The sequence below is a fragment of the Balaenoptera physalus genome (genome assembly GCF_965194825.1).
Source record: "Balaenoptera physalus genome assembly, chromosome: 8".
Lineage (NCBI taxonomy): Eukaryota > Metazoa > Chordata > Mammalia > Artiodactyla > Balaenopteridae > Balaenoptera > Balaenoptera physalus.
The window spans coordinates 23,441,669-24,595,101 of NC_138887.1; the positions used below are offsets into that span (position 1 = coordinate 23,441,669).

Sequence of the window (1,153,433 nt, forward strand, 5' to 3'; positions counted from 1 at the left end):
TAATTAATCTCATGATTAGAACTACCATTAGATATCATTTATTTTGTCATTTTTATGAAAATGTGTTCTTACGGCATTATTTTGAATTACACTCATTTGGAAAGATAACAAGATTATCGAATAATCAACTGAATTAGAAAACTAAAGTGTATTATTTAGGACTTCCCTGGTGGCGCAGTAGTTAATAATCCGCCTGCCAGTGCAGGGGACACGGGTTCGAGGCCTGGTCGGGGTAGATCCCACACGCCACGGAGCAACTAAGCCCGTGAGCCACAACTGCTGAAGCCCACGCGCCTAGAGCCCGTGCTCCGCAGCAAGAGAAGCTACCGCAATGAGAAGCCCGCGCACAGCAAAGAAGAGTAGCCCCCGCTCTCTGCAACTAGAGAAAGCCAGCACGCAGCAAAAAAGACCCAACACAGCCAAAAATAAATAAATAAATAACTTTTTTTTTTTAACTGTATTTTTTAAAAAGGAGGATTTAACTTTGAAAGTCTTCTTCCTGTGGCTCACACTGAGGCAGAGAAATGTAATCATTCAGAGATGAAGAAAAAATACACTTTTAGTCTTGGCAAGATTTGGCAGTCATTTTAAAGATACAGTTGAAAACTGTTTTATCAAGCTTAATTCTAGTATTTTCCATTTATTTGTTTAAAATCTGTTACTGTAACTGGTGTCTTAAATGGTGATTATTTTTTGCAGGCCGCACCCCACCTCTACCCAAACGTATTTATTCAAGGAGTACTTAATTCACTTATCAAGAAGTCAAAATCGTCTATGTTTCAAAAGAGAACTTTGAAAGAACTATTGTGGGGCTATAAGGACCCATTCTTGAGTTTGGTTCCATACCCTATTACCACTACAGTTGGTGTGTTTTACCCTGTGAGTACGAAATATGAATGTCGATACTGTTAGACTTTAATTGGATAAATATAATGGCACTGGCAATTCATAACTTTATCATTTAGTGTGTTAACCCTATTTCTGATCTGGGAATACATGTTCTAAGTTTTTAAAAGTCTCTACCTACATGGATTTAGTTTTCTCAGTTGGGAGAATTTACTTATCTGAATTTAGCACATTTAATCAAGTTTCCACTCTTAGATAAATATACAATTGTCAAAAATAAGGTTATAAGCTGGTAAGACTTTGAACACTGTTTTTGGTTTTGATTTCCTGTCTGATAAAATCAAGTTTAATACCATATTTGTATTTTTGTTAATTGTATTCATCATATCATTCTTCCTTCTCTAGACCTGTTACAAATTTATTTCAATGTAAATTTAAAAGTCACCAGAAATTGCACAGCAGATTGATAAATCAGTAATGTCATATTTTCACAGAATTAGTTGATAAGAACTTCTAGGAATCTACAAATGCCATGAAATGGCAGTTTGGAGATAAAGAAAAATGTGAGCTTGGTTATGTACTTAGTTATAGCATAATGTTTTGAATTATAAATAGGACAAGGTGACTATTGCATTGAAAATATGACTGTGATTTCATTTGGCACTATATGACGTATTAGTTATATTCTCCAGTTCATGGTTGTTATTTTACTTTAGATGGTTTTTAGGATTGCAAGTTCATATATCAATCAAATATGAATATAGAAAGCCTTAAGGGATAATAAATTCATTTACTATTATTTAACACAAATATTCTTAATTCTTTCCTTGGCTAATTCTGTTGTAAATTTTGTGACCTAATCTTTCATAACCACTTATTATCTTATTAAAGATCATAACATGGAGACTACTTCTAGAAATCTGTCATTGTTCTCATAGGTTTTGTTCATTATCCCCTCACCTCAATAAAATAGGAGTGGTGATTAAGATGGCCTTTCTGGCTTAATTATGAAAAGTGTGCTAGAGTTGGATGTCAGCTTTGCTATTTGTTTCCTTCTGTCTCAGCATCTAGCACTTATTTCTAGGCACCTTTTATATTACGTCTTTTTAAAATGTTAAAGACCAAACATTTTAAAACTTTATTGCACATATATATTTCAAATCATATAAAATAATTATGAACAACCACTGAGAAATGTGTAAGTTAATTACATATTTGATAACTTGGAAAACGTGGCTTGTTGTAGAAGTAATTTTTTCTTGTACATATCTTTTCAGTACAACAATACTGCAGACGGAGTTTATAAAGTTTTCAGCGGAAAGGATGACATAAGCAAAGTTGCCATAATCGACACATATAAAGGCAAAAAGTAAGTATTCACACAAAGTGTGTGTGTGTGTCACTAGGATACTCTAAGGCAGGCAAGAAACTTTTTAACAACTGGTAATGTACAGGCACCAATCTATGGAACAGACCTGCCTGTATCTCAGCCCTAGAAACTCCCGTTCTGCCAGGCGTTAACCCTTTAGCTGTGACGACTGGTCACAGTAGTGCATAGGTGCTGAGTGTCAGCCCCACTGAGGGTTGACCTTTATGCACAGGTTCTCTTACATAAAGAAATCTAAAGAAACTACTTCCATCTCTGCTGCATAACCAGCGTTATCGTGCACTCATACAATTACATAACCACAAATGAAAAGGAAGAAAATCAGTACATCAACTCCATCGTCTAGTAAGTAGGAAAATATATCTTTCTGCTTTTTTTATTTTAACCGAGCATGTCAAATAAAAATTGTTCATTCCAAGGACATGACTAAATGTGCCTATAAAGGTGGAAGCTTAATGAATCCATGCCAACACTTTCATGACTTTCCCCTTCAAAATTTTCTTGAAATAATTTTCCATATTGATAACTCAGCTTTTAAAAACTTTATCAATGCAATAAGGGAAGTAGTATCTCAAGTGCTAAAACTGACTTATTAAACTTGAAAACAAGGAGCACGCCTCCTGTGAAGTAGTAGTAGAATGAGATATGTTCATATAGCCATGATTTCCTACTTTCCCCTAGCTCGTGCCTGTTTATCTGGAGTACACCTAATTTATTCATCATATATCTAAAATAGGAAGAACCCCAATAAATATTAAGGGAAAAGTCTTTTCTCCTCAAAGTTAAAATGACTTTTAGGTCAGTGATTTCCTGACAAAGAATAATCAAAATCAAAAGAGATGAAATACTTTTATTAATTAAGTAAACATTACCTCACACTGCGTTCCTATCTAAAAATTGCCTAAAACAGTTAAACACTCGTAAAATCCTTTTTCTTCTACAGAGTTCATAGTCATGTATTTTTGTTGAAAATTCTAATGGAGGAAAATGAACACATCTAAATGCTCATTTTAGGGGAAATCACTATATATTGAGGCAAGTGAGCATTTCCTCTATTTCAATATTACAGAGAGTTTTTGAGGAGAGTTACTAAATGCTCCAAATTGGAATAAGAATTTCACATGAGTTTAAGATTATGACGAGGTTAATTTAACTGACCATGGCATGACTGAGCATGATTAAGTTTACTCTGTTTAAAAAAGCAGGAGCAGTGGAGGTGATGGTGGTTGGATGAATTGGGAGATTGGGATTGACGTATATACACTAATATGTATAAAATAGATAACTAATAAGAACCTGCTGTATAAAAATAAATAAATTAAATTAAATTAAAAAAAAAAAGCAATAGCTTGCCTTGACATCTTATTGGATGGTATGTTGGGAGTGTGAAAAACCCATTTTCCATCACCAAAAAGTGGCTGAGTGTGCAGAGAAACTATCACTACTGTTGTTTTTATTGTTTCCAGATATATATGTCGATACATATATCTTATGCAGATACCAGAGTATAAATTAATAAACTCCATCCTACTTTAATGCCCACTCACGTAAGAGATAAAAGAGAGGAAAAGTATAAATTGATTATCTACATGTTTCTAATCTCTACTGATCAAACATCTGCTTCTCTCTGTCCTCCTCCACACTCCCCTCTTCCCTCATACTGAGTTTATAAACTCATACTGAGTATGGGTTTATTCCCTCATACTGAGTTTATATCCCTCATACTGAGTTTATCCCTCATACTGAGTTTATCCCTCATACTGAGTTTATACCAGTTATCTGGTTAATATTTTCCTCCTATTCAGTTGAACACACAAAACAAAAAACCTTTCCCCTAAGTAGAGAGCTAAATTTCTGGTAAGTGCTTCTCAATTTTCTTTTTGCAGAACTCTGTTCCAAGTTGTTTCTAACTACCAACTTTTGGCAGCTTTTATTGTATTATCTGGCCACTTAATGGCATCAGGCACTTCACTTATCTCAACAAGATGCAAACTTCAAATGAAACATAGACCAAATGACTTAGGACATTTCTTAAACTTAGCATTTGACACATCTAGTCTAATCAATATTTATTATTTTTGCAGGAGTACTGACTCATAATAGACAATGTAATGTGAAAAGGTGCTGTTGAAATGAGACTGATCATTTTCTTTCTTTCTTTCTTTCTTTTTTTTTTTTTATTTCTAAGGAATCTCTCCTATTGGCCAAGTTATTGTGACATGATTAATGGTACAGGTAAGGGCATTTGTTTTGTGGTAATAATCACAGTGAAACCAACTCCTTTCTCCTACAAATCCACCAGGGTACCTACAATGTTCTGGAGGGCGAGGGTATGCGTTTACCTATCTTTGTATCCCTACAACATAATTCAGAGTCTCTGTTCTTATGTAGGCTTAGTAAATGTCTGTCTAATGTAATGGGATTTCTGAAGATTAACCATTGAGGATGAGCCTTTACTGCATTCCTGGGAAAATGTTTGCTTCATAAAAGCTTTACTTAATTGAACTCCCTCCCTGGCCACAGAAGTCAGGGGTTAGAAAGTTTTAGAGTAGTAGTTACTGTCTGCATCTTTTGTAAATACTGTGTAGATAACAGTTTAAAACTGAAAGAATTAAAAAATCAAGATAAGTACAAAAGTAAAACATGCATCCAAATTGAGGTTTCAATATGAGGTAGAATCAGTGAAGTTGTTAAGACAGAGCCATGGATTTTTGAAAGAGATGATCAGAAATGAGAGAGAAAACAACAGCAGCAACAAAACAAGGTTATAAGTGTACTAACCATGAAAAATGTAGGCAGAAATGAACATTCTGAATTAGAGTTGTGAAGAAAGAAGGTACCATGAATTCAGATTTAGTGTGTGGTAGATCCAGGTTATTATTCTCCTTAAAGAAAAGCAAAGTACACATATGCCTATTATTTTAAGAATTAAGATGGTAAAAAACAATGGGAATCAAATCCCATGAGGTAATTAAAATCAGAGGTGAACTTTCAGCTGCTAAGAAGCAGAAGCAGAGTATAATGTTTACAAAGCTAGTGAGACAATACTTTACAGGAAAGTAATATAATGAAGATGAAAAATGTTCAATACAAAGTTAGTTAGTTATGTAAAAGGCAGGGCATAAAAAGGAAACAGAATGTTCATTTTCACAAACGTATTGCTGAGTTTTGCATGTTTATTTAATTTTGTTAACACTCTTCTAGAAGAAAACAGCAAAACCAAACGTTGAGTTTGCTTTGTAGTGCTTTGAGTCATGGGAATGGGTGAGGAAGTCCTTTCTCAGCAGTTCATTTCTGCAAATAGTCAGGTGTCCCAATACCACTAACTCTAGTAATTTCATAAGCATAAACTTCAGTTCTTAGATACAGAGAAAAATATACTGTGCTTCTTCTAAATAGTAAACTACTGTTTATGGGCTTAAAAATATATTTTAAAACTTTGTCCAAAACAGAGAAGTAGAGAAGTTTTAAAACAGGAATTAGAAAATTCGTTAATGACTTTAATATAAATACATATGCATCAGGCATGAAGTTAAAAGTATCTAAGAAGAAAAAAGCAGTAAAACAAACTAGGAGTAAAGGTAGACTGAACAGGCCAGAGGACTCTGATGGAATCCCTGTGAGAGAGATTCTTAGTTATGGCACTAGGAAAGAGACTAATGAAATGGAAAATGTTCCAAGGTGTTTTTTATCATGATTTAGATGTACTTCTTCTACCTTCTTCAATAACTTTAAAGAGACAGAAAATGAAAATATTGATTTACATTTGAATGTATTACAAAAAAGAGCCCTGCTAATATCAGCTATCTTATGGTCATGGCCCATGGTAATTGTTGGTGTCATTATGACACAATTTTCGATAATATTTCAGATCATTTTTAAAGCTTTTCAAGGTATTCTTTTCCTTTAATGGCTAAGGTGTTGGGACAGCAGCTGTAGACAATGCCCATTCAGGGGCCTATCTGTGGAATTTAAGGTAATATTCAATATCCCATTCTCTCAATGTCAGTATCAAGTTCATTGAGATATTCTGTTACATTTCACTTATCAAAAAAATATAAATGAAATGTAATAAGATCACAAGGTTAGTGCAGTTACCAGAAAAAGAGCATGGTATTCATAATTGAAGGATGGATCTTACTGTTTTGAACAGACACATTCAGTGGTGGCTCATTTTGGTGATATTCATTTGTGGAGCAAATGGAGGCATAATCTTGTTATTTCGGCTTATATCCAGTGTGTGCTGTGCCATGGATCATAACCATAGTAGAGATTCAATAAACTCAACAACTGCCCTTTTTAGTTTGATGTGTACATTTAACAACCATTTGCATGAAATTCTGTTTAGTGAGAGAACTTCAATAAGTGACTTAAAAAATATTAATCAGACATTTGGGTAGGTGAATGAATCATTATTAAAAGTAAGAACAACATTCACCAAAATGAATTCTAAAGGAACCTCAAGGTAAGAAAAGTGCCACTCTACTGATAGGTGGAGGATTTCAAAACACACAATCACAGTTTTAACAACGTGCGATTTTGCCAAACTTTCATTTATTTTTAAGGAGTGGGAAAATTTAGTATGAAATTGAATACCAGTGATTGTGTATAGTGTACAGACTGGTTCAATGTGGTAGCTGCTAGCACATGCCACAATTCACTTGAAATGTAGCTAGTACAAACTGAAATGTGCTGTAAGTATACAGTACACACTGGATTTTGAGATTTTTGTTAATTTTTATATTGATTGTATATTAAAATGATGGTATTTTGGGTATATTGGGTTAAATAAAATATACCAGATACTTTTTTCATTTTTAAAATGTGGCTACCGGAGAATTTTAATATTATATATACAGTTTGCATCATATTTCTCTTAACCCTGCTGGAATCAGGATTTCTAGGTTTGTCTAGGACACACATTACACCTAATCCCTTGCCACCGGCTTGGTTTTTAAACAGACGCAGCATCATTTCCACCTTTCGTTGAGAAGACCCAGGTATTGCAATTCTTCTCCTCTGACATTTGCAGGTAAGACAATGACATTGATGTATTTCTCGAAGTCACAGTTCTTTCCCTAAGAGATAAAACACAGACCAAGAAGCTCATACTTAATAATCATGTGATTTGAGAAAAATAAAGTACATTTAGGGAAGTCTTTTCTTGATGTATTAAGAAGAAATATAATATGGAATTCATAATGTGTTCATAAGTCTTTAAAAAATTGAAAGATGAAGGATATTTTGCATAATACAAATCATTTTCTTCATTATTTCTAAGCAAGAACTATATTTTCATTCTTTTACTAAACTAGTAGTATGTGTAATAACAGTCAAGTCTAGAAAGGCATGTTCAGTCTTTGTAAAGATGTCCAAAGAGGATGATACCACAGTCACAGAGCTATGTTAATGTGCCCTACAGACAGTATAGCACCTTTTCAAATTGATGGGGCCTAGCAGCTATTACAAAAGCATTGGCACACACACCGATATCCTTGAATCCTACCTAGCCCTGTTTCTAAACGCTTGTGGTGTGGGTAATCATTTAATATCTCTGAATTTTTCCTTATCTGTAAAACTGAAAAGAGCAGCATTTCTTCAACTAGAGTTAACTGGGGATTAGAAAACATGTATCGAGTCCCGGTATATTGCCGGGGTTATGGTGGACACTTGGTAAATGGGGGAGTGTAGGAGATATATATCCCATATGCACACACCCCAGCATGTGAGCAGCTTTTCTCTCCAGGATTAAGTTGTAGAAGATTGAAATTTTATTTTTCTTTCATTTAAATTGGGCACAAATAGAGGACTTGAGGGAGTCATATAAATATTTAATCTATAAAGGAAACTCTGAGAAATGTCCTCAGTATAAACACTCCATAGAAGTTCACAAGCAAAATTTATTCTCAGAAGCTTTTGAAAACAAAGGTAAGAAGAGCTCATACTCAGGTATTGAGTTCTGGTATATCTTAGAATTTCACAAGAATTTTTTCCCTAAAAATTAAGCGAGAATTCCAACAAGATCATATCCAGTTTCTGTAATTTAAGGCAATAATATAAATTTAAGAGTAAGAAAAAAAATGTCCAGAATGAAGTTCAGTTTCCCAGAATGAAGATCTTTATCTGTGTTTAGGTCAATCTATGCTGTGTTTGGAGCCGAAATTAATCTGAAAGGAATCCCTGTGTATAGATTTATTCTTCCATCCTTGGCTTTTGCATCTCCACTTCAAAATCCAGACAACCACTGTTTCTGCACAGAAAAAATTATCTCCAAAAATTGTACTTCATATGGTGTGCTAGATATTGGCAAATGCAAAGACGGTGAGTAAAAGTTCTCAATGGCACAATTCATGCCATAATTTGTAGTTTTCTTTAAACTTCACCCAGGAATCCTTTCCACCAAAAATTTAAAGTGTGAAAGCAATAAGGGCAGAAAGTAAAGGTGGTGGTAGGATATTTTTATTTTGATTTTTGTACCGCTTTCAAGGTCCCAATTGTTTCAGTGTTGCAAAACTTAGTTTTTATTAGGTAAAACCCTACTGATATTTCCCAGTGCTACTTTGGAAAATGTCTCTTCAGGTCCTTTGCTCATTTTTTAATTGGGTTTTTTTTTTGAGTTGTGTGAATTTCTTGTATATCATCTTGGATGTTAATCACTAATGGGATATGTGTTTTGCAAATATTTTCTCCCATCCCATAGGTAGGTTTTTCATTTTTTGATGGTTTTCTTTGCTGTGCAGGATCCCTGTGCTCCTTTTAGATTTAGGGAAAAATGAAAATAGTTCCCAGAATATTCGAGCATCCCAACTTACCCATTTGATGTTTTTCTAACCTTTTCTACCCTAGAAAATGGTAACTAAAAATAAGTATATTTCAGGGTGTCTCTGAGACAAGAATTGATTCAAACATGAAATTTGGAGTCTATCTTATTTTGCTTACCTTCTTCATATTGGAATGGGTGAGAATAAAGAAAGAAAAGCCTCTTAAGTTAAATAAATTCTCAGTCCAGAGACATACTACTGCCTGAAACATGAAGCTATATGGTTGTAACTTTGTGTTCAGCAGCTAAGCATTACATATTGAAAATAAACACCTAAGGGATAAACATCAGACATCAACTGAATGGTTAGTAGGATGATGCAGAAATTTATATTTTATTTTTGATCAAAAAGCGATCAGATATAATAATTTTCCCTCACCCTCATCCCCCAATTAGTATTCAAAGCCAACTTTATGCATTTCTCTTTCTAACTTAAAAAGCTTTATTTTCAAGGAAGTCTTTCCTAAGTGGTATATGAAATGAGGAAAACAATTTATACCAATTGTCTCTTAAAACTTGTTTTCAGGAAAACCCGTGTATATTTCACTTCCTCATTTTCTATATGCAAGTCCTGAAACTTCACAACCTATTGAAGGCTTAAGTCCAAATGAAGAAGAACACAGCACGTACTTAGATGTTGAACCTGTAAGCAAATACATTATTTATCATCTCATTTGTTTTTTAAAAATGAAGGAAAAATTTAATTCTCTCCTTTTGTCAATCACATCTATTGATATTTATTGTATCACAATCTTGATAAATTACTTTTATTTCAATGAAAATTACGTTGATTTCTTCCTATTGTTGCTTATGAAATGTCAAGGTAATTCAATTTTAGTTTTTCAGCAAAGGTCAGGAATAACAATGATGGAAAAGATTCTAATCAGTTTAAAACAATTTGGTATAAGGTACTCTTTTATGCTTCTTTTATACTTAACTGCAAGTATTGCTTACATGAAGGGACACTGTAGACTATGAGGGATTAAAAAATTTTATGGGTATATGTGCATTTGAGGCAAGATCTATGATATACTTAGTGTAAAAAAATCTATTAAATTTCCTATAGTGTAACAGTTTTAACTTTTATTTTAATATTCCCTTGTCAACAGTTAAATGAAATGCCTGCCAGGATTTTAGTAGTCACGTTTCAGTTTAAATGACAGAAGTAGCATTATAATTATGTGGACGATACATGGATTCTGACTGAATATATATTTGATAATATATAGTTCAGGATTTAAACTGACTACATGAGTTCTAGGTTTCACTACTGTTGTTGTTGTTGATTCCCCAAAACCTGTTCTGATAAATATCAAAAAATCTAACTAAAACCTTGACAGTAGTTTGGGCAAAAAATTGTGTGCACACGCATGCACATATATATGCATGTGTGTATACATCTGTATACACACAGGCATATACACATAAAATGTAATTATGGAGAGTTATGTATGTAATATTTAATAAGTCCAATTAATTATTTAATAAATTTCACAAGTTTTAAGTACAACAGTTTCACCTTAGGTTCTATATAACAGTAAAAATAAGTTTTGGATATTATAAAAGAATGTTTTTAAAATAAGTTGGTAATTTTTTAGTTTGTTCTTTTTTAGATAACTGGATTTACCTTACGATTTGCAAAACGGCTGCAGATCAACATATTGGTCAAGCCAGCAAGAAAAATTGAGTGAGTCCCTTGGAAAAAGTTTCATTATGATTTTTACTACCTCCTTGTAAGAATGTGGGTATATCTATGACAGGAAGTGGAAATAATAAAACTTTCACTTTCTAGTTGGCTTTATGTCATTAAATAATTACTAAGTGCTTATAACTTTCATTTGTAATTTAGAATTATATCTAGTGTGTATTAAAATGGTATTTACACATATTTTGGAATGAGTATTTGTGGCACTGCTCATTTTGCTAGCTGTCCAAATATTTTCAAGAGAATAGTTTCTAGCATTCATATTTTAGTTTCCTGGGTATAATTTGTTGAAAGGACAAAACATATGCTTAGAAAAAGTCATTCTAATTAGAAATCTGTATTAGAAAGATTTATAAGAGTGAAAGATGTCTGAGAAACAGGCATATTAAAATTTAAATGATTCACTACAGGGAACAAACATCAAGGTACTTAATCAAGTTTCAAGAGCAGCTAATTTCTGAACATTTATTTTCACTAATAATTACTAACATTTCTGTCATATATGGGTAGTATATTAGTATATATTTTCATAATTATTTTCAATGTTTATTACAGAGCATTAAAGGGTCTGAAGCAGAACTATTTTGTGCCTATTCTTTGGCTTAATGAGGTTAGTATTTTTATTGCTTAGTCACTAAAACAGTAAACTTCTCAGTAGATAGAAAAAGGTTTTGATATTTGAAAACTGAATACACATATATAGTATTTGAACTTGTGTTTCCATTGCATATATGGAAGATTTATATATTATTAATTATATAATAATTATTTTGAGAGTACCAAATCACACAGAAGTATCACGATTATGTTAGATTTCAGTGTTCTTATTTTCATAATGTGTTTATTAAACAATTTTTCCCATCATAATGCATGTGCTAGGAAAGAGTCATGCAAATGTGTAACTCCAAATAACTCAATGTAAATGTTGTAGTGCTAATGAAAGCCAACCAAACTTATAAAAACCAGGTTAGAGTAGATGTAGGCAGGCTATCTAGTGCCTGACAAAATACTTTTAGTACAAATCAGGGAACTGATTAGCCACAGGATTAGGAAATGAACTGCATAAGCCTTTAGAGGAAGAAAACTGTTGACCTTTGGCATTTTCTTCTGCCACTAAGAAACAACCTTTGGAAAATGGGAGAATATTCCAGTAAGACCATTGTATTTATCAATGAAATCAGTATATTGAAGAATGCTAGCTGACATATTACAAGGGAGGAAGATTATATTTCTCTCTCTAAATATTCTACCTTGACATTTATTGCCTTCTTTGACATGCAAAGGGAATTCCATTGGCTTGTCTTACAGATAAAGATGACTAACATCTATGTGGTGTTTCAAAAAAAGAGTGATACACTTAAGTGGAGAGTTGAGTATTTTGTTCTCAAATCTAACCAAATAACGCTATTTATTAACTTGATTACAGACTGGTACCATTGGTGATGAGAAGGCAGAAATGTTCAGAAATCAAGTGACTGGAAAAATAAACCTCCTTGGCCTGGTAGAAATTACCTTACTCAGTGTTGGTGTGGTGATGTTTATTGTTTTTACGATTTCATACTTTGCATGCAGATCAAAGAGAGTAAATTAAGTAAGTATATAACAAAAATTATATATGGCTTTAATAACATTAGTTTATATATTACTTGTTTTCATTTTATCAAAAAGAGGTTATAAACTAGGCTGCAAATATTTCTGGATATGTCTAGTCATCTATCATTTTTAACACATCCTTGAAGTTTTGAGATGCTTAATGTAAATTATAAACAAAGCCTGAATGAGTAATAAGGCCTATTAATATTAAGCAGATCACTACATTTCATCTTTATTCTGGGAGGAATGGGCTAAATTATGAAATTGTCACCTTTGAAAAGTTAGAATGTTGCACAAAAGCTATACATGTACTAAATTTTATTTCTTAATTATTTCTAGCTAGTTAGTTTAAAAAAATCAAATTAATATATCTCTGACTAGGAAAGGGTATGTGAAGCTGAAAATGGTAGATATTTGGGGAGACTGAAATTTACAAAGGAAAAGAAAATAAAAAGGAAAATTAGATGATAAGCTAAAAATTAATGAGAATTAAAAACTCAAATGATTGATAAAGGTAAGATAAAAATATGCTGTTTTAAAATGAAGATAGCATATTAAAACAGAGTTGCTGCATATAGACATGCTGTCCAAAATCATGATGTGGAAGCCCTGATGAATGATTACAATTCGGGAGCTAGAACTGAATACAACAGTACAAGAAAATAGAGACAAAAAATGTTCAACATAGTAAAACCAAATTACTCAGCATTTACAGGAAAAATCAGGTAAATGTGGATAGGAGTTTTAGCAAAACTGAAGAGACGGTTCAGGCCTCTGTGTTTTAGACATTAGTGCCTGTGCCCCCTTGTACATAGAGGAATGAATGTCTGACCCTATCTTTCCTAAATGGAAGCCTTTCTTTAATGATCATACGTGGCACTGGTACGGCCTGAGGTGGCGGTGGGGGGGGGATTTTCCACTTACCCATAGCTTGCTTCCATCCACCCTTCCTTCCCAGGAACATCAAAAAAATAAATATGGAATCTAAATAAAAGCAATATACTTGCTATGAAAAATCACAATTTCAAAACAAGTCTTCTTACTCTACTTTCAATCAGGTTGTTGACCGTAAGCTGTCTTATATAGAAATTCTGAAGCTGCCACTGATAATTATTGACCTTCTTAATGTGCCAAAATCATGCTAAATATTTTACATGAATTATCACAACTAATCCCTAATAAAATTTTATGAGTTTCCAATAGCTATGGATCCATCCTTCTGTCTTTTGGAGACGTTCCAGAAAATTGTAAATTTTAACTGCAAAATTATCCATTTTCAAAACATGAATCAGTCAAATTGAAGATTGAAGTGGCATTTTTGGACCAATATTTTTTGTGTGTGAGATTGAGAGCTTAGGCCCAGGAAGGCAACTCCATCTTTTGTTCTGATGTTGTCGGCCTATATTTATTCCCTGCAAAGAAGACTGAACAATTCTGCCTACAATCTTTTTGGACAGAATGTATTCAAAGTGCTGACTTAATACATTCACATTATAATAAATAAAGGAAATATGGCATCACCATTAAGACCTGTCATCAGTCCAGTAACAAATGAGTTATGATTAAACAAAGTACTTCATATGACCATTTATATAATAGATAGATAGATCATTCACTGAAAAGCCAATTTACAACAAAACCTTGTTCTAGTGGGAGAATATGCTTTTCAAAATGAAGTATATAGTAGTTGTAAAAATTTTCTGATACTATTCTCTATTAAAATTATATGATCTATTTCATCAGTGCTTAATAAGCCCTGAATGTCCAATATCTTGGGTCTCTATGTGGCTAAATTAAGGTGAAAGACTGAAAACTTTCTAGAGTGTCTTTATCAACAAGTATATTGACTTGGCTTAAACATTTGACTGTTACAAGGAAAAGTTACTGCTCTTTACACAATGATATGTCTGTTTTCTTTTCTTTACAAATAGAGAACACTGCTATCTGTAGATTACCTAATTTACTAGATTTAGAAGAATCACAGATATAGATTTCCTTAAACAAGCTTCAGTTTCAAATATTATAATAATTATGCCTTTGGGAAGATTTATAAACAATTGAAAAATAAGGAGATGGATGTACAAGAGGGAGTAAAGCAAAGATGGTGGAGCTAAGGTGTGATTTTGCTCAATGGATCACAAAGAGAGTAAGCCAATAGTCCTTTGGAAAGTAGCAGTATATACACCGCTAAGTGGAGGATGGTCTGAAGGGACAGCAAAGAGTGGAAATGCTCATCCAGAGCAGATTGAACGCGCTACCCCTCCGTAGCTGGCCGTGCGCAGCTCTTGAGAGCTGGGAAGCAGCCTACTGTGTATCCTGGAATGGGAAAATAATTGCCTTATCCATGAAGTTCATCATAGAACTTTTCTCCACAGCTTGAGAAATTGGGCTAATTACTAGAAAACATGACATCTTCAGTATATAGAATTCAAATATTACCAGTTTCATTTTTCCACGACTTTCTGTTAAGTACTTACCTTTCTTCTGCTTTCCAGGAAGCAAATGAGTCGACATTTATGCACCAGCTACGTGAGGACCTTTTTTAATATCGACCTACAAAATGAAGATTTAATATGCTTTATTTTTGCAAAACACACCTTATCTTACAGTTGAAGAACTGGCGGCACGTTTGTTCTCTGCACTGAGCAGCAGCATGTTTCTAAAGGATTATTAAGATGTCATTAAAATCCACACTTTGAACAAAAAACAGTAACTTTTAAAATTCAACATGTTCACAATGGAATGGATTTCAGTTTCTACAGATGTGGCTTCAGCATGATCCAGTTATTTTTATTTGGTTCCCTTTTGCTAAATTCAGAAGAGGGGTGGATGTTCTAAACAAATCCTGGACCCTGAATTCTTGTCTTCCTCATCAAAGGGAAAACATCACTACCCTCATCAGTGTCCCTGCAATACACAGACCCCAGGACTGTCAGGACATTGCTTTTCATGAGCATCAACCATTTTGAAAGACGTTTAAAAATGGAAACTAAATGACTGGCGTATGAACCATTTATTATACATTACTTAAGTTTCTTTCTCTATGGAATCCTTTGTACAGCATCAGTAGGCACTACAACCATGCTGTTTATAACAATATGGGCTTATATTTTTGTCAATGATTATACAAATGGACATGTTTGGGACAGTCATTTTCCATGTTCTGCAGTTCTTTTGGAAATCTGAGTAGATTTTGATCTTTTCACTCAGTTGCATACAACTTATGCTTGGCAACTTCAGAATGCTGTGCTAGTATTAAGAGATGTAAATGATAATACAGAAATTGTTGTGTGGGACATTACAAAGAGTACAATGTGCATTCATAGTTATTTGTTGTAGTATTTCTTGCTTTCATAGTCACCACAGAAAGACTGGTTTCAAACATTAAAAGATGTCCTTCCTTAAATTTCTGTGCTTTGCCCAGTTCCTGTTGTGTCACAAAACATTTACTCTAGTTTTCTGACTGATGTATTCTATCTGAATTTTTATTTCTTTATGCATCTACGTTTCCTTCTGAAACATTTCTAAATTCAACCTTGACCACTTTTTCCTTAGGTAATTTTTTGAGCTAGTTGGGGGAAAAGGAAATACAAAGATACTTGGTCATGCTTTAGAGTTGCAGTACTTAAAGTCTAGATTCTGAAGGATCTTTCCTTTTTATTAGAAGACATATTGTTAGGTAACCCTGCTTTCTTTAGCAGGGGATCACTTATGGCAGAGAGCACTAGGCCCCCTAAAAAGGATCCGCATAGAAAGGGAAGGTGGACCACATTCTGTCTGTGTTTTACACACAGAGGTTTCTAGGATAAAGTATTAGTAACTGGTTTGTTGAGATACTAAAATAAAGAATAATTAATCTCCTCATGTTAGCTGCCAGGATAAATACTGAAAACCCCAAACCAAGATACCACCAGTTCAGAAGGATCTTTTGAAAATCTGAAGCTACTCAAAACATACTGATGTAATAATGTCCTCTCATTTATTGGCAACAGAAAAAAGTATCCCCCTAAGATATAGACAGATGAGATCCTAGACATCCTCTTCTGATACTTGAGTCTACTTTCACCGCATTAGGATATTTGTGGACATGTTGTTCTAGGAGGAATATAAAGGATACTTCTTTAAATCTTAAACTGAGTAGGGCTGAATGATGTAAAGTAGAAACTGTTCAAAAGAATTGGTTGAGAAATTATATACCCACCTCATGGTAGAACTGCATAACCAATCAGTGACTCAGATTTTAACTCTTCATACAAGAATGCACCTCATAGTATTTGGGTATCAGTAAAAAGGTTTTGACTTATGTGTCTTAGTACTGTTCAACTAAACACATGTATATTCTAATCTTTATCATTCCTCACCATATTTTCTCTGAATTCTATAAATTATGCAGAGGAAAAATAATCCATACACAGAGATAAGTGAAACACATTAAAAATACCCAGTAGAAAGTATAATACTTTCTTTAAAAAAATGGAAGATAGATTTTTTAATATGAAAAATGGGTTTGGATATGTGTGTGCGTGCCCACGTGCACGTGCTGAGGTGGGAGTGGAGCACCTTTTGGGAATGTATTAAACGTTGACCTGCTGATTGCCCCAGAGAAAGTGTAATTGTACACAAGGATGAATTTGCTTTGTTTCGTAGAAAAACTACCCCATATTTTAGAGAGGCATATTTTCATTCAAAATTGTTTAATCACCACAAAACTATTGGTGTTCAAAACTTAAGTTTGAAAATGTATAGTATCTGCAAAGAGGTTAATATAAATTAGAGAGTCTACAGCATCTTAAAATGGGTTGAGGCTTATTGTTGCTGACAAGTACATGGAGAACAATCTATATAGCTTTCAGTTCTCAGAAAAAGAGAGGTAAAGGGGGTATCATTTCAGGAAAAAAAACATAGCTATACATTAGATTTTTACATATGCAATTATCTGTCAATCTTAACCCATTATCAATGTCTGAGCTACACAATAATTATCTTTGGAGCTGGAGTTTGTTGCAGGTGTGTTCCACCTGTTACTTCAGTGTTTCTGGTTGAAGTTCTATGTATTAGAGACAGTGTGGCTGCTCTCTCTTTGTCTGCCTCTTCTGGCCCATCTACAACTCCACTTAAAGAATCACTGGACTTAAAGACTCACTAGACTTCAGAGTATACTACAAAGCTACAGTAATCAAGACAATATGGTACTGGCACAAAATCAGAAATATAGATCAATGGAACAGGATAGAAAGCCCAGAGATAAACCCGTGTACATATGGTCACCTTATTTTTGATAAAGGAGGCAAGAATATACAATGGAGAAAAGACAGCCTCTTCAATAAGTGGTGCTGGGAAAACTGGACAGCTACATATAAAAGAATGAAATTAGAACACTCCCTAACACCATACACAAAAAAAACCTCAAAATGGATTAAAGACCTAAATGTAAGGCCAGACACTATAAAACTGTTAGAGGAAAACATAGGCAGAACACTCCATGTCATCAATCACAACAAGATCCTTTTGGACCCACCTCCTAGAGAAATGGAAATACAAACAAAAATAAACAAATGGGACCTAATGAAACTTAAAAGCTTTTGAACAGCAAAAGAAACCATAAACAAGATGAAAAGACAACCCTCTGGATGGGAGAAAATATTTACAAGCAGCTCATGCAGCTCAATATCAAATAAACGAACAACCCAATCCAAAAATGGGCAGAAGACCTAATGAGACATTTCTCCAAAGAAGATCTACAAATTGCCAACAAACACATGAAAGGATGCTCAACATCACTAATCATTAGAGAAATGCAAATCAAACCTACAATGAGGTATCACCTCACACCAGTCAGAATGGCCACCATCAAAAAAATCTAGAAACAATAAATGCTGGAGAGGGTGTGGAGAAAAGGGAACCCTCTTGCACTGTTGGTGGGAATGTAAATTGATGCAGCCACTGTGGAGAACAGTATGGAGGCTCCTTAAAAAACTAAAAATAGAACTACCATATGACCAAGCAATCCCACTACTGGGCATATACCCTGAGAAAATCGTAATTCAAAAAGAGTCATGTACCACAATGTTCATTGCAGCACTATTTACAATAGCCAGTACATGGAAGCAACCTAAGTGTCCATCGACAGATGAATGGATAAAGAAGATGTGGCACATATATACAATGGAATATTACTCAGCCATAAAGAGAAATGAAATTGAGTTATTTGTGGTGAGATGGATGGACCTAGAGTCTGTCATACAGAGTGAAGTAAGTCAGAAAGAGAAAACAAATACCATATGCTAACACATATATATGGAATCTAAAAAAAAAAAAAAAGGTCATGAAGAACCTAGGGGCAAGATGGGAATAAAGATGCAGACCTACTAGAGAATGGACTTGAGGACACAGGGAGGGGGAAGGGTAAGCTGAGATGAAGTGAGAGTAACAATGGCATATATATACTACCAAATGTAAAACAGATAGCTAGTGGGAAGCAGCCGCATAGCACAGGGAGATCAGCTCAGTGCTTTGTGACCACCTAGAGGGGTGGGATAGGGAGGGTGGGAGGGAGAAGCAAGAGGGAGGGGATATGGGTATATATGTATACGTATAGCTGATTCACTTTGTTATAAAGCAAAAACTAACACACCACTGTAAACTAATTATACTCCAATAAAGATGTTAAAAAAAAAAAAAAGAATCACTGTCCAGTCCATTACCCTTTTCTGCATACAATAACAGAAATACCTATGATTGTTTTTCTGAGCTATTTGTAGCAGGCTGAGCTAATGAACTAAAAGTGAGTTAGTGTTTAATATTGGTATCAAATACATACAGGCATACTCAACTTTTTTCTTTCCTGGCTCAAAGGTAGCTGCATTTTTAAACATTTGTGAAAATAAAAACTTCCTTTATTAGAATAATGATTTGCTTTTCATTTACAATCTTTGAATGCGTTTGACATCAATGTTGTTTGATATTAATACTATAATTGTATATTAGCTGTTTTTGCCTGTGCATGAGTTATTGACATATGAACTCCTATTTTCTTTTCCCAACTGTTCTCAGATGCTAGTAAGCTAATGTTCACACATTTCAGAAATGCTACATTCTACACGCTCATGAAGGGGAACTCTGATGTAGTTAGGACAAATATAAATGTTTTAAAGTCTTGTTTCCTTTATTATGTGAAATCTGAATCAGGTGCCTCAGCATCACCTGTGAACTTGTTAAAAATGCAAAATCTCAGGTTCTATCCTAGACCTACTGAATCAGAATGTGTAGTTTAATAGGATACCAAAGCGATTTCTATACACAAGAAAATTCTAGAGGTCCAGATTTAAGTCATACTGAAATCAGACTACATGTGTAAAAAAGTTTTATTTGACTGGTTGCTGGTATTAGATTTATTAACAGAACAACTTAAGAGAGCAAAGCTATATAAGCATACTGAGATGAGAGGAAAGTCATCTCGCTTGACAATTTGCTATAAATATTCCACTAAGTTTTCTCATTTGCCCTGTTGAGCTTGTAAATGCTATTTTCAGATGGTAATATAGCTAATCTATTTGGCAGGGTAGAGGGTGAAGTGAAAGTAATTTTTCTCTCTGAATTTTCTGGAATGTGTTCTTTGATCACATATTTACTGCATGTGAAGTAGGAGATAGCTCAGGGCAGGTAAGGAATATTAAGACTGGAGATATTCCCCAGAATTTATCTGAGATGGAAATTATCCACTTGAATAAAGGGACTCTTCAGCATCCAGGAGTTTTACATATTATGTAAGTTATAAGGAATATATTAACAGCTATGGAGCTTCACTCTGGGCAAAATAATGGGTGGGATTGCTTGCTTGGAGGATGTCTAGAAAGGGGTAAGGAGCAGGGGCAAGGGGGAAGAATACAAAGATGAGGGTTTATTTCCAGAGAATGAGTATCTATGAAGTTATAGAAGAATAAATAAGGCCAGTGTGGAGGAGAGAACTGAGCTTGGAACTATCTAGGCTCAAAGAACCAAGTTGACAGCTACTATTCTGCTCTAATCCTACCCTCAGTCTACACAGTTGAGGACTGTGGGCATTATGAAAAGATGGGCCTACATGAAAGGATAGGTAATTAGTAGCAGGTAGTTTTATAAACTCCACGTCCTAAGTACTAAAGAAGAGAATTTAGTTATTGAAGACGTCCAAGGAACCATCCTAAAATGGAAATATGGTTCGTGAGAAAGTGTTAAATATCTTCAGCTTTTGATATAGACTGGGGAACAGAATTCTAAAATTTTTCTCTTTTCTGGAACTTGTCTGAAATATCATCACATGTTAATGTTATGTATTTCCCTGTAGGTATCTGAATAATAATTTAAAATTAAAGGTCCTATAAGATTGTGAGAACTATCTGCACTGACTATTAAGTTAGCAACTTCCCTTTGCCCATCCCCCATTCCCTTCCCACCCCAGCCTGTCACGAGCACACATGTAGCATGTTTACAGAAGTATAAGGAGGGGTATCAGTGGAGATAACCAACTGAATGGGCAGTTGAGTCACTAGGATTCAGAAACTTTTTCCACAAATAATTTCTTGCTGACATGTGTTATTTGCTACATTATTTATGTTATTACTGAATAACATAAGCTCTGGTTCCAGTTGAAGATGGCAACATAGGAAGATCCTGAACCCACCTTCTCCCCCACACACTTCAAATCTAGAGCAAATAAGGAACAATTTTCTCTGAATAAACTAAAAACTAGCTGAGCAATTCCTACACATAGAGCAAATGAGAAAAAAAACCCACATTGAAGCAGGTAGGAGAGGCTGAGACCCAATCTTGCCATTGGCAAGAAACATTCAGGAGGAAACTTAACCCGGAGCTTCTCCCTGAGGAGCAAAGAGTCTGAACCCCACATTGGGCACCCTAACTTTTAATATGTGCATCTGAGACATGAGTCCCCAAAACATCTCGGTCTGAAAGCCAATAGATCTTGCAGCCATGAGACCCACAAAGGTATAACAAACTGAGAAATGACTCAGTCAAAGGGCTCACACGCTCAGACTCACCTCCCCCAGGGCCAGGTACAGAAGCAGCAGAACCAGAGGCACCCAGACTGTATATGAAAGAGGCTCATTTGTTAACCTTAAAATCTCAGACTGAGGGACAGGCATCTCATTTGACACACACATAGGGGCCTGCTGGGATACTTTCTGGGGACAGAGGCTGGTGACACCATCTTCACACTCTTTTTCTGCTTTGTCCCAGCAGGCAGGTACTACCTCCCCTGTCCCAACTTGGACACTGTGCTTACACTCCCCTTCTGCCTCACTCCAGCCAACAGATGCCAATTTCACACTCATGCTCTGCAGTGTAAAGGAGAGCAAGTATATCACAGAGGGGAGCTTTTACACACGTTTGGTGATCCAGGTTTTACATCTGGTGCCCTGGGTTTGGAGGGTGCTTCTCAGGGGATACCCCTTGATCACCTGGCTCTAGAGGCCAGAGGGCCTTGTGTTCCTGAGTCTCATGGGACTCTAACAATCAGACTGCCAGTTCCGGGCACACCACCATGCCGAGGACACTGCACAGACAACAGACTGAAACACTCCCATTCTTTCTGTGAAGGAGGTGTTTTTGCTTGACTTGGAGCTTTGACCGGAGGGGCAAACTTCAGGATTGGCATATATCTAGAGTCCTGTGGAGATACTCTCAGCGAACATAAGCTGGTGAATGCCATCTCTGTGCTCTCCCTCTGCCTCACTATATCTCACTGGTATCTCTCAGGAAAGAACTATTTTAACTTGTTTGGTGCCCTGATTTTTTCAACTGCCACCCAGGGCACACCTCCAAAACACTTGGTTTTCGAGGCCAAAACAGCATAAATCTGTGATCCCACTAGACAGTATAAATGTGCATAATTTAAAAGCTGCAGCCTAAGGTACTGCTTCCAAGCAGCCTGAATAAAAGTGCTCAATGAGCTCCCCGTATGTGGGAGAATGACAGGTCTTGCACACCTGCAATTACTTTGAGCTATTAAAAATAAAATAGGGGGCTTCCCTGGTGGCACAGTGGTTGAGAATCTGCCTGCCAATGCAGGAGACACGGGTTCAAGCCCTGGTCTGGGAAGATCCCACATGTCACGGAGCAACTAGGCCTGTGAGCCACAACTACTAAGCCTGCGCATCTGGAGCTTGTGCTCCACAACAAGAGAGGCCGCAACAGTGAGAGGCCCACGCATCACGATGAAGAGTGGCCCCCGCTCGCCACAACTAGAGAAAGCCCTCACACAGAAACGAAGACACAACACAGCCAAAAATAAATAAATTAATTAATTAATTAAATTTAAAAAAAATAAAAATAAAAAAAATAAAATAGGCTGCTTGGACAATCACAAAGGTGTGAGAGAAAATCAAGAGTTAGGGCACAGATGAACAAAATGGTTCATCTCCTACTCAAGACCAGTCCTTTAAGACTGGGAGAGATGGCTACTACATCTCATGCATAGAAACCAACACAGAGAGAAAGGCAAAATAAAGAAGTAAAGGAATATATTCCCCAGAAACGAATAAGGTAGAACATCAGGAAAAAACCTTCATGAAATGGAGAGAAGTAATTTACCTGATAAAGAGTTCAAAGTAATGGTCATAAAGAAGCTCACCAAATTCAATACAACACAATAAGAAATTCAACATGGAGAAAAAAAATCTAAGAAAGAACGTTTTAAAGTACTTTGGAGGAGACTTTCAAGATGACGGAGGAGTAAGACATGGAGATCACCTTCCTCCCCACAAATATATCAGAAATACATCTACATGTGGAACAGTTCCTACAGAACACCTACTGAATGCTGGCAGAAGACCTCAGAGTTCCCAAAAGGCAAGAAACTCCCACGTACCTGGGTAGGGCAAAAGAAAAAAGAAAAAACAGACACAAAAGAATAGGGATGGAACATGCACCTCTGGGAGGGAACGGTGAAGGAGGAAAGGTTTCCACACACTAGGAAGCCCCTTCACTGGTGGAGACAGGGGGTAAGCGGGAGGGAAGCTTCGGAGCCATGAAGGAGAGTGCAGCAACAGGGGTGCAGAGGGCAAAGAGGAGAGATTCCCGCACAGAGGATCTGTGTCAACCAGCACTCACCAGCCCGAGAAGCTTGTCTGCTCACACGCCGGGATGGGCAGGATCTGGGAGCTGAGGCTCGGGCTTCAGAGGTCAGACCCCAAGGACAGGACTGGGGTTGGCTGCATGAATATGGCCTGAAGGGGGCTAGTGCACCACAGCTAGTCGGGAGGGAGTCCAGGAAAACGTCTAGACCTGCCTAAGAGGCAAGAGACCATTGTTTCAGGGTGCACGAGGAGAGCGCGAGCCGCAGCTATCAGAGCGGACCCCAGAGACGGGCATGAAATGCTAAGGCAGCTGCTGCAGCCACCAAGAAGCCTGTGTGCAAGCACAGGTCACTATCCACACCTCCCCTCCCGGGAGCCTGTGCAGCCCGCCACTACCAGGGTCCTGTGAGGCAGGGACAACTTCCCTGGGAGAACACACGGTGCGCCTCAGGCTGTTGCAACCTCACACCAACCTCTGCCACCGCAGGCTCACCGCGCATTCCATACCCCTCCCTCCCCCCCAGCCTGATGAGGCAGAGCCCCCTAATCAGATACTACTTTAACCCCAGCCTGTCTGAGCGAAGAACAGATGCCCTCAGGTGACCTACACGCAGAGGTGGGGCCAAATACAAAGCTGAACCCCAGGAGTTGTGCGAACAAAGAAGAGAAAGGGAAATCTCTCCCAGCAGCCTCAGGAGCAGCGGATTAAATCTCCACAATCAACTCGATGTACCCTGCATCTGTGGAATACCTGAAGAGACAATGAATCATCCCAAAATTCAGGTGCTGGACTTTGGGAGCAAATGTAGACTTGGGCTTTGCTTTCAGCATCTAATTTGTTTTTGGTCTTATGTTTACCTTAGTTTAGTATTTAAAGTTTATTTTCATTGGTAGATTTGTTTATTGATTTGGTTGCTCTCTTCCTTTTTTTCTTTTACTTTTTTATATATAGATTTTTTTTTTTCCTTTTTTCTCTTTTGTGAGTGTGTATGTGTGTGCTTCTTTGTGTGATTTTGTCTGTATAGCTTTGCTTTTACCATTTGTCCTAGGGTTCTGTCCGTCCGTTTTTGTTTGTTTGTTTGTATTGTTTATAGCACTTGTTATCATTGGTGGATTTGTTTTTTGGTTTGGTTGCTATCTTCTTTCTTTCTTTCCTTTTTTTAATTATGTAAAAAAAATTTTTATTTTACTAACTTTCTTTTCTTTTCTATCTTTCTTTCTTTCTTTCTCCCTTTTCTTCTGAGCCGTGTGGCTGACAGGGTCTTTATGATCCAGCCGGCTGTTAGGCCTGTGCCTCTGAGGTGGGAGAGCTGAGTTCAGGAAATTGGACCACCAGAGACTTCTGGGCTCCATGTAATATCAAATGGTGAAAACTCTCCCAGAGATCTCCATCTAAATGCTAAGACCCAGCTCCACTCAACAACCAGCAAGCTACAGTGATGGACACCCTATGCCAAACAACTAGCAAGACAGGAACACAACCCCACCCATTAGTAGAGAGGCTGCCTAAAATCATAATAAGGTCACAGACACTGCAAAACACACCACCAGATGTGGTCCTGCCCACCAGAAAGACAAGATCCAGCCTCACCCACAAGAACACAAGCACCAGTCCCCTCCACAAGGAAGCCTACACAACCCACTGAACCAACCTCACCCACTGGGGGCAGACACCAAAAACAACGGGAAGTCGGAATTTGCAGTCTGGAAAAGGAGACCCCAAACACAGTAAGTTAAGCAAAATGAGAAGAGAGAGAAACACACAGCAGATGAAGGAGCAAGGTAAAAACCACCACACCAAACAAATGAAGAGGAAATAGGCAGTCTACCTGAAAAAGAATTCAGAGAAATGATAGTAAAGATGATTCAAAATCTTGCAAATAGAATGGAGAAAATACAAGAAACGTTTAACAAGGACCTAGAAGAATTAAAGAGCAAACAAACAATGAACAACACAATAAAGGAAAATAAAAATTCTCTAGAAGGAATCTATACCAGAATAACTGAGGCAGAAGAATGGATAAGTGACCTGGAAGATAAAATAGTGGAAATACCTACTGCAGAGCAGAATAAAGAAAAAAGAATGAAAAGAATTGAGGACAGTCTCAGAGACCTGTGGGACAATATCAAATGCACCAACATTCGAATTATAGGGGTCCCAGAAGAAGAAAAAGAAAGGGACTGAGAAAATAATCTGAAGAGATTATAGTTGAAAACTTCCCAAATATGGGAAAGGAAATAGTTAATCAAGTCCAGGAAGCACAGAAAGTCCCATACAGGATAAATCCAAGGAGAAACACTCCAAGATACATATTAATCAAACTATCAAAAATTAAATACAAAGAAAACATATTAAAAGCAGCAAGAGAAAAGCGACAAATAACATACAAGGGAATCCCCATAAGGTTAACAGCTGATCATTCAGAAGAAACTCTGCAAGCCAGAAGGGAGTGGCAGGATATATTTAAAGTGATGAAAGGCAAAAACCTACAACCAAGATTATTCTACGCAGCAAGGATCTCATTCAGATGCAACAGAGAAATTAAAACCTTTACAGACAAGCAAAAGCTAAGAGAATTCAGCACCACCAAACCAGCTTTACAACAAATGCTAAAGGAACTTCTTTAGGCAGGAAACACAAGAGAAGGGAAAGACCTACAATAACAAACCCAAAACAACGAAGAAAATGGTAATAGGAACATACATACAGATAATTACCTTAAATGTAAATGGATTAAATGCTCCAACCAAAATACATAGGCTGGCTGAATGGATACAAAAACAAGGTCCGTATATATGCTGTCTACAAGAGGCCCACTTCAGACCTAGGGACACATACAGACTGAAAGTGAGGGGATGGGAAAAGATATTCCATGCAAATGGAAATCAAAAGAAAGCTGCAGTAGCAATTCTCACATCAGACAAAATAGACTTTAAATTTAAGACTATTACAAGAGACAAAGAAGGACACTACATAATGATCAAGGGATCAATCCAAGAAGAAGATATAACAATTGTAAATATTTATGCACCCAACATAGGAGAACCTCAATACATAAGGCAAATGCTAACAGCCATAAAAGGGGAAATCAACAGTAACACAATCATAGTAGCGGATTTAACACCCCATTTTCACCAATGGACAAATCGCCCAAAATGAAAATAAATAAGGAAACACAAGCTTTAAATGATACATTAAACAACATGGACTTAATTGATATTTATAGGACATTCCATCCAAAAACAACATAATACACTTACTTCTCAAGTGCTCATGGAACATTCTCCAGGATAGATCATATCTTGGGTCACAAATTAAGCCCTGGTAAAGTTAAGAAAATTGAAATCGTATCAAATATCTTTTCTGACACAATGCTTGATATAGCTAACAATTATGGGAAAAATACTGTAAAAAAATACAAACACATGGAGGCTAAACAATACACTACTAATTATCCAAGAGATCACTGAAAAAAATCAAAGAAATCAAAAAATACCTAGAAATAAAATGACAATGAGAACACGATGATCCAAAACCTATAGGATGCAGGAGAAGCAGTTCTAAGAGGGAAGTTTATAGCAATATAATCCTACCTCAAGAAACAAGAAAAATCTCAAATAAACAACCTAAATTTATAACTAAAGCAATTAGAGAAAGTAGAACAAAAAAACCCCAAAGTTAGCAGAAGGAAAGAAATCATAAAGATCAGATCAGAAATAAATGAAAAAGAAATGAAGGAAACAATAGCAAAGGTCAATAAAACTAAAAGCTGGTTCTTTGAGAAGATAAACAAAAGAGATAAATCGTTATCCAGACTCATTTAGAAAAAATGGGAGAAGACTCAAATCAATAGAATTGGAAATGAAAAAGGAGAAGTGACAACTGACAGTGCAGAAATACAAGGATCATGAGAGATTACTACAAGCAACTATATGCCAATAAAATGGACAACCTGGAAGAAATGGACAAATTCTTAGAAAAGCACAAACTTCCGAGACTGAACCAGGAAGTAATAGAAAATATAAACAGACCAATCACAAGCACTGAAATTGAGACTGTAATTAAAAATCTTCCAACAAACAAAAGCCCAGGATCAAACATTTAGAGAAGAGCTAACACCTATCCTTCTCAAACTCTTCTACCATATAGCAGAGGGAGGAATACTCCCAAACTCATTCCACGAGGCCACCATCATCCTGATACTGAATCCAGACAAAGATGTCAGAAAGAAAACTACAGGTCAATATCACTGATGAACATATATGCAAAAGTCCTCAACAAAATACTAGCAAACAGAATCCAACAACACATTAAAAGGATCAGACCCCATGGTCAAGTGGGGTTTATCCCAGGAATGCAAGGATTATTCCATAAATGGAAATCAATCAATGTGATACACCATATTAACAAACTGAAGGAGAAAAACCATATGATCATCTCAATAGATGCAGAAAAAGCTTTTGACAAAATTCAACACCCATTTATGATAAAAACCCTCCAGAAAGTAGGCAGAGAGGTAACTTACCTCAACATAATAAAGGCCATATATGACAAACCAACAGCCAGCATCATTCTCAATGGTGAAAAACTGAAACCATTTCCACTAAGATCAGGAACAAGACAAGGTGCCCACTCTCACCACTATTATTCGACATAGTTTTGGAAGTTTTAGCCACATCAATCAAAGAAGAAAAAGAAATAAAAGGAACCCAAATAGGAAAAGAAGAAGTAAAACTGTCACTGTTTGCAGATGACATGATACTATACATAGAGAATCCTAAAAATGCTGCCAGAAAACTACTAGAGCTAATCAATGAATTTGGTAAAGTAGCAGGATACAAAGTTAATGCACAGAAATCACTTGCATTCTTATACACTAATGATGAAAAATCTGAAAGAGAAATTAAGAAAACACTCCCATTTACCATTGCAACAAAAAGAATACAATACCTAGGAATAAACCTACCTAAGGAGAGAAAAGACCTGTATGCAGAAAACTATAAGACACTGATGAAAGAAATTAAAGATGATACAAACAGATGGAGAGACATACCATGTTCTTGGATTGGAAGAATCAACATTGTGAAAATTTCTATACTACCCAAAGTAATCCCTATCAACTACCAATGGCATTTTTCACAGAACTAGAACAAAAAATTTCACAGTTTGTATGGAAACACAAAATACCCTGAATAACCAAAGCAATCTTGAGAAAGAAAAATGGAGCTGGAGGAATCAGGCTCCTGGACTTCAGAATATACTACAAAGCTACAGTAATCAAGTCAGTATGGTACTGGTACAAAAACAGAAATATAGATCAGTGGAACAGGATAGAAAGCCCAGAGATAAACCCATGTACATATGGTCACCTTATTTTTGATAAAGGAGGCAAGAATATACAATGGAGAAAAGACAGCCTCTTCAATAAGTGGTGCTGGGAAAACTGGACAGCTACAGGTAAAAGAATGAAGTTAGAACACTCCTTAACACATACACAAAAATAAACTCAAAATGGATTAAAGACCTAAATGTAAGGCCAGACACTATAAAACTGTTATAGGAAAACATAGGCAGAACACTCTATGTCATCAATCACAGCAAGATCCTTTTGGACCCACCTCCTAGAAAAATGGAAATAAAACCAAAAATAAACAAATGGGACCTAATGAAACTTAAAAGCTTTTGCACAGCAAAGGAAACCATAAACAAGACCAAAAGACAACCCTCAGAATGGGAGAAAATATTTGCCAATGAAGCAACTGACAAAGGATTAATCTCCAAAATTTACAAGCAGCTCATACAGCTCAATAACAAAAAAACAAACAACCCAATCCAAAAATGGGCAGAAGACCTAAATAGACATTTCTCCAAAGAAGATATACAGATTGCCAACAAACACATGAAAGGATGCTCAACATCACTAATCATTAGAGAAATGCAAATCAAAACTACAATGAGGTATCACCTCACACCAGTCAGAATGGCCACCATCAAAAAATCTAGAAACAATAAATGCTGGAGAGGGTGTGGAGAAAAGGGAACCCTTTTGCACTGTTGGTGGGCATGTAAATTGATACAGCCACTATGGAGAACAGTATGGAGGCTCCTGAAAAAACTAAAAATAGAACTACCATACGACCCAGCAATCCCACTACTGGACATATACCCTGAGAAAACTGTAATTCAAAAAGAGTCATGTACCACAATGTTCATTGCAGCACTATTTACAATAGCCAGGACATGGAAGCAACCTAAGTGTCCATCGACAGATGAATGTATAAAGAAGATGTGGCACATATATACAATGGAATATTACTCAGCCATAAAAAGAAATGAAATTGAGTTATTTGTAGTGAGATGGATGGACCCAGAGTCTGTCATACAGAGTGAAGTAAGTCAGAAAGAGAAAAACAAATACAGTATGCTAACACACACATATATATATGGAATTAAAAAAAAAATTAGTTATGAAGAACCTAGGGGCAGGACAGGAATAAAGACACAGATGTAGAGAATGCACTTGAGGACATGGGGATTGGGAAGGGTAAGCTGGAACAAAGAGAGATTAGCATGGACTTATATATACTACCAAATGTAAAATAGATAGCTAGTGGGAAGCAGCTGCATAGCACAGGGAGATTAGCTCGGTGCTTTGTGACCATGTAGAGGGGTGGGATAGGGAGGGTGGGAGGGAGATGCATGAGGTTGGAGATATGGGGATATATGTATAGCTGATTCACTTTGTTATAAAGCAGAAATTAACACACCATTGTAAAGTAATTATACCCCAATAAAGATGTTAAAAGTAAATAAAATAAAATAAAATGAAGGCCCCCTCCCCAAAAATTAATAAAGTACTTTGTAGAAAAACAAGTCACAGAGCTGAAGAATACAATAATTGAACTGAAAAATACACTAAGAGGGGTTTAACATCAGAGCAGATGAAGCAAAATAAAGAGTCAATGAACTCAAAGACAGGGCAGTGGAACTCACCCAATCAGAACAGCAAAAAGAAAAAAGAATGAGAAAAAGTGAAGATAATTTAACCGAATTATGAGACAACATCAAGTGGACTAACATTCTCGTTACAGTGGTCCTAGAAGGAGAAGAGAGAAAAGAAGGAACAGAGAACTTATTCAAAGGAATAATGGCTGAAAACTTCCCTCACTTGGGGAAGCACACAGACATTCAGCTCCAGAAGTACAGAGAGTGCAAAATAAGATGAACCCAAAGATTCCCACAGCAAGAGATATTATAATTAAAATATCAAAAGTAAAAGAGAAGGACAGAATCTTAAAAGCGGTAAGGGAGAAACAACTTGGTCTATACAAAGAAATCCCATATGACTATCAGCAGAATTTGCAGCAGAAATTTTGCAGGCCTGAAGGGAGAGGCATGATATATTCAAAGTGCTGGAAAAAAACAAAAAACAAAAACAAAAATGAAAACAAAAAACTTCCAACCAAGAATACTCTACCTGGAAAAGTTATCATTCAAAATTGAAAATCCTAAAGATGCAACCAGAAAACTACTAGAGCTCATCAATGAATTCAGTAAAGTTGCAGGATAAAAAAATTATATATAGAAATCTGTTGCATTTCTGTACACTAACAATGAAATATCGGAAAGAGAAATTAAAGTAACAATCCCATTTACCATCACATCAAAAAGAATGACCTACCTATGAATAAAACTTCATAATGAGGCAAAAGACCTACACTCAGAAAATATAAACACTGATGAAAGAAACGGAATACCACATAAACAAATGCAAAGATATATCATGTTCTTTGATTGGAAGAATCAGTATTGTTAAAATGATCATACTACCCAAGGCAATCTACAGGTTCAATGCAATCCCTATCAAATTACCAGTGGCCTTTTTCACAGAACTGGAACAAAAAGTTTTGAAATTTGTATGGAAAACCCAAAGACCCCAAATCGTCCAAACAATCTTAAGAAGAATGGAGCTGGGGAATCACATGCCCTGACTTCACACCGTAATATGAAGTTACAGTAATCAAAAGAGTATAGTGCTGGCACAAAAACAGACACATAGCTCAATGGAACAGGATAGGAAGCCAAGAAATAAACCCACCCTCAAATGGTCAAATAATCTACAACAACGGAGGCAAGAATATGCAATGGAGAAAAGACAGTCTCTTCAATAAGTGGTGCTGGGAAAACTGAACAGCTACATGTAAAAGAATGAAATTAGATCATTCTCTAACACCATATACAAAAATAAACTCAAAATGGATTAAATACCTACATGTAAGACTGGAAAATATAAAGCACCTAGAGGAAAATAGGCACAACATGCTTTGACATAAATTGCAGCAATATGTTTTTGGATCTGTCTCCTAGCGTAGTGGAAACAAAAGCAAAAATAAACAAATGGGACCTAATTAAACTTAAAAGCTTTTGCACAGCAAAAGAAACCATAAATAAACAGAAAAAACCTACGAATTGGGAGAACATATGCAAATGATACAACTGACAAGCTCTTAATTTCCAAAATATACAAACAACTTATACAGCTTAACATCAAAAAGACAAATAACCCAATCAAAAATGGGCAGGAGATCTAAATAGACATTCCTCCAAAGAAGACATAGAGATGACCAACAGGCACATGAAAAGATGTTCAACATCATTAATTATTGGAGAAATGCAAATCAAAACTACAATGAGGCACCACCTCACACCAGGTAGAATGGCCATCATCAAAATCTACAAATAATAAATGTTGGAGAGGGTGTGGAGAAAAGGGAACCATCCGACACTGTTGGTAGGAATGTACATTGGTGCAGCCACTAGGGAAAAGCTGTCTGGAGGTTGCTTTTAAAACTAAAAATAGAGTTACCATTCCCACTCTTGGACATATATCAAGAAAAGGTGAAAACTCTAATTAGAAAAGACATATGCACCCCAATGTTCATAGCAGTACTATTTACAATAGCCAAGGCATGGAAGCAACCTAAATGTCCATTGCCAGATGAATGGATAAAGAAGATGGGTGGGTTCGTGTATATGTATATGTATATGTATATGTATTGTGTTGGCCAAAAAGTTCATTTGGACTTTTCTGTAAGATGTTACAGAAATATATATATATATATTTATAATGGAATATTACTCAACCATACAAAAAGAATGAAATAATTCTATTTTATATATATTTATAATGGAATATTACTCAGCCATACAAAAAGAATGAAATAATTCTATTTGCAGGAACATGGATGGACCTAGAGATTATCATACTGAGAGAAGTAAGTGAGACAAAGACAAATATCATACAATATTACTTATATGGGGAATCTTAAAAAAGATACAAATGAACTTATTTACAAAAGAGAAATAGACTCTTAGACATAGAAAACAAACTTATGATTACCAAAGGGGAAAGGGTGGAGGAATAACTGGGAATTTGGGATTAACAGATACACACTACTATATATAAAATAAACAACAAGGTCCTAGTTTATAGCACAGGGAACTATATTCAATATCTTGTAATAATCTATAATGGCAAAGCATCTGAAAAATAATATGTGTGTGTGTGTGTGTGTGTATAATTAAATCACTTTGTTGTACACCTGAAACATTGTAAATCAACTATACTTCAATAAAAAAATAAGTAAAAAATCAGAAGAAAAGAAAATAGATGCTAAAAAAGCTAAAAGAATAAATTACCACTAAACCAGCCTTACAAGAAATGTTAAAGGGTTTTTTTATAAAATGAAAAAGGGTTCTAATTAGTAACAAGAAAACATATGAAAATATAAACCTCACTGGTAAAACTAAATATACTAAAGGTGGTATGAAGGTTAAAAGTCAAAAGTAGTAAAAACAACTAACTACAATAATTACTTAAGGGATTTACAACATAAAAACATGTAAATTTGACATCAAAAACATAAAACATGTGGGAGAGTAAAAATGTAGGGCTTTAAAATGTATTCAAACTTAAGTAGTTATGAACTAAAATAGACTGTTATAAATGCGTTGTTATATGTAAGCCTTTATGTGCATGTTATAATGTTGTTATATATAAGATTCATGAGAACCACAAAGCAGAAACCTGTAATAGATGCACAAAAGATAGAGAGAAAAGAATCTAAGCACACCACAAAAAATGTTATTAAACCAAAAAGGAAGAGAACAAGAGAAGAAAGGAACAGAGAGAAACTATAAAACAGACAAATAACAATTTACAAAATGGTAATAAGAACATATATGTCAATAACTACTTTAAATGTAAATGGATTAAATTCTCCAATCAAAAGACAAAGATTGGCTGAATGAACTTTTTTTTAAAGATGCATCTATCTGCTGCCAACAAAAGACTCACTTCAGATGTAAGAACACATACACACTGAAAGTTAAGGGATAGAAAATTATATTTCATGGAAATGGAAACCAAAAGAAAGCTGGGGTAGCTATACTTATATCAGACAAAAAGACTTTAAACAAAGACTGTAATAAGAGAAAGAGGAGAGCATTGCAAAATGATAACAGAGTCAATCTAATAAAAGGATGTAACATTTGTACATATTTATGTACCCAACATAGGAGCACAAACTATATACAGCAAATATTAACAGATCTAAAGGGAGAAATAGGAATACAATACTAGGAGAAGACTTTAATGCCCCAGTTATATCAATGGATATACCATTCAGGCAGAAAATCAATAGGGAAACTTTGGCCTTAAATGATAAATTAGGCCAGATGGACTTAACAGATATATATACACCATTCCATCCCAAAGCAACAGAATTCACACTCTTTTGAAGTGCACATGGATCTCCAGAATAGATTATATGTTAAACCACAAAACAAGTTTTAATAGCTTTACAAAGACTAAAATCATATCAAGCAACTTTTACAACCACAATGCTCTGAACCTAGAAATCAATTTCAAGAAGAAAACTGGAAAATTCACAAATATGGGCCGATTCCACAACATGCTACTGTGCTAGTGAACAACCAATGGTCAGAAAGTAAAACAAAAGAGAAATCAAAAGACATTTTGAGACAAATGAGAATGGAAATACAAAATACCAAAAGTTATTGGATGCAGCAAAAGCAGTTTTAAGAGGGAGTTCATAATGATAAATTCCCACCTCAAGAAACAAGAAAAATCTCAAACAACCTACCTTCACACTTTTAGGAACTAGAAAAAGAAAAAAAAATGAGGTCCAAAGTTAGCAGAAGGAAGGAAATAAAAACAGAGCAGAAATAAATGGAGGTTAGAAGACAGTAGAAAAGATCAGCAAAACTAAGCGCTGATTCTTTGAAAAGAGAAATAAAATTGACAAACTTCTAGCTACATGCACCAAGAAAAAAGAGGACTCAAATAAATAAAATCACAAGAGAAAGAGAAAACATTAGAACTGATACTATAGAAGTACAAAGGTTCAAGGTTCATAAGAGACTACTATTGACAAGTACACGTCAACAAATGTGACAACCTAGAAGAAAAGGATAAATTCCTGGAAACATACAACCTACCAAGACTGAATCATGAAGAAACAGAAAAACTGAATAAATCAATTACTTGTAAAGAGACTGAATCAGTAATCTAAAACCTCTCACCAAACAAAAGTTCAGGACCTGACAACTTCATTGGTGTTTTCCACTAAACATTCAAAGAGAATTGAAACCAATGTTTCTCGAACTCTTTCAAAAAACAGAAGAGGAGGAAACACTCCAAACTCATTTTATGAGGCCTGTAAAACCATGATACCAACACTAGACAAGGAAGTCACAGGAAAAAAAATTACAGGCCAATATCCCTGGTGAACATAGACACAAAAATCTCAACAAAATATTAGCAAACCAAATTCAACAACATTTTAAAAGGATCATACACCATGATCAAGTGGAATTTATTCCAAGGACACAAGGATGGTTCAACATGTGCAAATCAATCCATGTTAGACAGCAAATTAACAAAATGAAAGATAAAAAAATCATGTGATCTTCTCAATAGATACAGAAAAAGTATTTTAAAATTCAACATCCATTTATGATAAAAACTCTCAACAAAGTTAGAGGGAATGTATCTCAATATAATAAAGGCCATTTATGACAAACCCACAGCTATCATCATACTCAATGGTGAAAAGCTGAATGCATTTCCTCCAAGATCAAGGGTGTCTACTCTCTCCACTTTTATTCAACATAGTATTGGAAGCACTGGCCATAGCAGTCAGACAAGAAAAAGAAATGACAGATATCTAAGCTGGAAATGAAGAAGTAAAACTGTCACTGTTTGTAGATGACATGATATTATATATAAAAACCCTGAAGACTTTATTAAAAAAGCTGTTGGAACTAATAAATAAATTCAGTAAAGTTGCATGATACAAAATCAAAATACAAAATTGTTGTGTTTCTACATGCTAATAAGAAACTCTCAGAAAGAGAAATTAAGAAAACAATCCTCTTTGCAATTCCATCCAGATGAACCAAATACCTAGGAATAATTTAACCAAGGAGGTGAAAGACCTGTACATTGAAAAATATGAGATACTGATGAAATAAATTGAAGAAGTCACAAAATAAAAACTTCCATATTCATGAGTTGGAAGAATTAATATTGTAAAAATGTCCATACTACTCCAAGCAAATTACAGATTCTTCCAATGGTATTTTTCACAGAAATAAAGCAAATTGTCCTAAAATTTCTATTGAACCATAAAAGACCCTGAATACTGAAAGCAATTTTGAGAAATGAGCAAAGCTGGAGGCATCATGCACCCTGATTTCAAACTATATTACAAAGTAATAGAAAGCAAAACAGGATGTTATTAGCATAAAAACAGACACATATTAATGAACAGAATAAAAGAGTACAGCAATAAACCTATGCATATATGATCAATTAATTTACAACAAAGTAGCTCAGAATATACAATTGGGAAAGAACAGTCTCTTCAACAAATGTTGCTGTAAAAACTGGACAGCTACATGCAAATGAATGAAACTAGACCACTATCTTACGCCATACACAAAAATTAACTCAACATGCATTAAAGACTTGAATGTTAGGCCTGAAACCATAAAACTCTTGGAAGAAAAGATATGCAGTAAACTCTTTGACATCAATCTTGGTGATAATTTTTCAAATTTTACAACAAAAGCAAAAACAAACAAATAGAACTACATCAAACTCAAAAGTTTCTGCACAGCAAAGGAAACCAATAAAATAAAAAGGCAAATTATGGAATAAGAGAAAATATTTGCAAATTATATATGTGATAACGGGTTAATATGTGAAATATGTAAAGAATAAAAAAACTCATAACACTGAATATCAAAAAAAAAAGAAAAAGAAAGAAAAAGAAAAGAAAAGAAAAAAAACAATCTGGTTAAAAAAGTGGCAGAAGATCTGAATAGACATTTTTCAAAAGAAGAGATACAAATGGCCTAATAGGTACATTCAAAGATGCTCAACATCACTAATCATCAGGAAAATGCAAATCAAAACCACATTGAGATCTCACCACACACCTGTTAGAATGGCTGTCATCAAAAAGACAAGAAATAACAAGTTTTGGCTAGGATATGGAGGAAAGGAAACCATTGTGCACTGTTGTTGGAAATGTAAATTGGAACATCCACCTTGGAAAAACAGCTGGAGGTTCCTCAAAAAATTTAAAAAAAAAAGGCCATAAGATCCAGCAATTCCACTTCTGGGCATTTTTTGAAGAAAACAAAAACACTAATTTTGAAAGATATATACATTCCCCATATTGTTAGAGCATTACTGACAATAGCCAAGATCTCGAAACAACCTAAGTGTTGATTAAGAAATGGATGGATAGAGAAATTGTGATAGATAGATAGACAAGCCGACATGGCTTTTCAACCATGAAAAGTGAAATCTTGCCATTTGTGACAACATGAACGAATCTTGAGGGCATTATGCTAAGTGAAATAAGTCAAAGAGAGAAATACAAACACAGTATGATCTCATTTATATACAGAATCCAAAAGATAAAAGAAAAAAACAAGATCATAAATACAGAAAATAGATTGGTGTTGCCAGCGGCAAGGGGTGGAGGTAGGTGAAGTCAGCAGGGAAATCAAAAAGTACAAACCTCCAGTTATAAAATAAGTAAGTCTTGGGCATGTATTGTACAGCATGATGACTCTAGTTAGTAATACTCCATTGCACATTTGAAAGCTGCAGAGACAGTACATCTCAAGAGTCTTTATAACAAGAAATAAATTGTAATTATTTACAGTGATAGTTGTTCACTAGACTTATTGTGGTGATCAGTTCACAGTGTATAAAAACATAGAATCATTATGTTGTACACCTGAAACTAAGGTAATGTTATACAGTCATCCCTAGGTATCTGCAGGGGATTGGTCCAGGACCTCCTCGGATACCAAAATCCAGGGATGCTCAAGTCTCTTATATAAACTGGCATAGGGCCATTGGTCCTCCATGTCTACCATCCACATCCCCATATTCAACCAACCACAGACTGAACTCCAAGTTTGGTTGAATCTGTGGATGGGGACCCCATGGATATGGAGAGATGACTGTGTGTCAATTATACAATTTTTTAAAAAGTGTACTCAGCTCTGCTAATCAGAGAACAAATAACAAGGACAGATGAAACTAAGTGTAAAAGCTAGTGTGACTCATTAGATACAAAGTAGATCATTTGCTGAAAACAGAAGGGTGGAAATACCAAATATACATGAGTCAGTCAATGTGTAAGACATTACATTTATAAGAGGCATAAAGATATCCCATTTATCCCCTGTCAGTAGGAAGTAAAAAACAGAAACAAAAACTATGCTGTCCATCAGGTTACTAGTTGTCTAGAGCTGTGGCCATACTTGTCCTTGTGTCTCTCCAATACAGCAAGGGTAGCATTTGACACCAAGCACCTTCTGTATTTGGACTCCCTTGTTCCTGAATCATGTACCTCAGGATTCAGGAACAGTGAGGCTTTCACCCTGCTTGCAACCTGTCCTACATTTGTAAACCTACCCCACCTCTCTCTGCTAATGTCTCACTGTGTATTTTATTTTATTTAATTTATTTATTTAAAAAAATTTGTTTTAAATTAATTTATTTATTTATAGCTGTGTTGTGTCTTCGTTTCTGTGCGAGGGTTTTCTCTAGTTGTAGCAAGCGGGGTCCACTCTTCATTGCGGTGCACAGGCCTCTCACTATCGCAGCCTCTCTTGTTGCAGAGCACAGGCTCCAGACGCGCAGGCTCAGTAATTGTGGCTCACGGGCCCAGTTGTTCCGCGGCATGTGGGATCTTCCCAGGCTTGAACCCCTGTCCCCTGCACTGGCAGGCGGATTCTTAACCACTGCACCACCAGGGAAGCCCCTCACTGTATTTTAAATTGATTTTAAAATTATAGTATTCGACCATCTAAAGTTCTCTGAGATTTTTTGTTCTAAGACCTCTGGGAGAGTGCCTCAAAGTGTATTTGGAGGCCACTATTGCCTCAAGGTAATTTTCTACACAACTCTATAGTTCTTATGTTGGGATCAAAAACAAGTGTCTGTTTATTTGGAATAATTTAGCATGCAAAATGTGAAGAAAATATTCAACAGGCTTGCTAAATAAACAAAAAGTTACAAATAGTGCATGCAGTATAAGGCACAGATGGCAAATAAGTTTCTTTCAACATCTATTTGACAGTAGTTACCTGAAATCATTTGGTGGAGAAAGACTTAAACTGGTTGAGAAAGTGAAATATATAGCCCAAATCTGTGTAGACCAAAGGCCATGAACAGTTAGTAAGGTCTATTATGAGAAAAGTTAAGTGAGAAAATTCATGGATCCCTAGGGGAAGGAAAAAAAATCCCTAAAGGTAACTATGAAATGGGCAAATTGATGTCTGGCTTTAACCACTGACATCGTTCAATGGAATAAACATTTATGGTCAACTAGTTTAATTCACTGTCACATTGTAGAAATACAAACAAAAACACTCAAAGTCCAGAGTAGATTGATAGTAGGGTTCACTTCGAAACATTAAAGCTCCATGTTTCACTCACTTTTATATACATGCTGAATAAGGTATTTAAATATCATATGATCTTGTGAATATGTGGAATCTAAAAAAAAGGGTACAAATGAACTTATCTACAAAACAGAAATAGAGTTACAGATGAAGAAAACAAACTTACGGCTACCAGGAGTTAAGAGGGGTGGGAGGGATAAATTGGGAGATTGGGATTAACATATAAACACTACTATATATAAAATTAGATAACTAATAAGGACCTACTGTATAGCACAGGGAACTCTACTCAATTCTCTGTACTGGCCTATATGGAAAAGAATCTAAAAAAGAGTGGATGTATATAGTATGTGTATAACTGATTCACTTTGCTGTACACCTGAAACTAACACAACATGGTAAATCAACTATACTCCAATAAAAATTAAAAACAAAACAAAGATATTTACCATTGATGAAAATGTGCTTAAGGTACTAAAACAGAAATCAGCAAACTTTTTCTGTAAAGGACCAGATAGGAAATATTGCAGGCTTTGCAGGTCATAGGGCCTCTGTAGCAGTTGCCCCTACTCAGCTCTGTCACTGCAGCACAAAGCAGCCGTAGACGATACCCAACAAATGGGTGTGACTGTGTTCCAAGGAAGATCAATTTACAAAACAGAGGGTGGACTGCAGTTGACCCACGTGCCACAGTTTGTTGATCCCTGTAGCTGAAGGTGCTTAATCTTGGTATCATGAGTAATCATTTTGAGTGGCTTGGTTAACCTGAGAGTTTCCTATAACACTACAATTATACTAACCTATCATAGCTATGTAAAGTATATGTTATGCAAAACTGGAGCTACACAAAATAGATATTCTTCAACTGACTGAATTGCTTTGCCACACCAACAATGAACTCTGGACTTTGGGGATTAGAGGCCCGTGTTACCATGTGAACGGGGGCTGCTCTGCTTGATACGATCTGAATGATTAAATAAGGAGTATTAACCGTATCTCGAATTGTGAGGCCCTCCCTTCTAGCTCAAAACTCACTTGCTCTCTTCTCAGGTATTCTTTACACTTGTTGGACAATAAAATTTTGATTTGCTTTTTTTATGGGTAGACATTTGCAAACTCAGGTTTTTAATATTTTAAAAAATCCTTCTTTAATTGGGTTTTTATTATTTTTTTGTGACAATTGTTCTTGTTTCTATTGTGAATAAATTTAAAATTCCTATATCTCCTCTCTCTAAATGTGATGGATAGAAATTTGGTTCTGGTGCCTGGGGTTTGAATTCCAGGCCCACCACTTACTGTATGACCTTATGAAATAATTAACCCCTCCGTGTCTTAGTTTCCTCATCTGTAAAATGAAGGTACTGATACCTCCATCATAGAGTGGCTTTAAGGATTAAACAAGTTAATGCATATAAAGTTCTTTCCACAGCAAATAAAGGAGTAAGCACTCAAATGTTAATTAAGACCTTGTAACTTTGGTAGATCATAGCATCTGTGAGTTGATTATCTCGTAAGTCATACTTCTCCTCTGGCAAAATTAGTAGCCCTGGAAAGATTATTCAAATTAATCAGTTTATGGAAAGAGCTGAAAGTTTATTATTACTACGTTGTACTGTTATATCTTGGATTTGAAGTTACCCTACTTACAAGCTAATAAGTTAGCCTAAATTGTTCATGGATGTTGTCAAAAGACTTTATTACAGTTCAGTAAAAAGCACACGTCAGTTCCCCTGGACCTCAAGTCTCACAGGGGAGATGCAACAAGATCAAAGGGATACTGTGCACATCATGAGATTGTACTGCAGCTCAGGAAGACTGAGTTTCAGGGATCCACCACTTTGAGAGCAAGCAGTAAGCAAGGCCTCTTATAGTTTGGGGGCAGGAGTGAGACATTACATCATTCCTCCAGGTTCACCACTGCAAACATAAGCCCAAGTAAAGGCTCATGTAACGAGCAGTTAGCGCCTTTTCTTCTTGGCATACCCAGCAAGACACGTAGGAAAACAAGAAGCCCCACGGCTACTACTTCTTTCAGTTCTACACCAGGCCCAGCAGTGTATGATAGGTTAATTTTTCTTTACTCTTTTTAGCTCTATGATTAAAAAATTTGGTAAATTTGAGTTTAACAACATTAAACTGACTTCTTCTGGGGAGGCTTTTCAGAGTGATTAATGTGCTGTAAATCTCCAAGAGGAAAAAAATTTTTTTAAAGTTCTTTTTAATTGACTTATTGTTGACTTATAATGTTGTGTTAGTTTCATGTGTACAGCAAAGTGATTCAGTTATACACATATATTATTTTTCAGATTCCAGGAGGTAAAATTTACTGTATAGTGTTTCCCAAAGTTTTATGACCATGGATTCCTTTTACTTAAGAATAATTACTTATGAATACAAAGTGCACTTTTCAAAAGTACTGTTGGACGTTGATATGTTGCTTGCTTCACACAATTTATTTCCTGGTCGTTTAAGAAAAATCACTATAATACCCTTAATCTGTGCAGGAATATAAAGCACCTAGGGCAGAAAGCGGTACATGTAAAGTGCTCAGTATTTGAAATAGTTGCCTTCCCTCTTCTGTGGCTTTCACTGGCATGCTAACCTTAATCATCTGATCATGGTAGTAACTGCATTGTTTTATTAACTTTTTGTACCATATAACACATTCCTGGACTACACAGCTACCATTTTTAAGTGAATGCTAAACATTCCTTTAATTCCCTGCCATAACTTTCTGAAATTCTTCTCTTACTCTTACATGTGGGATATCTTACTAATGATTATTCTTCCTTTACATTCAATACATCGTCACTCTGTGGCAAACTCTATTCACCATTGTACAATATTTAGATTACTCTATCATGACATTCAGGAGACATCAATCGGTTAACGCCATGGCAATTTTGCTCATAAAAAGAAGTTAAGGAGTGTTATTAGCTGTGGCAGATACAGTGGTAGCCCCAAATATTTTGTCCACTCCCCTGCATCTCTCAGACCCCTACAATTAGGAGCAGTTATGCAATAAATTCTGGCTGATTGTCCATGGATGGAAGCGCCACAAAATACTTCCTCAGGAGCACTGCAGAGCATGCTTATCAGCTTATCAACTGCTGCTGCACCTGACCACGTGCAGATGAGATGGGAGGCTCCCATCAGCTTGACTTCCTGGGTGACCGTGTGGAGCACAGCCCCGCCAGCTCTCAAGTGTGAGGCATGTGTTATGAGAAAGAAATCAACTGTTGTTGCATCAAGCAATGGAGATGTTGTTAAGTTATATTATCATGAAAAGAAAACCAGTTTTGAATAATGAAAGATCCCCCAAAAGCTGGAAATTTTTAGGGTTCTCTTCGAAGCCACCAACAGCCTATATACTACCTGTTTGATAATATGGAAACCTTGAAGATCCTTGTATTTGAGAATTAAGATATCCTGTAGTAATGTTAACTAAATGGTATCCCTTACAACACTAATTCTGGGATATAATAATACATACTATATGGGAAAATTTGGTCCTCTGGGGAAATATTTGGGAAATATGGCAAACTAAATAGCCCTCTTGGAGAGTCACTAAACATATAAGCATGATATATGTTCCAAGACACCAATATTCCTTTAATCCAATTTTCTAAACGTAAGAATGGAACACGGTTTTTTCCATTAAATATTTGGGGTAGTAACTTACAGAATTCCAATGTGGGAAAGCCAACATAAAGAAATGTTTAGTACTTCTTTTCAATAGGGCTGCCATGTGATAGAGGGATTATGCATATTTTATATAGTTCAAGAGATCCAGATAAATGGGTACAATATAGGGAAGATAAAGAAGATATATGTTAGCTCAAAAAAGAAGCCTCTTTACTCCTAAGAAAGTGCTTGGATGGAAATAAATGGGGACAACCCTCAACTTCAGCTGGCAGCAGTCAAGCTCCAAATGCAAATACATTATTTGTGTGGGTCCCTAAACTACCCGAACCTTAACTTCTCAGTCATGACAAAAATTTCCTGTTACATATAAAATTTTGAAGCAGATAAACAAAGGGAAGTACAAGATGCACACATACACATAAACATACGTGTGCCTGCACACACGTGCATATGTGAGTGCATGTGTATATATATATATATGTGTATATACATATATACAGTGCATATAGATAAGAACATAAAAATGATTTTTTTCCCCTCTCCTTAGAGGGTTGAGTCAGCTTTGCAAACAAGTCAAGTAAAAATTAGGTCTGCCAAGATTATTAGGAGGCCTTTGACATTTACATATTGATCTAGCCCTGCTCACATGAGAACTATCCACGTATACAGAGGTGCTCTCAATTTAACCTGTCTTCTACACACAGTTCCTACCACGGCTTCTATGAAACATATGTGTAAGTTTATTTTATATCTTTGATGCAGTAGGTTTACTTTCATCCTGTGCTTTCGTTAATTAGACAACATGGCTTAAGTCTAAACTTTAATGACCTTGATATTCTGCATTTTATCTTTAATGATGTCCTCGAAATTTTCTTTTAAAAGTGATATAAAAACCTCAGTTTTAATCTCTCAAACTTTCACTGGCATTGCTATTATGTCCTGTGCGTTTAATATTCTCTTTGTAAACTATGTATGTGTATATTTATATTTATTTTTATTCCTGCATGTGAAGCCCCTCCTCATCATATAAAGCAGATAGAACCTGCCATTGGTTTAATACTTCTGTAAATGAACAAGGCAGTGATTGAAAAAATAGATGTTTGTTTATGTATATATATACACAAACACAGCATGTGTGTTATGCATGTGCACAAATACGTGTGTGTAAATCTCCATGATTAGTTATCCCAAGGATTAAAGTGATAAGATGAATTTTACCTTATTGTTTTGCACTGGTAACTAATGTTTTGAGGTACTTTACAGTGTATGTGTTACAGGTCTTTAGAAAGAGTTTTGTTTTATTTAATCTCAAAATAATTCTATTATTTGCCACATACAGAATATGTTCATTGTCATTCCTTGTTTGTTGAATTTAGATATAATTTTCTAACATAAGGTTATTTAAAATTGTTATTCAGTTTATACAAATGTCTTAAAAAGAATATGTAAAGTTAGGAATTGATCAAGAACTCATTTATGTATATTTTTTTCTTTTGGGAAAGAGTATAGGCTCTTCAGTCAGTCTATCAGGGTTTTAATCCTTGTTTTGGCACACGTTAGCTGTGTGACCTCAACTAGTTGTCTAAAGAACATAGTAAGGTGGTGTGGTGGGTCAACGAGATAACCTATGTGAAACACTTATTTCAACAACTGGCAGACAGAAAGCCCCCAATACATGTTAATTCTGTTACCTTATCATCATCATAATTTATAGGTTCTGATTGCCCATACAATCTAGAATTGCAAAGCATATGATACTAAAATTCTTTTCATTTGCTAGACTGCAAAAATAAAATGAATCAAACATTTTTATCTACTATATAAAACCTGCATACATCTTTACATTTTAAATTTAAATCTACCATATGATTTGATCTTCAGCTTGAGGCTGTAGGTAGGCTCTGTAGTTATTCTCTTTGACAAGAAAGGAAATCAGGAATATGATGACTGTGTGCTGCCCAGTTCACAAAACCTATTATTATTAAAAGAGCTGTGGTCAGGACTTGGGCTGTGTGATTCCTCTTCTAGAACTCTTATTATGCATCCATTGTCTGCTTCTCAAATATGTTGTAATATTTACAATTACTCAACGTACTTTACTCTTCCTCTTTTACTTCACAAGTGATAAAGTCCATGAATCAGCTTATTTAGAAATACTGTTCTAAAGGAGTTTTTGAAACCATACAAATGCTAGAAGAAAGTTTGTCTGTTATTTTTTATATTCTTGGAGAAAGCCTTTCAAAGCATGACACAATACTTAAAAGTGAAAGTTAATGGCATAAAAATTGAAATTTTCAGTAATTTAAAAATACAATAAAAATAAAGCTTAATATAGTCAAAAAAATTTTCAAGTGTCAAATGTAAGAAGAGCGGCTATTTCATTATTAGTTAATAAGGAAAGGACAAACAAACCCACAAGAAAAAAAAAAAGATGAGCAAGTATATTCTCAGAAATATTTTAAAATATACATGCCAATATACTTAATAGGTTAAAACTTCAGTCAATTAAATATTTACCAATAAAATAAGCACTTGTTAAAAACTTAAATTTCAGTATAAACCAGTGTGTGTGATGTATGGAAATAGGCATTTTCACACATTGCTGTGTACACGTAGGAACAGAAATTAGGTAAAACTCTTCCTACCAAAAAAATAAGTATGTATTTTTGATCCAGAAATTTCACTTTTGCTGTTTACTAGTGCCCAAGCACATAAACAAAACTATACAGACACGAATTTTTAGCATCATTTTTGTAAGATCAGAGAACTAGAAAAATCAAAAGTTCCATTAAACATGGTCATTTGAAAGAGAATACTACATTTATTATGGACTATTTTTCAATAATGGAAAAAGAGAGAGTTAACACTATGCATGACATGAGAATATCTCCAAGGCACCTGATATTAAAAGAGGCAAGTTGCAGAAAGTATGATTCAGTGTATGTACTAGTCCATATACATATGTATATAAGTTTAAAATTCTTAAGATTAATGGAGGGTATGAGGACACACCTGACATCGGTCACTTCTGAGGAATAGAACTGATGGTTGAAAGAGACATCTCATTTTATACCCCTCTATAATTTTCAATATTTTTTACTTGTCCATATTACTTTAATGAATTTCCTAAAATAAAAATTTGCCAATGATCACGTAACAATTATTTATTCAACAAATACTATATGTCTGGGTCTGTGCTAAGTCCTTCATATTACCACTCTCGATCTTTACAACAATGCTGAGAGGGAGCTATTTCCACTATGACTAAGAGAGGTAAGGTAGTTAGCAACAAGTCACACACTGTAGGAAGGGAAGAATTCCAAATTCCACTTAGGTCCATTCACTTCCATAGCAGATGCCCTTCACCTCAAAGCACTGCCTATTTGTGTTACAAACTAGCAATATAATAACCTTTAATTTCTGGTCATTCTCGCTCCTTTCAAAATATTATTGTGGTTGTGATAATCATGTGTGTGTCCATTCATTCAACTGATTACCAGCTATGAGCCTGCTCTGTGCTCTGGGGATTCAGCAGTGCACTAAACAGATAAAACTGTCTCCCCTCCCACGAAGCCAACATTCTAGTAGATGCAGAGACAGGACAAAAAAATAGGTCAAATGTATGTCTGATGAAGATATGTAATCTCCAGGAAACAGAGCAGAGAAGGGAGAAAAGGGGCAGGGGCCCGATGGGAAGGGAAGCATTTTGTTGCCTCATAATCAGGTCACTGTCAAGTGTTGCACACGACTTGCCTTAGTTAGTTCTTATTGTTATGCCCTGATTTAGTTTTCTCCATTTTTTGATTAAGAAAATAAGAATAAATTGTTAGTTAACTCCTAATCCCCAGTCAATATAGCTCGCGCCTGGTAACATCTGATTCCAAACCCTAAGTGGTCTTTCAGGGAAAAAGAGTTCCCAAAGCACTGTGTCTAAGGTGCCTTTAGCATGTGGACAATTTTAGCTTTCATTCTACTAAATTTGTCTAGAGCTCTAGTGGATTTACATAAGGCAAGGTATACCCTCATAAAAAATATCCCTTCAAAATATTGCACATGCATAATCTTTTAAAAATGGAAACCCCAACATACATTAGAAATGGATACAGTAATTTTCTGCCTTATTGCTCAAGCAGAATATTTTGCTCGAAATATAAAAATATGGTTGCAGATTTTACATAGCTCTACGTTTTCAGAGTCTTGTGTGCTAAGCAACTCAGGAACTGTTGTTTATGGGACTGAACACTTAACAGCTGTCTCTGAGAATGTAAATTTGATTCTCTGGTTTGCTCATGGGAGGGTGTGACATTTTCCCCTCCAGAAACAGAGGATTTGGATGGCATTAAGCTACTGATTAAATAGTGATCCAAGTAAGTCCAGTGTCAACTTAGGCATCTATTTTACATGTATTTTTTTCTGAAATATCTATCTCTAATAGGGTTCATATTTTCATTGTAATTTAACTATCCTTTCAATATATTTAAGATATGCTGTTTAAAATAGCATCTGAACTTCTGTGTTGGTAGGCTATTTCTGAATTGTCACAGAGGAGGGTGTGTGTATGTGTGTGTATTTGTGAGAATTAAGACTGAGAAAGAAATGTATCAAAGCAGTTTAACTACAAGAAAATACATATTCTTAATTAAAATATTTATTAAATTAGCCTTTATACTACCTTTTTATTAATACAACAAAGAAAAAGGTCACAGTTATAAGGGAATCATCTCCTTAAATTACCTGAAATCCCTGTTATTCTTTTTAAATGAAAAGCATAAATCATAATGAGATTACACAGGCCATTTCTACTTTTTCATAATTAAGTGATCTGACATTTGAAAAAACCCCAATATACCTAAAGAATTTTATAACTTATTAATTTTTAAATAAGTGTGTCAGTCAAAAAACCCTAGAGAAAGAAAGCAATGCTTGAGGAAAAAGAGTGCTTTGGATTCCTTTCCAGGTGTATCGCACAGCTAGCAAATGAGAGGATGCAACACACGCCCAGAAGGGACAGCACAAGCGATCCAGTGAGGGCTGGTTTAAATACAGTCTGATGAACTAAATGTATTTCTGCCTGTTACTGTTAGGTTGTTGTCTTTCAAGTTTGACTTAGAGGCATTTATTCAGCTAGTCTGTCTGATAGATGACAGTTTAACCTTCTGAAGATTTTGATTTTTGCCTGTATGTTTCTGAGAATTTCTTTGTAAAAATGTATTTTTAATATTGAGGGTCTTTTGTTCTCCCAAAGTGCAAGGCCTTTTATTTGGTTAGGTTTTAAAATAATGACTTTCTTTTAAACTAACTTATGAATATGCTTTTTTATATTAAAGGGTCATCATAAATAGTAGAATTGTTTAAATGTTATGTAACAGTTGTCTTTTTATCTGAAGAGATCTAAGAGAAATTTAATTTTTTTGGTTTTCATAGAAGGATTTTGCTGTGCTCATGAAACTTCTGTACAACTAACAGAAAATGATAGTGAAGAACTCCCAGTTAGAAAAATAGGCTATTTCCTTTTTAAAGTCTGTTTGTCACCCTTGTTGACTGACAGTCTCCAGTCATTTTCGCAATTATTAGCCTCAACACCCTTTAGATTAATGCTGTATAGAAAAGTACGTTTTATTTAAATGTCATGAAATGAGTTTTTCAAGCTAAATCATGCAGGAAAGTAAGACTGATAATTTTCTTTAATTATTCACTTTAATTCCCCAGACCCAGTTTATCACCCGGAATAATGATTGTGTAGTAAAACAGAGTATATTAGAGGCTGCTCAGCAAGTTAGTTCCTTTTGTCTCTCTGGCATCTGATATACTTGGATAGAAAATAGCCAAAAAAAAAAAAAAAAAAAAAAGTGCTGCAGAGGATCTCAGATATAGGTAATGGGTCCTTACCAGAACATAAAAATAGACCCATAGGAGTCATATCAGTGGTGGGATGTGTGTGGGTTTTTTTTTTTTTAATTCCTCTTGTACCAAACCACTCACTGGGATCTGATGTCATCATTTATTTTTCTTAAAGCATATTTAAACTCTCACACTTTATGTAATAAGGATTTCAGTGTAGGGTTTTCTGCAGAATACCATTTGGTCCTACAAAAATTGATTGTTCAAATGTTGGAGCATTTGACTGAAAAATCCTTCTTAACCTTTTTAAAGGTGAATGATAATGATTTTTTTTAAATAAAAAGATTTCTATTTCCCAAATTAATAGGATATGACACTACTATATAAACACTCTTAAGAAGTTATAGAACAACAACAGCAGCAGGAATTGTTTTCTTGAAGTTATTAGGCTTTTTTCAAAAATTAGGTTTGTGTTGTTTTCCAAGTTAGTAATCTTCTTACCTTTTATGTTTAAAAAAATATTAAAACCTTGTCCACTAATCTATGGCACTTTGGTTCTTGATGTTTAAAATCTTATGTTTATCTGTACATATTTATTAATATTTAAAATGAGGTACTATCCACTTTGATTACTGCAGAAATTTCATTGTCTACTTAGGCTATTTATACATAATTTTTAATTTAAGTTATGAATAAAAGTCAACATTAATAAAAATTAGTATAGTGGAATTAGTTCTTATAAATGATTTGACACTCTTATGCCAACATGCTTTCTAATATGCAATTATTAACTAATTATTTTAGAGAGTTATTAGTTTAACTTTCTATCTGAATTTCACAACTTTTGGTGAACCTGACTTTGTCTACATGGCTAAATGCAATGTGTTCTTTGGATATGTTCTTTTTAAGTGAACAAAGATACTGTAATTGCTACTGGGAATGGTAAATTATATTAATTCCAAATAAGGATTCTAGACTTAATAATTTTGTATAAATTATATAAAATTTGGTAGCAGAATAAAAACAACTCAGAATTAATGATTTTGGCTATTTAGGAAGCTTATTACAAATATCAGTGAATTATTTTCCCGAATGATGATACCAAGTTTAGATAACAAAAATCATTCTGAAGAAATTTAAAGTTTTAATTTAATTAGTAAGTGAATTCATACATAACTGTAAATGGCATAAAATCTCTATATCTCAGTTTCTGGAATTATCAAGTTACATATTAAAAGATGTTTTCTAAAATCTTTTGCATGCACTTTTCAGTCCTTTCTTTACTATGTAGTTTTAAATTAGTAAAAGAAACATTGGTTTTAATATTGGTTCAAAAAATAATCCAAAAAATTTACAACAATTGTTATGTAGATAGTCCAGTGGTCGACTGGATTTTATGAGAGAAAAAATACATAGAAAAATTTTTTTCATTTATCAGAATCATTAAGAGGCTGGAAAAATAAATCCAATACATAATCATCAGATAGCAGGTTAACCTGGGAAGAATCTCAAAATTACAATTGGAGAGGTATTTGGACAGAGTGTACTGAAAATTTTGGAATTTACCTTGAAAGTTATAGTTGTTACCCGCATTTTTTATGAAAATATTTGGCGAAGTTTACTCAAACATATTTGAATCTTGTGGATTTTTTGGTCTTGAAGGAACTGATTCTGTAACTATTATCTGATTTAATCACAAGGTGTTTTAGTTCAAGTGGGTGTTTTAGGCCCAAGTCATACCTGAAAATTTCAAGGAGCATTGTTCTAAGCCAGAAGCTGCCTTTTTATTTGCATGATTGTCTTAGTTCCTGTATACATAAAGAACAAATCATTTCATCAGATTTTATGGTAATCTAAGTGTTTTGCAAATAATCATTCCTACTCGTGTAAACTATATATATTTATTAGATTTTTACAAAATAATACTTGGCCAATATGTGATAATATTTTACTGTTATGATTGTTCAAAATAACACATCATAATAACATTTGAAATAAAAATAACATGTGCTGTGATAGGAATCTGTATTCATTATCTCATTTAATTTGATCTGACATTTGCAATCTTATATGATGTATTCTATCTCCAGTTAGAGAAAATTGAGCCACAGAGAAATTATAATATTAAGACCCAGAATTGACCTAAATTACTTAACTTCATAGCCCAGAATCATAACTCTTGAAAATTGTATAGTATCTTATTATTTACAGTAAAACTTGAGATAGAAAAATAACAGAGAATAGCATTTCTGTCTTGGATTCATCAAGAATGGCTCTAGATAATCCTATTTGAACCAACATGACTCTAAGAGAATCATTTCAAACTTATAGTAATCCCTGTAAATCAAGTACTGCAAAAAGTACTCTAAAAGGCTTATTTCTAGAAGAATCCTTAGTATAATATAACAATATAACAATAAATATAGTATTTATTGTTTTAATTTTTTAAGACTGTGACCAAAACAAGCTGTAAGTTGTAATATTTGAGAGGCATAATTTAGTGAAGTGTATTATTTTATATTATAGATGTCTATAAATGCTTTTCTATTATATATTTTTAGCTCCACATATTCTGATAGGATGGAAATGCAAAAGTAAATTAGAAGGATCATGGTAACTTCAATAAGAAAAGGTGTTGGAGATCTCCTAATCTAATTATTTAAATATTTTCTACAGAGCCCTTGGGTTCTGTGGGGATGACTCAGAGCCCAAATGAGATGTGACTGGAAAGGGCAAGGGCCATAGTTCTTGCTAACTTTGACCAGAATAGCTGTTCTTTTAACTATCTTTATGTATTGGGATTGCACGTAAAATGAGTACTAGTCTAATGACCTTCTGTTTCCACATAATGAAACACCACCAGATTTAAATGATTGATTTAACTAGCTTGAATGTGAATCTGCATATTACTCATGTCTAGGGAATCATGCCTTTGTAAACACACCTAGATATCGTGTAAAGTAAGAGTGTGAAAAGGAACTTAATTTTAAAAGTTAATTTTCATCATTCATATTCTACCTGTTGTTGCATTAATCATAACCAAAACGCTAAACCTGGGTTTTGTGGGCAGATACTGTATTTATTAGGTAAGGAAGACTGTGTATCAAAAAAATCACAATCTGTGTCTAGTGGAAAACAGAGGTGTGTGATCTGGCTTCCTATTCCAAGGAAAAGTGGAAGGAAGGCTTATAGATAGAATAGGAAATTTGAGATACTCACTCATGAGTACGAAAATGTCATACAGGTCCTGGTATTCATTTATGGTACAAGTATGTACTCTTGTAATCTGAAACTGTTTTAAAGTTTTGTAGTTCACATCCCAGGAAATTTTACCTCTGGCCAAGCCTTTCCTTGGGGGGGTTTCCCAGGGAACAGAGCTCTATCCACACATCTGAATAATTACAGATTCTCTGGGAACGTTCTCTGATTTTCTGACCTATTTACTGGACATGCTTCTTATAGCTCAGTCTCAGTTCCTACCACGAGGTTTCCAACATAGTGGAAAGGCATAACGCTCATAAGTTCATCCTAGAAACACTCCGTAGATATGACAGCAAAAAAAGAAACAGAAAAATTCTATTTCCTCTTTCAAAGATAGCCCACGTGTAGATATACTCATGACTTCTACAAATGAGAACAATCTATGAGCTGACACAGCTAATCTCCCTATAGACCCAAGAAAGGTATGCAATTAGTGGTATCTTAAAACATGCTTTCTTATTTTCTCTTCTTGACCTAAGTCCCAATAATTAGTTTTCTTTCCTGTACCTGTGATTATTCTTTGTTTTCTAAATTTAAGTACTTTAAGCAAGCAGTAAATTACTACAGATATCAATGTCTTATCTATTTCTTATGATGAAGAAATAACAATAAAGAATAAAATTTAATCTAATTAGTAGGTAAAATAGATTTTAATATGTTAGAAGCTACACTATTAAGAAAACCAAGCATGCAAGGCAAAAATTTTATATGCTCTAAATAGCTGCATTTGAGAGAAGAGTGGGGACAAACAACGTTGGTTTCCAAAGATAAACGTAAGTGGAAAAGCTGTTAGGTAAAACATGCTGAGTAACCTGAACTTTTCTCTTATGTACTCAGTGCATGTCTTACATAATGTGTTTGTCCCTCTCTTGCTTCAGGTGAATAAAACTACAGTTGACCTATGAACAAAACAGGTTTGAACTTTGTGAGTCCACTTTTACACAGAATTTTTTCAATAAGTACTACAGTACTACCCGATCCACAATGTGTAGTTGGTTGGATCCACGGATGCAGAATCACAGATAAGGAGAGCTTACTGTATAGTTAGTTATATATGGTTCTTCCACTGTGCACAGTGTCCATGCCTGTAACCCCTCTGTGCTGTTCAAGGGTCAAATGTGTTTGGAATTTTGTAGTATGAAGCATAAGGTTAAAGCACGATTATAATAGCAATACTTAATCATGCTGACAAGACACTGAAGCATAATTAATGGACTCACGGTCCCCCCTTATCCACAGGTGTGGGGGGATACCTTCTAAGACCCTCAGCGTGTGCCTGAAACCATGGAAAGCAGGATAGCACCGAACCCTAAGTAGTCCTCCCTTATACATGATTTTGCTTTCTACATGTTCAGTTACCCTCAGTTGACCTTGTTTGACCGTGGGTAAGTGAAACTATAGAAAGCAAAGCTGCTGATAAAGCAGGACTACACTCACGTGAAATATCTTGCCTGTTCTTAGAGGAAAACGTGGAAATTTACATCAAGGTAACGAAAGTGAGTCAGGCAGTTCAAAATTTGAAAAAGTAGATAAAGTCAATCTTTTTCTGTTGAAAATATCTGTACACATATGCAGGAATGTTAGAGTAACTCTTGTATCTTTGCTTATGCATCATCCAGACAGTGTTAGACTAGGAATTGTCTAACCATGCAATTCAACACAATAAATTATTGACACTTCTGTTTTCTGATGAGCTTGACTCAGCAGCAGTGGGCTGTGTACAATATCTCACTTCAGTTTTAAGTTCAAAGCAGACAGAGCCTAGGCAGTACCCAGGTCTGCCCATGACTTGACACATTTGGACTCAGGGTCCTTGCAAGTCATAATAATGAGTTTTAAGGCTTAGAGAGTGAAGCACTGAAGAATATGTTGCCCCCTGGGTTTTCTAATGTACTTTCTTGGGACTCTTTGCCCTTTGGGACCCTTCCCTGTAGTCCATGGGGCTGCTTGAATAAAGGAGAATGATTCTGGGAAAGGTCAGGTAAATTCTCAACTTAGTGATGGTCCAGAATCTGAAAAGTAGCAGATATACACACATATATCCATTTTAGAAACAGTAATTTTGTAAATTTTAGAACAATTTGGTACAGTCTCCTAAGACTGAACTAGGAAGAAATAGAAAATATGAACAGACCAAGCACTGAATTTGAAACTGTAATTTAAAAACTCTCAACAAACAAAAGTCCAGGACCTGATGGCTTCACAGGCAAATTCTATCAGACATTTAGAGAAGAGCTAACATCTATCCTTCTGAAACTATTCCAAAAAATTGCAGGGTAAGGAAAACTCCCAAACTCATTCTATGAGGCCACCATAACCCTGATACCAAAACCATACAAAGATACTACAAAAAAAGAAAATTACAGGCCAATATCACTGATGAACGTAGACACAAAAATCCTCAACAAAATACTACCAATTCGAATCCAACAATACATTAAACGAATTATACACCATGATCAAGTGGGATTTACCCTAGGGATGCAAGGATTTTTCAATATACACAAATCAATCTGTGTGATACACCACATTAACAAATTTAAGAATAAACCATATGATCATCTCAATAGATGCAGAAAAAGCTTTCAACAAAATTCAGCACCGATTTATAATAAAAACTCTCCAGAAAGTGGGCATAGAGGGAACCTACCTCAACATAATAAAGGCCATATACGACAAAACCCACAGTGAACGTTATACTCAATGGTGAAACGCTGAAAGCATTTCCTCTACAATCAGGAACAAGACAAGGATGTCGACTCTTGCCACTTTTATTCAACATAGTTTTGGAAGTCCTAGCTACGGCAATCAGAAAAGAAAAAGAAATAAAAGGAATCCAAATTGGAAAAGAAGTTAAACTGTCACTGTTTGCAGGTGACATGATACTATACATAGAAAATCCTAAAGATGCTACCAGAAAACTACTAAGCTCATCAATGAATTTGGTAAAGTTGCAGGTTACAAAATTAATACACAGAAATCTGTTGCATTTCTATACATTAACAATGAAAGATCAGAAAGAGAAATTCAAGAAATAATCCCACCTACCATCGCATCAAAAAAAATAAAATAGCTATGAATAAACCTACCTAAGGAGACAAAAGACCTGTACTCAGAAAACTATAAGGTGCTGATGAAAGAAATCAAAGAAGACACAAACAGATGGAAAGATATACCATGTTCCTGGATTGGATGAATCAATATTGTCAAAATGACTATACTACCCACGTCAATCTACAGATTCAGTGCAATCCCTATCAAATTATCAATGCCATTTTTCACAGAACCAGAACAAAAGAAATCTTAAAATTTGTATGGAGACACAAAAGACCCTGAATAGCCATGGCAATCTTGAGAAAGAAAAAAGGAGCTGGAGGAATCAGGCTCCCTGACTTCAGACTATACTACAAAGGTATAGTTATCAAAACAGTATGGTACTGGCACAAAAATAGAAATATAGATCAATGGAACAGTATTGAAAGTCCAGAGATAAACCCACACACCTATGGTCAATTAATCTACAACAAAGGAGGCAAGACTGTACAATGGAGAAAAGACAGTCTCTTCAATAAATGGTGCTGGAAAACTGGACAGCTACATGTAAAAAAAAAAATTAGATCATTCTTTAACACCATATAAAAAAAATAAGTTCAAAATGGATTAAAGACCTAAATGTGAGACTGAACACTATAAAATTCCTAGAGGAAAATATAGGCAGAACACTCTCTGACATAAATTGCAGAAATATCTTTTTCAATCTGTCTCCCACAGTAATGGAAATAAAAACAAAAATAAACAAATGGTACCTAGTTAAACTCAAAAGCTTTTGCACAGCAAAGGAAAACATAAACAAAATGAATAGAACAATTTTTATTCCACCTGTCAGAATTGCAAAGGGCATTAATATTGAATAATTTTTAGTGGTGCTTATACAGAAAATAAAATATCTTTCAGAAAGAGATGACTTTATCTTTGAGTTGTATTTTTTTTGTTGTTATGTAAACAAAACTGGAATTTGACCCTGGGGATTTTCTGTCTCAACTTTTTAATGACTTGAAACCATAGGTTTCTACAGAGATTCTCCTTTAGCTTCCTAAAGATAGGACAGGATAGTGTTAGCCGGGAGGTGGGAGATCAAGTTAGGAATTGGGGTCAGGGTTCCCACCACTGCTGTAATTATAGTCACTCTGCCTGGTCTTCCATGTAAGAAACTGAGTGAAAAACTGGTTCAGCTGCTTAAAATAAAAACTGCTTAAATTAAAAAATGCAGACCTCATCTTAGCATCTTATTTTACACATGAGGAAATTGAGGAAGAGAGTGATTAAGGGGCTTGCCCATGGTCACCTGGCAAGGGAGTGGTGAGACTTTGGTTTAATCTCCAGTCTACCAGACTCAATTACACCAGGTTGGATCCCTGTATTCTGATAACCTGCAGGTGAGAACTGGGGAATGGTCTATGACAGCGGTCCCCAACCTTTTGGCACCAGGGACCAGTTTTGTGGAAGACAATTTTTCCACGGGTCGGGGAGGGGGGATGGTTTTGGGATGATTCAAGTGCATTACACTTATTGTGCACTTTATTTCTATTATTATTACATTGTAATATATAATGAAATAATTATACAACTAAGCATAATGCAAAATCAGTGGGAGCCCTGAGCTTGTTTTCACTTGCCACTCACTGATAGGGTTTTGATATGAGTCTGCAAGCAATTGATTTATTATGGTCTCTCTGCAGTCAAACCTCTCCGCCAATGATAATCTGTATTTGCAGCCACTCCCCAGCGCTAGCATCACCACCTCAGCTCCACCTCAGATCATCAGGCATTAGATTCTCATAAGGAGCGTGCAATCTAGATCCCTCACATGTGCAGTTCATGAACAGTAGGGTTCATGCTCCTATGAGAATCTAATGCCGCCACTGATCTGACAGGAGGTGGAGCTCAGGCGGTAATGCGAGCGATGGGGAGCGGCTGTAAATACAGATGAAGCTTTGCTTGCTTGCCCGCCGCTCACCTCCTGCTGTGAAGCCCAGTTCCTAACAGGCCATGGACCAGTACTGGTCCGTGGCCTGGGGGCTGGAGACCCCTGGTCTATGAAATGGGCAGTTGGTAAAATATTACTTAATCAGCTCGCCTGAATATGATCACTTGTATATACTACAGAACACCTGGATGATAGTCTCCACTTAGCAATTACAATGATCATTTAAAAGATGATGTTTCACAACAATTTTAAGGGGCTGTGCAATAATCCTTTGCAAAGGAGATTCTACTTGAGACTATCTAGTCATTACTATCAGGTTTAAATAACTTGTTCCATTGCATTATGACAACCCTGGTCAAGGCCATAAGAGGTAGCGTGTTATTTTTCACCCTCTATCCCCAATCAATTAATAAAAATCCCACCCTACGTGCTCAGGTACACATAAAATTCCATAGGAAAAGTAAATCACTTGTTTAGGCTTGTGATTTCTCCAATGTAAACATTCTGTTTACATTGGAAAAATCATGAGACACTAATGACTATACAAGTTTCTTAGCCACCAAGACCTCAGTGTGAATCAGTTTGTTCATCATGATTTACAGTGGAAGTATCTTAGGTATCAGGCATAGGTAAAGGGAAATCCTAAAGGATGAAAAATAAATAAATTGCCATGAAAGGAGGAACCAAGATGGTGGAGTAGAAGGACGTGCTCTCACTCCCTCTTGTGAGAACACCAGAATCACAATTAGCTCCTGGACAATCATCGATAGGAAGACACTGGAACTCACCAAAAAAGATACCCCACATCCAAAGACAAAGAAGAAGCCACAATGAGACGGTAGGAGGGGTGCAATCACAGTAAAATCAAAGCCCGCAACCACTGGGTGGGTGACTCACAGACTGGAGAACACTTATACCACAGAAGTCCGCCCACTGGAGTGAAAGTTCTGAGCCCCATGTCAGGCTTCCCAACCTGGGGGTCCGGAAACGGGAGGAGGAATTCCTAGAGAATCAGACTTTGAAGCATAGTGGGAATTGATTGCAGGACTTTGACAGGACTGGGGGAAACAGAGACTCCACTCTTGGAGGGCACACAGAAAGTAGTGTGCGCATCAGGACCCAGGGGAAGGAGCAGTGACCGCATAGGAGACTGAACCAGACCTACCTGCTAGTGTTAGCGGGTCTCCTGCGAGGCGGGGGGTGGCTGTGGCTTACCGTGGGGACAAGGACACTGGCAGCAGAAGTTCTGAGAAATAATCCTTGGCGTGAGCCTTCCCAGAGTCCACCATTAGCCCCAGCAAAGAGCCCAGGTAGGCTCCAGTGTTGGGTTGCCTCAGGCCAAACAACCAACAGGGAGGGAACACAGCCCCACCCATCAACAGTCAAGTGGATTAAAGTTTAACTGAGCTCTGCCCACCAGAGCAACAGTCAGCTCTACCCACCACCAGTCGCTCCCATCAGGAAACTTGCACAAGCCTCTTAGATAGCCTCATCCACCAGAGGGCAGAGAGCAGAAGAAAGAAGAACTACAGTCCTGCAGCCTGTGGAACAAAAACCACATTCACAGAAAGATAGACAAGATGAAAAGGCAGAGGGCTAGGTACCAGATGAAGGAACAAGATAAAACCCCAGAAAAACAACTAAATGAAGTGGAGATAGGCAACCTTCCAGTAAAAGAATTCAGAATAATGATAGTGAAGATCATCCAGGACCTCGGAAAAAGAATGGAGGCAAAGATCGAGAAGATGCAAGAAATGTTTAACAAAGACCTAGAAAAATTAAAGAGCAAACAAACAGAGATGTACAATACAATAACTGAAATGAAAACTGCACTACAAGAAATCAACAGCAGAATAACTGAGGCAGAAGAACGGATAAGTGACCTGGAAGACAGAATGGTGGAATTCACTGCTGCGGAACAGAATAGAGAAAAAAGAATGAAAAGAAACGAAGACAGCCTAAGAAACCTCTGGGACAACATTAAATTCAACAACGTTCTCATTATCGGGGTCCCAGAAGGAGAAGACAGAGAGAAAGGACCAGAGAAAATATTTGAAGAGATTATAGTCAAAAACTTCCCTAACATGAGAAAGGAAATATCCACCCAAGTCCAGGAAGTGCAGAGAGTCCCATACAGGATAAACCAAAGGAGAAACACGCCGAGACACATAGTAATCAAATTGGCAAAAATTAAAGACAAAGACAAATTATTGAAAGCAGCAAGGGAAAAATGACAAATAACATACAAGGGAACTCCCATAAGGTTAACACCTGGTTTCTCAGCACAAACTCTACAAGCCAGAAGGGAGTGGCATGATATACTTAAAGTGATGAAAGGGAAGAACCTACAACCAAGATTACTCTAGCTGGCAAGGATTTCATTCAGATTCGATGGAGAATTCAAAAGCTTTCCAGACAAGCAAAAGCTAAAAGAATTCAGCACCACCAAACCAGCTATACAACAAATGATAAAGGAACTTCTCTAAGTGGGAAACACAAGAGAAGAAAAGGACGTACAAAAACAAACCCAAAACAATTAGGAAAATGGTCATAGGAACATACATATTGATAATTACCTTAAACGTGAACAGATTAAATGCTCCAACCAAAAGACACAGGCTTGATGAATGGATACAAAAACAAGCCCCAGGGCTTCCCTGGTGGCGCAGTGGTTGGGCATCTGCCTGCTAATGCAGGGGACACGGGTTCAAACCCTGTTCTGGGAAGATCCCACATACCACGGAGCTACTGGGCCCGTGGGCCACAACTGCTGAGCCTGAGCATTGGGAGCCTGTGCTCCGCAACGAGAGATGCCGCAATAGTGAGAGGCCCGCGCATTGCGATGAAGAGCGGCCCCCGCTTGCCACAACTAGAGAAAGCCCTCACACAGAAGCGAAGACCCAACACAGCCAAAAATAAATAAATTAATTAATTAATTTTTAAAAAAAGAAGAACCTCTGCTTTAAAAAAAACAAAACAAAACAAAGAAAACAAGTCCCATATATATTCTGTCTACAAGAGACCCACTTTAGACCTAGGGACACATACAGACTGAAAGTGAGGGGATGGAAAAAGATATTCCATGCAAATGGAAATCAAAAGAAAGCTGGAGTAGCTATACTCATATCAGATAAAATAGACTTTAAAATAAAGAATGTTACAAGAGACAAGGAAGGACACTACATAATGATCAAGGGATCAATCCAAGAAGAAGATATAACAATTATAAATATATATGCACCCAACATAGGAGCACCTCAATACATAAAGCAACTGCTAACAGCTATAAAAGAGGAAATCAACAGTAACACAATCATAGTGGGGGACTTTAACACCTCACTTACACCAATGGACAGATCATCCAAAATGAAAATAAATAAGGAAACAGAAGCTTTAAATGACACAATAGACCAGATAGATTTAATTGATATTTATAGGACAGTCCATCCAAAAACAGCAGATTACACTTCCTTCTCAAGTGCGCTTGGAACATTCTCGAGGATAGATCACATCTTGCGTCACAAATCAAGCCTCAGTAAATTTAAGAAAACTGAAATCATATCAAGCATCTTTTCTGACCACAATGCTATGAGATTAGAAATGAATTACAGGGGAAAAAACGTAAAAAACACAAACACATGGAGGCTAAACAATACGTCACTAAATAACCAAGAGATCACTGAAGAAATCAAAGAGGAAATAAAAAAATACTAGAGACAAATGACAATGAAAACACGACAATCAACAACCTATGGGATACAGCAAAAGCAGTTCTAAGAGGGAAGTTTATAGCAATACAAGCCTACCTCAAGAAACAAGAAAAATCTCAAATAAACAATGTAATGTTACACCTAAAGACACTAGAGAAAGAAGAACAAACAAAACCCAAAGTTAGCAGAAGGAAAGAAATCATAAAGATCAGCGCAGAAATAAATGAAATAGAAACAAAATAATAGCAAAGATCAATAAAACTAAAAGCTGGTTCTGTGAGAAGATAAACAAAATTGATACACAATTAGCCAGACTCATCAAGAAGAAGAGGGAGAGGACTCACATCAATAAAATTAGAAATGAAAAAGGAGAAGTTACAACAGACACTGCAAAAATACAAAGCATCCTAAGAGACTACTACAAGCAACTCTATGTCAATAAAATGGACAACCTGGAAGAAATGGACAAATTCTTAGAAAGGTATAACCTTCCAAGACTGAACCAGGAAGAAATAGAAAATATGAACAGACCAATCACAACTAATGAAATTGAAACTGTGATTAAAAATCTTCCAACAAACAAAAGTCCAGGACCAGGTGGCTTCACAGGTGAATTCTATCAAACATTTAGAGAAGAGCTAACACCTATCCATCTCAAACTCTTCCAAAAAATTGCAGAGGAAGGAACACTCCCAAACTCATTCTATGAGGCCACCATCACCCTGATACCAAAACCAGACAAAGACACTACAAAAAAAGAAAATTACAGACCAATATCACTGATGAATATAGATGCAAAAATCCTCAACAAAATACTAGCAAACAGAATCCAACAACACATTAAAAGGATCATACACCATGATTAAGTGGGGTTTATCCGAGGGATGCAAGGATTCTTCAATATACGCAAATCAATCAATGTGTTACACCATACTAACAAATTGAAGAATAAAAACCATATGATCATCTCAATAGATGCAGAAAAAGCTTTTGACAAAATTCAACACCCATTTATGATAAAAACTCTCCAGAAAGTGGGCATAGAGGGAACCTACCTCAACATAATAAAGGCCATATACGACAAACCCACAGAAAACATCATTCTCAATGGTGAAAAAATGAACACATTTCCTCTAAGATCAGGAACAAGACAAGGATGTCCACTCTCACCACTATTATTCAACATAGTCTTGGAAGTCCTAGCCTCGGCAATCAGAGAAGAAAAAGAAATAAAAGGAATACAAATTGGAAAAGAAGAAGTAAAACTGTCACTGTTTGCGGATGACATGATACTATACATAGAGATCCTAAACATGCCACCAGGTAACTACTGGAGCTAATCAATGAATTTCATAAATTTGCAGGATACAAAATCAATGCACAGAAATCTCTTGCATTCCTATACACTAATGATGAAAAATCTGAAAGAGAATTTAAAGAAACACTCCCATTTACCACTGCAACAAAAAGAATAAAATACCTAGGAATAAACCTACCTAGGGAGACAAAAGACCTGTATGCAGAAAACTATAAGACACTGATGAAAGAAATTAAATATGATACCAACAGATGGAGAGATATACCATGTTCTTGGATTGGAAGAATCAATATTGTGAAAATGACCATACTACCCAAAGCAATCTACAGATTCAATGCAATCCCTATCAAATTACCAATGGCATTTTTTACAGAACTAGAACAAATAATCTTAAAATTTGTATGGAGACACCAAAGACCACAAATAGCCAAAGCAGTATTGAGGGACAAAAACGGAGCTGCAGGAATCAGACTCCCTGACTTCAGACTATACTACAAAGCTACAGTAATCAAGACAACATGGTACTGGCACAAAAACAGAAATACAGATCAATGGAACAAGATAGAAAGCTCAGAGATAAACCCATGTACCTATGGTCAACTAATCTATGACAAAGGAAGCAAAGATATACAATGGAGAAAAGCCAGTCTCTTCAATAAGTGGTGCTGGGAAAACTGGACAGCTACATCTAAAAGAATGAAATTAGAACACTCCCTAACACGATACACAAAAATAAACTCAAAATGGATTAGAGACCTAAATGTAAGACTGGACACTATAAAACTCTTAGAGGAAAACATAGGAAGAATACTCTTTGACATAAATCACAGCAAGATCTTTTTTGATCCACCTCCTAGAGTAATGGAAATAAAAACAAAAATAAACAAATGGGACCTAATGAAACTTCAAAGCTTTTGCACAGCAAAGGAAACCATAACCAAGATGAAAAGACAACCCTCAGAATGGGAGAAAACATTTGCAAACGAATCAATGGACAAAGGATTCATCTCCAAAATATATAAACAGCTCATGCAGCTCAATATTAAAGAAACAAACAACCCAATCCAAAAATGGGCAGAAGACCTAAATAGACATTTCTCCAAAGAAGACATACAGATGGCCAAGAAGCACATGAAAAACTTCTCAACATCACTAATTATTAGAGAAATGCAAATCAAAACTACCATGAGGTATCACCTCACACCAGTTAGAATGGGCATCATCAGAAAATCTACAAACAACAAATGCTGGAGAGGGTGTGGAGGAAAGGCAACACTCTTGCACTGTTGGTGGGAATGTAAATTGATACAGCCACTATGGAGAACAGTATGGAGGTTCTTTATAAAAACTAAAAATAGAATTACCATATGACCCAGCAATCCCACTACTGGGCATATACCCAGAGAAAACCATAATTCAAAAAGACACATGCACCCCAATGTTCATTGCAGCACTATTTACAATAGCCAGGACATGGAAGCAATCTAAATGCCCATCGACAGACGAATGGATAAAGAAGTAGTGGTACATATATACAATGGAATATTACTCAGCCATAAAAAGAAACGAAATTGAGTCAGTTGTTGAGACGTAGATGGATCTAGAGACTGTCATACAGAGTGAAGTAAGTCAGAAAGAGAAAAACAAATATTGTATATTAACGCATGTATGTGGAACCTAGAAAAGTGGTACAGATGAACTGGTTTGCAGGGCAGAAGTTGAGACACAGATATAGAGAACAAACGTATGGACACCAAGGGGGGAAAACCCCGGTGGGGTGGGGATGGTGGTGTGCTGAATTGGGCGATTGGAATTGACATGTATACACTGATGTGTATAAAATTGATGACTAATAAGAACCTGCTGTATAAAAAAAAAATTTGCCATGAAAATTGGTTATAATTTTGTTATACATTTGGGGGAAAATCTAACTTTCCTTATTTTCTTAAAGAATTAATTAATATCAAGACTTTAAAAGAATTAAATGGTTCCTCAAGTGGAGAGAAATACTAATAAAACCATCAGAGAGGTATTTCTACCACTACAAAGCTAGGGAGGGAAAAACTGAGACCATAACAAAATATAATTTTTATTATTATACTCATGAGGATGACAAAATATTGTTTGTGTGTCTTTTCTGTCTGTAGCCTCCATTCTGTTGGCATTTTTGTTTTGCTTGGCCATGGGCATTTTGAAGCAGGGAATAATTTTTTATAAGTACAAAGCACATTCCATTTATCAATGTCAGGTCAACCCCATTTTAAAAAATGCTGTTGCAAACAAAATATCTCAAATGAACATGTTTTCGAATATTAGAATAGCAAATTATTACTAACTTTGTTACAAAAGGATCTACCACTTCCACTAAGAATTTTCTTTCAATCTTTATGAAAGGAGCATATATTATATGAAGATACCAAAGATAAGACTGACAAGGTGAAATACATACTGACACAATCTACATATTTTAACAGAATTGGCATGAGTCAGCTGTCCATGACAAAATGAACAATATTGCACTTGAATATGTTAAAAAATTCATTTGAGACTAGTAAGAAACCAATGCCGTGACAGAAACTAAGTATCCTGTACCTTACGTATTTTCTTCAAATATTTTTTACCTCTCAACTATCTAAAAGTCAGTTATTAAAAATTAAATTGAAAATACTCTTCTTTAAAATATTTCAATGTTTTCAACACTGTGCATAAGAAAGAATTCAGGCATGAACTCAATATTCCTGACAGTGGAATTTTCTTTTAATGGTGCTTGTAATTTTGATGATGTTAGAAACTATTCTAGTATTATTTTCCCAACTTACTCATTCTTTTCTGTTTTAACAGATAGCTTATAAATGATTAGAAAAATTGATTTCTTCGCAGACTCATCAGATCATTTCCTATAAAATCCCTATCTTTCTATTTGTGAAAAAGGAATAGTAAAGAAAACATCTGTCACTGTATTTGCTTAGCATTTGGATGGAAAAGACATCAGTCCACCCACATTCAGTTTGCAGAAGAACTCCAGGTAGGGTGCAGACAGATGGTTGTGTTTGGGTGGAGAAGCCAGATAGAGGATAAAGATGCCCGTAAGTGTCCCAGGCTGATGGAAGGTAGGCAGGGGGTGAGAGTACAGTAAGCATTTCTCCTTAGTTAATATTTCAGTGTGTTAATCATCCATAGAAAGAAAATTTTAAAGAGGAGAATTTAAAAGAAATGCTCTATGTGACAATATTTATTACTTCTACCACTGGTAGGTAGTTCAAATGAAGAAAGGACAAGACCTAGAAAGTTTTGTATAAAAAAAAAAGCATCTGTTTATTTATAACTGGCAAAATGATCTGTTTCAGTTGCATGTTTACTTTGATTTTTTTGTACTGGTATTTAAGTTTCTGCTTTATGATCTCCTTTCAATGATAGAACCAGACCTCTTGGAAACCACCTTCATCAGACCTGGGAGTTTGAAAGAAGCAGGTGCTGAACCTTAGTTTTTTCCCTGAACAAGAAAAATGGGCTGCGATCGAAACTGCGGGCTCATCGCCGGTGCTGTCATTGGTGCACTCATGGCTGTGTTTGGAGGTATTCTAATGCCAGTTGGAGACATGCTTATTGAGAAGACAGTTAAAAAGGTACAAGTATTATCAAGAATATTTCTTGTCATCCTGATTCATTCTATCTTCCATCCCGTTTTGGCTTAGGGTGCCTGTTTTATATTACATTGTAACTGGCAATTTTGTGTCTTTGACACAAAGGTGATAATGAACAATTGAAACTCTATGTGATAGAGAAATGGTCAAAGCATGATTTATATTCTATATGAATGCAGTCATCTTAAGTCTAAATATCCAAATTTTGATTAAAAAACTATATTAGGTATGCAGATTAATAGAAATAATTGCTTTTAATTATGTCCAAAGAGTATGTTGATATGCTTTTTTTGGTATACATATATACCATTTTTTATTGAAATATTCTTTAAATTCTGTAGTACTTTACAAAGTTCAAAAGTTTCACACACATGATTTCATATAATCCCATAATAACCATTTTTCCCCCACCCCTATAGTGACCCTTCTTCCTCCTCTCTCCTCACTGGTAACCACTAGTTTGTTCTCTATATCTGTGAGTCTGCTTTTTTTTTGTTTTATTCACTAGTTTGTTGTATTTTTTAGATTCCACTGTAAGTCATATCATACAGTATTTTCTTTGTCTGATTAATTTCACTTAGCATAATGCCCTCCACGTTCATCCATGTTGCTTCAAATGGCAAAATTTCATTCTTTTTCTATGGCTGAGTCATATTCCATTGTGTATATATACCAACTCTTCTTTATCCATTCATCTGTTGATGGACACTTAGGTGGCTTCCATACCTTGGCGATTGTAAATAATGCAGCTATGATCATTGGGGTGCATGTATCTTTTCAAATTAGTGTTTTTGTTTTTTTGGACATAAACCCAGGAGTGAAACTGCTGGGTCATATTGTAGTTCTATTTTTAGCTTTTTGAGGAACCTCCATACTGTTCTCCACAGTGGCTGCACCAATTCACATTCTCACCAACAGTGTACGAGGGTTCCCTTTTCTCTACATCCTCGCCAATATTTGTTATATGTGTTCTTTTTGATAATAGCCATTCTGACAGTTGTGAGGTGATACCTCATTGTGGTTTTGATCTGCGTTTTCCTGATGATTAGCAATGTTGAGCATATTCTCATGTGGCTGTTGGCCATCTGCATTTCCTCTTTGAAAAAATGTCTGTTCAGTTCTTCTGCCCATTTTAAAAGTTGTTTTTTTGTGTGTGTATGTGTGTTGAGTTGTATGAGATGTTTATATATTGTTGATATTAACCCCTTATTGGTAGTCATATCATTTACAAATAGTTTCTCCCATTCAGTAGCTTGTCTTTTTTGTGTATGGTTTCTTTTACTGTGGAAAAGATTTTAGGTTTAACTAGGTCCCACTTATTTATTTTTGCTTTTATTTCCTTTGCTTTTGGAGACAGATCCAAAAAATATTGCTGCAATTTATGTCAAAGAGTGTTCTACCTATGTTTTCCTCTAGGAGTTTTATGACATACAGTTTTACATTTAAGACTTTAATCCATTTTGAGTTTATTTTTGCATATGGTGTGAGGGAGTGTTCTAATTTCACTGATTTACATGAGGCTGTCTGGCTTTCCCAGCACGACTTGCTGAAGAGACGGTCTTTTCTCCATTGTATATTCTTGCCTCGTTTGTTGATGATTAAATGACCATAGGGTGTAGTTATTTCTGGGCTCTCTATTCTGCTCAACTGACCTATGTGTGTATTTTTGTGCCAGTATATTACTGTCACTTTGTTTTAGAGTCTAAACTCAGGGAGCTTGATTCCTCCGGCACTGTTCTTCTCTCTCAAAATTGTTTTGGCTATTTGGTGTCTTTTGTGTTTCCACACAAATTTTAAAATTATTTGTTCTAGTTCTGTGAAAAATGTCATTAGTATTTTGATAGGGATTGCATTGAATCTGTAGATTGCCTTGGGTAGTATGGTAATTTAATAATATTAATTCTTTCAGCCGAAGAATGCGGTATATCTTTCCAGCTGTTTGTGTCATCTTCAATTTCTTTCATCTGGGTCTTACATTTTTGCAAGTATAGGTCTTTTACTTCCTTAGGTAGGTTTATTTTGGTATTTTATTCTTTTTGATATCATGGTAAACAGATTGTTTCCTTAATTTCTCTTTCCAATAGTTCGTTGTTAGTGTATAGAAATGCAACAGATTCTTTTATATTAGCTTTGTATCCTGCAGCTTTACTGAATTCACTGATGGGCTCTTGTACTTTTCTTGTGGTGTAGTGAAGATTTTCTACATATAATATCATGTCATCTGCAAACAGTAACAGTTTTACTTCTTCCTTTCCAATTTGGATTCTTTTTATTTCTTTTTCTTCTCTGATTGGTGTGGCTAGGACTTGCAAAACTATGTTGAATAAAAGTGGCATGAGTGTGCGTTCTTATCTTATTCCTGATCTTTAGAGAAAATGCTTTCAACTTTTCACCATTGAGTGTGATGTTAGCTGTGGTGTGTCACGTATGGCCTTTATTATGTTGAGGTATGTTCTCTCTGTGCCTATTTTCTAGAGAGTTTTTCTCATAAATGGATGTATAATTTTAACAAAAACTTTTTCTGCATCTATTGAGATGATCATATGGTTTTTATTCTTCAATTTGTTAATGTGGTATATCACACTGATTGATTTGCAGATGTTGAAAAATACTTCCATCTCTGGAATAAATCCCACTTGATCATAATGTATGAACCTTTTAATGTATTGTTGGATTTGGTTTGCTAATATTTTCTTGAGGATTTTTGAATCCATGTTCATCAGAGATATTGGCCTTTAGTTTTTTTTTTTTTTTGCAATATTTTTCTCTGCTTCTGGTATCAGGGTGATGCTGGCCTCATAGAATGAGTTTGGAAATACTCCTTCCTCTGAAATTTTTTGGAATAATTTGAGAAGGATAGGTGTCAATTATGCTCTAAATGTTTAGTAGAATTCACCTGTAAAGCCATCTGGTCCTGGACTTCTCTTTTTGGGAGTTTTAAAATTACTGATTCAATTTCATTACTGGTAATTGGTCTGTTCATATTTTCCATTTCTTCCTGGTTCAGTCTTGGAAGAATGTACCTTTCTAAGAATTTATCCATTTCTTGGTCTAGGTTGTCCATTTTATTGGCACACAGTTGTTCACATCAGTCTCTTATGATTTTTGCATTTCTGTGGTGTTGATTGTAACTTTTTCATTTCTGATTTTATTGATTTGGACCATTTCTCTTTTTCTTCTGATGAGTCTGGCTAAAGGTTTATCAATTTTATTTATATGTTCCAAGAACTAGCTTTTAGTTTTGTTGATGTTTATCTTTTTTTGTATCTATTTCATTTATTTCTGCTCTTATCTTTATGATCTCTTTCCTTCTACTAACTTCAGATTTCTTTTTGTTCTTTTTCTAGTTACTTTAGGTGTGAGGTTAGGTTGTTTAACTGAAATTTTTCTTGTTTCCTGAGGTAAACTTGTATAGCTATAAATTTCCCTGTTAGAACTACTTTTTCTGCATCCCATAGGTTTTGGATCGTCATGTTTTCATTTTCATTTGTCTCTAGGTAATTTTTGACTTCCTCTTTGATTTCTTCAGAGATCCATTGGTTGTTTAGAAGTACATTATATAGCCTCCACATGTTTTTCTTTTTCCAACTTTTTTTTCGTGTCATTTAAGACTCCCTTTTAATAAGATTATTGCACAGTCTGCACATAATAAAAGGCACTCTGGTCTAGTGTGGTGGAGTACATAGAACTTATGGGTGATGGGATACAATGGAATAAAAGGACTAAATAGGGAGAGGAGTGAAAGTTGCAAACTGTAAGATAACCAGTTGAGTTATTGAAGGAGATGTATTCCTTAGAAGAATAAAAGACAGAGGTTTTAGAAGTGATTTGATACGAACATCAGTATGTATTTCAAAGGTCAGCGCTCAGAGAGATTTGATCATTACTATAGAGATTACAGATAAAACTAAGCAATAGGTTCACTTTCTAGAGCATCTGAATGTAGAGACAAAAAGACAGAGAAACTGGCCAACAGTAGGAGTCACATCTCTGAATTATGTGTAAACCCAGTGAGCCAAGTGTCTTACCCCTACCTCAAGAGCACTTAAGTTAATGCTGTTATTTTACAAATATATACAAGTTTTAGTATTGGTCAGTTTTTGTTTACCATTGAAATCATTGCAGATTACTTGCTTTGTTTAACGGACTAATACCAAATTGGGAAAGTTATTACCTGCATACAAACACCATTTTAAAAATAAGAAGAATTAAAGTGCTTAATTTTAACAGATCAGAAAATCATCTCATGATGTTATCTAATTTTTAAAGTATAGATTTGGGACTCTACGATACCTTTCAATTCTAAAAGATGGCACCCAGACTCCAGCATTTGAAATGGCCTAAAATAGTCCATACAGTTTACTTCATATATATATATGTATTCATATTTCTTTACTGTTTATTTCCAAGGGATGTTTTTTAAGGACTTCATGGTTTTTATGCATTATAGCTGAAAACTATTTTTTTTTTTTTACCAGTATTTTAGACTATGACTCCTAGTAGATTCGTCTGGGCCAGCAGGTTTATGCAGTCTTGCTAGACAGACGAAAAGTCAATGGCATGAGCTGCCATGTATGTGGAAAGTAGAAACTACCAAAGGACTTCAGAAAAAGGACAAGGTTTTGTCACTATTTACAAAGGATAATTTGTCACCTTGACATTGTTTGTATCACTTGATAAATGCTTAGTGAATACTGTATAACATAGGTAATTTAAAATAAATTGTAATTTAATTTCCTTATGATATTAACTGCAGAACACCAAGAAGCAAATTAAAGATTTCTTTCTCTCAGCCTGTACACACATGCATGTGCATAATGCATACACATATTAGAAAATTTTTTGGACGTGGAAACTGCTTGTAATCGGTCCCAAATAGAACAGATTTTGGTAGTGAGTGGAGAAGATGAAAACTATTTTCAGTATGTTTCTGCTTTTTAAGGAAGTTTTGATTTCACTGGATGGAGAATAAATATATAAATAATTAAATAGCAGAAAAGGAAGTGTTACAGGATTTTACATGTTATTGCCACATAAGTGGTTTAGACAGTAATGCTAAGAGCAAAGTAGTTAAAGCAAGATGGGAAGCAAGTGAGATGAGAGTTCTCCTTCTAAGGGGTGGATAGGATTTGTATAACAGTAGCCAACATTTATTGCATGCTTGCTATGTGCTAACACTGTTTTAAATGCTCACATTTAATAAATCTTATAACAACCCATGAGGATAAATATTTAATTATACCATGTTCTACTTATTTTGACTTTGAAAAATACTAATTTCGTATAGTTCAACTTAATATTATTATTATCCCATTTTACAGATAAGGAAACTGAGATATAAAAAATTAAATAACCTGCCCAAATTTAAATGGTTAGCACGTGACCAAATTGGGGCTCAAACTCATAGCATCTTGTTTCATTGTTAACCACTTCACTCTAGGCTTTGAGTAAAGAAGCCAATGGACTTGGTCAGGCTAGAAGTAGGGTAAGGAAATCAACTCATAGATTAAAATATGCTACACATGATTCTGTCTCCTGGTATACTGTAAGAGCCTTGAGAAATGGGACAATATATTTTTGACATATGTGCTCTACATACTTCATGCATAGGAAGATATCAAGGACATTTTAATAGTTACACTAAAGTTGCCAGTCATGTGGATGAGTACTGTTTTCCTGTAACAGCAATAATCAAATGACCATGTGACTAGATAAAAGATATTACTCTTCCAAACATCTGCTTTCAAATTAGCAAATGTAGCAAAATAGAAGTTTCAAGGTAAACAAAATGTAGCAAATGTAGAAGTTTCAAGGTAAATGTCTTTCAACTCAGCTGGAGGCCAAGCCATGTGAGAGTCATCAGGCTGGAATCCAGTCATTACTAGGGCTGAATCAGCCAAGTGCGAGGATCTTAAATTATATTACTTTTTCTATACACATAATTAACACCTTTATACTTCAAATTTAGCAAAAGATTTGCAAAATAGACAAGATAGTCCAAAGTCGATTTAAAATCAAGGCCTCTTAAATTCACAAAGGACATAAAAACTTTTGCTCCTTTTAAAATTAGAGGAACTGATGATAAAATAATCTTAGTAGTCAAGGAAGTCTATACAATTTTCTAGTACATATAGTAGTGTTAGGATCAGAAGAAATGCATTCCTATTCTGACTGTTTCAATATTTTTTTCTTTGTGAACAAATCGTGGTGTTATGCAAACCACACAAGGTTGTAGTAAAAGACCTGATTCTCCATTATCTACTACTAAATTGTCATACAATATTGAATCGGACATCTGTTTTCTGTAGGACCCACTTCTACCTCTAAAAAATGGACGGAATTAGATGACCCTAACTCTAATAGCTGGTAATTCAATGCATTCATTTCAACTCTTTGCGTTTCAACTTTCCCAGTTGAAAAAATATCTCCAGATGAACAAATAAGGCAAAGTGATTCACGGCCTTTAGAAGAAAGACATGATACGCTTACAATGCCTTTTGATATTAAATGCATAACCATTAGAATGAGAAAGTTTTCTGTGCTGCCAAGTACATTCTGTCACAGTCACTTTTCAATTCTTTATGTACTTATAGAGTTCCTTTCATTAAGAACTGAAATAAAATATGTGCCTTGAGAGGTGCATGGTAAACAACTGATATTATATTAGTCCTTAAGATTCTTATATCAATAGTGTGAGAGTAATAATGTGTAGGTTCGTGTGTTTTCTTGAAATGGGTAAATTAACACAGATTTCAACTTTAGTATAGATTTCAGCTTCAACACCCTCATAAACACCTTTACATTTAGAGGAACAGCCATAATACTTTATCTATGTGCAACATTATCTTAATTTTCAGCTTACTATGGAAATAAGATTTTTAGGAGCAATAAAGCATTTTTTAAGGATAATTCGCTGTAAAAAAGTAAGATCTAGCATCACTTTAGCAGCTCCAATGTACCCAGTGTAAAAGGATTGCAACAGCACAGGATTTTGTAAAGGCATTTTAGCTGATGCCCTGTTCTTCTCTAAGGAATTCCCTTATTCTCTCCACTAAGTAATAAGTAAAGTTTCCTGAAGATATGAAACTTAACTTGACTTCTACCAACTAAGTGCAGAGGTGACAGGAACAAAAATAGTAAAAACACGGTGTAAAAGAGGACCAGCCTAAGGGTCAGAGACTAGGATCCTCGTCATGATTCTACTTCTAGGTATTTGCCTCGGTTACCCTTGGGCCAGACACCTGGTTTCTCAGAGCCTCAGCACGCTCTACTAGAAAATGTGCTAATGTTCAATGTCCTTTCCTGATCCATCATTCTATGAATTGATGCTTCCAGGTGACGGAAACAAAGAAGTTAGATTGTCCCTCTATTCATAGGTCTTATTAGGCTCATTTTGTGTGAAATACTTTTCTCTCTCTTCCTCTAGCACTAAGGTAAGTTGGAACTTTACACCTGGGCATTCCTCCCAAGGTACTTACTTGGAAACACTGCCTGCTACAAAGTCACCTTTGTCTGCGTTAGCTATTAGAACTTCATAGGTTTCCTGCTCAGAGAGTGAAAGACTTGGAAGGAAACCACGAGCCCATCTATAATTCCCTTGTTTTACAGATACTGAAATTGACCCAAGGGATCTGGTGACTTTCTACTAAGTCCCAGCTCCTAAAGCACAGGAGCCAATTTCTAATGTAGGGCTTTCTGATTCTGTCATTGGTATTTTTTCTATGTATCTATCTTTACTACAAGGAGCATCAAAGATTTTTAATGGATTTCACAAAAGAATAATAGGACATGTCCTTTTTTCACCCTTTTATCTAAAATGTAGTAAACTAATAGTAATGAATCAGACTGTTGTAATTTTTGGAAACACGTACTAATAGATTTCTGCAAATGTACTGAGAGTTAGGAAAGCCTCATTGAGCAGGGTTTTGAAGGGGAGAAGCCAAATTTGTGTTTTTCTTAGTTTGACAAATGTTAAGTGATCATCTTCCCTGGAAGTGTCCAAGATTTGAAAAAAATGAAAAAGCTTCCAATACCACTACATTTTTCTCTCAATTTTTCTGTTTTGCCTCCTCAGTCTAACTCACTGAAGGCAGAGGAGAGGTTAATGTTTGACCTGATAAGAATTTTTTGGAAAAAGTTTAATAAAATTTGCTTAATAAATTGTGTTACGAACTGTCGCAATATTGCCATAGGGTCACTCTAAAGCTTGCCAATGTCTGGCCTTACAATCGACAGACATGTCTACAATATTACACACTGATTCTCTTTGTGAAAGGTTAACTAAAAGAGATTGTTATCATAACGTGTTGAAAACATTTCTGTTGCAAGCGTGTGGCAGGCTGCAAAGGTTCTCATGAGCAATGTACTTGAGCTTATTCCTTTAGCTGACTAACTAAAGGTTTTCAACTGCCACAAGTGCCCATATTGACTACAAAGAAATAACCCAAACTTGTTTTCTTTTTCATAGGAAGCTGTCCTTGAAGAAGGTACAATTGCTTTTAAAAGTTGGGTTAAAACAGGCGCAGAGGTTTACAGACAGGTTTGGATCTTCGATGTGCAGAATCCAGAGGAGGTGGCAGTTAACAGCAGCAAAATTAAAGTTAAGCAAAGAGGTCCTTACACGTACCGGTGAGCGAGTCCCCATAAAAAGTGGCATTCTTTCCTTGACCATATGTATTTCTGAAAAAGCTTCCACTTGACAACTGCCATTGTGTTGAAATGTACTTATTATTTTCTTGCCATTAACATACATTGAAATATTCTGTTTCTGCCTATATAAAACCCTAATCTAAGGATTTAATGATGATAAGAAATACAGATTTTATTATGAATTTACCAGCATCAATTAACTGCTCTACATTTAAGAAGTTACAGGTGTTTTACACTTGTGGCATATATTCTCAACAACTCTAGCAGTGTGTACATGTCCATCCCAAACTCCCAATCTATCCACACTGCTATATTTAAAATAAACAAGGACCTACTGTACAGCACAGGGAACTCTGCTCCATACTATGTAATAACCTAAATGGGAAAAGAATTTGAAAAAGAATAGATACGTGTGTGTGTGTGTGTGTAAATATATATATATATATAGATAGATAGATAGATAGATAGATAGATAGATAGATATAACTTTGCTGTACACCTGAAACTAACACAACATTGTTAATCAGCTATGCTCCAATATAAAATAAATATTAAAAAATAATAATAAAAAATAGAATTTAAAAAACAAGTCTAAAATATGCATGCTAAATAAAAAACCATCTATCAAAATTTTAAAACCAGAGCACTTTAAAATCCTAACATTGAAAGTGTAGGTTATACGAGTGGTTCTCCAAGGGTGGCTTCCGAAGCAGCAACATCAGTATCTCCTGGGAACTAAGTAGAAATGCAAATTCTCAGGCCCCTCCTTAGACCAAATGAATCGGAGACTCTTGGTTTAGACCCCAGTAATGAGTTTTACAAGTACTCTGGGGGATTGCAATACACACTCAAATTTGAGGACAACATTTACCTGATTTTACGTAATTACAATACTGCTAAGGATTTCTATTCAAACTATTTTCCAGGTCTTAAGGGTGTTTTTATTCATCCAGTAGTTTCATTCTTATATTTTCTCCAGTACTGAGACTGAATAAGCTATACCTTTATCTACATTCCTTACTAGTTTAACACACTTTTGAATAGAATCTTAGACATTAGCACTAGGGGGAAATAATTAGCCAGAACCTTTCATTTTGTAAATTTTGAAAACTCATTCCAGGGGATATGAAGTGATTTACCAAGTTCACACATACCTAGGGACTGGTAACTCTCAGATTTTTGTGTCCATTTTCTCCTATCTAAGTTATAGACTATGTGTCTTTTCTAACTATTAAAGTAAGAAAAAGAGAGACTGAGGTGCTAAAGACACTAAACTTAACCAAGGATTAGAAATATATTTATGGTGCCCATATGGGAACAGAGTTAAGTCCTACTGTATGATTTGTTATAAAAATGTGTGATTTTCCCTCAAGAATAATTACAACTAGTTATATGCCATGATCAAGTATTATCACAAAATTTCATATTTGTAATGATTTCTTCTAATTCATGGTTTTACTTTCTTATCTGTTTCAGATGGTCTATAATTATATAATTTCTTTCCTCTCCATTCATTAATATATTTCTAGATTGACAACTCACACTCAAACATAATGAAATAACAGTAGCTGGGAGGGTGATGTCTGCTGCCGCAGCACATGAGCATGCCTGTGAGCGGCACGCATGCCGAGCGCCTGGGTGTCTATTCCGTCCTAGTAATTATCCCCACGTCTCCTGTCTCCAGGCCCATCTGTGACTATTCACAGCTCTGTCAAAGACGGCTTGGTTTTCACTGTTACAAAAAAAAAAAAAAAACCTCACCTTGGAAAATATTTTTATTTTTTCATGGTCTATAGTTCTTCCGTTATTATCAAAAGCCTATGTGAGTATTATCTTGGTCCAAAAAAAAGTTGTAGCTACGATGTGTACCTATGAAAATCTAGAATTCCCACATGACCTAATAAGAATCTAAGCACGGTTGTTTAAATATTCCTATCCTGACCTGAGAGGGCAGGGAGCGCAGCTGCGGGGGCCAAGCAGCGGGGGGCGAGCCCGGAGACCCCGGCCCTGGGAGCCTTCACACAGCCTCTGCGCAGATACTGCTGTGAGCAGGCGCTGGCTGACCTGGCTGGATCTGCGCGTGATGGGCAGGGGCTGAGCGCGCCCTCGGGAGGTGTGGGTCCCACACATCCACCTGTGTGGAGCCCCCAGCAGCTGGGGTCCTTGGCACCGCTGGTTTCTCCACGCTGTGCCAGGGATTGGAGGATGTAGCCGGCTCTCCAGAAAGCCCCAGTCGGCTGTAAGTCCAAGAAGGTCTCCTACACCTCCGTCTCCTTTCAGAGCCACTTCTGAGGCTGTTTGAGAAAAATGATGTGACAGTTCCTATCAAACAGGATATTGGGGAAAAATAACATCCGGAAAGAAGGTGGCCGTTTTTGCGAAATCGACATTCTCAAACTCCAGAAGGGCAGCCAAGACCCTAATTTACCCGAAAGCTGCCAATAATAAGAAAGGAAAGCAATTTAAACCGAGGGGCGTCTTGTCTCCTGATATGATCAGTCCTCCCCTTGGAGACTTCTGCCACACCATTCACATGGTCAAGGATGGCCGGCACGATGTCTTTGGAGACATTTCCTTTCTTCAGGGGAACTCTGATCTTCTACCTGGAAACGAGGAGAAAGCACGCATGGGCCAGTTCCCTGGCTGTATGGAGTTCAGGGTCAGCAGCACCACCGACTTCATGTTCACAGAAACGCTCACCCTGGTGCTCAAAAACACCATCTCCCTCCCGACGATTGGAGGGTCCCAAGCACTCATGTTGCCCTTATTGTCAACGGTGACATTCAATTCCAAACAGGAGTCCTTTGGTCCGGGAAAGCTGCCCTGGCTTAGCTGTGAGCGGGTCATGGAGGAGAACAGTATGGCCTATCAGGGGGGACGTTTCATGGGGGCTCTGGTGGGTCCGCATCCCAATCCCGCCACTCCTCCAGCCTCTCCAAACTGTACCCCTACTGGGCAGCCAAGAATATGTTTGACCATCCCGCCTGGTGTGAGCTCGTCAAGGAAAAGGCTGAAAATCAGAGGAGTCTGTCTCTGATCTCACTGGGTTCCCTCCTCTTCCTGCAGCTCCATCTTGGGCCTTTATTTCTGGATGCAGCGATGAAGGTCATGGATAAAAATAAGTAACAGTACACCTCTGGCTCTTTTCCTTTGGGGTAAAAGTTTTCAAAAAAACAAAACAAAACTAACCACAGTCAAAGAGAAAGATTCACTGACTATATTTGCCATTACATGATGGGTTTTCTAGAATAACATTCCAACAAAATATTTTGTACCTGTTACGCCCTGTTTGCAAAAACAGTTAAAAAAAAAAAAACAAAACTGTCCTGACAAAGAGAGGAAGAGAGTCAGAACCCATTTTTGGCAGGCATTGCTGATGTACAGCTCACATTTTTTTGTTTCCAGACAGGTCATAAATCTGGCTTGGCCAGGATTGGCACTATCTAGCAATGAAGGGCTGTGCCAGTCACATTAAGGACCTTTACAGTACTTCGGCATTTTCTGAGCAAGAGGAAGTCAAAATTTGTTTAACACCTAAGCCTTTTTTCTATATTATATAGAATTATATTATATTATATATATATAATTAATATAATATAATATAATTATATTATATTATATTTCTATTTTTCTATATTATATTGTTTGAGTTCACCATAGCAAATTCTCCATTGTTAAAACTTTTCTCTGTTTTCACATTTGAACTTGATGGGTTTCAGAGATTTGCTTGTAGCTCTTATATATCCCTATATATTATATCTATACCCCGAAATTTTGACTGTCAGCAACACGTTGGTAAGACACAAGCAAAGTATCACTGTAAGTTATTTTAAAGTTAAAATATATTTTTATGTGCCTTTGGCTTTTTATTGAAGAGTCTACATTTTAAAGATACTACATCAAATGTGGTCATTTGACTCTTTCCATTGGCGTTCCATTGTAAGCTGTGTATGTTTGGAAAAGTGTCTTCATACTTAGCTTTATTTTTTTTTTCTTCAGCTGTTATCACACTTTTCACAGCAGCCATAAATGGATTGTAAAGTGTAAAGGCACAGGTTAGTCACAATGATTCTGCAGAGACTGTGGGCTACACCACATGTTATTTGGAAATATGGATATTTTAGGACAGTACATGCTTGCATTACATAGGTACTTTATACAACACAATAGAGTAAATGTTAAATTAATCAGTCAATAAATAAATATCATACTCTGAGAGAACTCAGTATGTGTGAGAAAAGAGAATATTTGTTAGAATTTGAGAACTGATCAAGTTTTTTGTTTAATTTTTTATTTGTTTGGAAGGGGTTATGTTTTTACTTTTAAAGATATTAATTGGAGTATCAGAAAACATAAACATAATATTGAATCCTGTGCTAGTCCTGCTCTGATAGATGACACTTAATATAAATTTTATTCTTAGAGGCTTTAACCTATCTCTCTAAGGGATGAAAGGGGGTGGGTTAGGTATAACTGATTTACTTGGAGAAGCAATATGGGGAGGATTGGAGAAGAGAAGTTAAGATTTGCAGCTAAAGTATGTAAACAATAAACTCCTATTTATATAAGAATGTTAAAGGAATTTATGATCAACTGTGAGTCAGCTTTTCTCATGATGTCAACAAAACAGAGTCCTTAGTGTCTGTTTGGATGCCTTAAATGATGGGAAAATGACTGGTCACATTTCAGAAAAAGTTAATAATTTGAGAGTCTTCCATGTGTTGAGGTGAACCTGCCTCCCCATCAATTACACCCTGAACTCAGTTGAAATTGGAAGTGGAGGAGGATGTCCTTCCTTAAACAGAATGGCTGCTAACGTGAGCTTGATGAAACTTTGACAAGGTGTGACATGGGTCAAAGCATGAAATTACCTGGATAGAGATCTTAATTATTATTATTCCAACCTACACCATCTCTATGAAGACCCGGTAACTCCTTCTGAATATTCTCAGATCCAACATAAGTCTTTTTTTTTTTTATTTAATTACTTTGCTTTGGCAGGAGTACATAGAAAGCAAAACCTGAGGCAGATTCCTCCCTTTGACCTTACTAATACAAATTTTACAATTTGTATGGAAACACTAAAGATCTTGAATAACCAAAGCAATCTTGAGAAAGAAAAACGGAGCTGGAGGAATCAGGCTCCCTGACTTCAGACTATACTACAAAGCTACAGTAATCAAAACTGTATGGTACTGGCACCAAAACAGAAATATAGATCAACGGAACAGGATAGAAAGTCCAGAGATAAACCCACTCACCTATGGTCACCTAATCTATGACAAAGGAGGCAAGGATATACAATGGAGAAAAGACAGTCTCTTCAATAAGTGGTGTTGGGAAAACTGGACAGCTACATGTAAACAAATGAAATTAGAACACTCCCTAATACCATACAAAAAAATAAACTCAAAATGGATTAAAGACCTAAATGTAAAGCCAGAAACAATAAAACTCTTAGAGGAAAACATAGGCAGAACACTCTTTGATATAAATCGCAGCAATATCTTTTTTGATCCACCTCCTAGAATAGTGAAAATAAAAACAAAAATAAACAAATGGGACCTAATTGAACTTAAAAACTTTTGCACAACAAAGGAAACCATAAACAAAATGAAAAGACAACCTTCAGAATGGGAAAATATTTGCAAATGAAGCAACCAACAAGGGATTAATCTCCAAAATATACAAACAGTTCATGCAGCTCAATTAAAAAAAAAAAAAACCAACAACCCAATCAAAAAATGGGCAGAAGATCTAAATAGACATTTCTCCAAAGAAGACATACAGATGGCTAAAACATACATGAAAAGACACTCAACATCACTAATAATTAGAGAAATGCAAATCAAAACTACAATGAGGTATTGCCTCACACCTGTCAGATTGGCCACCATCAAAAAATCTACAAACAATAAATGTTAGAGAGGGTGTGGAGAAAAGGGAACCCTCCTACACTGTTGGTGGGAATGTAAATTGGTGCAGCCACTATGGAGAACAGTATGGAGGTTCCTTAAAAAACTAAAAATAGAGCTACCATATGATCCAGCAATCCCACTCCTGGGCATATATCTGTAGAAAACCATAATTCAAAAAGATACATGCACCCCAGTGTTCACTGCAGCACTATTTACAATAAATAGCTTGGACATGGAAGCAACCTAAATGTCCATCAACAGAGGAATGGATAAAGACGATATGGTACAGATATACAATTGAATATTACTCACCCATAAAAAAGAATGAAATAATGCCATTTGCAGAAACATGGATGGACCTAGAGATTGTCATACTGAGTGAAGTAAGTCAGACAGAGAAAGACAAATATCATATGATATCACTTATATGTGGAATCTATAAAAAGGGTACAATGAACTTATCTACAAAACAGAAATAGAGTCACAGACGTAGAAAACAAACTTATGGTTACCAGGGGGTAAGGGGGGGGGGGGTGGGAAGGGATAAATTGGGAAATTGGGATTGACATATACACGCTACTATATATAAAACAGATAACTAATAAGGACCTACTGTATAGCACAGGGAACTCTACCCAATACTCTGCAATGGCCTATACAGAAAAAGAATATAAAAAAGATTGGATATATGTATATGTATAACTAATTCACTTAGCTGTACACCTGCAACTAACACAACATTGTAAATCAACTATGCCCCAATAAAAATTAAAAAAAAAAAAAAAACTTTCCAAAACCTGTATATATTCTTCTTTTTTTTCTTTTGGCTACACCCTGCACAGCATGCAGGATCTTAGTTCTGCAACCACGGATAGAACCCATGCCCCCGGCAGTGGAAGCGTGGGGTCCTAACCACTGGACCACCAGGAAATTCCTTATACTCTAATTTTTAAACCAAAAATTCAGTGATTATGTTCTCTTTTTAAAAGTACATTCTAAACACAGGCCTCAGTTTAAAGGATTTTTTTTCTCTTAGTGAGTGCCATCTACTGGTATAGTATTGTAAGTACAACTAAGTAAACTAGAATTGGGTCACAATTATTTTGCTGTTATCTCAATTATTACATACACATAAATGTTCCTGAAAATTATAGTATTTTAATTTTAAATGTTAATAGTAGTAATATGGGTTTAAAATACAATTATCTAAGAGAAAATAGTAATTGACTATTAATAGACTGTCCTGGCTGCTGTTTCAGATTTTTATATTCTTTGTATGTCTACAGTACTCAGAGAAAAGTAAATAATAAAGCTTTGAAGAAATTATATTAAAAGTAAAATATATTTCTATCTTTTTTGAATTCTCTTTTGAGATATTAATGTGAGATATTAATTAATTTATTCATTCAAAATTTTTTGTTGAGAATTTACCAAGTACCAGACACTGTGTCTGGGAATAAAAAAACACTCATATACCTACCCTACAGGTATTATACCTGATTGAAATGTGTGGCTTTTTTGGTTTGTTATGTTTTATACATTTCAGTCCCATGTTTTTGTCAGTCTTTATCTTAGTTAGATAATAATAGATAACTACTGTAGCCTCAAATAATAGATATTCAAATATATGATAATGCAATATCTACCTTATATCATCTCAGTAAATATCTTGTACTTGCAAAAGATTTTTTTTTCCATAATATAACCCTTCACCACATTCCTAAAACGTAGTTGGTACTTTGCCTAGAGATTTTAGAGCCAGGAGCTTAGAGTTAATAAGTATACAATATATGAGGCAGAGATGGAGGGGAATTGATCTCTTAAGTGGAAATTATATTCCATTAGTTATCTTTCTCATTAAAATACTGGAAATTAGGAAAAAACAATGCTGGAAAGGCTGTGCACTTTGAACAGGCTTTCTAATATAAGAAAACGTGCTTTTACTGTTCCCTTCTTTCAACCTCTCTGCTGTCTCCTCCTGAGCCTCAGGATAAAAAGCTAAATATCTGAGTACAGGACACAACCCTTTTGTGTTTGAGATCTTGTTTATTTTAGTGGCTTTATCTCCACCACTCTCCTTACTCTAACTCTGTAAACCAACCATAGTAAAATGATTGCAGATATACGTGTTAGCATACGATATTTGTTTTTCTTTCTGACTTATAAAGCAGAAACTAAGACACCATTGTAAAGCAATTATACTCCGATATAGATGTTAAAAAAAAAGTTTGCATATCTAAAATTACACCATGTTCTTACTCCTTAATCTTCTACATTCTATTTTCTACCCTACTTTACCGAACTAAACTTCTCCTTGTCATTCAGACCACTTATGTGGAATTGTATCTTGTCCATTATCCCCACCATAACCATCCCAAGCCTGGGTTTGTACCTGTTCTGTGTTTTCCCACAGACTCTGTGTAAACTCCTATAATAACACGTATTCCTTCTCCCCTGCTCTGCACCTCTAAGACACCTCCCCACCCACCCCACCCCGCCTTCTCTGATTTGCTAGAAACTCAGCATTTGCTTATATATCATTTTAACCTGCTTGTTTAGCCTAATTTCTGACATAGTCTATGCACTCAAAAATTATTTGTTGCATGAATGAACGGCATTTGAGACTTAATGTTCACTTGCAACAATTATTTTGAATTTTATTTACTTTTGTTTTCAGAGTTCGTTATCTAGCCAAGGAAAATGTAACCCAGGACTCTGAGACCCACACAGTCTCTTTTCTACAGCCCAATGGTGCCATCTTTGAACCCTCACTATCAGTTGGAACCGAGAGTGACACTTTCACTGTTCTCAATCTGGCTGTAGCAGTGAGTAGACAAACAGCGAAATTACTGGTTTTGAAATACTCTAGTATCCTCTGTAATTAATCTCATGATTAGAACTATCATTAGATATTATTTGTTTTGTCATTTTTACGAAAATGTGTTCTTACGGCATTATTTTGAATTATGGCCCTTTGGGAAGATGACAAAATCATGTAATAATCAACTGAATTAGAAGACCACTTAAAGTGTATCATTTTAAAAAAGTAGGATTTAACTTTGAAATCTTCTTCCTGTGGCTCACACCGAGACAGAGAAAAGTAATCATTCAGAGATGAAGAAACATTACACTTTTAGTCCTGGAAAGATTTTGCAGTAATTTTAAAGAGACAGTTGGAAGTTGTTTTATTAAACTTAATTGTACTATTTATCCATTTCTTCTTAAAAATCTAATATGGCTATTGGTGTCTGAAACAGTGATTTTTTTTTTTTTTATAGGCTGTGCCCCATCTCTATCCAAGCGCATTTGTTCAAACAATAGTCAATATCTTTATCAAAAAATCAAACTCTTCTATGTTTCAAAAGAGAACTTTGAAAGAACTATTGTGGGGCTATAAGGACCCATTCTTGAGCTTGATTCCATACCCTATTACCACTACAGTTGGTGTGTTTTACCCTGTGAGTACCAAATATGAATGTCAATATTGTTTAACTTTAATTGGATAAATATAATGACATTGGTAATTCACAATTTTATCATTTAATGTGTTAACCCTATTTCTGATCTGGGAATACATATTCTAAGTTTTTTAAGTCTCCATCTCACATGGATTTAGCTTTCCTGGTTGGGAAAATTTACTTATCTGCATTTAACAATTAAAAATTTTTTAACAATTTAATTTAAAATTAAGAAACTGACATTTAATCAAGTTTCCACTCTTTGATAAATATACAACTGTCTAAAATTAGATTGTAAGCTGCAGCGTAAGGCTTTGAACACTGTTTTTGGTTTTGATTTCCTGTCTAAAAAAAATCAAGTTTAATGCCACATTTTTATTTATTTATGTTAAATATATTCATCATGTCATTCTTCCTTCTCTAGACATCCAACAAATTTGTTGTAATGAATATTTAAAACCTAGCCAAAATTGCACACAATGAGACTGATACACCAGCAATGTCATATTTTCATAGAATTAGTTGAAAAGAATTTCTATAATCTACAAAATTTATGAAATGGCAGTTTGGAGATTAAGAAAAATGTGAACTTGGTGATGTACTTAGTTATACCTTAATGTTTCAAGTTATAAATAGGATAATCTGACTAGTGAATTGAAATTTTGACCATGATTTCACTTGGCACTGTATGTGACATTAGTTATATTCTGCAGTTCACTGTTGTTATTTTACTGTAGATGGTTTTTTAGGATTGCAAGGTTATATATCAATTAAGAAAGCATTAAGGGATAATAAATTCAGTTACTAGTATTTAACTAAATACTCTGAATTCTTTCCTTGGCTAATTCTGTTTTTAATTCTGTGTACCTAATCCTTAGTAACCACTTATTAGAAACAATAACGTTGAGAAAACTTCTAGAAATCTGTCACAGTTCTCATAGGTTTTGTTCACTATCCCCTCACCTCAATATAATAGGAGTAGTGATCACAATGGCCTTTCTGGCTTAATTATGGCAAAGGGTGCTAGAGTTGGATCACATCAGCTTCTTATATTTGTTTTCTTCCTTTGCTCAGCATCTAGCACTTATTTCTAGGCACCTTTTATATTCTGTCTTTTTAAAATGTTAAAGACCAATAATTTTTAAACTTTATTGTGTATATATTTCAAATCACATAAAATAATTATAAACAACCAGTGTTTGAGAAATGCAAAGGTGAGTTAATTACATATTTTATAACTTGGAAAATATGGCTTGTTCTAGAAGTAATTTTTTCTTGTATGCATCTTTTCAGTACCACAATACTGCAGATGGAGTTTATAAAGTTTTCAATGGAAAAGATGACATAAGCAAAGTTGCCATAATTGACACATATAAAGGCAAAAAGTAAGTATCCAGGCAAAGTGTGTATGTGTATGTGTGTGTGTGTCACTAGGATACTCTAAGTCAGGCAAGAAACTTATTTAACAACTGGTAATGCACAGGCACGAACCTATGGAACAGACCTGCCTGTATCTCAGCCCTAGAAACTCCCGTTCTGCCAGGCGTTAACCCTTTAGTTGTGATGACTGGTCACACTAGTGCATAGGTGCTGAGTATCAGCCCCACTTGAGGGTTGACCTTTATGCACGGGGTCTCTTACATAAAGAAATCTAAAGGGACTACTTCCATCTCTGCTGCATAACCAGCACTATCAAGCACCCGTACAATTACATAACCACAAATGAAAAGGAAGAAAATCAACATATCAACTCGGTGTCTAGCAGGTTGAAAAGTATATATTACTGGGTGTTTTTTTGGTTTTTTTTACTGAGCATGGAATATAAAAATTGCTTATTCCAGTAACGTGACTAAATGTGCCATAAGGTGGAAGTTCAATGTATCCATGCCAATGCTTTCATGACCTTCCCTTTCAAAATTTTCTTGAAATAATTTTCTATATTGATAACTCAGCTTTTTGAAACCTTTATCAATGCAAAAATGGAATTAGTATTTCAAGTTCTAAAATTGACATATTAAACTTGAAGATAAAGAGCACGCCTCCTGTGAAATAGTAGTAAAATGAGATATGTTCACATAGCCATGATTTCCTATTTTTCCCTAGGCTCCTTCCTGTTTATCCAGAGTATACCTAATTCATCATACGTCTAAAATAGGAAGAACCCCAATAAATATCAAGGGAGAAAATCTTTTCTCCTTAAAGTTAAAATGAGTTTTAGATCAGTGATTTCCTGACAAAGAATAAAGTAATCAAAATCAAGAGATGAAATATTTTGATTAAGTAACCCTTGCCTCACACTGAGTTCCTATCTAAAAATTGCTTAAAACAGTTAAACGCTCACTCGTGTAGTCCTTTTTCTTCCACAGAGTCCACAGTCACATATTTTTTATAGAAAAGTCCAATGGAGGAAAACAAACACTTCTAAATGCTCACTTCAGGGGAATCATATCTCTGTATTGAGGAAAATGAGCATTTCTTCTATTTCAATATTACAGAGAGGTTTTGAGGAGAGTTTAAGATTATGACAAGGTTAATTTAACTGATCATGGCAAGACTGAGCATGATTAATCGCTTATTCTGTTTAAGAAAGAAACAATAGCTTGCCTTGACATCTTACTGGATGGTATGTTGGGAGTGTGAAAAACCCATTTTCCATCACCAAAAAGTGGCTGAGTGTGCAGAGAAACTACCACTACTGTTGTTTTTATTGCTTCCAGATATATATATTGAATATATATATATATATATATATCTTTTGTAGATGCCAGAGTATAAATTAATAAACTCTGTCCTACTTAAATGCCAGTTCATGCAAGAGTTAAAAGAGAAGGAAAAGTATAAATTATCTATGTTTCCAATCTCTATTGATCCAACATCTGCTTCTCTTTCTTTCCTCCTCCACACTCCCCTCTTCTCCCTCATACTGAGTTTACATCAGTTATCCATTTACTATCTTCCTCCTATTCAGTGTGAATGCAACATACTATGAAATAATCCCATTGGAAAAAAAAAAAACTTTCCCCTAAAAGATTTAAGTGTCTGATAAATGTTTCTCAATTTTCTTTTCTGCAGAACTGTTTCTGTTCCATGTTGTTTCTAACTAACAACATTTGGCAGTTTTTATTTTATAATCTGATCACTTAATGGTTTCAGGCACTTCATTAAACTCAACAAAATGGAAACTTCAAACAAAACATGGATCAAATGATTTAGAACACTTCTTAAACTTAGCTTGTCACATCTAGTCTAATCAATATTTATTATTTTAGCAGAAGTACTGAATCATAATAGACAAAGTGATGGAGAAAGGTGCCCTTGAAATAAGAATATCATTTTCTTTCTTTTTTTATTCCTAAGGCGTCTCTCCTATTGGCCAAGTTATTGTGACATGATAAATGGTACAGGTAAGGGCATATATTTTGTGGTAATAATCACAGTGAAACCAACTCCTTTCTCCCACAAATCCACCTCCATACCTACAATGCTCTGGGGATTGAGCGTATGCATTTGCCTATCTTTGTATCCCTGAAACATAATTCAGAGTCTCTGTTCTTATGTAGGCTTAGTAAATGTCTCTCTAATGTGATGGAATTTCTCAAGATTAACCATCGAGGATGAGCCTTTACTGCATTTCTGGGGAAACGTTTGCTTTGTACAAACTTAATGAACTCCTTCCTGACCACAGAAGTAAAGGGTTAGAAAACCTTAGAGTAGTGGTTACTGTTCACATCTTTTGTAAATACTATAAAGATAATAATTTAAAATTAAAAGAATTAAAATATCAGGATAATTACAAAAGGTAAGACATACCTTCAAAGATCTCAGGCTGAGTTAGAATCAGTGAACTTGTAAGCAGAGCCATCTATTTTGAAGAAGATGGTCAGAAAGAGAGAGAAAAGAACAACAGCAACAAAAACAAGGTTACATGTGTACTAACCATGAAAAATGTATGCAGAAATGAACATTCTGAATTAGAGTTAGGAAGAAAGAAAGTACTATGTACTTAGATTTAAGCGTGGTTAGATCCAGCTTATTATTCTTCTTGAAGTAATGCAAAGTATATATATGCCTATTAGTTTAAGAATTAAGATTGTAAAAAGCAATGGGAATTGAATACCAGGAGGTGAGCTCTCAGCTGCTAAAAAGCAGAAGCAGAACATAATGCTTGCAAAGCTAGTTAGGCAATACTTCACAGGAAAGTAATATAATGAAAATGAAAAATGTTGAATACAAAGTTATGTAAAAGGTAGGGAATAAAAAGCAAACATGGGGAATGTTTACTTTACCAAAGGTATTACTGAGTTTTGCATGTTTATTTAATTTTTTAATACTCTCATAGAAAAAACAGCAAAACCACTGTTGAGTTTGCCTTGTAGTGCTTTGAGTCATGGAATTGGGTGAAGAAATTCCTTTCTAAGTAGTTCATTTCTGCCAATAAATTGTCAAGTGTCCCAATACCACTAACTCTAGTAATTTCATACCCATAAACTTCATACTGTATCCTTAGATACAGAGAGAAATATATTGTGCTTCTCCTAAATAGTAAAGGAGTCTTTATGGGTTTAAGAAAAAAAAATTAAACACTTTTGTCCAAAACTAAAAAGCAATGAAGTTTTAAAAAACAAGGTAGAGGATTTATTAATGACAATAACATAACTACATGAGTATCAGGCATGAAGTTAAAAGTATCTAAGAAGAAAATAGATGTAAAACAAACTAGGAGCAGAGGTAGACTGAACAGGCCAGAGGACTCTGATGGTATCCCTGTGAGAGAGATTTTTGGTTATGGCACTAGGGAAGAGACTAATGAAATGGAAAAGGTTCCAGGGAGTGTTAACCATGATTTAGAAGTACTTCCTCTCCCTTCTTCAACAAACTTAAAGAGACAGAAAAGGAAAATACTGATTTACATTTGAATGCATTTAAAAAAGAGCCCTGCTAATATCAGCTATCTTATGATCATGACCCATGGTAACTGCTGGTGTCATTAAGACATAATCTTCGATGATATTTCAAATGATTTTTTAAAAGCTTTTCAATGTATTCTTTTCTTTTATGGTTAAGGTGTTGGGAAGGCAGTTGTAGGCAATGCCCATTCAGGGACCTATTTGGGGAGTTTAAGCTAATCTTTAATATCTCATTCTCTCAATGCCAGTTCACTGTGATCATCTGTTGTATTTCCCTTATCACAAGAGTATAAGTGAAATGTAATAAGATCACAAGGTTAGTGCAGTTACCAGAAAAAGAGTGTGGTATTCATAATTGAAGGATGGTTCTTACTGTTTTGAACAAACACATTCAGTGGTGGCTCATTTTGGTAATATTGATTTGTGGAGCAAATGGAGGAATTATCTAACTATTTCTTCTTATATCCAGTGTGTGCATGGATCATAACCATAGTAGAGATTCAATAAACTCAACAAATGCCCTTTTTAGTTTGATGTGTATATTTTTCCAACCATTTTCAGGAAATTCTATTTAGTGAGAGAACTTCAATAAATGATTTAAAAAATGTTAATCAGCCATTAGGGCAGATGAATGAATCACTATTAAAAGTAAGAAGAACATTTACCAAACAGGAGTTCTAAATGAACCTCATGGTAAGAAAAGTGCTACTCTACAGATAGGGTGGGTATTTCAAAAAACAAACACAATCACAGTTTGAACAACATGTGGTTTTGCCATTGTTTTTTTAAACTTTCATTTATTTTTAAGGAGTAGGAAAATTTAACATGAATGGATACCAGTGAATGTGTATAGTATATAGACTTGTTGAATACGGTAGCTACTAGCCATGTGTCACAATTAAGCACTTGAAATGTGGCTAGTAAAAATGAAATAGGCTGTAAGTACACACTGGATCTTGAGATTTGTTAGTTTTTATATTGATTATATGTTAAAATGATATTTTGGATATGGTGAGTTAGATAAAATATACCTGATACTTATTTTATTTTTAAAATGTGGCTACTGGAGAATTTTAATGTTATATATACAGTTTGTATTCTATTTCTCTTAACTATGCTGGAATTGAGATTTCTAGATTTTTCTAGGACACATATTTCACCTAATCCCTTGCCACTTGCCTGATTTTTAAACAGATGCGGCCTCATTTCCACCTTTCATTGAGAAGACCCGGGTATTGCAATTCTTTTCCTCTGACGTTTGCAGGTAAGACAAAGAAACTGATATATTTCTATATATCAGAATTCTTTCTCCAAGTGAAAAAACACAGGCATAGAGGATCATACTTGATAATCATATTATTTGAGAAAAATAAAATACAGTTAGGCAAGTTTTTCTTGATGTATTAAGAATAAATAAATATGGAATTCATAATATGTTTATTAAGTCTTTAAAAAATTGAAGGTTGTAGAAGGATACTTTGCATAATGAAAATCATTTTCTCCTTTTTCATTTCTAAGCAAGAACATTTCTTTTCTTTTACTAAACTAGTAAAACGGTGGGGCGTGGCTCCACCTGAGCAACCTCATTCTCAGTGTGCTCACAGAGTCCTCACAGACGTCAATGGACAGATGACAGAATATCAATAAGGCAACAGAGATCTTAAATGACACAATAGAACAGTTAGGCTTAATTGATATTTTCAGAACATTACACCCCAAATAACCAGACTACACATTCTTTTCAAGTGCACATGGAATATTCTCTAGGGTAGACCACATACTAAGACACAAAATAAGCCTCAACAAATTTAAGAGGTTAGAAATTATTTCAGACATCTTTTCTGACCACAATGGCATGAAACTAGAAATCAATCACAGAAAGAGAAATGAGAAAATAATGATTACATGGAGACTAAACAACATGCTACTAAAAAACCAATGGGTCAACAATGAAATCAAAGAGGAAATTAAAAATACCTTGAGACAAATGACAATGAAAATACAACCATATAAAATCTATGGGACGCAGCAAATGCAGTCATAAGAGGGAAGTTTATAGCAATATAAGTCTTCCTCAGAAAACAAGAGAAATCTCAAATAAACTAACTTACCACCTAAAAGAGTTAGAAAAAGAAGAAGAAACAAAGGAAGGAAATAATAAAGATCAGAGAGGAAATAAATACCATAGATATTAAAAAAATAATAGAAAAAAATAAAATCAAGAGCTGGTGTTTTGAATGGATAAACAAAAGGGAAAAAATTCTGCCCAAGCTCACCAAGAAGCAAAAAGAGAGGACTCAAATAAACAAAATAAGAAAGGTACAAGGAGAAATAACAACTGACACCACAGAAATACAAAAAATCATAAGAGAACACTGTGAACAATTAAATGCCAACAAATTGGACAACTAAGAAGAAATGGACAAGTTTCTAGGAATATACAGCCCACCAAAACTGAATCAAGAAGAAATAGATAATTTGAACAGATTGATCACTAGAAGTGAAATAGAATTCGTAATAAAACAAACAAGCAAACAAACAAAAAACCTCCCTGCAAACAAAAGTCTAGGACTGAATGTCTTCACTAGGGAATTCTGCTAAACATACAAAGAAGAACTTATACCGATCCTTCTCAAACTCTTCCAAACATTGAAGAGGAGGGAACACTCACAAAGTTATTCTATAAAGTCACCTCCACCCTGATAACAAAACCAGACAAAGACATTACCAAGAAAGAAATTACAGGCCAATATCTTTGATGAATATAGATGAAAAAATCCTCAACAATATCTTAGCAAACTGAATCCAACAATATATAAGAAGAATCATACACTATGATCAAGTTGGATTCATTCTGGGGTCACAAGGATAGTTCAACATATGCAAACAATCAATGACATACACCACATCAGCAAAGGAAAAGACAAAATGATTATCACAATAGATATGATTATCTCAATAGATACAGAAAAATCATTTGATAAAATTCAACATCAATTCATGATAAAAATTCTCACCAAAGTGGATATACAGGGAACATATCTCACCATAATAAAAGCTATTTAATAGAAACCCACAGCCAACATAATACTCAAAAATGAGAAGCTGAAAGCCTTCCTGCTAAATTCTGGAACAAGACAAGAATGCTCACTGTCACCATTTCTATTCAACATAGTATTGGAAGTCCCCATCACAGCAATCAGACAAGAAAAAGAATCAAAGGTATCCAAATTGGAAGGGAAGAGGTAAAACTCTCATTATACGTAGATCACATGATACTCTATATAGAAAAACCCTAAAGACTCCACACAAAAGCAAGGTAGCAGGATACGAGATTAACATACAGAAATCTGTTGCATTTCTTTACACTAACAATGAAATATGAGAACAAGAAGGTAAAAAAACAATTCTTTCAAAATCGCATCCAAAAAGTGCTTAGGAATAAACCTGACCTAGGAGGTGAAAGACCTACACTGAGAACTATAAAACATTGATAATGGAAACTGAAGATGATTCAAATAAATGGCTATATCTCATGCACTTGTCTTGGAAGAATTAATACAGTAAGTCCCCTACATACGAACGAGTTCCATTCCAAGAGCATGTTCATAAGTCCAATTTGTTTCTAAGTCCAACAAAGTTAGCCAAGGTACCCAACTAACACAATCGGCTATACAGGACTGTACTGTAATAGGTTTATAATATTTTTCACACAACTAATACATAAAAAACAAACACAAAAAATAAAGAAAACATTTTTAATCTTACAGTACAGTACAGTAGTACCAGTTACATCACCGCCTCTTTTACTCTTACTTCTGGACATCCTGGGCTTGAAATAAAGATACTATACTACTGTACTCTATACAGTAGTGTACAGTAAAGTACACAAAAGCACAACCACTTGTGGAGGATGCACACACGTGACAATGTATGCCAGACACGTGAACTAACTTACGTGATTGGACATATGAACGCATGTTCGCATCTGAAAGTTCACAACTTGAAGGTTTGTACGTAGGGGACTTATTGTATTGTAAAAATGGCCACACTACCCAAAGCAGTCTGCAGACTTAATGTGATCCCTAACAAATTACCCATGACATTTTTCACAGAAATAGAACAAATAATCATAAAATTTATATGGAAACACAAAAGACCCAGAATTGCCAAAGCAGTTGTGAGGAAAAAGAACAAAGCTGGAGGCATAACCCTTCCAGACTTCAGAAAGTAACAGTAATCAAAACAGTGTGGTATTGGCAGAAAAACAGACATATGGATCAATGGAACAGAACAGAGAGTCCAGAAAGAAGCCCACATATCTATGGACAATTCACCTTCAACAAAGGAGACAAGAATATACAATGGAGAAAAGAGTCTCTTCAGCAAGTGGTATTAAGAAAGCTGGACAGCTGCATGTAAATCAACGAAGTTAGAACACACCCACACAACATACACAAAAATAAACGCAAAATGGCTAAAAGACCTAAATATAAGACACAACACCATAAAACTGCTAGAAGAGGACCTAGGCAAAACATTCTCTGACATAAATCATAGCAGTGGTTTCTAAGGTCAGTCTCCCAGGGCAATAGAAATAAAAGCAAAAATAAACAGATGGGACCTAATCAAACTTATAAGCTTCTGCACAGCAAAGGAAACCATAAACAAACTGTAAAGAGAACATAAAGACTGGGAGAAATTATTCACAAACAATGTGACCCAAAAGGGCTTAATTTCCAAGATATACAAACAGCTCGTACAGTTCAGTGTCAAAACAAACAAACAAACAACCCAATCAAAAAATGGGCAGAAGACCTAAATAGACATTTCTCCAGAGAAGACATACAGATGACGAACAGGCATGTGAAAAGATGCTCAACACTGCGAATTATCAGAGAAATGCAAATCAAAACTGCAGTGAGGTATCACCTCACACCCGCCAGAATGATCATCACCAAAACGTCTAAAAATAATAAATGCTGGGTAGGGTGTGGAGAAAAGGGAACCCTCCTACACTGTTGGTGAGAATGTAAATTGGTGCAGCAATTATGGACAACAGAATGGAGGTTCCTTAAAATATAAAACTACGGTTACCAGCAATCTCACTCCTAGACATATACCTGGAAAAGACAAAAACTCTAATTAGAAAAGATATATGCACCCCAACGTTCATAGCAGCACTATTTACAATAGCCAAGATGTGGAAGCAACCTAAATGTCCATCAACAGATGAATGGATAAAGAAATCTGGTATATACACACAATGGAATATTACTCAGCCATAAAAAGAATGAAATAATGACATTTACAGCAACACGGATGAACCTACTGATTATCATAGTAAGTGAAGTAAGTCAGACAGAGAAAGACAAATAGTGTATGATATCACTGATAGGTGGAATCTTAAAAAATGTATAAATAAATTATTTACAAAACAGATTCATAGACACAGAAAACAAACTTATAGTTACCAAAGGGGAAAGTGGGAGAGGGATAAAGTAGGAGTTTGGGATTAACATATACACACTACTATATAAACAAGGTCCTAGTTTATAGCACAGGGGACTATATTCAATATCTTGTAATAACTTATAAAGAAAAAGCATCTGAAAAAGAATATATATGCGTATAGTTGAATCATTTTGCTGTACACCAGAAACTAACAGAACACTGTAAATCGACTATACTTCAATTTAAAAAAAATGTCCAAGATGGTGATGCCACAGTCACAGAACTATGTTCATGTGCTCTACTGACACTGCAGCATCTTTTCAAATTGATGGGGCCCAGTAGCTATCACACAAGCACTGACCCACACTGGTATGCTTGCATCCTAGCTCTGTTTCTAGACACTGTGTGGTGTGGGCAAGTATTTAATATCTCTGACTCTTTTCCTTATCTATAAAATTGAAGAGTGCAGCATTTCTTCATACAGAATAAGCTGGGCATTAGAAATATTATGTATTGAGTTCCAGTACGCTGCTGAGGTTATGGTGGACACTTGGTAAATGATAGAGCATAGGAGACATATATCAAAACCCACATGCACACACCCTAGGAAGTGAGCAGCCCTTCTCTCCAGGATTAAGTGGTGGAAGATTGAAATTTTATTTTCTTTCATTTAAACTGGGCACAAATAGAGGACCTGAGGAGGTCATATAAATATTTAATCTATAAAGGAAACTAACTCTGAGAAATGTCCTCAGTATAAATACTCCATGGTAGTTCACAAGCAAAAATTATTCTCAGAAGCTTTTGAAAACAAAGGTAAGAAGAGCTCATACTCAGGTATTGAGTTCTGGTGTGTCTTAAAATATCACAAGAACATTTTTCCTAAGACATAAGCAAGAATTCTAACAAGATTATATCCAGTTTTTCTAATTTAAAGCAATAATATAAATTTAAAAATAAGAAAAACAGAATCTCCATAACGAAGTTCAGTTTTCCAGAATGAAGCTCTTTCTTGTCTGTGTTTAGATCATTCTATGCTGTGTTTGGAGCTGAAATTAATCTGAAAGGAATCCCTGTGTATAGATTTATCCTTCCATCCTTGGCTTTTGCATCTCCACTTCAAAATCCAGACAACCACTGTTTCTGCACAGAAAAAATTATCTCCAAAAATTGTACCTTATATGGTGTGCTAGATATTGGCAAATGCAAAGACGGTGAGTAAAAGGTCTTGATGTCACAATCCATGGCATAATATGCAGTTTTCTTTAAAATGTAAATTTCACCTAGGTTTCCTTTCCACCAGAAATTTAAAGTGAGAAAGTAAAAAGGGCAGAAAGTAAAGGTGATGATAGGATATTTTTGTTTGGATTTTTGTACCGCTTTCAACCTCCCAGTTGTTTCAGTGTTGCAAAACTTAGTTATTATTAGGTAAAACCCTACTGATATTTCCCTGTGCTACTTTGGAAAATGTCTCTTTAGGTCCTTTGCTCACTTTTTAATTGGGTTATTTACTTTCTTGAGTTGTGTGAATTCCTTGCATATTTTAGATTTTAATCACTTATGGGATATGTGTTTTGCAAATATTTTCTCCCATCCCATAGGTAGACTTTTCATTTTTTGATGGTTTTCTTTGCTGTGCAGAATCCCTGTGCTCCTTTTAGATTTAGGGTAAAATGAAAATAATTCTCAGAATACTCTGAGCATCCCAACTTACCCATCTGACGTTTTTCTAACTTTTTCTACCCTAGAAAATGGTAAATAAAAATAAATATATTTCAGGGTGTCTCTGAAAGAAGAACTGACTCAAACATGAAATTTGGAGTCTATCTTATTTTGCTCACCTTCTTCATATTGGAGTGGGTGAGAATAAAGAAAGAAAAGCCTCTTAAATTCTCAGTCCACAGACATATTACTCCCTAAAACATGAAGGTATGTGGTTGTAAATTTGTGTGCAGCAGCTAAGCTTTACATATTGAAAATAAACACCTAAGGGACTAACGACAGACATCAACTGAATGGTTAGTAGGATGACGCAGAAGCTTATATTTTATTTTTGCTCTAAAGTGATTAGATGTAATAATTTTCTCTCACCCTCATTCCCCATTTCGCATTCAAAGCCAACTTTGCATTTCTTTTAACTTAAAAATCTTTATTTTCAAGGAAATCTTTTGAGTGCTATGCGTAATGAGGAAAATGATTTATCCCAATTGTCTCTTAAAACTTGTTTTCAGGAAAACCCGTGTACATTTCACTTCCTCATTTTCTACATGCAAGTCCTGAAATTACAGAACCTGTTGAAGGCTTAAGTCCAAATGAAGAGGAACATAGCACGTACTTAGATGTTGAACCTGTAAGCAAATACATTATTGATCTGATTGGCTTAGCATTTTTTAAATGAAAGAAAAATTAAGTTCTCGCCTTTCTGTCAATGACATTTATTGATGATATTTACTGCATCACAATCTTGACAAATTACTCAAAAATTTTTATTGAAGTATAGTTGATTTACGATGTTGTGTTAATTTCAGGTGTACAGCAAAGTGATTTAGTTATATTTATATATATATGTACTTTTTTCAGATTTTTTTTCCCTTATAGGTTATTACAAAATACTGAGTATAGTTCCCTGTGCTACATAGTAAGTCCTTGTTGGTTATCTATTTTATGTAGAGTAATGCGTATATAATTACCTACTTTTATTTCAAGGAAAGTAACACTGGTTTCTTCCTGTTGTTGCTTATGAAATGTTGAGGTAATTCTATTTTAGTTTTTCAGCGTATGGAACTTTATAATCCTTTTTAATTGTTCGTAGGTCAGGGATAGTAATGATGGGTATGATTCTAATTGGCTTAAAACAATTTGGTATAAATTACAATTTTACTGTCATTTTATACTTAACTGCAAGTATTGCTTATATGAAGGGACACTGTAGATCATGAGGGATGAAAAGAGATTTTATGGGTATATGCGCATTTGAGGCAAGCTCTATTATACTTAGCGTCAGGAAAAATCTATTAAATTTCCTATAGTGTAACAGTTTCAACTTTTAATTTATTTTAATATTCTCCTTTTCAAAAGTTAAACGACATGCCAGAATTTTAGTAGTCACGTTTAATTTTAAGTAATGATAGAAGTAGTATTATAATTATACTGATGACACATGGGTTCTGACTGAATATATATTTGATCATATATAATTTGAGATTTAAATTGACTATATGAGTTCTAAGTTTCACTGCTGTTGTTGATTCCCCAAAACCAGTTCAGATAAATATCACAAATTTAACTAAAACCTTGACAGTAGGTTGGGCAAAGAAATTGTGTGTGTGTGCATATATACACGTGTGTATAGGTCTGTATACACACATGCATATACACATAAAATGTAATTATGAAGTTATGTACATAATATTTAATACGTCTAATTAATTATTTAATAAATTTCACAAGTTTCAAGTACTACAGTTTTACCTTAGGTTCTATATAACAGTAAAAATAAGTTTTGGATATTATAAATGAATTATTTAAAGGAAGTTGGTAATTATTTTAGTTTGCTCTCTTTTTAGATAACTGGATTCACTTTACAGTTTGCAAAACGCCTGCAGATCAATATACTGGTTAAGCCAGGAAAAAAAATTGGGTGAGTCTCTTGAACAGGTTCATTATGATTTTTAGTATTTTCTTGTCAGAAAGTGAGTATATGTATGAAATTAAGTGGAAATAATATAAAATTTCAACTTCTCTTTGGCTTAATATCATGAAATAACTACTGTTTATAACTTTCATCTTTAATTTAGAATTATATCTAGTGTGTATTGAAATTGTATTTACACATATTCTGGAATTAGTGTATGATGGTGTTTCTCATTTTGCTAGCTGTCCAAATATTTCCAGGACAATTGTTTCTAAAATTCAATTTTAGTTTCCTGGGTATAAATTGTCGAAAGGGAAAATACATGCTTAAAAAAAGTCAATCTAATTAGAAATATGTATTAGAAAGATTTATAAGAGTGAAAGATGTCTGATAAACAGCCATATTAATATTTAAATGATTCATTACAGGGAACAAAAATCAAGGAACTTAGCAAGTTTAAGAGCAACTAATTTCTGAACATTTATTTACACTAGTAATTACTAACATTTCTGTTATATATGTGTATTATATTAGTATATATTTTCATAATTATTTTCAATGTTTATTACAGAGCATTAAAGGGTCTGAAGCAGAATTATATGGTGCCTATTCTTTGGCTTAATGAGGTTAGTATTCTTATCTACTGGTCACCAAAAACTGTAAACTTCCTTGTATATAGAAAAAGCTTTTAATGCTTGAAAATTAAACACATATGTATAGAATTTGAAGTTGTATGTGTTTCCATTACCTATATGGGCGAGTTTATATATTATTAATTATATAATTAATTATTTTGAGAGAACCAAGCCACACAGAAATATCAGGTTTATGTTAGTTTCCAGTGTTTTTATTTCAGAAGGATGAAGTACTTCCTATACTTTTAGATTATTTTCATAATACAACTAGTAAACACTTTTTCTTGTCATAGTGCTTGTGTTAGGAAAGAGTCATACATACATGTAACTCCAAGTAACTCAATGTGAATACTGTAGTGCTAATAAAAGCAAACCAAACTTATAAAGACCATGTAAGAGTAGGTGTCTGCAGTCTATCCGAGTGCCTAACAAGATATTTTTAGTACAAATCACGGAATTGATTAGCCACAGAATGAGGAAACGCACTACAGAAGCCTTCAGAGGAAAGAAACTGTTGGCCCTTGCCATTTCCTTCTGTCACTAGGAAACATCCTTCGGAAAACTGGAAAATATTTCAGTAAGACCTTTGTATAGATCAACGAAGTCAGTGTATTGGAGAGTGCTATATAACACGTTTCAAAGGAAGAAGATTATATTTCTCTCTCTAAATATTCTACCTTGGCATTTACTGCCTTCTCTGACATGAAAAGGGAATTCCATTGTCTTTTCTTATAGATAAAGATGACTAACATCTATGCGGTGTTTTGAAAAAAGAGTGATACATAAGTGGAGAGTTTTGAATAATTTGCTCCACTAATCAACTGAAATAACGCTAATTGTTAACTTGATTACAGACTGGCACCATCGGTGATGAAAAGGCAGAAATGTTCAGAAATCAAGTGACTGGAAAAATAAACCTCCTTGGCCTGGTAGAAGTTACCTTACTCAGTGTTGGTGTGGTGATGTTTATTGTTTTTACTATTTCATACTGTGCATGCAGATCAAAGAGAGTAAATTAAGTAAGTATATAACAAAAATTATATATGGCTTTAATAACATTAGTTTATATACTACTTGCTTTCATTTTATCAAAAAGAGGTTATAAACTAGGCTGCAAATATTTCTGGATATGTCTAGTCACCTATCATTTTTAACACATCCTTGAAGTTTTGAGATGCTTAATGTAAATTATAAACAAAGCCTGAATGAGTAATAAGGCCTATTAATATCAAGCAGATCACTATATTTCATCTTTATTATTGGAGGAATGGGCTAAATATGAAATTGTCACCTTTCAAAGTTAGAATGTTGCACAAAAGCTATATATGTACTAACTTTTCTCTTCTTGATTATTTCTAGCTAGTTAAATAGTTTAAAATTACAAATAATTAATTTAATAGATCACTGACCAGGAAAGTTTATGTAAAACTGAAAATGGTGGCTATTTAGGGAAATTAGAATTTACAAGGGAAAAGAAAATAAAAAGGAAAATTAAATAATGAGAAATGAAAACTCAATAAATGATAGAACTAAAATTAGGTAAAAATATGTTATTTTTAAATGAAGATAGCATATTAATATAGAAACAGGATTGTTGCATATAGTCATGCTGTCCAAAATCACAGTGTGCACTCTAGATGTTTAGTGTGGAAGCCCTGATGAATTACTACAATTCAGGAGCTAGAACTGAATACAACAATACAAGAAAACAGAAGACAAAAATGTTCAACACAGTAAAACCAAATTACTCAGAGTTTACAGGAAAAATCAGCTAAATGTAGACAGATCTGAGTTTTGACAAAACTGTAGAGGTGTTTCAGGCCTCTGTGTTTTAGGTATTACTGCACATGCCACCTTGTACATAGAGGAATGAATGTCTGACCCTATCTTCCCTAAGCCTTTCTTTACTAATCATACTTGGCATAGGTATGGCCTGTGGGGGGGGGGGGTGGAATTTGTCACTTACCCATAGTTTCTGTCCGCCCTCCCTTCCCAGGAACCTCAAAAAATATACACAATCAAAATAAAAGCAATACACTTGGTATGAAAAATCACAACTTCAATACAAGTCTTCTTGCTCTACTTCCAATCAGCCTGTTGACTGTAACCTGTCTTATGTAGAAATTCTGGAACTGCCACTGATAATTACTGAGCTTTTATTATGTGCCAAAATCATGCTAAATATTTTACATGAATTATCACAACTAATCCCTAATAATATTTCATGAGTTTCCAATAATTAGGGATTCATTAGCATCCATTCTATCTTATGGAGTCATCCCAGAAAGTTATAAATTTAAACTGTGCAGAATTGTCCATTTTCACAGTGTGAATCAGTCAAACTGAAGATGAAGAAAATGAAGTGGAATTTTTGGACAATATTTTTGTGGATATGAAATTGAGAGCTTGAGACTAGGAAGGCAACTCCATTTTTTGTTCTGATTATTTCTGTCACTATTCACTAAAAAGAGGACTGAACAATTCTGCCTACAAACCATTTGAATAGATATTCAAAATGCTAACCTAATATATTCACATTATAACACATAAAGGAAATATTGCATCACCTTTAAGACCTGTCATTAGTCCAGTAACAAATAAGTTATGATTAAACAAAGTAATTCATATGAACACTTATACAATAGACAAAAAGATCATCCACTGAAAAGCCAAATTACAACAAAAACTACTTCTAGTGGGAAAATATGCTTTTCAAAAGGAAGTATGAGTCATAAATTTTTTCTGTATTGTTCTCTACTGAAATTACATGAACAATTTCATCAGTGCTTAATGAGCCCTGAATGCCAATTATCTTGGGTCTGTACATGGCTCTATTAGGGTGATAGATTGAAAACTTTCTAGAGTGTCTTTGTCAACAAGTATATTGGTTTGGCTTAATATCTGACTGTCACAGGGAAAAGCTACTGCTCTTTACACAACGATACGTCTTTTTTCTTTTTTCTTTACAAATAGAGAAGAACACTGTTCTCTGTAGATTACCTGATTTACTAGATTTAGAAGAATCACAGATACAGATTTCCTTAAACAAGCTTCAGTTTCAAATATTATAATAATTATGCCTTTGGGAAGATTTATAAACAATTGAAAAATAAGGAGATGGATGTACAAGAGGGAGTAAAGCAAAGATGGTGGAGCTAAGGTGTGAGTTTGCTCAATGGATCACAAAGAGAATAAGCCAGTAGTCCTTTGGAAAGTAGCAGTATGTACACCGCTAAGTGGAGGATGGTCTGAAGGGACAGCAAAGAGTGGAGATGCTCATCCAGAGCAGATTGAACGCGCTACCCCTCCTTAGCTGGCCGTGCGCAGCTCTTGAGAGTTGGGAAGCAGCCTACGTGTATCCTGGAATGGGAAAATAATTGCCTTATCCATGAAGTTCATCAGAGAATTTTTCTCTGCAGCTTGAGAAATTGGGCTAATTACTAGAAAACATGACATCTTCAGTATTTAGAATTTGAATATTACCTGTTTTATTTTTCCATGACTTTCTGATAAGTACTTACCTTTCTTCTGCTTTCCAGGAAGCAAATGAGTCTTTACATTTATGCACCAGCTACATCAGGACCTTTCTTAATATCGACCTACAAAATGAAGATTTAATATGTTTTATGTTTGCAAAACACGTCTTATCTTATAGTGGAAGAACTGGTGGCATTTGTTTTTTTTTTTTTTTTTTGGACTGAGCAACAGCACATTTCTAAAGGATTATTAAGATGTCATTAAAATCGATACTTTGAAGAAAAACAGCACCTTTTAAAATTCAACATGTTCACAATGGAATGGACATCAGTTTCTACAGATGTGGCTTCAGCATGGTCCAGTTATTTTTATTTGGTACTGATTCACTGATTGGTTCCCTTTTGCTAAATTCAGCAGAGGGGTGGATGTTCTAAACAAATCCTGGACCCTGAACTCTTGTCTTCCTCATCAAAGGGAAAACATAACTACCCTCATCAGTGTCCCTGCAATACACAGACCCCAGGACTGTCAGGACATTGCATTTCATGAGTATCAACTATTCTGAAAGACATTTAAGAATGGAAACTAAATGACTGGCCTATGAACCATTTATTAAATATTACTTAATTTTCTTTCTCTATTAAATCCTTCACACAGAATGAGCAAGCCTTATCACCATGCTCTTTATAACAATATGGCTCACATTTTTGTCAGTGCTAAGGCAAATGAACATGTTTGGGGACTTTGTCGTTTTCCACATTCTGCGGCTCTTCTGGAAATCTGAGTAGATTTTGATCTTTTCACTCAGTTGCATACAACTTATGCTTGGCAACTTCAGAATGCTGTGCTAGTATTAAGAGATGTAAATGATAATAAAGAAATTATTGTGTGGGAGATTACAAAGAGTAGAATGTGCATTCATAGTTATTTGTTGTAATATTTCTTGCTTTCATAGTCGCCTCAGAAAGACTGGTTTCAAACATTAAAAAATGTTGCTCCTTAAATTCCTGTGCTTTTGTCCAGTTCCTGTTGTGTCACAAAACATTTACTCTAGTTTTCTGACCGATGTATTCTATCTGAATTTTTATTTCTTTATGCATCTATATTTCCTTCTGAAGCATTTCTAAATTCAATCTTGACCACTTTTCCTTCGCTAATTTTTTGAGCCAATTGGGGGAAAAGGAAATACAAAGATATTTGGTCATGCTTTAGAGTTGCAGTACTTAAAGTCTAGACTATGAAGGATCTTTCCTTTTTATTAGAAGACGTATTGTTAGGTAACCCTGCTTTCTTTAGCAGGGGATCACTTATGGCAGAGAGCACTAGGCCCCCTAAAAAGGCCCCCCATAGAAAGGGAAGGTGGACCACATTCTGTCTGTGTTTTACACACAGAGGTTTCTAGGATAAAGTATTAGTAACTGGTTTGTTGAGATACTAAAATCAAGAATAATTAATCTCCTCATGTTAGCTGCCAGGGTAAATACTGAAAACCCCAAACTGAGATACCACCAGTTTGGAAGGATTGTTGGAAAATCTTGAAGATACTCAAGACACACTGATGTAATAATGTCCTCTCATTTATTGGGAACAGAAAAAAAGTATCCCCCTAAGATATGGACATATGAGATCCCAAACATCTTCTTCTGATACTTGAGTCTACTTTCGCTGTATTAGGATATTTGTGGACATGTTGATCTAGGAGGAATATAAAGGATACTTCTTTAAATCTTAAACTAAGTAGGGCTGAATGATGTAAAGTAGAAACTGTTCAAAAGAATTGGTTGAGAAATTGCATATCCACCTCATGGTAGAACTGCACAACCAATCAATTACTCATTTTTAAATCTTCATACAAAAATGCATCTCATAGTATATAGGTATCAGGAAAAAGGCTTTGACTTATGTGTCTATAACTAAATACATGAATATTCTAATCTTTACCATTCATCACCATGTTTTCTCTAAATTCTATTTATTATGTATAAGAAGAAAGATAATTCATACTCAAAGATAAGTGAAATACATTAAAAATACCCAGTAGAAAAAAATAATACTTCCTTTAATAAATGGGAGATAGATTTTTCATATAAAAAATAGATTTGGATGTGTGTGTGTTTCCACGTGCATGTGCGTATGCTGAGTTGGGAGTGGGCGCTTTTGGGAATGTGTTAAACGTGACTTGTTTGACCTAGAGAAGGTGTCATTGTACACATGAATGAATTTGTATGTTTTATTCCATAGAAAACCTGCACCATCTTGTAAAGTGGCACATTTTCATTCCAAAGTATGTTTAATCACCACAAAACTATAGTTGTTCAAAACTTAAGTTTGAAAATGTATAGCATATGCAAAGGAGTTAACATAAGTTAGAGAATCTATAGCATCTTAAAATGGGTGAAGGCTTACTGTTGCTGACAAGTACATGAAAAGAGCTATACAGCTTTCAGTTCTCAGAAAAAGAGAAGTAAAGGGGGTATCATTTCAGGAAAAAATGTACTAATAAGGCAAATTGGTTATCCCTGAAAATTTGTTCTTGTGAAAGTGCTGGATATTTGTATTTGGATTTTTACATGTGAAATAATCTGTCAATCTTAACCCATTTTCAATGTCTGAGCTACACATTAATTATCTTCGGAGCTCGAGTTTGTTGCAGTTGTGTTCCACCTGTCAGTTCAGTGTTTCCGGTTGAAGTTCAATGTATTAGAGACATTGTGGCTGCTCTCTCTTCATCTGTCTCTTCTGGCCCATATACAACTCTAAATAACCACTCCATTCACTCCACTTAAATGATCACTGCCCGTTACCCTTTTCTGCATACACTAACAGAATTACCTATGATTGTTTTTTCTGAGTTATTTGCAGCGAGCTGAGTTAATGAACTAAGAATGAGTCAGTGTTGAATATCTGTATCAAATACACACAGGCATACTCTGCTTTTTCCTTTCCTGGCTCAAAGGAAGCTACATTTTTTAATATTTGTGAAAATAAAAACTTTATTAGAAAAATGATTTGCTTTTCATTTATAATTTTTGAATGTGCTTGACTTCAATATTGTTTGATATTGCTACTGTAATTGTATATTAGCTGTTTTTGTCTGTGAGTTATTGACATATTAACTCCTATTTTCTTTTCCCAACTGTTCTCAGATGCTAGTAAGCCTATGTGTACATACTTCAGAAACGTTCCATTCTACACACTCATGAAGGAGAACTGTGACATACCTAGGAAAATATAAATGTTTTAAAGTTTTGTTTCTTTAATTGTGTGAAATCTGAGTCGGGTGCCTCAGCATAACCTGTGAACTTGTTAAAAATGCAGAATCTCAGATGCTAACCCAGATCTACTGAATCAGAATCTGCAGTTTAATAGGATGCCCAAGTGATTTATATACACAAAAACTTGAAAAAGCCCTGATTTAAGTCATACTGAAATTGGACCACTGTGTAACAGTTTTATTTGACCTGTTCCTGGTAATAGTTTGATATATCAGCAGAACAACTTAAGAGAGCAAAGCTATATAAGCATACTGAGATGAGAAGAAACCCATCAGACTTTAAAATTTGCTATAAATATTCTACTAAGTTTTGTCATTTGACTGTTGAGCTTGTAAACGCTATTTTCAGATGGTAATAGAACTATGTATATGGCAGAGTAGAGGGTGAGGTGGTACTAACTTTATACTCTCTAAATTTTCTAGAATGTGTTCTTTGATCTGCTTGACAATATTCATGACAAATATTCATATTTACTGCATGTAAAGTAGCAGATAGGTCAGGGGTAAGTAAGAGATATTAACACTGGAGATATTCCCCAGAATTTATCTAAGATGGAAATTATCCACCGGAATAAAGGGACTCTTCAGCATCCAGGAGTTTTATATATTACACGTATATAAATCCAGCCCATTATTTTGCCCAGAGTAAAGCTCTGTAGCTGCAGAGCTACAGAGCTTTACTCTGGGCAAAATAATGGGTTGGACTGCTTACTTGGAGGATGTCTGGAGAGGGATAAGGAGTAGGGGCAATGAAGAAGAATCAAAGATGAGGGCTTATTTCTAGAGGAGAATGAGTGTCTATACAGTTACAGAAGAATAAATAAGGCCAGTGTGGAGGAGAGAACTGAGCTTGGAACTCGCTAGGCTCAAAGAGCCGAGTTGACAGCTACTTTTCTTCTCTAATCCTACCCTCAGTCTACATAGTTGAGGACTATGGTCATTATGAAAAGATGGGCCTACATGAAAGGATAGGAAATAAGTGGTGGGTAGTTTTATAAACTCCACCTCCTAAATATTAAAGAGGAGAATTTAGTTATTGGAGACTTCTGAGGAACCATCTTAAAATAGAAATCTGGATTGTGAGAAAGTATTAAATATCTTCAGATTTTGATAGAGACCAGGGAGCAGGATTCTAAAAATTTTCTTTCTTCTAAAACTTTTTTGAAATATTAACATACGTTAATATTGCATATTTTTCCATAGATATCTGAATAATCATTTAAAATTAAAGGTCCTATAAGATTGTGAGAATTATCTGTATTGATAGTCAGCCACTTCCTTTTGCCCATCCCCCATTCTCTTCCCACCCCAGCCTGCCACCAGCACACATGTAGCATGTTTCTAGAAGTACAAGGAGGGGTATCAGTGGAGTAACCAACTGAGTGGGCAGTTGAGTCACTAGGATTCAGAAATGTCTTCTACAAATAATTTCTTGCTGAAGTGTGTTATTTTTCTGTGTTATGTAGATTTGCTGTGTTATTAATGAATATTTACCTCTGGTTCCAGTTGAAGATGGCAACATAGGGAGATCCTGAACTCACATTCTCCCACACACACTTCAAATCTACAGCAACATAAGGAACAGTTTTCTCTGAATTAATTAAAAACTAGCTGAGCAATTCCATGAGACCCACAAGGGCACAGAAAAACTGAGAAATGACTCAGTTAAAGGGCTCACATGCTCAGGCTCACCTCCCCCAGGGCCAGGTACAGAAGCAGCAGAACAAGAGGCACCCAGACTGTATATGAAAGAGGCTCATTTGCTAACTTTAAAATCTCAGACTGAGGTGCAGGCATCTCATTTAATACACATATAGGGGCCTGATGGGATACTTTTGGGGGACAGAGGCTGGTGACACCATCTTCACACTCTTCCTCTGCCCTGTTCCCGCAGGTGGGTGCCATCTCCCCCTCCCTCCATGAGCACCATGCTTATGTACCCCGTCTTCCCCACTCCAGCCAGAAGATGCTGATTTCACAGTCTCCCTCTGCAGTGCTAAGGAAAACCAGAATCTCCCATAATGGAGTTTTACATGAATTTAATAATTCAGTTTTTATACCTGATGCCCTGGGTTTGGAGGCTGATTCCCAAGGGATACCCCTCACCTGGTTCTAGAGGCCAGAGGGCCTTGTGTTCCTGAGTCTCATGGGACTCTAACAATCAGACTGACAGTTCCGGGCACACTACCATGCCGAGGACACTGCACAAACAAGAGACTGAAACACTCCCATTCTTTCTGTGATAGAGGCATATTTGCTTGCCCTGGAGCTTTGACCTGAGGGGCAGACTTCAGGATTGCCATATATCTAGAGTCCTATGGAGATACTCTCAGGGAACATAGGCTGGTGAACACCAGCTCAGTTTTCTCCCTCTGCCTCACTATAGCTCACTGGTAACTTCCAGAAAAGAACTATTTTACTTGTCTGGAGCCCTGATTTTTGCAACTGCCATTCAGGGCACATTTACAGAACACTTAGTTTTGGAGGCCAAAATGGCATAAAACTATGATTCCCACCAGACAGTATAAATCTGCATAATTTAAGAGCTGCAGCATAGTTTAAGAGCTTCCAATCAGCCTGAACCTAAGTCCTTGGTGAGCTCCTCCTATTTGGGATGCTGACAGGTCTTGCACACGTGCAACTACTTTGAGCTATTAAAAATAAAATAGGCTGCTTGAACAATCACAGAGGTGTGAGAGGAAACCAAGACCTAGGGCACAGATGAATGACATGGTTCATTTCCTACACAAGACCACTCCTTTAAGACTGAGAAGGAGGGCTATTACATCTCATGCACAGAAACCAACACAGAGAAAAAAGCAAAATAAAGGAATATGTTCCCCCCAAAAGAACAAGATAGAACCTCAGAAAAAATCTTAATGAAATAGACATAAGTAATTTACCTGATAAAGAGTTCAAAGTAATGGTCATAAAGATCCTCCTTTAATTCAGGAGAACACAATTAGAACTTCAACACAGAGACAGAAAATGTAAGAAAGTGCAAAATAAAAGTCACAGAGCTGAAGAATACAGTAATTAAACTAAAAATACACTAAGGAAAATTTAATATCAAAATAGATGAAGCAGAAGAAAGGATCTGTGAACTCAAAGACAGGGCAGTGGAACTCACACAGTCAGAATACCAAAAAGAAAAAAGAATGAAAAAAAAACTGAAGACAGTTAAAGGAACTTATGGGACAACATCAAGTAGACTAACATTTGCATTACAGTAGTCCCAAAAGGAGAAGAGAGAAAGAAAGGAGCACATACCTTATTTGAAGAAATAATGACTGAAAACTTGTCTAAGTTTGGAAGGACACAGACATCCAAATCCAGGTACACAGAGAGTTCCAAGTAAGATGAATCCAAAGAGACACTGATCAAGACACATTTTAATTAAAATATTGAAAGTAAAAGACAAGGAGATAATCTTAAAAGCAGCAGGAGAGAAACACCTTGTCCCATACAACAGAACCCCCATAAGACCATCAGTAGACTTTTTCAGCAGAAACTTTGCAGGCCTGAAGGGATAAGCATGACATATTCAAAGCACTGAAAGAAAAAGAAATTTCCAACCAAGAATATTCTACCTGAAAATGTTATCATTCAGAGGTGAAAGAGATAAAACGTTCAAAGACAAGAAAAACCTAAAGGAATAATTTGCAGATGATATAATACTCTACTTAGAAAATCCTAAAGCTGCCTCCAGAAAACTACTAGAGCACATCAATGAATTCAGTAAAGCTGCAGGATACAAAATTAATATACAGAAGTCTGCTGCATTTCTATACACTAACAATGAAATAGCAGAAAGAGAAATTAAGAAAACAATCTCATTTACTATCACATCATAAAGAATAAAATACCTAGGAATAAACCTAGCTAAGGAGGCCAAAGACCTATGCTTGGTAAATATAAGACACCAATGAAAGAAACTGAATCCCACACAAACAGATGGAAAGTTATATCGTGTTCCTAGATTGGAAGAACCAACACTCTTAAAATGACCATACTACCCAAAACAATCTAAGATTCAATGCAATCCCTATCAAATTACCTATAGCATTTTACACACAACTGGAACAAAAGATTTTGAAATTTGCACTGAAACACGAAAGACCCTGAATAGCTAAAATAATCTTGAGAAGGAAGAACTGAGCTGGAGAAACCATGCTCCCTGACTTCACACAATACTACAAAGCTACAGTCATCAAAACAGTATGGTACTGGCACCAAAACAGACACATAGATCAGCGGAACAGGATAGAGAGCACAGATATAAATCCATGCAGTTATGGTCAATTACTCTACAAAAAAAGGAGGCAAGAATATGCAATGGAGAAAAGACAGTTTCTTCAACATGTAGTGCTTGGAAAACTGGACAGTTACATATAAAAGAATGAAATTCGATCATTCTCTAACACCATATACAAAAATAAATTCAAAATGGATTAAAGACCTAAATGTTACATCAGAATCTATAAAACTCCTCAAGGAAAACATAGGCAGATGAAACTTTGACATAAATCGCAGCAATTGTTTTTGGATCCATCTCCTAGAGTAATGGAAACAAAAACAAAAGTAAAAAAACTGGGACCTAATTAAACTTAAAAGCATTTGCATAGCAAAGGAAGCCATAAACAAAAGGAAAAGACAAACCATGGACTAGGAGAAAATATTTGCAAACGATGTGACTGACAAGGGCTTAAATTCCAAAATATAAACAGCTTATACAGCTCAATAAAAAAAAAAAAAAACCCAATCAAAAAGTGCACAGAAGACCTATACAGACATTTCACCAATGATGACATTCAAATGGCCAACATCCAGATGAAAAGATGTTCAACATCGTTAATTATTAGAGAAATGCAAATCAAAATTACAATGAGGTACCACCTCACACCAGTCAGAATGGACATCATTAAAAAGTCTACAAATAACAAATGCTGGAAAGAGTGTGGAGAAAAGGGAACCCTCCTACACTGTTGGTCAGCATGTAAGTTGGTGCAGCTACTGTGGAAAACAGTATGGAGGTTCCTCAGAAAACTAAAAATAGAATTACCATATGATCCAGCAATCCCACTCCTGGACATATATTCGGAAAAGACAAAAACTCTAATCAGAAACAATATGTGGAGCCCAATGTTCATGGCAGCACTATTTATAATAGCTAAGACATAGAAGCCACCTAAATGTCCATTGACAGATGAATGGATAAAGAAGATATATATATATATATATATATATATATATATATATATATATATATATACACACACACACACACACCCACACAATGAAATATTATTCAGCCATAAAAAAGAATGAAATAATGCCATCTGCAACAATATGGATGGACCTAGAGATTATCATACTAAGGGAAGTAAATCAGACAGAGAAAGACAAATATCATAAGATATCACATGTGGAATCAAAGAAATGATACAAATAAACTTATTTACAAAACAGAAATAGACTCACAGACATAGAAAACAAACTTATAATTACCAAAGTGGAAAGGGGTAGGGAGGAATAAACTGGGAATTTAGGATTAACAGATACACAATACTATATATAAAATAGATTAAAAAACAAGGACCTACTGTATGGCACAATCAACTGTATTCAATATCTTGTAATAACCTAAAATGTAAAAGAATCTGAAAATAATTTATATATATACGTATGTGTGTGTGTTTGTGTATAACTGAATCACTTTGATGTAATGTGAAACATTGGTAAATCAACTATACTTCAATAAAAGAATAAAAAATAAAAACAAATAAAAATAAAACCAGAAAAAAATAAAGAAAATAGACTGAAAAAAAAAAAGCTAAAAGAATAAATTATCACTAAACCAGTCTTACAAGAAATGTTAAAGAAATTTTTTAAATGAAAAAAGGGTGCTAACTAGTAACAAAAAAACTTATGAAAATATGAACCCCACTGGTAAAGGTAAATATTTACTAAAGGTAGTATAAAGGTTGAAAGTCAAAAGTAGTAAAAATAACTGTAGGTACAATAATTACTTAAGGGATATACAAGATAAAGATGTAAATCTGACATCAAAAACATAAAGCCTGTGGGGAGAGTAAAAATGTAGAGCTTTAAAATGTGTTCAAACTTAAGCAGTTATCAACTTAAAATAGACTGTTATAAATATGTTGTTATATGTGAACCTTTATAGGTATGTTATAACGCTGTTGTATATAAGACTCATGGGAACCACAAAACAAAAACCTGTAATAAGTTAGACCAGATGGACTTAACAGGTATATATAGAACATTCCATCCCAAAGTAACAGAATTCACATTTATCTCAAGTGCACATGATCTCGAGAATAGATCATATGATAAACCACAAAACAAATTTTAATAATTTTATGAAGACTAAAATCATATCAAGCATCTTTACAACAATGGTATGAAATTAGAAATCAATTTCAAGAAGAAAACTGGAAAATTCACAAATATGTGCCAATTCCCCAACATGCTACTGTGCTACTGAACAAGCAATGGGTCAGACAGTAAAACAAAAGAGAAATCAAAAGACATCTTGAGACAAATGAGAATGGAAATACAAAATACCAAAACTTATTGAATGCAGCAAAAGCAGTCTTAAGAGGGAGTACATAATGATAAATGCCTACTTCAAGAAACAAGGGAAATCTCAAACAACCTACCTTCACACTTCAAGGAACTAGAAAAAGAAAAAAAAAAATGAGGTTCAAAGTTAGTAGAAGGAAGGAAATAAAAACAGAGCACAAATAAATGGAGACCAAAAGACAGTAGAAAAGATCAGTAAAACTAAAAGCTATGAAATCAGTAAACTGTAACCTCTCACTAAACAAATTCAGGACCTGACAACTTCATCAGTGATTTCTACCAAGCATTCAAACAAGAATTGATACCAATCCTTCTCAAACTCCTTTAAAAAAGAGAAGAGGAGGAAACACTCCAAACTCATATTACAAAGCCAGCAAAACCATCATACCAACACCAGACAAGGAAGCCACAAGAAAATTACAGGCCAATATCTCTGGTGAATATGGATGCAAAATTCCTCAACAAGATATTAACAAATAAAATTCAACAACACACTGAAAGAATTATGCACCATGATAAAGTGGAATTTATTCCAAGGACACAAGGATGGTTCAACATGTGCAAATCAATCCATGTAATACACCACATTAACAAAATGAAAGATAAAAAATCATGATTATCTCAATAGATACAGAAAAAGCATTTGACAAAATTCAACATTTATTTATGATAAAAACCCTTAACAAAGTTAGAGTAAACACACCTCCAACATAATAAAGGCCATTTATGACAAACACACAGCTAACATCATACCCCATGGTGAAAAGCTGAAAGACTTTCCTCTAAGATCAGTAACATGACAAGGGTGCCCACTCACACAACTTTTATTCAACGTAGTATTGGAAGTCCTATCCATAGCAATCAGAAAGAAAAAGAAATGAAAGATACATAAGTTGGAAAGGAAGAAGTAAAACTGTCACTGTTTGCAGATGACTTGATATTACATAATATCAAGTCCTAAAGACCCTACAAAAATCTGTTAGAACTAGTAAACATATTCAATAAATTTGCATGATACAAAATCAATATCAAAACTGTTCATTTCTATACACTAATAACAAACTCTCAGAAAGAGAAATTAAGAAAACAATCCCATTTGCAATTGCTTCATATTGCTTCAATTCCTACATAGGGATAACTTAACCAAGGAGGTGAGAGACCTGTACACTGAAAAATATGAGACACTGATGAAATAAATTGAAGAAGTCACAAAGAAAGATCTTCCATACTCATTAATTGGAAGAATTAATACTGTTAAACTGTTCATACTACTCAGCAAATTATAGATTCAATGCAATCCCTAACAAAATTCCAATGGCATTTTTCACAGAAATAGAGCAAATCATCCTAAAATTTCTACTGAACCATAAAAGACCCTGAATAGCCAAAGCAATTTTGAGAAAGAACAAAGCTGGAGGCACCATACACCCTGATTTCAAACTATACCACAAAGTTATAGTAAGCAAAACAGTACATTATTAGCATAAAAACAGACACATTATTAATGGAACAGCATAGAGAGTACAGCAATAAACCTATGCATATATGATCAATTAATTTACAACAAAGTAGCTCAGAATATACAATTGGGAAAGAATAGTCTCTTCAACAAATGCTGCTGTAAAAACTGGACAGCCACATGTAAATGAATGAAACTAGACCACTGTCTTACACCATACACAAAAATTTACTCAACATGCATTAAAGACTTGAATATTTGGCCTGAAACCATAAAATTCTTGGAAGAAAACATATGCAATAAACTCTTTGACATCAATCTTGGTGATAATTTTTCGAATTTTACAACAAAAGCAAAAACAAAAGAATAGAACTACATCAAACTCAAAAGTTCCTGCAGAGCAAAGGAAACCAATAAAATAAAAGGGCAAATTATGGAATAAGAGAAAATATTTGCAAATCATATATGTGATAAAGGGGTAATATGCAAAATACATAAAGAATAAAGAACTCGTAACACTGAATAGCATAAAACAAAAAACAAAAACAAAAACCAATCTTGTTATAAAAGTGGCAGAAGATCTGAATAGACATTTTTCAAAAGAGATACAAATGGCCTAACAGGTACATGCAAAGATGCTCAACATCACTAATCATCAGGGAAATGCAAATCAAAACTGCAATGAGATTTCGCCACACACTATTAGAATGGATGTCATCAAAAAGACAAGAAATAACAAGTTTTGGCAACGATATGGAGAAAAGGAAACCATTGTGCACTGTTGTTGGAAATGTAAATTGAAGCACCCACCATGGAAGAACAGTTGGAGGTTTTTCCAAAAACTAAAAATAAAAATGCCATAAGATCCAGCAATTCCACTTCTGGGTATTTATCTGAAGAAAACAAAAACACTAATTTTGAAAGATATATACATTTCCCATATTGTTGCAGTATTACTGACAATAGCCAAGATCAGGAAACAGCCTAAGTGTTCATTAATGAATGAATACAAAAAGAAATTGTGATATATATATAGATAGATAGATAGATAGATAGATAGATATATGTATCTATCTATCTATCTATGGAATGGACTATTATTTAGCCATAAAAAGTGAAATCTTTCCATTTTTGATACCATGGATGGACCTTAAGCACATTATGCTAAGTGAAATAAGTCAAACAGATGAAGACAAACAGAGGATGATCTCATTTACATGCAGAATCCAAAAGAAAAAAAAAAAATTAAATACAGAAAACAGACTGGTGGTTTCCAGAGGCAAGGGGTGGGGGTAGACGAAATCAGTAAAGTGTGTCAGAAGGTACAAACTTCCACTAATAAAAAGTAAATAAATCCTGGGGATGTATTGTACATGATGATTCTAATAAATAATACTGTATTGCACATTAGAAAGCTGCTAAGATAGTAAATCTTAAAAGTGTTTATCACAAGAATAAAGAATTATAACTATTTACAGTGATAGTTGTTAACTAGATTTATTGCGGTGATCATTTCACAGTGTATAATAACATCAAATCTTTATGTTGTACACCTGAAACTAAGGTAATGTTATAATGTCATCCCTAGGTATCTGCAGGGGATTGGTCCAGGACCTCTATGGATACCAATTCCCCAGGGATGCTCAAGTCCATTATATAAAATGGCATAGGGCCATTGGTCTTCCATGTCTACCATTCGTATCTTCAGATTCAACCAACCACAGACTGAACTCCGAGTTTGGTTGAATCTGTGGATGGGGAACCCATGGATATGGAGAGACGACTGTGTGTCAATTATACAATTTACCAAAAAAAGTGTATTTAGCGCTGCTAATCAGAGAACAAATAACAAGGACAGATGAAACTAAGTGTAGAAGTTAATGTGACTAATTAAAGTAGAGCATTTGTCAAAAATAGGAAGGGATGAAAATATCAAGTATACATGAGGCAGCATGTGTAAGGTGTTACATTTATAGGAGGTATAGAGGTACCACATTTGTGCCGTCAGTATCACACAGGAAAAACAAAAACAAAATCCATGCTCTCCATCAGGTCACTGGTTGTCTACAGCTGTGGCAATACTTGCCCCTGTGTCTCTCCAATACAACGAGAGTAGACTTTGACACCAAGCACTTTCTGTATTTTTGGCTCCCTTGCTCCTGAATCATGTACTTCAGGATTAAGGTATAATAGGGCTTTCACCCTGCTTGCACCCTGTCCTAAATTTGTAAACCTACCCCACATTTCTCACCTAACTTATCACTGTGTATTTTAAATTTCAGTTTAAAATTATGGTATTTAATCATCTAAAGCTCTGAGATTTTTTTGTTCTAAGACCACTGGGATAGTGATTGGAAGTGTATTTGGAGGACACTCTTGCATCAAGGTAATTTCCAACACAACTCTGTAGTTCTTATTTCAGGATCAAAAACAAGTTTCTATTTATTTATCAAGCAAAATATGAAGAAAATATTCAACAGACTTGTTAAGTAAACAAAAAATTATAAACAGTATATTCAGTATAAGGCCCAGATGGCAAATAATTTCTTTCAACAACCATTTGATAGTAAGTGCCTGAAATCATTTGGTTGAGAATGATTTAAACTTGTTGAGAAAGACAGAGTCTCCAAGATCTATGTAGATCAAAGGCTGTGAACAGTTCGCAAGGTCTATCCTGAGAAATATTAAGTGAGAAAATTCATGGATCCCTTGGGGAAGGAAAAACTGCTAAAGGTAACTATGAAATGGGCAAGATGATGTGTGGTTTTAACCATTAACATCATTAAATGGAATAAAAATTTATGGTCAACTAGTTTAATTCACTGTCACATTGTAGAAATATTTACAAACAAAAACTATCGAAGTTCAGCGTATACTGATAGTAGGGTTCATTTCTAAACATTAAAGCTCCATGTTTGACTCAGTTTTATATACACGCTGAATAAAATATTTATTATTGATGAAAATGTGCATAAGGTACTAAAACAGGAATCAGCAAACTTTTTCTGTAAAGGACAAGATAGGAAATATTGCAGGCTTTGCAGGTCATATGGCCTCAGTGGCGGTTGCCCCTACTCATCTCTATCACTGCAGCACAAAGCAGTCATAGACAATACCAAACAAATGGGTGTGACTGTGTTCCAAGAAACATCTATTTATAAAACAGAGGGTGGACTAGAATTGGTCCACCTGCCACAGTTTATTGATCCCTATACCAGAAGGTGCTTAAAATTTGTAGATCTTCATATCGTGAATAATCATTTTGCATGACTTGGTTAGCCCGAAAGTTTCCTACAACACTACAGTTGTACTAACCTATCATAGCTATGTAAAGTATATGTCATGAAGAATTGGGGCTACATGAAATAGATACTTTTCAACTGACTGAATTGCTTTGCCACACCAACAATGGAACTCTTGACTTTCAGGATTAAGGACCAGTGTTACCATCCGAACGGGGCTGCTCTGCTTGATACAATCTGAATGATTAAATAAGGAGTGTTAACCATATCTTGAATTGGTGGGGCCCTCCTAGTTCAAAACTCATTTGCTCTCTTCTCAGATATTCTTTGTACTTGTTTGACAATAAAATTTTGATCTGCTTTTCTCTTTATGGGTAGACATTTGCAAATTCAGGTTTTTAATATTTCAAAAAATTGTTCTTCAATTAAGTCTTTTATTATTTTTTTTCTTGTTTCTATTGTGAATAAATTTAAAATTCCTAGATCTCCTTTCTCTAAACGTGATGGATAGAAATTTGGTTCTGGTGCCTGGGGTTTGAATTCCAAGCCCACTGCTTACTGTTTGACCTTAGGAAAATTAATTAACCCCTCTATGTCTTAGTTCCATTATCTGTAAAATGAAGATACTGGTACCTAAATCATGGAGTGGCTTTGAGGAGTAAACAAGTTAATTCATGTCAAGTGCTTTCCACAGTAAATGAAAGAGTAAGCACTCAAATGTTAATTAAGACCTTGTAACTGTGGTAGATCATAGCATCTGTGAGTTGATTGTCTAGTAACTCATATTTCTCCTCTGTCAAAATTGGTAAATTACTCAAATTAATCAACTTATGGAAAAAGCTGAAAGTTTATTATTACTACATTGTACTATTATATCCTGGATTTGAATTTACCCTAGTTACAAGATAGTAAGCTACCTTAAAATGTACATGGATGTTGGCAGAAGAGACATGACACTCCTGGGAGAGAGACAAAAATTCTCTTATAGCTCAGTAAAAAGCTTGAGTATCAGCCTATTTGCTTTTGCTTCCCTTGAACCTCAAGTCTCACATGGGAGGTGCAACAAGGTCAAATGTTTATTGTGCACATAGTAGTGGGATTGTGATACAGCTCAGGAAGACTGAGTTTCAGGGATCTACCACTTTCACAGCAAGCAGTAAGCAAGGCCTCTTATGGTTTGGGGGGCAGGAGCGAGGCATTATATCATCCCTCCAGGTTCACCACTGAAAACATAAGCCCAAGAAAAGGCCCACATAATGAGCAGTTAGGGACTGTCTTTCTTGGCACACCCAGCAAGACATGTAGGAAAACAATAAGCCCAACAACTACTATTTCTTTCATTTGTACACCAGGCCCAGCAGTGTGTGATACGTTAATTTTTCTTTACTCTTTTTAGCTCTATGATAAACAGCTTGGTAAACTTGGGTTTAATGACTTTAAACTGATTTCTTCTTGGAATGTTTTTCAAGCTCTTAATGTGCTATAAATCTCCAAAAAGAAAAATTTACTGTTCAGTGTTTACCAAACTTTTATGACCATGGGTTTCTTTTACTTAAGAAGAATTACTTATGAATACCAAGTGCATTTTTCAAAAGTACTACTGGCTGTTGCTATTCTGCTTGCTTCTCACTATTTCCTGATCTTTTAAGAAAAATCACTGTAATACACTTAATCTGTTCATGAATATACAGTGCCAAGGTCTAGTAGTTTTCTGGTGACATCCTTAGGATTTTCTATGAATAATATCTTGTCATCTGTATCAATTAATTTGGTAAAGTTACAGTTACAAAATTAATATACAGAAATTTGTTGCATTTCTATACACTAACAACAAAATAACAGATAGAGAAATTAAGGAAATAATCCTGTTTACCATAACATCAGAAAGAATAAACACCTATGAATAAACCTAGTTAAGAAGGCAAAAGACCTGTACTTGGAAAACTATAAGACTCTGATGAAATAAATTGAAGATGAAACAAACAGTTGGAAAGATATACCTTGTTCTTGGATTGGAAGAATTAATATTGTTAAAACGACCAAACTACCCAAGGCAGTCTAGAGATTCAGTGCAATCCCTATCAAATTATCAATGGCATTTTTCACAGAAATAGTAAAAATTTTTTTTTTTAATTTCTGTGGAAACACAAAAGACCCCAAATAGCTACAACAACCTTGAGAAAGAAGCTCAATGGAACAGGATAGAAAGCTCAGAAATAAACCCACCCACCTATGCTCAATTAATCTACAAAAAAAGGAGGCAAGAATATACAATGAAGAAAAGGCATTCTCCATAACAAGGGATACTGGGAAAACTGGACAGCTACATGTAAAAGAATGAAATTAGAACACTCCCTAACACCATACACAAAAATAAACTCAAAATGGATTAAAGACCTAAATGCAAGACTGGATACTATAAAAATCCTAGAAGAAAACATAGGCAGAACACTCTTTTACATAAATCACAGCAGTACGTTTTTGGATCCACCTCCTAGAGTAATGGAAATAAAAACAAAAATAAACAAATGGGACTTAATTAAAGTTAAAAGCATTTGCACAGCAAAGGAAACCATAAACAAAACAAAAAGACAACCTACCGAATGGGAGAAAATATTTGCAAACAATGTAACCGACAAGGGATTAATTTCCAAATACACAAACAGCTCACACAGTTCAATATCCAAAAAAAAAAAACCACACACACAAAGCAAACAAAAAACAACAACAACCACCCAATCAAAAAATGTGCAGAAGATCTAAACAGACATTTTTCCAAAGAGGACATACAGATGGCCACCAGGCACATGAAAAGATAATCAATATCGCTAATTACTAGAGAAAAGCAAATCAAAACTGCAGTGAGGGATCACCTCACACAGTTCAGAATGGCCACGATGAAAAAGTCTACAACTAGTAAATGCTGGAGAGGGTGTGGAGAAAAGGGAACCCTCCTACACTGTTGGTGGGAACGTAAATTGGTGCAGCAATTATGGAAAACAGAATGGAAGTTTCTTTAAAAAAGTAAAAATAGAGTTGCCATATGATCCAGAGATCCCACTGCTGGGCTTACACCCAGAGAAAACTATAATTTGAAAAGACACAAGCACCTCAATGTTCTTAGCAGCACTGTTTACAACAACCAAGACATGGAAGCAGCCTAAATGCCCATCAACAGATGAATGGATAAAGAAGATGTGGAATAAACACACAATGGAATATTACTCAGCCATAAAAATGAATGAAATAATGCCATCTGCAGTAACATGGATGGACATAGAGATTATCATACTAAGTGAAGTCAGTCAGACAGAGAAAGACAAATATCACATGACATCACTTATACGTGGAATATAAAAAATTGATACAAATGAACTTATTTACAAAACAGAAATAGACTTACACACACAGAAAACAAACTTATGGTTACCAAAGGGGAAAGTGGGGAAAGGGAGAAATTAGGAGTTTGGGATTAAAATATACACACTACTATATATAAAATAGATAACCAACAAGGACCTACTGTATAGCACAGGGAACTATACTCAGTATCTTCTAAGAACATATAATGGATAAGAATTTTAAAAAGAACATATATATGCATATATATAACTGAATCACTTTGCTGTACACCTGAAACACAGCATTGTAAATCAACTATATTTCAATAAAAATTATAAAATTAAAATTAAAAAGGGAAAAAAAACATATAAAATAAAATAAAGTGCCTAAGGCAGAAAGAGGTACATGTAAAGTGCTGTACAGTGTTTCCCAAAGTTTTATGACCATGGATTCCTTTTACTTAAGAATAATTACTTACGAATACAAAGTGCACTTTTCAAAAGTACTGTTGGACGTTGCTATGTTGCTTGCTTCACATAATTTATTTCCTGGTCGTTTAAGAAAAATCACTATAATACCCTTAATCTGTGCAGGAATATAAAGCACCTAGGGCAGAAAGCGGTACATATAAAGTGCTCAGTATTTGAAATAGTTGCCTTCCCTCTTCTGTGGCTTTCCCTGGCATGCTAACCTTAATCATCTGATCATGGTAGTAACTGCATTGTTTTATTAACTTTTTGTACCATATAACACATTCCTGGACTACACAGCTACCATTTTTAAGTGAATGCTAAACATACCTTTAATTCCCTGCCATAACTTTCTGAAATTCTTCTCTTACTCTTACATGTGGGATATCTTACTAATGATTATTCTTCCTTTACATTCAATACATCGTCACTCTGTGGCAAACTCTATTCACCACTGTACAATATTTAGATTACTCTATCATGACATTCAAGAGACATCAATCGGTTAACGCCATGGCAATTTTGCTCATAAAAAGAAGTTAAGGAGTGTTATTAGCTGTGGCAGATGCAGTGGTAGCCCCAAATATTTTGTCCACTCCCCTGCATCTCTCACACCCCTACAGTTAGGAGCAGTTATGCAATAAATTCTGGCTGATTGTCCATGGATGGAAGCGCCACAAAATACTTCCTCAGGAGCACTGCAGAGCATTCAGGTTCTTATCAGCTGCTGCTGCACCTGACCACGTGCAGATGAGATGGTGGGCTCCCGTCAGCTTGACTTCCTGGGGGACCGTGTGGAGCACAGCCCCGCCAGCTCTCAAGTGTGAGGCATGTGTTATGAGAAAGAAATCAACTGTTGTTGCGTCAAGCCATGGAGATGTTGTTAAGTTATATTATCATGAAAAGAAAACCAGTTTTGAATAATAAAAGCCCCCCCAAAAGCTAGAAATTTTTAAAGCCACCAACAGCCTATATACTCCCTGTGTTAATACATTTGGAAACCTTGAAGATGCTTGTTATTGAGAATTAAGATATTCTGTAGTAACGTTTACTAAATGGTGTCCCTTAGAACACTAATTCTTGGGTATAATAATAGATACTATAGGTAAAAAATTGGTCTGCTGGAGAAATATTTGGGAAATATTACAAACTAAATAGCCCCCTTGAAGAGTCACTAAACATATAAGCATGATATATGTTCCAAGACACCAATATTTCTTTAATCCAATTTTCTAAATGTAAGCATGGCAGACAGTGTTTTCTATTAAAAATTTGGGGTATCCAAGTGAAACAAAATCTATATTCACACAGAAACTTGAATGTAATGTTTATAATAGCTTTTTTTTTCTGTAACCACCAAACACTGGAAACGACCAAGTGTTCCTCCCCGAGAAATGGATAAACCAACTGTGGTCTATCCACACCATGAAAGAGCACTCAGCCACAGAAAGGAAAAAAGTGCTGATACACCCAACAATATGGGTAAACTTCAAATGTGTTACGCTAAGTGAAAGAAGCCATTCTCAAAAGGACACATACTGTATAACAATATCCACTTGCATGACATCCTAGAAGAGGCAAAAAATACAAGCATAGAGAACAGATCCGGGTTCACCGGGTTAGCACTGGGGTGGGCTGGGGGGGTGGGTGGCACAAAGAAATTACACGGGTGCTGGAAGTTGTCTGCACACTGTCTGTGCACGAGGTTGTAAGAACCTAGTCTATGCATGAGTAAAAATTCATCAAACTGTATACCAAAAAAGTGATTTTAACTGTATGTAAATGTGAAATGTTTAATTCCTATCAAAAAACTTAAAATACTAAAAAACTATTTGGGGTAGTAACTTACAGAATTCCAATTTGGAAAAGCCAACACGAAGAAATGTTTAGTACTTCTTTTCAATAAGGCGCTAAGTGATAGAGGGACTATGCATCTTTCATATACTTCAAGAGCTCCAGATAAATGGGTACAATATAAGGAAGATAAAGAAGATACATGTTGGCTCAAAAAAGAACCCTCTTTACTCCTAAGAAAATGCTTGGATGGAAATTAATGAGGACAGCCCTCAACTTCTGCTGGCAGCAGTCAAGCTCCAAACTGGAATAGATTATTTGTGTGAGTGCCTAAGGCACCTGAACCTTAACTTCTTAGTCATGACAAAAATTTCCTGTTACATATAAAATTTTGAAGCAGGTCAGCAAAGTGAAGTACAAGGTGCAACACACAAAAACATGCATGTGCATGAATACACATGCATATGTACATACAAGGACACATATTTGAGTGTGAGTTTACATAGGTATGTGTATATAGATAAGATCATAAAAATGACTTCTTCTCCCCTCTTGTAGAGAGTTAAGTCAGCTTTGCAAAAGTTCAAGTAAAGATTAGGTCTGCCAACATTTTCAGCAGGCCCATGAAATTTACATATTGATCTGGCCCTGCCCACATGAGAACTATCCACATATACAAAAGTGCTCTCTCTTTAATCTGTCTTTTACACACAGCTCCTACTGCGGCTTCTATAAAACATGTGGGTAAGTTTATTTTATATCTTTAATGCAGTAGGTTTACTTTCATTCTGTGGTTTGATTCATTAAACTACATCGTTTAAGTCTAAATTTTAATGACCCTGATAGTCTACATTTCATCTTTAATGGTGTACTTTAAATTTTCTTTTAAAGGTGATATTAGTAACCTCCATTTTAATCACTCAAGCTTTCACTGGCATTACCATATCCTGCTATGCCTTGTGCATTCAATATTCTCTTTTTAAATTATGTACATATGTGTTTATTTTTATCCTTGCATGTGAAGCCCCTGCTCACGATACAAAACAGGTATAACCTCCCATTGGTTTAATATTTCTATTAATGAACAAAGCAGCGACTGAAGAAATATATGTTTGCTTATGTATATATGCACACAGACACACAATCATGTGTATTATATATGTGCATAAATACATGTGTGTAAATCTCTATGGTTAGTTACCCAAAGGATTAAAGTGATAAAACATATTTTACCTTATGGTTTTACACTGGTAACTAATGTTTTGAGATACTTTACAGTGTATGTGTACAGTGTATGTGTTACAGGTCTTTAGAATGAATTTTATTTGTTTTATTTAATCTCAAAATAATTCTATTACTTGCCACTTACAGAATACTGTCATTGTTCATTCCTTCTTTGTTGTATATAGATATCATTTTCTTTTCCAATATCAGGTTATTTAAAATTGTTATTCAATGTGTACAAATGTCTTGAAAAGAATGTGTAAAGTTGGTATTGATCAAGAACTCATTTATATATATATATATATATATATATATATATATATATATATTGTTTTTTCTTCTAGAATAGAGTATAGGTTCCTCAGTCAGTCTATCTGGGTTTCAGTCCTTCTTTTGCAAATATTAGCTGTGTGACCTCAACTAGTTCTCTAAAGAACATAGTAAGGTGGCATGATAGGTCAACGAGATAACATATGTGAAACATTTATTTTGACAACTGGCAGATAGTAAGGTCGCAATACGTATTAACTCTGTTACTATATCATCACTGTAACTTATAGGTCTTTGCTTACCCATGTAATTTATAGGTCTTTGTTAGACTTGCAATGCATATGATACTAAAATTCTTTTCATTTGCTGGACTGTAAAAAAAGAAATGAATCTCTTTAAAGACTTTATCTACTACATAGAATCTGTTGGGCTGGCCCAAAAGTTCATTCAGGTTTCTACGTAAGATGTTATGGAAAAACACAAGCAGAACACTCTATGACATAAATCACAGCAAGATACTTTTTGACCCACCTCTTAGAGAAACAGAAATAAAAACAAAAATAAACAAATGGGACCTAATGAAAAGTAAAAGCTTTTGCACAACAAAGGAAACCATAAACAAGATGAAAAGACAACCCTCAGAATGGGAGAAAATATTTGCCAGTGAAGCAACTGACAAAGGACTAATCTCCAAAATTTACAAGCAGCTCATGCAGCTCAATATAAAAAAAACAAGCAACCCAATCCAAAAATGGGCAGAAGATCTAAATAGACATTTCTCCAAAGAAGATATACAGATTGCCAACAAACACATGAAAGAATGGTCAACATCATTAATCATTAGAGAAATGCAAATCAAAACTACAATGAGATATCATCTCACACCAGTCAGAATGGCCATCATCAAAAAATCTACAAACAATAAATGCTGGAGAGGGTGTGGAGAAAAGGGAACACTCTTGCACTGTTGGTGGGAATGTAAATTGATACAGCCACTATGGAGAACAGTATGGAGGTTCCTTAAAAAACTAAAAATAGAACTACCATACAACCCAGCAATCCCACTACTGGGCATATACCCTGAGAAAACCATAATTCAAAAATAGTCATGTACCAAAATGTTCATTGCAGCTCTATTTACAATAGCCAGGACATGGAAGCAACCTAAGTGTCCATCGACAGATGAATGTATAAAGAAGATGTGGCACATATATACAATGGAATATTACTCAGCCATAAAAAGAAACGAAATTGAGTTATTTGTAGTGAGGTGGATGGACCTAGAGTCTGTCATACAGAGTGAAGTAAGTCAGAAAGAAAAAAACAAATACCATACGCTAACACATATATATGGAATCTAAAAAAAAAAAAAAAAAAAAAAGGTCATGAAGAACCTAGGGGCAAGACGGGAATAAAGACACAGACCTACTAGAGAATGGACTTGAGGATACGGGGAGGGGGAAGGGTAAGCTGGGACAAAGTGAGAGAGTGGCATGGACTTATATATACTACCAAACATAAAATAGATAGCTAGTGGGAAGCAGCCGCATAGCACAGGGAGATCAGCTCGGTGCTTTGTGACCATTTAGAGGGGTGGGATAGGGAGGGAGATGCAAGAGGGAAGAGATATGGGAACATATGTATATGTATAACTGATTCACTTTGTTATAAAGCAGAAACTAACACACCATTGTAAAGCAATTATACTCCAATAAAGATGTTAAAAAAAAAAACGATGTTACGGAAAAACCCAAACGAAATTTTGGGCCAACCCAATACATATAGCTTTACATTTTAAAATTTAAATCTACCATATGACTTGATTTTCAGCTTAAGGCTGTAGGTTGTGTAGTTATTCTCTTTGACAAAAGAGGAAATCAGGAATATGATGACTGTGTGCTGCCCAGTTCACAAAACCCATTATTATTAATAAAGCTGTGGTCAGAACTTGGGCCATGTGATCCCTCTTCTACGACTCTTGTTATGCATCTGTCACCTGCTACTCAAATATGTTGGGATATTTACAATTACTCAACTTACTCTTTTACCTCTTTTACTTCACAAGTGTTAAATTCCATGAATCAGCTTATCTAGAAATACTGTTATAAAGGATTTTCTGAAACCATACAAATGCTAGATGGAAGTTTGTTTACCATTTTTCATATTCTTGGAGAAAGCCTTTCAAAACATGACACAATACTTAAAAGGAATTACTGTGAAAATTAATGGCATAAAAGTTGAAATTTTCAGTAATTTATAAAAATACAATAAAAATAAACTTTGAAATAGTAAAAAAATGTTTCAATGGTCAAATGTAAGAAGGCTGGCTACTTCCTTACTAATTAATAAGGAAGGGACAAACCCACAAGGGGAAAAAAAGATATTATCATTAATATTTTAAAATGTAAATGCCAATATAATTAAGAAAATACGTTAAACTTCACTTAATTAAATATTTACCAATAAATGCTAAAAACTTAAAGTGCAGTATAAACCAGTGTGAGTGATGTATGGAGAGAGGCATTTTCACACATTGTTGTTTACCTGTATGAACTGAAATTTGGTAAAACTCTCCCTATCAAAAAAAAAGTACATACTTTCAACCCAGAAATTTCACTTTCTGTTTACTAGTGCCCAAGCACATAAACAAAACTATACAGGCATGAATTTTTAGCATTGTTTTTATAAGATCAGAGAACTAGAAAAATCAAAAGTTTCATTAAATATGATACTGGTCATTTAAAGGACAATACTACATTTATTACAGACTATTTTTCAATAATGGAAAAAGAGAGAGTTAACACTATCAATGATATGAGAATATCTCCAAGGTACTTGATATTAAAAGAGGCAAGTTGCAGAAAGTATGATTCAGTGTATGTACTAGTCCATATACGTATGTATATAAGTTTAAAATTCTTAAAATTAATGGAGGGTATGAGAACACACCTGACATCGGTCACTTCTGAGGAATAGAACTGGTGGTTGAACGAGACTTCTCATTTTATACCTCTAAACAGATAAAACTATCTCCCCTCCCATGAAGCCAACATTCTAGTAGATGCAGAGACAGGACAAAAAAATAGGTCAAATATATGTCTGATAGAGATACGTAATCTCCAGGAGCTAGAGCAGAGAAGAGAGAAAAAAGGCAAGGGACCTATGGAAAGGGAAGCACTTTGTTGCCTCATAATCAGGCCCCTGTCGAGTGCTGCACACAGCTCGCCTCAATTAATTCTTATTATGATTCTCATATTTAGTTTTCTCCATTTTTTGATTAAGAAAATAAGAATAAGTAGTTATTTAACTCTTACTCCCCAATCAATATAGCTAGTGTTGGCAACATCAGGAGTCACTTATGTCTGTCTGTTTCCAAATTCTAAGTGGTCTTCCAGAAAAAAGAGTTCCCAAAGCACTGTGCCTAAGCTGACTTTAGCACGTTGACAGTTTTAGCTTTCACTCCACTGAATTTGTCTAGTGTTCTAGTGGATTTACATAAGGCAAGGTATACCCTCATAAAAAATATCCTTTCAAAATATTGCACATACACAATCTTTTTAAAGTGGAAACCCGAACATACATTAGAAATGGGTACAGCATTTTTCTGCCTTATTGCTCAAGCTGAATGTTTTGCTCAAAATGTAAATATATGGTTGCAGACTTTACATAGCTCTGTGTTTTCTGGGTCTTGTGTGCTAAGCTACTAAGGAACTGTTGTCTAAGGAATGAACAGTTAACAGCTGCCTTTGGGAATGTAAATTTGATTCTTTGGGCTGCTCATGGGAGGGTGTGACATTTTCCTCTTCAGAGACAGAGGACTGGATGGCATTAGGCCATTGATTAAGTAGTTATCCAAGTAAATTCAGTGTCAACTTACGCATCTATTCTACATGTATTTTCTTCTGAATCATCTTTCTCTAATAGTCTTCATATTTTCATTATAATTTAACTATCCTTTCAATATATTTAAGATATGCTGTTTAAAATGGCATCTGAACTCCTATGTTGGTGGGCTATTTCTGAATTGTCACACTGCAGGGTCTGCATATGTGTGTGTATTTGTGAGAATTAAGGCTGAGAAGGAAATGCATCAAAGCAGCTTAAATACAATAAAATAGATATTCTTAATCAAAATAATTATTACATTAGCCTTTATACTACCTTTTTTACTAATACAACAAAGATAAAAGGTCACAGATATAAGGGAATCATCTTTTTAGATCACCTAAAATTTCCATAAGTTACTCTTCTTAAATGAAAAGCATAATGAGATTACAGAGGCCATTTCTACTTTATCGTAATTAAGTGGTCTGACATTGGAAAAAAGAATCCCAATATACCTAAAAAAATTTTTATAACATTAATTCTACAATAAATGTGTCAGTCAAAATACTCTGGAAAAATAATGCAACGCTTGAGGAAGAAGAGTGCTTTGGATTCCTTTCCAGGTGTATCGCACAGCTAGCAAATGAGAGGATGCAACACACGCCCAGAAGGGACAGCACAAGCGATCCAGTGAGGGCTGGTTTAAACACGATCTGATGAACTAAATGTATTTCTGCCTGTTACTGTTAGGTTGTCTTTCAAGGCTGACTTAGAGGCATTTATTCAGCTGGTCGGTCTGACAGATGACAGTTTAACCTACTGAAGATTTTTATTTTGCCTGTATGATTCTGAGAATTTCTTTGTAAAAAATGTATTTTTAATACTGAGGGCCTTTTTTTCTCCCAAAGTGCAAGACCTTTTATTTGGTTAGATTTTTAAATAATGACTTTCTTTTAAATAACTTAAGAACATATTTTTTATATTAAAATATCATCCTAAATAGTAATTCTATTTAAATGTTTAGTAGTTGTCTCTTTATCTGAAAAAATCTGAGAGAAATTTTATTTTTTGGTTTTCACAGAAGGATTTTGCTGTGGTCATGAAACTTCTATAAAACTAACAGAAAATGATACATGGTGAAAAACTTCCAGTTAGAAAATAGGCTATTTCCACGGCTTCCCTGGTGGTGCAGTAGTTGAGAGTCCGCCTGCCAATGCAGGGGACACGGGTTCGAGCCCTGGTCCGGGAAGCTCCCACATACCGCGGAGCAGCTAAGCCCATGCACCACAACTACTGAGCCTGCGCTCTAGAGCCTTCGAGCCACAGCTACTGAAGCTCGGGTACCTAGAGCCCGTGCTCTGCAACAAGAGAAGCCACCGCAGTGAGAAGACTGCGCGCCGCAATGAAGAGTAGCCCCTGCTCGCCGCAACTAGAGAAAGCCTGCATGGAGCAACGAAGACACAACACAGCCAAAAATAAAAAATAATACGTAAAATAAATAAATAAATAAAATAAAATAGGCTATTTCCTTTTTTAAGGTCTCTTTGTCATCCTTGTTGATTAACAGTCTCCAGTTGTTTTCGCAATTATTAGCCTCATCATTCTTTAGGTTAATGCCGCATAGAAAAGTGCTTTTTATTTAAACTTCATGATTTGAGATCTGGAAGCTAAATCATGGAGGGAAGTGAGACTGATAATTCTCTCATCTTCACTTTTCATCCCTTAGACTCAGTTTGTCATCTAGATTATGACTGTATAGTAAAACAGAGTATATTAGAGGCCACTCAGCAAGTTAGTTCCTTTTGTCTCTCTGGCCTCTGACTTACTTGGGGGGAAAAAATGGACCCCCCCCCCAAAAATGCTGCTGAGGATCTTAGATAGGTGGGTCCTCACCAAAACATAAAAATAGACCCTTAAAAGCCATGTCAGAAACGGGATATGTATGGGTCCTTCCTTCTCTTCCTTCCCTTCCTTCCTCCCTCCCTCCCTCTCTCTCCTTCTTTCTCTCCTTCTTTCTTTATCTCTTTCTCTCTCTTTCTCTCTTCCTTCCTTTCTTTCTCCAATAAGTAGTTCACAAAATCAGAGAAAGTTCTCAGAGAATCTGTAATTATTCCCATGTGTGGATAGAGCTGTTTTTCCTGGGAAACTCCGCCTAGAAAAGGCATCACCCAGGGGTTTCCCTGGTGGCGTATTGGTTAAGAATTCTCCTTAGAATGCAGGCCACATGGGTTCAATGCCTGGTCCGGGAAGATCCCACATGCTGCGGAGCAACTAAGCCTATGCACCACAACTACTGAGCCTGCGCTCTAGAGCCCGCAAGTCACGACTACTGAAGCCCATGCTCTGCAATGAGAAGCCACCGCAATGAGAGGTCCGTGCACTGCAATGAAGAGTAGCCCCCACTCACCGCAACTAGAGAAAGCCCGCTTGCAGCAAGGAAGACCCAACACAGCCAAAAATAAATAAATACATAAATAAATTTTTAAAATTAATTAATTAATTTAAAAAATAAATTTAAAAAATAAAGAAAAGGCATCACCCAGAGGTAAAATTTCCTGGGATGTGAACTACAAAACTTTAAAACAGTTTAAAACTTTAAAACAGTTTCGATTCCTCCCTCCCTCCTCTCTTCCTTCCTTTCTGCTTTAATTCCTCTTGCAACAAATCACTCACTGGGCTCTGACACTGGATTTTTTAAAGCATATTTAAACTCACACACTTTTTGTAATGAGGATTTCACTGTAGGGTTTTTCTGTGAAATACCATTTTATCCTAAGAATTGTCTATTCAAATATTGGAGCATTTGTTTGAAAAGTCCTTCTTAGCCTTTCTAAAGATAAGTCATAATGATTTGTTTTAAATAAAAGGATTTCTATCTCCCAAATGATAGGAGATGACACTATTATATAAACACTCTTAAGAAGTTATAGAACAACAACAGCAACAGGAACTGTTTTCCTGAAGTCATTAGGCTTTTTTAAAAATTAGGTTTGTGTTGTTTTCCAAGTTATCAATCTTTCTACCTTTTATGTTTAAAAAATATTAAAACTTTGCCCACTAGTCTATGGTATTTTGTTTCTTGATGTTTAAAATCTTATGTTTATCTGTAAACATTTATTTGTTAATATTTAAAATGACATACTATCCAATTTGATTGTTGCAGAATTTCCATTGTCTAATTAGGCTATTAAGTAGGCTTAGGTATGATCATTTTCTTAATTGTTTTGGCTTTGTTTGTGTAGGTCCTTTTCTTCTTTTGTGTTTCTCACTTAGAGAAGTTCCTTTAGCATTTGTTGTAGAGCTGGTTTGGTGGTGCTGAATTCTCTTAGCTTTTGCTTGCTTGTAAAGCTTTTGATTTCTCCATCAAATCTGAATGAAATCCTTGCCAGCTAGAATAATCTTGGTTGTAGGTTCTTTCCTTTCATCACTTTAAGTATATCATGCCACTCGCTTCTGGCTTGTAGAGTTTCTGCTGAGAAATCAGCTGTTAAGCTTATGGGAGTTCCCCTGTACGTTATTTGTCTTTTTTCCCTTGCTGCGTTCAATAATTTTTCTTTGTCTTTAATTTTTGTCAATTTGATTACTATGTGTCTCGGCGTGTTTCTCCTTGGGTTTATCCTGTATGGGACTCACTGCACTTCCTGGACTTGGGTGGCTATTTCCTTTCCCATGTTAGGGAAGTTTTTGACTATAATCTCTTCAAATATTTTCTCTCGTCCTTTCTCTCTCTCTTCTCCTTCTGGGACCCCTATAATGTGAATGTTGTTGCGTTTAATGTTGTCCCAGAGGTCTCTTAGGCTGTCTTCATTTCTTTTCATTCTTTTTTCTTTATTCTGTTCCACAGCAGTGAATTCCACCATTCTGTCTTCCAGGTCACCTATCCCTTCTTCTGCCTCAGTATTCTGCTATTGATTCATTCTAGTGTAGTTTTCATTTCAGTTATTGTATTGTACATCTCTGTTTGCTTGTTCTTTAATTCTTCTACGTCTCTGTTAAACATTTCTTGCATCTTTTTGATCTTTGCCTCCATTGTTTTTCTGAAGTCCTGGATCATCTTCACTATCATTATTCTGAATTCTTTTTCTGGAAGGTTGCCTATCTCCACTTCATTTAGTTGTTTTTCTGGGGTTTTTTCTTGTTCCTTCATCTGGTACATAGCCCTCTGCCTTTTCATCTTGTCTATCTTTCTGTGAATGTGGTTTTTGTTCCACAGGCTGCAGGATTGTAGTTCTTCTTGCTTCTGCTCTCTGCCCTCTGGTGGATGTGGCTATCTAAGAAGCTTGTGTAAGTTTCCTGATGGGAGGGACTGGTGGTGGGTAGAGCTGACTGTTTCTCTGGTGGGCAGAGCTCAGTAAAACTTTAATCTGCTTGTCTGCTGATGGGTGGGGCTGGGTTCCCTCCTTGTTAGTTGTTTGGCCTGAGACAACCCAACACTGGAGCCTACCTGGGCTCTTTGGTGGGGCTAATGACAGACTCTGGGAGGGCTCACGCCATGGAGTACTTCCCAGAACTTCTCCTGCCAGTGTCCTTGTCCCCACGGTGAGCCACAGCCACCCCCCTCCTCTGCAAGAGACCTTCCAACACTAGCAGGTAGGTCTGGTTCAGTCTCCCCTGGGGTCACTGCTTCTTCCCCTGGGTCCTGATGCGCACACTTTGTGTGTGTCCTCCAAGAGTGGAGTTTCTGTTTCTCTCAGTCCTGTGGAAGTCCTGCAATCAAATCCCACTATGCTTCAAAGTCTGATTCTCTAGAAATTCCTCCTCCCGTTGCCGGACCCCCAGGTTGGGAAGCCTGATGTGGGGCTCAGAACCTTCCCTCCAGTGGGTGGACTTCTGTGGTATAAGTGTTCTCCAGTCTGTGAGTCACCCACCCAGCAGTTATGGGATTTGATTTTACTGTGATTGCGCCCCTCCTACCTTCTTATTGTGGCTTCTCCTTTGTCTTTGGCTCTAGGGTATCTTTTTTGGTGAGTTCCAGTGTCTTCCTGTCAATTACTGTCCAGCAGCTAGTAGTGATTCTGGTGTTCTCACAAGAGGGAGTGAGAGCACGTCCTTCTACTCTGCCATCTTGGTTCAGGGCCGGTCCAAAACAAGTTTTAAATTGTTATATTTGAAAAGCATAATTTAGTGATGTATATTATTGTTTTATATTATAGATATCTATAAACTTTTTTCTGTTACATATTTTTACCTCCATATATTCTGATAGGATGGAAATGCACAAGTAAATTAAAAGGATTATGGTAACTTCAAGAAAAAAATGTGTTGGAGATCTCCTAATCTAGTTATTTAAACATTTTCCACAGAGCCCTTGGGTTCTGTGGGGATGACTCAGAGCCCAAATGAGATGTGACTGGAAGGGGAATGGGCCATAGTTCCCACTTTGACCAGAATAGCTATTCTTTTAACTATCTTTACATAGTGGGATCGCATGTAAAATAGGTACTAGTCTAATGACCTTCTGTTTCCACATGATGAAACACAACCAGATTTAAATGACTGGTTTAACTAGCTTGGATGTGTATCTGCATCTTACTCATGTCTAGGGAATCATGTCTTTGTAAACACACCTAGATATCGTGTAAAGTAAGAGTGTGAAAAGGAACTTAATTAATTTTGAAAGCTGAATTTCATCATTTGTATTCAACCTGTTGTTGTGTTAATCACACCCAAAACTCTAAAACTGAGTTTTATGGGCGATACTATATTTATTAGGTGAGGAAGATTGAGTATCAAAAGAATAATAATGTGTGTCTAGTGGAAAACAGAAATGTCTGATCTGGTTCCCTATTTTCCGTAAGGAAAAGTGGAAAGGAGACTTACGGATAGAATAGGAAATTTGAGATACTCACTCATGAGTTAGAAAATGTCATCCAGGTCCTGGCATTCATTTACGGTACAAGTATATATTCTTGTAATCAGAAACTGTTTTAAAGTTTCGTAGTTCACATCCCAGGAAATTTTACCTCTGGGTGATGGCTTTTATTTTTTTTAATTTATTTTTTTTAATTAATTTATTTTTGGCTGTGTTGGGTCTTCATTGCTGCATGCGGGTTTGTCTAGTTGTGGCGAGTGGGGGCTACTCTTCGTTATGGTGCACAGGCTTCTCATTGCGGTGGCCTTTTCTTGTTGCAGAGCACAGGCTCTAGGCGTGCAGGCTTCAGTAGCTGTGGCGCGCAGGCTCAGTAGTTGTAGCGCATGGGCTTAGTTGCTCCGTGGCATGTGGGATCTTCCCGGACCAGGGATCGAACCCGTGTCCCCTGCAGTGGCAGGCAGATTCTTAACCAAAGAGCCACCAGGGAAGTCCCTGGGTGATGCCTTTTCTAGGTGGAGTTTCCGGGAACACAGCTCTATCCACACATGGGAATAATTACAGATTCTCTGGGAACTTTCTCTGCTTTTCTGAACTACTTATTGGAGATGTTTTTTATAGCTCAGCCTCAGTTCCTACCACCAGGTTTCCAACACAGTGCAAAGGCATACTGCTCATTCTAGAAACACTACGTAGATATGACAACAAAAAAAGAAACAGAAAAATTCTATTCTTCCTTCTTTCAAAGAAAGCCCATATGTAGATATACTCACGAATTCTACAAAAGAAATAGAATTTATGATCTATGAACTGATAGGATACAGCTGATATCCCTACAGACTCAAGAAAAGTATGTGATTAGTGATATCTTAAAACATACTTTTTACTTTCTCTTCTTGACATAAGTCCTAGTAATTAGTTTTCTTTCCAGCACCTTTGTTTTCTAAATTTAAGTACTTTAAACAAGCAGTAAATTACTACAGACATCAATATCTTGTCTATTTCTATGAAGAAGAAATAATGTAAAAAATTTAATCTAAAATTAGCAAATAAAATAAATTTTAATATGTAAGATGTTGCATTAAGAAAACCAAGTAAGCAAGAAGAAATTTTACATGCTACAAATAGCTGCATTTGAGAGAAAAGTGGGGACAAACCTCATTTTTTTTTTTTTTTTGAAGATAAACATAATTGGCAAAGCTGTTGAATAGGATGTGCTGAGTAACCTGAACTTTCTCCTTATGTACTCAGTGCATGCCTTACATAATGTGTTTGTCCCTCCTTTGCTTCAGATGAATAAAACTGCAGGTGACCCTTGAACAAAACAGGTTGAAACTTCATGGGTCCATTTTTATGCAGATGTTTTTCAATAAAAACTACAGTACTGCCCAATCCACAATGGGTAGTTGGTTGAATCCATGCAGAACCACAGATAAGGAAGGCTGACTATATAGTTATAATGTGGTTTTACCACTGTGCACAGGGTCCGTGCCTATAACCCCTCTGTGTTGTTCAAGGGTCATCTGTATTTATAATTTTGTAGTATGAAGCATAAGGTTAAAGTATGATTATGATAGCAATACTTATTCATGGTGACAAGGCACTGAAGCATAATAAATGTACCCAAGTACGGTAGTCACTCCCTTATCCACGGGTGTCGGGGGGTACCTTCCAAGACTTTCAGCATGGCCCTGAAAACCATGGATAGCACCAAACCCTCAGCAGTACCCCCTTATTCAAGATTTTGCTTTGGACAGTTTAAGTTACCCTCAGTTGACCTTATTTGACTGTGGGTAACTGAAACCACAGAAAGGAAAGCTGCTGATAAAGCAGGACTACACTCATGTGAAATATCTTCCCTATTCTTAGAGGGAAAAAAATGGAAACTTACATCAAGGTAACAAAAGTGAGTCATGCAGTTAAAAATTTGAAAAAGTAGATAAACTCAATCTTTTTCTGTTGAAAGTATCAGTACACATACGCAGGAATGTTAGAGTAACTGTTGTATCATTGTTTAGGCATCATCCAGAGTTAGACTAGGAACTGCCTAACCATGCAATTCAACACAATAAATTATTGACACTTCTGTTTTCTGATGAACTTGACTCAACAGCAGTGGGCTGTGTACACTATGTCACTTCAGTTTTAAGTTTAAAGCAGACAGAGTCTAGGCAGTATGCAGGTCTGCCCATGATTTGATGTCTCTCAGCTCAGGGTTCTTAGAAGTCATAATAATGAGTTTTCAGGTTTAAAGAGGGAGGCACTGAAGAACGTGTTGCCCCCTGGGTTTTCCAGTGGACTTTCTTGGGACTCTTTGCCCCTTGGGACTCTTCCCTTTAGTCCATGGGGATGCTTGAATAAAGGAGAATGATTCTGGTAAAGGTCAGATAGATTCTCAACTAGGTGATGGCATAGAATCTGAAAAGTGGCAAATATACACACGTATATCCATTTTAGCAACAACCAAATTATAATTTTCAAATCATTTTATATTACATCTGTCAGAACTGCAAAGGACATCAGGGTTCAGGGTTCCCACCACTGCTGTAATCATAGTCACTCTGCTTGGTCTTCCGTGTAAGAATTTGAGTGAAGAACCAGTTCAGCTGCTTAAATTAAAAACTACAGATCTCATCTTAGCATCTTGTGTTACACATGAGGAATTTGAGGTATAGAGCGATTAAGTGGCAGCACATCAGGCTTTGGTTTCATCTTCACTCTACCAGTCTCAATTACACCAGGTTGGATCCCTGTATTTTAATGACTACCTTAGGTATAACTTGCAGGTGAAAACTGGGGAATGGTCTATGAAATGGGCATCCAGTAAAATATTACTTAATAAGCTCCCCTGAACATGATCACTTGTATATAGTACAGAACACCTGGATGATATTCTCTACTTAGCAATTACAATGCTTGTTTAAAAGATTATGTTCCACGAAAATTTTCAGGTGCTGTACAGTTATCTACCTGAGAATATCTAGTCATCATTATCAGGTTTACATAACTTGTTCCGTTGCATTATGACAACCCTGGCCAAAGCCATAGGAGGTAGCCTGTTATTCTTCACCCTCCATCGCCAAGCAATTAATAAAAAGCCCACCTTACTCGCTCAGTGACACATAAAATTCCACAGGAAAAATAAGTCACTTGTTTAGGCTTGTGTGTTTTTCACTTACAATGGAAAAAAAAAAAAAAAACATGTGACACTCATGACTATTCAAGCTTCTTAGCCACAAGGACCTCAATGTGAATCAGTTTGTTTATCCTGACTTACAGTGGAACAGGTAAAGGGAAATCCTAATAGATAAAAAGGGTAAAATATTAATAAACTGCCATGAAAATTTTTTATAACATTTGTCTTTCGACATTTTGGGGAAAATCTAATTTCCCTTATTTTCTTAGCTATGCAGGTAATACTTCTGAAAAACTAAGTGGTTCCTAAAGTGGAAAGAAATACTAATAAATTCATAAGAGTGGTACTTCTACCACAACAAAGCTATGGAGGGAAAATCTGAGACCATAACAAAATATAATTTTTATTACTATATTTACAAGGTTGACAAAAATATTACGTGTGCCTCTTTTTTATCTATAGCCTCCATTCTGTTGACATTTTTGTTTTTCCTGGCCAGGGACATTTTGAAGTAGGGAATATTTGATTAAAAGCTACAAAGCACAATCCGCTTATCAATGTCAGGTCAACTCCATTTATAAAAAATCCTGTTGCAACCAAAATAGCTCAAATGAGTATATTTTCAAATATTAGAATAATAAATTCTTTGTTACAATAGGATCTATTCATTCCACTAAGAGTTTTCTTGCCATCTTTATGAAATAAGCATATATCATATAAAGATACCAAAGATAAGATTGACTAGGTGAAATACATACTGACACCATCTGGTTGATTTTAACAGAATTGTCATTAATCAGTTGCCCATGACAAAATGAACAATACTGCACTCCAATATGTTAAAAAATATATATATTTGAGATTAGTAAGAAAACAAGGCCTATCACAGAAACTAGGCATCCACTACCTTAAATATTTTCTTCAAATTTTTTCACCTTTAGACTATCTAAAAGTAATTATTAACAATGAAATTGAAAATAAAGTACTCTTCTTTAAAATATTCCAATGTTTTCAACACTGTTTGCAAGAAAGGATTCAGGCATAAACTAAATATTCATGAAAATGGAATTTTCTTTAAATAGTGATTATAATTTTGATGATATTAGAAAGCGGTCTAGTATTAATTTTCTGACAATGCATTTTCCAATTTACTCATGCTTTTCTGTTTTAACAGATAGCTTACAAATGATTAGAAGAACTGATTCTTTCTGAGACTCATCAGATCACTACCTGTAAAATCCGTGTCTATTTGTGGAAAACGTATGGTAGAGAAAACATCTGCTTAGCATTTAAATGGAAAAGACATCAGTCCACTCACATTCAGTTTGCAAGAGAACTCCAGGTAGCATGCAGATGGTTGTGTTTGGGTGGAGAAGCCAGATAGAGGGTGAAGATACTGGTAAGTGTCCCAAGCTGATGGAAGGCAGGCAGGGGGTGAGAGTATAGTAAGCATGTTCTCCTTAGATAATATTTCAGTGTGCTAATCATCCACAGGGAGAAAATTTAAAAGAGGAGAATTTTAAAGAAATGCTCTATGTGACAATATTTATTACTTCTACCACTGGTAGGTAGTTCAAATCAAGAAAGGACAAGACCTAGAAAGTTTTGTTAAAATATATATATATATTTATAACTGGCAAAATGATCTGTTTCAGTTGCATGTTTTCCTTGTACTTTGATCTTTTTGTACTGATATTTAAGTTTCTGCTTTATGATCTCCTTCCAATGATAGAACCAGACCTCTTGGAAACCACGTTCATCAGACCTGGGAGTTTGAAAGAAGCAGGTGCTGAACCTTAGTGTTTCCCTGAATAAGAAAAATGGGCTGGGATAGAAACTGTGGGCTCATCGCTGATGCTGTCATTGGTGCAGTCCTGGCTGTGTTTGGAGGTATTCTAATGCCAGTTGGAGACATGCTTATTGAGAAGACAGTTAAAAAGTTACAAGTATTATCAAGAATATTTCTTGTCATTTTGATTCATTACATTTTTATGCTCTTTTTGCTTAGGGTGTCTCTTTTATATTTCATTGTAACTGGCAACTTTGTGTCTTCTACACAAAGGTTATTATGAACCACTGAAAGTCTACATGGTAGAGAAATGGTCAAATTTTTATGTATATTCTGTATGAATGCTTTGTCAACCAAGTTCTGAAAAAAAAAAAACTATTGTAGGTAAGCAGATAAGTGGAAATAATTGCTTTTATGTCCAAATAATATGTTGATATGCTTTTTTGTACACATATATACCATTTTTTATTGAAAGATTCTTTAAATTCTATTGTGCTTTACAATTTTCAAGTTTCACATACATGATTTCATGTAATTTCATAATAACAATTTATCCCCTACCCCTATATTGTCCCTCCCTCCTCTCCTCTCCTCACTGGTAACCACTAATTTGTTCTCTATATCTGTGAGCCTGCTTCTTTTTTTTTTCTCACTACTTTGTTGTATATTTTAGATTCCACATATAAGTGATATCATACAGTATTTGCCTTTTCCGTCTGTCTTATTTCACTTAACACAATGCCCTCCAAGTCCATCTATGTCGCTGCAAATAGCTAAAAAAATTTTCATGGCTGAGTCGTTATTCCTTTGTGAAAATATACCACTTCTTTATCCATTCATCTGTTGATGGACACTGAGGATGCTTCCATATCTTGGCAATTGAAAATAATGCAGCTATGAATATTAGGGTGCACGTATCTTTTCAAATTAGTGGGGTTTTTTTCACATATATAGCCAGGAGTGGAATTTCTGAGTCATATGGTAGTTCTATTTTCAGTTTTTTTGAGAAACCTCCACACTATTTCCCACAGTGGCTGAACCAATTTACATTACTACCAACAATGAATCAGGGTTCCCTTTTCTCCACATCCTTGCCAACGTTTCTTATTTGTCATTTTTTTAATAATAGCCATTCTGACATGTGTGAGTAATATCTCATTGTGGTTTTGATTTGTGTTTTTCTGATGATTAGCAATGTTGTATATCTTGTCATGTGCCCATTGGCCATCTGATTTCCTGTTTTAAAAATGTCTATTAAGTTCTTCTGCCCATTTTTTAAATAGGTTGTTAGGTTTGGGTGTTTTTGATGTTGAGTTGTATGAGATGATTATATATTTTTGATATTAACCTCTTATCCATGGTCATAGCATTTACAAATATTTTCTTCCATTCAGTAAGTTGTCTTTTCGTGTTGTCAATCTTTCCTTTGCTCTGCAAAAGCTTTTAAGTTTAATTAGGTCCCATTTGTTTATTTTTGCTTTTATTTCGTTTGCTTTTTGAGACAGAGCTAAAAAAAATATTGCTGCGATTTATGTCACAGAGTGTTCTGCCTATGTTTTCCTCTAGGAGTTTTATGATATCCAGTTTTAAATTTAAGTCTTTAATCCATTTTGAGTATGTTTTTGTATATGTTATGAGGGAGTGTTCTAGTTTCATTGATTCTCATGAGGTTGTCCAGCTTTTGCAACACAATTTGCTGAAGAGAATGTCTTTTCTCCATTGTATGTTCTTGTCTCCTTTGGTGAAGTTTAATTGATCATAGGAATGGGTTTATTTCTGGGCTCTCTATTCTGCTCCATTGATCTATGTGTCTGTTTTTGTGCTAATACAATACTGTTTTGATTACTGTAACTTTGTATAATTCTCTGAAGTCAGGAAGCTTGATTTCTCTAGCTCCATTTTTTTTTCTCAAGACTGTTTTGGTTATTTGGTGTCTTTTGTGTTTCCATAGAGATTTTTAAATTATTTGTTCTAGTTTGTGGAAAATGTCATTGGTATTTTGATAGAGATTGCACCAAATCTCTAGTTTGCCTTAGGTGGTATGGTCATTTTAATAATATTAATTCATCCAATCCACAAACACAGTATATCTTTGCATCTGTTTGTGTTGTCTTTAATTTCTTTCATCAGTGTCATATAGTTTTCCAAGTACAGGTCTGTTACCTCCTTAGGTAGGTTTATTTCTAGGTATTACATTCTTTTTGATGCAATGGTAAATGGGATTGTTTCCTTAATTTCTCTTTCTGATAGTTCAATGTTAGTGTATAGAAATGCAACAGATATCTATATTAATTTTGTATCCTGCAAGTTTACTGAATTCATTGATGAACTCTAGTAGTTTTCTGGTGGCATATTTACGATTTTCTATGTATAATATATGTCATTTGCAAACAGTGACAGTTTTACTTCTTCCTTTCCAATTTGGATTCCTTTTATTTCTTTTTCTTCTCTGATTGGTGAGGCTAGGACTTCCAAAACCATGTTGAAGAAAAGTGGAAAGAGTGTACATCCTTGTCTTGTTCCTTATCTTAGAGGAAATACTTTCAGCTTCTCACCATTGAGTATGATGTTAGCTGTGGTTTGTTATGCATGGCCTTCATTATGTTGAGGTAGGTTACCTCTGTGCCCACCTCCTGGAGAATTTTTATCATAAATGGAATTTTTATCATAAATAGAATTTTATCAAAAGCTTTTCCTGCATCTATTAAGATGATCATATGGTTTTTATTCTTCATTTTGTTAATGTGGTGTATCACACTGTTTGATATGCAGATACTGAAAATTCCTTCCATCCCTGGAATAAATCCCACTTGATCATGATGTATGATCCTTTTAACATATTGTTGGATTTGGTTTGCTAACATATTGTTAAGGATTTTTGCATCTATATTCATCAGTGATATTGGCTTTTAGTTTTCTTTTTCTGTACTATGTCTGGTTTTGGTATCAGGGTGACACCGGCCTCATACAATGAGTTTGAAAGTATTCCTTCCTCTGCAATTTTTTGGAATAGTTTCAGAAGGATAGGTGTCAATTATTCTCTAAATATTTAGTAGAATTCACCTGTAAAGCCATCTGATCCTGTACTTTTATTTATTCAGAGTTTTTAAATTACTGATTGAATTTCATTACTCGTAATTGGTCTGTTCACATTTTCTATTTCTTCCTGGTTCAGTCTTGGGAGACTGTATCTTAGAACTTGTCCATTTCTTAGTGTAGGTTGTCCATTTTATTGGCACACAGTTTTTCATAGTAATCTCTTATGATCTTTTGTACGTCTGTGGTGTCAGTTATAACTTCTCCTTTTTCATTTCTGATTTTACTGATTTGGCCTATTTCTTTTTTTTCTTGATGAGTCTGGCTAAAGGTTTATCAAGTTTGTTTATCTTTTCAAAGAACCAGCTTTTAGTTTTATTGATTTTTTTTTTTTTTTTAGTTTCTATTTCATTTTTTTCTGCTCTGATGTTTATGATTTCTTTCCTTCTACTAACTGCAGGTTTCTTTTTGTTCTTCTTTCTCTAGTTCCTTTAGGTGTAAGTTAAGATTGTTTAACTGAGATTTTTCTTGTTTCCTGAGGTAAACTTGTATCACAGTAAACTTCTCTCTTAGAACTGCCTTTGCTGCAAAACACTGGTTTTGGATCATCATGTTTAATTTTCATTTCTCTCTAGGTAATTTTTGATTTCCTCTTTGATTTCTTTAGTGATCCATTGGTTGTTTAGTAACATATTGTTTAGCCTCCACGTGTTTTGTTTTGTTTTGTTTTGTTGCAGTTTTTTTCTTGCAGTTTATTTCAAGTCTCATTGCACTGTGGTCAGAAAAGGTGCTTAATATAATTTCAATTTTCTTAAATTTACCAAGGCTTCTTTTGTGGCCTAGCATGTGATCTATCCTAGAGAATGTTCCAGGTGCACTTGGAATGAATGTGTATTCTGCTGCTTTCAAGTGGAATGTTCCATATATATCAATTAAGGCCATTTGGCCTAATGTGTCACTTAAGGCCAGTGTTTCCTTACTGATTTTACATATGGATGATCTATATGATGTAAGAGGGGTGTTAAAAATCCTCTACTATTATTGTGTTATTGTCAATTTCTCCTTTTATGTCCATTAATATGTGCCTTATATGTTTAGGTGCTCCTATTTTGGGTGCATATATATTTACAAGTATTATATCTTCTTCTTGGTTTGATCCCTTGATCATTATGGAGTGTCTTTCTCTGTCTGTTATAACTGTCTTTATTTTAAAATCTATTTTGTCTTATATAAGTATTGCTACTCTGGCTTTCTTTTGAATTCCATTTGCATGGAATACCTTTTTCCACCCCTCACTTTCAGTCTGTGTCTTTAGATCTGAAGTGAGTCTCTTGTTCACAGTATATATATGGGTCTGTTTTTGTATGCATTCAGCCATTCTGTCCTTTGGTTGGAGCATTTAGTCCATTTACATTTCATGTAATTATTGATATTTATGTTCTTATTGCCATTTTATTAATATTTTTGAATTCATTTTTGTAGGTCTTTTTTCTTCCCTTCCTCTTTTGTTCTCTTCTCTTGTAATTTTATGGCTATCTTTAGTGTTATGATTTATTCCGTTTTCTTTTTTGTGTGTATATATATATTATAGACTTTTGATTTGTGGTTACCATGTGGTTTTTGTATAGCAGTCTATATATACATGCATGATTGTTTTAAGTTGTTGATCTCAATTTCAAATGCATTTTTAAAAACCTTCATTTGTACTCTCCTCCTCTCATGATGACTTTTTGATATTATATTTTACATCTAGTTATTTTTTTGTATTCCTTAACTGCTTATTATTAATTGCTTTTAATTATGTCCAAACTGTATATTGATATGCTTTTGAATAAGAAATAAGTAACTGTATTTTGTGAGAGTATATTTACAAAAGTAGTTGCACTCTGGTTAATGTTCAGAAAAGTAAAATGATATTTCTTATATATAACTTAAACATAACTGTGTTTAATATTGATACATGAATATTTGGTAAAACTGGTAAAAATTATTTTTTTTTGCTAAACTGCTTTTTAAAATATGTGTAATAATATATGATTGTCTTATAAATATTGATATTTCCCATTGATGAAGTTGTATACTTGACTCTTAAAAAATATTTTCAGAAATGATATATAGGACATACCCCAGTATTTACATAATAAGTTGACTATAGTTTTAACTAAAAATAAAGTGACTTGGTATATAGACTTTGCACAACAAACCAAAATTTATCTCCATCCTAGTTCTTTCTAATTCAGCTTCACACTCACCAACTTTAATTGATAAAGAGACAGAAAACTAAAATAAGGAGTAGCAGATCTGCTGAAGTCCTAAACCAGGGATGGAAAATTCAAATTTCAAGTGGCTTCAAGGGTTTGAAGACAAAGTTAAAAAAAAAATTTGAAGATGCCAAGAATAAGATAAAGTGAAAAGAGGAACTACTGGAATTTAAAAGTGTGTGCTCTGCCTAAAGGCATGTGTGTTCATTTTTTAAACCTAATGCTGGCCAAATAAAACATATCTGAGTGCTGGCCTCAGCTCTCAGCCTGGTTCAGATGTCAATGGTCTAGATGTTAGTTAGCACAGTGCACATTGGAGAACAAGAACTGGTTCATAAAATGGGCTAGACTACCAACTCATACTGCAATTTCTGTTCCTGCCAAGACCATTATCTGTCTCATCCATGTTTGACAAATAAATATGTAGATTTAATTTCAAATCAAGTTTCTTAGGACAAGAAGTTATTATTTTCCAATGCTTTGTTTTTGTTGTTTTGCTAAAATGCTTATGTTTTACAGTTTAAATAAATTGTCTCATTGTACCATTACAGCTGTTGTCTCAGTATAAAAGACAGAAAAATAGGACATTTTAAGGTACACTTTCTATACTTGCCTGCTATATTGGCTTAGTAATAATATAGTAATTTCTATCTTTTCTGTTACTAACAGATTGCCTATCTTCAACTGCATACATTTAATTGAAAAAAAATATTATAAGTTGAATGCCATCTCCTTCCTTGGAATTGCCAGATTTCTTGATACCATTTTTTATACAGTTCAACAGAGACATAGAGGTGATGGTGAGGTGATGGTTATCTAATGGTGTGACAGAATTGTCATTGCTCAACACCTTTCTTATTCTATAAACTGTGCTTCCCTTCTCAATTTTCTGTGTAGAGAGAACAGGGTCAGTTCTAACACACAGACTATAACTTATATTATGGAAAAGTTTTCAGAATAGAAAAGTCACGACAATCTTCCAGTGCATAGCATTTTACATTAAGACTATTTTTTTTGTGATACATAATTGATTATCAATAGCTGAATAGTGAACAACTATACTTTCTTCTTATTATTAAACAATATTATACATATAGATTCTGTTAGATGGCAGGAGAGGTGCAGGAGAGGTGCTAGCATCTATTTTAATTGTTTAATACTTATGTCTAAGTTCACAATGGCTAATCCTGAGGAAATAAGAGTTTTCAGACATCAGAAATTTGCTTTTGTATAGAGGCTAAGAGAGAATAAAATAAATATTTATCTCAAGAAATATAAGTTTTAACTGGGCCAAAGCAAATTGTAAAAAAATATAGAGACCTGTGAAACTCTATAATTGAATTCTAAAGTATAGAATATGGAAAAATAAATGTTATTTAGAAAGAGAACTTTCTCAGAGTACTCAATAACTTCAGGAAGAAGATGAGACTTGAGTTGCATTTTGAAGTATAAAACTTTGAATGTCCAAAATGGACTGCAATAAAGGTGTCAAAGAACTGGTTAATACGATGGATAAAGTTGTGGAAATGCAACTAAATGTGATGAGGGAAGGAACAATGTAGAAAATGTGCCAGAAATACAGGATTAACAAGAGAGATGATTAGAAAGACAACAACACGTGGTAAGATTTAGGAAGCTTTGAACATTACGCAGAAGACTAATTAATGATGTGATAGACAACAGTAGTTGGTGTATGTTTTCTGGTAGGGGTTAGAAATAACAAAATCTGCATTTAGAGATTGATATCAAATATACTATATACTAATATACTATATACTAAATAATTTAGTGTTATTTAGTGTTACTAAGAGCTTCATATATACAAATTCATTTAATCTTCACAAGTATCTAAGAGAAGGTACTCATATTTTACCCATTTTACAGTCACACAACCTTAAATCAACTTGCTAACTCACCTAGCCAAAAAGAGGACGAGTCAGTTTCCAAACGTAGGCAATCTGAAAGGAGGGACTTGCTGATTTACATAGCTTTGTACTCTGTAGTTCTCCAATAGAAAGTGTTCGAAAGTGAGGAGACCCAAAACAGGAAACACTAATATAGGACATGACCACTTTCAAGGAGAATTTAAGACTCCCTTTAGAAAGATCTTTCCACAGTCTGCACATAACAAAAGGCACTCTGGTCTAGTGTGGTGGAGTACATAGAACTGATGGGTGATGGGATGCAATGGGATAGAGGGACTAAACAGGGAGAGAGAGGAGTAAAAAGAACAAAATGCAAAATATCCAACTGAGTTATTGATAGAAATGTATACCTTAGGAGAAAAAGAGAGAGGTTTTATAAGTGATTTCATTTGAACATCAGTGTATATTTCAAAGATCAGAGCTCAGAGAGTTGATCTTTACTATAGAGATTACAGATAAAACTAAACATTAGATTTACTTTCTAGAGAGTTTGAATGTAGAGACAAAGGACCGAGAAATTGGCACACATCTCTGAGTTTTGTGTAATCCCAGAGAGCAAAGTGTCTTACCCCTGCCTCAGGAGCACTTAGGTTACTGCTGTTATTTATACAAATTTATACAAGTTTTAGTACTGATCAGATTTTGTTTACCATTGAAATCATTGCAGATTACTTGCTTCATTTTATGGACTAATACCAAATTGAGAAAGTTATTACCTGTATAAAAGTGCCATTAGAAAAAGAAGAATTAAAGTGCTTAATTTGAAAAGATCAGAAAATCATCTCATGTTGTTATCTAATTTTTAAAGTACAGAGTTGGGACTCTATGATGCCCTCTGGTTCTAAAAGATGGCACCTTGACACCAGCAGTTGGAACAGCCTAAAATGGTCCATATATTACACTTCACATATTTTACTTCATATATATATGTATTTCTTTACTCTTTATTTCCAAGGAATGTTCTTTTAGGGACTTCATGCTTTTTATGCACTGTATGTAAAAATTTCTTTACCAGTATTTTAGACTATGATTCCTACTAGATTTGTATGGGCCCAGCAGGTTTATGCAATCTTGCTAGATAGACTAAAAGTCAATGGCATGAGCTATCACGAATGTGGAAAGTAGAACCTACCAAAGGACTTCAGAAAAAGGACAAAGAAGGGAATTAAAGATTTCTTTCTCTCAACATGCACAGACATACATATACATAATTCACACACGAGAAAATTTTCTGAACGTGGGAAAACTGCTTGTAATTGGTCCAAATCAGAACAAATTTTAGTAGTGAGAGGAGAGGATGAATACTGTTTTCAGTATGTTTCTACTTTTTAAGGAAGTTTTGATTTCACTAGATGGGGAGTAAATATTAAAATGATTAAATAGCAGAAAAAGAAGTGTCATAAGATTTTAGATGAGTTATTTCCACAGGACTGGTTTAGACAGTAATGTTAAGAACAAAGTAGTGAAAGCAATCTGGGAAGTAAATGAGATGAGAGTTCTCCCTAGAAAGGGTGGATAGAATTTGTATAATAATAGTAGCAATGTTTATTAAATGCTTATTGTATGCTAACACTATTCTCAGTGCTCATATTTATTAATTCTTATAACAACCTATAAGGATAAATATTTAATTACTCCATATTCTGCTTATTTTGACTTTCAAAAATACTAATTTTATATAGTTCAACCTAATATTAATATTTTTATTATACTCATTGTACAGATAAGGAAAGTGAGGTACAAAGAAATTAAATAACCTGCCCAAGTTTAAATGGTTAGCATGTGACCAAATTGGGGATCAAACTCGTAGCATCTAGTTTCATTGCTAGTTTCATTGCTTCACTCTAGGCTTTGAGTAAAGAAGCCAATGTATTTGGTCAGGCTGGGACTAGGACAAGGAAATCTACTCAAAGATTAAAATCTGCTGTGTATGATTCTGTTTCTTAGAACTCTATAAGAGCCTTGAGAAATGGGACTATATATATTTTTACATATGCATTCTATACACTTCATGCATAGGAAGATATTAAGGACAATTTACTAGTTACACTAAAGTTGACCATCATGTTGATGAGTACTGTTTTCCTGTAACAGCAATAATAAAGTGACCATGTGACTAGATAGAAGATACTATTCTCCCAAACATCTGCTTTCAAATTAATGTAGCAAAGAGAAGCTTCAAGGTAAATGGCTTTCAATGCAGCTGCAGACCATGCCATGTAAGAGTCATCAGGCTGGAATCCAGTTATTACTAGGGCTGGATAATCTGAACATTTAAAGTCAGGGACACATACTGATGTACTTCTCAGCCAAGTGAGAGGATCTTAAATTATATTACTTTTTCTGTACACATATTTATCACCTTTGTACTTCAAATTTAGTGAAAGATGTGCAAAATAAACCAGATAGCCCAAGGTCAATTTAAAATCAAGGCCTCTTAAATTCACAAAGGACATAAAAACTTTTCCTCCTTTGAAAACTAAAGGAACTGAAGATAAAATTAGTCTTAGTACTCAAGTAGGCCAATACAATTTTCTAATACATACGGTAGTGTTACGATCAGAAGAAATTTATTTCTGTTCTGACTGCTTCAATATTTTTCTCTTTGTCTCTGAACAAATCATGGTATTATGGAAACTACACAAGATTGGAGTAAAAGGCCTGATTCTCCATTACCTACTACTAAATTGTCATACAACACTGAATCAGACATCTGTTTCTCTAGGACCCACTTCTACCTGTAAAAAAAATGGATGGGGTTAGATGACCCTAACTCTAACAACTGATAATTCATGCACTGATTTCAACTCTTTGTGTTTCAACTTTCCCATTTAAAAAAATATCTATCTATCTGTCTGTCTGTCTATCTATCTATCTATCTATCTATCTATCTATCTATCTATCATGTCTCCAGATGAACAAAAAAAGCAAAGTGATTCATGGCATTTAGAAGAAAAAGCATGATACACTTAACGATGCCTTTTGGTATTAGATGCACAACCATGATAGTTAGAGAGTTTTCCGTCCTGCCAAGTACATTCTATCACAGTACCGTTTCAATTCTATAAGCATATATTGTGTTCCTCTCATTAAAAACTGAAATAAAATATGTACCTTCAGAGGTACATGATAAACACTTAATATTGTATTAGTCCTTAAGATTCTATAGTGTGAGAGTAATCATGTGTATGTGTGTATGCTCATGTGTGTTTTCCCCTCATAAAGTCTCTTGAAAAGGGTAAATTAACATAGCTTTCAGCTTCCATATAGATTTCAGCTATAACACTCTGATCATTTAGGGTAAACATCTTTACATTTAGAGGAATAGCAATAATACTTTATCTATGTGCAATTCTGTCTTAATTTTGGGCTTGCTATGGAAATAAGACTTTTTAGGAGCAAATAAAAAGATTTCCAAGGACAATTGCTTGTAAAAAGTAAGAAGGTCTCACATTGCTTTGGTAGCTCCAATGTACCCAGTGTAAAAGGATTGCAACAACACAGGATTTCATAATGGCATTATACCTGATGCCCTGTTCTTCTCTAAGGAATTCCCTTATTTTCTACATTAAGCAATAAGTAAAGTATCGTGAAGAAAGCTAACTCAATTTGAGTTCTACCAACTAAGTGCAGAGATGACAGAAACAAAAAAATTAGTAAAAACACGGTGTAAAAGAGGACCAGCCTAAGGGTCAGAGACTAGGATCCTCGTCATGATTCTACTTCTAGGTATTTGCCTCGGTTACCCGTGGGCCAGACACCTGGTTTCTCAGAGCCTCAGCACGGTCTACTAGAAAATGTGCTAATGTTCAATGTCCTTTCCTGATCCATCATTCTATGAATTGGTGCTTGCAGGTGAAGGAAACAAAGAAGTCAGATTGTCCCTGTGTTCATGGGTCTTGTTAGGCTCATTTTGTGTGAAATACTTTCCTCCCTCTTCCTCTAACACTAAGGTATGTTGGAACTTTACACCTGGGCATTCCTCCCAAGGTACTTACTTGGAAACACTTCCTGCTACAAAGTCACCTTTGTCTGCGTTAGCTATTAGAGCTTCATAGGTTTCCTGCTCAGAGAGTGAAAGCCTTGGAAGGAATCCAGGAGAGCATCTATGATAACTCCCTCATTTTACAGATAATGAAATTGACCCAAGGTGTTTGGTGACTTTCTACTCAGTCCCAGCTCCTGAAGCACAGGAGAGGTTTCTAATGTAGGATTTTCTGATTCTGTCATTGGTATTTTTTTCTGTTTGTCTATCATTACTACAAGGGGCATCAATTATTTTAATGGATTTCACAAAAGAATAAAAGGAAAACTTCCTTCATCCTTTTATCTAAAAAGTAGTAACCTAATTGTACTGAATTAGACTGTTGTAATTTTTGGAAACATGTACTAACAGGTTGCTGTAAATATACTGAGAATTAGGGAAGCCACATTGAGCAGGATTTTGAAGGAGAGAAGTCAGATTTGTGTTTTTCTTAATTTAACAAACGTTATGTGACTTCCCCCTGAAGTATCCAATTTTTGAAAAAAGAGAAAAAGCTTCCAATACCACTAGATTTTTCTCTGTTTTTCTGTTTTGCCTTCTCAGTCCAACTCACTGAGGGCAGAAGAGAAGTTAATGTTCAACCTGATAAGAACTTTTTGGAAAAGGTTTAATAAAATTTCCTTAGTAAACTGTGTTGTGAACTCTCCCATAAGGTCACTCTAAAGCTTGCCAATGGTTGGCCTTACAATCAACAGACATGTCTGCAATATTACACACTGATCCTCTTTGTAAAAGATTAACTAAAAGAGATTGCTATCATAATTTGTTGAAAACATTTCTGTTGCAAACATATGGCAGGTTACAAAGGTTCTCATGAGGAAGATATTTGAGCTTAGTCCTTTTATTGAATAATTAAAGGTTCTAAACTCCGACAAGTGCCCGTACCTACTACAAAGAAATAACCCAAACTTGTTTTCTTTTTCATAGGAAGCTGTCCTTGACGAAGGTACAATTGCTTTCAAAAATTGGGTTAAAACAGGCACAGCAGTTTACAGACAGTTCTGAATCTTCGATGTGCAGAATCCAGAGGGAGTGGCAGTTAACAGCAGCAAAATTAAAGTTAAGCAAAGAGGTCCTTACACGTACCAGTGAACGAGTCCCCATAATAAGTGGCACTCTTTCCTTGACCATATGTATTTCTGAAAAAGCTTCCACTTGACAACTGCCAATGTAATGAAATATACTCGTTATTTTCTTGTCATTAATATACACTGAAATTTTTGTTTCTGCCTATATAAAACCCTAATCTAAGGATATAATGATGATACGAAATATATATTTTATTATGAATTTATCAGCATCAATTAACTGCCCTACATTTAGGAAGTTACAGGAGTTTTACACTTGTGGCATGTATTCTCAACAAGTGTAAAATATGCATGCTAAATAGAAAAAAATCTATCACAATTTTAAAACCAGAGCACTTTGAAATCATAAAATTGAAAGTGTAGGTTATATGAGTGGTTCTCCAAGGGCAGCTCCCGAACAAGCAACATCAGCATCTCCTGGGAACTAAGTAGAAATGCAAATTCTCAGGCCCCTCCTTAGACCAAATGAATCAGAGACTCTTGGTTTGGAGCTCAGCAATGAGTTTTACAAATACTCTGGGGGATTTAAATACACACTCAGTTCTGAGAACCACAGCATTAAACTGATTCTACCTAACTACAATACCTGCTAAGGACTTCTATTCAAACTATTTTCCAGGTCTTAAGGGTATTTGTATTTATTCAGTAGTTTCATTCTTATATTTTCTCCAGTACTGAGACTAAATAAGCTATACCTTTATCTTACATACCTTAACAATTTAATAGACTTTTGAACTCATTCTTAAACTATAAGAACTAGGGGAAAATAATTAGCCAGAACTTTTCAATTGTAAATTTTAAAAAACTGATACCAGGGGATTTGAAGTGATTTACCATATTCATACAAACTTAGGACTGATAGCTCTTAATTGTTGAGTACATTTTCTTCTATCTAAATTTTAGACTATGTGTCTTTTCTAACTATCAAAGTAAGGAAAGGAAAGATTGAGGTACTAAAAACACTAAACCTAACCAAGGATTAGGAATACATTTATGGTGCCCATATGGGAACAGAGTTAAGTCCTGCTATGTCATTTGTTATACAAATGTGTGATTTTTCCTCAAGAATAATTACAACTAGTTATACACTATGATCAAGCATTATTACAAAATTTCATATTTATAATGGTTTCTTCTAATTCATAGTTTAACTTTCTTATATGTTTCAGATATTCTACAATTATATAATTTCTTTCTCCTCCATTCATTAATATGTTTCTAGATTGACAACTCACACTCAGATATAATGAAATAACAGTAGTTGGGAGGGTGATGCCTGCTGCTGCAGCACATGATATATCTTGGTGCCTATTCTGTCCTAGTAATTATCCCCACATCCCCTTGTCTTCAGGCACAGGTCTGCGACTATTCACATCTATGTCAAAGAAGACTTGGTTTTCATTGTTACAGAAAAAAATCTCACCTTCAAAAATATTTTTATTTTTTCAGGGTCTTATAGTTCTATGTCATTATCAAAAGCCTATATGAATATCTTGTTCAAAAAATGTTGTAGCTACGATGTGTACCTATGAAAATCTAGAATTCACATATGACCTAATAAGAATCTAAGCATAACTGTTTAAAAATCACAACTCTGTGAACTGACCACATGTAAGAAAAGAGAATAGTTTCTAGAATTTGAGAACTCATCACAGTTTTTGTTTAATTTTTTGTTTGTTTGTTTTTACTTTTAAGGATATTAATTGGAGTATGGGAAAACATAAACATAATATTGAATCCTGCCCTAGTCTTGCTTGATAGGTTATATAAATTTTATTCTTAGAGGCTTTAACGTATCTCTCTCTGGGATGAAAGCAGGGTGGGTTAGATATAATTGATTTACTTGGAGAAGCAATGAGGTAAGGGTTAGAGAAGAGAAGTTGGATTTGCAGCTAAAGTACATAAAAAATAAACTCCTATTTACATAACAATGTTAAAGGAAATTATGATCAACTATGAGTCATCTTGTCTCATGATGTCAACAAAACAGAGTCCTTAGTGTCTGCTTGGAAGCCTTAAATAATGGGAAAATGACCGTTTACCTTTCAGAAAAAGTTAATAGTTTGAGAGTCTTCCACATGTTGAGGTGAACCTGCCTCTCCATCAATTACACCCTGAACTCAGTTGAAATTCTAAGTGGAGGAGGAAGTCTCTCCTCAAACAGAACCACAGGCTTATTTGGCTTTTGGTTGCTCAAGTGAGCTTGATGAAACTTTGACAAGATGTGACATGGGTCAAAGCATAAAATTGCCTGGATAGAGATCTTAATGATATATATTCCAACCTATACCATTTCTGTGAAGACCTGGTACCTCCTTTAGAATATTCTCAGATCCAACATAAAAAATAATAATAATAATAATTTAAGTTACTTTGCTTTGACAGGAGTACACAGAAAGCAATCTTGGGCTAAATCTGAGGCAAATTCCTCCCTTTGACCTTATTAACCAACACTTTCTAAAAGCTGTATATATTCTCATTTTTAAACCAAAAATTGAGTGATTATGTTCTCTTTTTGAAAGTACATTCTAAGCACAGGCCTCAGTTTGAAGGATTTTTCCCTCAGTGAGTGCCATCTACTGGTATAGTATTGTAAGTACAACCAAGTAAACTAGAATTTGGGTCACAATTATTTTTGCTATGATTTCAACTACTATATATACATAAATCTTCCTGAAAATTAAAGTATTTTAATTTTAAATGTTAATAATATGTAATCTAAGTTTAAAATACAATTATCTAAGAGAAAAGAGTAACTGACTACTAATAGACTGTCCTAGCTGCTGTTTCAGATATTTATATTCTTTGTATGTCTACAGTGCTCCAAGAACAGTAAATAATAAAGCTTTGATGAAATTATATTAGAAATAAGATATTTCTGTCTTTTTGTGAATTCCATTTTTAAAGAATATGAACAATTAATTTATTTATTTATTCAAAAATATTTACCAAGTACTTACCATACCAGACACCGCTTGGGGATACAAAACACACATAATACCTATCCTATAGGAATTCACTTTTTTATTATACCTGATTGAAATCAGGTCAGGTTTTCTTTGGTTTGTTTTGGTTTTTACACTTCAGTTTCATGTTTTTTCAGTCTTTACCTTAGTTAGATAACAACAGATATCTACTGTAGCCTCACAAAGCAGACATTCAAATATATGATAGAGCAATGAATAATATACACCCTATTTCATCTCAGTAAATATCTTGTACTTGCAAAAGATTTTTTTCCATAATAATCACCCTTCACCTCATTCCTAAAAAGTAGTTGGTACTTTCCAGGAGCTTAGAACTAATGAGTATACAGTATATGGGGCAGGGATGGAGGGGAACTGATCTCCAAAGTGGAAATGGTATTCCATTAGCTATCTTTAATTCTCATTAAAATACTGGAAATTATGGAAAAGCCAGTACAGGAAAGTCTGTGCACTTTGAACAGTCTCTCTAATATACAGAAACGTGCTCTTACCGTTCCCCTGTTTAAACCTCTCTGCTGTCTCCTCCTGACTCTCAGGATAAAAGCTAAACATTTAAGTATGGGATGCAACCCTTTTATGTTCCAGATCTTGCCTATTACAGTCGCTTTATTTCCACCACTCTCCTTACTCCTTAAACCAACTATGTTGAAACATCTGCATTTCTAAAATTACACCTTGTTCCTATTTCTTACCTAATACATGCTATTTTCTATCCTACTTTACCTAACTAAACTTTTCTTTGTCATTCAGACCACTTATGTGGAATTGTATCTTTTTTTTTTAAATTTTTATTGGAGTATGGTTGCTTTACAGTGCTGTGTTAGCCTCCATTGCAGAACAGAATGAATCAGCCATACACACACAGATATCCCCTCCCTTTTGGACTTCCCTCCCATTTAGGTTACCACAGTGCATTAGGAAGAGTTCCTTGTGCTATACAGTAAGTTCCTATCAGTTGTCTATTTTATACATAGTATCAATAATGTATACGTGTCAATCCCAGTCTCCCATCTTGTCCATTATCTGCACCACAACCATCCCAAGCCTGGGTTTGCTCCTGTTCTGTGTTTTCCCACAGAATCTGTGTAACCCACTATAATAACACGTATTCCTTCTCCTCTGCTATGCACATCTAAGATTCCTCTTCTGAACTTTGCTAGAGGCTCAGCATTGGCCTACTGATCATTTTAACCTACTTGTTTAGCCAAATTTCTGACATAGTCTATGCACTCAAAGATTATTTGTTGCATGAATGAACGGCATTTGAGACTTAATGTTCACTTGCAACAATTATTTTGAATTTTATTTACTTTTGTTTTTCAGAGTTTGTTATCTAGCCAAGGAAAATATAACCTGGGACTCCGAGACCCACGCAGTCTCTTTCCTGCAGCCCAGTGGTACCATCTTTGAACCCTCACTATCAGTTGGAACCGAGAATGACAGTTTCACTGTTCTCAATCGGCTGTAGCAGTGAGTAGACAAAGAGCAAAATTATTGGTTTTGAAATCTCTAGAATCCACTGTAATTAATCTCATGATTAGAACTATCATTAGATATTATTTATTTTGTCATTTTTATGAAAATGTGTTCTTATGGCATTATTTTGAATTATGGCCCTTTGGGAAGATGACAAAATCATGTAATAATCAACTGAATTAGAAGACCACTTAAAGTGTATCATTTTAAAAAGTAGGATTTAACTTTGAAAGTCTCCATAGAAATATAATCATTCAGAGATGAAGAAACAAAAACAATACACTTTTAGTCCTGGCAAGATTTGGCAGTCATTTTAAAGATATAGTTGACAATTCTTTTATTAAGCTTAATTCCAGTATTTTCCATTTATTTGTTAAAAATCTGATACTGCAATTGGTGTCTTAAACCGTGATTTCCTTTTTGGAGACTGCACCCCATATCTATCCAAATGTATTTATTCAAGGAGTACTCAATTTACTTATCAAAAGATCAAGCTCTTCTATGTTTCAAAAGAGAACTTTGAAAGAATTATTTTGGGGCTCTAAGGGTCCATTCTTGAGCTCGATTCCACACCCTGTTACTACTACAGTTGGTGTGTTTCATCCTCTGAGTACCAAATATGAATGTCGATATTGTTAGACTTTAACTGGATGAATATGATGGCATTGGCAATTCATAATTTTATTATTTAGTGTGTATTTCTGATCTGGGAATACATATTCTAATTACTTAAAAGTGTCCACCTCACATGAATTCAGCTATCCTAGTTGGGAAAATTTACGTATCTGAATTTAACAATTAAAATTAAGAAGCTGACATTTAATCAAGTTTCCATTCTTTGACAAATACATAAATTGTCTAAAATTAGATTGTAAGCTGGTAAGCCTTTGAATACACTTTTGGCTTTGATTTCCTATCTATAAATAATCAAGCTTAATGCCATATTTTTGTGTTAAATGTATTTATCATATCATTCCTCCTTCTCTAGACCTCTTACAAATTTGTTTTAATGTAAACTTAAAAGTTACCCAAAATTTACATGAGAATGATAACTCAGCAATGTCATATGTTCATAAAATTAGTTGATATGAACTCCTAGTAATCTACAAATGTCATGAAATGGCAGGAAATTTTTAAAAATGTGAACTTGGTGATGTATTTAGTTATAGCTTAACATTTTGAGTCACGAATAGAACAAGATGACAATTGAACTGAAAAATTGAATATGATTTCACTTGGCACTATATGAGATATTAGTTATATTTTCCAATTCATTGTTGTTATTCTATTTTAGATGGTTTTTAGGATTGTAAACTTATATATCAATTAAATATAAGTATAGAAAGCCTTGAGGAATAATGAATTCAGTTACTATTATTTAACTCAAATACTCTTCTTTCCTTGGCTAATTCTGTTTTTAATTCTATGTACCTAATCTTTAGTAACCACTTATTAGAGATCATAACATTGAGAAAACTTCTAGAAATCTGTCATTGTTCTCATAGGTTTTGTTCACTATCCCCTCACCTCAATATAATAGGAGTAGTGATCACAATGGCCTTTCTGGCTTAATTACAACAGAGTGCTGGAGTTCGATCACGTCAGATTCTGATATTTGTTTTCTTCCTTTGTCTCAGCATCTACAGCTATTTCTAGGCACCTTTAACATTCTGCCTTTTTAAAATGTGAAAGACCAATAATTTTAAAACTTTATTGCATATATATTTCAAATCACATAAAATAATTATGAACAACCAGTGTTTGAGAGATGCAAAAGTGAGTTAATTACATATTTTATAACTTGGAAAATATGGCTTGTTCTAGAAGTAATTTTTTCTTGTACATATCTTTTCAGACCACAATACTTCAGATGGAGTTTATAAAGTTTTCAATGGAAAAGACGACATAAGCAATATTGCCATAATTGACACATTTAAAGGCAAAAAGTAAGTATTCACACAAAGTGTGTGTGTGTCACTAGGATACTCTAAGTCAAGCAAGAAACTTATTTAACAACTGGTAAGGCACAGGCATCAACCTATGGGACAGACCTGCCTGTATCTCATTCCTACAAACTCCCATTCTGCCAGGTGTTAACCCTTTAGTTGTGACAACTGGTCATACTAGTGCATAGGTGTTGAGGATCAGTCCCACTTGAGGGTTGACCTTTATGCACAGGTTCTCTTACATAAAGAAATCTAAAGGGACTACTTCCATCTCTGCTGCATAACCAGCGTTATTGTGCACTCATACAACTACATAACTGCAAATGAAAAGGAAGAAAGTCAGTATGTCAACCTACATTCCAACAGGTAGGAAAATATATCTTACTGTTGTTCTATTTCTTTACTGAGCATGAAATATAAAAATTGTTCATTCCAGGGACATGACTAAATAGGTCTATAAAGATGGAAGCTTAATGAATCCATGCCAATGCTTTCATGACTTTCCCCTTCAAAATTTTCTTGAAATAATTTTATATATTGATAACTCAGCTTTTTAAAGCTTTATCAATATGAAAATGGAATTACTATTTCCTGCTCTAACACTGACATATTAAACTTGATAAAGAGCACGCCTCCTGTGAAGTAGCAGTAGAATGAGATACGTTCATATAGCCTACTTTTCGCTAGCTCCTGACTGTTTATCTGGAGACACCTAATTCATCTGTCTAAAATAGGAAGAATCCCAATAAATATCAAGGAAAAAGCCTTTTCTCCTCAAAGTTAAAATGAGTTTTACATCAGTGATTTCCTGACGAAGAATAAAGTAATCAAAGTCAAAAGAGATGAAATCTTTTTATTAATTAAGTAACCATTACCTCACATTGAGTTCCTATCTAAAATTTGCATAAAACAGTTAAATACTCACTCATGTAATCCTTTTTCTTCTACAGAGTCCATAGTCACATATTTTTTATAGAAAATTCTAATGGAGGAAAACAAACACTTCTAAATGCTCATTTTAGGGGATATCACATATGTGTTTGTATACTGAGGAAGGTGAGCATTTCTTCCATTTCAATATTACAGAGAGGTTCTGAGGAGAGTTACTATATGCTCCTAATTGGAGCAAGAATTTCACATGAGTTTAAGATTATGATAAGGTTAATTTAACTGACCACGGCAAGACTGAACATGATTAATAGCTTATTTTGTTTAAAAAAGAAGCAACATCTTGCCTTGACATCTTACTGGATGGTATGTTAGGAGTTTGAAAAACCTGCTTTCCATCATCAAAAAGTGGCAAACTATCTCTACTGTTATATGTATATATATCAGGAAACAATACAAACATATCTTAAATAGATACCAGAGTATAAATTAATAAACTTTGTCCTACTTTAATGCCAGTTCATGCAAGAGTTAAAAGAGGGGGAAAGTATAAATTGATTATCTGCATGTTTCCAATCGCTATTGATCAAATATCTGCTTCTTTCTGTCCTCCTCCACACTCCCCTCTTCTCCCTCATACTGAGTTTGCATCAGTTATCCACTTAATATTTTCCTCCTATTCAGTTCAACACTCAACATACTATGATACAATCCACTTCTCCCATTGCAACAAAAAAAAAAAACTTAACCCTAAGTAGAGATCTAAATTTCTGATAAATATTTCTCAAAAGTTTTTTGAAGAACTCTGGCTGCTCCAAATTGTTTCTAACTAACAACATTTGGCAGTTTTTATTTTATAATTTGGCCACTTAATGGTAACAGGCACTTCATTTATCTCAACAAGATGAAAACTTCAAACAAAACATAGACCAAATGATTTAGAATATTTCTTAAACTTAGCATTTGTCACATCTAGTCTAATCAATATTTATTATTTTAGCAGAAGTACTGAATCATAATAGACAAAGTAATGTGAGATGGTCTTCTTGGAATGAGAATGTTCATTTCCTTTTTTTTTTTTTTTTTTTTATTCCTAAGGCATGTCTCTTAGTGGGCAAGCTATTTTGACATCATTAATGGTACAGGTAAGGGCATTTGTTTTGTGGTAATAATCAGTGAAATCACCTCCTTTCTCCTACAAATCCACCATCGTACCTGCAATGTTCTGGAGGGGTATGCATTTACCTGTCTTTATATCCCTACAATATAATTCAGAATCTCTGTTCTTATACAGGCTTAGTAAATGTCTGTCTAATGTGACTGAATTTCTCAAGATTAACCACTGAGGATAAACCTTTACTGCATTCCTAGGGAAATGTTTGCTTTGTAAAAACTTTACTTAATTAACTGCCTTCCTGGCCACAGAAGTCAGGGGTTAGAAAAACTTAGAGTAGTAGTTACTGTTCACATGTTTTTTATATACTGTACAGATAATAATTTAAACTGAAAGAATTTAAAAATCAATATAATTACAAAAGGTAAAACATATATCCAAGGGGAGGTTTCAATATGATGTAGAATCAGTGAACTTGCAAGTAGAGCCATCTATTTTGAATAAGATGATCAGAATTACAGAGAAAAGAACAACAGAAGCAACAAAAACAAGGCTACATATGTACTAACCAATGTACTAACCATGAAAAATGTATGCACAAATGCACATTCTGAATTAGAGTTGGGAAGAAAGAAGGTGCTATGAACTTAGATTTAAAGTATAGTTAGATCCAACTTATTATTCTCCTTGAAGGAAAGCAAAGTACACATATGCCTATTAGTTTAAGAATTAAGGTTTAAAAAGCAAGAGGAATCAAGATGAGGTAATTAAAATCAGAGGTGAGCTTTCAGCTACTAAGAAACATCAATAGAAGCAGAGCATAATGTTTACAAAGCTGGTGAGGCAATACTTTATAGGAAAGTATATAATGAAGATGAAAAATATTAAAACAAAGTTATGTTAAAGGTAGGGTATAAAAAGGAAACACAGGGAATGTTCATTTTCACAACGGTATTGGTGAGTTTTGCACGTTTAATTTTGTTAACACTCTTTTAGGAAAAAAAAAAAAAAAAACCAGAAAAACCACTGTTGAGTTTGATTTGTAGAGCTTTGAGCCATGGGGATGGGTGAAGAAATTCCTGTCCAAGTGACGCATTTCTGTGAATAAACTGTCAGGTGTCCCAATACCACTAACTTTAGTAATTTCCTAAGAATAAATTTCAATCCTTTGATACAGAGAGAAATATACTTTGCTTCTTTTAAATAGTATTCTTTATGAGTTTAAAAAAATGTATTTAAAAACTTTGTCCAAAACTAAGAAGTAGTGAAGTTTTAAAACAGGAATTGGAGGATTCATTAATGACCATAATATAAACACATGAGCAACAGGCATGAAGTTAAAAGTATCTAAGAGGAAAATAGAAGTAAAACAAACTAGGAGTGGAGGTAGTTTGGACAGGCCAGGGACTCAGACAGAATCTGTGTGAGAGAGACTGTTGGTTATGGCACTAGGAAAAGAGACTGATGAAATGGAAGAAGTCCAACATTTTTATCATGATTTAGAAGTACTTCCTATACCTTCTTCAATAAGCTTAGAGAGACATAAAATGAAAATATTGATTTACATTTGAATGTATTAAAAAAAAAAAAAAGAGTCCTGCTAGTATCCACTATCTTAGGGTCATGACCCATGGTAATTTATGGTATCATTATGACATAATCTTTGATGATATTTCAGATGATTTTTAAGGCTTTTTGATGTATGATTTTCCTTTAATGGCTAAGATGTTGGGAAGGCAGCTGTAGACAATGCCCATTTAAGGACCTATCTGGGGAGTTTAAGTTAACCTTCAGTATCCTATTATCTCAATGTCAGGATCAAGTTCACTGTGATATTCTGTTATATTTCACTTAACACAAGAGTATAAGTGAAATGTAAGAAGATTCCAAGGTTGGTGCAGTTACAAGAAAAAGAGTGTGGTATTCATAACTAAAGGATGGGTCTTACTGTTTTGAACAAACACATTCAGTGGTGGCTCATTTTACTGATATTCATTTGTGGAGTAAATGGAGGAATTATCTAGTTATTTCTTCTTATATCCAGTGTGTGCCATGGATCTTAACAATTGTAGAGGTTCAATAAACTCAACAAATGCCCTTTTTATTTTGATATATACATTTTCAAACTATTTGCATGAAATTCTGTTTAGTGAGAGAACTTCAATAAATGATTTAAAAACATTAATCAGCCATAAGGTTAGGTGAATGAATCACAATCAAAAGTAAGAAAAACATTTACCAAAAGAACTTGTAAAGGAAGCTCAAGGTAAGGAAATTGCCACTCTAGTGATTGGGTAGAAAAACACAATCACAGTTTTAACAACATGTGATTTTGCCATTTTTTTTTTTTTAACCTTCATTTATTTTTAAGGAGTGGGAAAATTTAATACAAAATTGAATACCATTGAATATGTACAGTATACAGACTTGCTGAATATGGTAGCAGCTAGTAACCTGTCACTATTAAGCACCTGAAATGTGACTAGTACAAACTGAAATGTGTTATAAGTATAAAGATCTTTAGATTTTGAAAATTTTTATATTGATTATATGTTAAAATGATACTTTTTGGATATACTGGGTTAAATAAAATATAACTGATATTTTTATCAGTTTTAAATGTGGCTACTGGAGGATTTAAAAATTACATGTATACAAATTTCTGGACTGACTGGCTGGTAAGATTGCAGGATAGAAGGACGTGAGCTCACCCCTTCTTTCAAAAACACCCAAATCACAACTAACTGCTGAACAACCAACAACCAGAAAACAAAACAAAACACTAGAAACTTCCAAAAAAGATACCCTACATCCACAGACAAAGAAGACGCCACAACAAGACGGTAGGAGGGGCACAATTGCTATAAAACCGAATCCCATACCTGCCAGGTGGGCACCCCACAAACTGGAAAATAATAATACCAGAGAACTTTTCCCTCAGGATTGAAAGTCCTGAGCCCCACACCAGGCTTCCCAGCCTGGGGGTCTGGCAAAGGGAGGAGGAGCCCCCAGAGAATCTGGCTTTGAAGCGCCACGGTGTTTGATTGCAGGAATTCCACAGCACTGGGGGAAACAGAAGCTCCACTCTTGGAGGGCACACACAAGGTCCCAGGCACACCAGGACCCACAGAAAAAAGCAGTGACATCATACGACTCTGGGCCAGACCTACCTGTTAGTATTGGAGGGCCTCCTGCTGAGATGGGGGGCAGCTGTGGCTCATGGTGGAAACAAAGACACTGGCAGTGACAATTCTGGTGAGTACTCATTGGCATGAGCCCTCCTGGAGGCCTCCATTTCCTCCCCAAGACCTAACCTGATCCAACAGCCTGTAAGCTCCAGTGCTGGGACGCCTCAGGCAAATCAATGAAGAAGGCGGGAACACAGCCACACCCATCAGCAGACGGGCTGCTTAACATCTTCATGAGCATGGCCCTGCCCACCAGAGGGACAAAACCCAGCTCAACCCACCAGTGGGCAGGAACAAGACCTTTCCACCAGGAAGCCTGCATAAGCCTCTTAGACAGCCTCATCCACCAAGGGGCAGAGAGCATAAGCAAGAAGAACTACAATCCTGCATCCTGCAGAATGGAAATTGCAATCACAGAAAATTAGACAAATGAAATGGCAGAGAAGTATGTCCCAGATGAAGGGACAAGATAAAACCCCAGAAGAACAACTAAGTGAAATGGAGATAGGCAATCTACCCAAAAAAGAATTCAGAGTAGTGACGGTGAACATGATCCAATATCTTGGAAAAAGAATTGAGGCACAGATCAAGAAGATGCAAGAAATGTTTAACAAAGAACTAGAAGAACTAAAGAACAAACAAACAGAGATGAACAATACAATAACTGAAATGAAAAATACACTAGAAGGGGGCTTCCCTGGTGGCGCAGTGGTTGAGAATCTGCCTGCCAATGCAGGAGACACGGGTTCAAGCCCTGGTCTGGGAGGATCCCACATGCCTCGGACCAACTAGGCCCGTGAGCCACAACTGCTAAGCCTGCACGTCTGGAGCCTGTGCTCCGCAACGACAGGCCGCGATAGTGAGAGGCCCGCGCACCACGATGAAGAGTGGCCCCCGCTCGCCGCAACTAGAGAAAGCCCTCGCAAAGAAATGAAGACCCAACACAGCCAAAAATAAATGAATAAATAAATTAATTTAAAAAAATACACTAGAAGGAATGAACAGCAGAGTAACTGAGGGAGAAGAACGGATAAGTGAGCTGGAAGACAGAATGGTGGAAATCACTGCTGCAGAACAGAATAAAGAAAAAAGAATGAAAAGAAATGAAGACAGTCTAAGAGACCTCTGAGACAACATTAAACACACCAACATTCTCACTATAGTAGTCTCAGAAGGAGAAGAGAGAGAGAAAGGACCCAAAAAATTACTGGAAGAGATAATAGCTGGAAACGTCCCTAACATAGGAAAGGAAACAGTCACCCAAGTACAGGAAGCACAGAGTCCCAGGCAGGATAAACCCAAGGAGGAACATGCTGAGACACATAGTAATCAAACTGACAAAAATTAAAGACAAAGAAAAAATATTAAAAGCAACAAGGGGAAAACAACATGTAACATACAAGGTAACTCCCATAAGATTATCAGCTGATTTCTCAGCAGAAACTGATTCAGCTGATTTCTCAGCTGATTTCTCTGCAGTCCAGAAAGGAGTGGCATGACATATTTAAAGTGATAAAAGGGAAGAACCTACAACCAAGAATACTCCACCCAACAAGGCTCACATTCAGATGCAAGAGAGAAATCAAAAGCTTTACAGACAAGCAAAAGCTAAGAGAATTCAGCATCACCAGACCAGCTTTGCAACAAATGCTACAGGAACTTCTCTAAGCAGAATAGAAAATGCCACTACTAGAAACAACAAATAAATATCGAAAAGCTCACTAATAAAGGCAAACATAAAGTCAAGGTAGGAAATCATCTGCACACAAATATGATATCAAAACCAGCAATGGTGAGAAGAGGAGAGCACAAATGCAGGATATGGGAAATGCATTTGAAATTAAAAGACTAGCAACTTAAAACAACCTTGTTTATATATAGACTACTATATCAAATCCTCACAGTAATCGCAAACCAAAAATCTACAATGGATACACACATATAAAAGAAAAAGGAATCCAACACAACACTAAAGTTAGCCATGAAATCACAAGAGAAGAGAACAAAAGAGGAAGGAAGAAAAAAGACCTACAGAAACGAATCCAAAACAATTTAAAAAATGGCAATAGGAACATACAGATTGATAATTACCTTAAATGTAAATGGATTAAATGCTCCAACCAAAAGACATAGACTGGCTGAATGGATACAAAAACAAGAATTGTATATGTGCTGTCTACAAGAAACCCATTTCAGATCTAGAGACACATACAGACTGAAAAGAGAGGATGGAAAAGGATATTCCATGCAAATGGAAATCAAAAGAAAGGTGGAGTAGCAATACTCATATCAGATAAAATAGACGTTAAAGACTGTTACAAGAGACAAGGAAGGACACTACATAATGATCAAGGGATCAATCCAAGAAGATATAACAATTGTAAATATATATGCACCCAAAACAGGAGCACCCTAATATATAAGGCAAATACTAACAGCCATAAAAGGAGAAATCGACAGTAACACAATAATAGTGGGGGACTTTAATACCCCACGTTCATCAATGGACAGATCGTCCAGACAGAAGACCAAAGGAAACACAGACTTTAAAACACAAATTAGACCAGATGGACTTAATTGATATTTAGAGAGCATTCCATCCAAAAGCAGCAGAATATACTGTTCCAAGTGCACATGGAACATTTTCCAGGATTGATCACACATTGGGCCACAAAATGAGCCTCGGTAAATTTAAGAAAACTGATATCATATCAAGCATCTTTTCCAACCACAATGCTATGAGATTAGAAATCAACTATAATTTTAAAAAAACTGTAAAAAAAAAACACAGTTTGAGGCTAAACAACGTGCTACTAAACAACCAATGGATCACTGAAGAAATCAAAGAGGAAATTAAAAAATACCTAGAGACAAATGAAAATGAAAACCTGACAATCCAAAACCTACGGGATGCACCAAAAGCAGTTCTAAGAGGGAAGTTTATAGCAATACAATCTTATCTCAGGAAACAAGAAAAATCTCAAATAAACAACCTAACCTTACACCTAAAGCAGTTGGAGAAAGAAGAATAAACAAAACCTGAAGTTAGTAGAAGGAAAGAAGCCATAAAAATCAGAGCAGAAATAAATGAAATAGAAATGAAGAAAACGATAGAAAAGATCAATAAAACTATAAGTTGGTTCTTTGAAAAAGTAAACAAAATTGATAAACCTTTAGCCAGACTCATAAAGTAAAAAAAAGGGAGAGGGCTCAAATCAATAAAATTAGAAGTGAAAAAGGAGAGAAGTTACAACAAACACCACAGAAATACAAAGAATTATAAGAGACAACTACAAGCAAATATATGTCACTAATTGGACAACCTGGAAGAAATGGACAAATTCTTAGAAGGGTAGAGTCTCCCAAGACTGAACAAAAAAGAAATAGAAAATATGAAAAGACCAATCACAAGTACTGAAATTGAAACTGTGATTAAAAACTCCCAAGAAACAAAAGTCCGGGATCAGATGACTTCACAGGCGAATTCTATCAAACATTTAGAGAAGAGTTAACACCTCTCCTTCTCAAACTATTCAGAAAGTTGCAGAGGAAGGAATACTCCCAAACTCATTCTAGGAGGATACCATCACCCTGATACTAAAACCAGACAAAGACACCACAAAAAAAGAAAATTACAGGCCAATATCACTGATGAACATAGACACAAAATTCCTAAACACAATACAAGCAAACCAAATCCAACAATAGATTAAAAGGACAACACAGCATGCTAAAGTGGGAGTTATCCCAGGGATGCAAGGATTTTTCAATATCCGCAAATCAATCTGTGTGATATACCATGTTAACAAATGGAAGAATAAAAGCCATATGGTCATCTCAACAGATGCAGAAAAAGCTTTTGACAAAATTCAACAACCATTTATGATAAAAACCTGTCCAGGAAGTGGATATAGAGGTAACCTATCTGAACATAATAAAGGCTATATATGACAAAAATACAGTTAACATCATACTCAATGGTGAAAAGATGAAAGCATTTCCTCTAAGATCATGAACAAGACAAGGATGTCCACTCTTGCCACTATTATTCAACATAGTTGTGGAAGTCCTAGTCATGGCAATCAGAGAAGAAAAAGAAATAAAAGGAACCCAGATTGGAAAAGAAGAAGTAAAACTGTCACTGTTTGCAGATGACATGACACTACACATAAAAAATCCTAAAGATGCTACCAGAAAATTACTAGAGCTCATCAATTAATCTGGTAAAGTTGCAAGATACAAAATTAATACACAGAAATCTCTTGCATTTCTATACACTAACAAGGAAAGATCAGAAAGAGAAATTAAGGAAACAATGCCATTTACCACTGCATCAAAAAGAATAAAATACCTAGGAATAAACCCACTGAAGGAGACAAAAGACCTATACTCTGAAACTATAAGATGCTGATGAAAGAAACTGAAAATGACACAAACCGATGGAAAGATATACCATGTTCTTGTATTCAAAGAACAAATATTGTCAAAATGACTATACTACATAAGGCAATCTACAGATTCAATGCAATCCCTATCAAATTACCAATGGCATTTTTCACAGAACTAGAACAAAAATTTCAAAATGTGTATGGAGACACAAAAGACCCTGAGTAGCCAAAGCAATCTTGAGAAAGAAAAACGAAGCTGGAGGATCAGGCTCCCTGACTTCAGGCTATACTACAAAGCTACAGTCATCAAAACAGTATGGTACTGGCACAAAAACAGAAATATTGATCAATGGAACAGGCTAGAAAGCCCAGAAATAAACCCACACACCTGTGGTCAATTAATCTACGACAAAGGAAGCAAGACTGTACAATGGAGAAAAGACAGTATCTTCCATAAATAGTGCTGGGAAAACTGGACAGCTACATGTTAAAAAAAAAAAATGAAATTAGAGCATCCTTTAACACCATAGAAAAAATAAACTCAAAATGGATTAAAGACCTAAATGTAAGACTGGATACTATAAAACTCTCAGAGGAAAACATATGCAGAACACTCTCTGATGTAAATTGCAGCAATTCTTTTCTGATCCATCTCCTACAGTAATGGAAATAACAAGACAAATCCTAACTGAACTCAGAAGCTTTTGCACAGCAAAGTAAACCACAAACAAAATGAAAAGACACCTCACAGAATGGGAGAAGATATTTGCAAACAATGCAACCAACAAGGGATTCATGTCCAAAATCTTCAACAGCTCATGCAGCTCAAAAAAACAAACAACCCAATCAAAAATTGGGCGGAAGATCTAAATAGACATTTCTCCAAAGAAGACGTACAGATGGCCAAGAGGCACATCAAAAGATGCTCAACATTGCCAATTATTAGAGAAATGCAAATCAAAACTACAATGAGATATCACCTCACACTGATAAGAATGGCCATCATCAAAATATCCACAAATAAAGCCTGGGGAAGTTGTGGAGAAAAGGAAATCTTCCTACACTCTTTGTTGGAATGTAAACTGGTACAGCCACAATGGAGAACAGTATGGAGGTTCCTTAAGAAACTAAAAATAAAGCCACCGTATGATCCAGCAATCCCACTCCTGGGCATATATCCGGAGAAAAACGTGGTTCGAAAGGATACATGAACCCCAATGTTCACTGCAGCGCTGTTGACAATAGCCAAGACATGGAAGCAACCTAAATGTCCATGGACAGATGAATGGATAAAGAAGATGTGGTACATATATACAATGGAATATTACTCGGTCATTAAAAGTATGAAATAATGACATTTGCAGCAACATGGATGGACTTGGAGATTATCATACTAAGTGAAGTAAGTCAGACAGATAAAGACAAATACCATGTGATATTGCTTATATGTAGAATCTAAAAAAAATGATACAAATGAACTTATTTACAAAACAGAAACAGACTCACAGCTTAGACAACAAACTTAGGGGTTATGGTGGACACGTAGTAAACGATGGCGCATAGGAGACATACAATAAACACCCACATGCACGCACCCCAGCAAGTGAGCAGCCTTTCTCTCCAGGATTAAGCTTTGGAAGATTGAAACTTTATGTTTATTTCATTTAAACTGGGCACAAATAAAGGATTTGAGGGAGTCATATAAATATTTAGTCCATAGAGGAAACTAACTATGAGAAAAGTCTTCAATATAAATACTCTCTGGTAGTTCATAAGCAAAAAATAATCTCAGGAGCTTTTGAAAACAAAGACAAGAATAGCTCATACTCAAGTACTGAGTTCTGCTATGCCTTAAAATTTCCCAAGATTTTTTTTCCCTAAGATTTAAGTCTGAATTCTAACAAGATTATATCTAATTTTTGTAAGTTAAAGCAATAATATAAATTTAAAAATAGGAAAAAATGGATCTCCAGAATGAAGTTCAGTTTCCCAGAATGAAGCTCTTTCTTATCTGTGTTTAGGTCATTCTATGCTGTTTGAAGCCAAAATTGATCTGATAGGAATCCCTGTGAATAGATTCATTTTTCCATCCAGAACTTTTGCATCTCCACTTCAAAATCCAGACAAGCATTGTTTCTGCACAGAAAAAATTATCTCCAAAAACTGTACCTTATATGGTGTGCTAGATGTTAGCAAATGCAAAGAAGGTGAGTACAAGTTCTCAGTGTCACTATCCATGGCATAATTTGCATTATTCTTTAAAATGTAAACTTCACCCAGGATTCCTTTCCACCAGAAATTTAAAGTGAGAAAGCAATAAGGGCAGAAAGTTAGGGTGATGGTAGGATATTTTTGTTCTGATTTTTGTACCGCTTTCAATGCTTTCAGTGTTGCAAAACTTAGTTACTGTTAGGTAAAACCATACTGATATTTCCCTGTGCTACTTCGGATAATATAACTTTAGGTCCTTCATGCATTTTTAAATTGGATTATTGATTTTTTTGAGTTGTGTGAATCCCTTGTATATCTTGGATGTTAATCACTAATGGGATATGTGGTTTGCAAATATTTTCTCCCATCCCATAGGTAGCCTTTTCATTTTTGATGGTTTCCTTTGCTGTGCAGAATCCCTGTGCTCCTTTCAGATTTAGGGTAAAATGAAAATAGTTCCCAGAATACTTAGAGCATCCCAACTTATCCAGCTGACATTTTTCTAACTTTTTCTACCCTAGAAAATGGTAAATAAAAATAAGTATATTTCAGGATGTCTCTGAAACAAGAATTGGCTCAAACATGAAATTTGGAGTCTATCTTATTTTGCTCACCTATTTCATGTTGGAGTTAGTGTGACTAAAGAGAAAAAAACCTCTTGAATAAATTCTCAGTCCATAGACATATTACTGCTTAAAACATGAAGGTATATGGTTGTAACTTTGTGTTCAACAGCTAAGCTTTACATATTTAAAATAAACACCTAAGCAATGAACAACAGACATCAATTGACTGGTTACTAGGAGAAGTTTATATTTTATTTTTGTTCAAAAGTGATTAGATGTTATAATCTTCCCTTACCCTGGCCCTCCAATTAGTATTCAAAGCCAAATTCGCATTTCTTTTTTAACCTAAAAAGCTTTATTTTCAAGGAAATCTTTTCTGAGAGGTATGTGTAATGAGGAAAATGATTTATCACGATTGTCTGTTAAAATTTGTTTTCAGGAAAACCCGTGTACATTTCACTTCCTCATTTTCTACATGCAAGTCCTGAAATTACAGAACCTTTTGAAGGCTTAAATCCAAATGAAGAAGAACATAGTACGTACTTAGATGCTGAACCTGTAAGCAACTACATTATTGATCTGATTGGTTTAATATTGTTTTCTAAAAATGAAGGAAAAATTAAATTATCTCCATTTTCTCAATCACATTTATTGATCATATTTATTACATCACAATCTTGATAAATTACTTACTTTTATCTCAGTGAAAATTACATTGATCTCTTCCTATTGTTGCTTATGAAATGTCACAGTAATTCTATTTTAGTTTTTTGGCATGTGGAATTTTATAGACCTTTTTAATTGTTCACAGGTCAGGGAAAGCAATGATGGAATGATTCTAATTGGCTTAAAACCATTTGGTATAAATTACAATTTTATGCTCATTTTATACTTAACTGCAAGCATTGCTTATATGAAGTGACACTGTAGATTACAAAGGATTAAAAGAGATTTTATGGGTATATGTGTATTTGACGCAAGATCTATTATACTTAGCGTCAGGAAAAATCTATTAAATTTCCTATAGTGTAACAGTTTCACCTTTTAATTTATTTTAATATTCTCCTTTTCAAAATTTAAACGACATGCCAGAATTTTAGCAGGCATGTTTCAGTTTAAATAATGATAGAAGTAGTATAATTATACTGATGAAACACGGGTTCTGGCTGATATATAGTTGAACATGCATAGTTCAGAAATTAAATTGACTATATGAGTTCTAGGTAACAGTATTGTTGTTGTTGTTGTTCATCCTCCAAAACCAGCTCAGACAAATATCACAAATCTAACTAAAGCTTAGACACGAGGCTGGGAAAAGGAATTGTGTGTGTGCATGTATACGCATATGCGTAAACATCTGTATATGCACAGGCATATACACATAAAATTTAATTATGGAGAGTTATGTATGTGATATTTAGTATGTTCAATTAATTATTTAATAAATTTCATAAGTTTCAAGTAGTACAGTTTCACCTTAGGTTCTACATAACAGTAAAAATAAATTTTGGATTTATAAAAGACTTTTTTTTTTAAAGGAAGTTGGTTTTTTAGTTTGTTCTCTTTTTGGATATCTGGATTTACTTTATGATTTGCAAAACAGCTGCAGATCAATATACTGGTTAAGCCAGCAAGAAAAATTGAGTGAGTCTCTTGAGCAAGCTTCATTATGATTTTTAGTATTTTCTTGTAAGAATATATCTATGAAAGGAAGGGGAAAGAATATAAAATTTCAACTTCTCTTTGGCTTAATGTCATTAAATAATTATTAAATGCTTGTAACTTTAATTTGTAATTTAGAATTATATATATATTGTATTGAAATGGTATTTACACACATTTTGGAATGAGTATATGGTGGCATTGTTTATTTTGCTAGCTGTCCAAATATTACCATGACAATAGTTTCTAGAATTCATATTTTAGTTTCCTAGGCATAATTTGTTGAAAGGGAAAACATATGCTTAGAAAAAGTTAACCTAATTAGAAATCTGTGTTAGAAAGATTTATAAGAGTGAAAGATGTCTGAGAAACAGCCATATTAAAATTTAAATGATTCATTACAGGGAACAAAAATTAGTTGCAAGAGCAGCTAATTTCTGAACATTCATTTACACTAGTAATTACTAACATTTCTGTTATATATGTGTAATGTATTAGTATAAATTTTCATAATTATTTTCAATGTATATAACAGAGCATTAAGGGGTCTGAAGCAGAACTATATGATGCCTATTCTTTGGCTTAATGAGGTTAGTATTTTTTAATCTATTAGTCACCAAAAACAGTAAACTTCTTTGTATATAGAAAAAGCTTTTGATGTTTGAAAATTGAATAAGTGTGTATAGTATTTGAAGTTGTATGAGTTTCCATTACCCATATGGACAAGTTTATATATTATTAATTATATAATTAATTATTTTGAGAGAACCAAGCCACACAGAAATGTCAGGATTATGTTAGATTTCAGTGCTTTTATTTTAGAAAGACAAAGTACTTCCTATCATTTAAGATTATTGTCATAATGCATCTATTTAACACTATTTCTTGTCATACTGCCTGTGATGGGAAAGAGTCAGGCAAACGTGAAACTCCAAATAACTCAATGTGAATTTTGAACTGCTAATAAAAGCCAACCAAGTTTATAAAGACCAGGTCTGAGTAGGGATAGGCAGTTTATCTATTACCTGACAAGATATTTTTAGTGTGAATCATGGAACTGATTAGCCACAGAATTAGGAAACGCATTTCATAAGCCTTTAGAGGAAGGAAACTGTTGACCTTTGCCATTTCCCTCTGTCACTAGGAAACATCCTTTGGAAAACTGGAAAATATTTCTGTAAGACCACTGTATTGATCAGTGAAGCCAGTGTATTGAAAACTGCTATATAACATGTTTAAAGGGAAGAGGATTATAGTTCTCTCTCTAAATATTCCACCTTGGCATTTATTACCTTGTTTGACATGCAAAAGGACTTCCATTGGTTTGTCTTACAGATAAAGACGACTAAAATTTATGCAGTGTTTTGAAAAAAGATTGATACATAAGTGGAGGGTTTTGAGTATTTTGCTCCACTAAACTACCCAAATAACACTAAAAATTATTAACTTGATTACAGACTGGCACCATTGGGTGATGAGAAGAGAGCAATGTTCATAAATCAAGTGACTGGAAAAATAAACCTCCTTGGTCTGGTAGAAATGATCTTAATGAGTGTTGGTGTGATGTTTACTGCTTTTATGATTTCATACTGTGCATGCAGATCAAAGTAAAATAAATAAGTATATAACAAAAATTATATACAGCTTCAATAACATTAGTTTATATATTACCTGTTTTCATTTTATCAAAAAGAGGTTATAAATTAGGCTGCAAATATTTCTGAACATGTCTAGTCAACTAATGTTTTTAATACATCCTTGAAGTTTTGAGATGCTTAATGTAAGTTGAAACATAAATGAAGGCTGAATGAGTAATAAGGCCTATTAATATCAAGCATATCACTATATTACATGTTTATTCTGGGAGGAATGGGCTAAAATATGAAATTGTCACCCTTGAAAAGTTAGAATGTTGCACAAAAGCTATATATGTGCTAACTTTTCATTTCTTGATTATTTCCAGCTAATTATTTTAGAAATCACAAACAATTAATTTAATACGTCACTGACTAGGAAAGGTTATGTAAAAATGAAAATGGTAGATATTTCGGGAGACTGAAATTTACAAGAGAAAAGAAAATAAAAAGCAAAATTGGATAACCTAGAAATTAATGAGAAATAAAAACTCAGTAAATGATAGAGATAAAATAGGATAAACATGTTATTTTAAAATGAAAATAACATATTAATACAGAAACAGGATTTTAGCATATAGACATGCCATCTAAAATCACGGTGTGCACCCTATATGTTTAATGTGGATGTCCTGATCAATGATTACAATTCATGAACTAAAACTGAATACAACAGTACAAGAAAATAGAATAAAAACAATGTTCAATGCAGGAAAACTGAATTACTCAGAGTTTACAGGAAAAAATCAGGTAAATGTGGACAGTAGGAGTTTTAGCAAAACTGTAGAGGCGGTTCAGGCCTCTGTGTTTTAGACATTACTGCCTGTGGCCCCTTGTACATAGAGGAATGACTGTCTGACCTTATCTCCCCTAAATGGAAACCTTTCTTTAATAATCATACGTGGCATACGTATGGCCTGAGGGGGGTAATTTTCCACTTAACCATAGTTTCCATCTGCCCTCCCTTCCCTGGAACCTCAAAAAATATATACAATCAAAATAAAAGCAATATACTTAGTATGAAAATCACAACTTCAAAACAAGTCTTCTTACCATACTTCCAATCAGATTGCTGACTGTAAGCTGTCTTATACAGAAGTTCTGGAGCTGCCACTGATAATTACTGAGCTTCTATTATGCACCAAAAGTATGCTATTTTACATGAATTATCACAATTAATCCCTAATAAAATTTTATGTTTCCAATAGCCAGGGATTCATCAGCAACCATTCTATTTGAGACATTCCAGAAAATTTAAAATTTTAACAGTGCAAAACTGTCCATTTTCAAAATGTGAATCAAATCTAATATTAAAAAAATAAAGTGGAACATTTGGAACAATATTAGTGTGTATGTGAGACTGAGAGCTTGGGCCTAGGAAGGCAACTCAATCTTTTGTTCTGATGCTTTCTGCCTATATTTATTCACTAAAAAAAGACTGAACAATTCTGCTTACAATCCTTTGAACAGAATATATTCAAAATGCTAATCTAATATATTCACATTATAATGAAGGAAATACTGCATCACCTTTAAGACCTGTCATTAGTCAATTAACAGATAAGTTATGATTAAACAAAGTAATTCATACAACTGTTTATATAACAGATAAAAAAGATTATCCACTTAAAAGCCAAATTACAACAAAACCTTGTTCTAGTGGGAAAATATGTTTTTCAAAATGAAGTATTGTAGTTGTAAAACTTTTCTGATACTATTCTCTACTAAAATTATATGATCTATTTCATCAGTGCTTAATGAGCTCTGAGTGTCCAATATCTTGGGTCTCTATGTGGCTAAATTAAGGTGAAAGATTGAAAACTTTCTAGAGTGTCTTTGTCAACAGGTATATTGACTTGGCTTAAGCATTTGACAGTTACAAGGAAAAGTTACTGCTCTTTACACATTTGATTTGTCTCTTTTTTTCTTTACACATAGAGAAGAACACTGTTCTCTGTAGATTACTTGATTTAGTAGATTTAGAAGAATCACAGATATAGATTTCCTTAAACAAGCCTCAGTTTTAGTATTGTTATAATTATGCCTTTGGGCAGATTTACACACAATTGAAAAAATAAGGAAATGGGTGTACAAGAGGGAGTAAAGCAAAGATAGTGGAGCTAAGGTGTGCTTTTACTCAATGGATCACAAAGAGAGTAAGCCAATAGTCCTTTGGAAAGTAGCAGTATATACACCGCTAAGTGGAGGATGGTCTGAAGGGACAGCAAAGAGTGGAAATGCTCATCCAGAGCAGATTGAACGCGCTACCCCTCCGTAGCTGGCCGTGCGCAGCTCTTGAGAGCTGGGAAGCAGCCTATGTGTATCCTGGAATGGGAAAATAATTGCCTTATCCATGAAGTTCATCAGAGAATTTTTCTCTGTAGCTTGAGAAACTGGGCTAACTTATAGAAAATATGATATCTTATATATATATATAGAATTTGACTATTACCTGTTTTATTTTTTCACAACTTTCTGATAAGTACTAAGTACTTACCTCTCTTCCACTTTCCAGGAAGCAAATGAGTCTCTACATTCACGCACCAAATACGTCAGGACCATTCTTAATATCGACCTACAAAATGAAGATTTGTATGCTTTATTTTTGCAAAACACACCTTATCTTATAGTTGAAGAACTGGGGGCACTTTTTTTTTGCACTGAGCATCAGCACATTTCTAAGGATTATTAGGATGCCACTGAAGTCCATACTTTGAACAAAAATAGGTACCTTTTAAAATTCAACAGGTACACACAATCGAATTGATTTAAGTTGCTATAGACTTCACTTATTCATGATCCCATTATTTTTATTTGGTATTGATTCACTAAATCATTCCCTGGTGGCAAATTTGGCAGTGGAGTAGGCAATATAAACAAATCCTAGACCCTGAACTCTTGTCTTCCTCATCAAAGAGGAAATACCATTACCCTCATCAGTGTCCCTGCAATACACAGACCCCAGGACTGTCAGGACGTTGCATTTCACAAGCATCAACTATTTTGAAAGACATTTAAGAATGGTAACCAAATGTTTGGCCTATGAACCATTTATTATACATTACTTAAGTTTCCTTCTCTATGGAATCCTTTGTACAGCATCAGTAGGCACTACAACCATGCTTTTTATAAGAATATGGCTTATATTTTTGTCAATGATTCTGCAAATGGACATGTAGAAGGACTTTGTCATTTTCCATGTTCTGCAGCTCTTCTGGAAAACTGAGTAGATTCTGATCTTTTCACTCAGTTGCATACAAGTTATGCTTGGCAACTTCAGAATGCTGTGCTAGTATTAAGAGATATAAATGATAATAAAGAAATTATTGTGTGGAAGAGTACAAAGTGTAGAATGTGCATTCATAGTTATTTGTTGTAATATTTCTTGCTTTCATAGTAACTGCAGAAAGACTGGTTTCAATCATTAAAAGATGTCCTTTCTTAAATTCCTGTGCTTTGCCTAGTTCCTGTTATGTCACAAAACACTCTAATTTTATGTCTGAAGTAGTCTATTTGAACTTTTATTTCTTTATGCATCTATATTCCTTTCTGAAACATTTTCTTCTGAAACATTCTTTCTAAATTCACTCTTGACCAGTAATTCAATCTTGACCACTAAGCTAATTTTTAAAGCAAGTTGGGGGAAAAGAAATAAAAGATATTTGGTTTCATCCTTTTCAGCAGCAGAACTTAAGTTCTAGACTGTGAAGGATAACCCTACTTTCTTCAGCAGGGGTTCACTTTTGGCAGAGAGCACGAGTTCTCCTAAAAAGGTTCCCCATTGAAAGGGAAGATGGACCACATTCTGTCTTATGTTTTACAAACAGAAATTTATAGGACAAAGTATTTGTAACTGATTTGCTTGGCTACTAAAATCAAGAATAATTCAGTCTCCTCATATTAGGTGCCACAGTAAATACTAAAAACCCCAAACCAAGATACTACCATTTCTGAAGGATCTTTGGAAAATCTGAAGATACTCAAAATATACTGATGTAATGTCCTTTCATTTAATTGGGAGGGGAAAAAAAGTATCCTCCTAAGATATGGACATGTGAGATCCTAGACATCCTCTTCTGATACTTGAAAGTCTACTCCCTTTGCATTAGGATATTTGTGGACATGTTGATCTAGGAGGAATATAAAGGATACTTTTTAAGTTCTTAAAATAAGTAGGGCTGAATGATGTAAAGTAGAAACTCTTCAAAAGAAGTGAGTGAGAAATTGCATATCCACCTCATGGTAGAACCATATAACCAATCAATGACTCAGATTTTTAAATCTTCATACAGAAATGAATCTCATAGTATTTATACATCAGGAAAAAGATTTTGACTTATGTGTCTTTAGTATTATTTAACTAAATATATGTATATTCTAATCTTTATCATTCCTCACCATATTTTCTTTAAACGCTATAAATTATGAACAAGATGAAAGAAAATCCATACACAAACAATAGTGAAATACATTAAAAATACCCAGTAGAAAATATGATACTTTCTTTAAAAAATGATAGATTTTTTAATGAAAAATATATTTGGATGTGTGTGCATGTGAGTGTGTGTATGTGTGTGTGTGTGTGCACGCACTGAGATGGGATGAGGCACTTTTGGGAATGCATTCAATGTATGACTTGTAGTTTGCCCTACAGAAAGTGCAATTTCACACATGGATGAATTTGTATGCTTTATTCCATAGAAAAACAGCACCATTTTGTAAATCACCACAAAACTCTAGCTGTTCAAAAGTTTGAAAATCTATAGCATCTGCAAAGGCGTTAACACAAATTAGAGAATCTATAGCATATTAAAATGGGTTAATAATGTTTACTCTTGCTGACAAGTACATGAAGAAAGAGAAGAATGTACACAGCTTTCAGTTCTCAGAAAAACAGAGGATTTCATTTCAGGAAAAATATGTAGCTATAGGCAAACTAGTTATCCCTGAAATTTTACTCTTGTGAAGGTGCTGGATATTTGTGTTTAGATTTTTACATGTGCAATAATCTGTCCCATCATCAATATCTGAGCTACACATTAATTATCTTTGGAGCTGGAGTTTGTTGCAGGTGTGTTACAACTCTCAGTTCAGTGTTTCTGGTTGAAGTTCAATGTATTAGAGACACTGTGGCTGCTCTCTCTTCATCTGCCTCTTCTGGCCCATCTACAACTCTAAATAACCACTCCACTTAAATGATCACTGTTCCTTACCCTTTTCTGCATATACTAACATAATTGCCTATGATTGTTTTTCTGAGTTATTTGCAGTGAGCTGAGCTAATGAACTAAAAATGAATTAGTGTTGAATATTGTTATCAAATACATACAGGCATACTCTGCTTTTCCTTTCCTGGCTCAAAGGTAGCTGCATTTTTAAATATTTGTGAACATAAAGACTTCCATGATTAGAATAATGATTTACTTTTCATTTATAATTTTTGAATGTGTTTGACTTCAAAGTTGTTTGATATTGCTACTATAATTATATATTAGCTGCTTTTGTCTGTGCATGAATTATTGACATATTAACTCCTATTTTCTTTTCCCAACTGTTCTCAGATGCTAGTAAGCTTATGTGTGCACATTTCAGAAATGCTCCATTCTACACACTCATGAAGGAGAACTGTGACATAGCTAGGAAAACATAAATGTTTTAAAGTTCTGTTTCTTTAATTCTGTGAAATCTGAGTCAGCAGCCTCAGAACACCTGAGAACTTTTTAAAAAATGCAGAATCTCAGATGCTAACCCAGACCTACTGAATCAGAATCTGTAGTTTAATAGGATCCTCAAGTGATTCACATATACAAAAAAAAAAATTGGAAAAGTCCTGATTTAAGTCATACAGAAATTGGACCACCTATGTAACAGTTTTATTTGACTTGTTGCTGGTATTACTTTGATTTATCAAGGACTTAAGAGAGCAAAGCTATATAAGCATACTGAGACAAAAGGAAACCCATCAGACTTGAAAATCTGCTATAAATATTCCACTAAGTTTTGTCATTTGCCTTGTTGAGCCTGTAAATGGTATTTTCAGATAGTATTAGAGCTAATCTATATGGCAGGGTAGAAGATGAAGTGCTACTAACTTTACTGTCTCAATTTTCTAGAATATGTTATTTGATCTGCTTGACAATATTTATGACAAATATTCATACTGACTGCATGTAAAGTAGGAGATAGTATCTCTTACCTGCCTCTGACCTAACACTGGAGATAGTCTCCAGAATTTATCTGAGATGGAAATTATCCACTGGAATAAAGGGACTCTTCAGCATCCAGGAGTTTTACATATTATATAAGTTATAAGGAATATATTAACAGATATGGAGCTTTACTCTGGGCAAAATAATGGTCTGGATTGCTAGTTTGGAGGATGTCTAGAGTGGGATAAGGAGCAGGAGAAAAGGAGAAGAATACAAAGATGAGGGCTTATTTCTAGAGAAGAATGAGTGTCTATACAGTTATAGAAGAATAAGTAAGGCCAGTGTGGAGGAGAGAACTATCTAGGCTCAAAGAGCCAAGTTGACAGCTACTGTTCTTCTCTAATCCTACCCTCAGTCTACATAGTTGAGGACTATGGTCATTACAAAAAATGGGCCCACATGAAACGATAGGAAATAAGTGGTGGGTAGTTTTTTAAACTCCACCTCCTAAATATTAAAAAGGAGAATTTAGTTATTGGAGACTTCTGAGGAACCATCTTAAAATAGAAATCTGGATTGTGAGAAAGTATTAAATATCTTCAGATTTTGATAGAGACCAGAGAGCCAGATTCCAAAAATTTTCTTATTTCTGAAACTTTTTTGAAATATTAACACATTAATGTTGCACGTTTTTCCATAGATATCTGAATAATCATTTAAAATTAAAGGTCCTATAAGATTGTGAGAACTATCTGTATTGATAGTCAGCCACTTCCTTTTGCCCATCCCCCATTCTCTTCCCACCCCAGCCTGCTACCAGCACACATGTAGCATGTTTCTAGAAGTATAAGGAGGGGTATCAGAGGAGTAACCAACTGAATGGGCAGTTGAGTCACTAGGATTCAGAAATTTCTTCTACAAATAATTTCTTTCTGAAATGTGTTATTTTTCTGTATTATTTATATTTGTTGTGTTATTACTGAATATTTATCTCTGGTTCCAGTTGAAGATGGCAAGACAGGAAGATCCTGAACTCACCTTCTCTCACAGACACTTCAAATCTACAACTATATAAGAAACAATTTTCTCTGAATAAACTAAACGCTAGCTGAGCAATTCCTACACATAGAGAAAAATGAGAAAAACTCCACATCAAAGCAGGCAGGAGACGCTGAGACAATCTCGTCAAAAATCCCACCCCCAGCATGGCAACCAACATTCAGAAGGAGACTTAAAACCCGTATCTCTTCTCAGAGGAGCAAAGAGTTTGAACCTTACATTGAGCACCTTAGCTTTTAATATCTGCACCTGAAAGATGAGCCCCCAGAACATCCAGCTTTCTAAGCCAACAGGTCTTGCATCCACGAGACCCACAAGGGTATAACAAACTGAGAAATGACTCTTAAAGGGCTCACACGCTCAGATTCACCTGCCCCAGGAGCAGGTACAGAAGTAGCAGAACAGGAGACACCCAGATTGTATATGAAAGAGGCTCATTTGCTAACCTTAAAATGTCAGACTGAGGGGGAGGCATCTCATTTAACACACATACAGGGGCCTGCTGGGATACTTTCCTGGGACAGAGGCTGGTGACACCATCTTCACACTCTCCCTCTTCCTTGTTCCCGACCCCCACCATGGACACCATGCTTATGCTCTCCCTCTGTCTCACTCCAGCCAGCAGATGCCAATTTCACATTCTCCCTCTGCAATGCTAAGGAGAACCTGTATCTCAGAGAGGGGAGCAAATTTACATGAATTTGGTGATTCTGCTTTTATATGTGGTGCTGTGATTATGAAGGCTACTTCCCAGGAGATACCCCTTAATTGCCTGACTCTAGAGGCCAGATGGCCTTGTGTTCCTAAGTCTCATGGGACTGTAACAAATTAGAGACACAGTTCTTGGTTGACTACCACCCCCAGGCCACTGCACAGAAAACAGACTGAAACACCCCCATTCTTCCTGTGACAGAGGCCTATTTGTTTGTCCTGGAGCTTTGCTGAGAGGCAGACTTCAGGACTGGCACACATTTAGAGGCCTATGGAAATACTCTCATGGAACATAGGCTGGTGAATGCCAGCTCAGTTCTCTCCCTTTGTCTCACCACAGCTCACTGGTATCTCCCAGAAAGGAGCTTATTCACTTGGCTGAAGCCCTGATTTTTGCAACTGCCACCCAGGGGAACACCTCTGGAATATCTGTCTTTGGTAGCCAATGGTGCTTACAATTGTGGTCCCACAGGATACTATAAATTTGCATATTTTAAAAGCTGCAGCCTGAAGTCTGGCTTCCAATCAGCTTGAATCTAGGTGCTCACTGAACTCCTCCTCTTTGGGACACTATAGGTCTTGTACACCCTCAAATACTTGCAGCCATTAAAAATAAAACAGGCTGCTTGGACAATCACGGATATGTGAGAGACAAACAAGAGCTAGGGCACAAATGAGTGATATGGTTCATTTCCTACACAAGATCACTCCTTCAAGACTGGAAGATGTGGCTATTTCATCTAAGGCATATAAACCAACACAGAGAGTCAAGCAAAATAAAGAATTAAAGGAATATGTTCCACAAAAAGAACAAGATAAAACCTCAGAAAAAAAAACCTTAATGAAATGGAGATAAGTAATTTACCTGATAAAGAGTTCAAAGTAATGGTCATAAACATGCTCACTGAACTCAGGAGAACACAATGAGAACTTCAACACAGAGAGAGAAAATGTAAGAAAGTATGAAATAGCAGTCACAGAGCTGCAGAATACAATAACTGAACTGAAAAATACACTAGATGTGTTAAATATCAGAGTAAATGAAGCAGAAGAAAGAATCAATGAACTCAAAGACAGGGCAGTGGAACTCATCCAGTCAGAACACCAAAAAGAAAAAAGAATGAAAAAACTGAAGATTGTCTAAGGGACTTATGGGACAATATCAAGTGGACTAACATTTGCATTATAGTGGTCCCAGAAGGAGAAGAGAGAAAGGCGCAGAGACTTTATTTGAAGAAATAATGGATGAAAACTTTCTTAACTAGGGGAAGGAAACAGACATCCAGATCCAGGAGCACACAGAGTTCCAAATAAGATGAACCCAAACAGACCCACACAAACACACATTATAAAACATCAAAAGCAAAAGACAAGGAGAGAATCTTAAAAGCATTAAGAGAGAAACATCTTGTTCCATACAACAGAACCCCCATAAGACCATCAGCAGAACCTTCAGCAGAAACTTTGCAGTACTGATGGGAGAGACATAATATATTCAAAGCGCAGAAAGAAAAAAAATCTTCCAAACAAGAACACTCTACCTGGCAAAGTTATTATTCAGAATTGAAAGAGAGATTAAAAATTTCCAGGCAAGCAAAACCTAAAGGAAGAAATTACCTTTGAACCAGCCTTACAAGAAATGTTAAAGAGACCTTTTAACATGAAAGAAGGGTGCTAATTAGTAACAGGTAAACATATGAAAGAATAAATCTCACCGGTAAAGGTAAACATTATATATGGTAAAGCTAGTATGAAGTTTAAAAGTCTAAAGTAGTAAAAAATAACCATAACTACAATAATTACTTAACGGATATATAAGATAAAAACATGTAAAATGTGACATCAAAAACAAAATATCAGGGGGAGAGTGAAAATGTAGACCTGTAGGATGTGTTCAAACTTAAGTAGTTATCAAGATAAAATAGACCATTATAAACATAAGTTGTTATATGTAAGCCTCATGGGAACCACAAAGCAAAAACCTATAATAGATGGACAAGAGAAAGAAAAAAAGCTAAGCTTACTACTAAAAATGTCATTAAAACAACAAGGAAGGGAACAAGAGAAGAAACAGAGAGAAACTACAAAATAGAAAACAATTTACAAAGTGACAGTAAGTACATATCTATCAATAATTACTATAAATTTAAATGGACTAAATTCTCCAATCAAAAGCAAAGAGTGGCCAAATGGATTAAAAAGAAAAAGACTCATACATATGCTGCCAACAAAAAACTTACTTCAAACATAAGAATGTATACAGACTAAAAGTGAAGGAATAGAAAAACATATTTCATGCAACTGGAAACCAAAAGAAAGCTGGGGTAGCTATGCTTATAGCAGACAAAAGAGACTTTAAAACAAAGACTGATAAGAGACAAAGGAGAGCACTACATTATAATAAAGGGGTCAATCTAAAAAGGATGAAGCATTGTAAATATTTATACATCCAATACAGGAACACCTAAATACATAAACTAAATATTAACAAAAGTAAATGGAGAAATAGTCAAGTATACAATACTAGTAGGAGACTTTAATATCCTAGTTACATCCATGTATAGATCATCCAGACAGAAAATCAATACGGAAACATTGGGCTTAAGTGATGTCAGGCAAGATGGACTTATATATAGATATAGATATGGATATGGATTATACATATAGATATAGATAGATGTAGATAGAACATTCTATCCAAAAGCAGAATACACATTCCTCTCAAGTGTACATGGATCTCCAGGATAGACCATATGTTAAACCACAAAACAAATTTTAATAAATTTAAGAATACTTTAAGAAGATTAAAATAATATCAAGCATCTTTTCTGATCACAATGGTATGAAACTAGAAATCAATTTCAAGAACAAAACTGGGAAATTCACAAATATGTGCAGATTCCACAACATGCTACTATCCCAATGAACAACCAAAGGGTCAAAGAAGAAATCAAAAGAGAAATCAAAAAATATCTTAAGACAGATGAGAATGAAAATACAAAATACCAAAATTTATTGGATGCAGCAAAAGCAGTTTTAAGAGGGAGTTCATGGTGATAAATGTCTACCTCAAGAAACAAGAAAAATCTCAAACAACCTACCCTCACACCTCAAGGAACTAAAAAAAGAAAAAAAAAAAAAGAACTCCTAAGTTAGTAGAAGGAAGGAAATAAAATCAGAGCAGAAATAAATGGAGACTAAAAGAAAATAGAAAAGTTCAATGAAACTAAGAGCTGATTTTCTGAAAGGAGAAATAAAATGGATGAATCTTTAGCTACATACACCAAGAAATAAAGAGGACCCAAATAAAAAAAAAATTAGAAATGAAAGAGAAGACATTACAGCTGATACCACAGAAACACAAATGTTCCTAAGAGACAACTATTGATGATTATATGTCAAATTTGAAAACCGAGAAGAAACGGATAAACTCCTAGAAACATACAAACTGCTAAGACTGAATCATGAAGAAACAGAAAAACTTAATAGACCAATTACTAGTAAAGAGATTGAATCGGTAATCTAAGACCTCTCGCCAAACGAAAGTTCAGGACCTGACAACTTCATTGGTGATGTCCACCCAACATTGAAAGAAGAAATGACTCCAATCCTTCTAAGACTTTTTCAAAAAATAGAAGAGGAGGGAACACTTCAAGCTCATTTTATGAGGCCAGCATTACCATGATACCAATACTAGATAAGGAGGCCACAATAAAAGAAAATTACAGGCCAATATCCCTGATGAACATAGGTGTAAAAATCCTCAATAAAATATTGGCATAGCAAATTCAACAACACACTAAAATGATCATACACCATGTTCAAGTGGAATTTATTCCAGGGGTCCAAGGATGGTTCAAAATATTCAAATCAAACCATGTGATATACCACACTGACAAAATGAAAGATAAAAATCATATCACCATCTCAATAGATACAGAAAAACATTCACAGAAGTCAACATCCATGTATGATAAAAACTCTTTTAACAAAGTTAGAGGGAACTTACCTCAACATAATAAAGGCCATATATGACAAGCCCACAGCTAATATGAAACTCAATAGCGTAAACACGAAAGCCTTTCCTCTAAGACTGGGAATAAGACTAGGGTGCCAACTCTCACCTCTTTTATTCAACATAGTATTCAAAGTCCTAGCCACAGCAATCAGACAAGAAATAAAAGGGGCAAAAACGAGGTGAAAAACCTGCACACTGAAAACTGTAAGACAATGAAGAATGAAATTGAAGAAGGCAGAAAGAAATGGAAAGATATTCCATGTTCATGAATTGGAAGAATTAATATTGTTAGAATGTCTGTAGTACCCAAAGCAAACTACAGATTCAACACAATCTCTATCAAAATTCCAATGGCATTGTTCACAGTAATAAAGCAAATAATCCTAAAATTTGTATGGAACCATAAAAGATCCTGAACAGCCAAAGAAATTTTGAGAAATAAGAACAAAGCTGGAGATATCATGAACCCTGATTTCAAACTATATTACAAAGTTATAGTAATCAATACAGTATGGTATAAGCATAAAACAGACACATATATCAATGGAACAAAATAGAGAGCCCAGCAATAAACGCATGCATATATGATTGTCTTATTTACGACAAAGGAGACAAAAATATACAATGGGGAAAGGATAGTCTCCTCAGTAAATAGTACTAGGAAAATTGGAGAGCCACATGCAAATGAATGAAATTAGTCCACCATCTTACACCATACACAAAAATTAACCTAAAATGGATTAAAGACTTGAATGCAAGCTCTGAAACCATAAAGCTCCTAGAAGAAAACATAAGCTATAAACTCCATATCATCATTCTTGGTGAAAATTTTTTGAATTTGGCAACAAAAACAAAGGCAACAAAAGCAGAAACAAACAAATAGAACTATATCAAACTCTAAATCTTCTGCAAGGCAAAGGAAACCAATAAAATTAAAAGGCAACCCTCATAATGGGAGAACATATTTGCAAACCATATATGTAACAAGGGATTAATACCCAAAATATATATAGAACTCATGAAACTGAATAGCAAAAAAAGCAACCTGATTTAAAAATAGGCAGAAGATCTGAATAGACATTTTTCAAATGGAGACATAAAGATAGCCAACAGGTACATGCAAAGATGCTCAAACATCACTAACCATAAGGGAAATGCAAATCAAAACTACAGTGAGATCTCACCTCACACGTGTTAGAATACCAACTACGAAAATGACAAGAGACAACAAGTGTTGGCACGAATATGGAGAAAAGGGAACTCCTGTGTCCTGTTTTTGGAAATGTAAATTGTGCAGCCACTTGGGAAACGGTTAGAGGTTCCTAAAAAAATTAAAAATAGAACTACCATACGATCCAGCAATTCCACTTCTGGCTATTTATCCAAGGAAAACAAAAATACTGATTTGAAAGATATATGCACTCCTCATGCTCATTGCAGCATTATATACAAAAGCCAAAATCTGGAAATAACCTATGTGTTCATCAGTAAATGAATGGATAAAGAATCTGATACACACACACACACACACACACACACACAGAGAATGGAATATTATTCAGCCATGAAACTTGAAATCCTGCCATTTATGATAACACAGATGGACCTTGAGGGCATTATGCTAAATGAAATAAGTCAAACAGAGAATGACAAATAGCATATGCTCTCACTTACATGTGGAATCCAAAAGAAAAAAGAAAACAAATTCAAGAGTACAGAAAACAGATCAGTGGCTGTCAGAGGCAAGGGGTGGGTGTGGGGGAAATGTGTGAAGGGAGTCAAAAGGTACAAACTTCCAGTTATAAAATAAATAAGTCCTGAGCATGTAATGTACAACATTGTGACTCTAGTTAATAATAATGTATTGCATATTTGAAAGCTGCTAATATAGTAAATCTTAAAAGTCTATCATAAGAAAAAATATTTGTAACCATTTACAGTGATAGCTGTTAACTAGACTGATTGTGGTGATCATTTTGCAACATATACAAATATCAAGTCATTATGTTGTACACCTGAAACTAAGGTAATGTTAGACAGTCATCCTTAAGTATCTGCAGGGGACTGGTCCAGGACACCCACAGACACCAAAATTCAGAGATGCTCAAGTCCCTTATATATAAAATGGTGTAGTACAGTTGATCCTCCATGCTCACCGTCCGCATCTCCAGATTCAACCAACCACAGACTGAACTCCAAGTCTGACTGAATCTGTGAATGGGAAGCCTGTGGATATGGAGCAGTGATGGTCTCTCAATTATACAAGTTTTTAAAAGTGCATTCAGCTATGCTAAGAAGAGTAACAAATAACAAGAATAGATGAAACTAAGAGTGAAAGAATAGATGAAACTAAGAGTGAAAGGAAGAAGCTAGTGTGACTCATTAGATATAAAGTGTAGCATTTTTTGAAAAAAGGAAGGGGTGGAAATGTCAAGTACACATGAGTCAGTAAATGTGTAAGACATTACATTTGTAGGAGACACAGAGATATCCTATTTGTCCCCTGTCCGTATCACACAGGGAAAAAACAAAAGTAAAAACTATGCTGTCCTTCAGGTCACTGGTTGTCTACACCTGTGGCAATACTTGCTCCTGTGTCTCTCCAACACAACAAGGGTAGAATTAGACACCAAGTACCTTCTGTATTTTGGACTCCCCTGCTCTTGAATCATGTACCTCAGGATTCAGGTGTAGTGAGTCTTCTGCCCTGCTTGCACCCTGTCCAAAGTTTGGAAACCTACCCCATCTCTCTCTCCTAATTTCTCACTATGTATTTTAAACTGATTTAAAGTTATGGTACTCAACCATCTAAAGTTCTCTGAGATTTTTTGTTCTAAGACCACTGGGAGAGTGCCTCAAAGTGTATTTGGAGGCCACTACTGTGTCAAGGTAATTTCCTACCCAACTCTATAGTTATGTTGGGATCAAAAACAAATTTCTGTTTATTTAGAGTAACCCAGCACGCAAAATACAAGGAAAATATTCAACACACTTGCTAAATAAACAAAAAATTACAAATAGTGTATGCAGTATAAAGCCCAGGTGGCAAATAAGTTTCTTTTAGCAACGGTTTGATAGTAGTTGCCTGAAATCATTTGGTTGAGAAAGACTGAAACTGGTTCAGAAAGGTAAATAGACAGTCCAAGATCTGTGTAGACCAAAGGCCATGAACAGATAACAAGGTGTATCATGAAAAATGTTAAGAGAGAAAATCCCTCGACCTCTAGGGAAAGGAAAAGTCCCTAAAGGTAACTATGAAATGGGCAAGTTAACGTGTAGGTTTAACCACTGACATCAGTAAAAGAGATAAACATTTATGGTCAAATAATTTAATTCACTGTCACATTGTAGAAATATTTACAAATAAAAATTCTCAAAGTTCAGCATATACTAATAGTAAGGTTCACTTTTAGACATTAAAGCTGCATGTTTGACTCACTTTTATATACACGCTGAAGAAGGTATTTATTATTGATGAAAATGTGCTTAAAGGACTAACACAGGAGCCAGTGAACTTTTTCTGTAAAGGACCCGATAGGAAATATTGCAGACTTTGCAGATCATATGGCCTCTGTGGCAGTTGCCCCTACTCAGCTCTGTCATTGTAGCACAAAGCAGTCATAGACAATACCCAACAAATGGGTGTGACTGTGTCACAATAAAAATTTATTCACAAAACAAAGGGTGAACTAGAATTGGCCCACATGCCATAGTTTGTTGACCCCTGTAGCAGAAGATGCTTCAATTTTGTAGATCTTGGTATCATGAGTAATCATTTTGAGTGGCTTGGTTAACCTGAAAATTTCCTACAACACTACAATTATGCTAACCAATCACAGCTATGTAAAGTATATGTTATGTTGAATTCGGACTACATAAAACAGCTATTCTTCAGCTGACTGAATTGCTTTGCCACACCAACAATGAACTCTGGACTTTGGGGATTAGAGGCCCGTGTTACCAGCTGAATGGGGCTGCTCTGCTTGATATGATCTGAATGATTAAATAAGAAGTGTTAACCATATCTTCAATCGGTAGGGCCCTCCCTTTTAGTTCAAAACTCATTTGCTCTCGTCTCAGGTATTCCTTACACTTGTTGGACAATTAAATTTTGATTTGCTTTTCTTTTAATGGGTAGAAATTTACAAATTCAAGTTTTTAATATTTCAAAAAGTCTTTCTTCAATGAGATCTTTTATTGTTTTTTTTGTAACAATTGTTCTGGTTTCTACTGTGAATAAATTTTAAATTCCTATATCTCCTTTCTTTTGATGTGATGGATAGAAATTTGGTTCTGATACCTAGGTTTGAATTCCAGGCCTACCACATACTGTGTGACCTTGAGAAAATTAATTAACTCCTCTGTGTCTTAGTTTCCTCATCTGTAAAATGAAGATACTGGCACCTCCATCATGGAGTGCCTTTGAGTAGTAAACAAGTTAGTGCATATAAAGTCATTTCCACAGTAAATGAAAGAGAGTAAGCACTCAAATGTTAATTAAGGGCTTGCCTATCAAACATTTAAAGAATTAACACCTATCCTTCTGAAAATATTCCAAAAAATTGCAAAGGAAGAAATATTCTCAAACTCATGCTATGAGGCCACCATCACCCCAATACCAAAATCAGACAAAGATACCACAAAAAAAGAAAATCACAGGTGAATATCACTGATGAAGACAGATGCAAATATCCTGAACAAAATACTATCAAACTGAGTCCAACAGCACATTAAAAGGATAATACACCATGATCAAGTGGGATTTATCCCAGGCATGCAAGGATTTTTCAATATCCACAAATCAATCAGTGTGATACACCACATTAACAAATTGAAGAATAAAAACCATATGATCATCTCAACAGATGCAGAAAAAGCTTTTGACAAAATTCGACACCCATTTATGATAAAAAGTCTCCAGAAAGTGGGCATAGAGGGAACCTACCTCAACATAATAAAAGCCATATACATCAAAAATACAGTTAACATCATACTCAATGGTGAAAAGATGAAAGCATTTCCTCTAAGTTCAGGAACAAGACAAGGAGGTCCACTCTCACCACTTTAATTCAACATAGTTTTGGAAGTCCTAGCCATGGCAATCAGAGAAGAAAAAGAAATAAAAGGAATCCAAAACTCTCACTGTTTCCGGATGACATGATACTATACACAGAAAATCCTAAACATGCTACCGGTAAACTACTATAGCTCATCCAGAAAATCGGTAAAGTTGAAGGATACAAAGTTAATACACAGAAATCTCTTGCATTTCTATACGCTAACAAGGAAAGATCAGAAAGAGAAATTAAGGAAACAACCCCATTTACCATTGCATCGAAAAGAATAAAATACTTAGAAATAAACCTACCTAAGGAGGCAAAAGACCTGTACTCTGAAAACTATAAGATACTGATGAAAGAACTTGAAGATGACACAAACAGATGGAAACATATACCATGTTCTTTGGTTGGAAAAATCAATATTGTCAAAATGACTAAACTACCCATGGCAATCTACAGATTCAATGCAATCCCTATTAAATTACAATGACATTTTTCACAGAACTAGAGCAAAAACTCTTAAATTTGTATGGAAACACAAAAGACCCTGAATAGCCAAACCAATCCTGAGGGGAAAAAAAAGGACCTGGAGGAATCAGGCTCCCTGACTTCAGATTGTACTACAAAGCTACAGTCATCAAAACAGTATGGTACTGGCACAAAAACAGAAATACAGATCAATGGAACAGGATAGAAAGCCCAGAAATAACACCACACACCTATGGTCAATTAATCTACAACAAAGGATGCAAGAATATACAATGGAGAAGAGACAGTCTTTTCAATAAGTGGTGCTGGGAAAACAGGACAGCTACATGTAGAAGAATGAAACTAGAGCATTCTCTAACACCATATACAAAAATAAAATAAAAATGGATTAAAGACCTAAATGTAAGACTAGATACTATAAAACTCTTAGAGAAAAACATAAGCAGTCACTCTTTGACATAAATCACAGCAATGTCTTTTCTGAGCTGTCTCCTAGAGTAATAAAAATAAAAACAAAAATAAACAAATGGGACCTAATTAAACTTAAAAGATTTTGCATGCAAAGGAAACCATAAACAAAACAAGAAGACAACCCACAGAATGGAAAACAATATTTGCAAACGAAGTGATCAACAAGGGATTAATTTCCAAAATATACAAACAGCTCATGCAGCTCAATATCACATAAAAAACAAACAGCCCAATCAAAAAATGGGCAGAAGATCTAAATAGACATTTCTCCAAAGAAGACATACAGATGGCCAAAAAGCACATGAAAAGATGCTCAACATCGCTAATGATTAGAGAAATACAAATCAAAACCACAATTAGGTGTCACCTCACACTGGTCAGAATGGCCATCATCTAAATGTCTACAAAAAATAATTGCTGGAGAGAGTGTGGAGAAAAGGGAACCCTCCTACACTGTTGTTGGGAATGTAAATTGATACAACCAATATGGAGAACAGTATGGAGGTTTCTTAAAAAACTAAAAATAGAACTACCATAAAATCCAGTAATCCCACTCCTGGACATATATCCAGAGAAAAGTCTAATTCAAAAAGATATATGCACCCCCGTGTTCACTGCAGCACTATTTACAATACTCAAGACAAAGAAGCAAACTAAATATCCATCAAATAAAGGTCAGAAACCATAAAACTCCTAGAGGAAAACATAGGCAGAACACTCTTTGACATAAATCATAGTAATATTTTTTTGGATCTGTCTCCTAATACTAAGGAAATAAAAGCAAAAATGAACAAATGGCACCTAATTAAACTTAAAAGCTTTTGCACAGCAAAGGTAACCACAGACAAAACAAAAAGGCAACCTACAACAAATGGGAGAAAAATTTGCAAATGACATGACTGACAAGGGGTTAATATCAAAAAATGTATCAATAGCTAATACAATTCAACATCCAAAAAATACCAAATAACTCAATTAAAAACGGGCAGAAGACATGAATAGACATTTTTCCAAAGAGGATATGCAAATGGCCAACAGGAAGATATGAAAAGATACTTGACATTGATAATCATCAGGGAAATGCAAATTAAAACCGCAATGAGATACCACCTCACACCTCTCAGAATGGCTATCATCAAAAAGAACACAAATAACAAATGTTGGCAAGGATGCAGAGAAAAGGGAACCTTAGTGCACTGTTGGTGTGAATGTAAATTGGTGCAGCCCCTGTGGAAAACATTATGGAGCCTTCTCAAAAAACTAAAAATAGTACTACCATATGACCCAGCAATTCCACTCCTGGGTATGTATCCAAAAATAACAAGACCACTAATTAGAAAAGATGCTCAGCCAGGAAAAAGAATGGAATTTTTCCATTTGGAGCAACATGGATGGACTTGGAGGACATTAGGCTAAGTGAAATAAGTCAGACAAAGACAAATACTGTACAATATTACTTATATGTGGAATCCAAAGAATACAACAGACTAAGAAATATAACAAAAAAAAAGAAGCAGACCCACAGATATAGAAAATAAACTGGTGGTTACCAGTGGGGTGAGGGAAAGGGGGAGGGTCAATATAGGGGTAGGAGAGTAAGAGGTACAAAGTATTATGTATAAAATAAGCTACAAGGACATATTGTACAACACAGGGAATATAGCCAATACTTTATAATAACTATAAATGGAATATAGCCTTCAAAAACTGTGAATCACTATATTGTACACCTGTAACTTATGTAAAACTGTACATCAACTATACTTCAATAAAAATTTTTTTAATAATAAAAAACCAAATCATTCAAAGCATTTTGTTATTTTACATATCTGATGAGATTTGACTATTTTGAAATTTGCCCTCTCACTCGAGACAATATTTTCCCATATTTAAGCTTTTGTTCAGACTAAAACTGATTCAAACAGTCTTCAAAGACCACATGGCTTCCTTACATGCCCTGGAAAGACATCTTGGTCTGATAAATGGTTCATGGGTTAGTTTAGTGCTTCTCAAACTTTAATGAGCATCAAATCACCTAGGGATCTTGGTAGGATGCAGATTCTGATTCTTTAGGTCTAGGATGTGGGTTGAGAGTCTGCATTTCTCACAAGCTCCCAGGTGATCTCTTTTTTTTGGCTGTATTGGTTCTTTGTTGCTGTGTGCGGGCTTTCTCTAGTTGTGGTGAGCAGGGGCTACTCTTCATTGTGGCATGTGGGTTTCTCATTGCAGTGGTTTCTCTTGCTGTAGAGCACAGGCTCTAGGCTCCTGTGCTTCAGTAGTTGTAGCATGCGGGCTCAGTAGTTGTGGCTCACAGGCTCTAGAGCACAGGCTCAGTAGTTGTGGCACATGAGCTTAGTTGCTCTGTGGCACATGGGATCTTCCTGGACCAGGGCTTGAACCCGTGTCCCCTGCATTGGCAGGCGGATTCTTAACCACTGTGCCACCAGGAAGTTCTCCCAGGTGATCCTGAAGCTGCTACTCTGCAGGCAGTAGTACAGATTTGAGTTTAATTCATTTTCTATAACCGCCTGCCTTTGTGAGATTGATCATCTAAATATTTCTGTTCCTTTGTTTATTCACTGGCAAAGAATGATAACAATACCATTTCCAAAGTCCTCACAGAGCTACTGTGAAGATAAAATGAAATTTTATGTAATGATTAAATAAAATTTTAAAATATTTTATCTATGTAAGTTAATTATGTAGGTTCAATGGTTCTCTCAGTGGGTATTTTTTTCCTCTTTCCCATGACATGTGTGACATACATTAACCATCTTTTAAAACATCACTTGTTGATTTTCCACATAATTCTGGTCTTCTAATAGCTCACTGATCTGTAGGAATGATCTGAGTAAAGGTAGGGAAGAGTTAGGTATGGGAACAGGGGAAGAGTATCAACAAATTTTTAAAAAACATACTGATTTTTTAACTGTTATTAAGTCAAAATGTAGCATAGTGCCATTGAATTTTATAGCTGACAGGGATTTTAACCTCATTTTGTAGAAGAGTAAACGGAGAGTCAGAAAAAAAGTAAAATAAAATAAGGAGAGAGATAATTATCCTAGGTCACATAAGATATTAGTAGTCAAGAACTAGGTTGTACAAAAATTCAAGGTGATAGAATACTTACTAATTTTTGATATAGGAAACAATCTGCACATACAAGTGTTTTAAAAGTGTAAGGTGAACATAAAAAATTAGATGAAATTTCAGAAATACATTGGACAGCCTACTGCAGGGAATGACTCCTTAGTTTTTACATGTGGTTTATCAAAATTCCACTAGATGGCAGATGAAATCCAATGTTAAATATAGTGAGCTTGAAGGGGGACGGGGGGGGGGATGGACAAGCAAATATTTCTTTTTTCAAAGAATGAGTTTCTGACTTTGACATGTTTATTCAATTTATTAATAGACTCCTATCACTAATATACAGAGATATACTTTATATGAAACACTTTCTATACGTTAGTTTAACACTGAACCAATGGCATGGATATACAGACGAGGGTATAGTAGAAAAGTGTATAAAAAGAGGCTTGAGTCCTACTCAGAGTTTTGAGGAACTGTATTATCTTCTCTCAATCTCATTTTTTTACCCATAAGTTGGAAATAATAAATACTAAAGCACTACCTAAACTAGAGGGGTTTGGGGTTGTATGGAAGATCGCTTTGTAAACTATAAAGCACTAAGCAAGTGTTGATTACTGTTATTTCGAAGCCTTTTCCCCCCTTTTGTGATTCAGATGGTGGGGCTGAGGACCTCAAGTCATGTAGGCTCCCCTTAACCAACCCCCACCCCTCCGTGGGAAGCACCCTCAGTGCCCTCAAGCTCCAGTGGTTGGTGTCTGTATTTGATTTCCAGATTTCTAAGGATATTCTCAAGTTTCTCTACTCCAGGTAAAACATTCTACTGGTTCTCATACTGTATATCACAAGGATGCTTGCTCTATGAGTTAAAGCCCTTACTTGGCTCTCATGAAAGAAAAACAGGAAACTGATTCAAAGTCACATTGCTAGAGTCATTTAATTTTCAAATCTATGGAACAGAAGCCAGATGGTGTCAAACTTGTCTCCTCATACTTCCCTCTGCCTTTTAGTAGCCTTTCTGTAGAGGTTTTGCTTCCCTGCTGGTACTGTCTACACTCTAGTCATTTAGACTCAGCGATTTCCTCAACTCTCTCTATCTCCAAGAAAAGCATAGATTCATACTTGCAAACAACATCCCTACAATAAAGCTTAGTTTCAGATTCAAATTAATTACCACAGTCTGAGGTGACATGGACTAAGACCCAAAGTTCTAACTAAGCAGGCAACATGTGAAGACAATTGCGCTATCCCATATGTGAGAGGGAATGTTTCTCGGCAGATCTGTAGCTGGTTAGCACAATATGTTGTAGAACGTTCTCCAACAAAGGTTGCGGCTAATTCTCGTTAAGTGTGACCCAAGTGCATGAATCAGAAGGCGATCTAGCCAGTGCTTGCAGGAATAGTGGGAGTCTGAATAGTCTGCAAAACTTCTAAGCAATAAACTCTAAATTTCAAATAATGAAATATTTATCTGAAATTTACAGGCTATTTGAAAGATGTGTTCTATCATGAAAACTTTTCCTCTGTCCGTTTCGTTAATAATTTTTCACAGTAACAGTTTAACTCCTCACTGTCAATGTCATTATCAAGATAAGCCTGTCCTCATTTGTGAAGGAGGTGCTGTTGAGCCATTGTGATTCCTCTCTGGTCACATGCTTCTCCCAATTTCCAGTAATATCCCTACATTTACTCTTTTCCTTTTTATACCCATCAAATTCTACCTCTCAGACCTGCATTTACACAGGATGATAAATATCTGGTAAGTTCAGATTAAATTAAGCACTCCTTCCAAAGCTTTTCACATCTCAAAGGAATCAGAACAGAATGAAGCAGGAAGAATGGTTGGGATTTTAACTGGTTTCTAAGGCCCTTAAAAAAAAAATTCATTAGACTTAGGCCTCCTAGCATCTTTTACTGGTCTATATAATGCATTAAGTTTCTGTCTTTTTGTTATGAAATAGAGACAAATGACTAGATAGAGTTACAACAAATTGGAAGGTTATGTTTGGAATGATTTGACTTGAAAGAGGCTACATGAATGGTATGAGCATGTATGGGTTGATACATACTTAAGTATGTATCAACAAATTAATAAAGTGCAACTCTAGATATGGGAAGAGGAACAAGGGAAAACATCTCCTGTATCATAATAGACTAGTAAGACAGGCAATCCAGCGAATTTCAGATTATCAACAGGGCCTAATCCAAAACTTAACACATTGAGTGGCCTATCAAGAGAATCTGTGCTGATCTAGGAATGAGCCTTCCTAAGTGCTATAGGACAAAATTGGTCATGAAATGCCTCCCAAATGTTAGTTGAATTTATGACCAAGAGGATGTACTGTGAGCAAAGAATGTCACCTGCCAGATCCATAAACAAAGGATGTTGTGGCCATCAAGCCATCAGCTACTACAGGTGTCCCCGGATGGTGCACCCTTAGGGGGTTCAGGATGGAGAAAACAGGATACTGGCCCTAAATAGTTAAGGAGCATATCAAAGAATGATTTCAATGAGCCCAGACTCTTACACCTTCCCACACATATCTATCCTTCAAGATCCCAGGTGATCAGTCCACCATCCACCTTTAACTCTCTGACTTTACCTTCTGTTCCTCTCTCCCTATGTCACTCAGTTCTGGACTCAACAACTTAACCCCTCACCCATTCAACCTTGTTGCTTAAAAATCACCTTTCCAAGAGATCTTCCCTAATTACACTATTTAATTTTGCATGTCATTCCTAGTCCCTTCATTTTTGCTCAGGAAATATATGTTGAACAAAAGAAATGGCCATCTTGGTATGGACTAAGAGAGCAGGTAATTATGGTGGAGAGGAGTAGATAGATTTGAGCAACAAGTAGGAGACAGAAATGTCAGGATTGATGAGTGACTGGATATGGCTTGTTAGATGAGAATGAGCTGTCAAAGGAGAAGAGGCAAACAAAAAAGCCAGGAGAGCGTCAGCACACAGGCCCGCCTACCATGGGGCCCTGACCTGAGGAGCAGGGGTGGGAGCTTCGAGACTAGGGTGTCACGAAAGCCATGTGGATGACAGTCTCTTGGTGCTCCACCCAGGCGTCAGAGCTGTGCCTCTGAGGTGGGAGAGCCAAGTTCAGGACATTGGTCCACCAGAGACCTCCCAGCTCCATGTTATATCAAATGGTGAAAATCTCCCAGAGATCTCCATGTCAACGCCAAGATCCAGCTCCATTCAACGACCAGCAAGCTACAATGCTGGACACCATATGCCAAACAACTAGCAAGACAGGAAAAGAACCCCACCCATTAGCAGAGAGGCTGCCTAAAATCATAGTAAGCTCACAGACAAAACACAGCATTAGACATGGACCTGTCACCAGAAAGACAAGATCCAGCCTCATCCACCAGAACACAGTCACTAGTCCCTTCCACCAGGAAGCCTACACAACCCACTGAACCAACCTTAGCCACTGGAGGCAGACACCAAAAACAACGGGAACTATGAACCTGCAGTCTGCGAAAAGGAGACTCCAAACACAGTAAGTTAAGCAAAATGAGAAAACAGAGAAACACACAGCAGATAAAGGAGCAAGGTAAAAACTCACCAGACCTAACAAATGAAGAGGAAATAGGCAGTCTACCTGAAAAAGAATTCAGAATAATGATAGTAAACATGATCCAAAATCTTGGAAATAGAATGGGGAATATACAAGAAACATTTAACAAGGACCTAGAAGAACTAAAGAGCAAACAAACAACGATGAACAACACAATAAATGAAATTAAAAATTCCCTAGAAGGGATCAATAGCAGAATACCTGAGACAGAAGAACGGATAAGTGACCTGGAAGATATAATAGTGCAAATAACTACCGCAGAGCAGAATAAAGAAAAAAGAATGAAAAGAACTGAGGACAGTCTCAGAGACCTCTGGGACAACATTAAATGCACCAACATTAGAATTATAGGGGTCCCAGAAGAAGAAGAGAAAAAGAAACGTATTGAGAAAATATGTGAAGAGATTACAGTTGAAAACTTCCCTAATATGGGAAAGGAAATAGTTAATCAAGTCCAGGAAGCACAGAGAGTCCCATACAGGATAAACCCAAGGAGAAACACGCCAAGACACATATTAATCAAACTGTCAAAAATTAAATACAAAAAAAAATATTAAAAGCAGCAAGGGAAAAACAACAAATAACGTACAAGGGAATCCCCATACGGTGAACAGCTGATCTTTCAGCAGAAACTCTGCAAGCCAGAAGGGAGTGGCAGGACATATTAAAAGTGATGAAAGGGAAAAACCTACAGCCAAGATTACTCTACCCAGCAAGGATCTCATTCAGATTTGAGGGAGAAATTAAAACCTTTACAGATAAGCAAAAGCTAAGAGAATTCAGCACCACAAAACCAGCTTTACAACAAATACTAAAGGAACGTCTCTAGGCAGGAAACACAAGAGAAGGAAAAGACCTACAATAACAAACCCAAAACAATTAAGAAAATGGTAATAGGAACATACATATCAATAATTACCTTAAATGTAAATGGATTAAATGCTCCAACCAAAAGACATACACTGGCTGAATGGATACAAAATCAAGACCCGTATATATGCTGTCTACAAGAGACCCACTTCAGACCTAGGGACACATACAGACTGAAAGTGAAGGGATAGAAAAAGATATCCCATGCAAATGGAAATCAAAAGATAGCTGGAGTAGCAATTCTCATATCAGACAAAATAGACTTTAAAACAAAGATTATTACAAGAGACAAAGAAGGACATTACATAATGATCAAGGGATCAATCCAAGAAGATATAACAATTGTAAATATTTATGCATCCAACATAGGAGCACCTCAATACATAAGGCAAATGCTAACAGCCATAAAAGGGGAAATCAACAGTAACACAATCATAGTAGGGAACTTTAACACCCCACTTTCACCAATGGACAGATCATCCAAAATGAAAATCAATAAGGAAACACAAGCTTTAAATGATACATTAAACAAGATGGACTTAATTGACATTTCTAGGACATTCCATCCAAAAACAGCAGATTACACTTTCTTCTCAAGTGCTCATGGAACATTCTCCAGCATAGATCATATCTTGGGTCACAAATCAAGCCTTGGTAAATTTAAGAAAATGGAAATCATATCAAGTATCTTTTCTAACCACAATGCTATGAGACTAGATATCAATTACGGAAAAAATCTGTAAAAAATACAAACACATGGAGGCTAAACAATACACTATTTAATAACCAAGAGATCACTGAAGAAATCAAAGAGGAAATCAAAAAGTACCTAGAAACAAATGACAATGAAAACACGACGACCCAAAACCTATGGGATGCAGCAAAAGCAGTTCTAAGAGGGAAGTTTATAGCAATACAATCCTACCTTAAGAAACAGCTCAAATAAACAACTTAACCCTACAGCAAAAGCAATTAGAAAAAGAAGAACAAAAATACCCCGAAGTTAGCAGAAGGAAAGAAATCATAAAGATCAGATCAGAAATAAATGAAAATAAATGAAGGAAATGATAGCAAAGATCAATAAAACTAAAAGCTGGTTCTTTGAGAAGATAAACAAAATTGATAAACCATTAGCCACACTCATTAAAAAAAAGAGGAGATGACTCAAATCAAGAGAATTAGAAATGAAAAAGGTGAAGTACCAACTGACACTGCAGAAATACAAAGGATCATGAGAGATTACTACAAGCAACTATATGTCAAAAAAATGGACAACCTGGAAGAAATGGACAAATTCTTTGAAATGCACAACTTTCTGAGACTGAATCAGGAAGAAATAGAAAATAGGAACACACCAATCACAAGCATGGAAATTGAAACTGTGATTAAACATCTTCCAACAAACAGAAGCCCAGGATCAGATGGCTTCACAGGCAAATTCTATTAAACATTTAGAGAACAGCTAACACCTATCCTTCTTAAACTCTTCCAAAATATAGCAGAGGGAGGAACACTCCCAAACTCATTCTACGAGGCCACCATCACTCTGATACCAAAACCAGACAAAGATGTCACAAAGAAAGAAAACTACAGGCCAATATCACTGATGAACATAGATGCAAAAATCCTCAACAAAATACTAGCAAACAGAATCCAACAGCACATTAAAAGGGTCATACACCTGATCAAATGGAGTTTATCCCAGGAATGCAAGGATTCTTCAGTATATGCAAAGCAATCAATGTGATCCACCATATTAACAAATTGAAGGAGAAAAACCATATGATCAACTCAATCGATGCAGAGAAAGCTTTCGACAAAATTCAACACCCATTTATGATAAAAGCCCTGCAGAAAGTAGGCATAGAGGGAACTTACCTCAACATAATAAAGGCCATATAGGACAAACCCACAGCCAACATCGTCCTCAATGGTGAAAAACTGAAACCATTTCCATTAAGATCAGGAACAAGACAAGGTTGCCCACTCTATTATTCAACAGAGTTTTGGAAGTTTTAGCCACAGTAATCAGAGAAGAAAAAGAAATAAAACTAATCCAAATTGAAAAAGAAGAAGTAAAGTTGTCACTGTTTGCAGGTGACATGATACTATACATAGAGAATCCTAAAGATGCTACAAGAAAACTACTAGAGCTAATCAATGAATCTGATAAAGTAGCAGGATACAAAATTTATGCACAGAAATCTCTTGCATTCCTATACACTAATAATTTAAAATCTGAAAGTGAAATTAAGAAAACACTCCCATTTACCAATGCAACAAAAACAATAAAATACCTAGGAATAAACCTACCTAAGGAGACAAAAGACCTGTATGCAGAAAATTATAAGACAGTGATGAAAGAAATTAAAGATGATACAAATAGATGGAGAGATATACCATGTTCTTGGATTGGAAGAATCAACATTGTGAAAATGACTATACTACACAAAGTAATCTACAGATTCGATGCAAGCCCTATCAAACTACCACCGGCATTTTTTTGCAAAACTAGAACAAAAAATTTCACAATTTGTATGGAAACACAAAAGACCTCGAGTAGCCAAAGCATCTTGAGAAAGAAAAATGGAGCTGGAGGAATCAGGCTCCCTGACTTCAGACTATACTACAAAGCTACAGTAATCAAGACAGTATGGTACAGGCACAAAAACAGAAATATACATCAATGGAACAGGATACAAAGCCCAGAGATAAATCCACACACCTATGGTCACCTTATCTTTGATAAAGGAGGCAATAATATACAATGGAGAAAAGACAGCCTCTTCAGTAAGTGGTGTTGGGAAAACTGGACAGCTACATGTAAAAGAATGAAATTAGAACACTCCCTAACACCATACACAAAAATAAACTCAAAATGGATTAAAGACCTAAATGTAAGGCCAGACACTATCAAACTCTTAGAGGAAAACATAGGCAGAACACTCTATGACATAAATCACAGCAAGATCCTTTTTGACTTACTGCCTAGGGAAATGAAAATAAAAACAAAAATGAACAAATGGGACCTAATGAAAATTAAAAGCTTTTGCACAGAAAAGGAAACCAAGACAATAACAGAACCCTCAGAATGGGAGAAAATATTTGCAAATGAAGCAACTGACAAAGGATTAATCTCCAAAATTTATAAGCAGCTCATGCAGGTCAATATCAAAAAAAAACAAACAACCCAATCCAAAAATGGGCAGAAGACCTAAATAGACATTTCTCCAAAGAAGATATACAGATTGCCAACAAACACATGAAAAGATGCTCAACATCACTAACCATTAGAGAAATGCAAATCAAAACTACAATGAGATATCATCTCACACTGGTCAGAATGGCCATAATCAAAAAATCTACAAACAATAAATGCTGGAGAAGGTGTGGAGAAAAGGGAACCCTCTTGCACTATTGGTGGAAATGTAAATTGATACAGCCACTATGGAGAACAGCATGGATGTTCCTTAAAAAACTAAAAATAGAACTACCATACGACCCAGCAATCCCACTACTGGGCGTATAGCCTGAGAAAACTGTAATTCAAAAAGAGTCCTGTACCACAATGTTCATTGCAGCTGTATTTACAATAGCCAGGACATGGAACCAACCTAAATGTCCATCGACAGATGAATGGATAAAGAAGATGTGGCATATATATACAATGGAATATTACTCAGCCATAAAAAGAAACAAAATTGAGTTATTTGTAGTGAGGTGGATGGACCTAGAGTCTGTCATAGAGAGTGAAGTAAGTCAGAAAGAGAAAAACAAATACCATATGCTAACACATATATATGGAATCTAAAAAAAAAAAAAAAAATGGTCATGAAGAACCTAGGGGCAAGACGGGAATCAAGATGCAGACCTACCAGAGAATGGACGTGAGGACACGGGGAGGGGGAAGGGTAAGCTGGAACAAACTGAGAGAGTGGCATGGACATATATACACTACCAAATGTAAAGTAGATAGCTAGTGGGAAGCAGCCGCATAGCACAGGGAGATCAGCTCGGTGCTTTGTGACCACCTAGAGGGGGGGGATAGGGAGGGTGGGAGATGTAAGAGGTAAGAGATATGGGGATATATGTATATGTATAACTGACTCACTTTGTTATAAAGCAGAAACTAATACACCATTGTAAAGCAATTATACTGCAATAAAGATGTTAGAAAAAAAAAAAAAAAAGCCAGGAGAGTGACGACATAATGAGAGGCAAAGAAGGAACTCTTCCTGGAGTGGGCAACAGTCAGGAGTATCAAAGAAGATAAAGACTAAAGAACATTCTATTGGATATGGTGGCTTGAAGAAGTCTGTGAGAATAAATTTGATATCTCGACAAGTGTTCTATGATCACTCTTGCACCCTGCTTCTTCCCACAAAACAAGCCTCCTCTTCCCTCTTCTCTTCTGGCCAGCACACATACTATAAATCCACACAGCATACACACAAAGCATGCAGATACTTCTTCACTGGGTGTGGTGACTTTAAAACATACCCACAAATTCTTTGATATTTCTTCAGTCAAGAGGTAGAGTCAAATTCTCATCCCTTTGAATATGGGTTGACTTTAGTGACTCACTTCTGATCAGTAGAATGTGGCAGACTTGATGCTGCATGGCTGCCAAGGCTAAGTCCTACAAGGTGATGCAGCTTCTGCGTGGCTTTGTCTCTCTATTCAAACATGTCCCTTTGGAGCACTGGGCCACCATGTAATAAGGCTGGACACTCTGAAACCACAATACTGGAGAGACCAGGATGAGAAAACACAGAGAGATAGAGAAACACCTATGAAGCCCCACTGCTTCCAGTCTCAAGCTGTGTGACTCTTCTTAGCCCACTCCAACATGGGAGTGAGGAAGCTTTGAGGACGACTCCAGTGTCAAATACCATCTGACTCTAACAACAATAGAGACCTTGATCAATCAGCTCAGGCTACTATAACAAAACACCATAGACTAGGTGGCTAAAACGAAGAAGTTTATTTCCTCGCAATCTGGAGGCTGGAAATCTGAGATTAGGCTATCAGCATTGTCGGGTTTTGGTGAGTGCTCTCTTTCTTGTTTGTAGACAGCTACCTTCTCACTGTGTCCTCATGTAGTGTGGGGAGAGAGAGTGCAAGCTCTCTGGTGTCTCTTCTTATAAGGGCACTAATCTCATCATGAGAGCTCCACCCTCATGACCTCATCTGGTCCTCATTACCTCCCAAAGGCCCCATCTCCAAATACTATCACATCATTGGATAAGGCTTCAACATATGAATTTTGAGGGGACAAAAACATTCAGTCCATAACAGAGATCCTATTCTAAAATGCCTGCCTCAGGCTGGCTCACACCAGAACCATGAGCGATGATAGCAGTAACAAATGACTGTTGCTGTTTTATGCCATTAAATTAGGGATAATTTGACATTCAGTAATAGAAAACCAGAACACTGGTGACTCTTATTAATCTTTCAGGCTTCTGCCAATTATTTCTGCAGAGAAGAATTTTCTGCACTTTCCTTCCCCATTTCTCCCACCCAGGTATAAGGTAACTATTCCTCCTATGTGCTCTCCAGAATCCTTTATTTCACTTTCATATGGCATTTATCACAAATGAGTATAATTGCCTGTGTCCCCTGCGAGAGTCTCTGAGGGTAGGCAGTATAAAAGTTATTTAAAAAAAAAAAAAAGTTTGTTGAAAGGATAAACATTTAAAACCCACGCACATATGGTAACTCTGAGCAGAACACTTGTAGGAAGAGAGGAATTAGGGACAGCACCAGATGTGGAAGGAGCAATATATTTACTCCTAAAGAAAACAACACCAGTGTCACCCTCCACCTTCACACCCACCCCCCCGGCCCAATAACTCTGTGTGTGTGTGTGTGTGTGTGTGTGTGTGTGTGTGTGTGTGTGTGTGTGTGTGTGTATATACAAGGTTGTCTTACCCAAGCTGACCTATAAATCTGGGTGAATTTTAAAGAGGCAGAGACCTAGAGGAGAGCATCACCAAAGGTAGCATGCTTATTTTTGATACAATTATATACAAATGATTACATGGAGCCACAGATGGTGATTAACACTGCAAACATTAAACAGAAGAAAGATCCAAATGTACTCAATTAAAGCATATTTACTGAACATCTGCTATGTGCCTGAACTTTCTTATTTGCTATGGGAGAAATGAGAGAAATATAAGGAAGTCTTCAAGGAAGTAATTATCTAATTAGTGACATAAGAAGTAAACACAAAATAAATTTAATAGAGGAGATAAATGGCTTGTTTGAGCATATTAAGATCTAATAAAACCCAGCAGGAAATAACCCAGGTAAATAAGTGACCAATGCTTTGTTCAAAACTATTTTTCAAAGGTGGGGCATTTAAGATTTAGGAATATGAGCTATACCGAGCTGAAACATAAGAGGAATAACTTACATTTTACTAATACCGCAATTATAAAAATTAAGAACTCTCTATTGAATTTCCTAATTAAGAAAAACAGAAGTGGTCTCCTTTGGGATCTAACAATAAACACACTCACTGATTGATTTTCTTCTTTTAACTTTGCATCTAAAGGATATTTACAGATTTCTCCCTGGTGTTTTAAGGCCTCAACACTTTTAAAATTTTTCTAGTAACCTATGGAAAAATGCTATATCAAATTTAATTCAGGCCATCATGCAATACATGAAAATTTCTTGCTATCCTTCTCCCTGAAATTCATAACTCCAATTCCAAACAATTATTGCTTATTTTTGTAGGCTTTGAAGTTCAACTTGCTAATTTTTCTCAACAAAAATTGCACTGTTTTTAGTTTTATATATAATGAGAAGTTAATATAAATGCAAAATCAGAAAAAAATACACTGGATGCACAATGGAGAGATTAGAGAAAGCAGAAATGTGTTAAACTAAGTACCCTTTCCTATCCTATCCTTTTCCTTTATTCCCTATATTAACGAATGATTCCATCACTTACCCCACTATAAAGAAGATCAACTTACATTGCTTTCAATTTAGTGGGGATACAAATAAGTAAATAGAGAAATGTAATAACACTGTTTACTGTTATAATCAGGTCAGGACAGTAGGCTATGCGTCAATCAGACTGAGAGAAATGGAAAAAAAAAAAAACCAGGAAGGATCAGAAAACAAATTGTTAATGAAATCAAAACAGGGAGAGTTCTAAGCAGAATTAACATCACATGAAAAGATTTAGAGAGAAGGAAGATTCACCCGCAGAAGCAGAAACAAGTTTCATGTGTCTACAGTTTCAAGTGCAAGCTAGGGATTGGCAAGAGTGGGGCTGAGAGACGAACAGTAAAGAATCTGTGAAGCAGGCTAAGGAGTACTGGACATACTGAGGACAAGTTAGAGACATTGAGGGTTTTAGGTAAGAGAGTGACATGACCAGATAGTATTTTAGGAAGATCACTGTGGCTACTGTGTAGAGAGTCAGTTGAAGGATGTTATAACAAACTTAGTGAAAGATATTAGTGACCTGAACCAAGGTAGTTCAAGTTTGAAATGAATGTGGAAAGTAGTCAAGAAATATTAAGGGAATGGAATTGACAGGATCTGTTGATTAATTTGTGGGCTATAAGAGGACTTAAATGGCTGGGCAACATGATGGATGGATTTGCCAATCTCTGACATAGGCAACACAAAAGTAGGTATGGTTTTGGTGGGGTGAAGTGATGTGCTCAGCCGTAGAAGTGCTATTTTTTCAGTTGCATATGGGATAAATAAGTGGAACTCAAGAAATGGAGCTAGACAGAGCTTTAATTAAAGCCATGGAAGCGAACAAATTCATCCAGAGGAAGTGTATAAAGTAAAAAGACAAGCCTAAACAAAATCCCAAGAAGCACTAACTTTAAAGGATTGGCTGGGAGAGGAAGCCTTTCCAAAGAAACTTAACAGGAATGCCAGGAATGGTAGAAGGAGAACCACCATGGAAGCCAAGCAAAGACTTTGCTTTAGGAAGGAAGCATCAGTGATTAGCAGCCCCCATCCTTAAGCTGAACCTTGGAGGGGAGCAGGGGCAGAACCTTGGTGGAAACCAGATTGCCCAAGAGTGAGTGAAGTGTTAGGAAGTATAAAAAAAACATGTATGTAACTCTTTCAAGAGTTCTAGCTGAGGAAAAGAGGTCAATAACTGAATCTCATCATATACATTAATCAAAACACTAAAAGGAGGTAGCAAGACTGTTGTGACATGTGTTAAAACTGCCAGATTGTGCCTCTTATACTGCAGCCTCAGTGAGCACATTGTCTTCTCTGCAAGCAGATTGTCTTGATGAGCTTTAGAAAGCCTATAAAGTTCAACTTAACCCTAATGTAGAGGGGCACGTTCCTGTATGTGTGCCTCTCCTGTTCACCCAGCTGAGGCTGCAGTTCCTAAACCTTTTGCCTTTCTCTCCTACCCATGACCAATCAACGATTAGATCCTGTAGTGACTGGGGTAGGGTGGTATGTAAAAGGGATCACTTAGCTTAGGCGCCTAAATAACTTTGGAGAATTAGAATGAGGATGTTTTCTAACTGCGTGCCGAAGAAGATGACGATAAAATGGGAAGTTTACAAGACTACAACTTTAATAACTGCATCATAGGCAAATAGTGGTAATTTCTGGTCAAAGCTATAATTTTTATGCTAATAGCAAACATTTCCAAATACTGGAAGTGTTATAAATACTGCTGTCATGTCTGTTATAAATTTATGTATTTATTATTACCAAGCAACTCCGGCCTACAGCTGAATTCTCCCGTGACCTAACTGTCCTCTTCTTGTATATGTAATTGACTCAGTTTGGCTTCTCAGAGTCCCTGGGGTACCCTCTGGCTCTCTACTCACACAGAGACCATCACACATAGCACACTGCACATCTCGTTGTCAGGCACACCCACCTGGACCCTTTCTCCTCCTGACTTACATGTGATACTGCCAACTTCTTCACCATCTTCTGGAGTCACTACTCCCCTGTGGTCTTGCATCTGGCCCAGGGACTTGGAGAATCAGGAGTCAGGCCCAAAATTCCTGGATATCTCTTACTGCCAATTGGGATTAACATTTGGGTTAGTCTACCATGCTTTCAGTTTCTATGAACTGAGGAGTGCAATGGACTAAGCTGTCCAGCCTGATAGCTGACCAAGTCTTAAAGCCCTAAGCAAAGGTTAAGCCTCTTTCAGCACACAGCCAGGATTTAGATTTCTGAATTTTTATCCCTCATTCTACTTCCCTAGGATACTCCCATTTTCTTCTTTATTCTAACTATTGGAAAATGAGGTTAATAAAACTTAATGTAATTTAAAGAACTTTATCTTGATAGAGGATTAAAAGCCAAGGTAAAATAATTTTAAAGCAATATACAAGCTTTCTACCTCAGCAAGGCCTATTTTGCTTTGGACATAACTCACTTTTAAATGGTCAAGAGCAGTGTTCTCCAAAACATGATCTTGGAATACCGTTCCCAAAGAATGTTGATGCTATGTACTCAAAGAAAAAAAAGGAGGAACAGGCTGTGAGAGTAACTCTGAGCAAAGCTGGATGGAGTATACAAAATTAAACAGGTTGCTTTACTGCAGAATTCTTCAGCTGTTAAATATTAGTGAAGTATGACTACTTAAGAAGACAGGAATGCAGTGTGCCGCATTGCTTGCTGGAGCCGCCTGCAGGGGGGAGGATTAGTATTCCACAGAGCGTGGTTAGGAAAAGATGCTCCTATAAGGGCATCACTACTGACAGGCTCACACAGGTCATGCATATGTATGAGCTATCAATTCACCCATGGTTTTGAATTTGCTTTAGCTCCAACACTGGGGAGGACCATCTCTTGAACTTCTCTCGGGTGCTCTTGTGTTCTCTTGTAGAATAGAAAAACTAAGTACAGTTGACCCTTAAACACAGGTTTGAACTGTGCGGGTCCATTTTTACACAGATTTTTAAAAATAAATACATACAACAGTACTACACGTTCCAAGGTAGGTTGGTTGAATACACTGATGTGGAACTGCAGATGTGGAAGGCTGACTGTAAAGTTAGACATGGACTTTTGGCTGTGCACGGAACTGGTGACCCTAACTGCCTCATTGTTCAAGGGTTAACTGTAGTTGAGTGACTGCATTAGGTCACGGGTACCAAAGGCATCAATCACCTAATCATGCTAATATAAATTTCTACTTGCCGTTTCTTTTTTTTCTTTTTTTCTTTTTAAATTAATTAATTAATTAATTTCTGGCTGCGTTGAGTCTTCGTTGCTGCGCACGGGCTTTCTCTAGTTGGAGCGAGCGGGGGCTACGCTTCATTGTGGTGCACAGGCTTCTCATTGTCGTGGCTTCTCTTGTTGCGGAGCATGGGCTCTAGGCGCGTGAGCTTCAGTAGTTGTGTCACACGGGATCAGTAGTTGTGGCTTGCGGGCTCCAGAGTGCAGGATCAGTAGTTGTGGCACACGGGCTTAGTTGCTCCATGGCATGTGGGATCTTCCTGGACCAGGGATCGAACCTGTGTCCCCTGCATTGGCAGGCGGATTATGAACCACTGCACCACCAGGGAAGTCACTCTACTTGCAGTTTCTATCCAGATTGAAAGTAAAGCAAAGTTAACCATCTCCTTGGCCTTACCTCACACTTTAGCAACTTATTACCCTTCATGAGTCCATATAAATAGGAAATTAGAAAAAGAAGTTATGTCCAAGCAGGTATAGTATCCTTTAAAAAAGAAAAAGAAAAAGAAAAAGCTGGTATTCCTCATCTAGTGACCAGATTTTCTGTATGTATTTCCAGAATCAACTGATATTTTGAGGAATGTTGAAAGCACAAAATGAGATCATGGTAAACTATCTTCTTTCAGTAACATAGCTGAGTATGATTCATCTTAGAGAGCCACAAAGGTGAATAGATTCTATTGCCATTCTTGTAGTAAGGGGCAGAGTGGTGGGGGAGACAAGCTGAGGGAAGAATCTGCCCTTCTTGTCTCCCAGGGGTGTATTGTGTCCTGAAATAGAATATCAGGTTCTCTTATCTATGTGTGAAAAGGTTTTGAATTCTTAGAAAGAAGGGTATCACATGAGCCAAAGGTTTTAAAAATAATTTTGAGAGTGTTCTGCTCATCTCATACTTGAGGAACAGTGTTATCTTGGGACTTATGGGTACCCCTATTTCAGGACCTGGTGTCCTGATACTAATGAGTTGCTACACTCTGAGCATTGGAGTTATTTAACCATGTGCCTCAAAACAGCATCTACTGCTACAGATTGACAAGGGCATCAACAGCTTCTTAGAGCCCAACAAGCAAAGGATCCAATTTTCTCCTTCCAAATTTAGAGGATATAATATAAAAGAGATGAGAAATGAAAGCTCTCAGACTCAACAATCACTGAGGGTGATTTTATTATCCAGACAACTGATGGGAGGAACAATGTGAATACTATTAGGTATAGTAATATACTAAATATTAATATATTGACAGATTCTTTATATAATTCATATAATATAAATTAATATATCTATATCATATATTTACTACATAACATATTATAAACAATTTAATATATTTACTATATGAAATATTTATGAGAAAACATTAGATAGAAATATAAATTAGGAGTAACATCACCACAAGAACAATGTAAGTCCTTCTTGACCTTGTTGCCCCTCATAAAAATAACTAACAACTATTCATATATAAAGCACCACTGAGAGAATCCTAGAACATGAGGCTGAGGCTGAAGTACCATCCCACACCACAGACCACATCAGAAGAATAAAAGGAATGGCTACACACTGACCACATTGCCCCTCCTCCAGGCTGGTACAGCACTGTGCTGAGAGATCTCCCCTAAGCCTACGGTACCTCCAGTTGGAAAAGAGAGCCTAGGGTGGACATCAGCTCTCCCAGAATTGTGGGCTGCTTCTTGGGAGCTCCCACTCCAGTCTTGCCCCTTAAGAACTGTGGAGGAATCTCTAGGACTTGACCACTGGAAATCTGATTGTTACGGAGAAGTCATGATGGGCTTGCAATAACTAGTACTTGGATGGTGGCAGACCAATTTCCTACCTGCAGGGCCCATGGTGTACTCCCAACCAGTAGCTTTGCTAATCTGTGGAGCCAAGACAGTGGTACAGTCTGACCAGGGGACTCAGCAGGGTGAAGGTCTGCCTGATTCAGGTCCTCAAATAAAGAACTCTGCCAATCCTGGAGCCTGATGTGCCCCTGCCCAGGCAGGGGAGCTGAATCTTAGCCCAACACACTGCTGAGTACTGTAGAGCTCCTAGCCCTTCCTGACCAGAAAGCATGTTTGGGGACACATGGAAGCTACCTAGGTGAGCAACGCTTGAGCACATAGTCTCGTAGGCAGAGCTGATTGTTCTCAGAGCAAAGCCAGTACACCGTTCAGCCAGGGAACTTGAGGAGTGGGTTGGCTTGGGTCAGGACCACAAAGAGCCTTGTTGAGCTTGAAGATGGTTTCTCCACTCTGCCCAAGCAGGGAAACTAATCTGTAGCCCCAGCTATCACTAAATACAGTTTTCAACCCCTCTGATAAGGAGCACATGGGAAACTGCATAGCACATCCAACAGCCCTGCTTACAGAGGCACTTGAACAAAAAGTACAGCCCATCACTTTCCCTGCTTGCAGAACAAAATCGGTGACCTGTCTGGCCAGGGAACTCAGTCCATAATCTTGCTTGATTTGGGTCCCTGAACAATGAACCATGTAAACACACTCTGGTGTCCATTCTGTTGAGTCCCCACACCACCATGCCCAGAGCAGAACAGCTAATTTATAGCCCCACCTATGGCTGAGTATAGTACCAAGTCTGATTATCTAGTAAGCCTAGATAATCTAGAGAAGAATCTGATTATCTAGAAGAGCCAGGCAACCACAGAGTCCCTCCTACGGTCTTACTTGGACAGGAAACAAATTCAACAGTCCTATCCAACTGTTCTTAACAAGCAGCATCCCCCACTCCCACTCACGACCTTAGAGCTTGGGCAATGGCCTTGCCCAGAAGTAGACGTCAATAGTAAGCCCCACTTGTCCAAGGACATTACCAGCAGACATGTCCAGAAAACTAAACCATAAAGTTTGGAAAAGCAGACCAAGGGCTCAAATGAACGGATACCAAAGGGAGGAATCAAGAATTATAAAAATCAGGTAATTGTGACACTATCAAAGGAAACTAATAAAGCTCCAATAACTGACTGGAAAGAAATGGAGATCTATAAACTGTCAGATAAAGAATTCAGAATAATCCTCTTAAAGAAGCTTAGTGAACTAAAAGAACACACAGGCAACTAAACAAAATTAGGAAAACAATGCATGACCAAAACAAGAAGTACAGCAAATAGAAATCATTAAAAAAAAAATCAGAAACCCTAAAGCTGAAAAAAATACAATGACTGAAGAATTCAATAGACAGCTTTGAAAGCAGACTCAACTATGAAGAAAAAAGAATTAGTAACCTCAAAGACAGAACATTTGATAGTACCCAGTCAGAAAAGCAAAAGGAAAAAAGAATGAAAAAAAAATGAAGAAACCCTACAGGACTTATGGAACGTAATTTAAAAACAACAACAACAACAACAAAAAACGGCTGCACTGTGGGAATTCCAGAAGGAGAAGAAGGAGGAGGGAAAGTATTATTTAAAACATTAATAACTGAAAACTTCCCAAACTTGCGAGGAGAAATGGACATCCAGATCCATGAGTCCCACAGGACCCCCAAAGAGTTTGAACCTAGACAGCACTGCACTGAGACACATTATTATTAAATTGACAAAAGTACAGAAAAAGAAAGAATTTTGAAAGCAGCAAGAGAAAAGAGAGACGTTGCATACAAGGGAACCACCATAAGACATTCAGCAGATTTCTCAACAGAAACTTTTCAAGCCAGGAGAAAACAGGATGACATATTCAAAATATCAAAGAAAAAAACCCTGTCAACCAGGAATTCCATTCCCAGCAAAGCTGTTCTTCAGAAAGGAAGAAGAAATAGACTTTCCCTAGCAAACAAAAGCTGAAGGAGCTCATCACCACTAGACCTGACTTACAAGAAATGCTAAAGATTCTCTGAGTGGAAGTAAAAGAAGGCTTATTAACATCATAAAAAGTCGAAGAACACTGATACCAAAAGATGTCAAAACACAAAGACAACAGAATAAAAATTAAAAACAGTGGGTCTGCAAAACAGTGAGAGAACAATTAATAAAATGGCAATAGTAAATCCTTACCTATCAATAATTACTTTAAACAAAAATGGATTAAATTCTACAATCAAAAGACAGAATGGTTGAATGAAAAAACAAACAAACAAAAACCCAACAAGATCCAACCATATGCTGCCTAAAAGAGACTCACTTTAGTCTTAAAGACACAAATATACTGAGAGTGAAGGGATGAAAAAAGATATTTCAAGCAAATGGTAACCAAAAAAAAGAAAAAAAAATGAGTCACTCTACTCAGACAAAATAGACTTTAAACTAAAAATGGTAAAAAGGGCAAAGAAGGTCATTTTCTAATGATAAAGCATTCAGTTCTTCAAGAACATGTAACAATTGTACAAATATATGCACCCAACATTAGAACACCTAAATATATAAAGCAAAAGCTAACAGAGCTAAAAGTAGAAATAAATAGCTATACAACAGTAGTTGGGGACCCCAGTCTTAACAATGGATAGAGCAATGGGACAATCAATAAGGAAATAGCAGATTTGAACACTATAGACCAAATGGACCTAACAAGCATTCATAGACCATCCTATCCAACAATAGAATACACATTCTTCTCAAATGTACATGGAACATTTTCTATGATATACCATATGTTAGGTTAAAACGATCCTTAGCAAATTCAGAAAGACTGGAATCATACCAAGTATTTTCTCTTACCACAATGTTATGAAACTAGAAATCAATAATGGGGAAAACTCATGCATACATGGAAAATTAAACAACTCTCTCCTGAATAACCAATGCACCAAAGAAGAAATTAAAAAGTATTATGATATAAATTAAAATAGAAACACAACATATCAAAACTTAAGGGATGCAGAAAAAGCAGTTCTAGGAGGTAAGTTCATAGCAATAAACACATTAAGAAAAAAGAAAGATCTCAAACAATTTACCTGTATGTTTCCAGGAACAATAAAAAAAAAGAATAAACTTAGCCAAAAGTTAGTAGAAGAAGAAAATAATAAATATTAGCGATAAATAAATAAAATTGAGAACACGAAAACAGAAAAATTAACAAAACTAAGGGTTGTTTTTTTGAAAAGGTAAACAAAATTGACAAAACCTTAGCTAGAATAACCAAGTAAAAAATAGAGAGAATGCAAATCAACAAAATTATAATTCAAAAAAGAGACATTAGAACTGATACCACAGAAAAACAAAGGCTCATAAGAGGCTACTATAAACAACGATAAGCCAACAAACTGGACAACCTAGGAAAAAATGGAAAAATGCTTAGAAATGTACAACCTATTAAAACTGAATCAGGAAGAAACAGAAAATCTAAACATATCAATTACTATTAAGACTACTGAATCAGGGCTTCCCTGGTGGCACAGTGGTTAAGAATCCACCTGCCAATGCAGGGGACATGGGTTCGAGCCCTGGTCTGGGAAGATCCCATGTGCCGTGGAGCAACTAGGCCCGTGAGCCACAACTACTGAGCCTGCGCGTCTGGAGCTTGTGTTCCACAACAAGAGAGGCCGCGATAGTGAGAGGCCCATGCACCGCGATGAAGAGTGGCCCCCGCTCGCCGCAACTAGAGAAAGCCCTTGCACAGAAACAAAGACCCAACACAGGCAAAAATAAATAAATAAATTAATTAATTAATTAAAAAAAAAAAAGAATACTGAATCAAAATTCTCAACAAAATACTAGCAAGCCAAATCCAACAACACATGAAAAAGATCACACACCATGACCAAGTGGGTTTCATCCCAAGTTCACAAGGATGGTTCAACATACGCAAATCAATGTGATACACAACATCAACAAAAGAAAAGACAAAAACCACATGATTGTCTCAATAGATGCAGAAAAAGCATTTGACAAACTTCAACATCCATTCATGACAAAAACTCTTACCAAAGTGGATACAGATGGAACATACCTCAAAATAGTAAAAGCTATTTAAGACAAACCCACAGCCAATATAATGCTCAATGGTGAAAAGTTGAAAGCCTTCCCGATAAAATCTGGAGCAAGACGAGAATGCCCACTCTCACCTCTTCTAGTCAACATAGTATTGGAAGTCCTAGCCACAGCAATCAGACAAGGAAAAGAAATAAAATGTATCCAAACTGGAAGGGAAAATGTAAAATTGTCATTATATGCAGATGATATGACACTATATATAAAAAAACCTAAAGATTCCACACAAAAACTTCTAGAACTGATAAACAAACTCAGCAAGGTAGCAGGATACAAGAGTAACATACAGAAATTGGTTGCATTTGTTTACACCAACAATGAAATATCAGAAAGGGAGTGTAAAAGAGCAATATCTTTTAAAATCACAACTCAAAAAATAAAATACTTAGGAATAAACCTAACCAAGGAGATGAAAGACTTATACTCTGAGAACTATAAAACAATAAATGACATTAAAGGTTATTCCAAGAAATGGAAAGATATCCCATGCTCTTGGATTAGAAGAATTAATATTGTTAAAATGCCTGTCCTACCCAAAGCAAGCTACAGATTTAATGTGATCCCTATCAAATTACCCATGACATTTTTCACAGAACTGGAACAAAGAATCCTAAAATTTATATGGAACCATAAAAGACCCAGAATTTCCAAAGCAATCCTGAAGAAAAAGAGCAAAGCAGGAGGCATAACACTCTCAGACTTCAGACAATACTACAAAGGTACAGTAATCAAAACAATGTGGGACTGGCACAAAAGCAGACATATAGATCAATGGAACAGAATAGAGGGCCCAGAAATAAGCCCACACACCTACAGTCAATTAATCTTAAACAAAGGAGGCAAGAATATACAATGGAGAAAAGACAGTCTCTTCAGCAAGTTGTGTTGGGAAAGCTGGACAGCCTCATGTGAATCAATGAAACTAGAACACTCTCATACCATATACAAAAATAAACTCAAAATGGATTAAAGACCTAAATTTAAAATTGGATACCATAAAACTCCTAGAGGAAAACGTAGGCAGAACACTCTGTGACATAAATCGCAGCAATATTTTTTTTGATCCGTCTCCCAAAGTAATGGAAATAAAAATGAATATAAACAAATGGGACCTAATAAAAAACATACAAGTTTTCACACACTAAAGGAAACCATAAACAAAATGAAAAGATAAACTACAGAATGGGAGAAAATATTTGCAAATGATGCAACCAACAAGGGATTAATTTCCAAAATATACAAACAGTTCATACAACTTGACAACAAAAAAACAAACATCCCAATTGAAAAATGGGCAGAAGACCTAGACAGACATTTCTCCAAAGAAGAAATACAGATGGCCAATAGGCACATGAAAATCTCCTCAACATCACTAATTATGAGAGAAATGCAAATCAAAAGTACAATGAGGTACCACCTCACACCAGTCAGAATGGACATCATTAAAAAGTCTACAAATAACAAATGCTGGAGAGTGCATGTAGAAAAGAGAACCCTCCTACACTGTTGGTGGGAATGTAAGCTGGTGCCACCACTTGGAAAACAGTATGGAGGTTCCTCAGAAAACTAAAAATAGAATTATCATATGATCCTGCAATCCCACTCCTGGGCATATATCCAGAGAAAACTCTAATTCAAAAAGATATATGCACCCCTATGTTCACAGCAGCACTATTCACAATAGCCAAGACATGGAAACAACCTAAATGTCCATCAACAGATGAATGGATAAAGAAGATGTGGTACATATATACAATGGAATACTTCTCAGCCATAAATGAAATAATGTCATTTGCAGCAACACGGATACAACTAGAGATTATCATACTAAGTGAAGTAAGAAAGAGAAAGACAAATACCACATGATATTACTTACATGTGGAATCTAAAATATAACACAAATGAACCTATCTATGAAAAAGAAACAGAATCAGGGACATACAGAATAGACTGGTGGTTGCCAAGGGGGAGGGAGAAGGGAGAGGGATGGATTGGGAGTTTGGGGTTAGCAGATGCAAACTATTATATATAGAATGGATAAACAACAAGGTCCTCTGTATAGCACAGGGAAGTATATTCAATATCTTGTGATAAACCATAATGGAAAAGAATATCAAAAAGAATTAAAAAAAATTTTTTTTTAAATATTGAATCAGTAATCAAAAATCTCCCAATAGAGAGGATTAACCAAGATGGCGGAGTAGAAGGACGTGCTCTCACTCCCTCTTGCGAGAGCACCAGAATCAAAACTGGCTGCTGGACAATCATTGACAGGAAGAACCTGGACTTCACCAAGGAGGATACCCCACATCCAAGGACAGAGGAGAAGCCACAGTGAGACGGTAGGAGGGGTGCAATCAGAGTAAAATCAAATCCCATAACTGCTGGGTGGGTGACTCACAGACTGGCGAACACTTATACCACAGAAGTCCACCCACTGGAGTGAAGGTTCTGAGCCCCACGTCAGGCTTCCCAACCTGGGGGTCCGGCTACGGGAGGAGGAATTCCTAGAGAATCAGACTTTGAAGCCTAGTGGGAATTGATTGCAGGACTTTGACAGGACTGGGGGAAACAGAGACCCCACTCTTGGAGGGCACACACAAAGTAATGTGTGCATCGGGACCCAGGGGAAGGAGCAGTGACCCTGGGGGAGACTGAACCAGACCTACCTGCTGGTGTTGGGGGGTCTCCTGCAGAGGCGAGTGGTGGCTCTGTTTCACCGTGGGGATAAGGACACTGGCAGCCGAGGTTCTGGGAAGTTCTCCTTGGCGTGAGCCCTCCCAGAGTCTGCCATTAACCCCACCAAAGAGCACGGGTAGGCTCCAGTGTTGGGTTGCCTCAGGCAAAACAACCAACAGGGAGGGAACCCAGCCCCACCCATCAACAGTCAAGTGGATTAAGGTTTTACTGAGCTCTGACCACCACAGCAACAGGGAGGGAACCCAGCCCCACCCATCAACAGTCAAGTGGATTAAGGTTTTACTGAGCTCTGACCGCCACAGCAACAGTCAGCTCTACCCACCACCAGAGCCTACCATCAAGCCTCTTAGATAGCCTCAACCACCAGAGGGCAGAGAGCAGAAGCAAGAAAAACTACAATCCTGCAGCCTGCAGACCAAAAACAACAGTTACAGAAAGATAGAGAAGATGAAAAGGCAGAGGGCTATATACCAGATGAAGGAACAAGAAAAAACCCCAGAAAAACAACTAAATGAAGTGGAGATAGGCAACCTTCCAGAGAAAGAATTCAGAATAATGATAGTGAAGATGATCCAGGACCTCGGAATAAGAATGGAGGCAAAGATTGAGAAGATGCAAGAAATGATTAACAAAGACCTAGAAGAATTAAAGAACAAACAAACAGAGATGACCAATACAATAACTGAAATGAAAACTACACTAGAAGGAATCAATAGCAGAATAACTGAGGCAGAAGAACGGATAAGTGACCTGGAAGACAGAATGGTGGAATTCACTGCTGCGGAACAGACTAAAGAAAAAAGAATGAAAAGAAATGAAGACAGCCTAAGAGACCTCTGGGACAACATTAAACGCAACAACATTCGCATTATAGGGGTCCCAGAAGGAGAAGAGAGAGAGAAAGGACCAGAGAAAATATTTGAAGAGGTTATAGTCGAAAACTTCCCTAACATGGGAAAGGAGATAGCCACCCAAGTCCAGGAAGCGCAGAGAGTCCCATACAGAATAAACCCAAGGAGAAACACGCCGAGACACATAGTAATCAAAGTGGCAAAAATTAAAGACAAAGAAAAATTATTGAAAGCAGCAAGGGAAAAACGACAAATAACATACAAAGGAACTCCCATAAGGTTAACAGCTGATTTCTCAGCAGAAACTCTGCAAGCCAGAAGGGAGTGGCATGATATACTTAAAGTGATGAAAGGGAAGAACCTACAACCAAGATTACTCTACCCGGCAAGGATCTCATTTAGATTTGATGGAGAAATCAAAAGCTTTACAGACAAGCAAAAGCTAAGAGAATTCAGCACCACCAAACCAGCTCTACAACAAATGCTAAAGGAACTTCTCTAAGTGGGAAACACAAGAGAAGAAAAGGACCTACAAAAACAAACCCAAAACAATTAAGAAAATGGTCATAGGAACATACATATCGATAATTACCTTAAACGTGAATGGATTAAACGCCCCAACCAAAAGACATAGACTGGCTGAATGGATACAAAAACAGGACCCATATATATGCTGTCTACAAGAGACCCACTTTAGACCTAGGGACACATACAGACTGAAAGTTAGGGGATGGAAAAAGATATTCCATGCAAATGGAAATCAAAAGAAAGCTGGAGTAGCTATACTCATATCAGATAAAATAGACTTTAAAATAAAGAATGTTACAAGAGACAAGGAAGGACACTACATAATGATCCAGGGATCAATCCAAGAAGAAGATATAACAATTATAAATATATATGCACCCAACATAGGAGCACCTCAATACATAAGGCAACTGCTAACAGCTATAAAAGAGGAAATCGACAGTAACACAATAATAGTGGGGGACTTTAACACTTCACTTACACCAATGGACAGATCATCCAAAATGAAAATAAATAAGGAAACAGAAGCTTTAAATGACACAATAGACCAGATAGATTTAATTGATATATATAGGACATTCCATCCAAAAACAGCAGATTACACATTCTTCTCAAGTGCGCACGGAACATTCTCCAGGATAGATCACATCTTGGGTCACAAATCAAGCCTCAGTAAATTTAAGAAAATTGAAATCATACCAAGCATCTTTTCTGACCACAACGCTATGAGATTAGAAATGAATTACAGGGAAAAAAACGTAAAAAAGACAAACACATGGAGGCTAAACAATACGTTACTAAATAACCAAAAGATCACTGAAGAAATCAAAGAGGAAATAAAAAAATACCTAGAGACAAATGACAATGAAAACACGACGACCCAAAACCTATGGGATGCAGCAAAAGCGGTTCTAAGAGGGAAGTTTATAGCTATACAAGCCTACCTAAAGAAACAAGAAAAATCTCAAGTAAACAATCTAACCTTACACCTAAAGAAACTAGAGAAAGAAGAACAAACAAAACCCAAAGTTAGCAGAAGGAAAGAAATCATAAAGATCAGAGCAGAAATAAATGAGATAGAAACAAAGAAAACAATAGCAAAGATCAATAAAACTAAAAGTTGGTTCTTTGAGAAGATAAACAAAATTGATAAGCCATTAGCCAGACTCATCAAGAAAAAGAGGGAGAGGACTCAAATCAATAAAATCAGAAATGAAAAAGGAGAAGTTACAACAGACACTGCAGAAATACAAAACATCCTAAGAGACTACTATAAGCAACTTTATGCCAATAAAATGGACAACCTGGAAGAAATGGACAAATTCTTAGAAAGGTATAACCTTCCAAGACTGAATCAGGAAGAAACAGAAAATATGAACAGACCAATCACAAGTAATGAAATTGAAACTGTGATTAAAAATCTTCCAACAAACAAAAGTCCAGGACCAGATGGCTTCACAGGTGAATTCTATCAAACATTTAGAGAAGAGCTAACACCCATCCTTCTCAAACTCTTCCAAAAAATTGCAGAGGAAGGAATACTCCCAAACTCATTCTATGAGGCCACCATCACCCTGATACCAAAACCAGACAAAGACACTACAAAAAAAGAAAATTACAGACCAATATCACTGATGAATATAGATGCAAAAATCCTCAACAAAATACTAGCAAACAGAATCCAACAACACATTAAAAGGATCATACACCACGATCAAGTGGGATTTATCCCAGGGATGCAAGGATTCTTCAATATACGCAAATCAATCAATGTGATACACCATATTAACAAACTGAAGAATAAAAACCATATGGTCATCTCAATAGATGCAGAAAAAGCTTTTGACAAAATTCAACACCCATTTATGATAAAAACTCTCCAGAAAGTGGGCATAGAGGGAACCTACCTCAACATAATAAAGGCCATATATGACAAACCCGCAGCAAACATCATTCTCAATGGTGAAAAACTGAAAGCATTTCCTCTAAGATCAGGAACGAGACAAGGATGTCCACTCTCACCACTATTATTCAACATAGTTCTGGAAGTCCTAGCCACGGCAATCAGAGAAGAAAAAGAAATAAAAGGAATACAAATTGGAAAAGAGGAAGTAAAACTGTCACTGTTTGCGGATGACATGATACTATACATAGAGAATCCTAAAACTGCCACCAGAAAACTGCTAGAGCTAATTAATGAATATGGTAAAGTTGCAGGATACAAAATTAATGCACAGAAATCTCTTGCATTCCTATACACTAATGATGAAAAATCTGAAAGAGAAATTATGGAAACACTCCCATTTACCATTGCAACAAAAAGAATAAAATACCTAGGAATAAACCTACCTAGGGAGACAAAAGACCTGTATGCAGAAAACTATAAGACACTGATGAAAGAAATTAAAGATGATACCAACAGATGGAGAGATATACCATGTTCTTGGATTGGAAGAATCAACATTGTGAAAATGAGTATAATACCCAAAGCAATCTACAGATTCAATGCAATCCCTATCAAATTACCAATGGCATTTTTTACGGAGCTAGAACAAATCATCTCAAAATGTGTATGGAGACACAAAAGACCCCGAATAGCCAAAGCAGTCTTGAGGCACAAAAATGGAGCTGGAGGAATCAGACTCCCTGACTTCAGACTATACTACAAAGCTACAGTAATCAAGACAATATGGTACTGGCACAAAAACAGAAACATAGATCAATGGAACAAGATAGGAAGCCCAGAGATTAACCCACGCACCTATGGTCAACTAATCTATGACAAAGGAGGCAAAGATATACAATGGAGAAAAGACAGTCTCTTCAATAAGTGGTGCTGGGAAAACTGGACAGCTACATGTAAAAGAATGAAATTAGAATACTCCCTAACACCATACACAAAAATAAACTCAAAATGGATTAGAGACCTAAATATAAGACTGGACACTATAAAACTCTTAGAGGAAAACATAGGAAGAACACTCTTTGACATAAATCACAGCAAGATCTTTTTTGATCCACCTCCTAGAGTAATGGAAATAAAAACAAAAATAAACAAGTGGGACCTAATGAAACTTCAAAGCTTTTGCACAGCAAAGGAAACCATAAACAAGACGAAAAGACAACCCTCAGAATGGGAGAAAATATTTGCAAATGAATCAACGGACAAAGGATTAATCTCCAAAATATATAAACAGCTCATTCAGCTCAATATCAAAGAAACAAACACCCCAATCCAAAAATGGGCAGAAGAACTAAATAGACATTTCTCCAAAGAAGACATACAAACGGCCACGAAGCACATGAAAAGCTGCTCAACATCACTAATTATTAGAGAAATGCAAATCAAAACTACAATGAGGTATCACCTCACTCCTGTTAGAATGGGGATCATCAGAAAATCTACAAACAACAAATGCTGGAGAGGGTGTGGAGAAAAGGGAACCCTCTTGCACTGTTGGTGGGAATGTAAATTGATACAGCCACTCTGGAGAACAATATGGAGGTTCCTTAGAAAACTAAAAATAGAATTACCATATGACCCAGCAATCCCACTGCTGGGCATATACCCAGAGAAAACCGTAATTCAAAAAGACACATGCACCCGAATGTTCATTGCAGCACTATTTACAATAGCCAGGTCATGGAAGCAACCTAAATGCCCATCAACAGACGAATGGATAAAGAAGTTGTGGTACATATATACAATGGAATATTACTCAGCCATAAAAAGGAACGAAATTGAGTCATTTGTTGAGACGTGGATGGATCTAGAGACTGTCATACAGAGTGAAGTAAGTCAGAAAGAGAAAAACAAATATCATATATCAATGCATGTATGTGGAACCTAGAAAAATGATACAGATGAGCCAGTTTGCAGGGCAGAAGTTGAGACACAGATGTAGAGAATGGACATATGGACACCAAGGGGGGAAAACTGCGGTGAGGTGGGGATGGTGGTGTGCTGAATTGGGCGATTGGGATTGGCATGTATACACTGATATGTATAAAATTGATGCCTAATAAGAACCTGCAGTATAAAAAAACAAACAAAACAACTAATACTAAACTTTCATTGGGTTATTTGTATGGAAATATGTTAATATAAATGTTTCAGACATTACATGAAATTCCTAAAAATCTTATATTTGTATTTGTATGGAAATATGTATGGAAATATGTTAATATAAACGTTTCAGACATTACATGAAATTTCTAAAAATCTTATATTTGTATTTGTATGGAAATATGTATGGAAATATGTTAATATAAATGTTTCAGACATTACATGAAATTTCTAAAAATCTTATATGTTCTGGTATAATGTTATAAGTAATAATCCTAGTTATTACTTTAAAATGTATATCTCAGAAATAACTAATTTTCTTGTCAACTGCATTATTATGAACTTTCATCAAATCTTTTACCGTGGTCATTTTTAAGTCTTTTGTCATTTACAGACAGTTCTGGGTGTACTCTGATGATTTTGCAAATATGTTCCTATAAAAGGGTTTCATCTTCAAGAAATTCATGGAAAAGACTCTGACAAGTACAGGTTTCTGGTAACTGACTGTACTGCTGAACTGAATGAATAAGCATTTTCAGAACTCTGATGAAAAACTGATGAACTCATAAAAGTGCTAACAAAAGATCAAGATGAAAAAAAACAATTAATTACATGGGACTGAGTGAACTGATGAGGATGAGTATAATTTTTGTGACTTTCTGTCTGAATTAAAAAAAAAAAAAAAATCCCACAAGGACTCAGAGGCAAAGAATATACAAATCAATTTTCACTGCAAAGTAAAGGAGCTGTTACAGTGGAGGATTACTGGACTGAATGTCAATATTATGACATAGTATGAGTGTGTTTCATGTTTGGTAATTGCAATCATTGTTGCTTTTGTTGTGGTCATCCATGTACAATGCTTGGTGTCAGTCTATTTATCTCTTGTAAAAATAAAATACAGTGTGTGTGTGTGAAAAAATAAAAAAAATAAAAAAAAATAAAAGAAGAAAAAAAAAAAAAGTAGGGTCACACTATCCTGTTATTAATTCTACTGTAGGTATTATTCTATATCAGTATATAATTCAATCTCATGCAAAAGTACAGAACTCAACTGAATAAGATATAACAGTTTTTAACCCATGCTCACTACTGACAGTTTTTCCTTGTATTGTTTTATTATTTTGCCAATAAAAATAAGGCTTAAAAAAAAAAAAAAAAAAATCTCCCAATAAAGAAAAGCTCAGAACCAGATGACTTCATTGGTGAATTTTACCAAATGTTTAAAGAATTAATGCTAATTCTTCTAAAACTCTTCCAAAAAAAATCAGAGTAAGGGACACTCCCAAACTTATTTAACAAGGCCAGCATTTCCCTGATACCAAAGCCAGTAAAAGGACACTACAAGAAAAGAAAACAACAGGCCAATATGCCTGATTAACACAGATACAAAAATTCTTAGTAAAATACTAGCAAACTGAATTCAGCAGCACATCAAAAAGATCATTCAACATGATCATGTTGGATTTATACCTGAGAGGCAAGGACAGTTACCATACACAAATCAATTAATGTGATACCTCACATAAAGAGAATGAAAGGAAAAATCATATAATCATCTCAATAGATGCAGAAAAAGAATTGACTAAATTCAACATCTGTTCATGATAAAAACTTCTTAACAAATCAGGCATAGAAGGAATGTACCTCAACATAATAAAGACCATATATGAGAAGCTCACAGTTATTATCATACTCAATGATGAAAAGCTGAAAGCTTTTCCTCTAAGATCAGGAACAAGACAAGGATGTTCACCCTCTTCACTTTTATTCAACATTGTACTGGAAGTCCTACCCAGAGCAATTAGGCAAGAAAAAGAAATAAAAGGCATCCAAATTGGAAAGGAAGAAGTAAAACTGTCACTGTTTGCAGATGACATTATATATAGAAAATCCTAAAGACTCTACCAAAAACTATTAGAACAAATTCAATAAATTTGCAGGATACAAAATCAATACATAAAAATCTGTTGTGTTTCTACACATTAATAATAACTAGCAGAAAGAGAAATTAAGAAAACAATCCCATTTACAATTGCATCAAAAAGAGTAAAACATGTAGGAATAATTTTAACCAAGGAGGTGAAAGACCTGTACACTGAAAACTGTAAGACATTGATGAAAGAAGTTGAACATGACAGAAAGAAATGGAAAAATATTCCATGCTCATGGACTGGGGGAATTAATATTGTTAAAATTTCCATACTAATCAACATAATCTACAGATCAAAACAATCTCTATCAAAATTTGAATGGCATTTTTCACAGAGTAGAACAAACAATCCTAAAATTTGTATGGAACTGCAAAGGACCTCAAATAGCCAAAGCAATCTTGAGGAAGAACAACAAAGCTGGTGGCATCCATGCTTTGATTTCCAACTATATTACAAAGCTATAGTAATTAAAACAGTATAGTACTGGCATAAAAACAGACACATAGATCAATGGAACAGAGCCAAGAAATAAACCCACACACATGTGGTCAATTTCTTCATGACAAAGGAGTCAAGAATATACATTGCAGAGAGGATAATTCCTTCAATGAATGTTATTAGGAAAACTGGACAGCTTACATGCAAAAGCATGAAACTGGACTTAACTATACACAAAAATCAACTCAAAATGTATTAAAGACTTCAATGTAAGACTGGAAACAATAAAACTCCTAGAAGGAAACCCAGAAAAAAATATCTTTGACCTGGGTCTTGGTGATGATTTTTTTGAATATGACAGCTAAAGCACAAGCAAAAAAATAAAAAATAAGCAAGTGGGACTACACTAAACTAAAAAACTTCTACACAGCGAAGGAAACAATCAGCAAAATGAAAAGACAACCTACAGACTGGGAAAAAAAATATTTGCAAACAATATATGTGATAAGGGGTTAGTATTCAAAATATATAGAAACTCATACAACTCAATAATAAAATAACTAAAGAATCCAATTAAAAAATAGGCAAAGGACCTGAATAAGCCTTTTTACAAAGTAGAAATATGAATGTCCAATAGGTACATGAAAAGGTGCTTAACATTACTAATTCAGGGAAATGCAAATCAAAACCACAATGAGATATCACTTCATATCTGTTAGAATGGCCACCATCAAAAAGAGATAAATGCTGGGAAGAAGAGGAAGGAAAGGCAACCCTTGTACACGGGTGGTGGGAATGTAAATTGGTGCAGCCACTACACTACAGAAAACAGTATGGAGGTTCCTCAAAAGAATTAAAAATAGAACTGCCATATGATCCAGCAATTCCACTTTTCAGAATATAACCAAAGGAAATAAAAACATTATGTGGAAGAGATATCTGTACCACCATGTTCATAGCAGCATAATTTACAATGGCCAAGACATGGAAACCACCTAATTGTCCATTGATAGATGAATGGATAAAGAAGATGTAGTAAATATATAAAATGGAATATTATTCAGCCATAGAAGGAGGGAAATACTGCCAACTGTGACAAAATGGATGGACCGTGAGGGCATTGTGCTAAGTTAAATAAGTCAGACAGAGAAAAACAAATATTGTATGATTTCACTTACATGTGGAATGTAAAAAAAGAAAAGGAGATCAGATTTGTGGTTATCAAGATTTGTTGTTACCAGAAAGGGGATGAGAGGATGGGGAATTGGATGAAGATGGTGAAAAGGTACAGACTTCCAGTTATAAGATAAATAATTAATAGATATGCAATGTACAACAGGATTACTATAGTTGACACTGTAGTATGGTATATTTGATATATACATACATCATATATATGATAATTGTTAAGACAGTAGATCCTAAGATTCTCATCACAAGGAAAATAAACCTTTATTTTGTTATCAATATGAGATGAGAGATGTTAACTAAATTTATTGTGGTGATCATTTTACAAAGTATAAGTCAGATCATTATGTTGTACACCTTAAACTTATACAGTGCTCTATGTCAACTATACACATCGTTGACACATGTACAGAAAAAAATTAGAAAAATAAAATAATGCATATGTTCCTTTTAATGATTCTTATTTCCCCAAATCAATTCTAATAATTGTAATTTAAGTTTCAAAAGACCAAGTACAACGTTGTGTGTGGATAGTTTTTTAAAATTTGGCATAAAGGTTTAGAGAGAAAAAATTATACTGAAATGATTGTTTATCTTCTAAACGCTTTTTTCTATTAGTATTCAGAATTAGGGATATACACATGTGAATCTAGGTGTCCTTTACTTTTCATATGAATATTTATCCTTCTCTGTGAAAAGGGTAAATATTGGGGGCAATAGTGATAAAGAGGCCAAAGTGTCTGAAACTGAATCCTGGTCCTGCCATCTCCCATTGTGCGGACCTAAGCATGTTATTTAGCCTCTCCAAGCACCAAATAATTTTTCTCTAAAATGAAAATAACATAGTGCCACCCTCCTACAGTTGCTGCAAGGATTAACTGAGTTATTACATATAATGTGACCATGTACCCAGCATTTAAGTGTGATGGTAGATTCAACTATTATAATGATCATGATGGTGACAGTGATGTTGCAGGCAACGATGATGATGGATATATTATGCAGAATGGAGATGAAAAGGAAAACTTCTCTTACCTCTGAAAGGAGGAAGAAGATAGAAAATATTTCATTGTAATACAAAAACAAAACAAAATGTGTAGAAATATAAATAGGGTGACCGTCTGTCCCAGCAATGATCCAGTTTATCCCTGTTCTAGCATAATTACCAATTTCATTCAGAATTGGTGCAATGCGATGAAATAAAGTAAGTAAAAAACACTTGACACGAGAGGCCAGGGGATGAACTTAAAGTCTCAAGGAGGAAAAGACTTGACCTGACCCATAAAAGGAATGGTTAGAATAGGAAAGCCATTTCTCTGTTCCTTGCCAAGCTCCCCCTGAAAGGGAAATGGGCAGGGGAAGGCTAAGTTTTCCTTGAGTTTTCAGCAAAGCAGAAAGCAGAAAATTCTAAATGAGACTATTTTGATCTCTTCTTGCTGCTGTAGCAAAGACCACTAAAGTAGTGCCTTAAAGCAATGCAAATAGTCTCTCCTACAATTCAGGAGGTCAGAAGTCTAAAATGGGTCCACAGGCCTGCATGTCATTGGGAGGCTCCCGGGGAGATTCTGTTTCCTTGCCTTGTCCAGCTTCTAGAGGTTGCCTGCGTTCCTTGCCCTGTGGCCCCTTCCTCCACCTTCAAGACCTGCAGCCTAATCTCTTCTCTCTGAACTCAGCTTCCACCCTTACATTTTCCATAAATGCTAGACTCCTCCTGCCTCCCTCTTCTAAGGACCTTTGTGATGACATGGGGCCCCACCTGGATAATACAGGATCCTCTCCTGCATTTTAAGATCCTTAATGTAATCACATCTGCAAAGTTCTTTTTACCATGTAAAGTAATATATCCACTGCTTCCAAGGATTAGAACATAGACATCTTTAGGGACCCATTATTCAGCCTACAGAGAGCCACTGTTTTCATTGTTCTGCTGTCAAGAGCACAGCACTTGGAACCAAATACCATCCTATTGAAGATGAAAGGTACAATATTTTAACAATCTCAGGCACATGACTAAGTCAGCTAACTACAATTGCCAACACCAGAATCAGGAACACATTTACTAAGAAAATAGGGCTCCAAACTTCAATATGACTTCTACATGTATGTTTAAACTAGGAGAGTACCAATGTAGGAAATCTTCATTATCTGAGAATAATTAAATAAAAGGCTTTTAAGGTGAATCTCTTTATAAAGTGGTGGGGGGGAGTCCATAATAATTAATGATAACCAAGAATGATTGGATGTTTTCTTGACAAATAAAATTGAAAAATTTAAAAATACATATGTTGAACAAAACTTACATTACATTTCAATTGTGGTCTAATTTGTTGAATAAAGATTAAAGTAAGTTGACTCTTTTGGTATAATTGTTTAATGTGATAGAGTATGACTGCATTTATATTTGGCTTTTATGGAATGATCTTAAAGAGGCATTTCTGAAAATATATTTGAGGGCATACCAAATTTCTCAAGCACCTCACAATTATTCACTTCTGAAAAATCTATTTTGTTATCAGTGTTATAAATATTTTTCTTTGTTAACAATTCTTATTCTATCAGATTTTCATTTCTTTATTGGATTTGATTACAATACTTTTCCAACATTATTTTCATCAACTGCGTTATATCTTATATTCTCAATAACATTGGTAAATTTACTTCACAGTTGATTTGAAACATATTTGCATAGAACATCAGGTCATAAAATACAAATACAATAATTAAAAGCCTGGATGGGCAAGGATATTGCTGTCATGGTGACACAATGTAGTCCTATTAACAGAAGAAGGATGTTTGAGCAGGGACTAACTGAATTGAAAGCTCTAAATGAATTTTTCATCATATGATGACTTTTTCTTCCCTATGCAATATTCTTTACTATGGAGAGCTAAAATAATGAATACCCAGGTAACCAATTCAGGCTTTTATTTAAACAGAGTTGTAAACATTGGGGGAAAAAAATCACATTAAATTTGCCTTAAAATTTTGTTCTTTATTACTATATTTACTACATTTAATGGCCACATGACTAATTTCTAATGATTTTTTTCTTACATAAATTCTCCAAAGGGCAGTAATTATGTCTATATTGTTCACTATTGTGTCCCTAACACTAAGATAGTACCTAAAATAGAGCAGATATTCATCCAGTTTAGGGGAGAAAGCACAAAGTAAAAAATGTTTAAAGGTGAATATGTTGAGAGAGCATTCATTAAACCACAATATTTATCATGGAGAATTTATTATATCCATTTAAACAAAGAGTTCCTTGTAGAAAGTAGGAATATTTGATTAAAATATTTTATTACCAATATTTAATGTAAAAATAGTATAATATTTACCTCCTTCTCCTTTTACTATGAGAACATTCTTGGTCATAATTCAAAGTCAGTATTTCCCATAATGTTTACACTAAACATAGTATTATCCAAGATAAGCATTTGGGAAATGGAAATTTTTGTCAAAAAAATGGAAATAAACAGCATACTATACAAAGCAAAACAAAACATTTTTTACAACATTTGCTGTATTTAATTGATAAGGAAGACTCTGTCCCTCTCAAAGACCTACAGGAACACAATGATTCTATTTAGAACTACTTTTGGAAGTACTTCTTTCTTTTTCTCTTCTTCCCACCCCATCTCTTCTCTACTACTTTGAGCTTTAAGAATTTGGAAAGTAGATAATGAAGTTCTAAAAATAGGGAAGTAAGTAAAGAAAAGAGGAGAAAAGAAGAGTAGAAATGTTCAAGAAATATAGAGTTGATGGGTAAACAAGAGGCATGGTTGCCTGGAGAAGAGAGACTTGGAGGTAAAACTGCTGGAAGAAGATGTGGGCAGCTTGTCATCCACAGGAAGCCTTTCGCGTGAGGAAGCTCTCCCAGCATCTGATGACACGGTCACTAATATCTGTGGTTGTTTGCAGACAGGAGGGAGGTGGTGATATTTTGGTCTTTCCTCTCTCAGAAAGCCCCTGAGATTCTTATGCAAATGGCTGTTCACCTCCCTAGAGTTTTGCAATCCAGGGAGTCAATAGAGAGCCGTGAAGATTTTCTGACTGGACTTGCACTTATATAACTACAGAACCCACTTAAATGAGTCTTTAAAATTTTTTAAATTATGAAATTATATATGTGTTTTTATGTAAATGGGTGTGCACAAAACAAATAATGAATATGTTTGGGTTAAAGAGGAATAAAACACTTTGTTCTCTATACTGTATAAGTTAACAATATCTGTGGACCCTCCCATATGCCTGTCTCTGGTCACAGTTTGCTCCATCCCCTCAAGAGCTAACTAGGATCCAGAAATTTTTGTCTATTATTTGTGTTTCTTTATTACTTTACCATACATGTACATATCCTTTAACAATATAGTTTAAATTTTCATATTTCTGAAATGATATATGGCCTCAAACTGCATGTGTTCTTCTGTGACTTGCCTTTGTTGTTGTTCAACATCTTTTGTGAGATTTATCCATGTTGACACGTGTAGCTCTTGTTCACTTATTTTCACTGCTGAATTTTAATCCATTCCATGACCGTATCATAATTTATGTAGTCATTCTCCATTGCTGGACATTTCGACCATTTCCCCTTCTTTTGCCAATACTGCCATGAACATGCTTTCTTGAGCATATACTTAAGAAGTGGAATTAGTAAGTATAAGCAAGTTCACATCTTGAACATTGCTAGATGTGAAATTGTTTTTCAAGGTGGGTGTGTAAGCAATTTGTACTCCTACCAGCATTCTATAAAGCTTACCGATTACTCACATCCTCAAGAGCACTTGGTATTGTTAAACTTAAAGCCAATTTGCAGCAGGGCAGCAAAGTTTATTCCATGATCAGCTGCCAGGAGGCAGAGCTTGTGGAATTTTGAGTTCACCCTCTAAGAAGATCTCTGCGGTCTTGCTCCCTTGTGAGTCAGCATGAGTTCAGACCCAGCCACTGTGGTGTGGTGTCCTGTTTTAGGAAACAATGTCTGAGAAAATATTTATCTAAGATACGTATCCTTGAAGCTGAAAGATGGTCACAACTCTATGCTGATCAGTTATCAGAAGTGACGAGGGCACCCCTGCAGGAGGGGAGAAACATCATCTGACTGGGTGAAATGCCCATGAGCAAACCAGTGGTGGATGAGGATTAATCTGACCTCACAGTCCTCTCTTCCTGTCTGGTATTTGGAAGCAGAACTAATCTCCTTGGTAGGCAATAAGCCCCTTGGTTCTCAGACAATTCAGTGTGGGATTGGGATGGGAATGTAGGGGGACATCTTTAAAAGGGAAATAGAGGACGTTACACTATATAAGGAAACTTGAAAACTCAAACAACTAACTGGAAAATAAAAGTGTGACTTTATTTATATTGCAAACAAGTTAAACAGGGGATACCAAATTCATATTAATTGCTGATATAAGACCCCTCCTTTTACCTCCTATTTCATACTAACTCCAATTTAAACTTCTCTGGCAAACTGCACCCTAATCCAGCCTTCTTATAATTAGTCAGGCTTATTTCTCACAACCTGGTCCAAAATTTCACCTTGTCTTATCAACCTGGTCTTCTCAAAAGCTTATGAATATGCCAAAGTTTAACTGTCAATATTTTCCTCTCTCTGGAATAACCTCTCCTCAATTCTTTCTCAGTATAATTAGTTTGAGGTTACACTTAACTGTACCTTAAATCATAATAACTGTAAGTCTCTACCAACCTTGCTTACAGAAATTCCAGTATTTGTAAGGACTACAGTTTTCTAGAAATTTCTAACATTTGCTTACAGTGAATTATAAAACATTTGTCATTGGTCTTACCCTTCAGACTCCAAGGTAGGAATACCTCAAATAAAGCTCCTAGAGGTCAAACTCCATTTCTAAACCTCTTTCTATGGCCCACGTGCCATTGACAGTGACTGATCGCTGTTCCTCCCAGTAATGCAACTGGACATAAAATGTCACTGCTAACTTTGCTGGAAGCCCTAGCAACTCTTCAAGTCTGTGGCTCACCTAAACATCAATCACCTCTTCCTGAATCCCTAGTGCCATGCTCCCCAAGATCCTGATGTTTTCAGCCAGTAGCCTCATCCATTCCTTTCCTCCTTCTTATAAAAAGGATGGCCTATCCATTAGTGAAAACCTCTCTCCAAAAGAAACCAAATGCAAATTCAAGCTGATATAAGTAAGTAATCAAATAAACAAGTAAATGAATGAAGTACTGACTCATACACCTGGGAAGTGTAAGCACGTGGTAGACATTGAGCACATTTAGATCCAGGGTTTCTGAAAAAGCTGTCACACTCAGTTCTCTATCTCTGGGTTCTGCTTGCCTCTATGTGATGATGTCCTTCTTATGCGAGCTTTTACACAAGGTAGCAAAAATGGCTGCTGTCAGCCTCAGGTCAATATCTCCATAGTTTATGAACCAAAACAAAGAGAGCCTCTCTCTTTCCCAGTGTCTATCCAATCTCATGAAGGACTTCGGTAGGTCCTGCTTAGGTCACACGTCTACTCCTTGAACTATCGCACTCACTGATTAGGGAGATAGATTATCCTGATGAGCTAGGCCAGATGTGGAGCCCAGCCTTGTTGCTAGGAGATGGTGACATTATGTGATTGACAGGTCCCCTCAGAACCACACTGAATGGAAGAGGAACATTCCCCAATGGAAACAGTAGTGATAAAGCAAGAATGCATTCGTGCACACACACGCACACAATGTCCACTAGGCCACTCTAAACTAGTCCTATTTAGGGGTCCTACACTAACAAGTTCCATGGCCTCACGTATAAGAGTTCTTTGATGGCTCTTCTTATGGCATAAACATGTCAATCTGTCAGTCTCCAAATTTCCCCTCAGTGCCAGAAGGCTGCTCAGAGAGGTTCTGGAATTAAGTGCACAACGGTCCTAAAAAGTCACTTTCCTCAGATAACTTATACCTTGGCATTAAGTATTATTCACTGGTCCAGCTTCCCTTACTGAGGTGAGTCTCTTTTTGAGAAACTCAAGCTTGAGAACAGCAAGCTTCACTCAGCCAGTTCTACTCTGGTCAATCCTATATGCTTTTATGACTTTAAATTTCAGCGATCAAGGTGTGAGTGCCTTTTCTCCTAGAAGTCTCCTAAATATAAATGCGTACACGGGGGAGAGGCACCCACTAAATCCACCCACTGACACCCAAAGCCTTACTTTGGAAACAAATGATGCCTTATTCCACTGTTCAATATAATCTGAACCCAAAGTGCCAAGACTCCAGAAATGTCCCATATTATTTTCCTTCACAGACCATTTTGGTCCTTCCTTTATGTTTTCCTCATCTATTTCAGCCAACATTGCTATACTTTTTGTCTGAACTCTTATGCATTTATAGACTTTACAATTTAGAACAACTATGCACCACTGTGAATTGTATGTTCAACAAGTGTTAGGGTTGAACATACAATTACAGTTGTAGAAAGATCAATATCTAATACTTATCATATTGCATAATGTACACATTTAATGCATACTTTTAAATAGCCTTGAAAATATATAAATTGATCACTATTTTATATACAGATTTTCTTTTTTTGAGCTCACAGAGTTCACATAACTCAGAAAATAATTCTGATCAATTAGTTTACTGAGAGATGGAGGAAATCTCTCTGGAGAATCCTCCTCTCTCTTCTCCCCTCAACTTCCTTGGAGTGAAAAATTTACTGATACTTTTGAACTAATGTTTCTCAAATGGTTTCAATAAATGACAATTGTGCAAGACATCTCTCAAAAATATTCCAAAGAAATGCTTAGTATTTTCCTGTTTCAGAGATTTACAAAGTAGATTAGCATAACAAAGGTCCTGAATGTCTCTGTACTAAAGAACTACTTAATTTAACCTCATACCTCCTGATGCAGGGAAAATTTTAAATGAAATGTCTGTTAAAATCTTGTGAATCTAGTGTTTGAGGAATATAGTATGGGAAATGCTGAAAAGTTAAGAAATATGAACTTCCTTTTAATAAGACAACAGCATCTCTCTGAAATGTTTTACCAGAAGACAGTGTAAAAATTTAATAAATAGAAACCTCAATTAAATAGAGTCCAGAAACCAGAAGGGGGCGCTCTCATATCCTGTGAAGATAGCAGAACCCAATAGGAAGAAAACAGACTCCTTTTCTGGCAGGTATACAACCAATGAAAATCCATGGACTCTTTGTTTACTATAGCCCTCCCAACTTCCTTTCCCCTCTATAAAAGTGTGCTCCTTCCCTGCTGTGTGGGGAAACTGCATGTAGCTTGCCATGACTGCACACCCTGAATTGCAAATCTACTGATCCTGAGTAAACCCAACTTTGCTGGAGAAATATCTGGCAGTCCACTTCAGGTCAACATTTTTGTGGCCCAGCCGGTGACCAGAAAAGACACCTTGGACTGGTTAGCAAATAGGTGCAGTACCCACAAATCGAGCCCATTGTCACTTACTGTTTTCCTTGGTGACCCTGGAGTTTGAAGATACATATTTCTCTTGGATCTGAGCTCATGCTCTTTTTGCATTTGGAACTCTTTAGGTTTATTCAGGATCTATTTTAAGGTTTCATCTTTCTGGTTAAGACCTTGTTCTGTACACAAGTACTTGTTTGGCACTTTGGTCTGATTTTGAGATGACTCTTTCCACTGAAGCTGTCAACGCTCTGTCCATTCCTTTGGGAACAGTGGCTGCTTCACAAAAACAGTACTGTTTCAGCCTTTGGCCCATTCCTTTTTTTTTTTTTTTTTAAACTGAAGTATAATTTACAATATTATATTAATTTCAGGTGTATAACATAGTGATTCAATATTTTTAGAGATTATACTACATTTAAAGTTATTACAAAATAATGGCTCTATTTCCCTGTGCTATACAATATATCCTTGTTGTTTGTTTTATACATAGTAGTTTGTATCTCTTAATGCCCTACCCCTCTCTTGCCGCTCCCCACTGGCAACCACTAGTTTCTTCTCTATATCTGTGAGTCTGTTTCTATTTTGTTATATGCATTTGTTATTTTTCAGATTCCACATATAAATGATAGAGTATCTGTCTTTCTCTGTCTGACTTATTTGACTAAGCATAATACCCTCTAGGTCCATCCACATTGTTCAAATGGCAGAATTCCATTCTTTTTATGGTTGAGTAGTATTCCTCTGTGGGTATACACATATGTACCCCATCTTCTTTATCCATTCACCTGTTCATGCACAATTAGGTTGCTTCCATGTCTTGGCTGTTGTAAATATTATTGCTATGAATATTGGAGGCATTTACCTTTTTGAATTAGTATTTTCATTTTCTTTAGATATATAGCCAGCAGTGGAACTGCTGGGTCATATGGTAGCTCTATTTTTAGTTTTTTATGGAACCTCCATATTGTTTTCCATAGTGACTATACCAATTTACAATCCTACCAACACTGTAATAGAATTCCCTTTTCTCCATATCCTCACCAACATTTGCTATTTGTACACTTTTTGATGATGGCCATTTTGACAGGTGTGAGGTGATGTCTCATTGTGGTTTGGATTTTAATTCCTCTGATGACTAATGATTTTGAGCATTCTTTCATGTGCCTGTTGGCCATCTGTATATCTTCTTTGGAAGAATATCTATTCAGGTCTCCTGCCCATTTTTAATCAGGTTTTTAAATATATTGGATTGTATTAGCAGTTTATATATTTTGCGTATTATCCCAATATCGGTCCTATCACGTGCAAATATTTTCTCCCATTCAGTAGGTTGTCTTGTCATTTTGTCAATGGTCTCCTTTGTTGTGCAAAAGCTTTTAAGTTTAACTAGATCCCATTCATTTATTTTTGCTTTTATTTCCTTGCCTTAGGAGACAGATCCAAAAAATATTACTACAATTTACGTCAAAGTGTGTTCTGCCTATGTTGTCATCTAAGAGTTTTATGGTTTCAGGTATTTCATTTAGGTCTTTAATCCATTTTAATTTATTTTTGTTTATGGTATGAAGAAATGTTCTAATTTCATTCTTTTACACGTAGCTGTCCAGTTTCCCAGCACCACTTGTTGAAAAGAATGTCTTTTCTCCATTGTATATTCTTGCCTCTGTTGTAGATTAATTGAATATAACTATGTGGGTTTATTTCTGGGCTCTCTATTCTGTTCCACTGATCTATTTGTCTTTTTTTTTTTTTTTTTTTTTTGCTAATATCATGCTGTTGTGATTACTATAGCTCTGTAGTATAGTCTGAAGTCAGGGCATGTGATACCTCCAGCTTTGTTCTTTTTTCTCAAGATTTGCTTTGGCAATATGTGTTTTTTTGTGGCTCCATATATATGTTAAGATGATTTGCCCTAGTTCTATGAAAAATGTCATAGGCATATGATAGGGATTGCATTAAATCTGTAGATTGCTTTGGGTTGTATGGACATTTTAAGCAGTATTAATCCTTCCAATCCAAGAACATGGGATATCTTTCCATTTGTTTGTATCATTTTCAATTTCCTTCATGAATGTTTTACAGTCTTCACAGTATAGGTCTTTCTGTCCTTCACCTCCATGGTTAAGTTTATTCCTAGGTATTTTATACTTTTTGATGAGATTTTAAAGAAGATTGTTTTCTTGCTTTCTCCTTCTGGTAATTCATTATTAGTGTACAGAAAAGCAATAGATTTCTCTATGTTAATCTTGTATTCTGCAACTTTACTGAATTCATTTATTAGTTGTAATAGTTTTTAGGTAGAGAGTTTAGGATTTTGTATATACAGTATCATATCATCTGCAAATAGTGTCAGTTTTACTTCTTCCCTTCCAATCTGGATGAATTTTATTTATTTTTCTTATCTGAATTCTGTGCCTAAGACTTCCAGTACTATGTTGAATAAAAGTGGTGAGAGTGGACATACTTGCCTTGTTCCTGATTTTAGAGGAAAGGCTTTCAGTTTTTCACCATTGAGTATGATGTTAGCTGTGGGGTTTTTTTGTGTGTTTTTTTTAAATTTATTTATTTTTGTCTGTGTTGGGTCTTCATTTCTGTGCGAGGGTTTTCTCTAGTTGCGGCGAGCGGGGGCCACTCTTCATCGCAGTGTGCGGGCCTCTCACTATCGTGGCCTCTCTTGTTGCGGAGCACAGGCTCCAGACGCGCAGGCTCAGTAGTTGTGGCTCACGGGCCTAGTTGCTCTGCGGCATGTGGGATCTTCCCAGACCAGGGCTCGAACCCTTGTCCCCTGCATTAGCAGGCAGATTCTCAACCACTGCACCACCACGGAAGCCCCTAGCTGTGGGTTTTTTTAAATAAATGGCTTTTATTATGTTAATATGTTTCCTCCATATCTCCCTTTGCTGAGAGTTCTTATAAATAGATACTAAATTCTGTCAAATGCTTTCTCTGCATCTACTGAGATGATTATGTGATTTTTATCTTTCCTTTTGTTAATGTGTTGTATCACACTGATTTGCAAGTATTGAACCATCCTTGCATCCCTGGAATAAACTACACTTGATCATGGTGTACGATCCTTTTTATATAATGTTAAATTTGGTTTGCTAATATTTAGTTGAGGATTTTTCCACGTATATTCATCAGAGATATTTGCCTATAATTTTCTTTTCTTGTAGTATCTTAGTCTCGTTTTGGTATCAGGGTAATTGTGGCTTTATAGAATGAATGTGGGAGTCTTGCATTCTCTTCAATTTTTGGGAATAATTTGAGAAGGATAGGTATCAACTCTATATGTTTGGTAGAATTTCCTTGTGAAGCCATCTGGTCCTGGACTTTTGTTTGCTGGGAGTTTTTTAAATTCCAAATTCAATTTCACTATTAGTGATCAGTTTGTTCACATTGCCTATTTCTTCCTGATTCCATCTTGAAAGTTTGTATGTTTCTAGAAATTTTTCCATTTCTTCTAGGTTGCACAATTTTTTGGCATATAACTGTTTGTAGTATTCTATTATGATTTTTTTGTTCCTCTGTGGTATTGGTTGTTATTTCTCCAATTTCATTTCTTATTTTGTTTATTTGCATCCTCTCTCTTTTCTTCTTGATGAGCCTGGTTAAAGGTTTATCATCTTTATTTACCTTTTCAAAAGACCAGCTCTTGTTTTTATTGATCTTTTTTATTGTTGTTTTTGTTGCATTTGATTTTCTTAATTTCCTTTCTGATTTTTAATATTTCCTTCTTTCTGCTGACTTTGAACTTTGTGTGTTCTTTTTCCTTTAGATGAGAGTTCAGGTTTTTTGAGATTTTTTTTTGTTGCATGAGGTAGGTCTGTAGCACTATAAACTTCCCTCTTAGAAGTTTCCCACAGACTTTGGAAAGATCAATTTCCAATTTCATTTGTCTTGATGTATTTTCTGATTTCCTCTTTGATTTCTTCATTGACCATCGGTTTTTTAGTAGCATGTTGTTTATTCTCCACATTTTTTTCTCCATATTTATTCCTGTAATTGATTTCTAGTTTCATATTGTTGTGGTGAGAAAACACACTTGATATAATATTTCTCCTCTTAAATTTGTGGAGAGTTGTTTTGTGGCCTAATATGTCATCTATCCTGGAGAACATTCCATGTGCACTTGAAAAGAATGTGTATTCTGTTTGGGGATAAAATTTCCTGTAGATATCTATTAAGTCCAACTGGTCTATTGTATCATTTATTGATTTTGTTTGGATGTTATGTCCACTGATGTAAATGAGACCTCAAAGTCCCCTACTATTACTGTCAATTTCTCCCTTTATGTCTATTAATATTTGCTTTATATATTTAGGTGCTCCTGTATTAGGTGCATATGTGAGTGTAACATCCTCTTTTTATATTGGTCTGTTTATCATTATATAATGCCCTTCTCTGTCTTTTGCTTTAGATTTTGTTTTAAAGTCTATTTTATCTGATATGAGTATTGCTACCCCCACTTTCTTGTTGTTTCTGTTGCATAAAATATCTTTTTCCATCCTCTCACTTTCAGTCTGTGTGTTTTTAACTCTGAAGTGTGTCTTTTGTAAGCAGCATATAGATGGGTCTTTTTTTTAAATCCAATCAGCCACCTTTGACCCAATGTTTTTTGTTTGGAGCATTTAGTCAATTGACATTTAAAGTAATTATTGATAGATATGTACTTATTACCATTTTGTTACTTGTTTTCCAGTTGTTTCTGTAGTTCTTCTCTGTTCTTTTCATTTCTTCCCTTGTGTTTTGATGATTTGCTTTAGTGGTATGCTTGTGTTCCTTTCTCTCTACGTTTTGTGTATCTATTGTAGGTTTTTGATTTGTGGTTACCATGGGGTTCATATATGTTAACATATAACTATATTTGTTTTAAACAGGTAGTCATTTAAGTTCAAACACATTTTAAAAGATCTGCACTTTTTACCCCCTTCCCCAAGATTTTGTTTTTGATGTCATATTTTAAATCTTTATGTTTCTCCCTTTACTAATTATTATTGTCATAGTTGATTTTACTTTTTTGTCTTTTAATCTTCATACTAGCTTCTTTAAATGGTTGATTCTTTGTCTTTACTAGTGGGATTTTTCCTTTTCTATAGATTATTACTTCTTGTTATAGTGTTTTCTTTTCCACTTAGAGAAGACCCCTTTAACATTTCTTTTAGCAGTGGTTTAGTATTGATGAACTCTTTCAGTTTTTGCTTGTCTGAGAAATTGTTTCTCTCTCCTTCTCTTCTAAATTATATTCTTTCTAGGTAGAGAATCCTAGTTTGCAGGTTTTTCCCTTTCAGCGCTTTAAATATATCATGCCAGTCCTTTCTGGCCTACAAACTTTCTGCAGAAAAATCAGATGATATCCTTATAATGGTTTCCTTTCTACATGACTCTTTGTTTTTCTTTTGCTGGCTTTAGAATTCTTTATCTTTAAATTCTGCCATTTTAATTATGATATGTCTTGCTCTGGATCTGTCTGGATTCATCTTGTTTGGGACGCTTTGTGCTTCCTGGACCTGGATATCTCTTTCTTTCTTCACATTTTGGAAATTTTCAGCTGAATTTCATCACATACATTTTTGACCCTCTTCTCTCTCTCTCTTCTCCTTCTGGGACTCGTATAATGGAAATATTGATATTGTCCTAGAGATCCCTTGAACTGTTGTCATTTTTAAAAATTTGTTTTTCTTTTTGCTATTCTGATTAGGTAATTTCCATTATTCTTTCTTTCAGACCACTTACGTGTTTTTCTGTATCACCTAGTCTGCTGTTTATTCCTTTTAGTGTGTTTCTCATTTCAGTTATTGTATTCTGATTCTTTTTTATATTTTCTAGTTCTTTGTTAAAATTCTGGCTGTGTTCATCTATTCTTTTCCCTAATTCAATTAGCATTCTTATTACTAATGCTTTGAACTCTTTATCTGGTAAACTGTTTATTTCTGTTTCATTAATTATTCTAGGGTTTCCTTTTGCTGTTTCAAAAAAATTTTCCTGTCTTCTAATTTTGCTTAACTTTCTCTGTCTCTATGAAATTAGGTGAAATAGCTATCTACTGTGGTCTTGAAGTAGTGTCCTTGTGTAGGAGCATCTCTGTATAGTCTAGGTATGTCCAGTGCTTTGGTGGGAGAACTGGACCAGACATGAATACAAGTCATGCCTTTCCTCAGAGTGTACTGGCAGTTATCACCTTGGTAGGAGGTAGGGCTGGAGATGGAGGTGCTGGGGCCAGAGCCAAGTGTGAACCAGGGCTTCTCTGCTCATTGGCTGTCACCACCATATAGGGGGTGCGGATAGGTCTCAAGTTGCTGGAGCCGAAGCCCTGAGGTTTGGGTCCATGCTGCTCTGTTCCTTTTAAGTGTGTTTTGTCCCCTCACTGAGCACTGGCACCCTTGCCCCAGAGGGGAGCAGTGCTGGGACAAAGGGAGCTGGCAATGAGCACTCGGTGTGGGTCAGGGCATGGCCAGCAGCAGTCCAGCTGGGGTCAGAGGCCCAGACTGCTTCCAATATACTGCCCCTGTAAGCACCAGAAATGGCTGTCCCCGCCCTGCTCAGGCACTGCTTCGGGTCTGAACCTCCGTTGTTCCTCATAGCTGAGATCTCCCTTTGGCCTCTGCTGCCATTGCCTTGGTGTGGAGCCATGACACAGTGCAGGTGGGGCCAGTGCAGGTGCTCAGCATGGGTTGGGGCATGGGGTGTGTTCATCTGGCTGCAGAGATTGGGACTGCTTCTGATGGGCTGCCTGTGAAAGCACCGTAATGGCTGCCCCTGCCCCACTCAGACAGCATTTTGGGTCTGAGCCATCTCTGTGTCTCACAGCCCAGCTCTCTCCTTGGCCACAGAAGCCCTTGTCCCAGTGTGCAGCTAAGTCATGAAGCAAGCAGGGCTGGAATGGTCATTTGGCTCAGGCTGTGGCACATGCCGGGGAAGTCATAGGAAAGCTTTTGGTCCACTCCTTTGGAATAGGGGCTGTTCTCTATAAACTGGCTGAAAAAGCCTTTGGCCTGGCTCCTCCTGGACCAAGCTATCACTGTAGAACTGGCTAGTATTAGCTTGCAAGCTGTTTGAATTGAGCTGTTTTTTTGCTGTAACCCGTTAAAACTGTTTGAGAATTGTTCTTTTACTCTAGAGAAAAACCGCTGAGAAATGGAACCCTAGTTATCTATGTATTTTGAAGACATCCCCCCCCCACATACAGGAATTTTAGCCAGTTTTACCTTTATAAACCATTGTCCTTTCTCAGGTACATTTCTAATTAAATGGACTGATCTGACCAAAGGCAATGCAGAATACCAATGGCCATTATGGGAAACTTTTGAAATCCCCAAACTTAATTTCCTTAAAACCTAGTACTACAATTGCTCAAAAATTTCTGGAACTGAATGGTATGCCTATTTTGACTGGGATTTTGAGGCTTCCATGCATGATGAGGAGTCTAAAATTGTCTCTCTGCAAAATTAAATTTTAAGATTAACTGAAGCAAACAAAGGTTTAAAGTAACATAAAATGGTTCCCAAAGCCTCAGGCTCTCTCCTCCTTGTTTCTTTGTCTCAGGCTCTGCCTCTGGCACCATTTTTTCTCTCTCCCTAAGCTTCTCATGGTCAGACTTTACCTCCGGTGCCATTTTCCTCCTTTCCTTCTATGCTCCCTCTACCTCCTCTATACCCTCAAGTCACCCATACAATTTCTCTTGACAAACTTCTTTTCTTTGTAACTCTCCTCACTCCTTTTTCCTCTGAACTCATCAGAAACTATTTCTTTAAAATCAAGCCTTCTAAGGGTCCACAGACTAAACCCTTAATTTCTTACAGTGCTTGGACAAAAGCTGTGAGCCATAGACAAGAACTTTTCCAAAGTAGCTGAAGATCCACACAGATTTGCTGAGGAATTTAATATAGTCATTCAAACTTATCACCTGGTTTCTCTGACTTATATCAGCTAGTTCATATGCTTGTCAGTAAAGGCCAGGCTCAGTGTTGTATGAAAACTGCTAATTGGGAAAAACCCTGAAATGTCTCCATGTTTACAACCAGGAGACCAGCCCACTAACTAATTTATTGTATGACAGCCTCTGGCAATCACTAGGCGACATCTTCAAGTAATTCCTAGGCCTTTTCCAAAGTCTGTTGCTTGTTACAAAATTCAGGCTTGCACACAAAAATTTGATGACCTTTTTCATGACTACTGCAATTGATTTCAGAGTGTTTTTAAAGAAAACTCTCATCTTCCTTCAGATATTGATTCCACCAGGTAGTTTTTAACTTTATGTTTACTAATGGGCTGAACTGTGACCTTTCACTTCTAGTAAGAAGGACCAGGATGGAATTAGAAACTTGTCCCATTCCACTCCAGATTTAGTCAATCTGGCAAACAAGCTTTCTCACTCTAAATGAATCACCCAGAAGGAAGACTGCCAAAATTCTTAATCTTCAACTCCCGCAAATGAAGGCTCCTAAGTGAAACCAGAACACTCCTAGTTATTATTCAAGACACTGAAAAAGAAATTGTTACAAATTTAAGTGCACTAGGTGTCTACAGCCCTCTAACCAGCCTTCCCAGCGTTCTCCCAATTCTCAATGATGGAGCTCCAAGAACTACAGAGGCCCTTTCCAGTTCTCCCTCTTAATTGGCTTGGAGAAACGTTTCTCTGGATTGGTGATGAATCTCTTTCAGTCCTAGTTGACACCAGAAAAACACTCAGTTCTCAACCCTACTACTATAAAACAGCCCCTTCCTCAGAATAGTACTAAAACAGCTCAAATAGTGGGGATCGTTAATGAACCTCAAGAGGTTCCTGTCTCTGAACCTACTCCCTTTTGTTTAGGCTCTTTAGTGAAACACATCCTTTTCTCTTTAGTTCCTCTGTCCCTTCCAGTTTATTAGGCTGAAACTTCTTAGAGAAATATCATGCCAGAATTTCTTTCTCCTAAAAGGGGGAAATCATTCTAGAATTTGACAGTAGTCATCAATGTAATCAACTAGGTGAATTAAATGACCCTTGCATCTCTGACTGTACTAGATTTGATTCTGGAAACACTGATCATTTGTCCCTATTGAATCAGCTCCCATCCTCCTTATGGGCAAAATCTCCAACTGATAGTGGCAAAATTCACAAGGCACCTCCCATCAAGATTCATACAGATCCCTCAAAACCTCTCCCCAGAATTAATCAACACTCTATAAGTAAAGAAGCCCTTCAAGGCATCAAGCCCCTAATAGAAGATTACAAGGCTCAAGGCCCCTTGGCCAGTCCCTTAATACTTCTGTTTTACCAGTGAGAAAACCTAAGGGCCAAGGGTGGAGGTTTGTCCAAGACCCTGAGCAATAAGCAACATTGTTATCCCTCTACACCCTGTTGTTCCTAACCCTCATACACCACTAAAATCCATTCCCACTGGAAGCAAATTCTCTACTGTAACTGGTTTTTGCAGTGCATTCTTTAGTGTTCTAGTTGATAAAGCTAGCCAATACCTTTTTGCCTTCACTTGAGAATAAAAACAATTCACTTGGACTATAATGCCTCAGGGTTTTACTGAGAGTCCTTCTTATTCTTGCAAATTCTGAAGGCTGATGTGGGTGATGTAAAGTTCCCTAGAGATTCTACTTTGAAGACAGCATCCAATTGCTAAAGCTTTTAGCATTAAAGTGTTATAAGGTCACAAAAGAACGATTTCAGTTTGCCCAAACCCAGTTAAATATTTAGGGCCTATGATATTAGAACAAGAGCTACACCTAGATCCAGAGAGACTTCATGGGGTCCTAAGTTTCCCAAACCCAAAACTAAGCTGAGAAGTATTCTCAGGCTAGTTGTTACTGCTGAAATTAAATTATAAATTTCTCTCAAGGCCAGATCTCTGTATGTTTTACTAAAAATAACATCCAGACCCAATTTTACGGGAAGAACTGGACAACATAGCTTTCAAGACTTTAAAGGAGAGTTTGATGAACCCACCTGCTCTTGGGCATCCCAATTATCAGATCTCTTTTACCTTTTTGTATGTGATAAGGAAGGGAGTGTCCTTGGGGAACTCACCCCAAAACATGGGACCACCATCAACCCATAGGGTATTATAGCCAGCAACTGGACCCTGTGACACAGGGCTACCCCTCTTGCCTGTGCCATTACAGTCACTGCCCTTCTGGTTAAGACCACTGTGAAAGTCATTATTTTTGCACTTCATGCAGTAGTAGCTCTCCTGAATTCTCAATCACACAAAACATTTCTCTGTCAACTGCCTCACCTCCTATGAAGTCCTTTTGTTATCTGCTCCTCACATAACTTTTATAATAACATTACTCTGCTACTCTTCTCTGTCACCAATGAAGTCCCTCATGACTGCTTAATACTGACAGATCACCTCCAGACTCCTTGGGATGATCTACAGGGTAGATCACCTTTGGGTAACACTGATTTCTCATGGTTCATTGACGGTTCTTATTTAAAAGGTGACAATGGCAAATATTGTGCTAGGATTGGAAATTCAACAATTGTTGGTTTGACAAAAAGAGAGAGCTCTGGTTTAGACCAAATAACAACCCAGTCCTACTAGAGACTCTAAAACTCCCACTCCTCACCACCATACATGCATTAAACTATTGGTCACCTGACAAAATAATAGCCTGCATGAATCAATATTGATGGGGAAACATTAACAAGAGTGCAGAAAGTGCCTACATCATTTGTCCAGCTTGTCCAAAGTACAACCCAGGGAAGCCTGTCTGTACTGCCCCCAGACATTTTAAACTGCCGAATGGACCACTCAAGGTCTGGCAAATGGATTTCACACAACTTTCTCCATCTCATGGATATAAATACGTGTTAGTCATAGTCTGTATGTTCTCACATTGGACTGAAGCCTTCCTGTGTAGACAGGCTACTGCCTCTTCTATGGTTAAAGTCATTTTGGAAAAGGCTATCTTTACCTGGGGAATTGCTCTTGAACTTTACAGTGACACAGGAACCCATTTTGCTGGTCAGAAATTTTGACAAATCTGCACTATTTGGCAACACTTTCACTGTGCTTACCACCCTCAAATTTCTGGTTTAGTCAAACACATTAACTGCTTTATTAAGACTCAGTTGGAAAAATCTGTAGAGGCCCTCCAACTACCTTTACCCTTACTCCTTCTAAATCTTAGATCTATCACTTTTGGAACTCAGAAACTCTCACCATTTGAGATAGTCACAGGATGCCAAATGCACTTGGTTCCTTCTTCTTTTGACTCACAACTGATAAAAGGAGAGACACTCCAATATTGCAAAAACCTAATTATTTTCTAAAAACAGTCATGTTTTGGTAGAGCAATCTTTTCTCTGTGCGCTCTTAGGAGACGAAGACTTTAAGCGTCACACTTTGAAACCTGGGGATTTTGTGTATTGGAAAAAACACCTCCAGAAGAATTCTCTTCAACCTTACTGGAGAGGCGCCTATCAGATACTGCTAACCAACCCTCATGCCAACAAACTCCAAGGAATAGACTCTTGGCTTCATGTGACACACTTAAAGAAAGCATGGAACCCCAAATGGACCTGCACATCATCTAGTGACCTGAAAGTAAAGATTTCCTGGAACTGAAGTAGACAGCATCTGATAAGCCAGCTTTCTCAAAATATCCAGACCATGATTGTTGGAATTTTATCACCAAACCTTTGATGATGACATAATGCTTCAGATGATCTCCAATGTTTATAATCTTAATAACATATGCACTTTAGATAAAAAGTGCCTGAGAGTTCTCCATTTTAGCCCTCTTTGTTACTCTCATGTAACATCAATAGGTTCCCAATATGTACATGTGCCCTTGGACATGAGACGCTGCACCCAGTAAAGCTCCTTCCTGACACTGCGGGACAAAAACGGCACTGAAACTAGAAAATCTGACTCTTGATCAGCAATGCTTTCAGAGGAAGATCTTGATCAAGATGGGGAAATGTAAAAAATTAATCAACAGAAAGCTCAATTAAATAGAGTCTGGAAACCAGAATGGGAAGCTCTCATATCCTGCCGTGATAGTACAGCCTGACAGGAAGAAGAAAGAACCCTCTTCTTTTCGGGCAAAGTCTCAGCCAATGAAAAGCCATGGACCCTTTATTTACTACAGCCCTTCCAGCTTTCTTTTCCCCCTATAAAAGTGTTCTCTCCTTGCTGTGTGGGGAAATTACACATGGCTCGCTATGGTTGCAGACCCCAAATTGCAATTCTCTGCCGATCCTGAATAAACCCATCTTTGCTGGAAAAATATCTAGCATTCTACTTATTTCAGGTCAACAACAGTTACTTCACACAAGATGGAAAGAAAAGGATTAAACTGTCAGGATGGTTTAAGAAAAAGGCCATTTAACTGGGAGATCAGTCATCTGGGTCCTATGTCTATCATAGAACATCGAATGCACTACTTTCACTCCTGACTTTATATTACATTATTGTTTTTTTCTTTGGTTCATTACTTGTTACCTTTAATTTGCTATTTGGATGTGTTTCCTGTTTTGAGGTTATCTTAAATTCATCCTTTCATTTACTCAATAAAATTTTATTGAAAACATATTATGCATAGGCTCTGTGCTATATCTAGGAATGAAAAAATAAAAATTTACAATGAATATATAGACAATACCTTCTTTAATTTTCTAGTCCACAGGGAATTTCAGATAAGTAATTGATGAATGAGTAATGGTGAGGTGACCAAATGTCAGGAAGCAGTGTGCCAAACAGAGAGAATAACGTGTTCTGCTGATAGGAAGAGAGAGAAAACACTGGGTTCAAACTAATGTACTAAACTAAACATCAGTATTGCTAGAGCATAGAAGGAATTTGGGGAGAGTATAGTGAATGGATGAAGCTGGAGCTTATGAAAAACCTTGCAAGTCATTTTTAAGAGTTTGGACATGATCAGATTTGCATTTTAGAAAGATAACACCGGGGTGGGGGGGCTCCAATCAAGCTGGCAGAGTAGAAGGACATGGAACTCACCTCCTCCCACAAATACATCAAAAATAACAATTCTCACAGAATACCTACTGATCACTAGCAGAAGACCTCAAAAACCTGAAAACACAAGAAAGATCTCCACATAAATGGGTACGATGAAAGGAAAAAGAAAAAGAAAAAGAGGAAGCAGATGGGACCTACGCCCCTGGGAAGGAGCTGTAAAAGGGGAAAGGTTACCACACCCTGGAAGCCCTCTCACTGGTGGAGAGATAAGCCAGGACAGAAAAGGAGCCTCAAAGGTTCAGAGGGGAGCACGACAACCGGCCTGTAGCAGGCAGAACAGAGAGAGACCTGCACAGACAGTCAGTGCCACTGCCCTGCGCACCCCAGCCTCAGACACCTGTCTGCTGGTACGAGTGGGGCCTGGGTGCTGAAACTCGGGGTTCAGAGGACAGACCGGAGGAGGGGAGAAGACTGGTGTTGGCTGTGCAGAGAAAGCCTGAAGGGGCTGGAGTGTGGCATGTCCACAACCAAGAATGTTCACACAAGAAGCCTGGGTCCACCAAAGAAGCAAAGCACCGTTGTTAAGTGGCTGGCGAAGGGAGGGCCAGGGCCGCCACAGCAGCCTCTTTCTCTGCACACCAGCCCCATCTCCGTGGGCTATGGGAGCGCACGCCCCAGCTGCCACCTTGGCGGGCTCCCGCACCTCAGCCACTGTCTCAGCAGGCTCTGGGAGCAGAGGCCAGCAGGTGGCCCACCCACGGAGGTTGGTGGGGGAGGCTGAAATCATAGCTGAGGCCCAGGGGCCTTACGATTTAGGAAGCGGGCTGAAATCTCTCCCTGCAGCTGCATGAGCCACGGATTTACACCTCTGCTGCTGGCTTTGTAAATTCAGCACCTGCTCGGGACATCTGAGTGGATAACAGGTGCTCCTGCTGCAGGGACGGGTCTGGCTTCAGCAGCAGTGGGCTTTGTGGGTGCATGCACTAAGGGGCTGGGTCTACTGGGCCAGGGTCTGCGCCGTCTCCATACTCCCACAGTGAGTGGGTCCAGGTGCATAGCTACTGTAGTCCTCAAACCTGACTTCAGTGGATCTGTACTAGTAGCCTTGTGAAAACAATGCCTGAGGGACACCATGGCTGATTGCTGGCATTCCCATGGTTGAAGTGGGGCCTAGGGCAGTGACAAAAACAGTGTATTTTATAAGCCTGCACAATGGGTGACAGGTGACACAACAGAGTGCACTCAGTGGTCGACAGCTGTGCCAAAGGAATACTCAGTGCCTCCTCTCCCAGGGAGGAGCATTTCTATCCTGCCTACCTCATACTGCAGCTCAGAAACAAATCTGGGGGCTTTTACTCCAACAACTAGGGAGGAAACCCTGCCCCTGACAGCACAGTGACAACCACAGAGCAAAGAGGAGGCCCTGGTCAATATCCAGGGCAGGCGCTGGTCACCACAACACCAGTCACACCTCCTATCAAGGGGATAATGGCTAGCATACACTGAGGAAAGAGGTGGCAGACATCCATACTAAAAACAGCCCTCACACCAAAAATATTAAACCCACACAGGCTACACAGGGACACTCTCACATAAAAATAGCACTCCAAGACCGCAGTAGATAACTGTATCTCCTAAACTCATATAGCAAGAGAAATATAAGTAAAATGAAGAAGCAGATGAATCACTGCCAACTGAAAGATTAAGAGAATTCCCCTGAAAGAACAAACAATAAAACAGACCTCTTCAGTCTTATAGACACCAAGTTCAAAAAGGAGATAATGAAAATACTGAAGGAATTAAGAAGGGCTATTGATAGAAATGCAGATTGCTGTAAAAAGGAATGAGAAACTGTAAAAAGGAACTAAGAAAAATTAGAGAACTGATTCACAGAAATTAAACCTGAGCTAAAGGCAATGAATAGCAGAATGAATGATGCAGAAGAATGAATAAGCAATCTGGAAGATAGAATGACTGGATGTCAGCAAATCAGAACAGCAGACAGAAAGCCAAATGAGAGACCAATGGGTAATGTAAAGCGTGTCAATCTACACAGAACAGGGATCCCAGAAAGAGAAGAAAGAGAAAAGGGGATTGAAAATGTATTTAAAGAAATTATGGCTGAAAACTTCCCAGACCTAAAGAAGGAAACAGATATCCAAGTACAGGAAGCACAGAGGGTCCCAAACAAGATGAACCCAAACAGACCTACACCAAGACAAATTTTAATTACAATGGTTAAAGTTAAAGAGAGGATTCTAAAGGCAGCAAGCGAAAAACAAAGAGTCAATTACAAGGGAAACACCATAAGGCTATTAGCTGATTTCTCTACAGAAATGTTGCAGGCCAGAAGGGAGTGGCAAGATATATTCAGAGTCCTGAAAGGGAAAAAAACCTGCAACCTAGGATACACAGCAAGATTGTCATTTAGAATAGAAGGAGAAAAAGAACTTCTCAGACAAGCAAAAAAAGAATACAGCAATACTAAACCTATCTTAAAGGAAATATTGAAAGGTCTTCTCTAAATAGAAAAGTAAGAATCTATAGGAAAGAGAAAATCACAATTGGAAAGTAAATTACTTAAATAAGCCAGTACACAGATTTTTTTTTTAAAAAATCAAAACATTTCTGTGAAAGCAATGATAACCACAATGAACATCAAAAGGATGAACATAAAGATGTAAAACAGGATATCAAAATCATAAAACATGGGGAGGAGAGTAAGAAAATGTAGACTTTTTTTTCTAGAATGTGTTTGAGCCTATATGACTACCAGTCTAAAACAAGTAGATATAGTAAAGGGTTAACATACTTTAAAAACAGGGTAGCCACAAATCAAAAACATACAATAGATTAACAAAAAACAAAAAGAAGACAATACAAGCATAATACAAAAAAAAAAAAAATCATCAAACCACAGAAGGAAAAAAACAAAAAGAAAAAGAGAGGGAAAAAGAAGAAATATAAAATCAATGGGAAAATAAGGTTTAAAATGGCAATAAATACATAGTTATCAATAATTACCTTAAATGTCAATGGACTAAATGCTCCAATTGAAAGACACAGAGTGGCAGATTGGATTAAAAAACCAAGAGCTTACAATATGCTGCCTAAAAGAGACCCACTTTAGGGCAAAGGACACACGTAGATTGAAAATGAGGGAATGGAAAAAGATATTTCATGCAAATGGAAATGACAAGAAAGTGAGGGTCACAATACTCATATCAGACAAAATAGCCTTTAAAACAAAGGCTATAAAGAATGACACTATATAATGATAAAAGGATCAATACAAAGAAAGGATATTACATTCATCAACATATATGCACCCAGTAAAGGAGCAATCAAACACACAAAACAAATACTAACAGGCATAAAGGGAGAAATTGATGGGAATACAATAATGGTAAGAGACTTTAACACCTCATTCGCATCAATGGACAGATCTTTGAGACAGAAAATCAATAAGGCAAAAGAGATCCTAAGTAATACAATAGAAATAGAACAATTAGACTTTATTGATATTTTCAGGACATTACATCCCAAACAAGCAGAATACACATTCTTTAAAGTGCACATGGAACATTCTTTTCAAGTGCACATGGAACATTCTCTAGGATTTATGACACACTAGGGCACAAAACAAACCTCAACAAATTTAAGATTATAGAAATTATTTTAAGTATCTTTTCTGACCACAATGGCACAAAACTAGAAATCAACCACAGAAAAAGAAACAAGAAAAAAAACCCAATTACATGGAGACTAGACAACATACTACTAAAAAACCAATGGGTCAACAGTGAAATCAAAGAAGAAATTTTAAAAATGCCTTGAGGCAAATGACAATGAAAACACAACCATACAAAATTCTACGGGATGCAGCAACAGCAGCTCTTAGAGGGAAGTTCACAGCGATACAGACCTTCTTTAAGAAACAAGAAAAATCTCAAACAACCTAATCCACCATCTAAAAGAATTAGGAAAAGAAGAAGCAAAGAAAACCTAAAGTCAGTGGAAGGAAGGAAATAATAAAGATCAGAGAGAAAATAAATTGAAATTTAAAAAACAATTTTAAAAAATCAATAAAACCAAGAGCTGGTTCTTTGAAAGGGTAAACAAAATTGACAAACCTCTGGCCAGGCTCACCAAGAAGAAAAGAGAAAGGACCCAAATAAACAAAATAAGAAATGAAAGAGAAGAAATCACAACTGATAGTGCAGAAATACAAAAAACCATAAGCGAACACTATGAACAATTATATGCCAACAAATTTGACAACCTAGAAGAAATGGACAACTTTCTAGAAACGTACAGCCCACCAAAACTGAATCAAGAAAAAAATAGATAGGGGGCTTCCCTGGTGGTGCAGTGGTTGAGAATCTGCCTGCTAATGCAGGGGACACGGGTTCGAGCCCTGGTCTGGGAAGATCCCACATGCTGTAGAGCAACTAGGCCCGTGAGCCACAACTACTGAGCCTGCGCATCTGGAGCCTGTGCTCCGCAACAAGAGAGGCCACGATAGTGAGAGGCCCGCACACCACAATGAAGAGTGGCCCCCACTTGCCGCAACTAGAGAAAGCCCTCGCACAGTAATGAAGACCCAACACAGCCAAAAGTAAATTAATTAATTAATTAATTTTTTTAAAAAAAGAAAAAATAGATAACTTAAATGGACTGATCACTAGAGGTAAAATAGAATCTGTAATTTTAAAAAACTACCTACAAACAAAAGTCCAGAACCTGATGGGTTCACAGGCGAATTCTACGAAACATACAAAGAAGAACATATACCAATCCTTTGCACACTCTTCCAAAAGACTGAGGAGGAAGGAACACTCCTAAAGACATTCTATAAAGCCACCATCACCCTGATACCAAAACCAGACAGTGACACTACCAAAAAAGAAAATTACAGGCCAGTATCTTTGATGAATATAGATGCAAAAATTCTCAACAAAATATTAGCAAACTGAATTCAACAACACATAAAAAGATCATACACCACGGACCAAGTGGGATTCATCCCAAGTATAAAAGGATGGTTCAACATACGCAGATCAATCAATGTGATACACAACATCAACAAAAGAAAAGACAAAAACCACATGATCATCTCAATAGAGGCAAAAAAATCATTTGATAAAATTCAATATCTATTCATGATAACAACCCTTATGGAAGTGGGTACAGAGGGAACATACCTCAAAATAGTAAAAGCTATTTATGACAGACAGTCAAAATAATACTCAATGGTGAAAAGCTGAAAGCCTTCCCACTAAAATCGGGAACAATACAAGGATGCCCACTTTTACCACTTCTAGTCAACATAGTATTGGAAGTTCTAGCCACAGTAATAAGACAGGAAAAAGAAATAAAAGGTATCCAAACTGGAAGGGAAGATGTAAAATTGTCATTATATGCAGCTGACATGATTCTACATATAGAAAACCCTAAAGACTCCACACAAAAATTACTATAACTGATAAATGAGTTCAGCAAGGTAGCAGGATACAAGATTAACGTACAGAAATCAGTTGTATTTCTTTACACAAACAATGAAATATCAGAAAGGGAATGTAAAAAAGCAATACCTTTTAAAATCACAACTCAAAAAATAAAATACTTAGGAATACAGCTCACCAAGGATGTGGAGGACATACGCTGAGAACTATAAAATATTAATAAAGGAAACTGAAGATGATTCAAAGAAATGGAAAGATATCCCATGCTCTTGGATTGGAAGAATTAATATTGTTAAAATATCCATACTACCCAAAGCAATCCTCAGAATTAATGTGATCCCTATCAAATTACCCATGACATTTTTCACAGAACTAGAACAAAGAATCCTAAAATTTATATGGAAACATAAAAGATCCAGAATTGCCAAAGCAATCCTGAGGAAAAAGAACAAAACAGGAGGCATAACCCTCCCAAATTCAAATAATATTACAAAGCTACAGTAATCAAAACAGTGTGGTACTGGCATAAAAACAGACATATGGATCAATGGAACAGAACAGAGAGCCCAGAAATAAGCCCACACACCTACAGTCAATTAATCTTTGACAAAGGAGGGGAGAATATACAATGGGAAAAGACAGTCTCTTCAGCAAGTGGTGTTGGGAAAGGTGGATAACCACATGCAAATCAATGAAGTTAGAACACTTCCTCACACCATACACAAAAATAAACTCAAAATAGCTTAAAGACTTAAAGATATGACACCATAAAACTCCTAGAAGAGAACATAGGCAAAACATTCTCTGACATAAATCATACCAATGTTTTCTTAGGTCAGTCTCCCAAGGCAATAGAAATAAAAGGAAAAATAAACAAATGGGACCTAATCAAACTTACATGCTTTTGCACAAAATGAAAAGACAACCTACAGACTGGGAGAAAATATCTGCAAATGATGTGACTGACAAGGGCTTAATTTCCAAAATATACAACCATCTCATACAATTCAATAAAAAAAAAAAAAAATCCAATTAAAAAAATGGGCAGAAGACCTAAATAGACATTTCTCCAAAGAAGACATATAGATGGCCAACAGGCACATGAAAAGATGCTCATCATTGCTAATTATTAGAGAAATGTAAATTGAAACTACAATGAGGTAGCACCTCACACCAGTCAGAATGGCCATCATTAAAAATTCTACAAATAATAAATGCTGGAAAGGGTGTGGAGAAAAGGGAACACTTTTATACTGTTGGTGGGAATGTAAATTGGTGCAGCCGCTATGTAAAACAGTATGGAGGTTCCTCAAAAAACTAAAAATAGAGTTGCCATATGATCTAGCAATCCCACTCCTGAGCATATACTCAGATAAAACTATAATTCAAAAAGATACATGCACCCCTATGTTCGTAGCAGCACTATTTACAATAGCCAAGACACGGAAACAACCTAAATGTCTGTTGACAGATGAATGGATAAAGAAAATGTGTTATATATATACAATGGCATATTACTCAATCATAAAAAATAACAAAATAATGTCATTTACAGCAACATGTATGGACCTAGAGATTATACTAAAAGAAGTCAGTCAGAAAGAGAAAGACAAATACCATATGATATCCTTTATATGTGGAATCTAAAATACAATGCAAATGAACATATCTATGAAACTGAAACAGACTCACAGACATAGAGAACAGACTTGTGGTTGCCCTTGGTGGGGGGAGGGGCAGGGGTGGGAAGTACTGGGAGTTTGGGATTAACAGATGCAAACTATTATATAGAGAACAGATAAACAACAAGGCCCTACAGTATAGCACAGGGAACTATAATCAATATCCTGTGATAAACCATAATGGAAAAGAATATGAAAAAGAATGTAAATATGTGTATAACTGAATCACTTTGCTGTACAGCAGAAATTAACACAGTATTGTAAATCAAGTATACTTCAATAAAATTTTTTTAAAAAGATAACACTGACTACAATGTGGAGAATAGATTGGAAAGGGATAAGTTGAAGAGCAAGAAAATCAGTAGTAAAGTCTGTTTAATAATCCAAGGGGTAGTGGGCTGATTTTTAAATTGAATGTAAAACTTTCCAGAATGGGAGCATGTCATATCTAAGCTATTCTGGCAGCTGTTCCACACCCTGTTTGGCTCTGTGTACATCAGCCAATGGGATAATGAGGAAAAGCAGGGAAGCGGGATCAACAGAAAAGGACAACAGGAACAATCACAGTTTAGTCTGTGCTGAACACGCAGCAAGTGGTTGACCTACAACAGTGTCTCTCCATCCTGCTGCTCATCAGAACCACCAGAGAACTTTTAAAATGCTGATGCTAAGGCAGAGATTCTGATTTCATTGACCTGAGTTGGCGTCTTAAAAACATCCCCAAGAGGGAACAGTAGGCAGGACTGAGATCCAACGAGAACCAATGAATCTACCCAGAAATTCAGGCCTATCTATTCCAGCTTTATTAATTTATGTTCCAGAATCTAAGGCGGTTGTTCTCAAACTTTAGTAGGCATCAGAATTCCATGGGGAGCTTGTCAAAACTCTGATGGGCCCCCCTGTCAGAGTTTCTGATTTTGTAGGTTTGTGCGGGACCTGAGAACTTACATTCATAACAAGTACTAAGGCTGTGCTTCTGCTGCTGGTGCAGAAACCAGGCTTCAAGAACCACTAGTCTACAGCCATCATTTTGGAAATGAGAATTTTACCAAGTGGGGGTGGGAGGGTGGAATGAATTGGGAGATTGGGATTGACACATATACACTAATATGTATAAAATAGATAACTAATAAGAACCTGTTGTATAGCACAGGGAACTCTACTTCACTTCTCTGTACCGTAGAAACTAACACAACATTGTAAAACAACTATACCCTCCCCCCAAAAAGTTTTTTTAATTAAAACAATAAATTATTAGAGAATTTAGTCTTACAAAATAAAGACAGATTAGTTTTCATTGTAAAAAATAAAAATAATGATTTATTTTTTGCTGGAGGAACTAACTTTTCTTACTCTTTTATTCATTTAAATATGTAGAGTCTTTTTAGTTTCACACCTTGTGTGCTAGAAAAACACCAAAATGGAAACAAAGATGAAGAAACTATGGTAGGATTTTACTACAGATGTGACAAGTAAATAGAGTCTTAAAGAGTTTCCTCCAAATATAATCTGTGCTGATTCTTCTGCTTTTTAAAAATTTTAGAATGAGGCATATACAATGAGAAAATATATAATAATCTGATGGTTCACTATTGTTCATGATTTAGAAAAAGCTTGTCCACCATAATCATGACTGACCCATGTTTCTATCTAAAATAAGTCTGCAACTTATGACAACCCAGTACCTGGGGCTGGTTGGCTATCTCATAACTCTGATCATGCTGATTCATTATTATTGATGTGACATCATTGTTCTTTCAATTCTTTAGGAACATTGGTTAGTTTACAAAAGACGCTTTTTCTTCCAGAAAAATATTACCAAAGAAATTTTGATTTTATAGTCAAGCCTGATGTGTTTCTCAAGTGTACACAAATCATTTCAAAGTTCTTATTAAAAGTAAAATCTACTTTTACTTTAACTGTATGGTTTAATAACAACAAATGTAACTTAGGTCAGGAATTTAATGGCTTTTTATATAAAATACCTTCCCTTATTTAAAAAAATGACTTCCACAATGTCAAAATTCTTAATAATATTTTTCTGCTTAGCACATTAACATTTCTTATGCCAACTGGTGAGTAAAATCTTATGGATAGCAAGGAATTTTCTTAATGAATAATTTACAATAATTACATGTTTAAAAATGTTTCACATGTTTTGTACAAACTATACACTGGTATTTTTTTTTATTTTATTTTACACAGCAGGTTCTTATTAGTTATCTATTTTATACGTATTAGTGTATATATGTCAATCCCAATCTCCCAATTCATCCCACCACCACCACCCCTGCCACTTTCCCCCTTTGGTGTCCATACATTTGTTCTCTAAATCTGTGTCACTATTTCTGCCTTGCAAACTGGTTCATCTGTACCATTTTTCTAGATTCCACATATATGCATTAATATACGATATTTGTTTTTCTCTTTCTTACTTCACTCTGTATGGCAGTCTCTAGGCCTACCCATATCTCTACAAATGACCCAATTTCATTCCTCTTTATGGCTGAGTAATATTCCATTGTATAAATGTACCACATCTCCTTTATCCATTCATCTGTCAATGGGCATTTAGGTTGCTTCCATGACCTGGCTATTGTAAATAGTGCTTCAGTGAACAGTGGGGTGCATGTGTTTTTTTAATTATGGTTTTCTCTGGGTATATACTCAGTAGTGGGATTGCTGGGTCATATGGTAATTCTATTTTTAGTTTTTTAAGGAACCTTCACACTGTTTTCCATAGTGGCTGTATCACTTTACATTCCCACCAACAGTGCAAGAGGGTCCCCTTTTCTCCACACCCTCTCCAGCATTTGTTGTTTGTAGATTTTCTAATGATGCCCATTCTGATTGGTGTGAGGTGATACCTCATTGTAGTTTTGATTTGCATTTCTCTAATAATTAGTGATACTGAGCAGCTTTCCATGTGCCTCTTGGCCATCTGTAAGTCTTCTTTGGAGAAATGTCTATTAAGGTCTTCTGCCCATTTTTGAATTGGGTTGTTTGTTTTTTAATATTGAGCTGCATGAGCTGTTTATATATTTTGGAGATTAATCCTTTGTCCGTTGATTCATTTGCAAATATTTTCTCCCATTCTGAGGGTTGCCTTTTCGAAAGTCTTGTTTGTAGTTTCCTTTGTTTTGAAAAAGCTTTTAAGTTTCATTAGGTCCCATTCATTTATTTTTGTTTTTATTTCCATTACTCTAGGAGGTAGATCAAAAAATATCTTGCTGTGATTTATGTCAAAGAGTGTTCTTCCTATGTTTTCCTCTAAGAGTTTTATAGTGTCCGGTCTTACATTTAGGTCTTTAATCCATTTTGAGTTTATTTTTGTGTATGGTGTTAGGGAGTGTTCTAATTTCATTCTTTTACATGTAGCTATCCAGTTTTCCCAGCACCACTTGTTGAAGAGACTCTTTTCTCCACTGTATATCCTTGCCTCCTTTGTCATAGATTACTTCACCATAGCTGCATGGGTTTATCTCTGGTCTTTGTATCCTGTTCCATTGATCTATATTTCTGTTTTTGTGCCAGTACCATATTGTCTTGATTATTGTAGCTTTATAGTATAGTCTGAAGTCAGGGAGTCTGATTTCTCCAGCTCCATTCTTTTCCCTCAAGACTGCTTTGGCTATTCGGGGTCTTTTGTGTCTCTGTACAAATTTTAAGATTCTTTGTTCTAGTTCTGTAAAAAAAAATGCCACTGGTAATTTGATAGGGATTGCACTGAATCTGTAGATTGCTTTGGGTAGTACAGTCATTTTCACAATGTTATTCTTCCAATCCAAGAACATGGTATATCTGTCCATCTGTTTGTGTCATCTTTGATTTCTTTCATCAGTGTCTTATAGTTTTCTGAGTACAGGTCTTTTACCTCCTGAGGTAGGTTTATACCTAGGTATTTTATTCTTTTTGTTGCAATGATGAATGGGATTGTTTCCTTAATTTCTCTTTCTGATATTTCATTGTTAGCGTATAGGAATGCAAGAGATTTCTGTGCATTAATTTTATATCCTACAACTTTACCAAATTCACTGACTAGCTCTAGTAGTTTTCTGGTGGCATCTTTAGGATTCTCTATGTATAGTATCATGTCATCTGCAAACAGTGACGGTTTTTCTTCTTTTCCTATTTGTATTCCTTTTATTTCTTTTTCTTCTCTGATTGCCATGGCTAGGACTTCCAAAACTATGTTGAATAATAGTGGCAAGACTGGATATCCTTGTCTTGTTCCTGAACTTAGAGGAAATGCTTTCAATTTTTCACCATTGAGAATGATGTTTGCTGTGGGTTTGTCATATATGGCCTTTATTATGTTGAGGTAGGTTCCCTCTATGCCCACTTTTTGGAGAGTTTTTATCACAAATGTTGTTGAATTTTGCCAAAAGCTTTTTCTGCATTTATTGAGATGATCATATGGTTTTTATTTTTCAGTTTGTTAATAGGTACACCAGTATTATTTTTAACAGTAACAAAATGAAACCTACTCAAAGGCCAAAAACATACTAATCACCGTAGACTTTTATTTCTAAAAATGTACCAGTATCAAATATCACCAAAACTATGGATATAAAAATAAACCCATCAAAATAAAATGAATTGATGCAATTTTGCAATTACGGAACTGGCTGACTTTTTCTCAATTAGGAAAAAAAAATCTGGCTAAACGGATGGATTCTGAACTGAGCCCTGAAGGAGAATAGACTTGGCTTTACTCTACTTGGCTTTACTGAGCCGCAAGCCATGGGTCTGGACTGTCCTTGTCCTTAACTCAGAACACTTTACCAGAGTGGAATATTCCAGAAATAAGTGACTATTAAATTGGCTTTGGGGAGCATTTTAAAAACTGACAGGAAAAGCCAACAAACACTTTCTATTTACTTATCATTTTAGATTAAGTCACCAAACAACAGGAGAACTTTTAATCAATTTTGGATGGTTGCTGGATTTTATCCAAATATTTCCTGATACATCTGTATTCAATAAGATGGTCCCTGCACACACCAAAATTCCATTACAAAAGAAACAACGTGGTTTCTGCTGCAATCTCACTTTTGTCACTTCTATGCCCGTGGGAACTCTTAATTAATCCAGAGCAATTTCAGCATTTCAGGGCAATGGGAAATTATTTTAAGATACATTACAATCGTAGACAAAAAGACCTGAAGCATCTGTAAGCCCATAGATGGATCTACTCTTTATTGTTCAAATCATGCAAAGGCGTTTTTAAAAATCATTGTTTGTGTCAGAAATAATTTGTGGAGTAATTCATCACCATTCAAGAAACATTTACTAAATGCCAATGCAAGACATGGTGCTAATGCTTCTCAACACAGGTTTAGTTTCTCTTCAAATGTATAGATTGCTTATCATCACTTATTCATAGCCTAAAAAGACACATTTAGCTAAAAACAATCATAAAAAGCCTGAATGGTTAAACATGTAGTCCCATAAGCCATTAAAAGAATATTAATATAGACTGTATTTTTACAATAAAGAATACTTGACTAAAATTAGATACTGAGATAAAATGGAATGTTTTGGATATTATTGATTTTTTGGTGTTTTAAGTATTTAATATTTTCATTTGGAAGTAAAATCTAATTCAGTTATCTTGTAAGATTGTCCAAGAGTATGATCATTTTGAGTTTTTGAGTAAAAAAAAATTTGGAAGAAATGGATCAAAATGTGAAGAAAATATTTGCAGCATTTGTCTCTTTCCCCTTTGTTATGCACCAACAGGCGTGATAAAGTTGAAATATTTGCCTCTAGCCAATGCAGTAATTAATGTGGTCAAGCAGGAAGCCCAAGGAAAACCATATAACATTATTTATGGTTCTTGGAAGTGGCTATGGGTACTGGTTGATAAATACACAATTTAGCACTTTAGATGAAGGAAGAGGAATTAGAGGTAATCTATTCTGACACTCTCATCTACCCATGAAGAAACTGAAGCCCAGAGTTAATAGCAGGACTCTCTGTAGGTATCCTTTTCTCATATTTGCTTGTAGTATACATAGCACATCTGGTGATACTTCCTCCTGTGGTCTAGTATAAACTAGGGAAAACTTGCTTAGTGGCTCTCAAATTTTCATGTGCTGGTATGTTTGTTGGGCAGGCCCCATGCCCTGAGATCAAGTTCAATATGTCTAAATGGAGCCCAGGTATCTGCAATTTTGTGATTGTGATGAGATCACTATGACTGTGATGAAGTTATCCTGAATTAGTACTGAGAAAAACAAAACTGCAGAATGCAAAAGTTTTAAAAAGGGATATTATGCTGAGTGAGCACAGTTTTCCAAACAAGTCACGGCTTTTTCATTAAACTGTAATTGCTTTTCCTTACCTTTGCAACTATAAGGAAAAGGGAATGCTGTTTAAACAAGAAACTGGGGAGGCCACAGAGCAATACTTGATCAAATTCTTACACTTGACAATCAGAATCACCTGGGATACTTGTGAGACTACAGATTCACGGGACCTTTTCCTGTAGAGTGTTATTTATAGGGAGATACTGATGGGACCCAGGAATCTGTAGTTTTCAGAATCATTCCTGGTAATTCTGAAAACCGACCCACTTTGAAAACTACACCATGCTCTGTTGTATTAAAACAGGCTTCAGCGGTTCTCAACTCTGGTTTATAGAAGCAAGCAGGGGACTCAGGAAAACACTTACCTCCAGAGCTTCTGAGCGGGTAGGTCTGGCGTAAGTCCAAGAATTTGCACTGTTTCAGGCTCCCGGGTGACGTTGACACGTTGCAAACCGGTGGGCTAGACTGTGCTGTGCGAACTGAGGCAGAAGAGTCATGGGAAAACGGCCAGAGGCTGCGGCAATTTCTCTGCTGAAACCCGTACCTCCGCCTCCCGCTGCCCGAAGAACAAGACAATGGCGTCCGCGGCTTTTTCAAACCTCAAGCAGGTGCTTCTGATTAGTAGAACCTAAACTGGAACCACCTGGGAGAGAATCTGGCCCAGGTAGTTCCCAGGCGTCTAGCTGTTACACTGGGCGGGGACAGCCCGGGGCGACCGTGGAGAGGGGCAGGGGTGGGAAGTAGACCAGGGGAAATCGTGCTAACTCCCAACACGTAAGGTAGCGCAAATGTCACGTAAGTTTCAGTAGTAGTTTGTCCCAAACTACATAAATCAGTTAATCCTTGATCATATTCAAACCATAACGCAAAAATGTCCTCGTCCTTCATGGAAGTTGTGTAGTGAATTCTGTAACGTGCCACCCAGATCCCCCTTCAGGACAGCTACACTTACTTCCTCGCTGCTGGTGAGGGCGCCGGGAGCGCTGCCCGGTCAACAGCCCTCAGCGCTCAGCTCTCTTCGGGAACTGCATCATTTGATGTGAGTCACCTGGCCTAAGCCCCTGCCCCCTTCAGGAACAGCCAGCATCCAGTGACTGGACATCCGGGGTCCCTGCCAAAACTCTGAAGGATCTTGTAAGCTTTAGAGCTCCATGTGGGTTGCAAAGGAATATTTTGATTGCATAACAACCCACCTTCTTTATTATCTGCCCAATCTCGGTTCCTTCTCTTCCCTCACCCTTCAAGGGCACGACCCCCAAATCTTCCTGCAGTCAAATGTCCATCTCAGAGAACCATATAGCAGGTTCTAGCTAACAAGAAGAACAAAATAGAAATTAGATATAAATTGTTAAAAAGGTCAAAACCGCTCTCTGGAAAAAACCCTAAAGAAAATGAAAAATTTCAAAAACTCATAAAAATTCCATAAGGGGATCAATAAAAGAGCAATACACAAAAATCTATTAAAATCTCAAAGAGCAATACAATAAAATCTAAGGCCCTTCACATCTCAACTAACAAAAAATTGAAAATGTAATGGAAAAGTTCTACAACAGTACGGGTGGAAAACACAAATTCCCTGCAAGTGGATCACTGGGAGTGGATGTAATAAGAGCCACTCCTACTTCAACAATTTGGTTCCCAAGCCTCTGAATTCTCCCTACTATGCACACAGCTCCATGCAATACTAGTTGATTTAGGCTGTACGTGACACCCAGGAAGGTGGCACCATCCTCTCAGGGTGTCCTCCGCAAGCTGGCACCTCAGCTATGCTTTTAAGAGGCCAGTCCATCTCCATCAGCCTGCTTGGTTCTGAGGGGTGCAGTAATGTGCAGGGCCAGGTTAATGTGAGGCAATGAGGCACGAAGGCTCAGCATTCAGGAGTCACTAATCTCTGGCCAAATCTCGTTCCGTACAAGTTGACGGACAAGGCCCACCAACAAGAGTTCTGCCCATCAGGAGGATTCTTCCTCACTGATATCTTTCAAGGCCAGCCCTGAAAACTCCTCAGAATACACAAGGGTTTATAGTGAAAAGTAATCAGCTCCCCTCAGTCTCCATTTTACTTCCCCTGAAAGGTAAACATAATTATAGGTAACATATATGTCTCTAGATAATCTATGCACATACAAGCATGTACACATATACTATACACACGTCCATTTTATCTACAGATTTTTAAATACTTTTTTCTTAACCTTATGTTTTAAAATTTATCATATCTTGCAAATGGTGTCATAGATTATATAGAGCCATCATTGTATAGCTATAATTTATTGATGGACATTTAGGTTGTTTTCAATTTTTTGTTATTAAAAATAGCGTTGTAATGGATCAGATACAATTTAAATTTTGATAGATAAATTAAAATCTATATATTATGGTATTTCAATTTTTGAGTGAGGGTGAGCATCTTTTCATATTTAAATGACATTTATATTTCCTCCTTTGGTAAATGATTGGTTAATACCATTTGCTTATTTTATGATTAGTTCATAGATTTTTTCCCCTGTTAATTTTAGAGGCTGTTTTAATTATTTTTATAATCATTTGTGTTATAAATTTTTTTTTAATACTCCATTAGAGTTTATTACAAGGTAATGGCTATAATTCCCTGTGCTACACAGTATATTCTTTTTTTTTGAATTTTATTTTATTTTTTTAATACAGCAGGTTCATATTAGTTATCTATTTTATACATATTAGTGTATATATGTCAATCCCAATGTCCCAATTCATCCCACACATCCCCTTTCCCCCTTGGTATCCATACATTTGTTCTCTATGTCTTTGCCTCTATTTCTGCTTTGCAAATAAGATCATCTTTACCATTTTTCTAGATTCCACATATATGCGTTAATATACAATATTTGTTTTTCTTTTTCTGACTTACTTCATTCTGTATGACAGTCTCTAGGTCCATCCATGTCTCTGCAAATGACACGATTTCATTTCTTTTTATGGCTGAGCAATATTCCACTGTATATATATACCACATCTTCTTTATCCATTCCTCCATTGATGGACATTTAGGTTGCTTCCATGTCCTGGCTATTGTAAATCCATTCACTATAACTTTATGTATGAATGATCGCATTGGCTGACCACTCCATACTACATTTATTTTTCAAAATTTTTTCTAGGATACACACAATGACTTAATATGCAAAAGTTACTGAAACAATTTACTGTCTCTGCTGTTGCAACTAGTTAAAAAGGTACAGGTGATATTTGTTTTCCTGTTCCTCTGTCATCAGTTTTATACTTTCCTCACCATTAGCTAAAATTTCACTCTAGATGGCTTACTGCTTAAGGGTTTGGAGCTTTCATTTGCTTCAATATTGCCAAAGGGTTTACTGCAGTTGACTGTTAGACTCCTCAGTTGGCATGAAAACACCAAGAGATGCTCCAGGGAGCCGCAGGGATCTATAAGTACTCCCATCTTCCCACACTTTGTTGCAGCAGCCCCTGCTTATGGTATTCAGGACCACGTCTAGTGATAATGGTAACTCCTTTCTTTGCCTACTTGCCATCCAAAAAGAAAGAAAAAAGAGAAAAACAAATTCACAGAAAAAAAGATTACATCTGTCTGTGGTTATGAGAGGCAGATGTGTGGAGAGGGGGAATTGGATGCGGGTGGTGAAAGGTAACAATTTCTAGTTATAAGTAAGTACTGGAAATGTAATGTACAACATGACTACTATACATACACCGCTGTGTTTTACACATATATGTAAGTTTGGAGTAAATCTTGAGTTCTCATCATAAGGGAAAAAAACCAGTATTTTTTCTTTTTCTTTCTTTCTTTTTTTCGTATCTATACAAGATGATGATGTTACCCAAATTTACTTTGGTAATCATTTCACATTATACGCAGGTCAAACCATTATGCTGTTTGTACACCTTAAATTTATACAGAGCTATAGATCAATTAAGTCTCAATAAAACTGGAAAATAGTAAATTAATAAAAATATAAACCTTAAACATACTTTTAAATGCAATTATTTAGGAAACAAAGTTAATTTATATAGTTAATTAACATAATATGAAGAGCAGGTAATGAATCTTAAAGAACCAATTTTCCTAAGGCAATTTTGATTTTCAATCAAGCTACACAAATCTCCGCGGGAGCGAGGGAGTACTGTGCCCGGTTACTTGCTTTGGAGTATAAGGGCAGATGAGAGGAGAACAAACACCCTGAGAGCAAAATAAAGTATCTCCATAGTCTGTCCTGCCATAGTTGAACACACACACAGACAGACACACACACGCTCCTTTAACAGTTCACTTCTGGCACCTGTGTAGTTATATAGCACAAACTACTATGGTTTGCCACTCATTGACCTTCTCATCCCTGTGACCCACATTAGTCATCAGTGATGACTGACACAGGCCCATTCGCTCCCTTGCGTGGTCTTTCAGGCGTTCCCCCTTCATGAGCCATCGCACCTCGTGCCAGTGCGCTCTGCGCCCCCTTCCCCAGGGGCTCGGCTTCATTCTCGCATCTTCGGTCTGCTCCGGGCCACCGTACCTTCTGTGAGTCAACCTTGCACTTCTCGTACCACACTTCCCCGCCTCTGTCTTATTGTAAAAGTTTTCTATTGTTCTTTCACAAGGACTTTTCTCTGTCCTGGGTTACTCTCATTTCCTTAATTCATAGACTCCGTTATGTTTAATGATCAGGATTACGACATATTTCTGTAATTCTAGCACAGTATTTCCAACACTCATTTTGTTGTGGTTATTGCACAAATTCTGGACATATAGCACTAAAGATTAGGTTAATGAAATTTTATGATTAAAATGAACTTATTTCTTTTGTACATTTGCACTCCAGCTGTAGTGGTATAGGGGTGTGTGTGTAGTAGAAACAAAGATTTAATGAAAGTTTTGAAACAACTTCTCATTAGTGTAGGGAAGTTAAATCTCTAAAACCTTATAATGCCTCAGTTAAATACCAGGATTATCTGAGGCCACTATGAAATGGAGCATTCAAATTCCAGTCCCATTCAAGATACATAGGTAAATCTGCATTTTAGAAGTGTTTCCTCCCCCCTAAACTAGTTGTAAGCAACCATCTGATTGATTAGACACATTTTGTAAATCAAAGCCATTGATCTGAAAGATCCAGATAGAAAATCAACCTCTTTGAATAATCAGATAGTCTAGCTCTGTATTAGGTCCTGGAAGGATTTCAAAGTACTTTGAGGTCTTTGCTTTTGCATATATACATAAAAAATAAAATTAAATATATAACAAGCAAGCCCCAAATGTAATAAGCAGTACACTTTTCAGACAAATGCTATATACAATAAACACTCTCAGGTGAAACTTGAGAGAAGTTGGAAATCGTGTGAGCAATTATTCAGTAGGCATTTTTTGTTTTGTTTTGTTTGTTTTGCTTCAGAAGGCTATTCTTATTGATACTATAATTAAAACTTAGAGCTAGAATTGGGAGATGCTTTTAAAAAGAGAGATGGCAAAAAAAGGAGTGGAGAGTAGGAGTAATGTGGGGGAAAGTAAGAAAAAGCAGCAGAAGTGAAAAGGAGAGAGGTGAATATAAAAGCAAGAGAGGGACTTCCATGGTGGCGCAGTGGTTAAGAATCCACCTGCCAATGCAGGGGACACGGGTTTGAGCCCTGGTCCAGGAAGATCCCACATGCTGTGGAGTAACTAAGCCCATGCACCACAACTACTGAGCCTGCACTCTAGAGCCTGCGAGCCACAACTACTGAAGCCTGCGAGCCACAGCTTCTGAAGCCCACATGCCTAGAGCCTGTGCTCTGCAACAAGAGAAGCCACCGCAGTGAGAAGCCCACGCACCGCAACGAAGAGTAGCCCCCACTCACTGCAACCGGAGAAAGCCCGCGTGCAGCAACAAAGACCCAACGCAGCCAAAATAAATAAATAAATAAATAAATTTATAAGTTTATAAAAAATATAAATAAAAGCAAGAGAGAGAGAATGTCACCAATAAGTGCCATTCTGCTAAGGTGCACCCATGCCATAGAACCTATGTGCTCTGGGATGGGACAGAATGTGGAGGCTTGGATGGAAAACAAGTTCATGAGAGTGAATTACTTAATTTACCTTAGTCCCTTTTTTCTTGTCTGTAAAGCAACAGTTTGACCCCGATGATCACCAAGATTCCTTTTTTGCTTTAAAATACAAAAATGATATGAAAGGTCACGCTCTAAGCCAGGTGGCAGCTGGGCAATTCAAGTACGTGTTTACATTCCAAACATATTCCAAAAGCACCCTGTAGAGTTTGAAAAGGCCCCTGAATTTGTCCATCAAAAACTCTTAAATATGAGCTGCTCTTTGGACTTTGTCAAAGTGTTCCTTTCTTCTTTTGTAAGAGACCTCTGTCTGAAAAAGCCACCTGGGAAATAATCTCCTCCAGTTTTCTCATAGGGTGGAAACACTGTCGCTTGCTGACCGCCTAGAATGAATACAAATCCACCCAGTGGTCACTAACTGCCATCAAAACCCTAAATCACTTTCAGCTTGGAGAAGACATGTGTGTTGGGATGGGTCCCATCCAATTAGTCTGTTTCAGCTGAACTCTAGAGTGAATCAGGGCTTAAGCCAATTCTTAACAAACACACCAGATTTTACCATCTGGAAGGAACCTGATCCAAAACAAATTATATGATCCATATAGTGTGTAGCTCTGGTGTGGTCATCTGATTCCTAAGCAGTGACCATACTCTGGATGAGTATGACGAACTTTTAACCAAACAAATGACAGTTTAGCAAACAATAGCTGCTCAACCCTTTCACTAGTAGACCTATAAAAATTTGCATAAAATAAATTTTGTTTACAGTAGTATTAGCACTTCAAAAATGGCTTTTTCTTTTTTTTTGTCTGCAGAAAATAAGAGAGCTTGCAGCAATCCCAGGGTTCAGCTCTTCTTTAGGAGATAAACCATGCCTTAGAAAAGCAGATAAGATTAATGTCTTTTCTTCTTCTACTCAACTGGCTATTTGATTTTATCTTGAGCTCTGTTTTGAGTCTTTGCTAAGGCAAAGCAGAATCTGTCTTGGATGATTTTGTTAACAATGTGGGTTATACTATGTTTTATGACTAATTAAAATGGACTGAAAACTGCATAATGGTGTCTCAAATTAATGCACCCTCATTTGGACCCCCCAGGGCTTGTCTCAGCAGGTTTCGCCCTAATCCTGTAGCTCTAGGCACTTTCAGGTGGTTATTGATTGAATCCACAGATTCACTTACAGCAAATGACACTATGTGGTCTGTCTCTTAATTACTTAATGCAGTCTCTGTGGGTCATGACAATATGCACATTAAAACAGGTGGTGTAAATTTAGCTGGAATGAGCCTGGTTGAGGCAATTTTTATAAAAGCTGCTCTACCCAAATGGGAGCATCTCAAATTCAGTTAGGCAAAGTGTTTCAGTGAAAATGATGCATTATCCTAAAAGCCATTTGGATGATGTTATCTGTTATGTATAAAGTGACCAAGTGAAAAAATTAAATTGATAAGGAAAGCGTGAATGTCTGTATATTGGGGGTGTGGATGGGCAGGGTAGTATTTTGCCTCGCAGGGAGCTCCTTTTTAAACTAGGATAAATAGGGGAAATGATGATGTCTAATTATTAAGTAGAGTTCCGTGGGTTCTTACTAAGGACTCTCATCTTGTCCTAAACATCTCTGAGGCACATCTACATGCTAGATATGAACCTTGAGTAATCCACAAGGCAGGGAATCACTTTAACTGCATCATTGGTCAGTTTTCTTGTAGTTTTAATACTTTATTATTCTATGAAATTATTCACTTTTTAATTCATTTTTGGTTGGCTGTTTGGTCCAAAAACATTGCAAGGAAGAAGCCAATGATGAAGATTTAGTAAAAACTCCTGAGCTCAGGCAGTCAGTGTGTAGGAAAGATCTTTAAGAGATTTTCTTCAAGATTGTTAAACATCCCATGAGTAATTGAAGGTTAGGTGTATTTTCTTATTTATTCATCATGTTGGGTTACTTGGATGTTGATGTGTTTCCATTAGGTCCTTAGCCTATCGGTCTTGGGTCTTGTATTTTTTGAATGATAGAGATTCAGAGCCCAGAATCAAAATGCTGTGCTATACATCACTCAATATCCTATCCAGTCCTGGTTTTTCATATTAAAAAAAAAAAAAAAAGTGCCACTGAAACTACAGAAACAGATCCAGATTGTTTTATCAAAGGTTAATTATTTCCAGAATATAATTGCTTTCATAGCCTTATTATTCTAGCACTTAGAAAGTGTAATACACTCTATTATCAAAGTTATATTTCATATTGATTCTGTGGTATGCGAGGGAGGGAAAAGAAACGGATGTGTCTACTAGAAGAGTAAGGTTATTACTCTCACTAACCAGGTTTGTGAATAAGAAAGAAGAAAAATATCACAGGAACTAGTTTTTGGTCCAGAAGTTATCCACAATAAAGATACAGCCAGCAAGACTTATCAGACCTTGGCTATTAAGTCAAAGACAAGTTTTGAAATGTCTAGTCTATTGCTAAACTCCAACAGCTAGGCTTTCTTGTCCACTTATTCATCAACCTCATGCACTCTGAGATCATGAGACTATAGCATTTCTTTAAAAATAAAGGAACTTGGACAATTCTCTTGTGGCATATGCAAACCACAGCTCTTGTGTCAGTTGAACTACACTGTTGAGTGGCTTCATCTTCAATAGCAATGACAGACAAGTTCCTCTTCACTGACCCCACTGCCATCTGTCATCCTGGATTCCACCTACAGTGCATTATCTGAGCTACACTGAACAGGTTTCACCCTGGTCAAGGTCACTGCCCAGCCAATCAGAACTGACGGGGTCACTGCAAATATCCAAATTACTTCCAAATGGAGGTGCTGACAGACACTGTTAATGAGGACTGTTTTGTCAGACTTGTTGATGACCTTTGACAACATCGCTCTTGCAGACTGCCAAGAGTCGTCTAGTTTTTCTCCCTCTGACATTTATGTGGTATCCGATACTTAAATGCACATTTGAGGGTAATCCGAATACAGTGTCCAAAGATAAATTTGCACAAGTGATAAAATTGAGAGCATCGTTATCCATTCATTAGCTAAGAAAATATTTTAGCCACTTATCTCAAGAAAGATCTAAGCCTGCACCTCTGGGTAACTGTTATTGGAGAAGCAGATGTTAGATACGCAAATCTATATAATTGTAAGTATAGCGCAATGATGATAGCAGTGCAAATAATTCTGCTTCTAAAAAATGTCATGTACCTATTTTTCCACTTGTATCCTGTGCTGACCAGTGAGGTGCAGAATATGAGAGAGAATAGATCGTTCAAAACTATAGTTTACATTCTAAAATAATGACTTCTGCATATGCTTGGATGTTGTGATAAAACAAGCAGGGATATTATCCAATAGACTCTTTAATCATAACCTTGACCTCAACATTAGATAATATTAGATAACATTTCCAGTTATCCTCTGTGATAAATCAGCCAAATCTCAACATTCTCAAGAAGCCACTTAAAATGATGAGGATTAGAGTGTGTGTGTGTGTGTATGTGTACGTGTCTGTGCAGGTAGGAAACTCATATATAGGTAGATCATTGACAAGTCTACAGTTCAAGAAAACATCCAGCTTAGAAAAATTTAATATATAATTTTGTTGTTTAATTTTAAAATTGTTCTACCCAGCAGCTTTCTATTTATACTCCATATTTTCAGGTATGCACGTCTCTGAGTTATACTTAAATACCACTTTGTTTAATACTTCTTCGCAGTCACTTGATTCTTTGTTTTAATTGTCTGTGAACTTAAATTATGTGAAGAGAAATCCTTGTACGACTCTATTCCTTATCTCCAAATGCAGGCTCCATTGTCTCTCTGTTCTCTGCTTCCTCAACTAGATTTAATCTCTGTTCATAAGCAGACAATTACTACCTGTTGCCTCTCTCAGGATTCTATGGTTCACCTTTCTTCCAACTTAAATCTGGAAGGCTGCTTCACACCTGTGTCACAACTTTAGATGAAATTAGTCTCAGAAATATAGAAATTTCCTTAGAATAGCCATAATTTAGGAAATATTGTCTGTTCTTAAAAATCACAGATGATCACCATAGAGATTTACTCTATCAATCCTCTTATTTTTTCAGTAAAAATTGTACCTGTAAACTCAGTCTTTTTTTGCTTCAAAAATAATCTAATGGAGTCAACTTTATGTTCCCCTCCTTTTGCAATTCAACATATATTTTTAAAAACCATTTACTATAAATATAAAGGACCAAAGACATTTAGAACACTGACTTATGATCTAATGTCTGGGGAACGAATCCAAAATTAACTATGAGACAAAGATAAATGTAATAGAAGACAGTATAAATACAAAGTTCTACAGAAAATGATTGTCAACATTCTTTTTCCTTTGTAATTTTCCTTGAGTGATGCCATCCTTCCTTGTAGCTTCAACTCTGTTTGTGGAGAGCCCCTCAGTGATTCCTGCACCAGCTCTGAAGGCTCTTATACGAATCTCTTCCTGGTTTTGTATCCTGTGATCTCATATTGGTAACCATGGTGGTGGCATTTATGTCATGGAAATGGGTATAATTTCTTTGGTTTTTCTTCTGGAGACCTAGTTAAAACGTTGACCAGAGTATCACTGATCTTAATTCTATCCTAATTCAGGTTAAGACTTGGTGAAAATAATTGTACTTTTCCCCCTTTGTTTTTAAAATAAACATAGAAAAATCACATTAATTTAATGAGCTGTGGCTATGAAAAATAAGCAAAGTTAAGTTTTTTGGAGAAATGTTCTCCATATATTACTACAAAAGAGACAGGTAACTGCATGCAAAGATAAATTGTATATTTTCAAGTCTGTGTCAGCTGTCCCAAGGAAGATTGTTTCTAATTGTTTGCAGAGAAATGAAACAATTGTTTCACTGTGAAGGATGGGAGAAAAGGAGAAAGAAATTGTCTTTGCTCTTCCTCCAAAATCTACCTTCATCCTCTCGACCATCAATTACAAAAGTAGACATAGAACCTTACCACTCATAGTGTGATCTGCAGACCAGCAGCATGGACACCTCCTAGGAGCTTATTAGAAATGCCGACCCTCCAGAGCAATCTTATTGAATGAAAAATCTACCTCTTAGCAAGGTACAGGTAATTCATACACATATTAATGCTTGAGAAGCATCGGAATCGAAGAGACAGAAGCATGGGAGAAGTAGGGAAAGGAAGGGGCTTGGATGGAGGGTAAGGGGATGCGGGGTTAGGCCAGAGGCACATCTATTCGGTTGTCAGGCCATAGTACGCTGGCTTCTCTACAAAGGACAGGCACAACAGAGGACAAACTTGGGTTTTTTTAACGACATTTTTTTCAGATGACTTTTCTATCCCCTACACCTGTGGTTGCTTGTCCCCCTCCCGGCACCTGTTAAAAAAGACAGTGATGCTGACAAGATAATTCTCAACTACTGCTGAGAAAATTGGAGAAAGTTGTTGTTGTGACCCTGAGGGCGAAGCTCTTCATATTTTCACCAGGCAGAAAATGTGGATTAAGGAAAAGCATATTCTTTCACTTTGGCCCTGTTTTATACAGAGGCCACGTGTAGCTGAGCAAAGCCAAATGAGACTGACCCAAAAAATCTGGTCTAGTGAGACAGCACAATTGAACAGCATCCAGGCAATAATATGGAATCCCAGAAACTCAAGCTTTTACTTATTTGATGCTGACAGCCAAAAAGAATCATGTTTTTGTTCTTGTGTGAACTTTTCTGCACTAGATAGCCATATCTCTAGGTCACTTATATATATGGAAAAAGCACTACATTGAGAAATAAATGTAGTTCTTAGTAACAAAATATGTGACCTCTTTATGGCTCTCAGTTTCATCATCTGTAAAATGGTTGTGTGTGACAACTCTTGGGACCACCCTTGTCTTCCCACCTGCCTTATACTCTTCACCCCAGAGTATTCTCATCTGGAAGAGCCATTTACTGAGAACATTTGTCCTCTGGCTCTAGCTGTTTCAGTGTGTCCTGAAAGCGTGTTCACCTTGCCTTAGATTTTTTGGATTCTTGAGCCTTACATTTGTTAAATTTGTCAGAAAGATCTTCTCAACTAAATTGCGCACAAGTATTGTGTATAATTCTACATGTGGGTGTTATTTTAACCTAATCTTAATCACTGATTTTTCTTGGGATAAAGTGATGTCCTGAGACACTACAATTGTTGTTGGTACAGTTGGTAGTTACTAGAAATTCTGCTATGCTGAAACCATGTTATCTACAGAGACAAATATCTATAAATAGGAAGACAAAGCTGGAAGTCCTCATTTATAGATATTACTCTAATATTTCCTACCAAAATTTATCACCAACGTTACAGATCACTTGAGTCTCATAGAGCACCTATGAATGACTCATTATAATATAACAGGGCACCAGAGATTAGAATACTCTACTTACTAACTCTCTTATTAATGTTAAATTTCTTAATAGTTGTGTGCCTTGGTTTCATCATCTGTAAGAAGGTAAATAATAGTAGTGTATATTTCCTGGGTTTGCAGATGAGAATTAAACAAGAAAATGCATATAAGCAACACTACCTGGCAATTAGTAAGCGTCCCATTGATGTTAACTATATTGTCATTATAAGTAGTAGTAGTAGTAGTATTTCTCTTATATAAAAACATAAATAAACCACAAGGTGGGTAATTTTCTAATCCGTTCAACAATTATTCAATATTTAACTCACATCTAAATATCAAGGGCCTTCTTAGTTTTGACACATACATGCATTACAAACCTAGCCTCAGTGTGCCCACTGAGTTGAGAAATGATAAGCGTTCATTACTCTTCTACCACGTTAACCTTATTGACCCCTAATAGTATCTTCTCACTTCAGATTCCTTTGAGAAGCAGCCAGGGCACCCATCAATCAATTAAAGTAAATGTTTGCCCCTCATTTCTCCCTTCTTAAATATATCCTCAAAAACAAAGAGCAAACCATGTTTATTTCATTATTTACTCCATTCACTTGCACTCACATCTAACTTTAACTTTGCTCTTCCATAACTTCAACTCTCAAATTCAATCAGCAGGTTCCTTTTTGCATACCCATTATGTCTCCCACCTCTGAAGCTCCAGAAATGTCCTTCTTCCTCCACATTAACCAATGTGAATTCTATTCTCCACAGTCCATTTCAAGATCTTTCTGCAGCAAGGAACCTTCCCCGATTACTATAGTAAAGTCTCTGTTCTCTCAACTCTTACTCCTTGGGCGGTATGGGCCGAAAAGTAAACGTGCTTTTCAGTCTCAGCCCAGTAACGTGCTAGCCATGGTGGGAACGTCTGGGCTTGTTTTTCCATCTGTAAAATTCATATAACAATGCCTACCAAATCATTTTTGCTGTGGGAATTAGATGAACTACTGAATACATCGGACTTACAGTTAATAGAACACTCATAGAACGAAGTAGATATTTTAATCATGTTCTCTTGTTGCCCTTGTAATATGAATTATTTGATTGTTGTTTATCATCTTTTACTAACAGATATTTTAAATTTGTCTTAGCTTTCTCTTGTACAATTGAGATGGGGTTATTCATTTCTCACACGGAGGTAGATGGTATATTAATATTTTAAATTGTTGGTTGATGATAAGTTTGAGTGTTCTAGTTACCATAATGGATTTTCAAACCAATAACTGTTCACGTTCTGAAATCTGTATTACAGTATACAGTATCAATTCCCTATTCATTAGATATTAGAGTTTAAAAGGATTTACTATATACTATCTAAAAGGGAAGATGCCGTGTGTTTATTAAGCACCTACTATATAGTCAGCAATGTCCTAGATACTAAGAATAAAAAATGATTAAAATGAAAAACACACTGTAGCTGGCAAGAGACAAAAATAAGAGATTAAATGTTAATAAACAGGGCTAATGCTATGACACACGTGGACAAGCCATATGGAACAGCAAGGAGGGATAAACCAACCTGGGAAAGTGGAAGAAAGCCTCACAGAGCTGCAATTTTTTTCCTGAAAAAAAGTGTTACAAGGAAGTCTGCAAAAAGGCTTTTATGATTTCTCTTGATGAATTAAAAAAGAAAAAGAAAAAAAAAATTCTGGTAATCTCAGAAAACGTTAAGCACTTCCCCTGCTGTTCTCTGGCTGCAAATATTTTTTTCTTGACCCAGCTAGTGGTTTTGGTGGTGGTAGTGGTAGGGGTGGTACAGGCTAATGCTCTTTATTCAGAAATGAATCGGTCTCTTATTCCTTCTTTGCCTTCCTCAAATTCATCTTCCATAGATATTTTTATCCACAAATGTCCATAATTACTCTGTTCCCGAGAAGACACTTGGATTTCCCTCTGTTTTCAAAGCCTCAATGACAGCTTTTAATGAAGCCATCTCAAGGGAGTGAGTCCAGAAACCATCTTTCCTAGCAACGCTTAGTTTCCCTTTTTAACATGGCAGAGGAAACAGTCATCTGGGGTGGAGAAGGGTCCATTATGAAGAGCTATAAGAGCTCCAGAATCACTGCTTCAACGCTGACCCCAGTGCCTTAATTAAAGATTTGAGTTCCTATATAAACTGCATTGTAATTTCACCCTTCTGAAAAAGGATATTTTACCACACACTCCATTCTCTAAGTAGTTCTCACTCACTTGACAGCTTGTTTCTAAATGCAGGATGAAACTGCATCACTTGCCCAGTAAATAAAATCAGGATTAATTAACTGGATTATTAAGGCAGCTGGTCTTTACAAATTGTTGGTCTCTTAATCATGTCGCACTACACATTCAGTGAGGTTATTTACTGTGGACTCTCAACCATAAAGGCTGTTTGCATCGTCAGTTATTTACAGCCCCTGGCCATGTGACCCCAGCCTGTCTTAAAAGCATTCACACAACACTGTCATTAATGGCTCTTGGATTTTTATCCATGACTGATTTAGTTCTCAGTATTGAAACCTAAACCACTTCCTCCTCTGGCTATTACTGCATAATAAATCCCTCTTTCTGACAGTTTCTGCATATTCTAGCTCCAGGACCACCCCTAGGGCTCTCTACAAGCCACCTCTGACCTCTTTTGGTGTCCCTTTTTCCCTTCTGGAGCAGGCTACTCCAACAATTTTCCTCAACTTCAGGGGATGAGTACTCTCATATCACCCCTGCCTTTTATTTCAAAAGTACACTCCAGGAGGAACTATTACCAGTTGTTTATACCTCTTTGTGAGTGAAAGTCAATACTTAAATCTACCAGTTACGTGTTCTTTTAAAAATATGTCTTTGGCTCCTAGTTGGTCTTTCTGTTTTCTTTGTTTGCATTCCTTGCTCTCAAAAGTCCTCTGAAATACAGCCAGAGATATTTTGTATGGAATGTAAATCACTAACGTGATGTCGTTGCCTCCATGGCTTTTGTATTCCTTAGAATCAAATCTAAACATCTCCCCGTGGTCATCAGGACCCACGTGACTTTGTTTCTCTGCCTTTGGGATACAGTCTCGTCCTTGCCTTCTCTTCTTTCACTGAGATCAAGCCACTCAGGTTTTCTTTTCTTTTCCTCAAATCTGCCAGAATTATTTTTGCCCCAGAGCGTTTACTAGCTTGTCGCTCTGCCTGAAATGCTCTTTTCCCCTGATCTTTGCAAGATTTTTTCACCTTTCTTTAATTTCCTTCAGAGAACTTATCTCAGCCTAACTTTTTTTTTTCTTTTATCGGGGTATATAGTTGCTTTACAATGTTGTGTTAGTTTCTGTCGTTAGTTACAACGAAGCGAATCAGCTATATGTATACCTATAGCCACTCCCTCTTGGACCTCCCCCCTCCCACCCCCCTTTCCCACCCATCTAGGTCACCACAGAGCACGGAGCTGAGCTCCCTGCATTATACAGCAGGTACCCACTAGCTATCTGTTTTACACATAGTAGTGTATATAAGCCAATCCCAATCTCCCAGTTCATCCCACCCCCGCTTCCCCACTCCCTGTGTCCACATGTCCATTCTCTCTGTCTGCATCTCTATTCCTGCCCTGCAAATAGGTTCATCTGTACCATTCTTCTAGATTCCACATATATGCATTAATATACGATATTTGTTTTTCTCTTTCTGACTTACTTCACTCTGTATGACAGACTCTAGGTCCATCCAAGCCTCTACAAATGACCCAATTTCGTTGCTTTTTATGGCTGAGTAATATTCCATTGTATATATGTACCACATCTTCTTTATCCATTCATCTATCAATGGACATTTAGGTTGCATCCATGTCCTGGCTATTGAAAATAGTACTGCAGTGAACATTGGGGTGCATGTGTATTTTTGAATTATGGTTTTCTCAGGGTATATGCCCAGTAGTGGGATTGCTGGGTCATATGGTAGTTCTATTTTTAGTTTTTTAAGGAATCTGCATACTGTTCTCCATAGTGGCTGTATCAATTTACATTCCCACCAACAGTGCAAGAGGGTTCCCTTTTCTCCACCATCAGCCTGACCTTTACATAGCTATTTGTGTGTTTGTTTTAACTTTTCCATCTAGGAAGTAAATTTCACAACAGCAAGGATGTTGCTTTGTTACCTGCTATACCCTCAATGCCTAAAATACTGCCAGGCACATAGTAAGTGCTCAATAAATATTTGATGAAAGAATTAATAAATGGTATTTCCAGTAGCAAAGACATAGTGATAAAATAGTTAATACTACCCGATATTCATTTTACATCAGGTAAGTTTTGAGCACTTTACATGAATTATCATGATCTTCACTTTCTCATGAGATTGATATTATCATAGTGATGTGAGACCTGTAAAGTTAGGTAGTAGTAACCTAGAAAATTGAGTCTAGGCATTCTGACTCCATGGCCTGGGCTAGATGTTACCCAGAGTCCTATAAATTATATTATGAAGGCTGCTGTGTATGAAAGTTTTTGTAGTGAAAAGCCTTCTTGGTGAGACTCTAAGTAATGAAGTATAGAAGATGCTTAAAGTTTGGAGCTAGACTCTTTGTATTTCTTACTTTGGGGCCTTTAGAAAGTTATTTAACTCAGGGCAAGTATCTAAATGCATTAGACTCTCAGTTTTTCCATTTACAAAACAGACTAATACCTTCAGAATATCTTACGAAGAAAGCAGATAACTATGTATAGTGTGCACCTTTACATAGGAATGCTCACAGAAAATGCTCAGTAAATGGTTATTTGTAAGAGGGTGATAATTGTGGTAGTTTTCTGGTGCTATAGCTGTTGACTGTTATGAGTTGCCTAGCACATAGTTTACCTTCTTTACCAATATGAATTCAGCCATGATTTACCATGCCTGGAGGGTTGCCAGAAGAGATCTGACGGGAGGCTATAGAACGGGAATACCGAGGACCCTTATGATAAAGGTCAAGTTTGTAACACTGTAGATGACAGCTAACGTCCAGGGTGAGTAAATCTAAGCTCCAGGAGAGCCAGCTTCTCCCAGCAACTCAAGGTTACAAGGTGAATGAGAAGAAATTCAACTTGGGGAAAGAATGAGTCAAGACCCTACTCTTGAATTGGGAAAATAAAAGTTCAGGGTCAAAAATGAAGACCCACAGGTGCATAACATGATAATGATCATCAGAATGTCTGCTGGCCAGTGGCAGGGGGCTAAGAAAATAGGAGCAACAATAAAGATAACAAATCCTCACTGGAGCTTCTGAATGAAGTGGAGGGGTCTTATAACAGCACGTAACAAGAGCATTAATTCAACTAATAATAATATATAATCATGTGGCAGGAATGTTATAAACACTTTATGTATAAATATGATTCTAACCTTCACAACAACCCTGTGAGTTGCTATCATTTTTATCCTCATTTTTCAGATGAGGCACCCAAGGTACAAAGAGGTTAAGTAACTTTCCCAAGGCCACTCAGTAAGCAACTGGCTGCTGGGAGTCTGCATTACAGATGATTATCCTGGAAAATCCATGGATATGGGTCCACTGAGCCACACAACCCATCAAGGCATGATTGGAACTATAGGTACAAGTATTGAGAAGAAGGATGGTTTCCAAACATTTTAAAAAATAAAATTGCAAGAGAACCTAATGAAATTGTCAGTTTTTAACTAAAATAAACTTTAATAATAATTATGTGACATATTCTTCAGAAGATACTTACATATTTGAATAGCAGCACTATAATGAAACTTCTTCTATCTCCAATTATGTAAGTACATTTCCTCACACTTTCATATCTAAAAACAAAAATTAGAAATAGCATTTTGGTTCAATCTTGTTTCATCCAAGGTAATTTAATTAATGAAAGAAAGAGATGCTACATCCATCTCATATACATCTTCATTTAAGATTTTTTTTTGTTTAGTGATTTTTATGTTATTGAGCTTTTACTATGCGTCAGGTACTATAAGAATTTCACATGTATTAACTCATTTAATTCTCACAACTACTACATGTGAAAGATATTATTGTAATTCCAATTTTAGAGAAAGCAACATCTCATCAAGAGGGACATAACATTCCCAGGCTGTATCATTTTTAAGTGGAGAAGTTGGAATGGGAACTTGAAGCAGAAACTGAGATTCATTTTGAAATAATAAAAAAATTGAATATAGCTGGTTTGTGGATCTCGATGTGCATGATCTGTGGATACAACACACATACATCTGCATCCATGAAAATATCACTGGGAATCCAGTGAATGTGCCAGGCAGATGTGGCTTGGGTAGTACCTCCTCAGTTTTTTTTGTTTCCCATGGTTGCTTTTCCTATTCACAGCTTACAACTGTGAGTCCTCATCAACTCAAAAGATACTTTGAAGGTCCAAGCTCTCTGTTTGATGAGCCATGATGCAGCAGAGAAGGGAAGTTGATTACTAATCATACCCTCTCCACCCCCGACCCACACAAATCAGTGAAAGGGAAAAAATTAAACAAGATATTGAAAAATATCCAGAGAAACAATAGGAATGGCTTTGATTTTTATAATAATTCCATCATATATCCATTTGGCCATGCAGAAATCATTATGTTTTTTATCTCATAAAGTGTTTGGATGGCATGTTTATAATTCAGAGGAATAACTCAGAGGAAAAAACACTTAAGGAACATAATTCACCCCACTTTTGTACTTGGGGGTTGAGAGATAACCTTACAAAGGATAAATAGTTTTAATGTGTTTGTTATAATGGCATTCTTTAATAGCACTTTATGTAAGTAACACTCAAGCATGGCAACATAATAGCCCTGAGAAATATACAATTCAACCTGTATGGAAAGTATTATTTTATGAGGTACATAGACAAATACATTAGTCACTAGAGTGAAGATGGCATTTTCTTATCTTGGAGGTAGTTCTTCCAATTCTCAATACCTGTGCACTATGAAAGTAAAGTTGTTATGAAATCATAAAAATTGAAATATATACCAGAGGCCCCTTAGGAAAAACAATTCATTGACAGTGAAGTTCACTGAACAGCACATACACAGAATTTGTTGCAATTGGTTTTGATTTTGCAGAGGGGCTTGTATTCTTGTGCAAAAGGTGATTGGATAAAATGATGGTGGGATAACTCTTATGAAAAAAAAAAAAATTTTCACAATAGTCTTCCACAACTTTGTCACCATGCATAAAATTCAAAGAAATTCTCAATGCCACTGGTTAAGTAACCATTTTACTTAGTCTGCTTATTTCTTTGTCTAGACTGAAGTTTTCAATGGACTTGACTGTGCTGCAAAACAAAGCTGCGGTGTCTCTCTTGACTTTACCCAGAGAGTAAATATAGGAAACTGTGATCCTTTCCTTAAAAAAATTTTTCACTTAGGTAGGAGGCACAAAGCATCAGAAATGCATTAAAATGGTAAGAAATGCATTTAAAAACTTTTAAACTAAGGTTAAGTTCAAATAGAAGCAAGGGAGATACTGAGAAATGAAACAATTAGGGAGTAGTGCAGAATCATCAGGTTGGAAGATTTGTTGAGATTACTTTTATTTTTTGTTGTTTCTTTTCCTGTGGCTTCCTTTCCCTCACTTTTATAAAGGCTCATTTATCTTGGTAAGGTGTTATCTGATCCACTGACCGCAGGCTCCCCAGCCTAGACCATTGGCATTTAACTTGTCAAAGGACACAACTTAAATATTCCTTCCTGTTCTAGCAATATGTCACTTTCTAAATAAACAAATATTAAGATATTTATTGATTACTTATTATATGATATGTTCTGCCCTAACACTTTACTGGGATGAACTTGGGCAGAGAACTGAGGCAGAGAGATTCGATAACTTTCCCATGATAAGACAGTAGGCTTGGATTCAAATCCTAGCAGTCTGGTTCCAAAGCCCAAGCATTTATAAACTATACTTTTTTTTTTTCCCACTGTGGACACAAGTCTGAATAACTGTCCACAGACGTGAGTGGATGTACCATGACTCTTAAAGAGAAAACAAATATGAATTTGCTTGCTGTTTATAAAATATCATAGAAATACACACAGAAACTGAGAACATTGGATGTTTCTGGGGTAGGACTTGCATAAAGGAGAGATAGTAGTGCAAGGAGAGATTTCCAAGTATATCTTTCTGGAAGTTTTGAATTTTGAAATCCAGATGCATTACTTTCACAAAAAAAAGGATAAATAAATAAAGCAGGGAAAAAAAGAACAATTACAAGAGTCAGTAGATTCTACCATGCCAACAAGAAATTGTAAGCCCAACATTAAAAAGGAAAATTAAAGACATCCTTGGGGAATTCAACATGTTTTATTTTGCCAGGCACATGATTTCTTCAATATCCAATTAAATAATACTGTGCTAACTACATTTTCTAACACAGAGTGAACATTCACTGTAATGACAGTTTCATCATGCTAGAATCTATTCACAAACCTACACTGTGAAAAAAAGTGCATTTCTAGGAAATTTTATGTACAAATGGAAAACATATCAAGTCATCGAACTGTCAAACTACACAAAATAAAACCAACCAATCAACCACCAACATTCAGTATATGTTAACAATAGTTTTAAGCAAGAAACTTTTCTTTACATTTGGCAGTTTTGTTCAAAAGGGGCTCTATAATTTTAAAAGTAAAGTAATAAAAGTATATACAATTTAATAATGTTCAAAGTAGAAGATATTAAATAGCACAAATAATGTTACAACACTAAACACCCTATTGTCTATCAGTTTGGGTTTACATGAAGCAAGGGGACCTGTATAGTTTACCCTATCCTCTGAGTCTAAAACAATTTTACTTTCAACTCTGTACATAGAATAGATTGGCCATAAATACAGAAGATGGTTTTGGCTTTATACACATTTCTATTTGTGCATGTAGAGTAGAAATAATGACCTACTTGCAAAATAAACTGCTTTAGAGACTACTTTAGAATCATATACATTTGGAACAATAGCTTTTATTTAATAGCTTTTTTTTGAATAAACATTATTTATGTTGCGTTTGTTAATTGCTATTTTTGCCCCATTGAGGCTTCCTCTTATAATATCATAATTTACCACCATTTAAATAATAAATCTTATTCCTAGATTCTGATCAGTGATTACATTAATTTTGATGATGATTTTAGTTCTTGATGCTTTATATTGTAGTGCTTAGGAAGGTAATATATCTACTTTGATTACCTTCTTCATGGCTTGTTAACTACAAATAAAACTTTTGTATTAGATTTTGATTAGGTATATGATATAAGTTCTGTTTGCACCTAGAAACATGAAAATGTCTTTAAAAGTAAGTAAAATGAAAGAGCAAAAGTTGTGTTTTTAAAAGAAATATGAGGATATGAAGAAAATTTTCATACTTCTCCCATCTAGTTGTTATTTGGAGTAAAAAAAAAAATCACTATTAAATTACTCTAATAAAAGGATCCAAACATACAATTAGAAGATAGTTATTTTATTCGTCACAAACTTACCACATTTGTATTTATATACCAGTGAACATAATGTACCGACATTCTTTTAAAATAAAGTATGTCTATTTTTGTTCAAATTAGAATTTTTCTCACTTCTCCACAAAATGAGTGTCTCTCCAGCACACATGAAAGAGTATTAAAAAAAAAAAAAGAATCGGTGACTTAAAAGTCAGTATGGTATCTGAGGTTGGTAAACAAAAAAAAGTGAGTTAATCATTGAAATTAATTATTGAAGTTAAAAATTAGTAACATTTTTAATAAACTTCTGTCAATAAAATTGCATTTTCTACCTTGTTTTTTCTTTTTTTTCCATTTTGATTGTTTCGGCCCTCATATACAAGTTTGATATTTCAAAAGAAATTTCTTCTTATATTTTTTAAAATGCCATACAAACTAGAAAATTAGAATAAACACATTTATCAATTAAACTGTGTAAGATTATATTCTCTGAGTCTAGAATAACTTAAATAACTTCCAAAAAAGAAAGTGCTTTTGTTTGGAAGATGATTACATAACAATATAAACTTAAATGCTTCACTGATATAATTCCAATATTAAAGATATTAATGGTTAGTGGTCCTTTTATCTTCCTGAAACAAGGGAACAGAGATCAATGACAGATATCAACAACTGATAATTTTTGCAATCTTAAAAGTAACTAATACTATATCTCACTGGAAGCACATAAACTCCATGTTATCTTTTTATGAAAATCGCTTGTGTTTTATACAACTTTTAGATTCCCTCTTCCTTGTCTCTTTTCTATTCTACGTTTCTTTTGACAACTACTCTGTCACATGCATTTATATAACTTTTACTATGTAAAAATTGTGAACTTGGCATTTGGTTTTGTATACAAATGATTGACAGTTAGAACTCTAAACCCTTAAAGCAAGGATCAAAGATCACAGGTTACGGCCCTAGTTCAATTAAGGGATGTAAGAATTCTAGTTTTATAGTCGCCATATTGGTTTTGAAGAAAAGGTAAATAAAGATATAAATAAAATCTAGGTTAAGTTAAATATTTCTATGCACCATGAGGACCATGACATGTCTAGTGCTAGTCAATATCATACAAGAAAATGCATACTCATTTCAGTTCACGTAACGTTCACCTTTAGGAGTGAGTAACCACCTTTCTCAGGAATTTCCCATGGGTAAAGCACAAGATTCTTTGCTCAGAAGTTGATCACTGAAGACAGATCATTTACTGATGGAAGCATAAGCCTCATTTAAGAAAACATTATGACTCTGGCAGCTGATTCCTCCTATTTCTACTTTTCCGGCTATTGATGAGAGCCTTTAACTTGCCATAGTCCCCTCTCATCTTCTGGGATTCTTCTCCCTGTTGATGTTGCTGCCGAGTATCTTTGCAGTACTGATTAATCATCTGCATTTCTGAGTGGCTGAACGCCCCCATGATGTCCTTCGGGTGGAAGGGTAAAGCCCTCACAGAGCTGGCCCAGGTCCATGGAGACCATTTGTCTGTAACAATAGCCACCATTTCGGAATCTAAAACTTTAAAGTTGATCTTGGCTATGGTCTGCTTGAAGCTGTTTTCTGTTGCGATGCAGTGATACAGTCCTTGGTCAGAATCCTGAACAGAGCGGATCAGGAGTCCTTGTGAAGTGGCTATGATTCGCTCATTCAGCTTGACCTAAAAGAGAGATATCAAAGATCTGAACACCTAACTCTATATCTTCTAAAAAGATATGACCAATAATACAGAGTGTTAACTTCCTTCTTAGTGGACACAGATTTTTGGTAAGTTCCATTGTCTTTTTTTTTTTTTTTTGCTCAGGAAATCTAGTCTCAGCAGTACTGAATCTATTAAAGAGAGGGTGAAGTTATCACTCATATTGCCCAAAATAGCTTAAAGTGCGTTCCCTTTGGATAGAAGTAGTTTCTCCACATATAAGCCAGAGTTTTGGATGTTTCTGGAATGTAAATCACAGTCAACATATAAAAATGAAATTCACAGATAGTTTAAAATGTCTATTTTATCCTGTAGTTCTTGCCTTTTATTGTAACAAAAACACTCACTTATTGAGTAATAACATGAAGCCACAATTAAAAGGTTGAATTTTACCTTTTTTTCAATGAATGAATGAATATTCCCTTAACTAAAAATTTTATAAGCAGAGGCAGCGTTTTGAACATTATCAAGGGCTTTTTCCTATTATCTAACACAAAGAATGACTGAAAATAAGCTGGAACTCATTATCTTATAAGTACTCCAAGTGGTTTTACTTTCCAAGGAAAAGTAATAAGAAGCTATGAGGTGAATATTTAATTACTTTACAGGCTTATACTGGAAAAAATATCATTTTCTAGATATAAACTAAATGCTGAAATCCATTTCCTTACAGTTCCCGCTATAGTATTGTCAATGAACACATAAAAACCTAAGTGGTAAGTAGTTCCTTCACATGTATACTCAGGAATGCTCTTTCATTGAGGGAAGAAAGAAATTTGACCCAAAGAAAAATAAGGGAAGGCAAAATATAGTATTGAAATACAAAAAATAGAACAGAACTAGAAGAGAGAGATTAGGAAAAAGTAAGGACAGAAATACATAAAGCAAATTTTTTTATGTTCATTTAATTTTTAAAGTTTAAATGTGCCTTGAAAACAGTTTTAAATAATGTAGGAATGCATTCAGAAATAAAAGAAAAGAAAGCCTTTTCCATTTGTGTGAAATTGGGAAAAATTTTGGAGGCCAATTTGATAATATCTATTAGCATGTATATAATATTCAGTGCAGACATTTTATTTCTAGGAATTTATACAGAAGATATACTCTTACAAGTATGCAGATATTCATTTACATGATGTTTTTGATAAGAGGAAAAACAAGAAATAATGTAACCAGTAGATAGCTTTAGAAAACTTCAGGTATGTTCCTACAGTGGAATACTATGCAGCCAAGAAAAATAAGGTAGCTCCACATGTACTGATATGATGTGTGTGTGTGTGTGTGTGTGTGTGTGTGTGTGTGTGTGTGTCTGTGTGTATGTATCAGAGAGACAGAGACAGACAAAGAGAGAGCAGAAAATAGGAAGATTATGGAGACTATTTGGAGGAATATATAATTCTTAGCAGCCTTATACTCTGAGAAGTGGGAATAAGTATTGAAGTGGAGAAGAGGAGGGCTTTTAGTTTTCACTTATGCTATTCAATATGAACTATTTGCATTTTTCTCTGCAAGCTTTTTTTTACCATTTGTCTTACTTTTCAAAAATAAAAGTTCAATATTTACATACCATTAATATGAGAAATATGTGTATGTTTGCCTAAGCTACTAAGGAAGAATTAAAATAAATTTAATTAAATATTAATAGTTTATTCAGCTAAAGTGAGACTGAGTGGAATTGTGATCTGCTTGAATTCTGGACAGAACAGATTTTCGTAATTACATTAGAGTTAATTTTTTCATAGTCTTAAACTATGGCATTCTTCTGTTTTTTGAGATTGGAAGAAAAATCAAGATAGTCATATTTGAGCCTCCACATTCTTGAACCTTCTGAAATAGAACATTAGAAATATCATAAAAGTGATAAAATTCATGATCCATTCCCTTTTAAATTTCATTTGATAATTCCTGTGACATGTATTCAAGACTGTATATATTCATTTATTTCAATTTTACATAATAGAAATTACATTCACTCATTACATATTATTCCACTGAACTTTCTACTGAATAAAAGAAAAGCATTTTATCTATGTTAGGTAAGCCCCCGTTTGAGTTTTGGATTTCCAATTCACATACACACACACAGAATTTCTCTGGAAGGATGGTTCATGTCCACATGTCATGTTCTAGCCTAAGAATTCCATTTCTGTATGATAATCATCATAGTACATTATGAATTTTACCCCCGATTATTTTGCAAGGCAATTATTCTTATGCTCCATATCCATTCAAAATAATTTAAAATTGATTAGACTGCAGACAATTCAAGACTAATTTGATGATAGATTTGATAGCAAAGAAAATAGGTCTCAAACAATAATTTTTTTTAATGAAAAAACTAAAAAAAAAAATTTAATATCATGGAAATCTGGGGCAAGAAGGGGCCCTGAAGTCCATTGAGCTCATCTTTGACAGTTATATCTCATCTTATGCAAGTGGTCATCAGCCTATGGTTTAATATTCCAGTGACAGGGGACACAAAATTTCCTAAACAACTCATAACATCTTTGGATAGGCAGGTCTGAGAATTGGGAAGTATTTTCTCATAAAGAGCCAACATCTGTTTCAGTAATTTTGATGCAATGCCTGTGTTCTACAGCTTGGGATTGTATCCATTCTACATAGCCCTCATTAACCTAATATGTAGTACGGAAACTGCCTGCAATAGAACACACACAAATGCAGAAGGCTCTATTTTCTCTTTGCTGCATCAGACTTTATGATGTACTGTTAGTACCATTGCAGCCTAGGCTACTTTGACGGTTTATATATCCATATATATTTTTCTTCTTATCCTCTCATTTGTCAGGACAACGTGACATCAATATCATAGAATTCATTATTTATAATATTTCACTCTATGCTGTTTTACAATGTTTTCCTTTTAAAGCAGCTCTTTACAATCAGTGAAAGGTTCATATAAGTGTCCTTTTATTTGAAAATCGAGGTTTTTTTTACATATCAGTAAATAAAGGCAATGGTCCCATACACAATGATTCCACATATTACCTAACAAAACCCCAGGAGTTATGAATAATAAAGCAATGGAAACAGATTACCACACAGCAGAAAAATGCTCTTTGCCATTTCTTGCTGAGGAAAATTGAACTTTTTTAAAAGCCCCTTTTATCTTGTGAATCACACAAAGGTGCTGTTGTGTGAGAACTTAGCTTCTGGATTTGCACACATCTTGTTTCTTCTACAAATGCTTCCTCACATCAATATCCCCATCTGAGTGCGCAAGCTCTTGTTTTAATCACTGTGTTATCAAGGTGAGCAGGAAGAGAGGATTTCTAATTAATCCGTCAACCCTATGGACAAAGGATTTTAAAGAAGGTGGCACTTGTCATCCCAGAGACATTAAAGGATGTTCATATGTCTTTCCTTGTTCATTTGATCTGAACCTCCCTGAGGGATGGTGATTTAATGCTCTTTCCAAAGCCCTGACTGATTGCTGCTCTGCTGAGTTACTCACCTCTTTCCTCCTGTCCTCGTCTTTCTGTAACAACCACTTGATAGATGCCTGTGGAGACTTGGGGGCACACTCAAGGAAAGTGGTGTTATTTTTTACTCCATACTGAACAATTTCAGCTGCATTTCTATATGCTGAAGAGCAAAAATAAAAGGAGAGAGGATGACAATGGAATTTGGAACATATTCTATTATATGAATGTTTGTTTCTCTATAAAATTGTGAGCAACTATGGCAAACCCCAAAGGCAGTCTTAATCATTTAACAAGCAGACTATTATACATTGTTTGCCTGGTTTGTTTAACCTAAAGGGAAGGAGAGAAAGATATAAGGGAACGAATGTTTATTCAAGAATTACTTTACACAAAGGAATGCACTTAATATCATCTTGAACATTTAATTATTATAACATCTTTGTGAATTAAATTTTCTCAGCTTTTCATAGCTGAACAAATTGAGGCCGTGAGTTATGAGGAAACATATCCTAGTTAAAGAATTAGTAAGTGCCAGGCAATACTGAAGCCAAGTTCATCCCACCCCTAAACTCCATACTCAGTGTGGTATAGATTAAATTCGGAAACATTGGGAAAAGGCAGAAAGCAAGGTGTGGCCACAGTGGGATGTAATGGTTGAGAAAATGATCTTTGAAATCAGATTTTGCCTGAGGTAAAATCTTGACTTCATCACTACTGGCTGTGTAACCTTAGAGAAGTTATTTAATATCTCTGTGCTTCAGTTTTACTTGGTTCTAAAACAGACATTTTCAGACATTCTTTACTGAAAGTCTTAAATTAGGAAGAGTATTTAGTATAATCATGTGGTAGCTTAGACATGGGCAGAATCCTCATTCATAAAGTGGGAATAGGAATAGACCTTACTTAAGAATAATTTCTTGAGCACTGAAATAATCCATAAAAAAGCACTTAGCTCAGGTTTTGACACAAAATCAACACTGGTGTTTGTTCATCATTACCTCTGCTGCAAATACTCTTACCACTATGACTGACACTCAGATTTATAAAATACTCAGCAAACAGAGAAATAGTAACCTGGCTTTATTCCCTCAATTAGATGTATGGAACAATTAAGCAAAATGTGTCTCAATTTTCTTCTTGTAGTTAGTGTAGTTAGTGACAAGAATTTCATTATTTAAATAAAACCAAAAATGCCCAGACTCAAAAAGATTAGCAACAGGAATCTCAGTGTTAACAGTTAACAACAGTACCTCTGTAGCACCTTGGTGAGCCTGGAGGAAGGTCCCTCTGTTGGTGGGGTGGAGGTGGAGGGAGGGGGTCAGTGGGAAAAGTATAATAACATAATATCTCCATGTCAGGATGGGAAGAAAGGAATTAGATTAATTGTAAGATACAAGGCAGGACTGCCAGAAGTAAATGGAATGGTTGTAAACTGTAAAACCAAGGCACTAAAGTACACCCATGTTCAGAGCAGGATAATTCATAATAGCCAACATTTGGAAGCAGTGCAAGTGTTCACTGATGGATGAGTGGGTAAACAAAATGCGATATATATTATACATACAATGGATTATGTTTTCACCTTAAACAGGAAAAAAAATATTCTGACACATGTTACAACATGAATGAACCCTGAAGAAGACATTAGGCTAAGTGAAATAAGCCATTTACAAAAGGACAAATATTGTATGATTTCACCTATATGAGATATCTAGAGTATTCAGATTCATAGAGACAGAAATTAGAACAGTGGTTGCCAGAAGCTGGGGAAGGGGGAATAGGGAGTTAGTGTTTAATGGGCATGGAGTTTAACTTAGGGATGATGAAAAAATTGTGGTGCCGGTTGCACAACACTGTGAATGTACTTAATGCCACAGAACTGTACACTGTAAAATGGTTAAAATAGTAAATTTTGTATGTAATTTAACACAGTAAAAAACAAACAAACAAGATGTTATTTTTTCTTCAGTGGTAAACAAAAAAATAAGTAAATTTTTTTCTTCAGAAAGAAAATAATGTCTAGGAAAATCTATAATTACTATCTTTGTTAAAGACTTACCTACTAACATACCCAAGGTATCTGTGTTCCTGGACTTTCGTTTTACAAAATTCTTAGTATACATACAAATAACATTTAATTTTTAATTACCATATATGAATACCACTAATTTTTATAGTGAATCTTTCTTTAAAATGACATACTTTAATCTATTATGAGGTTTCCCTTACTGAAATATGATATTGAGCACTGCTACTCTTTACCAAGTTTGACCACTTTTAATTACCTTTTAGATTAAATCCTCTGCATTGAGTCAATGGATTTCCATGTCTCACATCTTGTCTTCGGCTCCTCCTATAAAGCACAGAAGTATATACAAGTGACTTAGAATTAACATTGCCAATTATACCACATTTAAAAGACTTCAGTTTAAATTTTGCAATCTTCTGATTGCCTAAGCTTTCATAAAGAAAAAGTGGTCTGATTATCTGCATTTTTTTGTTCAATGCTTCAAATATAGTGTGGGTACTTAACCTTGTTTTCAATATGAATTAATTCAAACTCTCCCCATCTACCACTTGTGATAGATGAACCTCCTATTATGCGTATGTCCTGGCTAAATGCTAGATGCCAAGTTAATAGTGTAAATTTTTATTTTAGAGACATTCATAGAAAATTTTCTAAGATGATAACTCCAAAGTATAAACTCACTAGCATCTTCCTCCTTATAACTTTTTCTTAAATAAGTATAATTCTCTTACAAAAGTCAAAGTTTTCAAACCATTTCCAGATATACTAAAAAGTTTTCAGAACAAGAGATACAGAGAGCATGGATTTTTAGTATAAAGTTAAGCAAAATTTTTCATTTACTAGAATAAGAATTTTCCTTCACGCTTTTATTTTGAAAAATGTCAAGACTACAGAAAAGTGGATATATGAATACAATGAATGATGGTATACTTAGACTCATAAATCGTGTTTTGCCATATTTATTTTTTCTCTCATATGCAAGTATATGTCATGTATATACTGTGTATGCACATATATGAAAATCTTTAGAAAATAAGTTGCAGACATGGTAATTTTACACCCTTAAATGCATGTGTCTTCTAAGAATAAGTAATTTCCCTACATAAGAACAATATCATTATTATACTAAAGATATCAATATTTATTTAATAATACCATATAATACACATTTTATATTAAAATTTCACTACTTGTCCCCAAAATATTCCTTATGAATTTTTTAAAGTTTATTTAGGATCCAATCAAGGTTCACTCAGGGCATTTACTTGTTACATATCACCAACTTAAGCATTTCAAAAATTTAGTTACATCCTTTGTAAGTTGGTCATTATTTAAATAAAAGTTTAAAGTTACTTGCAAACTATTTAATTTCTTGTCCTAGATTCACTTACATATTAGCTTCAATTGTATTACATAGTGCAACAAATCAAAATAGACCAACTGAAATTCTCTTAGCAATGAATCGTGGGCATGAACATTGTTATAAGACAGAAGAAAGGGAACGCTCTTCAAATATTGGGAGTACAGGGGTAGATCGGTTGTTTATTATCAATGCTGAAAAGTATATATGGATAAGCATATAACTTAATTGGGTTAGTTAAGTCTCTCTTAATATTTTTAACCTTAATGATAAATTAAAATATTCAGTAAGAAGAAGGGAAATATTAAAATCACACTGGGATTATAAAATTTGCAAAGCAAAACGAACCTCAAAGTCAATGATAATGAAAACAATTATTTTAAGGTTACAGCAAATAGTTAGTAGTTTAAATAATCAAGGGATTATATACATCTATTTACGAATATATGAGTACAATTTTTGTGTCATTTAAGTATTGTTTCTCCCAAAAAGCCACATGATGCTTATTCAATTGTATATTTCTTTACAATCACACACACACAAACTAGTGGAAGTCACTCTTGTCTCAGAAATTATGATTAATACTGTACTTTAGAATAGCTCCTATGTCAGGTTTTTACTGCATTGTATTTGCTATATTTTGGAGTCACAGCATTATTTACTACCAGCTAACTTGTGAGCGTATATTATATGAGAACCATATGACAGTTCTTATGGCTGAACTGGTCATTTTCAGCCATCTAGACAAGCAATATTACTCACAATGGTTAAATTTATTGTCCTGTGGTCAGCACTATGTTACAGTTTACTCAAGTACATGAACCTCCAAGCTGGGCGATCTGAATTTGCAGCATCACATAGCTTCCAGACATTCAAATACCATTCAAATACCATTGTTATGGCTTGGCTTAAATGATGAAAACAACAAGGCAGCCATCTGAGCTTTCTGTATGTGTAGATTCCCTTTCAGGCATTTGTATAGCATTGTGAAAGCATGAGGGTAGACAGTCATATTATATTGCATGTAGGATTGGGGATTTGGCTCAAGTTGCCAATGTTTCCGCCATTATAGTCTATTCTTTTGGATAAACAATGAAATCATCTACTTCTTGTGTAAAAAGCAGATATTTACTTTAAGGGTGAACCGATTATCTTGTCTTAAAGTTTCCAGCTTCATGTCTGAATCCAGAATAAATAACATTTGAGATTAAATTGTAATATTTGATACAGATGCACAAATAAAGATAGTTGAGGGTGAAGAGGAAAAATGTTTATGTTGTTTACTATGATAAAACTTTTTTAAAAAAAGAGAAACTACTGAGCCAATGATACTTAACAACTCTATTATGTCAAAATATAACCTCCATTGATTTCCAAGTGTAACTGTACTTCTTTGTTTCCATACAAAGGACATGTTTTTGTTTTTCATTCCTATGAATTCCTCTACATGATCCTTGTGTTCCAGTTAGATAGTGCAATCGAAATAAAACCAGGTAAGTTAACACTATTAAAGAAAATGAAAATTACTCCAAATGATCATTTTCATTATTACTATTTAATCTCTAAAGAAAACAAATACTACATATGGGAATTTAGGAAATAATTCATGCAGCAAACATGTTTTGCATTAACTATAACTGTATGCTTTAAAAAGTTTGGGAATAATTTGGAGAATTTAAATAGTATAGATAGTTTTAATGAAACTCCCAGTATGCTAGCCAAAGACAGGTAAGCGTAGGCCAAGGAATACCTTATATATGTGTGTATATGTGTACACACACACACACACAAATACACACAAGTCAAAACCACAATGAGATATCACCTCACACCTATTAGAATGGAGATATATATATATATATATATACAGTATTTTTTTTGGATCTCTGTGATAGAATTAAGACACTGCTAGAGGTATCAAGATAGCTCTTTAAATCGTTAGTTTATTTTTCAGCCCATGATACATGTTTTATTTCCTATCTGTACTTAAAAAACTGTGGTATAATTGACATATAACATTATATTAGTTTCAGGTGTACAGTTTCATATTTATATATATTGCAAAATGATCACCACAGTAAGTCTAGTTAACATCTGTCACCTTACGTAGTCAATTTAAAAAGTTTTTTTTTTTTTCCTGTGATGAGGACTTTTAAGATCCACTGTCCTAGCAACTTTCAAATATACGCTACAGTATTATTAAGCAGTCACCATGCTTTACCTTACATACCCACGACTTAATTATTTTGTAACTGGAAGTCTGTACCTCCTGACCCCCTTTTGCCCATTTTTCCCACCACCACCGCCCCTACCTCTGGCAACCACAAATCTGTTCTCTGTATCTATGAGTTTGCTTTTGTTGTTGTTGTTTTTAAAATTCCACATAAAAGTGAGATCATACAATATTTGTCTTTCTCTGTCTGACTTATTTTCCTTAGCATAATGCCCTCAAGGTCCAACCATGTTGTCACAAATGGCAAGATTCCATCATTTTTTATGGCTGAAGAGTATTCCATTGTGTGTGTGTGTATGTATGTATGTATGTATGTATGTACCTATCTATCTATCTATCTATCTATCTATCTATCTATTTATCTATCATCTATCTATCTATCTACCATATCTTCTTTATTCATTCATCCACTGATGGACACTTGGGTTGTTTTCATGTGTTTGCTATTGAAAATAATGTTGCAATAAGCATGTGGGAGCATGTATCTTTTTGAATTAGTGTTTTTGTTTTCTTTGGGTAAGTACCCACAAGTGGAATTGCTGGATTGCATGGTAGTTCTATTTTTAATTTTTTCGGGAACCTATACACTTTGCCATAGTGGGTGCACCAATTTACATTCACATCAACAGTTCACAAGGGTTCCCTTTCTTCCACATCCACGGTAACACTCGTTATTTTTTGACTTTTTGATAATAGTCATTCTAACAGGTATGAGGTGATACCTCATTGTGGTTTTTGATTTGCATTTCTCTAATGATTAGTGATGCTTAGCATCTTTTCATGTGCCCCTTGTTTATCTGTATGTCTCCTTGGAAAATGTCTATTCAGATCTTCTGACCATTTTTTATCAAATTATTTGTATTTTTGCTATTGAGTGGTATGAATTCTTTATACTTTTTTTAAAATAGATCTTTATTGGAGTATAATTGCTTCACAATACTGTGTTAGTTTCTGTTGCACAACAAAGCGAATCACCCATATGCATATACATGTCCCCATATCCCCTTCCTCTTGAACCTCCCTCCCCTCTTCCCTATCCCACCCCTCTAGGTCATTGCAAAGCACTGAGCCGATCTCCCTGTGCTATGCTGCTGCTTCCCATCAGCCAACTATTTTACATTTGGTAGTGTGTGTAGGTCCATGCTACTCTCCCTTCGCCCCAGCTTCGCTCTCCGACCCCATGTCCTTAAGTCCATTTTCTATGTCTACCTCTTTATTCCTGCCCTGCAACTAGGTTGATCAGTACTATTTTTTTTTTTTTTTAGATTCCATATATATACGTTAACATACGGTATTTGTTTTTCTCTTTCTGACTTGCTTCACTCTACATGACAGACTCTAGGTCCATCCACCTCACTACAAATAATTCAATTCCCTTTCTTTTTATGGCTGAGTAATATTCCATTGTATATATGTGCCACATCTTCTTTATCCATTCATCTATCAATGGACATTTAGGTTGCATCCATGTCCTGGCTATTGTAAATAGTGCTGCAATGAACATTGTGGTACATGTCTCTTTTTGAATTATGGTTTTCTCGGGGTGTATGTCCAGTAGTGGGATTGCTGGGTCATATGGTGGTTCTATTTTTAGTATTTTAAGGAACCCCCATACTGTTCTCCATAGTGGCTGTATCAATTTACATTCCTACCAGCAGTGCAGGAGGGTTCCCTTTTCTCCACGCCTTCTCCAGCATTTGTTGTTTGTAGATTTTCTGATGATGCCCATTCTAACTGGTGTGAGGTGATACCTCATTGTAGTTTTGATTTGCACTTCTCTAATCATTAGTGATGTTGAGCATCTTTCCATGTGCCTCTTGGCCATCTGTATGTCTTCCTTGGAGAAATGTCTATTTAGGTCTTCTGCCCATTTTTTAACTGGATTGTTTGTTTTTTGATATTGAGCTCCATGAGCTGTTTGTATATTTTGGAGATTAATCCTTTGTCTGTTGTTTCATTTGCAAATATTTTCTCCCATTCTGCGGGTTCTCTTTTTGTCTTGTTTATGGTTTCCTTTGCTGTGCAAAAGCTTTTAAGTTTAATTAAGTCCCATTTGTTTATTTTTGTTTTTATTTCCGTTACTCTAGGAGGTGGGTCAAAAAAGATCTTGCTGTGGTTTATGTCAAAGAGTGTTTTTCCTATGTTTTCCTCTAAGAGTTTCATAGTATCTGGTCTTATATTTAAGTCTTTAATCCATTTTGAGTTTATTTTTGTGTATGGTGTTTGGGAGTGTTCTAATTTCATTCTTTTACATGTAGCTGTCCAGTTTTCTCAACACCACTTATTGAAGAGGCTGTCTTTTCTCCATTGTATGTTCTTGGGCATTCTATCCTGTACCATTGATCTATATTTCTGTTTTTGTGAGAGTACCATACTGTCTTGATTACTGTAGCTTCATGGTATAGTTTGAAGTCAGGGAGCCTGATTCCTCCAACTCCTTTTTTCTTTCTCAAGATTGCTTTGGCTATTCAGGGTCTTTTCTGTTTCCATACAAATTGTGAAATTTTTTGCTCTAATTCTGTGAAGAATGCCATTGGTAATTTGACAGGGATTGCATTGAATCTGTAGATTGCTTTGGATACTATGGTCATTTTCATAATATTGATTCTTCCAATCCAAGAACATGGTATATTTCTCCATCTGTTTATGTCATCTTTGATTTCTTTCATCAGTGTTTTACAGTTTTCTGAGTACAAGTCTTTTGCCTCCTTAGGCAGGTTTATTCCTAGGTATTTTATTCTTTTTGTTGCAGTGGTACATGGAAGTGTTTCCTTAATTTCTCTTTCTGATTTTTCATTGTTGGTGTATAACAATGCCAGAGATTTCTGTGCATTAATTTTGTATCCTGCAACCTTAGCAGATTCATTGATTAGTTCTAGTAGTTTTCTGGTGGCATCTTTAGGATTTTCTATGTATAGTATCATGTCATCAGCAAACAGTGATAGTTTTACTTCTTCTTTTCCAATTTGTATTCCTTTTATTTCTTTTTCTTCTCTGATTGCTGTGGCTGGGACTTCCAAAACTATGTTGAATAAGAGTGGTGAGAGTGGACATCCTTGTCTTGTTCCTGATCTTAGTGGAAATGCTTTCAGTTTTTCACCATTGAGTATGATGCTTGCTGTGGGTTTGTCATATATGGCCTTTATTATGTTGAGGTGGGTTCCCTCTATGCCCATTTTCTGGAGAGCTTTTATCATAAATGATGTTGAATTTTGTCAAAAGCTTTTTCTGCATCTATTGAGATGATCATATGGTTTTTATTCCTTAATTTGTTAATGTGGTGTATCACATTGATTGATTTGCATATATTGAAGAATCCTTGCATCCCTGGGATAAATCCCAGTTGATCATGGTGTATGATCCATTTAATGTGCTGTTGGATTCTGTGTGCTAGTATTTTGTCCAGGATTTTTGCATCTATGTTCATCAGTGATATTGGTCTATAATTTTCTTTTTTTGTGATATCTTTTTTCTGGTTTTGTATCAGGGTGATGGTGGCTTTGTAGAATGGATTTGGGAGTGTTTCTCCCTCTGCAATTTTTGGAAGAGTTTGAGAAGGATAGGTGTTAGCTCTTCTCTAAATGTTTGATAGAATTCTCCTGTGAAGCCATCTGGTCCTGGACTTTTGTTTGTTGGAAGATTTTTAATTACAGTTTCAATTTCATTACTTGTAATAGTTCTGTTTATATTTTCTTATTCTTCCTGGTTCAGTCTTGGAAAATTGTACCTTTCCAAGAATTCGTCCATTTCTTTGTGGTTGTCCATTTTATTGGCATATAATTGTTTGTAGTAGTCTCTATAATCCTTTGTATTTCTGCAGTGTCAGTTGTGATTTCTTCTTTTTCATTTCTATTTTTATTGATTTGTGTCCTCTCCATTTTTTTCTTGATGAGTCTGGCTAAGGGTTTATCAATTTTGTTTATCTTCTCAAAGAACCAGCTTTTAGTTTTATTGATCTTTGCTATTGTTTTCTTCATTTCTATTTCATTTATTTCTGATCTGATCTTTATGATTTCTTTCCTTTTACTGACTTTAGGTTTTCTTTGTTCTTCTTTCTCTAGTTGTTTTAAGTGTAAGGTTAGATGGTTTATTTGAGATTTTCCTTGTTTCTTGAGGTGAGATTGTATTGCTATAAACTTCCCTCTTAGAACTGCTTTTGCTGTGGCCCATAGGTTTTGGGTTGTCATGTTTTCATTATCATTTGTTTCTATGTATTTTTTTATTTCTTCTTTGATTTCTTCAGTGATCTCTTGGTTATTTAGTAGCGCACTGTTTAGCCTCCATGTATTTGTGTTTTTTACATTTTTTTTCCCTGTAATTGACTTCCAATCTCATAGCATTGTGGTCAGAAAAGATGCTTGATATGATTTCAATTTTCTTAAATTTTCCGAGTCTTGATTTGAGACCCAAGATGTGATCTATCCTGGACAATGTTCTATGTGCACTTGAGAAGAAAGTGTATTCTGTCACTTTTGGGAGCAATGTTCTATAAATATCAGCTAGATCTGTCTGGTCTATTGTGTCATTTAAAGCTTGTATTTCCTTATTTATTTTCTGTTTGGATGATCTGTCCATTGGTGTAAGTGGGGTGTTAAAGTCCCCTACTATTATTGTGTTACTGTTGATTTCTCCTTTCATGGTTGTTAAGCATTTGTCTTATGTATTGAGGTGCTCCTATGTTGGGTGCAAAAACATTTATAATTGTTATATCTTCTGCTTGGATTGATCCTTTGATCATTATGTAGTGTCCCTCCTTATCTCGTGTAACAGTCTTTATTTTAAAGTCTATTTTATCTGATACGAGTATTGCTACTCCAGCTTTCTTTTGATTTCCATTTTCATGGAATATCTTTTTCCATCTCTTTGCTTTCAGTCTTTATATGTCTCTAGGTCTGAAGTGGGTCTCTTGTAGGCAGCATATATATAGGTCATGTTTTTGTATCCTTTCAGCCAGTCTGTGTCTTTTGGTTGGAGCATTTAATCCATTTACATTCAAGGTTATTATCAATACATATGCTCCTATGACCATTTTCTTAATTTTGGGGGGTTTATTTTTCTGCGTCTTTTTCTTCTCTTGTGTTTCCTGCTTAGAGAAGTTTCTTTAGCATTTGTTGTAAAGCTGCTTTGGTGGTGCTGAATTATCTTAGCTTTTGCTTTTCTGAAAAGTTTTTCACTTCTCCATTGAATCTGAAGGAGATCCTTGCTGGGTAGAGTAATCTTGGTTGTAGGTTTTTCTCTTTCATCACTTTAAGTATATCCTGCCACTCCCTTCTGGCCTGCAGTGTTTCCGCTGAAAAATCAGCTGATAACCTTATGGGGATTCCTTTGTATGTTGTTTTTTGTTTTTTCCTTGCTGCTTTTAATTTTTTTTCTTTGAATTTAATTTTTGTTAGTTTGATTAATATGTGTCTTAGTGTGTTTTTCCTAGGGTTTATCCTGTATGGGAGTCTCTGTGCTTCCTGGACTTGGGTGACTACTACCTTTCCCATGTTAGGGAAGTTTTCAACTATAATCTCTTCAAATATTTTCTCAAACCCTTTCTTTTTATTTTCTTCTTCTGGGACCCCTATAATTCGAATGTTGGTGTGTTCAGTGTTGTCCCGGAGGTCTCTGAGATTGTCTTCAATTCTTTTCATTCTTTTTTCTTTATTCTGCTCCTTGGAAGTTATTTCCACCATTTTGTCTTTCAGCTCACTTATTCGTTCTTCTGCCTCAGTTATTCCATTATTGATTCCTTCTAGTGCATTTTTCAATTGAGTTATTGTGTTGTTCATCTCTGTTTGTTTGTTCTTTAGTTCTTCTAGATCTTTGTTAAACATTGCTTGTATTTTCTCAATCCATGCCTCCATTCTATTTCCAAGATTCTGGATCATCTTTACTATAATTACTCTGAAATCTTTTTCAGGTAGATTGCCTATTTCCTCTTCATTTATTTGGTCTTATAGGTTTTTACCTTGCTCCTTCATTTGTGACATATTTTTTGCCATGTCCTTTTTTTTTTTTTTTTATGAGTGGGATTGTGTTCCTGTCTTACTGGTTGTTTGGCCTGAGGCTTTCAACACTGGAGTTTGTAGGCTATTGGGTAGAGCTGGGTCTTGGTGCTGAGACAAGGAACTCTGTGAGACCTCACTCTGATGAATATTCCCTGGGGTCTGAGGTTCTCTGTTAGTCCAGTTGTTCGGACTCAGAGCTCCCACTGCAGGAGCTTTGGCCCAGCCCTGGGTTTGTGAACCAAGATCCCGCAAGCCACCTGGGGTGGCAAAAAAAAAAAAAAGAATAATAGCAAAGTAAAAAAATAAAATTAGACTAGGAAACTAACAGATAATGTGAGGAAGAATATAAAAGTAAAAACATAGATGAATCAACAACTGGAAGGTACATTAATACCACAATAGTAAAAAAGAGGAGGAGGGAAAAGAAAAGAAAAGGGGGGGGGGGAAAGGCGTTGGCTGTGGAAGGCAGGGCTTAAGCAAGGGCGAGGTTTGGGCTGGGGATGGGGCCAATGTTCAGAACCCACAGGGCTGGAAAAGGCCCTATGGGCTGTGGGGGGTGGGGCTTAGGCTCAATGGAACAGAAGGGGCCCAGGTGTGCCCCCCACACCTGGTCTCAGAGGGCGGGGGACCTCACCTGGGATCCCAACAGGCTTCCTGGGCATGAGTGGACGGGGAAATGCCCTCCTCTCCTCTCTTGCTCCTCTGGTCTGGGAGGGCCCCTCCCACCTGCCTCTCCTGATCTCCCTGGCCTCCCTCTTATGCCCCCAAGGACCTACATGCCCTGGAGGGGGCTTTGGAGGGCAGGGGATTAGCCTGAGAGCTCAGCAGGCTTCCTGGGCCCAAGTGGGCGGGGCACTCATCCTCCGTTCCTTTCCTGCTCCTCCTGGAGGGCCCTTTCTGCCTGCCTCTCCTGATCTCCCTGGCCTCAGGGGCACAGATCCTGTCCGGCTTCCACTTCTCCTCTCCCCTCAGTCCACTTACGTCCTGCTCGTTCACTTTGGGGCTCCTCCCGTCTCCTTGGGCATCAGAGTCCCCCACCAGTGGCCAGCAGGTGCCCTAGTTGTGGGGAGACACTAACTCCGCATCTTCCCACACGGCCATCTTGACTCCGCCTCCTCTTTATACATTTTAGATAATAACCCCTTATAGGATATATGTTTTACAAATATTTTCTCCCATTCAGAAGGTTGCCTTTTCATTTTGTTGATGGATTTCTTTGCTGTGCAGAAGCTTTTTAGTTTGATATAGTCCTACTTCTTTATTCTTGCTTTCGTTATTTTTGCTTTTGGAGTCAGATCCAAAAACTAATCACCAAGACATATCAAGGAGCTTACTACCTACATTTTCTTTCAGGAGTTTTGTGGTTTCACGTCTTATGTTCAAGTCTTCAGTTCATTTTGAGTAAATATTTGGGTGTGGTGTATGACGGTAGTCTTGCTTCATTCTTTTGCATGTGGCTGTCCAGTTTTCTCAATACTATTTATTGAAGAGCCTGTCCATTCCACGTTGTATATTTTTGGCTCCTTGGTTGTAAATTAATTGAGCATATATGCCTGGGTTTGTTTCTGGGCTCTCTCATCTCTTCCATTGATCTATGTGCCAGTTTTTATGCCAATGCCATACTGTTTGGATTACTATAGCTTTGTAGTATAGTCTGAAGTCAGGGAGCATGATTCAACCAGCTCTTTCTGCTTTCTCAAGATTCCTGTGGATATTCAGGGTCTTTTGTGGTTCCATACAAATTTTAGGATTGTGTGTTCTATTTCTGTGAAACATGTCACTGTAATTTTGATAGGGGTTACCTTGAATCTGTAGACTTTGAAATTATCCAGGCCACTTTTCCCTGCTCCGGATTCATATTTCTAACTGCCTACACAACATCTCCACTTGAATATCTCATAGGCAGCATTAACTTAACATTATCTTTCTCCCCACAAACCTGCTCCTTCCACAGTCTTCTCTTTCTCAGGAAATGACATGTACATACTTCCAATGCTCAGTTCTGAAAACTTGCTCATTTTTGAGTCCTCTATTTCTCTAACATCCCTACATGTAATATGTTGCAGATTCTGTGAAGCGTATCCAGAATCAGACCACTTTTGGCCACCTCCACTTCTATCATCCCTTTGCAAGCCAACATTGTATCTCACTTGGATCATTAGTTAGTAGCCTAACTGTCTTGCAGCTTCTTTTTCCTCTTTCCCACGTCCTCTTCCCATCCCAAGACCTCAATCACAGCCAAACCCAACCAGATGATCTTTTTAAACCAAAAGTCAAATAATATCACTCCTGAGCTCAAAAACTCTCAGCAGTTTTCCATTTAACTCTAAATAAAAGTCCTTCAATGATTTACTAAGTCCTATGTCATCTGGCATTCTGATCCCTTGTCTTCCTACCCTTTTTTTCTCATTCCAGTATTGCCCCATTAGTCTTGGTGTTGTTTTTTGGACAATCCTGGCACACTTAAGCTTTAAGGATTTCTGGTCCCTCTCTCTGAAATGCTATTCTCCCAAATAATGGTGGTATCACCTCATGGTATCATTCCTCATCACATTCAAGCCTTTGTTCAAATATACCTTCAGTAAGGCCTCCCCTGACCACCCATTTAACAATGCAGTCCCCTGCTTCCACATGCCTTAGCTCCTTTCCCTGCTCTTTTAAAAGTCATAGGCCTTATCATTATTTGATATACTGGAGGGTTTCTTTCTTTATTTGTTAATTGTCTGTATTCCCCCTCTAGAACTTATTACCCCTCAAGGCAGGGATTTTTGTCCTTTTGTTGCTATTTTTTTTCATGTTATATGCCTAGCTCTAGAATACTGCCTGGCAAATAATTGTCTCATGATATAAATTTATTGAAGTAATAGATAAAAGGATCAGAATAATCTTGATAGGCAGAAGTGCTAGGGTTGTTTTAATCTGTCAAGTCCTTAAAGGCCTATATCTTTAACAGAGAATAAAGGAGCTATAAAAAAAACACCATCACCCCAGTGATTTTACTTGAAATATCACTGGTGCTCAAGGCTGGTCCTATTTGCTCTCTCCTGATGACCTGTGTTTTATAGGTTTTCCTCCTGTCACCCATCATGACCCATATCAAACTTTGACTGAAAATAGCTGTGACCTTGGTTAAACCTAAATTCTGCTTTTTCTTTGTTTTATAATTTCACTACTGGTGTTTCCTTCCAACTTGGTGCAAGTTGGTTCAGAGTTTCCTGACTAAGTCTTCTCTTGGATAAAAGGCACTATGCCTCAGACTGCCTTAACCTCTTAATCTAACCAGCAATCATGCACTCACCATTCTAAGGGGTAAAGAATGGTCATCAAGGTTTTGAAAGTGTTCATGGTACCCATTCTGGAGCGATGCTCCTGTTGCCTGAAGTAGGACAAGCATTTGATTACAGGGGAATTAAGTGGCCAGGGAAATCCTAGGAAAGTTAGATTTAAGGATATCTGAAGCATATAAAACAAAAAAGATAAAAATTAGGTAATGTGAAAGTTAAATGCTGCTTGAAATATTTGAGGTGGGGATTGTGTTGCAGAGGAACGTTAAAAGGAGAAAGGAATTTTTCCAAAGTACTGCATTCTAATATGTCTGTGAGAATCTCAAGTTATAAAGCAGGGTCATTTTCTGTTTTGTTGTTGCTATTTTTTTTAATATGTTAATCCCAAACTCCTAATTTATCTCCTCCCAAACCCCACCCCTCTGTCTCCCTTGGCAACCATAAGTTTGTTTTCTATGAACGGCCATTTTCTTTATTCAAAGACTACATATGGTGCTAAACTTAGCTACTACTTTTAGTATCATTTTACAGAGTACTGCAATAGAACTGATTCTAATAATGTGAGCATTGCTTAATTGTCTGATGATGTCAATTTTGATTTTCAGCTGAATAGTAATACTCACCGTTTCCCGGTTGGGTAGAACCTAGAGCAAGCATGGCCATCCCAGGCGCAGTAAGGGTCTCTTGCCAGGCAGCAGTCAGCACAGGCTGTACCGTAGATGTGGCAGCGATGCAGAGACACTTGGGAAAGTCCTTCATTGGAGCTCACATACAACTGTTGCTATTAGAAGAATGATGGTGATTTATTTCAGATGTGGAAGTTAAAAGTGGACTTTCAGCAGGAACACAATATAATATATGCCCACAAACCCTTGGATTCATTTTGAAATAGACTAAAAACAAGAAGCAAAGTACAGAAGGGTATAAAGCCAAAATAAATAGAATTTTCCTACGTTAATATGCCTATAACATTACCACTTTCCTGTTTAAAAAAAAAAGTTCAGAGCACCATGTAGAATGGTAATGTATTTTAGACATTGGGAGTCATTGTTCTCTCAGATTTGAGCTAATGTATTACAGATTTAAATTATGATGTTTGTCTTTTTTCTTTGAATGCTGTCTCTTGGCAAAGCACAAGGCAGCTTTCTTATTCTTCAAGTCTGGCAAACCATCACCTTGTAAATTTGAAAAAGTCAAGTCTAAAATAAAGGACACTTTTATGTTTAGAAAAAATAGATGGTAAGTATTAGATAAAATTTTTTTAAAAATTTCACATGCCTTTGAAAGTGACTTATTACTCAGAGCAATTTTAAAATTATTTAGAAGACTGTAAGTATTTATATTTAGACATGTTTTAAACTTTCTGTATGATCCTGAGATCTTCAGCAGCCTAAGTCATAAATAAAGATTTCATCTTCCTTCATTTGTGCAGTGTCAAGAGCTTATTATGATATTTCTCCAGCTCTTTTAGCTGTGCATAAAGCAGTTCTCAGGAGTTGAAGGGATGTTTCTAATTCACAGTGCTTATTTTACAAAGGACTGATAATATGTAATTCAAGTTAACATAGAATTTCTAAGCTGGAACTTGAATACATGCACATGTGCACACATATGTGTGTGTATGTGTGTGTGTCTGTATGTATATATGTATATAAATTTAGAAATTATATATAAATTTAAAAATTATATGTAGATTTAAAATTAAATCAGTGAGGGCACCATTGGTCTATCAGGTTCTGGAGGCATATCTCTGAGATTCAGATCCCAGCTACAACAAATTTGCTGGTTAACTTTTCTGAATCTCAGCTTCCTCTTTGGTAAGACTGGGACAATATAGCACTTACTCCATAGATTTTATGTAAGAACTAAATATAAGGGCTAACTCCACATAAAATGCTTAGAATAGTTTCTGGCACCTAAGTGCTTAATGAATATTAAGCAATAGTATTAGTAAACTACCAATGAACAAGTTAGCAATTTATACATTTTCAATTCTAATTAATCATTTGAATCACATCTCAGCCTAGCACGTCTAATATAAATTAATTATTTTATTCAGATCAGTGATTTTTTCAGAAAATAGGCTGAAAATTACTGATCCCCATTTGAGACATTCAAGCTATAAGAAAACAACTGCATGTTTTGACAATAATCATTTCTCTAGAAATATTTGAAATAAATGTTCATTGAGTATATTAATAAATAATATAGTGAATGCATCAGCTTCATTAAAATATTTCAAGGAAACTTGTTTATTTGAGGAAAGGATATAGGTAATTCCATTCTAGAAATTATCTTTTTTATTCATCTATTTTCTGCTATATGGAATGCAAGGATAAATTAGAGAATAAAGGAGCATAAAATGAAAAGTAAAATTTTTAGTTTGAGCATTAGAGAAGGTACTAAATTCGTGGAATTTAAAAATATATAAAATACCACTGGCAATTTGTAGTTCTTTCACACTGAAAAAATAATGCAATACGTAGTTGTGTAAATGAATTCTCCCCCAAATCAAACAATTACCTTGCCCTGAATCTAATTGCTTTAATTAAACATTTTAAATTATCTACAATATAAGATGTTGAAACAAATTTAATACTCAGTTTTTCCAGTGTATGTTTGTGCTGTACACTGCAATTTAATGGAATACATTGTGTATTACAAGTTCACCAGTTGAATTATGAGCTGAAACCTATAATTGTATACTGTACTACTATGCCACACCAATGGCTTTGTGTCCATTTTGAATCTTGCTCTGATACTTTCTCCTTCCATTAAACTACTGTAAACAAAGGGATTCCATGCTGACTTCAAAGACAATTCTGACTTGGGATCAGCTCCCTAGGACATTGGGGAAAATGACAAATGGCTTCTTGTTACTTGGGAAAATGTTTGTTATGCACCATACAAACATTTTTACAGATGAGATCTTTAGCTCCCTTGTACCCTATTTATTTTTCTTCATAAAATTTAGTCAAGTGAAAAGAGTACAAGACTGACTATGGAATACTTCTTTATCTGTAACAGACCAAATATGGTGAAGAACACTAAAGCTATATCATCAGTTATGCCAACACATAAAACCTTTATTCCATATTCCAAGAAAAATAAGTCTTAGGCTCTTACAAACAGCAGTTACCGAAGACCCACTTTATTTTAGGCAATTTATATAAGTTAACTCATTTGTGAGAAAGCATTACCTTGCAGAGGCAGAAACTTAGGTCAGTGAAGTAAAATAATTTGTTTATAATTTAAGGTCACATTGGGTTCAAATGCATGTCAGTCCCATTCTGAAGCCTACCCCATTTTTGATTATACTGCTCTGCCCCTTAGAACTTTTGTTTTAGAGATAGCAACTTTGACGTCTGGAGAGGTGCATGTTTTGCACATGTAGAGATTGGAATTGGGCTTTTCCTCTCCATGATCATTGTGTATTTGCGCGTGAAGGCACAAATTAGAAGATCAAACATTTCTGATAATCATAGTAAAACATTTATTCCCCAGATCCTGAACCCTGATATGGCTTAGATTTGAGACATTCAGATTTTTTAAATGACATGTAAACCCTATAAAATAGCACTTCCTTAGAAATAAGCATAAAAGAATGCACTGCATATTTCAAACATGTGACAGCAACAGGAACTCAAAAGAGGATTGATTACTCATTCCAAGTCCCTGAGACCGTTCGTGATGCTACAGTAGCCCAAACATTATGCTAAATTCTTCCTTCAGAAAGATTATTTTTATTTTGGTTGGCTTCATACACTGTAATATTTGAGAATAGAGGATATACAAATGTTGGAATATCTTACTGCATATATATATATATATATATATATATATATATATATATATATATATATATTCTACTCTGATGAACTTCTGTACAAAACTAAGCCTATTTTGTTTTCCGCTAAAGCTAAATTCCATATCAAAATTAAGTATGTGGTATACTATTAACAGTATTATTTTGCTAATAGTAAAATTAAATTTTCGGAAATTATAAAATACATTCTTCCACAATAGCAAAATTTTTACATACAAAGAAAATAAAAATGGGGTTGTTTTTACCTTTTTGGATGAAATTTTCATTGTTGTTATAGGAGCATGATTCTAAAAAAATTAGAAAAACATTGTTAGTTGCTCAAATAATCCTTAAAACAGATTTTACATTCAAAAACTTTTCTTGTTTCTGTTAAAATTCAAGAAATCATCATTTCTCTTTATATGCACATAGAGTTTCAAAGTTTAGCAATAATTGTCTATAAAGTACATTTCCTCTGTTTGGAATAAGGACAGATTTGTTATACAAATATATGCCTAAACTAAAAAAAGTGGCAATTATAACACATCAATATAGTCATTAGAAAAAAATGAAAATTTGAGAAATTGCAGAGAATTGAAAAAACTGTATCTTGGAATATTGAACACAGCGCATAACTCAGGATTGGATCTGGGTACTTCGGCTGGGGTGCTGTGGAATGGTACCCCTCCTCAACACAGCACTTTGCATAAGACACTATTGTTCACCTGCCAAATGTTGCTATGCCAAGAAGTATTTGCCTGAGCCATACTTATTCGCTTTGTTGAATACAAAGAAATATTGTTAGGTAAGGTCCTCTTTTGATAAATGTGAATTAGTGAAAGAACCTAAGAGTTATCTGAAATAGTCATCCTTTCTGAAAGTTCCTCTATTCTTAACTTTACTTCTTAAGCATTATTAGTTCCTTTTAAAGATTAAAAATTAGACTCGTGATAACCTGATAATGATGTGTGAAGTTTTATTTGAATAAGTCTAGTGGCAACATGCTCTCAAAGTCAACTGTGCCCATAATTATTTCACTTTCTGGAGTTGTGTGTTCCTACAAACATTTTAAAGAGAAAATGGTGATATCTTTAAATACTCAGTTGCAACAGATCATGACATTCATTCAGAAATACACACACATACAAAACAAGTTTTGCAATTTATATCCACCTAGGCAACTACTAATAGTTGTACCTCCAATTCAAATTAAGTTTAGGGAAGTTGTACATATTTTCAGAAAATATTCTGAACAGAGGATTAAAAGATATGTTATGGTTCTGCGCTCTTTAAAAACAAAGTGCCTGGTTTTTACATTGAGTTTCCTGCAGTGTATCAGTGTAACACTTAGCTAAGGAATTTATTTCAATTTAAATGTATTATTTCCTCAAGTCCCCATCACAGTATATCATACACACCCAATTATTTTCACCTCACCTCAGAAAATGTGACACAAACACCATGCTGAAGACAGTAACTGTATTTGGTAACTGTGTCTCTCAATTTAGCCATATCAATCACTGGCACACGCATCCGAAAGGAAGCTCAAACTTCTTTAGTCTCTCTTGGGTTGATGTCCCCCAGTATGCATTTTGACTGACTCTGTTTTTCCACTGAGAGTTTATTCTTTATGATTTAACACCAGCATAACTCATATAACAGACCATAAGTAGTTAGCACATGATCAGGATAACTCACATTTCTAAGACCTTTCCACAGAACATATGTAAAACTCACTTAATTAATGTTTCCTTATTATCAAACTCACTTAATTAATGTTTGTGTCAAACTCAATTAATGTTTCCTTATTATCAAAAAAGATATTTCAGAATTAAAAATGAAGTGCTGGGCTTCCCTGGTGGCGCAGTGGTTGAGAATCCGCCTGCCAATGCAGGGGACACGGGTTCAAGCCCTGGTCTGGGAAGATCCCACATGCCGCCGAGCAACTAGGCCCGTGAGCCACAATTACTGAGCCTGCGCGTCTGGAGCCTGTGCTCCGCAACAAGAGAGGCCGCGATAGTGAGAGGCCCGCGCACCGCGATGAAGAGTGGCCCCCGATTGCCACAACTAGAGAAAGCCCTCGCACAGAAACGAAGACCCAACACAGCCAAAAATAAATTAATAAATAAATAATTAAATAATTAAAAAAAAAAAATGAAGTGCTGCAATACGGCCTTTTTGCTGTTTTCAAGAAAACTACTGAATAATGTACTTTATATTATTTTGGCCATCCAAGTTGTCCCTATTGAATTGAATGAGAAGAAATATATTATATATATATATATATTATATGTAAAATGCAGTTTTGGTTAATCCAATGAAACAATTTCTTTACAAAGCAAGGCATAGAAAAGGCACTTGAATGCACATAGTTAATATTTTATGAGCACAATATTAATGCACTAACCACAAGGAACCTTATGCCAAAGTTAGTTTAGCATTAAAAATTGTAACTTTAATAACATAGTGGGAAATTGCTAGAATTCCTCAGTTTCTCTATTTGATTTGATTTTTAAAATAGTTCTTCATATTTAAAATGTATTAGTAAAATCTAATATCATTGTATCTTGATCACTTATGTGCTTATAAATCCAATATTTTTAGTGACTGGGGGAATATATATTAAGTTAATACATTCTGAGTCCACTCAACAAAGCAAGGCAACTTACTGGACTAGCAATAGTCTGCTCCCAGGGGCTTTGAAGTGCTATTTTTACTCCAGTATAGGCTGACTCTGGTTTTTTGGTGTCCTTGGCCATTGTTTCTTAATTGGTTTAGTTGGAAATAGAAGTTTGCAGTAGGATTGATTCCATACCAAAGTTTCTTTGAAATTCTCTGGCTGTGCTTTACCCATCTTTCCAAATCAGGTAAGAGGGACCACTTAAACTGCAATGACCTATATTTTAAGGAGAGAAGGGTTTGCAGGACATAATGTACCTGCTCTCCAGGCTCACAGACACATAAAGAATTGGCACTCTGCCCTCAGTAGGCTACATCTTACAGGACTGAATTTTCCTCTATGTGCCAGTTTTTTGTTGTGTTTTCTTTTTCTTTTTTCTTTTTATCCCAAATTCAAGGACAAAGAGAGTAATACAATGCAATCTCAGTTTCAGACAGAACATGGAGTTTTAAGAGACAACATTTGTTTTATTTAACTAGAGTGACATTTGAGTTGAAATCAATAAAATAAGAGAAAACAGAGCAGTTTTTCTTGAAGTTCCTGGCTAAAAAAATATGAGAAAGTTTATCTAACAATCAATAATGTGGAAGAATTTGGGTCTCGGTGGCTTGTGAAGCAAACGATAAAAGCCCTTTCATGGCAAATCTTCTAGACCTTGACCACAAGAACTCATTTTTTAAAAATAATGATGACCAAAATTCTTCAAGTAGTGAGGATAGCTAAAAAACTAATTATTTTATGCTAAGATAACCTAAAATATAAAAAATTACTTCAGAAAAATACTTTTTCTTTATTTCTCATTTTATCTGGTGTTTCCTACCCTCAAAAATTTATAACATTCATTTATTTGATCTTTTATCAAATTTTTTTCCCTCCCCAAGTGGTTGTAAGATTAAAGAATTGCATTTATCATGCGTGTGCTGAGGCTTATAGAATAGATGTTCAAACCTTAAAGACTTTCAACTCCTCCAGAATGAGCTCACCGCTGGCAGAGCTGTTAGAAGGAAGAACAACCACCTTCTGCACAGTACCTCGATCTAAATCAGAGAAAGAAACAATGAGATGTAGGAAACAAAGATATTTAGACATAAGGCTACTACTGGCTTAGAATTTAGAATATTGTTTATGTAATTACTTAGTCATCAAAAAAGAGATTATATACATTGAGCTATTACCATTTGCAATATTCTGATTTCATTATAAATCTCATATGTTTAAACTGAGATTATGTAAAATTCAAAAGGAATTAATAGGAACATCTTATATTTTGCACATATTTGGTACAGTCATAATTATGAGAGAAGAAAGGAATGTCCAAATGTTTTATGAAGTCAAAAGTTCTGTTTCTGAACCAAGTGTGTATTCTTGAAATAGTAATACATAACTTTAAGTTTGGCCCTTAAGAATATTACTCCTCCTAACCAACATTATAAAGTGACACTCTCATATTTTTGTTAAAATTGACACATAATGATTTGATTATTGGAGAAAAAAATTACTATGAATGGGTTTTTATAATAATTTTATAATAAATCACTAGTACTAGAAATTGACATTTGATCTGTAGCAGTGAGAGATTTTAGACTTGGTAAAATGTTTTACTCACAATTCAAAATAATTTTCAAAGCAGAAACATAGCTATGGCTTTATTTCAGATGTGGACACCTATTCATAGAATAATTCTATGATTTTCACAATTATCTTTATCAGTTGGGAATGTTTCTTTGGGTATTTTTAAAATATAGGGAAAATTTCAAAATTAGATGGGTCGAATAAACGTAAGCAAATAAAAAACGTACTTGTATTTCTCAATTACAGATTGCCAAAAACAGAGACGCCCAAATAAATGTACTATATACAGAAAATGTTACTTATGTCAAGATTTTTAATTAAGATTGTTTCATATGTAACATAAGCATTTTCTAAACATATAATTATGCCACTCTACCAATCACTTAAATTTGAGGTTTAAAAGAAACTAGTTGAAATTTAGCAATGTGGGGTTAAAGCAAATTTGTGAGTGATCTGAGAAAGTAAAAATATATTTCCTCACCAAAATATGTTTCTATTAAAATAATTAACGAGCTGCTTCATGAATATCAAGTCATCACTCTGTTAAAGTATAAGAATGTAACTGTGAATTTATAATTTGGACAGGTACATTATCATCAACAGATACTAAAACATCTTCTAATTCTGTTGAGAAATGTCACTAAGAAGAGGTAACTTGAACTGAGCTGTACAGGACTTTACAACTAGGAACCATTTAGTGATGAATACCAATACCACAAATCTCAAATCTCACATCTCAAGCTGGGCGACCACACAGGCAAGCATTATTCTAACATATAAGATCCTATTGTTTATCGTTTCTATTTTATGAACCTAACTGGAAGATAAAATAATTCTTAATAAAAAATAAACTCTACTTTAAAATTTTACCAACTAACAAACTAAAAAATTAAGACATACTAAATAATAATAAAAATCTTTATACAGAAAAATGACAGAGATTTTGCCAGAACAATCCTTGAATCTTGTGAGATTGCAAAGTTCAAGTACCTGATCTTTGAAGTTTCAAACTACGCTCTGTAATTTAAAATTCTCTCCTTAAGCCATACTCAAAAATAAACAAAAATCCTAAAGATTTCCAGGCTCTAGGTGTACTTAAGAAACTTGGAAGTTTCTCTGTTTCACCGTTCAGCTTCCTAAGAATTAGCTCTGTACCAATCTGTACTATTTTCTTGGAAGATAATTAATGCAGGTATAAATTGGAAGTGAAAAAAATTGGGGGATATGGTGCAGAGACACATCACAAGTGAAAATGGATAAATGTGATTGGAGGTGTTCCCCATTTTCTATGAACAATTCATCACAAAGAACAGTGTAAACTTCTACAGGAATAGAATATACCAAAAACCCTAAAATTAAAGTCTTGACATTATAACAGCTAGGGCAGGATTTGTGTGGTATTGTGTGTGTGTGTGTGTGTGTGTGTGTGGTGTGTCTGTGTGAGTGGGTGGGTGAAAGATGAGGACGTAAAACTATCTTTGTTTTAGGTCATGTTATCATAACGATCACACTCTTTTTTTAAGTCACAACAGCGTTTTACGGTTCCTTGCTGAAGCTTGCAAGGATCACTGCCATTCTACATGACAGCAATGACCACTGCTTGAGTAGAGACTGAGCAGAAGCAGTGTATAACCGTAGTCCCAAATAAAGCTGCATGAGAGGAAATCTTGATTTCAGGAGTTCCCAAAGATAAAACTATCAGCTTTGAAAATAATTTTAAGTATTCTCAAATGAGAGAACTGGCTACTTTTTTACCTAATGTTTTAACTAACTATGAGAACATTATTCTACATAAATCATCATTTCTTCTGAAAAAGCCCACAACAAACATATTTTATTCATGCCATTTATAAAATATTACACAAAGAGCAGCTATAAAAATGGGCTAATAAAGAGACAATGCAAAACTTGGTTTTGACTCATTTGCAATGAAAGATAAAACACCACTTTTATTTATTGTTTGCCTTCCTATTTTAGTCATTTTTTGTTTTGTTGGTAATGATGAGTAATTTCCCTTTAAAAAGTAAAAAAAAAAAATTAAAAGGTTAAAAAAATATATTTTTCTACCTAGTAAAACGTCAACTTATCTGAAATTCTTACAGAAATATAAGTAAATTTAAATATTGGTAATGTTTCTACCTAAAAATCAAGTTTAAATAAAATCATAGAAATGCAAGATCCCCACAGTGAAACAAATATTTATTGGATGCCTACTATGTGCCTGGATCTATGGGAAAAATATATTATTTCAAGAACGTAAATATGCATTTTAATTCCTTTACTTTTCCACATTTAGACTTGAATTGGTACTTTATAAGGTAGCATATCTGCAGAGTTCTTCATTACACTGGTTCAATTTTCATCAGTGTGTCACAAATGAACATATTTGTTCTCATTCTACATATTAAAGCTTTTTATACATAAATTAGAAGTCTTTCAAATTTGTGGATTCAGTATGAATGGAATAGCTTTAGATCCTTGTGAGAATCATCACTATTAAAAGTTGTTAATTCGGATTTTATGAGACCTTGAACTTTTATAATTTGGCGGGGGGTCTTCTTTAAGTAAAATAATACATAAACACAAAAACAGAGTTGTTTGGACCTTTCCCAAACAATTACAAATGAGGAACTCTCAAGTTTCTGGTAAGTCCACCTCCGACAATTAGCCGAGTTTTCTAAAAAAAAGAAAGTTTCTATAAAACTGGACAATGATACTTTCTTTAAATTGAAGAATCTCTAATTATCCAATGAAATCTCATCTACAATATCTTAACACTACAATTTTATTATCCAAGATCAGTTTTTCACAAGTTAGCAAAAGGCTGGAAAATTCTTCTTTAGTTGAATGCAAATAGCTCTACCTCCCTGTTTATTTTATTCATTGGCCTTTCTTCTACAGCTGCCAAGAATATATAGTACTCAATCTCTTTTTCACATCTCTCCAAGTATATCTTTATACCCTCCATACTCTGTTTCTCTGGTCTAAGCATGATCACTCTGTTCAAGTATATCTTATTCAAATTCAAAATCAGATACTTTTACCTGCCTTTCTCTGAACACCTTGCAGTTTGGGATTATCCTACTTAAAATGTGGTGCTCAGAATTATACATGACTATGCAGTTGTTTTACCACAATGTAGACCTCACTGAGATGGGACTATTTAAAAGCAGGAGTTCTAGTTGATCAACAACTTAGGTGATTGGTCAGGATCTCTAGCACTTGGAACCTCATAAACAGAGATCCCAACTGTAGTGTACACATTTACAAGGCTCCACTCTAGATGTCTTTATATTTCTGCTCCTCTTACAAACGGCCAGACTCCCACAATCTCCAGTTCAGATTCTCAAGAGGCAGATTTAATTTGGTCCAATTTAGTCTTGATGAAGGCACACTGTAAACTGTTGCTTGGTGGATAGATCAGTTGTCAAGTGCCAATGTGTCATTTCAATCAGTTATGGCACCAGGAAGGAGCCAATATATATGATATCACCCATGGCTGCTCCTTAAGTTGGCCCATGTTAATGGGAAAATTTCTCTCAAAATGCAGTCACGGTAGACACCTTCGGTTTCTTTTCAAAACATACTCACAAAACCTGAGTTCCATGTATAGAAAATACTTTTGAGGTATCCTTGGGCTGAATCATTCACTATTAAGTAAATAAAAGGACTTGGGTTGTCTTCCACCCATTTTTACTCATTGGTTCAACAAGAAATTACTGAGTATCTTCAGTATGTCAGGTACTATCACCAGTATGAATGCAAAGATAAATGGGCATGGCACTCAAGAGCTCACAGTCTAGAATTTACAGTTTTGTGGGTTTTTTTATGGTTTTTTGAATAGTGTGTCCCCACTAAATGTTAGTCATTGAAAAATATGCATTCCGGAATGTCCATAAAATTCCCAATTACTTATGTCTACATAAAGCCATCTCTGAACCCTTTAGCTTGAAGATGATAATATAGTTATCGAATGTCTTCCTTCTGGCGGTAGTGAGAATGGCATTTCTTGAATATATGCAGCATAAATTCTTTTTGCTTTTGTTCTGCAGAATTGGGATATAGCTTATGTTTCCTTGGGAAAAGCACCTTGCCTACAATATAGTTACAGTTTGCTTGTGTGCAAATGTAAATAATAATCTTAACTTTTGTAATGGATATCTGTTACTAAGGTCTACCTAGAATCACTTCCCCTTTCTTGGTAATAACACCCTGAGACACCTTTTGGAAACAACACCTCTCTCATTCTCAGTCTACATGGTTAAGGAGTGGAGTATCTCTCTTTCAGCCCCAGGGAGATGCCATGACTTAGGCCTGTGCAATTAGAACATCTCTTTGCCCCTATGATTCATGCAGGAGTGGGCATAGAAACAAGTCAGGGCCTAGCCCTCCTTGGGAATTAGATAGGTGGGAGCCTCTTTCTTTCTGAGATCAGGACTGTTAAAGACTTGTAAATTTGGAGGTGCTGAGGCCATCCCTGCTACCACATGCACGGACTCCATTTGAGAATAAACAAAGTGGAAGGCAGAGCTGAAAGTTGGTAAGATAAATTCTGAAAACATCCCATTAGCACAAATTCAGCTATATCTGAGGCTGCCTCCTGCATTTCCCAGTTGAACACACAAAAAAAATTATTATTCTTTAACTAGTTTAAGTAAAGCTTATGGTCACTTTCAGTTGAAAGAGTTCTGACTAATAAATCTAAATGAATAATACTTGGAAATTGCTTAGTATGATGTCTAGTGCATAGTATACCCTCAATAAGTGCAAATTATTTTTTATTTGTAGCTCGACCACTTACTAAACTTTTGACATTATTGGAGTCACTATTTTTTCTGAACCCTAATTTTCTTATCTATGAGATATACATAATAGGCATGCCTTGAATACATTAAAGCATTGTGACATGGATCAAGCAAGACACATCTTACAAGTGATTTGCATAATGTAAATTTATATACAATGATAGCATAGTAGACTCACCAACCCATATTAGTGCTCTTAATTTTCTTCTACTTCATTGAATCTTTAAAGAAAATTCCCCAGACAAACTTCTTTCCTGTATTATATATTTTATAACATCTAGGTGTTCTTTTTCTTTCTAGTACAACAGATCATAGCAATACTATCCTTAAACCTTACCACTGTCTCCAGATGAGAGAACAGCTTGCATTTATAGCACAGTATAAACAAGTGATCAAACATAACTCATTACGTACAGGTTATTTGAACAGTGTATGTGTATCTGTCTACTGAGTCTCCCCTAAACTAGTCCTTGGAGGTTTCCCTAGAGACTGCTCTGCCAAGCTGTCTGCTTGCCCCTGGGCTTCTGGCTGCCCGGGGATTTGGGAGAACATTGCCTCCTTAATCAGATTTAGTCAGTCCTTTACCCCTGGTTGTTATTCTGTAAAAATATTCCAGTCAGGGTTGGCTTCATGGATGTTAGACTTGTTCAGTCACACATATTTCTGTGGTCAGAAGGGTTCATATTTAGTTTAATGCTCTGTTGTCACCTCCTTGAAATTCTTAATAATTTTAAACAAGAAGCCATGAATTTTCATTTTGTAGAAGGCCCTGCAAATTACGTAGCCAATCTCATTCTACGTGTTGGTAATTAAAGCTAGCAATTTGTACCAGCTAAGGAGGGACTTCATTCAATTTAGTAAAGACAAACATACAAATTCCAAAGTCATATACTTAACTGTTTCCTCCTTTTTCTCAATCTTCACTATAGTGTCTCTAAATGTCAACCTAAGCAGTCCTATGCATGACTTCAGAGGTTAATTATTGCAGGAAAATCAGTTCTAGTGTTTATTAATTAAAATTAGTATTATCTAAGATAAAATCACTATATTTGTTAAATAACAATACTTTTTTAATTATAGTTTTCTGCACCAATTTGTTTATTAAAATTAAGAAATATATTATAAAGCCAAAAAAGAACTGCAAAAGCTCTGTTTGGCAAATGAAAGCTTTATAGATAATATAGGGAAGAATGAAATGACTAGATACCTTACATTGTTAGTTTCTATAATTAGACCTTACCAATTGGCTGCTTTAGTTCATGTTAGTTAAAATATATATTCATAATAGATTTCTTTATCCTGTTAGTTTATCAAACTGCTGCTACATTCTTTTAATAATATTTTTTAAAATTTGAGAATAAAACTGAATCATAAGTTTATAAAATCTTTATTAGTAGTTTACTGAATGCACCTTTAAGAGGTGGCAATTCTATTCATGTATGACCCCCTTTACTATATATATACATATATATATATATATATATATATATGTATATATATTTCTAAACTAGGTCATTTAGCACAATTTCTCACACTTAGCGGAGCTTTTCACACTCAGTAGGTTATCTAAATGCTGTGATGTTGACACCTGCAGCTTCAGCCCTTGGGCAGTTAGAGCCCTAGTTGGTCATCAAAGGCATCTCAAGTATCTCTATTTGAAGGGAGGTCCTTGGAAAGACAGTATCAACAAATGCTATCTATTCAGCCTCTCCCTGAGTGTGATAATGTTAAAAAGTTTGTAGGGTTAAATAAATTTGGATAGTACTAGATTAACCTAAGTTAAATAGGTTTCTTTGCTCTTTACTGCAGAACCTTTCAGAACTGTTAAAATACTTTTCCACATTGTGAGGAAAATATAGCATTCAGTGACTTTCAAGTTTATTTGCTGATACCATTAATTTCATTTGACTCCCAAGCACCTACCACCCATGCTCTTTTAGATACCATGTTCTATTATACAAATAGTTTCTCAAAGTGTGGTGTTCAATCCACCTCACTCAAAAAATTAGGGAGTTTCCAAAAAATTTTGATGTTGATTCCCATGTCAGATCACAGATTTATAATTTTTAAAAGTGCTAATTTTAAATAAGCTTTACAAAATAACTATATATCTGCTCAAACATTTGAAAATCACAAAAGATGAACATGTACTTCTTTCTAAGCTATTTCATTTCTTGGTAGTTGTCTGTATTTGTCAAAGAAGAAGCTACTAAATTCATTTTAAAATATCTATTTATTTTTTATTTTTTTCTGCCTAAGTTCAGCTAAAATAACATATTTTCTATGAATATATAAAATTAATGACTTATTTGGAATGTACTAAAATACTCTGGGAGAGTCCCCAAGCAAAATGATAATAAAAAGTTTCAGGTATTTTGAAAATCATAGTGTATATGATTTGTATGTAAAAGTGTACATGTATGAAAAAAGTATATATATCTAAAAAGTGTATATACATATACATATGAAATTACAAAAATACCCACTTAATCTCCAAACATTAAAATACTGTTAAACCTAGAGCTGGTATGGATATAAAGAAATAGGTATTTTCATATACTTTTGGTAGAAATGCATTCTGAAAAATCTTTCTGGAGGGCAATATGGCAGTTGGTCATGATGCAGTAACTGATACTAGAATATCCTTTTTGCAAGAAACAACTGTAAAACTGGATGAGTTATATGAGACAATTCTTTCTAGGTAATGGATAACAGACAGTACAAGACTAAAAGAAGAAAAAATTCACAAGGTGGTCTTCATGATTACCCCACTTTCTGCCTGGGAACAATTTCTCAACAGAGGTGCAGAGAGCAGGTGTCCAAGTAGTGCAGACTAGTCCCACTGAGATGAGAAGGCAGGTATGAGAATTTAGGGCAGCAGAAGCAAATTAATTCTGTGGCACATGGTATCAGAGAAAGGGAGATGTCCAGAAAAGGGGTTCTAGAAGGCCATGTGAAAATCCCCTGTGGGTCTATGGCTGATTCCTGGGCTATACATTTGCAGGATGACACTCCCAAGGCTTAACAGATTGCAACTCCTATTGGGAGTATGGAACAGACAAATTATGGGTGCAGCAGCTCTGGAGAAGAGCAATCCTGGTTTAAATTGGAGTTCTGGCTCTATTAGAGTAGACAGATTGCATTAATACCTTGTTAAAAATCCTGGCATCCAGCTGACACAAGAAGGTTGACCCTATAAGAGTAAGTGCCACATTCTAGAGTTAAGAACTACTTTAGGTCTGCCCTAACACAACTTGTAACCAAGATCTGACAAGCGATACAAGGGAGAGAGTTTGGAGTTTGAGTTCTGCTAAATTAGAGTGCTTGAGCACAAGAATTTTAACAGAGAGTAAAGCAAGTCTAAACAAATTCAAGGTGATCAACTAATAATTGACTGCTTGAACCTAAAGGCAAGGTATTATCTACAATGTCCAGTATCAAGAGCAACAAAAATTATTGTATGTGGAGAGAGAGAGAGAGAGAGGGAGAGAAGAGGAATGAATGCATGAGTGGTTAGTCTTCGGGAAGAAAAAGAAGTTAAAATTATCCAAGATGTTGAACTTAGCAAGCAGCAACTTTAAAGCAGCTATTATAGCTATTATAACTATGTTCAAAAAATTAAAAGGGAATCAGAAATGAAAAGAAGTTATGGTCTTAATGAATGAACAGACAAGAAAAATTCAGCAAAGAAATAAAAATTATAAAAAGTCAAATGGATATTTTAGAACTAAACTATAATAACTAAGATAAAATATCAATTTTACAGACAATAGCAGATGGGGGTTGAAAGAAGAAAGTCAGTGAACTTGAAGCCAGATCAATAGAAATTATCCACTTGCAAGAACGTAGAGAAAAAAATTGAAGAAGATAAACAGAGTCTTTTGGGCATGCCTGACATTACTGAATGGTCTAATATATGTGTAATTAGAGTTCTGAAAGGAGAATAAGGAGAGACTGGGGAAGAAAAAACTATATGAAGAAATAATGGCCGAAAATTTCCCAAATTTAGTGAAAAATAATACGTTGTAGATCTAGGAATTCTGTGAGACCCTAGCTAAATAGATATAAAAAGAGCCATGCCTAGGCACATTATATTTAAATCGCTGAAAACAAAACTTATAGAAAGAAAACTTTGAAAGCAGCCAGAGAAAAAAAGACATTATGTCATGAGAACAAGGAATATAATTATTGCTGACTTTTTATTACAAACAATGGAGGCAGAAGATAACAGAGTGACCTTTTTTTAAATACTGAAAGAAAAAAAGAGTTAACCCCAAATTTAATACCCATTGAAAATATTCTTTAAATAGTAAGATGAAATCAATCATTTTTTAGATAAATAAAAGCTGGGAAATTTTGTTGCCTGCAGACCCCCTTCATTTGAAGAAATGCTAAAGGATGTCTTTTAGTCAATGGAAATAATACAAAATAGAAACAGGTTTATAGGAAGAATAAAGAGAATCAGATATGACCTCTTTCCATTAGGGTTGATTGGTCTGTAGATATGTTTTGGAACTTCTGCAGCCATTTGCAAACATGAGAAAAGTTAACCTAAGAACAAAGCTGATCTCTGCTCCCTGCTAAGGAGGACAGAGCCAAAAACTCCAAAGAAAGAAGCTGGGGTCCTGGTCAAACAACATGTAAAACCATTCTACAATTGTGTTTTTCAGTTTTGTGAACCAATAAATCTGTAACAAAATGTAAGTAATAATATTTATGAGAATCTTACGTGACAGTAAAATAAAATATCCCTCTCTTCTCTCCCAAATATGCCAAGCAGAGCTATTTGTGATATCTTACAGAGTAAAAAAATAATTAGTATATATAGTATAATCCCTCTGTATAAGTAGCGGGTTACACTAAATTTTTAATATGGGCTTATAATCTTTTTTCTGCAACTCTAAATTTCAAAAGTTTTTTTTTTTTTTTTTTCTTTAAGTGCTTTGGTGGTTAAAATCTGCCCTGACTTGAACTCTTTTGGTCACAAAATTTGACCTGCACTTACTTAAGGCTATTTATGGTCTTTATTTATTACACTTGGTTTGAAGATTTCTATGTTTCACTGTAGAGATAGTACTGTGCATTTCACTGTGATGCAAGGTTCTATAAGCCATTTTATCTAATATATATGTACACATTACCTTGTCCTATTCACATACTTCTTAATGCTGAAATACATTTGGTTTCAAATTAGAGAATACAAACTAGGATTGCTTTTTTTTTCTTTTTCTTTTTTTGTTCATCCATTCTCTTGATTAAAAAATATTTAGCTCAAGCAATAAAAAAATAATAATTTAAGAGATATAATTAAGTAAAGCTATAGATCGAAATAATGTTCTGGTTATTACTAAAAAGATAAAGTAGAATGTAAGTATTCAGAAGTAAACTAAAGCTACTGTATAATTCAGGATACTGCTATTGAGTCTGCCTAACATCAGTTACATTAGAAGGAATACAACCAATTAGTACTGTTTCACTATATGCTGAACGCTGAGTACACGTGTAACTGCGCTCTATGATGGTTCTCTCTTTGCAGTTAGCTCTCAGGAGTAGATAAGCATTGCTTATTAACAGCCCAGTGAATGGCAGTTCCCACACCACTACTGAAAAAAAATACACCTATTTCCCCAAACCTACAATAGTGTCCTCTATTCTTATCCATTCTGGTTTTATACTTGAAAATGGTGTAAACTTGAGCAAATCTGCCTCCTGTAAGCCTTTTTATTTCTCTATAAAATGTGGATATAGTATTTGCTTTACGTACCCGACAAGGCTGTTCAAGATCAAAGGCAAAAGTCTACGTGAACCTTCTTTGTAAACACTACAGAGAGTATAATTTTTCTCTTAGTGTTCTGAATTGTCATTCCTTATTGTCACTCTTTACCTGTTACATAAATTACTTACTGTTCTTATATACCAGCACTTTACTTTTATCTATAATTTCCAAACAAAACAAATGCCTCTCATTTATTACAGGCAAATTCATCTATGGTCTGTCATTAAAGGTTCTGTTTCCTTTCTGCTTTTCCTGATACAGTGTACTCAAATTTAAGTAATGCTGTAAAATAATTATGCACATATTATTAATTGCCTGTTTCCTCCCACAAGAATATGAACTTTATAAAAAGAGAGACACTTGTGTATTTTTTTCACTGCTTATTTTTGGTGAATAGAATAGTATCAGGATTTGCAATAGAAATTCAAAAATATTTATGTATGCACAAATATACTTATATATATGCATATTTATATTCATACATATGTATGATTGATGTCAATGAATATATATCTACTGTATAGATATATGTGTATATGTACCTGTTGAATGCTTACTAATTTCTAGGCAGTACATTCAAGGTTTTATACACATCATCTCATTTAATCTTTAAAATACATCCATAAAGTAGGTATAATTAAGAAAACCAGGCTTAGAGATGTTATATAATTTGCTCCAGGTCATATAACTGGTAGATGATACAGAGCAGAATTTAAACATACGTCTTTTGAAGTTAAAGCATGTTCCCTAACCCTTAGCCTAGAATTTATCCAAGAATAACTTATTATAACTATTCTAACAAGTTATTCTGTTTTTAACAAGGTTTTGGAGAAATCCCAAACAAAATTAGAATTGACCATTATGAGAATATCTCTGGAAATTTTAATTTCCCATTTCACACTGCCATATGTAGGACCTAGGATTTTACAGGTAAGCACACACACGCTTGTATCCATTACTGCTGTAGAAAGTTTTGGAGTTACATATCTAGATAAGCTAATCGAGAAGTAGACTTCTGGGGCAAACTTTTAAGGCCAACAATCTTAGTAAACTGGCAATTTTATAAGGAGTGACTAAATTATAAGCTTTGACTTAGTTGGGGCTTACCAAAAAATCAGAATACAGCAAAATGTGCCATTTTAAAAAGTTGACTTATTTATTCAACTAAGGTTTCTGTCCTCATGAAAAATATCTAATGTATCAAAATGTGTTTAAGTTACAATATAATATGTTCTGGTTCTAGAAGCTAATTTTCCCTGTAATGATTTTGAAAAATATCTAACAGTATTAGACCAAGGGACAATCTATCAACATATGGATTACTGTAGCTATTTCCTGGTGATACAGCTAAAAATAATACTCAAATAGGGTCTCAGGAATCACTAAAATTAATGTTTTAGGATTTTGTAAATTACCAAAAGGTACATATCATGTTTCATTATCCTCCATTGCATTATATCATGAATGTTTTATTTACATCTCAATTTAAAACAAACAGACTTACATGCAGGTGCATGTCCTATATAAAGTTTTACTGATTCTACACAGGATGAAATAACTAAATTTCCAAAGATGCAAAATTGGAGCTAACTCTTTCTACTTAATCCTTTATCATTTGGGGAAAGAATTGCTCATCTGAGATTAATGAATTTTATGGTCATTAATTAATTTATTTTCTGCACCATTTTTACCATAAGATAGGCTGTTCTGCATTAATTTGCAAAAATTAAAGCACATACAGAAGCTGACTTGGAACATTTACCTATGTTTCTGGGTGCTTGGGTAAAGAGGAGCTTTCCCCTCTTCATTTAGTCATCTCTCAATCCACCATGGACTTGCTCATGCTAACGCCTTCTTACTGTTCACAACTCATTCTTTCCACTGGAATGGTTGTTCTCCTCTCAAACTTCACTGGTCTTCAAGAAGACAGGCTAATGAGGAAAGGAACGTATTGCAAGGGCAGTCAGACATAACTGCTACATCTGATGATCTCGACCACGGCTTCTTTCCTGCCTGCTATTCTCTTCTCTCCAGGTCACCATGATATTATTTCCTCTTATTCTCCTGTTACTTTCATGGTCACTTTTTCTCCATTTTCTTAGTAAATACTCTGTATTTTCCTACCGTTTAAATGAGCTCCCCAGAGTTAAATCCTTATCTGTATAGTTCCTAGACTGACCTCAAGAATTGTCATGGATTCAGCTAACACCTACATTGCTAATGACTCCTGTATCTACATCGCTAGCACAGCCCTCTCTGCTGAAGTGTATCTACAACAACACCCTCTTTGACTTATCCATCTGAATGGTCCACAAAATCTTTAACTCAGTGTGAGACAGACCTGGGTTGGAATTTAATTACTGTTTCTAATAGCTTCACGAACATAAGCTCAGTTTACACAGTTGTAAAATGGGGATAATGATTCTACCTCACTGGGATGCTATGAGGTTTTAATGAGATAGTGTATTTTAGGTGGTAAATTCAGCTTCTAATCATAACAGGTCATAGGAAAAGACAGGTGTGCTCTTCAGAAGGAATTCATTACTTCCCAAATCTGCTTGCTGATTCTATATTCCCTTGATCAGTGAATGGTACTTCTTTTCACCCCTTTGCCAGACCATAAATCTACAAAACAATTTAGACACTTTTCTTCATCTGCCTACCCTTCCCTCATCAATTTGTTATCATCAGGTCCTTTCCTCTTCCTAAATACCTCTTGATAATCTCTCTCAATCTCTGACTTCTAATACCTGTTTTAATTTAGGCTCTCATCAGTTCTTGTCTATAAAAAACAAAAGTCTCCTAACTGGCCTTCCTTCCTCAGTCTGTAATGTATCCTCCCCACCAATGCCAAAGAGATCTATTTAACTGTATCTGGGCAGTGACTGACCTATTCTAAGGTGAACCCTACTAAGTCATGCCCTTGTATAACTTCTCCCCTTGAGTGCAAGTGGATGTGTGATTTGCTTCTAGGCCAAAGAATAAAGCTAAATTGATGGTATGTCAATCCCATGATTATGCTCCATTGTATGAGACCCTGTGTTAGCAGAATGAAGGAGCAAACAATCATGTTTTGAATGGCCAATGGCAGGGAACTGCAGGGCCTCATTCTTGCATCAGGAAGGAACTTAACTTTTCCCAAAACCATGTGAGTTTGGAAGAGAATTTAAACTCCAGAAAGGAATGCAGTTTGGTTTACACTTTGACTGCAGCTTTGTGGGACCCTGAGCAGAGAGACCATGATCCAGGGATTAGGACTTTGGGGGGCTCCTATTCTGCTGACCACATTAGTGAAAGAGAAAAATAAGCATAAAACTAAATAAAACATTTATGACTCTAAACTAAGTAAAACATTTATGACTTACCTCAGAAAATCCAGTTTCAAATCTTTTTGGTTCAATTCACACTACACTTCATATTCTACAATGAAACCTTTCTTTCCATTTTTGACAATTTGAACTTTTCTCAGTTCCATAAAACTGTTTTAAAAAACTGGCTTCCCACAAAGACCACCCTCACAACTGACACCTGGCTATGCACCTCCTTTGGGCAGTCACATAGAGAGGGCCTGGTCTGGCTGGGTAGTGGGCTGTGAGATTTTCTCTTGGGGACAAAGGCTGCCAAGTCCGCTTCAGGGAAGCTTGGCAGCACATCAAGAACAAGAACAGAGTGTGGTTATTTCTTCTTAAGATGCAGACAGAAGACTTCATAAATTAATGTCTTTAGGCTAGAAAATTTTCTTACATTCATATAAGAGTAAGGGGTTAAATGAAGGCAACATACGGATTAGGTTTGACTGTAGTTGTTTTATATTAGTGATTAAATAGTAAAAGAACTAGTGATAAAGAGCATATCGTTGCCATCTCTCCTGCTGAGAGGCACTATCTCCTTGTGTGATATTCTGAAATCCTCCATATCTATCTACTGAATATGCAAAATCTATTTTAGGTAAATAGAAACCTGCAAATTAGATATATGTGTTTTGGTGAGTGCATAAGACATTTTGGACACAGATATAAGCCCCAGTTCAAAACAAGTTTTATAACGCACAAAGATTTAGTGATATATCAAAAAATAAGATGAAGTACTATTCCATTTCTGTACTCTACTCTCCCCCCAAAGTATTACCTCCTTCACTCCTAAATATATGGTAACTGACATAAAAAGATATCAGAATCACAGGTTAATTGGTTAATTCACATACAAATCCAGTCTGTTCCAAGTCTTTTCTGTCACCTTGTAAGATGTATCTCGTTCACATGTAAGACGTGGTGACAGCATGTGGATGGGCAAAAGTGAGTGATGTCATTCAAACAAAGCAATGCTGATGCTAATGTTGAATGTCAACGCATCAGCAATATCTTCTTGACATATGTGGATGAAACATTTAATTCATAGTAAAATAGACAATATAAATTAAATTACCTTAACTTCATAAAAGGAAAATACGTAAAGTGGTGATGGTAGAGGAGGTAATTAACTTGAAGAGGGTAAATGCTCAGAATGTGAAATCAGACAGCAAGAGGTGATATTCTGGTTGTATCATACACTCAATATCTATGTGATCTTCACTTATCTGAGCTTCTGTCAAACACGATGGAGGATAAGTGCAACTCATTCACTCATTCATTCAAATAATATCTACTGAGTGACAACTTTGAGTGATGCACTATTCTAGGTACTGAGGATATACCAATGAATAAATCAGACAAATATCCTTGCTCTCTATGGAGTCTACATTCTCACAATTCTTCATCGGGTAGCTATAAGGGCTGGAGGTGATTCAATAACATATCTGGCAAAAGATAAGCACTGTAAATAACTTTAATTAGCATCATATAATAGTAATAAAATATTTCAGAAACTTGAAAAAGTATACTGATTTGCATAATAAGTAACATACTAAATAAGTAAATGGGTAATTCAGGCAAACTAGCAACACTAAAATTTGTATAATAATTATGTGAGATTTTATGCTAGCTTTAAAAGAATGTATCTCTGAAGAGTAGCTAAAGGAAAAGAATTATGCTTAAAAAACTTTTTTCCAGCAATTATCCATATATTTATTTTTAACAAATTGTCTTTTTAAAGTAAAATTTAAATGAGAACATTTGTCTCTGGATTAACAATCACTATATGGGCTCTCTTACATTTTTTTCTCTTCACATATCCCTTTTGCTACTCTTCTACATGATCAAGCAGTCATCACACCATGATTTATCATCTTTCTCCTGTCAATTCAGCCATCATTCCACTCTGTTCTATTAGTATTTCCTGCTGTGAAAAATCCCTGTAGAATCCTTGGTAAACTCTCAGAAGTTTCCAGATTCTGCTTTGGAAAGCAGTGAACCACAATGTTATTAAAAACCAGTGACTTATAAGGGGATTTGTTCCTTACTTCTAAGCAAAGGAGTGACACTCATGCACAGCTTCCAACTAACAGTATAGTCTTTTCTGAAGTCAAACGTACTGTTCCAGCTATCAAATTTTACATCTTGAGTAATTTAGGGAGTTCTTTAAAAATCAAAATGCCTGGCTCTGCAGTTTATTAAGTGTGCCATTCCAAGAGCTGTGACTGCCAGAACTTGTTAGTTACTACGAAGGCAGTTATCCTGTAATGCTGCAAGGCAAACATATTAAGGTTTGAGTCACATATGTGGGCACATACTTCAAAACTCCACACTTTCAAAGGACTTATTGGAGTCTACAGTCCAACTTAGTACTCGTCCAGTTAAACAGACGTTAAGAAGAGCATGAAACACTACACACTATATAAGAATTTTCGCAGAGTAGCACATGTATTGAGCTTACATTAAAAAATCATGATGGCATTAAATCATCCTAAACCTCTAACAAACATTCACAAGAATACTCTCACTCTTTCATCAGAAAGCACATGGCATTCTGATTCATATTTCATGCTAAAAATGTAAATTTGACAAAACGTGTCTGAAATTGACCTAGACACCTAAATATTTTCATAACTCCAGAGGCAAAAGGAAAACAGGCAAAAATCTCTTCACTGTGCATTATAGTTGGCTTTGAACAAATAGCCTGGACATAAGCAGTAGGTGGCAAAGTTAAAATAGAAATGTTAATCCTATGAGAACACTTGCCTGCTGTTTTATAGCCCTTCCTAAAATTAAAAAAAAAAAAAAAAAAAGAATAAGGAACATAAAAATACCCATCGCCCTAAATACTAAAAACTAAAAAACAAAAAAACGAAAAACCCAAAATGCTACAGAATATCAACAAATAATACCAAATTTTAGAAAGCACTGATTTTAAATTACATTTTTTTCAACCTGTGTTCCTTTTTAGGGGGTGTAGTAGCAGGAATGAATGGGAAAATAATTAAGTAAACTTGGTTTCTAGTTTAAGTTTTAATAGAATAGCAAGACATTTTTTACTCAAGATTAAAGAAGATGTATTTATATGAAGCAACATTACAAATTCTTGTATTATAGCTACATATTAGAAAACAGCTTCTTTCAGAAGTCTTAATTTTTCTAAAATTATATAATTATTAAATAAAAAGGAGTCAGCAAATTTTTTCTGTAAAAGGCCAGATAATAAATAATTTAGGCTCTTTGGGCTAAGCAGTCTCTGTGGCAACTACTCAACTCTGCTGTAGTAGCACAAAAGCAGCCACAGACAAAATGTAAATGAATGAACGTGGCTGTGGTCTAATAAAACTTTATTTGTGGGCACTGAAATATAAAAATCTTATGATTTTCACTGCTCATGTAACATTCTTCTTGTTATTTTTTATTCAGTAGTTTAAAAATGCAAAACATTCTTAGTTTACAGACCATACTTGCAGTGGGCAGTGGGCTAGATCTGGCCCATGTTGTAGTTTTTTGATCCCTAGACTAGACATGGATAATGCAAACTAAGAAAGAAAAGATGACAGGACAACGCTTACTTTTCTTTCTCCCCTCCCTCCCTCCCTTCCTTCCTTCTATTTATTTACTTATAAATGTACATATGTACATAGTATGTATGTATGTATTTATTTGTTTGTTTATTTTGTCAGCTGACAGCACACAAAAACTAATGAGGCAGTCCTAGGAGGGTGGAAAGCCAGATTACCAGCCTCTCAAGCTCAGCCAGAGTAGTACACTGTAATGGACTAACTGTAACAGTTATTGGGCATTGAGCCCACACAACTACCATGGAGATTCTGTGAACTACAAATCATTCATAATAGTCAAAGTGGATACAGTTACAAGATACGTATTTGCATTCCAATGACCTGTCACATAAGTTTTTCCTATGGCAACTTTTTTGACAACCAATGTCTTCATCAAATTTCCTTGAATTCTCCGTGAAGGTACAGAGAAAAGGGAAGCCATGAGAGAAGCTTGCTTCATTGTGGGAATAACTGAAGCATCATTATTTATTTATAACAACTAAAGAGCTATTTGGTACTTGGGGATTTGACAACACCCAAGACATATTATATCCTTCCTAAGACATTTAGATACACAAAGCTAAGAAATCCTGGGAACAGTGACCTGTGTTTCTCCTAAGTTCTATTTCAGAAAAGGCTATTTTATTCACTTTTAGCAGCAAACAAGCACAGAGAACTCTCTTCTGAAGAAATTTCACCAGAAATCCAAGATCTACTTAGGCAGAAAATATTTCATCACGATATACTGTGTTTTAGAGTTTCACGAAAGTTGAAATCACTTTTAAAAATTACAATGTCATCTGATATAACCATGAGGATAAGGTTCAATGGTTAAGTGAGTTACCATCTATTCAGAAAGGTGCTGTTGGCAGAGGCATTATCATAACATGCACTTTCCCATTAGGATACAGTCTTCAACAGACTTATGTGGCTTTGTAAGCAATCATTAGTGAAGCTTCCCACTACAATTAAAAACAGATGCCTAAATACTGCTTTTGAAAATAATACAAGCTTTTTCTTTTCTTTTTTTTTTTAACATCTTTATTGGAGTATAATTGCTTTACAATGGTGTGTTAGTTTCTGCTGTATAACAAAGTGAATCAGCTATACATATACATATGTTCCCATATCTCTTCCCTCTTGCATCTCCCTCCCTCCCACACTCCCTATCCCACCCCCCCATCCCACCCCTCTAGGTGGTGACTAAGCACCAAGTTGATCTCCCTGTGCTATGCGGCTGCTTCCCACTAGCTATCTATTTTACATTTGGTAGTATATATAAGTCCATGCCACTCTCTCACTTCGTCCCAGCTTACCCTTCCCCCTCCTTATGTCCTCAATTCCATTCTCTACATCTGTGTCTTTATTCCTGTACTGCCCCTAGGTTCTTCATAACCGTTTTTCATTTTTTTTTTTTAGATTCCATATATATGTGTTAGCATATGGTATTTGTTTTTCTCTTTCTGACTTACTTCACTCTCTATGACAGACTTTAGGTCCATCCACCTCACTACAAATAACTCAATCTCGTTTCTTGTTACGGCTGAGTAATATTCCATTGTATATATGTGCCACGTCTTCTTTATCCATTCATCTGTCAATGGACACTTACATTGCTTACATTACATTGTTTATTTTTGTTTTTATTTCCGTTACTCTAGGAGGTGGGTCAAAAAAGATCTTGCTGTGGTTTATGTCAGAGTGTTTTTCCTATGTTTTCCGCTAAGAATTTTATAGTATCTGGTCTTACATTTAAGTCTTTAATCCATTTTGAGTTTATTTTTGTGTATGGTGTTACGGAGTGTTCTAATTTCCTTCTTTTACATGTAGCTGTCCCGTTTTCCCAGCACCACTTATTGAAGAAGCTGTCTTTTCTCCATGGTATTTTCTTGCCTCCTTTATCAAAAATAAGGTGACCATATGTGCGTGGGTTTATCTCTGGGCTTTCTATCCTGTTTTGTTGATCTATATTTCTGTTTTTGTGCCAGTACCATACTGTCTTGATTACTGTAGCTTTGCAGTATAGTCTGAAGTCAGGGAGCCTGATTCCTCCAGCTCCGTTTTTCTTTCTCAAGATTGCTTTGGCCATTCGGGGTCTTTTGTGTTTCCATACAAATTGTGAAATTTTTTGTTCTAGTTCTGTGAAAAATGCCATTGGTAGTTTGATAGGGATTGCACTGAATCTGTAGATTGCTTTGGGTAGTAGAGTCATTTTCACAATGTTGATTCTTCCAATCCAAGAACATGGTATATCTCCCCATCTGTTTGTATCATCTTTAATTTCTTTCATCAGCATCTTATAGTTTTCTGCATACAGGTCTTTTGTCTCCTTAGGTAGGTTTATTCCTAGGTATTTTATTCTTTTTGTTGCAATGGTAAATGGGAGTGTTTCCTTAATTTCTTTCAGATTGTTCATCATTACTGTATAGGAATGCAAGAGATTTCTGTGCATTAATTTTGTATCCTGCTACTTTACCAAATTCATTGATTAGCTCTAGTAGTTTTCTGGTAGAGTCTTTATTATTCTCTATGTATAGTATCATGTCATCTGCAAACAGCAACAGTTTTACTTCTTTTCTGATTTGGATTCTTTTTATTTCTTTTTCTTCTGATTGCTGTGGCTAAAACTCCCAAAACTATGTTGAATAATAGTGGTGAGAGTGGGCAACCTTGTCTTGTTCCTTATCTTAGTGGAAATGGTTTCAGTTTTTCACCATTGAGAACGATGTTGGCTGTGGGTTTGTCATATATGGCCTTTATTAGGTTGAGGTAAGTTCCTTCTATGCCTACTTTCTGCAGGGTTTTTATCATAAATGGGTGTTGAATTTTGTTGAAAGCTTTCTCTGAATCCATTGAGATGACCATATGGTTTGTATCCTTCAATTTGTTAATATGGTATATCACATTGATTGATTTGCATATATTGAAGAATCCTTGCTTTCCTGGGGTAAACCCCACTTGATCATGGTGTATGATCCTTTTAATGTACTGCTGGATTCTGTTTGCCATTATTTTGCTGAGGATTTTTGCATCTATGTTCATCAGTGATATTGGCCTGTAGTTTTCTTCCTTTGTGACATCTTTGTCTGGTTTTGGTATCAGGGTGATGGTGGTCTTGTAGAATGAGTTTGCGAGTGTTCCTCCTTCTGCTATATTTCAGTAGAGTTTGGGAAGGATAGGTGTTAGCTCTTCTCTAAATGTTTGATAGATTTCACCTGTGAAGCCATCTGGTCCTGGGCTTTTGTTTGTTGGGAAATTTTTAATCACAGTCTCAATTTCAGTGCTTGTGATTGGTCTGCTTATATTTTCTATTTCTTCCTGGTTCAGTCTCAGAAGGTAGTGCTTTTCTAAGAATTTGTCCATTTCTTCCAGGTTGTCCATTATACTGGCATATAGTTGCTTGTAGTAATCTCTCATGATCCCTTGTATTTCTGCAGTGTCAGTAGTTACTTCACCTTTTTCATTTCTAATTCTATTGATTTGAGTCTTCTCCCTCTTTTTCTTGATGAGTCTAGCTAATGGTTTATCAATTTTGTTTATCTTCTGAAACCAGCTGTTAGTTTTATTGATCTTTGCTATTGTTTCCTTCATTTCTTTTTCATTTATTTCTGATCTGATCTTTATGATTTCTTTCCTTCTGCTAACTTTGAGGGTTTTTTTTCTTCTTCTTTCTCTAATTGCTTTGGGTGTAATATGAGGTTGTTTATTTGAGATTTTTCTTGTTTCTCAAGGTAGGATTGTATTGCTATAAACTTCCCTCTTAGAACTGCTTTTGCTGCATCCCATGGGTTTTGGGTAGTCGTGTTTTTATTGTCATTTTTTTCTAGGTATTTTTTGATTTCCTCTTTGATTTCTTCAGTGATCTCTTGGTTATTTAGTAGTGTATTGTTTAGCCTCCATGTGTTTGTATTTTTTACAGATTTATTCCTGTAATTGATATCTAGTCTCATAGCATTGTGGTCGGAAAAGATACTTGATATGATTTCAATTTTCTTAAATTTACCAAGGCTTGATTTGTGATCCAGGATATGATCTATCCTGGAGAATGTTCCATGAGCACTTGAGAAGAAAGTGTATTCTGTTGTTTTTGGATGGAATGTCCAATAAATATCAATTAAGTCCACCTTGTTTAATGTATCATGTAACGCTTGTGCTTCCTCATTTATTTTTATTTTGGATGATCTGTCCGTTGGTGAAAGTGGGGTGTTAAAGTCCCCTACTATGATTGTGTTACTGTTGATTTCCCCTTTTATGGCTGTTAGCATTTCCCTTAAGTACTGAGGTGCTCTTATGTTGGGTGCATAAATATTTACAATTGTTATATCTTCTTCTTGGATTGATCCCTTCCAAAGAAGAGTCTTTCTTTGTCTCTTGTAATAGTGTTTATTTTAAAGTCTATTTTGTCTGATATGAGAACTGCTACTCAAGTTTTCTTTTGATTTCCATTTGCATGGAATATCTTTTTCCATCCCCTCACTTTCAGCCTGTACATATCCCTAGGTCTGAAGTGGGTCTCTTGTAGACAGCATATATATGGGTCTTGTTTTTGTATCCATTCAGCCAGTCTATGTCTTTTGGTTGGAGCATTTAATCCATTTACATTTAAGGTAATTATTGATATGTATGTTCCTATTACCATTTTCTTAGTTGTTTTGGGTTTGTTATTGTAGGTCTTTTCCTTCTCTTGTGTTTCCTGCCTAGAGAAGTTCCTTTAGCATTTGTTGTAAAGCTGGTTTGATGGTGCTGATTTCTCTTAGCTTTTGCTTGTCTATAAAGGTTTTAATTCCTCCGTCGAATCTGAATGAGATCTTTGTTGGGTAGAGGAATCTTGGTTGTAGGTTTTTCCCTTTCATTACTTTAAATATGTCCTGCCACTCACTCCTGGTTTGCAGAGTTTCTGCTGAATGATCAGCTGATAACTTGATGGGGATTCCCTTGTATGTTATTTGTTGTTTTTCCCTTGCTGCTTTTAATATTTTTTCTTTGTATTTAATTTTTGATAGTTTGATTAATATGTGTCTTGGCGTGTTTCTGCTTGGATTTATCCTGTATGGGACTCTGTGCTTCCTGGACTTGATTAACTATTTCCTTTCCCATATTAGGCAAGTTTTCAACTATAATCTCTTCAAATATTTTCTCAGTCCCTTTCTTTTTCTCTTCCTCTTCTGGGACCCCTATAATTCGAATGTTGGTGCATTTAATGTTGTCCCAGAGGTCTCTGCAACTGTCCTCAATTCTTTTCATTCTTTTTTCTTTATTCTGCTCTGCGGTAGTTATTTCCACTATTTTATCTTCCAGGTCACTTTCCGTTCTTCTGCCTGCATTATTCTACTATTGATTCCTTCTAGAGAATTTTTAATTTCATTTATTGTGTTGTTCATCATTGTTTGTTTGCCCTTTAGTTCTTCTAGGTCCTTGTTAAACGTTTTTTTTACTTTCTCCATTCTATTTCCAAGATCTTGGATCATCTTTACTATCATTACTCTGAATTCTTTTTCAGGTAGACTGCCTATTTCCTCTTCATTTGTTTGGCCTAGTGGGTTTTTATGTTGCTCCTTCATCTGCTGTGTGTTTCTCTGTTTTCTCAATTTGCTTAACTCAATGTGTTTGGGGTCTGTTTTTTGCAGGCTGCAGGTTCATAGTTCCCATTGTTTTTGGTGTCTTCCCCCAGTGGCTAAGGTTGGTTCAGTGGGTTGTGTAGTCTTCCTGGTGCAGGGGACTAGTGCCTTTGTTCTGGTGGATGAGGCTGGATCTTGTGTTTCTGGTGGGCAGGACCACGTCCGGTGGTGTGTTTTAGGGTGTCTGTGGCCTTATTATGATTTTAGGCAGCCTCTCTGCTAATGTGTGGGGTTGTATTCCTTTCTTGCTAGTTGTCTGGCATAGGGTGTCCAGCACTGTAGCTTGCTGGTTGTTGAGTGGAGCTGGGTCTTAGCATTGAGATGGAGATCTCTGGAAGAGCTTTTGCCGTTTGATATCACATGGAGCCGGGAGGTCTCTGGTGGACCAATGTCCTGAACTTGGTTCTCCCACCTCAGAGGCACAGGCCTGACACCCAGCCAGACCACGAAGACACTGTCAGCCACATGGCTCAGAAGAAAAGGGAGAAAGAAAGAAAGAAAGAAAAGAAAGAAAGAAAGAAAGAAAGAAAGAAAGAAAGAAAGAAAGAGAAAGAAAGAAAGAAGAAAGAAAGAAAGAAAGAAAGAAAGAAAGAAAGAAAGAATATAAAATAAAATAAAGTTATTAAAATTAAAAATTAAAAATAATTATTAAAAAGAAAAAAATTAAAAAGAAAAATAAAGAAAGAAGAGAGCAATGAAACCAAAAACAAATCCATCAATGATAACAAGCGCTAAAAACTATACTTAAAAAAAAAAAGAAAAAAAATTGGACAGAGAGAACCCTAGGACAAATGGTAAAAGCAATGTTATACAGACAAAATCACACAAGGAAGCATACATACACACACTCACAAAAAGAGAAATAGCAAAAAAATACATATATTGTTGCTCCCAAAGTCCACCGCCTCAATTTTGGGGTGATTCGTTGTTTATTCAGGTATTCCACAGTTGCAGGGTTCATCAAGTTGATTATGGAGATTTAATCCTCTGCTCCTGAGGCTGCTGGGAGAGATTTCCCTTTCTCTTCTTTGTTCACACAGCTCCTGGGGTTCAGCTTTGGATTTGGACCCGCCTCTGTGTGTAGGTCGCCTGAGGGCGTCTGTTCTTCGCTCAGACAGGACGGAGTTAAAGGAGCAGCTGATTAGGGAGCTCTGACTAACTCAGGCCAGGGGGAGGGAGGGGTATGGATGCGGGGCCAGCATGCAGTGGCAGAGGACAGCGTGACATTGCAGCAGCCTGAGGCGTGCTGTTTGTTCTCCCGGGGAAGTTGTCCCTGGATCACGGGACCCTGGCAGTGGCGGGCTGCACAGGCTCCCGGGAGGGGAGGTGTGGATAGTGACCTGTGCTTGCACACAGGCTTCTTGGTGGCGGCAGCAACTGCCTTAGCATTTCATGCCCGTCTCAGGTGTCTGTGCTGATAGCCACGGCTCGCGCCCATCTATAGAGCTCGTTTAGGCGGTGCTCTGAATCCCCTCTCCTCGCGCACCCCAAAACAATGGTCTCTTGCCTCTTAGGCAGGTCCAGACTTTTTCCCGGACTCCCTCCAGGCTAGCTGTGGTGCAATAGCCGCCTTCAGGCTGTGTTCACCCAGCCAACCCCAGTCCTCTCCCTGGGATCCGACCAAAGCCCAAACCTCAGCTCCCAGCCCCCACTCGCCCCAGCAGGTGAGCAGACAAGCCTTTCAGGCTGGTAAGTCTGGTCGGTACCGATCCTCTGTGCGGGAATCTCTCCACTTTGCCCTCTGCACCCCTGTTGCTGCTCTCTCCTCTGTGGCTCCGAAGCTTCCCTGCTCCGCCACCTGCAGTCTCCACCCACGAAGGGGCTTCCTAGTGTGTGGAAACCTTTCTTCCTTCACTGCTCCCTCCCAGAGGTGCAGGTCCCATCCCTATTCTCTTGTCTCTGTTTTTTTCTTTTTTCTTTTGCCCTGCCCAGTTTCTTGGGGAGTTTCTTGCCTTTTGGGAAGTCTGAGGTCTTCTGCCAGCATTCAGTAGGTGTTCTGTAGGAGTTGTTCCACATGTAGATGTATTTCTGATGTATTTGTGGGGAGGAAGGTGATCTCCATGTCTTACTCTTCCGCCATCTTGAAGGTCTCCAAAATGATACAAGTTTTTAAATACCAACATAAAAAGTCTATGTAAAGGTGCCAGATACTTATGTGGTAAGAAAAGCCAAAGAATTTGTGCAAAAGCATGTTTCTTACTGCCTTCTATCTAAATAAACACTGCTGAACAGTTTATAAAGACTAGAAAATTCCATCCATGAAACCTACATATTTTATGTAGACGTTCATGAAAAACAACCTGAATGTGATATCAGAGTCTACCTCTGAGGAACAAAATCACTAACTGGAGAAGATATCTGCACCTCTATGTTCACTGAAGCATTATTCACAATAGCCAAGATGTGGAAACAACCTAAGTGTCTGTTGACAGATGAATAGAAAAAGAAGTGTGGTTTAAAATATTACTCTGCCATAAAAAGAATGAAATCTTGCCATTTGTGACAACATGGATCGAAATTGATGGCATTATGCTAGGTGAAAAAAAGTCATACAGAGTAAGACAAGTATTGTATGCTCTCACTTATATATGGAATATAAAGAAACAAAAATAAAAACAAAATGAAAAACCACATTCATTACCAGATGTGGAGAGAGGGAGAATTAAATGAAGGCAATCAAATGGTACAAACTTCCAGTTATAAGATACATAAGTACTAGGGATGTAACGTACACCCCCATAGTTATGGGATGTACTACAGTTACATTGCTGTATGATATATATGAAAGCTGTTAAGAGAATAAATTCTAAGAGTTCTCATTAGAAGGAAAAAATATTTTTTTCTTTCTTTTTTTGTATCTATATGAGATGATAGATGTTAACTAAACTTATTGCAATAATCATTTCACAATATATATGTCAAACCATTAGGTTGTGTACCTTAAATTTATACAGTAATGTATGCCAATTATATCTCAATAAAACTGGGGAAGAAAAGAGTCTACATTTAACACAGTCTTCAGAAGGAAAATAAGAAAACAGTCATTTTTTTCTGAGTAATATGAGACATTAGATAGAGGTGTGACTCTAAATGACCCCTTCACTTCAGGAAAAAAAATTTTTTTTCAAATGCAAACTCCACATTGGATGATCAGAATCAAGACTAAAAGAAACTCTTTGTAGTTATTTATATGGAGGCAACATCTTTGGAGAACACAGTTTTATGCAAGTGAAGATTAGCTTTTGCAATCATTTATGAATTCATTTCATTGTACGTGTAGCGATGGATATAGTTATGATTTTCAGTTCACCTTGACAAATGTTTACTGAGGTTACCCGGTACTGTGATATGCCTAGAGAGAAATGACACATCAAGGAGAAACAGAATCTTGAAAGGAATGTGTGGTAATGAATACAAATGTGGGAGACTGGATTAAGCATTAGTTAAAGAGTCTTAGAAGTGAATAAACTGAGTTTGAAGCATGATGTTTGAAATGTTAACGTGTCATACAACTTGTGTTACCTAATAATAAGTTGTAAATGCAAATACTGAGCTCACAAAATGGCAAGAACTAGAGATACACATTTGGGATTGTTTGCATAGACTAATTAAAACCAAATGAATGAATGAGATGGCCAAAGAATACATAAAAATAAGGGGACCATGGAAAGAACCTCAGGAAACACCTACACTCATGGGGAGGAGAAAGCCAGGCTACTGAAGGAAACTGAGAGAACGGCTAGAGACAGGGAAAATTATATGCCTTGTGGCTGAAGCAACAGGTAGGGTGATTCTAAAAAGCCAAATGAGGCAAAGAGGATATGGAGGCATTTCAGTGATGAAAGGATTTTGGATTTTCTCATGGGAACACTGAAGACCTTGGCGAAATCAGCAGTATAGCAGAGGTGGCAGTAGGTGAAGGTACAGGCCTAGTTTCTGGCATAAGGTTTCTAAACCAAGGATTTGCTGGTGTAAGGTTTCTAAACCAGGGATTCAGTGGAGGATGAAATGGAAGAATAAAGTATATAATAATATAATTGATAAAGAAATGTCCTGGAGATGGCAGGAAAGCATAGATGGCTCCATGTGTTTATGAAGAGGTCACAGAATTTGTTTTAGTTGAGAGAACACTCATGCTTAAAATTTCCCATCCCTTCATTCATCTCATTACCTTATTTCGCCACAATATATGCCAGGAACAGTTCTAGGTGCTTTACATATATTAACCCATTTGTTCCTCACAACAATCCTGTAAAGTAATTTATCTTAACTCCATTTTACAGATGTAGAAACAGAAGCATGGAGACATTAAACACCTCAGAGTCAGACACATGTAAACACTGGAGTTTTTCTGATTTCAATATCATGCCCTTAGCAACTACACTCTTTTACTACACATTAAGCTAGTTTGAGCTCAAATACTTACCTGTTCCGAGAAACAGAACATGGTATCTACCATCGGCAGCATTCACTCGATCCACAGCTATTTTTGTGTACTTGTAGTCAGTGCCTGTACGAACAATCAAAGGCCTTCTGTGGATTGGGTAGATGGAATTGTACATGAGAGGGTGGTTCCGAATAAAAGTGACAACATCATCCGGGAACTCCTTGGTGGTTCGCATATTGGGTGTAAATGCTCCTCCTGGGCACTAAAAAAAAATTTTTAAGGGACTAAGTTAATATAATAGTGGCTTTATTTTAATAATAATCAAAAGACCTCTATTTTTGAAATTACTTAGAAGCTCAAGCTGTTTTAAGTGTATTTGCTACCGATTGAGGAGAAAACTGCATGACTATGCATAGTACTATCTGTAGAAAATGAACATACAAGGTGTATAATTTGGTCATTTAAATAGGCTAAGTCCACTTATCCTGCACTGTTTGTTTTCAGAGGGGAGCTGACACCATTTGGTATATGATATAAATTTTCACCCTTCTCATCCATCACTTTTCTATTTCTTATTCTGTGCCAGGTCCAGTGTTGTTAGAAAAAAAAATCTTGTGGATATAATCTAATGCTGCTACTGGCTAAAATAAATTAGATTATCGTTATCAAATTCAATCAGAACTCTAACCTGAGAGAGTTTTATTCTATCTGATCCCCTCTCCCAAAAGAGGGCTCTCCGAAGTTGGAGCTTGGATTGGATATGGTAAACTAGACCTTATAATTTCCCTCTGGAAAACACTCCAGTGATTTCCATTACTCTCAGAATAAAATCCCAACAGCTTAGCATGGCTATAAGCCCCTGAATGTCTGGCCTGCATCTGCATCGACCCCTCCCATAGTTCTTGCTCTTCCTGAGCCTCAAGCCAGCTCCCGCTCCAGGACCTTGGCACTTGTTCCATGGTTTTCTCTGTTGGCTCATTCAGTTCTCAGTTCAACAGTTACTTCCTTAAAGGTGATGACACATACAAAAATAGCTGCCCATCGCCATCTCCACTCTCTATCTCCTTAGCTTGCTTTATTTTTCTTCACAGCTCTATTTACCTGTATGTAATATATTTGTTGCTTATATCTTTATTGTCTGTTTCTTCCTCTACAATGTAAGCTGTGAATTAGTCTTAACTGGGTATATTTTGTTCATGATTTCACCCTCAGACCTAAAATAAAGCTGAAGAATACTAAATATTCCACAAAGAGTAGCTGAATGAGTGAATTACTCTATTATATCTGGCATCCAGTTTCGGTGCAGGGGCTGCATGAACCAGGCGCCTCAGTTCTGGGGAGGAGAGGAGAGATTCAGAGCATCAAGTTTAAAGGGGCAGAGAGAAAGCAGTAATGAGATCTAAAAATGACTGCTGGACAGTTTCAGCATTTCTGGAAAGGAAGCATGACAAGGGCTTCTGAGAAGAGGATTCCATTTACAGAGCATCTGAGGCCAAACTCATGGGTAGGCTGGGAGGTGCTGAAGCTTGGAACTTAAACACACTCACTAATAGGAGCTGAGTGTTAAGTTATATGAGCAACATGTAAGCTTTTAACACATACAAACATTATTTGTCTAACCCTGTTAAACACTGTCAATACCTCTACTTTCAGAAACAAAAATACTTGGTCATTTTTTTTTTTAAACAAAAGCACTACTGTTCTAGCTTTCATTTATCCTCTTTAGAGAGGTACAAAGTGAAAGGAAAGCAACAAAGCAAACTTCCTGTTCAATAGCAATGGGTACAGCATCTGTGGTGAATAGCAAGATGTGATGGGGACAGTAATAAAAGGAAAATTATAGCTCATTCGACAGTGGCAATGAACACTTATTTCTAGTTGACTGCTCCTATGCAGGAATATAAGCCTAGCGTGGCCATATTCCAACAGAAGATAGAAATGTGGAATTTTATGTGAAATCTGCCAAAATTTTAATGTTGACTCAATGAAAAAAAAGAAAAACAACTTTAGGGACCAAACAAAACATGGCAATTTCTGGGTTAAATCCATGCAACAGCTGACCTACAATGTCACTGCCTCTGGGCCAGTGTTGCCAGGCAGTCCTACATTTGCAAATAAGTCTCAGCAGATTATGAATGTGCTCTCACTCATCTGAACTGTATCATCCTGAATGCAATTTTTAGACTAACTTTGACCAGTTAACATTACTAGAATTTTTTTCTAGGACAAGTAAATATAGTTCTCTTTTTGTAGAAAGGCATAAGGAGCAATTAAATGACTTCACTGAAGAGAGATAATGAGACAAGTAATAAAACTAAGCTTCTCATTCATTATCCCATTAAGTAGACTTTCATCTGGGGTTCATATGCTTTTCTTTTAGGAAGAAGTATTATATTTATGCATGTTTATAAATTGCCTACACTAAAAGACCAAATGAGGACAAAAAATTCCATGTGAGGGTATTCTAAACCGATGGGTGTGTCCCATACTTCTGAAAAGTGTAGTATTATGGGTTTTTTCTACCCTCATTCCTCACACAAAGTGGAAAACGGGAAATACATTGCTCACTGAATGAAAACATGGAAAGAACAAATGCATGGGCAATTTAAATAGTTCCAGTCCTTCATAAAACACCACTAATGATGGTCTGCTAAGCTGAGATATCTCCTTAAATATTTGCAAGTATTCTCATTTGTAAGTTCCAGAAAGATCCAAAGTTAGCATATATTACTAGGCAATTTATACAATTTCCAGTTAGCAATGATTTTCATGAGTGATAAGCTTATTAAATTGTAAGTGTCTAGTTTCTGGGTTTTACTTAATAGTAGTTGAAATTTAGATAAAAATTACGTTCAGTTGCTCAAAACAATAGTTATTAAATAGGTAACCCAAATAAATCAACTCAAATCAATTATTTTATATTCATTCAAATGTTCTCCATTTGGGACTTTTGTTTTATATTCACAATAAACTTTTTACTTAGAAACAAGTGTCTCCTAGTAAAAGTTTATTTTCAAAACTACAGAAGAATTCTTTTTGACAATAATTAATTTTTCCATTGATTCATGGCATAAAGCTTGCAGATAAGACACAGAATGAGTGACAGTGATGGTGACAAGAACAAAAATTGATTACCCTTTGCAGACTTTCCATCTGGAACTGTGAGTTTGCTCAGTATAAAACTGCCAAGTATAAATAAGATGTGATTAACGTATCCCTCACCTTGTGATATATGAAAGCCTGTGTACTGAAACCTCAAGATAATATAACACCCACGTGCTACCATAAAATAAAGCCTTTGTCCATTAATTGGGCTGTTGTCTCATTCTTAAGAAGGATAATTTTGCTCTACAAATAGTCATTAAGTAATTTTGGTTAAACTTCTCCTTTAAGTGTTTGTTTTTCTCCAGTTCTAGCTTCTGTTTATCAAGTGGTGATAAGCACTCCTTTTTTGAGTAAAGACATTTTAAGTGTTTTGATTACTAAAGTTCTAAGTGAAATGCAGCAACAATAAGAATGCCATGTTAAGGAAGTATGACAAATTTTCTTCCTATTCTCAGGTATTCTTGAGCATCTGCTCCTAATCCACTCACCCATTTATACTAGTTTTCAGCATTAATATATTCACATATTAATTCATATGTCAATTCTTTGGACAGCTTTTATTCAAAATGCTTTTTGATGTGCCCAGTTGGGGACTTAAGAATAGGGAGCTACCATTGTCTTCTAGACACAAGTGTTCTAGTAAGGAAGATGGACATATTCAAAGTAAAATAACAATTGAGACATATAATTTAAGATAAATATAAAATAAATAACAGAATTTGGTTCATGATCAAGAAGGGCCAATATTTTTTAAATGAATTTAGAATAGTAGAGAACTTAAGGCTGCCAGAATTAGTGAAGAGGTTTAGAGATTAAAAAAAATAAAAAGAGTTTGGAATATTTAGGGAACTATAAATCCTGGGGCAATCCTGAATCACAGAGCACAAAGTGAAAGAAAGAGGTAGGAGTTGAGGCTAAAGACAGGTAACAGAAAATAAATGCAAAACTATTCACAGAAGGAGAGACTGGCATGTTCAAAAGGAGCTTGACCTAACACTTGAAGGACAAGTGGTATATGGATAAATAAATGGACATAAATAAATGATATTCTAGAATCCGGGGTAGTTTCTAGCATTGGTCTCTGAAACTTGTGTTCGGAGAGAAATTGATCTTCTGTTTAAACCCTTGGTAATCTAGGCCTTTTATTTAAAGCCCAAAGAATTACAAAGTTGAAGACTTGTATTTATGCACCAGCTGGCCCTCATCTTCCCTGTACTTATCCTCCGCGACTTAAAACAGCTCTTTGTTCCAGTCCTACTAGCCCATGCAGAGCTTCTAGGATTCACTTATTAATTTCTGTCTTTGCTTTGTAATGTATGCAGTAACCTTTGCCTGAAACATCCCTCCTTACTTATCCAAATTATCCACATCAACTACCCTTCAGGCCCAGCTCAATCTCATATATTTTTATATGCCTTTCCAAACAGGGCTGTCCCATGACGACCTCTTTTTTCTCTAGACTTCAATAATATTTATTGTCTGCTTTATTCATATGTCTTGAATAATTATGTGAAACAATATGTAATTAACTTTTCATGCCTATATGTCTCATGTGTTCAATTTTATTGTAAACTTTGCTAACTATGTTTTAAAATGTCTATGAGGAATAAAAATACTTCTAATGTAAGAACAACCAAAAGATGCTTTGAACATGATCCATATAGTTAGTGGTCCCAAGAAAAAGGGAAACTATTTTGCTGGCAATTTTGTCAGGATCATGAATTTTCCGTGTTCTTTTGCTGCACCAGGTTGTAGACCTGTTCAAAGCACGGTGATTGAAGCAGATGGTTCTGGTCCAGTTATAAACAGATGTTAAAACTGAAGACTTTTGTGAGGTTCTGCTTTAACAGTATAGTATAAGCAAACACAATCTTCTACAGAAGCTTAAACATGTTGTATCAGAATAATGTAATATGTTAGCTCAGCCACAGAGAGAATCTGCAGTCCTTGGCTGCCCTTTGCAACATACCAAAGGTGTCTTGTTTCTTCCACAAACTTGTATTACTTATGGAAAAACATTATGACACAATTGGCAGGCTTCTTCCTACTGACTTGGGCTTGCTAGTTGGGAGTTTGCTAACACAGCTATCAATGCTGCTTTAAAAGAAGCACCTACCAGGAACATTAGAATGAGGGTATAGGATTTCTGCCAGTGTCATTTCTTTAAGAATCCAGTCATATATTTATGAGGTTGACCTGGCAACCGGACTACTGTATAGGGAAATAAAGTATGGCGATCATAGTTGATCCTACATTGGGAGGCTTCAGAGGCAACATTCTTAACCCTAGAGAAAAAGAATGCTTTGGGTCAATTGGCTGTAGGCCTTCTGGCTACATGAAGGTGATATTAAACCTTAGAAGCCCAAGAAAGAGACAGATACTGGCCACTCTGAGTCAGAGAGCTGACTTCATGGTGTTTTGCTCAGTGAAGGGTGGAGGAACTGCATCTTCAGGGAGGTATGTTTTTCCAGGAGCAGTTCCAGAGGTCATTCCTCCACCCAGCCTCTTTTATTCCCTAAGGATTACTCATCTGACAATTTTTTTTTTTTTTTAATTTAAAGGAGTTGCTCTGGTCTCAGCACCAGATGTAAGAAACCACATTATAGAAATATGTCTCAAGTACTGACTACTCACTCCCTTTTTTCATGGAGTCTCCTCCAGATGTGTGTCACTAAGCCCTGGCTTATGTCACACTGCTTTGGAACAGGAAAAAATGTTTATTCTTAGGAGTTAAGAAATAGTGAAAAATGGGACTGTTTGCAGAATTTTCTAATTTAGCGTTGGTTTATATTGTTTTACTAAAAATGATTTATCTAGTCTCACATTTTATGTAGGATAATTGCCATTCAACATGAGTGTCCTTCTCAGAGTCCTTTTGAGTTGCCATTGGGTGAAGAGTCTTATGAGGCAGTGCGGGACCAGGGAGTGCTTTTCTTTAGGGGAAAAACCCTGATTTGTAACATCTGCCAATTTCCATGGTGTAGTACTCCCACCATGGCTGATTTCCAGTTGCTACTGTGATATCCTTAATTGAGATGAGGTGAACACAATCTCTTCTTGCCAGCCAGGTACAAGCTAACTCCAGCACACACTCATTGAGGCTCTGAGGCCTTGAACCCTGATTCAATGAGTGTGGCTCTCTTTTATCTGTATCTGAGAGGTTTCTCTTAAGGTTTTATTTGGGGGAAATGGAATTTTATTCAGTTTACAAATCAATTGCTCCTGTACTAATCCCATATATATTTTGTTCAAAGGAATAACTGATGAAAGCATATATAATCACAACCGCCTCTTAATTTGCTGATTTAAGATGAAGCAATGACTTGGTCAAATTCAAATAGCAAGCAATTCTCAAAAATATGACAAATCTTTGGATATTTTATCAGTGAATCATTTGAAAATACATGAACTACATTCAATGAAATAATGAGAGCCTTCAGTTAATGATGGAATTTGAAAGTTACTCAGCTTCCCCTTTGCTTTCCCTTCTCAAGCTTCCCTTCAGAAGCTTTCTGCTTCTTATCCAACACACTCCAACTTGAGGTACCCTAAGATGGATATATCTGTTGACTTCTTTTCCTTGTGTGGTACCAAATAATTAAATGTTTCTTCCATCTTCTGTTGAGCTATAAGCATCAAAGTGAAATCATTTAAAAGGAGAAGGTAATTCTATGGTTAAGACTTTGTTGCCAGCCGTGATTAACTACAACTTTTTAAAACAATTCTTTCCTGGATAAGTAGCAATTCTGATAATCTTTCCAAAATTAAATAAAAGTTAATTGTTCTAATAAAATACATATCAATGACTAATCTTTGAGCTTCCTAGCCAGGGAACCAAACCTGAGCCCTTTTAATTTTGAATAAACATGTTCTTTAGAGGCTTAGCACACTTTTTTCTATTTTTAAAAAATTTGACAGCAGTATACTTTAAAATGATGAGAAAACAAAGGAGCAAATAATGCATCGCAAAGAAACTCTAATAATAACACAAAACTAAAGTGAATCAACAGTCAGTAAAAATTACGAGGAATGAATGTCTGAAAGCATGTTGACAAAGGGGATTTCATATTCAAATAAAAAGAAAAACATTTTAAGTAAATATTATTTTTATAAATATCCTTCAATTTAAAAAAAATCATTCTTTACTTCCCTCCAACCCAATTTATAAATATAACCTTACTTTATGAAATGCAAGGATATAAGAGAATTATATTCCTCTTGGTCAGTTGTGTAACATCTCCTCTCAATCAGTGTGTTGCGTGACATTTTACAGAGACAGAAACTAATCAATATTTTAGAATGCAATGCAGCACTTTTATGGTCCAAATTAAAAACAAATAGTAAGACTGTGATCATTGTCCTAGAAAAACTCAGTTCCAATCTGCCAGTGCACTGTCTGTAACTTCAGCTGGAAAAGGTAGTTTACAATGTATCCCTTAATACTACAATGTTGCAAGACATGGTTATATTTGTATGCCTCAAAACTTTATAAATATTTTATGTGAATTACATCACTTTCATTGTCATTACCTGCTCACACATACCATTTTATTTCTTTGAGAAATACACGCAACGTATAATTTTTAACTAAATATATCCCTAAAATTGAAATATCTCCACATGATTTATCTCTAAACTAATTCTCACATGATTATTCTTTCATTAAAGTAGATGAGATTCCTTAATATAAGGAAGGATTGTGAAAAGCAACTAGCATTCAAATTCTTAGGCTGCCTCCAGAATGTTAACACTTTCCAAGCTATGGTTTTTATGCCAGTAAAATTAGGAAAATATCTCTTCCCTATCTAACATATCTAGCTGTCTTGAAATACAAATGAGATTTTATTATCAATAGCACTTAGAAAAAATTGTACAGAAAGCTGTAACATATATATTTTTAAAATCCCAAATCTAAGAACTTGTGAGCTGAAAAATTATAAAGAGTATACCAGTAGGTCTATAGTTGTATTTAATAAACATCAGCATGATATTCATATCTTAGTAACTTATACTTTTTAAAAAAGTAAAATAACAAAGAAAGTTTCCTGGATACTTACAGTTCCAGGGCGAGGATAAGGAATTCTACCCTGGTAGGAAATCAGCTGATGATTGGGCCCTTCTTTGTGGGCAAAAGGCCCATTAAACACAGTCTGTATATCAGATAAATGATACACACACACTGCTGATCCTTTAAAAACTGAGCTAAAAAAGAAAATAGAAAAATATTAATTGTCTTATTTTTAAAATTTAAATACAATTTAAAAAATAAATGGTAAAATTTGTGATAAGTTGATGTAATTCATCATGGAAAAGTTGAATGTTATGGTACACATTGTAAAAAACTAAAAAACTTCTACTGTTTTGAAATAAGCCATTGATATGAAAAGCATCAAAACATTTAGTTCACCCATGCTGGTAGTAGACAATAAGTTATAGAAAAGTACTCAATGTACTTGCCCTAAACATAGGACAAGACAAAGAAATTTCCAACTGGTTTATCTTGCAGAAGATATTAAACAAAAAGTGAATTGATGATTTATTAAAAAATATGATTTGAATTCTAAATCATTATCAACATAACCTATCATAGTTTACCTCACAGAAATAAATCTCATGAATAAGAGAACACTGTATCTCTTTGTCTTAAGATTATTTCAATGTGAGAGTATTCTTACAATGCTGTCCTAAATAGTAGTTGGAGAAATTGTTGTAAACTTTCCCTGCTACTCTGCTGTAAACAATAGAGTCCAAAAAAGATTCCTTAAATTATGTTTAGTCAATAAATTCTCATAAAGTTTATTTGGATGCGTACTGAAAACTATTTCCATTGTCACTAGGCAGACTGACTGAAACCAACATTTTTCTGAATCACATATTTCTCTTAAATTAGATGCCTAATGGGAAACTTAGATGCCCATTGAGAAAACCAAGATATATTATTAATCATTAGCATTAATAGTCAGAAATGACAAAATTTTTTCTATGTTAAAGTTATTGGTGTTGGGAAACACAGAACTAGGGAAACACAGAAACTAGGGAAATATGTTTTTGAGACAAACATTTTCTTCTTAAGAATTTGGTTCTTTTTGCTTCGTTCAATTCTTTGTGAGTTAAATCAAGACTATTTCCTTTGTTAAAACAGGAGTTAAACTCATCCTGAAAGACATCTTTTTAGATATCTTAAAGGGCAAAGTAAATATGATTTATAATCAATATCCCTGTGATATTCTTTTACTGTGAATGGCTCATTACAGTTTACAATTTTACCATGTTTCCCCCACTAGAGAAGAATGGTAAAATCTTTAGATTTTCATTTTGTAGTTGACTGTCTGATGAAAAGGACATTCTGAATTGGCCATATCACAACTGGAGTATTGTGCTGAATTCTGAATAACATTCCTGGTGTAAAATGAGTACACAGGAATACACACAGGAAAGGATGAGAATATGCTGAACTGTCTTGAAATACATGATAATTGGGATTGGGCATTCCAGATAAATTAGAAAACAAAGCTACTTTCAAATATCTAAAATACTGTCACATGGAACATGAAAACTGGTTTAGTGTGTTGATAGTTATCACTTTAGATTGCTATTGAAATAAAAATTATAATAGAAATGCCAAGAGTTTTATTTGCATCATGAGTCTTCAAATTATTTCCTTAAAACAATATAGCTTATGTACATTATCCCTGCATTGCAGTTTATATTTTCCTTTCTTTGAGAAAAATAGCATATAATCATTATAAATACCCCATACAAAACTATTTTGAAACTCTGAGTTCAGCTTAAATATATTTTAGTAATCAGGCAAAAGTAATAAAATGAGAGAGTTACATCCTAAGTGTTAAGTAAAATTAAAGAGTTGAAAAGAACGTTTTTATAATAATTACTATTACTTAATAAAGTTTACTGTTTAACTCATACAATGTAATTGTTTAATAATTACCTTGATGTTGTAAAAATGCCATACACTAGTGTTGTCCTTGGGTTATCAGTTTCCAGCAGAAACACATCCTCTATAAAAGGGAAATATCAATTTTTTAAGATTCCCAAATATTTAAAAAATTTATCCTAAGAAATAATTTCAACTACGAAAAGTATTATTCAGAAAGATATTCCTGCAGCATCATGATAATTTGACAGCAACTAAATGATAAGCACATGGTAAAGTAAATTAAATAAAATGTTATACAAACACTTATGGAAACTATGCTAATGAAATAATATTAAATAGAAAAGACACAATGGTATTTAATATGGACCAGAACCATGTAAACCTTAAAACTATACATCAGAATACAACAAGAAGATTACCAGTGAGTGTTTCTGGTTAACAAAGCTACAGAAATTTTCCTGTTTCTTCTTTTTTCCTGAATTTTCTAAATATCCTTAATGACAATATATTATATTTTTAATTTAAAAAGTATTACAAATCTCAATTTCTTTTTAATCTAGGGTTAGAATTTGGAACATGGAAGAAAACTTTTTCACAATGACTTATAAAATAAGACTTTTTGTCCTTTAGTCAAAATTGCTAGTGATATTTTTATTTAATCAATAGTTCCCCTAACAACAAGAATTTTAAAGTATATTGAGGCAAAGGCAAAAGTATAGATCATAAGGTGCAGTAATACATAACAGAACCTGGAAGTAAATTTCTGATAGGAAATTCCAATTAACAACCAATTGTTATGAATGCAAGAAAGATCTGGATTTAGTGGCCTTTTTGCAAGTAAGATTCTTGCTGACCAATTCAAAGAAAGATGTATTTTGTTATTCACAATAAATTTAGAACCTCTTAAGCAATAAATTAATAACCACTAGTCTTTCCATAAAAGGTTGGCACTGTCTATTCTCCCTAAAGACGGGAAAGACTGAAACATTCTAAGTCACTGAAACATAAATATACTTGCAAAGAATTTGGGGGGAAATAATGAGTAACTAGGTTATAACATGAAATCATACTTAGAACTTTTTTCTAGAAAAGCTGAAATAAAAACTTGTGTTTCTATGATCAACATAATGGCTTTCTGAGGAGACCAACTGTCTATTTCAGTTATTGTAGTTGCTAGAACCAGTATTTTTTCCATATTATAATACATTTTTATTGCTTACCTCATCACCTGCCTCAGTATTTGAGACTAACCAGCATTTTATATTTTAATGGATTAAAGCAAAATAAAAGTCATTTCTAAATGGCACTTAGTAAACATGATACTATGATGTGTACCAAGTTATCCTACTGTTCGAAACATATGGACACCAAGGGGGAAAAGCGTGGATGGGGGGGTGGTGGTGCTGTGATGAACTGGGAGATTGGGATTGACATGTATACACTAATATGTATAAAATAGGTAACTAATAAGAACCTGCTGTATAAAAAATAAAATTAAATTAAAAAAAGAGAACTGTTCCTTGGTAGAAAGGAATCAGATTGTCAGTCCTTATTTGACCTGGAAAGCATAACCCTCCTCATGTCACACATGCTGAGAATATTTAGTCCCAGGGTCACCAAGAAGACCTAAAACTGGAGCACAAGTCTACTTTCTACTCTGACACTTTTCCATCTAACCTCTATTCTGTCCATTAACTGTAGTAAAAATATATAGCTGTATTCTCATACAAACTGATTTTAAACCAGAATATCAGAATTCAAATATATATGAAATACACATTTATTTTAGAAAAGCACAAACATATCATTACTTATATATAAATTATATAAATACCTCTCTCTTCTCTCTCTAAAACAGACACAAACACACACACAAAACACACGGATTCATATATCATGGTGGATTCAATGAACTAAATGTTTCAGCAGTGCACTTAGGGGCAAGACAGATTTAAAAAATACTTCAGGAAATTCATGAACAGTATCCAGATCATTAATTCAAATCAGCACTTATTTATGCTGAAAACGTTCATGAAAAATACATCTTCTTTTGAGAGTTTATTAAAATACGTAAACTTTACAAACTCTCTTTCAAGAACATTTTTCAATCTCACATTTACGTACCTAGTTCATCAAAGTGTGTTTCCGGACCATCTTCATCAGTTACCGAGCATACCAGCCTCGCTTTTAAGAAGGTAGTCCACTTGTTGACAAGGCTACGCAGTCCACCAGTGTCATTCTGAAACCATTTCGTAAACACATTTCAGATTGCTTCAATAAATGTTGAAGTGTGTTTAAAATTTACCTTGGGGTAAATTTTACTATTTGGGGATTTGTTATAATCTGAAAGATGGAAATGTAACCAAATCTGCATATCAATAGTTAAAGAGGAATATTTAAGATCTATAGTATTTTTAAAAAATAGCCTTAGTTATACTGTTATTCTCCTATTATATGATATCAACTGAAAATGTATCAAAATGAATTTAATAAATATATGCCATAACGCTTTCTAAATTTCTGATGAAAATATGAGTAAACTGTTATGGAGACTACATAATTTAATTTGCCTTTTCTTGATAACTCATTTTCTTCAGTACAAACATAAATGATTGTATACAGGGAAGCGTGCAGATTCTACCGTGGTCAGGAGAGTGGGTTTATACTTACACCAAATAGTCCCCAATAATTCTATTTTCTCTCCTTCATTTCTCTGCATTATCATTTAATCCTTACTATTTCTAATCAGATGCTTTATATACATATTTCTCTGGTCAGGGCAGGGAAAATGGTATTTGGATCATTCACAAATAGTCTCTATTGAATGACATTTTTTCTGTACTCCCTGAAGCCTTTCACATCATCAGCTGGCTTTACTGCCTTGTTCCAAATGACTGAGAAGCACATAAGCTCCAAAATCAGTGGAATATTGTAATGTTTAAAAATAGACTATTTTAAACAGTAAATATTTTAAGAAATACTTTTGCACAGAAGATGCTAATCATAAATGAGTCAGGACAAGCCTGTAATACTCTTATTATGTGAGAAGACGAGTTTTTTTGAGTTTCTTCGTATGCTTACTCTTGATACACAAGAACATTTTGATCAGTTTGCAATTAGAACTGTATTTTACTAAAGCATTTCTTAATTCTCATTATTATAGACAGTTCCTCAATAATTGTCTTTTACTGATGTTTTGCTGTATTTTATTCACAAGAATTGTTCTATTTCTTTCTATAATATACAATTTAGCAATTTCTTTTTAATACTAATGCATTAAATGGAAAAAAGCAAAAAGTAATCAAAACTGTTTGTGTAAAACCATAACCAAAATATTCCTTGGATTAAATTATTTTCCAAAATAGTGTGTTTATCTTGTATGACTGATGTGAATAAACATTAAATCTAAATGTCTCCTTTTAATATTTTATTAATTTGTAACCGTAGATTTAAAAAGTAGGAAGATAAACTATTGGAAAAAGAAGACATGTTTACATAATTTGAATTTCTTAGTCTTTCTTCAAATTAGAACAACTTTAATACTTACAGGACATATTCTAGCAATCATGGAATGAATCTGTTTTGTGCTTCTGCTATTGTCGGTCAGTTTCTCTTTGAAGAAGAAGTACACCTTAGCATCATTTGGATCAGTGCCATCTGGGATAACATGTGCATCCACAAACATAGGTTCTAGAAAAAAATACAAAGATGATATATATACTCATGATGAAAATCCATCTACTCTCCATCCAAGTAGACCACAGGCACATGCCTTCTCCATCTTTGGTATAAAGGAACAATTCAATATTCATAGCCAGAAAGTCTAAAAGCAAGCAATTGTATTCACTGAACATACCGCATTTGGAAGGTCAAGTGCCACAAAGTATAGCTATGATATAAAGCTTAAACTATTTTTCTCTGTCTGAAATACATTCTGGAAGTACACTAATTGCAAAACTTCTTTGTGCCTGATGAGTTTTAAAATATTGAAAAACTTTTCTACCAGTTATTTCCCATGGGATCTGATAGTCGTTTCATAGAAAAAAAAGTTTGTTTTTAAACGTGTGGTTTTCAATCTAGTGCATATAAACTCAAATTCACTGAAGCAGAATGAGGAGTTGGGAGTCCATGATCTGAAAAACACATTTTACTTAAAATACAGCATATGAAATGAAGGGGAAACTTTTCAAGGAAAAAATGCAGTCATTTGACGACATAGAGGGATTCCTTATTTCAAGAACAAAACAATTTTTGGAATACTCTATTTCCAGATGTACTGGAGGAATAATTTGAAGAAGTAAATGGACAATCACTGCTTTCTTGTGCTGGTCTGCCAGTGAAATAAGATGCTTAACTGTAGTGATTCATGCTTAACTGTGCAATGTTAAGTGAATTGCCAAATCTAAGGTCAGCTTAAATTTTCCCCAGGGTGAAATGACAAAGATCTTAGTGGTTTCTTCTGCCTCTAAACAACAGTAACTGATTGGAATTGTACAATAAAGTCAAATGAGTACTTTTCATGATGTGAATTCCATGTGACCCCCAAAATTGAAAACATTTGAACACTGATAATCATAAAATTATCATACTTATGATTTCCATTAAGTATTAGTCAAACTGTGAAAAAATAATATATACCAGCTTTATAATTTTAGAATCCAAGCATAAAACAAATAGGAGTTCCTAAATATGCCCTATTCGTTATATCTGTCATAAATTTAGGAAAATGTTTAGATTTGGCATTATTAAAATATACAAGTAGACCAAATAAATAAATGACGTTTAATTGTAATATGCAACAATTCAACAACTGGAGAAGATTCTTGTCTATAGGTACATATGATGAATATCACTGTCACTCTTATTTATTCATATATCCTATGATAATTCTATGATTGTTAATAAAGAGTTAGAATATGAAATACGGCTCATTTCATTTACTTATTTAGCCTAAATATTTAAAATCACAGAGTACAGAATTGTTGTTACTCATATTTTAACTTTTTAACCATTTTAATGTAATTTTCATTATGAAATTAAACAAATTAGTTTAAAGTATGATTCTCAGAAAATGGATAAACTGTTATTTTACCACTTAGCCATTTGGAATTGTGTTGATCAGTTCTGACTGCATTCCTCTTGGTTAAACTTCGAAAAATAGCTGCATCTGTCCCCATGAAATCTATATACATTCCAGAGAAAAGCTCCTCATCTATGAAAAAGCAAATGTGAACAAAATTAAAAGCAAATCTTAACTGTTTTTAAGGCTATTTTTAAAATCAAGGAGAATTTGCTTACTAGATCATGACACATATTACAGAATATTTGTAGTTGTTAATTGGTTTCCATTGCCCAGTAAATTAAAAAATTGGATAAAGTTTAATTTGGTCTCATTATTGCCTGTATAATGACCAAAACAATCTTTTTGATATAGAGATAAAAATTCCTCTGCCTGTACTTAATTATACTAAATACTTAACTAAACTTAATTATATAGTGTAGTGTGTATCTGAAATGGCAGAAATAATATAGGTATAAAAATAAAGAAATGGCTTAATTATTACTTCTTTAATAAATAAAAAATACTGTAAGAGTCAGAAAACTTGATTTCTAATTTTGGCTGTAGTTAAACTGGGAATTAGGGATAAGTCATTTAGTACCCTGAATCTCAAACTTCTATTGGAATTGGATTATGATCAAAAGTTTACACTACATATTAAAAACTCTATGATTTTACTAAATGGATTGAAAATAATAGTTTTCATTATTATTATTTCATGAGATGGAAGCCACATCAAATTGTCAATGTACTATTAATGATAAAACAATTTCATCATTAAATGTATATGTTTTGATCTTTATGCTAGAAGGTTTCTCTAAGGTAAACAAACTGCTACTTTTTCAATTGTAACACATAACATGTTAACATTATGTTAACAATATAATATGATGTTAATAAGCCATATATGTCTTAACATATTAGTACATATAAAATAAAACTTAAAGATAAGAAAAAAGATATTTTAAAATTAAATTAAATTATCATCATTAATGACAAAATAAGATATGTTCATCTGTATGTTCACAACACTGGACATTTTGCTTATTTGTTAAGATCCACATTAATTTTTATTCTAGTAAGGAGAGTAAGCAGTAAATTGGTATATATGACCTTTGAGTACAAAGTTAAGTATCTATTTAAAAAATAATAAAATTGATCAGGTTTGGCCCACTGAACTACCATGCAGCTGTGTTCTTTGACTGATGTTCTAGAATTACTCCCCTGGCTACCTTCAGATTGTGGTCATTTGGGCAGGACTGAAACATTTTAAAGCACTCTAAGCTCACTGTTTAGTAATAAGCAATACCAGTTGGCCTAGGATAGAATGGAGAATGGAATGTTTGTAATATGTGCTCACCAGGTCACAAACTGGACCCCTACCAGTTAGCAAGTGGGTATATCAGGCATTGTGTCGCCAAGTTCTGCTTCCTGGTAGAGATCTGAAGTCCATGGGAACAGATTATAGGGAGATAACAAAAAGTGCCTGAAAGAATTTTGAGCTATTTAGCTTCTTTACAATTTTGTGAACATTTGTGAAGCATCTACACAAGTATTCTGTAGATACAATGATTGTTAAATTGAGATAACTTTGTAATTAATTATTTCACAGCTTTGTTATACCCAATTATGCCCAAAAGAGGAGGTTATAAATTCCTGATATTCAATAGATTTATTAGCACAGCTCTGAATTATCGTATCTGTTTACAGGAAGGAAAATAAAAGGACACTCAGAGGATGGTTTATGGTAGACAGGACTGATTCTAACCCTACTGCATACCACCTTATTAGTTATGTCTTAAACATTACAAAAGAGTTAGATGGCTAATTGGCTTCATTTCCTGTCTTAAATTCTCAGCAATTTTAATAGCAAGTTAAGAATAATAAAGTTTCTGCTTTATTTTGTGTAAGAAATATTTAATTAATGTCATTTTGGAAAGAATTTTATTTGAGAGTAGAAATTCTTTTTTTTCAGAATTTCATTGTAGGGTTTATGCAAAGATAAACTTGCTCCTTTTAAACTTTAATCCAAAAATATTTTGCTTTCCAGTTGTACTTCCACTGACTAAAAAATATCTCATGAGGTTTTGAAGAGGTTCTTTAAGAGATGTCATCTGACTTTGTTCTGCTACAATAATTACGAAAAATAGCAAAAGAACACTAGCACGTTGGGCCAGATTCCACGCTATATTATGTAATTTGAAATTCTTCTAATGCTCAATGTTTCTTGGCACTTTAATAGATAGAAATATTTTAACCAAGTTGTGTTATTTAGTGCACTGCAATTGAACAGAAATGATAAAACATCAAATGGCAAAGTGAGATGACTACACAAATGAAATGCACAATATTAGAGATAATATTACAGGGATAATCAGTACAATAAATAAGATGATAAATATAAGGTTATAAAGCTTCCTGCTCTTTTTAGTTTCAGGTTTCAAGTTAAGCAAACTGTTTAATGATTTTCTTTGAGAGTAAAAATTATAATGTTAATCAAAATATTAAAAAGTAGCATAGGAATATAAGCCTAGAAATTGAAGTCTCAGGTCCTTGAAAAATGAAGAGCAATAACAACTTTAATTTCATAAATGAATCCAATTCTCTAAAGCGCAAAACTATTACATGACTTACTACAGTTTAACAGGAAAATTTATACTGCCTTGTATTAACCCTTTTTTGTTCTAAATAATATTTGATGAGATAAAACTCCAGTATATGTTAACAATAATTTAGAATTTTGAAGTTTATTTTCATAGTATTTAACTTGAAATAAGTGATAACTTTATATTTTTATCTAGTACTATACAAATCTTACAGTTTCTAAAGGTGAATAAAATTTTCTTCCTCATGAAGAAAATACTTTCTGAGACACTGCTTCTATTAAATAATATTTAGAAACTTATTTGAAAATACTCTGCCTCAGACTTAATTGGATATCTTGTTTCAAAGCTTTCTAATTTTTCTGTCCTAATGATACACTTTCGTTTCCTCCCTGCCCAATTTGAATGACTATAGGGAAATAATTTACTGGCTAATTTCCAAGCTCACATTTCAGCCAGTGCTGGATGTATTTGTCTTAATTTAGTTTCCAGATCCGAGAAAGAAAGATGAGTTGCCTTTTTAAATGAATCAAAGCAAAGGGTTTTGAACAAATTAATTATTTTTCCACCTGTTCTACTGTCAAATGATGCAATTTTACCACTGGCAATACACAGAGAAACAAAAAGGGAAAAGCATTTACTATATAATCGGCATACTGAAATCCAAGATTTGTCCCATAGTCAACTAATGTTAAGTCAGACATATTCTAGAAGTGTCTTAATTAGCCAGAAAAGAATGTCTTTTAAGTGAGGTATAGACAGGCACTGGATGATTGAGACTCAAGGACATTGATTTGTTAATGTGTGTAGCAGCAAGCAACTGGGCCTGCTTCTTAACTGATATATTTTATAAAAAATGAGAAAATAAAAAAGTGATTTTACGAGCACATCTTTTTTAGTACAGCAACTTCTAGACAATCCACAGAGAGTGTACTTGGCTAACACATGCACTTTGTTATTCTTTCGCGTGAAAGAAATACCAGTTTTAATCATTTGTAAAAGATTACTAAAACATGAGGAAAAGTGAACATAATTAATACTAGAAAAACTACAGAAAACACTGAAATTTACTTTATAATATATATTAATATATGTATGCATATACACAATACCTGTTAATATATGTATATACATACATACGCTTTTTAAATGGTTGACTTGCTCTACAAATGACAGCAGTCATATTAGATGAAAAAATACATGGTTATCATTTAATCATGAATATTCTTGGAAATGAGAAGTTAAAATTTCTCACAACATTCTTTCTATTATTTTACTCAGGTGTTATCATCCATGCAGCTATCCAAAATGGACATATGGTATCATGAATTTATTTTCTTTAATTTCCTTTTTTAAAAAATATTTCCCCCTCCCTCTTTTATTTTCCACTTACTGATCATAACAGACACTGTGTTCACATTGGGGTTGAAAGAGCAGCGTCCTTTTCCAGATTCACACTTGGAGTCAATCATGAAAACTTGGTCCTTTATTACAGATAAAATTGGAAATGTAGTAACAATAAATTACTTTATCTTAGTTAACCAGTTGTTCTTTAGTAAAACAAAGCACCATCATAAATAATATGCTTTCTACTTGGCTGCTTATGCCTTCTCAATTTTACTATATTAAGACTTTCTTGGCCTATAAGAGGAATCCATTTGTAAGTTATAAAGCTGACCTCAGCAGGTCAAGTTCACATCCTGCTACACTCCCCATAAAGCTGATCCAACAAGTTCTCAAATCAACATCAATAAAAAACACTTGGAAATCAAGGATCATTGTAAACCTGAACTAGGTATGTTGAACATTTGCCAAAAGAAGAAAACTGATTACAGAGAAACAATGTGTATAAGAATTATGATACTTTCAAAATAATCAAGATTTTTTTTAAACATAAAATTTTATGTTACCACTTATTTTGTTATATAAAGCATTATACTAGATTCAACAAAATAATTCATAATTTAGATAAAAATGCTTCTTTTACTCATACATTTATTTATTTAACAAAAATTTATTGAGCACCTACTACTTGCCAGACACTGACAAAACATTGGGGGTAGAGTAAACAAAATAGACAAAAATCCTTACCTGTAGGTAATTTATAATCTAATGACAGATAATATAAATAAAGAATATAAAGAGAATAAATATGTAAAATATAAAGTATGTTAGATGGTACTCAGTGCTTAGGAAAAAAATTAAGCAGGGAATGGGACTAGGGAAATCCACGGATGGGGGGCAGTGGGTTCAATTTGAAATATAATGGTCAGTGTAGCCTCACTGAGAGGGAGCATTTTGTTGGTATATTTATCTTTTTTCTTATATAAAGTTAGTAAAAGCTACTACTAAAATTCAAAGAAAAATGATCACATTTGTAGATTGCATTAAATGATGGAGGACTTTAATTATCAAGCTGCTTTTCAAAATTATCCTGAATGAAATGCGGGCTCAACGTTTTTGAGCATGGAATAAAAGGATCAAAACATTGCTTTAAGAAGATTGGGCCTTACTTGTGCTTTAAGAAGATTGAGAATGGTGGTTGTAAAGACAGACACTGGATTCAAGCAAACAAACTTGTTTTGAACTGCAGTAGTCCAGGAATTAGGTCTCAGTGGTCAGGGTAAGAGCGGTAAAGATGTAAGAGGATTTGTAAAGTGAAAATCAATAGAGCTTGGCAATCAATAACAAATTGGAGGTAACTCAAGAAGATGAAGAAAACAAAGTTGATTCTGAAGTTTTGACTCTTTAAAGAAAATAAAACTAGTTCATTTTTGTTATACTGAGTTTGACGTATTGGCAGGAAATCCCTGAGGTAATAGCAAATTAGACAGCTTAAAAAGAATCACAGTGCTCTAGCCTAGAAAGGTCCTATAACACGACACTCTTCATGGATTAACTCTAAAGATGAGGAAAATATGACTTGTCCAAGATCACCCATAGCTAAATAGTGACAAAAGCAAAATTAAAATTCAGTCTCCTGACTCCTATGTCTGCTTTCCAAGAGGTCATCATTTATATAATAACTAAACTAAACAATGATAAACTTGCAGGAAAACAATACAATTTAGTAAACTTGGTTGTGTAGCCAGAGTCATACATAGATTTGACTAAAAAAGTGACAGTTGGCACTGCAGGAATTGAGGAGATTGCTTGCTCGCCACTGACTTCCTTCTCCATTGCATGGCTTCCTTGCACTCACACAGTGATAGTCTAGATCTTGTCATCACCAGGAAGGGATGTGATCCATGTGAATAATGACTAATTCAAGCACCCTGCAACAATACTTCAAACTCATTGCCTAAGAACCCTTTCTATTTTTTACAATTTATCAGCCTTCTATCTTCTTGACTTTCTTTATTAACCAGTTTAGATTCCATGCTTTTTAATTTTAAGTTTTTTTGCAAAAATATCAATATTAATTTCCTTGAATCTGTGATTTTTTTCATTGCACCCATAGCCTGTAAAGACACATCTATCTACATTCTCCACACCTGCCTCCAAACTTCTAAGCATTTTGCCAAAGGTTATCCAACAAGGTGTATTCAACATAGTATAGATTTGTGATCACCAACTTAAAATGAACCCTCTACACTGCTCAGCAACCTTTCAAAGACACTCTGTCAACTGGTTCTTCCATTGATAACTTCAAACCATTGCCACTATTGTCAAATCTACCAATTTATTCTCAGCTCATATGATTGACAACCATGTTGCTGAGAAAGTGAAGCCCTTAAATGAGGCATCAGTTTCTCACTACCAAATACATAACTATACGCTAATACATCCACTAATATACAAGAGGAAATATTTCTCTTACTCTGAGACCAATCCTTCCACCAGTGTTTCAGATCCTATCTTATCCAGTCTTCTTAGGCAACTTATACTTTCCATTATCCCTACTTGTTCTTTTTTTTTTTTTTTAATTAATTATTTTATTTATTGATTTTTGCCTGCATTGGGTCTTCGTTGCTGCGCACGGGCTTTCTCTAGTTGTGGCGAGCGGGGGCTACTCTTCATTGCGGTGCACGGGTTTCTCATTGCGGTGGCTTCTCTTGTTGCAGAGCACGAGCTCTAGGCACGCAGGCTTCAGTAGTTGTGGCGCATGGGCTCAGTAGTTGTGGTACACAGGCTTAGTTGTTCCTCTGCATGTGGAATTTTCCCGGACCAGGGCTCAAACTTGTATCCCCTGCATTGGCAGGTGGATTCTTAACCACTGTGCCAACAGGGAAGTCCCCTACTTGTTCTTTAATCTCATTAACTGGATCCTTTACAACATTATTTCAACAACCCCTTCAGCTCTTATACATTACTCTCCTTGAGAATCACATTTCTTAAAGAATTACATATACTCATCACCATTTCCTGAGTTCTCACTTTCTTCTCAATCCACTTCAGTTGGGCATCCAACCTCAACTGCTCTATTGAAACCCTTTTTTGGCAAGACCCCTAATGACTATCATGTACACAATTGAGCGCTTATTTTTTTAGACCTCTTCTTTCTTGGATTCTCAATGGTATTTGAGATTTTTGTCCACTTCTATCTTTTTTAAATGACTTGTTTTTATTCCCAGAACCAACATACTCTTTTTTTTTTTTTTTTTTTCCTCTCCTCTTGTTGTTTCTTTTTAGTCTTTTTTTGGAGATCCCTTTTCCTCCATCTGGCCATTTAAAGTTAGGAGATCATCAAGTCTCAGTCATAATCACTCTTTTCATACTATACTCTTTCTGCATGATTAAACCTACACTTTGTTTGGGCTTCAGTTACTCTTATGAAACAATTACTCAAACATTTATATAGACAAATTTATATTCAGCTGCCTACTTGATATTTCTACTTGTATCTTTCAGCAGCATCTCAGAATCAACAGAATCAAACCCAGGCTCATAATTTTAACCTCAGACATGGTTCTCTTCATTGTTTCTCATCTCAGTTCATGGCAACTTTATAATTAAAGAAGCTAACAAACAAACAAACAAAAAATGAACAACAAAAGCATCAATGTAATGTAAAATACAAGTGACAACACAATTCTGTTCATGGCACTTTCTGCTTAAGGTTGTTTCAGTTGCTTCTTCTTGGACACAGGACAAAGACCAGTATCTTAAAGGTAGCTTACAAGTTCTGAAATGATTTTGTTTCTGCCATTACTCTTATTAAATAAATACATATTTGTAGATTGAATCAATAAGAGAAAAAATAGGACCAAAAAGAGAGTACGTGGTGAAAAATCAGGAAAGAAGGCATGGGAAAATGTCCCATGGTTATAGATGTCAATAACAGCACTGAAAAATAGAGGGCATGACCAACATGTCATAGATTGGTCTAGGAGAAAGGATGCTGATTAGGGGGAGTCCATTTGATCACTGAGAATCTTGGTCATTAGGGAAGAGTTTCAGTTAATGGGTGAAAATGAAATTTAGATTAGAAAGGTTTAATGAAATACATGGAAAATAGGACTATAAAAGCTGAAAATATAGCCTACTAATCCGAGAAGTTTTGTGATAAAGTAAAAGAAGGAGAAAGGAGAAGAGTTGAAAAAACGTCACAGGAAAGAAAACTTATTGTTGAACAAGAAAAAAAGAGTAAATACAGGGGAAAGGGAATGAAGACGTAAAACAGTGAAGGCTAAAGATCAGAGAACTTTCTTGATAAGGAAAATGCACAGCTATTCTTCTGACAAGAGAAAAGCTACAAAAAGATGCATAAACAGAAAAGTTTGGTGATTAATTTTGTTCAAAAAGCACATGGAATAATTTGAATGCCTGTGATATTCTTGGTCAGTCAAAGGCAAGGTTATCTGCTTGATGAGCGGCAGCATCCAGGGCTTAAACAGTATTCAATTATGGGAACTGGTGTTATGGAGGCATCTGATAAAATCAACCAGAGATGAGAGGTAACATTCCAACAATGTGCAGCACAATTAACCAATAATTGTTTCTTATTAATGTTTTATTCATTATTTAAAGTCATCATTTACTTGTGTTGCTTTATTTTTTTCCAGAAACAGAAGACAGTGGATAAAAGAAAAGAACTATGATTAGGAATCTATGTAGCAAAGATTGTAGGCTCTTTGGATGGACACCATTGAATTGCTCTAGGAAAGCTCTGAATCAGTCTCACAAAATAACGGAAGGGCCATAGAGTCTCATGAAAGTGCGTGGTGTTCCAAATGTGAAGTAGGGTTATAAAATGTTCTCTGAGAACCAATGAATTGCTATTAGACAGGCAGATAAAAGATGGTAGATAGTGTCTCAGAAACAAACAGAAATACTTAATGAGTGTGCCACCCTAACCTGGTTCACTTTCAAAGTGGTTTCAAATACATGAAAACTGCCATATCTTAGTACTAACATAGGGTGTTAGCAGTAAGTACTACCTCTGATCACTACAAAATACAATGTTAGTGATGAATAAGGAGAATTCTCTCAAAATACAATTTTCTGCATCATGTGGTCTTTCATTCTAAACTAAAGAAAATAAATACATAAGATGTCTGATAAAACTGTGCATTATATATTTATAGTATTATTTATATACTACAGATATATAAAAATGATGTTGTGGTGAAACACTTTGACTTGAGTTGACTATTAAGGAAAACAAAAAGTTTAAAATTTCATAATCTTTTTCACACTTAAATAGGCTCTTAAGATATTATTTAAAGAGATTAATTAATGGAAATGATTCCCCTTTGAAACACATCTTTTGAAGTGAGACTAAAGTAGTTCATATTTAGTAAAGTGATTAAAATGTATTCCATGCTGGTTTTCCAAAGGGGATTATTTTTTGGACCAACTTCCCAATTAAACCCTGAAGTGTATAGTGGGCAATTTGTACATGGGAAAATGATTTTATTTAAAATATGAAAACCGCTATGCAGTTGGCCTGTACAGTGACTGCACAGCCCTCAGTGGAGTGTCTGACAGACTGCAGACGTCTGGGCCACTAGTTTATTTAATCAGCTGATCACAGGCATGTGGTTCTAATGACAAGCTCAATGTAGCCAACTGTACTCTTCCAAGAAGCATAGCTTTAGTTTTCTTTAAGAATTTTAATATTTCATATCACCTTAAACTACTTGTAAATGGCTCAATTTGGGGTCAAATTATAATTACTCATTTATTTTTAAATGGCTTTTTATTCACTGATAGATGCATATAAATTACATGTCTGAAAAAAATTTAATAATAAAAGACTAGAGGAAATCATTGTTCAATTATGTTAGTACTAAAGTAGATGAATCCTTGTTAAAGAAAAATAAACTTAATTAAGTATATCAGTAGCAATATTTAATCCTTTTTTACAATTCTAATCTCTAAAATTGAATTAAGGTATTTTTAAGAACTGGACTTTCTAGATTTAAGTTGCATAATGAAACAAAAGCAAGTTAATTTGAAAGAATTCAGTTTTAAAATACTTGTATTAAGTAAAGCAACATGTTTCATTAAAAGAATAAGGAAAACTCTTTTGATCTAATGCGTAGTTTCCTTAGTCAATAATTGTGAACTGAGATAAACACAGTCTTAAATATCACAGGTGAAGTTCAACGAGCCTTATATTTGACTATACAATTAGCTATGTATTTAGTCTTTAGTAAATGCTTTTGTTCACAGAACCCCAAATCATTTTAACCAATGTAAAAATAAAGCTATAATAGCCTAGTGTAGACCAATGTTGGTCTAAAATGGAAGTATGATTTATTAATTATATAAGTTCTTTTCAGCTAAGGCACTTGTCATCCTGCTTTATACATCTCTTACAGGTGTCTACCTCATAAAAATTTACCAAATTTAAAATATAATAAATAAGAAATTACTTAAAATAGATTTGAGAAAGTGAGTTTATACTACAATATTTCTATAATTTGGAGAAAATATTATCATTGCCTTATGCTCTGCGTAATTATGAAACTATACCATTCTCCTTCCTTTATCTTCTGCAGCTTTTCCATTCAGAAACATATATATTTAAGTGAAGGCAAAAGGCTACACTTTAAGTAACCTGGCAGACAGGAACCAAATGTAATATATTTTGTGTTTAAAGGGCTTGAAACTTTTTTTATGGCCATTAATGATATTTCCAAGTTTTTACTGTTAAATACAGTTGTAAGAAGTCTTTTGACACTAACATCAAACTAAGAATGACAAATTGTTACACTTACCTCTGACCTCCTCCCTCTGTTCAAATAAGTACAGACCGGGCTGAAAGCACCACTCCCACAAACATACAAATGCGTGCGGTTGAAAGCCTGAATTACACGGACGAAGTTCCCGCAGCCATGCTAAAACAATAGGTAAATAAGCGGTTAGTAACCGAATGACTTTTAAAGCTATTTCTAAGTATCACTGTGATACTTTGTTATACATTTTCCCTTCTGCCCTTTTTAATTATTGTTAGGAGATAACAAGAGAACATGGTGTATTTTAGGAGGAAGGTAGTTTACCAGATAATGAGTAAAATGATATGTCTCTTGTATTTCAGTATTTATATACTGAAATAAATATATTAAAAAAAATTTTATGTTCTGAAACTTTATTTTTTTTTTTTTTATGTTCTGAAACTTTATGAGCTTACTCTTTATCTGAGAAAGTTTAGAAATTGAAAGGTACACCAAATTGTTTGCTCAGATTTTCCTCAAAACATTACACATACACACACGCACCCTCACATATTATATAAACATGTTTTGAATGAACTTGTGTTTATAGAAGGTCCATATTATCATTAGTTACAGTGGCAAACACTATTGGCCTTCATAATTGGTGAATAAAGCAAACCTTAAACAAAATGCCAGCATTGTTGCTTTCTATGAAAAATAATGGAATCCTGGATCTCTCTGCTCTTGATACCATAAAATACTTTCCTCTCCCCCCAAACTCCTTTCTCACCTGTTCCCAATCCAACCATTGGAAAGGCTGTCGTTTATTCACTCAATGGAATGCAAAATAATTATGGTAATTATAAGTTGATTATGACTTTGCAGAAATACATAAACATGGTCAGCACCAAATGCAGATCTCTGAAACTGAATTAACCCTTGCATGTTCTACACTTGCAGGGTCACTATCCTTTGCTGACTACACATTAATCAAGCCTGAGGTTGAATGTGGTTCCCTTCACAAAGTCATTGATCTAGCAAAGAACATTATTAAAAATAATGTTAGAAATTAGAGACAAAAATTTTTATAAAGAAATATGTCAAAATCTAACAGGGGTTTTCCCATGTGTGGTCATACAGTGTATTTTTTTTTTCTCTTCTAGGTACCATGTATTTTACTAAATTTTTATAATGCACATTTATTGTTTATATTATTAGAAAAGTAAAAAAAAAACTTTGCTAAAATAGAAACTTAAAGTCAATATTATTTTATATTTTCTCATCATTTTCTCCTTTTATACTCATTGTTACTTGCCAGCAAATATATGTTTATTTTCATATGTAGTAACTGTATACACATGTTTTTATTATGGATTTATATTATCAAATCATCAATCACCAACTCTGCTGTTAAATAAATTTATCCTTACAGACCAGACTATACACTTTATTTTTATTTTAAGACATTAAGGATTTTTGTTAAATATATAGTGTCACTGTATCTTGACACCTGTTTATAGAGGTACCTGGCAATTGACTACATAACTGCAGATGAAATGTGTTTCTCTGGAGAAAAAAGCATAGATGAAGTACGATGTATATATAGTATGCCTATGTTAAGGGTATCTGTGAGCAATGACACTTGTGTTTATTTTTTTCACATCCAAGTCCAGTCATTCTGGGATTCTGTATATAACATTTTCCCGTAAAACACGAATTCAATCTAATTCTATTAATAATAGGTACTGTCTTTACATTTCGAATACAGGTTATACTTGTTTCATGTATATGTTTATATCAACATATTTGTTATATATACGCTTATTATGGCTAATATTTTTGAAAATTTATTATGTGCTAGACATTAGAATAATCATTTTATATACTTAACCCCTTTTACTTCCCAGGAAGTTTGATTTTTTACATTTATAGGTCGCATGTATTGAGCAAACTATATGTACTTAGGCACTTTATATTCATTCAGATTTTTCAACTCAAGCCCTTTTAGAAAACAAAAGCTTAGATCTTGGGTAGTTAACTCGCCTGAGGTCATGTAGCTAGAAACAGGTAAAGCAGATTTTCAAACACAGACGTGTTTTACATTGAATCTTGTACTTTTAACCACTTTATAATTTGTCATTGGGTGAGAATTCCATAGTTGTTACAGGGAAGTTTTTATAACAATTATTAATATTTACAGAGCTCTTAATCCTTTGATGTTAGCTGTTTTTAATCCTCACAGCAATGTTCCAGTTAAAGTATTCAGTCCCATTTTAGTGATGAGGAAATTGAGTCCTCAAAAATGTTAAATGAAGTGCTCTAGGTTTAATAAATAACTCTGGGTCTTGAATCATGGCTACCCTCCACCATGAAGACTAATTCCCACACTTATCTGGTGATGCTTTACTGTGCTCCTCCAAAGCCTCCCCGAAGAGAAAAACACGAAAGGAAAAATAAATCAATTGCTTTAATTATTGAAAATCATTTTCTACGTCCCTTCCATCTCCATTGTGCTTAGTTTCTGTCCACATTATTTCTGTCCTAGACCACTGCAGTTGTGTCAAGTCCATCCAGAAAATATTTATTTACTGAACTCATTCTGTGAAAGCACTGTATATGGTGCTAGCAATACTGAAATGAATAGGTTCAATTCCTGTTTTCAGAGAAAGGGGAGCATAATACATCAGGCTGTAGTAGATGCTATAATAGGGTTATATTTTTCAAAGTGTGCTATAGAAAGAAAGAGGAAATGAGTGATACTGAAGTGGGTGTAATGGTTTGAGAGTGGATGTCACTTGAGCTGGAACTTGCAGAATAAGCTAGAGATCCTGACAGGCAAAAGCGTAAGAAAGGAACATTCCAAAAGAAAACACAGCATGAACAGAAAAACTGCAGGCATGATAGTGCAGGATTTAGTTGGGGAATAGTGCCTAGAGAGGACAGAGGATTATTGTGTGATGAAACCAGAGAGGCAATTAGAACTGGACTACCATCATGCCATAGCATGATCGGCAGCAGAGAGTGAATTTAAGTATACAGATCTCAGAGCCAGATGACCTGGGTTCAAACTCTGGCTTTATCTTTTACTAGCTGTTTGAACTTGAGATATTTACTTAGCCTCTCTGTGTTTCCATCTTTTTACCTGTAAATGGTGATGATAATATTTGTTGTAAGCAGTATACTACTGAAGCACTTGGAACAGTGTCTGGCACATAATAAATATACCCAGTGTTAGGTATTAGATTCTTTCATATATATTTTCAGTTCCAATTGTCAGTACAAACCCTGTGTAATGGACAGGGAATTTGTCCTGCATAGAGATTAGTACAGGTCCTGACCACAGTAGACATCCATAAAAGGTTTGCGGAATGAGACATCAGTGAAATTCAATACCATGGATGCTCTCTTTTTATTGCTCAATTCTCTTTCAAAACTATTTCAAGGTACAATGCTAAATGAAAAATCAAGTTGCTAACATTATGCAGAATGTAATACCATTTTATGTATATACATATACATGTCATATACTAAAGTGCTGGAAGAATATACCCCCAATTTTTAAGTTATTATGTTTGGGTAGTGTAATTTATTTTATCTACTTAACAGTGTGTGCTTACTATGTGCTATGTACTGTTCTAAGCTCTCTGCAAATATTAATTCACGAATCCTTTTAATAACCCAATAAGGTAGGTTTTATGAGTAGCCCATTACACAGTTAAGAAAAATGAGACACAGAGAGGTTAAGTCTCCAGGGTCAGAGAGCTAATAAGAGATTGTTTTCTGTTGCTCTCTGCATGCTTTTCTAGGCCTTCAAAAATTTCTGTGTTAACATGTATTAGTTATATAATTTTAAAATAGATGTTTTAAAATAATATATCCTGGAGCTCAGATTAATAGGGCTTTAAAAATATTGACTCTTCATGGTCCATACTATGCAATGGAAAAAAAAATACCTCTTAATTTTTTTCTTCTTGGCCTATACTTCTTGGTCTGGGGAATATATCAAGGTATTCTGATAAATGTATTCCTAAAGAAAATATATTTTCAAATAGTTTAGGATCCTCTGGTCACAGAAACAGGGAAATTGATATTCTACAATTAATAAATCAAGTTTGACATTGTGTGTATGTAATGCATATAGGTCTAAATATATGTAACCATGCTTAATTTTTCAATGATCTCATACAGTATTTACTTAGCACATTCATTATCCTCTATCTCATTGGATATGTTTGACAGCATGTGTTATTGTTTAAGCTCAATTTATTTAGCGTGTGAATAAAATATTAATGTTCAGAAATAAATAGAGCATGTAGGAATGTGAATAAATAGGGGCAAAAAGGGAAATTGGGAGGTAAGTTATACTCTCTTAGCTGAGGCAGACAATAAGCTATATTCCCACCATGATAATTTATTTTCCTGATAAACATTAGTTTATTATATAGTATTATGATACACATTACCTGGGATCAAATTTTAAATTATATTGCATTATTTTCTAATAATGGAGTATTATTTTTATAGCTTTAATTAAAGTTTGATATAAGTAAAAAATCTAAAGGAATAAGAGATGTTTGATTCTACGGTTTTTTTTCAATTGTTATAGAAATATGAAATTTGTCATTAGTTTATGCTTTTCTTAGTAGAAGGTTAATATAATATTTAAAAGTAAAAAAGTTAATTTAACCAAAATATACCTTTAAAAATTGTGCATAATGAATTTATTATAAACTTATTAATCTAAAGGTATTAATAATTCAGTATCCACTGTGTCCTACCCCCAACCTGAGAAAAGTACTTGGAATAGATTCCCATGCTTACTGCTTCCATCTCCATTTTTCCAGATCTTGTTGAAATTTCATGAAGTGCCTAGATACAGATCTGGGCACTGGATCCAATCACTAAAAATGCAGTGAAATAAGTTCTAGAGTGTTTCAGGTGCATGCACAGGGAGGGGCAGCTAGCCCAGTCCTGGGTGGCAAGAAAGGACTCTCCAGAGAGGTGACATCTGCACTGTTATTTGAAAGGATGAGTAGATGATTTCCAGGCTAAAAAGATGGGAAGGTAATTCAACAAGAAGAGAATCACATGTAGCCTGCACCAAAGGCTGAAAGAGAGAAAGGGTACAACTTATTTGAATTTCAGTATTAATGAACTAGAATAAGGGGAAAAGTTAACATAAGACCTAGCATAATTGCCACCAAATCTATCAAACCTTTCCTAAATATCCCAGGTGCAATGAATTTTTTCTTTGTCTTTTGTGTGTATCCTCAGCATTTATCATATTCTCCCCGGAGAAGTGGCATGCTTTATCAACTAAGAGCAATAAGATCTAGAGCCATATGTGCCTGAGTCGGACAGAGGCCTCCCACTTGCAGGCAGTGCAGCTTTGGGTAAGTTCCTTAGTCTCTTAGTGATTCAGTTTATCTATCTTAAAAATGTGGATGACGACAATAATGTCCATCTTGCAGCATTGTCATGAGGATTAAAATAAAACACTTAGAATAGCACCTGGCCCATTCCATTAAGTGTTGGCTAGTATTACTTGGTAATAATTGTATATATGTCTCATCATCTCCAGTATATTGTAAAGACTCTTAAAGTTAGGAACTCCACCTTATTTACCTCTGGTTCCTTCACTTCAATTAACTGATTTGTACAAATTAAAATATTCAGTTCCTGCATTTTAAAAAATGAAATATTAAGTAATTAGATGATATTTATTCCAAAAGAGCTAAGAGATTCTTAAATATTTGGTTTCATTGAGAAGTGTAATTAAAATGTTGTTCTATAGAACTTCTATTTAGCATCATTTTTCTGCCACTGGTATCCTGATTAAAGGACACTTGTTTGTAAGTACCTCACATGCCTTAAGCGAGATGAATTTGTCAACATTCTCTTCTCTTGCATAGACAGAACATATATTTGAAAGTTAGTTTGGTTATTATTTCCCAGGACCCAACAGCGTTGGCTGTACTACAACAGAGTCCACTACCAGTTACCTCTGATTGGCCGTGTGGCAGAATATAAAGATACCCATGAATGATATTACAGCATGACAAAACTACGTGAAAACGTAAGCATGTATTGAAGATTTCATCTAATGACGTCTAATTATAAGAAAGCAAATAACAGAGCATTTCTACTTTGCCAAAGGGAGAAAGAAATCCAATGACTTGGCTAAGACTCTTCAGAAAATCAACAATAATTTTTGGAAAGAGAATGTGCAAAGGTATCTAAATCCTATATATTCTGCCTGTGGCAGTTTGTATGAATGGGACACAGAAATTTTTTTGAACAAAGAACAATTAAATCCAGTAATTACAACCACAGGATATTATTGTGGCAAAAGGCGAGACATGATCGCATAAACATCAATGGGAAAAATCTCTACATTAAAGGATGAAAGAAAATAGTTTAATTCATGCAAAATTATTGAAATCATAGCTTCAGGGGACCAAAAAAAAAAGTGCCTTTTCCACAACATTATACTTCATTCTGCTATTGGTTCCCTAGAAAACAATTGTAATGTACTCTTTTGAATGTTTCTTTCACATTTTTCTGGATTTTTTTCCTTTTCGATTGTGGTCCAACAGATCCTGTGGGTAGCAAATATGCTCCTGTGAGCTCCTTTTGCCCATTTAAAATTTTCTCTTATAAGGTGAATTATGAAACTAAAACAATGAAACCCTGAGCTGAGTCACTCCTGGTGAGCACTCTTGCCAAAACACCTGCTGGTGAGACCCAGAGATCTGCACTCCAGAGTCTGCTGTGGTCCTGCCTTAAGCCAGGCTTTTTCAGAACTTTGTTCTGAACTGCTAAGAATCAATAAAATATAAAAGTTTCATTTCCACACTTCTTCTTCCACAAGGAAGAAGTTTGAGACAAGAAGGTGAAATGACATCTAAGCTTCATTATAAACATTAAATGACTTGTGCACATTAAAGAGCTGTTCCATGTATTTTTTATAATATTCAAGAATAATTTAATGTGTCAGTTTCAGCAAGTCATTTGTAGAAATCAATATAGATTTATTCCTTGATTCTTTATATGGAATCTTTATATGGAATACGTTTTGTAAAAGTATTGCACACTGAACATTTACTGATATTTGTATCTGCCTTGATTTTTGTTTCTGTGGTTATTTTTAATTAACAAAGATAACAGCCATTACTGGTGATTTATGCTTCTGGAATGTGCTGGCTAACCACTACCCTTTTGACGAGAATCTTTCTTTGGAAAAGCCCACATGGTATCTGGGAGCTACTCCAGACACTTGAATTATCATTATTTCAGCAGCCTGCTGAGAATTCTGCAGGTTGGACCCACTTTGAACAGGGGTTATTACTGAAATCCATCATGAAAAGTGTCAGGGTTCAATAATGAAAGCAACGCAGGAAATTTTTACCCAGTCAGGAATTCCTACGTTACAGTGTTTAAGATTTCCAATCACTTTGCATTTACATTTCTTACCATGTGTCCAGCAGAGGATTCAAAACACCAATACCCTTTGTCTCATTCTTGGATGCACTCAAAGTACATGAATTCAAAGACTAAATATTTAAGTTTTGGATTTTTTTAAGCACTCACTGTGGGATCTTTGCCAGCCATTTTGCACTCTTCAACTTTGATTGTAGATGCTGGCCAGAAAACCTGCTCAGAAAGGAAAATAAAGGTTGCATAATCTCACTTGTATATATGACAGCTCAGTGCTCTTCATTTACTTTATGCTAACAGATTTCTTTAATTCTATATTTATATTTCAAATTTCTTCTTTCATTTTATGAACTCAATAAAGATTTTATTACTTTATTTCAACAATTATGTTTTTGTTTGTTCCATGAATTTTTCCTTCAACAATTCTTTCTATAATATGTGCTCATTTACTAATGGTACAATTTTAAAATAAGGAAATTATTGATGTGCACAATATAATGTATATTTCCCTCCCTCTGATTTATAGTACACTTTTCACAACTGCTTATATCACAATGAATTTATGTTTATACTGCTATCTTGGGTTTTTTTTGGTAAACTACACAGCTAGGCTGGTGAATTTACTGCAAACTAGGTACTTCAACAGCTAAAATAACCTGGATAAAGATTCTCTCTCTGACATACTGTGCTAGCATGCTAAGTCATTGCAGCCTTGGGTCAAGTCTGATGGGGATGATTTTTTTTTTTCATTGTCAGCCTGTAGCTCATTGTTAAAATAATAAAGTCAGATGTGTTCTTGCTGTAATAAATTTATAATTAATTTACTTTTATTTCTTTACTTTAATGAAGCTCAATTTATTTCCTTGCTGTGAAATAGAATGATAAATATAGTTAACCCTTGAACAACTCAGAGGCTAGGGACACTGACCCTATATTTCAGTTCCACATCCAAAGATTCAACCAACCATGTATCATGCAGTACTGTAGTACTTACAACCAAAAAGAATCTGCATATAAGTGGACCCGTGCAGTTCAAATCCCTGTTGCATAGGCCACATTTCTTCAAAGAACACTACATTTAATAATTGTGTTCTTTTCAAGGCCTTCTTGGTTTATGTACAGATGACAAGGTACTCTGTCCTTTAATCTGACCATTTTTCATGCTATACTCCATGCTTCTCCTTTTCCCTTTCGATGCATGTATACACAGGAAGTATTTTCTCACTTAGCTTCAAGTTGTAGATGGCTAAAAACTATGAAACTAGACATGGAGAATTGAATTGATTATATTTTCAGTCCTTGAAATAAGTAGTAATTTCCAAGTATTTATTGATACATGACCTGTATTTTCTATTGTTCTAATGATGCACATAATTTTTTCATTGTATTTGAAACTTTTAAAGAAAAAGACACTTAGGAATTTAGCATTGCCCTCATGAAAATGATAAACTTACACTCAAAGGTTCTTGACTTATGTTGTTAATATTCAAGGAAAGAATGTGATCTTTGCTGCCCACATATATCCGGTCCTGATCTTCATCCATTAATAATATCCTGTAGTCTAAAGGGTGGTGAGATAGGCTGAAGTATTCAGAGGTCTTGGTTTCTCGAAGCTCTGAAATAGTGAATAGCACAAGTGAAAATTGAGTATCTTGATTCCATTATTTTAATGAAAATTATCTTATGGAAATATTTACCAGAAAAGTCAAAATACATTTTCCTCCTACAATAAATTAATTTTAAAACAGTTATGTTAGTGGATATTTTTATTTATTGCCTCTATGCTGAATTAAAACATAAATAAATCCACAAATGCAATGTTAAAGTTTATAGTAGTACTACTTGATTACAAAATTATTCACATTTTGCTAGGACCTCAGCTCAGTTGTTTACTGTTTGTCATCAGCTCAAAGCTTGTTAAAATAAATCACCCAAAAAAATACAGCAAGTGAGTAGATTGAACAAAAAACAAAAGCAATGATGGTGTGAATGTCTTCCTAGACTCTCTTAATATTTTATGGTTGGACTCAATACGTTCATCATTTTAGGATTGTTGTTTCCTACCCTGAATATTTACCTTACTTCCTCAATGTAATTCTAACTAGTTTAATATATTTTTCTATAAATTACTTGGAAACAGACCTACTTTTTTTTCCATTACTTGTCGTTCAGAAGGCAATGTCATTTAAATGACAATATGCCTATGTATATATAAAAAGAAAAATGTGAATTTTCAGATATTCTGAATTTTTAGATTTTTTATCATCTCAATGGGTAGTGACGCATGTTCACTTAAATTCTTTTACATTAAATATGTGTCTGTATAGCTGAACTCTCAAGACAATGAATGCACCAGGACAATAAAAAAAAAAAATCAATAATCATTATAGCAGATTCAATTTTCTTTCCAGTCAAAATGCTCCTTTGCACAATTGAAGACTTTTCCATTCAAGTAGTTCAGGAGTTCTTTTGATCATGATCTTAAGAGAGTGACAAACTCTACAAAAGAGTCTGCTTTCAGGGATACTCCTTCAATGATGAACTATTTCTAAATTTTTAGTCATTGAATCACAAACACATTTCTAGAAATTCTGATAGGGCTGTGGATTGATTTAAACCAAAATTAAAAAGTATAAGAGCCCTTATAGGCAGCCACAAACTATATTCTGTGAGTACCTGGGCCATATCCCATGTGTGAAGATAGAGAAGCAACAAATTTAACCTGTTCTCTGGGCACCGCAGTTCAGAATGTCTGTCATAATATCCTTCAAATGGTTTTATATCTAGTCAATAATTTACAAATACTATGGGAGCGGCATAGTGATTATGAAACCACCTGTGGCACCAAACTCTCTGTGACATTGAACAAATTATTTAACCTCTCTGTGCCTTAATTTCTTCATTTGTAAAAAGCAACAATAATGGTATCTTCTACTGAGAGTCCATATGGAAATCAATAGAATACATGTAAATATTTGAAATGAGCGACAGAGGAAGTATTCAATCAATTATAATAATTATTACTGTTAGTATTATCAATTCTGAATCATTAATTACAGGAAAGCATTAAATTAGAAAAAAATAGATGCCTATTTTCCTACTTTTTTCTTTTCTTTTCTTTCTTTTCTTTTTCTTTTTTTTTTTTTTTAAACTTAAGGAGCTAGATTCCTAAAATTACTAACACAGGATCTTAAATCAAAGTCTCTGACATTCTTTCCACTCAGTAACAGCAAAGTGTAAGATTTTTTATGTGGAAGAAACCATTAACAAGTCACTGAAGTATTTAAGAAGAGTCTTAAGAAGTAACTCACGGCGGGGGTTGGGGGGGTTGGGGGGCAGGTTTCCCTCGTGGCGCAGTGGTTGAGAATCTGCCTGCCAATGCAGGGGACACGGGTTCGAGCCCTGGTCTGGGAAGATCCCACATGCCGTGGAGCAACTAGGCCCGTGAGCCACAACTACTGAGCCTGCGCGTCTGGAGCTTGTGCTCCACAGCAAGAGAGGCCGCGATAGTGAGAGGCCCGTGCACCGCGATGAAGAGTGGCCCCCGCTTGCCGCAACTAGAAAATACCTCGCACAGAAACGAACACCCAACACAGCCAAAAATAAATAAATTAATTAATTAATTTAAAAAATTTTTAAAAAAAGAAGTAACTCACGAAAGAAGACAAGACATTGAAAGAGCATTTAAACAAGAAACTGGAAGACAGATCTTTGGAAATAAAAGATTTGAGATGCTGAGCACTGTGCAGCATGCTAACCTAGTTACTGAGCCTCACTAGATATCACAGACAGACAGGTGATGCAGTTGGCAGCCCTGGTGCGACTGGCCTAAAAACTGGAACACCTTCTTTCGCGAGGACAGCAAAAAAGAGTGGATGGATGTTGTGCAGGAAAAAAGTTAGCCTCTGCTAGACCAGAGGTTATTGCTGAAGTAGGAAAAAAATCCAAGAGCTCAGAACATGAGAGAGAATATAAAATGCAACAAATGCCACTCAAAGGTTGGAGAAGACACATTCTCCTTTGATTTTGCCTAAAATCCAGGGTGTTTAATAAAGCTTGCTTTTCATCCTATGGAGGAGATTCACGGTTGCATAATTTTCCTGTAAAACATCATTTGTAGGGTGCTGGTTGGGTGCAGAATAGATATTCAACAAATACCTCATGAATAAATAACTCTCCAGTGAAATACACGGATTAAAGAAGTAAAATATGACTGAGTTCGTGGCATCTGGGGCCCAGCCACTGGAGTCTGAATGCTGGCTCTGCCATTTCATTTATATATGTACTTGGCCAGTGCCTTTATCCCTCTAGACTCCAGTGTCTTCATCTTTAAAGTCAGGATAATAATAGTCCTTACATCACAGGGGTATTGTGAGGTTTAAATTGTTAATATACATCAAGAGCTTAAAAGAGTACCTGTCTCACAGTGACATGGGTTACATGGGTTACCTGTTATTATGACTTGGGACAAGACTTCAAGCTTCAGCCAGACAAGTAAGAAGAACAATTCTTTACACAGGGAGAAAATATGGAAGACTAAACTGTCTGATTTATATGTATTAATATATTTAATATTTGTTTTTGTCACATGTAGAATCTACTCAAATTATTTGAGCAAGACAGTAAAATAATAAATCATTTTTAAGAATAATAATTTGGTGTGTAGGATAATTTTGGGGCATGTGAGACTGGAAAACTAAGAGATGCTCTTCCAGATATGATGATGATAAAGACCTGATTTGCCAGAAATAGAAAGGAAGAGAGGAGTTGATGTGAGGATCACTTAAAGGATTTGGAATGATTTTATATGAAGTTGGTCTTTGGGTAAAAGGAAGAGGTAATTATCTTCCAAAGACATAAACTAAGAACAGGATAAATGAACATGGGCTTTACTAATTTTGAGAGATTCAAAAGGGAAATTTCTTTGGTAAAGAGATTACTTGAGTGTTGATAGATTAAATTCAAGTAAAAGTGGAAATGTCCCACAAGCATATAAAATTAGATAACTAATTTGTCATTAGAAATATCAAATCTGCAGGGAGAGATTTCCAATTCTTCTCATGGATGATATGAAGCTCAGAGAGTAGACAGCTCTGAGGAAGCTCTGAGAAAGAGTAAGTCTAAAGTGAAAAGCAAAAGACAGAGATGCATTGATCATCAGATCCAAAAAGAGTATCTCTGTAACTGAAACTCAAAGTGAGTCATGATGTACAGGCAGCAGTGTGATACTGTGGAGAGAGTACAGAATTGGAGTCAGACAGTTCTGAGTTGAAATCCCAGTTTCATCACTTACTAACCTGTTACTTTAAGAAAACTACCTGATTTCTCCCAGGTTTCGATTTTCTCATCTATAAATTGGTTATGTTAATACATAGCTCAAAGGATATTCCACCAGCACACAGTAGAAGATCAGTGTGCTCCTTTTGGCAGGAGAGATTACTGACCCTCTGTCTAACAGATATTTTCTTTTTCTTCCCTGTTGGCAGGGAACCATATGCCAACCATAGTGGATCCCCCAGCAAGTGAGTGACTAAAAATATGACCATGTGACTAGTTCTGGCCAATGAGATTTAGAGGGAAGCTTTCAGCAAGGTTACTAGAAGAGGTTTCTTGGGTCTTAAAAATGGCACAAAAAAGAGGTGATTTCTTTTTCTGCTTCTGGACATTGGTAAGTGAGCATATAAAACTTTCAGCAGTTGCTGCTACCAAAAAGATTGCTATCTGAGAATGTCAAGCAGAAATTTAGGAAAAATGCTGAGTTCTATAAGAAATCATTCAATGTCTGCACTAACCCTACAACTGCTCTACTACAGGATTACTTCTGTTATACATGATTTTTTTTAAAAAATCCTTGCTTTTTTTTAGGCACCTTGAATTGAGGTTTGTTGTTTAAACCCTTACTAACTGATAATATCTCTCCAGTGTTCACAGCCCCTAACACCTCCTCACTCTTTCCACCATGGTTTGTTTAGTATGGCTATTTAAAAAAAAAAAAAAATTTTTTTTTTTTTTTTTTTTGCCTTTTCTTCCCAATGTATGTTGAAATAAAACCAAGAGTGTGAGCTGAGCTGGGAAAACAGTCTCAACTAAATTTTACTTGCAAGTAGCAAACAATGGCAGTTCTCCTCTTTACCTGTTTCGCTAGAAAATAATCAATTTCTTACATTAATTCAAATACCAGAGGGAGCAATAACTGCATTAACTTAAGCCTTTCTGGTCCAAGGATTTTATCTCTTTTTCTGGGCCATAAAGCTATCTTCAAATTTAATTACCTATAGCTCATTGATAGCTGACAGCTGTTAACCAAGGAAGATTTACTTTAGAAGTGCCTCTGTTAGAAGCCTAGAAGCTAAAGCTGTTTTTTTAAATGCTATTTAAATTGCTGGTAGTTAGCCATAGTTGAACTCTGGGGCTTGGGAAAAACAAAAAAATCAAAATGAACCTTTTTTTTTCTTAGAGAATAAAGAGATGAGTTCAAAGCATCCAGGATTTTTATCTATAAAGAGAATGACTGAATAATCCATCATTTTTGGTTTAATGCAGATCCAACTTAAGTCAATGAATGATTCAATAATTTGGCTACAGTTAGAGAAAATGATTTAATGATTTGGCTACAGTGAGAGAAGGAACTCACAATTATTGGTCTCTCATCTAAACAAGTCACAGAATGGCACTGTCCTACATTTCTTTACATCTTAATAATTATGTCATTCTTTTTACAGCACTGGAGGTACAGCTAGTTGAGCTGTTTCTCAGGACATGCTCAACTGACTGAGAAGGGACTTTGAGAGTATGCAGTATTAGAAAATGCAGCGGCCCCACAAAGGGCAGTGTAGGTCTCTAAATCCTTGGGAAAATCTCCTGGGAAACAGTATTAAAAAAAAATACGACATGCTTCTATCCTGAAATCCACATTATTGTAGCGTTCCAGGGTGGAAAATTACTGTTATGCCTTCCATGGCAGTGTTCCCTGAGGGAAAATTTGTAGCATGATATGCTTACCTGAAATTCATGTATTGACATGGGCTTATCTTTGTATGGAAACTATTGTAAGTCTTGGGAAGTTAACCAGGGCTGGGAGAAAAATAAGTTCCCCCCAAATATAAACCCTTGCAATATAAGCTTCTGGGACCACTTGAATATAGTCAACACACTGCTATAGCAATTACAACATAGTTTAATATACAGAACATATTGTCTGTAATTAACACTCTATCCCTAACCATATTAAGAATTAACCTTTGTTCTCTGTCAGTGATCTTAACATTTCTGAGGTGACTAAGTCAGTCAGAACTTATTCATGTGCTCGAAAATGTGATCTTGGTGGAGGAAGGTGAAGAGTCTAGAGTTCTCTTTTATGAATAATATATATCTGTTAAACTACTGATTAGGGAACACATTCCCTCAGAATACTATATTATCTTTGGCCTTTTATAAGTTTCAAAAACAAACAAAAGATTACTTGATTGAAAATCAGTCCCCAGGGGTCTCTTTATGAGAAGCATATGCAATGGTGGCTTATTAATTATATTTAAAGTTCATGATGTGCTATTAATTAATTAATTAATTAATTTTTGGGGGGTATTACTTCAATATTTTATTTTTAGGGACCACAAGATGAGTTAAGAAGTTCTGGTAAATATCAGAGAGGCAGGATCCGTATCACAAAGGCTTTGAGTACCAACATAAGAGGCTTCTACTTTGTTCTAAGGACATTTGTGAGCCTTGGGAAGCTACAAAGCAGGAAAGCAACAAGGTCATCTTCTGCCATCAGACACTATTTATTAAATAGAAAAATTAATGAAGACCAAGTGTCTACCACACCTGAAGACTGTCCCATCCCCAGGGCCCCTGCTGTGAAGGTTATCACAGAGAGAGAAAGCATGGTTTGGAAATCAAGGGATGTTAATGTCATGGGCCCTGTCACAGAACAGCTACTCAGAATAGATGTGTGGAAGGAGTGCAGGAATAACCAAGTGAGTGAGTGTGCCCCAGAGGGTGTGGAGAAAAGGGAACCCTTTTGCACTGTTGGTGCCAATGTAAATTGATACAGCCACTATGGAGAACAGTATGGAGGTTCTTTAAAAACTAAAAATAGAACTACCATATGACCCAGGAATCCCACTACTGGGCCTATACCCTGAGAAAACCATAATTCAAAAGGGCACATGTACCCCGATATGCTATTAATTTATATATTCAATACATATTTATTAAGCCCTTATCAAGGCAGGCTAGACATCTGCTCACAAAACAGGACACTAATATGAACATACCAGGCCCCTATGACAATTCCAAATCTTGCCTTACATTCTGTTATTTTATTTGGCTAAGCCCATCATGACAGTTTCCTCACCATAAACCTCAGCTCTCCCTCTGGCAGAATGCACACCTACAGATTTTAAAGTAAATCCTTAGCATGTCTTTTACTTTGGAGACATTGCTACTGACAGGATAATTTCCTCTCCTGAATATCTTATCTCAGAAGAATTTTAACTAGAGTGGGCTTATATGACCCATCCTCTCCCTGAGGCTCACTATCTTGAAAGTGGGTTAGAAACTGAACTTCACCTATCCCTTTAGGACAAACAGGCAGATAAAAATAAGACCAGTGAAACTTCAGCAGGCTGACACTGCAGTTCCTAATTCCTAAGGCAAAGAGACACCAGAAGGAATGTTGTAAATGTACACTTGCTCAAAAATAATAGACCCAAATAGCTACCACTTGTGGGTTTAACAGCAGGAGTAACTGTTCTAGGTGCTTTAAAAACCTGTTTAATTTGCATTTAAAACCTCTTTGTTAGGCTTTAATATTATTCCTGTTCTACATTTAAGGAGACTAAAATTCAGTTCATTTGAGCAATCTAACCAAGATCACATAGGAAAGAATAGAAGAGGCTAGAGCCAGGATTCAAGGCAAGGTGGGTTCCTTAATCTGTGAACTCTATCAGACACCCTTTTGTTTTTCAAGTAAGACTGACAATTTAAACACTTATTTATTGGGTTTTTACTATGTTCTTGACCTGCCCATGAGTCTGCGCAGTGCCAAATATAGTATAAGAAATGCCTCAGTTTCTCAAATTTTTTCTTTGCCAATTTGAGGAGCAGGGGGTGAGATGGGGTGGGGAGAGGAGAACATACTCCAAACAACTTGAGAATAATCAAATTCTCAGTGATGCTGTTCTCATTAAATCATCAGACCAACTCCAAGAAAAGCTACATGAGAGTGAGATCAGAGTCAGATATAGCTTCATGTAAGAGGTAAACGGTTCCACTTTTCTGTTTTTGATGGATGGGTATGATTGGCTAAGTGGAAGCAAACTGCCAAATGGATATAAGAAAGAAAAAGGAAAACAGTTCTATTCAGTGAGTCTGGCCAGGGAAGGACAACAGTGAATACAGAATGTATCTCCCAGGCACTGCATCAGAGGGCAAACTAACCAATATATACGAGCTTTTAAAGATGATTCTTATCCTGGTTTGCCACAAACAGCCCAGCTTTGGGCTGTTTTACCTGTGTAATTATCAATAGTGCCCCCTTTACACTCTCAAAAGATTCATGGTTTAAATGATTATTCTAATTTTAAGCTTTCTCTTCCTGTCTTGAATGGCTTTCCATTACTTTTAGAACAAAATCCAAAATTCTTAACATGGCCTTTTAGGCCTGCTATAATCTGGCTCAAGATTACCTCACTAGAAAATCTCAATCATCACTATTTGGATATTTTGTTTGTGTTCTCGCCCTTCTGACCTTTTCACATCTTCAAACTTGCCTTCCTCCTTTCTGCCTTAGGGTCTTTGTACATGTTATTCCTCTTGCTGAGAGGACTTTTCCTACCTTTTTCTAACTCCTACTCATAACTCAAGCAGTGATTTCGATGTAATTTAAATTGGACTGCTTCATAAAGGCTTTCTTGATCAGGTCTCTTGATGTCAGGTCTCAGATCTGCTGAGATTTGTTCAATTTCCCTTTGAATTTTCTCTTCTCTTAAAGGCTGCCTGGAAGATCATTTGAAATGGTTTAAAATGCCATGGATTGGGGGGTGGCGGACTATACTGTATGACTTGCTAAGGCCCGCACTGTCTTCTGTATAGTTTTGCATCTGAAACTGCCTCTAAATATGAGACAAAGTTCTTTGTTCATTCACACTCTATCCCATTTTTCTGTTATATTGAGTTTTATGATCTTTTAATTTTAGTGAATTAAAAATTATGAGCATGGATCCACCAGAGGGCAGACAGCAGAAGCAAGAAGAACTACAATTCTGCAACGCGTGGAAGGAAAACCACATTCACAGAAAGACAGACAAAAAGAAAAGGCAGAGGAATTTGTACTAGATGAAGGAACAGATAAAACCCCAGGAAAACAACTAAATGAAGTGGAGATAGGCAACTTTCCAGAAAAAGAATTCAGAATAATGATAGTGAAGATGATCCAGGACCTTGGAAAAAGATGGAGGCAAAGATCGAGAAGATGCAAGAAATGTTTAACAAAGACCGAGAAGAATTAAAGAACAAACAGAGATAAACAATACAATAACTGAAATGAAAAATACACTAGAAGGAATCAATAGCTGGGTAACTGAGGCAGAAGAATGGATAACTGACCAGGAAGACAGAATGGTGGAATTCACTGCCACAGGACAGAATAAAGAAAAAAGAATGAAAAGAAATGAAGACAGCCTAAGAGACCTCTGGGACAACATTAAACGGAACAACATTCACATTATAGGGTCCCAGAGGAGAAGAGAGAGAAATAACTCGAGAAAATATTTGAAGAGATTATAGTCGAAAACTTCCCTAACATGGGAAAGGAAATAGCCACCCAAGTCCAGGAAGTGCAGAGAGTCCCAGGCAGGATAAACCCAAGGAGAAACACATCAAGACACATAGTAATCAAACTGACAAAAATTAATGACAAAGAAAAATTATTGAACGCAGCAAGGGAAAAATGACAAATAACAAACAAGGGAACTCTAATAAGGTTAACAGCTGATTTCTCAGCAGACACTCTACAAGCCAGAAGGGAGTGGCACGATACATTTAAAGTGATGAAAGGGAAGAACCTACAACTAAGATTACTCTACCCAGCAAGGATCTCATTCAGATTCGACGGAGAAATCAAAAGTTTACAGACAAGCAAAAGCTAAGAGAATTCAGCACCACCAAACCAGCTCTACAACAAATGCTAAAGGAACTTCTCTAAGTGGGAAACACAAGCGGAGAAAAGGACCTACAAAAACAAACCCATATCAATTAAGAAAATGGTAATAGGAACATACATATCGATAATTACCTTAAACGTGAATGGATTAAATGCTCCAACCAAAAGACACAGGCTTGCTGAATGGATACAAAAACAAGACCCATATATATGCTGTCTACAAGAGACCCACTTCAGACCTAGGGACACGTATAGACTGAAAGTGAGGGGATGGAAAAAGATATTCCATGCAAATGGAAATCAAAAGAAAGCTGGAGTAGCTATACTCATATCAGATAAAATAGACGTTAAAATAAAGAATGTTACAAGAGACAAGGAAGGACACTACATAATGATCCAGGGATCAATCCAAGAGGAAGATATAACAATTATAAATATATATGCACCCAACATAGGAGCACCTCAATACATAAGGCAACTGCTAACAGCTATAAAAGAGGAAATCGACAGTAACACAATCATAGTGGGGGACTTTAACACTTCACTTACACAAATGGACAGATCATCCAAAATGAAAATAAATAAGGAAACAGAAGCTTTAAATGACACAATAGACCAGATAGATTTAATTGATATATATAGGACATTCCATCCAAAAACAGCAGATTACACGTTCTTCTCAAGTGCGCACGGAACATTCTCCAGGATAGACCACATCTTGGGTCACAAATCAAGCCTCAGTAAATTTAAGAAAATTGAAATCATATCAAGCATCTTTTCTGACCACAACGCTATGAGATTAGAAATGAATTACAGGGAAAAAAACGTAAAAAAGACAAACACGTGGAGGCTAAACAATACGTTACTAAATAACCAAGAGATCACTGAAGAAATCAAAGAAGAAATAAAAAAATACCTAGAGACAAATGACAATGAAAACATGACGATCCAAAACCTATGGGATGCAACAAAAGCAGTTTTAAGAGGGAAGTTTATAGCTATACAAGCCTATCTCAAGAAACAAGAGAAATCTCAAATAAACAATCTAACCTTACACCTAAAGGAACTAGAGAAAGAAGAACAAACAAAACCCAAAGTTAAGGAGGAAAGAAATCATAAAGATCAGAGCAGAAATAAATGAAGTAGAACCAAAGAAAACAATAGCAAAGATCAATAAAACTAAAAGCTGGTTCTCTGAGAAGATAAACAAAATTGATAAACCTTTAGCCAGACTCATCAAGAAAAACAGGGAGAGGACTCAAATCAATAAAATTAGAAATGAAAAAGGAGAAGTTACAACAGACACTGCAGAAATACAAAGCATCCTAAGAGACTACTACAAGCAACTCTATGCCAATAAAATGGACAACCTGGAAGAAATGGACAAATTCTTAGAAAGGTATAATCTTCCAAGACTGATCCAGGAAGAAATAGAAAATATGAACAGACCAATCACAAGTAATGATTGAAACTGTGATTAAAAATCTTCCAACACACAAATGTCCAGGACCAGATGGCTTCACAGGTGAATTTTATCAAACATTTAGAAAAGAGCTAACACCCATCCTTCTCAAACTCTTCCAAAAAACTGCAGAGGAAGGAACACTCTCAAACTCATTCTATGAGGCCACCATCACCCTGATACCAAAATCTGACAAAGATACTACAAAAAAAGAAAATTACAGACCAATATCACTGATGAATATAGATGCAAAAATCCTCAACAAAATACTAGCAAACAGAATCCAACAACACATTAAAAAGATCATACACCATGATCAAATGGGATTTATCCCAGGGATGCAAGGATTCTTCAATATACGCAAATCAATCAATGTGATAAACCATATAAACAAACTGAAGAATAAAAACCATATGATCATCTCCATAAATTCAGAAAAAGCTTTTGACAAAATTCAACACCCACTTATGATAAAAACTCTCCAGAGAGTGGGCATAGAGGGAACCTACCTCAGCATAATAAAGGCCATATCACAGCAAACATCATTCTCAATGGTGAAAAACTGAAAGCATTTCCTGTAAGATCAGGAACAAGACAAAGATGTCCACTCCCGCCACTATTATTAAACATAGTTTTGGAAGTCCTAGCCACGGCAATCAGAGAAGAAAAAGAGATAAAAGGAATACAAATTGGAAAAGAAAAAGTAAAACTGTCGCTGTTTGCAGATGACATGATACTACACATAGAGAATCCTAAAAATGCCACCAGAAAACTACTAGAGCTAATCAATGAATTGGGTAAAGTTTCAGGATACAAAATTAATGCACAGAAATCTCTTGCATTCCTATACACTAACAACAGAAGATCAGAAAGAGAAATTAAGGAAACAATCCTATTCACCATTGCAACAAAAAGAACAAAATACCTAGGAATAAACCTAACTAAGGAGGTAAAAGACCTGTACTAAGAAAACTATAAGACACTGATGAAAGAAATCAAAGATGACACAAACAGATGGACAGATATACCATGTTCTTGGATTGGAAGAATCAATATTGTGAAAATGACTATACTACCCAAAGCAATCTACAGATTCAGTGCAATCCCTATCAAATTACCAGTGGCATTTTTTACAGAACTAGAACAAAAAATCTTAAAATTTGTATGGAGACACAGAAGACTCCAAATAGCCAAAGAAGTCTTGAGGGAAAAAAAACTGAGCTGGAGGAATCAGACTCCCTGACTTCAGACTATACTACAAAGCTTCAGTAATCAAGGCAATATGGTACTGGTACAAAACAGAAATATAGATCAATGGAACAGGATAGAAAGCCCAGAGATAAACCCACGCACCTACAGTCAACTAATCTATGACAAAGGAGGCAAGGATATACACTGGAGAAAAGACAGTCTCTTCAATAAGTGGTGCTGGGAAAATTGGACAGCTACATGTAAAAGAATGAAATTAGAACACTCCCTAACACCATACACAAAAATAAACTCAAAATGGATTAGAGACCTAAATGTAAGACCGGACACTATAAAACTCTTAAAGGAAAACATAGGAAGAACACTCTTTGACATAAATCACAGCAAGATCTTTTTTGACCCACTTCCTAGAGTAATGGAAATAAAAACAAAAATAAACTAACGGGACCTAATGAAACTTAAAAGCTTTTGCAAAGCAAAGGAAACTACAATCAAGACGAAAAGAGAGCCCTCAGAATGGGAAAAAATATTTGCAACCGAGTCATCGGACAAAGGATTAATCTCCAAAATACATAAACAGCTCATGCAGCTCAATATTTAAAAAAAAAAAACAACTCAATCAAAAAATGGGCAGAAGACCTAGACATTTCTCCAAAGAAGACATACAGATGGCCAGGAAGCACATGAAAAGCTGCTGAACATCACTAATTATTAGAGAAATACAAATCAAAACTACAGTGAGGTATCACCTCACAGCAGTTAGAATGGGCACCATCAGAAAATCTACAAACAAGAAATGCTGGAGATGGTGCGGAGAAAAGGGAACTCTCTTGCACTGTTGGTGGGAATGTAAATCGATACAGCCACTATGGAGAACAGTATGGAGGTTCCTTAAAAAATAAAAAATAGAATTACCATATGACCCAGCAATCCCACTACTGGGAAACCATAATTCAAAAAGACACATGCACCCGAATGTTCATTGTAGCACTACTTACAATAGCCTAGTCATGGAAGCAACCTAAAAGCCTATCGACAGACGAATGGATAAAGAAGATGTGGTACATATATACAATGGAATATTACTCAGCCATAAAAAGCAACGAAATTGGGTCATTTGTAGAGACGTGGATGGATCTAGAGACTGTCATACAGAGTGAAGTAAGTCAGAAAGAGAAAAACAAATATCGTGTATTAACGCATATATGTGGAATCTAGAAAAATGGTACAGATGAACTGCTTTGCAGGGCAGAAATAGAGACACAGATGTAGAGAACAAACGTATGGACACCAATGGGGGAAGGTGGTGGCGTGGTTGGTGGTGGTGGGATGAATTGGGAGATTGGGATTGACATATATATGCTAATATGTATAAAATAGATAACTAGTGAGAACCTGCTGTATAAAAAATAAATAAAATAAAATTCAAAAAATAAATTATGAGCATGAACCAATAAAGTGTGAAATAAATGCTATCCAATTTTTTAAATTAAGGTTTTCATGATAATAATTTATTACTATTAAAAGGTAAGGTGTATGGGGGGAAAGGCTCAGTTTTGGAATGAGCCAACTGGGGCTGAAGTTCTTGTTTCATCATTTGTTGATACAGGGCTTGGTTTGCCCCCATTCACCCAATCACCCCCCTCTTCTATTTCTTCCCACCTTAAGTCTTACATCTACAAAATAAAAGGAGGAATGAGATTATTTATTAACCAGAATGATCTCCAATGTTCCCTGCAGCAATAAAAATGTCCATGAAAATAATTCCTTTTTAACTGTTTACAAGTATTATCTACTATTGTAAAATATCTGTAAAGCTAATGTAATCCTTCATATTACTATAAAAATGATAAGAAGAAAGGGCCTCTCTAAAAATCTATCTTAGCAATATATAATACACAGTAATATAACTGTGTCTTTTCTGGAAAAGAAGCTAAACCAAAAACCAAGGCTTTTTTTCTCTCTACCTAAAGCATATTCCATTTGTGTTGTGTGATTCAATCAACCAGAGAATTATAAATTCTGACTTTCCTTCCTCTAAGCTTACTTGGGAGACATGAAAGCTGGCTTCAAAGATGTTAGATGCCAGGAATTCCCTGGTGGTCCAGTGGTAGGACTCCGTGCTTCCACTGCAGGGGGCATGGGTTCCATCCCTGGTGAGGGAACTAAGATCCTGCATGCCATGAGGCACAGCCAAAAACCAAACAAAACGAAATCAAAACCAAAAGTAAATCACTCTGCTGTACACCTGAAATTAACACAACATTGTAAACCAATTATACTTCAATAAAATTCAATTACAAAGAATAAAAATTTTTTTTAAATTCTAAAAAAAAAAAAAGATGTTAGATGTCAATCTTTGGCTCCATGTATGTGGCAAATGGTGGCTGGAGTCTCTCAGAATATGGAGAATATACAACTAGGGGATAGCTAAGATGTCTTGAGAGTCTTTAAATGAGAAGGAAGTAACTTCTGGAAAGTAGAACCAAATCTGAACCTATTGTTAAGCTGTAGAGTATAGCATGGATGAGCTGAGCTGTCATTACCATTGACATTCCTACTGTCAGGAAGACCGCAGCTTCAGAGTGTCCACTTAAGATGTAAACAAGGGAGATAAACTTGTGGAGGAGGAAACACTTCATCTGACACCTCCTTTCTAGAGCTCTTGACACTTCTGGAAAAGCTGCTTTGGGGCAAGTTATTCAAAAACAGTGGGTCCAAGGTGAGGACAGTAGGTAGGGAGACAATACCTCAGACTCAGCTGTTTGCAGTGGGGAGAGGTGAAAAGCTCACATGTTGTATCATGCCAGCAAAATCCCAGGGCAGAGAGAATACAATAGACCCCACTCCCCCAACTCTAATCCCCAGTGTGAACCATTCCCCACACAAACCATCATATGGAAAGATTCTTATAGTAGCATTTAACACTTGTCTATCACAACATTTATACTATTTATTGATTTTCTATGCTTTCAATAAAACTTTCTTTGGATACCCTGTGGCCCTCCAGTGGGAACTTCTAGTTAGCAAACTTGATTAGAGCAAGAGTAGTAGGAGATACCTTGTGCTGAGTGAGGTCTCTTGTCCCATCTCACCCCCATAAAGTTCTCTGACCCTTCATGCCAGTTCCCTATGATATAAAGCTTACATTTAAAAAAAATACAGCAGGCTCTTCACAAAATGAAAATATTCTTTGAGGTATATATTTATTCAATCATTCCATAGATAGTAAATGAGCCAGAGGCCAGTTAAAAGATGAAAATTCTTGGTGTTTCCCTTCAAAATGGATAGTCATCGATGGAGGTACACAAACAATTGCAGTACAAGAAGATGACTCAGGAAATTAAGGGGACATTGAGGAAGGAAGATTAAGTCTTTCTGGAGATAACAAGAAAATCTTAAAAAGAAGGAAGCACTTGACCTTATTTCTTCATTCAGCAAATATTAATTGAGCCACTCTATTAAATTAATACACAGTAATAAATGCACAAAGTATGGTAAAAGACAGGATAAGTGTTTAAAGCAAGGGCAGCTGCTTTACATCAGGGGTCAGAAAAAGCTTCTGTGAGTGTCATATAAGCTGTGACCTGAAGGATAAACATGACTTAATAAAGAGATAAGCATTTTCCAGGGAGAAGAAAGAGCTTGTGTTGAAACACTGAGATGAAAGATTCAAATATGTTTAGAAGTTTTTAGAGTTGATAAGAAAGAGGATTTGGGTGGGCAGAATCAAGGAATCAACCAACACGCAAAAATGCAAACTTCTCGGTTGTCACACAAGTAACCTGTAAAGATGCAAATTCCTTGAATATCAAACCAAAGTGTTTGAATTTTTTCAAAGTTGTTTGGGCCACCAATGAAAAAACCTGAGAAAGCACATTACATGATAACTTGCAAGTTTTACAAAGACCATTCTACTATTAAAGAGTTATCAAGAGTGAGATTATTTTATGACAGAATATTGAGTGAATAAAGTAGAATAAAACATTTTGTATAACTAAACTATAAGATGCCTGCATAGACGCATGGACAGAAGTCTTGGAAAAAATTCAGCTTATTAACATTCTTCTTCATGTGTTCGATTAGAAATAAGAAACAGATAATACTGATGGCTCACTTCAACATTCTGTCAGTTTAAAGAATTGTAATTACTCTTTAATCAAGAATCAGGCAGTGCAAACTTTCTCTATACACCTCTATGATTTAAATATATTCTCATACCAGAATCTGGTTGCACTACATATAACAAAGTGTTGAACTAGACAAGGAAAGAAATACCAGTTATCACTAACTGGAAAACAGCTATATATTGCCAAAATTTTTCTATCTCTAGATTCTTTCAGAATGATGGAAGACCACCCACAACTTTCAGTAAAACGGAGTATTTGGAAATTAACAATCCAGTTCCTCCCACTAACCAAAATTCTTGAACTCTGCTTTCACTTGATGCATCTTTAAACCCATTTTCATTTGCACACAGGAAAAAAATACATTAAACTGTATACCACAAAATCTCAAATCTAAAGAACCAGACTTTATGAAAAAAGAAATACAGAGATGTTTTCCTAAAGAGACAGCTATTTTATCTAAACATTATTTAATTCAACATGACTCACTGTTTAGCCAAGTTACTGCTTTTGGCTTCAAAACAAAGAAACACATTTGGGAAAATGTAGAGGACAGTGGAGACATGTTCATTTCACTTTAAACACATTCATCAGTCATTCAATGCACAAGTTTCCTTTTCTCTATTTTTCTTGTTTCTCTCTCCCCTAACACTGTCTAAAATACAAGGTCAGTGACTGCAGCGCTCAGCTGCTGGAGAGGAGATTTAAACAGTCCTTGGGAGTGTGCCTCTACACAGTAATAGAGCTACCCTTTGATTCTTTTCAAGAGAAGCACAAAGGATCCAACCATGTTTCCTGCAGCTTTGAAAAGCCCAAGACTCATCGCATATACAATGGCTTTTCAATGTATATGTAAGAGGTTTCTCTTTACTTCATCCTAGATTGGGAAACCATTTGTTTCCAAATTTAACGTGATCCTATTTTGAAAAGGAGTAGATGCAGCCTCACTCAATTTTTCAAACTAGAAGATCAGTGTTGCACTTTTCTGCTTTTGCTCTGGGACATAATGTTTATCATTCCTGCAGGCACTTCAAGGAGAAGAGCAGAATATGGACTCAAAGCTTATTTATTTTACAAAATGCTGTTGCTTCCATGAGGTAAGCATTAGCCAAGGCTGTCTCTTTAATTTTCAGGGTACAAGTAAAATCTTTTGGTGGAAATAAGGCACACTTAAACAAGGAAGTGACAAGCTATTAAAAACCAAAAGTTTGACCTAAGTATTAACAGCTCACGGTCGCCTATTTAATGTGGAGGGAAGTTTCATTCTACTGATTTATAGCCATTTTTATCCCTGAATCTCAAAAAGCAAAACACATTTTATTAGGCAAAACGACAGGTGTAGATAGTTGGAATGGTGTTATTTGAGGGACTTCACATTACACAATTCAAGTGACTTAGCAAGACTAAGTCAAACAAGCCACTTTACGCCCTAAAACTAGAAGAGTGGATAAACAGGTTTTAGTTAGGCATTTGCCTTTGGTTTATCTTCATCAAAGACATACAAGTTGTACTTCCTTAATTTTAAAACTTTGCAAGCTTGATTACTCATAAATAATGAATGTAAAAACAACCAAGATTGTCTTTTAACATCCAAGTGGAAAATTAATTCAAGTTAGTACAATTCAAGTCTCAAAATAGTTTTAACCTAAGATATACAGATAATTAAAATAAAACTCTGTTTTTTTCTTTTTTTTTTTTTAACAATGCATTTTTCTGGAATAAAGACTGGTGTTTGGAGACACAGACATCTATACTCAAATTTTGGCACTGCATCTAACTACATGGCTTTAGGTAAGTAACATAAATTATTAGTGCCTGAGTGTCACCACCTGAATGATGGAATAAGAATACCTATCTCAGGGGACAATTGTGCTAACTGAAAGACAAAATAGGTGTAAAGCACCTGGAGCATAGTAGCTATCACTCATAGCTCTTAGTTTCTGTGCTAAGATGAGAGTTTCAATTTTAAACAGGGTATTTGTGCACTGTCATAGCTTTGGGGCATTACTCTGCAGTTATTTTCTGAGTTAATCCTACTAAATAAAGTTTGTTGAATTAACATCTAATTTGTATTGAAGTGCAATCTGTGCCCCAAGAAAATGTTATAATGTTTCAAAATTCTAGCAAAAATAATTCTCCAATTCCAACACAAAAGTAAATGATTTTTGTAGAATACAATTTTTCTTGATCTTTTTCCAGTCTGCCTTTCTTAAATTACCCCTCGTGCTACCTACTATCTATTGAGAACATACAAAGTACCCAATTTACTAAGAAAAATTTACACTGTTTCACTTAATCCTCACAACAATCCTATAAACTGGTCCTACTGTTTTCTGCATTAAACATATGGAAAAAATTTTGGATGAATCTTGGGTAACTTTCTCAAGTTTTGAATGTAAGTCTGTATGATCCAAAGTCCATGTTCTCTGGCAATTCAAGGAGGCTAGGAATACTCGGCAGGAGAACTTGGTCTCCTTCACTTTTCCCTGAACATAGTAGTGGTTTTCAAATTTTAATACACATAAGAGATATGTGAATTGCTTATTAAAAATAAAAATTCACAGGAATAAAAATAGTTCCTTCCAAAAATACTTATTCAGAGGGTCTTCTCGGATCTTTCTGCTGAACACACTCCAGGGCTGCTGCCAAGGAGATTAACCAGATCTTCCAAAGACTGCTTCCTTCTTCTGATTCTGAACTCAACTGACACCTCACTGGAGGGATATCCCTTCCCACTTTATCTAAACAAGCCCCTCCCATATTACTAGGGACTACCTCTATTTTTATTATCTTCAAGGTCTTAAAATTGTTTCTGGCCTAAAGCCTCAACTTTGTTTTAAATATTATGCTGGTGGTTGTGGAATGAATATCAGTGTGTGACTAGAAGAATGGTTTTTGGAGTCTATGCGTTTATGTGCTAATTTTTGACAATGACTTTAATTTGAAGCCATCTGACAAAGAATTCAAGATCCTCCAAAAGGTGAACTTACTTTTCTTCACAAGACTTTGTGAAGATCAGAGATAACTTACACTTTTGCCCACTTCTCCTCTTTCCACAAAGAATTTGGAAAGAGTCTCAAAAATGTGTGAGAAGGAAATAGGCAAGAGGGACTGACGCCCTATGTACAGCTATAATACCTGTGCAGAAAGGCCTTCTCCCCAGTTTTTGGTACAGAAAATCCCTATCTTATATACAAATATGATCCAAAAATTAATGAGCAAGCTAATTATTTGATGTTCAAGACTAATTTTTCCTTTAAAAAACCCAATGTTATAAGTTGTACTAAGATCCACAGTTCTCCCTGAAAATCTGTCATGTTAGTATTACTACTGAAAACATTGAATCAAATGTTTGTCCAATATTTTCTAAGATTTTTCCATAAATTATTTCTCTTCATTACAGTCCTATAAGGTCTATAGTGGTACACAGTTTAGGCCCTGGGTCCAGAGTGCCAGGGTAAATGCTCTCCTTGACACTTGCTCCTTGTATTATCGAGCAAAGTTACTTAATTCCTTGAAGCCTCCATTTACATATCTGTAAAGTGGGGATAATGATATCATCTATCTCATGGATTTGCTGTTAGGGTGAATTAAGTTAATAAATTAAAGCAGTAAGAACAGTTATAGTCACATTACATTGCTCATAATATAGTAACTATTATTGTTACTCTTATTTTCAGGGACTAATGGTTAATATTTCTCAGAAAAATCAGACATCTTTTTCAAGGTCACACAATGAAAATGTCAATGGAAGGAAACGGAAATTAGGTCTTTCTGTCACTAGAAGCACTGTCCTTTCCACTTCACCATACCATCTTTCTATACTATCAGGGCACCAACCTTTGAACTCTACTCAACCAGCAGTGGACCATGTCTTTTTGAGGAAATGCATGCAATGTGCTAATTTAGTACATCATTGAAATCATTTTCAAGATATATAACACAGCCACCATGAAAATATCCCTCTAAATTCTCTGTATGTGTTCTGTGAAAACATATCTCTTTGTCAGAGGGTTTCATTGCCTACCTGGTTCAGAAGCAGAACTTTGCAAATGAAATCAGAAGTCAAACTATAAAACAGCTCAGTGAGAAACGGCTCTTTTTGAGTCTCTAGTAGGAACCCCCAAACCTTACCTATCCGACCTCTCCTACTTCACTATTTACAAAGCACAGTCAGTCATACTGCTCAGCTTTTCTCTCCCATTCCATGAGAGATTCCTGTTTCCTCACATAAATTGAAAACTGTTGTGAGGCCAAAACTGGCAGAAAGTTTGAAAATGGAATACAAAAGGTAATCATTCCTACAGGCTCTAGAAATTGAACTATACCCTCTATGGCATCTTTAATTTTTTTAAAGATATTTCCTGAGTACTTCTTAGCTGGACATGGCTAAACCAACTGCTATTGAGAATACCATAAAAATTAAAAAATAAAACTTTCTAGAAACCTACAGTCTTCAAGAGAAGATATGGTATGTTCAAGGTAATATAATATAAGGCAGTATAAGATAACTGCCTTTAAAGCGAGGCACAGAATGGCACCAGCATCCATCATCCAACCTATAAACCAGGAAATCATTCTTAATTCCTCCCTCACAGCCAATCCAATCAGTTCGAGTCTTGCCGATTTACCTCTAAAATATCTCTCAAATCTGTCATCTTTTCTCCATCCCAATTATCACTCTTTAATTCTAGACACTTATCATGTCTCTGACTAGATAATTGCATGAACCTTCTAACTGTTCCTCCTGCTTTTAGTCTTCTCCTTTGTTCAAATATTTATTGAATGTTGGAGAAACATGGGCACTATGGGGCAGTCTGTGTGCTGGGAGCTAGGGATAAAAGACTTAGACTCCACCCTACAAGTCAAGTGGAATTCTCACATCAGCTTCATGCTTCTACCCGAATTAACTACCATCCAAAAGCTAACCATGACCATGTCTTTTACACTTAGCACTTCTGTCCCACTTTAAATCTATTCAGTGACTTCCTATTTTCTACATCAATAGTTACAAGCTTGTTAGAAGCCATGGGGTACTTTTTTTCTCAAAAATTTCATATATGATCATAGTCATAAAATGTGTGAAACTTCAGGGTATCACTGAAACTCTGGAATTCATTCAAGTCTCCCTCCATGTTCCATGGGGGTGATGCATAGGAGGTAGGGGTCCACACACTCACGTTATAAATGTCCCACCTAAAGAGAAAATTCCTTGCCTATGAGTGTACTAAGCAAGACACTTCGTGACCTGACCCTTGCTTACCTCCTCAGACCAGCACTTGGTATTTCCTCCTTGATCTTTATGGTCCTGCCAGTAGAGCTGCCGGTAATGTCTTAAAAATCATCTTCTTACCTCATGCCTCTCAGCTATGTTCATACTAGTCTCTTTTGTCTTATTTGCCTTGCTAACTTTTCCATGTTTTTTAAGGCTTAGCCAATACTACACTCTCTTTGGAGTCTTAACCAATTCCCACTTTTCCTGTGAGAAATGAAAATAATGACTTATCTTTATTAATAACATACTATTTTACTGGCACTGAGATAGGTGTTTTAATTACATACATTTAATCTTTGCACTGCGAAGTGTATATTTTGTACTTCGTGTCTTATACATAAAGAAATTATGCTTAGAGGAGTTAAGTGTGTTGATGGATTATGGCTAGGGAGTGGTAGAGTCAGGATTAGAATCCAGGAAAGCTTGACTCTGAAGTTCTTTCCATTGTAACACAGTGAGTACACATCTATTCTTATACATATTGGACTCAACCAGATGCATCTGTCCAACAAATGTGGGCACTTTTTACAAATTTTATTATTTATTTTAGAAACCTCAGGAATGCTCTAGAGACATTGGGAGATTGTGCCTGTTCAATAAAAAATTGCTTAAACTTGCCTTCAATTTTCAACTCAATTTGGGGGAGAGGGAGGGAGAAGAGAAGAAAAAGGATTATTTGTCCCAGCAGGTAGTGTTGCCTGACTTCAACTATTTGTCATTCACCATGGAGGGAATTTGAGGCCAGAGTGGTATAGACTAATCCTTTTCAAATGATCAGTGGTGAAGGACAAGTGTTTTGCTTGTTTTATTTTTGTAACATATAATAAAAGTGAATTTCTAGGTACGTGAAAATTAACAACTCAGCCATACAAAATTCAATCCCAAATTTCTTAACATTAGATTCAGTTGACATTACAGTAAGTCCCCTACATACGAATGAGTTCCGTTCTGAGAGCACGTTCATTAAGTCTAATTTGTTTGTAAGTCCGACAAAGTTAGCCTAGGTACCCAACTAACACAGTCGGCTATATAGTACTGTACTGTACTAGGTTTATAATACTTTTCACACAAATAATACATAAAAAACAAACACAAAAAATAAAGAAAACATTTTTAATCTTACAGTATAGTACCTTGAAAAGTACAGTAGTACAGTGCAACAGCTGGCATACAGAGGCTGGCATCGAGTGAACAGGCAAGAAGTGTTACTGATTGGAGGAGGGAGAGGAGGTGGGAGATGGTAGAGCTGAAGGGTCGTCAGCTATAGGAGACGGAGGGCAAGCTGCAATTTCACTCATGCCTGACGTTGATGGCACAAGTTCTGGTTCCTTGCTGGATTCAATTCTATCTACCCTCTTGAAAAAACGATCCAGTGATGTCTGGATAGTAGCTCTTTTTTTCTCATCATAGATGACACGGTAGCACTAGATTGCATTCTGAACGGCTGCTGCAAACTTCGTGTACCATTCTGCATTCGGGTCCTGTGCCTCAAAAACTAACAGTGCCTCCTCAAATAAAGAAAACTCCCTTGCCATTTCCTGCATTGTGAATCTCTTCGGTTCTTCAGTTACTTCTTCTTCCTCTTGTCTCTCTTCGTCCTTTCTCTGGGCCTCCAATTCCATCAGGTCTTCATTAGTAAGCTCCTTGTGTTGCACAGCAAGGAGTTCAATGAAGTCATCCTCTTGCAGATCTAGCTTGAAATAAAGATACTGTACTCTATACAGGACTGTACAGTAGTACACAAAAGCACAACCACTTGTAGAGGATGTAAGCACGTGACAATATACGCCAGACACGTGAACTTACGTGACTGGACATGCAAACGCACATTCGCATGTTTGAAAGTTCAAAACTTGAAGGTTCATATGTAGGGGACTTACTGTACAGTACTCTGTCAAATGGTTGTACTCTCATTTTCTGTATTGACCACGTTGTGGACTGATAACAGTCTGATTTTCTGTATTTACCACATTGTGGGCACTCTCTGCCATTTATGAAAGACCAAATCTGAATAGTACTGGTACAGAGTAGCTTTTTCCTTTTCCAAAATTAATAAAAGCAAATTCACTTGGCATTCTCATTTTGCTTATGATGCATTTCAGACAATGAGTCAATAATGTAATTAGTCAACAAGTCTTCCAATACTGAGTAGTCTCTGCAGTTTACTATGGCAGCAGGCATGAGAGCCAGCGTGTCTACAAACAGCAAGTATATGCTATGCATAAATCAGGCAATTTAAACATTTATTAGATGATAACTTTACCACCTTCATGTCTCCATACCCTGGAAATAGAATATGGCCAAGGTCAGGTCATGGAGCACTGTCAAATATTTCTTCCCTTAATACACTTGGGGAAAAAAAAAAGATAGCCTTCTTTAGAGAAGTCTAAAACAACTTCTTAGTCCCATCCTTTTTATAGTTTTCAATGTTTTTATTTTTCAAAGGATTTCTACTCTTTCTATTCCTCTGTTAACTATATTTAGAAAACATAGGCAAAATATTCCAAGTCCAAATATTTCTTCAAACTGAACATTCTTTTTCATCCTCCTTTCTTTATCTTGTTTTAATGAAGTATTTCTTTCTTACATATATTTACTCAGCCTTTGTATTTTATAGAACGTAGTCATTTTCATCCATACTTTCTTTCCATTTTTCAATCTATGATGGATCTATGCATGACAATTTCGTTGTAAAATCTAGATGAAGGAATTCTGCCTTTTTCTAACTCTAGAATCCCTCTCTTGAAATTGACCACAGTCTCTTACTTGGGGAGATAAGATCACTCATAAACTCACTTTGGCACCCTTCCCCTTATCATGTTTCACAGCAACACATGTTTCTTAAGGCAAGAGATTTTACTGCCTCTTTCATCCAGCTTTTGAATGTCATACAAAACATCATTTTGCAGCTAAGTTTCTAAATTTAGCTTTAAGTATGTCTACCTAATTCTACCATGAGTGGATAATTGCTTAATCTTCTACAGTTACTGTTCTGCATGAAAAATAATACAAGAATATTTATTTAGCCTTCATTTTGTATCATTTATAAACAGCTTTTCCACCTAGAATTTCAAACCAGAGGGGAAGTAGCATGACTAAGCTTTAGTAAGAGTAAGAATTAAAGAACTTTGATACTTTTGTTGAGTAGATACATAAAAGGAAAAATTACCATTGCTGACATAATACTTTTCCCTCATTTTAAAGCCTTAATATATCTTTTAAACTGATAGACTATATGTTATTTTTATTAAGGTCTCTACTTCACACATAATAAAAAGATTCTTATGCATAAAAATACATTTTCTTAAAGGAGGTGTGCTACTGAATGTAGCAGATAATAATGTAACATTTCATGATAATTTTTCAAAGAAAAAAGGAAATAAACACTATAGGTGAGGGTACTTTCAATCTCAGTTGGTGAACAAATCCCCTAGAGAATAAAACAGAATACTATCTTTATGGCCTTGGGATAGGTAAAAATTTCTTAAATACAGCAAAAGCAATATAAGTCATAAAGAAAAGAATGATGAATTGGAATACACTAAATTTGGTATTTCCATTTATACAAGAGTATCATTAAGTGTGTGAAAAAGCAAGCCAAATAATAGGAGAAGATTTGTAAACTCATACATATAATATATAAAGGGCTGATATCCAAAATGCATAAAGAACTCCTAGAAATCAATAAGAAAAATATAAACTAAAATAAAATAGGCAATGTCTTGTACCCTGCAAGATAGCTACATTACCAATAAACATTTGAAACAGTGTTTAAACTCATTAGTGATCCAGAGAATTCAAATTAAAACTACAGTGAAATATCACTATATTGCTACCAGGTTCACTAAAATTTCTGTTTTAATAAAAATAAAAATAAATAATAAAGATGGCCATTTCCATCTTTTCCATCCAAAAGCAATGGCAACAAAAGCAAAAATAAATAAGTGGGACTACATCAATCTAAAAAGCTTCTGCACAGCAAAGGAAACAATCAACAAAGTGAAAAGGCAATAAACTGAATGGGAGAAACTATCTGCAAATTATATATCTGATAAGGAGTTAATATCCAAAATATATAAAGAACTCATACAACTCAATAGCAAAAAATAAAAGAAGAAATAAAAGAAGAAAAAAAGGCAAACAACGATTAAAAAGTGGGCAGAGGAACTGAATACACATTTTCCAAAGAAGACATACAAGCTAACAGGTACCTGAAAATATGCTCAACGTCACTAATTATCAGGGAAATAAATGCAAATCAGAACCACAATGAGAGATGACTTCAGACCTGTTAGAAAGGCTATTATCAAAAAGACAAGAAATAACAAGTGTTGGCGAAGATGTGGAGAAAAGAGAACTCTTGAGTACTGTTGGTAAGAATGTACATTGGTCCACTCACTATGGGAAACAGTATGGAGGTTCCTCAAAAAATTAAAAATAGAACTACCATATGATCCACCAATTCCATTTCTGGTTATTTATATGAAGAAGACAAAAACACTAACTCACAAAGATATGTGCACCCCCAAGTTCACTGCAGCATTGTTTAAAATAGTCAAGATATTGAAACAACCTAAGTGTCCACTGGCAAATAAATGGATAAAGAAAATGCGCCATATATTTTGATATATACAGTAGAATATTATTCAGTCATAAAAAAGAATGAAATCTTGCCATTGGCAATAACAAGGATGAAACTTGAGGGCATTATGCTAAGTGAAATAAGTCAGACAAGGAAAGACAAATACTGTATGATCTCATTTATATGTGGAATATAAAAACAAAGAAAGAGACAAACAAACAAACCCAAGCTCATAGATACAGACAACAGACTGGTGGTTGCCAGAGGTGGATGGTTGGGGTGGGTGGATGAAATGGGTAAAAGGGGTCAAAAGGTACAAACTTCCAGGTATAAAATGAATAAATCATGGGGACGTAATATACAACATGGCAACTACCATTAATAATACTGTATTGCATATTTGAAAGGTGTTAAGAGACAAGATCTTAAAAGTTCTCATCACAAGAAAAAATTCTGTAACTATGTGTGGTGACAAATGCTAGCTAGATTTATTGTGGTGACCATTTATCAACATGCAAATATTAAATCATTATGTCATACACCTGAAACTAATATAATGTACATCAAATATACCTCAACACAAAAATAATAAAATAAAGTATGGTCAGGACTTCCCTGGTGGTCCAGTGGTTAAGAATCGGTCTTGCAATGCAGGGGACACCGGTTCGATCCCTGGTCAGGGAAGTAGAATCCCACGTGCCACGGGGCAACTAAGCCTGCGTGTTGCAACTACTGAGCCCACGTGCCACAACTAGAGAGCCCATGTGCCACAACTAGAGAGCCCACGTGCCACAACTACTGAGCCCACATGCTCTGGAGCCCACGTACCACAAGTAGAGAGAAGCCCACGCACCACAACGAAGAGCTCACGTGCTGCAATGAAAGATCCCGTGTGCCGCAACAAAAGATCCTGCGTGCTGCAACTAAGACCCGATGCAGCCAAAAAATAAATAAATAAATATTTTTTTTCAAGTATGGTCATTTTCAAGTTTATCAAGGATATAGAACAACTTTGTATACTGCTAAAAGAGTATAAATTTATATAACCATTTAGAAAATAATTTGGCTTTAACTGTTCAGTTTGAAAATATGCATACAATACGACCCAGCAATTCAATTCTTAGGTATGTACAAAAGAAGGATATGAAAATGTTCACAGCAGCTTTATTCATGATAACCTCAAACTGGAAATGACACAAATGTCTATGAACAGGAGAATGGATAAACACATTATGGTATTTTCCTACAATGGGTATTGCTCAGGAATACACTACTTCTACTCACAGCAATGTCACTGAATCTCTCAAACAAAATATTAAGCAAAATAAGTCAGACAAAAGAAGAAATATACTATACAACTCCATTTACGTAAAGTTCAAAATCAGGCTAAATTCATCTATGGTGTTACAAATCAGGACAGTAGATACATTCAAGGAGAAGTTGAAAACAAGAAGGACCCTGTGGGGCTTCCAGGCACGAAAGCCTTTCTGTCTCCCCGTTTTCATATAGGTAAGACTCCAGCCTCCATGACCATCCCTGAGTTCCAAAGGGCAGATTCGAACAGTTGCTAATCAAGGGAGGAGCAGTCAAGAAACCACCTGAGGCCAGATTAAAGGGACCAGAGAAACTCATCAGATTAGGAGACTGTCCACCTGAGATGACATTAAGAGTGCAGCCCCTGCACACACCCTAATCTTGTCAGCAACCCCGCCCTTGAACTACTGCTATAAAACTCCTCAAATCCTCCCAAGTTGGGACACATAGTTTTTGAGGGCAGGAGCCCTCTGTGTCCTCCTTTGCCTGGCAAAGCAATAAAGCTATTCTTTTCTACTTCACCCAAAACTCTTGTCTCTGAGATTTGATTCGGCACCGGCGAAGAGAGGCCGAGCTTTCGGGATCAAAGGGAGAGGATAGTTATTGAGATGGACAAAAAGAAACCACACATATTTTTCAACCTGGATGGTAGTTACACAAGTATGTGCCAACTCATGTGGTAATTTATTTATAATGATGATTTTTGGAATTTTTCTGTATCTATGATTTGTTGAAAATCGTAGTTTTGAAAAGAAAAGGTATTTAAATCTGTACATAGTCTCTGAATCATGGTGTGTTAGTTTCCTCATTATCATAACAAATTACGACAAGCTTTGTGGCTTAAGAAAACAAATTTATTCTCTCACAGCTTTGGAAGCCAGAAGTCCAAAATCAGTATTACTGGGCTGAAATCGAGGTGTTGGCAGAACCACGTTCCCTCTGGATACTCTAGGCGAGGATCTCTTCTTTGCCTCTTCTACTTTCTGGGGCTACTGACATTCCTTGGCTAGAAACCACCTCATTCCAATCTCTCCCTCTGTGGTCACATTGCCTTCTCCTCTTCTGTGTCAAATCTCTCTTATAAGCAAATTTGTGATTGTATTTAGGGCTCACCTGGATAATCCAGGATAATCTCCAGCTCTCAAGACCTTAAATTTATTCATGTGTGTGAAGTCAAATTTGCCATATAAGATAAGGTTCACAGGTTTCAGGGATTAGGATGTGGACATCTTTCAGGGAGCCATTAGTCAGCCTACCATACCTAGTGCCATTGACAGTAATCACTATGAGTTCAGAGGGGAGAAAAATAACCAAGTACTAGAATCAGCTGAAATCCCTCATGGAACAGAAGGGGGAAAACTGTATTTTTATGGATAATGGTATTGGAACATGTAGACAAAAACAGGCTGTCACAGTCCAAAATGGCCACAAAAGATGCCAAGTGATAAAGAAAAACAAAGTTTAATATAGTCCACTGTTGGTAAAAGAAATCAACATGTGCCTAAAATGTGGTACATTTTCATGAAAAGAGAGAATATTAATTTTAGCTGTATTTGTACATCAGAAATTATACCAGTGAAAATGGTAATTTTCATATGATAAAAATTTGATTGAAAGGTGAATATCATCAACAATTTTTGTTTTGGTTTGTTTTCCACACTTCTGAAACCCTTTGCCTTTAAATGCCTGTGCTTGTTACTGTTATGCAGAGTTACTCAGGTTGCTAATGCAAACACACTGACAGAGTGTTGCTAGAGATCAAGCATTTCATCATCGCCCTGGCACTACAACAAGACTCAGACACATTTTGCTAGAAGCAAAAGAACGCTTTCACTATAGTCCCCAGTTGGGTCTCTGAAAGCAATCCCTGTGGAAAATCAAGATACTCTCAAGTGTCTGTTCCTCACATTATTGTTACGTGTGCAGTTTAATCCCTGACCTTATTGATGTCACTGGTTTGAAATGCATGCCTGTCCCTTTGGAACAGTAGCTGGGGTCACTTGCTATTCACAAATTTCTTCAAAAGAAGAGGAGATTCTCTTCTGACATCCTTACAAAGAAAATAAAATAATTTCATTGGCATAATCTCCATAATGAAAACTAAGGTTATTACACAATTAAAAATTATTTTGCTCTATTGCAGGGCAGAAATAGAGACACAGATGTAGAGAACAAATGTCTGGACACCAAGGGGGGAAAGTAGAAGGGGGGGGATGGTGGTGGTGTGATGAACTGGGAGATTTGGATTGACATGTATACACCGATATGTATAAAACGGATAACTAAGAAGAACCTGTTGTATAAAAAATAAAATAAAATTCAAAAAAAAATTATTTTGCTCTAACTAATACAGTTCGATTATAAATAGGCATTAAAATGATCCTGAAAAATAGGTTATGTACTTTAAAGTGAGGTTACTGATAAAAATATTCTTTTAATTCTGGAAAATTATATGCTCCTCCCAAAATTCTGTCAAAGACAATGACAGAAAGTCTTTCCAAAGTTTCCCATCTGTCCTTTGCTTGAGGTGACCTTCACAGCAGACTCCACATGCACTTGCACAAGCTTACGAACTTACATGGAGAGGGGAGACTTACTTTCCTTTACCCGATTATGTTTTGGAACAATTTTATTATGCCCTCCACTCTGGGGGAGGGGGAACTATTAAAGGAACAGCAGAGGTACCTCCCATTAGATAGGTCATAGGCTTAAGCTAGAGCCAAGTTCTGGGGATCCACAGCCGGGGCAAAAATGAACCTCTTAGCTGCTGGATCCTGGGTGAGACCAAGGTTCTTGGGTAAGGCTGAGGCAACAAAGCTGGGAAAGGTTACTTGGGGTTTTTCAACATTTTAATAACAGCACAGGTATATTGATGCTTATCAGGCAAATATCAGGCCATTGTATTAATGGGTGGCCATCTGTGCTCTTTTATATCTTTAGGGAGAGGATGTTTATCCAACAACTAAACCCAGTTATATTATGGCTAATGTATAACCTATTGTTTGCCTAAAATGATGTCTGCTTGAAAGACTAACATCCATACCTGTTTTTCTACAAATAGCATTATTTTTCATTTTTGCATTTTATTACTCCCTTGGTTTGAAAATTTTGTAATGTAGACCTACTGATATAACAACTTTGTTTCTATATTTATATATAAGACAAGACACAACCAGATTCTTTGAAAATAGACTTTTGGGAGTATTTAGGATGCCCATGCTATTCCACTGTCCATTATGTTATTGCACAGGGCATGTGGAACTACTAGATTTCCCTTGTCAATTCCATTTCTTTATATTGGAATTATATTGGAATTATAATAGACAAGAAATATAATAATCTTACAAGAAATACAACAATCTTACATTTATAGGTAACATTTCTCTAAGCCCTTTACATAACTGTGAATCTTCACAATAGCCATTTAAGAAAAGAAACTATAATTTATCAACTAAAATGGGACATTTTTGAGTGTGAAAGGCAGAGCTAGTTATAATTACTTCAGGACAACTGTCATAAATGGGAACTGTCCCTGGCAAACTATGATGGATGGTTACCATACATATTATTTTTAGCCTTACACAGAGGAGGATATTGGGCACAGATATTTCAATGATGTGCCCACATTCACAGCATTTACTAAGTGGCAGAATCAGGCCTGGCTCCCTGGGCAGCCTGGCTCCAGAGACCTTGATCTTAATCACACCCTGGAGGACTGTAGTAGAATCAACATGATGCAAACTCTAAGGAACTGATAGAGATAAAAGGAGATTATAATGTTAACAGTTTACCTCCTTTGAAATATTCAGTTGTAACACCAGTTTGAGCTGAGGAGATAACTTTTTTGTTTGTGTTTAGATTTCACTTCACCTTGAAGCTTTTTTTAAAAAGAGCTTTCTTTTTCTCAGTTTCTCATATTATGTTTTAACCAGACTTGGCATGTTATTTAGCAGTCTCATTATCATGTATTTCTATAAAAGATAAGCCTTTATGAATTTATTTCTTACTTCTTTAAAAAGGGTTTGCGTGGGGGGATATATGGATTAAATGTATTCAGATAACCAGTTTTAAAATAGTCTTTAATAAATCAGAAAAAGAATTTTTAATTAGCTATTGTTACTAATTTTTTTAGAGTTTTAAAATCATAATTATTATTTCTTAAAAGGCTCTCCATGAATGCAGGTAAAAATTTACCATTCTTCCGATTTCATAAAGGTGTCAGGATAACAATGGATTTGATAGATGATCTAAACTTAAAAAATGATCGCTTTGAGGCTGCATTTTAGAATAGTTGTTGTTTTTTGTCCATTCTCTCCTCTGTTTAGCAGATAAGGCATGTCAAACAAACAAACAAAAAACAAGAATATAAATTCACCCTGAACTAACAAAATGATAACCTGGAAGGAACAAGGGTTAGCAAAAGCCAGGAGAGGCTGGCACTGCTGTGCTGCACTGCATTCAAAATAATGGTGCCACTCCGGTCAGAGATTTTCGAAGGACACACAATCCTGCAATGGTTGGGAAAAGTAGGTCAGAAGAGGAATTTATGCTGATAAAAACTGTGTATTTTAATCTTAGAGTTTAAGGATTAATAAACAAAGGAGCATTGTAGATATAAATTCTTTTCTGAAAAAGAATGTTATAAACATCTTATTATCTTACTGACAGTTCTGTGACTGAGTAAAACTCATCCACTTACATGTCTCTACTGCTGAAGGAGCTAGAATAGAAAAGAAACAGATCTGATCCTTTACCTGGGCCTATGGCCCCTAGTGAGAGACCAAGGAGACTTCCGCCCCACCCACACCATGTCACCTAGTATGGAAGAAATTCAAGGTATTAATCAACCTAAATGGTCACTCCATTTGCCTCCCCTATGTTTCGAGAGGAAAATTAAAGCCTCTGGGGTTTAGCCTGAAGCAAAAATCAACATTAGCTCCATCCTCCCCTTCCTCTCCTCTTCCTCCCTCTTATTTCATTCTAACAACCACATGCCACTAGATGGGATCAGGAGAAGCAGTCACTGAGGCCCTAACCTCACAAATTTCATCATCAATGTATGTTAAAAAAAGAAAGTCTCTCTTCACCTTCACCTAAGCCTTTCATTAAATTGATTCTTGAATTTAATCCATTTTAATTTCTTTTTGCCTGCTTATGTATATATATATATATGTTCCTTAAATTCAAGTCAAATTCCTGACTTCCAAGAAGAGGACAGAAATACTTCAAATGATGCAGGCTTTGGCGTCAGTGACATAGGGTCCTTTACTGAAGGGAATTTGAATTTTCAAGGATGTGCCCATGTGCCATATATTCTTAAACCCAACAAATTACTCAACAAAACAATAATTTCATAAATGTTCAGCAGTTAAAAGAAAGGAAAGGAAAAGGCAAGAAAAGACCAAAAAAAGAAAAACGAAACAAAACAATGTCTTAATTGCATGATTGATTGCTAAATTAGCCACGACATCTCAGTATTACTTATCACTAGATAAAGTGTTTGCTGAAGGTATATTAAATTTTTTTAAATTAGTAGTCACAACCGGATATGAATGGATTTTTCTCCATCCAAGAATACATCATAAAAAATTAAAATCATATACGTATGAGCATTTAAATCTGTCAGAAACTTATTTTCTAGAGAGGATGGCCAGCTCTTCCCTTTCTTTAGACTCCTGACCACTTGACAATAATATTGAAGGAAATATTTTGATCAGACCAGTTAGCTTAGAGTCAGCATGAAGAATATTTTAAAGGAACTAAGGATTCTTTGCTAACTAAACAAACTAAAAATTTCTATCAGCTCAAACATTTTTACCAGCTAAACATTTACCAGTGTTTTAGTTGTATGACATGTTTGTTAATATCTTGTTATTAATTGTGATGTTTCTAAATATGACCAAGGATATTCTATGTTCACAAAGTTGGAAACTGAATCAAACAGCCTGATGATTTTTTCTTCGTCCCTTAAAACTTCCACAATGTTCAGATACTGGACACTGATATGGGGAGTTTTGTTGTGTTATCTAAGATATTGCTTTAATTTCACCTTATTTTTTTTAAGCATCTAAAGGACTCAACCACACTTACGGCACTGACAAATTGAAAATACTCTTAGGCATTTGTGACCCTAGATTATGTAGGCTTCTAAATCTATCTGTATATGAGGAAGGCTTTCAGGAGAGTCATATAAGAATATGTATCCTGGACCCTACTATAAACCACTGGCTGACAATTCCTTTGGATGGGGCTCAAAAATGTATACTTTAAATAAATCTTCCTGAGAATTCTGAAGTTCAAGCAGGTTTGAGACCTACTAATCTATATGATGAAAGAACAAAGATATTTGCCTTTAGGGCTTCCATCTGGTTTAACTGATGACTTGACACTAAACCCCAAAGGAAAATTTTTAGTTATGCAGAAGTCCAGATATATTCCAAACTGAAAAACCTCTGTGAATACTGTACAGCAAACTAAGGTACTGCACTTAAGAGACTTTGAGATTAGAGATTTATGTTGTAAACTCATAAAACTACAAAACTTTGGAGGAGGAATTTCAGTCCCTATTTTTACAGACAAGGAAATCATCAAATAAAGTAAATCCTACATCAAGTACTGGTGTTTACAAATCACACATGCTCAGATGAAGTACATAAAATGAATAAAAATTTTTTTAAATGCTTAAGATAAATTGAAATAAGAAGCTTGAGTTACATCAGGCTGAGCCATCCAAGTTCATGAACCTGCCAGGTGTAGATCAGAGCCCAACCTTTTTACATCCTTTCACACAGCCCTGCAAAGTTTAATTAGACCAGATACATTTTAGTCGAGACTGGATCTAGCTTTACATAGAGCAACTATGAATTAGAGGTAACTCTCCATTGGTCTTTTCCATTTATTTTAGGAGTCTTAGTTTAGGGAGGAAACAAACCTTTTCAATCCAACTTGAATTTGAATATAACTGAAACTTAGACATGTAGAACTGAATGGTATCTAAAGAGGACGAAGTTCAGGCTCCTTACTTAGAGTTGCATTATTTGTCTCCTTCACTGCAACACTCAGACTTTATAGGAGCTTATGATTTTTCAGGCTTTTTTTCCTCTCTTTCACCTTTCATCATTTGAAACTTTTGCCTAAAACTCCCTCCTGAGACAGGCACTCATCTCACTTTAGTTCTTAGACCAAAAATCCAAGAAAAAATAGAGGTGAAAACTCAAGATAATTTCCCAGTTTTTTTGTATGCAAAAAAAAAAAAGTACATTTATTTCATCTATATAGATGAGGTATTATAATGGTTTACCCTAATTATATGCTTAGACATACATATTTAGATAACTTTTTTTTCCTTAATGTTTATGGGTCTAGAAATCACTTCCTTTGCTTTTTATAACAGGTGTACTGCTAAGTTTTGGTATGCTTGTCTTAGAGTTATGGTTGTTTTGGGAAAGTACCCAACACACTCTCCACAAGGGATAACTGATCTTCTACTCTATCATTTCCAAGCTCATCCTAAATATTTCACATCAAGCCTCAGGTTGGTCTAGTGAGCTCACAAATGCTTACAAGCGCCTCTCTAAGCCAGGGTAGCAACTAGTCCTCTCAATCATGGCTATACAACTGCATGAACTGAACTCCATGTTGAAAACAAAGATATAACTTTTGGCGTGTGTGTTTTCTATGTTAACAATTGTTCGGGGGCACACATTTTGAAAATCCTTCCATTGCCACAGTTTGCTGACAGCCTCCATTTGGGTGTCTTTCATTGGATGGTAAGCTCCTCTCTGAGACGAGGCATGAGGCCTTATTTGGTGATGATAGCTGAGCTCCCAGCTCAGGGGCTGGCACAGAAAATGTTTCTGAACTGAACTGAAATTTAGAAATCTCTAACACCTTTCACATATGTTTTGGTTTAGGAGTCCCTTTCTAAGTCTGCCAGACATAATTTATTTTTTAAATAATCAGTTTTCAAGAATGTCTCATCTATTGGGCTCTAAACTTATATTTAAACTTGGGAAAAATATTTTAATGAAGAGGGAAGAAAATATAAAAGGCTATTTATATAAATCCCCCTTAGGTTTTACTCAAATAAGTCTTAATTCCACTGAAATAATCCTTGTGGTTAAATGTATGCCCAGCAAATGCATATAGACTAGCATTTTTATCCCACTCACTTTTCAGCAATACTACTATTTCCTAGGAGAAGTTAACTATTGCCTAGTTTTTACTGAATAAAGTAAACTATGACTAAGGTCCAGCAGCTTAAGTTTATAATCATAAAAATAAACTTTTAAAAAAGATTACGAATCTTCCACGATGGCCAATTATTTTCTGGCTTCTTTGTTAAGATTTTGGAAATATATGAATCCTGTTATTGCTTCCCTAAGATACTTCATCATCTCTATTATAGCCACTTTCAGAGTGGAGCACCATCACATTTCTGCTAACATGAGTCTCTGGACGTACAATGGTCCAACCACGTCCCTTGAAACACTGCTACAACATGACAGAGAAAACTGATTTAACATGGTAAAACCTATACATAGCTTGAGTTCTGTCCAACAGCCTGAGGGCTACAGAGGCATTATCCTGTTTCTATTTGATAATATTAAAATAATCTCAATCAGGGAACAAGATCTAAGTTTAATTGGCAGAAACCCAGAGTGGAGGTTTGAGATCCCAGACTTGCAGAGGTCAAGGGCCCACAGCCATTATTCTTCCAGCAGTGGCAGAGGCAGAACTGGCAAGTCCATTCAATCAAAGGGGATAGATAGTGAGTAGAAGGCCACCCACACAAACCTTTGTTTTCTTGCTTGCTTCTTTTCATAGAATACCGTGAAGACAGGTGCTGTGGGGCTTGAAAAATTCTGTCTGGGGAGACCTACTGCTCGGTGAGTGCTTTTTCTTCTGTAGATACCTCCAAAGCACAGTTTTGTTCTTTAATTGATGTTTGTTTATTTAATGTCAGCAATGTTGACATAGCTTTATGTGTGACTTTAAATCAAAGGTACACAGGATGAAATAATATGGATTTTCACTTAATTAACAAAGACCTTTATCCAGTTGACCAAACACAAGAAAATGAGAACATAGCAATATGAGCATTCCTTTGCCATTTTATGTCCTGACAACAGCACTACAGAACAGATTTTGAGTGTAGGGCACATGAAAAAAAGTTACTTTCTCCTATATTCAGTAAAACTTTGATTTTTAAATCTATTCATCCATCCATTATTCCTAAACCACAGGAGTGTCTATCCTTAAAAGGAAAAAATATATATCATAAAGTATGTTCAAAAGGCACTGCTTCCAGATCAGTTAGTTCTGAAAACTTATAAATACATTAGAAATAATTCAGGCATTTGTAATATTATAATATGCAGTTAAATTTGTTCTGAGTAGCATGATATCACAGTCACATATTTACTTGCAATGGTTTTCAATATTATGGGCCTGCTTTGACTATCCAATAAAATACCCAAATTTTATAAGTTACTTCATTTTATGGCCACATCATATTTTATAAGAATTATTTGGGCAATATATCAAGTGAAATATATACCAAGCCAGAATTCAGCTTTGTTCATGCAAATTAAATAGCTATAAATTTAAACGGTTAAAGCCTTTAGAAAGATGATCTTAAAGTTTTAAAAATATAAATATCATTGATATAGCAACATTAATTATTTCAAAGGATATTCCTGAGTGTGTATTATTTGTCAGCCACTAGGCTCTGAGAATACCATGTTGAATTAAACACCATATTTCTCTCTGTATGGAGTTTTTATTCAATGTTCAATGCTGCAAGGATTATTATGTAGTTACTAAAGTAACCTCCAATTATCCAGTGATTAGAGAAAATATCAAGAAAGATTGAGTATAATGTAGGAGATTAAAAAATAATAAAGAAAAACAAACAAAAACCCCACAAACACCTTAAAGCCTCCAAAATACACTTGACCCTTAAACAACATGGGTTTGAATTGTGTGGGTCCACTTACACTTGGATGTTTTTCAATAGTAAATTCTACAGTACTACACAATCCACCACTGGTTTAATCTGTGAACATGGAGGAACTGCATATACAGAAGGCTGACTGTAAGGTATATGTGGATTTTCAACTGCGTGGAGGGTCAGCGCCCTTAAGCCCTGTGTAGGTCAAGGGTCAGCTGTATATATACTTAGACAATAATACTTAATTAACTTCTCTAGCCATATCATCCATGATACCTCTAAACTTATCTTCCACTCTGGCCTACTGATCTACTTAATATGCCACAAACATATTCCAATCATTCTGTCTCCATGTCCTGGATTTTATTGTCTTTTCTATCTGTAATGTTCTTTCTCCAAATTCATCTTTCTATCTTTAAGGATGCAAACCAAATATCCAGACTTTCCTGACCTCTCTATTTTCAATGTCTTTATCACTTAATTTATAGTGCTTTTACTTTGCTTGATCTGTAAGAAGATAATTCCTTACATTATAGTTCCTAACTATAAATGCATTAAGAGGAGGCACTATATTTTGCTTCTCTTTTTGTCCCCTGTAGTGCCTAATTCAGTGTTTTGCATATAGTAAGTATTGAATAAGTGTCTCTTTAATAACATTTATCTAACAATTGGAAATATCAGGTTAATGATTCCAAAGTGCTTTCTGATATTTCCTCCGCTAATGTCCATAAAACTCACAGATTCAATTTACATGTAAGGAAATTGATTCTTAGGTAAGTTAAGTAATTTGTCAAGATTATATAATCGGTGATTATATAAACTAGTGATGGTGATACTCAGGGCTGAGATTAAAAGAAAGACTGTCTTCTGAGGGGTTCAGTGTTTTTTCTATAATATTATGGTCAATATTCAAATTAAAAGAAATGTATTTGAACAATGAAAACCACACTGTAAAAAGTTTCCTTCTAACACAATTATTTTTACTTCCACTTATTTTTCACAGTTCTTTAAGAAGTGGTCATGTCACCTGGTTAAAACCTAGTTTATCAGTGAATTCCATGATGATGGCTATGCATAATTATAATCAGCACTCCTGCAAGGTGCCAGGGCAGCTGGAGAAGGTGCCTGTTTTGACCGAAAACTGGGCATTCTGAAGAAACAAATAGTAACTTAGTGTTGAAGGAGCTCATCCTTATAGCTTCTTATAACTCTAGTAATTTAAAATAATCACTTGACAATATGAAGCATTTAAAATATATGGAACATTATTTGCATTTAGAGACAATGCATTTTTAACATAAGATTTCTATGGTAGAATAAATAAATAAGAATATAAAATTTCCACAGAAGTTCTTAGGACTACATAGCTTAAAAGCTGACGTATTTGCTTAACTAGATATGCTTAGAAAGAATGCAGAGAGTAATGTGAGACTGAAGTTGTGGAAACAATGAAGCTTGTGAACCAACAAAAATGAGTACAGATAAGCAGAGAAAAGTGAGAGAATTCCAGGGAAGGGGTCCCCTTGGAATGCCTATTTGAGAAATCCCTCTTTGGAAAGCATTTATTTGTTAATATATGAGATAAACAACAAATTACCAATTTAACATGCTACTATGGGAATTCATAATATTTTCTGATTAATGGTTGTAGGGAAATATTTTGAAATAATCAAAATATATCGTTTCAAGCAAAGAGAAAATGTATTTATGTTGGTGTATACATACGGCAATTATTTTTATATTGGGACAAATGTCCTAATAAAAATGCCAATATTTCAAAGTATTACAGTTTGGAAATCACTAACATATAATAATATTTTGAAGTTAATTCTGTTCTTACTTTTGTCTACAGTGTTGAGTTGATTGACCTCCCCTTGTTTCCCTGTCTTGTTGTCCCAAGTGCTTTGTGAATTGTTAGTACAGGCAGGAGGCATGTGATAGATCTGAAACCAGGGAAGAAAATAGGGTGCAGAGTGGCATTATAATGCTGAGAGCACATTTATCATTTCTTTATATATCCACATGTATAAATACACACACAGACACCACACTAGTTAACCTTCTCCCTGAAGAAGACATCATGAGAGGGAAGTACTCCATACATTTAGAGACTACGTATATAATGCAAATGAGTCAAACAGGCCAGGAGATACTATAAACTGATGGTCAATAGGAACTGAGTCTTGGTCTCAGTTTTAGGATAACAGTAAAGCATGATGAGAACAGTAGAAATAAGAAAGTGCATGCCCTTATAAAAGGGGTAGCCATTTCTTAGCTACCATAGTCTCTGTACTGACAGATTTTCCAATTTTTCAAGAGAAACAGACAATTTAGTTTTTATTATGAAATTTCGCAGTTTACAAAATTAGATAACTAATCCACAGGTTTTTTTTTTTTAATTTTTATTTTATATTGGAGCATAGATGATTAACAATGTTGTGTTAATTTCAGGTATATAGCAAAGTGATTCAGTTATACATATACATCTGTCTATTCTTTTTCAAATTCTTTTCCAATTTAGGTTATTACAGAGTATTGAATCAGCATTCCCTGTGCTATACAGTAGGTCCTTGTTGGTTATCTATTTTATTTAATTGATTAATTAATTTATTTATTCATGGAAAGGCATTTTTTTTATTTTAATTTTTTTAACCTTTTTATTTTATATTGGGTATAGTTGATTAACAATGTTGTGTTAGTTTCAGGCGTACAGCAAAGTGATTCAGTTATACATATACATGTATCTATTCTTTTTCAAATTCTTTTCCCATTTAGGTTATTACAGAATACTGAGCCAGCGTTCCCTGTGCTATACAGTAGGTCCTTGTTGGTTATCTATTTTATTTTATTTATTTATTTTTCATGGAAAGGCATTTTACTTTAAATATAGTGGTGTGTACATGTCGATCCCAAACTCCCAGTCTATCTCTCCCCCCCCTTTCTTCCACCTGCCGCCGTAACCATAAGTTCATTCTCTAAGTCTGTGAGTCTGTTTTGTAAATAAGTTTATTTGTATCATTTTTTTAAAAGAAATCTTTGTACACATACGCAGGTACATCTTTATTTATTTATTTATTTAGTTAGTTAGTTAGTTATTTAGTTATGGCTGCATTGGGTCTTTGTTGCTGCATGCAGGCTTTCTCTAGTTGCGGTGAGCAGGGGCTACTTTTCATTGCGGTGCACCGGCTTCTTATTGCGGTGGCTTCTCTTGTTGCAGAGCGCAGGCTCTAGGCGCGCAGGCTTCAGTAGTTGTGGCACACGGGCTCAGTAGTTGTGGCACACGGGCTCAGTGGTTGTGGTGCACGGGCTTAGTTGCTCCGTGGCATGTGGGATCTTCCCGGACCAGGGCTTGAACCCGTGTCCCCTACATTGGCAGGTGGATTCTGAACCACTGCGCCACCAGGGAAGTCCCTGTATCCTTTTTTTTTTTTTTAATTCCGCAGTTTTTCAACACTGTGTAGATCAAGGTCTACATGTCTGTGAGTCATCTGACCTGCAGGTAGCAATCTGTGACTTCTAGAATACAGGATGTTGCACTTCTGTCTTCCAGTTAAGGCAAACAAAACAAACAGCAGCACCAGGAACAGCAATTTCTTCTTTCCTCTCTAGATCCCTCCCTTATAATTTAAAATACGATACTGATTATTAATATAGATATTCATTAGTCATGTATTTGTAACCAGCTGATGACCATACACTTTCCTCTCTCAGGAAGCAAAGATTATTCATGAAATTTATATGATGATGTCAAAATTTGTTGTTTGGAGTAGGGGGAGGAGAGTTTATTACAGTTGGCTGGAGAAATTCCACAAATAGCCGATTGCAGGAATCCACAGCTGATGTCTGTGTGATTCTATAGCTGCTATTGTGGCTATACCAGGTGTCATAAAAGGAACTGGAACAAACAACCAACAACATTTTAGAAAACAATGTATCTGTAAATTGGGAATTACCCATATTAAATGCATAATAAGCTTGCGTCATCAAAGCAAAAGCTATATTATAACACTAAAATACACATTTAAAATTAGGAAAGACTATTTACTACTCCTAAAACCTAAGTTAAATGTATATTTAAGAGTATAAAATGCCTTGTATATTTCAAATGGATAAATTATGAGTAACTAAAATTTTAACTACAATGAGGATAGTGGAGATTTTTCAAAAGGGTATTTTTATGTAAAATCCTGGTATTATTACAACTCAGTGCAATTTTTAGTAACTTGGATGAATGAACTAGAATGCTCCCCTCCCCCAGACCTGGCACTCCTGTAAGTAATCACATATGAATTTAATGTTATAATTAACTGTAATTAGCTAGAAAATGTTAATGAAAGTGTGTTTTTTAGCAGCAAAGAAAATCAGCATTACAAGATAAGCAGAGATTGTTCGATGTATAAACCTACTTGTTCATAGATCAGTTCTTAAATGTTAAAAGCACAAATTTTCTGTGTTACTTTTAACATTTATAGCCTCATAAAATCTCTCACAGAAGAAGTAAAAATATGCAGTATGGGATGTTTTTCTACATAGCCTCACTCCCATTTCTACATTCTTCTCCTTCGCCTTTCCAGACCCACACCAGAGCCCTTCCATCAGAGTTGGATTCATATTTATTGATGTTCTTCATGCCAGGCACTGTGGCAGGAGGGAAGTGAATTATAGGAGCTGTGAGCACCTCAAATATGTTTTGGATTAATATGTTTTCCTTCTGTTGGTATTTAGAATCAGAGAATTTATTGCTAGATGTATTATTTTCTTCCCCAAACCAGCTTCTCCTTTCCTGAAAGCACTATTTACTTAAAGGCATCTTTCAAGTTTCTGGGATTCAGACCCCAGTATCATCCTTGACCCTTATTCCTTCATTTCTCAAACCAAAAAAGAGCCTCATGTCTATGGTTTCACGTCTGGGATCTCCTCATCTTGAACTGCAACTTCAAGTCCCTCTTTTTTCCAGTTACTTTCTCAGACTTTACTGTCTCTTCTCACCAATTCTTCCTTTGCCTTGTTACCAAAGCTTATTTTCTTATAGAACAGATGATAACAGATGATCGAAACCTCTCATATTTATAAATTTTCAAAGACTCTCTCTTTCTTGCAGAGTAAAAGCCCAGCCTATAACTTGCAAAGTTCAATGTTCTCCCCGGTGTTTCTGAACTCTTTTTTTCCCATATTAATTTTCCACTACGTCACCTCTTACTGTACGCTAAGCACTGTGCATTCCTCCATATAGAAACAGGCTCAATCAGAGCCTTTCCCTACCTGGAATTACCTTATCCCACTTGAGTAGCATGACAACACCCTTCTAATATGTCCAAAGCCCATCTGAGAAGCTCCTTTCTCTTCCATGTCTTTTCTGATGACAGTAGTCAAAATTCTCATCTTCCTCTTCCATGATTTCACAGCACCTTGTAGATGCCTCCATTAAAGTGCTCGGCAGAGTGTGCATTACATTAGTTCTATCCCCATTAGACTGTAAACTACCTGAGACCACTATTTATTTTTTTTTAAGAAAGTCATTCTTTATTCCTTTCACTCAGCACATCCATTTGTTGAATACATTTTCTCCCTTTTAATTGAACTAAAGTCAGACTTTTCTTATTTTTAGATTAGTAGATCAAAGCTTAGACATGCTAAATTACTTAATCAGGGTTTCTTGGCCATTTAGTTGTTAAGTTAGTTCTCCTTGACACCCAGCCTCCTATGCTACCCACAATGCCATAACAGTAAACACTAACACTGCCAGAGGGAATACCTCGTGTCAGGGACCATTCCAATTATCTTTACATGTGTTATTTAATTCTCACAACTACTCTATTGGAATCTCTATTTTACAAATGCATAAACTGAAGCATAGAAATGTTTAATTAGTTGCCCGAGGTCATGCAGCTAATATAACATGGAAGCGGAATTAAACACAGCAGCTTGGTACCAGAGCCCAAATTCTTAACGTTCTCTATGGGATTTGTATTTTAAAAGAGTACAGCAGAAAGAGTCACTTCAAAGAATGTCTCTCTAATGGTAGAGTTTAGACACTTGTGCTCCCTGCGTGGGAGGGAGAAAGACCTCCCCTGGAGCCCTTCAAATCACACTACAGATACCACACCTCCTCGCTTTATGTTAACAGCTTGCCTTGGAGGAATATGTGCATTTTTGCCCAAGTGAGTTCAGACTTTAATACGGACCATGTTTAATTTATGTTCCTCTATAAAAGTCAACATGAGTTTCTGGCTATAAATTTGTCATGCCTTACTAATGAACTAAATTGTGTTTTCTGTCAGTGTTCCATTTAAATCGATGTGACCTCATTCATTAGGACATAATGTATGTATAGCTGTAAGAAATGTACAAGGGTTTCAAAAATTTCTCCCCACTCAAAAAGCCAAGGGGAGAGTGGGCTGAAGAGTTGATAAAGATGTGTGGGAAAAGGAAGAAAAATTTAAAGATGATTTTATTTCATTTAACTTTTACTATAAAATCATTTCTCAAATATGCCACTTATATCCTGTTACTTCCTCGTTTGCAGACCTTTAATTTTCTGCATTAACTGCACGATCAGTTTAACAGTCCTGCCTTGTATGCAAAACTTCTTAACAGAGCTAGCTCAAACCTATCCTTCTAAACAGAACTCCCATTTAGACATCTTAGGTTCATTTACTAATTCACTTGTTCTACATATGTTTGCTGGGTGTCCATTATGTTTCAGGCACTGTTCTATGTGCTGAAGAGTGCTAAAATGGTGAATATAACAAAGTCCCAGCCCACATAGTGCTTATAGTTTAGTAAAAGAAACAAGTAGATAAGAGAAGTAATTTTAGTGTTTGATATATATCTATAAAGGAACAATTCTCAAAAATTTTGGCCTCAAGACCACTTTGCATACTTAAAAGTTATTATATACCTCAAAGAACTTGTTTTGTGTCTATGTTCAGTGATATTTACCACAATAGAAATTAAAATTGAAAAAAGTTTAAATATGTATTAATATATTAAGAATAACCATAAAATCCATTATATATTAATGTAAGTAATATGATTTTATGAAAATAACTATATTTTCAAAGCAAAAGATTAATGAGAAGAGTAGCATATTTTTCAGATCTAATGCCTGGTTTAATAGAAGTGACCAGAAATTTCATATCTGCTTCTGCATTCTGTCTGTTGCAGTAACACCTGTCATACGGCTTCTAGAAAACTCTACTATACAGTCATGAAGGAACAAAAGTGAAAAAAGAAAGCTACATCTTACTACTACAATGAAACTAATTTTGACCTTGTGGGCCCTCCTGAAAGGATCATGGGGGTCTTCAGGGATCCCCAGACCACACTTTGAGAACCACTAGTATAAGGGAAGGAAACAAAGGGCAAGGGGAGGGGTAGCACTTTTAGATAGGAGTCAGGAAATACCACTCTGAGGAAGTGAAAGCCTCGCTGAGGTTTGAAGAATGAGAAGGCCCCCAAACAACTGTAGACAGAGAAAACAAGAAACATGAAGGACCCAGAGTATGGAAGAGCTCAAAAAATTTGAGAACCTGAAAGGAAGCCACTGCGGTGATAATATGGTGAGCAGGGGAAAGGGTAGTATGAACTGTGGTTGCCAAGCAAGGCAGAGCCAGACTGAGCAGGGCAGAGGTCAGAAGCTAGTGGCCTGTGGTTCTGATCTAGACATCTGTCTTGCAGATGTATTTTGTCTGCACCGTGTTTTTTTTTTTTTTCTTCCACTATTCTTATTGAGCCAAATATTTTTAAAAGGGGATTTCACTTAAAAATCTGGATTTCTGGATGCTCTTAAGCAGACCAGAACACCAGGCAAAAGGAGAGCTACTGCTACATGGGGCAGCTAGAGCTGAGTAGCACCTAATACCGCATTTCAAGGAGCCATAGTCTCCACCACTCCTCATGGCTTCTTCAAAGCTGAAGCCCTCTCCAGTGCTATCCATTCTGGCCTGATTCACTCATTAAACTCATTTTCCTTGTCCCACACATACATTGTATGTGTGAGACCTCTAAGCAGGGACTCCTTTTGCAGCATTTGCTTCTTGATTCTAAGTGAAATGGAAAATCTTTGAACTGTGGTATGCAGGGAGAAACATGCTCTCATTTATGTTTTTAAAAGACAACCAGTTATTGTGTAGAAAGTAATTATAGGGGCAAGAGTAGAAGTTCCTCTGAAATGTTCACCAGGCTCCACCCCCCTCCACCCACCTCCAGCATCGTGAACTTGGTCTTCGCTCCTGCCTTTCCCAACAATAATGCCCTTCCTCCCACTTACACCTTACCTTACCTTTTCTTCCTCTAAGATCTACCTCAAAGTGGAGATGTAGTGGGAGGTATCCTCAGACCACAATCGCCCCCTGAGGCTCTTATGCTATTCCTTGTTTACACAAAGAATTTATAATCCATGGTTTTAGAGCTTTTCACAGTAAGAGTAATTTCATCATAGACTGTAAATTCTTTGAGATCCTGAACTTATCTCTCTACTGCTTCTACTACCTAGAACTGACTGCTCCTACAAACCCCAACAAGAAAAAAATCACAACTAGCAATTACAGTTCCTTAGGTGCTTTCCTCATGTTGTCTAGGCTGTCACCATCTCTTGCTTAGTGGTTGATTGATCATGATAGGCAAACATTTGAGAAATGACCAGAATTTTATCTATACTACGTACAATTGCTTTTACCACAGAGGTATCACCTTGTTCTACGTATTATTTAAAATACTATGGGCAAGTTATTTATCTTCTCTCTCAAGTTTCTTCACCTGTAAAGTGAAGTTATAATAAACAGCACTTCCCTCATGGGCTGCTGTGAAGATTAAATGAGATAACAGTGCTCAGTTCTTCTTAACTACCATCAGCAGCATGGCCTTTAGATGCTTGTTCTCACATACAAGAGAAATGTTTGTGCTATTCGTAAATCAGAAAAAAAATTTGTGACATTTTTACAAAGTTCTCCCCACTAAAACGCACTTGAAAGCATACCTCTTTTGTGACGTTAATTTTTTTAGTAATAAAAAACGTTTTCAGCATCCTCAGTATATATATTACTTAAAGGCACCTTCCTGGAGAGAAATTTATGAATAATCAATTCATATATTAATAATTTCTCTAATGACCTATTTTTTAGTATCTTTGGAATTTTAGATTTTCTTACATTATGTATTCAGTACCAAGCCCCATAATCTTTGTAGGTACTACTACACTACACAGGTAGGTTGAGCATTTTAAAGAAACATACAAGGCAGAATACAGAGAAGTAAAATGATTAAGAACAGGGGCTTTGGAACTAGATGGCTTGGTTTGGGCCCTCGATCTATCACTGGTTTTGTGTCATAACTTCTCTGTGCCTCATTCACCACCTATAAATTGGAGCTAATGCTAAGATCTAACTTACAGGGTAGTTTTAAAGATTAAATAAGTTTTGGTGGTAATTTACAATGTATGTCCTCAAATATAACAAAGCATTATCAAGTTATTTAGCAAACAGAATTTAAATATAATTGATACTGCTTCTTAATCATTAAAAATATTTTTCAAAATTATTTTGATCGTTGAATAGCTCCTTCTGCAATATAAATAAAAGCCACACTGATAATATTTAAATTAGGTCACACTGAAAATTGAAAGAAATTTTCAATTTCCTTGTCAATTTGATTTGTCGCATGAAAAATACTTATTCTCAAGCAGCGTGAAAACACTTGTCAGTAAAATGAAAACGCTACTGGTTTCAAAAAGCTCCCATTTCTTTGCTCTTTCCATCACTGTATTGCTTCCAGCAGTTCCTGGGGAATTGCTTTCAGGGTCACGCCAAACTGGACCCAAGAGATTGCAATAATTACATCCCAGTGGTGTTGACATTCAGATTTGTCCCACAAGCTGCTGAGGACAGGCAGGGCGCCATCTGTTATGTTAGATGACCACTAGCTAGCTGTGAGTTGTGGAGATTACTTTTCTGACATGCTACAGTTTACTTCTGAGCCAACCTTGTAAAATCTGAAGCAATTATAGTTATCTTGGAAAAAGATAATGGCAAGATTATGAGCATATATTGATCATATATAGTTACAAAATTTAAGCATAATATCACAGGAAACATACGTAAGTCACTCTTAATTATAAATTTTCTCTACAGTGGCTACCATATATTTTTAACAAGTGTGCTAGTTTATTATACATTCCCAGTTATAACATTTGTTAGTCACGCCCTACCGATTTTTTCTTCAAATTTGAAATGTTTTGCCTCATTCTCCTCCAACTGCTAAGCTCTTTGTAACCTGAGGTTCTTTAACTTTGGCAGAAACACTTTCCTTTATATTAAATGTTTATTTTTAAAATTCCTTTAAAGATTAATCTAAAATGTGATTTTAACTGCCATATACTCTACTACCTAATCTTATCTCAGTGTTTTCATGCCATGTGGTGATAATGGCCACTGATGTTTCAAACAGTATTTTTACTACCATTTCTTTTTAAATATACTTATTAGTTGACATATGGAACTAAAATAAAAAATACATTCACACCGTTTTCCTCTTTTTTTGAAATTAAATTCCATCTTACACAGTTTTAGTGATTATATAATTTAAATATATTTTTCCATCTAGTCTTTTGTTCTGCATTGATAAGAAAACTGATTTAACAAAGTATTTTGTATTTAAAAAAAATTTCCCCAAATTAACTCTTTCACAGATTTTGAAATGTAAAGTATAGTTTATGATGTATGAGATTGGATGTAGTGCAGTTGGACGCAATATGAGTCAAAGGAGGTAACATTTCTCTCAGTAGATCTTACATAATGAATTCCCACTAAGGGTGGAATTATTTCTTTCAAGCTAAATCAAACTTTTGATTAGTGTTTTTTGTAATGACAAGTTTAAAATTTATATTCTTCATTTAAATTTAATAACTTTTTATGATTAGAGCCTCTTCCATTAATGTGAATTTTATTTTCACAATGGAATTTATTGTATCTGTTTCAAGTTTTATAGAATAAAAAATAAACATAATTTCACAAGAAGTTACATTGGGACACCGAGGTAATTTAGGAAGTTTTATGTTATAAACTATAAAAGTCAAAGTAATTGATCATATAGGGGCGGTGAAAAAGGAATCAAGAGTGGTGCTCACAGGGAAAATATTCTGTATGATACTATAGTGATGGATACATGTCATTGTATATTTATCCAAACCCATGGAATGTATAACACCAAGACTGAAGCCTAATGCAAACTATGGACTTTGGGTGATAATATTGTGTCAATGTAGGTTCATCAATTGTAATAAATGTATCACTCTGTTGGGGGATGTTGATATTGGGGAAGGCTGTGCATGTGGAAGAGTAGGAAGTATATAGGAAATCTCCATACCTGACTCTCAATTTTGCTGTGAATCTAAAACTTCTCCAAAAAAATGGTGCTCAGGTTCTTAGCTTGGACAGTGCGGTATTTAGGGCTGCCAATCACTAAATACAGGACAAGGAAGAGAAAGAAGTTGGGAGGTGTTTAGAGTTTTAGAGTTAGACATCTTGAATTTGAGGGTGTCTATGGGATATGGATTTTCACACTGGTGTCCAGGTCATGGTTCTATATAAGAACATTGGATTCACGGGAGACCTCAACTGGAGATACATCTGGGAAAGATCATAGCATGAAGATGGTGATGGAAGTTTTGCCAGGGGTTGAGATTGTCCAGAGTGTGGAATGTCGTCCTAGGGACACTGGTATTTATGGGATGTGTGCAAAAGGAGGAATTTGAAAAGATTAGAAATAAGTTGCCTCAGAGGTAGACTTGAAAAAAATGACAGAATATTGTCATTGAAGCTAAAGAAAAGAATATTTTCAGGGAGAAAATTGGTCCATTGCCTCAAATGTTATAAATAGATCAAATCAGATAAAGAATGAAAATACTACTAATGTAGCAGTGAAGAGGTAGGTGACTCTTCAGTGAGATAATGGAAAAATCCCAACTGTAGAGGCCTGAAGACTAAAGGGGAGGAGATGATGTGCAAACAGCAAACACAGAAATGCATGTAAAGAGCTTGGTATTGAAAAGGAGAAAACAGGCAGGTGCTGCTAGAAAACGGGGCCTAGAAAGCAATTGTTTAATGATGGGGGACATCTGAGCATGTATTAATGGAAATGGTCATTTAAACAAGATTTGTTGGAGATACAAGGGACAATAAGTAACAGAACAAAGTCCCTTCACAGACAAAGGATACAGAATTCCAGAGCACAGGGAATCAAATAGCATTAGAAAGAGTAACACTTGATTCTTTTCAGTCAAGAGGGCAAGAGGCAGAGATATAGAGGCAGCAAGATTGCAGGCACCTGATTGTGTCCTCAAGATGCAGAAGGAAGGGGAGGCAAAGGAGCACAGATTCCAAACACATATAACACTTTGTGAAACCCCATTTCAGGCCATGCATTCAACTATTCATGGAATTTTAGGGATCCATAAATTTATGGAATTATTCATGAATATTTATTTATATATATAAATATAATTGGACCTAGAAAAGAATTTTCTTTCTGTCTATCCATCCATCCATCCATCCATCTAGTTTTGTGTGCGTGTGTGTGTGTGCGTGTGTGCACGTCTGTGCTAAAGCCACACCAGCATGGAGTAAGAATATAAGAATAACAGGAGACAAACCATGAAGAGGTTAGCTGATATTTAAAATGAATTTGGACACATTACCAAACCTAATTCAAGTGACCTTGAGCCCAGAGGCTTAAAAGGCTTCTCTATCCGGTTTTCATAAAATCCAGTTCTCCTCTTTGAAGGACACTCATCACGGTACTGCCGTAAAGAGATCTGCATCAACACCCCTTCAACTCATTTTGACTTTATCCCTACTATTCTCTCACTCACTCTGCTTCAGTCACACTGGGTTTCTTCTTAGAATATTCCAGGAATGCTCCCTTACCCCTTTGGGTCTTTACTCTGGCTCTTTTCCTCTGTCTGGAATGCTCTTCCCACAGATATTCCCTTGGTTATCCCTCATCTTCTTCAAGTCTCTGCAAATCTCACAGTCTAAAAGAGACCTACCCTGACTACCATTTTAACACTTAAAGCTGCCCTCCCCCATCTCTGCAAAACACCATTAACCTATTCTACTTTTTCTTTTCCATAGTACCTACCACTGTCTAAGATACTAATTTATTTATTTGTCATGTTTTTTGTTTTTTATCTGTCCCCTTCCACAAGAACATAAGGTCCACTACAGAAGGGGTATCTGTTCTGTTCACTTATATGTTCTGAGTGTCTGTAAGAATATCCCACACATAATAGTGCTAAATAATACACACTTGTTAATTAAATGAATGGATTTGAATGATGTCCTGGAGATTTACTATGTTTAAAAATCATGGTGGTTGCTTATCTTAGAAATACATATTACATAATTTATAGAAATCTCTCAAAAGATCTGTGCCTTTTAGGATATTGAAATGTTCACTCTTACCTCCATTCAAAATAATCTTATCCAAATGTAGATCATACTACAGCAAGAAATAAATCAGCATGTCTTTTAGGGAAGTCCCTTGCATTGTAAACATTCAATAATAATCATTCTTATGGAATTATAACTTTGATGAAAAACAACGAAAGTTAATTTGATTGCTAGGATGTACAGTGGTGTTTCTGAAAGAATGATCTTCTACCAAGAATTTTTAAGCCTAATTGTTATTTTTATTGCCTGGGGAAGGACACACACACACACACACACACACACACACACACAGTCTCAAGTTTATCAATCATTTTACCCAAGAACTCATCAAGACCAACATTATTATTCTTCCAAAGGAAACCCAAATGTTATTCTATCAATAGTTTCTTAGCTAATCTTGTATCATTTTTATATTCAAAAACAACCTATAAGATGTGGTTTCTGATGAAGTTTTTAACACTAACGTAGCAGCACTAGCTTCCAAGAAAACAGATTGATAACTTCCTCTGAGTGCACTCTGAGTTTTACACACTGCTTGCAAGAAATAATGGACAAGTTATGGCATCACTGGAGGAGTTTTGCTTGTGTAATTGATTAGGAAACAGAATGCTACAATTGCTACATTCTCCCAGGGATTATCTTTTGTAGTATGGAAAAATCAAACCTCTCCTACATGTGGTGCTTATCTTAGTAATCATGGAAACAATTATCTGCATCTACAATCGGCTTCGCAGCAGCAGCAGCAGCAACAGCAGGAGCAGCAGCAATGAGTTGAAATAAAGTTAAAGAACTGGATTCATAGTGTTCTTTGTGGAGATAACCAATGAGTAGGGCTAAAAACCTCTAATTAGCCGGTACATTACCATAAAGACAGTGTGAGGAGAAAATGTCAAGCCACATAAAATTTGTAGTGACAAAGAAAGCCTGCTGAAAATCATAAAAGCCTGAAAAAGCTCGTCCATAAATGAATACAAATATTGTTTATTGGGGGAAAATAATGAAATAAACTACTCATGAGATTCTGTTAATTTAATATAATAATAAGTATTTTGGAATGCATTATATTTAAGTAAAACATAAATATAGCTGTAAGGGGAAAAATGACAGCGTACAGAAACCTTTGGGCACGCAGGAAGTGACTCTATTCTTTTAAATGTCCTGATCATTTTTTAAATTTACTGTGATCATATGAAAAAGAACCACAATAGAAGTTGACATTAGTCATTATAACTGATCATATAGATTACTACACCTAGTTCCCAAAATACTATGATTCAATACTGCATGGCTTAGACCACTAAAATGTACCCCCCACCCATCGCAAATAATCTCAATATATGAAATGAGATGTGTTAGTCATGTCTATGAGCACAGTCCTCATTTCCTGGGAAGTGTTTTCATGGCCTGAAATGCAATACACCTTCTGGTATTTTTATTTTCTCAGAGGCTAGACTGTAGCAAGAACTTTGAATCACTGTATAGCATTGAGTAAAACCTCAAAATACATTCTGGAATTTTTAGGAAATGCATTTTTTCCTGGTACTTGACACTGTCAACTATGCCTCATATATTTACATATTTGCTGAAATGCAATCATATGAAGAAAAGCCATTTAACAGAGCTCCTGACTCATAGTAAGTATTCATCGAATATTTGGTGATTTGTTAAGCATTAATGTCAATGAAACATTTCATCTCCAACCAGCACACTAGAAGCCAGATTAGTACTGGCTTCCCCCTTGAGGAGTCACTATTACCTCATGTCTCACTTCAGACAATTTATTTTTCTTGTATGCATGGCTGGGTTCAAGAGTTCTTTCCTTGTTTTAATTGGATATATTCTTTGTACCATTTTTTCAGTATAAGTCCTATAATACAGTAAAGACATCCAATAGAACTCTTTGAGAGTTCTCTGGAAAACTTTTATACACAAATGTTTAATTTGGACAGTTTCCACATAAAAATGGATCTACACATACAAAAATTTAAAAAAGAAAAAGATCCTGAAGAGGAGGCTCCTATCAGTAAGTGAAATTCACCTAAACCCATTTGTGAAAAAGAAGGAATGATGGTAAACACTTGAAAGAGAAGAATGAGGATTCCATGCCCTGACATTCCATGACACCAGACACTCAGAAAATAAGAAGTTCTCTTCCATCAAGTGATGACTTCTTTCATGTTTTACTATTATAATACTTTTTTTCTTGAGTATTTGCTAATATGCCACAACCTACCCTTTGTACTTTTTATATTTAGCAATCAATAAAAAATATACAAATTAATGAATGGTAATTCAAACATTTAGCCTCTTTCTAAAATTAAAACGGGCCTGGAAAAGTAGATTCTACCTAAGTACATCACAGCCTACACAGAATTTAGATTCTGTTCCAAATCTCAGAGGGCAGAAGCACACACCTTAACAGCACCCCTTGTTTGGACTCTGCCTGATCTGGGATAGTTTCAAACTGAATCAGAGGTAACTCACTTGGAATATCAAATAAAAGTAATTCTAATCCAATGGTATAACCTTCTAAGGGAAAAAGTTGGTTTTACCCTCATTACGTGACCTTAGAGAACAAAACAGCTTACTTCCCCAATTCGGTTTCTGCATCCTCAGACATAAGGTCACCACTCTCTCTTTGGAATGACATTTTGTGTTTTTGTCCTATGACTCATGCATGCTTCTTGCTGCTCCTCCCACCCTGGACACAAATAAAGGCTCACAATTTTCCCTAAGACAAGCTTCACAGGCAGCTTTGCACTGGTTCACTGCTCTGTAGTCCTTCACAGTATCAAAGCACATCTTTAAATCATGAGGAAAAGATCCACGATGTCAACAAAATTACCTCATGCCATCATAACCCATAATTTGCAAGAATCATCACTCATCTTTCATTTTCACTTGGTAGTCATTATTTCCTATAAAAGAAATGTTTCTAGAGTCCACACTAAGTGTGGGGCACTATATACACTAATCTCTAGGGTTAAAGTCAGTGTCACGGCTACTTTGTGAACAAAAATGTCATTTCAGTATAAAACATTTTTGCTATGTTAACTTAGCAGTCTTCATTTGAATTTTATTAGTTTTAAATTTAAATTTTAATTCATGGGTAAGCTTATTTTCCTTTTATAGTCAAAAAAGCTGTAAGCAAAAGAAATGTATCCCTAATTTTATATACTGGCATATATAAGTAAAATTTCATATATTCAATAAACTTGTTCCTTTTAAAAGGTGTGAAATATTTTAGATATAAGGATCCATTTGAATTTCTACATTTTATAGGTAAGAAAATTGAGAGTGGTCCAAGATCATAAGGCTATTAGTGAAAGAATCAAGGTAAAGTTCTTTTGATTTCACTATAGATGACTTTTAACTACATAACTAGCCTCTATTTAATTGCTACAAAAATTCAAGGCCCCATGAACTAACTTTTCAAACATGAGAGACACTGAAGACTCTCTGATTTAAAAAAAATACAACTATGCTACAATATGGTAAAGAAATGAATAAAACCTGTGTTTTTACAGACTTTTATGGGCAAGTCTATAGTGAAGATGAGCAGCAAATATTTTCCAGCAGTCTAAACAGAAAGGCCAGGCAGAGAAAAACTCCAGCCTTGGAGGGAAAGTGTTGATGGGAGAACATAAGCAGTACATTGTCATACAAATAGTGGCATTGTTTTTCATAGAAGCTGGTGTAAGGTAACCCAGATGTAAACTCTAGCCACATGTTCAGCAGAAATATTGAAATAACTGTGTTTCTTTGTAGAAGAATTTCTTTATGTGTTTATTACTGTTTTGATGTACACTATAAATTTCTACTTAAAGGTCACAAGATTGTGTTGAAACATCACAATTCAGGTTGTAATAATACGTTGACGGTACAGAAAAGCTGTGTAACGAACTAGAGAATAATAAATATTAAGGTCAGTGTATGGATTAAAAAACACAGCTTTAGTGCCTTTAAAAAAAGCCTTGTAAGGAAATCTTTGGTTCCCATGAGGTAGTATAAGTAAAATATTTTACTGTTGAGTTGAAGTCATTTTTTTAATGAAATCATTTCAGTTGCAAGCTTTCATAAGATTACAGTATCGTGATAACATTTTTCTTTAGAATGAGACAAAGAAGATGATTCTTATGATTAACCTGTTTAACGTTTTACAGCTTGGGATTTTCCCCTATATGTTGCTTCTGAAGCAGACTATTACCTGATCTCTTAAGTATAAATAGAATTTCTTTTTATGTTTTCAGATATTTAGAACATAGCTTTTTTCCCTATTTGATCCCTAGATCAATTGTGTAAAGAATAATTTTTGCCTTCTTAAAAAACCTGTACATTGGTGAATTCATATAAAATTACAATAGTTTAAAGTAAAAAATTAACAGCTCTTTGATAATGAGTTTTAAATACATGAGTCAATTCAAAGCGATTGTTACATCCATGTAAATTTGTTATGTTTAAAATCTGTTTTCAATACTATATCCCAACACAGGTACCTATGAACTCTGGCCCACACTCCTGCCTGCCCCTCTCCCCGCCAAAAAAATACTTCATTTATATATTTGCATGCCTTGCTGCCCCAGTGATTCTGCCTATGCAGTCCTTTAATTTAACTGTCTTGTCATTGCCTAGTGAGCCATTAGTTTATACAAACCTGCTGTGCTAAGTATCTATTACAACAAACCTGCTGGTGACATATTGATTTTTTAGTTTCAGTTGTTCCCCTTTGAGACTTTAGAGCAGCTGTGTTTTTTGTAAGATTCCACTGAGTCCAGAGCATACTCACATTATCCATTCAAACTAATTCAAATTGAGGGACAGTTAATGAATGTCCTGTTGAAGATGCTATCTAACAGTAAATACCAATGAGCAAATTAATTAATTATAGCTTTGCACATATCTATTTTCTTTTTTTTTTTTTACTTTTGTGAGTTTATTTCTAACATCTGGTAAAGTGTTTCTAAGTTGGCATTTGTGCAATAAACTTATACTGTATATGCAGTATGTATTGATATGTCCATGTATCTAAGAAAAAAGGCTCAGCTGAGTGTGTACTTAGTTAGAAATTAAATTTCTTAAGGATTACTTGCATTCTCAGGATTTCCCTTAGCAAATATTGCTTGGTGGGCAGAATTCTAGGAGTTAGTTAAATGTAATATCTTAAAATTTATTAAACCAGCCTTGTGCTAAAAAATCACCAGAAATCAGTCTAGTCCTTAATGCTGAAAATACAGTTGAATTTATATAAGTATTTAAAAATCTCAGTAAGTCAATATTTCCTTATAACAAGACCAATAAGAAAAGAATTAGAGTATTTCTAAGTAACAAATACTGAAGGATTTTCCTCTCTTTCCAACATTGACCACTAAGATCTTTAAATGTGTACGTGTATGTGTAAAATCAATAACAGGTTATGTTAATTAAACTATGGCATGCATTGTCCTTCTCTCAGTGCTTAGTTTATACTCAGAGTTACTAGACAGTTAAATTAAAATATTGCATGAAAAGATTTCTATTTTAATGTAGCTATGTAATTTTATAGAGCAGATCCAATTTAAAGCATGATACATCAAGTACATTTACATTTTCTCACCTGAAATATTTATTTAAATAGTTATTTAAATGTATTTAAATATGTAAAGTATTTAAAACAAAGTTTTAAATGGACAGAGATATCAAATATCTAAACAGTTGAGCTTACCACTTTTTAGTTAGTATCCAAAACATTTATTTCAATCTGGTATAACAGAAATAGACAGGTTGAAGAATAAATGTTAATAAATAGAAAAGAGTGACCCATTGAAATTTTATAACTGAGTTTTTGAATGCCTCTCACTAAGGTTCTATCTCCAGGAAATATACTGAATTTAGAAAAAGTAGAAAGATTAAATCAATGGTTCAACTCCATAAACCAAGATTAAATGGATGAATAGAATCACCAAATCAAAGCATTGGTAGTATGTCTAACAAATTACAGTATTGAAAGATACAGTAGCCTTGAAGCAAAGGTTAAAGACAATTACCTTCGGTCTGTCAAACCAGTTATCGAGATGCTGGTTACAGGTTTCACATTTCTTAGAGTTAATTATATAATAACACAGATTTGAAAGCACTGCCTACCCTGAGTATAAAGAGTAATTGAGATTGGATAACTACCTGCAATTGCATACCATGGAAAATAATCTGAAGACTCCAAATATATTCATCTCTCTAAAGAAATATTCAAATATTTAACATAGTCTACTATAGAAGTTTTATAAATATTGATATTTTATGTTATCTTAGACATCCAAAGACTATAATTTTAATTTTAGTTTATCAATTGTAAACCATCTATATAAAGAATGTAGTTTGGAAGACAGAAATATAGACTAATACTATTTCTCTAAAGAAGTTTTAAAGATTAATGAATTTATAATTATAAAATAAACAAAACATTTTTAGAAAGATGTGTACTGGCATTTTTTCCCCTTAAACCACTTAAAGTCAGAGATGATTCCTGAGATGGCCTCTAAGAAACTTAAAGTGAAATAACTTTGTAATTATATGAGATACTGACATGAACACTAAGTTTACAACACTAATTTACTGAAGAGACATCTGAAAGGACGGAGGTATACAGTGAATATCTATTTACATTGTTATTAACAAAGAATGAAGAAGTTCTGGTACCATTCTTAGGTGTCTGAATTTTTGTCTACACCACTACTTCTGTTCCATGTCTCAAATGTATAAGGATCCTTGAAATGATTTTGATTATGCTTAGACATAATAAACATTTTAAATATTTATAACCACAATTATTAAAGAAAGTTATTAAATCTAATTAAGGAGATAACGTATGCTGTATTTTGTCTCATAGTTTAGTGCAAAAGCATATTTTGATTTGATCTTAAACTTGAAATATGTTTTGAATTTTATATTACAAAAATAAATGTTTTTTTTCCATTTAATCTCTCAATAGCCCTGTTTGAGAAAGGGTAGCTATTACTATTTTAATTTTGATGTGAGAAAAGGAAAGATTGTGAAGTTTAAAGGAATAAGACATAGTAAAATTAAAACTAGAATCTAGGTCTCATCCTAATCCTGTATACTTTGTGTTATATATAATCATCTTTTTATGTTATAAATAAATCTGCAAATAATTATTATTCATGATTTCCTTTTAGTATAGAACGTGTCATTTTCCTCTTTCTTGTATTACCACACATCCCTGTAATAGACTTAAGACACCTGTTATATTGGTTCAAAATTATAATTTAGTTTAACCTGCAAAATATATTCTTCTTAAAGAAGTATGGCTACAAATTCATTATGCATTATTAGTTAAAATATATATTACTTTAGATAACATGAATACAAATCAAAGTAATTGTATACATTTCCAAATAGAGCACAGTGTTTTAAAGGCTGAGCTATAGTTATCTTAAGCATAAATATGACGATAGATATGAGGACACATCATATATTGTTAAAAAAAAAAAGGATTTATTTGTAGCACCCTTCCTAAATAATACCCAACAATATAAATATTTTTTCCATTTATGACAATTTTTAATAACACAATGACAAATAACTAATTCAGTGAAGTCAACTGTATGGAGTTGACAGTGGGTGAACAATCATTCAAATTATACCTCTGGCAACTTTAAGCAAAATTAGAAGCCATATTATTCATTTTTTAAATGTTTCCTTATATGTAGTCTATTGTCCTCATAATTGGAAAAAGTAATTAAAATGTGCAGAAGAGAATCAGATTAGATGTGTGTTAGAGGAAACCATTTGCTTTTAGAAGTTTGACATATTGAAGGCACTTACATTGTGGCTAAAAAGTCTGTTGTCTTTGACAATCTGGGCACTTGTCCAATTTAATCTATCACATTTTCAATACATAAATTTTTAACGCTTGTTGCTGTTACTTTCGGATAAAATTTTACCATGGCTCAAGCAAGGGCAAGCAAAAACAAAAGCTTATTTTTATTTCTGATCTCCTCAGTTGTTGATATGGGCAAATGCTTCCTGAAGGAAGCTGAGGACCCTCCAAGGTTCCAAAAGTATCCCTCCCTTTACTTGCAGCACCCTTTCAACATAGACCATAAAGCTCAATAAAAATTAATGACAAGTTTAAGAGTGTATAAAGAAAAATGAAAGTAAGTTCAGAAAGCTTAAAATCTTGAAATGGCACTTGGTAAAATAAACTTTGGAAACCACTTCTAAACAACCAAATCTAAAGGCTCAAAAATGACCAAAGTTGTTTTTCACTTGAGGTTTGGCTGAGTTATTTTATTATATATACTTTCTACTTTTTAAATCTGTTGCTTTCAGGCTGAAATATACATGTTCAGTAGTGACTGAACTTTCCCCAACTAGTTTGGCACACAATGAACTACACAGTTCATGGAGTTCCAAAAATATGAAAGAAGAACCAAGAGCTCAGTGTCAGAGAAATATCTCTATAGAGAAAGTTTAGATTCTGACAAGATTTTAGGAATACTATCATAGGCCATATGATATTACTAGCATATTATCACTTTCTCCAAAATCCAAAACAACAGTCAAATTTCCTGTGCATCAAATGTATGCATTATCTAGGTATAATGCTATTATTTTATGATCATTGCAGTATTGGATTTCAGTGGGTTTCTTTGGGAGGCATATGCACAGGCAATCTGTATATTACCAAGGTGCCCTGCATGACTTACAAGACTTAGTGAATCTTGCTTCAGACCCCATATTTCTGGGCTTGATACAATTAAGAGTCTCCCAGGGAGCTCAGCTCGGTGCTCTGTGAAGACCTAGATGGGTGGGATGCGGGGGTAGGGAGGTCCAAGAGGGAGGGGATATATGTATACATATAGCTGATTCACTTCACTGTACAGCAGAAACTAACACAACATTGTAAAGCAATTATACTCCAATAAATAAAAAAAAAGTCTCCCAGGAATTCCACATCTCTTGTGCTTTTTCTCTGCTTCGCCTGTTGGTTCAGAAAAGTCAGCACACTTCTGCACCATGTGAGATAGGGCTTGGAAATTTCCACTTTTTGCTGGTTTCCACTGAAATTTTGGACACATTCAGCATTTTGTGATGCTTAGCAAATTTACAAATAGTCTATGAGTGAGATAGGAGGGGTCTCATCAGTCACTGAAACCCCTCTGCCATATTTCCTGTGCACCCCTTCTTGAGTCCAAACTCCTGATGGGTGTCCCTCTTCACCATGCACAACCTATTGCAGAGTGAGTCTCCCCCCCCCCCCCTTTTCCACCTCCCCTTGATACCTCTACTGTTTCTGTAGTAGTAGTAGCCTATAGGACCAGCTTATCTTCTCCAGCCTTGCTTATAAATGGACGTCATCCATTGCATTACACACATACAAAATCTTCAAATAATTTGGGATACACAGAGAGGAATGGGAATGAGGCAAAGAGAACAAAAAAACAAAGAAAAACAAGAAGGCATAAATATGTTCACTTTTCACGCTTTTTCCCTTGTTTTAAATAAAATACATAAGCGAGATGAATTGATAAAACTATTTATATTCAAAGAAGAAAATATCAAATTTCCTTAAAGAACAAACAAAAATATGCAAACTATTTTCTTGAGTCCTGGGAAAAAATGTCCTATCTTTTTTGCTGAATATAATAGTCAAAATCAAACTAGAAATTACAAATCTACAAGGACTAGTAATTTCACCCTCTTATCTAAAAAACGTTCTCCAGATAATTGAACTATTATACTTTCCCTAAATGATTATTTTTCCCATGCTAACTAGAAAATGGTATTACTATAACATTTATTCTTGAATGTAAAAAGCATTAGAAATTGTGGAATTCAGGCAAGAATGATCAACTAGGAAAATTTATTTATTTTTTCCTCTTGTCCTTCTAAAAGTAACTACTATATGCTTAGGATAATAACCTTAACAAAAGTCTGAAGTAGTCAATGTTTTTAAAAAACATACATTCCTCTCATTTATTTTTCTATTGGTTATAGGCTGTTTCATTTAGAAATACAGCTTTGCAATCACTCTTAGCATAATGGTACTACCTTAGGATCACATATAAAATCATTGGCTTGTGTAGGTAATATCTTTACAGGAGACAATAAACTATTGCTATACAAATTGACTAAGGTCACTTTGACATTTAATTTATCTTGCAGTTCTCTGTAATCTTTCATAGTTAAAAGTTGAATACATAGCAATGTTTTTATAGGAGACAGTACAGATTATTGAAGTGTATTTATAGAGATCATTCTTCACTTTAACAGTTAATGTGAGTCTTTTTTGATTATTATAATACCAAGGTAATTTATATTCTGCAGTTATATAGATTCTTTCCTTGGGGGTATATGCACAATATTTCAAAGATAGTCATGATATTTTCTTCTTTTCAGATGATTCTCTACTTCCTATTATAGACCTAACTGTGATTAAGTTCAGTGTGTACATTGTCTAAAAAGGAGACAGAAGTAGGTCCTAGACATTGTAGGAATATGATACACTAAAAAACTTTGAAACCAAAGGGAAAAAAAGAGCAAGATAGTGTCCTACACCTAATAGACACTATAGAGACACCAATATTTTTTGAGTTGAGAAGTATAAACCACTAAATCATTTTCACAAATATAGGCTACTGAAAATTATGTTATCTAACATGCATTTTTTTAAAAAAGGTGTTTCTAATGATTCAGGTGTAAGTACTTTGCTCTCTGTCTCCTCAGGTTCCTAACAAAACTCCCACTCTGAATAACTAACTCCACTGTTAAAGTTTGGAATATGTGGCTATATTATGATCTTTTTTTCTCCATTTATTATTGCTGTAACAAGAAAAGATTAAATTTCTTGTGATTTTATTCTGAAGGAATATTTCAACATTGACTATTGATTATTTTTCCATTGTTCAGAAAAAGATGGAAGCTAGGAATGGTGCTGCATTGGATAGCCTGAAGTTGTACTTCAACCTTATGAAACCTTTTGTCCCTAAACTCTTTCATCAGATAATTAATGAGGAAGAGGCAAAAAATGTGATACCTAGAGTTTTTACTTATTTTTAAATCATAATAATCCCCTTTCACTAGTTTATTTATATTGGTTTCCTTTTCTAGCCCTCCGTTTCTCCTACTGTTGTACCTTGAATGCCACGCAACTGCCTTGCCATGGCAACTTGCCTCACTATTTGGACCACATGTTAGACAGGTTAGTTTCTCCAGTTCCATTTCATCCTAATCCCTATAGTCAACATTGTTCAAATCCATCACATGGTAAAGACTTGATCTTAGACTCAAACAGATCAGGTTGAGAAATCGATTTCTATACCATTGCTCTATCAGAGGCACTTTCTACCATCTTTCTTGCTTGTATATTTTTAAACTATATTCTTTCTTCAGGTAAAGCTCAGATTGTACCACTCCTCTTTCATTTTTTCCTTATCTCTTTAGCCTTCAACACTAATTAACAGTGTCATCTATTGCATAGTTATTATTCTCTTCATCTCCTTAATAGGACTGTAAATTCCTGGAAAGCAAGAAATCTATCATTTACTGATATTCCACTCAAAAGAGGAGATAATGCCTTAAATGTGGTAGGTTCTCAGTCAGAATATTTTAAATTAGAAAATATCTTGAAAGGCTGAGGGAGGTGTCAGATTTATGTGTACCATTGTGAACTGTGTTAGCTGTCATCCTGTATTGATGTAGACTCTAGCTCTGAGATTACATGAATAATTCAGGGAGTTATATTAAGGATATTTCCAAAGTATATCAAATAATTCCTGAAAACTAAAGAAAGACCACCCTATCAAACAATTAACTTAAGTTGCCCCTCAGCCATTATGAAACAGCCAAGCACTTTTAAAACGTAAACAAACCCTTAAAAGTTACAAGAATTTTAATGCTGTACCATCACTGAAAGGTAACTGAAGACATTTCTCTATTTTGAATACTATTGCTATGATTCACTTGAGTTTTAACCTTTGTCACACATGAATGCTGAGAAAACTAATCCTACCTCCCAAAGATAACCCACTTTTGCCATTGTTATGAAATAAATACCCAATTTATAGTACAACAACGAGATAATTCTTCCCTTGGTAGATAGTACAAATACTTCAGACTAGTTTCTGAATATTATGAATTATCATTTTAATTATGGCAGTTGAATAAGAGAGTGTATTAGAATATACTATTTTTTTCTTATTTAATGTGGTGGCCTCTATTGGTAAAGAATATTTTAAAAACGCAGTGAATTTGATTTGGATACATGTAAGTTAAACTCCTTGTGCCTCCCTGATAAAGTGGAATATAAGCTGTATTTCATGTGTTATTCAGTTATTTCACTTTATCATTGCAGTAGGATGTTTGTTAGAATTAAACTTACATGATTTATTTTTTCAGATTCTTTTTCCCACAATGATTATGGGAATTTTTCAGAAATGTAGAGGTCATGGATGCATGTTTCTACCAACAGATGCTATTTTTTTAAACAAAATTCATATATTTCCCTAAAGAGCATGTTTCCAAAGTAGACAGATTTGAACCTTCTCTGATACTGGCTAATTAGCACTTAATGGGTTTTTGGAGGCAGATAACTATAAATGCTTTCATTTCTTCTTTTTTTCAGATCTAACTGCAAACAATAGGTGTTTTTCAAAAAAACAAATAATTTTCATTTGCATGTAGTCCAAAAACTCTCCCAATTTATTGGTGTCAGTTTATCTTTCACAGTTATGTATTAAAGCCTGATTGGCTCCACTCTATCCTCTCCCTTATCATCCTTCACACTGCATTTCCAATTTCTCCATATACCCCTTTAGCAGATAGGTAGAGAAGAGAGTGATGATGATGTGGGAATGCTATGTACAAGTAACAAGTATACCCAAGTTCTAGTTATTCTGCCTAGTGGCCGAGACATTTAATCTCTTTGGGCCTCAGCTGTAATATAAAAGGGCCAGATTAAGTGATATCTAATTTTTCTTTCAGCAATAGAATTCTGATTCTAAATACAGTAAAGTGATGCATATTCTTTCTGGTCACTACGATGCCACTTGGCATTTTTACTATGATTAAACTGTTAGAAATAAGTCTGTAACATAAGATATGTCTCAATGACTAATGGCACCCAACCCAAGCACTATGATCTGATTTCTTCCTTACTGATTTATCAAAACACACAAACACACACACACTCCATAAATCCTCATTCTCTTTGAAAGTGCCATTTATTTTAGTTAAAACCTTTCTTAAACTAGTCTTTACTAATGGTGCTTAATCTCCATGTGGCTTAAAGTAACAAACCAAGGAGTCTGTGTGTGGTGAGCATGTGGTCACGAACAAGAGGAAATCTGAATTTAAAGGGCACAAAGCAATGGAAAATGGAAGCCAGCAGACTAACTCTGTTTTTCCAGCTGTTTCACTAGTAAAAAAATTCTAATAAAACAGATAGTATTTCTTTATAGCCTCATTAGTTTTCCCTATGTAAACTGACAATGCAGGGCAGTGTTCCCTGCATCCAATGTTCAGATACAGCAATCTTTTAATTTTAAAAATGTATTTCTTGACCATGCTCAACAAAGTGGCAAACTTTCATAAAGGTGTTAAATACAAATATGCAGAAATTCTAATCACTGATAAATAAAACAAATCCAAATTCCTAATATGCACATCAAACTACACATTAGCACAGAATGATTAGAAAATTGCAGAGATTAAGTTTAAACATGAAAGGGTCTCAGTAATACATGCAATCTATTAATTATCTAAGTCTAGAAAAATGAGGGACACTAAAAAACACAGAGGAAAATGCTTAAAAAAAATCTCCTGTTAAACATCCAAACAGTTACCTCATTTTCTAAAATATCTCTGTGACCTGGAAAAATAAAGGGATGATTTAATTTAGGCTATCTAAGGCAAAGTTTATCCTACAAAAATCAATTATTTCAATTGCTCTCATTTTAAAAATTTCCTTACACAATTCACCCTTACATTGACTGATCTTTAGGCATATGATGTTGGTATATAAATAAAGTTTGTAGGCACTTCTTAATTAATGCTTTTCATAATATTTTCTAAAATGTTATGAAATAAAAAGAGAAAATACAGAGAATACAGTAATATGAATGTAAGATTTGTGTTTAGCTTTTCCATGTTGATTCTACTCAATATTCCCACACTATTTTTAGCATAATCACAATATTATAATTCACTTTACAATATGATTTTTATTACAGCTTTTTTTTTTTGGCCATGCCACATGGCATATGGGATTTTAGTTCCCCACCCAGGGATTGAACCCGGGCCCTCGGCAGTGCGAGCATGGAGTCCTAACCACTAGACCGCCAGGGAATTCCCACAATATGATATTTAAATTGCTTTAATTTTTAATTCACTTAAATAGTAGATTTTTGTCTTTAAAATAGCCCTACAACTATAAACATTGGATTTATTTATTAATTTATAATAACAATGCATTTGCAGAGAACTTGAAAATGCTCCCAACTTCAATAAAATCAGGATCTTAATGTGATTATTCTGGGTACCTATAGGTATCATCATTTTCGTTAAATCAAGGTAATAGTAAAAATTCTTGTCGTTGCCCTTTAGTTACTCCAACTATGGGAGTTCTTCATTTCACTATCTCCAGATGCTGTCATTTAACTAGGCTTCAATCATATACCTACTATCAAGAACAGGTATATCTGAGTTTACCTTTTGTAAAAGGATCTATGTAGAAAAAAAAAAAAAATAGAAAGGGAAAGCAACAAAGTTATCTTAGCAGCCACTTGGACCAGCCCAACAGTAAACTGGACCTCAACTGGAGTACACTAGTAGCTCTAATAGTTGAATGGATCTCTTATGACCCTCAATCAACCCTAGCAGTTGTTCCTTCAGAAGTGGCCATCGCTTCTGTGTTGTCTACTCTAGTCTTGCCATCCTGCAAAACAGCTAGCCTACATCTTGGCTCCTTTTCCTTTTGTGCCAGCTTTTATTTTGTATTCAGCTTCTTCCTGAATTAACCTCTCAATAAAGGAGATCTGATAAGACTGTGTGTGGCAGGGTGGCAAGGCTTGGTGAGCACCACCTTTGGAGGGAGATGGGGCTGAGAGAGGCACAGAGTCACACAAACCCCTTAGGGCAGCATGGGGCTATGCAACCATCCAGCAGCTTGCATGGCCCAACTAATCCACCAGCCTACATTTTCTGAAAGTTAGTAATTCTATTCTCTTCTTCTCCCTCTAACTTCCCTTTTAGTAGTTACTAGAAAAATGAAGATCTAAAATAAACTAGGGCTAGATAAAATTATTCATTTTTGTTTCCTGGGTTGTGCAGCAGTGTATGGGGTTGTAAGGCATTGAATGGAGACATTAAATTTAGGAATTTCCACCAAAACATAAAACATAAAACAACAAACAATCCGTTAAAAATCAACATCCTTTTTTTTACTTCCTTGAGGAATAAGCAGATATCCAGAGGGAAGTAATGTCTCCTTTTGGGGGTTGGAGACTATAGAAGATGTTTAGTGGTAAAATGATTGCTTAGGTAAGCTTTAAACCACAGTCTTCAGACTTGCTTACATGCCTAGGTCAATTCTGGCCTCCCTTCATGAACACCAGAGAAGAACACTGAAGGAAAAATGAGAGGAGGTGTGCATGGCAGAACACACAGGTAGAAAAGAGTGCTCAGCGGTGAAGAAGAGGGAGAAATGAAAATCAGAAAAATCAAAGAGCAGAAAGATAACTAGCTGAAGAAAAATACTGAAAAACAGTGTGAAGCTATTAATTGATTGCAAGATTTGCTACTGAGGAAAACAGAGTTGAATGAAAATTCAAGCTAAGAAGGTTGTTGCATTTACAGTTTAAAGATTAAAGCTACTGTGCTACTTTAACTATAAACTTTTAAATTAAGACTTTTTTTAGTTTGTTATTCAGTACCTTTATTCATTGACAGTATAGTCAGATAGTGCAGAAATTATGTTGGAATGAATACATAATGAAACTTTCTAAACTCTTCATGAACTTGGAAATTGTATTTTTTTTTGTTTGTAGTTACAGCTTAACATGACTTGCTAAAACTCCTGCCAACTGTCATAAAGAATAACAAGAGAGTATTTAGATGCAGTTTATGTTGACCATTTCCAGAAGATTTACTTTTTCTATATAATTTCCCAGATTAAAAGATGAAAAATATATAAACCCAAATACTAAATGTGAAATACTTCTTATTAAAGATGAGTAACATTGAGCTCCATGTATAAGAATAGAAGCAAAGATAAAGATGTGTCGTAATAATTAATAATAAAACAAGAATTATTGTACTCATTAGGATACATATGCTCCAGGCAGTGTTTTTTTGTCTATCAGTATTTAGCAAAATATGGGTAGAACCAAATCACACCAATCTTGCAGCTCACAGGACTTGGGAATCAGACTTCCGTAATAACTTGGTATTGAGTATCAGGAAACTTATGTAGGATATTTCTTTCCTTAAATAAATCTGCATGAAGCTAGGATAGCTGACACTAAATTTTCATTGAAATGACTAAGTAAAAAGTTTTGTCAATAACTTGACAAATAAGAGAATAATAGCCCATATTTTCACATCATTAACCACAGCCTACCCATAACTTCTCTGAGATCAAAAAACTAGAACTGCTGATCAGAGAGTGGCTCAATAAATTCTTTCCCAAAGTCTGTCAACATAGCCTAGACTATTTTATAGGTGATTTATGCCTTCATGCAAAGCACAACACATGTACATATACATATATATTTATGAAAAAGAAATGCTGTTGTTGATTCCCTTTGAAAGAAACCATTAGATTAGTGGGCTCCTATTATTTAAGCATTCTTACATGCCCTATATTCTCAACTTGTCTTTTTCATAACAAACTAATATTTTCATAAGCAGAGACAAAAGTTAATGTATTATATTATTTTCAGTGTGGGTATCATGAAAATGATATATGTATTTTTAGGAAGATATGATATGTCTTGTTTTATGATTTTATTTCCTTTTTTCCCTAACTATATGTTCCTTGAAAGAAAGAATTCTATTTTTCTTTTCTTTTATGCCCCAATACCACCAAGGAGACAGGATCCTTACAAGATCTATTGCTTTATCTAGAAATTATTATTTTTTTTTTTTGTGCGAGGGCTTTCTCTAGTTGTGGCAAGCGGGGGCCACTCTTCATCGCGGTGCACGGGCCTCTCACTGTCGCAGCCTCTCTTGTTGCGGAGCACAGGCTCCAGACGCGCAGGCTCAGTAATTGTGGCTCACGGGCCCAGCCGCTCCGCGGCATGTGGGATCTTCCCAGACCAGGGCTCGAACCCGTGTCCCCTGCATTGGCAGGCAGACTCTCAACCACTGCGCCACCAGGGAAGCCCCTAGAAATTATTTTTTATCCATCATCGTGTCCCACTCTAGACCCAAGAGTAGAAAAGTCCATGTTGGTGAGGTTCAGACAGGCAACATGAGTGAATAAAGGAAACCTGACTAGAAGGGAAAGTCCTACTCAGCCCCTGTCAGTGCTTCCTAGCTCCTCTGACTTTTCAAGAAAAAAGAGAAATATACATTATAAACTAAAATCTCCTGATTCTTAAATGTTATCATCTTACTCATTTTTAAATATTATGTGACGCAAGAACATCCTTTTCTAGGCCAGTGTCCCACAGGTTTTCCACATCTAGAATAATGATTCTTAATATAACTAGACAATACATTTCTTAAGGTGATGAAATATATCCTAGTCATCTTTTAATTCTCTCACTTTATACAAAATAATTATAATAATATCTAGCATTTAGTATACTTTTACTGTTGTCATGTCTTACTAAGTGTTTTATATACGTTACCTTGTTTAATATTCACAATGACATTATCAGGTGGGAACTAATTTATCCTTATTTTATAGCCTAGTAAACAAAGTTTAAAGAAGTTGATGGAACTGCCATGAGCTGCATGTCTCATAAGTGGTAGAGCAATGTTTCAAACTCAGGCAATTTGCTCCTGGGCCTGACCTAGACTTGAGCATTTGCGTTAGCTAGTAGAGATTGTGCAAAACAAAATAATTTCCATTTTGGTTTAAACAAGGCAAAGATAACAGGAAGGCCCATTCACTACTGTCCTATAAATTGTTCATTAAATATAAGTAAAGTCCCTCTATATAACAAATGAATTTATAAAATATAGTTCTTTCATGACTAGTTTATCACCTTTCCCCTCTTTACTACTGAGATAACACAGAGACAAGAATGAAGTATGGAAAATGTGTAATATGTGTTTTAGTGTGTGTTCCCTAGAACAGAAGATGTTGCATACATTGCTTGAGTGGCTCAAAAATAAATTGGGAAATATTGTACTATCACAACTCATTTTGTAACATTGCAGTGAACAGTTCTGGAGTAACTGGGTGGGGGAAATGAGTCATAGTTTTGCCTGCTGAAGAAGGTGGTAGAAAGAATTACCACACTTTATTTTGGTGGATGAACTCCAGAAATGAATTAAGAACCTCAATGTTACAAGATAGTCAAGCAAATTTTCCGATTGTCAAGTTAGAATTAAATGATAATTTGGGTTTTAACAACAATATTCCAAAACAAATAAATGATAAGTGAAATACTCCAGGAAAAATAAAAACTACCTTTGACTACCTGACTCCACAATTTACTAATGTAGCTATTTTAGTATTTTACAGCAGTAATTTCCACTAAGCAAAGCGATTTTTTTTATACCCTTCAGAGAAGTACAGTTGTGTAACTTGCATTTTGACACACACGGAGTTGTATTCTTACAGTCTGCTAAGCCAGATATTGGTATTTTACCCTGGAAATATTTTAAGCATTTACCTCTTACTTGTGAGTTCCTCATTTACTTTGCCAGACCAAGTCCTAAATAATAGGAGCACACTAAATCTAATTCTTTCAAAGGCAAGATACATATCTTTCCATTAAAGATCAATCAATAAAGTTATAGGTGGAAGCATGGAAAGAATGATAACTTAGCTTGATGTGACTAGAATCCTAAAAACCCACACTGTCCTAGAATATCATTTGCTGTTTCATTTAATAAGATAGCTGCCTGTTTGTTTTCTTTCCTAAACTGCATCCAATAAGCAAAACATATTTTTCTGAACTTGCCCATTTGAGGTATATTGTGCATTTTAAGGTGTTAAACTTACATCTTCCACAAAAAGAGAGTTTTTTCCCTATTTCTCCTTTAATGAAAGACATCATTTTGGTAAACAAACATATACTATAAAGCTCCTGACAATGGCCAAGAAAACGTTTTAATTCATGTTGTTTTAATAAGAACAGGTAAACATGACATGTCCTTCACAGCGAATACTGACATTTTCAAAGGCCCAAAGTTCTCAGTTTGTGTTCTGTTTACTATTGACCTGCCCATAATATTGCTTAGTTTTTTTCTACCTAGTAACCCCTACACATAGTTTTTTTTCTCCAGAAAGTCTTCAACTGTGAGTATTGCAGATATTTATCATAAACTAATGAAAGCTTTCCATGGCTTTCCTGCCTTCATGGCAATAGTAGGATCACAGTACAAAGGATAGAGATCTAAACCAAGATAATTTGCCAAGAGGAAGGTTAAAAGCATATTAAGAAAGGCCTCTCTGAATTATTGGCAACTTATGATCCTGGAACACAGAGCTGGACAGGGTTTGATTCTCCATTTTTGTGTTTTCTGACCTACTTCTGCTCTCTTCCAGTTCTCTAAAGCTGCTAATGCAGACATAATTCATTCATTCTTTTACTTTCAAGAATTTATTAAGCATCTACTATGTATCATACATCATTAAAGAGACTGGAAAAAGAATGGTGTACAAAAAAGGATCAGAATCTGTTCCCATTGTCATAGGCGAAATATTTTTTCCTGAGTGAGAAGAAACCTTCCCTATCTTCCACTCCCACTCTCCCTCCCTACCACTACCACTATAGACGGCCTCTTTGTCTTAGAGAGTCTGCTATCCCACATTTAGACACAAACACATACAAATGAAATTGTCTGTGAGAGAGTACATACTGCACAGATCTTTACCGAATTTTCTTAGCACCAGGCTCTGTTAGACCTGACGACATAACCTAAATCAAGACTAGCTTAGGTTGTCAAGAATCTCACTGAGATGTCACTACATTTCAAAATATAAAGGAAATAGAAAATAGAACATAATTTTCTAGGTCATAACTTTTACATGACTTTCATATTTCACAAAGAAATATGTGAAGGGTATTTGTTCACTCAATGGGTAGTGAACACTCAAGCTGCATTATGGCTACACTAATGATGATTTTTCTGGCATTGAAAATCTCCACTGTTGAGTAAAGTGGCTATATTTCAATGTTTAGCAAAGACTCTATCTTGGAAACCATTAGAGCAATAGACTGAATAGAATTATATTTCATTGTTAAAAGAACCTTGGAGATTTCATGTTCTCTAACAGAAACTGAACTTTAGGGATTTGGAGGCAGTGGTCTCTAAACATGACTGCAGATTGAAATCACCTGGAGTGGTTTAAAAACAATAGTGGCTATACCTCATCCCTAGAGATACTGACTTAATTGGCCTGGGCGTGGCCTTGGAAGCAGAATTTTAAAGCTCCCAGGTGACTCTATGTGTAGCCAACATGGAGAATCAGTGTTATAAAGTCTTGGGTTTAACATGATCAGTCGTTCCAAACATTTAGAGTTATAGATTTTTCCCTGGTCTAATTTCTTCTGTCTTGTAGTCTTATGATGAGATGCAAACTGCTGATGGGAATGAAAGCCCAGAGAAAGGAGCTTCTGACCTCTGGTATGGAATTCATTTTCGTGTATAAAAGAAGATATTTCTGAAGACCTAGTTATTTTGAACTTCTGATGTTTAAGACAGGCTGCTTCATGTCTTTGTTCTATGCCTCACACATGGCCAACATTGTGTATTTGTGTGTGTGTGTGTGTGTGTGTGTGTGTGAGAGAGAGAGAGAGAGAGTGAGAGTGAGAGAGAGAGAGAGAGAGAGAGAGAGAAATCAAATAAGAGAACAAGAGAGATTTGGAAACTGAGAAATGGAGAAGATTCTAAAAACAGTCCCCTGCTCCTACCACCACTATAGACAGTTTAGGATTTTAAATGCTCTGGGCATTTGGAGACAGTTTGGCAAACTGGTGCCAAACTGTTTGTCAGTATATCACTCATAATGATTCTACATTGTACAGGACTGCTAGAGATTTAGAGGTGAATAACAAGACAAAACAAACCCTAGCAAAAGAGCTTTGCCCCAGAGGCTTGGAGAACCTTGGTTAAGTGCAATAACCTCTTTCTTGGCATTCCAGTTGAATGCCCCTCTCAGTCCAGTTTATAACCATGATAATACTGTAATCCCTGCTTGCAGAATGATTAATGCCCACAATGGGTTTAAAGCCAATTTTCAAAACCAACTTAAGATAATGTTTTTATTTCAAAACTGGCTTCTTCTATAAGTTGTTTGTGTCCCTTTTATGGCACACATTAGGCTGTGCCTGGTGTAGTATTTATGTAGTTGGCTTACCCTGCTGATTAGAACGGGTGGTTACTGAGGACAGGATTCATGCCATACTTCTCTTTGTACCTATAGATGTAGTAACCACATTGTACAAGGTAGGTTCTCTAAAATATTCATGGAATTCAGTGCAGTTCTTTGGGTCTTTTTAAAAAATGGAACAATGTATTTAATGGAATCTCTCCAAAGTAGGGTGGATGAGAGGGGAGTAAGGGATAAGAGACAGATGGATACAACATTTTTTATAAAAGCCTGAAAGCTTTTTCTTATATTGACCCATAATTTGCCAACAATCAATTCTAACCAGATTTTCCAGCTTCCACTTTAAGGTGAACATAATGTGTGCTGTTGGAACTTAATACAGATACTTACATACCTTGAAAAATATCTATGCTTTATTATTAATGGGCCTCAGCAAATTTATCTTTGGTTATTAAAATTCTATTTTTTTAACCCAGAAGCAATTTTAGAAAAGGTTTTAAAATTTTGCCTTAGTATCAAATATTTATTGTAAAATTTGGAAACCAAAGATGGTTATTGCTTTAAAGGTAATTTCATCTAAGTGCTTATGGCACTACATTTCATTTCCAAAGCATATATAAACGATGCATCTTAACTCTAGGCCATCTTTAACTCAATTCCTGCTACATGTTCCATCAGCACCTAGGCTCTGAGGCTTTCACCATTTTGTGAATGAGTCCAGGCTAAGCTTAATAATCTTTTTCTTAATTCAATTGAAAAAGAAGAAAAACCAAAGAAAGAAAGTGAGGAAAACAAATGCAAGGTGATAAGCTGCTAGATAAATACATTTTACACTTTAAATTCCTAATGTAATATCTGAAATGTCTATACATAACTATAAGTATAGAAAAGTGTCAAATACATATCAAAAAAGTAGAAATATGAGATGAAGTAAATCAATGCAGATCATTATAAAATATCTATAAAGACAAAGTGTTGAAAATAAGCACATTATAAAAGGGACATAGATATTATACACATAATAAAAAGATCATCATTTCCTTTCACCTGAAATCAGAATATTTTATTATTCTATAGCAAATAGGTATGTGCTCCTTTGTCCTTCAACAAAATAGAGCCCATTGAATGTTCTTCTCCTCCTGTAATAGAAAATTGCTTACACCGCTGTAGTCAATACAATTAAATGAATAACCAAAGTATATGACTAGCATAAAAATCTATGCTAGATATCAGAATAAAAAACATAACTTTGTAGAACATATGCATTATCAGATCTCCCTGGAAAAAATATGCATAATTAGATTTTCACACAAAGGTTTTAAAACTCCAGTCATATCAGCAGGTTTTGAGTACTAATGGAAAGTGGAATTGATGCAATTATGTTGAACAGTGGCAGGAAGCATGGCTTTTAAGAGAATCAGCTTAAACAAAAAAATCCCAGTTGCATGTGCATTAAAGCTGTCAAGACTCTAAGCTAAAGATCTGCCCTCTGTGCCAACTAAACCCCTACCCGACTCCGGAAAGTACTGTAACTTTCTGAAGTCTTGCCAAGCCCTTTGCTTGAAAATAACATCTTAATTGGTTTCTTCTAATAAAATTCAAAATGCTCTTCTGGTGATGATAATACGCTCATTGTTTTATTCCAGCTTAATGTTCTGGTCTCCTGAAATGTTCTGAGTATTACTGTTCAGGGAAAAGAAAAATAAAATCCATGAGTTTGAGTTTATGGAGCGACAATCTGGCTGGATAGACCAATAAAAGTTGGAAACTTTTGATGCCAGAAAGACTGCTTCTGAAAGAAATGGTTCTATTTAAACCTAGATTTGTAGATAATAGCAATGAGCTTCCAATCTCTTCCCACTGTCTGCATCATTATTACATAATAACATTTAGGTGTGAATACAGAACTAGGTTGATGATGTTTAGAGAACACTTAAGGTTCTTATTGGCAACTGACACAATTAATTATCCAAAGAATCTTTCAAATCAAGAGATAATTTAAGTCATGAGGTTTTGTTTTTGCTTGAATTATGACAACTAGCGTATATTTAAGAGGATGGAAAAGTTATAAAAAGAGCTTCAAAATATTCACCACATCATATTATCAAAACTTCTGCATGCCTGGTCATCATCTTAAGTTTCTTTATTAAAATATTTTCAATCCAGTCTATTGAATGATTTGCATACATATAGACGTAACTCTAATTCCATAATGAAATTCAATGAAAATGCTTTTTTATACAAGCCAATTTTATTATCACTTTACTACTACTCACTTCTTCATTAAAAAAGTAGTCCCTGTGTTAAGAATTACAGTTCTGTAGAACTGTAATAGTCTCTACCATTTAAAAGAAACTGTGGCCACATACACCACTTCTACCTGACCCAAATAAGCAAGGAAAGGAATACTAGGATGTTCTACTCCTCTTAGTCTCAGTTTCTAATTTTGTTAGTGCTGTCTTAAAAGCTTCAGACCCTTGTATTCATCATAAAATTTCAGCAATGAATGAAGTCCCAGCTTGGTGCACTTCACACAGTTTGTATAAAGTTATGTCTATTTACAAAAGAAAAAAGGGATTTTCTAATCTAAATTTTTCAAAGATTTTTAGAAAGGAGAAGCTCATAATGAAAGATTATGTTTCATACGCTATAATTGGGACTCTGCTAAGTCTTTGGTAATAGATGCTAACTATAATCACACTAGCCACTTGGGTTGGAAGACTTTACGGTTATAAAAGAAGCAAATGTTGTAAACAAATTTAGGTATTTATTTTACAGTGCCTTTACATACTATTTTTTTCCATTCGCTCCCTTTAAGTTCCTGTTTTCTGTGCTAAGGATGGATTACCTCCTTCTGGCAGCAAGTCATTTTGTTCTCACTATTACTAGCCATAAATAATGGGAGGGAGGCAAAGCTCAAATACACAAGCCACCAGAGTTTCTTGTCCTGGTCCTCAGCTCACTTGCACTAGCTATTACTGTATAACTAAGTGTTACAGTAACATTTAGAGTACTAAAGTGTTTGCCAAGCTAATTATCCAATTATTAAATGATAAATTTGTGCTAATTATAACTTTAAAGTAAGAAAACATATGAGTAACACATTGAAAATGATAACAGGAATTCAACTTTTTTCTTCATGACTTCTCAGTTTTTGTTATATGCACTTACAAGAGAACATATACTTAGAAAACACCAAAACAGTAATGAAATATAATTGATCTTTACCCACAGAGTATGTGTATACATGTATGTGTGTGTAAAGATTATGCATTTATCTTTACTCAGATATATACCCCCTCTCCATAATTCATTTATCTTTAGAAAGTGAAAATCTATACCAAGGAAAGAGGAAGTTTTTCATGAAAGAATTTAACAACTGTTTCTTTAGTGCTATTACTCCTAAAGAGACTCAAGGTTTTCTTTTCGCAGGATCAGCAGTCTGACCCTCTTCTTAGATAAATAGCAATTATCTTCTGTAAAATTATATTGCTTTGACTCTTTTGGCCTATCAATTCCATATAGGCTAGAGAATTGACATTAGCTATTACATTATATATAAGCTTAAATATAAGCAATCTTATATCCAAAGTCTGGTATCTGCTAATTTTTTATAAGAAAATAGTTTCAGTATAGTAGTAATTTAGGAATTAATTAGGTAGAATATTTTACACTTTTATTATCAAGAATCTTAAATGCTAGAAAATGTTAAAGTTGAGAAAGGCAAGAATATTAGGCACTTTCACTGGCATCACTTCAAACCAGATCTTAAGGTTATTTTAATGATTGTTTCCTTCTAAGATAATACATAGAAAACTCTGTTCTAAAGATTGACAAAGGGGAAAATGGAATCCTAATGTACACAGCACAGCAAGTGAAACTCTTGACTACAAAAGCAGTGACTTGGGGAAGGCAAGGCAAGGAAAGTATGTTCATTAACTTACATGAATTAGAAACAAAAATATGAACTTCTGGTATTTACGTATTGCCTCAATCTTTTCAAAGAAAATTTACAGGCATTTCTAATATGTTGTTCAATATATTTGAAGCCTGACATATAATAATCCATAAATTATTGCTAAAAATCAGTAGTTAATTAAAAATTTAAGGTATGTTAAAGCTACAGTGTTGTGCATATTTTGGGGAAGCAAATAGCATGTGACATATTTGCTAATATTGAAATTAATGGCCTGGCATTTCTGCAGATTTTGTAATATACATTTGCAGAATGTCTCTTATTCTCTACATAATTAATTTTCTTTTTCCTATACCATTTCCCTCTTCCAGTCTTGTCTCTGTTACCATCAAGCTGTAGATCCTTAGCCAAGACATTTAGCTCCTTGGGGCCTCCATGCCCACCTATTGCCTAAGCATTCTGTAATAAATGAGATAACATGTGGAAATTCTCCAAAAAGTAAAAAGCACCCTGCAGAAGTAAAATATTACTACTGAGTGCTCAAAGGCAGTTAATTCTTACTGAATAAGGAGGGAGTGTAGAAATGACTGTTTCTGAGCATGCTTCTTGGAAATGTAGAATGTACTTGCCATCTTTTACAGCTCAGCACATTGTTTCATGGCTAGTGCTGCCCTAAAATAGCACATGGCTCAGCACTCAGCTCTGCCTTTTATATGCCCTTCTTGCCAACTCATACTCTGCCTTAGAAAACGTCTAACCTTTCTGTTCCTTGCTTTTAACTGTTTTCATTAACAGCAGAGGTTCTCAGTAACACATAAATGGAAATGCAGAAGGCAAAAGAGTCCTGGAGTTTGCCCAAAGCCTGCAGCTCTCTTTATGAATACTTTTATTTTTTGACAGTAATGGAACTAAAATAAAAATGACTGGATTTTTTTAAACCTCATTATATAAGAAATATTTGGAAATTGAAAAAACTGAGTGTGTCTCAGTGCTATAGTTAGTTGACGCTGCAATGGTATCCATAAAAAAGAACACCTGAATTTTTTTTTTTTCTTTAAAAGAAAGTATAGGCTATATTGAACTTATGGAGACACACCCTGATAAATCTGTATAGTGAGGTAAGGAGAGTGAATAATAAGTTTTTCTATAGTTATCCTTTGTCTGAGCTCAGATTTGCTCTCACAGCCACAAAAGGAGACCTCACCTGCAGCAACAAAATAAACTTGTTCCAGAGGGTGATTCCCTCATCCTTACCTTGATGAAACTGAAATTGAAGAGGGAATTAGGAATGGTGTACAGAATGAGTTTTATTTCCTTTATTTTCAGGAAGGCTTGCTGTTCCAAGAGAAGAGCAAAAATATACTGTGACACCCTTAACATGATAAAGTGAGTTATAGTGTGACTTCCTCAGAAAATGTTTTTTTATTTAAATTGTGATTTTTGTGGACCTTAAAACTAATTCTAGCAGCATCTACAGAAATGGTTCTGGCTCTGGACTCTGACTGCTTGTGTTTTATCGTGTCCCTTTCCATTCCTGTGACCTCAGGTAAGTTACTTTCTCTGTACCTCCATTTTATGAGGATGAAAATAGTGCCTAATTCACAGTGTTGTTAGAGAATAAAATGAGATAATGTGAAGTATTTAGAATAGTGCCTGGCACAAAGGCAACATTAATGTTAGTGATTATTATTATAATGAATACAAATAAATTATCAAAATATTTTAGAAACACAGAAGACAAAATGGTAGCACACATCTATGAAGGATGGAAAAATGCATATATTTAGTTCTAGGTATATTTTTCTAAATCAAAACTGCAAAGAAAGTCTATGTAACGTATCCTATTATCCACACTTGTGAAAAACATATCCACATATTTGATCAACATGTAAAATGGATTTAAAATAATCTATCGAGCATCACGTGAGCCACCTTCATTTGACAGTTCAATCATAAATATTCACATGTATCTATGGATAATCATGGAATATGACACATTTTTTCATGGAATGGCTATAGTTGGTTGACTAAATTAACAGAGCACATAAGCTCACTCTTCTGATTTCAGATTCCTGAAGCATCCCTCTTTGTTCCCAACTGCAGGAACCCTGTACCTCTAGGAATGGCTTAACATCACAACATCATCTTTTGGCAACAGAATTAAGCTTATTAGATTCTGAGAAAACTCACCTAGAACAAGAATTACTTTTTTATGACAGGAAAATATGTTTCCAACTTTTTTTCTAAAAATCATTTAAAAAGAGATCCACGGCATACATTGTAATACATTTCTATCCTAATATTTCCCAAGAGACATTCTTTGCTATACTTAAAACTTCTCTCCTCCAATTCAAGGCTATGAAACAGATTTTGTCTTATTTTGACTACCAGAGTCCCATGTCAATATATACCTTAGGGCAAAATAGACGTATGAATTTTTTGGCAATTTCTTCTCATTTTCTATTCCCACAGTATTTTACAACTGTTTTAACTTGCTCTTTACATCACAAATTTAGTGCTACTCTAAAGACTCTTTATGCTTTAGGTAGCATCCAACTCACACTTGCATTCATCAATCCCTTCCTGAGTTCAGTGACTCTCTCACAGGGGAAGACTGCAAAGAGCTTCTTATTCACACAGCACCCCTTGTTGAGTTAGGTTTATTAAAACATGCAGGTGTTATTTAAGATGTTTAATTGACATTTAACTGAGACCACTGGAAGGGAAATTAAAGGAAATTGTAGTAACACAAGTTTTCCCAAGAACTAAGTATTTCAGAAGATTCAATACAACCAGAGTGAGCATTCTCCAAGATTAATGGAATAATCAAGGCTTTATTTTTATCTCTTGGGCAACCAGTAGACAAACTGTTCTCAACAAATGTGCCTTGCGATGTTAATGCTACCAGAGTTCATAAAGAGGCAATTTATTGTTTTGAGTTTATTGTCCAATAACAATTTATCAGCTTTTGGATTCAGCCTACTAGTTCACAGGGGTCCTTTCATTTATTGTTTAATTAACTAAGCTTTTTGTCAAATGAGGCAGATATTAAAAGATAAAAGATGTTTTGTAAAATTCCATCATCTTTCATTTGTATACTATCAATGACCTGGAGACTTTGACAACTTTATTAATTAAAATTCAGCACTGAAAGAAGGCAAAAAGAATCACAAAGTAATAACTGAAAGAGCTTATAATCTTATGCAACCCTAGTCTCTACACTAAATACACTTGTTTCCCAATACAACTCACACTGACATTTTTATGTTTTTAAACCACTGTCATGCATATGTAAATGTAAATGTAAAACTCAACTTTGGGCTGGAAAATTGGCCAATATTAGCTAGGTATCCAAACAGTAAAAATCTTTATGGAGTTTTAATCTTTTAATTGTTTTTTCTTTTGAGTTTTAGGTAGTCACAGGCTTACATGGGGTGAGGAACAGTTTAGTAGTACAAAGTCTTTACTGAACATAGCAAAGAATTACTAGCAGTCACAAATAATTGACTTTTCTGCCATGCATTTAACTATCAATGAATTTATTTTTGAGCATTCATAGCTTTATAAAGCAATTTAAAATATTTCCATGGTTATCTTGATAACTCATAAGAGTTTTTTAGAAACTCTAAAAAGAAAACTTGAAGTGGAGCCAGACAGCTGCCTATTCAGTAAAATGATATTCAGGCTTTTCGAAGCTTGTGTTTTATTGAGTGTACCTTAGTCTTATCCTACTTTTTTATTTCAGAATATTATCTTTCTAGATCTAAAAACATAAACAAAAATGATAATCCAGTATTTATCAGGATTACTTAAAAGAATAAGGTCTGACAACTTAGAGGTTTGTACTAACAAAACCAAAACATCCACATGACTGAATTAGTGCTTCTTTGCCAAAAAATCCACCTCTGGCACAGCAACCCATAATTAGGAGGGATCTCACAAATATGGAGCTTCTCCTTGAGGAGTGAATGGTTTGTGCCCCATATCAAGCACCCCAACCCTTGGGACTTGCAAAGGAGACATGAGGCCCCATAATATCTGGTTTTGAAAACAAAGGGGCTTATGTCCAGGAGACCCAAAAGGCTGCTGGGAAGTGAGATTCTGCTATTAAAGGGCTTTTACATACAGACAACTCGCGTTGGGACTCAGCACAAAAGTAGCAGTTTGAAAACCTCCTAGTCTATATGTGAAGGCAATTCATTTGCTAATCTTAAAGCATCTGCTGGAGGGGTAGTGGCCTTTTAGGACTCTCTCTGGGGATGGAGGTGTTGGTGGGTGACATTTTTTGTGTTCTCCCCTCTACCTGGCTAGTGCCACCAGGCACATACAGTCACAGCACTTTCCTGCGGCTCCGCTAAATCTCTGGCATTCATGACCTGCCCTGTGTTCTCCTGCTGCCTTCTAAAGCTGGAAGTTGCATTACTGTACTCTCCTGCTCCATCTCTAAAGTTAACATCTGCAGATGCATCATGACCCTGAGTTCTCCTGCTGCCTCGCTAAAGCCAGCAGGTGTGCACAGTCCACACAGGAGATGCACCCTGATCACCTGCCTCTAGTGGCCAGGGGAGCTTTCGTTTCTGGGCCCTACAGGACTGAATCAGAGAGTCAGTTCTTGGAAGGCTACCACACCCAGGGCATTGAACAGACAGCAAAATGAAACACAACCCCAGTCTTTCTGTGAAAAAAGGCCTATTTTCTTGAGCTTCAGCCTGAGGGGGAGACTTAAGGTTTGCCACACATCTAGAAGCTATGGAAGTGCTCTCAGGGAATGTAGGCCAGGGAATGCCATCATTGTATTCTCCTCCCTTGGCCTCACTACAGCTCACTGGTGCCTCCCAGAAAGGAGTTTATACACTTGTCTGGAGCCCTGAGTTTTGCAACTGTCATCCAGGGGACACCTCCACATCACCTGATCTGGAAGACAGCAGGGCTTACATTTGTGGTCCCACAGAGCTGTATATATTTGCATACTTTAAAAGCTGCTACCTGAGGGTATTCTTTCCAATCAGCCTGAAACTAGGTGCTCTCTGAGATCCCTCCCTATGGAACACTGATGGGGCTTGGTACACCCTCAACATCTGTGACATACCAAAAATAAATCAGGCTGCTTAGACAATCACAAAGGTTTGAGAGACAAGCAAGAGTCACTGCAAGGTTGAACAACAAGGTTCATCTCCTACATAAGACCACTACTTTGAGACTGAGAGAGGTAGCTATTTCATCTAATACACAGAAACAAATACAGAGAGTTAAGCAAAATGAGGAAACAAGAATATGTTCCAAATAAAGAACAAAATAAAACCTCAGAAAAAATCTGAATTAAATGAAGACAAGTAATTTATCTGATAAACAGTTCAAAGTACTAGTCATAAAGATTTTCATTGAATTTGGAAGAAGACTGGATGAACACAGTGAGAACTTGAACAAATATAGAAAAGATAAGAAAGTACCAAACAGAAGTCTCAGAATTGAAGAATACAAAAACGAAACTGAAAAATACACTAGAGGGGTTCAACAGCAGACTAGATGAAACAGAAGAAAGAATTGGTAATCTGGAAGACAGGGCAGTGGAAATTCACACAAACAGGGCAGCAGAAGAAAAAAAGAATTTTAAAAAGTTAAGATAGTTTACAGGACCTATAGGACAACATAAAGAGAAACAGCATTTACCTTATAGGGGTCCCAGAAGCAGAAGAGAGAGAAAAAAGAAGATTTATTTGAAGAAATAATGACTGGAAACTTCCCTAACCTGGGAAGGGAAACAGAATCCAGATCCAGGAATTCCAGAGAGTTCCAAATAAGAAGAACCCAAAGAGATCCACACCAAGACACATCATAATTACATTGTCACAATTTAAAGATTGAGAAAGAATATTAAAAACAGCAAGAGAAAAAAAACAACTTGTTACATATAAGGGAACCCCCATTAGACTATCAGCAGAATTTTCAGCAGAAACTTGGCAGGACAGAGGGAATAGCATGATATATCCAAGGTGCTGAAAGGAAAAACTTCCAACCAAAAATACTCTACCCCACAAGGTTATCATCCTGAATTGACGGAGAGATAAAGTTTTCCAGGCAAGAAAAAGCTAAAGGAGTGCATAACCAGTAAAGTGGCCTTATGAAAAGTTAAAGGGACTTTTTTAAGCTGAAAGAAACGGTACCAATTAGTAACAAGAAAACATATGAAAATAAAAATCTCACTGGTAAAGGTAACTATATAGTAAAGGTAGTGGATTAATCACTTATGAAGCTAGTGTGAAAGTTAAAAGGCAAAAGTAGTAAAAATAACTATAACTATAATTAGTTAAGGGATACATAAACTAAAAAGATGTAAAATGTGAAATCAAAAACATAAAAGGTGGTGGGGGGAGTAAAAGTATACAGTTCTAGAATGCATTCAAATTTAAAACTTGTTTTCAACTTAGAGTAGACTGTTATGTATATAAGCTGTTATATGTGAACCTCATGGTAACCACAAAGCAAAAACCTATAGTAGATACACAAAAGATGAGAAAAAAATCTAAGCATAACACTAAAGAAAGTCATCAAAACACAAGGGAAGAGAGTAAGAGAAGATGAAAGGAGCAGAGAAGAACTACAAAACAGCCAAAAAAACAATTAGCAAATTTGTACATATCTATTAAACATTACTTTAAATGTAAAGGGAATAAATTCTACAATCAAAAGACAGAGTGGTTGAATGCATTAAAAAACAAGTCCCATCTACATGCTTCTTACAAGAGACTCACTTCAGACGTAAGGACATACATAGACTAAATGTTAAGGGATGAAAAAAGATGTTTTATGCAAACAAAACAAAAAGAAAGATGGGGTAGCTATACTTATATCAGACAAAATAGACTTTAAAATGAATAATGTAAAAAAAAAAAAAACAAAGATGGTCATTACATAATGATAAAGGGGTTAAACCAACAAGAAGATAGAACATTTGTAAATATTTGTGCACCCAAAATAAGAGTACCTCAATATATAAAGCAAATATTAACAGACCTAAAGGGAGAAAATGACAGCAGTATAATAATAGCAGGGGACTTTAGTACCCCACTAAGATCAATGGATAGATCATCCAGACAGAAAATTAACAGAACATCAGTCTTAAATAACACATTAGACCAGAAAAACTTAACAGGTATACAGAACATTCCATCCAAAAGCAGCAGAATACACATTCTTCTCAAGTTCACATGGAATATTTTCCAGGATAGAGCATATGTTAGGCCATGAAACAAGTCTCAATGAATTTAAGAAGACTGAAGTCAATTCAAGCATCTTTTCTGATTATAATAGTAAAAAACTAGAAATCAATTACAAGAAAAAAAATGAAAAAAACCCACAAATATGTGGAGATTAAACAACACGCTACTGAACAACCAATGGGTCAATGAAGAAATCAAAAAATATCTTGGGACACATGAAAATGGAAATACAAGAAATGAAACACACCAAAATCTATGGGATAGAGCAAAAGCAGTTGTAAGAGGGAATCATAGTGATACAGGCCTACCTCAAGAAACAAGAAAATGTCAAATAAACCATCTAACTTTACATTTAAATGGACTAGAAAAAGAAGAACAAATGAAGCCCAAATTAGTAGAAGGGAGGAAATAATAAAGGTCAGAGTGGAAATAAATTAAACAGAGACTAAAAGACAACAGAAAAGATTAATGAAACTAAGATCTGGTTCTTTGAAGAGATAAACAAAATTGGCAAATCTTTAGATGCACCAAGAGAAAAAGAGAGGGGGTTCAAATAAATAAAATCAGAAATGAAAAAGGAGACTTTATAGAAATACAAGGAATCATAAAAGACTACTATGAACAATTAAACACCAACAAATTTGACAACCCAGAAGAAGTGGATAAGTTTCTAGAAGCATATGATCTTCCAAGATTCAATGATGAGGAAATAGAAAATCTGAATAGACCAATTACTAATAAAGAGATGGAATCAGTAATCAAAAATGTCCCAACAAACAAAAGTCTAGGACCAGATGGCTTCTCTGGTGAATTCTACCAAACATTAAAAGAAGATTTAATATCTATCCTTCTTAAAACTCTTCCAAAAAATTGAAGAGGAGGGAATGCTTCCAAACTCATTTTATGAGGCCAGCATTACCCTGATACCAAAGCCAGTAAAGGAAACCAAACACACACACACAAATTACAGGCCAATATCCCAGATGAACATAGGTGCAAAGATCCTCAACAAAATATTAGCAAACAGAATTCAACAATACACTAAAAAGAGCATACACCATGATCAAGTGGGATGTATTCTACAGATGTAAGGATGGTTCAACATCTGCAAATCAATCAACATAATATACCATATTAACAAAATGAAGGAGAAAAATCACATTATTGTCTCAAATAAATGCAGAAAAAGCATTTGACACAATTCAACTTTCATTCACAATAAAAACTCAACAAAGGGGGTATAGAGGGAACATGCTTCAACATAATAAGGACCCTATATGACAAACCCACAGGTAACCTCATATTCAATGGTGAAAAGCTGAAAGCTTTTCCTCTAAGATTAGGAACAAGACAAGGATGCCCACTCTTGCCACTTCTATTCAACATAATATTGGAAGTCCTAGCCGGTGCAATTAGGAAAGAAAAAGAAACACAAGACATCCAAATTGGAAAGTAAGAAGTAATACTGTCACTATTTGTGGACAGCATGATTATTTATATAGAAATTTGTAAGACTTCACCAAAAAACTGTTAAAACTAATAAACTCAGTAAATTTGCAGGGTACAAAATCAATATTCAAAATTTGGATGCATTTCTATACACTAACAATGAACTATTAGAAAGAGAAATTAAGAAAACAATCCCCCCATTATAATTGCATCAGAAAGAATAAAATACCTTATTTCTATTAATCAAAACCATTTTTGATATTCCAGATAGGAATCATGGATTAGGGCAAAGGATAAAGGGCCAAATGAATGCCGGTGAGTTTGTGCATTATATAAACCTTACCTAGTATCTTTCTCTTATATCACATTGGCTAAACTTGAGTCGCATAGCCACTCATACTTGTAAAGAAATTTGGAGGACCAAGACAGCCAGGGAGCATCCCCACTTCTATCATCAATGAAAACACAGACTGTGGCTTTGGAAGACTCCATACACACTACCTCACTGGATCACTACATAAACTCAGTGAAGTATGTATTCAGCACCTACACTGGTGCTATGAATTTTTGAGTGTTAGAATATTACTGTTCCCCATTATTTTCTGTTCTTACAAAAACCAGCATCAGGAAGAATGCCTTAAATATTAAACTTTTAGTTGTGCATGGCCCAAGACCAAAGACAGAAGCAGGAGAGACTAATTTACCACAGGAACTATGGAGGAGCTTCTCTTTGTTTTGCTTTGAAAAGCAGATATGAGAGGAGCTGAGTAAGACATGATGACTAAATGCAATGTGCTATCCTGGATTGGATCCTGGAACAGAAAAAGGACATTAGGTGAAAACTAAGGAAATCTAAAAAAATGGACTCTATTTAATACTAATATATCAATATTGGTCTATTAATATAAGATGTTAGCAAGAGAGGAAACTGGGTGTAGGGTATATGGAAGCTCCCTGTACTACCTTCTTAATTTTTCTCTAAATCTAAAACTCTTCTAACAGTAAAGTTTATCTAAAAGGAAAAAAAGAGTAAATACCTAGGAATAAATTTAACCAAAGAGGTGAAAGACCTGTACACTGAAAACTATATACTGAAAGAAACTGAAGAAGAAACATGGAAATGAAAAGACATTCTGTGCTTATGCATTGGAAGAACTAATACAATTAAAATGTCCATATTACCCAAAGCAATATACAGATTCAATGCAGTCCCTATCAAAATTCCAATGACGTCTTTCACAGAAATTGAACAAACAATTCCAAAATTTGTATGGAACCACAAAAGACCCTGAATAGCCAAGCAATCTTGAGAAAGATGAATAAGGCTGGGATATCATGTGCCCTGATTTCAAACTATATTACAAAGCTGTAGTAATCAAAAGTGTATGGTATTGGCATAAAAACAGACACATAGGTAAATGTAACAGAACACAGAGCCCAGAAATAAACTCAAGCATACACGGTCAATCATTTACAACAAAGAAGCTAAGAATATACAATGGGGAAAGGACAGCCTCCTCAATAAATGGTGTTGGAAAAACTGGACAGCCCAATGCAAAAACAACAAAAAAAAAGAATCCAGACTATTATTTTATAGCATACACAAAAATTTACTCCAAATGGATTAAAGATTTAAAAGTAAGACCAGAAACAAAAAACTCTTAGAAGAAAACACAGGAAATAAGTTCCTTGACATCAGTCTTGGCGATGATTTTTTGGGTCTAACTCCAAAAGCAAAGGCAACAAAAGCAAAAATCAACAAATGGAACTATATCAAAGTAAAAAGCTGATGCACAGCAAAGGAACCCACCAACAAAATAAAAAGGCAACCTTCTGAATGGGAGAATATATTTGCAAAACATATTATATATCCAATAAGGGGTATTACCCACAATATATAAAGGCCTCATACAACTCAATAGCAAAATTACAAATAATTTGACTAAAAATTGGGCAGAAGATATGAATAAACATTTTCCAAAGAGTCATATAAATGGCCAAGGGGCACATGAAAAGATACTCCACATCACTCATCTTCAGGGAAATGCAAATCAAAACCACAATGAGATAGCTCACCTTAGATCACACCTGTCAGAATGGCTACCAACAGAAAGACAAGAAATAAGTGTTGGCGAGAATGTGAAGAAAAGGGAACCCTTGTGCACTGTTGGTGGGAATGTAAATTGATGCAGCAACTATAGAAAACATTGGGGAGGTTCCTCAAAAAACTGAAAATAGAATTACCATATGATTCAGTAATTCCACTTCTAGGTATTTATCCAAAGAGAATGAAAACCCTAACTCAAAAGATATATGAACACCCAAGTTCATTGCAGCATTATTTAAAGTAGCCAAGATATGGAAACAACCTAAGTTGCCATCAATGGATGAATGGATAAAGAAGATATGGTATGCATATACAATGGAATATTATTCACCCACAAAAAAGAATGAAATCTTGCTATTTGCAGCAACATGGATGGTCCTTGAGGGCATTATGCTAAGTGAAATAAGTCAGACAAAGACAAAAACTGTATGATCTAATTTATATATGGCATCTTAAAAAAAAAAAATCGAAGTCTTAGATGCAGAGCACAGATTGGTTGTTCCAGAGGCAGGGGGTGGGGGGTGGGCAAAATTAGTGAAGGGGTCAAAAGATATAAACTTCTGGGTATAAAATAAATATGTTATGGGGATATAATATATAGCATGGTGACTACAATTAATAATACTGTATTTGAAAGTTGCTAAGAAAGCAAATCTTAAAGTTCTCATCACAAGAAAAATAATTTTTGGAACTTTCTACAATGACATATGGTAACAACCTGTTGCAGTAACCATTTTGCAGTGCATACAAATATCGCATCATTATGTTGTACACCTAAAACTAATACAATGTTATATGTCAATTATATCTCAGTAAAAATGTAAACAAAAGAGAAAAGAATCTATCTCATTTTTAAATAGAAACAATATTTAACACATTTAAAGCAGTCATCAGATTTCATATCTATTCAAATATAGACAATATTTCCATTTTTCTGAAGCTCAGCACCTTTTCTTAAAATTACATGCAACTGATATCTTCTGTCAAATTATGGAGTATTTATTCCTGATTTTGTAAAAGATTACGTGCTAAAATTTCTTCTTGATAAAGCAGAATCTTTTCAACAATGATTTCCCTTGTATATTAGCAAGCAAAACAAGTTTTGTCTATTTATATACATAGCCTTGCCTTTCCTTATGACCCTTATTGATCTTAAAGATTTTCTGGAAAAAAAATAGGACAATAATGTTATGAAATGTGAATTTGTCAAACAATTGGAATTTTTTTCAAGAAAAATTCAACTCAAACAAAAATAATTTGCATGAACTTTTTATTCATTTGAAAAGGTATATGGCATAAAATAAGAATTATAAAAATTATGAAATGCAATATCTAAGAGGAGTCACAGTTCTTTTAACATGCAAGATTTATCTAGCACAAATGTAACTAATTAATAGCACCTGAAGTACATTCTCCCATAGTAGTGATGACCATCTGGTTGACCTTGCACTAGATGAATAGGGAAGGCAAATGTGTAAATCATTGTTTCCCAAATGTTATCACCACCACAAGACGGGATGGAATTTGGATGGGAGAAGAGATCTCTTATTTCACACACCTTTAAATTGACTGTGATTCTTAATTGGACAGTAAGACAAGACTGAGAGGATTCTTCTAATGTGTCACTCAGAAATTTTTAAATATGAAATAAATGAAAGTATATATCTGTATATATTTAAATTAACATATATTCATATATATGTCAACCCTGTACAAAGTTCTATATTTTGATGTTAAGACTAAACCATTTTGGAAGAAATTTAGTAACCTATTCAGTGTGATACTCAGAGAAGTCATAATAAGATCAAAGAGACACTTTAAGTGATAAATTTGGAACAAGATCTCAAGCAGGTACACTGTCAAATCTCTTAAGAAAATTACTACGAATTAATGATTAAAATATATACATTTTAACAATTGGTTTTGCTCAAGGTACTTTTCCAATGATACTTTGTCTATTATACAGTTCATTTTTGGAGTTTTTTTGGTATTAATTTAGCAATCGTGGCATTTCATTATGCTTGTTGATATATCTCTTTAAAACAGTATTCTAATTAAGTGAATTCTATCTCTCTAATTATTTCCTAGTAAGACTCTTGGGAAGAATAAAATAGGAATTATAAGACTTTCAGATCATTAGCTTATCTAATCATGCTATATTCTGCATATGTTATAAATTAAAGTATTATTCTGTAAGAATCTGTTTTGAGTTTAAGAGCATTTAAAATTTTAGATATGCAGAATTTTAAAAAGCCCATCATAATTTCTAGTCACTTTGTAAATAGCAGTCATTGTCCTACCTGGTATTGAAGCTTGGTTTTAAAAGATTGTATTACTTAATTTCCTCTGTAAAAGGTAAATTGTAATCATCTTTTCAAACACAGACTTGATGAATTATCTCTAGTGACACACTTGTTTTTAATATTTACATATTTTGGCTTAAGTTTCAGTTAAAAGAAGTTCGATTAGTTTCAATGTAATAGAGAGAGCAGGTTTAGATACCTCATCTATGAGACCACTCCATCTTCCTGTATGCTGAGAGAAATACAGAAAACTGGGGAGAAATTGTACTGTTCCTTAATGCCTTTCTTTTTATTTGATTAGGTAATACATAGTTCTCAACTTGGGAGAAGAGGTGTTAGCAGGCTGCAAGATTTGTTAGTAATTAAAAAAAAAAAAAAAGATACTTCAAAGGTCTGTTTTTCCTTTCTTCCCAACTTAACTGGATAGCCATGGGTTTTTGAGGGGAATGCCTAACTCAGAAGCTAAGGAAACAATTAGAAGCTCACACACTCTAAGTTCTAAATAAGGTCCCATCAGTGCTTACGATGACCTTGGGGAAAGCACTTGGTGATTTAAGAAAGAAAGAAAAAAAGATAGCCATTTGAGTGATAAGTGTCAGTCATACTGCTGTTTGACATTCAAGATAGAGTTTCAAAGACATCCTGCTATATAAGGCTTGAGAGTATACTATTTCTCAAATGAATGAAAATATGCCCAGTGACACTGAGGTTTACGCAGAGACAGAGCTGAAAGAAGTAATAAAAATATAAATGACCCTGACTGGCAGGATGATCTTCCTGATCCATTTCTTATTCCATCTGTCCAATTAGTATGGGTTACATGACTGACCAAAATCATCCATCTACAAGTCATCTGAACTATATACATTAAAGCTCATGCACACATTTGGCAAACCATACCCTCAGAGGACCTTAAGCCTTTCATGTTTGTGAAAATTTGAAATCACACTCGTTTCCCTAAGGTTCTGAAGAGAACATTTGCATACAACAGCAATCAAAAGCCTATTTCCAACTATTCTTTTAGGTCCTTTTCAATTAATTAGGAGACTTTGCCAACCTCAGGAACTCCTCATGGAAATAGAAGAAACACCAGTAGAACAATGTATGGAGAGACCAGTTTTGAGGCTAAGGCCCAAAATGTATTAGAAAAAATTTCAATAATTAAACCTGCATAGCTCTTTCTGCTGATGAGGATTAGCACTTAAGGGGTGTTCCTCAACAAAGCCAAATGACTACTAAGATCAAAGACCTTAGGCTTTGAGCTCTTCACCATCTCCTCATACATGTGCATGCAAACACAGAAGAAACTTCAGAAAGGGCAGAATACACTTCAAGCATTTTCATAAACAAATGCAATAGAGGCTTTTGTCTATTAACCAATAATTTAAAATAGCTGTCATCCAAAAAGCTGCCCACTAGATATTTTTAAAGCTAATCAATACTCAATAATATTTTACTGTCTTTAGTAATTTTTGAATCTGGATAAGAAAAAAAGACTTCAAATAACATTTTCCTCAGAGTGTTTATCAACTTTCTTACCATCAAATGTTAAGTAAACTCTTGCTTGGGGCTGAGATGATCCTTTTACACAGGTAGAACAAACAAATACTCCAACCAAGACCCAAATTGCCTGGAATGCCATTTCTTCAGATTTGCAAGTTAATATCCAAGGGAAAATACCTTTAAAATAAAGATAACAAGTTTGTTATATTTCACTTCACATTTTAGGAGCACACCCCCCCTCCCCCCCCCACACACACAAACCAGCAATCTAGACAGAGCACTCTATTCACAAAAGACACAGCTGAACTTTTACAGTCATGCAAACAGTAGGAGGTGCTGTGACTGTTTCTTAGATGTGAAAATTTGGATTTGATTTCATTTGTGTCTGGCAGTCTTTGTTAAAAGTGAAATTATTTCATCTTCCAGCAAAATAATGCTAATATAAAACAAGGCAGCCAGGAAAAAGTTACTGATTCCCAAAGGAAAAGCCAATATTTAAACTTGTTCTTCTCTTTAAAAAACACATTACATTGAAAAGACTTGAGAATGGTGCAAATAAGTATTAGTGGATGAAAACTTCTCTTTCTACCATAAATATAGTAGCAGTAGGAAAATGCCACATGAACATTCACTTCCACACACTCATTAGCTCTTTTGGAGTAACCATCTCTGAAATGATATTTCTACACAGAGATCTACTAGTGCTCAATCCTTGATCACTGGAATTAGTTATCTGCCGGTTTATACAGATGACCATACAGCTGTTAAATGATGTAGATGAGGTAACCATGGATTTGTGCCAAATTCAAACCATTGACTTAGTGGTGAGCAATCGAGTGAACCATATATACCTCAATGCATATTTAAAATAAATCAACTAGAAAGTGGGCTGTCAAAATGTCAAAAGATAAATCAGAGAGACAGGTATTACTGTTTGAAACTATAGCTATAAAATTAATACATGCTATTAACTAATGTCTGAATAACAAAGATCAGGTAATGTGTAATTTCATATCTGTAGGAGCTCTAGTGGCCACAATATGCAAAATAAACTCAGGACCATAAAAGAAACCCCATCATTTTGAATCTACCACAATTATACAATAAGATGACATGACAGAGTTTAATCTAGAAATTTATTTTTACAGGTTACAACAATACTGATCTTCAATATTATGTGGCTTTTAAAATTAAAATTTTACCACTAATTTTATTCAATAAAGAAATGCCACTAAAATTTGAAAAGTAACAGAAGCAATAGAAAAGCTTTAGTAATACAGAAGCAAAGTAACAATTAAACCGAACATGCCATTGTAAACAAAAATTATAAGTTGATTTCCTAGGTGGTACATATGTTATAAGAGGCAGAAACAAAATTGTATGCTTCTTTTACCACACAGACGGAGGAAACCCTAGAGATGTTTGTGTTGGTAATTTTCAAAAGAAACACTTTCTTCCTGCTTCCACAACCTCTTCACCTTGTCATCCCTAAATTAACTTAAAAGAAAATTGATTTTATAGGGTGACTTTCCCTTAGTAATTTGCTCCCTGGTTTTGTTGACTTTATGTATAAAGTCCCCCCCCCCCGCCCACAAAGCTATAAATACCTAAACTTTGTCTCTTTATTAAGCAGGCTGATAATAATCACGCATTTCTACATATTGCTATTAACAATATCTTATCTGATATGCCTCCACTAGAGCTACATATGCCACAAATTGCAAAGAATAATATTGGAGATGAAATGACAGGTCAAGTGGAGTGAGTATACAGAGCAATGTGATTTCAAGCCAACCTAGAGTTGAGAAGGGACTGAAAGCCAAGTGTCTCATACACGCCTCCGCCCCTCATATTTTATGACTTCTTCCCTTTAACTCAAACACTTAAGACATGCTGCTTGTTGTTTTCACTTGTACTGATTGAACACTAATAACACGTAAGAAAAGGACTCTTTTATAAAATCCTCTCGAGTAATTTTGCCTTAGAAGGCAGGGAAATACTCAGCTTTAAACTCTCCGCAGGTGTCACAACCTAAAGAAACAATTCCGGCCGGGCTCTCAGCAAGGGAAACACTTCCATGACAAACTGCAAGCGCTCTTAAGAAAATATCCAGACCTGAGCACATCGATATGTGAAAAGTCTATACACAGACCCAAAAGTTATATTTTTCTAAATTTGTAATGCTGAAACAACGAATCCAGCTTACCGAGGTGGGACGAGATCAGCACGGAAAAGTCGTCAATTTGCTACAGGTTTGGCTCCGCGTGTTTGTAGTCCTTTTCCCCAAAGACCGTAATTTCTAGGGCGTCCCAGCGGTGAAATTCTTTCTTCCCGGTCCTCTGAGTTTCTTTGTAAAGGAATCCTCAGCGTTGCAGTGGCGCGGCACCCGGAGCCCTGCTCTGCGTCGCTCAATCAAGCACTACGGAGTGAATGGAAAGTGGCCGGCGCATGGGGCGAGCGCTCGGGTGTCCGATTACAGCGACGCGGCGCGCGGCTCTGGCTGCCCCGGCGCGCCGCCCAGCCGGCTCGCTTCACCCGCCCAGCACGCTCGGCCGCATCTCCACCCGCCGCGAGGCCCCACCCAGAGCGCGCCCGCGAGAGGGTGGCAGGGAGCCGCCAGGGCGGGGCCGACCCCAGGACGAGCCGCCCTAGAGATACAGGAATGCGCCGCAGCAGTCTGGGGGACGAACTGAACACCTCTGCTGCTTTCGCGCTCTGCAGTGGAGTGAACAACTTACAGGGTGTGCCCCAAGGTTTTTGTTTGTTACCGGCTGCTCTTGGAAGGCATTCAAGATTAAGCTTGGCCTTAAATATCAAAGTGCAAAGCAGCTTTTGTAAGAGAAGGATCACTAAATCCTTTTAAGGCAAAGAGATGCGTTTTTAAAAGGGCATGAGTCTCGTCCTTTTCCCGTAGAAAATTTTCTAAAACCGGTCGAGATGAACCAACAGCCTCATCGCAGAAGTTTATCCTTTTAATGGGTATTGTTTCCTATTGTGTTTCCTTAATGTCCGAAAGGCAGTAACTCTGTTGACCTCACCACGTTGACTCATAATACAATACTCTACCTCTACCCTCCCAGATATTCCCAAAACATAATTACAAGAAATTATTTCACAGTTTTGTAGAGGAAGGCTGTTCTCAACTATGCCAACAGATAGAGGTTTACAAATCTAGACCTCAGGGGGTATATTTCCAGCACTACTTTCAGGTAAACTTGTTAAACTCTGGAATGACTTTGATGTTTAAGTGAAAATTATTTCTCCGGATCACAATGAACTAGATATTTGAACTTAGGGAGAAATGAGCTTCGACCTCCATAAAATGAGCAGGTACTTGCTTAAAAATCACTGTGGGCTATAGCCCAGCAGATGTCACTATACAGAGGGAACATGGAGTGTAATTTCTCCACCTTGTTCCTCATAATTTTCTTTATGAAGTAAAGCAGATCACTAAATTCTTATAAACTATCATAGAAAACACTTCTGAGAGTGCAAAATCTTTGATGGAGTGGGACAGCTGAACTAAATCTCAGGTAGGAGGAAGTGAAGAAGTGATTAAGACGTATCTTTCATGTATCTAAGCACCACATGTTATGTCGACATAAGTCATGTCCCTAACTCTTTCTGTATACCTGAGATATGAAGGGATCATGTCAAATAAGAATGCAAATTTAAGTGTTCAAAAATTATATTCCAGGGCCAATATTATCTTCAAACACAACTATGTTTATGAAAGAAATTTCCAATTCAGTGGATGTGTTCTTTTAAAAAAATCTAATACAGTTAAATTATTTTTTGTGATAATTAGTGCAATAAAAATGTGAGTAGCTCCTTGACATAAGTTTGTAATAATGAATTTAACCCACAAAACATCTGACAGTATCAAAAAACCGGATGCAAACATGAGTAAGCACTATGCATGGTTTTCTCTGAAATACTTCTGAAACTGATTAAGACCCAAGTTACACTGACCACTGTTATCTTCCTACTGATGCCTGAGTCAGCATTTGTAAATTAGGAAGACAGGGAATAAGTCATTAAGAAAGAAGAATGCTGTGAGCTTTAACAAATTATGTAATTCTTAATTTCAAAATGTGGAGTCATTAGACACTGATTAATCTGTAAATCCATGTAAAGTAGAATATATTTACATATTTATTTTTCAGTTTCAGGGAATTGAGATGAAGAAATGCAAGGTAAAATGCATGTCAAATGGTGTTTTTACAGGGGAGTTTACTACCAAACTCAATTTACAAAAACCCAAAGCATTAGCTCAATTTCCCATATATACTCAAAAGGCTTTAAGAAAGTGTGACAAAGAGCTTAGATTTAACCACAGTCTACAAAACTTGTGCTGTGATTCCCTCTATCTTTCTTGAATAAACTTCTTTTCTATGCATTTAATTGAATTGTATTTGCCTAGTACTGAGACACTGAATGCTATTTGCTTAGTACTCAGACATTTACCATTGGCCACACCTCAAAATGAGTCATGAAAATATTGATAGGCATTAGCCAAGGCAGATTCAAGCACAAGGGTGCAATTACTTCTCATGTTTGATTGAAATTTGGGCCATATAGTGAAATTTTAAGAGTGGCACTAAGTGCCCATAGCAAGATTTATCTCTGCTCCCCTTTCTCCAAACTGCTTAGGAGCCTAAAACACCTTGACAGGACTTATATAAGAAACATTGCTGGCCAGTGCTACTTTTCTCCCATGCAGTCTTTGACTCTGTCCTTACAGGTGGGAAACAACGTGAGCTAATTGTGTAAGCTAACTTGGGAAAGGTGGACACTACATGGATGTACAAGAGTAATGACACAATTAAATTTCGAGGCTACTAATTACAAATTTTGCCCTCATCAAAATGTGTTGGGAAAAGAAATCCAAGTTAAAATACTAGAATCACTCTCATTGAGATGTTATAGAAATGTTATAGAACCTTGTACACTGAAGTTTCTCTATTGAAGTATAGTGACCTTATTTTTTAATATTTTATATTTTTGGTGGTCCTAAAGATACTATTTAACTTAAACTCTTGGACTGATTTTGAGTAATGTACTCATCTTTATTTATTTTTTTAATGAGTTGTGCAGCTATGAATTCTCTTATTTCAAATTTAAAGAAAATAGATTATTTTCAGATTTTCTCCATCATACAGATGAACTATATAAATAAACTTTACCTCAAGAATCTCAGTCCTTCAGAGATTGAAAGTTGTCCTCTTATTAGTTATAACTAGTATTTGTCACAGGAGAAGATAGTTCATGTATATTCTAGTCATTTTGTGTATTATATGAACAGCATTCTTAAGTGAAGTTACTATTTTACATATGAGAACATTGAAGGTTTGCCCATAGTCACATGGATAGTAAATATTGGACTAGAAAGAGACACTGGGCATGACTGACTCATCATTTCATTTTTTTCAATATGAACCTGAGCAATGGTTACACTTGTTTCTTCTCTTTAATTCTCCTCTCCTCTTTACCTCTCCTCTCTCCTATCTTCCTCCTTTTCTCAAATTCCAGATGACAGCCTTTTAAACCTCCTGAACTATATCTTTAGAAAGTTTGTACTTTAAATGGTTATTTACATTGTTCACATCAGCCTTACTTCTCCTTGGGTTACCTTAGTTGGTCTGAGAGCAAGCCGGTCAAACAGGTCTGGTCTAGAAATCTGTGTGTGGAATTGCCATCTGCATGGGTGATAGGCTTTAGTATTTCCTCTATTTAAATCATTCCTTATTTTTCAATAAGATGAGTGTATCTCTACTTTCATTCTTAACCCATTGCTAATCTATATCCCTGACCCTTGATCTCTTTCTCTTTTGATATGTACTAGACCCTAGGCTTCTCAAATTGTACAGTCCCTGGCACTGAACAAAATAAACTGGTGACAGTGGTTTGCACTGGAGAGGGAAACTGGCCAGAAAGAGAATTTTTGTTGTTTTCCCCTTTTTGCCTTTGTAATTTTAAACCAGATGAATGTATAAGCTTTTACAAAATTTGAAATTTAATTCTTCAACATTACTTTAAATACCTTTAAACTTCTCAAACACAATAAAGTGCTGTATTTCCCAACTCAACCGAAATAAGAGCATGTGGCCTCTAGTGTCTATGTATTATCGTATTTCAAATGTAAAATTAGAATAGTAAGGAATTTCAGTAGTAGGAGCCTGTTAGTGATTTTATTTTATTTTTTTATGTGCACATGACAAAGTTGTAAAAGAGTGTTGTGATCACTCACACTTTCATCACAGGGGTAAAATGTGAACTCTGTTTTGTCCTTATTGGAATATTTCATGGGAAACCTCATGAGGGGAGTAGTATCTGTCTTTGAGATTAACTATCAATATAAACAATTGCAGTTGCAAAGTAAGTGATAGTTACTTAATAAATAATGTTTGTTAGTTGAATATATGCACACACACCCACAGTCAGACTTCTTTTAAGAAAGGCAAACCGCTTTGATGGATCTATTGTATCTAAATCTCTCTTTCTCTTTACCTGACAGTATAAAACCCTTTCCCATATCTATTCTCACAGGAGAGCTAAGAGAGGCCCATGGAAGTGCCTCTGATTGTCATATGTATGTAAGGAGGCTCAAAAATAATAACCAGCTGGAGCAATGAATTCAGGACTGTTAGTTACGGCTAATTGACTCCCATCTACAGTCCTTCAGCCTGGTCAAAGGCCTTTTCCATGTCATCTTCAGATTTTACTATTTTTCTATTATTCATGGACTTTAAGTGGTTGATTAGAAAGTAGAATATTAAATTGTATAAACAACTTTCACATCCTAGCAGAGGCATTCTCGTAATGAAAATCATATGACCAAGTCATCTATACCAGTGATTTCTAGGAGATGGAGAAGACTGTGAAGTAAATTTAAGAAGCATCAGCTACTTATTATACTTATTTAATTTTAGTCATGATACTTAATGCTTTGAAATTTCAAGTGACATCTAATAACTTTAAAGAAGGACATACAATTTTCATTTTTTAACAAATGCAACACAAGATATGCAGCTCTTGGGGTACATTTCAGTGAAATATTTTTCCTTTGATGGATTGTGTCTGTTGCAATGGGCTCACTGAATTTTAGACGAGAAGTGTACCAGAAGGGGAGTATGATTTAAAAGAGAATATGTTATTTAATAGATATTTTACAAAGAGTATTTCTTTTAATATCCATAACAGTCCTAAAAGGAAGGTATAAGTATTGACATTATGCAAACAGGAAAGCCAGTGCAAAAATTTGAGTCACCTTCCCCTACCTGGGCCCTATCCCTAGGCAATGAATTCAGATCTGCCTGTGCCCGAGTCCACACACTTCCCACTTTCCACTGCCGTTGGTACATTAGTCCAGTCCAGTAAGTAGGAAAAGGCAGTGGAGACCTTTACCTTTCCTCCTAGGCTATTTAGGTCCTGAAGAAGGTTTTCTGTTTTTGTTGGATACTAAACACTTTATCTCACAGATCTGAGTTATAAATGCAGATGTCTTATTATCACCATGAAATTATAGACAGTTTCAGAGCAAAATCAATATTTCTCCTTCGTATCTTTAGAATAGCTAGAACTGAGATGATTAATGAACAGCCTTGAAATATAGATGGAGAAGGATTTCAGGGAATATGGGTGGAAGAGAAGAGGGAATCAATAATAAATTGGCTAGGTAAAAGACCACACAATTATAAAACAAAAATTCATGCATATTCTTTTTATCATCCATCCAAGCACATTTATAGTTGTATAAATTGATTCTCTTCCCTTATGTCTATTTTGTTACTTATGCAAATCAGTAAATGCCAGTCCAGAAACAAATTTGCACAGTGGATTCAGCCTAAGTAACATGAGGTTCATTGATATCAGGGAAGGTCAAATCTGATTATTACAAGTCACAGGTTACCTGTTATGCCAAATGTCACCAGGGTTACTGAACAGTCTTTTGTTCATTCACTGAGGATAGTGTTCCAGCCTATCTTCACGGCTCAGACATTCCCTTTGACTGACTGAAAGGTCCAGGGCCCAGGTTAAACCCTCATCCCCTCTCATCCATTCCTTCCCCTGGCACCTTAAACTTCTATGTATCAAATGCCTTGCCTTACAATTCTTCGACCACACCATACCTCCTTACACTTCTGTGGTTTTGCACACCATTTCCTCTGTTTTCCCCCATCTCACCCACCTTTTAAATTCTTTCTCATTCATTGAGACTCACCTCAAATAAATCCTCTCTGTTGAATGTTCCTCTTCTACAACCCTAGGCAAAATTAGTCAAGTCCTGGATGTTATATATAAAGTGGTAACAATATTAATTTTGATGTCAAATAGATTTTGATTTACATTTTTGATACCTAACTTACTATTTTGAGTATTGTTTGATTTCCAGTTCTCTTTTTGTTATTTGTAAAATGAGAATTATAACAACTACTGTTAGGTTGATGGTTAATTAGATACTAAAATGTATGATGATACCTCTCTCTATTGTATTCCCATAAATTTGTTTATCCCTCTGCTGTATACTTAGTGTTACAATCATGCGAAAATGTTCTCCATTAACTCCCATTGCCACAGGAAAGGACATAGGACTCTAGACATTTTGTAGCCAAAAGCAAAGCCAAGTCTTGGCACACAGTGACTGCTGGATAAATGGTTACTCAAATAACTAAACCGAACTTTTGAAATGATAGTGTTGCATTTCAATACATGCAGTTTCTTACCAGCTTGTTAAGTAACCACTTTCCAAGGTTCATAACTTTACTCCCAAAGTAATTATGTTTGTATTTTCCCCTTCAGGCCACATTTGAATTTTAATTTGCATTTGTAAAAGCTGTGAACTGTAAAAACATTTGAACTGGCTTGATTCTTGATAATCAACTGTTATAGGAACAGGTGGTGTGAATTAATTCAAATTTTTAAATTTAAGCTTTAAAATTAAATTTCAGAAAACATGTTCTGAGCTCTCTGTTTAAAAATTTAAAACAAGGTTCTGTGAAACTCTTATCACATTAAACAAAAAATAAGAGCATGATTAAAAAGAAACCACTAGCAGCAATTCTTGGCATAGAAAGGGAAAAATTATCTATTTCCACTAATTGAATATAATTTTGTTTCTTCTCATGTTTCACTCTAGAGGTGTTTCATTCTAGCTTTCTTCTACCAAGGTCTTAATTTGAAGCAACAAGAACATAATCTTTTAAGAATTAAATTTAAAATATTCTATAGATTTCTACCCAATTTTTTTTTTACTTTTAAGATATATATCATTTAACATAATATCATATATTAAAAATCTGGGGTTATCTAATGCATTAATAATAGCATGATTTTTAAAAACTTGCTTTACCAAAGGGTTCTTCAATTTATCCAAAAGATTTCTTTAGTTAGCGAATTCCCTGAATGCATTCATGTTAAAAAATGTATATATCAATTTTCAGGAAATATCTATGGTTTAAATGAAGAGTTACAAAAAATATCACCAATAATACCAATTCAGTTTTAAAATGCTATGATGGGTAGACTAATGTAAAAGTTTTTAAATTATAAGCGTATTACTTCAGGAACATATGGTATATTATTTGTATTTATCTATGGCAAATCCATATCAACTAGGAAAAAAAGCATTTATACTTCATGATAATAGAAAATATGAAAATTTTACAAAAGTAAACCTTATTAAGAGACGTTGAGCTCCAGCCATAGAATTAAGTGCTAGTGTTGGGTATTTTTCTACTGATCCCTTAGAAAGTATAAATGTGCACCTGTAACCCCAGAAAATTCATTACATGGGTAAGATTTTATCTAGAGAACTTTTCTTTTCAAAATGAACCATTTCTCTTCTTGGATTTAAAAAGCCCACCTCCCCTATCCCCATACATATCCATATATTTTGAAGAAGTGTCATATTAAAAGTTTCTAGGAATTTTCTGACCCTGGGTCTACAAAGTTTAAGAACAAACACTAAAAGATACTATAATTCTATTACAACATAGATATACTGAAGGCATGACCTCAATTTTGAAAGTACGAATTAGAATTAAGCAACCAGTTATTGATGTTGTCATTTGTCTAGGTATGTATATATAGACCCATTGGAAAGGTTTCTAAAAGGCAACAATTTTTGATTGGAAATTTTTGATAAAAAATATTTCATTATTTGACTTCCATTGAATTTAAGTCTCTTGAGGGCACATAAGCTCCTTGGTCACAATATATTGTTTCTCTATGGGATTTATGTTCTTTATATACTTTACCTTTATAAATACATACATACCCTGGGGTATGATTTGGTTATATGACACATAATACAAAATGTGCATGTTTGATTCTTTTAGGCTTTCACTTTGATTTAAGGCACTTTAACCTCCAAATCTTCTGTTGTTTTTATTCTTTTTTACATTTCCTCCCTTATCAGACTTTTTTTTTTTTTTTTACTTTAGGATTATTATTTGAATGTAGCCAAAATACGATGAGAGTATCTGCAAATCGAAACACAAGAATTTACTTTTAGTGGAGAATGTAGCCTTTGGCAATATTTTAAACACTGACTGCTTAAACAATGCATGGGCTAATAGTGAAGTTTTGCATGTGTTATGATTTAATCTTCTCAGATTTTGAAGGGCAAACAAATGTCCTTTACTTTTAAAGTTTAACATTTTCCTCATATTTAGACTTGGAAAAAATAATCTGTTCACTGCTCAGTTTCACCATTTTTAAGTTAAGATCCAAAATCACAGATTGGCATAAATTTAAGTATAAATCTACTTTTCTCAGACATCGCAGCCTGGTAACTAATCAAGTCACATAGATGATCCATATTTTACTGAACTTGTCAAATTATACAATAGTTTAACCCAAATAAGGTCCTTTACTAGAATAATAGCTTTTCTCAAAATGTTTCTTAAATCCTCTTACAAATAGACAGCTACCCTGCTACTTACTGTCTCTTTTCTCTTCTAATGGTTGCCTCACCCTCACTTTTTAGTCAAAACCCCCATGCCTGCTGCTGAAATATGGATTATCTTTAAGGAAACAAAGTTTTGCTGTGTACAATACCAAAAAGGGTTGGAGGTGGAGGGAAATGCTTTATTTCCCATTTTTGATACTTTCTAACAGAGAGCTATATTAGTTCAGTTTGCATCCTACTGTCCTAAGGAATTTTGCAAGGAATAGCTCTGTTAGCATGTATAGCTTGTATATTCAGCATATCTTACCTTCCACCTCTCACCTAAGATTTAAAAACAAGGAAAGCTAAGCAAGGAAATAAATCTGAATGAAACACAGGAAAGACAGAAGGTAGTACTCAGAATCTACATCCCCCTCCACCTCTTTTAAGTTGTCACTATCTAGCCCTGCTACAACCTACGGGATGTCCTTTTTCTATGCAGGTGATGGCCACATTGTCTTGACTACAGTTTCAATGGCTTTCTGAATTATGCCAGTATCACTCGGGAGGAATCGTGGTTTGAACCGTGTCCCTCAAAAAGGTATGTTGAAGTCTTAACCCCCGTACTTGTGAATGAGACCTTATTTGGAAATAGGGTCCTTGCAGAGAGAATCAAGCTAGAAGGGGATCATTGGAGTGGGCCCTTAATCCAATATGACTGGTGTCTTTAAAAGAAGAAGGTCATATGAATACGGTGACAGAGATTGGAGTTGTGCTACCACAAACCTGGAACTACCTGGGGCTACCAGAAGCTGGAAGGGACAAGGAAGGATTCTCCTATAGAGAATTCAGAGGAAGCATGGCACTACCAGCACCTTGATTTTGAACTCCTAACCTCAGAACTGTGAGAGAATAAGTTTCTGTCGTTTTAAGCCACCCAGTTTGTGGCACTTTGTTACAGCAGCCCTAGGAACCTAATGTTAATTAGTTTTCTGCTCCTGCTCCCGGCACTGTGCTCCTTTCCCCTGAATCATACTACTTGTTATAAATTAACATTCAGCAAGGACTTGGACAAGTTCTCTTCTCCCTGAGCTTCAGTTTCCTGACTTGTACAATATTATCAATGATGTTTCCCTCCCATAACTGTGTAGCTTAAGCAAAATAAAAAAACATGAAATATCTAACATGTATAAGAGTCACTATTTCCCTGCTTCACTAATTTCAAACACTTTCTAATTATATGTAATGTAAAATCCTCAATTTCATATTTATTAATGAAAGTCTAAGATGTTTCATGTCTTAAAATATTTAACAAAAAATGAAGAAATATTTACCAAATATTTGCCAAAAATAGCATTGAGATTGCATTAGAGTCAGAGACATTATCATGAACTCATGTTGAGTTTAATATATAAATATGTATGGAAGCAGAAACAGTTACAGATAAGTATGCGTGATGGCTAATTTTATGGGTCAATTTGGCTGGGCCACTGTGCTCAGATATTTCATCAAACATTATTCTGGCTGTTTCTGTGAGAATGATTTTGGATGAGATTAATGTTTAAATCAGTGGACTTTGAGTCAAGTGGATTGCTCTCCATGATGTGGGTGGGTCTCATCCAATCAGTTGAAAGCCTAAATAGAATAAAAAGACTGTCATCCCTCAAGCAAGAAGGAATTCTGCAGCAAATGACTATTGGATGTGAACTGCAACATTAGCTCTTCTCTGAGCCTCCTACCTGCTGGGCCATCCTGTAGATTTTGTATTTGTCAGCTCACATAACCACATGAACCAGTTCTTTAAAATAAATCTCTTTCTATGGTGCACACATCCTACTGGTTCTATTTTTCTGGAGAACCATGATACAGTATGTACACAGGGGTTAGTATGTATATGTATACTACTTAGCTATATATATTGAGAAACAATGACATACAGTAACAACAAGCACATCTAATACCTTGATTTTGGTTTAAAACACTATTCTCCAATAAAAAGGTACCAGGGCTCCTTGGAGAAATAGCTGATTCTAGAACCAGGGCAGAAAAAAATAAAAGACAAACCCTGATCATCTTGTAGCTCCAAAAAGTAAGGAAATGTTAAAAAATGAAAGGATGGGGATACTTCAAAGAGACATGACTAACTTAAAAGGGTTCCCAATGGCCAAAGCTGGAACAATTTGAGCAACAAAATAAAAAACATTGTACTGGGTTATAACCTAAAGTATAAAATAAGTATACATGAGTTCATACTGATATAAATAAATGACTGAATAAATAAATAATTGAGGAAGAAGAAACAAGTGTTTCTTCCCAGAGGAATTCAAAATAATATGTGTAGATACTCCACGCTACAAGAGGTAAACAGTAATTCTTGTCCCTATCCTCAGTTAAGGGTGGACTAGACTTAATGATTTATTTCCAAAGAATAGAGCATCAAAAGGGGAAATAGTGACTGTAGAGTGGAGAATCATGGAAAACACTACTTTAACCAAGTAATTAAGATTAACACCATGAATGATGTATTCTAGATAGCATGTACTTCTGATATGATATGAAGAGAAGGGCACTTCACTTCTTTTGTATTCTTTCCAAAATCTATAACCACAGTCTAATCATCATTAAACAACAGACAAACCAAGATTAGAAGACATTATGCAGAATACCTGGCCAGTATTCCTCAAGATTGTCAAGGTCATAAAAACAAAGAGAGGACTTCCCTGGTGGCTCAGTGGTTAAGAATCTGCCTGCCAATGCAGGGGACACAGGTTCGAGCCCTGTAAGATCCCACATGCTGCAGAGCAACTAAGCCCATGCACCACAACTACTGAGCCCGTGGGCCTAGAGCCCCTGCTCCGGAACAAGAGAAGCCACCTCAATGAGAAGCCCGCGTACCGCAACGAAGAGTAGCCCCTGCTCGCCACAACTAGAGAAAGCCCGCGCGCAGCAACAAAGACCCAATGCAGCCATAAATAAAAAAAAAAATAAATAAATAAATTTATTTAAAAAACAAAAACAAACAAACAAAAAAAAGAGAGACAGAGAAACTGCCAAAAACCAGAGAAGCCTGGGGAGGCCTGACAACTAAATGCAATGTGCTACCTTGAATTGGATCTGGAATATAAAGAGGACATTAATGAAAAACTTGGTGGAATCCAAATAAAGTCTACAGTTCAGTTAACAGTAATATATCAATGTCAGTTTCTTAGTTCTGATAAATGTACCATGGTAATCTAAAATGTTAATGGGGGAAACCAAGCAAGGGTATGTGAACTCTGTACTCTCTTTGCCAGTTTTCTGTAAATCTAAAATTATTACAAAATAGAAAGTTTATTTTTTAAAAAGTAGCACCAATTTTAAAAGTAAATAGTAGAGCTGGACTTATAATTCTCTGGCCAATTCCTCTCTTCCTCTATTCCTGTTCTCCACTTTTAAACATATATAAAGGTCTATGCTAATATTTCGTACATAATTTTAGAGACAATCTTTTGTGTTCATGTAATGATAGGTGGAAGCAGAAACTTGTATAATATCTAATTTACTTTCAATCTTCTATCCCTGTAAAAGTGAGATTGCTATCACTTTTTGTTACTTTTAAAATTTTAGTTCTGTTATAAATTATATTCTTACACTTTTATTCCTTTTCCCATCAACAATAGCCAATATCTCCTGAATCCTCATTTTGTAAGATTTGCATGTTATTATCACCCACAGCCTCTCCTCCAGCTCTTCTCTAACTTCCTCTCTCTAGTCACTTGAGCATTTTCTTATATATTGTCAAGGTTGGTTATACCACATTCTGTTCCATAACAATAAGTAACCCTTCTGGTCTCTATCTACAGCTTAGTTTTAAAACTGAAAGGCAATATGAGGTATTTTTTATTCATGTTCATCTAAATAGTGTTTATCATGGAACTGTGTCATACTGTGATAACATTTTCTTTTCTATATAGTTTTATTCATACTTTCATCCATCATTTATATCTTTCCTGTAGTTTAAGGTGACTTTCTTTTTTTGTAGCTTTTATCACATTTTTTCTTCTTTAAAATTCTCAAAATAACAAACCTATGAAATCTTTTTTTTCCTCATGAAATAATTCCCTTCTCTAATCTTCTATTCTCCTTCTCCAATGTGGGCTGATTACTGTATAAAACATTCTGGTCCATATCTATATGACTCTTGAGGATTGAATTATTTATTTTCTAAATTCCATATGTCCATTTCCATTTTTTGGTGTTAGTTTGCTCATTTACTCCTTTTTACTAGAACTCACACTTAAGGAACTGCCTAAAAAAGGGTATGTGGAAAGTAATCTTTTGATAGCTTAATTGTGTTGCAGTGACTTTATTCTGTCCACCATTCTCTCCATATGGTCCAGGATGAAGATTGATCGACTTTGAAGGCATGTACCACTTTCTTCCAGGATTCAATTTTGTTGTTAAGAAGTCTGATGCTAGTTTGAGTATTATTTCTCTATCGTTTAAGCAGTTTGGCCTTATAGGAACTCCTTTTTGTCCTTGCCATACTGAGCTTTTACAATACTTTTCTAAATGTGTATCTTTTTCATATACTCTGCTAAGCACTCAATTAGCCCATTTAATCTGTAGATTTATACTGACATCTTTCAGAAGTGTCTATTAATTTATTTTTAATCCTTTTCCTTGTATTTTCTCTCTTCATGCTTTCTAGAGATTTTTACTAGTTTGACGTTCAGTCCCCAGGATTGATCTTCTATGTCTTTTATCTTTTTTATCTTCTTGAGAAATTTCTTTGACTTTATCTTTTAAACTTCTTAATTAATTATTTTAGGGGCAATAAATTGTTAATTGCTAAGAGATCTTTTTTGTTCTCTGATTACTTCTTTGTCATAGAATCTTATTCTTATACCATGGAAGCAATATATTCTTTACAAAAATCTAAGGCCCCTATTAAATTTTTGAATGTTTTATTCTCTTTTGTAAATTATCCATTTCCTTAGGGTCATTTATTCATCTGTTCACTTTGGCTTTTTTACATTTCATACTTTTCTAAACTTTCCTGTCAACTCTAGTTATCCACTTATGTGGATTCATGACTATGAGTTTTTCTGATGTGTGAGGTATTTGCTGATTTCCAGACTGTTTAGAATAAGGTCAGAATGTTGAATTGCTACATATTTGGATCCTTAAACCAGAATATAGATGGTCTTATTAAAGGGCGGCAACTTCCGCACATGTTAACAACCTTTAAAAGGTTAATTTTTGATCTCAGAGTTAAAAAGCTGGCTGTCAAGTGTTCTATATTTAGTTGTGAGAAATGGAGTACATTAACTATTCCATCTACCTACTGTAAATTAATCTTCACCTTTTATGGTAACTGAGACTTCTGGTTCTGAACTGTCCTGTAAGTTTGTAGCATATATTGACTCTCTCCTCACCCCTGTTGCTTTTTCCTCATATTCTCTAGGCCACAGATTTTTCTATCCTTTTGCAGTAGTACCACTTTACCATCTGCTTTCTGTCGTCTAGAAATGTGTCAAAAGCTCATGGATAACCCCATTCTGCTCGCTTTGTTGTTGCAAATCACTTTAATGTAAAGTTAAGTGGGGAATGATATAAATACAAATGTTCCATCTACCATTTTGAACAAAGCTTCCCCTCTCCCAATCTTCTTTCTATTTGGAATTACTGTTCCTCCATCTCATCTCAACATTGGTAAAAATTCTGTTTTGCACTGGGAAGATTTACTGACTACGGAAAACAGAATGCCAATAAAATTGCTTTCAGTAGGCCTTGCTTATTAGATGTTGGCTGTTCTAAGAGTTTACTACATAAAAGAAACTAGACAATTATAAAAATGAGGTACATTATATGTGATATAGAGAAGACTATCTTCTCTCTTAACTCTTGGCCCCAGCTCCTCACCTACTGAATTAAAAAAAATGTATCTCTGAGCTCTCTGCTAAATTTGATATATTTCAATTTTTATACATAAACCCTCTGTTAGAAATATTTTTCATAATTTTAAATAACATCTCAATACTATAACCAAACAATATTTTTCAACACTTTCAAGGCATTCACAGAAATGGTTTTGATACGTGAAAGGAAATCATATCTTGGAATTTGTCCACATAAGTCTTCCTATCTAAGTCCACATGTGAACTTAAATGGGGCTTCATTATACACTATGCCTTCTAATTTAATAACTTAATATATAATTAATAAATAAATAAGAATATATGTACTAAACACATTCATGTAAGATTTTTCATGCATTCTCTAGTCTTGAAGACTATGTAGGTCTCTACATCTCCTTATAAGGATATTTTTCTTTATCACTAGACAGTATAAGTATCTTCTCATGTGGAGTGGGGCCATGACTTCAATGACATTTTAATGGATTTTAAGTGGATCTTGACCCTAACCTTATCTTATTTGTATGTGACTTTCTGTAAACCATTAGACCTATGTCCTTTATTCAGTTAAATTATGTGAAGCAAAGCTGGTACATGTAATTCACTTCTTTTGTTCTGTGAAAAACAATATTTGTAAATGACTTTTACTCATATGGTGAATTAGTGATAAAATTAGATAGTTATTTTCAATTATGGCATAAAAGACTACTGGGGAGCGAATTTTGGATCAGTGCATTTGAACTGAACATTCCATTTGATGTCATTTCCAATGTCAGGAATGGCCTCTGTCTAATGTATGGCCATTTCAGTGAGGGCTATGCCACCTTGTCTTTCTCAGCTTGGGGTATTTAAAGAGTTTCTTTATGTGACTGCCTGGTATCTTTGAACTATTTATTGTAAAAACCTGGCCATCTTTATATTTTTATGTAAAGTTAAAACAGAGTGTTTATAATTATTGTATTTTGGTTGTGATAATATAAGTTTATACAAAATTATCAATAGACACTTTTCTTAATCCAGAAGATTTCTTTAATTTTTCCTCTGGGGAGAAATCATGTATTATCATCTTAAAACCAGTTTTACACTTGATTGAACTAAAATTTGGTCAAAGCACCTTTTATTCCTAAATTGTCTGTAATACTTAGAATCCTAGAATTAGAAGGAATCTTTGAGATCATGTTGTCTAATTCATTCTTTATACTTATGGAAACTGAAGCTTGAGGTGACTGGTGAATTGTTAATATACTAAAACTAGTATTCAGCAAAGCCTCAGGTCAGATAGAACCATTATGTGTTGGTTACCAGTCCACAGCTCTTTCCATTGCCACTTTGTGTCCACCACACTCCCATACCTCAGTAAATCAGATATTCATTCCTCATTGGCCCAAAGAACTGACATAAATGAGTAAGTATGTCAAAAGCTCTTTGTCATTTATCATTGTACAGGAATTCACAGAGTCCTGGTATCATAGAATAAGAAAGATCTTAGAGGTCATCCAACATTATATTACATTACATTATACTACTTTATATTACATTCTATTCTATTCTATTCTATTATAGTGTGTGTTATATGTAATATTACATAGGCTTAATATATTATTTTTGTATTAATTTTATATCCTATGTATACATTTAAATCTTGATTTTTTATTCAATTAAAACTACTTATTCAGTACGTACTATGTAAAAGATATAATGCTTAGCACTTTGCATATATTATCTAATTTAATTTTCACAATCACCTTGAGAAGTTTCATTATCGCCAATTACAGACAGACAAGCAATGTTGAAGAGACAGTCTTTGAGAGAGTGAACATCTCACTTCATATCTCACAGAGCAGGAAATCAAAGTCAAGTCTACCTTTCTCCATGGTCTGTATTGTTAACCACACTTTTCTTTGGCACTTCACACTATGTTCTGCAAAACTGTCAATCTTGTTCTCACTTTAGGGTATTCAATGTAATGGGTCCCTCTGCCTGGGAATGCTTTCTCCTGCATCCTTGCATCGTTCCCAACTTCCAGTCATTGAGATATCAGTTCAAATGTCAGCTCTTCAGAAAATTGTTTCTTGTTCATTTGTTTATGTTTATTTATCATATTTTAGTTATTCATTTTTAGGGTTAGGGTTAAGGTTGTGGTTAGGGTTATTTACTTTATATTCTTATTTATTTTGATTAAATTTTCCATAACTTCTTTTTATCTATATTTCTTTCTTCCTTTCTTCCTTCCTTTGTTCCTTTAGTTCTTTCTCTCTCTCTCTTTCTTTCTTTCTTTCTTCTTTCTATTGTCCTTTTTAGACATTCACTAAAATGTAAATTCATGAAAGCAATACATTTGTCTCCTTTACAACTATAACTTAGTCCAATGCCTGGCATGGAGTAGCTCTCAAAGATTATGACTTGAATGAATAAATGAACTTATATGATTTACAGACTCTTAGCATTTTTTGTTATTATAATCTCATCATAAGAGTTAATGATATTTTTAACAAAATAATTTATTTTCAGATACAGTATATAACCTAGGAGATGCATTATAATTTACTTATTCTCTACTTTTAATTTTTTAGATTTTTAGTTTGATATATATATATACATTTTTTTTTTTTTTTTTTTTTTTTTTTTTTTGCTCTAGATTAAAGTTTTTCAACCTTGGCACTACTGACACTTTGCCCTAAATATTTCTTTGTTGGGTATAAAGGTGGGATGCTGCCTCTTGCACTTCAGAATGTATAGCTGCATCCTTGGTCTTTACTCATTAGTAACTAGTAGCTTCTCCATCCGCAAGTTGTGAATACAACAATGTATCCAGATATGGCCAAATCACCCCCAGTTGGAAACCATATCTCTAAATTATGCTGCAATAAATACCTTTAGTTATAAAGCTTCTTTCCATATGTAAAAGTATTTCTAAGGGTCAACATCTCAGATATGTTTTGTAGATGGAAAAGTAGAGGCTTAGAGAGTAAAACATCTTGCCAAAGGTTACAGTTATGAAGTGGCAAAGTTGGAACTTCATCCCCAGTCAGCATGAGTTCAGGACTTTGTGTTTAACCACCATGTTTCAGGACTCCTAAATGAAGGCCCCATGAAGTCTGATCCCAGACTACAGTATCTTGCATTTCAATACTTTCCTTCACCGTACTTCTACTCCTTTTTCCCAGATTATCTTGCTCTTCCATCCTGGTTTCTGGTAATCTATTTTCCTATTTTGTTCTTGGAGATTCCTATTCTCCCTGTCTCTTCCCTTTCACTCACCTCTCCCTTTGTTTTGTTCAGGTTCCAAAGAAGCAGACCCTGAGCCAAGGACGTATGCATAAGTGATTTATGAAGGAAATGACCACAAGCGTTACTGGTTAATGACCACAAGGGATAAGGAGTTGGAGGAATCAGGAGAGAGAAGGGAAGGAAGCCAAGTAACAGTACAGATGCAATCTCAGGCATAAGTCCTGCAGAAGGTAACTTACGCCTGGTTCTGCAGGGAGCTCTGGAGTTATATATTATGCCTTAGAGGTGCCCCATCTGGAGGCAAGAGAGCTGGTTTTCATAATATCTGTCAGTCTTTTGTCATTGTTAAGGGGTAGAAGATAGGTTATTGAATACATACCAAAGCATTTATACCCCACCACTTCCACATAGAAAAAGTGAAAAGGATCCAAATGGGTCTGTGAAGAGCCCCCACACTGTCCACTACATACTTCTCAGGTATTGAGTCAGCTCTATCCTAAAATTCACCATCTGCTTACTGTTTTCTGTTGCTGTGACCATTCTACTAGGTCCTGGCTAATAAACCAGGAACACTTAATGCTAGCTGTGAGCAATGGTTCTGAGACCATGAGTTCTAGTATAGCCTCCTTGGGAATCTTTGGTCTTTATCACAAAAGAAAAAAAAAATTAAGTTTGTTCATGTGTGTGGAAATTCATTGACACTTTGATAAGAGATCCCTTGACCAAATGTGGCCTCTTGGGGACTCCCATTTCAAGGCTTTGTCTTAGGTAGAACTGGAATTTTTGGCCTGAGGAAAATGGCAATTACCTTACTTAGGGACAGCTGGTACCTTCATGGGGAGCTAAATTTAACTTTACAGATAGAAATTAGTCATCTTGTGATTCATAAATATGAACGAATTGTTATAAGGAGTATACCAGGGGCAGGCAGGAAGGCCATAGCAAAGACAATTACAGTCTTATTTCAGTGCCATAAAGAAATTGTCACATGAGCCTTGACACAAATTCTTACTAACTGAGGATCATGCAACTATTGCCCAATAGAGTTAAACAGAATGATTGTACTTGGTCTTAACTGCCCAGTTTCTGTCATAAAAATTAGGCACTGAATAACACCATGATACATAATGGAGTGAGAAAATGTTGAATTTCTTCATATCAGAGACTGTGAACACAATCCTAAAATAAATATCAAGCTATCAAAACCCCAATGCAAAATACATATCAATTTGCATATCATATCACTTGCAAGAAAAATTTATACAATTGATATCCTATAAGTGTCATTTATGACATACTTCTTTCATACTCTCTGCTCTGTTGTTTGGTCACCTTCCTTGTCTCCCTTCTCTTTCCTCTCCTTTACTTCCCTCACCAATTTAGTATTTATTTCCTAAGAAACAAGTTTACATAAACCTTAGTTAACTCTTTGCCAACAGAGATTTCTCACTTTTCAACTGCAAAGATCAAGGTATTTTTCTAATGAATCCATTCCAAAGAGGAATTCTAATGTCCACTGATTAAATAATAATTGTTTTCAATGTGTTTCAAATATATGGATGATATTTGAGAAAGTTATTGTAAGCAGAAGACTTCTTAATATTGTAGTGCTGACAAAAAAGTAAGTTTGTAAAATCAGATTGTGATTTAAGAGCCCTGATTCTGAATAAAAGGCTCAATTTTCTCTTCTATATCCAGGAAACACTGGCTGATCCATGGCTCTTGCCAGCTCTCTCATAGCTGCTTCAGACAGCCTATTGCAGAAATTCTGGCTGAGTCATGTCTCTGTCTCTCATGTCTCAGCTACTCAGTAATGAGCCATCTCTAGGGACATTCCTGAGACGTGCCAGAGATGTATTTCTAGTCTCCACCTATTTCTCTGTTATGCCCCAGGCCATGTCCACATTGGTGGAATTTCCAGTGCAATGCCCACTCCGGAGGATAAAGGGAAAGTTTGCAGAATTGCTACTGAATATTACTCAATAAATCAAGAAGCAATGAATGGAATGGAATGCAAAATTCTTGGCTGTTAGCCCTAGATGGAACCACTTCCTTCTTATAAGCAAATAGTGGTTAACAGGTTGGCTTGGAGGGCTGTGGGAGTAGGATAGTTTCTAAGTAGTTAATTTTACTCTGAAGATATGGAAAATACCTTTTTCAAAGGGAGGAACTAAGCTATTTCTTTTTTTTTCCCCCTCAGAGTAATAAGTATTTACCCAGGTAATATAGTCAGTGAACAAATGTTTGCTGATTTTAATTGTTAAACAAAATGATTCAAAAGAGTTACTAAATGAACATTTGCTGATTTAATAAATAACATTATGATTCACATATGAAATGTGTTAGGTTCTGCAAATACTACATTCTCTCCTTTCAACCAGTATTCTACTTTTGTCCCAGGAGAGCCTCCAAAAGAAAATTGCTACTGCCCATCTAGAAAGATAGCCATCTGAGAATAAAAAGTATAAAACATAATTAAAAAGATGTTGGAGATAGTGAATTGTAGAGAAAATGCAGAAATCGCTCTTCTTTTCATCCCTATTTTGTTAATAGTCATATCTGCACCAAAACCAAAGTATAGGAATGGACAAATTTTCTTTCAGACTCAAGAAATCTGCTTCATATCACTGCTTCCTGATTATCTTTTTCAAGATGCCCTACTGCTGTTAACTTTTAAAATATTTCTTCAATTTAAGCACTCCCTTTGGTCTCCCGACCCCATCTCCCCGCAAATGTTCCAATGTTATTAGAACTCCTCCCTCCTGAACCTCTCCCCCTAGCCAGTGTGTTCATGTTCATGTACTCATGCACCACACCCGTTTCCCACATATGGCAGATATCACTGTTGGATCAACAATATTTCCTGCAGAGATCTCATTCTGAGACCTCTATCTGGGTAACTGTGATTTACAGATAAAATCTACTTGATGCAGTAACTGTAGTCATTCATCCTTTTAAGTCCATGCTTCAAAATACGACCAAGTTTTTGTGTTTTTTTTTAAATAAATGTGAGTATTCCACTTCCCTGTTTAAATCCTGCACGGCACACAATTTCCCAGAATGTAAAATATAAACTCTTTGGCATGGTAAAAGGGCTTTCCAAGGTGACCTTAACCAGCCTTTTCCTCTGCCTGTCACATACGGGTTCCAAGCTCAGAGTGCTCTAAATCACTCTTTGTTATCAACATGTGGTCCCTTTCAAGTCTCTAATGCCTTCGCATTTGCTCTTCCCTTTAGCTGGCATAACTTCCTCTCTCGTATTACCACTTCTTCTCAGTTTTAGGATTTGGTTTAAATGCTATCGTATCTGTGAAGTCGTCCCTCAATCTCCCAGACAGAGATAATTATTCACTCACTCTGCTCTTCAGAAGCTAACAAAAACACTGAGTGTCTAAAGTGTGTTAGGTTGCTGTACTAAGGATAAGACATTGTTGCTGTCCTTTGAAAGATCATGGGCTACTGGAGCTATGAAGGTATTTCAATTATAACTTTTGTTTTTGCTCTATGTTTTTATTATTTTTGGATAGTCCTCCCTGAACTCTGAGCTCTTTGAAGAACTGTTTGTCAACACTGATTGTGAAGTTTAGGCAGAAGTCGCTGGAAGCCATAAGCACATTGGTGTCAAGAGAGAGGCAGAATGTACGTGTAAGGAAGAGGATTACAGGACCTTTCCATAACTCAATGAGTATTGGTCAGTGCACTAATTAAAGATAAACATTTCCTGTTACACCAGCTTTCCAAATAGGCATCAGTTTTTAAAATTATTGAAATGTAGTAACAACTGAAGATCTGCCTGGGAATAAGCTGGCTATTGATTATCTTTAGAACAGAGTTAGACTAGGACTGAGAAGCATTAGGTGATTAGGAAAGTGGATTATGGATGTAATTTTAGAAGAAAGCCAAGCCATTAGAGTTACTCCCTTAATAAAGCAAATTTCCTTAGAAGGGGTAACACATTAAGCAGCATCTTAGTATGCATTTGTTTATTATCTTTTCAAAAAATGTATATTGATGATCTTCCTCTGTGTAAAAGATTGTGCTAGATAGAGTTGGCACAACAGATATAATCTTTTATTCTGAGGGCAAAAAAAAGACAATAAAGAACTAATGTGCAATAACATAAATTACAAATAATCAGTTAACTATTTCACTGTAATTTTTTGTTTGTTTTTTAATTTAATTTTTATTTTATATTGGAGTATAGTTGATTTACCATGTTGTGTTAGTTTCAGGTGTACAGCAAAGTGATTCAGTTATATATATACATATACCCATACACACTACTACATATAAAATAGATAATCAACAAGGATCTACTTTATAGCACAGGGAACTCTACTCAATATTCTGTAATAAACTATATGAGAAAAGAATATCGTAATTTTGAGACACGGGTGAAGAAAGCATAGAACAGAATAATAAAATTTAACCTTGTGGTCAGGCAACTTTTCTATGAGGAACTGATATCTAAGCCATGATATGAAGAATGGCAGGACTTAGGTGAAGAAGGGATGACAGAGTGTTCCAGGCTTAGCAAATAGCCTGTGCAATTGCCCCACGCTTTAATAGTATAGAATGCATTCAAGGATATGAAGAAGGCAGATACAGTTTGGAAGCAGAAACCTAGGGTCAACATGTATTAAGATGAGTGTAGAGATGTAGAGAGTAATCAGATTTTGGTAGGTCATATTCAGAATTTTGAATTTTATTATAAAAGCAATGGGTAGACATTTTCTCTTCTCTTTAAGAGGAAGGGATTTGTTTAGAACATTGATCTTAACAGATTTTCTGGCTAAGGAATCATAGCTTGGAGATAGATATTGCTGATGTGAGGAAGTCTAGTAAAAACGCTTGAAATATATTTGATACAGAATTGACAGGACTTGATGTTACATTGGACATAAAGTTTAAAGGAGATGGAAGTATCAAAGATGATTATCTGCTTTCTGGCTTAAGCAATTAGGTGGAAGTCCACGTTACTTTTTGCCAGTGGAACATAGGAGGGGGTCTGCTGGCCATGAGGTGATCTTGTGTTTACTTCTGGATATACTGGATGTGAGGTAGCTATAGTACATCTGGGTGGAGCTGGCAGTAGGCAAATGGTTATATTAGTGTGGAGTCAGATGACAGTTATAGGATTCAGATTTCTATTTTAGACGCTTCCACATATATTGGATAAATGAAGCCATTAGAGAAGATAATAAAGCCCAGGTAAAAATTATGGAGTGGTAAAGAAAGAAGGCCTAAGAAAGAGCCCTGAGGAACTTCAGCTTTTAAAAGTTTAATAAAGAAGGAGGTGTTAGCTATTAGACTGAAAGTATATGTGAAGTATTTTACCAACTATTAGCAAGCCAGCAATTTAAGAAGATAGAGCACTTTTACAAAGAAAATGCAAAAGACTTAATGGTTTTTTATTATGATTTTTTTTCTGAAGGAAGAGAAATTATTTTTCTAGCAAATTAGTCATGTGACTACTAGCATTATGTTATTAGAAAAGTCATATGACTATGACTATTAAAATTAAAAAGTTAAAAAAGTTAGCCTTGGAAAGAAATGAAGTATTTCATCCCACAGATAAAATCTGTAGGCTAAAAGTCAAACTTCTATGCTATATGTCACCATTCTCCATTGTCTAGAAAATTTAACTAATTTTGTTTTTACCAAATATTGACTTCATAAATCATCTCATTTGCCTAAACCTAAGAGTTGGCTTTTAATTTTACCTCCGTATAATGAAATGACATCTTTTTCTGAGAACATAGTAATGTGGTGGTCTTAGAAGTCCCTGCTAGAACAGTAAACTGATGTTGATAAGTATGTTTAAGACTAATTTCATTTTGTACAAAAATAACATATGATGAAGCATATGCCAGAATACTGTTTTTATCTTTTGAGGATTAAATTTCCCTTTGTAAAAAACAAGTCAAATGGCCTGGAGGCAACGTCACTATTGCCTATTAGTGCCATAGAGAAAGAGATTTGGACTAGAAAGTAAACCTTGCATTTACAAATCTCTCTAAAGCAAAACCAAATATTCTGGATTTTTGGAAGGCACTTGAAATAACTCTTGAAACAGGAGACAATTCAAGAAGAGGGCAGACAAGTACAAATGAATCTTTCCAAGAGTTAAGAGGGTTTCTGAAACATTCAAGCAACGAGAAAGAATAACATTTGCTCTCAGAATCATGGCAACATTATTGTTAAACCTTTCATATAGTAGTAAGTGGTTTGAATATTTGAGAACTAGACAGTTCCAGAAAACCAATTCTCTTCTAGAAGAATTAACATTTGAGGTATACTTAGAAGAAAGAGGATTTCTATAGGCAGAGAATGACAGGAAGGCTGTACTGTCTGAGAGAAGATATGAAGGGTATGTGAAAGTGAAAATGTGTTGGAGGAAACAGCTAGTTTATGTTGTGTGCAGAGCATTGGGTGCCTAAAAGGAAGTAGTAAGAGGTTAGGGTGAAATGGAAGGACACTAGACAGCCACTGTTTGGTCTGCCTTGTATCCTTCCCTCATTCTGAGAAAAGCCACCTCCTCTCTCAATCATCTGATTCTCATCTAACTCAAAAATACATGATTCTATTTGGGGCTCCCAATTATGATATATTTATTGCCTGGCTCCCAATTCCATTGTTATCACTAGAACGGATAGGTGGCCCTTGCCAGGTTGATTGGAATTTTATTTTTAAGATGAAACGAAGGGCAGTTATGTCTTCATCTTTTCCGCAGTTTGGTCATTGTGGTTAGGCAGAATAATGACCCTACAAAGATGTCCATGGTCTAATTCACGGACCCTGGAAATATCTTCAGTTACATGGCAAAGGGGAATTAAGGTTGCAGATGGAGTAAAGGTTGCTAATATGCTGAATTTAAAATAGGGAGATTATCCTGGAGTATCCAATTGAGCTCAGTGTAATCACCAAGTCCTTAAATGTGGAAAAGGAAGGCAGAAGAGGAGGTTAGAGTAATAAATACCAATTTATCTGGGAACCTTGAGAAACTACATGGCTTTCAAGTAATTTAGAATTTCAGTTTCTCATTCTCCCTTACATCTTGTGCTTCCTTGGGCAGATTTTCTTCCTTTGGTGTTCTTGTTAATACAGGGTTAAGGTACCATATTTCCTTGGTCCTCTGACATAAGCTTTATATCTTAAAATATTTATTAATTTGGGATGCATAGTACAGTGGACCCCTGAACAACATGGTTTTGAACTGTACCGGTCCACTTCTACACGGATTTTTTTTTTTTCACTAAATGCATACTACAGTACTACAGGTTCTAAAGTTGGTTAAATCTGAGGATGTGGAACTTCAGATAGGAAGGGCCGATTGTAAAGTTAATACTCATTTTCCACTTCAGGAGGGTGGGGGTACCCCACACATTGTTCAAGGGTCAAATGTGTAATCAATATCACATTTAAAATAATACATGTCATGCTCCTATTTCTCTTTGAACGCTGTTATCAAATCAATAGTGTCTACAATTGATAATATCTTAGAATTGAGGAAATGTGCTAATTAATGTCTGTTTTTCATGAGGATTAAATGAGTTAGTAATGTAAAGCACTCAGAATAGTACTTAGAACATAAGTTTCACTTAACAAATGTCAGTCATTATTGTCAATAAACATCATCATGATTATGCTAGGTAGAATAGTGAAATCGTTAGGAGCATAGTTTTTGAAGCCTGAGCTCAAATCTCACTTTGCCATTTGTTGCCTGTGGGGGCTGATAAGTTATATAATTTCTCTGAGCTTTGGTTTCTTCTTATTAAAAATGGAAATATAAGATTTACATTAAAACAGCAATGAGATTAAATAAGAGCATCTACTTTATGAGCCTATCATAGTGCCTGGAGCAAAGCAAAATCTTAGCTGAGGAAACAGCAATCTGTTCCCAATTAGCCGCCAATCATTAGAGCATTCAGCATTCTGAACATTGGGCTGTATTCACAGGACTAGCATTTGTCAGCAGGTTTTTTCAGGAAATGGAGAGATAAGAAAGAGCAGAATGTATCTGATGTTTCTGGTCTTGGCTTGCATCCTTATTCCTCTGTCCAGTATCATTGCTTTTGGATTTAAACTTGATGTCATCTCTGGGCCTAAAATGACAGATGATCACAGCCTTGCTGCTGCTGTTGTTTATGGAAAGGGATAGAAAACTGTCATGGGATATCCTAATAGTGACCTTGAATACAAGTTTTGGCAGATTCATGCAGTGACTCTTTGGCTTCTCTCTGTGTAGAGGTCTCTTAGTTTGGTGTGTGATTCCATATGTTTCCACTGTTGGCATATAATTGGCAGGAGGACGGGTGGGTGGTAAACGTGGCATGCTGAGTAGACTGGTACTGGCCTTGTAGAACTGACTGTTAAATTTTCAGTTTTGTAAATCCAGTTGGCCAAAACAGTTATTATTAAAAATTAAATTACATAAACTTACAATTAAATAATACTGAAAGCAAGGTAATAAGCATCCAAGCCCATCATTTCCTGATTATTTTACTACCTAATAGTACTATTTATGCTTTTGTGGCTATTTAAATCTATTGTCTTTGTATGGTGAAATGCCATTTAACGGTGTGCTACTGCACGTCACTCTTCAACACTGCTCATTGACAGCACTTTGGTAGTCTTAAATCAGCCATAATGTAAGTATACACTACAGAAGAGGGTCTTCTTTCCCAAGCTGTTTCTTAAACATTTACCAGGATACCACTTGAGTTAGCATAGAGTTGGGCACATTAGAGTGAAATGTTGTTAAGCAATCATCATGTGCAAGGGTTCTTTCTAGATTTCCTTGAATGCATTTGACATCAAAGTAATGGTAATTTAAAAATTCTGTGCTTGTGTTTCTTTCTTTCTCTATTTTTTTTTAAGACAAACTTGTGAGTTCAGGGTAGAGACAGGTTATGCTCCATAGGACATGAATGTTAAATATATTTAGGAATTTCGATAGCCAGTGGTAAACTGGCTTGAAATTGTCTATGATGTGAGACTATTTGCACTAGAAGTCAGAGTGGTTTTGTTGTTGATTTTAAGAGGTGGTTTACCAATACCATAACTAAAATCCTTATTTTTGCCTAGAGTTCCAACAAAATGTTACCCGGTTTATCAACATGTTTAGCAATTAGGGTCATTCTTATTCAATCTTTGCACAATTTTAGTCACAGTCTATGAATGACATGAGGATAAACTCCATAAAACATTCAGAAAATACATTAAAATTGAACCTAAAAAAACCACACTACTATATATAAAATAGCTAACCAACAAGGACCTACTGTATAGCACAGGGAACTACACTCAATATTTTGTAATAACCTATAAGGGAAAAGAATCTGAAAAAATATGTATAATTGAATCAGTTTGCTGTACACCTGGAACTAACACAACATTGTAAATCAACTATACTTCAATAAAAAATTAATTAATTAAAAAAATGAACCTGATAAAAAACAGTGAAATCATTTAGTGACATAATACATGTATACAGTACAATTTTATATATGTTTTCTGTTTTTAAAATCTTATTCTCTGAATTCCTCTAGCATTTATTCCACTTGAATTCTGTCCCCTATTATGCACCTGAAAACATACTGGAATTCCTTTTGTCTTGTTAATGGTTTCAGTCAATAGATAACTTTCTTTAGTAGGAGTAAAAAGATACAGTAAAAAGCTTTTTGCTCAGTTTTCTAGATACTATTACTAAATCTACATTTTATGGAGTTTGAAATAGAATTATTTACAGTCCAATACATATGATGAAGATCAAATAAGAAAATAATTATAAAAGCAAGTGATCATAAGTTGGTTGTGAGACATTTTTTCTTGGTTGTGTTTGGCTTGGGTGATTAATGATTTATTAATTTGGGGGAATCTAAATATTCACTCATGGTTAGCCTAGAGGTGAAAACTAACTTATCCTCCTTTAATTACTACTTCATTTATAACACTGAAAATGCTAAAATAAGTTATCATAGAAATATTAAGTCCAATTAGTTTTAACTTATCTGATAATAAACTATTTAATAAAAAAATGTCATTTACCAAAAAGCATGTTTGCAGGGATTTTTTTAGAGGCCTCTGTGGAGAATCTCTCTTAGAACAGCTTTAAGAGAAGAGAGAAACAGTTTGATAATACAGAAGATCATCAGAACTCTAGTATTGTATCTTTTAAAATCTCTAGTATAACCGGTGCTGTCTTTCCTATTTTGAGTATGGTGCATCATTGCCAAGAATTGCCAGAGCATGCCTGAGTCTTCTGAAACTTTATCCTCAAATTCCAGAGGGTCTATCGCATCACGGAACCCTCTTTGATTTTGCCTACTTAAGGCTCCAAATATAGTTATATTCATTCTTATTCAATTGTTGCTTTTCATATATTTCCAAGAAATGCTGTATCTCACCTAAAACACTTCAACTCATCAATAACTATTATGCATATTTAAATTAAAGTGAGTTGATTGTGTGTGTGTGTTTACGAATTGCCATGCCCAACATTGGCGACAACCCAGGAATGTAGCTCAAATTTCACTTCCTCCATGAAGCCTCTCTGCACCTCTTAAACATAAATAATTCTTCCCTCGTAAACATCTAAAATATTTTGTTACCAACACTCATGTGGCACTTATCATATACAGTTAAATAGAATATACTTTTAAGAATAGTTTTACTTTCATACCTTCTTAGTATAGTGATATCAATCACAGGGTCAGAAATTAGACTAACTGGTTTCAATTCTCAGCTCTGCTTCTTAACTTGATGTATGACCTTCAGCAGGTTTCTAGGGCAAATTATCTGACCTCTCTGTACCACAGTTCCATCATATGTAAAATAATACTAAGTAATATTTATAATTTACTTAAAACTTTATTTTAGAGTGTTCTGAAAATTAATGAAATATATTAAAGCTCTTAGACTAGTTCTTGGGACATAAAACATGCTCAATTATTTATGAGTAGATAACAACAATAGTAGCTATTTAAAATTGGTCACCTTTGTGTTGTACGTTCTTGTTAATGTTTATATATATTACATTTCATTTAGTCATCCCAATAAACTTATGAGAAAGCTGAAGCTTGTAGAGATTAAATTACTTGCCCAAAGGCACATCCTTAGTTAGTCAGGGAGTTGCAATTCTGACTCAGTTGGTCTCATGGTGAAACATCTGCTCTTTAGCAGCATACAGTTCCCCTTTCCAACCAGCACCAAAGGACATGGGTCTCTTCTGTATAAATCTATAGATTCATATATGGCATGGGAGAAGGCTTATATAGACAACTCAAATATCACAACTACTAACACACATACCAGTGGTGCTCAAACTTTGCTGAACTTTAGAATCACTAGGGATTGGAAGTTTTTTTCTTTTTCCTTTTTTTTTTTTTTAAATCCCAGTGCCCAGGGTACTCCTAAACCGCTTAAATATGAGTCTCTGAGGGTGGGGTAAAGGCATCAATACATTTAAAACACCCTAGATGATTCCAATATGTAACCAAGATAAAGAACCAGTGGTTTAGAACAGTGATTATAATTGGAATCAATCCGAATTTAGAGAAATGAATCCTCAAGTCTTCCAGAGGGGTCAGGGAGGGCTTCACAGAAGAGGTCATTCTTAACTTGATATTTGAAGGAGGAAAAGTTTTGCCAAGGAATCATGGGGAAAAGAAGGAGTAGGGAAGGGGAATAAATACGAATGAACAGAATGTGCAAATATACAGCAGAGGAGAAAGAGTTCATGGTAAACTGGGGCAATTGCCAGAATTCTGCACTCCTGACTGTATTGTACTATCCCTCGAATGACCTTTTTTGTGTGATAACGTTTGCAATTCTTCATCCATCATCTTCATCTTTTATTCTAAAAACATGACTTTCTTTGTTTCTTCCCCACCCTCTCTCTGACAATGTGTATTTTGACTATCCAAACCAATTCCACTTGATCACTTTCTTATATTTTGTTTATCTTTTATCTGTAACCAGTTCTAATTAAAATGTTTACTGTAACATATTGAATTTTTGTAGCCTACTTACTTTAAAATATTGGATAATAGATTTGTTCTATTAGATTATGCACACTTCAATGTAGGGTCATTTATTTTCTTCAGTTATATATCTGGATATAGTATGTACACCGTAAATCATTTATACTTAAAACAGTGTTTGTTTACTGTGTAATTTGTTGCAAATAACCTGATTTTTTTAAGTTTTGAAAAATTTAATTATTGTTGCCTATATATCTTTTCTATATTTCATATTTCTATAAGTATTAAGTATCATTTTATTGAAAAGTACAAAAGAAATTTTAATGCCTTAAATGATATGTGTGAGTAAATATATATATATATATATATATATATATATATATATATATGTATGTATATGAAACATGTCTATGAGGTAAAGTGCTAAGTTAAAAAATATCTGGCATTTTGAAAATGCATTAAAATTTAAGTCTATGACAAGAAGATATTCTGTTCCAATAATTCATGTATGTACCTCAAGCTGCCTTATTAATGAAAAATCAGAGATTTTAAAAAAAATGGTTACAGATGGGATAACAAGTTGGGTGTAAGAGAAATGTTTGTAAAGCCTATTGTTTTGCCTCAAACTTATGTGCAAATGACTTCCAGGAATAATTGGTCAGAATGTGATTTGAGTCAGAACTTAAAACTCCAAAGAAGACAATAATAAAAAACAAACTAAAATGCTATGAAAGTCTAAGGGCGAAAGAGTTGTTTACTACAAATTCAAAGTAGAAAATATAAATATAAAGCATTAATATATTTTCTTTTCAATGGGAATTAGTAGCAAAATGCAACATATGGCTTGTAATCACATTGTTGACAGTTTTTGGAAACTACTCACTGTTTTCCAATATGAAACCAAAAAACAGATATCATACTGTCTTCAAAATGTAGTAAGCCAACATGTGCCTGAACTACTAATGAAATCCTTCAGTGTTAACTGCCCCTGTGAGAGAAACATAATGTAAAAGTGGAATTGATAGATTAAAAAGTTAATTGACCAATGTGAACCTGGATCTTCATAATCATATGGTTGCCAGTCTCACATATTCAGAAGAAACAGCTGTTGACCTGACATTTCAGAAAACAGGAGAAATTTTATAGGCCCTTAGGAAATGCATGTGAAGTTTTGGAATCATCCTTTGGATGAAACCATTGGAGCATTTGTGAAGTAAGTGCTCTGAAACAGTATTCCCTGGGACCATAGCTAATAGTTGCCAAATCCATCGTCACCCGGATATCCTGTTCTACAGAAAAAGACAAGTAAAGCAATCTATCGTGATTTTACCTCCATAACATGGTTCCCTTTACAGGTCAAAGACTAAAAAATCAGGATATGACAAATACAGTTTTTTTAAAAAAGTTCCCATCATTGGAAAACATAATTTGTTAGGACTTCCAAAATCAAGTCACTTTCATGAACAGTCCTCTAGAATTCTACAACTTTGTAATCACATTAAAAGATGAGTTGATTATTTTAAAAGGTGACATCATATACCTGCAAAAGCAAAGATCTGGGGATCAGGGGTGTGTGTGTGTGTGTCTGTTTATGTTTTCCCTCACAATTTTTGTGAGGGAAACCATTATATTTTTCTGAGTCTCTTTTAGCTTTTCTGCAAACTGGCCACTAGACTAGATCAGTGGTTTTCCACTTTTTTTGGGTTGTTGTTTATATGCAGTGAAAGGTTCATCTCATATAAAGTCAAACATGAAACATGAGACATTAGAATATGTCAGTTTGGAGATGTAGGAGTATAAAATCATTTTAGCTCCTTGAAAATCATGTAATGTTATTTCTGAAATTGCTCAAAAATAAGTTTGAGAAAAATAGGGTTCAACTAATGATGGTAAAAAAGGACACGTGGTATGTACTGAGGCATTTTAGTAGTCCTACAAACATGAAATTAGAATTTTATTACTTATGACATAGTTTTAACCTTTTAAAAAACTTATAAAAGATGACTTTTATTTACCAATTACTAAGTGCCCAGTGCTCTTATAAGCATTCTACAGATAATGATTAATTTTGACCTCATATCAACCTGAATTACAGATGAGGAAACCAAGGCACAGAGAGGTTAGGTTCCTTGCCTATGACCACACAAAGATTAGGTGTGGAACTGGAATTTGAACCCAGGCAGTTTGGCTCCATAATCTGTGTTTCTTACACTTTAGTGGATTATAAAATAAATCGATATCCACTGTAAACAATCAAGTTACTAAGTTATTCTGACCAGTTAACTCATTATATAGACCATGGAATAATGCAGCTTCTGCTCTCACTGTGCATCTTCCTCAACTTTCTGTAAATGTAGAATTTTATATCCTTTATTAAAAGCACCCAGTCTTGAGTATACCCATCTTCTAATGTAATACTCTGAAAGCAAGTAGATTACTCAAACACTTGCACATATGTTAATAGTTTCCAGGTTATCTTTTTTGATCTTTCAACAAAAACCCTCTTTTCAAGGTAACTCATAGGTGGACCTCAATTCACATGTAAAATTTTTACTTATTCAATGAATGTCAATTAGAAAACTTTAGTTGTCTTAGAGATATTAAAAACTGAAATCAAGGGCTAGAAAACACAGCTGCAGATAATATTCATTATTGCTCTATTTTGCTTTGATTGTACCATATATGGTCCATCTCGACTGACATAGATGAGTAGTTGCAAAGATGACTTTTTTCCAGGGTTTACCTTTGCAATTTCAGGATAATCTTCTATTAAGGCTTGGTGGATGAGTGGTAGGAAATGTTGAAGTTGAAGCACTGTTATCATAAATATAAAATCAGAAAAGAAGACCTCAAAATTGACTAGTGGTAATACTCTGTAATATAATGTTATTCACTTGTTATTTAGCCATTTGCACTTTTATCCAGACATGTGAAACTACTGGGTCTTGCTAACAGGGCTTGATTCAGATACATGTCCCTGAGTAACAGACCCACTTGTACTGATGTGCATTACTGGATAGGCTCAGGACTGAATTTTGTATTAAAAAAATCAAGAAACATAGTGCTGAACTGCACTTTCTTAATTGATAACAACATTTACAAGAAGTTCAAGTATATGCACGAAGATGGCTGGAGACAGTGTAAGATCTGCATAAAATGGGTTAACCCTGAAGAATAAGTTAATGTGCTAGCCATTCTACAGGGTTGCCATTTAACATAAAATACATTTGCTGTGGATGTTGTCTCTCATTACAACTTTAAGAGTTACAATACATTTTTCAAAATTTAAATTCTAATTAATTAGTTGTAGAGGTCCCCCAAATACCACAAGAGAACTTAAGTTTAAGTTTTGAAAACCGTTCAACTAAACAACATTGTACAGCACTTACATGATGTACAATTATGTAATTCTAAAAAATTCAAAAATATTATTGGCTACTAAATTTGTTTCTGGATTGGTTTATTATTGGCAGATATTTTGACAGATGTACTTTGCTTATTTTCTGTAAGACTTTTCTTTGTAAAGGGAACATGTAGAAAAATAAGTACCATATTTAAGTTTTGTTGCTTTCATGCTATATTATTGAATTTTTATCTAGTAAAATTTGAAACAATATGGACTTACATAACCAATTTCTATGAGGATCAAAACTCATTCTGAGTCCAAAGTGCTTACACCAATGCAAAAATGCCCTTTTTTTCATTCTTAAAAATATGTTTGTGTTCTTGTGTATATGTGAGCACCAAGACTATCAGTGGAGCTTTGCACAGTCAAAAACTAAGAGCCTTGAGAAGGTATGAAAATCAGTAGACTGGCCAAGACTAATAGCATCTTATTTTTGGATGTGTTTATAAAGAAAGTTTTTCAATAGGTCTTTGAACATGTGTCATTTTGATCCTTTTCTTTTCCATTAAATATGTATAAATTATCAACTTGACAATTACTCCTTCAGAATGTCTTATATATCTGCTCCCTATGTTCATTCCCATTGTAATCCACATAGTCCTGGCTATCTGTCTGCATTATTGAAAAAATATGGTCTCTGTGCTTGCAAAATTTCTGCCTGTTTTCTCTAAATTAATCACTATGAAAATGATTTTATGTTGTCAACTCCTTTAACAAAAATAATATAGAAATTCCACATTCCTCCTATGATAAATTCCAAATGGCTCAGCATGAAATTCATAACACACACACACACACACACACACACACACACACACACATACACAGAGCTTTCCAATCTAATCTATTAACATTCTTAGTGTAAACTCCCTGCTGCATATATTCCAGTCTCAATGTTTCACCTATCTTCTTCTCTTATTTAAAAATTCTTAAGTTTTGCTTAAGATTTAGAAAGATGTATTCTTCCCCATTTCATTAGAATTTTAGTATTCTTAATAGTAATGAGGGATTCTCATTTCACTGTGTTAATATAATTTTATTTTCTATTTATTTACTCTGATTTTATTTCTTCTTTTGAGGATGTGTTAATTTCACCTGAGATGTAGCTCTTGCTTCATTGATTTTGCTTCCCTGTGAGATTATTATTTTTGCAAACTTTCTGTACTTTTATTTCACGATATAGGAAATACAGTTGCCATACACAACAGTAACAGGACACTAGCCAAATGATGTGATAGAAACTGAAGCTGGTCATGTTGGTTTAAACTTATCTGAAATGACTAGCCTTGTAAATATCAGACCCAAGTGCAATTTACTCACACATGCCACATGATTTCTTAGTGATGGTCAATTACTTACTTCCCTGTAATTCATTTGTTCAACAAACATGTACTGTGTACTGTTCTAGGTGCTAATGATATAACGGTGAACAAAGAAGAGACAGCTTCCTACCTCTCCCAGAGTTTATAGTCTGGCAGAAAGGCAATAATCCAGGATAGACTAGTGAATATGTCTGGGGATAAAAAGGCATTGTAAGAGCTTACAATAGGGCATTGACCTAAGGAGGGATCTCAGGGAAATTTCCCTGACGGAATGCTCTTGCACTGAACTCAGAGTGTGAGCAGACATTAATTTGTTAAAGAAGGGAGGGAGAAGTATTCTAGCAGAGGGTACAGCATTGTGAAAGAACTTGCAGTAGAAGGAAACAAGACTGGTTCTGGGCCTGGAAGAAGAGCAGAATGGTTTAAGAAGAGAAAGTAAAGGGGAAACTGCTGGAATTTGAGGCTGGAGAAAGAGATGGAGGCCAGAGCCAGCCTGGTGCTAATCTCTTGTAATGAGATTTCTTATCACCTTAAGAGCATAGGGAAGCCAAAGAGGGACTTTAAACCAGGGGAATGATATATGCAGGAAAATACTCAACACTAACTGGCGACCAAGAATATAGGATTTGTAGATTTTAAGCATTCACAATAAGAGTAAACACTTGGGAATTGTTAAAAAGCGCATTAAATGCTATGTTATTTTGTTTATATTAAACACTTAAGTTACAATGCAAAAGCACATTGTTTGTGCTGACATTTGGAGACTGTATGTATACCTAATAAAATGGCAACCCAGAGTCCTTTTATAAATAATCCATTAATTAAAATCTAGGAATGGCTCAATGTTTTTAAATTAAAACACTTGAACTGAGGAAGTGACCAAAATGTTTATGTGTTTATTTGATGTATCCATGGATTCTTAAGCAATTTTACTCCTATATTTTTCTTCTGGCTTAGGCTAGAAATGACTTGAAATTGTTACCTCCTGACAGCTGCTGACATATTTGAAATTAATGAATTCTAGGCTTAGCTCCTAGAGCAGATGTCCATGTAGTAAAGCTAACGTCCTAATTGCCACCAATTGGTTTCTTCTTTGGCTAAGTCAGTAAAAAGGCCAGGATCAAGTTGTCTAATCCCATCAGTAAGAAATGCAAAAGAACACTTAGGTCAGTTTTCCTCTTTCCTTGAGACTACAACAAACCTGCTTCCTACCCTTTATCCTTAAGTGTTTTGCCTAGTACAATTTAAATGTATTAAATGATACGAATTCTTTGCTTCCCACATAAAACCTCTAAATATTCTGCTCTCCCCACCCACAGCTTTTCTGCTTTTTGCTTCCTTAGTAAACATATTAAAGAATTCCTGCTTTTTCTCTGTATTCCCAGGATTCAGATTGTAAACGGAGATGTTCACTTAAATCATGAAGAAGAAATGAGCTGGAAAAATGAATAGCCTCCTTACCTCAGTGGGTGGTCCTTGTGTATGGAAATAAAATTTACCAGAAGGGAGGGGTTATAGTAACTGTGAGCCATCCACAATACAATAACATAGACCTAATGTCTATTTGATATTACAATCAAATATTGGCCAAGAAAGAAAATCACTATAAATTCTAAACAAATGAAATACATTAAAGGTTGGAGAGGAAAATGGGAATCTGTGATCTGGAATATTCTATTTGTTTTACTTTTGAGGCTGAGTAGAATGCACATGACTGTAACAAATGTTTACTTTCAATAACCACACCTTAAAATGTGTTAGAGGGTAGGTAGTGTTGAAAGAAGTTATCAAATGTGCTACAGACTGAATATTTGTGTCTCCTCCCCACCCCAATTCATATGTTAAGTTCTAACCCCCAGTGTGATGATGGTATTTGGAGGTCGGGGCTTTGGGTGGTTATTAGGTCATGAGATCAGAGCATTCATGAATGGGATTAGTACCCTTATAAAACAGACCCCAGAGAGCTCTCTTCTCCCTTCCCATTCCACCATGTGAACACACAGGGGGAAGATAGTTGTCTATGAATCAGGAAGTGTACTCTTACAGACATCAAATGTTCTGGTGCCTTGACGTTGGACTTCCCAGACTCTAGAACTGTTAGAAATAAATTTGTGTTGTTTGTAAGCCACCCAGTCTATGATATTTTGTTATAGCAGCCCAAATGGATTAAGACAACATGTGTTTGAAATTATCAGAAAAAAAGCATTTCTATTAGTAAGAATGGATTCTTTTTACATTATGAGAAAATACCTTTTAAAGGTGTTCTTTTCATGTTCTTATAATATGACATTATAAGATTTCTTGTTTCACAATGTAGGGAATTGAAATTCAGTAGTGTAGTAAATAAGAAGCAAATCTAGAATTAGATTCAGGGATCTTATCTTTCAAAGACTATTTATTTCCCCCTTATCTATGGTTAAGTTTTTCCTTTTATGGTAGGTTTTTATCATATATGAAAGCCAAAATGAAACGCTTTTGAGTTATGACAAAGAAATTTTGAAGTAATGGGGATAGAAGTAAGGAGGGGGAAACCTTGTGTTGATGAGCAAAACATTTAACAATTTGCTGTTTCACACATGGAGGAACAATCTTGAGGTCATCTCACACCTGTTTTACCAGATTCTGATATATCTGGCTTACATAAACTCCTTTATTTTCCTTTTTGTGTAAAGGGTTTTACTGCTAATTAGCTATGGGGAAACAGAATCTCAAAAGCAGAAGTAATGTGGAAAATTTACAAAACTCATGAGTTTGATCCCTGATCTTTATCTTCTAACTTCTTTATAGAGTTTAATACTAATTCTAAACAGACATTGTGAATCTTCCATAAAAAGGAGAGAGGAGATATTTAAGAACCGATACTTTCCCTATAGAAATTGCTCACAGATCTTGAGGCTTCCCCAGTGTTCACTTGTTGGAAGAACATTAATAGAAAAAGTCAAATGACTTTATAACCATGCCATAATATAGAAAGTATATAGAATAATATATAAATATTAGTATATAGAATAATAATTATTCTATACGTGATAGAATAATACTATGTCATAAGAACATGAAAAGAACACATTTAAAAATAAAGTATATAGAATAATAATTATTTCCATAATATAGAAAGTCTATATAATTCCTATTTTGATTTAGGTGTTATCAGTATGACTACCAAAATTTGTCCTCCACAGAGTGCCTGGCAAATGACCTGGGGAGGCCAACCTTTCAGTTAATCAATGGAAATCTAAGGGTAACCAGAAAATATATCAAAGATAGTGTAAAAGATTAGATCATTCTTTGTGATAAAAATCTTTAGTAAAATTTATTGCTTGACTTGCATTACTGGGAGCGTCATGACTTTCATTCAGTTATCCAACCCTCACACAGCTCATGAAGATTTCATATTATTTTTTCCCCTGTGTTTTCTATATGCACACATAGACTTTGAAAAATTCCTTGGTCCAGAATAATTTTTAGTAAAATTAAAAACAATAGTTATATCTACGTGAAAAATGAATGAAGATTTGGTTCTTTATTCACAAAGGGTTGCCATTAGTCTTGTGACAATTGGTTAAGTAACTACTATAAGGCAAATCAATATGCTAAGTATTAGGGAAGGGACTGTGTTTTCTAAGGATCTGCTGAACACTTAATTCCAAAACCAATGCTGATAAAGTATCTAACTCCTACTGGGCATGCTAACAGGGAAAACTCATATCTTTTTATAATCACATATATTTTAATATTGTATAAATCTGAATCCAATCAGGAGATTAAACCACATAGTAATCTGAGCAAGAAAAGTTTACTATAAAGACTTATTAACTATAACAGGGGATTGAAGAAACAAAGTTTTGGTTAGTAAGAATTAAAGAGAACTCTAATGGATTTGGAAATGAAACATATTAGGAATAGCCAGTACCCTAAGGCTGAGATAAGGTGTCCAAAGAAGAGTCTCCCTTCCCCCACCCCAGGCCTGAGTTCCAGACTTTGTTGGAGAGAAAATAATCTTGTCTCACTCGAAGACTAAGGAGTTGTTATGGTGGATCTTGCAGGAATTTGTCCTTTAGAAGTTGCCAGAAATAACTATCTTGGTATCTGGGGAAAGCTACTCATGGGAAGATGTCTCACCAAAGGCACTCTATTATGAAACCACCCATGGGGCATGCCAGGGGAAGCTGCTGGTCCCTGAGTGCTGCTTATAACTGTTCTATAGAAGCCTAGTGCTGGAGAAGCTACCTGTTTCAAAATGTAGGTGTTACTACCCAGGTATGATGAGCCCAACAGATCAGGAGATTATTGCCATGGAAAAGAGAGTTTGTTATACTCACACATCCCAAGAGGAGGGAACATGCCATGGGGGAACACATGGGGAAGCACCAGTGTCAGTTAAGAGGCAAAAAGAGTGAGGGAAAAGCATAGGCAAGAGACTTTAATTGGGATCTCCATGTGAAGGAAAAGGCAAGGCAGGGTAAGCAGGCTCATGATTGGCTAGTTTGAATAATTTGAGTAGGCTCTGGGACAAAGGAGCTATCCCTAGTCGTCAGGTACCTGATCCTGGGAAGGTCAGGGCAGGGGGATAGTGGCCCAGAGTGTGAGAGCCTGATAAAGAAGATGGTTGGGGATATGGGCTCTGGATTGGTTAGTATGTATATGAAAGAAGCTCTTGAAGGTAAATTGTTTGCTAGCTACAGAAATTAGCTAACCTTGGGAGAGGCAACCTCTTAAGGGTCAGTAAGGCCCCAGTACATCAAAGCATCAGTATAGAAAATAAAAGGCATGGTTAATACATAACCCCCACTGCAGAAGCTGGGCACTAGGAATGCTACATGCACTGTTAGAATTGGATGCTGGAGAAGCTGCCTTCACTGTAGTAACCAGGCGCCGGTGAAGCTGTCACTGTCTAAATCTTCTAGGAGAGCACACTAGAAAATTCCCACCTGCAATATTTTTCCAGCTCCCTCCACAAAACTTAACATCAAGCCAGAAGATAAAAGTAAAATCTTTAAAGGGCCCATCTATGTTTTTGCAGAGCAGGTAATGAAATTTGGATTTGGAGCTAATAGGCAATATACATCTATGTTCAACTGTTGATTTTGAGATTTTAATGTCTCTATTCAAGCTAATTCAACACACTGTTTTAGAACCTCACTCAGTGAATCAAAATGAAGTTAGAGTGGCCCTTTGGATCTATCCCAAGTTTGGTTGAGATAGTTGGTCCTTTATATCCCTACATTGATCTGTCTTGGACATAGTTGCCCAAGTAGGGTCAAAACTGAGGCAGTGTCTGGCATACAATAGGTGTTTGAGAAATTTGTTTTGAATTTATGCTGCTATTGTTATTATTAACACTATCATTTATTATATAATTCAATGAAATTCTTGCTGTGCCCTCAGGTGAAAATTTCTCCCACTTTGAGAACCAGGATTTCTGAACCTGTAATGCGCAAAATTGCAAGAACAGGTAGCACAGACTCCCAAGTGGGTCACTGGAAGTGATGGTAAGTGGAGCTATTTCTGCTACTATAATTTTGTTCCTGGACTATTATTTCTATTAGGAGTAGAGTGTCACATAAAGATCTTTAATTTAAATTGTATACTCTTCTACTGCATCCTAGAGGATAGTGCCCCATTATCATACATTATCACAATGTGTCATCTTCAAACTACCACTTCACCAACGACTTTAACAGGCTGTTCCACTGCTCTGTTAGCATAGATTTTAGATGGCATGGTATGTGAAATGATATTTGCCCATGGTCCAACTCTGGAATTTTCTTTGCTCTAAAATGTGACCCTTGTTCTGATGTCATATTCCTGTGGGGTCTCATGCAAGTGACTCCTACAGGAAAGAAAGACAAAAATGTACCAGAATACCTGTCTATTCCTATCAGAGTGAATTTCTTGTTGTCCCTTCCAATGTAGAAGAGGTCCAATGTAGTCAATTTGACACTGTCCAGGACAATCCTTAAGAGATTGTCCTATATAAGCAATTCAACATTTGTCTCTCTTTCTAGAAGATTGATTTCTGGGGCCCATGCATAAACTCTATCTCTACCTCCATGGCTGCTTTACTCAGGTGCCCATAGTGCCAGCACTAGAGTGGTTAATGGCAAAGACTTGACTAATTACAGCTAGGCAAATAATTTTGTCTGCTGAGTTGTTTAGTGCCTCTTCTCTGGTAGATGCTCTCTGATGGACATGAGTGTGTGATACACATATCTTCATACTTCATTGCCACTTTTACAGGTACACTCACATGTCTCTATTCCAGAACTGCTTTGTCCTTCTAGGACCCAGATCAGCCAGGCAAGCCAATGTCCCTGCCCATGATTTCAAGTATATTCTAATCCAGAGTCATTCCTTGTTTCACACAAAGTAGAAGACCAGGTGAACTGCCGAAAGTTCTGTCCATTGGGAGTATCCTAAACTGCCTTAGATGCTTTAAATCCATTTGAATATACTAGTTCATAAGCAATCGGAAATAAAGCTACTTAAACTTCAGACTGGATCACTTGGAGAGCTTTCTCTTGCTCTGAGCCTCATGATTTTAGCATTTCAGCTTTATTTAGAGTGGGCCCCCAGTGGGGTCTGCTTTCAATCAACTAAGTAAGTGAATAATTTAAATCACTCCCAATTCTGTATGTTAGCACACAGAATTGTATTTCTGCTAAGGACACCCATATCAATAAATCTGGTCCAAATTAAAATTAGAATCTTCTGTATTTATTCTGGCTCCCTCAGAATTAATTTCTACCCACATTCTTCCAGCATTTGTTAGCATAGTGCAAACTTGAGACCAGGATATTTGTAGAAGTAAACATAAAGTTATGGCCCATGCTAAGGCAGCTTGCAATTCTAGAATTCCCATAGCATAGTAGTTTCCAAACAGGGACAATTTTACCCCCACTCTTTTCCCCCAGATCGTCAACGTCCAGAGACATTTTTGGTTGTCACAGCTAGAGAGGTGTTAGTGGTATCTACTGGGAAGAGGTCAGAGATGCTGTTAAACATCCTACAAAGCACACAACATCCTCCACACACACACACACACAGAGACATACACACACACACACACACACACACACACACACACACACACAAAATTATCTGGCCAAAATATCAATAGTGCTAAGGTTGAGAAACCTACTGAACTCAGAGAAGTGGTCATTTTGAGAGAAAACCCACTGTGGGAGGGGCTGGGGATATAACTTTACCAAAAGATGGTTTCAGTGATGGCTCTGTAAGCCAGGGATGACAGAAAGAGAAGTTATTATAGAACTAGGCTCACTGGTGGCAATGAAAATAGTAGAACCCACCTAATGGTTATTAGCCAGCCCCTGAATATATAATTAGAATAATAATAATTGGTAGTTGGCAAAAATCCAGTTTGGGTCCTTGGTCTGTGGGTTAAGAGCTATTATTGTTCTGTATTTCTATAGTCATCTACTTCCCTTTACAAATCACTTTGCTCTCATGCAAAATCTAGATGATTACTAAAGGACAAAGATGTTCCTAGTTAGATGACCAATATTCAGCAACCATTATAGGAACATAAATAACCAAAATTTCCTACTAAGAATTTCAAAAATATTCCCTCCAGTTAGCAGAAATCATCAGCAGTTATGCAGCTACACCATTTCCCCCTGCTCATAATAACATGGGTTTCTCATTCAGATGGATCCAGAAAAATGAGTTTATTTTGTTTTAGGTACAAATCTGTCAAAATAACACAACAAAACAACAAGAATAGAAGCAACAATAACAAAAATAAACTCAGCTCTGCTTATTCATCTACATACCAAACATGCAGTGTTATTCTTTTGCTTTTTCTCCTTAGGTCCAGACTGAAAACACAAGCATATAACCCCAATTTAAATCACTTACCACCTAGAGAGTTACGGGTTCAGAATTTTATACCTAAAAGTGGTCTTAAAGTTTCATCTTAAAGATAAAGAAATTGTGTCCCAGGAAGCTGAAATTACTTCCCCAAGGTCGAACAGTGTCTTAGTAGGCAGTAACCTAGATTTCTGTATTCCTATTTAATGCTAAATAACAGAATGATAGTACTAGGGATGGTCAGAATAACCTAATTAAAAATCATGCTATGTAATTCTATTTTTTGTTGTTGTTATTGTTTCTTGAATTTTTGAATTTTATTTATTTTTTTATACAGCAGGTTCTTATTAGTTATCTATTTTATACACATCAGTGTATACATGTCAATCCCAATCTCCCAATTCATCACACCACAACCCCCACCCCCTGCCGCTTTCCCCCTTTGGTGTCCATACGTTTGTTCTCTACATCTGTGTCTCAATTTCTGCCCTGCAAACTGGTTCATCTGTACCATTTTTCTAGGTTCCACATATATGCGTTAATATACGATATTTGTTTTTCACTTTCTGACTTACTTCACTCTGTGTGACAGTCTCTAGATCCATCCACGTCTCTACAAATGACCCAATTTCGTTCCTCTTTATGGCTGAGTAATATTCCATTGTATATATGTACCACATCTCCTTTATCCATTCATCTGTCAATGGGCATTTAGGTTGCTTCCATGACCTGGCTATTGTAAATAGTGCTGCAATGAACATTGGGGTGCATGTGTCTTTCTGAATTATGGTTTTCTCTGGGTATATGCCCAGTAGTGGGATTGCTGGGTCATATGGTAATTCTATTTTTAGTTTTTTAAGGAACCTCCATATTGTTCTCCATAGTGGCTGTATCAATTTACATTCCCACCAACAGTGCAAGAGGGTTCCCTTTTCTCCACATCCTCTCCAGCATTTGTCGTTTGCAGATTTTCTGATGATGCCCATTCTAACTGGTGTGAGGTGATACCTCACTGTAGTTTTGATTTGCATTTCTCTAATAATTAGTGATGCTGAGCAGCTTTTCATGTGCTGTAATTCTATTTTAAATGAACTTTATTCACTTGGGCCTAAACATATTACTAGACAAAAATTAAGACATTCATATTAAATATATGCTATATTTATTAGATTAAGCAATTTATTTAATATTCCCAAAAGACTTCTTTTGTTTCTCATGTAATTTTTAATTTTCAGCAGAAGACCATAAGAATCCAGGAATTGAGAAAGTGCATATCTGGGCTTTATTTGCATCATTGTTGATAACATACATGCTCTTGACAATTGCTTTGTTCTTTGTGTTTCTGTTTCCACACTAATAACTCTGCCTTTGTTCTCCACCACATCACAGGGGGGTGCAGATGAATAAAAGCTCAGGAGAGTGGTTGTTGGGAAGGCAAAATGGTAAGAGATAAAGATTTTAAATAGAATTTTCCTGGTGTATAATTTAAGAGTAACAGCATTAGGCTAAATAGCGACTATGTTTGAGTGAGATACTTGGTGGAGAAGAGAGGTAAAGGGAGAGTAGGGATTAATAAAATATGTAGGATAATTTCTCTCTCCTAAAGGCTTATGGTATAAACCTCTTTTTCCTATTTATAAAGTAAAAAGAATTACTTTTTTATGTAGCCATTGGTCCTAAGGTCATCAATTCTCATCTAATTCAGGAAAAATAAAGGATTATTCTCTGAGGCTAATGGTACGAAGGAAAACAAGATGTGAATACTAAAAATGTAATTTCATGGATGCTGTCCAAAACCAGACTTCATACTATAAGTTTGAATCCTAAAATATAAATAAAATAAATATTCCTATTTTTACCATAAACATCTTTCTAATACCATCTAAAATGCTGCAGACTGGGACTTCAAATGGGATGAAGAACTTGAGCAAAGCCTATTATTTCACTTAATGAGAGGTTGTATGTCGAAAGCTTCCTGTATGCTGGCTACTGTAGTTCTCCCTTATCTAAATTTCTTCTAAATTTGGTTCTAAATTTCTTCCTGTGTTTATTGTTCCATTTTCTGAACTAATGATAACAGTATTCATTCAACAAATATTTACTGAAATACCTTCAAGCCACAAAACTGTTAAATATCAGAGGGGAATTGTCCCTGCTCTAAAGGATCTTACGATATTAAGTAGTAAAATTAACCTAGATGCATAATTTTGTTCAGCAACCCAATCCATGCAATCAGGTGGCTGAATAAAAACTCAAAACTATTTATTATATTTTGAATTTTCATATAACCAATTACTTTATCTAAAAAAGATATTCTGCTCAAAATATTAAAAGGCAGTGACAAAGGATCATTGATAAAATTACATATTTTTAATTTCCTCATATAATATATATCCTGAATGTTTATCTGTTTTTTAAAAGTGTTAATCCCATTCCTCAAATAAATTAAAAACTCTTCTTTCATATTTGTATTGAAAGATTTATTAGGTTAGAAAGCTCTGTGTGAATTTGTATTTATCCTATTGTGAGTTATTTAATTTTATTTTGGTACAAGAAGATACTTTGTGAGATTTAAATCTTCTTATATTTATTGAAACATTTTATGTTGAATATATTGTCTATTTTAAGAAACATTTCATGTGCACTTAAAAGAATATTCTACAATTCAGGGGTATGATCAAAATGGTTGATAGTACTGTTAACTTTATTTATTTATTTATTTCAGCAATCATTTACACAGAGATGAATGCTAAAATCTCCAAATACAATTTTGAATTTGTTAATCTCTACATTTAGTTCTGTCAAATTTTGCTTTATCTTTGTAAAGAATGAACTTTTACCATTTTACATTCAATCTCTCTATCTTTATTTTTAAAGTACATCTTTTATAGATAGAATGTAGTTGAGTCCTTTTTTTTAAATCATGGGTCTTACATTTTTATCCTTCTAAAAATCTCTGCCTATTAATAGAAACATTTAGTCCATTTTAATTTAGTGATTGATATGTTTTGGTTTAGATCTACCCTAATTTACTATTTAATTTCTATTTGTCCCACCTGTTATTTTGGGTTAATCAAGTTTTTTGGGGTTTTTTTTTTTTTTTGTATTACATGTTAATATCTTAAATGGCTTTGAAACTGTCGGTAATCATTAGTCAAATCCATTTCACCTGCCTTCACTAATCAAGGTCATCTACAAAAGACTTGCATGTCCTCCAAACAGTATGTAGCCTAAACAATATGATATTTTCCCAAGTTATTTTCTAGAAACTTGGAATCAGCTGCATCTAGTAAAAGCTGAGCTGTTTAAGATTAGGCAGGACCACTGACCCTCCAACTAGGCATGTGGGAGTGTCTGCTCAGTGACCTTTTAACACCAGAGGGCTGAAAATTCCATCCTCAGTTTGTGTTAAGCACCTCCATTTTTGAATGTGCAGAGGCCTATAGCTTAGTTACACCAGTGTAGAACGACAATTACCACACCTTTTTGTAATCGCTGCTCCCCATGTCTCAGACCACCCTGCTTCTTTATTCTTTATCTTATAAATACCCCAAGCCCCTTGCCTTTGTGGAGGCAGATCTGAGACTTGTTTTCGCATCTCCTTGCTTGGATGCCTTGTGAATAAACCTTCTCTTTGTGGCAAACCTCAGCATCTCAGCATTTTGGCTTGCTTGTGTGTTGGGCTAAAGGAACCTGGTTGGGTAACAAATTTGGTAAGCCAGCCAGGAGGTAAGTCCAGATGGAACTTTTGCCCATGGATCGTCGGCCCCTTGCCAGTATTTAGAGCCTGTGGATGAGTCCAAGCAACTGCCTGGTCTGTTGGTTCCAGGGACTGTCCCCCAGATTTCCCTGGTGAGGTGCAGGCCAAACTTCAGTGCTTAGTTTTGTTTTGCAGCAAAGAAATGATTTGGGGGTTTTGGGTTTTGAAGACATCATTTGGGTGATTAACCTTGTTAAAGATATGCAGCTGTGCCTAAATTGTTTGGCAATCCTGTCCAGATAATGAGTTAGAGGCCCACCTGGCAGGATTTTTGGCAGACAGTATAAAAGGTTACAGCTGCTAAGTACCCCATACCTGGGTTAGAGGCCTGGGGTTCTGCTTTTTGGTCTTGTTTTTTGGATCTTGTTTGTCTATGTCCATCTATGGCTGATTGTCTTAATTGTTAAGAACTGGCTATTGGGGATTGAGCTTCTTGGTGACTATAGCAAGGACACTTAGAAAGATTTTATTGCTGTGACCACCTGGAAACAAAACTCCTTCAAAATGGAAAGTGTTAATTCAATCTCTCCTTGCAGCCCTCTAGGCTGAATTCTCTAAAATTGAGTGACTTTCAGTTATGAATCCATGGAAAAGAAAAATATGGTATTTTTTGAAACACTGTATGGCCACAATATCCTTTAGACTTCATAGCAAAATGGCCTGAAAATGGATCCTTAAATCACCATACAATTTTGCAACCAAAATTATTTTGTAAATGAGAAGAAAAATGGGATGAAATACCTTATGTACAGTCTTTTATGTTATCATATCAGAATAAATCTGTTCAAAGAAAATGTAAGATTATGGTCCAATAGGAAGGGAAGGCAAAGAAACCTGTTTTGCCTGAATTTCATGAAAAGGAGGATGACTTGCTGTTAATTCAGGTGGACATTCTGAGTGCTCTTCCTCCACCACTGCATGATGGCACTGCTGTTCCTTTGTTGCCACTGCCTGAGCCACAGCCTCAGGCTCACCTGCAAACATCCCCCACCCCCAGTCTCTGAGGGTCGAGAAATACTAATGGTCTCCCTCTCCCCCTCTCAAACTTTAAATAGCTTATTTAAGTGGTTAATCCATAGTCCTTACTGTATATTTGCCCTTACTGGTGGGATTGTTCCTTTCCTAAAAATTCTTACTTCTTGTTGTAGCCTGTACTTTTCCACTTAGTGAAGAACCTTTAACACTTCTTTTAGGGTCCATTAAGTCTTTGTAAACTCTTTTAGTTTTTGCTTGTCTGAGAAATTCTTTATCTTTCCTTCAATTCTGAATGATAACCTTGGTAGGTAGATTATCCTAGGTGTAATTTTTTCCCTTTCAGCACTTTAAATATATCATGCCACTCCCTTCTGGTCTGCAAAGATTCTGCAGAAATATCAGCTTATAACCTTATGGGGGTTCCCTTGCATGTGACTCTTTGTTTTTCTCTTGCTGTCTTTAGAATTCTCTCTTTATATTTAACTTTTGCCATTTTAATTGTGATATTTCTTGGTGTGTGTCTCTTTGGGTTCATCTTGTTTGGGACTCTGCTTCCTGTACCTGGATATCTGTTTCCTTCTTCAGGCTTAGGAAGTTTTCAGCCACAATTTCAATAATACATTTCCACCCCTTTGTATTTTCTCCTTGGGACCCCTATAATGCAAATGTTAGCATGACTGATGTTGTCTTAGAGGTCCTTTAAACTTCCCTCATGTTTTTCTTATTTGCTTTTCTTTTTGCTGTTTTGACTGGGTGATTTCCTTTATTCTATCTTCCAGATCACTTATGACTTCTGTATCACCTAGTCTGCTGTTTATTCCCTCTAGTGTGTTTTTCCTTTCAGTTATTTTATTCTTCATCTGACTGTTCTTTTTTATATTTTCTAGTTCCTTGCTAAATTCTGTGTTCATCTATTCTTTTCCCAAGTTCAGTTAGCATTCTTATTACTAATGCCTTGAACTCTTTTTCTGGTAAATTATTATCTCTGTTTCTTTAGTTTCTTTTTCAGGGTTTTTGTTCTTGTTATTTCATGTGAAACAAATTCCTCTGTCTTCTCATTTTGTTCAACTTTTTCTGTCTCTATGAAATTAGATGAAACAGTTACGTATCCCAGTCTCGAAGTGGTGTCCTTGTGTGGGAGTGTCCCATTGCAGTCTGAGTGTGCCCAGTGGCTTTGGTGGGAGAACTGGATCTGAAGGGAGCATGGATCATGTCTTCCCCCAGGGCATCCTGGCAGCTATTACTGTGGTGGGAGGTGGGGAGGTAGAGATGGAAGAGCTAGAGCCAGAGCCAGTTGTGAGCTAGAGCTTCTATTATGCTCAGTACTCTTGCCTTCATTTTTGAAGGACATTTTCATTGGCTATAGAACTCAGAGTTGGCTTTTTTTCCCCAACATTTTAATAATGTTCTTCTATTGTCTTCTGGCCTCTGCCATTTCTAATGACAACTTAACCACCATTCTTATAATTGCTTCCCTATATATACTAAGCCTTCCTCCACCTCTGGTTGATTGCAACATCTTTTTTTTTTTTTTTTTAAGCAATTTGATTGTGATGTCCTATGTGTAATTTTCTTTGTATCTATTTGTATTGGGTTTTTTTTTTTAACATCTTTATTGAGTGCAATTGCTTTACAATGTTGTTGTATTGGGTTATGATGAGCTTCTTGGATCTGTAAGTCGGTGTTTCTCACCAGCTTTGAAGAATTTTCAATTATTTTCTCAAATATTTTTCTTTCCCAATCTCTATACTCTTTTTCTGGACTAAACGAATTGATATTGTCTCTCAGATCACAGTTACTCTGTTCATTTAATTTTCAAATCTTTTTTCCCCATTCTGTTCTTCATATTAAATAGTTGCTACTGATTTTTACTCAAGTTTACTGACCTTCCCTTCTGCTGTCTCCAGTATACTATTAAGAACATGTGATGGATTTTTAAATTTCAGATACTATAATTTTTACTTCTAGAATTTTCATTTGATTCTTTTAAAAATAATTTCCATTTTTTTCTCTGATACTCCTCTCTGGTTTACTTATTATTGTAATCATTTCCTTTAAGCCAGTCATTGAATATATCTACTGGCTGTTTTAAAGTCCAAGTCTGCTAATTCTGTTATCTAGGTTGTCCCATGGTCTGGATATACTGAATGCCTTTTACCTTAATTATGATCAATTTTTCCTGTTTCTTTGCACATTTAATATCTTTTTTATTGTATACTGAACACTGTGGATGATACATTGTACAGACATTGAATTCTGTTATATTCATCTGAAAAGTAGTCATTTATCTTCTTGCATTTAGTTAAATTACTGACTGATGCCATGAACTTGTAGAAGCTTGGTTTTACACTTTGTTAGAGTGGCTGTTTGGATTTTGCCCTAGTCTTAAGAAAAGTTCTTTAGTTCTAAGATAGAGAGCTATGTGAGAGTGTGGGCCCTCTTAGGCTTCATTGTAAACCCATCTAATCTAGCACATTTCAAATTTCAAATTCTATCTCCCCTACAGTGAACAGCAATTGAAGTCCCATTCAACATATTCTGCTTTCTCCCTTTTGCTTCCTGATGGATTTCCTGTAGTCTTTCTTGCTAGTGCAGAGTCAAAAGTCAGCCAAGGATATGAGGAGACTTAAATGCAAATTTACTGGTCTATGTTTGTGGCTTCCTACTTTTCTGAATTCATCTTCTCAATTTGGAGCCATCTGGTAACCCCAAACTCTGTCCTCTGGCATTACGCCTCAATCCAATTACACTGCAACTTTCTGCTTGATCTTTAATATTCTCCCTGAACACTCTGGACTGAGTAATGCTCATGAAAAAAAACATGTAAACACAGACCTCACCCAGTGAGGTTCATTTTCTGAAGCACCAAATTCCATCAAATTTCTGCCTGCTTTGTGTCAGTTTCTAGTGCTTTCAATTGCTTTTTAAAAAAAAAAAAATTGGCCACATTTAATTGTTATTTGCAGGAGTCTTAGTTTTATATAAGCCACTATGACATTACTAAAACTGACAAGTGATTTTTGGAACTCTATTCCTTGGAGACCTACTGGGTCCCAGATATGGTTCACATACAGCTATAAACAGTGAAGGAGAAGTTAGGTTGGTAGAGAGTCTCATCTTCCTATTGCTACTTGAGAAACAGCTGATCACTTTTTAATATTTTATTTTATTCATCATTGTTGTTTCTTATAAGATTTTGTTTAGAAAATAAAATATGCTGAGAGTAATTGGAAAGTCACTAGGCACACCATTTATTCAGTAAATTTTACGTAAAACCATGACGTGTTGCAACAGACTTTGAAATTTAATTTCAGTTAATAACTGATGATAAGGTTTATGGTAAAATTTTTAGTAACTTAATCTATTCCATTTTTTGTATGCCCAGGCTTTATTTTTTATATGTCTATAGATACTGAAATGAGTATCACTCCCAGATAGAAAAAAAATTTTTATTCCAACATTTTACTACGGTGTATATTTTACATGTAAGTTTTTGGCCATCAAAATTTTTGACTGAAATTGTTAGTTTTCTCATTCCAGATTTCTAATGATAGGGATAACTGAAGTATTTTGAATCTCCTGAAGTTAATAATACAACAAAAGAAATAATTATGATAAAGTCACTATGGAATAAGGCTAGTAAATATTTTATTATATAATCAACATAAGCATAGTTAAACAAGATAGCAGTAAATACTATATAGAACATTTTGCTATTTAAATTTAAAGAGTGGCATATATAAGTATATCTAATTACTTAACTATTGCTTCTTTCTAAATATTTGACCATGCAGCATACCATTCTTGTTTGCTTTTGAGACAGACTATTCTAATACCTTTTATCAGGAAAGAGTTTCTGTCAATGACAAATATAAAGTTCATTTCCAAATAAATGGGCCTTAAAAATTTCAGTTATTATAAAAATATCATGCTATAGTTTCAATTTCAATGTTAATTTAATAACACTTATTTGGGTGGGAGGAATTGTGTTTTCTTGTTGAGTTTTGCATTTCACCTGGGGAAGAAAAATATGAAGAAGGACATGATTTGCCATCATTAGACAAAAATTTGTCTGATCTTTTAAGGAATGCTGTGAAGCATCTTTTAAAACTTTGTTTCATCAAGTTGTTTTGCAAAGTAAATAACTTGATATTTGTTTAAATACACCACTTTACAAAAATTAAATTTATACCAACGTTGACTGCAAATTTGTTGTCATGGAGAACATACAGTAATTGTCCGAATGAGGCTGAACAAAAATTTTCTGTATAGTTGCCTGGGGGTGAATTTAATTATCAGGAATATTAAATAGTGAAACCTAACACACTAACAGGAAGTTACAAAATTGATAGATAAAATGTTGAGGAACATTTACCAATTTCCCTTGGAATTATCTTGTCCTCAAAGAAACAGTATCTTATCCTTCTTCATTTTGTACCTATAGTGCTTATTCAGCATTAAAATAACAGCTATGTTTGTATAGTGATATATCATCAAAAGCAATGAATATACGTTCATTTAACCTTATATAAATACATATCTACACATATACATTTTTCCAAATTTAAATTCTATAACTGCTTCCTCTAAGGGACTCATAATGGTGCAGAATTACTCAGAATACACACCTAGATTAAAAGACAAACCATACATTCTGTAGACTGTAAATCCAAGAGTGTCTCATAGTAATATTACTCCTGAATGTGTTTTAGAAACTTCTGCCAGATCCCAGGTCTGGAACTTGTTACACATATAGGCATGATAAACAGGAAAAAATAAACCAGTGAGCTGAATTTTAAGGCAAGGGAGAAAAACTGCCAGCACAATTTCAACCCCAAAAGCACTGAAAGGCTCTTCTATGTCTAATCACTATCTAGGGAAGGGAGACAGAGGTAGAGGATAGAGTAAATGCAACTTTGGATCAGTTGTAAACATTAGCTTTTTTGTATAACTTATGCTTTTGTGCTGATGTGACCTGAGAAAACAAAATGACTCTAAATTCTGTAAACAAATAGTTTTTTTCTTTTGGAACACAGTGCTTATTATACAAGGGAATTCTTGCTTCATCTTTTATTTGAACCAATTTTTATCTCATAAACATCAATGGCAAAAAAGGATGCTTGTAGTGCTAGCTGTGAAAAACAAATTGTCAGTTTAAAGGCTAGTGACAGAATTACTCAGGGATCTGTCTTTTCCTGGGCACTACTTCTATGAGCCATGTTTAGTTAGGCAAAGATAGACCTCAGGCCTATTAAAAGGCTGAGACGTGTTCAGATTGATATAAGAAAACTAAATTTCTCCCCATAATAAATTTAGGATAATTCACAGTTTCCCAAAGCTGCTCATAAATAGCATTACATTGCCTGGGGATCTGAAGCAGCTGGAATTGATGAGGAGGGCAGGTAAGGAAAAGGCCAGCAAGATTGTAGAAATGTGGGGCCCAAGAATGAATCAACTGTGAGACAGTCTCAGCTATGGGTATGGTCCAAATATTCTGGACATGTCCAATTTTGAATGCAAGTATGGTAGGTAGTTATGCTGTGCTATGCTCTGTGCACTTGAAAGTAATCCTCCATTCCACCACATGCGTCAACCTCTACTCCTGATTTTTAAGTAAAATTCTTTTATACAAAATATTCTTGTGCAAAAGAGATTTGAGATTTATAAGAAAAGAGAATATCCCATGATTGGGTCCATGCAGAATAAAGAAAAGGAAAGGCTGCTAAGACTATTTCAGGCAAAGCAAGAAATTAGAATAAGACCATGACTAGAAGAAATATAAGAACGATTTAGGAGGATTGAGTGTAGTATGTCTTGCTATTGGTAGAAGAAAGTTTTGATATCCCTTTCTTAAAATTAATCAAGAGTGATTAAAAAATAAAATGAGATATGAAAAGTGCTGGAGGGGGGAAGCGTTTTTCTTTAGGCAGAAAAAACCTCTTTGAGGCGCTCGTATTTGAGCTGAGGCATAAATGAGGAGCAGTAGGCAACCAATTGAAGAAATAGGGGAAGAGTGGTAGAGGAGGAGGAAAAAATTCCAGAACAGAAATAAGCCAGTGTAGCTAGAGTATAATGGATCAGGGAGACTGGTGAGGAAAGAAAGAGGATAGGTAGGCTGTCATCAGTTATGTTGGCCTTGCATATTGTCACAGGCTGGTTTCCTTAGAAAACAGAACCTAAGGCAAGCGTACATGCTAACACTGTATTGGGAAGAGGACAATCTCAGGGTAACAAATGTGAGTGAGAAAGGAAAATGAGGCAGGAAAGGAGTAAAAGCAAGTACAAGTAGGGCTTTACTAAGCTAACCACAAATTGTTGCTCAGTTACGAAGGGCATCTCTGTAGGGCCAGTGTGGAACCTCACAACAGTCTTTTAGGGTAGATGGAAGAAGACAAAAATCTACCTCCTTCCACATTTTGTCTCTCGTTTGTCAGATTTTGCCATATGGGAATTACTGCCTTACCTTCCCTGGCCGATGTAGGCACCTACTGGAGGTACCAGAGACCTTGTGTGAAAGGTTGGGTAAACATTAGGCAGTGTAGTTACAGTGGCCTCTGCTATAAGGTGGCATGATGAAGATCATGAAGAAGCCAGACTAATTTGGAGGGGAGGCTGAGTTGGCTGGGGGAATTAGGAGATGATGCTGTAGACCAGTAGTTGGGATTCTTCAAAGATTTAGGGTTTTTTTTTACTAATTTCAAAGTCAAGCCATTGGGATTTTTTAAGCAAATGTGCAATATTCTCTCATTCATGCATTTAAACGATCACTGTCTGCTGTGTGGAAAAAAAGACATGGAGAACAGCTTGATAGTAGGAGACAGAGATTTTAGAATTATCAGCATAGAGTCTGTGTGTGTGTGTGTTTAACTTGTCAACTCCACTGAGAGTTTGAAAAGATGAGAAAGAGAACTTTCAACTTCTCTATGTAAACCTTTAATGGGCTTTATATGAAGTATTATTGTTAAGTATTGGAACAAAAGCATGATCAGAGTGACTTCAGATGAGAAAAGAGAAGGTTATAAAGGCACTAAAGTGAGAATAGGTAACCCTTTGGAGAAGTTGTAGGGTAATTTTGTCCAAGACAACACTTTATTTTTAAAAGGATAATTTAAAGGTATATCTATGTACTGGGAATGATCCAATCTTGATATAGAAATTTATGAAGTAGGACTAAATGGGGTAATTGCAGGACAACTTCCTAGAGTGTGATGAGAGCTGGGTTGGGACAGAAGTGGAGGGTTGGCCTTGGAGGAGCAGAGGTGTTTCTTTAATTGCAACATTAAAATTCTAATCAAGAGCTATTTCACATCTATGTGTATGACTATAAAAATGCCCCCTACTAATCAACTTAGAATCACTCTTTCAGGAATCTCAGAGCTAAAGTTTTAGAATTCAGATCCGAGTTCCAAATATATGTCAAGACTGATATTTGTCAGCAGAGAAAAACTGGGGAATCTTACATTTAAAAATTGTCAACTGTTGCTACCACTTACAAAAATTAAACACTTGGAAAACCATGTAGTCTTTCAAAAGGATGTCATGTGAATATTACATTCTGAATTGTGTTTTCAGTGAATGTTTTCAGTAAATTCAAGCCAATTTCTTTCCTGTCCACAACATTTTCCCGAAGAGGATGCACTGAAATGGGCATTTTCATGTATTACTGGTGGGAGATAAAACTGGTATAGCCTTGTGAAAACAAATTTAGTTATTATGATGTCAATAGCATTAAACATGTACATGCCATTTGATACCAATATGCTTCTTTTCAGAAATGTATCTATGACAAAAACCTTTAAAATACGGGGGTGGGGCGAAGTGTATGGTATAAAATGTTTATTGCAGTAGTGTTTGCAATAGCAAAATATAAGTGATGATGCAAGTATCTAATAATAATAATAAACTGGTAATAATAATAATAATGTGTTTTAAAGTAAACATTTACAAAATGAAAAATTATGCACCTATTAAATAGTTTCCTTATGGCTATGTAAGGATATCAAAATACTTTGTTAGATTTCTAAGTGAGAAATGATGACAAGTAGGCACACCATTATCATTAAACATGCTTAAAAGTATACAAAAAGATGCCTGAAAGAAAATGTATACAGATGCACAAAGACGTATGAAACACACTGTTACAACTCCATTATCATTTATTACCAAATATTCTATGAGGTTTTTTGAAAGGACTTTAAAAGCATGTATGTATATGTCTGTAACAATTGCCTTAAAGCCATTAGACACATTCAGCTGAAGTACAGTGGAAGGTCTTGGTGTTAACCAAAAAACTGAAAGTCATACTACTACATGTGGATTTGATCTGCACATTAGTAAATTCCAATTTAAGACAGAGAAGCAACAATGTCTTTCTCACTTACTACCAAGGGTATCTTTGTTTCTGAGTAGGCCTTATTTGCTATCCAATCATATAACAGATCTCATATTCTTGCCATCTCCCCACTGAAATCCTTAACTATGGGATTGGAAAGCTTTTCTTAGATTCATGTTGACTATTTTTTTAATCCAGAATTTCTCTTCCAAATGATTATTTTGGATTCTGCCATAAAAATCCATGAAGGCAATTAGAATGCAGTTTCTCAGTAATTGAGTACACATTCTCCGTAGGCTCCCTCTCTCTTTATAAGAAACATTGAATTTTAGAGTTCAACTTAAGCAACCAGGCTAGTTGGGGGAAAAAGAAAACTAAAAGAGACAAACAATGCATGACTCCCTTCTCACCAGTTAACTTTGGAAATGGTTATTATCCATTACAAGCTTTTCTCTTATCCCAGGCAAGTAGTAGAGAACAATGAATCCATTTGTCTTACTGCTCACATAATTTGGAGATGGAATCTTTGCAATATTTCCTGAGGTATCTTTCTCTCACCCCTTTACGGGCCCAATTTTTCTAATTGCCTATGAATAAGGAGGCCAAGGCAATTAGGGGTTTTATCACATACATACAGCTATATAAATGGTATTTTCTTTCCGCTATATTTCAATTACCATCATAGCAGCTCATTCCAAGCTACCACATTGGATGGTCTAAGAATTCCTAAGGTTTGCCCTATCATGTTTTTGAAGATGAGGGGAAAAAAAATAATTGAGACAATAGTCACATTTTCTAGAGGATGCTGAGAATCAACGTTTATCCATAATTCTGGATTATTTCTTATAGCTCTTCAAAAGAATAACATATCAAATTTTATATATCAACAATATGAAGTGATGACAAAGTCAGCAAAAAGCATTAAAGCCATGATATTAAAAATTCCTTCACTGGGCTGGGTATAGATTGTGGATATGCCTTGCTTTGTAGACAGATTTTTCAGGGGTTTCTGAGTTGATACAAATATAAAACCCAAGAAATACAATTGTGCAGTGAGAGGGAAAGTAAATGTTGCCAAATAATCAGTAAAATATAGAAAAACATCTGTTTTGAGCTACTATTAATAGTTGTAGAACTACCAGTAAGTAAAAATAGAAAAAGAAACATCCTATATTTATTTTATCACATAAGAACCTAATTTTTAAGGTTCTTAATTGGCTTAGGAAATGAGTGAAAACTATTTCACTAGATAAACTTATTTGAATATTCTCTGCCAATATTCAATGTTGCTATTGCTGATGATCCTTTGAAAATGCAATATTTTGAAATATATGAAATATTGAAATTTCATAAATTACAAGATTGTATATCCTCCACAGGGATAAGTTAACTGCTAAAAATTATGCTGGTCTTGTCAATTACTATCTGTTTTTATCAATTATTATCTTGTCTCATGAATAAATATCACTTCTGGTTTTTTCCTAAAATATTAACCTAAAATCCTAATCTATGTTTTAATTACATTTGAACCTTGAACAACATGGTTTGAACTGCGAGGGTCTACTTATTTGCATGTTTTGCATCTGAGACACAGATCAAAATTTCTGTGGATGGTTGAGTCTGTGGATGCAAAACCCCCAATATGAAATCCCCATTGGGATGGCCAACTATGGTACTTGAATCCCCTTGGATACTGAGGGACAACTGTATATACAGTTCGCACATGCAGATAAATTGCATTCAGAATAAGATTTATGGAGCTAAAACTGATGTTATTCAATAAATAGTCCATTTTTGTTATGTTTCAATAATTAATATATCATAATTTTTATAACTTTAAGTAGCTACAAATTCTTAATGCAAAGGGTAAAAGCTCATTATTCTATAAGTCTCAGATACCTAAAATATCTGAAATATTTATGTTAAACATATATTTTAGCATATTTAAGGCAAGCTAAGTGTTTTACACTTTCAGACTTTGGAGCCTTGGCTCTCAATCCACTTCTTTAAGTATGTCTACTGAGCACACCACAGGGGAGGGGTTCATCTGAGAATGAGAATTTAAGGTCAACTCAATATTTGGGATTATTCATAAAAGTAGTAAAAAGAAAGATATATTTTGGATTTATGGGTTGAACTTAATGCCAAATTGAAAGTGGAAGAGCACTGGGCAGTATTTCTCCATTTCTTGCCCCCAGTTTCTTTTGTACACCTAACTCACATTGCACACATTTTTATTTTGTTTTTGTTTGTTTAGATTTTTAAGAAGCATAATTAAATTTGGACTAAGCAAAACAAACCATTCTGCTAATAAATATTTTTAATTTTACAATTTAACTTCTGAAATCTATATTAAGTCCAGTTCAAAAGAAAAAGGAAAAACTCAGAAAAACCTAAATGGTTGTGTATGTGTGTGTGTGTGTGTGTGTGTTGGTCAGATATGCTTGTGTAATATGTCTGTGTATTTGTGTCTATGTTTCTGAATATATATCCTCCAAATTTTTCAGAAATGCTGGAAAAATAATTATTGAATAGACATATTTCCAAAGAAGACATATAGATGGCCAACAGGCAAATGAAAAAATGCTCAACGTCTCTAATCATCAGGGAAATGCAAATCAAAATCACTATGAGATATTACCTCACACCTATCAGAATGGCTATTATCAAAAAGAAAACAACAACTAACAAGGGCTGGTGAGGATGTGGAGAAAGGGGAACAACTGTGGACTGTTGGTGAGAGTGCGAGTTGATGCAGCCACTATGGAAGACAGTATGGAGATTCCTCAAAAAATTAAGAATAGAACTACCAGCAATTCCACTTCTGGGTGTTTTTCCAAAGGAACAAAAACACTAATTCAAAAAGATATATGCACCCCTATGTTCACTGCAGCATTATTCACAATAGCCAAGATATCAAAGCAACCTAAGTGCCCATCCATAGATGAATGGAATATATTCATATATTATACATATGGAATGGAACATTACTCAGCCATAAAAAAGAATAAAATCTTGCCATTTAGGACAAAGTGGATGGGAACAGAGGGTTTTATACTAAGTGAAATAAGTCAGACAGAGAAAGACCCATACCATATGATTTCACACATATGTGGAATTAAAAAACAAAACAAATGTACAAACATAACAAAACAGAAACAGAGTCATAGATGCAGAGAACAGATGGTTGCCACAGGTGAGAAGGGTAGGGTGATGAGTGAAATAGTTGAGGGAAATTAAGAGGTATAAACTTCCAATTATAAAATAAATGAGTCATGGGGGTGAAATGTAAAGTGTTGAGAATATAGTCAATAATAATGTAATATCTTTGTATGGTGACAAAGGTGGTCAAAAGATACAAACTTTCAGTTATAAGATAAATAAGTTCTAGGGATGTACTGTATGACATGATTATTAAAATTAACACTTCTGTATATTATTATGAAAGTTGTTAAGAGCGTTAATCCTAAGAGTTCTCATGAGAAGGAAAAAATTTCTTTTTCTTTGTATCTATTTGAGATCATGGATGTTCACTATACTTACTGTGGTAATCATTTCATGATATATATATATATATATATATATATATATATGTCAAATAATTATGCTGTATACCTTAAATTTATGCAGCGCTGTATGTCAATTATATCTCAATAAAACTGGGATAAAATAAATTTAAAAAATACAAAAAAGTAACATTTTTATTTTTCATATTTTTAATGTACATTGTTTTTGTCTCTTCAGGACCAAATATTTTCAAATTCTTTCATTATTATTTCACTATTTACCTTTTTTTTCCTTAACAAGAAAATGAAATGGTCCAAAGAAATAAAGTATGAAAAATCTCAAAATACCTAGATAATATGATTTCTTTTGGCACCAAGAGAAAATTCTATTATAACCTATTCTTAACACTGTTTCCTCAAGACAACCATTAATATTAACATTTTGGGAAATTTTAAAGTATCAGTGGCAAATTCCTCTTAAAAATTGTTGTTATCAGCCATTTCATGCAAGTAAAGAGTGAGTATTCTCTCATTTAAAAAACACATCTTCTTTATTTTAAGTTCCTTCACAAAATAAGTTTACTTACTAATACTATTTTTTTTAACTTTTTATTTTGGAGTATAGTTGGTTAACAATGTGTTAGTTTCAGGTGTACAGCAAAGTGATTCAGTTATACATACACAAGTATAGGTCAGTATTTTGCTCTAATGGAGGCCACACATCCCAAAGTTGATTTATTTTTTCCTTTCTCTATCTTAGTTTATATTCCTTTCATTGATCTCTCTTTGTGTGTCTTTCTTTCAATGTGGTCAGTATAATTTGAAAGTTTGGGAGAAGGATATATATTAAGAAAAGAGAGTTGCTGATTTTTTCAGTGTTTGCATTTATGAAGGAAAATATGCAGTGCTATGTAGGATTTGCATTTATAAGGGGGGGGCAAAACCATGTTTAGTAAATTGACTGAGAGTTCATAATATTCTTAAATTGAAGGTGCATAAAAGTTCTGCTAAGTCTAAGTAACCCTGGGACATTAGTACAATAATAAATGGAAACTCCTTTTTAAAACCACTTCATATCTAAACTCTAAACAAATCTTTTACATCATCTGTATATAATCGTTTTCCTCATTCAGATGCAGTATGATGTTGCAAAATTTGTCTGCAGGAAAATACCAGTATATTTCAGTTTTTTAAAAGCAAATGCTATTGATGTATTTTTATCAGTGACATCCAAATAGTCACCTGATATGTCCTTCACTTTGTGCATATCAGCTCAGTTTTAGGGAACATAAATATGAGTATTTAGTTTAAGACCATGAGTTTTACTATTGATTCAAATGAACTGGTACAACACAGATAATACATATTTAGCAACTGATTAAATTAAACTACTTTTTGTGATACTGAAACTGGTCATTTATGTACAGATTTGTTTATATCACAGTCTTACACGTGATTTTTTTTTTAAAAACATCTTTATTGGAGTATAATTGCTTTACAATGGTGTGTTAGTTTCTGCTTTATAACAAAGTGAATCAGTTATATATATATATATATATATATCCCCATATCTCTTCCCTCTTACGCCTCCCTACACATGATCTTAAAGCTTATCTATTACAGAGTTTTTCTACCTTGGTCCTGTGCATTTTAGTATGTTTAACAGTGTTCCCGACCTCCAGACACTAGAAGCCAAAAGCTCCTCTCCAGTGTGAACAACGAAATATGTCTCCAAAAGTTCCCAAATGTCCCATGGTGGGCAAAATTGCCCTGGTTGAGAAACACTCATCTATTCCAATAAGCCATATGACACTTAAAACTACTCTTTATTCATATTGATGATTCAGAATCATTTTTCTTTTGTGTGTAAAAATATTATTTTATGAGACAAATCAGATTGAAAAAATGAAGAGCAAAATCTTATTTAATTTACCATTTTCAGTATAAATTGTAATAGTTTGCATGTTTACACTAGTTTTGAGAAAATTTTTAGAGATACAGTTATTTTATTCCAATTTAAATACTTTAAGTGAATTTTGGACTTTTGAGTTGAATAAGACCTATATAAGCATCTTGTAATCTTTCAGACATTTAAATTAGTCATCAAAGTGACTGTATTATAATCATCATAACAATTCTCTTAAATAGTTGTTTCTCTCAAAATATTTATAAAAGTTTAATGACAACTTTCATTTTACCTTTAAATATTTTTTTTACTGTAAGTGCTGATGAATAAGCAATCAACCTCTCCTCTCCCACATTGATGCACTTGGAGGAATTATTCATAGGGACTAATACTGCACTGGCCACAGTAGTGAAATAAATGTTACCATTCAATAATGAATGTAAACATGAAAATCAAGATTTTGTGAAAACTTCTTTTTCAAGTGCCTAGAAAGTATGACTCCTGAAAAAGAGGCCAGGGAAGGAAGTGAGTTATATCAAACCATTTACGTAGGTTCTTGGAAGCCTGAACAAGACTGATTTTGGTGAGAGGACTTTCTCTCCACAGAAAATTGAGTGATTCAAAGGGTCAGGATAAGCTAAAATAGAATTTGCCAATACTGGCAAAATAAATATGGATAGAATTTTTTGTACATCCCTTTCCCATGAAAAAAATTCAGGCACTGTTCCTCAACCCTTCAAGTGCCATGATTAAGTCAACTACACTCCTGAGAGAAGTTGGGGGTAAAACTGTAAGAGCGGGAAAGGGAAACTGCATTACACTCGATCTTTCATTCACCTCACCTTAGAAATCCCTCCCTCTTTGGAACAGAGAAAGTCCCATGGTGATTGTGTTAATTCAACTAATTCAGACCCTCTTCTCTGAGAACAGTGGTAAAAAGTGAAAGCAATTTTCCCATTAAGCATGATTCATCAGAAAAAGTAAGTACAAACCTTGAAAAAGTCATGGCAACAAGGGGCAGTATGGTCAAAGTGAGACAGTCTTGAAAATCACCCTTTTAAAGTAAGGGAACAAAATGTGTCTGGCAATGAGGAGGGGTGTAACAATGGCAAAGGCAGAATCTCAGTCCTTCAGCAGGAGACAGTACCCAGGGGTGCCGCAGAACTGTGGGCAAACGTCATGAGGAATGATGGGAAAAGCCATCACTGTAGCAGAGACAGGATCTGACTCAGGCCTTCAGAGTTGGAACACACTAGGGTTCAAAGCACTATTCAGCAGATAAAGAATGACAAGTGAGAGAAAACAAGGAGTTGGAGGGCCATTATATGGGCAATGACAATGCCTGGCTATATTCAACCCTATGATGCTCATTTGAGGGATGGACTATTCAATGCTTGGGATACTACAGGCTGTACATACTCTGTTTCTGTACTGGGGAAATCTATGGAGTAGCAAGAGAAGGATGGGAGGGGAACCAAACATGAGCACTGATTTAGAACAGAACTCTGTGACTGCTCATACAACTTGAAAAGTCATGAAGGTTTTGATTTTGATGTCTCAGTGAAATGTGAGGTGAAGAACTTTACTCTTCTACCCTTAAGCTCTGTATAATACAGTTCTTGACTACCATGATTCTGTGAGAAAACCATTTCATTGTTGTTTTCATAAATCATTAGAGACATGCGAACCCATTTATAGTAAATCTAGGATTCACTAGGCTCTAAAGGAAAAAAGAAAACCCTAACACTAAACTATTCTGTAGACAAACATATTTGGAACTTTGAATCTTGTACCTTTGAGTATAATTTATACGTATGCTCAAGCCAGGTGAGAAATTAGAGACAGCCAAGGAATTGGAAGCAGAAGAGAAACAAGAGAGGAACACAACATTTTCTCATCCTGAGGTGGCCGGTTGCCTGCCATTCCTATGTGCAGCAGATGGCAAAAAGGCAGTGAGGGTGGGAGTGGCTGGCACTTCACAGACTGCCAGGTTCTGTCTGGGCTCTTGATAAATATTAATTAAATGAATTGACTCCACTGAAGACTGCTGCCCATGCTGCCAATTATGACAACCATTCTTTGTTTTATATATTATCCTCATGTTAGCATGGCATTGAATATGTCTTTATAAAGACTGAATGGGCTATGCAAATAAACTACCAAGAGGTGACACTCAAAGGCACACACGTTTTTTAGACCCTACTTTATAAACATCTTATTAAAACCATATCCTAGTGATATCTTGCTTGGCAATTCATCTGGAAATAAAGTTATACTACTTTAGCAAAATCAATCTGTGTGTAATGGACACTGGGAGGGCTTCAGGTTTTTTCTTTGCTTGGCCTGGGCATGTGGTGGACAAGGAGGAAGAAGAAGCAGTACAGAATTCATTCACGAAGGGGACTTAAATTCCTGGAGTTCATAATCCATGTAACTTAGGAGTTGTGAAAGTGTTACCTGGGCTCCTGAATTGAAAACGATTCAGAGGGATCTGTGTGCCTCTCTTCAGGAAAGAGAAGATTATAGAGCTGCAGCTTCTAGGTGATCTGGGGATTAGCAATCCCCCGAAAGACTAGAGGTGAGCAGTCATAAAGAAATCTATATGTTAAAAGCACCCCCAAATTAAAATGTGTTAATTTTACTTTATATGAAAGGATTTCCCAAGTTAAAGTGCCTTAGGAATATATCCTCTTTGTTATAGCAATCTACCCAGAAATATGTGCCAGCCTCACCAGCCTGTGGGTTCAGATAAGGATTCATTAATATTAATGCCCAAATCCCACGGGCTCTCTCTCAATGGCAAGATATCACTTTCCCTCCTAGTATGAAATATCGGAAAATGTTGGCCATTTACTTCTTGGAGCCCTTTGTCTCAGAAGTTCTGTTTCCTTTACTCCAGCCTCTTGTTAATGAATACTGTCCGGCAGTGTCTTAAGGGGAGGCACCTAGTCACTGGCAATTTCCCAGGATTTTTTAAAAGGAAAGTTTTAAGCTCCAGAGTTACCTATGGGAATAATGTCTCTTTCCCTCTGTTGTGCACAGCACAATTAGTGCCTGGAGCCCCTCCTGAATGCAGCTCCCTCTAGTTTTGGTGTGTCAGTAAGGAACATTCAGGATACCCCTACTTTTCCTTCAGGAATGAGGATAAACATAATTTTCCCAGGGAAGCACTTCCTGACTTGTGGTATGTGTAACTCTCATCTTTATGTCTTCATAGTTCTCTCTACTTCTATCATGGTAGTTAGTGATTTCGTTTCCCTTCTTCCACCTCTAAACTCTTTATTCGTAAGGGCAGAAACTTTGTATGCTTATATAGCATAGTGTTCCTTACCAGGGCTACCACTGTACAAGTCCAATAGACACCACTGACATTGGATTTTCTGAAGTTGGGCAACAAAGGTCCCAATCCCCAGCATTTATAAAACATGGTAGATGCTTAATAAGTAATTTTAAATGAGTAAATCTTCTTATGCATTTCTATGTCTCACCTACAACTTTACTTAAAATCATGTATAAAACAAACTTCCAGAAATACCAAATAGTGCAGATACCCCTGGGTGATGTAGCCCACCAGTCGAGCAAACACCTAAATTCTGAATTCTAAATTACACTTAAGTAAAACACCTGAATTTGTTACATAGGGAAGTCAAGCTAAAGTTCTGCATATATAAAAATACATAAAACATAACTAATATAAGATCATATAATGTAATATAATATGATACAATAGAATCTTTTTCGTGCTGGGAAAACTAATGATAAGGTAAGTATTGTACAATACAGAAGAGGCTGAAATTTCCATCCACCCAATTCAAATGTCCATATAGGATGAAAATGTGGTAAAGATGTAAATAGCAGTGAATGTGTAGGAATTGGGGCTAAGGAAGCAACAAGGGGACATGAGCATGTATTCATTCAGTTATTCAAATATTCATTGATACCAACGCTATAGCAAGTGCTATTCTAGACGTGGGGAACACAGTGGTGAATAAAATGAGGGAAACAGACAATAAATGAGTTAAAAAATAAATGACAAATAATGTTAATATTTAGATAAGTGTTATGAAGAAAATTCAGTAGAGCCACAGCATAGAGCATGATACAGATATGTGTTTATTTAATACAATTTGGTCAGGAACTAACCTCTCTGAATAAAGAGAAGTGAGCATATAAAAATATTGGAAAAAACATTGCAGGAAAGGAAACAGCATGCTGAGGCAAATCAGATAACACGAATGGATAAAATATCCTTCAGGTTATTTGGTGAATCAGAAAAAAAATTGACGAGAAAAGTACATACATGGAATTTATGGCGATGCCTAAGTTATTGATATGGACTCATCTTACAAATATTTGCACTTCATAGACAGCAGAAAACAAATGCTCCACTCACTCTCTAAGCACTACATTTAACTATCTCAAAAATCCCATGCTGAAAGTAGAAATATTACCTCTATTTTACATATAAAGATACGAAGGTGAAAAATTAGGAAACTTTCCCAAGGTCACAAAATAAATGTCAGTGCTGAGATCTGAATCCAGGAAGCCCAGCTATAGAATATATAATATTAATTAGATACATATATATGGTCTCTAATGTATTTTCAATATTAATGTCATTTGAGATATCTAGACACATGGGGAAATTATGTATTTTAACATATGTATTATTTAAATAGTCACTCTTTCTCCACCTGGTGTCAATAATTTGGTTTTCCTCATTGAAAAACATGAACATAATTATCTTTTATTCTTTATTGTGTACATGTAATTGTAATGTTTGTGTCAGAAAGAGCTATAAAAGAGCATAATCAATGCAATGATTTCTATTGTTCTCACAGTCGTTGGCATTATCTGGCATCACAAAATAATACACTTAACTATGGTAGCTGGTGTCAACCACTGAGGCACCTAAATAAATGGGTCACCTTCACTTTGAGTGAACAAATAATAATCTATAAATGTAAATCAGCTATAACTTTAGTGTTAGCCAAATCTACTTGTAATGCTCGTTGGGTAAGAGAAGAAACAATAAAAAATACCAATTTAAGGTTTTGTGTGTCTACTTACATTATGCTGGGTTCTAAATATGATTTCAGGAAATATTTTTAAAGGATTAATGAAAGTAGCACTAGAGGAAACCCTAAAAGAGAATATTAAAAATAGAATCAGCATATGGTACAGCCCACAGAAGATGGTTCCTAATATATTACAAATAATTTCTGTCAGTGGTTCTGGATATTTCTTGGAATTCTAACCTTGGGCAATGTTAACAATGAAATATCAACACTGTTATTTATGAAAGTATCCGTGGTGATGAACAAATAGATAAACAGAGTCAAATTAATTCATGGAACATTTATATTAATTTCATTGATTAAAAATGTGGCTGCTATTATTACTATACACTCATTAGTTCATAGCTCAGTGAATGAAAAGCTAGTCCCAAACTGCTCTTTTCCCCCAAACATTAAAAAATAACTTCTACCATTATTTTAAACGTACCAGCAATAATGGCCCCACTGGTCCATCTGCTGCTTGCACTTTTTCTGCTATGTACAAATCACCCTAAGTGCTTTGCCTCCCATCAGACAAAGCTATGGTAGTAAGAATGATTTATTTAACAGATATGCATTGTAATAGTTGGAAAAATACTGACTTGGGGAGATCACTACTGGGAGAGAATTTTAATGCTAAAAGCCACTCCGAATGTTCCAGTGGGCAGTGCCAAGCAGAAACATGGTAGATGACAGATGGTAAATATATTCTTACCAACTGACAGTTGCACTTCCCACGGCCAAACACTTCCTATGCTGTGCAGTTCCCAGGTCAAAGAGACTTCATTCTATATTTATGCTCAACAAATACATGTAATTATCTTTAAAACACAAATGTTTTGAGTTATTATGTATCATACCATGTATGTTACATATAATGAAAATACAAATAATTGTTAAAAATGTTAGGATATTGAAAAATCTATTTGATTATGCATATTGTGCTATATTATTCTGGAATGTTTTTAAGTATTATAGAGTACCCAGCCTTTAATCTTTTGAAAAAATATTTTCCCACAATGGAAACTAAAACAGAAAATCATTCAAAAATGTTTTGCCAAGTTACATGTTTTTATGGGTATTGGAATTAGGGAAATGACTAAAACGGTCTAAGAAGTAATTTTTATATCAGGCTTTTCTGTGTGCAATTGATGTTTTAGAAAAAATTAAACAAAACTGTTTTGTTTTGATACTGCTATGTTACACATATAGAATTCTTTATTCTAATGTTATAAAATGATTACCTGTTCACCTAGAAGAATATGATCATTAGCTGGTCTTCAAATATGTAACAAATTAGAAGTGCTGACAGTGTTAGCTAGTTCAATACAAAAATCTTTTTGGATTTCAGTTTTGGTATTAGCTGGAAAGTCACATTTTAGAGTCTGTAACAATCCCTCTGAAAATGGAGATATATACAAAGGAAGGTGACACACCCTATAAGTATGGTTGAGACCATATTGAAAAGCATCCACTCCTCCAGACTGGCAGGATTTCCTATGACAATTTTTCTCATTCACTCTGAGAAGTCTGGCCAGATACAATCTTACTGGGACTTGTTAACTAATAGTTTTCAGTTGCTAATTTACATCAGGGTTTAGCTATGCCAGCTTCAAAAATAAGACTGAATACAAAGCCAGATGACCTTAAATAACTCCAGAAATGAGCAGTCATCTGTGCATTAATAATTTGCATATGACATGCTCCTATTTAGAGTCAAGATAGATAATGAAGAGCAGAATTCAGATCTGAGTTCCTCGATTTGTCTATCCATGTCATCATATTAATCCAATAATTGCCTAATTTCCACATAATTTCCCCTCTATCCCAGTCATACCATAGTATTGAGAATGATTCACTGAAGTATCACTTTTTTATTATTATTTTGGGGGACTAACATGTCACCCTTGAAAGTTAGTGGCTTAAAATAACAACTATTGAATTAGCTCACAATTTGTCAGGTTGCAAAATGGGCTGAATTTAGTGGGCGGCTTTTTCACAGGTCTCACCTAATCTCACTCATGCATCAGGACTCACTTGGGGAGTGACTGGAGCTCGTTGGTCTGAAATGACCTCATTCATAGCCCTGGCAGATGGCTGACAGGTGGCTGGTGCAACAGGGGTGGCTGGGTCATGGATCTCTCTTCATCCAGCAGGCTAGCCTGGGCTCACTTACAAGGTGGTTGCAGAGTTTCATGAGCAAGAAAAGGACAAGCCCCAATGCACAAGTATTTTCTTTTTTTAAAATTTATTTTTTAATTTTTAAATTTTTTAATGGAATATTACTCAGCCATTGAAAGGAACAAAACTGGGTCATTTGTAGAGACATGGATGGACCTAGAGACTGTCATACAGAGTGAAGTAAGTCAGAAAGAGAAAAACAAATATCGTATAATAACACATATATATGGAATCTAGAAAATGGTACAGATGAACCTATTTGCAAAGCAGAAATAGACACAGACATAGAGAAGAAATGTATGGACACCAAGAGGGGGAGGGGGGGTGGGATGAATTGGGAGATTGGGATTGACATATATACACTACTATGTATAAAATAGATAACTAATGTGAACCTGCTGTGTAGCATAGGGAACTCGACTCAATGCCCTGTGGTGACACAAGTATTTCCTAATTTTCTGCTCTTCTCAAGTTTGCTATTGCCCTATTGGCCCAAACAAGTCACATGGCCAAGCCCAGCATCAGAGTGGGTGGGCATCCAGAATTTCAGTGAAAGGCAACGTGTATATTGCGGTTCTTACAATCTAACATACTTATTAAACATGGTTAGTTTAACACGCAGAACTGAATACTGACTGGGTTTATAGCTTTAGTGATGTTTATTAGCAAACAAGGCCAAAAGCTGCCACAGTGCTCAGTTTTCAATAGGTCAAAAAATTAGACAAGTGCTTTAATCTTCAAATTTAACATTGACTAACATTTACTGAGATCTTACTATGTGCAATATATCAACATTTTACCCACATTATTTTTTATTTTTTTAATTTTTTAAAAATTTTTAACGTCTTTATTGGAGTATAACTGTTTTACAATGGTGTGTTAGTTTCTGCTGTATAACAAAGTGAATCAGTTATACATATACATATGTTCCCATATCTCTTCCCTCTTGCATCTCCCTCCCTCCCACCCTCCCTATCCCACCCCTCTAGGTGGTCACAAAGCACAGAGCTGATCTCCCTGTGCTATGCGGCTGCTTCCCACTAGCTATCTATTTTACGTTTGGTAGTGTATATATGTCCATGCCACTCTCTCACTTTGTCACATCTTACCCTTCCCCCTCCCCATATCCTCAAGTCCATTCTCTAGTAGGTCTGTGTCTTTATTCCCGTCTCGCCACTAGGTTCTTCATGACCTTTTTTTTTCCCCTTAGATTCCATATATATGTGTTAGCATACTGTATTTGTTTTTCTCTTTCTGACTTACTTCACTCTGTATGACAGACTCTAACTCCATCCACCTCACTACAAATACCTCCATTTCATTTCTTTTTATGGCTGAGTAATATTCCAGTGTATATATGTGCCACATCTTCTTTATCCATTCATCCGATGATGGATACTTAGGGTGCTTCCATGCCCTGGCTATTGTAAATAGAGCTGCAATGAACATTTTGGTACATGACTCTTTTTGAATTATGGTTTTCTCAGGGTATATGCCCAGTAGTGGGATTGCTGGGTCATATGGTAGTCCTATTTTCAGTTTTTTAAGGAACCTCCATACTGTTCTCCATAGTGGCTGTATCAATTTACATTCCCACCAACAGTGCAAGAGTGTTCCCTTTTCACCACACCCTCTCCAGCATTTATTGTTTCTAGATTTTTTGATGATGACCATTCTGACCGGTGTGAGATGATATGTCATTGAAGTTTTGATTTAAATTTCTCTAATGATTAATGATGTTGACCATTCTTTCATGTGTTTGTTGGCAATCTGTGTATCTTCTTTGGAGAAATGTCTATTTAGGTCTTCTGCCCATTTTTGGATTGGGTTGTTTGTTTTTTTGTTATTGAGCTGCATGAGCTCCTTGTAAATCTTGGAGATTAATCCTTTGTCAGTTGCTTCATTGGCAAATATTTTCTCCCATTCTGAGGGTTGTCTTTTCATCTTGTTTATGGTTTCCTTTGCTGTGCAAAAGCTTTTAAGTTTCATTAGGTCCCATTTGTTTATTTTTGTTTTTATTTCCATTTCTCTAGGAGGTGGGTCAAAAAGGATCTTGCTGTGATTTATGTCATAGAGTGTTCTGCCTATGTTTTCCTCTAAGAGTTTGATAGTGTCTGGCCTTACATTTAGGTCTTTAATCCATTTTAAGTTTATTTTTGTGTATGGTGTTAGGGAGTGTACTAATTTCATACTTTTACATGTAGCTGTCCAGTTTTCCCAGCACTACTTATTGAAGAGGCTGTCTTTTCTCCACTGTATATGCTTGCCTCCTTTATCAAAGATAAGGTGACCATAGGTGCGTGGGTTTATCTCTGGGCTTTCTATACTGTTCCATTGATCTATGTTTCTGTTTTTGTGCCAGTACCATACTGTCTTGATTACTGTAGCTTTGCAGTATAGTCTGAAGTCAGGGAGCCTGATTCCTCCAGCTCCATTTTTCGTTCTCAAGATTGCTTTGGCTATTCGGGGTCTTTTGTGTTTCCATACAAATTGTGAAATTTTTTGTTCTAGTTCTGTGAAAAATGCCAGTGGTAGTTTGATAGGGATTGCATTGAACCTGTAGATTGCTTTGGGTAGTAGAGTCATTTTCACAATGTTGATTCTTCCAATCTAAGAACATGGTATATCTCTCCATCTATTTGTATCATCTTTAATTTCTTTCATCAGTGTCTTATAATTTTCTGCATACAGATCTTTTGTCTCCTTAGGTAGGCTTATTCCTAGATATTTTATTCTTTTTGTTGCAATGTTAAATGGGAGTGTTTTCTTAATTTCACTTTCAGATTTTTCATCATTAGTGTATAGGAATGCAAGAGATTTCTGTGCATTAATTTTGTATCCTGCTACTTTACCAAATTCATTGATTAGCTCTAGTAGTTTTCTGGTAGCATCTTTAGGATTCTCTATGTATAGTATCATGTCATCTGCAAACAGTGACAGCTTTACTTCTTATTTTCCGATTTGGATTCCTTTTATTTCTTTTTCTTCTCTGATTGCTGTGGCTAAAACTTCCAAAACTATGTTGAATAATAGTGGTGAGAGTGTTACCCACATTATTTCATTCAACTGGGAAAACACACGATGTGGCAGCTGAGTGCATTATTTATGAGTATAGACTTGAAGTCTGACTACCTCTGTTCAGTCTTAGTGCACTATTTATTACCTTTGGGGTTTGGTTAAATAATCTACCTTGTAGCGCTCTTATGTTTTCATGTATTAGTGTATACAGAGTCCCTTGAACTGTGCCTAACATACCATGAGTGTTATATAAGTTATCACTCTTATCATAAATTACATACTATTATATCATCTCCATTTCACTAATCATACAGCCTGGAGAAATTAACAAACCCAAGTAACACAGAGTATGCATTCAAGTTGAAGAGAGTTTGATTCAAAATTCCATGATTAATCTGCTGAATTCTATTTTGTGCAATGGGAAAATAAATACGGAAACTATTTGTACACATAAGTAATATGTTTTACATGTAAATAATTACCCACTATATTAAAGATTTTAACAATCCAAACCATGGTGTTCTCTTTCTTATTAACATTATACATATTTTGACCTGAAGAATTTTGAATAATTGCCTCTATTCTAACATAGGATTTCATAATTAACAATTCCCAGGTTTTATTTGTTTACATTTCTATAAAAATTATACGTAGTCTTTCTTTCTGAGAGTTCTAGTTATACATGTGTACTTTGCCATGTTCCAGTATTAAGGGTTGATTAGCCTATTGAAAAAGATGCTGAATATAGCATAGTGGCTAAGAACATTTGGATTTTAATTCCAAATCCTGCACTTATATGATCTACAAAGAAGGCAATCTCATGTGATTCAACTTAGTACAAGTACTTAACATAGAAAGCATTGAGTAAATTCTAGCTATTATTATTATTATTACTATTATTATAATACCCCAAAAGGATGCAGTTTTCTGGTTTTATCCTTAAATCAATTAAACACAAGTGCAATTTACTTAATGTGACATCAAAGTATAAATGAAGGCAAAGTGACGGAGACAGGGAGAGAAAAGAGAGAGACAAAGAGACTGGAAAATGCTATTGTTGATGGCTTTGAAGACAGAGAAAGAGGCCAAGAGGCAAGGAATACAGGTGGCTATAAAGCTGTAAAAGTCAGGAAGCAGATTTCCCCCAGACCCTCTAGAAGGAACTAGCCTTGCTGACACCCTGATTTTAACCCAGTGAAAACTGACTCTGGACTTTTGACCTCTAGAACTTTAAGAGAACTTGTGTTTATTTATAAATAAATAAATAAAACTAGTAAAACTGGAATTAACTATGACACGGAAACATTCAAAAAGAAAAAAAATATGCCAGTGAAAAATTCAAATGAATCCAAACACTCTGGAGATATATTTTCTTTCTCCTCAGTATCCCATAGGGATTAACTTCTTGATCTGAGCTGATCTTGTTTTACTTTGAGAAAGCTGATGTTACTATCAAATAATATATTAACTTTTTGCTGGAAAGAAGTATCTATAGAACATAAATACAACAAAAATAACTGAAGAGGCATCTTCTGAAAATTAATATATACTAAATCACAAGTCAAGGAAGCCAAACATTTCTTTTAAACTAGACTTCTTGGTAACGTATATCAAAACAGTTGCTATGTTTACACATTCTATAACAGCAAAATTCTATATTTGGCACACGACATAATGAAATTTCACCCTATGTTGTCTCTTGTGTGTTTCTGTACCAAAACATCTTTTTCTTGGCTGCCACACATTTGAAAATGTCACCTTCAGCTTCTGTGATTTCTTATTATCTACCCCTGGCACTGCAACTACACCTCTTTAATTCTCCTGACCATCACACTCATACCAATGTCCCCTAATGAATGGAGCTAGGTGATATACCATCCCTGCTTTTAACTACTTATATCCACTAATTTATACTGGGACTGATGATCCTCCCAGATAAATAATTTGAGCTAATGTAACTACTGTGGCACAAACATATTAAAATGATTTCAAGGACTGGTTTTATATCTGTGTAGTTCATATTGCCTGGAGCAAGAAAAGGGTTTCCTAGAGAAAAGTCAGCCAAAGAAAGGAATTAGGAGGGTGAGCCAGATGCAGACAGAGACAGCTCCAGAACAAAGGAAGTCCAAGTGTAGGTTCATGAGTTATGTTAATTCTAACCCAGCTGCCTTGGCACCATATTTCAGTGCTAGAAGATAGAGGCTCTTTGCATAATTTGAAAGATCTGCTCAAGGCTATAATCTTTTAAAATAGAAGCAAATTTGGTTTAGTATACTGCCTATTTACCAAGTATAATGTCACATACGAGTGTTGTTTCCTGACTTTATTAGAACAGAGATGTTGCACATCTGCTACATGGTCCAAAGGTAGTTTTCAAATCCACTCTGGAGTGGCACATTTCTGACTTCACCAGCTCCTAGGTGACAGCAATGGCCTCAGAAGGTGCACTGGAAACCATAATCATTGTGGTCTGGAAAACTGGACCAGCTGCACTGTTCTGGCTCAGCTGTCTAAGCAACCATTGACAGAACATTTTTAATAATTTCTGTAATATATTTTGTCTTAAGCAAGCTTTTGTTGGATGTCCTAAATGGGCATAACATGGAAAAAAATATGCTCCTTTTTACTTTGGAAGAGCAGAAAGAAGGTAGAAGGTGATGCCTAAGATCTCCCAACATCCAATGTCCTCTTGGGAATGACCTCATAGAAATACTATATCTGTGGATCTGCAGTGGACTTGGCCACCCAAACCCAGCTGTGCTGCTCGCAGGGGCAAATTACATTTCAAAGTGATGCAGAGGCAGCAGTGTTCTTGCAGGTAGGCAAGGTGGTTCTTGGAGCATGGAGGTTTGGGTATTAACACTGTACATTGCAGAGGCTGGATAGTGAGGCTTGAGTCCATGTTCCACCGGGATTAAAAAACTGTGTCCCATGTTACAGTCCAAAATTTAAAATTATATTCATAAAATTTAAAATAATAAATACAAACTTGGTACATTTATTATTACTCCACATTAACTAACACTCTTAGGAATGGATCTAAATATCAGTGTAAATTGTTACCAGATTTTTCTTCTTTCTACCTGGAAGAAATAACATAAAATATGCTTTTTAAATGCATACAATATGGTTTAATAACTTTTGATATTTGCTCCTTTCTTTCTCCTCCCTTTAGCTCTTGGCTGACCTAACCAAGACTGGGGCTACTCCCTATTTTCCAGCAGAGAACGTACTCACCCGTCTAACCTACAGTAGTCCGATGTTTCTAATCAAATCTAAGGGCTTGGAATTTAGTTTGAAAACATCAGCATAACACATTTAAGTTATTACTACAAGTGTCACTCTCCGGTTCTTAAAATACATTAAAAATAATTGAGGTTATTTTAGGTTATTTTCTCCAAGTTCAGATTGTTTAGTAGTTTTGACTAATTTAACCAGTCAAGTATGATTTGTCTTAAATTAAGTTTTTTTTCTTCTATTTTATCCCTCTATTTTTTAATTAGTGTGTACATAGATAAAATTCCTTTCCCATGGCACAAATTCAACTCTATTTGTTGAAAAAATACAGAGACTCTCTTTTAGAGGTGGCAGTATCGGGCACCAGAGAGGAGTTTTGCTGTCTATTTCTTTGCACCAGAATGTCTTTTACATAATAGATGCGCAGTATATAGTTATTGAATTGAACTAAAACATATTTTTTGGTCTATGCTTTAAAATAGTGAAACTAGTATATAAGTTTAGATAGGCTGACAATTTATATAGCAATAGTTCAGGCTTCAGAGGCAGTGTCATACTAGAGGCTCAGTGTCTGCAAAAGAAATGAGACGATTTCAGGATTCTCCTTCTCTGTTATCCAGGAGGAAGCATATGCTAGACATAGAGAAAGAGCCAGTGACTCTTTGCTCTGGTGACAGATGCATGAATATTAGAATACAAAGTATGAATCTGGGACCAGATGAATCCCAAAGAACATACTGATGAAATCAAAATTTTGTTAACCATATTAGGCAACACTTTAATATTTAATATAAAATATTTAATATTGGTATAATTGACAATTAGAAGTAGATAGGTAAACTGTACCAGGAGGCTGGAAGGCTGGGAGACTGGGATGCAAGTGAGAATATCCTTGAAGTGGTTCTGGCTTATTTCACTCAACAATATGCTACATTGTGCCCTGCTCTTGGGTGGAACGTGAGTTTTGTCTTTTTAAAGGCTGACTTATAGCATTCCATTTTAAGCATTTACCACAATTTATCAATCCCAGTATTGATGAACACTTTTCCCCCCAGTTTGGGGCTCTTATGAATAATGCTTCTACTAACATCCTTGAATTTGTCTTGTGGTCCACATATGAAGGCAGTTCTGTTGTGTATACATCTAGGAATGGAATTGTTGGTTATGTATAAGTCTAATATTACAAAAGATTGCCAAACAATTTTTCAGAGTGATTGTGTCCCTTTATATTCCCATTGGCAGTGTATAAAAAGTCCTATACTATTGAATTTGCACCAATACTTGGTATGGTCTTTTAATCTTATCCATTCTTACAGGTGCTTAGTGGTGATTTGCAGTTTAAAATTGAATTGTTTATCTCATGGGCAATGATGTTAAAAATATGTTAGATATTTTAAATGAGCATTTGGATGTCATCTTTTCTGAAGTACTCATTCAATTTTTTTAAATTGAAGTATAGTTGATTTACAATATTGTGTTAGTTTCAGGTATACAGCAAAGTGATTCAGTTATGTATATGTACATATATTCATATGTATATGCACATATATATAATATATATATATATGATTATTTTCCATTATAGGTTATTATAAGATATTGAATATAGTTTTCTGTACAATACAGTAAATCCTTAATGCTTATATATTTTATGTATAGTAGTTTGTTAATCCCATACTCCTAATTTATCCCTCCACCCCCTTTCCCCTTTGGTAACCATACATTTATTTTCTATGTCTGTGAGTCTCTTTATGTTTTGTATATAGATTCATTTGTACTATTCTTTAGTTTCCACATATAAGTGATATATAAAATTTGTCTTTTTCTGACTTACTTCATTAAGTATAATATTCTCTAGGTCCATCCATGTTGCTGCAAAAGGCAATATTTCATTCTTTTTTATGACTGAGTAATATTCCATTGTATATACCACATCTCCTTAAGCCATTGTCTGTTGATGAGCACTTTGGTTGTTTCCACTACTGTAAATAGTGCTGCTATGAACACTGGGGTGAAGTTATCTTTTTGAATTAGAGTTTTCATCTTTTTTAGATATATACCCAGGAGTGGGATTGCTGGATCATATGGTAGCTCTATTTTTAGCTTTTTAAGTCACCTCCATACTGTTTTGCATAGGGACTGCAACCAATTTATATTCCCACCAACAGTGTAGGAGGGTTCCCTTTTCTCTATTATCTATCCAGCATTTATTATTTATAGACTTACTGATGACAGACATTCTGACAGGTGTGAGGTCATATCTCATTGTGGTTTTGATTTGCATTTATCTCATAATTAGTCATGTTGAGCATATTTTCATTTGTATGTCTTCTTTGGAGAAATATCTATTTATGTCTTCTGCCCATTTTTTTATTGTATTGTTTGTTTTTTCAGTACTGAGTTGTATGAGTTGTATGTATATTTTGGAAATTAATTCCTTCTTTTCTAGTTGTTTTTGTAGTTCTTCTTTGTTCATTTCTTCTTTTTGTGTTTCCTTTCGTGGTTTGATTTATTATTATTATTTTTTTTGTAGTATGCTTGAATTCCTTATTTTTTGGTTTTTGTGTATCTATTGTACGTTTATAACTTGTAGTTACCCTGGAGTTCAAGTATGTTGACCCATAACTGTATCTATTGATTTAAACCGATAGACATACAAATTCAAACACATCCTAAAAGATCGCTATTTTTATACTGTACTCCCCAATTTGTGATTTTGATATCCTGTTTTACATCTTCATGCTTAACCTTTTGCTGTTAATTGTACTTAAAATCAATTTTACAAAAATTTTTAATTGTTTTTAAATCTATGAACTAGTTTAGTTAAATGATCTTCAATCCTTTTATATATTTGCCTTTCTTATTTGATTTTCCCTTTGATGTAGATTCTTGCTTCTCTTCTATTTAGAGAAGATCTTTCAATATTTCTTTTAGGTTAGACTTAGTATTACTGAATTCTTTTAGTTTTTGCTTGGCTGAGAAATTCTTTATCTCTCTTTCCATTCTAAATGATGATCTTGCTGGGCAGAGTATCAGAGTTTGCAGGTTTTTCCCTTTTAGGACTTTGAATATGTCATGCTACTCCCTTCTGGCTTGCAAGGTTTCTGCAGAGAAATCAGCTGATAGCTTTATGGGAGCTCCCTTGTAACTGACTCTTTGTTTTTTTCTTGCTGCCTTTAGAACCTTCTCTTTAACTTTTGCCATTTTAATTATGATATGTCTTGGTATGGGTCTGTTTGGGTTCATCTTGTTTGGGTCCTTCTGTGCTTCCAGTACCTGGATATCTGTTTCCTTCTTTAGGATTGGGAAGTTTTCAGCCATAATTCTTCAAATACATTTTTGATCCCCTTTTCTCTCCTCTTTCTGGAACCCCTATTATGTGAAGGTTGGCATGTTTTACATTATCCCATAGATCTCATATGTTGCTTTTTTGTTTTTTTTTTTTCATTTGTCTTTCTGTCTGCTGCTTTGATGAGGTAATTTCTATTAGTCTATCTTCTAGATCATTTATTTGTTCTGTGTCATTTAGTCTGCCACCATTGCTTCCAGATTGGTTTTCATCTCAGCAATTGAATTGTCTAATTTTAATTGGTTCACCTTTATAATATCTAGCTCCTTGTTACAGTGACCAGCATTTCTATTGATAATCTTTCTTAAATCCTTTAGCATTTTTATTAACTCCTTTTTGAACTTGGGGTCTAGTAGACTGGAGAGGTCTGTTTTATCATTTGTTCTTTCAAGGGATTTCTCTTGTTCTTCTAATTAGGAGTAGTTCCTCTGCTTTTTCATTCTACTTAACTTTCTCTGTCTCTATGAATTTAGGAGAAACAGTTATGTACTGTGGTCTTGAAAGTTTGTTCTTATGTGGGAGCATCCCTGTGTAGACTGTGAGTCCAATATTTTTGCTGCGAGGGCTGGTTTGGTATGGATACCAGCCATGTCTTTCCTCAGAGTGGGATGGTCGTTATCCCCTTGATAGGGGGTGTGGTTGGTGTTGTGGTGTCTGGAGACTGCACTGGATGTGGGTCAGGGCCTACTCTTTGTCCCCTGGCTGTCACTGCCCTGTCAGGGGGCAGGGTCAGCTCCACAGTCCTTAGAGTAGAAGCCTTGAGGGTTGGGTTCGATCAGGCTCCATTGCCTTTGAGGGCATGCCCTGCCCCGAAACAGGTGACCACTGAGTAAGTGAGGCACATGTGGTCACAGCAAATCTATGCACCGCCCATGTAGGCATCTGCGGTTCGGCCCAAAAGCAGCCCAAGTCACTTCCCTTTCTTTGTTGTGTTTGTCCCAGACCTAGTGCTAGGCTGTGGTGTGGAGCAGGCTGGTGTTGGGGGCGGGACACTGTGGCTGCAGAAATTGAGGTGGCTGTGCTGCTGCCTGGGAGCTGGGCTGCCTCTGTGGCACACCTCTCCCAGGACCTGTCTGCACCAAATCCGGCACCATGCTGAGTGTGGAGTGGGCAGAGCCAGGGCGCTCCCACCACGTAATGAATTGCCATGTATTCCATGAGACTCAGAACCCAGCCACTGTGTGTTTTTGCGGTGCCACAGAGTGCATGCTTCAACAATGTCTGCCAATGTCTGCCGTGGCTAGTCTAGCCCTGCCATGCCTGTGCTGACAATTTCCCTGGGGGGACTATACCCCAGGCCCTCAGGGTTTTCTCTGCACAGCTAGATCAAATCCTCCCCCAGAGCCTGTCTACCCGAGATTCAGCACTTAACTGCTGTGCATTCTTGTGGCACTGCCCGGTATAGGCACTGACAGTGTCTGCCCAATTTCACCCACTGCTCCCATGTGCGCTGACAATGGTCTCTGTGGTTAGCCTGGATCACATCCCAGGCACGGTGATCTGTCCATGTGCAGCTAGACTGAATCTCTGCCCTGATCTCCTGCCAGGCTGTGGTGTGGAGCGAGTAGGGCCAGGGTGTTTGCCCCTTCGGATTGGGAAGTGCAGCAATGCAGCAGCCCCCAGCACAAGTCTTTCCCTGCCCTGATTGTTAGCAAGCCAGCATGTGCACACTCCTTGCAAGTAGAATTTAGGCTTCTCTATCCCTTCTGTCTGTTCCAGTGGATTTCCCACAAGGCAAGGGGGCTCCCCAGAGTGAGGGCCTGACCATGTGGACCTTTTCTTCCTTACAGATCCCTCCAAGGGGCACAGATCCTGTCCTGATGCCCTTTTCCCCCATCCTATTTGGCTACCTGGAGATCTATCTTGCAGCTTTGGTTGTATAGGTGATCTTCTCCCAGTTTCCCATTGGTTTTCTGTGAGAACTGTTCCACATGTAGATGTATTTTTGATGTGTTTGTGGGAGGAGTGAGCTCCATGTCCTCTTACTCAGCCATCTTGATCCCCCTCCTCCATTTAATTTTTAATCTTTTCTTTTTTTACTGGGATTCTGTTTTTTCCTTACTGATTGTAGGGGTTTTGTTTATGTTTTTGTTTGTTTGTTTTTAATATGCACTCTGGATAAAAATTCTGTCAGGTTGATATATTGTAAACATTTTCAACTCTGAGACTTACTTTTTCATTGTCATAATATTATCTTTTGATAAACAGAAATATTTATTTTTAATGAGCTTGACTATATTAATCCTTTTCTTCTTGCTATTGGTTTTATATCCTGCTTAAGAAATGTTTGCTTATTTCAAAGTCAAGAAGTTATTCTCCTATCTTATCTTTCAGAAATTTTATTGTTCACCTTTTAAATTTACAGGTCTGCAATCCATTCATACCATTTTTTGTGTATGGGTAAGCTGTAGATATTTTAAATTTTTCACATGGATATCCAAATGAATCAATGTCATTTATTGAAAAGAACATCTTTCTTCACTGTATTTCAAGTGGCACCATTTTATAAATCAACTGAATTTATAAGAGTGAGTTCATTTCTGAACTCTGTATTCTGATGTATTTGTCTGTTTGTATTGCTTGCACCAGTAATATACTGTACTTAAAACAAGTCTAGATATCCTGTAGTTGTGTATCATTGAACTTTATTCTACTTCAAGAATAGACTGACTATACTTGACTCTGAGTTTTCATGTAAATTTTAGAATAATCTAGTTCATTTCCATATACATATACACACAAAAATAATCTTCTAGGGCTTTGATTGAGATTGTTTTTTTCTATTGATCAATTTTTGAAGAATAAATATTTTTACAACATTGAATCTTTGAAATGTATGGTGTATACATTCTCTTGTTTAGGCCTTCTTTTAGTTTGCCAATAATATTTTGTATTTTTCTGTTTAGATTCTTGTATATCAAACATTAAACTTATTCTAAGTTATTTGATTTTTTTATTCTATTGTAAATGGTATCCTTCTTAAATTTCATTCTCTAATTAATTGTTATAAATATATATATTCATTGATCTTTGTATATTGGCCATATCAGTATACTTTGTGCAGTTTATTTGCTTGTTAGCTCTATTTTTCTAAATTTGTGGATTATTTAGGATTTTCTATATTCTATTATCTGCAAATTATGACCCTTTTAGTGTTTTCCCACTATTTATACTTTTTTTTTCCTTTTTATTGCCTTATTAGTAAACTGTCTAGGACTTCCCATACAAGGTTTAATAGAAACGAATATCTTATTTCTGATCTCAAGAGGAAAGCTTTCAACATTCTACAGTACATATCTTATTTGCTGATGGGTTTTTTCTTTTTTGGTAGATTTTTTTAAATCAAAAGTTCTATCTTAGTCATTGTTTTCTTAGATTTTTAAAAAGTTATTTGTTGTGTTTTATTAAAAAAATTTTTGGGCTTCCCTGGTGGCGCAGTGGTTGAGAATCTGCCTGCCAATGCAGGGGACACGGGTTCGAGCCCTGGTCTGGGAAGATCCCACATGCCGCGGAGCGACTAGGCCCGTGAGCCACAACTACTGAGCCTGCGCGTCTGGAGCCTGTGCTCCGCAACAAGAGAGGCCACGACAGTGAGAGGCCCGCGCACCGCGATGAAGAGTGGCCCCCACTTGCTGCAACTACAGAAAGCCCTCGCACAGAAATGAAGCCCCAACACAGCCATAAATAAATAAATAAAATTAAAAACAAAACAAAACTAAACTAAATTGCAAAGCAAAATTATAAAAAAAAAATTTTTTTTTCTGCATCTCTTAACCTCATCCTATAATTTCCCCTCTTTTATTTATTTATTTATTTATCCACACCGTGCGGCATGCAGGATCTTAGTTCCCCGACCAGGGATCGAACCCGTGCCCCCTGCATTGGAACCACGGATTCTTAACCATTGGATGGCCAGGAAAGTCCCTCTCCTTTTTCTTAATGTGGTGAATTTATCTTGCTTGAGGTGTATGGTACTTTTGGATCTTTGGCTTAATTACTTTGCCAGTTTTAGAAAATGCTTAGATATTAGTATTTCAAATACATATACATATACATATGTATATATATTTGCTTTAAGTTCTCTTTTCAGTTTTTGGGACTCTAAACATACGATAGATCTTTTTTTCTTTTTACAATGTCCCATATTTCTTCAATGTTCTTTTCTTTCCCTTTCTTCTCCTTCCTCCCCTCACTTTATCCTCCTCTTCCTCCTTCTTCTGTACTTCTCTTGAATTTTCTGTGCTTCCTTTCAATCCCTGTGCTTCAGCTTGAATATTTTCTACAGATCTATATTTCTGTTTACTAATCCTACTTTTTGCTGTGTCTAACAGGATGTTAAAATCAACAATTCAGTTCTTAATTTTAATTACTGAAGTTTTTAGTTTTACACTTTCCATTTGGTTCTTTCCTCAGGTATTCTGCTTACAGAACTAGATTTCTATCTATTTTTAAAACCATATTAATAACATCTGTGGCTGCCAACTTTCATAAGTGATCTGTGGGTCTGTTTCTGATTGAAAGCTAGAATTCTTTAAAAATGTTGTAGGAGCTCAGGGTGGTGCTATTAGCTTCAGAAAGTGTTTACACTACTGTTTGGTGGAGACCCTGAGTTGAGAGAAAGATCACAGTAAATCAGGGCTTCGTTTACATAGCTGGATTGCAGTTTTTAGACGGCTCAGTTTATCTTTTTTATCCAGTGCTCCCATTGTTCTTTGGGGCATTACCTTAGAGCCTAGGATACTTATTAGAGTCTGTTCTCCTTAAGATCCTTAATTTCAATTCTTATTTTCTTGGCACTAAAAAACTTCCAAATACTCCTCTCGGTTTTTAAATAGTTTCTCCTTTATGCTTAGTTTTTTAGACTTTTTCTTTGTGCATAGAATTGAACAAATGCTTCAAGAAGGAATACTGCTAAGTGTAAGTAACGCCAATTTTCTCTGCCTCCCTCACTCTTAGATTTTGCTTCTTAAATTCTGGATGACTCACTCCAGTTTTCGTCTTTCAATCCCATATGGTTCCCTACATACTTCATGTGTTAACCAAAACTGTTTTCTTTTTCTTTTAACTGATGTCTTCTGCCTGAATTCTCAGTCTCTCTCCCCATTCCAAGAATCAGCAAATGCTCAGAGAATGAAATCTGCTCACAGAATGTTAGCTCATCTCACTGTGGTTCACTTCTCCGGGATTTTGGCCCCTTTAGTCCTGATAGCTTCAGCAACTCTCCAAGGACTTCAAACAAATCCCCTCCCACTTTGTAGTTTTAGCTGTTTTTTTCTAGTTCTTCTCTCTAGGAGTGTTAGTCAGCCAAAGTTACCCTATTGTAGCCATGGGGAAATTCCCAGCAAATTGGTTTTGATCATTCAAGAGTTACACATTGTTTTGAGTGTCAGAATCTGAGTGATTTAACAAGCATTGCATAAGCTTTAATAAAAGCCATAAGAAAACAGGAAAAATATATTTGCTATACGTGTGAAATTCTTTAGATAGGGAGCCCAAAGGCACTACACCAATGGAATGGTTCTTCTTATTTCTGAAAGAATAATTGAAATGGAAAAAAAAAAATCACAGTTTTTCAGAGTCTGAGAACAGATCACATTATAATATAAAATGGCAAAAAACTTATCAATATATAGTTGCTTAGTATTCAGAATGTAAAGGATATACTGATTGCAGTATACAGGAATTTCTTTTGCAATCAGTGGAAAACCTGAAATATTATTACTCCCTAGTTTTCCAGCTAGGGCAGAGCCAAGAAATAGATGTACAGTGAAAGCTTCAATGACAACAAGAATGTTCCAGAAGTTGAGATGTTGCAGATCATGGGGTTCAGGAACTGTTACCACTGGACAGACTATTTCACCTTTATTCTGCCAAGGGGCACCAATAAACAGCTGGCTATTGCCAAGAAGATTAGGACAGTGAAAAGAAACTTATTAAAATGATTTTAAAATCCTGTAAATCACTTTCAGCTGAAATTATATTTGTGAATTCAAAAAATGAAACCTCTATTCTCTATTTTCAGTATTAATTTTTCGGGACTAGATCTAATATCATTTTAAATGTAAATCAAACTGCTGATTCATTTTTAGAGTTGGACAGGACAATATTCAGATGTTTTAAAGGGTAGGAGAGAACTTATCTATGTGTTTATTTTCTGCATCAGGGCTGCATTTTCCTAAAAATTAGTGTTCAATTTTTTAAAAATTTGGTTTCATAAACTTTAAATATTTTCAATGAGAAAAATTATTTTAAAATTGTGGAATAAACATTTTAATTCTGAAAAATATCTAGTATATAGATTTTCATATTACTATAATATTTTAATTATGAAGACTGCATCTATTCATGCTCTAATAATTGGATATTAGCCATAAATTCCTATATATTTTAGAGACACTGTAGAAATTTATAAATATATCTCAAATAAAAGCCCTAAATCTATAAATAGCAACAATTGGGAGAGCCAAGAGAGAAAGGATTTTTTTTCCAGATGTAAAATTTGTTTACTATTATGATTTGTACGTGTGGAGGCTGCTGACTCATTGGTGACTTACATACTCGTGATAGAGTAAAATTATGACTCAGTCATTCTATTTCTTATTCACTCTTGTTTACAGCTTGGTATTACTTAATCAAATCATTATTTTACATAATTTATAAACACTTTTCTTCAAGTCTTTCATGAAAGTAAATCTATTCTTTTATCAACTTCTATATATTTGTTTCCTGTACAATTCATTTGAAACTTTCTAATGTGCCACCATCATTTATCTCTGTTGTTCTATGATTTAACCTCCTATGGATGTTGTATTGTGCTGGGAAGAATTTACATGAGAATTAGAAAATGCAAAAATCTAATCCTTGCTGTCCAACTACTGCCTGGTTTGAGTTGGGTAAGACACGTTATAGTCTCTGAGTCATTTGTTTTTGAATGAAGTAATTTTTATATAAAGTCTCTGATTTTTCATTCAAATTATTGGATTTGACCCCACTTTTTCCTTTCATTTATGGTAAACAAATTATAACTTCCATTATTCTCAACTGGATAGAGTTTAACATTTATTTCACTTAAGTTTTCCTTACGTCTAAAACTATTACACCCTCTGGAAATCCGATCACTTATTTTATAGCTTTTGGACATTGTCATTGACCTTATCTCCCATGCGTATTTCAGGTGTGCTGATTATGCAATAAAATAAAAAGATATTTTTAAAGAAAACATGCTGTCAAAGATTTTACAAACATATGGATGACCAACTGTCCAAGCACAATAATTTGCAACTTCAGCTCTGTCAAAAATCAAGTTTCTAAAAAAAAAAAAAAAATCAAGTTTCTATATTTGTATCTATTTTAGGGTACTCTATTCTATTCTGTTATTAACACTATTCATTGTCTTAATTATCACAGTTTCAAATTAAGTCTTGGTATCTGGCAAGGCAAATCCAGCCACAGTTTTCTCCTATTACAGGATTGTCTTGACTTTCCTCGACCTTTTAAATTTCCACATATATTTTAGAATTTAGATCTAAGCTCTACCAAAAAGACTCTTTTGATCTTGATTGGGATTACATTGACTTTGTAGATCAAAGTGGGTAAAATGAGATCCTTATAATATTGAATCTTCCAATCCATGAACGTGATATATTTCTCCATTAGGTAGGTCTCTCAAATGTTTTATTATAGCTTTATACAATATGTACAAATATTATGCACATATTTTGTTAGGTTTAATTCTAGGTCCTTTATATTTGTTTACCCTATAGTAAATTATATATACACACATAAACACATTAGTATAATTCAGCTACATATTTTGTTTCCGATTCTTGCTCATGATGATCTTTGTATGTATTGTTACTTTTGAGTATAAATGCTAGTTGGAATCTTGTATATGGAAATACTTTAAGCCTGGGATGAAGGTGGGTTCTTTCAGAGAGTATTTGTATTTACTTTTGTCAGTCATCTGGGAGCACTGATCTAGGGTATTTTAAACTAAATTCTTGGCTTAAGCGGTTTTTGGACCACCTTTTTGGACCACATTATTTTGCACTCAGGCTGTCAACTTGTGTAATATCCAACTTATGGTTACAAATCAAATTCTCACAAGTGATTTTTTTTTTTTTTTTTTTTTTTTTTTTGTCTTTTGTGCAGTCTGTTGGCTAGTAGCACTCAGTTTGGGGAAAGGGATTTCTAGCTCATGCTTACAAATCAGGTGAAGATTTTTGGTGGGTTGGGCTTTATAGCAGTCTTCAACTCTATCCATCACCTCAGGCTCTGAAACTGAATTCTTGTCCCACCCAATTTCCACAAGTTTGCAAACGCTGATTCAGAAAAAATTCCCCAGGAAAAGGCAAATTTAGTGCCCCTTTAATTTTGATCTGAATCCTTACATTTTTGCCAGCTCGTGGGTGAATTTAAGAAGATTTTTATACAACATTTTACAGTGGGTCAGCCTGGGCCCTTAGATAGACATATTACCAGAAGCAGAGTTTCCACATGTGTATTTGTTTAATGTTATTTAATTATATGTGAATATTATCTCAATTAAAAGCAATATTTAAAAATTTAAAAATAGCACTAGGATAATAATTATATTATAATATATAAGTATATAACTATTATTATTACTATTATTTCCAAAATATGGTCATTGAAAATGCCTACAAGCAATGACAACCCAATAGGAATAAACACTACTCATCCATGATATGGCCCTCAGATATGATTCCCCATTAAAAGGAACTATGGATTTTGCAAAGAATACTGATTTCAGCCATGAAACAGAAAATATATAATGAACCTGGAGAATTTCAGTGGGCAATCAAGTATTTATCAATTGTTATTTTGTGTGAAACAACATGGAGATCAATATAAAAGAGCTCATATTTTCCAAATATTGGATAATTTGAACATCAAAAAGAATGATTAATGGTAATTGTACACAGCACTCAAAACTGTAGAGAAAGAATGAGTGAAAGAAAAACAAAAAGGTAAAAAAAGAGAGGAAGGGGTAGAGAAACTCACTGTAAACCACTGGAAATAACTTGACATCAATTCCTTACTCTTAAAATCAGCAACTAAATACCTAGGAATAAATTTAACCAAGGATGTGAAAGACCTATACTCTGAAAACTACAAGACACTGATGAAGAAAACTGAAGATGATACAAATAAATGAAAAGATATCCCATGTTCGTGGATTGGAAGAATTAATATTGTTAAAGTGACATACTACTCAAATCAATCTATAGATTTAATGCAATCCCTATCAAAATACCCCTGACATTTTTCACAGAACTAGAAGAAATAATCCTAAGATGGAACCACAAAAGACCCCAAAGTGTCAAAGCAATCTTGAGAAAAAAGAACAGAGCTGGAGGTAACACACTTCCTGACATCAAAATATACTACTAAGCTATAGTAATCAAAAAACAGTACGGCACAAGCACAAAAACAGACACATAGATTAATGGAACAGAATAAAGAGACCAGAAATAAACCCACACACCTACAGTCAATCTCTGACAAAGGCAAAAATATACAATGGAGAAAAGATAGTATCTTCAATAAGTGGTGCTGGGAAACCTGGACAGCTACATATAAAGAATGAAATTTGAACATTTTCTCACACCATGTACAAAAATAAACTCAAAATGGATTAAAGACTTAAATGTAAAACCAGAAACCATAAGACTCCTAGAACACTCTTTGACATAAATCAGAGAAATATTTTTTTGGGGCCTGCACCTAAGGCTAAGGAAACAAAAGCAAAATTAACAAATGTGACCTAAATAAACTTAAAAAATTTAGCACAGCAAAGGAAACCATCAACAAGAAAAAACAACCTACTGAATGAAGAAAATATTTGCAAATGATATGACCAATAAGGGGTCAATATCAAAGATACAGCAACAGTTCATACAACTCAATATCAAAAAAGTCAACAACCCAATTTAAAAATGGGCAGAAGACCTGAATAGATATCTTTGCAAAGAAGATATACAGATGGCCAACACACACATGAAAAGATGCTCAACATTGGTAATCATCAGAGAAATGTAAATCAAAACCACAATGAGGCACCATTTCACACCTGTCAGAATGGCTATCACCAAAAAGTCTAGAAATAATGACTATTGGTGAGGATGTGGAGAAAGGGAACCCTAGTACGCTGTAGGTGGGAATGTAAATTAGTGCAGCTACAATGGAAAACAGTATGGAGGTTCCTAAAAAAAAAAACAAATATAGAACTAACATATAATCCAGCGATTCCACTCCTGGGTATATACCTGAAGAAAATGAAAACACTAATTCAAAAAGATATAGGCACCTTAATATTCCTAGTAGTGTTATTTACAGTACCCAAGATACTGAAGCAACCGAAGTGTCCATCAACAGATAAATGGATAAATAAGAAATGGTATGTAAATACAATGGAATATTGTTCAGTCATAAAAAGAATGAAATTCTGCCATCTGTGTTTTTAGTGTTAGCATCACTAAAAATGGTGGAATAACACACTGTGTGCTTCCTAATGTAATTAATATGAAGCACACAGAATCACCTATATTTTATTTAAGTTGAACCTGAGTCAAATCAAGCCTCTGAAGCTCATCTAAAATCATAAGAGATACAGAGAGCAGGGGAACACTTTTAAAGATACCAAAAAATGCAAATAGAAAACTTGGGGGCATTCTAATTAACTCTCAGTTTTTTCAGTAAGCAAAAGGCAGAAAAGAAATGGGAGGGGGATGCTTTATATAAAATAACTTAAGAGACATAAAAAGTCAATGTCACATGTAAATATTGTTTGGAAACTTCTTCAAACAAACCAATTGTAAAAAGTATATATTTTTAAAGCTATTGGGGAAATGTGACTACATATCTGAGCATTAGATTTCAAATTGTCAGTATGCTAAGCACTTTGGGATCTTTTTAAATGAAGCTTCTGATTCAATAGTTTTCAGTGAAGCTGAGATACTGAATTTCTAACAAGCTACCAAATTCTGCGGCTTCTTTTTTTTTATTTATAATTTTGTTTATTAATTTTTTATTTTTGGCTGCATTGGGTCTTCGTTGCTGCACGTGGGCTTTCCTCTAGTTGCAGCGAGCGGGGGCTACTTTTCATTGCGGTGTGCGGGCTTCTCATTGCGGTGGCTTCTTTTGTTTCGGAGCATGGGCTCTAGGCATGCAGGCTTCAGTAGTTGTGGCACGCGGGCTCAATAGTTGTGGCTCACGGGCTCTAGAGCGCAGGCTCAGTAGTTGTGGCACACAGGCTTAGTTGCTCCGTGGCATGTGGGATCGTCCCAGACCAGGGCTCGAACCTGTGTCCCCTGCATCCGCCAGTGGATTCTTAACCACTGAGCCACCAAGGAAGCCCTCTGCTGCTTTTTGTTTGCAGACTATGCTTTGAGAAGCAAGGTATTAAATTATATTAAGGAGTAATTTTTAAGTTTCTTGGGTGTGATAATTTCTTTTTAATTATATAAGAAATTACTCACTTTTAAAAGGATTTTTTATGTGATTAGATATGCATACTAAAATGTATTGGTTTGAAGTAAAAGAGGTTTAAATTTGCCTTAAAATAATTCAGCAAGGAAAAGGAAAAGATGAAAACTAACAGAAGAAACCAAGAGGCAAAGTTTTGATGATTGCTAAATCTGGCTGATGGCCATATGAGGGTTAATGCACAATTTTCTTTATTCTTTTGTTTAAATTTTATATAATAAAAATTAAAGTAAAAATCATGTTTTTAAATGTACCAACTAAATCTTAAGAAAAAGCAACTTATATACATTACACCACGACCAGGTGATAACAATTCCTGGTAATACACGATGTATATTTTTTTGTATCATGGAAGTTAAAAGTAGTAGCACGCCCAAAAAGCTGGTAACTATTGCCTGGAGAGATCAATGACTGCACAGAGTGGTCTCTGCAGGGTTATATTATCCTGGTATCATGTAATTATTTATACCAATAAAACAAATAAACCAGAGGATCATCTCAGATGCAGGGAAAAGTACATTTGTCAAAATTCAACATTCATAATAAAAAAAGCCTCAGTAAATGAGATATAAAAGGGAGCTTGCTATAAGGCATCTAGATAAAGGACAAATATGACCATTTTAAAGGTAACATGATATTTAAAGGTGAAAACATGATTGTTTTCCCCCTAAGTTGGGAACAAGGTAAAGATGGGTATACTTCCATTCTACTCTGTACTGGAGATTTAGCCAGTGCAATAAACAGCAAGAAAAACAAAATTAAAAGGAAATGGATTGAAAAGGAATAGACAGAACTGTTTTTATTTGTGGACAAGATGATCATCTATGTAGAAAATCCTACAGAATTAACAGAGGGCAACTAGAACTAATAACTGAGTTGAGCAATGTCACAGGACATAAAGTCAATATATAAAAATCAATTATAGAACAAAATTTAAGGATCTCACCTACCTGACTTCAAGCTTTTACATAAAGCTATAGTAATCAAGATAGTGTTGTACTGGCATGAAGATAAACATATAGATTAACAAAATAAAATTCATACATGCATATGGTCAATTGAATTTTGACCAAGTTTCCAAGGCAAGTCAGTGGAAGAGGATAATCTTTTCAATAAATGGTGCTAGAACTCAGATGCTTCTCTTACACCATTTTGTTACTTTAACGAAAAATATCCAGAAATGGATCACAGAGCTAAATTTGAGAACAAAACTATAAAATGTCTAGATAAAAACAGGACAAAATCTAGTGACATTCATTTAGACAAATAATTTTTAAATAGGACAAAATAACCTTACAAACTATAAAATAAAATATAAGAAAATGAAATGTCAAAGCACAGACTGAGAGAAAATATTTTGAAAAAGTAGTTCTGATAAAGGACTTGTGTCTAGAATTTATGAAACAGACAAACAAATAAACAAAAACCTCTTCCAACTCAATATCATGAAGGCAGACAACATAATTAGTACACGGGCAAAGACTGAACAGATATTTAGCCAAGAAAATATGTATTACAAATAAGCAAATAAAAGATGCTCATCCTCATTAGTAACTAAAGGAATGCAAATCAACACCACAGTGAAATACCTCCACATAACCATTAGAATGACTAAAATTGAAAGTCTGATAGTACCATGTACGAGCGAGGATGTGGATCAACTTGCAGATTTCTAGTGGTAATGGGTATAGCTTTTTTGAAAAACAATTTGGAAGATTTAAAAAAATAAAGCAAATGAGAGGCAAATATTAAAAAAAATAATTAATTTATAATGTTAAATGTACTGATAACTAGATAGATCACTCTTCCCTTCAGGATATGTGGGAACTGAATTTCTGAAATTCAGACTGTGGTAAATACAGAAATAGAACAGGGAAGTTATTGTAATTAGAATTTTAAACTTTTAATGGTACAGTCATCCTTTAAAAAATCTTTTAAAAAGATAAACTCACTACTTCATAATGTGTTAATAATTTTCAGTGTTTTTTACTGTGACTTTCCTTTTTTTTATTTCCACAGATATTTACAATTCCTCAGATTCCTTTCTAATTTTCATTGTGCCTTGTGTAGTGTAGATGTTCAATAAATGTTCATTTAATAAATTAATTTTTAAAAATATACAGTAGTTTATTTCATCAGTTTATAGTTTTGTCTTTTGTACTTCTGAATGATTGTGAACCTTTCAGGTTAAGCTGCATACCTCCTTTTGATTTATTTCTCTTTGTTGTATAGACCAATGGACTAGATTTCCAAGGTGTGTGTAGCACTTCAATTTTATCCTCTTTACACTAATTTATGCGAGAATAGAAGATGAGAATTTGTAAAGTACATCAAGTTCTTTAAACTTCATTAATTTACTCATTCTTTTATTCTCTAAATGTTTACTGAGCTCCTGAGATGTAGCAGATTCTCTGCTCTCTAAGGACGAACTTTCAAATGGATATATGCGTTATTCCAAAATATCCTTTTATAATTTTTGACAACTTTTATTAAGCAGGTTTTTTTGGTTTATCATTATCAGTGAGATTGCTTTTTTCCCTTTACTGTTCCATTGAAGTCTTTAATTGTAAATTCTATTTTAGTTGCTTTAAGATAGAATAGACAAATATGATTTGCAACTGAAAATCACTTTTAAAACCTTAGGTTTGGAAAGAGAATTTTATTTTTCTAATAGCATTGATGAGCATCAAGACGTGTATGGTTTTTCTAATGCATTTTCTGACTTCTTTGGTGTAATGTCTTAGAAGAAAAGAACATACGTCTGAATGCAATTAATCGAATCTATGTGCTTCAAAATCCATAGTTAAAATGTGAAAATATTGCTGTGTGGAATAGAAGAATACATTTTAAGGTTTGCAGTAATGCAGATATAGGACTATCACTAAAATTAGCATTTTCAAGAGCTCCTTTTGCAAATGTAGGTTCAATCATACGACTTAAATCAATTAAAATACTTTGATCTGGATCCTATTAATGTATATTTGAAGGTACAAAATAATAGCTATGCATTATTCTAATTTAATTCTCAATTCATCAACATGTGTTTACACGCATTACATCCTTATTAAAGTTATCAAATATAGGTCAAAAAATTTTATTAGTTAAAAATTTTTTTAGTTTATTCAGAATAGATATTCATGCTGCCCATATGAATAAGAACTAAGTAAAAGCATATGTAATCAAATTCAGAAATTCTTTATGCTCATTCATGTCATTCTCATTCTTTTTACCACTCTTTCTATTGAAAATGAAGTAACCAAATATTTAAGTTATTAAAATGCAAACAAAGACCCAATTTGGAAATAAAATAATCCCCATGCCAGTATTTTAATCTTTAGTTAGGACTTCCTAAAATTTGGACATATCTAACTACTTCCAGATTAACAAAATGTGGAATATAAGTATTCCTGATGAATGGATGCAGGAGATATCCACTCAATATCAGTAAAAACAGATTTAGAGCAGAAACTTTTTCGTTGGTCATATGACTTCAGAAATCATTAAACAATGGGTTTTAGTTTCCAGTGTCTGAAGTTCAAAAGAGGAAGGATTAACTTGTATCAAATCATCTGTTTCTGTCCAAATCATCTTTGTACCAAATTTGGAATTTATGAGTGGGACTGATACATTTTTCTTGGAAGTAACTAGTTAACTCTCCAAAGACCAAGATTGTGGGTATTTATCTAAAAAGCTTGTCTGGCTTTTATTTATTGAAATATTTTGACCTAGTAACTGACCTGTTCATTCTCAAGTGCAGGCTCTCCCCATCACCACACGCTTTACCACCAAGGCTCCAGACAGATTAACAATGAATATCAAATTGCTTTCTTAAAAGTTTTTTTTCTCAATGTGGTTTAACTAAATTATAAACCAAATGATATTTCAATTTTTATATTTTTCACACCCAAGTTCTGTGCTCTTTAGTATCCCAAATAAAGTAAACCAGAGAAATAAGAAAAAAAATCAAATAAATAAATTCCAGTTCTCATTTATAACTGATAGAATATTTATGTGTAAACAATATTAAAATCTACAGTCAAATTAAGTTTTGAAGATCATCTTTCATTGTATTCATGATTAATTCACATAATATTTATTATGTGAACAAGAGTGGATTCTGGTGGTGACAAGTCAGTTGCAATTTTGGAACAAGTAGATTCTTTGGCTTCATTGAGAAATTGTATGAGGTTTTAGTGATTTTCTTTACTGATTTTTCTTCTTGGATTTCCACAGTAAGCTAATCAAATCAAATTATTTAAGGGGATAATCCCAGGAGATAGGATGATTTATTCATTCAACAAATATTTACTAATTGCATATTATGTGCAAAGCACAATTCTAAGTGCTGGAAATACAGCAGTAAACTAAAGGAAACAGAAGCCCCTCTCTCATGGATCATATGATCCCATGGCAAGGGAAAGACAGTAGCCAAAATAATAGTATATTGTGTTAGAAAATGTAAATTAATGTGAAGAATAATAAAGTGGGCAAGGGGCTAGGAAATATTAAGGCATATTGCAATATTATATAAAGTAGAGAGTGAAGGCTTCTGTAAGAGATGAAATTTCAGGAAACATTTAAAGGAAGTTTTGGGGTTATATATTCAGGTATCTGGTCAGGGAGCAGCATTATGGACACAAAGGAACAGGATATGCAAGGGGCCTGAGGAGGGAGCATGCTTGGTAAGTATGAGGAACATGAAGGAGTCCCTGAGTAGCAAGAGCAGAGAGAGAAAGGGATGAAAAATAGGAGATAGGACCAGATAGGTAATGCTTGGGGGCAGATTGGATAGGAATTTATGGGTCCATTGTCCATTTTGAAAAGTTCTCTGTAAACTTCATTCATAGTAAAGAGAGTGATTTTAGAAACTGTTTAAATTGTACAAAATGAGAATTAATGAATGCTTCAGTATTAACTTGGAAAACGAGTATTTTTTCTATTCTTTCACCCAAGTTACCATCTTTCCAGCTAAATGGGAATTCCAGGCAATGGAATGCCACAGTGCTCTGCTCTTGTCCTTGTCTTACAAAAATGTGTTGATAATTTGAGTGAAAGCATAGAACTAATACTTATTATATTTAAAGTTTAAATAAAGCTATAAAGTGGCTAATATTAAACATTAAACTAAAAACACTAGGATACACTGTGTAAGGAAGAAAAAAATAAAAACACAGATAAACCTTACAAGGATAAACATAAGATTTGCATTTAATTTCAAAATAATAAACTGCATAATTTAGGAAACTTCTGTTAATAAATCCAAAAAAATCATCAGGGATTTAATTCGGTCAAAATCTTCAAGAGATGTGACTAATTAAAAACATCTAACAAAATCTTTAAATGTAGCATTAGAAAAATAGTGTTCATATCATGAAATGTAATTGTCTTATATACGTCTCTTGTCACATTATTTGGGGTATTGTGTTCTATTCTTGGAGCCACATTTTAAGAAGGACTCTTGTAACTGGATCATGCCAACTAGAGAATACAATGGAAATTACGATGATAAGGGGTCAGGAAATAATTTTATAAACTGTGCAAAGTAATAAATATAACTTCATGCTTTTACCCTTACTATATACCCATACCCTGCTGTAAGCCTATTCCCAACGTTACAGCAGAATTTAGCTTTTAAAAACTTATGTCAAAAAATTTCACTTCTCTTCTCAAAACTCTACAATGGCTCCACAAAGTGCTTATAAGGGTATACAAAGCTGTGTACAACCCTCCCTCACACTGCTCTGATGTCCTCATCTGCTACTATACCCGTCCTTGTTCACTCTGCTCCAGTCGCAATGACTGTTTTGCTGTGCTCTTTGCCCTGGCTGTTCTTTCTACCTGGAACACTCTCTCCCCAAACAGTCACAGGGCTAATTCCCTTACCTCTTACAAGTCCTTGCTCAAATACCACCTCAGTGAAGCCTGTTCTGATGACTCTATTTAAAACTTCAAATTACATCTATTCCTGCACCTCCCTCCCCTTCCCCTACATTTTTTATTTCCATAGGACTTATCAGAGTTTACAAACTACATATTTTACTTATTTATTATGGCTGTTGTTTTGTTTATTTGATTTGTCTGTTTTTGGTTATCTTTCTCTGTTAAAATGAAACCTCCATGGGGACAAGAATCTTTGTTTTGTCCACTACTTTATTCCGAATTCTCAAAATAGAGCATGAAACAAAGTAAGATGTTGACATTTTTAATTGAATTAAAGTGATTTTTAAGCTGACCTTTCCAAAAAAAAGAAAAAAGAAAAAAAGACAATGTATTTTTGATGTTAGAAGGGCAATTAATAACCATAATAGATTTAGTCTCTTTTGCTCTGGATATACTACTGTCCAAAAGAACTTTCTGCAATAACAGATATGTTCTCTACAGTGTCTGGTATTGTAGCCACTAGCCACATAGGGCTATTGAGACTTTAAATGTGCTCAATAGTGTGGCTGAAGAATTCTCAATTTTATTTAATTTTAACTAATTTTAATTTAAATTTATATAGTCACATGAGTCTAGTGGCAGTCATATAGAACAGTGAAGCTCTAGAAGGCATAAACTAAAGCTATTGAGTGAATATTAATGGGAAAGAGATTTTTGTTTAATTAAAGAAGAACATTTCAATCAGACTCTATCCAACAAAGGAATGGACTGCCTCATGAATAGAGTGTGCTCTACCTCAAAGAAGTAATGCTTTGACAATGATTAAGGAGTCACTTACCAGAATTGCTACAGCAAAGATTCCTGCTTGGATGGGCTAGTTGTACTATTATGTTAATGTAATTTCCAAATTCAATAAATCCTTTTACTATATGCTTGCTACCTAAAATTCATGTCTACTATAACTTAGTGGGAGGGAAATCCAGTATTCCCAAAGTAACAAATGGTATACTAAAAACAGGTAACTTTTCTCTTTAAATCCTCAGTTAGTGAAGGGCTACTGGGAAGAGAGTATATTTATAAAGATGACACAACAAAATAAATTTCTTGCCAGTACATCTGGATATGAAATGTAAAGAGCATAGGCTTTGGAGTCATACAGGCTCCAGTGACTTGGGAATAGGCATTCTCTGGCGGTTGAAGGCTACCAGATGTCCATTAATATCATTCTTCTCTACTTCCACAGTAATAGAATTTGGTTTGGGTCCTGGCTGCCCACGCAGGAAAGCCATATCCCTAAGCTCCTGTAGTTGTAGATATGTGACTAAGCTCTTGGCACTGAAGTATAATCCGAAGTGATGTGTACAACTTCTGTCTTCCTAAATTAACAGGGAAACTCTGGCTCTGGACATCTGCTCTTTTCCTCTCTCCACTGGCTAGAATGACAAGAATCAACGTGACCTTAGATTTTTGAACAATGTGAATATATAACTCATTCAATAAATTAAGAGCAGATCTATTAAACTTTTAATCTATAGAAACACTAGTTATAAGATAAAAATAAGGCATGTTCCCAAAAGCAAAATGAGAAGTTTCAGATATCTGGTTTTCTCAGAATCTAATTTCTTTCCCGACAGATTAATGTTAGATTTGCAAGTACAAATTTTGGAAATGTTCATGGAACAGAGCTCACCACGACAGGTAAACTTTTATGACTGCTACTAGAGCTGGTGATATTTGAAATTCTTCATAAGAAAAAGGAAAAGTCTATTTAAAGCACCGACAAAGATACTGATGGGCAGGAACCTTTCCTTTTTTTCCTACATGGTACATAGTGTTTGACAACAAATACACTTAGATTTTAGGTTGTAATTTTAGATGGCATTCAGAGGATGTGAATCAGCTTCCTGATACAAACAGGTAATTAAAATCAAACAATGAGAATAGTTAAACATGACATTGCCCCACAGATTATTTAATGATGGACTTCTTTTTCCCCCTAGTTGAGAGGTAAGGGTTCATTGCAAATATTCAGTAGTGTAAATACAATGTGTTGGAGGACCTTCAAGATGGCAGAGGAGTAAGATGTAGAGATCACCTTTCTCCCCACAAATACAAAAAAAATACATCTACATGTGGAACAAGTCCGACAGAACACCTATTGAACTCTGGCAGAAGACCTCAGACTTCCCAAAAGGCAAGAAACTCTCCACATAACTGGGTAGGGCAAAAGAAAAAGAAAAAACAGAGACAAAAGAATAGGGATGGGACCTGCACCTCTGGGAGGGAGCTGTAAAGGAGGAAAAGTTTCCACACACTAGGAAGCCCCTTCACTTGTGGAAACGGGGGGTGGGGGGATGGGGGGGAAGCTTCAGAGCCGTGGAGGAGAGCACAGCAACAGGGGTGCAGGAGACAAAGCAGAGAGATTCCCACACAGAGGATCAGCGCCGACCAGCACTCACCAGCCTGAGAGGCTTGTCTACTCACCTGCCGGGGCTGGTGGGGGCTGGGAGCTGAGGCTCAGGCTTTGGAGGTCAGATTCTGGGGAGATGACTGGGGTGGGCTGCATGAACACAGGCTGCTTCACAGCCTGAAGGGGTATAGTGCGCCACAGCTAGCCGGGAGGGAGTCCGGGAAAAAGTCTGGAACTGCCTAAAAGTCAAGAGACCATTGTTTTGGGGTACGCGAGGAGAAGAGATTCAGAACACTGCCTAAATGAGCTTCAGAGACAGGTGTGAGCTGCGGCTGTCAGCGAGGACACCAGACACGAGAATGAAATGCTAAGGCTGCTTCTGCAGCCACCAAGAATCCTGTGTGCAAGCACAGGTCACTATCCATACCTCCCTTCCTGGGAGTCTTTGCAGCCTGCCACTGCCAGCTTCCCATAATCCACGGACAACTTCTCTGGGAGAACACAGAGCACGCCTCAGGCTGGTGCAACATCATGCTGGCGTCTGCCACCGCAGGTTCGCCCTGCATTCTGTACCCCCTCCCTCCCCCGGCCTGAGTGAGCCAGAGATCCCTAATCAGCCGTTTCTTTAACCCCGTCCTCTCTGGGCGAAGAAAAGATGACAGAGGGCGACCTACATGCAGAGGTGGGGCCTAATCCAAAGCTGAACCCCAGGAGCTGTGTGAACAAAGAAGAGAAAGGGAAATTTCTCTGTGCAGTCTCAGGAGCAGCGGATTAAATCTCCAAAATCAACTGATGTACGCTGAATCTGTGGAATACCTGAACAGACAATGAATCGTCTCAAAATTGAGGTGGCGGACTTTGGGAGCAACTGTAGACTTGGGGTTTGTTGTATGTGACTGACTAGTTTCTGATTTTTATGTTTATCTTAGTATAGATTTTTGCGCTTGTTATCATTGGTGGATTCGTTTATCGGTTTGGCTGCTCTCTTCTTTTTTTTTATTACTTTTTAAATTTTTTTATTTTAGTAATATTTTTTAATATTATTTTAATAACTTCATTTTATTTTATTATTATTATTTTTCCTTTCTTTCTTTTTTTTCTCCCTTTTCTTCTGAGCCATGTGGCTGACACAGTCTTGGTGCTCCAGCTGGTGTCAGGCCTGTGCCTCTGAGGTGGGAGAGCCGAGTTCAGGACATTGGTCCCCCAGAGACCTACCAGCTCCAAGTAATATCAGTTGGTGAGGGTTCTCTCAGAGATCTCCATCTAAACGATAAGACCCAGCTCCGCTCAACAACCAGCAAGCTCCAGTGCTGGACACCCCATGCCAAACAAATAGCAAGACAGGAAAACAACCTCACCCCTTAGCAGATAGGCTGCCTAAAATCATAATAAGTTCACAGACCCTCCAAAACAAACCACCGGACATGGTCCTGCCCACCAGAAAGACAGGATCCAGCCTCATCCACCAGAACACAGGCACCAACCCCCTCTATCAGGGAGCCTATACAACCCACTGAACCAAACTTATCCACTGGTGGCAGAAAACAAAAACAACGGGAACTAGGAATCTGCAGTCTGCGAAAAGGAGGCCCCAAATGCAGTAGTTAAGTAAAATAAGAAGACAGAGAAATACGCAGCAGATGAAGGAGCAAAGTAAAAACCCACCAGACCAAACAAATGAAGAGGAACTAGGCAGTCTACCTGAAAAAGAATTCAGAGTAATGATAGTAAAGATGGTCCAAAACCTTAGAAATAGAACAGAGAAAATACAAGAAACGTTTAACAAGGATCTGGAAGAACTAAAGAGCAAACAAACAATGATGAACAACAAATAAATGAAATTAAAAATTCTCTAGAAGGAATCAATAGCAGAATAACTAAGTTAGAAGAATGGATAAGTGACTTGGAAGATAAAATAGTGGAAATAACTACCACAGAGAAGAATAAAGAAAAAAGAATGAAAAGACTTGAGGACAGTCTCACAGATGTCTGGGACAACATTAAAAGCACCAACATTCGAATTATAGGGGTCCCAGAAGAAGAAGAGAAAAAGTAAGGGACTGAGAAAATATTTGAAGAGATTATAGTAGAAAACGTCCCTAATATGGTAAGGGAAATAGTCAATCAAATCCAGGAAGCACAGAGAGTCCCATAAAGGATAAATCCAATACGTGTGCCAAGACACATATTAATCAAACTATCTGGGGAGGGTGGGAGGGAGGGAGATGCAAGAGGGAAGAGAAATGGGAACATATTGTATATGTATAAAAAAGAAAAAAAAACTATCAAAAACTAAATACAAAGAAAAAAATATTAAAAGCAGCAAGGGAAAAGCAACAAATAACATACAAGGGTTCCCCCATAAGGTTAACAGCTGATCTTTCAGCAGAAACTCTGCAAACCAGAAAGAAGTGGCAGGACATATTTAAAGTGATGAAAAGGAAAAACCCAAAACCAAGATTACTCTACCCAGCAAGGTTCTCATTCAGATTCAGCAGAGAAATTAAAACCTTTACAGACCAGCAAAAGCTAAGAGAATTCAGCACCGCCAAACCAGCTTTACAACAAATGCTAAAGGAACTTCTCTATACAGGAAACACAAGAGAAGGAAAAGACCTACAATAACAAACCCAAAACAATTAAGAAAATGGTAATAGGAACATACATATCAATAATTACCTTAAATGTAAATGGGTTAAATGCTACAACCAAAAGACATAGACTGGCTGAATGGATACAAAAACAAGACCCAAATATATGCTGTGTAGAAAGAGACCCACTTCAGACCTAGGGACACATACACACTGAAAGTGAGGGGATGGAAAAAGATATTCCATGCAAATGGAAATCAAAAGAAAACTGGAGTAGCAATTCTCATATGAGACAAAATAGACTTTAAAATACAGAATGTTACAAGAGACAAAGAAGGACACTACAAAATGATCAAGGGAACAATCCAAGAAGAAGATATAACAATTGTAAATATTTATGAACCCAACATAGAAGCACCTCAATACATAAGGCAAATGCTAATAGCCATAAAAGGGGAAATCGACAGTAACACAATAATAATAGGGGACTTTAACACCCCATTTTCACCAATGGACAGACCAACCAAAATAAAAATAAATAAGGAAACATAAGCTTTAAATAACACATTAAACAAGACGGATTTAATTGATATCTATTGGACATTCCAACCAAAAATAACAGAATACACTTTCTTCTCAAGTGCTCATGGAAGATTCTCCAGGATAGATATCTTGGGTCACAAATCAAGCCTTGGTAAATTTAAGAAAATTGAAATCGTATCAAGTATCTTTTCCAACTACAACACTATGAGACTACATGTCAATTACGGAAACAAACTGTACAAAATACAAAAACATGGAGGCTAAACAATATGCTACTAAAGAACCAAGAGATCACTGAAGAAATCAAAGAGAAAATCAAAAAATACCTAGAAACAAATGATAATGAAAACACGATGAGCCAAAACCTATGGGATGCAGCAAAAGCAGTTTTAAGAGGGAAGTTTATAGCAACACAATCCTACCTCAAGAAAGAAGAAACATCTCAAATAAACAACCTCATCTTACACCTAAAGCAATTAGAGAAAGAAGAAAAAAAACCCCAAAGTTAGCAGAAGGAAAGAAATCATAAAGATCAGACCAGATATAAATGAAAAGGAAATGAAGGAAACGATAGTAAAGATCAATAAAACTAAAAGCTGGTTCTTTGAGGAGATAAACAAAATTGATAAACCATTAGCCAGACTCACCAAGAAAAAAAGGTAGAAGACTCAAATCAACAGAATTTGAACTGAAAAAGAAGTAAAAATGGACACTGCAGAAATACAAAGGAATGTGAGAGATTACTACAAACAACCATATGACAATAAAATGGACAACCTGGAAGAAATGGACAAATTCTTAGAAAAGCACAACCTTCTGAGACTGAACCAGGAAGAAATAGAAAATACAAACAGACCAATCACAAGCACTGAAATTGAAAATGTGATTAAAAATCTTCCAACAAAGAAAAGTCCAGGACCACATGGCTTCACAGGGGAATTCTAGCAAACATTTAGAGAAGAGTTAACACCCATCCTTCTCAAACTCTTCCAAAATATAGCAGAGGGAGGAACATTCTCAAACTCATTCTACAAGGTCACCAACACCCTGATACCAAAACCAGGAAAAGATGTCACAAAAAAAGAAAACTACAGGCAAATATCACTGATGAACATAGTTGCAAAAATCCTCAACAAAATACTAGCAAACGAATCCAACAGCACGTTAAAAAGATCATACACCATGATCAAGTGGGGTTTATCCCAGGAATGCAAGGATACTTCCATATACGCAAATCAATCAATGTGACACACCATATTAACAAACTGAAGGATAAAAACCCTCCAGAAAGTAGGCATAGAGGGAACTTACCTCAACATAATAAAGGCCATTTATGAGAAACCCACAGCCAACATCGTTCTCAATGGAGAAAACCTGAAACCATCTCCACTAAGATCAGGAACAAGACAAGGTTGCCCACTCTCACCACTATTATTCAACATAGTTTTGGAAGTTTTAGCAACAGTAATCAGAGAAGAAAAAGTAATAAAAGGAATCCAAATCAGAAAAGACAAAGTAAAGGTGTCACTGTTTGCAGATGACATGCAACTATACATAGAGAATCCTAAAGATGCTACCAGAAAACTACTGAGAATAATCAATGAATGTGGTAAAGTAGCTGGATACAAAATTAATGCACAGAAATCTCTTGCGTTCCCATACACTAACGATGAAAAATCTGAAAGGGAAATTAAGGAAACACTCTAAATTACCATTGCAACAAAAAGAATAAAATACATAGGAATAAACCTACCTAAGGAGACAAAAGAAAACTATGCAGAAAACTATAAGACACTGATGAAAGAAAATAAACATGGTACCAAGAGATGGACAGATATACCATGTTCTTGGATTGGAAGAATCCACATTGTGAAAATGACTATACTACCTAAAGCAATCTACAGATTCAGTGCAATCCCTATCAAACTACCAATGGCATTTTTCACAGAACTAGAACGAAAAGTTTCACAATTTCTATGGGAACACAAAAGACCCCGAATAGCTAAAGCAATCTTGAGAAAGAAAAACGGAGCTGGAGGAATCAGGCTCCAAGACTTCAGACTATACTACAAAGTTACAGTAATCAAGACAGTATGGTACTGGCACAAAAACAGAAATATAGATCAATGGAACAGGATAGAAAGCCCAGAGATAAACCCACGCACATATGGTCACCTTATCTTTGATAAAGGAGGCAAGAACATACAATGGAGAAAAGACAGCCTCTTCAATAAGTGGTGCTGGGAAAACTGACAGCTTCATGTAAAAGAATGAACCCTCCATAACACCATACACAAAAATAAACTCATAATGGATTAGCGAGACCTAAATGACAGACACTATCAAACTCTTAGAGGAAACCGTAGGCAGAACACTCAATGACATAAATCACAGCAACATCCTTTTTGACCCAACTCCTAGAGAAATGGAAATAAAAACAAAAATAAACAAATGGGACCTAATGAAACTTAAAAGCTTTTGCACAGCAAAGGAAACCATAAACAACATGAAAAGACAACCTTCAGAATGGGAGAAAATATTTGCAAATGAAGCAACTGACAAAGAATTAATCTCCAAAATATACAAGCAGCTCATGCAGCTCAATATCAAAGAAGAAACAACTCAATCTAAAAATAGGCAGAAGACCTAAATGGACATTTCTCCGAAGAAGATATACAGATTGCCAACAAACACATGAAAGGATGCTCAACATCACTAATCATTAGAGAAATGCAAATCAAAACTACAATGAGGTATCACCTCACACCGGTCAGAATGGCCATCATCAAAAAAATCTACAAACAACAAATGCTGGAGAGGGTGTGAGGCACCCTCTTGCACTGTTGGTGGGAATGTAAAATGATACAGCCACTATGGAGAACAGTATGGAGGTTCCTTAAAAAACTAAAAATAGAACTACCATATGACCCAGCAATACCACTACTGAGCATATACCCTGAGAAAACCATAATTCAAAAAGAGTCATGTACCCCAATATTCATTGCAGCTCTATTTACAATAGCCAGGACATGGAAGCAACCTAAGTGTCCATTCACAGATGAATGGATAAAGAAGATGTGGCACATATATACAATGGAATATTACTTAGCCATAAAAAGAAACAGAATTATTTGTAGTGAGGTGTATGGATCTAGAGACTGTCCTACAGAGTGAAGTAAGTCAGAAAGAGAAAAACAAATACTGTATGCTAACACATATATATGGAATCTAAAAAAAAAAAAAAAAAAACTGGTTCTGAAGAACCTAGAGACAGGACAGGAATAAAGATGCAGACGTAAAAAATGGACTTGAGGACACGGGCAGGGGGAAGGGTAAGCTGGGACGAAGTGAGAGAGTGGCATGCACATATATACACTACCAAATGTAAAATAGCTAGTGGGAAGCAGCCACATAGCAAAGGAAGAGCAGCTGAGTGCTTTGTGACCACGTAGAGGGGTGGAATAGGGAGGGTGGGAGGGAGACACCAGTGGGTGGGGATATGGGGGTATACGTATACATATAGCTGATTCACTTTGTTATACAGCAGAAACTAACACACCACTGTAAAGCAATTATACTCCAATAAATATGTTAAAAAATAAAAATAAACGTAGGGGTAATAAGACTATGCAGGGGCAGTCATGCAAAATAAAATACATATCCTATGTTACAGATATTCTGTGATTAAGAAAATGCCTTGTGTATGGGAAGTGTTCAATAAATGTTAGTTCTTCTCTAAACGAAAAAGAAAAGAAAAGAAAAGAAAAGAAACCCGATCAGCACTTGCCAAGAGTTAGGGGTGAAGAAAACGACGGCTACAAAGGGGAAAAGGGAATTTTTTTTTTTTTTTATACAGCAGCTTCTTATTAGTCATCAATTTTATACACATCAGTGTACACATCTCAATCCCAATCGCCCAATTCAGCACACGCCCCCTCCACCCCCCGACGGCTTTCCCCCTTTGGTGTCCATACGTTTGTTCTCTACATCTGTGTCTCAATTTCTGCCCTGCAAACCGGTTCATCTGTACCATTTTTCTAGATTCCACATATATGCGTTAATATATGATATTTGTTTTTCTCTTTCTGACTTACTTCACTCTGTAGGACAGTCTCTAGATCCATCGACGTCTCTACAAATGACCCAATTTCGTTCCTTTTTATGGCTGAGTAATATTCCATTGTATATATGTACCACAACTTCTTTATCCATTCGTCTGTCGATGGGCATTTAGGTTGCTTCCATGACCTGGCTATTGTAAATAGAGCTGCAATGAACATTGGGTGCATGTGTCTTTCTGAATTATGGTTTTCTCTGGGTATATGTCCAGTAGTGGGATTGCTGAGTCATATGGTAATTCTATTTTTAGTTTTTTAAGGAACCTCCATACTGTTCTCTATAGTGGCTGTATCAATTTACATTCCCACCAACAGTGCAAGAGGCTTCCCTTTTCTCCACACCCTCTCCAGCATTCGTTGTTTGTAGATTTTCTGATGATGCCCATTCTGATTGGTGTGAGGTGATACCTCATTGTAGTTTTGATTTGCATTTCTCTAATGATTAGTGATGTTGAGCATCCTTTCATGTGTTTGTTGGCAATCTGTATATCTTCTTTGGAGAAATGTCTATTTAGGTCTTCTGCCCATTTTTGGATTGGGTTGTTTGTTTTTTTGTTATTGAGCTGCATGAGCTGCTTGTAAATTTTGGAGATTAATCCTTTGTCAGTTGCTTCATTTGCAAATATTTTCTCCCATTCTGAGGGTTGTCTTTTGGTCTTGTTTACGGTTTCCTTTGCTGTGCAAAAGCTTTTAAGTTTCATTAGGTCCCATTTGTTTATTTTTGTTTTGATTTCCATTTCTCTAGGAGGTGGGTCAAAAAGGATCTTGCTGTGATATATGTCATAGAGTGTTCTGCCTACGGTTTCCTCTAAGAGTTTTATAGTGTCTGGCCTTACACTTAGGTCTTTAATCCATTTTGAGTTTATTTTTGTGTATGGTGTTAGGGAGTGTTCTAATTTCATTCTTTTATATGTAGCTGTCCAGTTTTCCCAGCAGCACTTTTTGAGGAGACTGTCTTTTCTCCATTGTATATCCTTGCCTCCTTTGTCATAGACTAGTTGACCATAGGTGCATGGGTTTATCTCTGGGCTTTCTATCTTGTTCCATTGATCTATGTTTCTGTTTTTGTGCCAGTAACATATTGTCTTGATTACTGTAGCTTTGTAGTAATAGTCTGAAGTCAGGGAGTCTGATTCCTCCAGCTTCGTTTTTTTCCCTCAAGACTGCTTTGGCTATTCGTGGTTTTTTGTGTCTCCATACAAATTTTAAGATTTTTTGTTCTAGTTCTGCAAAAAATGCCATTGGTAATTTGATAGGAATTGCATTGAATCTGTAGATTGCTTTGGGTAGTATAGTCATTTTCACAATATTGATTCTTCCAATCCAAGAACATGGTATATCTCTCCATCTGTTGGTTTCATCTTTAATTTCTTTCATCAGTGTCTTATAGTTTTCTGCATACAGGTCTTTTGTCTCTGTAGGTAGGTTTTTCCTAGGTATTTTATTCTTTTTGTTGCAATGGTAAATGGGAGTGCTTCCTTAATTTGCCTTTCAGATTTTTCACCATTAGTGTATAGGAATGCAAGAGATTTCTGTGCATTAATTTTGTAGCCTGCAACTTTACCAAATTCATTGATTAGCTCTAATAGTTTTCTGGTGGCATCTTTAGGATTCTCTATGTATAGTACCATGTCATCTGCAAACAGTGACAGTTTTACTTCTTCCTTTTCGATTTGTATTCCTTTTCTTTCTTTTTCTTCTCTGATAGCTGTGGCTAGGACTTCCAAAACTATGCTGAATAACAGTGGTGACAGTGGACATCCTTGTCTTCCCCCTGATCTTAGAGGAAATGCTTTCAGTTTTTGTCCATTGAGAATGATGTTTGCTGTGGGTTTGTTGTATATGGCCTTTATTATGTTGAGGTAGGTACCCTCTATGCCCACTTTCTGGAGAGTTTTTATTATAAATGGGTGTTGAATTTTGTCAAAAGCTTTTTCTGCATCTATTGAGAAGATCATATGGTTTTCATTATTCAATTTGTTAATATAGTGTATCACATTGATTGATTTGCATATATTGAAGAATCCTTGCATCCCTGGGATAAATCCCACTTGACCATGGTGTATGATCCTTTTAATGTGTTGTTGGATTCTGTTTGCTAGTATTTTGTTGAGGATTTTTGCATCTATATTCATCAGTGATATTGGTTTGTAATTTTCTTTTTTTGTAGTATCTTTGTCTGGTTTTGGTATCAGGGTGATGGTGGCCTCATAGAATGAGTTTGGGAGTGTTGCTTTGTCCACAATTTTTTGGAAGAGTTTGAGAAGGATGGGTGTTAGCTCTTTTCTAAATGTTTTGATAGAATTCACCTGTGTAGCCATCTGGTCCTGGACTTTTGTTTGTTGGAAGATTTTTAAGCACAGTTTCAATTTCATTCCTTGAGATTGCTCTGTTCACTTTTTCTATTTCTTCCTGGTTCAGTCTTGGAAGGTTATACCTTTCTAAATATTTGTCCATTCCTTCCAGGTTGTCCATTTTATTGGCATACAGTTGCTTGTAGTAGTCTCTTAGGATGCTTTGTATTTCTGCGGTGTTTGTTGTAACTTCTCCATTTTCATTTCTAATTTTATTGATTTGAGTCTTCTCCCTCTTTTTCTTGATGAGTCTGGCTAATGGTTTATCAATTTTGTTTATCTTCTCAAAGAACCAGCTTTTAGTTTTATTGATCTTTGCTATTGTTTTCTTTGTTTCTATTTCATTTATTTCTGCTCTGATCTGTATGATTTCTTTCCTTCTTCTAACTTTGGGTTCTGTTTGTTCTTCTTTCTCTAGTTCCTTTAGGTGTAACATTAGATTGTTTATTTGAGATATTTCTTGTTTCTTGAGGTAGGCTTGTATAGCTATAAACATTGCTCTTAGAACTGCTTTTGCTGCATCCCATAGGTTTTGGATCATCATGTTTTCATTGTCATTTGTCGCTAGGTATTTTTTGATTTCCTCTTTGATTTCCTCAGTGATCTCTTGGTTATTTAGTAACGTACTGTTTAGCCTCCATGTTTTTGTCTTTGTGTTTTTTATGCGTTTTTCCCTGTAATTCATTTCTAATCTCATAGCGTTGTGCTCAGAAAAGATGCTTGATATGATTTCAATTTTCTTAAATTTACTGAGGCTTGATTTGCGACCCAAGATGTGATGTATCCTGGAGAATGTTCCGTGCGCACTTGAGAAGAAAGTGTAATCTGCTCTTTTTGGCTGGAATGTCCTATAAATATCAATTAAATCTATCTGGTCTATTGTGTCATTTAAAGCTTCTGTTTCCTTATTTGTTTTCATTTTGGATGATCTGTCCATTGGTGTAAGTGAGGTGTTAAAGTCCCCCACTATTATTGTGTTACTATCAATTTCCTCTTTTGTAGCTGCTAGCAGTTGCCTTATGTATTGAGGTGCTCCTATGTTGGGTGCATATATATTTATAATTGTTTTATCTTCGTCTTGGATTGATCCCTTGATCATTATGTAGTGTCCTTCCTTGTCTCTTGTAACAGTCTTTATTTTAAAATCTATTTTATCTGATATGAGTATTGCTACTGCTGCTTTCTTTTGGTTTTCATTTGCATGGAATATCTTTTTCCATCCCCTCACTTTCAGTTTGTATGTGTCCCTAGGTCTGAAGTGGGTCTCTTGCAGACAGCCAATATACATGGGTCTTGTTTTTGTATCCGTTCAGCAAGTCTGTGTCTTTAGGTTGGAGCATTTAATCCATTCACGTTTAAGGTAACTATCATTATGTATGTTTCTATGATCATTTTCTTTATTGTTCTGGGTTTGCTTTTGTAGGTCCTTTACTTCTCTTGTGTTTCCCACTTAGAGAAGTTCCTTTAGCAATTGTTGTAGAGCTGGTTTGGTGGTGCTGAATTCTCTTAGCTTTTGCTTGTCTGTAAAGCTTTTGATTTCTCCATGGAATCTGAATGAGATCATTGCTGGGTAGAGTAATCTTGGTTGTAGGTTCTTCCCTGTAATCACTTTAAGTATATCATGCCACTCCCTTCTGACTTGTAGAGTTTCTGCTGAGAAATCAGCTGTTAACCTTATGGGAGTTGCCTTGTATGTTATTTGTCGTTTTTCCCTTGCTGCTTGCAATAATTTTTCTTTATTTTTAGTTTTTGCCAATTTGATTACTACGTGTCTCGGTATGCTTCTACTTGGGTTTACCCTGAATCGGACTCTCTGTGCTTCTTGGACTTGGGTGGCTATTTCCTTTCCCATGTTAGGGAAGTTTTTGACTATTATCTCTTCAAATATTTTCTCTGGTCCTTTCTCTCTCTCTTCTCCTTCTCAGACCCCTATAATAAGAATGTTGTTGCATTTATTGTTGTCCCAGAGGTCTCTTAGGCTGTCTTCATTTCTTTTCATTCTTTTTTCTTTATTCTGTTCCGCAGCAGTGAATTCCACCATTCTGTCTTCCAGGTCACTTATCCGTTCTTCTGCCTCAGTTATTCTGCTATTGATTCCTTCTAGTGTAGTTTTCATTTCAGTTATTGTATTGTTTATCTCTGTTTGTTTGTTCTTTAATTCTTCTAGGTCTTTGTTAAACATTTCTTGCATCTTCTCGATCTTTGCCTCCATTCTTTTTACGAGGTCCTGGATCATCTTCACTATCATTATTCTGAATTCTTTTCCTGGAAGTTTGCCTATCTACACTTCATTTGGTTGTTTTTCTGGGGTCTTATCTTGTTCCTTCATCTGGTACATAGCTCTCTGCCTTTTCATCTTGTCTATCTTTCTGTGAATGTGGTTTTTGTTCCACAGGCTGCAGGATTGTAGTTCTTCTTGCTTCTGCTTTCTGCCCTCTGGTCTGAAAGTCAACTTTTAAAAACATAATGTTATGGCGATTTCCACATAACCCACAGTGATTTCAGAGATCAGAAAGTGGAGGAAAATAGAAAGATATTAAATTTTTAATCCTTCTAATTAAACCAAGTCTTTGCTCTAAACCTCCAAATCCTCCAATAAAATGAACAAATGCATTATTTCACTCACAATCACTTTATCTAATTCCTAAAACTTTTCTGTAATTCAGCCACATTGTAGACCACTCCCTAATTTTCCACTTTAAAATTAAGTTTTGGATGTCATGATCTGAAGTCCATGATCAAGAAGTTAGGAATAGAGGCAAACTGAAACTTGAATAACGATTGCTCAATAAAAATGAGATGCAGATTCTGGACTGATAGTCCATTTGATTTTAATTTGCTATGCTTTTTTTTTTTTTCAGTTTCATTTTTAGATATTTTTTCCTACTAGAACTAGTCTTTTTAGATTTTAAGCTTTTTAAAACTGCTCTAGGTGAATAGTCTTCACATTTTCACCTTTACCCATTTAAAATATTACTTTAAACAAATATTATAGTTACGTCTCATTTTGTGATATGCACTGCACTCAATAAAATCTAGATTATAATATAAATTTTAAAAAGTGATTTTTGTATTACATGTTTATTTTCAAAGTGTTTTGAAGTTAGAACTGTTACTCATTCCTTTAAAAAGTAAGTGCAGGGGCTTCTCTGGTGGTGCAGTGGTTGGGAATCTGCCTGCTAATGCAGGGGACATGGGTTCGAGCCCTGGTCTGGGAAGATCCCACATGCCGCGGAGCAACTAGGCCCGTGAGCCACAACTACTGAGTCTGCGTGTCTGGAGCCTGTGCTCCGCAACAAGAGAGGCCACGATCGTGAGAGGCCCGCGCACCACGATGAAGAGTGGCCCCTGCTTGCCGCAACTAGAGAAAGCCCTCGCACAGAAACGAAGACCCAACACAGCCAAAAATAAATAAATTAATTAATTAATTAACTAATTTTAAAAAAATTAAAGAGAAAAAAAAGTAAGTGCAGGGATTCCAGCCAGAAAAGATTATGTAAATTCATTTCTCCATGCTACGTACAACTATAACTCTGGAAATAACACAAGAGGCAAACAAAGGATAATTCTGAAAGACAAAAGAAAACTTTTTGAAATTTAATGAACAAGATAGTGTTAATTAGAGACTCCAGGACTTGAAGAACAGTATAGTGGCAGGGGTTGCTTATGAGCCCCACACCTAACAGAAAAAGATAAAGTATGCTTTGCATTTCCTGACTCCCAATCTAGTAACAAAAGGCAGTCCAGGTAGATTAATTTCTCCTCCTCTCCAGATTTATATCCAATCAATCAGCAGATGCTGAACCAAGATGACAACCATGTTAGGATTACCTGACAAAGATTTTAAAGCAGTCACCACAAAAATGCTTCAACAAGCAATTATGGATATGCATGACCCCAATGATGTAACAAAATGTCTCAACACAGAAGTGGAAGATACAAAAGAAAACATTTAAAACTGAAAAAGATAATAACTGAAATCAATAAAAACTCATGAATGTTGTAAAATGTTCGTTATTACGAAAAGCTGATGATAAGGTTGAAAAAAATGAACATGAGTAACCTTGAAGATTAGTGCTAAAATAAACTGAAATCTTTCTTGACAAATTGTGACTTAATAATTTCCATTTATTATGATTTTAAATACCCAACTGATTTTTTTGGAATGAAGCTAATTTGGTTTCAAAAATGAGTTTAATATCAATGATTTAAAAATAAAGATTACATTTCCCTAAAACCCATCTGACCTTAAGAGAAAATATTTATAGAATGTGTTTGTAATTCTCTTCAAAGTACCTATAAAGAAATAGTATGCTCTACTCACTGAAATCTAATGGAAGACACTTCATTTATCCATTTGGATACTATAAAACCTCAGTAAAATATATCATAGTGGAATTACATCTTGTGGAATTACATCTTGTGGAATTACAAAAGAACCTGACTTGTGGGCATATTAGATTTAAGGTATTGATATTATTTGATGATAATTGTGTTTATTGAATGAAATAGAAAAACTTACTTTTCAGAAAACAATTCTTTTAGAAGGTAAAATTCATGAGTTCTTTCATAAACCAGTTTTTGAATTGTCTGAATCCGTTGAGATAGGAACTACAGGATGTAAGCTATTTAGTTTTGTGAGGAACAAAACATGGGGTCAAAAGAGAATATTTTATCCAAAGAAGATGAGGGATTTAGACAATGGACTTATATTAAGCTAATTGAAAGCATTGGAAGTGAATTAATTACTGTACAAAAACAGATTTGATGGGCATTTCAGTCATTCTTCAAAGAAAACTAACAACATTTTCCTGAATAAATACACCAATGAAATGAGAACAACCTATATCTAACAAACGTAATCTGATTCCTTCCTGTAAACATGAATGAAAGGAGGCAATTCTTGAAACATACATCTATTAAGCGCCTATGGTGTGTCAGATACCAAGTTAGGTGATTTGTTTGTATTTCCTTCTCCCAACAACCCTATGATGTACCTAGTGTTACCTGAATTTGAAGGATGATGAAGTAAGACATCAGATTAAATACCTTTCTTCAACTCATACACTTAAGATAGCAGCTGTGTCTGGAATAAAACACATTTCTGCTTTCATCCACAATTCATCCTTTATCAACTCCATCATGCTATCTCAAAGTATTGCCAAGTGTAATTAGGCTGTTCAGAATTCAGGTGGAGAAGAGTTAAGAGAGATTTTTAACCACACAGCTGAATGTTGTGCTCAAATTCAAATCAGAGCTGTCTCCTTTCTCACTGCATATTCATTCAATTTCAAAGAATAAAATTGAGAAGAGAGTGTCGACAACTTATAGTCTAGACACAGTGTGTACACAGCAGTACTCCTTGTCAAAAGGCAGTAGACACAAGTAAGGCAGCATTTCTGATCAAAAACCCAGTTGTTTTCCTAACTGCTTTTCTCCATTTCCAGCTGCTCCAGCCTTTCATGCGGCAGCAGGAATTTAATGACAGCTGTAGCAAGGATTATGATGAGAGGCTTCCTACTTTAACTGATCTTCTGGACAGACGAATAGCTTTGATCTATCATTGTTAGGTCCAATCTAGTGCTGGAAATAGGAAAACTAGTCTTGTTACCATTCAACTAAAAGTCGATCCAGAATTAGATACGGAAATAAAATTATATTGTTCCATTTTGTTTAAATTACAATGTAATTTAAAAGGAGTAGCTGAATACGACTGTATGTAAATGGAATACTCTTTATTAATTGTCTTGGACTTCTAGGAACACAAAACTATTTTACTACAAGAGTAACAGCAACTGGGTATTATCTTTCCAAATTCCAGAAGTTATTTAGCAGCTATATTAAATGTCTTAAGTGGTAGAAATATTTCTTCAAAAGAACATAAAATGAAATATTAATGATTAAGCCCAAAGTGATTTTGAGAAGAAGTGATATAATCATAAATATCTGTCAAAAACATAAGTAGTTTACTCTGAGTTTTATTGACTGAAGTTCTGTATTTCATTTGGAACAGTCAGTGCATCTTAGAATTGGTTTTCCTAGCACTGTTTAGTTCTCCACAGGGTTCATCTCCAAAAGTTTCTACTCTAATCACTCTCCCACACTTATCCCCATTACTAACTCTCCCAAAACAGCCTCAGGCTGCCTCCTACTTGGTTGAAAATTTCTATACTCTGAAATTCCTTTATATTCACGATCTCTCTTAACTTCCACACTGTTTTTATAAGTTTGCGCATATTGTTATCATTTTCTATGGTTTCAGAAGTGGCTTCCTCTTTTTTTGGTCTAACGTCTCCCATTGTGCTCATTAATTTAAAAACCAGTTTATTCACTTCTGTTCTGAGCCAGAAATTATGCTAGGAACTAGGAATTCAAAGATGAGTAATGTCCCCCTGCAGGCACTTGCTGCCATTCCTCCACTATCAATTACATTCTATCCCACTTGCATCACCGGGCTTACCCTTTCCATGGATTTGTTTTCCTCTGCATATAAACAAGTACACTGGGAGAAAACAAAAGAAAACAAAAAACAAACAACCTCTCCCTATTAAACTACTGTCCTGTCTCTTGCCTTGCTGTTACTTCTCAATTTCTTGGTAAGATTCATATCTATAAAATTTTTCATTTATTCATCACCAAGTAATTCTTTAACCTTACACACCTGCTTCCATCACACCACATTTCTGAAATTTACTTGAAAGTCATCTATGGTCTTCCAATGGTCTTCTTTGCAGTCCTTTTTCTCTGTGGCTTATTTTCAAATTTTTGATAGCTTTTGGAATCAGCCCTTTCGTTTCTGGCTTTATAATGCTAATTTTTTATTATTGCCCTCCCAACTTCTCTTGTTTTCCCTGTCTTATTTGCTGACACTTGGGTTTCAATTAGTTCTTAAATATAGATGTTTCCCAAGGTTCTCGTCTATCTTTCCTTATTTTCTACAAAATTTTAATTTTCTTCTTTTTTGGGGGGCGGGAGGTTTAGAACTAGCTAGCCTTTGTCAGGGGTCAAGATGTATTTATCCAAGACATAGGGTGGAAGGAAGGGTTTGGATAGAACTCTAGCAGCTTTGTGTTTGTTTTTTTTCCCTAGTGTAACCTAATGATAGCCTTGTTGTATCATCCCAAAGTTATACTAAATTAACTCCATAATTAGTGAAAATATTTATATATGTGATGTCACCATATATAAAGCAGAAACCATTGGATGATAAGTCACGTACTTCTACTAACATTATCAAAGAGAGAAGGATGTATTTTGTAGGGAAAGAACCTTTCTATCAATGCTCAAATCACATTTATCCAAAAGATAGGCCCTGCCAGCTGGGTCATTGTTTTGAAAACCTCCAACAAGTTGTGTTTATTACTGAAGAAAAATTGGGGAAGAGTTTGGGGAAGACACAGCACACATCTGTTCTATACTCCAGTATGGTTTGGTCCAGACTTTTCCGTAGAATTTTTTCTTTTACACCAAAAGCATGAGAGCTATTTGACTTCTTACTTCAAGACAGGATATTGACATCTTGGTTAACCATAATTTTGCAGCTGAACCCACAGAATTTTGGGGTATTATTCTAAGACTGACAAATTATACATCAAATAAAGAGTGTCACTTTTACATGTGTTGCCATTAATATATTTTTAAGTCCTCTTGGTATAACAACTCAAGATTTATTTGATTCTTTCTGATAAAAGAAAATCTTAGTATCTGACTGCTTCACATTGTCTCTGAAAATTTCTACATCATAAACTTAGTCTATTTGTTCTATTGCCTAACATCAAGACTCCTAGAAATTGTAATCCTATATTATTTTTCATCTGAAACCCTGCCACTTGGAGTTCATGAGATGATTACTAATGTAAATAAATCAGGCCCTAAAGGCATATTACAAAGAAATATAAGCAAGTCATTTTGTCAACAATGTAGTTAAATTTTCTATTACATTATTGTAGTTTGAGTTTCATTCACGTAAGTACTACTATTCTATAATGATCTTTTGCCTAGAAATGTTTTAGCAAACTGCTTAATTGATCTAACAAGGTTGGGTGCCAATGTTTCTGCTTTTCATTCATTTTTTCCAGTCTTGCCTAAGATTTTATGTGAAATATTGAACATTTTATAGTTTATTATCTGTAGCTAAAGTAATCTTTACTTGAACATATACTATATTTTGACATTCTCTTTTGGAATTGCTACATAAGTCTGGACAAAAGTTAAATATGACGTTATTCTCTAGAATTAAAAAATAAACGTCTTTGCTGTAAAGAGTACTTTTCTTCTTAAAAAAGTCATCTTGATAATAATTTATGTATTGTAGATACTTGAGTAACCCTGAAACATTAGGTCATATTTCTGATTCCCTCCTGTTCTCAGAGTTTCTGTAACACCAACCTTCCTGGTTATCTGGTAAGTAGTTACCATTTATCAACAAATCTTTTCAAAAATTAATCCTTTTTTTAAATCTGTACATACATAAAAAAAGTAGGAGGCATTTAAACTAAACATTTGCTCCTTAGAATGTCTTAAATGGGAGATGTATTCAAAGACAACCTGCTCTAATACGCTTTCTGTTGCCGGGCTTTGTGGAAATAGCATCAGCTACAAATTCCAGTCTTAGAAAGACTGGTATACTAGAGAATGGGCCTGTGGTCCTATAATTGGATGAGTAATGCTTACTGTCATGGGGATCCGAATACCCCTTGCTTAAAACTATACATGATATACCTGACTCTTAAGGCAGGGTAGAGTGTCAGTAGGTGGCCAAATAGAGAAATACGGTAACTGGAGAGGTCACTAGAGTAATGATCCTAGGCTGCTCACTGAGAGTACCTATTATTTTAGGTGACATTGCTTTTGAGAAAATAAATAAAAACCAATAACAAAAGAAAAAAAAAACCAATGGTGCGAATGGTTATGGGGAGGCTACTATAGGCGGGAAGAACGGTATGTTTAAAGGTAAAGAACTGAATAATATTCAAGATTTGTATAGTACTTCAGGTTAGCTTAATGTAGATGAAGGTATGTAGCGGATGGCTATATGCAAAGCTAATATGGTAATAGATTATGAGGGGTTTGAGTGTCACGCCTTATAGATTTGTACTTTATTTGGTAAGCACAATCGTTGGCAGGAGGGAGACCAATACTTTTCCCTCCCCCAACGTTTTTAAGAGGGTGATATGAAAAGAGCTTTGTTTTTAAGATCAACCAAGCAGCTACTGGAAAAGAATTTGCAGGTTATGTATTGTGGCAAGGAGACCAGTTTCAAGAACTCATTCTTTTTCTATCTTTTGTTTGTTTGTTTCTTTCTTTTTTGGTTAAAGAAATAGGGTAATCATAATTAAGATAGGGTAATTATCATTGGGGTGGATAAGAAAGGCTAGGGGGACAGACACTAGCAAACAACAACAACAAATCACAAGAACATAGAAAACAGATTTAATGTGGGAGAAACGAGAGCCTTTGAAACAGAATAAAAGGAACAACAATGCTGAAAAGAAACTGGCGAGTATGGGGGAGGTGTAGATCAGAGGTGGAGGGCAGGAATTGTGGATTTGTTTTCAGGCATGATGAATTAGGGCAAAAGGGTAACAACCCGATGAGAATGTTCAGGGAACATTTGGAAAATCAGAAAGGAGATGAGGACAAGAGACAGAGATTTGAGAATCATCCATTACAAAGTCAAACAAACAAGCAAAAACCATTCAATGAGGATATTTATGTTTTAAAGTGGGTATTGCAGTGAGAGATTCTATCTTCTGCCACTAGAATTCTGGACTTCATGTCTTTTGCATAAGTGCCTTTCTATATAACTCAGTGTAATAATTATTGTGTGAATGTCATGCTGTAGCATGGGGGCTGTTCTTAGGAATAAGCTAATGTATAAATGCTTTCATCTGTAATTGTTTAATATTTTCCATAACCAGCTTTATCTGCACAAGGCTTCTGCTTGTGCTTGAAATTCCTATGCTAGTGCTTTCACCGTAACAAGCTGAGGAGTGCGGAACACTCCTCCAAATTTATTTTGGCAGAAAAATCTTTCATGGGGTTTTAAGTCTAAATTCAGTGGTGTTTGTGACTTCTCAGAGCAGCATCACATTTAACTAAATTTAATAATGTCTTTTTTTTTTTTTAATGACCAACAACATGAAATCCAACTAACCTATTAACATAAATACACCGAGCAGTGGGGGCAGAATTATATAATATTAATAGAATTTCTAGGAAATATTTCAGAAATATGGGAACTAGGATTACATAGCAACTAACTGAGGCTTTCACGGGAATATTTTTAAAATTTAATAGTGAAGGTAACAGCTAATAGTCAAATGAATGTGAATTAAAATAAGAGATCATGTGTAATCCTACCAGTTTGACAAATAACTAAATAAATGCAATAAAAATATAAAAATAGATTTATCAATGATACCTATTATTATAGGGAAAATAATCCTCTCCTACACTATTAGGGGTTGAAACCTGGTTACATTTTTGCTGAGAAAACTGTATGTGTAAAAATAAAAAATGACTATCCTTTCATTCAAAGTCCCACTTCTAGGAACATGAGACTACAAAGATAGGGACATTAATAAAGATAGGGATGTTGGTCAGTCAAAAATTGAAAAAAAAATCTTAGCCTTATAGGAAGGGATGAAAAAATTTGGAAACACCATATAATTAAATAATATGCAGTCATTAAAACTAATAATACAGATATGCAATATTGTAGAAGAAAGCTCACAATGTATTTATTAAATGAAAAAAACTAATTACAAAAGAATATGGATGATCCTATATATGTATATATTATATGTATAATACTATATGGATGGCTTCACTTTGATTAGAACAAAAATGGTCAAGTATTTATAGATTCTGCACATCAAACCAAAGGAAATTTTTCCCACAAAATAGGCTTTTCCCCTTCTTCTAAATCTTGGCCTTTTTGGAGGTACATCAGGTGGCAGTCACTGAAGAGGGAGAGCTCTGGGAACTATGCCAGTCTACAGTACCAACTTTCAATCTTTAAGTGAATTCATTTTACAATATTTTGTACACTTAGAGAAGGCTCTTATTCCAAAGAACGTACCAATCCGTGCCCTGGCATCCTGGCTTGTTGAAAACGGGTTTAGGTATGCCTAGACGGGGCCTCTCCATCTTTGGTTTGGCACAGTCCTTGGGCTGATCTCCTAGTCCTAGAGAAGCCTTAGTCTATTTACCCCAGCATCCAATGAAATATTATAATTTTCTGAATGTACTGAAACTTTTCTTGTATTTATGCTTCATCTCCATAACTAGATCGTATGTCTTAAAAGCAGAGACAAGTCTTTTTTCAGAGCCTACAGGGTTGTATAGAATTGCTGCTGAGCATTTCTGATTGATAATCAATATAAACACATTATCTTTGCCTGGCATTTATGACCTCGGCATATGTATGAATAAATTTTGTCTGTGCCATTTTGTTAAAAAAGAAAGTTGTTAACGTCTCTCCTATTCTCTTGATGATATCTGCACTATATTGCCTATTGATGAAATTCGTATAGAATAATTTCATGAGGCATTTATATGTTCAACATGTACTCATAGTAAATCTTTTCTTTTCCATGTCATCTCTTTTATATTGGTTATGGGTTGAATTTTATCCTCTGAGATGAGATCAGGACTAATCAACTCCACCCTGTGTTTAGTTATAGAACTTTCAGAGCTTGGAGGGATCTTAGAAATCAAGTGTCCAGCACTCTCACTTTACAAATGAGGAATCTGAAGCCAGGAAGGTTTGAGTTTTCAGTCCCGAAACATTTGTTGAACATCTGTCATATGCTTAGCCCCAGGGTAAGTCCTGGGGATAAATAGGCAAATTAGAAATAATCATATAAGGATTAAATGTGATATTGTACGTAATGAATGGAACACAGACTTGGCATGAATACTCATTCATAAAACAATATTTGAACATTTTACATTTAATACTGTAGCTCCTAATTTTGCTAGAGGAGAAAAAAAAGGCTGGATAATTGAGTGGCAGATGAGGATTCCTTAAGGATTTCACTCTCAGTCTAATAAGACACACTAATATCATGACTGTTCTTCGATTACACAGCAAGTGACTGAAAAAGGAATTTAAGTGAGGTGTCTTGTCTCTTGTTAGTATTTTTTATCTCCAGTTACAGATCTTCTTAAAGCTACACTATGACTTGCAGATTCTTACTATTAGATATAAATATCTCTACGTTAGAAAGTAGAGAGAAAAAATAACAATGGAAGAGAGGTAAGGAGAGATTTTCCCAACTCTACAATATAGATATAGAGAACATGCTACACTAAGATAACATATGTATCATAGGAATGATCAATTATAAGAAAAAGAATCCTACTCCAGACACTTCTAGTGCCCTCTGGCCAAAGGGTACTTAAGAAAGGATAGAGGCCATCCATGTTCCTGTTTGCCTGTTTTTCTTGAGATTATTGGCCCTAATATGAATTGAATTGATTGCATTCATCATTGTAGGGGCATAGAAATAAAAAAGGCTGAATTATCTTTAATTTGGATTGATGGTATGTATTAAATTGAAATTCCATTGATACTGCATCAGAAATGACTTTAGGATCTGACTTTTGTCTCTATCCCCACTTCCCTTGATACATTTCACCCCCAGGTGACTACTGCTCACTGAAGCAGTCACTTATTTGACTATATCTTTCACACCTGTTTGCTCTCTCCATATTCCTTTTCGATCTTTACATCACCATCAACTACCTTCCTTTAATGCAGTCAATTCAGTAGGCATAAAATAAACCTCTTGTTCCGTACAACCTCAGAAACGCTAAAGCTTGAAGCCCCTTGTTCCCTACCATGCCACTAGAAAGTTCTGCTAATGTAATTTACTTTTTTAATAAATTTATTTATTCTTGGCTGTGTTGGGTCTTCGTTGCTGCATGTGGGTTTTGTCTAGTTGCGGTGAGCTGGGGCTACTCTTTTTTTTTTTTTTTTTTTGGTGAGCTGGGGCTACTCTTCATTGCAGCGCGTGGGCTTCTCGTTGTGGAGCATGGGCTCTAGGCATGCGGTCTTCAGTAGTTGTGGTATGTGGGCTCAGTAGTTGTGGTGCATGGGCTTAGTTGCTCCACGGCATGTGGGATCTTCCTGGACCAGGCATCGAACCCATGTCCCCTGCATTGGCAGGCAGATTCTTAACCACTGTGCCACCAGGGAAGTCCCCTGCTAATGTAATTAAAGTAACTAAGTGTCAGTTAGCTTGAGTGGCCATAACAAAATACTATACACTGGGTGGCTTAAACAACTGACATTTATTTTCTCACAGTTCTGGAAGCTGGAAGTCCGAGACCAGGATGTCAACATGGTCGGGTTCTGGTGAGAGCTCTCCTCCTAGCTTGTAGAACCACCTTCTTGCTGTGTCCTCACATGGCAGATAGAGAATAAAAGAAAGCTCTCTGATATCTCTTCTAATAAGGGCACTAATCCCATTATGAGGGCCCCACCCTCATGACCTCATCTAAACCTATCTTCCAAGGGCCCTATCTCCAAATACCACATATTGAGGGTTAGAACTTCAACATATGAATTTGGGGGTGGGGGACACAGTTCAGTCTCTAGCACTAAACTTTAATAATTCCAAACTATTCTTGGTCTCTTCTGGTAACTACTGCTAAGCAAGAATTAACATTGTGTCCTTACATAGAAATACTTAGGTATCAATTTTCAGCTCCTTGTCTAACCAGACAAGAATCCAGTTAAAACAAATGAGTTTAAATCCCTTCCATGATCCCACATGGAGAGAATATCAATCCCTACATAAACGATGCATTATAGCTTGAAATAGCCTTATTTTTCATCAGTTCTTGCATTTAAACTCTGTACCAATTCAAAAATAGATACAGGAGCTAGATAAGGAGGATAATGACAACTTAATTGGACATAAAGCTGGATTTCAGGATTGAATTTGAAGCCAGATTGGACTTCTGCCTTTTCCCTCCTGTAATGAACCAAACCACATATTCATAGGTTGAGGAGCTGGACAATGGTGATATCCCACAACAAGGGCAGTCTGGATGAGATTACATACAGAAGTATCATGAAGAAGAACAAGTGTAGCCTGTGGGTAATCTGGTTCAAGAGAGGTCATCTCAGGTCAGCTCAGATATGTCTACTCAGAAGCTCTTCCTAGTTTTACCCATTAAAAAAGTCATTCGTCATTTCTCCTCCTATGTGAAAGAACTAATGAGAAGTGGATCAAGGGTAGACACCTACCCACAACTAAAACCTTCCCAATTAATGAGCTGAGGCATAAATGTGAAAATGTGGGAGAGTTGTTTAGTATAGTTTTTTTTGTTTTCTTGTTCATTAGTTTTCCTTTCAGAATGTACATACAAAACTCTCAGGTAGAGAACAAAAAGCTGAAGCACTACATAGCTCAGGCAACATTTTGCTAATTATATAGAATAATTACTTATTCTTTCATAGGTGTCAAGAAATGAAGCATCAGCCCTTACAGGTTATGCCTCAAGCAAATGAATGAGGCAAGATGAGGATCCATTAACAATGAAAAGATAAAAAAAAAAAATCACAGCTGAAATCAAAATTTCTTTTAGAAAGGAGCTTTTCTTTGTTTAGCAAAACATACTGATAAACCATTTAGAATGAAAAGTGGGACTCCAATAGCATGGTTTGGATAAGAAAAAAAGTTTTAAACTATTTTACTTAGAAAAATGAATAAAAATGGGATGAAGTCATCATAGTAGAAAAGAGACAGAATGGGAGAGAGAGAAGAGACCAACAGTTTCACAAAAAGAATGCATTGTAGTATGGAGAAACTTATTTCTCACCATTTCTACCATTCAGATTTAAACCAATTGAGAAGTTGATACAGGAGAAATTGATAACATTAAAACTGAATAGGAGAATGTGACTTGAATGTGGAACCAAATGGGATTTCCTACTTCTTCCCTCCTGTATTGAACTAAACAATAAACAAGCCAGAGAACAAAGAATGGAACTGGATATAAGCAGAGGGACTCTTCTCCCACCTTTAATTGCTGTTCATAGAGGGTGGCAGTCATCAAGAAGTCTCAGGTACTGACCTGGCTGCTAAGTGTGTGGTGGTTCATAGGGAAACTGAGAGAAGCATAGAGAGGCAGATGCGGTAGGCAACTATCTGAGGACAGAATATGGCTTTTGCCAAATACACAAACAGTCTTGGGAGGTGGCGGTAGTTGTTAATTGCTGGGTTCTACTTAGTAATGAAGGCCCTGAAGCAAAAATGAATATCTCAGTCCACACGTCATGAGACAGTAACCAGCCACCAGGAGTCTATTGGCCCTTCACATCACTGAGTCTCTAGCAGGAGAGAAGAGCATAAATTTTTTTAGGATGCCAAGGCTGCATTCTTCATCATTAAGGAGAAGGCTCCAGCTGAGACAAATACACAAATGCTCCAGAGACAGAGGAGATGTTAAGTAAATTAAACTGCCACTCTTAGTGGTAGCAGTGTCCATGTGGCAGCAGCAAGAGTAACAGTGGCTCGTTCATTCCTCAGTGATGTGCCAAGGCAGCAAAGGCAGATTAAAATAAGTATTTTTAATGAAGAATTCCTTAAGGAGTGCTAATGACTTGGTTTCTCTTACATGGTGCATTATATGTTTATAGAAATAACCAGGTAGGACCTACTCCGCCTTGGGGGATGTGTGTGTGTGTGTGTGTGTGTGTGTGTGTGTGTGTGTGTGTGTGTGTGTGTGTGTGTGTGTGTGTGTGTGTGTTTACTAGGTTCTGATTATCAATCTACAAGTCTTCCTAACTCAGATGAGACCACTGGCTAGCATGAATTAGAAAACTGTTCTGATTAACCCTGCTATAGTTTTGAAGACCATCCTCTTCGCCCCGGCAAGTCTAAGAAAGGAATGAAGGAAATCCCCTGTTTTCCACATTCTGGTACCAACTCTTATACAGTCTAGTCATGCTATCCCCTGCCAATGTTTTCAAAAAATAAACTTATTTTAAAAGGTTTACTGAAATTTTTTAGTTAAATTTGAGAAGACATTATCTTATTTAAAATAGAAATGTTTCTATCCCCAAGTAAAATATAAACACCTTAAGTTTCCAAGAAAAATGTTCAAATGACAAACACTTCCATAACTCTCTCCTCTGCGCAGCCAACGTTATTTTGGTTATACCACATTGGTTTATTTAGAAATAAAGTTCATCTCTCTCATTACATCAAGATGACTATAGAAAAGAAAATGTAAAAAAAGGAAAACAACACGTGCCTATATGGGATATATGCATTTCAAGAGCAATGACATATTGAGGATGACTTATAATACCAAGGACTACAAAGCAAAATTAACCCACCTCCTTTGAATTGACTCAAAGAAACCAAAAAGGTGTTTTCACAGTTGTCAGAAGGCCTAGTCAACAAGGATTCCAGCTGCATAAAGCAATAGAAAAAGTGGTTGGTGATATGAGTTGATATCAAAAGTTTCATGAAATTCCAAACTTGAGTAGATATCTTGACAAAGGAAAGTGTAGAAAATAAAATGAAATAGAATATTTCACTGTTCCTTCTTTGGGGCTCAAATGAAGTGTATTTTAAAGTTTACATAGAAGTTTTAACCACAAAATTCACACTTAATGAAAAGCCAGCTTGCTCTAAAGGACTAAGCTAAACAAAAAGTTTGAATGTGATGCAAATTTTCTCTCTAAAGAAGGAAGCTGTTGAAGAAATAGGCAAGTCTCATTGGTAATTAAGGCTGTGACATAAAAATGGTATTTATACATAAGAGCATCACGTGAAATACAAGCTTAGGATCATCAGGAAAATAATAAAGCAGAAAGCAAGAGGATGTTAAAGCAGAATTTTGTAATATCTTGGCTAAAATATAAACACCTTAATATAAACACCTAAATATTCAAATATTCTGGTTGAATTGGCAAAACTCTTTCTATAGTGAGAAGTTTTCTCAAATTATTTTGGCTAAAAATTGTCTTGGTCAACTGACTTTCATATTCATACAATTCATATTCATACAATTGGCAAACTTTCATATTCATACAATTTCCCATATATCATGGGAAAGAACCTTAATATTTCTTAACTACACTATACAGATGATAGATATAGACAAATACATACATACACACATACATAGGTAGATAGTTTTTGGTTTTTTACACCTACCAAAGCATACTTCTGATGTTTGACTTCCCATGTAGCTTGGCCCAGGGAATGAATGCTCTGATAATCTGCACTTCAATTACTCTGGTTCATGTCACAGTTGTTTCTCATCATAAATTAATAAACTCTCACACTTGTGTCAGTTATCTGATGATCTCTTTATTCCTGAGCACTGAAAGCTGTTTTTTTAAGGCACAGGACCAGATCCTAAAATCAGTGTTTTACTTGGTTAGGCCCAGTCATACTTCAGCAGCCTTTCCTATGGACACCAGTATTGGCATCCATCTGCTTGTTTGCTACACATTTCTTAACTTATATGTGTTATTTATGGTAACTATAGGCTTTTGCCACCTTTAATTATAACAACAGGGTTGCCATATTTATATACTAAACTGATGATTCCTATACTTTTTCTCCCCCAAGGGTAACATTAGTTGAAAGAAAGGACGCTTTCAAGCAGAACCTATATGTATATAGGTTTATTTATAATATGTATAAATATATGTATAATACATATATTATATGTATTATATGTATTATTATATGTATATAGGTTCATTTATTCCTTTATTCAGCAAATATATACAGAATATATGTTGTGTTGTAGAAATAATGCTTGACAGTGACCAAGTTAGAAAGAAAGACCAGCTTCTTGGAGTTTATGGTCTCATGGTAGACAGAGATTATTAAATACACAATTATTCTGTGATGCTTGTGATACTGAGTTTGGGAGGTCAATAAAATTTTAGTAGAGAAAGTGATGTGTCAAAATTAAGACTAAAAGAATGAGTAGAATTTCACTAGAAAAAAAGCAGTGGAGTGGTGGAGTGACCTTTCTTTTGACAACAGGTATTTATGTATAATGCCATGTGTCGAACTTAGCTGCTGAGGACACAGCACTGGACCAAACATACCACATCCCAGTTCTCATGGATTTACATTCTGGTTGAGGAGACAAAGAAAATCAATTTAAAAACCTATAAATAAATTATTTGAGATGGCAACCGTGCTATGAAGAACTAAAACTGGGCTGTCATGCAAATTGTTTGCCTCCCCAGCATCTATTTGCTCTGATTTTTTGGGAGGTTTACGCTTTCCCTATGTAGCTCATAAACTTCTGGGAAAGCTGATGTCTCTCTTAGTAATAGGTACGAACACAATAATTCTAAAAGTAGTTCCATTTCTTTGCAAGCAATTGGTTGAGCAACTCAAACCTAATTAAAGCAGTTTTTGCATTCACCTGACTTTAGATGTCAGTTCAGGAATGGTAATGTAGCACAATTCTAGACAATGAAACATGAGGGGAATATTGTGCTTAACTTCTAGGGAAAAAGTTGCCTCATTCTTAAGAGACAAGGAAAAAATGGCTTCTTTCTTTCTATGGTTGCAATTCCTATAGCCGCCGCTGCTGCCATATCCCTAATATGGTTGAGAGAATCTCAGAGAAACAGAGCAATCAGGCTCTAGTTGAACGATGCTCATTTCCACCTACCTCTGGATATTCAGTCACGCAAGTGATCACCGTTGTAGAAATCAATTTAACTCTTAAATTTCTGTTACTCATCTGAAAACACTATAAATGAAACCAGAGAAATGTTTGATGTATTAGAAAAGAAGTCAGGGGACCAGGGGATAGTGTAGGTACTGCTTCAGACTGGCTGGTCAAGAACTATCTTTCTGAAGAGGTGATACTTAAGCTGAGACAAGAATTGAGCCATGCTAATTAAGCCCTGAGAGCAAACCCTTCCAGGAAGCATAAATAACAACTCAACAGTCACAGGATTCAACCAAGAATAGGGAGGTGTATGACACTAGAGATAAGCAATGTTCTGATGATACAAGGCTTGTGACTTGTACAGAGGTTTAGGATTCATTCTAAGAGCCATTAAAGCATTTGAAGTTTGGGGATGACAAATTATTGTACTTTCTCTTCTAAGTAATATTAAATCTGATGTTTTCAACTACCATTAAAATGTGTTCTGTAGTTTACAGCAACCATATTTCATTTTACAGTGTTGATAAAATTAAAAATTAATTAACATCATTCGTATGGCATGTAAATTTCTCTTATTTCAAAGGTATCTGATGGCAGGAATTTCTTACAGAACACAGTGACATTTAGTTAGTAAAATCAGTTAACAAGAAGTAAAGATCAAAGAGTATACTTTTAATGAAAAATAAATGAAGTCTGGAAAATTTGTTTTTTAAATTCTTGTAGAAATCAAAATATATTAAAGTTTCAGGAAAGAACTGCCAAAGAACGTTTTTAATCCAAAATACAGTAATCCCTTTTTGAGACAGCATAATACAAAGAATAGAGATAACTGAGATAATTAAGGAGGCATGGTTTGAAGAGGTGAGAACTTTTAATTTGCCTAGAGATAAATTTACTGGACAAATTAAAAATGGCTTTTATATATGTTCATATTGCTACTCCTAAGAAGTCATATATCATAAATATTTTTTCTTTAATCATGCATGTCTTAACTAAAATATTCACTATGGAAACCTATTGGTTAATTTTACAAATATTTACTGACTTCCTCTCTGTGTAATGCACTATGTTAGGGGACTTTGAAGAGAAGCACAAAAAATAAACATAATTTTCTCCCTACCATAAAATATCATGCCATCTCAAAGAGGACAAAAATATATATATAAAATAGAAAATCATATAAAATAGAACAAGACAATTTTGAAACAGGCATAAAAAGGAATTAGAGGAAGATGACATTTCCTAGAGAATCATAAAAGGCATCATGGACAGGCATTTCAGACGAATCTTCATACATAAGCTGGGTACTTATAGATGGGCCGGAAGTGTTCAGAGTAATTTTGAATTAAATAATGGATGTTTTAGTGGGTGTTATGTCATGACTATAGGATTACTCATGTCTGATTCACCAGCTGCTAATCTCAGGAAACAATTCATATTTAGACTTGCCACAGGGAGTTACAATTGCCCTTATATATACCCTGATACACTGTATACATGAAGGTTAAATATCAGAAATCTATTTCTTGATATCCAAAAATTAGCAATATGGCAAAAGTCCAGGGAGGAAAAACAGAGACTTGCTGATTTTTAACGCACTTTTTTTTTTTTCCCCTGAGAGTAACTAAGTGACAGGAAAGGAAACAAGGAGATGACACAGACCATGGGGTAGCCAGAGAAGCTTTGAGGTGTATTTAAAAAGAATTACAATTCCAATTTTGCCACTTAATGCCTGTGTAATCTTGCTTAAACCCCTCTGCCACCCTTACCTTTAGTTTCAACATTTGTAACTTGGAAATAATACGTGCAGGTTTTTTCTAAGAAATAAGAAAATGTATGAAAGTACTTTTTTTAAGCTCTAGAATGGTGCTGTCCAACACAGTAGCCACTAGCCATATGTGGGAATTTAAGTTTAAATAAATTTAATTAAATAAAATTAAAAATTAAATTCCCTAGTCACACTAACCACATTTCAAGTACTAATAGCTAATGTGGCTGGTGGCTACTATGTTGGACAACATGGACATAGAATATTTCTATCATCACAGAAAGTTTTATTCAACAGCACTGCTCTGGACAGCACTGATAACAAATATCAATTGCATTTTCTACTTGTCTTCATGGTCACAAAATAATGTGTTCTAGTTAATAAATGAATCCTTTTAGGTAGAAAAATCCTAGCAGTAGGACAGAGAAGGAAAAGTGGTAAAAATCTATCTTCATAAGAAAATATCTTTTTAAAAAAAATATTTATTTATTTTTGGCTGCATTGGGTCTTCGTTGTTGCATGGCTTTCTCTAGTTGCAGTGAGCAGGGGCTACTCTTCATTGCAGTGCATGGGCTTCTCATTGTGGAGGCTTCTCTTGTTGTGGAGCACAGGCTCTGGGCACGTGGGCTTCAGTAGCTGTGGCATGCGGGCTCAGTAGTTGTGGCTCGCAGGCTCTAGAGCGCAGGCTCAGTAGTTGTGGCACATAGGTTTAGTTGCTCTGCAGCATGTGGGATCTTCGTGGACCAGGGCTCAAACCTGTGTCCCTTGCATTGGCAGGCGGATTCTTAACCACTGCGCCACCAGGGAAGCCCAGAAAATATCTTATTAATAAACTGCTATCTATACAGTGCTACAGTATTAAATTTCTCCAGCACCTCAATTATTTTTCTTGAGATTCCAAGAAGAAAATAATGCTATTTTATAGGCTCAGAAAATGCAATCAGGAGGAAAAATCATTCTGTAGTCATAAGGTAAAAGTTGAAACTGTATCACATTTTAGAAGAGGCTTCAAAAAACTGTAACTTATATTTTCAAAATTTTTAATGTATAGCACATTCAACACTAAAGTGCACAGCTCCTAAGTCTACAGCTTGATAAAATTTTACTTATGTACACACGTGTATAACCACTACACCTCCAGTCCCCAGAAGGCTCCCTTGTGGTCCTCCCATTCAATAAATCCTTCTCCACAAATATAACCACTCTTCTGACTTCAATCACTAAGAGATTACTTTTGTTGGTTCTTGACCTCGTATAAGTGACACTATATAGTCTATATACTCTTTTTATGTCTTCTTTTTCAATGTTATGTCTGTGACATGAAGCCATGTTCTTGCAAGTAGCAAAAGCTAATTCTTTTCCAAAAACGAGATAAAATTTGATACTAAGCACTCCTGTTCTAGTGAGGTGAGATCACCACTCAGAGAGGAAAGCCTACTTGGTTTTGATGCTTAGCAAAATGCCTTTCTATAGTTGTAATGGCATTAGCTATAAACATTATTAAGAACTTGCTTAAGAAAATATTTATTTCCCAGACTTTCTTTCCCCCCTTAAAGTGCAGAAGTTTCACTGTTCTCATCCTTTAAAAACTGCACTGAAAGCTTATTCTCCAAGTTGGCCACCATCTTTTCTGAATATGGTGATTCCCTGCAATTTCGAGCCTTCTGTGAATTTCTAGCTCCCTGAAGATGAGGTTTCTCTCCATAGAAATAGCACTTGGACATGGCAGTTTCGGCAAAGGGCAAAAGAGATCTTTCACAACCCTACATGTTTCAGATCCTCTTGCCTTTCATGTAAAAGCAGTTGTGAATAATATTGTTTTTCTAATCCTCAGATCTGTAGTCTTATTTAGTTAGTTACTTAGTTATTTTTATTTATTTTTTATTGAAGTATAGCTGATTTACAATGTTCTGTTAGTTTCATGTGTACAGGAAAGTGATTCAGTTATAAAATATTTATATTTAACTTTTTCAGATTCTTTTCCATTATAGGTTATTACAAGATACTAAATATAGTTCCCTGTGCTATACAGTAGGTCCTTGTGGTTTATCCATTTTATATATAGTAGTATATATAAGTTAATCCCAAACTCCTAATTTATCCCTCCCCCACACACTTTTCCCTTTGGCAACCATAAGTTTGTTTTCTATATCTTTGAGTCTACTTGTTTTGTAAATGAGTTCATTTATATCATTTTTTTCAGATCCCACATAAAAGTGGTATTGTATGATATTTGCTTTTCTCTGTTTGATTTAGTTCAACTAGCATGATAATCTCTAGGTCCATCCATGTTGTTGCAAATGGCATTATTTCATTCTTTTTTTACAGCTGAGTAATATTCCATTGTGTGTGTGTGTATGTATGTGTGTGTATATATATATATATATATATATATATATATATATATATATATATATCTCACATCTGCTTTATCCATTAATCTGTTGATGGACATTTAGGTTCCTTCCATGTCTTGGCTATTGTAAATAGTGCTAGTAAGAACACTGGGGTGCATATATCTTTTCAAATTAGAGTTTTCTCTGGATATATGCCCAGGAGTGGGACTGCAAGATTATACGGTAACTCTATTTTTAGTTTTTTAAGGAACCTCCATACTGTCCTCCATAGTGGCTGCACCAATTTACATTCCCATCAACAGTGTGGGAAGGTTCTCTTTTCTCCACACCCTCTCCAGCATTTATTATTTGTACATTTTTTGATGATGGCCATTCTGACCGGCGTGAGGTGATACCTCATTGTAGTTTTGATTTGCATTTCTCTACTAATTAGTGATAGTGAGCATTCTTTCATGTTTCTGTTGGCCATCTGTATGTCTTTGGAGTAATGTCTCTTTAGGTTTTCTGTCCATTTTTTATTGGATTTTTTTTATATTGATCTGTATAAGCTGTTCACATATTTTGGAAATTAATCACTTGTTGGTCACATTGTTTGTAAATATTTTCTCCTATTCTGTAGGTTGTCTTTTCATTTTACTGATGGTTTCCTTTGCTGTGCAAAAGCTTTTAAGTTTAATTAGGTTCCATTTGTTTATTTTTGCTTTTATTTCCATTACTCTAGGAGACAAATCCAAATAAATATTGCTGCAATTAATGTCAAAGAGTGTTCCACCTATGTTTTCCTCTAGGATTTTTATAGTATTTGGTCTTACATTTAGGTCTTTAATCCATTTAGAATTTACATTTGTATATGGCTTTAGAGAATGTTCTAATTTAATTCTTTTATGTGTAGCTGTTCAGTTTTCCCAGCACTACTTACTGAAGAGACTGTCTTTTCTCCATTGTATATTCTTGCTTCCCTTATCATAGATTAATTGACCATAAGTGTGTGGGTTTATTTCTGGGCTTTCTATCCTGTTCCATTGATCTATGTGTCCATTTTTGTGCCAGTACCATACTGTTTTGATGACTGTATTTTTGTAGTATAGTCTGAAGTCAGGCAGCCTGATTCCTCCATCTCCATTCTTCTTTCTCAAGATTGTTTTGGCTATTTGGGGTCTTTTGTCTTTCCATAGAAATTAAAATTTTTTGTTTCAGTTCTTTGAAAAATGCCATAGGTATTTTGATAGAGATTGCACTGAATCTGTAGATTGCCTTGGGCAGTATGGTCATTTTAACAATATTAATTCTTCCGATCCAATAACACTGTATATCTTTCCATCTATTTGTGTTGTCTTCAATTTCTTTCATCAGTGTCTTATAGTTTTCGGTCTTTTGCCTCCTTAGGTAGGTTTATTCCTAGGTATTTTATTATTTTTGATGCGATGGTAAATGAGATTGTTTCCTTAATTTCTTTTTCCAATATTTCATTTTTAGTGTATAGAAATGCAACAGATTTCTGTATATTAATTTTGTATCCTGTAACTTTACCAAATTCATTGATGAGCTCTAGTAGTTTTCTGGTGGCATCTTTAGGATCTTCTATGTATAGTATCATGTAATCTGCAAACAGTGCCAGTTTTACTTCTTCCTTTCCAATTCAGATTCCCTCTATTTGTTTTTCTTCTCTGACTGCTGTGGCTAGGACTTCCAAAACTGTGCTGAATAAAAATGGTGAGAATAGGCATCCTTGTCTTGTTCCTGATCTTAGAGGGAATGCTTTCAGCTTTTCACCATTGTATATTATGTTAGTTGTGAGTTTGTCATATATGGCCTTTGTTATACTGCGGTATGCTGCCTCTGTGCCCATTTAATGGGGAGTCTTTATCATAAACAGATGTTGAATTTTATCAAAAGCTTTTCCTGCACCTATTGAGATGATCATATAGTTTTTATTCTTCAATTTGTTCATGTGGTGTATCACATTGATTGATCTGCCGATACTGAAAAATCCTTGTATCCCTTGATGCACTTGATCATGGTGTATGATCCTTTTAATGTATTGTTGGATTCGGTTTGCGAGTATTTTGTTGAGGATTTTTTATCTATGTTCATCAGTGATACTGGCCTGTAATTTTTAAAAATCATATCAAGCATCTTTTCTGACCCCAGAGCTATGAGACTAGAAAGAAACTACAAGAAAAAAACTTCAAAAAACACAAACATGTGGATGCTAAACAATACGCTACTAAACAACCAATCGATCACTGAAAATCAAAGAAGAAATCACAAAATACCTAGACACAAATGAAAACGAAAATGTGACAATCCAAAACCTATGAGGCGCAGCAAAAGCAGTTCTAAGAGTGAAGTTTATAGTAATACAAACTTACCTCAGGAAAAAAAAAAAAAATCTCAATTAAACAACCTAACTGTACACCTAAAGCAACTAGAGAAAGAAGAACAAACAAAATCCAAAGTTAGTAGAAGGAAAGAAATCATAAAGATCAGAGCAGAAATAAATGAAATAGAAACGAAGAAAATAATAGAAAAGATCAATGAAACAAAACACTGGTTCTTTGAAAAGATAAACAAAATTGATAAACCTTTAGTCAGACTCATCAAGAAAAAAAGGGAGAGGGCCCAAGCCAGTAAAATCAGAAATGAAAATGGAGAAGTTACAACCAATACTGCAGAAATACAAAGGATCATAAGAGCCTATTATGGGCACTGATACACCAATAAAATGGACAACTTCGAAGAAATGGACAAATTCTTAAAAAGGTACAATCCTCCATGAATGAAGCAGGAAGAAATAGAAAATATGAACAGACAAATTACCAGTACTGAAGTTGAATCAGTATTTAAAAACTCCCCACAATCAAAAGTCCAGGACCAGATGGGTTCACAGGTGAATTCTACCAAACATTTAGAGAAGAGTTAACACCTATCCTTCTGAAACTATTCCAAAAACCTGCAGAGGAAGGAACACTTCCAAACTCATTCTATGAGGCCACCATCACCCTAATACCAAAACCTGACACAGATATCACAAAAAAAGAAAATCACCAGCCAGTATCACCGATGAACATAGATGCAGTCCTACTTAAAGAATAAACAATCACGTAATTGTCCTTGGGAACACCCACCTATCTAAATATTAGATCTGGATAGCTTTGAGCTTTAACATTTTTCCTGTGTACAACAGTGTACACAAATAGTTACCACCTCTTAATAGGTACTAAGTCATCTGAAACTGTTTACATAATCATTATTTTGTAAAAAACTCTTTTCACCCTTGTTGCAGATCTATGAAATTGTGAGGTAAGAAACAGTTTCCTCATTTATAGATGGAGAAACAAAGCTCAGGGAGTTTATATAATCTCCCCCAATGAAGTCAATGACAGAGACTGGCTTCAACAGCATCTGACACCAAACCATGATTGCAAACGTCTATCCTTCTTTGTGATGTCCTAAGTGAGTATGGAAATCATTTTAAAGCAATATTACAGGTTCTGTGCATCGTTATATCTGGGTTTATATACAAAACTTTTTCCTCCGAACCCCAAATCAGACCTTTTAGAGAAGAGAGAATTTATTTAATTATAAAAGCTAAAGGCTAATGTTGGCAAAATGGAAATGATCTTATAAAGACTGTAAACAAAACATATGAAAATAGAAAGTTTAAAATTTTGTAGACCTCAAGTGATGTTTATACGTTTTTATAATTTATGAGCTATATTGTTATAGAATGTGAAATTGTATTCTATAAAGTTATATACTAATGTAGACTTTCAAGTTTCTTTTTCATTATTCTAAAAAAAGGGTTCCCTTTATCATAGCAAAAATAAATAGCAAAGCCATAGAAATAAGGACTTTCTTTTTATCCACTGACTGTTTTTCTGTTGCATATTAGAGGGTAAAATTTAAGATTAACACATATAGGTATTATTACTATTAGCATAATAGTCAGACATATTCTAATCCAAAGGTGGGGAAATGGGTTAATCTATGTTGGGAAAGCAAAACTAATTAATGTAGAACATACAGAATCAGATGTTGCTGATAAGTTGACACAATTTAGGTATCTATTTCAGGAAAACAATCCCTTAGAAATATTTTTAAAGATAAAGGCATAATAGGTTCTCTTTTGTCATGTCAGCTTCTCAGGGAATTTAAGAGCTATTTGATACACAATGTTGTATATGGTAACTATAAACATGTGAGATAATAGCTGAGCTATTGTCTTGGTCTCTAGGATTCACTTTACAGCAAACCCTGAGATCAAAATATGTAAGCAGTTACATTTTGGTATTTAATACAAATATCTTTTCATCTCTTTCTATACTTTCAGCTGTTGTCTAAGGCTTTTCTTCTTTAACTAGCTTGTTTTAGATAGATTGAGGTCTCAAGAAACGATTAGATAAAACTGTTTCATAAATGTGCCATTTTATGTGGGGAGTGAAGTCTGAAAAAGACCACAGAGTTGTTAATGAAGTCCATCTTCCCTGCAAAATACTTCCAATAATCTCACTGAGCACCGAGTCAATGAATCTGATAGGGAAATATGTTTGAGTAATCTAAATAGTTGCCAAGATGTTTACACAGTAACTAAACTTTTTAGAAAATTCAGCAAATAATGAATGAAAAGTGAGTTCTCTCCTTTAACATTTCAAGAGGAGAAAAAAAGGGCCAGAGCAATGTTGTAAGGCAAAGAAACCTTTAAAGAAACCAGCTTTAGATAACTGCCATGTTAAATGACTGGATTTCCAGTTGTAGGTCTTGTTTGTCTGGCTTGCTTGACTGTGGACAGGATTTTTATTTCTAAGATTCAGAAAGGCAGATTTTCACAAAAACCATTCTTGTGACTTAATTGATGTCTCACAAGGAGTGTGTTCCAGCTCCAGAGGCTATAATGTATTTTCTGTTGGATCGAGCTAAAGCAGATGTTTATGAGGGAATTCTTCCATTCTATCCTCAGCTGCTAGGCTAGTTGGTTGGAGTTTGCTGCCAGTGAGCCAAAGGTCATGAGTTTGATACTTGAACAGATCACTTTGCTTCGCACAGAGAAAGCTCTGTAACAAAGACATAGATTACAGCCTTATTCTCGCCAGTGCCAACTGAGTTCCAAGTGTGAGGCTATTCCCATAAGAAGGACTGGGCTTTCTAAACACCTGATGGGTCCCCCAGCGAATAACACATAAATGCTCTTCCACATAATATAATTTCTGCTAAAATGTAAAGACAACCAATCACAAAGAAAATGGGATTTGATCTTTTATAGTGATATCTGGAAAAATAATGTTATTAATGCAAATCAGCCTTGAAAAAATAATGTCCAAAATTTTAACCATTACATGTATTTTTAAAGTTGTGTTTTTTATAAAGTGGACTAGATTTTTTTGGGGTGAAAATAAGTAAAATATTTCTGGTCTAAGTTAAAGTTAGAATGTTCAACAAAGAATCAATCAATAGTTTTAGAAGAATATTTTAAAATTATATCCATATGTGGTAAATTTTAGAAACATGTGACTTATTTATGTGACAAACTTTAAACGCATTTATCCGTTGCCATCTTTGAAACTATTTCACTTAATTAAATCAGTATTTTGTCAGTTCTACATGGGAGAATTTTGTTTTTACCTCTTATTGTACATTTTTAATATACAAATATATAAAATAGAGAGAACTGAATAGTACCTAAAATTGGTGTTGATTACCCCTCCCACCATATAACTGGTAAGTAATCCAATTAATTTTATATCTTAAGTATCTCTGACTTTAGGGCATAATCCTTCACCTGAACTTCATAATGTTCTCTTGTTGGTCAGCTTGCTTCCAAAATCACAGTTATCTTTCCAGAATGATCTTTGTAGAACATAGTTTCATTATATCATTTCCTAGCTCCCTGTTCTTCGTAGGGAAAATGTGAGACTCCATGATCCATACCCTTTCAGGTTCTTCTTGTTCTCTATGACCCAATTATATGGAATTAATTGCAGTTTCCCAAATGCACATGCTTGCTAATGGTTCCATTCATTTACACACTGTCTGAAATTTCTGTTTGCCTTCAATAGTCATTCTCACCCCCTTTTCCCTTGTAAAACAAAATACAAACAACAACTGAATTTTTGGCTTCCTTCATATAGTACTCACATACTAGAAATTGAGCAGGGGTCACTAGGCCCCTCCACAGCTCCCAGGGATGAATCATGATTAGTCTAAGCCCATCATGCTGTTTCTCTCTTCCCCCTTCTCCTCTTGCCAGTGGTCACTTTCAGCATAAGCATGGGAACCTCTGAGCCAGAGGGACAGTCTTCTGAAGGCTCCCAGTAAAGCTTCCCTCACTCTTAAAGCAAGGAGACAAGACATGAATTTCCCTTTGTTTCTACTCTTGGTTCAAGTTTTGGGAGGATGTGATAACTCTGAATACTTCTGGGGGAAAAACTCAAGGACAAAAGCTAACTCTGAGAATGGAAGAGCAGAAAAGGAAAATAAACTTGGTTCCTTAATTATGTCCTCAAGCCACTGAATTAACCCTGGACTAACTCTACTTCCAATCTTGTTATAAGAGATGAAAATTTTCACATTATTTAAGCCACTTTTAGATAGGTCTTCTGTTCTTTGCTCTCAAAAGCATCCTAACTGATACAAATTTCCATAGCTCCCAAGACATATGCATTGCTAATACATACCTTACATTTGCTTATATTTATTTCCTCTGTGTAGTCTTCCTTTAATTCCCACCCCCTTAGAATTCACCTTCCCTTTTGTGCGATTAAGGTTTATACCTATAGTTTCTACACGTACTTATCAGATAGCATTGCAATACTTTGCTGAAAAATCCAAGACACTTCTTTGTGTGCTTAGCACACATTTGTTCTTGTCCCATGTATATGAACAAAGCATGAGAAAATTAGTAACTATCTGAATTAATCAATTTCTTTAGGCTCATATAGTTCCAGGACTGGTCTTCATACAAGTGATAAGCAAATTATTTTTGTTAATGAAGATACATGATGATTCTATGTGTAAGTAAGTGTTAGTTAACCATAAAACACCAAAGCCACAGGGAAAAAAAATCACATTTTAAGAGTTTTGATACCACTACATGATTCTGTTATAACATCTTACATTGGTTAAAAAAAATCTTTGCCCTTCAAAGCTCTTTATATACATAATTACATTTTGTTCTTTACAATACCTTTAAATGCAGGGGACAGCAGTATTTTTATATACGTCTTCCAGGTAAGAGTCCCTCAGTTATAGAGAGGCTAATTAATTTACCCAAAGGATTGAACTACCTAGAGCCTCTGAAATAGGGAAGAACAAATCTGACTCCATATTGGATCTCTTCCTTTCACTTTAAACTTTGTATTCTAATGCTTTTGCTACAGGTTAATCACTTAAGGGATGTTGCCTACAGCTTAAAGTATACATAATGGTCTATCTCTGGGAACCCTGCCTCTCATGTCTGAGCACTAAGCTAAAGTACCTTTGATTGGCTTGCAGGAAACATCCTGACCAGGCTCACCTATGAATGATTGCAAGAAAGAAGAAATTAACACATCCCCTCGGACAAAGAAATATCTGCAACAACTTACCATCTTTTTTACTTTATCCCTCACCTCCCACCCCTTCTATAAAAGAAAGTAGCATTCAAACCTCCGCAAGATGGTTCTTTGGGACACTAATCCATCTTCTTGGCCTGCTGGCTTTGCGAATAAAGTCGCTATTCCTTACCCCAATAATTTGTCTCTCGATTTATTGGCCTGTTGTGCAGTAAGCAGTATGAGGGTGGACTCGGCAACACCTCCTTTTCCAAAGCCCCTTAGGCTTACATCCTTTTCTTAGGTCAGTTCTCTTTTTATCTCATTCTGTCTGGGTACATGACAGATTGCTACCAATAGATGAGACCCACAGTTCTTACATAGTGCTGATCAATTTGTGGTCCTAGACTCCTGCATCAGAATCACCTGACATTCTTGTTAAAATTGCTAGTTCCTGTGCCTCATCCTACACCTTCTTAATCACACTGACTAGGCTTGTTTGAAGCTGAAGAAATGATGCTTTTGAGAGTGTATCAGGTGCTGGAGACATAAGTTTCAGAACCACAATTCTGTGGCTTCATTCTTATATTGTTTTACTTTTTCACAGTGGCTATCTCTTACTCTAATCCTTATTTATTTTCCCAGGCCATGACTTTTGTTAAAGTAAGACTGACACCAGTCCCTTTCACTAACTCTCCATCAGGACAGACTCTTTTCAAGGGATATATTCTCTGCAGTAATAGCTAAGCAGATAACATAAATACAAATGTTCTCTGAGAGGTTAAATTCACCAATCTGTACTGAAATATGCAGGGTGAGATTGCTCTCCCACTGTCCACTTTCTATTTTGGCAGATGCTGTGGTGGTCACTATATCCCCACACACGGGTGCTGTATTGTGAGAATTTAATTTATGGAATTCAATTCTCCTTACTTGGTAATACGAGAAAAATTTCTTTCCCATGTTGTGCTTAAACTTATTTGCTTGGTGCACAGGAAGTACTCAATTGTATTTATTTTTTCATAAGTGCATAAAAAGTTACCAAAGATTTAGCAACTCAAAACAACACAAGTGTATTTTCTCCATTTCTGTGAGCCTAGACTCCAGCATAGCTTAACTGGGTCCTCTACACAGAGCCTCAGAAGGTTGCAAAGAAGATGTGGCACATATATACAATGGAATATTACTCAGCCATAAAAAGAAATGAAATGGAGGTATTTGTAGTGAGGTGGATGGAGTTAGTCTGTCATACAGAGTGAAGTAAGTCAGAAAGAGAAAAACAAATACAGTATGCTAACACATATATATGGAATCTAAGGAAAAAAAAAAAAAAAGGTCATGAAGAACCTAGTGGCAAGACGGGAATAAAGACACAGACCTACTAGAGAATGGACTTGAGGATATGGGGAGGGGGAAGGGTAAGATGTGACAAAGCGAGAGAGTGGCATGGACATATATACACTACCAAACGTAAAATAGATAGTTAGTGGGAAGCAACTGCATAGCACAGGGAGATCAGCTCGGTGCTTTGTGACCACCTAGAGGTGTGGGATAGGGAGGGCGGGAGGGAGGGAGATGCAAGAGGGAAGAGATGTGGGAACATATGTATATGTATAACTGATTCACTTTGTTATAAAGCAGAAACTAACACACCATTGTGGAGCAATTATACTCCAATAAAGATGTTAAAAAAAAAAAAAAAAAGATGTCATCCAGGAACTGCCCTCAGCAAATAAAAGTTCCTCTCAAGTTCCAGCCACATAGGCCCCCTCACAACATACAGCTTACTTCTTCAAGGCCAGAGGAATATTTTTATGACCTCTAAACCCTCTTTTAAAGGGCACACTTGATTAGGTCACACTCACCCAGGAAACCCCACTTTTGATTAACTGAAAGTCAACTGTTTAGGGACTTTAATTATATTTACAAAAGCCCTTCACCGTTATCATATAATGTAACCTAATTACAGAAGTGAAAAATCCATCATATTAATAAGCCCTGCCTGCACTTGCAAGGGCTGGGAATTATGCCAGGCATGTAGATCAGGAGGTAGAAATCTTGGAGACCATTTTAGAATCCTGGCTACCACAACAGTAAGTATTTGTTCATTCTGAATGTTTTTTTTGCACTGGTTATGGTGTTTTATTAAAATACATGTAAATGTTAAAAAAATAAAAGAAGACAAAAAAATATGCAGTGAAAACATGTCTAGCTATCACCACTGACTTTTGGTCTCCTTCCCTTTTTGTTGGCAATAATATTTTAAAAGATACTTAAATATGTTTCCAGAGTATTCTATGCACTTAGAGCTAATTTTCACACTGCTTTCTTTTTTCACTTAACAATCTCCAAGATATATCAATAACAGCACATAGGCATCTACCACATATATATATTTGTGTATATATTTATATATGTGTGTAATATTTCATTGTACAGATGAACCACAAATTATTTAACTAGTCCTATACTGATAGAAGTATATTTAATCTGTTATTATTATGCATATTTTGCTATTTATGTCATTTTGCATGTGTTCATATATTATGGGATAAATTCCCAGAAGCAGAATTCAAATATTAACTGTTCTTAATGTTCTGAAAAATATTGCCAGTATTTTTTTCAAAGATGTTGTATCAACTGTATATGGTATCCTTATATTATTACCAATACTGCATTAGAAAATTTTTAGCATTCCCAATCTGATAAGTGAACAGTGACACTTCATTATTGCTATACTTTGTTTTCTTAATTAAGGGAATGGTTGAGTATCACTTGATATATTTAAAAGCCATTGTATTTCTTTTTGATAAATTGCTTACTTACGCCCTTCACTAACTTTTATCCTATGGCACTTCTTGCCCTCTGGAACATAGTGGAATACTCAAGGAGGAGAACTTAACGCCAGTCAGAGAAGCAGAAAGTACACTCTCATAATGCCTTCAAAACATGAGTCGTGTGAGCTTTTGCATCATCAGGAAACCCCAGGATTGGTGCTTTTATCCCATGGGATGCCTGTTCTCTTCTCACTCCCTTCTATTTCACCCAAGCACAATCATGTCAGGTCATTTTGTATCCAGGTCTCGTGAGTAGGTAGCTTTAAAAATGCTTATGCTGAAATAAATAATAGGCACAGACTCAAAAGATCTGCCTTTTAACTCCAGTTGTGATTATTTGCTATCCGTCCATGTATAAATCATTTAGCCGAGCTGAAGCTCAGTGGTTGTGAGGCTTAAGTGATTTATATGTGAATAAAATAAGTTAAAGTATTTCATGAAAATAAGTCGTTTCACTTTTTGCCACGGGTTTACTATATGATGCCAGCAATGTTCTGAAAATTCTAATTTTAATCTACAAATGCAACACATGAGGTAGCACAAATAAACATACACAAATGTCAGTCTTCTTTGTTACTTTACTTAGAAGCATAAGCCATAACCAAAAAATAATGTTTTTGGAGTTTGAAGTCCACAATGCTATTAAAATGCAAGATTTTGAAGAATTTATTTTCTTAAGCTTATATATAATTTCTCTTTTAAAGATATCAAAATACATATATAAGCAGTGGGAGATTAATTCAATGCAGTAAAGATAACTTGCATATATTTCACAAGGCATATTCATCAACAAATTATGAATGGTTTTATTGTGGAAATTTAAGAATAAAAATAGAATTGTGTACTTGCAATTAACCTTAGGAATAGAAAAACAAATTTTGATGGAAAAGAAAACAGACATTAGGAAGAGGCAGGATGTTGAATGTGTGGATCTGAAGAAAAAAAATAGAGACTGGACCAAAAAATGAAGAGAGAAAAGTAAATGCTATGAAGTGAAGATATGTTTCATCTAATGTTTTTAAGATATCCTTGAATATGAACTAAGCTTCTGATTATGTTCATAATGTGAAAGAAGAGTTTGCACATTTCCAAAAGATTACTACCTTCCCAGAATATCAGAATAATAGATCACTGTTGGAATTAGGAGGCATTTAAAAAGTTGACATAGTCATGATAAAGAAGGGAAGACTAACGAATGATTATTAATCCCCTTCAAGCACCTAAGGGCTTACTATCCTAAGAATGCTGAATATTCATCTTCCTAGAGAACTTTAACAGGAAAACAATATTTAATTAGAAGAAATACTTCTCTGTAGTTAAAAGAAAATAAAATAAACAATAATAATTTAAAAATCAAAAGAAAAAAGGTTAACAGTGGGTAAAATATTCATCAACTCACCATGTGCATTATCATTTACCTCTGGTGTGAGCAACAAATAACCCCCAAATATCAACAGTTTGTGACCCCATTTATTTCTTGTTCATATTACGAAAGAACTACAGGTTGGCTGCAGTTCGGCTGGGCTTGGCTAACCTTGGCTTGACTTGATTGGGCTTGACTGTGTTTGACTATGCTTTGTTGGCATGAGTCTATGTGTTTCTTCTTTAGGAACCTAGGCTGAAGGAGTAGCCCCTATTTGGAATATGTTATAATGAAGGAGGATACGAACAAGATGAACTGCTTAAAGCATGCATTAAAATTTCTGCTTAAACATGACATCTATAAACATCTGCTTTCTACAACACTGGCCAAAGAAAATTACATGGTGACGTCCAAAATCAATGAGGCAGAAAAATGTAGTGTATGTATTAGTTTTCTACGGCTTCTGTAACAAATTACCACAAACTGGGTGGCTTAAAATAACAGAAATCTATTCTCTCAAAATTCTGGATGCCAAAAGCCCAAAATCAACGTGACTGGGCTTAAAGCAAGACATTGGCCAGGTGGCACTCCCTCTAGAGGCTCTGGGGGAGAATCTGTTCCTTGCCTCTTTTAGGTTTTGGTGGCTACCAGCATTACTGACTTGTAGCCACGTGATTCCAATCTTTGCTTCTGTCTTTACTTGACACCTCTTCTGTATGTATTTATCAACTCTCTCTCTACCTCCCTCTTACAAAGATATATATGACATTTAGGGACCACACAGACAACCCAGGATAATCTCCCCATCTCAAGATCCTTAATTCACATCTTCAAAGACCAATTTTTTCCCAAATAATATAAAAGTTCCAGAGAATCGGGGCTGATACCTTTGGAAACCATTATTCAGCCTACTACAGCTTACCTACAGAGAAGCATGGCAAGAAAGGAAGAAATGAATAGCACTAAACAAATAAAACAATCTATCATATATGCCACATGTTAGGAAAAATTGTCAGCTTTAAGAATGAGTCAACACTGGTATAGGCAACTATTGTATATTGCCATATCCTTCACTTTAAAAACCTTTAACACAATGCAGAGAGCCATCCAGTTGCTTGGTTTAGAAATAGCCAGCTTAGAAGCTATGGACATTGGTACTTTGGTGTGATTTTCAGTTCCCTAATTAGAGAACTTTTGATTCACTTTCTGATTTTAATATAATTTGAATACAATTATAGCTACTAACATTCAAGGCCATATATTTTTAAAAACTTTGCAGTTTCATATATTTTCTTTTGAAAAATACAAATCATTTGTCTCCTTAAAATTAAGTGCTAGTAAGTGTTGGATGTTGCTAGGTCAGAAGTGAGACTGCTCAATGAAGTCTGGAAAAATGACTGCAGGCTTCAAGTAGGAGTCAGTTTGTGATCTAGGGCACCAGAAAGTTTTAAATTTGGGAATATATTTAATTTTTTAAAAATTTTATGGGAGAGCTTTAATTTACAATTAAATTGCTTTATCTCCTTTTTATCTTACCTAATATCCTCTAAGATTATAAAGGTTAGTTACTACTGCCTTCCTTTTTCAAATGAGGAAATTGATATATAGCAAGATAAAATAACTTTCTTAACATAATATTGGAAAATGGCTAGTATAGTCAGTCTTAGTTATCATGACTATTAGCCAAGTATTTATTAAATAATCTGCATGCTCATATAAAGAAAATAAAGTGGAAAATAGGAAAGAAATGCACACCTCAGAGTACTTACATAGATAGGATTTTTTTTTTTTTTACAAATATAGAGGTTAGCAAATTAAAGGAAAGAAATGCATTTAAAATAGAAAATAAATTTTAATTAAGGATTAAGTTCAACACAATATCTAGGTCAAAAAAGTCAACCCAGTGAACTTGGAAGTATTATAGAGTATTAGAAGACTATCTGAAATGTCATTGTCTTGGTTGGTTTAACTGTTAACTAACGCTCTTTAGTTTTCCTCCAGCTCTGCAATTTTCTCACTGAAAAAAAAACTGTCAAAAGATTAATGTTAATATAATACATACCAACATTTTCTGTATTAGTCCTTGCAGTAGAGATGGATTACAGTGTATCTGGAGCCCAAGTTTCTACCTTAGTGTTTAATTCCCGTGCCGCTGGGAGAGGATGTTGTTGCTTGGCAATCATGTTCCACACAACTTGCAAATCTGCGTATCCCACCATCTGTCATTATGTGAACTCAGTAGAAAAATATGTACATACAACTTGTTCCATTTCACCTCCCAACCCCTGAACTATAGAAAATAACAAGTGTTATATATAACAATTGTGGTGAACCCATAGATATAGTGAAGCAGAGAACCATAAACTCAAGGGAGAGAAAAACCACACCTAATAATTCTGGATGCCTTTGCAGGTAGTGGTAGTGATAGTGAGATTAAAATTTAAAAATGAAAAATTTTAAAGATAAAGTCCAATGGATCACTTTTATATAAAAATATTTTCCCCAAATTAACAGCTCTGTAAAACCATGAACTCCTCAAAGGCAGGAATTTGACTTACTGTTATATGTATTCCTATTGCCTAGCATAATGGGATTAGTGAATAAAATAAAATATAAATAAACACGTTAGTGCTCTAACTGGATAAAATGAATTTCAATTCTAAATATAAAAATTGCATGTTATACATTCAATTTATAGTTGAACTAGAAAGATGTTCGTTTGCAATGTCCTGGGGAATTTCTCAGGTGTAATCTGCAACCAGCTCCATATCTGGAGGATAGGGACAGACTGAAGAAAGAGGCAGACCACTCCAGATTGGTAGGTGGCAAGTTTAATAAGCAAGGGAACTGACGTAGGAAGCTTGTCTTTGGCAGCTGCAAGACCACTAGATCTCTGAATCTTCCCACCAGAATCTTTTATTATCGTTTGATGTTTTATTGAAGTATAGTTGATTTACAATATTATATTAGTTTCAGGTTTATAACATAGTGATTCAATATTTTTATGGGTTATACTGTACTCCTCTTAAAGCTATTATAAAATATTGGCTGTATTCCCTATGCTGTATAATATATCCTTGTAGCTTACTTATTTTATACATAGTAGTTTGTACCTCTTAGCCTCCTACCTCTATCTCCCACCTCCCTTCCCTCTCTCCACTGGTAACCACTAGTTTGTTCTCTGTATCTGTGAGTCTGTTTCTGTTTTGTTATATTCATTCATTTCATGTTTTAGACTCTACATGTAAGTTGTAACATACAGTATTTGCCTTTGTCTGACTTATTTCACTTAGCTTAATACCCTCCAGGTCCATACATGTTGTTGCAAATGGCAAAATTTCATTCTTTTTTATGGGTGAGTTATATGTATTGATATAATATACACATATATACTCCCACATCATCTTTATCCTTTCATCTCTTGATGAAGAAAATATTTGCAAATGATATGACTGATGGGGGTTAATATCCAAAATATATAAACAACTCATACAACTAGATATCAAACAAACAACCCAGTTAAAAAATGGACAGAAGACCTCAACAGACATTTTTCCAAAGAAGACATACAGATGGCCAACAGGCATATGAAAAGTTGCTCAACATCGCTAATCATGAGAGAAATGCATTTAAAACCACAATAAGATATCACCTCACACCTGTCAGAATAGCTATCATCAAAAAGACCACAAATAACACATGTTGATGAACATGTGGAGAAAAGGAAACCCTCCTACACTGTTGGTAGGAATGTAAATTGGTGCAGGCACTATGGAAAACATTATGGAGGTTCCTCAACAAAACTAAAAACAACTATGATATGATTCAACAATTCCACTCCTGGGTATATATCCAGAAAAAAAACGAAAAGATACATGCATACCAATGTTCATAACGTCATTATTTACAATAGCTAAGATACAGAAGCTACCAAAGTGTCCACCAACAGAATCTTAAAAGTTTATATAAAGGCCTTAATTGGGCTCAGGCCCATATACCATCCAGATGGTCTCAACACCACGTTACTATCTCCCAGCTGTGTCCTTGGGCAGCTTTTAGTGCAGGAAAGGCAAGCAGAGTGCATATTCCCAGGAGTGATGGGCCTCCAATTGCCCAGGTCCAGCACATAGGTCAACCAGTGGTAATGTCCTTTGGATGACCTCTCCCACAAAAGATTAATCTTCCAGATTGTTTTGGTTTAAGATGTCTAATATGAATTTCAAAATTAGTGAAATATTATAAATTAGTTTGTACAATTTTAAGGATGGTTTGATCCTACTTTATTAGCAAAACTGATCCTTAATATCATAATTCAAATAGAATTGAACTGATGACCATTTTATTCCAATATGGGTTAATATCAGCCAAAAAACTAGTTTAGCATACATTCACTGAAGTTTATGGTTGTTAATCTGAAAAGTGGCTTGGCATCATGAAAATAAACCTCAACCTGTATTTTGACAGTCTAAGTGAGAAAGAGGATTGAATTGAGATGGTGTTTCAGGCCAAAAACTCACAAATAAATCCACAATCGCTTTTCATAGACTAGCCAGATATTTAATTATGTAGAAATGTTTACCCTGTTCTTGGTAGTAAAATCCTAGAAGCTAGGATTTTTCAGAAACTATAAAGTGGCTATTTTTAAAATAGCTTTTCAAATGTTAGATCAGTCTCATTCTTCACTGTGTTTTTGGAAATGGAGCCAAGAGAATATGTCTGCTATGAATATGATATATAGATTCCATTTAAAGTTAAATATTTCATATAAACGTAAGAATTTAGGGATGTCAGATCTGCAACACCACTGAGATTTTTTAAAATGATTAACAGTAAAATTAAAAGCCATTTCCTATATTATTTTGCAACACATAAAATGTCACAGTATCTTACACATATGTATCATGAATATATACCTATATATTCATATTTATATATTGTATTTATATATTATATTAATATAATATACATTTATATTTAATAAACAGATCTTTTAAATAATTGAATTTTAGGTTTGGAAATGATCTTTAAAGTCAATTTCTATTTAGTAGAGAAATTCCCTGAAAGAGGTCATATGATGTTTGCTGAATGGGGCAGGGACCTCACTTCTTCCAAGGAATTTCATTTATTGTTGCTGTATTCATCAAATATTCTGTCCTCACATATAGTGGTTTCTCAGTAAATGTATAATTAGTTTATAAATTGAAACCCACCTAATTCTTAACTTTCAGCTATTAATCCTAGTTCTGCCCCTGTAACTACATAAAATCAGTCTCATCCTCTGCTCCATAATACTTGAAAGTAGCTGTTTTGAGCTTCCAAGTCTTCACTTTTCCAGTGTAAACACATCAACAAATAACTTTTCCCAGGGCAAAAACTATTTCCCCAAAAATATTTATTACAGTCAGATTTCTATTTTCTTCAAATATAGAGCATACAATGAAACAGCCAAAGTGCAAATGAAACAATTGAAATACACTCTGGGGTTATATTTCTGTTCATGAAAGTCAAGATTTTATTTACTTTGTGACTCTCAGCAGACTGTTAAGTTTCACTGCTCTGTGGTTAAAATCATTTCTACTCTTGTAGTTGTTCTTGCTTTTGCTTGCATGTTTTGCTTTTATTTTTTATTTATTTTTTCTTTTTTTACCAGTAAGCTAAGTTTTGCATACCCTGTATATTAAAATCAGGAATGATGAAAACATAGCATGCTACCATCAATGCCCTCTACGAGCCCGAATGGAAGACACTGGCCATTAATTATAGCCCTTTATCTTGCGAGGTTCAGATGCCAGCTCAGAATTTTCCTCGTCTTTTGGTGTTGACTTATAATACTATACTCATTTGTCTTCACTTCTAATCTTGACTTCAGGATGTACATTTACATGTACAGTTAAGCCTTGAACAACATGGGGGTTAGGGGCGCCAACCCTCCTAGCACTTGAAAATCCGTTTAACTTTACATTAACCTTATGTTTCCATGATTCCTCATCTGCACATTCAACCAACTGCAGATCATGTAGTACATATTTAGTGAAAGAAATACACATACAAGTTGACCTGTACAGTTCAAACATGTTGTTCAAGGGTAAACTGTATTACATTTAACCATATTAGTCTGTACTGCTATGTTATTTGAGATGTTTTTGATTCCCAATTCTGCCCATTAACTTATAAGCTATTGTTCCTAACTCGACTCACCCTCTGAAAATTTGATAAGGTTTTTTTTTTTTGGCCTTTTCCAGATTGTCCTAATCTGATATTGGTCTACTCTTCTATTGTTTTTAAAATACACATTTGGTAGACAATTACTTAACTTACATTCTTTGTACTAATAGATCTTATTGTGGGCCTATTAGTTGTTGGCCCTGTTTTCAAATACTCTTTCTTCCTAAACTTTTTTTTTCTGGAAATTGCTTCCTTCCCTTCCACGTGATCATAACTGTAGAGACAGGCATGTTAATTTTTTATAAAGAGGGAAATGGTGGCATTAGGAAATGATCATTTCTTTCATTTTCTCGGGTAAGAATTTAGCCTATGTAAACTTATAGTCCTTAAAATAGTTGTGAGGATTCTAACTTTGACCTTACATCAGTTAGCTCAGTTTGTTCTATTCTTTATCTTTGAAGATTATTAATCTTAATTGAGGAGATAAGAACCAAAAAAAAAAATCTTCGTAACTGAAACCAATTTATATGGTCTCCATGATATTATAGAGGATTGAAAAGAAACTATTCAGGGTAATTATTAAATATAATTATGATGGATATTAATTCACTATTTGTAGATTTAAAATATCCTAGACAGATGAATTTTAAATATTGCATATGATATGCAACCTGTTTTTATAATGAGAGTACATTTAGATGACAGTTTATGATGTATAATCTACAATTTATTTTAATATTGTATCTGTTTGATGCCAATCCTTGTAGGGTTATAGTCTACTATTAATAACATTTTAAATAAAAAAATTCAAGATCTGTGTTCCTGTATGTGTATCCAGGAGATCTTGACAAAACCTATTTCACAATACAATTTTCACAAAAAACATTAAATAATCACAATCATAATTTGGAAGTCTTCCATACAGTGACAAGAAACTCTGGGTCTCAAAATGATTTTTTTTCTATCCTCTTCCAGTGTACTGCAATGGCATTATTAGTTTATTCCTTCTATTATGATTTTTCAGTTTCCCATAAAAATGTAAAAATCACTAAAATGGAAAAACACTATTCCATTATCTACTTCCTAACTCTGACTGTTCCAGCTTACTTTAATTCAAGGGATTCTCTTGCTTGCTCTATTTGCTCCTTTAATATTCATGGCTGGTAGGGCTCTGTTTGGCCCCTTTGACATTCCACAGGACTGATTTTTAAACTTCTTTTGTGCTAAACACCTGAGTGATAGAGAAAACTCACACTGGTGATAATGAATCATAAACCTATGGTGCACACGTCCTTTTAGAATAGGCCCTTTAAGAGGCATTCTGGAAATTCTTAGAAGCAAAATTCCTGAACAAAATTTGGGAGTTGGAAATACAATCATTAGCTGCTAGAGCCAGAGCCAGGGATGCTTAAAATCCTTCAGTGGGTTAAAAAGGATATCCAGTGCAGTAGAACAGTAACTGTAAAATCAGTATAACCTATAGCGAATGTGTAACAGAGGAAACTTGAAGCAACTTTCAACAGACTTAGGGAAAATATTATTATTAAACTAAAAAGTACACTAAATTCAGTAATCTCATCTAATTTTGTTAATAAATATCATTTTTAAAATATTTCATAATATTTCAGAAAATATTTTTGTAATAGAATGATTATAAAACTATGATGAATAAATGTCTATACTGAAAATATACTTCTGTTTGGATTACTTGTAATTTTTCAGGCAGTATTCTGATACTAGTCCTAGAGGTATACCATACATATCCTATGTTACTATTTCTTTTTATAATCCATTCCCTATTCCAACTTATATATGAAATATAAACTATTCAAGGTATTTTTAGTCACTAGAAATAAAATGTATGCTTTGGCATGAAGCATACATAGGAATATACTCAATATAGGATAGTCCATCCTATCAAATGTCATAAAGTAGGGGATTATTTTGACACTACATTTCTAAGCTAGATTTTGATTGTGATGTTACATTTTCTTTATTTAATTGACTTTTTAGCAGTTAGCAATTTGTAATGATGTCATATCTCTGTTTCAACTAAGATCATTTTTCTTTATCTTCTATGTGCAAATAAGTCGTTTTAATTTATCACTTGTTTTTACTCTAGAGTTCCTCCACCCATAACACAGCTCTCTCAACTATCAATACCTTTTCTATGGAATGGCTTTCTCTTTCTTCTCTTAAATCTGAACTTATTTTAAATGAGTGTAAGCATCTAGTTAATTCATTATATATTCTAATATACTTATAAACATACAGTTATATATTTAAATACATATTTTTAATCATAAATTACTTTTTTTCACTTTCCATTATATTTTAGTTGAGGCATCATGGTAATTATTTCTAAACTGCGTACATAGAACATAAAATCATTTTTATCTATAATTTCATTTATGAGTAGTAAAGAGAAGATTATATATTTGTCACATAGACGGGATATTAAGTTTTGTAGTGTTGAAAACCACTGTCCTATAGTATATGAAAATTTTTGCGTATGGGAACACATGTGCAGAGAGCTGGCTTCGTGGGCATGAGACCTATGTAGTTACACAGAACCCTATGCTTAGAAGGCACTCACCCTTAATTTAATGATCTTTTGTCACCATAGTACAATTTTTAATATATTTTGAACACGGGCTCCGCATTTCATTTTACTCTGGATCTTGCAAATTAATACAATGCATAACTTGAAGATGGCTCACAGAAAATGCTGATATTGCTCTCTCTGAATGAACATATTTCTCTACCTACTCTCTTTCTAGATAATTTCATCAGCTACCAACTTCAAAAATAAGATGATAATTCTTTCGCAATAATAAATTCTTGTCCTTGATTCATTCTTCTTTGTAGAGCTCCATACTGATGTTTTGCAGTGCCCAATAAACATCTCCACACACACCAAGTCAGCTTTTCCCCAAATTTCCAAGGCTCAGTGACCTGTGAACTAATTGAACCTCATCACATTGGTATTACTTTCTCAACTATTTATTTGCAGACAATGCCTTAGGTCCATGCATCTACATTATTATATACTCCTGATTAATCTATTGATTTCTTGTTTCATAGCACCATAATTCAACTTCTAAACCACACCTTGAAAAAACTTGTTCTATTTAAAACATAATTCTTACCATTTAATTATACTGCATTAAATGTTTAAATACTGCTCCATATATTTCTGAATTAAATCATAATCATTTGATCATAAGTTGCTTTAAGAATAGTTTCTCCCTACCTCTTCGGTTCTATTTTTGACATCTTTTCCAAAACCAAACTTAAGTTTTAACCAAGCTGAAGTTCTAGAAGCTTCTTACAAACCTTGCTCTTTTACGCTTCTGTGCTTCTCTATATGCTGTTTTGACTGGGAGCTCCTCAGTCATCATTACTGTGCTGGCTGGGTCCTCCTGAAAGCCGATGATAAGGTAGAGCTGGAAGTGCAAGGCATCTTTGGAGGATAATGCCTGTGAAAGATAAATGGAACAGGGAGAAGTGAACAAATAAATCTTTCAGCTTGGAATGCAGGTCTGATCTCTTTTATTCAAAAGAGAAGAGGAAGCAAGGAGGATTGGGTAAGATACAACTATGAATAAGTCTTGGCCAGCCCAAAGAGGTACAGAAATGGCTGCTGGGGACCAGGGACTGTGACTATCCAGGAAGAGCATAATCTAAGCACAAATGCTGTGGTAGATCCTGAAAGCTACTGAGTGGTAAGTTCTTAAAGGGAAAAAAAAGAAAGATCACACCTCCGTGACTGCTACAACTCTCTATCTAAGACAAATACTGTGGAATGTGACAGAAAATAAATCAGTCAATCCATAAATTGGAATGTGATAGGAAATAAATCAGTCAATCCATAAATTAAATACAACAAATAATCCTTCAAAGTCATGATCTTTGACCTTTCTGGAAGGATTAATGTATTCCCATAGCTCCTTAAACATTTCAGTACTAAAGGACACTAATAAAATAACGTGTTGATGCTTGTCTATCCCTATTGCTTATGAGCCTTGCCCCTAGTAACTCGTTTGGGTATGGACAGGGTGGCCACATGACCAGTTGGTAGTTAATAAGCCCAGGGAAAAGGAAAAGTTAACAGTCTTAGTAGGAATAGGAGTGTGTTTGAAGAGAGGCAAAGCCCATGAGACAATCATATCAACAACAAATCCAAACAGAGATACAGTAGGTTCCATTTTCCTAAGCTCTGTATCAGGTACATGAATGTGAATTCTAGAGAATTCTTTGGCAGAGTGCAAACCCTTTTAAAATACATTTTTATAATACCCCAAAATAAAAATCATAGATAAAATAGCCTACCTACTCTCATAGTATAAGATCAAAATCATGCTCTAAATAGCCTATAAAGGAAGAATCAGGGGAAAGTGATTTGTCATAAAATAATGTGTATTTCAGTGTTTAAATCCTCAGTCACTATTATACTCAAAAACATAAGATAGATACTTTCACCTTCAGGGAAAAGCACTGTGAATATGACAATTATAAACGTCAACTGATAATTTTGTGTTGTACTGCCAACTCAAATACCATTAACGGTGGTAGGATTTTCCAAAAGAGAAAACCAATCCTTTGTGAAATTCTAATCATAACAGAGCTCAATTTTTCCTCAATTTATTCTGTAGTTGCATTCCTGGTAATTTTGGTATATATTAAAACTGGGCAAGAAATGTGTTTATATCTATAATGAAGTTAAATTCTAGTCTTGACTTATTATAAATAGGCTTTCCACCTACACAAACTACTCTATGACTATCAAAAGTTGCAAACAAAATGGGACAATTTTTGGTAGTTTTGTTCACATTCTGCAGGATGTGTAATGCCCCTGGCAGTAGTGCTGCTTAATCATTGTGAAATCAAAAGATATCCCCACAAATTTCCAAAATATTCTCTGAGGTCTGAACTTCCCCAACTGAGAACTACTGTTCTAGGTAGTATGTATAGAGATAATGAAGATTCATCCACAAGATAGTCACACTAAGATTTCCTCTGCAACCCTGGAGTACTGATGAGGAATTCTCTTTAGCATCAGTATTCTATGAAAATAAAAACACATTTCTGATAACAAAAATGTGACTTTATAGTGAAATAGGAGTTAAACTCATGTAAGGATGCCAGGAAAGTGTTAGTAGAGGGATGGAACAAATGCTTATATAAGGCCCTAGAATTAACATAATCCAGTGGAAGGAACTGTGTTGATTCTAGAGGATGGTAGAAGGATGGAGAGATAATGGGAGAAAGTTTTGAAAGCCATTTTACCTACTTTAAATTTTACTAAGAGCAATGAAAGCCATTAAAGGAATGATAAAATCAGATTTGCATTTTGTAATCTTGATGTAAGTTGGAGTGGGGGACAATAAGCTTGGAGCAGGTGGTACAGTTAATTGTCTGATGGTTTCAAGTGAGAAGTATAATTCAAGTGAGAGATGTTAGGCCCTGGATAGGGCAGGCCCTGGGTATGGAGTAGAGTAGAAGACAGAAGAGCTGTTTAGAAGGCAGAATCTACCTGACCTGGTGATTCACCTGACTGGGTATATGAAGTGAGAGAGAGAGAGAGATGAGTCTGGGATTTTTCCTAGGAGTCTGGATCCCAAAACTGGGTTAAAGTACTCCACTCGCAATCCATTTTTCATAAGGATGGGGACAAGACATTTAGTTTGAAGGGCAATAAGGACACAAGCTGGAAGAAAGTATGAAGTGAGATTAAAGAATATTGAAGGCAAAAGGACCTGCCCAGTTAGGTATCTGTATTTCTTTCTTTCTCTCTCTCCCTCTCCGTCTCTGTCTCTCTCTACTCCCCTCCCCAAACTGGACACATTAATTTTTAAAAGAACACATTCCATCTTTGTTGCCAAAAAGATTTTACTTTTACATACCCCAAATGGATTTTAAAATCATGACGGAATTCACAGATGATAAGATCACATCTGCACATTTAGTAACAATGAAGTAAATGCAAATTAGAGTAGCATAACTTTTGTGCTGGTATTATTTTGTACACTGACCATTTAGACTCACTAGCTTAAAAACACCAAACTTTAGATTGGACAACTTATATACAAGACAAACAAGAGAAAGCAAGAAGTATTGCTTTGTAGATTCTTTTATTTGCTAGAGAAGAAAATTTGATGTCTGACATTGCAGGGCAGGGTGATAACAAAAAAGCTAAAAGCAAGTTTCAAGACTTAAAAATTCTAGTACCAGATGGGCAGTTAAAGTGTCCAATTGGCTGCAAATAATAAATGATAAAGGAGTCAACTTCTTTAAAAAATTCCAAATTAAATGATCTAACTATGATATCATGCCTCTGAAATATTACAAACAGAATAATAACCTCTTCAGGAAAAATTTTAAGGAGCCAAACCTAATTGGGAGAATATAAACACATGCACTCATTTTATGACATAAGGAAGTCCAAAGAGGATTTATAATGCAAAGAAAATATGAAGAATGATATTTATTTGCCACTGTGTTTACTTAAACTCTGATGTTGATGGAAGCAATTTTAAGTCAATATTGTTTTGCTAGTCCTCTGAGCTCCTGAGGCATTTAATTAGCACTTTTATTTTATGGCCTATTAGAATTAGTCGGGTTTTTTTGTTCAATTTTTCATATATCTGTGTGCCTCCTAGACCTGAAACCCTTTAAGGAAGAAAACAACATCTTATTTTTCTATACTCCAGAAGACTAGCACAATGTATCCAGAGGACTAGAAGTAAAAACTAAAAGAAAGATATATATTAAATCAATTTGTGTACTGAAGAATATAATATGAATCAAAATACCATTCTAATTTAACCCTGACACAACTTCACAATTAGCATTTTTCCTGGATGTGTTAGATACAGGGATAAAACATTTATTGCTGAAACACTATTAATTAATTCTTGATTCTGATAATTAAAGATTTATGGTATAGTTTCATGGTAGAAAAAATATCAGAGGAATTGGTAAAAAGATTTTTTCTTTTGCTTAGAGATTCAAGATTAAGAGATTTTCAACAGCACATCAACAATAACATTCTAGATTTTTATGTTTTGTATTTTAGGTCCTCTGGAGACATATAATAGATTCCTTAGGTGAAATAAAGTTTAAGTAAATAAGACTTGTTTACTCAAACAATCTTTGCTTAGTAACATGAGTTTTCATATCCAACATACGCTTGCCAGGCTGTAGACAATAAAATTCAATAAATGGGATGAAGACATTTCTCATTTTAAAAGTCTGTTTTCATTTTGAACTTATTTCTAAGAAAGGGTTTTGTTAAGATGTAGTCGGCAATTGGCCTTTTTTACTCATCTTCAGTTTGAGAAATGAGTACAGAAATGGGAATTTTTTTAAGTTGACTTAGGAAAAAGATGGAAAGATGAGTACGACTTAATCCCCATACTCAATAATTTTACAATACAGTGATAGAGAAAAAACTAAATAAACAAACACAAATAAATACTTTGAATATTGAAAAGTGAAATCAGAACAAAGAAAGATGCAATCTCTGGGTGGAATTTCCCAACTGAAAATTGTATGCCTCTCCCTGAAAAAAAAATACAAATAAAATTATATAGCCATATATATGACATTTATTTTTTATTTGTTTGTAGTGATCTCGAACTCATATACTCCTTTTCAACCAGAGTAAAATTGTCTTTCCTATAACTGTTCTCTGTTTTGCAAATTTTGGGTATTGGTAGCTAGAGATCCTATTTGTAGGTTTTTAGTTTTGTTTTACTTTCTTCTGGTCATGAAAAAGATCTGTAGTTCAATGTTACCTCTTTACCTGAGCTACCTGGTATCTGTTATCACAAATGTTATCCCTACCCCTCACCTCCCCCCTCCCGGTTTAACATATCCTAACATCTGAAAGCTTTTGCTTCTATTTGTGGAATCATTCTTCTTATTACCTCATTCTATAAATGTATCCGTACAACTACTAGTCCTCTATTTTAAATCACACTAAGAAGGGTTGCTTGAGAGTGAAGGGTCTCTAACAATATCTGTTGAGGTGACCAGCTTTTACACAGGCACCTATCTATTGGCCTATTTACAAAGTCTGTGTGCATTGCAATATGAAATATCATTTAAATAAACTGATATGAATGGCAGGAATTATCTTTGCCATGACATTTTGAAGAAAATAGATAGATGTATTCTTATCTTTAATATATAGATAGAAAATAAATAACTTCCACTAAATATTACAGACACTTTTTAAAAACTCTAGGATATCTGGGATAGCCCTGAAAAGTTTTTTTTTCTAATTTCTTTTCCAATACTCTACTATGGATCAGAATTTTTATAAACCATAAAGCCCACTGGATTACATTTGTCTGCATGATTTTATTAATTTTCATGGTTTCTTCTATCATCTGGTTTTTGCTAAACTGTAAGCACCTTGAGAGCAAGAATTATATCTTTTCTTCATTTCCTAAAAACTTGCTTCTGTTTCATGGACTTCACAGGAGTACCATAAATGTTAACAAACTACAGACGAGTATCTAAAAATTGCGTTCCAGCCTCTCCAAAGTTAAGAGAGTCTTCATATTAAATTAGGCCTTTGGGAATGTATAGTTTTATCTCCAGGCAATTAAGATCTTTAACAATCTGATTTACTCTTTATACTACTAATTTTTAGTAATGTATTTTCTGTTTTCAGGAAAAAAGATGCATAGGGCAAGAGCTGAATGCATATAAGAATTTTGTCCTTAAAAAATACATACCCATGAAGGCAAACTTCTAGAGTCTATTAAATTAATAGTATGAATTACCAAAGTAAAGCTAGAATTCAAATCAATCAAAGAACCATTGTGCAGCTGAAATTTCAATTTAAAGTTTGTTAGGGTCACAAAATGTGAGAGGTCAAGCTCATTACAGTCTTTTAACTGGTATTAAGTCATCTAAGCAGATGGTGAATATATTATATTGAATAGTTATGACTAACACATGTGCAAGAAAAAATTTTTCACTCTTTAATTTATAAAAATTTCCAGTGTAAAAAATATTTAAATTTACAGGATAAAATTTTAGAGGTTAACCTGTGAAACAAAGTATATATGAACTCCCAGAGAGAAAGGTTTTGGTATTACCAATGAATTGAAATTGTAGAATTCTGTGAGTGTAGTCTGTTAATTTTATTTGTTCGCATAGAACATGAAAACACAATTTTCTCCCCTTAATTAGTATAAGAGGTTCCTAAGTGATAATCTGTTATGAAGTCTACCTTCTTCGAAATTGTAGGTTTGAGGAATAAAACAAATATCTGAAAAAGCAAAACTCCCTATTAATTTCCATGGCTTTGTGGCCACACGCTCTAAGGTAGGAAAGCTGTAGTTGTTCAGCACCTTGTTTAGGTGAGCTGCCATGATTTTTATAAGGGAAAACATAATATTTAAAAAAATTTAAAGTATGGAAATGCCCATTTTAGAGGTTATTAATGATGTCCAAGAAATATTTTCCAATTTTATATTGCAAAGTACTATAAAAAAATGTCTACAACAGTCAGCTACCTATATTTAATTATAGACACAAGAAGATGGGAAACAAGGATTCCTTCTTCCCTAAATATCTGAAACATAGTTCTAAATAAGACATAACTGCTTTTCTATTATATAATGTTATTTCAGTTTTAAGATGATTGATAACATTTTCCAAATTGTTAAAAATCGATTCCTATTACAAAATTGATTTCTGTATATTTAGAATCCAATGAAAAGAGTTAAATATTACATTTCATCATTTATACAGTAAGTCAAAGTACAGGTTATGTGAATTGTATCTCAACATTGAAGCTGAAAAGAAATGCATTAAAAAAGTAAGATTTAAGATACACCAGTGATTCTCAGGTCTTCCCTGGTTGACAACCACAGAGACAGATCTCCAAGCCCCAGCGATGGCTCTGCAGAGCCTGTAGTTCCTGGGAAGACTGGGAGTGAACAGGACATTCAGATACACACACCAGGGTGCCTTTCAGAACTGGTGAGCCCAATCTGCTCAAACTCAATTAAAACAGCTTTTTCCTGGCCTTTAGAAACAGGGGTGCTTGACACATCATAACTGAATGTAAGAATGACTGATATGATGAAGGTCATCATCGTTCAACCACAGGACTAAACAGGACCTTCAGAGAGCATCCAGCCTAGCATTTCCCCAAGTGTTAAATGAACCCCACTAGTGGGACAGGGCATGAGTTTAGGTGGTACTTTGGCGTATTAGTTTCCTAAGGCTGCAGAAATTACCACAAACTTGGTGGCTTAACACAACAGAAGTGTATTCTCTTACAGTTCTGGAGGCTAGAAGTCTGAAATCAAGGCATTGGCAGGGCCATACTCTCTCTCTGAAGGCTCTGGGGGAGGATCCTTCCTTGCTTCCTACCTAGCTTCTGGTGGTAGCTGACAATCCTTGGTGTTCCTTCTCTGTAGATACATCACTCCAGTCTCTGCCTCCGTTATCACATGGTATTCTCCCTGTGTATCTGTGTCTGTGTCTAAATTTCTTATAAGGACATCAGTCATTGGATCAGGACCAATAATCCAGTAGCACCTCATCTTAACTTGACTACATTGGCAAAGACCTTATTTCCAAGGAAGTCCTATTCACAGGTACTAAAGGTTAGGGCTTGAATTTATATTATTTTGCAGGACACAACAAAAATGAATGTTATTTTTTTATAACAATATATTTTAATTCACATCAATAAAATATAATTAGCCCATCAAACTATGATTTCACTGATACCTGTATCATTGCTTAAGAAGACTAAAGACTAAAGTTAAAAGAAAATAAATTAATATCTTGAGCAAACAGTTCCATAGGGGTTACTCAGACATAGCAAAACTTGTGAAGTTGGTGCATTAACATTTGGAACTCACTGAGCCAGCCCCAACCCCTCCTTTTAGGCAGGGTGTTATCTAGAGAGCAAAATAAGGTAAATAACTGAAAGCTTCCCAGAGAGATTTTATAATCTCTCTTACAGTTAGAGGTCATTGTGCTACAAATCTCATTGCCTGAAAGTTCTTCCGCACATCTGACCCGAAGGCCTTGAGTTAAAAAGATGACTGCTGGAGATACACCCTTTATTATGCTTATGAAATTATAACATATATACGATCTATTATTTAAAGATAAGAAAACTGAGACTCAGAGAGTGTAAATTGAAAGGGAGGTGCCTAATTAGTGAGAGAGTAAGCTGACTAATCCTGGTCTTGTTAATCAAAAGCCTTTTATGCCATATCCTTTATACAATTCAAAACCATCAAGTAATCCAACACACAGGCAGAAGAATTACAGGTATGCCGAACTTCTAGTATCTTAAGGATTTAATAGAACTATGACATATGAATTGTTTGTTATCTATTTTTAAAAGGATGTTTTAAAATGTACATAGCTATAGTTATTTAAATGTAAAAATTAGTGTTCATACCCAAACAGCAAGTGTTAAGTTTAATCTTGTGACAATAAAATATACATTAAGATTAAATTTTAAATCAAATTCACATTTAAAATATGTATATAAATCTTGTCAAATTAAGAAAGGTGTGTGATAGCATAATCTCATTCCTGAACCTCTAGAATACAATTTTATGACTTGCATTGATTTACATAACTAATTTTAACTGATATTTTAGCTTCAAGGATACAGAAACATTCTCTCTTATTCAATATCAATCCAAAAGCTCTCCACTACAAACATGATTTTAGTATGAACAATTTTTGTTCCTTACTGTCTTCCACTCTCACACTTTACTTTACCCTTTGCAAAAGAATAATGCTTTAATTTTGAAAACTGGATGACCATCAAAGCTTTGTGCCTAAAACATTGTTTCCTAACAAAATTATATAACAATTTTATATTCATATTGTGAAAGTTGATAGATTATTTTGCAGAGCTTTGTGGCACAGAGCAGATTGCTTTAAAAGTTTTAAAAAATAATTTTAGAACTTTTGAAGTTTTATAAATTTTTACTATTAATAAGTACATTAAAAATTATTTTAAAAGCCCTCTCAGATGAAAGAAAGCATTTGGAAACAAAATTTAAATCAACAACATACATCAAGTTTAAATCAACTTTTTACCTGAACACTATATTTCATTTTGGAAGCACTTGGCATATAGGACAATAAGTAAAGCCATTTATTTTGTGAATGTAAAGCCATTCACATTTCTAGTGAAAAATACTGTTGGCACAAATTCATGAAATTTGAGAAATATAAACTGATCAAATACAATAAATGTCAGAAGATACACTGACATTTATTAATGAATAAGTATGTTTGGAACACATTTTCTAATAATCATTAACCTTCCAGAATTTATGAATTATTATTCAGGCGTTTTGCTTTGATCTTTCCTTGGTCAAATTGATACAATGGTCATTTCACAACATATTCTATTTTCTGTTGAAAGATAAGTAGAAAACAGTAGACAGGAAGTAAAGTATCATGAATAGTAGTTAAAATTAATTTTTGAGATACATATAATCATCTCTAATCACTATATTATCATTTTGTTCAGAAATACCTTCATATAAAATTTCCATAAGCTTAGTGCTAGCTTGCATAATCTTGAGAAAATCTGTCAAATATTTAGTTTAAGAGTGGAATTAGGCAATAAAAGAGAATCTAGATAATTCCATTTTTATAAAAGAGAAATGTTTATTCTTCCTGTCTACTTGAATCCACTTGACACGCAAGTTTGTTATAGTATGTCTTTGGGAATCAACGAAGTTATAGTATGTCTTTGAGAATCAGAGAAGAAATTTCCTCAAATTATGTGCATAGTATCTCAATATTGAAGCTGAATATTTGGTGAAGCATATTGAAAAGCATCACATAGTATGCTTCACCAAAGATGTTTGACCCAAAAGATTTTCCAGGTCAGATTGGGGAATTACTTTATAAACTAAAGACCTATTGGCCCCTGGTTTCTAAATCTTGTGCAGAAATCCTGATAAATCCCTACCTGATTCTTTATCACCAAAATAATTTCTTTAATGTATTTTTTGTTTATTAATTGAGTGTTTGGTCTAATAAATCAAACATTCTTGCTCTGGAATCATATAATCTGGGTTTGTTTTTCAGTATGGGATACATACTGGTTGTGAAATTTTTAAAAAATTATTATATCATATAGAACTTCAAAATCCTCATCTCTCAAGGGAGATAATTATGTTAACCTTGCAAGTATTCGTAACAATAAACTGAGAAAGCAAATGTGAAATACTTAGCGAGTGGCTGGCATATTAATGCAAATTCCACATGGGATAGCTAATGCTACTTATTGGGTTTTTTTCCCCCCTCAAATCAGCAGTTATTAAACTTTTTGATCTCAAGACCTGTTTGCAGTGTTCAAAATTACTGAACACTAAAGAATTTTATGTGGATTATAGCTGTTGATATATTTAAAAGAAAGTTGAGAAAATTTTATATTTATTAGTTCATTTGAAATAACACTAAACTGATTAAATATTAACATAAATACTATTGGGTTGGCCAAAAGGTTCCTTCGGTTTTTAAGTAAAAATAAAAGACATATTTTTCATCTTCACCAGGAACTTTATTGAACAATGTATTTACCGTATTGTTCCACTACCTTCTGCTGTTTTTCAGGCGACTTCATAATTCCACCTTCCCAAAACTTTTTATCTTTTTGAGCAAAGAACTGTTCCAGGTGCCTTTTACAGTCTTCCAGGGAATTGAAATTTTTTCCATTAGAATTTTGTAAAGGCCGAAATAAATGAAAATCTGAAGGTACAATGTCTGGTGAATACCACGGATGAATCAGAACTTTCCAGCCAAATCCACAAATCTTTTTTTGCATTTCAGTTGCATTTTTACCTTTCTTGAAATAATAAAGCATAATATGCTAAAAACGTTGCTTTTTTTTCTTCCATCTTCAATATTAAAATGGCTATACAAAAATTCACCAATTTTGATGTCTTTTTAAATGCACACTGATATGACAGCTGTCACAATACAATCTAACAAAACTGTTCCGAATGAAGTTAAAGACAACTAAACACTACTAGAGCCATCTCACAGAGAAATACAAACGAACTTTTTGGCCAGCCCAATATTTGCTACAAAATGAATATTTTCAAAACAATTTTTAAAAGGCAGTCTGCTGTGATATGTTTTATTTGTTGAAATTTATGAAGAAAATCTGGCCTCACACAGATGCATAGTTAAAAAAGGATATTTTAATAATCTTTTCAGTAAGGGTAGATATTCTTTTCTTGATACCACACAAAAATTCCACAAATAGTTTCTAAAATGTTAGCGGCAACCTAGCTAAAGTTTAGTTGCATGGTGGTAAAAAAATGAAACTGAAACAATATCAATAACTATTTCATATTCTGTGATATTAAAATCTACTGCCCTATCTTACACTGTTATTGGATTTTATTGGAAAATATTGCATCACTGAGATTTGCAGATCTTCCAAATGTTGACACATTTCACTACTGTATTAATTTGCCATGGCTGCTGTAACAAAGTACCATGAACTGGATGGCTTAAACAACAGAAACTTATTTTCTTACAATTCCAGAGGTAGAAGGTCAAGCTCAAGATGAGGGCGTGGATGGTTTCTTTTGAGGCCTCTCTCCTTGGCTTTTAGATGGCTGCCTTCTCCCTATGTATTCACACAGTTTATCCTCTGTGTGTTTGTGTCTTAATCTCCTCTTCTTTTAAGGACAGCAGGCATATTGAATTAGGGTCCATTCTAATGAACTTATATAACTTTAATTACCTCTTTGAAAATTCTATGTCCAAATGTGGTCATATTCTGAGGTAATGAGGGTCAGGAGTTCAAAATATGAATTCTGAGGGGACACATTTAGGTCCTTAAAATTATCCAATATCAAAAATCATATTTGTTAATATTGCCTAAATTTCATCAGTTTGATTAGAAGGAAGAACCTGATAGCTTTGTGGCTCTTTATTTGTTAATCAAGCAACCAAGTCTATATTTCAGTGTCTCACGGTCACGAATCTCTAGCAAGTTTTTACACGTTTTCAGTTCCTAGTTAGTCCCTGAAATATTTTTAACAATTAGACATGATTTGTAATTACCATCATTTCTCTCTTTATTAAGGTTGCCCTATTTCAATGGCTGCTTAAGAAAGCTTGTGGTACTTAAATGTTAAAACCTGGCACTCTTTCCTTCCCTCCCTCGCTCCCTCTCTCCCCCTTCTCTTCCCTTCCCTTCCCTTTCCTCCTTTCCTTCCTTTAGAAAAGGGGTCTTTATTGGACCCCTACTGTTTCCTCTAATAAACCTATGAATTTTGATATGCTGATGCTGTTTGACTGTTTGGTTGGTTACTCCTCCCTCCTTTATATATACATGAGCTTTCTATCTGAAACTAATAGGAATTTATTCCTTTTCCTATAGAAATTATTTCTTTTCTTTAGGAATAATTACAGAAAAAGGGAAATTGACCATTCTCAAGTTGTTTTAATTATGTCCCCCTTTCTCATCTTTTCAGCAAATACATCAGCATCAGCTAAAGAGGAAAGGGTAGCAGATATGGGGTGCTGCACATTTGTCTCTGCAAAAATGAAAAAGTAGCTGAAAACTAATTTTGACAAATTTAATTGCAAATGATTCAGCCTCAGCAAATTAGATAAGAAAAAAGACAAACTTTAATTCTGACATGGTGAAGGATGCCTTTTTATGACACAATAAAATTGAAAATAAACAGTACTGGACTAGCTGTTGACGGCTAAACGTTGCTAATGTCCAGAATTTCTCTCCGGGCACAAGGCTCATTATGGTACAACTTCTAGACTAGGGGTTTTATGATGAGAGAGATATTTTGGTTGCCAAAAAATTCAATCTTCTCTCCCATCCACCTACCCCTGCCACACACACAGTCTAAAGTAAAGTAAATAAGGAATAAAGAATAAAAATGGATGGGAGTGGGATCTAGATAGGTTACTTGTCTCCTTTCTGCACCCCACCCCAGTAGATATAGGGAGCTAATAGCCTATTCTGATTAGAAAAAATATATTATATATGTCATAGCAACATACATAGAAACTTACACTTTTTTGTTGTATTGCCCCTTAAGATCATAGTAAGGCTTTAAAAGATTTCTAAATGCTCACTTATCAGAACTATCTAATGCCTTCAGATCAACACTGAGCAAGGGCTATGTATATCCCTCAGGATTAAAAAAAAAGAAGAAGAAAGGAAGAAAAGAGAAAAATAAATTGATTTGATCAGAGTTGGACATGAATATTTGAGATCAAAGCCTTCAATAATTCTTTCAGGATGGAAATACTAGAGGCTGAATTATTTGACTGAATTCAACTTTGATGTACAATGCTAACTGAAAAATGTTTATTCTCCTTTACTTTTACTAAAATAATCAATACCATAAACCACTGGTTCATATATTTCCAGAGGTCAGGAATTCCCTGCGGTTTTTAAAATAAGTTTGAATAATTGTTTCTTAATAATGTCTAACTTGAAGATAGATATATCTCCTTCAAGTTAGGTACAATAAGCAAGTATAGGTATACTTTGAAATAAGAGTGGTCTTAGAGACATAGAATTTGATATGCTTGGAGACTCCATAAACAAGGGCTATGATAGAAGAAGAGAAACTAAAATGTTATATTGATAAAATAAGACAGTTGAGAGATATATTGAGTACAATATTTTTTACTGGTTTGCTCAATGTGTAAAGTTTATATATGGCTTCAGATTTTATCCTCAACTAGCTGTATTCCCCATACAGAGGAAAGTATTTTCTAAATTACTTTTCATCTTATATAATTTTGGGATAATTTTTAAATGAATATTTTAACAGCTATCTATATATAAGTACTTTACATAGAATACTTTTAATTATCCCAATGAAATTATAACATAGATATTATTTATTATTTAAAGATAAGAAAACTGAGACTCAGAGAATATACTTTGAAAGGGAGGTACCTGACTAGTGAGAGACTAAACTGTCTAATCCTAATCTTGTTAATCTAAAGCCTTTTATGCCATGCTGCTTTTCAAGAAGACATGTTTCAATGAATATGTTTATAAAATTAATATAAGTTATCAACAAAGATGGAGTCAGAGCAAAAGAAAGAAAGAGAGGGAGGGAGGGAGGAAGGAAGGTAGAGAGAAAGGTGGGGAGAGGGAGAGGGGGAGAGAGAGAGAGAGAAAGAGGAAGGAAGGAAGGAAGGAAGGAGGGAAGGAGGAAGGAAGGGAGGGAGGGAGGGAGGGAGGGAGGAAAGAAAAATAATTTCTATAGAAAAGGAATAAATTCCTATTAGTTTGAGATAGAAAGCTCATATATATATATATATATATATATATATATATATACACACACACACACATATATATATATATATATATATATATATAAGCTTTTTATATGCATATAAAGGAGGGGGAGTAACCAACCAAACAGCCAAACAGCATCAGCATATCAAAAATTCATATTTTTGTTAGAGGAAAGAGTAGGGATCCAATAAAGACCCCCTAAACTTGTTTTAAAATTGAACTACTGGTGTGTGTTCAATACACTGGTGTCACCTTTTTTTTCAATGGTATTTCTATTTTAACTCTTCTAACCTTCTGGATTAAGAGTAGAAACCCAACTAGAGTCTGCTTCCAGAAATAGCAATGGAATGGACAGTTGCAAAATTTTGGTGCTATCAGCAGAGAACATACCAAAAATCACATGGATAAAAATAAAATTGTTTGGATGAGTTTTTGTCCAATGTGGAAAGTGCAGGATGTTAAAAAATAACTGAGAAACGTTTTAATTTTGTTATGGGAAGTAGAGTGGTAAATTTTTAATTAAAATATTTCTTCACACTCCTAATTATTCATAATATTCCTAAGCATTCATAATGAAAGGAAAAATATACCATGTTGTCATCTTACCTTACCAGTCAGTCTTAATGCATATTTTAACACAGTGAGAAACAACCCTCTTTTTCATGAGATTTAATGTTAATATAAAGTAATATTTTGAATGATAAGCTAGATGGTAGACCCAAGTAGTTTAAAGAGTTAATGGATTTTGTTTTTCATTTAAAATTTGAAACAAAAATCGTGTGTGTAATGTAACAAAATTAAAGATGTTAACTTCTAAACTATTAAGGTGTTTTGAGTATCAAATGTATATGAAGAATTTTTAGGAAGTATTCAGCGTCGCTTTTTTTTAAAATGTTAGGTAATGTAGTTTTCCTTATTTTCCCAATTGATAAAAAAGCATCAGAGAATTCAGTGACTAATTCTCCATAGTAAACTGTCTAAGGTTTAAGTTATCTTTTTTTGTGTTGTACATATTCTTAGGAACTGTTTCTTTCCTGCTGCCACCTAAGTCATTATTTGACTTTTATGACATATGTGTGTATATGTGCATTTATGTGTGTTTATGCCTTATATATATAATTATAGTTTGTGTCTGCAAAAGTATATTTAGGATAACTTTTAGACTGTAACAATATAATCCCAACATCATATTCTTCACTTTCCAGAAATTCTACTCACTAAATGATAAGCTTTTCAGAAGTATTTTGTGAAGTGGCAAGAAGCCAGCAGCTATATATACATATATATATATCTCTCAAGATTTATGATAGAAATGATAAAGTTAATCATGTGAGACTTCGTTATCTCAGATCCTTAGATATTTAGAAATATATACATTATTGATTTAAAATCACTTTCTTTACAGATAATTTCTTAATATGAGTATAACCTTTTTTTACTTCTATATAATCTATTAAAAGTTGTAAGAAGAAATATGTTTTAATTTAAATTACAGTAACTTTCTTGGCAAAGTTGATGCTGAAAAAAAACCTTTAAACACATCTCATAAAATAAGTTGGACCTACTCCATGTTTGTTGAGTAAATGTAGCAAGTGTTATGATTTTTTTAAATAGGAATGATGTTTTAATTGATTAACACAATTCCATTAAAAATTAGACAACTACCCTTATGAAAAATTAGTAACAGACATGGACTCATTTTTCTGTTCTTTTTTTAAAATTTGGTTTCATTTGTAGGTGTGGACAAACTTGGAAAGAAATATATGCAGACAGTTGCTAATGGTCTCTATCAACATAATAAAAGAGAGCTGATATATGGAATAATATATTTGATAGGAACAAAGGTAAAAAAATACAACTACATAAAAAAAACCAAATAAAAATTTTTGCATTTTAAGTATTTTTTAAACTATTTTTAAAATCAGAGTACAGCATAATGAAAAATTTTAAAGTTCAAAGCTATACTATATTCCTAATGTTTTTCATTGTAATAAAATTAATACATATCCTTTTTGTCATATTGGCTAATCAGAAGTCCATATTAAAACTTTCCAGAGAAAATTTTACATAAGAGGTTGTGAATGTGGCATTTCCAAAGAGCAGACCAGTTGTTTCCATTTATTTTTATATACAACCCATATTTGTGACTTGAAGTCATTCAATTTTAGAATTTACTGTGTACATTTTCAATTCCTGGCTACCTCACCATATTTAATCATGATTTAGTTTTCAATTATCATAGAAAATGTAAAAAAAATGACAATTATACAGATGTGGTTGGTCTGTGTAAATTTCTCTAAGACAAGCAAAGAATTCTCAGATTTTTTTTGTTTGACTTGCTTTATCCATTAATTCTTTAATTCATTCATCAAACCTACAGCAAATATTTATTGAACAAACTATGTAGAAGTCAAGTTCTGAAAAGAATTTCAATTAGAATTTGCTTTTTGTTTTCTTAAATTAATTTTTTACTTTAATCAGCTAAATCACTAATTTTTGACTATGTAAATTCTCAAATTAATTTATGTACTTAAACATGATGAATCATGGAGCTTGTCGAGAAGTGACTGTCACGTTTATATTTAGGGATACGATTTTTCTTCTTTTTAAAAAGCTATTGCTATTTTTAGTTACTTTGAAAACTGAGAAGAGTGCTAATATACTCTTTATTTAAGTTTGGTTGTTTGTTTGGTCTCTTTCCTTTCTTAGACATTATATTAAATTCTGTACTATATTTTTTATAAGCCAGGATATATAAGCCATGACAAATATTATTGAAATGTCATTTTACAATTCCCACCCTCAACAGAATCTTCATTTAAAGCCCTCTGTGTAGAAGTCTAGGAGCAGATAGAATAGTGACCAAGCCCATGTACTGAGAGATTAGATTTCATTATTAGTATGTCTGAACTTTATTATCTTAAACAGTCTAACAATCTATGAAGTCACTTGTATTCTTTGTGATTTTAATTTGTAGTGTTATCCAAAATTAGGAAAATAATTTTGTTTTTACTTTGGAGTCTAATTTCTTGATAATTTCTTTGTATGAAATGTCAAGGAAAGAAATATTGGAAGTTGCAACAGGTCATACTGTCTCACGAAGAAACAGGTTAAGTGCAATGAAATCCTTTTATTAGCAAATGTGCTTCAGAATTAATGCTATAGAAGTAGAGCCAAAAGCATACTTCAATTTCCTCCTTATCTTTTCCTTTGATCATTGCCCAAGATAATATCAGAAGTAATTACTATATGAAAAATAATTTGACACCTTACTGCCTCTTGGAATTAGTAGTATCCTTTTAACCTTACTCTAAAACATTTTCCATGTAATTTATTTACTACCAATTTATTTTTTTGGTCTCAAACAGTCACTCTATTAAGGAAAACCTGCCTGTTTTATCAAAGGAGTAGAGTAAATTTCTCACAGCCCCGTGGCAAAAATCTCTTTTACAATTTGGTCACTAGCTCTGATTCCTTCATGACAAGTCACATTTGTTTTAGCCTTTAAAAATAAAGAAAGAAAGGAAAAGCAAAAACTGAGGTAAAGAGGAAGGGTGAGATGAGGAGGAAAGAAGTCCAAAGCTTATATTATCCTAGTCTACTACCATGATTTACTTCTTATTTCAAAAAGAGTTTACCCGGTAAACTATCTAGTAGCATGCATACATGCATGCATGTATACATACAAACAGACAAATAAATGGTTTGAACAACAAACATTTCACAATAAGAAACAAATAGGAAGAACATGTTTAGAATCACAGTAAATTCTTGTGGAATAAGTAAAAACTTCGTATCCTGCAGTCAAACCAACTCCAAAGTTAGAAAAATGACTGGCCAAAATCACTCAAAGATGTGAGATTTTTGTCCTTTTCTTCAGAAACTAAAACATGTAGTTTTCACCCAAATATAAAATAGTAATAACCTCCTCCATTTTAAAGTGAACTTTAAAAATTACACTAATTTGAGAGTTTAATTACTATGATTATGATAAAAGCTATACAGTTTAAATAACTGTCTCATATTTCTACTTTAGGCTTCTAGATTGATCTTGACTTTCTACACATCTTATTTGGAAAAGTGTGAACTTTTCACTGTAGCATGTATTTTGCCTCATTCTGTACTGTGCTTGTTTTTCTGCACTTTTCTCATTATAGATTTAACATACTATGGCCTGTTGCCTAGGAATGGGTATAACTAATTCAGTGCTCAGAAAGAGTCATGTGCATGGTACCAATTAATATAAATAATATATCAGAGGAATTGACTACATTTAAAGGATGCCTCTACTAAAGCGACTTACTCTAAAGATGTTTTAATGGATGGATGATGGCACTTGAAATACTGATCTAAAGAACCTCTTCAGGTGGATCCACCACAAACCCCACTATAAGGAAAAAAATGTAAAATAAAACCAAGCCCTTACACTTAGATCAAGCACAGCATTCAAAATGGATTTCATAAACATTATATTACTTAACAATCATTTTAAAGACAGCAAAATAGTGACTCAGAGTTTAAGTGACTTGTCCAAAGCAACAGATAATTAAAGATGTAAGTCTGAAATCCATGATTTTTTTTTTCACTGAACTCAGCAGTTAACAAAATAATTGAGCTCATTTTGAAGCAGCAAATCACTTTTTTTTTGAAAGGTGGAGTAAGGAGTTAAAGTCCTATTTTTACCTTGTATAAATGTAAATTGCAGTGATGTTTATTAATTCGCCATTCATAAGAAACCTCACAATATTCAGTGCAATTATCTGCTATGAGTACATAAATCAAAGTTTTTCAGTTGTGGTGATAGATTCATTTTCGATCTTCTTACTCTGTAGCAGACATTTTGATTGATCAATAAAGCATTTGACACCAATTCTTTGCCCAAACACATTTACACAATCATAAACTCTTAAAGATATCCTTGTGAATTAGCTCTAGGATTTATCATTTGATAAAGGGCCAATCTTTTACTTCTTGACTTTGCTATTTCCCGTCTAGACAACTACAGAATGGTATTTTGGGGGATAACTGTGCAGTTCTTTCAATTTTGTTTTCAAACTTTACAAAATGATGCAGTTGCTTTTCAGCACCATTAACTTTCTGGAGTAAAAGTTTTCTCTAATGATTACAAATATCCATGAGGCAGTCTTATTCATTCTTTTCCCTGACCCCTATCCCTAGCTCCCTTATCCTTCTCTGCCAGGATATGTTGCTATATATTTCAGATTCTTTCCACAATTTACACTAAGTTTTTGGTGATATGTGTATTAAGGAGCAAACAGATTAGTGTTAAATATCTGAAACCAGAATATTTGCGGGGGGTGTATCATATCTTCTCCAGTGATATAAAAATTGTCACATCCTCTAATTCTATTAAATCCTCTAATTCTATGAAATAATACATTATAAAAGATGTTTGTGCTCCCTTTTAAAAAGATTTAAAAGTGTAGTAGTATATTCATATGAAAGAACTTTTTAGAAAATTAGATCATAGTAACATTAAAAACAAAAAATACTTCATTGTACTAAAAAGTCAGGAATGGTCTGATACCATTATAAGAATCAGTACCATGGACCAGGAAAGAGTAATTTCCTAGATTTGGGTGGTGTCAGAGCATAACTCTAGATAGAAGTTGGTTATCTACTTGTAAAATACTTCCTTTTAGAACTGTATAAATTTAGATATGTTAGGAAGGAACGATGATGTTTAAATACATGGATAGTTTTGAATATATGAATAGCTTCTTTGGGGGCATATCTATCATGCTCCTCACAGAGATATTTAAGCTTTGTTCTATTCAGTTCTACCTTGGCTACTTATAAGTAAATGAAACATATATTTCTGATATGGACTGGTTAATAAACATTCTTTCTTTATAGTTAAACTTGATTTTAGTCCTATAATAAGAGAATTTAATTTCTCTTATGAGAACTCTGTCATGTATACAAATTTTTTCTCAGTCTTACATTATAAAAGAATATCAAAGAAAAAACCTGTAAGATTTTAATAAAACTTTATATAAAATGTTGGTTGCTTTAGCATAAATGTTACCTGATGATAAAAGAATAGTACTCCATTCTAGCAGGCCTGAAAGTAGATTAAAATGCAATTAAAAGAGAACTGTGAATATATTTTTTTTGGAATGGCAACTGCCCCATGAACTGACTGTCCCACAGTTCTGTATTGTAATGTTTGCTAAAGCAACTACTTTGGATGGTATTATTCATGTTATCTACGGAATGCTAATTATGTTGGGGTTTTTTTAATAATCAATTTTATTTATTTATTTATTTTTGGTTGCGTTGGGTCTTCATTGTTGTGTGCAGGCTTTCTCTAGTTGCTTCGAGTGGGAGCTACTCACTGCAGTGGTTTCTCTTGTTGCGGAGCTGGGCTCCAGGCACGCGAGCTTCGGTAGTTGTGGCGCATGGGCTTAGTTGCTCCATGGCACGTGGGACCAGGGCTCGAACCTGTGTCCCCTGCATTGGCAGGCGGATTCTAAACCACTGCGCCACCAGGGAAGTCCCACTAATTACGTTTTAAAGAGGAAATCAATTAAATGTAGTTTATACATCGTTATTCTCATTTTGTATTTTTTTTTAAATTAAGTGTATATAATTCAGGTTTTGTTAATATTACCTATTTTTAAAAAAACATATTTTGACACTAATAAATAAACTGATTTTAAATTGCAATTAAAATAGATTATAAGTAATATATATGTATGTATATATGTGTGTATATATATATATAAATTTACTACTTTCTAAAACATTACCTCATAAGGCTCTAATTAAATTAATTAAATGGGAAACGTATATATTTGTATTTGATTATACAGATAAGTGTTAAGCCCAACTTTCTAGGACATTAAAAATGTAACCTTTGTATAGTGAATTTCCATTGGATAAATTAAAATCTTTGGCAATTTTTCAAAATAGAATTTTAAAATGAAGAGACATATTTCTCATTTTCAGATAGCTGTGTTAATATTTCCCATTTTTAAGAAAATAAGTTTGATTGAGTCTCTGATATACATCCTTTTAATGAGGAAATAAGAGCCTCCACATTATAGAGATTCTAGTTACATCCAATTGGACTTACTAAATTAGCAAACACAATTCACCCATGTCCATAATATATAAAAGACTAGAAACCTGAATGAATGACTAACAGAAGCAGTGAGTAATCAGCTTAGGCAAAGTGTTGTGATATTTCCCTTTCTTCCTGTGGCTACGATCTCAATACAAATGAGAAGTCCTCCAGAAGGATTTCCTGCTACTGACTCCACTGTTAGAAGCTTTCTAAACAGCAGAAACTCACTAGGCCACCTCTGGGACTACCAGGCCAGAGCATATTGAGATAAATTTTGAGCAAGCTTGACATGCATCTCCATAGTCTGGGGAATATTAATGAACAAAGCATCTGGTGTTAAATATCTTCTGGGTCCACAGGACTGGGTAAGGAGAAAGCAGTACAAGCACCCTGCACACTCATAAGCAACATTTGGCAAAGATGTAGAGTTACCCATTGGCCTAGTGAAAATGCTGCACAACTGGCCAGGCTCAAACCATCCTGACAGCACCCTATACAAGAGGGTGCCCTGTTGGAGAAAAGGATTCCAGCAATGTAACTCTATGGAGTGTACTTCCAGAAAGTGGGAAAGTGAATGGGACTATGACATATGCAGGTACCCACAGGAGCCTTAGAAGTACCCATTAATACAACCAATGAAAGAATTCACATTTGCCTAACACAGAGTGCTCAGATGATATAAAACCAATCACAGAAGATATCTTCCCATCTTCTCTCAAAATACACTGGAGGAGGAAATGAGACCCAGAAGCAAAGGGTTAGAAGTAGAGAGGAAAGAGAAAAAGACCATGTTTGCCTTCCCACTACCAGTTCCCAAGCCAAGTGAGGTCACAGCTTCATTGGTAAGTGGGGAAAAGCTTTGTGTTGTGAGATCTAAGTTTTAAATTAAACTGGACCAGACTTTTTAATACCAAAAGGAGTCAATATCTAAAAATGAGACTTGTTCTTACCACCGAAATTTACAGCAAAAGATTCCAACAATTGAACTTTGTAGCAAAAGATTCCAGGCAAACTAGGGAGTATCAGAAATGTTTTAAAGCACTAGTTTGGAGGAGGGGAAAAAAAGCCACTTTCTTATCTGTAACTTCACTGGATCCAATCCTTTTATTAAAGGGGTTAAATGCATGTCATCTCTCCTCCAGAAGCTCACAGTCCAATGAAGAATTAGTTGTACGGTTGTTTCAATGTAATGCGAGATGTGAAAAGAAGCACATGCATTCATTAACAGGAGGGGCACCCCATCTAGTGAGCTTCTGAAAGACACTGGTACCTGAAGTGTGAATCTATTAGCTATGTAACACATGTCAGAGATGGAGTAATGGGTTGTATGAGTATTCTAGCCAGAGGGAGTTCTTTTCAGGAAGATTCCTATGTGAGGGAAAATAGGACATTCTGAGGAATTCAGTCCAGTGTGAATATGCCTCTCTGGAGGAACATCTTCCTTCACCTCAAAATGTTTTGTGGAGAGACGTGTGAGAAATCTAAGTGGGTAAGAAGGACCATTAGAAACTAATTCAAAAGACCTGCTTTATTTTGTTTATTTTTCATCTCTGCAAAAATATTTGCTAACCACGGGTAGGAAAATCAATTAATAGATCTCAGAAGCCCTTCGGCAGAGACCAGCCAAGGCTCAAAAAGAAGGTACAAACCGCAAGTAAAAAGAAACTTGAGGGGCAGCTAAGAAGTTCACTGGGGCTTCCCTCGTGGCGCCGTGGTTGAGCATCTGCCTGCCAATGCAGGGGACACTGGTTCGAGCCCCGGTCTGGGAAGATCCCACATGCCTCAGAGCAACTGGGCCTGTGAACCACAACTACTGAGCCTGCGCGTCTGGAGCCCGTGCTCCGCAACAAGAGAGGCCGCGACAGTGAGAGGCCCGCGCACCGCGATGAAGAGTGGCCCCCCGCTTGCCGCAACTAGAGAAAGTCCTCACACAGAAACGAAGACCCAACACAGCCAAAAAATAAATCAATCAATTAATTAATTAAAAAAAAAAAAGAAGTTCACTTACTGGATCCAGTGGAAACACCGCATCCTCACTGGCACCATCAGGGAAGTCCAACTGTGTGCGCCGAGCCAGCTCTTCCTTCTCAGGCTCCCCCCGCCAGCATCTTGTTTCTCCCCTTCAGGTGTCGCTCCACCTCTGAGGCGCTATTTTCTTAGGCCGGTGAGGCGGCGGGCAACGAAACCTTCCAGGCCCTCACACCTTAACACTTCCTCTTCCGGCAGGTGTTCGCCGGCACCTGATGCCTCTCCGGGTTGTTCTGGAGCACCTTCTCGGTATGCCTGTAGGCCTTAGCCACTAGCAGCTTTGCTTCATGGTCCGTTATCTGCTGGAGGCCCTGGCTGAAGGGGCACCGTTAACTGTGAGGCCCTCCGGCGCATCGGGGAAGGAGATGGGCTGGATGCTCGGTGCCACACCAAACTGCTTCCCCCTGGAGTGGGAGGTGCGGGTGACCTTCCTCAGGGTGTCCTGTGCCTGGGAAGGGACCTTGTTTAAGGAGATGGTCCCCGACGACATGCGGTCGCCTAGGGCCTTGCACACCCTCTCCACCAGCGGCTCCATGGTGAAAAGGGGATGGTCTCTCACAAGCATCGGAGCCAAGCCCAGTGCGGCGTTTGTCTGTGGCGCGATGGAGCCTTTCACCACAGCCTCCGTGTGCTCCAGCGACCAGCCAAACAAAGCATGGCCTAACTCGTGAAACGCAACCCACTTCCTGTCATCCTCTGAGAGGATACTGCTCTTCCGGGCAGCGCGGGAGGGAAAACTCGAGGTTGCCGCTCGGTCTTCCTGCAGTTCTCGCGAGGCTTCGCTACAGAGCCCGGCGACACCCGCACAGCTGAGCCCTGCCTTCAGCTGACAGGCAGCGTAGGTGAACGCTGCCGGCCCGGGTCAGCGCCGGCCTTTTCAGGTGCCGCTTGAAAACCTCCTGCCTTTCCCGCAGCGTGGGAAGGTCGATGAAGGCTTGGTGAAGTCGGCCTGGTCTCAGCAGAGCGTTGTCAAAAATGTCAGTTCAGTTGGTGGACACCAGGGCTCTGACGTGGTCGGTGGCGCACGGTCCAACCATTTTCACAGAAGCTGGTTCAGAGTCCGCCCCTCCTCCGTGTTGCAGGAGCCGGAGCTGGTGGTGGGGCGCTGCTTGCCCACGGAGTCAGTCTCCTCAATGTACGCGACTCCCTCCGGGGCAGGGCGTGGGCTTCCTTGAAGAGGCTCCACAAATGCGCAGGGCCGAGACCTTCACAGACTCCGGACCGGCCAGCGCCAAGGAAGGCACGGCATATGTCACTACCGCCTTGGCCAGCGGCGTCTTCCCACAGCCCGGGCAAACAGCAGCGCACCCTTCAGAACTTTGGCACCGAGCTGAAGGAAGCACTCCGGGCTCTTCAGGTAATCACAAACCCTGTGACTGCATTCCCACCAAGTCTTTTGAGGCTGACTCTTTTCCGCACCTTGTTGCCCACAATCATGAAACGAGGCATTTTAAGCTGATTAAAAACACTTGAATCCTGCTTCCTTCCCCGTCTCTCCAGTCAAATGGAAACAACGCACAGCCAAGCCCAGCGCTGATTTCCCCAAGGCGGAGGGGGCATTCCCTAAGAAGCCGTAGGAAACTGGGGGTCCGGGCCTTGCCTTCCGTGTTCAGCTTCTCTTCAGCCTCCAGAGTTTCTCTTTTAAACTGTCCATATCTGCACCTGCATTCAGTACACCCAGGCCAGCCTAGGACGCCGAACACTACAGCTCTGGGTGCAGGCCGACTCCCACCACATCCTCCCGGGCACCAGGTGGACCCGTGGGGCCTCGCCCGTGGCCAGCGCCTCGTAGACAAAGTCGGTCCCGGAATGTTGGCCCCGCAGGTGCTGAGGAGTGCAGCGGCTGCGCCGCCACAGCGACGGGGACAAGGTACAGGTGGTCCTCCCTCCCCTTGCGCCTCCTCTTCCTCTCCTTGGTCTTCAGGGCTCCTCCTCTTGAATTTAGCAGTGGCCTTAGTTTCTGCTTCATCCTTGAGGTGTTAAGTTAGTAAGTACCATCTAAAAGTTTGTAGAGTCTGACCGGATTCTGGACCAGGTGCTGTGTCAGCAGCCATCCGCAGATCCTGTCAGGGGTCAGGGTGAGCTGACGCCCTTGCCAGCTCTGCGGGGGCTCGGCCTCCAACGCGGGGGAGACCCGCCCAGGCCTGCAGAGGCCTGTGAAGCACGTTTGTCTCCTCGCCGACCCGCGCAGCCACCTGGGCCCGGTGCCCTGGCTGAGGGCACACTCCCCCTCCCCCACCCCACCCCCGCCCGCCTTTTTTTTTTTTTTTTAATTTTAGACTTTAACCATTTCACCTTTGAAGGGGAAGCTATTTTGCATGGAAATTATGTTCCATCAGGCTTCTGCCTTAGAGCACTCCTCAAAACATCATAAAATGTGGTATACTTGTTGTTCTAATGAATCTTCAAGCCTCACTACCTTTCCAACCAAATAGTTGTCTCTGAGCTTGCCTCTTAGAGAAATTCTGGAGCCGCTCTGTAAATATCAATATTATCAACCTTCATATTGTATATACATATAGATTTAGAGTATACTAATACGAATTTCATTTCATTGACTCCTACTGTTTTTGCATTTTTTTGAAGATTATTTCTTAGTTTCATTGTTTTAATGGAAGTACAGTGCAATGAAAACAACTTGATAAACTTGTAGAAATGATTTAAATTAATAAAAGCCTGTTACATGTTTACTAAGAGACCCAAACACTAGATGTTCAGCCTTCCTATTTCTATGTAAGATGTTAATTAATAGCAGCTACTGCTTTTGCATCCATCCCAAGGCTTATGAATAACAAGCCTTCCCTCATTTTGTTTAGCATATGATGCATGGCTTTTGACTTTTCTCTAGGGATTTATTTGACTCACATTGTACAAGTTTTAGAAACACTACTGAAGATTTAGATTGAGTGAATACCCAAGGGCCTAGGTAAACCAATATCTAGATTGAGTTGTTATTTAAGTACTATTTAACAAAATTACACTTGCATCACCTGGGAATATTTTGAAGTGGCAGTTTGATGTAGAGGACAGCTACTGTAGTGCTACTCACTTTAATTTATTCAAAGGGAAATCAAGTCATAAGAGGAAAAAAGTCTCTATATTCAGATAACCATCACTGCTAACTGGTGATACATGGTCATTCTTTCCTAGGCAGGGTTATTGATTTGGAAAGGACAGTTCTTTTGTTGCTGTATAAGAAAATGAAACTATCAGGGTTATATGTGTGTTTTTACCACATTTGTAAATTCCGTAAGAAAGGATTGGGCCATTGCATTTTATTCAGAGGTAAAGAGAGAAGGTAAATTTTTCTGCAGAGTATACATGTTTTATCCAAAATTGTACTTTCAAAATATGTACAGATTTTAAAATACTAACTGTGATCAGGTCATTATCTAATTACTAGCAGTTTTAATTTTTAAAAATATAATTACCTCATTTTTCATTTAAGCTGTCACATAGTGGGGAAATGCTGAACAGGATGTGTTTTTCTCTTGGAACACTCTAGGAATGATCTGCTTGTACCTTTTTATAACTGTTCTTTTGCAAAGACTGATTAGAATTAAAAAAAATACATATTTTACCTGCTGAAAAAAGTGGCCGACTATGCTAGTCACATTTAAATATAATTTACTATTAAAAGAAAGCATTTTGTAATCCCAAATTATTGGGAAAAATGTTTAAATAAATTTATAAAAATTTACATTTAAGAAAGACTCAATTCCCAGAATATCATTCATGAAATCTTCAGTAAAACAGCTAATGGCTTTATCATAAATACATTAATAATCTGTACCCAGTAACTACCCATGGTGAATGTTAGACATTCTAGTAGAAAACATGAATAATGTGAAACATTGATTTCAAATTTCCAAAGGTCTAAGAATGAATAGTGTTAGTATTTCTCTGGGATTTTTAAAAAATAAGTTGGAGTTCAAATAAGTTCTTCTCTGGCTGCAAGCATCAAATAAAATTGTATATAAGATTGTATAAAATGATAAGATTAAAATATCTAGTATGTAGTTTTCCTACTCTTAAAGATATTCTTAATTTTTTAATTGCCAGTTCTGCTTAGTTGTAGTTGATTTTTTAAACATGAATATTTTTTAGTAATATTAATTTGACATCTCATAGGCTTATTATTTAAAATACATTTTTTTCCCCTAGAGATAGAACATGAACAACTTAAGAAAATAAGTAAAATGCATGTTTTATAATAGAATGTATTTCAAGTTGTAGCTTCTTGTAGTGGAAAAAGAGTGCATACTGTTTTCTATAATGATTGTACCAGTTTACATCCCCACCAATGATCTACAAGTGTTCCATTTCTCCACACTTTAGGTACATAGACTTCTGATCTCAAATTTCCAATACCTTATAGTATCTCTATCTATACTATTTTTAGACCCCTCCTTAGTTTTATATTTTCATCCTCTCTCTAAATTGTATTTTTCCAGTGAACTTTTGTCATCCTTTCATTTATTCCCATCCTTTTCCCGCATACCGTAGATTTTCACATCTCCCATTTGGAATTAACCATTTCCATTTTTTTTCCCAGTTAAGTATACTGTTTGTGGTTCCAATGTTTTTTTCAAAAAACGTGTTAAAGTGAATATAAAAATCCATATGTTCAAGTTGCTCTTATTTTAGTCTCAATGGATTTGGGGAATTTTTTTGGTAACAAAACCATAATTTTTATAATCAAACATGACATTTCTAATTAATGAAGTGTCTGAAATGAGCAATTTGTTTAAAGGAGTTTGTCCTAGGCCTTTTTTTTTTCTGATTTATTTTATTGAAGTACAGTTGATTTACAACATCCTATGCCTGTTTTGGTAAGAGAAATGTATTACTAACTTTAAAAATTTCCTTATATAGGTGCAACAGGAATAGAACTACCATAAGTTAATATCATTCTGTATCATGAATATCTGACTAATTTCTTACTTATATTTTCTGGATCAATTTAAGGACAACCTGAGATTGATTTAAAAAATATTTTTACATGTAAAAAAGGGCAGATCAAATATCTTTTCTTATTTTACTAGTACATTATTAATTTGATTTCTATTTTGCGTAAATATAATAGTATCTTAATTCATTTGTTCAGTCCCTGATTTCCTCCCAATGTTGGTGAAAGGAGCCATGTTCCAGTGCGTCAGTAATATACACAAGTTTAGCAGAGATATTTATCTCTAGGAACTATGTATGACAGGATATGCCAAGTAATTTGGCAAGGGTGGCCACTGGGCCTTACAGTGTAGATCTGGAAAGTTTATTTCTTTAGGATGATAAAAGAGCAAGCCAGAATGAGAGGCTATGGGAAAAGATTAGGAGGAATTTAGAGCAATAGTATGGATTGAGCATCTACTCTGTGTAAAGGACTTCCTAGTTGTTGTGGAGGAGGGCTCCAAAAAAAAAAAAAAAAGAATAAGATTGCTTCTTCCATCTTGAAAGTGATCTAGAGCCGCCTGAGAATAAGAAGCAACAGTAAAAGGGAAAACATCAACAACATAAATTACACTTTTCTTAAGTGCTGTATTCTTTCAGGTGCAATTCCTATAATGGCAACAAATGACTTGCCAATAATACAGTGAAAGAAGCGTCAAAAGTCACTCTACTAACTATTCATCCTCAGTCTCTCTTTCCAAAAAGAGAGGGCTGCTCTTCTGTAGGATCTAGAGTTTAAAACTATGTCCCTAAATTTGAGTATTGCCAGGTATTCTCATTGTGTTCTCATTCTCCAACAATATAGACAGTTAAAATGTATTTCTAGAAAAAGCTGGTCAGGGATTCACATAGATGTACTTCAAGAAAAAGTACTATTTTGGAGACCATTAAAGGTGTGAATCAGTAATGGAGATATAAAAAGTTGGAATTATTTTAAATGTGATAAATTACTTTAAATGTTCTTTAGGCATTTTAGTGAAATTTTACTTATACAATTACAGGATGAAAGGTCATGAAAGGGTTGATATATCAACATAAATAACACACACTCTTTGCTCTTAAGTAGCTAACAGTCTAGTAAGAAAGACACCTGCATTACTAAATATAATGCACATGTGATGTGTTCAGTTGTAGTGGCCAAGCCATTAAGTCTAGTGGAGTGCGGGAGAAGGATTCCTAGTGGATGACACATTTAGAGTTACTTGAATTTCATACAGGGTGTGTGTGTGGCAGTAAGAAAGATAACCCAAAACTCAAGAGAAGATGGTAAGAATGAATGTAAAGTGTGATAGCCCATAGTCAGGAAGGCCCCTTTAAAGGATACTGCAAATGAAAATAATGTGAACTCATTATTTGAACTCTTGATGTGTTTCCAAATTATTAGAGCAAGGTCCTTTTAAGTTACTTAAGGAAAATTGAAATCTAACTTTTGAGAGTCTCATTGTAGCATGCTCTCCACCATTCTGTATTCCCCAGACCCATGTGATTTCACAGATCTTAGAGGCGAATGTTAGTTATTTTGTTCTCATTTATGTAAACTATGTTAGCCACACAGCAATGCATATTTATACTAGTCTGTTTCCTGCCACACAAATCCGCTCTGTTCTCTTTCCTCTACCCCCACCGCTGACATACAGATGTACATGGCTACACACACACATATACACTAAAGAAAGATTTATGTTTCTGCTTGATGACTAGCTATTAAACACAGCCTTTGGTTATGGGAAGATCACTAAAACATACACAGGTAGAACATATTTATATAAAGAGAAGCAATATCAAGTTCAGGAAGTAAATGCTAGAAACTAGCCATCAAATAGGATTAGCGTAGCTTCACTAGAGATTTTTCCTTCATATATTAAGCTCTCTTTCCTTCTGTGAAGATTATTATTTTGCACTCCAAACATCCAGAGCTAACTGAGCAAAATAACCTCCTTGTCTAGACATTGCCTAATAGACCATGGGGAAGGGGGTGGGAGGATGTGGAAGGTTTACAACAGGAGAAATATCTGTACAATCAGTTAAATACCTGCATGATGTGAGTTTTCAGAATAAAAGTATTGCTTGGACTTGACGTGTACTTCTTATGGAAGAGGATTGATTGACTAGAAAGAGTATATTCAAAACAGAGCACATGGCACTTAAAAAACTTTATTTATGAAAGTAGTGCATTCTTAATTTTGGAGAGACTTGAGTAATTTAATATGATTAAGTAAGCAGTAGGCACATAAGATAGTGGATTTACAGAAAAGAAAAAAGAAAACAGGCGCTGCCTTGCTCTGTTATTATATGTGCACACCAAGTAGAATAGAATAGAATTTGCAAGGGTGACAGAGGTTCACCAAAACTACTTAATTTTCTTGTCCGTGTTGTTCCAAAACTCTTAATGTGATCAAAAGGATTTTGTGAATACAGCAGGACTTGTATATACCTCATTGGATTTTAAATTCCCATGACAAGCCCCTTTGTTCTCTTGTGAGTGTCCCTGCCCTTGACAACCATAACATAAGACTATAACTACTTTCATATTCTATGCATTTTCCACACTTTTTGTCATCTCTATGACAGAAAAGTGTATAATAATTAACGCTTGGATAGGCATAGCATCCCCTCTCTGATTTCAACACAAGAGAATTGTCTACTAGATTAACTGGAGGACTTTTGTCCTGGAAAACTCTGGTTAAAAAGTGAGGTGTAGTAGTGTGAGAAACAAAGACCCCATGTTTAAAATACATAGTAAAGTACAGATAAAAGAATATAACCTAAAAGGAGAGGGAAAGAAGAGTGAGACAAGAAATAATGGATGGAGATAGGAGAGTTTGGAGAGTGGATGAAGAATTAATTGGGAGGTGATGACAGTTGTTTCTCTCTCTCTCCTACTGTGTGTGTTTGTGTGTATGAATGTAAGAAAGAGAAAGTAGACTTTTAAGAAAGTTTGTTATGCTGAGTATTATCCCCATTTGGCATTTTTGAGAAAATTCATAAGGGTAACTGACTGTATGTTGGCTACATCTGTAAATACTGTACTTGAGTCTTGTGAAAGATATTTTTACCAGATAAAATCATTGCTCTCATAGAAATATGAAATGAATGTGTACCAAATATTTTATTTAACTCATTTATTAATAGGGGATGTGTAAGATGTTACAAAGGGTAGTTCAAAGGAGAATTCAAAGTACTACACATATAGGTAAAGCAAGAATGCCAAAATGAATTTACAAATAGATGCAAAATTGGCTTTTTCCCACAAGAAGGAAGAGAAGTCAATTGTCCTGTCACTTGATAATTCATTTGCATATGGAAAATAATAATATGCAGTGCTATGAATTGGTGAAGATAACCTGGAGGGCCAAGTTAGGACATCTACTACTCATTTTTGCCCATTTTAAAGTCTTTTACAATTTTTCCTGGCTGTATGTACCAGGTTCATATTGTATTTAAAATTACAATTTAGGAACCGTGTTTTAAAAATGCCATACACCTATAAATTGAGGAGAAAATGAGAGAAAAGCCAAAATGTTATTTATTCAACTTGCTTTTTCAATTTTGCAGTGGTTGTCCGGTATAATGACTCCTCAGGTCCTGCCAGTTTTCTAACTTTCCATCTAATAAATGCTTTAATTATTACACTGAAAACTCACATTGGTAAATCTTCCACTTCCCATATTTACCACATCAACACTCTCTTTATCTTCCCAAAGGATAAGTGAAATATCATGTGCATGATCTGTTGTTCTTGTCCCATTGGAATAGAGATAGAAGTGAGAAAAACAATCCTGATAAAGTAAGAATAAGGAGCATTAATTATAGGGGTTTAGAGTTAATTTGTTTAAAGTGAAGTTCTCACTTCCAGATCATCAGTTTCAAAGTATTAGAAAAGCCATATTAATTTGCCTAATGAATGGATATTGAGCACTAAATGCTAAATAAAAATATAAGTAATCTTAGCACTTGGATGGCCACTAAGTTAAAACTATACAATCGCTTTTCTTCTTTTCTGGGAAGCCCTTTAGCAAAATGGAATTAATCATTAATTTGAAAGATAGGTGATAGTTAAAAGTGTTTTACAAATTCACAAGTATCATACTATAAATATATTCGTGGTGCTATGCCAATATTTACTGATTTTCAATTTTGATGCATGGGACTTGCAATTTAATGTATTTTAATTAAAGGTAAATTGCGGTTATACCTAAGAAAAGCAAAAGACAAAATTTTTTAACATTGTCTGATTAAAGGCTCAGTCTTTTAACATAAAAGCCAATCTAAACATGTACAACACCATATCATAAGAATGGGTTACCAAACTGTTTCTGGTTTGCTTCATCTATGTTAATAACACTGAGCTCAAGTATGATATATATCCCTATTAAAGTGATGTAAATATAGGAAGTTTAGTCTGAGAATTGCTTGTGTAATTTTTCTTGTTTTGTATTTTGCTAGTACCTAGAAAATGAGATTAGTCACTTCAAAATAGTTTTGTCATTTCCTAGGTGATTTACTGTGTGTAGATATTAAGCTTTGATTTAGCGTTTGTACCAAATAAATCACTAAGAGTCGATAGGAACAAATTTCAGAAAATGACTTAGTACATTTAACAAAACCAAAAAATAATTTGAAGTGTTCATTTTAATTAAGTTTTTGGATAAAGCTTATATTATTTACCATTCTTGCCTCAAATTGGCCATGGAGAACATAAATTTAATGACTTGTTAAGAATAAATTACTGCTATGATTTTCCAAGCAAACAGCAAGTATAGCAACATTATATGGGAAACACAAATTTAGTAGCTTGTTAACAACAAAATACAATACTGAGGCTTTTTTATACTTTGTCCTACATTGAGGGGTTAAAAAAGCAATAAAATGGTACAAGTAATAAAATAGCTGCTGCTAAACATCAAATTAGGCTCAAAGAAATATGCAAGTTTATTAATCATCATTAAAGTTATTATCAGGCCTACAGTATGAGAAGTTTGTGGTTTAAACCCTTTGCTTTTAAACTAGGTACCAATTAAAATTTTAGCTACAATATAGTGCTGTGGTTCTGACAAAAACTCACTCCTTAACCAAACCTTAGTCAGACTCCTCTGAACCCTTTTTTAGACTCTGCTTTGTCCTTGGGCCTTGTCCTCAAGCCCTCCTAGCCCAGTTGTAGCAAGAATCCTGCTAAGTCATTGTAGAGAGAATCCCCACCCTTAATACCTGATCACCCTGGCCTGCTTTCACGATGAATCCTGTTAAGTAGGTTTAGCAAAAATCCCCTCTACCCTTGATGTCTTCTCTTAGTCATTTTCCATCCGCTGATACCACCTTCCCCAACCTCGGTTCATTGGCTATAAATCCCCACCTGTCCCTGCTGTACTTAGAGTTGAGCTTAAACTCTCCCCCCTTTTGCAATAATTTTGACACCTATAGCAATAGTCTTGAATAAATTCTTCCTTATTATTTAACAAGTGTCAGAATAATTCTTTCTGTAGCAGTTCAAAGGATATACTTGAGCCAGTGTAAAAATCAAGAAGATGCATTAGCTGCCAAACATTTTTGAAAATATACAATTAAGTACTCCCAATTTTCTGAATCACAATTTCAGTTTTTATTAACATTGTTTAATATTAAAATCTTTTTATGAAAACAAAATCAATAAACATATCTTGAGTTCAAATTTCATATAAATGCATTACTTTAAAAATTTAAAGAAACTTTGATCTTTTTATCCTAGTTCCCCAAGATAACCTGTATCAACACTTGGTGGATTTTTTTCTAATACTTTTCCTTGGAATGCTTATTTTTATTTTTATTTAATTTTATTTATTTATTTTTTAAAATAAATTTATTTATTTACTTTTGGCTACTTTGGGTCTTTGTTGCTGTGCGCGGGCTTTCTGTAGTTGCAGCAAGCGGTGTCTACTCTTTGTTGCAGTGTGGGGGCTTCTCATTGCGGTGGCTTCTCTTTGTTGCGGAACACGGGCTCTAGGCGCGTGGGCTTCAGTAGTTGTGGCATGCAGGCTCAGTATTTGTGGCTCACGGGCTGTAGAGCGCAGGCTCAGTAGCTGTGGTGCACGGGCTTAGTTGCTCCGTGGCATGTGGGATCATCCCAGATCAGGGCTCGAACCCGTGTCCCCTGCATTGGCAGGAGGATTCTTAACCACTGCGCCACCAGGGAAATCCCCTGGAATGCTTATTTTTCAAGCATTAATTGAACTCCTCAAAGTACCACTGTTTTTCTGTCCATGATTGAGTGATAAACTGTGCACATCTTGTACAATATTTAGTATATATAAAGTATAAAGGGGCAGTAATTCTGCGGCTAAAACAAAATAAGCACAAAGCTGGTGCTTTATAAAATCCAAACAACACACAAAATCATTAACCGTGAAGATTCCTGGGGGTTTACATATGTGTGTTTGGTGTTGGTGGTGGTAAGAAGAGGATTGGGCAACATTTATATTTTACTTGACATACATCATTTGATTTTTAATTTTTTAAAAATGACTTTTACAATAAAAATAACATACAAAGTGTAGTACTTAGTATGTCTTTGATCAATAATTGACACAATAATGATGATAGGGTTTACTCCAGATACCTATTGCCCTACCCACTTTATCATGTCTCTAGAAAAGGCTCTTCATCATGTGATGATAGGGTTGAATTGAATTGTTTTTTTTCCTACTCATCTGAAAGCCTAAACGAAGATATTGTGCTGTTTCCTTCCCAGCACCACTTTTGAACCAGAATACCAAGTCTCCCTTTTATTTTTATTCGGATGCTATACACTTTGAGTCTACAACCTTCTTTATATAATCAGTGTTACCATTCAACCCCAGATAAATCACTTGTATCTCTGTGGATAACTTCAGTTGAGTATTCAGATGTGTATTTTCCAACTAACTTCAGCTGACCTCATTCTCATGATTTCCAAATTGATGTTGGCTATCAATGCAACTCTTCAAGTCCACGTCATCTTACTCTCCTCAATAACCCTGACCTTTACTTATCTTTATTCTAGATTGACCACCCAGTAATAGAGCCCCACTCTGAACCTCATCAGCACATCCACATCCAACAACTCAAACTCTGTACTTGGCATGTGTAATCAAAACTTCCTCCCTTGTTTGTTTCCCATATCCATACACCCACTAAATCTGTTCTCTAACTTCACTAAGAATGCCAGTTTCTCAGCTTCTCTTTCTTTAATTCTCTCCTTTAAAAAAAAATATATATATATATATATATTTGTGTCCTTCTATGCATCTTTGCTCAGAAAGCTTTTTTTTTAAATCATTTTTCTGGATTCTCTGGACCAATCTAATTATTTCTACTGGTTGGATTCATCATAATTCTTGTGGGTGAGCCATCCAGAATTCCTTTGTTGATGCCTGCGATCTAAGTCTCACTCTCCAGCCTTCCTTTAGGTATATGAACCTAAACGTCTATTGAATAATTTTGCTCTGTGCTTAAACTAGTTATCTTTTTGAAAAAAATTATCTTTGCCACCACGAATTCTGATAAACACAGCCAGTAAAACCCCAGAGCCCACAATGAGCAGTTTAGCTTGGCTAGAGCACAGGGCATATCTGCACCAGTAAGAAGATAAGGCTTGAAAAGAGGTTTGGGAGCGCTCTAAACTAATCTTTTTATCTTTTCCAGTGATTCTCAAATTGGAGTTCAAAGTTACTCAAGGAATCTGTGGATAGAAATGTATTTAGCAGAACTGATTTTCTTAGGAGACAACCAAAGGTAATACTCAGTGAATAAATGCAGCTCAGAGTCCAGAATCCACAGTTGATAAGCAGCAATTACTGCATTGGGATTCTTTGTGGCTCCTTTTGGCCTTGAGACCTAAAACTAAGAGGACACACATTATTGAACCCATACACACCCAATATATGATGGTAGAGCATGGCCAGAAAACCACACCCACACAAAAATAGTCCCACTTGAAAGAGAAGAATGGAAGTCAAAAAACAGTAAAAAATCTATAGCTTCTCTGAGCTTACTGTGAAGGCCTCTTACTTACTCTGGAGGTCAGGAGGTTCTTTAGGTAGGGTATGCTTCTCCTGGGAGAGCTGTTTTGTTCCTCTCCTTTATTTTTCATTATCCTCTTTGACCAGTTCTAAACTGAGGCTATGTAACTTTCTTAGCTCACTTCCTGCTCATTGAAGTTTGAGGAACCACAGGTTACTTTAATTCCCAAAGAGTCACAGGCTTTTCTAATTCAGGCTCATGGCTTCTTTGGCAGTTACTACCCTTTCAGTCTGTTTGCTTCCAGTCTATTCTTGTGTTGGGACCATCTAGCCCCATATTAAAAATGCAGATTCCCATACTTCACTCAGTCATAATCTCAAGAGGTGAGGTAAGAGGCAGGGTCTGAGAATATGCATTTTAACAAACTTTGTTAAATAATTTTGGTTCTATGTAAATTTGGGGAACTACTTGTTTACACTGAAGGTGATTCTTTGAGATAGGAGATGTTTTTGAGTTATTCAGAGGTAAAAAGATGGGTCCTAGGAGCCTGAAGTAAGGTAGTTACAGGGCAGATTGATAGAAATAAAGGATTCCAAAAATATTTTGGAGGTAGAATCCACAAGAGTTGGAAACATTACAGGTAGGAGATATTAAAAAAAATAAAGGAATTAGGATGAACTTCCAAGTTTTGCATGGAGTAAAGTGCATAGGAGTGTTCTTCATCAAGGTAAAAATACAAAAGAAAGAGTTTCTCTTGTTGATTTGCAGGTGTTTGTGGAGCATGGATAGAGAGGGTCTGTTAATTGAGGGATGAAACTTGAGGGATGAGAAGGTAAAAGAAGAAGGTAGAGTTTGTAGTCTTTGAGGAGAGAGTATTTTGAATGATTCTGTTCCAGTGCTATTCATTTGAGGTCTGATTAGCATACATTTTCCTCAGGTCCTTATGCTGAACAAGAACTCATTGTATAGTCTTTTATGCACTGGAGAGTGATTGTGGTTCTTTTAAAGTTAGGAGATTTCCTTGAAAGTATGATGTTCTATGATGTATTTGTGAGAAGAAAAAGACTTCCACTTGACAAATTATTTTTGAGCCTTAAACAGTTCAGTTCTCTTCCATTAACTATAAACCAGAATTCTATTGACACTCAAAAGGATGTGTTATTCTATCTCCTACCTTGTCTGAGACTGTGAAAGCATTACCTCTTTTCAGCACTAGGTGTTAACAAACAAAAAGTAAAACTAGGAATGTTTCTATGTTTTCAAGACAAAAATTCCCTTGCCTGGGAATTGATGTACAATCTCTCAATCCCACACAGGTCTCTGGTTAGACAAAAGGAGAGATAAAATGTGTGGCTGCAACCAGGGATGTAATGTATCTGCTGTTCGTGCTTTTGCTCATTTTTAAAAAAATTTTTATTTATTTATTTATTTATTTATTTATTTATCTATCCATTTATTTATGGCTGTGTTGGGTCTTCGTTTCTGTGAGAAGGCTTTCTCTAGTTCTGGACAAGCGGGGGCCACTCTTCATCGCGGTGCGCGGGCCTCTCACTATCGCGGCCTCTCTTGTTGCGGAGCACAAGCTCCAGATGCGCAGGCTCAGTAATTGTGGCTCACGGGCTTAGCTGCTCCGCGGTATGTGGGATCTTCCCAGACCAGGGCTCGAACTGGTGTCCCCTGCATTGGCAGGCAGATTCTCAACCACTGCGCCACCAGGGAAGCCCTGCTCATTTTTTTAACTATAAAAATTCAAGAATTTTGATTATACCTACCAATGATCTACCAGAAGTATAGATTCACTCTATTTTGCTCTGACCTAAGAGTTTCAGCAGCACTTCTCCATTTAATAAAAATAAAAAAGAAGAGAGGATTCAATAAGTGTGTCCATGCCGTAGGAAGATAAAGCAAAAGTGTCCCTTGAGGCTCTCTCACACGACTCTGACAATTATAGCAGGGTGCTCTGGGGACATATCAATATATCATTGTGTCTCCCAGGAGCACTAGATCAGCTTTCCCCTCCCAAGTGGGATCATTTTGCCTGACCAAAGTACTCTGACCTTTATACTACCCCACTGCCTTGTCATCCTTTCTGCCACCACTTCACTTCCCCTGGCTGTGCTTCAAGACAATCCCCAAATTCTATAAGACATCTGTACTCTCATTGTAGAAAACGTTAAGAAATAAAAAAAATTAATGAAAAATATACAATGTTAAAATATGTATTTTTACTAATTTTTATCTGCTGAAGATGTATGTATCTAGATACATTTTCAATAATACTCTACCTTGTCTTTGTATTTTTAAAAATTTTATGTCTGTTTCTATTACACAGTAGGCAATTATGAGCTTTTCATTTATTCTGCACAAAGTTTTCTGTGTGTTAAATAGAAAAGAAAAAATATGTAGGTAAATATTTGGCTCAATATAAATCACATTTATAGAGTTTCTTAGCACAAAACAAAATTTACCTAGTTTGTTGGTGATTGTTTTTGTTTTCTTATGTTTGTGTGACAGTAGAATGAAATAGTTTCACAAATGAGAGACAAATATTTATTTACTTTTTAAAAACCTTAGGATCCATTTAAATCTGTCCTTTATCTGAGAGGCCCTGAAACCTGATCGGGAGGTTGAGATTTGTGAAACCACTCTCAATTTCTGGCTCTGACATTCCCCAAATGGAGTGGAGAGAATGTCCTCTTTTTACAACACATTAAGAGTATATAGCTTGAAGCTCTATTGAATGATCTGTAATCAGTGGAACACTGATGTGATTAAAAATGATAAATCAGTGGAAAAATTCTTCCAGAGGAGTAAAAGTAATGTCTTATTGGGAATGATTTTATCTGAGATGATCTCAGTTCAAAGTATTAGAAATACTTTCCTTGAACACAGGTCTCATTAATCTCCTGGAAATTAAAAAACTGCATTTTGAGTCAAGAAAGTATTCTTTGTTGGTGTAACACGTACATACCTTTTATATCCAAATAAAGTGCAAAACATTTTAAAACTGGTGGTTGGAGGTGGTTGGAAACATTTTATTCAACAAAGTAATGTAGTAAAAAAAAAATCCATAGAGGGAGAGTTCATTGATTCAAAAGTTTTGATCGGGCTTCCCTGGTGGCGCAGTGGTTGGGAGTCTGCCTGTCAATGCAGGGGACACGGGTTCGAGCCCTGGTCTGGGAAGATCCCACATGCCGCGGAGCGACTAAGCCCGTGAGCCACAATTGCTGAGCCTGCGCGTCTGGAGCCTGTGCTCCGCAATGGGAGAGGCCGCGATAGTGAGAGGCCCGCGCGCCGCGATGAGGAGTGGCCCCCACTTGCTGCAACCGGAGAAAGCCCTCGCACGGAAACTAAGACCCAACACAGAAAGAAAGGGAGGCAGGGAGGCAGGGAGGCAGGGAGGCAGGGAGGCAGGGAGGGAGGAAGGAAGAAATAGTTTTGATCATTGTTAGGAACTTTACAAATATTTCTTTGTTCAGAGGCTTAGATAGTAATTTTAGGAGATATATTGGACTGTGTACTTTTCTTGTTATTTTCTACTACTACTTATATTTCCTAGAGACATCCTAAATAAGTAAATAAGATGGTGTGCTCCTAATATATGAACAAATTCAGCTGTCTACAAATTTCAGAGGGATTAAACCATAGATCATGTGAAATTATGAAAAATAATTTCTTCTGTGAACCACACTTCGTTGAATTTTTTTTTTACAACCCGACATAAATAACTTTACACAATTTGTATTTGAGGTTTTTTTTAATTTAACTAAGTCATATGTCCATATCACATATGTGTGAATTTGAGTTTTATAGAACATTTTTAAAAAGAAAGAAATAGTTCCAAATAATTTTCTTAAAAAGTTCATTATTGTTTTCTTTATTTTTCCATGAGGCCAAAATGAGAATTTAGGGATATTATACTTTTTAATGTTAATACTCATTTGAATAAACTTCTGATGAAAGAGGCAAGCAAGGTACTTTTTCTAGCCATATTCTTTAACAATGAACAAAGAAAATAGAAGTAGTCCTTTCCACATATTTTTGGCAAAAATTTTCCAAAAAAAATTTATTTCCTCCTGCTCACATGACTGCTGCTGTACAAGGGAAGATGCTTTGAGTACTGATACCACTTGTTACTCAAAAGACTGTTCAGCCTAACAGCATTGATTACATATTTTCTTTCATGTGTGTGCTTTTTTCTTCCTTATCTCATTCTGTAAATGTAAGTATATTGAGCAACTACCATGGGCCAGGCACTGGCACGTAGACTACTCATGTAATTTTCATAACAACACTGTTAATTTCATGCTATTCTTACACTACAGGTGAGGAATTTATGGGTTAGTTAAGTGCTTGATCTGAGATCCAAACTTTTCTCAGTTCTTGAAAGTGAAGAACAAACAGGGTTTTACAGGCTCTTGAACTTAATTATTTGTCAGTAAATAATGAATTGATTTAGTTTTTATTTGATTGCTATAATTACTCACTAATAACATATTCCCCAATATTATTGGCTTGATTTTTACAAATAACATACATAAATAATCTAACTGAATTTCATACTAAGCACTGTTTTCATGAGTTCCTAACCAGTGGCAACACCACAGCACTGCTCCTCTCCAAACCTTAGAAATGTGTGGGGTGCTTTTGGTTGTCAGTAGTTGAGGGGTTCCTCTAGCATTTAGTGGGTACGGGTCACGAGTAGTAAATATCCCAGGATGCAGGGGAGACTTCCATTATAACAAAAGACTATCCTTCCCAAAATGCCAACAATAATACTTTGGAATAACACAGAGAAAAACCAGCACAAAACTCAAACAAACTTTTGCACTGATGCTTCTATCATGTGAACTTACTCACTGAGAATTAGTTCATGCAATGTTTTTAAATTTGGGGTCTGATAAATCCATTAGTGGGTCATGAAATCAATGTAATGTTTTGTGACTGAGATTATTTTTAAATAAACGGAGAATAGACAATATCAGATTGTACTGCATATAGTTAGGGTAAGTATTATTATGAAAACCTTTTGTTCCAGTTATATATTTTTTCCTCTGTTTTATTAAGATATAACTGCCATACAGCACTGTATAAGTTTAGTGTATATGGCATAATGATTTGACTTACATACATCATGAAATCATAACTACAATAAATTTAGTGAACATCTATCATCTCATACAGACACAAAATTAAATAAATAGAAGAACTTTTTGCCTGTGATGAGAACTCTTAGGATTTACTTACCAACTTTCATATATAATATACAGCAATGTTAATTATAGTTATGTTGTACAGTACACACCTAGTACTTATTTATCTCACGACTGGAAGATTGAACCTTTTGACTGCCTTCATCGAATTCCCTCTCCCCCTAATCCCTGCCTCTGTTAACTACAAATTTAATCTCTTTTTCTGTGATTTTGTTTGTTCGTTTGTTTTTGAAGTATAATTGACCTACAACATTATGTTAGTTCCTGGTATACAACATAGTGATTTGGTATTTCTATACATTTCAAAATGTTCACCGTGATAAGTCTATTTACCATGTGTCACCATACAGAAATATTACATAACTATTCTCCACACTGTACTTTTCATACCTTTGACTCATTTATCATTTATTTTGTAACTGGAAGTTTGTACCTCCGAATCTCCGTCATCTGTTTCTGTCTTCCCCCCACCTTCCCTCTGGCAACCACTAGTTTGTTCTCTGTATCTTTGATTCTGTTTCTGTTTAGTTATGTTTGTTCATTTGTTTTGTTTTTTAGATTCCACATATAAGTGAAATCATACAGTATTTGTCTTTCTCTATCTGACTTATTTCACTTAGCATAATGACCTCTAGACCCATCCATTTTGTCACAAATGGCAAGATTTCATTATTATTCATGGCTGAGTGGTATTCCTCTGTGTGTGTGTATGTGTGTGTGTGTGTGTGTGTGTGTGTGTTTCACATCTTCATTCATCTATTGATGGACATTTAGTTTGTTTCCATGTCTTGGCTAGTATCGTAGTTCTATTTTTAATTTTTTTTGAGGAATCTCCATACTGTTTTCCATAGTGGCTGCACAAATTTACATTCCCACTAATATTTATGTAAAAATGTCTGTATATACAGGATTACTAGGAACATTTATTGCTTTCTAAGAGTTGGCATTAAAAACAACAACTTTAAAAGCCACTTACATAAGCTACAGTTGGCTTTTATATTACATACAATCCTTCTTGGGGATATTAGGCAATTAAGTCACTCCCAGTTCATTAAATCAGGCACTAGTTATCTATGCAAGAAGTTTATATAAGTCAAAACAACAACTTAATGTTATTGAGAAAATTTTAGTGAAGGAAACAGGACTACATTACCAATTAAAGAAAAATGAAAGGAAAATGTGTAAATATATTTCAGCACAAATCATCTAGGAATTCTAAAAAGGAAATATCAACATAGACTTCAATAGTCAGGATTTTGAGGTAGATGTTGAATGAACTATATTTTAAAGGAAGTGTGGAATTTTCATTAGCAAGAGGAAGGAAATTTCTCCTTTGTTGAGAGACTAAGTGGAAGAATGTGAATATATAGCTCATTTAGTTTTGAAACTCATTTATTTATTTATTTATTTATTTGAAAGTAACTTGAAAAATTTAACTTGCTTATCTTGTTTTTTAAAACCAGTTCTCTTTAACTTTTTGAAACTTGCATGTTCACAGCAAATAATTTAAAAAATAATTGGGGGGCTTCCCTGGTGGCGCAGTGGTTGAGAGTCTGCCTGCCAATGCAGGGGACACGGGTTCGAGCCCTGGTCTGGGAAGATCCCACATGCCACGGAGCACCTAGGCCCGTGAGCCACAATTACTGAGCCTGCGCGTCTGGAGCCTGTGCTCTGCAACAAGAGAGGCTGCGATAGTGAGAGGCCCGCGCATCGCGATGAAGAGTGGCCCCCACTTGCCGTAACTAGAGAAAGCCCTCGCACAGAAATGAAGACCCAACACAGCCATAAATAAATAAATAAATAAATAAATGAATTAATGAATGAATGGATCATCACGTTTAAAAATAAATAAATAAATAATTGGAAGCTAATATTCAGGTGGCTTTCTCCTAATGGCAATAGTATCTGACATAGCGAGTGATGTCAGTCTCCAACATAATGTAACAAACAGAAGTGACCTACTGTGTATGCCAAATATGGACTTTGTATTTCCAACATCTTTTAAACACATGCTCAGTGAGCTATGAGATAGCATTAGCATACTGTTTGGTCTCAGTATAGTATAGATGAATGAGTGAAATTCATTCATAGAAATTAAATAATTCTTCAGTGTATTAAAATATTATTTATTTAAACATAAACTCTTCAGAACTCCATAAATATAATAAATAATGGAAAGTAGATTACTTTTTCCTTTTTTATCCTTTTAAAGTATAAGAAATTTTATTTGTCAGTCAGTGATCATTTCCTCTGTTTAAACAATTCAGTGTAGTGTTTTCTGAAACAAGTTCATTTTCATGAGTGAAGCAAAGCCATACATTGTATTTATTATAAATATTTCACAATGTATTAAACATTGAGTATATAACTCCAATAATATTTCAATTTATATACATTTTTCTTTGTGAAACAGTATTTGGGAAGGACATATATATATATACCAGCTGTCAGAATTCCTACATTATGAGACAGTTTAAATTATCCCATAAACTGTTCCCTTCAAAACTGCTGCTTCCATAATCCACATACAGTCACTTTAGACCTAACAGCCGAATTGCATTCTAGTTTTTGTAGTAAAAAAATTTTATAGAAAGAAAATGAACTAAATTCTTAATTATAATTCTGTGCTACATCTATGGAACTGAAGAAATGTATGGCATTGTATGTAATGGTTAATTAAAAAATCGATCAAAATGACAGCTATTTTCATATTTAATTTGTAGACTTGGAAAATTATTTTACGAAATAACTGTTACACACAGACTTACCCCGAATTATATTTATTCTAGCTAGATTTATATTAGGACAATTTTCTTCCAAATAAAATAATTTATATTTTAGAAGATGCCTCAAATAAAATTTATATAAATCTTAGAATTTTATAGCATTCATGTGATTTTACTCAATCATTTATGTCCTTCTTTTAGATAAGCAAAAAACAATTATAAAACTATTATTCTGATTTTTAGATTGAATTTTACCATTTTTCTTTCTTTCAGAATATATTACAGAAATTCTATCTCTAGAATTGTATTTTAACTGAATATAAGTCCCTTATACTCCAGATTCATTCATACAAGCCTGATATGTATGGTTATTCATCTTTCAGATGTTCAGTTGCTGATGAACAAAGAGTCCATGTCCTTTGTAGCATGTATGTTTTTTCATGCCTGCCCAGAGTGAGTCTGGTTTGTTAGATTTGTACCACATACAGTTTTTCTAGGCTGTAGCTGATTGGTCTGGGGGTGAGCACCTGACTCAAATAAACTCATCAAACTACAGGTGAAAGAGAGAATTTGTTTCTTTTCCAAGAATTTTAAATAAGTTGATGGTGGATTCTGAAGTTGAATGGTCATGAACATTGTCAGTTTGGTGCTCTGGCAAAGGAAAACCAGTTGCAAGTTGAATTATGGGGATGAGAAACTATTAATTGGGTAGGAAAACCATACTGTTGATAAGTGAATAGCATTAACGGGCTGAGAGCATCAGAAATGGAAAATCTATATAGCCCAGAAGAGAGAAAGAGGAAATGTGTTATTGTCTCCCATGCTTTCTGCATAAGACATGGCTGTCCTTCCTGCATTTTGACTTCAAGTTGATATCTTTTAATATTTTTCTATTATTGTTCTGTGTGTGTTTCATTCCTTTGTAAGGAAAGAGCTTTGACAATCAGTATTGGTGGTAAGCTGACTCACCACACAATCCTTTCACTTGATGCAGTAAAGAAACAAAGAATATATATGTATATTACAGGTAATCTACCGACTAGTAATAACCATTTGTGTCTATAGAATAATAATACCATTGTAAAGATTTCTGTAGGATAGCTGCATTTCTTGATTGCAGTGGGATTTAATAACTTCCAATTAGCAAGAAATCATATTCTCAGTATTCAAATCTAGATGTGAAATAACCTGTTGTGCAGATTCCTTAGAATAAATTATCTAGAATTTGAACAATTAGAATAAATTAGCCAGTTTTTTTTTTTTTTTGAATAATGCTATGGTGTGAACTTGTGTGCCCTGCACCCATCTCCCCATTCATATGTTGAAAACCTAATGCCCAATGTTAATTAGGAGGTGATGTTAATCAGGAGGTGGGGTCTTGGGGAGGTGATTAGGTCCCCAAGATGAAGGCAGAGCACTCATGAATGGGACAGAAACGTCCACTCATAAACATTAACCTTTCTTTCAGATGACAGTGGACCTGCTCTATAAATGTAAAGCAGAATCAATTTTTTTTTAAAGCCATTTCCTAACCAACTTACTTTGGGCTGCAGTGGATTTTCTGTCTCTTAAGAAGCTTCTCCTCCTTCTTTCCATCTATCACCAGCTAAAGAGAGTTTACTACAAGAGATTTCAAAAATCTAGGACTAAAGAAGCATTTTTCCCTGAATTTATTTGATACAATAACTGTTTCTTAAGAAGCAAACACAGCGATTGCTAATCGCAGAATTAAGTCACTGGTGAGAGAGTTGAGAATGACTAATTTCAGACATTTTCAGGCAGAGTGCATGTAGAATATATATTTATCCTTTTATCTTACCAAGTATAATAAAAGCAGCCACCTGTGTACGAGTTTTTTATCTATGTACTGAGTACATATTATTTAAGTCCCACAAACTCCACCACAACTTGTTATGGTAGGTGATATTTTTATCCCAATTTTATTATTAAGGAAACTGTGACTTAAAGAACTGAAGTAATTTGAAAATGTTATTCAGTTAGTAAGTGATGAAACTGAGTCTTGAACTCACAAATTTTGATTACGAAGCTTCGGTTCTTTTCATCGAATAACACTGACATTCTTTTAGAAAAATGCTTCATAATATAATGACACCACATACATTTTCAAAACTCCTGTCTAGAATGACATCAAATCCATTTGTTTATCCATTAATCAGAAGCTATAAAAGAAGCAAAATCAAATATGTTTTATTTATTTTATCCATATTTTCCTGATTTCTGCATCTTTCTCACAATTTCTCTTGAGACAAGGGAGACTTTATTCTATAAATACAGATACCTGTTGTATATTTATATTTATGTATATGCATATTATATATTATAAAGTGAGATTAGCCTGTTTAGTTTAATTTTTCTATATTTATAGTGAAAAGTTTTTCCACCTTTCCAAATTTTGCATTCTGAAAATCTTCAAAATATCAAAAGTTTCTCTTTGTTTATTAACAATGAAAGGAAATTCTGAAGTTGCATTCTCAGATTAAAAAGAAAGAAGTGTGCTGTGAAGTCCAAAATGTAGTCACTAGTTGCATGACTACTTAATGCAAAATAATTAAAGTTAAGTAAAATTTAATTTTCTTCATTCTCACTAGCCACATCTCAAGTGCTCAATAGCCACTTGTGACTAGTGCCTACCAAATTGGGCAGCAAGGATGTAGAACGTTTCCTTCAAAGTGGAAAGTTCTGTCAGAAAGCACTGAGATATAATCTTAGCATTAAGATATAATCTTAGCATGATTTAAAGTAGACCCTGAGGGCCAAATTGGCTCTCCACCTGTTTTTGTAAATAAAGTTTTATTGGAACATGTCCACATCCATTTGTTTACATTTTTATAACTCTTTTCTCACGAAATGGCAGAGTTGAATAGTTGGGAGAAAGACTATATAGCTCATAAAGCCTAAAATATTTAGTACTTTACTCTTTACAGAAAAACGTTTGCCAAACGCTGACCTAGAGCCTCTCTTCTAAGCAGCTGATAATTGGCATGATTTTCTGGCTACATGAGCATTTATAATCCTTTTCCCTCTTCACTTTCCTCTTCCTTACCCCTCCTCTCTTCTGTATTTATGTTATTTCAATCATATATTCCTTTACTTGAATTGCAAAACTTGAATGAAAATCTCTTCAGGAATTTGTTAGTAACTTGACAATGAAAAGAAGTACCTAGACCTAGATTCCTGAATACTTTTATAAAATTTTAGCCACAAAGACATTACAGTAAAAATCCAGTAGTGTTTTCAATAAAAGTCACAGAGAATATCATTATCCTGACATCTGCATCTGGGATGTAGAAAGAAAGTAATCTTTCTGTTTTATGGGCCTAAATAAAAGGAAAGTTCTTTAGGGATGGAGTCCCATACCTATCTCTTTTTTGCTTATTTCATTAAGAGAAACTTCATATTTCTCCTATTGATGCATAATACTATTTTTCATTCAAGATAGATTTATTTATTTCTAAAGGCAAGATTAAAGATTTTCCTTTCTTCTTATTTCATTCTTATCTAAAAACATTCCAACACTGTCACTGGCTCTTTCATGTAATAAAATGAGAATTTTCTTTGACTAATCTCATATGGGACAATAATAGCTACATAAAATGTAATTTATTTGCCAAAAATACCCCCTGCTACTATAGGGTAATTGCAGTTAAAATTTGAATTTAACTACAATCTCGAGCTATGTAGTAACTGCAAACAAAATTTTGGCTATGTTTATTAGCAGTAATATAAGCCTGATAAGAAAATTGATTAGGCTTTCTCCACAAGTAATTGCTTTGATTCTTGGTAGATTGAAAGATTTATCTAATATTTGGTCAGACTCTTTTCTGTGCACAATTTTATTCATTTTACCCAATGGTTAAGAAATAACTAAGATGTGATAAAATGGATTATTTTCCCCAGCTAGTATTACTAGTGATGAGCATACCCATCTGGCTGGCATTTACATAGCATTATATAGGTGAGAAGTCATGACAGAGATATCCCAACTCAGCCTCTTGCTAGCTGTGTAATCACTCACAAGTTACTTAGCCTCTCTGTTCCTCAGATTTTTCATCTATTATACAAGGATAAAAAGTGTACCTGTCCATGGGGTTGTTGAAGTGAATGAATTAAAACCTGTAAAACCCTTAGAACAGGGCCTCGATAAACTCTTACTAAATGTTAGAGAGCTCTGTGTTATAACAAGTGGAAAGATAATGTGCATCAGAACCAGACAGGTTTGTCCTTAATTCCCAGTTCTGTACTTCTAGTTATGTTAAATTTTCTGAGCCTCAGTTTCTTCAGCTATAAAATGAGTGTAGCTGTACTTGTCTTAGTAGCTGTAGTAAAGGTCAGTGACAAAATATGTAGGATTCTTGGTATATGATAGATACTTAATAAATGACAGTTTATATTAAGTATGTGTAATTGTGTAAGTAAGAAGACTCCAAATTAGCTGACTGATTTAGTCAGTCTGGCCAACAAACAAATGTACAATTGTAGGTCCATTTGCTCAAATCTCCTCTGAGACCTGTCTTGTAAAATCTATTGAACAAATGTCTAACTAGTGAAGTTTGTGCTTGCCTTTCAAGAAAGAGGTACTTGCTCTTTGCCAATATGTGGCTTCCATTCCAGTGGAGTTAAGCTCAGAATCATGATTTCACAGATCATGAGAACTGGAAACAGACTGAAATGTATGTAAACTAAGCTCCTCATTCACAGATGTAGTGAGTGAGGTCCAAAAACTTTAAACTATCTCCTTAGAGTTGTACAGCTATTTGGCCAAATTTCTTCCAGGTAGCTGGACTGACCCCGGCCCGTGATGTTCCTTCCATCCCTTTGCATTTAGCATTTATTATATATGCCCTTTATATACTTGTTTCTATATCTTCAGAGTTGCTCTACAGCTGCTCACATGTACATGTAATTTTTCTCCAAGTTCTAAGGTTTTTGAAAACAAGGATCTTGGGGTCTTCTTTAACCCCTTCCAAACAAACACAATAGTGTTATGAAAAAAAAGATGAATGTTTAATCAGTGATAGAATTGTTATAAGTTCCATAATAGAGTTAAAATTCTAGCATGTAGGGTGTCTCAGTCAGCTTGGGCTTCCATAATAAAATGCCATAGACTGAGTGGCTTAAACAACAAAAATTAATTTCTCACAGTTCTGGAGGCTGGGAAGACCAACATCAGGGTGACAGCATGGTTGGGTTCTGTGAGGACTCTCTTGTTTTGCAGATGGCCTGCATATCACTGTGTCCTCAGATGGTGGAGAGAGCCAGCAAGCTCTCTGGTATCTCTTTTTAAAAGAGCACTAATCCCATCATGAGGGCCCCACCCTTATGGCCTCATCTAAACCTAATCATATCCCAAAAGCCCCGTCTCCAAATCCCACCACATTGGGGGTTAAGTTTCCAACATATGAATTTTAGGGGCACACAATTCAGTCCATAGTATAGGGGCAAGGTTTCTAATGTAATTTATATAAGCATTCCCATTCAGATCAATCTTCTTACATCTAGACATTTCAGACCTTGAAATTCAACAAACACGTAAATACATGCACACAACATTCAGAACTGGCTCTAGTTCATTGTTCATGTTATTACCCATTCTTGGAATGCTTTAGTCACAGTTGTTTGAATGGAGAACAAACAACACATCTTCTACTCCTAAAATGCTGATACGGTCCAGTAGGTTTCCTTGCCTCCCATTCTCCAATTACCACAATCGTGAGCCAACGTATATGTCACACTGCAATTTTGACACAGCTGTTTTCACTAAACATTAACAAAAGTTAAATGTGAAGCTTTTAAAATTACTAAGTAACGTGTGATATAGACTTCCTCAGTCCTGTCCTTAAACATGCTCTCTGATCTCAGTGATTGCCATTTCTTGGTATCATGGATATGTTAAGGCTAAGGTTATCTGGGTTAGAAACCAGGGATAAGGGGGGCCAGAACTAAGGTCAAGGTAATGGAATGAGCTAATGCCAGGGATGTATGTTCATACATTACTGGGGTAATAAAAAAAAATGATTCTATATTGTAACAGATCCATATTTATTATATCAAACAGACATCAACAAAAAGTCTTACTTTTAGTCAGTAATTATTATTAATAAGAATAGTCAGGTTCTGATATTGGGTTAGAAAAAAAGATTGAGAATATTTCACCTTATTCTCTCTGTAGTTTGTTTCACATATTCTCAATGACCTGCATATAATGTCACATATACGTAATATATTCTTGATATGCATATTTATATATCTTGAGAATAAAAATGAACAAAATGAATGATTTATTTTTCTTTCCCAAATTAAGGAACTTCTATTAGCAGCAATTTCTTAAGGTCTTATTCTGAAGAATTTAGTAATATAAAAATTCTCCAAATTATTTAGGTTAAGTTCACCTTCTCTGTAAATACCTGATGTATTCATACACTAATGCTCTGTAGATTTCAGGTGTACTTTAAAACTTCTGATATCTCTATCAAACGATTAGACTAATTTAGACTGTATAAAGCATTGGATTTTCAAAAAAATCATCAGGATTACAAATGAGGATTAGAATCGTGTGAATGAATATCATTAATGTAATTAAGCAAGGGCTATTAATTTCAAACAAGTGAAACCACCTTTGATTAGTTTAACAGAAAAATGAATTATTGGAAAGATACCTGGAACCTTCCAGAACCAGCAGGAAGGCTGCTAAACTGGACTGAGAAAAAATAGCAGGATGAAAGGAAACCAGGCAGCCAGGAAGAAAGCCGCCATCACATCATGCACTCAGTCTGGTTAGAAAATTGCCTCTGGTGCGTGGACCACTGGACATACCCTGCTGAGTTGTTGGAATTCAGTGGAGCTGCCACTGTGGTCACTGGTCTCTGGCTATTTTTACTGCCACCAGAAGTGTTGTCTAGGGCAGGCGAATCTAACTGGTAAAGCAGAGATCCCAAGCTCAGGCTGAGTCACATGCCTATGTCTGAGCTGCCAAGGGTTTATGAGAACATGGATCTGGCCCTTTCAGTTTCAGAAGAAAGGCTTCATCAGGTCTCCCAAAGTGTCAGACTGCCTAACCCATAGGAGGACCATTTCAATGCAAATTAACCAAAAAGCAAGCAATATCTATCTCACTGTTTGTCTTTTGTTGATTTTGATTCCTGCCTCTATTGTGACTCTAATCTTTGGCCACATAGAAGCCTCAATTATATTTTTCCCAAATTAAATGATCAAACTTATCTGAACTGTTGTTTATACCTCTACGTGAATTTCTTAGGCACTGGTGATGATCTTTATTACCAGTAATTTTGTTTTGCCAAATTTTTCTTCCTAAACATTTCTAGGTTCTATTTCAGCTTTTTATTCAGCTTTGGCTCATTATCAGTAATAAGAGTTGAATTACACCAAGGCAATGTCTTCTGCATAAGATGACCTTAACTCTACTGCATTTAGTTTAAATTGTGGTGAACAAATTGAACTAGTATCTTATTAGAGAGTCTCTCTTTTATTAGGTGTTAGGTATGGTATAGTTGTTACTAGTGAATTATGACTAAGAATGTATTATTGATACACAGACAGAAGAAAATTGCCATTTGTTCTCAGACATAGTTTGTTTCTCTCTACAGTATTATTGCTAGCGTATCAGCAAATGTAGCACATAATTATTATTTTTCTTGATCTCTTTCCTAGATAATTATCTCTCCATGCCTAAATGCATTTGTGCAGCCGTTAGTACAGGCATGTAAAACATACACTTACACATACACAGGCACACACACACATAGAGCTGCTATTTCTGTTATTCATCTGCTAGTTACAAGCAGAGCTGTGTGCAGGGAAACTATGAGGAGCAAGAGGCCTGAATTCACCATTTTAAAAAAGACAAAAAGAAAAAATGTTATGTATATGAATTATGCCTATGGATATTAACCCTTAAAATAAATTTTCTATGCCTTCTATGCAGCATATCTATCAAGATACATTACATTTAATACACTAACATCCTGAATCATTATCTGAAGCAGTAAAAGCACTGTGAATTACTAAGATAGAAGCTACTCAGGGGATATGACCTGGTCTTTTCTGCATTATCAAATACACTAACATAGTCTTAAATTAATAAATACAACTCTATTATTCAACTTCGATAAGAAGACCTATCAACATTAATTCTATCCAAATAGGCTCATTTACCTCTCTTTGTTGATTAAGCTTGTCTGTTGTTAGTAGAAAAGCCCATCTATTGGGTAGATGAAAGAAGTTGGTTTTATGAGCATTAGCAATTGGCAATACCCTGAGAAAACCGTAATTCAAAAAGAGACATGTACCACAATGTTCATTGCAGCACTATTTACAATAGCCAGGACATGGAACCAACCTAAATGTCCATCCACAGATGAATGGATAAAGAAGATGTGGCACATATATACAACGGAATATTGCTCAGCCATAAAAGGAAACGAAATTGAGTTATTTGTAGTGAGGTGGATGGACCTAGAGTCTGTCCTGCAGAGTGAAGTAAGTCAGAAAGAGAAAAACAAATACCATATGCTAATGCATATATATGGAATCTAAAAAAAAAAAAAAAATGGTACTGATGAACCTAGTTGCAGGGCAGGAATAAAGAGGTAGACATAGAGAATGGACTTGAGGACATGGGGTGGGAGGGGGAAGCTGGGGCGAAGTGAGAGTAGCGTCGACATATATACACTACCAAATGTAAAATAGTTGGATGGTGGGAAGCAGCAGCATAGCACAGGGAGATCGGCTTGGTGCTTTGTGATGACCTAGAGGTGTGGGATAGGGAGGATGAGAGGGAGGCTCAAGAGGGAGGGGATATGGGGACATCTGTATGCATATGACTGATTCGCTTTGTTGTGCAACAGAAACTAACACAGTATTATGAAGCAATTATACTCCAATAAAGATCTATTAAATTAAAAAAAAATAAGACAAATATACATGCATGTAACCAAATTTGGAAAAAGAAGGGAAAGAGGAGAAGAGTAAATAAAATAACTTTAAATTCAGTGAAGGATCTCATCGGATATGGGTTAAATTTAGTCAACTATGATATAATAAAAACATGCCATTTAGAGCTATACAGTTTAACTTCAGAAGAACTGTGAATAGAAATGTTCAAGTGCTGTTACCTCTTAAGACTTAAATTTTGTGCTGGTATTTTGTATATATGTAGAGAGAGAAGAGAAAAGGCAGAGATGGATATGGTGATTTGATTTTATAAACTTAAGATTTTGTTGTTTTGTCTACATATGCACATATTTACATAAAATAAAAATATACTAAACAAAACCCACAACAAAAAAGAAAAGTCTTAACCAATCTTAAGGAAATAATTTTAATGATAACGAAGTGCATCAAAGCTTCTTTTTATTGGAGTAAAAGAAAAATGAAGGCAGAATAAGGGGGCACAGTAAAAAGGGATTAGATAAATAAATGATGATATAACTATATGATGAATTCCTTTACAATTACGAAAAATGATGTTTTAAATACAAGTTTTATTGACTGGATATCAGTTAGAACTAGGTTTGGATCATGAAACAGAAAATGCCAAAAGAACAGGGATTTAGTTATAGAAATTAAACTTTCTTATTCATAAAAGAACCCTGGGAACAGACAGACCAGTACTGGTGTGGACTTCAGTTTCCTCTCTTCCTGCTGTCATTCTAAGAACATGGCTGCCAGGCTCAGAACATGACTGCACCTCAGAACATAGCTGCTAGTCTCTCTTTTTAAGAATGTTTTGAAGAAAGCAGGCTCAGAAGAAACAGATAGTGTCTCCTTCCTAGGCAGAAGGTATTTAGGCTTATTGACTGCTAATGAAAATTTCAGCTCCACCAGTGGCGGTATTGTCTGGCCCTCTTCTTGTAGCCCTGGGGAAGGGCTTAGAATTGGCTCTCGGAAAACTAGGACAAGAAAATACTGGTATTCTGACCACTGCTATTGCTGTGAGAAATAAAGTCCTTTATCTCTGATGCAGGAATCTCATATCTTCAGCTAGCTTCTAAGAGACTATAGTAGGCTAACTTGCTTGCTTGCAGGAAGTTTAAAATCTCAGAAACTTTGCAGTTCTTGACAGTCTCACACAGTCTTTTGGCTAATATCCCTTTGTACAAAGGAGGCTGGGAAATGTTATCATTTAGCTTAGCACTAAAATTGGTGTATCATTACCAGTGGAGGGAAGATGATAGACTTAATACTAGGACACAGAAACTCACTGCTGTAGCCTAAAAATATTTGTTCACAATTTATTTTTATGCGGAAGAAAATACATACTGACAAACAAACATAAAGAGGTCACAGATTAAAGAATTTATAACAAATGTTTACAGAAATTATGTCTGGGTAATGAAGGTACATTAGTTTGCTAGGGCTGCTGTAGAAAGTACCACAACCTAGGTGGCTTAAACACCAGAAGTTTATTGTCTTATAGTTTTGGAGGCTAGATGTCTGAGATCAAAGTGTCAGTAGCGTTGGTTCATTCTGACAGCTATGAGGGAAGGACCTGTTTCTGCTCTCTCACCTTGGTTTATAGATGGCCATCTTCCACCTATGCCTCTTCATGTGATATTCTCCCCGTGTGCATGCCCCTGTGTCCAAATTTTGTTTTTTTTTAAATAAGAACACCAGTCAGATTGGATTAAGACCTACTCTCATGATCCCATTTTACTATAACTACATCTGCAAGGAATCTATTTCCAAATAAAGTCACATTGTAAGGGACTGACAGGATTTCAACTTACGAATTTTGAGGGGACATAACCCATAAGAGAACGTATGGATGATTTTTTTTTCTTTTTTTTTCCCTTCCAAGTAATATTATATTGCTTTTATATTATTTTGATATTTTTAAAAGACACATTTTCTTGAAAAATGAAAGTCTGGAATGTTTTGTGTATTCATTATGTAACAATATTGTTAATAATCTCAAGCTGTGGTTTAATGTTGCCCACATATTTTTTAATCTTTAGTGAAAAATGTTTAGTAGCTGAATCAGTAAATAGATAACTCCTTCCAGATTTGTCACAACAGGTTGTTATATCTCTCTTCCAGCACATTTTTATAATATGTGTTCTATTTTGCTTTGCCTTGCCTGTTTAAATCCTCAGGGCTCCATATATTCACAACATCATTGCACGCATGTATACTTAGTCCTTGAACTTGTATCCTTCAATAGAAGTGGGTGCAAGCCTGAGACTTTTAAGCCATGCATTATATTTCTGACTTTAATGCTGAATTGGTGGGAAATCATATCAACTATGCTTCATTCCCAGTGATACAGAGACACTGAGTGGGAGTTTGTGAGTGATGACTTTTCCAGTAGAATGTGAAGGTAATTGTAACAGTTTGACATATAAGAACAGAGTGACTGCTTCAGGCATGAGGACATAGGCAACAAACCAAGATAAAAGGAAGACTTGAAAACAAAGACTACATTCTGAACCAGTTCTTTCCAAGTACTTTACTCTGGAAGAGAACTTGTAAATGAATAACTAACATTGAATAGCTAACTTGAAAGCAAACACAGAGCTATTCTACTATTAGTTACATTGTCACGCAAAGGTTACTCATTTGTTCCTGAAAACTCAAATATTCCATATCACCTGAAGTAGGGAGTGGAGAGGAATGCTTAGGTAACCAACTTAGACCAAAAGACGAGGTAAGAAACAGGAATAATGAAGAAGAAAAATTGATCACAAATGAGGGAGTCTAAAACCAAGGAAAAGAAAGGAATGGAGGAGAGGCAAGCCCACGTTGATGTGGGGAAATGTGTGGCTCATTTTACTAAGCCCCAGAATAAAACTTTAAAGTTAACATGATAGTCAAGGTCATGGAAAGATGGATCATTATATTCTTAGAAGTACTACTCCCAAATAGCAATATTTGTGTGTGTGTTTTTAACTCTGGTTACCATAAAAGACTAGAGCTTTACATAAATATTCTTTGTTTGACATCAGCAATATAATGGGACTCTTAACATCAATCTCATTTTAACAATTTAATACTGTATTCATTGTTCTATGCCTGATCTGTTTTTTATTTAGAAACAAATCTTAATTCTTTATTTTATAATTTATTTTATTTTATTTCAATTATTTTCTTGATTTTTAATCTCTCATGAGTCTGATTTATTTTCTATTCTCCAGTCAATTTCTAGTGTTCTTCTCTGCTTCCTATAAAACTTCCAATTACAACCACCACCAACCTCCTATGAGAAGTAACCCAGAAAATCACAGGATTCCACAAGACATGTCATTTTAGTTAATAACATGTTAGATAAACAAATTCTAATTAACAGTTACATTTATTGAGTTGATATTTTTAATTCATTTTTTAAATTTACTGAGTTTTTCCATAATGAATGATTCAATATCAGTTTCTTAATGGCTCCTCTCAAATTTCAAAGACAAGTCAAAAGTTCAATAGAAACTTCAGCCTCAGGGGTTCATGTATGGAAATATATAATACTATTTATATTTTAAATATACAGTAAATTGAATTTTATATAAGCAAGGTTTTACATTCTGTTGGCTTCCAAAAAGCACAACTTTACAGACACCCTAAAAATGTGTCCTTTATAGTCTAGTCTAAGTGTCAATTTGAAGACATGGTTCAATGTTAATAACTCAAACCAGGAGGAATTTATTATTTCCCAAGCCCTGAAACAAGTGCATCTGAAAAAATAAAACATTTTTAATCAAGCCTCATAAATAATAATTTCAGTCTGAATGAGATGCTTTAATCATGAAAAAAGAGGAAAAAGAAGCAACTTTAGTATTTAAAAAAATACTAAAGAAATGGAAATGTTCTGATGTGATAGAAACTGTTAGGTACTATATAACACCTTCTACATTTTCCACCCCAGCTTCTTCTCCCCTTTTGATTAAACAAAAGCATACATTGCATAATTGATACCCAAGCAGATAATTTTTAAATACCTCCTATATTTCCATAACAAAAGTATATCAATAATAATCTTGTAACAATCACTAATAATTTTAAATCATCTTTTAATTCAAAATCAAACATCAGTTTTAAAGAGAATAACATTTAAACTTTAAAAATATTATTCAAATTCAATAAAATATTTTATATTATTTGAAATACATACTTTATTGCTACTCCCCAAAGCACATTACCCCTTTCATGTACACAGTCTATTTTACCTAAAAAATTTAAATATAAGTAAAAACTCAAGTGGTTACGTAGAATGATAGAATTCAAGTTACTCACGTTATTTCTTCATTTTTACAGTCATTGTGCTTTCACCATTTATTTAGAATCTGCTGTTTTAAATACATGACTATGTAAATACTATGGGAGATGGAGACAGGATCTTTACCCAGAACTTACATGATTCAGAACCATTAGGAACTTAGTATAGGAACAAACACATGTCACAGAGTCTGTGAGTATGTTTATGTTGAAGAATACAGATATAAAAGAGGTGCTTTAAAAATCCTTGGGAAGAATCTCAAAGTTACTTTTGCAATAAACATAATTTGTATGCTCATATGATGTGAAACATTTATATTTAAAGAGACCCTTGATTTGCTAGCACTTTTTTTTCAGATCTGTTCAACATTAAAAGCACGGACATAAAAGATTTTTCTTTTCAACCCTGAAAAAAATGATCTACTGAATTTGTATTAGGTTAGTTGCAAAAATAGATCAGAAGATGCTAATCCATGAGAAATGTGTCTCCTCCTCCTATTTTTTCCTTCCTTTAAAACCAAGAGATGTGTATAATTTAACCATGCTTGCTTTGGGTAACAACCAGCATGGGGTTGCAGTGCATTGAGTCTACTTTCTAAGGAAGTACAATACTTTACATTTTTAATGCATCACTGAGCAGAGGTCAAACAGAGTGGTTCTAACATAACACATCACAGCACATCAAACTACCCACACTATAGTAACTCAATATGCCCTATGTATATTTCTCCCACATTAACAAGCAGGTCATCAATCTCTCAGCCAACATAAGCCCAGCTGTAAATTTATGGTGTTATGCTTCCCAACATGTTCCTGCTCAGTTTTCATGATTGTCCCTAACATATGATCACCTGACAAATTAAAAAAAAAAGACTTAAAATATTTATTTTTGATTGCCAGATTAACCTAGAATGATTAATATTCTCTAATGAGAATTTGGGGAAGCTACATAAACTATCAAAAATAATAAGTGTTTTTCCAACAGAAGAGTTATAATTATCCATCTGGTTTCCTTTTAAATTTTTTAATAGCTATTTAACTAAATTAGCAGCTGGGGCCATCACCTTGAGTACAAGTAATTAATGTCAGATAGTAGAGTTTACATAATCCCTAAGTTACAAATTTCAAAATGGCACAAAAGCAAATAAGATAATTAGAAATTCTGTAACTGAGAAAGTAGAAATTTCCCTTAATGTGGATGATTGATAACCTATATATAAATATACTAACTCCCTCAAGTTAATATATTTTCCTTGCTGTTTAGTACTTGTTTGTGGAAGTTTTGATATATATATATATTTGATATATATACTTCATTTTAAGGGCAATAATGATATCACATTTCAACTACAGATGAGAAAAATGGAAGAGTTTGTGGCTTATTTGAACAATTCTTTCTTTATACGGTTATATGATCACATTTTCATACAGCAAAGTTTAAGGTTTAGAAGATTTTTATACCATCTTCCTTTCAGTAAATCTAAGCATCTAACACATGTACATATACCTTTAATTTAAAAATACCTCCACTAGGCAATTTTTAATAACATTTGAGCATTATGCATGTTTCGGGAGTATGAAATGAGTAGGATACAAATCCTGGTTTGAAGAGCTTTTAGTCTAGTGAGGAAAATATATATTGTTGGACAAGGTGTTTTGTTTCCCTTCTTAGATAACACAATTAGGAAGTGTGCAATTCAGACACCTTAAAAACTCATATTCTCTTAACCAATGAGGTATAGCTCAAATTGTTTATATATATATATATATATATATATATATATATATATATATAATTGAAGTATAGTTAATTTACAATGTTGTGTTTCAAGTGCACAGGAAAGTGACTCAGTTATACATATATATACATGTATATGTATTCTTTTTCAGATTCTTTTCCAATATAGGCTATTACAAGATACTGAGTATAGTTCCCTATGCTATACAGCAGGTCCTTGTTGTTTACCTATTTTATATATAGCAATGTGTATATGTTAGTCCTAAACTCCTAATTTATCTCTCCCACTCCCCGATCTCCCCTTTGGTAATCATGAGTTTGTTTTCTATATCTGTGAGTCTAATTCTGTTTAGTAAGTAAGTTCATTTGTACCATTGTTTTAGATTCCACATATCATGTGATATCATGTGATACCATGTGATATTTGTCTTTCTCTGTCTGACTTACTTCACTTAATATGATAATCTCTAGGCTCATCCATGTTGCTGCAAATGGAATTATTTCATTCTTTCTTTATGGGTGAGTAATATTCCATTGTATATATGTACCACATCCTCTTTATCCATTCATTCATATGTCAATAGACATTGAGGTCGTTTCCATGTCTTGGCTATTGTAAATAGTGCTGCTATGAACATTGGTGTGCATGTATCTTTTCAAATTAGAGTTTCCTCTGGATATATGCCCAGGAGTGGGATTGCTAGATCATATGGTAAGTCTATTTTTAGTTTTTTAAGGAAACTCCATACTGCTCTCCACAGTGGCTGCATCAATCTAGCTCAGATTGTTTTGACATGTTCTAAAGATTCATGGTGGAAACCTGACCTGGGCCACTGCAAATAATAAAAGTCATGCTGTCTCTGGCAAAGAAGAGTCCACTTTCAGAGCAGGTGACTGACTTATCCTCCATGACTGTCTAGGCTGGGACCTGTGAATCAGAGGTGAATGAGTGGAACATAGAGCCTGAGATTGCTTTTTAAGATGAAGTTACAAATTTATTCTTCAGAGAGGGTAGAACTGGGGCAAGTTGCCTTGTTTATGGTCTTGAAAACATAAATTTGTATTCTCGAAATTACTTACCACACTATCTTCTCATACTGTTTTTAAAGGTGGAATGGGAATTCTTGCTAAGGATATTTAATAACTGGCAACTACAAAATGATAGAGCTTTGATTTTTTAAAAAGTTGTTGTTACAATGTCTTGGGGAAGCAACAGCCAAAAGCTCCAACTTAGTAGAAAATTAATTCTATAGAGAAAAAATATGGTTTTTGAAAACCTGAAAATGATCTAAATGTTCAGAAGTGGGGTGTCAGTTAAATAAATTATACAATGTCTATATGAAAAAAAATCAGGCCTTTCAAAGGATGTTTTAGATACAAACTACTGAAATGGAAAGATATTCTTGATGTAGTAAGTGGAAAATGCAGACATTGGTGGATTTCATGAAAGTCTATCAACCTGGAAAAATTAAGACATAAAATTATAAGATGTAACATATTTAATAATTTCCAACATAGTATTTTCTTGATTTAAATTTGATTAAAATATATTAAAATTATTAACTTACTAAGCATGTCTTTCAAATTCTTCCAGGTTAAACAACAATTGATGTAAGAGTATGTACCCTATAAATTTTGTGTCATTTATAATAAAAAATTGCTAATTTTCCTAGTGTATTTATGGTCCATCAAGCAATATTTTTAGTATGTAATTGCATATTAACTCATAACAAATCTATGAGGTAGAAACTATTATTATTCACACTCTACAGATGAGGATACTAACATTCAGAAAGGTTAGGCTAATTGTCCAAGATCATAGGGCTAAGTGGCAGAGCTGGAATTTGAACCCAGGTATCATTGCTCCAGTGTATATTCTTTTAACACAATATCTCATTAAGAAGTGTAATAATTTAAAATATATGTATATAATATCTACTTTTGTCAGTTTCTTTCTTAAGATTTGTCTGCTTTTTTAATTGTTTAAAAAATTTACATACAGTAAATTTCTTTTTTTTTCATTATGCACTTCTATGAATTTTAACATATTCATAGATTGGTATAACCACCACCAAAGAAGGGATACAGGACAATTCTGTTACCCCTCATACTGTCCTTCATAGTCAAACACTTCCTCCATTGCTAACCCCTGGCAACCACTGATACTTCCCTGCCCCTTTAGTTTTTATTTAAGAGAATGTCATATAAATAGCATCATACATTATATAATCTTGAGACTGACGTTTTCACTTAGCATAATGCATTTGAAATTCATTCATGTTGTTTCATGTATAAATAGTTCATTCTTTTTTATTCTAAGTAGTATTTTATTGTATGGATGAATCACAATTTGTGATTCTTACAATCACCAATCGTAAGATATTTGGGTTGTTTCCTGTTTTGGAGCAATAATGAATAATGCTATTCGTATGCAGGTTTTTGTGTAACAAACCTTTCATTTTTCTAGGACAGGGTTTCTCAACCTCAGCACTGATATACTTTGTACTGGATAATTCTTTGTTATAGGGGACTGTCCTGGGGATTGTAGGATGTTTTGCAGCATCCCTGGCCTCTACCAACTAGATGCCAGTAACACCCACAAGTATGACAAACAAAAATATCTCAAAACTGATAAATATTCCATGAACATTATTCTAGGATAAATACCTAAAAGTGGATTGCTGAGTCATATAAGTGTATATTTAACTTAATAAAAATGGTACAACTGTATTTATTCCAGGATGGTTGTATCAATTTACATTCCCACCAACAAAAGGCATCCTCAGCAGCCCATATTATTGTTAACTTTTTTCTGTTTTCTCTGTTACTTAAAAAAAAAAAAAAAAAAATTAGCTATTCTAATAGGGTGTAGTGGTTCCTCATATTTTTAAATTTGCAATTCTCTATAACTATTTTTGTTGGACATCTTTTGCATATGGACACTTGCCATATATATCTTTGTAAAGAATCTATTTAGGTCTCTCACCCATTTAATTTTAATTTTTTTATTGTTGAGTTTATATATTCTAGATACAAGTCCTTTGTCAGATATTTGATTTGGATATTTTTGTCCCAATACGTGGCTAGAATTTTAAATCTTTTGCGGGGAAAACACTTTAAATATCAATGAAATCCAACTTACCAATTATTTCTTTTTACAAATCATGCTTTTGTTGTCTTATTTAGGAACTCTTTGCCTAATCCAAGGTTATAAAGATTTCTCCTATGTTTTCTTTTAGGAATTTTTAGTTTTATATTTAAGCTTTTGTTCCATTTTGAAGTAAATATTTTGTACTGAATGAAATATATAGGTTGAAGTTCTTTTGTTTGGATCCATTCATATGGATATTCAATTGTTCCAGCATCATTTGTTGAAAAAGTATCCTTTCTCTATTAAATTGTCTGTGCAGCTTGGTAAAAATCAATTGATTCTATTTGTGTGGGTCTAACTCAGCATTATCTGTTCTGTCCTTTCTGTGTCTATCTTTTCACTAATGGCACAATGTTTTAAGAACTGTAGGTCAGCAGTCAGTCTTAAAATGGGTAATGTGATGCCTCAGACTTTTCTACTGGAAAATTAGTTTGGCTTTTCTCATACATTTGTTTTCCCATATAAATTGTAAAATTAATTTGATTATATTTACAAAATCTGCCGAGATTTTAATTGGGTGGTGTGAAATCTCTAGATCAATTTAGGGAAAACTGACTTTTTTTTTTTTGGTCTTATCACATTATCTAGAGCCACTAATACAGTGTTGAGGAGCAATAAAAAGAATAGATATCCTTGCCTTATTCCTGCTCTTGGGTAAAAAACATTCAATTTTCACCATTAAGTATGAAGATAGATTTAGCTATTTGTAGATGCCCTTTATCAGGTTCAGAATTTTCCTTCTATACCTAATGTCCAGGGAGTTTTTATCATGAATGGATACTGAATTTTATCAATTTCTGTTGAGATGGTTAGGTGTCTTCTCCTTGTTTAATCTGTTAATATGGTGATTTTAATATGCTGATTTATTTTTGAATGTTGAAGCAACTTTGCATTTTTGAGATAAACCCCATATGATCATGATGTAGCATTCTTTTTATATATTGTTGTATTCATTTGGCTAATATTTTATAGAAGATTTTTGTGTTCATGAGGGATATTGGACTGCACTATTCTCATTTACTGTCTTTATCTAGTTTTGATATTAAAGTAATTGTTGCCTTATAAAATGGTTTGGGAAATGTCTTTTCTGTTTCTGTTTTCTGGAAGATATATTGTAGACTTGGTGTCATTTTGAAATTATTGGTAGAATTTACTAATAAAGCAATCTGTGCCTGGAGTTTTAATTTTTTTTTATTATTTTTTATTTTTTTAAATGAAGTTGTGCATTGTTCCTAGGTGGAAGCCATTTTCTTTCTTTTTTTTTTTTTTTTAATGCTTTGCATTTTTTTAAAAATTTTTATTTATTTATGGCTGTGTTGGGTCTTCGTTTCTGTGTGAGGGCTTTCTCTAGTTGTGGCAAGCGGGGGCCACTCTTCATCGCGGTGCGCGGGCCTCTCACTATCGCGGCCTCTCTTGTTGCGGAGCACAGGCTCCAGGCGCGCAGGCTCAGTAATTATGGCTCATGGGCCCAGTTGCTCTGCGGCATGTGGGATCTTCCCAGACCAGGGCTCGAACCCGTGTCTCCTGCATTGGCAGGCAGACTCTCAACCACTGCGCCACCAGGGAAGCCCTGGAGTTTTATTTTTTCAGAGGGTTTTAAACTATGAATTCAATTTGCTCAATAGAGGATAATTCCAGTTATTTAAATTTTCTTGAAATCTTTTTTGTAATTTGTGTCTTTCAAGGAACTGGTCCAGTTTATCTAATTTGTTGAACGTATGCTCACAGGGTGGTTTATAGTATTCTTTTAGTATCCTATTAATGTCTGTAATATTCTCCCTTTTGTTTCTGATGATGCTAATTGAGTCATCTTTTTTTCCTCATTTTTACTAGAGGACTGTCACTTTTATTGATCCTATTGATCTTTTCAGTCAAGCAGCTTTTGATTTAATAGCTTTTCCCTATGATTTTTTTGTTTTAAATTTCATCAATTTCTGCCCTTACAGTTATTATTTCCTTCCTTCTGCATGAATTGAGTTTTGTTTGCTCTTTATATCTAGTTTCTGAAGTTGGAAGCTTAGGTTATTGATTTGATTTCTTTCTTCTTTCTAACATAGACTTTACAGTATAAATTTCCCTCTGTGCAATTATTTATCTACATCCCTCAATTTTTGATATATTGTATTTTCATTTTTATTCAGTACAAATTTTTTTTTAATTTTCCTTGTGACATTGTTTGACTTGGCGGATTATTTAGAGGTATATTGTTTATTATCAAAGTACTTGAGTTTTAACATATATCTTTCTGTTTTTTAAAATTTTGTTTTTATTTCCATTATGGTCAAGGAATATAACTTCAGTCTTTTAAATTTAATAAAGTTTTTTTTCTCATCCAAAATATGGTCTTTCTTGGTGAATGTTCCATGTGTACCTGAAAAGAATGTGTATTCTTTCTGATATGGGGTGGAGTGTTCTACAAATGACAAGTTGGTTGATAGTTTTCTTCAGGTCTTCCACATTCTTACTGATTTTCTGTCTACCTGTTCTATTGATTCCTGAGAAATGAGCATTGAAATCCCTAACTGAAGTTGTGGTTTTGCCTATTTCTCCTTTTAGATGAATCGTTACTGCTTCACATATTTTGAAGCTCTGTTGTTAGTTGTCGGCACATTTAGTATTATTAGATTTTTCTGATGAGTTGTCAGTTTTATCATTATGTAATATCCTTTTTTATTTCTGCTAATTTCCCTTTTTTTCTTGAAACCAACTTTTCAGATATTAATATAACCACTCCAGCTTCCTTTTATTAGGGCTTGCGTGATGAATCTTTTCCTATTTTTTCCCTTGAACCTCTTATCATTATATTTCAAGTACTTATATTTGAAGGCGGCATATATTCTGGTCTTTTAAAATAATTCAACATGACAATCTCTTTTAATAAAGTGTGTTAGACCACTTACATTTAATAAAATCGTTGATATGGTTAAATATAAGTCTACCTTTTTATTATTAATTTTCTATTTGTACTATCTTTTTTTGTTTCTTCTTGTCTTCTTTTGATTATTTAAATTACTTTAGTATTTCATTTAATTTATCTATTGAATTTTTCATATATTTCTTCTGTGGTTTTTATGCATTGCTGTAGTGGATTACAATATACACACCTAACTTCTATATTCTACTTGAGATAATATTTTACTTCAAGTAAAATATAGCCTTACAACCAGATAGGTCCCTTACCATTCTTCCTTTATGCTGCATTTGTGATATGTATTACATCTATGTAACATTTTAGGTATAAAACTACTGAAGACCCTCTGGGAAGGCTTTCCTCACTCTTTTCCTCACAAACACATTTCAGTTTGCTTTCTTCATTGGTGCCTGGAAATGGAACACTGTTTTTAGGACTATGAAAAAATTTGCAAGAGGAAAAAGTTAACATGCTACGGAAGAAACATGGAAGGAATACTTTTTCCCTTCCTTCCTTCCTTCCTTCCTTCCTTCCTTCTTTTTTTTTCTTAATGAGAAAATCCTTTCCAGGTAGTCTCCAGCAGGTTTCCTTTTACAAATAATTGGCCAGAATTAGGACAAAGTCACTTCCAAAAAGAATCATCTAACACTCATTCTTTTAAATTATTCCATCTTGCAAACACTCCAGTTCCATATTGTTATAAGGTGAAATTATTTATTATCTTACTAAGCTGCCCTTATGTCTTTTCTTGACTCCTAAAGCATCCTGCCTTCTTATAATTTAGCTAAAATCAAAGGATGATGTCATTCACTTAGGCAAAATATTAGATTGGCACTAACCAATGTATTTCTTTACATTATCAGAAAAAGTGGGATTTTGTACAATGAGATTGTTAAGAATGGAAGGACAGCTTCAGAAACTTCTCTTTAAGAGGACGTATATATAAAGAGAATAATTGTGTTTGCCTTCTGTGTGTGAAAAAGTTTGGATATGTAATTATAATTCCTTTGGGGTTAGAAAGAGGTATCTCATCTAAGTATTAAACATTATTTCTTTGACACCCACTGACAATACATTTGTAATTTCTAAACTCTCTGTTGAAAAATGTTTCCTCATTTGTTTCTAATAATCTTCAAGTATTATTCTATTATATTCATGAGCAAGTCTTCTCAATTAGACTACACCAGGGCAAACTATTGCCTGAAGACCAAATCCTGTGCACCACATGTTTTTTTTTTTCTTTTCTTTCTTTCTTTCTTTATTTTCTTATTAGTCATCCATTTTATACACATCAGTGTATACATGTCAATCCCAATCGCCCAATTCATCACACTACCACCCCACTCCCGGCCACTTTCCCCGCGTGGTGTCCATATGTTTGTTCTCTACTTCTGTGTCTCAATTTCTGCTCTGCAAACCAGTTCATCTGTACCATTTTCTAGGTTCCACATATATGTGTTAATATACGATATTTGTTTTTCTCTTTCTGACTTACTTCACTCTGTATGACAGTCTCTAGATGCATCCACGTCTCTACAAATGGCCCAATTTCTTTCCTTTTTATGGCTGAGTAATATTCCATTGTATATATGTACCACATCTTCTTTATCCATTCGTCTGTCGATGGGCATTTAGGTTGCTTCCATGACCTGGCTATTGTAAATAGTGCTGCAATGAACATTGGGGTGCATGTGTCTTTTTTTCTCTCGGTATATGCCCAGTAGTGGGATTGCTGGGTCATATGGTAGTTCTATTCTTAGTCCTTTAAGAAACCTCCGTACTGTTCTCCATAGTGGCTGTATCAATTTACATTCCCACCAACAGTTCAGGAGGGTTCCGTTTTCTCCACGCCCTCTCCAGCATTTGTTGTTTGTAGATTTTCTGATGATGCCCATTCTAACTGGTGTGAGGTGATACCTCATTGTAGTTTTTATTTGCATTTCTCTAATAATGAGTGATGTTCAGCAGCTTTTCATGTGCTTCTTGGACATCTGTATTTCTTCTATGGAGAAATGTCTATTTAGGTCTTCTACCCATTTTTGGATTGGGTTCTTTGTTTTTTTGATGTTGAGCTGCATGAGCTGCTTGTGTATTTTGGAGATTAATCCGTTGTCAGTTGCTTCGTTTGCAAATATTTTCACCCATTCTGAGGGTTGTCTTTTCGTCTTTTTATGTTTCCTTTGCTGTGCAAAAGTTTTAAGTTTCATTAGGTCCCATTTGTTTATTTTTGTTTTTATTTCCATTGCTCTAGAAGGTGGGTCAAAAAGGATCTTGCTGAGATTTATGTCATAAAGTGTTCTGCCTATGTTTTCCTCTAAGAGTTTATAATGTCTGGCCTTACATTTAGGTCTTTGATCCACTTTGAGTTTATTTTTGTGTATGGTGTTAGGGAGTGTTCTAATTTCATTCTTTTACATGTAGCTGTCCAGTTTTCCCAGGACCACTTATTGAAGAGGCTGTCTTTTCTCCATTGTATATCCTTGCCTCCTTTGTCATAGATTAGTTGACCATAGGTGCATGGGTTTATCTCTGGGCTTTCTATCCTGTTCCATTGATCTATATTTCTGTTTTTGTGCCAGTACCATATTGTCTTGATTACTGTAGCTTTGTAGTATAGTCTGAAGTCAGGGAGTCTGATTACTCCAGCTCCGCTTTTTTCCCTCAAGACTGCCTTGGCTATTCGGGGTCATTTTTTGTTATAGTTCTGTAAAAAATGCCATTGGTGGGGCTTCCCTGGTGGCGCAGTGGTTGAGAATCTGCCTGCCAATGCAGGGGACACAGGTTCGAGCCCTCGTCCGGGAAGATCCCACGTGCCGCCGAGCAACTACTGAACCTGCGTGTCTGGAGCCTGTGCTCCGCAACAAGAGAGGCCGCGATAGTGTGAGGCCCGCGCCCCATGATGAAGAGCGGCCGCTGGTTGCCCCAACTAGAGAAAGCCCTTGGACAGAAACGAACACCCAACACAGCCAAAAATAAATTTAAAAAAAAAAGTGCCATTGGTAATTTGATACAGATTGCATTGAATCTGTAGATTGCTTTGGGTAGTATAGTCATTTTCACAATGTTGATTCTCCCAATCCAAGAACATGGTATATCTCTCCATCTGTTGGTATCATCTTTAATTTCTTTCATTAGTATCTTATAGTTGTCTGCATACAGGTCTTTTGTCTCCCTAGGTAGGTTTATTCCTAGGTATTTTATTCTTTTGTTGCAATGGTAATTGGGAGTGTTTCCTTAATTTTTCTTTCTGATTTTTCATCATTAGTGTATAGGAATGCAAGAGATTTCTGTGCATTAATTTTGTATCCTTCAACTTTACCAAAATCATTGATTAGCTCTAGTAGTTTTCTGGTGGCATCTTTAGGATTCTCTATGTATAGTGTCATGTCATCTGCAAACAGTGACAGTTTTACTTCTTCTTTTCCAATTTGTATTCCTTTTATTTCTTTTTCTTCTCTGATTGCTGTGGCTAGGACTTACAAAACTATGTTGAATAAACATGGTGAGAGTGGACATCCTTGTCTTGTTCCTGATATTAGAGGAAATGCTTTCAGTTTTTCACCAATGAGAATGATGTTTGCTGTGGGTTTGTCATATATGGCCCTTATTATGTTGAAGTAAGTTCCCTCTATGCCCAATTTCTGGAGAGTTTTTATCATAAATGGGTGTTGAATTTTGTCAAAAGCTTTTTCTGCATCTATTGAGATGATCATATGGTTTTTATTCTTCAATTTGTTAATATGGTTTATCATATTGATTGATTTGTGTATATTGAAGAATCCTTGCATCTCTGGGATAAATCCCACTTGATCATGGTATATGATCCTTTCAATGTGTCGTTGGATTCTGTTTGCTAGTATTTTGTTGAGGATTTTTGCATCTATATTCATCAGTGATACTGGTCTGTAATTTTCTTTTTTTGTAGTATCTTTGTCTGGTTTTGGTATCAGGGTGATGGTGGCCTCATAGAATGAGTTTGGGAGTTTTCCTTCCTCTGCAATTTTTTGGAAGAGTTTGAGAAGGATGGGTGTTAGCTCTTCTCTAAACGTTTGGTAGAATTCACCTGTGAAGCCATCTGGTCCTGGAGTTTTTTGTTGGAAGATTTTTAATCCCAGTTTCAATTTCATTACTTGTGATTGGTCTGTTCATATTTTCTATTTCTTCCTGGTTCAGTCTTGGAAGGTTATACCTTTCTAAGAATTTGTCCATTTCTTCCAGGTGGTCCATTTTATTGGCATAGAGTTGCTTGTAGTAGTCTCTTAGGATGCTTTGTATTTCTGCGGTGTCTGTTGTAACTTCTCCTTTTTCATTTCTGATTTTATTGATTTGAGTCCTCTCCCTGTTTTTCTTGATGAGTCTGGCTAATGGTTTATCAGTTTTGTTTATCTTCTCAAAGAACCAGCTTTTAGTTTTATTGATCTTTGCTATTGTTTTCTTTGTTTCTATTTCATTTATTTCTGCTCTGATCTTTATGATTTCTTCCCTTCTCCTACCTTTGGGTTTTGTTTGTTCTTCTTTCTCTAGTTCCTTTAGGTGTAACGTTAAATTGTTTATTTGAGATTTTTCTTGTTTCTTGAGGTAGGCTTGTATAGCTATAAACTTCGCTCTTAGAACTGCTTTTGCTGCATCCCATAGGTTTTGGTTCGTCGTGTTTTCATTGTCATTTGTCTCTAGGTATTTTTTGATTTCCTCTTTGATTTCTTCAGTGATCTCTTGGTTATTTAGTAACATGTTGTTTAGCCTCCATGTGTTTGTGGTTTTTTATGTTTTTTTCCCTGTAATTCATTTCTAATCTCATAGTGTTGTGGTCAGAAAAGATGCTTGGTATGATTTCAGTTTTCTTAAATTTACTGAGGTTTGATTTGTGACCCAAGATGTGATCTATCCTGGAGAATGTTCCATGCGCACTTGAGAAGAAAGTGTAATCTGCTGTTTTTGGATGGAATGTCCTATAAATATCAATTAAATCTATCTGGTTTATTGTGTCATTTAAATCTTGTGTTTCCGTATTAATTTTCTGTTTGGATGATCTGTGCATTAGTGTAAGTGAGGTGTTAAAGTCCCCCATAATTATTGTGTTACTGTCAATTTTCTCTTTTATAGCTGTTAGCAGTTGCTTTATGTATTGAGGTGCTCCTATGTTGGGTGCATATATATTTATAATTGTTATATCTTCTTCTTGTATTGATTCCTTGATCATTATGTAGTGTCCTTCCTTGTCTCTTGTAACATTCTTTATTTTAAAGTCTATTTTATCTGATATGAGTATTGCTACTCCAGCTTTCTTTGGATTTCCATTTGCATGGAATAACTTTTTCTATCGCTTCACTTTCACCCTGTATGTGTCCCTAGATATGCAGTGGGTCTCTTGTAGACAGCAGATATATGGGTCTTGTTTTTGTATTCATTTACCAAGCTTGTGTCTTTTGGTTGGAGCATTTAATCCATTCACGTTTAAGGTAATTATCATTATGTATGTTCCTATGATCATTTTCTTAATTGTTTTGGGTTTGTTTTTGTAGGTCCTTTTCTTCTCTTGTGTTTCCCACTTAGAGAAGTTCCTTTAACATTTGTTGTAGAGCTGGTTTGGTGGTGCTGAATTCTCTTAGCTTTTGCTTGTCTGTAAAGCTTTTGATTTCTCCATCGAATCTGAATGAGATCCTTGCTGGGTAGAGTAATCTTGGTTGTAGGTACTTCCCTTTCATCACTTTAAATATATCATGCCACTCCCTTCTGACTTGTAGAGTTTCTGCTGAGAAATCAGCTGTTAACCTTATGGGAGTTGCCTTGTATGTTATTTGTCCTTTTTCCCTTGCTGCTTTCCATAATTTTTCTTTGTCTTTAATTTTTGCCAATTTGATTACTATGTGTCTCGGCGTGTTTCTCCTTGTGTTTATCCTGTATGGGACTCTCTGCGCTTCCTGGACTTGGGTGGCTATTTCCTTTCCCATGTTAGGGAAGTTTTCGACTGTAGTCTCTTCAAATATTTTCTCGGGTCCTTTCTCTCTTCTCCTTCTGGGACCCCTATAATGCGAATGTTGTTGTGTTTAATATTGTCCCAGAGGTCTCTTAGGCTGTCTTCATTTCTTTTCATTCTTTTTTCTTTATTCTGTTCTGCAGCAGTGAATTCCACCATTCTGTCTTCCAGGTCACTTATCCGTTCTTCTGCCTCAGTTATTCTGCTATCTAGATCTTTGTTAAGCATTTCTTGCATCTTCTCAATCTTTGCCGCCATTCTTTTTCTGAGGTCCTGGATCATCTTCACTATCATTATTCTGAATTCTTTTTCTGGAAGGTTGCCTATCTCCATTTCATTTAGTTTTTTTCCTGGGGTTTTATCTTGATCCTTCATCTGGTACATAGCCTTCTGCCTTTTCATCTTGTCTGTCTTTCTGTGAATGTGGTTTTTGTTCCACAGTCTGCAGGATTGTCATTTTTCTTCCTTCTGCTGTCTGCCCTCTGGTGGATGAGGCTATCTAAGAGGCTTGTGGAAGTTTCCTCATGGGAGGGACTGGTGGATGGTAGAGCTGGCTGTTGCTCTGGTGGGCAGAGCTCAGTAAAACTTTAATCCGCTTGTCTGCTGATGGGTGTGGCTGTGTTCCCTCCCTGTTGGTTGTTTGGCCTGAGGAGACCCAATAGTGGAGCCTACCCAGGCTCTTTGGTGAGGCTAATGGCGGACTCTGGGAGGTCTCACGCCAAGGAGCACTTCCCAGACCTTCTGCTTCCAGTGTCCTTGTCCCTTGGTGAGCCACAGTTGCCCCCCGCCTCTGCAGGAGACCCTCCAACACTAGCAGGTAGGTCTGGTTCAGTCTCCCATGGGGTCACTGCTCCTTCCCCTGGTCCTGATGCACGCACTGCTTTGTGTGTGCCCTCCGAGAGTGGAGTCTATGTTTACCCCAGTCCTGCTGAAGTCCTGCAACTATATCCTGCTAGCCTTCAAAGTCTGATTCTCTAGGAATTCCTCCTCCCGTTGCGAGGCCCCCAGGTTGGGAAGCCTGATGTGTGGCTCAGAACCTTCACTCCAGTGGGTGGACTTCTGTGGTATAAGTGTTCTCCAGTTTTTGAGTCACCCACCCAGAAGTTATGGGATTTGATTTTATTGTGATAGTGCCCCTCCTACCATCTCATTGTGTCTTCTCCTTTGTCTTTGGATGTGGGGTATCTTTTTTTGTGAGTTCCAGTGTCTTCCTGTCGATGATTGTTCAGCAGTTAGTTGTGATTCCGGTGTTCTCGAAAGAGGGAGTGAGAGCATGTCCTTCTACTCCACCATCTTGAACCAACCTCCCACCACCTGTCTTTGTAAATAAAATACTATTCAGATACAGCCACACCTATTCATGCACCAATTGTCTATGGATGCTTTCTCATTACACTGGGAGTTGAGTAGTTGCACTAATGACCGTACAGCGCACAGGACCCAAAATATTTATTGTCTGGCCCTTTATAGGAAAAGTTTGCTGACCCCTGACCTAGTGTATCCAGTAGCCATTTTCCTGTATCCTACCTTACACTTATTCGGTGATGTGATACTCTACATGAATACCATCCCTGCAGCTGGTACTCAACTTAAATTCCCAATTCAGATATTGATGTTGCTCATAGGTCTAGAAGCCACTAACATAGGGACCTTTTGAGTTACATGTTTACAGCCACTGCTGTCAGGGTGCCAGATATCTCTGGTTGTCATTGGCAAGGATATTTGTGGTCCTTTGAAATCCTTGATATGATAGAGCCGAGCTGTGTTCTCATGTGCCGTAAGTGTGCATAACCATACCAAGTGTATAAGCAGAAAATATCCAAATCTCCCATTTTTGTGATACAGTTTTAAAATTACTACTTTTGATGTCCAGTATATTCAAAATCTTAATGAAACAGTTTCTTGTCAGGTTTGGATTTTGTTTTCTTTTGTACATTATTTCAGGGTTTGCTCATGAGTTCATTAACTAGGACAGAAAATAGATTTTAGTGACCAACACTGTATTGGACACAGAATTACCTTTCCTTCTAGGAAACTGAGATTTTTTTTTTTCTTTACAACTTTTGTGCATTTCTCTCTCTCCCTCTTTAGAGTGAGTTTCTTCTCAGAAAGCTGCTTGTGCCTTTAGGTAAATAAACAGCTTGTAGTTCATCTTCACCAGTCCTTCAGAGACTTAAATGCATATGTCTGCATTTCACCTGGGCATAATTTAAGTTCTAATTGTGAATCCTTTAACCATGAGTCCACTACACTCAGTCTTTAAAACAATTCTGGAGCAAGATAGTGCCCGCACTACTGTGTAATGAGAAAATTAATGCTTAGAGAAGTTATATAAATTGTTCTATTTTAAGCAGTATAAACCAGGTGAAAACCAGACTTCTAACTTGTGTTCTTGCTGTCAGACCAGGGTGCCAACATATGGGATAGTCACACATTTCTTTTTATATTTAATTGTTTTATTTCTATACTTAAAAATAAAAACTACTGGAGAAAAACTGAAAAGTAGCCCCAAGTCAAGGAGACACCGGGAAAGGACAGCTTTGGAATTGGGAAACAACAGTTTCATGATTTACCTTTTGTGACTTAGCATATTAATTGACTGATTTATGTGAAAGAGCTTCAGATTTTTTCTTTAAGCACCATCTGGCTAGAGCTCTTTCCTCCCCCCTGAAGTCTTCTTGAATCAATGATCATGTCCCAAGAGCTTGGGCCCACAACACATAGCCTTCACTAAATGAGTGCCTTCGTCTATTACATCAGTCATTAAATTTCACTGAATTTCAACCATTTAGAGTACCTGTAATGGGCAGAAGAAAGAACAAAGCACTGTAAATGCATGATCTATTTTTCTGGTTTTCAAATATGGTATCTTCCCAGACTGGGGAGACACAAATGGGCTGACACAGGCAGTCCATCAGACCATTTGTGATAAGCTTGTCACTCTCCAAAGAAAATTAGGCTTCTGGAGGTGGGGGTAAAATATTTATTTCATGGTTAAAGATCTCAAGTCTTTTGATTGAAGCTTTTGAAAAGCTATGAGCAAACAGTAAAATAACTTGTCAAGTAAGTAGTATATTGAAATGGTATTTAAAGAATATCATTTATAAAGACGTAATATTCATATAAAATAGCAATAAATCTAGAATTATTCAGAATTTCATTTTAAACACCTTGTGAGGTTTACAAATTAGTAAACTTTGCATCTCTCCTTTATTAATACCACGTGAAGCTAAATAGAAATTTATTAAGCACTGGCTGATAGTTTTTATTTTGTCTTAAATAAACTGAACACAAGACTTTAAGCATTTTATATATTTTCATGAAGTATGTGAAAAACATCAAAAGTGCTTCTCCAAAATCCGTTGTTCTGTCCAAGAACTATTTGCTTGGTTTGTAGCATGTCACCCTTTCTTTATCTGAATTGTATTATTTATGCTTCTGCTTTGCTGCATTTTTTTTTTTTGTTCTTAATTCTTACTTCCCTTTTTTTTAAGAAGAAAAAACCAGGATGGTTTAATTTGTAGAGTCAAGAGTTGTTTGTTCTTGATTACAGCACTCAAGATGCAAATTGCATTCACCTCTTGGTACGGAAATGGCATCATGCCACTTTCCTGGGATATTTAATCCAGACAGACTTTTTTCCTGAGTAACCTTTATCTATGTGTCTGCCACCAGTTACCTTTTCTCCCTTTTCACAGTGATCTGTAAACTCTCTCATCCAGAATACTTGAGAAATGAGGTCTTTAGTTCAGCTGAGTAACCATAGATGGTGCAGAATCATTGATTTTTCAATGGATTGATATATTCTCAATTCCAGCTCAAGAGCCTAGCTTATTCAACTTGTCTTTTGATGATTTTGAAGACACTTGGAAAATGAAAGTTAAGTAGTTTGCACCATTATCAGTATGCAGCAGAGCATCAATTCAAATTCAAATGTGTCTGCTTCTAAAGCTTTTATTTTATCATAATTTGAGTTGAGAATTAATTACTTGTAGCATACTTATGATCAGAACATTAATTTTACCTTTGGTTTACCCCAAATTCTTTTATATCTTTCATTGCTTTTTATTATACTGCCCCACTTTGAACTCATACAATACCACAGTCCAAATGCTCTAAGAACCCTAATAAAATTTTAAAAGAAGAATTCCAAGTCTAAGTTCACAGATTCTTACATTCCAAGTCTACCTTGTAGTCTTATATGCAACAAAAGTTAAGGTCTATCAAACTAGAGAATCCAAATAGGAAAAATTAACCATAATGTACCTAATAAGCATTGAACAATCTAATATATGTCTTATGATTTTTGTTTTCTAATCTGCTCTAGTCATTCAAAATGTTACTCTGAAAAAAAAATGGGTTGTATTTAGAAAGTGTATGAGTCTAGTGTTGGCTTAGATTATAGACTCATCTTCATATACCACAAATATCCTTGTAGGAGTCATATCTCATCTCTCACTTTCAATTCCTTACTGGTCAACAATAGTGTAGACTTGTTACTGTGTTTGAGGGAACTCCCTTCCAACACTTGTTTTGTGTCAAGTTTCCTCTTTCAATTAAGTGGTTTATGATACTGTACAAAGATATTATACTAAGAGTAAGTCCACTAGTTTATGAGCTCATCCAGAGCTCATTCAGAGTTCACAGTTTCAGATACATGGTTGACAATGAACAATTATATTAAAATAAATTCACCTATAAATAAGAAAGCTTCTGGGTATTACTTTAGAAGTTCACTTATCTCTTATCATTTGAGTATCATTTGTTAAATGATTGTCCAACTTGAATTTCTTGAAGGCAATACAGTGGATGAATCATTTGTCCTTAGAAAGTGGACTTATTATGGATCAGAAACTGTACTCAGAGGCATTCAATGATTAGCAAAGGAGACAGGCTCCCTTACTATCATAAAGTTTTCATTCTAATGCAGGAAACTGTAAAAAAAATCAGATTAAGCAATTACAAAGTATTAATGTCACTAAGAAAACAAATAGGGGACTAGAAAAGACAATAATAGAATGAAGATTTAGTTACATAGCGTGGTTAGAAAAGCACCACCTTTGATTAGATAACAGTTAAGCTGAATACTTGAGGATGAGAAGGAACTCATGCATGGAACTATGGAAGAACATTACAAACACACTGAGGAAGGAATATTATGATGTGTTCAAAACCTGAAAAAAGACCAGTGAGGCTAGAGTGTAGTAAATACAGAGAGAGAAGGATATACAGTGAAGTTAAAGAGATAGGCAATTGCTACATAGTGGAGGGTCTATAGCCATGGGAAAGAATTTCAGTATTATTCTAAGTATAAGAAGAAATAAAAGGCTTTTATCAGAGAAATGACATGACTTAATGAACTGGAGGATGTAAAGATTATAAGTGGGAAACTCAGTTTGAGTTTTTGGGTCTTGGAAGAGATAGCGGTAAAAGATAGTAGTGGCCTGTGTTTGGGAGGCGGCAGTGGAGAAAAATAGAATTAGACAAATTTGAAATGTATTTTGTAACTATTATAAAAAAGATCTTATGCTGTGTGGGATGTGGAGGATGAGGGGAAGTCTGGAATTTATGATGAGTTCTGTACGTTCAGTTTTAACAAATAGATGAATAGTGATGCCATTTACTGAAGTGTGGAAAACTGGCAGTGGGTGAACACTTGGGCAGAGGGCTCTGTGAGACTCTATGTGAAGATGTCTAGCAGGCAACTAGATCGATGGAATACAACTCAGATACTAGCTCTGAGCTTGAGATAAAAATCTGTGAGTTAAATTTTCTGTAATTTAAAGATGTGAGTATGGATGACATCACCTTAAAAAAGGGTTTTGTTTTTTTTTTTGGTTTCTTTGCTAAGACGAAAACCCAGAACTGAATTTTGAAGAGCATCAAAATTAAGAACTCAAGTAGAAAAAGAGGAACAACAAGGAGGAATACCAACAAGGTATATTGTTAAGGAAATTAAGAGAAAATTGAGTTTCAAGAAAGGGAGAAGGGGATAGCCATATTAATGGTAACTGAGAGGTCTATTATATGAGGAGAAGGGAGTATTCATTGGATTTGGCAACATGGAGGTTTTTTATGATGTTGATGTGTGCTTTTGAAAAAGTGGTGGAGATAGAAGACAGATTGAAGTGCATGAAAGGTGATTGGTAAGTGAACAAATGCAACATATTTTCTACGAAAACTGTCAGAGAATTGGAGTTGAAAACAGATATAAGGCCAATGGAAGGCTTTTATAATATGGCCTAGAGTATAACATGCTTGTGTGCTTGTTGGAATACTTCAAAAGACAGAAAAAATGTGATGATGATGGAATGAGAGGAAGCAAACTAAGGTTCATTCATTGGGAAGGCAAGAGTAGAGTGGGTCCCAGGAATGTGTGGATAGATTGTTCTTTGATAGAAGATGGTAGGTGTGCGGTATTTCCTCCATTGTTACAGTTGGGAAGAAAATGAAATGCCTGTTAATGCCGGTGGGTCTACAAGTTTACCGGTGATAAGGTGAAGCAGTTTGAGTTTAATGTCTTCCATTTTTTGAAGAATGATGAGTATAGATAATCTGATAGAGACCTTAAAGGAGAGAATGAAGGGGGTTTAATAATTGAAAAGGAGATGTGTACTCTCTTCTTGGTATGCAGAAAAATGAGAAACATATTAGGTTTTCTGCATAGAATTGAATATTTATTTGAAGTTTGTGACAATATCTGTATCTGCCTCTGTCTTCATATGGCTTTATCCTCTGTGTCTTCACATAGACTTCTCCTCTGAAACTCTGGTTTGGACTTCTATCTGTGTCTTCTCCTTTTCTGTCTTATAAGGATACCTGCCATTAGATTTAAGTCCCACCTGAATAAACATGGATGATCTCATCTTGAGATCCTTAACTGCATTACATGTGCAAAGACCTTTTTTTCTAAATAAGGTCACATTCACAGGTTCTGGCAGACATATATTTTGGAGGGGGCCATCATTTGACCAACTGCATTAGGGTTCATTGAAGAGCTGCTATTTTATTTACTAAACCATCTGATACATTGTGAATACTTCAGACTGAACGCTCAAGTATCAAGCGTGCGTCAAGATATAAGATAATAGACTATCAGATATGTGGCTTTGTTTTTGAATACTGCACAAAAGTCAGTGGACTGAACACTTTACTTTTTAGGCTCCTCACTTTTAATATGGAAATAATGAAATTTATCTGCTTAAATAAACAAATACAGAGAGAGAAGTATATACAGTGAAGTTAAAGAGATAAGCAATTGCTACATAGTGGAGGGTCTATAGCCATGGGAAAGAATTTCAGTATTATTCTAAGTATAAGAAGAAATAAAAGGCTTTTATCAGAGAAATGACATGACTTAATGAACTGGAGGATGTAAAGATTATAAGTGGGAAACTCAGTTTGAGGTTTTGGATCTTGTTCTTCCATAGTTCCATGCATGAGTTCCTTTTCCACGCATGAGTCAACAAAAATAATCCTCTGTGGTCTCTTTTGCTTGGAAGACCTCTGGTCCTATATTTTAGCTAAAGCTTTTTTTTTTTTTTAATGATCTTGAGACATGAAGGTGTGGTACCAAATGATAAAATAGTACACATTTTTTTCCTTCTGAATCACACTATGAAAACATGGGACGCCTCCTACTAAAACCCACATTTTCACTTAGAAGTAAAGACAGGGACTTCCCTGGTGGTACAGTGGTTAAGAATCTGCCTGCCAATACAGGGGACACAGGTTCAACCCCTGGTCCGGGAAGATCTCACATGCTGCGGAGCAACTAAGCCCGTGCGCCACAACTACTGAGCCCATGCACCACAACTACTGAAGCCCATGCACCACAACTACTGAAGCCCTGTGCTCCGCAACAAGAGGAGCCACCTCAATGAGAAGCCCGTGCACCGCAACAAAGAGTAGCCCCTGGTGCAGCAATGAAGACCCAGCACAGCCAAAAAATAAATAAAATTTTTAAAGAAAAGAAGTAAAGACAAAGAAGTACTCATCATTTATCGCTGAAAAATTATTTTAAACCCATGTTCTAGATTACGGGGATATTTTTCTCATAGTTGTCTGTCTCAAAGGGAAAGAAGAGCCATTCTCACCTAATTCAGTTAAAATGTATTAAACTCAATTTATATTTAAAGTAATAAAAAGATCATTAAAGTTTGTATTAAGCAGTTGTAAAATATATTGCAGTTCTATATTATGGTCAGCTAAGAGATCAAGAGCCAGGGAAAGTGAGAAATAAATGTAAATAATCAGAAAAACAGAGAAGAAAAAAAAGAAAAACAGAGAAATTCATCAGCAATGCATCTTGGTGAGCTAAAGTCACTCAGCACAACTTTTTCATTGCTATGTGCATTATCAGATTACTATCACCTGTTATCTGTGTTCCTTCAGGAATTAAAAGACACCACTATTCAGGGCACAGTAGATATTGGGAATAACGGACTCCCATTCTCAGCTATTTATTCTTCATTCTTAAGTACGTAACTCTGGTGATGGATGTTAACTAGACTTAAATTGTGGTGATCATTTCACAGTATATACAAGTATCGAATCATTATGTTGTAAAGCTGATACTAATATAATGTTATATGTCAATTATACATCAGAAAAATTTTTGAAAAGATTATAACTCTACAACACACATTTAAGGGAGAGAGAGGGAGAACTATTTGCGTACTTTTGAGGCAGTGGCTTGGAGAAATCAAGCCTAGGACTGTGTTGGACCCCAGGCTTATGTCTTTTTCCTCTCTTACTTACCACATATGAGGGCCAAATACAGAATAAATTTTCATGTTAACAAAGGGAATTCAGAAACCACCACCACATTTTATAACAAAGAAAACAATTGATATAACAATTTAGCATTTATTAGATAAATAATAACAGTCACTAACATAATCTGAATTCATACCATGTACCAAAACTCGTGTTTACTGCTTATATAAATAAGTAAAAAATTACTTCATTCGCTCTTCACAAAAACTCAGTGAGTTAGTATTGCTGTTCTCTTTTACAAAGGAGAAAACAGGCTAAATGAGATTAAGCCACTTGCCCAAGGTAACAGATAACAAATGGGAGACATATTCAAAATCAGATCTATTTGACACACCATCTTTTCCATGGGAGCATTTTCTAGCTTATTTTTCTTACCCAAGAGTCAAAACAGCTAGTAGTTCAGGAAATTTTCTTACAAGTTGAAAAACTTCAGTAGTCTTCTAAGGCACCATAAAAATATACCATTTGTTACAAGTCAAAAGTCATCAGATAGTTGTTGTCATCAGAAGACTGGCCAGAAATACCACCTTCCTTATTTGTACCTTGATTTAATTGCCGGTTTCCCTTACATTAGTGTTTCCACAGTTCTTACCTGGCAGTCCTGTCATCCTCTAAATTTGGAGGGGAGGGCCACAGGTAGTGATGTCTTATACAGCCACAACCATATCTCAAACAGATAATTCACACTACGGTAGACAGAAATTTACAAAGTGCAGAACCAAGTTTGATTTTCTAATTGCTCTCCACAATTAAGTTGTTTATTCAGGGCAAAACTCTAAAACTTTGTAATACATTAATCATATTATACCAAACAACCTCCCATTTAAATTCTTGTCTGTGCCTGTCAGTGTTATTCTCACATTTTAGCTTCACAACTAGCATTGATTAACATTATGTAAATAGTTATCACTATTATTCTCAGTACAAACTGAAAACTGAGAATAAGATAAAACCACCTGCTCAAGGTCTGAAGTAAATCAAATGGAGGTACACTGAATATCTACGAAACCTAAAAATACAGGAGCTTTTAAATGTTACCCAAACAAGTAAAACAGTTACATTTAAATATACCTATATAGAGAGTTTGAGATGTATCCAAACTTAAATTAGAACCCAGCCAACATATAATCTATTTCAGTAATGTTCCACAACATGAATAATTATATTGGTTTTTGAACATAACGAGGATTCTAGAGGAAACACGTTTTAATACTTGAGCTTTGTGCTTATTCATTCTGAATACTGATATCTTTATATATATTAAAAACTAAGCAAAAAGGGTTATATGAAGTAAGAGTGTTTATTCCTAAAGAGATCACTGGTGATTTTTATTCAGGAAACAGATGAGGCTTAAGAAACTAGTCCTGGGAAAATCAGCCATAACTTAGTGGTTCTCCTTTCCCAGTCCCGTTAGAAGTCTGATTTGGTTTAGAACCATGTTCTAAGTCAACCAGCAGACATTACATGAAAACTATAACAATGGAAAGCAGATCTCTGAGACTCCCCTCCTAGAGAAGATCAAAGAGCTCTCTTTTTAAAATTCTATTAAATTCCTAGATTCTTCAAGTCTTCCTATGTCATATTTCTTAAACAGTTCAATTACCAATTCAAATTTGAACAAGGAAGATATTCTAAAATATCAGAACTTTGTTTCCTATAAATGAGGAAGGAAGTTTACCACATGAATAGTTAATATCACAATCCAAAGCCAAGGGACGAAAGCTGTTGACTCCTTCCAACATACATATTTTAACAAGAGACATACATATCCATGATCCACTTGTAACCAATTTGTATGTTGCCCAGGTTGTTTTGTTTTCTAAACTTATCCTGCATATGGTATAATAATGAACACCACAAATGTGCCCCCCAGCTAACCCCTATGACTTGAAATACATTGTAAAATGAACTTTCTATATAAAAATATTTACTGAATGAAAGGATAATATTAACATAAGACTTTTATTATTACATTATGAAGCTTGTGATATGGTCTTTTTTTTTATGCTCATGGGTATGTCATCTTAAAATAGTTTGGCTTTGTCTCCTTTCCCATTTTCATACCTATGTATAATAATCACACACAAAATCCATATGGGGATTTATTTTACTCAAAAGGTTCCTTTTTCATATTCTTAATTTATAATGTATTTGAAATATTTTTATTATTATTGAGGCTTTTTCACATGAGGATATGTTTTGTGATCAAGAAAAAAATTTTTTTCTTTAAAACCAATGAAACACTGCGATATCTTACTTACTTTCACATGTCACCTATTTCAATGTCAGGCTATTTCCATTGTTAGCCTTTATATCATTTTTTGGGTTCATGATTAATTCTAGTGGTTGCTAATTTTACTTTTAATAATTTAAACAATGTAATGTGATTTATAGGGAAGGCATAAACTGAGAGAAAGTTGATTAAGGCAGTTCCGGATAAGCTTAACTTCCCTATCTTCCTTTCATATTCACTAATACCCATGTCTTATCAAACACTCCTGAATGAATTTTTGGACTGACTGAGGTTTTACTAAATTTCTGGGCAAGGATCCATGTCAGATGAAGTGATGCATTCCTGTATGATGGATTTCTGCATGCACCACTGGTGAAATGCTGGAAGGACCACTCGAACTGATGGATCATGTTCTTTATGTTCAAGGTAAAGCCTGCCTAGGAACTCTTGATTTGGCTTAAACTTGCTTTGAGCCAAATAGTCCCATATACATACAAGAAAGACAAACACTACCAAGGGATTTATTTTCCACAAGAAGCTGTGCACCACCAGCCAAAGAAAACAAACACCAAGGAAAAAAACTCTTATGATGTAATTAGAACTCACTCTGAAAATTCTATTTCTCTCTCTCCCAGAGAATAATTGAAGGCAGTTTAGTGGTCAAAGGTCAATCTATGCCTAAAAGGATTTACTGCAGAATTTCTTGACTTCTTTTTCACCATATGTTTGAGCAATAAGGTAGAAACTCCTTATTTGCCTGAAACAAAAAGAGTTCCTGCATGAGGTCAATAATCCGTCTGTCTGTCCAGACGGATTATTCTTGTCCTTCACATTCTTCCCAAAAAGGAAATAGAAAAGCTGCTTTGTCTTTGGCACTGAGATTTTTTTTCTCCCTTTGAAATAGTCTTAGATCTATAAAAATATCTGTCTCAGATCTATAAAAAATGTTATAATTTGTTTTTCATTTATTATCAGTTTAATTATATTACTGTTTATTAGAAAAGTAACTTTAGTCTGAACTAAAATTCATTAATATTTTACAATAAATTAGAATATGAGTAGAATATGAGTAGTATAGTTATGCTGTACACAACTCAAGGGAGTGCAATATATGTGGACTATTCACAAGGTGAATTCCTACCAAGAAATTATGTAACTAATGTAGCACTGTAGCAAATTAAATAACGTAACAAATGACACTTTCATGGAATGGAAAAGAGAAAGGGAAGGAAGGAAGGAAGAAAGGAAGGTAGGAACAAGGAAAGAAGGAAGGACAGACAAAGCTTTAAATTCTGTTTACATGTATCATAGTATCACTTCCCTCTCCTCAGAATAAAAAGCCTGTTTTGTTCAGATCAATGTATTATTTTTAGTCTAGAAAAATTCCTTGAACTAAATGCAATGTGAGCCTCAAACCAAATTCTGTAAGATAATATATAAATTTATTTTACGAACAAATTAATTGAAAAAACAAGGTATGTATGCTGTTTTGGATGATAATTTTTTTCTGATAAAATATTTTGATGAGTTAAAGGCAAGTTATTCAGAAACATGTGGATTAAATTTTTTTCTTCAAATACACAAGGGTTTAAAGAAATACAAGTCTGAGCATTTGGTAAAATACTTGGCAAATTTTTTGAAAAGTTATCTGGCTTAAAGTATGACCGGGTTCACCCATCCCTTTAGGAGACCAGCTGTTGATGTGTCATTAAAGGAGAAAAAAAATAAAGGTCAGTTCAGCTGTGTCTGCAAGCAGGCGTGTCAGATGTAGACACATACTGCAGGAGATCACTTTATGTGTGTGTCTGAATGGACAAAAAGAAAGAAAGAAAGAAAAGTGTTCAAACTCCAGTAGCAAAGATATAAACTTGTATTGGTAGGAGAGGTATTTACAGAACATAGCACATTCTTTTCAAAGCATACGTTTTTGGAATGGCAACAATGAAGAATTTCATCTCCATGGAGAACCCATTTGTATGTCTTGTGGGGCGGGCAAATGTGCCAAACCTGCCACTATGAAGTAATTGGCAGCAAGGGTGGGAAAAAGAAAAACCTCATTTTAATGGTGAATTTAAATCTCAGAAGTCCACAGACTGCTTCTTCCTTAGGGGAAGTGCAAACAGTGAGCAACTTGTTGTTGAATAGGAATTTTCAATGGCTGAGATCAAAAGCAAGCCTCAGCAATGTTGCCCAAAAGGCAGGGCTGTCTGTGGGAATAGGCAGCACAGGGTTGGTTGCTTAGGTGGTGTGTTTTATGAAGCTACTGACTGACGGCTTATCAGTCAGCCACCATCATTCATTATTTTCCTGAACATTGCTTCTAAAAAGTTTATGGCTTAAGCTGTTATGAAACAACCTTTTAATTTTCCAGTTAATGACTTAACAGGGAATAAAGTATAGGATTGCAGATGAGTGGGAGCTCCCCATAGCAAACCCTGCTGAACTGACAATTTTTCCAAGATGTGGTCTAGATACAGGGTGATAGATAGAGCCACTGTTGTGCTCTGTACTCTTTCATCAAGTGGACATTCAACAACTGTCAATGTATACTCAGAAAAACCTTAGTGGAGAAAGTAGAGTCAAGTGCTGAAGTGTGAAAAGTTAAGTAAGGGTCATTAGAAGAAAAGATAGTAACAGTAGTATGCCTTTTATTTGGAGGTTTATAATTCTCCAGAACTTTCAAATGTATTCATAGATTTGATCCTTACAGCAACCCTAGATTCATGACTGAATTGAATAGCAATAATAACAGTATCAGCGCAAGGTGTTTATATGATTTACTATGATGTTGACTTGTAGACCCTGTCTCCAGTCAGATTGTAATAGTCACTCATCCTTAGAGGTTGCTTGTTTACATCAAGGGTTATGGTATCAATTTCAGTTTCAGCTAAATAAGAATTAGTTTGAGAGATAGTTTGTTTCAAACTTCAAAGAAAGATCTAAAGTTTCTCTTCCTTGTATATGCCTTACATTCTTCACCCTTAGAAAAATAACTATCAATATTTTTACACAGCTTCCAAGCCATATTCCACTTGATGGCTGATTGCTGAGCATATCATATAGATATTCCTGGCTGCAAGAGAGTGTGAGAAATGAGTGTGGAGCTGGATTGGGAATATTTTGTTCAGCCAACCTACAGCATCTGTCACAGACCCAATTCTGAAATTCACTGGGACAGTGAGGAGGACAATTATGGTCCTATCTAGACTAGTGAGGACCATCGGGAGGCTTTCAAGCCCACCTAACTTCATGATATGACTGAAAATTTTATTTCTAATGCCATCTTTTGGTCATTCAAATTAGAGGGATTAGGAAAACTGAAAAAAAAACCCTGCAAGGCAACCACATAGTTTTTTAATAAGCTCACTTACTTCCAGCTGAATAGGAATAGCTCAAGGGCCAGAGGGTGAGGATTGACAGAGGATATCACTTCATGGGAAGGACAGAATCTCACATCTTCTAGAGCTGGGGCAAAAGTTCACAGCAGAATGAGGCCTCTAAATTCTAGGAACTGGTATCAGGCCATGTTGGTGCTCCTTCTGATTACCCATTTTGAACTCCTCTGAAATGCTCAGGGAAAAACTCTACAGCCTTCGGAGATAAAGGTATAACTTGGGTGCAGTAGATAGAGTTGCATCTGATGTATCTCTGCTTTCACAGTATCTAGCAAAGTGTGCCAAATGATGTAGTGAAATCTTTCTTGCCTAAGCTCTGATGTTAACACCATGTCATGTCCTTGAACCTCAGTTTCCTCTTTAGTTTCTTTCAATGACAGATATATAATGTATACAAACTCACTTTGAAATTTCAAAATACTACATATATGTTATGAATATATTAGAAATGATACATAATATCTCCATTGCTGTTTCTTAATTATACAGACATAATATTTAATAGCTTCAATTCTCCTTGACATCTTTCCATACCATAAACATGTAAAAATATACTTCTGTTTTCTCTATAAGACTTAATAAAAATAATTTCACTTTTAATTTAAAAAATGAATTTTGAACATTTATATTTTCTTAATTGGCATTTGTAGAAATGAAGTTTATTTATCAATGGCATAGAACAAGAGAAGAGCTTACAAACCTTCCGAAATAATGATATAACACATACCACTAGGAAAACTAATTATTTTGATAGGGATTGATGAAGCTTCAGCTGTAATTCTTAATATAGATACACTTTACAAGCATTTGCCTTTTTGTTTATATCAGGCATCTGAACATTTGTTTTGTTTTGGAGAGAATACTCTCCAGTGTGAGTCTTCGTGAGAAGAAATATTCCCTATCTAAATATGTAAGACAAGGGAGACAAATACAGCCTCTTCTCTCCATGACACACTGGGGCATGGACGTGTGTCCTATACTTGGCCATTCGATCCTTATTGGAGACTTTGTATCTTAAAATTTGTGACACTAAGATGTAGAAACAGTAGCAGAGTCATTCATGGAGAGTGGGGAGTGGTAGCAGCATACAGTGGTCAGCAGTCATGGTAGCCTTGTGAGCCCAGCAATAGCACTGCGTACCCAGTGGCAGAAATGTCACCTCTGTTGCTACTGATAGCTTAATAATTAGACTATTCCTGGGCCTGGCCTTGGCTGTACTCCCTTTTCTCTAGCCTCTCTTAGTGCCTGCCTCTTTGCTAAAACATTGTCAAGTCTCTCCATCAATTTGGTGAGCTACTTATTATTGATACAATATATTATATTTTGTTTTGTTTGTGGGTGTCAGTTTCTATTCCTCACAACAAGACTCCTGTCTGATCCTTACACAGATTTCTATATGAATGTATCTATTTGCTAGCATCTTAATGCCATATGTAAAACAAATTCATACCTTATTAATGATTACCTCCCATGTACTTTAGTATCTACTCTATGGTTGTTTTAAAACACTAAGAAGCTCTTGAACACATGAAGAGCTGTATCTGCCAAAGGTAAAAAAACAAACAAATAAACAAAAACCATGAATTATGTATCTTTCAGTGAATAATCTCCGTACTTTGGCAAAATCAAGTAATATAAGTTAGCTATTTGGTTATGACTTTTGCCTTAAAACAGTTAAATATTTACAAATAAATAACACCATTACCTTTAGGAAAGAATTGGTAAATCATTCAAACTGAAATATAGATAAATAGAGCCAATAGAAATATTTAGACTAGCATTTCTAACTACCTTTTTATGTTACATTACTTTTAAAATGTTCATATTTTACAGGTGCTATGTCTACGTGGAATGCTTTCTTTTAAATAATATACTGTTATTATTGAAAAATTCATACATTTAAAATAATTTTTATATTTTGATTATTTTTCATCTTGATTTTTTTCTAACTAAGAAATACTTATATCGCAGAATATAGTTTAACTGTCAGGAAATAGCTTAATGAAACAAATAATAAACAAACACAAACAAAACAAAAATAATTTGGTCAGTAAACTTGCCTTTAAGTTCCCACTTGGCACTTAGCAGTTGTTTGCCTTGGTTAAACCACCTTATACATCTGAATCTGGTTATTTACCTGATAAAAACGTAGAAGTTATAACGATACTCCCAGGATTTTAAAGACTAACTGAGGTAGCATTCTTGAATGAACATTATAAATTGTTGCACATATATGTTACTGCTATTGTAAATCTTTGATTGAACCCAGCTTCACTTAATTATGCATTTCACACATTATCTTAAAGATATTGTTTTCAAAATTTCTAATCTTTTTTTATTGAAGTGTAATTGACTTATTATATTAGTTTCAGGTGTATAAAAGTTATTCGATATTTCTATCCATTATAAAATGATCACCACTGATAAGTCTAGTTACCATCTGTCACCATACAAAGTTGTTGCAATATTATTGACTATATTCCCTATGCTGTGCATTACATAACCTTTATTTATTTATTTTATAACTGGAAGTTTGTACCTCTTAATTTCCTTCACAAATTTCACTCATCTCCCCATCCACTCCTCTCTGGCAACCACTAGTTTGTTCTCTGTATCTATGACTCTGTTTCTGATTTGTTATGTTTGTTTGTTTTGTTTTTTAGATTACTCATGTAGGTGAAATCATATGGTATTTGTCTTTGTCTGACTTACTTTACTTAGCATAATACTCTCTAGGTCCATCCGTGTTGTCACAGTTGGCAAGTTTTCATTCTTTTTTATGACTGAGTAATATTGCATTGTATATATGTACCACATCACCTTTATTCATTCATCTGTTGATGGACACTGAGGTTGATTCAATATGTTGGCTGTTGTAAATAATGCTGCAATGAACATAAAGGTGCATACATCCTTTCAAATTGGTGTTTTGGTTTTCTTCAGAAAACTACCCATAAGTAGAATTGTTGGATCGTAAGGTTCTTCTATTTTTAATTATTTGAGGAACCTCCATACTTTTTCCAAAGTGGCTGCATCATTTTACCTTCCCACCAACAGTGCATGAGGTTTCTTGTTTCACCACATCCTGGCCAACACTTGTTATTTGTTGTCTTTTTGATGATAGCCGTCTGACAGGTGTGAGGTGATAGCTCATTGTAGTTTTGATTTGCTATAATGAGAACCAGCACTAAAATTCAGGCGGTCCATTTCATATATTAACTCTGCACCTGATGCTTCCTGTTTGCTTGGGAGATTTACTTCTCTGAGTGGGCTATGGTTGTTTAATTTTAAAAAGTAGGTGGTGGATTTAAAGGTTCTTAAATTTTCTTTCAATTTGGAAATTCTATGAATGTGATATATATGTAGCAGTTACTTAGCAAAACAACTATTTCATTCTCTTCTTTGAAGGACATATATTGAAATTGATGGTACAGAAATATGTATAAAAATGTAATTACATAGGAGTGTTCCTATGTAGAAAGCAGTGATCATCAGGGTGGACAAGCTAGGGTACATCAATTGCAGCATGATTTGTAAGGAATGGAACATTTCCACCTGGCCAGAATAGGTTTCTTCCCTCTATCTCCCCAACTGAACTACTGGCTTAAAACTCTCACAATAAAACTAATGATAATAAACACATTTGAAGGCACATTTTCCTAAGAATGGGCATTGTTAAAATGCAGATTTGGAATCCTATATAAGAATGAAGACAAGAATTTGGGGTTCCTCTCTTTAAAACTTGACCATTCATTAACATTACTATTCCTGTGAAAATATTAGATATTCATATTATTAGACATTAATTATTAATAATTATAATGCCTAACATTGTGAGGCTAGAAAATAGTGCACAAAGATAAAAGAGGTAAAGTACCAGTTCTCAGGAAATGTGTAGTCTCAGCTGCACACAAAGAAGAATGTTTAGAATATTACAGAGCAATATAATTGTATGGTAAATAACTTCTAGATTCAGTAGTTGGATTTTTGGCCACTAACTCAAAAATCTCCTAAATATGTACTTTGCTTTTGAAAAGAAAAAAAAAAAGAAACCGTGTAATGTGATATCAACAATTCTCATTTAATTTTACCAAAGCAAAACAAAAAGGTTGTTTACCTCCTAGACTATTAGTAACTCAGTGAAGCTGGCAGATACTGGAGGTCTTGGATCAAGTGGCTCAGAGTGAAGCCAGATTTTGAATTTTTATTATCTGATTCTGGCCTTAAGGGTTGGATGCAGGAGCTGACTCAGAAGAGGTGTTAGAAGAAACAACTTCCCTTACAGAAAATCTCCACCCTTGTTCAGTGAGTCAGGATTACTGGGCAGATCTTTGGCAAATAAACCCAGAGCCATCTGTTGAAATGAAATTAAAAAGAACTGTCCTTTCTAAATTACTATTTTTCAGCTGAAGCAATTTGAGAAAATAGAACAAAATCAAAGTGTGTTAAAGAAAAATTAAGAAGTAAATGCTGCTCAACTTAAAAAAATTTTTTTTCTATCAATTTATTTATTTATGGCTGCCTTGGGTCTTTGTAGCTGCGCACGGGTTTTCTCTAGTTGTGGCGATTGGAGGCTACTCTTCGTTGCGGTGGGACGGCTTCTCATTGAGGTCGTAGTTAAGTGGTATTGTGATAACTCCTGGCATGCTTCAGCTTCACATTTCCTAAGGCTCTCACTTGCATTGGGTTGGAATGAGATACAGATGGAAGAAGCAGCACTGATTATATCAGTTATTCTCAAAGTGTGGTTCCTAGAGCAGCAGCACTGGCATCACCTGGGAACTTCTTAGGAACACAAATTATTGTGCCCTGCCCCAAACCTGTGAACAAATTTGGGGGCTGAAGTCCAGAAGTCAGTGATTTAAGAAGCCTTCTAGATGATTCTGATGTATGCTAAAGTTTGAGAACCACAATTCTTCTGGAATGGCTCTTTAAAATTTGGACATGATGATGTACTAGTAAAAATGAGGTGAAAATGCTGAGAGTGATTTATTAAAGTGTTAAGGTAGATGTCAGAAGGCCCAGAGAAGTGGGCATGTTAGAGGGGGATTATTATATGATACCAGGAACTGAGGATGTTTCCCACCTGGCCCAAAGGTCATTTTCTTTCCTAAGTTAATTAAAATGCATTAGTGAGAGGACATCAGCATCTTTGAAAAGTTCAGTGTTGTCATCTACAATATAGGGTTGATAGTAAGAGGTGCTATCCTAGAACTGAACTTCTTATTAACAGTAGAGCTGATAGGTTCCCATAATAGGAAAAAACAAGTGATAATACATAGCCATCAGAGACAACGTGGATGTAATTACCATAAGGGCAAGAAAGGTGTGGCAGTCCTGGTCCTTCAATCTGTAAGAACCTATAGTGATGACTAATAGATCATGTTATCCACAGTAGTGAGAGAGATGGGCTGCCAACTGGAGTATTGTTTGACTTGTGCAACCAGAAAGAAATAAAAAGTAAAAAAATTGTGTAACTAGAAAAATATCTAAATAAATAAATAAATAAATAAATAAAAGGCCTATATCCACTGCCACAATGGAAAATCATAATCTCTTGCCCAGTTTCTATATTTGAGCCAAGTAACAAACTCAAAACTTACTATTCTCAAAGTAACATGTGTTCTTTTGAAGAACTTTATAATCTTAGTTCAAAACTGTAAACATATACAATATTCCCACGAAATCTTTCCTAAAGGAACTAGAGTGAAGGTATCTTGAGCATGTAGAAACTCATCCTTTGAGGGTTGTGTCCTACAAGCTTTGTGCTGACACTGCCTGTGGATCTGACATACCTCTATGTACCTCAGTTAGAGTGGAGTACAGTAAGTCCTCTATATGAACGAGTTCTGTTCCAAGAGCGCATTTGTCCAACAGTTAGCCTAAGAACCCAAGTAACACAATCGGCTATATAGTACTGTGTGGTAATAGGTTTATAATACTTTTCACACAAATAATACATAAAAAACAAACACAAAAAATAAAGAAAACATTTTTAATCTTACCGTATAGTACCTTGAAAAATACAGTAATACAGTACAACAGCTGGCATACAGGGGCTGGCATCAAGTGAACAGTCAAAAAGAGTTAGTGACTGGAGGAGGAAGAGGAGGTGGGAGACGGTAGAGCTGAAGGATCATCAGCAATAGGACACAGAGGGCAAGCTGCAATGTCACTCATGCCTGACGTTGATGGAGCTCACGTTTGCATTTTTGAAAGTTTGCAACTTGAAGGTTCGTATGTAGGACACTTACTGTAGTATTATAAAGGCCAGGTGATAAATGAAGTTCTGTTCCAAACTCATTTCATAGTGGTGTCAATGGGATGGTGGACTCATCCTATGGTCATTTTCCCAGACCGAAAGTATATATTATAATTGGGAGGGTTATGCTAAGAAGCAGGCAAAACACTCACATTGCATCTCTAGCCTGTGGAGTAGGAGCCATTAGGATAGTAAAAAAAAAATTCAACTGAAAGCCCTTAAAATTTCTCTCCTCTCCACCTCCACTCAAGATATTAAATCAGAAGCAAAAGTCGGGAGGAATTGTAAAGATTGGTGCCATCCTCAAAGAATTATAAGAGTGGTTGTTCTTATCATATTGACCAATTCACTTATTGTATCCCAGAAGAAATCAGATTGATATGAAAAATGATAATAGATTACCCTAAACTTCATAAAGTATTAGCTCCAACTGCAGTTGCTATGCCAGATGTAATATCATTTCTGGGCTATATTAACACAGAATCTTGCACTTGGTTTATTTGATCTAATAAATCATAAAATATGATCTGAAGCAGTTTGCTTTTATATGAGAAGGGCAGCAGTACACATTTTTTGTCTTTGTCCAAGGGTTGAGTTAATCCTCCTTCTGTCTGTCCCTATATTGTCTAGAGAAGTTAATTAGCTTTATGTTTTGTAGAATATTATGCTGATCAACTATGTTGATGACACTAGGCTAATTTAACTTGGCAGACCAGAAATGCCAAGTACTCTGAGTATGCTAATAAGCTAATGTTACAGTGTAGGAGCTAAACCCTAGAAATATCTAAGGGCCTACCATATCAATGAATTTTTTAGGGATCAAATGATCAGGAACATACCAAGGTAAATGGCAAGTTACTATATCTTGAATGTCCTACCACTAAAAAAGAGACACAGTGCTTTTGGATCTCTTTGAGTTTTAGAGAAGTATATCTTCTAATTGAGAATCCTTCTGTGACCTATTTATTCTATGACTCTGAAGACTATACTGATTTTGAATGGAACTCTAAACAAGGCAGGGCTCTGCAACAGGTCCAGGATGCAGTGTAAACTTCCCTGCCACTTGACAGATCTAATAGAGCTAGAGGTATCCTTGGAAGACAGAGATAGGTTGATAAGAATTCTACAAGGGTCTATGACCAACTGCTATAGGAAATGGCAGTATAGACCTCTAGTGTTCTGGAACAAGGACAGCTCTCTGTTCCAGAGAACTACTGACCACTTGAAATTAGCTATGTGCATGCTATTGAACTCTGTTAGACACTGAGTGCCTGACCATCTGACATCAAGTGACTATGAAAACAGAGCAGTGCCTCATAACCTAAATATTGTCCAATCCACCAAGTTATAAAGAGCAGGAATCCATTTAATGATGGAAATAATTCATTTGAGATCAGGCCCAAGCTGTTTGGTTGAGGGCATAAGTAAATTGCATGAGTAGGTAGTCTAAAGCCTTAAATCACCTACTTTTGTTTCACCTTTGCCTCTCACTCAGCTTATGGCAATGATCTTAGGGTATAAGCCCCTTTAATAAACTGTCAGAGAGGGAAAAATCTCAGGTTTTATTTAGTGTATGGATCAGTCTACTGATACATTGGACTGCTGCAGCCTTACGACCACTCATGGGGACCCCTAGAAGATGATATACCATAAACCTTAAGGCAGTCATAAAAATAACAAAATATTAGTGTTAATAAACAAACAATGGCGATAAATGGAACCAGTTGAAAATATTCACTAATCCAAAAGAAAGTAGAAAAAAGGGGGGGGGGGAGAATAGACAGCAAAAAACAATATGGGACAGGTAGAAAAGAAATAGTAAGATGATAGATTTAGACCATACTATATCAATCGTTGCAATTCATATATAGTCCAAATATTCCTATTTAGAGGCAGATATTATAGGCTGGAATAAAAAAAATCAAACTTAACTATATACTGCTTACAATAAACCCACTTCAAATCACACCAAGAAGTCCAAAATAAAAAGGATAGAGACAGATTTAGGCTAACAGCTAACACTATTAAATAAAATGTAATAATACCAAAGTAGATTTTATAGCAAAAAATATGATAGATAAAAAGGTTCCTTTTTTAGTGATGAAGAGGTCAATTTTTAAAGATAACATAATTCCAAATGTTTATATACCGAATAACAATGCTGCAAAATATACTAAGTAAAAACTGATACAACCACAAGGAATAATGGGCAAATATACAATATAGTTAGAGATATAAACAACCTACTCTAGGGACTTCCCTGGCAATCAGGGGGTTAAGCCTTCACCTTCCAATGAAGGGGGTGCTGTTTGATCCCTGGTCAGGGAGCTAAGATCCCACATGCCTCCCAAAACACCAAAACATAACACATAAGCAACATTGTAACAAATTCGATAAAGACTTTAAAAATGGTCCACATCAAAAAAAAAAAATCTTAAAAAAAACAAAACAAAACACAACAAAAAGCAACCTACTCTAAATAGGTGATAGAACAAGTAAATAAATAATCAGTAAGGATATAGAGGCTTGAAAAACACTATTAACTTGAATTAATTGGCATTTATAGAACTGCCATTTCAAAAAGGTTGTACATTTTTCTCAGTTGCACACAGAACATTTACCAGAATACACTATATTTGGGGCCATAAAACAAGTCTAAATTAATTTGAAATAACTTAAATAATAAAACATACTGTGTGATCACAATGGAATTAATTTAGAAAACAATAACAAAGATAATCTGGAAAACCACCCAAAATTTGAAAATTAAAAAACATATTACTTAATACTTAAGGGCCAAAGAAGAATTCAAAGGGGATATTAGAAAATATTTTGAACTAAATGAAAATTAAAGCACATAATATAAAAATTTGTGGGATACAGATAAGTAATATTTGGAGGAAATTTTAAAGTGCCAAATGCTTATATAGAAGAAAATGAAGGTCTCAGAAGAGTGACTTTACCTTCTGCCTTAAAAGGCCAGAAAGAGAAGAGCAAGTTAAACAAAGTGAAAGGAAGGAGATAAAGATGAGAGTAGAAAACAAATAATTAGAAAACAAAATAACAGAGAAAAATTAGTGAACCAAAAGCTGTTGATAAACATTTAGTCAGGTAAGTAGACTAATAAAGGAGAAACATTGGGAGGATACACAAATTACCAATATCAGAAATGAGGATGGTGACATCACTACAGATTTTAGAGGTGTTAAAATAATAATAAGGGAATGTTAGAAATAAATTTTTGCCAAGAAATTTGACAACTTAGATGAAATTGACAAATTGCTAGAAATATACAAATTAAGAAAGCTCTCTGGAGAATGAATCAATAAACTGAATTAGCCCTATGTCTATTTAAGAAGTGAATCTGAACAATTATGGAGACATTTATGGAGAAATAAATTTATATTTTTGTTGACTGTCCTTAGAGAAGAGCTATATAGATGGATATTTACTTTGTATACATGTGTAAGAAGAGTCAACATTTTTATAATGTTAATTTTCTTTAAAATTATATATTGAGTCAGTGCAGTTCCAATCAAAATTCAAATATTTTAGAAGCTTGATGAACTTATTTAAAAACATGTGAAAAAATAACAGGTGTATAAATACATAAATTAAAAATGAAACACTTATCTTTTTGTTTTTCAAGTAACAGATTTTTTTTTTTTTTTTTTTTTAAATTTTATGTGTTTATTTATTTATTTTTGGCTGTGCTGGGTCTTCGTTTCTGTGCGAGGACTTTCTCCAGTTGCGGCAAGCGGGGACCACTCTTCATGGCTGTGCGCAGGCCTCTCACTATCGTGGGCTCTCTTGTTGCAGAGCACAGGCTCCAGACGCGCAGGCTCAGTAATTGTGGCTCACGGGCCCAGTTGCTCCGCGGCATGTGGGATCTTCCCAGACCAGGGCTCGAACCCATGTCCCCTGCATTAGCAGGCAGACTCTCAACCACTGCGCCACCGGGGAAGCCCTCTTTTTTTTTTTAAAACACTGCACTCAATGTGGATGGTATCTACAGTGTGACAGATGATTTTAATGCTACTGGAGTATAAACTGTTATCACCATTCTGGAAATATCCTATGAAAATCCTTTTAATATCTTGAATAGCTAATGTTTTATTAATCTAAAGACTGTATATAACAGATAAGTAAGTTATGAAACATAAAAATTAAACATAAACCCATGAATCTAGTACTCAATTTTAGAACTAGTCCATTATTATTAATGTTGTAGGTACTGATACAATCTGCCTATATTCCATCCCCTTGTCCCCATACTGTTCCCTTCAAGAAGAATTTAAATTTTGGATTTTTCTCTATTATGTAGTTTTTGAAAAATTAGGTTTAACAGAATAGAAATATATGTTGAAATTATGTTACTTATATTACTGTTTTTTATGGGAAACCCTATGCAGTATGAGTCAATAATGAGAGATATTAAGAGAGAGAAAGATTGAAACCTTTAATTCTTTAAAACTTTAAATTCTTATAGTGGATTGAATGGTAGACCCAAAAGATAGTTCTAGATCTTAATTTCCAGGATCTGTAAATGTTACCATTTTTGGAAAAAGGATCTCTGCAGATATAATTAAGGATCTTGAGAGAACCATTCCAGATTATCCTGGTGGGCCCCAAATCCAGTGCCAAGAGTCTTAATGAGAGTGAAACAGAGGGAGATTAGACACAGAAGAGAGGCCATGTGACCACCAAAACAGAGATTGGAATGATGAGGTCATAGAGAAATTCCTGGAGCCAGCAAAATCTGGGAGAGGAAGGAAATGAATTCTCTCTTAAAGCCTCTGGAGGGAGCAGTGCCTTGCCGAATTTCAGACTTCTAGCCTTCAGGACTGTGAGAGAATAAATTTCTATTGTTTTAAGCCATCACATTTGTGGTAATTTGTTCCAGCAGTGTTAGAAAACTAGGTGCAGTGTTCCTAAGTAGTTTTAAAATTTTTTCCATATACAGTTCTTTTTTGTCCAAAGTTTCTATAATCAATTTGTTTACAATAATTTTGATAATAATGTAAAGTAATAAAATTGTTTAAAGACATTTAAGAGGATTCCATAATGGCAAACATAGCATGCTAGGGTAGCTTTTCTTCTATCTGTGGTTCAGAATGTGGAATCATGACTACTCAGAAATTCTAATCAGGAGTGTAAGGAAGACAACCTGAAACTGTTCTGGAGATTAACACAACTCTTAGCTGAGAGGGAAGTCATATAATTCTTTTTCTTCAAGCATTGTCAGAGCCCATTATGGAATTGGAATAGTTTACAGTCAATAAAGAGCACAAAGGCAGATGATACAACAGTAAATGGAAGTTGAAATGTCTGGGGAAAGCAGACTAGAAACTTGATGCTAACCTGGGCTGAGATATAACAGGCTTTTCTTGATTTTAAGAATGATGTAGAGAGAGCTGGTTTTACTCAAGCCTGAGACAATCTCACAGTTAAATTACAGAGATTTAGAATAGTTGAAAAAAACTGTGAATGGAGCCTAACTTTAGCTAGTTTATACTTTTTTTCTAAATTGTTTAGCTAATATTTAAATAAGCGATCAGATACTGTACTTTGTTTTACTTTGTGCTGTTCTAATAGAAAATTCTGTTTGTATAGGAAAAGCCCAAGTGAGGTGGAAAGATTTCAAACCTAAAAATTCTGTTTGTGTAGGAAAAGCCCAAGTGAGATGGAAAGATTTGAAAGCTAAAACTAAAACCAAGGCATCCCCGTGCATTTGTTGGTTGCAAACGAAAATCTAGATCAGTATATCTATGAAATAGTAGTCTCTGGAGTGCTGGCTTTACAATTTCAAGTCTGTTGCTGGTAAAGTTCGTTAACTAAGGAATGTAAGATGTGGTCACTGTCCTCTGGATGACAAGAATATAGGAAGATGGGGACTGTAACTTATTTTAAAACTACATTACTTGGTATGTTATATATAAATGTGATTTTGATAAAGAATTTCAGAAAAGAAAAGATATAGGCCACTTTATTAACTTGGCATTCATTTTACCTCATGAAAAATTCATGAAATTATAATAAGCAAGCAAATTCTAAGGTAGATTAATGTAAGCTGATTAAATTCTAGATATACGCAATTCTAAACTCTTTTCATATGAAATGTTTTTCTTATACTTTCATATTCTCTTCAAAATTAAGCTAAAATACCTTATTTATGTAAATCAGAGATGTGTTAAATGTGATTGAGGCCATATTTTTTTTTCAGAGGTCTATTTTTGGCACTCATTTTTGTATACAACATTTTATTATATATGAGGTAAAGGACACATGGTGAAAATATTTCAATTATGTCCATTTTTCATTATTGAGTTTTATACTCAGGTTCCATTTATTTGTGCAGGTATTGAATAGAACCTAATGAAAGGAAATATTCAAATATTTCCTCTCATATCAGATTTTCATATCATGCCTCCTCCTTGTTGACAATAGCCTTCAGATGAGGATGTACATATGTAATCTGGAAATTAGCTATCATCACTAGCCCTAAAGGTTTAAATTGCTTTGTATGCATTTCTTTCCTCACATCTCTGAAAATCCCAAGAGGAACTTTATATCACCATGGTCCCTTTGGGTTCTATTTTTCTACTTCTGCTTAATTTGTTTAGTTTATAGGTTATCTTGCTTTTCCCCATATATAGTTCATATTCAGCCTTACATGGACCCAGATGTGGAACCCGGACCATTTTCTTAATGTTCACAAAGATAACCTCTTTCACTTAAAACTGTGTTTGTGCGTAGACTTATGCATGATTCAGTGGAGGGGAGGAGGGAGGTATTACATCTCAGAAACACAAACAATTTAGAAATAAGAATTGAACATCCTGTCCACAGCAATGGGAACCTTTTTTCCCCACCATTCTTGTTATCTAGTGCCATCTAACCAGTTTCTATCTCCCTTTTTTATTTCACAGTTCTCTTCTCCCCATTCTTCAACCCTTCCAAGCCAACCAAGTAGAAACTTGAATATTCATGTCTGGACCTAAGGGGATGACTTAATTTGGGGGCTCTAAATTTAGGAGTTTTGTAAAGTCATTGCATTGGCATAAAAATGAGTAGATAGAGAATACACTGTGACAGAGGAAAATCCAGCATTTCAAAGTAGAAAAGAGAGTGGAATTAGCAAAGGAGACTGAAAAAGTAAACATTGGTGTGGGAGGAAACCCAGTAGAGTGTGGAATCATAGAAATCAATTTATAAAATCATTCAGAAAAGGAGGAAATTATCAACAGGATCAAATGGTGGTGATGGGTTAAATAAGAAAATAATTTAGAATTGACACTCCAGTAAGACAAGGAAAAGGTCCTTGATAACCTTGTCAAGGCCAGTTTTAGTAAAATGTTTTGAATAAAACTTTAGGATTAGGCAGAGGAGAAATTTGGAGGTGAGAAATTATAGATAAGAAGCATAGACAACTCCTTTATGAGTTCTATTCTAATGCAGTTTTAATTAGAGAATGTTTTAACTGAAGGGAGATGTAGGATACAGGAGACTTTATTATATTAAGATAGAGAAATTTCAGAATGATTGTAGCCTGATGGTAATGATAGATCAGAGAAGGAAAAATTATGATCCAGGTGAAAGAAGAATTAAATAAGAGAAGATGTGAGCTATAGAAACGGTTGGGTTTAGATAGAAGCTGAGAGAGTTTACCTGTTTTGACCAGAGGCAAAATACAGCAGTAGGTGCAGACAAATCTCTAGATTGTGATATGGGATACTTTTTGTTTGATCATCTACATTTTCTCAGTGAAATAGGAACAAATATTATTTGTTGAGCTGGGAGATGGGAGATAGTATACTTCCCAAATTGCTTGCTGTAGTGTAAATTATTTGCAGCAATATATGTGGCAGCAGTTTATCTGAATATCACCCTCAACAGTGTTAGTCTTTTTGTATGATTTTTCAAAATTTAGGCAAAATTGTAACTTGCTGTCAATTAGATTTGCATGTCTTGATAATCTGAAAGTGAACTTTTAAAAAAAAACTACAGATCCTTATTGAAAAAAATAAAGGAGAGACTAGAAATAGGAAAGGATCAGTTTAATCCAAGATATGACTGCTCAAGAAATTTCTGTTTAAGTTCTTTGCATTATTGGTAACTGTGTCTGCTGTGCTTTGGAATAGAATCCAAGGTTCAAAAATTACTGGATCAAAAGGAGGCATAGAGGGAACCTACCTCAACATAATAAAGGCCATATTTGACAAACCTACAACCAACATCATTCTCAGTGGTGAAAAACAGAAACCATTTCCTCTAAGATCAGGAACAAGACAAGTGTGCCCACTCTCACACCTATTATTCAACATAGTTTTGGAAGTTTTAGCCATGGCAGTCAGAGAAGAAAAAGAAATAAAAGGAATACAAATTGGAAAAGAAGAAGTAAAACTGTCACTGTTTGCAGATGACATGATACTATACATAGAGAATCCTAAAGATGCTACCAGAAGACTACTAGAGCTAATCAATGAATTTGGGTAAGTAGCAGGGTACAAAATTAATGCACAGGAATCTCTTGCATTCCTATACACTAATGATGAAAAATCTGAAAGAGAAATTAAGGAAACACTCCCATTTACCATTGCAGCAAAAAGAATAAAATACCTAGGAATAAACCTACCTAGGGAGACAAAAGACCTGTATGCAGAAAACTATAAAACACTGATGAAAGAAATTAAAGACAATACAACCAGATGGAGAGATATACCATGTTCTTGGATTGGAAGAATGAACATCGTGAAAATGACTCTACTACCCAAAGCAATCTACAGATTCAGTGCAGTCCCTATCAAACTACCCATGGCATTTTTCACAGAACTAGAACAAAAAATTTCACAATTTGTATGGAAACACAAAAGACCCTGAATAGCCCAAGCAGTCTTCAGAGAGAAAAACAGAGCTGGAGGAATCAGGCTCCCTGACTTCAGACTATACTACAAAGCTAGAGTAATCAAGACAGTATGGTACTGGCACAAAAACAGAAATATAAATCAATGGAACAGGATAAAAAGCCCAGAGATAAATCCACGCACATATGGTCACCTTATCTTTGATAAAGCAGGCAAGAATATACAATGGAGAAAAGACCGCCTCTTCAATAAGTGGTCCTGGGAAAACTGGACAGCTACATGTAAAGGAATGAAATTAGAACACTCCCTAACACCATACACAAAAATAAACTCAAAATGGACTAAAGACCTAAATGTAAGGCCAGACACTATCAAATTCTTAGAGGAAAAGATAGGCAGAACACTCTATGACATAAATCACAGCAAGATCCTTTTTGACCCACCTCCTAGAGCAATGAAAATAAAAACAAAAATAAACAAATGGGACCTAATGAAACTGAAAACTTTTGCACAGCAAAGGAAACATAAACAAGACAAAAAGACAACCCTCAGAATGGGAGATAATATTTGCAAATGAAGCAACTGACAAAGGATTAATCTCCAAAATACACAAGCAGCTCATGCAGCTCAACATCAAGAAAACAAACAACCTGATCCAAAAATGGTTAGAACACCTAAATAGACATTTCTCCAAAGAAGATATACAAATTGCCAACAAACACATGAAAGGATGCTCAACATCACTAATCATTAGAGAAATGCAAATCAAAACTACAGTGAGGTATCACCTCACACCAGTCGGAATGGCCATCATCAAAAAATCTACAAACAATAAATGCTGGAGAGGGTGTGGAGAAAAGGGAACCCTCTTAAAGTGTTGGTGGGAATGTAAATTGATACAGCCACTATGGAGAACAGTATGGAGGTTCCTTAAAACACTAAAAATAGAACTACCATATGACCCAGCAATCCCACTACTGGGCATGTACCCTGAGAAAAGCATAATTCAAAAAGAGACATACCACCATATTTATTGCAGCACTATTTACAATAGCCAGGACATGGAAGCGACCTATGTGTCCATCTTAGGTTGATGGACAGATGAATGGGTAAAGAAAATGTGGCACATATATACCATGGAATATTACTCAGCCTTAAAAAGAAACGAGGGACTTCCCTGGTGGCGCAGTGGTTAAGAATCTGCCTGCCAACTCAGGGGACATGGGTTTGAACCCTGGCCCAGGAAGATCCCACATGCTGCAGAGCAACTAAGCCCGTGTGCCACAACTACTGAAGCCCGCGAGCCACAACTACTGAAGCCCGCGCACCTAGAGCCCGTGCTCCGCAACAAAAGAAGCCACCGCAATGAGCAGCCCGCACACCGCAACGAAGAGTAGCCCCCGCTTACTGCAACTAGAGAAAGCCCAGATGCACCAATGAAGACCCAACACAGCCAAAAATAAATACATAAAAAATAAATAAATTGGGGCTTCCCTGTGGCGCAGTGGTTGAGAATCCGCCTGCCAATGCAGGGGACATGGGTTCGAGCCCTGGTCTGGGAAGATCCCACATGCCGTGGAGCAACTAGGCCCGTGAGCCACAACTACTGAGCCTGCGCGTCTGGAGCCTGTGCCCCACAACAAGAGAGGCCACGACAGTGAAAGGCCCATGCACCGCGATGAAGAGTGACCCCCGCTTGCCGCAACTAGAGAAAGCCCTTGCACAGAAACGAAGACCCAACACAGCCAAAAATAAATAAATAAATAAATTTATTTGAAAATAAATAAATTTATAAAAAGAAAAGAAAGAAACGAAATTGAGTTATTTGTGGTGAGGTGGATGGACCTAGAGTCTGTCATACAGAGTGAAGTAGGTCAGAAAGGCAAAAACAAATACTGTATGCTAACATATATATGGAATCTAAAAAAAATTGGTACTGATGAATCTAGTGACAGGGCAGGAATAAAGATGCAGATGTAGAGACTGGACTTGAGGACACGGGGGAGAAGGGGAGGCTGGGGCATAGTGAGGGAGTAACATTGACATACATACACTACCAAATGTAAAATAGCTAGTGGGAAGCCACCGCATAGCACAGGGAGATCAGCTCGGTGCTTTGTGATGACCTAGAGGGGTAGGATAGGGTGGGTGGGAGGGAGACGCCAGAGGGAGGGGATTTGAGGATATATATATATATATATACATATAGCTGATTCACTTTGTTTTACAGCAGAAACTAACACAACATTGTAAAGCAATTATACTCCAAAAAGATGTTAAAAAAAAAAACGAAACACAGTGAGATATCATCTCACACCTCTTGGGATGGCTATTATCAAAAAGAGAAACGATAACAAGTGTAGTCAATGATGTAGAGAAAAGAGAACCCTTGTACATTTTTGATGGGAATGTAAATTTTTACAGACATTATAGAAAAGAGTTTGGAGGTTTCACTGAAAATAAAACTACCATATGATACAGAAACAACAAAAACAAAAAACAAAAAAAAAAGTGGATCTTAAGATATTCCTCATCCAAGAAATTCAGGATAAATAGCCATGTGGAGACAAGATCAGGATAAGAGGCTGTACAGTCTGCCCTGATAAATGAACTTTAAGGACAATATTTCTGGTTTCCTTTTTTAAATTAATAAAAATACATTCTTAATATTATGATATGTTCTATCTACACTCCATAAAATTAAAAGACTAATAAAACTATTAAACCACGTAACAATATACCAAGCTCATAACTAGTTTTCCAATATACAGTTATGGAAACTGGATTGATTTTCCCTCTAATTTTTGTATTGTGTTGCTTTGTTTAGACATTGAGACAAAGATCAGTAAAAGAGGGAAAATTAAAGCTGAATACATGTGCAGGTTTCTTTCTGCTTCTGTCACCATTTATTGGTTCAGTAAATTATTTCCATGGTGACTTAAAATCAATCCCTGAAGATAAAGTTATAAAATATAGATTGCATGAACACTACCAGAGGTTAAATCTCTCATGGTTAGGTGGTTAGCTGAGGCATATGTAGCCAAAGATAAAGTCTGTGTGTTTGAAATTAAGTGTGGTTTGCCAGAGGTAATATTGCTGAAAGTAGCTTTGCCAAAATATTTTTGGAGTTAAAGTTAAGGTGTGTTCTCCTTAAAGATACAGTTACTTAGGTATATAAACTTCGTAATTCAAGATTTTAGGGTTCAGTTGTGATTTACTTACTGCATAGTTACCTAGATTGCAAGGGATATTTAACCTTTGCATTGGGTTAAAGGGATTTAAATAAAATGACTTTAGGGAACATTGTCAACTTTATTAGGAATGCATTATTAATGAATTTATTCTTTTTCAGTATCCATGAATTAAAATAATTTTCTATAATAATTTTTTAAAAACACACACACACATATACATATTAAATGAAAACCTATATACATATATATTATGTATATATATAATATAAACATATATATGTGTGTGTATGTGTGTGTGTGTGTGTATGTGTGTGTGTGTGTGTGTGTGTGTGTATGTGTTTTACCTCTTCCCAAAGTGGTCTTAGAACTTTTGCTTTGGAGTTAATGTTATTGATTAATAGGATTCTTAATTTAATTTCTCTCTATATTTGTAACCTTGAAGTCTCAATGTCTTCCCTTCCCTTTTGACCCTCATATTGAACTAGTTACTGAGCCCTACCAATTTATCTTTTCTAATATTTTCTATTTATTTATACCTACTCATTTCCCTACCCATCTTGGTCCAAGTCCTTTGTTCCTTACATATGGATTACCAAAATTGCCTCCTATAGCCCTCTTTCCTCTTTTTCTTGGTCATACAGCCACAGTTCTTTCCCCAAGCTCCTTCATGGTTATATGTGCCATATCACTGATGAGTAGCCAATACAATATAAGTGGGAGTAACATGCACCACTTACAGCTGACATTCTTATTGTGCTTTGTTATAATGTGTGGATGCTTTGAGATGGGAAAAAATGTTTTAAAAACTCATAACTTCATTATGATTCAGTGGTTACTCATTTAATCAAATGTGTGTTTTATCAGCTTTAGATTTCCCAGAAAATTCTCTAAAGTGCATTATATGTACATATGCCAAACACTATCACATCATTAAAATTTTGCATAAAAGCAAAAAGCTGATGTTAACAGAAAGTAAACAGTATTGCCACATTTTTTTCTTAGATTCCAAGTAGTTTCCGTTCTTTGTTTCAGGATAAATTTTTTTCTTTATTTTTCCAAAGTAGAGGTTATATCTGAGGGGTGAAAACAAATAAAAAACACAATGTTTTCAGAATGTGATTTCCCAGATACTATATGATAGCAGCCCTAAGGTAAAACCAGATAGTTCCTTGTCATCTATGTCTAAAGTAACAACATTCAGCATTGCAACTTGGACGCAGAGCATCAGATAGTATGGCTACAGACAACATATATGGCATAGTTTTAGAGTTCTCAGAGGCACTTATTAGGTCAATAGATGCATTTTTTTTTGCATAGGTTCATCCCAAAGTGAACCAATTCAATTCTAGAGTCTCTTCTGTCATATTTATAAATAACGTTGTAAAAATCAGTCTGTACATTGGTAGTATTATTCCAGTAGGGAATGGTCTTATTCTTTTCTGAAGTGGATCAATTTCATTCCACATCTTCCTTAGCCACCCCTCTTCCAACTTTCCCACAATCCTATTCTCCTTTAAATAGAGTGCTCATAAACCTTGGCTTGCTCCAGACAGTCTTGGAACAAGCCAGTTGTTCTGGAATAACTGTCCCAGTAGGGTGATGTATTGTCATGCCTTTAAGCCTCACCTCAATCTTTACCTCCTTTAGGTATGGTCACTGCATATACTATTTTGTAATATAATTCTTTCATATCATAATGTTATAACACAGTTATAAGTATTTTAAAAATCCTTGAGAAAACTTTAGAGCAAGTTTTGTGTCTTATTTTTTGTATTCCTCAGATACAGGTATTCTAGAACACTTCTTCACACGTTAGCGCTCCAAAAGTACTTATAAATGAATAAATGTATGAATATGTGAAATTTAAAGAAAGAAAGGAAAACTTAGAGTCTTTAGGGCACAAATAATCAAACAAGTGTCTTTGGGGAAGTACTGACCTTGCTCTTGCAAATGGATGACCCCATACCAACATTTTCTTCATCAAAGAGTGTTTGGATTAAAGAAATATGAAGTGGTCTGCTTTTGTTTTCCAGTTTAACCTCTCCACCTTCTTTAAGAAATTAAGGTTGAAGATGTTAAAAACACATAAGGATGTTGTGGGGAAATGTTTTCTGTTTCTCAACAATAACTCATATTTGAATTTTGAAATATTTCCATTGACAGAAAGCCTCTGGAACACTCTCTTTTTTCAGGTTAAAAAAATTATTGGCAGTTATTTTACTGAAGGTATATTTTCATTCTAGTTAGCTCTAGCCATTGACAAAATAGTATTGACTAAACAATGCATGCAACAACAGCATTGCAAACATTTTAGCAAAAATATTCTATAAATGAGAGAAGAAATTAGTCTTCTAAAATGGTATTAAATATACATTTGAGAGTCTCAGTTTGAATGGAATAGGTTTATTTTAAAACTTTTGTTTAAAGAAGGATAAATATTAATTTCCTACATACTTGTGTCACTTTAATGTAGTTTCTTTGAGAAGCATGTGTTTCTAACACAAATTTGGAATAGTATTCTTTAACAGATTTTGCATTCAGTAAATTAAAGCTAATAAACCAGTGACTATATTTGTGAAGGACACACATGTGAAGTGGCTCCTGTAAATGTAGTATTTCTTGGATTTCTCCTTATATAAATTTCAATCACATTTCAGTCATTTATTAAAATTTTTTTTCTTTTAAATCTATATTGAAAACCATGACATCTGTATTTAAGCAAAACTTTGTTTCAAAGTGTCATAAATTATATACATCCTACATCACTTTTAAACACTCCATGTTTTTGAATGTTTCTTGTAAAAGTTTAAACTATAGAATTTTTCTTCAATAATTTCCTGAGCAAGGCACAAAACTAGAAAAATTTTGTTTGTGTAAATTAGTTAAATGCATATAAAATTATAGCTAAAAAGCAAATTCATAAAAATACTTCGAGGACTTTGAAATTAGTATTTATTTTGTGTATATATATACTAAGCTTTCATTTTAATGGAAAACTATAAGTAAAACCAAAAATAATGCATGTATCCTCTCATATGTGTTTCTTATTTAAACCTTAAATACTTCTGAGAGGTAATACAACACGATTTCTTTTTACTTTATTTTATGAGGAAGGTGTTGAAGTCTTAAATGACTTTAAAAATTTTAAATGTCTTCTTCGGTATTAAAATTGGTAGGTATTAAATTTAGAAGTTAGGCCCAATATGTCTGTAAATTCCATGTTCTTTATGCTGTATCATGTTGCCTTATTCATATTGCTACTGAAAATGAGTTTCTTAAAATTAAAGTTCATTTATCATGGGTTGAGAAACAGGATTAAAGTTAGAAATTATACAGATTAAAATCCTAAAGTCAGATTGCATGAATTGGTTCTTCACCTAATTATTTTTAGCCATCTAATTAAGCTTTATCTTAATTTAAAAATTAATGTAAATTTATTTATTGTAAGTAAAATATACTTCAATAAAGCTGTTTTTTAACTTGTGGTTAGACACTTAAAAAATTAATGTAAATTTTGATGCATTTAGCTATCTATAGTTAACATTTGTTGAGGGTCAACTCTACCAAACACTGGGCCATTTACATATTTTATTTTAGGTATTCTTCAACAACGGAATACATTAAGTACTATCATGATTCCCATAATACAGATGGGGAAAATAAGAGGAGAGGTCACTTAGCTTGCTGAAATTTATGCAGACAGTGGTGCAGCCAGGTTTACTAGAAACAAGAGTTGGTCCCCGAACATCATGTAGCATATCCTCATCCAGTTACAGTGAGTTGAATTTATAAATTGGGCTTACAGTAAAGAATTCTTAGGCAAAAGATAGATGAGACAGTAAATTCTTTTTATGGAAAAGAATAATCAAATCTATAATTTGAAAGCAGCTGATCTTCAGGTTCAGCTAAATATCCATGCTATATTTGTGTAATAGCATGTGTGTATCAATCGTTTTATAAACTCATTTCTGGTCATTAAAGACATAGTGTAGTGTGTTTGGTTACACAACAATGTGAATGTACTTAACACTACTGAATTGTACACTTAAAAATGGTTAAGATGGTAAATTTTATATGTATTCTACCACAATTTTTAAAAATGTCATGTTGGGGAACAACCAGACTTTATGTGCCTCATCTTGGGCTGCAATGAGAAAAAAAAAAAGTCATAGTGAATAATAAAGCATGTATAATTGCTCATTCAAACCTTGTGTTAAAGTAGTGAATTAAAAATAAACCTTGGGCTTCCCTGGTGGTCCAGTGGTTAAGAATCTGCCTGCCAATTCAGGGGACATGTGTTCGAGCCCTAGTCCAGGATGATCCCACGTGTGGCAGAACAACTAAGCCCATGCACCACAACTACTGAGCCTGTGCTCTAGAGCCCACGAGCCACAACTACTGAAGCCCGCATGCTTAGAGCCTGTGCTCCACAACAAGAGAAGCCACCGCAATGTGCACTGCAACGAAGAGTAGCCCCCACTTGCCACAACTAGAGAAAGCCTGCACACAGCAACAAAGACCCAGTGCAGCCAAAAATAAAAATAAAAGTAAAATAAACAAATTTATTTTAAAAAAAACAAAATAAACCTTAAATAAGTTTAAAATTAGAGCAGTATTTTTTCACCACTTTAACAAGGACCTATATTTAAGTTTGTATACAATTACCATTTACATACACATACACGACACACACATGCATACAATGTCTTTACTTCTAATTCTAATGTGCATAGAAATCATATATTTTTGTTTTTACCAAATTGGTAGGAGGATTATATACATGCTAACACCAATTTGTCCACCTAAGTTTTTAAAATCACATAATTAGAGCATATAGGATGATTACTTAAATTATGTCCTGACCATTTTTTGCAGATTCCTAAAATAAAAAAAAAATTTACTTAGCATTATTTCTTTTGAAAAACAAGCTAAAAGTTAAAATTTGCTGTATAGTTATTCATACTCAAATGGGATTACCAGTGTTTAATGGCATTGTGTGTAAATAATAAATGAAATCACAAAGAATACCCCCTTCTCCTTCTAATTAAAAGAAAGTTTCATACCTTTTCTTTAAAATAGCTCTGTTCTTGAGCAATTAAAAAACAGAGAACTTTTAAGTGGAATTTTATTAAGATTAGCAAATGGCACTGCTTTTTTTGGGATTGGTAAACAAATAGGGAACAAAATTTAAGCTGCTTGATGTTACCATTATCTTGATTCATGTGACTGTCCATTTAAGAAGTACATAGCTATTTCCTTCTAGTAAATCATGTCTATATACATCTATTATATTTATGTATTCAGGAGGACTGAAGACTCCTCTTCAAATAGATTTACATTTGTCTGTCTAAATGTTATATACATTATTTTGAAGGCAGCAACTACATTTCAACTATCTTCTGTTTCTTCTCAATTATGATTAAATCCTCATTCTTGGTCTTTTTCACCTACAGATCTCTATCACTTAGCGTATTATCTTCAATATGTAATCACTCAGTAAATACTTATAGGATTAACTCACTGAATTAAATGCGTATCCTTTATACCATGCTGAGTTTAAAGTAAGCCCTTAATGGATAATTTAAAATTAATTTATTAAGCTGTTCATTTTTATGTGAAGAATGAATGTTTATATAGTGTATAGGATGGTTCAACTTCGTTGTTGACTCCTGTGTTATACAGATCAAATTCTCTGACATGCATGGTATGAAGAACTCTAATGTAAAATTATGTAAAATTCATTGATGTTTTGATGTTTTGGTCATTTAGACGTCAAAGAACCAGCAGGATTTATTATTATTTAATATACCTCAAAATATGCTCTATAATTGATAGTAAAAAAAATTAGTTTGCAGATGACTTCCAGATTTAATTGATTTTTTTCATGCCCTTTTGTATTGTTGAATTATCTCAGTCTTTTATAGTCGGCTTCTTCATACCTAGTTGACGTATGAAATGCGAGCTCATAAACATGTCTAAGCTCTAGAGTAGAATATTCTTTCCTTACATATTTACATATTCACAGATAGTGCTCAGATGGCAGAGGAGTTACCTTAGGCCAGAAACAAGAAAGCAAAATAAGACAGAGAGAGAGAGAGAGAGAGAAGGAAGAGTGGATCTTCAGTGAGTATTCATTTGTAACTAGAGACAGTGTATCCACTACAAATTAGATGGGGCAGGGCTGATCCAATCTAATAGAATTTTTTTTTTTTTTTTGGTCTTTGGTTTCTTTTCTCCAGCTCTCTTAAGGAAACTTTCAAATCACCACAAAAATCAGAACAAAAGAAAAACACTTTTAAGGAGATCAGGTTATCTCATCTTGTTTATAAGAAATATAAACTCCAGACTTTCTCCTACATAAGTCAGGGATCCACTATTGTCTTTGACATTTTTAAAAATATGTGGGGATGATATTTCAGTAAGGGTTTATGTTGGATTTGAAGGAGTATTACTCTTCATAGAAGTATGAGTTAAGATGCTTAGGTATTCTCATGCACTCAAAGTCTCACACTAGTTTGTAACAGGTACATGAAATTGATCACAGAATCCTGAAATATATGTACTTGTTTATCCTTTTATTTGTTAAATATCCATTTATTTTGGCTCCTTCTAGGAAGTTTGCCAGGAAATAATACAAATATGCCTAAGACAGTGTTTTGCCTTCCAAAGCTTATGGTTCAGTGGGGGAAATGGAGACTATTCAACACACCATGATTCATCTTATATTAAATGGTTTAGAAACAGAAACAGTGTGCCATGAATTGATATTTATCACTTGAAGTACCTAATTCAGGGGTCCCCAACCCCCGGGCTGTGGACCGGTACCAGGCCGTGGCCTGTTAGGAACCGGGACACACAGCAGGAGGTGAGTGGCGGGAGAGCAAGTGAAGCTTCATCTGCTGCTCCCGATCGCTTGCATTACCACCTGAACCATTCCCCCTGCCCCGCCCCTGTCCATGGAAAAATTGTCTTCCACCAAACCAGTCCCTGCTGCCAAAAATGTTGGCGACCGCTGACCTAATTTATACTTATCACTTGGAAGGCTTTTTGAAGGAAGAGTCACCTGAGATGGACTCTGTAGGCTAAGTAGGAATTCACCCTGGAGGCAGGAAGAGCTCTCATGTTAAGAAAAAACATGTATAGTGGGACCAGAAGGTAGAAATATTTCATCATGGCTGAGAGCAGATGATGACACAGCTTGTATAATATATTAAGGAGATTGTTCTTTAATCTTAATACTGTTTAGTGTTGTAGCATATTTATATTTGCATTGAAAAACACTGTTGACAAGAGTAGAAGTGTTCTAAAGGGGGTTGATAGCAGATAAAGCAATATCAATTAAGAAGTTATTCATGACATTTAAGGTGAAAAAATGTTAGTGGCCCGAATAGCTTCTGAACAAATGGAACAAGTGAACAAGGTGGGGAGAGCATTAAGAAAGAGAAGTAAAATGTACTCCAAATCAAAGGTTAACCAAGAAAATAGAGGAGGCACTAGTTCCACAGAGGTAGATGTGGAATCCCAGAAGATGATTTATTTTTAGGTACATTGAGCTTGAGTGGTGAAGAGAGTCATTATATACTTGAATAAATATTTCTGGCATTTAGGAATGAAAATTAGGCTGAGGATAGTAATTTGAGTCATTAAAATATGCAAGAGATAGTTCAAGCCATGTAAATAGATGGGACCTCTCAATTAGAAATCCTGGGAGCATTGATTTTTTTAGAGTAGCTAAAGAAGAAGAGCTAATAAAGGAGAATAAAACAAAGTAGCCAGAGAGCCAGAGAGAACTAGGAGTGAAAAGACATTATAAAATGCAAAAAATATAGAGCATGTTGCAGAGGGTAAATAAGACTGCAGAGGGTCTTTGGATTTAGGGATAAATCAATCATTAGCATTTTGGCAAAAATATTTTCAGGGTGATGGTGGACACCCATACTTGTATCCATACTTGTAATCCATACTTGTAAACACTGAGTATGGATTGATGTAATTATATTAGCTGTAATTGGAAATAGAGCAGTAGCTAAGAATATGTAGAGCTGAGAAGGGCTGTGTGTTTTATTTTCTTATATATTTTGCTTAATAATTTTATGGTGGGAGTTATTTGTGCATGTTTAAAAGCTAATATGAAAGAGCTGATAGAAAAGCTTAGGATGGAGTTATAGGAGAGAGAAGATAAGGAGTAAGATCCAGGTAGTGAAGGCAGATATGAGGATTCAGGAGATAGATGCATTGTGATTTTATCTTCCATTGTGATAAGAAAGTGGGTAAAGATGGGTGAAACCCAGGATTGTTTGGGAGGGGAGGTTCATGAGGCTATTCCTGTTTGCTGGTTCTATCTTCTCAGTATGGCTCCATCTTGATACAATGTGATTGTATATACAAAAAGCCTAACATGCTTAAAAAAAAAAAGAAAGAAAACTATCAGTCTGATTCTCCTGAATCCATACACAGCTGTTTTCTGAAAAATAAATACCTACTCCTGTGAAAGCTTAGAATCACACAATTTCAACAGTCCTTTTAGTTTATCTTGTATAAAGTTACTCAGCCCTTCCCATGCTTCTGATCTTAGACGATGTAAGAATGTGTCACTGAAGGAGTGTAAGGACTTGCTTTCCTTGTAGTGTTAGGGAAAGTGACTGTCTTATGCTGATCCTTGGGTCTGAGCTGTCTGTTGCTCATTGGTCCATTCCTGAAAGCAATGTTGGCCTCTGATGCAGAAGTCCAAGTTGGATGAACTAATAGTTTATTCATTTTGCTCAAGCAATGATACTAGGAAGTACTGGGCATTTCTCTCTCATTAATGCAGTTTTCACTCAGTTCTTGCCAGCTGTGGACCCAGGCTCAACCACCCATCTCCACCCTCTGCCTTAAGGTCATCACACTCTTCCTTGGAGGCTGTAAAGCAGTTCTTCAGTATCCAGAGTTCATGTCACCTAGAAACTAAAAGTGGCTTAGGCAAGGTTATATGCTTCACATCCTTTATTTTTTTGGTCTGGCCAAGCTTACCAAGTTGCTGTGTGCCAGGTTGGTAATGTAATTGTTTTTTCCAGAATCCAGAAATGGATTTAAGTCCTTTTGCTTTACAGTACGTATTATCCTCACTCATTTAAGAAACCTCCCCAGTAAAGAACTTCAAAGACCCAGAGAAATTTCACAGATTTATTTTTCTCTCATTATCTTTTTTTTCCTGTTTTAATCATCTCCTAGTGCTAGCAAAGGGATACCTTTTACTATGCTAACTCCTTCTTTCTGACTCATCTTAAGCCTTAAGTGAATGGAGATAATCCTTTTTACCCTATGAATAAATTCTAGGAGATGGGTCCTCCAGGCTTGTGCTTGATATGATAAACAAGAAGAACAAAAAAGTTAGCAAATTTTCTCTACTTTGCCAATAGATCTAGTACCAGCCTTCTCCTGGCCTGGATAGAGGTTGCCATGAAACCAGGAGCATGAGTAAAGTATACACAACAATAGACTTATGATCCTATTATTGGAATGTCCATGGCAAAGAAACGTCCAGAGATAAGTACCAATCATGCATATGCTGTATCTTCAACAGAAAGTCAGATGGAACAGACTTAGAGCACCATTGCCTTGAGAATAGCATCTGGTTTATTGCCTCAAGCAAAAGGATAGTGAGGCAGCCAGCTGAGAGGGGTGGTAGAGTCAGCAGCCCAAATATGTGAGTGAGTATGTCTTGAGAATTTACAAAGGGCTACTAGTCTATGATTCTCAGCCTTGGCTGTACATTAGAATCTCTTGGGAGAGCTTTTAGTGATCCAGGTGCCCAGGCAATGCCCTATTATATTAGAATCTCTAGGTATAGGACTCATATTTTTAAAACTCCCTAGGTGATTCCAATGTGCAGCCAAGTTTGAGAACCATTGCACTGGAGGATGAAACCTAAAAGGAGACTGGAAGTTATGCTTTTGTAAAATTAGGGGCTATTATGCTGTCATAATCTCTTTTCAATGTGGATACACATTTTTTACAAACTTTAATATGTTATTATGCTTATTATTTCTCTAAAGCTTGTGAGTAGTGGGAGGAATGGCCCTTTGCTAGGGTTCTCCAGTATTGTTCTAGACCCATGATTCCTTTCCATACTATTTTCCAGACTGCATTAGTGAGAAAAGAGAAACTGTCTGTTAAAAAAAAATGAAAATAAGTCTGAAAAAGTAAATCACATGATAGAGGATTCATGGTTCTTAAAAGAGTTATTTGTGACAGAACTCACAACTAAACTTTTTACCTTTATCACTTAAAAAAAAACCAAAAAACAAAACTCAGTTTCCAGATGCAAACTACCAAAGCTTTAAGCGGTGAGTTTAAGGAAATTAAATGATGTGCAGAATCTCTCCAGCCATCCATTAGCCAAAAAATTATCATTCAGAAGTTATGGAAAAGAATTCACTAATGTTTGCAAATCAAACCAGTATTTCAGTGCAAAGACAAATGTGATATAGTTCACTTAATCAATATATTCTCCAAGGAAATTAGAAAAGCCTTTATGTTATTTGATTTACAACACAGGCCCATACGTTGTTTATCATTGCATACTCTCCTTTTTAAAATGATATTTTTATAATGCAAAATTCATGTCAGCTTATGTTAGTATTAATTCACATGTTTCACTGTTGGTGTCAGCCTGACAGTGTGCATGGTGAGAAAACATTACATATTGCCTAATGTGAATGTAAGCTCTGGAAGAGATAGCTGGAGATAAATTCCACCCTTTTGGGTCCATAACAACCACCACTAGGAAAGTGGTTACGATTAACAAACTTTGAAGAGGTTAATAAGCCTTATGTGTCTAAGAATTTTAAGAAGACATGATAAAATACAGGTACTGTATACAAAATAAGACGTGTGAAGAGGAGAGAAGACCTCTGGTAAAGTGAATGGGTTAGCAAGCATCCAGTTTTATTACCCAAAATAATGTTTTCCAACAAATCACAGTTAAGAAAGATATATATGTGTATATATATATATATATATATATATATATATATATATATACACACACACACACACACACACACACATATATCTATTATCTAATAGATAATCAGGAAATATTATATTGGAATAGTACATAGCTTCTTTCAATTGCAATTTTGCCAGTTAATTCCTTTAAGACCTTAGACAAGTTACTTACACTTTCTGACCGTGCTAAAATTGTGATAATTGAACAAATAGTATATATTAAGTTTCCAACCCATACATGATGCTCCAGAAGTGTTAGTTGGGTAATTCACAGACTGAGATTTGAGTGATCAGTTCTTGGCAGCACAGCTAGTCATTGGCAGAGTTGAGACCAGAACTACAGGATTCTGGCTCCTCTCAAATATTTTTACTTTTCCTCCTACCTCTTAAAAAGCAGAAGAGAGGTTATGATTCTTTAGGTTTCTTAGAATTTGTATCAGGACCCCCAAGCTGTTTTAAAAAGAAGAGACTACAAGTGGCTTTTATATTAGAAGTCTGGAGATAACTATAGAGATTATTCTCAAATTCTTTAAAATTAGAGCTTTGAGGTCATGATGGGAAAGTATTTTGAAGTATTTATCAATGTGTTTTGAATTTTGAATTTTTTCCCCCTTCTCCCCATTTCAGGGGGAGTGAGAGTATTTTAGGCTTACTGTCTCAAGAAAGGGAAGATACAGTGAGAAGATTTAAGAAATAAGTCAGCTTTTGTGTTCCAAATTTCAAAGTATACTTTTGTATTCAAGGGAGACACAACAGTCTTGACAAAAAAGGCTTTTGAGTTGTATGATGAGTCTCTTAAGCTTTGAAACTAAAGTCCTGACCTAAATAACTGACATAGAAAAATAAATATTCTGTTAGAATGAGTTTTTCTCACCTGGCAAATCTTCATAAGATTAAGTCATCTTCAATGACAAGCTGTGCTGCCAAGAATCTGAGAGGAGGCTAAGCTAGATAGTGAGAAAAGAAAGATAGCCATGAACCAGTACCTTCTCTATGTAAAAATTATTCAGGCGGCTGCACTCCTGGACAGAATGAGAGAACATTTAGCTTCCTGTTTGGGAAACTATTAACACTTAGGAAATTCCTCAAACCAGGTTTTGAGAATATGGAAGTGATGTTTAAATGGAGTTTTTGGCTGATAGACAAGAGGCCCGGAGCCCCTGTGAGCCCCAGTAGGTCCTAGAAGTGAGCATTCACATCATTTTATTTCCCTTGTATTACCCTGAGTGGACAGCTGTGATCTGGAAAGCGAGCGGTCTGGCAGGACAGAGATGAGGAGCCATTGTGGAATGTGGTACAGAAACTTCCAAATATAACATGGAAGCCTTGGCTGGTGTGGAAATGGAGGATTGATTATACCCAAGGAGTAGACAGCAGTGAGAGGCTGCAGAGCAAAGAGATCTGAAGCTCCAGTTCTGGAGCTCCACTATTGTGTTCAAAATCCAGCTCTGTCTCTTAACTGCTGCCTAAACTTGGCCCAATTTTTTAACTGCTCTATGCATCAGTTTTCCTATTTATAAAACATGGATAGTAATAGTAGTACTTTATTGGGCTGTTATAAAGGTTAGATGAATTCATATATATATATATGTACACACACACATATATATGTGCCTAGAATAAGGCTATATAAATATTCCATAAATGTTAGCTATTTTTATTTTTAATGGTTGTTCTAGCAGGTGCCTGCTATGGACAAAAAGGACCAGATTCTTACTCCCCACTTTCACAACATTCCCTTTGACTACTTATATTCCCTGAATTTTAGAACTTATACCAGGTTGACGGTTGGGTAGCGACAGGAAAGAACCCTAAATTTACTGGAGAAAGTTCAAAGGGACTATTTGATAAGGTTCAGCTTTCTGCAAACAGGTAGAATTATAAATTAAGTTTCATATATCTAAATTCTGTATTCATATATATATGTGTGTGTGTGTGTATATTCATATATATATATACTCATTTCTTTGACATCTAAGTATGTGGTCTATGAAATTCATGCCACCAAAAATTAAAGGCTTTTTAACTGAAAATTCCTTTTTGTATGACAGTAAGACAATTGTTACTGATATCTATATATCTGTATATGTATACATCTCATGTTTGAAAGCTGATGTTATTATTGCAAAATAAAGTTTCTGCTAAGTGGTTATGTGGTATAATAGTATATATTTGGGACTAGGATTATCTCAATAATAATGTTTTAAAAATAATCTGTTTCATAGCTATCTTATCTTAATTTACTAGCAGGTAATAATAAATGAATATTGTCTATCCATTGGCAACTCACCAGAGAATAAGCTCCTTTTCAATTTGTCCCATAAATTTTATCATTAGTTTTTGATTTCTGATTAAAGAAAGGCAAAATAATATTTTTTGACAAAATATTGGTATGTGTTAAATAAATCAAGGAAGACTAAAAGCCAAAATATTAGAAGTTAATCATGTTTTGCTGAGCATGCTTACCATTTTAAGGATCTAAAACTTGTAACTGGAAAATTCCTGAAACTTTCAGGCTAAATAAAGGAGCATAGAGAATGTCAAGTTGCTTTTAATCTTTATGAGTGGAAAGCGTGAGTGCCTCTATTCATTCATGTGTCTAACTGTGCAATTCTGTGAGCACCTCAACTCACAAAGACAGATGTCAGTACTTAAAAGCTTGGCTTTGAGGCTATAGGAATTACTGCTTTCTGTGGCAGTCAAAGTGGGAAAAAAAATATGTTCATAGGAACTCAGAAAATGAAATAGTTTTAAGGAGAAGAGGGCAGGGCAACAAAATTCATGTTTCACATAATTTATTCAAAATTGTAACTTTGTTCACCAAAGAACCTTCTCTGTCCCCACTCCCCTCTTCACCTCCTTTCTCCTTTTCCTTCCCTTTCCCCTTTTCCTTCCCTTTCCCAGCAATCTGGTTTTAGAGTCCATCTGGACTAACAGGTATACTGTACTACACCAAGATGGGATGCTTTAATGGGTAAATAACTTCTAGGTTACATACCAGGAATTTTATAGCTTCAGTTCATTCTACAACTAGACTTGAGAAAGGAAATGTGGTATAAAAATATTGGGTCACTTTAAGTCAGAGAAAATTATGGTCTGTAACTAAGAGGCAGTGTTCAACACCTGCAAATGACTGTAAACATTCATTCATTCTATAGATAAATATTGATTACTGAGTGCCAGACACAGTTCCATTACGTGATGGTGTTAAATCTTTTCAGCTAAATTTTTCCAAGGTCAATCTTAGTTAGTACATATACATAAATGTCAAGATTATCCATCAGTTTCATGGGATGCTATAAAAACTCAGTAATTCGTATATATTTCTTGTTTCATACTCCATGTATGTGCCCCAGGGAGTGTGAAAAAAAATAGAGTGTAGTGGCTGCTAGCTCTCTTTAACACAAATAAATATTGGATGATAGTTGTAATCAGAAGAACATGGGAAGAAAGGTCACAGGAAAGCCCCTTGGTATAAACAGATCAGGCAGTGCTGGATTTCACTAACCTGGGTGGAGAGAGTACACTTTTGAAGAGCAAGGGTCAGAATTTATTAGCTGCATCACTCTTCTGCTCAAAACTTGCCAATGATTAGGATACAAGGGTGTAATAGGGCCTTATCCTCCTTTCATAAACAACTAGAACTGGACAAATTATAGGAAACAATCATTTTTAGGTGTTACAGGAAGTGCAGGACTATTATACCTGGAATTGGAAAAACAAATCACAGTAGCTTTATGCTTGGAGAAAATTTCTGGAATGCAGTAGTGAGGGGAACCTAAACTGTTATCAGTGGTTTTGTTATGTTGACAACATGAGACTTGGACTTTTAGAATACTAGAATGGCTCGAATTTACAATATAGAAAACATGAAATGAGAGAGATACACAGAAATAGTTCCAGAATCTACCTAGGGATCTTCCTGAGTTTTTAGTGAAATTCAACCTGCACACATTAAGAGTAAAACCCCAAAGGGCAGGCAAAGAACATCTCTGAAGGAAAGAACAGTTAACAAGGAGTTATAAGCCAAACAGTTCCCAAGATCACACAAAACTAGGCATTATTCAAGTCCTAATCATCCAGAATGGAGACTCATTAATACACGGGACATTGCGTGGAGAGACTCCAGAGGATCGTACCTTAGTTGTAGGGCAAAATTAGCACTAGAGGAAATACTATTCTAGACCCGCTCTTAAAAAAAAAAATGTAAAAAAAGCTTTAAAAGGATCAAACTAATAAACAAGTAACTTAACTGCCTACTAAAACAATGTCTATCAATCTTTAAAGAAAGACGCACATGTCAGCACTTCATAACATCCACAAGCATGTAATGAAAAAGTTACGCACATGTGAAGAATCAGGAGAACGAGTCCGGTATTGAGCAGATATATCCATCAATGTAAACATTCTCAAAAATGACAGGAATGGGGGAATTTGCCAACAAAGACTATAAAATCAATTACAAACATGCTCAGAGATTTAAAGGAAAATATGAACATAATGAGAGGATAAATGGAAAAATATGGAATAACCAAATGGAATATCTGACAAAAATATAAATATAATATAAATTTGAAATAAAAAATTCACTGGATAGGGTTAGTATCAGATTAGACTCTCCAGAAAAGCAATGTTAATAAACTTATAAACATAGTATCACAAACTATCCAAAATGAAGTAGAGAGATATTAAAAAATGAATAAAATAAAGAGAAAAAGAGATCCATGGAGCAAGATCAAACAGGCTAATATATGTGAAAATGGAGTCTAATAGAGGGGGTAGAGTAAGAAAAACATTTTTTTAAATTATGGCCAAATTTTCCAAATCTGATGAATATAAGCCCAGAGACCCAAGAGAGTCAGCAAACACCAAGAGGAAATGTGAAGAAAACTACACTAAGGCAATTCATAATTAAATTATTTTTAAAATTAATAACAATAAAGAGAAAACCTAAAAAACTGCAAGAGAAAAAGATACAAAGCAAGAGTAAATAAAATATGATCCATGTGCCAAAATTGTCATGAAGCCTGTTTTTTGTATGTCCCAAAAGCTAAGAATTTTTTTTACATTTTTTTGTTTTTAAAGTAGAATATGCAACAGAGACAGTATGTGATCCACAAAACCTAAAATATTTACCCCTGGTATGGAGTAAAGGTAAGTATTATTGTAGACCTGTCTTCAGAAATTGTTGAAGCCAGAAGACAATGGAAAAAGCACCATTAAAGAGCTGAAAGAATAAAACTGTCAACCTAAAATTCTTTGCCCATTGAAAATATCTTTCGTAAGTGAAGACCACATAAAACCTTCTTCACAATAACAAAACTGAACAAATTTGTTGTCTGCAGAACTGCAGTGTAAGGGGTATTAAAAGATTTCCTTCAAGCAGAAGAAAAACTATTTCAGATGGAAATGTTGATCTATGCAAAACAGTGAGAGTACCCAAATCGCTAAACATGGCAGGGGGGACATTTTTTTTTCTTACTGTTTAATTTATTTAAAAATAATAGGAAGGGTAAGGGATAACTCTTCCTTACAGAAGAATTTCAATTAATAAATGTAAACATGTGAAGGAAATATAATATCACCATTAGAGCGCTACAATAATTGTTGCAGGCCAATGCATGCTAAAATAGTAGGACAAAAGTTTAAGGTGAAACATGGTATTTTATAGCTTCAAATTATATCATCCCAAATATTTATTTGTTACAGAGGGAAAAACACTAACTTTATAGTGAAGAAACTTGGCAGACATCACCTTAAACAAGTGGTAAATGTTAACATAAATAGTACTAAGCCATATATACATCGTATTTCCCTGATTTGATGCGTAAAAAGGAACTTTTCCCCTCAAAGTCCATAACCTCAATCTAGTCATGAGAAAACATCAGATACACACAAACTGAAGGACATTCTACAACATACCTGGCCATTACTGTCTCGAAGTGTTAAAGTCATTAAGGATCAGGAAAGGCAGAAAAACTGTCACTGATTAGAAAAGATTAAGGAGACAAGAAAACTAAATGCAGTGTGGGATCCTGGACTGGATCTCAAAATAGAAAAAGGATATTTAGTGGAAAAACTGGTGAAGTGTGAAAAAAAAACCCCAAAAACGATAGTTTAGTTAATAAATTATACCAAAGTTAATTTCTTAGTTTCAGTAATTGTATAATAGTTATGCAAGATGTTAACATTATGGGAAGCTGGGTGAAATATGTAAGAGAACTCTCCATACTATATCTTAGCAACTCTCTGTGTCTGAAATTATTTCAAGATATAAAATGAAAAATGTTAAATGACAGTTTAAAACAAAGTAACAACAATATATTGTGAATAGCTCAAAGAACAACAGGAGAAAAAAAAGTCTCTCAAGCCAGTTTATATCCTGCTTCAGTTTATATCCCGCCTGTCCCATTGAGTTGCAGTATAACCTGGGGAAGATTATTTAACTGAGCCTCAATTTCCTCATGGATGGAATTCTCTCCATTGGGAGGATTAAATTTATTACTATATGTAAATGTCTTGATATATGACTTCCTAATACTTAGTATACATACTGCCTGACAAATACTAAATAACACTGTTAGGGTAAATATGTGAGAAAAAATAACAGGAATATAAAACTAAAAGAAAATCTATAGCCTGGAACTACTAGATCCTTCAAAGTAATATTAACCAAATAACATTCTGTTACTATTACTGTTTGCTGGCCAAATTGTTATCTGAGGCAGGCGAAATCAAAACCAATGAAAACAAAAATATCTACTAAGTTTGGCAAATAAATTATGAAATTTAATTCTAAAATTTCCTGTATGAAGGGTCTTGTTAGACATAAAAATCTATCAAAATCTATCAAATATAGTGTACTAATACAAATAAATAGAAGTAGAAATTTCATTTATAGTAATTTGTAACTGAATAGTCCCCTCATTTTAAAACTGTCACAAAGCTGGCAAGAATAGGTTTCTTTTAGACTACCTTACTACTGAAATGTCAAAATTTTATCAGTGAAGTTTGAAAGCATTATTGATATCAATAGTTTTTTTTCCTTTTTGTTAATTATTTTTAAATTTCCTATAAGATTTTTGTACATGGACTTTTTTTTAATAAATTAGAATAATCCAGTAAGAAAATTACATGTAAATAAGGAAAGATTTTGTTTTAATTTTCAAAAACAATAGCAACATTTTTCAATACAGAAACTAATTTTAATTAATGTATATGAATGCCCTGAAGTTTTTGGCCAAAGTTTACATACTCTAGAAGAATAACAATCTTGATTTTTATCTACCAAATTCAGTACTCTACTTAGTAATTCAAACAGTTTTATAGAAATATACTCAAATATTTTCAAGAACTCATCAAAGTAAAGCAAGAGTAGATGGAATAGGAAGACATTTCTTTTTTTTTTCAAAATAATCTTTTATTTTATTTTTTTATACAGCAGGTTCTTATTAGTTACCATTTTATACATATTAGTGTATATATGTCAATCCCAGTCTCCCAATTCATCACAGCCCCACCACCACCCGTGCCGCTTTCCCCCCTTGGTGTCCATACGCTTGTCCTCTACATCTGTGTCTCTATTTCTGCCCTGCAAACTGGTTCATCTGTACCATTTTTCTAGGTTCCACATGTATGCATTAATACACGATATTTGTTTATCTCTTTCTGACTTACTTCACTCTGTATGACAATCTCTAGATTCATCCACGTCTCTACAAATGACCCAATTTGTTTCCTTTTTATGGCTGAGTAATATTCCATTGTATATATATACCACATCTTCCTTATCCATTCGTCTGTCGATGGGCATTTAGGTTGCTTCCATGACCTGGCTATTGTAAATAGTGCTGCAATGAACATTCGGGTGCATGTGTCTTTTTGAATTATGGTTTTCTCTGGCATATGCCCAGTAATGGGATTGCTGGGTCCTATGGTAATACTATTTTTAGTTTTTTAAGGAACCTCCATACTGTTCTCCATAGTGGCTGTATCAATTTACATTCCCACCAACAGTGCAAAAGGATTCCCTTTTCTCCACACCCTCTCCAACATTTGTTGTTTGTAGATTTTCTAATGATGCCCATTCTAACTTGTGTGAGGTGATACCTCATTGTAGTTTTCATTTGCATTTCTCTAATAATTAGTGATGTTGAGCAGCTTTTCATGTGCTTCTTGGCCATCTGTATGTCTTCTTTGGAGAAATGTCTATTTAGGTCTTCTGCCCATTTTTGGATTGGGTTGTTTGTTTCTTTAATATTGAGCTGCATGAGCTGTTTATATATTTTGGAGATTAATCCTTTGTCCGTTGATTCGTTTGCAAATGTTTTCTCCCATTCTGAGGGTTGTCTTTTCGTCTTGTTTGTAGTTTCCTTTGCTTTGAAAAGCTTTTAAGTTTCATTAGGTCCCATTCGTTTATTTTTGTTTTTATTTCCATTACTCTAGGAGGTGGATCAAAAAATATCTTGCTGTGATTTATGTCAAAGAGTGTTCTTCCTATGTTTTCCTCTAAGAGTTTTATAGTGTCCGGTCTTACATTTAGGTTTCTAATCCATTTTGAGTTTATTTTTGTGTATGGTGTTAGGGAGTGTTCTAATTCATTCTTTTACATGTAGCTGTCCAGTTTTCCCAGCACCACTTATTGAAGAGACTGTCTTTTCTCCATCGTATATCCTTGCCTCCTTTGTCATATATTAGTTGACCATAGGTGCGTGGGTTTATCTCTGGGTTTTCTATCTTGTTCCATTGATCCTTATTTCTGTTTTTGTGCCAGCACCATATTGTCTTGATTACTGTAACTTTGTAGTATAGTCTGAAGTCAGGGAGTCTGATTCCTCCAGCTCCTTTTTTTTTACCCTCAAGACTGCCTTGGCTATTCGGGGTCTTTTTTGTCTCCATACAAATTTTAAGATTTTTTGTTCTAGTTCTGTAAAAAATGCCATTGGTAATTTGATAGGGATTGCATTGAATCTGTAGATTGCTTTGAGTAGTATAGTCATTTTCACAATGTTGATTCTCCCAATCCAACATGGTATGTCTCTCCATCTGTTGGCATCATCTTTAATTTCTTTCATCAGTATCTTATAGTTTTCTGCATACAGGTCTTTTGTCTCCCTAGGTAGGTTTATTCCTAGGTATTTTATTCTTTCTGTTGCAATGATAAATGGGAGAGTTTCCTTAATTTCTCTTTCAGATTTTTCATCATTAGTGTATAGGAATGCAAGAGATTTCTGTGCATTAATTTTGTATGCTGCAACATTACCAAATTCATTGATTAGCTCTAGTAGTTTTCTGGTGGCATTTTTAGGATTCTCTATGTATCATGTCATCTGCAAACAGTGACAGTTTTACTTCTTCTTTTCCAATTTGTATTCCTTTTATTTCTTTTTCTTCTCTGATTGCCATGGTTAGGACTTCCAAAACTATGTTGAATAATAGTGGTGAGAGTGGACATCCTTGTCTCATTCCTGATCTTAGAGGAAATGCTTTCAGTTTTTCACCATTGAGGATGATGTTTGCTGTGGGTTTGTCGTATATGGCCTTTATTATGTTGAGGTAGGTTACCTCTCTGCCCACTTTCTGGAGAGTTTTTATCGTAAATGGGTGTTGAATTTTGTCAAAAGCTTTTTCTGCATCTATTGAGATGATCATATGGTTTTTATTCTTCAATTTGTTAATATGGTGTGTCACATTGATTGATTTGCGTATATTGAAGAATCCTTGCATCCCTGGGATAAATCCCACTTGATCGTGGTGTATGATCCTTTTAATGTGTTGTTGGATTCTGTATGCTAGTATTTTCTTGAGGATTTTTGCATCTATATTCATCAGTGATATTGGTCTGTAATTTTTTTTTTTTTTAGTATCTTTGTCTGGTTTTGGTATCAGGGTGATTGTGGCCTCATAAAATGAGTTTGGGAATTTTCCTTCCTCTGCAATTTTTTGGAAGAGTTTGAGAAGGGTAGGTATTAGCTCTTCTCTAAACGTTTGGTAGAATTCACCTGTGAAGCCATCTGGTCCTGGAGTTTTTTGTTGGAAGATTTTTAATCCCAGTTTCAATTTCATTAGTTGTGATTGGTCAGTTCATATTTTCTATTTCTTCCTGGTTCAGTCTTGGAAGGTTATAGCTTTCTAAGAATTTGTCCATTTCTTCCAGGTGGTCCATTTTATTGGCATAGAGTTGCTTGTAGTAGTCTCTTAGGATGCTTTGTATTTCTGCGGTGTCTGTTATAACTTCTCCTTTTTCATTTCTAATTTTATTGATTTGAGTCCTCTCCCTCTTTTTCTTGATGAGTCTGGCTAATGGTTTATCAATTTTGTTTATCTTCTCAAAGAACCAGCTTTTAGTTTTATTGATCTTTGCTATTGTTTTCTTTGTTTCTATTTCATTTATTTCTGCTCTGATCTTTGTGATTTCTTTCCTTCTACTAACGTTGGGTTTTGTTTTTTCTTCTTTCTCTACTTCCTTTAGGTATAAGGTTAGATTGTTTATTTGAGATTTTTCTTGTTTCTTGAGGTAGGCTTGTATTGTTATAAACTTCCCTCTTAGAACTGCTTTTGCTGCATCCCATAGGTTTTGGATTGTCGTGTTTTCATTGTCATTTGTCTCTAGGTATTTTTTTATTTCCTCTTTGATTTCTTCAGTGATCTCTTGGTTATTTAGTACCGTATTGTTTAGCCTCTATATGTTTGTGTTTTTTGCATTTTTTTCTCTGTAATTGATTCCTAATCTCATAGCGTTGTGGTCAGAAAAGATGCTTGATATGATTTCAATTTTCTTAAATTTACTGAGGCTTGATTTGTGACCCAAGATGTGATCTATCCTGGAGAATGTTCCGTGCGCACTTGAGAAGAAAGTGTAATCTGCTGTTTTTGGATCGAATGTCCTATAAATATCAATTAAATCTATCTGGTCTATTGTGTCATTTAAAGCATCTGTTTCCTTATTAATTTTCTGTTAGGATGATCTGTGCATTGGTGTAAATGAGGTGTTAAATTCCCCCACAAAAATTGTGTTACTGTTGATTTCCTCTTTTATAGCTGTTTGTAGTTGCCTTATGTATTGAGGGTCTCCTATGTTGGGTGCATATCTATTTATAACTGTTATATCTTCTTCTTGTATTGATCCCTTGATCATTATGTAGTGTCCTTGCTTGTCTCTTGCAACATTCTTTATTTTAAAATCTATTTTCTCTGATATGAGAATTGCTACTCCAACTTTCTTTTGATTTCCATTTGCATGGAATATCTTTTTCCATACCCTCACTTTCAGTCTGTAGGTGTCCCTAGGTCTGAAGTGGGTCTCTTGTAGACAGCATATAAATGGGTCTTGTTTTTCTATCCATTCAGCGAGACTGCGTCTTTTGTTGGGAGCATTTAATCCATTCATGTTTAAGGTAATTATCGATATGTATGTTCCTATGACCATTTTCTTAATTGTTTTGGGTTTGTTTTTGTACGTCCTTTTCTTCTCTTGCGTTTCCCACATAGAGAAGTTCCTTTAACATTTGTTGTAGAGCTGGTTTGGTGGTGCTGAATTCTCTTAGCTTTTGCTTGTCTGTAAAGCTTTTGATTTCTCCATTGAATCTGAATGAGATCCTTGCCTGGTAGGGTAATCTTGGTTGTAGGTTCTTCCCTTTCATCAATTTAAATATGTCATGCCACTCCCTTCTGGCTTGTACAGTTTCTGGTGAGAAATCAGCTGTTAACCTTATGGGAGTTGCCTTGTATGTTATTTGTCGTTTTTCCCTTGCTGCTTTCAATAATTTTTCTTTGTCTTTAATTTTTCCAATTTGATTACTATGTGTTTTGGTGTGTTTCTCATTGGGTTTTTCCTGCCTGGGACTCTCTGCGCTTACTGAACTTGGATGGCTATTTCCTTTCCCATGTTAGGGAAATTTTCAACTATAATCTCTTCAAATATTTTCTCAGGTCCTTTCTCTCTCTCTTCTCCTTCTTGGACCCCTATAATGTGAATGTTGTGTTTAATGTTGTCCCAGAGGTCTCTTAGGCTGTCTTCATTTCTTTTCATTCTTTTTTCTTTATTCTGTTCCTCAGCAGTGAATTCCACCATTCTGTCTTCCAGGTCACTTATCTGTTCTTCTGCCTCAGTTATTCTGCTATTGATTCCTTCTAGTGTAGTTTTCATTTCAGTTATTGTATTGTTCATCTCTGTTTGTTTATTCTTTAATTCTTCTAGGTCTTTTTTAAACGTTTTTTGCGTCTTCTCAGTCTTTGCCTCCATTCTTTTTCCAAGGTCCTGGATCATCTTCACTATCATTATTCTGAATTCTTTTTCTGGAAGGCTGCCTATCTCCTTTTCGTTTGGTTGTTTTTCTGGGGTTTTATCTTGTTCCTTCATCTAGTATATAGCCCTCTGCCGTTTCATCTTGTCTATCTTTCTGTGAATGTGCTTTTTGTTCCATAGGCTGCAGGATTGTAGTTCTTCTTGCTTCTGCTGTCTGCCCTCTAGGAAGACATTTCTTTGTTTACTTCTACCTAAGATGAGAGAAGTCAGAGGGAAGAGTAATAAATTCACACAATACAATATACTCATAAAGAGTGTTCTTATTTTAATTAATTAATGAGCTTTTCTTAAAGGAGGAGATTTGACAAGATCTTTTTTGGAGAGGTTATTTGTAAAAATGACAGGTTAAAAAAATCACTCTCCAAAGTAAAGAAAACTATTTCTAAGAAAAATCAGGGTTATGTGCAATTGTTAAATCCCATACCCTCCAAGTTTTCACTTTGTGGAATTCTTTGTTTACTTTCTCCCACTGTAAACTTGTTGCTTTTGGTATTATGCCTTTATATTTTGATGTTCATTATCCTTATTTCCCTTTCTATTTATTCCTCCAATTCACTGACTCACTCCTCATTCTCTTCTGCCCCTTATTTTCTTGTTCCGTGTATTCATACATTTGGTAGAGTATTAGTTATTATCATGTTTATAGTTAAATATAGCCTATAAATTCATTAGAAATCTGAGCTAAACAGAGTGAGGAAGGTATAAAGAAACATTTCTGGCACTATAGAGTCTTCTACCTTTGAGGGAAGAATCATCAATTACTATAGAAAGAAAATTGAATGATAAGTAAACATTGGTTTCCATAATAGTCTCAAGAATTTCCAGTATAAAATATGGGAGTCAAAAAAGTGTATACAGGGGCGTGTACATATGTCTTTGTGTATGTTTTCATTTATGTGTATACATGCATTTGTATAGGCATATGTATGTACGTGTGTGCACGTGTGTATGTTCTCATGCACGCACATGTATATGCACATATGTATCTGTACATACATGTGTTTTCTTATCCATGTACATGTATACAAAGATATAAACGCATGTGTGCATGAACATGCCTATGTTTTCAAATGATTTGCACACATGAACTTAAGCAAAAGAAACTGTGATTTTTGTGGCAGTAATCAACATGAATGACCAGTTGTTGCCACTGAACACACTTAAGGAAAACTATGAAAAAATATCAAGAATAATATTTGCCACATTGTTTCGGCCATGAGATAACCTTCCTTTTTTGGTAAAATGTTCTCTTGAATCTTGAAAGTACTTGGATAGTTTCTTATTGAAATAGAGAGCAGTTTGTTTTGAGGACATTTTGTTGTACCTTGAAATGATTGCAGAAATAAAAGTTACAATTGTAAATGTATATACCTTGTGGAACAAAACTGATGTAGAGAGTCTCTAGCAAGCATTTCTAACTCAAGTTTCTCAAACTGCTGTACATTTTAAAATAATCTGGCACAGGTAAAAATATTGATTCTTAGACTCTAACCCTAGGGATTCAGTAAATATTGAGTGGGTTCCACAGATCTAAAATTTTATGATGTACCCTGGGTAATTTTTGCAGTTGGTCCATGGATCACACTTAGAGAAATAGTACAATGCTGCAACTTGAATTTCATAATTTTTCTCCAATATAAGGAATTAAATAGAGGAGAAAAATATGAATTTCTGTATAGAGTTTGCCAAGTAGACATAAATCCTACAAAGTTACTTCTTGCATTACAGATGTTAACATTTGTGGGCCTGTCTGTAAGTACATGATTTTGGCTAGTGTGGGGATTTGCATATGTTACATGTTTTAGTGTTAATCAAGGAGGTAGGCTATATCAGACTTAAGTAGTACACTTCATATGGACCCATAGAGACTCAGTACTCTTTTGATGCACGTTAATTAAACAGCTCTATGCTTGTGAGGTACTAGGGCCAAAGGTAAGAGACAAATTTATTTATTTATTTGATTTTTATTGTAGTATAGTTGCTTTACAATGTTGTGTTAGTTGCTATTGTACAGCAAAGTGAATCAGGTGTATGTATACATATATTCTCTCTTTTTTGGATTTCCTTCCCATTTAGGTCACCACAGAACATTGACTGGAGTTCCCTGTGCTATACAGTAGGTTCTCATTAGTTTTCTGTTTTATATATAGTATCAATAGTGTATATATGTCAATCCCAACCTCCCAATTCATCCCACCCCCCGTTTCCCCCTCGGTATCCATATGTTTGTTCTCTACGTCTGTGTCTCTATTTCTGCTTTGTAAATAAGATCATCTATACCAATTTTTTCAGATTCCACATATATCCATTAATATACAATATTCATGTTTCTCTTTCTGACTTACTTCACTCTGTATGACAGTCTCTAGGTCCATCCACATCTCTACAAATGATCCAATTTCTTTCCTTTTTATGGCTGAGTAATATTCCATTGTATATATGTACCACATCTTCTTTATCCATTCCTCTGCTGATGGACATTTAGGTTGTTTCCATGTCCTGGCTATTGTAAATAGCTCTGCAATGAACATTGGGGTGCATGTATCTTTTTGAATTATGGTTTTTTCTGGGTATATGCCCAGTAGTGGGATTGCTGGGTCATGTGGTAGTTCTATTTTTAGATTTTAAGGAACCTCCATACTGTTCTCCATAGTGGCTGTATCAATTTACATTCCCACCAACAGTGCAAGAGGGTTCCCTTTTCTCCACACCCTCTCCAGCATGTATTGTTTGTAGATTTTGTGATGATGGGCATTCTGACCAGTGTGAGGTGATATCTCACTGTAGTTTTGATTTGCATTTCTCTAATAATTAATAACCTTTTGTACAACAAAGGAAACCATAAACAAGATGAAAAGACAACCCTCAGAACGGGAGAAAGTATTTGCAAATGAAGCAACTGACAAAAGATTAATCTCCAAAATATACAAACAACTCATGCAGCTCAATATCAAAATAACAAACCCAATCAAAAAATGGGCAGACATTTCTCCAAAGAAGACATACAGATGGCCAGCAAACACATGAGTCAAACTTATTTAAAACACATATTTAAAGCCATTTGGGAATCCAATCATTAATCATTCATCTATTGATGAATGTATGGTAGCAGTCAAGTGGAACCCACATGCTGTGCTGCACACGGAAAAGTCCATCCTGAGGTTTCACTGACTCCAGTGGAATGTTGATGGCAACATCAGCTAAGCAGATGTGGCAGGAGAGTGGCACTGGCTGCAGCTGTCAAAAGAATCCAGAGCTACAAACTGAAAATGCATGTTAAATAACACATTAGACCAAATCACATGGTTTGGAGCTTTCATAGTCTTTGAAACACTACATTATTACTTATTATTCTTCAAGGACAGTATATGGAAGTGGAGATATAGATGTCCTTTGCTGCCAGTTCTTTGTGTCATTTGCTGTAAACATGAATTCAAACAAGCTATTACTCAACTAAATTATGTTTCAACAAAACCTAGAAGCCCTGTTGCTCTGTGTACTTGCCTTTTGTGGAACAGAGTGAAGAGCAGGATTTGTACTAATGAAATATACTGGGCTCCTTTGGCCGTACCATGATGGTCTGTTGATATATAGCGGGTCGTAGGCAAAAGATGAACCCCATATGTTCATTACGAGGAAGAAAAGAAAGCTGGTCAGTCTCTTTTCTGCTAAGGATACTAACAGACATATTAATCTTGTCAAATCATATTAAAAATAGCCAAATTCATGTATGGCCAATTTTACTTAAGTAATTTGGTGACATTCAGATTAGTGGAAAATCATGATACAGTATCTGATTAAATTATTTATTTTGCTTCTGCATAAAACCATTTTAGTAAAATGTCTTTTAATTAGAAGAAATTAAGTATAAGTAAATCAGACTTTCAAAAATAAAGGCAGCAATACCATGAATCAATCTCAGATAGTGATACTCATTAAAAATGTATTCTAACATATTAAGTAAACCACATGAATAAAATTATTTCTTCCATCTCACTGTGACCTATGGATAATAGAAAATAGACATAAAACTGTCTAGTGGAAGTAAAATAATAAATAGTAGAAACTGTAGTCAAACAGGAGGCATAAATTGTGTTTAAAAGTGAATATTATTAAAAGTATTAAAGAATATATCTATTTTATATTTATTTATTGTTAACTTATTCATTTATTCAACAAGTGCAAACATATTCTAGATACTGGGGATATAGCAGTGAATAAAAAGGGACAAAATCCACTGCTTTTATGGAGCTTACATTTTAAAGGAGGTAAGAAGATATATAAAATAAACAAGATACACAAGCAAAATCTAATAATTCGAGGTTTATAATTGTTAGGGAGAAAAATAAATCAGGGACATTGCATATATTTATGTGGCCTTTTGGTGAGGACAAGTTGCAGTTTTAAAAGTGGGCTGGGGAATACCTCATTGAGAAGCTGAGATTTCACTAGAGATCTTAAGTTGTTGAGGGAGAAATTTATGTGGATATCTCTGGGAACAGCTTTCCAGTCAGAGGGAACAGTAACAGATAAGGCCATCATAAAGTCAGTGCCTGGTGTATTTAAGAAAGGCAAGGAGAGTGCTCTGGGGACAAGCAGAGTAAAAAATTGTAGGAAAATAATTCAAGAAAAGCAAAAAGTAAACAATAGAAGAGCTAAGTCATGTAGTCTTGTAAGATAATGTAAACTAAGGACTTTGGCTTTTGCTTCCTCAGTAAGAAGTGAAGACTTTTCAAGGCTTTCAAATAAATCTTAATCATTTGGGAAGTTTTATCAATTCTTCTATTTATAATATTAATATTATTAACTATTCAAAGTGTCTGTAAATGAGCTAGAAACCAGAAACATGAGAGTGAAGAAATGTAACATAGTACCCTCCCTCACTGAGCTGACAATCTGGTTGGAAGATAATCATTTAACACAAGTACACCTATTTAAATAAGTAAGGGACCAGGGAGCACTGTGGGGTCTCTTAAAAGAGCACTATGAGGTCCAATTCTCATGTCTAATCACTTCCTAAAGGCCCCACCTCCTAGATATCATCATATTGGACATTAATATTTAAACATATTAATTTGGGGGTTCACAAACAGACCATAGCAGAGAGAATGGCCAATGTTTATAAATACTCCTGTGAAGTCAAGTAATTTAAGAACTACAAACTATTTATTATATTTTCTGAGAAGGCATTATTAGAGCCTTGTGCAAAGCAGTTTCATTGAAACGGCATGGACTGCAGAGCTGAATATGGGTAAATGTGAAGAAAAAAAGAGAGATGTAAAAGTTGTCATAAACTGCTGTGGTGCTCATATATTAAAGTTTTAGAAAGGAGGTTTGTCCATCAGTCAGCATACAAATTCTGAATTAAGTTTACCAAAAAAAAAAAAAAAAAAAAAAGGGCATAAAGTTTTTCTTTGCTAGATGGTAGGCATCAGATCACATCCTAATGAGTTTGGCCCAGAAATAAAAACAGTGTCAACTGAAGAGGAAAACATCCAACACCAGAAGGTCACTGGACTGCTGCATGGTTTTCCAGTAGAATATCTTACTGAGGGCAAGTTCTTCAGATAATTGCAAACACAAAGTCTGCAACTCAAGCCAGGGTTATATTTCAGAAAAGCCACCTATAGAGAGCAGGAAACTCAAGTTTGCCAAACACGCGGGCCAAGAGTGAAGCCAGTGTTGTTCCAACTGAGTTATTGCCAAGGAAGGCAAACTATAGGGGAACTGGGAGAATTTGAGGATCCTAAATTGTCAGGGCAATAGATTACATCCAAATGGGTGAACCAGGGAAGAAGGCTAGATAATATCAAACACGATGCTAAAGAATAGAACAGCAGGAAACTAGGAGACAAATTGTGTCTGACAAGAGAGGAGTAGAAGCTCCATCTGGGTTCTGAGTCATGAGCCAGAGCCTTAGCTTTGCCCTTCTAAAATGTTAAAGGAACATGTCAGAAAATAAGCTCAGAAAAATGAATGAGCAAGTACTAGCTTTCCTGAGTCCCAGTACCCTGATATACCCTCTCTAGGGTTCTTAATATTTAGATACTCAAGGCCAGAGGGTTTATCATAAACACAGAGGGTAGGGGAAGGGATTTATTACATCTTCTACAAGTTAGTGACGTGATTTGTTGAAAAATACAAATGTCCTTGACATGTAGAAAAATCAGACAGATGAATTCAAACAATCATATATTTAAGAATTACACAAGTAGAAGAAAATACGAAAACCAACCTATACATGTTTGCAGAGGCAAAAATCTGCCTCCTAAAGAAATAAAGTACTCTAAGGGTTGTCATAACTCTGTCCTCTTGGTTGATTCCATTGACATCTTGTCACCAACGAAGTGATGCCAGGCAAAGTTTTGATTCTCAGATTAAGTTCTCCTTGGAAGCTGCAAAGTTACATCTACTTCACATAATTGATTGTTAAATCAATTTTAAAATCTCATATTAGAAGCCAGCAATATTAATAGCATTATTCTTCCAGTGGGGGAGGAAGTCATATTTTAAATTTAGTTATATTATTCTTGGTAAATAATGAGGTTATATTCAATTTGGAACTACTATATTACTTATTATAAAATAGGAAAAGATTCTAAAGTGAAGCATGGGGGTTATGTATGTCAAAATAAGGCAAAATATTATTCTCTGGAAATGAGAACATTTCATTGCAGATGCATAATGTATTTTCCCTAAGATGTATCAAGACAACATGCATAATAAAATACAAGTGATGAATATTCTTGGTAACAAATGTTTTAAATTGAAACAAGAAATTCCTAAACCTTGAGGGAAAAAATCAAAAGCATCAATGAGGATATTTCTTCAAGATAAACTCATCAAGATGAAAGTAACCGTGAATGACTTGTCAGTGTATGGCGTGACAGGCAATGAGGCGAATATTTGACCATTTTGCTTGGTACAGCATTAATATGCTTCTGTTATGGCAAAGACATGTAGTTGCCAAGGATTATTGATCTTTGTGAATATTTTAGGTAATAAATGTATATGTACATATCTATACATAGTTTTGACAAGCCAGAAAAAAATTGGAGTAGAAATATCAATTAATAGCTAAAATTTTCCTTTACTCTATTAATAGAAAGGAAGTGTCTCTCTCTTGAGATTTTCACTCACACCAAAGAATTCCACAGCTTTGCCCAACAACAGGTGGTCTGACCAGTCTATCACAAAGCTTGATTCTGCCATGCATATTAACTGTTAAAGCTAGTCATCGGAAGGTACTATAGACTGTTCCATTTATGAGCACATGCTCCTGCTGTTCCAGATCTCTGACTGTAGTACAGAGGTGCTTCAATCTTCCCACCAAAGCTACATCTGTTTTACACCACTGTGCACTGGACTTTGTTTTTCAGCCATTGACCTCAGAGCCACAAAGAGTCCTCCATAACATTCCATCTCCTCATCTTGAAACATTGCCATCAGATTGAGGTTTACATATTAACTCTTAACCTCTCAACCTTCCTATTTATGTCATCTACCAATGTTCATTGTTATTTCACTCATTAATAAGTTTTTGTCTTATAAGCATGCTCTCCCTGCCTAGATAACATCGTTCTTGGCAATATAAACATCCATGTGGCTGGCGCATCCAGCACCTGGTCTTTAATTTTTTTTGAACTTTTTCCATTTCAGTGGCTTTTTCTTCTGCTCTGTCTTTCAACCACTCCAATGGTTATTACCTTCTGGAACTTGTGACTACCAAAAGCCACAATATAACTTAATTTTCTAAAACTGAGATCCCGCTTTCTGATCAGTTATTAAAATTTGTTCTGTTTTTTCTTCCATTGAATTCAGACTCCTTATCCTGTTCTACTAAGTCTTGTTTGACCAAAAAACCCACCCCTTGCCCAGTGGAACCCATCCTGTCTCACCTGCTTAAGGACTTTGTTCCACTTAGCTCATCTGTCCTTGTCCTGTATCCCCCTCTACAAGATCATATCTATCAACATGTCATATTTCCATCTTAAAAAGCAAAAACAACTACAGCAAAAAACTCTTGATCCGGCATTCCCTTTGCTGCCATTGAAAGCAAAACTCTTCAAAAGATGTCTGTAATCATTGACTCTACCTCCTCTTCTCCCATTTCTTCTGATCTCTCTCCAATTAGGCTTCACTTGCACTGCTCTACTGAAACTTCTTCTGACAAATTCCCCAATGTGGAAAAGATTTGTATAAGTTCTGTGATATTAAATTATCCTTGACTAGAAATTATAATTGAAGCCACCAACAACAGACTTCAGTTAACATTTTAATGAGGAACCTTGAATAGAATTAGAAAGATCTTGACCCAGATGCTAGGAGAAGACAAAGCCTATATATTATTAAGTTTACATACATAAGGAAAAAAAATTAGCAAACCATTGCGTACTTTTTTTCCACAAATTTTAACTTAAATTTATGTTTTTTGTATCTTCATAGAGTTGAGTTTCTGTCTAAGAGTATTTGCCAAGGAAGACAAAGATTTCTCACGTAATGCTAAAAGGGTTATTTTAATGTTTCTAAAGACTATACATGTAAACTTTGAAACTGTTAAGGTTTGTTACAAGAAATTACTTTTGTTAAAATACGTCCTGTAAAAAATATTTTGCTCATCTGGATTGTAAGTAGGTTTGTTATAGGAAATTTTGATAGTTAACTCACAATCTGTACACTGACTTTCTTCTCTAACTTCATTCATAGTTAAATGGATTGGCTTTACTTATGAGTCAGCAAGCATTTGAATACTCTTTGTTTTCACTTTCTCCCTAAGAGGCCATTGCTAATAAAACTCATGACTCAAAAAGCAATAAAATTGAATTTTTCTCTCTCAACAATGACTTGTACTTTGTCAAATATAGTGAATGATTTTCAATTCTCACATTACATGACTTCTTAGATAATCGTTTCTACCCTCCCCAAAGGCTTTCTTCATTTGCTTGATGCTCTCTGATTTTTCACTGACCATATTGGCTGCTCCTTCTCAGGCTTCTTTGTGGAACTTCTTCATCCTCCCCAGTTTCCCTCAGGGCTTTTCTACTAATGAAGTGAATTCAATACTTTGTATATTTTAAATTTACAACCCTGGGACTCTCCTCTGCTCTGGGCTTCTGAATCATTCCCCAGTCACTAGTCACTACCTCCTCTCAGCACCTTGGGCAGACCTCCTGTTCCCTATACGCACATATACTAAAATTGAGCCTCCAATCTAAATGACACTTTCTTCCTTCCTTTCAGTTACTCAAGTCTAAAATTTAAGTGATATCACCTACTTTATCTCTCACTTAATATCAATATGTCAAAAAATCTTATCCCCCCCATGCATCTAAAATATATACACAGTATGACTACTCTTTCTAACTTCCACTCTGTCACCATGGTTAAGCTGCCATCATCTGCTGGCTGGATTTATGTGCTCCCTTTCAGTCCATCTTCAACCACACAACCAGAGTCATCCTTTTTAAAAAAATAAATCAGATTATTTCACTACTCTGCTTAAAACCATCCAGGGGCATCTCATTGAAAATAAAAATGCCTTGCTATGGTCTTGGCTCTCTCTTAGATTCTAGCCCCAGTAGTCTTCTTGTTGCTTCTCAATGAGGCTGTACTTACCTTATTTCCTTTGCACTTGTTGTACTCTATGTTGTGAAATCTACTTTCATAGATATTTTCATGAATGATTCTCCCAATTTTGTTTCTCTTTAAACATAATCTCCCTAAGATTCCTCAAAAAACTAAAAATAGGACTACCATGTGACCCAGCAATTCTACTCCTGGGTATATATCCAAAAAAAATGAAAACATGAATTCAAAAAGATAGATGCACCCCAGTGTTCAATGTTCATATGCACCCCAATGTTCACAGTATATATACCACACAATGGAATATTACTGAGACATAAAAAGAATGAAATTCTGCCATTTGCAGTAACATGGATGGACGTAGAGAATATTAAGCTTAGTGAAATGTCAAACACAAATACTGTATAATATCACTTAAATGTGGAATCTTAAAAATAATACAAATGAATGTATTTAGCAAAGCAGAAACAGAAACAGATATAGAAAACAAACTATGGTTACCAGTGGGGAGAGGAAAGAGGGGAGGGGCATGTTAGGAGTATGGGATTAAGAGATTCAAACTACTATGTATAAAATAAATAAGCAGCAAGGATATATTATATAGCATAGGGTACAATATAGCCATTGCCTTGTAATAACTTTTAATGGAGAATAAACTGTAAAAATACTGAATCATTTTGCTGTACACCTGAAACTAATATAATATTGTAAATCAACTATACTTCAATAAAAACAAACAAACAAACAAACATAACCTCCTTAGAGTGGCCTGCTCCAAACAACATTTGTTAAGCAAAACCATATTGCCCTTTACCTTTAGAACCTGCTTTATTTCCTTAAATGCAATTATTACTCCTTGAAATTACAATTCACATTATTTTGTTTATTTATTTTATATACATCTCTATCAAAAGAACCTTAGGAACTTTATCTTTTGGTTCACTGTTGTATCTTCACACTTAAACACCTATTGAATTCATGGCTTGGTCACCATCAACCTCCAGGCATTCTTCTCTCTCCTTCTCAGTTGCAGCCACACATGTCTCATTTTAATTCTCCTGCCTCATTAGTGTGATCTCAGAGCCTTTGCCCATATACTCTTCTCTACCTGGAACAATCTACCTTTTCCCAATATTTTTCCCTTTCATGGTTGGTTTCATATAATTGAAATTCTTGGCTTAAATATTACTTCTTTAGAAAGGCCGAGCAAGACTACCAATATAACACTCATTCCTTCCACTATGCTCTTATTAATTCTTTTGTTTTTCTTCCTGTATTTGTTACTATTCGCTTTTTCAGTTTTTCAATGTCTATATCCTCTAAGCTAGAATAAGCTCCTTATAAGGAGGGATTGTATCTGCATTATTCATCAATGTGAATAGCAGAGTGCCAGGGCAGAACTAACAAATATGCATGAGCGTGGAGGGGCCAAAGGTACTTCTAACAATCACCTGCTATGCCAAGATCAGCTTACCCCATTCGCTCTTAGGCAATTTTTTTTTTCTTTTTGAATCCAGTTTACTAGTCTCCAGTCTTCATTCTTATTTTCTTCAACTGATTTTAGTTTTTGTCCTTCACTGTCCTGCCTTGTCACTGGGCTTGAAGCCACCCCAAATTTAGGAAACAGAATTTAAAGTTCTGTCATGTTCCACACAGAAGAATGACATTGTGCAATGGACCTATCTCCCTTCCTAGAACTCTGCATGTAAAAAGAAAGACAGAAATGAAAAGGTTCTATTACTAATGAGTTCTGAGATAATGAACTCCTTTCCTTATTTCTACGTAACTAAAAATACTGCTAAAATGGTGCTTTAGAACAGTGTTTTTCAATTAGTTTTAGAGGGTATCTCACATCTTTTAATACATTTTACATCACATTTAAAATGTGGTTAGAATCTGCTAAATTAATTTCATGACCTACTATTGCGTTCCCCACTTCCCTTCCTTTACAGTTTAAAAATATTGCTTTTGAAGATGCAGACGATCCACTCCTAAATCTGATTTGAACACACACAAAAACACATTTAGTGGGTGGGAGGGAGGGAGACGCAAGAGGGAAGAGATATGGGAACATATGTATATGTATAACTGATTCACTTTGTTATAAAGCAGAAACTAACACACCATTGTAAAGCAATTATACTCCAATAAAGATGTTTAAAAAAAGTAAAAAAAATTAAAAAAAACACATTTAGCTCATAAACACAGGCATAAATATTTATCTTAATACCAGTCCTTGGAGGTCATCTTTAAAAGGGAAGGTGATGGTGTTTCCAGCATAAAGCCATGTTAGACTGCTCTTAATATTATTTAAATGGGAACATATTTTATGGCAAAGAAGGATTTCATAGTAGCAGTAAGAATTTTGGGAATGAGCCATGTGGTCTGCCAAGCAATTCCTGGTGAAGACATCAACCATTAAGTTGTTTATAGTTATTTTACCCCAAATTGTTATGAAGTCGGCATATAAAATTCAAATACATCAGCTAGAGTTGATGACCTGACCCCTAGGCAAAATCAATAATGAAATAGTTTTTTCTTCTGTAATTCTTCCAACTACTCAAACTACATTTTCGTCAAAATGTAAGAACCAACTCTAAAGAAATCAACAGAAAAAAGAGAAGACATTACAAATTTTATTTTTAAAGAATGATGATTGTTTATTCCAGAACAAAAGTAAAACACATTATCAAAAATTTAACCAGAAGTAACACCACTGAACTATGAAATAAATTCATTTATTAGCCAGATTTAATTTCATATTCAAGATTTCACCTTGAAAACATTGCCACTAAAATATATATAGTTTAACGTCTTTGCTCAGGCTCTTTCCCAATTCTGAAAAGTTTTGTTATTTATTTACTATATTATTCTGCCATTCTTAGGGCATACTGTGATCTGATATGTTTAATTACAATGAGCTATAATTTTAGGATACAAATTCAAGACCTTTTAAAAAGTTCTTCCCCTGATCTTTATTCCTTCTGTATTGCAACCTCCAGACACTATGTGGATGTTAACTTTAAGCCACGTGCCTCACAGTTCAAAATGTTTGTTGTCTCAAGTGTCGAGGGCCTGAGCTGGCATTGGTTTTCTGTGATGGGAAGTAGATGTCATAAGTGAGTGCCCACCATTTATGGCCAAAATGCTGCAGAGAATTTCTGAGCTCCCTCTCCAGCAAATGGAGTGAATTTAATAATCTTGGTCCTTTTTAAAAGTAGTCTTTTATAAAAAAAGAGCTTGCTAGAATCAAGATAAAATTTATGTATAAACAGTCTCATGACACAATTGCATTTGGCCTCCTAAAGTGGCAAGTGGCATTAGATCTTTTGATTTTTCTTTTGCAAATTTCAGAAAACAAAGGAACACAATTCTCCCTAAATATGTAAGGAAGACATACATATCAAAAGGGGAAGTTGGTAGGATTCCTAAATTAAAAATCTTTTTTTTTTAACATCTTTATTGGAGTATAATTGCTTTACAATGGTGTGTTAGTTTCTGCTTTATAACAAAGTGAATCAGTTATACATATACATATGTTCCCATATCTGGAATTAAAAATCTTTGAGTAGGGGTTTGTTTATGTTGCTAAATCTCCCTCAGTACTTAGGGAGATGTAAAGAGAAACTAAGCAAACAGCTCTTAGGAACAAGAGTTCAAGTCATTAACACTCTATTTTTTAAGGAGGAAAATCATTAAAGGATCAGGAAATTCAGTTTATAACTGGATATTTTTCTCTGGGACCTCGCCTCCCAGTTTTCTCAAAATGTCTTCCCTGGTAAACCAATACCTTAGTATGTTCATAGGAGTATTAATGAAAGAGTTGGTCGATGTAATACAGTAATTCTCAGCGAATGCTCCATAGATCTCTGGAGTTCCATGGATACAGTCAGGAGATCCATTAGGTTAAAACTGTTTTCATAACAATCCTAGCATGTTATTTACTTTTTTTTTCTCTGTATTGCTATCTACGCTGGTGATATTCAAGCTATGGTAGTTAAAACTACAGTGGCATCAACCTGAACTTGTTGGTTGGTTGTGAATGCATAAGTGCCATGCATTCACAGTAAAAAAAATATGTTTTAACTTAAAAAAATCTTTGATGAAACAATAAAATATATTAAATCATTAAATCTCAATGCTGGAGTATAAGTTTTTTAAATGTTCTGTGTGAGAATAAGAAGTACATATAGGGACTTCCCTGGCGGTCCAGTGGTTAAGAGTTCACCTTCCAATGCAGGGGGTGCAGGTTCGATCCTCAGTCAGGGAGCTAGGATCCCACATACCTTGTGGCCAAAAAACAAAACAAACAAAAAAACCCCATAAAACAGAAGCAATATTGTAACAAATTCAATAAAGACTTTAAAAATGGTCCAATTCAAAAAAATCTAAAAAAAAAAAAAAAAGAAGTACATATAGAGCCTTTCTCCTGCATAGTGAAATACAATGTTTGTATTGAGGAAAAGCACTTTTGTGATTGAGTTGACATCTAAACTAGCCATTTTTTCACTGAATACAATTTTTCCTTGAAAAAAAATGACATAGCCATACTTGGAGATTTGGCAGACATTGTGGCAAAATTAAAAAATGAACAAAGTACGCCTGTCTTTTCAAGGAAAACAACTGCCATTGTTGACAATGATAACATTTAAGCTTTAAAGTGGAAAATTAGAATTTTGGAAAACATGTTTCTGTCACCTTGTGCTCTAGAACTTCTCAAAAATTAGTCTTTTCTAATGTGATTAGTGGCGATTTAGTAGTATGGTTATTTTTTTATGTTGTATAATGAAATGTTTTGACATTGAAAGGATAACTCAGTAACTCAGTATTTTTCAACTGTTTAGTAAACGGTATTGCAAAAGCATGTGCTATGGTCTGAATGTTTGTGTCCCCCAAATTCATATGTTGAAATCCCAATGCCCAATGTGATGGTATTAGGAGGTGAGGCCTTTGGAAGATGCTTAGGTCCTGAGGGTGGATCCTTCATGAATGAGATAAATATTCTTATAAAAGAAATCCCATAGATCTCCCTAGCCCCTCCTACTATGAGAAGGCACCAGCTGTGAACCAGGAAGTGGACCCTCAGTAAAATGTGACCATGTTGGCAACTTGATCTTGAACTTCCCAGCCTCCAGAACTGTGAGAATTAAATTTCTGTTGTTTGTAAGCTACCCAGTCTGTGGTATTTTGTTCTAGCAGCCCACATGGACTAAGATAGCATTCAAGATGCTAATTCAAGATCCATTTAAGATAGTCCAGTGCATATTAATATATAAGTAGGAAATAATTCAGGAATCCCAGCTTACTGTAGATGATGAACAAACAGTTCGTAGAAGAGAAAATCTGAAAAATAATTAACATGAAAAATGTTCAACAGTACACTTTACACTCATTAGATTCTCAAAAGTCAGATAAAGCAAGGATGGGGAAACAAGATGTTCCTACACTGCACATGGTGGTACTGTGGACATTGGTTTGGCTTTACCTATAGATGCTGAAAATGCAAACACTCCATGACCCAGCAATCCCAGTCCTTGATTTATGTCCAAGAGAAATTCTGGCATATGTGCATGAATTATTGCAAGCTTGTTGCACATAATAATGAAAAATGGGAAACATTTCAAATGCCATCAGTAAGACAGTGCTTGTATAATTTATAGTATATTTGTGTGGTGGAATACTTTAAAGCAATTTAAATGAATAAATAAGATTTATATTTAAAAACATGGCTAGAGCTCAAATAATAATGTTGAGTGAAAAGGAAACAAAAAACAGGTTAAAGAATGTTGTATAAACGTATGGACACCAAGGGGGGAAAGTGGTGGGGGCGGGGGTGGTGGTGGTGTGATGAATTGGGAGATTGAGATTGACATATATGCACTAATATGTATAAAATGGATAACTAATAAGAACCTACGGTATAAAAAAATAAATAAAATTCAAAAAAAAGAATGTTGTATAGTATGTGATTTTTATAAAACACAATGCCAAATATTTATGGATATGCTTATATAAAGTAAAAAAAAAATGGTCTGGATATATATCAAATTAATGATAGTAGCTGTTCTGAAAGTGGAGGATGGGGACTGGGCCTATGAGGGTCATATTAGGGATTACAAATCTGCCTGTGTTATATACTTCTTAAAAATAAAAGAAATTGATATTATGATTCTTTAAGACATGCATTTTGATACTGGTTTCATGAAAATTGTTATACTAATTTGGTAATTTAATATTTTTTTTCAAAAACATCTAAATGAATAGTAATAAAGTAGATTTGAGTTTATGATTGTAAGTAAAGATTCCTGAAATATAAGTGAAAAACTAATTGTAAGGGAAAACTACTTGCAAGGGGAAAACTAATAAATGATAAAACCTTAATGTTATTAAACTCCAAGCAACAACTAATAGTTAGGGTGGGGAAGTAAAAAGGGGGAGAAGAAGAAGAGAGAAGGCAGGAGTCAGGATAGCTTTGAAGCATTTTGTGAGTATAATATTATTTAAATCTTATTAAAATCATCAAATAGGTGGCAAGATTGTAATCTTCACTAAGCCTAATGTCAGGATAAACAGAAACTCAGAGAGTTAAAACAGGGCATTTAAATATGTACCTTAGTTTTGACTGACTCAAGGAGTGGGGGACAGAGGTAAAGACTTAGGGAGAGACAAGTAAGAGATCTTCTACAGAATAAGCTGATACTACAAAGGGCAAGGGTGAATCCATGCTTGGGGTAGTATGACTCGGGGAGTACTGTTTATATAGTGTTTTGTGTCTATGTTGTCTGCTGTGGTTGTGCAAAGTGATGATATTGGGAGAAGAGAAGTAAAAATACCCTCACCATCCTCCCCTGAGGAAGATTGTGGAGATGCAAGAAGGAATAAAAATCCCAGAAAACTGGGATTTAAATTTTTTTTAAAAATGAACTTTTACTTATTTATTTTTATTGAATATAATTGTTACGTAACATTATATTAGTTTCAGGTGTACAACATAATGATTCAGTATTTATATACACTGAATATATATTTGTAGATACACATAAAACATTAGTATGTAGTTGGAATAAGTAGAGAAAAACCTAAATGAAGTTACAGTGTTCTAAGTTCTTTGTGTTATTTGAGAGGAGAGGGAAAGTACTGATTAACTTTTGGTTTTGATACGTTTAAAGGGCAAAAGAAAAGCTGAGACTCCTATTAATAGAAAGTGGTTTTGTTAAGCAATCATATCCCTCAGTGTGTGGGTATAAATACACAACCAGAACACCATAGTGTTCTCTAGGTGCTAGGTGCAATGGGAAATAGGAACAATATGTTGGGAGGCAAAAAGTCATCCAAGCAAATATTTTTAAAAGTATCTGTTATAAATTCTGTGTATATATATGTATATATTGAGAGATCTAGAAAAGAATGTTCACTAAAATTAATGTTATTTATTCCTTTGGCAAATATCATTGGATGCCATGTTCCAGGCACTGTTCTAGGTGTTGAATTTAGAAATGTCATCAATGAAAGACATACTTCCCTGGAGAAAACATTCTAGAGTTATTGTAGGAAGATAGAATTTCAGATCATTTCCCCTTTTCTTTCTTTTATTTTTAATTTATGAGAAGAGATTTAAATAATAATAAAGCTTTTTTTTCTGAGAAATAAACAGAAATTACTTGTTTTTATAAAAAGCATTCAAATTTAAAATAAAAATGATCAATACTCATTCATTTGATTTTAAAGAACTGAATAATGGTAATTTAGCAAAATTTGAATATGTAAGAAAATCCTCTTCCCCCCCCAAAAAAATATATCCACTGTAGGCAAGGGTATTAGAGAGGTGATTCTCTCAAGCACTGTGGTGTTAAGTGTACTTTGGTACAGATTTTCTATATGCCAAGGTGTACATAATGAAAGTTTTCATGTATATGTAAAAGTTAACCTAAAGATATAATCTACTTAACCTAAAGAAATACTCTAGAATGGGCATGGTTCATTGTGAAAGCAGATTTTGGGGAAAAAGAAAAATCTACACATTCAAAAATTGGATGTTGACTAAATAAATTACAGTATTATATTGCATAGCCATAAAATGATATTCCACATCAGAGGTCAGCAAACTACAGCCTGTGGACCTAATCTGGCCCACTACCTACTTTTATAAATAAAGTTTTATTTGAAAACAGTCATGTAAATACATATAAGTATTATCAATGGCTGCTTTCATGCTAAAATGGCAAAGTTGAGTACCTTCCATAGAGACTTCTAGGCACTTAAAGCCTAAAATAATTATTCTCTGGCTTTGTGTAGAAAAGGTTGCCAATCCTTTGTCTTGATGATTGTAGAAATAAAAATATATTTGTAGTTTAATGGACTGTCTGTATTATATGATGCCACCTTTTATCCTGTGACCTATGCATATATACTAAAACATACACATTCATAAACAAAATAACTAACCTCTATTGAGTAGTATGTGCCAAGTGTTAGTTTGATAAGTTTATGTGTATAATTCATGTAATTCTCACAGCACTCTTATGCACCATTATTGCATTTTACAAATAAACTGAGGCTCTGGGAAATTATGGAATTTGCAAAAGATGACACAGCTAGTTGGTGACAGAGGTAGGATTCAAAAAGTTGCACATACTTTTTCTTCTTTATAACTGGCAGGCTATACCTCAAAATGTTAAAAGTGTTCTCTGGATTCTTAGATTATGAGTGTTTTATTCTTACTCTTTTAATCTATATATTTTTCTTTTCCTATAATGAACCTTTATTATGTATTTTATTTATTATTTTTATTAAATTTATTATTAAAAAAGAAAATTCCAAATATTCAATAGTTGTGAATTTGAAAACTGTCAAATTTAACTCCTATCATTTGACTGTTTCTTCATTTTATCCTACAGGAAACCACAGTTACATGTTTTTAGGGTCCTTGGTGCTGGAGAAATGATACACTAGCAAACCAAAGCACCAATTGCTTTTTGTCATCAATGAAACTGGTAGGGCTGAGAGATATAATTTAATGTTGTTTTGTTGCAAAGGACACTGGTACTTCTTGATGACAAAAATGTATCAGCAGAATATTAAGGAATGAAGAAATACAAGGTTTAGCCTTTTTCCTTTTCCTTCTCAAAACTTCTTGCAAGAGTGATTTATTTTCCCTCTTGTTGGTTTCTCTTTTACCCCTTGAAGTAAAAATTTCACAATTCATTATGCTGTCAGAGGACATTGACATTGTAAGCCAGTAACCTTTTGTCAGACATCTTTGGCCTCACCTTTTTCTTTAGCATTTGGCATGATAGTCTTCCTCTTCTTCAGATAATCCTCTCCTTTGACATATTTTATCTGCATTATCCCAGCAATTCTACTCATCTGCAGTGTTGCTCTTCTCTGCCATGCCAGTTCCTTACCCTCTCATGCAGGGCCTCTGTGACAGGTTTTTATCACCATTTCATGTTCCTTTTCACAGAACCAGCATTCTGTTATCATCTTTGTGTTGCTGCTCACAGTTTGTGTCCTTCTAGCAAAGATTTTCTCCCTTCTTCCTATGGTTAGTGTCTGCTCATTTTTTAAACCTTTGCTGAAATATCCCAACCTCCAGATATGATTTCTACCTTGTTTGGACCTTCATTTTAGATTTTTATAACTTTTTATTTATATTTTGAGAGGTGTATTCTACTGATTTTATGCCATTTATGTACAGTGGGCAACATGAGTGCTTACAATGACTGCCTCTTATCCATTTTTAAGAAGTTTCTGTAGCACATGCTACATTGAACATGGTAATGTGTGCAGTAACAATTTGTTGTTAATATTTATTTAAGCAACAATTATGAGAATGGAATAGCACATGTTTTTTGTCATGTTCTGTGAGTAAATGTGTCTATTATAAATTTGCTGTTAAGCATACCTGAGAAAAGTCTTTGATTTCCCTGTGTAGCTAGTATGAAAGGGTAGAGGTATATAAGAAAATGTGCAAGGCTTAGGAATTTATGCTTCTTACACATAACTCCTAATTTACTCATGCTCTTATCACGATGAAACCTGTGTTTGATTATAACATATATAAATGTGCTTTAAAATCTGTGTTCTATTACCATATAAAATTAAAAGTATTTTGAATTATGTATCACTCCTGTATTCCATTAATTGGAGACACTGGTTGTAATATATGTCAGAGATTAAGTACAATTTTTGCATTTAGTAAGGTGAGAATAACAGGTTATTGCAGCTGGTTTTAATATTTTTATGTTAACAGGAATTTTATAAGCAAAGAGTAATTAGAATAGATAGTTCTCAGAGATCTTCAATTTACTGTAAACTGTTGTATCTACCTTTGTCTTAAAAAGAATACAAAAGACTTGTTTTTTTAAAATTTACCATAATTAATCAAATCTAAGATACTACCTGTCTTACTTTGGGTTATTCTGAAAATAGAGCCTAGGATCTTTAGGTTGGGCATTGTCAATGAGCACAGGAACAGCTACTATAGCTACAGCTGAAATCCCAGGTAGGTCCGGAGGTTGTGGGGATGAGCACTTTAAGTGTCTGCTATACCAAAGACACACCACTATTTTATTTCTTAGTAAGAAAGAAAAAAATTGCTGTCAATTATACTATGGTATAATGCTTTCTTATCACTTAGACATTTTACTTTATACTTATTTTAAAAGGTCTTTTAGATTTTATAGATAGATTTTTTTAAATGCCCCCTACATATGTGTGTGTGTCTGTGTCTGTGCACAATAAATTAGATAATGTATTTGTAAAATTTAATATTCAGTCTGGCAATTATGAATGATATTTTGACTCAGAGTTGTCAATGTTTTTGTTTTTCTACATAAATTATAATGTGTGGCATTAAGAGTTTTGGTGGTACAGCATTTCTTAAACGTGTGCTCCTCTGTTTTCTTTGGGACTTTCAAGCCTCAATATTCTTTCTGCTTGTTTTGATTCACATGGGCAGGCAGTGACAACTATGTCACAACTGCTTCCTGGTTGGAGTCATTTTAGGACACATCCTGATTTCAGAGAGTTAAAATGTGAAAAAAAATCTGAATCTTAGATAAGATGAAACATGGCATTTAGGCTATATTAAGTAATCATTGAAAACATTCATTAATTAGTTAACATATCCAATTGCTGTCTACATATTTGTAATATATATTTTTATATATTAGCATATATATTTTATTATTAAGATAAATACTGATCAAAGATTAACTAGATCAAAGGTTAATTTATTGAATATTATTCTTCTCATATACTAAGTTTTAAAATAGTGTAATGTATCACAGAAATGCCAGAGGGAGCTTTCTAGGCTATTTTGATTAAAATTTTTTTTAAAAATTGTTATTGTGTAATTTTAAAGTTGAACAATTAAAATTTCATTTTTTTTTTCTTTAACGAAGTAATTTGTCATGCATTGGTCCAAAATGGTGATTAAACAATTAAAATTAATAAATATTAGAGGTATACCATTTTATGCTTTTGATCTTCAGTTCCTAGGTATGTTCATATTTCATAAGCCTAGAAGTATTTATGAAACTGAGGGAAAAAAAGGGAAAACAGATGCCATTTATTAAAACTGTATGTTTAATGTTGAGTCCTTAGGAAGAAAAAGAAGAGTTGGTTACATGGAATGGAGACAGAGCTAAAATATAGTCAAGATTGAAAAGTCAATAATCTATGCTGGAAGAATCTCGTTGTTTTTGTACTCTTGCAATAATGTTTCTAGTTCATATTTTTATATGCAACCAGACTTAGGAATATGAATTGCCAAGGTTATAAATTTGATATATTCATTATTTTAAACACACATACCATCCTGATATGTTATATATTTCTTCATAGCTTTGATAAAAAGCAATAAATTCAGAAAGGTAGAAGAAAAAGAAAACTTTGAAATATGATCATTAAATATTTTTACACAAATATTTTAAGGCTTTGAAAGTTGTTTTCAAATTTTTGCATACATTTTGAGGAGTTTTATAAAATTTGTACTAAGACCATTTAAGCTGCCCTTGGCAGATAGTTTTGAATATTTTCATTACAACAATTCCTTCTGTGTGAGACTAAACCCGCATGTTAGAATATTGAAAAGCTCATTAGAAGCCGTTCTCACTTTTCTTTAGTTATACTGTTTCTTAATTTTTCTGCTTAAATAGGGTTGGATTTCTGTACCTTTTCATTGTAGCTTTGGTGAGAGCAGTATATTTCCTCTTCAAGATACGTGAGGACTAACTGTTCCAGTACATCCCAGAGGATTAATAAGAAACTCTGCTTTCACTTAAGCTTACAGCTGCCTATATTATAAGCCATTGGATCTAACAAGCATTTCTTTACTGCATAAAGAAGGTGATTTTTAACTAAGCCCATGTCATAATGTAATTATATAATTATCCTTTCCAATAATCAAATATCAATTTAATTTTTGAAATTACAAATCAAACTAATTTTTAAACCACACATCTTCTAAAATGTATTTGTTATAAATCTATTCAAGCTTTCATATATATTATATATACATATATACATCAATTATATATATTGATTATAATTGTATATATTTATGTATACAGTATATATAATTGATATATATATTTCAATAGGGCATAACATGGGGTTAGTTGGTGTCAGAGTATGCCAAAATAGGACAGAATATTTGATTTGGTTTTTAAACTTCTTGTAATTCCTGCCTTAACCCACTTAACTCACTTGATTAGTGTGTGAGCAAGTAAAAACAAAACAAAAATTTTATATCTTGCTTCATTCCTTAATCTACCCATCCATTTCAGACCATTATTTACCACGTAGAGGCAGGACCAAACCTCAGTGGAAGCATCAGGGATATAGGGAAGGAACATTGGATTGAGAGTCAGGAGAACTGCATTGTGACTTCAGTGTTGTCCTTTATCACTCAAGTAACTTTGGAAGTGTCACATCTCAACAGACCTGAGTCTCCTCAATTTTGAAATGAGAACAATGGACCAGTGATCTCTTCTATTACTTAAATATAAAATATGATTCATAACCCAATGCAGATCTTTCATTATTACTGAAAAATCAAAGGTACATCCTAGAAAATAAATGTTATCTTAATTTAAATTATTGAAGTCTACATTTGCACTTCATTTTCAAATGTAATCTACTCAATTCCCAAATTTGCCGTTATTCTGGAAAGTTATAAATTATATGCATTTTATGAAATTAACATTGGGAGAAAGTGACACTATAATAATCAAGGAATTCTAAATATAGTCAGATTTAATCACAAAATTTGGAAAAATTCAAAGACAAATGACTTGTAATGAAAAAAATCAAGAGATAACTACTCAAAAATAATATTCTGATAATACAATCACAAAAGATGCCAGTAGAAATGAGGGGACATCTAAAGTTCAGCACAGCTGTGTTTTGAAAGAACACATAAAAAATGAAAGCGTGAAATCCAGAGATGAGTAAACGCTTGAAAAATAATGTCTTTAGAAACCAAATGAGGGAAAGACTTTAAAAATAATTGGGCATCTTTGAAGGGCTTTTCTAGGCCTAATTTGGTGAATGCAAAAGCCCACTGGTGGACTAGATTTATAGATGACAAAGAGGAAATGCTTAAAATTCTTTCAGTGCCTTCCCAGTTTTTTAAGAAAAGAATAAAAACCTTTACATTGCCCGTCTTGCTGTTGCTCCCACTAACCTTATTTAAGTTCTTGGGTAAATCAAATTTATTTTCTTCTCAAATCTTTAATGTATTCTGTTCTCTCTGTGTGGATGGTTTTCCCTCTCTTCTCTAGCTAATTTTACTCTTCCTTCAAGACTCTATGAAATCTCCCTGTTATAATCTTCATATATCCAATTTAGTCTATAACATAATTTATTTGCATTCTTATTTTGAATAGTATTTGTTTAACTGACCAGACAGAAGCAATATCTATTTGGAAATAGGAACCTTATTTTGCGATAACTGTTTTTCAGCTATCTGGCACTGTACAGGCACATAAGAGAAAAGAATATTTGACAAATTTAAGCAAATGAAGAAAAGATGTATGGCTATTATACTAGAGACTGCATGTTGTCTCCCTATATCCACATATCCCCTCATCCTTTAGTATAGAATATTTTCAGTTTTTCTGTCCACTTGGCTGCCAAGCTAAAGACATTTCCAGACTCTCTTATAACTAGGTTTGTCCACATAACTAAGTTCTGGCAATCATATATGAGCAGTAAAGCTATAACTTCAGAGCTGAGCCCTTAAAATGAAAAGACGTGTCCTCCCCTTGCCATGATCTATATATGATGGTGGGAGTTGGTACAGCTCTCCTGGAACAGAAAATGGAAGCTACCTTTTGAGAATGATAGAACAAAAAGTAAAGGAGCTGGACTTCTTAATGTTGTGGAGTTAAATATTAGGCATGGTCCATTTACCTCAGATTTAGACGTAAGAAAAAAATAAAATTTTCTTAAGCTATTGTAATATTTGCATTTTTGTTATAGTATTCAATAGTTAAAACCTGTATCCTAACATGAAAAGCTTAATAATTACTTTAGCATTAGCAGCAAATAGTATTAATCTTTTTGATATCTGTGTTTATTCTAATCAGGACCCCTCAAAGATCTAGTTCTTAAAATGGCTTATTTGGGACATTAATAAAGAGTTTGTATTAGTTTCATTCTGAAGCACATATACTGAGATTGTTTAATTCCACTTGAAACAAACATTACTGAGGGGTCTAAACATGTGCTATAACTAGGTGTCACTCTAATTACTGCAATAAATTTAAAGAAATGTTTAACTTCTGAAATTCCTAGAAACACACTTCTCACTGGAGGAAACTGTTATCCTACTAGCTAGGTTTAGCAAATAAAAATAAAGAGCACCCAGTTAGATTTGACTTTCAGATAAACAATTGAAAATTTTAAAATGTTGGTACGTCCCATACAGTATTTGCGTTATACTTCTATTTTTAAAAATATTCATTGCTTATATGAAATTCAAATTTAGCTAGACATCCTATATCTGGCAACCCTAGTCACTGCTCATCCTACAGTGCTGGGACTGATCATGAGGGCGTCTGTCCACAGGAAGTTTTACATGAAGGAGGGCCAAGGACCAATTCCAAATGGCAGTCAGTAGTGTGTCAGTCTGATGAGAGATTAAATAGTCATTTGAAGAATAACTCTAATTAGACTACTGGCTTCAGACTAGGTAATTGCAACAATTCTTCTCTCTTTAAAATGTTTCTTGAAGACACCAAAGAGGTAATCAGACAGCAAGGAACTACCGGACTGAGATCAGATGGGGTTCAATATGATGACAGGTTAGGATTCAACCCTTTTTCTTCCCATACTGGCCAGCTACTCCTAAGAGCTCCCTACCCCATCCCCCATTCCTCCAATACCTGCTTTTGTCCCAGGAGCCTTTGGCAGTGTAGAGATGGAGCTACCCTTTCCGCAAACTAACAGGCTGGAAGGACATGAATTAAAGTCAGCTGCTACCAACGAGAGGGCCCCTGGTAAAACAATCTCCTTATACTCTGAAAGTGTGACCTGTTAAGTCGGAGTACAGGAATCAAAGTTCCATCTTGGTCCTGGACTGCTAGCACCCTCTGGCGCCTGACAAAAGAAAACAAAAATCCTCTCAGAGGAAAAAAAGCATCAGTCCTTAAATTGTCACAACATAATTTTTTTTTAAATTAATTAATTTATTTTTATTTTTGGCTGTGTTGGGTCTTCGTTTCTGTGCGAGGGCTTTCTCTAGTTGTGGCGAGCGGGGCGCAGGCCTCTCACTGTCGCAGCCTTTCTTGTTGCGGAGCACAGGCTCCAGACGTGCGGGCTCAGTAGCTGTGGCTCACGGGCCTAGTTGCTCTGCGGCATGTAGGGTCTTCCCAGACCAGGGCTCAAACCCGTGTCCCCTGAATTGGCAGGCAGATTCTCAACCACTGCGCCACCAGGGAAGCCCCCACAACATAATTTTTTGAAGACTATATCCAGCAAACAATCAAATACAATCAAATCCATGAAAAAAACAAGACATAAGTCAGGCTCAGCAGAAACAAGTGCCAGCAGAAATACACTTCCAGTAATTTCAGATATTTGAATTACTTTAATAGACACAGATTGTAAAAAAAAATATGCTTTTCATGTTTATAGAGGTGAAAGCCAAATTTAAATTTTTAGATGGAAATTATAAAAATAAACATTGCATATTTTAATGAATAGCAAATAAAATTATGTTGAAAAATACAATAAAAAGATGGTTTATCCCAGCTGAAAAGAGAATTAGTGAATTGGAAGACATGTCAAAAGATGTGGAAAACAAAATGATGTACAAGATACAAAAGAAGATAGGAGACATCAATGATACATCAAGAATATATAATATATATTTAATGGATTATAGTGAGAAGATTCTGGGGGCAGAGTCAATATTTGCTTACATAATGACTTAAAACATCCCAAACTGATGAAAAGCATCATGCCCACAAATATTCAAGAGGCAAAAAAAAAAAAATCCCTAAGCAGGATATAGAAGAAGAAATTCAAACCTACAGACAATATAATAAAATTGCAGAAAATTAACACAAAGAAAAGATATTTATCTTACAAGGACCAGGAAAAAAAAGAGATTATTTCAGAGGAGGATAAGCTGGCAAACAGTTTTTAAAGCAATAATGGAGGATAACAACAGTATAAAGCTAGCTTCAAGTTACAGAAATAAAGGAATACCCAACCTATAATTCAAAATCACAAAAGTATTTTTTTAAATGAAAACAAAGTAAAATAATTTAAGACAAAAGCTGAGAGATTTTACCACTAGCAAACCATCACTACAGAAATCCTAAAAAATTTTCTTAGACATAAGCAAACTATTCAGAATAGAATAGAGATGTATGAAGGAAAAAAAAAAAACAGCAAAGAAGATGATAAATATGTATAAATATAAATAAATATTGACTGTATAAAGCAATGTTTGTTATGTATTGGTTAGACTATGTCAAATAAAATTCCTATAGTCATGCCATATATATCACTAAAGTGATAAATGGAATTAAAATGTTTCTATGGATCCTACATTTTCTGGAAAAAAAGTAAAGATTAGCAGTAGACCTTTATAAGTCAGCAATACATCTATATATGTGTTATGATCACAAAGATTATTGCTAAAAGTGCTTATAACTTCCAAACAAAAAAGGAAAGAAAATGGAATGACTCTAAAAAATACTTTATCAATTAATAATAAAGACTAACACACCATTGTAAAGCAATTATACTTCAATAAAGATGTTTAAAAAAAATTAATAATAAAGACAGAACATATAGGGTGGAAGATACAATGCACATATAGTGATGCTATATTTAAATTAAATACACAGTAATTACATTAAATATAGAACTGCTCCAATTAAAGATAAAGTATTTCAAGCTTAATAAAAATATATGCTATTTATATTAAAAATATGTGCCAATTTAAATGTAAGGATACAGTAATGTTGGTAGTAAAAGGAGGAAAAAGCTGGATCATGTAAACACCAATTTTAAAAAGTGGCTATGTTAATATCAGACAAAATAGTCTTTAAGATGAAAGGCATTAGGAAAATAAGGAATGTCACATTATAATGATAAAGGTTGAATTTTCTAGAAAGAAAAAATAATTTTTAATTAGTATGTAGCCAAACATATGGCAAAAGACAAACTAATCAACTTAGACAGAATTATGAGCTGAAATCAAGATATGCACAATCATATTGAGAGATTTGAAAACACATTTGGTGAGGTTGTTTCATTCATTTGGAGTAAAGTGAGATTGTTCTGTCACATTCTGCATTTTGTCCTGGATTTCCCTAACCTCTTAAATAATTCCTAAAAATTTGCATATATTATAGTTCACTCTTAGAGCTATAAAGTTTTAAAGGTTTTGACAAATACAATGTCAAGTATCTACCATTACAGTATAATACAGGATAATAGTTTCTTCATCCTAAGAAATACCATTTTTCAGCTGTTCAACCCCTCTCCACTTCCTCTGAGACACTGGAAACCACTGATCCTTTACTTCCTTTTTAATTTTGCTTTGTCCAGAATGTCATATGTTTAGAATCATACAGTATGTACCCCTTTTAATCTGGCTTTTTCATGTAGTAATATTTATTTAAGGTTTATCCATGTCTTTTGTGGCTTGATAGCTTATTTCTTTTTTATTGCTGAATAATATTCCACTGTTTGGATGTGCTAAAGTTTGTTTATCCATTCATTTATTGAAGACATATTGGTTGCTGTCAGTTTTTGGTGATTTTAAATAAAGTTGTTAGAAACATTAATGTGCAGTTTTATATGGACGTAAGTTTTCAAGTCAGTTGGGGAAATACCTAGGACTGTAATTGCTGGATTATATGACAAGACTTTTAAGAAACTGTCATCTAGATTTTTTAATGTTTTCTTCTAGAATTCTGTAGTTTTGTATTTTACATTTAGGCATGTGTTTGAATTTGACTCTTGTGTTTTATTGTGTGTCCTGTGTTTAAAGTGTCTAAATTTTTTATTTTTCTTTTCTTCTTCTCCTCCTCCTCTTCCTTCCCCCCTCCCTCTATCTCTCCTTCCTCTTCTCCTTCTCCTCCGTTCTCTCTCCTCCTTCTTCTTTTTGGGTATGTGGACACCCAATTATTCCAGTACTATTTGTTGAAAATATATCCTTTTTTCACTGAATTGCCTTTGCTCCTTAGTCAATGATGAGTTCACTGTATTTGTATAAGTCTATTTCTGGCCTGTTTCTTGTCTTCCATTGATCTGTTGTTCTATCACCACCAATACCATGCTGTCTTGACTACAACTGCGTTGAATAGTCTTGAAAATGAATGGTGTGAGTACTTCAATTTTGTTGTTTTTCTTCAGTATTTTTTAAAAAGATTTATTTATTATTTATTTTATTCCTCTTTGGCTGCATCGAGTCTTAGTTGCGGCATGGGGGATCTTTGTTTAGGCATGTGGGCTCTTTGTTGCAGCATGCGGGCTTCTCTGTAGTTGTGGTGCGCCGGCTCCAGGGCACATGGGCTCTGTAGTTGTGGCAAGTGGGCTCCAGAGTGCGTGGGTCTGTAGTTTGCAGCACACAGGCTCTCTAGTAGAGGTGCATGAGCTCAGTAGTTGTGGCGCACAGGTTTAGTTGCCCCATTGCATGTGGGATCTTAGTTCCCCAACCAGGGATCGAACCCGCACCCCCTGCATTGTAAGGCAGATTCTTTACCACTAGACCATCAGAAAAGTCCCTTTCTTCAGTATTGCGTTAGCTACTCTGGTTCTTTTGCCTTTCCACATAAACTTCCCAGTTTGTTGATATTTACAAAGGTGGTATAAATTTCAAGTAGATCCATCTGGTGGCTAGTGCTGGTCAGGTTAACTATATCTTTACTGATTTTCTTCCTGATTGATCTATTAATTACTGAAAGAGAATGTTGAATATTTTATTTATTATAGTGGATTTGCCTGTTTCTCCTTTTAGTTCTATGAGATTTGTCTCACATATTTTGACATTCTGTTGTTAGCTGCATACATGTTAAAGATTTGTTGTGTTCTTAGAAAATTAACTCCTTTATCATTATGTGATTTTCCTCTCCATCCATGATAAATTTTTTTGTTATGAAGTATGCTTTGTCTGAAATTAATATAGCTGCTCCTGTTTTCTTTAGATTAATGTTAGCATAGTATGTCTTTCGTCATTCATTTGTTATTGCTCTATCAGAATCTTTATATTTAAAATGGGTTTCTTGGAGACAGTGTGTAACTAGGTCTTATTTTTATCCACTCTGCTTGTCTTTCAATTTTGCTCAACTTATGCCATTCACACTTAAAATGATTATTGTTATATTTAAATAAATGTCCATATTTGTAACAATTTTCTATTCATTGCATTTGGTTTCTGTTTCTTTTTTGTTCCTCTTTTGCTGCCTCCTCTGGTTTTTTTGTTTTTTTTTTTTTAAATTTATTTATTTATTTTTGGCTGTGTTGGGTCTTCATTTCTGTGCGACGGTTTTCCCCGGTTGTGGCGAGTGGGGACCACTCTTCATCGCGATGCGTGGGCCTTTCACTATCACGGCCTCTCTTGTTGCGGAGCACGGGCTCCAGACGCGCAGGCTCAGTAATTGTGGCTCACGGGCCCAGCTGCTCCGCGGCATGTGGGATCTTCCTGGACCAGGGCTCGAACCCGTGTCCCCTGCGTTGGCAGGCAGACTCTCAACCACTGCGCCACCAGGGAAGCCCCCTCCTCTGGTTTTAACTGAGCATTTTATGTGATCCAATTTTATCTACTCTCTTAGCATATCAAGTATACTTTTTTAAAAACATTTTTATGATTTCCCTGGAGTTTACGATATATATTTTAAAATAATGTGTTAATCTAAGTCTTCCTTCAATTAACATTATACCACCTTACACATTTCGAATTCCTCCTCATCCCTTATGACACTGTTGTATTCATTTCACTTATCTATATATTATAAACACACAAAATATTATTACTATTACTGCTTTAAAAGTTATCATTTTTCTTCTCTTTAAAGGACTTCTTTTAATGTTTCTTGCAAGAGAGACATGCTGGTAATGAATTCACTCTTTTTATTTCTCTGAAAAGGCCTTTATTTATCCATCACTTTTAAAGAACAATTTTACTGCATATATAATTCTAGATCTTTTTTTTTCTTTCAACACTTTAAATGTTTCACTCCATTTTCTTCTTGCTTGCATGCTTTCTGATAAGAAGTCTCCTGTAATTCTTGCCTTTGTTCTTCTACAGGTAATGCATTCCTTTCTCCCCTGTCCTGCCCTCAGCCCTGACTTCTTTCAAGATTATCTCTTTGCCTTTAGTTTTCTGAAGTGTGAATATAATAAACCTAGGTATAATTTTTAAGGGTATTTATTCTGCTTTATGTTCTCTGAGCTTCTTGGATCAGTGGTTTTGTATCTGTCACTAATTTTGGAAAGTTTAGGCCGTTATAAATTTACATATTTCTTTGTTCCATCCTCTCTTTTCCTTCTAGTTTTCCAATTACACGTTACACCTTCTGAAATTATGCTTGCTTCTTTTAGTATTTCATTCTTTTTTTTTTTCCTTTGCAATTCAGTTTGAGTAGTCTCTGTTGATATATCTTCAAGCTTACTGATTCTTTCCTCAGCCATGTCCACACTACTGATGAACCCATCAAAGACATTCTTAATTTCTGAACAATGTTTTTGTTCCTAGCATTTCCTATGATAACTTCCTAGAGTCTCCATCACTCTGCTGATGTTACCTACCTACTTTTTTCATTTGATCCTTTAACATATAGTTAATATGTTAATTGTTTTATTAGAATTTATTTTTTAGAATGCTTTAAAGTTCACAGCAAAACTGAGAGGAAAATACCAAGATTTTCCACATATCCTCTGATCCCACATGTGCACAGCATCCCCTACTATCAAAATCTCATACCAGAGTTGTGCATTTGTTACAGCTGAGGAACCTACACTGGCACATCATTATCACCCAAAGACCATAGTTTACATTAGAGTTCATTGTTGGTGTTGTACATTCTGTTGGTTTGGACAAATGATATGTATACACCATTATACTATAATACAGAACAGTTTCACTGCCCTAAAAACTCTTTGTGCTCTGACTATTCATTGTCCTCTACCCCTTAACCCTTAGCAATCATTGCTCCTTTTACTGTCTCCAGTGTTTTATCTTTTCCAGAATGTCATATATTTGGAATTATACAGTATGTAGACTTTTCAGATTAGACTCTTTCACTTAGTAATATGCATTTAAGTTTCTTCCGTGTCTTTTTATGACTAGGTAGCTTATTTCTTTTCAATAATGGGTAATATCCCGTTGTCTGTATCCCATGTGGAATGTCTTCCACATTTTATTGTTCTATTCACCTTCTGAAGGACATCTTGGTTGTTTCCAAGTTTTGGCTATTATGAATAAAGCCGCTATCAACATCTGTGTGCAGTTTTTTTGTGTGAACATAGTTTTCAACTTCTTTGGACAAATACCAAGGAGCAAACTATCCTCCAAAGTGGTTGTATCATTTTGCATTCCAACCTGCTGTAAATGAGCATTCCTGGTGTTTCTCATGCTGGTCAGCATTTGGTAGTGTTAGTGTTTTGCATTTTGGCCATTCCAATAGGTATGCAGTGGTATCTCCTTGTTTTAATTGGCAATTCCCTAATAACATGTGATATTGGGTATCTTTTAATGTGCTTATTTGCTGTCTGTGTGTATTTCCTCTCCAGTGTACTGAGGTATAGTTGACAAATAAAAATTGTATATATCTGCTATGGTCTGAATGTTTATGCCTCACCCAAAGTCTTATGTTGAAATCCTAATGCCTGATGAAGTGGTATTAAAAGGTGGGGCCTTTAGCAGGGGCTTACACCATGAGGGTGGAACGTTCATGAATGGGAATAATGCCTTATAAAAGTGGCTCCAAGAGAGATCTCTAGCCACTTTTGCCCTGTGAAGACACAGTGATAAATCTGCAACCCAGGATAGGGCCCTCACCAGACCATACCAATGCTATGATCTTGGACTTCCAGCCTCAGAAACTATGAGCAATACATTTCTGTTGTTTATAAGCTACCTGTATTTTGTTACAGTAGCCCAAACAGACTAAGACAATATTTAAGGTATATAATGTGATGATTTGATATACATTCACTGTGTATCTTCTTTAGCCACATATATATTCAAATCTTTTTCCCATTTTCTAGTTGAGTTATTTGTTTCCTCACTGTTGAGTTTTAAGAGTTCTTTGTATACTTTGGATAACAATTTTTTATCTGATATGTCTTTTGCAAATATGCTCTCCCAGTGTGATTTGTCTTATTCACTTGACAGCATCTTTGAAGAGCAGAAGTTTTTAATTTTAATGCAATCCAGTGTATCAATTTTTTTCTTTCATAAATTATCCCTTACTGTTGTATCTTAAAAGTCATCACCATACTCAAAGTTATCAAGGTTTTCTCCTATGTTATCTTCTAGGAGATCTACAGTTTTTCATTTTATATTTAGGTCTGTGATTCATTTATGAAGAATGTGAAGTCTTGGTCTAAATTATCTCTGTCTCTCTCTTTTTTTGGTATGTGAATGTCCAGTTGTTCCAGCACCATTTGTTGAAAAGATTATTATTGCTCCATGGTATGTCTTTGCTCTTTCGTCAAAGATCAGTTAACTATATTTTCATGGGCTTATTTCTTCTTTTCCATTGACCTGTTTGTTTATGCTTTTGCTCATATGACACTATCCTAATTACTGTAGCTTTATAGTAAATCTTTAAGTTGGGTAGTGCTAGTCTTCCAGTTTTGTCCTTCTTTGGTATTGTGTTGGTTATTCTGGGTATTTTCCCTTTCCATATAAACTTTAGTATCAGTTTGTTGATATCCACAAAATACCTTGCTGAAATTTTGATTAAGTTTGTGTTAAACTTATAGATCAAGTCAGGAAGAACTGATATCTTGGCAATCTTGAGTCTCCCTCTCCATGACCATGGAATGTCTCTCCATTTATTCAGGTTTTTAAAAAAAATTTTATTCATCAGAGTTTTGTAGTATTCCTCACATAGATCTTGTATATATTTTGTTAGATTTATAACTAAGTATTTAATTTGGGGTGGTGCTAAAATAATTTATATTTTTAAAAATTTCAAATTCTGTTTGTTCATTGCTTGTACATGGAAAAGTGACTGACTTTTGTATATTAACCTAGTGTTCTGCAAACTTTCTATGATTGATTATTAGTTCCAGGAGGGTTTTTTTGGTCAGTTTTTTTCAGATTTTCTACATAGGCAAACATGTGATCTGTGAAAAAGACAGTTTTATCACTTCCTTCCAAATATGTACACCTTTTATTTCCTTTTCTTGCCTTCTTGAATTAGCTAGAAATTCCAGTACAATGTTGAAAAGAAATAGTGAGAGGGGACATCCTCACCTTGTTCCTGATCTCAGCATGAAAGCTTCTAGTTTGTCAACATTAAGTACAATGTTAGCTGTATGCTTTTTTGTGGATGTTCTTTATCAAGTTGAGAAGGTTCCCCTCTATTCCTAGTTTACTGAGAGTTATTATGAATAGGTGTAGGATATTGTCAACTGTTTTTCTGCATCCATTAGTATGATCATGTGAGTTTTCTTCTTTAGCCTGATGTGATGGATTACATTAATTGATTTTTGAATGTTGAACCAGATTTGCATACCAGGGTCATGGTATATAATTATTTTTATACTTTGTTAGATTTAATTTGCTAATATTTTGTTGAGGATTTTTGCATCTATGTTCATGAGAGAGAATGGTTGATAGCTTTGTTGTTGTTGTTATTGTTACTGTTGTTTTTATGTAATGTCTTTGTCTGGTTTTGGTATTAAGGTGATACTGGCCTCATTGAGTAAGTTAGAAGGTATCCCCTCTACTTCTATCTTCTAGAAGATATTATGGAGGATTGATATGATTTCTTCCTTAAATGTTTAGTAGATTTTGCCAGTGAACCCATCTGGGTCTGGTGCTTTCTATTTTGGAAGATTATTAATTATTGATTCAATTTACTTAATAGATGTAGGCCCATTTCAAAGGCCTGTCTTTTCTTGTGTGAAGTTTGGCAAATTGTGTCTTTGAAGCAATTGGTCCATTTCATCTAGGTAATCAAATTTGTGGGCATATAGTTGTTCATAATATTCTTGTATTATCCTTTTAATATCCATGGAATCTGTAGTGATGTCTTCCTACTTTCATCTCTGATATTAATAATTTGTGTCATAATAGTTATTTTCATTTTCCTGTCAGATAATTCTAAAAATTGGGTAAAATCTAAGTCTGGTTCATGTGTTTGCTTTGTCTTTTGAGACTGCATTTTTTCTTGTCTTTCAGTATACCTTGTAATATTTCGTTGAAAATCAAAAATGTTATATTGAGTACTAGAGACTGCAGTACATAGGTCTTAGTGTGAGGTCTTATGTTAATCATGTTAGCAGTCAGACTGTGTTTGCTTTAGTGTCCTCCTGTTGTCCTTGTTTTTATCTCCCTTTGTGCTTTGGGGCTTCTATAGGTACTCATCTTGAAAGAGTGTCTTCCATCTCTTTTATCTGTAATAACAGTGTATGTTATTGCATACATACACTGTTGCATACACTGTATCCCTGTTGGTGTGATGATAAGGTATGGAGAGGAGAAGTGTTCTATGATTGCGATTAAACTTCATTCTTCTGGTGGACCTGTGTCCTTGAGCTGTGATCTTCACTGGTGTTTCTAAGCGTCCCCCATCCCCACCCTCAAGGTGAGGAAGGAATGTTAGAAGGTGCTGGAGTGGAAGAAATGCCATTCCCCCAGGTAGAATAAAAATATGGTAAAATTATTTTCCCCTTCAGAGGACACCTTTGTTATGGAAAATGCTCTGGTGTAATCATAAGGCTTACTTTTCCCTTCTTACCTGCCAAACCTACCAGGGGATTTTTTTTTTTTAGTTATTCACTGTGCGAACCTGATTAAGTTCCTGAAGGGAGAACTTATGAAAGTGTGGGAACACACTTATAACCATGTTCCCCAGGAGTTTCTCACTCTCATAAGAGTCTAAACTCAGCCTCCAGCAATTCATCAAAATTACCATTGTGTCCCTCCCGGTGTACAGCTCTGGTGCCTTCTGCCCCAGATAAGCAGATCCTAATTGTGACTTTCTGGGTTTGCCGTAACTCTCCAGATTGTGGGGTGTAGGTTTGCCTTGTAAACTCAGTTCTCTGATGGGTCCAAGAAGAGTCATTGACTTTCAGTTCGTTTAATTTTTACCTTTAAGAATGGGAGTGATGACTTTTAAGCTCTTTATATGTCTGATTGAAACTAAAAGTCCCTAATGAGGTCTTTATTTCTCTTTAGCATAGGGGATCCTGGAAAATATGTTTTAAAAATTATTAAATGTTTACTATGTATCAGATACTATTCTAGGCTTTGGCAGTGTAGTCTTGAACAAAACTGGATTAAAATCAAGTGCTGCTTCCTTAATAATTTTCACTCTCTGGTCCTGTTTGAATGACAGACTCTAAAAAGGAAAAATCATAACAGCAGATACCTTTGATTGCACGTAATTTAGTAGCCATTTTTAAACATTACCTCCTTAGAGTTGGAGGTAGGACATAATGGAGATACTGTGGAGCGCCTTTATTTTATACTAAGATTTTAAGCCCACACTTTATTTAGTTAGCCCACTGCTTATTCCTATTTTCATTTCCCTTTCTACTTTTAACTGTGAGTCATCCCCAAAGGGAAGATAGACCTACTTGCATTAGAAAATGAGCTCTATTAAGAGATAAGAAATAGAAACTCTGTTTCACATATACTGAAATCTGTGATACCAGTCATTTAGGACAACAGATAATTTTGTTTTCCCATTGAAGCATTTACTCATTTATTCAGCAAGCACTTCTAAATAGCAGCTTTACTTCAGGTTCCGTTTTAGTCGTAATAATTAAAGCATGTTCATTACTGTTGAAGAAATCAAAGTCTATTAATGGAAATGCACATACTAACAAATTAATATAGTACGTAATGGTAAAGTCTGTGTTAGATCTGTCTACCAACAGACCAAACATTTGCAAGAACCACATATGAAAAGCAAACATTAATGCCTAAATTTAATTTAAAAAGTATTGTTCACTTATTATAAAAGTTCACTCATAAATATATTTCCCGACTTAAAAAATTTCTTTTTCAATTGATTCTTTCCAGTTTACTTAAGTGTTTACTAAAACGTAACCTTCTTCTGAAGAACCTAGGGGCAGGACAGGAATAAAGACGCAGTCGTAGAGAATGGACTTGAAGACACAGGGAGGGGGATGGGTAAGCTGGGGTGAAGTGAGAGAGTGGCATGGACATATATACACTACCAAATATAAAATAGATAGCTAGTGGGAAGCAGCCACATAGCACAGGGAGATCAGCTCGGTGCTTTGTGACCACCTAGAGGGGTGGGATAGGGAGGGTAGGAGGGAGACGCAAGAAGGAGGAGATAAGGGGATATATGTATATGTATAGCTGATTCACTTTGTTATAAGGCAGAAACTAACACACCATTGTAAAGCAGTTATACTCCAATAAAGATGTTAAAAACAAACAAACAAACAACATAACCTTAATGAGCACAGGGTAACATTTCTGAAAGTCATGCTGGTCCTTGGGGATGAAGATAGAAAATGGGCAATTTTATCTAGTTTGCTCATGGATAGTGTTCCACTTGGTAATTTATTAGACTTTACCTGGTTAATTCTAATGCTAGAAAGAGCCAATACTCCCATATTCCCGGGTCTTCAAGCAGAGTTATTTTTCACAGATGGAAACAATGTGTATATTGCTAATGTGTGTATATGAGCTTGCATATGAGTATGTTGGAAAGAATCAAAATTGGAAGATGAAAAAGTGGAAAACACTTATTTCCATGAGTTAATTTCAATAACCTGTTCATTCTGTGTTTTCAAACATTGGATCTTGTCACTGACAATATTAATGAAATGATAAAAGAGAAACTTGTAGCTAGGTATAGTTACACACGTTTCAAAACCATCTGGTTTAAATCTCACTAGACCTCTGAAGATCTTAATTATGTTTTAATAATTTATTCTTAGAAGAAATTATTGTTTTAATCTGATTTTAAGAACATGAAAGAATATTTGAAAAACCTATGGTTCTTAATTTCACTGGCTTACACAGCAAAAAATGATGCACATAAATATTGTAATCTAGATAGACCATTTACAATTTAGTTCAGATTTTTGGTGTCAAAAATATGATCTTTCTATTGTATAAAATAATATGAGGAAGGGAATGTCATGGTTAGATTGATTTTTTTTAAAAAAGAATAATGTAAAAAATACTGAAAATATGTGTTGATAGGGTAGAAATAATTATAAGAAGAAAATTTAGAAATCGATTTAATAATTGTTCAGGAGACAGATAATGAGAATCATATTATATTTGTGATAATGGAAGTAGAGTGAAAGACATATCGCACTTCAAGTCACACAAGCAATAAAGTGAAATTGAAGATAAAAATGGCTACTGTTTAAGTGTCAGGCGTTGTGCCAAAATGTTTTCAAACATCATTTTACTTAAGGCTAAAAACAAAAATTATATAAATGTTATCATTCCATTTTCATTCAAGTGGATTTTGACTATGAACACTATATGATTTGCTCACTGTTGAACAGTGGTATTGTTGGGAGTCCACCCTGGTCTAACTCCAAAAATTCTCAAATAGTGTTTGCCACTGTTGCTGCTGTACTATTTCAAGCCTAAATGACAGTAATGCTGTTATCTCTGGCAAGTGGTAAGTGAAGAATAGCATGTGTACAGGGGATGATAGTAAGTTTCACCTTGAGCTCATTTGAGTTTGAGGAGCTTATAGAATGTAGTTGGCAATTTCTTTCATACAGAGAAATTCTGTCTGTTCTTTTACAATGACTTTCTGTAATGCAAATTAGCTTTCACCCTGTTGCTTAAGTAGGATATATGTGATTATAATGCAGAATTTGCTTTGATTCATAAGCACATTTTCCCAGAACATTAATGTCTTCCAAAACAAAGAAATGCACCTGAATACAATGTGCATTAAGTTAGCAAAATGCATGCTATTCACTCACTCCATGCTCCTCTGGGTCACATGCTCTTCCTAAGAATTGCTTTTCTCCTCTCTTTGTTTATTTTGAAATGTCTCTATAATTTGGACTCAATCTTTCTTAAACTACCATAAAATTACCTTTATGTTTTTAAGGTCAAATCTTGTGTTTTCTGGAATATTTCTCCATTTATTGGGAATTTTACATCTCTTTTAAACTGCTAGCTATTTTTATTGGAATTATTATTGTTCTGTTAGTGCTCTGGTACAAAGTAACATAGTTCTTAGTGGTATTTTCCAGCCATAGTTTTCCCTTAAGCGCTGTTATTTTTAGGGCATGATTTTGCAGGATCTGAAGTTTGTTCAGTCACACGTATATTGTGGTATATTGTGTTATAACAGGAACACTGGAATGAGTTTGAAATGTAAGAGAAAAGTTAAGGTTGATACTGATATATAAATTTGGGAGAAATCACTATATAAGAGGAAGTTGAAGTAAGGGAAATAAATAAAGTCACTCATGGAGAGAACTAGGAGAGAAAAGACCTGATGACAGAACTCTGGAGACATCTGCAGGAGAGGTTTAAGGAAGAAAGGGTCAATGAGAGAACTGGTTCTTCTTGGCTCCGTCCTTCCTTGTACTATTTATTCATCTATTCAACAAATATTTACTAGGCTACGTTCTCATGGAGGAGGACATTGTGAAAGTGGCCTGGTTTCTTCTTTAATGCAGTTGTAAATTTTAAAAGAAGCACAGATTACGTAAATGCTATCATTAAATCAGATCATCCTGAATTTTACACCAGTCCCTTGTGAAATCCATTTCCTATTCAAAAGGGACCAGAAGCTCTGCTTTGATTTCCTATAGGATTTGAAAAACAAGTACAACTGGCTCCCAGTTGGCTTGAATTTCACTGGTTCCAAGGACATAAATTGGGATACTTTGCTTGCCTGATTCATTTTCCAGTCTGTATTTCCCAGGTGTAAACACCTTAAAGGAAGTCATCATTCCTTTGTGAATTAACCAAGAGACACAACAGAGCAGCAGGAACTAATTAATTCTGTTCTCTTGATTTTCTTCTGTGAAGAAAGTCGTTAAGGGAAATGTTAAGTGTATTGCATGCATTGATTTTGAGCTTGATAGGATCATGCTATCTGGCAATCAGTATATTTATTTGTATTTATTTTTTAGTCAGTTACTTACAGGTTTCACTAGAGTTTCCAACCATAATCAATGTGGTGTTAGAATAGAGAATTTCTCTTTTTCAGTCAGGCTGGTCTCTTCACATAAATTTTTCAGGATATACAGCTGCCAATTTCAAGCTACAGGGTATCTTTTTAAAATTTTAACTATGGATATTAAAGCATATTGGATGAAAGATCCAGATTTATAAAGTAAATTGGTGATAAATATAGTCTGTTTGAAATTTCTCAATTTTGGTTTTTAAATTATGGTGTCAGTTTGGTTACTTTAAAAAATATATTTTTATCCTCCAAAGCACTCCTCTCTCAACATCAGTCTATCATAAATCTGGTATAGGTTGGTTCCCAGCCATAGCATTGAAAATTATCTTAGAGTCTTTAATAGTAACAAGATAATTAATCATTAATAGCATAAGAGAAATAACTTGGTAAACCTAAAAGAGCTTTATTTATTTTATCCCAGAATACATAAAATATAAATATTTAATAAAGTTATATATTTTATATAGATACATGTTTATAGCAATGTATAATATATATTATATACATCAATATGTAATATACACCAGAATATATATGTGTATGTTTCCGTATATGTGTATCTGTGTATATGTACATATAATGTATATGTAATGTAATGTGTATGTGTGTGTGTATATATATATATATATATATATATATATATATATATATAAAGAGAGAGAGAGACTGGTTTTCATATTTTCAAGATTTACTTATTAGCTGTATATTATATCACAACTATGAATTCATGCTGAACAATTACACTGATTATATACTATCCAAAATAATTAGTATTTTTCCATGCCTAGAATATTGAGAATATTATACATTTGATTTATTTTAGTTATAAAATTCAACTTTTATACTGATTATCATTGAAAATAGTTTTTTTTTTTTTAAGTAACATCTCTATGTATAAGGAGCCAGTGAAATCAGTGACATTTCATTCAGTTTGAAATTGGTCTACTTGGTGAGTGATTTTGTATACATTCCCACGTCATTTAATATAGTTCAAATTCACTACGTAGCCTTATTCAAATGGACAATACTACAGGAAGTATTCTTATCATTAGGGTCATATCAAATGGCATCTGTAAGTAGTGGGGAGTTTTTTAAAGGATGTAAGAAAAATATTGAAATATTTCATAGACATAATCAAGTGTGTTTCCCTTATAGTAAGTCAAATTAGTATACAGAAAATAGCAGACCATTTTATATTTTAATTAATAAAAACAAATGAGAGCTACCCCTAATCAATAACTGCAAAAAAAAAAAAGTAAAAGAAAACCCTTTTTCATGTTCTTGACCACAGTTAACTTTTTTTAATTTTACATCTTTATTGGAATATAATTGCTTTACAATGGTGTGTTAGTTTCTGCTTTATAACAAAGTGACTCAGCTATACATATACATATATCCCCATATCTCCTCCCTCTTGCATCTCCCTCCCACCCTCCCTATCCCACCCCTCTAGGTGGTCACAAAGCACCGAGCTGATCTCCCTGTGTTATGTGGCTGCTTCCCACTAGCTATCTGTTTTACATTTGGTAGTATATATAAGTCCATGCCACTCTCTCACTTTGTCCCAGCTTACCCTTTCCCCTCCCCATGTCCTCAAGTCCATTCTCTATATCTGCGTCTTTATTCCTGTCCTGCCCCTATGTTCTTCATAACCTTTTTTTTAAATTCCATATATATGTGTTAGCATAACTTCTAATAGGATTTATGAAACTCAAGGATGACTCAACATGTTAGAACATTGAAGCCTCTATAATGTAAGTTCATAAAAATTAGAGATTTTTTAAGGATCTACGAAAGAATTAAATACCTTTTCATTCAAGAAAAAAAGAAGCCTGCACTGCTTAATAGCTCTTTCATTGAAAAGACCAAGGGAACTTTTCATGTGATGTAAATATTTGGCAGTGTAAGCTAAACATATCTTCACCAACGGATTGTAAGGCAGAAATAAACCTATTCAGTTATAAAAAATAGAACTGTGTGATAAATTAATTAATTGAATGGATTTAGAGTCAAATGGTATGAAGAAATGAAAATAGTATATGTTTAATGTTATGGCATACCTACAGTAAAATAAAGGTAGTTACAGTATTAAGAACATTGATAAAGAATTGGAATGTTCTTATACATTACTTTTAATATTTCCACCATCTGTGGTCTTATTTAGTATTTTATTAAATTAATTATTCAGCTTTCATAAATTAAATGTTATACAAAAGTGTATTTTCATGAAGCTTTGTATGGTATATCAAAAAGATATGGAGAAACTGAATAGAGAGATCACATTTCTTAGATATATAAGCTGCTTTGCTTAAATAGCTTGAATGTACTGGTTAAAAGAAAATGTTAGATTTATAACAGTTGCAGAAATACATATTGGAGTGATTTGATTTGAGGCATAGACCTGTCATCACACTTCCCCATTCACTCTTTTACCTGCTCATGTGGTGTGCATATGTGGAGTGAAATTAAACCTTTAGATCCTATTCAAAGAGATTGTGTATAAACAAATATTAAACATACTATGTAACTAATTTCTTTTTTATAATGCCACAGTTTGACATACAGTAGCTCTTTCACTGCCTTTCACATATCTTTTGCAGTTATATTTACTGTGATATGTAGCTACATATCAAAATGTGTTTGTCAAAATGGATTTGAATATTTCATTGTTGAGTAAAATGGTTTTAAAAAATGTCATGCAAAATATTTATCAGAAAATATAAGTACAATTTCTGTGGAATATTTTAAGCATTCAAATATATCAACATTGTAAAATATAATCTTTTCATGTAAAAATGAGAAGAATAGCATCATCTAATTTCATTGCTTCTGATTGATAAACTTTGTGAGATAATTTTTATTTGTAATCTTTTTATTTTATATTGGAGTATAGTTGATTAACAATGTTGTGATAGTTTCAGGTTAAATAGACTCATTAAGTAACAATTTAACTTCAAATACATTTTTTACTTTTTACAATACTTTCACTTTTTTCTGTCTAATGTATTTATATATTTATTTATCATCAACCTACAGAATATTTAAAACTGTAAATTTTCAGATGTAGAAACTCATTTTACTTTCATTTCTTTTTTTGGATGCCATATATTTCATTAGTGAGAGTAAGTACAGGAGAACTGTGGACTTTTGATCTTTATTAAGGATTATTATGACAAAGTCTTTTTATTGTGTGATAACTTCATATGGTATTAAGATGCTAACAAAATTTTTGTAATCTTTTCCTTGTCAGTAATATTTAAATATCCAGGTACTCCTGGCATTTCAGTTAGTAAAGTAGTCATTCTCAGTAGGGTGCGTCACCCTCCAGGGGGGCTTTTTAATACATACAGAGTTTGTGGTGGTTACAATGAACAGAGTCATCATGGCATTTAAAGATTAGAGGGGCTAGATAAGTTAATCTCCCTAAAATGTTTGGCATAGTCCCTCATTATGTTCAAATTTCCTTTGTAATCATATGTAGGTAAATAATTTACTTAGATAAGCCTGGATTCTTTTTTACTTTTCCATTTAAACACAAAATAGGTTTTACACGTTTTGTATGTACACTAAAATTTCAAGAAATAATAATTGTCATGTATAATGAAGGGAGGACCATCCTTTTTTTTTTTCCCTTTGACTTAGCCAGCATTAACCATTGCACAAATCACATCACTAAAGACAGTGCCATGCATGGTATTTACCTGTCTATGCAGCTGAGTTAGTTGGCATTGATAGTGTTTGCAGTTATGGTGATTAGACATAAAAGTTCAAGCATTTAACTACTTCAGTATGTCTTCCAGTTAATCATCACCAAACACTAACATTTTGAAATATCTTACTTTAATTTATTTCTTTCTTATATTAAATTAAACTAGCATTGTTTCTGAAATTTTGTGTTTAGATTTACTATCTAAGAATCTCATAGTAGAATAGTAAATATTTTATTATAGAGAAAGTGGATGTTTCTTTTGAAAGGTCTGTGAGATAACAGTGGAAAGTTATAATTCACATGTGAAGTCTTTTCTGTAAAATGTTTATCTTGAGGTATAATATACATACAATAATGTGCATATTTCTTAAGTGTGTACTTTGATCAATTTTAATATATAAATGTTTGTATATTCAGCAGCTAGAATGACATAGGATACTTCCAGCATCTCAATCAATATACCCCCATAAGAGATAAACTCTTGCCTTAATTCTTAATTCTGTTGCCAACACATTAGTGATATTAGTATTAGGTATATATTAGTATTGCCTGTTCTTAAACTTTATAGAAATGGACTCATGGATTATTGAAAAACGTTTCTGTTATTACCAGGTTTGGGCAATGAATGAATCTGACATGAGCATTTTTGTATTTGTACATTGGTAGGTATTATGCACTCATTTCTTTTTTTTTTTTAATAAATTTATTTATTTATTTATTTAGTTTTGGCTGTGTTGGGTCTTCGTTTCTGTGCGAGGGCTTTCTCTAGTTGCGGCAAGCGGGGGCTACTCTTCATTGCGGTGCGCGGGCCTTTCACTGTCGCAGCCTCTCTTGTTGTGGGGCACAGGCTCCAGACGCGCAGGCTCAGTAGTTGTGGCTCACGGGCCCAGCTGCTCCGCGGCATGTGGGATCTTCCCAGACCAGGGCTCGAACCCGTGTCCCCTGCATTGGCAGGCAGATTCTCAACCACTGCGCCACCAGGGAAGTCCTATGCACTCATTTTTATTTGGTGTAAATCTAGGAGTGCCACTTCCAGGTCATAGGATACATATGTTCAGGTTTAGTAGGTATGGCCAGATAGTTTTTCAGAGTGTCTGTACTATGTTATATTATCATCAACAAAGCCTCAACATTCTAGTTGTTCCATATCCTCGTCAAAACTTAGTGTTATCATTCTTTTAGGTTTTATGCCTTCTGTTGTGTATGGAATAGTATAATAATGATTTTTAGTTTTTAATTTCTTGATGGTAATAAATGGCAAGCATATGTTTGTATATTGATTTTCCATTTTGAAACCCTTTCCTTTTTTTTCTTTTTTTTCCAAAATCAATGTTTTAATTTATTTTCCTTCTGAAATAGAGTCTATTTATTTTATTTTTTAACATTAATTTTTATTGGAGTATAGTTGCTTTACCATGTTGTGTTAGTTTCTGCTATACAGCAAAGTGAATCAGTTATATGTATACAAATATCCCCTCTTTTTTAGATTTCCTTCCCATTTAGGTCACTACAGAGCACTGAGTAGAGTTCCCTGTGCTATACAGTAGGTTCTCCTTAGTTATCTATTTTATACATAGTAGTGTATATATGTCAATCCCAATCTCCCAATTCATCCCACCCCCCCCCTTTCCACCTTGGTGTCCATAAGTTTATTCGCATCTGTCTCTATTTCTGCTTTGCGAATAAGTTCATCTGTACCATTTTTCTAGATTCCACATATAAGTGATATTATACGATATTTATTTTTCTCTTTCTGACTTACTTCACTCTGTATGACAGTCTCTAGGTCCATCCACGTCTCTGCAAATGACATTATTTTGTGCCTTCTTATGGCTGAGTAATATTCCATTGTATGTATGTACCACATCTTCTTTATCCATTCCTCTGTTGATGGACATTTAGGTTGCTTCCATTTCCTGGCTATTGTAAATAGTGCTGCATTGAACATTGGGGTGCATGTATCTGTTTGAATTATGGTTTTCTTCAGGTATATGCCCAGGAGTGGGATTGCTGGGTCATATGGTAGTTCTATTTTTAGTTTTTTAAGGAGCCTCCATACTGTTCTCCATAGTGGCTGTACCAATTTACATTCCCACCAACAGTGTAGGAGGGCCCTTTTCCTCACACACTTTCCAGCATTTATTGTTTGCAGATTTTCTGATGATGGCCATTCTGATCAGTGTGAAGTGATACCTCATTGTAGCTTTGATTTGCATTTCTCTAATAATTAGTGATGTTGAACATCTTTTCATGTGTTTGTTGGCCATCTGTATGTCTTCTGTGGAGAAATGTCTATTTAGTTTTTCTCCCCATTTTTTCATTGGGTTGTTTTTTTTTTATATTGAGCTGCATGAGCTCTTTGTATATTTTGGAGATTAATCCTTTGTCAGTTGCTTCATTTGCAAATATTTTCTCCCATTCTGAGGGTTGTCATTTCGTTTTGTTTATGGTTTCCTTTGCTGTGTAAGCTTTTAAGTTTCATTAGATCCCATTTGTTTATTTTTGTTTTTATTTTTATTACTCTAGGAGGTGGGTCAAAAAAGATCTTGCTGTGATTTATGTCATAGAGTGTTTTTCCTATGTTTTCCTCTAAGAGTTTTATAGTGTCTGGTCTTACATTTAGGTCTTTAATCCATTTTGAGTTTAGTTTTGTGTATGGTGTTAGGGAGTATTCTAATTTCATTCTTCTACATGTAGCTGTCCAGTTTTCCCAGCACCACTTATTGAAGAGACTGTCTTTTCTCCATTGTATATTCTTGCCTCCTTTGTCATAGATTAGGTGACCATAGGTGCATGGGTTTATCTCTGGGCTTTCTATCCTGTTCAATTGATCTATATTTCTGTTTTTATGCAAGTACCGTACTGTGTTGATTACTGTAGCTTTGTAGTATCAGTAATCAAGAAGTCCGGGAGCCTGATTCCTCCAGCTCTGTTTTTCTTTCTCAAGATTGCTTAGGCTTTGGGGTCTTTTGTGTTTCCATACAAATTGTAAATTTTTTGTTCTAATTCTGTAAAAAATACTATCGTTTATTTGATAGGGATTGCACTGAATCTGTAGATTGCTTTGGGTAGTATAGTCATTTTCACAATATTGATTCTTCCAATCCAAGAACATGGTATATCTCTCAATCTGTTTGTGTCGTCTTTGATTTCTTTCATCAGTATCTTATAGTTTTCTGAGTAGAGGTGTTTTGCCTCCTTAGGTAGGTTTATTACTAGGTATTTTCTTATTTTTGTTGCAGTGGTAAATGGGAGTGTTTCCTTAATTTCTCTTTCTAATCTTTCATTGTTAGTGTATAGAAATACAAGAGATTTCTGTGTATTAATTTTGTATCCTGCCTGCAACTTTACCACATTCATTGATGAGCTCTAGTAGTTTTCTGGTGGCATCTTTAGGATTTTCTGTGTATAGTATCATGTCATCTGCAAACAGTGACAGTTTTATTTCTTCTTTTCCAATTTGGATTCCTTTTATTTCTTTTTCTTCTCTGATTGCCGTGGCTAGGACTTCCAAAACTATGTTGAATAATAATGGCAAGAGTGGACATCCTTGTCTTGCTCCTGATCTTAGAGGAAATGCTTTCAGTTTTCAACCATTGGGAATGATATTTGCTGTGGGTTTGTTGTATATGCCTTTATTATGTTGAGGTAGGTTCCCTCTATGCCCACTTTCTGGAGAGTTTTTATCATAAATAGGTGTTGAATTTTATCAAAAGCTTTTTCTGCATCTCTTGATATGATCATATGGTTTTTATTTTTCAATTTGTTAATATGGTGTATCACATTGATTGATTTGCATATATTGAAGAATCTTTGCATCCCTGGGATAAATCCCACTTGGTCATGGTGTGTGATCCTTTTAATGTGCTGTTGATTCTGCTTGCTAGTATTTTGTTGAAGATTTTTATGTCTGTGTTCATCAGTGATATTGGTCTGTATTTTCTATTTTTTGTGATATCATTGTCTGGTTTTGGTATCAGGGTGATGATTGCCTCATAAAATGAGCTTGGGAATGTTCCTCCCTCTGCAATTTTTTGGAAGAGTTTGAGAAGTATAGGTGTTAACTCTTCTCCAAATGTTTGACAGAATTCGCCTGTGAAGCCATCTGGTCCTGGACTTTTGTTTGTTGGAAGATTTTTTAATCATGGTTTCAATTCCATTACTTGTAATTGGTCTGTTCATATTTCCTATTTCTTTCTGGTTCAGTCTTGGGAAGTTGTACCTTTCTAAGAATTTGTCCATTTTCTTCCGGGTTGTCCATTTTATTGGCATATATTTATTTGCTTGTAGTAGTCTCTTATGATCCTTTGTATTTCTGTGGTGTCAGCTGTAGCTTCTCCTTTTTCATTTCTAATTTCCCTGATATGAGTCCTCTCCCTTTTTTTCTTGATGTGTCTGGCTAAAGGTTTATCAATTTTGTTTATCTTCTCAGAGAACCAGCTTTTAGTTTCATTTGTCTTTGCTCTTGTTTTTTTTGTTTCTATTTCATTTATTTCTGCTCTGATCTTTATGATTTCTTTCCTTCTACTGACTTTTGGGTTTTGTTTGTTCTTCTTTCTCTAGCTGCTTTAGGTTTTAGTTTAGGTTTTTTATTTGAGAATTTTCTTGTTTCTTGAGGTAAGGTTGTATTGCCATAAACTTCCCTCTTAGAACTGCTTTTGCTGCTTCCCATATGTTTTGAGTCATTCTGTTTTTATTGTCATTTGTTTCTAGGTGTTTTTTGATTTCCTTTTTGATTTCTTCAGTGGTCCATTGGTTATTTAGTAGCATATTGTTTAGCTTCCATATGTTTGTGTTTTTTACAGGTTTTTTTTTTTCCTGTAATTGATTTCTTATCTCATAGCGTTGTGGTCAGAAAAGATGCTTGATATGATTTCAGTTTTCTTAGATTTAACGAGGCTTGATTTGTGACCCAAGATGTGATCTATTCTGGAGAATGTTCCATGTGCACTTGAAAAGAAAGAGTATTCCACTGCTTTCGGATGGAATGTCTTATAAATATGAAGTAAGTCTATCTGGTCTAATGTGTCATTTAAGGATGTGTTTCCTTATTAATTTTCTGTCTGGATGATGTATCCATTGTTGTAAGTGGGGTGTTAAAGTCCCCCACTATTATTGTGTTACTGTCTATTTCCTCTTTTATGGCTGTTAGCATTTGCCTTATGTATTGAGGTGCTCCTATGTTGGGTGCATAAATATATACAATTGTTATATCTTCTTCTTGGATTGATCCCTTGATCATTATGAAGTGTCCTTCCTTGTCTCTTGTAACAGTCTTTATTTTAAAGTCTATTTTATCTGATATGAGTATTGCTACTCCAGCTTTTTTTTTTTTTTTTTTTTTTTTCATTTGCACGGGATATCTTTGTCCATCCCCTCACTTTCAGTCTGTATGTGTCCCTAGGTCTGAAGTGGGTCTCTTCCAGACAGCATATATATGAGTCTTGTTTTTGTATCCATGTATCCAGACTGTCTTTTGGTTGGAGCATTTAATCCATTTATATTTAAGGTAATTATTGATATGCATGTTCTTATTGCCATTTTCTTAATTGTTTTGGGTTTGTTTTTGTAGTTCTTTTTCTTCTCTTGTGTTTCCCACCTAGAGGAGTTTCTTTAGCATTTGTTGTAAAGCTGGTTTGGTGGTGCTGAATTGTCTTAGCTTTTGCTTGTCTGTAAAACTTTTGATTTCTCTGTTGAATCTGAATGAGAGCCGTGCTGGGTAGAGTATTCTTGGTTGTAGGTTTTTCCCTTTCATCACTTTAAGTATATCCTGCCGCTCACTTCTGGCCTACAGAGTTTCTGCTGAAAAATCAGCTGATAACCTTATGGGGTTTCCCTTATATGTTGCTTTTCCTTTTTACTTTAATTTTTTTTCTTTATATTTAATTTTTGTTAGTTTGATTAATATGTGTCTCAGCATGCTTCTCCTTGGATTTATCCTTTATGGGACTCTTGTGCTTCCTGAACTTTGGTAACTATTTCCTTTCCCATGTTAGGGAGGTTTTCAACTATGATCTCTTGAAATATTTTCTCAGGCCCTTTGTCTTTCTCTTCTTCTTCTGGGGTGCCTGTAATGCAAATGTTTGTGCATTTAATATTGTCCCAGAGGTCCCTGAGACTGCTGTCATTTCTTTTCATTCCTTTTGCTTTATTCTGTTCCACAGCAGAGATTTCTACCATTCTGTCTTCCAGGTCACTTATCCGTTCTTCTGCATCAGTAATTCTGCTATTGATGCCTTCTAGTGTATTTTTCATTTCAGTTATTGTTTTGTTCATCTCTGTTTATTTGTTCTTTAGTTCTTCTAGGTCTTTGCTTAACTTTTCTTGTATCTTCTCAATCTGTGCCTCCATTCTGTTTCCAAGATCCTGGATCATCTTTACTATCATTACTCTGAATTCTTTTTCAGGTAGATTACTTATCTCTTCATTTAGTTTTTCTTGTAGGTTTTTATCCTGCTCCTTCATCTGCAACATATTTCTCTGTCATCTCATTTTGTGAAACCTATTGTGTTTGTGACTCCTTTCCGCAGGCTGCAGGATCATAGTTCCTCTTGCTTCTGGTGTCTGCCCCCTGGTGGATGAGGTTGGTCCAGAGGCTTGTGCCATTATCCCCTTGATAGGGGGTTTGATTGGTGTTGTGTTGATCAGGACCTGCCCTAGATATTGAGCAGGGCCTCGCCTTTGCTTTGTGGTTGCCAGTGCCATGTCAGGGGCAGGGTCTGCTCCCTAGTTGTTGGAGTAGATGCCCCCAGATATGCTTCTTATCTGTGTTTCTGATCTGTGGTGCAAGGTAGCTGGGGTTGGAGCACTCCACCTGGGAGGGAAGCCACTAAGTATTCCTCCTTTGGAGCTGTTCACCTGTGGGTGTGCTCTGTTTTGTCACCTTCCACCTGTTGTGTGAGCTCTCAGATTACGCTGATGTTGACACTGCTGTCGGCCCCACCTTAACTGTGGGTATGCTGGCAATTGTCTCTGGTGTCTCTCAGACCTTGCTTTCACCACCAGGCCACCGGAGTAGATCCACTGAAGTCAGGTCCCAGGACTGCAGTAATCATGGATCTGGACCTGTTGTGGATGTTATGGGGGCAGCTCAGACTCTAGTCTGGCCCAATCCCCATGTGTATGTGCCCAACAAAGTCTACAGCTGCTGAAGCTAGGCCTGTTTTGGCTGCAGGACCACTCATCTGTTCAGATGTTTTGTAGACTCTGAGTTTTTACCAAGCCAGTTTCAGGGGTGTCAATTCATGGTTTGCACAGTGTGAGGAGAGATTTCAGCTTTTCTTCCTTAGTTGCACAGCCCCTTCGGCTCAGCTGTGGTTTCAGCCCCACCTCTGCGTGTGGGCCATCCACAGGGGTCTGCTCCCGAGGCTGCCCTGGAGCATACAAGTCCGCCCCAGAGAGGTTAGGGTGCAGAAGTGGCACAGCTGCTGGAGTCATGGGAGCCCTGGCGGCGACAGGTGCATGGGGAGTTGGTGGCTGCAAGAGATCCAGCCCCAGCGGTGATGAAGCATGCAGGGAAGCCAGTGGGCACAGGTGTGAGAGATCTGGCCCTGGCAGGGACCTTTCCTAGTACCTGGCTGCAGGTGCATGAGAACCAGCCCCAGCAGGGACCTCTCCTAGCTCCTAGCCACAGGCACGAGATGGCCAGCCCTGTCTGGGGCCTTTCCTAGATCCCAACCACAGGCGCAAGTGGGCCAGCTCTGACAGGGGCCTTTCCTAGTGTTTGGCCAAAGGCGCCAGAGGGCCAGCCCCAAAGGGGGCCTTTCCTAGTGCCTGGGGAGGCAGAGGTTGGCGCATGGGGAGAGAGGCTTCAATGGTGGCTCCACCACTTGCGCTTCACTCAGCAATGGTGCTTTGCTTCTGTGGCAGTCTGGGTGTCCTCCCCAGGCATTCCAGGTTGTGGACTTCCTCACTCCCATTCCCTCAGGCTGTCTCCTCGCAGCCAACAGCAGCCCCTTCCCGGGTTTGGTCTCTAATCACCACGCTATGGCACCCAGCTCCCGTGTGCACTTGTGGACACTTGTCTCTGACTGGGGCGCACAGGGCTGTGGCATGGTCTATTTGGGCAGGTTTCATTCTGTCCCACCTGCCAGAGACCAGCCACTTCACTCTCCTCTGATAGCCCCAGCTGCTCCCCTCCTGTTCCAACTGATCTCCCCATCAGTGAGGGGGCTTCCCCCAATGTGAGAACCTCTCCTCTCCTTCAGCTCCCCTGCCAGGGGAGCTAGTCCTGTCACGCTTCCTCTCCTCTTCTCCTTCCCTTCTTCTTTCTTTCATTTTACCTCATTATGCAGGGATATTTCCTGTCCTCTCAGGTGCCCAAGGTCTTCTGTTAGTGTTCAGACAGTGCTCTGTGAGAATTGCTCCACTTGTAGATGTATTCTTGATGCATTTGTGGAGAGAGAGAAACTCCACGTTCTCCTACTCTTCCACCATCTTGCCTCTCCTTGAACCCCTTTTCTGAAGTTTCTGTTTGGGTTTTTTGCAAATTTTTAAAAAATGGTTTGTTTGTCTTTTATTACTGATTTGTAGGAATAACTTATGTAAAAGTTGCATATGATTGACTTTGGCAACTAACTGGATATGTGGGTTGTGGTAAGAGAAGTGTTTAGAGATGGTGCATTTTTGAGAATGGAGTATATGTTTTCAATAAAATAAGTAAATAAGTTGGTTCACTCCAACAAAATAGAGAGAAAAAAACAAAAATATATTTTAATGTAAATCAGAAAATAAAGTCATATCTAATGAGTTGGAAACTCAGAGTTGGCTATCTCTGTGATAATGACTATGATTAATTCATAAAGAGCCTGCTTTTTTGCTTGATATACATCATCTTTTTCAGTCCTCACAAAATAATGCTATGAGGGGGATATTAGTATTAACATTAAACAGATAAGAAAGCTGGCTCTTACAGAAGTCATGTAATTTGCTCAATTTGGTACTAACTTGTTACTTAGCTAGTAAGTGGCTGAATCAGGATTCAATTCCATTTTTCTCTGACTCTAAATGCCAGTTCTTTCCACTGATAGTAAGTTTGTATTCTGAAAGGATAGTTGGCAGTTGCTAAATTAATACTCAGCTGAATTGACTCTTCAATATGTGAATGAAAGTGAGAGGAATCAATGGCAGCTTAATCACCATAACCCACCCGTTCACATTCTACATTTCCTCTAATTAAGACTACACATCTATGGGAGAACATGTAAAAAGTTAGGAAGATAGTTTCATTATGTGTATAGGAACCCTACCTTTTACCTTAACTCTATTCTTTTTAATTTCTTTGGTTATATAGGTATATAATTTTGTTTATTATCAGATTATAAGAAAGAAATATTTCATTGAAAACCATAATTTTTGTGCTAATCTTAATTTTACAGTTCCTTTATACCCAAATAATAAATACACTTTTGACTCCCTCTCTTTACCACATATGAGACCACCTGAGCACTCCATCAGGCTCAGTCCTGTAGTCATTGTCCTCACTTTCTGGGTAATTAAAGGACTCTAATTTCAGAACCTTTGGTGACCTAGAATGAAATCCACTGTATATTGAGTACAACTCTGAGCTTATACCTCATATCTAAAAACTGGGCTTTGGAATTGATTTTCTGGTGGTGCAGTCCTTTCCTTTAGTTTCTGGGTCTTAATTATCTAATTCGTATGCTTATGCTTTAGTTCCTGCCTTAGTAACTGACGCTTTATCCTGGTTTCTCGAAAACTGGGGCCTTTTCTTTTTTTCCAAAAGCTCTAGGTTACTGAAATCACAGTACTTCTAGGCCACCTGTCCTTTCTATGTCACCATTTAAGATATTTTCTTGGGCTTTCCATTACTATTCAGAATTCACCTGCAAAGATGCCTAAATGTTACTGTTTTGAACAGTCTGCTACTTGGCTAGACCACCGCATATCACAGGTCCCACTGTTTCATTTGTTTTGAGCTTCCTTTCATCATCATTTATGGCAGGAGATATGTTTTCTGTTTCTTTAGTTTCCCATACTGCCATATACATTATTAGCATATATTTTGTACAAAAGCATGTGATACTTTTATTTGTACAATTTTGCATTGTAGAAATATGTGTATAATTTTGCCTGATTGTAGAAAAAAAATGAGTTACAACCTCAGTTTCTCACTCAAATCCTCAGTAGGTCAAACTTAATGGCTTTTTATATCTGAGATAGAATTGAAATGCCATTTTGCCTGCAAAGTACAAAATAAGTACTATATGAGCATAAATTCATTTTGTGTACTTAATAAACAATTGCAGAACTTAAATATTAGTTTTTCATCTGTAAAATGGGAGAAAGAAGAATTACTACCTCATCGGGTTTTTATGATAATTAACTGAGTTAGAACCCCTAAAGAGCTTAGAACAGTGCCTGGAAGATATTAAATGTTCAATAAAGGTGAACTTGTTTGATTATTATTACTCAAATATTTATTTGAATTTATTCAGATTTGCATAGTACTGGGTTCTTTGTAGATAGATACATAATAAAAACTAGTTTGAGTTAATCATTTAAAAAAAAATTAACATTACTTTGTGCTTTGTATTGACTATTTTAAATTACTATTTAGAAAGATAAGTCCTAATAAATGAAAACTAATTCCAACTCTTCTTTTAATATTAGAATTGTATATGCCAAAATATATATGAGGAATAATACAAGTCAAAGAGTTTAAATAGACTAGCCATTAGTGTATTTATTATAACTGTAATGTCTAGTGTTTGCTCTAAATGTAAAAGAAGGATTATCTTCTTGTCATCTAATACCAAGATTATAGTATCAACCTATAAATCCTTATTATGAGTAAATAATAAATAAATTCAACCATGGTTTATAGTGTGTAAGGTGAAGCAATAGCACATCTTTGATATTCTACTTTGTGTAATACAAATTTAATGGTCCTTTTACTCTATTTTCACTTTTATAGGAACAAGACTTTTTATAACTCTTCACGTAGATCATTTAAATAAAATTATTTTACCCTGTTAATTTATTTTCAATGACAAAAAATATGAAAACATACATAACAGCCTCAAAAAAATTCATAAAAGCAACTAATGCATTTGTATTTTCCATACTGGTATAAAATTGGAAATAAATGTAAGACAATTTCTCAAATTTTCTCCTCCAAGGATTTGCTCATACCTTAAACTTTTTGATTTTAAAACATTTTTCTCCTTAAGCTTAAGTAGTCTAAAATGTCAAATGGATCTATAATAATAAAGATGGCATCTGGAAGACATTTTTAGCAATAGACGAAGCGAAAAGTCAAAGGAATGCAACATGTGAATAAAATATTATAACTTTAGCTATGTGGTTAGGTATTTAAATGCCCTTGGGCAGTTGATACCTTTCCTTTGATATGCAACTTTAAAATGCTAATGCTACTACTGCACTGATATTTCCAAAATATTGACATATTTTGTTATCTATCATGCAATGTCATTACTCTCCAAGACTTCAACTAGACTGTATTATATATGATGAGAGGAATTCCTTCATTTACTTTAAATTTTATTATTTTTGTGAATTAAAACTCTTGAATTTCCACAAATTATATGGTATTAAAGAATTGTGGGTAAATAATTCAGGAAATAGATTTATTCTGTGTTATGAAAATCAAATGCAGGGTATCAGAGTAAATTCAAACCATTAGATTAAGAGGAAATAAAATGCAGATATGATGTCCAAATCTGCCCTTTGAATATGTGGGAGATTCTCAGACTGTCCCAGAGAGGGAGTGGAAAAGAAAAGAGACAGATGGCATTTAATATTATGACTGAAATTTGTTCTATAACTTTGAAAATATAAATTTCTAGTCTTTTATTTCATTTCCTTTTGAGATTTTAAAGTCCCATCGTAGAGTACTCATGTCTCTTTTTAGCCTTTCAACTTTTCTGCTCTCTCTTTCTGTATGTGTGTATATGCATATGTATTAGGCCCATAAGTATGTATGTATGTATGTATCTACCTACCTACCTACCTACCCAGGTTATGCACATGGAATAAATTGAAATGGAATATAAAAACAACCAGAATCCAAATAATTACAAGGATAGTTCTGTAATTATTAGAGGAAAATAAAACCATTTTAAAATGTGACCTTCTGACTAAAGCAGTCGATTCTAAGCACCTGTTTAATTCTTCATTTAACTATCCCTATTTCAAGAAGGATCCTTCTCTTCACTTGTATCCCCTCCCTTTCTCTGTGTTCACCTCAGCAGATTAATCACAGGGACAATCTTGAAATTTTTCTTTCTTCCAGTCTTAGTATTTTATCAATAGAGGCTGATTTATTCCAGATAGGACCTTCTAGGCAGTCTCACATCTTAAGGATATCATGAAGACCAAGAGTAGCTGGGCTCTTTCTTTTTCTCATACTTCATTTCTAAAATACTGAAAAACTATTCTTATCCTGTAGTAGACTTTGGACTGCTATGCAGCACACTCAATGTATACCTTAGTTCTTAATTCACGGACTGTTAATCTTCTGGTACTTATTATTCACTGAAGAGGAAGGGTATTGTTTCAAGACCATGTCTATATTCTTATAGCAGAAGTTCTCTCTCTTAACTGTCCAGCTCTTGCAAACATAAAGAGACTCATCTTTTGACTGACCTGGTCAAAGATGAGACATTTATTCTTTTTCTTTTTTCAATGTTTTGATATTGTTTCCAACAATTTTCTTCTTTTTTCATTTCTAGGGTAATGAAAATTGGCTTGGTAAGATTCATTAATAAAAAAAATGTATTGTCACTCAGTATAGACAACGTTGCTGTAGTAGATATACAAAAAACAATTTTCATGAAATGGGGTAAGAATAGGGCCCATTGTATTTTAACTATAGTTTCATATTTTGATTACTTCTTGTTAAAGATGCTAATTATCTATTTTAACAATATTTCTGCAAATTGGAAACACTCCATCAATAAAATTGGCATGCAGAAGCAATAAAATCATTAACTTACCAATATATGGAGAATATACAAATAGTATTTTTCCAAAATTATGTAAGAATAAGGCCCATCATCTTTTTACTATAGAATTGTATTTTGATTACTAATTGTTAAGATATTAATTGTCTGATTCATTTATTTATCTACAAATTATAGAACATACCCTAAAAAGAAAAAACAATAGATTATCTTACATGTAATAAATTAATTATTTTAGTAATATTCTATAATAAGCAATAAATGCTAAGCTATGCTTAACTGAATGAATGCCTTAAAACCATATACAGCTGGCCCTGGAACAACACAGGTTTAAACTGAATGGGCCCACTTATACCTGGATTTTTTTCAACAGTAAATACTACAGAGCTACATGACCCATGGTTAGTTCAGTCTGAAGATGTGGATACAGAGGAACCATGTATACTGAGGGCCGAGTATAAGTTATACTTCAGTTTCCGGCTGGACAGAGTGTGTCGGTGCCCTTAACCCTCACATTGTTCAAGGGTCAGCTGTACTGATGTATAGCCTACATTTCTTAAACATTCCAGATTTTAAACATCAGTGTGCTATGTGATTGGGCAAACATTTCTGAAGGACTTTAATATTAAAACTAATCACAATTTCATTTTGCTCGTAAGTATCACATTTAAATTCAAATTCATTCTTATTAAAATTATTTTATATTTTTCCTTTTAAAATTAGCAATACCAGTTTGACATGCAGTATTCAATCACCTTTAGATAGAAAAATATTGTTAGCCAATGACTGGTTTTGGTAATGGTTTTAATGTCACAATTTTTAATTGCATACTTTATATGTGTTACTTTTAAGTAACGTCTAAAATGTATTGCCTTACAGAAGCAGTATTATTTTTCAAGGCATTGCAATATTATGTAGTTAATATTTGGTGTACATAAGTTGCTGGAATTAGTTCGAAAACTTGCAAATAATTCTCATGAATTTCCTTAAACCTAGAAATATAATGATAATATTCAAAGATAGGTAGTTTCATTTAAATAAAGTGAGGAATCCTCTAAAAAGCAACTAATAGAGAATAGAATCTATAGTGATAAACAAAGCAACAAATCTGAATTCATTCATGTAATTGCCCATTTGCCTGATTTTGTTTTTTCTCAGCCTCCCAAGTTTGTTGACCTAAGCTTGTGTTTTCACAACCTAACAAGTTAGAATACAGGGTGTAGGAAACAAATCCTAGGTGAAGAATCAGATAAGAGAACTTATTGCATAAAGCTTGGGGATTAAAAGGCTGTATGCTCTTTGTAAGGATAAACTGGGACTACATCTTCCTCACCCTATTTCCTACCCTGCCATCAGAGCAGTGATGAGGATTGTCTTTGTCAAATATTTGTATTGCTTGGAGAGGCAATAGAGTCCCCTGAAAATTTGTAACCATTAGCCAATCTCCACTCAGGATTTCAGTCAGAATCAACAGCACCTAAGTAGCCCCCCCCCCCAATTTTTAAGCCCAAAATTCAGTTGAAATCATTTTTACTCTGATAATTCCCTCAGGCATTAGGCAGAAGAACAAGCAATTCTTCTCTGAAGAACCAATCTTCAATCCAGGCCTCAAGATTTCTGTAGATAAAGTTCTATGTTTAAAAATAAAATTTTAAAGAAATTGAAAATATATCATTAAAGTGTGAGAGATTATGTAATTTGAAATAAATAAACATATATATAAAACTTTTGAAATGAAAAAGTATAAAAATTGGTGTTAAGAATTCAACATTCATGATTAGCAGGGTATGAGATAAAATTGAAAAGATAATTAGTGAGCTGGAATATAACTGTGAAGGAATTATCCAAAAAGAAATATATACAAAAATCCTCAACAAAATACTAGCAAACAGAATCCAACAGCACATTAAAAGGATTATACACCATGATCAAGTGGGGTTTATTCCAGGAATGCAAGGATTCTTCAATATACGCAAATCAATCAACGTGATACATCATATTAACAAATTGAAGGAGAAAAACCATATGATCATCTCAATAGATGCAGAGAAAGCTTTTGACAAAATTCAACACCCATTTATGGTAAAAGCCCTGCAAAAAGTAGGCATAGAGGGAATTTTCCTCAACACAATAAAGGCCATATATGACAAACCCACAGCCAACATTGTCCTCAATGGTGAAAAACTGAAACCATTTCCACTAAGATCAGGAGCAAGACAAGGTTGCCCACTCTCACCACTATTATTCAACATAGTTTTGGAAGTGTTAGCCACAGCAATCAGAGAAGAAAAAGAAAAAAAAGGAATCCAAATCGGAAAAGAAGAAGTAAAGCTGTCACTGTTTGCAGATGACATGATACTATACATAGAGAATCCTAAAGATGCTACCAGAAAACTACTAGAACTAATCAATGAATTTGGCAAAGTAGCAGGATACAAAATTAATGCACAGAAATCTCTTGCATTCCTATATACTAATGATGAAATATCTGAAAGTGAAATTAAGAAAACACTCCCGTTTACCATTGCAACAAAAAGAATAAAATATCTAGGAATAAACCTACCTAAGGAGACAAAAGACCTGTATGCAGAAAATTATAGGACACTGATGAAAGAAATTAAAGATGATACAAATAGATGGAGAGATATACCATGTTCTTGGATTGGAAGAATCAACATTGTAAAAATGACTCTACTACCCAAAGCAATCTACAGATTCAATGCAATCCCTATCAAACTACCACTGGCATTTTTCACAGAACTAGAACAAAAAATTTCACAATTTGTATGGAGACACAAAAGACCCCGGATAGCCAAAGCAATCTTGGAGCTGGAGGAATCAGGCTCCCTGACTTCAGACTATATTACAAAGCTTCAGTAATCAAGACAGTTTGGTACTGGCACAAAAACAGAAATATAGATCAATGGAACAGGATAGAAAGCCCAGAGATAAACCCACGCACATATGGTCACCTTATCTTCGATAAAGGAGGCAAGCATATACAGTGGAGAAAAGGCAGCCTCTTCAATAAGTGGTGCTGGGAAAATTGGACAGCTACATGTAAAAGTATGAAATTAGAACACTCCCTGACACCATACACAAAAATAAACTCAAAATGGATTAAAGACCTAAGTGTAAGGCCAGACACTATCAAACTCTTAGAGGAAAACATAGGCAGAACACTCTATGACATAAATCACAGCAAGATCCTTTTTGACCCAGCCCCTGGAGAAATGGAAATAAAAACACAAATAAACAAATGGGACCTAATGAAACTTAAAAGCTTTTGTACAGCAAAAGAAACATAAACAAGACCAAAAGACAACCCTCAGAATGGGAGAAAATATTTGCCAATGAAGCAACTGACAAAGGATTAATCTCCAAGATTTACAAGCAGCTCATGCAGCTCAATAACAAAAAAACAAACAACCCAATCCAAAAATGGGCAGAAGACCTAAATAGACATTTCTCCAAAGAAGATATACAGATGGCCTACAGACACATGAAAGAATGCTCAACATCATTAATCATTAGAGAAATGCAAATCAAAACTACAATGAGGTATCATCTCACACCGGTCAGAATGGCCATCATCAAAAAATCTAGAAACAATAAATGCTGGAGAGGGGGTGGAGAAAAGGGTACACTCTTGCACCATTGGTGGGAATGTAAATTGATACAGCCACTATGGAGAACAGTATGGAGGTTCCTTAAAAAACTAAAAATAGAACTACCATACGACCCAGCAATCCCACTACTGGGCATATACCCTGAGAAAACCATAATTCAAAAAGAGTCATGTACCAAAATGTTCATTGCAGCTCTATTTACAATAGCCAGGACATGGAAGCAACCTAAGTGTCCATCATCGGATGAATGGATAAAGAAGATGTGGCACATACATACAATAGAATATTACTCAGCCATAAAAAGAAATGAAGTGGAGGTATTTGTAATGAGGTGGATGGAGTTAAAGTCTGTCATACAGAGTGAAGTAAGTCGGAAAGAGAAAAACAAATACAGTATGCTAACACGTATATATGGAATCTAAGGAAAAAAAAAAAAAAAGGTCATGAAGAACCTAGTGGCAAGACAGGAATAAAGACACAGACCTACTAGAGAATGGACTTGAGGATATGGGGAGGGGGAGGGGTGAGATGTGACAGGGTGAGAGAGTGTCATGGACATATATACACTACCATATGTAAAATAGATAGCTAGTGGGAAGCAGCCACATAGCACAGGGGGATCAGCTCGGTGCTTTGTGACCACCTAGATGGGTGGGTAGGGAGGGCGGGAGGGAGGGAGATGCAAGAGGGAGGAGATATGGGAACATATGTATATGTATAAGTGATTCACTTTGTTATAAAGCAGAAACTAACACACCATTGTAAAGCAATTATACTCCAATAAAGATGTTTAAAAAAAAAAAAGAAATATATAAAGAGGAAAGGGGTAATGTATTAGGTTTCTATTACTGAGTAACAAATTACCACAAATTTAGTGGCTCAGAACAACACTAATGTATTAGTTCACAGTCTGTATGTCAGCAGTTCAATCACGGCGTAACTACATTCTCTGCTCAAGTCTCAGTAGGCTGAAATCAAGGTGTTGGCCAGCTGTGTTCTAATCTGGAGTATAAGGTCTGCTTCAAAGCTCATTAAGGATGTTAGCAGAAATAAGAATTGAAGTACCCAGTTTCCTGCTGGCTTCCGCCTTTGACTTCTCTTAGGTCCTAAAGTCTCCCCATATATGTTGTACCATGGCGTCCTCCATTTTCAAATCTAGTAACAGAATCTCCTTTGTGTCCAGTACCTCTGAAGCTTTATATCTCTTCTTCCAGGAGAGCCCGTTTCCTTTTAAGGGCTTATTTAATTTGGTCAGTTTCACCCAGGTTAATCTCTCTTTCTGAAGTCAATTTATTTAATATTTCCTAATCATGCCAATGGTTATTCCATGGACTTATACAGGATGTGTGTAATCCCTGGGGTCTCAGATCTTGGGGCTGTCAGAATTCTGCCTACCACGTAAAATATGGAGATATTAAATTACAAGGAGAATAGAGTGAAAAATTTTAATATCTAATCAGTGTTCCAAAGCCTGGAGAGATGAAATGGTAGAGAGGAAATATTTAAAGAGGTATTGGTAAATTTCAAGAATCAATAAAAGATGCCAGTATTCTGATATAGGAAGTCAAATAATGTCCATGCGGGATAATCACACACACACATACACAAACAATTATAGAAAGAGCATAGTGTTTGTACCAGATCTCAAAGAAATAGATATCTTAAGATCTTAAAGCATCAAAAAGGAAGGCATATTACATAAAAAGAAATAAATGATAATTATTGACTTCTCAACAATGGAAGATAAAGAAAATATCTTCCAAGTGATGAGATAAAACACCCATTATCTAGCATTGAATATATTGTAAAATTTACTTCCCAAAACAAGGAAAAAATTTTTTCAAGAAAAAACTAGAACATAAAAGGTTTGCCACTACAAGACCCTCAATAACAGAAATACTAAAAGCTATAATTCAGAAAAAATAAAAGAAAGGAATCCTAGTAAGAGATGTGAGGTACACGGAACAATGCTGAGCAAAGAATGAGCATGGAAACTGATAAACATTGGGAGATAGATAAATAAGCATTTTCTGTATAAAAAATTTAAAAAGTCTTTTAAGATTAAAATGCAGAAAAATACTAAAGAATATAATGTGATCTGGGATGGAATGAACATAGCATAAAGTTTTGTAAAATTCTTATAGTTGATGTGATAAACGGTAAAATTATTAGCTAATACTGATGAGTGAAATACACATGCTAAATTTTCTCAGATAACCAAGAAAAAAATAGAAATATAATGTATAACACTAAAACTAGAAGATAAAAAAATAAAATGAGAAAAAAGATTTAATCAACCACTAAGAAGATAAGGAACAATTTTTAAAATGAAATAGAAAAGAAGGGCAAATAAAAAGCATGTAACAAGAATTTGGAAATAAATCCAAGTTAATGTGAAATAACATCAAATAAATGACTCAAAAAACAAATTTTTTCAACTAGAACTAAATAAAACACAAAAACTACAATATAGTGCCTACAAGAAACATATCCTAAGAGTAAACTAAGTTTGAGAGTAAAATAATTACACCCACACATACACATATACATACATAAATTCATATGGTATTTTTTATATTTGCTGGTTAAAAACTTACCAAAAGAAGGATGGTATAGCTGTATTAATTGCATAAAATATTTAGACTTCAAATCAAGAAATAAAGATGGTCAGTACATAATAATAAACGGCTCAGTTGACTAATGAAATACAAAAGTTTTAAAGTTCTATATATCAATTAATCCAGGCTCAAAATAAGTGAAGCAAAAGGCTGACAGAACTATAAAGGGCACTATGGCAATACATCTTATTGGTAGATTTTAACATCTCTAATAATGAATAGATAAAGAATTTTTTTAAAATAGTAAAGATTAGAATATTAAAACAACTGATAAAGTTTGAGCTCATGTATATATGTAAAGTAGTCCTTTTTGTTTCAATCCATGTCTATATGAATTTGTTCATATGAGATAGGTAAACAGGGTGATAAAATCAGCCAACATAATTTTATGTTACTTAACTTATTATGAGATTATTATTCTTTGCCCTACCCAATGACATCAATTATGCCCTAACATATAACAGTCATAATCTGTGACAGGCCTGAAAGCTAAATTAGCCAGTCACAGTTTTAAGTAGTAGAAGACACAAAACTCCTGGGTCAGAGACAAAGTGCAGTTGATTACTCACTGCAGTTTCAAAAAGCAGAGTATTAGCATTTGCTTGCACTGCTTCCTCCAGTCTCCATTCCCACAAGGCAATGTAAAGAGGGCCAGATAATACCTGCACACAAGAGGAATCCTGAGTTCACAAAACTCAGTCATTTTATGCCCAAAGGGAATCACTATCTGTATCTTCCAAGGATTTTTGTGATAAAACCAAACTTGAAAATATAGTTTATATGTGGAATCTAAAAAAATGGTACAAATGAACTTATTTACAAAACAGAAATAGAGTCACAGATGTAGAAGACAAACTTACGGTTACTGGGGGAAAAGGGAGGGGAGGGATAAATTGGGAGATTGGGATTGACATATACACACTACTATATATAGAATAGATAACACAGACCTCCTGTAGCACAGGGACCTCTTCTCAATACTCCATAATGACCTGTATGGGAAAAGAATCTAAAAAAAGAGTGGACATATGTAGATGTATAACTGATGCACTTTGCTGTACAGCAGAAACTAACACAACATTTTAAATCAACTATACTACAATAAAAATTTTTTTAAAAAAGAAAAGATAGTCTAGAACAAAGGGAAATAGTGTCTCACTCAGAAAATTTGAAGGAAAGTGAGAGACTCCTGGATAATTGCTCCCAACAATCACTCCCCTTTTCTCTCCACCATCATCTTGCTTTCTGGTAAACATCCCCATGAACATGTTGTTTTCCTGGACAGGCATGGTCCTCCACCTTTTCCCTCAGCACACACAAGATGTTCTTGATGGCCCCAACTTGATGGCCATCACGTTTCAGATATCTGCCTTTGAGACCCAGAAACCCAGACTGTGAAAGATGTTCCTGCAAAGGAAGCAGGGGGCACAGCCCTCAGAGCAGTGTGCCCTGCAGGGCCAGGCAGTGGACCCCACTTCCCTTGGAAGGGAGAAGCTGGGACTGGGGACCCTTTTTGCCCCTGCACCCCTGGAGGCTCAGTTGCCTTCTCATTCCCAGCCCTAATGGGTCAATATCCCATCAGGGGTCACTGAACATTGGGTAGCAGGCGAGTCCCAGTTGGGGCCACCATCTATCTCCCCAGTAATTATTGTCTTAGAACTCATCTTTCTGCCCGAGTCACCCTTTGCTCTGTGAGAAAGTCCTGCTTGCTCACCTTCAAAGTGCCCAGAATCTGACTTCTTACCACCACTGCAGCTGGCATCTGCCTGTATCTAGCACCTTCTTGTCCCAGACAGTTAGGGTTTCTACTTCTCCCAAAGTCTCCTCTCCTCTCACAGAAAGATGTGTACACACACACACACACACACACACACACACACACACACACACACACGACGTAGGCCATAATAATTCATCTGATCAATAAAGAGACTGGGACAAAAGCTGTTTCATCTGTCTTATACAATATTTAACTAAAGCTTCCACCAACATGACTACAAACAGCAGGATGAAACCAACCTGCAATGTTGACCTCAGTCATAGCCCCCAGGGTCAATACCCAAATAAGCTGAAAAAAATCCTAAACCCTCAGGGTCTACCTTAGAAAATCTGATGTCTTTCTGCTTAATTTTCTGTACCGCTGTTTCCACTTGGACAAAGGCTTTAATGCAAATATAGCAGGACATGTTAATGATTACAAAAATATCACCTTGACCCACAAAGAGGTCTAGGCCAATTCTATCATCAGAAACAACCTGGATAGTGAGTTGAGGCTGACTTGAATGTCTTCTGCTTCTGAGTTGGTATCATTGATCATATCACCTAAAATCAGGGACCAATTTTATACCATGTGTTTTAATTGGATAATTCTCATTATAGGGATAACTTCCCAAAGGGTATGTAAATATAACAAGTCAGCTCTCGCAACAGCAAGCTTTTCGTAGGTAACCAAGGATGGCTTCAGTCATCTGAGGGTTACCTATGGTATTGCCTTAAAGACTTTTGGTCTCATATGGTGTTGTATGGCCCTCCCCCATATGCCAATCACTGTGTTCTCAGGAGGGAGGCAAGTTCATGACTGGCTTTAACAGTCTGGTATATTTTATGGTTCACAGTTTGGATCAAATAATTAAGTCCAGATAATGGCGTGAACATGAAAACAAATAACTAAATAAACAAACAAGCTAATTTCACTTCAGCACGTCCTTCATGAAGCAGCAAAATTTTTAAATTTCATTGAATTTTGACCCTGGATTATATCTTTTTACTATTCTGTGTGATAAAATTGAGAAAAACACACAAGTTATTTCATCTGTACATTAAACCTTGAAGACAATCTTGAGGAAAAGCGTTTGTGTGATTGAGTTGTGAGCTCAAGTAGATACTTTTTTCATGAAACAACATTTTTTTTCTGATAGAATGAGTGGCAAAATCATGGTTATTAGACTTGGGTATTTGGCAGATATATTCTTGTAAATGAATGATATGAGCCTGTAATTTCAAGGGAAACTATTGGCTGTAATTGTTGCCCATGATAAAATTTGGGCTTCCAAGCAAAAATTAAAATTTGAGAAAACTTGTTCTGCCACTGTGAGCTTGATAGCTTTTCAATACTTAGAGATTTATCTGATGAGATTGGTGAAGATATTAAAGAAGGTGCTATTGTAATACTGTATAAGAAAATGTATCAATATTCTTCTTTGGAATATCTGCATAGCTTAGTGAACTAATATTTTTTGACTAATCAATGCATCAGGTTTTCCTTTTTTTGTGTGCCGCATATACTCATTTTCTCCTCAAAGAAGAAAAGACAAATGCCCTACTCAGTCACAGTATCAAGATCAAACTTCAAGATCCATGGGTAATTCTCAGTAGTCACCACCTGAGGGGTGACTAGAAGTCTCAAAATCAGGCTCACATACAGCTCTTCTTTAACCAGAGCACTTTATTTTATTTTATTTTTTAACATCTTTATTGGAGTATAATTGCTTTACAATGGAGTGTTAGTTTCTGCTGTATAACAAAGTGAATCAGCTATATGTATACATATATCCCCATATCTCCTCCCTCTTGCATCTCCCTCCCACCCTCCCTATTCCACCCCTCTAGTTGGACACAGAGCACTGAACTGATCTCCCTGTGCTATGCAGCTGCTTTACAGTAGCTAGCTATTTTACATTTGGTAGTGTATATATGTCCATGCCACTCTCTCACTTCACCCCAGCTTGCCCTTCCCCCTCCCCGTGTCCTCAAGTGCATTCTCTATGTCTGCGTCTTTATTCCTGTCCTGCCCCTAGGTTCTTCAGAACCATTTTTTTTTTTTTTTTTTTAGATTCCATATATATATGTGTTAGCATACGGTATTTCTTTTTCTCTTTCTGACTTAGTTCACTCTGTATGAGACCCTAGGTCCATCCACCTCACTACAAATAACTCAGTTTCGTTTCTTTTTATGGCTGACTAATATTCCATTGTATATATGTGCCAAATCTTCTTTATCCATTCATCTGTCGATGGGCACTTACATTGCTTCCATGTCCTGGCTATTGTAAATAGAGCTGCAATGAACATTGTGGTACATGACTCCTTTTGAATTATGGTTTTCTCAGGGTGTATGCCCAGTAGTGGGATTACTGGGTCGTATGATAGTTCTATTTTTAGTTTTTTAAGGAACCTCCATACTGTTCTCCATAGTGGCTGTATCAATTTACATTCCCACCAATAGGGCACAAGGGTTCCCTTTTCTCCACACCCTTTCTAACACTTACTGTTTGTAGATTTTTAGATGATGACCATTCTGACCAGTGTGAAGTGAAACCTCATTGTAGTTTTGATTTGCATTTCTCTAATGATTAGTGATGTTGAGCATCCTTTTATGTATTTGTGTGTATCTTCTTTGGAGAAATGTCTATTTAGGTGTTCTGCCTATTTTGGGGTTAGGTTGTTTGTTTTTTTGATATTGAGCTGCATGAGCTGCTTGTATATTTTGGAGATTAATGTTTTGTGAGTTGCTTCATTTGCACATATTTTCTCCCATTCTGAGGGTTGTCTTTTCACCGTGTTTATGGTTTCCTTTGCTGTGCAAAAGCTTTTAAATTTCATTAGGTCCCATTTGTTTATTTTTGTTTTCATTTCCATTTCTCTAGGAGGTGGGTCAAAAAGGATCTTGCTGTGATTTATGTCATGGAGTGTTCTGCCTATGTTTTCCTCTAAGAGTTTTATAGTGTTCGGTCTTACATTTAGGTCTTTAATCCATTTTGAGTTTGTTTTTGTGTATGGTGTTAGGGAGTGTTCTAATTTCATTCTTTTACATGTAGCTGTCCAGTTTTCCCAGCACCACTTATTGAAGAGGCGGTCTTTTCTCCATTGTATATTCTTGCCTCCTTTATCAAAGACAAGGTCACCATAGCTACGTGGGTTTATCTCTGGGCTTTCTGTCTTGTTCCATTGATCTATGTTTCTGTTTTTGTGCCAGTACCATACTGTCTTGATTACTGTAGCTTTGTAGTATAGTCGGAAGTCAGGGAACCTGATTCCTCCAGCTCTGTTGTTCTTTCTCAAGATTGCTTTGGCTATACAAGGTCTTTGTGTTTCCATACAAATTGTGAAATTTTTTTTCCTACTTCTGTGAAAAATGCCATTGGTAGTTTGATAGGGATTGCATTGAATCTGTAGATTGTTTTGGGTAGTATATTCATTTTCACAATGTTGATTCTTCCAATATAAGAACATGGTATATCTCTCCATCTGTTTGTATTATCTTTAATTTCTTTCATCAGTGACTTATAGTTTTCTGCATACAGGTCTTTTGTCTCCTTAGGTAGGTTTATTCCTAGGTATTTTATTCTTTTTGTTGCAGTGATAAATGGGAGTGTTTCCTACATTTCTCTTTCAGATTTTTCATCATTAGTGTATAGGAATGCAAGAGATTTCTGTGCATTTATTTTGTATTCTGCTACTTTACCACATTCATTGATTAGTTCTAGTAGTTTTCTGGTAGCATCTTTAGGATTTTCTGTGTATAGTATCATGTCATCTGCAGACAGTGACAGTTTTACTTCTTCTTTTCTGATTTGGATTCTTTTCATTTCTTTTTCTTCTGATTGCTGTGGCTAAAACTTCCAAAACTATGTTGAGTAATAGTGGTGAGAGTGGGCAACCTTGTCTTGTTCCTGATCTTACTGGAAATGGTTTCAGTTTTTCACCATTGAGAACGATGTTGGCTGTGGGTTTGTCGTATATGGCCTTTATTATGTTGAGGTAAGTTCCCTCTATGCCCACTTTCTGGAGAGTTTTTATCATAAATGGGTGTTGAATTTTGTTGAAAGCTTTTTCTGCATCTATTGAGATGATCATATGGTTTTTCTTCAATTTGTTAATATGGTTTATCACATTGATTGATTTGTGTATATTGAGAAGTCCTTGCCTTCCTGGGATAAACCACACTTGATCATGGTGTATGATCCTTTTAACGTACTGCTGGATTCTGTTTGCTAGTATTTTGTTGAGGATTTTTGCACCTATGTTCATCAGTGATATTGGCCTGTAGTTTTTTTTTTTCTGTGACCTCTTTGTCTGGTTTTGGTCAGGGTGATGGTGCCCTCGTAGTATGCGTTGGGAGTATACCTCCCTCTGCTATATTTTGGAAGAATTTGAGAAGAATAGGTGTTAGCTCTTCTCTAAATGTTTGATAGAATTCGTCTGTGAAGCCATCTGGTCCTGGGCTTTTGTTTGTTGGAAGATTTTTAATCACAGTTTCAATTTCAGAGCTTGTGAATGGTCGCTTTATATTTTCTATTTCTTCCTGGTTCAGTCTTGGAAGGTTGTGTTTTTGTAAGAATTTGTCCATTTCTTCCAGGTTGTCCATTTTATTGGCATATAATTGCTTGTAGTAATCTCTCATGGTCCTTTGTATTTCTGCAGTGTCAATTGTTACTTCTCCTTTTTCATTTCTAGTTATATTGATTTGAGTCTTCTCCCTTTTTTTCGTGATGAGTCTGGCTAATGGTTTATCAATTTTGTTTATCTTCTCAAAGAACCAGCTTTTAGTTTTGTTGATCTTTGCTATTGTTTCCTTCATTTATTTCTGATCTGATCTTTATGATTTCTTTCCTTCTGCTAACTTTGGGGGTTTTTTGTTCTTCTTTCTCTAGTTCCTTTAGGTGTAGGGTTAGGGTTTTTATTTGAGATGTTTCTTGTTTCCTGAGGTAGGATTGTATTGCTATAAACTTCCCTCTTAGAACTGCTTTTGCTGCATCCCATAGGTTTTGGGTCATCGTGTTTTCATTGTCATTTGTGTCTAGGTATTTTTTGATTTCCTCTTTGATTTTTTCAGTGATCTCTTGGTTATTTAGTAGCGTATTGTTTAGCCTTCATGTGTTTGTATTTTTTACAGATTTTTTCCTGTAATTGATGTCTAGTCTCATAGCATTCTGGTTGGAAAAGATACTTGATATGATTTCAGTTTTCTTAAATCTTAAAGGCTCGATCTGTGACCCAAGACGTGATCTATCCTGGAGAATGTTCCATGAGCACTTGAGAAGAAAGTGTATTCTGTTGCTTTTGGATGGAATGTCCTATAAATATCAATTAAATCCATCTTGTTTAATGTCTAATTTAAAGCTTGTGTTTCCCTATTTATTTTCACTTTGGATGTTCTGTCCATTGGTCAAAGTGGGGTGTTAAAGTCCCCTACTATTATTGTGTTACTGTCGATTTCCCCTTTTATGGCTGTTAGCATTTGCCTCATGTATTGAGGTGCTCCTGTGTTGGTTGCATAAATATTTACAATTGCTATATCTTCTTCTTGGATTGATCCCTTGATCATTATGTAGTGTCCTTCTTTGTCTCTTGTAACATTCTTTATTTTACAGTCTATTTTGTCTGATATGAGAATTGCTACTCCAGCTTTCTTTTGATTTCCATTTGCATAGAATATCTTTTTCCATCCTCTACTTTCAATCTGTATGTGTCCCTAGGTCTGGAGTGGGTCTCTTGTAGACAGCATATATACGGGTCTTGTTTTTGTATCCATTCAGCCAGTCTATGTCTTTTGGTTGTAGCATTTAATCCATTTACATTTAAGGCAATTATTGATATGTATGTTCCTATTACCATTTTCTTAATTGTTTTGGGTTAGTTATTTTAGGTCTTTTCCTTCTCTTGTGTTTCCTGCCTAGAGAAGTTCCTTTAGCATTTGTTGTAAAGCTGGTTTGGTGGTGCTGAATTGTCTTAGCTTTTGCTTGTCTGTAAAGTTTTTAATTTCTCTGTCGAATCTGAATGAGTCCCTTGCTGGGTAGAGTACTCTTGGTTGTAGGTTTTTCCCTTTCATCACTTTAAATATGTCCTGCCACTCCCTTCTGGCTTGCAGAGTTTCTGCTGAGAAATCAGCTGTTATCCTTATGGGGATTCCCTTGTATGTTATTTGTTGCTTTTCCTTTGCTACTTTTAATATTTTTTCTTTGTATTTAATTTTTGATAGTTTGATTAATATGTGTCTTCATATGTTTCTCCTTGGATTTATGCTGTATGGGACTCTCTGCACTTCCTGGACTTGATTGACTATTTCTTTTCCCATATTAGGGAAGTTTTCAACTATAATCTTTTCAAATATTTTCTCAATCCCTTTTTTTTTTTTCTTCTTCCTCTGGGACCCCTATAATTCGAATGTTGGTTTGTTTAATGTTGTCACAGAGGTCTCTGAAACTGTCCTCAATTCTTTTCATTTTTTTTTTCTTTATTCTGTTCTGCGGTAGTTATTTCTAATATTTTATCTTCCAGGTCTCTTGTCCATTCTTCTGCCTCTGTTATTCTGCTATTGATTCCTTCTAGAGAATTTTTAATTTCATTTATTGTGTTGTTCATCATTGTTTGTTTGCTCTTTAGTTCTTCTAGGTCCTTGTTAAACGTTTCTTGTATTTTCTCCATTCTATTGCCAAGATTTTGGATCATCTTTACTATCATTAGTCTGAATTCTTTTTCAGGTAGACTGCCTATTTCCTCTTCATTTGTTTGGTCTGATGGGTTTTTACCTTGCTCCTTCATCTTCTGTGCATTTCTCTGTTTTCTCAATTTGCTTAACTCAATGTGTTTGGGGTCTGTTTTTTGCAGGCTGCAGGTTCGTAGTTCCCATTGTTTTTGGTGTCTGCCCCTAGTGGCCAAGGTTGATTTAGTGCATTGTGTAGACTTCCTGGTGATGGGGACTGGTGCCTGTGTTCTGGTGGATGAGGCTGGGTCTTGTCTTTCTGGTGGGCAGGACCGCATCCAGTGGTGTGTTTTGGAGTGTCTGTGAACTTTTTGTGATTTTAGGCAGCCTCTCTGCTAATGGGTGGGGTTGTATTCCTGTCTTTCTAGTTGTTTGGCATGGGGTGCTAGTTGTTTGGCATGGGGTGTCCAGCACTGTAGCTTGCTGGTCATTGAGTGGAGCTGAGTCTTAGCGTTGAGATGGAAATTTCTGGGAGAGCTTTTGCCGTTTGATATTACGTGGGGCTGGGAGTTCTCTGGTGGACCAATATCCTGAACTCAGCTCTCCCACCTAATAGGCTCAGGCCTGACACCCGGCCGGAGCACCAAGACCCTCTCAGCCACACTGCTCAGAAGAAAAGGGAGAAAAAAAAAGAAATAAAGAAAAGATAAAGTTATTAAAATAAAAAATTAAAAAAATTATTAAAAATAAAAAAATTTAAAAAAGAAAGAAGAGAGCAACGAAACCAATGAACAAATCCACCAATGATAACAAGCACTAAAAACTATACAAAAAAAAAAAAAAAAGGACAGACAGAACCCTAGGAGAAACGGTAAAAGCATAGTTATACAGACAAAATCACACAAAGAATCATACACATACAAACTCACAAAAAGAGAAAAAGGAAAAAAAAAAAAAAAAATATATATATATATATGTAAGAAGGAAGGGAGCAACCAAATTAATAAAATCTACCAGTGATAATAAGCTCTAAATACTAAACTAAGATAAACATAAAACCAGAAACAAATTAGATGCAGAAAGCAAACCCCAAGTCTACAGTTGCTCCCAAAGTCCACTGCCTCAATTTTGGGATGATTCGTTGTCTATTCAGGTATTCCACAGATGCAGGGTACATCAAGTTGATTGTGGAGATTTAATCCTCTGCTCCTAAGGCTGCTGGGAGAGATTTCCCTTTCTCTTCTTTGTTCGCACAGCTCCTGGGGTTCAGCTTTGGATTTGGCCCCGCCTCTGCATGTAGGTCACCTGAGGGTGTCTGTTCACAGCCCAGGAAGGACAGGGTTAAAGTAGCAGCTGATTAGGGGGCTCTGGCTCACTCAGGGCAGGGGGAGGGAGGCGTATGGAATGAGGGGCGAACCTGCGGCGGCAGAATCCGGTGTGACGTTGCAACAGCCTGAGGCATGCCATGTGTTCTCCGGGGGAGGTTGTCCTTGGATCATGGGACACTGGCCGTGGTGGTCTACACAGCCTCCTGGGAGGGGATGTGTGGATAGTGACCTGTGCTTGCACACAGGCTTCTTTTGGTGCATTAGCATTTCATTCTGGTCTCTGGTGTCCCCGCTGATAGCCGCGGCTCACGCCTGTCTCTGAAGCTCGTTTAGGCGGTGTTCTGAATCCCCTCTCCTCATGCACCCTGAAACAATGGTCTCTTGCCTCTTAGGCAGTTCCAGACTTTTTCCTGGTCTCCCTCCCGACTAGCTGTGGTGCACTAGCCCCCTTCAAGCTGTGTTCACGCAGCCAACCCGTCTTCTCCCTGGGATCTGACCTCTGAAGCCCGAGCCTCAGCTCCCAGGCCCCTTCAGCCCCGGCGGGTGAGCAGACAAGCCTCTCAGACTCGTGAGTGCTGGTCATTACCGATCCTCTGTGAGGGAATCTCTCTGCTTTGCCCTCTGCACCCCTGTTGCTGTGCTTTCCTCCGTGGCTCTAAAGCTTCCCCCACCCCGTCTCCGCCAGTGAAGGGGCTTCCTAGTGTGTGGAAACTTTTCCTCCTTCACAGCTCCCTCCCAGAGGTGCAGGTCCCATCCCTACTCTTTTGTCTCTGTTTTTTCTTTTCCCTTTTGCCCTATCCTGGTACGTGGGGAGTTCTTTGCCTTTTGGGAAGTCTGAGGTCTTCTGCCAGCATTCAGTAGGTGTTCTGTAGGAGTTGTTCCACATTTAGATGTATTTTTGATGTATTTGTGGAGAGGAAGATGATCTCCACGTCTTACTCCTCTGCCATCTTGAAGGTCCCCCGAACCAGAGCACTTTAAACTAAAAACACAAGTTGTGCTGTCCTCAGTACACCTGATATACACAATGGTGGAACAGAGACAGGGAAAATTCAACAAATATTGCTCTGGGGAATTGTGAATGGGAAAAATCAGAGAAACATAGCATAAACTGATCATTGAAAATTCTGAAATCTTTTGGGGCAGATATTTCAAGGACTTGCCATCCTAGGAATGGGGAATGTCCCTTGTTAAGCCTCTAAATCTGCTCCCCGGGAGTAGCTTCCTTGTTCATCATTCACTCTCAGAGATTCTTCCTTTTCCATTATCATCATTAGCCACCTGTGAAGTGACTATGCCGTGACATTTGCTACTTGGATGCTGACCAGCTTTCTTAGCCTGCTTTTGGCTCTTAGAAGATTTTCCCAGTGATTATTTAAGGCATAAATTCTTATGGTCTCAGCTGGTGGTTCTGTTGACAGTACAGTTCTGTAGAAAATTTAGTAGATTTATCTGTTTAATTCTCAGTTCCATATGCAGTAACTGTACCGTTACTCTTTTCATAATATAATTCTCTAATCTGCTATATTTCTTTGTCCACTCCTTCAGATCCTCTGTCTTTCCATTTAAGAGTGTACCTATCAGGCTTTGGGAAGAACACAATTTTATCTTTCACAAACTGCCCCCGCCTTCAGCCATTTTGTCCAATTGAAAGCTCCTACTATGTGCCACCTTATCTATTGAAAGTTTTAACAATGACTATAGTTCTTTTTTTTAAAATTAATTATTTATTTATGTACTTATTTATTTTTGGCTGCATTGGGTCTTCGTTGCTGCACGTGGGCTTTCTCTAGTTGAGGCGAGCGGGGGTACTCTTCATTGCGGTGCACGGACTTCTCATTGCAGTGTCTTCTCTTGTTGTGGAGCACAGACTATAGGCACATGGGCTTCAGTAGTTGTGGCTCGTGGCCTCTAGAGCACAGGCTCACTAGTTGTGGCGCACGGGCTTAGTTGCTCCACGGCATGTGGGATCTTCCCGGACCAGGGCTCAAACCCGTGTCCCTGCATTGGCAGGCAGATTCTTAACCACTGCGCCACCAGAGAAGTAAGTCCCTGTAGTTCTTTTGATAGCTGAGGAAATTGGGAGATTAAGTAATTTCCTAAGACCACAAAAGCTGGTAAATGACAGATCTGGACATTGAACCTGGGCAGTGTGGCTCTACATGCTGCACAGTTAACATTGTGCTCCACCACTTTCTTGATGATGGTGATCATTTACTTTTCATAGAGCAGCACAGATGTGAGCTATGTGCACATTAGGTACAGCTAAATACCACAATCCATCAAGCATGTTACTCAAATGCTTTTACTTGAGATCATTATATTGTGAATTATTTTAAATATATTCCTGCTGGAATGTTACTGTTGTTTGTCTTTCTTAATTTCTTCACCTCCGAGGAACATAAACCTATTTTTTAAATGTTAACCCTGTGTACTGTAGAGTTCTAAAAATCTAGTTCAGACAGGGAAATAATTTTTCTCTTACCAGATTGCCATGAATATCAGAGAATATGCTGCTTGTTTAAACAAAAGCAAAGGTTGTTTTCATTTTACAAGGTGTTACGAAGATATGTTGAAATATGAACTATATTTGAGGCAATGTCAACCCTTGCAAATGAACTTTTCTATGTAAGTACTCAAGACTAGGTTTCTGCTTTCCCATCTGTGCATAAAGGAGTCTAATATCACAGAAGATCTAATTTGAGAAAAGTTATTAACAAAACTTAAAATTCAAGTACAATATAGTGTAGTGCAACTTATATAATATATTGCAGCTTATTTTTAATATTCTATACTGTCTTTCCTTTGGGATGGATCATCCTCACCAGTTTCCAGACTATTCCTAGTACTTCTTATCTAACCCTCCAGCAAAGAAACCACACATACTTCAAATTTTTCTTCTCCTCAGCAAAATGCAGTGGTCTCATGTCTTGTTTTCCAGCTTTGTTCTCTTCTGGGTTATAAATAAGAACTTTAAGCAGTGTATGCTAATGGGTAAAAGGATACTAATGGCTAAATATATGTTCTCTTTCAAGTGATCTAATTGCATTTTAACGGGGATTTCTAATTTTCTAGGATTTCTAATGTCACAACCCATGATATTGAGATAAAAGCAGTAGTAATTTCAGATAACCTTCAAGTTAATGGGATAAATAACTTCCAAAAATTAGACTGAGTACTGCCCAAATCATCTGATGCAAGGACAATTTTATGGGCATTATTAGGTCTAATTATTATCTCTCCTAGAAAGTCATCAGCTTCAATATTTTTAATAATATACAGTACTCTTTAAACAAACAGATTAAACCATGTATGTATGAAAGGTTGAAATAAATTTAAAGTTATTAATTTATGATTTACTTTGATTTTCTTTCACTGTAAATAAGAATATACAACAATCTTTGAACAATTAATGTTTGCTTTCTACCTTTTTCAAGAGAAAATGTACAATATTTTTAACATGCAATAAAGAGGTATGTGGAATTAAAAGTAGGCTTGTGTTGTGTGTGTGTGTTTGTGAGAGAGAGAGAGAAAGAGACAGAGAGATAGATTGTGTTTTAATGGGGGTGATCCTGAAAAAGTGACTCAGTCTTTTCTACAAGTTTTACAATAGAAGATGCCATTTACTGTTTAAGACCAATTATTTGGAGAGCTCATTATTTTATCTCATCCTCCCTTAAGTGTCACTGAAATGGAAATTGTTGCAGTGAGACTGACTAGTGATGACAACTCTGGTCAAAACTGACCTTTACTCTCTTGATTCATGATATCTCAGCAAGGCTTTGTCATCATTAATGGCAATATATTCCGACAGATTCTCTAAAATAGGGCCCCAAGGCTTTACTTTATGGAATTATAATTGATTTCTCATATCTTGGTTTCATGCAGAGAGAAAGAGAATGAAAAGAAGAAAAGAGAGAAGAAAAAGTTTAAAAAAAATCTTTATAGCTTTCTTTTCATGACTTTCTTAAGTTTAGAAGTACTTATTTTTAAAATATTTATTTTGAAAATTAATTCACATAACAAATATTAAGCCTCTGTTATGTTTTAACAACAAAACACAGCTAAAAAGATTATATTGTCAACTTGTAGGGTGACCAACTTTCCTCTTTTGTCCAAGACTATCTTTCTTTTAAAACGGAAAGACCCACATCATGGGAAACTCCTTAGTCCAAGGCAAACTCAAAGTATGACTATTTGTACACATACCTCTAACAGTCATAACATAAGTGCAAGAAAAAGCACTTCAAATAATCTGCTTTATACCATTATATACCTTTCAGCTATCCAGAACTGGTAGATCATTGGCTAACTTGGCTTACAGACTTGTTTTGCTTGGTGTATTGTTTATTGCAACATAACACATTGTCCCGACACATCTTGAAACAACATACTTATTATCTCAGTTTCTATGGGTCATGGATCTGGGCATAGTTTAGGGGTTTGGGACTGACGGCTTCATTCCTTCCTTGCAGTTGGTTGGAGGCCACCATCATCAGTGCCTTGCCAGTGGGCCGCTCCAACATGCCAATTTGCTTTATCAAAGTCAGCAAAAGAATGAGTCTGCTAGCAAGACAAAAGTCATAATCTTATGTAGCAAACAGAAAAGTGGTTTGCTGTATTTTATTCATTAAAGACATGTCAATAGGTTAAATCCACACTCAAGGGGAGAAAGTTACATAAGAACATAAATAGCAGGAGGTGGAGACCAAAGGAGGACACCTTAAAGTCTGTCTGCCTCACCTGGCTGTCAGAGTACTTAAGATAAATTAGTTTTATACATATATGTGTGTGTGTGTGTGTGTGTGTGTGTGTGTGTGTGTGTGTATAACTATGTATCGTCATTATATAGGGTAACATTCTCTGTCCATAACATACCACCCCTTCTAGTCATCATCCTCCCTCCCAAAGTTAATGATTTTTCTGAATTCAGGCACTACTGACTACTTTCATCTCTTTTTGATCTTCATATGAGTGAAAACATACAGTAAGAACTCTTTTGTTTCTAGCTTCTTTTATTCAACATCTTTTCTTTGAGATTCATATGCTTTACATATATATCATCAGCTTATTTTTCCCATTGTTATACAGTATTTCCTGTATTAATATCTCATGATTTATTGATGCATTTCACTGTCTCAATTAAGGAATAGATGTTATAAAGAATAATCTTGCATTATAACCTTTTATACCTCAATTTCCTTTTCTGAACCTTTTCCACACTTCAGTTTTTCTTCTCTTCCAGTCTTTCATGTTCTCATGGTGCCCTAGCCTTGACTCATATAAACTTATTGCCTAGTCTTCTTGCTTTAATGTTACCTTTTTTTGGTAAGATATATACTCTCTAAAATTAAAAAGGAACTTTTAGAATAATATCTTCATTTTAATGGAAGACGCTTCCTAGCTGAGAGGATAATCCAGGGGGAGGGGGATATCTGTTCAAACACACCTGACCGAACACATTCATTCCATCTAACGTAAAGATAGGTTAGACTTTCAAGATTCTTATCCTATATTAGTTACAATTGAGAAATAATTTCTTTCACAGAATACCAAATATGATTGGAGGTGATAATGTGATATCAAATCCTTTATCATATGCTTATCTAAAGTAAGGTGTCCATTCTCTGAGTATATCGAGGTGGTGTTGAAATAAAAGAGCAGAGATGCACAAATGCACTTTTGGAAAGGAGATGCTGTGCTTAGAGAGTGTAGAAGGAGAAAAACAAATTAGCTACAAATTCAAGAGTTAGTTATTTGAAGCATTTAAAAAATTTTAAGCCCTTTACGCAATTCCTTAAAGCTTATTAGTATGTTAAAAGTATTACAGGAACTTCAAATGTATTCCTCTGGAGAAAACGAACATGTTTCCTAAGTTCTCCTATTTAGGATTTGTAATTCTGAGTAAGCCTATTTGCACCAAATTCTGCATTTCACATTCATGTTTGGGGAGTGGTGTCTACTTTAATCTTAAAACTCATGTACGTGTGTGCTGATTTTCAGAAAAACAAACTGAATATTCAGTTATGGGTGTGGTAAGTTCCATGTTTGCACATTTGGAATTTTCCATGTGTTGAAATCCTTGCTTTACTTTCAGTTTTGGGCAGTAATAAGATCTTCCGAATAATCTCAATCAGCATGATGTATTGAGGAGGAGAGAGGGGCACTCCCCTAAAGTTATGCGCCACGAGGAAATTTCAGCACTTTTCACCATCTAGCTTATTTCAAATAAACAAAAAATGGAAGTGGTTCATGCATAATAAATCCCTGCTGTGCTATGCTGTGTTTTCATGACTAATTTCTTCACTAACCACAGCTTTGCAGCCCACAACTTTAAAACACCCGGCCTCCTTTATAAAAACATGGGCTTACTGTTAGGGTTGTGCTTTTTCCTATCCACAAACTCCCTAGTGACTTGTTAACTGTCCAAACATAAATGTCTTCAAAAGACTTATGGAAAATACAGTTGTAAGATATTTTTAGAACCATAGAGGAACCTTCCTATTTTAGAGTCAAAAATTAAAATAATAGTAAAGAATAAGTTACTCTAAGAATTGATTTGGTACTTCTAATTTTTCCTCACAGAAATAACAGTTCTGGTAGAAACATTGAGGAATTATCTAGTCATTTCCTCATGATTGAACAGAATGACAAACCATCTCAGCTGAGATTTCTAAGTGACTTACCTGAGGCTAACAGGGGAATTTGAAGTGCTTGAACTTTATAAAGTCTGCTTTATGACTTCTTAAAAAACGTAGTCTCCACTCCAAAACACTTGTCTAACATTTTCTACTTGCTTCATTTTCTGTTAGCTCCACTAGATATTGTTACTATCTCTTGAATTATTTTTTGATCTTATAGGGAAAAAATCTCTTTTTTTCAAGTGAAATCTACTTATATAGATAACAGTGAGGTTCTGGTCAAAACCAGGAATCTTCCCTGTCAAGCTTCTCACTCCCAAGAACAGAACCAAGATTATTCTCAAGTTTCAAATAAATATCTTAAAATTTGTAATTTGTTTTTCTACTTCAGCATTCTCCATGATTCAAGCACAACATCTTCTTTTCATTCTCAAGGGCTGAGAATCTCCTTAGGAGTCTGCTGATTGTGCAAGTGGGCAGCAGAACTGAACTAGGGTACTGACTGAATAAGTAATGAATACAGATTTTTTAAGTGTCCATTAAGGGAGAAAAAGCAAGCAAATGGCTTGAATTCTTGCAGTTCCTTGTCCCCTCTCTTCAGCATTCATAGATAATACATAAAAGCACTTTTTCAAGCTTCAATATTCTTGGGGTTTGCTTTGCTCATACTTCTCTCTGGGAGAATTGCACACCATCCACCTTCAGGAACTTACTTCTGTGAGCATGCTATTTTGTGTTATTCTTCCCTTCCTTACTCATTGCTAATTGGAGCAGAGCTGGATGGCAGGAATCCAATCCTTTTGCTTAATGTAGACAATCTGTTTCTTCCCACAGTAGTTAGGATTAAGGGCATGGGCATGATAATGGTGTGACTGCTTGTGCTGGAGCTAAGAGGAAGATCACATATTAATGATCTCATTCATAATTATTTTTTCCCACTGTCTTCCTATTGTTTGCATTCCTCTAGTTCAGCACTTATGGACATTTTGAACTTGCAGTTTGCATTTTATTTTGGTGTTTCTTTCTGCCTCCTTGCAATGGAAAAGAAGCTTTTGAGGCTAGGTGCCATGGCTTACTCATTTCTTATCCTATTCTTTGTCTAGGATACTGGCTAATAAATAAAGTATGAATTAAACAATTTTGCTGCTTGTTTAAAATTATATTTCTGTCCTCTTTTATTCAGTTTTTTTGTTCACCCTAGGATGTACTACAATGATCTTGTAGCTTAATTATGTTACATTTATTTATGATCCTTTTTCCAGATAATGAAGACCAATTTAAATTTTGAACATGTGTTCTGCCAGCCATTGCTTCTACCTCTGAAACTCAATCGTGTATGATGTCTAATCTGCCAATGATGAAAGCATGAAACAGCCTTTGTGAAATATTATTTATGCCTTCAGGTTGGGGCATTGGTTCACTGGTATTTACTTTTTGGTATGTTCCCACAACTTTGTACACCGACCTAATAGTTTTATAGTTTAGATAGTGTTTATTAGTTTAGGACTAATATACAATGTTGAGATAGGATGAAAATTCCTATAAAGATATTTTATATGATAAAAATATAAATATACTATACATATTGAGAAAAATAAGTTACTTAAAAATTAATTTTTTTGTAGAGGTCTCCTTTAAGATTATTTCCACAAAATACTTAATGGCAGATAGTTTTGTATGAAAATACAGTGGGAAAATTATTAGATGTGTAAATATCTACGTTATTTCATAAATTAATTTTTTTCTAATTATTTAAAAAGGGTAATGTGTTCCAAGAATACTTTTTCATTATCTACTACTGGGCAAGTACTATTCTATGACATGGGGATATAGCAGTTAAAAAGTAGACAAAAATCCCTGCCCTCACAGAACTTTACATCCTAGAAAGAGAAGGAAATAAAATAAATACGTAAGTATAGTACTGATGACTCAGGAGAAAATTTAAAGCAGAGATTAGGGGACTGTGGTGCCGCAGTTTCAAATAGGGAGATGGGGCAAGGGTTGGCTCACAGGGAAGCAAGGATCTGCAGAAGGAGAGGCAAGGTACTATGTAATCATCTGGGGAAGAGCATTCTAAGATTAGGTAAAGGCAAGTCAAAAACCCTGAAGTCCTGAGCCTGGGGATTTTGAAGTAGGGAAATGAGGCCAGAGCAGTTGGAGTTGAGTAGGTTAACAGGAAGAGCACACAGGAGACTGAGGGGTGATGGTGGCTTGGAAGAGGTTATTAGCAGTGGAGGTGGTGGGGTGGGTATGGCCTTATTATGGATGTACCTTTGACCCTTGTACAACAAGTGTTTGAACTGCACAGGTTCACTTATACTAGGATTTCTTTCACTAAATATATACTTTACTACTCCAGGATCTGTGGTTGTTTGAATCCAGGGATGCAGACCTGGGGGTACAGAGGGCCAATTGTAAAGTTATATCCAGATTTCCAACAGTGCATAAGGCAGTGCCCCTAATCCCAGAGTTGTTCAAGGATCAACTGAACTTTGAAGTTACACCTGACAGGATTTGCTGACAATTAAATGGAAGTTATGAGAAAAAAAGAAGAATTCAGGGTGACCAGGATTTTGGTAGAGAACCTGGATTATTTATCTGTGTAAATCATGAGTAAAATACAATTGAGGTCTAACTTTACATATTTTTATTGTCCCATTGAATTTCTGGAAAGTCTGACTGAAGGTGTCAGAAAAAATTATTGAGATGAAATAACTCATTTGGCTGTATATGATTTTTCCCTTTATTACTCATGTATTTTAATATTTGAGTTGTTTAGTTTGTCTTTTCTTTCCTGCTTTGCAATTTTGTTAGTTCTACATTAACTTTTCAAGTTCTCAATTTAAAATTTTCATTGTTCTATACTCTCCTTCCTGATTGACTCACCATTTATATGAATGAAATAGGGCAGAGTCTTCAAAATATTCCAGTTAAAGCTAAACCAGTATGACCACTATGGTGTGCCTAGGGGTCCAAATTGAAACACATTCATTGATAAACATTTTTAGCTAACATTGTACTCATTTTTCAATATTTAATTCTTATTTGCATCCATGTTTTGTAGTAGATCAAACTTTCCCTAATTTAAAGATTAGAAAATTGAGTCACTATTAGCTAATGCACCCAGAGCTATGCAGGTATTAAATTGTGAAATAGTGTGGAAACGGGTGGCAGAGAAATCTTTCAAGTCTGTATTATTAATACACAAACCCAAAGTGCCCTGTTAACTACTTAGGCAGTCACAGTCTGCCTTCCAGAGTGGAAAACAAGAGCACAGTAACTTTAATTGATATATCATTTTAGTTTGTTGGTAAGATGAATAGCTACAAGTTTAACATAATTAAATTTTAGACATAAATAGTGTCCCTAGGTAACTTTTACCAATTGATATATAAATTATGCAGTTTCTTGGCAGTCTTCCATTTCTCAGTTATGACTTGCAACTTCATTTAGTGAAAACAGTGCTAGACTTATAATCAGGGGACCTGGTCTCAATCCCAGTTCTACAGTTTGCTGGTTTTGTGATCTTGAACAAATGTTATATATTCTGTGTGTCTCAATTCCTCATTAGTAAAATGGAAAAAAATAAAACTTTGCTTGTTTCACAGTTTGTCATGGGGATCAAATAGGATAGATTATGTGAAAACCCTTGGAAAGTTAAAAAGCTCTACTGTTAATCTGCAGAATTAAAATTGTCCATTGAATTTTCTCTGGGGACTTAAAAAATTCTGTGGAGCTATATTAGCCTCTGATATTTCCAGCTTCTAGCACAATTGCATCATGCAACTTCGCCCTGATTTCCTCCTCCAGGTATAGCTGCTCTTTGTTAGTCACTTTACTTTATAAGGTTAAAGTCTCAGAAAAACTTTTTTGCCTTAATGAGATTTCGCCCCAAATTCCCTCTCAGACAAAGAACTTCCAGTCCGGAATTGACTCCCAAGCTTATTTAATTTCCTTCAGGATTTACCTACCTGCAAATTCTGCTACCTCTGAGCTTGGCAAAGAGGGATCTAAGGCCATAGTTTTCTGTTCCCTTTCACATCAACACCCATTGAAAGAATTATCTACACTCCTTATCTCCAACTTCCCTCCTACCATTGTCTCCTAAATCTAGTCTAATTACACTTTCACCCCCCAGCACTTACCCAGGCTGAGCTTGATGAAGAGACTGATGATTTCTATATTGATAAATCCAGTGCTCAATTATCTGTCCTCATCATATTTGACCTATAAGCATAATTTGATAAAGTGCTTGAAAATCTTTATTCACTTGGCTTTTTTTGGTACACAGCCCTAAACTGTTTTTCTCTAGCCCCCTCTCCTCAGATCTCTCCTTTTCTGCTCTTCTTCTTAATCACCAAATATTGATATGACACAGGATTCAGTCCTTGAAGCTCAACTCTTTTCTATCATCATTCACTCAGTAACTCATCTCACTTAGTCTTATGGCTTTTAATATTATCTATAGGCTTATAAATCTCAAATATTTCCTGCTGAATTTCTCTTATGCATTTTGGGCTCAGATTTCCAACTGCTGACTTTACATCTTCATGTAAATGTCTGATATCTGAAACTTATCACATCCAAAACCAAAAACAAAACTTTAGTCTTTCTCCCCAAACTTGCTCTTTCTGAATTTCTTCTTCATCTTAATAAATGTCAACTGTATTCTTCTCCTGATTACTTAAACCAAAAACAGTATCAGTCTTCATTTTCTCTTTCTGGCATCAGACTTCACATTTGAAATCATGAAAGTTTGAAGACAATGAATAGCATCTTCACACTATTGCAAACCAAGAATCATATACCAGGCAAATTATTTTTCCTTGTAAACGTGGACATATTTAAGGAAATAAAAAAAATTCAGAAAACATATATCTCACATATTTCATTTGAAAATTATTTTTTAAATTACTCTGATAAAACTAGAGGACTCTAGATGGGGAAGAGTTTAAGAAGATAGAAAATCTCAACTACTAACTAATCTCAACTCTGTCTAGCTATCTATCTATCTACGCATACACAATTATCTCTATACAGATATTCATAGATTCAAGAAATGCCCATTAGTCAGGGAAATAGTAGGATTTGCCTCAGAAAAGTTTCTAGAACTGGGTCCCTGAATCCTAGACCACTTAGTGAAATCAAGAATATGTGAAACCTGGATTAGATCATGTAGAAGAGAGTGAATTTCTGAAGTTTTTCTATAAGCTATATTCCTCCTCCACCCAAAGAGGTAGTTGCCAGCTTTGCCACATGAAGCCTAGCAGGTGGTGGTGCTTTAAGTGGATCACTTAAGAACTTAATGCATGTCCACTGTAATTTGGGGATTATCTGATCCAGAAAATCTTGAGGATAAAGAGAGTGAATCAATTCTATGGTTTCAGGGCCAGGTCAGTTGCATTAGGGTTGGAATCAGACTGTACTCTGAGTTTGTTGGAGAAGAGATTGTGTATTTCCTATAAACCAGAAATGAGCTATGCACTAGAAGACCAATGCCACTGTGGAATCTTCTCAGGACTTGGCTGATGGGTCACTCACATACAGGGACAAAGAGACTCAAGCAGCAAGAAGCCAGAGGTATATAAGGGCTTCCTAGGGGCTTCTGAAGGATTGCAAACCACCTTCTGAACTACTTATATATCAGAGTCAAAAGAAGTACAGGTGGGAGAAAACCCCAGGAATCTCAGAAGAAGTTTTAGTGTCCCAGTAGAAAAAGAGATAATTCTAAACATTTGCTAGGCCTAGTACTAGTTTATAACAGGAAAAAACAGTGATCAGTTCAAGTGAAAAATGTTTTATTCTCCTTATCCTTCTCTCTGCCATACTTAGAGGTAGGCAGAGCAGGAAGATAAAAAAACCAAGGACTTCTCCTTCCAAATGTCAGAGAACGCCAACTGCTGGCAATGTGGAAAAGAAGTCTTAGTTTATAGTGAAGATTTATGTTAAATGACATCTTGGACTAGATATTTTTAATTTTTGATTTAATCTCTGTTTTCAGAGACTAAAAATCAATATAGGACCCTTGATTACCAAAAAGTTAACAGAAAAGTCAGTGAGACCTACCTAAATTTCTACCAGTGGCACAGCAAAAGATTTATCAATTAAATAAATTTGAAGGGAATATGGGAGACAAAAATATATGTTACATTTTGATTACAATTTACATTCTACACATTATGTTTCTATTAGATTTATGCACAAGTACATACTTCTGACTACTATATATATGTGTATATATGTATTTCTTTCTGACTTTGACCTTTGTAAAATAAGAATCTGACAATATAATGTAGAATAACATAAAGCCACAGCTTAAAACTAAAAGATGATGATATTTTAACTCTGAACATTCTGTATTATTTTTATGCTTGTTATTTTTAAAATCTTACAAAATTTTAGTTAAATGATGAAGAACCAGTCCTAGCTCTTGGTGTGCTTTGTTTGCGTTTATTAGAATGTTTAGGTTAGAAACACATTGTTTTTATGTTTATTTGCATGTAGAGAATAAAGTGCTCTAGGAAGGAGTGCAACTATATTTAGTAGCCAGTAGTAAATAATAGTTGCATGCAAGTAAAGGACTGTAAATTTTGAAGGTTGCCATAATGACTTGATGCTTTAAAAAAATCTAATTCATTGTTCACATTTATTTTAATGTATTTTTAGACATTATAATAGATATTATTTTATGTACATTTATTGTAATGTCATTAAAATGAATATGTTTTAGCTAACAAATATTTATAGTTCTATTTTTTATGGAATCTTCTGTAAGTGTTCTTATGGTCAAGTGGAAGAACATTTTTAAATTAAACAAATATGGACATGAGCTGAGATTTTGCCACTTAATGGCTGTTTGACTTTGAACTTTAGTTTATTCATCAGTAAAATAATTGAAAAAATAACATCGGCTCTTTAGGATTGCATACAAATATCTTTAAACTTCCTTATACTTAAAATTCCTTTCCCATATCTCTTTATTCATTAGGTAAGAAACAAAGTAACAGTAACTGACTATTCTAAAACAAGTAGATTATAAACTGGCATCTCTTCCTGTGTTATGCAGGCTTCTTTCGTAGGGTTTTCTTGCCTTATTCTTAGGTTTCTATTTAAGAATATGCATGTGGTCATAACCAAGTACTTAGCTCTCTCTGCTCTTCTCCACTATAACATTATTTTTAAACTGTTCGTTTTTTCCAGTTGTAGAAAATGATATGAAGCATCGAATCTATTAAATCATTTAAAATTTGCTTCATCACTACAAAGAGGTTGGGGATAAAGTTGTTTACTTACTTTTTTCTTATTTATGAGCTTAAAATTATCAGCTTTTCTGACATTCATATGCGCAATTGCCTAGATGGATAATAAAACCCTTTTTCACTCACTGCAAATTCCCGTGGGGCTGAAATTCATCTGCTTTGCATTATTGTATATCCCTGCCATGTGGATAGTTTACATCACGTTAACTTTAAAAGGTACTGAAATGGTGCTTTGCAGATACAAAGGAGAAAGGAATTGGATCAACAGTCTCCAATAAACAAATGATATCCTAGTATTTAACACTGACTTATTTTAATTTATTCACTTAAAATTACCTATGTTCATTGAGAGTAAAGGGTCAAAACTAAATTTGGTTTTCTCAGAATGGTGTATCCTAGGTAAATTAATAAAGTCATTAATGCTTCCATATTCGCTGATTTAACAAATCTTATTTGCTTACAAACTATGCACTATAGAATAATAGGCTCTATGCAAAATCTGCCCTCCAAATTTTACTATATTTTTTAAATAATTGTGTTTATGGTAAATTATCATACAATGTGGGAACATTCTTTCTAATTTGATAATTTATTGGCAGATTTATTTGGTTAATGTTAAAAATTAGTGTGGAACTTTAGGCGTATGGCATTCAAGGCAATTCCTTATGTTTGGTGGGAAGAATTAGAGTGTTAGACTAAAAAAAAAAGACTTAACTGAATAAATTATAGCATACATCATTAGAATTATTTTACTTTTTTATTCATCCATTTATAGATTTTTAAAAAAATTCCTAAAACAGCTTAAAAAAGCAGTATTTGTGTTTAACAAAACATAAATACACTTGATATCAAAACTTCTTTCAACTATTTAAATTATTTAATCTGATTCTGTGCTTTCTTATTTGTGAAATGGAATTTTACTGCATACTTCATAGTTTATGGAGATTTTTAATTGAATTTTGAGCAATTTTGAACCTGGTTCAATGTAAGTGTTCAATAAATAAATAGTTTCAATAAAAGCTATAATAATGTGATGTTCAGTATCCAGCAAGATTGTACATATTAGGAGTAAGTAAACAGTTAAAAGAATGGCAACATTGTGTATGGAAAAATTTAGTTGAACTTAAGCCAGATGATTGAAGAGAGTATTTATGATTAAGCAAAATTAGTATTATATATATATGGCCTTTTTAAGAATAACTGCGTAAGTAGACAAGTAGAAACCATTAAGGAAAACACTAATTGTTTTAACTACATAAAAATTAACATTGGTTGTCTGTGTGCAAAAAAATTACAAACAGTATAAAATCAAAACAATTAACTAGAAAAATCATTTGCTTAATTTATTGTAAACAATAAATTTCTGTTTCTGAAAACGCTCACAAAGCAAAACCAAAAAAATGACAAATATTCCAGGTTAAAATTGAGTGAAAGGACCCGCCCCTCCGCCACCTCCCGACTGGCATGGTGCGGCGGCCACCCGCAGACATGGGGGAGAAGCTGGAGCTGAGGCTCAAGTCGCCCGTGGGGGCCGAGCCCGCTGTCTACCCGTGGCCGCTGCCGGTCTACGGCAGACCCCACGATGCTGCTCACGAAATCATCGCGACCATCCGGCTCAAAGATTTGGAAAGAGATAGTTTAACAGAAAAGGAATGCGTGTAGGAGAAATGGAATCTCTTGCCTGAATTTCTGCAGACAGAAATAAAGAATCAGTTATGTGACTTGGAAACCAAATTACATAAAGAAGAATTATCAGAGGAGGGCTACTGGGCTAAAGTCAAATCCCGTTTAAATAAAGATTTGTCCTTGAGAACGGAGCTCATGCTTTCAGTCGGGAAGTGAATGGATGTCTAGAAAACGGGAGCCAGACAAGTGGTGAGGAGCGCAGAGTGGAAATAGCAGAGAAAAACTAGTCCCCCAGACCTGTTTCCAAACTTTGCATGCCCAGGAGAAGCAAGTCCAATGGAGAAACAGAATCAGCTGAAGTCTCATGTAGCCCCAGGATTACAAGGCAAACTACCAGGCAGACCACCATCACATCTCATTTCACAAGGGGCCCTGCCAAACGGAAACCTGAGGAAGACCCTGAAAAAGCAAAATCAGATGATTCTGTCGATGAAGACGAAAAAAGACCAGGAGGAAAAGAGACGTAGAGTTGCATCCAGAGAGCGAGTTGCTGGACCACTCCCTGCAGAAGAACCGGGAAGAGTAAGACCAGGAACACACGTGGAAGAAGAAGAAAGAGATGATCAAGTAAAGCCTGGTCACCTCCAGGAAGAAAAGAGACTCAGAAGTCAAACCGAAGGACTAACACCTAAACAGAAATCTAAGGAGAAGCCAGACAGAGATGCGAGGCCCGGAGGAGCTCAGGCTGAAATGAATGAAGGAGAAGACGAAGATGAAAAGAGACACAGAAGTGAACCCAGAAGGAACACCAGAAGGAAAAGAACCTGAAAGAGTAAAACCACAAGTTTCTGATGAGAAAGATGAGGATGAAAAGATAAACAGATCCCAGATATATTACTGAAATATCTACAGAAGTGCTTCTAAAAGGAGAGGAGTCTCTTCCTAAACATCACCACTGGGCTTCCCTGGTGACGCAGTGGTTAAGAATCCGCCTGCCAGGCCATTTCGCGGACGACGGGTGTGCGAGAGCATCTGCGGGTGCCACGCGGGAGGGGACCGGGAAGACCCAGCCAAGGATGTGTGGATCTGAGCCTCCACGTTTCTAACCCGAGATCTCGAAATGCATCGTGATTCCTGTCCATTGGAGTGTAAAGTTTATGTAGGTAATCTTGGAAACAGTGGTAACAAGACTGAATTGGAACGAGCTGTAGGCTATTGTGGACCACTCTGAAGTGTGTGGGTTGCTAAAAACCCTCCCGGCTTCACTCTTGTTGAATGTGAAGGTCCCCGAGATACAGCCGATGCTGTCCGAGAACTAGATGGGAGAACACTATGTGGTTGCCGAGTAAGAGTGGACCTGTCGAATGGGGAAAAGAGAAGTCGAAATCGTGGCCGCCTCCTTCTGGTCATCACCCGTGAGATGATTATCGGAGGAGGAGTCCTCCACCTCGCCACAGATCTCCAAGACAGAGAAGCTTCTTCCGCAGCCAGGGCAGGTCCCTTTCTAGAGATAGGAGAAGAGACAGATAACTGTCCCTGGAAAGAAATCACAAGCCGTCCCGATCTTTCTCTTGGTCTCCTAGCCGATCTAGGTCAAATGAAAGGGAACAGAAGACCACTTTGCAAGAGGAGTGGTGTACAGGAAATAACTTCATTTGACAGGTGTATGTACAGAAAATTCAAGTTTTGTTTGAGACTTCATAAGCTTGGTGCATTTTTAAAATGTTTTAGCTGTTCACATTTGTTTGTCTCTTGGAACAGTGACAGATAAAGGTGTAATTCTCTATGGTTTGAAATGGATCACGTGAGGCATGTAATATGAAGAATTGTTACTTTACAATGTTCCCTTAAGCAAAATTGAATTTGCTTTGAATTTTTAGTCTTGCCTAGACTGATAATAAAACTCTAACTCCTGACCAGCTTAAAAAAAAAAAAATTGAGTGAAAGACACTAATAAACATTCCAAAAAAAGAACAGCAATGTCAATAAATACTTGAAAAGATATAATAAAAATACGAGTTAAAGTAAAATATTTTATTTGTATTATATTGGCAAAATTGTTAAGAGGTTATTAAGGATGCAGAGGAAAGATTTTCCTGCTACACCTTCAGTGAGGGGATAAGATGGAGGGCAAATTCTTTCAAGAAGCAAAAAAAAAAAAAAAAATAGTGTGCAGAAAGCCATAAAAACCTCTTGATCTAACAATTCTAATTTCACGTAATTATTCTGAGAACATGTTTAATAATAGGAATAATTTGTACACTATTGTTTATAATAGCTATTAAAGACTAAAGCTTTTGATTTGTATTTATTATCATGAGAATATGAGCATGTTATGCTGTTCATTTTTAAATGATCAAAAATGTATTCAGAATAATCTCCTTGTTAGAAATAAGACTATGCATACATACATACACACATACATACATACCTTCTTATAGTAGCAACTCATATACATATACATACACACGCACATATATATGAATATATATATGTGCTTATATAACAGGTTGTTAACTAAAAATAATTGTCTTTAGGTGGTAACATTGATGGGTTTAATATATTCTTTATTTATTGCATCTCGTCATTGTTTTAGTGAGTCTCTATAGCTTTTAATAAGAAAATAATATAAGCTATAATAAATGATGTTAAGCAAAGGAGTAGGTGAGGATAAAGAAGACAAGCTACAAACAAACAAAACAAAAATGTAGTCAATTAATTTATATCATGAAGTCTAAATACCTGAACACCAGTCATCATTGGTGTTGTATGAATTCTTCATTTATGTTTGCTAATATTAAGTGTAGTATAGTCTTGTCTGTTGGAAAATATTGATGAGACAAATTTAGGTTAAAAGTTTTAATAAATCTATCTGCAGCTTCCCATAATTACAAACACATATGTGAATCGTTTGTACATAGGGATTATATAAAAGATGACACATGCCAAACAATTCTTCCATCACTATTGAACTTGCAAAGGTTCCTTTGCATCTGAAGTTTAAAGAACCTCTGATATGTGATTCTGCATTTTTGCTTCATGAAGTACATCCCTACTTCTACTTTCTGCACCATTCAGTTGATGCATTGACTGCTCAATTCCCCATATTCCTTTGGACAGTTAAGTGATGTTAAGGTTAATGTCTGCTATAGCATTTCTTTTGAGCCTCTGTAAACTTCTTGCTCCAAACTATTTTCCATAAATATTTATTTAAGATTCTAATAGCAGGCCTTTCCCATTTTACTATATCCTTGGTTTCTTGCTTGGCAGATTGGTTAGGTTATGTGACTACATTTTGGTTTATCCTTTTTAATATTCAGCGTTGACATATGACTCATAGGTGGCCTGGTTTTGAAAAGACATGTGCAAAATATATGAAGGGGGTATTTTGAAAGGGTTACATAGTATGACATAATAACAATAGAAAAAGGGTTATATGGCATGACATAAAAAGAAAAAATAATATTTGTTGAGATACAAAAGAAAGTAGAATTATATTGGTGATAATACTCTTAACAGAAGGACATACCAATCAATGTTTTCAGTTATATAAAATTCTTCCATCTGGTACAATTCTAGCAAGAAAATAAATATTAAGGTGGAGTACTGAATCTCATTTTACAGGGTTAATAATAATAATAGAGTGGAAAAAATCTATTCTTGTGTGCTCATTTCTTTTGCAACAGCATACAGCTGGGTTCTATCTTTTATTGTGTATATTATTTGAGAATTCTTTTTCTTTAAAGTTTGATCATGTAATTTTCTTACATCTGGTTTTATTTGGCACTTGCTAGAGAGTGTGTATAAAAGGTTAGTTGAACATGTACACTCATCTATAGTAAAAAGGGTGTAGATCTTTCATAAAATATACATGTATAATATTTATATGCAATTTAATTGCTATTTATATTGACTTAATAAATATCTGTCAGTATGGTTTAAAATGGTTTAAACTAGTTAAAATTATAAGATGTTATTTTAATTCTGAATCTCACTTTTGGTTGTTGCTACCAAGCTATTCCATATATATTTAATCTACTACCACATATGTTTTAAAATATGTTTATTTTTTTCTGTAACTTAGCATTGATCATGAAGCACTATAATTACAGGTTGAGACTTCAGATTCTGGTCAACTCTGTGACCCTGAGCAAGACTAAACCTCTCATTACTTAGCTGAAAAATGGGTTTAATCATAGCATTTACCTCATAGTGTGATTGTAAGCATTCAGAGTGATAACGCACATAAACTATTTAGAATGCTGGGTGGTATGTAAACACTCAAAAATGTTACCTGTCATTATTATTTACCTTTATGATTACATTGCATGTGTCCTCTTGTGAAGTAAGAATTTACTATCTTTTTAGAATCAATTATTTTAGGATAAAGTGAATCTGTAATAATTATCAAAACTGTGTTATTCAGCAAAATTTATGAATATTGAATTCCAGAAGTTGCCCAAACGCTGTATTATTTTTTCCAAAGTAATTGTTCTAATCTTTACTCATTGAAAGGGCATTTATTTGAATAAAACATAAGATACACAACAACAGAAAAAAGTAGAATGGTATCTTTCTGTTATAAAAAGGAAAAATAAGATTATTCATATATCTAAATAGTGATATATGATATTGGAGATGAGAATAAGACTCTGAGAATATTTTTAATAGAATTTTTACTTTAGAACCATGTAAATTTTATGTATTTGATTTATAAAAATTAAAAAGAAAAAAATGAGGCTAACACATAGTGTAAACATGCGTGAGAATGCATTATTTCAGATAACTTTGAAATACAGTATGGTGACTGTGCCTTAAGGCAGCTAGTCTCCAGGGAGATATATTCCATTGCTTGAAATAATAGGTACTATATAGGTTAGAGATATGTTCAATAATTTGATACCTGAATCTTTCACTTCAGTACCACAATATTACGTTTTTAACTTCAGGATAACCCCCATGAGATCTTAAGAATTAAATGATGTGTAAATGAATGTTTCACAACACTTGATTTTCTTCACTTTTCAGAAAAAGATATTGATGATAAATATTTTAAAATATGTTAAAACCACATGAAATGTTACCACAGAACATGACAAAAATCATTTTCAAGTGCCAAATGCAACTGAAACAACATACCACGAAGAAAATGAAAAGGCAAGTCACTGACTAGGAGAAAATATTCACAACACATACATCTGAGAAAGAGCTTATATCTAGAATATATAAAGAACTCTTACAGCTCAATAATAAAAGGACAAACCAATTTAAAAATGGTCACGAGATTCTAACAGACACTTCATAGAAAAAGATGTACAAGTAAGCACACGGAAAAGTGTTTGACATCATGGAATGCAAATGAAGCTACAATGGGATACCACAGCATATTCACTAGAATGGCTAAAATGTGTTGACCAGGATGTATGACTCTCGCACGTTGCTGCTGGTGATGTAAAATGGTACAACCACTTTGCAAATCTATTTGGCAGTTTCTCCTAGAGTTAAACATTCACTCTTATAATGCAAGAGAATTAAATACATATGTTCATAGAAAGACTTTACACAAATAGTCATAGCAGCTTTACTTATAACGGCCAAAAACTGGAAAGAACTCAAAAGTCCATCAACAGGTAAATGGATAAACCAAAGCTGACATATACATACAAAAGAATACCAACCAGCAATGAAAACGTTTGAACTATACACAACAGTGATGAATCTCAAAATCATTATGCTAAGTGAGAGAAGCCAGATATAAAAGAGTACGTATAATATGCTTCAATGACATGAAATTCTAGAAAAAGCAACTCTAGTTTATAGGAACAGAAAGCAGGTCAGTGCATGCCTAGGACTGGGAATGTAGGGGATTGACAGGGAAAGGGCACAAGGAAACCTACAGAGTGATGGAAATGTTATATGTATATCTTGATTGTGGTAAAGATTACCAGAAATATACATTTGATGAAACTCTTCAAGCTGTGCATTTAAAATGGGTACATTTTATTATACATAAATTAGAGTTCAATAAAGTTGATTAACATCTTCTGCACCTTATGAAAGGGGGGTTGAATTCCCTTTGACACTATTTCCTATGTTGAAAGTCAGTTTTATTATTTTGAATATAATATTTGTTGACTTTGAATCTAAAATAGCACTGAAAATAGTTTCAGAGAAATTTCTCCTATTTCTCGATCTACCTATATCCACAGCTATCTTGTAGACATCATAAATATCTGCAGCCATTTCCAGGGACCTATATGTTTGAATTAAAGTTCTAAATTTGAAAAATTATGGATTTCTGATTAAACTGGCATTTTAAGATTACACATCATCTTATTTCACACAGAGCAATAATAGGCTAAAAATTAAAAAGAAAAATAAGAACTTCCTAGAGTTCTTTTAAAAAAGAAAAGACAGTTTCATGGGCAAACAAGAAACAAATGAAATACAAAGTGTGTGTGTGTGTGTGTGTATTTATATTACAGATCACAAAATATACTGATGTGGTAATTCACAAAGCGAGTCACAATCATCACAGTTTTTCTATATTAAGCATCCTTTTGGTGGCATGGGATTTTTACTAAGAACATCTGTCCATGTCTTAAAGTAAAGAGCATACCCTTGGACTCTTTTTTGAAAACAGCATCTTTGATTAATGAGTCTACTGTACTCATTAATCAAAGTGATATATTACTTTTTATTTATTTTAAAATTATTGGGAAAATAATTTTGCATAGGATCTGAAAGAAATAATTCAGAGAGAGTTTATATTTGTGAATGACAATAAAGATGGTTAGATTTTATTTTTTTTAAATTTCTAAACATCTTATAAAATCTACAAAATAAAGAAAAAGGGATACTTCTTTTGATTACACAAAAATTCCAATTTTAAAAGTAACATACTCCCTTTACAGAAAAATTTAGGAATTACAAAATGATTTAAAACAGAAAAAAGCTACTATAAATATTTCATTTAATCTTTTAAAACTATTTTACATGCTTAGTTGTGATCATATTCCTCATATATAACTTTATATCCTACTTCTTACCTTAACATGACAAAGTAACATTTCTGTGTTAACACTAATTTATTTTAATTCTTTTAAAATAGTTACATAATGTCATAGTACTATTTCTTACTTAAAAATTCTTGTACTAATGTACATTTAGGAATTTCCAAATTTAGCTCTAATAGGTAACTTGACCTTTTATTTTCGTATTTTAAGCACTTTCATAAGAACAAATTTCCAGAAGTGAAAATACTGGATCAAATGGAACATTTTTGAAAAACAAGTGGAATACAAAACTGGCCTTTAGATGTTGCCGTTTACTATTCTCCAAATTACTTAAGTACCACAGCTCAAATGTTGTAGTGTTAAAAAGGTTTTCTATCCTTTCCACATCTGTACAGCTCTCTCTTTGTCATCAAATTCTACTTTTATAACCATTCATAATTTCAGCCTCTTATGAAGATGGCCATCAAAAGAAACATATATAAATGCAACGAACCAGTTAGTAATTGGATCATGTTGTAAAGGTTTTTGGAAGGCAGCTGCAGAAACTGGCCTGAGTTAATTATTTGACTTTACTTTCCTCACTTGAAAAATGAGGCTAATAATATGTCCCATAGGGTAATTGCTTAGGTTAAATAATATTAGACAAAGCTGCTCTTGTCCAAATGTCATTGCCTTCTCATTCCCTTCTCAAAATTAGAGAAGGCGGCTAGTCTACATGCGTATTAAACATGAACTTTGGCTCTTTTCTTTATTGAAGAAGCGCTCAGGAAGGGCTTCTATATTAAGGACCAGGCTTCATAATTTAGAACATGGATAAGTGACTCAGTTACCAGTGTGTCCAGTCCGACTTCAGAGGATTTATTTGGTAATGTTTACATGTGGTCCTTTTCATGAATTGACTAGATAATGAAATTGCTGAAAATGAAGATTAACTTTACTTTCTCACAATTTAAAATTGCTAAGGCAATTTTCTCTATTTTTTTAAAAGGAATTACCTTTATTCCACACTAATTTTTGTTGTTGTTTTTCTGGAACTGAGGGGACTTGGAGTTTTAAAAATTTTCATGTACATCCAGTTATCTTAAAATAGCATATGGTTATCTAGAAAAATAATTGAATTACAATGTCAGTATGAATATAACACAAAATTGAAATACATGTTTACTTTTGAACTAAATATTATTTTGTAGTATTTCTATTACATACACACCTTTAAAAAAGCAGTGCAAATCATTATTTAAAGAGTCTTTATATTTTGCTGTTTACATCTAGAAAAATAACTTCTGTTAAAAGTAATGCACTACTACCTGAAACTAACAGAACATTGTAAATCAACTATACTTCAATAAAAAAATAAAATAATTTTTTTAAAAAACTAAATAAATAAGATTTGTTTAGCTACTTAAAAAAAAGTAATGCACTACTTAATACTTTAAATAGAAAATTTTTATATTTTCTGTAATTTGAGCCCATGAAATTTAATAAAAGAGAATAATATTGGGGATTACTTAGGTTTATTTTTAGACTACTCAATTGTGTTTTACAACAGAAGTATAGAACTATGAATCAAAAGGTCCAAGTTCTCAAAAATGCTATCACTTTATTATAATATGATCTTACTTAATTCTCACCCAAAGTCCTGACATTGTTTTAATACAAAATTCACTGATTAGACAGTATAGACTCCCAGAGATTAATTTTGTCTAAACAAATCCTTTATTCTTCTATCGTGCCATCTTGCCTCAGATTAAATATTGGGTACAAAAGGAGTAATATACTGAGCCCTAGACTGAAATATAAGGTTTTATCATGTATATTAATCTTGATACTTCACTGTGTCCTATGATGCTCTTCTCTATATGGACATTTTAATATTGTCTTAGAAGAAAAAAAATCAGAGCAAAGGAAATGGAGGAAGGAAGAAAAGGAGGAAGAAAGGAACGAAGGAAGGGCTAGAGTGAGACTGTGGACACACCTGTCAGAACTTGAGAGCATTATGGGAAAAAACATGACTGGGGTAAATTATAAATAAAATGATAAAAGGCAGTTGACAAGAGAAATATGAAGAATAAAGAAAATATAGGAAGAAATTATTTTTAACATACTTGATATTTTGTAAGAGTTTATGAAAAGACTGTGTGTTCCACTACACACAGACTTAATGAGCTGGACCTCATATGCTGGATTCCTTCACTCCCACAAAATTCAGGCTTTCTTTATAATACTGTCATTGTCTGTCTAGATGTCTATGTCCTATCACTGACTTTGGGAAAATTTGAATTTCCTGGGATATTGAAAAAGATGGTTTTCTAGAAAGAATAATTTGAGCAAAATATTGGGCCAGTGGTAATCATCAGTCCTACTGGATAATCATTGGGCAACTGCCAAAGAGAGATCCTCCCCCAGTGCCTATGGAACTACAGACATACTCAAAGGCCCTGGAGATGGATGGTGCTCATTGGTTGCTGAATGCACAGTCTGCAGGTTCTAGAAAAAATTCAAGGCTTCTTGTGCTTGGGGACAATAAAATTTACTTGGATAGAGATAGCGTCAGTAGTTACTCCACTTCTTTCCATGAGATATAATCAGGTCTGGATTCCTAGTGCTATATAACTCTAGCCCTTCTCTGTCTTTATTTATTTATAATCTCAGAGTTTGGAAATTTCTTCTTAGCAAGATACCAAAACTCAGAAAACATTTTGGAAAAGATTGATCAATTCAACTAAAATGCAAACAAACCAACCAAAAAAACCTCTGTATATCAAACACCAAAAATAATAACAAAAACCCTTTGTAATGCTAAAGATTGGCAAGAAACTCAGTTAATAGTTTATGAAACAAAAATCTCATATAACTTGATATGACTAAAACAAATAATCCAATAGCGTAAGTGAATGATGAAATGGTCAGGCACTTTATAGAAAAAGAGATTCCAGTGGCTTATATAAAAGAAAATACTAATTCCACTAATAATTAAATAGAAATTAAAATAGGTTTTATCTATCAGATTGGCAAGTATGCTAAGAGTTTTGATAAGTGATAGCAAAACTATAGAGAAATTGTCACTCTCACGCTGTAGTCGGAATATGAATTGGTGCAGTCCTTCTACGTGGCATTTTGACAATATTCATCATATTTTATAAACCATGTACGTTTGTTCACAGCAAAGCACAGCTGGGAATTTGCCCAATGAATATATTCCCAAAAGATAAATGTTTATGAAGGACTTTTGCGGTATTGTTTCTATCAGCAAAATTCTAGAAAAAAAATCAACCAAAATATTCAATATAAGATTAAAAGGTTAAATAATATATATTGCATTCTTATGATTTTGCTCTTTTTAAAAGAAAGAGGAAGATTTGTACCTCTGAGATGGAAGTTTTTGAGCTCTAAGTTTTAAACTTGGAAAAAATAATGTACAGGATAGGGTGGATAGTTAACTACCTTGTTTTCTTTCTGGGCACATAATACATTCCAAGTGCTTGTCTACATCTTTCACATAAATAATCACCTTCTGTTATCTAATCCAGTCTGTTATCTTTGGCCTTCTATTTGTTCTGCAGTTGGTCATCATGGGTGTAGTTCAAAATAAGTATTTGGTAACAGGGCTTATATGTGTTCTTTGTTTTAAATCACTAATTTACAGCCTCTTAAATATTTTGTACTAAGCCCCATGTAAACAAAATAGCATACCACTGCATACATATTTAATGCCCTTTGCCTGCTTTTTTGTTTGTTTGATAAAGCCTTGGGTAATTAAACAGGTAACTAATACAAATTACTAATAAAAAAAGTGTTTTTCTCTGTACTAACCCACCAAACATGATCCATCAACTTTGAAAAATAACAATGCTATGCTTTCATCCCTGATGAGCTAAAAAGTACAGTTCTTCATCCCCCCAAATTTGATAGCTTAAAAAATAAACACCTATTTCACAGTTTCTGTGGGTCAAGAATCTGGGAGCAGCTCAGCTGGGTGGTTCTAGCTCAGGGTTCCTTAGGAGGTTGCAGTCAAGCTGTCAGATGAGACTGCTGTTATCTCAAGGCTCAACTAGGACTGGAGAAACTGCTTCCAAGCTCAGTCGTGTGGTTGTTGACAAACTTCAGGTCATCCTGGCTGTTGGGTGGAAGTCTCCATTTTCTCCCCCATCCCTGCCTAAATGTCACAAGGTTGTGATTGGCTTCCCCCAGAAAAAATGATCTAAAAGAGAGTGCACCCTAAAGATGGACGCTGCAGTCTTCATATAATCTAACCTCGGCAGTGATATAACCCATAACTTCTGCTACATTCTATTAGAATCAAGTCACTAAGTCCAGCCCATACTCAGAGTTAGGGGAGTTAAGTCCCACTTCTGGAAGCATGGAGTGTCAAAAAACTTTTTGGACATATTTTTAAAATATCTCACCTGCAGAAGAGAATCATTGCGTTGTCCTTTTTCTCTTTAACATGTCATAATTCAAGCTTTAGATAAGGTGACTGTGGATGAGAATTGACCTATAATAAACAACATAAAGAGCACTATTCTACCTGAACATTGCGGTGTTATTAGTTAATCACTAATATGAAATTTCCAGCCTTGATAAATATTTTCTTATTAGATATGAATAATATAATTTTGATGTAGGTAATTCCCTTAACACTGAAAAATTTTTATTTTTGCCCATCAATCAAAATAGCGCTTTGGAGAATATTTGATATCTATATAGTTTTTAGAGAAATTGAACTCTCTAACCAAAGACTTCCACACATTTTCATAATTCGACAATTTTATTTCATCTTTCACATTTTGAAGTTAACTTGGAAATATATATATTTATATATATAGTATATACATATGTATATATATATTATTTTGTATATTTGGATAGGAATCAATATTTTAATATTGATATATGACACAAAATACTTAAAATTATTCAAAATTAAAATGACTCTTTATAAAGTTACCATAACTAAATGACACTCTTGAAATATAGATATTTGAAGTTTTATTTAAAGTTTGTATAATTCATTTCTCTCCACAACTTTCAAATTGGATTGTTTCCCACACATATCACGAGTTAGGCAAAACTTCAAATTAATTAACACATTTTTATCTGAGGATGTTTTTATTTAGTAATTTGCATTAGTATTTCCTTCTTTGTGGCATTTAGCCTATTATAAAGATAAAGTTAACTATTTTACTGAACTGCATGTTACTCTACTCTTTTCTTTTAAACTTAGGAAAGTACATCATGATGTTGCTGTTGTTTTAACTATATACACCTGACTCCCTTTCATCCCCATATCTATTCCTTGTCTATCATAGTTTTTTAATACAAAATTCGGAGATAATATTGACAAAGGAAATACAAGCAATCACCATTTGAAACTCTTAAGTTAGGATGTCTCAAATGAATATTGGCTGGAACACTAGAGTAGGAAATCTAGAGACATAAAATATCAGGAAAACCAGGAGGAAGAAAGGGAAAAGAAAGTAGTATTTCAACAGGATTACAAAATTGAGAAATGGCCTTGAACCAAGGGAAGAAGTATAATCCTAGTTTTTAGTTAAATTAAAAGAAATGTTACTCATATTGAGTAAATTACTCAGGTTGGGAGTTAGAGTGGGAGAAACCCAGGAGCTGGTTACTGGATCTTCAGTAAAAGCCCTATTCAGTGCAACAAAATAAACATATTCATTGGCTTGATCAGGTGCTCGAGCAGTTAGATTGATTCGCTGCAGCATAAACCAAGTGCTGAATTAAGGGTTTTATATATTTTAAATATTTATATTATATATTTAAATAAAGAAGGTAATATATGTACTATACTGAGAGCATGAAGGACTAGTTTAAATTTTAGATTTGCTACCAATCTTATATGCTATATCCAAAGATACAAATATTCATATTATTTTGGTAGCGTCTAGAGATTTTCCTACATGCTTTACTGACCCATGTCAGAGATTGATTGCCACTCCTTGCTGCAATCAGAGCCCTATCACAGCTACTTGCCCTTAGCCCTCAGTGTATATACAAGCTTCTCTGCATTCTTCAAAGGAATGTTAAAGAAATTAACAGAGAAAATATTTGCATACCACAGTCCTTTCTAGTAGGATATGAAATTGCTTTTTGTCTACACAGCTGTGTTAACAGGCAGCAGCCTCTTGCGTATTTCTCATTGAATACCTGTTTCAGTGGTACTTTATGCCTGGCTGACTTGGGTATGTAGGATTTTTCTAACACCTACCCCAAATGGTGTGCTGGATCTAGTACATACTGGCTTGTAAGGGCTGATTGGTAAACTTTCAGAAAATTTACCAAATGGTAATTAAATTATCGGTAGGTTGAAATTGGCCATAGTGGGGTATCGTTGTCTGTCCCCACCCCAGTCTCCACCTGGGCCTTTGAATCTCAGGAGGATACTGCTCTCTATCAAAGCCAGTCTGAGGTCTGCTTTTGCAGCTGGTTTCTGCCAAAAACTTAAGTTTGGGAAACTGGATTGCAGACCTCCCTTCTGTCTTTTTGGGAATATTTCTTTTGTTGTACCCTTGCTTTGCTTGAAATTAACACACTTTCTGAACTTTTATTTCTCCCTTGCACGTCACACATGCCTACAACTAGGAGGGATTCCTTGTGTCCTTCTTTAATTCTGGTTCATGATTGTTGCTCTTCCTGAGTTACACTTTCTTTCTTTCTTTTCCTATACTTTCTATCCCTTCCTACCTGTCTCACCAAAAGTTCAGGTGAGAACGGAGTGTCAGACGATGTTCCTGATAGCTAGTGCTGACAGAGATAAAAGCTTTGTACATACAGGGAGATGTCTGGGAATCTGATTCTTTCTCTGATGCTCCTCCACTGGATCTTATTTTCTACCCTGGCTTTAGAAATTTCATTTTTGTAATCTGTGAAAATGGAGACAGTTGGACTCATTGTACATTTAGAAATCCAGTCTCTGCTGGATCTGAATTATATGGATCATTAATTGGGAATGTGAAAAGAAAATTTTCTTGGCACTGTAACAAAACACTTATTTGAAAAGTTATAGTCAGTCTGTCAGCATGACTACATGATGTCACAGGAATTGACTTGGTTTTGAAAAGTACCTGAATCAGCCATTTATTCTGAATTTAGTTAGATAGGGTAATGAGTACCAACTGAATTTTTAGCTGAAAACACTGAATGCCTACACTTATTTGCCTATATGTATTTCTCTAGCAGAATTTAATGTCACATAAGCATATTTGTTCTTTCAACATATTTTATTATTAACCTAATTTCAGCAAGCCTAATTAATTTATGAATATTTTTAAACTTTTCAAATAATTTAAAAGTCTAAAGATATACTAAAGTCTTATTCACCACTCCTTGATCACAATTACACTGTCTTCTCCAAAGGGGTTATTGTCAACAATTTAATATAAATCCTGTTATCTAAATACCTTTCATTTCATAAAATTAAGTGGTTTTCATAAATAGGGCTTTATTATACACATTATTTTATAACCATTTAATTTAAAAAAAATTTTTTGAAATTTCCACTTCATTATATATAACGCTCCTTAATTGGATTCATAGTGTTTTATTTTAAAATGTGGGTATACCACAATTTATTTAATCGTTTGCTTTTTGATGGATACTTAGGTCATTTTAATTTTTTACATCATAAAAAATCAAAGTTGAAAACTTTCAACATAAATGTTTGTATGTACTTTTGTAAAATAAATTTCTAGAAATGGAATTACTAGATCAAAATGAATATCATGTTAAATTTTGAGAGATAGTTCCAAATTGTTCACCAAATGAATATATATACTTGTCCTCCTGTGAAAATTGTATAAAAATATCCACACTCTACCATTTTGAAATGGTCAATATCCTGTTCTAAATACATTTTTCTACTCATTGTCAGTGAGAACATACCAGTTTACAAAGGAAAATGTAATATGATGATATAAGATTATCATTGATTTTCTCCTCTCTACTTGTTACGGAAAAAGGCATCATACAGCATGGGTGCAGGGAATGGAATGGAAAAATCCAATATTTAGTTGACCACTGGGACAATAGAAAGGAATGTGAATAATCTGCAATGCAAATGACTGGAAGTAAGTGCTGCCTGACAGACATGTGTAAAGAGAAAGATGAATGATAAATATTTAACACAGAAGTAAATAACACTTGGACATAACTGATAGTTTTTCAAAACGATGACATGTCCCAAGTTAAAGTCTCAGAATAAAGATGAAGAGAGATGAGTGTAGTAATCAACCTGGCAAGTTGTAGTTTGGAAAATACTGAGCATGAAGAAGCATGCCTCAGTGTGTGGAGAAATTGTAATTTAGCCATGAGGAATCCCCAAAAACCTTCCACCTCCACAAATGAGATATTAAAACCTATATTGTTAAATAAGAACCAGGATGTATTAATGGATTTAGTGAAGAAGTGAAAAGTGGTCAGGCAGGATAAATACAAAAGAGCTAGGTAAAAATGTAATAAAAATAGTCTTAAAAGGGAAATTGCTTATAATAATATCCAGAACCATTTGTTGAAAAGACTATTCTTTCCCTATTGAATGGTCTTGGCACCTTTGTCAAAAATCAACTGACCACAGATGTATGGGCTTATTTCTGGACTGTCAGTTCTATTCCATTTGTCTATATATCTATCCTTATGCAAGTGCCACACTATTTTGATTACTGTAGATTTTCAGTAAGTTTTGAAATTAGGAAGTGTGAGTCCAATTTTATTCTTCTTTTTCAAGATTATTTTTTGACTTTTCTGTATCCTTTGAAGTTCCATATGGATTTCATGATTAGCTTCTACATTTCTGCAACAACAACAACAACAAAAAGTAGAAATTTTGATATTTATTTTGTTGAAAGTATAGGTCAATATGGGGAGTATTGCCATTTTAACATTATTAACTCTTCTAATCCAAGAACATGAGATGTCTTTCCATTTATGTAGATCTTGCTTACTATCTTTTAACAGTGTTTTATAGTTTTCGGTGTACATATCTTGCATTTTTTTGGTTGAATTTATTCCTATTTCATTCTTATCAATGCTATTGTAAATAGAATTGTTTTTAAAATTTCACTTTGGGGATTGTTCATTGTTAATGTAAGAAATGAAACTTTTTTCTTTTAATTGTGTATCCTGTAATTTTGCCAAGCTCATTATTAACTCTGTTTTGTGTGTGGGTGTGTGTTTGGATTTTTTAGAGTGTTCTATATATGAGATCATGTGATCTGTGAATATAGATACTTTTACTTCTTTTCTTCCTATCTGGATGCCTTCTATTTCTATTTCTTGTCTAATCTCCCTAGCTAGAAAATTCAGTACAATGTTTTAATAAAAGTGGTGAAAGTGGACATCCTTGTTTTGTTCCTGATTCTTGGGGAAAAGATTTTAGTATTTCACTGTTGAGTGTAATGTTAGGTGTGGGTTTTTAATAAATCCACTTATTATATTGAGCAAGTGCCCTTTTATTCATAAATTGTTGAGTGATTTTATTGTGAAAGGGTATTTGATTTTTATCAAAAGCTTTTTCTGTATCTATTGAAATAATCATGTGGATTTTTTGCCTTTGTTCTACTAATATTATGTGTTATGCTGATTAATTTTTATACAATGAACCATCCTTGCATTCCTAGGATAAATTTTACTTGGTCACAGTGTATAATCCTTTAGCTATGCTTCTGGATTCAGTTTCCCAGTATTTTATTGAAGATTTTGCATCTACATTCATAAGGAATATTGATTTATAGTTTTCTTGTGATGTCTTTGACTTTGGTGTCAGGGTAATATTGGCCTCATAGAATGAGTCAGGATGTTTTCCATTTTATTGTTTTGAAAAAGTTTGAAAAAGGATTGGTGTTAATTCTTCTTAAGTGTTTGGTAGAATTCCCAGTGAAACTATCTGGTCCTGGACTTTTTCTAGTGGAATTTTTTTAGATTACTAACTCAATTTATTTACTTGTTATATAGGTCTATTTATATTTTCTATAACTTTTTGAGTCAGTTTTAGTAGTGTTTGTGTTTATAGGAGTTTGTCCATTTCATCTAGGTTATCTAATTTGTTGGCTGCTTCAAGGTCAGCAGAAGATGAGACCTTAGAACCTCATCAGGTCTTTCCTGAGCATGCAAACAGCTCTTAACATGCATGTGAACTTCCAGGTTCCCAGGAATATGTTGGAGCTTTTCAAAGCCCTTAAAGACATATCATTCCCCAGCCGTTTCTCCTAAGCATTTTGGTTATTCTATTACTTATCAACTGTTATCTATTTCCTCTGGCAGCAGCGTCTAAGAAATTAAACCATATTAAAATATTTAGCCTATAAATATTTTTTTAAAATGGCCTTCCCCTGCCCTCTGGAAGCAACTTTAGCACCGGAATAGTTCTGAATTAGGCGTAAAAAAAAGAGATAAGTCTTTTGAGCTGTTCTTCCAGGGAGCTACCAGCCAGATCTGAATAAATAATTAATTAAAATTCTTTGTGAATGAGGTCCATTGGTGAATGGGGTCCTGGTTCTTTTAGTACCAGGAATATGGACTGTTATTTTTTGCCTACTGCTAGGCGGAGGAGTGGAAGATGGGACTAGGGTAAGTTAAAATGCCACAATTTTACTATTCTTACTTGGAATCAGCTGTTTTCTTGAATGGGTATTACCTGGGTTAATGTAAGCTTTTGATAACTTTCCAGAGGTCTGTTGATTCTGACAGGTTTTGCCCTTTTTAAAATTACTTTCATGGAAGGATGTATTTTGGAGGTCCTTTCTCTGCCATTTTTGCTGATGTCACTCTTATTCAATTTTGAAGCCCTTAGCAACTTGCTCAGTAACAAACGCAATAAATGTTGGTTGGTTGAATGAACACTTTAACACATGAATGAATTTCAGGTGGCACACTTCATGTAAAAAAAAATGAGTTCTTTATAGTGTAAATAATATTTCAGTGGAATAGGATGTTTAAGATATAAAATTACTTACTCCCAACATTTTAATTCCTAAAATAATATTTTCCATGAGAGCTGCACATTTTTAAGGCTTTCATTATGTATTGCTCTGACATTGGTCATTAGAGAGCACAACCAGTTATATAGCTATGTTCTGTGTGCATAGATCATTCTTTTTTTCTTTTAACATCTTTATTGGAGTAGAATTGCTTTACATTGTTGTGTTAGTTTCTGCTATATAACAAAGTGAATCAGCTATACATAGATCTTTCTAAAATCTGTTTATAAGTAGCATGAGGTCAATCCAATAGGAAACATAAGAAAACATGGTCAGTTCTTGAAAACTGAAAAGAGAAGGCTAAGCCATGCACAATTCAACAAAAGGAAATATAGCTGTAATCCTGAAACAGAATTTTCAAAAAGTTCTGGCAAGAGTTTGAGGAGAAGGTCTATGCAGTGAGCATGATACCAGGAATATTGTTTTATATTTTAATAGCACCCTAACGCTATTAAAACTATTGGTGAAGGAACTTCTGGGAGCTCAACAAATATCTCAAAATAAATCCATCTATTGTCTAACTATCCTGGTACCTTTTATTTATTTATTTAATTTATTCATTAATTTATGTTTTATTGAAGATGGTTGACTTACAGTATTATATTAGTTTCAGTTGTACAACATATGATTCAATATGCACAATACAAAATTAATACAACATTAGTGACTATATTCCCTGTGCTGTACATTACATCTCTGTGACTTGTTTATTTTATAACTGGTAGTTTGTACTTCTTAATCCTCTTCGCCTATTTCCCCCATTTCCCCACCCCCTATCCTCTGGCAACAGCTAGTTTGTTCTTTGTCTGTTTCTGTTTTGTTATGTTTAGTAGTTTGTTTTGTTTTTTAGATTTCACATGTAAGTGGAAGCACACTATGTTTTTCTTTGACTTATTTTACTGTTAAATAACTATATTTGGAAAGGCTAAAATATGAATGTTTGAAATATGATTACTTTCAATGTTTTATACATGATTAGAGTCTTCTAAAATGGATTTTTAAACTGACAAATAAAAATAAGTAACCATGTAATAAAAATAGCACAAATAATAATGGATGAAGTCTGATTTTAGTTGTAAACCTTATAAAGTTTTGTGAAAAATTCTTTCTAGGCTAATTTTGACTATAGTCACTATTAGGAAACTCCGAGTTTCCTAACAATAGAGTTCTGCCTGCTCTCAAATCAGAGCATATAATCATTATTCCATCATTCAAACATAAATTGATGAAGGTTCTTTTATCTTTTTTCATTGTGTGATGGATAAGCCATTTTCTTATTACCATTATTGATCCTGTGATTTGCTACATTAGAAGGCTTAAATCACTGTAATATAGTGCCCTCCCCTCTACCAATTGTGGCCTAGAATTTATGATCAAAGGAGTAGATAATCTGCATAAATGGAATATCATTATACTTATACTCTACCTTACTGGAAGTCTTCTGCAAGCCTAATTAGACCTTCATTAATAACTCAGTAAGAGATATTTTTGTGTTGTTTCTATATTGGTCTATTGTGGTTCACAATGGAATATCAAGCAACTCTCTTCCTCTACTGTTGCTGATCCTGGGAGTCTCATATTTAATGGAATGGATAAATTGAGGGGATAAGCAATTTAAAGGCTATTCTTGCCCACATAAGGAAGCAGCATCTTGTTTTATGCATATGAGAAGCAGCAGCAGGAGAGTATAACCAGGGTCACGACTAACCAATACTTTTCCTAAATAGAGTCACCTCTTCTCTTCTGGATCACCTGCATCCTGGAGGTTCTTTCTATTTCTAGTCAGATTTCCTTCTTATGTTCCAATTTTGCTTTTTGCTATTTTGTGAGAAAGTCTTAAACTATGCTTGAGGAGGTAGCTGATAGTTAGATAAATTAGATGCTGGGTTGAAATGAGTGAAACAAATAACACCAGTGTCTTTCACGCAATGATGATTAAGATAATTAAGACCACCCCCTAAAAGAATAAGGAAAATTTGAGAGCAAAGCTATTCATATTTCTAGTTCTAGAAAAGAAAAATCCTCTCAGATAAAGCTTCCATTAGGCCTAAACCAGCTGTACTAAATTGAATTGATTGCATTCCATGTAGTGAGTCCTGTGGATATCTGTATCCCTAGTGTCCTCTTTTTATTTTTTATTTTTATTTTTTTAATTAATTTTTTATTGGAGTGTAGTTGATTTACAATGTTTTGTTAGTTTCTGCTGTACATTAAAGTGAGTCAGTTATACGTACACATATATCCACTCTTTTTTAGATTCTTTTCCCATGGAGGTTATTACACAGTGTTGAGTTCCCTGTGTTATACAGTAGACCCTTGTTGATTATCTATTCATATATAGTAGTGTGTATGTCAATCCCAATCTCCCAATTTATCCCTCTCCCCCTTTTTCCCTTGGTAACCACAAGTTTGTTTTCCACATGTGTGACTCAGTTTCTGTTTTGTAAATAGGTTCATTTGTACCATTTTTTTTAGATTCCACATATAATCAATATCATATATTTGTCTTTCTCTGTCTGACTTCACTCAGTATGACAATTTCTAGGTCCATCCATGTCACTGCAAATGGCATTATTTCATTCTTTTTTATGGCTGAGTAATATTCCACTGTATATATGTACCACATCTTCTTTATCCATTCCTCTGTTGATGGACATTTAGGTTGCTTCCATGTCCTGGCTATTGTAAATAGTGCTGCAATATATCCAGAGAAAATCATAATTTGGAAGGATACATGCACACCAATGTTCATTCCAGCATCCTCTTTTTAAATTTAGATATGTCGCCTCTGCTTCCCTATCAAAATAGAAGGATCAGATATGACATTTACACTTGTTTATTAACTAACTGTACTCTGAATGAAACCTACTCATACGAATGTGCTTTTATAAAACAAAGTTTATTAGCTTTTGTCACAGTTGTGGAATAAAAACCATGATATATGAAACTTGCTAGATAATTGATTAGGGAAACTCATGAGAGAGTATACATAGAGAGGAGAGGTGATTGGTTGGTTTTGTGGAGAGGGGAGTGGCCTGAGGTTGGTGATATAGTCAGTTGAATACACAAATAAGCCTAAAAGGCTGCCCTAAATATGAATAGAGTTCTTTAAAAAAAAAAATATATATATATATGATTTGGTACCCAAGAAGCACCAAGCCGCTCTTCCAAGTGACTGAAAAAAAATTTTCTTTGATCTAGCTGCAAGGCCATCAATAAAGAAAGTTAAGTCTAGCATGAGAATTGAAGGATGAGGATAGAGTTCTGTATGTGAAAACTTAGACCAAATGGAAATAAGAAGGCATATGACCTGGGTGGGTAATACATGTCTCAACAATGTTTGCCTCTACTAAATACAACATGGTTTTTTTTGGTGGGTTATCAAAACTTCTTAGCATGTAGGCTAATAACATAGTATCAAGCTCAGCTTAATAAAATACATTTTATAGGGCACTAAAAAGATATGTTCCAAATACAAGTTCCCCTGATGAGCTGAGTATATTCAACTTAGGCTGATTTCCACTTAAAAAATGTTGAAGCATTTAACCTGAACACATTCTTCAATAGAAGGCTACCTTATTTCTGGAAGTAGATGCACTACCAGCTCTGTGGCCATGGAAGGATCATTCAAAATTCCTTAGATTCACTTTCTTTGATTTTAAAATAGTCTTCGTAATCCTAAATTGGCAGTTATGTTTTGATTATTATATATCATAACATATATGTTGAAACTGGCTGTGTCTATTCTCTTTAGAATGGAAATCTGAGCCTCATTTCAACATAATTTCTGTTTGTCCTTGTCTTATGTATTATTAAGTCAATCTACAGAATAAGCATCCTAAGAAATATCTAGAACTTTAATTGATTCAGTTGTCAATAAGTATCACTATATTGTCTGGTTCTTCTCTGAAATGTGCGTAGTCTCGACTCATTTACTTTAGAGTGGTTTCCTATGCTCTGGAAAGGGCTCTTATTTACAAAAATTATTTAGAAAATAAAATGTAAAGAAAACATAGCTGTAAGATAATATAGCCCCAAATGTACTACTATAAATACTTAACAAATCTCAAATTAATAGCTGTTGTGTTTAGGACTACCTCAATTTTTTAGTGGTTTTAGCAAAATCAAAAATTTGTCAAAAATTACAAAATAACACCAATGTCAAAGACACAAATGCGGGCTTCCCTGGTGGCACAGTGGTTAAGAATCCGCCTGCCAGTGCAGGGACACAGGTTCGAGCCCTGGTCCGGGAAGATCCCACATGCTTCAGAGCAACTAAGCCCATTCGCCACAACTACTGAGGCTGTGCTCTAGAGTCTGCAAGCCACACCTACTGAGCCCAGGTGCCACAACTACTGAAGCCTGCGTGCCTTAGAGCCCGTGCTCCGCAACAAAGAGAAGCCACCGCAATGAGAAGCCCGCGCACCGCAACGAAGAGTAGCGCCCGCCCGCCTCGACTAGAGAAAGCCTGCACGCAGCAACGAAGACCCAACGCAGCCAAAAATAAATAAATAAATTAATTAAAAAAAAAAAAAAGACACAGATGCAAAACTGGCAGAGGAAAGGGAGTCCATACATCAAGACTTTGGGTATTGGAAATTACTGCTTGGGAATTGAAAGTGAATTTTGTTCCAGTGTTCTTTATTCTGCTTTGCATATGAATGATTCCATATTTTTGGATTTATAATTGAATTAACTGTGGATTAATGATTGGATTAAAGAAAATTTTAACTTTTTAAGGGTATTTCTCAAGACACATCTATTCACTGTAGCTTCTTATAACCAGTAAGAAATTCAATATCTTTTCTGATATGTATTGTATAATATAATGAGCTCATTCTATAATCCATGCCAAAACATTATTCAGTATTACAGTTCACTCTCAAGGGGTAGTACTAGTATAGCATGAAGCCATGTATAAAACATGCTTTTTTAAGAATTCTTTTTCTTTTGTGTTAGAATCAAGACATATGGGATGCATTTAGATCTAGTTTGCTTTTGTAAAACTTGTCTAACTTTGACAATTGTTGAAGTCATTCATCATTCTTATAATTAAAAGTTGTTTATTTTTCCCAGTTGTAATGAACGATTGATACAAATAATTGTCTCTATTTGTAATAATTAAGAGTTTTATATCATCACAAGCTAAAGAGTCCCACTTTTAGAGTTGTATTTTATTACTAAAATACTTTCTCTTCAGCAAGTTAAAACCTTTAGATGAATATCATTAATGGCATTAGAAGTCAAATCACACATGGAATACTGTGTATTGTAAAGTGGATTCAATAAAGTCCTACTAAAAGCTTGATAATGCAGACGTGAAGAGATATAAGACATATTATCTAATCTCAATGTTTTTTAAATTAGATTGGAATTGATGGTAAAATTAAAAAACAATTAACAAAATAATAATGCATATTCCAAGATCTTCATATAGGTCTTGAGAATTCAGAAGAAGAGAAAATGCATACTGTAATAGAGGAAAGGTGTTTCATGAAAAAGCATGGAACTAAGTTTTTTCAAGAATGGGCATGGTTAAGAGCATAGAGAAACACTTAAAATGGGGAAATGGTAAAAGTAGAAGTTAAGATGTGAAACCAATATGTTTTCAGATGATATCAAATCTGGTTTCTTTCAGAAGTTTGATTCAATTAGACAGATTTAGAACCTGAGACGACAGACTAAGTTTATAGACATTATGGAGCCATAGTTGATCAGGAAAATAGTACAATCAAAATATTCTTTAATGGACTGGATTATTTAAATGATTTGGACTATGGGAAGAATTGGATAGGATGGATTTAGAAGTGGAGAAACCAGTTAAGTACAGGTATTTGTTTAATAGTACCCTTAATACAGATACAGAAAATATTTGAATTATAGGTTGAAAAGTTAAATGGTTCTATTATTATTATTAACATTTATGAATTAAAAATGAAGTGAATGAAATCTATGTACTAAAGTGGTACTATAATTTTTAATATTCCCAAATACCTTCAACTAATTAATGTTAAATGCATATTTAAAAAGGTAATTTGGAAAATATTTTATTTAAAACCTTATCCCTGTGTAAGATCAACATAAATCAGAGCTATAAATAATTTTTGTAAGTATATTGTCTCAAGTGAAAAATTCTCATGTTTCCAAAGGAAACTGAGATGAAAAGAATGCTGAAATTATATAAGAATGTACCTTTTAATTTATCTTTTCAAGCCACCAGCCAATTCATAATAAAAATGCTTGAAAGGAAATTATATAGGTTATACTATATCTAATCTATTAGAAAGAGGTAAATCACTAACCCAAGTAGGGATGTATCTACTCATAGTAGATACTTATTTTGTCAACAAATTCTATATATCTTTAATACTCTCTGATTGTAAGGAGCCCTTCCTTTGAAAATTATAACAATGTTTTAAATATGTTCAGATTTTTTAGGTGTGAAATTTGTTGTATAATAATGTCATGTAATAACTTATTAGTTTATTTGGCATAAAAATGATTATTTATATAATGCATATATTTTGCTTATATAAAGTCCCCAAATGGGTTTGATTTTAAATTGCATTAAGTATTTTTTTTTTTTGTATTTATGACTAGGAAGACAACACAAAGTATGATGATGATAAAGAGCTGAAACACCTTAAAATGTTATAATTTCCCATTGCTCCTTTCTTTGGAAGTTTTTATCATTCCCCGGCTGGTAAATCCTTTTATATTTATAGAGTAGGGTGCAAGCTTTAAAAAAAAATGCTATATTAAATATAAAGGGTCATTCTGAGGTAATCCTTCAGAAAGAGATTTAAAGTTTTAAGTTAGGAGTTTAATGACTAATGATTTTTAAAAATACTATAAACATTGACTATCTCTTCTAGCAGTTCATGTTAGGATTTATGTATTTAAGCTTTTTGAATTTTAATATTTAGTTTTACTTGGAAGTTTTTTGCCTCATGATGTGTTAAATTAAGCACTGTTTTAGGATGTACTCTGGATACTTATGATGACACAATGCCAAGAAAAATGATTTTATTTAATATTTCATGAGGAAAATAATTTATATTGTTCAAAGTGACAATCTTTTATCCTAATAACATATAAATATTGTTAGAATGATTATATGAATATCTAAGATTTCAGAAACTTTTTTTACATTTAACAATAATCTATATGTCAAAGAAAGTGGCACCATATTGCATATTTTTTTTTTAATGCAAATTATTGATTCCTACTGAATCAGCAACTCTGGGGGTAGGTAGAGCCTAGCAACATGTGGGGTTTTTTTTTTACTTTTTTGTTTGTTTGTTTATTTATTTATTTATATATTTATGGCTGTGTTGGGTCTTTGTTTCTTGCGAGGGCTTTCTCTAGTTGTGGCAAGTGGGGGGCCCTTTTCATCACGGTGCGCGGGCCTCTGATTATCGCGGCCTCTCTTGTTGCGGAGCACAGGCTCCAGACGTGCAGGCTCAGTAATTGTGGCTCACGGGCCTAGCCGCTCCGTGGCATGTGGGATCTTCCCAGACCAGGGCTCGAACCCGCGTCCCCTGCATTGGCAGGCAGATTCTCAACCACTGCGCCACCAGGGAAGCCCACCATATTGCATATTTTGACTTACTCTGTGCACTAAACAGAATGCTGAAACCAGAGTTATGATTTATATTTCCTGTAAATAATGAGGAGAATTGCCTGCATTCTTTGCTTTTTTTTAAGACTTTTAGGTTTACAGCAAACTTGAGAGGAAGGTACGGACCTTTACCATATATTCACTATTTTCACACAAGCACAGCTTTTCCCATTATCAACATCACTCACCAGAGTGGTACATTTGTTACAAGTGATGTACCTATATTGACACATCTTAATCATGCAAAGTCCATATTTACATTAGGGTTCTTGGTGTTGTATACTCTATGGGTTTGGACAAATATATAAAGACATAGAACATCGTTATAGTATTTTCACTGCCCTGAAATTGTGCCCTTCCTCTTTATCCCCCCAAACTCTGGCATTTATTGATCATTTTACTGTCTCCCATAATTTTGCCTTTTCCAGAATGTCATATAGTTGGAATCATATAGTATATAGTATTTCCATATTGGCACTTTCCTTAGTAATATGCATTTCACTTTCCTCTGTATCTTTTCATGGCTTGAAAATTCATTTCTTTTTAGCACTGAATAATATTCCATTGTCTGGATGCACCCACCTTTTATTTATCCATTCACCTATTGAAGGATATCTTGGTTGCTCCCAGACTTGGGCAATGATGAATAAAGCTGCCATAAACATCCATGTACAGATATTTGTGTGGATATAAATTGTCAACTCCTTTGGATAAGTACCAAACCCAAGAAGTTGACAGTGGTACAGTATTGTTAACTAAACTAAAAAGCACATAAATCTTAAGCGTGTAGCTCAATGGATTTTCACAAGTTGAATATGCTATATAATTTCATGCATACAAAGTTCAAAAACAGGCAAAGTGAATCTATGTGGTTGGAAGTTAGGACCCATTGTGGGGGAAAGGGGAGGTGACTGGAGGGGGCATGAGTGTGTGCTTTTGGGGTGACTACAAACTTCTTTAAACATTTCTTGCAAGGCAGTTTTCACTTCTGCTCAGAAGCTCTGCTCAGGTGTGCCATGATGCCATGTATTTACCTGTTTCTCCAATCTTGGAGCAGTGGTTTGTCCGGTGTCTTCACCTCTCTTCTGGCTCCAAGAAAAATCGATTTTTCAGTTTGGTCAGCTTTTTACTTGTTGTTAGGACAGAATGGTGACTTCTAAATCCCTTACATGTGGAGCCAAAAACCAGAGTCCATTTAGAGGCTTTTTACAAACGCTCATTTGTGTTCTTTATATATAGTCAGGACCCAATATAGAACAATTTTTAAATATAAAATTATGTTATATTTTGATTTAGCTATGAAATACCTTTGAAAGTGTAAATGGAGTGGAATTCTACATTCTTTATTTAAAGTTCGAATATCCTTGGAGGGAATTTGGATAAATCAGATTCTCTGATTAGTGTCCCAAACAAGATCCCAGCTATGTAATATCCAAACATATATATCTTTCCTCTTAACTATATTTGTCACAGAAAGATTATGTATGTGAGCAAATAATATAGTAAGCAAGTAAGAAAAAGATCAAAGTAAGCAAAGCAAACAGGTAGTACTAAGTATACTTCTGGATTCAGATTCTAGAAGCTGAATTTTGTTCCATATCTATTTTTATCTCTTTATTTTTATAATTAATTATCAAAACATGTAACCTGTCAAAACTAATAGGGACATAAAAATATGCTACTTACAATGGTCACCAGATCTAAAAGAATAAAAACTGCTTTACCAAGATTGTGGATGGACTGGACCAACATCACAGTTCACTCTAAGTATATATGAAAGTTATGAAAAAATTAATCTTAGTTCAGTAAAAGGTGAAAAGAGAGGCATTGGCATAGAATATGATGCTTTCTTTTTACAACCAGTAAATTATTCATGTCATACCTTTACCTAACTTTCATGTTATCCTTGTATTTCTACAGACTGCTGATTTTGTAATCACTCTCTACTATGCTCTGTAAAACTTTACTGGTATATGAATGAAATGTAAAACATGTGTTCATAGGATAAGATGGGTTATGAATAATTTTCACAGTCTGCTAGCTTTTGTTTTCCTGGAACTTATTTTTTATTATTTGAAGAATTCGGTTCAACTTACTGTTTGGAAATATAGTATTAAATTGACCTCAGGCCATTTCCTGTGCAACTTTTGGGGGGGCACTTTTTGTTTTTACATTTAAGATGAAAAATACTGTGCATCTTTGTAAGCTTATGGGAATGTTTAAGTATAAAGAAAAACTGACATTTCAGGAGAGAGGAGATACCTGAAAGACTGATATCTTTAGGTAGTCAGGAAAAGAGTGGGATCTAATTAGAGAGGCTGGCTTTACATGGGTCTTAAGAATCATTAAAGTAATAGGAGTGTGGTGGAAAATATGTAGCAATTCTCTTCTGATTGCTTCTGAGGCTAATTCATGGGCTGAGAGCAAGGAGAGGGGAAGGATTAACAGGTATTTGAGATGGAAGGAGAAACTATGAAATTAAATCATAGAGAGTCAGAGAGTGAATTGACTAAGGAAATTTAGTTGGATTGCTTGTAGCAATAACAGCAAAACTGATGTTAGGTAATCATGACTGTAAAGTCAATATAATGTTATGAAGAAAGAGTTTGGCAAGGGAGTTGAGGAGGCGTATGAGGATGTTATTACAAAAATGGGCCAAGGAACCTAAGCCATGTCTGGAGGGTTTAAGAACAAAACAGAGGTGAGAAACAGTGTAAACTGTGTAGGTCCTGAAAGAATGAAGACTATATTTAGCAAAATCTATCTTATGACCATGGAGGTAGATACCTGAGGAGGGATTGGAGATGACATCATTGGCAAGGAGATCAGGAAATGGTGATACGAGATTGGAAGCATCCTTTCCAAGTATATTGAAATCATCAAGAACATTTGTAGGACTGATTAAGAGAGAGGAAATAATTGTTGTTATAAAGTTGTGGGTGTTGGTGGTAACTTTCTAGGAGAATGAGAGTCTCTGAGGGTCTCTGCTTTAGTCAGCCTCTGATGGCAGAATTGAGGTCTATAGAAGGTGGGTGGCACTGAAAGCATGAGTATCTAGATAGAATCACTTAAATTATAATGAATTATTAATACAGGTGTAAATATTAGCTTATAGATTGCTCTATATTCCAATTTTGCTCTTGAAGTTTAGTTCCCAAAAAGTTCCTGATAAAAATCCCTCATTAACTCAGTTTTATAATTCTTTACATGTTTCTGATAAAACAGAGAAAAAGTTTTAAACATTTTCAAATAGCCAAAAGGAAGGTCAGTTTCCATTTTCTATTGATTGCATAACTCACACCAAACTAGGCAGTAAATATACAAATGAGCCTCACAATGGCCAGACGTTGTGCTGTTACCATGTAGCTATCTTGGTGTTTTAGCCTTAGTTTGGATACAGGGACTAAAACTCATTTAGTGGAGGTCTAGAAAACTTTCATTTTAAGAATATAAAGAATATAATGAAAGAAAATTACTGAAAGAAAGCTGACTTTAGTGGTAATTGGACTGTCGTGGAGCAGTTTTCTTTCTCACTCACTTGCTGTCTCTCCTAGGCTTCATTTCTCTCTGATCTCAAACGGTCCTTTCATGCATATTCTTCCTTTATTGTCTTTTTGCAGACCAATTCACTACTGCTGCCCAAAAAGCAGCAGTCCTCACCCTTGATTCTCCTCACAGTAAATGCATCACAGCGAACTAACTTTTTGTCTCATTTTCAAACACTTAGGCTAGAAAATTTGTTTGGGTGGCTCAGTGTCAGTCAGTCGTTTATCATAAACTAACCATCTGGATCCAGCGTGAATGGGGTTGATGATGGAAGGAAGAGTTGATGCAAAAGTTGTACAGTATTCAGTCTTGTTGATTCCAGACGATGCATGGGTCAAGTTCTCCAAGAAGGGATGTTAGGTTGAGAGGGAATGACTGACCTCATAGAAAAGAAAGAATTATAAGATGGTATCAGTAAATCAGAGTGGATTACTATTTTGGAGAAATAAATTTACAATGCATGCACAGTTTACCAATGACATGATATATAATACATAGTTTGTTAATCTTTAACAAAATTTATTTTAAATTTATTTATTAAAAATTTCTTTAATAAACATAAAGTATTGTATATTTATGAACAATATTGTCTTTGAGTGGAAAAATGTGTTTCCTGCTCTAATTTAAACTTACTACACCAGATTTTCAGAATATGCCAACTAATGTTTCCAGGGCCCATCCTTGAGGGAAGATAATATAATAGAATTCATAATTAGAAAAAGAAATCTATGATTGATTTTGACTGAAGATACCTTAGTTCTGTAGTACTTTATAGCACTAGGTATTTTGCAGAAATTAAATTTTTTCTAGTTAGTATATACCCAGACTCTATGAGTTCTGCTAAATCCAGCATCATTGTTATCTATTGAATTTATTGACCTTCATGTGCTTGTGAAACATAAATTTCATGTAAGTCTAATGGAATATATTGTTCCCTAGGAGGCTAAAGATAAGAATACATTACATGCCCACAAGTAATTATAGAACCTTACAGTTAGTTAGTTGTCACTCATAAACTCCAGCTTTTACCTGCTACTATATTACCTGACTCCCTTTAAAAAAAAAAAAAAAAAAACTCAAGAGTTTACTGTCCTTAAGAACTTCATAATATGCACTCTCACATTTACTTTTTACTTGTAATTTGATCTTTCCAAGGGACAGAGGGAGAAAAACTTAAGTAAGAGATGTTTTATGTTGAATCACTATAAATGCACATTCAGGTTATGTCTACTGTAACCAATACTATGCAGAAGAAAAATGGGATTAATTAATCTTTTGTTCTCGCCATTATGTTCAATTAAATGATTCTCTTATGGTTCTTTTCTTGATGTTTATGACTTTGAACAACATTTATGGACTCCATCTAATGAAACAAATTAAAACAGAATAAGAGATAAAGAGAAAAATCAGAAAATAGACTCTGCACTTTGTAAGTATACAAAGAAGAAGAACTGACTAAAAAATTCTGATTGAAATCCACTACTTATAAGATTCAAGTGGATTACCATTCTTAGGCCTCAAACCTGTAATTTGGGAAGTTATCACCATAAAACAGTTGCACTTTGGCTAAATAATGAAGTAATCATAGCAGTGAATTAAAAAAATATATTAATATGACCCAGTCATATAACTTATGTATTAAAATACTCAATTTATAATCATTTGTGCAAATTAAATAATTATTATAGCAATGCTTATACATCAAAACAAATAACATATATAAAATTTTAGCATTTTAAGGCTCACATGAATCCTTGGTGCTACCATGTTTTTACAAATGAGGAGCTAGATGGAATACTCCTATAGGATGTCATATTTTATCTATCATCATCAGTCATTATCAGTTTTTAGTTTGCCCTGGCTATCCATGTCAGGCTGTATAGAATTTTTTTCACAGTACCTTGAGGCTATCTTACTCTGCTTTTTTCTTTGTGGCATTTCATCAAAAGTTCCACAAAGCTTCTGATTTTTTTTACTTTCTGGTCCTGACTGAAGAGTCAGGTACCAGAGTTTCACATGAACCATGAGGTACGAATTGTTGTGTGAAGACTTTAATTACAGTAGCTGTATCTTATTGATCAAAGTCCTGATAATTCCCAGTGTGGTTGAAAATTTAGCATAAGTCCTTATTGGTTTTAAGGAAATGAAAATTAACCATATAATGGTGCTTCTGCCCCTAAGGAATAACATTCTAGGATCAGAAAAATCATACTGATATAATGTGACATAACTTCTTGCTTGTTTTTATGCTCTTACCTTGAATAAAAGCATCAACAAACATATTTATTAAACCCTGTTCATTGATCTCTAAGATTATGGGCAATTTCCCAGATAAAGTTCCATGGAGAAAATCTTCTTCAGAATGCATTTTTTCATCTATTAATGATATACATTTTAAAAAGGTAACCATGAGTGGAATCGAGTGAATAGTAGAATAACATTCTCAAAAGCAATCTTACACTACACTTCAACTGCAACAACAAAGTAATTACTTTTTTTTCTGAAGTAGAAAAGGCAGTTAAATTATCTTTCATTTCAAGGTGCTGAGACAAGGCCATCTTATGAGAACATAGTGTGGATTATATAATTGTTCTTGAATGATAAGTGAAGTAACATTTATTAACAAATGTTTTGTGATCTCTCCACAGATATGGAATGGATCTCATCCTAATTAATAGATTGGATGTGGAGGCTGATGCAACTTCGAGCAGCAAAGAATTTGAAAGAAGGTTTATTATTCACACAAGGGACTTCTGGAGAGAGAAAGGTAGGTGCAAGGCCGGGTGGAAAGGCATGTGCAAAGAGCAGAGAAAGAGTTGGGCCTTTTTGGTGGCTAGTGAGTGGGGCTGGACGATGGTTCCATCCAAGGCAAGGGCTGCAGTATTCAAACTTGCCACCAGTGACTAATTTTTTTATATAAAGAAAGTATAAAAGAAAGTACCAGATGTGTATTGGTGGAGAAAGGAAGAGTGGAAGCCTAAATGCTTTTGTCAGTAGGTCAATGGTCAAACATCAAAAATGGAGTCAGGCTCTTACACCAAGATAGGAAAAATACCGTGTGTGTGTGTGTGTGTGTGTGTGTGTGTATTTGTGATTTTGTGACTTTCCATGTTACTCATAAAATGACATGTTTAACATATAGCAAATTTTCAGAAAAATGGTATCATAGCATTTAAGAACTTAAAGAGGACTTTGAAATCATCTGGTTCAACTGTTTCATTTTACAGAGGAAACTAAAGTCCCTGAGTTTCAGGGACTTATTGAAGATAACCCAGCTTGAAAATGCCCAGATTTCCAGGCCAAAACCCTGGGCTCCTAATTTCCAAGCCAGCACTCTTTCTAGTTCCATACTATTATTGTGAAATCCATTCAGAAATGCTTGCAAAGAAACTAACTTCGTAAATTCAGATTTGTATGAAAAAACTCATAGTTATATAATATTTCTGATAAAACACTTAAAAAAACATTCTTTTAAGTTTTTGCATTCCAATATATTGTGAGACCATTTATTTAAATTTGGCTCTGACTTACTTTTAAATAAGTCTATTGTGCTACTTCCTGGCGTATTTGAGTAGTTTCATAAAAGAGCTGTATAAGAGAATTAAGCATAAATTCTGAATAGATATAATAATTAGACTTGACTCTGCAGAATTGTCAGTGTTTTCCTAATTCAGGGTGATAGGATGCAGTACCCATAGAGGCCACAGGTACCTCTCAAGATCTGTATATGAAGACATATTTCCCTGGAATGTGGTCTAAAATAATCACTGCAGGGAAGTATTCCAGTACACTATGTACACGTAGCTCTTGTGTAACTGAAGAAGCTCCCCTCAATATTTAGAGGTCTTTGATGCTCTTCATCCCACTGAGGGGTTTGCTTTAGATGAATTGTGAGCAGGTGAAAATTATAGAGATCCAACATTATTAAATAATTATATAATATATTATTTATATAAATGCAGCTTATGAACAGAAACTAAACTTTCATTATTAATTTTATGATTAAAATGTTTGAAAAACATTTAAAATTGCATATTAGATCTCTGTTGATACCCAGCACCTAGATCTTGCTTTCTAATACCATTCTTCAATGAATAGAACCAGTGCTCCTTGGAGAAATAACTGAATCTAGGACGGGGGCAGGAAATACACAAGATGAGCCTAGATCATCTTGTGTGCCAGGAACTAAGGAAGTGATCATAAAATGTTAAAACCTGCAATGATGGAGTATATCAAATAGATACAAGGGGCATCCAAAAGAGTTCCCAATGACCAAAGTTGGAAAAATTTGAGCAACAAAATAAGTAAAGTGATATTGGGTGATAACCCAGAGTAGAAAATAAATATCCATAAATTTATACTGATGTAAATTAATTAATCAGTTAGCTAGTTAGTAATTAATAAGGTAGAATAGATAAATCTCCCATTCAAAAGAATTCCAAATAATTTATGTAGCTACTTCAGTCTTAGGGAGGGGTAGCATAATTCCATACTCCTTAAGTTTTAGCTTCATTTAGAGACTTTCTTCCAAAGTGTACAGTATGGAAAGTGAGAAAACAAAGGAATAACTTGACATGGAGAAACCAGACAAACACTACATCAAGCTAGGTAATCAAGGTTAGCAAGTGGTAAGTGATGTCATGCTGATACTATACCCTTGCGATGATCTGATGAAAATGGTACTTGGCCTCTGTGGTCTTCCTCCTTAAAACACATTATTCCTGTGTACTCATGTCCCAAGTTGAGGGGCATTCTACAAAATATCTGACCAGAAATCCTCAAAATTCTCAAGGTCATCAAAAAGCAAAGAAAGTCTGAGAAAATGTCACAGCAGAGAGAAGCCTAAGGAGACATGACCATTAAATGTAATTTAGTATCCTAGATAGGATTGTGGAATCAAAAAAGAACAGTAGAGAAAAACAAATACTGTACGCTAACACATATATATGGAATCTAAAAAAAAGAAAAAAGAAAAAGGTCATGAAGAACCTAGGGGCAAGACAGGAATAAAGACGCCGACCTACTAGAGAATGGACTTGACACTGGGGAGGGGAAGGGTAAGCTGGGACAAAGTGCGAGAGTGATAGTGTATATATGGACATATATACACTACCAAATGTAAAATAGATAGCTAGTGGGAAGCAGCCGCATAGCACAGGGAGATCAGCTTGGTGCTTTGTGACCACCTAGAGGGGTGGGATAGGGAGGTTGGGAGGGAGACGCAAGAGGGAGGAGATATGGGGATATATGTATATGTATAACTGATTCATTTTATTATAAAGCAGAAACACACCAAAAAATAAAATAAAATAATTAATTAATTTTAAAAAAAAAAACAGTAGGTAAAAACTGAGGAAATCTGAGTGAAGTATGGAGTTTAGTTAATAACAGTGATTCAATATTGGTTCATTAATTGTGACAAATGTACCATACTAATGTAAGATGTTTATAACAGGAGGAATTGGGTGTGGGGTATATGGGAACTCTCTGTAGTATTTTCACAGTGATTCTATAAGTCTAAAATGGTTCTAATATAAAAAGCTTATTAAAAATACTTTTGAGTGAATGATACACATATATTTAAATATGTTTCCATAATGCATGCTATTATAAAGTTTGAATATGTATACATATATTTATTTTCTTTTAGGAAAAAAATAAGAAATTCTAAATACCTCTACTGAAAATTTCTTTAGGTTTGGATATTTTTCTTATTGATCTCACTATGATTTCCTGGTTTAAAAATAGCTGGCTTTGTATTCAGGTTCTTTTTTCTGAACAAATTTTATAATTAAACTGTCAGATAAATGAATGGCTTTTTCAGCAGTGAACAGATGTATGGTATCTGGTAACTCCTTGAATTTTTGACAGTAGTCTGAGTACAACTGGGAATCTTTGTAAAAGTATGATTATTAATTCTTGTAATAAATAATTCTGAAGTATATTCTTTGTTCATTAGAAAGGTTTTCTTAATATCAGAGGACCAGGCACGGGGTTTTTCTAACTCGAGTTTATTGGTTTTTTCTTCCAAATGTTACAGGATTTAAAGTCTTTTTCAAATGTGAAACAGGTTTATAATTTGGAGAAAAATCCACTTAGCACTTAACAACTTATGTCTTGTATATGGGTGAATATATGTGTAGTATCATATGTGTATATTTATAAATCTGAGTGTCATGTTCTTTCCAGTAAAATAATTACTCAGATTTAGCTGATAGAGACCTTAGACTCCCATTTGTTTATTCAGATGATTTGTTTAGGGCAATAGAGGTAACTATTTTTAGGTAAACTGAGTGAAACTACAACTCAGTCTTTCTTGAGTCACAGTTCAACGGTCCTTCCACTCCATCTCACAGAACAAGTTAGCAGAATAGTATTAACTAGCCTGGTAGAAAATTCTATGAAGAAGGTGTTAGATAGACGATGCTTAACATCACCAAACATGAGTGAAAAGTATACACATTTTTCTGACAAGCACACTGATTTGAACTTTCATTGGTCTATGAAATATCTGTATTCTAAATTCCTATAGTTAATTTTTTGTACATTTATCATTAACAATGTCAAAAACTTCTGCTTTCATATTTTTATGATTGATTCCCACTCAATCAAAATAGATCTTAGGGAGAGTCATGAAGGGAGTTTATAAATAATTTTATTTTAGAACGGTAGTGGTATTTTTAAGTGATAATCTAACTTTAGTTGAACATGTATTTGAAACTACTTAGTAACTGTCCTGTAGGATATGAGTAATTCTTGTTTGAATTGTTGTTTCTTCTTGCCTTTTTTGTTTTTTAACACCTACTGGAAGTCTTTGTTGCATTTTTTTCCCCTATTCAATAGTACCTTCAAAAATGACTAGGAAAGAAGAAAGATCCGAGGAGTGTAAAATTTACATAGTTGGGATTTTAGAAGACAAAGGAACCTCAGACATATTCCAACTGGAGAACAGAGTCTCAAATAGATTAAGTGGCTACCTGTGTACATAAAACGGCAAGGTTGGAACCTGGAACTCATTTTCAACTCCTGGTCCAGTACTCTTTCTGAACATTTGCATTACTGCTAGGTAATTTATAAAGATTATAATCTCTCTTACACCTCGCACACACACACATTCACAAAAACACATATACACAAATATGACACAGCGACAGCTGCGATTTTTTTCTTTCAGACTGATGTTTAGAAATACTTTACACAGATGCCAGTTTTATATTTATAGCCGTGTAGTTTAATTCCTAGAATAGAAATATGAATACATTCTTTAGATGGCAGCCAAATTTGTATATGTGCTGTTTGTGTGTGTGATTTGGAATGTGTTATTCTTACATTACATTAAAGGATCTATAGCTGACACTTACTTTGGGAAATATCAGGTCCCTTGATAACTTTTCACTGTTGTCCACTTTCAGAATCAGTCTTGGTCATTTAAAAGGGGTTTAATCCACAATTCTCTAGCGTGTGTGCATCTTGTTTAAGTAAATTTTTTTTTAAATGTTATCACTCTGCAAAAAAAAAAAACCCAAATTTAATTAAAATGATGATATTCCAATCCTCAATGCTATCCAACATTCTTTGGGGAAAAAAAAGTTCCAGAATATGTAATGAGCTGTTTTTTCTTTTGTGTGTATATGTGGTGTGCGTGAGGGAGGAGGCGGGGTGTGTGTGGGTGTGTGTATGTGTGTACTCTCTAACAAACAATGAAAGAAAACCCTACTAAGGATATCTAGTTTGTTTAGCTAAAGAGCAGAACATTTATAAAATGTTGGGAAATGTATCTGAGAGTTCTCAACTTTTCTCTTAATTCTCACAGTTATAGTTTACAGGGGCAGGCCAAAAGCTCGTGTGGAAGGAATATTCCATTTGGTTATATAAAGCATCAAGAAGACACAATTAATCTTAGTCCGATATACAGCCTGACTCATGCATTCTAAGCTGATCTCAGTCTTATCCTAGCACAGCAAACTCATATTTCTTTTTCTGTAGGAAAATAGTTTTAATAACAAATTGAAACCATAAAGAGTGAGCTAATTAAGAGAAGACACTTTTATGTGACAGGGTAAGAGAGTGTCATGGACATATATACACTACCAAATGTAAAATAGATAACTAGTGGGAAGCAGCCGCATAGCACAGGGAGATCAGCTCGGTGCTTTGTGACCACCTAGAGGGATGGGATGGGGAGGGTGGGAGGGAGGGAGATGCAAGAGGGAAGAGAAATGGGAACATATTGTATATGTATAACTGATTCACTTTGTTATAAAGCAGAAGCTAACACACCATTGTAAGGCAATTATACTTCAATAAAGATGTTAAAAAAAAAAAAAAAAAAAAAAAGAGAAGAGACTTTTGACATCACCTTCAGCCTAATGGTGCCTTAGAGATGCATTTTCATCAAAACCCCACCTAAGGGTGCATGTTTTAAAATTTGGCTATTTTCCTTGCAAATGTGGTGGAATGTATTACTGGCATATTACATTTTTGCTTTTTATGAGCTGTGTGCTCCCCTCCCTAATCTCATACAATTAAATGTCATATCCCTGAGGATTCTGAAAATATTATTAAAAGTTGGCACAAATATTAAATTTAATCTCTATTTGTACCTTAGTTATCATGACCAATTCTAATAATTATAGAGGAGAAAGGGCCTGCCTTTGTCTACAAGATACCTAAGAGTCTCGTAAATTTACAGGGTATCATAGAAGAAAAAGTCATATTGGCTCATGTCTTCATGTCTACCACAAATACACACACACCCATACATGCTTCTAAAGAATTGTGATGTGTATATCATGTAGAAACAAACTACTTTAGGAAGAACATTAATTGTAGTGAACAGTGCTTGATTTTATATTGTCTTATGTTTATCAACTAAATCAAAATTTTCATATTTAATAAGCAAAATTTAATTTTATTTCTCAGAAAGAGGGATATATACCACTATATAAAGGTCTTGCCCATTCAAGCTGGGCAGGCCTGTAATCTAATCCTGACTTGGCCACAAAAGAGTTGTATGATCTTGGGCAAGATTTTTAACTCCTTGGAGACTCAATTTTTTCTTTGCTAATAGAACTGAGAGGATTGTTGTGATTGTTAAATGAAACAACATACATAAAAGTCTGGTACAGTAGTGGCATATAATTAAATGTCAGTGAATAAATGACAGCTATCCTCTTGAGAAATAATTTTGCTTATCATAATTACATTTTTAGTTAGGCTGCTTATTATTAAAATGATATCTAGATACTATAAGTACTTTGAGGATAGGGCCATATCAGGACAGCTTGAATTAAATTGAATTAATTTTACTAAACTTTTACTAAATATGTGTTAGCTTTTGCAGGATTCTCTCATTTGAAAGATAGTGAATTTCTTTTTCATTTCTAGAGCAAGTGAAATCCATGCTTGATATGATAATTATTAATTAGATTTAATTTAAAAAGACAGTCAAGCTAGGTTTGTGGCTGAAGGCCCACACTGAGAAAACTTCAGTGAGAAAAGGGAAATAAATAAATGATGAGGATGTTGAACAATGGAACCTGTGTACAGAAAGATATTCCAAGGTCTTCAAGTTGTTTAGATATCCTAGGTTTATTTGAAAATGATCTGTAGATTTTATAGACATGTAGAATATTCCCACTGTAATTAAATTGGGGCAGGACAACTTGGTCCAATTTAAGTGATGCTTTTATATTTGGATCTTCCTCAGATTGAATGGATGACTCAAAATACTCAGTCACTAGCAGATTCTAAAAGAATTTACAGGAATGTTTGGTTCACTCTAATGGTCACAATGAATACTGAATGCCACTATCATCGCCTTGTATACAGGGAGCTGATTAAATAAGTTAACCCTAGTATACATGTTCTGTGGAACTGATACAAGTTAAATTATTCTTGTAATAAACTTTGTGTTATATTTTTATAAAACCAGGAATACAAACTAGTTTTACATAAAATAAAACTGGCATACTTTCTATTTTCATGCAGAATAAAAACCTTAAAAGTATGTGTTAAATTTTAAAGAGTGTGTCTGAGACAATTCTCCATAGTGATTTTTTTAAGCCTAAACTTCAAACTTGTCTTGCCTCGAAGGTAGACTGTAGTAGTGGTTAGGGTATGTGAGAAGAATATCAGGTGAGAAACCCAGCCACTCTCAATGAGATCTCCAAAAGTTACATAATCCTATTTAATTCATTGAAGTCAATAGTTTGGACCAGGCTTATAGATCAAACATCCTCATTTTGTCCATAGAGTTGACTTGTCTCTTTGGGATTGGCTTGTGCTTTTGAGATTTGTAAGTGGCATGTAAATATAAAAACCTCAAACTTCAAAGTATTAATTTGCAATGAGAAATTAGAGAACTATATTTATCATGCAATTATAGGAGCCCCCAACCATCAGAAGTATATGGTCTCTTGAGTCTAGAACAACCCTACAAGAGGCTTCAGAGTATACTGTGGGCTTTGATGTGGAGAGTCTTGACTGCGAAGAAAGGGCATGCCTCTGCACTCTTCCCTCTGACTTCCAGTGGTTGGTTGATTACTGGATCTAATACACATACACATGCACACATTTGGTGCCAAGATGATTAAATAGAATATTTTAGATTGTTTACAAATTACTAATTATTACCTTGATGCATAGTTTACAATGATTTAAATATATTTTTCATCTTCAAATATTACCTTGATATTTTAAAACTTTTATATTGAGTATACTTTGAAGAGGAAGGTAGTAGAATTGTAAAACAGATAATCCTTAAAAATGACTAAAAATTGTGTGTGTGTGCACGTGTGTGTGTGTATGTGTGTGTGTGTAATGAAGGGAGAAAATGCAGATATTTCAGAAAATAAGAAGTCTATGTCAAGATAAAATAATATTTAAAAAATTATACTTCCATACATTTGTTAATCCCTTAAAATTAGAAGAAAACTTTGCCTGAAGAATTTCAGAAAATCACTAAGAGAAAATATTTCTGCTGAGTCCAGGATACCAGGCTCTAGTAGAAGGGAGTTACCTTCTGAGCCGTAATTCTGCATCATTTTATGGCTTAGATCCATAGAAAATAGTTTTTTAAAAAATAAGTATCTGTCTTGTGGTTAACAGATTTTTCTGATGAATCAGCTAGTTCTGGCTTTGTATAAAGCTCTCATCTATAGAGTTACTCAGCTTAAAAGTCTCAAAATATTTTCTTAGCAATGTGGAAACCAAAGAGTGAAGGCAACAATCATATACTATATCCTTTACGCCTTTCATAAAAAATATTATTACATAATTTGATCATTTGCTTTTGCTTAATGTTACGTTTATATAACTTGTATTCCTTATTCCAAAGTTTTGATGTCAAAACTTATATAACGTGGAAAAGAATGTAAAACTCAGAAGTGGTAAATGAATGTCTTCAAAGCCCAAATATAATATAAAGATTACTTTCTGAGTTTAACTTTCTTTATGAAAGACCATTACTTCTGTACTATTAGTGTATTACAGTCTCTCATTTAAAGACAGGTAATTTTAGGAAAGAAAAATAAACTTTGCATATTATTATAGACCTTTATTTAGTCATTGAAATAAAGAAAAGTCACCAAAATTTGAGATTCTTCAAACTACAGGCTTTCCTCATGGTACATCTACCCTTCTGAATTATTTCACCAAAGTTACTTACGCCCACTTAAAGAATAATAGCTTGTCTAAAAGTCATATTTCTAGTTCAGTCCATTTAATACCCATTTCTTCTTTGAACCTTTTTTCTCTCTTGCTGCTTGCAGTTTGTATCACCCTGAGGTCAACAGATTTAGTAATTTCTTCACTTATTTTATAAATATTCATATTCAATACTAGTAAACATAAATAAATAACAGTGAAATAGATATTAATTGTTGTGTTACCAAATTATATAGTATCTAAGCTTGAACAATTTTGAGAGTGGGAGGGAGAGAAAATAATAAATGCTCTGGGCCTCAGGAGTAAATAGACTTTTTTCCCAGGCAAACTGCCTTGCATGACCATCCTAATTATGTAAATCCAACGAAGGTCAAAAGCATAGAACATATTTGAAACCTTTAAGTTGGAAAAAGGAAATACATACAAAAGGTGAAAAAAATTGTAGAGTAGTGTGTTTTATTGAGGACTAAATAAGTGTTACGGTCTATATGTGTTCTCACAGGTAATAGATATAAGCATTTGTGTTTTCAAATTTTCAATGTCAAAAATGAACATGTTAGAGATTTCGGTTGTGAATATGCAGAGGAAGTAAAAAGAAGAGTATGGAAAAAAAAATGCAGCATCAACATGAAATTTGAAGTCACTGACATCAGTCAGTTCAGTGCCAGGCATTTTGCTATGTACTGTAGATGGAAAGAGTACATTTCATACATTGTCCTTGAAAGGCTTATTCTAGTGAGAAGACCAATAAAATTAAATACTTAAAGAAATGGTAAGTGCAATATTCAACATTCATAAAGTTCTATAAAAGCATATGTGAGGGAAAAAATGTGTCTTTGAAAATTGGGGAGATGGTTCAAAGATGTTTTTTGCTGAATATAGATGAAGGATGGGTAGAGGAAAGAGTGTGGGGTTGCTGTATTCCCCAATAATGAACAGCATCTTGTAAGCCAAAAATGTGCCTTTAGTTATGACTGTAGTATAGAGTACATGTTTGAAAATAGCATAAGGGTAGAGATGGCTGACAGGTCATGTCATGAAAGGTTTTTGTGTGCAAAACTGGGAATTTTACTGAATTTGAGATTTTAGTGAACGTGATAGAATGAATATATTTTTATAGAATTTGAAATTTTACTGATTGTAGTAGGGAAGTTTTAAGTAGAGATTTACCTTTGAACTTCAGAAGTATTACTATTACTTTGATTATAAGAAGGGATTAGGGACTTACCATACCTGAAGCAAGAGGACAATTTAGAAGGGTTTTGTGGTAAGCTAAGCAAGAAATGATAAAGATCTGAATTAAGGGAAATTAAAGATATATGCAAAACAGAGAGATAGCTTAAAGAGATATTAAGTAGGTCGAGTGAGCTGAGTTGGCTAAAGACGACTCCCCAGAGTTCTGCGGGAGAATGGAGATCCTAGGTGGTTGTGGTGTTTCTCAAACAAGACAGGTTGAAGAACCTACAAGATATTTTAGGTGGAGATATCTGGTAGAAAATTAGAAATCTAGAGCTCAGGAAAAAAATTAGGATTAATTGTCAATTAAAAACTATGCTTCATATTAATTTACCTCCCACATATTTCTGAATATTATCTATCACCAGCCAGGACCATCTTCCACGCTCATGATTTTTTTTTCGGTTATCACATTTTTCCTGCTGTGCTATTGACTTGATTCTACTCTGGATCTTTTACTGATTTTTCAAGACTCTAATAATATGCCCAGTTATAGACATTCACTCTAGACTACTGATGTGAATTTTTGTCTGGGGAAAAAAAAAAAAAACCCACTACTACAAGAAATATAGGGAAGACATATTTTGCTGTCAGTACAAACAATTTTCCATGATTAAACAAAGATTTAAATTTAGGTCAACAAACATTTATTGAATGTTTCTATGTACTAGGCACAATGCTATAGATAAAGAAAAATGTATGCTGTCATTGTCGGTCCTCAAAGAGTATGCAGTTAAATAAAGGAGAATTGAAATTTAGATTTATCGATGCAAAAACAGAAGTACATAAGGTATCCATGTGCTGCAAAGAAGCATTGATCAACTCTGTGGACAGAGTTCAGTTCAAAATGGAATCACCACACAATGTTTCAGTTTTTTCATGCATTTCTAATAATTTTATTTAAACATTAAAAAATACAACTAGAGAAGAAGACATATTTCTTAGAAATATCCCATAAATTTGTCCTAAATTTTATTGACAAACCACTAGGAAAGTGAAGCCTAACAGTTATCTATGTATAATAGTGATCCCTATAATTTTGCTATAGATCATGAAAAACGTATTCATCGAAACACATGTCTTAGGTTGTTTTAAATGCTGGGTTAAGTTTTATCAGCATCCTCTTACTTCACTAAAGGAATCTGACAGCATACATTATAACCATATGGCTTTACTCTCATCTCAAGAATAATGGTTCACATGGGATTTTATTATAAAAATTAAAAAATTGGCTACAGAGTAAATGATTTCTTAGAACCACACCTAACCATGGTATAATATGAGATTTAAGGAGAAAGTAGCCAAGTTTTTCATAATAAATACCTTAAAAAAAACCTTTCATTCCAAAGAAGAATTCTATTTCATTTTTTACATATAAACATTCTCTCCTATTAGAATCTAAAGTAACTTAGAAAGTTGGCATAATTGTTAGTATTTGATTGTAAAATAGTTTTTTGTGGAAGCATATGTAAATGGATTAAAAATACTCTTATTGGTTCTATAAAATCCAATAAGCTACCCTGTGTCTCAGGTCTATAAGAGAACTAACAAATACTGAGATTGGAGACACTGTGCCTCTAATTTAATTCTCAGTACAATCATCCATTATAGTTGTAAGAAGTATCTTGGTACTATGAATTTTATGTAGGGTAAAACCAAAACACAATGCTACTTTTTATGATACACACCAGAGGTGTCATAGTTCAAGTATGATTCTAAATATAGTTCTCTTGAGGAAAAAGTCAATTATAAAAATTATTTATTATGTTTACATTTATTTAAACTATTTGATTTTATATTTGTACTTAAAATAATGTTTAATAAAGATTTTGTTTTAATGCTTCTTACAAAGCCCTTTTATCTTTCCTTAAAATCCCCAAAGAATCTCATGCATTTATTCTACTTATATTTAGGAAAAAAATTAAATATAATGGTACACACTCAGAATCAATTTCTAAAAAATATAATGAATGCTGTGGTTGATGGATCATTTTGCTGGAAACAAGCAAAGAAGTTATTTTTGCCTTCAAGTTGGTATTAGAATTGTTATAACTTTCATACCATTAAATCGGCTCCAATAATGCTATTCAGGATTACAATTGGAGACAGATGGTTCTGTGTCTCTGGCAATTGATCATATGATTTTGTAAACAGGTAAGATGATATGAACCTGGCAGAAATGATAGACACAACCTTTCATTAGCCTTTCAGAAACTTAGCCCCCAATCCAGTTTAGGTGGATCAAATTTAATGTGGGAAAGGACCCTTCCACCTTGCAAAAGAACACAGGCAAGAGGAAAGAGCTACTGCTAGAACAGATTTGCATGTGAGTGCTTATATGAATTGTATCTTGCCTGTTTTTTTCATGTCATGAAGTCCCTGTAAAACAGGGATATTTTTTATTTATTTATTTATTTTTGGCTGTGTTGGGTCTTCCTTGCTGCATGCGGGCTTTCTCTAGTTGCAGCGAGCAGGGGCTACTCTTCATTGTGGTGCGCGGACTTAATTGTGGTGGTTTCTCTTGTTGCGGAGCACGGGCTCTAGGTGCGTGGACTTCAGTAGTTGTGGCACATGGGCTCAGTAGTTGTGGCTCCTGGTCTCTAGAGCACAGGCTCAGTCTTTGTGACCCACCGGCTTAGTTGCTCCGCAGCATGTGGGATCTTCCCAGATCAGGGATTGAACCCATGTCCCTGCATTGGCAGGAGGATTCTTAACCACTGCGCTACCAGGAAAGTCCAAAACAGGGATATTAATAGCACCTGTTTCACAGGGTTGCTGTGAACAGTGCCTGTTTTATAGGTAAGTGCTATGTAAGTATTAATTAATGACCCTATTTCTCCATTTTTTTTCTCTGATAGTTCCTAGGAACTCCAAATTCTTCTCACTCTATTATGCTAAGCTGTTAAACTCCTCAGACTCTTACATCCAGGTTTTGTACATCTCTTAAATGCTCCTGAAATATTCTGAATATCTTCTGATATAATACTTACACTCTGATGAAATTGCCTAACTAATTACTAGACTGTAAGATCCACTAAGACATGAACTGTGACTGTCTTGCTTATAGTTGTATGTCAAGTACCTAACACTGATCTACTACTTAGTAAATAATTAAGTAGAGAAGAGAGAGAGGAAGGCAGCCCAGCAGACTACTCCAGCTATTAATTCATCTGTTAAGTGGAACTACCCAAGCCCTTATTTACTTAATTCTGATCTTCTATAATCCATTTCACTATAGGTCCAAAAACCTTTAGACCCTTTCTCTTCACCCTTGGTGACAGATGTGTTTCAAAATTCAAATTCTAAGAATATTTTAGAGAGTTATATATGCTATATATTATGGAATACCCCTTTATGAGAGTGTAAGCAGAGCTATAATCAAAATATTAAAATAATGACTTATAAGAATATTTACACTAAGCTGTATAACAAGTAAAATATTGTAAATAGCCTCATATCAGTCCAAATCAGATCCACTTTCTTTTTATTGCCTTCCTTCCTTCCTTCTTCCTGTCCTTCCTTCCTTCCATCTTTTCCCTCCCTCTCTGTCTCTGTCTCTCTCCTCTCAACAAGTGAGAGTTTTCCTCAGTCTTTGCTACCAATGGCATACATTAAAAGTAGGTTTCAGAACTTTTTGGATTTGGGAATTGCAAGTAAAGGATTGTAAACTTGTCATATAAGAGTAGTTAAGAAATCACGAACTGAAAATTTCGCTTGGATTGGAGGACAAATATCAGGATATAAGTTATCAGAGGAAAGTTTTGATAAAGATTAGATTTTTTAAAAGTTCTCCTTGAGTAAAAAAGCTCTTTATATGCTAATTATAAACATAGCTACTCAAGCATGTAAGCCTTATTCGCATGTGGAATGAAACACAGACTGAACACTTTGTTTAGTATAACCCAAAAAGTCAATTGTTAACTGAATAACCTCCATGCCTTCCCTGCTTGGGGATAACAATGATGTTACCTTAACAGTTATATGCAAAAGCCTCTGATTTAATAGCTTATTCCAGATCTCCTTATCTTCTCTTAGGGAGTACCTTAGCATTATTTCATATCTTCTCTTATACCAGTCTGAATCACTACTGGAATTCCTCTCACTTTTCTTTAAGTTTTCAGCCTTAACTCCTAAATAGCCCCAATACAGCAAGCCACTCTTTCAGGGTTTCACATAAGCCAGGAGCTACTTTGTTACTCCTTACAGGACCACAGACCTTCCTTGTGACCACTGTCCCTCTACCCTCTCTCTTCATTTCTTTGTGGATATTTCACAAAAGAGTTGATTGGGCTTCTTATTCTTTAAAAGCATATTATTATTATTTTGTTATATTATATATTTATATATATTTTCACATAAGTACCTTTACTTTCAAAGAGTGACAAGGGGTTATTCACACTGAACCTGAAAGTATTTTCTCCCCTAGATCTTGCAATGGACAGTCCATCAGACAGGATTTTTTCTTTTACCATGGAGATTTTCCAAAGGGATTTCATTATTGATCCATATCCCTTACCCCACCATGGCCCTATCTTAAATTTTGCTTTTCAGTGCCTCCTACCCCTAGATTGTAGACACACTTGTACCTGCCTGAAAGCATCCATATAAATTATTGTATTTGGTTCAACTTCTCAGATATATCATAGCCCCAATTTTGATATGATAGAGACCCTCACTGTTAACACAATCATACTCAATAGAGGAACGGAAGGGGAAGAGTGAAGAGGTGGAGAGCTTAGAATTAGTTGGAGAGTTGTTTTAATTTCATGCTTTGCTCAGGAGAGCTGGCTACAGTTCCACATAAGACAACTTGTCTCTCTTCTATCTTATGAAGAATCATTCTCTTGAAGAGTAATGGCTATTGATGGAAGTATGGTTTATCGGTGCTTTGAAAAGACTGAAAATCACTTAATCAGCTGTTGAGTGATAACTATAAACTATTTTACTTTGTCTAAAATTATGAACTCTTAGCTAGCTACTTAAATAATCTGCTTTTTTTTACCAATTATATTATCTGTATTGTTCTACCAAAATATACTGTGCATTTGTAACCTTCATTTTGACATGAAGAAGCAATACAGCTACAAAAAAGTATATTTTGAGAGTCTAGCTAGGGTCAAATTCTAGACATAAGTAAACTGTTTGTTCTTGTGTCATAAAATATGTTTGTGATTTTGCCTATTATTAAAGGAAACATCAAAATCACTGTTTCTTAAGCTAGTAAAACAAATGTGTGATGAAAAGTGTATTTGTTTACATTATATTAATCCTATACTCATTAATTACTCCTGAAGTTTAATGTAGAATTTTTAAAAATTATATAACTGGTATAATTAATTGCATAGAAGTATATTTCTGTACAAAAAGCAGATAGTTATTTATATATGGCTAGTACAACATAATTCTTCAGATGAATAGGTTAATAATACCTATATTTATCTCCAGTTTACAAAGGGTATTGTATTTCAGAGATTAATAGGATTATGGCTCTTGGGCAACATCTGCCCTTATTTACTTATAATTATTGAGTTTAAGATACTAAAACATTTGTATTTCTTAAAGACAAATATTTCATTTTAAATCTAAAGAAAAAATTATCTAGAATAATTGTGCATAATGCTTTGAGCCTCAACCAAATGACCCTTAAGAACAAATAAAACCAGATTCAGGTGTTTCTAAAATCATAGCAATACCTAAATACAAAATTTGAATTGACCTTTTCTCATACACAATGGGTATTAAGATATTTAAGATAGCAGATTAAATTCAGATTGCTTCATTTCAAGAAATCTGACTGTAAATACGTCATTTGGTGCTACACTTTTGGAAAAGCGAAGCCTGCTTTTTAAGACACAATCTAAACTTTAATGTTTTAAAAATCAAAGTGAATTTATTTGAAAGGTTAAAATTCAGAATGAGACTCAGCAAAGCAATGAGTAAAATTAACAAATAAAAAACAGTCAAGAGAACAGCTGGTACCCAAGTGTATACTGAGAGACCAGAGCTCAATAAAGAGTAACAGATAAAATCCAAGTAAATTGTTAAGATTCAGAAATTTTTAAATGCAATGACCAATCTTCTTTCATTAACATTTCCTGCTGTCATTAATGTCCAAGCTTCGCCGCTGAGTACACTTTGATTCCCATATATTTTATTCCAGTTCTAGACGTTAAATAACATTATTTCTAGCCAAGGGTTTTAAGGAGTCACAAGCCCAATGGTGTGACAACATGTCAGGTTCCTCTGCTTCTCTAATAACTCAAAGCTAAGTTTGAGTACACACTTTCTCACTGTCTTTCTAGACCACACAAGACATTTTGAGACTTGCTTCAAGAAACTTGGCCTCAGTCTTAAACTTTCAATGAGTACTTCAGTTTTTACAGAATTGCAGCCCTGCTTTGTTTTCTTTAGAGATGGGAACATTGCATCTGAACCTGGTCCTTATGACTTCTGGTTACTATTACCAGTTGCAAGGTAGAGTTGCCAGATAGCACACAGTACACCCAGTTAAATTTGGATTCGGATAAACAATGGGATTCATTTTTTTTAGTATAAGTATGTCCTAAATGTTGTTTATACTAAAAATTATTTGTTGTTTATCTGAAAGTCAAATCTAACGGGGTATTTTTACTTGCTGAACCTACTATCAGGCCTTCCTGGCACTAACAACCAGTTTAATCCTAAGTTTATTACCAGAACTCAATCACTGGTCCAGGAGCCAGCTGATATCCTCTGAATATTGTGATCGGTGTTGTACTGTATCTCTAGAAGCTTCTCCTGGCACCTTCTCTGTTTACTTATCCTACCATAGTCCTGGCCTGACAGAACTTTATGTCAAAAGTACTTTAGATTGCTGAAGTAAATAACTGTGATGGTCCTTCCAACATGGGCAAGTGATAAAGCTCTCAAATTAATAATAAAATTGTTTGAAGAATTTATCTTAAAGATAGATTATGATCAAGGTAGGGTTATATGAGTCATTGTAAGCTATTATATGGAGACATGACTTTGGTCTAATTTTGCCTCTGTGCCTTGCCCTTCCCAGCTTAAAGCTTAGGGGCAAGAGGCATTATATTACAGTTTAATAAAGTTGTATACTGTAACCAAAATAGGAATACTGCATTAATTTTTGGTTTCAGTAACTCAGAAAACATGATAAAAGTAACAGAAGTTTTAGAGAAAGGAAACCAAAACCTTACTTCCCTGTTTAGGACATCTGAGAACAGATTTAAATACATACACACAGATTTAAATACATACATACAGATTTAAATACACACACATGTGTATGTATGAAAACTAGGTCATATGTGGGAAGCTAGTTATCACACATTTAATTTCAGCATATAATATCCATGCTAGCTAGTTTAAGCAGGAAGTTTATTAGAGATAATTAAATAATAAATTATAGAATCATTGGGAAGACTGAACAAGTATACTCTGTTTACCTTCCAGGAATGACTACCAAAGACACACCATTCAATTCTGCCACCAAGGTGGCCAGTGCCACTTCTACTATTAGGAAGCGACCACATACAGAATCACACCCTCACTTCCAGAATCAGGAACCTGACATAGTCAGGCATGTTCCATAATCAGGAAGCCCTAGCTGCTACTGCTGCCATTTAAATAACTACACCTCACTTATTATAAACCACACTTGTAAAATGGATGTCCCAAACCTTGCCTCTCAACACTCCCAAAACTCAAGACTGGATACTGAAACCACTGTTTATTTGCTTCAGAAAACTAAATACTTTCATCTCTGCACTTGCCCCCAGAAATAGTGGTTGCATCAAAAGGTTGGTCTCTGCTCACATCCATTTTCCAATATCATGCAAGGCCAATCTCATTGCCTGAATTTAAATCCCATTTGGAACCGCAGTTCTAAAGAGGTCTGGGAAGTGCAGTCTATAGTTTTCCATCTAAATGCAAGAGGTACTAGAAGGAGAGTAGAATACTTACTGAATGCTAGTCTACCATATCCATACAGGATGCCATAATATTTTTTTAAAAACCTGAAAGCATATGTTTATATCATATCCAACAGCCACCAGGCTACAAAACAATGACATTAAATAAAATAATTTTAATTAATAGTATATTAAATTTGTTAATTGGTTGTGACAAATGATGAAAATAAATGCAGATTGGGAATCTAAAGCTTCAAGAACTGCTTAGGTGCATTCATGGTTAAGTGATAGGTTTATTACTGGAAACTGAGGATGTTTTAGGTTTCATGTTTATAATCTTTTGAGATTAATGTCCAGGACAGCATCTCTCAATTCTGGCTCCCAGTATAATCACTTAAAGAACTTTAAACAAAATGCCAGTGTCCAGACTACTTCTTTGATTTATGCAGTCAGAATCTCTGGGTGCTTAAAGATTTGTGGGTGAATCTGATATGCATCCAGCTTGATCATCACTTGCTTAGCATGAATATCAGTTCTTCTGGAAACACATCTCTGTTAAAAACTTAAAGGCTGTTGAACCCATAGGTCTCATCTAGAATTGTATTTATTATGATTATTAAAAATGGAGTGTATATAGAGACTTAGGTTTTATTTTTAGGTACATTATCACTAGATTATAAATGGGAGACTATATATTTTATTATCACAAATTAGACTTGGTTTGGAATTAATTTCAGAGATGGAAATTCTTATTTTGCATGGACTAATGTATGCATTTCTTTAGACAAAATGCATTACATTTTGGGAAAAAAAACTTTCCTTAAAATAATTTCTGTGACTTAAGAAAAAGTTATCTTACATCATTAATAAAATATGATCTATAAAAACAGGCTGTGTATTTTTATTAAAGCTATATAGTCTCCCAGTTGTTTTTTGATTATTGCATATTAAATATAAATACATATTTTAGAATTAATTATGATACAACACTTAAGGAAATTGTTAACATTTTATGAAAATTAAATATGAATTCTAAAATTCAACATCTAGCATGGTGTATGGCACACTATAAACATCTAATAAATTATTTTTTTAGTAGATTCATATTGGAATTATGCAACAAGGGAAAAGAAAATCACTTCCAAGAGAGAAAAAGCACATTACTCATCTTCTTGAAATTCTCTTTACATAAACCAAAGCATATTTCTACACAGTATTAAGCAGTTTCCTAGGGTGGAGTTGCATTCCTTGTATTTTTCTGCATTCCTTCATCATTTATCAAATCCCCCAACTTGGATTTTGTAGATATTGATCATACATTTTGCTTAATAAACCTTTCAAACTTTGAGTAAAAAAGGCAAAAAGGGAAAGATTATAAACTGTAAAATTAAGGGAATGGTACAGTGATGAAAGATAAAGGAAATATTAATTAATGGATCTTAATAATCTCTTCAATGATTTATAATTTTAAAGAAAACAATTAAAAATAATCCAAACTTTTCATGTTTTTCTTTAAGATTTAGCTTATTCTTGTTTTCAGCAATTTTTTTAATGTATTAACCTGAAATTTTTATCAGCCTAATTTAAAAAGTACTTCTACCTAGCTTCATCTAGTCAACAGGATTCCTCACTCCAAAAACAATTTTTAAACTTTAATATTCACAAGTAAGTCTATTTGAGCTTTGATGATTAATCAGTTTTTGTTGCTATGTTCTTATTCCCACTGAAAAATATTTACAATATTTAGGTATTTGGATCATTTTGATTACATTCTCTCCCCCACCACACACCTTACACTACTCTGTGTAAGCAGAGTAGCTGACATGGACCTAAATTTCTCCAGAAGATAGTGTGGGTTGGATTGCTCAATATCCACTCAACTCCCTTCTAGCATGCCATTCTAAATATGGGCAATGTTTGAAAAACAAAAAAGTAAATTTAAGAGACTCCTTTGCAGCCACTGTTTTAAAATCTTCCAGGCAGAAACTCTAGTAGAGAATTAGGAGGAGAGAAGGAACAACTTGAGCTACAGGAGGAGCTAGGTACATTGTGTAAATACATAAGAGGAGGCATTTTGTTCTGTGGCAGCTCAAGCAGAGATTCTAGCATCTGGTTCCTGTTGTCATAGGTGCCAACTGGCATGAGACAGTGTCCATACAGTTTCCACCAGAACAGTCTTGCAGTTGAGTATTTACCTTGGCTGCCTTTGTTCTAGGCTGTGTCTAGCCACCCTCCCACCTCTAACTCCGTTAAGGATTCTATCAGCCACTCAATATGCTCTAATAATTCTCTTAAAATAGTTAGACTGGGTTTTGTTGTCTTCATCTCAAAATGCTAACCACAGAGTCCACTAAAGATGTTTGGGTAACCAGTCCTACTTAAATACTTTTGGAAATTGGGAAGATGCCTCAGCAAAAAAAGCCAGTAAGATTGCTCTGAAACATAGTCTAGAAGGAGTTGCATTGTGACTGGAGATATCTCAACAGAAACTTCTCCCATCAACTCCAGAGTCTTACAGGATTTTCTGTCTTTGAGTGACCTCACCCACAAAAGCTTCCTTGGCTTTGTGTACAGCCTTAGCTAAATATAGGCATGTAGGTTTTTTCAGCAGTGTTTTACTTGACAACAGACAAGATTTGAAGTCACCCTCTCTCAAGTCTATTCAATCAGTGGGTGGAATCACCCACAGAATTATTCATTTATTAATTTTATTGCCAATAACAGACCAAGCTTCTGATTATAATTTGGTTTATCTCCATATGTCAGCCTAGGTGCCAAGAGAAATCCCATTGCTTTAGGATCTGGTTTCTCTAAGAAAGTGCGTTCTCATAATGATATTATTTTCTCTCTTGGCCACTGAGGCTCTTTTCTACAAAAGTTGAATCCCATATATCTTATGTTATAACCAGGATGAGATACAACATTTTTATAGAGCAAAAATTTTTAAATAGAAATAACTGTTACTTAAGTTGAAACTATGTGTTTAGCTGTTAATTGCCAATGTAGTCTAAAAAATTTGGCAAATTATTTGCATACAAGCATGATTTCCATGAATGCCTGGCAACTCTTGATGAGAGGCATGATCATACTCACTTAGCCCTATATAATCAGTGATGCTCTCTATTTCTCTCCCTAGGCTAGATTTCCACAAATAGAAACAATCCTGGTATTTAGTGGACAATTAATCTATCAAATCAACCTGATCCTATTATGGTTATATTTGCTAATAACAGTTAATACAAAATAAGACAAGATAGTTTATCACTGTAAAATTACAGAGGGGAAAGGCTAAAACTATCCTAAAGATAATACAGTATACATCGATACGGAGTTTAAAAGATATAGAAACCAGTGGGACCCCACAATTTCCCTCTGCCAGCCTTGCCTCACCACCATCCCAGTACATATAATCTTCTCCACACCTTTAGCTAATATACATTAGTAAGGCAGTTCCCCTTTTCAAAGTTTTAGCTTTATTATTCTAGCTGTAGCAAACAAACTGAAGAGGACAGAACACTGAAATATTACATGGTGACTCTGTTGACTCCTTAGCATGTAGTATCCCAAATTTGATGTCTTATAACCCTGAAGATATATGTCTTCTAATAGTATTGGGGTTGGAAAACCACCCCTGGAATAATAAGATTAAGTATGATCAGCACGATTGTGACATTCTGGCCCAGCTTCACTGAAGGTCTTATATGGCACAGACTCTACAACCTAAGTTAAAATTGAAAGCCATGGCTTAATGAATTTGTACCTTAATACTTAAAATAATATGATCCACAGAGTAGTATTATCTTTACACTCACAAGGAAATCATTAAAGTTACTTTTTGATGTGAAGTTTAAAAAAATTAGGAATGTTATTATTTTGGAAGAATATACTCCGAATCTAATTACAAGACATGTTGCTAAAATCATGGCTGGGTGCCAGGTTATTTCCACATGTCATTATCTATTCTGAAAACTGCTAGACAACAGAGTGAATCAAAAGAGGCCAGCAGATATTTTCACTTCACTTCCAAATCTTGTGAGAACACATCTAATTTTAATCTATGTCTCCAGAATCCTAACTTTAAGAGATTATAAGAGGTGAAATTTTCAGTTTGGCAGTATCTCTGGAACTGGCAGGCACTCTCAAGGAGGATAGTACTGAGATTGATCAAATTAATACACAGTTTTCACACAAGTAGTATTTAATATCTATTGACCAAGACTACCTCCTAAACTACAATGTGTATGATTAGTTATACATAATGGTCATTGTTATCATCAGTGGAGATTCAGAAGTTGGAAGCTAAACAGTTTGCATTCCAAAAGCACCCACCTAGTGCCAGGTCCACACCAAGGAACACCCAAACAATGATGATATAGCTCAGGAATTCACTACTTTTTGTAGAAGAAAAATATGGGATGTCTGAAATGTTGCATTAGAACTAAGTATACCTGTGAGACCAGGTGAATAGCAATAGTATTAAGCTAGAAGTCTGAAAATGTAATTTTCAATGTTCTAATTTAACATTTCCCTTCTTTTTATATCAATGAGTATTTTATGCAACAATGTTAGAAAAACTTAAGAGTTCATACTCTGTTGAGTCTATTATCAGAGCCTGTAATTCAAGACTCTCAAATTTAATTTATTTAACAGTTGAACAAAAGCCTCTTAGCATATGAATGTTGAAAAGTAATCAGACTTCAAACTCTTCAATATGCTTCTAAGTATTTATATTAATCAGAGAGCCTATTTATGTTTCAGAGTAAAATATATTTCAGTAGCTTACCAGAAGTAATTTACAGTGAAGTATACAGAATTCTTTCATATTCTTTAACAGGAATACACTCTCAGTACCAAGTACTTATTGGCTAGCAGCAATAAATTGGCAAGTAATAAGCAGGACATCAACACGATTATATTTTATTGCTGTAAATTCACTCAGGGATGTTCTCACCATGAAAGAAAGAAAGAAAAAAAAAAAAAACAGTGGAATACTACAATAATCCATGAGCAACTGAATTCAAACAAGATATAGAACAAATAGAAATACTAACACTGAACCACAGTGCCCCCGGCACATAGACTGTAAATGGATTTTAACAATAAAAATCTAAAATATTCTTGATTTAAAGAAAAGAGTTACTTCAGTGATTGAAGGGATATTTCAGGGATAACTGGATAAAGGTACACCTCTCTGTTACTAAGACACTCAAATGTGTTAAGACTGGCTATTTTAAATGTGCCTATTTTGCCTGTTTGGGTATTAAGGTGAAATATCAAGGTAGTATATATAAAGGTTATCGCATAAAAGTGCTAAATAAAAATAACATTCTAGTATTCTACGTCTGTCGTGCAGTGGGTCAAATAAATTCATTTTTTCTGTTAATATTTTATCATATACATACATGTTTTAAGATATTATTAAATTAGACATTAATCTGTATGTCATTAATCTGATGATATTTAATCACAAGATAAATGCTGTTCATCTCAGCATGGTTTGATAGTATTCAGATAGAAAAAAACCCCACATATTTTCATCTCTAAGACTCTTTTGAAGTAAAGTATAACATGAAACACTCAAAATGAGGAAGACTTGACAGAAGAGATATGCTGATAAGCCAGATGACTTTGCTGAGGGGTCACAAAACTCATGGGATAGAGGAAACTCCAGTGAGTGGATTCTTCTGCAGGATACTTAAAGGAGATATAATTAGTAGTATGAAATGCCAGGATACAATTTACCAAGAACATGGCTCTGAGAAAATAGGACTTTTATAATGAGGCAGGAAGCTGCTAATAATTACTATGACCAATATGTATGCCATGAGTTATAAATATCTGCCCCTGTTGAAATTTTATCCTATAGGTGGCATCAACCTTACCAATTCATAAAGGATCCCTTTCAGCAAGAATGGAAAAAAACTTTGAGACCATATACCCTGGTCCTCAGTTGCTTCAGTTCACGTGGTGATTGTTTTAACAAATTAAATAATTGTCTTGGATAATCTAACATCTCTTATTTACAGATCAGGGACACCTAGAAATATTATGACTCGCTTAAATACAGTTAGGGTTAAGTATTATGGTTAGATACTAGTCTTTCTGCCTCCTAATTTAGAAATCTTTTCATTACACCATGCTTGAGAGCAGACCTGCAGAGCTTAGAAAACTTATATATATATAAAAAAAAAAGTTTTCTGTCTACAGTCCATTTACAATATATGTTGATATACCTACCTGAAACAATTGACCATCAATTCACTAATGTAAATTCATTTGGGTTACGATGAATTTTATATCTTGCTTCTCATTTTTGTTTAGCTAACTATTGAATAGAAGCAAATGAATCTTCATAAAATATGTGAAAAGTATAAATCATTATTACACAATAAAAAGCTGTAGGTTCACCATCTATTTTAAGAAAACCCTTCAAATAAAACCATTACCTGGGAATTTTTGTATTTCTGTTCTTTGGATTTTCTTTAATATTATGCTACAGAAATAAATATTACAAAATAAGATCTTATTGGTACTGCACCCTTGGGGCATAATTTAGCAATTTATTATAAATGTTCAAATTGCTTAATTTAAAATTGAAATTGTTCCAAAAGCTGGCAAAAGTATTGTTTAGAGAGGCATTTTAATATTTCTGTATAACTGTTCTATGAAATTAAGTTGGGTCCTAGGTGAAATGAAGGTTGGGAAGAACAGAAAAAACACAAAAACACAGATAGTGTAGTATTTCAACCACTGAGAGAAGGTAAGCCCATGAGTGAAGCCACATCATTCCCCTTGCCCTCCCCAGGGACTCACTTTCCAGAGTACAACATCAGGAGAGGGTAGCCAGACAGTGCACAGTGGTCTTGCTGAGCTGGGGAGACAGATCACCGCTACTGAGCTGGCTAGAATTTGCTTGGCAAGGTAACAAAGAGAAGGGAGCTGTGCATAAATGGTGCTCCAAAATTTCACATAAAGGTCCCCTTGAGTATGTTGCTGAATAGTAGACTGTATATGTACAGGAAGAAACTTCACAGGTTTAGGCAAAGAACAACTACTAGGGAAAAATGTATCAACCCCCCCCCCCAAAAAAAACCCCACAAAAAACAGAAAACAACACTATATGGAACTGTAAGCTGAACAAACACCTGAGCTCACATAAAGCTTGGATATGTTTAGTACTGAACTACCAGAGTGGAGAGACCTCACCAAAAACTCAGATCACTAAGTAGTGATTTCAGACAGTCCACGCCTAAGAGTAGGGCTAATCGTTTTTAAAGTAAAAGCTATTAAGACCCACAATACTCAAACTTAAAAACAAACATAAAAGGGTTCAAGCTGATTCACAAGTAAAGTAACTGCTTTCCAGAAAAAAACTCAGCATTCTATGAAGGAAGATAATAAAATCCAAATACGTAATGATGTAGCATACATAGCTATAACTAACCGTATATAATCAAAGTAGTAGTAGTAAAGAAGTAGTAAAATGTGACAGATAACCAGGAGGAAGATAAAAATTAATGATAATAGAACTAAAAATAACAGATATGATGGACTATCTAATGGAAAAATAGAGATTTCATAGATATAAATAAATGTTATGGGTAAATATAAATGTATAAGTATATAAGCTATTATAAATATATTCAAGAACTTGAAGCAAAGCAAGAACATAACAAGCAAACAAATAGGGAAATATCAGGAGAGTAATGGAAACTGTATATTTACAAAAATTAAATTTCCAGAACTAAAATATATCACATCTTAATGAAGCATTCACTGTATGAGCTGAACAACAGATTAGACACTTCAATAGAAAAGATCAGTGATCTTGAAGAAAACAAATAGGAATCATATAAACTAAAATATAGAGGAAAAACACCTGAAGAAAAAAAAAAAAAAAAAGGAAGAGATTGGTAGGAAAACACTAAGAGAATGAGTACGTGTATACTTGAAATGCCAGAAGAGATTAGGAAAGAAAAAAATTTTGGAGAACTATCAATTGAATGCTTTCTAAATATGATAAAAATATATAACCCAAAGACTAAAGAAGATCAGCAAATTAAAGGAAAAATAAACAAAAATAAAACCACAGCAATGCATATTATAATCAAATTGAGAAAGCCAAAATCCAAAGAGAAAGTAAAAATCTTAAAGCAGCTGGAGAAAAAAAAAAAGATATATCAAAGATAAGCGTCCTCTCATTTCTCCAGAGACATAATACAAGACAGAAGAAAATGCAACCACATCATTAAAGCATTGGGAAGAAATAATATATATCTTTCAACTTATAAGATAAATAAAGAAATTTTTAGACAAATAAATATATTGTCCAAAGACCTACACTGTAAGAAATGATAAAGTTTTTGAGTGTAAAGGAAAATGATATCGGATACAAAACTCAGATCTACACAAGCAAATGAAGAGTATCAGAATAGTAAACATATGGATAAGTGTAAATACTTTATCTTTTCTCATATCTTAATTTAAAAAATTCTTGTTTTCTTATTTCTTAAATCTTTCAAATGAATTTTTTTTAAAATTGATAATAATGTATTTTAGACTTATATGTATAATTAAAACCTGTGACATGAAGGACAAGAATGAGAGAAATGGAAACAAAGTAAATAGTTAAAGATTATCCAGAGTACAGTCCAAGTTCCAAAATCAGAAAAAGTCATTAAAAGAAACCTATGAAAAACACTGTATTCCCCACTAAGACACAAAAATTCCTAAAATATTACAAAACCAATTCCAGCAATTAAAAAAAGGGTGGGGATGTGACATTACCAAATAGGGTTTATCTCAAGAATGAAAGTTTGGTTTAACATTCAAAACTTAATAAATGCAATTCAATACCTTAAAACAATAAAAGATAAATTATATGGTCATCTTAATAATTACAGATAAGGTGTTTAAAAAATTCACACCCACTCATGTTAAAAACTCCCCAAGCTGGGAATAGAAGGAAACTTTCTCAACATGATAAAGAACATCTAAAGCAAATCTACAGATAACATCATATGTGAAAGTGAAAGACTAAAAGAATTCCCCAAAAGGTTGAAACAAGAAAAATATCGTATTTTTGTTCAGCAATTTACTGGAGGTTCCAGCTAGTGCAAAAATTCAAGAAATATAACAGTACAAAATCCTAAGGAATCTGTCAAAAAACTACAACAACTAATAATTAAATTTAGAATGGTTACAGGACACAAGGTTAATATATAATATTTTATTTTTATATCCTAACAATGAACAACAGAAAAATGAATTAAAATACATATTATTTTTGATAGCAAGACCTCCATCCCCCACCCCGGTCCGTAGAAAAATTGTCCTCCACGAAACTGCTCCCTGGTGCCAAAATGTTTGGGGACTGCTGACTTGAACACAAGCACTGTGATACCTACCTACACTGTCAATCTGATAAATGAGAAGGCTACTAAGTGACTAACAGGTAGGATAAGCTGGACAGAGGGATGATTCATTTCCCAGGCAGGACAGAGCTAGACAGCGTGGGATTTCATCACGTTCCTTAGAATCCTGCACAATTTAAAACTTATGAATTGTTTATTTCTGGAATTTTCCATTTAGTATTTTCAAGCCACAGTTGACCATGGGTACCTGAAACTGCGAAAAGTGAAACCGTGGATAAGGGGGAGATGGCTGTACTTTCTTACTGCTGTGGTAACAAACTACTACAAACTTAGTGGCTTAAAAAATCTACCATGGACAGTCCAATATATTTCTTCAGCAAAAACAGACTGATAGTTAGTATGGTCATTGGCAGACTATCAAAGAGGTCCACACAGAGTTTTGGTTAAAAGCATCCACAACAATTCATAATTCTGAAATCTGTGCCTTATATGAAACAATTTTCTTAAAATATATGTTATTATTAGTGTATTCTCTCCCTCCGAAATGTTTTTCTGTGATGTTAGCCCCAGTGATGAATTTTACCAGGCCTTTTAATACATCACCTATACTTTATTTTCTTAAGAAATGAGCTTCATAACCTCCTAATAATAGTTTAAATGGCAAAATGTGATTTTGTATATTTTAAATTTAAAAAGTTAAAAAGCCAAAATATTTATAATAGTGATAGTCCATCTTTATGGGAACAGAATTGAGAGAATTGCATTTTAGAGGAACTAAATAGAAAGCAATTGGCACATGATTCTTTGTATTATTAATATCTTCTTTGTGAAAATCTATTAATTTGTTTTTGTATGTGAATACAGTAAAACTTGAAAAGGAATCACAGCATAGTTATGGATATATTATCTACTTTTAATTTAAAGTTAGTAAGACTTGAAAAGATATTAAGAATATTTATGGCATGTTATTACTATTAGTAATCAAATTTTTTAAAAGACATTGGACATGGTACAATATACACTAAAAGCATGATAAACTAATCATTTAATGTTTTCAAAAACTCTATGTATTCAGATCATAGAATTTTCAAACTAATGAAAACAAGATTAAACAAGAAGATAATACTTTTGTATGTTGTTTGATTTGGAAAAAATAAGTTGATTTGAATGGTAAATTACCAGATTTCCATTTTTCACCTTTACTTTCACTATGGTAGTAACTTTGTCTATGACACTTAAAAGGAAGACTTTTGAGGTGGGTTATTAATTTAAACACTGAATTCTCTTTTTTGTCTCTTTCCTCTCCTCCTTTTTCTCCACTTTTTCCCCCTTTTTCTCCTTTTTCCTTCTTTCTTTTCTTCCTCATTTCTTTCCTTCCTTTCTTTCACTAATCTTTTATATATTTCTGTGTCATGTGCTTACTATGAGTAAATCACTATGTTCTGACTTAAGTGTGCTCTACCTGAGATAAATTATGTGTAAACATAATAATCTATATCTATAACATAATTATCTGCTATAATCTGAGTGTGAACAAAGTATACTTGTGGCCATCCTAGGAAAGAGGTTGAGGGTGGTAATAGAGACTTCACAAAGAAGGAAATCCTGCTTCATATGGTTTAAAAGAAGAAATAACAATTCACTAAGCAAAGAACAAGAGGTAAATACCAGTAAATTTCTAGTAAATACCAATAAATACCACATGTGAAAAGTGCTTAGTTGCATAGGTAAGAATGAACTTTGCTAAGACAACATGTTGTAAGAGGGATTTTCACTTCCTTGTTCGTGACTCAGAGTGCTAGAATAATGCATGGAAAAATATCTGGAGTAGACTTGGAGTTAATTCTTTAGCTAAGAATTTTTAAAGACTAACAATAAATAAAAACTAATGGAAAAACAATATCCCTAGTCTCGAGAATAAAAAATATAATTATAAGACAGTTTACTAACATAGTATACTATGTTAGTAATGTATACATATACATCCAACAACTTATAGTTGTTGTATAGTATAGAATGGTCTTCAAATTTTTTCTCCACTAGGAATAATGAAAATAGATTGCCAAGTCCAACTATAAGAATTTCCCTTTTCTCATCTTCTCATTTCTCATTCTGCATCATTTCCATGTTGCCAGTTTTTACTTTTAGCTGTATTACTCTGGTAGGGGAGTAATTAGTTTAAAAAAGGTGAAATTTGCAGAAATAGAGGTAAGTTAGAAACTACTCTGAGTACCTGCTTGAGAATATATATGTGAGATTTCAGTGAGGCATTTTTGACACAGTATATTTAATGCTGGGGCTTTTGGATTTGGCCGATGATTGATTGAATAATGGATTGATTGATTGATCTTTCTAGATATATATAGATATACAAACATATACATATATGGATGGCTAGATAGATAGAAAGTCTTAACTTACGCTTCTCATTTCTTGTTCTATCTCATTGTTCAGGAATGGTTTTTATGACCACATCTGGCAACCCTCAAACTCACCCCCTTCATTTAATATCTATGTTTCTATATCAAAATATAAGAAAACAAAACCTGTTTTTTACTACCAGATAACTTGCATGTTTTAGGTCTTAATTAAAATAACTATGAACAACTGAAACACATTTAAGTACATCTGGCTCAAACAAATGATTGAGATCATAAGATCACAGCCAAAGCCCTTTATTTCCATCTTATATTTAGGAGATTATGAAAGAACAATTATTTACATTGACAAAAAAATAAATAAACAAACCATGATTTAGTTATTCATTGATAAAAATCAAATTCTGAATTCTGACTATTGGGATACTTGAAAATTTAATGATTGGGCTCTATGAGTTTATTCTGGAAGATAAGGAAAATGTGAACCTGTAAAAAAATGGACCAGCCACCTCAGAAGTTTTCAAATATGTGAGAAAAAAATCTTGGTTTAAAAGAGAATGATGGATTTTCACAGATATGGTTAGTGCTGATTTAGTTTTATACAATTTGCTTTTGCTTTAATGTGTGATTAGAGAAAGGCACCAAGGAAGGGGAGAGGGGAATAGGGAAAGCTTAGGCTTGTAGAAGAGGTAGGGTCAGGGAGATCTTTTGTACAGCCTATTTGGTGATTTTAAAACAACAACAAACCAATACCCTCATATTTTAATATCACTATGTTGACTGCTAAATGACTGCAGCAAATTAGTAGAAAAAATTGTGTTGCTTCAGATGAAGATTTAGAATCAAGGTAGTGAAAGTAAGGATAGAGAGGAACACAAAGATAGGGAGGCATTGTTCAGCTGAGAAAATAAAAGGTGATAGATTTGATATGGAAAGTGAGGAAGGAGAAGTCTAGAAGTCCAAATAACTCTCAAGTTTCTGATTTTGGAATTAAAAGGATTGGTGCCTTTTATTTTACTGAGCATCTACTGTGTGCCAAGACTGTTCCAGATGTTGGTGATAGTGCAGTAGACAAGCCAAGTCTCTATCTTCTTAGAAATTTTTTTCTAGTGATGGAGACCAATTATAATCAAATAAGCAAAAAACTGGTTTTATAAACAAAGATAAAGTTTGACGAGACAGAAGTGAAAAGAAAGGGATATAAGAAAGAGTTATTTTCAGAAGAGAAAGAAGATAGCTCACTGAAAACATGACATCTGAGCCAAGACTTGAGAGAAGTGAGGATATGAAGGAATGGTATTTCTATTACCTTTGGCCTAATTGTATTCATATCCTGGACTTTGGGACTGATTCCAATTTGCATGACAGTCTTAATGTTCCCTTTTTTCTTTTTTTTTACAATGCAACTGGGGAGCTACTTTTCATCACTCGTTAAGCCAAGTTTTGAAAATGGTGCAGCTGGCAGGCTGTCTTATGCTTTCTGTTACAGTATTGCTGGTAACTTACCTTTCCAAACTTTGCATGCTGTTCTAGACACATTTTATCTAAATCATGATCCCCAGAGATGGGTAATCATTTTTTGTATTCCAAGAATGTTGAATCTCTAAAATAAGGAATCAGGGTATTAGTAATTTCTCATCTCTCCCAATCACCACCATACAGGTATGAGCTTAACTTAGTCTTACATTAAGACCACAAGCACACTGCTAGTTTCTTCCTCTAGAGGTTTGTTCAGATTTTCAAAAATATCTTGTCCAAGCTCTGAAATTTTCAAATGGATTTGGCTATGAATGAAGAAAAACAAACCTTTGTTGTAGTATTTTTTTCCCTGCTACACATTTGGTGATTTAAGGAGAATAAAGAACAATTACAGCTAAATTTAAGTTTGTGTTCATGTTGTTATTGATGGGGTTAGTAAACATACGTATGTATATATATACATGCATATGTATATATGCTATATTATCTATATATTTATATATATTTATAGATGGAATCAGATGGATAGATGAATTCAAATTTTTCATATTCACCAAGTAACTTTCATGAAAATTCTTTTATTTCCTGTTTGTTGAAGTTTATCAGTGAGTTACTTAAAGTGTTAGAAGTTATGCTTATTTGGATCTGAATTCCTACTAAAACTAAAGACATAAAATTATCTAATATGACTGGCCTCTGATGGTGACAAAGCAAAATTAAAAATCATATTGATAGTACATGCATAATATTACTTTTCTCCATTATTCTGTTATTTCTTCTGCCCCTTTCTCTTTTCTATGATCTGACACTCATCAGGTCTGAGATTAATATCAATAATACTCTCAAGACAAGTATTTAGCATATACTAGAAATATTTGCATTCCAGGGATGAAAGCCAGTTTACAAATAATTTAATTAATATGATGCACTGCTGTGCAAGGAACAAGTCTATTGCTGGGCTCTGTATAGCTCATTTATCTGCGTTTTATGAATTTTAAATAATGTTTATTTTGCTAAACAACTTTATTTCAGTTAGTGTGCAAAACAGAAGAAAAGCAAAATTTACCAAGGAGAGCTTTTAACCATTTTTTTATATTATTACACACCATGAACACCATATGTTCTACAAAGCCTAAAGTTTATACTATCTGGCCATTTACAGAAAAAGGTTTGCTGACTCCTATCTTAAAATGATGATCATTTATAATTTCTCATGGTTTCTGTTAGTAAGGATTCAAAGCAGCCAATTCAGTGGTTTGGCCTTAGGGTTTCTCATGAGGCTTATAGTCAGATGTTGGGTGAGGATGCAGTTATCAAAAGGTTTGACTGGAGCTAGACTACATCCCCAGACAACCTCTGACCATGAGGCTGACTACCACAGTCCACCCTCTTTCCTTCAAATGTTCATGTGCCTTTCTAGAAAAAAATAGACCCACCCCCATCCAAAGGCCTCAAAGTCACCACCCTACAAATCATCAACTCAAATTCAAGGATCTTATCTTCTAAAAAAGTGACAGATGTCCCCTTGGTCCTTGGATCCATTTCCTCCCGATCTGAAAGCCTGTGAACAAAAACGGCCTAGTTATCTGGTCCCCATATACTCAACATAGAATGGTGGGACAGGCAGAGCAAAACAATATCAGACATTCCTGATCAAAAAGAAGGAGGGAGGCATATCAGGAGTCAGTTGGTCAATAGCACTTCTGAAATCCAGCTGGCACAGTTGCTACAACCACGCAGGTCTCATTATATAGCCAACTAGGACCTGGGCAGCCAGTTCATAGAGTAAGGGAGGGGGATACCTGTAGTCTCCAAGAGCGTCGAGTGTGCAAGCTAGTTTGAGAAATTCCAGGAAACTGAACTTCTTCAGGCGCCTGGAGGGATTTGAGGAGTCTGAGATTTTGCAAATTTGGCCAATGGAGGCTTAGAAATATTTTTTCTTGTTAGGGATAGTATGCCTTGTTGTGCTACTCAATTTGATTTAGCCTAGGAAATACAAATTCAGATGTTGCAAAAATCAGACTTTCCACTGAATAGAATGTTGCATTTTTTATCTTACGGAGAAAAAGATTAGTAGTAAATAATTGTTTGTTTTAACACCCCCCGTGTGTAGCCTAAACATTTCCAAGAGCTCTCTGACCTTCACAATCCTCTAGATTTCTCCAATATCTTTAGATTTTCTAGACTTAGGAATGATAAATTAATGGTGAACTTAACTGAATAAAGTTGAGAAAGGTTAAATTGAACAAAGGTAAGAAGACATCTAGGTCATTACTCACATTTAAAAAAAACTATTTCAGAACCATAAGAGAGAAATGAGATACCATACTTTCATAAACCACCTAGTAAACAGACCCACAAATAACCCAAAGATCTGGGTTTTTTTCAAAATGAAAATAGTTTTTTACCTTCAAATAATGTATACTAATATATTTTAAAATCAAAACATAAATACATAAAATGTTATTTTAAACCAGTTGAAACAGTTATTTTTAAAAATAAACAGTATAAAGGTATATAATATAAAAAGTGAAGCTCTTCCCTCATGCTTCCTAATGCAGAAGTAGCCACTTCTCACTCCCTTGTGTGATTCAGTGTGACTGGTTTTTGTGCCACATAAGATCTCTTCCTTAAGTAGATGGTATTCCTAAATATATTGTTCTGCAACTTGCATTTCTCATTTTGAAAGCATCGAGATCCTATAGGTTACATGCATGCGTATACTTTTGCCCATATTCCTTAATGACTCAAATCTTTTAAAAGTTCAGTCTGCTTTATCCACACCACATCCCCCACACCAAATGATGTGAAGGGATTTTAACATTTCTCTGGTCTCCTATACAGTACGGTCTAGATAATAATTATTTTAGAATTATTTTCATATTTATCCACCTTATAACTTTATGACTTCTCATAATTTGTGGGACATATGGAAAGTACTCCATAAATATTTATTGTTTTATGCTGCATGCCATTTAAGCTGAGTTAGAGCCAGTTCACTGTAAAATTTAGAGCACTGGCTTTGGTCACAAGCATCTAGGTTCAGACCCTGGTTCCGCCGTTTTCTAGCTGTATGATCTTGGGCAAGTTACTTAACTTATTATGGGTGCCACTGTGTCCTCATCCTCATAAAATGGTACCTATTCTGATTAGAACAGTTTTCCCCATCTCTATTTTGACTTGTCCCTTACTGTTTGAGAATCACCTCATCTCTTACCACTGCTGGCTGTCTCTTCTTCCCCTGGGTAACCACGGGAACTACAGAACAGCCTCCCTTATTCCAGTTGTATTTGAATAGCTTACCCAACACTAAGAGTTATCCATGACAGAGCAATGGAAAAGGTTCCAGCTCCTCCCACCGCTTTCAGACTCAGATGAAGAGCTGCCTTGTGGTATGAGCCTCATATTGAAGAGCTGGGGCTTAATACCCTATGGAGAGAAATTTGACCAGCGACAGATAAGACACAGGAGGAGTCCACAGATCAATCTCTTTCCATTACTCAGAGTTAATGTGAGAACTAGTACCTAGAAAAATGTCTGTACTTAAAAAAATTATTGCCTTATAAAAGAAGGCAAATTATATTTTTAATATAAATAAGTGGTAAACATATGGTATGGGATAGTAAATATACTTTATTTGGGTATAAGATTTCATTGGAAATCCATATATAATAATTTACAAATTATTCTTAGTCTGTTCATAAAGAGAATATATTCATATTCAATGTATTCATTTTTAGGTCTAATAATTCAACATCTTTTAATTGCTGTCATAATTGAATTCTTCCTATTTTAATGAATCTTTACTTTTATCCCTAAGTATTTTTTAATTTCCCCCCAAATTTCTATTATAATATATCAAGATGTAGACATAATACGAAAAGACCAGGATTTTACATTCCCCAATACTTACTGTTATAACCCCCAGGGAAACATCATTGTCTAGTTGAAAAAAATAACTAAACTAGAAGCCAAAATTCTGAACTCAACTCACCATCCCAGCACTCATTACCTGTTAGATGTGTGACTGCGGCCAGGAACGTTCCTCTTTGAGTCTTAGATCCATGACATGAACTATACGAGATGGCTTTAAAAAGGCCTTCCAGCCCTAACACATTATGAGGGTTTTTTTTTTTTTAAATGATTGTATACATACCTACACCCACACACACATTCCAACACATAGCCCAATATATTTATCTTGACCCCCACTTTAGCTCATTCAACTTGATGTTTATTCTATCACAGATTATTTTTTCTTTCACTAGGAAATTCATTTACTATTCATCAAATAAATATCAGGTAACTACAATTGTACCCTTCATTAAAAGTTGTTGGGAATACAGTGGCAAGTAAAACATGGTCCCTGCCTTCCCAGCTAGGGCTCCTTACATTGTTCCTTGAACCAGTAATCTTCAGTTTGCTTATGGCTTCTTGCTGGTAATGCTCAGGTGTGTCCCTCACAGCAAATCTCTGGAACTGCTGACCTGTGAGCAACCCCTCTTCTTAGACTGGGATGCATCTAGTCTCTCCTCTTTACAGGTGCTAAAGTAGAGACCTGATGTCCTTGGCTGGGATCCAGACAGTTGAGGCAGCTCAGAGAAATGTGGTTTGTAATCACTGTTGTTGTTCCTTGCTGTCCAGAGTGTCTAACTCATCACCTCCAGGTAGTGCTTATTTTCCAAGTCTTGGTGTCTTGTTACAATATGACTGAGGTGATTTTTTAAACGTAACTTTCATTAAGCTTTATCATACAGCAAAAAATTTCCTTTATCCCCAAAATTATAGTTTCAGTAATCTACCTTTCAATATTCACAGGCAAAACCATTTTTCCCAAGGTGTGTCAGGGACAGACAGATGTCTGGATTCGGAGAATTTTCTCTAATTAGCACATGCTGACTCCTGACACAGTTTGTTCTTCTGACAAGTAGAGTGTGATAATTTCTATAATCAGAGATGCCCAGAGAATTGGTATCTAAATCAGACAGAAGGGCAAGAAAAAGCTTAGCACTTTAAGAAACCTGAAAATAATTCAATAGAGCTGAACATCTGGAATCAACTTGAACTGAACTTTACTATTCTAGCCTTCAAGCAAATGGCATGTAGGGCATTGTTCAGAAAATTCCTAAATGTAACTAAAATATTACTTTTTCTCATGGGAGTCATTTGTTTAAGTTTCCAATTTCAATTATTTTACAACACGGAAGCAGTGATATTCTAAGATGATAGTAATACTAATATATTATTTTACAAGTGTCAGCATATATTTATGTGTATATATGTATACAAAAGCACATTGTAGTATTTAGTGCTTTGTTGTAAACCTCTATTTCAGTGCTATCAACATACTTTGAAATTGTTGTTTACTTTTCTGTTTCCTCCGTTCCTCCATTCTAGACAAGAATATGCAGGGACTGTATTTGTTCAACATTTTATTTGGTAAAATTGTTTGACAGAAGCCACCAAAGCTAAATATATATATGCTCTGACTCAGAAATTTTATTCCCAAATATATACCCAGCAGAATTGCATACATATATGCATCAGTAGATTTGCACATGAATGTTCCCAACTAGAGAATGTTCAATAAATACTTTTTGTGTGACCTAATGAACTGATGTGTTTTATGTTTGACAATGTACTAACAAAAATGTTACAGTGTAGAATTTGAATACTATTTCAAAATCTTATATCTCACCAAAACATTCTTGTGTGTTTCTAAAGATCATCATAGCTAAGTTTCTTTTTTCAGTTCGTTTAATATTAAAAAAAAGATGAATTAGAAAGGTTTTTATTTAAAATGCTTAGTTTTAATCTGACAATTTTATATGTGATTGATTATTTCAGAGAAGATATCCAGTCTGAATTCACTTTTCAAAACAAAAATATGGAAATTATTTGTCATTTATCCTTTACTTACTGAAAACGTGTTTGTTAGATTTTTAAAAGAAGACTAGAAAAGCACTGAATGCTTATTAAAGCATTCTTTGTGTCTTGGTTATCAATATGATATAAAACTTCTGACAACATTCAAAGAAAATAAAATGAGACCAAAAAAACCCCCAAACAAAAAACTCTTACCTTCAGTAAGAGCCAACTAATTTCTTTTTTTAAATTAATTTTTATTGGAGTATAGTTGATTTACAATGTTATGTTAGTTTCTGCTGTACAGCAACGTGAGTCAGTTATACATATACATATATCCACTCTTTTTTAGAGTCTTTCCCATGTAGGTCATTATGGAGTACTGAGTAGAGTTCCCTGTGCTATACAGTAGGTCACCATTAGTTATCTGTTTTATATGTAGTAGTGTGTATATGCCAATCCCAATCTCCCAATTTATCCCTTCCCCCGCCTCTCCCCCCCCCTGGTAACCATAAGTTTGTTTTCTACATCTGTGACTCTATTTCTGTTTTGTAAATAAGTTCATTTGTATCATTTGTTTAGATTCCACGTATAAGCAATATCATATGATATTTGTCTTTCTCTGTGGACTTACTTCACTCAGTATGACAATCTCTAGGTTCATCCATGTCACTGCAGATGGCGTTATTTCATTCTTTTTATGGCTGAGTAATATTCCATTGTATATATGTGCCACATCTTTATCCATTCATCTGTCGATGGACATTTAGGTTGCTTCCATGTCCTGGCTGTTGTAAATAGTGCTGCAGTGAAGTTTGGAGTGCATGTGTCTTTTCAAATTATGGTTTTCTCCAGATATATGCCCAGGAGTGGGATTGCTGGATCATATGGTAGCTCTATTTTTAGTTTTTTAAGGAACCTCCATACTGTTCTCCATAGTGACTGTATCAATTTACATTCCCACCAACAGTGCAAGAGGGTTCCCTTTTCTCCACACCCTCTCCAGCATTTATTGTTTGTAGATTTTTTGATGATGGATACTCTGACTAGTGTGAGGTGATACCTCATTGTAGTTTTGATTTGCATATCTCTAATAATTAGTGATGTTGAGCATCTTTTCATGTGCTTTCTGGACATCTATATGTTTTCTTTGGAGAAATGTCTATTTAGATCTTCAGCACAATTTTTTTTTTTAACATCTTTATTGGAGTATAATTGCTCCACAATGGTGTATTAGTTTCTGCTTTATAACAAAGTGAATCAGTTACACACATACACATGTTCCCATATCTCTTCCCTCTTGTGTCTCCCTCCTCCCACCCTCCCTATCCCACCCCTCTAGGTGGTCACAAAGCATCGAGCTGATCTCCCTGTGCTAGGCGGCTGCTTCCCACTAGCTATCTATTTTACATTTGATAGTGTATATATGTCCATGCCACTCTCTCACTTTGTCACAGCTTACCCTCCCCCCTCCCCATATCCTCAAGTCCATTCTCTAGTAAGTCTGTGTCTTTATTCCCATCTTGCCCCTAGGTTCTTCATGACCTTTTTTTTTTTTTTTCTTAGATTCCATATATATGTGTTAGCATATGGTATTTGTTTTTCTCTTTCTGACTTACTTCACTCTGTATGACAGACTCTAGGTCCATCCACCTCACTACAAATAACTCAATTTCGTTGCTTTTTATGGCTGAGTAATATTCCATTGTATATATGTGCCACATCTTCTTTATCCATTCATCTGTTGATGGACACTTAGGTTGCTTCCATGTCCTGGCTATTGTAAATAGAGCTGCAATGAACATTTTGGTACATGACTCTTTTTGAATTATGGTTTTCTCAGGGTATATGCCCAGTAGTGGGATTGCTGGGTGGTATGGTAGTTCTATTTTTAGTTTTTTAAGGAACCTCCATAATGTCCTCCATAGTGGTTCAGCACAATTTTTGATTGGGTTGTTTGGGGCTTTTTTTGATATTGACCTGCATGAGCTCTTTGTATATTTTGGAGATTAATCCTTTGTCAGTTGCTTCATTTGCAAATATTTTCTCCCATTCTGTGGGTTGTCTTTTCATTTTGCTTATGGTTTCCTTTACTGTGCAAAAGCTTTTAAGTTTAATTAGGTCCAATTTGTTTATTTTTGGTTTTGTTTTCATTAGGAGGTGGATCAAAAAGATTTTGCTGCGATTTATGTCAGAGAGTGTTCTGCCTATGTTTTCCTCTAAGAATTTTATAGTATCCAGTCTCACATTTAGGTCTTTAATCCATTTTGAGTTTATTTTTGTGTATGGTGTTAGAGAATGTTCTAACTTCATTCTTTTACATGGAGTTGTCCAGTTTTGCCAGCACCACTTATTGAAGAGACTGTCTTTTCTCCATTGTATAGTCTTGCCTCCTTTGTCATAGATTAGGTGTCCATAGGTGTGTGGGTTTATCTCTGGACTGTCCTGTTCCATTAGTCTGTGTGTCCATTCTTGTGCCAGTACCGTACTGTTTTGATGACTGTAGCTTTGTAGTATAGTCTGAAGTCAGGGAGCCTGATTCCTCCAGCTCCATTTTTCTTTCTCAAGATTGCTTTGGTCTTTTAGGGCTTTTGTGTTTCCATACAAATTGTAAATTTTTTTTTGTTCTACTTCTGAAAAATGTTATTGGTAATTTGAAAGGGATTTCATTGAATCTGTAGATTATTTTTGGTAGTATAGTCATTTTGACAGTATTGATTCTTCCCATCCAAGATCATGGTATATCTCTCCATCTGTTTGTGTCATCTTTGATTTCTAAGAGCCAACTGATTTCTTAAAAACAAATTTCTTGATATTTCTAGTTTATTTTCCTAACTTTATTTGTATTCCTACGTGCACGCCATAATAGAGTTAACCACTGAGTTTCTTGATCACATTGCATAGTGGGTTTCAAATCAATATTTTCAATGCAAGACACCTTGTGACAGCAAATACTAAGTAAAGCATTTCTCTGAGTTATGAACACCAGATCTAAACACTTTCTTTGTATAAGGATATTGTTGAGTAGCATTTCTTACCCTTCCTATTTTTTCTTAGCTTTCATTTAGTATAGAATCTGGCACATAAGAAACATTTAGAAAAGTTGCTAGTTGCTGTTATCATTGCTCTTGTTTTTGTTGAATAAGATATTTTGTATTTATTATTTTAAATTAAACTTTTCATTGAATATAGTACACACATAAAAGTTAGCAGATCATAAGTGAAAAGTGATAAACTTTCAAAAGCAAAATAAATTAAAACCCTTGTAACTTCCACCCAAATAGAGAAATAGAACATAACGGTAGCCCAAGAATCTTAGTCATACTCCTATTTAGTAAACAACCCCACAGTTAATGATTATCCTGATTTTTAATCACTATAGACTAGATTTCTTGTTTTGAACTTGAGATAAGTGGACTTATGCAGTATTCTCTCCATTGTGTCTGGTTTATAGTGTTCAACGTTCTGAGATTCATTCATGTCGCCTTGTGTATCAGTGATTCATGTGTTTTAATTTCTTTATAACACATCAAAGAAGATATATGTGTGGCAAATAAGCACATTAAAAGATGTGAAAATCCTTAGTCATTAGGCAAATGCAAGTTAAAAGCATAATAAGATACAACTACACATCTATTAGAAAGTTAAAACTATAAAGACTTACCATACCAAGTGTTGGCATAGATGGTGAAACAATTAGAATTCTCGTATATTGCTGGAATTTAAAGTGGTACAAATACTTTGGAAAACATTTTGACATTTTCTTAAAAAGTTAAACATTGACTTACTGTATGATTCAACCATTCAAATCTTAGAAATTTACCCAAGAACAATGAAAGCACATACCCTTAAAAAGGCATATCACAAGAGTAGTGATAGCAGATTTATTCTTGAGAGTCCCAAACTGGAAACAACTCAAATGTCCATCAACAAGTGAACAGATTTAAAAATTGTGGTATGCCCCTACAATGGAATTTTGTATTCCATTCAAAATTCAAAAAGAATAAGTCTTGTTATGTAAACTAACAAAAAGAATTTCAACATAATTGTACTGAATGAAAGAAGTCAGATTAAAGAAGAGTACGTACTGTTTTATTTCATTTTTGTTATATTCTGAAAAATGCAAACTAATATATGGTGAGAGAAAATAAAGCAGTGGTTGCCTGGGAAACTGGAAGCAAGTAGTTAAAGGAGGGAGAGATTACATAAAGGCTTGAGGAAACTTGAGGGTGATAGATTTATTCAATATCTTGATGTAGTGATAGTTCTACAAATGCATATGTCAAAGCTTATCAAATGAATAGTTTGTGTGCATTTTGTTATATACCGATTATCCTTCAACAATGTTGTTCAAATATTTTCCTCAATAGTTTAAAAAATAATTTGATGCTTATTAGTAATTATAATCATTGAAAGAATAAATGAACTGAAACATTCATCTCTAGTGTTCTAAAATTTTGGTTAGCTTCCAATATACTTGGAAATAAATAACATTTTATAAGCTGAGTGAGGAATCGGTATGTGTCTGAGAAGTCCAAATGATGATAAGTAAACATACATTTACCCATTTGTTCCACAGATACTTCTTTTTTATTTAATACCTGCTATGAGTTAGGAGTTCCACATGCAGAAATGAATAAGTAACTCCTCTCCTCAAGTTGAATTCTATTGAGGAACAACTAAGCCTGAATTTCTGCTCTGGTTTGTGTAAAGTTATGATGTAAATATTGTGTTACAAGTGTGCTTTTTGAGGGAGAGGTCCTGCCCAGAGGTGAGCAAACATTCAATTTCTTTAGGTAACTGAGAAGGAGAGAAATTCTTCTGGACCAAGAGAAAGTAGTGGGAGAAGTGGATTTGAGGAAGAACTCCAGTTAAAAATTATTATAGTGCTTGAAGAAGATACAGAGAGACCTTGGAGCTTATGAGATATCCAGTTTATGCTGGAAGTTGGGATCAGGAACTTTAGAATCTATAGGTAGTAGAGAGAACCAAGTGTGTGGACAACGTGGTCTAGGAAGAGTGTGTAGAGGAAAAAAGCGAGGTAAGAAAGGTTAAGGCCAGCTCTTCATTATAGGCACAAGAAAGAGAGCAAACGAGGGCTTCCCTGGTGGCGCAGTGGTTGAGAATCGGCCTGCCAATGCAGGGGACACGGGTTCGAGCCCTGGTCTGGGAAGATTCCACATGCCACGGAGCAACTAGGCCCGTGAGCCACAACTACTGAGCCTGCGCATCTGGAGCCTGTGCTCCGCAACAAGAGAGGCCACGATAGTGAGAGGCCCACGCACCGCGATGAAGAGTGGCCCCCGCTTGCCACAACTAGAGAAAGCCCTCGCACAGAAACGAAGACCCAACACAGCCATAAATAAATAAATAAATAAATAAGTAAGTAAATAAGAAAGAGAGCAAGCAAAGGGTCTAAGGAAGATCAGTCAAAGAAATGAGTATTCAATAGGCAGAAAGAAAATGGAGAGGAGAAATACACATCACAATAAGGACATAGTGAAATTCACTAAATCCCTACTATTTGAAGTTTGGCTGTGGAAAGCATATTCTAATGGTTCTGCCAAAGGGAAAATGGCATGCAAAGACCTTTTTTGTGATCAAAACTTGGGCCAATCAATATATTCCAATTAAAAAAAAAGTTTTTTCCATGGAGCCCAAAAATTAGCACTTAAAGCTAAATTGAATAGTAATGCAGTATAAAAACTTGATTTTTCTATGCATTCATCAGATTTTCTTTCTCATCATCTGACTCAAATATTAGCAACCCTTTGTTTATGAGCAAATGTCTAAAACCTGTAACATTAGAACCATTTTCCTACTAATTTTATTTTTGTGCCTAAACATTTCCAAGTGCTAATGAGTGACTGAGGTAAATGTGACTGAAAAAGTTTCCAGGATTTTACTAGTTCCTTACCAGGTGGAAAAGCCAGCTGACACTTATAAAAGAATTAGAGGGAAATGGAAAAGTCAAATGACAAAAAAGTTTGAGTGAATCTAAAAAGCATTTTCTAAGGAAGTTGCACAAAGGAAAGTGACAATATTAAAACAAGAGCTAATTGTTTTAGTAGTTTCAAAATCTTGAGCTTAGAAAAGGATAGAGAACTTAGACTTTAAATCAAAGTAATTAAAGTTGAGGTAATTTATATCTTTATTGTTGAAGTACAGAATATTTATTATCCCCTTCCCCCAAAAAAATAACAAAGGAAACTTTGAAGTTTCAAATTCATTTATATCTTCTGAATGGGATTTCTGAACTTCTTCTTCAAAATACTCAATATATTTTTATTTTATAAATACAGGGAAAAAATGGGAGAAAATTACAAAGTTTGTTTTTTACAGCAGAGAAAGAAGTAACTTTGGTATGTTTGCTATTGCTGAATAATATATACATTTTTTACTACATTAATAGTTACTAGGTGATATTTATATGTTCTTGTTTACATATGCCATGACTTTCACAAGATATGTTGGATAGAATATCTAGGATAAGCATTTTAACTATATGTTTCAGAAATATTTGCTTGGTTTCAGGAAGCCAAATGTCAGGAATTCTTGCAAAAATTTGTTTAAAGAAATCATTTTGCCATTCACAAAAACAAATCAGTATTATGAAAATGAAATGTTTGACATTTTAGACATAAAAATTTTGCTATAAAATGATATTTGGATTAGACTGGAATAAACAATTCTGTATGGCATGGATAAAACTCTCTTTGCCACAAATATGGCTTTAAAATCAAGGTTCAGTTATTAAAAAAACAATAAAAAGAGAATTTCAGGTTCTGCCAAGCAGATTTGCTGCTTAGCTTTTCCAGATCTCAGAGCCTTATAAATACCTGTCTGTGTCTCCAACTGGAAACAAGCCAGACAAGAGGTGAAATACTGTTGATGACTGTAGTTCCAATTGTTTCAGGAAGCACAAAACACTGGTCTCCTGATGAGGGAGTTTCACATTACTTGCAATAATTTGAAAACATTTGTATATGAAAATAACCATTCAAACTATTGTCCTTATGAAATCCATCTCTCTCTCTCTCATGCCTTCTGAGACTGCGAAAGATGCTATCTTTTCCATTTACCTCAGACATTTCAGTATTATGTTTGATGTTCAATGTGTCTGAGTCTTTGGGACTATAAATTCTATCCATCCATTCAGCATCAAGGGCAGCCTCAAGTTAAAACCTGTTTTTACCTGACTTTTAATATTGTACTTTTTAATGTGAAGCCAACCACATGAAAAGCAGCCAAAGCAGATCTATGTCTACTTCCAAGGAACAATAACACATATGTAAATATTTCAGAATGAACATTGGGAAGGCTTAGTTAATTCACTGTGATACTCACAATGTGGATTTATAGGCCTTTGGAAATGCTGCCTCTTGTAATCTTTCACTACCTTTTGAAATAAGTTCTTTCATGGCAGTTCCAATGCAGCACAAAGAAGGATGGGACATTGTTTTATAATACAATCCTGGCATCACACTTTTCAGTTTTCTTCCATGGGAAATATGGAGGGTGGTGCAAGGCAGAGAGTGAGGCATGGGGAAAGGGATAGGAGCAAGAGCTTCTCTGAAAGGAGTCATCTGTTTTCCTAGATAGTTTGAAAGGTCTCATTTTGTTGGTCTGAACAGTCAGTTATGTTTTCAGGACATTTTGGATCAGTGTGTGTTTGTATTACATGGTTTATATGTGTGTATATATATATATGCATATACATGACATAGATATATGCATATATGCTATATATACTTCATAGTATATATAATGTACAAAGGAAAAGCTCTATACTACTTCTCCCAGGGGGACACATAAATGTTGAGTTTACGTTTTCTCTATTTGGTCAAATTTAAACCTATTTTTAGCCTGTTTTATATTGTTATTCACAGTGGTCCATGCAATTACCCTCATATCTTTGTTCCTATAGTGTGTATCTGTCTTTTCCATGAAGCTTACTCTGTTTCTAGTAAATACAGATATCTCTTTCACTGAACTCTGATGTCCCATGAAATCAATGCCACAAAATTTGATATTAGGGGTTTTTTTAAAATTTCTATTAGTTTTCTTTTTCTTTTCCTTGACCATAGTTCATGGGACCAATAGAGTAATGGGAGTATGTTGGGTACTTACTCAACATGTGTTTATTAACCAGTTGAACCCTTTTAATGATAATAAAAGATGTAAGGATAGGAAAAAAGTAACTTCATGGTTATTATTTTAGACAAAAAATACAAGCAAAGGAACACTTGCACTCTAAAGGCACAGAGTTATCACAATCTCAACCTGAAATATAAGAAACTAGAACTTTGATGTCAAAATATTAAGCATATGATGGAGCTTATATTGAGTAATAAGATTTTGGGCCTTTAAAATATACAGTATTTTATATTTTATCATATGAGAAAAATAAGATTTATTGGCCTTAGTAGAAACTGTATAACTTACTGGAAATGGAGGTATTTGCTCCTTTTGTTCAATTATTAAATTCCAATAATGTGGTTATTCATTTCTGCTCAGGATCCACTCCCTTTTCTTTCTTGTCTTTGCCCATATGTTGAACTGTTTTGTGCTTCATGCCTCCCATATCATGAGCATGTTTGGGCAACAGCTGTCTCTTACTATGATCCACTTGTTCTTACTGTGTCCAGGTTCTCTGAGTCTATGCAACATATCAGAAGTGATTGAGTCTGTGGAACATATCAGAAGTGATTTAGTCTATGAACTTAGTCATTTTAGGTTAATTGGAAAGGGCATAATAAGTAACACTTTATCCTTCCATGTTATGTCATGTTTATGTTAATTTGTTTTAGCTCTGTATCCAGTACTATTTGTGACATGGCCCATTATTAGGAAAATGAGATATCATTAATGTTATACCTCATCTAATTTCTCCCTCAGTAGAAACCATGGAGGAGAGAAAAACTTAAAGTTAGAATTTCCAAAATTCCATTCACTTCGTTTAAAAATATATACAGAATTACTTTCATTTCCATGATTGTTCTGCACTCTTTTAGTATAGTCTAGATTTTTGTTCAAATTGTTCTCTCTTCCTACAATTTACTTTTCACTGCAAATATCACAGAGAGTTCAGGTCCCAGCTTAGTCAGCATTTCTTTCAGGATAATGTTCCTGTCCTTTTCCTTCCCCATTTATTATATTTTAGTTTATTTCCCTAGTATCATGAATTTCTGCTCTCATGGCCTTTTTCATATTATATTTTAAATGATTGCCCATCTTTTCCACTGATCTCAAAGTTTAAAGTCTGGTGGGAAAGAGAGACAATATTTTTCTCCTCCATTGTGCCCAGTTTTTGGCTCGATATAGAGGATCAAGAACTATTTGTTGAATAGTGAATGTATGCAGTAATATATAAAAACTTATCAAAATGCATATTCTATACTTTGATTTCATAAATGAAGCACATATGTATAACTTAAACTATTGCTTTAATTCCAGACTTTTACCAGCAGGGCTTCATTTTAATATTTGGAATTTTATTTTATAAAAAAAAACAGGAAAATATGTGTTCCTGTAAATTTATCAGTATGATAACTGAATCATTTTAATGAATATTTTTGGTTTATAAAATGTAAAAATTCAATTTAATTATTAAACAAGGTATTGAAATTTAATACTTTTCATGTTCTAAAAAGTAACTTTTAGAAAGGAAGAATTCATTTGGGTAAATTGTGAGAAAATATATCCCAAATAGATTTCAAAATTGTTTTTCCAAGTTTAAATTTTACATAGTGCAATAAACATTTTGTTTTCAATGAATCTTCATTTGGTATAATTCAGCTTTATTGTTATATGGTAATAAATCTTATTTTCAAAAGACATGTGAGTATGCATTATTTATGTAGAAAACCTACTTTTGTGAATAATAAAATTTAGTTTTTATTAAAATATTTGGAAATAGATGATTGAAGGTCTAACACACATATTAGTTTACAAAATCCACAGAGAATTATGTTTATTTTTCCTCATATTATCACCAAATGATTAAAAATATTTTTTAGAAAAGTGGCTTTTGAAATTTTTAATAATTTAATAAGGAATTTCTTAAGATTTTAGTCTTTAAGTAATGTCTAACATTTATTGCTGTATACTCCCACAAATTATTTAATCTCTATAAATTTCAGATTTTACATACTGAAAATAGAGATAATTTGTGATACCAGAATACCTCAGAGAGTTCTAAGTAATAAATAAATTATATAAATAATGCCCTTAATGCAATGCCTGTATCATGATGTGATCAAAATATTATTATTATAAAATATTACTATAATTATTTTGATATTGAAAGTCAGTTTGCTGTCATTAAAAACAATTTAAATAGTTTTCAGAAAATATCATGGTTTAACAATTATACTAAACATTCATCCCATTATTTTTAAATTTTAGCTAGAAACATTAATGAAGAATCACATTCAATTCATATGAGACCTACAAAAATATATAATCAAATCAGGACATGTTAATAATGATAGACTTCAGGGAACAGCATTAAGCAGTAGGTTATATTAGGCTAGTTGGCATAGTGTATGGCTTGTTATCTAAGTGATAAAAAAATTTTCAAATTTCTTATATTTTAGCCTGCAAGGCATAATTCTAAAGCTAGCTACTTCAAATCATAAACTCCCAATTACTTATGAATATTTTCCATTATTAACCAAAATGTAAAGGACAAAATAGTGTGAATTGATTCATTGCCAAGTTATTTATGTTTTCAAGTTGCATAGCCTATTTATGATGTGTTAATAAGATAACCTTCAATGTAATGTTACTATGTAACTTAATATTTAGGAGATTTTTTTATTCCATTAGGGAGGTTTATTATCATTAGGTTAATACAAAGAAGATGAAAGTCCTACAAATTTCTTTTTTTAAATGAGGTTTGATTAGATGTATTATTTCTGATGATTAAAATAATATAAACCTTCATACAGTAGACACAAAATAAATTTTGCATTTCCCCCTGTGTTTTCTTTTGGGAGTTTAATCGTTTCAGCTCTTATGTTTAAATCTTTAATTCATTTTAAGTTGATTTTTGTATATAGTGTTAGGAGATAATTTCCAACAAAATATTGGAAGCATTGGTTACGTCTAGGGGTTACTATTTTGTTCTTTTAAATTTTCTTCATAATGTTCTCTATGCCTAAGATTTTCTGCATGTTTTCTGCATAAGATTTCCTACTATAATCAGAAAACTTAATAAAGGTATTGTAAAGTCAAAAAAAGATATTCAGATTGCAAATATTAGTAACCTGTAATATCAGCAAGAATTTCTAAGTGTGCTGGTGTTGGTGTAATTCTCTTCCATAGAGGAAACTCAAAACGCTTTTGGTTTTCTCCACTTTTTTTTTTTTTTTGATAGTTGCAACACATTTAACTATTAAAGGGTACATATCCAAAATGATGTAAAATATTCCATGAAATAATTTGTAAGAAAAGGCAAAATCACTGAGATAAACAATGTGACATTACTTAGTGAAGTATTTGTACACACTATGACCAGATTTCTTCTCTTAGTTAGCTACTCTAGAGAAATGATTTAATATATATTCAGGAGACATTAAAATAATGCTAATAGCAATATTGTTCATCATTACAAATGAAAATGAAAAGAATAATAATTAATTATGTTACATTCATACAGTGGAATCAGGATCACCTCCTTGGTCAGCTCTGGGACACCATTTACCTTGTCACATGTTTATATAGAAAAGTCTTCACTTTCAAGATCATGGTTACCACATGTAATAGTTTACAAGCAAAACTGTATACAGGTTATAATTCTTCTCATTCTTAAATTATAAGAAAGATATTCTCCATAATTTATAGGACTGAAGACTTTCATATAGTGTGTGTGTGTGCGTGCCTGCATGCATGCGTGTGCATATAAAATCTTTGTAAAATTTTAATGGAGGAAATCCTGTCAAACAGATAGCCTTATTTCTTTCAAATATGAAAGACAGGAAGGGAACAATCAAGAATATGATAAAGTTTCCTATTATGAAAGGACATGATCATTATTTGCCTGAATATACCTTCTCAAAGACAGTTATAAAAAGTTTCAACAGTGAAAACTATTTGATTGTTTCCTTAATTATAGGTATTTATCTCATAAATATTTTTTTTTAAATAAAGAATTTTACTTTTCTAATCTTAACTATGAAAATTCTACTTCCAATGACCAAAATATCCAAAAGAAAATCAAAGACCTTCAAAAAATGAAGGACAAAATAGTATTTTAAAAATTAGTTTGTCCAATATTTTAATCTGAATTAGTCATTCAAACAAGATACCATAGTGGATATATTTATATATATATTTTTAATTAAGACATTATAATCTCAGAAGTTTGAGTTTCTGGTAGAAAACGTTAATGCTATTTGTTATTATATTTCCTAGCAAACAAATTTAAGTTGCTGACATTTTACAGTAACTTTTATGTTTAGACAGTTCTCTAAACATAGAATGAAAAGAGAATGCAGCTTCCAAACCAACCTTCAGGCAGATTGATAAATCCATGCTTACCAACCTCAGCCGGGTCTTTAACATGCCCAGCAATCCTATCATGCTTATATAATTAGCTCTCTTGTTCCCATTCTCCTCAACTACTATTTAAGAATTTTTCCATTCTCCTCAAATCTAACAACCTTCCAATAATTTTATCTTTCTTAGCTATTGATATCACCTCCTCCCTTAGAGAGAAATGAGTGTTCAATGCACCACAAAATCTGAAAATCTACTGGTATCACTAGTGTTACAGTGATAACAAGGTTATAACCTGTTATAATGAGGTTTCTCCTAACAAGGGTCCCTATCTTCCTTCTTTCTCAGACACCTTTTTCTACAAAGATGATCTTTCTCTCCTAGATCTTTACTTCTCCCTGGTACTGTCTTATTAACAGTATTTAATTCTGTTTTTTTTTTGTATTAAAATTTACTGAACTACTCCCCTCATCTCAGATCTTCTAGCCTACCATCCTGTAACTCCTCTCCACAGTAAGTCAGGCAAACTTCTTGACAGACAACTGTATTCATTTTCTCCATGTCCTAACCTACTTTTCATTTTCAAACCTACGACTAACTACCTCCATGTCTACCATTCCGCTGAGAACTGTACTTGCCAAAATAACCTGTGGCTTCCTTGTACTTAAGTGCCAAGGTTCCTTTCAGTATTTACATAACCTGGCCACTCAGGAGCTTGGGGACTGATTATCCCTGCTTTTCTCTTGAATTGTTCTTTTACCCTTGCTTCTCTACCACCACAGTTCTTTGCTTTTCTTCCCAATTAGCGGGATGCTCTTTCTTAATCTCCTTTGCACACTCTGTTTCCTCTATATACTATATTTAATACTGAATTTCCTCAGTCTTCTATTTTAGGCCCTCTTCTTTCCTCACTTTAAATTTTCTCTCATACTTTAAAATGTCATTTATAGACCCAACTCTTTATATATTTCAAAATACCCTGGACAATTTCCTAAACAACCCCTTTGATCTCTAGACTAGGAATACAGATCATTTACAATACTCTTAGAAGGCAGCCTGTCTAGCACTGAACTCATCTTTCCAACCAAAAAAATGTGCCTGCCAAATAAATAGAACCAACGTTTTAAGTATTTGTCCAGGTTGAATATCTTGGCATAAATCTTCTTTCTTTCATTTCCTTCACCACCAAACCAGTTCAATAATTTGTTGGTTGTACAATAACAGCAACAACAACAAGAACAACAACAACAAAAGCCCTCCAAAAATCTCTCAGATTCGATCATCAATTTCTCTATATTAGTAATGCCTACCCTATTTCATGAAGCTTCTTAGTAACCTCTTTGCTTCAGTCTTTTTCGTTGCTGTTGGTTGGTGTTTAAACACTTCTAGTCTTGTTTTTCTCCAATCCATTTCCAGAAGTGCAAACAGGTTTAACTTTATGACATACAAATCTGAAGTGTATATGACCTCATGTAAAACTCTTCAGGGTTTCTCATTAGCCTAAGATGAAGAACAAAATTCGTATTAGGATTTATAAGTTAATAATTTCCTAAATCATACTGTAACTCTCTAAAGTTAGTTCTCAATTCTTCAGCCATGTTTTAATTTCTCAATTACACCAATCTCGTTTTAGTTCAGGTTATCACATGTTCCCATTAATTCCTTCTGCCTAGAATTATCTCAACCATCCCCAAGTTGCTCTTTATTTAATTAATTCTCACTTATTATTTAAGTTTTAGCTTCAAAATCATTTTCTCCAGGAAAACTACTCTAATTATCCATGCAAATTGCATTCATCAGCTTCGTGCTCTTTTTTCATACTGCAGTTGGACTTCAGAACAGTCCTCTGAACTCCAGTGTCATATCTTCTACTTCCTGTTTGATATGTTCACTTGGACAATGCATAGGCATCTAATAATTAACAACCCCAAACCTAAACTCTTCCCAGAACCTGCTTCTCACAGTTTCCCCCACAAAGTAATTGATAATTCTATGTGTTAAATATCTTAGGATCATTCTTGAATCTTCTTTCCCTTATACTGCACATCCGTGGTGGTTGTATCTTTATATTTCCAGATCTCAGCAGTGTCTCACTGCCTTCACCACTGCTCTCCTCGTCCAAGCCATTGTTGTTCTTACATAGATGATGATAGCTGCTAGACCTGTTGCCCTGCTTCTGCCCTTGCTCCTTTCAGTCTTTTTCCAACACAAGGAGAGGGCATGGATAAGGTTTGAGGTTTAGAGGCAGAAACTTGTAGAATTTTCTCTGTGAAGTAAGAGGAGGGGCCAAATGATTGGTTGGTATAAGATTTAAGGAAAATGGACAATAGTTGCAACAGTAATTGTAATCAATGTGTGATCAGTGTTAATGGCCAAGTTGTGAATGATATTGGGAAAATAATAATGAAAATGCTAATACCAGGCCTCCAAGCAGGGTTAGAAGAATTATAAAAACAGGAAGAGTTATATTTGAAATAAGTAGTTTAAGCATTAATAGGTGTCCTGCTAAAGTCAGAGAACACGCATTTAGTAATGACTGATAGAATAAGACGCGAAGTCTGAGAGGTGTATGAATTTGTCAGACGCAAAGTCTGAGAGGTGTATGATTTCACATGTGGAAAAATATATGTTGATGCTGCCTGGCCATTAGGGAAGGCTATGAAGGGAAAATATTGATCTTTTTGGAAGCAAGCAGTATTTTAATAAATGGCCACTCACCAATATTTATTTAATCTCTACCATGCTAGGCACTGGGAAATAAATTAAAAAAAAAAAAGATACGGCCTTCTCTATAAAATAATTTTGTATTTAATAAGTAATAGGGGTAAATACACATAATAAAAATAGAATAAAACACAACCTATAAAAGAAGTAAAGAAGACATTGCTCAGGATATAACCAGTTCCGCAAAAGCTGGGAAAAGGATAGACAGTCTCAAAAACTTCTGATATAGCAAGTCTTCTCAAAGCATATTAACCAGTGGCAAAGAATTTTAATAGAATTAATAGGAAATTAACTTAAAATTTAAAAATTAGAGAGTATTCAGCACCTGATAAAGTTACTTAATTATAAACAATATGAGATATCTTATTTCTTTGCTATTCATAATGCAACACATAAATTCTGTGAAATAGATAGGAAGACCATATAGGTATTAGTTAAAATCCTCCTCTGAAAGCATTACTCCAAGGTATCTGGATTTTCAACTTAACAAATAGATTTTTGCATGTATATCTGAATAACTAAAATTAGCTAAATTTAATTTAAATATGAATATATTTGAAAACTAAAATCTGTCAGCATTAAGTTGTATGTTGCATGGCTGATAGTAATTTTTTTTTATTTTAATTGATTTATTTTTTCCAGAAGTTTCAACAGCATGCCTAAAATTGTTTGGTAGTACTTCCTATAAGTATGTGTAGTTAGATGGGAGACTGGGTCAAATGGAAGGACCATTTATTCAAATGAGGATATATAAATATTTATAGAAACTTTGCTTTTTTATTTCAAAAATATAGACATTCAAAATACTGTAATAAAGACAGTTGCTAACAAGACGGCTCTAGTAACAACTTTTTCAAGACAAAAAAGTCTACAGTGGCAACTAGCAAAGTCTTTTTTTATTCTCTACGATGTACTCTGCCAGCTTTCTTCTGTACCAGCTGCTATACAACATTGTCAGCCACATGCTCTTAGAGTCTCAATATGTCTTTAGGCCACAGAGTAGTAGAGCTGATACAATATCTGCAAAACTTTAAATTTAGTATATCTGATTTCTTGGCCTGACAGGAAAAAAATAAACTTTAAACTCATCAGTGGAAACAAAATTACTGATCAAATTTTTTTATTATATAATGTCTTACTGTGGTAAGACATTAAAAGGGAGGCATGAGGTGAGTCTTCTTTCATTTGTTTTGTCATGAGTTGTTACACAAGTGAAATAAATGTACAATCTCCTCTCATCCGTGGTGGTGAAAAGGGCAATACAGATAGTGCTCAGATAAGTCAATTGGTTCAACATCATATAAGCTTTAAAAAACAAAACAAAGCAAAACAAAAACTGCTGTTAAGAAGCAGCAAGACTAAAGGGATTAAGCTTCAGATATATGGAATATTGCATTTTATGAATCTAGGCCTTTTTAAAAAATACTTTTACCAGCATTTTTTTTTTTAATTTATTTTATTCATTTATTTATGGCTGTGTTGGGTCTTCGTTTCTGTGCGAGGGCTTTCTCTAGTTGTGGCAAGCAGGGGCCACTCTTCATCGCGGCGCGCGGGCCTCTCACTATCGCGGCCTCTCTTGTTGCGGAGCACAGGCTCCAGATGCGCAGGCTCAGTAACTGTGGCTCACGGGCCCAGCTGCGCTGTGGCATGTGGGATCTTCCCAGACCAGGGCTCGAACCCGTGTGCCCTGCATTGGCAGGCAGACTCTCATCCACTGCACCACCAGGGAAGCCCTTACCAGCATTTTTAAATCTCCGTTCTTTGTTGGTCAAGCAGCTATCAGAATATTCTGTATAATGAAATAAACTTTAAAGAGATTTAGAAAGACAAAAATGTTGAATTATATTCAAGTTAAATCTTTAAATAACTCAGTATCTAATGTTTATGTAGTTTGGTGTCAACTGAAATTTAAATGCAAAACCTAACATGGATCTCAGTGAGTTTTCTTTGACATTATAAACTAGGAAACTACTCTAATGGAGAGTCCAGGTCACATTTATTGTTATTATTTTCATGTAAATAATGATAATCTTGGGCTAAAGTTTGACCCTGGGAAAAGGTATGTATACTTTTACAATGAAACCTGTCATGGAGGAGAAGGAAAGAAAGAGTAATGGCAGTGGGGCTGTTGTAAACTTCTATGCTTTTAATCTCTTTTCCTATACAAGGGAAAGAAATATTTTGTTTATGTGCCATATCAACAAGGCTCAAACCAACTGAATGAGACAACAAAGTAAACTCATTCAGATCTCATCCAGTAAAAATAAGACTGAGTACAGTATTTCGTGTTACGTTTGGAAAATATTACCACCAAACTGGATAGGTTCCTGAAACCTCGGGCCATTTTCTCATCTGGCACTGTGCTCAGAAATCTGTTCCAAGTGTAGCACTCAATCCCACCGGCCCACCAACTTTTCAAAAACCACACTTTCTAAATGGTTCTCGTGAATGAGAGAAGAACCAGACATTATGTCAATACGTTTTCCATCAGGACAGCTTCATGTTCTTATTTGTATCTTCAACAACAATCTTAAGTGTTGTGTTAAACTTACTTCTCTCTGCCTGCATGTTCTCTCATTTGCTTTTTCTCTGCAAAATTATTTAAATACTTCATACACAGGAAGCTCAGTTCTAATCTGAATACATATTAACAATGCGTTTTTAAAAATGTGACCAGACATTGCAATTTCGCTGACTTAGTATATATACACTTCTTTTTAAGAATCTCTTGGCTATTGCATTGGCATTTATTTATAACTATAGTGTTGCTATGTATACAACTATCCCTTTTATTTATTCTTTCAATAAAAGAGCACTTAGAATAGATTAATTGAATAAAATGTTTAAAAAAATGTCAGCACCTAAATTTTCACTAGTAGTAGGAAGTCAGTTAGCTATGGAATGGACCTTTATATTGAAGTGTATTAACTTTGATTTACGCAATGTTTGAAATCAGAAACTTGTGAGCTGGACTGCTGAACTCCATTTTCCTTTGTTCTAAACAGTTAAACAGTCGAACATTTGGGGAAGAGATGAGAGCCAATGGTGAAAACATTTTAGAGCTGACAGTTGTGTGCCATATGCCAGGATTCTTTTACAAATGGAACAGTATTTAAATTCAAAATCGGTTTAAACACAATGTTGTTTTTTAAACATAGCCATTTAAATATTAACCTGTGAGTATTGGGGGGGAAAAGAAACTAACAGAATATGTTTGTCTTCTGCAGAATTCAACCAAAACTACTTTTTCTACCACATTTTCTGTCTTATTGGAATATTCTTAGCAATTAAAGACAAAATACCAAAAATCACTTAGACTCCTCCTTCTATTATACCTTACCCCAGTATCCAATAGTTCTCCATTTTATTTCTATTTCATCTCCTAACATCTCACAATGCATCCTTAGTATCGGTTTAGGGCCTCAGTGTCTCTCCTCATAAATATTGCCTGCAGGATGCAGCAGTGCCACTGGAGTCTAATGGTCCCCCTAGAGCTGTACAGTGCACGACCTATGTGGGCATATGGGATGATCATAATTACAACAGTAATTACTGGCACCTCTACCCTATGCAACTGTCCTCTAATCCTCCATTAGAGTTTATTTATTTTTTAAGTGCAAATTGGATTCATAACCTCCCTAGTATCTATCTCTTAGTGACTTCTTATACAGGATAATTCTTGTCACTACCTATGGATTAACCAGTTTCATCCATGAATGCATTTTTTGCTGTGGTGTTACCAAACTACTTTGAGTCTTCTTAACATGTTTCTTGCCTCTATTAGGCCATGTAACTTTGTCTGAAATGCCAATTGCACTCTTGTTCAACCAAAAAATACAATTCATTCTTCAAAACTTTACTCAGTTTCCATCCTCATTAAGGCTTTGCTTTCCTGATTCCACAATAAATATAATCAATCACTGTTTCCTCTATGCTTAGTCTGCTGCTTGAGCATACTTTTACTAATAATTCCACTACACTGTACTGAAATCTCTTATAACTTACCAGGGAGTGAGTTTCTTGAAGGCAGGGTAAATGCATTTCATCTTTGAAACTAAAATGACTTCACCTATAGAACATACTCACTAATTTTGATAGAAACAAATCATACATATAATAAAATCTTTTTTTTTAATAGAACTCTTTTTTTTTTTAAATTAATTTATTTATTATTTTGGCTGTGTTGGGTCTTCGTTTCTGTGCGAGGGCTTGCTCTAGTTGTGGCGAGCGGGGGGCCACTCTTCATCGCGGTGCGCGGGCCTCTCACTATCGCGGCCTCTCTTAACTGCAGAGCACAGGCTCCAGACGCGCAGGCTCAGTAGTTGTGGCTCACGGGCCCAGTTGCCCCGCGGCATGTGGGATCTTCCCAGACCAGGGCTCGAACCCGTGTCCCCTGCATTGGCAGGCAGATTCTCAACCACTGCGCCACCAGGGAAGCCCAATAAAATCTTAATATAGGAAGTTTCTTTTGAAGGAAAAGTTTCTTTGTAAAATCATACTGCTGAGCATTATGTTTCCTCATAACATCTGTTTCAAGATTAAGGAAAATTTATTTGAATGCAATGAACCTATGTTGCATATCATAAACATAAGTTCATTTATTGCTTTCTGAAATTATTCCCCCATCTGCCTATTAAATCAGTGACATATAGATGTGTATCTGTTTTGTGAAAAGGTAAGAGATGAAGCCAACATAGTAAGTAATCTTTTTCAAAAGTTATAAAATTTGCCAAGCCAATTGATTAAGCAATTCTTAAAATTTCTAATTGTTTTCAATCTAAATTATTGTTTTAAGTCTAAATTAAATGTTGATTTCATCATTGTGTTAGTTTGCTATGCTGTTGTAATAAAGTACCACAAACTGGGTGGCTTAAACAACAATTATTTATTATCTCACAGTTCTGGAGGCTAGAAGTCCAAGATCAAAGTGTCAGCAGAGTTGACTCCTTATGAGGACTGTGAGAGAGAATCTGTTGCATGCCTCTCCTCTGGTTTCTTCTGGTTTGCTGGCTATCTTTGGCATTCCTTGGCTTGTAGAAGCACTACTTTTATTTCTGCCTTCATCTCCACAAGACATTCTCCCTGTGTGTGTCTGTCTCCAAATTTCCCCTTTTTATGAGGACATATTATATTGGATTAGAGCCCACCCCAATGACCTCATTTTAGCTGAATCACCTCTGTAAAAACCCTATATCCAACTAAGGCCACAATCTTAGATACTGGAGGTTAGCACTTAAACATACAAATTTTGAAAACACAGTTCAACTCATAACAGTCATCACATGGAAAAACTAGAATATGTGTGATAGAAGACTATATATCACACAAAAAAAAAAATTGGCTTAAGAAGGCAATTTATGAATGTCAGATAAAAGGCACAGTACCTGTTTGACGGAGGCTAGGTGTATAAAGTACAGATGACCTAAGTTCAGCATGTCAAAATATGGTACAAAATTGCAAGTACAAATTTACTCCTGTGTGTTGCGAAAACATTAGAAATTTTTGTAAACAAATTAGGTAAGGTCTTACTGATTCAGTAATAGTTATAGCTACATATAAGTAAAACATGAGAAAAAGTAGTCTTTTCTGTCAGGACTTCCCTGGTGGCGCAGTGATTAAGAATCCACCTGTCAATGTAGGGCACACGGGTTTGAGCCCTGGTCCGGGAAGATCCCACATGCCGTGGAGCAACTAAGCCTGTGTGCCACAACTGCTGAGCCTGCACTCCAAAGCCTGCAAGCCACAACTGCTGAGCCCACGTGCCACAAATACTGGAGCCCACGCTCCTAGAGCCCGTGCTCCGCTACAAGAGAAGCCACTGCAATGAGAAGCCCTCCCACCGCAATGAAGAGTAGCCCCCGCTCGCCACAACTAGAGAAAAAACCCCCGCGCAGCAATGAAGACCCAGCGCAGCCAAATAAATAAATTTATTAAAAAAAAAAAGTAATGGGCAAAAGAAAATGAAAAGGATAGACAGATAAACTGACTGACATGGTCCATATCTGTGGATTTTAGAGTTTTCATTGTTCTCTTACATTGATTTGCATTTGATAAAAATTAAAACATATTTAACCTTTATTTTTATGCTAATCATATTTTTATTTGCTATTAAAAGGAAATTACCATTTGAAGTGTTTAAGTGAAACACTCCATAATTTTATTTTTCTGTTATCTCTATCTCCTTATCCTATATTTCACATTAAATTAATTTTCCAAAAAATAATCTACGTGGTTACATTGATAAATTGGAAATATAGACTCCTCTTCCTTGTTATCTCCAAAGAAGTACAGTACTTTCATATAATTTGACAGCCAACTCAAATTCTTTTGAAAAAAGGTGAAACATATACATTTCAATACATTCAAAACACATATCAAAAAAATAAGTTCTTAGGCTTCCCTGGTGGCGCAGTGGTTGAGAGTCTGCCTGCCGATGCAGGGGACACGGGTTCGAGCCCTGGTCTGGGAAGATCCCACATGCCACGGAGCAGCTGGGCCCGTGAGCCACAGTTACTGAGCCTGCGCGTCTGGAGCCTGCGGTCCACAGCAAAGTGAGGCCGCGGTGGTGAGAGGCCCGCGCACCGCGATGAAGAATGGCCCCCGCTTGCCATAACTGGAGAAAGCCCTCACGCGGAAACAAGGACCCAGCGCAGCCATAAATAAATAAATAAAATAATTAAAAAAAAAAAAAAAGCTTGCCTTCAATTTAAATAAATAAATAAATAAATAAATAAATTCTTGTCCCTCAAAGTACATCTCTTTTGTTCTGTGTTTATTTTGGTATGCTACTTGATGAAAAGAGAGCTTGAGGATTAATGCGGAAAGCCATGTATGTAATCAGCATTCATTTAATCCACCCAGTTTATTAATAAGGATTAATCAAGCAATCGTTACATGTATAACACTATGAGGCAACATGGGAAATAAGAGAAGTAGAAGACATGATTCCTGACTTGAAGAGCTTAGTGTACACTTGGAGAGACACAGCTAATATGTTTAGAATATAAGTGAGGTAGATTCTAATCTACATCTGCAAAATGTGTTTAGTGCCAAAATAGAACAATATTAGAATGTTACATTGAAGCTAGACTCTTTTATCTTAAATTCTACATTTTTTCTAAGTTTCAAAGTGTAACATAAAAAGCCAAGCCATACTAGAGACTGAGGAAAAGGAAAAAAAATCTGTAATACCCTGTTTTTATTTAATTTTTTAGATTTTATCATGGAATTTTGGCATTGTTATTTTAAAAATATCACATTAGATATTATTTATCTTGATTACTGAAGGTTTTGGCATTCTCTTAAATTTTGCACCCAAGGTGAGTACCCTACTACCTTCACCCTAGTCCCAGCCCTGTGTACTTATGTTAAATGCTCTTTTCCCTTGTATACCTTGCATATCATCAAGGATTTCCTAATTTTTTAAAAAAATTGCATATGTAAACATGGAGTTTGTATTTTTTAATAATGTTCCTTGCCTTTTATGAACTGCTAAACTCTACCAACCCAGAGAGAAAATTAGACTTTTACTGACAAAGTGGACAGTTTAGATTAATGCTAACATCTCAGCTTTCACTTGATTTTTGTGTTGTCTACTTATTCATGTGAAAGCCTTGAGCAAAGCAACTAAGGCATTTTAATATCTTTGTCAGGTTTGATTGTGAAATGTTTATAAAATGTGTTTTGAAAGCATGACTGGGGTATCTTGGGGGAAAAAGGTGGCTTATGAGAAGAAAGTGCATTTGCTTATTGTTACGTTTTTAGACTGTAAACCTACAACATACAGCCTTTCAATCAGGAAACTTTTTTATTTGATTCATGTATGAGAATACATGCAGTAGAAAAATATATTATTAACTTAGATTTCATATATTTCGGGTATGAGTCTGGATTGTTGACTTACCAGCATTCAGTAAGATTCAGAGGAGATTTTTTGCTTTGGCTGGAAGTCATCTCGTGGGAAAAAATGCTCAAGTGATCATACGCCCCTGTCTGAGAGGATATTCATCCTTACCAAATTGCTGCGTGCTGTTTTCTCTCCTTGACATTCCTGCCAAAGACTGCACTGGCATTAAAAGCCAATTATTTCTCATTCTTAGAATCCTATAAGATTTCCAGAGCCACATCACAAAGAGGCATACAAACCCCGTAACATCACAGTGCTTATGGGGTTATTTCACAGTACAGATTGGACTAATATTATAGCCTGCAGGACTCCTAGCTTCTTGGCGTGAGGAGAGTTTCTAGTATTTTGCGGAGCAATTAGTGCAAGTAAAAAAAAAACTTTATCTCTACTCTTTAAGATCCTTTAAAAAAAATCCTCTAAGAATATTGTTGTCTTAAAAATGTTTTTTAAAATACTTGTTGCTGAAGTTGTTTTTGTGGAGCTTTAAAGTGAAGTAACTGCATTGATAAAATATTTTACCGACCATTGCATGGTACAGGCTACAGTTTTGAATCATATAATCAGAACCTTATAAATGAAGAATTTCTTAGAAGTCATCCAGCTAAATGTCCTTATTTTTAGAAGAGGAAACTAAAGCATCAAAAAACTAAATGACTTATTCAGTGGCTTATATCTACTTAGTGACAGAACCTGTATTGGAACTGAGATCTTCTGTCTATAACTGCAAAGTGCAGTGATTGCATTTCCTGGAAAACTGAATGGTAATTTCAATATAACTTCATCAATGATAAAAATGCTGGGGGCTTCCCTGGTGGCGCAGTGGTTGAGAATCTGCCTGCTAATGCAGGAGACAAAGGTTCGAGCCCTGGTCTGGGAGGATCCCACGTGCCACGGAGCAGCTGGGCCCGTGAGCCACAACTACTGAGCCTGTGTGTCTGGAGCCTGTGCTCCGCAACAAGAGAGGCCGCGATAGTGAGAGGCCCGCGCACTGCGATGAAGAGTGGCCCCCGCTTACCGCAACTAGAAGAAGCCCTCGCACAGAAACGAAGACCCAACACAGCCAAAAAATAAATAAATAAATAAATAATAATTAAAGGTGCTAATAATTTAAAAAAAAAAAAAAAGCTTAAGAAAAAGATGTCCTAGGTAACAAAGTTTCTATTTTTTTCTGACTGTAGTGTAGCCATTAAAAATAGTAGATGCTATGGTCTGAATGTTTGTGTCATCCCAAAATTCATATGCTAAACCCCAATGTGTTGGTATTTGGAGGTAGGGCCTTTGAGAGATGATTAGGATTAGTTTAGGTCATGAGGGTAGAGCCCGCATGAAGGGATTAGTGCCCTTACAAGAAGATGAAGAGACCAGAACTTTTTCTCTCTGCCATTTTAAGATACAGGGAGAAGGTAGTTGCCTGTGAATCAGAAGGTGGGCCCTCACCAAGAACATGACCATGCTGACACCCTGATATCAGACTTCCAGGCTTCAAAACTGTGAGAAATAAATGTTTCTTATCTAAACCACTCAGTCTATCTAAACCAAGAGGAAATATTTATTGGTAAAATCACAAGGATGTGGGACCTCTTAAGCAAAGAACTTTAGCTCTACTCCACGTAGAATAAAGAGACATGAGGAGTTTCAGTCTAGAAAAGGGATATGGCTCTTTCGTTCAAGATCACACCAACTACATGGGGTGAAGATGTTTCTCCACCTCTTTCCTTCTGTCTTTACATCTCTGCTTCCTATTTCCTCTAGGTAACTCTTAACTATGCTACACACACTCATGGGCACTTACATGTGCATTCACCCCAACCGCACATGCATGCAAACACACATACACAGCCACCCACCCCTCACTTCTTCCATAAATAATACTCTTCAGAGATAATACCATCAACATATATATTTAGAATAATATTTAGAATATTATTTATTTATTTCCATAAATAAAGGTTTATGGAAAATCCCATAAACCCAAAACAATAAATATTTCTTTCACTCTGCAAGGAAGCAGTTCTGCTAAACAAGCACCCCAATGTTTGACTGTAACCACTATTTCAGTAAGTTTTAAGTCATAGTCACTACTTAAGTATGAGATCAATCAAAAATTCACAGTTTTTTCCAAGAACGATAGATGAGAAATTGCTTTGTATTTATAAATATAAGAATAATTCTAGGGATTTTTCCAAAACAAATTGATTTCTTCCAAAGTTTAATTGCTGTATCCAAAAAATGCTAGAAATTTTTAAATTACACTTTGAAGCTTCAAAAACATTTATTTAGATTCCAAGTTACCTGGATATGTAATATTCTTAAAGCAAGACTTGATGATTAATTGGTGTAGTGTGGTAGGGGTTAAACATTTTTGGCTTGGACAGCTAAATGGAATGTGATGCCTATAAGACAATCCAGAACTTGTTTCCATGGAATCACTGGGTATATGTGATTCTGGAACTTAGATGAAGGACATGGGCTAGAGAAAATACTATTGGATTCCTCAACATACAGATGGTAACTAAAGCCAAAGGAGTGGACAAGATAATGAGGGGAGAGTAGGCAGAGTTAGAAGAGATGGGTGCAAAGGACTATGCCCTGAACATCACAAACCTTTAAGGCACAGACGTAAAAAGAGACAAAGGGGCCAATAACATAGGATAGGATGCAGGGAATTGTGATTTCACAAGAGTGAAAAGAAAGCCCTTCACAAAAGAAAATCAGGTCAATAGTGTCAACTCTTACTAAGATATCAAATAAGATATGATCTAAAAATCTTCTACAGAATTTGGAGCAAGGCAATAATGTGACACTTGGTGGAGAGCAGTTTCAGTGGAGTTATGAGAGGGCAGTATAGATGGCACTGGGCTGTTGGTGAGTGAAATGTGTCCACCTTGGACAGTAAGTGTTTAGACTTTAAATAAAAGAATCCAACAGACCTGTAGCTGAAAGGGGAAGTTTCATGAGGGGGTGGTAGATCAAGATTAGGTATTTGGATTTGTTTTATGCTTCTCATCCTAACATGGAAAAAGTTTGTTTCAGTTGAAATGGAAGGTAGCCCAAGGAAAGGGAGAGATTGAAAATCCCAGAAAGAAAAGAAAATCTCTGGAGTAAAGTCTCTGGGGAAAATAGAACGCAGCACCCAGGCCTTAGATAAGGTGGGAAGGCTTCTCCAGACAAAGAGAAAAGGAGAGTTACACTTGCATATCAGTTTGCAAGATTGGTTCCAAGCTGTTAAGAAGCTTCCTTTTGTTGATTTTTTAAGTCTGTAAATAAAGAGGTATGGTTATTTTCTAAGACTGAGGTGAGGGATTATTGAGATGAGAAGTTTGAGCTATATATATCTCCTCATATGTCTTTCCATCATGTAAAATTAAGTTTTTCAAAATTATCCTTTGCTTCAATTAGTCTCTCTTTTTTTTCTTTACTCTTTCTGTAATGTTCAATTCTCCAGATTTTCTAGCTTCTTTAGACTCCTTTCTCTCACTTTGAGTCTACTCCCTGTGTACTTTCAACTCATCTAGGAAGTCAGCAGTCTCACTGTTTCTTTCTTCCCGATGTCTTGCATTGCATTGTTCATTTCTCTTTAACCATATTGGTATTACATCTATAATTGATAAATTCCTGTGTCATTGTTATAGCTTTCCTGGTCTTAGCAGCTCCCCTTCTTTCCACATCATCTCGCGCATTGTTGGCAGATTACTAAACACTGCATCAACTTGTCATTCCCTTGCTAAAACTTTCACTGTTTCCCCTGTGCTGACAGGATAAAATCCAATCTCTTATCATGAAATACAAAGCTCTTTATTATGGGCCTAAACTACCTGTAACAATTTATGTTCAAGTAATGCCAACCAGATTGGCAACTTCGACAACAGCAAGAATATGTTCTTTTGATCCATATCTCATTTCAGAATTCATAACACTGCTTTTGTCATACTTTTCCTCAGTTTGGAATATGACCAGTTCTATAAAAAGCTGACCTTTCAAGTACTTTGTATTCTGAGAAATCTACCTAGACTCTCTTCCACCAATCTCCTTCCTCTAACTTAAATAACATTTATATTGAAGACTAACAGATGACCAAGAGGCACATGAAAAGATGTTCAACATCACTAATTATTAGAGAAATGTAAGTCAAAACTACAATAAGATATCACCTCACACCAATCAGAATATCCATCATCAGAAAGTCTACAAACAGTAAATGCTGAAGAGGGTGTGGAGAAAAGGGAACCCTCCTACACTGTTGGTGGGAATGTAAATTGGTGCAGCCACTATGTAGAACAGTATGGAGGTTCCTTAAGAAACTAAAAATAGAGCTACCATATGATCCAGCAATCCCACTCCTGGGCATATATTTGGAGAAAAACATGGTTCGAAAGGATACACGCACCCCAGTGTTCATAGCAGCACTGTTTACAATAGCCAAGATGTGGAAGCAACCTAAATGCCCATTGACAGATGAATGGATAAAGAAGATGTAGTACATATATACAATGGAATATTAGTCAGCCATTAAAAAGAATGAAATAATGCCATTTGCAACAACGTGGATGGACTCGGAAAAGATTGTACTAAGTGAAGTAAGTCAGACAGAGAAAGACAAATATCATGTGATATCACTTATATGTGGAATCTAATAAACAATGATACAAACAAACTTACTTACAAAACAGAAACAGACTCACAGACTTAGAGAATGAATTTATGGTTACCAGCAGGGTAGAGTGAAGGGGAGGGACAGATTGGGAGTTTGGGATTGACATCTCCACACTGCTATGTTTAAAATGGATAACCAACAAGGACCTATAGCACAGGGAACTCTGCTCAATCCTCTGTAATAACCTAAATGGGAAAATAATTTGAAAAAGAATAGATACATGTATATGTATAACTGAATCACTTTGCAGTACATATGAAACTAACACATTGTTAATCAACTGTACTCCAGTATAAAATAAAAATTTTTTAAAAGATTAAAAACATAAAAAAATTTAAAAATAAGTAACATTTATGTTATTTACCATTGATTTGGCAAATATTCCAACTTTCCTTTTTATTATATGCACAGTGTTATATGTTAAAGTTTAAGAGCCAGGGCTCAGAAGTTAATTTCCTAAATTTAAAACTTTACTCAATTCTATTTCAAATTGGTGACTTTGGTAAATTTTTTAAACTTCTTTGTATTTCATTTTCTTCATCTGTAAAATGGCTTATTGTGAAAATCAAAGGAGAAAATTCATATAATTTTATATATTGCTTACCAAGTATCTTGAACATGATGAATGCTCAATATAGCTTAGAATTATTTATTATTGTTATCATTACCACTATTTTGTTGTTTAACTTTTCACTTTCTTCTCAAATGAAATTTGATGACTTTTTGTAGCCCTCAGAGTCAAATATAGTCCCTTGCTTAACCAGGCGTTCAGAAAATACTCATAGCAACATCTAACATAAGTCATGATATTTCATTAATTCAGCAGTATTTATTTAATAGTTTTTATATACAAAGTATAATGTTTAATTCAGAGAGAGCTCATGCTTTGACTATACACAAAAACACACATATATTCCCATACATACATGATGCATAGGTATAAGCACAGTATGTCTAAAAGTGAATTATGGTATCCCTTTGCCCACTAAACCTGCTTTTTCCTGATTTTGCCATCATCTCCCCAACGACTGCAAATGGGAAATAAGAATTTTGAAGATCCTTAACTTCTCTCTTTTTCATCCCCTTTCTCTGTACCGCTTCCTAACCACATGTTCATTCAAATAACCGTCAAGGTCTGTCAGATTTAGCTCTGAGATATCTGGGGAATCAGATCCTCTTCTTTATTCCCATTTTTTCTCTCCTGTACGCCTGGACTCTGTGATATCCTTTTACCTTCTCTTCCTGCATGTTGTAAACGCCACATACTCCATCTTTCACACCATCTCTAAATTTATTGTTTAGACTCAAAGCAGGCACTTAATACATACTTGTGGAAGGTGTTAAAGACCTGAATAAAGTTAACCTCTGATTATGTTACCTGAAATAACCTCTAGTCCATTTGGTGCCTTTGTGAAAATTAGATAAAGCTCTCCTTTCTTAAGTATAGGTAAACAAATGCAAACATACATATTTTTTACGTAACTAAACTTAGAATTTTATTGCACAATGTAATATGCTGGTGCTGGGGAGCTTTTCAGAGCCCCTAGGTCCACGTGTGCCCAGACTTGCCCACTCACAATGCCTCTCCCCTGTGGGATCGCACATACTTTCAGCAGCAAGCACACTCCACATCCTATTCCCACCCCATGTAACATCATGTTTACAACAGGAAGAAATAAAAGTGACTTCGGGGATTTTTCAAAGCATGGTCCAGACAGGGAACAGCTGCGGTCACTTGACTGTGCCAATGAGTCTATGTGTCCATGCTTTCCTGAGTGTGTGCCTGGCCACATGTACAGCATACGGTTATATAGTGCAGGGTTCTCCCTCACTGAGTCAGTTGTGAGGACTAGTACTATTCCTGCTTACTCTTAAGCTCTCACACAGGTAGAACATGTTTAGGCTGTGAACATGTCTGATAAAATGACATCCATGGAGTTATGAGGCCCTTATGCAGGGCACAACCCAGACAGACACAGGAAGAGCTTTTATGTTATCCTTCCATTTCTCCCTATCCTACTTCAGGATAAAATCTAAACAATTTGTGGCATTTAAATTACTTGACAGTTTCGTCCCTGCATCCACAGCCTTATCCCCTGCTCCTATACAGAAAGAAAGTTTGAATCCTAAAGAACTGTTTTCAGATCACCAAGGAATGTTATAATATAGTATAGTGAGATGGTAGTATAATGATAAAATCCCCATTTCATCACATACTAGTTGTGTGATCTTAAACATGTAACATGTTTCATCTTAGTTTAATTTCATAGAATTTCATTTTTATCTTATGTTTAAGTTTATAAGATTTCTTCTGGTTAAAATACACATTGCTTCCTTTTGCTTGTTGAAAATTCTTACATATAATTAAAGTAGGCATTTTGATTGAACATTGATAATACAATCTGAAAAGTAATAAGGAGCCATAAAACAATTTTACTTAAAATAGGGTGGTAGGTCAAAAGCATGAGGGTAATCAGAGAGGGCTTCAAGAAGGAGGTGTCACATAGGATGGGCCTGAAAGGAGGATAAACACTAAAGAGAAAGGTCACAAGAAAGGAGCTTTCTATTTAGACAAAAATATGCTGAAATACAAAATATTGGGATTTGTAAAAGGAAAGAGATAACTGCTTTTCACAGAATCATGAGATATGAGAAAAAGAGTAGAGGAAATAAAATAGAAAGATTGTTTAATCCAAAACTGTGGGTTCTAGTTTAATAAGGTTGACCTTTGTCCTATGGGTGATAAAGGGCCATACATTTTTCTTGAGGAGAAGGTAGACATAACCAGAGTTGTACTTGAAGAAAATTTATCTGATAGTGGGAAGATGAGTAGAATTGCCCGAAAAGGGGGTATATAACTTTCTCTCTTGCTTGTGCTTGCTCTCACTCTCTTTCTCTTTTTTTTTTTCCTTCACTTTCAACATATTGCTACTCCAAAATTTCTTTCATGGGTATGCTGTTAATCAGTCAACACCACCACCTCCATCTTCTACTACATACACCCACAAACACAGACCAAATTTGTTACCAATTCTTGACATTTCTTCTTACGAACAACCTGCCTCAGGTAGTACCTTGCTTATATTAAGTATGTTAGGGTTAACCACAACCACTGTGATCTGAGCCATAACCATCTTTCTCCAGGATTACTGTAGCATGCTCCTAATTGATCTCCCTGTTTCCATTACTGACCCTCCTGAGTCGGTCCCCAATAAGGGACCTTCTGCCCTGTGTCTTTCAAGCCAATAGAACAAAACCCAGTTCGGTTCATAAGCAAAGGGAAGCTATATTCTTTGATCAAAGAATGGAGAGGTGCGAACTCGTGCTCTAGGGTACAGGCAGTCCAGAGAGGCTGGGGGCAGGGCTGCTTTAAAGGGATCTCATCAGCGGGGAGGGGCCGGAGTTCTCTCACGGCTGGGGCGGGCACAGCTCTGCTGTCTGTTCAGGCTCCAGATGGCAGTGCCGGGCACAGTGTCTCTGCACACGGCCTGCCGTCACCATCTTGAATTGAGTGTCGTGCGCAGCACTTCTTTACCCGGCCTGAAGAGCTGAAGTGTCGTTGGCACAGACATTTCGTACCAGGAACTCTGGTCTGAAGTGCCAGGTTCAAGGTCTCTATATGGGGCACTCTGTGAGCAAGTCAAACTAGACTAAGCACAAAGGAAAAAAGGTTAGACTTTATTACCCAGATTCTATTTTTGTTTCCCGGGAATTGTTAATGGGCTTTGCCGGTGACAAATCCCTCCTCTGCCTTTTGTCCTGCTCCTCAGTCTTGAGGGGTGCAGAGGGACACAGTTTTGTCTTCTGTAACTACTTCTTGCTGAGTGTGGACGTCATCATAACCCCAGGTAGAGGAGCAGAATTTTTTCCAGCCGCCTTTAGATGTGTTTGATGGTTACCAGGCCTCAGCCCTACCTGTTTGTATCTCTGAACGACCATCATTTGTCTAACCTTTTGGAGACAAAATGTCCAAATATTAGCAAAAATATTAGAATATTAGAATAATGGTCACATGTCAAATTTTTTCAGAAAATGAAGGTATCTAGGTTTTTTGCCTGTGCCCTGATGTTGAGGTCACTGCCATGGCCTGAATATCCCTGGTTACACTTTGGTTGTTTTTTGCACAAGAAGCTTCAAGTCAGAGAGAGGTTCACATGAGTAGTCAAGGGGGTCCATTGCCCCAGGTTGTCTCTCTGGAGGTTGGGGCTCAGGGCCCTCTTCATTCCAGTGTGAACTCCCCTGCAACTTCAGAGGAGAGTGGGTGGTTAGGATGACTAAGTAGGATCTGTTCCACTTAGGAGTGAGCTGACTTTGTGGGCTGCCTGTTTTCCAGGTTTTTAGGTGCACCCCATCTCCTGGAAGGGGTGGAGGGCCAGATTGACGGGCGTGGGCAGCCCCCGGTCACCATATTCTGTGAGAACTTTCATGGTCTCTCCTACCTGGAGGGCACACTTGAGTTGTTCCATTTCAAGGGGGTTAAGGTGTCCCTTCTCTCAGACTTGGGGAATGGTTCTACTGTAACAGGAGTTTAAATGCACTTAACTTTAACTTATCCTTTGGGACTAACTGCATGCAGAGCAGGGCAATCAGAAACAACTTAATCCAGTTTTCTTGAGTTTCCTAACATAGCTTGGCTAAGGCCCGTTTCAGGTCTGATTGGATTGCTCTACTTTCCCCAATGATCGGCGTCTCCAGCCTGAATGCAAGGTCCATTTTCTGCCCAGGGCACTCGTTATCCCCTTCTTCACTTGAGAAACAAATGCTGGACCATTATCGCTTTGTAGGGATCCTTGGAGTCCAAACCTGGGGATTATTTCTTTTAGTAGTGCCTTAGCCACTTCAGCTACAGTTTCAGTTCTAGCAGGGAATGCTTCTATCCACCCAGAAAATGTGTCTACTAGCACCAAGAGATACCTGAAATTGCCCAGTACTCTTTTCATGACAGTGAAATCCATCTGCCAGTCTTCTCCAAAATATGTCCCTCTGGTCTGATAGATCTTATCTGGGGGCCTCTGGGGGGTCGTGCTGGGGTTGTTCATTGTGTAGATGGGGCATGTGTCAACTATCTGATTGATTATACTTTTCATGACAGGAGTTATCATGACCTATAATTAACCAATTATATAGCACTTCCCTCCTGTAGTGAGTTCCTTGATGAGCTCCCTGATGGCTTGTGCAGTTTGAGGAAAGAAGTATTGCCCATGTTCATTAACTAGCCACCCATGGCCTCCTAGAACTCTATTGAAGCCCCATTTTGGGGCTTTATCTAATTCTCCCTTTGTGCAGATTGGAGAATAATTGGATGGGTCTGGCCTTTGAGGTGTGAGGAGGGGTAGTTGCCGAGTTGCTGGCTCTAGGGCCGCCCTTTAGCAATTGTGTCTGCCTTGTTGTTTCCCCTTGTCACCTCTGCATCTCCTTTTTGGTGAGCCCTACAATGAATCACTGCCACCTTTTTTGGAAGTGGTACTGCTTCTAAGAGCTTCAATATGCTTTAAGCCATGTTTCACACGTTAATTCTCCACAGTAAGCATACCTCTTTCCTTCCAGATAAACCCATGTGCGTGTAGGATGTCATATGCATACCGGGAATCTGTGTAAGCATTTAATATCTTCCCTGTCCCAAGCTCTAAGTCTCAGGTGATGGCTGTCCACACCACCTTTTGTGCAGAAGTCCCTGAGAATAGGGTTCTTGCTTCTATGACTTATGTCTTCTATGACTGTGTATCCCGCCAGGCTTTTTACCTCTCTCATAAAACTGCTCCTATCTGTGAACCATTGCTCTTCAGCATTTGGGAAAGGCTCACTTCCTAGGTCAGGTCAGGACATCTAAAATAGATCGTGTCTATGGTTTCTATACAATCATGCTTCAGGGCCCCTTTTTCTCTGGGTAGTAGGGTGGCAGGATTTAGTGTGTGACAGGTTTTTATGGTAGCCACTGGGTTGTCTAAAAGCATAGCCTGAACTTGAATAGACCTTCTGAGGGATAGCCATTCATTTAGAGCTTACTAAACCTGAAACTGTTGTGCCGTCCAAATAGTGACTGGCTGACCAAACATTAACTTTTCATCTTCCTTTAGCAGGGTTGTTGTAGCTGCTACTGCCTATAGGCAAGGAGGCCATCCCTGAGCACTTTGATCTAATTGTTTAGAGAAAGAAGGAACCACCGAGTAAGGGGTCCCAGTTTTTGAGCTAATAGTGCTGATTTCCTTTCTCTCATGAATGTAAAGGTCAAAGGATTTAGCTAAATCTGGGAGGAACAGGGCAGGGGCCTGAAGAAATTGCTTTCCTAGTGCTTGAAAAGCCCCATTGCATTCTGAATTTCATTCAAAAGGATCATCATCCTTTCCTTTCAACTTTTTTATAGAGGCCTAGCTATTAGATCATACTTAGATATGCAGATGCGGCAAAAGCCAGCCATCCCCAGGAAACCCCTAAGCTGTCTTCTAGTTTTAGGAAGGCAAGGCTGCAAGTGGCTTCTTTCCTTTCCTGGGGTAGGCTTCTCTGACTTTATGTGAGAATGAAGCCTAGACAGGTCACCCTAGCCTTTTTCTTAGACACCTTATATCCTTTATCAGCTAAGTGGTTAACGGTGGTTACAGTATTTTACAGAGGCCTCCTTAGTAGGGCTGGTTATCAGAATGTTGTCTACATACCGGAGGAGGGTTAGGTCTTTAGCTAAAGTTTCTCCAAATATGGGAGGGGCGTGGAATTTTTAAACCCTTGGGACAGGACTGTCCAGCAGTATTGTTTTTGTTGCATGTTTCGGTATTCCCCACTAGGTTTCTTTACAGGGAAAATGAAGTTATTATAGGCTGATTGACATGGTCTAATAAGGCCCTGGTCAGTTAGGCCTAATGGTTCTATGAATGCCTGTTCTTGGGCCTTCCCTGATACCCCCATAGTTTTACAACTCTTGTGACCAAGTTTGCCTGATCTGGTGTTCAGAACTGAGTAAGTGGCTTTGGTGTCTAACAGAGATTCAGCAGGCTTTCCCCCTATGTCCAGTGTCATCTGGGACTTCTCAAGGGTCAATTGGAGTGCCAGCTGAGGCTCAAACGGAGCTGACTAGTCCCATTGTTTTTTTGTCTGTTTGGACCATCTGCCTTTGAGCGTAGTGACCAGGATCTACCATTTCCAACCCCCTTCGGGTGTGGCTAGGGCATTCTCTCTTCTAGCGTCCCTCTTGTTTACGTATGGTACACTGATTGGATCTAGTTTCCTTGGCTTGCTGTCCCTTGGTGGTGGCCGGGGGTCACTCACCACAGTCCAGAGCCTCTGTGGGTGGCCAGTCCAGATTCCCATGCTGACTGGTTGACATTGGAGGACAATAGCCACATACCAACCTTGGGATGCTTTTGCACTCAGGCATCCCCGGTGCCTTTCCCTGAACTTGGATCAAGTGTCCTCATTCCATTTTGTCAGGCAATCCTTATTACCTGGGCCTTTTCCCAGTCTCGCCACTTGTCTTACGTGACTGGCCACTTTGCTTTACCAAACCAAAAGTGACTATGGAGAATGCTATGTTGACCTCTGGATGTTGTTGAGGAGGGCAAAAAGCCCTGATGCAGCCACTATTGCATTGTACAGGGGTCAAGAGGACAGCACTACTGATGAGACAGCGGGCAAGACTGCTGTGGCTCCCTCTTGTCCACAGATCCCCATGTCCCTGGGACATCCAGTATCGCGGGAAGGCCAGCCAGAGGCAGTGAGCAGACGTGTGAGTTTCAGTCTCTGATCCCCAAGGATGCCACAGTATGATCCCCTCAAGGTGGCTCAGTTCAGATTACTCTGGGGGCTACACTGTATGCATACCACACCTGGATTCAAGTTGCTGGGCAGAGCTGCCAAAGCTGCCAAAGGCTGCTGCCTTTCTACCACATCAGAGTATACTCAAAGATCAGTCATTCTCATATGAACCTCCCAAAGTCTCCGCTGTCCTCCCACTGGAGCTTGGGTGAGCACAGAGCATAGTGGATAGGTGCAGAAGAAAAGGCCCATCTGGGTCACCAAAATTTTGTTACCTACCCTCCTGAGTTGGTCCCCAAGAGTCCTTCTGTTTGAGCCAATAGAACGAGACCGAGTTTGGTTCAGAAGCAAAAGAAAGCTTTATTCTTTGATCAAAGAGTGGAGAGGCACAAACTGGTACTCTAGAGTTTACACTCTCCCTGAGAGGTTGTGAGTGGGGCTGCTTTATAGGGTTCTTGTCAGCAGGGAGGGGAACAGAGTTCTCACAGGTTGGTTGCAGCTGTGCTGCTCATGGTGCTCCAGGTCGCAGTACCAGGTGCAGCATTTCTGCACACGGTACACTGTCGCCACCTTGAATTGAGGTGTCATGTGCGCCCCTGCACGTGGTCCATCAAGCTGAAGTGTCAGGTGTGGTTGTTTCTCAATAGGAACTCTGGTCTGCAGTGCCAGCCCGATGCAAGGCCTTTGCACTTGGAACCCTATGAGCAAGTGAAACTATACTTAGCGCAAAGGGAAAAAAAAGGTTGGACTTTATTACCCAGATTCTATTTTTATTTCCTGGGGATTGTTAGTGAGATTTGTCAATGACATTTCAACCTTGATCGCCACAGTATATTCTTAACACAACAGCCAGATCTTTTAAAATCATAAATAACATTGCTACTTTGCACAGTGCAAAGGCATCACATTTTACTCACAGTAAAATCTAGAGTTCTTACAATAGCCAACAACATCTTTTATTACCTAATCTCTCTCTCTGTCTCACACACACACACACACACACACACACACACACACACACACACACACACACACACACCCCTTGCCTCCTACTCATCTCTACACCTCACTGATACAGCTCTAGTCATACTAACTTTCTTGCTGTTCCTCCACAGGTCCAGGCCTTTTCCCTACTTTAAGACCTTTATGATGGCAATTCTGTCTGCCTGGAATAACTCCCACAGTTCTCTACATATCTCTCTCACCTTTATAGGGCCTGCTTTGAATATCCTCTTTAAAATTTCAACCTGCCCTGACCCTGTAACTATTTATCACACTTATCTGGTTCTACATATCACCTTTCTTTTTTCTTTTTTTTCTTTCTTGTTTTTCTTTCTCTGACACTTATACATTTATTATTTTTAATTTAATTATTTATCTCTTCCTTCTAAAATGTCAGGTCCATGAGAAGAAGAAAATTTTATTGCTGTTATCCTGTTCAATGATATATCCCAATCCCTAGAGCTTCCTAGGCATGTAATAAGTGTTAGATAAATATTTGTTGAATTAATAAATTAATTTAGTTTTACTCTGTGAAATAACTTTACAATAATATTGAAAAGACATTCATTAGAAGGCATTGGGTTCCCATAGTAGGAAATTCAACCTAAGCAGTTTGTTCAAATTAGATACTTACTTACTGGTGATGCTAACACTGAAAAGATAAATGCGCTCCAGGAAAATAAGTCCTTCCATTTGTAAAATGCCCAATCCTCTATGCCCAGTCAAAGAGAGTTGATGTTGTTAAGATACCATAAGCATTAATGGAATTAAATAATTATTAAAATGTTTATTCAATAACTTATGTGACATTCGGTCTTCTGGAATTGGGCTACAGAAAGGGAAAAAGACAAAAAGATCCCACTGACACAAAGGTTAAATCTAGGGAAAATACAGGCAAAAGACAATTAAATGAGCATGAAAATTTTAGGGAGATGTGTTGCTATTAAAACAGTAAAACAGAGTAAGATGATAGAGAGCAAATCAATGTTAATGAAGCTAATTAGAGAATGTAGTCAGGAAATGAAATTTGAGCTAAATCCTGAATGGTGAGAAGATGTCAGCAGTGCAGATACCTGAGGAAAGAAAGTCACAGGAGAAAGGGACAGCAGTGCCCAAAGGTCCTGAGAGTCGCTGGCTTATTTGAAGTGCAGAGAGAATGCCTGTGGTTGAGAGTGGAGCACGGTGTAGGGCCAAGGGGTGAGCACAGCCGGGGTTCTGGAGATCACTGTAGACATCTTATTACTTTTGGGTAATCATTTTTTTGCATTTCTGAAAAAGAAAGGCTTAAAGCACTTTATTTGGACTACTATATATGTTTAATAATACACTTGGAGTCATTATGAAACAGGAATAATTAATGTTTTCTTGTTAGACTTTTATTTTTGACATGTTTTTCTTATCTTCTGAAGTTAAATAGACTCTCCACTTTATTTTTTCTTAAGCTAAATTTACTTTTCTGTGGCTAAAATGTTCCCTTTATTTTATATTTTCTTCCCAAATGTAGTAAGAAAGCCAGTCCATTACTGTATATAACTATTTTTCTGAGGTTTCAAAAGAAGACATTATGCTCTAATACCGTGAAGATTTATTTGTTAAACTTCTACAAGGAAAGAAGGGAAACCGCAGAAAATTTTGAAGCAGGAGATGAAAAGTAAACACAGTAGCTTGTTGAAATATGGTTAGCAAATGATGAGGTGAACTGTAGAATAAGAACTAAGAATTCTCTTCAGGCCTGGAAAGTTGTTAGAGTTAAGAACCCATGAACTGATAAGTCAGGGAGGGAATGTTTCAGTTAAAGTAAAATAAATAGATTCCAAGAGAAAAGGAAAATTGTGAATCTCTTCAATCATTGAATATCAAGAACATACAGTTCTTTTCACCTCTTATTCTTTTAAAACATTACTCAAAGTAAATGTTTTTAAACCTAACTTTAAAAATCCACTTTAGTCCTCAATATTACTAAATTATAGAAGGTGATTACAGTATTTAAATATATATATATTTTGCCGATGGCCCTTGGTTTCCTAAAAACATTATCTTGGGTTATAAAACATCTTGTTATTTTAAAAAGTAGGAGGAATGAGACTATTTTTAAAAAATAATATGTTAGTGTCTAGCTATTTCAAACATGTAAATTAGTTATTTAAAAAATAAAGCTGACCCCAGTTAGTTTTTGTTAAGAAAAATCTATTTATGAAAGTTTTCTGGTCTTATTTTCTCATTAAGAATTGTTTTAGAGCATACCTAGAAAAAATAGAATAGGCAAACTGCATATGTCCAGACAATATATCTAGAAAACTCACAGATTTTCTAGGATATATCTGTATAAACTAGAATACAACTAGACAAAGTAGATATATCTACACAATATACCTGGACATCTTTTATATTGTTCTTTAATTGAGACAGTTTAAATACATTTATTTTCCGCATTGAAAGAAATTCTTAAGATCTCAGTATCTTTTTCTCGTTTGTTCTTGAACTGCCCTGCCACTCTAAAAATATCTTTACTTATGTTTGGCTCATATGTAATGCAAATGATAAGAGTAGTTAACTTTAGCACTGTGGAACTAAGGACAAGGGACAGATGGAGGGTGGAAAGAATCTCATATTTTACCCTTTATACTTAAAGATTGATTGAATTTATTATTAACATATATTAATTTATCTTCTTAAGGATGAGTACAAATATTTCTGTTAAAACAAAACAAAACAAAAAAACAAAGAAAACAGAATCTACACACAGATGTTTATAGCAACTTTATTCATTAATTGCCAAAACTTGGAAGTAACCAACATATCCTAAAGTGGGTGAATGGATAAATAAACTGTGAATGGAATATTATTCAGTGCTAAATAAAAATGAGCTATCAAACCATGGAAAGACATGGAGGAAATTTAAATGCATATTAATAAGTGAAAGAAGCCAATCTGGAAAGGCTACATGCTGTAGGATTCCAACTACATGACATTCTGGAAAAGGCAAAACTATGGAGACAATAAAAAGATTAGTAGTTGCCAGGCGTGGGGGTTGATAGGGGAAAGGGATGAATAGGCAGAGCACAGAGGATTTTTAGGTCAGTGAAACTATTCTGTATGATACTATAATGGTGGATACATGTTACTATACATTTGTTCAAACTCATAGAATGTTCATCATCAAAAGTTAAGGTAAGCTACGGACTTTGGGTGATTATGATGTATTCATGGAGGTTCATCAGTTGTAACAAATGTACCACTCTTGTGGGGCAAACTGATAATGGGGGACTTATACATGCATGAGGGAAAGGAGTGTATGGGAAATCGCTATATTTTTTTCTTAATTTTACTGTGAATCTAAAACAGCTCTTAAAAAATAAACAAAAATAATTTTAAAAAGAGATTTATGAGATATGAAGAACATATTTAATCTTTGCCTGAGTATAAAATAACTTTTTTAAAATGTTAATTTAAAGACTGAGAAAAGCAATCTAACTTGGGAGGGGGGTAATTATAATTTAGAGTCTCTTAGAATGACATGTACAAGGACATGAATTTTTCTCAACTACACAATGATTAAATCCCCAAAGAAAAGAAACCTCTTTGCTGGGGCTAATTCTTGTTGGAATGTGTGGAAGTACATTATGAGGACTTCATGGTGATTTTGTGACAATAATGATGGGAGAATCAAATGAAACTAAAGATTGTTCCAATAAAACACTAAGTCTAGCCTCTGTACAGAAAATAAATGTCTCTAACATCTACAACTAGAAAGCTTTTTTTTTTTTAAACGTAGAATTGGGCGCACAACCATGGTTGATAAGATAAACCGTACACACAATGGTTTTTGCAAATGTGGAAAATAATTTTGTATCTCTGAAATCAGTATCTTAATTGGAATGCCTCATATATGTTTACATGTTGAATTAAAGGAGGTTCTATATTTTAAAATATTCTACGCTTATATTCTGCTATAATTCTATCCCTGAAAGACCTTATAAATGTCTTAGCAATTGAAAACTTTCTACTTTATATTAAACTTTACTTTTCTCCAGTACAGAATGAAAGACTGAAAATTATTTAAATTGTAATTAGTGTTATGTTCGCACATAATATTTTACATTCTTTAAGTAAATGTGGCTTAGTACTTATGTTCCAAGCCTTGCCCTGTTCCATCCCTGCAATCATTAGCTTTACTATGTGCTGGTAACGTACCCTAATCCTATTTACTCATGCTTCACCATCCCATAAAACTCCAAAGGCAAGAGTTGTCTGAGTATGAATATTGGCCATTCCTCAGAGACCCCCCAATGTGGGATTTTCAATCCTTTCTATTTCTGCTCAGTTTCTGCTCTTTTCATCACTCTCTCTTTAGCCAGTATTAGATCTACTCAACCTTCTCTGAATCACTGGAGGTATCCTAAGGGACTTCGCATTGATTAGAAAGCCTTAAGTCAGTATGTATGCAAATGTTCAAACTCATGGTTTCTGTTTCCCTGAATGCAGGGTAGGCTTAATGTTAAAAATTTCCCCAGATAAGGGACATATTTCTTCTAAATTTGTGTGTGCCTCTTTGTGTGTGTGTTTGTGTGTATGTGTACATGGGGGCGGGGGAAGGGTGTTAAACATTGTTCTAATGAAGAGAATAAAGGAAAAATAAAAGAGTTGAATTATGTTGAAAAAGCATATTCTCTGTAAGTGCTACCTAGAACATGAACAACTAAAAATTTATAAATATTCTTAAAAGAGTAGTTTTCTTGGACCAAGTGGGGAGGGGGATAATTTACCAAGCTATTATGATGATATGAAGATATGAAAATATGGATGCATGTAAGCGTGATAGGAATAATAAGAGCATGTGGTCACTAGTTTTTAACCAGTTAAAATTAACAGACAGATGTGGTTACTCACCTTGGACAGGGTCTATGTATTTTATATTTGTGAAGATGTAGTCATTCATTTAACAAAATTTGTCGAATATCCCTAGCACTGAGAATAAATAAACAAGACAGTAGTGGTCTTTATGCATAAAGAGTTTAGAGTTCAGGACTGCCATAAAGCTACTGTAGAGCTAGTTTAATAATATCATTTTGAGCAAGTAACTGCTTACATTTAGGTGATTCATTTCCACGACCCTGTGGTAACCTCTGCAAAGGAACATTTCTTAGGGAAAAAAAAAAATCTTACTTTTAAAATAGGAGAAGCTGTCGTAAAATCCTGAGTGGAAGTCTTCTATCACCTTCCCTTGGGTTCACTTCCATGGTGGTACTCTGATACTGTCAAAAGGGCAGGAAACCTGACTTACTGAGCACCTTTCATAAGACACTTTCTTCAGTTATAAATGGAAAGAGGTAGAAGGAATCTGAGACACTGGCAAGTCTCTCACTCTGTGATTCACTAATAATACGGTGGACCATTTTTATTTAAATTATATCTTATCAGATAAGTTAGGGTAGAACTTTTTTTATTCTTTAGTGTTCCAAATTATATTAAATTTCTATTCAGAAGTTCACTCCTGAGTCACTGTCTGGTGAGTCACAGTATTTGCTCCAAATTCTTGGCTTGGTGGAGGAGATTCAAGAAATGAGCAACTTGTTGCTGATTTCCTGGAAACGTCTTTGGTTCTATTATTTCATGATTTTCTTTTCAAATCGCTAGTGAACAGAAATTTGGGACCTGTGAATGAATGGTCTCTTCATCTAGTTTTCCATTAGTCTCTCTGATTTGCATGTTCTACTTTCCACTCATAATCTTTTTCCTTAGACTGTATCTTTATAATATCAACTAAATAAGATTGGAAACAAGTAATCGAACTCAACAAGAACTCTAAATTAAATAGACAGGAGTCAACTTTCTCTTACCAATGATGTTTGCCCAACTCAAAGTTGAAGCAGATAAGCAGGGTAAATGTCCAACAACTAACTTTTCAATAGTTATTTGTATTTCAGACCTTTAATCTGATCCTTTCATAAGCAGCTTTCACATTAGCATAGCTGACATTCTTATCTAAAATCCAGAAAGCCCCTGGGAGAGTGAAGGTTAAGGGAAGTAATTTTAAGGAAACCACATCTTTCTCTTGAAAGTAATCAAATCTCTAAAGGCTTTTATACAAGTAACTTAGTCAAAAGATCACCTATTTGAGGATTGTGTTTGTTTGTTTGTTTGTTTTAATCCCAAAACCCAAAGTCTAGATTAACTTCATTTGCTTATCTGTTTTTATTTACTAGTTTACCTTAGTATTCTAAGTGTCCCAAATGCCTTCAGCTTTCAAGGCTTTCTGCTTTCTGGACATACGGATGTACAGAGAAATAGAATATTAAATATATTTGCACCTAAAAGTAATCGGTTCTTGATAGCACTTTGCAAATACGCAGCTGGCAGCCTCCCCGCCCCCGCCAAAAGGGAAAGATAAATGTGTAAACTGTGTCGTGCTCTATATTTCAATGTGTCTTCTAATTAGATGTAATTAGTCAAAAGGCAAAAAAAAAAAAAAAAAAAAAATCAGACTTGTCTCTTAACTGAATGAATTTTTAGTACATTTATAAATGAATGCATTGAAGCAAAAGCGGATAGCTGGAACTTATTTTACAGCTTCCAGTTAGTTATATTTAAAGTGAACTTCAAAATGATAATAGAGTCATTGTTCAACACCTTACTTAGTAGATTCTTTAACTCTTTACTTTGAGTTTTTAAAAAAGGTTATAGACAATATAAGACAAAGGAGATAGGATAAAAGAAGTTAACACCACATGTTTATGCTGAATAACATACCTGGCCCAGAGAAACAAGGAAAGATCTGTTTGAAGTCCTTTAAGCAGATCAACAGGTCCCATATTTTAGGAGGGTTATGTTTACACTTGTGGTCCTTTACCTTTCTTGAGATACAGAGCTTCCTGAGATTTACAAGGACTATTGTTTCCCCTACTTAAGAAAATAGGACATATGTATATACACATAAAATGCTGACAGACCTCATGAAACTCAGATTATCTGATTTTGAAAAAAGATGAAATCAAAATCAGATGCACATAATGCTTTCTGATGCACATGCATAGTTTTTACATCTAAAGAGGATGTGAATTCCAGTGGCTCTCTAAACCATGTTATTTTCTGAATGAGTTATTTACTGTTTTAGTATTGATAAAGAAACTTAATATTTAAAAATAACTTTAAAGGTTATAAACTGGACTGACTCTTTTGGAAAGCAATTTGGAAGTAAAGATCACTGACTTTTGAATGAGCAAATTTACTTCCAGAAATAATCTGAAATGCAGATTCGTGTAGTGTACAAAAATTATAACAATATTACATTATAATACAAGCTAGCATGTATTTAATACTTTCTAAAAAAAAAAAAAAGCTCAGGCTTTTCTATGGGTTTTAAGTCACTTAGTCCTAACAGCAATTGCCATTAGATACTATTTATTATCCATCATTTTAAGAATGAAAAAGAAAAATACCTGAGGATTAAAAGTATTAATAACTAACCCCACATTTCAAGTAGTAAATGGCATAGTTGAGACATGATCCAGGTCTGCCTGCACTTATGCTTTTACTAGTGCACTTTTCAGGTTATGGATTATATTAATGGAAAATCAGAGGCAGCCTAAGTGTCCAATAATAAAGGAAAGTTTAAGCACCACATAATTATAAGATGGAATATAAGAAAGACAAAAATTGAATTTAATCAAATATGGTAATGCAATGGGAATGCTTAGAAAAGGAAATTAAGTGTATGAAAGGAACATAAAAAATACTCATATTGGAAAAATATATGTGCAATATGAAAATAATTTTGTATGCCACTTAACAGAATTTGCCAAGTATTAACAAAAATTGCTTTTGGATTTTGTCTCTTTATCATCTCTACTACATTGTTGTCTATAAAAAGCATGTATTCCTCCTACAGTAATACAAATGAACATTTTAGCTATTTTTGTACTTGCTACTGATTTCAAAATTCATCACCTGTTACCAGGGTTGCTTAAAATTGAAAATGAGAGAATTTAGTACAATCTCTCTGATAAGAAAGCAAAACATGCCCCCTAATGGTCACCAGATTTCATAAATTCTTTGTTGCCTTTTTCCTGTGAGGGATTCTAGTTTAGTTTCACCTGCTATTTAATGGCGGTGGGAAGGAAGTGGGCATCAGAATACCAGGATGAATGTCAGTGGTGAATTAGGATTTGAGTTGTTTGGAACACTTTACCACATGCCAGGCTCTGTGCTAGATGTTGTGGATATAACAAGTTCATAGCCTAGCAGGGGGACATGAAGTAAGTTATTAATTACAATTAAATTGCTGTAGTTGATGATAATAATAGAGCTCTTAGGAAAATGAGCTAATTTTGCATAAGTCAAAGAAGGCTTAATGAGGATGAGATGAAATTATTCAAGAATTAATTGTTGGAGATAGGTTGGAATATAAACTGAGAATATGATAGTCATAATATATGGATTGACTTTGTCTTGAGTGATACCTACAATGTAACTATTAGGTTGTAGCTTAAAAAGGAACATTTAAAGGTGAAACAATCATTACCTGTATTTTCAATGCGTATCATTTAAAAAATGTACAGCATAGTACATTAACATCATAAAATCATAAATGTTGAAATATAATTACTAACAATCTCTATTACTATATCATTATTTTTTTTAATATTGGATAAATATAACCTATCCATTAATTTTAGAAATTCTAGAATCCAGTAATGAGTGCATAATATATTTATAAACATAGAAGTCTCAGGGAATAAGAAAAATAAGTGTGTCTACAATCCTCAATTACTTTAGGTTCAGCAATAAAAGTGAGAGAAGGAAGAGTAGTACTAGTACACTCTAGAGCTCCATCTGCTGCTTCATCTTATTATTGCATGTTGCTTTTTATAAATTCTATAAATTTAATAAGATTTCAATCTTTGAAGGAAAACGTCAGAATCTTAGTAAATGCACCATCGTAAATTTAATAGCATTGTAGTGTTGTGTAATTAAATGAATATTCTCAGTAACATATATAAGCTTAAATCTAGATATTTTTAAAAGATTTTTTATCCAAAAAATTAAAAGTAAATCAAGAAAGTTGGCACTCTGTTTATCAGAGAATCCTCAAATATAAAATATATTTTAAAAGATAGATCAAGATTACATATTTATTATATAAGTTTTACAGATACATGCACACTTTTCTTTCCTAAGTCATTATATATTTTGCTTGTTTTTCATTACATTTTAAGTCATGCTTTCCAAATAAAAGAATAGCTCAAAGAAAGAGTGCAGAGGGATTCTAGTATTAAATGCTCTAAACCTTTTTAGAGAGCCAACAATAGCCTCAGAGGCAAAAATAGGAGAAAATATGCCATGAAAAAAAAAGAATTGCTTAAGCAAGATATGGACAGATGTTTATACATAATATGACTTCAGCAAGAAATTCAGAACAGCTGAAGCATGGTGTTGCTGTTAGAAAGTAGGGAGAAAAAAAATAGAAAAGAAGTGACAATGTATATCTGAAGAATCCTATGTATCTAACCAAGGAGTTAGTTCACTTTTATATGAAAAAAAGTACCATCAAAGTTTTCAAGGGGGGAAATTGATTCTATGTATGTGTAATATTATTGGGAATAGTATTTCTGGAGGCAGAAGAATTAATAGACTTTCACTCTCAGTGTGGTTGTGGGGAAAAATGAGATAATGCATCTTATATACAGTTTATTACATACATGGGAAGCATTAGGTCTTCGACGATGGCAGGTGACATGCTGTGGCTGAAGAAGCAAGTTCACTGGAGCTAAGCAGACCTGAATTTGAATCCTAGGTATAACTTGGGTATGTTCCCTGACTTTTCTGAGTCTTGAGTAACTGTTTCTCCGATTTCCTCACATACCTAAACTCCCCATTGATCTTGTCCACAGAAGATTTAACTCTCCACCATCTCCTTACACCTCCTCCTCTGATTTAGGGCTTCTAGACCTCCCTGTTGTCACCAACCCCCGTGTCAGGATGGGCTCTGCATTTCCAGTTGAAGGCTAACTCATTCCTCAGAAATGCCCTGCTCTACATTCTCTCCCTTCACCTGTGCCACTCATTCCTTCTCTCTTTTGTACTCCTCTTTCTTATACTATCTCTTACATATTTTGTTTCTTACCTAAATATTTCCAAGCTTATGGCAAGGCCAGCACACCATGTTTCCAAAAATATGGATATCTGATTTTTATCATAGCTGACCCAATCATTATCTAATAAGAATTTCAACGGCCATATAAAAATTTGAACTATCAATATTTATTTTTCTCTTTTCCAGTGAGCCTGTTGACCTGAAAGCTGGACTCCCTGCAAACACTTTACTTTGAAAGTTAACTTTTCTTATTGTACAGTTTTGATCCAGAGCTTTCCTTTAAATTCTGCGTATTGATGAGTCTTTTCCAAAGTGGTGTATAGACATGTTTAAGTCCCTCCTATCTTAGTTTTTAGAAATAAATAAATAATCCAAAATCAAACCTAGAATAACTCTTATATGAACCCATTCATGCCTCGAATGCCAGTCAGATATTTTTTTCTCCCATTTTGAACCCAGCTCTTTAAAGCAGCTATCTGCTCTCAATTTTTTCACTTCTTTACTTTTTACTTCCACTTCTGCTTCTGTCATCAGACTCTACACGAACTTCTTTGGTATGTCACCGACCATTTCCTTATCCTAATCCAGTAGATGGTGTTCGGTCTTTACCACTCTGGATCTCTGCTTCTTTTGGAGTGGCTGATCCTTCACTCCTTTGAACTCTCAAATCTTCCGATTAGCCTTTCTCATTTCTGTTAATCAACTTACATTTCAAATCTAGATTTATATCTTGCTTCTTTACTCACTTTGCAGTTTTAGGCAAGTAAGCTATTTGATCTTTCTAAAACTCAGAGTTTTTTTGTATGAAAAATGAAGATAATGATACCTATTTCTCATAGCTATTGAGAAAACTAAGTGGCAATGTACATGAAGTATCTAGTGGCATCTAAAAAAGACTCTTCTCATTATTTGTTTTTCTTCTGATCACATCTGATTTAGAGAATAATTCAGTAAAGTATTCCAAACCAAATGTGAATTAGAAAAATAGACTAAGCTTAATTTGAATTTCTTACAAATTCCAACCTAGGATAAGAAATGCAACTGATTTTTTTATCTTAGAATATTTATTTGGTTATTATTATTGCCTGAATAGCTTTGAAATGTTTTGAGAACATCTTTATTTAATCAATTATGACATTTTAAGAATTTTGGAATTGGAATAATGTACAAAAGAAACTAAATATGACTAAGATCTCAAGCATTCGTTTTTCTTTTTTTTAAAATGAACTCCCTTTATTTATTTATTTATTTTATTTATTTATGGCTGTGTTGGGTCTTCGTTTCTGCGCGAGGGCTTTCTCTAGTTGCGGCGAGCGGGGGCCACTCTTCATCGCGGTGCACGGGCCTCTCACTATCGCGGCCTCTCTTGTTGCGGAGCACAGGCTCCAGATGCGCAGGCTCAGTAATTGTGGCTCACGGGCCCAGTTGCTCCGCGGCATGTGGGATCTTCCCAGGCCAGGGCTCGAACCCGTGTCCCCTGCATTGGCAGGCAGATTCTCAACCACTGCGCCACCAGGGAAACCCAAGCATTCGTTTTTTTAAGAAATGATCTTACTACAAATGCTTTGTAAGAGAAATCTGCATGTTTCACTTCTATTGGAATCTTTCTGTTGGAGTCCCTTCTTTTGTCAAAATGAGGATGCCCAACTGTGTACACTAGTGAAGTTGTAAAATGTAAGCCATTTTTCATTAGCTTCATAGCTTTGAACAAACTTCCTTACATGATCTTACCTTAAACAATCTTCTGCTCTAAAACAGAAAGAAGGCTGTTAATACTGATGATATGACTTTTTAACACAGCGGAGCCACATCTGGCCATCATATGTTCTTTCCTCTTTCTACCCTTACCTGTCGGGACCACATGCCTGTCTTGTCTCTATCTTTATATTTTTCCAGAAAAGACAATCTCTTTCTATGGCTGTAGCTGTCCTATTAGACACCTTCAATAAAACATTACATAAAGAAAAGGAAGAAAATTAAAATTTAAGTCTGATTAAAATGCTCTGGCATTTTCAAACTATCATTATATTACATTCTAATAAAATTATGCAGTAGTTTAATGAGATTGACGGACTGTTCAACTGAACATATTATCTTGTATTGAATTAATCTCAGAAAGGGGTGTTCAACTCTGCCTTTTTCTTGCTGTCCTCTCCTTTCTGATTCTCTTCCCTCTGAATTCTAGCCACGTTGACCTTCCCGAATTCTCAACTCTGTCTCATCCCTTTAACTCAGGCAGATCACCAGGCTTTGTTTGAGTTCCACCTCTTGGCACTGTGGACTGAAATTCCAGACAATGAACTGTGACAGTCGATTGAAGAGCTGACCTTGTTTGTTTCCCTTCCCTCAGGCATCACTGTTCTGTGCTGCCTGTTGCCCAGGCAACAGTTGCATCATATATTTTGTCTCGTTCTTTTAGTCCTTTTTTTTTAAGTCAGGTGGGTAAAACCAGGCCTGGCTACTACATCTTGAACAGAAGTGAGTTGAGAATTGACATATTTTAACTATAGTAATTAGCCTAACACAACTGAGGGTTCCAAAACAGAACAAACTGTAAATATTATAAGCCCTGGTTATGTCAAAATGACATAAATAAGAAAAGAAGGAAGGGGAAATAGAAGTATTATAAGAAAGCTGTTTCCCTTATGTTTTATTGCAAGGGGTAAATACCAATTATATAATATGTCAAATAATAGAGGTTATAAAGGTAACCACCAAACAATCAACACAATTAACTAAAACGGGAAGGTACAGATGAGGGGAAAGAGAAGGGAAAGTAGAATGTATTAATTTCATCATTGCTTATAGTGGGGAGTTAATCAATAATGTATAAATAAATAGAAATTTAAGTACATTATACCTTATAGCTGTAAATATAACTACTAAAATAAATATACAAACCATTCAGTTATCAAAATATACACATAAGGGTTATACAAAAAACGAGGGGGAGTAAAACGAAAAAGGATTATGTAAAATATGACCAACGCTAAATATGTTTACCATATCAGTAAATGTTGATTGGCTAAAATCATAAATTGAAGGAAAATATAGTCTCTCACTGAATTATAAAGTAAAAAGCTATGCAGTTGAAGGAAAGTTCAGAAAGGTCTTGGGGTAGCCATGAGCCAAGTTGCTGCTCCCTTTTCTATGAGGAATGGGTCTCTCAGGATCCCTGCTGCCTTCAGTCCTTGGCTGGGAGCACTCCTTGGGAAATGTGCCCTGGGCACGCACATACTCACTCACAGATTCCAGAGTTACAGACACTGAGCCCTCGGTCAATTATGCTCCCACAGATGGAGGTCTGTGAGGCCCATTCTCGTGGGCACTATAAAGAAGCATTTTTTTAGAGATTGAAATACAAACAAAAGCAAAAACAAAATACCAAAATACTGTTCAAGATTATGCAACTGACTCCAATTAACTTCCTGAAACCATAGATCATTTCATGAGGATGTGATGGATCCTCCTCAGAAACTCAGTAGTGATTTGTAATTCCCTCGTGGCATGCTTCACACTTATTTTAATGCTTGTAATGTGTGTAAATTAATAAACTTACTTGCTGTTTGTCATTGGTTTATTAAATTATCACAGATAAATAGCCAAAGTAGTCAGATGTACAAAATGGCAGGCTTTGATTTTATTGGGGGGTGGGGGGAGTCAAAATGAATGATTATTCCCGCTTTTTTTGTCATATTCCTTGATCCTTCACCAATGTCACATGAAGAAAAATAGAAGTTAAACGAATTCAAAAAAAAAGAAAAGTTAAAAAAAATGGAAAAGTATTAGAAACCATTAGAAATTGAATACAACAAAAATAATGCTTGTAAAAAATTTTTAGAAAATCGTATGCATTATTGTCTTTCAAACCAGCAAAATGTACTACCACATACAATGGAACACTGAACCATTTTTTTTCCTGTAAGGGAGAGAAATGCAAATTACATTCCAAATATGTGGATAGATAAGTGTTTCTGTAGCAGTATTTCTACTAAGATATTACAGAATGGGCTAGCAATACACTACAGATTCTGGGAATGAAATGCACTATGATTTTTTTTTTATTTCTATAGCAGATACTTTAACGAAAATAAGTTTTTAAAAAAATACAGAAATTCAAAACAAAGGATAAAGTCAAATGAGACTTTTCATGTATCCCAGCAACATTAGAAATCAAATTTCAACACCGTCCACCTGGCTTCTAAAAAAGCTTAAGTTTAGCTCCCAAACTCTCGATTGCTTGACACAGTCTTCCATCAATGAATACTCAAGAGAGTTCTTCATGGGGCTGATAAATCATCACTGTCTTTGGAAGAAGTAAACCTCTTCTTACACATGCTCCCAGTATGTGTAATGGCACCTCTGTCCTCACATTCAGTCTTTCATAGTGTTTGCTAGTTTATCCCCTGTGGTACTAACATTAACAATTTCCCTATTCTTGAACTCTGTAGTCATCAAATGATGCTTCAGATGATGGCTACAGTATCTAGTCTAAGAAGATCAGATCACTTTTGTCTCTGCTTTGAATTCAATGTAATTAACTATCCTTTTCATTTGTTTTTTCGTCTTACTATACTGACCAATATCATCCTTAAATAATGAACGTTCACAGGCAGGTATCAAAGTACTAAACAAGTGGATATGGCTGTTCAGAACCTTCAAGTCTTTAGCACTACCAAACTTAGAGATCCTCTGCAGGATTGCTTGCCAAGTTATGCCTTTAGTGTATTTAATACATCACTGTTGCATTGTAGCGTCCTGGATTAGCAACCTCCTGATTAATTTCTGTTTTCTCATCTTAGGGCTTAGTAGTAGGAGTTGTTTATGGTGCCACATCTGCAACTTAGATAAACCTGGTCACACCCAGACTTTGATTTTTAATTAAGCTGCTTCTCACTGTTCAGAAAGCTCTTGGGTGGGTAGAAACAATGATTTATGTACTATTTTTTAGAGATGGTTAATGATTCTCCAGAGGCTTTGTGTAAATCAGCTAGGTATACATAAATCAATAGAAAATTGGTCTTGCATTTATGTAAGTGACACAGTAATTTGTAGATAAAATGATCTCATTTGTACCATTGTAATTATATACCACGTGCATGCATAATTTTTTGAAAATTAAATAATCCATTTCAAAATTTTATAAATGTTGAAACATACCTCAGAAGCATTTTTTTAAAATAACTTTTATTTTATATGGTTTTACATTTACAAAAAAGTTATAAAGATAGATCAGGAGTTCCAGATACACTCTACTCAATTTTCCCTGTTTTTGACATCTTATATTGTATGGTGTATTTGTCACAACTAATAAACTGACACTGATATATTATTATTAATGCAAGTCCATACTTCACGCAGATTTTCTTCGTTTCTACCTCATGTTCCCAAAGGCTAGAGCAAATTCTTCCATTCACTAATGTGGAGAGGCAACCCCTATCTCCTCTTGTGTGTGATCTAGCAAAACAATATAGAATCCAGGAGGAAACGGGAAATCATGGGTTTAGTGATAATTTACATGACAATGGTTACACAAGGAGAGGCAAATTCATAGCACAAGGGTGCCACCTGCCTGCAGCAAATAAGTTCCTGGTGGGGAGTTTTGTCTTGCTCAAGCTGAGTACCTAAAACTTGGTGGTTTTGAGTCTCCTGGCCTGACTGGCATCCCCATTTTAGGATAGTCAATATCAGACTCCATGATTGATAAAGAAAGGGCCTAGCAAGCCTTGCTAATCAAATGGAAATGGTAAAGCCAGCCTGGCCCTGGTGTCATCTTAGTTTTACAAGAAGTGGTAGCAGCTACTTTTTTAGACCAAAGTAGTCTTGGATGACATCATATATGGCAATTAACACTGGAACTACTCAGTGATTCTGCCCGTGTGACTTAATCAGACCAATTTAATATGATCCAAGTAATGTTTAACAACAAATCCTGAACTGGAATAACTTGAGCCCCTTCAGGTAGTGTTTGTACATGGGGAATATTAGCAATGGAATGACAATTCCTTTTAGGCCCATCTATTGCCTGCTGTAATTATTAACAATAACAGTAAAGAATAATAAAGTCCTTCTGGTGAGTCTTTATTTGGTGAGACTTCCCTTATAGTATATTCTTTATCTCTTCTTCTAAGGCTTCACAGTATGAACCTTATTGTTTCTAGGTTTAACTCTTGATGTATAAACCCAAGTCTTAACAGGTAAAATACTTTTATCTTTAAAAAAAAGTCTTTAATTTAATCTTATGTTTTCAGAAATTGAATTCAAAAGTCATAGTTGAATAATTACTTCTTTGTTTTACCCTGGTATTCACCCTCCTGGGAAAATTAAGTAAGCCTTTTGGGCAGTAAAGTAAATCACATTGATGGAAAACTGCAGAGTAATATGATTCATGGGGATTTTTTTAAAGGCATGGGTTTTCTCTCTTCAGGTAGTATTGTTGCTTAGGAACAGTGGCTCCAAGAGCATGTCCTGTGAAGGATATATTTTCTGTGAAAGAGATGGTTCCCTCAGAGTTTTTAATCAACCATATGTTGATAAGGGGAGAAAAGAGTAGGGAGCTGGGGGCTACAGGGACAGGATAACACTAAAAGCCTAAGTCCCCAGAATTCTTAGGATGCTGAGCTTTGAGCCAGCAGTGGAAATGTGAACTTAGTATACAATCTAAGCATAAAAAAATTAAATTCAGTACAAACAATGACTTTGAGAAAACTGGTTTACAATATGATAAAAAATAAAATTGTTTTCTTACCTCGTACCTTAAAATTAATTCCTAGATTGTTTAAAATCTAAATAAGAGAAATACACTCTAACGTAAAATGAATAAAATAAAAGTGTTTCTTGGACATATCAGAAACCACAAACCATAAAATGAAAAATTTAGTGGATTTGACTACATCAAAACAAAATTTTCTTTTAAAGATAAATTTTACAGATGTGCAAAGGACTGTGAAAAGATATATTTATATATACTTCATTGAAGAGGAAATAAAAATTACCAATAAGTATGGTCAACTTACATTCTTTAGAGATATCCAACTTCATTAGTAATAAGAGAAATAGAAGTAAAAGAATAATGAAAGATTACTTAATACCCATTTTAGAGGCAAAGAATACAATTCTGGGTAAGCCAATGTTTTTGAGGGTGTGAAATGGAGGTAGAAACTTGGAAAGCTATTCTAGAGTGTAATCTCGAACTATGAAGTGAAATTAAAGTTGTCTATATCTCAAGCTCCTTTAATATGTCTCCTGATATATCTCACCTAGAGACACTCTTGCACAGATGCATTAAAGGATAAGTATAAAGACATTTTTTTCAGTTCTTTATGTGGTAATTTCAAGGAATGTAGCTGTCTATCACTAAGCAAATAGGTATACAATTAGCGACTGCATAAGAAAGAATATTGTATAGGTACAATATCAAAACATCAGTGTGGATATATTTATACGTAAAGCAGTAGTCGTGTTTCTTAAGAGAATAATTGTGAGCTTAAAATAGCAACAGAATGAGATTCATAGCATAATTTCATTTAGGGAACTTAAAATATACATACAAAATATCATTGTGTATTTTTCAATTTAAATACCTATATTAAACACATTACAGTTGGCCACTATTACAGGAAGTTGAATGAGAGAAGGCATGGGTGATAGGGAGAAATTAAGTGATATAAAATAAGAAAAAGACCTGCTATAGACAAATGACTATAATTTTTCATGAAGCAAAGGGTGTGGTAAACTCACTTCTTCGCTCTAGCAAGACCCAAATATGGGTGGGGGTAGATGCCAGTCAAAAACCTCCCCAAAACCCTAAATTTCCAAGGAGCATACTAATAGAGGCTTTCAATGTCTTAATTCAAATGATTGACTAATCTGTGGCCTTTGAATTAATAAAATAAGTTGAAGGAGGAAGCTTTTAATGTTTCCAAGCATATACCTCTCTTAAAGCTGACAAACGCAATGACCATGAAGTGGCAAGTTCTATTTACACTGAGCTCTAGGGTTTTTTGAAGATGCCTTAAAGACTTAGAAGATGAAACTTTGGTACCCTTTTTAAACAAGATAATTTCTTATATATTTGTCTTCTTAATATTTATTCTGACACAAGAACCCATCATAAGAAAAATCATCACAATTTTATTTCATTTAAAACAAACTTGAAACATAATTCAATATGTTCCTTCTTTGAATTATTTATAATGGTTTTGCTGTATATGAAAGCTGCCTTTATGAAACCTTCATATATTACTTGGTAAGGAAAATAATAGTAGATATAAGCAGTTAATTTTTGAGTGATGCTGAAAACAGAATACAATTTAGTATCATTTATTCTTTCAAATAACCTAAATTTAAGTGAGGAAGATTATATTCTAATGTCATAATAATAGTTTTGTTTATTTTTTCATTTCATATAAAAATATGAACCATCTAATCCAATTAGAAACACAGTTAAAATAATTAGATTCATGGGTCTTTTTTGAAATTTTTTTGTCTAGGTAAAACAGCAACTAAGCATATGAAAACATGTTCAACATCATTTGTCATTAGGGAATTGCAAATTAAAATAACAATGAGATACCGCTGCACACTTATTAGAATGGTGTGACAACCATTCTGACAACACCAAAACACTGACAACAGCAAATGCTGGCAAGGATGTGGAGCACTGGGAACTCTCATTCATTGCTGGTGTGAATGCAAGACAGTTCGGCGAAGTTTTACAAAACTAAGCATGTGAATGTTAGCATGTGAATCAGCAATCACGCTCCTTGGTTTTCATCCAAAGAACTTGAAAACTTATATTCACACAAAAGCCTGCGCACAGATGTTTTCAGTAGCTTCATTCATGATTGCGAAAACTTGGAAGCAACCAATATGTCATGATTTTTAATGAAGATAAACTTTAAAAAAATAATCTTACGTTTACTGAAATCTTAGGACATTTATTTTTTAGCTATGATTTTTAAACATCCAAATCATAAAATAGGGTATCTTCTTCCATTTCTTATGTTCTGCGTTTTCAAATTATATTAGCTTTAATATAATACTAATTCATATCATACAAATCAAGATGTGTTTTTGTTGTTGTTGTTTTGTTATTGTTGTTGTTAACTCTTTTGCACAAGCTTGTTTGAGTTTAGGGTAAAATTCTGTTCTAGTTTTCCCAAAATGCTTTGTTCTCTGACAATGTCATTTACATCTGATTATAGTTAGCAATCATTGTTTGAATATCTGCTACTTCCAAACCACTTCTTCTGGTTGTAGTTCCATGTGACATATGCAGGGTAGGAAAAACAGCAGAATTCCAGTTCCAGTTCCAATGTAAAGTGACTATCACAAAATAAGCATACCTATCTTTATCAAATAAAATGTAATTCACCATTTCTTTAGTACCAGTCTTTAGAAATGTCTGTGGAGATCTTAAAATTTATTTAGAAATAACTTTCCCTCCAGGTTTATTTTGGAGATATAACGTTGTCTTCTACCTTTATTATTTCTCTGCAGTGGTGATTTTCTTGTTATAGAGCTAGTCATTTTCTTAGGTCACCTGGTCAAAAGGCAAGAACTAGAATCATCATGTTCCCTGGTATTAGGTCCTTGTTTCAAAGCACAGGACCAAGTTTCCTATTCTGTCACAAAATTTTCCTATGTCAAATGTGAGGCATGAAGAGTGGGGATGATCAATGCTTTAATTCAAAGGTTGATATATGTTAGACAAGACAGCTGGACAGGTTGTAAAGAAAGGCATGGCAAGAAATTCCATGGAAATTAAACTTGAAAGCTTTTAAATTTTGTATTTTTTTTAAAAAAGATCTATAAATAGTGTGGAAACTGAACTAGTCTAGATTTTTTTCTAACCTAACATTTTCACAATTTATTACTGTATCACCCTAAAAGCATATTCTTATTAGTGTGTCATAGGAGGAAAAGGCTTCTGGTTTGATAATCTTGTAGTTCAATTTCTTGGGTGAAAATTCAGGCTTTAAATAGATTACATATGATTTGATGACATGATAATCAACTTTCTTATAACATTTTATCCATCAAACAATGCTTTGTAAGAGCTTTAGGGGAAAAATTCTGTTTTGTTTTTCTTACAGAGTGACATATATAAAGATTCACAAAGATAAGCTGAGAAGTATAGAACACTGAGTAATGGAGACTGTGTGATCAAGAATTTATAAGTGAAACTTATTTTAGTGCCACTAGATGGCACATGTTAGCTGTGAATCTCACTTGAATTGATCAAAGATTAGGAGATTCCTGTTTCCCCAGGATGTCCAATACACTTTCCCAAATGTCTTCTCTTTCATCCTTACTAATTTTGTGACGTTGTTTTAAATTAACAAACTTTTACATAATTTTTCAAAAATGCTAGAATCTGGTGCAATTATTTAATAATTAATATCACATGATTATTTCTATATCAAGTTAAAATAAAGAGAGGTTTTATATAGATATTTTTAACATATGAATTATGTAGGGGAAAAAGGGTGTTTCCTCTTGATCCTTCCTTGGAAAAAATCCTAAAACATTTTCAATATGAAGCTTTAGACAAGTAGGCTAATTTGGATGCAGTCTTGAAAAATAAATCATAAATCTGAAACAAAGGGAAGGCTTTTCTTTTTCTTTTTTGAAATAATCATATTAAAAGATTGTCATTTGGGTAATAATTAGCAAGAAGTCTTTTTGATGATTTTTTACTTTGAATGAAGTCATTGTCTGTATTTCGGGACTACCCATAAAAACACAAAATCCTAGAGGGGCTTTCCTGAATAATCAGTATTAACATATGCAAGCATCAATTGAGATAATTCTCACCTATCCTGAAAGAAGAAAAAAGAAGACAAAAAGAAGGAAATATTACACCCAGAGCTTGGTACTATGTTGAAGGATAGACGGGCACCGTTTGAGGCTTTCATTTGTCATCTTCAGCAACCAGAGGTCAGATAAAGTCAGGCTCACTCCCAGGGTATATATAGCAAGGTAGTGCAGCTCCAGTGAAAATTTAATTCTCAACCCATGCAGGTCTGGTCCACCAAGGTCAGGACCTTGATTGGGAAAAAAAGTAAAATTTGGACTCAAGACATCTGGGATGATACACTTGATGAACTTGAAACAAGGTCTCCTTTGAACCTCTGGGCCTATAGAAGTGGCCCGTTTCTCCCTGTCGAAGATGAGCATTCCCCATTGACTTGAAGACAAGACAACATCTTGCAATTTAACTTGCAGGTCATTTAGGATTAGTCTCCACTGCTTCACCTGGCTACCAGACCAATTATTAGGGTCAAGTCAAAATATACTCAACTGGGGAAATGCTGATTCTGCCAGGTAAGGAAAATGGCTATCTACTAGAGAAGCTGCAGAACTTAGTATCTTAGTACATTCTGAATGCTATAACAAAATGCCATGTGAATTTTGAGGAGACTATTCAGACTATAGCGCCTAGCTAGCATGTGCTAGCAGAAGCTGCAAGCGTGTATATGACACTAAATCCTAAGAGTGCAGAGGCTGATGGATCTAGAGCTCTAGAACATAAAATTATTAAGGGATGGTTTATTGATATGACAGTGGTGATTAATACCCCGGCAAGGACCACAGGAAACAGTGTTAACATGCTCCTGGAAGCTTAGAAAAATAAAGAGCCACACTAAATGAAGTAAAAATTGCAAAATTTTCTTGCTTCAGGAAGGGACCAAGTGGCATTCTAGAGGAGGTGTACTGTATAAGGGCAGAAAATCCACCTCCCAGCTATAATCCACAGGAGACCCCAGAGAGCACTGCATTTATTAAATCAATAAGGTGTCTGTTGGTGAGATGGCATCCCATCGAGAACCTCAATGGTGCCTGTGTTTTGTAGGCTGGGCTGGTAGTAGGAGTTTTTGTTACAGAATTGAGCACCATTATTGCAATGGGGGTAGGGTAATAGTATACCAAAGTGAGAAAACCTGTGCGCTTAAGAGTCAGAAATAAGAAACATTGTAATGAGCAACATGGTCAGAGTAGCAGCTGGAAATACCTGGCCCACAGAGAGTTACAGAGATGGTTACTAGGACACGTTACTCCATGTGCAAGATAGATGGACAGCCAATTTGGGTATTTCGCAATTTGTACAACTGAAAGAATTCAAGGACCCATGATCTGGAGATTTAGGACAGCCATGTCAATAAAAAGTTATGAGTCCATGCCCAGTACTCAGAGCTGAGGTATTTTGAAGATCCAGAACCCATTAACTGAAGAAGCGGCTGCGTCCTCATGAGGAAGAAAAAAATACATTAATACTACAGAATGTATATGTGGCAATAATTCCCCTAGTAGCTCTTTCTCCAAAGAAAACATAGGTCATTTTCTTCTCTACGTGATCAGTGTAAAAAGGGGAACCAGACATTCTGACAACTGCTGAATACAGAATTCAAGTTAAAATTAATTCTTAGGGTCTGAAGCATCACCATGGCCCCAGATTTAGGGCTTACAGATGCCAGGTAAAATAAAGGAAGTCCCCAGCCCAAGTTCCCCTCACTTTTGGTCTACTCAGGTCACTCCCACTTTGTAAGCATTTCCATGGTGCCCAGATCTACTTTCACAGTGGATTTACTTGGTGGCTGGGAAAACTATAACATTAGTTCCTTGACCTGCAAAGGCCAAATGTTAGTCTCTGAAACTGCCCTTTCCCTGGCAAAGATAGTAATTAAAAGACAATAGCATAATCTAGGAGAGATAAGACATGACAGGGATTAACGCTGCCCTTAAAATATATGAAGGATGGTGGTGGTCCCCATACAAGCCCCACTTAATTCACAAGTCTTTCCTTTATAAAAATGACAGGCTTCTTGTGGATTAGAGGAAACTCTCTAACTCAGACAAGAAGTAGCCTCAGTTTTAGCTGCTGGGCTGGATCTACTTTACTAGAGCAGATCAACATAGTCTCAGTTCAATGATATAAGGACATTTATTTGTTGAATACATTATTTTTATCCATATGAGAAATGAGTTTACATTCATGGACTAGACAGTAATATATATTTATTGTCTTGTTCAGGTTTAGGTTATTCTCTCACTTTCTGTCATAATATCCTCCAAAGCGTCCAAGATTGTCTGGACATAAGATCATACCATTCTCTTATATCTATGCCGTCATATTAATTATACAGATGAGCAAAAAGTGGTAAGAAAGTTGGAGGCCTTGGTAAGATACATGCACATCAGAGGATGGGAAATGAATCTTACAAAGAATCAGGGGCAGGCTACCGTAGTAATTTTTTTTAGACTTCTCATGGTTTGGGGTAGCTGAGACATTCCCCTAAAGTACAGGGAAATTGTTTCAGTTTGTACTTCCCACACCAATCTATTTACTAGGTGACAGTAAGAGCTAACAAATATGAGTGGGGCTCAGAGCAAGAAAGGGCTCTGCAGCAGGTCTTGGCTGTAGGGTCAACAGTCCTGCCTCCTGGGTTATGTGACCTAGCAGGAATCTGTAATACCAAAGGAATCTGTGGTGAGAAAAGCATCATGTAGAATTTGTGGAAAACCCCAATAAAAGCATGACAATGTAAACCTATAGCATTTAATGGCAAGTCCATGCCATCTGTGGGAGAAAACCCCACACCATTCAGAAAAATTGCTCCTGGTGTGCTAGAAATAATCTCAACTATCTGGTCATGGAATACTAAGTGACCATGGGGCTACAGCTGCCCATCATGAGCTAAGTTCTATCAGACCAATCAAGTCAAAAGCTGAGTGGAACAAACAACAATTCAGGGTAAAACTTAAGAACATCTATGATCAGGCATGCACAGAGCCAGAGGGCACAAGTTAGCTGCATGATCTGGCGGCCCAGACCTCCATGTCTTTCACTACAGTTGCACTGACACTGCTCCCTCAACTTAGATCTAAAGCAGCATGGGTTGGAGGAGCAAAAAGACTGAGTTTGCTTCACTGGTGAGCTAGCTCAGTATATGGATGTAAGCAGAAAAGGGACTTCTGCTGCTGCAGTTAGTCTGAAAGCCGCAACTGTTATTTCGTAACTCCCTTCCTTACTACCTATTTTAGATTCCTTTCAGTCTAGGCTGGAACCTCTGATGAGTGCTCTGTTGAAGTGTATCACAGTTCTGCTTCTTCTCTCACTGCCTTAGGTGTTGTTCCCCAAAGCACTCCTGCAGTAAACCTCCTGCAAACAAATTTCTACTTGAGAATTGTTTTTCAGGGAACCTGACCTAAGAACTCTCTGACTTAGGAAAAACCTAAGCAAGTGCAAACTTGTTCTTTTTTTTTTTTATTCTCTTTCAGTATTGCTATGCTCATAAAATAACCCTAGTTTTGTGGTAGAACTCTAAAGCTTTTGAAATATGTTAAGATACTGGGACTAAGTAAGCACATGAGTTAGTCTCAAAACCTATCAGACAAGTCCATCATCAAAAATGTATGAAATTGCTTGCCACTTAGATATTTGATCTTGTCCTTTGAAAAAGAGAATCAAATCCACTTTCTGAGTAGTCTAATAAATAATTCGGTCTTATTTCATGATATATTCTTTAATTTATAAATTATTTCATATGAATGATTTCTATTTTTAAATGCCTTAATTTAATGCTCATTATTGAAATACAATCACAATCTGAACACAATTGGAATCCTCAGTTTATTTTCTATTGGTGATTAGTCTATTATTATAAAGTTTTTAGCTAAAATAATCACATATCTATAGCATATAAACTTTAGAAAAATTGCAGCAGTAAGTATCAGATCTATGAAAATATGACAGTTATGTTGAAAAATAGATAATGTTTTACTGTTAAAGCTGTATTTTCAGAAGACCTTTTCAGATATAACAGGTGACATGACGATATGGTGACATTTATGCTGGTGAAAGTCAAATGTCTTCCACTGGAATCACTTTCTTTTTTAATTGTTCAACATCTTGACTTCACCTGTCTGTCTGTTGAATAGATATTGCATTCCTGCCACTGATAAGAAGGAAAAAATACTTTGTTAAAATATTTATAAAAACTTGAGTGACTGCTAAAAATTGGAAATGTAAATTTGACCAATAAAAGGTAATAGATATGTAAATGTTTTATAAAGCTTATATTTTGAGGATATAACTTTTGTAATTAATCATTGTTCCAGCAGCTGTGTATACTTGACACCTGGTTCACCAATAATTAACAATATCTCAAGCTCTTTATAACTTATGAATAAGGAGAAGAGGTAGGGGTTTGGATTAATATATATATTGAAAACTGCTTATCACTCCACTCGACTAATGAATTTCCCTGACTCTCTTCTAATAAACCTGACAGAGTCACTCTATATTCTGGAATGCTTAGCTTACCTTTTTGAGGAATTCTTTTCTCAACTGCCACTAACATCTGTTGACTCCATCTCCCAAGACTCTGAATAAATTTCTCATTGAAAGAAGTGAAATCTTTAAGATGGTGCAAGCACATAGTAGGTGTACACATATGCACACTCAAACAATATCGTGAATCATCTAAAGTATTCTAATCCATTCATTCACTCATTCATTGAATATCATCTTGGAGAGATTGGGATTGTAGGCTCTGGAACTGACCACTGGGATTTTAATCCTGTCTCCATCATTTACCATGCATATAACATTATACAAGTTACTTATTCTGCCTCATTTCTTTATATGCAGAATGGGACAGTAAATAAAGCACCTCCCTCCTAGGTTGGAAGTGAACATTAAATGAGTTTAGGGATATCCTGGTACATATGTCAGTAATCTAAATTTTTTTCAATTGATGGTAGAAGGGAAGTTCTCTCCTCTTGTGTACGTATTGTCATATGTACCTACTCACCTGCAAGACTTGAAAGGTTTAGCTCACATATACCCTTAATGAAGAAATGAATTAAGCAGCAGAATGGGCAGGGAGGGAAATAAAGAAATAATGAGACTAAGATTGAGAAAGCGGTGAATTTAACATTTAATATGAGAGATGCTGTCCAATAATTGTGGCATTCATTGAATGAACATTTTATGGGGTTGGGGTGGTTCAGTTTCTTTGTAGAATGTGCCCTGGCATTTAACATTGGGAATCACTCTTTTCCCTTCCTCTTGAAATGGTCATAAAATGATACATTTTAATAGCAAACTTGGTATACTTAACATACCCTTTCACGTTCATTAATTTTTTCCTACATAAAAGTCACAACTGTTCACAAAGACATGGAACAATGAAAGAGAGGCCATGGTGAACAAATCCAAAGATGAATGAATTGTTGTCTAACTAAAGAAAACACTGTGTGGTGAATTGGGCCCCACTGGATAAGAGCAATCACTCTACCATACTGGCTAGGAAAATACTATGCAGAAACTGTATTAAAACATTCACAGTACTAAACCATACACACACACACAGACACACACAGACACACACACTTACAAACATATGTGAAATAACCATTGGTCTTTAATAAGACAGCATTATTCCAGGTCTAATTACAGTGAAGGAAAGTATCATGATGGAAACAAGAATACTGTAACAATTGTTCCAGATTACACAGGGGGATATTTGGAGAGCTCTGAAAAGGAAATCTTTGGGGGGAAAAAAGTTGTGTTGGGGTTGGATTCTGTATAACAGGCACAGCTAGAAATAAAATTAATTTGAGCAATTAGTAAAGCATGTTATATTTTTGGTCAGTAAGAAAATAAAAGTCAAGTAGAATCCCTGGAAACCCCAAAAGCTATTTCATTAAGTCATGTTTCAAATATGAAGCACACTAAAGCACGCCTTAATTACAGAAATGGATGGAAAGTAGGAAAAAGAATGATTTGACTTTGATGATAACAATGGCCTCCTTCATGTAACATAAGGTCTGTAGAGCAATGGCCTCCAAGACTGGGGACACACATGACAGGGCGTGCACAAGACAATCCAATGACTGCAGAAAGTATATTGGGAGTTTCTTTTCTTATTTTAAAAATTATATTTTTCTATGCTTTTGTTGCACATAATAGTACAGTACTTCACACATAGACATCCATGTATAACATGTAAAAAACAAAAACATTTATTGAGGTTGTTGCTCAAAATTTATTTTCTTATAGGATTGCATAATGAAAAAGGTTTGGAGAATAATAATGTAACAAATAAAATGATACCGTTGTATATTATTTGGCTTTTCGCTGAGGGTACTGATATAGTCACAATATAGCATGGCTTATAATGTATTAAGTTTTAGAATTGAGTTATTAGAATCAAATTATGGTTACCACTGGAGACTGATTTGTGGAGGGGGTGCCATGGGACTAGGTAGAAGAGAGTTTCTTTTCATTATAAGTTCTTAGGTACTATATTAATTTTATCATGGTCATATATTACTTAGGAACTTCAAAGAAAACCGTGTTGTTTACTTTTTTTTTTTTTAACATCTTTATTGGAGTATAATTGCTCCACAATGGTGTGTTAGTTTCTGCTTTATAACAAAGTGAATCAGTTATACATATACATATGTTCCCATATCTCTTCCCTCTTGCATCTCCCTCCCTCCTGCCCTCCCTATCCCACCCCTCTAGGAGGTCACAAAGCACAGAGCTGATCTCCCTGTGCTATGCAGTTGCTTCCCACTAGCTAGCTATTTTACGTTTGGTAGTGTATATATGTCCATGCCACTCTCTCACTTTGTCACATCTTACCCTTCCCCCTTCCCATATCCTCAAGTCCATTCTCTAGTAGGTCTGTGTCTTTATTCCCGTCTTGCCACTAGGTTCTTCATGACCTTTTTTTTTTTTTTTTCCTTAGATTCCATATATATGTGTTAGCATACTGTATTTGTTTTTCTCTTTCTGACTTACTTCACTCTGTATGACAGACTCTAGGTCCATCCACCTCACTACAAATACCTCCATTTCGTTTCTTTTTATGGCTGAGTAATATTCCATTGTATATATGTGCCACATCTTCTTTATCCATTCATCCGATGATGGACACTTAGGTTGCTTCCATGTCCTGGCTATTGTAAATAGAGCTGCAATGAACATTTTGCTACATGACTCTTTTTGAATTATGGTTTTCTCAGGGTATATGCCCAGTAGTGGGATTGCTGGGTCGTATGGTAGTTCTATTTTTAGTTTTTGAAGGAACTTCCATACTGTTCTCCATAGTGGCTGTATCAATTTACATTCCCACCAATGGTGCAAGAGTGTACCCTTTTCTCCACACCCTCTCCAGCATTTATTGTTTCTAGATTTTTTGATGATGGCCATTCTGACCGGTGTGAGATGATATCTCATTGTAGTTTTGATTTGCTACTTTCTTAAACTGAGTTTAAAGTTAGCTTTTGTGCTCTTATGGGGACATCATGTGTTATATTAGTTATTATATAATTAATGTGGTACATTCATCAAGAAATTAGGCAATAGTTCTGATTGGTATTTCCCAACTATTCCATTCATTACAATAATTCAAGATAATTGTTAGAAATATACATTTACAAGTCCCCTCTCCTGAAGATATTTATTTAGGCCAGGTGGGGCCCAGAATTCTACTTGTTGATAAGTATCATAGATAATTCTTACGATTAGGAAAACTTGGAAAAATTGCTCCTGAATACACTTAATGAATTTTTAATGGAGACATGAAATTGTTATTTTGACAAATTTTCTGTGGCATACATGATGCCTATCTAGATTTGTTTGATAGCATATAAAATTTAAAATTAACATGATACTTTTAATTATGCATGTCATATTCAAAGTATGCAATGACTAATATATAAGTAGTAGATATGCTTCATTGTTTCATTTTTTGTTTTATTTATATTTTATTCCAAACTCAGCCAATGTAATACTTCTCTCCACCTACACATAAACTTTTTGATGTCTCTCTTCAAATATAGTTAGCATTCAAGGAACAAACAACTTATTCTTACTATTGATTCTCTCTCATCCTTAGTATTAGATCCTGCTTCACTTCTTTTACTTTCTTTCACCTTTTAGAGTTCTGCTCACTTGTACCCTCTGATGGGGTCCACCTTCTCCAATCATAAGCCAATAATTAGCACTTCAGCAAGAAATATATTGTCAATCCCTCTGCATAGAGCAGTGCTTCTTAATCCTGGCTGCACGTTATAATCCCCTGAGGGGCATTTGGCTTTTAACACACTTCAGTCCTAGTCAAGGAGAACTTCTGTGAGTTGGACATGGACATCAGCATTTTTAAAATAAGAATATTCTTCTTATTTACAAATGAGGAAGCTCAGGTTCAGGTAGACCAAGTGGTTTCCCCAAGATTATATGGAAATTAAATGATGCTGTGACTCTAACTTACCTTTTATTCCCTAACCTATATCCTTCCTTCTGTGTCTTTAATACCTGAACCAAACATTATCTATTGTTTACTCCATCTGTGATTCTAGTAAAATTTTCCCTTTAACTTATCATTATAAACACACACAACACACACATATGAGATAGATAAAGATATGCACACCTCTACCCTATTCTAGAATAAAAATATTTTGTAACTATCACTTGAAGTTATTTATGTTGCTCTGCTGTCCCATATCTTTCTTCACTTCTGTTAGAAAATCTCTGGAAGGAACAGTTTACACCTGGTTACTCATTTCCATTAAGTTATTACATGATATTTACCTTCTGAAAGGTTACCAGCACTAAATCTCCTGTTTAGCAAACATGATTTGAGTGCCTAGTATTTGATTGGCACTGGAGATAAACACTGAATTAATATTTCCAGCTGTCTTCCAAGAAGTTTACAGTAAGAAAGACAAAGAGAGAGATCAATGGTATTATATATGGTGATAGGTGTTTTAGGAGTAAATGGAGGCATGCCCATTCAAGGAAGGTTATCCAGGGAATGTGATGTCTGATTTATCTTGCTTTGCAACTAGGAGTTAGTTGTTGAAGAAGGGTGAAGGGGGTCAGAAAGGGCATAAAACAGAAAGGTAGTATAAACAGAATATGTGCAATCAAGTCCTATGCAAAAGAATAAGGGATGACAGACTTAGTGAGCTACAAGTGGTGTTATAGTCCCAGAATTAATGGTATATATCTGGGATTGTACATATTTAGGGATAGTGAAGAACATGATTGTTTTCATTAGCTAAGAGTTTGGAATTCTGGCAACATGAAATTGGCCCCAAGTCTGTGTTCCCTTATAGGTTAACCTTATAGGTTTCCTTATAGGTTAATATTGCACACCTGGCCTGGCACTTAGTACATGCTCACACAGTGTTGTCCATAAATATTTTATGTCATTATATAGTAGCAATGGAGGCAGTATTTGAAGATTTGAAGGAAATGTAGGAGAGAAACAGTGAAGGCAGTTAGGAGACTACTGCCGTGGCAAGCAAAACGTGATTAATTAAAGCTATTCAGGTAGTAATGGAGATGAATGGGGGATAACAGAAGGCATTTAAATCTACTTTGTATGGGGTTTGTGAATTTTTAGAATGCAAGTTTCAAGAAAAAGTATCTCAAGAATTCATGGATCATTGTAATTGAGAAAAATTAATGAACATTTGAATAGTAGAACAATTTATTTCTATAATGTACTTGGACTTTTAAGCAAAAATAAGCATTTATAATTCCCTTAATTTAAGCATAGTTTGCATAATTAAAACTTGACGGTACAATAGTTAATCACTCCATAATCCTTCTCCTCAGTATTGTGAAATCTTTTGCATGTTTTTAGAACACTTTTTAAACACAGGAACATTGATACTGTATTCTGCTTCTTACCAGGATCAATTGCACGTCCATCATAAACTATTGATGGCTGGAAGAAAATAATTTACAATTATTATTCGGTGCTAAATTTGTATTCCTATATATAGATGTTGACATTACCAGTGACCTTATAATTCCTAATAAAATTACTACTTTGTAATTCACAAACCCACTATACTGGGGTCATTTATTCAACAAGAAATCTGACAACTGATTAAAATGATTGTCTTGTTTACTCCTATTATTCATGTATTAAGTAAATACTTATGCTGAATACTTCCTCATAGTTGCATAGCAATTTGCTTGTTGATATTAAAGCTTTACTCAGGTGTATCCAAGACACTGGCCACTATTACACTGTCTCCAGGGCAGCTAGAAAGAGCCTAGCCTGTCACCTTCTATTGACTCCTTAACATTAGACTTAGAGAAATCACAGGAGATATTGTAGGAGGTGTTTCAATTGAATGTTAGAGAACAACTCCCCTTTAGGGTGAGGGAGTGGATATTTAAAGGCAAGAAACTGTACATATCCAAACTAAATAACTCTTTTAATGGTATTATTATGAAGAATAACAGAAATGGAGTGGTTACTTAAGGGGGAAATGGGGTCAAGGGAAGCATTTTGAAAGTAGAATATTATAAGTCATGTTGGGCAATGTGAATGATCTAAGAGGAAGAGAGAGAGAGAAGGAGGGAGGGGGGGAGAGAGAGAGAGAGAATTTTATCTCATGAGAATACCAGAGCCATAGGTACTCAAAACATAACTGGAAGGGGTGGCCTTAGGAGCAGGGACACTTCTGAACTGGGAAGAAGTCAGGCCATGTAGTACTGATGCAGGCAGGTGGGTAGAGTTGGTTCTAGGAGTCTAGGAGAGTTTTTAAATCTAATTATGTCTTTTTCGTTTATGAAGTGCGATAAGATATCACAGTTCAGAGTGATAGGAGATGGAAGTATTGGAGATGTGAGAAAGCAGGAAAGCTCTGAAACTGTCATCACTGAAAGTGATAAAGTGAATTTATTAGGGACATATAGACAGTTGTGGCTGTATTGAGCTACCATTTGAAACAATGGTCATAAATCTGAAGTGAGTCCAGAATGCATAGTTGTATTACTTTTAACATGAACATACTGCTGCTTAGGTAAAGTTATAGAGCAGATAAAAATTGGATTTAATCAGGGTTGAAGTTTTTTTACCTAAGTGAGTTTGAAGGAAGCCAGCAAACATTAAGTGTTTACAAATAGAGCAATAATACTGGACAATGGATCCAAGCCAGATAAGAAGCAAAGTTACACCTGAGAATAGTAATAGATAAAGAGAAAGTAGTAGGGCCATCAGCATGAAAGATTTTGGATAAATAGAGAAATACCTAAATATTTTGGATTAAGTTGGGTAAAGATCAGAGTGGGATATTTGTTAGCTAGATTTTCTAAAGTGTTACAGTTATTGATGATGACAAAGTCCTAAAGGTAACCATGAGAGTGGGTATCTGGAATGAGAAGGACAAAGAGTAGGGGCAGAGAAGTTAAAAGAACTGAATCAGCCATGACATTGGTGGATCACTTTTGTGGAGGTTCAATATGCCATGAAATATGCCAGGAAAAGTGCTTGAAATAAACCCAATAAAGTCATTGATGAATTTGAGGATAACAATAACAACAGTTAATGCCTGTTAAAATATGGTGACATACACCTCAAAGAGCAGAAATTTATGAAGGAGAAAAGAGACATATGGTGGAAAAAAAAGAAATGAGGGGGCAAGTCACTTCATCTCTGGGTTCTGAAATATTAGGGTGTGTTTGCAAAAATAGCATCCACAGCAGTGTTCTTCAAGGTAAAAAAAAAAAAAAAATCAATTCATTCAAGAAGGTGAAAGGAATACCATGGTGGAAGAGACTAGCACACATATATTTTAATACAGTGTCATAAATGCTATGATGAAGTATAAGTAAGTTTCTACAGATGCGTCTTTTACTACATAGTGTGATGAAGAGGGTGGCAGTGAGGATATCTGAGTCTAGTTCCAAAGTATCAGAAAGGCAAAGAAGGGAAAGCTGGTTCAGTTGGAAAGAAAGCTTGTGAAAAGACTTGGAGTTTGTAACACCATACTTAATGTCAAGACTGTGCAACCTCCACTGTTCTCCATCTATGAAATGATACCGGTATTAACCCATGTGAATCCCAGGGTTAATTCTTCTACAAAGTTTCCTCTGACTGGTCTAGCTCACAAAGACCTCACTATTCTCTGAATACCTATGAAGCTTATTGTATGCACTGTGCATTTTGGCAGGAATTAATAAACTGCCATACATTATTCCCTACAATATTTTACTTATATTTTTTCCCAGATGGAATAGGTTCTTGGTGAGTGAAGACCATGTTTTATAGTTCTTTAAATTCTTCCAAGTAATCTGCAGGTGAACTCCACAGTTAAGCGTTGCATAAAGGCCTGTTGAATAAATCTCATTTATTAAACTAATTTAAGTGGAAATTGCTTTGGTATTAACTGGAAAATATCTTAATTATCCAAAGTCATTGAGCCAAATATAGTGTTACATAAAAATTAGTTCTGTAATTCGGGAAAACCTTGTTCTTTAAGTTCAGTGTTTTACCTCCAATTTGGAATAAAATATATGCTAAATGAATACTGTAATGGAAGAACCACTATAAAACAGTTTGTCCTATGGTATATATTTGTTTGAATACCTGAGTGGTATAAGGTATCATTTGCCATACCTCCCCTAGATTATCTGTGTAACCTAATTTAACCTTTTGGCGGGGAAAGATCAAAAAAGAAACAAAGAAAGGGCAATAGAAATTTGAATGCCGCCTCACCAATACACACAGTCAATTTATACTTCCACAGATATATCAACCTTAGAATATTATTTTCCTTATCACTGATATCAAGAATGTCAATTACTTTAAATTGAATGTTAGCTCTTTTCTCCTTCAATTTCCATTTCCATAAATTCTTTCATTTCTCTTTATGAGTTACCATTCACTGTAATTTATTTGCAAGTACTTTTTGTTGTCTGGACGTTATGAAACAACGAAAGGGTAACTATTGTAATACCTATGACATGGTGTTTCTCTTTGCCCTTACCTGATGATTTCCAGGCAGCAAGTTTGGCTTTGTGTGTAGTTTTGTATCATTATTCTATAAGTTTCCATGCCTATAAAAAACATTAAAGAAATAATGGAAATATTTGTTTTTATCTTTAATACAAAAATACATATTTTAATGCTTATATGTATAAGTATAAATGATCCATAGTTTACTTTTATAAATAAGTAGGTAATCAAACACTAAATAATGTTGTATTTAAATGACTTCAATTGACCCTTCATAGCCTCCCATGTGTAATAAATCATAATCGTTTATGTTCTTAAGTGCAGATTAATAAAAGTTTTATTTTTAATAATAGTTTCAGATAGCATCTCTTATTCTAGAGAGAGATAATGGATCTTGATGCTGTTCTAAGACAAAAATTTATATATTTCATCTTACATTCTTGAAAAAAGTGTATTTGTTCTTATTCCTGTGGCATTTATGCCTCCCCGTCATTAAATAAACAAGTTCACTTGAAAATTGTTATAATGTTATACAATTGGCAATAGAATACCGGTAGTAGATCTTAGCGTTCATCTGTAAATCTGATTTTCCTTTCTGCTGTGTCCTCATGCCTGCAATAGTATTAGGTAGTCAACAAATACCATTGAATGAATATACAGCTACTTTAAAAAATACTTGATAAAGAATGTATAGGTGAAATTAAAACTTTTTAAATGCCAATCAACAATTTATGGCCTAAACTTGAAATTTAATGGAGCATAAAGGACACAAATCTTAAAGCCTAAAATTTCTTTCTTTAAAGCATCAAGTTGGCTTTTACCTTGGTACCTGCCTGGGCTCGTTGGTAGTGAGACTTGGTTGGATCTGCTGATGTTTGTGACAGTGAGGAAAGAATCTTGAGCAGGCAGAAATACTATAGATAAAGGAACAAAAAACGAAGAGAGAAATTTTGAAAAGAAACTGAGTGCCTATTTTTTAATCAAAATTATCAGGTTATCAAAATCAATTATCTGCTTTGGTATTAATCAAACAGCATTGAGCTTCTCAGTTAACACTGCACGCATGCATACACACACACACACAATGTAATCTAAACAAAATGACAGTATTTCTCTTGTATATGAAAGTGAAAATGATATCCTTAAACCATTTTAATAAACTTTCCATAAGAAAATATAAGCTCCTTAGATGCTAAAGATATTTCAGATTGCTCTGCCATTTCTGCAGTGAGAAAAAAAAAACTATGAATATGGTAGATGGCATTGGAATACTTGGGAAGATGTTTCCATTTTAAAAAGATGCTATGTTGTAACAATATAATTTGGTCATGCTCCTCTTGGTGGTAGCACATCTACACATCCCTTTATATGACACAGGAATTCAGATCAGAAATCTGTTATGTAGAGGGAAATGGAAGCAGAACACTTTTAAACCCACTTATTACCTTTCTTAGTTTACGGTTTTTAGCTTGAATCATCTGATTGATGGCTTAAGGAAAAGAGCATTATTTTTGGAACCAGAAGATCTTGGTTAATATGTTGTATCCAAATCTAAAACAGTGATGCTATTATATATCTCTCAGCTTTGTTGTGATTATCAGCAAGGATAACATATGTAATGCATAAAAGTAATAGGTGCTCAATATATTTTTCCCTTTCTCTTCCCTCCATGACTTTCACCATGACCTCTTTAAGGCATTCTTGATAGACTTTATGAGCAATGAACAGATTCAAATAGAAGCAGTGATCCAAATCTTACTCTTTGAAGAGGCACCATGCAATAGCATAGAGACACGTCACAAAGAGAACTACCGTTAGAGTTGACATTGCAGGTATCCAGTTATCAGGGCTCCAGTAATATGAAATATTTATTGACAGAAGTAGTAATCTGAGAAATATAATAAATATTAAGTATTAATAGCAGTGTAGTACACAAAAATGAAGAACAGTATACACTGAATAGAGCATTTTGCACATTTTACTGTTTTTATATTATTAAGATATGCTGATACTTACTTGAAAAATGAAAAACACAAACACAGCAAATTGCAAGGCATAATAAACTAACACCTATTTCTACCACCAAAAACCAAATGTCTTTCTTTAAAACACATGTCTTTGTTCATAATATTGCCACTGGCTAGAATCCTCTTTCCTGTCATGGAGAACTTCTGGTGAATCCTCCATCATTGCTTTTACAATCCTGACTTCTGGGTAGTCATTACTCCGCCTTGTTCATTTATCTACTGTAGTGTCTAGAATAATTTACTACATTTATTTCCTTTAATCATGACTCTTCTACTGGGAAGTAAATTCCTGTTACACGAGGACCATTACTTGCTATATCTATATCAATATGGATTCTACAGAATTCCTGGCACAGAGAGGATATTAATGAATTTTGGCTAAATGACAGATTGAGTGAATCAGCAAGTTATTTACAGGGTAAAGTATTATGTACCTAACAAGCTTAAAAAGCAGGTTGTTGCCTTTTCTTTTTCCCTATCATAAAAGCACAAAAAAGATTTTTTTCTCAGATAAATTCCCATGAAATGTTACCATTTAACAAGCTAGTAAGATAAAGTTTGATATCAATTTAAATTTAATTTCCCTGACTAAGCTCATGATATTCCCAGCAGATGGCAGCATAGGATAGGATAAATTTTATGAACGTAGGCATTAGGTGTGCCGTTTTGTAAGGCAACATAAGTCAGGGGGCTGATTTCACAGAAATGAAAAAGGGAGAAAACAAGGATCCATCAACAGAGATGGTAACAGAAATAGCACTACTTATATATGTCAGGGAGAGGAATCCTGTTTACTTTGTTGAATATTGGTAGTTGTTGAGATTAGGTATTATATGACTAAACATTCTATTTTATACTACAACAATCTGGGCATGTCTGGACAAAGAAGTATCAAGAAACTACTTGGTTTTAGTAGTGTCAGTTGAAATACTGTGGCCAGTTTTCCCAATAAATAATATACTGTATTTCCAAGTGATAAACAGACCAAAAAGATAAGTTGGCTATGTCTTAATTACCTACCTCTATTTTCAGCTCATTAAGATAATATATTCCTACCAAACACATTTGGGAAGAATGCCACTAATATAAAAAAGAGATCTGAAGCGTAAACCTGTTAAGTTAGCTAGCTTGCTTTCTTATTCTTTCTTTCTCCATCCCTCCCACCCTCCCTCTCTCTTTCTCTCTCTCTTTCCCTTTCTTTCTTTCTTTCTTTCTTTCTTTCTTTCTTTCTTTCTTTCTTTTTCTTTCTTTCTTTCTTTTTCTTCCTTCCTTCCTTCTTTTCTTTCTTTTTCTTTCTTTCTTTCTTTCTTTCTTTCTTTCTTTCTTTCTTTCTTTCTTTCTTTCTTTCTTTCTTTCTTTCTTTCTTTCTTTCTCTTTCTTTCTTCTCTCTTTCTCCCTTTCTCTCTTTCTTCCCTCCCTCCCTCCCTCCTTCCTTCCTTCCTTTCTTTCTTTCTTTCTTCTCTCTTTCTCTCTTTCTCCCTTTCTCTCTTTCTTCCCTCCCTCCCTCCCTCCCTCCTTCCTTCCTTTCTTTCTTTCTTTCTTTCTCTCAAAAATATTTATTGAGCACTTACTATATCCCAATTAGTGTGCATCAGAATTGCCATACAAAGGAAATAGAAAACCTTAAACCTGAAAAGGGTAGGACTAGCATTTATTTAATAGCCACTCTATGCCATGATTGATGGCCTTTTAGCTATATTATTTCAGTTTCCCCTAATGCCAATCCTGAAAGAAAGGTGTTTGCTGTTTCCAATTTACAAAGGAAAACTGAGGCCCTTGAAGGTGTATGGTACCTAAAGTTCCACAGTAACTAAGTGGCAGAACTGGTGTTCTTGTCTAGATTTGTATGTCTCTAAAGACCATGTTCTTTCTAGTAGACAGTGCTACCTCCCAAGAAAATGAGAACATTGTGAGAGTTTTGAGAAAAAATTCAATTCCTGTATCATATAAAAGAAATTACAGTTTTTTTCTCCCCCAGGAAAATTCAGCAGTATAGATCCAATTAAAGGTATTTGAAAATTCTTAGAGGTTAGATGAAAGAATCATCTTTACTTCTTGTACTTAGTTTGCCTGACTAACAAGGGTGTATTTCCCAATTTCTTTATTCTGTCTTTTTTTCCCTCCCTCTCTCATGCATACACATCAAAGATGAAGCTTTTATAAAAAAATAAAGTGGCATTTAAAAAAATTTAAAGTATAAGACAAGCTGGGTTATTACTCCTTTTCAGGGATTATGTAAAAATGACAAAATCTTTTTATAGGGATTAAATATAATATTAATTGATTGTATTTATATAACATGTTTACTACAAGATCTTTCATGTCTCTTGTTTCTTTTGATCCTTGCCACATCCTTTGTACAGTACATATAGCTATTCTAATCCCTTTAGTAATCCTTGTACACACAGTAAATATTTAAATATGTATTATGTGAAGACTTGGCTGTCTCAATTATATATTCTGTTAATTGGTGATTCAAAACAAACAAACAAACAAAACGAGTTTGGGGCTTAGAATTTGATACTGCTAGGCTTCCATAGCTTACTACATTATCACATTCTGTTTTAATTTTTTTTAACTTTTTCAGAGTCTCCAGCACTAATAATCATGAGGACAAGGACATTCACTCCAGCTTTACTTTTGTGATAGCAACTTAACTGGTCTTGCTGTCCCTATCTTCTCCTCTTTCCCATTCTGTCCTTTATTCTACTGGTATAGTTTTAATCCTGAAACTGTTCATTTGCACTTCTTAGAAATCTAAAGTGACTTTGTGTTGTCTATAAAACAAAGTCCAAAATCCATAGCATTGACTCTAGACCTGTATCAATCTATTTAACATCTACCTTTCTGAGCTCACTTCTGGCCAACCCTCCTCACATATTCTAGACATACTTGGTACTTCTCCTTTCAGGAGCAGGCTCTATACTCTCACAACCTGTATTCCTCAATTTCTACCAATTCTAAATATCTTTGCTTCTCGTTCTGCCCATAACGGCCTATATAAATTTCAGATATTTCTCCTTGGAACTCTGCATATTCTCCAAGCCAGAATTTGTGGCATTGTCTGTACTACCATACATTTGTTTAGTCTTCCTTTTAAGCACTTGTCATAATGACTTGTCATTTGATTAACTGGAAATAAATCTAAATGCTTACTGTGACTTATAAGTCTTTCCATGATATGACGTCTGCCAGTCTCTTCACTGCATTTCATGCTTTTCTCTAACTCATCACACTGGTCAGAAGATTGCTCAAATCTCAACCATTTCTCTATTTTTCTTCCAGTCTTCCACTTACTAGGTCTTGGATTTTTGGGAAAGTTATTTAAACTCCAGAAATCTCAGTTTTCTCCTTTGTAATATGGACAAAAGTAGCTGAAACTTTGAATTTGATTAAATCATATAACGTTTTTTATTTAACCATGTGAAAATATTACATGTAGCTAGACATACATTTCTATAAATTTATAAAAATAAATTTAATGACTAGGTAGGAAGTTTTCTTAATATATTAATGGTATTATTTTCTCAGAAGAAAAATTATTAAAATTTGATTTAATTGTGGTATCCTAAAATTTCTGGAAGTCATTTTAGATCATGTCTATAGTATTGTACAAAGTATTTTCTTTTTATATTTACATTTTAAATATAGGTTGAAACTTTTTTTATTGCTTATGGGCTTCCTTAAGCAGAAACTATGAAGATAGTCTTATAGTTGAACAGTTGAGCAGTTACTCCTTTCTGTCACAAACATGAGGAGTGAAGAAAAACATAATTAAGGATTGACAGGACACTGGACTATGTATGTCATCAGACATTTATCTCACCATTAGGTATATCACCAGTGAAAACAAAAGAATTTCCCATCTGTTATTTTGTCATGTACTAAGCTTCTTACAGCTGTGTGCAGTTAATTTGGTTTGATTCATAACCTTAATAACTTAACTTGTTATATATTACAGAAAAGACAATAACAATATTCTTCCCTGTCATGAAATCTTTCATCAGTGGGTATTAGAGTCACAGCAGATGTGCAAGGCTGTAACCTAGTAAAGTACAATTTATATATTTCTGCTGAGTTTAAAATTATTTCACTTAACTCTCATCGAAGGAGAGTTTTTACAAGTTTGCCATTAGGAAATTCTGATTCAAGTTTATTAAATAGTCGCTTCTCATGTTGTGCCTCAATACTTCAAGTCAAATATAGACCAGAATTCAAAAGAAAATAAGTAATTTTTAGTGGCAAAACACTGATAATTTAAGGAAAAATGCTGTTTTTTTCCCATTTACCAAAAATTTACTATAAAAATTAATAAATACTATCAAGTAATTTTTTTGAAATATTAGTATTATAAAGAAAAACATGAAATTTTTTCTTTTTCCTTAGTGGTAACTGCAAATGAAAAGTACAGAGGAGGAAAACTGATTTTCCCTCTACCCTTCTAGGTTCTTAGCTGAGACACCCCTGTAATAAAAGATAGATTAACAGAAAAACAAACAGAAGTTTAATAACATGTATACCTCCTGTATACATGGGAGATACCCAGGAAAACTGAGTAACTCTCTGAAATGGCCCAAGCCACACCTTAAATACCATCTTCAGCTAAAGACAAAAGAAGATGTTGGGGGTGGGGAAGCCAGTTATGGGAAGCTCTCCAGAAAGGCACAGTAAACAAGGGTAAGGTTGTTATGCAGAGTTAGGTCCTTGCCTTTGCCACTGACAAGTTTCTAGATATTTGGTCATCCTCCTCTTCTCGGTACAGAGAGGGAGACAAATGGAGATTTCTCTTATAGATGTGAATGTCTGTTACAAAAGCATTCTGTTCTGTTTTCAGAGCTTTCCCTGTGTCTGCTATTTCTTAAAAATAATCAGGCTAAAATAATTCTTATGCTAAAGAGGCTTATTTTGGTGTGACATATTCTAATCCCCTTCAAGAGGTTTGATAACCATATCTCCCATCACTTAGGACTAATGTTTTCAAACACCTTTTTCTGTGTTTTCAGCCAATTAATAAATATTTATAAAATAACATACAATGCTACTACTTATTAATCAATCAGTGACAATTATCAACCACTACTACTGTGTCATTATTCCTTCATATTAGAAAAAGACAAAGAACAACAAGAGAAATTTAGTTCAGGGATGGGAGACATTGGGTGATTATAAAAATACCACAATGAGCTCCACTTCCTAGACATATAAGGCAGAATGGCTGTTAAAATACAGCTCACAGCAAGTACCATATTTCCCTAATTTCTTCTGTAATTTTGATGTATATGAAAGGTAAAGACTAGACTCAGGTCATCAGAAAGTACCAGTGGCTTCCATGGATACTCTGACCTATTAAAAAATATAGCTATAATGCTATATTATTCTTTAAAATGAGAGGTGAGAAAATAAATGCTTTTTCATTTTTTGGTGGCTAAATTTTTGCTTATCGTACATATGTATTTCCTAATCCTTCTAAAATCTTTTCCTACCCACTTTAAATTTCTTCTACCTTCCTAAATCTGCTAAGGAATAAGATGAACAGATTCAGTAGTGTACTGGTAAGCTAACTCTTATAAAGAAAATAGGAAGGAAGGAAGGGGAAGAAGGAAAGGGAGGGAGAGAGAGAGAGAAAGAAAGAGAGGAAGGAAGGAAGGAAGAAAGAAGGAAGGAAAGAAAGAAAGAAAGAAAGAAAGAAAGAAAGAAAGAAAGAAAGAAAGAAAGAAAGAAAGGAAGGAAGAAAGAAAAGAAGAAAAAAGAAAGAGGGAAAGAAAGAAGGAGGGAAAGAAAGAGAGGAAGAGAGAAACAGAAAGAGAGAAAGGAAGAAAAGATAGATCCTGGTATATAACATTTACCAATTTTTCAATGTTAATATTCCCACTATGACTGATTTCAAGCTGGCTTAAAACCAGAGTACAGAATTTCTAAATATTTAACAATAGGCTGTCATTAGCTTAAATGAGCCAGCTCCAGCACATCACTGTTTCAAATTATCTCTGAAAACAAAGTTTCAGACATATTTGCTAGTCAATTATCTTGTGAGGTATATGCTAGTTAAGGATTGGTCTTTGATGAGTCAAAATCAGCCTTGGGAAAGTAATATGCCTTTGCAGTGAGCACAACCGTGTAGAAACATGTAAGGTTATAAAGATGTAACAGCTCATCTCTAAGCATGTCTCTAAGCAGCCATAAGATCCTTAGGTTTAATCTTTAAAATTCAGATTAAGTGAAAGAAACTGAATCATTTTAACTTTCTCACTCCATGCATCTAATGCCTTTTTTCAATTCTTCTTTGGTGGGTTAAAAATCTTTTCATTATACTGATACACATCATGAAACATGGATGGGTTACCAGCATGAATTGATTGATGGAAAGATTGGAGAAGCAAGAAGAACTACAATCCTGCAGCCTGTCTAACGAAAACCAGATTATCAGAAAGATAGACAAAATAAAAAGGCAGAGGACTATGTACCAGATAAAGGAACAAGATAAAACCCCAGAAAAACAATGAAATGAAGTGGAGATAGGCAGTCCGCCAGAAAAAGAATTCAGAATAATGATAATGATGATCCAGGACCTCAGAAAAAGAATGGAGGCAAAGATCGAGAAGATGCAAGAAATGTTTAACAAAGACCTAGAAGAATTAAAGAACAAACAAACAGAGATGAATAATACAATAACTGAAATGAAAACTACTCTACAAGGAACCAATAGCAGAATAACTAAGGCAGAAGAACAGATAAGTGACCTGGAAGACAGAATGGTGGAATTCACTGCTGTGGAACAGAATAAAGTAAAAAGAATGAAAAGAAATGAAGACAGCATAAGAGACCTGTGAGACAACATTAAATGCACCAACATTCAAATTATAGGGGTCCCAGAAGGAGAAGAGAGACAGAAAGGACCCAAGAAAATATTTGAAAAGATTATAGTTGAAAACTTCCCTAACATGGGAAACGAAATAGCTGCTCAAGTCCAGGAAGCACAGAGAGTCCTAGGCAGGATAAACCCAAAGAGAAACACACCGAGACAGATAGTAATCAAATTGACAAAAATTAAAGACAAAGAAAAATTATTGAAAGCAGAAAGGGAAAAACGACAAATAACATACAAGGCAACTCCCGTAAGGTTAACAGCTGATTTCTGAGCAGAAACTCTACAAGCTAGAAGGGAGTGGCATGATATATTTAAAGTGATGAAAGGGAAGAACCTACAACCAAGATTAGTCTACCCGGCAAGGATCTCATTAAGATTTGACAGAGAAATCAAAAGATTTACAGGCAAGCAAAAGCTAAGAGAATTCAGCACCACCAAACCAGCTCTACAACAAATGCTAAAGAAACTTCTGTAAGTGGGAAACACAAGAAAAGAAAAAGACGTACAAAAACATACCCAAAACAATTAAGAAAATGGTAATAGGAACATACATATCAATAATTACCTTAAATGTGAATGGATTAAATGCACCAACCAAGGACACAGGCTCCCAGAATGGATACAAAAACAAGACCCGTATATATGCTGTCTACAAGAGACCCACTTCAGACCTAGGGACACATACAGACTGAAAGTGAAAAAGATATTCCATGCAAATGGAAATCAAGAGAAAGCTGGAGTAGCAATATTCACATCAGACGAAATAGATTTTAAACTAAAGAATGTTACAAGAGACAAGGAACGACACTACGTAATGATCAAGGAATCAATCCAAGAAGAAGATATAACAATTATAAATGTATATGGACCCAATATAGGAGCACCTCAATATATAAGGAAAATGCTAACAGCTATAAAGAGGAAAATGACAGTAACACAATAATAGTGGGGGACTTTAACACATCACTTACACGAATGGACAGATAAACCAGACAGAAAATTAATAAGGAAACACAGCTTTAAATGACACAATAGACCTGATAGATTTAATTGATATTTATAGGACATTCCATCCGAAAACAGCAGATTACACTTTCTTCTCAAGTGCACTCGGAATATTCTCCAGGATAGATCACAGCCTGGGTCACAAATCAAGCCTCGGTACATTGAAGAAAATTGAAATCATATCAAGCATCTTTTCCGACCACAATGCTATGAGATTAGAAATCAATTACATGGGAAAAAATGTAAAAAACACAAACACATGGAGGCTAAACAATATGTTACTAAATAACCAAGAGATCACTGAAGAAATCAAAGAGGAAGTCAAAAAATACCTAGAGACAAACGACAATGAAAACACGATGATCCAAAACCTATGGGATGCAGCAAAAGCAGTTCTAAGAGGGAAGTTTATACCTATACAAGCCTAACTCAAGAAACAAGAAAAATCTCAAATAAACAATCTAACGTTACACCTAAAGGAACTAGAGAAAGAAGAACAAGCAAAACCCAAAGTTAGCAGAAGGAAAGAAATCATAAAGATCAGAGCAGAAAAAGATGAAATAGAAACAAAACAATAGCAAAGATCAATAAAACTAAAAGCTGGTTCTTTGAGAAGATAAACAAAATTGATAAACCATTAGCCAGACTCATCAAGAAAAAGAGGGAGAGGATTCAAATCCATAAAATCAGAAATGAAGAAGGAGAAGTTACAACAGACACCGCAGAAATACAAAGCATCCTAAGAGACTTCTACAAGCAACTCTATGCCAATAAAATGGACAACCTGGAAGAAATGGACAAATTCTTAGAAAGGTATAACCTTCCAAGACTGAACCAGGAAGAAACAGAAAATATGAGTAGACCAATCACAAGTAATGAAATTGAACCTGTGCTTAAAAATCTTCCAACAAACAAATGTCCAGGACCAGATGGCTTCACAGGTGAATTCTATCAAATATTTAGAGAAGAGCTAACACCCATCCTTCTCAGACTCTTCCAAAAAATTGCAGAGGAAGGAAGACTCCCAAACTTGTTCTATGAGGCCACCATCACTCTGATACCAAAACCAGACAAAGATACTACCAAAAAAGAAAACTACAGACCAATATCACTGATGAATATAAATGCACAAATCCTCAAAAAAATACTAGCAAACAGAATCAACAGCACATTAAAAGGATCATACACCATGATCAAGTGGGATTTATCCCAGGGATGCAAGCATTCTTCAATATACGCAAATCAATGTGATACACCATATTTACAAATTGAAAAATAAAAACTATATGATCATCTCAATAGATGCAGACAAAGCTTTTGACAAAATTCAACACCTATTTATGATAAAAACTCTACAGAAAGTGGACGTAGAGGGAACGTACTTCAACATAATAAAGACCATATATGGCGAACTCACAGCAAACATCATTCTCAATGGTGAAAAACTGAAAGCATTTCCCCTAAGATCAGGAGCAAGACAAGGATGTCCAGTCTTGCCACTATTATTCAACGTAATTTTGGAAGTCCTAGCCATGGCAAGCAGAGAGGAAAAAGAAATAAAAGGAATACAAATTGGAAAAGAGGAAGTAAAACTGTCGCTGTTTGCAGATGACATGATACTGTACGTGGAGAATCCTAAAGATGCCACCAGAAAACTACGAGAGCTAATCAATGAATTTGGTAAACTTGCAGGATACAAAATTAATGCACAGAAATCTCTTGCATTCCTATACACTAACAACAAAAGATCAGAAAGAGAAATTAAGGAAACAATCCCATTCACCATTGCAACAAAAAGAATAAAATACTTAGGAATAAACCTACCTAAGGAGGTAAAAGACCTGTACTCAGAAAGCTGTAAGACACTGATGAAAGAATTCAAAGATGACACAAACAGATGGAGAGGTATACCATGTTCTTGGATTGGAAAGAATCAATATTGTGAAAATGACTATACTACACAAAGCAATCTACAGATTCAATGCAATCCCTATCAAATTACCAATGGCATTTTTTACAGAACTAGAACAAAAAAAATCTTAAAATTTGTATGGAGACACAAAACACCCCAAATAGCTGAAGCAATCTTGAGAAAAAAGAAACGGAGCTGGGGGAATCAGACTCCCGGACTTCAGACTATATTACAAAGCTACAGTAATCAAGACCATATGGTACTGGCAGAAAAACAGAAATATAGATCAATGGAACAGTATAGAAAGCCCAGAGATAAACCCATGTAGCTATGGTCACCTTATCTTTGATAAAGGAGGCAAGAATATACAATGGAGAAGAGACAGCCTCTTCAATAAGTGGTGCTGGGAAACTGGACAGCTACATGTAAAAGAATGAAATAGAACACTTCCTAACAACATACACAAAAATAAGCTCAAAATGGATTAGAGACCTAAATGTAAGACCAGACAGTATAAAACTCTCAGAGGAAAACATAAGCAGAACACCCTATGACATCAATCACAGCAAGATCCTTTTTGACCCACCTCCTAGAGAAATGGAAATAAAAACAAAAATAAACAAATGGGACCTAATGAAACTTAAAAGCTTTTGCACAGCAAAGGAAAGCATAAACAAGACAAAAAGACAACCCTTAGAATGGGAGAAAATATTTGCAAACGAATCAACAGACAAAGGATTAAGCTCCAAAATATATAAACAGCTCATGCAGCTCAATATTAAAAAAGCAAGCAGCCCAATCAAAAAATGGGCAAAAGACCTAAATAGACATTTCTCCAAAGAAGACATACAGATGGCCAAGAGGTACATGAAAAGCTGCCCAACATCACTAATTATTGGAGAAATGCAAATGAAAACTACAATGAGGTATCACCTCACACCAGTTAGAATGGGCATCATCGGAAAATCTACAAACAACAAAGGCTGGAGATGGTGTGGAGAAAAGGGAACCTTCTTGCACTGTTGGTGGGAATGTAAATTGATACAGTCACTATGGAGAACAGTGTGGAGGTTCCTTAAAAAACTAAAAATAGAATTACCATATGACCCAGCAATCCCACTGCTGGGCATATACCCAGAGAAAACCATAATTCAAAAGGACACATGCACCCCAATGTTCATTGCAGCACCATTTACAATAGTCAGGTCATGGAAGCAACCTAAATGCCCATCGACAGATGAATGAATAAGGAAGATGTGGTACATATATATAATGGAATATTACTCAGCCATAAAAAGGAATGAAATTGGGTCATTTGTAGAGATGTGGATGGACCTAGAGCCTGTCATACAGAGTCTGACATAGTAATGCCTGTATGTGGAATCTAGAAAAATGGTAGAGATGAACCAGTTTGCATGGCAGAAATAGGAATCCAGATGTAGAGAATAAATGTATGGACACCAAAGGGGGACAGCGGGGGGGTGGGGGTGGTTGTGGTGGAGTTGAATTGGAAAATAAAAAACAAAAAAATTTTTAAAAAAAGACTGGATAGTTACTTATCGAGACTTCCTCCTTTCTACTCTTTTACCATGTACTGTTTATGTTGAAATCAGAGTTAAAAAGCACAGTTATAAATTAGTATGATTTAAGGTTTTTACTATCTTCTGTATTTTGAAAATTGATATTAATTCTGTGCTTTTTATTATGGAGTCAATTTGCTGCATGCAGATAGTTTCAGGAATTTTGATTCATAATTCTTTGGGGATTATATTTGCAGGAAATGGTGTCTAGCCAGTGACATCATTGTCTCTTTAGCCAATCTAGACTTAAATTGGACAAGTTTAATTCATTTCATGAAGCATGACTTAGTTTCTTTCTTCTCCTCTATCTGCCCTAAGAGGGACCTCTGAACAGGCAGGTATGGGTTCAAAGACAAAGGTTAATGAGGGGACAGTTTATAGCGGTTCTGTTTATTTTACTTCGTTTAAGGTTAAGCTTTATTTATTATTAGCTTCTTTGACTTCTTTCTACATTTAAGATAAAAGGGTTTCTTCCTATTTTTCCTTCTAAGCTTCAAGGTATTATTTTACTTATTTTAATGTCTAAAAGAGTATGCCAAGTATTAACATACTTAAAGAATAGCTTATGTAAAATTTTCTCTATAGTTATTTTAGTGACTTGTGTTTTCTTTGTTTATAATAATGGAAATATATTTTGCTCATGAAACTTTTTTTTTCTTTTTTTTTTTTTTACAAATTGAGAAGCAGTAATAAGCCCTTGTTTTCAGTCAGAATTTCTTAACTGGGTTCCATGGACGAGTTTTACAAGCCTCTAAAGCTGAATATAAAAGTGTATGTACGTATACATGTGTACATTGTTCTAGAGAGACCATAAGTTTCATCAGACTGGCAACAGGTCATGAGTCACCTCTCCCCCAATTAAGAACTTTCACGTACTTTTTGTATAATGTGTGGCATTGGTTCTTTTACTTACCAAGTACCATACTTGGCATCATAAAAGATGCAAAGGTCTTTATTGAATGCCTTCGCTAGATTACAGTTTGTGAGATGCCCTATATTTTTTTCAACAGCCTCGAAGAGTTGTTATTGTTGTTGTTGTTAAAAAATAGTCTGCATTTACAGTGAATTTCATGCTGAAGATATTTCCTGCAATATTTATTGTATGGTTGAATTCATTTTTAATTACTTTGAGCTTTTTATTTTTAGACCTTAATTTTGTTATAACTCAGACACACGTTGTTAGCAATTTGGCTTTAAGAATGTTCTATTTTTGTAATGAGATTTTGTTGTTTTATCTCAGAAGCAGATAAAATTCTGGCAGTATAGTCTAACTATTTAGAAATGTTTTTAAGTTTTCATATCTCATTCAGCATTCTAAATTGAAGCATCTGCCTTATGATTTAAAAAAAACTACAATCTAATAATAGTGGCTCAATCCTAAGAGAAATTCGATTTCCCATGATATATTGTAACACAAAAATTTCAACTATAGTAATGGTGAATTCTATTGTTTGTGCATATTTCAGATGTAGCACTTTATCTTCACACGTAGTACCACTGCCTTATTTTAGGGCTAAACTCTCTTATCTGGATGAAAGTAGGATCGTAATTGGCTTCATGGTCACTGCTTTCTCCATTCACCAATCTTACCTTTGTGTTTTCTCTAAACATATTCTAAAATCACTCACACTTATCAGACATATCGGATCCTATCACCCTTCTCTTGTAATTCCTCTTTAGATCCTCCTTGACTGGAAGATGAAGTTCATATTCCTTAGGATGGTACACATAGATCTTCACACTTTTGCCCTAATAGCCCACTGTTTTTCTGACCCTGAGTCTATATTATTTAAGCCACTTCAAGTTGGATATTCTATTATTTATATCTAGAAAGTTTTTCTCTGGTTTATTCAACTTTGTACTCCAACAACTAGCACAAGGCTTGGCCATGAAGTTGATAAATAGATATCTGGAGACATAGGTGATCTTTTCTGGGTAATTTTTTAACACACTCAAATATAAATAATAGCTAGTCAGTAATACATTAAATAAACTTTTAGAACTATTATAAGACCTATCTTAAAATATGCAGGTGTTTTTTTGTGTCTCTTTGCTCACTTTGAAGAAAATGGACGTTACAACCTGTGCGGGTATCATTCCTGCACAGTGAATGAATTGACCTATAGAATTTCTGAGGTTACTTCTGGTTTGGAAATACTTTTTTGCAAAGAGAGGCACGTATATCTCCCTGTAGACATGTGTGTATTATATAAGTACACATATAAACATAAAAGCTGATATGGCTTATGGATAACAGCAAAGACTATTTGCCACAGTCCTTGGGAGTGGATTCATAAGTCACAAGCTGGTAATCATTTCCAGGCAGCATTAATTGGTTTGCCTCTTTTAGCAAGCCTAATATAGTTTACCAAGAGAATTATAAAGATTACAATACGACTCAACTACAAATCTAAAAAGTCACATCTTGCTGGAGAATGTGTTTATTCTGTCTATTATATTTTATTATAAGCATTCTCCTTTGCTGGATTTTGCTTTATTTTTTTCTCTCAGTTTTATCGAGGTATAATTGACATACAGCACTGTATAAGGTGTACGACATAATGATTTGACTTACATACATCATGAAGTAATTATCACGGTAAGTTTGGTGAATATTTATCATCTCATGTAGATACAAAATTAAAGAAATAGAAAAAATATTTTTCTTGTGACGAGAACTGAGAATTTTCTCTTAACTTTCATATATAACATACAGCAGTGTTAACTATTTATCATGTTGTACATTACATCCCTAGTACTTATTTTTCTTATAAATAAAAGTTTGCACCTTTTGACTACCTTCATCCAACTACCTCCCTCCCCCCACCTCTGTTAACCACAAATCTGATCTTTTTCTGAGTCTGTTTCTTTGTTTTTAAAGTATAATTGACCTATTATAACACTGTTTTAGTTCCTGGTAGACAATGTAATGATTCAATATTTCCATACCTTTCAAAATGATCACCATATTAAGTCTAGTTATGATCTGTCACCATACAAAGATATTACATAATTATTGACTATATTCCCCACACTGTACATTTCATACCTGTGACTTATTTATTTTGCAACTGGAAGTTTGTACCCCTTAGTCTACCTCATATATTTCTTTCCTTACCCTATCTCCCTCCCCTCTACCTATGACTTGTTTGTTCTCCATATCTATAACTCTGTTTCTGTTTTGTTTGTTCATTTGTTTTGTTTTTTAGGTTTCACATGCAAGTGAAATCATACAGTATTTGTCTTTCTCTGTCTGACATTTCACTTAGCATAATACCCTCTAGGTCCATGCATATTGTTGCAAATGGTAAGATGTCATTCTTTTTTATGGCTGAGTAATATTCCATTGTATGTATATGTCACATCATCTTTATCCATTCATCTATTGATGGGTCACTTAGGTTGCTTTCATATCTTGGCCATTGTAAATAATGTTGCAGTGAACATAGGGGTGCATATATGTTTTCAAATTAGTGTTTTCATTTTCTTCGTATGAGTATATTTTCTTTATTAATCAAGAATTTGGATGGTAGAAATCCATGTGTTAATATGTTAGATTTTTTTTTCACCATGGTACAAACTAAAATGATCTCTCTCAAAGGTGCAAGATTTAGCAGAGAAGACTGACTCAGAATAGGTAGGTGAGGTTCATGTTGAGCCAAATATGAAGAACAATACATTTTAACTGTTTCAAATGCTGATATAACACCTTAAAATTACTGATGTTATAGCTTAGTCTTAGGCAATATTTACCTGATTTATAAAATTATTTGAACATATATTTGTGGAATGTGAAAGAAAGTTCTATGGTCACTTATCCTGGGGTGGGGGGAGGGGCTAAGAACTGATTTACTGAGTGACCAGGAGCATATTTGTGCTTAAAATCATAAACTATTGGGTTTGATTATAAAATACTTGATTAAAAGCTCCAAAGCAGACAGTTTTAATGAAGCTCCAAAATAAGTGAGAATATTTTATTTGTGAGGGTTATCTGTGGAAAAATTTACAGTATTAAATACTAATCACTTGACAAAGTAACATAGGCTTCTCAGATTACTTCCCTTTAAATTTTACAACTACTTTTTGTGATACCTAACATATATACAAATGTATAAAATAGTAGTCCAATAACCCCCAGATACCTGTAACACAATCTCAATAATTATCAACTTATGCCAGTTTTGTTTCATCTTACTTACACTTAATCTTCTCCATTAAATTATTCTGAAGCAAAAATCACATAGTCAAATATCCTATCATTTCACCCATAATATGAAGTTCTTAAGTTAATGTATTCGATTCTCCAAAATTTTTTCTCATGGCTATTTTTTGTCTTATTTCAGGAATATTTCCCTACCCCCAAGATCGTCTCATATTTTTTTCTAAAATTTAGTTATTTTATTTATTTTGCCATTTAATTGGCATACCAGTTGCCCTGTATAATTTATTGAAACTATCATCCTTTTACCACGCTCTGTATTGCCACTTTTGACATAAGTAATAGATCCATATGTTGTGGATATTAGCTGGACTCTTTATTCTGTTCTCTTGTCTATTTGTCTTTCATGCACCCATGCTACACTGTTTTAATTATTGTATTTTATATTAAGTCTTTATTTGGGGTAAAGCAAGTCCTCACACCTTGATTTTCCTTCATCAAATCTATTGACAAGGTTGTTCCTAATACTCTCTTAGGATTCTTTATTTTTGAAGGGTTGCAGGACCTAGTGATGTTCCTTTTTCATTTGTGACATTTGGTAAAATGTGCCTTAACTCTTATCTTTATCAGCTCACTCAGAGTAATATAGGTTTTATTATTATTTTCAAATAACCGACTTTGGGCCTTACTTTCATATGTTTTCTTTCCATTTCATTAATTTCAGTTTTTATCTTATTTCATTTTTTTTTTAACTTTGGGTTTATTTACTTATTTATTTATTTATTTATGGCTGTGTTGGGTCTTCGTTTCTGTGCGAGGGCTTTCTCTAGTTGCGGCAAGTGGGGGCCACTCTTCTCTTCATCGCGGTGCGCGGCCCTCTCGGGTAGCACAGGCTCCAGACGTGCAGGCTCAGTAATTGTGGCTCATGGGCCTAGTCGCTCCGCGGCATGTGGGATCTTCCCAGACCAGGGCTCGAACCCGTGTCCCCTGCATTGGCAGGCAGATTCCCAACCACTGTGCCACCAGGGAAGCGCCCCCTATCTTATTTCATTTTTAAAAATCTCTTTGAGTTTATTTTGCTCTTTGTTTTCTGTCTTCAGATGAAATGCAGTTTTAAATAACATGCAGGGAAAAGAAGAAGTTTTGAGGAAATAGGTAATATTTTTAAATGAATGGTGACAAAAAACTACATATTAAATTTTGCGAGATGCAATTAAAATGGTACTTAGGGGAGAATATATAGGCTTCAATTTCATTTTAACTGCATCTCACAGTTTCATTGTTCAAAAATATCCTCTATTCCCTTAACTTCTAAAGATATAGGGAATGCTCCAGATAACTGGTTGTTTTGGTCTCTAGCATAATTATTGATATTTAAGATCACAGATAATACTCAGCATGATTTCAACCCACTGAAATCTGTTGAGGCTTGTTTTATAGCCCGTAATATGCGATCAAATTTTGTAAATCTTCATGTGTGCTGGAAAAAAAGGTATATTCATTAATCATTGAGTGTAGTGTTTACGTATTTTGTACATCAATACGGTCAAGTTTTAGTTTCAGTTATTGTATTTTTAATTTCTAGATATATTTCATATATTTTCAGATATTCTCTGTTCCTTTTATAGTATCCAGTACTCTAACCAAATTTCAAACTTGGTTTATATCTCTTGAACTTAATAGGCATAATTATTTTACAATTTATAATTCAAAATTTCTGTAGTTACTTTGTTTTTGTTTCCGCTTTTTGTGGTTTTGCTACTTCTCGGTTATGATATATTTTCTCATGTGCTTGGTTATATTTAATCACGTAGTGTTTACTGGATTGAAAAACTGCTAGAAATAATTGGAGGTCTAGGATACTATTACCTTCCCAGAGAGAGAATTTTAATTTCCTTCTGCTAGGCACTTGGGAGCATTACCAGTACTACACCACTTTAATCCAATTTGGGTTATTTTTTTTGGATTAAGAATATTCAAATTGTCTTATGATGTTTTTATATAGGTAATGTAAAACTTCTTGACTGTGAAGTTAAGCAATGGGTGGAACTTTCCATAACTTTTTAACAAATGGCTATTTTAATTCAAAAATCTTTCATTGTGTTAGCTCAGTTATACAAAGAGCTATCTATAAAGCATCACAATGTTACTGAGGGCGTGGATATCAATACCTACTTGGCTGTTTAAACTCCACTTGTTTGAAATCAAACAGCATAGTCCATACAAATCAATTCTATGACATCATTGATTTTCTCTTTCTTTTTATATTAGCAAAGTTTATGAGGTATTTTAAGTCTATCTTTCCTGCTTGGAAAATGTTATATCTTCTGTCTTCAGTAATCATCCACATTTTTCATCTTCACATTCAAGATATATCCTATGCTCAAATATGTTACATGTCTACCATGAGCTTCATTTTTCCCGACACTAAATCTAGCCTTCAGCTTCACTGCCTTCTCAACATTCCCCAGAATATATTATATTCTTTCCAGGGTAATTTTATACCTTTTCCCTGAAAAGTTTTTCTTCTTCTATTTACATTTTTTAAAAAATCTGTTCTTAAACAACTGCATTATTATTTTCCTCCTCTATTTATAGAGAATTTGCTGCCTATCTCAGCCCAAATAAATTTACCTTATTTTCAACCTCAAAGTTAAATAACAATTACACTATTGTTTGACACTGTCTAGTATTTATTTAAATTGTTCTAAGTGTATATCTTCTCCTCCAGTGAGACTGTATACTTGTAAGGAAACAAGTTTGTCAAATATTTTTTAAAACCTTATATGGTGCTATGTACATAAGAAAGCCTTCATGAATATTCAGTTAAATAGAGAAAGGTATACTATGATGAGAATCAACAGAATTACTAAGAATCCAAACTAAAAAATAGCAAAAGGGCCTAAAAAATTATTAACATTGATATATTTACCTTGCTTCAAAATTAATGACTAACAGCTATAATAATTTCTCCTTATTTTGATGATGGAAATTCCAGTGTATTAAAGTAACTGTTTTATTGATGCCTTTCATTGGCAAAATATAAGGATAACTCCTGTGAGAGTTCCCAAATACTTCTATGTTTATGACTAATTCAGACTACCTTAGAATTATATTTCATCACTTAAGTACTTACTGTAGTAGTAGTTGTTTTTGCGGAAGAAGTTGGCTGCGTTGTGGTCCAAGGAAACACATGAATTATGACTGTTGTAGTGGCTGACAGCTGACTAGCTTTATTCCCACCTAATTCATCAGTAACTTCAGTAAGTAGCTGGAAAGTTATAGGGTCCTGAATCCCTTGAAAAACATCATACTGGAAATTCTGAGTGATGGCCAGATAAGGAGGATCAACACCTAGTCTCCAAAGTGTGAATTGATTATTTATGTTTCCTGAAAATGATGAGGTAATAAAACAGAAATAAGACTACATTACATATTATGTTATTTCTATTGTCTTGTTGAAGTTCTTATTTAAAAATATGTTCCATGATAATATGTTTTCAACAGTTATAAAATATCTCATATAGGGTATCTTTTAAAATAGCATAAAAGTGAATTATTTGAAATTATGTCTTACCTCCTACAATTGAATAGCTCAGCTGTTCCTGTGAAGAATCTTTGTCTGAACAGTTGAGCGGAATAAAAGGAATCTTAATAGTGGAATAAATCTGAGTTTCCAAATGTGGTGGATTACATACAGGAGGCTCATCATTCATATTCTATTACATAAGCATATTATCTATTTTAGATTATGTCTTAAAAATCTTGCCATGTCTAATCAATTGCTTGTTGAATTTTTATTATTCATTATCTTTATCTTCACAATATTGCTCAAGTATACTTTTACAATCTATCTTAATTATTTTATATTTGAAGACAATATTTAAGTGTTTCATCATGGAAACTTTGTTGTTTGGAGTTACCTATCAATATAGTCCATGTTCTCTTTCTAATTTATGAACAAGGAATCACTTTTTAATAAATGTCTATAACCTACACAGTATTGCTAGGACAAATACTCATGACAGTCATGAGATTATTGAGTTTTACAATCATATTGAAAACTAACTTATCTACTCTAGTCCCTTCCCTTTACTCCAGAAGATATATGTCATTAAGTCTCCTATTGAACAGTTCCTCAAAAGGGGTACTCACTATATAAAAGGAAGCATACTTCACCATTGAAAAGCTTTACTTGTTAGAAATATTCATTTTTATTGATCTCAAGGGGGTTTTTTTTTTTGTCTGCAAATTCAACCTATTATTTGTAGTTTTTGTTCTGAAGAAACTCAAAATCTAGTAGAGCATGTGGCTTAAATTTCAAATATGTGGGAGATTCCAGCAATTAGATTGAAAGAGGAACTATATTATCTCTGGGAATGTTTGAATTCTAAGGTTCTTTGACTCAGTAATCTAGGATAGAAAGTATCTGATAAACGACTTGCCGTTATCACCCCCTCCTTCTTGCCGCTAACAGACATTGCCATTTTATCCAGTCTCCTGGAGAATATAAACATAGTCTCAAGAGATATTATCAAAGTAGCCCTCAATGAAGACACTACCAATTTATCAGAATAGAATGTGAAACGAAACCAATTTATGTCCTTGATTTAGGGAAATGAAGTGCCTAATTTCACTTAGGCTCTCCTTCCTTTCCCGAGTAATATTTCTTGAATATCCTTGGGCTCCTTTACTTTGAACAGTCCCTTAGAAGCCACCTGAGAGTGCAGAGCAAATCCCCTGTCTTTTTTTTTTTTTTTTCCTCTCCAGTGCAATGCAGTTTGGTTTGTTGGATTGCCCACTGGAGGCCATAAAGGGGTACTTGCTAATATTTAAGCCCTATTTCACTAATTAAATACTGATTTCTTTACGATTAAAGCTGCTATAACCATATTTCCCTGAAAATGAATTATCCTTAGTCTCCCTCTATCCCTCCAAATATAGTCCAAGAAAGGGAAAGATATTATCTGTTCTTTCACAATTTCTCCATAGCTGCTTTTGTAATAATAATAACCACAACTAATATATATTGAATGCATAATACATACTAGACTCTAATTCACCTACATTAGTATATATTCAACAACCCAGTGAAAAATGCAGTATTATTATTCTAAAACAGAAACTGAAAAGAGATAAAATACCTCAGACAGCTGTAAAGTGTGTAGGTACCAGAATTCAAAAACAAGATTTTAACCTGTGTGCTATACTGTCTATTTAAGACTGCTTTCTGCTTAATCATAATCAGTTTACACTATTATGACACTAGCCTACTCTGTTATGTGTTCTTATAAAACATCTCTTCTACTATTTAAAAGATATTCAGAATGATTTTAATGCATTTAAATGGGACATTTCTTTATCTTTTAAATGATGGTTCAGTTTATATGCACTCTTAAAGCATTTCTAGTTCTAAGAAACAGTGGATTGTATGTTTTATAACTTCTTCATATATGAGCTGAAATTTTCATAAAATCCCAAATAGGTTTTCTTTGCTATTCAAATATTATTTTTAATTAGGCAAACACATTTAAACTGAAACGTTATTTATAAAACACATTTGAAATACAAATATAAGTGTCTACATATCTTTATGAAAAGAAAAATCATTGCCTAGTAGTCGACCTAACTTTTCTTTTTTTTTTTTTCTTATTCAGTGCCTTTTATTTATTTATTTTTTTTAACATCATTATTGGAGTATAATTGCTTTACAATGGTGTGTTAGTTTCTGCTTTATAACAAAGTGAATCATTTATACATATACATATGTTACCATATCTCTTCCCTCTTGCGTCTCCCTCCCTCCCACCCTCCCTATCCCATCCCTCTACGTGGTCACAAAGCACAGAGCTGATCTCCCTGTGCTATGTGGCTGCTTCCCACTAGCTATCTATTTTACGTTTGGTAGTGTATATATGTCCATGCCACTCTCTCACTTTGTCACAGCTTACCCTTCCCCCTCCCCATATCCTCAAGTCCATTCTCTAGTAATTCTGTGTCTTTATTCCTGTCTTACCCCTAGGTTCTTCATGACCCTTTTTTTTTTTTATTAGTTTATTTTTTCCATTTTTGTGGAAAGGAAAAATAATACGTATACAGATATATTTGGAAGAAATGCCTGTAAAAGACCAGATATAGAAAAGATATTGGGGGCACAAACAGAAAACACTGCAGAAATGGATAATCAATACATATAGTAAGATGTAGGTGGAAATTGTTACATCAAAATAAAATTTTTCCTTATCATTTTCTGTTTCATTGTATGTTCTTATATTCTGATTTTTCCCTGGAGTATAATAAATGATTTCAGAAAAACTGCTTTCCTTTTGGTAATAGAGATGTCATATTACTACTCAGGTACACTGAACTCCACTCAGTAGTATATTAGACTGTCTGTGTGCCTGTTATTCCAATTTCATATTATCCTTAAAATCCATACTAGGAAGATGATATTCCTTCCATGTAATGAGTGCTTACTAACCTAACTTCGGGTAAGTGAAGAGAGTCCTTCAGGGAACGATATTATCTGGACCAAGTGGTCTATGCAGCTCTTTTCCTTTTGATAGTGAGACTGCTCAGTTATTCTATAGATACTTTGATGCAAATTACAGAGATGCATACATATATATACACACACACATATATAGCAATATATAGTGTATATATGTAGCAATATATAGCTAAACATACACACTCATGCATATCTATATTCTGTGGCTCAGATCCTATGATTGAAGAATAGCTAAGATGGTTTAACTGCTCAAAACTGGCCAAGTTCCTCACCTCTACAACTTTGTGCAATATGCTCTCTTCACAGATAATTCCTGTTAGTTTCCTATTAGACTCATTCATTCATTTACCTTTTTCTTCTGTTCTCACATTACTCATTTGTGAAAACTGTTTTATATTTGTGAAAACAGATATACTTGACTACGAATAATATTGACTTGAATATGCAGTAGCTCTTTCATAAAGATTATATAGGAAAATGTATTACTTAACTTTAAAGTGTCTTGCTCTAAAGCATAACACTTAGAACCCCCAATGGCTTTATTCTGAATGTTCTAGCATAGCACCATCACTGCAGGGATAGTGTGAAATTATGTAGAGACAACCAGAACTTAAAAAGAAAAAGCAATCTGTGGTTATGAGGACAAGATCAAATGAAAAGGGCACGAGTTAATTAAATGAGTTAAAATTATTCATTAATTTCACGGTAAAGTTTGTTACCTTTAAAAGTCAATCTATCTCATAACTTTAGTGAGAAATTAACAAACCTAAAGAGAGTAAAAGCATTATTGAGAAGGATAGAGGATAAGCACCCACAAACAGTCCTCAGATAGAAGCTGTTTAAAAGCTTTCAAAAAAATCTGTCGTTTGTGGCTTTGATTTATTGGTGGCTTCCAAGTTCATCACTTGACCTTATTTTCTAGACCTGTAATTTTCAGCAGTTTTGTTGATATCTCCATTGACAAACATGTTGGAAAGAAGAATTCTTTTTTCTCCAACATTATTATGACAAGCCTTTAAGCTAGTTCTTAACATTGAGCACAGGAGATTCTGCCAAGCTTGAATCATCAGCTCCTGTTTCTGGGGCGCTGTTTCTGTGGCCTGACGTTTAATCTGTAATGCCAGTGTTGCTTGTCAGAATAATTCTGGCCAAAGACCATTATTATCCTGACTAACTGAACCTCCAATTACTGGATAATGTAACACATTTACTGCTCTAAATGTTCTCAATTAAAATGTTAGAAATATCACTATCGGATTATGGTAATTTACTCAATATGTAGTCTACAAGAGAGAGGGAAACTAAGTTTTAGATGTTTGTACATTTCAAAAATTTAGAATTATTAAACTTCTGGAATGGTGATGGATGAACAAGAAATTCTTTTCACTAAGAAAAGAAAGGGTAAATAATGCTTTACCTTTCTTGTCACTTGCAATACAAAAATGTAAATAATAAGGAAAGCTAACATAATTCATAACACTATTACTCATACTATAGAATTTTATTATATAAATTTATTAACCAAATTTCAGTAACTAAAAACAAACATAGTCAATTTATCTGGGAAGTTCCTTCAAACCTGTTCCCAGTTAAAGACAAATAAATTAAGATTATCTTTAAGTAATAAGTAAAAGTCACTTTCAATTTCTCTCGTTAGTGAAGAAACCAAAGCTATCTATATTTCTTTATTTGTTAATTAAGAAACTATTATTGTCAATATAGAAATTATAATTCTTGATAATATTATTATTTTTATTTTACCTTCTGGAGATATAATATTCTTTTTAAGTATAGAAAATGTATCAATTGTTAAAATACAAATAAACTCATGGATCATTTGGACAGTTATGAACCCTTTTCTTAATATAAATTGAAGTTAAATAAAAAAATGTCAAATGGAAACTTAAGCTAAGCAAATTTTCTAATAGTAACATGCTATGCTAACATGGGTACTATACACTGATTCTTATTATACAAAACAGAGTACTACATATAAAATAATAAAACTAATAACTCTGCAAGAGGAAATTATAATCTCCGGTATCTTTAGACAGGGCAGTCCCTCACAGAAATGTTTAGAAAAAGTGTGAGGCTTTAATATCTAATTTAAAATTATAGGCAGCTATTTGCATGAATGTTCATGCGATTCATGGAGACAAATGAGGTTATATATTATATAAAGTGTTTTTAAAATCTTGCTTCTCACAGATTGACAAGATAAATAATGATAATATTCAATGGCAAAGTCCTTTTGGTAATTCCACAAATTATAATTCTACAAATATAACACATGCAAGTGTGCAACAAGTTCTTCAAGTTTTCATTTTGGTCTCTAAACATTTATACCCTCCCCGCCAAAAAAAAAAAGTGGAATTCTGAATTTATCAAATGGGGCAAAGCTATTTGCAAGTTTTCCACTTCACAAAATGATCAATTCTAGTGATGAATCACACTGTGTTTCATGTTATCTTAATTACACTTTACATACAACCTGTCAAGAACAAATCCATCTTCAAAAGTGAAGGATAATTATACCTTATAAATATTACAAACATAATCATTCTTACATTTATGCATTACTTATTTGGGATGAATGATTCTTTAAATTTTTGGTTGACATAAACTAGTCTGTTTTCATTCTCGTTAAATTATTCCTTAAACTAGTCAGCTTCTGTTATCTACAGTGATTTAATGTTTTAGTTTTAAATACAACTTTAATAATCAAATTAGTGCATGAAATAATGCCTAAACTCAAGGAGCTTGTTTCTATTTGATAAGATAAACCTGGGACACATGAAGAGAAAAACTATGCTAAACTATGTGTTATTGTTAAAGTTTAGAAGACATAGTGGTAATAGTTGGAAACACCTTATAGAAGAGGTAGGGAGACAATACAGTTCAGAAATATAAGCCACAAACTCATAGAAATATTTGTGGCTTGTTGGCATTTTGAATAATCAGGAAAGAAAGCCTCTGCAAAATTTGGATTTGATTATACATTATATTAAAATAAATGTATGTGCAGTTATTAGTTAATGCAAACCCAAATTATCTCATTGACTTTGAAAGTTAGAAGAAACTTAGAGATTATCTATGTCAGAAGTCATTAACTGGTCTACAAAGAAAAGTCTGAGCTGGACTTCTAGAATGTAGCTACTCAAATCCTTTCTAACCACTCATGTCTTCTGCCAGACTAAATTTGTACTTATAGTACAAAAGCGTTATTATTTCAAAAAATAATTCAAATTAATATGTTAAAAACCCAAAGGGATATATATATATATATGGCTAATAAATTCTAATTTTAAAAATACTTCCAAAACTCTAATTTTATATTTTAAAGACATGGGATAGCTGAGTAGAGGAGATGTTTCTGTGTAAAGGCAGGATAGGGATCTTCTCTTGTTTCTCAAAACAGTAAGAAGACAATGTTACACTTACTATACCTGTAGTGGGGGAAGCTATAATCTCTGGAAAAGAACATAAACCAAGATTTGGAAAAGAAGGAGACCCCAGAAGTCATCTGGGGTATAGTGGTGTGCAGTAGCTCAAACTACCTGATTCCCAAGCCCCTAAACTGGACAATAGCAGTGTGATTTTTTTGTTTAATGTACCATGCTCTCCATTAAATTAAAAATTTAAATTAACATATAATTATTATATTGTTTGGACGTAATTATATATGTAAAATCAATCATAAGATTATCAACTAAAAAATTCACATTTTTATATTTTTAAAATATAGTTCTAGTAATTGTGTGAAAACATAATAATATATGGCATTAGTGCCTAATCCCAGGAATCTAGCTATGAGATAAAATGTTTTCATATTAAACCTACAGGAAACAGTATGCTAAATTCTGAGGGACTGTTACAGACTTTCAGAAGACAGGGAGATAGTAGTTAGAAAAGAATTCTTACAGGAGGTAGGGGAGGAATATAGTTCAGAAATTTATAGTAGGCCAGGAAAAGATACAGGCATATTGTTTTATTGTGCTTCACTTTATTGCACTTCACAGATACCGTGTTTTTTACAAATTGAAGGGGTGTGGCAACCTTGCATCTAGCAAGTCTATTGGCACCATTTTTTCCAAAAACATTTGTTCACTTCTAGTCTCTGTGTCAGTTTTGGTAATTCCCACAATATGTCCAACTGTTTTATAATTATTATATTTGTTACAGAGATTTGTGATCAGTGATTTTGATGTTACTATTGCAAAAAGATTATGACTTGCTGAAAGCTCAGGGGTTGGTTAGCATTTTTTAGCAATAAAGTATTCTTTAATTAAGGATGTACATTGTTTGTTTTTAAACAGTGCTATTGCATGCTGAATAGACTACAGTATAGTGTAAATATAACTTATATGTTCACTGAGAAACTCAACAAATTCGTGTGACTCACTTTACTGCGATATTCCCTTTATTGCCATGGTCTGGAACTAAACCCACAATTTCTCCAGTGTATGCGTGTAGTTGTTTTTCTTTGTTTTTCCATTGTGAATGGTCTGATTAGTAATCCTCTCCATAATTGTAATTTGGAGATTTTATTAAAAATAAATATATATCCAATTGTTGATTAATGCAGGGTCCAAATTATAGAATTTGAATGGAAGAATTAAGTTAGAGACCATCTAGTTTAGAGTTCTTAAATCGTTTATTCTAGAATTACCTGAAAATCTTAAAAACTAAAGATACCAAGTTCCATCTTTAGAGATTCTGATTTTGTGTGTCTGTGGTGAGTTCCAAGAATCCCTATTTTGAACAAATTACTCATGAGATTGTGGTGTACACTGTGCATGAGACCACCGATTCAATGGATTGTTAAATAAATTCTAGAAAATATGGTTGAGGATTTGATGAAAAATTCTGAGTCAGTAGGGTTCTAGATTCAAAACATAGTTACAGATTACTAAGATTTTTCACTTTCTCAATTAGATTTTAGGTTTAAGACTTTCTGTTTATTGTTTACGTGCACTTTGTATTTGTCTTCTGTAAAGTGACAAAATTTTCAGTATAAACTGTATTTTGTGAATGCTTTATGGCTTTATTTTTTCTAGTGCTATTATAATGGATGACACCTGTTGTATGGATGCAAGTCAAGACTGAATGTGGCACATTAAACTAAATCAAGAAGAGCTATATTAGCAGCACTATTATTAATATGAGACCTTTCATTTAGGGTAAATAAAGTTTCAGCAGACTGAATGATTTGTTGTTCCCACAACTTTATGCACTTGAATTTGGCTTCTAATTCTTAGTAAATTTAATTCAGAATAAAATATTTCTTTTATCTCCCTGGTAAAATATTTAGGTAGCTATTTAAAATAGTCATCTGGAACATGCATTGAAATATCTCTTCAGGCTGAATATCAATATTAAATGAGCTTTAAAAATCTCAAATGGAGGGACTTCCCTGGCAGTCCAGTGGTTAAGACTCCAAGCTCTCAATGCAGGGGGCATGGGTTTATCCCTGGTCCGGGATCTAAGATCCCACATGCCGCATGGCACGGCCAGAAATAAATAAATAAATAAATAAATTTTATTTAAAAAATTTCTCAAATGGAAACTCAGGGGAAAAAAATGATGATCCTCATCCAGTTAAAATTAAGGACAGCTGTGGATAGCTCTTAAAATTTTTTAATCAAAATGCAAAAATTTTACCCTGAAATATTCTTCAGTGCCTTGACTGTGTACACCAATAATTCTCAGCCTGCAAGTGGTTGCAGAATCACCAGCATATATTTATTGAGTTTAAGTAAACAAAAAGTCTAGTTGAGAATTTGCTCTGTGTGGTAATCAGACCAGTTGCTCTGAAGGTCTGTGCTGCTACAAATAAATAGATACTAGGTAAAATATGATGATTAATGCATTCATGGTCTCTAAAGAATTAATATTTTATGATAAAGTGAGAGAGAGAAAGAGAAACTGGAATTCAACTTTGTAAGTAAATGCTAAATCTGACAGTGACCATTTTGGTACTGAGATCCTGAGACTCGAATTTGAAGCCAAGAGAGCTGAAACTAAGATATTTGTGTTAAGAAAAGCTGCATGAAGGAGATTATAGTAATTTTTAGTAGGTAGTGAGCCCTTTCTCAAAGCAGGAGCAAAAAGTATATTCACTTTGGAAGAAAGCATCCTCAGTATCATTTCAGGGTTCCTTCGTGGTGAGATCATTCACATATGAGTCAAAACCAAATATCACATAGAGGAAAAAGCCCTAATGAATGAACATTTGCTGATTCAACCAATAAGAGGACATTTCCAAAGGTCACTTACTGTTGGCGGAGATCCTGATCCATTCTCAGTGCTGTTGGACTTCCCTGATATTGTCAGAGAGTCTTATTCCACCCTGGGGCAGAGTAAGCCTACCTGAGCTGCCTTCTGTTGTTAGGTTGAAGGTCAGGAAATGAGGGATCTGTGTCACCTTCTTCTGTTGGGTGGGCACTGTGTAGTTCCTAAAATCCTGGGGTTCCAAACAAGTTCATCTTCTTCTTACAACTTTTGAGAACTCTCCTTTGATTGTGCCTCATGTTATTTCCAGGGTGTATAGTTGTGCTTAGCAGGGGGGAGTAGGGAGAAAGGGGACTATACCACCTTGACTGGAAGTTAACCTGCTATTTCTGAAAAAGTACCTAATAATTACTCTATTCTTCAAAACTCCCAGGCAAGGGAGAAGTCAGGGAGAATATTATGAAAGTTAGAGTAGCTTAATTTGCAGTCAGTTCCAGGGCACTCTTTGTCCACTTAACAATCATAAATTTCCTGGACATTCACCTAACATTTGATTATTTTTTCCTCTCTCTGGAAAAAAAAGGTGGGAATAACAATTTTTCCTCTTTTTTGTCTTTTCTCTATAAAATCGTATTTTCTTCAGCTTTCTCAAAAAGTTTAATATCACATTATTGCCACAGATATTGTGCTTACCAAATTTCTATGAGACATCTTTGTTCAAAAATTGTCAGTTTACTTTTCTTTAGAACCCTGAAATGTTTGCCCAGGCCAGCGAATCTGTTTCAAATGAAATAATGGAGCTATGAATTGATATCATCGTTGCCAGTTCTTTCTGTCATAATGAGGCTGTAAAAAGGACCTGAATACCTCCCTATTTTGAAGTAGCCACTTTTGTTTGCAATCCCACAAATGGTAAACATTCTTGAACTGCTTGAGAATACAAATAAAAGAGAAATTTCACAGTCAGAGGGCGGAACACAGTGTGGTAATATCTGAATTTTATATAATATTATTTTGAGTTGAAAAAAAAATCTACATCTAACCATGCAGTGTTCCCTACTCCCACCATCCTATTCTTACTCCTGCTTCAAGATACCATCACCAAAGGCAATCTTCATCCTGAAATTAGTACTTGATAATATCTTGCTTTGTTTTGTTTTCATAACTTTTGAAAGTGAGCATAATGGTGTTGCAAACTTTTGGAACTTATTAACACTTAATAGCTTATTGTTTAGATACATGTATATGGCTGGGTGTCACTGTGAATCATTCATTTTTAATTGCCATGCTGTTGTTTGCCCACTGTTCTAACTTATCATCAAGATCCGGAGTATTATTTAGTGATAGTCTTGAACGTACTAATTATATTATTTTAAATGACAAGTAAAAGCAGGCCGTGGAAGAACAATGATAAGAGTTATGAACCAAGGATTACAAAAAAAAGTGTCCAAGTTTGTGTGCCTGATGTCAACTTTATAAAATAAATGAAACGGTCCTTTCAGATTTCCAGGAAAATGACAGGAACATCTTCTACTACAAATTGCCTAAAATGCTGAATTTGAGCTTACTGAATTGAATTTAGAAATAAAGGGAAGTCCATAAATGCCACTAATGGAAAGGAAACTGAAAGGCAGGGCAAATAAGGGTGCAAACTCATTTTGCCCAGACCCTGGAGGATCATCAGATTTACACAAGACATAAACAGTAAGAAGCTTGAAGTTAATTCCCTGGAATAAATAAAAACCACAACCCTGTGTTTGTTCTGGTATGGAGTTCAAATTTACCCTATTGCATACTGTGGGAAGTCTTTGATAAGATTAATATAAAACTTGATCCAGAACACGTGATATTCAGAGAGTGCAGAGCAGAATTAAAGGCAAATCTGTTCTAGAGGGATAATTTTACAAGGCAGTCAGTGGACTTTTCATTTAAAAAAAATCCCTGCAAAAGATAAGTGCGTGATGAAAAATAGCAAAACACAAATAGAACTAATCCTCCAGGATATGATAATTATCTGAAAGGGACCATAAAAGTATTTCTAAATTGACTGAAGTAAAATTTTAAACATTATAAACCACAAGCAAAGCATAAGGCCTTATGAAAAATATAAGATTTGATAAAATACCACTATTCTTGCATCATTTCCTGTTTCATTTGGAATTCATAGTAAAAATCATGTCAAAAATATTATTTTATATAAGGATGGAGTTTATGCTAATTATAGCTTATAATCTCACCACTGAACTCTACTCTGACTTAGTAATTATAAGCAAATAAAGTAAATAAATAAATTCCCAAATACAGAGACTATGACTTCTATTCTCCCCATGTATTGGGAGACTGCTTACAATTTAAGATAAATTTCTACCATTCTACAGCTTTCCTTGAAAGGAAACATAAACACTAACCCCAAATACCTTATAATGCAGGAAACCAATGAAAGTAATCATATCTCTCCCTCTCAAAAACTGGTTTATTTTTGCAAATAACAAGACCATGTATCAGTCTGTACAAGGTTTGCTAAGAGAAAAAGAAATGGTAACTGAATTAGTAGTCAAATATTCTCCTTTAACTCAATCATATATATATTTTTTAATTAGGATAAGAGGGAAGACTATATCCCTTAACTGGCAGAGTGGGATTTAAAAGTCATTCCTTTATTTTGTTTTTCTTCTTAGTTTATGGGATCAATTTTCCATATGGTATTTGTAGTTCTTACAGGCAAGTTTGTATTTTGGCTTTCTCTCTTGTAAAACACATGTTCTTGAGTTCTTGGAATCTGATTGAACATCCTCTGTCTCAGAGGATGCCCGGAAGGCGATTTTTATGTTATCTCTGGGGTTTATACACACACAGCCTCCAGCCAGAGACTGGACTTTAATTACTTTAAAAACTTGGGAGAGTTTCCAGTTGTGGGTGGGCATAGACATAATTTTCCCTTTGCCTTTTTTTTTCCACACAGATTCTTTGAGCCAAAATAACAAAAAACGTAATAGTAATGTTTCCCACTCATACTTTCATTATGCTGTTAAGATTTGCTGCATTGTAAAAAGAAAAGTAGTTTGAACTAAACAACAATAGCATTGAAAATAGAATCAAACTCATATTCAGGTTCAAACAAATAACAAAAATAAACCCCCAAACCCCTCAGGCTTTATTTCTGCATTTTCTTATTTCAGCCAAAGAAACAAAAGCAAACTCAGAAAGAAAAACTCTGTGTGGGTATATGTATCCAACATTGTTGTCATCCTAATGTTCAAAATCTCATGAGAAATCTCGGTTTCCATAGTGAGTGCAATTGTATGTCTGACACACTAATAGAAGATGGTATGAATGTTGACAGACTAAATAGAAAGCAAAATGGCACTGAAGCCAACATAAGAGTATCTGCTAAATCATAATCTGGAATTTCCTTTGTTATGGTCTGGCAAATTTCCCATTATCAAACTAGAGTAAAATAGTAGAACTACTGGGGATTATCCAGTATTAACTTGTCCAAATCTTTTTTATGCCCCTTAAGCCTCCAATACTATGTCTCTCCCTTTTTAGTATATGACCCTGTCTACGTTAATGAAGTAATCAGGGGCATTCAAGATTAGGCCGCTTAAGTTTTATCCTCTAAACATTCTCATGTCCTTTTTTTATTAAAGATATGCTACATATCTGTCATAATTTGCCTTTCATAAAGTACAATTTCTCAAGTAAACTTCAAAATAGCCCTAGAATTTAGATGGGAAAGAAAACATTGCTCCTGTTTGCTGAATAAGGAAACAGAGGACAGAGTAGTAAAAGACTTGGATTAAGTTACCAAACAGGTCTCTAGTTATAGGTTTCTGCCTACCAGCCTACACAATCTGGACTCACAATTTTGGGTTAAATCCTGTATCCATGGCAGGTTCCTGGGTAAGGAACCTTTCAGTTCCTTGTAAAATAGGAATAAAAACTGCCTATCTTTTAGATTTTTGTGAGAATTAAAAGATATATTACATACAAAGCATTTAGAAAAGCACCTGTATTATCCTTAACAAATGTTAACTATTATTATTTCCTGAAAATGATAATGAAATATTGAAATATTTAATATTGAATATTTCATAAATGAAATATTATTTCCTGATAATGATTTTTTAAAGATTCTTTTGCAGTACTAATACCCCTACTTGTATTTCTTTTCCCATTTCAGTCTATAAATAGCCTCCCCACTTAAGTAAGCAGTCTATCCACTGTCTACCTTGGATCTTTTCCTTTGTGTCTACCAGCGTGGTTAGACCGCTTTCTTATACGTAAGGAAACAATCATTGTTACTCTCTCAAGTATCATCTTTTTTCTCTCTCTCCTTTAATTTTTTCAAAGAGCCACAAATCATTGAACTTTCCAGCTGGAAATGACCTTCTAGTTCATCACTCTTGTTTCACAGATTAGGCACATATAGCCCAGAGAAGCTGGCACTTTGTGCAAGGAACAAGGCACCTACCTGTAGGAGCAGACCAAAGTCTGAAGGGAACAGGTTTCCCAAAGCAAAAAGTGCTCTTTCCTGCCTCTATTTCTGCACCCCAATTTACTAATCCATTTCCTACCTTTCTGATTTTCGCCCCAGAACTCTTCTTTTTTTTTTTTTTAATAAGTAAGTTGGGTCTTTTATTGCTGTGTGTGGGCTTTAGCTGCGGCGAGTAGATGCAACTCTTCCTTGCAGTGCATGGGCTTCTTATTGCGGTGGCTTCTCTTGTTGTGGAGCATGGGCTCTAGGCACGCAGACTTCAGTAGCACACGGGCTCAGTAGTTGTGGCTCGCCAGTTAGAGCACAGGCTCAGTAGTTGTGGCGCACGGGCTTAGTTGCTCCGCGGCATGTGGGATCTTCCTGGACCAGGGCTCGAACTGGTGTCCCATGCATTGGCAGGCAGATTTTCAACCACTGCACCACCAGGGAAGTCCCCAGAACTCTTCTTAAAATGAAGACTTTGGCTCACTCTCTTCAACATGTAAACCTTTTGATTTCCTTTTATATCTCTGCCTTCCAATACAATGAATATATTGTTTCCTATTTTGATTCTAATTTTAAAATGCATTCTTTTTTGTCTTACTATCTGAGAGAGATGCCTTACCAAATTCATTTCAACCTCATTTCTCACTAAACTTCCACCTTTGGTGACTAAATTCTCTCAGTTGGCTTCAATCATAACATCACTGCAAATCATTTTCAAAATAGCTTCATTGATTCAACCTATATTTTTTGAACCCCAATAATGAGGCAGGGCCTGTGCCACACACTGGGAATGGAATGACAAGGAAGAAGGTCTGGTCAATCTGAGGCCTCAGAGAACTTATTGGTGTCCTGCAATTTAACAACCAACTCTACTTTCCTCCCCAAACTGACAAAAACTGATTCATAGAATTTGCCAAATTCCATGGTGTGAATACTTTGAAAATACTCCCACCGTAACTGGTATTACTGCAAGACGTTACCGAAGGCAAAGTAGGGAAGAGCCACTAACAATGGGCTCTTGTGAGCAAGTATGATCTGTCTCTCTAGCATATCAGTGAGCTTATGAATGTTAAACAAAAAAACTCCAAATAAATAAATTCTTACAAACTACATAAATGCTGTGTCCAACTTTGACTTCTTTCATAAGGATTTACAAAGAGCCTAGGTTAATTTTTCCATTGTAGACCATGAATCCTCACAGCAGTCATCATGTGTTTGTTTTTTTCCCCTTATTTCAGGAAAAAACCCAATAATTTTAAAAGATAAAACAATTGTTGCTACAATTATTATTTGGAAGTTAGTCACCCTTTGATCTGTGAGCACCTTTTTTGTTTTTAATTAATAAACTTTATGGTTTAGAGAAGTTTAGGTTTATGGCAAAATAGATCACAAAGTACAGAGAGTTCCCATATAACCACTTTACCCGCACACGCAAAACTCCCTCACTATCGACATCGTGCATCACAGTTGTACATTTGTCACAGTCCAGGCACATATAAGGACACATCATTATCCCCTAAGTCCATAGTTTACATTCGGGTTCACTCTTAGTGCTGTACATCTTATGGGTATGGACAAAAGTATAATAAGTATTCCTCATTGTAATATCATACAGAATACTTTTCCTGCCCCCAAAATCCTCTGTACTCTGTCTATTCATCTCTCCTTCCTCCATAAACCTTAACAACCACTGATAATTTTCCTGTATCTATAGTTTTGCCTTTTCCAGAATGTCATGTAGTTGGAATTATATGGTATGTAGCCTTTTCAGATTGGTTTCTATCACTCAGTAATATGCATTTAAGTTTTTCCCATGTCTTTTGGCTTGATCGCTCATTTCTTTTTAGAGCTGAATAATATTCCATCATTTGGATATACCACAATTTATTTATCCATTCACCTGTTGAGGCATATCTGGGTTGCTTCAGGTTTTGACAATTATGAATAAAGCTGCCATAAACATCCATTTGCAGGTTTTTGTGTGGAGATATGTTTTCAGCTCCTTTTTGTAAACACCAAGGAGTATGATTGTTAAATTGTATTGTAAGAGTATGTTTAAGCTTTGTAAGAATCCACCAAACTGTGTTCCAAAGTGGTTGTACATTTTCCATTCCTACCAGCAATGAATGAGAGTTCCTGTTACTCCATATGCTTGCCAGTATTTGCTGTGGTCAGAGTTTTGGATTTTGGCCATTCTAGTAGGTGTGTAGCAGTATCTCATTGTTTTAATTTGCAATTCCCTAATGACATATGATGTTGAACATGTTTTCATATGCTTACTTGCAATCTGTATATCTTCTTTGGTGAGGTGTTTGTTCCAGTCTTTGGCCCATTTTTTAATCAGGTTATTTTCTTATTGTTGAGTTTTAAGAGTTCTTTGGACATATTGATAACAGTTCTTTATCGGATATGTCTTTTGCAAAGATTCTCTCCCAGTCTGTAACTTATCTTTTCATTCTCTTACCTTCATCTTTTGCAGAGCAGAAATTTCTAATTTTAATTAAGTCCAGCTTATCTATATATCATGTCTCTTGTGATATATCTAAAAAGTCATTACCATACCCAAGGTCACCTAGCTTTTCTCCTTTATTATCTACTAGGAGTTTTAGAGTTTAAGGTTTTATATTTAGATCCATTTTAAGTTACTTTTCATGAAAGGTATAAGGTCTGAATCTAGATTCATTTCTTTGCGTGTAGATGTCCAGTTGCTCCAGTACCATTTGTTGAAAGACTATCTTTGCTCCATTTGTATTGCCTTCCATCCTTTATCAAAGATCAATTCGTCTGTTTATGTAGGTCTATTCCTGAGCTCTCTGTTTTCTTCTGTGATCTATTTGTCTCTTCTTTCACCACTATCACCACTGTCTTGTTTACTATAACTTTATTAGAAGGCTTGAAGTCCGGTGGTGTCAGTCCTCAAACATTGTTCTCCTTCAGTATTGTGTTGGCTATTCTAAGTCTTTTACCTCTGCATGTAAACTTCAGGATCACTTTGTTGATATTCATAAAATAACTTGCTGGGATTTTTATTGGGATTGCATTGAATCTATAGATAAAGTTGGGAAGAACTGACGTCCTGACAATATTGAATCTTCCAACCAAAGCATTTTGTTCGTAGGTTTTAGTGCAAATAATTTCAGCAGCAAAATTCCTAAAACTAATCTCTAATGCCATACTGAATACTGTAATAGATAAATTTTTTAAATGTATTAGCATTAAAAGTTAATGTCTAAGAGATTAGATTGTTCACTAATATCTGTATTACTTAAGCCACAATTATTGTACTTAAATTTCTTGCTTTTATTTTAATCTCAATTATCTATTATCTGTGTACATTATTTCCCAATGCATGTTCTAAGGAACATAGATATGCCATAAAAATTTGGTCTATGGAAAATGAGTTTGGGAGCTACTATAAAATATTACTTCCAACCCCCTCAGAGATTCAAAATGCATATTAGCCTATTAACTACCCCAAGAATTTGAGCAAAGGATAGAAAATTTTTTGATGTTATTGATTCTATATTTTCTTATATGTACCTCGATCTATCTATCCATCTATCTACCTATTTTACATTTTGTTTAGTTCTAAATTGATCAATGTTATTGCATTCTGTCCAAATTTTCCAAATAGCCTTCACCAAAACATATGTTTATTATAGTAACTTGGTAAATGAACATTATACTACATAAGTTAGAGAGAATTTCAGTCCCTATATGGAACCATTCCATGAAAGTTGTTTAAAACTCAAGTAGTTGTAGTAATAGCAAAACAGAGATAGACACTGAAATTTACTTTGCATTTACTATGTCCCAGGTGCTCTTCTGGATATAATCATTCCCAAAACCTTTTAAGTGAGTACTATTGTTAGCACATGTTCCTTGTGAAGAAAGTGAGGCCCACAGAGTCTCTTAAGGTATACAGTCTATAAAGGCAAAATGGTGATTAATGCCATGTTCTATCTACTATTTTAAACTTCCTTTCCAAAATAGAATTGACCTAGATGGTATATGCGATTGTTATGGATTGAGTTGTGCAGCCCCCAAAAGATAAGATCAAATCCTTTCCCCTGATATCTGTGAATCTGATGTATTTATGGAAATAGACTTTTTCAGATATAATCGTTAAGATGAAGTCATATTGGAGTAGCATGGGCACATAATACAGTGTGGTATCATTATAAGAAGGGGAGAAGAAACGCAGAGAAGAGACACATAGTATACTAGGACGAAGGTATAGATTGTAGAAATGCACTTACAAGCTAAGAAAGGGCAAGGATTGTTAATGACAGCAGAAGCTAAGAGAAAGACATGGAACAGTTTTTCCCCTAGAGCATTCAGGAGAACATGGCTCTGGGGACACCATGATTTCAAACTTCTAGCCTCCAAACTGTGAGAGAATATACTTCTGTTGCTTTAAACCACCTAGTCTGTGGTACTTGGTTGTGGCAGTCCTAGAAAACTAATAGCAGTGAACAATTAAATTCAGTATTTAAATCTAATAGGATACACATTTTGAATATTTCTTATATTTTCAGAAATGTTTACAGATTATTAGGAAATGGTTGATACAGAATATAAATCTCATCCCCAAGATTGTAATGTAATTTAAAATAATTAAGCCATTTTCAAGTTAATGTATCTAAAATAATAATAATAATATAAAAATCCTTATGAAGGCAATAAATATACATGTTTTCATTTAAAAATGCGCCATATATGCTTACTTGTTATCAATTTTGCTAAATTTTAAATTAAATAAAAAACTGCATTTCTCATAAACAATATATTATAAGAAATAAGTCCCATGATTTATTTCTCCCCCACTTGCCCATGTAATACTTAGAGAAGAATTTTAAATTGGCAAGATGGGAAATGTCATTTTATGTTCATCTTTATGTCTTTTGTTTAAAGTAATTGTCAAATTCTCTCTCTCTCAAAAAATTGTGTTTTCCCAGATAGATATATATAAAATCTTGCATAACATTGAGTCATTACCCCCAGGACAATTGTATTCCAGTAAAAATATATAAAGGATGAGGAAAAATTAGAGACCATGTTTATCTCAAGAAGTTGATCACATAAATCACTTAATATTGGAATAAAAATACCAACATAGATAATAATTGCACAAATATTTCACCTCAATTTTTGTTATTTTCAAAGCATTTTTTTTATTATTGTTGAAGCTGAAATAATTATTGCTGAAATAAATAATTATTAAATTTTATCTAGAAACTTCTGAGTTTCTTTCTATTTTATCATTCACTAACACTGGAAAAATTAGGAAACAATTAGTTAAGCATATAGTTTTACAGAAATTAGCTGGTAAAATTTTATAATGATAATTTTTTCAAGAAAAAGTTCCTTATGTAAATGTTTATGTACTCTTATAACCTAAATAAAACCATAAGCACATGCAAGAAAGCTTGTCTTGATGTTATAAAAAGGTTGTTGGTTACTCTCAAAGTCATAGGGACATAGAGATGGAAAGAAATTTGTGAGAATTCCAACTATTTGGGAAAATCCAGCTGTCATCCAGAAAAATGCTGTATAAGGCACAATAGGCTAGACTATGTTGCAGTAACAGTTAAAACATGAAATCCGATTGACTTAACAATGAACAAGGTTAAAACTCTTGCCTATGTTACAATCGAACATGTTAGGTGGGTCTTCTTGGAGGCTCTTTTTCAAGCAGTGACTTCCATCTTGTAATGTTTTCATCTTAAAAGATGGCCTTTGAAAATCACCTAGCAAAGGGAAAGTGGACAACTGTGCTGGAGGTTTCACGGCCAGACCTGGGAAAGGGCTTCAGCCCACTTTCTAGTTATATGGCTGTAGTCTCACTGAAAAGTAGCCAGAAAATGTAGTCTTCCTCTGTACCCAGAAAATAAAACAGGATCTGATGAACACAAAGCAATGTGTCTGCCATTACCAACTTCAAATCTACACATTTAGGGAACCACTGATAATCACACTGCTTTTCAACTTCAATAAGGCAAGTCTCTTTTGTATAAAATGAGACAAGAAGAGATATTAGGGTTTTCTTGGGTTTTCTCCAGCCCCCAAATTCTCAAACTCAATGACAGTAAATACTAAGGCTCTCATTTTTTTTCGTATTCAGAATTCCAGTTGAATTTATAGTCATATATATATTCAGTAAATAATTAGGGAACTCCTATGCTTAATGCATAGAAATAAAAGCTGCAGAAGAAAGAATTCAGAATCCAAGGACTTAACAACTTAATAGAATTAAAAAAATGATCTTTATAATGTAAGCCAGAAAGATTTAATTGACCAAATATAGATATAAAAGACTTTGGAACACTGAGAAAAGAACAATTAATTTTCAATTCAGAGATCTACTAGAACTGTGTGTGTGAGATGGTTAATTTTAAGTGTCAACTTGACTAGGTCATGGGATGCCCAGATATTTGGTTAAACATTATTTCTGGGTGTGTCTGAGAGCGTGTTCCTGGATGAGATTATCATTTAAATTGGGAGACTGAGTAAAGCAGATTGCCTTCCCCAATGTGGGTGGGCATCATCCAATGCATAGAGCTCCTGAGTAGAACAAAAAGGTAGAGGAAGGAGAAATTGCTGTCTTTGCCTGACTGATGAACTGGGACATTTTTCTTCTCCTTCCCTCACACTGGGACTACCATTGGTGCTCCAGGTTCTCAGACCTTCAGACTCAGACTGGAACTACACCACCAGCTTTCCTCAGTCTCCAGCTTGCAGACAACAGACCATGGGACTTGCAGCCTCCATAATCATGTGAGCCAATTCCTTATAATAAATCTCTTTATATAGGAAATGGGTGGATAGCTAGCTAGCTGGCTAGATAGGTAGACATAGAGATATATATTTCTCTGGAGAACTCTAATACAGTGCTTTTTTTCTTTTGTTTCCTTCAGCTTGCATTATTTAAAATTTTTTTCTCAAAGTGTGATCTCATCCATGTTATAAATAAAATCTGTATTAAGTTAGTTCTTTATGCTATATTTTAAAGTTCTTTAAACTATGCCATATTTAGTACATGAAAGAAATTGATTTACAGTTTCAGTTTCATAATAACATAAACAATGCAAGAAGCATTATGCTTTTTAAAAATATGCAAGCTTAGTGAATTTCATGCTGTAGCATTATTCTATAATCTGCAAAAAATAAAAACATTTGAAGTGCCTATCCGTCATATTTAAATAGTTTCTGGCCTTTGTTTTAATGATTAAATGATGAAAATCCAATCTTAATCAAGTATGTAGACTCAATAGAACAACAATTTCCATCCATTTTTTCCCCCAGTTGTGGAAATGCTTCTAGTTTATTCATTTACCAAACACTCATATGGTGCTTACTATGAGCCAGTCAGTGCTTTACAGATACTCACTTTTTAAAATCTCATCTCTGCCTTCTGGGGTAGGCAATATTTATTGTCATTTTGATGAGGAAACGAGGTTTTAGTAACCTGTCCAAGAGATTCAATAACAGGCCCAAGGTCACAAACACAGCTTAAACACCATGCAACGGCATGAAAGATATTTGGCAATGCTGTCATCTCTAAATCAGTATGGATATAGTTGCTGGCTCTTGTGGTTAATAGGCATTTAGGTTAAAAAAATATATAGATCCAGTATCTATTTCTTTGGCATCAAAAGCTCTCCAAGAGAAAAATAGCCATGGAGAGACAATCAACTCTTGGTAATGCCTTGTCATTTCAAATGGTTATTTCTGTGCTTTCTAACACCTTTCTGTTAGAAAGCAAAGTTAGTAAAATTTGCCTACCCAATAGGCAGTTTATTATAAAACCAGATAATTAAGTGCGGCCATTACCATGCTCTTGCATCATAGTTCCTTTATTTTTTTTATTTCTTGGCTGTGCCGCATGGCTCGTGGGATCTTAATTCCCTGACCAGGGATGGAACCAGGACCCTGGCAGTGAAAGCGCCGAGTCCTAACCTCTGGACCTCCAGGGATTTCCCTCTAGTTCCTTTAGAACCGGAATGAGTTCTAAGAGTTTGGCTACTCTTACAACCATGTTCAAGGAAGAGCAAAGATTAATCTATAAATGATTGACTATTAATATTTTAGAGGTAAAGAAAATGGCTTATATGTTTACATGTTCTAGAAATGAAGTAAGCATCTGGCCATGGGCGAGCCACCGTACTCTGGTTTGGAAATAAAGGGAATGTGTTTGGTAATAATTTCTTCAAAAGAATCACAAAGAAGAGACAGTGATGATTTAGAATCTATCCTCTGAGGAAATTTATCATGCTCTTTGCAGGAGACAAAACAGCCTTCAGTATTGTATGCAAATTCTTGTCAGTGAGTACATGATGGTGTAATAGACAATGTATGATCATGCTAGGAAATAGTTTTCACTACTTTTTTTACATCAATAAAGAAATTCCTGGTTTGTTGCTCTTCAGATCCAAGCAGGAGTGTTATTTGTGAATACTGATTTACTTACCTTGAGTGTTACTGGTGCAAAAATTTTGATTCTGACTAGATAAAAGCACATTTCCTTTTAGTTATATTCCTTGTTACCGGGCAGGCTTCCTTCTATGCTCACTTTCTAATTGACATAAAGCACAGCACTAACAGCAGACTGAAGCCACTCAGGCAGGTCATATCCACCTAAAAGGACAAGTTTTTCTATCTTTTCAAAAACTTGTTTCAGATATGACGTTCTTGCTCATAAACTACCATTTGATAAGAAAACCTATTGAAGCTTCTTTGGTGCATCTAGTCTCATCACCATTCTTCAGTGTTCTAATATTAGTCTACTAATATGTTTTTCTAGCTTTTTAGGTACTACATGAGGCTCCTTGTCACATAAAACTGCAACTTGGTTGGATGCTTGTAGTAACTTCTCAATCAGCACATTACTAAACGACCTCCAGCTTCTTTCTTTGTAATAAAATAGTGCCCTTCTAAACATCAGGACCACACCTAATTTTCTCTACTGTCTACTTTGTTAAAATGTTTAGAATGCCTTGGTGATTTGAGACCAGGTGCCATGTAAACATTATAGTTACTAAATTCTATTTTCATTGTATAAATGATCTATTAATAATATAGTGAAAGCAAAACAAAACAAAAAACCAATATAGTTATTTTCCACATATGTTCCTTCCAGAAAAGACATCCCCAAATATGCCAATATTACCTAGATTTGTTATGCAGATTTAGTATGAGGTAAACATTGTACAGTATGTTAATAATTAGTAGCTGACATAACAATTAGCAGCTAACTAATATAAAACAAAACCATAGCATTGTCATATCATCATCTGTACCTGAGTCAGAAATAGACTCCACAACACAAGGAAGCAAACCATTCCTGGTCCTGGAGTCACCTCACAAGGTGTACTAGCTGTACCTCTCACCCAGGCCCCAGTCGTTCCAGTTTACAGCTAGTGAACAGGGCATGAAATACTGTGCACTGGTGAAATTAGTACTCTGCATGTTGTGATCTTTTTTCTAAGAGTTTTAGATTTTAGATTCTGAGCTTGTATTCAGCCAGGTTTTAGCTCTAAGAATTCGTTGCAGTGCGGGTGGAGGTTAGGCCTCTCCTGAGAAGTTTTGATTCCATTTCTGCCAGGAACTCCTTGAAACAAAACATCCAGGACCACTTTTTTTCTAACGTTCTAGTCTTGGGTTTTTCAATATCTTGCAGTGTGTATAATTCAAACCCAATAAATTTGCTTTGAATTTCAGGAGACATGTTTTTCCCCTTAGTTCAGAGCCCAGGCCTAGATGGGCAAGCCTTCTTGTTCACTTCATGGGGCAGTATATTAAAGTGTCCTTTCATTTTTTATCATTATAAAGGCCCCATTGTTATAAGGGATTCCAACTCCCTGACTTTCTTGTCCCCAAATTTTATTTCCTGTCCAAGTAGCTATGAAAATGCAAGCCTTTTCTTTATAGAGAATAAAAGATGTTCCCAAGACAATCGGCAGCTTTGATTAGCCTCTTTAGTTTTTTGCCCCCAGAAATTTCTCTTAATTACTTTGGAGGTCAGTCTTCTACTTTAAAGACTTACTTGTTAAATTTTATCACACATTTCAAGGTGTTTTGTGCCAGGAGATTCTCTGGGGTATTCACTTTATCTTATAGGTGAAAATGGAAATAAATTGTAAATTGTGTTAATTGGAATCCTGCTGGTTTGGGAACTCCTGGACTGAGCAGCAGTGGGAAGCAGCATCAATTTGTTCTTTTATGGATTAATTTGTATTTTCTGTAATTTACATTCTGAACAAATCTGTAGATCTCACAATCCTGGAAGGAACATCTTTCATGCTGGTACCTTAGTGAGCCGCATTCACCCTGTATAAGAATAACTGCTCCAGGCTGCAAGCTTTTAGAGAGCAGAGAAATTAGTTCAAGTATGAGTACAGGCCCTGTCATATCATTTCACACAATACTTGCATTTTATTTAAAAAGTAAAGCTTCATATAGAAATAATATATTGGAATTAGAAGGACATGTAGAATAGTAATAGATGCAAAAGATAGTAATGGACACATTAAATTGAGAACAAAATACAGAAGCCTGGGAGCACATGTTATAGTGCGTGGACATCAGTAGATGAATAGATGCCATTAGGTAATGACTGAAGTCATTAGGTAACGACTGTAGCCAAGGGAGATTTTCTAATTTCCTTGGGAGGCATAGTACTTAGGACTTATCTTTTTTAAACAGATAATAATTCTCCAAAGGGTGAAAATGAAATACGTTCTTCACTTCTTTTTAAAATGGTTTGAAAGTTTGGTGCCCGATTTTGTCAAAGTGAAAGCATGTCTCTTCGACTTTTGCTGCTGTGGAATATGGCATTTTCCAACAAACCAGTTTATCATCATAATGCAGTTTATTATCATAACTTAAGAGTTCTCTTAGAAACATATGACCCAAGAAGATGATTATTCCAGAAAAAAGAACTGCAGATCAACTAGTCAATTGACAATAACAAATTTGAATTTGGCAATAGCTGATAACATCTATAAAATTCATCTCACTAAAACATTTTGACATGTATTTTGAAACTAGTTTATCTTGGAGGATATAGCAGGAGATTGTATACAAGATTTTTGAGTGTTGCACTGGGAGTGTTTTTGATTGTCCTTTTGTTACTGCTTTAAAAACAAAGATAGGCTCTCTGTACTATAATTATTTCTATTGAAATTTTACAAATGACATAGATATGATAGCAAGAAGAATATTTAATGACATGGAAATATATCCATGGCATATTTTCAAATAAAAATACAGTTTAGAAAATGACATATTTGCTATGATTTGAGATAATTTTCCATCACAGGAATTGGGAATATAAATAGTCTTTGTATTGATGCTTTTGAAAAAAATACTGGAAGAGTTTCGTGATTAAAGAATTAAGGACTGACTGTGCTTTTGATAACCATGCCAGGCTGGTTAATTAACCTCTGTGAATATCAACCTCGTCACACATAAAATGTGAATTTATATGCATTGCCAAAAAACCCTTCAGAAAAATTGTGCCAGTTTAATTTAAATTCCCAGAGAAATGAGTTGTCCATTCCTTATACCATTTCCAACACAAACTATCATCTACTTTTTCTTTTTTTTAGCTAATTTAATACACAAAAATAAATTAGGTTTTTTTTTCATTTTCATTCCTCTGTTTACTAGTAAAGTTGCTAATTTTTTCTTATATAAACTTGTAATTCCTATTGAGATAGTATTTTTCTTATAATGATCTTATTGACTAAAGATATTAATATTTGAAATTCTGTTATAAATGATGTGAATATATTTTTGTCAACTTTTTGTTTGCTTTATGCTATTTTTGAAATGCAGACAGTTTAAATGTCTTTGTAGCTAGATCTAGCAATCTTGTCCTATATGATGCCTCCTTGTTATGATGCTTAGTAGAAGTCCTTCTTCAAGTTCAAGATTTTATAAATATTTGCTTATGTTTCTTCATATATATATTTAAAGTTTATTATTTTACATTTATTTCTTGAATCTTCCTAGTTAAAGTAGGAAACAACATTCATTTTTTGCTAAAATTGTTTATTAGTTATTCTAACAACATTCATTTAAGAATTTATCATTAACCTACTATCTTATATCTTGGATCCTAGATTTCCTAGAATGTTCCATTGATCTAGCTATTATTTCTAGGAATATCAAATATCTATTATTTACTAGGAATATATCTTTTAATATTATAGTTTATAACATCTTTATGTTTGTTGAAACAAATTATGTTTGCCTTAGTCTGCTTGGGCTGTCATAACAAAATACTATACTGGGTTGCTGGGTTGCTTATAAAGAGTAGAAATTTATTTTCTCAAAGTTCTAGAGGCTAGAAAGTCTAAGATCAAAGACAAGCAGGTTTTAGTTTCTGGTGAGAACTCTTCCTGGCTTGCAGATGGTCACCTCCTTACCATGTCCTTACATGGCAGGGGGAGAAAATAAGCTTTCTGGTATCTCTTCTAATAAGGAAACTAATCTCATCAGACCAGAGCCACATCCTCATGACCTCATCTAATCTTATTTACCTCCAAAAGGCCTCATTTCCAAATACCGTCACACTGGGGATCAGGGTTATAACATATGAATTTTGGTAGAACACAAACATTCAGTACATAATAATATTCATCCTTCATTTTATAAAAGATGCAAATTTTTCTTGTTTGCTTTTACAGATGAAATTTAGATTTATTCATCTAATTTTAACTTCAGTATTGTTATATTGTGTTTATTTTTTATATGAGCTTCAATCTTTCTTGGAACAAACTGTAGTATAAAAAATAATTATACCGTACAGGGAATTTTGGCCTCAGTTTAGTTTTCTGAATAAAACATTTTTTATACCTTCCACCCAAAGTTTGGTTGGAAGTATCTTTAGAGGAAGGGTATTTGAATTCAGTGTCAACGTCTTAGGCAAAAGTTTACCACACCGTCTGATGGTGGGAAATGTATAGCCTTTTTCCTAGTCCCAAGAAATCAGGTATTCATTCCTAAATAAATCCTTCTAGCTCCATAAGAGAAAGAAATGTGAATGCTTTTAAAGCTGAAGAACAAAGATCTTTTGTTCTATACCTATCTGAATATAGGAGCTCACAAACAAAATGAAAATGGAAATAATCAGTTATAGAAGTGCAAATGCAAAAGACATCTACTGAAACTTATAATGTAACTTAAAGTGCACTTGTATTATTGAAAGCTTGCAGAAAGACAGCAGGTTCATTAGCTTATGACATCTCTGAGTCATGGCTGAAACCACTCAAGTCACTTCACTAAATTTTTCTCCACAAAGATTTTTGGCCTGGTTTATTGTGCTTTCCAGACATAATGATCCTATAATGGGGATTGTAACACTGAGTCATGGGCTCCATCCACTAAGGATTTTAGCTCACCAAGAACACATATGAAAGTGTCCAGTGTGTAGGGATATGCATAGGCTCTGAACAGTGTTTGTGGTTTTAAATCATTTTATTAGAAGTCATTGCCTGCTTCATAGAGTCCCCTGCTGGAATTTTTACTGCTCTCAAGCATCAAGAAAGGGCACAAATAAATTCATAAGATAAAGAAAATTTGGCGGTATCTATAAAGGAGAATTTCTCCTTTTGTATAGTTCTGCCAATAAAAGTAGTGTACAGAATTGTATTGATGTAAGTCTTAAGCAAACCAAGTCAAATATGTTTTTGCTTTGAATATTTAAAAAGTATTTATTTATAAGTTAGAAGTTCTTGCCTCTGTGCTTCATGTTTGTGAACCTCTATGCCTGATCTCTCAGAATCTTCACTAGGGAAAATATTAAAATATTTCTTAAGTGAAAACCAGAGAGGGATTAGAACAACTAGATGAGCAGAGAAGCAGTTTTTTTTGAAGTATCAAACAGAGTGACCTCCTAAAACTCTAGAACAGATGTTTGTTTGTTTATGGAAGTATGTGTAACAACAGGATGATTCTTGCAACAACTTCTTACATACAACTTTAGGTATCAGGCGCTCTACATTGAAGTACAGATGTGTGAGACAATCAAATTCAGAATTCATACAGAATAGTTTGTATACAATGACAATTTTCTCATCGTGTGTTACAGTTTTTGAACCCACGTGTTACTCTCTGAATTAGGTCCATGCTGAGGGAACTGAATATGTCTCCTAAGGGATAACAGTGTTACAAGCAATGATTTATTCTTACCAGAACATTGACAGTCACCTGAGTGGTACTACTTCTCTGTCTGAGGGGGTCAGGGACAGCATCATTATCCAAGTCTGTTATTCTCACAGCTATCTTGTACCGTGATTCAGATTCCTTGTCCAGTGAACCCAATAGCTTTATCATTCCTGACACAAAAATGAAAGGAGAACTCTTATCCCAGGATCACTAAATATCTTCAATTTATGCTAAATTATAAACGATATGAATCAACTAATCACTATAATAACAAATGGAAATGAACTAATACAAATCAATTTTGTGTATATGTTCATACTCCCAGCATGTGATCCATCAGCAAAATCATCGTAGACGTTAATTCACACACCATTTATATGGAAGAAATGCATGTGCATAGGCTTTCTGAAGATCTATATAGCAAAGATTAAAACTTCAGTGCTTTACCTGCAGTAACTAAGAATTTATGGATACAGCTAACAAACCAAGGTGAACATTGCATAGTTTAAGAGAAAGTTGTTTTTTAACATTTTCCAATATGCACTGTTTCTCAGTAAAATAAATTCTAAATGAGTATATATGAGCTCTTCATTTTTGTAACTAATTGATATCAGCATTTTTACAGTACGTGTGTCTGGTTCAATGTAAAATTTGGGGGGTGATCCTAAATTGACTCCAACAATACTGTATTTTATATTATTAAACGGCCAGTCTCCATCTGTAAACGTACTTTTTCCAACTAGGGTATCAACTGGACTGTTTTCAAGTAAGCTGAAGGTAAATGCCAATGTAGTTCCACTTGGATTTAATTCATTTATGCGACTCACCCTTACCATGACTGTAATAGGTGCTACGGAGAAAAAAGTATATAAAAATGTAATTAAGGTGGTCGTGTGTCTTCTATAATTCTCATTTTTCTCTTTACTTTTTAATTAACATCTAATATATTTATATTTTAAGTGTGTAAATTTTACAAATACATCTATATTGTTAAGTTTTGTTATTAAATTATTACCTTTTCAATTATAGAGCATTTGAAAATAAGTTTAGGATTAAAACACCCTATTAACTGATTTTGAATACTTGTCAAAACAATCATATTTTATAATGTGTCTATGCATAATGGTACTATTCTGAATTAAAAATCATAGTTTCCAAAAACAGACATTGTTTTCGAGTTGAAATATGATTAAAATACTTCATCATGACAATATAATAAAGAAATATGAAGGAAATGCAATTTACTATGAATGTGGACATTAGTATTTTCTCCAATGCAAAATTAATTCCCTGAGAAATTTTTTAAACAACAAATATTTCAGAAAAGTTCAACTTTGACATTGCCTTTAAATAGCTGCAACATGCTGTAATAGCATTTGGACATCATTCTCTCCAAATGTTCCAATTTTCATTTGGACTTTCTTTTTTTAAATAGCAGTACATATGCACTAAATAAGTTAAAATAAGTAATAATTTTATACTTTATTATAGCAGATCATCAGAATATTTACAAATATAATAAACTTCTAATAACTAATTTCTTAAATTACTTGTTATTTTATATAACTCAGAACATTTTAATATTTCAAATTAGTAAATTCTTACTTGAGAGTACAGGACTTCCTTCATCAGACACTCTCACAAGTAATGTATATTTGAAGTGCATACCTACAAACATAGCATTATCATAATCTAGATGTGTAGGTCCAATTTGCAGATAAAAAATATCACATTGATGGTTACTTTTAATAATTAAGCATTCACTTTATCAGTTACATGACTCTAAAGCTAAGACTTGTGAAAACTTTGGTTAAAAAAAAGTAAGTGAAAATAATATCCTATAGCAATGCTATTGCTATTCAATAGGGATATATTCGGTAGGAATGTGAACAACATATGTAATTTTAAGTTTTCTAGAAGCCATGTTACCATCACATCAACAGGCTAAAAAGGAAAAACCACCTGATCAGACAAAATGCAACACCCATTCAAGATAAAAGCTCTCAGTATACCAGGATTAGAGGAGAACCTCCTCACCTTGATAAAGAATATATAAAAAGAACTACACCTAACATCATACCTAGTGGCCAGAAACTCAAAGCTTTCCCACTAAGATCAGGAACAAAGCAAGGATGTCCCGTCCCATCATTCCTTTTCGACATTGTTCTGAAAGTTCTAGTAGACACATTTTTAAAAAGTTAGAAGAAACAGGTAAAATTATTTTTAACAAAGTATTTTATTTAATCAAATGTGTCCAAAATACTATCATTTCAACTTGTAATCAACACCAAAAAAATATTGATGGGATGTTTACATTCATTTGTTTGTGGTAATTCTTTGAAATCCGTTGCTTATTTCATTCTTGGAGCATATCTCAGTTGTGACAAGCCACATTTCAAGTGCTCAAAAGCACAAGTAGCTGATGGCTTCCATACTGGAGAGCAAAGTTTTATAATATAAAAACTATAAATTTATTGCAAAAACTAAGATAATATTACCGTATATTCTGGCACTTTGTAATTATTACCTCATATTGTAAAAGTATACTAATAGCAAAACTAGGGTTCCATGTTTGATATACATTTGTTCACACTGATTCATTTGCCATAGACTGTATTCTTCCTATTTCATAATTCTCTTCATAAATAACTGCTCTGATATATAATTAAGATTTGTAAAAAGTAGTTGTCATAAATTTATTTTCACTTTTAAAAAGTGAGTTAGGTATGAGTTAGTATTAGCAAGAATAATCTCTCAGAAGCAAGCTTTAAATCGCAAGCTTTGAAATCATGCAAAAACAGAATTTGAGATCCACTCTGTGTGTGAGACGTCAAAGCGTCTCATGTTTTTCTTCTTTCCCTTTACTCTCCTGAGAGGGATGTGCATGGCAGGCATGATGCATTCAGGATCTTTCATGTTAAATAAAAGGGGTGATGGTAGGAGTCTCCCCTTTCTCAGCTCATGCATAATCACACAGTCCTCAGGGTGGCCATTGCTAGGGTAGGTCTGAGGCCAACCAAGAGGAGTGGAAGGAATGTGATTGTGTGCGGTGTCTTCGGTTCTTCTAAGGTTCTTTTTGTGCCTTAGCCACACTCACATTAACTATTTTCATCAACAAACAACCAGCACCTATTAGGGAGAAAAGTTATGTGTAGCAACTAGGTGATAATTTGGTGCAGAAAAGCATAGGTGAATAGCATTGTTTTCTTAGGATTCTACAATGTTCTAAGAATTATAGAAATCAAGGGCTGTAAATGAATTGTCAAATGGGAAAAAATGTTTCTGCATGAATAAACTATAATATTAGGTGGTCTCTAAACTACTTTTCAATGATAAAATTCTGCAGTCTATATTCTAAGTAGATAAAGGGAGGTGACATGAACACTGATGGCACTGAACCAGATTATCAGTCAAGAAGTTAACAAGCCACAGTGGTAGTGCTCCTGTTAATTTACTGTATGCTTTTTCTCATCCTAGTTGCATTAAAATAATATGGAAAAATAGAAATAAATTGAGCATTGAAAAGAAATACAACAAAAATAAGAAAATAACCAGATACACAAACATATACAAAAGATTCTATCTATGTCAGAGATGGCAGTGTAGTTCGCTGTAGAAATATCACTGCGAGTTGGTATTACAAGTGGTGAAAAAAATCAGTGGAATCCCTACTTCACTCCAAACCACAAATTAGTTCCCCTGTGTCTAGAAAACTTAAATATGAAAGACCACTTGTTAAAATATTTATGGGAAAATGAGATATTTTCCAGAATATATCATACAAATCAATAAGGAAAACAAAACAAGAATGGATAAATATATATTTTATGTGCTTCACACAAAGGAAACCCCAATATTTCATGTCTTTTTCACACAGTTGATGAATATATGAAGAGAAGTGCAACCTCATTACTAATCAGGCAAAAGCATGTTAAACTATGTGAATGTACCAGTTATTATGAGAAGGATATCGATCAAGAAAAATCCTTATACATTGCTGGTGAGAGTATAATGTGATGCAGCCAATTTGGAGAACAACTTGGCACCACCTTATGTAACTGACTATTTACATACACTATGGCAATGCAGTTCTGTGCTTAAGTAGATACCCTTCCCAATGTGTTGCATGTAGGCACCATGCAAAACATACAGGAATGTTCATTACAACCTTAAGTGAAATCCAGAAGGAAATCCAAATCCCAGTGAGAGAATGGTTATAGTCACACATGGAATGTTAAAGCATGTAATGGAACATTACAGCAACTAGGTAGGTAGGTAGATAAAAGCTAGCTAGATAGATAGATACCATACATAGATGACTCTTAGAGACATAACATAAATGAAAAAATTAACTCACAGGAGACTGAACAGAATATGACACCACTTTTTTAAAGCTCAAGAGCTAAGCAAACCAACAGTATTGTCCAGGAATATGTACATAGATGATAAAACTATAAAATCCCCCAAACAATAACAAATACAAAACCATGTTTTGCCTCTGAAGGCCAAGTAGAGGGATGAGAAAGGGTAGCACAGCTGTTAGTAATGTTCTAGTTCTAAAGAGGGGTGATGGGTTCAGGGGTTCATTCTAATGCTATGTGTCATACCTTGCAGATACGTTATCTTGTAAATATCAAATATTACATCATAAAACAGTAATCAAAGATGAATTGACTAATAAAATATATTGGGGTGATTTTTCAGGTCAATACTCATTAAAGAAAAATGACCTAATCAAATATGTGATTAGCAATACTAATATAAACATTCATTTTTTATTTTATTAATAAATTAAGTATATTACATATGAAATAGTTCGGATTCATTATATAGCAATTCATTGTTCAACATTAAAATCACATAGCTATCAACAGTACCCCAGTGAATGTCACTCTTCAATGAATTAAGATAAATTTAGAGTTAATGGTATCTACTAGTCTATTAGAGCTTTATTCATTATTTTAACATAAAACTCTTGACGCTTATTATAAATCCCAGTTTTGAGTGAATGCTAAGACTCTTTTTTTTCTCCCATTAGTATAATACACTGCAAATATATGGCCATCTTAGAACAAATCAATTTTATTTTTTAAAAGTTAGTATCTTAATTACGCCCCTTTGTGAGTTTAAAATTCAGACATTGTTGGAAAGCCAAATTTGTGTTCTTTGTTCTCTTAATAAAGGTTTTACTCACTAAGCATTAAAATTATGTCAGTTTCTTTTCTTCTGCAAACTGACTTCTCTTGGCTTGGCTGCTCTAGCAAGATAAGAATGTTGCCATTTTAATAACCCTTTCTCAGCTTAATCACCTTTTGAAAAAAATCCTATTGTTCTCATCCCAATAATCTAATAATGTTTTAAATAAGAAAAAGGAGGTATACTATATACCAGTGAGTATAACATTCAATAATTTACAGGAAAATGTCGGAAAAGCCATCATGGGTACTCTGATTCAATGATTTTCCTTCTAGGAAATTTATGTGGCAGGTTTTATGGGTTTTGTCAACATTAGAGCAGGTTCAATGCAACAATCTGTTGTTTATTCATATATTTGGTGAGCTTATTTTATTTATTATTTATTCAAGGAAATGTTATACCATGCTATGATCTTAATATTCCTAATTAAGAATATTTTTGATATTGCATTATTTTTCATCATTATCAGGTACAAATTAGTATATATAGTTTCTAAGAATCTGTTTTGACATTCTGGTCATATTAACAATAACTTCTAGTTGCAAAGAATTGTGAAAATGTGGTACTGATGTATTTGGGAGTAATTTATTACTAAATCCTATCAATGCCTTACAAACCTATTTCACAGTTTAATTTTATTCATTTATAACTCATTAATTCAGTCATTAATTAACATATATCTACAAAGTACTGAATATATGCCAGGCACTAGTTTCATAACAGATTTTTTTTCTTTCTCTGTTTATTTGGGGAGACAGAGATGTGATAAGGGCTTTTGTGGGAGAGATACAAAATGCTGTGAGAACCCAAAGAGAATCACGTGATCCAGACAAGAGGGAGAAGAAATATTAGGGATGGCTTCTTAAAAGAAATGTCTAAGCAAAGTTATGAAGGCTGTGCAAAAGTTTGTGGGTAATTGGGTAACAAAATGCTGGGGAACATTTTCTAGTGGTATGAACAGTGTGAACAGCAGGACTAAAAGACAGAGCTGACAGACAGTGCAGTGTTTTAAGGTCATGAAAGTGTTTCTGTGTACCTCTGTTATACAGTGTGAGGCAGCAAATGGTAAGGGCATTAGAGTTAGTATGAAATGCAGCTTGGGGCTTGGGTTGGAGTCCAACTGCAAGGGCTTGTGTCAAATCCAAGGCCAAAAAACTGCTTATTACTTATATATGTCTTACTTATTCAGACTATGTCCGATGTCTTAGCCAATTGGTCAGATGAGCAATTGCTTATCATAATGATATCCACACATTACCCACAAATCCTGGTTGAACACAATGCCTAACCAAGCCTGTCAATTCTATTTAAAAACATGTGACTATAGCAACTTATAGACTGACTTTGGTTTCAAAAATGGTTAAAAATAAAGTTTAGATTTACTGAATTGGTAAAATATTTAAGCTATTGTATATTCCAAGATGTAGTAATAAAGTATGCATATTCTATTTTATAGAATAGTTAATTAATATACTTACTTAATGGCAATTATGGTTACTTTAACACAGTCCAAAGGAATAGCCAGTACTTTATCACAGAACCATTTGTTCTAGGAAATTTATAATCTTCTTAGTTCAGTTCCCAAGATCAAAATGGCATTCCAGCATTCATTCTAAACTAAATATTTTGTTGTCAGTTTAAGGTTCAGTTGAAAATACAGGAACAAATTCTGCCATCAGCTATTTGAACTACTGTAGTTCATTAAAGATTTTATAATAGTAAAAATAAAATGTTTTTCTAAGGTCAATCACAGGGCCACAGTCAGAGAGAATCTTTAAAATGCTTTCAGTTCATTGTTTGTGAGGGTAAAGTTTTCATTTGAAAAAGTATCCATGATCAAATGGTAAGTTATATTGTTATTGGGAACAGTTCTGTCTTTATCTGTACAAGTTAGAGAGACTAAAAGAGTTTCAACTGGGATGCTTTCAGGAAGTTCAATTCTATAATAAGAAAATATGAGAAAAATGTGTTATAGCCTGTTAATTTAGATTTATGCAGATGATATTTAATTTAAAATATGTTTTAAAATATACTCATATTTTAAATAACTACTTCTGCCATAATAAAATTATAATGTTGGTGAAAATTTGTGAAAGATAAGAAAACATTTGGCATTCTTGCTATAAGGCCTAGGAAAAATGAGCTGCTATTATGTTGGATTAATAAGCAGCAAATTCAGTAACACACATGCATATATTATCACTGGAAAAATGGCAGTAGTACCTCAACTTCACAATTTTTTATTTATAAATCCTAGAGCTGAAACTGATCTGAAATTACTTGCTCCATACTTTTGCCTTTAGGCACATAAGTTATCATTGTCCCCATTTTAAAAACGAGAAAACTGAGGACTAGAGAAGTTAAATGACAATTTAAATGACACAGACTGGAGAAAAGAATAAACCTTTGACTTCTTGCCTTCTGTGCAGTATAATTTTCTTTGTATTCTTGGTATTTAAAACTGTCTTGTTTTTAGGAGGTTCCTTAAATTATTGCATAATACTAGACTTGAACTAATGCTTTGATCTGCTGTATGCACAGCTCAAGCTGCCGTAGTCCTGTTACTGACTGTCTATTAAATTTGCTTAAAAGTTAGCAGGGACTGTTAATTTTTACCAATATTCTTATGTTGCTCTCTGTATCCCAGTTTTTGTACAACTTCTACAGTTGGCTGTGGGGCTCGGGAGGAGGGGAGGATGTGCTGGCAAATGAAATATAAGTGAAAAGGCTGTGTATCAGTCTAGGCAAGGTAATTAAATATGTGGGGTACCTTCCACATGCTCTCTCTCTCCATGTGGTTGGAAGTTAAAGGCAACAATATGACCAGGACAGAAGATCCAATAAGCCAGGACCCCTGAGTCTCAGCATAGAGAGAGGAGTGCCACTCACTAGAGCCAACCAAGCTTCATTACTCTTTGCATAAGGGGCAAAGAAATGCTTATTGAGTTTAGTCATTGATTAAAAAAATTTTTTGTTGGTGTTACAGCAGCTAGTGTTAAATATCCTGACCAATAAAAACAGTTATATTTGTATTTTTTGTTTGTTTTAAAAGAATATTTCTAATTTTAATTACTTAAAATACATTAGGTTTGAGAAAAATAGTGGAATAAAAGGTGAGTTGTCAAATTTGTTAACAGAAAGAATGTTCTAGAAACCAAAAATTCTAATACTGTTCCGGTAAGAATCTGTAAACTACTAGCTAGAATAGGAAGTGAAAGCAAACTGGAGCAGTTGGAGTGTCTACAGAATTATTGTTTATTCTTTCCATCTCTTGGTTTTTTAGTAAAATATATTTCTGGCAAAAAGTTTACAAACTAAAAGTTGATTTTCGAAGTTCAGTAGTGCAATGGCACTATTTCCATATGTGGATTTTGGACTATGTTTTGTTCTACAAAGTTATCAAATATATGCCAGCAATAGTATTTCTAAAATATTGTTTTAAGTGGTTTCAATACATTATTTAAGAGTGACCACTAAAACACTTTTATAGCGTATAAAACATTGTTTCTACTATGTAAGTGACAATTCTGATTAAGCAGGAGCTTCTGTTGTTCATCTTGCAGGACTGTCAAAGTTCTACTCCATGTAGTTGATTTTAGTTCTATCTAGATTGTCTTGGGTTACTTGATGATATAAAGCCCACATATCTATGGTTTTCCTCAAGGGTGGATTATTGCATACACTGTTGGAATGAGATATGTAATAAGAATACCAAAAAAGAGTATGTTACCAGAATACTGCCAGACTAGGTTAAGAAATTTCTGAGCAATCAGGTATTCTGAAGGGGAAAATGTACTAGGGATCAGGAAATCTGTGTTTCAGTGAATGAAATCTTATAGATTTGGTACTCCTTTTATATAATGGAAATAACTTATCATGCCTTCATTTTAAAATCTCTATGTAATTAAAAAGCTGAAAGTTTGCATGTGGCTTTAGCGCTATCTTTAAATTAATGCCAGTAACATTTTAAAAATGAATTATAATTTACTATCCATACATATATATAATTTTTAGTGTGATAGTTGTTTTACCTCCCTGGAAGCACGGTGCGAGACAAATGTCATCTTTTGGCGTTCTTTCTAGCTTTAATTTTTATAATTTTCTGAGACAAAATAAAGCAGGTCCAATTGTACCAGAGAAGCTGCAAATTGGTTAAAAATACAGTAAAGATGGAAGGAAGGGCTTCTTCTTCATTCCAGGAATAGTATGTTGTTTACCCATTTATTTTTCTCTCTGTGCCAAAATCTGAAGACCAAATTTGCTATAATAACTTACATGTAAGTATCCTGAGTGCATTGAGGTGGATTGTCATTGACATCTTGTAGAATCACTGTGAGTGTTCCAGTTGTGGAATGCAGTCGTTCATTGTCATAAACGCTAAAATATAATACCCAAGAATGTGGGGTGGGTGCATCTTCATAATCCAAAGGATAGGCGATTGTGACCTCTCCTGAATCTAAAAGGCAGATAATGAAAATTTGTTCAACATTCACAAGGTGAAAACACTATAAATTAAAATAGTGATATGGAGAAAATTGTTCTGGGGATAAATTAAGGGACAAATCACAGTTGCTGACCTGATGAAGCTTATACACCACTCACCGTTGAGGATCTGTGGGGAATGGTTAGTGACCTGGAAGGGAAATCCTCCTGAACTGCATAGGTCAGAAAATATTTCATAGGAGGGTCATGGGGGGTGGGGTGAGGGGTACACAGTGAAGCTTATGCTGAGTGTTGAGAAACGAGCACAAGAAATCCAGGTAAAGAAGACTGGGGTGGAGTGGAGGTTGCGAGGAGGGAGTTATGGCAAAGAGAAGCCAAAGGAGAAGAAGTAGGATGGACACTCCAGATAAATGGAATAGCACATGGAAGGGCAGAAATATGTGCAAGAACAGAGTATTTTGAGAAAAGTAAATTGTACTGCTGAGGATTGGGTGAGAGATGTTGAATTACAATAGTGATGGAAAGAAAGGATTTTAATTCATATTTAGCAGATAGAATTGGTAAACATATATTCTAGCTGATTAGGCATTTTTGTCTTAGAAGGAGCAACAGAAGTGGAGTGAAGACAGTAAGAGAAATTCTTAATATCTTTACTATATCCCATCCACTTTTCAAATTGTGTTTTAAAGATATAGTTTATTGCAACTGAAAATATAACATATTTACTTTTATTATGATGGGGACATATATTTTCCTGAATAAAAAGTTTTTATTTAAAAATTCACATATATTAAATCCAAGAGAATTATACAATAAACTCTTATGTACACATCAGTAGCTTCAACAATTACAATATATGGCCAATTTTGTTTCATCTATAGCATTGCCTACTTTATCCCCTACTTGGATTATTTTGAAGAAAATCCCAAACAACATGTCATTTCATTTGTAAAAATTTTATTATCTATTCTTAAAGGCAAAGGCAAAGGACTCTTCTTCTAAAATATAACTGTGATATAATTAGCATACCTTAAAAATCACATTAATTCCTTAACATCATCATATATTCAGTAATGATATAAATTTTTGGATTGTCTTATGAAGTTTTGTTGCTTTTCAAATCATCGTCTAAGTAAAGTCCACACTTTTTAATTGGTTGGTATGTCTCTTAACTCTCTTTAATCTATAAAATTCTCCAGGATTTAAAAAATTTGTTATATAATTTTGTGTTCTTTCCATGATAAATTTAACAGTAACACATTATGCATATGTTTTTTCACCTTCCTCCCCCCCCCCAGTATAGTATCTCAGAGATCATTATGTAAATAATATAGGGAGGTTCCTTATTTCTTTTTCTATGGACATATTATTCCATTGTCTAGGGGTATCACAGTTTATATAATCACTGCCCTATGGATATTTTCAATCTTGCTGTTAAATAATGATGCAATGACTGGTGTGTGCATACATCTTTTCATATTTTTGTCAGTGTATTTGAGGTATTTTCAAGAGGTGAGATTGCAGCATCAAAATGTAAATGCATATGCAGTTTTCCTAGATTCTACCATATTCTCTCAGTAAAGGTTGTAGTATTTTTCATCCTCACCAAGAGTTACATGAGGTCTGTTTCACGCAGCCTCACCAACAGAAGATATTTTCAAACATAAATTTTTGGTAATCCTATAGGTTACAAATAGTAATGTAGTATTATTTTAATTTTCAATTTTATTATGAATAAAATAGAGCGTATTTTCATATGCTTGAGAGTCATTTGCAACTCCTCTAAACTGTTGATTCTTGTCTTAGTCCATTTTCATATCTGATTGTTACTTTTATTCTTCTAATATGCAAATATTTTCCCAATTTCTCATTTGCATTTTTACTTTTCTTATGGTGATTTTATTTGCTTGCCATAAAAATGTTGTTGTAGTTGTTGTGATGATGGTGATGATGATGATGGTGATCATATGATGATTTATGTCACATTCATCAATTTATTCCCATGTGGTTTCTGGATTTTGAGTTACGGTTGTAAGTTTTTCCTACTCACAAGTTATAAAGAAATTCATTCATATTTTCTTCTATTATGTGTATGATTGCATTTTTGAGAAAATCTAATCAATTTGATAAAATCTGATATACAATACAAAAATGTTTTATTTTCCTCATGCTACGAGTTATTACATCATTTTAAAAAATGTCAACCTTTTCTGCACTTTTCCATTTTCATGATCATTTGGGACTCTTATCAAAATTTTATATTCTGTTCCATACATCTATCTGTATAATCACTTGTAACTATCACACTGTTTGCAATTCAGAGGCATTATAACATGTTTTAATATCTACTAGAGTAGTTTCCCCTCATTGTGCCTCTGTTCCAATTTTTTTCCCTACTATAAATGCTTTTAGTTCTTCTGGCCCAGGCGGAGTAGAGTTAGGGTAGGGAGCTGTGTGCAGCGAGAAAAACAAAAACAACAAAAATCAACAAAAATAAAAACTTATAATATTTTAATTAACAGTTGCTTTTTAATTAATTTATCTATATTTGCAGCTAATGTAGCCTTTATGTGTAGTACACTCTCTAAAAACATTATTTATTTTTAATTTTGTAAATAAATATGTATTTATCTCTCACCATCATTTCTTATGCTGATAATTCTCCAGTTATTTTGGTTGTCTGGAGTTCATTCCCTAGCAAATTCCTCAGGAAGAACTCATAGGAACAATATTTCCTGATTGCTTCCATGGTCCTGAAATTTTATCTGCTTTCTTTATCTGTGAGGTCATTTTCCTTTGTATAAATTTTTAAAGTCACAATTTGTGTCCTCAGGTTTCCTAAATATGTTACTCTATTAACTGTGGAAATTCTTGTAAAAAAAGTCTTTTTACAATTTGATTATCACTCTCTCATAACTGACTTAACCTTTTTGCCTAGGGGCTCAAATATTTTTTCTTTTTCATTAATATCTAATGGTTTACTAGAAAATGTCTCATATTCTGCCACTCCGTATTGGTCTTCCAAAAACCTAGTTTGCCTTTTGTAACATGTAGCCTCAAATCATCTTTTATTTTAGAAACATTTTCTTGAGTGACAGATACTTTTCAGTATTCTGCTCTACTGCTTTTATGTGCTTCTTCAGGAATTTTTAGAATATGATTTAAAGTATTGCCTCTTTTCTGCCTATCTTCAATATCATCTTTTTTTCTTTCTTGATTTCTATTTTTTAGTCTTTATAATTATTAAGTGTTTTAAATAATCATGAACATGTGGGAAAAATGTTTTTTCCTGAACCATTTGAGAATAAGTTGCTGATCTTGATGTCTCATCATCTCCATATACTTTAAGGTATATTTCCTAAGAGCATCCTCCAACATTACCACAATAAAAACAACAAAATCCAGAAGTTGACATCAATACACCTAATACTGAGACCTCCTTTCAAGTTTTACCAATTGTCTCAATATTTTTATAGCAAAAAATCCGGTTGTCATGTCCTTTTAGTCTCCATCGATCTGGAAAGTTCTTCAATCTTCTCTTAATTTTTAACACCATTTTGAAGATTAAAGGCTGGTAATTTTGGAGAATTTTCCTCAAATTGGATTTGCCTGATGTCTGCCCATGATAAGATTTGGGTTATGTAGTTTGGGATTAAATATCACAGAAGTTACAATATCTTCTTATGGCATGCTATCAGTTTGGCTCATTACTGATGATGTTCACTTTAATTACTTGACTAAGATGGTGTCTACCAGTTTTCTCCATTCCAAAGTTGCTATTTTATCCTTTGCAATTAATGAATATTTTATGGTGAGGTATTTTGAAAATATGTAAACATTCTCTTCCCCATGAAATTGTCAATTTATTTATGTATTTATATCTCTATGGACTCATGGAGTCCCATTTTTTATAATGGGTTATAATTTGCAACTATTATTTTCATTTATGAACTATTATGTTCAAAGTGCCCTTAAATTGGCTAGAGGGAGCCAATTCAAGCTAATTTCTGTTTGTTTGTTTGTTTTTTAACATACCCTCACCATTCCTTGAGCACGTTCTTGCTTTCTGTCACAACGAATTATTTCAAGCTCATCTTGCATTTTAACTCCTATCACTTTCAAAATGAGTCATTGCTCTAGGGAGCTCTTACAAGATAAAATGGTATGTAGAAATCAGTATCTGGGTACTAGATGTGCTCATTGCTATTGTTGTATCATCCTCTTAAGTTCTTTCACTCTTTTAGTAGAGGTAGCTACAGGTATGCATCTGTGTGTGTGTGTGTATGCGTGCCCATATACAGTTACATCAATATCTATTTATGTAACTATACACACACACACACACACACACACACACACACATCTTCCTGTACCTAACCATGTAATGAAAAACATGTTTACTCTAACACTGTTAATTTTAATTTATCCTCATATTGTTCATTATAGTTTTCTCATTTTCTACTTTTGTAACTCATGTCTGACAGGAGAAACCAGCCTTCATTTATGTTTAACACAGTTATTGTATCAGTCCTCCTTTATGTAATGAATCTCGTATTTCTGCTGCCACTCCCTTCTTATCACTTCTGACCTGAATATCCTTCTCGCTTTGCTTAAGTTCTGGCGTGCCACAGGTCTTCCCTTCCACAGGTCTCCTTACTCACCTCTCAGATTCTACTCCCTATGTGGGACTCTTCACTGATACGAAAGGCAGTGTGTGATTAATCCTGCTCTTCTGTGCGTGCCAAATGTACAATACTTCTTAAGAAATGGAAAAGCCTTTCTTTCTTCCCTCACCTTGCTTTATGCCTAAGTTGTTAGAGGCATGCATGAACTCCTAACTTGTAGTCATATAGAATGTACTTAGAGTTATAGGTCTCTTTTTCAAGCAGTCTGAATTCAAGTGCAGGTTATGACATGCAAATTAACTGCATGAGCTTGAGTAAATGAAGATTTCTCTCCAGGCATCGTATGTTAGATGGGGATTAGGATAGTAAACAAAGAAGTTATTGTATATGCAAAGTGCTTATGAGAATGTATGATATAAAATAAATATTCAATTTATGTGACTAATATTATGGTTTTCATGGGAAAAGCTACTTCTCACAGAAAAATCACACAATAAAATCCCAGGGAACCATGCTGTGGGTCTGAATTGTTTGGGAGCCCCCTGGAGCATACAGATTGTGCAGACTATTTCCATACTTCTGAGAAGGAAAGAATGATCACTTTTTACCTCATATAAAATACGCTAAATATGCTGCTGAATATTTTAAATATTCTTTTATCCTTATAGAATGGTAATCAAGCTTATTTTTAACTAGTGAAAAATACATTTTATAATATACTTTATAAAATGATTAGCAACAAAAAATTATTATACCTTCATATACTGAAAATTCTTTTTGTGTATCTATAAATTCATAATGTACCGAGTCCCCTATGTCTCTATCAGTTGCTGTCAGCTTCACTAGCTTTGTTCCAACAGCCAGATTTTCATAAATATTTATAGATGCATCTGGTATATATCTGTGGGACAAAAGGGATTTTTCTATCACTTAGTGTAAACAAATGTCTCTTTTCATCTGTCACACAGCAAATATTTTAAATTTTATGTGATACATATTTTGTAAGAGTTTCAAGCCCCTGGCCTCAAAAAATCTTTTTCTTTATAAATTACTACATCTGTTAGAGAATCTTTAAGTATTATAAAATGAAGTTAAAAGTTTTCTCCTACCTATACTCTTTCTCTAGTCCTTCTACTGAATGGTTAATTATACTTTATTCCAGATAACAAAATACTACAAACACTTTTGAAATCACTGTTTCATTTCATATTCAGGCATACCTCATTTTATTGCACTTCACTTTAATGCACTTTGCAAATATTGCATTTTTTACAAATTGAAGGTTTCTGGCAACCCTGCATTGAGCAAGTCTGCTGATGCCATTTTTCCAACAGCATTTGCTCACTTGGTGTTTCTATATCACATTTTGGTAATCCTCACAATATTTCAAAATTTTTCATTATTATTATATTTGTTATGATGATCTAGGATCAGTGAGCTTTGATATTACTACTGTAATTGTTTTAGAGCACCACAAACTATGCCAATATGAGACAATGAACTTAATGGATAAATGTTGTATGTGTTCTGACTGCTCCACCAACTGGCCATTCCTCTGTCTCTCTTCTCCTCGGCCGTCCTATTCCCTGAGACACAACAATATTGAAATCAAGCCCATTAATAACCCTACAGTGGCCTCTAAATGTGCATGTGAAAGAGATGCATGTCTCTCAGTTTAAATCAAAAGCTAGAAATGATTAAGCTTGGTGAGGAAGACATGTAGAAAGCCAAGATAGGCTAAAAGCTAGGCCTCTTGTGCCAAACGGTTATCCAAGTTCTGAATGCAAAGGAAAGGTTTTTGAAGGAAATTAAAAGTGCTACTCAAGTGAATCAAGAATGATAAGAAAGTAAAACAGCCTTATTGCTGATATGGAGAAACTTTTAGTGGTCTGGATGGAAGATCAAACCAGCCACAACATTCCTGTAAACCAAAGCCTAATCCAGAGCAAAACCCTAATTCTCTTCAATACGAATGTATCAATGTGCATTTTCTACAATATTTTACTTATTAAGGAGTATTTACAATATATTACTTAATAGGAAAATAGAAAGCTTTGAATTCTTATTCCATAAAAAAAAAATTGACTTCTGTGGTTTCAAACATAAAATATGATTGAGGTTGACTTTCACTGTGTGTAAAAAGAGCAATAGTATGGAGCTAATAGAGGTTTGCTTCTAGGTCACTTTGAATGTTTGTAAAAAAATTGACAATGGAAATAATAGCAAAACTCTGATATTTACCCCATTATAAAAAAAGATTCAGTGGTTAAATCTTAGCATTTAAATATTTACTCTTTGCTTACGTAAGAACAGGACTCTCATCATTAACATTCCTGCTGTTTAAAGTCATGGTGCCAATGCATGACTCCAGAGACAGGTTCTCTCTATTTCTCACAGCAACCACTATCTGGAAATGATAAAATAAATAAGAGATGACAGAATATGTTTTTTGAGTGCTTAAAATATGCAATTTCCCTTTACAAAAATTTTTTTAAAAATAAAATTGAAAAGCACTTTAAAAATTGCAGCATAAGAATGGGATAGGTCTAATGGAATAGGTCTATTCCTAAAATAATCTTAAGGTCATTTGTCAAAAGAAGTCTCTTTTGTACCCTCATGTAGATTTCTGTGTTTAATGCTACCTACCAATTGTTATGGAACTTTGACAATGTTTTTAAACATTGGTATTGGTATGCTACATTTAAGGCAATAGAGTCAATTTGAATTTGTTGAAATAGCAAACTAAAAGGATAACTTAAGTTTCACTGTTTAGGAAAAAATATGTGAAGGTAAACAGCTATCTTATTTTTGGAAAATAATTGAAAAATCATGAATACTTCAGAAACGTCATAAAAAGTTGTAAAATTTTCATATAAAAAGTTGATATTCCAATGTCATAATAATCAAAAATGTTGTCTAATAGAGTAATAACTAAAAGCTTGATGAAGTCAAAGAATTATTTTAATTTTTGTTTTATTAAATTTAATTATATAATTAATAAGTAGATTATGTACAAAAACAAAAAGCAAATCAAAGTGCTTTTAATTATATAATATAATATTGATACTTTATTGAGCCTACTATTTCAGAAATATTTCAAATAAATGAGAAGAAACTGAAGATTACAAGGAATATTTGACAAAAATGTAGCTTGACCAAAAATATATTACCAATGAAGTAAATTATTATTCAAAAAAACGTATAAACTGCTTAAAAGACAAAGGGTGATTTAAAATGAAAAGTTTATTTTCAAATATGTCAATTTTCCTTTCTTTGACACTGTCTTAAAAAATGGGGTTCCCTACGACAGCACAGCTGTTCTGAATTAACTATTCACCCATTTGTTCATGCATCCTCAGTAGTACATCATTTAAGTACCAAACACTGATATTTAAAATAAGCAGCACACAGTTTCTGCATGTACAGAGATTACAGCAGAGCATGAAAGTATGAGGGAGGATAGTAACAGCTTTTTAGAAGAGATGACAAGCCAACAATGGCAAGGTAGCATAGTGGTGAAATACCCATACTAAAGTTAGGCTGCTTGATGGAGGAACACTCCCAAACTCATTTTACGAAGCCACCATCACCCTGATACCAAAACCAGACAAAGAGGTCACAGAAAAAAAAAAAAAAAAACTACAGGCCGATATCACTGATGAACATAGATGCAAAAATCCTCAACAAAATACCAGCAAACAGAATCCAGCAGCACATTAAAAGGATCATACACCATGATCAAGTGGGGTTTATCCCAGGAAGGCAAGGACTTTTCAATATACACAAATCAATCAATGTGATAAACCATATTAACAGATTGAAGAAGAAAAACCATATGATCATCTCAATAGATGCAGAAAAAGTTTTTGACAAAATTCAACACCCATTTATGATAAAAACTCTCCAGAAAGTGGGCATAGAGGGAACTTACCTCAACATAATAAAGGCCATATATGACAAACCCACAGCCAACATCGTTCTCAGTGGTGAAAAACTGAAACCATTCCACTAAGATCAGGAACAAGACAAGGTTGCCCACTCTCACCACTATTATTCAACATAGTTTTGGAAGTTTTAGCCACAGCAATCAGAGAAGAAAAAGAAGTTAAAGGAATCCAAATCAGAAAAGAAGAAGTAAAACTATCACTGTTTGCAGATGACATGATACTATACATAGAGAATCCTAAAGATGCTACCAGAAAACTACTAGAGCTAATCAATGAATTTGGTAAAGTAGCAGAATAAAAAAATAATGCACAGAAATCTCTTGCCTTCCTATACACTAATGATGAAAAATCTGAAAGAGAAATTAAGGAAACACTTCCATTTACCATTGCAACAAAAAGAATAAAATACCTAGGAATAAACCTACCTAGGGAGACAAAAGACCTGTATGCAGAAAACTATAAGACACTGATGAAAGAAATTAAAGATGATACCAACAGATGGAGAGATATACCATGTTCTTGGAAGGCAGCTATGCTCACCACTATACCACCAACGCTGCACCTACCATGTTCTTGGATTGGAAGAATCAACATTGTGAAAATGACTATACTACCCAAAGCAATCTACAGATTCAGCGCAATCTGTATCAGACTACCAATGCATTTTTCACAGAACTAGAACCAAAAATATCACAATTTGTATGGAAACAAAAAAGACCCCAAATAGCCAAAGCAATCTTGAGAAAGAAAAACGGAGCTGGAAGAATCAGGCTCCCTGACTTCAGACTATACTACAAAGCTACAGTAATCAAGACAGCATGGTACTGGCACAAAAACAGAAATATAGATCAATGGAACAGGATAGAAAGCACAGAGATAAACCCCATGGACCTATGGTCACCTTATCTTTCATAAAGGAGGCAAAAGTATACAATGGAGAAAAGACAGCCTCTTCAATAAGTGGTGCTGGGAAAACTGGACAGCTACATGTAAAAGAATGAAATTAGAACACTCCCTAACACCATACACAAAAATAAACTCAAAATGGATTAAAGAGCTAAATGTAAAGCCAGACACTATAAAACTCTTAGAGGAAAACATAGGCAGAACACTCTATGACATACATCACAGCAAGATCCTTTTTGACCCATCTCCTAGAGAAATGGAAATAAAAACAAAAATAAACAGATGGGACCTAATGAAACTTAAAAGCTTTTGCACAGCAAAGGAAACCATAAACAAGACAAAAAGACAACCTTTAGAATGGGAGAAAATATTTGCAAATGAAGCAACTGTCAAAGGATTAATCTCCAAAATATACAAGCAGCTCATGCAGCTCAGTATCAAAAAATCAAATAACCCAATTCAAAAGTGGGCAGAACACCTAAATACACATTTCTCCAAAGAAGATACACAGACTGCCAGCAAACACATGAAAGGATGCTCAACATAACTAATCATTAGAGAAATGCAAATCAAAACCACAATGAGGTATCACCTGACACCAGTCAGAATGGCCATCATCAAAAGATCTTCAAACAATAAATGCTGGAGAGGGTGTGGAGAAAAGGGGACCCTCTTGCACTGTTGATGGGAATGTAAATTGATACAGCCACTATGGAGAACAGTATGGAGGTTCCTTAAAAAACTAAAAATAGAACTACGATATGACCCAGCAATCCCACTACAGGGCATATACCCTGAGAAAACCATAATTCAAAAAGAGTCATGTACCACAATGTTCACTGCAGCTCTATTTACAATAGCCAGGACATGGAAGCAACCTAATTGTCCATCGACAGATGAATGGATAAAGAAGATGTGGCACATATATACAATGGAATATTGCTCAGCCATAAAAAAGAAACAAAACTGAGTTATTTGCAGTGAGGTGGATGGACCTAGAGTCTGTCATACAGAGTGAAGTAAGTCAGACAAAAACAAATACCATATGCTAACACATATATATGCAATCTAAAAACAAAAATGGTTCTGAAGAACCTAGGGGCAGGACAGGAATAATGATGCAGACATAGAGAATGGACTTGAGGACACTGGGAGGGGGAAGTGTAAGCTGGGACAAAGTGAGAGCGTGGCATGGACATACATACACTACCAAATGGAAAATAGATAGCTACTGGGAAGCAGCCGCATAGCACAGGGAGATCAGCTCGGTGCTTTGTGTCCACCTAGAGATGTGGAATAGGGAGGGTGGGAGGGAGATGCAAGAAGGAAGAAATATGGAGATATATGTATATGTATAGCTGATTCAGTTTGTAATACAGCAGAAAGTAACACACCACTGTAAAGCAATTATACTCCAGTGAAGATGTTAAAAAAATTTTTTTTAAAGAATAATAAAGTTAGGCTGCTTGTGTTGGAATCATGATTCATCCATTTACCAGCTGGATGATCTTGGGTAGGCCACTTATTTATTTGGACTTAGTGTCTTCATCTATAAAATGGAGGTTAAAATGGTATCTACCTCACAGGGCTTTCATAAGGATTAAGTAAGTTATTATGTGTAAAACACCTTACTGGTGCCTAACACATACTCAACATAATGTAACTGGTTTGTTGCTTTAGGAAAAAAAGTAAATGTGTGGCTTCTTGAAAATCTGGGTAAGAGTGCCAACACAGTACTTGGCAATTCAAAAATGATTTCAAACTAATGAATCTATTGTTCCTCATTGTTTTAAGTCTTAACAAATACATGGACCCTTGAAATTAGTAGAGAGAATTCATGCTTTCATTCAAGAAATATTCTTGAGCACTGACTATACAATGCACTGTGCGGTACACCAGAGACAAGAAGTAAATTAGAAATAACCTTACCATGGAGGAAATCAATGGAGAAGATTAATATGTAAACCAAAAGAGGATGAAAGTTTATCAAATGAAGGTTTGTTTTTAGATCAATTTGGTGGACAGAGTAAAATCATTTGCCATAATCCTTCCAGAATACCACTACCATTAAATTATAGGAGAAAAAGAAAGAGGGAGAGAGAGAGAAACTCATAAAAGTTAGGTTGTACTACACATTTGGTCCAAGAATAGCTGGGCCATGAAATTAACATGTAAACTTTCCTGAAACCAGTGATGCCCTAGGAATGCCAAGAGGTATACCCCTTTGGAGGGACAATTGCTCAACACTGTTTAAATGTGTAAACATGCAGAGGCTCTTCTAATGATGAGCTCACATGTGGGAAGAAAAAATGAGTGAACAAACCACCTTGAGCTTTAGTCAACAAAGACAAGGGAACATTTAGGATTATAATCCCCAAATTAAATTAAAATATTAGCAAATTGAATATAGTAATCTATATTGAAAACTACCTTATATGGGGTAGGTTATATGCCAGAAAGACAAAGATGTTATAATAACATAAAATGTATTAAAATAACTCATACATTTAATAAATTCACAAAAAGAAACCATATAATTTTCTAAGTAAATGGAGAAAAATATTATAAAATTCAACATCAAATATCCCTTAACAAATTAGGAATAAAAAAAAAAAAAACTTTTCTGGGCTTCCCTGGTGGCGCAGTGGTTAAGAATCCACCTGCCAACGCAGGGAACATGGGTTCGATCCCTGGTCCGGGAAGATCCCACATGCCGCGGAGCAGCTAAGCCCGTGTTCCACAACTACTGAGCCTCCGCTCTAGAGCCCACGTGCCACAGCTACTGAAGCCTGCACGCCTAGAGCCCATGCTCTGCAACAAGAGAAGCCACTGCAATGAGAAGCCTGTGCACCGCACCACTCACCACAACTAGAGAAAGCTCGCATGCAGCAACGAAGACCCAACACAGCCAAAAATAAAATAAATAAATTTATTTTAAAAAAACAAAACTTTTCTTACTTAAAAAAGATGTCTACCATAGCCCTATAAGAAATACCATTGTCATTTGAAACATTAAACAATAACTTTTAAAATCAGGACAAAACAAGGATGCATCCTATTACCACTTCTAGTAAACATTGTTCTGGAAGTCCTCATCAAAAAAATAAGGCATACAATGTGAATAAAAAGTTTTAAGAGTTGAAGAGAAAAAAACAACTGTCACTCTTGACAGTTATTTTAACTGTGAATGTTAACACAGTTAACATAGAAATGAAAGCTCATCTAGAAATTATTCAAATTAATATAAGGAGTTAGCAAAGTTGCTGTTTTAAATATCAAGGTATAAGAATCAAGTTTAACCTTGAACAATTAGAAGATGAATATACAGCAGCAAAAGTCAAGTTGTCTAGGAATATCATACATATAATGTGTAAAATTACAAACTTCTGTGGAGAAAAATATGAAATATATGGAAGGAATTAATGAAGTTCTGAATAAATTAATATATCATCCTGCTTTATGGATGATAATGATGCTAATTCTCTTCAGTCTAATTTATAAATTCAGTGTAATTAAAATCAAAACGTGAATGGGGCTTCTTTCATAAAGTTAATTTTGAATGTTATATGAAAGAGTAAAGAAGCAAATAGAACTGAAGCACTTTGTTTAGGAGTGAATGGAAAACAACAAAGTTGATAATATGAGAGATGATCGTACAATACCAAAGTGAAAATATTATAAACCATTAGCCAGTTGTCCTAGAGTACCAGTTGTTGCTTTTAATTTTTCCTCTAACTCTCACACAGTGAGAAAATCCTGGTCGAAATATTTGTAGCTTATAAAGGCTTGTTTTAGGTAAGGTGATGTTTTTAAAAAAACAATGTTTCCTGATAAGTCTACTACTGGAAGCATTGAGAAATGTTTAAGGACACTGGGAAACATTTGAAATTTAAGTGGTCCCATTTCCCAGAATGACTTTGTAGGAGAAGAGATTTGTTATGTTTTCCATACACTTATACCTCTCTGTTCTTTCCAAATATTTGCAAATCTGAAATTTGACCAGGACATTGGGGGAAAAAAAAATTTAGGCCAGATCTCTACAGTCAAGTAAAGCCAAGGATAGAGGCCACACTCCAGATAATTTGTGACTGTAATAAAGGGCAATTTTATTTAATTACCCAGAACGTTGCCTCAGTTTTATGCTTTTGAATATGGAGGCAATCCCTTCTCCAACATTTTATGCTTTTGAGTATGGAGATAATCCCTTCTCTAACTTTTATATGCACTTAAAGAAGCAAACACAAAAATTGAAATAATATTTTTTAAATATTTTCTAATGGAAAGAGTAAAATGAATCAAATAAAATTCTAAATTTATTTTCTTAAAGTGAATTTTTGCTTGATCTATGTGAACATGAAAATGCAATTACATAAATTTGGTATTTTTATTTCAATTTAGGTAAGTTTTTAAAAGTTATTCTTATTGAAAATATTGAAAATTATTCATATTGAAGGGTATTTAAAGGTATTTATTATTTAATGTTAAGTTTCATATTTATTCTTACCTTAGGATTTGTTTCATAATCCAAAAGAGGTCTCGTGGTTTTAGAAATCATGCCAGTATGTGAATCCAAAGCAAAGTAGACAGTGGCATTAACTGAAGAGTTTAATATTAAAAACTTTTAAGAAAGCACACAAAAAAATGGTTAATACATTATTGAAAAAGCATGGATTCTGAACTTACAGTTTTGATGCAGTTGTTTGGCAAGACCTAAATAAACCAAAATTAATTTTGTGAAGACAGTGCCCATGAAAATTAAAGCTAAACTTTCTTTTCCAGACTTCAAAAGTAATCTGAAAATTCATTTACATTTTTAGTTGTATTTTTTCCAAAGGTTTTTATATTTAAGTATTAGAGCATTTTTGGTAAATAACTATCATTGGTTTTATAATTAGTTTATTTTCTAGTGTTGCATTTACAGATTTTTCTAATATATAAAAAAGTCATTCCCTCTTGTATACTCAGGAGGCACATACAGTGAATTATTTGGACAAAGCCATTAGATCTCATCTCTAAATTGATTTTTCTGTATGGCACAATAAAATATTGCTTTAGACAAAGATATTTTTTAGGGACATCAGCATGTTCCTCTCCATTGTTATCACTGTGCTTCTAACTGGGCTCAGTTTCAAGATGAATATTAAAGATTTTTAAAGGGATTTAGTAAAGACATCATATTTTGAAAAAATTTACATCCAGTTTCTGGTCCAAAGAGAAACAATAAAACCTGGGAGACATATCCAATGCCATTTCCAAAAACGCATCACAGCCATTTTGATGGGCATACTAACTGATTTTTATTTGTCTATGAGTGAACAACCAAAGTTGGCTTATATTAGGCTAAAATCCATTAAATGTTCTTTTGGAAAAATCTCATTTTCTTTGTTTCTCCCCTTATTATTATAGCTTTTTGTTTAAAAAAATTACCATTTTCCAAGTCTTTGTTTTGTTTTTCTTTCCCAGTGACTTTTACAATATAATTCAGATATAATATTTAGTTATGAAATGTGTAATATTTAGTTATGTGTAAACACATAAAGTTGTACTCGGTATTTACATAGTCACCCCATCCTCCTCCCACATGCATGTATCCTGGCCTAAACCCACATATATATCTACACACCCTAAATGCACATAATCCCCATATCCTGACCCTGTCCTCCCACACACATTTACACACCCACATAAATGGAGCTTCTGAACCTAGTAAACAAGAAACTACACTTTTCCTGTGTCATCTTCTGTCCTCAGTCTAAAATTCACATGGGCAAAAAAATGAAATTGGGAGTACTGATCAATGCCTCACTATAATCAGGTCACCAGAAAAGTTATATACAGGCTAAATTTTCCAACAATGCCACCCTAAGCTTTCATTTCAACCTTATTCTCCAAATGATGTTTATAAGCCAGCTGTCAGGGTAAGTATGAACAAATGGAAAAAGTTTAGTTTGCTCTAAAGAGAATTAGAGCAGAATATTCCATTGCACTAATATGACTTATAATACATGCTATAATCAAAAACTCAATTTTTTCTTACGAGTACAATTAGAATATAGTTCATATGTACACCATAAAAATTCCTGAGAAAAATCTCAAGTGATTATCTTGTATTTCTTCTTCTTTACTCCCTCTTAATCTGTAACTATTTTGTCATGTATTATTTATTAAATCACTATTAATTAATTATTGCTGAAACTAGAACTTATATGAAGATACAACATATCCTTTATTCAAATTATGTGTATAATAAAGAGAACATGCCTGATCTGGGATGAATAAAAGGTAACAAACATTAAAGGATATTCTCTCAGCTGTATAAATGTCATCAGACAAATGGAAAAAAATGTAAGCTCTAGTTTTTCTAAATGCCTTTTAGAGCATTTTAGAAGGTCTGTTGCTTTCACTTCCAAGTCATATAATTTTTAGTCTGTTACTATATTCAAAGGTTTAAAGTCCTTCTCTCACTTCAGTGACTACCATAAGATATAAAGACAACATTAATTCAAAGCCTGATGAAATAAATTTTTGCTCATTGAAAATTTGAGCACTTTTTAAAAAATAAAAGTTGGAAAAAATTAATAGATAATAATACAATACTTACATCAACTTCTTGTCCTGGATCTGGATCTCTTGCAAGAATCCTATATATAAAAGCAAATGCAGGAACATTTTCAGGAATAGACACTGAAACACCTATACAATTATATAAACCATGAGCAATAATTTAAATTCAAACATTCTTTCACTACTTTTTGCTTCATATTGGCTCCATAAGTTGTTATACTGTAAGAATTTCTCCCTATAGCAGTTTTCTTAATGATATTTATTTCAGAGAAATAAAGACCACAAGTAATTTTTCCCACTAACATTCATTTTAAGAAAGCCAATATAAAAATATCAGTTTCATATTTCTACATTTAAATTTTGGGTTAGTGTGTGGAATAGGATATAATTGCTCAGTGTCTGGCACAAAGTCAATGACCATTAAGATATGCTTTCAACTTTGATTCCTTTGTTAGATAATTGAAGTCTTTTATCTCTTTTCACAATAATGTACAAAAATAGAGCAAAAGCTGTGGAGTCAGGAAGAAATGCAGTTGAATTTCTAGTCCATCAATATTCTCATCTGTACAGTAGGATAAGATATATTCTCAACCTTAGAGTAGTTCTGAGGATTAAATAAAATACTATACGTAATGCATCTCACAAGTGCTCAATAACTGTTATTTACTTTCCTTTCTTCAACCACTGCTTCTTATCTTTCTTTCAGTGTTACCAATTGTGATTCTGTCTCACCTAAAAACCGAATAACACAAATGCACACACATTAAGCCATACGTATTTTCTTCACCTGTTGTACGATTCTACAAATGATACTCTTTTAAAATTATTCCTGCTTTCTGTGCACTTGAATATTGAATATCAAGTCTATAACCTAGACTGGGTAGTCCTGTAAAAGCTTCATACAGTTTGACTATTTCGAAGAATGTAATGGAACAATTGTTGTGGGAACAGGTCTTGCTTATTTTGAACCTTTGTTTCAAACTGAACATGTGTAAACAGATTGCCTAATTTAGTGGTCACTCTAGTTAATTAAGGCCATTGGATAATTTAACATAGTAAGTGAATTTAATATGTATGTATCACATCAGCCACCTGAAAGTTGTGTCAATACCCTGTCTTGAAAAACCTCACAGAGACCCACAGAGTTACCCTATTTTAGATAGAAGGCAGTATTTTCTTTTCTGCTACTTCTCTGTCACAAAGACCATAAACCCACATGATGGAAGAGAAGAGAATCTTGATCTTGATCCTGCCTAAGCAGCTTATGCTGGTTCAGCCAAGTCTGTAGTAGAAGTCAGGTCAGAATGACCTCCTTGTGGTCCACATGTATCTTTTTAAAGCTTTCTATGATTTGGGGGAGACCAAAAATGTAAATTACAAAGAACATCAGTTCAATTGTCTCAAACTGATCCAAAAGATAAAGTTTTCATAAGCAACAGGCCTGTAAGATGATTCATTGTAAAGCCTACTAGGAGGCTTTTCTTTCTTAAGTTTAGCATTTATGAACAAGTTCCTTTAACATAAATTCTTATTTCAGATAGATTTATCACATACTAGAATGTATGTTTTGGGTCAAAGTACAGAATCTCTTTGTGTGTATGCATGTGCACATGCATGTGTGTTTTGGAAATTTTCAGTTTCCAAAAGAGTGATATTTCTAAAAATTGGAGAAGTGATAATACTGGCTGTGAGAAATGAATAGAAAGCAACAATGGACAGGAATCCACAACAAAACAAAAAAAGCTATTTTAATAAAATTTGTGGTGTTCCATTTGCCCTCAACTTTTTTATCCTCTCATTGTCTCTCAGTTAACTGGGTAGTTTCTCCTAATAGAAACAGCTAGAGAAAGAAAAGGAGTCAAAACAGAGAAGGTAGAAAGAGTAAAGAGGGTTTTACTGTGACAGATAAGTAAGCTAGTAAGGTTAGAGACAAATGGAGGAAAAGAATGGAGAGACTAACTAGCAGAACAGATATAATTGATGAGCTTGAGCTGACCAAACCAAAATCAAACCAATCTTACTTGGATTTTCTGAGATACTACTATGTGCAAAGTCTCAAGTACATTTAAATGTTTAAAAGTTTTTATTTTCAGGAGGTCTTTATGAAAAACACAAACACACATAAGGGTGAAGTCAGGGAACAGTATATGAAGCTGTGATTTGTATGGCACTAATGAGAACATACTTCATTATCTTATGCATGAGGGTATGCTGATTCTAATTAATATATTATGAAAGTTTTTTAATGGGTGAAATTTTTAAAATGAAATGCAATTGACAAAATTTTAACTTATACCAAACTTTTCAGGAACATCTATTTTACTGAAGGATACCTCCATATATTACTTTAAATATCTATTCTATTGCAATTTATATAATTGAAAACCTGTTTTAAGCAAGTACTCTTTTGGAGCAAGAATATCAGATGAAATAGCTACAAACTATTAGGAGTAATGATGATGATTATTCAAGAAGTTAAAATTGTATAACTGTAGCTAGAGTTTTAATTTGAGAAACATTTTAAAAATTAACAGTAGAGAATGTTGCAAAATAAAGAATAATTTTTTGTCATTATACAAAAAATAAAGGTAACTATGGTCATATATATAAAATGGTATTTATAATTATGGGTTAATATCACATAACATGTACACAACAAAATTAGGGAAACTTTACAGTTTGTATCACCTCATGATTACTATTTTTTGAAAAGATAATTTTTAATTGCTAGGTAGCATTTCATCAAATGGATATACTATCTTTTAACCAATTTCCTATTAGGTATTTTTTTATTTCAAACATTATGTTACTGTAAACTTTGCACATAAATCTTGATCATATCTCTAATAATTCTGTAAAAAAATCTCTAAGAAAGAAAAATACTGAAATGAAGACAATACTCATTTTAATACTCTTTATAAGCATTTACTAAAATAGTATTTTAGATTGTTATTCAAAATTTTGCTTTATGAAAGTGTTAATTTCTCTTTTATTGAAGTGTAGTTGATGTATAATATAAGTTACAGGTTTACAATGAGTGATTCACAATTTGTGTGTGTGTGTGTGTATTATACTTTATAAATATATTTAAAATATTTGACCCCAGAGTAGAAATAAAATATGACTTATGAATAATAATTTATTTGTCTGCTGTCATCCTCCTGAAATTTCTGCTCCTCAAATTTCTAGAGCCAATTGTCAAACCCTAAGCACTCCCCGCTTCCCCATTCCTGATTTTTTTACAAATTTGATAAGGGTCCCAAAGTTCTTTCATTCATTAGACTTTGAAGACATTGATTATGGGGATGACCTCAGTATTTAACACTGAGTACATTCCTGCCATTCTGGGAAGAGGATATTTCTGAAGAACAGAGGAACGCTCCGAGGCTTGTCCATTAGAATGGAGAGACAGGTGACACCAACTTGCAGAAGGTGCTTTATCTTCATTTTGCAGACATACTACTTTATTCTTGTTTCCATTGTCAAAATTCAGTAGCATGTAGCTGTTCAGGATTTCAGGTGAGAAACCCAAACGTTTCCAGGTCACGCAGTCTCCCAAATTTTGTCACCTTAAATCCTTGTTTACGTTTTCCCATATCAAAGCAATTAAATTATCTGAAAACTATGCCTCAGTTACATGATTTAATTTCCCCATCCTTCAAAAGCAGTTCATACAGCCATTTTGCTCTTGCAAGAGTGTCCTAAATGGCTTCTCAACACTCAGTTTCTCTCCCTTTATGTGGCATCCAGACTGACTTTTTAGGTGGAACCGAAACTTATGATTTCTTTGCTTAAAACTTCTTAGTCATTTTCTATTCCTCCTGAGATAAAATTGGAACTCTCTGCCAAAGTTCTAAGACCCTTCATTATTTAGCCTCTTCCATCCCTTTCCAGCTCCCTCGCTGGTCCATGGACCAGCACCATCAGCATCATCTGGGAACTTCTAAATGCAAATGTTCAGGCCCCACACCACACCTGCTGAATCAGACCACTGTGGCTGGAACCCAGGTATCTGTATTTCAACAAGCCCACCAGGTGATTCCACTACACAATAAACTTGAGTATCCACTTGTCTAGAAGTATTGGCTTTCTTGGAGTTCTTCAAACCGACCATGTTCTTTCTAGCCTCTAGACCATTGCATTTATTTCTTTATGTCTAGAATATTCTTCCTTTGTCCTACTCAACTTTTTACTTAAATATCAGCACTTAAAGATGCGTTCCCTGACCTCCCATCTAAATTCTCCTAACGTTCTCTCCATCAAGTTAGTCTCTGTTCCCCTTTTACTATTATTTTTTTTCTAGTTACTAATATCATAATGAAAGTTTATTGTATTTCTTATCATTTAAGTTCACCTTCATCATCAAAACTTTTCCTTGGGTTACGTGGGTGGATATTCTTCTGGGGAGTAGAAAGAAAGGTGCTCTCCCCCGCCAGCCACCCTCTCTCTTTTTTTTTTTTTTTCACAACTCACACACACACACTGTATTTTATTTTTACAAGAGATAAATAAACTGACACCAAGCATTGTAAATGGATGACCACAACAAAAGCAACAATGATTGCAATTACCAAACACGAAACACACTCATACTATGTCATAATATTGACATTCAGTCCAGTAATCCTCCACTGAAACAGCTCCGTTACTTTGCAGTGAAAATTGATTTGTATATTTTTTGCCTCTGAGTCCTTGTGGGATTTTTTTTTTTATTCAAACAGAAAGTCACAAAAATTATAATCATCCTCATCAGTTCACTCAGTCCCATGAAATTACTTTTTTTTCATCTTGATCTTTTGTTAGCACTTTTATGAATTCATCAGTTTTCCATTAGAGTTCTGAAAATGCTTATTCATTCAGTTCAGCAGTATAGTCAGTTACCAGAAACCTGTACTTGTCAGAGTCTTTTCCATGAATTCCTTGAAGATGAAATCCTTTTATAGGAACATTTTTGCAAAAGCATCAGAGTACACCCAGAACTGTCTGTAAATGACAAAAGACTTAAAAATACAGATGGTTAAAGATTTGATGAAAGTTCATAATAATGCAATTGACAAGGAAATTTAGTTATTTCTGAGATATACATTTTAAAGTAATAACTAGAATTATAACTTATAACATTATACCAGAACATATAAGAGTTTTAGAAATTTCATGTAATGTCTGAAACATTTATATTAATATATTTCCATACAAATAACCCAAAGAAAGTTTAGTATTAGTTGTTTTTTTTGTTTGTTTGTTTTTTATACTTCAGGTTCTTATTAGTCATCAATTTTATACACATCAGTGTATACATGTCAGTCCCAATCACCCAATTCAGCACACCACCATCCCCACCACACCACGGTTTTCCCCCCCTTAGTGTCCATAAGTTTGTTCTCTACATCTGTGTCTCAACTTCTGCCCTGCAAACCGGTTCATCTGTACCATTTTTCTAGGTTCCATATACATGTGTTAATATACAATATTTGTTTTTCTCTTTCTGACTTACTTCACTCTGTATGACAGTCTCTAGATCCATCCACGTCTCAACAAATGACTCAATTTCGTTCCTTTCTATGGCTGAGTGATATTCCATTGTATATATGTACCACAACTTCTTTATCCATTCGTCTGTCGATGGGCATTTAGGTTGCTTCCATGACCTGGCTATTGTAAATAGTGCTGCAATGAACATTAGGGTGCATGTGTCTTTTTGAATTATGGTTTTCTCTGGGTATATGCCCAGTAGTGGGATTGCTGGATCATATGGTAATTCTATTTTTAGTTTTTTAAGGAACCTCCATACTGTTCTCCATAGTGGCTGTATCAATTTACATTCCCACCAAGAGTGCAAGAGGGTTTGTTTTCTCCACACCCTCTTCAGCATTTGTTGTTTGTAGATTTTCTGATGATGCCCATTCTAACTGGTGTGAGGTGATACCTCATTGTACTTTTGATTTGAATTTCTTTAATAATTAGTGATGTTGAGCAGCTTTTCATGTGCTTCTTGGCCATCTGTATGTCTTCTTTGGAGAAATGTCTATTTAGGTCTTCTGCCCATTTTGGATTGGGTTGTTAGTTTCTTTAATATTGAGCTGCATGAGCTGTTTCTATATTTTGGAGATTAATCCTTTGCCCGTTGATTCATTTGCGAATATTTTCTCCCATTCTGAGGGTTGTCTTTTCATCTTGTTTATGGTTTCCTTTGCTGTGCAAAAGCTTTTAAGTTTCATTAGGTCCCATTTGTTTATTTTTGTTTTTATTTCCATTACACTAGGAGGTGGATCAAAAAAGATCTTGCTGTGATTTATGACAAAGAGCATTCTTCCTATGTTTTCCTCTAAGAGTTTTATAGTGTCCAGTCTTACATTTAGATCTCGAATCCATTTTGAGTTTATTTTTGTGTATGATGTTAGGGAGTATTCTAATTTCATTCTTTTACATGTAGCTGTCCAGTTTTCCCAGCACCACTTACTGAAGAGACTGTCTTTTCTCCATTGTATATCTTTGCCTCCTTTGTCATAGATTAGTTGACCATAGGTGCGTGGGTTTATCTCTGGGCTTTCTGTCTTGTTCTATTGATCTATGTTTCTGTTTTTGTGCCAGTACCATATTGTCTTGATAACTGTAGCTTTGTAGTACAGTCTGAAGTCAGATAGTCTGATTCCTCCAGCTCCGTTTTTTTCCGTCAAGACTGCTTTGGCTATTCGGGGTCTTTTGTGTCTCCATACAAATTTTAAGATGATTTGTTCTAGTTCTGTAAAAAATGCCATTGGTAATTTGATAGGGATTGCATTGAATCTGTAGATTGCTTTGGGTAGTATAATCATTTTCACAATATTGATTCTTCCAGTCCAAAAACATGGTATATCTCTCCATCTGTTGGTATCATCTTTAATTTCTTTCATCAGTGTCTTATAGTTTTCTGCATACAGGTCTTTTGTCTTCCTAGGTAGGTTTATTCCTAGGTATTTTATTATTTTTGTTGCAGTGGTAAATGGGAGTGTTTCCTTAATTTCTCTTTCAGATTTTTCATCATTAGTGTGTAGGAATGCAAGAGATTTCTGTGCATTAATTTTGTATCCTGCAACTTTACCAAATTCATTGATTAGCTCTAGTAGTTTTTGGGTAGCATTTTTAGGATTCTCTATGTATAGTATCATGTCATCTGCAAACAGTGACAGTTTTACTCCTTCTTTTCCAATTTGTATTCCTTTTATTTCTTTTTCTACTCTGATTGCCGTGGCTAGGACTTCCAAAACTATGTTGAATAACAGTGGTGAGAGTGGACATCCTTGTCTTGTTCCTGATGTTAGAGGAAATGCTTTCAGTTTTTCACCATTGAGAATGATGTTTGTTGTGGGTTTGTCATATATGGCCTTTATTATGTTGAGGTAAGTTCCCTCTATGCCCACTTTCTGGAGAGTTTTTATCATAACTGGGTGTTGAATTTTGTCAAAAGCTTTTTCTGCAGCTTTTGAGATGATCATATGGTTTTTATTCTTCGATTTGTTAATATGGTGTATCACATGGATTGATTTGCGTATATTGAAGAATCCTTGCATGCCTGGGATAAATCCCACTTGATCATGGTGTATGATCCTTTTAATGTGTCGTTGGATTCTGTTTGCTAGTATTTTGTTGAGGATTTTTGCATCTATATTCATCAGTGATATTGGTCTGTAATTTTCTTTTTTTGTAGTATCTTTGTCTGGTTTTGGTATCAGGGTGATGGTGGCCTCATAGAATGAGTTTGGGAGTGTTCCTCTACAATTTTTTGGAAGAGTTTGAGAAAGATGGGTGTTAGCTCTTCTCTAAATGTTTGATAGAATTCCCCTGTGAAGCCATCTTGTCCTGGACTTTTGTTTGTTGGAAGATTTTTAATCACAGTTTCAATTTCATTACTTGTGATTGGTCTGTTCATATTTTCTGTTTCTTCCTGATTCAGTCTCGGAAGGTTACACCTTTCTAAGAATTTGTCCATTTTTTCCAGGTTGTCCATTTTATTGGCATAGGGTTGCTTGTAGTAGTCTCTTAGGATGCTTTGTATTTCCGCGGTGTCTGTTGTAACTTCTCCTTTTTCATTTCTAATTTTATGGATTTGAGTCCACTCCCTCTTTTTCTTGATAAGTCTGGCTAATGGTTTATCAATTTTGTTTATCTTCTCACAGAACCAGCTTTTAGTTTTATTGATCTTTGCTATTGTTTTCTTTGTTTCTATGTCATTTATTTCTGCTCTGATCTTTATGATTTCTTTCCTTCTGCTAACTTTGGGTTTTGTTTGTTCTTCTTTGTCTAGTTCCTTTAGGTGTAAGGTTAGATTGTTTACCTGAGATTTTTCTTGTTTCTTGAGGTAGGCTTGTATAGCTATAAACTTCCCTCTTAGAACTGCTTTTGCTGCATCCCATAGGTTTTGGATCATCATGTTTTCATTGTCATTTGTCTCTAGGTATTTTTTGATTTCCTCTTTGATTTCTTCAGTGATCTCTTGGTTATTTAGTAACGTATTGTTTAGCCTCCATGTTTTTGTCTTTGTGTTTTTTACGGGTTTTTCCCTGTAATTCATTTCTAATCTCATAGCGTTGTACTCAGAAAAGATACTTGATATGATTTCAATTTTCTTAAATTTACCAAGGCTTGATTTGTGACCCAAGATGTGATCTATCCTGGAGAATGTTCTGTGCTCACTTGAGAAGAAAGTATAATCTGCTGTTTTTGGCTGGAATGTCCTATAAATATCAATTAAATCTATCTGGTATATTTTGTCATTTAAAGCTTCTGTTTCCTTATTTATTTTCATTTTGGATGATCTGTCCATTGGTGTAAGTGAGGTGTTAAAATTCCCCACTATTATTTTGTTACTGTCGATTTTCTCTTTTATAGCTGTTAGCAGTTGCCTTATGTATTGAGGTGCTCCTATGTTGGGTGCCTATATGTTTATAATTGTTATATGTTCTTCTTGGATTGATCCCCTGATCATTATGTAGTGTCCTTCCTTGTCTCTTGTAACATTCTTTATTTTAAAGTCTATTTTATCTGATATGAGTATTGCTACTCCAGCTTTCTTTTGATTTCCATTTGCATGGAATATCTTTTTCCATCCCCTCACTTTCAGTCTGTATGTGTCCCTAGGTCTGAAGTGGGTGTCTTGTACACAGCATATATATGGGTCTTATTTTTGTATCCATTCAGCAAGCCTGTGTCTTTTGGTTGGAGCATTTAATCCATTCACATTTATGGTAATTATTGATATGTATGTTCCTATGATCATTTTCTTTATTGTTTTGGGTTTGTTTTTGTAGATCCTTTTCTTCTCTTGTGTTTCCCACTTAGAGAAGTTCCTTTAGCGTTTGTTGTAGAGCTGGTTTGGTGGTGCTGAATTCTCTTAGCCTTTGCTTGTCTGTAAAGCTTTTGATTTCTCCATTGAATCTGAATGAGATCCTTGCCGGGTAGAGTAATCTTGGTTGTAGATTCTTCCCTTTCATCACTTTAAGTATATCATGCCACTCCCTTCTGGGTTGTAGAGTTTCTGCTGAGAAATCAGCTGTTAACCTTATGGGAATTCCCTTGTATGTTATTTGTCGTTTTTCCCTTTCTGCTTTCAATAATTTTTCTTTGTCTTTAATTTTTACCAGTTTTATTACTATGTGTCTCGGCGTGTTTCTCCTTGGGTTTATCCTGTATGGGACTCGCTGTGCGTCCTGGACTTGGGTGGCTATTTCCTTTCCCATGTTAGGGAAGTTTTTGATTATAATCTCTTCAAATATTTTCTCTGGTCCTTTCTCTCTCTCTTCTCCTTCTTGGACCCCTATAATGCGAATGTTGTTGCATTTAATGTTGTCCCAGAGGTCTCTTAGGCTGTCTTCATTTCTTTTCATTCTTTTTTCTTTATTCTGTTCCACAGCAGTGAATTCCACCATTCTGTCTTCCAGGTCACTTATCTGTTCTTCTTTCTCAGTTATTCTGCTATTGATTCCTTCTAGTGTAGTTTTCATTTCAGTTATTGTATTGTTCATCTCTCTTTGTTTGTTCTTTAATTCTTCTAGGTCTTTGTTAAACATTTCTTACATCTTCTCGATCTTTGCCTCGACTGTTTTTCTGAGGTCCTGCATCATCTTCACTATCATTATTCTGAATTCTTTTTCTGGAAGGTTGCCTATCTCCACTTCATTTAGTTGTTTTTCTGGGATTTTATCTTGTTCCTTCATCTGGTACATAGCCCTCTGTCTTTTTTTTTTTTTTTTTTTTTTTTTTTAGCCCTCTGTCTTTTCATCTTGTCTATCTTTCTGTGAATGTGGTTTTTGTTCCACAGGCTGCAGGATTGTAGTTCTTCTTGCTTCTGCTCTCTGCCCTCTGGTGGATGAGGCTATCTAAGAGGCTTGATGGGAGGGACTGGTGGTGGTTAGAGGTGACTGTTGCTCTGGTTGGCAGAGCTCATTAAAACTTTAATCCACTTGACTGCTGATGGGTGGGGCTGGGTTCCCTCCCTGTTGGTTGTTTGGCCTGAGGCAACCCAACACTGGAGCCTGCCTGGGCTCTTTGGTGGGGCTAATGACAGACTCTGGGAGGGCTCATGCCAAGGAGTACTTCCCAGAACTTCTGCTGTCAGTGTCCTTGTCCCCACAGTGAGCCACAGCCACCCCCTGCCTCTGCAGGAGACCCTCCAACACTAACAGGTAGGTCTGGTTCAGTATCCCCTGGGGTCAGTGCTCCTTCCCCTGGGTCCCAGTGCACACACAACTTTGTGCGTGCCCTCCAAGAGTGGAGTCTCTGTTTCCCCCCAGTCATGCCGAAGTCCTGCAATCTATTCCCAGTAGGCTTCAAAGTCTGATTCTCTAGGAATTCGTCCTCCTGTTGCCGGACCCCCAGGTTGGGAAACCTTACGTGGGGCTCAGAACCTTCACTCCAGTGGGTGGACTTCTGTGGTATAAGTGTTCTCCAGTCTGTGAGTCACCCACCCAGCAGTTATTGGATTTGATTTTACTGTGAATGCGCCCCTCCTACCATCTCATTGTAGCTTCTCCTTTGTCTTTGGATGTAGGTATCTTTTTTAGTGAGTTCCAGTGTCTTCCTGTCGGTGATTGTCCAGCAGCTAGTTGTGATTCTGGTGTTCTCGCAAGAGGGAGTGAGAGCACGTCCTTCTACTCCACCATCTTGGTTCCTCTCTGATTCACAATTTTTAAAGGTTGTACTCCTTTTATAGTTATTATAAAATATTTGCTATATTCTCCATGTTGTATAATATATCCTTGTAGCTTCTTTTATACCTACTAGTTTGTGCTTCTAAATCCCTTACCCCTACATTGCCTCCCTCCCACCTTCCCTCTCCCCACTGGTAAGCACTAATTTGTTCTCTAGATCTGTGAGTCTGCTTCTTTTTTGTTATATTCACTAGTTTGTTGTATTTTTTCAGTTCCACATATAAGTGATATTATACAATATTTGTCTTTTTCTATCTGACTTATTTCACCTAGCATAATTCCCTCCAAGTCCATCTATATTGCTGCAAATGGCAAAATTCCATTCTTTTTTATGGCTGCGTAGTATTCCATTGTAAGTGTTAATTTCTTTATACCTTAGGCAGCACTGACTTTTTTCCTGTTATTTTTACATCTTGGTCAACTTAGAAGATAAAAATTGTATTTTATTGTTTAGATTTTCACACATATGACAACTTGTTAAGCAACCTGTTAATTCATATGTTATGGATAAACAAAATAATTTTGTCACTATTCCTATATCCGATCTTCCACACAAAGAAATAATTATTTGAAATTTACTTTAAATCATACCAATTCTATATTTTTTCTTTGTAGGAGTATATCTCTCACTTTATTGAGTTCTTTTACTTACTTCTCTTTTATTAAAAGTAAAAAAAAAAAAACTTTAATTATTAAAAATTTTATTTTAAAATTTTCTTACTCTTTCATTTCATTAATGTTATCAATAAAATAGACTTGTAATTTACCTGCTCCTATTGAAAAACTCGAGTCACAGACAATAGGGTCGTCTACATCCTCCATAAAGACTGTAAACATATAGGTACTGGTATTATTCCCATTATCTATGGCCTCAATTTCCACAGAATAGGTTTTAGGATTATTTGGGTTGTCAGGATTCAAAGGCTGAAGAAGAGTGATTATGCCTGTAACTAATGAAAATAAATAAAGAAAAATTACCAAACTCAAATAATTAAGCATATACTAATTTATTCATATTGATGGTAATTTAATTCATTTAATAGTATACACTTTTAGTGAATAAGGAAAGTGATGTTTAGCAGCTCTACAATCATTGAAAATATTTGTTTAAAAATGCCCACTTGCTTTATACTTGCCTTTAAAATATAATTTAATATTATAAATGGTTTCATCATATTTTCCTCCAAATCTCTAAATTGTAATTTATGGATTTACCGAGCATAGGTAGCATCTCGACTTTAAAAGTACCAGACCACAGTGTTTTATTTTAATTACAATAATAGAGTTATTAGTGGTTTTGAGCCTGAAAAAACGAGCCAAACTATGTTAAAATCCTAATCATGTATTGTTTCTGCCATCCAACTTAACTAATTCTTCTTTTAAATAATTTTTATTGTAGTATAGTTGATTTACAATGTTGTATTAGTTTCAGGTGTACAGCAAAATGAATCTGTTATACATATACATATATCCACTCTTTTTTAGATTATTTTCCCATATAGGCCACTATAGAGTATTGAGTAGTGTTCCCTGTCCTTATTAGTTATGTTTTATATATAGTAGTGTGTATATGTCAATCCCAGTCTCCCAATTTGTCCCTCCCACCCTTACGCCCTGGTAATAATAAGTTTGTTTCTACATTTGTAACTCTATTTCTGTTTTGTAGATAAGTTCATTTGTACCCTTTTTATAGATTCCACATATAAGAGATATATTTTATAGAAAGGCGAAAAATGAGCTCAAGGGTCAAACTTAGGAAAATTTGTGAAGACAGAAAATTTGTGAAGACAGAAACTGTTCATCCCTGGTGCCTCCAAGGGAGAATCTTGGTTGACTGGGAGAGTTGAAAGTTAGCAGCAGACATTTCATTTCTTACATTTGTTTTTGCTGGTCTGCTATCTCATCATTGGCGTGAAGTAGCAGCTGGCTCTGCAGCTGCTTTATCCACCTCTGGATCCTCTTTCAGCTTCTCTGACTCCTAGAACAGGTGTGTGTGCTCAGCCTTATAATGAAAGGCCCCAGCTTCTGCAGGATACCCTCACTACCAAGGTCAGCGGCATCAAGAACGGACATGGGTTTTAGTGCATTCTCATAGAGTCCAGAGCCTGCTTGTGTGTCTGGTCTACCCTTAATCTCCCCCACTTTGTATTTGTCTTCCCTCCTGACCTCTGGGCTTGTGGACCTCAAGCTCTGGCATTAGACACAGAGAGAGCAGCCTTACAGGGTCTGCTTAAGAAGCTCTCATGGTTGTGTTGCTGGTGGGTTTTTTTTTCCTCTGGTTGAATGCTGGACAGTTAAATCAAGTACTGTGACAAGCCATAGGAAAACAATATACCGGAGTAGTAATTCTGTACACATAGGTAGGAATATATCTATAATCAAGTATCCAAAATATAATTATTAAGGAAATGTTCCGATTTTCACAAATGAAACTAAGGAGTTAGATATGACTTATCTGTCCTATAAGGACAAGGATTTCACAGAAGCATTGCACTGATTGCCTCTGAAAGCCAATAGCCAGTTATAAAAATAAGTTACTATGACAGTCGTTATTTCACAAGAAGGTCATTTTTACAAGTAGGAAAATAGCAACTGTCAAATGCCACAGATTTTTGGTGTTTCCTTCTCCATATTTAATCTAATTTTGAAAGGGTAGCTTTACTAGCCCGAAGTCTAAAGGAAATGCCGAGATTAGATAGTGAATGCTTAAATGAAGACAGCTAGAACTATGTATTTAAAACTTAAGGGTCCAAAGCAAACTTTTCCTGCTGTGTTCTAAAGGTATAGATGCCGCCATCTTCATCTCAGTCTGTTGGTTTTACTCTTGCTATAATTTCTCCAACAGGTTTTTCTTCAGTTACATTAATAGAATTCAGAGGAAAAGGTCTAAAGAAAAAAAATATGTTGATGAAAAAATGTTGCAAATGCAGATTTGTATGCACATACCTGCTCAGTTCTGATAACTTGCAAAGAATCGTTTGGATTTGTGATAATATTACCTTCATCTTGTCAAGAATTTAAGAGTTCCCAAAGTATTCAAATGTTGAGAAAATCCATTTCTGGCACAAAGTTACGTAACTTTTTTGCATAAGCATTAATTTTTAATCATTTAGTCTCTGGCATCATGCCAGATATGAAAGATAGCATGACATCAAAGAGATGAAAACTGGAAAACAGATTGAAATAGTGCACCTCTATTATTCCAAATACCAAATGTATGGAATAGTTGGCAATTGAACATAAGGGATTAAATATATTCATTTTCATCTTGTTATCTAGTATGATGAAATGCTGTCCAAAGTCATAACTTTGGACAAGTTTGGATAAGCAAGTTATCAGGACATTTATTTTAAATTTATTGTTCATCTCTTTAAAGTATATTTCAAGTCCCTGATCAATTTCCAGAACATTTCTGAAACTTAAATTTCTTTCTTATTCAACCTTCCATTCAAGCATCAGACATTTATCAGTAACCTACAGTATGTTATTCCAGTTTATATGCCTAAGAATAAGCCGGCTTCTGCTCTTTAGATCTCATTGCTAAAGGTGAACACAGATATAAATAACTATAGTGCTGTGTGATAGAGACCATAACTTTGCTACACATTTTAAAGGGAAGGAAAGGCTAAATCTTGGTTTGGGAGAGAGGTTCAAGGAAGTTAAAGGAAAAGTGAGGTGAGTGGGTGAGGCCATTCCTCTGAGCAACCTTCTTGACCACCACAATCTAATATGGTTTCTCCTTTACAGTGTGGTTTCTCCTTTATACCATAATATAATATAACTCACAGTATTTACATTCTGGACCACTTTGAATCATTTCCTTTTCTGTTTCATTAATTGTAATTTAACATACTATGTCCCTTAAGAAACAAAAACAATATTTTGGGGCCATACCAATATTTCAGTAATTTTGGTATTGCTTATATTATCTAGCATTGAATTCTACTAAATAAGTAAAGGCAATAAGTTTATGCTTATAGTAGGCATGCAGGTGACAAAAAATTACTTTAAGAAGTTGGCAGAACCTCTACCACAAATGTAGTAGGACAGGTAGACTAACTATCCCCAGAAATAAGAGAAAAACTAAGCTCCATATTTGCTTCTCTTGTTTAGATAATATAAAAATGAATTTGGGGATTCAAACAATGTTACTTTCCTTAGTCATCTGTAGAGATATAACTTAGGGGTGGAAGGAAAATAATTTGAATACTACCATTTTTCTTTTTCTCTTCATCAATCTAAGTAGTATTTAATTTTTCTTAGATTGTAGTAATGTATTTGATTACTACATTTTGAAGTATAGAAAAACATCTAACAGACATTCGTAATCTGAAAATGTTTTTGAATGCTACAATTATATCTCAGAGTATGGAAGTAAATTTTAAACTACATTTTAAGGTCTACTTTTCCCATTGTTGAAAATTAATATATTTATTTAAAAGCAACACAACAACTTTACAAAACCTTTGGGGAAGAAAACAAAAAGACACAAAAATCTTTTCACCATATCATATTACGATATTGATCACTTCTATATTTGTTTACCAATATTTTCTGACATATATTTTACTTTCTATCAGCATATGTATTACTTATGTATATAGTAATATATTTTAATATAACAATAAAATATTTTTATGTAGCTATATAATTATTATTATTATTTAGTTAGCCATTCTCTATGTTACACTTTAAAATAAATATGCTTACTCAGATTGAGGCTTCTCATCATTTATGTTTCTAATCATGATAATTAGTGTCCCTTGACAGAATAGACCTGTTGTATCTGTTGCTCTCAGTGTAAGCTGGAAAACCTGGAAAAGAGTTTTTTTTTTTAAACTTTACAGTATACTATTTAGTAATACATGTGCATCTTTATAATATGTCTCCTGTTAGGTTTTTTTGTTGTTGTAGTGTTCTCCAATTAAATATAGTGTTTTATTTGTCTTCTAGGCAACTAAAAGAAGTATAAGTGCTTTCTTAGTTAACTAGATTAGTTGTACATTTCAAAATAGCTTCATGTCATTTGCCATTAAATCTCAAAGATCTGTGTAGCTTGGCTGCATGCCTAAATATAGACTAAATTGAACAAAAAAGAAATGAATGAATTACAGATTCAATTATTAACTAAAAGTACAATGCACTGAAACCATTCACAAAGCAGACTGTTTAATGCTAACCCCTGGAAACAGGACCATGAATTACTCTTTGCGATCAGAACAGGAGGTAATTTCTGAAAAGAGTTTAGAATGTCATCAGATCTCAAATATTTTCCCCATCATCCTGTCATACATCTTACCCTTTAAATATTATTTATTCAGACATATCAGTAAATGTCCTTCTGAAAAGAAAAAAACACCCCGAGGCAGTAAGGTATCCACTAAAACGTTTTTAAGCAAACATTAAAAAAGCCCTTACGGGCTTCCCTGGTGGCGCAGTGGTTGAGAGTCTGCCTGCCAATGCAGGGGACACGGGTTCGAGCCCTGGTCTGGGAGGATTCCACATGCCGCCTGCGCGTCTGGAGCCTGTGCTCCGCAGGAGGGGGGGCCGCGATGGTGGGAGGCCCGTGCACCGCGGTGAGGAGTGGCCCCCGCTTGCCACAACTGGAGGAGGCCCTCGCACAGAAGCGAGGACCCTACACAGCCATAAATAAATAAAAATTAAAAAAAAAAAAAAAAGCCCTTACAATGTACAAGAACCTGTGCTGAGTGAGGGGCTGACAATGAGCGTATTTAAATTTCTTTTATAAAATGTCATAAAACTTATAGGTTAGCTATGTAGTAGAAAGATGAAGTAAGTAGGTCTTAAAGAACTTACCAAGTTTGGTTGAATGTGTGAGTCAAGGTAAGCAAGGGAAGTGAGGCAGGGAATGAGCATAAGTATGGAGCTGAACTGCTTGATACGTAGGTAGCTGATATGCACAATCTCCATTTTTCCCCACCTAATTTTAATTTTAAGCTCATACTAACCTCATATTGTAGTCCTAACACTCAAATTGCTTAAAAGATATGTATCATTGGCTTCTTCCCCATTCTGTGACATTTAACATTTCCAGATTGAAATTGAAATAGAAGTCATTGGCTTTCTTCTACCCTTTATGTTCTTTTAGGTTAGAAAGTTGAGATCATCTTTAGTTATTAATACTCTTTCTCCTAAATATCTATTCAGCAGCACATTCTCTATTTTTTCTATAAATTCTTGCATTTGCTCTCTAATGACTATTTTCTCAACCACCTTATTGAAATAATACATGTGGAGGATTTCTGAAAATGGAAATGTTTTACCAATGCCAATAATAATAATAATAATAATAATAATTTATCCCTTTATTTCTCAAATTTCACACTCCATTTCTGTGTGCACAGGTTATCTCAATAGCCCTCTAGTTGTTTTCTTTCCAATCATTGTTCCTACTAATATGTCATTCTCTACTAAGAAAAATCTTCCCAACAATGCTTTCCTTCTTTTTTTCATGGAAATACCAGAAATTGTTCTTTTTCCCTACCTCATTAGTTTCAAATTCATCTGGAAGACTTATACCCCATCTTACCTTGGCTACCTATGTGTTTTGTCATTCTAAGTAGGGCAGGGTATAAATTGTTTCAGTACCACAACTTGACTGTTTTAAATTTCTTCCCATTTGTGATGTTCAGAAAATTTTTAAATTTAATGATTTACTGATTTAGTTTTCCCTAGTTAGAAAGCTACTTAAAGTCTTCTTTTTCTGAAACTTCTTTAGATAGATCTAAAAAGTTAAGACATGATCTCTGTGTTTTGATATCCACCAAGACTGGTTCTAGATATTTGGTTAACTGCACTAATCCTCATTAATGAATCACAAAATATTACTCTTCCTTTAAAATAATAATCTGTTCAGTCTTTCAGGCAGAGTTCAGTTATGAAAGATTCTTGTCATTCTTTGTAGAATAATAAATAAATATATTAACTACATGATATCCAGCCTCAAAGTCCAAGGGATCATTGCCTCTCACACTAACAATGCCACTTACGGAATACACTCCAAAAGAATTTGCTCCTTTCTTTGGTCCAGATAACTGTGTCTCAGTGGAGTACTAGAAAAATAAAGCATACATTAATCGCACTAAAATAAATGAAAATGTATTTGGAAGATCATTCAGATACAATAATGGAGCAAATATATAGAAAGTTCTTTATTTTTACATTGATTAATTTCTCTCTTTCTTTATTATCTAAGCTTGTATTAAAACCATTGGAATATACTGATGCAGAATACAGGAAAAGTAAGAGTTGTTTAGCTTATTAACACAACCAAAAGATTTGCTGTATTTTTACAGAGCTGCATAACACTATACATATTCCTTTAAGAGAATTTTTTTAAAAAATTAGATTTGATTCTGCAAATTAATACATCTCTGAAAGAATGTACAAAATAAACTCACTGTCACTGTTTGACTTTTTAGAAACAAAATAAGAATTATAATGATATAAACCAATTGCAAATATTAATACAGTTGAATGCAGTTTATAATTTATCTTACTTCTTGATTGCACTTTTTATTTATTTTCCACCATGTTTGAGAAGAGGTGAGAGTAGATAAATCATTCTCAAAAGTATCTGAAAAAAATGTAGTTTGAAATGAAGTAAAATTTGATTAAAGTTCAATTATAACTGCATATTTTTTTAATTTGATAAGGATCAAGCCTTTAGCAATGTAACTATTTCCCAAAACACTAAATTTTAAAACACACCTGCTGCACTGTTTTCCTGCAAATGAGAGAACTGGTAATAACTATTTTCAGCTGGACCATAGGTTATTTTTTAATCTATTGGAAAGACATCATCTAACAGGAAAAGTCTCATATTTCTTAACAATTTCATATAAATTGCATACTGGCTGGTCTACAACAAAGTATTTTTGAGCAGGGATTTTGAGTACCTTGACTGACAACAGCCCATGTATCACTGGAGGTTAACTGGAAATCAAGGGCGAGAGGGATTAAGTGACTTCCCTAGGATTACACCGCTAGTTAGTGGTAAAGTCCTAACTTGACCCAAGTTACCTGAAGCGCCATTACTTCACCCCCATACAGTGCTCCTTACTTCATACTGTGAATTACCAAATTAGAAGTAAACTCTTTCAATACATGTTTAAAAAGAACAGCTGCAGAGAAAGCATGCTGACTTTTGTAGTCCAATGTACTGCTAAATTCTCCATTTAGAGCTTTATGGGTTCTTTTTATTTTGCCAAATCTCTAAGAGACTTTACAATCATGAATCAATTATGAGAAAAGCAAGTCTCTTATAGTTAGATATCTAGTAATTAGGATACTGAAACATCAAAAAATTATAATCACATTCACATGTGACATTGAAATAGCTAGACAAGTGGAACAGTTCTGAATAGAATCCAAAAGACAAAGCCCCAGTTTCAGCTCAGCGTTGATGTCTTTCTTGCAGCTGCCCACCTCCGTTAGAAGTTGTATAATTTTCTTATTAAGAAAATTTCTTATAAAAATGCTATTTCCAACATTATCACGAATATTGCATTAGAGTGGTTGTCAGCTTCATTATGCTTTCTTTAATTATCAAATTAAATATATTAACCACTCTTGAAAAATATCTCCAAAGCATAGCACTGTACTCAGAAAAATCTTCCCAACAGTGCTTTCCTTATTTTTCTCATGGAAATATCAGAAATTGTTCTTCTTTCCTACCGAATTAGTTTCAAACTCATCTGTAAGGCTTATGTCCCATCTTACCTTGGCTACCTATGTGTTTGCCATTCTAAGTGCATGCCAAAGTGATATATGTGTCTCACACAATGATCACCACCTACCATCAGTATATCACCATTTAAAGAGTCCTCATCTGTGGCTGTCACTCTATAAATTGACTGATATAATGGATAGTCCTCATCAATTTCTAAGGTAGCCGTGAAGTAAAAATCAACATGTATCAAAAATTAACATATATGATGCTTTCATTAGCTCTTTATATAATAAAAACAGAACAAAACTAATTGTAGATTGGATGGTAGGGCTGGGATAATATTTTAAGATAACGATCTATTTTTGTATTTTTCTCTTTGGCTTCCTGCCATCTTTCCTGCTCCTACAGAGTGCTTTTCCTTACTTCCTAGCACTGTCTATGGCAACTATAGCCTAAACAAAAAGAGCATGACATATATGCTGACAGATTGCCCCAGGAGAAGCCAGCCAAGTAACCTCAAAATAGATTCCTGTACTCCAGTTTCTAGACCTGATGGGGCTATGCGTGGAGGAACTCTTTCTTACAGAAACACATTTGTGGACATCTGTGATTGACCTCCATCTTTCACACACCTTCTAAAATCTCCCCATAGCCTTGACCATGGGTAAAAAAACACAAACTACAACGCAACATGGATGGAGTGACCTAAGGAAAGACTCAGGTTAATTGTTTTATTTGTTCTCTGATGTTTTCTGTGCCTTGTGTGTGTGTGTGTGTGTGTGTGTGTGTTTTATTACAATCCATAGGTATGAGTTTGAAATAGAGTAACACAAGCTGTGTAATCAGGCACTTTAAAATCTTCTATTTCTCACACACATACATTTATGGACCAAATTTATACATCTTAATAAATTTAAATTTTAACAGATTACCCAACAATTTAATTGATCTTTGTTTTTCTAATGTAATTACATTTAAAGTGAGTGACCAGGAAATGTCAGTGTAGGTGAAGATAGTGAGATAATAAAATAATGGTGGCTGCCTTAAAGCATATCTCCCAGTATTTTCTCCAAAAGCAATACAGAAAACAGGAAGAAATAAAATTACGCAAAATCCTGCCCTCAGCAGAACTTGAAGATAGAACATGACCAAACTTCATAATAACTTTAAGTAAATTTTTTAAAAACCAAAAAAACACAAATGTAACAAATCCTGGCAAATAATATCTCAAGTTTTCATCCCACCATGAGGCTTCGTGTCTAGCAAAGGATGATGTGGAAAAGTTTTTGGTAAGAGTAAAAGATAAAGCAAACTACAGGCCTAAGATTGATGTAAAAGTGCTGTCAGAAAGAGTAAGTCAAAATGTAAAAGAAAAACCCTAAAACTTCTATTATGTTGAAAGTACCATGCTTAGTACTGTAGGGAAATACATAAAGATAAAAAGCAAGTTCCAAATCCCCAATTTTTTTCTCTTAAGGGCAGGTAAATTATAAAAACAAAACAGATTTTAAGATATAATAAATACTTTTAAACTGAACAATGAATGAAGTAAAATGTGTGCTAGAGATATACTGGCGTCTAAATACTTGTCTTTGACTCAAATACTGGCATCTATATACTTGTCTTTGACTCAATTAGAAAATTAAACTTAAAAGGTTTTTAAAATTCTTCAACATTTAGACAAAAGTCAGATTCCGTGATACTTCATATGTATAAACCTGAACTATTAATTGCAAAGAAAATTAATAGAGGAATAAGTGTATTTGTCCCTCAATGCTGTTAAGCAAGTCCTGTTCTATTTATTCTTCACCTTTCTACAAAAATTATTTCAAACTTTGGCTTTTTGCCCCAAACCTGTTACTCCTTCCCATCTGTCTTACTTCCCATAGAAGATCTCTCTTCTTACAACACAGAGTAAAGAGAAACCACTAGACTAGTGATAGCTCACTTTTTCTTTTAAGATCTATAGTCCCGCTTACATCTGCACCATTTCCCCTCCCTTTATAGTCAAAGGAACAAACTGCTTGTTATTAATGATAATCCATGTCCACTGGGAGGTGTTTCCCCTTCTACTTTCTCTGGAACTTAACTCTATCTCCCACTTTCAAATACTCCCTCACTACTGTCTACTTTGTATTACCATTTGAACATGCTCAAATCTCATCCATTAAAAAAATCTCCCTAACCCTAAGCTCACTTTAGCTATGGCCCTGTCTCTCTACTAGAGTTTTGGATATTTCTTCACCTCCCACTCAGTCTTTAGTCCACTCTACTAGAGGTTCTTCCCCCCTACAAACACTAAATTTTTTTCCAAAAAGTCATCAAAAGCCTCCATGCTGACAGACCCAATTAATACTCACTGTCCATCTTATTTGATTTCTCTTTGACGTTTACACAGTTGATGCTTGCTTTTTCTCTTGGGAGAAAAATATCATTGCAAATCAGTAGGCTCTGCTCTAAAATTTTCAGTACCTTTGGAAAAACTGCCTGGGAAACTCAAACTTGGCATGGTTCCTGAAGAGCCATTAAGTTCTCATATCAGACAAAATACTTGTTATAGCTTTTCAAATATTAACCAACAACTTCTAAATAACCTGCAGTCTCCTTTAGCTACCACCCTACTCTGTAATCCTTGAGTGCACACCTTTCACCACCTCATATCCTGGACAGAGCCAGCACTGGGAATGGGAAACAGAAAAGACTCAAGGGCCCTCAGTGTGACATAGAAGAGGGCTGAGAGCCCAGGAGAGCTTGGGAGAGATTATCTAGAGTCTTACCCATTGATCAAGAGAGAAAGGAAAAAAAAAAAACTATGAAGGGATTCAGGTTACTTATTCACATCCATAGCCAATATCATTATTGAACAAGTGTATTTTTTATTAATTAATTTTTATTGGAGTATAGTTGATTTATAATTTTGTGTTAGTTTCTGCTGTACAGCAAAGTGAATCAGTTATACATATACACATATCCACTCTTTTTTAGATTCTTTTCCCATATAGGTCATTACAGAGTATTGAGTAGAGTAGAGTGCTATACAGTAGGTTCTTATTAGTTATCTATTTTATATATAGTAGTGTGTATATGTCAATCCCAGTCTCCCAATTTATCCCTCCTCCACCCTTTCCCCCTTGGCAACCGTAAGTTTGTTTTCTACATCTGTGACTCTCTGTTTTGTAAATAGGTTCATTTATACCATTTTTTTAAATATTCCACATATAAGTGATATCATATGATTTTTGTCTTTCTCTGTCTGGCTTACTTCACTCAGTATGACAATCTCTAGGTCCCTCCATGTCACTGCAAATGGCATTATTTCATTCTTTTTTATGGCTGAGTAATATTCCATTGTATGTGTGTACCACAATTTCTTTATCCATTCCTCTGTTGATGGACACATCCTGGAGAATGTCCCATGTGCATGTGAAAAGAATGTGTATTCTGCTGCTTTTGGATAGAATGTTCTGTATGTATCTATTAAGTTTATCTTCACAAATGTGTCATTTAAGGCCAGTGTTTCCTTATTGATTTTCTGTCTGGTATATCTGTCCATTGATATAAGTGGGGTGTTAAATCAAGGGATGACAGTGTGTTTTCAAAATACTATATTTTAATTGGAATGATAAAGAAAATTTCTGTTAGGCACACAACCAAATAAACTGGGACCTTCAATTCACTACTTGTTTTTCAGAGATTAGAGCTGCTAGTCTGAAAGAAAAGTCAAAGCTTCAAGGCATTTTGAATTTGTTAAGTATGAAAATAAATTGAAAATGTAAATATAGATATCTAAATTTTTGAGATGAGCAGATTAGATTGATTAATTCCGCCTGGGCTTTGATCCCATCTCTCTTTTTCTCTTTCATGTATCTTCAATCACCAAGTTAATGAATTATCCCCACTTTTTTGTAAAATTACTCAGGTGTCTCCCTTTAAAACCAAATGCACCAGACAAAGCTTTCAATCCAAAATAGTTCTGCCACTGCCTTCTCTCCAGTTTCATATGCAGATTTCTGAAACATGGTTTTTGTTTTCATAATCTCACTCCTAATTCCGCTCTGTTCTGGTTTCCTCCCCTATAATACCAATAAAACAGTTCTCAGTAGGTTCATTAGGTTTCATTATCCCCATATCACTAACTAAATGCAATGGACATTTTAACATCATCTTACTTGATTGTGGAATTCAAGTCTACTAACCACTAGCACTCTCTTTCAACACTCTCTCCCTTTGCCATTCAGGGTACAACTTTCTCTTTTTTCTACCACCACTTGAGCTGCTCCTTGCTGTCCTTGGCAGGCTGAGCTTCTTCCCTACATAATTAAGTGTAGGAGTTCCTCAAGGTTTGGCCCTATGCTCTCCTTTCTTCTAATGCTCTACTCTCTAGCTGAGTAATCTCATCCAAGTTCGCGTTTTCAATTACAAAACATGTATAGACCTAGGCAAGACCTATGAGCTCCACTGCCTATTTAAATGTCTCCTTTGATATAACAAAAGCATATGAAGCATGAAATGTTCAAAAGTGAACTCATAATTTTTCTCTGCAAATTTGGTCTATTTCTAGATTTTCCTATCCTAACTGAGAATCTCCAAACCAGTTATGCAAATCATAAACCTCATAGTTCTCCTCTCTTCCTTTATATTTAATTCAATACCAGATTCATTTACCATTTAAATATCTCAAGAATGTCTTTTTATTTTTATCTCCGTCACCTTCCTTGCCCAAACTCTACCATTTCTAATCTGAAATAACTTGATAACTGGCCTTCCTCTCTCTACTCCATGGGTCTTCAAACTACTGCCCATGAGTCAAATCTACACTGCTGCCTGTTTTTATATGGTCTTCCGATCAAAGAATGGTTTTTGCACATTTAAATGGTTTTAAAAAATCAAAAGAAAGAGTAATATTTTGTGACACATGAAATTCAAATTTCATTGCTTATCAAGTATTAACAACACTTACACACCCACTTGTTTCTTCATCATCTATTGCTGCATTCTTGCTATGCTGGCAGATTTGATAACAGAGATAGAGACCATAAATGATGCTCTCATCACTTCACATAGTATAAATTGCAGTAATCCAGTCACAATAGCATTCCAAGCACCATGTTATTTTTTGTTACCATGCCTACGCATCATGGCCAAGTAAGAAAAGAAGAGAAATGTGAACTTTGAATGCCACACTTTTAAGGTATGATGGAGTGTGGATTCTTTTAAGGCACGACAGATGTTGCAAAGCATCATGCTTATTATACGGAAGCATTATAGCTGATAAAGGAATATGATGTATAAAAGAAGACTAAGCACTTATCACTATATTCTGATTTGACAGGAAAACAATGGTCAGAAAAAATGGTAAATGTATAACAAAATATCCCATGATGACAGATTTTATTCACAAAAATAAATCAAAATGAAGCTGCAACCAAAATAAGATTCTGAGTGGCTCATTTGTTATCCAAGCAAGGAAAACCACTCACTGATGTCGAGTTATTTAACCCCTCCAACCACTGAAAGGAAATTTAAAAAAATTATAACGAATTTTTAGTATTATTATATTTAAAATTTTTATTTCTCAATAAAAATGTATAGAAATTTGCTTCCTCCATTGTTATATGAGTACTACATAAGTAATATTTTTGATCTTGCCTTTTGGACTTCAAAACCCAACATATTTACTCTGACCCTTCACAGCATCTGTTGACACCTCTTCTACCTTTGTCCCGTTCAAATATTTCTCTCCACTCAACCAGATGTATCTATTTAAAACACCTACTTGCTTATAATATTTCAAAGGATTCCCACTGCCCTTAGGGCAAAGATCAGCACCCTTAAAATACCTGTATTACCTTTCAGTATTCATTTTGTGTCATATTGCTTAGTGATCTCTCCATTTCAGTCACTAGATTTTCAGTTCTTCTTACCTTGTTCTATATTGTCTCAAGGCATTTGTACATACAATTCCTTTGACATGAAGATACTCTTCCCTCTCTTGTTTATTTACTTATATCAGAGTTTGGATCTAAAGTAAATTGTCAGTTCTTTAGAGAAAGCTTCCCGATGTCTAACTTGGTCAGCCCTTATACACAAATACACACACACATTATTTGCTTTTGTAATATGAAAATACCCTTTGAACCTTAAGGGTTTTAAAAATAAATTATTCTTTGAGGCATTTTCACAAATAAGGGTTTAAATTTATGTATTATGTTGTCCAGGCCTTTTATTTATTTATTTTTTCTCTCCTGCCTCACTTTTCTTGTAGTAAGTCTTTTTAAGAACCTCTATTGCTGTTTTTAATGTATTTGCTTTCTAACCTCTTAATTGAGAAGTGAGAATTTCTACATGGTAAACATTTTTTCCAGACCATTCCATAGAGAGGTTATATGTTTTCTTATATATATGTATATCTGCACATGTTTTTGTATATTTACATAATAATAAAATCACTGAACATATCCGACTGGAGAAACATGCCTGGCATCTTTCATTATATATAGCTGTTGAAAGTAAACCATAAGAAACGATCATACCTGTACCTGAAGAAAACTGGATCAGCAGTACAGCCCGGAGGTTCCGGAACATCAATGATATTAACGGTCAAAACATGTCTTGAGAGACCTTAAGTATCAATTATTAGTAGAAACCTTCTGGGATCAGTTTCATAATTAAAATTTTTGATAGATATTATTACACCAGAACCTAGTTAAGAGATAATCCATAAATTATAATTACCATAAGCATATAGAAACATATCTTTTGAATTTTGAAAGATTTTAGAATTTCATATTTTAACTCTTCTATTTTATAAAGAACCTAAGTGGGAAATGATGTCATCTACCCAAAGTCACACAATTAACAAGCATGGCATGAATCTTTAATTGAAGGAAAAGAAAAAAGCAGGAGTGTAAGTGTCCCAATTTTTATTTCTTCACTACCTCACAAGGAAAAGATTTAAAACATGAAACGAAATAGCAAACACTAATAGTTGACTTATTTCCTTTTCAAAATGTTTCACAATTCAGACTTCTATTTTTATTGAACTGCATTTTGCTCTCAAACATTTTCACTGAAAATTATTCCCAAAGATTACAGGGGCCATCAGTACCGGAGATTGTATTGTGATTACAATACGTGTCTATTTTTTGTTAACAGAAAAAAAACTTTTTTGTTTGTTTATATCCAACCTCATTAGTTATTATGAGTTTACCAAAAATCATAAAATAGGTTTGGTATAATTTTGATCTGGCACCACGGTAAACTTTATCAAGAAGATGTCCTTGTTGTCAAAGGAGGCATATTGCCTCTGAAAAGGTATTTTTTATATGCTACTAAGTTCAACAGCAACTAATTCCCTTCTGGGCTAGCCTAAGACCTGGCTGTAAAATAATTAGCTGTTTTAAGTGAAGACAAGAGAATAAAGTATGGATGAAGGGAAGAAAAACACAGACACTAATAAAAACAATATTTTTAAAAATTTTGTAATAGTGGGCAAGATTAGTTCCATTAAGTCTGGGCATTTTTAAGAAATTCTCATCATTTTTAACAAAGAATGTCTTTTAAAGTGAATGAAATATTGGGGATATTCTTAGAAAGCCCTGAGTCACTAAGGCTGTTGAATTAGAGGGAGAAATATTATTCTTAATTTGGGGAAAGTCACTATTATTGATAGGCAACTCTTTTTAAAAGTATGTACTAACAAATATTAGCTAATGGATTTAATATGGGCAAAAGAATCAGTCCATAACAGATTAATTTCCTTCAAGTTTTTGTATTTTTTTTCAATTTTATGGAATAATGAGTCAAGCAAAATTAGATCATAAGAAGAAACAAGAATAACCCAATGCAGAACTTCTTTCAAATTGAAGTAGAGGTTACATATTCCTTCCAAATAGGACAATAAGTCTCAAAGTGTGGTGGTGGATCAAACCTAGAGGGAATATTAATAGGTTTAACCATTGAGTGGTTGTTTATTATAATGTCTCCTAAGAAGTCTCTTACAGCCATACTAATGGAACTTAAACTTGATTGAATAATTCTGTGATTCTCTCCATTCCCCCTAGCCCAAGAAAGACTTTTTTACCCCTTATTTTGGCATGAAGGATACAAAGGAGAAAGAATTCCAGTATCAGTATTGACGTGTCAAACAATTTGTGGTTCAGTTTAATCAGTTGGATTCATCTAGGGACTGGTTGTTAGACTAGGTTTCAGAGGTTAACATGTTTTTTATTTTGGAATAGACATGAACACACCTTTGGAATTCAGTCATATGAGTGAACCCAGGCAAAATAGCAGATGAATCATTCAGCCAACCCACAGAATTATGAGAAACAAAACTCAGTGTTTTAAGCAACTATATTTTTGAGTGATTTATTATGCAGCACCAGAAAATTGAAATAAGAGGCATACAGGCTTAAAGAGTTGGGTGAATAATTAGAAATACACCCAAGAGTCTATTGGTGTAGGAACATTCATAGAGATAAAATCAAGAGGGAAAAAAACTGAATCAGGCATAAGCCTTGTGTCAAGAGATTCAACCAGGGAAATAAAATTGCTGAAGAGTGATGTAAAAATACATAAGAAAGGCATTTTACCAAACGTTGGGATCAGGATGTATACTGAAACTTCTACTTGGAGGGAATTATTTCTTAACTAATGCCTGAAAGATGTGAAGGGGTTGGTCACATGAAGAGGAATAAAGAAGGAAAAAGACATGATATGTGCAAAGGCCCACAGGCAGAAGATAGTTTTGCCTTAGGAGATGTATATTTTGACTAAAATAAATAGCATGTAATGGAGGGTGGTTCCTTTTGAGTCTGGAGAAATAAACAGGAACCACATCTTAAAGAGATTTGTATGTCAGTTTAAAGAGTTTGGATTTTACTGTGAGGGAATTGGAAGCTGTCAGAGAGTTGTAAGTGGGATGCCATTGATAGATGATAAATGATAGATAGATATCAAATAATTATAGTGTTCTATTTGTACTTTAATAACATTACCAAGTCAGTGAAGGGAAAATTGTGGAAGAGTTCTGGAGACAAGAAGACAAATGAGGAGGTAAGTGCAAAAGTCTAGAGGAAAGGTAATGGGGAAGTAACCTGAGATAGCGATAATGGGAATGGGATGAATATACCAGAGATTTAAAATCTGTAGGTTTTGGTGATTGGTCAGAGGTGGAAGTTGTGGCAAAATGAGTCAATAAGTCATGCCTATCACACAGTTTTTTGAAAGATAGATGGCAACAAATTTATCACACATGAGGGTGTTTTTGATGTCCTGCAAAATAGTCGATGATAATTAGGGGGTTGAGGATTCTATACTGCAGTGCTTGGCTCCTTCTGCCCCCTAGGTTACTTTAACACAAAAGCTTAAGTAAGAGTAGATTTGGGGAAAAAATAACCAGTCCAGATTTGAATAACTAAATTTAATATTAATTGTGAATATTTCAATAAAGTAGATGTATTGGTCTGGTGTCTAGTCACAGTGTTTGAGTTTGTGTATATATTTGGCGATCATCAGAACATGTTTTGTAATTGTAGCCAAGAGATAGATAAGATTGCTCGGGTAGAATATGAACAGTATGAAGAAAAGGAAACCTAAATAGCCCTGAAAAACACACACATGGACAGAATAAATAGAGGAAGAAGGTATGTCGTAAAAGAAGAACATAGAGGAAGAGGAGGAGTTGGAGAGGCAGGACGATGACAAGGAGAATCACAGAGATGGGGAAAACCAGTAGAATATAGTGTCATAGGAATCAAAGGATGAGAGTGTTTAAAAAGTAGGGAATGTTACTAAATGTTCTAAATGCTAAAGGGAGATTATATGAGACGAGGGCCAAAATATGGTATTGCATTTAACAATAAATAAGATTGCTATGTATGGTGACATGTCTTGGTGTTGTGATTTGTCAGTACTTATACTGAACTTTGTTCAAGAATAAATGGAGGTGCAGGGGTGGAAAAAGTGGTGTAGAGAGTTCTTTAAAGATGTTTGGCCAGTTAGAGGAGAAGTGAGCCATTCTATAAAAGGTCAAAAGGAAGACAGTTAAAGGAAAGAGACATCAGTCAGGAGTGAATTTTATTAACATAGGAAAGGCTTAAGAGACTACTGAAAACTTAATGGAAGCAGCAGAAAAGAAGAAAAAATATAAGAAAAAAGGTGTAAAAAGCATAGCAAGATGCCTGAAGAGGGTAAAAAGTAGAATTCAGAATAAAGTTGAAAGGAATGGAAGTAGATGAAAGAAAGCATACATCTTCCTTTATGACAAGAGAGCAGAAAGAAGGAATAGGTTGCAAAGAACCAACTGTCTACATATAACGACAGAAGGAAATTCCCTCTTCATTGCTTATATTTTTCCTCAAATACATAAGTTGAATTCATCTGATAAGAGGAAAGATTTAGGAGATTTGAGATGATACTGGAGGAAATTTTAAATAGCCAAGTTGGCAATGAAAGAAAGATTTAACTAGAGAAATTTTGAAGGATTACCAGAAAGTATAATGAGACAAGTAAAATTTAGGGTTAATATGCCAGCTCATGTGATTTTCTCTAACAATACTCATTAGCCCAGGTGTAGCAGGAAATATCAACTATTGGATTTATCTCATGTTGAGTTTTCCTGGGTAAAAGTTATAGAAGAACAACAAGGCAAGTTATCTGAGGATATTATCACGGAGGGGTTGAAAGATGCATCATAATGCTAGATAAGGAAGTAAAGAGAAGAGGTGAATCATTGAGAGAAAAATCAACCAGTGGATGTGTAACCCTGGTGATGTTGACAAAACAGTATAGTAGTAGGGATAACTGAGTAAAAGGTGAAAAGAACGTAGGAGCGAGATGTCTGAGATTAAGAGTGCAGAAGTGGAATTGTTCTAGATGCTAATGAAGTTCTGGCTGTGGCCACAGGAATGTGTGGGTGGAAGTAAATTTTAAAGTCACAAGAATTTAGGTACCAGGATTTACACTAGATAATGTAGAGGGACTGAGCTTGTGGGGTGCTGGATGGGCCATAACGTGAATATTGAAGTAACCTAAGAGATGGTGGCAGGACTTGATATAGGGAGAAACACTGAGTGATATATTCAAGTCCCCAGGGCTTGAGGAAGAGTGATTAGTATATTGGGTAAGGAGCCAAATATCCTGAGCTCCAAATGAGCAAGGGAAGTTTCTAAAGAGAACTGGAGTAATGGTCAGGGATTGGCTTGGGGAGTGAGAAGAATGCTGACTTCCCACTTCCTGACCCAGAGATATGAGATGTGTGGGTGAATGAGTAACATCAGCTTGAGGCATGCTGTGGTTGTCCCACAGGACAGTACATTTCAGTTAAAGCAAGAGGTAGAGAAATGTCACAAAAGAAATTTTAAAAGAGATTTATTTATTTGTTTGTTTGTTTGCCACATAATGGGGATTTCACAATCCATAATTGAAAGGTGTGAGAATGCAAGAAGAGTGTGAGGTTAGATTAAGGGAGAGGAAACCTGGAGCAGTATGGAGATGAGAATAGAAAAAAGAAAAGAGGATAAACACATATTTGCAGGAGCTTTCATCTTAGGCAATTACCAAGGATAACAGGGATATGAGAAATAGGGAATTTAAGTGGAATTTGTGCTTAACTATAGAAACCATAACCTGAGTAAAGAGCATCCTGGTAAGAAAATAAATGGACCCTATTTCAGAGGAATTCAGAAATATCATTTGCATCTGTGATTGACCCTGGTTCAGTTATGATTTTGAAAACAAAGTTTTTTTTTAAATTTGGGTTTTAACTGAGAGACACTGCTCCACTTTTTCTTTGAACTTACTGAGGACCTACTGTGCAAGCCACCTGCTGAGGCACAGGGTGCTATGGGGAACACAGCACAGCATATATTCCCTGCCTTAAGTGAATAATTTATTAATTCTTTTTTTTCAGAAACTTTTCATTTAGCCAGAATTTTTTGAATTATTTTTCTTGAAATTAATACAGAAACATGTATCCTGGATCATCTTTCTTATTACTCAGAGAACACTTTTTTCTCTGAAAAGAATGGGGTGACTCTCATGTCAAATTAATAAACAAAAATTTTTATTTTTTCAGGAAACATTTGTGGCAACACTGGGATTGTGAGGCAGGGTAGTAATGAGAGGCTTCTCTAGAAATTAAGTGTTTATATAACTATCTGCAGAAGGTTTTAACAAAGAAATCTAATATAACACTTAGGTTTAATTACTTTTCTTTAAACTCTGAGTCTTAAAAGTAATGTCTAAAATAAATAAATAATATAAATGCTAAAATTCATTTACTTGCGTCGATGATAAAATCCTTTGTTTTACTCAGAAAGCGACAGACATCTGCTTTTCCAGCTACATCGCTGTCATAAGCTCTACTCAGTTGTGTCCCAGGAAGCGTGTTTTCAGGCAAATTCACTGGGTTAATAAAGATCTGAATCTTTTGCTGCGATGTGTGAAAACACTGAAGAGAAAACAGACTTTTAACTAAAACTAAATTAAACTATTAAAACAAACAAATTTATCAATAATTATTTCATGTGTTTGTCCCTATAAATTATATTCACAAGTAAAATTGTAATTTTGAAAAAAAGTTTAAAACTAAGTCAATTTTTTTTTTCTTTTAACTCACATTTCAGTATTGTTCTGTGTTGTGCTGTGCAGAACAAACTTAAAGAACAAGTTGAGATCCCAGCTTTACTACAACTTATTTCAGTCCTTTCATTAACAGCTATAATGTAGAATGGTTATTTCAGTTAAAAGCCAGTTTCATTAATTCTTTTCTTTAGCTTACTGATCATTTCCATCAAATCATTTTGCACATTTGAATAAGCTATATTTTTTCATGTAAAAGTTTGCTGTATTGTATTTTAAAATGCTAGTTGAAAAAAATCAGTGAAACATCCTTTCTGCATTAAATTATTTAATTATTTTCATTGCTTTTCTTTTTATTAGAAAAAAAGAGGCTCTGTTTTTGGTTAAGTTGTGACTCATTGTAAATTGTGTTATGCTGCACCTCCAGAGCAAAAAGCAGAAATAGGCATATCCTGCAACTCACTCCCAGAGTATGTAGTGTGACTAAAAGTCCATATAAATCATATTTAAAATAGCCCAATATTAAAACAATAGCCTTAAATTAAGTATTTTATATAACATTTTGTTGTATAATAGAGTTTTTTTATAAAACAAATTAATAAAAGAGGGCCCTAAAGGTAAAAAATAATACCAAAAGTAGAACCTTGTTTGAAATAATCCAACATTAAGTCCTGAGTTTTTCTTCTTTATTTAAATACACGCACAAAAGAAGAGACAGAGTGAGAATCAGAGAATAAGAAAAAATAATATTCAGTGATTTAAAAGGATCTCAGCAGGGATTCAAATTCCTTATAACACTTAACCTTAAAAGCTAAGGAAACATCGAAAGTTAAACAAACCTGTGCATATTAATAAAATCTTGAAGATGTTCATATCTAGACCAGCTTCCCTAAAGCCCATAGCAATGCCTACTAATAAATGCATGGCTTTGAGTATTTATACAAATTCAGTCTTTACTGGAATTTAAGCCAACTGGTCAATAAATTGTTACTCAATGTTGAAACCAATCATTTTCTTCTGTTTAATTGAGTGATTATGCACATAGGTCATATTTCAGCTTCTGTGTCTGTTTCTTGTGTATATCTCGTGAGAAGATTATCAGCAAAGCCAGGATCATTGTGTAACATCAATTTAAATTATAAATATTTGGAGTTGAGGTGGGGTATCCTATGGAGACTTTTTGGCAAGCAATCCAGGTGATTTGCAATTTAATCCTTGTTTACCTAATAGAAAGTGCTCTCTAATAGGATAAAGAGTTATTTTTAACATTACTCTGTATATATTTGTACACCCTAAGACGATTCAGTCAACATGTATTTCTGAGTGCCACCACCAATGCACTCAGTACTCACTTGATGTCTGAGGAGCTCCAGAGGTGAGCAAGAACCATTCTTAGGTTGTTTGTAACCTAGCAAAGATAATGGAGGGATAAAAATAACTACAGCATAGCAGAGTGGGTGATAGGTTTCAGTAAAATAGTATCAAAGTTCAGGAGAGAGAAGAGACACTTCCAAAAAGGGGAAAAGAAAGAAAGCTTCAAGGAGGATGTGACTTCTATAAAATGAAGCTTTTAAGTACCAAAATTTTTTGATCTTATCAGTAAAATGGTTTTAGTGGGTTATCAATATATGTACATTTATATATTTATAAACTATTTATCAAATATGGCATAATATATGCTATAAAATATAAACAAAAATTAGAATAGATTTAAAAGAATGATACATGAAAAAGACTGTATCACATTGTTATGCATATTGTATTATATTTATCATAAATATTATTGAATGCAAAATGACATGAATATACTACAATAAAATGTTTTTCTCTCTTTAAAGTATAAATAATATGGTACATAGTGCTTTCTATTATTTTATTAATACTATTTCATAATGAGATGAAAAATCTGCTAGAGATAAATCAAATAATGTTTCTTTAAAAACTTATTAATCATGCAAGAAGCATTTGACATATTAAACTCTTAATTATATTTTATATAATTAGAGATATAATTTTATATAATTTAGGTATATAATGTTGATTATATTATTTAATAATACTTATAGTGAGAGCAAATGAATATGCTTCATTATTATTGACAGTCCAATTTTTGCATTGTGTAATATAATATTTTCATAGCCAGGGTCAAAGGTCAGTTTATATTTAACTTGGTGTTTGTTAAAGATGCAAAAGATGCCATAGATCCCTCACAAATATGTGTAGAACTAAATGGAAGAAGTACATCATTTTATAGTTAATAAATCATGAACTCATCTTTTAGTTTTATCTGCCAGTGCTCAAAAGTATTGAATATTGACAGCCATAAAATGTTCTTAACCTTTGATGTAAATCTAATTTTATTTCAAACTAATAGGAAAGTATTGCATTTTACATTTTTAATCAGTTAGTTTAAAATCTGCTGAGTCTTTTCATGTGGAAGATTTTTAAACTGATTAGAAAATTCTATTTTCCAGTACAAGTGGGCTGACATAAGAGTTTTTGTTGGTGGCAAACGTTCAGTGATTTGAATCATAGAATGGTGGAAACACTTCCAAATGCATCTCTCCATAGCATGAGTTTTTTTCTGAAAGCAGTTGCTTTCTTATTCATCATTAAACGCCACATTGATCTCTAGGGGACTGATAGAGTACTTTCTATTATTATTATCCTCCACAAAGCACTTGAATATTACAGAAATGGTAAACATATTTGGAAGACTTTTCTTTTTGTAAGGAAAGTTATATAACTCATCCTTAAACTTGACAATTCTTTGAACACTGTGATATTTAATAACAAGTAAACAAGTATAGGAAGATGTATTCTCATTATTTTCCTCACCTCTGTATAAAACATTATGATTTTTAAAGATCTGTTTCCTCACCTCAATCTCCAAAGTAGCCACTTTGATGATTACTTTTTTCCCTTTCTGTCTTAAACTTCTCCATCTCTGCTGCAATAACTTGCTATGAATAATGAAAGTGAATGTATTGATATGTCACATATGATGCTATTTCTATAAGCTAATTCTTGATTCCTTTGTTTATTTTTAATACAAAACAGCCATTTTATCAGAGATTATCATTAGGTTCCCCCCCTTAATTTTATCTTCTTTAGAGTGGTCATTTTTGTGTGTGTGTGAGAGCCCTTTTTCTTTAGTGAATTTTTCCTTTAGTGGTTCAAAAAAAGTAATTCTTCAAATTTTTTGTTACCAAAATATAATCTAATAAATACCATAAGCTAAGCATGTTTAAAGCCTGCACTTTTATCCAACTATAGTGCAACAACCTCATACTAAATGGTTAGTTCTAGTAATAGTTTATTTAAAACTTTAACATTTCTCTACATCTACCAAAAAATTGATATCTACCAAAAAATTAATAACAAAGCAATGCATTTTGCCTTGTCTATTATTACACATGAGCTCTTTTAGCCATATTTCTACTGTATAAATATCAATTATTACCTTAATCAAATGTAGACTTTTGACTTTTGCTATTATACATTTATTGCCAAATTGGTAAAATTTTGTCAGGCTCCAAATATACTCCTAATTTGCAACATTGCTAAAAATATCACACAATATTGACATTTTGCTAACTCTGATATCTTCAAGCCACCATGAGCTAATATCTCCAAGAAAAATATGCACTTCAGCTGGAATTTTTTATTAATAATAATACATGCAAATCCACATTGCAACAACTTTTTCTGAATAATATTGAAGGTTTTTGGCTGCCTTATTTGTAGGTCAATTTTTAGCTCCTAATACCAGCATCAAGCATGCATGTCTAACGTCATTTATTGCTCCCCCTATGTTTTTCTTCACTCTTGTTTCATTGAATTTAAAGTTATTTTTTTAATTAACAAAGAGAGATTTAGTTTAAACAAGATGATATAATACATAAATTCACTTCAATCATATTTACATGATGTGCAAATGATGCAACATACCGGATGTAAGCAAATATCCCTTGTCTGTACAGTGGGATTCCTACTCTGACCTCCATGTGGCTTGTGAGTGTTTGACATGAGGACCCATAATAATGCCACTGCCTAAATGAATATTAAAACTTAGCTTCTCTTTTATATTTCAGATTTTTTAAGTGTAAATAAAAATTCTAATGTTTCCTTCCAACAGTACAGTAGATTATTTTCCACATTTCCTTGTGTGTTAGAATACACTTTAGAGAATGTTACCTTAATTTACTTCATTTATATGAAATATTTCACCATTAATATTTGCTAATTTATTCATTAATTTATGCATTCATATAATAAAGGGAAGAAGAAAAGGGGAGAATGAGAAACTGGTGGTGAAGGCAGTATGAGCAAAATTAGGATGTTGGAAAAATATTTTTGTATAATGAAATACACAGCAGTTTCTCATTATTCACTTTTGAGTTAGGCTATGACATGACTACAGATGCATTTTAGAAAGATTCATATGAAGGGACACTAAGGGTTGACTAGCAAGGTGAGAAAGTGGAGGGTACAGTGGTAAAGAGACTTTTATAGCTTTCTATGTGAGAGGTAAGGAGTACCCAAAATAAGTTGTCAGGAATATAGAAAGATACTTATACTTTATACTTATAGAATAATCTCTGGTATGGGGAATATATATTTATATTATAAACAATCATATATGTACACACATATATGGATAGGTAATTTAAAAGTAATAAAAGGATATTTATTTGATTCACTGTAATTTAAATGAAAATCAAAATGTTTTATTTCTTTGTAATAAAAAAAACTTATCCAGATTAGTTTGAACAGTGCTTGCTTTCTTCTCATCATGTAATTTGAGATATAGAACAAGGATCATTTCTGTGCCATGGCAAATTGTCCTGTTTCTTTCTAGGCTGGATGAGCTTCCCATATTTTATCATTTGCACTTTCAACGTGGTTACATGTCTTTGAGATTTCCTTTAAAGAGAAGTTTTTGACGATGTCACTACCTCTGGGACAGCTTTATCCTTTTTATCACAACCATTTTCTTCATTTTCATTGATAAGTCACCTTCACTGTGTTCCTCTGGCTGCATACCTGGAATTTCTCAAGTGGTGGCAGCGTCAACATTCCCACAATCCTCTATTTCTTCTATTAACTCCATTTGTGTTTGATTGGAATCCTGCAAAGTTATTTGCACAATGTGGTAAATATTTCTGCCATACTGCATGCATATTATTTGCTATTCCTTCTTTCCTGATGCTCTCATGATTTTATGTGCATGCTTTATATTATATTTCATCCAAAAATCAGCTAAGGAAATTGCGTGATCTTCAGTTTTTGTGTCAATAGCCCACCTGAAAAACAATCTAAGGTTATAGGCTTTACAAATTGAAATGATTTCTTGATCCATTGATTGGAAAAATTAAATTGTGTTTGGTGGTAAAAAGAAAATTTTCACATTTTCGTTCATGACCCTAAGAGAATCAGGATGATATGGAGCATTATCTAGATTAGAAGTGCTTTAAAATTTAAGTTATTTTGCCAATAGTGTCTCTCTACCACTGAGAAAAACAAGGGTATATAGGATTCAACCAGTCACCAGTGCTAGAAAAATCCTTTGAAGCACATCATCCTTTAATGGTGGCATCAAAATCTACCAAGGATTGAGAGTTTTCTATATTGGATTAAAAATCAATTCCACACAGCCTTATTAATCATGAAATGAAATCAACAAGCTTCTATATAGCTGTGGCAGTGGAATTGAACTTGGCTTAGATGACCCAATTAAGTTCTAGGAAATGTTTGCATCTCAAGGGTGCCATGGGACTCTAGGTATGTAAGTTAGAAATGGTGGTTGGTTAGATTTCCTCACATATACTCTAGACACAGTTTCCTTTTGAGTGAGATACTAGGAGACAATTCTCCATGGATTTCTTGCATTTCTATTGGTCTTGTGAACACAGAACCTGACCACCTTTGTTCTAGACTATCTTTAAGGATTTCTGTGTAGGGAACAGTCTTGAAAGATAGAAATAATGTATCTAGAATAAGGGATTAGTTTGTTTAGTGTCCAATATAATAAAGTCTCCCTCCAATGCAAAAATCAGGCAGACATAATAATGCTTATAAAAGATTTGAGTTCCCTAAACCCAAAGATCCTCTCTTATAACTCAACCCACTGCATATGCAGGCATCACATGGCCTCTTTGAATCACTCTTTGAAATTCAGGACTTAAGAACCAGTGTGAATGCTGACACTCTGGCTTCTGCAGTTCCCTTGAGTAATAATGTACTTTGTCTCTGACCCAAGAGACTCATATCTTCCACCATGAGCAACCATGGTTCTTATAGCAGCAACCATGAAGCTATGGGAAGCAAACCTTTCTGCTTACAAATAAAGCAAAATTTCATACCCTTCACAAGTTCTTGCCATGATAAACCTCAATATATCTTTCTAATCACTCAAACAGATCTCAAAGCATAACTAGAGCAAGTTCAAAACTGTAGAAAGAAAATACTTCCTAGGTGTGCTATGCCTTAATGGCAAACTACTAGAGATTCTTATATAGAGAGGCCAAATTTTCAGGGAAGTAGTATAGCAAAGTACTTGTAATCAAAGGTACCTGATTTCAGTAAAGTTGTTACTTCTATGGATGTTATTTAACCTTCCTACACATCATTTCCCTCATTTATAATAGGTGGAAAGTTATAGTAACTACCTCAGAGCTGTTATGAAGAGTATTTGAGGTAATGCATGAAAGGAACAAGCACAGTACAGGATATACGAGAAGCACTCAACAAATATTTTATATTGCTTTAGAGTTACTTACGATACCTCATTAAATAGTTCAAAATCTAGAACAGAATCTTGTGGATCCTCACATCGTACACCCCATGGGATTGTGATTTGAATATTTTTGGAAGTAATCTATCCTATTCTGACTTCTGTTCAACTCAACACTTGCAGTAAGATTCCTCTGTAATGTTATAAACCTTTCCCTAAAGAATTAAAGCATCTTTATACATGTATCTACAGGGATCTCTTATGAACAGATGGCAAATGTAGAAGGTTGCCTGGATGGTACAATTCATCCTCCAACCCACCATCAAATAGTTCTAATTTACAAACCGGATTATGTCAGTTTTCTGCTAAAACATTCTCCTTACAAAAGAGAGGCCAAACAACTTAGCATGCAGTATCTCACATTATGCTCATTTCTCCTTTCTCCTTCTCATGTACCACACATCCAGTAAAATCAAGGCTTCTTCATAGTCTCTTTAATGCCTCCATTTTTACAGATATGATTCTGTGTCCAAAAAAGCCTCTCTCTGATTTATTCCTTGTAAAATCTTACTCATTCTTCAGGAATCAAACATCATTTCCTCAGTGAAGACATTCATGATTTCCCCAGGATGGTTAGTCACCCAGCTTACTATCATCTAAAAGAGTTCTGTACACACTCTATTATGGCACTTATAACATAGAATGTAAAGATTTGCTTACATGAGTGTTTTCTTATTGTCTAACTCATGTTTGTGTTTCTATTGCTCAGGACAATAAAAGGCTTGTTATTTATCTTTTTGGTCTTTGAATGAATGAATGAATAAAAGACTCTGTGTCTACCATGATATTATGGCTTAAATTCTACTGTGAGAATTTAATTCCTTTGAATCTTAAGGATGTATATTCTTACAGAATCTTATATTAAAGTCCAAAACTGTCTGGCATGCACATCCTGCCAAACACAGTGCTGCCTCGGTCCCTTTGAAATGACCATTCTCTCTGCCTGGAACATTCTTCCCCTGGATGTTCACGTCTTGATCCGTCATCTCCTTCAAGTTTTTGCTCAATTATCACCTTCTTTTTGAAGTTGGTAAACTTCTGATTTAAATAGAAACTCTTCCTTCTTTCCCTGTCTTATTTTCATCTATAGTAATCATCCTTTAAAATACTATGCAGTTGTTTATAATATCTATTGTCAGTTTCCGCTCACTGCTGTGTAAACTATATGAGATCAGGGATTATTTTTTTCTTTTCTTCAAGGAGCCATCTCAATAACTGGAAGAACACTAGGCTTAAGGATTATTTGAAATAATTACTATAAGGGGCAAACTATGGACAAGAGTTTCTCATTGAGTTCTTTCTGAATTCAACATCTTATAAAACTGATTCAGAGAACAGTTCAAGGATTTGATTTATGATATTGAAATGAACTTTAGAATGCCTCCAGTACAGATTTCATAGTTCCTCCCGGGACCTGGATAGACAGATAGATAGATAGATATAAATTTATATGTATATATAATGTTTTTTTCCTCTCAATGATTATGTTAGTCAACTCCTTCTAAAATATAGTTTAATGTGTGAAAAGACTATAGTTTTTTTTAAAGCATCTTTGAAAGTCAAGAACTAAAATAAACAACAGAAGGGCATGCTGAAAGCAATCAATTGATTTGTGTGTTTTGGCTAAGCAGGGAAGAACAGAGGGTAATGAGGGGAGAAAAGAAGGGGGCTGGTCTATTTGTTACTCATCCTGTTGAGTCACTGGTTGCGTGTCTGAAAAATACAGATCTTTTGTGAGTAACTCAAGGTCTTTTGAACCAAAGGCTTAAGTAACCCTTGGAGGAAATGAGAGTTTATAATTGGTTTCTCCTATATTATTTAATCTTATAACTGGAAAAATCCCATTAATACATGAATTCCCTCATATAGGATTTCAAACTAACAGATAAAGATTTTACACAGTAGTAGTATTTTTCTGGTTGATCTGTTTATTTAGTATTATACAATTTATTTCAGTAAGACTAAAAATCATTCAGGTATTTGTCTATTATTTGGTTGGTTGGTGGGTTTTTAATTACCTTCTTTTCTGAAATCTCCCCAAAAACTTCAAAGAGCCTAAATTTTTTTTAATAAATTGCTAATTTACCCCTGATAGAAAAGGTACACAGTTAAAAGGCACTCTGTCTTTTTTGTTCGTTTAAATCTATTTATTTTATTTTTGGCTGCATTGGGTCTTCGTTGCTGCTCTTGGGCTTTCTCTAGTTGCGGTGAGGGGAATGCTACTCTTCCTTGCGGGGCACGGGCTTCAGTAGTTGTGGCTCGTGGGCTCAGTAGTTGTGGCTCTTGGGTTCTAGAGCGCAGGTTCAGTAGCTGTGGTGCACGGGCTTAGTTCCTCCCTGGTATGTGGGATCTTCCTGGACCAGGGCTTGAACCCCTTTACCCCTTCATTGGCAGGCGATTCTTAACCACTGCAAAAGGCTCTCTGTTTTTGGCTTTGTTTTTCCTGAATAGAATGTTTATGATGACAAATAGAGAATGAAGAGAAAAAAAATCAAGCACAAATAAATTTCTTTTTCTCTTTTGCTTCCATAAAATATTCCTTTGCAAGTTTCATTGTTTATGTAGTTTGGAGAAGTAGTCAGGCCTTGAAGTCTTAAAATTATCAACCAGTATATGGGTCAAGCTTAGTCAGTCTGTCACAAAATGAAAGCTGGAAAATATTTTGCTGAGATTTAAATAGTCTTAAAGAGTCAAAGTTAATTACACTAATCCCTCTACTTCCTGAAGTTGTGATAATGAAAGAATTTATTCATACACTTAAATATATGAACTGAACATATGAAAGCAATCTAAATAGTGATGAATCTAATAGAATAACATGAGGCAATCTTTTCTGGAACTAGAGAGAACATAATATTCACTTCCAGTATTCCCTTTTGCACATAAGGGAACCAAGATCACGAATGGATATGTTGACATTTCACTCCATTCTTGGAGAACTCTATTTGTATACATGGTTTGATGGGGAAGAGAGCTGGAAGTCTGCTTACAGCTTAATAACTCTCTTATTTATAATTTGTCCAAACCCCTCACTTTTCTTCTCTTTAAAATGAAGACAACGTTTTCCTCACAGGCTTTAAAAATTATTATTATATATATGACATATGTATGACATCTATGACATTTCTTGGCTCATAGAGGTATTCATCTCCATAACCTTTCTCTTTATCGTCCACTCATCATCCCAAATTTGTTCTCTGGAGCTAAACAAGCCTCATTGCAATTCTTATTGTTTCATGAATTTGAAAAGGAATATTGGTATTTTCCTCAATTATTCAATGGTCCTATTATCTACTTTAAACATCACTAGTCCTGTCATTGTTTTTTAGGTGATATAATCTCAAGTGTTCTCCAAAATGTAGTTATTTTTTCCAAAGGCATGTCTGTAAATTTATGAAATGCAGTGTTCTGAACTCTATTCAATACCCGCAAAGGAAGGTTGATTGGTTCCAAGGTGTATGTTATACTTACATAATAATGGTAAGAAGTGATATTTTATTCTCTACTAACTTTTGTTTGTATTCTTTTATATTTGAGAACAAAATGAGTGTTAATAATTATATCAAAGATACTTTGGTTGGAACTCTAACTGCATAGCCACAAAGCCTACAATATATCCCATAATATTTATTACATTATTTTGGGAAATGCTGAGTTTGTTTAAGTCTCCTGGGTCTTTTTCATAAAATAAGTATACTAATACCCAGGTTGTATTGATTATGGTGTCTGGCACATGGAACACACATTAATTAATAGTGATATTAGCAGGGAATTATTGTGTCATAATTTTAGTTTTTCATCAACATTATAGAGTGTTTTAATATGGACTTTTAGCATGTCTTTTAGCTAATTTACCTTTTTCCTTTTCCTGCTTGAAAGGAACTAATCTTGAAATTATAGTTTGGAAATACTCCCTCTCTTCTTTAGCCACAAGAATTTTAAGCTGTAAAGTCTTTTCCTTGAAGTTGAGGAAGCCCATATGTCTAATGTATGGGAGATATCTTTGCTCACACTCAGTGTTTTCTGCCTTGGCCATCACACACACATTTAAATGACATGGTCACTTTTCCCCAGATAGCATTAATGTTACTTAATCCTTGTTCTTTCAGAATTAAATCTAAAATAGCAGCTCTACTAGTCAATCCCTTTACCTTCTTGAGAGAGGAAATAATCTCTAAGACAGAATAAAAATATAGCAAGTGCTCATCTTTTAGTAAAATAAAATTTATATTTGCTATATGAATTATCAAATTCTCATATCACAAATAGTTCTTTTCTGTGACTCAGTTTTGTAATCAAATAATATGCTAATGAATATAGTTGTGATAATAATGATCAATGTTCGTATTTAGCAATCTTATAAGTGCTGTATCAGGTATTATTTATTCTCACAAATCTATATTTTTTGGTTTCCACCACTCCCAATAGCATCTTCTGCTCAAGCCATATAGAACTTCTGCAGGTTTTCCCAACTGTACTCTGCTGTTTTAAACCACCTAGGCTTTCTATACTGTTTTTTCCATGCCTTTTCTCCCTGGAAAACTCCCAGTTATCATTAAATATCATCCTCAGATAGAGTTAATCACTCCTTCTATCATTAATGCACTTATAAAAAGGCATTTTAATTGCTTGTTAGTATGTCTCTAACAAGACATACTGGTTATGAGCACCTCGACGGCAGAGATAATTTATTTTCATCTTAGTATTGTGTGCATTGCACATAGTACAAAATTTGTTGAATAATGGAATACTGAATGAATGTACAAACTGAGTGAATGAATGAGTGAACCTCTAAATATGTAATGGTTATTAAATCTGGAATACAACCAACTATGGAGAACGCAGTCTCTTTATTTCCCATCCATAAAAATAACTGAGGGTCCAAATGGACCTCATTCAGGCATTGCACATTAGAAACCCATTTTGTTTTAAAAAAAAAAAAGTGAGTAAAATGCCAGTAATTAAAAATCTGGAGATTGCACATAAAAAATCCAAATTCCTAACTTCCTTGGAAAATCATAAGATTTGGCAACACACTGTATGCATTCCTTTATGACAACTGTTGGCTCAAGTTAGATGGTAGCTGCCCCCTCTAGTCTGGCACATATAATCCCTCTCCCTATATTCTTACATACAGATTCTCTCATTCACCACTAGTGCATGAATTTGACCCAGGGATTCGGTGAGTTTTATTAGAGTTTTTAAAAACTGGGGATTGTTCTAAATTGAACACCACTGTTCTCAGTAAAAAGGGATAGACATTTTAGAGAGAGGAGAAAGAAATAAAGATGAAGCACATATAATAGATAAAACTCTCATGTGAAAGATTTCCTCCCTATACCTGGAGGAAAGAAAACTTATCTCCAGAGATGGGAAGCCAAGAGAAAGCTGTACAAATAGACAATGTTAAAATTACTTTTATCTTCCCATATATCTTAGTTATTTTTCCACAATCGCTTTTCTTTTTTCCACCTAGTGTATAATATATAAGCACTTGGGTCTATTGGCTTTTTGAGTATTTTCTTTTGGAAGCTTCCATATACGTGTAAAAATGTATGTGCTTTTCTCCTGTTGATCTGTTTTATGTCCATTTAATTCCCAGGCCCAGGTGGAGACTCTAAGAAGGTAGAGTAAAATTTTGTCTCCCCTACATATGGGTACATCTCTAACAGCCTTTTCTTCATTTTGTAACAGAACACTGTATAAATTTGACATTGCAAAGACATTGTCTTGTCTTTAAATGTGCAGAGTAGTTTAGATACAGCAGAATCTAGCAGATGATCCACCAGGAGATGGTGGCAGATGTAGCAATAAGTGGTACATGGTGAGTGAAAATAGTGGAACCCAGAAGCTGCTAAGCAGATAAAAGGTGGTGTGGCAGTAGTGGGTATATTCATGAGTGCCTGTGACACATATTCAGAAGCACACTTGAGGGTTAATTTATAGGTAGTTGATATCCTTTGTGAAAACGAGAGGCAAAGTGCAGTTATGCTTATTTTGAAATAGTTTATATGACCCTGTTCTGACACTTGCATGATATATAATGAAATATAAAATATTGTGTTTTAATATTTGAAAAACTTCCTAACTCCACTCCTGAGAGCAGCAGAGATAACTTTGCATTTACCAAAACCCATGATCTATATTTCCTGCTACACAGCTAGAGGACATTTTTGAGCCTTCCTTTCACTAAGTATGGCCAATAAGATGTGGAAAGAAGTGTAGTACACAATACCAGGCCTGGCATGTAAAAATATCCAGCATAATCCTTTAAACTCTCTCTTATGATTAGATAGGAAAAACCTTCAGTAGTCTTTGAGCCTTACGGATTGGGAGAGCCACATGACTAAAAGAACCTGGATCCCTGAAAGACAATATGGAAAACTGCCCACCAACCAGAAACATCTGCATTAGGCTTGAGTGAAAAAGAAACTTCTACTGTGTTAAGCCATTGTTATCTGGAGGTTACCTATACTAATAAATAAACCTAGTCAACCAAATAGTCTGAAATTCTCTCTTCACATCTTTTCAGTTGATTACCTCTCTGAGTCAATGTAAAAAAGAAAAAAAACAACCCAAATTAGCTGAAACCAGAAACCACAAACAGTCTTTGTGCACAAATAAGTAGCTATTTGATCTGTTCCACAACCATCATTATTTCAGTCTTTGCATTGTCTACCTGAGAACTATCAAAAACACTGTCTGTCATATTCTCTTCCTTGTCTGGAAGAAACTAGACACGTTCAAACGTCCATGGCCATTCCAGTAGTATTGTTAAAAAAATCACTGCACACTCACAAATCTGTACTTTCCTTCCTAAAATAGGGTGTTGACCTCAAACGAAAACAGTTTTAAGCTACATCTACATGGGTGACCATGTGTGGCATAAAATAGATTTTCCAGCATGTGTTTATTTGGCAATGACTTAAAAGTACAACCAGATGTTTTTATGAAGAACAGCTCTTTTAGCCACAAATGTTTCCAATTTAAATACGTTTGTTTTGACTCTGTTTTGCTGCAGATGGAAAACATCCATTTTCTTTCTTTCTAGTGGGGATAGACAGTGAACGTTGGCAAATCTCATAGAGAATGATTACCAGTGTAGACAAAACTTCAGTGAAAGCTTTCGTTTTCCATAAGGAGAATTTTTAAAAGACAATTTTGCATTTTAAATAGGATGGCTCTTTTAAGACCATTTTCCCCCTCTAATTTGTACCATAAGTCTTAAACATCTGTATGTGTTTGATCCAAAGGGAACTACCTTACTTCTAAGTGATAAGTCAGATGGATCTATTCAGAATGACAGCATAGCTTCTGGGTGTGCCATCAGTAGCTACTGCATATAGATATTTCAGAATGTCTTATCAAAATGTGTGTTATGTAGAAACTTTTTATCAAATTTATTTGCAATTGGCAGGTTGAAAAGTAACAGGAATTTTAAATATCATATAAGAATAACAAAAGTTTTTCTTATTTTTGCAAGAACAGACTACTGTGTACGTGACAGAGTATAAAATGATCTTGGCAAGATTATAGTTTTCTGTTTTAAGAACCTCATTTTATTTTAAGTCATAAAATATAATATTTTCTTTAACCAAATTATTCTTAACATTTGCTCTTATAGTTTAACCTATGATATGTGAGGAGCTTGCTGAAAGACAAAAAAATGTTTTAAAATTGTATTCCCTGTCTTAGGTATTTAAATGAGTAAAAAAATCCAAAAATTGTTTTAAGTAGCAAAATTATAATTATTATATATCCATTGAAAGAGTGCAATCTCTATCATCCAGAATATACTTCCATAAACTGAGCACTGTGATATACAAATGTTATTTTTAAAAATAAAGCCTTTAAAAAGGAGATTAAAATACTAAAATGAATATTGACTTTTATGTTAGTCATTAGATTGGTACAAAAACCATTGTTTCTTTCCCCACATCTTTCCACTTTCAAGTGTTTTCATTTAAGGTATCATTCTTTGTGGAAAGTATTCATATCTATGCTATACAGATTTTTCTTCCAGATAGCATTAATCTCTATTTGTTAGATATCTTTTGATTATTCTCTTCTGTCACTGACTCTCCAATGAAATTTCAGTTATTCAAATAAAGGTCATGTTCCTAAAAAAATACTCTTCATCCTATGTTAGTTACTTAAGTTTTTGCCACATGATCAATTGGCATAATTGCAAGATATTGGTCTCAAGAATGGCTACACGTTGGGGAAAATCTGGGGTTCTCCTAGAATTCAGTTAAGGAAAAGAACACTGAGATCTTGGCCCTGTTCCAAAACCTCTCCAGTGGCCCTACCAGTTTGATATCACTGGGGAAAAAATTCATTTTTCCAGATCACAAGACTAGGCAAGGCCCAGAGAGTGTGGAGTAGTCATAGATTGTTTAAATGACCCATTGGAATTGGCTGTTGGCTGGGAAAAGTATGAATAAAAGGCAATTTTTAGCAGCAGAGTAAAATGTATGTTCAAAAATATTTTTGTGTTATCTGGAAAAGGAAAAGCAACACCTGTCCATTTATATTTTTCCTTAATAGCACTATTCTGTTTTATTTGCAAATTAAGTGATAAATAGAAAATATGACCACTTTACTATTACCTCAATCTGACATAATATATATGATGGGAGTTTTAATGGGAGAATAAAAGAGAAGAATATCTCTTTGTTTCACTCAAACTAAATAGATGATTTTACACTACATTTAATTAAGACATCCTACCTCTGTATTTTTCTGGAAAATTTACTATTTTAATGTTATAAAAGCACTCTTGGTTAGGAACATTGTGTATTATTATTTCTTCTTTTTTTTTTAATACATTTATTTATTTTTGGCTGCGTTGAGTCTTTGTTGCTGCGCGTGGGCTTTCTCTAGTTGCGGTGAGCGGGAGCTACTCTTCGTTGCGGTGCGCGGGCTTCTCACTGCGGTGGCTTCTCTTGTTGTGGAGCACGGGCTCTAGGTGCACGGGCTTCAGTAGTTGTGGCTTGCGGGCTTTAGAGCGCAGGATGAGTAGTTGTGGCGCACGGGCTTAGTTGCTCCACAGCATGTGGGATCATCCCAGACCAGGGCTCGAACCCACGTCCCGTGCATTGGCAGGCAGATTCTTAACCACTGTACCACCAGGGAAGTCCTTATTCCTTCTTTTTAATCTGTTGATAACTGCTGGAATATCTATCTTGGGTTCAAGCATAGTTTGTGTTTGTTTTATGATAAGATGACTTAATACCTTTGTCTATTTTAAAATATTGTTCAGAATATTTTTTGTCTAAAATTTCATATACATTAGCATATAAATTTTTATAATATCCTTGGCTTATCTTTTTTCCAGTTTTATTGACATAACATTGTGTAAGGTATACAATGTGTTGGTTTGATACACTGATATATTACAAGATGATTACCGCTATGGAGTTAGCTAAGACCTCCATCAGCTCACCTAATACTATTTCTTTCGTGTGGTGAGAAACTTAAGATTTACTGTCTTAGCAACTTTCAAGTATATAATACAGTTTAGTTATCTATAATCCACATGGTGTACATTAAATCCCCAGAACTTATTCATTTTATAACTGGAAGTCTGTACTCTTTGACCAACACCTCCCATTTCCCCCAACCTTCAGCCCCTGGTAACCACCATTCTACTTTCTGTTTCTACACGTTCAACTTGTACAAGTTATAAGTGAGGTCATATCTCTTCTTTCTCTGTCTGACTTATTTCATTTAGCATAATACCCTCCAGGTCCATACGTGTTGTCCCAAATTATACAATTTCCTTTTTTTTTTGTGGCTGAATATTCCAGTATATATATATGTATCTTCTTTATCCATTCATTCATTAATGGACACTTAGATTCTTTCCATATGTTGGCTATTGTGAATAATGTGCAATGAACATGGGAGTGCATATATCTTTTCGTGATCTTTATTTCCTTTCTTTGGATATATATCCAGAAGCGGGATAGCTGAACTATATGGTAATTCTATTTTTGTTTTTGAGAAACCTCCATGGGGCTTTCTATAGAAGCTGCACCGATTTACATTCCCAGTAACAGTCCACAATGTTCCCTTTTCTCCACATTCTTGCCAACACTTAGGCCTTTTCTTTTTGGTGATAGGCATTCTAATGGGTATGAGGTGATATCTCATTGTGGCTTTAATTTGCATTTTCCTGATGATTATTGGTATTGACCATGTTTTCATCTACTTGTTAACTATTTGGTTGTCTTCTTTAGAAAAATATCTATTCAGTTCTTCTTCCCATTTTTAAATCACATTATTTTATTTTATTTTATTTTTTGAGATTGAGTTGTATGAATTCTTTTGATATTTTGATATAACCCCTTATCAAATACATGATTTGGAATATTTTTCTCATTCAGTAGGATGCCTTTTCATTTTATTTATTATTTCTTTTGCTGTCAGAGCTTTATAATTTGATGTAGTTCCACCTAATTGATTTTTGCTTGTTGCTTGTGCATCATATCCAAAAAATTATTGCCAAGACTAATGTTAAGAAGTTTTTCCCTGAGTTTTCTTCACGGAGTTTATGGTTTAAGTTTTTAGTTTTCAGTCTTTAATTCATTTGGAGTTAATTTTTGTGAGTAGTGTAAGATAGAGGTCTAATTTCATTGTCTTTAACGTGGTTACCCAATTTTAATTTATTGAAGAGACTGTCTTTTTACCATTGAGTATTCTTGGTTCCCTTGTCAAATATTAGTTGATCGTATATGCATGGATTTATTTCTGGGCTCTCAATTCTGTTCCACTGGTTTATGTGTCTGTTTTTAATGCCAGTATCCTGTTGTTTTGATTACTGTAACTTTGTAATATTGTTTAAAATAAGGAAGTGTGATGCCTCCAGCTTTATTCTTTTTCTCAGGATTGCTTTGGCTATTCGGAGCTTTTTGTGGCTATGACCAAATCTTAGGATTTTTTTTTTTTTATATATTTCTGTGAAATACGCCATTAGAATTTGATAGGAATTGCATTGAACCTGTAGATGACTTTGGATAGCATGGACCTTTTAACAATATCAGTTCTTCTAATCCATGAACACAGGATATGTTACCATTTGTGTCTTCTTCAGTTTCTTTCATCAAAGTATTGTAGCTTTAGGTGTACAGATAACTCACCTACTTGGTTAAATCATCCTAAGTATTTTTTTATGCTATTGTGAATGAGATTATTTTCATTTTTTTTCAAATAGTTCATCATTAGTGTATAGAAGTGCAGCTGGTTTCTGTATGTCAGTTATTTATCCTATAACTACTGAATTTATTGATTAGTTCTAACAGGTTTTTTTTTGTGGCATGTTTAGGATATTCTATATAAAAGATCAAAAGATTTTTCTAGTTCCTTTAGGTGCAAAGTTAGCTTGTTTTTTTGAGATCTTTACTTTGTATTAATGTATATATTTGTTGCTATAAACTTCTAGGGGAACTGCTTTTTCAGCATTCGACAGCTTTTGGAGTTTCTGTTTTCATTTGTTTAAAAATTTTTTAAATTTCCGTTTGAGTTCTTCTTTGACCCATTGGTTGATCAGGAGTGTGTTGTTTAATGTCTGCATATTTGTGAATTTTTCAGCTTTCCTTCTGTTATTGATTTCTAGTTTCATACCACTGTGGTTGGATAAGATACTTGGTATGATTTCAGTCTTCTTAAATTTGCTAAGACTTGTTTTATGACTTCTCATATGATCTATCCTAGAGAATGTTCCATGTGGACTTGAGAAGAATGTGTATTCTGTTGCTGCTGGATGGACTGTTCTATTTATATCTCTTAGGTCCATTTGGTCTAAAGTATCGTTCAAGTCCAAAGTCTCTTTGTTGATTGATCATCTGTCTGGTTGATCTACCCATTGTTGAAAGTGGAGTATTGAAGTCCCCTACTATTATTGTATTGTCAATATCTCCCTTCAGATCTGTTAGTATTTTCTTAATAAATTTAGGTGCTCTGATGTTGGGTGCATATATACTTATGATTATTATATCTTCTTGATAAATTGATCATTATATAATAACCGTTGTCTCTTGTTACTGTTTTTGGTTTAGAGTCTATTTTGTCTAATGTAAGTATAGTTCCCCCTGCACTGTTTTTGTTTCCATTGCATGGAATATCTTTTTCTATTGCCTCACTTTGAGCCTATGTGTGTCTTTAGGCTGAAGTAAGTCTCCCGTAGGTAGAATATAGTTGGGTCTTTTTTTTTTTTTTTATTCACCCAGGCACTCTATACCTTTGATTGGAGAATTCAATCCATTTACATTTAGAGTAATTATTTATGTTTAAAGACTTACTAATTCTATCTTATTATTTTCCGATTGTTTTATACTTTTTTCTTTCTTCCTCTCGTGTGCCTTCCTTTGTGAATTGATGATTTTCTGTAATGATATGATTTGATTCCCTTCTCTTTATCTTTTGTGAATCTGCTATAGATTTTAGTTTGGTGATTATCATGAGGCTTACAAAAAGCCTTTTATAGATACAATGGTCTATTTTACATGAATAACAACTTAACTTTGGTCACACAAAAACTCTACCCCTTTACACCCATGCCCTTTTATGTTTTGATGTCACAGTTTACCTCTTTTTATATTGTGTATTTATTAACAAATTATTTTAGCTATAATTATTTTAATAGTCTTGGGACTTATAAAGTTAGTCACCTATGAATTAAATTTTTCTTAGAATGTTTGCTTTACTGTATTTCATGTGCACTTAAGAATAAATTGGGATAGATTATAGGGTTTCTGAATCTATTTATATAACTCTCACTTATTCTGAAAACTGTATTTGTGCCCTTCTAAATCAGAAATTCAAGAAGATCTAGTTGATACTTTATACTTACAAATGTAGTCAGAGTGTAGGTAAATGGTACTTTAATGATTATCTGCATTACAATAATCTCCAAAGAACACAGATGTTGAAAGTCAATCTTCCATGCTCCATGAAAATGAAAATAACTTCATTTTAGGAATTTCCAATAAGAGTAAATTCATGACATCATTTTCCTTTATACTAAATTTAGAAAGCTGTCTTGAAATATATGGTACCAAAAGACTCCAATGATGAATTTGTAAACAGTAGTTTCCTTTCATAAATGACCTCATGGACCTATGGGAAACTGCTAGGTTCTACATCTGGTATATGGTGAGTAAGACTGAGCAAACAATTTAGAAGATCTTGATTCAATAAAATTGAGTAACCTTAAGGAAGTTAAAACTTCCTATAGCAACTCAATGTTAGTCCACAAATAGCATGGTCCTGTAAATTCAAAGCACTTGTTTTTAAAATTCATTTAATAAATCTTTAACACAATACATTGAAATCTATGGAAAGTTAAAGTCCCTATTACTTTCAGCACAAAGAATTACTTAAAATTCAATGTATCAGGAGCCACAAACCAAAACATATAAAATGGTTCCTAAAATAAATGAAGTCCAAACAAAAACTCAAAAGGATAATTGAGTAGATAAACAATAGACTCTTACTTTATGACTTATCTATACCTAAATCTGGGCAAATTAAACTTTGGACAAAATAAGGATAAATTAGTAAGACAATCAGCCATTTAGTAGTAATCTTGGCATATTCATCATATATTCTCTTGTATCCTCTACCTCTAAATGGAAACCACAGGAGCTTATATCCTTGAAATTCATATTTGGTCTAGGCTCTTTTTTGCCTTTATTTAACAATTCTCATTTCTTATCTACCAACACTTTAGCCTCTTACCTACTTCCAGAAACAAGAATAATAACCATTTAAAAATATATTCTGAAGTTAATGTACATGACATCCCATTTTTGTTTTGTTTTTACATTGGTAAGAATTAGCCAGCCATAAACCTGTATCAACTGATAAGGAATATGATAATTACTAGAATTTTAAGGCAAATAGAGAGCTAGATGATAATATATAATTATATATTGATTTAATATGAAAATCATAAAATCTTGACGTTAGGCCTGGAGGTTAATTAGAAGTTAATGCAGGTAGTATTCTCTCTATATGCAAATAATCCAGGTGACTCAGGACTCCAAGAGTGAGTTGTCTAGGAAACAAGGTGCCTGATCTTTTATAATGGCCTCAAAAGTCAATAGTATTACTTCTGTCATACTCTATTGGCTAAAGCAGTCATCGCCCATTCAAGATTCACTTTCTTTATGGAAGAAATGTCAAAGAATTTGCTCTCATCTTTTAAACTTATGACAGTATACCTCTTACCATAAATTATTTATATACCTCCCATAAGCAAATGCACTAATTTCCTTCCAAGACCTTCCAAAAATTTTATCCAATGGCCATATAAGATCAAGACCATGGTCATGAATGCCATCATTTAAATCAGATCCAAATACAGATGAAGTTCCTAAGTTGTAATTCTTTAGTTACAGTTCATCTTGATCAGCCCCTGCCTCCTTTCATTACTACCACATCCAATATTCTTTGGTGAGACAGCATAGGTGTATTAGCCAGGGTTCTCCAGAGAAACAGAACCAATAGGAGATCTATGTATATCGGCTTTGTAATTGGCTCATACAGTTATGGAAGCTGAGGAGTCCCACAGTCTGCCACCTGTAAACTAGAGAACCAGAAAAGCCAGTGGTGGACAGGCATACCTCTTTTTATTGCACTCCGCTTTACTGTGCTTTGCAAGTATTACGTTTTTTATAAATTAAAGGTTGTGGCAACCCTCCATCAAGCAAGTCTATTGGCACCATTTTTCCAACAGCATTATTTTTAAATTAAGGTATATTCGTGATTTTTTAGACATAATGCTCTTGCACACTTAATAGAATACAGTATAGTGGAAAGTAACTTTTATATGTACTGGGAAACCAGAAAATCTGTGTGACTTGCTTTGTTGCCACATTCGCTTTATTGCAGTCGTCTGGAATCAAACCTGCAATATTTCTGAGGTATGCCTGTAATCCAGTACAAGTCTGAATGTCAGAGAATTGTGGGGCCAATAGTGGAAAGTCCTGGTCTGAGTCCAAAAGCCCAAGAACCGGGAGTATTGATGTCCAAAGGTAGGGGGAGATGGCTATCTCAGCTAAAATCCTTCCTCCATCTTTTTGTTCTATGCAGACCCTCAACAGATTAGATCATCTCCAAGGGCTTTGGTGAATGCACTCTCTTTACTCAGTCTACTAATTTGGATGCTAATGTCTTCCAGAGACACCCTCACAGACACACTCAAAAATAATGTTTTACTAGCTATGTGGGTGTCCCTAAGCTGACACATAAAATTAACCATCATAATAAAATCACCTCAACAGACATTATTTTCAAAACTAAATCTTAAAGTAGATCTTAAAGTTATCATCACAAGAAAAAAAAATGTAACTATGTGTGATGATGAATGTTAACTAGTCTTATTGTGTTGATCATTTTGTAATATATACATATCAAATCACTATGTTTTACATTTGAAACTAATATAATGTTATACATAAATTATATCTCAAAAAATAGACGAAAAGAGAAGGTACACAACAGTTATTTGTCCATAGCAGTTTTATAAACCAGGCACACCCACAAGCCAATTACTTAATTAGGGCTTAGTCTTATTTCCTGAAAATAATTCTCTGCAGCATGTGGCTCTACTTTGTTCATGTTCACATTTGAGTTTATTGCTCACAGTAGTGTAAGCATATAAAGAACACTTTTTCTTTTGTATCATATTTATCCCCTTCAGTGCAGACTGGTATAATTCCTTTAAAAACATTATCTCTTTAATGCATAATTTGTAAATCAATTCCTTAGACAAAAGTCATCACTACAAATATCTTCCACTTAAGCCTTTCACTGCTTTAGGTTCCACAACTTTGAGACTGCTGTATGAAAAGCCCTGAAGAGTCTTACAACTCTTACTATCTAACAGTATCTGCAAGGCCTAAGCATAAGATCCTTAGAAAGCCTTATGTCTTTCTGAAACATCTATGAGAAAGCACTTTAAATCCCTCTGAGACCTCAACAAAGAATTTTTCTCTTAAACTTTGCCTTCATTTACACCCTGAGGCCATGATTTTTTGGCAGCATTCCAGATTTGATCTTTTTCTTGAGGTCTTTCTTACTTTGAGATCTTTTTGCAGGCTAGAAAGACTGTCAAAGATAAAAATTCATTTTTCTAGACCTTCCAGTAACATTTTCCTCAGTTTCTTTCAATCTTTCATAGACAAGCTCTTCAAGGACTGGCAGGCTTCCATATATTTGGTCCCCAAACCAGAATGTCATAGATTTTTTTTATGAAACGCCCCAGATTTTTGGTTCCACTCCCAAATTATGTTCTGGTTTACTACTTTTTAAAATAACAAGTCACCAAATCTTAATAGCAAAACACAATCATTTTATTTTGCTTATGGTATTATGGGTCAAGATTTAAAACAGAGCAGGGTGAGGATAGCTTGCCTCTGAATCACAATATTTCACACCTCAACTGGAAAGGCCAGAACAACTGGGAGTAACTCAAATGATGAGATTGGAATGATCTGGAGGCTTCTTCACTCATATGTCTGGCACCTGGGCTGAAAGGACTCAATGCATAGGCTGAGCTGAAATTATGGAACAAAACATTTACACAGCCTTCTTCATTTGGTTTGGCTTACTCATTTCATGGAATTTTTTGTGTAGTCAGACTTCTTATATGATGACATGTTTCTGAGAGTGAGTGTTCCAGCAAAAGGTGAAAACCATTTAGTCTTTTCTTACCTAACTTGGAAAGTCACATAGAGTTAACTTCTGTTATATTCTTGTGGATGAAGTAGTCACAGGCATAGACAGACACACAAGGAAAAGTTAGAATCCACCTCTCCATGGGGGAAATATCAAAAAATGTGGGACCATGTTCTCACACTACCATAATAATATATAAATAATAAGCAAATAATAATGACTTTTATGTTTGTGATATGGAATAAATATTTTAAAGTATCTATATGTTTATTCTGTATTTATTTGCTTCATATATTTATTTTTTTAAAACTCCAATATAGATTTCTTGTATAAATATCCATTTTAAGATGGATATTTATTTAGTATATATTTGGCTTGAATGGGTTATGAAATACATTTTCTAGTACTAAATTGATCAAAATGTGAATATCTAGAGTAAAGGCAACTGAAATATAATTATATAGGTTGTAAGTTGTATAGACTGGCAAATTTATCAGAAAGCAAATTAACTTAAAAATTCAAACGATTGCAAAACATATTGCCTTTTATTTTTATTAATTTTTCTAATTAATTGAAATATATTTTCTTTCCTCACACTCTCTAACTTATTCAACCATTTCAGTTCTTTTATATTATATTGACAATTGAAAAAATCAGAAATTTAAAATATAAATTTTGGACGAAAGTACCTGAGTGTTTCACACCTATCTTATAATTGAAATATCTTATTGAGTCATTGGAGAACTAGAATTTCAAGGCCAAATACCAAAGAAGAGAAAGTAAGAATAAGTTAAGAATTTTTCCCCTCTCCTTAAGGCAAATTTTTATTCTGAAAGCTAAAAGTGAGAAGCTGAGTAGCTAAGCAGTTCTTTCAGTAGAATTAGGAACATCTAAAGAAGAGGATACTAATAAATCCAACAGGTTTTCAGATAGGACTCTTGAACTACATCACAGGAGTCAGATTTCACAAGGACTAAAGCCCAGATTTGAACAATTTTGCTAAATAGAAGATGTCATCACAAAACAGGAAACATAAAAAATGAACTCACTGCAAAATTAAAAATTGAAAAAAATGAAATAACTGAATCTAAGAAATTAATAGATGAGATTATATAAAGTTGAAGAGAGACTTAGCAAACTGGAAGATAAAGTAGAAGAATATATCCATCCTACAGTTATAAACGGATTTGAGCATGGAAATTACATGCAAAAAAAAAAATATGGAAGGGAGTTTTTTAAAAGAATAATATATGTGTAATTGGTTTTACAAAGGAGGAGGAGAAAGGATAGAATTGGGAAGAAACAGCATTTGAAGAGATAAATGGCCAAGAATTTTCCAAAGAAGAAAAAAGATAACAAGCCATAGATTGAAACTGTACTACATCAACCCAAGTAAGATAAATAATAAAGAAAATCACATCTGCTTTCATTACATACAATTCATATGCATTAGCTTAAAATGAAATACATAAATTTGAGGCAATCAGAAAAAAATACATATTAGCGTCAAAGAAGGAACAAAAAGTCTAATCAGTAACTTCTCAATAAGAATAATGGACACTACAGTAAAATGGAATTATTGTATTTTCAAAATACACTTCTAAACTGAAAATATATATCCATAAAGCTTCTAAAAGGAAACACAGGAGAATAACTTCATGAATTTTTATGCAGGCAATTTTTTTTTACAGGTTAAAAAAATTCAACAATGAAAAAATTTAAATGAACTTCATCAAAATTACAAATTTCTATTCATCAAAAGATACCATTAAGAAATGAATGGACAAGCTATAGGTCATTAGAAAATGTTCATTATACATACATCTTTCAAAGGACTTTTAAGGATAATACATCAAAAATGCTTCTAATAGTCAGTAATAAAAAAAAAAAAAAAAGACAAGCAACACAACTAGAAATGGATAGAAGTCTTGAACAGACAGTTTGCAAAAGATTTTTGATTGGCCAAAAATTCATAATAGTATGCTAACAAAATTAGGCATCAGGTAAATGCAAATTAAAACCACAATGAGATTTCATTTAACACATTTGAAAGCCAAACAAAACAAAAACAAAACCTGGCATTACCAAATGTTGGAAAATGTAAAGCAGCTGGAGTATGCCTACATTGTGTGGGAGTAAAATATGATACAACACCTTTGAAAACCTGATTTGTAGTGTCCTATAAAGTTAAACACACATTTATCAATGACCCAACAATCCTTTCCTAGGTATTTACCCAAAAAAATATGTCCACACAAAGACCTTCACAAAAATGTACATAATGGTCTTATTCATGATAGCCATAGACTGGACAGAATCCAAATGTCCATTAGCAGATAATGGATAAATTGTGATATACTCATATAGTGGAATAAGATTATGTGATAAAAAGGAATAAACTACTCATATATGCAATAACATGGATGCATTTCAATAACATTACATTGAAAGAAAGAAGGCAAATGCAAAAGAATATAGTCTATATTATTCCACTTATATGAAGTCCAAGAACAGGTGAAGTTAATCTAAGGAGACAGAAATAAGAAATTTGTTGTATCCAGGGGTGGAAGTGGGAGAGTTATAAGGAGTTACTAGGAAAGGACACAAAGGAATATAAAGTTGGGTATATAATGTTATTAAAACTCAAGGAACTTAACACTGAAGATATAGACATTTTATTATGTATATATTTACCTTAATGAATAAACAAAAAAGATAATAAAGATGTTGAATAAGAAATTAATCCACCCCTCCACCTCCAACAAAATAATTCTAATTTACACACACTCACACAAAAATAAAAGTAACACTTAATAACTTGGTTTAAGACTACAGTGTCTTGATACCAAAACCAGACAAAGACAAAGTAAGAAAGGCAAGTTCCAAGCCAATCTCTCTCACAAATATAGATTTTAAAATTCTAAATGAAACATTGGCAATTCAAATTCATGGTGTGTGAGTGCATGCGTGTGCGCATGTATGTATGTAAAATCACAACCAAGTTGGATTTATCCTAGGAATGCAAATTTCTTTTAAAAGTTCATTAATACAATTTACTATATTACAAGGATACAAAAATAAAACTGGTATTTTAGGTGCAGGAAAGGAATTTGATAATATTCACATTCATTACATAATAATCTTTGTAAACCAGGAAAATAAAGGAACTTTCTTACAAAACTCTACAGCAAACATACACTTAATGATAAAATTAAGTTAATTAATCAATTCCTTGATAATTTATTAACAATGAAACCTTTCTCTTTGAGTTTGGGAATGAGGCAGTACTATATAATATCATTACTTCTATTTAACATTTTTCTTGAGGTTATTTCTAGCCAATGCAACACAACAAGTAAAAGAAATAATGCAAAAGAAGAAATATAATTGTCATTATTTCAGACAACATGAATTTGCATGAGATAAACAATCTATACTTAATTATTAAAATAAATAAGTAAATTTAACAAGTTCACATGATAGAAATATTAATTGTATTTCCATAAACCAGCACAATCAGAGGCTGAAAATTTTTTAAAGTCCTGTTAACTATAACGTCAAAGAACATAAGATACCTTGGAATGAATCTAACCAATGTTTTGTAAGAATCCATAGAGAAAACAACAAATCACAGGGATATTTTAGATTCTAAACTTAATGTTGAATTGCAAAAAGCCAAAAATAAAGAAGAAAATATTGAAGGAAAAAATTGGAGGATTTAGTCTACACCATATCTAATATTATTATAAAGCCATAATAAGTAAGATTCTGTTATCTTGTTATGGTATTAGATAGCTAAGGCAACACAGTATTACATTGACTAGAACCCAGAAATAGATGCAAATAAAACAAAAGTAGACAAAAGAACAGTAGGGGAAAGGATAATCTTTTCAATAAACAACCTAAATATTTACTAATTAATAGAAAAGATTTTAAAATTATGTGTATTCACATAATGAAATATTATACATCATAGTTGTTCTCAAAGGGTGGTTGGGGAAACCCTACTCGTCCCTGAGGCCCTTGCAGGTGGTCTACAAAGGCAAAATTGTTTTCATAATAATGCTAAGATGTTATTTGCCATTTTCACTCCTGTTCTCTCACAAGCATTCAGAGTCTGATTCCACTTATATGAAGTACCAAAACAGGTAAAATTAATATAAAGTGGCATAAATAAGATATTTGTTGTATCTAGGAGTGGAAGTGGGAGAGGTATGAGGGGCAATGGATTAGTACAGTTTCAATTCCACATTCTAACTTACCTTTAAGAAATTACCACTTGTAGAGATTTTCTGTACTGTCAAAGTTAAATATATGCACAATTACCTGAAAAAAGATATTTAAACAGCCTTTCTTTTCCAACTACATATTTGCATGAAATTACATGTCCTTCAAAATATTCAACCGAACAACATGTAGCAAAAAATGCAGAGACTGATATAAAAATCCAACTTTCTTCTATTAATACACGTATTAAAGAAATTTGAAAAATGTAAATAATGACACTTCTTACATTTTGTTAGGGAAAATACAGTTATTTTACATAAAATTCAATATTTATGTTACATTTAATGATTTTATTATTGCTATATTAAATTTATAAATATTTTATATATTTTATTTTTAATTTTAACACATTGATGGATATATATGTGTTTATTTTTTTATAATCTGCTCTGTACACTTATGATGTGTACACTTTTATGTATGTATATTGTATTTTAATAAAGATTATTAAAGTATAAAAATGTTTAATTGGCAGTGATGATTTTATGTGCTGGGGAGGATTTTCTAGGTCTTTTTCCAGTAAAATATCATCCATTTTAAAATTATATATTTTTTAATTCTTAATTACTGTTCTCAGGAAATGAAGAGAATCTTTACTTTTAAGTTTAGAAACATCAACTTTATTTTCTCTTCATTACTCCTCTTTTCCATATTTAATCAGAGGTGGAGATTAAAAAAGTACTACTAAAGCTCTCATGATTTTTAGTGAGGTAATTATTTGGCTGTCCTTTAACTATTCTGTTGTCTGAATTAATAAAATAAGGCAATCAAAAGGTTTTGTTTTGTTTTTTGAAATTCAGTTTCAGACTGGTTGGACAAAACTCACTCGAGGTGATTACCAGCAGTGAAGATATTATTTCAACACAAAGATTACCAAAGGAACAGAAAAATATCTTCCTTGTTTTCCAGGTCCTAGTCCAAAGATGTCAAGGAGAAGGAGCTGAGGTTTTGGAGAAAAAAGAAAGATGAAGCGTTACAGGGAATGGAGAACAAATATTTGTTATCTCCTACTATGTACAGGAACTGTTGATTTTTACATTAATGCTGTCAATAACACTGTGAAATAGGTGATTTTTTTTTCCTATTGGAACTTAACATCAAAGAGGCTTTCATATAACAATCAATGATATAATCAGAGGGCAAATACAAGTCTGTCTATTGCCAAGGTTGGTGGCCTTCTAGTTAATCATAAATGCATCACAGTCACCCGAAGTGATTTAAAGATGGTAAATCTCTAATCATAGCAGAGTTGTTATTCTGTAGTCACTAGAATTACAGGCTTAGAGAAGTAGAAACCAGCTTGACTGTGCTTGAAGAAAACAATATTCAATAAGTCAGCCCATTCTGGGGATCTTTGGTGTCCCTAAAATGATCCATAGACTAAAACACGTGAAAACTCATATTCAAGAAGACATTTTCTTAGCCAAAATCCTGTCTAATTCCATATAATCACGTTTCAGCAAATTTATCCTTTGGATGAACTAATTCTCCCTGGATGTAAATGACTCTTCACTTGAATCTCCTGATTTGGACACACTTATAAAGGTCATATAACATATTTCATTTTTAATTTGTAGGAACTTGAACAGTCAGATTAAAGAACTAGAGGTAGAAAATAAAAATAGGAAAGCAAGCTTTTCTTTTTTCTTTCTTTTTTTTTCAAACTTTCAACTTTTTCTCTCAGGATCCAGTATTAACTTTCACTTAACAGCAATCTCAAAAGTATGCCTCTTAGTTCCCTAGAGAAAATGGTAAACCAGTAAAAACAGAGACAGTACAGTCATTTTTGGCATGAGAGCATAACTTATTTGAACATATCAGGAAGCGTCAATAAAATATAGTGACACAATATACATGGAAATATGATATACTGTAGGGTTATAGATTAAAGAGTGTCTCTTCTCCTAATATACATGTCAATCTAGCAAGATGATGGTCTAGCTCTCTGGTGTCTATCAGGCCATGGGGTCATCGTGGGAAGATATAGTCCAGATTATGCAGAGATCCACAAATGGAACACTGCAAATAGATAGAGGGATTTATGTCTTTATGCATTTCAAGAGATAATGTTTCAACTGGATAATTATAGTGTTTAATTTTGTGGAATGTCACAGAGTCCAGATTTTAAAAATACCTTAGTTGAAGCAGCCATTTATTAAAAATAGTTAATTCATTGATTTAGAAAAATATAAAAATGGAAATCAAAAAGAAAGAAAACACCAGATATTGTACTCCATTTCACAGAATTTCAAGTAAGAGGAGAATAACAAAGTCATCTGAGATAATATCTATGTGGTAGGTAAACCCTCAAACCAATTGATTTCTATCAAAATGATTATTAATAGTTTATATTATGTTAAATTTGCTCCCCATGTCAAATTTTTAAATGTGAAAACATTTATTAATTTTATCTTTGGAAAGTAGTGTATTTAAATATATAGGTTGATAAATAATGTTTAGCAGACTCCAATTTCACTTTATTTTTAATATTACAGTATCACCACCTGTGAGACAAATAATATACTATTATTAAAATATCCATAATCAAAGAAAGAAAAACTAATAAGTATAAAGATTATTCCATTTATCATACCATGTTTTTTAAATCTAAGCCTTAAAACACTTCAATTATGTATTTTTCCCAAGGCGATATATATAGTAGGCGATATATATAGGCGATATATAGTTCAATTCAAAATGCCCACCCCTGTTAAGGGCCCGCCACCTACCTCACTACTGAACCAAGAACTTAAGGAAAGTAAGATGAATATGAAACCATCCCTACCCAAAGGGAATTACAGTTTCATGGGGAAGTGAAGAGACAAAAATAATTTAAATCTACTATAGTAATTTAGGTGAGAAAGATGTATTTAATTAAGTCTAAAAAAAAATCAGAAAACTCCTCCCTGAGGAAGTAATACAAGAGCTGAGTCTAAATGTATTATATGTTCTAACCAAACTAGAAATGAAAGGAAGTCCCTTCCAGGGAGAGGAAACAGTATGAACAAAGGAACAGAAATATGAAATGATATAGTACCTTCTCTCCTCTATCTCCTCCATCTGTGTGTGTGTGTGTTTATTTGTATTAAAAAGAGAAAATCAGTTCAAACAATGAGTGAAGTGTGAAGTTCATGACAGATGATGAGCCTTGAATAGCAGATCACGATGACCTTGTTAAGTGATGATTTTTTTAAAGGGATGATATAATCAGATTTGCGTTTTAGACTCATTGATTTGAGTGTGTTGCAAAGTTTGGGGGGGTAAAAATCCATGCATGAATCACATGGGACTCTGTTGCAGTTACTCAAGTGATAAGTAGTAAGGATCCAAGCTAAATCAATATAAATACAAATGGAACAAAAGGGGACCACTTTTTAAATCATATGTAAGTGATGAAAAGGTAGATATGGCTAGTAGGATTAAGATGTAGCCTGACTGGCTCCCCAAGTCCCTATCTTGGGTGTTATATTGATGGAGGTGTCATTAAGTAATATGGGAAATGCAGGAAGAATACTGGGACATTGACTGAGAGGAAGGAGAGAGTAGTGAATGATTGTTTGAGTTTGGGTTACACATGAGACATCCAAGTGGTTATTCACTAGGTAATATATATATATATATATATATATATTTTTTTTTTTTTTTTTTTTTTTCCCCTAAAGGTTAGAATAGAGATCAGGTCAAGAAGCAAATATCTGGTAGAGAAAACAGCACAAGGTTGTTAGTATCTTGGGTATAAGTAAGGTAGAACAAAGAAGAAAAGAACTTTTTTAAAAAGCCACTATTTAAGAAGAAGTCCTAGTAAGACCACGCCACAATGGAGAATGGGAAAACATGATTAAAAAATATATAAGACAAAATCAGTAGAAAGACTGTCAAAATGATGAATGGGAAGGATGACTGCTAGATTTTGCTGAAGAGAATTCCTCTAAAAAGGGAGAGGGGATGAGAGAAGGGAAGAGAGGGAGAGAGGGAGAGAGGGAGAGAATGAATGAACAAACAGTACTTAGAACTGAAGAGTAGAGAGAAAGTTATTTAGAACAGGAGGAACTTGAACAATGGAGCTGATAGAGAAGAGAGCAGATCAGCATTAGTGCGTGCTTCTTTACAAGAAAGGAAGTGGAACAAAGAGCTCAGAAGCAGGAATTGGCCTCCATGGGGAAGGCCCCTCAAGTACTGAGGATAGAGAGAAAATACTACAATAGGGTAATGTAGATAAATTGGCCTGTAGGATGGCAGTGAAATTGAGTTATCTGTGATTGTGCATATCAGTTTCTTAAAGAAAAACAGGAGGGGAGCTTGTAGAGATTGAGGAGAATAAGTTTGAGTAGAAGGATTAAAGAAAGCAATGAAAAGTATGACAAGGAAGCTAGCAAAAAATATGAAAGGTAAAGAAACACAGAGGTCTATTATACATTGTTAGTTAGGACTTGACTGCAATGTCAAATTCAGCATGTAAATTCAGCATATTCCATCTATCCAAAGGTTAACTGTATAAGACCAAAATACATCTATGAAATAGACTGTAATATAATGGTTTTAGAAAACATAAAATGGAACCCTAAGCAATCTGGAAATCATGAGAAAATGCTTGAAGATGTAAAACAAATGGAATTGAATTACAGGAGAAATGGAAGAAAGAGTATTGCAGCTCAAAACCTAAACTAAGAGCAACAGGGCCCTTAAGAAGCTTCAAGTTGGGAGTCAATAAACTCAAAATTTTGAGTAGGCCTTAGGCTAATCATCAGAGTTTAGAAAGGGAACTTCATTCTGAAGAGCTGAATCAGATGAGCCCAGTGGGTTTTGCCCTCAGCCTGCAAACCAAGAATTTCTCTGGAAGCAAAATGAGCCATCTGCCAAGGGAGTTATACAAATATGGGGGTTGCAAAGCAACAAATCTGCAAAGTAGACCTTAAAGTAGCCCTGGAGTCTAGACTACCACACATAAGGCTGGATAAAAGCAAAGACAGACTTATCTGAGAGTGAAATACACTGAAGTCCCCATATGCCAAGTGCAGATTTCTTCCTGTTCTCTTAAGGGTGGAGACTCTGGCCTTTCTGCTTGCTGCAGACTCACACCCCGTTGAATCCTGATTGACAGTAAGTAAGGATGAGAGCCCTCAGCTGTGCTCCATTTAAAAACAAGTTCTTTGGAGAAATTTACCTAAATCAAGGTAGAAGAAAAGCACACCAGCTACTTAGATAATTAACCTAACCCTTCATTTTCAAACATGAACAAGCTACCACGGATCATCAGATAAAGAGAAGAAAAAACCTGAATGAAAGGGACCAAGGCAAAGAAATCAACCTGGAAAACAAAAATAATTCAAGGAAGAGAAAACACACTTGTTTCAAGTTTTTGATTAGTATAACCACAGACAGATAATTAAAATAACAGTTAATATTAATTGAGGGCTTACTATGTGCTGGCCACAGTGTCAAGTGATTTGTAAGTATGAATATATGTAACCCTCATAGATCATAAAGATCTAAAAATCATAGATCTAGGAACTATTTTTATCCTTATTTTTCACAAGGTCCAACACATACATTTTAAAGTTTGGAGTTGAACACAGATTATTTGATAAATTGGGCTCTTAATATTCATGTGACATCCCTTAAACAAAAAAAGGCTACTGAAAAATAGTGCTTCAAATAAACAGAAATATTACTGGAAATTAAAAGTATGAATGAAATTAAAATAAGAAATAATAATGAATTATATAATAAAATGAATCAAGTTGTGACATACAAGATAAAATCAAGTAATCCTTGCAAACTTGAAGAGACAAAGACATGCAGTATATCTGAGAAAATTTAGAAGAAGGAAACAGAGGATAAATCAAGAAATTTCACAAGTCCAGAAACAATGTAGGGGAGGAAATATTGAAAGAAAGACACCTGAGTGAAATTGATTGAAAGGATCCACTCAGTTCTCAGTAAAATGAAGAAAATAACCTATACTAGACAATTAGAAAAGTATCTCTCCCAACCCATACCTCTGACCCCTTACTATAATATAATTCCCCAGAATTATTTATTTTTGTGCTCCCTTCCAAATATACAGATGAAACTATCATTTTAAGTGCGAATAAACATTTTGTCAAAGATATTTAATTTAGCCATTAAAATTAATAAAAGCTAAAGTAAGTTAAACATATAGAAAAAAACAAAGAAGCACAGCAATTATTTCCTTACCCACAACTTACTCCCAAAATAACAAGTTTACTTTCAAAATCAGGGAACAACCAGTAATGAAAGAGCAGCATGAGTGACCATTTCATTATTCAATATTTTATTTGGAAAGACTAAATCTCAAAAGATAAAGATTGCATGATTCATAAGATATTCTCAATAAAAAAGCTTATTTTATACCGGAATCCTTTTGTAGATAAAAAATTGTAAATTTTCCTGTAAGTTCAAAGTGAATTTTTTGATTCAGATTGTATTTAAGTACAGTTAAAACTAAAATAATACCTGGTTTGAAAAGGATTAGATGTAGGTAGAGAAAGATAGTTTCTTCTAAAAGAAAATACGGACTTTCATCAGTTTTAAAAAGTCATACAGATAGATCAATTTAAATATATCAGAAACACTTATTACAACAAAATTTTAGATGTGAGCAACATATAATGAGATTAGAAAAATTTAGTTTTACTGAATTATAGATTTGTTGTCTGCTTAAAATTTGAATGAAGTCAATGGATAGAAAAGAAAAAATTTCTCATCTTATAATGACCACTGCTTTTAAATAGCATTTTTAGATCTATGGTAGTTAATGAAGCTTACTTCAAGTGGTGGAATATAAGATGGGCAGTGATATTAAAATAGCACATCTTCTTAGATGTCTTTTTTGTGTGTAATGCATAGGTGGCAGCGCTACGTATTTTGGCAATGCTGTGCATTTCCTGTTACATCTCATCAGGAAGCACATAATATCAGGTTGTTCCACTTTTAATGATGTTAAGATTGATCAGAGGAGTTGTGATACTATTTGAGACCCAGGTGCAAGCCACACCAATTAAATCTGAATATCCAGGGCTGAGAGTAAGGCCTCAGTAGTTTTTTTTTTTTTTTTTTTAAACATCTTTATTGAAGTATAATTGCTTCACAATGGTGTGTTAGTTTCTGCTTTATAACAAAGTGAATCAGCTACACATATACACACGTTCCCATATCTCCTCCCTCCCGCATCTCCCTCCCTCCCACCCTCCCCATCCCACCCCCCCAGGCGGTCACAAAGCACCGAGCTGATCTCCTGTGCTATGCGGCTGCTTCCCACTAGCTATCTATTTTACATTTGGTAGTGTATATATGTCCATGACACTCTCTCACCCTGTCACATCTCACCCCTCCTCCTCCCCATATCCTCAAGTCCATTCTTTAGTAGGTCTCAGTCTTTATTCCCATCTTGCCACTAGGTTCTTCATGACTTTTTTTTTTTTTTCCTTAGATTCCATATATATGTGTTAGCATACTGTATTTGTTTTTCTCTTTCTGACTTACTTCACTCTGTATGACAGACTCTAACTCCACCCACCTCATTACAAATACCTCCATTTCATTTCTTTTTATGGCTGAGTAATATTCCATTGTATATATGTGCCACATCTTCTTTATCCATTCATCCAATGATGGACACTTAGGTTGCTTCCATGTCCTGGCTATTGTAAATAGAGCTGCAATGAACATTTTGGTACATGACTCTTTTTGAATTATGGTTTTCTCAGGGTATATGCCCAGTAGTGGGATTGCTGGGTCATATGATAGTTCTATTTTTAGTTTTTTAAGGAACCTCCATACTGTTCTCCATAGTGGCTGTATCAATTTACATTCCCACCAACAGTGCAAGAGGGTTCCCTTTTCTCCACACCCTCTCCAGCATTTATTGTTTCTAGATTTTTTGATGATGGCCATTCTGACTGGTGTGAGATGATACCTCATTGTAGTTTTGATTTGCATTTCTCTAATGATTAATGATGTTGAGCATTCTTTCATGTGTCTGTTGGCCATCTGTATATCTTCTTTGGAGAAATGTCTATTTAGGTCTTCTGCCCATTTTTGGATTGGGTTGTTTGTTTTTTTGTTATTGAGCTGCATGAGCTGCTTGTAAATCTTGGAGATTAATCCTTTGTCAGTTGCTTCATTTGCAAATATTTTCTCCCATTCTGAGGGTTGTCTTTTGGTCTTGTTTATGGTTTCCTTTGCTATGCAAAAGCTTTTAAGTTTCATTAGGTCCCATTTGTTTATTTGTGTTTTTATTTCCATTTCTCTAGGAGCTGGGTCAAAAAGGATCTTGCTGTGATTTATGTCATAGAGTGTTCTGCCTATGTTTTCCTCTAAGAGTTTGATACTGTCTGATTTTACACTTAGGTCTTTAATCCATTCTGAGTTTATTTTTGTGTATGGTGTCAGGGAGTGTTCTAATTTCATACTTTTACATGTACCTGTCCAATTTTCCCCTCAGTAGTTTTTAAAATTCCCCAGGTGATGCTAATATGTGACAAAGTCTGGGAACCAGTGGATTAAAGTGACGCTAACCTAATTCATCTATTTACTTAATTCCATTTTAGTGTAATGATCATTGCTTAGATCTATTATTTCATTACAGTATACTAACAATGGCTTTTAAAAATTCTATCATTATTTCTGATCTCATTAGTCTCATTAGCTGGACTTCTATAAAGAAATTTTCCTCATCAGTTATTTGATTACTGTAAAGTACAGTTTTTACAAGAAATCTGGACTAAATTTGTCATATTTACCTTGACTTATATTAGAAATAGTGCTGGCTAACTATAGCCTATGTACTGTATATGGCCCATGCCTCTTTTTGTATGGCCCATAAGCTAAGATTGTCTTTTACATTTTTCACTGGGTATTAATAAAAATAAAGAAGAATATGCAACAGACACATTATGTAGACTTGTTGAAGAAGAAGGAGGAGGAAGAGAAGGAAGAGAAGGAGGAGAAAGAGTAGAAGGGGAAGAAGAAACAGAGACTGGATATGGACCCCATATTCTAAAATATTTATTATGTGGTCTTTTACAGGAAGTTTGCCAACCCCTGGTTTAGAATGAAGAGTTTGTGTCCTAGCAATCACCAAAGGTAAAGATAACAAATAAGGTTTTTTCTTTTTAAATATACTCATGGACTTTAAAATAACGTGTGGTTTCAATCATTGCAGTTACTATTTTCTTTGATACTATAGCTCTCCTACATGTTAGGCCAGTGGGAACACTTTCAGTGGTTCCCTAGTTTTGTTTAGTTAGTTTTGTTTGGAATTTTACTGGATTCCAGTGATACTGGATAGCTTCCTTTGTTTCTGGCACAAGATGCTCCTGGACCATCTTGTACTTTTCTTGCCCCAGACCTGTAAGCAACCATTTCTTCAAGAGTCCTGGTTCCTTTTAGTGGGACATCATACATAAAGACCCAAATCTGGGTGTTAGTGGTGCTAACTACTGCTGAATGTCATCATTTGTAGACTAGGTTGTTATTTTTCTATGCTTTTTCAATGAATGGAGCTTGAGAATAGTTATTTGTTTTAGAAATATAAAAATAAACTATTAAATCTTTCTGATATTCCAAAATCACTTATAAGACTATAGATATTTTTCATAACTCATGTGATTTTATACTATATCTGTTTTGTGCTGAAATCTTAATTTATAACATTAACATAACTTCTTGTTTTATCTCTAATATGTTTAAAAATAACAATACTATTAATGGATACAAGTTAAAATTATGTAGCCTTGTTTATGTGCATTTTTGTTTAAAGACACATTATTTAACATGTACTGTTGATTCATTAGCATTGAACTCAAAGCCAACAGAGCTATCACTTGTTTTTTGAATGAAACTTGCTCTTGACTTCTGAATTACAGACACATTTTCTCTGTAAGGCACATAATAGCCTACTTGCACTTAGGAATACTAGATAGCACTATGCTTGGGGTCCATTTCAAACAGCAAATCACCACCAAAAAAAGCCCAAAAATGCAGAAAACATAGCACTAAAGAGATGATGAAGAGAACACGTTTTTACAGTAATAGAGCTGAAACAAGGCAGAGCATCACCTTTTTGACCTTCCCAAGGAACTTGTACATTGGGGAACTCAAATATACATGAATGACTGTGAAAGATCCGTGAGTATTGATTTTGGGGTTACAAATAAATTATAGCAAATAGATTCTCAAATATGGAATCTGTGAATATTGAAGATTAGCTGTATGTGAAAGATTCATAGGTAACATATAAACAGGGAAGAGATATGATATGGGAAGAGTGGGAAAGGTTTATATCAGGTTGACTCCAAACTTAGAAATTTTAACCTGGAAGAATTTGTGCATGAGACAAGAGCATTACAGATTTTAAGCTGAGGAGTGATAAAACTGTATTTTGGTTTTATAATGATCACTTTATTTATGTGGTGGGGGAGAAGGGTATGGTGAGAAAGAAGTTAAAGACTGATTAGAAGCTATAGTACTAATCCTGGTAAGAAATTGTAAAGCCTATCTATAGCAAGGAAGTGACAGTGGCACAGTGTGAAAGGGCTGGACATGATGACTGATTCAGGGTGAAGGATAAATAAAAAAGGAGGATTCAAAGTTGACTTTATGGGTGATAGAGGTGCCATGTACCAAGACAAGAATTAAAGGATAAAGAGCCAGTTTCAAGAGGGAAAAATGGAGAATTAAGTTTAGTCAGTGTAGGGGAGGAAAGTCTTTTTCTTTACTCTCTTAGTGCTTAAGATTAAACTGACATAAGACAGATTAACAGGAGAAAACCATACAGTTTTTTTTAAATTAATTAATTTATTTTATTTTTGGCTGCCTTGGGTCTTCATTGCTGCATGTAGGCTTTCTCTAGTTGTGGCGAGTGGGGGCTGCTCTTCGTTGCGGTGTGTGGGCTTCTAATTGCAGTGGCTTCTCTTGTTGCAGAGCACGGGCTCTAGGCGTGCAGGCTTCAGTAGTTGTAGCATGCGGGCTTCAGTAGTTGTGGTTCACAGGCTCTAGAACACAGGCTCAGTAGTTGTGGCACACAGGCTTAGTTGCTCTGCGGCATGTGGGATCTTCCTGGACCAGGGCTTGAAACCATGTCCCCTGCGTTGGCAGGTGGATTCTTAACCACTGTGCCACCAGGGAAGTCCCAAAACCATTCAAGTTTTAATTTTTTTTTTTTTACATATACATGGGAACCTTCACCAGAAATACGAAGATCCAAAGAAGCAGAGTTGAATGCTTGCATGAGTTGGACAAAGAGTAGTGATTTGTGAAAACGTGGCAAAGCAAAGGGACTTGGGCTGGGGTAGTTAATCAATGGAGAAGGGACTAGGAGGATAAAACTTATTTTAATAAGGTTTGTTTGTACAGATATTTCTTGGTCTTGACTTCCCATCCTTGGTGATGAAAATGTTTCTTTCCTTCTGGTATAGGGAAGACATCTTTTACCTGGGAATTTAATCTACTTGTAAGAAAAAGAAGGAAGTTCAGAGTGTCTTTCTTTTTTTAAATTTATTATTTATTTATTTATTTATTTATGGCTGTGTTGGGTCTTCGTTTCTGTGCGAGGGCTTTCTCTAGTTGCGGTAAGCAGGGGCCACTCTTCATTGCGGTGCGCGGGCCTCTCACTATCGCAGCCTCTGTTGTTGCGGAGCACAGGCTCCAGACGCACAGGCTCAGCAATTGTGGCTCACGGGCCTAGTCGCTCCGCAGCATGTCGGATCTTCCCAGGCCAGGGCTCGAACCCATGTCCCCTGCATTGGCAGGCGGACTCCCAACCACTGCGCCACCAGGGAAGCCCCCAGAGTGTCTTTCTTACATCTGCTGCTTTTCAAGTACATTCAACGCAAGATAGTCAATATGCCAAATCAACATATTTTGAGGTAGTGCTTTCCAAACTCCTTCACCATGTTGAGTTTTGGTTGCCTGTAGGATATCCAAGCATAGGTTTCCAGAAAATACTTAGGCATATGAATTAGCTTTTCAATGAAATTTAAGTAATGATGATTGGGCTGAGGGCTGAATTAAAGAAAAACAGAACAAAGCAAAAACAAAATAAAGCTAAGAGGTTAAGTGATATGGAAGAACCTGTGAAAGAAACAATTCTTTAAAAAGTGGCCAGTCATCTGTTGATGGACACTTAGGTTGCTTCTATGTCCTGGCTATTGTTAATAGAGCTGCAGTGAACATTGTGGTACATGACTCTTTTTGAATTATGGTTTTCTCAGGGTATATGCCCAGTAGTGGGATTGCTGGGTCGTATGGTAGTTCTATTTTTAGTTTTTTAAGGAACCTCCATACTGTTCTCCATAGTGGCTGTATCAATTTACATTCCCACCAACAGTGCAAGAGGGTTCCCTTTTCTCCACACCCTCTCCAGCATGTATTGTTTGTAGATTTTTTGATGATGGCTATTCTGACCGGTGTGAGATATCTCATTGTAGTTTTGATTTGCATTACTCTAATGATTAATGATGTTGAGCATAACTGAGTTATTTGTAGTGAGGTGGATGGACCTAGAGTCTGTCATACAGAGTGAAGTAAGTCAGAAAGAGAAAAACAAATACCATATGCTAACACATATATATGGAATCTAAAAAAAAAAAAAAAAACGGTCATGAAGAACCTAAGGGCAAGACGGGAATAGAGACGCAGACCTACTAGAGAATGGACTTGAGGATATGGGGAGGGGGATGGGTAAGCTGGGACAAAGTGAGAGAGTGGCATGGACATATATACACTACGAAATGTAATATAGAGCTAGTGGGAAGCAGCCGCACAGCACAGGGAAGTCAGCTCGGTGCTTTGTGACCACCTAGAGGGGTAGGATGGGGAGGGTGGGAGGGAGGGAGATGCAAGAGGGAAGAGATATGGGAACATATGTATATGTATAACTGATTCACTTTGTTATAAAGCAGAAACTAACACACCATTGTAAAGCAATTATACTCCAATAAAGATGTTAAAAAATAAATAAATAAATAAATAAAGCAAAAAGGAAAAAAAAAAAAAGTGGCCAGAATGGTAAGAAGGAAATGGAGAAGTGTTTTCATGGAAGCTAAACAGGAGAGAGTTTCAACAAAGAAGAAGTAGATAATGATGTTAATTATGGCAAAGAAGTGAAACAAGTTAAACTCAGAAAGACATCCAAGAGATCTGTCAATTAGGAAGGACTTGGTGACCCTAGCAAAGAGAGTTTCACTGTAATGAAAGCCAGATTGGTTTAGATTGAGAGGGAAACAGATGGTTAAAAATTCTAGGCAGCCTATTTATGATAAAGCACAAGAATTCAGGCTTGTCAAGGTTCAAATCCCAATTCTGCCACTTGAAAACTGTGTAGATGTTGACAACTGATTCAGAGTCTCATGCTGTTGTTTTGTCATCTGTATAATAGATTTGATAATAGTACTTAAATCATAGAGCATTATCTAAAAATAAATGAGTTAATGCACATGTGCTTAGAATACTGGCATAGAGTATGCACTTACTAAACTTATAATAAAAATGCATTCTGACCCTAAATTTTTATACTAGACACTGTTTAAAAACACTACAATCAAAAAGAGCATCTATATAACTTTAAATCTATTTATTGGGGAAAAAAAGGAGACATATAACCTCTACAAATATCTTTAAAAATTTGAAAGTCCTTGTTTATTATTAAGCAAAAACAGACTGTAGAAAATTTAATTGCTATATACTTGAATTTCACATAACCAGTGTTTATTTTTAACTTTGAAATCAGGTTCTCTTTAAAGAGTCTTTATAATATTTCTTGTACATACTTAACTTTAGCATTTATATTTAAAAATGCATTTTGTACCATACATTATAATGTTTTACATCTTAGTTTTACTTAGGCTTAAAAATGTTTTAAATTTCTGAAATAAAAAAATTAGTAAGAAGAAAAAAAAATGTACCTTTATTTTATTTGATTTCCAGTTTAATCAAAATGTTATGTTTTATTTATCCTTTCACATCATGAAGTGTTGAAATTTTTTTTAATGTTGTGGTTTTCTTGGACGTTGCATTACCATGAAACTGCAATGTTTTAAGTGTGAAAGCATTAGAGTTTCAAGTTTGATTTGGCAGGAATACTTTTCTTTGGCAAACATTCAGCTTCAAATACCTACATGCCTATTTGTGGTTTCTTATGGTTTTAGACCTCTTAGGGGAGAAAGAGATTGGCTTAATATGGTTAAAAATATCTTTGTGGGGTGCTGGCAGGTAAAAAGGGAAACAGACAAGAAACGACTGACTACATAAAGGATTCTCAAAAGATTTCCCAAGAGGAAAAAAAAAATTATTCTGTTAACTGTGTTAAACAAAATACCCATATTAGGTACAGTTCATACTTGACAAAATTGTGCTTGATATTTATTTTAGCTAGATTTGCCTTGGTATTAATCCCAGCTATTCAGTTTTCTATTTCTGGAACTTACTGTTAAGAGTTGTCTTTACATTAAAAAATGTCTCTTCTCTCCTGATCAATTCACAGTTGTCTCACCAGATCCTCAGGCTCAATTTCCCCAAATACATAATTATCAACTCTCTCCTATCATTCCATTTCTTCCTATACAAATGGATTTTTATCATTTTGGAAGGTTCAGGATCCCTTTTATTGTTTTAGCATAATTCAACAGGAAGTTTTGGGTAGCTAATATGTGCTGTACACTATTTACATGTGCTAGTGACAGAGAAATGAGGAAAATATGTTCAAAGATCCCAGTATGAGACATTCAACTTAGAGAGCAGTCAAGTCTACAGTACTTATTTAAAATCATTATAATCAAATCTTTCTAATGAGGCACAATGAGAACAATTCATAAGAAGGCCTAACCTTGTTTCAAATCAGACAATAAAGCCAAACTCTGGAAGTGAAAGCAGAAAACAGCAGGTGTGAAGTCTTCAGGGAATAATGATCTCCAGGTATTCACAGAGCTGTAAAAAGACCAGTAAGGCTTGAGTTAAAGCTTAGTTGGTAGGCAAGGGTTTGCAATAGTATGTGAGCTGAATATGAAGATGAAGTCAGGGGTTATATCATGCAAAACTTAAAACCTGTTAAGATATTTATCAAATGCTTTCTAGGTACTGTTTTAAATCTACTATTATTTAAATTCATTCAATTTTTACAATAATTCCATAGTGTAGATACATTTTATCCCCACTGTATAGTACTCAGTCACATTTTAACGATACATGCTGGTGGGGCCCAGAAAACAAGACACAAATGAGTACATTTTTGGTCCTATCCTTCCAGCTGTGATGGAGTTGCTTTCAAGAGACAAATTCTCCTGCTGAGAATAAGTATAAAAGCTATAACAAAATTTTTAAAATAGCTGTTAGGAGACATTAGAATAGTACCTAAGGCAGACAGGACTTGAGGGACTAGGTTGTTAAGACAGGAAAACACATTAAGATAAGTCCTAAATTCTTCACTGATTTTCAACCCAAGGTGTTAGTATATGTGTAACTTATGCAGACTGATCAGTAGCTTAGTGCTTTTGGAAGACAAGAGAGTAGGTAGACAAAAAATGGAGTTGAGGACTACAAATTAGTTCTACAAATTATAACTACAAGTTACAACTGAAGGGCTGAGGTCACAAAGAAAACAAAACTATAAGGAAATGAGAGTGGAATTGTGCACTGCTTTTTCTGGAGGTGTTTCCTAATCCCTCTGTTGCATATGGTAAGTGGCCAAGAAGCCAAGCCTAAAGCAGCAGAATCTAAAAAGCTAAGCAAAGCTTTAACAGTAACATAGTGCTAGAGAGACAAAAACTGGAGCTCAGGGCCTAATAAGAAGGAAGGTACCTGGAACATAACCCAGGCCTTCAGCTGAGATTTCTAAAGGGCTCACCATAAGAGGAGAGACAAACAGGATCACTCTTCACAAGTGCTGAAATATAACCCAAGTCTGCATATTAATCTGTACCTATTCTAATAAAATGCCAGACAAACTAAATATCCCCTGAAATAAGATAAACTAAGAGAATAAATAATTTTTATGTATAATAGTTATTCAAATCAGCAATTGTAGATATATGAGGAGGATCAATCAATCAAAAAACAAGAAAAAGACCTGAAAATAAGGTTATTGGATTGGTGATCCATATACTCTAATTTTTAGGCATGAATTTTAGAAAAATTGTGTTCAAGAAAACAGATTTTTCAAAAGCTAGAAATTTTCACCAGGGAACTTTAGACTATTAAAAACAATCAAATGGAAATTCCAGAGTTGAAAAATATAACAACTTTAAATAAGAATTCAATAAATGGGGCCAAATAGACACAGCAGAAAGACAATTGATGAACTACAACATTGATCAGTTGGAATTGTTCAAACTGAAGAAAGGTGAAGAAAAAAAATTGAAAACACAAAAGAGTTTAAGATGTATTTGGATCACAGTAAAAATTCTGACATATAGGTAACTGGGATCCTAGAAAAATAGGAAAGAAATAGAGGGACAAAGCCAGTATTTGAAAAGATACAGGCAAAAAAATATTTCAAAAGCTAAATTAGACCATCAAGCCACAGACAAAAAGCTCTACAAATATACAACAGGATAAATGCAAGAAAAACATACCTAGCCATTAAAATAAAAAAACTAAGAGAAAATTTCAAGAGTAACGATTATTTTTAGTAAGACTGACTGCTGACATTTCAGTAGAAACACTAGAAGACAAAAGAAAATTGACATTTTAAGATGATAAAAGAATAACTGGCAACCTAGGATTTTATGTAGATTGGGTCCCACAGAATGTGAAAGAGAGCTGTGGATAGCTGGAGACTCTTGGCACCAGCACTGAGGTTCTTCCCATGTGAAGCAAGTAGCAGCAGAAGTTGGACCTGGTAGGAAGAGGCTGCCTTAGCCCTCATAATCTGCATAGACCCTTACTCCTCCACCTACCCAAATGCACTGGCTATAGAGTTACTCTTAGCACTCCACATCCAGTAGCTTATCTCAGCTTCTTAAAGAATCAGATGGAAATTTCCATAATGCTTCTGTATGTGATATGGATATCATTAGCATGTTACTGGGAGGAAGTGTTCCAAACACAATATTTTCAATGAGACATTCTGTTTAGATATATGTCCTTAAATGCTGCAGATACTCTTGCAATCGATATGGAATGATCAGCACTAGTGAGTTGTTCTTAGTTTAGACATTAGTTAGCACTTAATAAAAAGTTCTCTTCAGAGACTGAAGCTCCATGTTTCTTAAGGAACATAACAGAGGGATAATAACACTTAGAGAATTTCAGAAACATGGTACTTTTGTGTTCCTGTGCTGTGTTACAGCCAAGCCAGTTGCCACCAGAAAGCAAGAGCTCCTTCAACACTTTCCCAGGAACCTCAAAGGAATAGAAGCTCTTACAAAGATTGGTTTCTTAGAAGCATTCAAGCAACTGAAGCTGAAGAGAATTCCTAAGGTAATGGTCAGCTTTGGACCTACAAAATGAAGCTACAGATGCCTCTATTATGAAGATGGAAATTCTGTGCCATCCACTATGGTTTGAATACAAGGCCCTACCTAAGATCTGATTTACAAAGAAAAATATACATTAAACCCATTGCTATTTCTATCAGTTACTAAAAAGGGTTTAAAGTCTTTTGTTTGCTTTCTCTAGAAACTACAGACTCAGGAACATTTTGAATGTTTGATTGCTGGTGTAATAAGTGATTTTGTATAAGATTCAGGAGAAAAGATTAGAGTGAGTTGCTTCTCTGTTCTAGTTTTGTTTTGAGGTAAGACCTGATATGTGTGAAATGCCATTTGATCAGGATTTTCCTTGGTAGAAGTCTTCAGTCTCACACACTTGTTAATAGAGTCTGTTAGAAAGAATTTAGGTCAGGAGTCAATTGTGTAACTGAGTCAGAAACTTTTACCTTCAAATCTGAGTTGGATGTTTTGTTTGTGAACACAGATTATAAAGGCTAAGCATACTTCAGAAGAAATGTGTCATACATGAAGCAAGCTGAAGTTTTCATTTGGGCCTTTTTGAGTAAGCCTCATAGTATTATGTAAAAACTAAATTTTTTTTCAGAATCTTTGATCTTGTTCACAATGAAAATATGCAGTACTGTACCTAAGGAATATGACACAATGTCATGTTTTGTTGTTCATCCCTAAATATAAATTTTCTCTTTTGATTTCAGTGGAGGAATGGCATGATACTGTTTTCTTCCAAAGAGGGACTAGTGAATATTTTAGCAATAGGATTTATCTATTCTTTTCAGCACTTAAGTATTTAGGGTTACATGGAAATGTTCTAGGAAAGTATAGTGCTTTGCAAAACAGGTAGATCTACTTTAAAATAAGATACTGTAGTTTTTTTTAATTTTTAAAATTTTTATACAGTTTTAAATGTTACTTTCCATTTAGTTACTACAAAACATTGGCTATATTCTCCATGTTGTATAATAAATCCTTGAGCCTATCTTATACCCAATAGTTTGCACCTCCCACTCCCCCACCCCTATATTGTACCCCCCACACTGATAACCACTAGTTTGTTCTCTGTATCTGTGAGTCTGCTTCTTTTTTGTTATATTCACTCATTTGTGTGTGTGTGTTTTAGATTCCACACATAAGTGATGTCATACAGTATTTGTCCTTCCCTGTCTGAATTATTTCACTTAGCATAATGCCCTGCAAGTCCATCTATGATGCTGCAAATGGCAAAATTTTGTTCTTTTTTATGGCTGAGTGGTACTCCATTTTATATATAAACCACATCTTCTTCATCCATTTATGCATTGATGGACACTTAGGTTGCTTCCATATCTTGGTAATTATAAAAAATGCTGCTATGAACATTGGAGTGCATGTATCTTTTTGAATTAGAAGTAAATTAGAAGTAAAACTGTCACTGTTTGCAGATGACATGATACTATACATAAAAAATCCTAAAGACACCACCAGTAAAGTATTTGAGCTCATCAATGAATTTGGTAAAATTTCAGGATAAAAAATTAATATACAGAGCTCTGCTGCATTTCTATACACAAATAATAAAGTATCAGAAAGAGAAATTAAGGAAAGAATCCCATTTACCATTGCATCAAAAAGAATAAAATGCCTAGGAATAAACCTACCTAAGGAGGCAAAAGACCTATACTCCAAAAACTATAAGACACTGATGAAAGAAATTGAAGACAACACAAACAGATGGAAAGATATACCATGTTCTTGGACTAGAATAATTAATATTGTTAAAATACTACCCAAGGCAATCTACAGATTCAATGCAATCCCTATCAAAATACCACTGGCATTTTTCACTGAACTAGAACAAATAATTTTAAAATTTGTATGGAAACAGAATAGACCCCAAATAGCCAAAACAATCTTGAGAAAGAAAAACAGAGCTGGAGGAATCACTCTGCTTGACTTCAGACTATACTACAAAGCTGCTGTAATCAAAACAGCATGATACTGGCACAAAAACAGACACATAGATCAATGGAGCAGAATAGAGAGTCCAGAAATAAATTCACACACTTATGGTCAATTAATCTGTAACAAAGAGGAAAGAGTATACAATTGAGAGAAGACAGTTTTTTCAATAAGTGGTGCTGGGAAAACTGGACAGCTACATGTAAAAGAATGAAATCAGAACAATCTCTAACACCATATACACAAATAAACTCAAAATGGATTAAAGACCCAAATGTAAGACTGGATATTGTAAAACTCCTAGAGGAAAACATAGGCAGAACACTCCTTGACATAAATCAAGCAGTATTTTTTGGATTCATCTCCTAAAGTAAAGGAAATAAAAGCAAAAATAAACAATTGGGACCTAATTAAACTTAGAAGCTTTTGCACAGCAAAGGAAACCATCAACAAAATGAAAAGACAGGCTACTGAATGAGGGAAAATATATGCAAATGGTGTCACTGATAAGGATTAATATCCAACATATATAAACAGCTCATACAACTCAACATCAAAAAAACAAACAATCCAATTAAAAAATAAGCAGAACTGAATAGACATTTTTTTCTAAAGAGGAAATACAGTTGGCCAATAGGCATATGAAAAGGTGCTCAACATTGCTGATTATCAGGAAAATGCAAATCAAAACCACAGGGAGATATCACCTCACACCTGTCAGAATGGCTGTCATCAAAAAGAACACAAATAACAAATGTTGGTAAGGATGTGAAGAAAAGGGAAACCTTGTACACTGTTGGTGGGAATGTACGTTAGGCAGCTGCTGTGGAAAACAGTATGGATTGTTCTCAAAAAACTAAAAATACAGCTATCATATGACCTAACAATTCTGTTCCTGGGTATATATCCGAAAAAAACAAAAAACACTAATTAAAGTAAGATTCTGTAAGTTTAAAAAAATAACATGTAAAACTTTATTGCAGATATTTTTTTGTTTTAAATAGTTATCTGTCTCACACCCTGTTTTATTAAAAAAAAATTTACCCCTGTGATTAAAAAAAAAAAATTGAAAGCAAAATAAAGATGTTTTCAGGGGAAAAAAACCCAGACAATTTGGTTTAAGCAGATGTCTTCTAAAGGAGCTCTTCAAGCAGAGGGAAAATTACCTATAATGGAAGTATAAAAATTCACGAAGGAATAAGAAACACCAGAAAGGGTAAATAAATAAGCAAATACAAATTAATGCTGATTGTATAAAACATTATTAATATGAGTCAATATATTAGAAAAAAACACAATAGACTAGAGAGAAGTAAAAGGAGATCTAACTGATCTAAGATCTCTGCATTGTCTTAGAAATGATGAAAATACTAATGTACCTCACACTGTAGAAAGTCAAGGATGTACATTGCTATACCCAAGGTAACCATAAAAAAAAAACTTGAGAGAGTATCAGGATAATTAAAAGAAAATCGATGAAGAAAGGAAGGAGACAAAGGAGATACAGTAAAACGGTAGCTGTAAAACTAATTGCATCACAAGTAAATAGATTAAAAAGTCCTACCAAAAGCAAGATTGCCAGATTGCATTAACAAATCAACAACTACATTCTGCTTACAAGAGATACTTGTTAAATCTAATGACAGAAACATTTTTTAAAATTTTTAAATATTTAAAAATTTGCTGTGTAAACACTACCCACAACTAATGAAATCTTGAATAGCCATACAATATCAGATAAAGATTCTGTGGCAAGAAACATTGCTAGAGATGCAGTGGATATTTAACAGTGATAAAAGGGTCAATCCATTGAGAAGATATGAAATTCTAAATGTGTTTGCAGCTAATAACATAGTCACAAACTATATAAAGCAAAAATCAATGTAACTGTAGAAACAAATAGAAAACTCAAAAAGTATTATGGTAATTTTTAATAGACTTTTCAAACAACTGATACAAAATGTAGAAAAAACAAACCAATGAAGATATAGATTTGAATAACAACATTAACAAACTAGCTTTAATTGACATGTATAGGGTACCGTGTCCAATAATTGTAGCAAAATCATTATTTTCAAGTGCAGATGGAATATTTACCAAAATGCTGAAAGGAAGTCTTAATACATTTCTAAGGATGTAAATAATATAGAGTATATTTGTAGACCAGTTGAATTAAACAAGAAAGCAATAGGAACAAGATGATAAAAATATTACATAAATTTTTTCAAAGAATGTAAAAAAGAGGGAAAACCATTATGCTTTATGAGATGAGCATAAGCATGATATGAAAACCTGACAAGTACTTCACAAGAAAGGGGAATTATGAGTCAGTCTTTCTTATAAGCATTATCACAAAAATTCAAAACAAATATTTGCTAATTGAATCCAGATATATATAGATATATATATATCTATATATATATATATATAGATATAGATATAGATATAGATATGGAATTTCTGAATATTCAGAAACAAGCAATTAAAGAGTATATTTTTAATCTGAGATAAGGCATCTATATTACAAAAACCTTCTAAAAGCACACACCATGTGACCCAGTAATCCCACTCCTGGGCACATATCCAGAGAAAACCATAATTCGAAAGGATACGTGCACTCTGATGCTCATTGCAGCACTATTTACAATAGCCAGGACATGGAAACAACCTATATGTCCATTGACAGAGGAATGGCTAAAGAAGATGTGGTACATACATACAATGGACTACTACTCAGCCATAAAAAGGAACAAAATAATGCCATTTGCAGCAACATGGATGAACCTAGAGATTGTCATACAGAGTGAAGTAAGTCAGAAAGAGAAAGACAAATATCATATAATATTGATTATATGTGGAATCTAGAAAAATGTACAAATGAACTTATTTGCAAAGCAGAAATAGAGTCACAGGTGTAGAAAACAAACTTATGGTTACCAAGAGGGGAAGAGGGGATCGGATGAATTGGGAGATTGGTACTGACATATTTACACTACTATATATAAAATAGGTAACTAATAAAAACCTACTGTATAGCACAGGGAACTCTACTCAATGCTCTGTGGTGACCTAAATGGGAAGGAAATCTGAAAACGAGTAGATACATGTATATGTATAACTGATTCACTTTGCTGTACAGCAGAAATTAACACAACATTGTAAAGCAACTATACTTCAATAAAAATTTAGAAAAAACCCCAGAAAACATACATACTTAAATTTGTTTTGAAAAACAGGCACATATATTTATGAAATATTGGAAAATATCCTTCACACCTCAAGTTTAGAAGTAAGACAAGAATACTCTTTATCATCATTCCTACTGATCACTGTTCTGAATATCTTAGCCAGTAAAAATAAGAAAGGAAAGCAAAAAACTCATTATTTAGAGTCAACATGATTGTATGAATGAAAAATCTTTAAATAATGTATGGAGTGTACTATTATACTATTGTATGATTTCAATTTTATTAGAATTGAACTATTAGAATTAGAACTATTAGAATTAATAAATTGGAAAGGTTGAAGATAAAGGTTAATATGAAAATCAAATATATTTTTATGATGTTACATATTGAATACATATTTGTAAACAGAGCATAACCTTAAAAAGTGATACTACATAGAGCATGTCAATAGGATATTTACAATACCTCAACATTGAACACTTACAGTACTGTGGAAATTAATTACCCAGAATGTACAGTGGTAATAGATACATGTAATAATTCCAGAATGTCCACATTTGTGTCCTGACCCATGAAATAAGGACACTTATTATAGAAAACAAAAAGTGTCATCCCCTGGCTGGAACCACTCCCACACATTCCACTTAACACTGAGTCAAAGAATAAAAGCAATACCATGTGTCTGGGTTGTGCAGGCCAAGATTTTAGGCTATACCCAATTTCCATGCGTGCTATAGGGCACTGTGAGTGAAGTTCCAGTTTCATTTGTTACTGCCAGACTTGTCAGGCAATGCTAGACTAGCTGCTCCAAATTCCATTCTGCATTTTAATCTGAAAGTGCAAGAGCTAAACCCTTAGATTCATGTGACTGTCCACAGGAATTTAAGGTTCACCTTCCACCTTATGGGCTTAAGTTGGCCTTGAATTTGTTAATTACATAAATTCTGATAATATCCTTGAAATCAGAGACTTTTTAAAAAAATGTATTTTACTGAAGTATAGTTGACTTACAATGTTGTGATAATTTCTACTGCACAGCAAAGTGATTCAGTTATACATATACATGCGTTCATTTTCATATTATTTTCCATTATGGTTTATCACTGGATATTGAATACAGTTCCCTGTGCTATATAGTAGGACCTTGTTTTTCCATTCTATACATAATAGTTTGCATCTGCTAATCTGAAACTCCCAATCCATCTGTCCTCCACCTGCCCTCCCCCTTGGCAACCACAAGTCTATGTCTATGAGTCTGTTTCTGTTTTGTATATAAGTTCATTTGTGTCATATTTTAGATTCCACATATAAGTGATATCATATGGTATTTGTCTTTCTCTTTCTGACTTACTTCACTTAGTATGATAATCTCTAGGTCCATCCACGTTGCTGCAAATGGCATTATTTCACTCTTTTTATGGCTGAGTAGTATTCCATTGTATATATGTACCACATCTTCTTTATCCATTCATCTGTCAGTGGACATTTAGGTTGTTTCCATGTCTTAGCTATTGTAAATAGTGCTGCTATGGACATTGGTGTGCATGTATCTTTTCAAATTAGTCCTCAGGATATAAGCCCAGGAGTGGGATTGCAGGGTCATATGGTAACTCTATTTTTAGTGTTTTGGGGAACTTCCATACTGTTCTCCACAGTGGCTACACCAATTTACATTCCCACCAATGGTGTAGGAGGGTTCCCTTTTCTCCACATCCTCTCCAGCATTGGTTATTTGTAGACTTTTTAATGATGGCCATTCTGGCTGGTGAGAGACGGTACCTCATTATAGTTTTGGTTTGCATTTCTCTAATAATTAGCAAGGTTAAGCATCTTTTCATGTGCTGTTGGCCATCTGTATGTCTTCTTTGGAGAAATGTCTATTTAGGTCTTCTGCCCATTTTTTTATCGGGTTGTTTGGTTTTTTTGTTGTTGAGTTGTATGAGCTGTTTATATATTTTGGAAGTTAAGCCCTTGTTGGTCACAAAATTTGCAAATATTTTCTCCCAGTCTATAGGTTGTCTTTTTGTTTTGTTTATGGTTTCCTTTGCTGTTCAAAAGCTTGTAAGTTTGATTAGGTTCTGTTTGTTTATTTTTTGCTTTTATTTCTGTTGCCCTGGGAGACTGACATATGAAAACACTGGTATGATTTATGTCAGATAATATTTTACCTATGTTCTCTTCTAAGAGTTTTATGGTGTCATGTTTTATATTTAAGTCTTTAAGCCATTTTGAGTTTATTTTTGTGTATGGTGTGAGGGTGTGTTCTAACCTTATTGATTTACATGCAGCTGTCCAACTTCCCCAGCACCACTTCCTGAAGAGACTATCTTTTCTGCATTGTATATCCTTGCCTCCTTTATTGAAGATTAATTGATTGTAGATGTGTGGGTTTATTTCTGGGCTCTCTATTCTGTTCCATTGATCCATATGTCTGTTTCGTGCCAATACCACACTGTTTTAATTACTGTAGCTTTGTAGTATTGTCTGAAGTCTGGGGAGGTTATGCCTCCTGCTTTGTTCTTTTTCCTCAGGATTGCTTTGGCAATACTGGGTCTTTCATGGTTCCATATAAATTTTAGGATTATTTGTTCTAGTTCTGTGAAAGTGTTATGGGTAATTTGATAGGGGTCACATTAAATCTATAGATTGCTTTGGGTAGTATGGCCATATTAACAATATTAATTCTTCCAATCCAAGAGCATGGGTTATATTTCCATTTCTTTGAATCAGAAATCAGAGACTTTTTGGTCTCAAATTCACCCAGAGAAACATTATAGTTTTCATCAATGAACAAATGAAAGGAGTATAGGTGTATATTATAAAGGGAATATACAATCTTCTTGGGTTAAAAGAGAACTGAGAGAAATTATCCAAACCCACGCATAGAAAGGTAATTAAACAGGGCTTTGATGAAACACTGTGCCTAGGAATCAGGTTTCCTCGAAGAGAAAATGTGGTGATTTGTAAAAGATGCTTAAATGAGAAAGGAACAGTTGATGAGTAAGAGAAAGAGAGAACAAGAAATAGTGAAGGAGAGAGAAGGAAGGAAAGGAGGATGGAAGGGAGGGAGAGAAAGGAAGACAAGATGATTCAACTGGAAGAAAAGAAAGATATCATTTGGGAAAAGATTGGTGTCCAACGTTTAGAGAAATAAATTGAAAAAAAAATATTGAATGGAAAAGTTAATGCTTTCAGATCTAATTACTCATAAAGAGATAAATAAAGGAGGAAAATGTGTCAGCTGTTACTAAATCATATTGAGTCCCAAGTGGAGCAAAGTCTGAAAGAATAGATTGGATCATTCTTCCAAAGCAAGCTAAGATCCAAAAAAGTAATTGAGAAGTGTTTCTTAAATTTCCATAGTAAGAGCAATTTGGAAGCTATCTCCTTAAAGTTTGAGACTTTTGGCCTCATGATTACAGAAAAAAATTCACTGACTTTAGAGGGGAAGACTAAGAATATTGGAATAAAATATTCAAGGCATTAGTAATTGATTTTCAAGATGATATTATAAGTGGAACTACAAATACTGCCTATGCTTAAAGGATGTGTGACATTAGGCCTCTGAGGGAAGGTCCACAAAAAGAGACACATTAAACATAGAGGAGAGAGATGGAAAGAGACAGATTGATTCCAGGCCTAGGTTATGTTTTAATGGGAGAATATCTCCTGGGTGTCATTCTTTCAAATCAAGAACTTCAAGGTGAAAAGAGTTATCTGGACAGTGGGTGGTTTGGAGAGTCATTGAACTAATTTTCATTATTTACCCTATAGGAGATAACCCAAGACAACATATAGAACATTATGAAAGTGGAAGGCAGGACAGATATTGGAGTAAGAAAGAAAAGGGGAAAGGAAATTGAAAGAAAGCATTCTGACCCAGTTTTAGTCCAAGTGCACTAAAGATGGAAAGGAAACAACTGGAACTTGTACCCACTCAGTTAAATCTTCCTAAAAAGGATAAAGAATATAAAGAAATTGAATATTAGAGGCATGATCCACTGCTGCTGGTCAAGGCCTTAAAGCTACACAAGGCTTTCAAAAGCTGAAGAAGGACAATGCCTGGCGGAGTACATGCAGTGCTCCTGGCTCTGACTTGAACTGTGGGGCCCGCATTTCAGAGGTATCAGCTGCACCTCAGTTCAGAAATCTCCTAAGAACAAATAGATAACTGAAACAAATGAGGAGATGAGGGATAAACCTTTCCTAGCAGTCAGGTATCACCTGAAAGCCTATGGAAGACAGGTCATCCCTAGAGGCCACACCCAACTCAGCATAGGAGGAACTTAGCAAGTAGGAGAGTTTGAACATGCTGGACATGCATATTGAGTGTGGGCTGGCCAAAATGCCATTCTCTGAGAGGAGAGAGAGTATGTATCAATGGCTTTTCCCCCCAACAGGAACATGCACAATGCCAAATTGGCCACTTGAAAGGGGTCTCCTAATAAAGTCTAACATCTCAAGTTGTACACTCTGGACAACTAGCACAGAAAAACTGGCATCAGTTGAGGCAAAGACAAATTTTCTCCGTATACTCTCCTTATGTGAAACACCACTATATCTCCATTTTATATTTTGGAGGCATTCTGGAGTCCTGTATTTGCCTGAAATAATTGCTTTACTGGCTAGGGCTTGACATTTTTATTGTTGTTGTTGTTTTTTAAATTTGGTGGCTGAGGGTCCAATGCATGATCATTTTATTCATTCTGCTAGTTCAGTACTTAAGTGCAAGAAGTTATTCTAGACACTGAGGATATGGTCATGAAAACACAGAGCAAGCTCTGGAGACTACATTCTAGTGAGAAAGATGTATAGTAATCAGGCAAACGTAATAATAAGTAAGATAATTTTTGATAGTTAATACATTTTAGCCTCAATTTTCTTTTTTTATGAATTAAGAAAAATGCTGCCTACTTCATGGTTATTGCTGAGATTAAATAAGATAATATGTGGAAAGCATTTAGTACAGTAAAAATTACAGCTCTACTACTACTGCTACTATAGGAGTACATGTTTAACTTTTGTTTGAATCTCTCTCTCTGTATATAGTTTTTTTTTTCCTGCCTATAAAGCAACACATGCATACTTTAACAAGATTTAAACAATATAACTGATTTCTTAAATATTACACAGTGAGAATTTCAGTTTAACTTTGAAAATCTAGGCCCTCAATATGCCCAGGGTTTGCAATACTGTATTGTTGGTTCAAAAACTTTGCCTTCATTAGTAGCTTTAAGGAATTTAAGATAAATATTTGCATAAGAAAGAGTTTTTATTGAAATGATCCCAAATCAACATATGCTTTGTCATTTGCAATATTCCCCCTAGGAAGTAGGATGAATAATAAATGGCCAGCCAGATGTAGAACTTTTTTAAGTACTTAACAAAAAGTTTATATTTGAGGCATTTAGCCGTAACCGTACTTCAGCTGTGTTTTTGTCTTGAGACACATATTTTTTCCTAACTCTATGCATGCAGAGAGCTTCAGACATCTACCATCTACTTTGACTCTTTCTCTCTCCCTTTTTCTTTTTCTTTTTTTTTTTGGCTCTAACAAAATGGGGCGGTAAGAATAGTTAAATGTGGTAAAGACAACAATTTTGCTTTCATCTGATAAGTCACGTTGTTCACAGGGAACCACCTATAGGTCAGTGGTTGATTATTTATGAATATGAAAACATTGTAAAATATTCCTAGAGCACTTTAGCCTGGTTAGAATCATATAAAATATTATAAGTTTATACACTATAAATAAGCAGATAATTTTACTGTTCACTTTTAAAAACAAATATACTGAAGGTTTTAATGTAACAGCCATTTAGTGGCACTTACTGTGTGCCAGACAATGTTTTAAGCAATTTACAGATATTAACTAATATTAATACCTGGTAAGAACTAATGAAGAAGTTTCTAATACAGCCTCTATTTTGCAGTTAAGAAAACTGGAGCAAGAGAAATAAGGTAAATTTCCCAAGGTTGCGCAGCTAGTAAGTGACCAAGCCAGATTCAGCACCAGTAGCTGGGTTTCTGAATCAGGGTTCTTAACCATAGACCTCTGCTGCCTTACTTAAAAAGCATCTAGAAAAGGTCACTTATGGGTAGTGAAAGAAAAGTCAAAGCTAGTTTTGTTGAATATTATAAATCCCTGAACTTTTGCTATCTCTTTTTAAAAATATTGTTTTTTCCAATATTAAGTAATAGTATTCTAAGATAATTCTTATATTTCTCAATAGTTATCACTTGCTCTACATAGTTACTGAACTTGGCATGATTCTGCAAAGGGGAATGGATTGTTATTTTCTAGGGAACAAAAGATATTGCCACACTAATAGAATGTTCAGATATGTTTTATCAGACTTTTTTACATTCTTGGTAAAAAGAAGGATGCGAGAGTTTTTAATATGTAACACCAAATACATAATGAATTTTGTGAGAGTTGGCAAATAATATTTTCTGAGAGAATCATATAGTGTGCAGACAAGAGTAATTATAAGCTAGTTTACTTCACTAATACTATATCCAAAAGAAGATTTTATATACTTGGATATTGACCTTTCAAGTCTTTTTTTTTCTTTTTTTTAATTTGGGGCCTATACTAGTTTCCTAGCAGACTTTAGCTATGATATGTAACTATTAGCAATAGTATAATGAAACCAAATGCTTCTACTATTAGACACCAGAGGGTTTTGTAGCCCTGGTCCACCCACCAATTAGTTGAAAACTCTGGAAAAGAAGAAAAGAAAAAAATGTCATAGAAAAGAAAGGGCATATTTCAGCTAATTAATAAAGAAAGGAAAAACCAAGGATTACTGAATAAATTACATTTCACACTAAATCTGGATAATTTTATCATTCTAAATAGGAATGAAATAGTTATTAGCTATTAATACCTTGAAATTTTTAGCATAGTAATGTAGGTAAACCATTAATCATATGCAACTATTTTCCCACTTCGGCCTATCATGTTCTGCTGTATCATAATTACATAATGTGTGATTGGCTCTTAATCCAGGTCAACTGCTTACTAAAGCACAAAATCTCCAGACTAGACTGACGACAATAAATAGCTCTACAAAAATACTTGGAGGTTTAATCTTGAGTTTCTTTCACTTAATCTTTATCAAAGGTTCATCATTATTGAACAGTAGCTGATGAATTTGCATCCCAATCCCTTTTCTAAGTCAGTCCCTGGATTAATCTAGAATCTGGATGACCAGAGAACAGTCTACCTGGATCTTATTGGGTGCATTTTCCTCTTAGAAAAGATTTCTCTGAAATGTTTTATTGGGAAGGAAAAAACTTTCCTCTACCCTTTTAGGTTCTTCTGGCTGGTCTAAGAATTAAATTGACATGAGACAGATTAACAGGAGAAAATCAAATTCAGTTTCAGATGAAAGAGAATTCCGCATACATGAGAGGTTCAGAGACAAAGTAAATGAGGTATATATGCCATCCTGAGCTAAGGAATGGGATAGGGACCTGGGGCTTCCAAAGACAGGAGGGTCATTAACAGGAATACAAGAAGAAGAGCAGGTGTTTGGTAATTAGGCGTTTGCCCTGCCATATAGATGGAACCATTTAGATAAAATTTATCTCCAGGAACAACTCTTTGTATGGGAAAAGTCCCTTAGTCTGTTAGTCCTGAGAACAGGTCAGTTCAGTTAAATAGTTGTACCTCATTTCAGTAGGTGGTGATGCAGGTACGCTTCCAAAGCTAGGCCTATGGTGCAAGTAATCAGGTATTTAATAAGAGGTATTTCTATGAAAACAAAAGAGAAACAATGGTTAGTGATTAGAGTAGACTATAATCCCAGTTTCTGAGTTCTGAAAGTAGCCAGTCAATAAGAATTCTAGATATCAGTCTCAAAGCAGTATTTGCAAATGTTTGAAGGCAAATAGAAAGGGATGTGAGTGGACTTTGATTTTTGTTCTAATGTCTATCCTTCCATCTTACTAAAGGAATTCCAACACCTAGCCATTATACCAATATGAGAGCTCTCAAAAAAAAATTTTTTTTAATTTAGCCAATTCGAAGAATCCATTATGTGGCCATTGATGAGTAGGATCTATTAATCTTAATAGCAACTCAAACCAATAAGCCTTTTTATGGCTTAACCATGTAGGTAAGAGCTGTCCCATAAGAGAGTGTAAATGATTCAGCCCTCACAAGATCCAGGAAGTTCACTCTCAGAGTTAGTCTAAGAAAGTAAAGTCAGTAACTGTGAGGGGGCTCTGTTTTTAAGCAGCTGTTCCAAAACACAGGGAATCACGTTTTCCCCTCACTGAATAGAATAGGGCGACTCACCAACCCACAAGTCACCCATTTCTTTAGTTCCCTAAGCTTAGGTCCACAGCCTACTCAGCTGCTCACCAGGTGCATTTGTATCCTCTGGCCGGCAGAGATCAGAGAGAAAACAATGACCGTCTCTGGGAGGAATGGGATCAACAGAAAACCAGAGTATACTCATCCCAGATATTTTCTAGAATCCCTTTTGCCCAAAGAACCAGCTCCACATATACTTTCTTTCGGTAATCTGAATTTAGAAAAGAGAGAAAGGGGGGAGAAAAAAAAGACCCTTACCACTCTCACTTCCAACGGACCCTACAGCAGGCAGAGATCTGGGAGACTGACATGGCAAGAAATCTAACCTTCTGCCTGCTGTTGTCAGATGTCCCAGAATCTCTTCATCTGCAGTAGTCTTTGGGAGAAAGCACTTTTTTCCAGCCAGTGAATGCCCTACATTGAGTACCAAAACAGTCAGGAAGGAAAAAAACTTTTCTCTACCCTTCTAGGTTCTTCTGGCTGGTCTAAGAATTAAATTGACATGAGTCAGATTAACAGGAGAGAATTAAACTTAATTTTGTACATATGGCAATCCCACACACATGAGAGGTTCAGAGACAGAAAGATAAAATGAAATATATATGCCATCCTTGTCTAAGGAATCGGATAGGAGCCCGGGGCTTCCAAGAACAAGAGCGTCATTCACAGGATGATAAGATGAGCAGATGTTTGATAATTAGATTTTTACCCTGCCATATAGATGGGACCACTTAGATAAAATTTATTTCTGGTAATAACTCTTTTTCCGGGAAAAATCCCCCATTTAATTTCTTCTAGGTAGTTAAGGGATGGGCAGTAGTTTCTCTTGAACCTGCAGGGTCTAGATTGTCTTTAGCTCAAAATGATCCTCTTGCAAAAGCGACACATTTTGGGGAAGGCTTGTTCTGAACCCCTACAGTTTCTTGTTCAATAGTATTTGTTTAGATTTTTAAATATTATGAAGAATGAAATTCATCACTGCAAGGATTTTGAGGACAATATTTATTACTTTAAAGTATGTCTTTTTTGTTAGAACACTTAGAACAAATTCATTTCTGGTTTTGTCATTAGGAAAACTCTGCCTCTTCTGAGTAAATTTTGTCACTTTATATGGCTACCTATATGTTCCTCTTAGATTTGTTGGTAAGGAAGCTTTAAGAACTAGTTGCCTCCATTTATCACTTATTATAATTTTGTGGCAGTGTTGTATATGTTTTAGCTGGGTCTCAGCTCTCAGCTAGTATTTCCTGGGGTACCACATGGGACTGTACTACTTGTGGCAAGTTGCGATAGACATTCTCCAGAGGGAGCCAATGTTGTGACTGGACCAACCCTTCTGATTCTTACTATGATTGCAGGATGTACCTCAGCAACAACTATCAGGGAATTTTGAAAAGCAAGTTTTATTACTCACAGGTCCTGGAGGGTACACAGGACACCTAGGGCCACTCAGCTAAGTCACAGAGAAAGACAGAGACATAGCAACGACCTAGGGTTCTGCCTTTATTGGGGTTGAGGGTGGGGTGCCCAGGATTTTGTGAGTTCACTCTTTATCAGTGAATTTAAAACATAAGAATAGGAATTAAAGCATGGGAAGGGAAAAGAGGGATCACTCAAGGGGTCAGTTATCTAGGTCACCCAGGACTTTCTAAAAGTAATTTTATGGGTGGGGTGGCCTGAATCTTTATTTAGTTGTATAGCTGACAATATGTTTATTTGAGATGAATGTCTTTGAAATGGATGCCTCAGCAATCAAAAGCTTAATGTCAGGCACTTACACTAAATTACACTACCCTCATCTTTACTCGGTGTTATGTGGATCCGGTTCCTTCCTGTCAGACAGACCTGCAGTGTGTCTAGTTCCTGTGAGGAGACTGTAGTACTTACATCCCCTGACACAGCCTTACTGCCCTGCGCTACCAGCTGAGGATGGTAGCTGCTTCCTGCTGTTGCTAATTTCTCTGTTCCCTATTTGGACTCTCCTCCAGTTTATCCCCTGTGTAAACAATTTCATCTATTAAACTCGCTTTATTAAAACATGATTAGATCAGGTTCTGATTTCCTGTTTACACCCTGACAGTTATCTTGCTGAATTTCATGTATTTCCATATAAAGTATCTTATCAATAAATCTTTTTGGAACACAGCAGAGTCTGGATAAAGAGGGAGAAAGGGGAGAGAAAGACAGAGAGAGACAGAGACAAAGAGAGACAGACATAGATTCAGAAACAGAGACTGTATAAATATTCTAAGTTTGTAATGGTTGTAAACAGATTTCTAAGGCACAATTGCTTTCAAAGTTGCATTTCATTATGTAATTCATTCCGGTTTTTAAATTCATTTTTACTTTATACTCTTTATAAGATTGTCGTAAAAGGATGTTAAGGAATCTAATTTATGCAAAGAAACAATTAACTGTTTTTTACATGACTGAGAGTAGCTGCAATTTTTTAATACTTTCCATTTCTCATTTGGATTTATTTAAAGCATTCTTCAGTCTTGGCTAAAATAACACATCTTACTTACTCTTACACTTTGAGTCAGTTCAAAATTAATGTGCAAAATCTGATTTTTTCAAAGAAAGACACATTTGTTTTCTTTTTAATGTCGTGAATAATAATCACTCCTAGAAATTCCTGATATTAATATATGGGGATTATAATGAAGATATTATAAATCTGTTTCACCTTAAAAAAGCAACCTAACTGCTGTCTTATTCCATATGTGCTCCAGATATTTTTCCAGAATCCTTTAATGAGACCTAGTTGTATTATTATGTACCCATGATTTTAATGTGCTTCATAGGAGTTTACATTTTTTAAATTTTTCATCTTTTTAAGCATTCCTTTCTGACATGCCGTTTGTCAAGAAAAGACACGTGATGTGTGAGTCACAGCTCTTCAGTAGCAGATGTATGTCCATGAGAGACTTCAAGTTTCTTTTTGATAAATATTTATGTGACTTTAACACCACAAACTAAACTCTCAACAGGCCACATTGATTTTTTTTCCTCCACAAAAATCTTTATATAATAAATACATTGACAAAGACAGCTACTCTCTATTTTGACAATTATTATCAACAAAAAATCAACAATTATTACTAATTATAATTTTTAACTTTTGAGACAAAGACTCTCTTCTCTCTTAAAAGAGAAGCTAACATTTTTCATGTTGGTAATTATGATTTCCATTAATAATTATGGTATATATTACATTGCAGGATTTATTTCTTTTTTCACGGTGGGTTTTTTTTTTTTTTTTGCCTGTTTAACTTATTCAATGCAAGCCTTTTTTTTATTGAAGTATAGTTGATTTAAAATGTCCTGTTAGTTTCAGGTATACAGCACAGTGACTCAGTTTTATATATATGTGTATATATGTGTATATATATATTTTTTCAGATTCTTTTCCCTTATAGGTTATTATTTTATTTCAGATTCTTTTCCCTTATAGGTTATTTTTATATATATATTTTTTTTTCAGATTCTTTTCCCTTATAGGTTATTACAAAGGTTATAATAAAATACTGAGTATAGTCCCCAATGCTATACATTAGGTCCTTGTTGGTTGGGAGGTTAATCCCAACCTCCTAATTTATCTTTCCCCAACCCTTTCCCCTTTGGTAACCATAAGTTTGTTTTCTGTCTTTGAGTCTTTCTGTTTTGTAAATAAGTTCATTTGTATCTTTTTTTTCAGATTCCACATATAAGTGATATCAAATGATATTTGTCTTTCTCTGTCTGGCTTACTTCACTTAGTATGATAATCTCTAGGTACATCCATGTTACTGCAAATGGCAATATTTCCTTCTTTTTTTTTTTTTTAATTATTTATTTATTTATTTATATTTATTTTTGGCTGTGTTGGGTCTTTGTTTCTGTGTGAGGGCTTTCTCTAATTGCGGTGAGCGGGGGCCACTCTTCATCGCGGTGCGCGGGCCTCTCACTGTCGCGGCCTCTCTTGTTGCGGAGCACAGGCTTCCAGACGCGCAGGCTCAGTAGTTGTGGCTCACGGGCCTAGTTGCTCCGCGGCATGTGGGATCTTCCCAGACCAGGGCTCGAACCCATGTCCCCTGCATTGGCAGGCAGACGCTCAACCACTGCGCCACCAGGGAAGCCCTATTTCCTTCTTTTTTAAGGCTGAGTAATATTCCAGTGTGTGTGTGTGTGTGTGTGTGTGTGTGTGTGTGTGTGTGTGTGTGTGTATCACATCTTCTTTATCCATTCATCTGTCAGTGGACATTTAGGCTGCTTCCATGTCTTGGCTATTGTAAATAGTCCTGCTATGAACATTGGGGTGCATGTATCTTTTTTTTTTTTTAATCAGTCATCAATTTTATACACATCAGTGTATACATGTCAATCCCAATCGCCCAATTCAGCACACCACCATCCCCACCCACCGTGGTTTTCCCCCCTTGGTGTCCATACGTTTGTTCTCTACATCTGTGTCTCAACTTCTGCCCTGCAAACCGGTTCATCTGTACCGTTTTTCTAGGTTCCACATACATGCATTAATATACGATATTTGTTTTTCTCTTTCTGACTTACTTCACTCTGTATGACAGTCTCTAGATCCATCCATGTCTCAACAAATGACTCAATTTCATTCCTTTTTATGGCTGAGTAATATTCCATTGTATATATGTACCACATCTTCTTTATCTATTCGTCTGTCAATGGGCATTTAGGTTGCTTCCATGACCTGGCTATTGTAAATAGTGCTGCAATGAACATTATGGTGAATGTGTCTTTTTGAATTATGCTTTTCTCAGGGTATATGCCCAGTAGTGGAATTGCTGGGTCATATGGTAATTCTATTTTTAGTTTTTTAAGGAACCTCCATACTGTTCTCCATAGTGGCTGTATCAATTTACATTCCCACCAACAATGCAAGAGGGTTCCCTTTTCTCCACACCCTCTCCAGCATTTGTTGTTTGTAGATTTTCTGATGATGCCCATTCTAACTGGTGTGAGGTGATACCTCATTGTAGTTTTGATTTGCATTTCTCTAATAATTAGTGATGTTGAGCAGCTTTTCATGTGCTTCTTGGCTATCTGTATGTCTTCTTTGGAGAAATGTCTATTTAGGTCTTCTGCCCATTTTTGGATTGGGTTGTTTGTTTTTTTGTTATTGAGCTGCATGAGCTGTTTATATATTTTAGAGATTAATCCTTTGTCCATTGATTCGTTTGCAAATATTTTCTCCCAATCTGAGGGTTGTCTTTTCATCTTGTTTATGGTTTCCTTTGCTGTGCAAAAGCTTTTAAGTTTCATTAGGTCCCATTTGTTTGTTTTTGTTTTTATTTCCATTACTCTAGGAGGTGGATCAAAAAAGATCTTGCTGTGATTTATGTCAAAGTGTGTTCTTCCTATGTTTTCCTCTAAGGGTTTTATAGTGTCCAGTCTTACATTTAGGTCTCAAATCCATTTTGAGTTTATTTTTGTGTATGGTGTTAGGGAGTATTCTAATTTCATTCTTTTACATGTAGCTGTCCAGTTTTCCCAGCACCACTTATTGAAGAGACGGTCTTTTCTCCATTGTATATCTTTGCCTCCTTTGTCATAGATTAGTTGACCATAGGTGCATGGGTTTATCTCTGGGCTTTCTATCTTGTTCCATTGATCTATGTTTCTGTTTTTGTGCCAGTACCATATTGTCTTGATTACTGTAGCTTTGTAATATAGTCTGAAGTATGTATCTTTTTGAATTATAGTTTTCTCTGGATATATCCCCAGGAGTGGGATTGCAGGGTCATATGGTAACTCTGTTTTCAGTTTTTTAAGGAACCTCCATATTGTTCTCCAGGAGGGCTGTACCAATTTGCATTCCCACCAGCAGTGTAGGAGGGTTCCTTTTTTCCACATCCTCTCTAGCATTTAATATTTGTAGACTTTCTGATTATGGCCATTCTGACTGGAGTGAGGTAACACCTCACTGTAGTTTTGATTTGCATTTCTCTAATAATTAGTGATGTTGAACATCTTATTGTAGGCCTGTTGGCCATCTGTATGTCTTCTTTGGAGAAATGTCAATTTAGACCTTTTGCCCATTTTTTGATTGGGTTTTTTGGGTTTTTAAATTAATTTTTATTGGAATATAGTTGCTTTACAATGTTGTGTTAGTTTCTGCTGTACAGCAAAGTGAATCAGCTATATGTATACATATATCCCCTCTTTTTTGGATTTCCTTCCCAGTTACATCACCACAGAGCACTGAGTAGATTTCCCTGTGCTATACAGTGGGTTCTCATTAGTTATCTATTTTATACATGGTAGTGTATATATGTCAATCTCAATCTCCCAATTCATCCCACCCTTCATTCCCCCCTTGGTATCCATATGTTTGTCCTCTACATCTGTGTCTCTATTTCTGCTTTGCAAATAAGTTCATCTGTACCATTTTTTCTAGATTCCACATATAAGCGATATTATATGATATTTATTTTTCTCTTTCTGACTTACTTCTGTATGTCGATCTGTAGATGCATCCATCTCTCTGCAAATGGCATTATGTTTTCCTTTTCATGGCTGAGTAATATTCCATTGTATATATGTACCACATATTCTTTATCCATTCCTCTGTTGATGGACATTTAGGTTGCTTCCATATCCTGAATACTGTAAATAGTTCTCATAGATAACTAATGAGAACCTACTGTATAGCACAGGGAACTCTACTCAATGCTCTTTGGTGACCTAAATGAACATTGGGGTGCATGTATCTTTTTGAATCATGGTTTTCTCCGGGTATATGCCCAGGAGTAGGATTTCTGGGTCACATGGTAGCTCTATTTTTAGTTTTTTAAGTAACCTCCATACTGTTCTCCATAGTGGCTGCACCAATTTGCATTCCCACCAACAGTGTAGGAGAGTGCCCTTTCCTCCACACCCTCTCCATCATTTATTGTTTGTAGTTTTTTGATGCTGGCCATTCTGACTGGTGTGAGGTGATGCGTCATTGTAGTTTTGATTTGCATTCCTCTAATAATTAGTGATGTTGAGCATCTTTTCATTGGCCATCTCTATGTCTTCTTTGGAGAAATGTCTACTTAGGTCTTCAGACCATTTTTGGGTTGGGTTGTTTGTTTTTTTGATATTGAGCTTCATGAGCTGTTTGTATATTTTGGAGATTAATCCCTTGTCAGTTGCTTCATTTGAAAATATTTTCTCCCATTCTGAGGGTTGTCTTTTTGTCTTTTTTATGGTTTCCTTTGCTGTGCAAAAGCTTTTAAGTTTCATTAGGACCCATGTGTTTATTTTTGTTTTTATTTTCATTACTCTAGGAGGTGAGTCACAAAAGGTCTTGCTGTGATTTATGTCAAAAAGGGTATGCCTATGTTTTCCTCTAAAAGTATTATAGTGTCTGACCTTACATTTAGATCTTTAATGCATTTTGAGTTTATTTTTGTGTATGGTGTTAGGGAGTGTTCTAATTTTATTCTTTTACATGTAGCTGTCCAGTTTTGCCAGCACTACTTATTGAAGAGACTGTCTTTTCTCCATTGTATATTCTTGTCTACTTTGTCATAGATTAGTTGACCATAGGTACGTGGGTTTATCTCTGGGCTTTCTATCCTGTTCCATTGATCTATAATTCTGTTTTTGTGGCAGTACCAGACTGTCCTGATTACTGTAACTTTGTAGTATACTCTGAAGTCAGGGAGCCTGATTCCTCTGGCTCCATTTTTCTTTCTCAAGATTGCTTTGGCTTTATGGGGTCTTTTGTGTTTCCATACAAACTGTAAAAATTTTTTGTTCTAATTCTGTGAAAAATGCTATTGGTAATTTGTTAGGGATTGCACTGAATCTGTAGATTGCTTTGGGTAGTATTGTCATTTTCACAATATTGATTCTTCCAATCCAAGAACATGGTATATCTCTCCATCTGTTTGTGTTATCTTTGATTTCTTTTATCAGTATCTTATAGTTTTCTGCATATGCTTCTTTTGCCTCCTTGGGTAGGTTTATTCCTAGGTATTTTATTCTTTTTGTTGCAATGGTTAATGGGGTTGTTTCCTTAATTTGTTTTTCTGATCTTTCATTGTTAGTTTGTAGAAATACAAGCAATTCTTGTGTATTAATTTTGTATCCTGCAACTTTACCAAATTCATTGTTTAGCTCTATTAGTTTTCTTGTGGCATCTTTAGTATTTTCTATGTATAGTATCATGTCATCTGCAAACAGTGGCAGTTTTGCTTCTTCTTTTCCAATTTGGATTCCTTTTATTTCTTTTTATTGTTTAATTGTCGTGGCTAGGACTTCCAAAACTATGATGAATAAAAGTGGCAAGAGTGGACATCCTTGTCTTGTTCCTGATCTTAGAAGAAATGCTTTCAGTTTTTCACCATTTAGAATGATGTTTGCTGTGGGTTTGTAGTATATGGCCTTTTTTGTGTTGGCATAGGTTCCCTCTATGCCCACTTTCTGGAGAGGTTTTATCATAAATGGGTGTTGAATTTTGTCAAAAGCTTTTTCTGCATCTACTGAGATGATCGTATGATTTTATTTTTCAGTTTGTTAATATGGTGTATCACATTGATTGATTTGCATACCTTGAGGAATTCTTGCATCCCTGGGATAAATGCCCCTTGGTCATGGTGTATGATCTTTTTAATGTTTTTTGGATTCTGTTCGCTAATATTCAATATTTTGTTGCGGATTTTTGCGTCTATGTTCATCAGTGATATTGGCCTGTAATTTTCTTTTTTTGTGATATCTTTGTCAGGTTTTGGAATCAGGGTGACTGTGGCCTCGTAGAATGAGTTGGGAGTGTTCCTCCCTCTGCAATTTTTTGGAAGAGTTTGAGAGGGATAGGTGTTAGCTCTTCTTTGAATGTTTGATAGAATTTACCTGTGAAGCCATCTGGTACTGGGCTTTTGTTTGTTGGAAGATTTTAATCACAGTTTCAATTTCATTGCTTGTGATTCATCTGTTTGTGTTTTCTGTTTCTTCCTGGTTCAGTCATAGAAGGTTGTACACTTCTAAGAATTTGTCCATTTCTTCCAGGTTGTCCTATTTATTGGCATAGAGTTGCTTTTAGTAGTCTCTTATGATCCTTTGTATTTCTGCGGTGTCAGCTGTAACTTCTTTTGCATTTCTAATTTTATTGATTTGAGTCCTGTCCCTTTCATCCTGGTGAGTCTGGCTAAAGGTCTGACAATTTTGCTTATCTTCTCAAAGAACCAGCTTTTAGTTTCATTGATCTTTGCTGTTATTTTCTTTGTCTCTCTTTCATTTTTTTCTGCTCTGATCTTTATGATTTCTTTCCTTCTACTAACTTTAGGTTCTGTTTGGTCTTCTTTCTCTAGTTGCTTTAGGTGTAAAGTTAGATTGTTTATTTGAGATTTTTCTTGTTTCTTGAGGTAGGCTTGTATAGCTATAAACTTCCCTCTTAGAACTGCTTTTGCTGCATCCCATAGGTTTTGGGTCATCATGTTTTCATTGTCATTTGTTTCTAGGTATTTTTTAAATTTCCTCTTTGATATCTTCAGTGATCCATTGGTTATTTAGTAGCATATTGTTTAGCCTCCATGTGTTTGTGGGTTTTTTTTACAGTTGTTGTTGTTGTTTTTTTTTTTTTTTGTAATTGATTTCTATTCTCATAACGTTGTGTTTGGAAAAGATGCTTGATACGATTTCAATTTTCTTAAATTTATTAAAGCTGGATTTGTGACCCAAGATGTGATCTATCTTGAATAATGTTCCATGTGCGCTTGAGAAGAAAGTGTATTCTGCTGCTTTAGGATGTAATGTCCTATAAATATTAATTAATCTATCTGGTCTAATGTGTCATTTAAGACTTGTGTTTCCTTATTAATTTTCTGTCTGGATGATCTGTTCATTGGTGTAAGTGGGGTGTTAAAGTCCCCCACTATTATTCTGTTACTGTCAGTTTCCCCTTTTATGGCTGTTAGCCCTTGCCTTATATATTGAGGTTCTCCTATGTTGGGTGCATAAATATTTGCAATTGTTATATATTGTTCTTGGATTGATCCCTTGATCATTATGTAGTGTCCTTCTTTGTCTCTTGTAATAGTCTTTATTTTAAAGTCTATTTTGTCTGATATGAGTATTGCTACTCCAGCTTTCTTTTCCATTTGCATGGAATATCTTTTTCCATCCCCTCACTTTCAGTCTATATGTGTCCCTGGGTCTGAAGTGGGTCTCTTGTAGACAGCATATACACAGGTCTTGTTTTTGTACCCATTCAGCCAGTCTGTGTCTTTTGGTTGGAACATTTAATCCATTTACATTAAAGGTAGTTATCCATATGTATGTTCCTATTGCCATTTTCTTAGTTGTTTTGGGAGTTTTTTGTAGGTCTTTTTCTTCTCTTGTGTTTCTATCTGGGCTTTGTTTCTTTCTATATTCACAGTGTATTTATTTCTCTCATCTCAGTTTACTCATGATGCATACTCCACTCTCTTCCAATAAGATTTTGGGAAGAATAAAATTAATATACAGGAAAAAGGGAAAAACATTATGAAATTTAAAAATAAACTTAAGCCACAGATACAGGAATCATCAAGCTCTAGATTAAAAAATTACTAATATTGTGATAAATGATCATACATTTCTGAAAATCAAGGCCAGAAAAGGCAAACGGATATTGTGCCACTCACAAATTATACTAATTCACATGTAAATATACATCTTTTTCTCAGAAATCAACTGGGAATTTTACACCATGACATTTAACAATAGAGTAGAAAATATCTTTAACTACCACAAAGGTGTCTTAATTAATTTTAATTATTCTAGTAATACCTGTTTTTATAAAATTTTCCAGAAGATACAGAATCACTGTTTTAATGGTTAATACTTAAAGAATTCTTCTCTGAAGTGCAGGATATTATATTAAATCAATATAGAAGACTGAAACAGAAGGTCCAGATACTTTTATTAGGTACTCTTACTTAATACTGGGATAGAACTTGGAAAATATTTTCTGATGGATATTAAAAATGTCTGCTAGGCTGTCCTCAAATGTCAGTGTCTTAAAAGAGTCTTTGGCAGGTATTGAATGGCAGTAGACATGAATGAATCCCCTGATAAGTATATTTCCTTCAAATATGTTGCTAAAGTGAAATTCAGTTGCTTTATATAGCAGAAGCAAGGGAGGGAAAGTCGTCATACTTTGAATTTTTAAGAATCGGATGTTTAATCTTAAAGACAATTCAGAATTGATGCAGGCATTATGCATCATCAGTTAGATGCAAATCTGTACTCAGAAAAGAGCTTTGGCTCTTAAGTGCTATGAGAAAATGTTGGATGTATGAACTTTAAACCACAGGAGATATTACAAAGTGAAAACAAAAAATATGAAAGTGTTAGTAGCTCTGTATAACTCAGAATGTCTAAATTGTATAAAGGATAAGGCCATAATAAACCATGAAGCCAAAGGAAAGTTTTGATGCTATCATTTAAGTCTACTGCTTTAAATGTTGGAGAACACACATGGAACACAAACCATTTTCGAATAAGTAGAATTGATACTGAGATGCCTTTCCAGTCATGAATCAGTCATGAAGCCTAATCTCAACACAAACCCACTACCAAAATGCAAGAGGTGTGAGGGTGATGCTTTGGCCTTTTTGTATTTTCATGGAGGAAAGGCATTTATTGAATTCACTAAAAGATCTAGTAAGTGATTATAGATTAAATAGTAAAAATATATGAGGAAACAGCCATTTGACAATTTAAGGTTGGGATTAATGTCTGGGTATAAGTGATATGGTAATGTAAACATAAAAGTAACTAGTAAATATTAAAAGAATAAATAAAAATTTGTACAGAAAAATTAGAATCAATGTTTAAAGAATCATCCTGATAAACTGTCCTCTGTTTATTAACTCTGGAGACTAGTTCAAGAGATCTCTGGGTATTATAAATAGGCAGAAGATAACAAATAGCTTGTAATGTTTCCAAGAGTAATTTTGGTTTAAACACAGGCTTTACATGGTAACTGCCCCAAAGTACCTTGTTCTACAACTCTTAACTTCTAACTGGTTTGAAGGACTGAAAGAAGGTAGACCAATCCATTAGGTTGGATAAAACTCTTTCTGAAACTATATTTACTTATAACTCACTAGCAATTTTCCTCTTTGAAGATCTCTATTTTCTAATGAAGTAATTGGAATTGGTATATATTTAACACCTACTAAGAGTGTGATTATTCAAAGTATGGAAGCAGAGTGTTAAGAAAATTCAAGTCCTTTTGAGGGGAGGGGGAATGCCACAATTTAAAGAGGAAAATTACTTTAACAGCTCAGTTTTGATGACAGTAAGTCTTAAAGACTTCTCTTTAAGGAATTATTCTGGCTTTCTTTTTCCTGAATAAATGTAATTGTCTTACAGTCAGCTTTCAATTACCTCCACCCAATCTGAGTGGAACAGAAATGCCCTACCCCTTCACGGCTATCTGTTGTCACTAATAATCTGAGTTGGAAAATCATAACTATGAAATGCATGTTTGTGCCAAGAAAAATATTTCATAATTTTAAAGTAGTAGTATTACTTGAATTCATCTATTATGTATTTCAATTCTATGAAAACTGGGACCACAACTAAAATATGATACCAGACACAAACTCTTATTCAAAGACTGTAGTTCTCCCGAAGGATAAAGATAAAGCAAATTAATCACTTTAATCTCAACATCAACTATAAGGAGATTGTTAGTAAAACAGCTGAATTTACCCAAGAAAACCCCTAAAGTAGAAGTTATTTGTTCATATGCACAGTGCAGAATCCTCACATTTCAAATTTCTAACAAAATTTAACACTAATTCTAAAGTGTACTTTAAAGTTAATTAAAAATAAAACGTCTGTCTTTAAGCCAAAAGTGAAAGAGTTAGAAAGTACTACAGTAACTTGGAAGTCAAACTAGGTGACTTCCATTCTGTGAAAGGACAGAAAAATGATTCCTTGGCACTTAGAGTCACACAAGTGTATATTATAGTTTAAGGCAATTTAGCTTAATTAACCACTTGATCTTAACGTGAGTTAGTTAAAATATAGATACATATATTTTATATTAATTTATTTATAGGTAGGAATAATTTTTGCTGAACTGTGGTAATGTTCTCTTTTGCTCTGACAAAGAAAAAGAAAAAGAAGGAAGAAAGGGAGGGAGGGAGGGTGGGAGGAAGGAAAGAAATTTGAAAGTTATGTTAATGAGCCAACTTGAAAATACACTATATTTTATTATATATCAGGCTAGTATTTGTGCAAGAGAAAACGTTGTTACCTAAATATCCCAAAGGATAAACATTAAAAAAGAAAAAAAAGAGCCAATTTGTGTCAGCAGTTCAGTCAGGGAAGTCAGAGCAGTGAGCTAATTGGAGCAAGGGAAGGTGACAGATTGGGATGACAATTTTCAAGTTTAAAATGTATTCGTCTATCCCTCATAATGCAGAAATATTTGTTTATTTGCTGCCTTCTTCACTGTTAAGATTTATCTTTTTCTCTTCCATGAATTTCGTTTTCTTTCTGTAGTCCCTTCTGAAAGGGAACAGGAATGCTGCTCTTGAGTTGCCTTCCTCCATTAAGAGCCAAAGTCTACTCTGAGAACCTTCTGGGGAACTCCCAGTTGCTGAGACATGAGTTAAAATTTAGCAAATGGATTTATTGATTGTTACAAAAATAAAATATAGATGTTTATAAGCTTAATAGCCTTACTACAACATTAACACTACTTCCTTGATCATATTAATGGCACAGACTGGACATTATTTCAATAACCACCTTAGTTCTAAAGCCAAAAGAACTTAATTTATAAAATGGCCTTTTTTTTATAACAGATAAATGTGCAGTACAGTTGCATTTGCACTTGATTGAAAGCTACATTGAATTATATGCCATTCTTTGGAGAGAATTCTACTTTTAGATTTATTTTTTGGAAACAATCAAACAGCTGCTTTTAGTTTAAATAGTTTATTCTTGCTAAAAGCGATGGCAGTCCAGAAACATTTTTCTATCAAGGTTTATCTCCATTTGTTAAAGTTTAGATAAGAGACTGCCAGATTTTCTGCTTCAAAAGAGATAAGAACAACTGTAACCACAGACACTGCTCATTTATCACTAGCATGTATGGTTCTACAGAACAAAGTAAAAATGCATCTATCTCTGCTTAGAAAGAGAATACATTTGTATTACCAAGGAAGAAATATCAGATATTTAATTTCAAATGATAGTGACACAGTTTTGGTGCAAGAGGAGAGAATAATTCATAACTAATAAAATAATGAAATTTTAAAGATAAAGTTGATAAATTAGTTTTGAACTTCACTAGATTCAGGTGTTTTTAAGGGTTTTTGGAGAAGAGTGAATGTTTAAAATTGTCGCTTATTTTTATTCTAATGATCAGGATCGAAACATAGTGGTTTGTCTATTCACGAAGATTTTCAAATATTTTTAATGACTACATAGTATCCTTTTTCAATTCAGCCCCCAATATTTATGTGTATTTAAATAAATAAATTATTGAGGATTACTAATTATTACAAACAAAATAATTATTAGCAATTACTGTGTAGGTAGTACAGTCTAGGCATGATGCTAACAGAGAATTAAAAGACAACAAATAAAGAATTGCAGAGGGAGAAGCTCTATAAAAAATACAAATAATCAGAATATAGTATGAGAGGGATTATGGGAGAACAATGATAATTAATTTATGGATAAAGCAAGATTCATGGAAAGGAGGATATTGGACCTGGGGCTTGAAGAATAATCAGGATTATACCGAATAGAGAATAAGAAGGGGTAAGGCACACTATTTAAGGGGCGTAAGCAAAGGCACTGAATCATAAAATATTAGGAGTTTAGGGACAGAAATACAGTATGACTTGATCATACATTACCAGGTGCTGAAATGGTCTGGCAGGAAACACGTAGGAAATATAGATTTAATGAAGAAAATGTGATTGAAGCTCTGGCAAAATTGCATGGTACATTTTTGTCATGGCAAATAGGTCACTATGGCTAAAATATCTTTGGGTAACCAAGGAAAAAAGAAGCAGATAAAAGACTGGAGAGATATGTTTGTAGCAAATTGACAAGCACATCACATCATGTTAAGTTTGTATTTAACTTCAGGCAGTGAAGGATCACTGAATTTAAGCTGAGAAATAACGCAATGGGATGTTAATAGAGAAAACTACTAGTAATGCTATGTAGTATAAGAATGTGAAGGAACTGAATTGCATAAGACCAGGGTCATGTCAATTTTGCCTTCCCATCACTCTTCTTCCCCCTTTTAGTAAATGCACCTTTTCTTTTTTTCTGAATCTGGAAGGAAGGAGCATCCTACCTTACCTTGGCTGCGTTAATTATGGTATCATTTATCCATGGCTAGAGCTAAAGGACCAGAGAAAAGTATGTATGCCAGCTGCCTGAAAATTACAGATTAGAGGTGAAGAGAAGAGAGAAAGAGACTAATTCCTGACAGAATTCTATCCCCATATCTAATCTCTGAAAACAGCTCCATCCCATTTCTAAATTTTGTTTATGTGAGTATAGTATATTGAGTGTGAAAATGGCACCAACTCTTCCTCTCTCTCTTTACCTGTGCCCTTTGCAATGTGAATTTTCATCTCCTTCCATCAAAAATAGCATCTATTTCCCTACACTTTAAATCTAGGATAGGCTGTGACTTGCTTTGACCAATAGAATGAGGCAGAAGTGACTGTGTTCCAGTTATGAGCCTTGGCCTCAGAAGGCCTACGTTCTCCTGAAACCCTGCCATTGCCATAAGAACAAACCCAGGGCAACCTGCTGAAGGTTGAGAAACCATATGGAAAAAAGTTGAGTCAGCCTAACCACTAGGCAGCCAACCTGCCAGTCTACCTCAGACACATAAACTAGCCCAGCCAAGGTTATTCATACCCAGTCCATGTCAACAGAATTGCTCACCCAACTCACAGACTTACAGAGCAAAATAAATTTTAGTGTTATATTCCACCAAGGTTTTATGTTTTTTTCTGATGCAAAATTATTGTGGCAGTACATAGTTGATACAATAAGCCAACAAATTTCCCCTTTTTTGAGTAAGTTACCTGGATTTGAGGTTCTGACACAACAGGTTAAGAAGGCATTTCGATATCTAGGTGAGAGTTCAAGCCAGAAATACTGTGGAACACACAAGTCATTAACATTAAAAACCAATC

At 34.9% G+C, this 1,153,433-nt stretch overlaps 4 protein-coding genes, 2 long non-coding RNA genes and 1 pseudogene across 28 annotated transcripts in view; 5 read left to right on the forward strand and 2 right to left on the reverse strand.

The window, feature by feature from the left end:
- LOC309666231 (platelet glycoprotein 4) overlaps positions 1 to 15,757 on the forward strand; it is a 111,964-nt gene extending 96,207 nt beyond the window's left edge. For all 13 annotated transcript variants that reach the window (XM_082473586.1, XM_082473588.1, XM_082473589.1 and 10 more), the window contains 10 exons: positions 700 to 879; positions 2,124 to 2,215; positions 4,422 to 4,468; positions 7,196 to 7,265; positions 8,367 to 8,554; positions 9,580 to 9,698; positions 10,667 to 10,740; positions 11,314 to 11,368; positions 12,185 to 12,349; positions 14,847 to 15,757. In XM_082473586.1, the coding sequence (XP_082329712.1) occupies positions 700 to 879; positions 2,124 to 2,215; positions 4,422 to 4,468; positions 7,196 to 7,265; positions 8,367 to 8,554; positions 9,580 to 9,698; positions 10,667 to 10,740; positions 11,314 to 11,368; positions 12,185 to 12,349 (990 nt within the window). In that variant the 3' untranslated portion in view covers positions 14,847 to 15,757. The remainder of the gene's footprint in view (positions 1 to 699; positions 880 to 2,123; positions 2,216 to 4,421; positions 4,469 to 7,195; positions 7,266 to 8,366; positions 8,555 to 9,579; positions 9,699 to 10,666; positions 10,741 to 11,313; positions 11,369 to 12,184; positions 12,350 to 14,846) is intronic.
- A 26,808-nt stretch (positions 15,758 to 42,565) lies between these two features.
- LOC309666233 (platelet glycoprotein 4-like) lies at positions 42,566 to 102,983 on the forward strand. Its single transcript, XM_082473599.1, has 14 exons — positions 42,566 to 43,820; positions 65,621 to 65,829; positions 74,315 to 74,475; positions 83,092 to 83,239; positions 83,693 to 83,872; positions 85,166 to 85,257; positions 87,230 to 87,276; positions 89,974 to 90,043; positions 95,260 to 95,447; positions 96,465 to 96,583; positions 97,800 to 97,873; positions 98,439 to 98,493; positions 99,357 to 99,521; positions 102,042 to 102,983. The coding sequence occupies exons 2-13, from the start codon at positions 65,710 to 65,712 to the stop codon at positions 99,519 to 99,521; spliced, it is 1,419 nt and encodes a 472-aa protein (XP_082329725.1). The 5' UTR covers positions 42,566 to 43,820; positions 65,621 to 65,709; the 3' UTR covers positions 102,042 to 102,983.
- On the forward strand, positions 76,120 to 80,526 carry LOC309666446 (cdc42 effector protein 3 pseudogene; annotated as a pseudogene). The gene is made up of 2 exons: positions 76,120 to 76,151; positions 76,816 to 80,526. The product of its transcript is annotated as a cdc42 effector protein 3 pseudogene (transcript).
- Positions 102,984 to 129,553: 26,570 nt separating the features above from the next.
- Positions 129,554 to 172,543, forward strand: LOC309666292. Of its 10 annotated transcripts, XR_014267007.1 has the most exons (8): positions 129,554 to 132,075; positions 138,163 to 138,320; positions 154,885 to 156,983; positions 158,970 to 159,016; positions 168,583 to 168,768; positions 169,778 to 170,982; positions 171,536 to 171,590; positions 172,145 to 172,543. It is a non-coding gene; the product is annotated as an uncharacterized lncRNA (long non-coding RNA). The 10 variants fall into 10 exon arrangements; XR_014267004.1 differs by having other exon boundaries at positions 169,778 to 171,590; XR_014267005.1 differs by having other exon boundaries at positions 169,778 to 171,590; positions 172,458 to 172,543.
- A 77,447-nt stretch (positions 172,544 to 249,990) lies between these two features.
- LOC309666324 lies at positions 249,991 to 925,317 on the forward strand. Its single transcript, XR_014267052.1, has 2 exons — positions 249,991 to 251,951; positions 925,272 to 925,317. It is a non-coding gene; the product is annotated as an uncharacterized lncRNA (long non-coding RNA).
- SEMA3C (semaphorin 3C) lies at positions 281,522 to 466,756 on the reverse strand. Its single transcript, XM_082473528.1, has 18 exons — positions 466,257 to 466,756; positions 464,087 to 464,227; positions 372,969 to 373,129; positions 371,668 to 371,730; positions 364,141 to 364,260; positions 357,369 to 357,459; positions 353,406 to 353,525; positions 351,861 to 352,003; positions 350,438 to 350,552; positions 348,365 to 348,434; positions 346,473 to 346,617; positions 338,350 to 338,572; positions 310,188 to 310,276; positions 306,826 to 306,867; positions 303,378 to 303,535; positions 290,141 to 290,208; positions 287,885 to 288,015; positions 281,522 to 284,370 (listed from the first exon to the last, which is right to left on the reverse strand). The coding sequence occupies exons 2-18, from the start codon at positions 464,187 to 464,189 to the stop codon at positions 283,957 to 283,959; spliced, it is 2,256 nt and encodes a 751-aa protein (XP_082329654.1). The 5' UTR covers positions 464,190 to 464,227; positions 466,257 to 466,756; the 3' UTR covers positions 281,522 to 283,956.
- Positions 925,318 to 989,937: 64,620 nt separating the features above from the next.
- On the reverse strand, positions 989,938 to 1,086,360 carry LOC309666473 (cadherin-23-like; the record flags this gene model as incomplete). Its single annotated transcript, XM_082473919.1, is given in 23 exon segments — positions 989,938 to 992,451; positions 992,615 to 992,756; positions 1,020,459 to 1,020,604; positions 1,021,063 to 1,021,358; positions 1,022,030 to 1,022,197; positions 1,027,109 to 1,027,179; positions 1,027,414 to 1,027,570; positions 1,029,906 to 1,030,086; positions 1,035,454 to 1,035,599; positions 1,037,002 to 1,037,181; positions 1,046,100 to 1,046,273; positions 1,058,023 to 1,058,251; positions 1,060,045 to 1,060,105; positions 1,060,109 to 1,060,306; positions 1,060,512 to 1,060,608; positions 1,062,012 to 1,062,140; positions 1,064,205 to 1,064,374; positions 1,066,121 to 1,066,206; positions 1,072,489 to 1,072,615; positions 1,072,619 to 1,072,695; positions 1,078,279 to 1,078,486; positions 1,079,931 to 1,079,986; positions 1,086,225 to 1,086,360. Coding segments are annotated over 23 exon segments (3,525 nt in total). The 3' UTR covers positions 989,938 to 992,161.
- Between the last annotated feature and the right edge of the window lie 67,073 nt (positions 1,086,361 to 1,153,433).

What these genes read in the sequence shown, in the direction of transcription:
- SEMA3C (XM_082473528.1), bottom strand. Translation starts at nt 464,189, where the DNA reads ATGGCATTCCAGGCAATTTGGGTCTTGGTTGGAGTATTTGTTTGTTCT. An exon ending in AGTTTACTTAACATTTGATG is followed by an intron (nt 373,130 to 464,086) that starts GTAAGAAAGTTG and finishes TCACTATTTCAG; the next exon opens with AGCTTCGAGAAACCAAGACC. An exon ending in CACAGTGTCTGTTATGATCA is followed by an intron (nt 353,526 to 357,368) that starts GTAAGTGGAAAA and finishes GCTTTTTCATAG; the next exon opens with ATGAGGAGCTTTTCTCTGGA.
- LOC309666233 (XM_082473599.1), top strand. Translation starts at nt 65,710, where the DNA reads ATGGGCTGCGATCGAAACTGCGGGCTCATCGCCGGTGCTGTCATTGGT. An exon ending in CGTACTTAGATGTTGAACCT is followed by an intron (nt 96,584 to 97,799) that starts GTAAGCAAATAC and finishes CTCTCTTTTTAG; the next exon opens with ATAACTGGATTCACTTTACA. An exon ending in AAGCCAGGAAAAAAAATTGG is followed by an intron (nt 97,874 to 98,438) that starts GTGAGTCTCTTG and finishes TGTTTATTACAG; the next exon opens with AGCATTAAAGGGTCTGAAGC.